Below are 1,147,620 nucleotides of genomic sequence, written 5' to 3'. Positions count from 1 at the left end.
AATATATAGTTAGTCCATATTTGTATTAGTCCCTCCTGTTTGCTCATTGGATAGAGTAAAGACAGTTCACAACCAATGTTCCCTCTAAGCTGAGCGCATGAGCAATCGCTCACTATTTTCATTGGCATCGCTCATAATTTTTCTCGTGTCGCTCATTAAAATACTGCAGTGGGAAACTGAGGACTGCATAGTAAGATCCCAACGCACTTCCGACGCAGGTGGGGATCGTGAGAGGAGCCGCTGCCACGTCTTCAGTGGCGTACCAAGGGGGGGGGGGCAGTCCGCCCCGGGTGCAGCTTTAGGGGGGGTGCACAGCCGGCCAGGTCCGGATCTGGCCAGCTGTGCACCCCTCCTAAGGCTGCCGTCGGAGAGGAAGATCGGGCCAGCCAATCGCTGCCTGGCTGGGCGGAACTTCCTCTCCGACGGCAGAATTGACGTCGGGGGAATGCTGGTTGGCCCGATGGTGGGAAGCAGAGAGAGCTTGGGGCAGCCGCGGCGGTGGCTTTGGGGCCTGTTTCCCCCAATGGTGGCAGCAGTGGCTTTGTGGAGGGTAGGGAGAAAGAAAGAAAGGGGGCAGGCAGGGAGACAGAAGGGAAACAGAAAAAAAGAAAGGGGGCATCAAGAGAGAAAAAAGAAAGAAAGGGCAGGGAGAGAGGAAGAAAAAGTTAGGGGAGGAACGAAGTCTGGAGAAGAGGAAGCATACAGGCTGAAAGAAGGGAAGAAAGATTGGATGCACAGTAATAAGATGAAAGTGCAATCAGAGACTCATGAAATCACCAGACAAGGTAGGAAAAATGATTTTATTTTAAATTTAGTGATCAAAATGTGTCTGAATTTATATATGCTGTCTATATTTTGCACTATGGCCCCCTTTTACTAAACTGCAATAGTGTTTTTTAGCGCAGGGAGCCTATGAGCGTCGACATGGTTTTCTGTTAGGATTGACGGTGTAGGATTGATCTGTGCTGGTCTGGCTTGTTTAGTTTTACAATAGATGTATTGATGCACTGCTCACTGCAATATGTAAGATGCTGCCTTTTCCTAGGTACTCATGTGTGACGTGTGGCTTGTTACTAAAAATCATGTTTTTCGTACAGATTGGGGGGGGATGCCAAAAAATGATGGGCCCCAGGTGTTACATATGCTAGGTACGCCACTGTATGTAAAGATACCAGAAAGCTGGCGAAGCAAAAACTTTAAATTGTTATTCTTCTAAGTTTTGAGTATTTAATCCTCCCACAATCTCACGGGCACTCGTCCTCCGTGCCTGCTCATAAATTTGTGGAGTATGTAACTTGTCGCTCATGCATATTTTTTTTTGCACACACCTCATCAATCCTTAGAGGGAACATTGCTCACAACCTATCAGACTCTTTCACTCATGCTTCCTGTTTCTCTGTCCCTAATTACTTTTCCCATCTCTCTTCAGACCTCCGACCATATTTACAGTTGCCCATATTTGGACACTTACTCTTCCCTTCACGTGACTAGCTCAGATCAGCTTTTTGAACAATAGCCTTTATGGTTAGTTAGGCTGATACTTCTAATTCAATGTTCACTTGACTGTAGGCATTGTGTTCATACAGTAACAAATACTTATCAAAAGGCATGCCCACCCCTCCCTTCTGATTCAGCAATACTTCTTACTTCTATATACTCATAACGTTAGAGGTAATAACTCAAAATCCAGCAAGAGGATTTGTCTATTAATGTTTTTTAGTTAGTAGTTTCTCTGGTCCTGTTTTATCACACATGTTTATTTGTATTGTGTTATATTCTTTGATATGTTCACACCTTTGTATTATTTTGCAACAATTAACACCATTAGAAAATATACAGTCATGTGAAAAAATTAGGACACCCCATGAAATATTCAGTCCTTTCTTAAGAAATGTTCACATATCGATGTCAAATCTTTTTTTAATTTATCTCTGGAAAAGAAAGTGATGTAATTGCAGGTAAACAACAAAACCTTTCCTAGATTTGCTCATGAACAAAAAAATGTGTATTCTAACAGGACTAAATTAGGACACCCCCACTTATCCTCCCACTTAAAGTGGCTCAAATCACACACAGGTGTATCACATCAAGTGTACATGATTAGAACATCTTTACTGAGCATTTTGATGGTTTGCCCTACTTAAATCTCAGACATTTAGGGCTCCTTTTACTAAGGTGCGTTAGGGCCTTAACGCGCAGAATAGCGTGTGCTAAATTGCCGTGCGCGCTAGACCTTAACGCCTGCATTGAGCTGGCGTTATTCTAGAAACGTACAGCGGTTTAGTGTGCAGTAATTTTGTGCATGCGCTAAAAACGCTACCGCACCTTAGTAAAAGGAGTCCTTAGTTTGGATGACTGCTGCGGTGAGAGTGAACACCATGGTGAGATCTAAAGAGCTGTCTGAGGCCTTCAGAAAGAAGATTGTAGCAGCTTATAAGTCTGGTAAGAGATTTAAAAAGATCTCGAAAGAATTTGACATTAGCCATTCCATGGCCTGGAAAATAGTGTACAAGTGGAGGACTTTCTAAACAACTGCTAACATGCCCAGGTCTGGCCAACTAAGCAAGTTGACCCCCCGAGCAGACCGCAAGATGCTAAAAGAAGTCTCTTAAAACCCCTAAAATGCCATCACGGGACCTACAGCAGGCTCTTGCTACTGTTGATGTGAAAGTCCATGCCTCTACAATCAGAAAGAGACTGCACAAATTTAACTTACATGGGAGGTGTGCAAGGAGGAAACCTTTGCTCTCTAAAAGAAACATCAAGTCCAAATGAAGTTTGCCAGAGAGAATATAGACAAACCTCAGGACTTCTGGAATAGTGTTCTATGGACAGATGAGTCTAAAATTGAATTATTTGGACACCAGAAAAGAGGGCATGTTTGGCGTACACCAAATACAGCATTCCAGGAAAAGAACCTCCTAACCAACTGTGAAGCATGGAGGTGAAAGTGTCATGGTTTGGGGATGCTTTGCTGCAGCAGGACCTGGCCAGCTCACCATCATAAGATCCACCATGAATTCTACCATGTATCAGAGGGTGCTTGAGGAACATGCAAGACCATCTGTAAGAAAATTAAAGCTGAAGTGGAACTGGACCCTGTAACATAAAAATGACCCAAAACATACCAGTAAATCCACCTAGGACTGGCTGAAAACTAAGAAATAGAGAGTCCTGGAGTGGCCGAATCAAAGCACTGATCTTAATCCCATTGAGATGCTATGGGGTGATTTGGAACGGGCTGTACATGCAAGAAACCCATCAAACATCTCACAGGTGAAATAATTCTGCATTGAGGAGTGGGCCAAACTTTCCTCAGACCAATGTGAGAGACTGGTAGATGGCTACAAGAAGCGTCTCACTGCAGTTATTTCAGCCAAAGGGGGTAACACTAGTTATTAGGGTGTCTTAATTTATTCCTCAGTTAGAATTCATTTTTGTGGATATCTTTTGTCCCTCTCTACCTTCTCTGAAGGGAATAGAGAAGGTAGAGAGGGACAGATTCTTCAGACTGGCGGGGGCAACAAAAACTAGAGGGCACTCAAAAAAATTGAAGGGAGACAGATTCAGAACAAATGCCACTCAGAGGGTGGTGGACACCTGGAATGTGCTTCCAGAAAAGGTGGTAAAACAGAGTACGATTTTGGGTTTCAAAATGGGATTGGATGAGTTCCTGAAGGAGAAAGGGATTGAAGGGTACAATTAGAGGGTTACTATACAGTACAAAATGCTGTAGAGTAATAGATCACTTACAGGTCGTTGACCTGGGGGGCCGCCACAGGAGCGGACTGCCGGGCATGATGAACCTATGGTCTGACTCAGCAGAGGCGATGCTTATGTTCTTATGAGTAAATCAAGGAAAAGATTTGTTATTTATCTGCAATTACATCACTTTCTTGTCTGGAGATAAATGAAAAAAAAGATTTTACATCAATATGTGAACATTTCTTAAGAAAGAACTGAATATTTCATGGGGCGTTCTAATTTTTTCACATGACTGTATTTGTATTTTCATTTCTTACATTAGTATACAGTTCCCTGATTTATTACAGAGATACAGTGGAATGCTGAATATCCAGACTAACCTCAGCAGAGGGTAGTTCAGATAAAGGGAAATCCGGATAATTGGACATACGTTTTTGAACAGAGCACACATTCTGAGCATTGCATGTTGAACAATATTTTTTATTTTCAACAATATTTTCAACAAGAAAGGGGAAAATAATACCAAACTGCAGTACATTGCTGTATTTGTAGTACATACTGTATACTACTGATTGAACATACTGTACCTTTTTGAAAAGAGCATATACATGTATTCTGAGTGTTACATGTTGAACATTATTTTTCATTTTCAACAAGAAAGGGAGAAAAATACCAAACTACACTACTGATTTTTGTTTTTGTGCTGCAAGATCATGTAGGATTTTCAGATAAAGGAGCTGGGTCACACTGCTCTCTTCCTGCTTTTCTAGCCATGTCATTGCTGTATTTAAATATTCAAAGGCTTCTGCATGTGTTAGTCCCACATCAGCAATAACCTGTTGGTCGTCATCAGGTTCTGATTCCTCCTGTTCCTTGTCTTGTACTGATTCCACAATTCATCCTCTGTTATGATCTGATATCCTGGATCATTAGCGTCACTGCATATCTATTTTCTAGCATCCTCTACATCACATCATCTTCTCCATTTCCATGTCTTTTGATTTGTTTAGAATAATGTTCCATGCATTTTTTTAGGGTTTGATTTTTAACTGATTTCCAAGCACCAGCAACCACTGCTCTGCTGGTATGTCTGTGTGGCCGTTGTAGTATAAATGGTGGCCCCACCTACATCCAAATGGCTTAGGTTTAGACATTTAGAACTTGGACGCTCTTCTGTTCAAAAATGGCCAAAAAGGTGTCCTAAGGTTGAAGACATCTAAATAGGCTATTTATTTTTAAAAAAGGTAGACATCTTGCGGGTTCAAAAATGGACACTTTTTCTGCCCAGTTTTTGGACATTTTTCTCAAAATGTTCAAAGTTGGACTTAGATGTCCTATTGAAAATGAAATGCCCCTTCTAGAGACACCTAACTTCGGAATCCACGTGTAACTTTTTAAAAAAAAAATTGGCTTGATTGGCATGGTAATTGACTGCACCTGTTTTCAGCTATAAAAAAAAAATTAAATTACCAATTAAGAGTTCCATATGGAACTCTTAGGATGCCCAGCAATGCCTAAGTCAAAGTGCCTGGCTATTCCTACCTGAAAAGTAGGCTTAGTTAGGAGTGGAGATTAGATATGGTTGACACCGGTAAATTAGACCAAGTAAAACCTGGCCTAATGTACCAGTGCCTACCTCTAAGATGCATAGTGATAATTAAGCATACCTAGTTGGTAAGCCTCGCTTCAGTTGTTGGAAAAATAATGGAAGTGTTGCTGAAAGAAAAGATAGTGAACTTCATAGAATCTAATGGGTTACAGGATCCGAGGCAACATGGCTTTACAAAAGGTAAATCGTGCCAAACGAACCTGATTGAATTTTTTGATTGGGTGACCAGAGAACTGGATCAAAGACATATGTTAGATGCAATTTACTTGGATTTCAGCAAAGCCTTTGATACCGTTCCTCATAGGAGGCTCTTGAACAAACTTGAAGGGCTGAAGCTAGGACCCAAAGTGGTGAACTGGATTAGAAACTGGCTGTCGGACAGACGCCAGAGGGTGGTGGTTAATGGAAGTTGCTCGGAGGAAGGAAAGGTGACTAGTGGAGTCCCTCAGAGTTCGGTGCTGGGGCTGATCCTGTTCAATATGTTTGTGAGTGACATTACTGAAGGGTTGGAATAAAAGTTTGCCTTTTTGCGGATGATACCAAGATTTGTAACAGAGTGGACACCGAAGAGGGAGTGGAGAATATGAAAAAGGATCTGCAAAAGTTAGAGGAATGGTCTAATATCTGGCAACTAAAATTCAATGCAAATAAATACAGAGTAATGCATTTGGGGATTAATAATTGGAAGGATATACAATTTTGTGGACGCCTATTTGTAGAATCGCATCCAGGATTTAGACATCTAAGTTCCAATTAAGGCTTGTTAAAGTCATTAATTGAACTTATTATCCACTTTATTTTGACGCCTAAGTCAATGGACATCCACATTGTGGACACCTAAAGTTAGACGTCCTTTACAGAATTTAGCCCTTACTGAGTGCTTTATACAGGAAGTCTTGAGTGGGTCATGGACATCCCAAGGATGTAGTTATAGAATACTTCCATATCCATGCTTGACAGTAGCATGAAAATGACAAGCTTCTATTGTATGAAAACATTCTGCGCAGAACTGCCTTTATGAAATTCATGCTTAGCGTGCTCTATCCAAGCGCCTAACCTTGGGAGCCATTTACTGATCCTGCTTTTATGTGCACATGGCACGCATTCATAAGTGAGCAATATTCATTTCAAATGACAGCCTATCTCTAGTTTGTGTATGGTGGAGGGAGGAGGATAGTTTTAGTTAACCCTTCCTTTTACAAAACCGCTTGTGTATATTTAGCGCTGGCTGGTGCGCTGAATGCGCTGCTCCTGATGCTCATAGGAACTTTATGAGCATCGGGAGCAGCGGAGAGCATTCAATGCGCCAGCCTGTGGTAAAAAAACACTATTGCAGTTATGTTAAAAAAAAAAAAAAGGGGGGTAACTGAGAAAATCACTAAGGCACCCCATAAAGAGGGCAAGTTTATAATTTTTCCATGTTATGCTTCACAAGGTCTTCCATTCTAAAAGTTAAATCTGATTGGCATTTATACACTTGTTTTGCTGGGCCAAATATTCCTTGTGGTGAAGGGATTTTTTTACACTGATTAACCAGACTTACCAGGTCATATATTGGTACACAAAACCCCTTTCTACAAGGTCGGAACAAGAAAGAGAGTGCGGAATTGCTGCAAGGAGGAGTCCCAATTCAGTAAGCTGGAGACACATACACATGAAAATGCTTAGACCATTTTACTTTTCCATTTTATTGTGGAACTGGGTTTATTTCCTTTACATCAAATATCCTCAGTGGAAGAGAGGTATTGCACACACATATCATAAAAGCACTACATATTACTTTCACTGGAAACTAGTTTTCTACATTAGATATGATTTGATAGAACAGAGGTGATGCAGTATTATAAGACGTAGAACCAGACTGACACAAACACCATTCAGAACAAGAGAGAGGAGGGAGGGGCTTCGCAGCTCCTGACCACTTCTTTCCAGAGCCTGCAGGTTATTAGGCAGCATGCATGCACACGTTTTTAAGCACACAGCATCGCTCTTGCTCGTCACCTCCTATTGTTTTAAATGAAGGGCAGCGGCTTCTGGAATTTGGAAGCTATTTAGTGCAGAGAAGCTTTTATATCTTTTTGTTTTTCTGTCTTTGTTTTCATAAATCTATAGAGATGCAGCAAACACTACCTTACTGGCTGAATTAAGACAAGAGTAACCTTGGTTGCACCTTTTCTGTTTTGTTGTTCAACAAGTGAAAATGTGGAATTTTCTCCATTTCTTCACATATCAATTAATCCAGACATATGAATCAAACATTGTTTTTCTTTACAAGAAACAACAGTATATTTTCTGCAACAAATGATACACAAAATGGTCCCAAATGGAAGCTAATTAGAGCTGAATTCATGGTGAAGGGAGGAATGCTGTACTTATTTTATGAAAATAATTTCAAGCCCTAAGCAAGTCAGCATATACCAGTTGCTCTCAACCTTTCTTCTGTTGTGACACACCTGACAGACAACGTTCATGTATGTGACACACCGATCACTAAAATTCACAGCTGAACAAAGCACGCCTACATATTTCATCGTTAACTGTAAGTCTAGTATGAATTTGCCTGTCCCATATCAAAAAGCTGCATGCAACATATCAGTCCCAAATTTCATACTTGTCATTCAACAAAACAAATATATATTTAAATTGTAGCGTCACCTCAGTAACAGCAACAACAAATCCCTCCACTGCCAGATACTATGAAGCAACACAAAAATCTGCAAATATGCTACTCAGAATCTATGGACAGCAGACCTGCAACATTTTATTTGGGGGCTGGAAGCAGCAGTTATTACTGGGAGTAGTGGGATGCAGAAATAGGGACATGTTATGGGGATTTCGAGAACTTGACTCTCAAGATTGCTTGTCTTCTCAGTTTGCAGGCATTGATGGTTGTACAGGAAACACAGGTTGTCTACACCAAACCTTTTGTGACATACCTCCCACCTCTCTAGGACACACTGGTTGAGAACCACTGGTATATACCAATGCATGGGTGCCTAGGGAGTTAAAAAATCTCAGACTATGATTCGCCATTAACAAGTCCATAAACCTCTTTAAGTGACTGATTAATATATACGTAGGACACCATGCACCATTAATCTGTACCAGCACTTTTTGCTGATTCAGACATGATTGCACAACATCATAAAACTGATTATTGGCTTCTATATATGATAATCAATTAGATGATGTTCCCACACCTCCTTTACATGTGATTTTTTTTCTCCCAAAATGGTTAAATTGTATCCTGAAACACACACTGTCCTTTCTGCCACCTAAATCTAAAATATTTCTTCACTAGGAGGCAAAAACTTCCTAATGGAAACAACTCTGTTCTTGACCTTTGACATTAGGTGGCGTGATTCCTCATCAAATATTGTCCATGATCACTGGGCATTTAAATTCAACACTGCCAATTCATTTATACCCACCCTGAGATTTCTAATGTCATCTGCAGATTTTTACTATGATAAAAGTTGCAGTCAAAAAAGCCATAACCATGAATTCATAACCTTTATGGAAAGTAGGTTCTTTATCCTGCTAACTAAGGAGTTTAATCCAGTGGTTCCCAAGCCTGGTCCAGGAGGTACTCCAGTCATTCAGGTTTTCAGGATATCTACAATGAATATTCCTGAGAGAAACTGGTATGCAGTGAAGGCAATGCATGCAAATCTCTCTCTTGAATATTCATTGTAGATATCCTGAAAGCCAGACTGGCTGGAGTGCCTCCAGACCAGGTTTGCTAGCAGAATGTTTGCTAGATATCTGTGCAGTTCCGCCTTCCACTCAACACATGTACAATATATGGTTCATGCTGAAGACTACCTGATTAGAAGTTCCATTTGACACTGATATTTTTCTTTCTATTAGAATTTAATTTGAGAGCTATTTTTTTCCTGCTCTGTTTTGCTTCCAGCTCAGTTGAATGGCCTTCATCTTCAAACCTGCAACAATTCAAGGTTTTATCCAAGTCTATAATCTTCTTGCCCCTATTTGGCCAAGTTATTTCAGTGACAGTCCTTGGCCTGGGGCTGGAGAACCTGGCACATTGGCATTCTCAGTCTGACAAATAAGTGCTACCTTTATGCAATGACCAGGACTCCATAACCCACAGGCTCTAACTTGTATCTCCACATACTCCCAGTCTAGCCAGCACAGGGAGCTGGTCAGCCTCAGAAATTGTACCCAGATCTCCTCCACAACAGTCCAGAATTTTTTCCTATTTTGAGTCTATAATAATAATAAACCCCAGTAAAAAGAATCCACTGTTGGTACCTGACACATGTAATTTATTCGCCAAAAGGTATAGAAGGCATTAAGGGGTTAATTCTTAGGAATGTGCATTCTTCAATATTGTTTCTAACTCCAAAAGATAAACTTTAAATGACAGGTTCATTTCCAATGTCATTACATTTCAGCATTTCCCTCAGTATTAATAACTATCAGTCAACAGCCAGCCTTTTAAGGCCAGCCCATACCTAGCTGCATCTTACATTTCTGGTAATCTTAGTTCCTGTTTCCTGACTGGTCCAGCTGGAGCCAGTTTAGGAAAGCCTTGACCATTTCTGTTCTGCCTCTGCATTTGTTTCCTGTTTCTTCAGTGTTGTTTTTGCTCAGTTTAAAATAAATGTATAAAAACAAAACAAACTGAAAATGTATTAAAAATATAAAACACAGAGAACAAAAAATCTCGGCAATGACACAGGAAGCTAAATATACGTTCAAAAATGCCAATATTCTCGATCCGTACAATTCTGTAGAATGGCACCAAAATGAAACGCTGCATAGTTTTCAGGTGGGTGGAATTTGGGTGGAGCATCAGCGGCATGCACATTTGCACGCATAGATTATAGAATCTATGCGTCTTCTTTAGCGATCTTCGTGTGATCATTTACACCAGTTTTATGACTGGGATAAGCAACTGTGCATTCTTGGCATTTTACAGTGGTGTTCAGTGGTTGTACAGATAAGTATATATACAATTGCAAAAACTAATGTCAGTAAATGACTAACCTCCCCCCCCCAAAATAAAAGGACATACAACTGAATTAAGACACTGTACTACCATGAAATGCTGTCTCGATATGTTGATATACTCTAGGACAATCTAAGGAGAAAAAGACCTCAAGTGCTCATAGAGGCAGGAGTTTTAGAAAATTCTTATCCAGCCTCTACCAATTGAACTATCACCAGTCATAAAAAAGCTTCCTAGGGCTGTCATATAATAGTCACTGCTGTTGACAGATACATATATATTCAGACTTGCGTTATAATGAGTAACTTAGCTTTGATCCACTGTGCAAAACAACCAACCTTTAGTTCAACGGAGCTTCCTCGTTTCACTATATTCTAGCTTCCTCGGGAGCAGAAGATCATCACGCTGCTAATCCCGGACCATATTCGGCCAGGATAGAATGGTTCTCCAAAGAAAAATTCAGTGTTAAAGAGGATCATGGCCCTCAACCCAGGTTTTCAACAAAAAAAACCCTTACGATTAGTAGGAACTTTAAAAAGATTATTTCTCTCCATCGTTGAACCTTTTTGAGGGAACTTAAGTACCTCACATAGTGAAGAAAAACCGTGTTCCTTTCATGCCGATATGCGGTGCAGTGCCAAAAAAAATAGCGCATATCAACATAGCGGTACAGCATTTCATGGTAGTACAGAGTCTAATTCAGTTATTTGTCCTTTTTGGGGGGGTTCTATATAGACAACCAGGCACCTACTTTTCTTTAGAGAATAGGTTCCAAGCAGGCACATTGTAGTTGCCCAATTGAATGTGCCTCTATGTAGAATTGCCTTCCATATGCAAGAGAAGCTGCTTGTGATTTTAAGTCTTTGTATAACCATCAGATTCAGGTTTTTTTAATGGAAAGTAAGAGTGGTGAAAACTCATAGCATTAGAAGAATAGATCTTCCCACATTAGACTTTCCCCATGAGTATGGCTTTACTGCTCAAGCATAAGGGTAGTCTAAAAATACATCCTCCGCAACCAGTACTAGCACACAAGGCATGTGTGTGAGAGAGCTATTTTCTGTTTCCAAAGCACAAGCAGCTTGACTGAATTGCAGTGTGGTAAACAATGAGGATTGCAGAACAGGACTGCATGAACTACAGAATCTGATTGGTCGTCCTGTATCGAAAAAAATATCTGGTTACATTATAGGACAAATGAATTCATTTCTGTTTCCATATATTCTAACAGGAGAAAATTGTTTTAGAATGTCAATGCTTATTTGATCTGAAAATGCCCCACCCCACCCCCAGAAAAAGTGCATGGGCTGGATGAAATGGCGGGTAAGCCCGTCTCTCTGAAAGGAGCGGTAGAAATATTTTCTCTTTTCATCAAAGTCTGGAATTGCATCTACAAACTACTATAGCAGTAAATTAATCTATGTAGAAACAGCTTCTCAAAAACTTCAAATAAATCAAGCTGGTGTGACGCAAAAAGACAGAAGAACACCTTGCCTTATAGTACAGACAGTCAAACAAAAAAGGCAAGGGAGGTGTCTTTTCAACCAATGATAAAATCTTTATTTGAAACGCTGCTGCTTGACTGCACATGTGATTTTTGTTTCCAGCGTCTTTCAAGCAAAAGTGTCCCCTGAGGAAGGCATTTCCTATACGCTGAAACAGGGATCCTTGTTTCAAATAAAGACTTTATCATTGGTTGAAAAGATTTCTTGCCTTGTTTGTTTGACTGTGACCAAGAGAACAAAATTGTGTTTAACCTAACAACAGAACTTTGTGCTGACCTACTGTCTAACTACACATCTTTGCTAACATTATACAACATAAATAAAAATAACATTTACAAAAGTCTAAACATATCACAATGTTGATGATTCACAGTATTAAATAAACTAAGTCCATCCTTCACGAACAGTGCAAAGATGCACATTAGAGTTATCAGTGCAACAAATGACAAAACCAAAAGTAAAATGACCTGTTAGCCATTGACAATCAGTTGTAGGTATTTCAAATGAAATGAGTGTGCCATTCACTGTTTCTAGTGGAAACTAAAAATTTGATTAGTATAGAATACCAGTCTTCCATTTGTTCAAAACTAGAGGAGAGAAAGAAGTGTCATTCTTGATATACTGCTTTTTCTGTGTGGTTTACATATTTTAGACAGGTACTTTTTTTTTGTACCTGGGGCAATTAAGTTTTAAGTGACTTGCGTCACAAGGAATTGCAGTGGGAATTGAACTCACAACCTCAGGGTGCTGAGACAGCTGCTTTAACCACTAGGCCACTCCTCCTTGTGATTGTATACTTCACCTATAATTCTACTGGACAGGTTTTAGTGGGTCATGATCACACAGCATATCAACAGTCATTCTTATTTCTACCGTCTTTTCTGGAATGTTCCAATTCAGTTTCAGTCGGAGATCCAATAAGCCCCGCCCAGGTCCTCAACGTGCAATGGAAAATTCTGATCTCTTTGTCTACCAGCATTAAAAAAACTTTATTTAAAGTTTACAGCCCTAATTTTAAATTTAAATATACTATACTGATGTTTTCTCATCCATTCCCAAGACTGAAATTAACATCTGGGATGCACAGGACTGTGCTACAATTTACAACAATCTCTTTAATATGGGAAAAGATGTTTTTCTTAGAGATAGAACTATGTTGTTGGTTTGTGTTAGATTTAGCTCACAAACTTTGAAGAGCGGGATGGAAATATGAAGTTTATCTGTAGCCAAAGCTAACCAAGCAGTCTAATTAGCTTTCATTGCCTACAAAAGAAGCACATAATAAAGCCCTCCCCCAAGATTCTTGGCAGCTGATACCTTTCAGTTAATTTCTGATTCAGCAGGGGCTTCTCCCATTCAGTGCTCACAGGAAAATTTCTTACTGAGTCAACAAAGCTTTTCCCAGGCACATAGCAGGTCAAAATATGTCTTTCTTAGCTTATAGTTATAATGCAGTCACAGCCTGCATTTATTTAAAGTTTATTTTGCAGGAAAACCTACCTCAGTCAGGCTGACGAGGGCTGGTTCAGTGCATTTATCTCTGGCAAATGCCATATAGAAAGGGCTGAACTAGTTCTTTCTAAATCAGGCCTTAAATAAGTGCATATGTAAATGCACTGCCTTAGTGCCACATTTCATTCTCTTCACACCTTCAAGAAATAATATAATTTGCCACAAATGTATTATCAAATTATTAAAAGAAATTACCTTTATCCAAAATGGAAACTTTGTTGTCCCCTGTAAACAAAACCTTTTGATCAACAAGTACCTAGCAAAAGTTAACTTATAAAAAAATATTCTGTACATTTTCACTCCTAACTCAATGAAAAGAAACTATAACACATATAACAAAGGTAAATGAAGATTCACTGAAAACCCTTCCAATGTATAATATCTTCCGATACGAATTTCATTTCTCACGATCTGGGGGCACTTCTTTCTTGCTCATGCTGGTGTAAAAGAAGCTTTTCTGTCACACTTTGTGATGCTTTTCTGGTGCACTGGCTTATGGAGTGTCCAACCAATCGGTTTGGTAGCAGGAGATGATTCTACCAATCAGAGAAGCCACTACTACCACACATGCAGGCACACACACTCCCTTACTGGCTGATCCATACTCCAGCACAGTTATTTCACACATTAGTCGTCTCACACTAAAAAATAAGTGCACTGAGTGTCTTTGTACATTCAAGTCACTTTCTAAGGCAAATTGTTCTCCGTACATGCTCCGTCCCAGCTGCTTTGGTATCTTGCTTCAGTAAATTGTATCTCAGTTTGGATGTTTAAGCATGCAGGACTTGTCAGTTCTGAGAGGACAGAATAGATTTTTACGGGGAACATGCCTCAGTCCACGTTTGTTTGAACATTAGGAAGCTTGAAACCCATTTGAAACCCTAAAACAATTTGAATGTTCAGTCTATAGCTACTTTTACTGCATGTTATTTCTTTATGTACTATAGTTACACTTAAGATTATATGAAAGCTCATGTCCATATTAATAAATGGAGGCCGCCATCAAACTAATCCAGACTAATGTAAAATGAAAACCGGCTTGCTAAGTAACAGTATGAGCAACACATCTATTGCTGTCAGTCTAATGGTCTAAATTTCAGATACCGTCCCTTTCCCCTCACTCCCTCTCGTTTGTCAGGTGCATAATGCTGGCCAGTCAGTTGGGTTTTCTACTGCATGGTTTCTAATGAATCTGGATCACTAATCTGTAATCTGAAAGTTACTGTGGGAATACTGTTTGCCTTAGCAATGAGCAAAAAGACTGAAATAGATGCCAGTGACTTGCATCACCGTGAAACAGTATAGCTCTTGGCAGGTATTTAGTGGCTGGGGTTAGACTGACTGTTTTTACAAAAGGCATTTTTCAAACTGAATGGAAGAATTGCTGGAAACAAAAGTTTGATGTGGAAGGTATACGTTCTCGATGTTACAGTTCAATCTTGCACGCGGGGAAAGATTCATCTTGCATAACCACCGTGCTGCTGCTGGCTAAAACCATGATGTTGAGGTCCTGCTGTTTCTCGTGAGTCTCTTGGTACCAGTCCCTCATCACTTCAGAGTCATGGGTTGGGATGAGTGTCACCTATGTCACAAAACCACAGAAAGAACAGGTATCAACTTAGAAACATCTTATGTCTTGATATAATTTTGATATTTTCACTACGCATTGCGCGTGAATGTATGTAAGTGTAACTGCTTTGAAAGTTTACCAAAGCATGTGAAAAATTGCTGATTCATCATCATTCCTTAGCAATCATCCCTTTTTTTTATGAATGGGTCCTTTTGGAAGACAAATTTGTTTCAGAAAAAAAAAAGTCAAAAGTCTTGTAGGTCTGGATATGTTATAAAGTTTAATAGCTTCAGGAGAAGAAAAGGTAAGCTATGGAGCATTTTCTTTGCATATCTTATTTATTTTTGTAAGAGTATTAATTTTAATATCACGTCATAATTCTCATGTTGCTAAGAAAATGCATTTGACTTCCGCAACCTCGAATATACAACATCAAATTCATCTTTGTCTAATAAGAACATAAGTGCTGCCACATACCACAGGTCCATCAAGTCCAGTATCCTGTTTCCAATAGTGTCCAATCCAGGTTATAAGTACCTGGCAAGATTCTAAGGAGTAAAACTGAGTCTATGCTGCTTATCCTAAGAATAAGCAGTGACTTTCCCCAAGTACTTCTTAATAACGGCTTTAGGAAATTATTTAAACTTTTTTTAACCCTGCTACACTAACTGCTTTCACCACATTCTCCAGCAGTGAATTCCAGAGTTTAATTACCTGTTAAGTAAAGAAACATTTTCTCTGGTTTGTTTTAAATCTACTACATAGTAACTTCATCACAAGCCCCCTAGTCCTAGTATTTTTGGAAAGCATAAATAAGCTACTCCACTCAGTATTCTATATACCTCTATCATACTTACTTACTTTCAAATAATTTGTAGTTCTTTTCCCTACCTTTCCTTGTGTTCTTAAGTTTGTCAAGTTTGTCAATAGTCTTGTAAGACTTAGCTCTTTTTATGCGTTGTATTGATTCCTAAAACTTTGTAATTTTATCACTATGTACATCGCTTAGAATTATGATTAAGCGATTAATCAAAATTTTATTAAACTTGAAACTTGAAACATATCTCCCCTGAGCCATCTCTTCTTCAGGCTAAAGAGTCCTAGCCACTTTAGCCATTCCTCATAAGGAAGTCATCTCATCCCTTTTATCATTATCATTGCCCTTCTCTCTACCTTTTCTAATTCCATTGTATCTTTTATGAGACACAGCGACCAAAATTGCACACGGTATTCAAGATGTGGCCGCAAGTATTTATTGTTTGACTGCTCCAATTGAATTTGAAGTCCACAGGAGAACATTTAACAATATAACTCTAAATAAAAAGTAGGTATACTACAAAAATAAAAATTCTTAGGGCTTAATATTTTATGTTAAAGTTTAAATCTAACATTGTGGAGGGGCACTTTCGATAGGACGTCTAAATCTGAGTTTGGACGTTTTGGGAAAGATGTCCAGAAATTCAGGAGAGAAAATGTTAATTTTCAAAACTGCAAGAGGTCTATCCTTTTGTTTTGGAAATTACCTATCTAACCACCCCCCCTTTTACTAAACTGCGATAGCGATTATTAGCACAGGAAGTCATGCTGAATGCTCCGTGCTGCTTCCGACACTCATAGGAACTCTATGAGTGTCAGGAGCAGCGCGGAGCATTCCGCGCTGCTCCCTTCACTAATAACCGCTATCGTGGTTTAGTATAAGAGGGGGGGGGATGTTTTGGCCCTTAGTATGTCTATCTTTTTTGGCCATTTTTTAATATAAAAACATCCAAATGAAAAAGCACAAAAACAAGCTATTTGGATGTTCAAGCAGCCTGCATTCTTAGCAAACTGGCCACATATAGCTGAGCACAGCAAGCAGAGCAGAGAGGTACTGCAGTGAATGTCACATAAAAAGTCCCAGTAACTATATCACTATAACCTGATTATATTGTATGATGAGCCCTCCAAAACTTACCCAAAACTTATTGTACCCCCCTGTACATCAGAACAATAGTCCTTATGCCTGCAGGTGTCATCTTTATGTAGATACTGTTGGCTTTGGAGGGCTAACCAAACAATATAAGTTATAGTGACATGTGTACTTGGGACTGTTAATGTGACATTCACTGCAGTTCATGCATGCAAATCGGCTATGTGCGACAATGTGTACGCACAGCCTTGGGAACCAAATACAGAATTTGGGGGTAAGTATCTAGGAAAACATAATTTGGCAGTTAACTGGAACACACAAGAAACCTATAATATGGAATACATCCCAGAAGTCTTTCAACATTTTTGGGAAATATATTACAAGCCTGATGTCATATTAATTTGTAACTCGTGTTCTCCACAAACAGTACTTCATAACATATTCATTTATAATTTTTACTTATTCATTGGTCTTCAGAAGTGCAAGTATTAGCTAATTGGTTTGAGTGGCCAAATACTATGTGGTACTAGCTTCCTCCTCAGACCGTTATGTTTTATATAAAGTGTTTTAGTGCATTAGTGCTTCAATTTTTTGAGAAGGTGAACCAACAAATTGATAGCGGAGTACCGGTGGATATAATATACTTGGACTTCCAGAAAGCGTTCAACAAGGTACCACACGCAAGGCTTCTGAGGAAACTACAAAGCCATGGAATAGAAGGGGATATACTAAGTTGGATAGGCCAATGGCTGGAGAACAGATTGCAGAGGGTGGGCATAAATGGGAAGTTCTCGGACTGGGCGAAGGTGACGAGCGGCGTGCCCCAGTGCTCGGTTCTTGGGCCCATCTTATTCAATATCTTCATAAATGACCTAGAAGAGGAAACAACAAGTAACATAATCAAGTTTGCAGATGACACAAAACTATGTCGGGCAGTTGGGTCGAAAATGAGATTTGAACCAACTAGAGAAATGGGCAGAAAAGTGGCAGATGAAATTTAATATAGAAAAATGCAAAGTGATGCATCTGGGCAGGAAAAACAAAGAACAAGAATATAAAATGTTAGGTGTAACATTGGGCAAGAGCGAACAAGAAAGGGACCTGGGGGTACTGATAGACAGGACTCTGTGCAGCGGCGGCAAAGAAAGCAAACAGGATGTTGGGCATGATAAAGAAGGGCATCACGAGTAGATCGGCGGACGTCATAATGCCGCTTTATAGAGCAATGATCAGACCACACTTGGAAATCTGTGTCCAACACTGGTTTCCCTACCTAAACACTGGTCTCCCTACCTAAAGAAGGATATAACCCTGCTGGAGAGGGTGCAGAGACAAGCCATGAAGCTAATAAAAGATGTGGAGAATTTGAGCTACAAAGAACGCCTTGAAAAACTGGGATTGTTCACCCTCGAGAAGAGAAGGCTGCGAGGAGATATGATAGAGACTTTTAAAATACTAAAAGGTTTCGACAAAATAGAGCAAGAAACTTCGTTATTCACATTGTCAAAAGTGACTCGAACAAGAGATCATGGACTGAAACTGAGGGGCGGCAGACTCAGGACTAATGTCAGGAAGTTCTGCTTCACACAGCGAGTGGTGGACGCTTGGAATGCTCTCCTGGAAGAGTTTGTGACAGAGAACACCATTCTGGGATTCAAGGGCAAGTTAGATGCACACCTTCTTGCAAATCACATTGAGGGACACGGGTGAACAAGGTGTCCATCAGGGAACACCTAACTTAGCCTCCGCGTGTGCGGGTCGCCGGACAAGATGGACCTAAGGTCTGATCTGGTGAAGGCATTTCTTATGTTCTTATGTTAAATAAATAAATAAATAATGTTTCAACTTATCTTTTTTTCTGCATTTTCTGAGTTTTCTCTTTGTCAATAGTTATCGGGAAGGGACCTGTCATTCCGACATGTTTCGCCCGAAGGCTGTATCAAGAAAAAGTCCCCCCTTTTGCTTTAGCTCCACACCATCCCAATCATTGGAAATTTTGTGACAAAATGACAGGTCCCTTCCCAATAACTATTGACAAAGGGAAAACTCAGAAAATGCAGAAAAAAAGATAAGTTGAAACATTATTTCTTTATTTACTCAAGCATTGAAGTATAGAAGCACTAATTTCACTAAAGCACTTTATATAAAACATAACGATCTGAGGAGGAAGCTAGTGCCACATAGTATTTGGCCACTCAAACCAATTAGCTAATACTTGCACTTCTGAAGACCAATGAATAAGTAAAAATTATAAATTAATATGTTATGAAGTACTGTTTGTGGAGAACACGAGTGATAGCATAAGAGTACAAAGGACTGCTGTACACATTACTTATATATTAATTTGTAAATCACATTTGAATAAGAACTAGTTTAGAATTTCTTTTGGTTCTTTCAACCCCCTTCCTTCAAAATGCACAATCCGGTGCCATGAAATGAAAATAACCCCCATAGCTTACCTGCATATTGTTTCCCCACTGAGCCTTCGCTTCCAAAAGACAGTCCAGGACGGCCCGGCTTGGTTCGTTAGCAGCCGCGTCATTCCCGCTCACCACATAGTAAGAGGACCTCACCCTCTTAAAAAATTCGACATCAACGTTCTTGCAGTTACTGTGATTGGGAATATAAACCAGGTCCAAATACACAGGAGGTCCCGGAGGCACAGCTGTTGATTTTGCTGGTTTACTAGTGCCAGTCCCTTTGGAATAAAAAAATGAGCACATTAACTAGGTCCATTTTCTTACTGTGAAAAACTTATTTTACTGGGATAGTAATATTGCACTATACCCATATTCATAAGAAAAAAATGTTGCTAATGACTAAAAGAAACCTGTACCTAATGTAATAAAAATTAAACATTACATAGAGGAGCTCCGATGACGCAACTTATTCAGATCTTGTGCACACATGTACAGAATATTTGCTCTGAGTTGGATCACTGTTTGCTAGAAAACACAACATCACACAGTCTGATTGGCTGATTTAGCCTTTAACGCCAAATTATGGGTCTTGTTTACTAAGCATTTCCCCCCTAGACACAACTTGAGAGAAAACTTTTAATAAATAAGCCCCTAAGTTCTTATACATAGTTGACCTTACACTGTATAATATACTTTACAACAAGGCAGCTATAGAGTCGGATTGATATTTTATTGCTGGTATCATGTTAGGTTTATCTTATAAGATGTTTTATTTATTTATTTATTTTTTAAAGAGAACGCAAAATAAGGGGTTGAGAATCCCAAAATGTATATAATTAACACAGGCTTTTATATATACATCTGCCTAAGTATTGTTCACCTGATATTGTTGACTGCAGAGATTTAGATCTGCTAAAGGAGGGGGGGTGGGGGGGTGGAGGTTGTACTGTGCCCATGCCAGGCTTTTCAAATTACTAAAGCGTGATAGCGGTTATTAGCGCAGCGAACCTATGAGCATCGGGAGCAGTGTGGAGCATTCAGTGCGGCTCCCTACATTAATAACCGCTATCGCGCTTTAGGAAAGGGGGGGAGGGGGTAGTTTGTCACACTAAACTTAGATTTTTCCAGGTTAGGGAAGGCTTACCATTTGTAAGATATGAGTAGAGAAGTCATCACCAAAAAAGGAAGGAGCTATGACGTTATGAACCATAAATTCCAAGCAGTGGTGTAATGAGAGCCAGTGGCGACTGGGGCGGGGGGGGGGGGTATCCCATTCGGCAATGGGTGTCTCTTAAATGCATCCCCCCATACCTCATGTAGCTGTCTCCAGCAGTGAACACAGTCTCCCCACCTTCTGCTCATGCTGGCTGAGCCTGCCCTCTGACATCACTTCCTAGGCCCAAGAACAGAAAGTCAGACATCAGAGGGAGAGCTGAGGTTGGCACAAGCAGCAGGGGGAGACCCTGCTCACTATTGGTAACAACAAGAACAGGTATGAAGTACAGAGAATGCATTTTTTAAGAGTCCCTCACTCACCTGGGGAGGTGGAGGGGGGGGGGGGAGATGCCAGCACCCTTACCCTCTGCCCTCCCACCCCCTTACTATACCACTGATTCCAAAGTCAGTTCTTGTCTTTGGCGGAATAAGGCCCTGATTCACCAAACAGCCCACCGCGTGTTTCCCCCCTTGATCGCCCATTTTCTGATCCAGCCATGCAAATTAGTAAATCCCCATGCAAAATAGCCAAGCGATTGATTCTCTTACATTGGTTGGCTATTTTCCATCGGGTTTTACGATCCTAAAATCCCGACTGCTGTAGACCTGTCAGTAACTGTTTTATCGACAGGTCTGCCGTTTTATTTTTTTTAATGGCACAGGTATTTTGTGTGTATTACACACACAAAATATCTGTCCCATAAAAAAAAAAAATCCCCCACTGCTGCAATCGTGTACCCCTCTCTCCCGACAATTGCCACAACACCACATGCTCCCCCCGACGCTCCCCCCCATGCAAATATGGCAGGAGGGATGCCCACTTCCTCCTGCCACCAGATACTCCCCCCCACGAGAATATGGCAGTAAGGATGCTCACTCCCTCCTGCCACCATATGCTCCCCCCCCCGACACCCACATCCCACGCTGAAGAACCTAAGTATGGCAGGAGGGATGCCCACTCCCTCCTGCCATAGATCCCTCACCCGGCTGCATCATACCTTTAAGTCAGGAGCAGGAGGGGTGCTCAGTCCCTCCTGCTCTTCCGCTGGCCACCGTCAGCAATGTGAGCCTTAAGCCCCTTCCTGGTGCATTATGTGATGCATAGGGAGGGGCCTAAGGCCCTGATTAGCTCAGGCATCTTAGGCTCCTCCCTTGGGAGGGACCTTAGGCACCTGAGCCAATCAGGGACTTTCTTAGGGAGGAGCCTATGGAAGTCCCTGATTGGCCAATGGAGGAGCCCAAGTGAGCCCAAGGCACCTGAGCCAATCAGGGCCTTAGGCCCCTCCACATGCATCTTCATTAGGGCTAGCATCTCACCAGAACCCTCTTTACAAGGTTTTAGGGACTGTTGGTGGACTCACACTTTCCATCATAAATGTAGTAGTTAGAGTTGCTTATGGGACTTGCTACTCTTCTCTATGGTTCACTAGCCCACCAGGCTACTTAAGACATCTGTATGTAGGTCTACTAGGCTTTCCTGTACCAGGTGCTGCTTTTCTATAGGTAGGTATGTACTTACATATTTTGATCTTTGTGGGGTGTTAGGGGGTCAGTGAGTGCTGGGTAAGTGTGTGTGTGTCTTTACATTATCACTGCAGTGGTTATGTGGTCACTCTGGGTAACTTTTTAACACTTATACACTTTTAAAACAGGTCTAACTCAAAACCAGGACGTCTGCCAAAACATTTGATTATCCCTGCAAGATGTCTAATTATAAGCCTGCCAAGAGCCCGCCCATAACACTCCTCCCAACACACACCTCTGAGCTCTGGACGCACAGGGGCTTGGAAGTCCCACTGGATGTCCAGAAAGCTGGTTTCAAAAATTGGCAGTTCTACACCGTCGATTAGGATGTCCTTGTGCCGACTTAGTTGGGTTTTTGGATGTCTGAATGTTTTGTTTATGAGCCCCATAAAAGGAGTCTGGGGTAGGCCTCACATTTTTTGTCATCTCTATGGTTGGAAAAAATGTTTGTTCCTAACATATAGGTGTGTATTTCACGGTTAAATCATAGTAGTATTCTATAAAGGAAAGTAGGCACTCATTTACAGAACCAGCTCCTACCAAGCACTCAGTTACAGAATGAGCTTTACACAATACTTTCTTCTAAGTTTTTCCTTACAAATCCAGGGTGGGGAGGTGGGGGAGGGAGAGGTAATTGAGAAATTGATATTAATTCTTCATATCAATGTAATAAATAAAGATGTCTTGTATTATTAATAACTAGCTGATGCCCCGGCGTTGCACAGGTATTTAATTATAGCAATAACACTGTAAATGGATTCAAATAAAGATACTTTATAGTGGTGAATGAAATTATTTTTTTACAGCTTAATAAAAAGTACAATATTCAAATTATCTTCCTAGCTCCTCTGATCACTCTATGTCAGTCCGTGGGTTTTCAGGTGTTCGCTTACACAGACGACATTCAGCTTCTGCATCCAATAGATTTAAACAAAACATCTGATATTCAAGAAATTAGTGAAAAACTCGACCAAATTCACCACTGGTTAAATAGAAATAAACTTTCTCTTAATATTAAAAAAACCAACGTTATGCTCTTTCCTTGGAAAGACAATCCTACTCTTATTGCTCCTATTACAATAAAAAACTTACCATTACAATTAGTTAACAATATAAAAATCTTAGGGGTAACTTTTGATTCAAAACTTAATTTCCATGATCATATTAGCACTATAATTAAATCTACATTGTACAGATTACGTAGGATAAGATCTATTGCTAATTTCCTATGTCCTAAATCAATAAACATTCTTATTCATTCTTTAGTGATTTCTAAATTGGACTATTGTAATGCCCTATTTAAGGGGATATCGCTAAACGAAATTAAACGACTTCAAATTATTCAGAACATATCCATTAAACTCATCACTAAGTCTAGAAAATATGACCATGTTACACCCCTATTGATAGATGCACATTGGCTTCCAGTTAATCATCGGATAACGTACAAACTCTGTCTGTTTGTTTTTAAATCTCTTCTTCATAAGACCCCAGCATTCATATTTAAACATTTAATTCCTTATCATTCAAATAGAACTCTGAGGTCTAATGAGCAAAACCTATTAACCATTCCGTCACTTAAAATTATTAACACTAGACGTCAATTTATTTTTTCAGTAACTGCTCCTCAAACTTGGAACGATCTTCCCATTTACCTGCGGAATGAGCAGGATTTAGGAAAATTTAAAAGCAATTTGAAAACATTTCTTTAAATAGTTTTTAATTTGGTGATATTCTTGTACTGTGTTAAGCTACGAGTTAACTGATTTCCCTAATGTATTTTTCCTTTGTTTTACTTTTCTTTATCAATTGTATTTCTAACCCTTATCCTACCCTATGTCATGAATATACAATATTATGTATTAGTTTTTACCCAATGTTAGTATTTAAAGTTTGTTTTGTACTGTATTGTCCTTATTTGATTTTATTTAATATGTTCATCGCTTAGAATTTGATTAAGCGATTAATCAAGAAAAATAATAAACTTGAACTTGAAACTTGATTATGTGAAATATTTGACAAAATGAATACAATACAACTAACGCAAAACGTGATTATAAACAACATTTTTAGTTTCACCTCCTGGAGCAAGAACATATAAATTCTTGGGTGAACCCACCCTTGAGCAAGCAACATAGAGTTGTGGGCCCCGAGACCCCCAGAACATATCACCCCAGGTAGTGAGGGATCTGCATACCAAGTTTCGTTGAAATCGGTCAAGCCGTTTTTGACTTACAGTGAGAATGGCAGCTTTTTACATTTTTTCCATTGACATGAATGGGTGAAATCTGATTTTCTGTTTGTAGCTCCGCCCACGTGTGCAGGTGGGCCGCGAGACCCCCAGAACATATCACCCCAGGTAGTGAGTGATCTGCATACCAAGTTTCGTTCAAATCGGTAAAGCCGTTTTTGAATTACTGTAAGAATGGCAGCTTTTTACATTTTTTCCATTGACATGAATGGGTGAAATCTGATTTTCTGTTTGTAGCTCCGCCCACGTGTGCAGGTGGGCCGCGAAACCCCCAGAACATATCACCCCAGGTAGTGAGGGAACTGCATACCAAGTTTCGTTCAAATCGGTCAAGCCGTTTTTGAATTACTGTGAGAATGGCAGCTTTTTACATTTTTTCCACTGACATGAATGGGTGAAATCTGATTTTCTGTTTGTAGCTCCGCCCACGTGTGCAGGTGGGCCGCGAGACCCCCAGAACATATCACCCCAGGTAGTGAGGGATCTGCATACCAAGTTTCGTTCAAATCGGTCAAGCCGTTTTTGACTTACAGTGAGAATGGCAGCTTTTTACATTTTTTCCATTGACATGAATGGGTGAAATCTGATTTTCTGTTTGTAGCTCCGCCCACGTGTGCAGGTGGGCCGCGAGACCCCCAGAACATATCACCCCAGGTAGTGAGTGATCTGCATACCAAGTTTCGTTCAAATCGGTAAAGCCGTTTTTGAATTACTGTAAGAATGGCAGCTTTTTACATTTTTTCCATTGACATGAATGGGTGAAATCTGATTTTCTGTTTGTAGCTCCGCCCACGTGTGCAGGTGGGCCGCGAAACCCCCAGAACATATCACCCCAGGTAGTGAGGGAACTGCATACCAAGTTTCGTTCAAATCGGTCAAGCCGTTTTTGAATTACTGTGAGAATGGCAGCTTTTTACATTTTTTCCACTGACATGAATGGGTGAAATCTGATTTTCTGTTTGTAGCTCCGCCCACGTGTGCAGGTGGGCCGCGAGACCCCCAGAACATATCACCCCAGGTAGTGAGGGAGCTGCATACCAAGTTTCGTTCAAATCGGTCAAGCCGTTTTTGAATTACTGTGAGAATGGCAGCTTTTTACATTTTTTCCATTGACATGAATGGGTGAAATCTGATTTTCTGTTTGTAGCTCCGCCCACGTGTGCAGGTGGGCCGCGAGACCCCCAGAACATATCACCCCAGGTAGTGAGGGAACTGCATACCAAGTTTCGTTCAAATCGGTCAAGCCGTTTTTGAATTACTGTGAGAATGGCAGCTTTTTACATTTTTTCCATTGACATGAATGGGTGAAATCTGATTTTCTGTTTGTAGCTCCGCCCACGTGTGCAGGTGGGCTGCGAGACCCCCAGAACATATCACCCCAGGTAGTGAGGGAGCTGCATACCAAGTTTCGTTCAAATCGGTCAAGCCGTTTTTGAATTACTGTGAGAATGGCAGCTTTTTACATTTTTTCCACTGACATGAATGGGTGAAATCTGATTTTCTGTTTGTAGCTCAGCCCACGTGTGCAGGTGGGCCGTGAGACCCCCAGAACATATCACCCCAGGTAGTGAGGGATCTGCATACCAAGTTTCGTTCAAATCGGTCAAGCCGTTTTTGACTTATAGTGAGAATGGCAGCTTTTTACATTTTTTCCATTGACATGAATGGGTGAAATCTGATTTTCTGTTTGTAGCTCCGCCCACGTGTGCAGGTGGGCTGCGAGACCCCCAGAACATATCACCCCAGGTAGTGAGGGATCTGCATACCAAGTTTCGTTCAAATCGGTCAAGCCGTTTTTGAATTACTGTGAGAATGGCAGCTTTTTACATTTTTTCCATTGACATGAATGGGTGAAATCTGATTTTCTGTTTGTAGCTCCGCCCACGTGTGCAGGTGGGCCGCGAAACCCCCAGAACATATCACCCCAGGTAGTGAGGGAACTGCATACCAAGATTCGTTCAAATCGGTCAAGCCGTTTTTGAATTACTGTGAGAATGGCAGCTTTTTACATTTTTTCCACTGACATGAATGGGTGAAATCTGATTTTCTGTTTGTAGCTCCGCCCACGTGTGCAGGTGGGCCGCGAGACCCCCAGAACATATCACCCCAGGTAGTGAGGGATCTGCATACCAAGTTTCGTTCAAATCGGTCAAGCCGTTTTTGACTTACAGTGAGAATGGCAGCTTTTTACATTTTTTCCATTGACATGAATGGATGAAATCTGATTTTCTGTTTGTAGCTCCGCCCACGTGTGCAGGTGGGCCGCGAGACCCCCAGAACATATCACCCCAGGTAGTGAGGGAGCTGCATACCAAGTTTCGTTCAAATCGGTCAAGCCGTTTTTGAATTACTGTGAGAATGGCAGCTTTTTACATTTTTTCCACTGACATGAATGGGTGAAATCTGATTTTCTGTTTGTAGTTCCCCCGCTTGTGCAGGTGGGCCGCGAGACCCCCAGAACATATCACCCCAGGTAGTGAGGGATCTGCATACCAAGTTTCGTTCAAATCGGTCAAGCCGTTTTTGACTTACAGTGAGAATGGCAGCTTTTTACATTTTTTCCATTGACATGAATGGGTGAAATCTGATTTTCTGTTTGTAGCTCCGCCCACGTGTGCAGGTGGGCCGCGAGACCCCCAGAACATATCACCCCAGGTAGTGAGGGAACTGCATACCAAGTTTCGTTCAAATCGGTCAAGCCGTTTTTGAATTACTGTGAGAATGGCAGCTTTTTACATTTTTTCCATTGACATGAATGGGTGAAATCTGATTTTCTGTTTGTAGCTCCGCCCACGTGTGCAGGTGGGCTGCGAGACCCCCAGAACATATCACCCCAGGTAGTGAGGGATCTGCATACCAAGTTTCGTTCAAATCGGTCAAGCCGTTTTTGAATTACTGTGAGAATGGCAGCTTTTTACATTTTTTCCATTGACATGAATGGGTGAAATCTGATTTTCTGTTTGTAGCTCCGCCCACGTGTGCAGGTGGGCCGCGAGACCCCCAGAACATATCACCCCAGGTAGTGAGGGATCTGCATACCAAATTTCGTTCAAATCGGTCAAGCCGTTTTTGAATTACTGTGAGAATGGCAGCTTTTTACATTTTTTCCATTGACATGAATGGGTGAAATCTGATTTTCTGTTTGTAGCTCCGCCCATGTGTGCAGGTGAGCCGCGAGACCCCCAGAACATATCACCCCAGGTAGTGAGGGAGCTGCATACCAAGTTTCGTTCAAATCGGTCAAGCCGTTTTTGAATTACTGTGAGAATGGCAGCTTTTTACATTTTTTCCACTGACATGAATGGGTGAAATCTGATTTTCTGTTTGTAGCTCCGCCCACGTGTGCAGGTGGGCCGCGAGACCCCCAGAACATATCACCCCAGGTAGTGAGGGATCTGCATACCAAGTTTCGTTCAAATCGGTCAAGCCGTTTTTGAATTACTGTGAGAATGGCAGCTTTTTACATTTTTTCCATTGACATGAATGGGTGAAATCTGATTTTCTGTTTGTAGCTCCACCCACGTGTGCAGGTGGGCCGCGAGACCCCCAGAACATATCACCCCAGGTAGTGAGGGATCTGCATACCAAGTTTCGTTCAAATCGGTCAAGCCGTTTTTGACTTACAGTGAGAATGGCAGCTTTTTACATTTTTTCCATCGACATGAATGGGTGAAATCTGATTTTCTGTTTGTAGCTCCGCCCACGTGTGCAGGTGGGCGGCGAGACCCCCAGAACATATCACCCCAGGTAGTGAGGGATCTGCATACCAAGTTTCGTTCAAATCGGTCAAGCCGTTTTTGAATTACTGTGAGAATGGCAGCTTTTTACATTTTTTCCATTGACATGAATGGGTGAAATCTGATTTTCTGTTTGTAGCTCCGCCCACATGTGCAGGTGGGCCGCGAGAGCCCCAGAACATATCACCCCAGGTAGTGAGGGAGCTGCATACCAAGTTTCGTTCAAATCGGTCAAGCCGTTTTTGCGTGATCACGGCACACACACACACACACACATACATACATACATACATACACACATACATACCTCCGATTTTATATATATAGATTGATAGAAGGGTGGGTGGGTAAAGTTATGGTTCTATATACTAATTGTATAAAATGGTGTAATCTCTGTAATATTTTTCTGTATTCAATCAAATGTATTGCACTGTTGTAGTTTATAAAATAATAATTTTTTTTTTTTTAAAAAGAATAGTTTTATACTGAACTTATTATATTAAATATAAAAAGAAACCACAACAAAAAAAGAATACTAGCTTAGCACACATTTCGGGACAGATTCTCTATACGACACCTAAGTTGGTAGGCACCTAATACATGTCAATCAAAGTTAGGCGCTGTCTGTAGAATTGCGTCTAGTGGCACCTAAAATAACTTAGCCACTGCTAGGCATTATAATGTTAGGTGCCAGGTTTTCTTGGCCTACTGTACCAGCACCTCTGTCCACGCCCAAACTTCACCCCTAACCATTTAGTATGATTACATGTTGCTGGTATTAGTACGAAGAACGTAGATTGTGTGAATTTGTATGCCGAATGTTATGAATCAAACGCTTACAAATTATACAAAATGCCTCGATTAAACTTATCAAAAACGCCAAGAAATTCGATCACGTTACGCCTTTACTTGAGAAAGCACGTTGGCTGCCGGTCACCTATCGAATAATGTACAAATTAAGTTTGCTCACTCTCAAATCTATAATTTTCAAAACCCCAGCATTTATTTATAAACTTTTAATCCCCTTTAATACTTCGAGAGTACTGAACAACATCTATTGGTTGTTCCTTTGTTAAAAGTTATTGGTACATGACGTCATTCTATTTTCTCAGTTACGGCTCCCTTAGCCTGGAACGCCCTGCCAATTTATTTAAGAGAAGAAAGAATTCTAGACAAATTTAAGAGCAAACTTAAGGGATTCCTATTTAAAGACGCTTTTAGTGATTAATTGAATTTTTTCATTTTTACATTTTATATTACATTTCTTCCCCTTTTCCCAATGTTATTTTACCTTAATTGTTTCTTTTATATTGAATTGTATTTCTTCCCACAACTTTACCTTTTTCTGATCATATATGTTAAATAGTCCTGTTGCTTATGTTTAGTCATGTTATTTTATGTTATGTCCTTTTACGATATTTTAACATGTTTAATATTAATTTTTATTAGTTATGTAGGTTTACCTTAACTTTGTAATTTTTAGCTGTACATCGCTTAGAATATGGAATAAGCGATTAATCAAATCTTATAATAAACTTGGAATAAACTTGGAAACTTGTAGTTCAACTAGGTTTTAGGCAGGAGATGCATTTATTTTTATTTATTTAAAACATTTAAATGCTTCGGTTTAGACGCCTACTTAGTTAGACACCTACTGGTTAATTAATTTTTTTTTATTGTTTTTTTAATCAGTGCATAATGGTGCTTTCAATGATCAGCACCAATTCGGGCAATTAAAAAAAATTGTTAGGCAACTATATAGGTGCCCCGTTTATAGAATCAGGGCCTTCATGCCTAACTTTGGGCATGCGCATTTACATCTTAGCATAAATGCTTGTGCTCAACTGATAGCAATTACTGTATTCCATAACATCGCACCTATGTTCCGGGAATGCCTCTGACCTGCCTATGCCCCTTTCATGACCATGTCACATGAATTGCACACTATGAAATTTAGGCGTGTATATTATATAATAAGGCATAGGGCACATCCTCATACAATTTCTAATTACTACCAATTACGTGCTTGTTGACACCAATTATTGATAACACCTAATTAGCAAATTAGATCCTGCACCGATCACGCCTATATCTGTGTGCCCAACTTTGGGCGACCTATTCAGAATCTGGCAGTTGGAGTATAGAGCAAGGGGAGTGGGGGATGCCTGTGATGAAAGACTCCCATAAATCCTGTTATCGACAGCTGTGTGATTGAGGGAAGAGTGAGGTAGAGCCTGTAATGTGTGTGTCCCTCGGAAATGGACAAGCAGGCAAGCAGAAGAGCCCCTCGCCTTGAGATATGCACAGAAAGCAACAAGAAAGGCAAAGGGGATGTCTATTCAACCAAAAATAAGTCTTTATTAGAGACAATAGGTCGCAACAAGGATCCCAGTTTCGGCGTGTAGAAGACGCCTTCTTCAGCGGACACTTTGCTGAAATGACGCGGAGTTGAAAAACTCTGAAGCAGTAGAACCACACTATGCTGAGCGCTGTAAAAGCGAAGAGAGTATTAGGTTACGATATTCTTTTTATTAAGGTATTCCCTTTAGAGAATGACACGGTGGCGGTTTACCCGCGGCCACCGCATTTTAGCCGCGGGTCACCCGCCGAAAACGGGGAAGAAAACTAGCAGTCGCTGCGGCGACGGGGACAAGGCCATTCACCGCCCGCGGGGCGGTGAATGGTCTTGTCCCCCGCAGTGAGGCATGAAGGATCGCGCGGTCCCCGCAGCTCACACCCGCCCGCCCAATCGATTCCAGTGTCCAGCCAGCTCTCTCCCCTCTCCTCATCCCAGTCCGCAGATCCTCCTCCTCGGCGACCCGCACACTACCAGAGAGCCGCGCACACCCGCCACTGCTCAGCCTCGATCTTCTGCTCTGACGCAACCGGAAACAGGAAGTTGCAGCAGAGCAGAAGATCGAACACTGAGCAGCCGCGCGTGTGCGGCTCCCTGGGAAAGCGCGCAGGTTGCCGAAAAAGAAAACCCACAAACCAAGGTGAGGAGAAGGGAGAGAGCCGGCCAAACACCAGGATCGACCGGGCAGGCAGGTAGTGGCCGCGGGGACCGTGCGATCGCTAGTGTTCCCGGCTCAAATTGGAAGGAGGGAGTGAAAGGAAAAAGGCTTATATGGATGCAGCGGGGACGGTGACGGGGCGGTGAATGGGATGGCAGTGGCGGTGATGGGGCGGTGAAAGGGATGGCGGTGACGGTGACGGGGCGGTGAAGGGATCGGCGGTGACGGGGCGGTGCAGAGGATGGTGGGCCGGTGACGGGGCAGTGACGGGGACAGATTTTTTCCCCGTGTCATTCTCTAATTCCCTTGGCTGCTCCTAAAATACAATTTCTGAAAAGCTCTGGAAAATCTGAATCATTTTAGCAAACATTTAATTATTTATTTTATTATTGCAGCTCATGAACTTTCCCCTTAAAGCATACTTCAAGGTTTCAATTCCCCTAGATATCTGTCTTAGAAAAATGAATTATAAAATACTACATAGCAGGTTGTCACTTGGGGGGCAATTCTATATGTGACCACCATCTCAGTGTTGCACGAAGAGAGTCTATTCTGTAACTACATCTGGGCACCTGGATTCCATTATAGAATTCTAGCCTAAAAGGCATCAGTGTGTCTTATGTTTACAGAATCATAGTCACAACTGCTATTGACCTGGTGTAACTGTGCTCATAGGAAACAAAGACCAAACCAGCAGCATTCCTTCAAACTACTGCTACTATTACAGCTTCTACCCATTCAGTCTTTGCCATGCTTCCCTGTTTTCCTTAGCTTCTTTCAATTGTTGATGTTTATTCCCGTGCCATTCTTAATGGTATCCCCTGCTTCCTAAGTGCTATGGGCTGGGGAAAGACCTGGTGACCTACCCCATAAAACCTTCACCATGAAATTCTATGGATCAAAATCAATATTCCTTCAAAAGACTTTATTAAATCAGCAAAGACTTGACACAAAGCTTGACTCAGCACAAGCCGTATTTTGGTTGGAGAGCATGCCTCAGGAGTTTAAACATATAAAGCAATAAAAATATATCAAGAATGTAAAAATAACAATATAAAAAGATTAAAAAAAAACCAAATTAAATAGCTAATATACAGTAAAAGAAAAGGGCAATGAAATTAAAAAAGATAAATAAACCAGTTAATAACTTCAAGAAAAACTGTCCATAAACCACCATAACTACTCAAATGTGTAACACTGTAGTACATATAAAAAAACATGAGTTGAGAAAAAAGGAATCCATTGTGGTAATATGGGTAAATGCCATTATGGTATTACTTGTATGAGCAAATCATGTAACCATAGTCATGCAATTGTGGCAAGGATACATGTAACTTACAGTTTTCTGTATACTGCATATATTGTGGCAACACCACATAAGCTCCTTTCATGCTCCATACAATTCATTTATGTATAATCCCTCAGATTCTATAGATGGTGACTAGATTTGCATACCAAACTTTGGGTGTGCTCCTGAGATCTTGTGCAGATTAATTGACAAATGAGCCAATTTATGGCAATAATTGGGTGCTAAATATTGAAATTAATTGGTACCTACTAAAATTTTTCACATACCTCTGGCTGCATGCTATTCTATAAGGCAACAATTCATAACTCAAAAGAATTCTGAGTGAAAAATATCAGTGCATTCAGCTTATCACCAACTTATCTCAATATTTAAGATTTCTAAAGGCCTCAGATACACCTCCACTGCCTCACATAATCGGGTTTATCAAGCGGGAACTATTGTGCAACAAGTTCCTCACCGGCCTTAGAAAATATTTTGTTTTATATTTTATATTTCAAGTTTTATCATTTTTCTTAAGGCAATATAACTTTTTTTTATATGCAAAGTTTTAATAGTTAGCTTAAACTCATCATCCACCGATTAATTACATTCGACCTGGGAGCATTGGATCCAACATGTTTCATAAGTGTTTGCTTTCTCAAGGATCCCCCTACAAGCAATTTAAAACATTTCTCTCTATTAATATTAGTTTAAACAACTATTTAAGATAGAAAACCACACCTTAAGGCAAATGTATACCCAAATCAAAACTGAAGCTAAACTAATATTAATATTGTTTAAACTAATATTAATTGAGAGAAATATTCTAAATTGAACAGTAGCAAATCACCAGGACTGGACAATATACCGTATTTTTCGCTCCATAAGGCTCCTGCTTGTTTAAACTGCTTACCACCACCTAATCCTTGATCTTCAGCAGCATTAAAGTGAGCAGTGTTGCTGAATAGCACCTCTGACTGGCCCCAGAAAAGTCAGGTCAGGGGTCAGTGGGTCACCAGGTCAGGAGTCAGGGGGTGGTGTTAGGGAGGAGCTGGAAGTTATGTAGGGTGATGGCAATATTTAGTGCTGGCACTCACATAGCTAAAAAGGCAAATTCTGCCTACTTAGCTTTGCAGATGCCAGCACTAAATATTTCAGGTGGACTTTCTGGGACATCAGGCCGCTCAGTGGTATAAATTAATATCTGGATTTTTAAATAAGAAACCAAAACCTGGTCTTTGGAACATTTGGAGCATTGAGATCAAGCATCAAATTACTGCATCTCAATGGCCATGTATTTGGGCTTGGAGGATGAGATGAACAGTGTATGCATCTATGAGACAAACTTGGTTTTTTCTGTTACATAGAGCATTTTGGACCCCAGTTCGTTTACAGAAGTTAGATAGCTCTAAATCTAATAGATGCTGGCACTGTCATTTTGAAGCTGGGACATTAGATCATTTATTATTCTATTGTCCATTGATACTTGCCTTTTAGAAATCAATATGGGGTCAAATCAACAGTTTGTTAGATAATCCGGTGGTATTATCCTATGACACCGTATTGTTTGGCATGTCAATGAGGGCTAAAAGTCAAATATCCTCTGATAGTAATAAGCTTCTAATGTGCAACAATGAAAACTTGCATTAATATCCAAAGTTCACCACAGTATCACTTTTAAAGAGTTAATTAATTAGAACTTAGTTATGTACTAATTAATTAACTCTTTAAAAGTGATACTGGGGTGAATTCTGGACACTAATGCGAGTTTACATTGTTGCAAATTTTGAGAACCAGTGAGGAGATGCCGCATAAAGCTTAGGACAATGAATGTTATGAGTCCTGAGTGGTGTCTCTGAGGTTCTTGAGTTGTTAAAATTCCATATATCTTGAGGTTGATAAATATATAGGAACTGGAGTTTTACTTCAAGTAAAGAGAAATAGAGCCTGGTTATAAGAATCACTAAATATTTGCCACAACCACATAATTTTTTTTAAATCTCAGCACTACGATTCCCCTCCTGGCCTCCTCCTTGACTCCCCCCCCCACCTACATCTTGTAAAAGCCAAGTCTCACCTCCACTCCCTCCTTGAAACATCGTCCTCTACTAAAAAGTCTAGGTAGTCCCCCCCTCCCCCCCCCCCCCACACACACATGCCTACTTATGTTCCCTGGTGGTCCAGTAGGGTTTTGGAGGCAGGAGGAAGCTCCCTTGCTCCTGACCCCAAACATCTTTGGGCCTACCTAGATTGCCAGAGTAGGGGTGGAGGTGGGGATTTTGCATGACCCAGGCTGGGGAGAGGGTGGGGGAGAATGTGGGAGGTTAGGAAGGGGATTGCAGTGCTGAAATTTTTTTAAAGAAAGCTATTTGGGTCTCAGCCAATATTCAGCAGTAGCCCACATAACTGTCTTATGTGGTCCCTGGTTGAATATCAGCCGGGACCTACATAAGCTCCAACGGCCATGGCTCCTTCTGTTAGCCCTGGATATTCAGTGATGGTGTCTAGACATGGCCTGACACTGAATATTGAGGGCTAATCAAGCTGGCAATGGTAAGCTTTAAAAAAAAAAACAACACCAATGACTGTCACTAGCTGAATATCGGCCAACTTATTGCTTTTGAGAATTTGGAATCTTCCTTACCGGCAGTTGCAGTCTTTGCAGATTTTGATGTAGTGGAATTTGTTGCATTCTTTAGCTCTTTATCATTCTCCTCAACCCGTGAAGATTTTACTTCTGAACTAAAACTGTTTTTGGGTGCCTTATCAACTGAATCTTTCTTTTTGGGGGAAGCAGTTTTGGAGCTTTTTTCTATTGATTCCTTTATTCCACCTAATTTAGGTGAAGCAGCTGACTGTCTAGATTTACTTTCACTTTTTCTGGCAGGTGAAGAAGATTTGACCTTAGTACCTTGCTTTTTAGTTTTTGTCTTTTCTCGAATATCCTTCTTCATAGGTTTTCCTAAACTTTGGTCAAGAGGCATTGCTTCTGGATCTATCATTGATACATCAGGATGCCTAGGAGTAGGGCTGGGATCTTGCAATGGAACTGGGGGAGGATCCATACCCTTGTATGTAACTGTTTTATCAGTTGGAATGGTTTCAGATTCATCTTCTGAGTCAATGTTAGCATCTGCAGTGATAGATGGACATTCCTCAGTCTCGGGGGGAACATCTGAATCAGTCTGAGATGGAACAGATTCACTTACTGAGGTTGGAGGTGTTTCATCACATTGACGTGTTTGCTGCTTCCTTCCAGAAGGAGGCTGAGCTCCTCCAAGTTGAGCCATGGGCATTTCTTGTTCCTGGGAATTATCATCATTTGCAAACCATTCCAAGGGATTAGGGTTAATGAATGAAGGTGAGAGTTCTGTTTTAGGATGCTTATATTCACATGAAGTTACAAGACATAAATCAACATCTTGGCGAGCTTCTGCTAAATATGTTTTTTCTGCTGTAGAATATTTATCTGTTCTACTAGAATAACTGAAAGTGGCAGATGTACTAGTCAATTTCTCACTTTCTTCATTGTTTGTACCTTCCAAAGGCTTTTCGTTATGCACTGAAGAGAATTCCTGAAATGAGTCATGCAGTTCTGAGTGGTAAAGGCTATATGGTTCATCTGAAGAAACATGCTGAGATGCTGATGAATGGTCAACAGTTGCTGCTTCTTTAATCATAGAAGATGATTCTGACAAACTGGGAGAACATAAAGGAGTGGATTCTCTTGGCATTAAAGAAGATGTTTCAAGTTCTGGTGAAAGATGCTCTTCTAAGTTTTGTATCTTTTCAGTATTTTGTGAAGAATATAGTGGCACATCTGTATGCTGAATGACATCTTCCAGATGTTCCTCATTCAATGGAGAAGTTGCCTGTGATGGGGAATGTGCAGATGAAGTTGAGGGGGAAATTTCTACTTGAGATCCAGAAACAAATTGTGTGAGATCATTCTCTTGATTATAGAAATCTTTATCTGTTGCTGCTATGTGATGTGCAAAAATAGGCTCCTGCATATCAGAAGGACTGTAATCTACTTCAGTTGGTCCATTTTCAGCTACATGGTGCATACTAGAGCCTGTTGTGTGGTGTTCTGGAGATTGCCTACTAAAATCCATTGCCAATGAATGTTCTGGGGATTCTTGGCTAAAATCCACAGACATAGTTGACTGTTCAGGAGACCTATGCTCTTGAATTGGTGTTCTAGATTTTGTTGCTTTGGGGGAAAAATCTGGTGGAGAAATTGACATAGGTCTTGGGCATTCTTCTTTAGATGGAGACATTTCTGTTTCCTGGAAAGTTGTTGGTGTTTGTACGACAGACACTGATAGGGAATCATCAACCTCTGTTGAATGAGGAGACCCAACTTCAGCATGTAAAGAAGGAGACACATCATCAGTAGTTGGCTCTAAGACTGAGCTAGTAGCAACAGATGCTGTGGAAACTGAAGCAACACCTTCTATGTGAGAATATGTGTCCTCTGCTACAACTTCATCAACAGGAGTAGCAGACTTATCAGAGGCTGTACCTTCAGAAATAGACATCTTTGTATCCTCCTTAAAGGATCCAAATTGGCTAAAGTCAATTTGTGTAGGTGATATTTCTCCTGTTGATTTCTTTTCATCCAATCCATTCATATGTTGACAGCCTATAGCTTTTTCAGCTTTTTCATCCTGAGAAAGATCAGCAGAAATTATTTCAGAAGCAGGATCTCCTTCAATTTTTCTGCTGAGCGATTTTTCAGTAGCTTCCATAGAATATTTTACATCTGCACTCAAAAAAATATCATATGATGGTTCTGAACCTATCAATGGTGGACTACGCAAAGGAGAGAGAACCTTTTCAATAGGTGATTCAGAGTCAGGAACTGGCTCATCCATTGGGCTTATTTTGGGACTGTCTTGTTTACCTTTGGTATCAGAGAACTCAAAAGTAACTGAAACTGAGGTTGTATTATTTGTTTGATGAGATTCACGTTGGCTGGACTGCTCATCAGTTGGCGACTGATGATAAGGTGTATGACCAGCACTACCTGCAGTTGATTGTGAAGGAGATAATACTTCTAATGTTTTATCATCAGGACTAGTACCATGTACAGCAGGTACTTGAAGTTTATCTGATAGTGGTGAAGTTTTAATCTCATTAGGGGTCAAGTCAAAGTTTACACTTCGTTCACTCAATGGTGTTTTAGTAATTGGTGATGGGCTCTTATTTGGGCTGTCTTTTTCTGCAAGATCCTCTGAAAAGTTATCCTGGATATCTAGTTTTGCAGTAGTTCTTACTTCAGCATCTGTCTGAGGATATGTATCTTGTAATGAGGACTTGCAAAATTTGTCTTCTTCTAATGAAGAGGGTGGTGAGATTGTAGAAGCTGAAGCATGATAATCTTTACCTTCTGTTGCATCAGTCTTAGACTCATCAGATGATCCACTTAAAGCATCAGGAAGTGGTGAAAGTTTTGTCCTATCATATTCCTGGGAATACAAAGAGGTCTCATATTTAGTAGTGCTTACATATTCCTGTGAAGGAGATTCACTTTCTTCATTATTAGTCTCGTCACTCATCACATCTCGAGGAGTTGACATGTCATCCATTGGAGTTGGTTCACTTGAGATTTCAATTGTAGAGTGGGTGAAACCTGAAGTGGCAGTGAATTCCTCATGTTGGTCATCTCGATTTTCCTCATCTGAAGCAGTTGCTTCACTTTCAGACCCACCAGGTAAAATCTCATCATGAATTAAAGAAGCTGGCTCAACAACTGGAGATTGGGGTTCAGATCGTTTTCCTGATGTGGCGAAATATAAGCCATATTGGTTTTCAGGTTCATCAATTAATGCTGCTTTTTCACTTCTGTCAAATCTATAATCTTCTGCATTTCTTAATTTTTCTGTTTCTTCCTCTTCTTCTTTGACATATTCAGTTTTATCTTCATCAATCTCTTCTTCAGTCTCTTCAGCATCTCCCTTTTCAACTGTTTCATCCATATCTTCTTCAGCCTGTTCATCACCTGCTTCAAATTCTTCCCCTTCAACATTCTTCTCATCTTTATGTTTTATATGTTCATCAGTTTCAGTCTCTGCTTCCTCTTCAGTTTCCCCAGCATCACCCACTTCCCTGACATCATCCAGATCTTGTTGTTCTGTTACACTTAATGATGCTCTTTCTTCCAAGTCCTCAATTTGCTCATCAACCTCCTCTGTTTCTGCCTTTTCTTCATAATCTCCAACTTCAGATGACTCGTCAAAGCCAGTCCCTTCAATTTCATCTACTTTGCATTTTTCTACAGATTCCAGTTCTTCAGGGCTTTGCTCACATTCACCTTCAACCTCAGTGGTAGTAATTCCTTCATCAGGAGATTCAACATGTTCTTCAGTGTCTAATTCTTCTTTGTTGACTACATACCCTTCATTTAGTAATGTTACTTCTTGTTTTTCTTCACCTTCTGGTAATTCTAACTGGGGCTGTATTTCATTTATTGCCAAGACTTCTGCCTTCAAAGCTTCAAAGTCTTTTGTTAAATCTTCTGGTGAAGACATGAGGGATCTCTCTGCTTCAAGATCTACAACATTTTCAGCAGTGGCCATTGAAGTTGCTGTTGCTGCTGTTGCTGCTACTGCTGCTGCTGCTGCTGCTACTGCTGCTGGAGCCATAGCACCTTTCTTTTCATTGACTTTGCTATCTTTTTTTATAACTTTAATTTTTCCTTTATCTTTTGGCTTTCCTGAGGCTCCACTTTCTTTTTTTGCAGGTTCCTCCTTCTGTAACTTAGGCTTTACCATAGGTTTTCGGGCTTCAGCTGATAGAGCAGATGTTTTCTTTGCTTCTTTCGGAAGTTTCTTTGACTCTTTTTTGGACTCCTTCTCATCTTTTTTAATATCCTTTTGTGATACTTCTTTCTTTACTTCTTTCTTCGCTTCTTTTTTCTCTTCTTTTTTAATTTCTTTTTTAATTTCTTTCTTGGGTTTTTCTTCCTTCTTGCTTGGTGTTTTGTCATCTTTTTTGGAAATCTCTTTCTTTGGTTTTTCTTTCTCCAGTTTCTTTTCTTCAGACTTTACCCTTACTTCACTTTTTAAAGACTTAACTTTTCCAATCTTTGGTTTGACATCTGCTTTTTGTTTTTCAGAAGTTTCAGATTTCAATGGTGCTTCTTCTTTACTTGAAAGGTCTTTTTCATTTTTTATAGGTGTTTCTTTATTGACAATAACTTTTTCTTTCACCTCTACTTTTTGGGCCTTCTCTGGAGGACTAGATTTTGTTACTTCTAGTTTCTCTTCTCTTGAATCTTTTTTGACTGCTTTATTCGACGGTGTTTTTGGTGGTTTCAGACTTTCTTTGCTGTCTGTTCTTTGTTTCATCTTTGTTTGTTTCACAGGCTGACTAAATGCATTATCAGTTAGGTCTTTCTGTGTCACTAATGGTTGTTTAAGGAAATCTAAATGTTTGAGCTTTTCTAGTCCTTCCAGTATGTTATACTGTGTAGTATTTCCTGGAAACAGAACTCTAATAATTTTTTCTGCAGGGTTTGCTGGATGCCATACAATCAAAGATGAGACTGAGGTAAAATAGTTAATTGGAATGTCTAGTTCTTGACCACCAGGTAGTGGTATATCAGTTTTGTCTTTACTGGTACCTGACCATTGTTGCATAAAGTATTGCATTTCCTTGCTACCTTTGAGTGGCGTGAGCACATACATCTCAAGTTTCCCAACTCCCATTTTTTGGAATAGAATAATAGGGTCAACGGTATTTCCTCCACTTCTAATGAGAGGCTCTGGTTTCATAGACAATTTATTTAAATACTGAAGTGTGAAACAAGCTTCTTCTATGCTTCTCCTCACCCTAAAATTAGGTTCAGGGTTTTTCAGATTTTCAGGTACGTTAAGGAATACAACTCCTAAGTCTGGGGAAATCAGATTTTTCATCCAGTCACTATTAGTGGTAGATCCTTGAGACTGTTCTTCTTCTAGCTCAGCCATTTTCCGCTGTAACATGCTATTAATTCCAGGTAGATTATCATCCCCAATGTGGGTGAGCAAAATAGAATCCACTCGGTCTAGATGTCGGACAAGTTTCCAGAAGCAAGATTTTCTTTCAGATCCACCATTAATAAGCATATTGAAACCATTTACTGCAAACAATGCAGAGTCCCCTCTACCCCCTGGAAAAATATAACAGCAAGGCTTTGAAAGTTTCAAAAAACCACCTGACGTGGGTGGCTCCAAAATATCAAATGGTGAAGGTAACTCTACTGATTCTGACAGATATTCTGTGAATTCTGAAAGTCCTTCCATTTCAGGTAATATGGAGATGGAGTTAAGTTTAATGTTGATGAAGTCTTGAAGGTTGTGTCTGTCTAAGTTTGAATTTTTCCAGTCTCCTTCCTCAGGGCAAAATAGGGTTAGGCTGGCTTTATTGGCAGGGTGTGTAGTGCTGAGCAGTTCACCAATCTAATATTGAAAAAAAAGGGGGGGGAAAAAAAGCATGTTAGGCTGAGTGGTTTCAAGATAGAAAGAATCTAAAATGTCCTCACCTAATAAGATTTAGAATGAGTAATCATATTCCTCTTTAGTCTGATGCTGCTGTTTCACTGCTGGATCTAGTATATGCACAAGCTCTCCCTCAATAGAATAACACATTAATTCAATTCTTAGAACCTTTCCTATCATACATACTCTGATTCCTATATAAACATTTTCCACACTATCCAATAAATTTATTACTTCATTATTAGGTAACTTCCAATCTGTAAACCGTATATACTGATAATCTCCACTATATTCTGTTATCACTTGATTCCCTTGATATGTAATTCTCAAAATTGAATCCTCTACCTCACCATTTAATGTACACGAATCACTGTTATGTAATTTATCTAGATAATCTATATTACGCAATTCTTTTGGTAATTCCTATAATTTGTATTCCGCCTTGAACAATATATAATGTATAATGTATTCGAAATTAATTTTCCTATGAACTGTTTTCCTACCTTCTTCTACTCTATGTTTATAACCTAACTAATTTATTTTTCTCAAGTACTTTAGCAAGAATGTGAGCCTTTGGGACAGTCAGGGAACTCTAAGTACTTTCTCTTCATCTTAATTAATCTTACTTATTGCATTTCTTCTGTTTATACTGTAAACCGCTTAGAACCTCACGGTACAGCGGTATATAAGAAATAAATTATTATTATTATTATATTTTTTAAATTTTACTACATTTTCTGCCATTAACACTAATATTCAGAAATATTACTGTGACAACACACTTTTATGCTACTATAAATAATCTGGGAGCTCTATACTCAGTAAATCTGTATACTAGATATTGTGGGACAAAAAGTTATAGATTCAACACTCCACTGAGGAAAATAAAAACAGTAATGACAATTGTCTTACATGGACATACTGAATTTTGGCAGGGCCGATACAAAGGTGTTAAGTGCCCAAGGTGAACCTTGAACCTTGAACAATCCTCTCTCCATTAACTTTAATCTAATCTAAATCTTAGATTTATATACTGAATCGTTTCCTAGAGTTAAGAGCTTGATTTGGTTAAGGCAACCCCCAGGGAGATTTTGATCATTAAATTCAATAATCGTGATCATCTCAACACCCACTCCTCCATCCCAGGACAATCCTGTAAAAATGTACAATTGGAGCTCACACTTTCAAATTTGGAACCTTTGCTTTTGGAAACAACCCTCATTAAATGTATATATCTCTATCTATTTATCTATGTCTGTCTATATATACGAGGGCATTTCAAAAGGTAACAGTAAATTGACAGTATTTCATGAAACGAACACTCCTGGCATTTCAAACTCCTATGCAGGTAAGATACATTCTTAGAGGAAGTGTTGACACTGCCCAATAGATGGTATGGCATGCTTAATTGATAGGCCACCATATACAAAATGGTGGCACTCCTAGCTGTTTGCACAGTAAAAAAGCAGCGAGCAGTAGTCTGAAACTGCTTAAAAAACAAAAAACAGATGTAAAACCACAGGTTGGAAAAGTTAAGTCTTTAAAAAGTGAACTATTTTTTTTTTTTTTTTTTTAAATTAGGATTTTATATACCGCCTATCAAGGTTATCTAAGCGGTTTTACAATCAGGTACTCAAGCATTTTCCCTATCTATCCCGGTGGGCTCACAATCTATCTAAGTAAAGGTAAAGTCTGAAGAAAAGAAACTGGAGAAAGAAAAACCAAAGAAAGAGATTTCCTGAAAAGATGGCAAAACACCAAGCAAGAAGGAAGAAAAATCCAAGAAAGAAATTAAAAAAGAAGATATGAAAGAAGTAAAGAAAGAAGTATCACAAAAAGATATTGTGGTTGGAGGATGTGAAACCTTGTGAAATTCATAGAAGAATGCTACAACAGTATGGAGATGAGTGGGTAGATGTGTTTAAAAATGGACAAACATCAATCCCTGATGAGGAACATTCTGGTCATCCCAGCAAGACTGTCAATGATGAAAAGGTGGGTCGTGCTGACGCCATTACTTGTGAAAACAGGTGCATTTCTTTAGAAGTTCCAGACAGGGATTTGGACGTCAGTATCAGATCTGCACATACCACTGTCATGGAGGTTCTCAAGTATCAGAAATTGTGTGCACGGTGGGTGCCTAGGATGCTGACTGATGAGCACAAAATGATTCATGTGTAGACTGCCACAGCCTTTTTGGATCAGGAGAAGGATTCTTGGCACATATCATTACAGGGGACGAAACCTGGGTGTATCACTATGAGCCTAAAAGCAAGAGGCAGACTTCACAACAGCGTCACACATTATCTCCAGGCAAGAAGTTGTTCAAGTCTCAACCCTCCACTGGGATATGAGTGGACCAATTTTGGAGCACTATGAGGAAAAGGGTGAAACAGTAAATAGCACCCAATATAGTGCATTGTTGGAGGAGGAGCTGAAGCCAAAAATACGGAGCTGTCGCAGAGGATTTTTGTCTAAAGGCGTTCTTCTCCTTCATGATAATGCATGCCCTCACACGGCCACTACAGCTCTTGACACCATTCAGAGATTGAGATTTCAGATCTTACAGCATCCATAGAGCCCTGATCTTGCTCCCTCTGATCATCATATGTTTAGACCAGGGTCTCAAAGTCCCTCCTTGAGGGCTGCAATCCAGTTGGGTTTTCAAGATTTCCCCAATGAATATGCATGCGATCTATGTGCATGCACTGCTTTCAATGCATATTCATTGGGGAAATCCTGAAAACCCAACTGGATTGTGGCCCTCAAGGAGGGACTTTGAGATCCCTGGTTTAGACCCTTGAAGGCTGCTTTGAGAGGACGAAAATTTGGAAGCGATGATGAGGTCAAAGAAGCGATGCATTCCTGGCTGAAGGCACAACCCAAAATGATTTTTTTTCCCCAACTGTTATAAAGAAGTTGGTGCAACGGTATGAGAAGTGCATTGAAAAGGAAGATGATTTTGTAGAAAAATGGCATATAAATTGTATCTCTAATTGGATTATATATCTCAAAATATTCAATGTGCTGTTACTTTTTGAAACATCCTCGTATATGGTATACATTATTATCTATTCATTTATCTCTACATAGATAGATTATAGATATATGTAGATATATGTGGAAATGAAGGCAATTCCCATGAGTTGTGGCTATTTTTTCAGATGCCCAGATTTCCTTATTGAATACTAGAGTACATTACGATGCCCAATATGACTACATTTATATCTCATTAGAAAATACACATTCCCTATTTTGCCAAAGAACAAAACTCCAGTCTTAAAGGATCCTCAGACCACCACCGAGTATCTTAACTTCAAGCTGCTTAATTACTCATCGATCCCGCTGGAGTACACTATTTTTTGTCATTTTTAATTTTTATTTATTTTCAAACTTAAATCTCTTGGTTATTCATATTATTAAATATACAGGTATGTAGCTTTTAGCATCTGTTCATCCCCATTGCTGACACATTTCGCTACTCTTTTTCGAGGCGGGAAGATACGTTCTGTAGTTAAAACTTGCTTATTCATTACTGCCACTACACAGCCAGTAGCGGCAGTAATGAATAAGCAAGTGTTAACTGCACAATGTATCTTCCCGCCTTGAAAAAGAGTAGCGAAACGCGTCGGCAATGGGGTTGAACAGATACTAAAAGCTAAGGGGCTCATAATCGAAAGAGAAACACGTCCAAAAACTGGCCTAAGTCGGCACTTGGACAATCATCAGTCAAAAACGTCCAAGTGCTGATAATTAAACCGGGTTTTGGATGTATTTAAAAACGACCTAGGCCTTCACAGTGCTGCTGAACGACCATAGCTAAATGGGGCATTTCAGGAGGAATGTCGACGGCAGGATTTGGGCTGAATGTGGGCAGGCTTAGACTAAGTTATACTGCATGTATAACCGAAGGTTATACAGCACAGCATCCAGGGATCTCAAAGTCCCTCCTTGAGGGCCACCATCCAGTCAGGTTTTCAGGATTTCCCCAATGAATATGCATTGAAAGCAGTGCAGGCACATAGATCTCATGCATATTCATTAGGGAAATCCTGAAAACCCGACTGGATTGCAGCCCTCAAGGAGGGACTTTGAGACCCCTGGATAGACAGAACTTGGATGTTGTGACTTAGACCATTTAAAGCATGGTCTAAGTCACAAAAACCCACCTAAAGTCACCAGAAAAGCACTGCAGACACAAACTACAGACCCCCACACACAACCCCAGTGATCACTGACCCCCCCCATAAAAATATTAATCACAACTTGAAAATTCTGCCTCCAGAACATCATCACCTGGCAGCCTGCCATAGGAAAGCCTAGTCGTGCTACACAGAGGCATCTTAAGTCATCTTGGGGGTGGGTTAGGGACTCATGGAGGACCCATTCCCATAAGCACCTATAATCACTGCATTGATATTAAAACATGTGCACTCCCCTATACACCCCCATAATCCTTTTGTACTGGCATATAAATGGCTCCTGCAGCCATAAGGGCTATCGGGGTGGTAGATAAGTGGGTCTAGAGCAGGGGTAGGGAACTCTGGTCCTCGAGAGCTGTATTCCAGTCGGGTTTTCAGGATTTCCCCAACGAATATGCATGAGATCTATTTGCATGCACTGCTTTCAATGCATATTCATTGGGGAAATCCTGAAAACCCGACTGGAATACGGCTCTCGAGGACCGGAGTTCCCTACCCCTGGTCTAGAGGATTCTGGAGGTGGTTTGGGGGGCTCACCATGACCTATAAGGGAGCTGTAGTGCGATGATGACATGGCACCCTTTTTGTGAAGTTCACAGCAGTGCCCTGTAAGGTATTTAGGTGCCATGTCTGGGTGTTCAGTCCATCACTTTGCAGACCCCTCCCACATCCAACAGGGCTTGTTCTGCCAATTTTTTTGATACTTAGGAAGGGCTTTCGGCAAAACTAGGTTTTTTTGTTTTTGCTTTTGTGGTGATATCAATCCCATACTGCCATCGGTGACTCACATGCCAACTTGTAGCTTTCCAATAAAGGTTTTCCTTCGTCATAGTGATGAAAACTGATCAGTCGAAGAACATCCAGTCCACGTGGCAGTCTAGCAGTTGACAACTGATAGACTGACTTCCCAATAAGCCAGTTTTCGGGTACAGATAACAAACTAGATGACGCCATAAAAAACTAATTATGCGCAATCACCTACATACACAACACACAAGTGAACAGTGCATGCTGGGGTGACCTCTAATTATTGTCTAATCAAGCTGAATTTTGACACATGAGTAAGATATACCAAGTGGACAAAAATAAGCCTTGTAGAGACAAGATTTGACAAGGTTGATTTTTTTGCATACTACCATGGACCACTCCATGATACATAGCTGCTAAAGACTTCTATTTTTATTTTATTTTTTCTAGAATGCTGGGCCATATCCATACCAGGTTTCTTCAGGAGATGTCACCCACATGTGAGAACATCATGTCCTGCTTATCTTCTGAGAAGAGATTTCACCTGATTATTGCTATAGCCATTACAGAGATTAAAGTCCCAGGAGATGAAATCATTCTTTTGCCTCTGAGCTGCGCAATTTTTCAAGTGCAAACATTTATCATATTACAGGCTACTTCCAAAGTGATGTATAATATGATAACTGAACAATTTTGATTGCAAAACATAGCTCTAATTAATGTATAGAAAGCATTTCAGATTAAAATGTTAATGTTATAAAATGTTTATAAGAAATTAAATAGTATTCTTACTAAATTTATTTGGCTGGGTAAAACTGCTCAAATTGCTTTAGTATCTTTACAAAAACCAATTGCGGTGGGAGGGGTAAATTTTCCCAATTTTTATAGATATAATCAGGCCTATATACTGCGTCAGGGTATGTATTGGATCCTTCCCGAACTCATGGAACATCTCCCTGATTGGTTATATTTAGAGTGGCAATTGATGTCCCCATTATGACTGTTTCATGTGTTGAATATCAGATTACCCAGATATGTTAAGGACAATAGTATTTTATTTGATACCTGGAAAACTTTGAAATTTATTAACAGATGTTCCAATAGAGAAATCTACTTATCAATCCCTATGGTTAAATTCCAAGATTCAAATAGGCGGGTCTGGGATCTTCTGGAAGCACTGGATGCAGGCAGGCATTCGTATATTAGATGATGTTACGTCAAATGGGAAAATGCTTGATTTTTTTACGATTGCAACAGACATTTGGTATTGCTAAGTCTCAAAATTATAAGTGGTTGCAGTTGAAGCAAGTCATTCAGAAGGAGTTCCCTGATTGGCAAAATCTAAAAAATGATTACAACTTGCAGGTCCTATGCTTCCAGATAGATTCGTTAGGGCATCAGGCTGTCCGGTGGTATAAATTAATATCTGATTTCTTGAATAAAAAACCAAAAAATGGTCTTAGAGACATTTGGAGCATTGAGATTAAGCAGTATATTTCTGCATCTCGATGGCCATGAATTTGGACTTGGAGGATGAGATGTACAGTGTCAGCATCTATGAGACAAACATGTTTTTTTCTATTACATAGATTTTTTTTGGACCCCTGTTAGGTTACACAAGTTAGACAGTTCTAAATCTAATAGATGCTGGCATTATCATCTGGACATAGGGACACTGGATCATCTGTTGTTCTATTATCCTTTGATACTTAACTGACTTTTGGAGGTCAATAAGGGTTACAATTAACAACATATTGGAATCATCAATTCCACTGACTATGAGGCGGTCATATGTGGAACATTATTACATGTTAAACCCCTTACGGATCGTTATAAATGCCGTCTTTTTCTTGTCATGACTGGGATAGCCATGCAAATGGTAACCCGAAATTGGAAGAACTAAGACCGCCTAAATTTTCCTTTCTGGTGAGCAAATTTGTGCTCCACCTATAGATATGAAAAAATGAATGCCAATAGTTTGGGGCACAATAATTTATTTAAGCTGGTTTGGGGGCCATTGACATCATATATTATTTCTTTGATTATAAGTCAGTTTTTGTTTATTTTCGTACACATCCAGGAAAGAGTGGGGGGAGGGGCTATTTCTGTCCTAATTTGACTTTTGAGTATGTCTGGGGTGGGAGGATATTTTTAATCTGAATAGGGTAAGATTTTGGGATAGTCTATGTTTCTGTTTTTTATTGAATAATCATTGGGTGGGGGAGGGGGAGAAAATGGTTGGTTATGCATATTTGTAAGTTGAATGTGCTTTTATTAACTTATTATATGATATATATTTGTGTATTAGTTGGGTTAAATACTGGAACATGATATAAAAAAAGAATTATGATGAAAATTATAAAAAAGGACAGAACGGCACAAAAAATGAGAAAAGTCGGACACGTTGAAGAGAAAACAAAGAACTGATGGTCCCGCGAGCCAACATCAGGCGGGAAGGCATAGGCATATGTGTGGTATGGGCATTGCCTATAAATTTAAAGTGACAGTGCACTTCATAGTGTCCATACTGGGTTCCGTGAATGATGTCACCCACATGTGAAAATATTAAGCCTGCTTGTCCTTGGAGAAAGTTACAATTTCTGAAAAGTTATACAGGTTTTGATGATTAGACTAACATTAACATGGTCCATATACACATGAATTTCTGATCACATGGATCACAATTAAAATTAATGTGGCCTGCTTGGATGCCCTCAATTTAAAATATATCCTCCTCCCCCCCTTTTACAAAGCTGCACTAGCAACTGCTGCTGTTGCAGTATTCGTTCTGATGTTCATAGGGAGTTAATAGATGTCAGAGTGTTTGCCGTGCAGCAGCCACTAGCACAGCTTTGTAAAAGTGGAGTGGGGGGAGGGGTATGTTATTGGACAAAATTATCCTGTAGTAAACAACATCAGCCTAAACTAAACTAAACTAAAACTTAGCTTTATATACCGGGTCATCAACCAGAGGAAGCTCGACTCGGTTAACAATAATTTAAAAAATATACTAAAAGAGAACAGCAAAAATGACAAGAAGATTAATTTTCGAAGTGTTTAGCGAATAAAAAAGTTTTTAAAGATTTACGGAAGAATAGGAAAGGGCTAGGGCTTCTCAAAGTTAAAGGGAGTTCATTCCACAATTGAGAAAATTTGAAAGCCAAAGAAAGGCTGACGTTCTTGACTCCTTTAATTCCTTTTCTAAATGGAAGAGAAAGCTTGAATTGTTGAGCGCCTCTAGCATAGGAAAATCTATAAATGTTCCATAGCAGAGGGACAAGAGGAGTGAAAATACCATAAGAATATAAGAATTGCCGCTGCTGGGTCAGACCAGTGGTCCATCGTGCCTAGCAGTCTGCTCACGCGGCAGCTCTTATGTCATAGACCAGTGCCCTGAGTTTAGCCTTCCCTGCGTATGTTCTGGTTCAGCAGGAACTTGTCTAACTTTGTTTTGAAACATTGGAGGGTGTTTTCCCCTATAACAGCCTCCGGAAGAGCGTTCCAGTTTTCTACCACACTCTGGGTGAAGAACTTCCTTATTTTTGTACAGAATCTAACCCCTTTCAAATTTAGAGAGTGCCCTCTCGTTCTCTTTACCTTGGAGAGGGTGAACAACCTGTCTTTATCTACTATGTCTATTCCCTTCTTTATCTTGAATGTTTCGATCATGTCCCCTCTCAGTCTCCATGCATGCACATTTAAATTGAATCCTGAGATAAACCGGGAGCCAATGAAGGCTCAACAGCAAAGGAGTCACATGGTCAAATTTGCTTTCTCCAAAAATCAGCTGCCTAGCGGTACTCTAAATCAACTGTAATCTTTGGAGACAGGTCTTTGTAACACCAAGATAAATAGCATTACAATAATCTAGCTGAGGTAGTATAATAGATTGAACCAAAACTGAGAAATGGCGTTGATGGAAAAGAGATCTAACCTTCCTCAGCATTCGTAAACTGAAAAAGCATTTCTTGACCAGAGACTCTATTTGATCCTTAAAGCTAATTTAGAAAAACTCTCATAAACTACAGCATATTTTAAATATAAAATTTCTTAATCAATTTAATAGAAATGTCTTTACCTCTAATACTCAGGGGGGAATTTACCCATGTGGGCTACCTTTAAATGTGTCATTTTGCTGTTAAGCCCAATTATTAATAACTAGTTCTCACTGCATAAAATGGGACCTGTGTTAAAATAGCATGAATTAGTGGTAAAATAACCTGTCTTATTGGTAGCTCATGTTGATAACAACCCCCTCTTAATGCCCTTCAAGACTCCATCATGAATTTTCTTGATTTTTTCTACCTTAATGAGGAATTAAGTGACATTCTGAGGGATACAAGAATTACCAGTGTTGTTCAATTATTTGACAGAAATATTTCACATTTTTGGTAAAGGCTAGATCTGTATGGTCAGAGTGTATGATTTCACATGAATGCACAAACCTCCTGATCGGTGAAGATCTCAATGAAGTTCTGGAATGAAAAAGATCCTGATCGGAGAATCAGTTCTCCTGTGTTTTCAAAGCACTGGCCGGCCAGTACGAGGAGCTTGTGTCTTGCAGCATCAGTAATCATGAGGCGTACCTAGAGTAAAAATAATAATGGCAAAAAGAAATAATTATGATGCAGCTCTATTTTAAAGAAAGAAAGAATTTGTCAAGAAACCTATTATATTTTGCCTTACATAAAGGGCCAGATTCTCTAAACGGCACCGTTGCCTGTGGCTGCCTTAAAAACAGCTACCAATCGCAAAAGTAGCCACCGGAAATGTAGGCCAGCGTTTTCAAAGCCTACATTTCCAGCGCCTACCTTTGACGTAAATCATGCTTCTGGAGGTGTGATTCTGGCGCCATTTTGTAAATGAATATTTAACAAAAAAGGACCACCCAATATCTCAGTGAAAATGATTCAACCATGTTACTATAAGTGCTCAGAACCTTAACAGTAGAGAGAACACAACCAGGGACACACCCATAAATGCACATCTTAGTCTTCCACTGCATTTTACAGTACTATTACATTACTTAACTGGAACAAAGCTGTTTACTTATATACAGTTACACTTCTCCCTCCGTATTCGCTGTGATAGGGGATTAACAGAACTGCAAATACAGAAAAACTGCGAATAACTTTTTCATATGTTATTCGCTGTTTTCTATTAAAAACCATTGTGAATATGATGAAACCACGAATAACATGGTGGGAGACCTGGCCTGTTCCTGAAGGAGAAGCAAAACATGGTGAAGAAATCTGGGGCAATGAAGTATTAAGTCACTTGCCCAGCATCACAAGGAGTACTGCTGGGATTGCAGCTCTACTCCTAGGCCACTCCTCACTTAGAACAGCAAATTTGTGCATCTAATCTGTTATAGAATATGAGTATAAACCAGCAATTAGGTGCCTAACGGGGGAATTTATCATAGTGTTAAGATGGGTCATTTTACTACAAGTCACGCTATTTTATTGTTTATTGTTTATTCAGGTTTTTGATTAAACGCTTTTTCGAAACTACAAAGCGTTGAACAAAATTTAAAATTAACATTTAAACAAAAAATTTTAACAAACAAATAAAACATACATTTCTATAATGAAACATCTATTATTAATTAAACTATAAAAAACTACATGACTGACAACAAATACGTACTAGGTAAAAAGGACCGAAAAGCCCCTGGACACGAATAGGAAGAGGGGGAGAAATACAATCGGTATAGAAAATGTGAGAAACATTTAAGGTAAACACAAAAGGGGATTGGGAAAATAAATGTAAGAAACAAGAATAAGTTAATTACTAAAACACAGTTGATCAATTAACACAGAGACCCATTTTATGCAATGAGACCTTGTGCTAAAATAACACGACTTGTGGTAAAGTAACCTTTCTTAACAATAGCACAAATTGATAAATTCCCCCCTAAATGCAGGTTCCACTACTTGCATTGCTCTATGGGAGGAGCTTAAATGCAGCAGTTAGGTGCCTGACAATATTCAATAAATCGCATGCTTAAATAGTCAGAATGCCCATGCCCCACTCAAGCCCCTCGCAAGTGAACGCCCCCTTTCAAGCTACATCCTAAAACAGTTAAGGGCCCTTTTACCAAACAGTGGTAAAAAGTGGCCTTAATGCACCCTTATGTGGGTCTATCCCAGGTGCTAAGGCCATGTTTACCGCTGGGGTAAAATGGCTGAATTTTTTATGGCCACACACCAGTGGGAGGGAGGTTGGCGCCGAGAGTGGTAGCGCCTGACATCACCATGCTGTGCACACTCCCCCTCTTCCTCACCACACTGTGTGCCCCTTCTCACTCTTCTCTGCCACTTGAGTACCCCCACCCCTGCGCATATCTTGAAATGTTCGCTGGTGAAAGCAGCATCGTCTGCGCCAGCCTTGGAACTCTTCTGACATGACCAGGAAGTGATGTCAGAAGGGAGCCGAGGCTGGTGCAAGAAGCAAGTGGAAGATGCTGCTTGTGCTGGCAAACTTTTAAAGAGGTATGCATGGGGAAGATGAGTGGCGCTGGCGCCCTCTGCAAAGACAGCGCCTGGGGCAGTCCACCCCACCAGCCCTCCCTTACTACACCACTGCCACACATTAATTTTCCCATTAGTGTGTGAGACCTTATCACCACCTAAAGTATTATGTAGGCCTTAGGGACTCAGGTGTTAAACCAGTGCTAATTGGTTAGCACACTGCAATGCCCATGTCCTAATTCATGCAGAACACATGATACCTACCTTTAAATGTTTGAAGAGGAATCTGAACTATGAACAATGCTCTTAAGTCATTAACGACTGATGACATAGGCAGCAGAACGCTGCTTGGTTTGGGGGGGCCCAGGAGCTCCGCCCTAGCCCCACGGAATCCTACGGTGTGGACTCTCCCCAGCTCCCGATTCCCCACCTACCTCCTCCTGGCGCTGTACTTTTAAATCTTCAGGCAGCCGCTGTGCAGCGTCAGCGAGCAGTCCTGCCCCCGGAAGTAGAATCAAGTGTTCCAGGGCAGGCTTACTCGCTGACGCTGTGCGGCAGCTGCCGGAAGATTTAAACATTAGAACACCAGGAAGTGGGTGGGAGGGCAGGCACAAATCTTTGGAGAGGCCATGGCCCCTGTGGCCTCCCCCATTCTGATGCCTATGATTGATGATATGTAATCCTACTATAGTTTCCTGCTGTTTTCAGTGGGTTAAATGTGTGTACTGAAAGTATCGTTATATGTTGTTCTTTGAATTATTGTGAATATTTTACGCTGTAAACCACTTAGTTATAGGCAGTTAAGAAATTTTAGAAATAATAAATATAATTGTCTGTATACAGTGTGAAAGGTGAGTTCCCAGGGTATAAAGCAACTACTCAGAATTGCTACCGGCACTGTGCTGTTGAATCATAAATTGCCAGCACAATCATAGATGGGAGAAGGGAAATGAGACTGAGGAGAATTTGAGGGATGGAGGATAAAAGGTCTGGATGGTAAAAAGGGAAGGGAAAGAATGGAAAAGGCAGAACAGATGGGAGGAAGGGTGGGAAGAAAACTGTATCTCTAGTCACGTTCCTGATCGACGTTCTGGCCCACACAGCGACTCTCACTTGACATTTCCTTTTCACATTTTCATTTTTCATTCAGCTTATATTAAAGGAAATGGCCTTAGATTACCGATCTCAGAAACTCCAGCTAATTAAAAGCAGACCTTATTTTGGTTTCTCAGTAATTGTATTGGGCGATGCATTTGCAACAGTATCCCTGACTGAGTCAGTCCCTCCACTGCTGTTTCTGAGGGAGAGCTCTGATAAGGGCCATTAGTTGTCTGATGTCAGCCTTTCAAATCTCATCCATTGAAAGTGTATTAAATCCATGAAAGACCTGGCTGCTCTTTTTCCCTCTGGCAGCGGCTGTTAAGAGAAATTTACCAGTTTACACTGAAAACCTTTTTTTTAATATACCATATAATCATTTCCTGTCTCCGCTCATCCACATGTGACCACCATTTTGCCCCCGGTTTGTCTGTTCACTGCTAGTTGGAAAGCTCCTTTGAAACTAAAGAGGCCCAAAAGAGGCAGATTAATATGTGCAGCTTGTTTCCAAGTTTATTTGTCACTTGACATACTGTCTATCAATGAATAACTAAACAGTTTACAATAGTATTATAATAAAAGTAAAAACAATGTCAAGTAAAAATTAAAAAAAAAAATTGCTGGGGTGACAAACCAAGCTATACTTACAGTGGTTCCCAGCGCTGTCCTGCAGGACCACCAGCCAGTCAGGTTTTCAGGATAGCCTTAATGAATATGCATGGAGCAGATTTGCATGCCTGTCACCTCCATTATATGGGTCCTGGCTGAGAACATAAAGAAATCCATTGAGAAGGCTTTAAACTAAAGATCAGGGGAGAGCCAACAGTCGACAATCGGTCGATGGCCCGGACACCAGGATATCCTGTGGAGGTAACTTCAAGCAACTGCACTGATATAGGGCAAGATAAGGATGATACTACAAAAGCCGATATAAAGGATCAAATAGATACAAAAGAGGATTCAAAAGAGGATGTGAGAACTAGTAAATCCAGGAAATTAGCACGATTTAGATGTATGTACACGAATGCCAGAAGCTTAGGAAACAAAATGGGCGAGCTGGAAGAAGTAGCAAGTAGAGAACATCTCGATATCATAGGAATAACAGAAACATGGTGGAAAGAAGAGAATGGATGGGACACGGCATTGAAAGGATATAAACTATATAGAAGAGATAGGGTCGGGCAAAAAGGGGGAGGTATTGCCCTGTATGTCCAAGAAGAAATAGAGTCTGTTAGAGAAGGAGATACAGAAGCAGATGGTAAACTAGAGTCTCTCTGGATAAAGATTCCTGGACGAAAAGAAGCAGATATACAAATTGGACTTTATTATCGACCCCCGGGACAGACTGAGGAAACAGACAATGAAATGATGGAGGAAATTATTCGTAGAAGTAAATCGGGAAATACAACGATCATGGGGGACTTCAACTTTCCGGGAATTAACTGGAAATTGGCAACGTCAAACTGCAGCAGGGAGTTAAAATTCCTTGAAATGTTAGGCGATTGCTTCCTTGAACAAATGGTAGGAGATTCGACAAGAGGAAATGCAATCCTGGACTTGGTCATAAATGGCATTGCTGGAAGGGCGGCAGATGTAGAAGTTACGGTCCCTCTAGGAACAAGCGATCAATTTTACCATTGGCACCGGTAAGGGGAAACCAATCAAGACTAAAACCATGACCTTTAACTACAAAAAAGGAAATTATGACAGAATGAGAACTATGGTTAGAAAACGGCTTAGGAAGGGCACAGCAGACATCCAAACAGTTGAACAAGCATGGTCTCTACTGAAAAACACCATCACAGAAGCACAGAATCTACATATTCCGAGGATATCCAAAGGAAGGCGTAAAAAGAACAATGGTAAACCAGCTTGGTTATCCAAAGAGGTAATAGACGCAGTGAGGGAGAAGAGGAACTCGTTTAAAAAATGGAAACGAGAAAAAACGAAGGAAGCCTGGAACTGTCACAAAATAGACCAAAAAAAGTGTCATAAAGTGGTAAGAGAAGCCAAAAAAGTTTATGAGGAGAAGATAGCGCAGGAAGACAAAAACTTTAAGCCCTTTTTTAGATATATAAAAGGAAAGAAACCAGCAAGAGAGGCAGTGGGCCCTCTCGACAAACATGGAAAGAAAGGGTCAATTAAAGAGGACAAACAGGTTGCTGATAGGTTAAATTCGTTCTTTGCCTCAGTTTTCACAAATGAGGACACTTCAATAATGCCAGACACAGGGAAGGTTTTCAACGGGGGCGCAGAGGAAAGCCTTACAACAGTGAACTTGATGTTGGACATGATTTACTTTCAGATTGACAAACTAAAAAGCGACAAGTCCCCTGGACCGGATGGAATTCACCCGAGAGTATTAAAGGAACTTAAGGAGGAAATTGGCGAACTATTACAAACAGTAGCTAACATGTCAATTAGAACTGGGCAAATACCAGAAGACTGGAGGATAGCAAATGTCATTCCAATTTTCAAAAAAGGCTCAAGAGGGGATCCAGGAAACTACCGACCTGTGAGCCTCACATCGGTTCCAGGGAAGATAATTGAAACAATAATTAAAGAGAACATTGTACAACACTTGGAGGACCACAATCTAATAAGGGCTAGTCAACACGGCTTCAGGAAAGGGAAATCATGCTTGATAAATTTACTACAATTCTTTGAGAAAGTAAACAAACAGATAGATAATGGAGAACCAGTGGATATAATTTACTTGGACTTTCAGAAAGCGTTTGACAAAGTCCCTCATGCAAGACTTATGAAGAAATTACTAAGCCATGGAATAGGAGGGGAAGTACACAGATGGATTGGCAAATGGCTTGAAAACAGAAGGCAAAGGGTTAGCATAAATGGGAATTTCTCGGACTGGGAGAAAGTGACTAGCGGCGTGCCCCAGGGCTCGGTTCTTGGGCCTATCTTGTTCAATATTTTTATAAACGACCTGGAAGAGGAGATAACATGCAATATAATAAAGTTTGCAGATGATACAAAACTATGTCGGGCGGTTGGCTCTCTAGGGGACTGCGAGGACCTTCAGAAAGATCTGAACCAGCTGGAAATGTGAGCAATAAAGTGGCAAATGAACTTTAACGTAAACAAATGCAAGGTGATGCGTTTAGGGAAGAAAAACAAGGAACATGAGTAAGGATGTTGGGGGTGAAGTTAGCAAAATGCGAACAGGAAAGGGACTTGGGGGTACTGATTGACAGTACCCTAAAACCTTCGGCACAATGTGCGGCGGCGGCGAAGAAAGCAAGCAGGATGTTGGGCATAATTAAAAAGGGGATTACGAGTAGATCGGAAAATGTCATAATGCCACTTTATAGAACAATGGTCAGACCGCACTTGGAGTACTGTGTCCAATACTGGTCTCCATACCTTATAAAGGATATAATTCTGCTGGAGAGAGTGCAGAGGCGAGCCACGAAACTTATCAAAGGAATGGAACATTTGATCCACAAAGATAGACTCAGGAGGCTGGGACTGTTTACCCTTGAGAAGAGAAGACTGAGAGGGGATTTGATAGAGACCTTTAAAATATTAAAAGGATTTGATAAAATAGACCAGGAGGCACCATTGCTGAAATATTCAGAGGTGACACGGACAAGAGGTCATAGCCTGAAACTGAGTGGCAGCAGGTTTCGGACAAACGTCAGGAAATTCTGTTTCACACAGCGTGTGGTGGGTGCTTGGAATGCGCTCCCAGAGGAGGTTGTGGAGGAGACTACTGTACTGGGATTCAAGAGAAAGTTGGATACACACCTTCTTGCATATCATATTGAGGGATACGGTAAATCCGGGTCTCCAAAAAGGAGTACCTAAATGGGCCACCGCGTGTGCGGATCACCGGACAGGATGGACCTCGGTCTGATCCGGTGAGGGCGTTTCTTATGTTCTTATGTTCTTATTAGGGTTATCCCAAAAACCCGACTAGCTGGTGGCCCTCCAGGACCGAGTTGGGAACCAGTGTACTAAATTCAATGAGAAAGGGGAGAGGGTAGAAATAAAAAATACATAGATTGAAAATAAAATAAAAAGGAGGAAAGAGGGGGAAGGAAAAGACAAAAGGAGTGTAACGCTGTACCCAGAAAGGATATATCCTGAGCCTGTGAATTAGTTAGGAAACTGCCTGAAACCTGAGAAGGGAGAAATGGGTTTGGCAGAAGTAATTAATTAGAAAACCTGCAAATTAAAATGGGGTAATTGGTTTGGCAACAACAAAAAAAATCCTAGCACCAAGGATGTATGACATTGAATATTAACATGGTTGCTTTCACTGTCTCTAAAGTGACATTAACAAATTGCTTGTGTACAGCTAGCTACAACATTGACCGGGGCAGGTTTACAGGGGAATCTGTGGTTAATCTCTCTTACTGTCAGTCTCAACAATATGACTGCATGGATGGAGTACTGACTGAGCACACAATATAATTAATTAATTAGTACAGTAGTGATGTTTTAGTTTGCTGTTGATTTATGTTTTAAGTAAAAATTCTGTACCACATATGTATTAATGTGAAAAAATGGAGTACCACAGGCATCCTGCAATAATTTTGAAATCTGCATGTGCTGAAATTTATTTCTAAATTTTTTTGAGGAGCATGTTGGGGCGGAGAATGGGTGAGAGACAGATATCCTGAGCCAAAGAGGGAAGGAGGGAGAGAAAGAAGAGATGATGGACCATGGAGGAGGGAGGGAGTTCGGGGGATGTGGGGTACATGGGGTACGGGAAAAAGGGAGGAGCAGAGAAAGTGGACATGGGGCGGGACAAGGAAATAGAGAAGAGATGCTGGGCATAGAGCAGTGGTCTCAAACTCAAACCCTTTGCGGGGCCACATTTTGGATTTGTAGGTACTTGGAGGGCCGCAGAAAAAAATAGTTAATGTCTTATTAAAGAAATGACAATTTTGCATGAGGTTAAACTCTTTATAGTTTATAAAATTTTCCTTTAACAGTTTTACATTATGCAAAATTGTCATTTCTTTAATAAGACATTAACTATTTTTTTTTGCGGCCCTCAAAATACTCTATTTTTTCTGCAGCACTCACATTTAAAGTTTAATATCTGTTCTTTCTCAAAACTGGCACATTTCTATTACTAAATTGAAAATAAAATCATTTTCCTACCTTTGTTTGGTAATTTCATCAGTCTCTGGTTGCACTTTATTCTTCTGACTGTGCATCCAATATTTCTTCTCTTCTTTCAGCCTCCTGTATGCTTCCTCTCCTCCAGATCTCATTCCCTCCCCCAACTTTTTCTTTCTTTTTCTATGTCTGTCTTTCTCTGATTCCTTGTCCCATTTTTTGTTTTGTTTCTGGCTCCTTGTCCCCCCCCCCTTCTTTCTTTTTTCCTTCTGGCTCCCCATCCCCCCCCTTCTTTCTTTTTTCCTTCTGGCTCCCTGCCCCCCCTTCTTTCTTTCTTCCTTCCTGCCCTCCCCCATGCCACCGCCATCGGGGAATAGGCGGCTGCTGCTGCTGCCGCCATCGGGAACAGGCCGAGATCTCCACGGGGCCAACCAACTCTCACCGCCTGACGTCAATTCTAACGTCGGAAAGGACGTTCCGGTTAGCCAGGCAGCGATTGGCTAGCCAGAACGTCCTCTCGACGTCAGAATTGAGGTCGGGCGGCGAGAGAAGCAGGGAGATCAAAGAGCATGGTGCCGGCCTGTTCCCCGATGGCAGTGGTGAGAAGGGAAGGGAAGTAGTTGGGCACCCCTGCTCTAGACGAGCCGCGAGCCGCACTCTAGGAAGAACAGTGGAGGGTGACCAGCTGTGCGGACCGCCCCCCCCCTTGGTACGCCACTGGAGCAGCAGCATGTCTGGCCGGCTCATTCCATTCAAAGCCGCGGGTGGCGGCTCCTTGCGAGATCTGCGCCTGCGTCTGAAGCCTCTCTGATGTTGTGATGTCAGAGAGGCTTCCGATGCAGGAGTGAATAGCGCAAGGAGCCGCCAACCCGCGGCTTTGAACGGAACGAACCAGCCAGACCCGCTGCTGCTCCAAAAGGAAGGGAATGATCCAGTCCAGACCGCGGGCCGCAAATAAAACTTGGAGAGCCACATGTGGCCCGCGGGCCGCGTGTTTGAGACCGCTGACATAGAGGGAGCATAGAGACAGGGAAACACAGGAGTATGCTAGATACGTGAAGGCAGGAGTCCTGGAATAAGCAACGGCAGCAGGAAGTTGCAAGTCAGCTGACGCCAGCGCCTGAGCCTCTCTTCTTGCCAAGTATGCGAGATCGCGCCAGTGTCAGCTGACTTGCAACTTCCTGTTGCTGTCACATATGCTGGGACTCCTGCCTTCGCGTCTCTTCTGGATACACGAAGGAAGGAGTCCCGGCATACGTGATGGCAACAGGAAGTTGCAAGTTAGCTGGCGCCAGAGCCTCTCTTCATGTCCAGAGTGCGAGATCGCATACAAGACCGCGGGCCGCAAAATAGTACCTGGGGCATGCAGCCCATGGGCCACGAGTTTGAGACCGCTGGTCTAGCCAGACTAGTAAGATTGCTGGCCCACAGACATCCCAATGACTTGATTTTGCACATTTTTCCTTTGGACCTTTTTGGTTTGGGAATGGTCCTTACAGAACAATGCATTGAGCAGAAAAACGTCTAAAACAGAGCAATTTTTGAACCATACATATTTCGTATTTGGGCATCATCAAAAATTCCATTCCATGCATGCTATAAAGAATCTAGTTATATTGGGTGAGTTGGTGCTTGACTTTAAGGTTGATATATTTTTAAGCTTTTCCTCCTTCTTCTATGCTCCCTAAATACAACCTAAATTAATTGCTCATTATATAGCTCTGTGCTCCTCTGAGTACTGGAAGTGACTCAGGCTATTACTGCATCTCCTTTCTGTCCCCTAGCAACTCTTATAAGCAGCAGCAGCCACGCCAATGATGCTCTGTGGCTTCTTTTACCTTGACAGGCACATAAATTTACTACTGAACATAATGTCAAAGAGAGCGGAGCAATTTAGCCTCAAAATAGACTAAAATGCCATATAAATTGCCACCACTGTTTAAAAAGTGCGTCCTGGGAAATGAGGATGTTAAGGTTTTCACTACAGGAAAATATTATTTACCTCCATGATTACTAGCTGGACCTCTCATCAAATCCTTCCTTTGTTTTTCTGCTGCCCCTAGAGATTTGTTATGTAGCTAGAGCTAAAGGATGAAGATATTTGTACAGTAGAAATGAATATTTATGTTCTGAAAGCAGTCCAAACTGAAGAGTTCTGGGGATGAGTCAGCACTCTAGCCATCTCTTATGCAAATCTGTTTCCCTGCACTGAGAAACTATTAGCTGTTCTGGTGGATATTAATTGGGTCTCTATTGCCTGGATGAAGTGTTTAGTCCCAATGGAGTATTTATCCCCCCAAAAGATAAAAACAAAATGAAGTCATAATGTATTTGTAAAAGTTTCAGGTTCCATTTTTATTAATTCTTGATATTCTGCCCATTGGTATAACCATATTAGCAGTTTTTAGTGATAAAAACAACAAACAAGTTGGAAGAACTTAAAATAAAAATAATAGAGTACTGTTTAAATGAATATTAAAGTCAAAAGGAATCTGCTTCAAACTCATCCAGGTTTGGATGTTGCTGTTCATATCCTGTAAGCCAGAGGTCATTAAATGCCAATAGAAGAGCATGAATGAAGATATTCAGAGTATAGTTGAAGCCAAGACTGATATCTATAGCTTTATTATCAGTCTATACTCCACTTTCAATGCTATGAAAATATCAAACAGATATTCAGGTGCTGTTTTAGAGCCCAGTATCCCTTACTAAATTCACAATCAGGGGAGGGAAAGGGCAGCAGCTTCTAGGAGACTAAGGAGGTGACTTGCCTCCAGTGGACATCTACTCAAAGAACCTGTATAGCCAATTATCAGATCTAAATAAGAACATTCATCTTTTTGAACACAGATATCTTCTGAAAGTTCAGTTCCTCTTTTTGTTCCCCCCTATTCCCACTGAAAACATACTCATCTCACACTCCCTTGCCATATGGATGTTCTTCAATTGGAGATGTCCATGCAATATTAATATATAAATTCTGGTTTACATATGTCCAAAATATAAACAGAGCTTCTAAAATAAGGGCCATAGTGACATGACAGCAAATAAGGTCTGTAAGGCCCATTTAAGTTACCCAATAGCAATCTTGTTACACTGATATAGACCCCAGGTTTATCTTCACTTTTTCATACCCAGAATCCGCTGCTTTTATCCCAGGTTTTCTTCACCACCTCACTTAGTAGGCTGCTCTATGCGTCCACCACCCTTTTCATGAAGAAATATTTAATTGTGTTTGTTGAGTGTCTTAATTTACTGGATGAGAGTGGGGAACAAATAATGAGAGAATACAAGATGATACTAGTGCTTCAACCTTTTCTCTCAACTTCACGCTCACATCCATCAGCTAGATTGGTCTAGGTGTGCCAGTATATTTTATATCCTTTTACAGTTTTGTTTGTATTTGTTTAAGCTTCCATTCTGGCAAATCATCAAGTATACAGTATATAGTCTAAAAAGGCAATGACCATAAACTCTACAATCACTTGGGATGAAAACACAGGGCTTTCAGTCAGCACAGTTACTGGAATAGGTCAAATGTTTAACTTATTCTGTATATTCAGTGCTGCTACCTATACATAGAAACATGACAGCAGATAAAGGCCAAATGGCCCATCTAGTCTGCCCATCCACAGTAACCATTATCTCTTTCTCTCTCAGAGAGATCCCACGTGCCTATCCCAGGCCCTCTTGAATTCAGACACAGTCTCTGTTTCTACCATCTCTTCCGGGAGACTGTTCCACACATCTACCACCCTTTCCGTAAAAAAAGTATTTCCTCAGATTACTCCAGAGCCTATCACCTCTTAACTTCATCCTATGCCCTCTCATTGAAGAGTTTCCTTTCAAATGAAAGAGACTCGACTTATGCACATTTATATTACGTAGGTATTTAAATGTCTCTATCATATCTCCCCTCTCCTGCCATTCCTCCAAAGTATACAGATTGAGATCTTTAAGTCTGCCTTATCACAAAGACCACACACCATTTTAATAGCTTTCCTCTGATACGTTAAGTATCAAGTTACCTAGGTTGTATAAGGACAATGGAATTTTATTATCTACATGGCAGACATTATAATTTATTAATAACATAATACCTATTCCAATTCATCAATCCACATGTCAGTCCTTATGGTTAAACTCCAAGATTCAAATTGGCGAGTCTAAGATCCTCTGGAAGCACTGGCTGCAGGCGGACATACACACATTATCAGATGGGAAGATGCTTAACTTTTCACGACTGCAACAATCATTTTGTATTTCAAAGTTTCAAACATTTAAGTGGTTGCAGTTGAAGCAGGCCATTCAGAAGGGATTCCCTGATTGGCGTAATTTAAAAACTCAGTATAGCTTGCTGGGCCTGTGTTTCCAGACAGATTTGCTAGGGCATCAGGCAGCAAAGTGGTATAAATTAATATCTGAGCATCTGAATAAAAAACCAAAAACTAGTCTAAGAGGCATATGGAGCATTGAGACAAAGCAGCAAATTTCTGCTACTCAATGGCCACAAATTTGGACTTGGAGGATGAGATGCACATCAGCATCTATAAGACAAACTTGGTTATTTTTGTTATATAGAATTTTCTGGACCCCTGTTAGACTACAAAAGATAGATAGTTCTGAGTCTAGTAGATGCTGGCATTGTCATCTGGCTATAGGGACATTGGATCATCTGCTCTTCTTTTGTCCCCTGATACTTAAATTTTGGCAATCCATTTGGAATCAAATTAATACGATACTGGAGGTCCCAATGGCATTGACGTACGATGCAGTATTGTTTGGTACGTTATTAATGCCTACGAGTCCGTTAACTCCTAATAGTAATAAATTATTTCTCATTATGACAGGAGTTGCCATACAATGTATCATGAAGAATTGGAAAAACTGGGATCGGTTAAGCTATTGCTTCTGGTGGGAAACCTTATGCCAAACCTATAGGTTTGAACATATGAATTCCATGCATATAGGACACTATAAGAAGTTCAGGGAAATTTGGGACCCATTAACAAAATTTTGCAAGGAGTGAATATTAGTCTTACCCTTGATTTCTGAAAGAAAGTTATACACATCCAGGATGGGTGGGTGGGAGGGGGAGGGGAATATGTACTTATCTTGTCATTTGATTGTAATTTTATATGCCCTGATCATTTGTATTATCCTTTGATCTGTATGACTGTTTTAACACTCTCAGGAAGGGGGAGGGGGATATGTACGTACAATAATATTTGATGAATTTGAGTGCTGTTTATTCTGTTAACTGTATGATAATATGTTGCACTTTGTCTTGGCTTTTAAAAACGAATAAAGATTTAACAAACTAATAGCCTTCCTCTGGACCGACTCCATTCTAAATGAGGTCTCACCAGAGTCTTATACAGAGGCACTAATACAGACAAAGACACTGAATATACAGATACCCTCTACTTCTTTAAACTTGCTTGTACAATTTTGCATCTAACATGTAAAGTTGCATGCACAAGTTATAGAATAGTACCAGTTACATGCATAACTTAATTACCTAATTGGCTGCTATCTAGTATTAACAACCAATTAATTGCCTTTAATTGGTGTTAGTTTGTGCTAATTTGCAGTTACACACATAGGGCCAGATTCACCAACCTGCCCGATTGGGCCCGATTGGGGCCTGATCCGGGCCCGATCCAGGCAGGTCTGACGAATTCAGCAAACTAAAATATGCAGATGGGGGCTATCGGAGGAACGTCCCCTTCTGCTGGCACAGATCGCTTTTCTGCGATCCCCACGCATGCGCAGACCATCTGTAGATGGTCTTCTGCGCATGCCCATCGGAGCAGCGATATATATATATTTTTTTAACTTTAACTTTTATTATTAGCTTTTAACCCGCTTTAAACCCATGGGTTAAAACCACGAGCTCGCAGGGCAGGGAAGGGCAGGAGAGATTTGGGGAAGAAGGGCAGGAGAAAACCGGGGCAGCGATGCAGTATAGGCAGGCAGGAGTTTCGGGGAAGGGCAGGAGAGATTCGGGGAAGAAGGGCAGAAGAAAACCAGGGCGGCAATGCGCCGATTCAGGGCGAGCAGGCAGAAGAGGGTGGCAAGCAGGGCAGAGAGCAGGGCTTCCAGAGTCAGAAAGACAATTTTGACTGGTCCCCAGCAGTCGCTTCTTCAGTTGATCAGCCAGCCTAGTCGGATGTGAAATTTTGTGTTGTGAATCACGTCCCTGCCTACTTTGCATGCGTTTCACCTCATTTGCATGCACGGATTCGAAGCGGATCGCAGGAGAGGTTAGTGAATGGGGCCTGAGGGAAATCTGGTTGAAAAGGGGTCGCAAACCGATTGGTACACGATCAGTTTGCCTTGTGAATCTAGCTCATAATTGCCTTTGTAGGTATTCTACAAATTGTGCACGCAACTGCAAGTTGGATTTAGACATCGAAGAGGCATGGGCAGATCAGGGACATGCTTAGCACTTATATGTGTAGGTTCTACAATTCTAGAAGTTGTATGCCTAACTACAAACTTTTTAGCGCATAATTGCCAATATAGAATTCACATAATGCAGATCATCCCAGTGTGATTACTGTGCCAGAACTATCCTTTTAATTTAGACCTGCTACTCAACATCAGATCTATATTAAATGTATAAATTATCACTTTAGCAACTGAAGAAATTACATTGGTTACCAGTTCTATTTCGGGTACAACATAAGATCAGTTCTGTGGTCCATCAAACTGTTTATCATAAACCACATGGTATTTTCGGAAAATTGTGGCACATTGTAAGCCAAGTAGATCCTTATGATCTGAAAATCAAAGGTTATTAAACCCAATATGCAGGGAAATTATACAGACACTAGAGCGATGCCTTTTTTTATTTCCAGTGTTATGATGTGGAATGCTTTGGTGGGCCAATTACGATTATGGAATTTAAGAAACAGTTAAAAACACAGCTGTTTGTTACCGCATTTTTGTGATTTATTAGCTGTTACCTGAAAAGAAGAAACAAATTATGGAGATTTTAAGATTTTAGTTTGTTTGTTATTTTATGTATGTTTTTACTGATGTAAACCATTTTGTACTTTTTCTTTAAATGGTATAAATGGATAATTTTTTGACCCATCTCTCCCTACCCCAGGCCTTCTTACGCAGATTGCACAAAGCAGTTCAGTCAGATATTCAGCTCAATACTATCCATATACATTTTGAAAATCTTAGGTCACCAGTGAGTATAAAATTTTTTGAACAACAGGCAAACAGATTAAAATCATGCAGCTAAAGTATTGTGGCGAGTTCAGTGCAATAAGGTATACCATCTTCCAAATTAAACTTACCTCAGTGCTAACTGCTTCATCTGAAGGGTTGATCAGGACTACAGTCTCTAGGACATCACTTCTGTGATGAAGGATTTTTTGGCCTGCCAAATACAAAACAATACTAGGTCAACTTTTGTCTGTGATTTCACAGCCAAAAAGATGTACACTGGCTCTCAAGTACACATTTGAAACTCTTTTGTCAATGTTTGTCAAAAGTAATTTCTCCCATTGTAATTTTTCAAACAGAAACAAAAATGAAGCAAATCTTACTTTACGTGTAGGATATTAGGGCTGACCTACGATTCTGGAAATACCTTTGTAAGCCACAGCCCATGATATTGCTGCTTCAGAATTGTATGGATGATGAAAACTGACCAAAGGACTTCAGGCTATTATTATCCAGAAATAGCGTTTTTCATTGTATTGGTCCCAGGGAATGGAACAACCTTCCAGAATATATTCGTCAACAGCAGACTAAACAGAACTTTAAGAAAGTACTTAATAGACACTTGTTCTGTCAAAAGAAATATAGGGTCTGAGATTGGTCTAGGGAGGAGGATTGGAGTCTTTTGAGTGCAGGGTGCTGGTCATTGATGTATTCCATGGTCTGGTCAGTTTTTATTGGTTATAATGATGTTTCTCGTAGAGGCGACTTGTATGTTATGAGTAATTTTTTATTCTGTATGTAAGTGTGTAATTTGTTTTATAGTGATGTTTTTTTGCTGATGTGAATTGTATGTTAAATTTAATGTTATATTTTGTATGTGAGTGTGTAACTCGCCCTGGATAAAGGCGGAAGGGGGGGGGTAAGTAAACAAACAAACATTCTAAACCGCCTGTGTTATGTTTGTGTAATAAGGTAGGTTATTATTATAATTAAAAGTTTGACAGTTCCTCAGTTCATACAACCCAGGGAATTTGTGAAGTTTATTTAAATAAAAAGACTGATTTGCTCCTTTGTCCAGGGGATCAAACAAAACTATACATAGCTATAGAACATATACTGCAGAGAAGTCTAGCTTCGCTAATGGATTGCTCTAGTTTTCACTGTGATGAAGAAGGTACCTCTAACCAGCTTTCAGACACTGGACCACACCACTACAATTTTGAGCACTTGCGAGCGGCACATCTGTCTTCCTGGTTTCAACTTTAAATGGTAGTTTCAGCATAACCTCTTACTGACAACCATACACAATTAACATGTGCTCTTCCACACCACTTAAACACAAATACAAGGTCAGGATTGATATAAAGCTTGGGTTGACCTGACTAGTGCTAGAAATAAGCCTCCTTATCTTTAAAAGGAACTGCATTCCCATCTCTGATGTTTCTTTATGGGATAGGTGTGCTCTCTTGTCATGTGCATCCTATCTGGTTGGTCCTGCCGCTTGGTTGGACCTGTACTAGGTCATTAGTGTGAGTTCCTCATATGTATCCAGATTCCATCTGGTCTAGTTCCCTGCTACCTGTACTATGCTGTGCTAATGTGTTCCTGGTCTGTTTCTCTAGATTCCAAATTTTTCTTCTTGTCACAGGATTTCTCATCTATTCCTGTTTCCTCTGGATTCCTTGTCTAGCACTCATGTTTATGTTGAGTGAAAAGAACCTGTCCATTATGTCAGAGATCCATGTATAATAACCAGGGCTGCCGAGAGAAAATCCAGGCCCCGGCACAAAGAAGGTGTGTGGGCCAAATCTACTAGTCGTGCTTGCGACATAGTGGATCTTAGAAAATTTTTTACCAGCTTTAGCTTGCTGAATGAGCATTCTGCAGAGGTGACATTGGCAGGAATTGCCAACAGAATACGCAGTATATTTGAAAAGAGTCCTTCCAGTTTGTACATTTTCAAGCAATGCAGCAGCTCCAATGGGCTCAGCTGGTTCTCTCCAAAATTTGATTGATAAACAGCTGGCAGATGACTCGTCTCCATTACAAGATCTTCACTGAATCAGCAGGATATTAATTTGTCAGTGATTTTGAATTTTCTTTCAGCTCATCTACAGGAATTGTTAGGTACTTCCAGAGGAAGCTGAACTTCTCAGAAATGTTCACTGCAGCACTGAAACGAGCTGTGAGTCCACCAATAACATTATCCAACATTACATAGAAAACAGACTTTCTGAAATTCATTTCTTCAGGGGAGTCATCCATTTCATGCTATTGTGACAATTTGGCATCTTCACCATGGAACCTCCTTTTGCGTTTTGCATCACCACAACTTCAACATGCTTAGCTTCAACTCCACATACTTTTCCAAATGTTGCAGAGATCTGTCAGTTCTGAAATCAAGGCTTTTATGTTGGACACTTCAACATCCAGTGTTGCATTTTTGGATTGGATAACGTTGTTACAGTTACCAACTGGAACTAATATTTTGTACCATACAACAGACACTATCACACAAACAAATGATGCCACATAATACAAAGCTCCATTAATCACTGTTCTTGTTTTAGCAGTTAGGTTCAGCTTCAAGAGGTCTTCTACTGCTAATTTGATGCCAGGCAAATGGGCTACAAAGGGCTTCTCACATTCAACATGGTCTGACCACCGTGTGCTAGATATGCCATGAAGAGAACAGCCAGTTTGATTTTGCAAAATTTTCCATCGATGTGGACTAGAGCTAAACAAGTTATAAACAGTTTGTATAGTTCCAAAGTATGTTATGGTTTCAGAAATACATTCTGCAGCATCATTTCCACACAAATTGAGTGAGTGGCATCCACATGGAGAAAATATAGCTGTTGGACATTGCTCAAGTATTCTTGCTTGTGCACCTTTATATTTTCCTGACATGTTGGCTGCATTTGTCATAAACTTGGGCTTCATTTGCCCCCTTGAACTTCATAGGTCCTGGAGCGATGTATGGGCTGCACCTCCCCCCCTCTTTCCTCAGGCCTGTTAATAACTATTATATCATTTACATCTTAAGTGAAAATTAAACTTCTTTGAACTTGCTTTGGTGTGTACTTTTATTTTCTTTACAGGGACCAATTCCTTATGGCCATCCATTCATATTCAGGCTGGTTGCCCTCATACATTGTTACTCAGAGTAATATTCCTCACAGCTGTTCAGGTTTCTCTTGACTTTATACAGTCTTGTTTGCTCCATAGTCTTGTTTAGATTCCAGTCTGGGATTTCTAATAAGTCAATTCCCTTGTCAACACTTAAATTCCAGTCTTGGTGTCACAACCCAATATAAGCCCTAGACCCAGCTTCCTAGATTCAGCATGAGTCTCTGGCCTTAATCTTGATGTTACTTCTAATTCAGAGTTTTATCTACTTTGCCTGCTTAAACCCAGCACAGGCAGCTTGCACTAGATTTGTAAAATGGATGAACGCCTCGTTCCCAACGCAAACTGGCAGATCCTCAAAGCACAACCTATCACAGTTTCCATCTGCTACCTTTTTGGAGGACCTCACTACCAAGCCTATATTCCCGCTTTCCTCTTAGGAGTTGCCAACTGTTAGAACTCTCCCTCACAGCTCCCTCTGTTGTCCATGCCCTTTCCTTGCAAGCCAGGCTGCCTTTTCAATTCATTTACAGTTTATTATTTATATTCTGCCTTTAAACAAGGCGGATTACAACCAAATATACACAATTAGCAATACATGCTTAATTGTTTGCATTTGTGTTCTGAGCAGCCTTATTCCTACAGTTCAAACACCAAAAAGTGGGATCGGGCAAGATGTCTTCCAACTGTTCTTATAGTTCCCAGACTTCCTTGGAGTTCTGGCTTTTGAAGCTCCCTCTAGCAACTATCTAATCTAAATACAGTAGTAAATGCACCAGCTTACTACATAATTTCCTGGGATTGTCTTATGAATCCTCTCCTTCACTTCCAGGATCAGTGGAAGCCCTTAGTTTTCCTTCTTAGGTAGTATTAAGAGTACTGGCTTAGTTAACTAAGATTCAAAGACCTACAGTATATGGTGTAGTGGTTCTGCCAGCCAAAGATAGTCTCCTTTGTGCACTTTCTTAGCCAGCCAAAGACAGGAAACTGCCTTTCAGCTAATAGTTCAGCTATTCAGTCTTCCTTCCAGTTTGAAGTCTCCTTCTACCATTACCTCACTGATAAGAAGAATCCAAATTCTAAAAAGTACTTGGTAGCATAAAAACATCACCAATCAGTACATAAGTTACAATAGAGGTCCAGAGGGAGGGGGAATAGCCCTGTTTCTGTGTCACATGTACATTGATGTAGAGAATGACATGAAGAAAAAAATCTGTCCCTGTCACTGCCCGTCACCGGACCACCGTTCCCTTCACCGTCCCGTCCTCATCCCCGCCATCCCCTTCACCGCCCCGTCCCCTTCACCACCCCATCCCTGCAGCATCCACCCTTCCCTCTTGACACCTGACCGCCCTTCAGCGGCCTGAGAATCTCCTTCCCTCCCCTTACCTTCGCGGTGCGTTAGTAAAGAATTGAAACTTAAGGGAGGGAAGGCGCCTGGTCACCGATCGCGCATGGCCCCCTCCCTCCCTCCCTACCTATGGCCAAATCTATCTCCCTTCCTACCTCCCCCTTACCTTCATGGTGCTTTCGTAAAAAACTTACTGAAGCCGGCGAAGCCTGCCTGCAGTCACATGTGTGTGGGTGGAAGCTTCTCCTCTGACGCTTCCGCCCACACACGTGCGTCTGCAGGCAGGCAGGCTTTGCCGGCCTCAGTAAGTTTTTTACAAAAGTGCCGTGAAGGTAAGGGGAGGGAGGTAGATAGATTTGGCCGTAGGTAGGTAGGGAGGGAGGGGGCCGCACACGATCAGTGACCGCGCACCTTCCCTCCGTTAACTGCGGGGACAATGCCATTCACCGCTCCACAGGGCGGTGGATGGCCTTGTCTCTGTGCCCGCAGTGAGCAGTTCCCCCCCCCATTTTGACGGGTTACCTGCGGCTACCCGCGGGTAACTGCCACCGTGTCATTCCCTACACTGATTTGACTTCTACATGGAATCCTGACCCACAGTTTGGGAACCACTGGGTGAAGCTTCCAGACAATCTAAGAGGAATCTGAATGGCACAGCAGCAGAGATGCCAAGTCTGATTCATTTGAAAGTTATCTAAATCCCAGATTCTTAGGCCCGGATTCTATAAGCGGCATCTCGATTATAGGCAGCCAACTGCTGTTTAACCAGCCAATCAGGACACACGTTTTCTTAAAAAAAACAAAAAAATTCCTGAGGCAGGCAGCCTACATTGGAGGCACCTCCGGGAGCCTAGGGAGGCGTACAAGCCCACCTAAGGCTAGGCGTGGGCGTGGCTTGGCCCAGAAGTAGCCTTAGGCTGTCCTAGGTGGCCGTAGGCATCTCCCTAGGTTAGCAGTAGACACATACAATGTAGGCCAGCGAAATGCTGACCTACACTGTAAGCAGAGGCTGTCGCTGAGCTTATCACGGCAAGGGATCTCCCTGCCGTGATAAGTTTAGAGGCTGCAGCCGCCCGTCCCCCCATACATCGCCGGCAGGCTTCTTCTGAAATTGTGCGTCGTATACAGAATCCGGGCCTTAGAACAGCTCATCCAAGTTCTGTCCTGCCAATTTTCAGGATATCCCTAATGAATATGTATACCAACACTACAAGACAGGGTACAATTAACCAAATTACCTATCTCAAAAAGTATTTAATACATATAATATAACTAGACAGGTCCTGTCTAGTTATATTATATGTATAGAATATATATGAGAAAGATTTGAATACCTAATATATCTACTGTATGCATATCTACCTCATACATATTCATTAATGAAATCCCAAAAAACACAAGTCCAACTTCAAATTGTTCAAATAAAATTTTTGTGACATGATGTGCTCAGACTCGTAACCAAAATGCCACAGGCTAGGCAACGATTACCACGGGACCATCACTGTCACATCAATGTCCCTGAACTGCTCCTCCCTGCCACACTACTGCTCTGTATCAAATCACAAAAGATAAATTCTCAAGAACAGGTATCTTTCTTGTGTGACTGGTGGTTCCCTATGAAATTAGAATGCTCTTCTCACTTCAAAGTTTTCAGAAATCTTTGAAACTTTACTATTTCAGGAATCTTTAATAGATCCTCCTACCCGGAAACGTGGTGATCTTAAATAATGATGTTTTCATTCTGCAATCCTTTATTATTACTGGTAGCCATCCATGTTTTAAGTATCTAATCTGTAAACTGAGTCAAGCCCTATTTTAGGGATGATCCAGTATATCTAAGGATTGGATTGGATTCTTCAATGGTCTGCCTTGTTTCCTGTGCACCCAAAATCATTCATACTATATACACATGAAGGACTGAACCTGGATAAGCCTACCTTAGAGCGTCGGTGCTAGCGTAATGATCCTGACCACTGCTTTCATGATAGGCAAAAAGAGAAAAATCAAGCAGTCCAACTAGTGAAAAGTAGTCCGAGTATACCTTGAGTACTTTTCCTCCTCCTATCCTATCCCTGATCCCTACTCCTATGAGTACATGTGCTCTGAAATTTATGCCCATACTTTTAGCCGCTGAGCGGAGAGAAGTTTTCTCAGCAGAGAATTTACTCATGTTACCTTACTACAGTAAAACCTTGGATTGCAAGTAACTTGGTTTGCAAGACAAGCAAAACATTTGATTAAATTTTAACTTGATATATAAGCAATGTCTTGCAATACAAGTACATACAGTATACACGTGTCACATCATCACAACTGAGCCGATGGTTCTTCTCTCTCTGATGCTGTAGTGTAGTGACTGTTCTAAATGAGTATGGTCTTGCAATACAAATACATATGGCATACACACGTCACATCATCACAACTGAGCTGATGGTTCTAAACGAGCGAAGTCTTGCAATACGAGTACATATAATACTGTATTAAAGTTTTTGGGTTGTGGAATGAATTGTCTGAGTTTCCATTATTTCCTATGGGGAAATGTGCTTTGATATACGAGTGCTTTGGATTACAAGCATGCTTCTGGAACGAATTATGCTCGCAAACCAAGGTTTGATTGTACTACTTATTTCTATAGTGCTACTAGACATACATGGCACTGTATACAAACACAGAGACAAGCCCTGCTTGACAGAGCTTAGATTTTATTCAAGACCGACAAACAGGACAAATGAGATAATAATCAATATAGTTTTATTTACTGTCCCTATGCTTTTAGAAGCTCCAAAGAAAGGCAAATATCATTTTATGCTGCTTTTTCATTTGCAAAGCAAACAAGATCGCCACTATGTAACAATTATTGTCATGATAAGCGCAGTCGCCAAAGACCTAGAACAATTACTTTCGCCCTCTACATATGAGGAATTTAAGAAACGTCTAAAAACACACCTGTTCCTAAAACATCTTGACAACTGATCCACTTATCTCTTTCCTCTCAATAGCGACCTACTGTCCTTTTGATCACTTTTCTCCTCAACAATGAATTTCCTGTCTAATTACTTCTCTTTCTTCTTCCCCTCTTGAAGTCAGTCAATTTGTACCTTTGCTTAATCTTTTGTAAACCGCATAGAACTTCACGGTATTGCGGTATATAAGCTGTTATTATTATTATTATTATAAATAGTTACCATGGTTTTCAGTCAGGAGAATCTTATCCTTATTAAAAATTTGTATCTGGAGAAAGGCTGTGGTTCTCATAGACTGGTGTAAGAGTTTCCAGAAAAGAGGTAGAAGCGGATAAATGTAGAATATGCTGTGAAGAAAACTGCCATAAATGGGCTCAACTGATCACCAGTTGGGAAACAGCAGGGCCTGATCAGTTCACATTGAAGAAAACATCATGACAGTTGAAGAACCGGGTAGTAAAGTGGCATTATTTAGGTGAAGTGGTCGACGTGAATGTAGGCTTAATGAAAATTTATTCAGGATGAAATATCCCAAATGTTATTGCAATTAGTCAAGCAGAAAAAACTTTGTATAGAACTGGAAAAGCTGGGACCGGTTAGATTATAACTTTTGGTGGGAATCTTTATGCCACTTTTTTTTTTTTATATATTTTTATTCATTTTTAAGCCATACATATGTGCAACATATTATACAATCATAATACACTATAAAAGCACTTAAAATCAATCACATTGTAATCTATGACAGATAGATATATCACCCCCATACTCATATTCAAAAATTGCACTCAAGTTAAAGAATTAAAAAATATTTTCCAACCCTCCCTCCCACCCACCCACCCACCTACCCATTCACCCTGGACATGCATGACCAAAGGGCAAAATCAACAATCATTCTTTGCAAAATTTTGTCAATGTCTCCCAAATCTTCTGAAACTTTTTGTAATGTCCCTATTGTATAGCCATAATATGTTCCATTTTAAAAACATGACACAGAGACTCCCACCAAAAGGTATAGTTCAATCTATCCCACATTTTTAAAATGGAACATATGATTGCCATACAACAGGAACATTATGGGAAATTTACACGTCCAGAATGGGTGGGGAAATTCTTTTAATTTAATTATGGTAGAGTGTAATTGTTGGGTATAAGGATGGGGGAGGGAAGGGACATGAAATATAATTTGTTTGAATTTAAGTGCTGTTAAAGTGAAACCTGTCTGTAGAACATGTTGCACTTATTTTTAGCTTTAAAATTAATAAAGATTTTTTTTATACCACTTTGTATAGTTTAAAAAAAAATAAAATAAACATGATGTACATTTAGGGCTCCTTTTACAAAGCCGCACTAGCGGTTTTATCGCATGCATCAGATTAGCGCGCAGGAGGCGGTTGCGGCTAACGCGTGTGGCAACTTAGCGTGTGCTATTCCGCGCGTTAAAGCCCTAGCGAGGCTTTGTAAAAGGAGCCCTTAATCTCTGGATGCACTACCAGGAAATCTTACTCTTTGGCCTTCGATTAATTTTTAGTCCTTCCAAAAGTCAATTGGTTAGTCTTGATGTATTGCTATGACTTTCTTTTATTTCATTCTTGTCTTTTTTCATCTCAAGAAAATCCGTAAGCAAATATAAAATTACAAACAGAAATTACTATATTGCCTTCCTGTTGCTGAGTGTTGCTGAAGAAACCTCTCAGTTGCTACGTTGTGTGAGCTGTGCCAGCTTGCATCTTCTATGACTTGATTGCTTTCTCTTTTAAGTTATGCACAGAAGCTATAATCAATGGTAACAATCAAAGCATAAACAAATGCATCTGTCTGCTAATGATGTAGCATGTTGGGTGTCAATATGCTACATCTGCATTCAGATTCCAATCTGCGTTGGGTCTCGCTATCGAAAAATATTTTCCTCTGACTAAGTACACACAGACATTTTCTTTCTCATGGTAATTTGCCTTTTTATGTACTGAAAAGTTGAGTAGCACAAATGAAGGGCCTCATTAGGAAGAAAATGGCATGCCAATATTCTAACAAAATCAACAGTTTTCTAGATAATTTGGGAGGTACTGTAGAAGTAGGGGGGGTTCATTTCATGAAACCAAATTACAAATACTAGGGAAGTATCAATTGAATTCTATGATACACAATTACTTCCTGAGTAATTTCTTGGTAAACTTAGCCGTGCCTCAGAGACTGAATCATCTAGCAAAGCTTTTCAATATATTGCATTTCATCAGTCAAGCTCTCGTTCATTGGCAACAGGCAGAAGTTTACATTTAGAGTTATTTGTTTAAATATTCTTTTTACGTTTTTTCTTTTTTTATTTTTTTAAGAAATAAATATAGAAATCTTTAATAGATAGTGCACAATTTTAGAAGCACTTATCTGTTTGCTCGTCGTTAGGGAACCAGTGCTGACGAGCAAACAGATAAGTGCTTCTAAAATTGTGCACTATCTATTAAAGATTTCTATATTTATTTCTTAAAAAAAGAAAAAAAGAAAAAACGTAAAAAGAATATTTAAACAAATAACTCTAAATGTAAACTTCTGCCTGTTGCCAATGAACGAGAGCTTGACTGATGAAATGCAATATATTGAAAAGCTTTGCTAGATGATTCAGTCTCTGAGGCACGGCTAAGTTTACCAAGAAATTACTCAGGAAGTAATTGTGTATCATGGGGTTCATTTCATCCCAGCAAAATGAAACACTGCTGGTTCTGATCCTAATTAGAGAATGACACGGTGACAAAATTCATCACCGTTCCCGTCCCCGTGGATAACCGCAGGAAATAATCCCATGTCATTTTCTAGTGTCTATTTCAACCTCGGTCCTTCTACACCAGCATTCTTCAAAGCAAAGCTGGTGACGGGATAATCGCGCGCCAGACGCCAGCGCGCCGACAATCCAGCGCTGCCATTGCGGGAAGGTGTCGGGGGTGAAACCCCTCACATTATAGAGAAAACAGAACTTTTCCTGAAAAAAATCAGAAAAAGTTCCGTTTTCGCTATAATGGAGGTTTCCAACCCCCCGAACCTCCCTCCAACAGCAGCGCGAACACTAACCAATAAAGTGGGGGGGTTGCTACCCCAAACCCCCCGTCGGACCTCTTTAAAAATTACTTTTTCCCCCGCGCATTTCTGTCTTGCGCCGAATTGTCGGCGCTGGATTGTCAGCACGCTGGCGTCTTGCGCGCCACTGTCTATGAACCAGCAAAGCTTGCGGGTCAGTGGTTGTGCCCAATTATACTCTGATTCTTTCTTCTCTCCTTAAAGAATGACATGAAGATGGTTTCCCGTGGTTATCCGCGGGGACGGGAACGGTGATTAATTTTGTCACCGTGTCATTCTCTAATCCTAATCTTGCTCCCTTACTATAGTTATGATGGGGAAATTTCATAAATCATTATCTGTATTAAAGTATGATTTACATGAGAAAATGGCTCTTACAAAAGCATGACTAGCTATGCATAAGCATGCCAAGAATATGGTGTGTACTCTTGCATCACGTATAGGTCTTCCTGGGGGAAGGAGGGGGGGCGATCTTTCAGGAGAAGCAGGGGCAGAGTTGCAGTGTATATGCATATTTTATAAAATACACAAGTACATTCACAGACTACATGCCAATATTGGAGCAGCTTTAAATTTGGGATCACTCCAGGAGATGTTCATATAAAATATATGTTGTTGTCTTTATAAAATAGACATAAGTTAGATGTCTTTTTGAACTTTTCAAAAAGGCACCCTCAACACTCCAGCGAATTATGCACATAATGACTGCATGCATAATTGTATATTTTGCATATGTTAGTATATAGCTGAAAGATTTCTCTTGCATGTAAAGTCTAATTGGTGAAGGAATACCCTAGTGTTAGAGTAGAGCGCTTGATGTCTAGGTGTACCCAGTTCACTTTAAACCTCATTGCTACTCCTCCTAATGTTGGGCGTCACCTAATTCTCCATTGTCCCAAGTACAAAAATTAGATTAAAAAATAATGTCAATCTTTATCGTAATATTGAATCAATTTCTTTGACTCCTTCCCACCGTGTTGTATTCTTCCGGTTATACCTAACCCTCCCGACTTACCAATGTAATTTGAAAATATTTTCTGTGACATCGCTGTCTGTGTACAGTCTCTTTCTCTGTAAACCGCTCTGAACTGCTTGTGGTATTTGCGGTATACAAAAATAAAGTTATTATTATTACATTAGGGGTTATGTAGCACAGCCTCAGGAAAGGGGAGGCAGGCACAGCAGGAGCAGGCAGATATGACTGGCAGTCATCAAGAGCCAATCAGCCTGATACATGCTCCCACTGAGGTCAGCAAAAGAAGGCTTAGGCTTATACATAGCTACCTGTCTAGCTCAAATATTAAGGATGGGGAGGGGAGGAGCACTACTCATCTGCTATGGTTGCCCGACTTATGTGTTTTATAGATTTAAAAGAGTTAACGAAAGAAGTGATCCTTGTAGAATACCTCATTCTAGAACCCTTCTAGTAGAAAGTTCTTGATTCCAACAGACTGTGTACGATGAACAAAATAGGAATCAAAACACTGCCATACCACTATTTTAATGTCAATATCACTTAGGTATTTCTTTAATTTAGAATGAGACATCATGTCACAGACTGCGGTGAGATCTAATTGTACCCAAAGATCACCATAGCCCTGATGAGCCTTGACCAATATCTCATCCACTATTTCTAGCAAGGAAGATTCAGTATTGTGGTCACATCCTAGCTGAACGGATGTCCCGTTTCACAGCTCCAGGATACACTGCACTAAAAACTTACATTTTTTGGACATTACCACTGGCTATCCTCAATTAGTACCAACCTCTATTAAGCTATATTATGTGTTTATATTATATTTATGATATAATTGATTATAATATTTGAAAGAAGGTGGGTGGGACGAGATATAATTTTTATGTTTGTAGAATTATATGAGAATTACAAGTGCTATTGTTGTTACTAATGATATATTCCTGTACGCTTGCTGTAAGTTTTCAAAATGAATAAAGAATATTAAAAAAAAAAAAAAGCTGATCTAAATCTACAACCCAGAGGTTCTTATTTGCTGAATTTTAAATGGAAATATCGGTTAAAACTCAGCAGAAACTAAAAGATCAATCCTGTATGCAGGAAAACATGATTAGATTAGATTAGATGATGGTGAAGGAGTTAACAGTATTGATTTTCACCTTACAAGAAGCTGCGGTAAAGGAATTAACTACTGTAGGTCCATAATTACTGAGGTTATGGAAGAAAAGCTGACCAAAATTCATACCATAGTTGAAGAAATCAAAGAAAGTTTAGATTTGCAAGGCAACCACTTATAGAGAGTAGAAAATTGGCTGGTGCACCATGAAAAAAGAGTGGATAGCTTCAAGGAATGCATTTGCACACTGGAAACAGCAAATATATCGCTGCTTGACAGGACAGATGATCAGGAAAACCAGGGTTGCAGAATAATTTACACTTCATTGGCATTCCAGATTCTGTCAAAGATTGACCCTTGAGAAGCACTTTGGAGCAATAGCTACCAGAAGCATTGGGCCACCAAACTTTATCAGCGCACATGATCATAGGGCATGCAGAGAACACGATAAAAATCCTGAGCGGGTGCTTGCTCGTTTCTTGAATTTTGCTGTTAAAGATCCTTACCCAATTTTGACAGTATAAAAATTTTTATCTTCTAGGGTCTTTCAGGTTTGTGCAAAGTGACAAGCAATGGCACCATTCTGCAATGGGTTAGTCAAACTGAACATTCGCATCTCGCTAAGGACGACCCACCTTAAATTTTCCTTGAAAAGACTCCCGACCCACTGACTCTCTCTTCTACGTTGTTGCTCTAAGACTATGATCATTCCTATTTATTTATCTTCCTCCTTATAAAACCCTGCTTAACCTCCCTCTTTGCAATCTATACAACTTTCAGTCCTTTCTCCATTGCTGTAGTTCGCTGACTCTCCTCAGCCACTTTTAATATAAACCGCTGTGAACCGAAAGGCTTTCGCGGTATATAAATAAAGAGTTATGTTATGTTTGTTATGTTATGTATCCAGCCAAGGCAAGAGTGGTCTTCAACAATAAAGTTCTGTATATGGATACTGCAAAGGAGCTTGAACTCTTTGTGAAAAACTTGCCAGCCGTGTCAGGGAGAGGAACCACCACTACAATAAACAGTCAGTGACATTGATATACTTCAGGATTAACAATAAGTTCTTCAAGTTTTTTTTTGGGGGGGGATCTCCTCCTTCCTGTTATGAGGTAGTCAAGGTAGGGGAACATCTCTCTATTATATCTTGGATAAGCTACTCTACCCAGAGATTTATTTTGAGGAATATGGTGAGTTATAACTTTATTTCTTGTATTTGTCAATGCCTATTGATATCACTAAGTGTCGCATCCACATCTCCATAAACAGTTGTTTTTTTTTTCCACGGTTTAGGGGAAGGAAGCTCATTCCCATTATGTTAGAAGATATTCTTACCTGCACTATATTTACTGAAATGCCATGCTGATTGTTGTAAAGGAATCCTATGTGGCATCACCTCTTCTTCAGAGTTTATATACTGATTGATTAAAGTGACACCTTGGAAAATGATTGTTGGTTACAAGATATGATTCCATTGTGTTTTACTGGTGTCTTCTTAACCTCATTGTTTTATTTATAGCACATTTGTTAGAATCCTTGTGAATGGGTAGTCAGTTCTGTGCCCTGGTGCTGGCTACATGGGAATGGGTAGACCCAAAGCATATTAAGACAAAGGCAAACTAGGCATGTGCCTCAAGCCCAAAAGTACAGAGAGGACCTATACTAGTGGTTCCCAACCCTGTCCTGGAGGACCACCAAGCCAATCGGGTTTTCAAGCTAGCCCTAATGAATATGCATGAGAGAGATTTGCATATAATGGAAGTGAGAGGCATGAAAATCTGCTCCATGCATATTCATTAGGGCTATCCTGAAAACCCGATTGGCCTGGTGGTCCTCCAGGACAGGGTTGGGAATCACTGACCTATACGACCTGCTGAGAACAATGAAGCCTTGGATTACCATCTGGATTTTTTAAGGATTTAAAGGAGAGGAAGCGTGGGAGCCCTGCTCCGCCCCTCCCCCCGACCAGCCAGGGACCCGATTTCACCCCCTGCAGCAGCGGACTTGTTCTTACAGAGCCCAGCAGAGGAGAGGAAGCGTGGGAGCCCTGCTCCGCCCCTCCCCCGACCAGCCAGGGACCCGATTTCACCCCCTGCAGCAGCGGACTTGTTTCTTACAGAGCCCAACTCACACAGCCTCTTCTCTTCAGAGCAGCCCCACTGAAACCGGGAGCTGCTCCAACGAAAAACAGACCCCTGCCGTAGGGAAGGAACTTCGGGCCGCGTGGGAGCCCAACTCCGCCCCCCGAAGCCCCCTGCAGAGCAGCTCACACAGCCTCTTCTCTTCAGAGCAGCCCCACTGAAACCGGGAGCTGCCCCCCCCCCCCCCCGAAGTCCCGAACAGGTCAATCTTTTTGATCAGACATACAACATAACCCATCTACCACAAAACAACAAGATCTATCTCCCTCACCAATAACAACAGGACAAACGACTTTTAGAATCAGTCCAGACCCCCACCAACTGCCACTAAAGATGAAGCTATCCACACAAACACATACTCAAGCCACCCTAATAATAATCCTCCTCATCACCAGCTGGAAAGTAGTAGCAAACAACTTATACACCACACCCACAAGCTCCTCTGTAACCAATTTCCAACTCCATAACGGCAGAACCTTCTTAACAAGAAACTCGAACCACCAGACCAGCACCCAACATTCCATCACCACAACCTGGAGAAAAAGAACAACTCCTCCCAAGACCAAACCTAAACCTCCTCCCAAAACACTCATCTACCCTGAAACGACCCACAAGAATCAAACAGAAACCACTACTCTAACGTGTGCCTACCTAAACATCAGAGCCTTAGGATCCAAAACAGAACATATAAAAAATTGGTTAAAAACCGAAAACCTAGACTGTCTCTTCCTCACAGAAACCTGGCTAACCTCAGACACAGACCCCAGAATAACAGAGGTATGCCCGCAGGGGTACAAAATAACAGTGACCTGCAGAGAGAAAAAAAGAGGAGGAGGACTAGCAATAATATTCAAAGACTCCCTAACCCTAAATATACAAGAAAAAACATCCACCACACAAATGGACTTCCTTGCCTGTCATCTCACAAGCTCCACACTAAAAAACTCACTAGCATGCATGCTCTGTTACATAACACCGGGAAATTGGACCACAACGAGACCTGAATTTGAAAACTTCATCTACCAAAACTCCTTAACAGCAGAATATAACCTTATCCTAGGAGACCTAAACCTCCACCTAGAAGACCCAAAATCCACACCAGCAAAAAACTGTCTAGCATTTCTCAATGCCTTATCCTTCCAAATCCTAGACCCACAAACCACTCATGAAAAAGGACATCAACTAGACATTGCAGCCTTCATGACCCACCAATCAACCACCCCAGTAATTCAAACACCCAATGGAACCTGGTCCCCATCCCTCTGGTCAGACCACTACACTTACAATTTCAGCATTAACTGGACCAAGAACAAAACCACACCTAAATCTCAAAAAACAACATACACCTCACGCAAACATATCGAGCCAACTGTATTCTGGAAAAAAATAGATGAAACACTCCAGGACTGCGACCCAAAAGACTTCATCTCTCACTGGAATTTTCTAGCCACCAACACCCAGGACGAACTAACCCCACTACAAACCAAAACTAGAACCAGTAGAAGATCAGACCAATGGTTTGACAATGATCTGCTCCAACTTAAAAGACAATGCAGAAGATTAGAAAGAAAATGGAGAAAAACAAACCTAGATCAAACGAAAACCGCCTGGAAAAAAACTAACAAACAATATAAAATCCTACTAAAAGACAAGAGAAAAACTCACTACACAAACCTAATAGGCACAGAAACCCAAGATACCAAAAAACTATTCAAAATATTAAAAGACCTAACGGACACCAAACCCTACACGACAACTAACAACAACCCAACCCCCTCAGCCACCCTTCTAGCAGACCATTTCAAGAACAAAATCACTAACGCCAGAGCCACCCTCAACTTTACCCCATCCCACCTAAACGAAATCACAACCCAACCCACGGATAAAGAATCTACTACAGCGGACAGAACATGGTCTCAATTCCCCAACATACAATGGTCCGAATTCAATAAACTCTACAAAAAATACAGCCACGCCTCCTGTGACCTCAACCACTGCCCAGCATATCTCCTTACCACCTCCAGTATAAAATTCCGTACTCTACTTCTGCAATGGATACAAACAACACTCACAGATGGCTTTTTCCCTACTGACTTCAGCGAAATTATCATCACCCCAATTCAAAAAGACCCAAAAGGACCAACAGACCAACCATCCAACTTCAGACCCATTGCCTCTATACCGCTATATGTCAAAATTACAGAAGGCCTAGTAGCCAAACTCCTCACAAACTATCTAGATGACCATAACCTACTCCACCCCATGCAATCAGGATTCAGAACTAACTTCAGCACAGAGACACTCCTGGGCTCCCTTATGGACACAGCCAGACAACACCTCAGCACAGGAAAAAAAATGCTTCTCATACAACTGGACCTAACTGCAGCATTCGACCTAGTTGATCATAACATCCTTCTCCAAATCTTGGATGCAATAGGTATCTCAGATACAGTATATTCTTGGTTTGAAGGCTTCCTAAAATCCAGAACCTACAGAGTAAAATCAAACAAAGAAAAATCAGATCCTTGGTCAAACCCTTGCGGCGTACCACAGGGATCCCCACTATCCCCTACTCTCTTCAACCTATACACTGCCTCTCTCGGGGCATACCTGGATAAAATAGGCATTACCACCTATAGTTATGCGGATGACATCACCATCCTCATACCATATGATCAGCCAAAGACCATCATGACAAACATAATACACCAAACAATAGTAACAGTTACAACCTGGATGAAAGAACACAAACTAAAACTCAACCCAGATAAAACCAAATTCATCCTCCTCGAAAATGACAAAGTCCCAACCATAACCAATTTAGAACTTAACTCAATCAACTACCCAATCCAAACCACCATAAAACTACTAGGAGTGACAATAGACAGATGCTGCACTATGCAACTGCAAATAAATAAAACCATACAGAAATCCTTTGCAATAATGAGAAACCTGAGACAAGTCCGGAAATTCTTTGAAAGATCACAATTCCAGCTCATAGTGCAATCCCTAATCCTAGGATTGCTAGACTACTGCAACATCCTCTACCTCCCCTGCCCTGCCACGATGACCAAGCAACTACAAACAATCCAAAATACTGCTCTGAGACTCATCTACTCACTGAGGAAACATGATCATATCACAGAAGCCTACATCAACTCACACTGGCTACCAATCCAAGAAAGAATACTATTTAAATTCTACTGCATGATATTCAAAACCCTAAATGGAAACAGCCCAGCCTACCTAAACAATCGCCTCATCCAAGCAACCTCAACCAGACATAGAAAAACGCACTCCCCTTTCACACCTCCCCCGATCAAGGAAGTAAAACGGTCAAAACAATACGACGGCCTCCTAGCCACTCAAGCTGCAAGAATGGATAACCAAATCTCCAACCTACTGTTAACCACCCCAGACTACAAGATTTTCAGAAAACAAATAAAAACTATACTCTTCAAGAAAGCCCTGAAACAGTCCTAACCACACCCACTCTTAAAACCTCTTACTCTTAACAACACTTTTACCTATCAAATGCTATCTAAAACCCATAATTTCACCATATTCTTACCTCCTAAAGACCTCCAATTCCCTTTGGTAACTCTTTATCCAATGTTTATTACCTTAAAAAATTCTATGTCATCGCTTATTCAACTCCTTTTAATTTGTATGTAATTCCTGTTTTTTAGTTGGAATGTAATCCGCCTTGAACCGCAAGGTAATGGCGGAATAGAAATCACTAATGTAATGTAATGTAATGTAATTTAACAATTTGCAAATTACCAGGCTCAAAATCAGAAGAGTGGATAACATGTCTGGACATTTTTCATAATTTAGCCCTTTGTAGCTTTCTAATCTTCCTCCCTCCCTTCCAGGCAGGGGCTGTGGTAGTATCCAGCCAATGGGAAGGCTTCTAATCACAGTAAGGCGGGGCTGAGATGCAAGGGCTGGAGAGTAGGTGGAAGCTGAGCCCTGTATGTTTTGAAGAGAGCTGTGGAACTAGTGAGTATTCTGGGGGAATGAGGTTGTTGAAAAGGAGAAGGAATTTAAGAATGGGAGAAAGTGTGAAGTGTCTCCTGCAGACTTAGGAAAAGAACTGGCAGCAAATGCAAGAACTTTGCATGATGGTGTAATTGTGTATATTTCTGTGTCATATAAATAGAGGCTCCCTTTGGACTGAGCTTCCCTTTGAAAGTACACTGCCATGAATATACCTATGTGTATACTAAATGAAGGGAAGTTTACTGCCTAGGGAATTTACCCAGCTAGCTGTTAAGTTTCCTGGACTAATTCCTTTGGACACTGTCCTAATACTTCCTTCTCTATGTCTATATATTTTCAGAAACACGAAAGAAAGTGATTTAAAAAAAGAAATCAGCTGCTTCCATTTGTGAACCTTTTCTCACACTATAAATATGTATCTCAATTCAGAGGCAACGGACCTCTTTTTTGTTTGGGGGGACCCAAAAGCTCTGCCCTAGTCCCCACCCCAGACCTGCCCAAGCTCCACCCCAGACCCTGCCCCCATAATAATAGTACTAATTGTAAATTCCATTTCTTCCATTCATTTTTCATAATCACACAATATAATCTTCTTAATGATACATAATGGTAACCACAAAATTAAATCACACAAAGCACACTCTTTTCCCCTCCCCTCCCCTGCACAGCATTTCTTCCTCTCTCCTCCACTCCCATGTGCAACATCTCCCTCTCTCTCACTGTCCACCATCTCTCTCTCGCTCATGTTCTCCCTTTCTGCAAAGGGAGTGGGGAAAGAGGGATCCAGGGTGCCTCTCTCCAACTCCATCTACTGCCACATCCAACATTGCTCTCTCTCTTATCCCCCGGACTGTGTGCAGCATCTTTTGCCCCTGCCCACCAGCCCCATGACCAATATTTCTCCTAACACCCCTCTCCAGCACTATGCCACATCTCTTCCTCCATTCCCTCCACCACCATGTCCAACATTCCTCCCTCTTGCATCCCTTTCCATCTGTCCCATTGTTCGCTCTCCACCACATCCAACATTTCTCCATCTCCTAGCTCTCTATCTCACTCCTCTCCCACCACCATGCCAAACAATTCTCTCCCTCCCTATGCCCAATAATTCTCCTCTTTCTTCCTTTCCCCATGCAGAGTTAAGGAGTTAGAATTCAATTAAAATGTGCATGCATTTCTTTCAAAATTTTACATGGTATTTTTTATTCCCCTTGTTCCCTTATTATGGAATGTTTACAGATTCTCCTATGCAAAAGGCATCCAACAATTCAAACTCTCCCTTTCCTCCAGAAAAGGAACTAAAGGAGTTAAGATCTTTAGTCAATCTCTGGCTTTTAAACTTTCACAACTATGGAATGAACTTCCCTTATCTCTGTGGAGCCCCAGTCCTTTCCAATCTTTTCATAAATTTCTCTAAAACCTTTTTATTTGCTAAACATTTTGAAAATTAATCTCTTTTGAAACTTCTGCTCTCAGTTTTTCACTTATTTAATTGTTGTAAACCTAGTCAAGCTTCCTTAGGTTTGATGACCCGGTATATAAAGTTAAGTTTTAGTTTAGTTTAATTTAGTTTAGATATACTCTAAAAATAAATTATCTCCAGAATGGAAACATTACAGGACACTATGGGAAAGGGTCTTGACTGTTTGAAGTCTCTAGTTTATTACTTTTGTTCTTTCATCACAGGTATCATTCTGTTGTATATGTTACCACGGCCATTCTTAATATGATTATTTGCTGAGTCTACCATTGATGATCATATGAGGGTCTTAACAGTGGGGTGTGAGAGGGTATGAGTGTATGTGTGCATATAGTGTGCGGAACCGGATGGCATCCATCCAAGGGTCATCAAGGAATTGAAAGGGACCATAGCTGAACTGATTCAACTAATAGTCAATCTGTCGATCAAATCGGGAAAGATTCCAGAAGACTGGAAGGTGGCGAATGTTACGCCGATCTTCAAGAAAGGTTTGAGGGGAGATCCGGGAAACTACAGACCTGTGAGTCTGACCTCGGTACCAGGAATGGTAAAGTCAATGATAAAGGACAGCATCATTGATCACCTTGACAGACACAGGCTGATGAGGACCAGTCAGCACGGTTTTAGCAAAGGCAGATCGTGTTTGACGAACTTGCTGCACTTCTTTGAGGGAGTAAACAGACAGATAGACAAGGGCGATCTGGTCGACATTGTATATCTGGATTTTCAGAAGGCGTTCAACAAGGTTCCGCATGGAATCGAGGGTGAAATACTCACGTGGATTAAAAACTGGCTAGAGCATAGGAAACAGAGAGTGGGGGTAGATGGACAATACTCTGACTGGAAGAGCGTCACCAGTGGGGTGCCACAGGGCTCGGTGCTTGGACTCATGCTCTTTAACATCTTTATAAACGATCTGGACATAGGTACGACGAGCAAGGTGATTAAATTTGTGGACGATATGAAGTTATTCAGAGTAGTAAAGTCACAAGGGGATTGCGAAGATCTGCAACGTGACATAATCAGGCTCAAGGAATGGGCATCAACATGGCAGATGAGGTTCAACGTGGATAAGTGTAAAGTGATGCATGTCGGTAACAAAAATCTCATGCACAAATACAGGATGTCCAGGGCAGTACTTGGAGAGACCTCCCAGAAAAGGGACTTGAGAGTTCTGATCGACAAGTTGATGAATCTGTCCACGCAATGTGCGGCGGCAGCAAATAGGGCAAACAGAATGCTAGGAATGATAAAGAAGAAGATCACGAACAGATCAGAGAAGGTTATCATGCCGCTGTACTGGGCCATGGTGAGCCCTCACCTGAAGTACTGCATCCAGCACTGGTCGCCATACATGAAGAAGGACACAGTATACTCGAAAAGGTCCAGAGAAGAGCAACTAAGATAGTTAAGGGGTTGGAGGAGCTGCCGTACAGCAAAAGATTAGAGAAACTGGGCCTCTTCTCCCTCGAACAGAGGAGATTGAGAGGGGACATGATCGAAACATTCAAGGTACTGAAGGGGATAGACTTAGTAGATAAGGACAGGTTGTTCACCCTCTCCAAGGTAGGGAGAAAGAAAGGGCACTCTCTAAAGTTGAAAGGGGATAGATTCCGCACAAACGTAAGGAAGTTCTTCTTCACCCAGAGAGTGGTAGAAAGCTGGAATGCTCTTCCGGAGGCTGTTATAGGGGAAAACACCCTCCAGGGATTCAAGACAAAGTTAGACAAGTTCCTGGTGAACAAGAACGTGCGCTGTTAGGGCTGGTCTCAGTTAGGGTGCTGGTCTTTGACGAGAGGGCCGCCGCGTGAGCAGACTGCTGGGCATGATGGACCATTGGTCTGACCCAGCAGCGGCAATTCTTATGTTCTTATGTAAATGAGGTTTATTGTTCTGAAAAGTGGTATTGCAATGCCATGGGTTTTCTTCTATGTTCACCAATCTATTGTTTATTTGCACTGCAGTCAATAATCATGACATTAAAAACAAAAAACACTGTGGTCAAAACTATACCCTGATTGTCGAAGATGTAAAAGATCATGGCATCCAGAAAAATCATTCAACTGTAAGAGACAGAGCTGAAGCCTGAATATCCATCAAATATGTTTTTGCCTTTCTTAAGGACTAGAGTAAATACAGCCTCCTTAAAATATGGAACAATGCCAGTGCTCAAAGACAAATTGATGAGATGGGTTAGAAACACTACTCTCTCTAAGTTGAGTGGGAGTCCTCCAGCTGTATTGCTGCCATTAAGGGGGGGGGGGGGGGGGGATTCAATATCTTGTTTTCAATCATAATGGACAGGCAGGTTCCTTGGAGCCCTACAGAGCTTACCTGTCCTTTACTATTGAAAATGTAATAGTGAAACAGCAGCTACCATTGGCAGGACTGTGAATGAAGGAATCCTGCTCAGCTTAGACCAGTGGTGTCAAACTCGTTGCCTGGGGACCACATGCGGCCCACCAGGCACTATTTTGATTTATAAACTATAAAGAGTTTTACCCATGCAAAATTGTCATTTCTTTAATAAGACATTAACTATTTTTTTTCTGAGGCCCTCCAAGTACCTACAAATCCAAAATGTGGCCCTGCAAAGGGTTTGAGTTTGAGACTTAGGGCTCCTTTTACAAAGGTGCACTAGCGTTTTTAGCGCACGCACCGGATTAGCGTGTGCTAGCCGAAAAATTACCACCTGCTCAAGAGGAGGCGGTAGCGACTAGTGCGCGTACTATTCTGCGCGTTAAGGCCCTAACGCGCCTTCATAAAAGGAGCTCTTAGACTTAGAGGGAAAAGTGGTAAGAAATGGAGAAACTAAGTGTGTACATAAAGAGATGTTTTATTGTCCTCTGGAAACTGCCTACTATTAGGAAATATTTTGATTTTATATCATTTAAAATCCTGGTTCAATCTTCATTCCTTTCAGTATTGGATTATTGTAATGTTATTTATCTGGAATCGTATAAAATAACTAGTAGCTGACTAAAAATCTTACAAAATACAGCTATTTGTTTGATTTTTAATCTGAAAAACATGATCATATCAGTGTATATTATCAAAAGCTTTACTGGCTACCGTTTGAGACTAGAGTGTTATTTAAATTTGGATGCATTTGTTTTAAAGTTTTATTTGGCTTAGCACCGGCTTACCTTGTTTCTCATTGTAGTTTTTTTATGTCTAAGAAAAATATTTGTAGATCTGGTTGGTTTTATTTTCCTTCAGCAAATGCATGTCGTTACAAAATTTTTTTAGATAGGACCATAGCATTCCAACCAGGATTAATGAATTCATGTTTGAATCTTCTTGTTTCTCCATTTTTTACTTACTATCAATTTGAAAAGTTCTTAAAACCCACTTATTTAAACAATATAATATACATTATTGATTTTTATATTATAATGTAGTTATAATGTACTTTTAATCTTTTTATCTATACTTATTCTAGTTTATATTGTGTTTACCTTATTCATTAGTTTTAATGCTTGTATTAGTTACTTAGAATTTTATTAAGTATGATGTTATTATTATATTGTATGCTGAGTACATATTGTGTAAACCGCTATGAATTACTGGTTAGGCGGTATATATAAAAAAATTATTATTATTATTATAAATAGTGAAAAGGGATTGCATCTAATAAGATAGCTGATGAATTTATTAACTGAAGATATTTACCCCGCCCCCTCATCTTTTACAAAACTGTAGAGTGGTTTATAGTGCCGGCCGCAGCGGTAACAGCTCCAGCGCTCATAGAATTCCTATGAGTGTCGGAGCAATTAACGCTACGGCTGGCGCTAAGAACCATACTACGGTTTTGTAAGGGGGGGGTAATTACTTCAGTCTGAGTCACAGATTGAAATTGATCCCAAACGCCACTTAATCCACTGAAACCAGGAGTCTGTTCAGGATCAGCCAACTCAGAAAAAGACTCAATACAGGGGGGAGGGAGCGGGAGGGGGGTATATCTTTTGTTTTGGTATTATTCCTGATGGTAATGTTGGATGGGGGAGGGAATTTTATTTTTTGTATAGATTCTGATTGTTTATAAGTGCTTATTTGATTATTATTATTTGTATGTAAATTGTATTGCACTTTTTGTTGGCATTAAAAACTAAATATAGTTTAAAAAAATACTGTTATTTGAAGAATTATTCAACAAATCAAAATTGGACACCTTTTTATTAAAATAATCAGATAAAACAGAAGTGGTCTAGGAACCATCAGTGACTGCACCCACCGATGATGAAGATGCTAAATTTGAAAAAAATGAGGATTATTCCCTACTTCAGCTAATTTCTTCTTCTTATATGCTTTCTTGCTTTTCAAAATCTCCCCCCCCCCCCACTTTTACGAATCTGTGCAAGAGGTTTTTAGCGCCGGCGCGCTGAATGCTCTGCGCTGTTCCAATGCTCATAGGAAATGCATGACCTTCAGAGCAGCGCAGAGCATTCAGCACGCTGGCTGGTGCTAAAAACCTCTTGCGCAGTTTTGTAAAAGGGGGGTGGGGGAGGAATTTGTTTTGAGCACAGCACATCAGATGGACGTTTGTGACATTATGCTGCATTATCTGACAATCCGTACCCAATAACGAAGTTTTCAAGTTTCCAAGTTTATTCATTTTTTTTTCTAAAACGCCAATCATAAATTCTAAGCATTGTACAATAAAATTAAATGGGGAAACAATCAAGAGGCTAAATAAAAACAATACAGACATAACTCGCAATCAAAACAATACATACTGACATAACGTACGGTAAAAACAAGAGGAGAATAGGGAGAACTACAACATTTAAAGGACAGTAAACATATAAGGTAAAAAACAAATGTGAGAAGGGGAACGGACAGAGATCTGAATAGAGAAGAGCAATCGTAATAATAATAAAAAACTTTATTTTTATATACCGCCCTACCATAAGTTCTGAGCGGTTAACCATCTCTTTCTCTCTCTAATATCCCACGTGCCTATCCCACGCTTTCTTGAATTCAGACACTGTCTCAATCTCCACCATCTCTTCTGGGAAACTGTTCCACGCGTCTACCACCCTTTCTGTAAAAAAGTATTTCCTTAGATTGCTGCTGAGCCTATCACCTCTCAACTTCATCCTGTGCCTTCTCATTCCAGAGCCTCTCTGACAAACACCAGTGAATTACTCTTTCCTGATGAAAAAACACACCTTTATTTTATATTTTAAAAAATTTAACGTGAAATATGAACATATTGATGCCGTGTTGTGGAATTATAACTTCTCCTATGATCTTCTGACTAAAGAAAAGGATTTAAACATAAAATCATGTGGAAATCTCCTCTAAATTGCAGTAATATTATACAGTTGGCCTAACAATTACTACATATAGTAAACTAGCTTATTTCATGCTATGTACTAAGCTAATTATATGCATATCAACTGCAATGATTTTCCATTGTAACACTAATTGCAGCTACGATTAAGATAGTTACCGTCGTAGAACTGATTCAGTAGTAAACTGATACCGTAGTAAACTGATTCAGCTGCAATGACTACTGATTAATCCAAAGGTACCAATATTTGACAAGTTATGTAGTGTACCAATGACAGGGCAGTAGGGGTGGTCTGCCCCAGGTGCTGGTGAAGTTGCAGGGCTGTGGTTTGCTGGCCCCGCCCCCTGTGACATCAATTTCCTGTTCCAGGGCAGGGGACCGGCTGACCAGATGGTTACTGCGGATGGACCATTTGGCCTTTATCTGCCATCATGTTTCTATGTTTGTAAAGGGCAAACCCTTTTCACTACTCAAAGTAGCTCTCAATGTTGTAAAAGGAACAGATGCTTTGAAGTTAGAGGATTTTCAAGAGAAGCAAACTCATGTGGGCTGAACACTGCCATTCCTCTCACATTATAATGGTGAAGTAGTGTCTGCGCAAGTTTATTTTTGTCTTGGTTTCACAGGCTAGAATAACAACATTCACTACAATGAATTTGCTGTGTGAGGCCTGGGGGGTGCAGACTGCAGTTAGCAAGACGTTTGATCAATCTATGGCACAACACCACACAGCAAGTGAATTGTTAGCAGCTGGAGGCCTGACAATGAATCCTCTCTGGAAATGATCTCGCACGCACACAGTCATCTGTATCTTTCTGTCTCAGAAGTGCCTGAGAGAATTTACATACATTCTGCCAGCACTGACTATGAAAACCTTTCCAATGAAACATTTATTGCCATTAGAATAATTCCTCTAGCTGTCTTTGACTTCTAACACTATTTATGGGGACGTTATCAATGTGGGTACTGTTAAAATAATATGTCTTACCACTAACTTGTGCTATTTTAAAAGTTTCAAGTTTATTAATATTTTGATATACCGACCATCACAAGTATTGGTTTACAATAATAAAATATAAAAAAATTATTTAAAATATTAAAATTATGTAAAAAAAAAAAAAAAAAAAGGTCTACATAAAAATAGGGAGATTGAGATCAAAACATAGACTTGATTACAATGGGTATGGCAGGGCAGGATTAATTCATCGAGGGCCTCTAGGCACACAAGTACACTGGGCCCCCTGCCCCGCCCCACCCCACCATGCGCCCAGGCGGAAACAGGAAGCTGCGTCAGAGAGAAGCTTTGGGCAAGCAGCACCGCTTGCACAATTACAGTTCCCGTTGCCTTTCTTACCCGCGTTGCTTGCTTGTCTTACTTTCTGTCGATGGGGGGGGGGGGGGGGGCTGCGTTGCCGATTGTGGTGGGGCCCGTGTTGCCGATCGATGTTGCAGGGGCCCATCGCTGTTTGGAAAAAACAATGTTGATGCCCTCCTTCATCGGGCCCACCTGACCATTTCGGGCCCTAGGCACATGCTTACTTGGCCTATTGGTCAATCCTGCCCTGGGTATGGGACAAAAGGAAAGAAAGGGGAAGGGAGAGTTTTTAAAAAATACATGGTATGAATAAAAATAAAAGGAAGGGAAGGATAGAACAAGAGGAATTTCCCTATTTTTTAAGCACTGTGCCTAGTTTCTAGCATTTTCTATTAAAATATTGAAAAGCATAGCCAAATAAAATGTTGTTTTATGCAATGAGACCTAGTTACTAATAACTGGGATTAACAATAAAATAACATGTCTTAACAGTAGTTCTCACTGATAACTTCTTTCCTTAAAGAGGCAACTAATTGAAACAATACCTACTTAACCCCCTCCTTCACTAATCCGTAGCATGGGTTTTAGCGCCGGCAGTGGCGATAACTGCTCTGATGCTCCACCCCCGCTTCTTCCGTGCCAACCCCCTGCTCCTTCCGCGCCCCCATGCCACACTCGCACCCCTCCCTTCCCACCCTGTACCTGTTTAAATCTTCACCAGTATGCGTAGCTTCTCCAACCTACTGCTCACTTTGGCTTTCCCTCTGACATCACTTCCTGGCCCCACGACCTGGAAATGACTTCAGAGGGAGCCAGGCCGGCACAGCAGTGGGCTAGAGTAGTTGCTTGCATTGGCAAAGATTTTAAAGAGGTATGGGCGGGGAAGGGAAGGCACATGCGTGGCATGGGGGGCAGAGAGATGCCGGCACCCCTACCATCCCCCGCTCCCTCCTGCCTGCAGAAGTAGAAGCTTGCCTGATTCCCGCCCATAACACACCTCCCAACACACCCCTTTGAGCTCTGGACGCGCAGAAGCTTAGAAGTGCTGCTGAATGACCAGAAAGTTTGTTTTGATTATCTGCACTTGGACGTCCCTGCTATTAGGACGTCCAAGTGCCGACTTAGGCAGGTTTTTGGACATTTTAAAGTTTTGATTATACCCCTCTATATTACCTCTAATCTGACCACATGAACAATCGCTCATAAATTCTAGGAGCGTCACTCACAAAAACACTTGCAAATATGAAAAAGTTGCTCACGTGAAAAAAAATTTGCACGCATCCAGCCAATCCTTAGAGGGAAAATTGTCTAGGTGCCTAACTTAATTTTTCTTAATTGGCTTAATCGATGCTAATAATTGAAAGTGCCATTAAGGGCTTAGGTTTCAAAAAATAAAAGAACAAGAGGGCATTCGGAAAAGTTGAAAGGGGACAGATTCAAAACAAATGCCAGGAAGTTCTTCTTTACCCAACGTGTGGTGGACACCTGGAATGCGCTTCCAGAGGACATAATAGGGCAGAGTACGGTACTGGGGTTTAAGAAAGGATTGGACAATTTCCTGCTGGAAGGGGGGATAGAAGGGTATAAATAGAGGATCACTGCACAGGTCCTGGACCTGTTGGGCCGCCGCGTGAGTGGGCTGCTGGGCACGATGGACCTCAGGTCTGACCCAGCAGAGGCATTGCTTATGTTCTTAGGGCTCCTATTACAAAGCCACGTTAGCGGCTTTATCGCACGCAACTTTTAGCGTGCGATAACCCCCGCGCTAGCCGAATAAACTACTGCCTGCTGAAGAGAAGGCGGTAGCGGCTGGAAAATTAGCGTGCGCTATTACGCATGTTAAACCGCTAACGCGGCTTCGTAAAAGGAGGAGCCCTAAAAAACAATTAAAAATCCATTTAGAAAATTAATTAGCCAGTAGGCACCTACCACTTTCAGGTAGGTGTCTACACTGAGGCGCCTACCGGCAAGTAGGCATGGTTAGGAGCATATTGGGGTGGATTTTGGGCATGGTTTGGAATTGGGCCTAAGGATTCAATGCCTACTAGCACCCAAGACTGCTTAGACACTGCTAAATGTGATTCTATAAACAGTGCCTAGCAGACGATTGACAATCGCACCTAATGGCACCTACAAGTTAGGCACCATTTGTAAAATCAGGGGCACACTTTACAATCGGCATAAAAATGATCATCCTAAGCACTAGTATCATAAAAATATAATATATTAAAATCACATAAAATATGAAGTCTGTCATATTACACTGCTAAATTTTCAAACGGATAAATCAACAAAAATATTGACATCTAATATCCTTGTGTATCCCATTAGTAAAAACTTCAGTCATACCTTATTATTCCCATCATTTTGAAAGCTCAATATAAAGTTCCCCGTTTCTATTAGATTTTTAATAATGGAACCCTCATTGTTATAAATACATATGAGTTCAATGCATACAGTGGCATAGCAAGGGTAGGAGGCAACTGAGGATGTGGCAACCCCTGCTTCTTCCGTACCACCCCCCTGCTCCTTTTGTGCCCCCATGCCACACTCGCACCCTCCCTTCCCACCCCTGTACCTCTTTAAATCTTCACCTGCACGAGCAGCTTCTCCAGCCTGCTGCTCGCGCTGGCTTTGGCTTTCCCTCTGACATCACTTCCTGGCCCCAAGACCCGGAAGTGACTTCAGAGGGAGCCAGACCAGCACGAGCAGCGGGCTAGAGTAGTTGCTTGCGCTGGCCGAAGATTTTAAAGAGGTATGGGTGGGGAAGGGAGGGCACAAGTGTGGCATAGGGGGCAGAGAGGTGCCGGCACCCCCACCAAGTCGGTGCCTGGGGCGGTCTGTCCCCCACTTCCCCCTTAATATGCTACTGGATCCATAGTCTATTATATCATTCTTTCTGTACAGATATTATCTAGATTCTCATTCCTTCTCATACTGCCTATAGCTGAACATCCCTGCAGTGTGCTAAATGGACATGTACTCTCTCTGCTTTCTTTAGGCTACAGGAAGTAAAAGATGAGGAAGCCAAATGGGTTTTCAATGAGGAGCTAATCCTGGAGCCAACAAGAGGGGGAACTACTTTAGATCTTGTCTTCGCTGGAATACAAGACCTGCTACACAGGGGTAATGGTAGTGGAGTTGCTTTGCTATAGTGATTATAATATAGTTAAATGAGATATAATCACTGGTTGGGGGTATTAAAGAACACTATTAAGAAAATGCTACAAGGAATGGTTGCAAAAGTTAAAAGTTTCTCTGAGACATGGACAACTTTATAAATACCATTCTGTCAGTCTATACCAGGGGTAGGCAATTCCGGTCCTCGAGAGCCACAGGCAGGTCAGGTTTTCAGGATATCCACAATAAATATGCATGAAATAGATTTGCATCTCAAGGAGGCAGTGCATGCAAATCCATCTCATACATATTCATTGTGGGTATCTTGAAAACCTGACCTGCCTGTGGTTCTCGAGGACTGGAATTGCCTACCCCTGGTCTAGACCAAATGTATGCCATGCATTAAAATAGTCAAAGGAAGATCAAACAATTACCAGCAAACTTAAATGGTGAGGTAAATAGAATATGAAAAACAAAAGGATATCTATCCCCCAAAATGGAAAGCCGGTCAAAATGAAGAAAATGAGAAAAAGCTAAGGTCTGGTAAGATAGATGTAAAGCACTAGTAAGGCAGGCCAAAAGAGAATTTGAAAAGCAACTTGCCGAAGAGGCAAATATCCCTAATAAGAACTTTTTTAAGCACATTCAAAACAAGAAGCCAGAGGGAGAATCAGCTGGATTACCAAGGGGGTAATTCTATAAATAGATGCTTTCATTTAGGTTTCTATAATTGCATCCGGACACCTGAATTCCAATAAAGAATGCAAGCATAACCCAGTACCGACACACCTTACTTTTATGCATCCTCAATTATATTAGCCATAGACCTAGCATAACTGTGATCACAAAAATGTGGTAGAGACATATGAAACTGGCAGTATTGTGTACACTAAGGGCTACATTCTATATAGGACGCCTACATTAGGCACCGCTAGGTTCTCTAATCGAGGACACCAGACTGGAATCCACACTCAACTTTTTTCTCAATTGACTTAATTGGTGTAGTAATTGACTGTGCCAATTTTCAGCCAATCAAAAAAAAAAAATTAGAATAACCAATCAAGAGTTTGGTACCAAACTCTTAGGGCACCTAATGATGCCTAAATGGAGCCACCCTCTGATGCCTAACGATACCTACCTGAAAAGTAGGCATGGTTAGGGGCAGAGAATAGACGTGATTGACTTAGGTGTCACTAGGTATCCGAGTTAGGCGCTGGTAAATTAGGCCAAGTAAAACTTGGCCTAATATACCAGTGCCTACCTCTAGGGTGCTTTGAAATACCTAAGCATGCCTAGGCACTGCTAAGTGGGATTCTATAAGTGGCGCCTAGTGCTTTATTGACAACTGCTTTGAATGACACCTCTGGGCTTGGGCGCCTTCCAGACCTGCAGCACCCCCTTAAATGGCTGGTGGGAAAGCTGAAGGCCTGCCAGTCAAAGAAATTCAATGCCTGAGCCACTTCCCACCTCCTTGCGCTACTTCTTTAATACAGAACTCCGTGGTGCGCTTTCAGTTGCCAATACTGGGAATTCTCACACAAGCTCAGTTCAGCAATCTTTAAGAACTGCTTCTATCACCTGTGCCAGCTACAAAATCTGTCTTTGTACATCAAGAATGTGAGTCTAATGTCACAGCTAGATGCTGTAATGTCTTATACAATCATCCGATGATAAATAGTTTGCACCAGTTCCATAGTTTGCTGCCAGACCTGTATGAGCGACCATCTATTGCTGAAATCTCCCTGGGCCATCTAATTGGGAGCTCCTCCATTTGCTACCAGCTGCGTGAGGTCAGGTCCGGAACAGAGCTAGCTCTGCCTCCCTGTGATGTCACTTGGGAGTATGAAGTAAAAAGGTCCAGGCCAGTGCTGGAGGTGCAATACAATGTAGGGGCATCACCTTGGTTGTGCGGACTTTGGGTAGGATATTTTTGGTTTTGTATAATTTGAAGTCCTAGACATGCTTAGTTTCTCCATCTTCCTGCTTCCTCCAAGGAAAATAAGTCATGATTTTATAGTTTGAGGTAAAGCAGAAGAACATCAATATTTCTTTAAAGCTAACGAGACCGAAAATGCACTAAGAGAGTGTAATCCTTTGGGTCTTTCCATGGTGTATATTTTTATTATTTACATGGAAATTTAGGTTAAATTGTTAAATTTGGAACATAACTCAATGCACAGTTTGCTGATCACATGTATATAACACCTCTCTTTCTTCCTAAGTACAAGAAACTGTCCATACCTCTCTCTATGACAGCTGCAGATATTATGGCCAGTCCTAGTACAGCAACAAGCAGGTGTAGGGAGTAGCCTTGTAGTCGGTGCAGTGGCCCCCAGAAAAGGGGACCCAGGCTCATATCCCTGACCCTGACCCTGGCTAGTACACTTCTGGTGGAACATGTGTGCCCATCAAAACACTTCTGTGCTGACATATAAGTGACACCTGCTGACAACAACGTGCGACCTCAAAACATTTCGAAAATAAATCAAAACCCTGCTATTCAAAAAATTTATCCGGTCACCTTGACCCCACCCATCTTCCCTCCCCTCCCTGATATAACCCCTCTTAATTCCACCGCTCATCTGGTATTCTTTTCCACTCCAAAATATCAACCAGGAATACAGTACCCTTATCTTACGTGACTCAATAAAACTTAATAATGAACATGTCTCAGTTAATTCTTCCATTGAGTCCTTACAATTCTCCCTAAGAGCTAAACCAAAATTGGATGTTCTGCTAATCTATCTTCCACCACCTATTAATTGTGAAAACCTTTCTCTATTGCAATCTCTGCTATTTGATTTCGGATCTTCTTCTACTAATTCTTTGATACTGGGAGATTTCAATATACATTTTGATGATTTGAACAATACTTATACCAAAGATATTTCTACCCTTCTTAATCAAATGGATTTTTGTACACTCATATCTCAAGCCACACATCAAGCAGGTCATACTATCGATATGGCCATAACATCATCTGCTTCAATAGATAACTACACAATAGGACCTTCTCTACCAGTACCTTGGTCAGATCACCACTTAATTCCAATAACCTATCTTTCTTCTACTATTAAAACTGTGGCAATCAGTAAAACAATTAAATTTAGAGACTTTAATAAGCTATCAGCTAATCAAATTGCCGCAAATCTTCAATTTAATTTTTTGAATTTTAAATCTAACTCTTTAAATGACCTTCTATCTTTATGGAATGACTCCATTAAACTTCTACTAGATAAAGTAGCTCCAATACAAATTAAATGTATCTCGGCCCGAAATTGTTCTAATCCTTGGTTTTCAGCAGAACTTGCGTTAATTAAAAAACAACTGAGGTCTCTTGAGCGTCGTTGGAGGAAAGACAAAAATCAATCTAATTTAGAAAAATTTAAAGCACACTCTAATATTTATAAGGAAAAAATAAATCAAGCCAAAAAGAAATATTATTCTGACCAAATTTTAAAAGCCAGAAACGTTTCTTCTTTATACAAAATTCTAAAATCAGTGACTCCCTCTTCCAAAAAACTAGATCAATCTTCCAGCCATCTACCAACAGCACAAGAGCTTGCAACTTATTTTATGGATAAAGTTAAAAACATTAGGGAAAAGTTTAGTAAAAATGGAGCGATAATGATTGAACAAGATGCCGTAGAATCTTCGTCTTTACTTTCTGCAAAATGTGTGCAATTTCATCTTCCTTCCATTGAAGAACTTAAATCTCTGATCAAAACAATTAACACAAAGGGTATGCAAACTGAGTCAATCCCCCCTTTTATTCTTAAACGGTACTTTGATATTTTTGGACCCTCAATACTTTTTTTGATCAATGAAAGCTTACAGCACAGCATTATGCCTAGGGATTGGAAAGCCTCCATTATTTACCCTATTGTCAAAAACCACAAAATAAGTATCGAAGAGAAATCAAACTATAGGCCAATTTCAAATATCCAATTTTTGGCAAAAATAACAGAGAAAATAGTATTCAACCAAATATCAAATTTTATAGAACAAACAAATATTCTACACCCAAATCAAACGGGTTTCCGGCAACACCACTCTACTGAACATTCTTTGATAGGCATGACATCATCTATACTCTATCATTTGGATCATCATTCTTCTGTTCTTTTGATTTCGATTGACCTCTCGGCAGCTTTTGATACGATTGATCACAATCTCTTATTGAATAGACTACAATCCATAGGCATTACTGAGCAAGTCCTACTTTGGTTTAGATCATATTTGGACAACCACTCTTCTATAGTTTCCTTTAATGATTCTATTTCTGCTAGTTTCTCAGCCACATATGGTATTCCACAAGGCTCTATCCTGTCCCCACTTCTGTTTAATATATTTCTTGCTCCTCTTATGACTCTTTGCCAATCCATTGGCTTCTCCGTATTTGCCTATGCAGATGATATACAACTTTTACATCCTCTTGACCCTAATAGTTCGTCTGAAATTTCAGCTATCAATGAGAAATTAAACCAGATTCACTTATGGCTTGATAACAATAGATTATCCTTAAATATTAATAAAACTAATACCTTGCTCTTCCCTTGGAAAGACAATCATAAACTCGCTGTTCCTATTTCCATCCAAGGGGTTACACTTAAACAGATAAATAAGATCCGAATTTTAGGTGTGATTTTAGATGAAAACCTAACCTACCATGACCACGTTAGTTATGTGGTTAAAGCTACTTTCTACAGACTACGTCAAATACGGGCCATTTCAAAATTTCTATGTCCTAAATCATTGAATATATTAATTCATTCAATGATTATTTCAAAAATTGATTACTGCAATTCTTTATTCAAGGGAATGGCTCAAAAAGAAATTAGAAGATTGCAGATAATTCAGAATGCCTCTATCAAATTAATTATGGGAGCTAAGAAGTTCGACCATGTAACTCCATTACTTCAAAATGCACATTGGCTTCCAGTATCACATCGTATTTTATACAAATTATCTTTATTTACATTTAAATCATTATTATATAAAACCCCTGCTTTTATTTATAAAGCTTTAATACCATATAATTCTCCCAAATTTTTAAGATCAAATGACCAACTTTTATTGGTCATTCCTATTCTCAAAATTATCAACACTCGAAGGCAATTTATTTTTACTGTTACGGCGCCTCAGACATGGAATTCACTCCCACTATATTTAAGAGAGGAGAAGAATCTGGAAAAATTTAAGAGCCAACTTAAGAGCTTTCTTTTTAAAGATGCGTTCAATATCTAATTGAAATGTTAATTTGCTCTTTCGCTATTTGCTCTTTTGTCTATTCTTATTTTTAATTATTTATTTGTCCTCCTACTCCTAGTTTTACCTTTAATTGTTGATTCTTTCCTATCTAAGATTGTATTTCTTTCCCACATGTCCTATTGCATGCTTGTTCTGTTTTAATTAGTTTGTTTTTGTGATTTATACCCTTGTTAATGATATGGTTTATTTTATGTATACTTTTAGAAATTTATTTTATCATGTGTACATCGCTTAGTATTTGGAATAGGCGATTAATCAAATAATAAATAAACTTGAAACTTAAAATGTAATGCTTCTGGAAATATCCAGCTACCTTATTTGTTATCTTAGTTGTAATATTGCCTAGAAATGTCCAGTTGTTCTACTTGTTATCTAATTTGCAATATCTCCTGGAAATATCCAGCTATCTCATCTCATTTGTAACCCAATATTGTAACCTTCCTGGAAATGTCCAGTTAGCTCTTTTGTAATCCGCCTTGAACTGCAAGGTACGGTGACGGGACTAAATCGTGCGAGACAACGGCGCACCGACAACTGAGCGCAGACAACTGAGCGCAAGGTTGACAGTGTGCCGAAGAAAAACACTATTTTAAAGGGCTCCGACGAGGGGTGTGGGGGGGAACCCCCCCACTTTACTTAACAGACATTGCTCTGCCATTGTAGGGGGTTTGGGGGGGTTGTAACCCCCCACATTATACTTAAAACTGAACTTTTTCCCTAAAAAACAGGCAAAAAGTTTGGTTTCAAGTATAATGAGGGGGGTTACAACCCCCCAAACCCCCCCCCCAACACCAGCGCGATGTCTGTTAAGTAAAATAGGGGGGTTCCCCACCAACACCCCCCGTCGGAACCCTTTAAAATAGTGCTTTTCTTCGGCGCGCCATCAACCTTGCGCTCAGTTGTCAGTGTGCCGTTGTCTCGCGCGATTTTGTCTATGAACCGCAAGGTACAGACGGAATAGAAGTCACTAATGTAATGTAATATGAGGGCTATTGGGATGGTAGATAGGTGGGTTCGGTAGGCTTTGGGTGGGTTGTGGAGGGCTCCCCATACAATGTAAGGGATTATGGTGAGATGTGAACTTTTAATGTGAAGTTCACTGTAGTGCCTCCTAGGGTGTCCCACTGCTCAGCTAAGTCTACTAAGAATGCTGGCCCCTCCCACCTCCCAATGACTTATTTTGTGTGTTTAGCATTTTGTTTTTTGAAAATTGTCAAAAAAAGATAGACGCATTAAGGGCATCTAGAAATGGTAATTTTCAAAATAACAAGATAGACATTTTATGGTTTCAAAAAGGGACATTTTCTGTACCTGATATTTGGACGTGCTGCTGATAACGTCCACAGTTGCACTTAGATGTCATTTCGAAAATGGCCCTTCACATATCCCAACTGCACATGTCCCCTCAACTGCCTATTAAGATGTCTCATTATATTGTGCTGACATCTTGAGTATCAGACCTGTCATGTGAATGTTTTTCTCTGCTGCCTATTAAAGTGTTTAATTTGTATTCTGCTGACATATTCTCCTGTGCTGTTAATGTGGACATTACTGACACTATGTCATACTGTTTCTATTACTATGTTTTAATTATACTATTTCAAAGCCTAGCTCATTGTCATCTGGTCATTTTACTGTACTATTGTTATGCCATTAGAACAATGTAAGTTGTCTACATGTCCAGCTACAAAAATTGTACAGCAGAATCCTCATATACTCACACATTGGTCAGGATGTGGCCCTATGGTGGGGCACCAGTGGTGCAAATATATCAGTTAAGTGCTGAGAAAAATTATATCAGAGCAGTACATTGTTTTGCACAAGTTTTCAGTAAAGTTGCCTCTATTTCTAAGTGTTTGTGGTGAAGAGGGAAATCTATACCTGGGCTTTGAAGGAATCTTCCTTCCAACCTCAGAAATAACCTGCGCCCTTGGAGAAGAGCGTGCGTGCAGATGTGTTGACTGAAGCAAGAGAGATGATTGAATCAGGATCAAATACATGTTTTGGGGCCCTGGACTTCCAATACCCGAACAAACTGCTGAGTTTTAATTTTATTAGGTTTTTATATACTGCCTATCTAAAAAAAGATCATGTCCGGATTTTCCCAGACGTCTGGTAGCCCTACCTCTCCAGACGCCTCTTCCCACATACACTCTGCCAGCTCCTGCTCCTTGTGACTCTAGGCAAGTCACTTAACAGTCTGGGAGACAGACTTTCATTTCAGTTTTAATGTATTATTAATTTGTTTTTGCCAGTCCCCTTGTCTTTAAGGGTAATGACTTTTTTTTCTTTAAGTACAGCCCAAAATTTAAAATTATCAGAAAAAAACATGAACTGAGACTCAAACGAAATATCAGTTTAGTAAACATATTTTTTATAGAGAGGAGGGGGTGTTAAAAAAATGTTTGACCCCGGGTGTCAGATATGCCAGCTGCACCACTGCTCAGCAGTTGACATTCCTGAGCCCACGCTGCCAACTATCACATGTTCCCTTCTTACTATGCTAACTCGGGCTCAGAAGTGCTGACGCTGACTGCCAAGCTTGGCAGCCTGGTGTTCTGAGCACCTTTGGAGGATTGGAGAATGTCTTCAGCTGGCAGGGTTTGGAAATCTCCACCAGTTTAAGATATTTACATTGTGAGTTGTAGGTAGAGGTGAGGAGGGATTGGAGAGCAGGGAGGTTGTGAGAGAAGGAGAGGACTTGTTCTAATTTTCTGTCTACTCATTATGCCTCTAGAGCAGAGATCTCAAAGTCCATCCTTGAGGGCCGCAATCCAGTCGGGTTTTCAGGATTTCCGCAATGAATATGCATTGAAAGCAGTGCATGCACATAGCAGTGCATGCATATTCATTGCGGAAATCCTGAAAATCCGACTGGATTGCGGCCCTCAAGGAGGGACTTTGAGACCCCTGCTCTAGACCCACCCAAAATTTGCTGCTTGGTTATACTCCTGGTATATATACATCTAATTCTGAGCAGATGTAAATGTACAAGGGTGCATTTTAGCAGTGACTTCTGCAGGTTTGGTGAGGCATATGGTTACTATATTTAAGGATGGGAAAACCTGGATACGTGGCCCCGCCCTATTCCACCCCCCAGCCCCACCTTGTTCCGCCTCCAACCCTGCCCCATTCTGCTTCCAGCCCCGTCCCCCCCCCAAAAAAAAAAAAAAAAAAAAGTGTATGGTGCAGTGGTTAAAGCTACAGCCTCAGCACCCTGGGGTTGTGGGTTCAAACCCATGCTGCTCCTTGTGACCCTGGGCAAGTCACTTAATACCCCCATTGCCCTAGGTAGATTGTGAGCCCGCTGGGACAGACAGGGAAAAATGCTTGAGTACCTGAATAAATTCCTGTAAACCGTTCTGAGCTCCCTTGGGAGAACAGTATAGAAAACTGAATAAATAAATCTCTTTCTTGCCGACCTCCAGCATGCATGAATGCGTGTGATGTTATCTGCACATGCTTGTTGAAGGCCCTCCAGACGCGACCGAAGCTCGGGGATTTTCAAAACTGCAGCGTTTTGGAAAGTCCTCTAAAAAGAGGACATGTCTATTTGCCCTTCCTACCTAGGCAGCCATAATCACATGCCAGGCCTGGTTTCTTGCCAAAGGCTCAAAAGGACATAAGAATTTTATTAAAGAAAACACAAAATACTGTAGAATGGTAAAAATAAACTTGTTACATTTTGAACATCCAAATGTTTTGTAATGTGGGTCATGTTTGTCCAATATGGTTCTGTTAGTGTAGACCAGGGGTAGGGAACTCCGGTCCTCGAGAGCCATATTCCAGTCAGGTTTTCAGGATTTCCCCAATGAATAATCATTGAAAGCAGTGCATGCAGATAGATCTCATGCATATTCATTGAGGAAATCCTGAAAATCCAACTGGAATATGGCTATCGAGGACCGGAGTTCCCTACCCCTGGTGTAGACCAGTGGTTCCCAACCCTATCCTGGAGGAACACCAGGCCAATTGGGTTTTCAGGCTAGCCCTAATGAATATGCATGAAGCAAATTTGCATGCCTATCACTTCCATCATATGCAAATCTCTCTCATGCATATTCATTAGGGCTAGCCTGAAAACCTGATTGGCCTGGTGTTCCTCCAGGACAGGGTTGGGAATCACTGGTGTAGACTGTAGGGATGATTTTACCACTAGTAGTTGTTCCCAAATGATAAAGCTGATGTCAGCTACATCTAGTCTTTGTCTTTAAATTCCTATTTTTTAATTGTTATTGATCTGTCTTTTCCTCTAATACAGGCTTCCAGCTCTTCTTAAGCTTCCTGAACAATTTGACTTGCTCTCTATTCCAGATGGATTACACTCCTCTCCTGACTCTCAGGAGGTCCCCACTCCTACCCCTCAGTGTCATATCTGCAAAATCTAAATCGTCTGCTCCAGATCACTTTTTAAGTACAAACGAATCAGAGTACCTAGATAAATAAGAAATGAAGGTTTAAAGTGGCTTCCCTCTGCCGCATCACTGATGATGCCATCAGCAACACGGCGCATGGAAGGCCCTGGCAGAAGAAGGCCGTGAAGTAGCCTGTTTAGAGTGCTGCCGACCTTACTCTGTGGAGGGAGGTATGTAGGTCTCGCGGTCAGTGGCGTTTGGATGGGAAGGAGAGATGGAAGGATGGGATGGTCAGCGGGGATTTGGCTGTGCGGCCGGGGGGGGGAGGGGAAGGCTGCTCAAGGGTTCTGCTGCACGAGAGATGGGAGGGAGGGATAGGAAGATGCTGCAGAGGGAAGGCACAAGGGGATGGGTGAGAGGGGAGGAAAAATGCTCACATGTGGGGGAGAGAAAGGAAAGAGGAAGAATTGGGGCGAAGGAGAGGAAGGGAGAGAAGATCATTGTACATGAAAAAAAATAAGACCTACCCCAAAAATAAGACAGTGTCATATATTAATTTGGGGCCCAAAAAAAGCACTAGGTCTTATTTTTGGGGAATCTGATTTTTACAATCAGAAAATCTGGAACCCCCCCAGACCCCTCCAGGCCCATCCAGGTTCCACCCATCCCTACTCTGTAATGCCCTAATCCCACCCTCCACTGCATGCTCTTGTCGAGCAGGGAGGAAGTACTTATTTCTGGATCCAGGGATCTCAAAGTCCCTAATCCAGGGATCTCAAAGTCCCTCCTTGAGGGCCGCAATCCAGTTGGGTTTTCAGGATTTCCCCAATGAATATGCATTGAAAGCAGTGCATGCACATAGATCTCATGCATATTCATTGCGGAAATCCTGAAAACCTTACTGGATTGTGGCACTCAAGGAGGGACTTTGAGACCCCTGGCCTAGTGGTTAAAGCATTATACTTGATATCCAGGGGCACCCAGTTCAAGTCCCATAAGGTTAGGGTTACCAGATTTTACAATCAGAAAATCTGGAACCCCCCCAGACCCCTCCAGGCCCATCCAGGTTCCACCCATCCCTACTCTGTAATGCCCTAATCCCACCCTCCACTGCATGCTCTTGTCGAGCAGGGAGGTACTTATTTCTGGAGGAGCCAGATATAGAGCCACAAAAGATTCAAATTTATTTACCTTTTTTTAAAACACACAGAGCAGAGATACTTGCCAGGAGCAACAAATAATCCTTTTAGACTTTACTTGTTTGAAGTACAAATGATGCATATTAATGATTTTTTCTTACTGAAAGGAACAATCCCAGCTGTGACCTATAAAATCCCATTTGTGTTTCATCTATGAAGTTAGTCTAATGAGCTTTACGAGGTTCGATTCCTTTTTCCTAAATGATTTTAAAATCATGACATGAAGTGTAAGGAATCCTCCACTAGAACATGAAAGTAGAATCTTTGTTGATCAGTGGTCTTTCTGCATAGATTTTATCCAGTGCAAAAATGCTGATGAATAATGGTACATTAAAGATGAATGTTTAGGGGAGTAAAGGAGTGGCCTAGTGGTTAGGGCTGCAGCTTCAGTACCTGAGGTTACAGGGTCAAACCTAGCACTGCTCCTTGTGACCCTGGGCAACTCACTTAACACTCCATTAACCCAGGTACATTAATCAGATTGTAAGCCCGCTGGGACAGTTAGAGAGAAATACTTGAGTAGTTCCATGTTTCTTTATTTTTGATATACTGTCTATCAAAACAAGTGTCTCAACGGTGTACAATATAAAAAGATTGCAAAAAAAACCCCAATTAAAATAAATAAATAAAAGCAATATTTTATCAGATATTAAACATCCTAGACGAATTCAGATTAACGTACATGAAACAGAAGGAAAGTAGGGGAGGGAAAGGTTGTTTAAAATACATCAAAGTAAAATTAATAAAAAAAAAAAAAAAGGTTGGTAAATGGGGAGTGGAAAAACATTACCTGCATATAAACCACTTAGGTAGAAGCAGTGTATAAATATGAAAAATAAATTACCCAGGCTAAGAGCTGGCATAGCCAGGGTACTTATCCTACTAACATTCCTTACAATTTTGGACAAGTCACTTAACCCTCCACTGTTTCCAGTATAAACTAGATAAATACTATACCTGAATGTAGGGTTACCAGACATCCAGATTTCACCAGATATGTCCTTTTTTCTAGATTTTCCAATTGGAAAATCTGGCAACCCTACCTGAATGCAACTTTTGCCTTGAACTACTACTGAAAATTGTGTGAGCAAAAGCTAAACTCCCACCTTTCAATGATAGTTTGTGTGAAAGCAGAAGCCCTACCTAGGCCCTAAATAGCCTAGAGGTTAAAGCAGGGATAGGGAACTCCGGTCCTCGAGAGCCGTATTCCAGTCGGGTTTTCAGGATTTCCCCAATGAATATGCATGAGATCTATTTTTCTTTTTTTAATTTCCATTGCAATTCTTGTTTATTATTGACATTTTTTTTTATTTTTTTAAATCTTTATTCATTTTTAAACTTATAATAAGTGTGATAACATATCCATACAAATAACCATAAATATATCACTTAATAATCAACAATGATACATATAATATTCTCTTATCTCCCCCCTCCCCACCCTTATCTATCATATAATCAATACTTATACAACATGTAACAATAAAAATAAAATACCCTCCCTCCCACCCCATAATTGAACTTGTAAATTTAAGGGAAACAAGATTTTTCTAATCATATGGAGATCTATTTTTCATGCACTGCTTTCAATGCATATTCATTGGGGAAATCCTGAAAACCCGACTAGAATACGGCTCTCGAGGACCGGAGTTCCCTATCCCTGGGTTAAAGCATTACACTTGATATCCAGGGGCACCCAGCTCAAGTCCCATAAAGTTAGGGTTACCAGATTTTACAATCATAAAATCTGGACCCCTTAGACCAGGGCTGCCCAAGTCCGGTCCTCGAGATCTACTGGCAGGTCAGGTTTTCAGGATATCCACAATGAATATGCATGAGAGAGATCTGCATACCAAGAAGACAGTGCAGGCAAATCTTTCTCATGCATATTCACTGTGGATATCCTGAAAACCTGGCCTGCCAGTAGATCTCGAGGACCGGACTTGGGCAGCCCTGCCTTAGACCCACCCAGTTCCACTCATTCCTGCCCTTTAATGTCCTAATCCAGGAATCTCAAAGTCCCTCCTTGAGGGCCGCAATCCAGTCGGGTTTTCAGGATTTCCCCAATGAATATGCATTGAAAGCAGTGCATGCACATAGATCTCATGCATATTCATTGCGGAAATCCTGAAAACCTTACTGGATTGTGGCACTCAAGGAGGGACTTTGAGACCCCTGGCCTAGTGGTTAAAGCATTATACTTGATATCCAGGGGCACCCAGTTCAAGTCCCATAAGGTTAGGGTTACCAGATTTTACAATCAGAAAATCTGGAACCCCCCCAGACCCCTCCAGGCCCATCCAGGTTCCACCCATCCCTACTCTGTAATGCCCTAATCCCACCCTCCACTGCATGCTCTTGTCGAGCAGGGAGGAAGTCCACACGTGCACAGACTTCCTCCCTACCCACCACAATTTGAGGAGGCTGTTCAAAACCCAAAGTGCCAGGTTTTGAAAAGCCGTCCAGACCCCTGGCCATGTCCTAAAAAGGAGGACATGTCCGGGGAATCCAGACATCTGGTAACCCTACATAAGGTGCTTCTTGTGACCTTGGGTAATTCATCCAATCCTACTGCCTCAAGTACAAAAGTTGGATTGTAAAACCCTCCAGCAACAGCCCTCAAAACCACCCTTTAATTTATTCAGTTTTCTATACCAGTCTCCCAATGGAGCTCAGAGCAGTTTACATTAATTTATTCAGGTACTCAAGCATTTCTCCCTGTCTGTCCCAGTAGGCTCACAATCTATCTAATGTACCTGGTGCAATGGGGGGGGGGGGGGATTAAGTAACTTGCCCAGGGTCACAAGGAGTAGCGTGGGTTTGAACCCAGAACCCCAGGGTTCTGAGGCTGTAGCTTTAACCTGCGCCACACTCTCCCCACTCTGGAGGAATAATAATAATACTAATAATAATTTTATTCTTATATACCTCCATACCAAAAAAGTTCTAGGCGGTTCACAACATGGTGAGCTAATACATGGGATGCAGATAAAATACAAATTAGAATAATGGACTTAAAAACAGATAAAGACAGAAAGCATTTACAATATAATGCAGAAAATACTGGCATGGCAGGGAAAGAAGTATTACATAGAACAGATAAAATTCATCAAATTGAATATAAGGAACTTGATTGAAAAAAATGAAGCAGAATGCATAAAGATACCAGCCTATCAAAGAGTTGAGTCTTTAACAATTTTCTAAAATCAAGATAGGAAGAGACTTCTAACATCATTTTTCCAAGCCATACCTTCAATTTAGCGGCTTGAAATGAGAGGGTTCTCTCAAGTACCCACACACTTTTACTCACATTATCAGGGTAATTCTATAAAGCAGGTGCCTACATTTAGAAGCCACATACTTGCAAAATCCACTCAAAAGCTATACTGTAAACATGCACACATTTTACAGTGTGTATTTGGCATGTACATTTAGGTAGCACATTTGGGTAGCATCTGTAAGTTACTGAAATCTAAGTGCACACATATACACCAGATTGATGGCTTGCATAAGTGTCCATGCCTATGTGCATACAATACAGCTTAGGGCAGGAATTCCAGTCGGGTTTTCAGGATTTCCCCAATGAATATGCATTGAAAGCAGTGCATGCAAATAGATCTCATGCATATTCATTGAGGAAATCCTGAAAACCAGACTGGAATACGGCTCTCGAGGACCGGAGTTCCCTACCCCTGGCCTAGGGTGAACCTCTTCATAAAGGTGTTAATAAATCCCGATAAATATGCACATATAATCCTGGTTACACTGCTAATCTATAAAGAAAAGTAGGAACCTACTTTCCTTTACAAAATAGGCACCACATGAGATGCCCTTTTATAAAAATTACCCCTATACCAGGGATCAGCAATCTACAGCTCATGAGCCACATGCGGTTCTTCTGCCTTGCGGCTATGGACCTCTAATCTCTCTCCCAACCCCATGATTCCCGCCTCCGGGCCTCCCAAGGAACCAGGTGGTCCAGTGGGGGGGGTCTTTGTGGCAGGAGTGTGGCCCTCTTACTCCTGCCTCCTTGTGGCTGCATTCCAAAATGGCTGTCATGACCTCTCATGGCAGTTTGCGGTACTACAGGAAATGCTGTGAGCAGCTGCAAAAGGTCATGGCAACTATTTTAGAAGGCAGCCGTGTGGATGCAGAAGCGAGAGAGCCATGCTCCTACCAGGTACCTCAGTAGGCCCGGGAAAGAGGGGGATTGTGGGGTTGGGAGGGAGATTAAAGGGTCAGGGCCTGGAGAGGGGAGAGAACCTTGATTATGAGTTCAGGGGAGGGAGGGAAGAGAAGTGCAGAGACCTGCGAGGGGTTGGAGGAAAGAAAGAGGGGAGAGAAGCTAGTCCTTAGGGAGGGAAGAGAGAGTGAGAAACCTTGAATATCTCAAATTCCCTTCTCTACCCAATGCGGCTCTTTGTAAATCTTGGGTCAAATTTTTAGGATAAATTGGCTCTTTGCTTTAAAAAGGTTGTGGACCCCTGCCCTATATCCAGGTAGCTGCTTGGTTACCCAAGTGCAATCACTTGGAAATTATCCTTGTAAAGAATTGATATATTATAGATAACCAATGAATAGACTCATAAGAACATAAGAATTGCTGCTGCTGGGTCAGACCAGTGGTCTATCGTACCCAGCAGTCCGCTCACGCGGTGACCCTCTGGTCAAAGACCAGCACCCTAACTGAGACTAGCCTTACCTGTAGACATTCTGGTTCAGCAGGAACTTGTCTAACTTTGTCTTGAATCCTTGGAGGGTGTTTTCCTCTATGACAGACTCCGGAAGAGCGTTCGAGTTTTCTACTACTCTCTGGGTGAAGAAGAACTTCCTTACGTTCGTACGGAATCTATCCCCTTTCAATTTTAGAGTGCCCTCTCATTCTCCCTACCTTGGAGAGGCTGAACAACCTGTCCTTATCTACTAAGTCTATTCCCTTCAGTATCTTGAATGTTTTGATCATGTCCCCTCTCAATCTCCTCTGTTCGAGGGAGAAGAGGCTCAGTTTCTGTAATCTTTCAATGTATGGCAACTCCTCTAGCCCCTTAACCATCTTAGTTGCTCTCCTCTGGACCCTTTCGAGTAGTACCATGTCCTTCTTCATGTACAGCGACCAGTGCTGGATGCAGTACTCCAGGTGAGGGAGCACCATGGCCCGGTACAGCGGCATGATAACCTTCTCCGATTTGTTCGCGGTACAGCGGCATGATAACCTTCTCCGATCTGTTCGTGATCCCCTTCTTTATCATTCCTAGCATTCTGTTTGCCCTTTTCGCTGCTGCCGCGCATTGCACAGACAGCTCCATCAACTTGTTGATCAGAACTCCCAAGTCTCTTTCCTGGGAGGTCTCTCCAAGTACCGCCCTGGACATCCTGTATTCGTGCATGAGGTTTTTGTTACCGACATGCATCATTTTACACTTATCCACGTTGAACCTCATCTGCCATGTTGATGCCCATTCCTCGAGCCTGATTATGTCATGTTGCAGATCTTCGCAATCCCCCTGTGTCTTTACTACTCTGAATAACTTTGTGTCATCTGCAAATTTAATCACCTCACTCGTCGTACCAATGTCCAGATCGTTTATAAAGATGTTGAAGAACACAGATCCAAGCACCGAGCCCTGCGGCACCCCACTGGCAATGCTCTTCCAGTCTGAGCATTGTCCATTTACCCCTACTCTCAGTTTCCTATGTTCCAGCCAGGCGATTTCTAGAAACAAGGAATACTGCAATAGAATCTTTTATTTTAAAAATGATCACAGATAAGAAGATATATTAAAGAAGATATCTAAAAGAACCTCAGAAGAAGATGCAATAGCGAGGAGACAAGCAAGTTGCTATTTTGGGTGACAGAATAATAAGGTCACACTGATAAGCTAACCAGTTTCCCCCAAACCATATACATACGTGGCACTGTAGCAGAAACTAAGTGATCTCATCAATCTCCTTATTTTTTTTATTACAGGAGCAGTTTAGAATTGTTTGCTTCCCTTTAGAATAGTTTAAAAGGTTTCTCAAGCAACAGCTGCAGCTCTTGATTGATTACCAAGTAATATTTCAATTTTCTCTACAAGAATGAAGCAAGGAACACAATAACACAGCAATCATAAATAGGCTGGAAGCTCTGTCAAGCAGGGACTGTCTCTTACATATTTGTGTACAGCGGTACATACATTTAGAGGCAGCCAAAAAAGCAAACAAGATGCTAGGATTTATTTTAAAAGGCATGTTATAATGCCTCTGTATCACTCAATGGTGCAAACTCACGTTGAGTATTGCATTCAGATCTGGTCTCATCTCAAAAAAGATCTGGTTTCATCATCTGGTCAGATCTGGTCTCATCTCAAAAAAAGGTTCAAAGAAGAGCGACCAAGAGGATAAAGGGGACGCAACTCCTCTCGTATGAGGAAAGACTAAAAAGGTTAGGGCTCTTCAGCTTGGAAAAGAGTCGGCTGAGGGGATCAGTGGCATGGAATGCTGCTATTATTTGGGTTTTTGCCAGGTACTTGTGACTTGGCTTGGCCTCTGTAAAGAAGGGATACTGGATAGATGGACCAGTAAGGCTATTCTTATGTGAAGTAGTAGCAAGTATTAGTAATAGATAAATCCAGCATCTAGCTGTAGCTTTCTTGGGGAGCATGTGTGTTCAACAAGGAAGCAAATGTGCTCTAGGAAAAGGAGAGAAAATATAAAAAATCACCAAAGAGTGGGAAAATGTACTAATACCATCAAATTATCCAGCTTTTTGGCAAGTTGTTTCAGTAATTCATCTGAACTGCGCACAGAAATCAATTCCTGATGACGTACCAGACAAAATGGAGTGCTCTATTGAACCACAAATTCTTTGTGCACAGATACTGTAAGTAGTCATTTCAACTGGATTGCATAAATTTAAACATGCAGACTGTTGGTTTTTTTTTTTTTTTTTTTTCGGAGATTCACAAAAGAAATACTGTATTTATTTAAGGTCTTCCCCTTCCCAGTGCATCCCAGAATGCAATGGGAAGGAGGCCTAAGACTCCGGTTGGCCCAGACACCTAAAGCCCCTCCTATGGGAGGGGCCTTAGATGCCTGGACCAATCAAGGCCTTAGGTCCCTCCCCAGTGCATCCCAGGATGAACCTGGAAGGGGAAGGCTTACCATTACGGAAGAGGCGAGCCTGCCAGCCAGAGGGAGTGGGCATTCCTCCAGCCAGCCTTCTATAAAAAGGGGAGGGTGCAGGTGGGTTTTGGGGGATGGGGTGTTTGGGGTGTGTGTGCTGGCAGAAGGGATTAGGCATCCCTCCTGCCGGGGATGTTAGCGGGGGTTGGTGGCAGGAGGGATTTGGCATCCCTCCTGCTAGGGTGTTCAGGGGAGGTGCCAGCAGGAGGGACTAGACATCTCTCCTGCCGGTGATGTTAGCTGGGGTTGGCAGCAGGAGGATATTACCAGGGATATTAGGGGGGCTGCCAGCAGGAGAGATTGGGCATCCCTCCTGTGGGGTGTGTTGCGGGGTTGGCGGTAGGAGGGATTGGGCATCCCTCATACTGGGGATGTTAGTGAGGAGAGGTGTGCCGGCAGGAGGGAGTGGGCATCTTTTCTGCTGGCTAATTTGTGGTGAGGTTCAGTGGTTCCCTGCTGCGGCCGCTCTCAGACAATCGTGGATGGGGAATTCCCCCTTCCCCATCAGCTGAGAACTTGATTGCCGGTTACAGAATCGTACTTTCGGGAATCCTTGACACTCAGCTGATGGGAGAGGGGGAATTTCCCTGCCGTGATTGGCTGCTGTGGTATAGGCAAAGATAGGCAGCTGAAATGTAGGACAGGGTTCCCAGGCCTACAATTCAACTGCCTATCTTGGTGTGATTCATGGCTGGGTAGCCGCTTTAGATCGCCTACTTTGGTGTTCCACGGCCTAAAGCAGCTTCTTAGCCGTAATTTAGGTGGCCATTTTAGCCGCCTTTTATTTAGGCATTGGTAGGCACTTCAACCCTGCCTTTTCTGACCATTGGCAGGGCACCTACCGACACCTAAATTTAGGCGCTGGTTATAGAATTTCCCCTTAAGTGCATTGCCCTTGATGGAGACTACATTGTTTAACTCGCTTTTTTACTAAACTTTTCAAACCACCCTCGTAGGTCACTAGAATGACCTTTTAAGCACACATGAGGCATTTATCTCACAGAAAGACAGCAACCTTTCACCTCTCTCAGTGGAACGAATGGTACTTTACATTTAGACTAGAGTAATGACAGTTACAATAATTGAATTATTTTATGTTATTACTATTCCAGTGACTAACAATGATTGAATGTCAATTGTTGTGTCAGTCCCCTTTAACGACAGTATATCTTTGCTTCCACTAACTTGGGAGTTGCTTATGCTAGCACATTTCCTGTTCATGTCATTTTCACTCAAGCATACCAAATTCACCACAAGGTTCATGTTATATAACAGCCTAAATTGTTTTTAATGCCTCTGAATGTGACTTTCAAGTTTCAAGTTTCAAGTTTAATAGTTCATTTGATTAAATCGCTTAATCGTGATTCTAAGCGATGTACAATTTAAAATACATTCAAAGGGAAACAAACATTACAAACTTTAAATAAAAACATTAAATTAAAATAGTCAAATATATGCATAACAATAGGTAATGACGGGGAATGAAATACAATTTGTGATAGAAAAGCAGAACAAAAAAGAGAAAACACATGAGGGAAATGAGTAATGAAACAAAAAACACAATCAATAGTCACTGAGTAATAGATTAAACATCAAAAGCATCTTTAAAAAGAAATAACTTTTCAGCTAAATACTTTTTTGAACTTTTTATTTCTGAAATTTAACATTAATTATAAGAGTGCATATTTTGTTCTATTTAATCATGTTGTTGCTATTTATTTTATGAATTCTGTCAGAAGGCTAGCAGCAAAGAAATGTAATGCTGTAATGCAGAAGGAGTTGTCAAAAACAGCATCTTAAAATTCAGTCACAATGAATTGACAAACTAAAGCTATCAAAAGAGGCTGCCGGATAAATGAAAGATTTCCTGTAACATATTCCGTTTCACGGTAAATAGTGCATCATTGTTTTTTCAATGACTATGGTACTCGGAACGGTCTGCTAATGGGAAAAGAAAGTTATTTCTCTTTGAATATAAATTTGCTTCCAAGAAATGTGCTGGAAAATATTGGTTCTTCTTATTGGGATATTGATTGGAAAGAGAGCAATTTCTCTTTCCCTAATTAATCTGTGCTAGTATGCTTATAGAGAGGCCAAGCCCAGCAGGCACAACTGATCTTTCAGAGTGTGAAAATGCCATGCAGTGACAACACTTGAAAAAATATGCATGGGGACGTTGTCTGAATACTAATAAGTTCCATTAGATCACAATCCATACAGATGGAATTTAAATTGTGCACCATGAAGGGTTGAGCTTAAAAGTGTTCTAATGAATTTAGAGCTGTGAGTTAACATGCCTTCCTGAGTGGGAAGTGGGCTAGAAAGAGCAGTAGCAAAGGCAAGAGACAGCCAATCTCATTATGCCCTCAGAGGATTTAAAGGTCACAGCCAGCACTAAACCCCTACTGAACAATAAAATGCCACTTCTTGTGTCATTACAGAGTCGTTCTATAATAAGAGAGCTACAGAAAAGTTTTGGACAAACATATTCTAGAAACAGTAACGCATTTTTCAAGGAAGAGCTGACAGCACTTACTGTAGACGTCTCTCTCTCTTGATATGCTTTCTGTTCAAATGACATTCCAAAGAAAGCTGTACTTCCTCTCAGGGTAATTTTCAAAGCCATTATCGTGGATCAATAGCAATTGATCAAGATTCAGTGGCTGTCTGAAAATGGCTCTCAAAGTGGCTAACAGTTAGTGCACATTTAGCCAGTGAGAGAAATTCTTCAGTTTTCAGAGGTATTGGAAAATAGCCCAAGTAGCAGACTATACTTTTGTCTCTGTGCGTGATATTTCTGTAGAAATTGTGGGGGCAATTTTCAAACTGTCCACAATGGGCTAAAGTCTGCCAGTACTATTTAAGAACATAAGAACATAAGAAGTTGCCCCCGCTGAGTCAGACCAGAGGTCCATCTTGCTCAGCGGTTCACTCCCGCGGCGGCCCATCAGGTCTAGTGCCTGAACAGTGGTCCCTGATTAATTTTGTAACTTACCTCTAATCCCATCCCTATAATCTACCTCTACTCTTATCTGTACCCCTCAATCCCTTTGTCTTCCAAGTACCTATCCAAAGCTTCTTTGAACCCCTGTAGTGTGCTCCTGTTTAGAAGTGTTTAAAAGTGAACTATGCATCAGGTCTCAAATACAGTTTCTTTAATTCTAAAACTTGCCTTTGGTACTGAGTACCACCCAAAGTCAGAGTTGGCTAAAGGGTACTAGGACCCTAGAAGGATTTTCACCCTTATACCTGTAACCTGTAACCTGGATCATTGTGGGGATTAGAGTTTGGCTTGCAAACCCTTAGAAGGTACACAAATAATTTATTAAAACTTTAGAAAGCAGTTTCTGGTGGGCAGGGGAAAAAGCATGCCCCAAGGCCCTTTCTGCATAATTATACTAGGAAAAAATTTACCCTACTCCACATCTCTATTCAGGTTTGCTTTTTGTTTTGTTTTAAAGCATCTCTATAAGGTATTTCCCAAAAGCACAGGTATTTTCAGAAAAAGCAAAAAGGTAGAAAAATCAAACTGGTAGAGTTCAAACACAGAGGTTCAAGAGAAATGGGAAAATCATATTTTAGACTTAGTGGTGGCTTCCCTGTGAATTTGCTGGTAATGTTTCCTTCCTTTCTCCTGGCAAGTCCTACCTCTTTCCTACATCCTTTGCTGCCTCTCTCTCTATTAGGCCACTATGTGGACACGTGGAGGGGCATAATCAAAGAAACATCTAAGTCCGTTTTGGCCTAAGTTGCAAGTCTCTCAAAGTCAGACATGGGAAAAGGTCCATTTTCGAAAAATACATCCAGCATATTTTTTTTTTTTTTTTTCAAAAATCGTCCAATTGTACGTCCAGCCGTGTGATCGCCCGACCACTAAATCGTCCATCTTTATACCCCATTGTCAACCAAAAATTCATCCAACTCACAAACACCTAGAAAAAGACCTTATGGGCGTGGGAGGGGCCAGAAAAGTGATGGACTGGACACCCAGACATGGCATCAGAGTAGTGGGATACCTAACAGGGCACTGCTGTGAACTTCACAAAAAGGGTCCCACATACACATCTCACTATAGCACCCTTATAGGTCATGGTGAGCCCCCCAAAACACCTACATAATCTACTAGACCCACCTATCTACCATCCCAATAGCCCATATGGCTGCAGGAGCCACTTATATGGCAGTACAAAAGGGTTTGGGGCTTTTGGGGGGTGGACATTTTTTTTTACCATGAATGCAGTGATTAGAGTGGCTTATGGGCCTGGATCCTCCTCTCCACTAACCCACCCCCAAGACCTCATAAGCCACCTCTATGCAGCTCTACTAGGCTTTTCTATGCCAAGCTGCCAGGTGCTGATGTTCTGGAGGCAGATGTATAAAGTTGTTATTATGATTTTTATGGGGGGGGGGCAATGATGACTGGGGCAGTGTGTGTACTTTGTGTCTGCAGTGCTTATCTGGTCACTATGGATAGCTTTTGTGGACTTAAACCTGGTTTTAGATGTCTTAAGTCACAACGTCCATGTTCCATCTTGGCAGTGTTGTAAAACTTTCGGTTATACAGTGCTCCCCCGCGAATTCGCGGTTGGCAGTTTGTGGTCCTGGTCATTCACAGTATTTTCTGACCATGAATGACCGGGTATGAGAGGGCAGCTGGAGAGGCAGGAGAGGGTAGCCGGAGCGCCGGCGAGTGAAGGAAATCACTCGCTGTATGCTCCGACCGCCTCTTCCTGTACTAAAGTCGGGCCTTACCAATCAGGAGCTGCCTGTCAAAGCAGCTCCTGATTGGTGAGGCCCGACTTTAGTACAGGAAGAGGCGGTCAGAGCATACAGCAAGTGATTTCCTTCACTCACCGGTGCTCCGGCTGCTCTCTCCTGCCTCTCCAGCTGCCCCCTCCTGTCTCCCCTGCCTAAAAACCATATTTGCTGTTTTTCGAAATACGTGGGGGTTCCTGGAATGGAACCCCTGCGAATTCCGGGGGAGTACTGTACGACTAAGTCTAGGACAGCCCACGTCTAGCCCTAATCCTGCCCTCGACACTCCTCCTGACACGCCCCTTTTAGCTCTGCTCATTCAGCAGCACTGTGAAGGCCTAGGTTGTTTTTAAATATGTCTAAAACCTGGTTCAATTATCGGTACATGGATGACTTGTCTTTTAGATCGGCCAAGTGCCGATTTAGGATGGTTTTTAGATGTTTTTCTGTTTCGATTATGAGCCCCCACTGTTATTCTCTCCTGCTGGAAAAATAATTTAAACAGTATACAATTCCACAAAAATATTGTAAACTTCCCCCCCACTAAGGGCTAGATTCACTAAGCAAACCGAATGTGTACCGATCGGTTTGCGACCCGATTTTCCTCTGACCCGATTCACTAACCTCTGTGCCGATCCGATTCCTATCCGTGTGTGCAAATGATGGGAAACGGCAGGCAAAGTAGGCAGTGCAGTTCCGCTTTAAATCTGCGGGCTCGCACTGCAGGGAAGGCAGCAGAGAGTAGGAGAGTTGGGATGGGTTAAGGCCTAGTAGGATTCACGTGTTCTGGTTGATTACTCCCCCCTTCCCCCCTGCCTGCCTCCCTCCCTGCCTGCAAAAGTGTCTTCCTTGTGCGGAGAGAGCATGCGCAGACCATTGACAGGCAAAAAGATGATCTGCGCATGCTACGGGATCGCTCATTAGCAATCCCTGCGGTCGGTGGGGGGCGTTCCTCCGATCGCCCCCATTTAAATATTCTCCCTTCGTGAATTGGTCAGCCTGTCGTGGATCGGCCACAGATTGGACAGGGAGAGGCAGGTTAGTGAATCTAGCCCTAAGTCACAGTAGAAGTTTCTACCATGGCCTGGAGTACTATATGCATTTAGCGCTATATGCATTTAGCTCTCCAGACCGTGGTAGAAACCTCTACCGTGGCTTGGTAACAGAGGGCCTTTATCTGGTACTTGGGTTAAAAGTGCTGTGTTTCTTAAGAATATTTCAAAAAATCATTCTTAAAAGTAACACCTCTGGGAAAAATATAAACCAGGGGAAAATGTATCAGCTCCACGAAGACAAAATATTCAAAATGCCTGGATTTCACAGGCTATTAAGTGGAATGCCCTTTTCACAACCCTCCAATCTGAGGTACACAAATATCACTCCTCAAGCTGGATTTTCAAGGAACACTTGACTGAGTTCCTTCAGAGCTCTGTTATGTCAGTAGCTGCTAACAGCTGACACCTAGCTCTAGACTCTTGATAAGTCTGTACTCCATCCAGGCTAGGCTACACTGGCCTAGGGAACATCCTCTCCTTTTCTTTAGGATATGGAGCTCCCCACCCCCTAAGATCCAAGCCAGCCCTTGTCCTATTATACTTCCCTTCAAAATCCTAGATGGATGGATGTAGCGGTATATAAGAAATAAATTACATTACATTACATTACATTACATATATCTACTGACAGTGATGGATCTCTTAGCCTATCCTGCATTGCATCATTCTAGGTACACACACACTTACGTGCACAGACTCCAAAACCTTCCTCATTGTAAATATAGAGAAAGCCTTTGAGTTCTTGCTACATACCCATCTCAATTAACTCTCAGGCTCTTAGTACTCCTCTTCCACTGAGTTACGAAGATGAAACTGAAACACGATTACCTCAGCACTAACAGAATGATGCTGCAAAAATGTCTAAAAATATTTATCTGGCTAATTTTGGTAGTTAATCTGACAAATATTTGTATTTAAATTTACTGTGTATAATTTTGGCCCGATATTTGCAGGTATGCACAAAAGTTGTCCATTTAAAATGTGGAGGAGTTGAAAGAATGGCAGAATAACTGTGTTATTGAGCCACTATCCAGGTAAAGTTATCTGGATAAATCATCTGCAGATACAGCAAGCCTAAGAAATCAGAGCTTCCAGGTGACCCAGTTTCAGGAGAGAGATTGTAGGCCAATGGTGGAGTTCTGACAACCTCATCCTAATGTATTATGGCTCCTGCTGCACTGATTTCAATGGATAGAATCAGAGACTACGATTACCACACTGCTTTGGAATGCAAACTTAAAACCAGGGCTGGCCAAAAAGTCTCCATCTTGGAATGGGTTAATTTAGCAGCCCTGAGGTAAACAGATAAGTTTATTGCACAAGTATCTAACCAGCTATACTCAATAATATTGACTTATACAGATACATGATCTTGATGGGTACTGATATGAATAGCTGGCCTTCACAAATTGTCATAGTACCCTCTCTTTTCCTGACAAAGGCAGCAAATCTTTCTTCCCTAACACACACACACACACTGGACTCATACCAGGAACAATTTAATAACTGTAACTGGGTATCTTTAACCAGATATCATTTGACTGAACATCGGTCCTCTTTGTCAGGGTAATTTTATAACAGGGTGCCTAGGGCACCTATTTGTCTTGATAAATACTAGCCTAAATCCTATATTTATTTATTTAATTTATTTTCTATCCCATTCTCTCCAACGAGCTCAGAATGGGTTACAGGATAACATACTTAAAATACAGTCAAAACAAGTTATACTTTGCCATACTTACAATATAATCACGTGTTCATCCTGGCTAACATCCTCTATAATAAAACCCCTAAGCGCGCATGCGCACTTATAACGTCATGTTCCTTGACAGCGTGATGTGTGCCTCCATGCCAAATTCAATTGGAGGTGGGCTTGCGGCCCGTGGGGCGGCTTCGGGCGTTGCGGCTTAGAATTCAGCGGCGGTCTGTGTCAGCAATGACTGCAAGGTATCCCACTGCACTGCAAGGTGGTAAGAAGCGGCGGTTTGTGTCATGCTGGTAAGAAGTGGAGGGGGAGAGGGAAAGGGGGCTGCTGGACATGGGGAGCAGGGAAAGGAGAAGGCCTACTGCTGGATTGGGGGATCAAATAAGAGGTGCTGCTGGATAGGAGGGAGTTGTAAAAGGAAGGGAGAAGGCCTACTGCTGGTCAGGGGGAGCAGGGAAGAGGTGCTGCTGGATGGGGGGAGGTAAAAGGAAGGGAGAAGTGCTGCTGCTTGACAGGGGGAGCAGGGAAGAGGTGCTGCTGGACAGGGGGGAGGTAAAAGGAAGGGAGAAGGGCTGCTGCTTGACAGGGGGAGCAGGGAAGGGGCGGTGGTGGACAGCTGAGGAAAGAGAGAGATAGTAAGAAAGAAAGAAAGACAGACAGACAGAAAGCGGCCAAGGAGAGAGAGAGAAAGAAAGACAGACACACATCTATTCGGGCTTAAAGACTAGTGTATATAGAATCTCATTCCATTAGGGGCTGTGTCTACATTATTGGCATGTACATTTCGGGATTGATATTCAGTGTTTTGCTACCACTGGCATTATATTGTAAATTCACTGCCGGGATATGTCTGGGCTCCAGCATTAAAGAATCTGTAAATAATGGACTCCTAAAGTGAAAAGGAGGTGATAGGGGAAAATCTTTTGATGGAACCAGAATATCTGACTTTCATGGAGTGAATGTAAATACTGTAGTTCAAAGATTGTTCTATAATCAACTTTAAATAAAGATTGGTAAGACCATGTGGGTCTGCTCCAATCTGATTTTTGGCCGATTCAAAAAGCTATTGATGCACTAAAAAGTTTGCATGCAAATGATTCATTTGGAGGCTTGTCGTAACCCCGACTCTCCCGTCTGATTGATCACTGTGAGAGCAACTCTCACACATATGCAGAGCCAGCAGGGGAAGCCTGAACAGCTGAGAGGCAGGGGAAGTCTCCTGTCACTTAGCTGTTCAGGGCAAGAAACCTTTTTTTTTTCCTTTTAATGGTAACAAGATACTGTGTGTGTTTAAAAAAAAAAAATAAAAAGTTCCCCTCCTGCCAATGATGGCCCTCCCCGACGACTCCTGATGAATGTGGCACCGGGAATACCCCCTCCCCCCCACCGCGCTAGCAATAATCAGCAGGAGGGATGCCCACTTCCCTCCTGCCATGCCACCACCCCCGCCCTATGTGAGAGAAAATTGGCATGAGAGATGCCCACTCCCTCCTGCCAACAGAGGACCCCTTGAACCATCCCCTACCCTTCTCCTTCCCACCCAAAAAAGACAGGAGGGATGCCCACTACCTCTTGCCACCGGATGCTCCCTTGAACCCCCCCCCTTTTTCTGAAGTTGGAAGCAGGACGGAAGCACAGTTCCTCCACCTTCAAGCCCTGATGATCCAAAATGGCGGGCCTCCCCTCCTCGGTGCATCATGTGATGCATGGGAAGGGGCCTTGGGGAGGGGAAGGTTGAGGAGAGCTTCCATTGGCAGGAGGGAGTGGGTATCCCTCCTGCCAATTTTCTCTCATGTGTGTGTGTGTGTGGGGGGTCAGAATGGCAGGAGGGAGTGGGCATCCCTCCTGCCATTTCTGCTGCCACAGAGGGGCGGTCGCTTCCCGGTGCCAGTGCCAGTTCATTGGGGGGAGACGTTGGGTTATGTGTGTGTGTGTGTGTGATTTTTTATTTTTATTTTTTAATAGGGCAGATACTGTCCGTGTGTGTGTAACACACACAGTATCTATGCCTATTAAAAAAAGGGGGCTAAACTATGGTTAGATAGATACCAGTCACTTTTTTAGGATCCCTAAAAGCGATTATTTTTTTTTGTGCATTGGGAAGCCATGTTAGAGCATCAGTCGCTCTGCTAGTTTACACGACATTTCAATATTGATAAGTTTATTTGCAGGGTTGGATCAGAGAATGAGCGATCATGCAGAAAACCACGCAGTGAGCAGTTTTCTGCATCAGGTTGGTAAAGGCGATCGTCGCTAAACCAGTTCGTTAGATGATCACTTTAGTGCATCTGGCCCCCTGTTTTGTTCACTCATACCTCAGACTGAGCTGTCGTTTATCCAGACAGATGGTAAAGAGTTCAAGTGGGGTGAGTGAAACCCCGAAGTTGGTCATCCTCTGGCCTATTGGATTTGTCCAGCTCCAGCCTACACCCAAACTCGAGTGTGAACTGTGAGTGACTATAAGCTCTGGTATTTGGTGGGTGTGACAACCCTCCCCCCCCCCCCGGAATCTCATACCATGTAGCAGGGGTGGGAAGCCAGGACTACATGTGTATTGATGGTTCTCTGAGTGTGTGAGGCTGTCGGGATCTATTGTATTTTTTATTTATTTATTTTTTTTTTCTACATCTTCTCTTTGCTGCCCTCCAGAAGCTTCTGTCCTAGGCAAGTACCTAGTCTTTTGGTTGAGATGGCCCTGCATAGGGATCTATAGCAAATGGAAATACTGTAAGTCTCCTATTTTTCCTGGATATATGACAAATTAAAAAAAAATAATAAATCGGTGCCTAGGTAGTTGTGTATGTTGGCTATTCCTAAATTTGGGTAGTCTTAGCTTTCAAGATATGAGTGTTAGGGGTGGGAGGAATATTCAGACACCTGGAGCCACAGCACAGGTACATTCAAGGCAAGATGCACTAAAGTTTCTGATTGTCTAAACTTGGAACTAGAAAAGAGAAGCTAAAGAATGCCCAAGGAATGCTTACCTTCCTTTACACGTTTCCCGTTTTCAGGCATTACGCCCAAACATGATGTCCTTGTTTCCTTTTAAAAAGCTGCATTAATGAATGGATTTTTTGAAAGTGTTTAGCTGGTATTACACTATCTCACTCGCTAAGGATTCAGCATGCTATTCTGTTTCACTCTTACAGCACCATGATCTTGCTTTTCACTGCAGTATTGATCTGAATAGGAAGCAAGTCGGACTGTCTACCCTTCGAGACCATATTTACAGACAGAGGAAAGCTTTCACTGAGATGGCTCTGAAGGAATATCTGCTCTAATGCAAGCGGACTTATGGTTCAGTGTCTTTTCTAAAAACAAGAAACTGTGGAAGTGGATGTTCTGAAAGATGATTTATTATTCGCTCTTCACAATAAAGACATAAAAATACCAGTAGGACAATCACACCTGCACTACAAACCCAGACTTTTATTTGTATTTTTATGTTTTTATTATGAGGAGTGAATAATAAATCATCTTTCAGAACATCCACTTCCACAGTTTCTTGTTTTTTTATTATTGGATTGTTTTTACTGTGGAACATTGGGTCTTCTTTTTGTTTTACAGTTTTTTTTCTCCCCCCCTCTTCCCAACTGAGAATTACCGTATTTGCCGGCGTATAAGACGACTTTTCAGTACCTTAAAATCCTCCCCAAAGTCGGGGGTCGTCTTATACGCCGGGTACTGTTTTACATGTCCTTACTTTACATTACAGAGCTGCACGGGGACGCCCCTAGGGTCGCGGGGATCCCGTGGGGACGCCCCCTAGGGTCGCGGGGATCCCATGGGGACGCCTCCGAGGGTCGCGGGGCTCCTGCGGGGCTGGATGCTCAGTCTTCTGGATGTACGCGGCTCTTCTTCTCCCTACCTTCTCTGCTTGCAGCACAGAGCCGAACGGAAGTCTTCCCGACGTCAGCGCTGACGTCGGAGGGGAGGGAGGGCTTAAACAAAGCTTAAACAAAGCCCTCCCTCCCTCCGACGTCAGCGCTGACGTCGGGAAGACTTCCGTTCGGCTCTGTGCTGCAGGCATGGCAGGTAAGGAGAAGGAGAGTAGCCTCGCGGTTCGAGTGGCTACCAAGAGAGAGGGGCGGCCGCCCCGCCCCGGTTGCAGCACAGCCGGCCAGGTTCCCTTACTTTTGTGGCACTTCCCCGACCGACCGACAACAGCCCCGGTCCGACAAACCTCCCTGCCCTGTAGCCGCGAATCTAAATACCTTCTTACAGCAGCTGTAAGAAGGTAATTTAGATTCGCGGTTAAGGGCAGGGAGGTTTGTCGGACCGGGGCTGTTGTCGGTCGGTCGGGGAAGTGCCACAAAAGTAAGGGAACCTGGCCGGCTGTGCTGCACCCGGGGCGGTAGAGAAGGTGTGCGGAAGAAGGGGTAGTCTTATACGGCGAGTATAACACAAAACTCTATTTTTTAACTAAAAGTTGGGGGGTCGTCTTATACGCCCAGTCGTCTTATACGCCGGCAAATACGGTATATTTTTTCCCCCTTTGACACAAGAGATAAGCAACATATCATTTGGTGAAATGTACATCCCTTTGAATGGTTTATCATTAAACAGCAAGGTGGTCTATAAGTATATTTAAATGAAGAAATATACTAAGTACATACTACTACTACTACCAGTGGTGTAGTGAGAGTAGGAGGCACCCCCTGTGCCCTTCTCTCTGCCCCCGGCCCTTCCATGCCCCCCTCCCCGTCACACATGGCCACACGTGCCCTCACTTCCCCTGTACCTCTTTAAATCTTCATTAGTGCAAGCAGCTTCACCGGCCTGCTGCTCACGCGACCATGAAGTGATTTCAGAGGGGAGCCATGCCAGTGTGAGCAGCAGGCCGGAGAAGTTGTTTGCGAAGATTTAAAGAGATACGGGGGTTGGGGGAAGGGAGGGTGTGAGTGTGACATGGGGGAGCGGAGAGTTACCAGTGCCTCCACCGAGACGGCACCCGAGGTGTTCTACCCCCCCCTCACTATACCACTGACTACTACTTTCTATAGCGCTACTAGATGTACACAGCACTGTACATATTATATGCCAAGTAGTTTCTCTGTCCCTAGTGAACTCACAATCTTTGATTTTGTACTTGGGGCAATGGAGGGTTGAGTGGCTCATCTGGCATCACAAGGAGCCCCAGGATCACATGATGGAAAGCACAGTTTTTATACCTCATATTCAAAAGAATTTAATCGGACAGGAGAAGCTCCTGCCCATTAAATCTGGCTGCTTGGCCTATCCAGAGAGTGCTAATGAATATTGCACAACACACAAAATAGTTCTCTAAAGGTCATCTTATCATTATGAATCATCAATAACCATATTTCATTTTGTAAAATAAGTGAGAGTGTGGCGCAGTGGTTAAAGCTACAGCCTCAGCACCATGAGGTTGTGGTTCGAACCCATGCTACTCCTTGTGACCCTGGGCAAGTCACTTAATCCCCCTTGACCCAGGTACATTAGATAGAGTGGGAGCCCACCAGGACAATTGCTCGACTGTTGTGATCATTCCCTGTGGGATGTTCCGATCATTCCCTGTGGGATGTTCTGATCAAACACGTCCCTACTTACTAATCTCTTCCCCTTTTGCACATGCTCCCCCCCCCGTGAATAACACATTAGTCAACTCCTAGAACCATACCTAATTGCAATATACTAATTGCACACACAAACAACTATGGAGAATTTAGGAAACACCTAAAAACCTACCTGTTCTTAAAATACCTAGATAACGAACCAGGACATCAACCCTTGTAACACCATCACAAACCTGATCTTGTAAACTGCTAATCCTAACCCCTAATCACCAACTACGATCACTCCATTCAATTCATGGAATATTTCTACTTCTCTGTAAGCAGCATGGCACTTCTTGGCCTTGCAGCCCACAAACTGTTGTTACTACTATTAATGTTGATACTATCAGATGTACACAGCAATACTCCTTAATTCGTTGTATATACAGCTTCTATTTATTGTATTTACAGTTTCCCTTTATTGTTAACCGCCTAGAAGTCGCAAGATTGTTGGCGGTATATAAGAATAAAGTTATTATTATTATTATTATTAGATAGGGAAAAATGCTTGAGTATCTGAATAATTTGTAATCCACATAGAATTGTAGGATATGCAGAATATAAATTATTTTAAAAAATATATTAGAACTGATCAAATATCCAGGCACAACTCAGCACACAGGATCAGCTCCTGTCCAGTTAAATTGTGCTCAGCAGTGATATTCAGTGGCATTTAACTGAGCAATGCCACTGAATATCAGCTAAGAATGTACAAAGTAAATCTAAGCAGTGGAAGGGAATTCCAGAGTCAGGGAGGAGCCAGGAGCTATGCAGATACCAGCAATATTCAATGCCAGCCCTGCATAGCTAAATGACCCGACAGAACAGCACAAAAGGCTTTCCTATCTTGGTCACTTAGCTATGCAAGTGCTAGCACTTATATAACTTCCTCCTTTGGTCTCCTCTTCTAACCATCTCCATGAGCAATTGCCCCCAACCCTGACATGCCTCCTGCCCTCCTGAAGGCACCCATCCACTCACCTGTAGTCTTACTAGACCAACCTTATTATCCATTGAAGTCTTGAGGGATAGGCTGAGTAGGAGTGAATCTCAGTTGTTCCTGTTCATGCCAGCTCTTGTTTCAAAATGGCTGCCATGACCTCCAGTGGTAATCGCATGGTAGTATGTAGTACTGTAAGTCTACTGCTAGAGGAGCAATTGGGGGTTGCTTCTGCTTACCCCCTAGATAACCATGCATATTAGTATAAGGCCTGGAGTCCTCCATTTGGGTGAGTGGGTGGGTTGGGAGGATCTTTAAGAGGGGAAGGAGGCATGACAAGCAGTCCAGGTTGTGGACTGGTCTTTTTGGGACAGGGGGACTAGGAAGGGGCAAATGCTCTTGGGAGGGGAGAGTTATAGGGATCTAACAGAGCCTTTTATGCAGGTCCTGGCAAATATTCAACTAGGACCGGCATACGTTGCCTGGGACCTCCATAAGTTTTGTTAGCCAGAATATGTCTTATTATACCTGGACATTCAATGCTAGTGTCCAGACATGGCCTGGCATTGAATATCTAGGTCTAATTTAGATGACGATGGTCAATGCTTAAAAAAACTGCTGACTGAATATTGACCAGTAAGTTTGTACCTACAGTAGACAATGGAGGGTTCTGTGACTTATCCAAGAACCTAAGAACATAAGAATAGCCTTACTGGGTCAGACCAATGAACAATCAAGCCCAGTAGCCTGTTCTCATGGTGGCCAATCCAGGTCACTAGTACCTGGCCAAAACCCAAGGAGTAGCAATATTCCAGGGCAAGCAGTGACTTCCCCCTTGTCTTTCTCAATAACAGAGTGAAAAAATATTTCCTCCTATTAGTTTTAAAAGTATTTCCCTGTAACTTCATTGAGTGCCCCCTAGTGTTTGTAATTTTTGACGGCGGGAAAAATTGATCCACCTGTACCCATTCTACTCCACAATGAGGTGGTTAAAGCAGTTGGCTGAGAAGCAGGGAAGCCACAGTCAAAACCTGACTACTCTTATTAAGCACATCCTTAGAATAGGTTTCCACTGGAGTTGAGAGAGATGCCTAATATTTTATTTAGGGAGCATCTTAAGACTTTGCATATTTAGGACTGTTATCATAATAAGTAACTGAGGAGAAAGATATCAAGCTGCACTAAAGGCACTACCCCAAGCTATTTGCCCCTTAATGCTTGTTAAAGTGCTCTTAGACTGGGTGTGATGTGTCTTAATGTAGCATTAAATAAGTCACCCTGCACTCAGTATTGCAGCATTTTAACAAGTATTAAGGGGCAAATAACTTGGGTTAATGCTAATGCAGTATTAAATAAGTCACCCCACATTAAATAATAATGCGATGCAAAGCATGCAAAAGCACAAAAAGCAGTTCATTACTATCTAAATTCCATACCACGACTTGCAATGTGCAAGCTGAGGTAAGGAATTTATAGCTAAAGGCTGGTGCTATTTTACTACTCATGAGCATCGGGCTGCCTATGCTTCCTGGCAATCTTTTAAAGGGGCAAACATTAAATTTCAGACACTTATGTGTCCTCTGCTCCCACAGAAAAACTCTAGCTGCAGCCCCACCACCACCAGCACTCAAGCCCTCCCAAAATTACCCATAACCCCTAAGATGTGAACGCCCACCCACCCCAAGTCAATACTGATCTCCCAAGCCTCCCCCAGCTGTACGTTAAAATCTATGGGGTTTAATTAGTGGGCAAGAGGGATACCCAGTCGTTTCTACCCTCTGGGTGCCAAGATCAAAAATGGTGCTCGAAATCCTTAGAAGTAGTCTCACAATACTACCACTAGGAGTGCGGCTTCTGGTTGGGGTGGATAATTGTGGGGTAAATGAGGGAGGGGGCTTGAGTGAGAGAGCCACAAATAGGGGTTTTCTGTGTGAGAAAGATATGAGAGTCCGAAATTTAACATATTGCTGGCCCCTCACATTTTCTCTGACATTCTGAAAGTCTAATTTGATGAGGACACCAGATAAAAGAGTTATTAGAGTCTCTCTCTCTCTCTCTCTCTCTCACACACACACACACACACACACACACACACACACACACATATAATGACCTAATAAGCTTTTTTTACCTTTGCAAAGTAGGCTAAAAATATCTGTAAGAGGCTATCACGCTTTTGTGGACAGGCTACAGATGTTTTAGTTAGATTTAGTTCTTACATTTTCAGCAGTAACTCAAGGTGAGTTATATTCGGCTGCAGCAGTTATTTTACTGCCCCCGGAGGACTTACAATCTATCAGGTCAATATTTAGCCATCATAGTCAGCATTTATTTTAGACATTGGCTATGCGGTCAAAAAAATTTGAGTATTCAGCACCACTATCTTCTGGACAGCAACCAGCAATGAATATCTAGACCAGAGGTAGGTAATTCCAGTCCTCGAGAGCACAGGTAAGTCAGGTTTTCAGGATATCCCCAATAAATATGCATGAGATAGATTTGCATCTCAAGGAGGCAGTGCATGCAAATCCATCTCTTATATATTCATTGTGGATATCCTGAAAACCTGACCTGCCTGTGGCTCTCGAGGACCGGAATTGCCTACCTCTGATCTAGACAAAGAGGCCAGCACCAGAACTTATTTGGTTAGCAGCAATACTCAGTCTGCTATCCAGATAACTCAGTAAATGAAAGAGATGGAGTGGCGGAGGAGGGAGTGGTGCTTCAATATTGTGTCTTCCATCACTAGGGACAGGCAGGTTCCTTGAAGTCCTGCAGATCTTGCCTATCTCTCGTTACTGAAAACGTGATAATGAAACAAACACCCCCCACTGGCAGGATTGAGGGAGAGGACTCCCACTCAGCTTAGAGGGAACAGTGGTCCAGAGCACAGCAAACCAAGTCAAGCAAAAAGGCTGGATTCTAAAAACAGCACAGTTATCAGCCAGTGCCTCCATAAGTGGCACTGTCTGTAGAATCGTGGCTACTGTCAAACATATATGCCGGAAATGGAGGCCATGGTTTGGAAGGCCTACATTTCCAGTACCTTTGTTTGATGTGAACTGCTTCCACGGAGGCAACTAAGGGCGCCTAAGGTCGTTTCCGACATTAACCAGCCCTTCTTGAACCTTAGGTGCCCTTAGACATCTTGGTTGATGCGATCATGGCATTGATTTTAGAGGCACCAGTGGATGCCAACCTATTTTTTTTATAATTACTTTTTAATTGTTTCTAAACGATGCGGTCAATGACCACGCTGATTAAAAACAATTAAAGCAATTAAGTTAGGTAGCATAATGTCACAGGCATTATTTAATTAAGTCTTTCTGATTAGTTATTTAAATCATGATTTAAATTAAATCCACCCTGTCTGTACCTGCAACAATAGAGGGTTAATTGACTTGCCAAGAACACAAGAGAACAGCAGCTAGCTTTGAACCCTGGCTTCTCTGATAATCAGTGTGCTACTCTATCTCTGAACTACTCTTCTGCTCTTAGATAAGAAAAATGGGGTCAATTTTCAAAGCAATTTAACTAGGCAGGAGAGGTCTGTGTGGGGCAATCCACTGATATTCAGTAGCACTTAATTGAATATCATTGCTGAATATCATTACTAACTGGTCAGAGTACAACTGGCTATTTTATTGTCAGTCCGAGAGCAGAGTCAGATGACATTGGCATCTAACTGGTTAAGTGCTGATATTCAGCCTTGACTGGGTAAGTTTATCTTGCCAAATCGGACTGCATAAATAGCAGTCCTATCTTTGGCCGGTTTAACAACTGGTCAAGGCTAAATATTGGCACTTAACTGTTTAAGTGCCATTCATCCCCTCATACCTGAATATCCAACACCAGTGCCCACACATGGTCCAGTACTGGATATCCAGATGCCAGTGAAGAAGATGGTGAGGGCTCTGTTGCCCCATGCTTGACACATAGTTACATTACCTTACTCCAAACTGAGAATAGGATTGTGGCAGTCTAGACTCTTTTCCACTATGTTTTGCATTTCAGCTTCTCTTGACAACATTAAGTTCTTCTTTCTGGAATGTGCACTTCTCCCTTGTCCATTGCCAATAGCTTCATCTTATCCTGTCCCCACTTTCCTTCCCCACTGAAAATGGAAGCCTCCCACATTGCCCTTAACAACTCTGTGCTGTACCAGAGGCATAGCCAGATGTCCTTTTAGGGGGGTTCCAAAAGGTGGACTGAAGGGGCCAGGTATTCTCTCTCCCACCACATTAAAATATATCTTTGCTGCCAAGGATGCCAAGACCTGCCAGTTGAAGTTGCCTCCACCAATTCCACAAGTACTGCTATAGCAGCATTTGGTTCAGCAGTGCACTTCAGCCGCTGACGTTGGCACTCCTGTGTATGCTCAGTTCATTCGTTAAAATGCGCGTGCACATGAACATAAGAAGAACATAAGAACATAAGCCGTGCCTCTGCTGGGTCAGACCAGAGGTCCATCATGCCCAGCAGTCCGCTCACGCGGCAGCCCATCAGGTCCAGGAACTGTATAGTAACCCTCTATCTATACCCTTCTATCCCCTTTTCCTTCAGAAAATTATCCAATCTCTTCTTGAACTCCAATACCGTACCCTGTCCTATCACGCCCTCTGGAAGCGTATTCCAGGTGTCCACCACCCGTTGGGTGAAGAAGAACTTCCTAGCATTGGTTCTAAATCTGTCCCATTTTAATTTTTCTGAATGCCCTCTCGTTCTTGTAGTTGTCAAAAGTTTGAAGAATCTGTCCCTCTCCACTTTCTCCATGCCCTTTGTGATCTTGTAAGTCTCTATCATATCCCCTCTAAGTATCCGCTTCTCCAGCGAAAATAGCCCCAGTCTCTCTAATCTTTCAGCGTATGAAAGGTTTTTCATACCTTTTATCAAACGTGTCACTCTCTTCTGAACCCTCTCGAGTATCACCATATCCTTCTTTAGGTATGGCGACCAATATTGGACGCAGTACTCCAGATGGGGGTGCACCATTGCCCGATACAACGGCAGGATAACTTCTTTCGTTCTGCTTGTAATACCCTTCTTGATTATTTGCAGCATTCTATTCGCTTTCTTAGCAGCCGCTGCGCATTGTGGCGATGGCTTCATTGTCATGTCCACTATTACACCCAAGTCCCTTTCTTGGGTACTCTCATTTAATAACAGCCCTCCCATCGTGTAGCTGTACCTTGGGTTTCTGTTTCCTATATGTAAAACTTTACATTTCTCTACATTGAACTTCATCTGCCATCTCGTTGCCCACTCCCCTAGTTTGTTCAGGTCCCTTTGTAAATCTTTGCAGTCCTCTTTAGTCCTAGCCCCATTAAATAGCTTGGTGTCATCTGCAAATTTTATTACTTCGCTCTTCGTCCCTGTTCTAGATCATTTATAAATACATTGAATAGCAGCGGTCCAAGCACCGACCCCTGCGGAACACCACTCGTGACCTTCCTCCAGTCGGAGTAGTGGCCCTTCACTCTTACCCTCTGCTTCCTGCCCGCCAACCAATTCCTGATCCATCTGTGTACATCTCCTTCCACCCCATGGTTCTTCAGTTTCCGAAGTAGGCGTTCATGGGGGTACCTTGTCAAAGGCTTTTTGGAAATCTAAGTATACAATGTCTATGGGGTCCCCTTTGTCCATCCATTTGTTAATTCCTTCAAAGAATATCAATAAGTTCGTCAGGCACGATCTTCCCTTGCAGAAACCATGTTGGCTTATTATCATAAGTTTATGCCTCTCCAGATGCTCCTCAATGCTATCTTTTATCAGCGCTTCCGCCATTTTCCCCGGAACCGAGGTCAGACTTACCGGTCTGTAGCTCCCCGGGTCACCTCTCGATCCCTTTTTGAAGATGGGCGTAACATTGACTATCTTCCAATCCTCCGGGATCATGCTTGTTTTCAGGGATAGATTACATACCTGCTGTAGTAGTTCCGGTATTTCCTCCTTTAGTTCTTTCAATACCCTAGGGTGGATTCCGTCCGAGCCCGGTGATTTGTCAGTTTTTAATTTTTCTATCTGCCTGTGTACGTCCTCAAGGCTTACTTCAATGGATGTTAATTTTTCTGCTTGGTCTCCTTTGAAAACTGGCATTGGCATCCGAAGTGTGCTGCCTGACTTAAGTGCCGCTTGGACAGCACAGGCAGGACTCATGCAGGAAACATCTTCAGCTGGCGGGACTTGGTATCCTTGCCAACTATTAAAGCAGAGGAGGCCCAAGCTGAGGGTAAAGGAGCCTACACCCCAAGGAACCCCCATGACTATGGCACTGTAAATCAATGATGCACATATAAGAACATAAGAAGTTGCCTCCACCGGGATCAGACCAGAGGTCCATTGCGCCCAGCAGTCCGCACCCGCGGCGGACCATCAGGTCCATGACCTGTCAAGTGTTCCCTGCCTCATCCTAAAAAAACCTATCATTACTTCTATCCGTATCCCTCAATCCCCTTATCCTTCAGGAATTTATCCAAACCTTCTTTGAATCCCTGTAGTGTCTTCTGCCCTACCACAACCTCCGGGAGTGCGTTCCATATAGTTTATACTTAAAACGAAGCAGGCATAAAAACAAATCTTTCAATCCTTTTTCATACTGAAAGATTTGTTTTTTAGGCCTACTTCGTTTTATATATATGCTGTATGTGCCACTGTATCAAAGGCCCTTTTAATAGATATGCTATATGTGCCTCATTGATTTACAATGTTCAAATAAATGGATTGTCCCTAAAGTTGTTTGATTGTGTCGCTTGCCCACTTCTTTTTTTGGTTCAAATTTTCACATGTGGGGTTCTGTTTTATCCTTTGTATTGTGGGATGGCAGGAGAGAATTATACATGTTTATGAAATACTCGTATAAGTAGATGGTATACTGTATTGGTTGAGAGTGAAGTACTGATGTTTGATACTGCTGCATAGACATTTTAAATTTGCATTCATTTATCTTTCTCTTTTTTTTTTTTTGCATGTGCTACTATGCATTTTGTTTCAATCCATTCTAAGTTAAATTAAATTGTATACAATCTGGCCAAAAATGAGCTCAGTTATAGATCTTGCTCTATTACAGAGTTTGATGGGTTGCCTTTTCTGAGGGGGGCGGAGCAGTGTATAGAAGCAAAGGGACAATAGGAGCTCTAGGAACACACAAAAAAAGCCAACCATCTTTCATGTATTAAATTGTAGGGTCAAGTTTAATTTTGAACCCCCCTACCAAGCAAAAATCAAAACAACCAGTGCTTTGGAAGTTAAAAAAGCCAACAAATAATATACAGCCTTTACCCAGATTCTGCTTAAGGGCTTCCATATTTTACAAAGACAGCTCAAGTGAAAGATTTTTTTTTCATCTGACCCCATGACAATAAATGATTGATGGGCATTTTTATCAAGCCTGGAAAAGTAAGATCTAGGCAATTTTGTCTATAATAAAAAGAATAACTTTATAGAAACATGAGCTTTAGACTTAAGAAATATTTTAGATCATAGAACCAGATGCATGAAAGACTGGTTGGTTGTTGAAGAATATTGATTTCCTTTAAAGCTAATGAGCTGTCCCAGACTGAGTTCTGCAGAGGGAGACTGGCACCAGCTTAAAAAAATCAATCTGTGCAGATTACCCATTATAAGTGACACTATTAAATAACGTAGGAGAAATGTGAAGTTGAAATTTCATGCGTCATGGAAACGCGATTTTTCATACTGTCATTTTGCAATTTCCAGAACCTGTAATGTACAAAATACTAAAATATATTGATAGGTTATATCTTTCCCAAAATTATAGATATCAGTTTTCACAAACCAAATAATACATGTGGAGTGGTATTTCAGAAAGGAAGTACAAATCAGAATTAAGATGTCCAGGTCGGGATGTCTCATGCCATTAGTATTTTAGAACAGAATCTACCAATATATAGCCTGTCCTAAAATATATCAAAGAGTGGACATTTATGCGCCGGTTATGAGAAATGGAAGTGTCCATTTTAGAACCATAAACATCTACATTATCATTGGGGTCAATGGGCAACATAAACCTCTACGTGCTGGCACATCCACTGACATATACCTGTGTATGTGCTGCAACATTCACATTTATGTCAGCTAGTTTAGAAATATACAAGTGTATTTTTCTGATGCTGTCACAGAGTATGATATCCATTGATAGTATCACTTTGGGGGCGGAGGGGGGGAAGGCATAAAATGCTTGAGTACCTGAATAAATGCATGTAAACCAGTGGTCTCAAACTCACGGCCTAGTACTATTTTGAGGCCCTCGGTATGTTTATCATAATCACAAAAGTAAAATAAAACAGTTTCTTGATCAAATGTCTCTTTAGCTATAAATGACAATACTATTATTAAGACTTAACCAAAAGGAAAGATTTATAAACTATAAACAGTTTTACCTCATGCAAAATTGTCATTTCTTTAATAAGACTTTAACTAATTTTTCTGAGGCCCTCCAAGTACCTACAAATCCAAAATGTGGCCCTGGAAAGGGTTTGAGTTTGAGACCACTGATGTAAACCGTTATGAGCTCCCCTTGGAGAACGGTATAGAAAACTGAATAAATAAATAAATAAAATAAAACACATCAGGGAATTAAGGAGAGGGTGAATAACACATCAGGGAATTAAGGGGGAGACCATCCAGACCACCCATAATTCCAGAGAAGAGCATGCAACTGAAAATGCATGTTTTTTAGTTTCCTTCAGATAGAACCAACTTACTGTACACTTCTCCCTCCGTATTTGCTGTGATAGGGGATTAACATAACCGCAAATACAGAAAAAACGCAAATAACTTTTTCATATGTTATCTGTTGTTTTCTATTAAAAACCACTGTGAATATAGTGAAACCACAAATAAAAAGGTGGGAGACCTGGCCTGTTCCTGAAGGAGAGGCAAAACATGGTGAAGAAAGTGCTGGGAACCAGCTATTTTCTCTGTAAACGCTTGGAATCAGCAATTTCTCTATGCAAGCTGATGTAATTTGGGGGGAGGAGCCAGCAAGCTAAACACCACGAATAATCGAAACTGCGATTACTGAAACCACAAATACGGAGGGAAAAGTGTATATGAAGGGATACAAAAGCAAAAACAATCCTTCATAATGTAAGGATCTAGTACTGGGGTTTCAGCCCAGTCCTCAGGACACACCTAGTCAGCCAAGTTTTCAGGATTCCTGCAATGAATATGCATGAGGTAGATCTGCATACAATGGAAGCACTCCATGCATATTTATCTCATGCGTGTTCTTGTAACTCTCCCTCACTTTCTTTCCTATCAAGATATTGTAGTTCTTCCCTGACCCTCTACCTTTTTATCCTACTGTATCTTTGTTTTTGTTATTATGTTGAACATTACATAAAATTTAGGGGTTATGTAATTTTTTTTCTTTTACCCCCTTATAATGAATGGTATATCAAACCGTAATAAACTTGAAACTTGAAAACCTGACAGCTAGGTGTATCCCAAGGACTGAACTGAGAGCCACTGATATAAAAGGAACATAGGGCCAGATTCACTAAACAGGATTGGTAAGACCACGTGGGTCTGCTCCGATTCAATTTTTGACCAATTCTAAAAGAGCTATTGACGCACTAAAAATTTTGCATGCAAATGATTCGCACAGAGGTTCGTCGTAATCCCTGTCTCTACTGTCTGACTAATCGCTATGAGAGCAACTCTCACACATGTGCAGAGCCAGCAGAGGAAGCCTGAACAGCTGAAAGGCAGGGGAAGCCCCAAAACAGGCTCCTGCTACTAAGCTGTTTGGGGCAGGAATCCTTTTTTTTTTCTTTTTTTGTAATGGGCACAGATGCTGTGTGTGTTACACATGCACAATATCTGCCCAATTAAAAAAAATAAATAAGCCCCCTCCCCCACCATTAACGACTTTCCTTGACGAATCAGCATCGAGGACCAACCACCCTCCCCCCCGCGCCAGTATAAATCAGTAGAAGGGATGCAGAGGGAGGAGCCTTAGGCCTTTGAGCCAATCAAAGCCTTAGGCCCCTCCCCGTGTATGGTATGATGTACTGGGGAGGGGAAGGCCTGCAATTTTGGACTGGCGGGCCATGAAGCAGGTGGGTTTGGAAGAGCATCTGGTGGCAGGAGGGAATGGGTATCCCTCTTGCCTTTTTTGTGTGTGCCATTATTTCTCGTGTGTGTGTGGGGGGGGGGAGAAAGTCGTGATGGCAGGAGGGAATGGGCATCCCTCCTGCCATTTTTTCTCACATGTGGGGTGGGGTCAGCATGGAAGGGGGTATGGGCATCCCTCCTGGCATTTTCGCTGTCACGGGAGGGGAGCCAATTCCCGGTGCCAGCTCATCGGGGTGATGTCGGGGAGGGTTGTCATTGGGTGAAGGGGGTCTTTTTTTCTTTTTTAAATGGCGTAGATACTGTGCATGTGTAACATGCATAGCATTTGTGCCCATTAAAAAAAAAAAAAAAAGGGCTGAACTATGATTAGCTTTTATTGGATTGCTTAAAAAAACCTGTGTTTAGGGGTTTTTTTGTGCATAGCCAAGCGATATTAGTGCATCAATCACTTGGCTAGTTTGCATGGGGTTTTAGCTAACTTGCATAGCTGGATTGGAAAATGGGCAATCGAGGGGGAAAACACGTGGTGAGCTGTTTTGTGCATCGGGTAGGCAAATGCGATTGTCACTAAAGCAGTTAAAACTGGTTTTGTAACAGTCGCTGACTGTAGTGCATCTGGGCCCTAGTTACATTCCACATCACTCAAATATCTGCTACCCAAACTGAGCAACTTACATCCTGAGTAGAAGGTGTACATCCCAGTATTGATCTGTTTAGATATACTCTAAATATCAAACAGTGGTGGAAATTAAGCACACCTCAATGAAATCACCAATCATAATATAGAGGAAAAAGCCTCAGAAGTCCCAGTGCATAAAGTCATATCAATTGAATTACACACTATTGTGGGACTCTTTTTTTCATTGGCAAAAAAAAAAAAAAAACCCTCCTCTTAAACATTTGAAAATTGTACATTGATATGGCTGGCTTTATTTTTCCAAAATAGTAAACGACTGATCATTAAACTATTTTGGGCTTTTTCTAGTCCTGCACCTGACCTCCCTTTCGTCCTACCATTGGCTCCAGCATCCAGTGGCAGCCTGAATTGCAGAGTTATTTTTAGCCTATTGTGATGTAGTCAGCTGTGTGGCCTTCAAGGCCCTACCAAAGGAACAAATGGAAACAAGATAATGGTACACCTCTTAACAAAGAATAAACAATATAGATTTTAAAAAGGTGACCGAGTCAGAGCCAGAAAATATGGTGAGCTCTCAGCAGGAAAGCATTCAGCCTTCTCCTTTACAGGCTTATAATGACAGACCTTCATACATACAATTCTCCTCAGTAATCCTGGAAATTACTAGAAACATTTTAACATCATTGTGCTACAGCTGTCATACATCACTGTGTTATAGTTGTCACATAAATTTCCCCCGAGAGATCAGCACTAAAGAAAATGATTGCCACATAAAGCCAGGCATTAATTAACTGTATATAGTTTGTTTTAGCATGCCCTTGGAACTTTAATCATTTCAGTTTGTACACTGCGACATCCTAGCATATCATTGCCAGGGGGACGAAAACAATGCCCAGACAAGGTTTTATAATAGTGATGCTTTTCCTGATCATTAGTCTTAGGAGTCTATGTCTTGAAAGAAAGCCAGGTTGCTAGACGGAACAGTCTCCCAAATGTAAAAGATCGTGATTTTGGAATCCAAGAAGCCTTGCAACAAGAACAAATGATCTTTTATGATATTCATGTTGCTGAAGTTAACAGGGAAATAAGGCTACGTAGATAGGTATTGCAGGCTCTTATTTGTCATTGGTTTCACTACCACTACCGTACAGGCCTGGTCTAAAAGCAGGAATGAATTTCTGGGGGAATGGCCTGCAATAGGAATGGCCTGCAATAGGGGTACTGCTAATTTTTTTTTTTCCAGATTCCAGATTCTAGGCAGCCTGTAAGGATACGGATGCGAGGGGTTGAACCTGGAAGAGAACAGATAACAGTCACTCTGCTCCCTTCTCCAGCCCTTCTCCAGTGGCTCCTGGCCCTGGTTTGCCTGACCCTTCCACAGATCCACTTCTTTTTTGTCTATGAATAATGTACATCATAGGGAACTATGCACCAAAAGTTTCAAAATTATGCATAATTTTGCTTGGGGTGTACCTACCTGTTTCCAGAAGCTCTCTCCAGCTACTTACAAGAAAAACACACATTGTTAATTTTCTTCTATTTCCTAGCACTCTCTCCTTCTCTTGGTACACTTTGGTCTCCCCCCCCGCCCCAGGACCAGCACCTGTCCTTCTTCTTCATAGGTGTTGCTACACTGTGGCATTGGGTGGTAGCTTGTCAGTTTTGCCACCCCAATTTCAGCAACTGGATTGGGCTGGAGTAACCCAAACTCCTGCACAATTTAATGGATTGCTGCCCTAGTTCTTTCCACATTCTCTTTAAAAGTGTAGCACAACGCCCTCTGCTATTGGCTGCTGGAGAAGCATTAATAAGACTTCATCGGCTGCTGCAGAACCAGTCTCCTGATATGAGGGAAGGAAAGAGGGAAGAAAGATTCTAGTGAAGGAATGGAGGGAGGAAGAAAGCAGGTTAGGAAGAAAAGGAAGTACTTCTGGTTGGAGTGTGTAGGAATGAGTATTGGGAGAACAGACTTGTGTAAGAAAGAAGGAAGAGGGTAAGAAGTGGGAGAATTTTTAGTGAGAAAGAGCAAAAAGAAAAAAAGGGGGGAGAGGGAGGGGTGAAAAGCAGCATTTCTTCAGAGAAACCTTTGGTGCATGCCAGTGCCGTCTCCTGGAGATGGTACAGATTGAAAAGGTATGAAAACCAAACTATTAGAGATGCAGATTATCCTTACTGGCAGGGAGTGAGAATGAAGTCAGAGAAAGAACTTTAACTAGCAGTGAGCACAGACATAATAGATTTAGTGAAAATGAAAGAATAAAGCATTTCTGGAAAGGAGGGAGCAGCAAAAGGAGGGAGAGAAGCATATCAGAGAGGCAGGAAAAGATAGGTGAAAGGAAGAGAAATATCTTTAGAGATGGAGGAGGGAAAGGGAAAATCCTGTAGTGAGAGAGTGAGAAGGGGGAGGGGAGGATGAGCAAAAAGCCTTTAGTGGGAAGGAGAAAGTGAGAAGTGGGGGGGGGAGAACTTTTAGTGAACAGGAGGAGTTGGGTAGCCTATGGTTAATGCCGTAGGCTGAGAACCTGGACCTGGATAATTCCCACTGCAGCTCCTTGTGACTCTGGTCAAGTCACTTAACCCTCCATTGCTTAGGTACAAAAACAAATTGTGAGCCCACTACGGACAGAGAAAGTACCTGTACATATGTAAAAGACCACTTTGGTTGTACCACAGAAAAGCAGTTTCATTCTTGACCCTTTTGCAAGAAGGGGGACAGTGTCTGGAGGGAGAAGTAGAGAGATCTGGAGATTGAGAAACAGTGAAAAGAGGCAAGTCCATGGAAGGACAAAAAGAATGTGGAACAGGGACTAAGGAATATATTGACCAGTTCCTTTTCACAAACCTGAGCTCAAAGCAAGTTTCTTCCTTGCTCAAGGGAACTTTCAGTCTGTATGAGGGATTCTGTAAGTGTGTAGTTTTTGTGGGGGTCTCTAGAATTTTGGTTTATTCTGTTTCACAGTATTTTGTATTAGTTTTCTTTGTCTGTGTGGTGGTTAGAATTCTAGTCCCTAAGAGGGCAAGATTAATCTGAAAAATGTAAATGGGGCCCACACTCAAAAGTCTGCAAATGTCTTTATAAATGGTTAAAGTGATTCTAGCTGGGGATAGGAAAGAAGAGTACATAAGAACATAAGAATAGCCTTACTGGGTCAGACCAATGGTCCATCAAGCCCAGTAGCCCGTCCTCATGGTGGCCAATCCAGGTCACTAGTACCTGGCCAAAATCCAAGGAGTAGCAACATTCCATGCTACAGTTCTACAGAGAAGAAATAAAGGGGGCATGACCTATCAGTCAAGAGTGTACTTTTCAACATATCCAAAATGGTTTATCTAATCTAATTCTTAGATTTGTATACTGCGTCATCTTCCAAGTTTGACTCGGTTCACACTAAGGTTAAAGATGAAATAACTAACAACTAATACATCTTCCGAATATGAGACCAACCAAGTCCACCTTACAAACAATTGTGTAAAGTATAAAATTGAGTTTAATGAGTTTCAGAATGTAAAAAAAGTTGTGTTCTTAATGATTTTCTAGAAATTTCAACAGGAATCTTATTCCAAATGGATACAAATAAGTATGCAAAGGATCGAGAGATGTAACTTGTAACTTTTGATCTTCTAAAGGAAGGAAGAGAGAGTTTATAAATCTGAGATGTCCTAGATTTTAAGGACCACAAGGAATTCAAAGTGATGTTTACCAGGGGTATAAAAATTCCATGTAAAATTTGAAATGGTATAGTTGCTCATTTAAATTGCACTCTATAATAAACTGGAAGCCAGTGAAGTGCCTTAAAAAGCTTATTGCATCTAATATACCACCTTTTGTGTACACAGCAAAGCGGTTTACACTAAAAACAAAGTTATCAGAGGATTTCAAAAGGAACTACAACAGATAGTAAAGTGAAAGAGAACTAGCTGGAGAAACATCAGTATAACGTGAAACATCTGGGAGAAAGGGAGATTTAATAATATCCTTTTGCTACTGATTCATTAGCTCTATGATTCATGTGTGTCTTTGTGGGCACCAGCCAGCACAATGAAGGAACAAAAGAGGTTTTAAAAATCATCTTTCTTTTTCTCTTCCTACACTTACAATACACATAATGTTCCATATGCTGAAACGTCAAATCATGTATAATTTTGTACTGTGTGCCTATGGCAATTTCCTCTTTTCGTTGTTCCAACCAACGCTGAGATGGTGCCAGTTTCAAAGCTGGCAGCAGTGTCTTCCCATGGAGAATATCAATCACAGTTGTTGTAGATAGAGCTAGTTTTGCTCCGAGCTCAAATGCTGCCACCAATTTCTCTTTTCCTTTCCAACAAATTGGTTAGAAAAAGTTCACACTTTTTTAATAAGAAACCAAAACAAAGAAGAGTTTATCCCTCTCTCCCCCTACCCAACTTGGTTTCCGTGGAATAAGTCTGATGATAATCCCTATTAACTTGGATTTTCTATGTGATAATGATAATTGTACTGGCCTGAGAGCCAGGGGAAACTGGTCACTCCCATTGCAGCTCCTTGTGATGGAGTAAGTTTCTTAACCCTCCATTGCCCAGGTACAAAATAAGTGCTTGTATATAATATGTAACCTGCTTTGATTGTAACCATAGAAAGGCAGTTTATCAAGTCTCATCCCCTAATATTTTCAAGTACTGCATTGAACTTTGAGTCAAGATTAGGGTTACAGGACGTCCGGGCAGAAGGGCAACACGATGTCACTTATAGATGACCTCCTGCCTGACAGAGCAGGCAGCAGGGGGTGAGATGGGGCTGGAGCAGGGCTAGAATGGGATTGGAGTGTGATAGGGTGGAGACGGATGGAACTTGGCGGGTCTAAGGAGTCTAGATTTTCCGAATGGAAAATCTGGTAACCCTAGTCAAGAAGAACACTGGGTGTGAGTCTTGGCTTACTCAGTCTCCATGATTTGTAAATTGCTTCTTCAGAATATTAGGTCAGTCATTTTCTTAAAGTAACGCGCCATAACTGAATAATATAGAAAATGACATCAGAAAAATACTGCCAAGCTCACTAGTACCTGTCAGTTCTTCCTAGCTACTGCAACACTACAGATCCTGAAACATAGAAACAAAGAAAAATGAAGGCAGATAAGGCCTATTCAGTCTGCCCATCCATGCCTCCCTCTTAGAGATCCTATCATGTCCCAACTTTGCGTGAATGCAAATATACTCTTTGGGGCAAATTCTATAAATGGTGTCCCGATTGTAGGTGGCCTACTGCTGCCTAACCAGCCAATCAGGACGCACGTTAAAAAAAACCAACAAAAACCCAGCCCGTGGCAGGCCACCTACATTGTAGGTGCCTGTGGGAGCCTAGGGAGGCGCGTAGGCCCGCCTAAGGCTAGGTGTAGGCATGGGCGTATCTTCGCCCAGAAATGGCCTTAGGTGGGCCTAGGTGGCCATATGTGCCTCCCTAGGCCCGCGGTAGGCACCTGAAATGTAGGGCAGCAAAATCTGGCCTTCATTTCAAGCAGTCATGGCTGCTGAGATTATCGCGGCAAGGGATCTCCCTGCCATGATAAGTTTAGTGGCCGTGGCAACCTGTCCCCCCACCCGATGAAGACTACCAGCAGGAGGGATGCCCAGTCCCTCCTGCTTGGATCAGGGAATCCCTCCCCCCACCCTGAACATCGTTGGTAGGAGGGATACCCAGTCCCTCCTGCCAGAGCTCAGGAACCTCCCACCCCTGAATTTCGCCAGGAGAAGGGATGCCCAGTCCTACCTGCAGGAACATGGGAAAATCCTCCCCGAATATCACCGGCAGGAGGGATGCACGGTCCCTCCTGCCAGACCCCCCCCCCCCCCCACGATGGGGTGGCCTAAGGAATCTGGCCAATCGTAATCTTAGGCCACTCCCAGTGCCTCCCAGAATGCACTGTGAAAGGGGCCTAAGATTCTGGTTGGCCCAGGTGCTTAAGGCTCCTCCTATGGGAGAGGCTTTAAGCGCCTGGACCAATCAGGGCCTAAGGCCCCTCCTCAGTGCATCACATGAGTGAAGACGGGCCAGCCGGCTGGAGGGAGGAAGGATGCTTCCGGCAGGCCATCAATATAAGGTGGTGTGCGGGTTCTGGGTGGGCTGGAGGGGCCTGAGGGGGGTGGCAAGAGGGTGTCCAGAGGGGGGCTATCTTACCAGTTGGGGAGGTGTCTGCTGGCGATGTTCAGGGAGGTTCCCAGGTTTCAGCAGGAAGAACTGGGCATCCCTCCTGTCGGTAGTATTCACAGGGAGGGGGGTGGGGGGACGGGTTGCAACTAAACTTATCGCAGTAGGGAGATCCCTTGCCGCAATAAGCTCAGTGACAACCCGATTCTCTAACCAGCGCCTGTGACATGAATGCCAGTTAGAGAATTGTGGTGTTAGGTGGGCTTAGGCATCTGTCCATGAGGACAGTCATGATTCTATATAGGATGCCTGTCTGCTTCTGAGACTGGGCGTCCTATACAAAATCCATCCCTTTGTCTCCATCACTGTCACTGGGAGGCCATTCCACGAATTTATGAGTTTCTCTGAAGTAGTATTTCCTTTGGGTTCCTCCTGCGTCTGACCTGTTTTACCTTCATCCTATGTCCCCTCATTCCAGAGCTTTATTTCAATTCAAAGAGACTTGCCTACTGTGCATTTATGCCACAGAGGTATTTAAATATCCCTATCATATTTTCCCTCTCCTCTGCTCAGTGTCTCACTTTATCAGGGCTGGTGCAAAGGTAATTATTATTATTAGGATCCATTAATTGTCTTTATGAACAGATTCATCCAAGGCAGTGTACAACAGGTGCTGCTTGGCATAAAAATTACAATTGTTACTGTGTTAATCATTTTCTCCTCCCTTTTGCAAGACTGTAATGTGATTTTTAGCGACGGCCATGGCAGTAACAGCTCCGAAGCTCATAGGAATTCTATGAAAGTCTGAGCTGTTACCACTGTCGCAGGCGCTAAAAACCACACTACAGTTTTAAAAAGTAGGGGGGGAGAGGGGGGGTTTAATTTAGGGTTACCATATGGCTCCAGAAAAAGGAGGATGGATTGAGACATCCGGGTTTTACTGCTACTGAAAGCAATGGAAGTAAAACCCGGATGTCTCAATCTGTCTTCCTTTTTCTGGAGCCATATGGTAATCCTAGCCCGTTAATTGCTGTTAAGATTTGTGCATTAAAGGTGATTACTCAACAGCACACACACACAAAACTAAAGGCAATATGTAAAAACAAACACTGGCTGTTACAAAGCTGCACTTAGTGTCGGAGCATTTACCTTTCTGGCCCATGGGAGAAACCTCTACCACTGCTTTGTAAAAGGAGCCCAAAGTTAGCTCTTAAGAAAAATCTTTTAAGATTGGGCTATGGTTTGGGTTAGAACTAAAAATTAGGGTTAAGGTTATTGTTAGCTTAATGAATTGGGTTAAGTTTAGGGTCAGGGTTGGGGACTAGGCTTCAGCAGGGTTGGGTTAATACTATATTGGGCTCTAGGCAAACATATATTTTGGGCTTCCCTCCCCCACCTCTCCAGGTGAAGCAGGGGAAAGTGCAGAGATTAGCTGTGGGTGTGTTAGCAGTAATAGTTTGTGAGTGAACATGGGGACTATACGAGCACATGTTTTGAATGGAAAAGCTTAATGCAGGGGTGTCCAATGTCGGTCCTCGAGGGCCGCAATCCAGTTGGGTTTTCAGGATTTCCCCAATGAATATGCATTGAAAGCAGTGCATGCACATAGATCTCATGCATATTCATTGGGGAAATCCTGACAACCCGACTGGATTGCGGCCCTCGAGGACTGACATTGGACACCCCTGGCTTAATGGGTAGAGCTGGAGAGCAACCAAGTTACCCAGTTCAAAAGGGAAATCCAATCCTGGATTTCTGCAACCCTATTCTGGCCCATTATGAGACCTGAAGTACTGATTTCAATTGGTAGTAGTATCATATCAGGCACTATAAATAGAATACTGAATTGGAATATAAGTTGAAAAACAGGCTTGACCAAAAAGTCTTGCTTCTGGAGCTGGGTAACCTGGCATCTCTGCAGCAGTGGGCTAAGAATCAGGGAAGTTGGGCAAGTCATTTTCACTCTCAATTGTCTTTGGTGCAAACTAGAGATTCCAAGGGTGGATTGTTCAAACGAGTGAGATTTAAGGACAATGTTATAAATTTACAAAATATTACAAGTGAAAAAAGGTTCATAAATGGAAAAAGCAAAATCAAATACATATTTAGTTGCTTTTTTAATGCATCTGAAATAATATAGCTGACCAACACTGGGTTTTACTAAATGGTGCTAGAGGTTTTTAGCGCAGGCTGGCAAGGTAAATGCTCCAACACTCATAAGAATTAATACCATTTTGTTTAACTTGTAGGGACCCTACTTTTTGCACACTGTATGAACTCCGGTTTTGGGTTCCCTGAAGCAGAGAACAAAAACATGGTCTATGTCGGGACCCTGTGGGGCTCATAATCAAAACTTAAACGCGTCTAAAAACCCAGCCAAGTCAGCACTTGGACGACCTAAAAGACAGGTTGTCCAAGTGCCGATAAATCAAACTGACTTTCTGGATGGGTCGAGAAACTTTTTATGCCTCTGAATTCTGCTGTGCGCCCAGAGCTGAAAGGAGTGTATTTGGAGGAGTGGTTAGGGCGGGATGTGGGCCGACCTAGACTTAGTCATCCTGCAGGGATATTCAAATGTTGTACTAGACATCCTGGATGAAACAAGCATTGTGAGTTAGACCAGTGGTTCCCAACCCTGTCCTGGAGGCCAGTCAGGTTTTCAGGTTAGCCCTAATGAATATGCACGGAACAGATTTGTATGCCTGTCACTTTCATTATATGCAAGCCTCTCTCATGCATATTCATTAGGGTTATCCCAAAAACCTGATTGGCTGATGGTCCTTCAGGACAGGGTTGGGAACCACTGAATTAGACGATGTAAAAACAGGTATAAGTGCCGAAAAGGTATCCAAAGTGACCAGATAACCACTGTAGAGACAAAGTAAAGACCCCCCCCAACACTTTCCCAGTATTCACTGACCCCCTCACACCCCCACAATGATCAGAATAAAAAAATACATACCTGTCTCCAGAACATCAGCACCTGGTATAGGAAAGCCTAGTAGAGCTGAACACAGGTGTCTTAAATAGCCTGGGGGGGGGGGTGAGCTAGTGAACCATAGAGAGGAGGACCCAGGCCCATAAGCCACTCTAACTACTACATTTATGGTAGAACATGTGCGCTCACCAAACTCTACTCTACTGCCATATAGGTGCCACCTGAAGCCATTAGGGCTATTGGGGTTATAGTCAGGAGGGTATAGAGGGTTTTAGGGGTATTTGGGGGGGCTCACCATAACCTATAAGGGAGTTCTGGTAAGATGTTTATGTGGCGCCCTTTTTGTGAAGTTCACAGCAGTGCTCTGTAAGGTGCCACACTGCTCTGTTGCCATGTCTGGATGGCCAGTCCATCACATGATTGGCCCCTCCCACATCCAAATGGTCTTCTTCTGGGCATTTGGGACTTGGATGAAATTTTGGTCGAAAATGTGGTTTAAAGATAGATGTCCTGGTGGTCTGCATGAACACTAGCCTGGATGTCCAGATAGATGATATTCGGAAATATTTTTCTAAAATGGGCATTTTCCCACTGCCGACTTTGGGCGTCAAGTGCCATACACCCAAATCAGACTTAGACATATGTTTTGATTATGCCCCTCCAAGAATTCAATTTTTGAGATAAGTCCTTTTTATTTTTTGCATTTCCTTTTTTGAAGTTATTTATTTTTGTGACTGCATGTGTTAATAACTTTTTCAAAAGCATATGCAATGATTGGTCAGTGAGACTTTGAGATAAATATCTCATTTGGTCTCCAGGTCTCTGAGCATATACTAGAATACATTTACTGTTGGCATTAACATTTCATGTGACTATTATAGCTTGTACTGAAGCTGTGAAATGGTTTCATTATTTGACTCTGAAAGAATATAGACAAAGTGGAGGCATTATTAGGACAGTGTTCAAGGAATTTGCCTAAGTAATTTAATAGTTACTGTATTTTTTGCTCCATAAGACACACCTGACCATAAGATGCACCCTAGATTCTGAACCAAATTCTCCCTGCCAGGCTCTGCACCCGACCCCACACTCCTTGCCAGGCTCTGCACCCTGTCCCCTCTCCCTGCCAGGCTTTTTCCCACCTCTTGTGGTCTAGTGGTAGGCCGGCACAGGGCAGTGCCTAGTGGCTGGCAGGCAGTTAGGGACTGGGTACATGGCAGGCAGGGAAGTCTTTCTGTTTCCTGCTCAGCTTTGGAAAATGCACATCTTTAATACTTTCACATTTTTATTTCCTCTTTTTTAATATTTTTTTAATGCTGCAACCATTTATTGCCATAGCATTACAAGGGCAGGAGTTCAAACAATACAAGCACACTGGCAAGGTGTATAAAAGAAGCTCCAACATCCCATCAGTCCAGCAGCTTCCTCCCTCCCCACCACCCCAAGGGTGTAGGAGAGTAGGTTTCGATACTGCCATTAGTGCAAAGTCTTCCTTGAGTGAGGGCATAATATAAAACATACAAGAGCAGTCGATGCACACTCTGAAAACATGAAGGATGGTTTCTCATCTGAAGGGATCTCATTGAGCAGGTGAACAGAGAGGAGAGGGAAGTGGCCTGAAGAAACTGTTCATTCTAGAAAAAGACAAGCTGTAGTTTATTTCTTACCCTTTTTCCCTTTCCACTGGCTAGAGGGAGAGCGCTCCCCAAAATCCAGACCTAGCCTGAAATTCCAGCACTCAGAGAAGCAAATAGAAGAGCAGCAGGTCGAAGAAGAGGAAGCACCACACGTCGAACCAGTAGGCATGTCAGGCAAGGGCGGACAGGCAGCCCCAATGCTCTGCTTCCGCTCTCTCACTCAACGGCTCGTTGGCCTCGGCCAGCATGCGACGCAGCTTCCATCTTTGCTTCCGCACCAATGGATTCTCTCTCCCAGTGCGCAAGCTCATTCTCTCTCCCAGTGCATGTGTGTCGGTGGCGGCGGAGGACCAGGCAGGCGTGCTCGGGGCTCGCACCTGCCTTTCACTTCCATAGCAGATGGGGAGAGCCTGCTGATGCAGCGCTGGACCGAGCTGATGACAGCATTTAGACGGCTCGTGGTATTTGCTGCATAAGACGCACCCTTATTTCCACCCACTTTTTTGGGGAAAAAAAGTGTGTCTTATGAAGTGAAAAATATGGTAATAAGGTAAATTCCTTGGCCTTGAAACTTTCCTCCACTTAGTATATGCACAGGTACCAATGAACCTCTTCAGATTTTCAAAGGGAAGCAACATGAACAAATAAACCGATTAAGCTTTTTAAATAATTAATCCTCCTCCCCCCCCCCCCTTTTACTATGCTGCGGTAGAGGTTTCTACTGTGGCTCGAGGTGTTACATGCTCCGATGTTGCTCCGATGCTCATAAAAGAGTTATCACCCTTTTGCATCATTTTGAAAATGGTATTTGATGCCTTATGTTCCAGAGAGTTACTAATTACCTTAGGGTATTTTATACCAGTTCCCGATAAATTTAGCTTAAAGCCCCTTTCAGTACATTAGCCAATCTGTTACTAAAGATACTTCATTGTTTTTGGACAGCATCTCTGCTGAGCAGGTCATGGAAAATCAATCCATGGCCTAAGAATCCAATGCACTCACGTTGACACCATCCACACAACCATGCATTCAGCTCCAGAATGCGAGTTTCTCTCAATTGTCCTTTACCTAAGACAGGAAGGATTGATGAGAACTTGGCATAGGATAACAGTCCTTAGGCTTGATGAGTCTTGGCACCATCTCTTCCCTCTCTCTCCTCTTCCCCTCCATCCCTGTGCACCATCTCTTCCGTGTCTCTCGCCTTCCCCTCTATCTCTTCTCACATAGTCTGGCATCTCTCTCTCTTGCTCCCTCTCCCCATCTGTGTTTCCTCCTCTCATCCCTTCCTACCTCTCCGGGCTAATTTAAAACAGCTCCAGGGGACCCATGATCCAGGCATATTTTCCCCTTCTGTCCCTCTCTCTCCCTTCCCGTCACTTTCCCAGTCTCCTTTCCAAGTCGCATCTTCTTTTTCAGAGGGATCCCGGCGCAGCAGACATTCTCACAAGCAGCTGGCGCTGCCCTGAAACTTTCCCTCTGCCACAATCCACCCAGGCAGAAATAGGAAGTTGCGGCAGTACTGGCAGTCTGTGAGAATGGCTGCCATACTAGGACCCCTCTGAAATGAAGATTTGACTTGGAAAGGAAACCAGAAAGATGAAGGGAGGGAGAGGGACAGAAGGGGAAAAGATGCCCAGACCGCATGCCAGCCCTGGTCACTTGAGGTCCCATAAATATTGGGAGTGCTCAGACACCCACAGCACTCACAGAGCTGGTGCCTATGCACTAGTCTGCCCTTTTATCTACTTAAACGTTTACAGCTAATTCATTCCACTGCTGTTCACCTTCTATACAAAGCTCATCCATTTGATCACATCACCCCTTCTTAAACAGGAAAATTAGAACATAAGAATTGCCGCTGCTGGGTCAGACCAGCAGCCAGCAGTCCGCTCACGTGGCGGCCCCCAGGTCAAAAACCAGTGCCCTAACTGAGCCCAGCCCTACCTGTGTTCATTCTGGTTCAGCAGGAACTTGTCCAACCTTGTCTTGAATCCCTGGAGGGTGTTTTCCCTTTTAACAGCCTCTAGTTTTCCACCACTCTCTGGGTGAAGAAGAACCTCCTTACATTTGTACAGAATCTATCCGCTTTTAACTTTAGAGAGTGCCTTCTCGTTCTCTCTACCTTGGAGAGGGGGAACAACCTGTCTTTCTCTACTAAATCTATTCCCTTCATTATCTTGAATGTTTCAATCATGTCCCCTCTCAGTCTCCTCTTTTTAAGGGAGAAGAGGCCCAGCTTCTCTAATCTCTCACTGTACGGCAACTCCTCCAACCCCTTAAACATTTTAATCACTCTTCTCTTCTCTGGACACCAATTAGTTCCCGTATTCAGTTTAAATGACTGGTTCTTACCTTTAAATGTCAGCTAACTGAGGCCCTATCCTACCTTCACTGCCTTTTTATACCTTACAAACCTCCTCACTCCCTCCAGATTTTGCTCTCTCTCCCTCCATCGTCAGTCAAACACTTAGGGCTCCTTTTATCAAGGCGCGCTACGGGGGTTAGCGAGTCAGACATTTCATCACGCACTAACCCCCGCAGCAGCCTAAAATCCTAACCCCTCGTCAATGGAGGCGTTAGGTACTAGCACAGAAGGCGGTTTAACGCGCAATATTCCGCGCGTTAAACCGCTACCATTCAAGTTTCAAGTTTCAGTTTCAAGTTTATTAGAATTTTATATACCGCCTATCAAGGTTATCTAAGCGGTTTTTACAATCAGGTACTTAAGCATTTTTCCCTCTCTGTCCCGGTGGGCTCACAATCTATCTAACGTACCTGGGGCTATGGAGGATTAAGTGACTTGCCCAGGGTCACAAGGAGCAGCGCGGGATTTGAACCCACAACCCCAGGGTGCTGAGGCTGTAGATCCAACCACTGCACCACACACTCCACCATGCCTTTGTAAAAGGACCCCTTAGATATCACTTGAGATTCTGCTTTTAGCTACATTACCCCTAAATTGTGGAATGCTCTGCCTGTTATTTCCACCATGAGTCTTTTTTCTGTGTTCAAGAGTGCCTTATAAACTCACCTTTTTAAACTCGTCCTCTTAACCTTTTGCCCTCCTATTTCTCCCTTGGCAGCTTTTAGCTTTTGTAAACTGCATTGAAACACATAGTGATACCTTGCAATATATCAAGTCAAATAAATGATGATTATGATGATGAAGATGAAGTCCATCTTAATAATGGCTTTTGGAGTTTTCTTCTAGGAAATTATCTTTTAGGAAAACATGTAGTAAAATTAACTCCTAGTAAAAACAAACTGTGGAGTCTGATATTACTGATGTCAGCTTTATTGATGTGAAAAAAGTAATTCATAATCTAAAGGCAATGAGGTACATTCACAACTTTAGTCAGTGAAGAGGACACTCTTCATTGACTAAAGTTGTGGATGCATCTCATTGCAGGACTTAAATGGACTGAATAGCGGCCCCATATACTTTGTAATCACATCTGTGATATACATTCTGCATGCATTTTCTGAAGAATACCTACACACTGTGTAAACGTATTTAAAAAAAAAAAAAAAAGTCTCTGAATGTTTATAGAAGATACATTTCTTTTGGGAAAAAATTAAATCTGAGTCTCCCTCAGAAAGCTGCATCAAAATTTAACTTATGCATCCTGCATATGGGAAATTAAACAGAATGGTGCTTGAGTTGCCTAGGCAACCTTGTTTAATTAGCTCAGCTGATCTTCTCCCTGTAGCACCTGTCAGCCATCACTGGGTGGACACTCACTGTCTTGAAAAAGTCTATGAGTTATACTGAGGAAAGCATTTATTATAGCATGTCATAGAAAGGGGCATTATATTCCAATCACATACTGCTGAGCTACATTTCGGCACACTGACAATCTAAATATACAGGTCTACTGTAGACCAAAATGAAAAGAAAAGCTAAACATATAGAGTTTGTCAATGGTGAATTTGTAGCCTGTCTACCAAAAGACATGATGTAGATAAAGTCTACAGGTCTAGTACATAAAATAATTCTAAATATCTAGGATCCAAAAACAGTAATGTTGATCCTCTAGGACAGTGTTTTTCAACCGCTATTCCGCGGCACACTAGTGTGCCGCGAGATGTTGCCTGGTGTGCCGCAGGGCCGCCATCAGGGCAGTACTACCAGTCCTGCATTCAGGGGCCCGGAGCTGACAGGGGGCCCGAGGCAGGGGCGCCAGTAGCTCGCCAAGGCAAAGTGAGTCGATCACCCAGGACTCACTTTGTCTTGGCGATCTAATCTATCGAGCCGATAAGTCTTCTTCTCCCCGACGTCAATTCTGCAGTCGGAGAGGAAGTTCGGGCCAGCCAATCGCTGCCTGGCTGGGCGGAACTTCCTCTCCGATTGCAGAATTGACGTCAGGGAGAGCATGCGTCGGCTTTGGGGCCTGTTATCCATTGGTGGGTCCTGTTCCCCGATGGCAGCAGCAGTGGCAGTGGCTTGGGGAACCGCAGGGAGAAAGAAAGAAAGGGGGCAAGCAGGGAAACAGAAGGAAAGAAGAGAAACAGAAAAAAAGAAAGAAAGGTCAGGGAGAGAGGAAGAAAAAGTTGGGGGAGGGAATGAGGTGTGGAGGAAAGAAAGCATACAGGCTGATAGAAGGGAAGAAAGATTGGATGCACAGTCAGAAGAAGAAAGTGCAACCAGAAATCACCAGACAAGGTAGGAAAAATGATTTTATTTTAAATTTAGCAAAGTGGAGGCAGTATTACCACAGTTTTCAAAGGAATTTGCCCAAATAACTTAATAGTTAACTGGGTAAATTCCCAGAGATGAAAACTTCCCTTCATTTACTATGCACAGTTCTGAATTTATATCTGCTGTCTATATTTTACAATATGGTCACCTTTTACTAAACCGCAATAGTGGTTTTTAGCGCAGGGAGCCTATGAGCGTCAAGAGCAGCGCTGGGCATTCAGTGCAGCTCCCTGCGCTAAAAACTGCTATTGTGGTTTAATAAAAAGGATGGAGGGTATATTTGTCTATTTTTGTATGCTATAAAAACCAAATACAGAGAGAGACTGAGAGCTGTTGACGAAGAGCTACGTGTGTGTCTTTCTTCGATTCCAGCCAGAATATCAGCTTTGTGTTCAGCCAAACAGGCCCAGGTTTCGCACTGAATAAAGTATTTTATAATTTTTCACTATTCTGTTTACTTAATATTTCATAATAAAGTAATTATAAAATACTTTCTTTGTGTTTATTTGATTCCTATTCAAGAGAATTACTTTATATATAGTCAATATAGGCACAGAGTTAAATTTTTTAACATTTTCTAATGGTGGTGTGCCTCGTGATTTTTTTCATGAAACAAGTGTGCCTTTGCCCAAAAAAGGTTGAAAAACACTGCTCTAGGAGAGCATAAGAGCGTAAGAGTTGCCATATTGGGACAGACCGAAAAAGTCCATCAAGCCCAGTAACCTTTTTCCAACAGTAACCAACCCAGGTCACAAATACCTGGCAAGTGCCCAAAGAGTAAAGCAGATTTTATGCTGTTTATCCTAGAACATTTCACAAACCTTTATTCTAACAAATATAAATGAAGCAAAAATGGCATGCTTGTATTTGAACAGGGAACCCACAGGTATTACTCCCTCCTGTCAAAGCCAAAGTTTTATTCTGGTTGCCAGCATCATGTTTTTGAATATGTATTAGATAGAAGAATATTATTGGGATAAATCTATGTTGATTTCGGCATTTAGGGCCTGATTCTATAAAATAGGGCTTTAGATAGGCGCTGCTAGGTGCCGTAATTGAGGCTGCCTTGCGAAACCTAACTAAAATCCACATCTAACCTACATTAAATCGATTAGCTTAAATGGCATCGTAATTGATCACACATTTGAAGTTAATTGAATAATTATTTTTAAAAATTAAAATTTTTTTTAAAAGTTAGGTGCGGTATTCCCCATGGTGCCTAATTGGAGGCGCCTTCTGATACCTAACGATGCCTACCTGGTACTGCACTGGTACTCTACAAAGAAAAATAGATTCCTACTTTTCTTTATACAATAGGTTCTCAATAGGCCCCATAACCAGCACCTATAGTGGGTGCCCTGTTATAGAATTACCTTCTTTTCTCCAGAGATAAATATTTCAGGAAGGTTCCAATCTAGAGTTAGCCAGCACTGAGAGTACTATATTATCTAAGGTTTTTTTTAATTTTTTTTAATAAGCTGCATTAGGTGCCAATGCGCTCAAAGTAATATACTATTGGATGCTATAACTGCCAAATCTGTGCATGTCAGGGGGTAGAGAGTGGAAAATGGATGGATAATTAGGTGAGCCCTTACCATCTACAAAATGGGTGGCAGTCAGTGCACATGAAGAAGAATGTGATGCAGGGTTCAAACCCTGTGTTATTCCCTGTTGCCGGGCAAGTCACTTAATCCTCCATTCCCCCAGTTACATTAGATATAGGGTTGCCATATTTCTTTAAAAAAAAAAAAAAAAAAGACACCTAGCCCTGCCTGTTTTGCCCCAGCCCTGCCCTGCCCCATTCTGCCAGTAGCTCCGCTTCTAGTTCTGCTCCATTCTACCCCTAGTCCTGCCCCCACACAAGCCTCCCTAAGCTCAGGGGGGTGTCTGGAGGGCCACTGCACATGTGTGGATGTCAACATGATGACATCATACACCTGTGTGTGCGTGACATCATAGCGTCCACATTTGCGCATGCGCAGAGGACCTTTAGATGCGGCCCCGAGCTCGGGGACTTCCAAAACCCAGACAAACTGCTGGGTTTTAGAAAGCCCTCTGGGCACCCAGACAGTCCTCTAAAAAGAGGACATGTCCAGATTTTCCCGTATGGACATCTGGCAACCATAACTAGATAGACTGTGAGCCCACCAGGATAGATAGGGAAAATAATTGAAGTATCTGTATGTAAACTGCTTTGAGTGAGGTTGTAAAATGGTAAAAAGTTGGTATACAAATCCCTTTTCCTATTTTTAATGGCTGTGTGCTAGTGGCAACATGAATGCATGGCAATTCATACCTAAAATAGAAAAAGGCCAATTTTACAGCAGCGGTAAAAATGGCCTTAGTGCATGGGAAAAACCCACATAAGAGCACTTTAAGGTCAGCTTTTACCACAGCTTAATAAAAGTGCCCATAATAAGTATTCATTCTAATGTTTTTGCTTTTGGGGTATTTTATCAGTGTTTAATGCTAAAAAAAAAAAAAAGTAAAGTCATGCCTGAAATAAACAAAGGGCATAGTACAATTTAGAGGTGAAGAACTTTTGAGCAACAAAGAGGAGCAGCACTTGGGTGTAATTATATGTGATGATCTTAAAAAGTGGTTGAATAGGTAGAAAAGGCAATGCCAAAAGCTAGAAGGATGCTTGGGTGCATAATGAGAAGAATGGCCAGAAGGAAAAAGGAAGTGATCATGGCTCTTTATAAGACTCTGGTAAGACCTCATTTAGAATACTGGCTTCACTTTTCTCAAAACCAAATGTATTTCTTAAGTGCTGAAACACATCACCTTTTCTGTCCATTGTGTTGACAACATTTTTCAGCAGACCCAGTTTTATGTGAAGTGCTGGAAAATAGATTTTCTCACGATGGCAGGTACTTCATATTGTATCTGTCAGGTACGGATTTATCTCGGTTTGGCAACTGTTTCTGCCTGTAGTGGTTGGCATCATCACGACTGTTCCAAAGACATAAAAAGCACATGTATTTGGTATACCCCAGTTGCAAACCCAGAAGGAGTGACAACTTTGAGATCACCACAGAGGTTACACTGATGAGCTGCATAGCGTGTGAGTTTTAAAAGTGCCTCTATCAACTCGTACATTTCCTTTAACCCAACTGCATGAGCAACAGGAACAGATGGCTTTTGGTTTCCATTGTGTACAAGTACGGCTTTAAGGCTTGCTTTGCTTGAATCAAGGAATAGTCTCCATTCGTCAGAAACATGTTCATATCCCAGTTCACACATGAGACCATTAATATCAGTACAGAAACAAATGTTTCCTTCCATTTGGTAAATGGATGCCAGGATTGTGTGACGATCACAGAAAAAAGATATTGTGGTTCCTGCCTTAAAAGATTCCATTGCTTAAGCCTTGAACCCAGTAATTCTGCTTTCTCCTTTGACAGTGACGTCTCTAACCAGATCATTAAGATCTTCTTGAGTTAGCAGGTGAGGTTGTTTTTCATACACTTCAAGTGCATACAACTGCTCCACAGCAGCAGAGGCACATTCTTCATCTGAACATTGTGCTGCAGATGTGGAAGGAGGAATTGGAACTGGATTCTCTGAGTCGTGAAGAACGAGTTTAATTGCTGACAGGCAATCAGGATACACAATTTTTGATTTATTCCTCTTTGTGAATCCAGCAATTTTTGTCAGGCAAAAATAAAAGTCTGAGTGATGATTTGTTGGTTCACGCCACACCATGGGTACAGCGAAAGGCATCATCTTCCATTTCCCATTCAGCCACTATGTTAATCCGGAATAGCAGACAGTGCAGCACACATGAGGTACTCATGCTTTATCTTGGTCACCAACTTTACATCCCCCAAAAATGCTTGTATGCATTTTGAAGTCAGATGGACAGATTCTTTTGCTGATTTTGTGCAGTAAATTGTTCGCAGACATAACAGAAATTATCAGCATGATTAATACAACCTCATCTGTTCATAATAATTGCAATATCTTAGACAAAACCAAATAAAATATAAAAATTCACAGGTAGAAAAAAGCAGCACAATCACTTTTTAGTATAAACTTTAAAATTACTGGTATATGTGATCGATGAGCTGTCCTAAAATGCAATATTGTGTTACAGAAACAGTAAAATACCGACGTTTCACAGTAGCGTTATTGACAAAAAAGATATAAACACAAACTGACGCATAACTTAAAAACAGGATGTGAAAGATGAAAACAGTTTTCAGATTTAGAGTCAGCATGTGACCCTTGTTAAGGTACAGGTGACAGAACTCCAGTAGTAAAATGCTTGTTGACCAGTGTCATCTGCCCTGATGGTTTTGTATCTTCCAGTGGTAAAGCCATATTTTATAACACTTTTAGAAGAATCCCTGGACTATGAAAGCTTGTGCTTTTGTGACTCTTTCTTCTCCAATATCTAGTGCATTCATTTTGTGTAAAAGGAAAACAGACTATGAATAACACACTCTCTCCTTTCAGTCCTGTGACATCAGGCACCCAGTAAGTAATGCTGAAATCACATCTTGCTGACAATACTGTTTGCCAACCAGCATAAAACAAGGTTCATTTAACACAGAATTTCTTTCAGATGGCATTTCAAAGATGATAAAGTACTCTCCAAACAGAGGTCATTTCCAGGCAATACATTTTCCTCCCCGGTTTATGTAGGATGTGTGAAGGCAAGCTACAGTATGGTTCCTCCACAAATACAGCAAAACAGCAATTCAGTCTGGGGTGTATTGATATACAGAAAGATAACATGAGATAACATGAAGCAAGTGTTATATACTGTGAAAATGTTCTGGTAACACATTAATTTTGAGGAGGCTTTTAAATTTATTCAAAATACAACAACATTTGTTGATAATTGGCCATCTATTTTTTTTAAGATTGAATAAAGAGAACAAAAAATTGGTTTGTTTTGGCAATCCAGAAGGATTTATGGGTAAAAAAATGGTATTTGTCTTCTAGAGAGATACTCCCATAGTATAGGAGAAATCTAGGGTTTTGGGTATTATACTGGATTATAGTTCGACTTTTGATAACCAAGTTAATGAATTGAGTAAGAGGGGGTTTTATTACATTAAATAAGTGCAATACGTTCTATCCTTTCTACTAATAGTTCTCAAACAATAGTTAGGGAATTATTTTACCTCAGTTAAAGTATTATAATTCGTTGTACTATGGTGTCACACTGAAGTTGAAATCTAGGTTACAATTGCTTCAGAAAACAGGGGCGTGTCTGATATTCAAAGCTAAGAAATATGATCGGGTGACTCCATTTTTAAATCATTGCATTGGTTGATGGTTGAGATGAAAATAAATTTTAAAGTAGTTGCATTGATATATCAAATGTTATATGGTATGGGACCTGAAGGTTTAGTAAGATATCGTTTCCAGTAAGAAGGATTGCTTCTCATTTCCAGCATTCTTTGAAGCTCAGTTATTCAACAAGTAAATATATTTGTTTGAAATCTTTGATGAGTAAATCTTTTGAATATGTAGGAACCACACTTTGGAATGATCTTCCTAAGGAAAGTGTCTTCATATTATATCTTTCAAAAAAAAAATTTAAAAACTCATTATTTTAATTGATTTATTGTAAATTTGCTGAGAGCTCTGATATATTTTTAAACATTGTTATCTGCCTAGATGTATCTTTTTAAATATTGTTATCCACCTAGAATCTGATTGGAAATTAGAATGGGCTATAAATGTTATTATAGAATAGAATTCCTGGCCACACAAGCAGCGAGATTGGACCACCAACTCTCCACTTTGCTGATAACGACCCCAGACTACAGAACATTCAGAAAAGAAATAAAAACCATACTATTCAAAAAAACCCTAGTACCCAACAATTCCTTGAAATCAACTTAACACCATCACTATTCTCAAAAACAATCTAATGCCACAAGAACCACCTCATCTCTTTGAACCAACCTCACTATTCTCAAATTCCTCTGGAAATGGCCAGATATTTCCTTATGTAATCCGCCTTGAAGCACAAGGTAACGGCAGAATAGAAATCACTAATGTAATGTAACATAACCAACTAAAAGAAGACTATTCTGAAACATTCCAGCACTGGCATGCAACATCATTATGCTGTATCTCAGCTTTTATAATTTATGGTTTCTTAATTTACATTGCATTTGGACCACTGTATGAGGGGAAACTGAAAAGTTCACAGCTCAACCAACCAAAAGTTAGGTCAGTCTCCATCAAGGGGACATAATCAAAACATATGTCTAAGTCTGATTTGGCCAGATGGTGCTAGACACCTAAAGTTGGCAGTGGGAAAATGCCAGCTTTGAAAAATACATCTAGAATATATATTTTTTAAATCATCTATCTGAATGTCCAGGCTATTGTTCATCCAGACTGCCAGGACATCTATCTTTATACCACATTTTCAACCAAAATATCATCCAAGTCCCAAATGCCCAGATCAAGACCATTTGGACGTGGGAGAGGCCAATCTTGTAATGGACTAGCCACCCAGACATGGCAACAAAACCCCTTCCCAAGCTCCTCAAAAACCCCTCTATCAACAGTCGGGGATCATCAAATGGAAACCGCTGCTAAGTTTTCATCAATCAATGACCTTACACAACAACCCAATTTGCTATATAATTGATATATTTATTAGTAATCAATAATAGTCAGCTTACAGGACAAGTCTCAGCCAATTGGGTTAAAAAAACATATACAGAATGCTGGCCTTCCATATACTTGGTGTCTGTTCTGCCTATACATTGGTAAACTGACCTTTTCATACATTCTTAACAACCTAGGACCACGTTAGTACAATCTACGTTCTTAATTTCTATTGGATATTCATAATTATCATTTCATTAATTTGTCAACACATATACTTTCTGAGTCATATTGAAGCATGATGTCCTATTGCCAAATCTAGCTTTCCTAATTTCCCTGACATATGCTCTTTTAACACCAAGGTCAATAATTTTCGAGCATGGCCCTTCCTTATTCCTGAGCTTGATTGCACAGTTGTCAGTTCTTACCCTTGTGGTTGATATAGTTTCTGGTAAGTTAGCTTGACCTGGAGTTATGTGTTTGTCATTGTCAGCAGATGTTTATCAGTTTCTGAGTGAAAGTTGAGCTTCTCATGAACACTGCTTATACTAGCAAAGAGAGAAATATGATTTTTCTAGTAGTTTGTGTAGGGTGTTTGGGCTTAATGTATCATTATCATGTCATTGTCAATTTGAGGGTTCACAGGGATTTATCTTCACCTCCAGTTTCATGGAGGTCTTAGGATCTTCACCTGTGCACCTGCATAGGTCTTTTCTCCATCTTTTTTCCCTTTAATTCTTCCTCAGTTCTACCATAAATGTAGTAGTTAGAGTGGCTTATGGGCCTGGGTCCTCCTCTCTATGGTTCACTAGCCCACCTCTGAGGCTATTTAAGACACCTGTGTGCAGCTCTATAGGCTTTCCAATACCAGGTGCTGATGTTCTGGGGACAGTTATGCATTTTTCATTCTGCTCTTTGTAGGGGTGTGAGGGGGGTCAGTGAACACTGGGGGAGTGTGTGTGCGTCTTTACTTTGTCTCTGCAGTGGTTATCTGGTTACTATGGATATCTTTTTGACCCTTATACCTGTTTTACATCATCTAACTCATAATGTAGTGAAAGCAGTTAGCACAGCTGGGTTGAAAAAGATTTGGACAAATTCCTGGAAGAAGAGTCCATAAATCAATAATGATATGAACCTGGTAAAGCCACTGCTCATCTCTGGTGTCCTGGTCTGGACACTGTTGGAAATAAAATACTGGGGTAGATGGACATTTGGCCTGACCCAGTATGGCAGGTCTTATGTTCTTACTCTTGGAAGATATTTAATCTGATTTATAATTATTTATCTTTCCAGAGTTTATCAGCAGAAGTTAACCACACTGATGAGGCGACATTGGAACTTCCTCAAACCTAAAATATAAACACAGACCTTCAAGAATGGGGATTACAACATGACTGATTGACAGCCTATACGGACCTCCACATTATCCCATTAAAAAATGTTCACAATAGAGAACCTATAGCATGATTTGGTTCTGAAAATACTGACAACATATGAGATAATTCACCTGAAGCTGCAATATCTCCTTGATTAAGAATGAAGATAATCATGAGAGACAAAGGGATACATCTCCCTTCTGTGGTACAATCAAAGCAGCTTACATAGGCCCAAATTCGCTATACAGCATCTATTTTGGTGGCTGCTTAAAAAGCAGCCGCTGATCATGCGTCAAACATGCATCGGTATCGTATAGAGCAGTGTTTTTCAACCGCTGTTCCGCGGCACACTAGTGTGGCGCGAGATGTTGCCTGGTGTGCCGCAGGGCCGCCGGGCCCGGAGCTGACAGGGGGCCCGAGGCAGGGGCGCCAGTAGCTCGCCAAGGCAAAGTGAGTCGATCACCCAGGACTCACTTTGTCTTGGCGATCTAATCTATCGAGCCGATAAGTCTTCTTCTCCCCGACGTCAATTCTGCAGTCTGAGAGGAAGTTCGGGCCAGCCAATCGCTGCCTGGCTGGGCGGAACTTCCTCTCCGATTGTAGAATTGACGTCAGGGAGAGCATGCGTCGGCGTCGGCTTTGGGGCCTGTTATCCATTGGTGTCCTGTTCCCCGATGGCAGCGGCAGTGGCAGTGGCTTGGGGAACGGCAGGGAGAAAGAAAGAAAGGGGGCAGGCAGGGAAACAGAAGGAAAGAAGAGAAACAGAAAAAAAGAAAGAAAGGTCAGGGAGAGAGGAAGAAAAAGTTGGGGGAGGGAATGAGGTGTGGAGGAGAGAAAGCATACAGGCTGAAAGAAGGGAAGAAAGATTGGATGCACAGTCAGAAGAAGAAAGTGCAACCAGAAATCATCAGACAAGGTAGGAAAAATGATTTTATTTTAAATTTAGCAAAGTGGAGGCAGTATTACCACAGTTTTCAAAGGAATTTGCCCAAATAACTTAATAGTTAACTGGGTAAATTCCCAGAGATGAAAACTTCCCTTCACTTACTATGCACAGTTCTGAATTTATATCTGCTGTCTATATTTTACAATATGGTCACCTTTTACTAAACCGCAATAGTGGTTTTTAGCGCAGGGAGCCTATGAGCGTCAAGAGCAGCGCTGGACATTCAGCGCAGCTCCCTGCACTAAAAACTGCTATTGTGGTTTAATAAAAAGGATGGAGGGTATATTTGTCTATTTTTGTATGCTATAAAAACCAAATACAGAGAGAGACTGAGAGCTGTTGACGAAGAGCTACGTGTGTGTCTTTCTTCGATTCCAGCCAGAATATCAGCTTTGTGTTCAGCCAAACAGGCCCAGGTTTCGCACTGAATAAAGTATTTTATAATTTTTATAATTTTTATTTCGTAATAAAGTAATTATAAAATACTTTCTTTGTGTTTATTTGATTCCTATTCAAGAGAATTACTTTATATATAGTCAATATAGGCAGAGTTAAATTTTTTAACATTTTCTAATGGTGGTGTGCCTCGTGATTTTTTTCATGAAACAAGTGTGCCTTTGCCCAAAAAAGGTTGAAAAACACTGGTATAGAGAATCCCACTTCTGGGAAACATAGGCTACGGAAATGTAGGACTAGGTTTTCCAGGCCTATATTTCTGGCACCTATCTTAGTCATGAATCGCGCCTATGTAGGCACTTTAGGCTGCCTAATAACACTTCTGGTGTTAGCCACACCCACAGTGGCGTTAGACAGCCTAAAAGCGATTCCGGTACTAATTTTTTTAGGCACCAGTAGGCGCCTTGAAACAATTGGTTAAAAACATCATTTCAGTGGAATTTTTAACTGAGAACATATGAATAGCCTTACTGGGTCAGACCAATGGTCCATCATTCTCACGGTGGCCAATCCAGGTCATTAGTACCTGGCCAAAATCCAAAGAGTAGCAATATTCCATGCTACTGATCCAGGGCAAGCAATGGTTTCCCCCATGTCTTTCTCAGTAACAGACTATGGACTTTTCCTCCAGGAAATTGACCAACCCTTTCTTAAAACCAGTTACACCTAAAAAAATGGCACTGTTTAGAGAATCTGAGCCATATGTTTTTTCACTCGTACAAGTAGTTTATTTGTCCCTAGTGGGATAATGATCTCAAAAGGTTTTTGTACCTGGGGCAATGGAAAGTTAAATGACTTGCCTAAAGTACAGGGGGCTGCACTGGGAATCAAACCCAGTTCCCCATAGCATGTTGTATCTCTGGAGATAAAGCAACACCTCAACTAGATTTTTCATTAAATAATTGCAGTATAAGACTAGTAGATAGTTGGTTATAATCGATTGAAATTTACATTTTCAGGAACAGGTTTCAAGCGTGGTTGCTAAAGGTTTTGGGGCACTAAGACAGCTTAGAGCCATTCGAGATTTTTTGGATGAGAAATCATTGCATACATTAATTCATGCCTTTGTATTGTCAAAGTTAGATTATGGTAATTTAGTATATGCAAGCATTGGGTTGGGACAGTTGAAGCGTTTGCAAACAGTGCAGAATTCTGCAATTAGATTACTAGGCCGGGCGTTTATTCGTGATCATGTGACACCTTTGTATTTAACATTCCATTGGTTACCAATGGAATTTAGGATCAAATTTAAGATCTTAATGTTAGCACATAGAGCATTATTTCAGTTACAGCCTTCATGGGCTCCTTTTACAAAGGTGCGTTAGGGCCTTAATGCGTGGAATAGCACGCGCTAAAATGCTGCACGCGCTAGCCGCTACTGCCTCCTCTTGAGCAGGCGGTAGTTTTTTGGGTAGCGCATGCTAATCTGGTGCGTACGCTAAAAACGCTAGCACACCTTTGTAAAAAGAGTCCCATATCTTTCTAATTTGGTGCTATTCTACACCCCAATACCACACACATCTCTCAATGCCTCTCTCTCTTGTTAATTTCTTTGATCAAGCTATCAGGGCTTCAGACACGCCATTTGGTCACCACACATTTTTTGTGTTTACTTGGCTGCCAAAATACTTCTCACTGGCTATGGCTTCTTCATTAGCCCCTCTCAATGTATTTCCATGTTTCTTTACTTCATATTTTAAATTTTAAATTCTTAAATTTTAAAGTGCTTTATTTTATCTTTTAAAGTGCTTTAGAGTGCTTAATATCAATAACTTATTCGTTATAGAAACTAATTAGTAGTATAAAAACTTATCTTAATATTTTCATTTCTTGTTTGTCTTATCACATCGGGAAAGGGACCTGTCATATCGACATGTTTCGCCCACAGGCTGCTTCAAGAAAAAGTCCCCCCTTCACAAATTTTTCTGCACCATCCCGATCCACATAGCAATTTTTAGGATAAGATCTTATTGTGAATGTTTTTACCAATGCCATAGTATTGACTGAGATTCTACACCACAAGACATTTATTACAGTCTCTGAATGACAATAGGGTAGTCGTTCCTCATATTTTGAAAGCACATCTTGCATCAACTAGAGATTGTGCATTCTTTTATTTAGTTCCACGGTTATGGAATAATCTGTCCATAGACTTGAGAAAAGAAGACTCATATATCAATTTTAAAGGACATTTAAAAGCACATTTTTTCCAATTGGCTTTCTCAACTTAGAACAGAGTTTGGGACTGTGATCTGTGTTTATGTAATGATTAATTCTGTATTTAAGTAATGATTAAATTTGTAATGGAATATGTTTAGCTGGATGTATTAACTGGTTCATTGAGATTTGATGGTTTTATTGTTTTATTATTAGAACTGTTATTGCTGAGATGTTTGCTATGATATTTTGTGGGGAAAAATATTTTTAACTTTTATTCTTAATCTTTCCATTTCTATTTTTAATGAAGTTCTTTTCTTGATGAATATGAACTATGGGGCTCATAATCGAAAGAGAAAAACGTCCAAAAACCGGCCTAAGTCAGCACTTAGACGAACAATGTCCAAATACGTCCAAATGCCGATAATAAAAACGGGTTTTGAACGTATTTCTAAACGACCTAGGCCTTCATTGTGCCGCTGAATGGGGCATTTCAGGAGGAGTGTCGAGGGCGGGAGTTGGGCGGGACGTGGGCCGGCTTAGATTTAGTCGTACAGCATGTATAACCAAAAGTTATACAGCCCAGAATCAACGGAACTTGGACGTTGTGACTTAGACTATTTAAAACATGGTCTAAGTCACAAAAACCCACCTAAAGTCACCAGATAATCACTGCAAACACATAAAACAGAACCTCACACAATACCCCAGTGATCACCGACCCCCCAACCCCATAAAAATCGTAATCAAACCTTTAAAATTCAGCCTCCAGACCATCATCACCTGGCAGCTTGACATAGGAAAGCCTAATCGTCCAACACAGAGGCGGCTTAAGTCGTCTTGGGGGTGGGTTAGGGACTCATGGAGAGGAGGACCCATGCCCATAAGCCCCTGTAATCATTGCATTGATACTTAAACATGTGCACTCCCCTATATACCCCCAAAACCCTTTTTTACTGGCATATAAGTGGCTCCTGCAGCCATAAGGGCTATTAGGATGGTAGATAAGTGGGTCTAGGGGATTCTGGAGGTGGTTTGGGGGGGCTCACCATGACCTATAAGGGATCTGTAGTGAGGAGAAGACATGGCACCCTTTTTGTGAAGTTCACAGCAGTGCCCTGTAAGGTACCTTACTATTTAGGTGCCATGTCTGGGTGTTCAGTCCATCACTTTGCAGACCCCTCCCACGTCCAACAGGGCTTGCTCTAGGCGCTTTTGACTTGAATGAAAAGTTGGACGAAATTGTGGTATAAAGATGGACGATTTAGTGACTTGGACGATCAGATCGGCAAGACGTATAATTAAACAATTTTCAAAAGAAAAAAAATTTTGGACGTATTTTTCGAAAATGTGTCCTAGGCTGTTTTTTTACTTTGGACGACTTGTGACTTAGACGTTCCTTTCGATTATGCCCCTCCACGTATTGTAAACCGCTTAGATCCTTTTAGGCTGTTATACGGTATATAAAGTTCTTATTAAACATAAACATTGCATTAACCATTAGGCTACTCCTCCATTTCACAATGCCATGCTAATAGCCCTCTTTACTAAAATGCTGTAAGATTTTGCAGTTACACGTTAATTGTCAAAACTAACACACAGTAACTGCAAAATCTCTGTGCAAACTGCTGTAAAATGTCATTTCTATGTGTTTTATTGTCATTTGTTATATCTCTTCAGATGGTAAAAGTGCCACTTTGGGCCAGATTCACTAACCTGCCCGATTGGGCCCGATCTGGGCAGGTCCAACGAATTCAGTAAAGACAAATATGCAGATGGGGGCGATTGGAGGAACACCCCCATCTGCCTGCACAGATCACTGTTGTGCGATCCGCACGCATTCGCAGACCATCTACAGATAGTCTGCGCATGCCCGTCCGAACCGGGGCAGTTTTTTTTTAGTTTTTTTTTAACTTTAACTTTGTTTTTAGCCCTGCAAGTCCGTGGTTGTAACCCACTTTAAACCTGCGGGTTAAAACCATGGGCTCAAAGGGCAGGAGAGTTTCAGGGAAGATCGGGGCAGAGCAGGGCGGCATTCAGGGGGAAGATCAGGGCAGAGCAGGGCGGCATTTAGGGAGAAGATCGGGGTAGAGTAGGGTGGCATGCGGGGTTAGCAGGCAGAACAGGTTGGCACCGGAAATGTAGGCCATGAAAACCCTGGCCTACATTTCCGGCACCTATCAGCGACATGTCTGCAATTCTATAAACGGTGCCATCGTGTGATTGAAACGCGATTGGTGCTGCTTTTGTGTGCAGATGCCAATCACTGTGCTGTTTATAGATCCCGGACCTTAGTGTATTGGCATTGCTGTGCGCTAATTAGTACAGCATTAAAATATTACCACCTACAAAATAGATGGCAGTAAGGGATTATGTGCTAAATTTTGTTAATGGCCCTGTGGCACTAATGTCAACATTAGCACATAACCATTTATTCGGAAAATGGAAAATCGGCCATTTTCCAGCTGCAGGAGAAATGGCCTTAGTGCATGGAAAATACCTACATAAGGTTGCGCAAGACCACTTTCTACCTGCTGGTTTGCCATACTGTCACTGCATCATGAAACTCTTATTCAATCATGCTTGAAATTTTGACTTTTAAACATATTTGGCCCCGATATTCAGACCACGGGATATAGCCAGGCTGCCTCATGTGGTCAGTAGCGATCCCGGATATTCAGTGATGGAGCCATATCCAGTTACCAGCATTGTATATCCAGGTCAAAGTTCGGCGTCTTGGACTTAATCAGCCAAACTGATTTTCATCGGCTGGCCAGCTAAGGCTAATGACCAAAGACAGACCTGCTTTTTAAGCAAGTCTTATCTAGCCAGCCGATGAAAATCAGCGGTGACTGCTATGTCGCACAACATAGCCAGTCGCTGGTCTAGCTGGCAAGCCAGATATTCAGTGGGAGATAGCCGACTGTCTCCCTCTGAATACTGGCAGATAGCTAACCAAATTGGACTTATCTAAGCTGCTTTCACTCTTAACTCCCACTCACTGTCAGATACATTATACCAGAAACTCCCCAACCCCAAGATGTCCTGTCTGTCTGTCCAAATTAGATTGTAAGCTCTTCTGAGCAGGGACCATCTACTGAATGTTAAATATACAGTGCTGCATATGCCTTTCAGCACTATAGAAATGATAAATAGTAGTAAACAACCAGGAGCCGTTCCCGGCTGGCTAGATCCCACTGAATATCAGAGGGATTTATATTATTTTGGTCTGTTTGAATTGCTGTGCTCTAATGTTTCATATCCAGCATTAAGTACTCTTTAGAAATAAAATTCAACCTTTTACTAAAAGGTTATTTTTATTTAAAAAAAAAAAAAATTTCCTCTATAGTATGGCTAAGGGGTGAAGTCAGGACCAGACATAAGCTAGCAGATGCCAGAGACCCTCCCCCTTCTGTAACGCACATTTGGTACCTGATGGCAACACCAATTTTATATCAGTGTTAAATTTTCTCATTAAAAAAATAATTTAAAAAAGGGTAGCAGATCAAGAACAACCAGTATCAAAGAGGGTTGTCCTTGACCTGGAACTTTTCGTCCTTGACTCGGAACCTTCTTGAAATTGTTCCAGGTTGGTGACTTGGCTGAAAATCACCACTACTCTACCTAATTTGCTATCTCAAAGAGTCTAGTACAGACAAAAAAAAACACACCCAGGAGTAAAAACGTAGGAAATTTGCTCCTCAGACATGGGGCTTCACTGGAGGTTTAAAACTGGTAGGATGCAAATTAGCATTCCAGTTTATCAAGTAATTCATTCTAACTGGCTGTAAACTATAGTAGATTGACAGAATAACCTTAACAATAAATTATAAACTTAGAGGTATAAACCCTAAGCAAAATTTAACACAATGCCTACAAACCAATAAATATATATAACTTATTTTATTATAGCACATTTAACATCCAAATCAAAGGCCGCACCTCTAACTCCAGGAGAAAAGCGAGCTGAGTGCCGAGATACAAAAAGCTTGAGTTCTTGGTCGAGATTGCATTCAATCAGGTTTGTGTCCCATGATCGGATTCCTACAAAACAAAATATCAGAATAAAAGTCTACTGCCATCATAAACCTTAACACAGTACAACAGTATTCAGCACACATTAATTTTTTACATTATCCTGTATTACATTCTGACTTATATTCTGCCAAAGCCCTTACGAGTTCATGGCGGATAACAATATATTTCTATTACTGGGAACAAACCCAGTTTAACATAACACAATGACAATATTCAAATAGAATATTAAGGCCCTCTTTTACTAAGGTGCGCTAACCAATTAGCGTGCCCTAATCGATTTAACGCGTGCTAATCGATTTAGCGAACGCTAAACGCTAATGCATGCATGTTTGTCTATGGTCGTGTTAGCATTTAGCATGCACTAATTCAATTAACACACCCTAATCGGTTAGCACACCTTAGTAAAAGAGGGGGTAACAGCAGAAGACGACAAATTTCAAGATAAATTTTTTTTAAACAAGAATGTCTGAAAAGTTTTCTCAAGAATGTCTGAAAAGTTTTCTTAAAAAAGAATATTGACCTTCCGATCTTATTAAAATAGGGAGATTACTCCAAATTAAAGAAGCCTGATAAAAGAAGGATGCTTTCCATCGAATAAATGATCTGATTGTCTTTAGTGATGTTAATTGAAGATAGAATTGCTTCTGTACAATATGACTAGGACTTCCTGATAGTAATGATATCAGTTCCACTAAATAATATGGCACCTGGTCATATAGAATATTAAAAATCATAATACAAAGTTTAAAATAAATCCTTGCGTTTACTGGCAACAAATGTAATTTAGGCCCTATTTTACTAAGCCACGGTAGAGATTTCTACGGTAGCCCGGAGCGCTAAATGCTCCGACATTGCTCCAATGCTCATAGAATTCTATAAGCATCGGAGCAGCGTCAGAGCATTTAGTGCTCCAGGTCGTGGTAGAAACTTCTACCGTGGCTTAGTAAAAGAGGGCCTAAATTAAATATGGTGCAATTCTATCATAGTTTTGTCATCTTTTCAACAGTCCTTTAGCATATCCTAAATAAACAATATTATAGTAGTTCATCTGGTAAAGAATAAGCGATTGAACCACAAGTGCAAAAACTGACTTAGCCAAAAATTTCTGAACTACCCGTAATTTCCTCGAAAGAAAAAATGATTTCTACTAACCAGATTAACTTGATAGTTCAAACTCAATAAATTGTTTAATCGAATGCCCCAAACTCTAGTTTGCACATCAAAAGTGTAATTACTTTGGCCAAAGTATGATAAAGATCCAATCTAGTCTGATCCTGTGGGCCTAGCCAAAGAAACTTACCCCCTGTTTTACTAAGGTGCGCTATGTGTTTTAGCGCACCTTTAGCGTGCGCTAATGCATCTATAGACTAACATGCATGCGTTAGCGTTTAGTGAGTGGTTAGCACGCGCTAAAGCGCTTAGCACACCTTAGTAGAAGGAGCCCTTAGTTTTATCTACATTGATCTTCAACTTTTTATTTCAGGTTTCCAAAAACTCAGATATATTTTAAGTGTCTTTCACCAATCCCTATGATTCTCAGATGTAATATCGCCCAAGGATTTCTATGAGAAAATGTTCTGTTTACAAGAGAGATGATATCTCCATCACACAACTTCCGCTAAGCTATAGATCTTATAGATTTCAGTTCTGTAAAATTCCTTACGTGTGTGTTGTAGATGGTTGAATATTTGGACTATTCAAGCCACAACAAAAGATGATTTCAGGTTGGCTTTGATGATATTGGATTCTGAGCCACAGAAATGGACTTCTGTATATAACTATTTGCAACCTAAAGATTTTGGGCGGCGTTTACAAAGCCATAAATGCACCGAAGACCAAAGGAACTGAATGGGCTTTGATGCATTTACCATGGGAGAATCACTACCATGGCTTTGTAAAAGGTGTCCTTTATAAAGAAGATCCCATAAAATTTACATTTATAGACTTCAAAAAATACAAATCGATTAAAATTACCAGCTATTGAATTTTATTACCCAGAACATGTACAGAACTAGCATGTAAATGATCATTTATTTAACCACTGACAACAAAATTTTGACAGTTTGAATCTGAAGAAAGAATAAAATGTACTCAAGACAGTAATTAAATGCTGCTTTTCAGAATAGCTACTGGTAGCTCAATTGCTCAGTGATCCAGGCATAATGAAGAGAAATACTGTACATGCATTGGAAACCTCTTTTCATATATTTTCACTCACTATTTCAGTGAGTCATCATTCATGGTATACCTGAACTTGAATCTTTTTTTTTTTTTAATGTATGTAGTTCCAAGTGGCACCGAAACACGTATGAGTTATTATCTAGATATTGGCAGAATAAATAACATAGTAACAAAGTAACATAGTAGATGACGGCAGATAAAGACCCGAATGGTCCATCCAGTCTGCCCAACCTGATTCAATTTAATTTTTTTTTTTTTTTTTAATTTTTCTTCTTAGCTATTTCTGGGCAAGAATCCAAAGCTTTACCCGGTACTGTGCTTGGGTTCCAACTGCCAAAATCTCTGTTAAGACTTACTCCAGCCCATCTACACCCTCCCAGCCATTGAAGCCCTCCCCTGCCCATCCTCCACCAAACGGCCATACAAAGACACAGACCATGCAAGTCTGCCCAGTAGCTGGCCTAGTTCAATATTTAATATTATTTTCTGATTCTAAATCTTCTGTGTTCATCCCACGCTTCTTTGAACTCAGTCACAGTTTTACTCTCCACCACCTCTCTCGGGAGCATTCCAGGCATCCACTACCCTCTCCGTAAAGTAGAATTTCCTAACATTGCCCCTGAATCTACCACCCCTCAACCTCAAATTATGTCCTCTGGTTTTACCATTTTCCTTTCTCTGGAAAAGATTTTGTTCTACGTTAATACCCTTCAAGTATTTGAACGTCTGAATCATATCTCCCCTGTCTCTCCTTTCCTCTAGGGTATACATATTCAGGGCTTCCAGTCTCTCCTCATACGTCTTCTGGCGCATGCCTCCTATCATTTTCGTCGCCCTCCTCTGGACAGCCTCAAGTCTTCTTACGTCTTTCGCCAGATACGGTCTCCAAAACTGAACAAAATACTCCAAGTGGGGCCTCACCAATGACCTGTACAGGGGCATCAACACCTTCTTCCTTCTACTGACTACGCCTCTCTTTATACAGCCCAGCATCCTTCTGGCAGCAGCCACTGCCTTGTCACACTGTTTTTTCGCCTTTAGATCTTTGGACACTATCACCCCAAGGTCCCTCTCCCCGTCCGTGCATATCAGCTTCTCTCCTTCCAGCATATACGGTTCCTTCCTATTATTAATCCCCAAATGCATTACTCTGCATTTCTTTGCATTGAATTTTAGTTGCCAGGCATTAGACCATTCCTCTAACTTTTGCAGATCCTTTTTCATATTTTCCACTCCCTCTTTGGTGTCTACTCTGTTACAAATCTTGGTATCATCTGCAAAAAGGCACACTTTTCCTTCTAACCCTTCAGCAATATCACTCACATACATATTGAACAGGATTGGCCCCAGCACCGAACCCTGAGGGACTCCACTAGTCACCTTTCCTTCCTTCGAGCGACTTCCATTAACCACCACCCTCTGGCGTCTGTCCAACAGCCAGTTTCTGACCCAGTTCACCACTTTGGGTCCTAACTTCATAGAAACATAGAAACATAGAAAGATGACGGCAGATAAGGGCTACAGCCCATCAAGTCTGCCCACACTATTGACCCACCCTTTTAAGTCTACTGACCCTCTTAAGTATAATTGCAATTATACTGCCACTCTACTGACCCTCTCTTTCAAGTCTATACCCTAGTGATCCTATCCCTTGGCATGACTCTCGTAGGGATCCCACATGGGTATCCCATTTGTTCTTGAAGTCTGGGATGCTGCATGCCTCGATCACCTGCACTGGAAGCTTGTTCCAATGCTCAATCACTCTTTCCGTGAAGAAGTACTTCCTGGCGTCTCCATGAAACTTCCCTCCCCTGAGTTTGAGCGGATGTCCTCTTGTAGTCGAGGGTCCCCTGAGAAGAAAGATATCATCTTCTACCTCGACCCGTCCCGTGATGTACTTAAATGTCTCAATCATGTCTCCCCTCTCCCTACGCTCCTCGAGACTGTAGAGCTGCAGTTTGCACATTTGCTTTCTCCTCATCACTCTCCACATATTTGTTCCCAGCATCTTTTAGCCTAGCAATTCCATTTTTTATCTTCCTCCTTTCACTAATATATCTGAAAAAATTTTTATCTCCCTTTTTTACATTTTTAGCCATTTGTTCTTCCGCCTGTGCCTTCGCCAAACGTATCTCTCTCTTGGCTTCTTTCAGTTTCACCCTGTAGTCCTTTCTGCTCTCCTCTTCTTGGGTTTTTTTTATATTTCATGAACACCAACTCTTTCGCCTTTATTTTCTCAGCCACTAGGTTGGAGAACCATATCGGCTTCCTTTTTCTCTTGTTTTTATTGATTTTCTTCACATAAAGGTCCGTAGCCATTTTTATCGCTCCTTTCAGCTTAGACCACTGTCTTTCCACTTCTCTTATGTCCTCCCATCCTATCAGCTCTTTCTTCAGGTACTTTCCCATTGCATTAAAGTCCGTACGTTTGAAATCTAGGACTTTAAGTATCGTGCGGCCGCTCTCCACTTTAGCCGTTATATCAAACCAAACCGTTTGATGATCGCTACTACCCAGGTGAGCACCCACTCGAACATTAGAGATATTCTCTCCATTTGTGAGGACCAGATCCAATATAGCTTTTTCCCTTGTGGGTTCCGTCACCATTTGTCTGAGCAGAGCCTCTTGAAAGGCATCCACAATCTCCCTACTTCTTTCCGATTCCGCAGACGGAACATTCCAGTCCGCATCCGGCAGGTTGAAATCTCCCAACAGCAGAACCTCCTCTTTCCTTCCAAACTTTTGGATATCCACAATCAGATCCTTATCAATTTGCTGCGATTGAGTCAGAGGTCTGTAGACTACACCCACGTAGATAGAAGTTCCATCTTCTCTTTTCAGAGCAATCCATATCGCTTCTTCCTCTCCCCAGGTCCCTTGCATTTCGGTCGCTTGGATATTGATCTTTACATAGAGAGCTACTCCTCCACCTTTATGACCATCTCTGTCCTTCCTAAAAAGATTATATCCCGGTATGTTTGCATCCCATCCATGTGATTCACTGAACCATATCTCTGTGATAGCAACAATATCTAGATCTGCCTCTAATATCAGGGCTTGCAGATCATGAACTTTGTTGCTTAGACTGCGAGCATTTGTGGTCATCGCTTTCCAGCTATTTTTCAGCGATAATCTCCTTTTTCGTATGGATTTTTGTGTCATTTCACTTTCCGTTGCAATACTAAGAAATGAGTTGCAGATATTGCTAATGTTGTAGCCTTTACTACTATCACATCTTTTCTTTTGCCGGGGGTGGTCTCTATAATTGTCCTTCGTACATACACCACCCCCACCTTCTAGTTTAAATGCCTAGAAAAATATTGTCTAAATTTCTCTGCAAGGTTTCTTTTTCCTGCTGTAGTAATATGTAGCCCATCAGTGCAATATAGCTTCTTGACCTTCCATGTATTTCCCCATCCTCCTATGTACCTGAAGCCTTCTTGATGACACCAGGCTCTGAGCCATCTATTAAAGTCCTCTGTGTTTTTCACTCTTTGCTCTCCCTTTCCATATGCAGGCAGTATTTCAGAAAAAGCTAAAGTCTTTACAAAAGGTTTCACGTCCTCACCAAGCTCCCGAAAAGCTTTCTGTGCTGCAAGTGTGGAGTTGTTGGCCAGGTTATTTGTTCCCAGATGGATAACAACATCAGTGTTAAAATCCTTAGTTTCTTCCTTAATTATAGTCAGTATTTGCCTGGAACTCCTGGTAGCTGAGGATCCTGGAAGACATTTCACTATTTTGGTCTCCTCGCCCTGTGTTCCAAGGTTAATGCCTCTGATGATGGAATCCCCCAACAGTAATAGTTTTCTGTTTTCGGCTTTTTTATTTGTACTTAGGGTGCGCTTGTCCTCTTGAGTTACCTTCATTGGTTCCAGTCCCACCTCCCTTCTGTTTTCCTGAGTATCGCAGTGCACTAGTGGAGCTAAGGAATTCTGTAGAGGTAATATTAGTGAAGGTGGATGTTTCTGTGTTACATGTCGCAGTCTTCCTGAGCCTACTGTGACACATTTATTCCTGGGCTGTTTTATTCTTTGAGGTAGAGGTGGTAAGTTGGTATGATTTTGTGGAGTGATGGAAGCTGCTTTAATTGTATTCAATTCCTGTTTAAGTTTGCAGAGCTCCTCCTTAATACTGGCAAGTTGAAGACAGATGGGGCAAGCCGTAAGCCTCCAAATAATATGTCTTGGAATTAAAGCACCACAGTGATTGCATAGAATAAAGGTCATCTTGATTGGTTGTGAAGTGACTTGATTTGAATAGTCCTGATTATATGGGTCTCTATATATGAATAGTGGTCCCTGGGGTTGGTGGGACTATAAGTCTTACTCTTATTCCTATAAAGGGAAAGAGGAAATAAGATTTAACAGAGGAAAGAGAAGGGTTTATTTTTTTGTGTTTTTTTATATTTTTATAGTAAGAGACAGGGAGGAGAAGAGAAATTTAGCAGATATAATGCTGAAAACCAGTGAAAGGAGCAGAATATGAAATGCTGAGTAACTTAGTTTTTAGAAGTTCACAGGGCAGCCTTGTTCACAGCAATGTGCCAAAGATAATGCAATTAACCTTAGAAGTAAAACAGAGCCCCTCCCTTCTCCACCTAATCAGCAGAAAACAATGGCTGAATACTAGTAAGACAGAAATATAGGCTCTATACCACCTAAAACACAGTATTTTAAACAAAAATGCAGGTTCTATCAGTGCTACCCTAAAATACAGGATTTATAACAGGATTTTCCCTACTTTAGTCACCCTGAGCCACAGGCACCAGGATTTAATTAGAGTTAACAAAGTCTTACCCTTTTTCCTATGAAGAGGAAGAGGAAATAAGATTTAACAGAGGAAAGCGAAGGGTTTATTTTTTTGTGTTTTTTTAAATATTTTTTTTAGTAAGAAACAGGGAGGAGAAGAGAAATTTAGCAGATATAATGCTGAAAACCAGTGAAAGGAGCAGAATATGAAATGCTGAGTAACTTAGCTTTTAGAAGTTCACAGGGCAGCCTTGTTCACAGCAATGCTATTCATTGATGAAACTATTGTGCTTAAAGTGCAAGGATAGGATAACCATATAGCACCAGGCATAGATCTTACAAGGTCTCTTCATCAGAGTGGCATAGCCGGGGGGGGGGGGGGGCGGTGCTTGGAAGCCTGGGTTCCCATATACATACCTTCAGCACACACTTTGCATTGTGGGATGTTTCATCACGACCACGATGAAATGGTGGCAATGAACTGTCCTTTCCACAATGGCCACGATGAACCATGATGAATCGTGCCTCTCCTCCCTCCCCAATCAGTGCCTCTCCACTTCTTTGCCCCCTCCAACCAATGCCTCTCCTTTCCATCCCCACGCCAGTGTCTCTATTCCTCCCCATTCCCCCTCCTCTTTGCTCCCTCTCCCCCCCCGCATACCTCTTGAAAAGTTCACTGACATGATCAGCATCTTTCACCCCCCGCTCAGCCGGCCTTGGCTTCCTTCTAACGTCACTCTAGTCGCGGGACCAGGATGTGACATCAGAGGGGAGCCATGGCTGGTGGAAGATGCTGCTCATCCCAGCAAACTTTTCAAGAGGTATAAGGTATGCAGGGCGGGGGGGCACTCTTATTATGGAAAGGTGTGGGGGTGGGGCACTCCTAACTTGGGGGGGCTTAGTCCCCCCAAGAGGTCAGGTGCCGCCATAGATGATTCATCATAGCCAATTCAGCGATGAAATGGCTTCAATGAATCGGCCGTGATGAATCATCCTAGACCCCATATGGTTTTGGGTTGGGGTAGAAGTCCAGAGCTGAATTTTCATCTGGTCTGGTTTTGCAATTAGAAATTCCTTTCCTGCTTGTCAGAGGATGAGTGGAATTCATGTTTGGTTGTTTCCTTCTCCCTTTGGGTTGACTGAGGATCTGTTCCTGTTCAAGCTCTCAAATTGGTTCTCTAAGTAGTTTTCCTTTATCATTAGAAATACTGAATAGGTCAGACTTGCTTGCACAGGGTCTTTACAATGATCTTATATCCCTATTTGTCTTGGTTGTCTGTTCTGACTAGATTGTAAGCTCTATTGAGTAAGGATTGTCTCTTACATGTTTAATGTACAGGTCTGCATACTGCTATAGAAATGATAAGTAATGTATGTATGATTTTATGCACTTTGTATTAGCCTTGAAAATGAAATAAAGTTAAAAGAAATGATAAGTAGTAGGTATTATTATTATTATTTATTTATTTATTTATTTATAGCCCATCCTTCCCAAGAGCCCAGAACGGGTTACAACTAGGTACTTAAAACTTCCCTATCTGTCCAAAAAGGCTTACAATCTAACTAAAGCACCATATTAAACACTTAATCAGCCAAATTCAATTAATTTTAAACCAATAAATTCAATTCAATTCAAAAACAAAAGGAAAAATTAAAGAATAAAAAACTAACTAAAGATGTAGGAGAAAACTTGAAAATAAATAAAACAAAAACAAATGAAAGAAGAAAGAGAAATAAACAGGGAGTGAAATGAATCAGTCAATAAGGCAGTTCGGCCACCACAGCAGGACAACCTCTGCAAGCAGGATGAAGCGAGAGTCGGCTCAATCACCATATTTTTTTCTATCTGTCCCAGCGGGCTCATAATCTAACTACTGGTTTATGTGAAATTTCCAGCTTGAAAAGTCAATTTAATTTTATATGCCCCGTGTGCCTTGTCCTTTGAGCCATTAGGATAGACTTTTCTTAAGACAGGGTTTCTCAGCCCTCTTTTGGAGACACACCTAGCCTGTCAGGTTTTCAGGATTATCACAAAAATAGATCTGCATTTGCTAGAGACCTTTTGTATTCAAACCTGTGCCTTCTAATCATTTTCAAGCTTGAAAAATAAGCTTTCTTGCACGTACGGTAAGAGAAGTGAATAAAAAAATAATTACAATTAAAAAAAAAAAAAATCTTTATTCATTTTTAAAACTTTCAACAAGTGTAACATAAGATACAATCATTTTATACTTTCACATTACTTAATATATCATCAAAGTTTAACTCACATCAAATATCCCTCCCCCCCTTATATCCAACAATTGTACTTGAGCATAATAAATCATAAAATATTCCCTATAATTGCCTTTATTTGTAAGATTCTCTCACCTTCAGTTCAGGACAATTAATTCCCACTGCAAATAATTAACCAGCAGGATAGTCTCTTACCACAGGGACTAGTGTTTGACAAATACCTTTTACCGAGTCCAGTAAACATTAAGGAAGCCAGAAACATTCCAAGCTAAATGAGACCACAGAATTTTGGAATATAACTATATTAGAAATGCATTCTTATATACAGTAGACTCTAAGTTAACCGGCACCCATGGGGATTAATAGATGCTGGATAAATATAGTTTCTGGTTGTCAAGAGTTACTATAAAAATAGGTTTAACTAATACTATACCCCATACTATGCTATACCATAAGCTGTTCCAGACAAACTACCGGACATGTGGTAGGCAAAGCGTGGGTTGTACTCAGGTGTGGTGTGCCAAGTTTACACTTAAATTTCCACCAGAAATTGATTTTATTTTTATTTAAAGTATTACAGTATTTCTTTGATTTTTTTGTTCTGGTTGCTTCAGAGTTCCGGTTAACAGAAAGTAGTCTACTGCATATAAAGCAGAAAGGGCAATACTGTAGGATTATTTTCTGCTATATCAGCATATCATATGTTCCTTCACGTCTCAGGTCTGTTGATACTATGCATTGGTTACAATGCAAGCCACTGAAAAAACATCATGTATTGCATTTTAATGCATCATTTACTTCAGAGTGTGCTGGGCAATTTTAATCTGATCTATCTGGCCAGCCTGGCTGTTAGATGGAGGGCTCTGAATATTGGCTAGCCTACATTCTGAAAGTATACGCAGGTATAAAGTACCTGTGCAGCTTGGAGCAGATTTTGACATTGCATCCCTTTGAAAATTGTCTAATTTGTGGAGTATTTAGCACCTGTTCATATTTGTGGTACTTTGGAAAATCTGCGCTGTTCTCATAACTGAGCTTATAAGAAGTGCCTCTGCTGGGTCAGATCAGAGGTCCATCGCGTCCAGCAGTCCGCTCGCGCGGCGGCCCAACAGGTCCAGGACCTGTGTAGTAGACCTCTATCTATACCCCTCTATCCCCTTCTCCTTCAGAAAATTGTTCAATCCCTTCTTGAACCCTAATACCGTACTCTGTCCTATCACGCCCTCTGGTAGCGCATTCCAGGCGTCCACCACCCGTTGGGTGAAGAAAAACTTCCTAGCATTGGTTTTGAATCTGTCCCCTTTCAGCTTTTCCGAATGCCCTCTCGTTCTTGTAGTTTTCGAAAGTTTGAAGAACTTGTCCCTCTCCACTTTCTCTTTGCCCTTCATGATCTTGTAAGTCTCTATCATATCCCCTCTAATTCTCCTCTTCTCCAGGGAGAAGAGCCCCAGTTTCTCCAGTCTCTCAGTGTATGAAAGGTTTTCCACAGGGACATCTCATGCTCTGGCTACAATTTAAAACCCTTGCATTCTTCCAGCCAATTCATCCAGCTAACTACATACAGTACATTAGCTGGGAGAGGGATGCCCCGCCCGTGTATTCATGCTAAAAGTAACTGCAGATAACAAGTGTTTAGCCTGCTTAAACTGAATATTGTGAGCAAAAAGAATAAAGCCTATGAGAATATGTATGTAATTGTATTCTGCATCATAAATAGTGGTAGGTGAGGCACTCTTAACTGTGCAGTTTTCCCACTGTCTCCTTATCTGCTTCCTCTGGGTGTCTCTGCTGCCCAGGGGTGGTGGGATGTGCATTGGTCATGGGGCTGCCATGGGTGGGGAGAGGGTTGCTGGTGCTGCACCTGGCTGTCCTGGGGTGATGGGGCAGAGATTGGGTGGTTTGCTTGGGGCCATGGGGGAACTGCTGTGGGGTTTGAGTCTGGGCCCTTCTGTTTCCTAGCCTGCTGCTCTAGCTGTTAGGCCACTCCCCTAGCCCTCTCCCCAAAGAAGGATGAGCAGGCTTATGCTAAACTAACAGAAGCAGCACTGACCACTTTATATGAACATTCTGTGCCAGCGAAGAATTGCAAAGGGACCTGAACAAACTAGGGGAATGGGCGACGAGATGGCAGATAAAGTTCAACGTTGAGAAATGTAAAGTATTGCATGTGGGAAGTAGAAACCCGAGGTACAACTATATGAAGGGAGGGATGTTCTTGACTGAGAGTACCCAAGAAAGGGACTTGGGGGTAATGATGGACATGATATGACAATGAAGCCGACGGCACAGTGCGCAGCGGCCTCTAAGCAGGAGAATAGAATGCTAGGTATAATCAAGAAGGGTATTACTACCAGAACGAAAGAAGTTATCCTGCCATTGTATCGGGCAATGGTGCGTCCGCATTTGGAATACTGCGTCCAATATTGGTCGCCGTATCTTAAGAAGGATATGGCGTTACTCGAGAGGGTTCAGAAGAGAGCGACACGTCTGATAAAAGGGATAGAAAACCTTTCATACGCTGAGAGATTGGAGAAACTGGGTCTCTTTTCCCTAGAGAAGAGGAGACTTAGAGGGGAATGATAGAGACTTACAAGATCATGAAGGGCATAGAGAGAGTAGAGAGGGACAGATTCTTCAAACTTTCAAAAAATAAAAGAACAAGAGGGCATTCGGAAAAGTTGAAAGGGGACAGATTCAAAACAAATGCCAGAAAGTTCTTCTTTATCCAACGGGTGGTGGACATCTGGAATGCGCTTCCAGAGGGCGTAATAGGGCAGAGCACAGTACTGGGGTTCAAGAAGGGATTGGACAATTTCCTGCTGGAAAAGGGGATAGAGGGGTATAGATAGAGGATTACTGCACAGGTCTTGGACCTGTTGGGCACGATGGACCTCGGGTCTGACCCAGCGGAGGCATTGCTTATGTTCTTATACTGTACATGTAGTGACGCTGAATATCTAGGGTTACCAGAATTTCTGTCTGGAAAATGTGGACCCCCCTAGCCCCGCCCCCAGGCCCACCCACCCCTGCCCTGTCATGCCTCGGTTCCACCCCATCATTTTCCCAGTCCCGCCTCCAATTCCACCCAGCCCCACCTCCTGCTCTCATCGGGTAGGATGTCTGCACATGCGTGGATGTCCTCCTGCCCGAAGAAAGTGCTGGGTCTTGAAAAGCCGTCTGGACCCCCGGACATGTCCTCAAAAGGGGAAATCCAGACGTTTGGTAACCCTATGAATTTCAATATTAAATGCTGGTACTGGTACTCTACACTTTTCTCTGCTGCTTCTGGAGAGGTGAAACATGGTAGGGGGAAGGAGTCCCTGATAGGAGGAGCCTGCAAATACAAGTTTGCCTAGAGCCCAATATAGTGTTAATCCAGCCCTGACTATGCAGATAGTGTCTCTGAATATCCTGTTCAGTAGTACTTCTTCAGATAGTAGGGGCTGTTATCTTGAACAATGTTATAAAACACAAACATTACAAAGCATCCATATCCCACACCCGGCTGTTTCACAACTGGCCCAATCAAGCACTACTGACCAAGCACTTATCATTCTAAAGGAAACAATGTCAGGTACTCACTTTATACGCCACATGTACAAAAAGGTTTTCAGTTGTCTCTTGAAATCAAAAGTGCTGGAAATTAGAGAATGACACGGTGAAAAAATTGGTCCCCGTCACCGCCCCGTCCCCGTCTCACCATCCTCTGCACCGCCCCGTCACCGCCATTCCCTTCACCGCCCCGTCACCGCCACTGCCACCCCATTCACCGCCCCGTCACCGCCACTGCAACCCCATTCACCGCCCCGTCACCGTCACCGCTGCATACATAAAAGCCTCAAACGGGTACGATTTTATATACTTTTCTAATATCTCCCCTATGTATCTGCCATTGCCCCCCCCTGTGTCCATATACCATCCCCATGGCATGTCCCCTTTTTGTCTCTGTCCCTATGCCCCATGCACATAATTTCCCCTCTTTCTGTTACCTTCCTGTGTCCAGATTTCCCCTATCTGCCTCTTCCATACCAGTGTGTCTCTTCTTTTCAACCCCATCTAGCTTTTTTCCCTCTTTCTTCCCCCCCCCCCCTGCTTCTAGCATCTGGCTCACCTGCCTGTCCTTCCCTTTCTTTCCTGCTGTGGGTTTTTCTTTCCGTTTTCATCACCTTGGCCCAGAATCCTTTTCCCTTTCACTCCCTCCTTACAGTCTGAGCCGGGAACACTAGCGATCGCACGGTCCTCGCAGCCCCCACCCGCCTGCCCAATCGATCCTAGTGTTTAGCCAGCTCTCTCCCTTCTCCTCACCTTAATTTGCAGGCTTTCTTTTTCAGCGACCTGCACACTTTCCCAAAGAGCCGCACACGCGCGGCTGCTCAGTGTTCAATCTTCTGCTCTGCTGCAACTTCCTGTTTCCGGTTGCGTCAGAGCAGAAGATCGAAACTGAGCAGCAGCGGCTCTTTGATAGCGTGCGGGTCGCCGAAAAAGAAAATCTACAAACTAAGGTGAGGAGAAGGGAGAGAGCTGGCTAAACACTAGAATCGATCGGGCAGGCGGGTGTGAGCTGCGGGGACCGCGCGATCCTTCATGCCTCACTGCGGGGACAAGACCCATTCACCGCCCCGCGGGCGGTGAATGGCCTTGTCCCCGTCGCCGCAGCGACTGCTAGTTTTCTTCCCCGTTTTCGGCGGTGACCCGCGGCTAAAATGCGGTGGCCGCGGGTAAACCGCCACCGTGTCATTCTCTACTGGAAATCATTCTTGTATATCCAGGAAGATGATTCTAGCCTTCTGGACCAGCAATTGAGACAACACGTTTTCTGGTCTCCACATAATTAGACCCCCCCCCCCCTCACTGATGGAACTGCTCGACAGCCTGCTGTTGAGGATTTCAATATATGCCCTGGCCGACACCAGCACCGTGGTGCCTGTCTCAATACTTGATGTTTCAACAAAAATATTTTACATCATATTCTTTCATGAACAGACAACCGATGAAATTCAGCTAATGCAGGTCTAATTTGCTCAAATTTAGCAACGCCATAGAGCAGGCGGGCTGCTACATTCTGCACCAATTGCAAAGACCAAATGACGGACAGTTGGAAGTTAATGAATAAGAGTTACAAGTCTAACTTCGTCAAAACCAAACTTTCCACCACAGCTAAAATCTGTCTTCAGTAACAACCTAAAACATATTTCTTCACCATTGCCTCCACCTGAAGCTGCAAAGAAAGTGCAGAATCCAACAGTATGCCAAGGCACCGAACCTGTTGAGACACAGGAATAATTTGATCTTGAAAGTTAACAAACTGGATGCAATAATCCCGAATCCCAACTAACAAGTAGAATTTCTATTTTCACCATATTTAGTGGAAGCGTATTATTATGTAGTCAACTAGAAACTGTCCAAAAAGCTCATTCAGCTTACACACTGCCTCATTCAAGGAAGAATCAAGAGTAAAAAAGAACTGAATGTTATCAGCAGAGATTGTATACTGAATACCCAAACTGTTCAATCACCAACACCATGGGACTAAATTAAACAAAATGGCAGATAATGAAGACTTGTGGCACTCCTGCAGTAAGAGCTAGAAAAGATGTTGCATCCATCTATGACAGCTGTAGTCTTTTAGTATGGGAAATCCCTTACCTCCTACCACTTTAAAAGGTTTGAAACCAATCAAGCACTATCCTCCCCTCTCCCCCACACTCCAGGAAGGGCCTAAAGCTACTGGGCTTATTCTGGTTGGCCCAGGCGCCTCATGCCCCACCTGTGGGTGGGGTTTGAGCCGCCTGGACCAATCAGGCCCTAAGGCCAGCCATTCAAGGGATGGCTGGCCTGCCGGACGGACGGGCTTTGCACCTGTCTGTCCAGCCAACATTTACAGGGAGGGGGATTGGGGGTGGGGGGGGTCTCGTGGGTCAGCGGGGGGGCTGATTGGGGGTTCGGGGAGGCAACATGGGAGGGGGTGCATCAAGGGCAGGAGGGCCTGGGATTCCTCCTGCCCATATCTTAGTGGGGGGTGGGGGGGTCACCTAGCTAGGAGGGCTTGGGCTCCCTCCTGGCCCGATCGTAATCGGCAGGGGGGGGGGGGGTCGCAGCTCACCGGGGCAGGAGGGCATGGGCTCCCTCTTGCCCTGATCATTGTGGGGGGGGGGGGTCGCAGCTCGCCGGGGCAGGAAGGCTTGGGCTCCCTCCTTCCTGGAGCGTTGGGGGGGATGGATTCTGTAACCGGTGTTGTTTTTGACAGACACCGGTTACAGAATCCAGCTTTTAGGCAAAGGACACCTCCTTCGCCTAAAAGCCCTTGTTTTGCGCGTTTGGGACTTAGGCGTTTTTTTAGGTTGTAAGTTTAGACGTAGTGGTGGTCTGGGCATTTAAACAGCAGAACGTAGAGGCAGGCCATTATTTTTTTTAAAAAACTCTTTTTGGACGGTTTTTTTGATAACGGACATTTTTCCTACTTCTACTTTCAATGTTTAGGGCCTTAGGCCAAAAAGGGACTTAGACGGGGGGTGGGGGGGTTTATTATGCCCCTCCACCTGTTTGTTGAGTGATAAAATATTTCCTCCTATTTTACATGTATTTCCACGTAATTCCACATAACTTCATTGAGTGTCACCTAATCTTTATATTTTTTGTTCTACACAGCACTTAGGAGTCTCTATCATAAGATTTCCCCCACAACTGTTCTGCTTACCTCAATTCATGTCTTAGTGTTCTCAATGCAGAATTATACCATGGGTGACTCTGAAAGTGTTCAGGGCAACTCATAGTCTGTATTGGAGCAATCCTATCATGAGTATCATAGACAGTGGCATATTAAAGGGGGGGGGATGGACCGCCACGGTTGCTGGCATCTCCCTGTCTCCCCATGTTACACTTGTACCTTACCTTCCCCCCTCTGTATCCATGCAGATTATGAAAAATTGCAGGCGGACCTTAGGAAATTGGAAGACTGGGCAACCGGATGCTAGGGTCCACCTTGGGGATTAGCACCCAAGAAAAGGATCTGGGTGACAATATAATAAAATCTTCTGCCCAATGTGTGGTGGTGGCCAAAAAAGCAAATAGGATGCTAGAAATTATTTAAAATGGGATGGTTAACAAGACTAAGAATGTTATAATGCTTCTGTATCACTCCATGGTGCGACCTCATCTGAAGTATTGCATTCAATTCTGGTCTTCTTATCTCAAGAAAGATATAGTGACGCTAGAAAAGGTTCAAAGAAGAGCAACTAAGATGGTAAAGGGGATGGACCTCCTCTCATATGAGGAAAGACTAAAACAGTTATGGCTCTTCAGCTTGAAAAAGAGAAGTCTGAGGGGAGATATGATTGAAGTCTACATAATCCTGAGTGGAGTAGAATGGGTACAAATGGATAGATTTTTCACTCCATCAAAAATTACAAAGACTAGGGGACACTCGAAGTTACAGGGAAATACTTTTAAAACCAATTGGAAGATTTTTTTTTTTCACTCAGAGAATAGTTAAGCTCTGGAACGCGTTGCCAGAAGTTGTGGTAAGAGTGGTAGCGTAGTTGGTTTTAAGAAAGGTTTGGACAAGTTCCTGGAAGAAAAGTCCATAGTCCATTATTGAGAAAGACACGGGGGAAACCACTGCTTGCCCTGTATCGGTAGAATGGAATATTGCTACAGCTTGGGTTTTGGCCAGGTACTGGTGACCTGGATTGGCCACTGTGGGAACGGGCTACTGGGCTTGATGGACCATTGGTCTGATCCAGTGAGGCTATTCTTATGTTCTTCGCCAGTGTGAAGCAACTTCCCCAGCCTTCTGCTTGCACCAGCCTGGCTCCCCTTTGAAATAACTTCCTTGCTGCGGGGCTAGGAAGTAACGTAAGATGGAAAGCCAATGCCAGCGTGAGCAGCAGACCAGAAAAGCTGCTTGCACTGATGAAGATTTAAAGAGTTACAGGGGGGGAAGGGAAAGCACAAGTATGGCGCGGGGGTGGCAGGGAAGGAGCAGAGGGGCAGAGAGAAGGGCACAGCGGGCGCCACCACCCTAGGCGACTCCTACCCTTGCTACACCACTGGTCACAGAATGAGGAATTCCACAACAAAATACTATCTATAATAGTCAAATGACCTATCAGTTCAAGCTGTGGTATCAACAAATCCATGAGTTAAAGAAACATCATATGGAGGTCTCATGTTTGATAAAGTCCTGCCCAAGTTTTCTCTCCAGAACACCGCAGCCAGATATGTGAAAATTAATACAAGCATGATCAGACCACATAAAGGGAGCAATCTTAATTCCAGAAATCCTCCCATCCAGAAAATATTCTGGTAAAAAAAACAAACCTAGAACTAAAACATATCCACTTGTTTATGCAGCCTTATCAATAATCTGCTGAAACTCTAGCACAGGGGTGCCCACACTTTTTTGGGCTTGCGAGCTACTTTTAAAATGACCAAGTCAAAATGATCTACCAACAATAAAATTTTTAAAAACACAAAGCACACTGTACACAGAGAAAATGTTAATTATCATTTATATTCCGGGGTTTTTTCCAAAGAGGTCAAGGCAGATGACTTTATGCAATGTCACCTCAGTAACAACTATACAAAAATAGACAAATCTACCCCATCCCTTTTTACTAAACCGCGATAACGGTTTTTAGTGCAGGGAACTGCGCTGAATGCCCTGCACTGCTCTCGATGCTCATAGGCTTCTTGCACTAAAAACTGCTATTCCAGTTTAGTAAAAGGGGCCAAAGTGCAAAATATAGACAGCAGATATAAATTCTCACAACGGACACATTTTGATCACTAAATTGAAAATAAAATAATTTTTCCTATCTTTGTTGTCTGGTGATTTCATGAGTCTCTGGTTGCACTTTTTTCTTCTGAGTGTGCATCCAATATTTCTTCCCTTCTTTCAGCCTACTGTATGCTTCCTCTCCTCCAGACCTCATTCCCTCCCCCAACTTTTTCTTCCTCTCTCCCTGCCCCCTCCCCTTTCTTTCTTTCTCCCTACCCCCTTCTTTCTTCCTGTCTCCATTCCCCCTTTCTTTCTGCGTGTCTTTCTCTCTCCATGCCCCCTTTTTTTCTTTCTGTCTCCCCTTTCTTTCTTTCTGTTTCCCCCTTTCTTTCTTTGTTTCCCTTTTTGTCTCCTTGTCCCCCCCTTTCTTTCTTTCTGTTTCCCTTCTTTCTGTCTCCCTGCCTGCCCCTTTTCTTTCTTTGTCTTTCTTTCTCCCTGCCCTCCCCCAAGTCACCCGCCGCCAAGTTGTAAGCTCTCCCTGCTTCCCAATGCAGTATACAGAAGCGCCGGGCCGACGAGCCTTACCCCAATGTCAATTCTGACATCAGAGAGGAAGTTCTGAGCCAGCCAGGCAGCGATTGGCTGGCCCAGAACTTCCTCTCCGACATCAGAATTTATGTCGAGGGGGGAAGAGGTGAAGATAGTCGGCCCGGCACATCTGTTTACCGCATCAGGAAGCAGGTAGAATGCGAAGGCAACGTGAGTATCACGGAGCATGGGCTTCACGATCGACTCGCATTGCCTTCGCGATCTACTGGTCGATCCCGATCAACCTTTTGGGCACCCCTGCTCTAGCATGTTCAATGCATCAATAAGAATATGTCTACTCATGCACATATTAAGACAGTATTCTACAGCTGATATAGGACAAAAAAGGTAAATTAAAATGCTCCAAAATACATGTCTCAGGTTCATTCTATGGTAGATGGAATTTCTACAGAATAGATTTTAAGATTACATGGATTTTAATGACAATTAGCTTTATACTACTTAATACTACAGGATACTGGGCTTGATGGACCTTTAGTCTGTCCCAATATGACAACTCTTATGCCCTTTGACATTTTCATCCAAACAAATATTAAAATGTTTTAGAATTCATTTTGTAATAAAATAGGGTTACCATATTTTGGGCCGCAAAATCACAAACACGTGGCCCTACCCTATTCCGCTCCAGCCCTGCCCCATTCTGCCTCAGCCTTTCCCAGTTCAGCATCCAGCCCTGCCCCCACCAAATCTGCTCTCTTCTTCCCCGATAAGCTCCAGTCATGTCTGGAGGGCCTGGAGCATGCACAGATGTGTGTGATGTCATCTACAGATTCTCAGAGGCCCTCCAGATGCAGCCGGAGCTCATCAGGGCTTTCCAAAATCCAGACAAACTGCCAGGTTTTGGAAGTTCATTTGAACACCCGGACAGTCCTCTAAAAAGAGGACATGTTTGGGTTTTCTAGGACATATGGTAACCCTATAATAAAAGGTTAACAGTTAAATTTTTCCTCTGACTACCCCACCAACTACTATGTCTGTCAACATACCATCCTCCTCTAGCCATATCTTGAAAAGAACTCCAGTACAATGGGGAATGGGAGTCTATATATTTTTTATTTTTCTCAGTGACAGAAAAGTAGTGATAGCATGTTACCAATCTTCCTACTCCCAATTTTTATATCACTTTTTTTCTTTACCAGAAAAAGATCAAAATGTCTTATTGATGTAGTCCACTTTTAATTAATTTTGGTTTGCAAGTGTCATACTGGGTATTTTCTAGCTATGAGGGGCATTCAATAATTTATCTAACCATGTATGAAAGAATAGCAAATGTGTTGAAACAAGTCTGTGCATTTTGTGACATGTCTCAAGGTTACTCATACACAGCTGCAGTTCAGTGTGAGTCTAACATTCCAAGAGACAGGATGTCAGGAGAATCCTCGTGGGAATCAAGTAAAAAAAAACCTGCTAGATTTGGAGCACCGTTCAGTGATAAAATTTCTCACAAAAGAAGGGAAAAAGCTAAAGGAGATCTATGAATGCATGACTGCAGTTTATGATGAGTCTGCCCCATCGTCCTACAAAGTAAAATTTGTAAGCAAGCAGTTTAAGTAGGGTAGAGAGTCCATTGAAGATTATCCTCACATTGGATGGCCTGTGGAAGCAACTTCCACAGAAATGTGGAGGATTTAATTTTATCAGACAGATGAATTAAAGTTTCCCGATTAGCTGATCAAATGGGCATCTTGACAAGTATAGTTGGAAAATAATTCATGAAAAGCAGCTGGGCATGTCCAAAGTTAGTGCAAGACGGGTTCCAAGAATGCTGATGCTGTGTCAGAAGTCCACAAGACTCTAGTGCTGTCAGAAGAACTTGGAAGATGCTCTGTGAAGACCAAGTGAATTTTTATCATCATTTAGCGAGTCCGAAATAAAGTCAATGCAATGGAAGTACAAGTCATTCCCTACCCCAAAAAAGTTCAAGACAGAAAAATCTGCAGGCAAACTCATAACAACTGTCTTCTGGGATGTTGAAGGACTTTTGCTTTTTGAATTCATGATACACAAGACAACCATAACCAGGGAGAGTTATGCCAACACAATGATCACTTTGCAGGAGTCAATCAAGGGGAAAAGACGAGGAAAGCTCACAGCAGGCATGCTGCTTCTTCATGACAATGTGCCAGTGCACATGTCATAACAATCGCAGGCTGCCATCTGAGAATTTAGGTTTTAGCAGCTGACCTGGCTCCTTTGGATTATTTCTTGTTCCACGTTTTGAAAAAATCTCTCCCTGGACAGTGTTTTTCAAGTGACGAAGATGTCAAGGAAGCTGTGATATCCTGGTTTGAAAGTCAAACAGAAGAATTCTTTTCAAAGGGGTTAAAGTAATTGCAGGAAAAGTGAATGAAGTGTACGGTGCTATCAGGAGACTATATTGAAAAACGAAACAAAATTTTTTTGAAAACTTTTCTTTCCTACTGTGGTAGATAATTTATTGAATGCCCCTCGTAGTAAAGACAATATTTATTATGCTGTCATGCAATAGTGTTATGCATGATCTACTGGCAAGATAATATGTAGAGCGTTCATAAAGGCTGAATATCATAAAGTGAGTGATCAAGTGTTTATTTAACCCATGACTGGAAAAACCACACACTGGTTATGGAAACCCCTTTTCTCTCCTGTTAAACATCAGGATGAACTTTAAATTCCGAATGCTGCTTTATGAATACTGTATCTGAATTTGAATAATGCTGTTAAGAGGCCATTTTGAACATCATTGGAAAGGCAGGTTAAAAATCCTGGTTGGGTTTTGTGAAAAAAGAAACGCAATTCAAATTTTATTTGTGATAATGCTAAAGGACTATGGGAGCAATTCTATAACTTCAAATTAGATACCTCAGTGCCTCATGCAGAATCCCAATTCTATAATGGTACCATGGTGCCAAAATTCCATTATAGAGTACTAAGCATAAGTTGGCATTGATGTGCCAATATTTAGGGACGCCTATTTATGCCAGGTCTGAGTGTCATAAGTTGGTATGCCTATGTGCATCATGCAATGCGTGCTACTTGCATAAGGAGACTTGTTCATGTCCTGCCCTTGCATATGTACACCCTCTTGCAGTTACATACTATAGCTTTACAAGCTCCCTTATAGAATAGCCCTTACTGTACTTGAGGCAGAAATGCCAATTAAGGAATGCACAACTGCAGAATTGCACTTCACGTGTGTTGTTTTATTATCCACCTTGGTTAAGGTGAGTATAAATGAATGAACAATACTGATGTACCTGTTAGAGTGTTTTATGATGTCACTGATCAGGGGCACAAAAGCCTGCTCAGAGATTGTCAGCTGCATCAGTGTATTCCATATTGAAGCAATGCCTTAACTGAATGTAAAGTATTGTGACATCAAAAAATTTACGCTTAGGACAAATCTCCCAAAAGACATAACTGATTATCTCCAAGCCAGCTGAAATATATATCTATATATAGATATAGATAGATAGATATATTTGTATTATCACTAAGAAATGTTTGGTTATTTATGAATCTTCTGAATCCTGTAGAAGAGAGGCCAATCTGAGTATGTAAAGTTTCCCAAACAATAGAGCATATGACAGTGTGAAGAGACATGCTTCAAACCCATCATAAAATCTGCCTTCCAAGGAACCAAGAAAAGCATTTTCATTGTTCACTGTATTGACTGGGGATTCTGTAGCGGGCTTAAATTCAGTTTTTTGGAATCAGATTACAAGCCACTTTAAGAATCTGCTGCAGAGGCACATCGCTCAATTGTTGTTTGGCAACGACTAGCAGAGGTTTCCCCTGAAGAAGATTGACGTGATTGAAATGCTAAAGTGCACGTGAGCGTTAGCGTTGGGGGTGGTTTAAACTCTATCAGCGCTGAAGCTGGTGCCAAACAACATTGATGGTCACCTACTGAAAGTTCCTGCTACTTATTATTTCTATAGCGCTACCAGATGCATCCAGTGCTGTACATTAAACACGCAAGAGATGGTCCCTTCTCAAAAGAGCTTACAATCTAAATTATGACAGACACACAGCACACAGGGCGGTTCAATATATAGTGCTCATGAAGGGACATACAAAGGGATGAAGAGGTAGAGAGGGTAGGGGCTACCGAGGGAATGAGAAACAGGTTAGTATATTACAAGTTGGAAGCGTTAGGACCTAAACACAGCTTCAAAAAAGTGGGCTTTGAGCCTAGAGCTGAATCCCTCCAGAGACGGAGCCTGGCATACTCATTCAGGCAGGTTGTTCCAGGCATACGGCGCACCAATGCAGAAGGGGCAGAGATAGGAGTTGGCAGTAGAGAAGGGTAGAGACAAGAGACCCCAAAAATGGAATTTCCAGGGTAGAGTATAGGAAGAGATGAGAGGAGAGATACCGAGGAGCTACAGAGTGGGTACATTTATGGGTCAGTAAGAGTTGTTTGAACTCTATGCAGAAGTGGGCAGGGATAACATGGGCTTAACGACCATTGTGGAATACAAGGTTGTGCAGCAGAATTTTGAACAGATTGAAGGTTAGATGGGTTAGAGATTACCCCTGTATTTTCTACTTACAGGCTGATTTTTGCTATTAAGTATACAGTTATTCTATTTCGCAGTGTTTCTACTATGCTTCTTGCATCAATGAAAATTCTAACTTGTCATTAGTCTCACAGTAAACTCAATGATAAAGAAATAAAAAAATAAATCTTTATTTATGGCAGATGCAAATTTATCTAAAGAATTTGTGGTACAATAACAGTCATACTGCATGTCGACACATAAAAAAAAAATGCCCACCTGGCTGCATGAGGGGTGATAGTGTTGTTGGCGTGATCTCCTTCACTGCAAACAGACTCCCCCCGGCTCTACCATAATTATGTAATCTATTCTGCAGCAACACAGAACCCTGGTATTAGTTCATCCCTCAGAGAAAGCCAGAAGACCGCGGCTACATTCTTTTTCCAGCACCATAAAACATTTTAATGTCTGGATCACACTAACAAAAGGAAACAAGTCATAAAACACAAGCTGCTATGCCACCAGTTGCTTTTATGATGCTTTTGACTGAAGGATCTGCAAAGAGTAAAATGGATACCGAGTATAGTATTTGAGTTCCTTCAGGTACTGCTTTTATAGGAACCCTGTCTTGGGAGCGGAAATAGGTGCTATTGCTAATTTAGGATCTGGTACCCTTCATCCTTTGAACAAAAAAATATTTATTTCGCATATTATCTCTCCTTCTCATTATGTCCTACCCTGCCCTCCACTCATCCATTTCATCCAACACTTAAGGCAATATTCCTGCTAAGCAGCTTTGAGCTGAGTGAGAGTCCTCCACCTATGTTGCCAGCCACTAAAGAGAAATGCAAAGATATCATGCTTTCAGTTGTTAACAGGCAGATCCTTTGCAATCTGCCTGTCCCTCAAGATTGAGGGCATATCATCGCACCTATCTCCTCTGGTAGGAATATTAGCACCTGCCCACCTCATATCTGCTTCGGGGGAACATAAGAATTGTCACTGCTGGGTCAGACCAGTGGTTCATCGTGCCTAACAGTCCGCTCATGCGGTGGCCCTCTGGTCAAAGACTAGCACCCTAATTGAGACTAGCCCTACCTGCATATGTTCCGGTTCAGCAGAAACTTGTCTAACTTTGTCTTGAATCCCTGGAGGGTGTTTTCCCCTATGACAGACTCCGGAAGAGTATTCCAGTTTTCTACCACTCTCTGGGTAAAGAAGAATTTCCTTATGTTTGTACAGAATCTATCCCCTTTCCATTTTAGAGAGTGCCCTCTCATTCTCCCTACCTTGGAGAGGGTGAACAACCTGTCCTTATCTACTAAGTCTATTCCCTTCAGTACCTTGAATGTTTCAATCATGTCCCCTCTCAATCTCCTCTGTTCGAGGAAGAAGAGGCCCAGTTTCTCTAATCTTTCACTGTATGGCAACTCCTCCAGCCCCTTACCATCTTAGTCGCTCTTCTCTGGACCCTTTCGATTGGTTTTCATAAAAGGAAGCTTGTGGCCAGAAGGACAGAACACTGGAAAACGTAAGTGCCAGTTTTCTGCCAACCACACTAAGGTGTCTCAGCTTTCCTTCGCTGCTTCCTTCATGCTGAAGTCTGTCCCTTTATCCTGCACTATGCAGCATTAGCCTCTCTGACTCTCTGGTACCTCCTTCCTAGCCCCATGATTAAAACATTCGTTGTTTGAATTCCAGGGCTCTGTATGTACGGAGCACTGAATGCTTCAGTCATCAACTGTTTGATCCGTGTGACCCTCACATGATTCATACTGCGGATGTTTGAACCATCTAGGGATGCACAGAAACAGAGCCCTGTGGTTCAAAGAGTGAATGTTTCAATCACAAGGATACATAAGTGAGGAAGAGGATGCACCTCTGCTGCTGCTGGGTAAATCTGAGGTAAGAAGCGAGCAAGATAAGTCTTGGGTCTAAAGGAGAAACTATTTGGGGGGTTGGAGGAGAGCGATGGGACAACAAAGGAAGGATGGGACTGATGGGGATCTCAGGGGCTCAAGGAGAAAAGACTGGGGGGGAAAGTAAGATGAGAAAAGAGACTAAAGGCAGAACATAGAACTGGAGATGGGAGAGAATGGGTACTCAGATGGAACCGAAATTTGGAGAAGGGGACAGTACCCAGGAATTGATAAATATGAGTAATTTATTTATTTTAAAAATGTATAAACTGTATGATGTAAGATAGGGCTAAGACAGGTGTCGGCAACCTGTGGCTGCAGCTCTTCTTCCATGGTCCCCCCAGACCTATTGAAGTACCTGGTGGTCCAGTTTGAGTCTTTGTGGCAGGAGTGTGGCCCTCTTGCTCCTGCTTCCATGCAGCTGCCTTCTAAAATGGCTGCCGCAACTTCTCGCAGCAGTTTGTGGTACTATAGGAAATGCTTTGAGCAGCCAAGAAAGGTCATTGCAGTCATTTTAGAAGGCAGCCACAAGGAGGCAGGAGCATGAGGGCCATGTTCCTGCCACAAAGAGCCCCCATTGGACCACCAGATACCTTGGTAGGCCAGGGAGGAGGCTACTTATACATGGCGGAGTGCAGGGGGGTAACCCGTAATTTATTATTTTTGGTATTTGCAGGCTATAGGCTCTGTATAATGTAATGTTAGGTAAGTAAGAGGTGAAAAGGAGAAGACTAAGGGCCCCTTTTATCAAGCAGCGGTAAAGCATTTTAGTGTGGGCCGGTGAGGTAAATGCTTCAATGTTCATTCAATTCCTATGAGAGTCGGAGCATTTACTTCGCCGGCCCACACTAAAACACTACAGCAGCTTGATAAAAGGAGGTCTAAGAACTGGAGGTTGAAAGAAAAGGAATTAAGTAAAATCTAGATATACAGAAACGGAAGAGAGAAATGAGAAGGAAAGTGTAGAGAAGGAAGGTGTAGAGAAGGAAAGGAAGACGACAGGAGAGAAAAACCCTAGCGTACACTTACCACACATTAAAAAGAAGGTGCCCTGGTATCCCGTGGTAAATTTGCCTGTCTGCATGCATACACTGCGTGCTACAAAAATATATTTTATTTTCCTCTAAGTGGGCATGACAGCGCTATCAGCACGAGGCAGTGTTCCATGTTAATTAATGCAGTGTTAGCGTATGGGCCCTTACCACCTACAAAATAGGTGTCAGTAAGGGCTCAAAAGGTAACTTTTTCTAATGGTCAAGTGCAAATGGTAAAATTAATTCAGTGGCCATTAATTCAGAAAATTAAGTGACCTTATTGCACGGGAAAGACTTGTGTAAGCAGCACACGAAGGCTGCTTTTGACACAGCTTTAGTAACAGGACGCTAGACTCAAACATGATAGACTGCAACCAGCTAAATTAGAAAAATAAAATGCTAAGACAAAAGATAGAAAATTAAAAAAAAAATTCATATTCAGTTTTTATGGATAGGATGATGTCTGCATGGGAAATTTTGCATCCATTTTATTTTAGCCTTTTGCAAAATATACCCCCCATTTTTTTTTTTTTTAAATCAAGCTGTGCTACTGAGCAGCACAAGCTAAATGCTGAGCTGTCCATTCTAATCCTATGGGCGGCTTGGCATTTAGGTCACGCTGCTCAGTAGCATGGCTTGATAAAAGGGGGGATAGTAGGAAATGCATTTCTATTTCTGTTTTTTCCCAATATTGTACTTTCTAGTGTAGCATGATCAGTGGCATAGTTAGGGGGGGTGGACCACCCTGGGCACCATCTTGGGGGGGCTGGCACCTCTCCATCCCCCCATGCCATGCTTGTGCCCTTCCTCCCCCCAGTACCTCTTTAAATCTTCACCAGTGCAACTTCTCTGGCCTAATGCTTGTGCCGGCATGACTCCCCTCTAAAATCACTTCCAGGTCACTGGGCCAGGAAGTGACACCAGAGGGAAAGCCAACGCCAGTGTGAGCAGTAGGCTGCAGAAGCTGCTCGCACTGGCGAAGATTTAAAGAGGTATGGGGGAGGGAGGGAGGGCACTAAGTGGCGTGGAAGGGGCATAAGGAGCAGGAGGTGCAACACCGCCCCTTGCTACACCACTGACCATGATACTACAAGAAACAATAGAATGAAAAATCTTCATATTCCTGAGCATCCCCCACGCCAGTCAGCGGCTGCACATTATTGCCTCCAAAAACTTCTTTGACTTTTAGAAGGCAAAGATAAAATGTATTCTGATTCTCAAAGGTTATCTGTCTGTTAATTAAACTGATGGAAGAAATAATCAGAAAAAATATGCTAGCCTGAGGCCCAAATTTCAAATTGCAGCTTATTAGAGGTAAGCGATAACCAAATAAGCAATGCACACATTACAGGCATCTGAATGCAAATTGCAGCAATGATTCTGAATTCGATTTGAGCAGCTGGTGGTCCAGAAGCTCCATAGTCCAGAGATTAAATAGCTCTTTCTTTTAGCTCTTGGATATTGATTCAGCGTAATGGACAAAGCACAGCTCTGAGTCCAAGAAAAGGCATGCTCTTAAATCCGAAGAGCAGTTCGATACAAAAATCATTTGCCTCTCCCTTAGGACACCCTTTGAATTACATCTGAAGTCTAGAAATCAAACCTTTATCCAATCTACATCTTTATACAAATGTATCAGATGCAGTCTGCACAATCCATTAATACCCGCTTCATTCTATAACAGCTCACCTAAAAATAGGCATCAATAGGTGCCCTTAGGTAGCACTGCCATGCATAACTGTAATAGTTATGGGGTTCATAATCGAAAGAGAAAAACGTCCCAAAACCGGCCTAAGTCAGCCCATGGACGAACATTTCTCAAAAACGTCCAAGTGCCGATAATCAAACCAGGTTTTGGACATATTTCTAAATGACTTAGGCCAGGAGTGTCCAATGTCGGTCCTCGAGGGCCGCAATCCAGTCAGGTTTTCAGGATTTCCCCAATGAATATACATTGAAAGCAGTGCATGCAAATAGATCTCATGCATATTCATTGGGGAAATCCTGAAAACCCGACTGGACTGCGGCCCTCGAGGACCGACATTGGACACCCCTGACTTAAGCCTTCATAGAGCCGCTCAACGTCCAAAGCTAAACGGGGCGTTTCAGGCACCGTGTCGAGGGCGGGAGTTGGGCGGGACGTGGGCCGGCTTAGACTTAGTCGTACAGCATGTATAACCGAAAGTTAAACAACAGAGCCTAGAGGAAACTTGGACGTTTTGACTTAGACCATCTAAAACAGGGGTGTCCAATGTCGGTCCTCGAGGGCCGCAATCCAGTCGGGTTTTCAGGATTTCCCCAATGAATATACATTGAAAGCAGTGCATGCAAATAGATCTCATGCATATTCATTGGGGAAATCCTGAAAACCCGACTGGACTACGGCCCTCGAGGACCGACATTGGACACTCCTGATCTAAAACATGGTCTAAGACTCTAAGTCACTAAAACCCACCTAAACTCACCACATATGCACTGAAAACACATAAAACAGACCCCCACACACTACCCCAGTGATCACCAACCCCCTCCCACCCCCATAAAAATGTTAATCATAACTTTAAATTTCAGCCTCCAGACCATCATCACCTGGCTGCCTAGCATAGGAAAGCCTAGTCGTCCAGCCCAGAGGCAGCTTAAGTCATCTTGGGGGTGGGTTTGGGACCCGTAGAGAGATGGACCCATGCCCATAAGCCCCTGTAATTACTGTATTGATATTGAAACATGTGCACTCCCCTATACACCCCCAAAACCCTTTTGGACTGGCATATAAGTGGCTGCTGCATCCATAAGGGCTATAGAGATGGTAGATAAGTGAGTCTAGGGGATTCTGGAAGTGGTTTGGGGGGCTCACCGTCACCTATAAGGGAGCTGTAGTGAGGGGAAGCCATGGCACCCTGTTTGGGAAGTTCACAGCAGTGCCCTGTAAGGTACCCCACTATTTAGGTGCCCTGTTTGGGTGTTCTGTCACTCACTTTGCAGGCCCCTCCCACGTCCAACAGGGCTTGTTCTAGACGTTTTTGACTTGGACGGACATTTGGATGAAAATGGACTAAAAAGATAGACATTTTAGATCACATCTACAGGACGTATAATTTGGACGATTTTCGAAAGTCAAAAGACGTTGGACGTCTCTTTCGAAAATGGTACTTAGGCTCTTTTTGACTTTGGACGACTTGCAAAATGGACGTAAACTAACTTAGACGTCTCTTTCAATTATGCCACTCCACGTGTATAAGAGCTAGTTGGGTACTAACTGGTACTCTATAACTTTAAGCCCAGATTTTCTAAACAGCACTGTTTTTGTAGGCAGCGGTAGACGCCCAAGCTCAGTGAGTTTGGGGACTAATAATTCATTTAGTAAAGTGTGGAGTCCATTGACTACATGCGTTGCATGGCAATAAGGGTCATGTATCTTTCTTTTTCTTAGATTTCCTTACACATCCAGGGAAGGAGGGTGGGGGGGGGAGGGAAATGTATTTTGAGGATTTAAATTACTTAATTATAATATTGTAATCACATCATATATATTATTGTATTAATAATTGAGATGAGGATGGGAGAAAATGATTGTTTTATGTGTTATTTGTGTAGTTAATAGTGAGTTTTATGCAGTATTTTATGTTAAATTAATTGTATTGCACTATCAAAGTTTGAAAATCAATAAAGATTAAAAAAAGAAAAGAAAAAAAAATGATGTTTAGATGCCATGTAAAATTGATTTTCAAGGTGCCTAAAAATTTGGTGCCGGAATCGCACCTCTGTAGGCGTTTTATGGCACCTAACGCCACTGTAGGCGTGGCTAACGCCGGACGTAGCATTTGGCACCGTAAAGCGCCTACAGAGGCACAATTCATATCAAAGGTAGGGGCTAGAAATGTAGGCCTGGAAAACCCTGGCCTACATTTCTGGCACCTACCTTTTCCGGAAGTGCGATTCTCTAACTGGCACCATCACATGATTGACACACACACATTGGTGGCCGCTTTTAAGGTGGCTGCTGTCAACAGCGCCGGTTAGAGAACCCTGGTCTTACTGCACAGCTTGGTAAGGACTCCTTTTACTAAGGACTAGCAAATGCTTATTGAAGCTTAAAAGGGCTTACTGTGGGACACAATGAGAAGTCCCCCCCACACACAAACCTCACACTACAAAATATTTAATGTTTCTGTGAGGGGACATATCTGGGGGTGGAGACTGCTAACTCATTAATTCAGGATTAGCGCGTGAGCCTCTACCACCTACAAAATAAGTGGCGGTATGGGCTCATGTGTTAAATTTTATTAATGGCCTTTGAGATAGGAACAGATGGTGCCCAGTCCTGGAGTTGCCAAAGGAGGGAACTCTGGCTTCCTGATTTCCCTGTTAAATCTTAGTGGAAAGAGAGAGAGAGAGGGAGCTGAAGGGGGGGGGGTATTTCCCCTCTAAGAGATGGCAAACCCAGAACTATCAGGGTAAGAAAGGGTCATTGTTCATTTAAGAAAAGGGGAGGAAAATCAGGAGTGCAGTAGCTGAGCACTGACGGATATGGGAGGAAAGTTCTAGAAGGATGGAGACAGGGAAAGCCTATTAACCCACAGGAAGCATTGCCCATATTTGGAGCACATGGGAGGAGCAAGTACAGTTACCAGACGTCTGGGAAACCTAGACATGTCCTCTTTTTAGAGGACTGTACAGGTGCCCAGAGGGATTTCCAAAACCCGGAAGTTTGTCCGGGTTTTGGAAGTCCCCGACCTCAGGGTTGCGTCTAGAGTGTATCTGTGCATGCGTGGACATTGATGCGATGCCATCATACACATGCACGTGACATCATTGCATCAATGTCTGCACAGGGAGGTTTGTGTGGCTTTATTTTTTTATAGAGGAAACCTGGCAACCCTAGAAATATCTCAATCTGTCCTCCTATTTCTGGTATTACTGCAAAATGTCTAAAACACTGTCTGATATTATAACAAACTATGGAGGTCTTTTACAAAGCTGCGCTGCCAAGCAGTGCACGCTAAATTTCAAGCCACTTGTTCTATTCCTATGGGCTGCTCGGCATTTAGCATACGCTGCTTGGTATAACAGCTTGATAAAAGCCCATCTATATTTAATAAACCTTGATATTTCAGAAAGGCCAATTCACAATCCTGCCACTGCAAAAAAACACAATGCACAAACTTATGAAAAAAAGGAGGGAGAACCTAACCATATCAAAACATCACTAACTCCCAAAGAGGCCCTAAAACACTATTACAGCAGGATTTCTACATAGAAACATTCCGATTAATAATTTCAGAATGAAATACTTTTTTCTACCTTTGTTGTCTGAGTATTTTATTTTTCCATTTGCTTTGATTGCAGTGTCTCTGGCTTTTTCTCTATTCTTTTTTCTTCTATCTTTGCAGGGTGTCCTTTTCATTTGATATATCTTCTTTCTCCCTGTCCACCTTTCATCTTTCCTCTGCATCCCTATCTATCCTGTCCAGCATTTTCCCTCTCTGTCCCTATCCTTCCATGCCTAGCATCTCATCTCTGTGCCTCATCTCTTAATTTTTTTCTGCCCATACCCTCTACCCTGTAGCTTACGTATCTCCCTCTTTATTTCTTGCTCTTCCCCTGCGGCCTACATCTCTTATCTCCCTGAGTCAAGTGTTTCTCTTCTCCACTGCCCTCTTCCCAGTAGAGCAACACCTTTCCCTCTTCCACACTAAGTCCAGCAGTACCTCTCCCTCTCATCTCTCACCACCCAGGTCAAGAAACATGTCTCCTCCCCTCCCCACAGCAGCAACTCAATTTTCATTGCCTGAACAGCTGCTATAGTGTTAACTCAGGCATTCCCTCAGGCAGCCTCAGGGTTTTGCTAGGCCGGGCTGCCTCCGATGATGCAACTTCCTCTTTCCTCGGAAGCGGGCTAGCCTAGCAAAAGCCCCGAGGCTGCCTGAGGCAATCCCCGAGTTAACACTGGCAGCTGTGCAGGCAAAGCTGTGCCTGCTGCTAGTCTGGGGAGGGGAGGCAAAACAGCGGCATTGGCAGTACTGCAAGAGACCACAGCAGCATTGGTGGAAGATGGCAGGGCAGGAGGATGGGAGATCACTGCGGCAATGGCAGGAGGGTGGAAGCTGGTGGTGCCACATATCCCTGCCACTGGTACATGTACCTCCTGGGGTACATGTACTGCATGCTGGGAACCTCTGGGTTATAGACGCCTAAGGAAGGGCTAGTTTGCATAAGGCTGGGGGTATAGAGAAAGCGTAATTTGCATGTGCCTCAAACTCTAACCAAGTTTGTTTTAGACAGGATCCAGACGGCTCTTTGAATTAATATACTGATATATGAGGACACACAAGTCTTAAAAGCAGACATAGTAGGTTCTAAATTCTGTACAAATGCCAGCCCCTTTTATAGGGAATTTGGCATCTTAAACACAAAGGGATCACATGAATACATAAAAATAGATTCATTATTACAAATACATAGGTTAGTTTACTCTTCCATGATACTCTCCTTCACCCCTCTGACCATCTGGAGGTCTGCAAATTTGATCACCTCACTTACTGTCCTTTTTATCTAGATGTATGAATATATTAAACCATAGGCGTTGGAATGGGGGGGGGGGGGCCACAGGGGCAGGGCTGGATTTTCCTATAGGCTAACTAGGCTTCAGCCTAGGGCCTCAAGATCAAGAGGGGCCTACATTAAAATTGTTAGCAAAATTAAAATTACACTATTCTAAAAACAGTGAACACTAAAACACTGAACCGAAAATAAGGAGAAATTCTACGCATATGACTAATAAACAAACATAAAAATATATTGGTTAAGATCAACGCGTTCGGCTCATTGGGTCTGTCCGTTTGTATATACTAGATCTCACTAGTTTCAAGTTTCAAGTTTCAAGTTTATTAGGTTTCTTGATTAATCACTTAATCAGACTTCTAAGCGATGTACATATTAAAATTTACATTGGTTGGGAGACAATACAATACATAAAATACTTAAAAGGACAAACTTACACTCAATTTAACATATTCTTAACATTAGGTAAGGAAGGATGAAATACAATTCATAAAAGTAAAGAAAAGACATTAAGGGAAAATACAAAAGGGTAACAAATTAAGAAATATAAAAAAAATAGAGTAATAAGATAATAAAATTAGTTTGTAAAGGCATCCTTAAAAAGAAATATTTTTAAGTTACTTTTAAATTTTCCAAAGTCCTTCTCATCCCTTAAAAAAATTGGGAGGGCATTCCAAGTTTGCGGAGCAGTACAAGAAAAAATAAATTGTCGTCTAGTGTTTATAATTTTCAACGAAGGAATAGACAATAAGTTTTGTTCGTTGGATCTTAATATTCTCCTAGTAGTATATGGAATTAATAACTTAAATAAAAAAGGAGGGGTCATGTTATAGAGGGTTTTGAAAGTAATTATACATAGCTTATACGTTATTCTATGAATAACTGGAAGCCAGTGAGCGTTTTTAAGAAGAGGTGTTACATGATCAAACTTTCTGGATTTAGTTATTAATTTAATTGAAGCATTTTGTATTATTTGAAGACGTTTTATTTCATGTAATGCAATTCCTTTAAAAAGAGAGTTGCAATAGTCAATTTTAGACATCACCAAAGAGTGAATCAGGATGTTTAGTGATTTGGGACATAGAAATTTAGAAATAGATCGAATTTTACGTAACCTGTAAAAGGTAGTTTTCATGATGTTACTGATATGATCGTGAAAATTAAGTTTGTTGTCAAAAATTACCCCTAATATTTTAGTATTTTTAACTGATTGCAGGGGGACATTTTGAATAGAAATAGGAGTAACAAGAGGGAAACTATCCTTCCATGGAAAAAGCATGACATTAGTTTTTTTGATGTTAAGTGTCAATCTGTTTGAATCCAGCCAATGATAAATTTGATCAAGTTTTTCATTGATCGCTGAGATTTCAATTGAATTGTTATTATTTAAAGGGTGCAGTAGATTCCTTTAAAAGAACAGTAGATGTGCGATCAGCGAAATAAGATGTGAACCAAGCCAGTACTTCATCTGTAACCCCAATAGATTGGAGTCTGCTAAGGAGAAGTTGATGATCAATCGTATCAAATGCTGCTGAAAGATCAATGGAGATTAACAGCACCGATTGATGATGATCTAAGAAATATTGAATAGAAGTAGTCATGCCGATTAGTGAGTGTTCCGTGCTATGGTGCTGTCTGAAACCAGTTTGATTCGGATGTAACACGTTAGTTTTCTCTACAAACTCTGAAATTAGGTTGAAGACAATTTTTTCTGTTAATTTTGCTAAGAATGGGATGTTAGATATTGGTCTATAATTAGATAGATCATCGTGACCAATATTTTTATCTTTAATAATGGGACGGATATATGATTTTTTCCAATCCAAGGGCACAGTATGTTGGCTTAAGCTTTCAGTAACTAATCTATGAATCAAAGGTCCAAAGATGTCAAAATGTTGTTTAAGAATTAGTGGTGGAATTTGATCAGCTTTAGAACCTTTGATATTCAGAGTTTTTAGAGTGGCTTCAATTTCATTTAAACTAGGTATTTTGAATTTTGAACATTTAGAGGATAGTGAGTCTAGCTTAACCTGTTCAAGATCTTTTGTAAGTTGTATGTTATTTTTAAATGTTTTCCTAATATTGTTAATTTTTTCGATAAAATATTCAGCAAGTTCTTGAGCAGTGGGAACTGTACTAATTGGTTCACATTGTTGTTTATTATTCGGTGTTATATTATTAAGGATGGTATAAAGAAGAGAAGGATTTTTTGCTTTTATTATTTTATTAGAGTAGTATTTCATTTTGGTTTGATTTATTTTTGCTTTATAGAATTTCGAATGTTCCTTGTATGTTAGTAAATTGCTTTGAGTTTTGTCTTTCCTCCACACTCGCTCAAGAGATCTTAATTGTTTTTTAAGAAGTAAAAGTTCTGTAGTAAACCAAGGATTACGAATTTTACGAACAGAAATGGTTTTATGTTGTACTGGAGCAAGTTTATTTATGGTAGCTTGTATGGCTATATTCCAAAGATTAGTTAAGTCATCAATTGAATTAGTAACTGATTCGGAGAAATCTAATTTAAATGTTGCTTGTATTGATTCTGATGAAAGTTCTTTAAAGTTCCTAAACAAAATTGTTTGTGGTTTAGTATTGGATTTGATGTATGGACTAGTATAGGCTAATGAAATTAGGTGATGATCTGACCATGGAACTGGAAGGCAACAATTTAAGGAAAAGTTGTTTCTTGCAGATGCTGTTATTAAAGCTGTGTCAATAGTATGACCAGCTTGATGTGTTGGTTGAGCTATTAATGAATACAAGTCTAATTGTTTTATATGAGAAAGTATTGTTTTAGTATAGCTGTTATTGTGATCATCAAAATGGATATTGAAATCTCCCAAGATTAATGGATTTAAAGTGGAACTGCCAAATTAAAAAAGTAAAGATTGAAGGTGGGTAATGCTATCAGAATTTATCGGAGGAGGTAAGTAAATTAGTAGAACGTCCATTTTTGGTTTTGTTTGTATGGAAAATTGTAAATATTCAATAGATGCCTTGCCTTTAGACTTATCCACTTGAGTTAATAGAGATTCTGCTGCGGAACCTGGGCTCCCTCCAACTGTTCCGAAAACAATTGAAATCCTGGCTTTTCTCTAACATATAACATCTCTCCTCCTGTTTACATCCCCTCTTTTCATATGCTCTTGTAAACACTCTCTCCCCTCTCTTCTTATATTTTTAAGCTTTGTAAACCGTGTCGAGCTCCACTTCCGTGGAGATGATACGGTATATAAACTTAAGGCTTAGTTTAGTTTAGTTTAGTTTAGATTGCACCAAAGTATAGTTCATACGTTCACTGATTGCTATGGCAAATATTGACGTGCCTTATGTTACTAAGCTCTGGTTTGTTCTTGCATAAATAAAGTGCAGATTGGTGTAGATTGGAACAGACAAACGAACAGACCTATTGATATCCCGACGTTCGGTTATATTCGTGTTACTTCGATAATATGAAACGTATTAATGTTATTAGAAAAGATTCTTATTTTAGGATTGCGTACACGATCATTTGATTCTCGCCTTTTGAGTTCAGTAGGTTCAATACTTTAGTGAAGTGTTTATAGACTATTGAAAAATTTTTTTGTGACAATATCTTCATTTCGCGGAATTCTAAGTAAGTTCTTAACATATGTTTTAATTTGCATATTTTAAAATGTATATTATGTGCTTTATTTTATATTTTCATGATTATATCATAAATAATAAAATCCTAGAGCGCGCATGCGCTGTTGAAATATCATGAGTCCTGGTGGCGTGAGGTGTGCTTCTGTGTCACTCCTCACGGCGCCTGCACCAGCGACTCATCAAAATTCAGCCGGGGGTGGGGAATCCGAATTGCACACGTGCTCCAGCTCCGGATCGGATCCCTCTCTCCCACCCCTTTCTTGGCTCCGGAGGGGAATCGGTCTCAGCCCCGGGTGGGGGGGCGCACCGGTCCCCGGTCCGATCCTGCCTCCGGTTCAGGTTTTAAATGTATACTTGGATTGAATCAGTTCTTAAATAAAATAACTATTAACATAAAATTTAATATGATATACAATTTGATATTTTCTTTTTTGTGATCTGGATTTTGTTTGAATAAAGTTCCATTTTTGGTTTAGTTTAAGACTTAAAATTCATAATAATTCATACTTATACTTTAAATGTGAATTATTATGAAATAAATTTATCTGAATTGAATTTGGTTTAATCTTCAAAGTATTGAATATATTTAATTTAATAGAAAATATGATAATTTTTATTGCGTATTTTATTTTCGTAGTCAAAGATTTTCATTATTTGAATTTTGTTTCTTTGTAAATGTTGTGTGTTATGTTTGATTAGTTATTGTTACAAGTACTATATATGGTGCTGAGAATAAATGTCCAAATAAGTGTTCTCAACTTTTTTTTATTTATTATCCGTGTCACATTTTTTATAAAGGTTAGTACCAATAACAACATGCTTCATTTAATATATTGATATATATCACAGTAATGATGTATTTTATTATCTCTCATGTAATTTACAAACTTAAAAATGGGAGGTGAAAGGGCCTCATAAGTGGAATAGTCTAGGGCCTCTTTTCATCTAAATCTGGCCCTGCACAGGGGCCAAGGCCTTCCCAAAACTTGGCGGTCAGAAGAGTCAGTTATGGCTCTATCCCCTACCCTCCTCCTCCCGACCGCTGTAATTTTAAATCTTTGACCAGCCTCTGCACAGCCGCCGCGCAGCGTCACTGCAGAATGAAGACTTCCGGGGCAGGCCTGCTCATTGATACTATGCGGTGGCTGCCAGAAGATTTAAAATTACAGTGAATGGGGAAGATGGTTCATAGTCAAAAGCGCGCGCCGACAACTGAGCGCCGACAACCGAGCACAGACAACTGAGTGCAGGAGTTAATTGTGCCGAAGAAAAAATGTATTTTAAAGGGGTCCAATGGGGGGTGTTGGTGGGGAACCCCCCACTTTACTTAATAGAGATCGCGCTGGCGTTGGGGGGGGTTGTAACCCCCCTCATTATACTGGAAACTTAACTTTTTCCCTGTTTTTTAGGGAAAAAGTTAAGTTTTCAGTATAATGTGGGGGGTTACACCCCCCACGCCCCCCCAACATGGCAGCGTGAGGCAGCGCGATCCCTAATAAGTAGAGTGGGGGGGTTCCCCCCCCCACACCCCCTGCCAGAACCCTTTAAAATACGGGTTTTCTTTGACGCGATCAAGCCCTGTGCTCAGTTGTTGGCGCGACTTTGTCTTCGCGCGCTTTTGACCCGTCACTGGGGAAGGTAGGTGGGAGAGTCAGGAGCTGGAGAGAGAGAAAGGTCATGCCACAAGATCCTGCTGGGGCTAGCGTGGAGCCTTTGCCCCCCCCCCCCCCCCCCCAATAAAAAAGCATTCCAGTGGCTATGTATTAAACACCAGTCCTAGGACAGATCTCTGGGGCATTTTACTATTCAGTTATTTCTACTGGGAAACCTGACTATTCAAACCTATTCATTGTTTTCTACCTTTGAAACAGTTACCAATCCCAACAGAATTAGATTTTTAATTTCCTGAGGAGAATCTCATGTGGACTTTATCAAATACTTTCTGTAAGTCCAGATGAGGAAAGATGGGCAACCTGCAGCCGACCTTTGTATTTTATGTGACCCACGAGACATGGGAAATATTTTTTTAAAGGGTCATTTCTATGGTACAACCAAAGCAATTTACATTATAGACAGAAAACATCATTAACCGGAGTTCTGGTGATTTTTAAATACTGCATTTTGGAGATACTTTCAGAATAACCACTAGCAGTTTGTTTCTATTGGTTTTAGTTACATTTTTACTTATTTATCAGAGAAGATTTGTTCATTTCCAGTTCTGACATTATGTAACGTTACAGCCTGCCAGGGATAGTAGTGACATTCATGCAGTCCTCAGTGTATAAAGTTTGCCCAACCCTTCACTACATTAATTAGGTCACCCTTGTCCAGATGTTATTTACATCTTCAAATAATTCTAGTAAAGCGTAATTTCTTCGCTGAAACAATACTGGCTCTTCCCATATTAAGGAGAAGAAGGGGAAAAAAAAAAAAAAAAAAAGCAAGACTCGCCTTGAGAAACACAACGAGGCAAGCGAGATGTCCAAAACCAAAACCATGGAAATGTATTTATTAGTCCATAAAATGTCCAAAGAAGAGAACACCTCTTCTTCAGGGTACGAGTAAGGTACTGGTAAAATAATAAAGCCCAGGACTAATAAGCCTGTACAAGCACTTATGCTCAGGACAAATTACCCGTCACACCATGACAACCATTAAAAGGAAACTGAGCTAGCAATAAGTGCTTGTACAGGCTTATTAGTCCTGGGCTTTATTGTTTTACCAGTACCTTACTCGTACCCTGAAGAAGGCTTCTGCCGAAACTGGGATTCTAGTTGGGATATTATTATAGAGAATGACTTGGAACCGCGGAAAACAATCTTCATGTCATTCTTTAAGGAGAAAGGGAAGAATCAGAGTATGAATGGCCACAACCAATGACCCTCAAGCTTTGCTTTGAAGAATGCTGGTGTAGAAGGACTGAGGCTGAAATAGACACTAAAAAATGACATGGGATTATTTCCCACGGTTATCCGCGAGGACGGGAACGGTGATGAATTTTGTCACTGTGTCATTCTCTATAAGAGAGGTGTCCTTCCCATATTAAGCCACATTTTTCTATATGTTCACTCACTCTTAATAGCTTTCAGAGTTTTGCTCAGCAGTTGATGTTAAACTCGTAGGCCGGTAGTTAACTGGATCATCCCCAGAGCCATTTTCAAAACTGGCATTATATTGGCTACCCTTCATACCATGACAGATTATCAGTAACAGGTCTTCAATCTAATAGTCAAGTTCTTTTTAAATTCTACAGTGAACATGAGATGCTGGTGATTTACTGCTAATTAGCCTGTAAATGTGTTCAAATACATCTTCCTGTTTAACATTGATTTGTTTTCGTTCCTCTCGCTGCTTCAAAGAATAGTTCTGGTATGGGTATCTTCTGCATTCTCTGCAGTAAAAACCAGAACAAATAATTTGTTTAGTTTTTTCTATAATGGCCTTAGTAGTTAATCTAGTTGGTAATACACAGAAATTATTTGGATTCATTAAAGTTTCTTTTAATGATTTTATGTTTATTATTAATGTATAATAATTTTTATTAGTTTTATACAAACAACTTATACAAAGTGCAACATTTCTCTATCAAAATTCAACAAACAACACTTTCATACTATGTCAAATTTATGAAACATCTTTAACCCCCCTCCCCCACCCCCAACCTCATCCTGGATGTGTATGAAGAGTATTAAATGATATATTAAAACAAAATAATAATATGAATCCAACTTAAATTTTAATGATGCCTAATAAAGGAAACCAACGGGGTCCAGATCTCCTTAAATAATCGGGATTCACCTTTTTTCTCTGCCAACATTCTTTCATATCTATAATATAGATGTGGTGTCTCCCACCAGAATGGGAAGTTTAGATCAGTGTTCTTCAACCACCGGTCCATGGACCAGTGCTGGTCCATAGAAATTTACTGCCGGACCACAGGGCCAGCACATGCATCAGGCCCAAAACAGTGTTCTTCAACCGCTGGTCCATGGTGCGATCAATGCAGCACTATCTTCGAGCCAGCTCCCTCTTCCTAACTGATTCAGTGCACACGGGCAGTGGCTCCTACGAGCATCCTGCGCCTGAACCGGAAGCCTTCTCTCTGATGTTGCAACGTCAGAGGGAAGTCTTCCAGATGAGGCATGGGACATGCAAGGTGCAATTAGTACTATTATGAGGGCGGGGTCTGGGGTGGAGATTGGGTAGAGATGGGCGGGGTCTGGCCCATGACTTAGCCCAGTGTCCTTCAACCGCCAGTCCACGGACCGATGCCGGTCCACAGAATAATTCTTTTATTTCTGCCGGTCCGTAGGTGTAAAAAGGTTGACAAACACAGGTTTAGATAATCCCAATTCTTCCAGTTTCTTGTAATTAATTGTAACCCAACTCCAATCATTGCATGAAAGAGCCTATCCTTATGAGCATCAAGTGGATTCTTGGGCATCAGTGTGGTACAAAATAAAACAGTCCCATATGATAATGGAATAGGAGCTCCAAGAACTGAAATAATTTTGCTCCATATAAGTTTCCAAAAAGCCTGAATCAGTGGGCAATGAAATAATAAATGAGCCAATGTACCCGGATTAAGGGCTCCTTTTACTAAGGTGCGCTAGCATTTTGAGCACACACAGCAGATTAGCGCCCGCTAACACAACTCTGCACGGCTAGAACTAATGCCAGCTCAATGCTGGCGTTAGCGTTTAGCGTGTGCTATTCCGCATCTTAAAGCCCTAACACAGCTTAGTAAAAGGAGCCCTAAGTTGACAGTGCCAGCACTTATTGGAGCGTTTACTATCTAACTTTTGCATCCAACTAGAATGGTAGTGCAGAATAGAAATTTTTAAATAAATAAAAGAAAAAAGAAATAGAATTTTCAATAATAATCTCAAAACATACTCTCATCTGCTGCACAAAGAACCCTAAAATATATCATAAAGTGAAGAAAAAGACTTCAGTAACAATACGAGGCAATACTATTATGGAACAAGCTCATTTCAAACAGCATGCCCTAGTTCAGTGGTATCAAACTCAAACCCTTTGCAGGGCCACATTTTGGATTTGTAGGTCCTTGGAGGGCTGCAGAAAACAATAATTAATGTCTTATTTGCACCCTCTGGAAACTCCGTACCATCAAACACTACTTTGACTTCCTCTCCTTTCGATTGTTGGTCCAGTCTCTAATCTTAAGCACCTTAGATTACTGCAATATCATATATTTGGGATCCTTCAAGAAAACCATCAAACGTCTGAGAATCATCCAGAATACTGCCGTCCATCTCATCTATGTCCTCAAAAAGTCAGATCATGTAAGCCCGTTCTACAGAAAACTCCACTGGTTGCCAATGGAGGCAAGGGTCATCTTCAAGTTCGCCTGCCTTTGCTTCAAAACCTTAATGGGTTCATCCCCAATTTATCTGTCGCATCATTTTGTGTTCCCAGGCACCACTTGCACACGTAGTGCCTATCTATTCACCTTCCCTTCCCTGAAGGGCTGTGTCTACAAGAGATTCCTTGATAGAACACTGTCATTCCAAGCTGGCAAATGGAATAAATGTCTAACTACCCTCATTACAAGTGCTCCCTCCTACCAATTCTTCAGGAAATCAATTAAAACCTATCTCTTTGATAAATTTATCTGACTCCATCCCACCTCGCTATATCACTGAATTACCTGCTGTATCCCTGACATATTTCCAGTTATACCTATCCTCTTCGGCTTACTAATGTAATTGAACTTTGTTACCAATGTACTTGATAATATTTTCTGTAACATCGCTGTATATGTACAGTCTCTTCCTCTGTAAACCACTCTGAACTACTTGTGGTATTGCAGTATAGAAATAGAGTTAATATTATTATAGAAATGACAATTTTGCATGAGGTAAAAAACTCTTTATAGTTTATAAATCTTCACTCCTCACCAAAGGCTTGCATGTTTCCCCCCTTCTTTGCAGCATCCTCCAGCTTCCCCCCTGGCCTCCCGCTCTTATCTTCAGATAATTACCGCTGCCTACAGAGAGGATTGCCAGTGCTGTAGCACATTCCCTCTGCCACGGTCCCGCCCTTCCTCTGACATCAGGGGCAGGATCGCGGCAGAGGGAACATGCTGCTGAGGATGACGGCAGCCTGCAAGGATCGCTATAGCACTGGCAATCCTCTGTGCAGGCTGCGGTAATTACCTGAAGGTAAGAGCAGGAAGCTGGACGCTGCAAAGAGTGGGCAGCGCTAGTACAGACCGCGGGCCGCAAAATAGTACCTGGCGGGTCGCATGTGGCCCAAGTGCCATGAGTTTGAGAACACTGCCCTAGTTCATTCATAGGTCTCAAAAAAAAAAAAAAACTCTACTTAACAGTAATACAGATTGCCGGAATGTGTGAATGACTGTTTTTTTCCCTCCCCTAATGCCTTGCAAAACAGGGTCTCTCCTGTTGGGAGAGATTAGTGTGAGTTTTTGGACTGCAATTTTGACACTACTCTGGTCAAGCGTGGCATAGATTTTTTTGCATATGCTACAAGCTGCCTGCAATAGAAGAAAATAACGTGGGGGTGTGTATGCTTCGGTGTTCTACACAGAGATGAGTGACTTTTTCTATCTAGTGACTGTTTATGCATGTGAAATTAAGGGCTCCATTTACTAAGGTGTGCTAGTGTTTTTAGTGCATGCACAAAATTACTGTGCGCTAAACCGCACCGTACGCTTCTAGAACAACGCCAGCTCAACGCTGACGTTAAGGTCTAGCGCGTGTGGCAATGTAGCGCGCGCTATTCCGCGTGTTAAGGCCCTAACGCACCTTAGTAAAAGAAGCCCTAAGAGTTTGTATTGCTGGTGAATTCCCTCACTGTTATATTTGCTTCTTTGAGTTATGTATATGATTTGCGATGACCAATAAGTAGGATTTATTCCGGTTTGTGCTGCTGCCCAAATATTATTTCCTCAAGGAGCCATGATGAATTATATTTTTTTCTTGCTGTTTATTATTGAACCTGAGGTCTTATATTACTGTTATGAATGAACAAGAGCATACTGTCTGAAATGGGCTTGTTCCATAATAGTATTGCCTGGTATTGTCACTGAGGGTTTTCTCCACTTTATGATATATTTGGGGGTTCTTTCTGCAGCAGATGAGAGTATGTTTTGAGATTGTTACTGATGATTGATTAGTACTCTTTCCTGTGTCACTTTTCTTTTGAAGTAGAATTTCCCACATGCATATTATTATTATTATTATTATTATTTTTGTAAATCTTTATTAATTTTCAAAACTAATACAAAGTGCCAGAAATTATACAGACATTAATAATCAACGTAAGCACTTAAACTCCATCAATAACAATACAGAAGAAAAATAGCCCTCCCCTCCCATCCAACAATTTAATCAAGACATAAGCCAAAAAGATATCCCCCACCCCACACACACATGCATATTCTTCTGTTCTTGGTGATCCTGATACTGCCATAGCCAATGCCTGGATTGGTTATATTATTCCAAATAAGGATGCTACACAAAAATTATGGCATTTCAAAAAAGATTAATTTGAATATTCTAATTTGCAGCTATTTTTTAAAATGCTACTACTGATTCCTCTAATTTGCTGATTGAATAACATACTCTTACATTGAGGGATTTGTTAGTGTAAAAGAAGTAAGCTTAACTGGAGAGCTATGTTGAACTCAGGGAAATGGAGCTTGGTGTTGTGCTTGAATTAGTTCCTGCTGGAAGAGCTGAAGCTTTCTAAAGCAAAGCAAGAGGGAAGCGTTGTGCTACAAAAGGAGTGTGTGTGGGGGGTGGGGGTGGGGGAAGGGGGGTTGAGGTTGGAGCAGATCACAGAGATATGCTTCAAAACTGCTGTGTGCATGTGGGCCAGTAGGAAGTTGTTGGGTTGCATTATTAAGACTGAGCAAATGAAGTAAAGAAAATAAGTGTTTTAGTTTGGAGGGAAGCAATTGAATTGAGATCACCCACAGAGCTTGTCTGATGTGACTGAATGCCTGAAAAAAAATGATTAGTATTAAGAAATTGCTATAGCAGGATAATCTGTGAGCTTTGGGTTACTCTGCTGAAGATAGTGCTTGTATGAGAATGTTTGCTGAATAAGACAACATTTAGGCAGAATACTAGAAGACATTTTTACTGTGTAGAAGAGTGAATTCTGAAGATAATTGCCTGTTTGAGGAGTGAGTGATAAAATTTCAAGCTCCAATAAGGTTTTAACGTTCAGAAACTGTTTAGCTGGGATTGAAGCAGACAAGCTTAGAGCAAGTGACTGGCTGAGAATAAAAATTTGACTTTTGCTAAAGGGAATTCTGCTCAGTTCCAGTATTGTTCTAGAAAAGGAAGTAAGGGGACAACAGAAAGTTGCTTATTGCAGGGTATAGAAGGCCGTTTTCTATAGGATACGGGTGAAAAGAAGGAAAGAGGGGAGAACCTATATATGGGAAGGAAAAGAGACACAGCAAAGAGACACAGAAAGGCATTGCTGGACATGGGGAATAGACAGAAATACAGAGGAATAATGCTAGATGCAAGCACACAAAGAGAAAGGAGATGGTGCATATGGATAGAGGAGCTCCAGGGGAAGAAAGGGAAGGGGCAGATAGAGATGCCAGACCACAGGAGGGGGAGGAAGGGAAGGAGAGAGATGCTAAAACTACTGGAAAGGGGGGGGGGGGAGAAGAGAGATGTCAGACCAGGGAAAGGAAAGAGGATGGAGAGGTTTCAGACTAAGGTAGGGGAAAGGGAAAGGAAAGATGCCAGTCCAAAAAGAGGAGAGAGAGTGATGCTAGATTGTGGGAAGGAGAGAATAAAGATCCCAGACCAAAGAGGGGGAAGGGGGAAGACAGATATCAGACCATAGGAGAGGGAATGAGAGGGAACAAGAAGGAGGAGATGGTACACAGGGATGGAGGGGAAAGGGAGAGATAGGGAGGACATGGTGTATAGGGATGGGATGAGTAGGAAAGGAGAAGTGAAGGGAAGAAAATGGAAGAAATGCTGTTTATGGATAGATGGGAATAGGGGAGAACAAAAAGGGAGGAAATGGCACACATGGATGGTGGGGAAGGGCAGAGAGAAGGAGATAAGTGTGCATGGATAGATGGGAAGACATGGAAAAATAGATAGATTTAAAAAGGAAGCAGAAAAAGGGAAGAAAGTTGAAAAAAAGTTAATGCCAAAGATGGATGTAGGGCAGAAAGTGAAGGAGAGGAAAACAGCAAATGGATAAGGCAGCCCTGGAAACAAGAGCACAGACAGAAGGAAGTGCAACCAGAGACCGGGAAAAGATGAGTAGAAAAATAAAATCACCAGAAAGCAAACATAGGAAAAGTGATTTTATTTTTAATATAATGATTAAAATGTGTTAATTTTCAGAATTTACATCTGCTGTCTATATTTTGTACTGTTAAGGAAGAAATATTTATTTCTATTTCTCTGGTGTTGTACTGCATGCAGTCTGGCATTTTAGGGTTTCGTTTGTGTATATTAGGATTTTTAGTTTGTAGTCCTGTATTTGCACAGGGGTTATCGGTGTTTTGCACGTATGACCAAGGCCAGGTGTTCTGGTAGGAATGAATGTTAAGCATTATTGGTGTCATGGTCCCAAGTAGGAAGATATTTGTTGGCAGTTTGTCCAAATTTTGGAAGGCCCCAAACTCAGGGCCGCGTCTGGAGGACCTCTGCACATCGGTGGATATTGATGTGATGACATCACACACATGTGCGAATGAGTGTGATGTCATCATGTTGACACCACACATGCACGGAATCCCTCTAGACACAGCACGGAGCTCGGAGAAGGAGATACGAGGTGTGTGTGGGGCGGAGCAATGTGTTCTCTTTATTTTAAGAGGAAATCTGGTAACCCTAAATGCAACCAGAGACTGGGAAAATGATGATCAAAAACATAAAATTACCAGACAACATAGGTAGGAAAAATGATTTTATTTTCAATTTACTGACTGAAATGTCAGTTTTGAGAATTTACATCTGTTGTATTTTTATTTTGCATTGTTCAGGGGGAGGAACCCCCATTTCTTTCTATTTCTCTGGTGTACTGTGTGCAGAGTCGTGTTGTACTGTGTGCAGAGTCTGGCATCTTAGGGTTTCATTAGTGTACATTATATTTAGTTTGTAGGCCTGTATTTGAAGAGGGCTATCTGTTTTCGGCATGTGTGACAAAGGCCAGGTATTCTGGTAGGGATGGAAGTCAAGAGGGTTGAAGAAGTTGAAGAAATTTGACCACGTATAACTCCTTCCTACCGACTCCTGCATTGGTTGCCAATGGAGGCAAATGTGAAGTTTAAGTTTGGATGTTTTTGCTTTAAGGTACTAATCGATTTAGCCCCTAAATATATAACTGACCTTTTCTCTTTCTCAACCAATAGACATAGCTCAAAGCTCACACTTGAATTTTGTTTCTCCACCGGTTAGAGGATGTAAATTTAAAAGACACCATCAACATCTTTTCTCACATCAGGCAGCATTATGGGGTAAAGATCTGGAACAACTACTTATGCTTGCTAATACTTATGGAGAATTTAGGAGACACCTAAAAACATATCTGTTCTCGAAGTACTTAAGTAGCTGATTTGTACAATCTTTCCCACAATAACTGATCTCAAGAGCTGTTAGTCACTAGTTTTTAACTTTGTTAGTTCTACTCAATTTGTAGCATTTTTAATCATTGTAAACCGCATAGAACTTCACGGTCCTGTGGTATATAACCTGTTATTATTATTATTATAAAGAAGAATTGGTTGATGACGTGGCCCCAAGTAGGAAGATATTTGTAGGTTCTCCTTCAGCTTTTTTGGATGGTCCAAGCTTAAAAATTAGCAAAGACCACTGCCCTATGTGGTAATGTGAGAGGAAATACAATAGAAAGCTGTAAAATCATTAGCTGAATGGAATAGATAGATAGGAAACTTATTTACCCTTTCAGATAGCTAAAGGGGCATGCTGTGAAACTAATAAGTAGTACAATTAAAGCAAATGAGAGAAAGTATTTCACTCAACACACAATTAAGCTGTTGATTCAGTTGCTGGAAGATGTGGTCAATGCAGTTAGCATAGCTTAGCGTAATAATGGGTCAGACAACTTCCTGGAGGAAGTCCAAAAAACCATTACTAGCACAATAGGCCTGGGAAAGTTACCACGTGCCTCTGAACATGAACAGTCAGGAAATGGATCTATTCCTTGGAATACTGGCAAGTGCTTATGACCTAGACTAGCAGCTCTCAGAGATAGGATGCTGGACTTGGACCTTTGATGTGACTCAGTAAGGCATATTTTATATTCTTAAACTTGGAGATTAACATTTGGGAAAGTCCTCAAGACTAACAAAGATGCAAAATATTATTTACCCTAGGAAAATAGATACACTGTTGGAGTATGTAGCAAAGATCAGACAGAATTATGATGCATTAACAAGAGGTTATGCCATGTTCACAGGAAAATCTTGTATCTGAAACCAAGTTGTTACTAGAAAGACTCCAGCAAAAACTATGCAAAAACCCACTATTGTATAACAACTTAAATTCCAAATATTTTCCTCATCCCATTAAAATTGGCCTAACTCTGATACCCACAAAAATGAGAATGTTAATATATATTTTTTTTTAATTCTGCTGCTTAAAGTTGGAAATAATGCATGTTTAGTGTCTGTTAAAACACCACAGCAGTGAAGTCATCTCAATCTGGACTTTAATCCGACTGTTCCGATTTATATTTTCCCTTTTTTTTTTTTTTCCCCAGTTTATGTTTTATTGTTAATTTCATTCATTGATTCACCCCTTGTTTTGTTTTATTTTTAACATTTAAATTTCTCCAAAATTCTATTGCTCAACGGTTCCTCCTTTCTGCAGCTATTCCTATCTCTCTTCTTTTCTACCTTTCAAAGTCCTTAGATCAATGTAGTCTTGTTAAAATGTTTATTTTCTTATTTTTTCTTCTATTTCTATTTCTATTTCTTACTTTTATTACTCAACTAATTGTTATTTTTCCAGGTACTTCAGTTAGATTGTGAGCCTTCGGGACAGTAAGGGAATTTCTAAGTACCTATTCTTTATTTATTTATCTTATTTTTATTGTATCCTTTAATGTATATTTCTCTGTAAACCTATATTATTTATAATTTTAATGCACACTGTTGTCTATTTTCTGTAAACCGCTTAGAATCCTAACGGAGTTTAGCGGTATATAAGAAATAAATTACATTACATTACATTACATGATGTGTTGAGTGTTTGCAGTAGGTAGCCTTTTAGCATATGTTACATACACGTGTGTTATTTATGATTTATGAATATTTTGTTGCTGAGGGACATGGCATGGGTAGTGTTAACCAGTTAGTGCACCCTCATGAAGATAATAATAATAATAATAACAACTTTATTTTTGTATACCGCAGTACCACAACAGATCAGAGCGGATCACAGAGGAAGAGACTGTACATAGACAGCGATGTTACATACAAGACATTCAGATTAGCTTAGCAAGTCGGGATTAGTCAGGTATGGCATGGCAGGGATACAAGGCAGGGATGGAGTCAGAGAAATTTATTAAAGAGATAGGTTTTAATTGATTTCCTGAAAGTTTGATAGGAGGGTGAATTTGAAATGAGGATGGTTAGGCATTTATTCCATTTGCCTGCTTGCAAATGACAGAGATCTATCTGGTTAGTGCATGGTGTCAATTATGCTATGCACAAAGCAAAAAAGCATCATCAACTGCCCCCAACAAAAAATGCAAAAACCAAAAAAAGGCTGGTGAGAGATAAGACAAATACATCCCAATAATTGCGGTTTATTTTATTAAGGGCTCCTTTTACTAAACGGCGCTAGAGGTTTTTAGCACAGGCCAGTGAGGTAAATGCTCCGACATCCATAGAATTCCTGTTGGAACATTTTACCTCGCTGGTCCGCGCTATAAACGAAGAGAGGCTGAACAAGCTGCGGCTCTACTCTCTCGAGGAACGTAGGGAGAGGGGAGACATGATTGAGACATTTAAATACATCTCCGGACGTATCGAGGTGGAAGAAGATATTTTCCTTCTCCAGGGACCCTCAGCCACAAGAGGGCATCCGCTTAAACTCAGGGGCGGGAAATTTCATGGGGACACCAGAAAGTATTTCTTCACCGAAAGAGTGGTTGATCATTGGAACAAGCTTCCAATACAGGTAATCGAGGCCAACAGCGTGCCAGATTTTAAGGGTAAATGGGATGCCCATGTGGGATCCTTAAGAGGGTGGAGTTAAGGATGGGTCATTAGGAGAGGGATCTCCAGGAGAGCAGACTCAAGGGGGTGGGTCTGTGAAGTGGGCAGACTTGATGGGCTATGGCCCTTATCTGCCGTCATTTTCTATGTTTCTATGTTTCTATTACCGTTTAGTAAAACCCAGCGTAAATTGCAACATAAGGACCAATACATTAAAAGTAATGGAAAATATAAGGTGACCATACGTCCCGTTTTGAACGGGACAGTCCCTTTTTCACATCCCCTGTCCCATTGTCCCCACTCACAGCTTCGGGATGCCCAAAATGTCCCGTTTTCAGAGAGGGCGTCTAAAGCTGTGAGTGGGGACAATGGGACAGGGAATTGCAGCCTGGATTCAGGCCCCGCTGACCCTCGTATCTCTCCCTCCCAACCCTCCCAGCAAGTTGACAACCTCCCTCCAATAGCGTCGGCAGCCGCAGCAAGCTAAACAGGCTGCTTCGCGGCTTTCTCCTGCCGGAGAAGCGTCACTGATGACGTCATCGGTGACGTGGCAGAGGGATTCGCGGGCAGGAGAAAGCCGCAAAGCAGCCTGTTTAGCTTGTTGCGGCTGCCGACGCTACTGGAGGGAGGTTGTAAACTCGCTGGGAGGGTCGGGAGGAAGAGATAGGAGGTTCAGCGAGGGTTCGGCTGGGAGGGGGGAGAAGCGGTCTGCCTCGGTGCTCCATTACCTTCTTCAGGCAGCAGCAGCGTTTACAATTCGCTGCTGTTGCCGGCTTCAGGCCTTGCTCTCTGCCGGGTCCTGCCTACTTCCTGTTTTCATGAATTCAGGACCTGACAGAGAGGAAGGCCTGAAGCTGGCAACAGCAGTGAATTGTGAATGCTGCTGCTGCCTGATGAAGTTCAGGACACCAGGCCTTGGGTGACAAGGAGGAAAGGAAGCAGAGGGGGAGATAATTGGGGAGAGTGTTGAAGGAAGATGAGGGAGGGAATGAAAGGAAATGCCAGGGCTTGGAGGGAAGGAGGAAGGTATGCCAGACTAAGGGAAAAGGAAGGAGGAGATGTCAGAGCATGGAGGGGGAGGGAGAGATGGAAGAAAAGGAAAGGAGAGAGATGCCAGGAATCAGGGAAGGGATGATGCCAGACCATGGAGGAAGGAAAGAAAGGAGAAGAGAGAGATGCCAGAGCATAGGGGAGGGGGTAGTGACAGAGCTGAAATCAATCATGTACAAAGGAGAGAAGGGGCACAGGATAGATAGTTTATGGAAGTAGCATAGAAAGAGGGAAGATGCCATATGGAAGAGAGAGAAAGAGAGAGAGGGCGGACACTGGATGGAAAGAGCACAGAGGGCAGTGAATGGAAGGTGCGAGATAGAGAGTGAACAGTAGATGGAAGGGATAGAGAGAGGGAAACAGACACTGAATGGAAGTGTGGGGGAGAGGAGAGACAGCCGCTGAATGGAAGTGTGAGGGACAGGGGGAGCAGACACTGGAAAGAAGTGGGGAGGAGAAAGAAAAAAGGGCACATGCAGGATTGAGGGAAGAGGATAGAGTTAGTTACTGGAAGGGGTGAGGGAAAGAGGTGGCAAGCTATAGGTAGACACAGTGAAAGAGGGAAATTGAGGACTGAATAGTAAAAAAGAATTTAGAGAGAGGCAGAAAATAAATTGAGAAGGAAGACCAGGGAAGAACAGGAGGAAGGGAGCGGAGAGAGAGATGCCAGAGCAGGGGGGAATGAGAGGAGACAGATACCAGACCTGGGAGGAGGAAAAGAGGAAGGAGACAGATACTAGATCCGAGGGGAAAAAAGGAGGAGAGAGATATGCTAAAATCTGCTGGGAGGGAGGAAGGAAAGAAGGAGAGAAAGAGGCAGAGAAAGGGTGGGTTGTAAGCACATTAGAAAGATTACAGAGAAAAAGGCTTTGACGAAAGTGGAAAGACAGGAGGCAGATGCAGGACTTTGGGAGGTTCAAACAGAGGGGGAGAGAGAGGGAGACCTGGACAAAGGTAGAAAGGAGAACTGACACTGAATCTGGGGAGGGTAACAGAGGGAAAAGAGAGAGAGACCTGGACCCAAAGGGGATGGGGCTGGATTCTGAAAGAAATGTTGAATGTAAAAGAAAGAAAGATTGGATGCACAGTCAGAAGGAAGTGCAACCAGAGACTCATGAAATCACCAGACAACAAAGGTAGGAAAAATGATTTTATCAATTTAGTGATCAAAATGTGTCTGTTTTGAGAATTTATATCTTCTGTCTATATTTTGCACTATATTTGTCTATTTTTCTATAGTTACTGAGGTGACATTGCATATTTTAAAGTAATCTGCCTTGACATCTTTGAAAAAACCCTGAAACTCTTAAATGATAATTAATATTTTCTCTGCGTACAGTGTGCATTATGGTTTTTTTTTATATTTTATGTTTACCATTATGAATTAATAAGATATTGTGTGTACAAGAAAATGAATGGAATAAATTGGGGGCGGGGCTAGGGTGGGACTGGGGGTGGGGCTAGGGCGGGATTGGGGGCGGGACTGAATATTAATAGATGTCCCGTTTTGATGAAAAAAATAAATGGTCATATTAGGAAAAAAGGAAGCAACCTTAAATTAAGAACAAATATACACAAAACATAAGATATATAACATGTATACCAGAGTTCAAAAATCGCTCTACATATATTTTTAGCATTTGAACACATGAATATGAACAGCTTTGCATGTTTATCCTGGTATTCTAAACATTTGCATATGTAATCAGCATTTAAATGTTAGCATTTATTATATAGAAATGCAACAGATTAAGGACATCTTACCAATAGTGGGCCCCTTTTATCAAACTGTGCTAGAGGTTTTTGGCGCAAGCCGGCATAGTAAATGCTCCAACACTCATAGAATTTCAATGAGCGTCGGAGCACTTACCTCGCCGGCCCGTGCTAAAAACCTCTAGCGCAGTTTGATAAAGGGGGAGGGGGGAAGTGTGTGCTAATGCTGTTCGTGCATTTGTCATAGAACACTGTTAATAAATGACATTCTGTATGTCAGTAAACCCTGCCATGTCCATGTGTCAATTATATGATGAACAGAAAAGCAGAAAGCCACTATGTTACAATAACTAGTGCAAGATTCTTAACCAACCAAAAACAAATAGTCCTCAGCAGGATTTTGAGCATTCAGTATTGTTCATGTGGGGGGAGGGGGGGAGAAATCATTTATTAACAGGTAATGCATTGCACACTAAAGCCATTATCATACATTATCTACACCAAGTTCCATTGCATAAAAAGGGTTCCTTGATAAATGATGTGTACTGGTGGCATTAGCAGATGCTTTTAGTAAAGGACCTACTTGATGAGGGACTTTTAGGCGTGCAACAAGCTTCAAAGAATTGCATTCTCTTGGGTTCACAAGAGAATTTGCCATGAATAGTGTGGTGTATCAAATAAATATGAAATATGAATCAAGGACTAGATGAGGCCTGTTCTGTGATGGTAAACAGATACAATGAGAATTCCAAATGGCTGCATGTGGCTCTGGAGCCAACGTCAAGGTTCTAGGTTTAGCTTTATTTAATATAGTGCAAATTGCAAATATTAACAGTTTACAAAAGGTAAGACAGAGCAAGAGTAATGGAGTGACACATTAGGAAGCTAGATTGCAAATCTTAAATCTTAAGGAAAGGGGATAAGGGATAGGAGCACATTAACCTTATAAGAAAGGGAGGAGGAGGAGGAGGAATAGGGAGAAAACAACTGCAAAAGACAGCAAATACAGCATTCTGTATGAACCCTCAGGTACATTACACTCTTTAAATGATTACAGATTAGTCCTTCCAGGCTCAAAGTATGCCAGCGGAGAACTTTAGCCTTCTTTTTCTTTGTCCCCACTTTATGGGACAATTTATCCTTTTGTCTACAGTCTGAACTGTCCCGAATAATATTCAAAATAAGCAGTTTTGCTATTTGCACTGCTGTTTGTCTGTTAAGTAACCAGATAGTTCCCTGTGTTTTCAGTTGATTATGGAGGGGATTTTTTGTGTCAGCAGCAAACAGAAAATCCAACAAAACTGCAGTGAAATAGCAAGTGGAAGAACAAAACCAAAAATTGCAGTGATGATGTGCAGGACGTCAAGCCTGTAATAAACAATCATAAAAAACATAGAACAGTTTGTTCCCAAAAGGACTGATAAGACCGAACCCGACACGGTCTGTGTTTCGAAGAAACACTTCTTCCTCAGGGGTCCTAACATGTATCAAAATAAGAGAACCTGATGGAGAACAACTGAATAAAAAACTGGAAACAGCCATGAATAGCCATCAATCCTCCATGTGTGCAATGCATAAATTACTCAGGAGGAGATGTGAGGAAAACCAACTTTAAAAATTAAGGGGCATGATTAAAATATTCTTAGCTTCATTTTTAATGTATTTTGTATATGATTTTATATAGTACTTTGACCAAGTGATATAATAAAAATAGCTATGGATTTTTATTCCAAAATTATGTGTTTGAGAAAATAGGATGTGCAAGCAGAATGCTATTTTTTTATTACATTTTGGATTTACCTAATTTACCCCCCATTTTCCTAAGCCATGGTAGAGGTTTCTACCACATCTCAGAGTACCAAATGCTTCAACGCTGCTCTGAGCATCTGAGCAGCGTCAGAGCATTTAGCCCTCCAGGCCACAGTTGAAACCGGGCTGCAGGGGGGAGGGTTAATTTTTTTTTTCCTTTGTTCTGTTTCATTTTGTAATAGGATATGCTACTAAAAAACGAAATGATAGAACAGAGAACTAAGATGTACATCAAAAGAAAAAAAAATTCAATAAAGCAAAGCAGAGAAATTGATGATTTGAACAACCCAGTGTGCCATTCTTAAGGAATCAGTTATGGAAGGGTTAAAGAATTATGCATCTATTATACAGGATTAGATGCTAAAAGTTACCAACCTTCTGCAGGACATTAAGAATAGTTTTATCTACAATGGTTTTCTACTTTGCACTGGCATGTATAACTGCCAGGCAATGCCCTACAGAGCAAAGAGAAAGTAGACAAGGAAAGCTAGCACAGAATTCCCAACTACTGAAAGCTTAACGGTGGATGGTGGCAATGATGAGCTAAGAAACTGGTTTACAGTAGGTCTTCCAAAATAACTGACTCCTAAACACTATCATGGCCCTCATATGTACATATTATTTAGGGGTAATGCCTCTGAATGGGTTGCTTCTCTGCATACACCATATTACAGTGCTAATATTCATCTCAACACTTCATAAGGCCAAAGATGGCCTCCTTCAGGGCCTCCTTCAGGGATTCATTAGCTATAATATATACAGTACAAGTAAGACATCATGGTGCACTTGGAAGCTCTTTTTAAACAGGCCAATGGGACCCAATTCAATCAGGACAATTTTGGCATTATTCTGCCACATTTTCTTGGTCTTTGATTGAATTTGTTTGCATTTATCTGCATGTAATGCCAAAAAAAACCCAAAAAAAACAATTGGTACTGATTTTTCTATTAGTAGAATTATTCTTGTGCTTTTCTCCTATAATGTCCAGTTTTCTTGCATCCAGCTTTGTCATAAGGAACGGGAATGCCCCATATGATCATGACTTTCTCATTCTTCACAATTCTATCAGGCTTACAATACCAATGTTTTCTGACAGAGCTTGTAAGATTACTTACTGTACAATGACAGCTGATACTAGAGCTTCTATTAGCCCCCCTTTGGAAGGTCTTTACTAGCAGAAGTGATATAACCCCTTTGCAAATAAGAGGAGAAATACTTCCAAAACCTATTTTCTTTTAAATGTAGCATTGTATTTTGCCTTCCAACATTGGAAACAGATAAATATAAGAGTCGTCTATTTATGATCCTAACAGATTCAATTGATTACAAGTAATTGGAAAAACCATGATAGAATTAATTATACATTTTGGTGGGTGAATGTGTGTACTACATACAGATACGAATGAATTAACGCAGAATGTAGGGGTTTTAGTGAGGAATTTAATAAAATTTGGAGCCCATTGACTAAATTTGTAAAAACATAATAATGTATTTTCATCATATCTCTTCTTTTCTTTGGTTTATTTATCTTTACACATCCAGGGGGGTGGGGGGTTGGAGGGAGGGGAATAAATATTGATAGTGATATTTGGGTAACTTTATTCTTTATTTGTATTGTATATTAGGATATATTATGATATTATTATATGCAGTAAAATGAAATTATTGAATGATATTTATGTTACCTGTATAGATAATAGTGTAATATGTGGAATATCTTTTGTTCTTTCATTTGTATGACACTGTTTTTGATTAAAAACCAAGAAAGAATTTTTTAAAAAAAAGAAAGAAACAGAAATGTAGCAACATCCTCACCTCACTGTCTTCCAAAAACTAAAGAATGTCAGTGAGTGTCTATTGTCTGAATTCCTGACAACTGTTGTGAATTCTTAGGCAGTGTTAATAAAAGACAAATTTTTTTTAAAGGGTGGGGAGCAAAGCAGAGTGTTCCTCGACGAGCTAAATTGTGAAGCCATTGTGCTTTGTGATGAAGTGTGAAGAAAGGAACCTGTTAGGAAAGTCATGAATCTAAAAGAACAGCCTGCAGAACAATGAAGATTCCATTGCACTATCCATTATTCATATTCTTATTAAAAAATTTGAATAAATAAGTCTGATTCCATCAATGAAATTAGGTAATCAAATGATGCAGCACAGCTTGAATCATGAAACAGATAGAAAGAGGCCCAGCAGATTGGGAGGAGTCTCCAGTAGAGAGATAAGACAGTAGCCACAGAGTTATAATAGCTAACACACATTTTTACAAATGAAATAAAAGCTGAAAAGAGATCTACAAGAGATCCAGCATAAGAAATAATAAGTTATAAGTGGTTGGCCCATTTAGACATTTTAGGACCATATAAAAAAGGTGAGAAAAATGAGATTCTGCTCTTTTATCATTTCACATACATGGCTCTCCCATCTCTCATTTGCTCTCCCCTCCATTCGTGCAACCCTGTCTCTTACTCCTGCATGGACATCCTTACCCAATTGCAGAATTCAAGGGCTATTGTACCCATATCCTTCTCCCCACAGCCTCTCACTCTTCCACACACCTCACAAAATGTCATTGTACTCTTCCTAGTAAAATACGGTGAATATCATTCACACCTCACCCTGTCCTCTCTCATTACCTCACCCCTTGCTTCATATTTATCTCTGACTGCCTCCATCCCCAGCCCACACCCTTGGGGGAATATCTTCATAAAGGCAGCTAACAAAGCCAAATAAATAAATATATACAACAGCCTCATCATCACCATCAAATTACTACTTCAAAATGACAAGCCATCTCTCCTGCTACTAACCCCCACCACCTTAGCTGGCTATCATAACTCTCGCTATAGTTTGCCTGGCACCCTCATCTCTCTGCTCTGCTGCTTATCCTACTGTCACACATCTTCCCCCACCCCCTGTCTGAGTCACTCTGCTTCCCTGCACAAATCCTCACACCTGAACCACTGCACTAGCCAGTCCAGTCCTGCTCCAAAGCTTCTTTACTCCATGTTACCACTTTCCTTCCTCCTAACAGGTGACTCTCCTATGTCTATCATTGCCCTGGTGGTTTCAAGGGAGAGGAAGGAAGACCATCTGCAATACATGGAGCTGCACTCTTGTAGCTAGAGAACAATACTGATTTGGCTTGATGAGGTAGTCTATGACCCAAATGTTGACTAAACAAACCAGCACAGGAAAAACAATATCAATCCATCCTCACCTCACAAAAGAATGTTCTCTCAAATCATGGACATCTGGTTTGAGGTTAAAACGTAGGCTTGCCTTACTAGGCTTTTTCTCCTACAGTACTTATAGAGGAAAGGCTTAATAAATCAGGCTGTTAGACAGTGAGCTCTCTGGGGACAGGTTAATAATTATTATATGTGAATGTAGTTCACTATGGAAAAGGCATAAAGTCCTAAATAAAGCCTATCTATTCTCTCAGCTTAAGCTTGTTAATTAGCATTTCTATATCACTATAAGTCATTGAGTCTGTTCCATCTTCTTTCCATTCCTCCCGATATGCATCTCTATCTTCCACTTTCATCTTTTCTCTTAACCTTTCACTTCCCATCTTTCTTTATGCTAACCAAGTCCAATCTGACCCTCCCCCCCATCCTTCTACCTAGTATGATTTCCTCCTCTTCTGCTTCAGCCTGGCAAGTCATTCTCACCTCCTCCTTCACTACTCAAGCCAAGGCCTTCTTCCTTCCATTATTTATTTATGTAGTTATAAACAATTAATAGTTCAAAGTGAGTTACACTGAGGTATACTCGTTAGATCCCTGGAACCTCAACATCTAATTTTGATACCAGGATGACTGTTATTCTGATACTGCAGAGGAGTGGGGTATTAGATACTTTATTGTATTTTAAAGTTTGAAATTAGTTTCTGATGTAATTGATAATAATAATAATAACTTTATTTTTGTATACCGCAAATACCACAAGCAGTTCAGAGCGGTTTACAGAGGAAGAGACTGTACACAGACAGCGATGTCACAGAAAATATTTTCAAATTACATTGGTAAGTCAGGAGGGTTAGGTATAACCGGAAGAATAACATGGATACAACAAGTATTTTGGAGGTACAACACGGCGGGAAGGAGTCAAAAAAATTGATTCAATATTATGATAAAGATTGACATTATTTTTTAATCTAATTTTTGTACTTGAGACAATGGAGAATTAGGTGACGCCCGACATTAGGAGGAGTAGCAATGAGGTTTAAAGTGAACTGGGTACACCTAGACATCAAGTGCTCTACTCTAACACCAATTAGACTTTACATGCAAGAGAAATCTTTCAGCTATATACTAACATAACCCCCCCCCCTTTTTTTTTTTACAAAACCGCAAAAATGTTTTTTAGTGCCAGCTGGCGTGCTGAATGTTCTGTGCTGCTCCCAATGTTCCTATGAACATCGAGAACAGTGCAGAGCATTCAGTGTGTAGGCCTGCGCTAAAAAACACTTCTGCTGGGGTTTTTTTTTTAAATAAAAAAAAAAAAGAAGATGCTGCATTAAATCTGAGCTTAGCGAGTGGTAAAATCTGACATACCTAGATTCTAGCACTTTTTAAAAAAAATTCTTTATTCATTTTTACAACTTACAACCAGTGTAATCGGAAATAACATTTAAACTTAACAAACATCACTTGAATTTCTGTTACAATGTAGGTTAAAGATTTTTGGAAGATAAGTGGAGCAGTCTTCCAATGGTGTAAGAGATTTTGGATATAGCTCATTTCTTTTCAGTAGCAATTCAAAGCAAAAGCAAAGTATGAAAGAATGATGGCTGAACGTTTGGGGACTAGTAAGTTCTTTAATGATGTATGGAGTCCATTGACTACTTTTGTTGCATTACAGTAAGGGTCATGTTTCTTCCCTTTTCATTAGATTTCTTTACACATCCAGGGAGGGTGGGTGGGGGGAGGGAAATGTACTTTGAGGAGTTAAATTATTTAATTATAATATTGAAAGCACATCATATGTATTATTATGTTAATAATTAAGATGAGGTTGGGAGTAAATGATTGTTTAATATAATAATTGTATAGTTATTAGTGCGTTATTTGCAGTATTTATGATTTACCAATTGTATTGCACTATCAAAGTTGGAAAATCAATAAAAATTTAAACACATAAAAAAGCAATTCAAAGCAATTTACATTAAGATATAGAAAGTAGTTCCCTGTCCCTGGAGGTCTTGCAGTCTAAGTTTGTACCCCACAACTCTTTTTACTTTTCCTATTTCAACAGGATTTTCTGTCTTGCGTTGAGAGACATGCCATGAAACAGTATGCGGTGAAGCGGCCTGGGGAGAAGCATCTACCTGGGGGTAGAGGGATAAAGATGTGGTGAAACATAGGAAGAGGGAGCAGCTGGAAGCAGCAGTGGCATGAAGGTGGAGAGGGAGGGGCAACAGCAGTGGAGTGGAAGGGGCTGAGGCAGTGGCAGCAGCAGGTGGATGGGGGATGGGGTTGCAGCTACAGCACAACAGGGGATTGGGGGGGGGGGGGGGAGCAAGAGTGACCTGATGCATAGTACAGTCTTCAGTCTGCTCTATTTTCCTGCTGTCACTGTGCTCAGACAGGTCTTTCTTTGCAAGCAATAGGACATTTTTCCCTACCTGGCAAAGGACAGGCTTTGTTTTCAAACATGCCATATCATGTAAATTACAATACATATTTAAGAAACAAGACAAGTAGACACCACTTTTGAAGCGTCAGATTTACTAGGATTGTTCCCTGAAAAACAACTCTATCCACCAAACAGAGCAGTTGGTCACTTTAGTTCTACATTAAAGAACCTGTTAATAATACTGCTTGTTTTATTGTTATTTTTTCCCAGTCAATTAACACAAATCCTGAATAATTAAGCAGCAAACGTTTTCCCCTTCCCCCTTCTTTTTTATGATTCAAAACAATTACTATTTTGTCATTTAAAGCTCAATATTTGAAAAATAAAGCAGACATATGCTTTGAAATAATATCACGTCTGACTGCGTGTCACAGTTGTACCCAATCTGTAGAGTGACATTTTTTTTTTTTTTTGCTTCTGCTAGACAAAGAAAATCCAACACACCTTATCACTACCGGAAGGTTGATCAATCACCAGGCGGGGCTGAGCTGTACTACAACTCCCAAGATACCCTTGGTCAATCAATGCCCGTGGGGAGGGGGGATGGGGGGGAATAATGCGCATGCGTGTGCGGGAACGCCCTTTGTCTGCTTCGAGTTGCCGTAGGGACCGCAGTGCGGACTGTACCACGCCCACGTGCCGGTATCTGGGCAGACCAGGCTCTCGTGGGCAGCATCCGAAGCAGGGTCTTGATGAGACGAGGAAGTCAGTGGGGGGCGAGAGTAAAATCCAGCCAGCTGTCTAGTTTAGGAAACCCATCCCCCTGCAGCAGTTCTGCACAATACCTGCTATCGAGCAGCGTCGGTACCAAAGAACTACAGCCTGTGCCATTGTCGCCTCTTACTGTATGGGTGCAAATAATGGCAGCAGCAGCAGCAATGTACAGTCCCTCAAAGAAGCGTTTTTTGTGTTGTTGAGGTTGGGGTTTTTTTTTTTTTTTGGTTTACTGTATAATAAAAAGTAAACGTAACATGCAAAGCAGTTTTGCTGCTGTTTAATATCAGCGTATGCTGAGAATCATAAGACACAGGTCATCACACAGCAATCAATTTACCCACTTAAACGAGAAACGTCAGGTCGACGAAAAGCAGCAATAAAGCGAATTCTATATTTATTGTATGCGACATAAGCAGATGCTATTCTAAAGTATGGAAGAACAGGTTCGATAAAAAGACAGGTCAGAATTATTTCTGGCCAAATCGGAAAATACATTTTTCCCTGACGTATACTATTTTGTATCATTTGGCATAACACAAAGCCTGGATAGAAGCGGTTTCTGGATTTGTGCAGGCATTTAAAGAGTAATATTTTCTTGTGGGTTTGGCTGAATGGCTGAACTCCCAAAAGGCTGGGTTGCGCTGTGCGCTCCTGCCAACTGTAGATCTGCAGCTGACCAGCTTTTTTTTTTTTTCCTCCTCTAGAAAAAAGGGAGTGGTTGCATCAGCTTTATTAGACTCTTTATTGCAGTAAAGATGATTAAAAAAAAAATCAAAACAAAGATAAATTACCATAACCAATGTAGACACTTTCCGTTGAAATTAAAACAAGAACCTGAGATTATACTTAGTACTTGCAGTATGATTTTTTTTTTTAAGTCCTGTTTTCTGAGAGAAGGAGAGTGGAAATTTAAAAAAAAACAAAAACATCTCCAACCTGTGATTTGTGGCAAGGAGTGTCTTCAACGCTAGCAATCCAGGATCGGGGAACTAAACTTGCAATCTGCTCAGATCCTATGCCACTCATTCTTTGTCCTTGCTTACCTCGTTCTATGTTTGCAATGGCACACCTCAAATGGTCTTCAGTCACAATTTCCCCAAGCACCACCAGCAAGTAAAATTTACTGTCAAGGAACCGGTGAGAGAGGCTCGGGGAGGTGGAAGACGGGTTGGGTATGCCACAAGCTGCCTCCGAGGCAGGCACCGGTATCGGTGCCGGTTCCAGCACGGTAGCCATCCTAAAACTGCTGCGTGTCCTTTGCTGTGTGGGATTGTCCCTCCCTCCTCCCCAATCTGCCGGGCAGCCGAGAGCAGGCAGGGAGTGAGAACGGGAGGGGCGGCTGCGGCTCTTTTATACTAAGATGCAGGGCTGGGACCTAGGGAGGAGAAACGCATCACATAGCCAGTCTATTTTACCAGCATCCTCAGCTGATGTCATCTGCAGCAAATCATACCCTCCGGAAGCAAAAGAAACCAGGGGTTCAGACAATACAGAGCTAAGGAAAAAGGGGTCCACCGTCTTCTGATTGCTGTAGTAAAAGTGACCTGTTGTCCTGTTTCCTGGCTAGTCCTTGATTTCAAAGAACTGTTCTGGGAAATCATGGGTGACTTCAGACTGATCATTTCAGATAGTCAAAGATTGACATAAACAGGTCCCCTTATTTACTAACTCATATGTTCCAGCTCTATGTGAACAGAGAGTGCTTGAGTACCCTTAAAATTGAGTAAACTCCTTTACTGTGCCCACTGAGGAGTAATTTTAAGTTTAATATTTCCAGGCGTTTTAAAAAGTTGGCTTAGTATATTAACTCCTGGTTAGTGTCCCATTTCTGATAAAAGTTTGCTCTGAATGCAATTGACTTCTATAGCAATCTTTCACTAGAAACTTTCCTGTGGAACTTAGCCCCGAAAGATAAAGGGTAAATATTCAATTGCGGCGGTCAATGTTTTGTGGTTTTGTTGGGGGGGGGGGGGGTTTTAGCTGCTGCTGGTGTTATGCCTGGATATTCAGTACTAGTCCATGTCTGGTTTGTGTGGCTGCCTATCCCTTATCTGATTAAGTCCAATGTTCACCACTTAACTGCCTAAATGAAACAGAGGCAGACAGGATTGAGTTTTATGCAGTCAAATTTGTCCATAAGTGCTGACTGCTCCTGGATTGCTATGGCTTTTATCAGTTTATATACCGCCTATGGCCTTAGTGGTTTACATTCAGGCCTCAAGTATTTTTCCCCTGTCTGTCCCAGGGGAGCTCAGAATGGTTTATATCGGCGGTCTCAAACACACGGCCCACGGGCCGCATGTGGCTCTCCAGGTGCTATTTTGCGGCCCGCAGTCTGGACACGATGATCAACTGTAAAGCTGCGGCCGGCGGCGGCGGCTGCTTGCTCCATCTACACCAGCATGTCTCTTCCCCCTTTCTTTGTGGAGCAGCAGCGTGTCTGGCCGGCTCAGTCGATCGATCTTTTCAAAGCCGCGGGTGGCGGCTCCTTGCGCTATCCACTCCTGCATCAGAAGCCTCTCTGACGTCACAACATCAGAGAGGCTTCTGACGCAGGCAAGGAGCCGCCACCCTGGCTTTGAACGGAACGATCGACTGGGAGCCGGCCAGACACGCTGCTGCTCCACAAGGAAGGGAACGGAAAGGGAGGGGAAAGAATTGCTCTGCTGCATATGAAAGGAGGACCCTAGGGAAATGCTGCTGCTGCTGCACAGGGAAAGGGAGAGGGAGGGAAGGGGAAGATAAATGCCTCTCCTGCACAGGAAAGAGGGGAGGGAAATGCTGCTTCTGCTGCTGCTGCATAGGGAGGGGGAGGGAAAGGGGAAGAGAAATGCTTCTGCTGCACAGGAAAGGGGGAAGGGAAATGCTGCTTCTGTTGCTGCTGCACCCAATTGGGGAAAGAGAGGGAAGGAAGGAGAAGGAAGACAAGGGAGAGGAGAGGAACAAGAGATGCCAAGTTCATGGGAGGGAGGAAAGGAAAGGAGATAACAGACCATAGAGGGGGAGGGGGAGATGCCAGGGCATGGGGGGAGGGAAGGAGACAGATGCCAGACCAGGGGAAAGGAAGGAAGGAGTGAGGGAAAGAAAGGAATGAAAGATATGTCAGACCATGGAAATAGGACGGAAGAAGAGAGAGATAGGAAGGGAAGGTAAGACATGGAAACGTAGATTTTGAAAAGAAAGCAGAAAAATTGAACATTAAGTTAATGCCAAAGATGGATGCAAGGCAGAAAGTGAAGACGGAGAGAAAAACAGTCAAAGGACAAGAAGGCCCTGGAAACATAGTTAAAAGCACAGAAAATAAAGTCACCAGCCAACAAAGGTAGGGAAAATGATGTTATTTTCAGTATAGTTATTGAAATGTGTCAGTTTTGAGAAAGGAAAGATATTAAACTTTAAATGTGAAGGCTGCAGAAAAAATTGTTAATGTCTTATTAAAGAAATGACAATTTTGCATAAGGTAAAACTCTTTATAGTTTATATATCTTTCCTTTTAACTCTTAAAGGAAAGTTTTATAAACTATAAAGAGTTTTACCTCATGCAAAATTGTCATTTCTTTAATAAGACATTAACTATTTTTTCTGCGGCCCTTCAAGTACCTACAAATCCAAAATGTGGCCCCCACAAAGGGTTTGAGTTTGAGACCACTGGTTTATATTAATTTATTCAAGCATTTTCCCTGTTTGTCCCAGTGGGCTTACACTCTATCTAATGTACCTGGGGTAATGGGGGGATTAAGTGACTTGTCAGAGTCACAAGGAGCAGTATGGGATTTGAACCCACAACCTCAGGGTGGTGAGACTGTGGCGCTAACCACTGCACCACACACTAACCAATTCCACTGCCTATCACAGCTGATTCAACCAAGCAAGAGTCTCTCCTGTCCCGGTAAATCACTTTGAACATCAACCCCAAATAGTTTTTGTTTTTTTGCAAAAACTGGCACACACATGGTCTGGTTTGTGCTTGATTCTGAATGAATGAGCTACTTTGTGTAATATTGTGTCATGACAGTTCATTGGTTCAGAATCTTAATAAAAGTTTGCACATAGCAAACCACATATAATGGAAATTTTACACTGCGAGTAGAAAAGTTACACATTTTTGAAAGCATAACAGCACAGAGCAATGTACAGAACCCCCAAAATGTTGACAGTTTTGCACATTTCTGGATGCTTTTGCACAAAATATTTTATAAGCTCATACATCGCCCTTCTTAAAAGTAGATAAGTAATTAGAACAAAAATCGGTGGCGCCTTCCTCCAGGCACAATGGCAGCATGGGGAATTCAATTGAATGAAGGCTGCAATTAATGGGCAGGTCGTTCTGCTCAGGCTCCCACTGCCCATTTCTTTCACCCAGCGCTGCTGCTTCCCTTTCTGTTCCACTATACAAGTTACCCTACTCTGTTGAGACAATACACCAAGTGCCATCAATTCTGCCAATCCTGCAACCCATTCTTGCAATCCCACATATTACTACCAATCTCCCTGATGCTGATGTTCTGCTTTGTCTCTCTACCTTTCTATTCAATCTCTTGAATGTTTTAATATACAGTGCATTAAAAAGATACACCACAAGGCAGAAAAAGTCTGAGGATTCCAAGAGTGAAGAAAGCTACGCAGCCACCCCTAAAGAAATAAATAAATCAAGCAAATACATAAAAATGAAAATAAATTTAGGGAAAGGAGGCAATCTCAGTGTGGAGGTCAGCGAAGGGAGACAAACTCCAGCACTTCACGCAAAAGTCAAAGGTGATTCACCTCTGCCTCCCCTCTCCCAGCTGGCTTTAATTCAGCTCAGCGTTCCTGATGAAGGGATTTCATTCTCCCGAAACCGGGCTTGGTAGAACCTGACATTGTGTCTGTCATCTGCATCTTTCTGGCTATACTCAAGCTAAGTCGGCTGTGGCCTTGTTTTTTTCCTTTTCCTTTTTTGGGGGGAGTTGACTGGAGAGGATTCCTTGAGTGTTTTTTGCTACTTTTTTCACTCTCAGCATCACTTACACTTTATTATGGTGTGATATTGATTTGCACATTGATTTTGCACACGTGGGGCAATCCATGATGGTGTGCAGGCAGAGGTGAATTACCTTTGCCTTTTGCGTGAAGCGCTGGAGCTTGTCTCCCTTCGCTGACCTCCACACTGAGATCGCCTCCTTTCCCTAAATTTATTTTCATTTTTATGTATTTGCTTGATTTCTTTCTTTCTTTAGGGGTGGCTGAGTAGCTTTCTTCACTCTTGGAATCCTCAGACTTTTTCTGCCTTTGTGGTGTATCTTTTTAAGTATCTTGTGGCAGTTTTTGAGGAGTTACTGTTTGTGCTGCAATTAATATACAGTGCTGCATAAGTCTAGCAGCCCTATAGAAATGGTAATTAGTTGTGGTAGTGGTAGTAGTAAAAACAAGTCACATCTGAGAAACTAATTTCATGTCAGTAAAAAAAAAAAAAAAAAGTCATGAGCTGTGGACCTGTCTTTGGTGCTCTCGTCTCTGGCTGTGTGAGGTTGCGTCACTCAGAAGTTGTGGACTAGATCCTGGTGCTTAAAGGGGTGACATCCACTAAAGCCCACCTGTATACAAAACTATGATGGTAAAATGTATATTCTTTAATATTATGTCATCATTACAAATTGCTAAAAAAAAAAAAAAGCAATAGGAATAGGGCATGCCAAAGAGCATCACATGCATGTGAGAACACTGGCTTCCACAATTTCAAAATAATTAAATATAATATAAATGGTGAAGGAGCACCCTTAGTGTGAGGTTGAAAGCTCTAAAGAGAAGCTCAAATGAGCAACTTGATGCTTACTAAAAAGCAGAGCCGGCAACGTTACGTGGCTGAAGGAAGGGAGACAACAGCACCTGAACCTTTCTGAAAGTGGGCTGATGAGGATAAGTGGCGGTCAGTATCATAGTAGATTATGGTAAATCAAGATCAACCATTCTGCCCATTTGAGATTCTTCCACTATGAGTAGGTGAAAATACAAATTTCCTTGTGTTACCCAATACCAATCCCCTCCTGCCTCCCACTGTTGTCTTTTATCTGACCTCTTGACCCTCTCCCATGACTGTTCTCCATATCCATCCTAGGCATACTTTCCTCTGTCTCCTCCACTGTTTGGACATTACAGACTTTCTCATAAGAACATAAGCATTGCCATACTGTGATATACTGCAGGTCCATCAAGTCCAGCATCCTGTTTCCAACAATAGCAAACCCAGGTTCCCCAGGTAAAACATATCCTATGCTGCTTGTGCTAGGAATAAGCAGTGGGTTTTCCCTACATCCATCTCAATAAGGGTTTATGGACTTCTCTCTTAGGAAGTTATCCAAACATTATTTAAACCCTGCTAAACTAACTGCCTTCATGTTACTCAATTCTTAAGATCTTTACACTAGCTACCCATAGAAACTAGAATTAGATTTAAAGTATTTTAAGATATATCCTTCTTATTTGATTCAACTAGTAGTCTCATCTTTTAAGAAATCATCTTTATTTGCAGGAATTGTATAAAGTTAAATTATCCCTTGGTTAAAGGAGTGAAATATAAGAAAATGTTTACTTCCACTTTCCAGTAACAATCAGTTGCTATATGGAATAGCATTCCATTGGAAGTGAGACACATTATGAATTATCTCAGACTTAGAAAGGGGGTCCAGGCGATATTTTTTGAATATCTAAACCAGGGGTAGGGAACGATGGTCCTCGAGAGCCGTATTCCAGTTTGGTTTTCAGGATTTCCCCAATGAATATGCATTGAAAGCAGTGCTTGCAAATAGATCTCATGCATATTCATTGGGGAAATCCTGAAAACCCGACTGGAATACGGCTCTCGAGGACCGGAGTTCCCTACCCCTGATCTAAACTGATTTGACTTTAAGAAGTATAAGGTTGAAATACATGGTTTTTATGATTTTTATGTAATTCCTGGATGTTTCTTGTTATTCAGTATATTAAATTTGTAATTCACATTGAACTGAAAGTTTAAAGGCAGAATGTAAGTACTATATTGTATTGCATTATATTTCATCACATTTTCTGGAGATGAATTACAGTTGAACAGGGCTGCTGTATAATCCCAAGGCTTCTTGCATGCCTTATGACCAAGATCTACATCAATCCTCACAACCTCCAAAATTAGTGAGATTGTTGTCCAAAAATAAAAGTCCCTCCCCTGATGTCACCAAGTTCCCATCCCTCAGATCTCATAGCTTTCCACCAGGAAGACTGAACCTTATGGGGCTCATAATCGAAACAAAAATATGTCTAAAAACCCAACCAAGTCGGCACTTGGATGATCAAAAGGACAGGTCGTCCAAGTGCCAATAATCGAAATGGCTTTTTAGACATATCCAAGGATTTTGTAGGCCTCAGAATCCCACTGTGCACCCAGAGCAGAAAGGGGCATTTTTGGAGAAGTGATTAGGGCAGGATATAGGCGGGATTTGGGCTGACCTAGATTCAGTCGTCCTGCAGCAATAATCGAAAGTATGACGAGGCTGCCTGGATGGAACTTATACATTGTGACTTAGGCAATCTATAAACAGGTATAAGTGCCCAAAAGGATCTGTAGTGAACAGATAACCATTGCAGGAACAAAGTAAAGACCCACACACACTCCCTCTGTATTCACTGACCCCCTCATACCGCCATAAAGCTCAGAATAAAAATGTACATACCTGCCTCCGGAACATCAGCACTTGGCATAGGAAAGCCTAGTAGAGCCACACACAGGTGTCTTAAATAGACTGGGGGTGGGGGTGAGCTGCTGAACCACAGAGAGGAGGACCTAGGCCCATAAGCCACTCTAACTACTACATTAATGGTGAAATATGTGAGCCCACCAAAAAAAAAATAACAAACCCTACTATACTGCCATATAGGTAGTACCCGCAGCCATAAAGGCTATTGGGGTTGTAGACAGGTGGGTATAGTGGGTTTTGGGGGGCTCAACATTACTTATAAGGGAGTTCTGGTGAGATATTTATGTGGCACCCTTTTTGTGAAGTTCACAGCAGCTCTGTTGCCATGTCTGGGTGGCCAGTCCATCACAGCGCTGCCCCCTCCCATGTCCAAAAGGTCTTATTCTGGGTGTTTGGAACTTGGACGAATATTTGGACGAGAATGTGGTATAAAGATAGATGTAGTGGCGGTCTGGATAATCAAATGTCTGGACAATTTTCAAAAAAGTATACTTTAGATGTATTTTTTGAGAATAGACATTTCTGCCCTGCCAACCTTGGGCGACTAGCGCCCTGCGTCCAAATTGGACTTAGACATATATTTTGATTATGCCTTTCCATGTCTCCTACCCTTACCCAACCCCCCTGATCTTATAGCCCTCACTGTCCTCACATGCTAAGCTTTGATCTCAGGGTTTTTGCTCATCCCCGAAGTCTTCCTGTTTGCTCAAATTCTTCTGATCTCCCATCTGCTGATTTTCACTCATGCCTCACCCCACTCTCAGATCTGCTGTTTGCCCCATGCACCATCCCCTCCCCCCTCCTCCCAAAGTGTTCCTACTCAGTCTCCCTTTTGACTTACAAGCTTGCTTCTCTCCCCCCTTCCTCATTCCTTTGTCCTCTTCTCTCCTCTCTCCCTGACCATTATTTGCCTATTCTCTCCTTCTCCTCCTGGAACTTGGTTTCCACTTCCCCATCTCTGTGTTCAATGATAATGAGCAGTGGCAGAAGTGAGCTGTTAGTGTGCAGTTGTGTATTAAAATTTAGGGACAATAGTTATCAATATGGGCTATCATTAAATCATGTTATTTTACCACAGGTCTCATTCACCCCCCCCTCCCCCTTTACAAAGCCGCGCTAGCATTTTTAGCGCCAGCAGCCACGGTAACAGCTCTGACACTCATAGAATTCCTATGAGCGTCCAAGCTGTTACTGCGGCGGCTGGCGTTAAAAACGCTAGCATGGCTTTGTAAAGGAGGGGGTTTATGCATTGAGACCTAGTTGCTAACACATTGTAACAACTGCTTCCCCCACTTAATTAAAGTGGTGGAGTAGCCTAATGGCTAGATGAGCAATGGCCAAAAACCAGGGGAACTGAGCTCAATTCCCACTGTAGCTCCTTGGAACTCTGGGTAAGTTATTAAATCCTCCATTACCCCTGGTGCAAAATATGTACCTCTCAATAAGCTGCTTTGATTGTAACCACAGGAAGGTGGTATATCAAGTCCCACCCCCACCCCATTAATGGTTCATAGTTTCCTTCAATACATCAAATGAATCACAATTCAAGTCAAATAAAACAATGCTTAAAGGAGGTCAGTCTTGAAAGGGTTTTGTGTGTATAAAGCCTCATACACACAGAAATTGGGGCTTTACTAAAATTATTTGGTGTACAGCAGTGGTTCCCAACCCTGTCCTGGAGGACCACCAGGCCAGTTGGGTTTTCAGGATAGCCTTAATGAATATGTATGGAGCAGATTTGCATGCCTGGCACCTCCATTATATGCAGATTTCTCTCATGCATATTCATTAGGGCTATCCTGAAAACCCAACTAGCCCGGTGGTCCTCCAGGACAGGGGGCTTGCTTACCTGTGAATTTTATACATAGGCTAAGAACTTGGGTTCGATTCCCACTGCAACTTCTTGGGATCCCAGGTAAATCATCCAACCCTCCACTGCCCCAGGTACAGAGAAAGTACCACAGAAAGACAGTAAAACCCTAATTTTAGGTGTGCTTCTGAAATGCATGTGCATATAAATTGAATAATGAGCTCTGAACCATCAATAATTGAGTGCTAACAACCAATAATTGACATTAATTGGCACTCATTAAAATCTGTGCATGCATCTGGATGCATGTTATTCTATAAGGCACAGTACCTAACTCCCGCAGTGTGTAGCTCAAAAGGGGGCATGACCATGGACATGGGGGCATTCTGAAAAATCACATATGACATTACAGAAGACATCTGTGCATAACTTGGGGGCTCAAAGATTTTTCAAACTATTATTTCAATTTATATCATGCTTTATGAAGCAGCTTATAATACTTTTAAAAGACCCACCCAAATGTGCCCTCTATTCTATTCTATTCTATTCTAATCTTTTTTCTTTTTGATATTCTTCACACTGTTTCTAAGTCTAATTTTTCATAGTATCTTTAAAGCCATTTCCAAAATCTCAGTTCATTGAATTTTTATCTCTTCCATATGTTTTCTTAGTCATTTCATTCATTTCAATAATTTATCATTCTTTCTGATTCATTTTCAAGTAATATACTGAACATACCACCAACGTGTTTCGTATCTTCCTCAGGACGGGGGAAGTGCCTTAACAACTACATTTCATTCATTCGCTTTCTCACACTTCTTACAATATGCCATCTAAATATCAAATTTAAAGAGCACAGAAACAGTATGAAAAATTAGACTTAGAAACAGTGTGAAGAATATAAAAAAGAAAAAAAGAGATTAGAATAGAATAGAAGGCACATTTGGATGAGCCAGTGACGAGTGCTGCCACATTGTACTGCAGGAACCAACAAGCAGACAAGTGGCATTCTGAGATTCCCCTTGTGTCTTTTAAAAGTATTATAAGCTGCTTCATAAAGCATGATATAAATTTAAATAATAGTTTGAAAAATCTTTGAGTGGATTGATATTATAGAGTGCCTAATAGGATTGTAACTTGGGGGCTGGCATTTACATCAGGTTTAAGCAGGCATAAGTCAAATTTTTGGCAAAGGATTTGCGTTAAAAGTTATTCTATATAAGGTGTGTGCCTGTTATAGAGTAGAACTTGGCGCTGCATATTTTTGGGCACCTAAGTTGTGGCACTGTTTATTGAATTCCCTCCTTAATGCACAATTGCACACAGAGGCCGAGATTGCCTTTATAAAATAAGCATAAAATAGACACACTCAATGTTCCCTCTAAGGATTGATGAGGCGTGTGCAAAAAAAAATATGCATGAGCGACAAGTTACATACTCCACAAATTTATGAGCAGGCGCGGAGGACGCATTTTTAAACAAATGTAGTTTATCCTTGTACTCCTTATGTAATTTTAATCATCTATGGATATGTTTGTATGTTTATTGTTCAAATGGTTTTATTTATTTCCCCAAATTTATTTTTGTTATACGCATTGAAAATATTTGATATTGCGTTTAAATCAAAATCTCAATAAACTTGAAACGAGTGCCCGTGAGATTGTGGGAGGGTTAAATACTCAAAGCTTAGAAGAATAACAATTTACTTAAAGTTTTTAGTACGCCAGCTTTCTGGTATCTTTACATACAGTGGTGTACCTAGCATATGTAACACCCGGGGCCCATCATTTTTTGGCACCCCCCCCCCCATCTGTAAGAAAAACATGATTTTTAGTAACAAACCACACGTCACACATGAGTACCTAGGAAAAGGCAGCATCTTACATATTGCAGTGAGCAGTACATCAATACATCCATTGAAACTGAAGAACCATGAGGTGGAAGGAGATGTACATAGATGGATCAGAAACTGGTTGGAAGGTAGAAAGCAAAGGGTAGGAGTGAAAGGCCGCTACTCGGACTGGTGGAGGGTCACGAGTGGTGTACCGCAGGGCTCGGTGCTCAGGCCGCTGCTATTTAATATATTCATAAATGATCTAGAAACAGGGACAAAGTGTGAGATAATAAAATTTGCGGACGACACCAAACTATTTAGTGGTGCTAGGACTATAGAGGACTGCGAAGATTTGCAAAGGGACTTGAACAAGCTAGGGGAATGGGCGACGAGGTGGCAGATGAAGTTCAACGTTGAGAAATGTAAAGTGTTACATATGGGAAGCAGAAACTTGAGGTACAACTATATGATGGGAGGGATATTATTGAATGAGAGTACACAGGAAAGGGACTTAGGGGTAATGGTGGACACGACAATGAAGCCGATGGCACAGTGCGCAGCGGCCGCTAAGAGAGCAAATAGAATGCTTGGTATAATCAAGAAGGGTATTGCGACCAGAACGAAAGAAGTTATTCTGCCGTTGTATCGGGCGATGGTGCGTCCGCATCTGGAGTACTGCATCCAGTTTTGGTCGCCGTACCTTAAGAAGGATATGGCGTTACTCGAGAGGGTCCAGAGGAGAGCGACACGTCTGATAAAAGGTATGGAAAACCTTTCATACGCTGAGAGATTGGAGAAATTGGGTCTCTTTTCTCTGGAGAAGAGGAGACTTAGAGGGGATATGATAGAAACTTACAAGATCATGAAGGGCATAGAGAAAGTGGAGAGAGACAGATTCTTCAAACTTTCAAAAAATATAAGAACAAGAGGGCACTCGGAAAAGTTGAAAGGGGACAGGTTCAAAATGAATGCTAGGAAGTTTTTCTTTACCCAACGTGTGGTGGACACCTGGAATGCGCTTCCAGAGGACGTAATAGGGCAGAGTACGGTAATGGGGTTTAAGAAAGGACTGGACAATTACCTACTGGAAAAGGGGATAGAGGGGTATAGATAGAGGATTACTGCACAGGTCCTGGACCTGTTGGGCCGCCGCGAGAGCGGAATGCTGGGCACGATGGACCTCAGGTCTGACCCAGCAGAGGCATTGCTTATGTTTTTATGTAAAACTAAACAAGCCAGACCAGCACAGATCAATCCTACACTGTCAATCCTAACAGAAAACCATGTCTTTCGAACACACAGAACACAGAAAACACCTTCGCCTAGTATGGATTATGTCATCACAAACTAACCCCTCCCCCTTTTACAAAACTGTAGTGTGGATTTTAGCCACAGTGATAACAGCCCTGACGCTCATAGAATTCTGAGCATCAGCGCTGCTACCACTACGGCTGGCGCTAAAAAACGCTCCACAGTTTTGTAAAAGGGGGGATAAAATAGAAATACACAGTTTCAACGCTCTAACTCAGAGGTGCCCAAACTTTTTGGGCTTGCAAGCTACTTTAAAATGACCAAGTCAAAATGATCTACCAACAATAAAATTAAAAAACACAAAGCACACTATACGCTGAGAAAATGTTAATTATCATTCCTATTCTGGGTTTTTTTCAAAGAGGTCAAGGCAGATGACTCTATGCATTGTCACCTCAGTAACAACCATACATAAATAGACAAATATACCCCCCATCCTTTTTATTAAACTACAATAGCAGTTTTTAGCACAGGGAACTGCGCTAAATGCCCAGCGCTGCTCTCGACGCTCATAGGCTCCCTGCGCTAAAAAACACTATTGCGATTTAGTAAAAGGGGGCCATAGTGCAAAATATAGACAGCATATATAAATTCAGACACATTTTGATCACTAAATTTAAAATAAAATCATTTTTCCTACCTTGTCTGGTGATTTCATGAGTCTCTGGTTGCACTTTCATCTTCTGACTGTGCATCCAATCTTTCTTCCCTTCTTTCAGCCTGTATGCTTCCTCTCCTCCAGACCTCATTCCCTCCCCTAACTTTTTCTTCCTCTCTCCTTGCCCTTTCTTTCTTTTTTTTCCTCTTGATGCCCCCTTTCTTTTTTTCTGTTTCCCTTCTGTCTCCCTGCCTGTCCCCTTTCTTTCTCCCTACCTTCCACAAAGCCACTGCTGCCACCATCGGGGGAAACAGGCCCCAAAGCCACCGCCGCGGCTGCCCCAAGCTCTCTCTGATTCCCACCGGGCCAACCAGCATTCCCCCAACGTCAATTCTGCCGTCGGAGAGGAAGTTCCGCCCAGCCAGGCAGCGATTGGCTGGCCCAAACTTCCTCTCCGACTGCAGCCTTAGGGTGGGTGCACAGACGGGGCGGACCGCCCCCCCCCCCCCTTGGTAGGACACTGAAGACGTGGCAGCGGCTCCTCTCATGAATCCCCACCTGCGTTGGAAGTCCGATGCAGGCGGGGATCTTTTAGAGGAGCCGCCGCTGCATCTTTTAACTTTAAAAATACAGGCTGCCACCGCTTCCTCTCACCTCCTCCCGCCCTCGAGTGAGCGACAGGGGAAAGCGCATGAGCGACGCCACTGAAAATAGTGAGCGATCGCTCATGCGCTCACCTTAGAGGGAACACTGGTGCCACACACTCTCCACATTTTTTTTAGTGTCCTGTTATAAAATATATCTTTTTAGCACCCAAAAATTAATACTTTCAAGCAGTCTCTTCTGTCTGAGAAACTTAACACTAGCATTCTATCAAAAAGATAACTATAGACATTTCACAAATGTTGAAACATCTATCTTATTAGCTTCTATTTCTATCTGTTAAGTAATTTGATTCTATCTGCAATTCAAGTAGAAGGAAATTCCAGAGTTTAGGTGCAAAACATGAGAAAACCTCATTCTGAATCACTGAGAGTTTGGAATGGTCAACGACCTTTGTTTAGATGACCATTAAGCCCTACTTGGTTTGGGACCAGTTAAGAGATTAGATAGATGTTTTGGGTGTCCTAAGTGGATATATTTTTAAGTTAATGTTATGACTTAACTGCACTCATGCCTCCATGGACAACCTGTACAGTTCAATCAAAACTGGGGTAATGTGGTCACTTGTCTTTGCCCCTGCCAAAAGTACAAAGGCACTGATTTGTAATAAGTGGCAATCACTCAAACGCAGTTCTGGAGAAATTTTGATTATGGGGTCCTTTTACTAAGCTGTAGTAAGAACCAGTGTGCGCTTACTGCAGGTTAAATAGGCACTAATAAGGGATCACGCTCAGGAGTCCCGCGATAGTTTTGGGATTGGCACGTGCTTCCCATGGGGTGGGGGGGGGCATATTTATGGGGCAAAGAGTATGTGTGCCTTATGCTAATTGATAATTACATATGTATTGGCACATGCTGACCAATTAGCATAGGATGAGCATGGGAGCCCTTATCACCTACAAAATAATAATTGTATGTATTCATAATTTGCTCATGCCTTACAGTTCAGGGTGGCTCACAATATATCTAAAAAAGCTGGGACAAATCCAGGAATTATAAAGTCTAAAATGGAAAGCCTCAATAGCTACAAATTTACATAATGTCAATGTGATAGAATGAATTTCTTAAACAGGTATATTTTGATATTCCTACAAAACATCTAATATTTCAAAGAAGACTCAATTATAACCTCATTATTTAATTTAGTTACCTGATAAGATAGTAATTGTTCAAAAGGCTTCAATCTTTTTACACCTCTAGGGGGTCCTTTTACTAAGGTGCGTTAGGGCTAAAATGCCACATGCGCTAGCCGCTACCGCCTCCTCTTAAGCAGGTGGTAGTTTTTTGACTAGCGTACACTATAGCGTGCTCTAATCCAGTGCGTGCATTAAAAACACTAGCGCACCTTCGTAAAAGGAGCCCTAGGTGAAGGATTACAAAAAAATTAACCCACTGCCGGCACTAAAACCCACGCTATGCGTTCATAAAAGAGGGGGTAAATTCCTTGAGACAAGATCTTCTCTTTTTTGAATAAACTGACCATGAATATAAATTGGAACCCAAATAAAACTCTATAAAGAAAGCAATAAAATTTAAAAGTATATTTGCTTCAGCAGATAGCCAAGGTGAGTTCTCAAGCAAAGTTCTGGGTGTCACCTTAGACTCTTCTCTATCCTTCAACGAACATCTCCAATCCCTGGTGAAGAAATGCTTCTTCAGCCTTCACATGCTAAGGAAAGTCAGACCCTATTTTCACCAAAAACACTTCGCAGTCCTATTACAATCCATCATCTTCTCCAGATTGGATTATTGCAATTCTATCTACCTCAGCCTAACCAAGAAAAGCCTCCACAGACTTCAGCGGATTCAGAACGCCGCAGCTAAGCTTGTTTTCGCGAAAAGCAAATTTGATCACTTCTCACCACTCCTGTCTAAGCTCCATTGGCTCCCAGTAATCCCCAGGATCCACTTCAAATGTGCGTGTCTGGCCTACAAGATCCTACATGGCATCCGTCCTGCCGTTATCCCTCTATTCTGGAACTCCCCAACCCCTACTTCCTCCAGATTCTCCCAAATTTTTAAACTATCCTTCCCTTCCATAAAAGGTATTTCCCATGTAGGCAAACTTGGGTCATCCCTCCCCTTTAGAATCACTGAGATCTGGAATAGCCTCACCTCCCCTCTTCGAACCTCAAGCTCCCACCAACTCTTCCGCAAACACCTAAAAACCTGGCTATTCTCAAAACTGTAACACTTCCCCCCTCTTAGGCCTCTCACCTTCCCCCTTTACACCTAACTCTTTAATCTCTCCACTGTAGTTCCTCTCTCATCTTTCTTCCTGTAAACCGTGCCGAGCTCCGCATTCGTGGAGATGGTGCGGTATATAAACCCAAGGTTTAGTTTAGTTTAGTTTAGTTTAAAATAAGGCGATATACCGTCTGATTTTTTTAATGAATAAATCAGATGCAGAGTCATGTTCTGAATTGTCTGTAAAGCCTTATTAATTTTCAATAGACAACCTAACCCCCCTTTTTACAAATTCGCAATATCAGCTGCCATGTGCCAAATGCTCTGACACCCATTAAATTCCTAAGGACATCAGAACGATTACTGCAGCAGCAGCCGCTACCGTGGCTTTCTCAAAGGAACCCTAAAGAAGCAATGTTACAATAATCAATTTGATTCAAGACTCTTGATTGCACCAGAACTTTGAACTGAGTCAAATTAAAATATTTACAAATACTTCTAAGTTTCCTGAGAAGAAAAGAAAGAAAGAATAGGGGGCAGTAAGGGCTAGTATGCTAATAGCCACTTGCTAAAAATAGTGCAGGCCATTTTTTAGCACAGCTTTGTAAAAGGACCCCATGATTTAGAGTAATTTGAGTTGTAACCAACATCCCATTCTCTGAAATACAGAGTTATTGCATGAGAACATTAACATTATTACATTTTGCAAATAATTATTAGGCACTTCAAAAATGGGCTACTAGGCATTGCAAATGTATGGAAAAATGTTCCTCAAAGCAAAATGAGATCTGAGAGCGCTGCTGCTACTGATTTTCCACCTGTGGTAGAGAGATGAGCCAAGCTGCCTCTCCATTGCCAAGATCTAGCCACAAAAATCTGGAAACACCAAGGCAATATTTAAACTCCACAGATGGCATTTCATTTAAAAACTGGCCACAGCATTTCACCTTATACCCAAATATTCAACACTAGCTGATTTTCAAAGAGCAATTAAAATCAAAAAGTCTTGATTGCTTAGGTTTTTTTTATCTTGCACCTCTCATTTGGTTAGACATCTGATTCATTTCCATTGTGTGCATCACCTCCAGGCTCCCAACTGGCTTCTTCTTACACAAGTTGTCCAGTTCACTGTCAAAAGATCTACATTCCCATGGTGCAGGCAGTTGTGCTGAAATTTGATTACATTGCACCCTCTATTGGATTATGGGGGTGTGCAGCTGGAAAATGTTTGTGTCATGTCCTTCCTGAGAATGTTCATTTGGGACTTTGTTTTTTCATTTGGTTGCCAGAAGAACTGATGAGATATTAGAAGAGGAGGCGGGAGGGCATTTGCTCCTCCAGTGAATTGAAAGATGGATATCAGGGTGAGAGGTAGGGCATGTGGTGTGAAGGAGGAAAATGAGAGGTTTGGCGCTGTTTGAAGGAATGTGTGGCCGTTATGGAGAGAGGCAAGGGGCGGGAAGGGATGAAGGATAGTCAAGTGTACCTGGAGAGTAAGATGCAAAGTGGGGTGTGCAAGGCAAAAGGGCTGTCTAGCATAGTTAGTGGTGATGTAAAGTTTATGGGAGGGGTGAGAAGGAATATGATGGGATGTGTAGAAAAGGGTATGATATGACCAGGTTAAGGATAAATTTTCTTTTTTTTTCAAGGGTTGGTTAGAAGCAAGGATTTTTGTGAGAAGTGGCTCAGGCTATGTGTGACAAAGCAAAAGGGATGTATATCAAGGAATTGGAAAATGGGTCAGTAGAGGCGGCTTTGGTTTGGTTTGGCAGGGGAATGAAAAGTGCTGTTCTCATTCATACAAAGAAATGATATTACACAGAACAAAGGATTTTGTTCTCTTTATAGTCATATAGGGAGGGTCCCTTTTAGATTTCCTCTGACGAATAAATATGGAAAATCAAAGCAGAGGCTTGCCATTCCCAAAGCTGGGATCTGACAGATTCTTGTGTTTTTCTTTATGGATCTTCGACTTCTATTCTCTAAATCTTCAATTTTGTCTTGTAGGGCCTCAATTCGCTCCTGCAGTTGCACATCCCAAAGCTGGGATCTGACAGATTCTTGTGTTTATCTTTATAGATCTTCGGCTTCTATTCCCTAAATCTTCAATTTTGTCTTGTAGGGCCTCAATTCGTTCCTGCAGTTGCACATGTTCCCTTCTATCTCCTACTATATCTTTAAGCTCCAATAACCATGCCTCTGCCACATCAAGCCGAGTGTTAATAGCTTCAAACTGCTCTTCTAGCTTGATCACCACCAGCTCCACAATCTCAACCTTTGAACAATGTATTTCAGGCAGGACTGTCTTCTATCTGTCATCCACAGGCTGTGTGGAAGGCATTGGCGAGCTTTATCTCAACAGCATCATCAGACTTTCTGGCACCTTTCCCACCATGAGTTCCGCAGTCTTTGGGGCCTTAGTTTTGTGGCATACATGTCTTTAATTGAAGCAGTTGGTTTGATTTCAATTGTGTCAGCATCTGGAGAGTGCATAACTGCAGCAGCTAGTGAGTTGAGAGTATTGTGCAGTGCCTAAAAATTTGAGAGAAGAGGCAAAATATTATAAATTAGATAGTGGAAAGCCCGAAGCTCCATCAAAAAAGTCTGCCCAGCATAAGCACAGACTGGAAGTCCCCAAACAATCTAAATACTGGTATATACTGAACAATTTTTCAAACAGGTAGTAAGAAAAGCATATTTAAGATATCTCTTTCCTAATCATCAATTGTTGCAAGACAAGATGAAAGTATGGAGGAGCAGCTGACAGTAGTTTTCCCTTATTTGATTTTGTTGAATCTCTAATTATTGCTTGACATTGGGGCAAAGCCATAGATTATTTATCATACATACATTTGAATTAAGAAGAGACTCGAGAACATCTAGACATCACCAAAGTGACAGTGTCAGCTCTGCTCTTTAACAATTGAAGGTTCTTATTGCATTCATCAACAAAATTCAATGAAGCATTAAATTATTTCAGTATACCACATGTAACTCTGCTCATGTTTTATATATTATCAATTGTTTTTGCCTTTTGGTATATGTTGGTCATTCATCCTGATCATTAAAGAGAGATTCACAAAGCATAAATCCTGCATAATTAATCATGCCTTCAGCCCTATTAATACAATATCAGTTAGGTAAGCATCAAGTTTGGAACAATCTTCCCTCGATTATCAGAACGTCATTATCTCTATCACTTTTTAGGAAAAATCTGAAAACTTATCTCGTTCAGAGATTCTTAACTGAGGACTGATCTAATGTATTTAAAATTTTCTATTACCTTCATTATTGTTTTCTATTATATTTTTTCTTTTTTTTTAATTTCTTTATTCATTTTAAAGCCATAAGTAAGTGCAAAATAAAATACAATCATATAATTCTATAAAAGCACTTAAATACAATTACAATTATAATCTGTGACAAAAAGATTATCACCCCCCCCCATAATTATATCTAAGAACTACACTCTAATTGAGAATTGAAAAATACATTCCAACCCTCCCTCCGACCCACCTACTCTGGATGTGTATGACCAAAGGGCATAATCAGCAATCACTCTGCAAAATTTTGACAATGGCTCCCAAATCTTCAGAAACTTCTTATAATATCCCTGATGTATGACCATATTATGTTCCATCTTAAAAACATGACAGGGAGACTCCCACCAAAAGGAATAGTTCAGTCTATCCCAGTTTTTCCAATTCCTTAGAATAAGCTGTATGGCAACCCCTGTCATAATAAATAGAAGTTTATTATTATGGGATGATATTTGGCTTTTAGCTCTCATCATAGTGCCAAATAGCACAGTGTCATATGTTAGTGCCACTGGATTTTCCATTACTTTGTTTACCTGATCCCAAATGGATCTCCAAAATTGAAGTATCAAGGGACAATAACTATTATATTCTTTTAAACTTTGTTAACCAGCTCGAGTCCTTGCTGGAATGATCTGGTATATAAGATGGAAATTAGATTAGATTAGACATCCAATAGAGAGTATGGGATGTGGCCACAGTAAGGTGGGAACCAACCTTTGGGACATAGGAGGGGCAAGCATTCTTAGCAGATTGGCCAGCAGAGCAGTGGGGCACTGCAGTGAACTTCACATACAAGGTCCCAGGTACACTTCTTGCCATATCTCCCTTACACTATGCAGTGAGCTCTCCAAATAGCCCTTATGCCTGCAGGTGTCTCTTATATGTTAGTACAGTGATTTTTTGGTGGGTGTTGGTGGTTTCACACTTTTCACCACAAGAATACTAGTTAGAGTGGGATAGAGCCTGGGTCCCTTTCTCTGCAGTCCACGGCACTGACCAGCAGGCTACTCCAGAAACCTCCTTGCTTCTCTAATAAAGCAAGCCACAACATCTGAAGCTGTCATACAGGCTGGCATATACTATTTCATTCACATCGTTGGGGTATGGGAGGGGGGAGGGCCATGCCTTCATGCATCTAGTGATCATCTGATCCATTCGGCCACCTTTTTGGCACTTATTTCGTTATTGAAACAGGTCTAGCCTCAAATGTCCAATTTTTGCCCTGGGCATTTTCTACAAAGTTCCATTATTACAGAAAAATGTTCTGATCATAAATCCACCCTAATCCTACCCAAAACAGGCCCCCTTGAGATTTACGGTAGATGCACTTCAGACAAGCAGCATAGAAAACCATCTAAAAAAATGTGTTTTGAAAATGGCAATTTGGATGTTTTAGCAAATAAAACATCCAAATGCCACTTTATGCCATTTTTGGATGTTTTCCTCTTTTGAAAACAAGCCCCAAAATATCCTTAGATTAAAAAATGAATACCTCTAAAGAATATGAGGTAAAAGTAAAGGCCAACTAATTTTACTGACATAGCCCTAAAACTTGCATCATCCTTGAAAAAACTGCACTCACAAATAAAAACAGTACTAAATATCAGAACAATGTTTCAAATGAATCCACTTCATACCGATATGCAGAAGAATGACAGTATTGCTGCTGCCGCCAAAACAGAAACACTGCTGTACCAACGGTAAAAAAGAAAGCAATATAAAGAATAAGAACATAAGAATTGCCATGCTGGGATAAATCGAAGGGCTATCAAGCCTCGTATCCTGTTTCTAACAGTAGCAAATCCAGGTCACAAGTACCTGGCAAGATCCCAAGGAGAAAAATAGATTTTATGCTGCTTATCCTAGGAATAAACAGTGGATTTCCCCAAGCTATCTTAATAATGGCTTATGGACTTCTCTTTTAGGAAATTATCCAACCCTTTTTTAAACCTTGCTAAGCTAACTGCTTTCACCACATTTTCCAGCAATGAATTCCAGAGTATAATTGCTGTGGGGAGATTGAATCTTCTACTCCCCAACAAAGTAGTAAAAGTATAAAATCCAAGGAAACTTCTTAAATAAGATTCCTGTTTCAAAATATTCCACTGTTATATGCATAAGAACATAAGAATAGCTTTACTGGAAATGAATATTTCTTGGATTTTTGGTTAATTCAGCCCTAATAATGTGGACTTAAAAGTGAATATTATTTTACCTTTTTTCTTTTGTATATTGTGAAATTGCTAGATATTGTTATGTGTTATAATAAATATAATCAATAATAAAAAAAAGAATAGCCTTACTGGATCACACCAATGGTCCATCTAGCCCAGTATCCTGTCTTCACGGAGGCCAATCCAGTCACAAGTACCTGGCAAAAACACAAATAGTAGTAGCATTCCATGCTACCGATCTAGGTTCCCCCATGTCTGTCTCAACATCATTTTATGGACTTTTCCTCTGGGAACTCACTACTACTACTATTAATTATTTCTAGAGCACTATCAGACATATGCAGCACTGTACAGAGTCACAAAGGAGACAGTCTGAATAAGCTTACAATCTAATTAATCAAGACAGACAAACAGGATGTGAAGGTAGAGTTACAGTTAGCAGGAGTGGCTGGGATGTTGAGCAGAGGGCAATGGGTTGTAGGGTTATGAATTGAAGACAATCTTGAAAAAGTGGGTTTTCAGCCTACTTCTGAACAAAGGAAGGGAAGAGGCGTAACACATGGGCTCAGGTATATGGGCAGCAAGATGAAAGGAATGAAGTCTGGAGTTGGCAGTGGAGGAGAAGGGTACAGATAAAAGCAACTTATTGGAGGAACAGAGTTCTCTGGGAGTGTATAAGGAGAGACAAGAGAGGAGACATACTGAGGGACTGCAGAATGAACACACTTGTAAGTTAGTAATAGGAGTTTGAACTGTATGTGAAGGCGGATAGGGAGCCAGTGAAGTGATTTCAAAAAGCAAGAAGTATACTCCAACCTTTGGAAGGCATTCTGTGGCGTCCCACAAGGCTCCCCACTATCCCCAATCCTATTCAATTTATTCATGAGCTCGCTGGGACACATCAACATGGAAGACGAAACTGTACTATCCTATGCCGATGACATCCTCCTCCTCATCCCCATAACCAATGACCATCCTAATATTGCCCCAAAAATCTCAAACAATATAGATAAAATCCAAACATGGGCAACGAACAACAAGTTGAAACTGAACGCCACCAAGACCAAAGCCATTGTTTTCCACACCGCACAACAGAACGTCATATCTAACCTCTCTTTCATCAGGTATCACTCTCACAATGGAAAAATCCACCAAGGTACATCTTAGGTACATCTTAGATGACACTCTCACAATGGAACCACAAATCTCTAACCTTCGGATAAAGACCATCTATACTATGCGTCAACTGCATCTCACAATACCATACTTCCACCCACATCACTTTGCTCTGATTGTTTAGATAATGATCTTACCTCAATAGGACTATTGCAACTCCACCTACCTTGGCATCAACACCACTCTTATCCACAAACTGCAGCTCATCCAGACTGCAGCTGTTAGACTAATCTACAAATTAAAGAAATATGATTCAATCACAACCTTCATCAGGCAATTACAATGGCTCCCAATATCATCCCGAATAATTTTCAAAACTTCATGTATCCTACACCAGATTCTGTACGGAAACTCAGCAGCCCATCTCATCCAACTATTCTCTACTGTTTGGTCGACATCAAGAAGAATCCGTAACAGAATTCAACTAAACCTGCCATCCACAAAATACCTCCACTACAAGCGAATTTTCCACTCTATGCTAACTTATCTGGGTGTAAAAACCTGGAATGACCCCCAGAAGCAATCAGGAAAGAGACAAACTACATCATATTCAGGAAAAATCTAAAAGACCCACCTCTTTGACATTTAATTGTTTAAGCTTCTGTATTGCATCCCCTACTTCTAGGCCCCTCCCTTTGCTTCCCATCCCCCCCTCTACTTTCCCACTTCCTCTTTGATCTGTCACCTTGAGCTTGTATATGTTTGTGGACTCACAAATGGAAGATTAGATTAGAGAAGGGTAACGTGAGTGTAGCAAGGTTGGCAGAAGATAATTCATGCAGCAGAGTTTTGCACAGATTACAGGGGGGGGGGGGAGAGTCAGTTCAATGTGAGATCTGTTAGAAGTAAATTGCAATAGTCTAAGGGCCTGTTTTACAAAGCCGTGCTAGCAGCTGCTGTGCAGCAACAGCCCCAAAACCCTTTAAATCTCTATGGACTTCGGGGCCGTTACCGCACAGCAGCCACTAGTGCGGCTTTGTAAAACAGGCCCTAAGTGTGAGGTTATGAGGGTGTGGACAAGGGTTCAGGTAGTGTGCTCAGAGAGGAAGGGACAATTTTGATGATTGAAACTTCAATCACTTTTTCAAAAAAATGAAAAAAATTCAACAAAAGGTGCCAAAAATAAAAGATCATGTCACGCAAAAAGCCAAAAAAACCTGAAAACAATGAAAAACCTAATTAAGCTATTAGTAAAAACCAGTGGAAGAATCTAAGCCTACAGACAATAAAATCAGAACTATCTCCTTCAACAACTTTTACATTTGAAAACGTATGTACTAAGAATAATATTTTTAAAAAGCATAAGGAAGGAGTATTCAATCCTGCAGAAATTAATTTGAATTGTTAAAAAGGCATTAGAGGGCACAAAGAAGGGGGAAGGGAAAGGGGGAAATGTAAAAGTAGGAGTGGAGGGATAGAAAGATGGTGGGAGAGGGGGGAAGGAAAAAGAGGGAATGGAGAAAAGGAAAGGAAGAAAGAAAAATGGGGGGGAGGAAAGGGGAAAGAGAAAGAACAATATACAATTTTTTAAAAGGAAAGGAACTCCAGTTGTGATTAGTTAAAAGTTCCAAAGTATCCATACCAAAGTAGGTCATACTTTTAAATGAACAATAACCCCCTCCTTTACAAAGCCACTCTGATGTTTTTAGTGCAGGCATCTGCAGTAACAGCTCTGACGCTCATAGAATTCCTATGAGCATCCGAGCTGTTACTGCCCCAACCGGCGCTAAAAACACTAGGGTGGCTTTGTAAAAGAGGGAGTAAATAAGTAAGCAACCTTAGGGCTCCTTTTACTAAGCCACAGAAGAGCTTCTTACTGTGGGCCAGCGAGGTAAATGCTCCAACACTCATTTAATTCCTATGATCATCAGAGCATTTACCTTGCTGGCCCGCAAAAAGAAGCACTTCCATGGTTTAGTAAAACCCAGCATTAATTCTCTGTTTTGGAAGCATTTTAAATGCAGTGCATGTTCTATTTGTAACGTTACTTCATACAAAAGTTCAGATTTTCACATACAAGGAAACATTTTATATTATGGTAAGACAAATATTGTGGTTCTATTGAATGTCGGCAAACTGTCATTTTAGATGTCCATATTGCATGGATGTCCAAATCCTGATTTTATACAGCCAAAATATAGACATCTAAAACTGCAATGTGTCCATATGGCAGGATGAGTGGTCTGAGCATGTTTTGGTTGATATTAGGGAGGGGCCAAAAGATGTACGTCCAACTCCAGTTGCAGAAGGGGAAGGGATATTCATATCCCCAAACCCACTATCCATATAGAAGTAAGTTATGTCTTCAAAAAGGCAATTCAAGCAAACTGCTTTACTATACAATTAGCTGTACAGCACTGCTATACCTATAGCTACTGGTGATTAGCATTTTCTATATAGGCAATGGAACTGAAATACTACTACTATTAATTATTTCTATAGTGCTACCAGACGTACGCAGTGCTGTACAGCATCACAAAGAAGCTTACAAAGAAGCTCAAAAGAGCTTACAATCTAAACAGACAAGACAGACAAACAGGATGTCATGGATACAGTTAAGGGGAACAGTTAATCTGCTGGTTAGGCTGGTGGGCTGAGGGGAGTAGGGTTATGGATTGAAGGCTATATTAAAAAGTTGGGTTTTCAGTCTGCTTTTAAACAAGGTAAGTAAAGGGGCATGATGGACAAACTCAGGTAATTTATTTCAGGCATAGGGGGCAGCTAGATGAAAGGAACAAAGTCTAGAATTGGCAGTGGAAGAGAAGGGTTCAACTAAGAGCAGCTGATCTGAGGAATGGAGTTCTCTGGGAGGTATATAAGGAGAGAGAAGAGACATATTGAGGGATAGCAGAAGGAAAACACTTGTAGCTCAGCAATAGGAGCTTGAACTGTATACAAAGGCAGATAGGGAGCTAGACAAGTAATTTAAGAAGAGGGATGACATGAGTGTAGCAAGGTTGGTAGAAGATAAGTCGTGCAGCAGATAGCAAGATAACAGCAGAAAAAAAATACAGACTTTTTTGAATGCCACAGTAAGCATTTTAAAAAACCCATAACTCTGCCACAGGGTCTGAAAGGTGTTAAGCAAATTTCTATGAGGGATTTGTGAGTAAATTATTATAGTTAAATTTATTTCAACTTGTGTGTATAGAGCAGTGATCGCCAATATATGGACTATGGGCCACATGCGACCCCAGCAGTCCTTCGTTGCAACCCTCAAACACCCCCCTCCCCTTTCCCCCATGGTTGACATCTTCCCTCTCACCTCTGTCTACTCACCTGTCTCAGTCCTCCAAACCTTCCTCAAGTGCTGCTGAACTGAAGACATGCTGCCTTTCCCACTGCCTGAAGCCTTTCTCCCTAGCATCCCACCTGAGTCTGACAGAACTCCCTGTTTCCAAGAAGGATGCTAGGGAGAGAGGCCCCGGATGACAAGAAAACCAGCATGCCTTCAGTGTGGTAGCACTGGTACAGAGATGGGAGTTTCTGAACAGGTTGATTCAATCATTTCAGTTTGTCATTTGTTTATCTTCCAGCTTACACATGCTAAAAGTCAGATCATGTTACTCTGAGCTGATTTGCAATGCAGCAAGGCTTCATTTTGCAGGGAAAATAATGCAATAAAAATCCATAAGATTATTCTTGAAATCATGGTTTATCACTGATATATTCTGAGTTGCAAGGGTGGGGATTGAGGGTGGCTCTGGTCCACCTGGGGAAAAGAAATGTTAGCAGGTAGGTTCACCCTCTTCTCCCCCCAGGAAAATCCAAAAAAGCTTCTGTGAACAAGGTTGGCTTATAAATTAAGCTGATTTATTTGAACTATGTACATAGGCCTAATCAATAAGCAAATGGTCAGGAATAGCTTTTAACAATTGCAGTACTTTCTCCCTTAAATCAATATTAATATAGATAATTCAACAGATATTCAAACCCTTTGTTTATAGTCTCTTGAACCTTTAACTCAGTTCCAAATCCAGCATTTCCAAAACCTTTGAGCCCTTGTGGTTTTAGGCTCCTCCCAAGCTTCTTAGCTTAGTCACTAGGTGGACATGACTGTGTTCCTAGATCCCTCCTTCCTTTTCCAATTCACCCTCGCCTAGTCCCCAAGTTTTTACCCAATCCATGGAAGCTCTTAGGGGTAGGTGGGTGCTGTTCTTCTCGGCTGGTGGGCTCACCACTGTAGCAGCTTCTTGGTGGATAACCCTTAGCTCTGAGGGACCCAGTCCTTCTAAGAGTGCTCCTCTGCTGCTAGTCTCCAGGAAGCCTTTAGGCTGCTGGTGCCAATTGCACCCCAGAAGTCTGGTACCTTCATTGGGCTACTAGTGCCAATCTGCACTCTAGTAGCCTTCCCCTCCTTCAAAAGAAGCCTCTGGGGTAACTCCCCGCTGGGGTCCCGGTTACCAGTCCTCAACAGGGCTCAGTGATCACCAGTGACAGGATTCCCTCTAGAGGTTAGCCTCTGCTCATCTCGGCCCTCAGGCACTGATAGTGACTCTGCAGGCCCCTTCTTTTGGTCTTCTGCCCTGAGCTCTCTGCTTCCAAGAGCTGCCGATCTGTTTCTTCAAGAGTACCCTTAGTGGTACACCTCTGCTGGTACTCAGCATACCAGCTCTAAAAAGAGCTCTGTATCAGCCAGTGACAGAGTTTCCCATCTAGGAAACTCACTCCCAAATGAGTATAATGCACAGATATGACTCTAGGCAGTGCAAACTCATAGATTCTAGACTCTCCTTCAGCATGCTGGCTCTGTTATCCCCACATTTCTTCTCCTTTCTGAACTTGTGGGGAGTAGATATTCACTTCTGTTATTCTGATTCATCTCTGCTCAGCTCACATCCCCACATTCATTTAAGCCCACAAGCTTTATTTCCCACATTCATTTGACCCCTCCCCCACAAGCTTTATTCCCATTCATTAGATAACCTCTTAAATTGCAAAACATTTTACCCAAGTGTCTGGGTGTTCATCCCTAAGGGCCTGATTCACATATGGAATTACCCACCCCCTCTGCACACTCAGCCATGTAACTTTCATAAAGTAGATATAATCCTCTCGCAGTCAGATAAGTGGCAGGAAGAAACCCCTTTTCAGTTCTAACACAGATAGATAATTGCTGGTTTCAAACCCAGAAACCCACTCTCATAGGGGGGGGCAGGGGGAGGGGGATTCATGTGTAAGCCTCAGAGCTTTCACATATTCACTTTGCGGTCCTTAATGTGAAAAAGGTTGGAGACCTATAGTGTCTGTAGGTAAATATTCGTACTATTTGAAGGGAAGATTTTAGAAAAGGTTATTTTCCTGGTGAAGGTCCAAGAAAGTTGTTACCATAAAACAGTGCTCTGATATTTGATTTTTCTCAAATACCCTTCCTCATTCTCTCCTTCTCCCAAGCACGTGCTGTGATTTATAGGCTGTTATGGCTATGAGGAAGTGAGTGATTTTTTTTTTTTTTACAAGAGTCATTTAGGGATTTTGATCAATAAGTGCGTGACCTTGACCTTATCAATAATTAAATTGTAGTTCTTTTGCAGATCCTTGTCAAACTAACATAGTTATGGCCTCTGACTCTAGAGGTTTATAAATTATTTTATCAAGTCAGTTAGGGGCTTTCAGAGAGTACTACAATTCTGTGTATATTACTTTTTTTGCATTGTGATATTACATTTTTGGCACAATTTGACGTAGCTGATCCTATTCTGCTGACATCATCCCACTGCAACAGCAGGATGATACCATTGGAGCGTAGCACAGTTCGGTGGTTTTATGGTGTATCTGTTAGAAAGCCTAATTTCTGCATTAGGGATGATTTATCATTTTTTTTATAGATATAATTGAAATGCAGATGACCTAATTATAATGTGTTGGTAAATGAAGCATGTGACACATGCCCGAACCAATGAGAGTATAATATATAAACCAGTTAAACTATTTGATAATGCTGTATAAACATTTGTGAATAAAATAAAATAAAAAATAAATCTCTCTTTGGATTCCGGAACTTGGCTGCAACAGGATTGACTGTGTAGCTGCTAAGCTCCTCCCTTGGGCACATAAACTGAATATTTATTACACTCTGATTCCCTTCAGACTGACTTTTTTTTTTTTTTTTTTAAATCTCCGATGGCCTCAGGCAGTGGCGTACCAAGGGGGGGGGAGGTCCGCCCCGGGTGCATGCCCCAAGGGGGTGCACAGCCGGCCACCCTCCCTATTCTGCAACTGCTGCTTTCCTTAACCAGCAGCAGTGGCAGTAAACTGTAAACAGGGGTGTCAGCTTTTGGCTTTTGGCTGGCTCCCCTGCTCAAAGCCATGAGCGTCGGCTCCTCGCGCGATCCGCGGCTGCATTGGAAACGTTCCCTCTGATGTCACGACATCAGAGAGAAGGCTTCCAATGCAGCCACGGATCACGTGAGATGTAGACGCCTGCGGCTTTGAGCAGGGGAACCGGCCAGAAATGCTGGGCAATGTTGTTGCTGCACAGGGAAGGGGGGGGGGTCGTTCAAATGTTGCTGCTCCACAGGGAAGGGGGAGGGTAGAAATGCTGCACAGGCAAGGGGGGGAGAAATGCTGCACAGGCAAGGGGGGAGAAATGCTGCTGCTGCACAGGGAAGGGGGTAGAAATGCTGCACAGGCAAGGGGGGGAGAAATGCTGCTGCTGCTGCACAGGGAAAGGGGTAGAAATGCTGCACAGGCTAGGGGGAGAAATGCTGCACAGGTAAGGGGGAGAGAAATGCTGCTGCTGCACAGGGAAGGGGGAGAAATGCTGCACAGGCAAGGGGAGAAATACTGCACAGGCAAGGAGGGATAAATGTTGCACAGGCAAGGGGAAAGAAATGCTGCTGCACAGGAAAAGGGCGAGAGAAATGCTGCTGCTGCTGCTGCTGCTGCAGCAATTGGGGAGAGAGAGGGAAGGAGGGAGAAGGAAGACAAGGGAGAGGAATCAGAGATGCCAAGTCCATGGGAGGGAGGGAAAGGAAAAAAGGAAAGGAGATACCAGACCATGGTGGGGGAGGAAGATATGCCAGGACATGGGGGAAGGGAAGGGAAGGAGATAGAGATACCAGACCATGGTGTGGAGTGGAAAGGAAAGAAGGAAAGGAGAAGAGAAAGAAAGAAATGCCAAAGCATAGGGGTGGAGACAGAAAAATGGAGAGGGGGAGAAGCTGAAATGAATCATGGGCAAAGGAGAGAAGTGACAGAGGATATACAGTTTATTGAAGGGGCATAGAAAGAGGGAAGATGCCATACGGAAGAGAGAGAGAGAGAGAGAGAGAGGGTGGACAGTAGATGGAAGAGGCAGAGAGAGTGTGGGCAGTAGATGGAAGGGATAGAGAGAGAGAGAGGGCAGAAGCTGAGTGGAAGGGGCAAAGAGAGGGCAGATGTTGCATGGAAGGAAGAGAGGACAAACGCTGTATAGAAAGAAAAGAGCAAAGAGAAGATGATTAAAGCAGAAACGACAAAAGGTAGAAAGATTTTTTTGTTGCTTTACTTAGAATCAAGTAGTATTATAACTGTATTGATAAAAGTTTATAAATAGGAAATGGAAATAAGGCAATTTTTTGGACTAAATCCCTTTCCTCAGGTCAGGACAGGATACCATAACAGCAGTATACTGTACTGTTCTGAAGAAAGATTTGGCCTCTGAAAGCTAATTGAAAAATGGATTAGTCCAATAAAATGTATTTTCTTTTTTCTTATTATTTGTTTTCTTTTTATTTGTTAATTTGTAAAGTGGTGATTGTTATGTATCAGTTTTTTCAAATTTACATCTACTGTCTTTATATTTTGCACAGTATTAGGGGACATGTGTCACAGTTTTTGTGGTGTTGTGTTGCATTGTATGCAGAGTCTGGTATCTTGGTGGTTCAGTTTAACTTTTGTCTACATATTTCTATTTTTAGTTTGTGATTATTCTATATTGGGCAAGGGTGTATCTCTGTTCTGTGTGTATGAAAAAGACATAGTTTTCAGTTGGTACTGACTTTGCAGGATCAATTGACTGTGCAGGAATTGGCTTGTTTAGTTTTACAATGTATGTGTTGGTGTTCTAGTGCTCACTGCAGTGTTTAAGATGCTGCCTTTTCCTAGGTACACTCTTGTGCGATATGTGGATTGTTACTAAAAATCATATCTTTCATATAGATGAGGGTGTGTGTCAGAAAATGATGGGCCTCAAGTGTCACATATACTAGGTATGCAACTGGCCTCAGGAAAACAACAAAGCTTGGAATCTGTATTTGCTTCTCAGGGGAAAAGCAAAAGATTGAAACCAACTCCTCTGACTCCTTCAAAAGTGCCTTTACCAGGTGATTCTAAGGAAGTACTTGAACAACTGGTGGAAGGAATGAAAAATGTGCAAATGATGTTGCAAGATAACTCTCAAAAGTTACAGGATAACTCTCTAAAGTTAATCTCACTTCAGGAAGAACTGACACATTTAACATTTAACTCATCAAATGCAAATATCCAATTCCAGATTGGATAATTGCAAGCAGCAAAGTTCAGCCTGTGAGACACAGCTGGTCTAGTCTTAGCTGGATCATAAATCTATCATTTAACAACATAACTGGAAGATTTAAAAAATCGGGAAAGAAGAAATAATATCAGAATTCTGGGACTTCCTAAAAATATTGAGGGGCAAGATATGGTAGGTTTCCTGAAGGACTTTATTCCCAAAGTGCTGTCTGTGAGTTTTCTCCATCTCTAGAATTTGAGAGGGCTCATAGAATCCCTTCCAAGAAAAATAACAGTGCTACTGGCCCCAGATCCGTAATTTTTAAGTTACTGAGATTCACACAAGTGATGGAATTTTTAAAAGTAGCCAAGGAGAAAAAGAGCATAAAGTGGCAGGATTCTAAACTGTTTTTTTTCCTGATTATGCTAAGGCCATGGCTTACAAAAGAAAACAATTTTTGGTACTTCGCCCCCAGCTGAAACAAATGGGGGCGTTTTATGAATTATTTTTCCCTGCAAAGATGAAGGTTACTCACTGCAACAAAACAATATACTATGAGGATCCATTAAAGTTACAAGAATACATTAGTCAATATGAAGATGGAATGTCCTAAGAATAAGAATAGAGATGTGACTTTCAATAATTACTTATTTTCCTTCTTTTTTATTTTAAGTTGGCAATATTTGTTTTATATAAAGTTGATTTTTGGTTTGTTTGTTTTTTGCTGCTTTGGTCTTAAATGGCTTAGTCAGTTGCAACTTGAATTAAGTTCTTTTTACTCTCTGAACACTCTAAAAAACTGAACTGAACACTCTAAAGAATGATTGATTATCAGAAAGAGGCTTGGAACGCTGGGAGGTTATACCACTTACCTCTGCTATTCCTCGAACTATTTTTGTCCTGCTGCTGGATCGGTTGGTGTTCTGCTGTGCTGGAGATTTTCATGGATTTGGATGTTCCTGGCTCAGAGATTTTGCCTCCATGGTGTTTTTTCTATGTGCTGGGGCTCTCCTTCTTTTAGGGCTGAATTCTGAACACTACGCAGACAAAACCTAGACTTATCACAAATGATCGGGAACAATCCTCTCTTTCCTGGGATCAGTCAGCTCCAGGAGCAGCTATGGCTTCAGGTATCAACGTTTCTGCAGCAAATGCAGAACCCGGAGGCTCTTTCGATATAAATCCAGTAGGGACTTCAGATACGGCAAACAGAGGTGCCAGGGCTGGAACACCCCCTCCACTGGAGGAAGTTCAAATTCTGAGAGTCCACCATCTTTCACCTGAGAGTCCACCATCTTCCACCTCCATGCCAGAAGGGGGCAGCAGCTCTCAGGAGCAGCAGTAACTCATGCAGCAGATAATTCGGATGCTGGCTAATAGTGATTCTCAGGTGCAGAATCCAGAAGTGCGCTGGAGCAGCTGAACGCCATGGGCTTTATCAACCAGGAGGCCAAACTGCAGGCCCTGATAGCCACCGGTGGCGACATCAATGCAGCCATTGAGAGACTGCTAGGCTCCCAGCTTTCCTAAAGCCATAATCTGCCTCACTGGATATGCACACAACCACTTCAATCCATCTGCCAGCAGCCATTGCTCGTGCTTCAGGCTTCAGCCCTTGTTTCCATATCTCTTAAGTTAAGACTGCAGTCCTGTGGGGCATCAACAGGACCAGTGGTGCTGCTCATATCACAATGAGGAAGGGGAAGATTTGTTACATAATGCCTGTAAAACTTTGGCAGCCAAGATGAACAGAGTAGAGTTAGGAGGATCATTGGAGAACACATTTGGTGGTTGAGTTTAACCAATATGTTGAAGTTGAAGACTCATTGCTATTCACTCGCTGCAGCTGCATATTCAGATGTCTACCCCTATATCTGACTTAGCTATGTTAAATGATTAATTTAGCGAGAGCAGCTTAAGGAAGTATGAATGGTTGAAATGGGTGGTAGTGGTAATTGGAAGGTTGGAAAATTGAATGGATCATAGGTGTACGGTCGATAGGGGTGAGCATGGATGAGGATTAACTGATTGAGTGAGTAAGAGGGTTGATTATTCTCTGATTTTAATATGTTTAGTTTCCTGTACTTATATAAATTTGATAGATTTCAATTAATTAATATCAGTTTTGTTCGTACTGTCAATTTATATTTCAAGGAGGAAGGGGTGGAAAAGGATAGGGAAAAGAGATAAGAGAGAGAAAGGGAAGGGGAAAAAAGGATAAGGGGGAAGAGGAAAAAGGGGGAAAAAGTAAATTTTAGTAGTTCTAATTCTAATTTATTTATATAAAACTGACATAATTTACTTCTCTATTTTTTTAAGGAAGGGGAAATAGAGAGAAGAAAGAAGGGGAAGGGAAAAGGGAAGGGGAAAGGAAAAAAAACAAAAAAGTATAGTTTGGTTAGTTCCTTATGTTATGAGCAGAGTTTTGGTTCTACCCTGCCCATAGGTGCACTGACATGATGATAATTGTACAAATATTTCAGATAAAATATTGTTTTATTAAAATTCAACAGACAGTCCTGTTTCAAGGCATTCATTTGTACAATGGAGGAACATTACAAGTCAGAGAGTGTAAATGCAACTTCCCTGACATAACGCCCTCAAAATTCTGTTCTGCTAGGTTCACTTAAATATGCCTAATACATGACGACATTTTACTGCCTGCATCTAATTGGTCATGAATACTTGATACCATATAAGGCGCTTGTATGCATATTGAGGGAGTGTCCGTCCCCCTCACACAAAGATTCTTAAAAGTTACATTTTAATACTAGCTTATCTAATAAAGAAAAGGTACAGAAGAAACCAGGAAAAAGTATTACAATATACTTACAGAGGAAAAATTATCCATTCATACAGCTTTAAATCATTTCTCTTTAAGAGTCAAACTACTGTTCCCATGTTACTGAGTCATTTAAGAGCATGCACTGAAAATCCTGTGTCTCAGTGAAAGAAAAAGGGAGTGGCCAATCCACTCCCACAAACCCTACATTTTGCTATATGCATCCTCCAGTACAATTGTTAGAGGTAATTATATTTCAATCTGAATCCTTGAATATGAAAGTCCCTATGTTATTAGTTTACTAAAATTTAATTCATCATTTTGTATATCCAATTAGCATTTCTAACTTTACCCTGCAAAAAAGGAGAGGGAAACCCCTCCCCTGGAATGCAATCTCTGTAGTAAGAAGAAAAGTCCATCTCTGTAGCAACCAGGTCAAAAGCCAACCCTTATCTGTCCTGCAGGTCTCTGGAGATCAGACTGGATACACATTGAAACAATGGGACTTCATAAAACTAAGCTACAGCCTGTGTGTATCTTCTCTGGTCGTCAAAAGAGCTTATATATTAATTCTAGTGACATGAGAGAAAGCCTACTCCTGTTTCCAGTGACCTCAGCACAAAACACATATTTAGGTCAATATATTATCCCATATTTGTTTTATCTGGTTTGTGTTCTGGCTTCTCCAATTGTAATTTTATCTAGCCATTTAAACCCTCCTCCTTTGCCCTTGGATAGGTCCTTATCTTATAAACAAACCCTGACTAGTAAATCCAGAGCAATGAGAGGAAAATATAATGGCTATTTTATTTTTCATGCTTGCCCATTCTACCACAAAGCTGTCCAATTTTAATAGGCTGCCACGCCCAGGTTCAAAAGAGCCTCATCAGTTATAGTGAGGTTCTACTTTTATTTATTCAATAAGTTTGACTTATTAATTAAGGTTGATATGGGGTTGCTTAGGAATATCATTTTTCATAGGGGAATTTTGAGCCTGTAAACATTTAGCTACTTAAGAAGTTAATTTATATGAAATATACATTGAATATGGTACTTACTTTAAGATTACAATGGAATATTGTTAAACAAATCATTTTATTTATATTATATACTGTTCAGCTGTTTTTTTTTTGTTTGTTTTTTTAGGCTTAATAGTATTTTAAGTGTAATTCTGACAGATAATTATAATTGAATTAATTTTATGTGTCAAATGGGGGGATTACTTGTGGTGATTTTAGTGTGCCAAGGGGTGGATGGTGGTTGCTAGCTGTTATGGGTGCATCCAAGTTTATGCAATACTTATTGGGTTGGGATTGGGGAGGGTGGAGGGGGGAATTTTATTTGGGTTCCTGGATGTGGGGGAAATTATTGGAATTTTCTTTGTTCAAAGGGAAATTAAAAGTTTATTTGGTAGTAGGTCATTATCACTTAACATGGCTTTAAAAATATTTTCACTGAATGTCAACGGGCTCAATCATCCAATTAAGAGGAAAAAACCACTCAATTTCTTAAAAAAGCAGGAGGCGGATATATATTTTATCCAGGAAACTCATTTATCTGCTAGTGAATCAGCCAAGTTAGAAGGGGGATGGGTCAAACATAGTTTTTTCATTCCTGCAGTGGGAAAGAAGGCTGGGGTGGCTATCCTAGGGAATAAAAGATGCTCAGCTGCATTTAATGTAGTTTCAGCAGATCCTATGAGAAGGTGGATTCAGGTACACATGAGCTTGGGAAAAGATATTCAGAAGCTTTTTTAATATTTATGCCCCTAATTCAAATCGGGCTGAATTTTTCAAAACTCTTCAACAGTTGATTCTCCCATTGGCTTCTTCTAATTTGTTAATAGCTGGAGACTTTAATGCTGTTATGGACCCATTGTTGGACAAACAACCCAGTAAGCTAATAAAATCCATGGGCTTAGATAATTTAGTACAGTCCTGTGGTTTGAAAGATATTTGGCGAATTAATTCTCGGGAATTTTCTTTTTGCTCCCATGTACATAAATCTTTTTCAAGAATAGATTACATTTTTATTTCAGACCCATTCATTCAACAGGTTACAAAAGCCAGCATAGACCCAATTATTTTATCAGATCATGCTGGAGTTTGGATTGAATTTAAATTTGCTGAACAAGATTGTAATAGACCTGTTTGGAGATTCAATAATACATTGCTTGCAAATTCAAACTTTCTTGAGGAATTTAAATTAAAAATGAATGAATATTTTCAACTTAATACCTCAGAGGAAATCTCTTTAGAAACATTGTGAGATGCTTTCAAAGCTACTCTGAGAGGGCAAATTATTTCGTATTCGGCACACATTGGGAAACAGCTTAAATGGAATTTTCTGCGTTAGAACAAAATATTAAGAATTTGGAGTCACAATTGGTCTCAAAATTGGAACAAATTACTTTACAGGCCCTCTTAAAAGCTAAATATAAATATAGTGAGATTTCCTCTCAACTGGCTAGGAAAGATTTATTTTCTCAGCAGGCTCTGTATTATGGAAACTCGAATAAAGCGGGAAGATTATTGGCAAATTATCTCAAAGCCAAAAAAAAGAAAAGTAAAGATTGCTGCTTTAAAAGTTGAGAAGGGTGAAACTCATTCTCAAATTGGAAATATTTTAAAACAACTTTTGAAATATTATAAAGCTTTATATTCTTCTGAGCTTTATTCAAATAAAGAACTTGAGGGTTTAGAGTTTTTAAAGTTAATAAAGAGGCCAAAAATCTCTGAGCATATAAAGGGAGCTCTTGAGGCACCTATATAGTTGAAGGAACTTCAGACAGCATTGAAGTCCCTTAGAGTTGGATCCGCTCCAGGTGGTGATGGGTTCACTGTGGAGTTTTACAAATCATTCCAAATTATATTATTACCTCATCTTTTATATTTATATCAGGCTCAATTATTTCAATTTCTGGTACTATGGAAGAATCTTTAACTATTGTTTTACCAAAGCCAAATAAAGATCCCATGTTGATTTCAAATTACAGGCCTATTTCTTTGATTAATGTAGATGGAAAACCTCTGGCTAAGTTATTGGCTTTATGCTTGGCCAAGGCTCTCCCTTATATTATTGGAATGCACCAAACAGGTTTTGTTGCTCAAATACATTCATCAAACAACACTAGACTGGCTTTTCATATGTTAAATTTAACAAAAGCTATGGAAGATCCGGCCTTCTCTGTATCTTTGGATGCAGAGAAGGCCTTTGATCATGTGGAATGGACCTTTATGTATCATGTATTATGTATGGATTGGTTTGATATTGGTTCAGGATTTATACAAATGATTCAAACCTTGAATAGTTCCCCTTCTGCCAGATTATATATTAATAATACTTTTTCAGAACATTTTCGACTGGAGAGGGGAGTTAGACAAGGATGTCCATTATCTCCTTTGCTTTTTGATATTGGCTATTCAACAGGCAAGGAAGATCCAGGGTATTCCTTATGCAGGTCAGGAATATAAGGTCTCTGCTTATGCAGATGATATTTTGCTTCATTTGAGGAATCCTGGATCTACCATCCCGCATTTACTGGATTTGATTGACCGATGTGGCAAATTTTCGGGATATAGAATAAATTGGAGTAAATCAGAAGTTCTTCCGCTAAATGTACACTGTCCAAAAGAATTATTTGACTCATTCCCTTTTCTTTGGAAAGAAGAGGGAATAAAATATTTGGGCATTTGGATTAAAAAAACACTGGATGAGACGATGAAAGTAAATGAAAAATCTTTGTTGCTGAAGGTCACAGAAATGTGTGAGCAATGGAACCCATTACATCTTTCTTGGTGGGGGAGAGTTCAAACGGTTAAAATGATAATTTTGCCTGTGGTTTGCTACCAAATGGTATGGTGCCAGTTTATTTTCAGGGTTTTTTTTTTTTATAAGAAATTGAATAGCATTCTCACCAAATTTATCTGGCTGAGTAAAACTGCTCGTATTGCTTTAGTATCTTTACAAAAACCAATTGCGGTGGGTGGGATAAATTTTCCATGTTTATTCATGGCTTGATATACCAATCATCACTTGTATCTGGGCAGTTTACAATATTAAAAATTAAAAAGGTCTAATAAAATTTTTGATTAAAGTGAGATAAAATAAAAAGAGGGTAAACCTAAAACTATGACGAATTAAGACTGATTAGGAACGAGAGGTTTTAGGGGATAGGGAAGTTTTAATTACAATTATAAATAAAAATAAAAGGAAGGGTAGAGGGATGGGGAGTAATGAGAGGGAAACGGGGGATGTCGCTTCTTAAAAGCTTTCCCCCCCCCCACACTTATTGATAGGCATCTTTAAAGAGAAATGTTTTGATATTTGTTTTAAATTTATTTTTGGAATTTTCATTACGGAGATAAAATGGCATTGCATTCCAAAGCGAGGGTGCAACTACTGAGAAAATGGAATTTCTAGTATAGTATAGGTTCTTGATTGAAGGGACTGTCAATAGGTTTTGATTCGTAGATCTAAGGACCCTAGGAGGGGTATGTGGAGTGAGATATTTATCTAGAAAGACAGGGAGGTGAGGTCTTGATTTTAAAAGTTAGAAGGAGAATTTTATAGTTTGGTGAGACACCGGTAACCAGTGTAACTCTCGAAGAAGTGAGGGTAACATGATCATATTTTTTTGGCCTTATTAATGAGTTTGATTGCGGTATTTTGGATCAGTTATAATCTACGGGTTTCTTTTTGAGTTATACCAATTTTTATAGGTACCATCAGGCCTATATATTGCATCAGGGTATGTATGTATGTATTGGATCCTTCCTGAGTTCATGGAACATCTCCCTGATTGGTGTACTTAGAGTGGCAACTTATGTCCCCATTGCGGTTGTTTCATGTGTTGAGTATCAAATTACCCAGTTATGTTAAGGACAATAGTGTTTTATTTGACACCTGGAAAACCTTGAAATTTATTAACAATTTAACAGAGATTCCAGTAGAGAAATCCACTTATTAATCCTTATGGTTAAACTCCAAGGTTCAAATTGTCAAGCCCAGGATCTTCTGGAAACACTGGATGCAGGCTGGTATACGTACATTGGATGATGTTTTATTAGATGGAAAATTGCTTGATTTTTCATGACTGCAACAATCTTTTGGTATTCCAAAGTCTCAAATTTATAAGTTGAAGCAAGCCATTCAGAAGGGGTTCCCTGATTGGCAAAATCTAAAAAATCATTATAGCTTGCAGGTCCTATGCTTCCAGACGGATTTCCTAGGGCATCATGCTGCTCAGTGGTATAAATTAATATCTGAATTTCTGAATAAAAAAACAAAAACTAGTCTTAGAGACATTTGGAGCATTGAGTTAAAGCAGCAGATCTCTTCAATTCAATGGCCACGAATTTGGACTTAGAGGATGAGGTGTACGGCGTCAGCATCTATGAGACAAACATGTTTTTTATGCTACATAGAAGTTTTTGGACCCCTGTTCGTTCGCAGAAATTAGATAGTTCCAAATCTAATAGATGCTGGCACTGTCATCTTGATATAGGAACACTGGATCATCTGTTGTTCTATTGTCCTTTGATACTTAATCTTTGGAACCAATACGGGGACAGATTAATGCTATACTTGAATCATCAATTCCATTGACATTATAAACAAAACTTTTTGACAAGCAGATAAATTATAAGGGGGTTATGGTGAGATATCCATCTGGCACCCTTTATGTGAAGTTCACAGCAGTGCCCTCTAAGGTGTTCCATTGCTCTGTTGGGATGTCTATGTGGTCAGTCTATTGCTATGCTGGCCCCTTCCACATCCAGTCTGCAGTTGGACATTTTCAACTGGATGATTTTCTAATTGAAAATGGGGTATAAAGTTAGACATTCTGGTGGCCTAGATGTCCCAGTGGCCAAGACATCTAAGTAGATGATTTTCAAAAATATATATATATTTTGACGTCCAGCCATTTCTGTTCCTCCAACTTTGGATGTCCAGCTGGAAATGTCCAAGTTGGACTTTGGCATTTTTCTCAAAAATGCCTCTTTATGTGGGAATACAGAAGTGAGTGGTTGCACCAAGTGAGCTGCAGTGTCACAGTACCCTTACTAGGCAGGACAGAGGGACATAAACACAAAGGGCGAGATTCAGTAAATGGCACTCAAAAACTGGCACCTGAAAAAAAATCAATGCTCAATGCTATTCTGCAAAAGAAACGCGTGGCTTTGCACCCTTTAGAGAATAGCACGTATCGCTGATTCCCATGCCCAACTTTAAGCATGAGGTTTTACACCTGCTGAAACCAGGTGTAAATCCTGGTGCACAAATTGGATTGCACCTCTAGTATCCTTAGCTCTAGTCTCCTTAGCTGAGCCAAGATTGCTTCTTTGAGAGTGGGCAACAGGAGGGAGGAAGGAAAGAAATAAAAGGAGAATTGCTGTACATGCAGGGGAAAGGGAGGGAGAGATGCTGCATGGGGGTAAGAGAAGAGAGAGGGAGAAATAGACAAGTGGGGTTTAGGTAGGAGAGATGCTGCACAGTGAGACAATGTTGGAAATGTTTGTGGGAGGGAGGGAGAGCTGCTGCACAGGGATGCAAGGGAAAAAAAAAAGAAATGTTGGGGCATGGTTGTGAGAAGGAGGGGGAGATGTGGGGGGCAAAATAGGGAGAAATATTGGACAGTCATGGGAGGGAGGGAGTCAAGCTGCATAGGAAAGACAAGAGAGGGGAAAATGTTGGACTTGGTTATGGAAGGGAGGGAAAGATGATGCAAGAGGAGATATGTTGGGCATGGCAGTGGAGAGGAGGGAAGGAAAGATGCTGCAGGGAGGGGAGGAGAAAGAGAAATGTTGGACCCAATGTAAGAGAGAGAGAGCGCGCGAGAGAGAATAGAGTGTGGGACTGTTGGAGGATCAAGGAGTAAAAGGTGCACTCAGGGAGGATAAAGCCATAGCACAGAGACTGAATGAATTCCTTGCTTTGGTCTTTATGGAAGAAGATGTAAGAAATCTTCCAGAACCAGAAATGGTTGTCAAGGGTAATGAGGCAGAGGAATTGAAAGAAATCTCAGTGAACCTGGAAGACGTACTAAGCCAAATTGACAAGTTAAAGAGTGATAAATCACCTGGACTGTATGGTATACATCCCAGGGTACTGAAAGAATTCAAACATGAAATTGCTGATCTGCTGTTAGTGATCTGTAACCTGTCACTAAAATCATCTGTAGTACCTGAAAAATGGAGGGTGCCAATGTTACGCTGATGTTTAAAAAGTGTTCCAGGGGAGATCCAGGTTTAGCTTTCTGTGTTGATTCCTGAGTTTGTACCTTGAGCAATGGGGATTTATGTAGCTTGCTCAAGATCTATCAGAGATTTGAACCCTGGCTTCCCTAGTGTTCAGGCTGCTGCTCTAACCACTAGGCTACTCCTCTTGGGCACCTTGGGCCAAATTCTCCAAACAGCGACCCTAACCACCATCTATCAAACCAATCGGGATGCACATTTTTTTAAAAAAAAGAAAATGCAGGCACTGTTCTTAGGTGTCTGTGTCATACCTATGGAGGCACATAGGGATGCCTAAGGCTGGCATGGGCATGGTTTGCGCCGAAAGTAGCCTTAAGCATCCATAGGCATCCCTATGGGCCTCCTTAGGCGTGAGATCGGCATCTTAAATGTAGGCCTTTAAAATGCTAGCCTACATTTAAAGCACTTATGTTAAAAAAAAACAACCTGTCATTCTGGACACGGTGCCTGATAGTGATTGACACACAGCGGGTGCCCATTTTACAGGCGTCTGCCGCGGCAGATGTCACTTCCAGAATCAGAACCTTTCAGTCCTGAAATGGATTATTCTTTTCCCCAACATAGCAGCATCCCTGTCAGGTTTTCCTAGCAGCCCAGTAGCTTGGGGACCTGGATCCCTGCAATCTCCTCTATATCTGAGGGATGCCCAGAAGAGAGGGTTACATGCGAAGCTTCATTACAGGAAAGGAATATACTCAAGAATGCTTTGAAAAAATCATTTGTTATCTGTTCATGCTCTGTCCACAAAGAATATATTAAGTATTCCATTATACTTGAGAGGTTTATATTACTTGTTTGGTAAATTTCCTTTCATGGTATAATTATTATTAGGTGGACAAATAGTGGCAATTGGTAAAATATCAACATGTCACACAAACATTTATGCTGCAAAATAGCAATATAAATGTTTATGTGACTGAACATAAATGTATATCAGCCATTTTTGAAACATAAATGCTTATTTTCCTCCAAATTGTCACAGAGCTTAGTACTCTTTGCAAGTTTCGCTTTTGGGTGGGGGAAGGGAGGAACCAACCACTGGGGGATTATAAGGGGATGTTTACAATGGACTGCTGCTCAACTGAAACCTCGATAGCAGGTATAAATCCCCACATCAATCTGATAGGAGATAAATGTTCATTCCCCCTTCTGAAATGGGGTATAAACATTCAATTTTTAGTCCTACCCAAAACATACCCAGACCGTGTCCTCTTTCCGTTTGGATGTTCTTCAGTTTTATCCCTGGTTGATAAAATAGACTTTTTTATGCAATACAAATGTTTAAGGTCCAGATTCTGGGACTGACGCTGATATTTGCAAAAGTCTTAAAAGTGGCCGCTAATTACATGTCAATCACGCATTGGCACAAATTTTGGACTCACATCAATGCAAAAGAGAGGTGCCAGAAATGTAGGCTAAGGTTTTCTGGGCCTACATTTCCGGTGCCTATCTTTGTGTGAATCATGCCTACATAGGCACTATAGGCTCCCTACCAACATTTGGATAGTGTTTTTAAAAGAGGTATGGGCACCTACCAGTACCTAGAAAATTGGTGCTGGTTTGAGAATCTGGGCCTAAATGCTGGTTTATGCAGATCTAAGATATGAATGGTGCTTCTAAAACAAGCAAACAAAACACACAGTTGAACTAAACATGTATGATATGGTCTGAGAAAGAATTCTTTAAGCACTTGACTTATATTATGTATGGGTTTTTTAAATAGTAATTGGGAACTTGCTCCTGATGAAGCTTAGCTGAAATGAAACAAGCAGCTCCACTGAGTTGATTAAAAAATAAGTTCTCTTTTGCTGAATGTTTAAAAATATTAAATATCGAGACGTAAGCGAATAGGTAAACAACTATAATGAGTTTTTGAATAGAGGTTTTTTGACCAATGATTGAATCTTTGTAAGGTGTGTTCATTCTCAGTTTCATAGGAGTTTGAATCGCTACTGAGGTCTTTGTCCTCCTTTTAAGAGAGATTATTTTCATGTGTACATATTCTGCTTCTAAAATAAGCACCATAGTATATTACTAATTTGCACTTGGGATCACATTAGAGCAATGGTCTCAAACTCGCGGCCCAGGGGCCACATGTGGCCCTTGATATGTTTATCATAATCACAAAAGTAAAATAAAACTATTTCTTGATCATGTCTCTGTAGCTATAAATTACAATATTATTATTAAGACTTAGCCAAAAGGAAATATTTATAAACTATAAAGAGTTTTACCTCATGCAAAATTGTAATTTTTTTAATAAGACATTAACTATTTTCTGAGGCTCTCCAAGTATCTACAAATCCAAAATGTGGCCCTGCAAAGGGTTTGAGATTGAGACCACTGCATTACAGGATATTGTACATAAACTGGATCTTTCCTTATAAGTTACAATAAAATACTTAGATAGAGAGCTTTCTCACATTTCATCTCTAAACATGCAGAAATAGAGCATCTGGCTGAATCAAGCTTTAGTTTTAGACTGTCACAGAGCAGGAAGCAATTACTCTCCTGTATTGATTAAAGGAAGCGAAAATGAAGGTGCTCAGCAGACTGGTAATACAGTATAAAAAAGGAATTTGTCTCCCCATGTATCACAGAAAACAAAAGAAAATGACAAGATGCAGATGATAGATATCTAAACTGAACTGGCTTCAGAGAAGCAGGCATAATATTAAAATACGACTCAGGGAAAAGTGATCTTGACTGCTAAGTCACAAACTTCCAACTCTAGGAGCAGAAACAAGACGTACGCCATCCACAATAAAGGCCTGGAAACATTAGCAGCTCCATGAATTCATCTCAAGAAAAGACAGACATTACAGCAAAGTAATGCACCTACTATGCCTGCTGCTGGTGAAAAGTCTCTCTAGCCAGTAGCGTACCTAGCATATGTGACACTCGGGGCCCATCACTTTTTGACACACCCCCCCCCCCATCTGTAAGGGGGAGGGAGGGAGGGAGGGGAGCTGCTGAAAGACATCTAGTAATCCTTGCAGGCTTGACTGTGCAGGGAATTATTTTTGTAAAATCATGTTTTGTTATGTGACGGGCATTATTTAGACTTTAATTTCTATGAATTAATAAAATGATATAAAATTACTTGCTTGTTTTTATGTGCGTGCGCTGAAGGAAAGTGGAGAGAGAGTGGGCTGAGGTCGCTGAAGGGAAATTAGAAGAGAGACTGGGGAGAAGACGCTGATTTATAAATTGACAATTGTACAGAATATTGTTTCTTTTTATACTTTAATATAATAAGTTCAATATAAAACAATTCAAGGCTTGTGTGGATGGAATCAGGTGGTTTGCGAGGATGGAGACCGAGCTGACTGGGAGGGGCCGGAAACAAAATTTTTCCCCCTGTCATTCTCTAGGCTCTGCCACGAATCGATTTTGACTACGTGCAGACATGCGGGGTGTCAGTCGGGTTGACGTAGCCGTCGTAGCACAAGCGGGCACAGGGTATGGCTCTCAAAAAAATCTTAATCGTTGTACTGCTGATTTTGGCTCTTTTGACTAATGAGTTTGCCTACCACTGCCCTAGGGCCTTTTAGCCGGGCGCTGCACCCGGCTAATTTAGATGATTGCCTGGCTGCCATCTATTGCGAATCCTGCAGCTGCTCAACATTTTTTTAAAAAAACAACCTCCGCCTCTCACCGGCTTGGCGATTTCCCACCTTAGCCTGTAGCGAACGCATGCTTCGGGGCTTTAAGGTGTGCATGCCAGCATAGAAACATAGAAACATAGAAGATGACGGCAGAAAAGGGCTGTAGCCCATCAAGTCTGCCCACCCTACTGACCCATCCTCTTAAGTCTATACCTAGTGACCGATATTCCAGTTCGACCCTCGTAAGGATCCCACATAGGTATCCCATTTATTCTTAAAGACCAGCACGCTGCTGGCCTTGATCACCTGCGCTGGAAGCTCATTCCAACGGTCAACCACTCTTTCTGTGAAGAAATACTTCCTGATGTCGCCATGAAATTTCCCGCCTCTGAGTTTGAGCGGATGCCCTCTAGTGGCAGAGGGTCCCCTGAGAAAGAAGATATCATATTCCACCTCGATATGTCCTGTGATGTATTTAAATGTCTCAATCATGCTCCCCTCTCCCTACGTTCTTCTAGAGTGTAGAGCTGTAGTTTGTTTAGTCTCTCCTCGTACGAGAGACCTTTGAGCCCCGAGATCCTCCTGGTGGCCATCCGTTGAACCGACTCGATTCTAAGTACATCTTTACGGTAATGTGGCCTCCAGAATTGTACACAGTATTCCAGATGAGGTCTCACCATGGTTCTGTACAATGGCATTATGACTTCAGGCTTCTTGCTGACAAAGCTTCTACTGATACATCCCATCATCTGCCTTGCTTTAGATGAAGCCTTCTCCACTTGATTGGCAGTTTTCATGTCTGCACTGATGATTACTCCTAGGTCTCGTTCCACCGAAGTACTAGTTAAAGTTTCTCCATTCAAGGTGTAATTTCTGCATGGATTACCGCTACCGAGGTGCATAATCTTACATTTCCCAGCGTTAAAGCCCAGCTGCCAGGTCGAGGACCATCTTTCCAATGTAAGCAGGTCCTGTGCCATACTATCCTGTAAATTACATTCACTTACGATATTGCATAGTTTAGCGTCGTCGGCGAATAATGTTATTTTACCCTGAAGCCCCTGAGTCAGATCCCCTATGAATATGTTGAAAAGGAGTGGGCCCAGGACTGAACCCTGTGGTACTCCGCTGGTCACCTCCGATGTTTTAGAGAGGGTACCGTTAACCATTACCCTTTGAAGTCTTCCACTTAGCCAATCATTGACCCTTCTCTTCCCTCTGAAACCGGAAGTTACGTTCCGGGTGGGGGAGAGGAGAAGAGAAGTCGGCACGCACACATTCGAGCCCCGGAGCATGAGTTTGCTAGGGCTAAGGTCAACGACGGAGGGAAGCTAAGGGAGACAGGTCAGCGACAGAGGGAAGTTAAAACTTGTCTTGCTGCTCTTCCTTGCTTCGGGCCTTCCTGGCTGCCAGGTCCTGCCTACTTTCTGTGTCCGTGAAGGCAGGACCCGGCAACGAGGAAGGCCCGAAGCAAGGAAGAGCAGCAAGAGGTCAGCGATGGAGGGAAGCTTGCAACTCCGCCAATGGGAAGAGAAATGCTGCTGCTGCACCACCCAAGGGGGAGAGGGGGGAAGAGAGATGTTGTTGCTGCACCCAAGGGGGGGAGGAGGAAGAGAGATGGTGCTGCTGCACCCAATTGGGGAGGGGGCAAGAGAGAAGTATTGCTGCTGCACCCAGTTGGGGAGAGAGAGGGGAGAAGGAACACCAGGGAAGGGAGAGGAAAGAGATGCCAAGACCATGGAAGGAAAGGAAAGGAAAGGAGCTACCAGACCATGGAGGGGAGAGGATAGATGTCAGGGGGGAGGGGGAGGAGGCAGATGCCAGACCAGGTAGAAGGAAGGAGAGAAAGGAAGGAGAAGAGATGCTAGATAATGGAGTGGGAGGGGGAGACGGAAGGAGAGGAGAGAGATGCCAGGGCATGGGGGGAAGGAAGGGAAACTAAAGGAGACAAAATGTCAGACCAGAGGGAAAGAAAGGAGAGGAGGTGCCAGAGGGAGAGATAGGAGGGAGATGCCAGGGCTTGGGGGGAGAGAAGGGAAGGAGATAGAGATGCCAGACCATGGGGTGGAGTGGGAAGGAAGGAAGGAAAGGAGAAGAGAGAGATGCTAGAGCATAGGGGAGGGGGTGAAGCCAAAATGAATCATGTACATAAGAACATAAGAAGTTGCCTCCGCTGAGGCAGACCAGAGGTCCATCTCGCCCAGCGGTCCGCTCCTGCGGCGGCCCATCAGGCCTATTGCCTGAGCAGTGGTCCCTGACTATTTCTATAACCTACCTCTACTCCTATCTGTACCCCTCAATCCCTTTGTCCTCTAGGAACCTATCCAAACCTTCTTTGAAGCCCTGTAACGTGCTCCTACCTACCAAAGCCTCCGGAAGCGCGTTCCATGTATCCACCACCCTCTGGATGAAAAAGAACTTCCTAGAGTTTGTTCTAAACCTGTCCCCTTTCAATTTCTCCGAGTGCCCCTTTGTACTTGTGGTTCCCCATAATTTGAAAAATCTGTCCCTGTCTACTTTTTCTATGCCCTTCAGGATCTTGAAGGTTTCTATCATGTCTCCTCTAAGTCTCCACTTCTCCAGGGAGAACAGCCCCAACTTTTTTAGTCTGTCAGTATATGAGAGATTTTCCATACCCTTTATCAGCTTAGTTGCTCTTCTCTGGACTCCCTCAAGTACTGCCATGTCCTTGAGGTATGGCGACCAGTACTGAACACAGTATTCCAGATGCGGGCGCACCATTGCATGATACAGTGGCAGAATGACTTCCTTTGTCCTGGTCGTGATACCCTTCTTAATGATACCCAACATTTTGTTTGCTTTCCTTGAGGCTGTGGCGCACTGTGCCAATGCCTTCAATGTTGTGTCTACCATCACTCCCAGGTCTCTTTCAAGGTTACTTACCCCTAGCAGTGATCCCCCTATTTTGTAAGTGAACATCGGGTTCTTTTTCCCTACATGCATGACCTTGCATTTCCCTATGTTGAAGCCCATTTGCCACTTTTTGGCCAACTCTTCCAGTGTCGTCAGATCCTTTTGGAGATCTTCGCAGTCTGCCATGGTTTTAACCCTGCTGTATAGTTTGGTGTCATCCGCAAATTTAATGACCTCACATTTTGTTCCCGCCTCCAGGTCGTTAATGAATATATTGAACAGGAGCGGTCCCAGCACCGACCCCTGTGGAACTCCGCTCATGACCCATTGCCAGTCTGAGTAATGGCCCTTTACTCCAACCCTCTGTTTCCTGTCTGCCAGCCAGTTTTTGATCCATCGGTGGACCTCCCCTTGCACCCCATGGTTCCATAGCTTCTTAAGCAGTCTTTCGTGTGGTACCTTGTCGAAGGCTTTTTGGAAATCAAGGTAAATGATGTCTATGGATTCCCCTTTATCCACCTGGCTGTTTACCCCCTCAAAGAAGTACAATAAGTTTGTGAGGCATGACCTACCCTTGCAGAAGCCATGCTGACTTGAATTTAGCTGTCCATTGTTTTCGATGTGTTCACAGATGCTGTCTTTAATCAGCGCTTCCATCATCTTTCCCGGGAGAGAAAGGGCACAGGATATACAGTTTATTGAAGGGACATAGAAAGAGGGAAGATGCCATATGGAACAGAAAGAGAGTGGACAGTGGATGCAAGGGGCAGAGAGAGGGTGGACAGTGGATGCAAGGGGCAGAGAGAGGTTGGACAGTAGATGGAAGGGGTAGAGAGAGAGAGAGAGGGCATAAGCTGGGTGGAAGGGGCAAAGAGAGGGCAGATGTTGCATGGAAGGGAGAGAGGACAAATGCTGTATAGAAAGAAGAGAGGAAAGAGATGATTAAAGCAGAAACGACAAAAGGTAGAAAGATTTTTTGTTGCTTTACTTAGAATCAAGTAGTATTGTAACTGTATTAATAAAATTTTATAAATAGGAAATGGAAATAAGGCAATTTTTTGGACTAAACCCTTTTCCTCAGGTCAGGACAGGATACCATAACAGTACTGTTCTGAAGAAAGATTTGATCTCTGAAAGCTAATTGAAAAATGGATTAGTCCAATAAAATGGCATTTTCTTATTTCTCATTATTTGTTTTATTTTTATTTGTTAATTTGTAAAGTGGTGATTGTTATGTATCAGTTTTTTCAAATTTACATCTACTGTTTTTATATTTTGCACAGTATTAGAAGTCATGTGTTACTGTTTTTGTGGTGTTGTGGTGTTGCATTGTATGCAGAGTCTGGTTTCTTGGCGGTTCAGTTTAACTTTTGTCTACATATTTCTATTTTTAGTTTGTGATTATTCCATATTGGGTGAGGTGTATGTTCTGTGTGTATGAAAAGAACATAGTTTTCAACTGGCATTGACTGCAGGATCAATTGACTGTGCGGGATCTGGCTTGTTTAGTTTTACAACGTATGTGTTGGTGTTCTAGTGCTCACTGCAGTGTTTAAGCTGCTGCCTTTTCCTAGGTACACTCTTGTAGTGCGATATGAGGATTGTTACTAAAAATCATATTTTTCATATAGATGGGGGGGTGTCAAAAAATGATGGGCCCCGGGTGTCACATATGCTAGGTACGCCACTGAGCTGGCCTAACAACACAAAAGAAAGGACCTATGTTCCAAAAGCACTGATTAATTCAAAACAAAACAAAGAGGAACAATAGTCTCTGGATGTTACAGGAACCGTTGCTCAAGGAAAACTTTTAATGAGATATATTGTCCAAATATAAAACCATCAATATTGAATCTATTTGTAGTACTAAAAATACCAATTGCTCATAAAAATGGCAGCAAATTAAATCAAAATGGAAACATGTCTCGGACCCAACATGGTCGGTGTTTCAGCGTTTTTAGCTTTCTTCGGGGGTCTTATTGTTGCACAAGCCTGCTATAAAATATAACTTGTGTTGCTACCAATGAGCAATCTGGCTGATATTGTACTATGATGTCAATGAGAGTAACTTTCGATAAAGCTATTGTCTAGGGAGTGGGCGTGTCCTACATCTATGTGTGCAAATACAGAACACTGTAAGTTATGTGCTAAAGCGTCACATGTAGGTGCATGAAATTTTTCCAGACATATAGCTAGGTGGTGTATAAGGGCAGCATGTGCTCCCTCATATGGATTTTGAATAATATGGCACCTATGCAGATCAGCCCTTCAGCTTCACATTGATGCCTATTTTACAAAAGTTCTGCTCCCCTGACATCAAAACTTGGCTTTGCTTCTGATTCATGCTTGCCATAGACATGGTGTATATAGGCACATAGATAATGATTTTTGCAAATATTCTATAAGATTATTTACACATGTAAGTGCTGTCTTAGAATAGGCTCACAGCCTGTGTAATCTGAGTACCTTGATTGTAGCACCCACTTACTGTATAAAATTGCCCCCTCCAATGGTAATTTTATAAGGAATCATCTGGCATAAATGTTAGCACCTGAAGAACATGCATATGTGTCTACTTTAAGGCTGCCACCCTGAACCAGATTCATCTGGTTGATCTAGTCCTACATTTACAAAAGATCCCAGTGCATGTTGGGACTTGTAGTCTTGCTTTTCTTAGAGAATGCAATGGGGAAATCAGAACTAAAAGTCCCTGCATGCAATGGGGTAAACCCAGGACTGGATCAACCCTACTCTGAATCTGGATCCAGTTGGCAGCCTTAGTCTATTTAATAAAAATATATATATAAACTGTTATTCTATCTGTACCCTGATCAAACTATGCCTTGAAAATACCTACGTGAGTCATATAAAATATACACTTTCTTGTTGCCATTCATATTTTTACATAAATAATCCATAGGTAATTTTGTAAAAGACATTTTACGTGCATAAAATAGCCTATACACAGGAAAAAGCTTTTATAAAATCACCTGCGTACAATTTTATAAGCATGGCTGCAATTGATACAGGCTGATTAATGGTAGGTAATTGTGTTCTTTAAATTTTGCCAGCAAAGTCAAAGTATGCACTCAAAAGAAACCTTTGTGCGTGGCAACACCAGCTTGGCCATCCAGTGTTTAGCTGGAAGACTGGATGGCTGAGAGCTTGTACAAGATTCATTTACTGGTTCAGTAGCCTCTATCAAAGCGAAAGGCTGATTTAGAAGAAATGCCCTAATTTATAGGTGACTAAGCCCAGGCTGAATCACAGCTACAAAAATGAGATGCAGAATTACTCAACTGTTTAATCCCAGCCTCTTTCGATCGCATGCATTTAGTCAATCATTTTAGAAAGCACCATGCACACAATGAAATAGGAATCATGTCACTGAATAATTCATACAGTTCAGCCAACACTGATCAAAGTGGGCAGGATACATATGTCCAGGCCATTATTTGGGGCCATGGAAAATTGAGTTATGTTAGTGGTATGGTAACCAATCAAAGCTAAAACCATGAAAACTCACCATATCCACCAGTAGGGTCATAGCAGTAGTATATAGATTTCAAGGACAGTAAACAACAACAAAAAATAGTCTTAGATGACACCTGGTGCAGAGATGGCATTATAGAATAGACATTTCCCATGCTGCACTGGGGATCCTTAAAGGGAGAGCTTAGCAGTTAATGTACCCTTAGAGCAACAGCATCAACGGTAAATCTAAATCAATGTTTGGAGGCCATTTCAGAGTGTCAGTTCAAACATAGAGTAAGAGTGAATAGAGATGAGTAGGTAGCCACTTTGCAATCAAGAAAGGAAAAAAACACCGTTTGCTCAGTTATTTCAGGATATATTTGAAATTGATGAAGTCTTTGATCACATCAGAAGCAAAAAAAGAAACAAATATTGCAGAGTTGATCAAGAGATTGCCATGACCAGCACAACCACTGGGCAGACTAGGCATCTGCCTAGGGTTTCACAATTTGCGGGTGGCACTGACGCAGCAGTCAATGTATGCTCAAGACCTACTGGCCTCTGCCCCTCCAGAAAAGGAAATTCAGAGGACTCAGGACCCAATAGGACTTGAGCATACAGAGAAGCTCAAGGCCTTACGACATTCATGATTTGTCTTCTATAGAACAACATTCATGGCTCCCTTCTCGTAAAACTGGCCTCCAAGTACATAGAAAATGATGGGAACAGATGCTTTTATGATTACTGCCATCAATAAAAATACTGAGGGCTAGATGCACTAAAGTCTCCGATCGTCTAACGATCGTCACTAAAAAGGTTTGATTGGTTTAGCGATTAACTGTATTTGCCAACCAGATGCCCAAAACAGCTCACCACGTGGTTTTCCGTGCATTCCTACATTCTCCGATTCTGGCATGCAAATGATGTCATTAATATTAGAACCAGGCATCTGATCGATGCCCATAACTTGCATGCCAGAATCGGATCAATAGGATCAACACGGAAAAGCCGACAGATCTACCTGTCTATAATTGTGTTACCAATAGGTCTGTCTGGTTTTATTTCATTTTTTTTCTATGGGTAAAGATGTTGTGCCCATAAAAAAAAGTCATGCTGTGCTTCTGACGACCCCCTCAACGACCCCAGTACCCAAAATAACCGTGTCGTGACCCCTCTCCTTCCCATCCTCAAAAAATCAGCAGGAGGGATGCCCCTCGTATCTAAGGCCTCTGAGTCAATCAGGGCCTTAGGCTACTTCCTCTGTATCCCGGGATACAGAGGGAGGACCCAAGGCCCTAATTGGCTCAGATACCTCCTGCCAATTTTTTTATACCGGGGGTTGTTTAGCAGGGGGAGGGGGTGTGTCATCAGGGGAGAACCTTCATCTGTGCCATTAAAAAAAAGAAAAATGTCCCCAACAGCTGTGTGCCAGGAGGCTGTTTTGGAGCTTCCCCTGTCGCTCAGCTGTTTGGGCTTCTCCAAACTGGCTCTGCACATGTGTTGAAGTTGTTCTCAGAGCAACTGGTGGAACAGTATTACGGCACACCTCCATGCAAATCATTTGAATGGAATCTTGTTGGAACATCAATCGCTGTTCCACAATCAACCCAAAAATTGGCCAACACTAGTGACTCGAACAGTCTTAGTGACCATGTTTAGTGCATCTAGCCCTAAGTGGTATATCTTCTCAAGAGTGATAAGCCCTAGTGCACACTTGGTGGATGTGAAAAATGGTTACTGCAAAGGTGTATTTTATTTTATGGTAAAAGTAACCTTTTTTCACTTGCTAAGCATGCAGGACTCGATACTCAAAATAATTTAAATGCTTCTCCAGAGGTAACTGGGCATTTTCAGCAGCACATAACTGGATAGTACCATCGAAAATGCCCAATTAGTGCCCTAGCCAATACCAGCTATTTTGGGGGCGTTCTGGGGGTGAAGCCAGCACTTAACTGGTTAGGTACGATATTCAGCACTTAACCGGTTAAAGTTAACCACATAAATAGGACTGCATAAAAGGCAATCCTATCTTTATGTGATACTTCATAGCCAATTAAGGGTGGACTATTGCACATAACCACATGTGTATTAGCTGGCTCCATATATCCAGAAATCCAGTGCTGAAGCCCTCACATAACCCAGCACTGAATTTCCAGGCATACTGCTGGCAGTGGTCTAAATGCTGATTGCCATCAGGGTGTGGCGGGGGGGCGGTCTGCAATGAGCACCATCTTAGTGCGGGCATATGCACCCATCCTCCTCTCTGCTCTCTCCTTATCCGACTCCCTCCGCACTGCCATATGTGCGCGCCACTTCCCTTTCCCAACACCTCTATAACATTCTTGACACAAGCAGAACCCCCAAGTTGCTGTCATGCCATCATCAGCTGTTCCTCTGACATCACTTCCTGGACCCACGCCTAGGAAGTAACATCAAAGGAAGACCCAACGTTGTTGTGACAGCAACTTGGGGGTTGCTGCTCGCGCATAGAACGTTACAGAGGTACAGGGGAAGGGAACCAGTGCGCACATGGCAGGAAGGGGCGGGGAAGGAGTGTGTGGAGGGGGACGGGGATGGAGAAGAGGACGGGGAGGGATGCCACCGCCCCGGGCACCTCTCACCCTGGCTACACCACTGGCTGGGCCTGCATTATTTATATTTTTGCATTCATTTTTTTGAGGGGTCATGTCGGGGAAAACAATCACTGTTCCCTCCAAGCTGAACAGAAGTCTTCCAAATATGGTGGTGTAAAAAAAAAAAAAAATGCTTCACAGCTTTGAGGTGTGAATTTTACATATTAATCTCTTAACTAGCTCATAGCTTATTATTTATAATACAATTTTACATGCTACATGTCACCAATCAATCCCTTCGATCACAGGTTATCACATATTTGATTTTTTTTCCCCGGCTCGCCATACTTGGCGTTGGGTGTGCAAGAGCCTTCATATATCATCAGGGGTTACGCCATACTTACCTATACAGGGTAATGCTGATTTTATACCAGGGATTCAGTACTCCTCTTTTCATCATTGGAAGGAGCAGGGTTTGCAGTATCTGTTTCAAGTGGTTAAGGAGGAAAGCATTTATTCTTTTGAACAATCACAACACAAATATTCTTTATTGCACACTGATGTTTTTTCCTACTTTCAATTGAAACACTATGTGCAGTCTCTACCTGTATGTAATTTGTTGGAGTCCTGTAGAGAGTACATCTCTGAAATGTTTAGTTTATCAGCACAAACGCATATACCTCTTCATTTCCATACGATGGCCATTTTGGAATGTCAACCAGGCATTAATTTGGAACTCTTAGCCAGACTTTGGACTGATGATTTACAGAGCCCGATTTCTGCACTCCACTTACAGCGTTATCTACAGAAAGCTCTAACGTTAACTCCTAACATCATTTTGTGGGAACTCCAACATAAATTTTTGTTTCGTTTACATATCTCACCTACTAGAGCATTTCGTATGACTATTACCAGTTCTCATTGTTGTCTGAAATGTGGACAGTCTTATGCCTCATTAGGCCACCATTTTTGGTTCTGTCCTAATGTCATGGCATTTTGACAACGTTTGGGACATGATATTTCACTTATGTGGCAACGGCATTGGACACCTACTCCACAAGCTCTCTTTGGGACCTACACTCTCTCACTTCCGAAGCACAAAGGGATATCAGCCTTTTTGGACCGCTCAATTCTTGAAGACTGAAATCAATATTGACTGTATGGCTTGTGGCAGACTCGCCATCTTATTTTCATTGGCGATCTCTTATGATTGGACATGCCGTGACTTTGCGGACATTGATCCCCCTAGGGAAAACGTTTTTGTTCCATATAGGAGCCCTTTTGGCTCACTTTGACACCCTATGCTCTTAGCAGACTGTTGAATGGTTAACCTCTAGTTATTCTAGTTCTTGGATTTGCGACAGAGATACTTCTATTACTATGGGGAGGGTTGAGGTGGTGATATAGAACTGTTTATTACTATGCTATTCCAGATCTGTGTTTTTGTGGTTGGTTTGATTTTGAAAATGAATAAAAATATTTAAACATAACAAGGCGGATTACAAACTTGCATACACAGTATACAAACAAATAACATATAAATTGCACAACACACAAAATAGTTCTCTAAAGGTCATCTTATCATTATGAATTATCAATAACCATATTCCATTATGTAAAATAAGTGAGAGTGTGGCACAGTGGTTAAAACTACAGCCTCAGCCCCTGAGGTTGTGTGTTCAAACCCACACTGTTCCTTGTGACCCTGGGCAAGTCACTTAGGCCCAAATTCTGTGACCAGTGCCGAAAGTTAGGCATTTACTTCAGAGACGCCTATCTAAATTGAAGAACAAGCTCATTTAATCTTTTTAATCAGCACTGATTGAAACATAGACGCCTATCAAGAAAAGCACGATTCTGTAAGAAAGCGCCTCTACAAATTTAGGCGGCCTTCAAAAAAATAGGCGCTTTGCATGTTAGGCATGGGCGTGGCTACGTGTTAGGCGCCTTCTTACAGAATCGCTGCTCTTAAACGTGCTTAAGCACGCGCATGGGCGCCTAACTTTTAGTTCTACCTAGAGCTAGCCTATTTATTGGGCGCTCAGCGCGATTCACTAAACAGCACCCAATTTTACTTGAATCACGCTGAACAGTGCCTAATTAGGCGCCTAACTTTTGGGCGCTTCTTATATAATTTGTCCTTTAATTCTTCCATTGCCCCAGGCACATTAGGTAGATTGTGCTTCAGTACCTGAATAAATTAATGAAAACCATTCTGAGCTCCTTTGGAAGAACAGTATAGAAAATTGAATAAATAAATAAATTTTCTTAAAATTACATAAATCCTTCTGCTGTTTGATATAGACAGGGAGTTTATTCCATTCTGTGGGTCCCGCACATGAAAATACACTAGTTTTCACAGTTTCCAAATGCAATTTCATTCAGGTGGGAACAACCAAATCAGAGTGCTCCATAATGCGCGGAGGGAACATAAGATAACACACAATCCTGCAAATATTTTGGTGCCAGATGATGTATACTTAAATAAATAAACAATAATAGCTAAAAATCATGTTTTTCATAAAGAGGAGGGGGCGTTAAAAAATGATCAACCCCAAATGTCATATATGCTAGGTATGCAGCTGGCAGGAGTCCAGAGTAGAGAGTTGCACGGGGACAGAAATCCCACCCGTCCCCTTCAGGATCCTCTCTGCCCCCACCCATCCCCGCAAGGAATTTCCTCCATCCCTGCCCATCCCCATAAAAAGCAACAATTACTTCTGACAGGATCATCAATTCCACAGTTTCTTTTGTGTTTACGCTGCTGTTTTCATTGTGGAATCTTTTTGGTGGAACCCTTTTTTTGTTTTCTGTTCAGGTAATTAACTTATAAACCCCCTCTTTTACTAAGGCTGACGTGTCCATTATATTATATGGACGAACCCTGCTTCCATAGCCTTCCATCCCCGTGGGAGTCCCGTTGGCTAGAGGGGGGTCCCCGTGGGAGTCCCGTGGGTTAGGGGGGATTCCTGTGGGAACCCTGCAGGACCCGCGGGATTCCCGCGATCTCCGTTCCCATGCAGACCTCTAGTCTAGAGGCTAGACATACCACGGAATCTGAAGCCCAGTGCTTCATAAGAACTGAAAGAGGGGGATTGCAACTGCCAACATATTATGTTCAGGCACTTTCTCACACTTTACATTCATCTTTTAAAAGGGTTGTCAATCTTGTAACAAGTATAGCCCCCTTTATAAAAACAACTTGGGCCAATCAGAGCCTCAGGCACCTTCCCGGATGCATTAAAAAGGGTCCTATGGTTCTGATTGGCCTAGATGCCTAAAGCCCCGCCTATGTGGTGTCCGGGCCAATCAGAACCTTAGGTGCCTTCCTGATCAAGGGAGGGGCCTGAGGCTCTAATTGGCCCAAGTTGTTTAAGGCCCAAGATGCACTGGGGAGGGGAATACCCAGTTTAGACAATGCAGAAGCAGCTGCGATAAGGATGTCCACTTCTATCTGGTTCATCTGTTCAGGTAAGGGAGAGGGGTGTGGCGGAGACAGGGGAAGGGGGTCACTACTAGTGGGGGAGCGGTCAGGTCAGGTCAGGGGGAGAGAGGCATTCAGGTCAGGCAGGATTTTTTAAAATTATTTTTTTATTTAGTGCAGGAGAAGAGTGAGCATCTCTCCTGCTGCGGGGGAGGGAGGGGGGGGGGGGTTGTGACCAGTATTTTAGGGAAGGGGTGTTGTGATGCACCAGAGAGAATGGGAATCACTGCATCGCAACACAGGGGCAGTGGGAGAGTGTGTTTTTATTTTTTTTTACGGGGGTTTTTTCTGCGCATGTGCTCATCAGCGATGGGCACATGCATATGTAGAAAATCTTCACTGCTGTCCGCCACACTTATTTGCATGCACAATTTTTTAAGAATGTCTCGGGTTTTTTTAATTCGTTATCAAAATGGCCTAAGTAAGAATAATATTGAACACATTTTAGAACTATAATACAAAATATAGTACAAGGTTGCTGGAGGCAGAACAGCATGGAAGCACTGTTCAGCATGCTAACTGCTTAGTATATCCATACCACCAAGGTCTCCTGTGTTAAGTGCTCACATATTTTTTTTTTCAGGTTAGGCACTAAGGCAAACATTAGCACACAACCTCAAAAAGAATTATTTGTTCAATTTTCTATACTGTTCTCCCAGGGGAGCTCAGAACAGTTTATATGCATTTATTCAGGTACTCAAGCAGTTTTCCCTCTCTGTCCCAGTGGGCTCACAATCTATCTAACATACCTGGGGCAATGGGGGGATTAAGTGACTTGCCCAGGGTCACAAGGAGCAGCATGGGTTTGAACCCACAACCCCAGAGTGCTAAGGCTGTAGCTTTAACCACTGCGCCACACTCTCCCCTACCCAGTACTTAAACATGCCCTATTTCTTCAGTGTGTAGGACAGTCTCACGTTTGCAAGCCCTAAGCCCATTTCCTATTGCCTTTTAGTAGACATACCCCTAAGAGACAGAAAGTAGATAATACATTTTATATCAACACCAAAATAGTAGTTGCATGTGTTTGCACTGCAGATGAATGTCACTGTTGTAGTGCAAGGCAAACCTAGTATCAGCCTCTACATCAGTGGTCTCAAACTCGCGGCCCAGGGGCCACATGCGGCCTGCCAGGTACTTATTTGAGGCCCTCGGTATGCTTATCATCACAAAAGTAAAATAAAACAGTTTCTTGATCATATGTCTCTTTAGCTATAAAGTACAATATTATTATTATCAAAAAGAAAGATTTAGAAACTACAGAGTTTTACCTCATGCAAAATTGTCAATTCTTTAATAAGACATAAACTATTTTTTCTGAAGCTCTCCAAGTATCTACAAATCCCAAATGTGGCTCTGCAAAGGGTCTGAGTTTGAGACCACTGTTCTAAATCATCTCCCCTTGTCTTGGGTTTTCAGCACTGTTGAAGTTGTAAAAGTGACAAGTTTTGTCAGTACGCTTTACATTAAACTGGCTATTTCTTTCTTTCTTTTTTTCTGTAGAGCCATACAATGCAAGGAGCCTAATTCTTTCCGGCACTTCTCTTCATAAAAAGGCAAATAAGTAGTTCTCCCTTCATTAGTGTTCAGGGCCCCTCTGAAGACTCTTTTCTTTTCTATTCTTCCACTACCCCTAGTCCTACGTATGCTTCTCATGGTTTTACATTTAAAAAGATGCATGGAGGTGGGGGTAGGGAAGGCCTAGTTGCAGACATGGGGGTTTCTCTATTGCTTTAATCAAAATGGAATGGCAGCAGCCTTCTCAATGCACTCATTAAAACTTTTGGAAATGAAGTTTAAGAAGGCATTCTATAAAACCCCATAGTGAACCTGATCCTCAGAGAGGCAGCCACAGTGCAATAGCCTGCATTGTCCAATGGATGGGAAAATCAACCTTCTGTTTGAATAATACAAAGATTATTTTAGGGCTGAGATAAAAAGCTGGAGAACATGTTTAATCTTTTCCCTTTTCGAACAGACACACATAAATAAGCAATGCATAAAATATTAAACTGTTCTTAATCCTGCATAATGTTTACTTCAGAAGGAAAAATAATTTTAAATAAACTAAAACAATAGTATATTATAAACTTGTGATCTGTTTTCTCTCCAGTGGTTACATTATTTTAACAGCAGACATCTGTAATGCATTTGTGGTGGTCCCAGCTTTCACCATCCTCCCAATAGGATACTGGCATTTTCTCTTCTTTCCACTTTCCCTGCATTCTCTCTCATTATCCCTCTTTCCCTTTTCTCTTCCCCCATTATGACTGATCTTATCCCTCCCATTCCCCCTCCCCCCCCACACACACAAACTCTCAAGGCAGCAATATCAGCCAGACCGGTTGAAACATTTTCTTGGATTTTAGGTGAAATTTCAGGTGTAGAAAGGTAGATCTGAGAATCATCAGCATACAGGTGATACTGGAAGCCATGGGAGGAGATCAGGGCACCGAGGGCAGAGATGTAGAGAGAGAAGAGAAAAGATCCTAAGACAGAGCCCTGGGGTACATCAACCACTAGTGAAATAGCAGCAGAGGAGGACCCACCAGCGCATACACTATAGGTGTGATGGGAAAGGTAGGAGGCAAACCAGGAGAGGACATATTTTTGGAATCCAAGCGAGGACAGCATATCAAGGAGTAAGCAGTGATTAACAGTATCAAAAGCGGCAGACAGATCAAGAACGATGAGGATATGTAAAGGCCCTTCGATTTGGCCAAGAACAGACTGCAGACTTTGGTAAAGGCAGTCTCTGTGGAGTGTAGGGGGCAAAAGCCAGATTATAGATGATCAAGAGTCTGTCGAGATGAAAGGAAGTTAAGGCAGCGACAGAGGACAATACCCTTGAGTAGCTTGGATAGGAACAGAAGAAGGGAGACAGGGCAATAGTTGGGAGGGTTAGGTAGGGTCCAGAGAAGGTTTTAAGAGAAACTGCTTAAACATCGCATGCTTGAAGGAATCAGGAACAGTTGCAGTGGTAATGGATAGGTTGAGGATATGACAGATAAGTATGTGAGATGGGGTCAAGACGAGGGGTGGGAATAGGGTCCGAGGGGCATATAGAAGGCTTGGCTGATTTAAAAGAAGGAAGAAAAGTCAGTGGGAGTTGAGGGAGGGCCAAGAGGGTGGGGCAGGGCAAGGGGAGGTGGGTCAGGAGAAGGAGGATGTGCAGGTTCCACCTAAGATGTTAGGGTGAAGGAAGAAGAGATGTTGGGAGCTGGAAGGTCAAGAGAATGGATGGTAGAAAGGGGGGAAGAATGTGACTTTGCAGCAAATTCAGTGGTGATCTAATGAATCTTTTGAAAATCCAGATACATAATATCGACTGCCTCATCTTTACCACATTCTTATTCATCCATTCAAAAAAATGTAGCAGATTGGTGAAGCAAGATTTCCTTTGATTAAATCCATATTGGCTTTGTCTCATTAATCCATGAGTATATTTATGCTCTGTAATTTTGTTCTTTAATAATAGTCTCTATTACTTTGCCTGGTACCGATGTCAGGCTCACCTGTATATAATTTCCCAGATTATCTCTGGAACTCTTCTTAACAATTGGCATTACATTGGCCAATATCTAGTCTTCTTGTACCATGCTGGATTTTAAAGACAAATTACTAATTACTAACAATAGCTCTACTAGTTCATTTTCAGTTCTATTAGTATTCTGGGATATATACCATCTGGTCCAGATGATTTACTACTCTTCACTTTGTCATATTTTCCCTGACTCATCAGCACTGAATACTATTTCTGGCACTGTCATCTCCCCCATGTCTTCCTCAGTGAAGACTGAAGAAAAGAATTCATTTAAGGCTAGATTCACTAAGTCTTAGGATCTGATCTGATCCGTGAGCGATCTGATCTGATCTGTGGGCTGGGGGTTGATTCACGAAGCAAATGAGGATGCTCGGAATCACACCCCCAACTGACTACAGGGATTACTGAATAGTGATCCCGACGTATGCACAGACCATCTATAGATGGTCTGCGTATGCTTACAGAGCAGCAACCTTTTTTTTTTAAACTTTACTTTTTTTTACTTTTGACTCTAGCGAGCCCATGGTTTTAACCCACTTTAAACCCGTGGGTTAAAACCATGGGCTCGTACCGCGGGGGAAGCCCAGGAGAGTCGGGGCAGAAGCAGGGCGATGATCGGGGCAGAGAGAGAACTGGAAAGTCAGGGCAGAGAGAGCAGGAGAGTCGGGGCAGAAGTAGGGCAGCGATTGGGGCAGAAAGCAGGAGAGTCAGAGACAGAGAGAGAGTTGGAAAGTCGGGGCAGAAGGAGCAGGAGAGTTGAGACAGAAGCAGGGCGGTGATCGGGGCTGAAGCAGGGTGGCGATCGGGGCAGAGAGCAGAAAAGTAGGGACAGAGAGCAGGAGATGCAATCGGAAATAACATGAGTGACTGGTCCCCAGCAGTTGCTTGTTTGTTGATCGGCCAGCCCATTCAGTGTTTCAGTTTTTTGTTAGTGAATCGCTGCCTGCCTACTTTACATGCTGTTTCCCCTCATTTGCATGCACGGATCGGATCGGATTGGAGGATGATCGGCCATGAGGTTAGTGAATCGGGTCAGAGGAAAATCGGGTCGCTAAGTGGTCGGGACATGATCGGTGAGCTTAGTGAAACTAGCCCTTAATCTCCTCTGTATAATTAGATTGTAAGCTCTTTTGAGCAGGGACCATCTCTTGAGTATTTAAAATACAGCGCTGCACGCATCTGGTAGCACTATCCTATATAATAAAAACCTAGAGCGTGCATGCGCTCTTGAAAAATCGTGATCCCTGGCGCCGTGTTTTCTGATCCGTGGCCGCGTTCCATTTTAGAACGCGGCCAGGGATCACTCTGGCCACTCCCCTCCTCACTCACCAATCCGAAGCAAGCTCCTCACCAACCGGAAGCAAGCACCTCACCTCCCGCCCTCGCTCACCACTGCTGCTGCCGCTGCTGCTGATCCTTCTCTTCGGGGCAGCCTGCGATCGTGGCCGGCTTTGGCGGGCCTCGCGGGCCGCTTTCCGGCCTCGGTGGCACGTTCCCTCTGACGCACAGGATCGCGTCGGGAGCGAGTGTGCTTCTGGGTTGGGGAGCGGCCTGAGTGGTTCGCTGGGGCCGGCCACAACGATCACGGCCTAGAGCAGGCCAGAAGACGCCGGGATACAGGGAGGGTAAGCAGGGGAATCAATACACGGGGCCAGAGGGAGAGGGAAAGGGGTTGCTTTGGGGGGAGGGGTGTGCTGAGGGGAGACAGAAGGGGCCATGGAGAGACAGGAAGAGGGAAAGGGGGCTGCTTTGGGGGAGGGGTGTGCTGGGGGGGAGACAGAAGGGGTCATGGAGAGATAGGGAGAGGGAAAGGGGGCTGCTTTGGGGGGGAGGTGTGCTGGGGACAGACAGTTTTGCACTGGGGGGAAGACAGAAGGGGCCATGGAGAGACAGTTAGGGAGAGGGAAAGGGGGCTGCTTTGGGGGGTAGGGGTGTGCTTAGGGCAAACAGCTTTGCTCTGGGGGGGGAAGACAGAAGAGGGCCATGGAGAGACAGTTAGGGAGAGGGAAAGGGGGCTGCTTTTGGGGGTAGGGGTGTGCTTAGGGCAAACAGCTTTGCTCTGGGGGGGGAAGACAGAAGAGGGCCATGGAGAGACAGTTAGGGAGAGGGAAAGGGGGCTGCTTTGGGGGGAGGGGTGTGCTGGAGGCAGACAGCTTTGCTCGGGGGGGGGGGAGAGACAGAAGGACACAGACAGCGGCCAAGGAGAGAGAGATAAAGAAAAACAGACAGACAGACACACATATATTCTAGCACCCAATAATGTAACGGGCTTAATGATTAGTAGAAATAATAAATAGTAGTAGTAGTAATTCTCTACCTGAGCAGCATGTATAGATTCACCCTTTTTGTCCTGTTTGTCTGTCACAATTAGATTGTAAGCTCTCTCGAACACGGACTGTTGCTTGCGTGTTAATGTTCAGCATCTGGTAGCGCTATAGAAATGATAAGTAGTAAAAGTAAATGGGAGCCTTACCCCTGTATAAGCCCACTTGCTTTTATGCATTAGTCAAGATCTGTTATAGAATAGCTCTTAGGACATAAGAATAGTCTTACTGGGTCAAACCAATGGTCCATCAAGCCCAGTAGCCTGTCCTCACGGTGGCCAATCCAGGTCCCTAGTACCTGGCCAAAACCCAAGGAGTAGCAGCATTCCATGCTACCGATACAAGGCAAGCAGTGGCTTCCCCCATGTCTTTCTCAATAACAGACTATGGACTTTTCCTCCAGGAACTTGTCCAAACCTTTCTTAAAACCAGCTACGCTATCCACTCTTACCACAACCTCTGGCAACGCGCTCCAGAGCTTAACTATTACCTGAGTGAAAAAATATTTCCTCCTATTGGTTTTAAAAGTATTTTCCTGTAACTTCTCTTAGGCACCCTGCTGTCATCTTTCCATGTAAATGTATACTTATGCATGTAAGTATTAGTATTCTGTACATTTGCATGCAAAATGAGTGCACAAATGCAAATACCTAGATTATAGAATTGCCCTTTTAACGCATGAATGGTGGTGTTTGTTGTCTCTACCACAGACAGGGATTAAGAATTCTGAGTTACTTAAAAAACTTCGGGCAGCTGCCCTGGCTAGGGTATGATCTATACCAGTGTCTCACAAAATTTTTCAAGCCCCCGAAGACAAAACTCGGGGCCATGTCTGCAGGGCCTCCACGCATGGGCTGACAATGACGCAATGATGTCGCGCCCATGTGTGATATCATCACATCAACATCTGCGCATGCGCGGAGGCCCTGAGTTTGATAATCCTGAAATTACTATGCCAGTAGGGGAGTGTGGAAAAGGGAAGAGGCACCAGTGGGGAGGAGAGGCATCAGCACTGGCTGACTGCCTAAAGGACGTGTTTGTCGTGGCACACCCAGAATCTCGCCACGGCACACAGTTTGCGATACACTGATAAGTCATATGTCGTTGCCACTTTGTCAACAACATTACTGCCTCCTTCCAAAAAATCCCACTATCCATACCCTCTCGTAGGGCTATGCAAAAGTGTTTGTACTGCTGTTGTATATATTTTTTAATGCCTCCAAACAGAATGCAAGCTTAAAATGCTATCTCTTAAACAATGCTAAAAAGCCAACTGGCTCGGTTCTGCCTTTTTAACTGACTATTAGTCAAAGAAAACATGGCTTCCCTGTGACTGTTCCAATAAAGGCTGCATGGAAAAAAATAAATTTAAAATGCAGACCTTTTTTCTGAATGATATAGCAGCTAAAGTTGAAATGAATTTTACGGGCATGTGGAGGATCCAGCATATTTGTCATTAGACCTAAAAGTGTGATTACTCAGAAGCAGGCTGACCTGAAAGGCATTCTGCATTGGCATCGGCTGCCAAATATCTCTTTCTGGAAGTTTCAGGCTTTTAGCCCTAGGATCCTTTCCAGCTGGAGGATCAGCAGTGATGATAAAGCAAAGCTTCCAATCAGTTAAGCTGGCTGAAAAGTAACCTCTTAAATAAAGCTGAGCGATGTTTCTTGTCTGCAGCTGCAGCCATAGCAGCACATCTTTTGATATTCTGTACCTAATCCTCCCCTTCAATCCATATATTTGATCCACATCAGCACAAAAGCCATTATATTAAAAGGTCTTGGTGCAATTTCTACGTGGAAATGCCAGCATAAGCAGTATCCGTGTGGAAATCTACATGTGGGTGTGCTGGCAACACTGAAACAGAGAAAATGAAGGCAAACCTAACTAGTCTGCCTGTCCATGCCATCTACAATCCCTTCCTCTCCCTTAGAGATCCAATGTACGTGTCCCAATCTTTCTTGAATTCAGATATATTTTTCATCTCCACCAGGAGGCTGTTCCATGCATTCACCACCTTTTCCATGAAAAAGTATTTTCTGAGATTATTCCTGAGTCTACCACTTTCACCTTTATCCTATGTCCTCCCTCCCATTCCAGAGCTTTCTATTGAGACTTGTCTCGTGTGCATTTATGCCACGTAGTTATTTAAATGTCTCTATCATATCTCCCATATCCCACCTTTCCTCCAAGTATACATATTGAGATCTTTAAGATTCTCCCCATATGCTTTATGACAAAGATCATTTTAGTAGCCATCCACTGGACCAACTCCATCTTGTTTACATCTTTTTGAAGGTGCGTTCTCCAGAATTGTACACAATATTCTAAATGAGGTCTCACCAAAGTCTTATATAGGGGCATCAATATCTCCTTTTTCCTGCTGGCCATTCTTCTCCCTATGCACCCAAGCATCCTGTTAGCTTTCACCATTGACTTTTCTACCTGTTTGGCCACCATAAGATCATTACACACGATCATACCCAAGTCCCGCTCCTCTTTTGTGCACAAAAGTTTTTCACCCCCTAAACTGTACTATTCCCTTGGGTTTTTGCAGTTTAAATATATTAATGCATTTCTTAGTATTAAATCTTAGCTGCCTGATTCTGGACCATTCTTTAAGCTTTGCTTGGTCCTTCCTCATGTTATCTAAAGTGTACACCATCAGGTGTGTCTATTGCAGATTTTGGTATCATCCACATAGAGGCAAACCTTACCAGACAGCCCTTCTGCAATATCATTTATAAAAATGTTAAAAAGAACAGGCTCAAGAACCAAACCTTGTGGCACACCATTGATAGCATCCCTTTACTCAGAGTGAGCTCCATTTACCACTACCCTCTGTCACCTTCCACTCAATCCATGTTTAGAAAAGATAAGTATTGAGGATATGGTACGGGTGGTGCTGACCACTGCAGGGTGAATTAAAGGGACTGGAACTTGATATACATGTATTGTTTTTTCTGTGTGTTTTACATATTTTAGACAGGTTCTTGTTTTGTACCTGGGGTAATGAAGTGGTTTTTAAAAAAAAAATATGTTTATTAGCGATTGCAACACAGAGTGTACAGGCATCCAACAGTTTGGTTCATCACTTCCTGGAGTGCCTAACCACGGCATTATGGTTGCATATTCTTCCTGTCCTGGAGAAGATCATGCAACGCATTATTCCCTGAGATTATGGTATTCTTTTACATGAAGTGTTAAGTGAACTACCCAGAGTCACAAGGAGATGTAGCGGGAATCAAACTCACAGCCTCAGGGTGCTGAGCCAGCTGCTCTAACTACTAGGCCACTCCTCCATGTCTTACAAGCCTGTAGGTATTTAAATGTCTCTATCATATTTCCCCTCTCCCGCCTTTCCTCCAAAGAATACAGATTGAGATCGTTAAGTCTGTCCCCATACACCTTAGGATGAAGATCACATACCATTTTAGTAGCCTTTCTCTGGACCGACTCCATCCTTTTTATATTTTTGAAGTTGCGGCCTCCAGAATTGTACACAATATTCTAACTGAAGTCTCACCAAAGTCTTATACTGGGGCATCAATACTTCCTTTTTCCTACTGGCCATACCTCTCCCTATGCAACCTAGCATCCTTCTACTGTAGCTTTTGCCATCACCTTTTCAACCTTAAGATCATCACATACAATCACACCCAAGTCCCACTCTTCTGTCATGCACATATGTTCTTCACCCCCTAATTTGTATCGTTCCCTCCGGTTTCAGCCCAAATGCATGACTCATAAACAGATATGATAATATCTTAGAACATAAGAATTGCCATACTAGAAGAGACCGAAGTCCATAAAGCTCAGTATCCTGTTTCCAACAGTGGCCAACCCAGGTCCCAATACCTAGCTATATCCCAAGTACTTTAACCTAGGAATAAGCAGTGGATTTCCCTAAGCCAGCTCAATAATGGCTTATGGACGTCTCTTTTAGGAAATTATCCAAGCTTTTTCACTCTGTCAAAAATTACAAAGTCTAGGGAACACTGAATGAAGCTACAGGGAAATATTTTTCTATGGAACGCATTGCCAGAGATTGTGGTAAGAGTGGATAGCATAGCTGGTTTTAAGAATGGTTTGGACAAGTTCCTGGAGGAAAAGTCCATAGTCTGTTATTGAGAAAGACATGGGGGAAGCCAATGCTTTCCCTGGATCAGTAGCATGGAATGTTGCTACTCTTTGGGTTTTTGCCAGGTAGTAGTAACCTGGATTGGCCACCGTAAGGACGGGCTACTGGGCTTGATGGACCATTGGTCTGACCCAGTAAGGCTATTCTTATGTTCTTATGTTCCAATAGTGGTTAATCCAGTTCACAAGTACCTGGCAAGATCACAAAAGAGTAAAACATATTTTATGCTGCTTATCATCCATCTTAATAATGGAACCCAAACTATAGCTGCATGAAGCAAAGTTCCGTATTAGGAGCCACCACCCAGGAAAATGATCTAGGCATTATAGTTGATGACACATTGAAACCTACTCAGTGTGCAATGGTGGTTAAGAAAGGAAATAGAATGTCAGGTATTTTTAGGATTGGAGTAAAGAATATAATAATGCTTTTTTTTAATTGTTCCTGGTGCTACTCAAATATTACGTGCAATTCTGGTTACCACAACTCAAAAAGATATAGCTGAAATAGAAAAGGGTGATGAAAATGATAAAGGGATTGGAATGATTCTTCTATTGGGAAGAGTTAAAAATGACAGAGCTCCTCAACTTGGAGAAGAGACAGATAAGGGAAGATATACTAGGGGTCTATAAAATAATGAGCAAAGTAGAATGGGTAGACATGAAACACTTGTTTATTTTTTCAAAACTTACAAGAACTAAGGGGCATACAATGAAGTTATTAAGTAGTAAATTTAGAAAAACTAGAGAAACGTATTTCTTCACTCAACATATAATTAAGCTCCAGAATTTGTTGCCAAAGAATGTGTTAAAAGTGGTTAGCCTAGTAAGGTTTAAAAAAGGTTTGGACACGTTCCTGGATGAAAACCCTTATTAAGCTGGACTTAGGGAAAATCCACTGCTTATTCCTGGAATGTGCAAAACAAAATCTATTGTACTTTGTGGGCTCTTGCCACAAACATATGATTGGATTGTTACTGTTGGTAACAGGATACTGGACTTGGTTGTCCCAGTACAGTACTAATGCTTAATATATACTTCTCAGTTTTCCCATAGGAAACCAGAATTAAACACACTGTAAACTGAGAATCTGTGACAGACTGTTGTAAACTGAGCAAAAGGGGATTGTACGTATGCCAGACCACAAGAGAAAATGGAATAAAAGCTTAAGACTATGGAACTGAACATCTGATTACTTCTATCAGGTCCATGATACATCCTTCCTTCTTTTAGCACAGAAAAAAGAAGAAAGGCTGGCCAGCTCCCATATCTTGGCACAAGTAAGTCCAGTCCATTTGTCTGTGAGTATCAGTAGGATGCAGGGGATGCATCTGAGCCTGGGGTAGGAATGCAGAGATGTAGGAGGGAATAGAGCCATATGTGAAAAGAGCAGTATGCAGACATCCTTCAGGAAGGTTTCTCCATGACTACATTAAATCCTGTGTGATCAAATCACATCCCAGAAAAAAAAAAAAGAAGTTAAATAAAAGGAACAGAAAGCAAATAGCACAAAACATATTAGTGCATTAACATTGTCTGAGGTAATTTATCCCTTGATAATTGTTTCCATCCATAGTCATTTAAAACCAAATGTGGTGCTTTACTTTGCATTAGAAGGATAACTCTCTCTCTCTCTTCCTAAGAAAGTATTTGCACCATTATGGTTGCAAGCTCTCTGGCCCTGATTCTATAAAGGGCACCTAAGCCATGTCTAACACTGAGCGGGACTTAGGCATCCAAACTAAGTGGGTAATGAGTCATTTAAGGGTCTTAAATCATCAAGGTAGAATGCCACAATTAAAATATATGCTGGAATTTGAACCTATAACCTCTGGAAGATAGGAATAGGGCTTTTATCCTTTGAGCCACAGCAGCTTCCACTAATAGCTTTCTTCCTCACATCTGATATGATAGCTTAAGGATCTCCCGTATGAGGAATGACTGGGTAAGTTGCAGCTGTACTCACTCGAGGAACGCAGAGAGAGGGGAGACATGATCGAGACGTTCAAATATATCACAGGCTGTATCGAGGTGGAAGAGGATCTCTTTTTCCTTAAAGGACCCACGGCAACAAGAGGGTATCCGTTGAAAATTAGGGGTGGGAAATTTGATGGCGACACCAGAAAATATTTCTTCACCGAAAGGGTGGTTGATCGCTGGAATAATCTTCCACAGCAGGTAATTGAGGCCAGCAGCATGGCAGATTTTAAGAAAAGATGGGATTGGCATGTGGGATCTCTTCATGGAGGTAGTTAGGGGGTGGGCCATTAGTGTGGACAGACTAGATGGGCCGTGGCCCTTTTCAGCCATCATGTTCTATGTTTACGCTATGATCTTCTCACCTTCACATGGCTAGGATCACTAAGTTCTCTTGGTAAGAACCCCCACAACCAAAAGGAAGCAGCTGTGGCTCACCAGGTAAAAGCCCTGGGCTCATTGTCCAAATGGCGCCTAACTATAGACACACTTTGCAGAATCAGGGCCTCTGTGTTTAAGAGGTTTCTTATAGCTAGGTAGATATCTTAGGTGTGATCATTACTTTCTGTGACTAACCCCCTCTTAGCACAACAATGCAAGGAGGCAGTCATGGGTGGGTCTAGCATTGACATAACTGTAAAGAAATTACATTGGTTGCCGATCAATCATCGGGCATAGTTTAGGATTTTGAAAATAATCCATCTAGGGATTTATGACGCCCTTCTAGACTATCTGACCAAATGCTTGAAAATATATAAACCTAACAGAGTTTTGAGATCAGAAAATAGGATGCTTATGTTTTTCAATTGCGGGTCCAGTGCTTTGGAATGGTCTGCTCGGAGCAATACGTTTTTGTAACAATCTACTGCTATTTTGAAAATTACTCCCCAAGCAAAGCAGCAAATTATGCCTATGAAAGTTATAAATGAGAAAATTTTATGTACTTATTTTGCCATTTTGTGCCAATGAAAATATTTTCATTGACTAAGGCTCAAAGAATCTGCAAGACATAAGGAACTATTTGACCTACAAACTTCCTAACCTATCCAAATGATATAACATGAGGAAATAAATTCATTTGAATACAAGGTAATAAATATGTCAAAGGGTGTTTACCTTTTTCTTGTGGAAGTGTATTCATGAATTATGCAGCATTGAGGCCTTAGCGAAGCAGACTCTATGTGCAAATCAGAGAAATGCATCATGGTTGCCTATCCTATGTGAAAATATTTATTTGCCATATGTGAATGCAGTAGATTTAGCTAACTTACCTCACCTTTTACAAAGCCGTGCAGCAAAAGCCCCAAAGCCCTTTAAATCCCTGTGGACTTTGGGACAGTTATCGCAGTGACCCACGCTAGCAGGCTTTGTAAAAAAAATTTTAAAAAAGTGTGTGTGTGGGGGGGGGGTTATTTAGTTATGGTAAAGAGCTTAAGCTTAAGCATATTGAAATAATGAGCAAGAAAAAGGTCTATCGATGCCAAGGACATTCTTTGGCTTGGAAATCACTCTGTTTGCAAAGAGAGACATTTTAAAAGATTTACTGTCATATAATCTAATAGTTAGCAGAAACTGCAGTCTATATATTTTTTTGCCTCAGGATCTCTTGCAGTGGCTTCCAAGTGGCATTATTGGCATTCAGTATTATGATGTCTCACAGATTGTAGTGGTTCCAATGCAGTCATATAATTTTGCTTAATTCATAGGTTTCTATGGAAACTGAACTGGAAATGGATTTTTTTTTCCTGTGTCTAGAATGACAAGAATGTAATCTATCCATATGGTTTAGAAAACCCTAAAGGAGTAGTAAATAAATACTATCTTGTTAATAGCTACTGCCACACCAGGACAAGAGAAACCAAAGTAATTTGCAAACATACCAAATGTTACATCAGTACTGCTTACAGTATCAAAGGTGCCTGAAGAGAAATACCATAAAGAACGATTCCCGTCTATTGCAGGATTCATTTCCAATGAATCCTTTATGGTGTCTTTGCTCCTCTTGTCCCTTTATCTTGGAATGCTTATAGATCCTGTCCTGCAAGAAGCACCCAACGATACAAGCTCTCCTTTCCCTCAGTCAAGGGAATAAAATCAACTAGGAACCTCAGTCAATCCTTTGTTTTCAAATGAACAGAATTATGGAATGGAATTCCCCATATCCTAAGGGTCTCTAGTTCCTTTCAAATTTATTTTTTTTTTAACTTTCTTTATTGATATTTTGAACTTGACAATGTATACATTTGAAAAATTAAAAAAAACTGTATGAAAATACATTATTAACATCAGAATTATTACAATAAAGATTTTAAAACCCTTCTTAACCTATAACAGTAATGATGTATATTATACTATCAATATTATAAAATATTATGAAATTTATTCCTCTAAATAAATAATGCCCCCCCCCCCCCCACCTCCCAAAATCTTTCCTAGCTTTGCCTTCTTTCGCTCACTGGCCTTTTTTTCTCTCCCCTTCCTTTTGATTTTTTTTTTAATACTGTTAACCAAACGAGTTCCTTGTTTTGGAGATGATCCGGTATACAAAGCTACGGGCACCTTTTACAAAGGAGCGTTAGGGCCTTTATGCAGGTGTTAATTTTTCGGCTAGTGCGCGCTAATCATGTGCGTGCGCTAAAAACGCTAGCGCACCTTAGTAAAAGGAGCCCTAAGTTTTAGTTTTAGTTTAGTTTAGGTAGGGTAACAACAAAAATAACCCCCTCTTCAGTATTCAGAGAAGATAGGACACGCAGAGCTTTCAACAGTACATGGCTATGAAGGGTTGATGGTGCACATTTTTGGTCCTCTTACTGCTACTGTATCTGCCATTTCCTGGCAGTATGAAGGCAGTCAGCATTTTTTTTTTTTTTTAAACTCTGGTTGCTGTGTGACCCTCTACTCGCTTACTGTGCTAAACATTAGTCCTGTTCCTTCACTTATATTGAAATGGTGTCTTTGTTCTTTGTATTTACTCATTGCCAGTCCTATTACAGCTTTATTACGACATCCATACTGTTACTAATGATCATTCTTGCATATGTTATATATTTGCAGTGCTGGTGATATGTTACACGTTGTCCTTACAGGGCTTCAAAGAAGGTTTGGATAGGTTCCTAAAGGATAAAGGGATTGAGGGGTACAGATAGGAGTAGAGGTAGGTTATAGGGATAGTCAGGGCCCACTGCTCAGGCAATAGGCCTGATGGGCCGCCGTGGGAACGGACCGCTGGGCGAGATGGACCTCTGGTCTGCCTCAGTGGAGGCAACTTCTTATGTTCTTATGTTCAAGATGGAAATGATTCCTGGATTGTTCTAATTTGTGAATATTGCAGATATTGGATTATTGTTATACTCCACCTGTTCTTTGATATTCTCTTGTTTTATTTCTGTTGATATATACCAATAAAAATATTGAACATTAAAAAAAAAACCCACCTCTGGTTGCTGTGGGCACAAAAATCTAGATATTCCATGGCACAATCCAGATAAATGGCTGCTGCTGAATATCCAGATAAGAATATAATGTAAGAGATGTCATGAGGTGAGATCAAAGGCCCATCTAGCCCAGTATCCTGTTTCTAACAGTGGCCAATCCATGTCCCAAGGACCTGGCAGAATCCCAAAATGTAGCAAGATTCCATGCTACTGAATCCCAGGGCCTTCTCCAGGCCAACCTTAGTAACAGTTTATGGACTTTCCTTCCAGGAATTTGTCCAAACCTTCTTTAAATAGAGCTACATCCTCTAGGAACAAGTTTCAGAGCTTAACTCTGCATTGAATGAAAAATATTTTCTCCTAGTTGCTTTAAATGAATTACTATATATCGTCATGACATGTGCTCTAGTTTTGGTACTTTTTGAAACAGTACGAGAGGCCGCTGAAAAGTTCTTAGCCCAACCAAGAGAATGATGTGGAACCATGAAACAAAATTTTTTTTTTGTTTTATTCTCTGTTCTTTAATTATTCCTAACATTCTGTTTGCTTTTTTGGCTGCCTTCACACATTGAACAGAAGATGTCAATTTATGGTCTGTGGTGACACCTAGATCCTTTTCCTGGGTAGTGATTCTTAATGTGGAATCTAGAATTGTGTAACTATAATTTGGGTTATTCTTCCCAGTGTGAATTAGGTTACATTTGTCCACAACGATATGAAATGAAACAAAAAGTGTGGAATAACTTGTACGTTTCATGGCTCCACATCATTCTCTTCTTGGTTGGGATTAGAACTTTTCAGCAGCCCCTCATAGACACACAAGTGTTTTATAAAATAGGAACAACATAAAAGTAAAACACGCATCCATGGACTTTTAGAAAATTACCTCCCCGAAAGCTCTCACACAAAAGCTCTGGAACTCATTGCCATAGGATGTGGTAGAAGTAGTTGGGTTTAAAACAGGTTTGGACAAATTCCTGGAGGCAAGGCTAAAGCTACAGACTCAGTACCCTGAGGTTGTGAGTTCAATCCCACACTGCTCCTTGTGACCCTGGGCAACTCACTTAATCCCCCCCCCCCTCTCCCATTGCCCCAGGTACATTTGGTAGATTGTGAGCCCACCAGGACAGATGGAAAAATACTTGAGTACCTGAATAGATTCATGTAAACCATTCTGAGCTCCCTGGCGAGAACAGTATAGAAAATTGAGCAAATAAAATGAATACAAGGATATCTCATATAAGTTTATGTAATAATAATTTATTTCTTATATACCGCTATAACGTGAAGTTCGAAGCGGTTTACAATAAAGATACATTTGACAGTACATGGGATAGAAATGGTTTACAATAAAGATACGTTTAGTCAGTACATGGGATGCAAGTACATTACAATATAAGTGGTTTACTGTCAAGGTGCATTTTGTCAGTGTATGGGATACAGGTGGGTTACCATAAAGATACATTTTGTAATGTCTTTCCAGCACCTGTTGTTATGTGTTCATAACCCAGGATCATTTCTTTCAGCACAAAAGCAACTCTACATGTCAAAGTTCACAATGATTGAACAGACAAATGTGTCCATGTCTTAACATAGAAATGTAGAAAAGTCTCTATCATATCTCCCTTCTACCTCCTTTCTTCCAAGGTATACATATTGATATCTTTAATTCTGTCCCTATATTCTGTTTAATGGTCGACTCCATCCTGTTTATTTCTTTTTGAAGTCGTGGTCTCCAGAACTGTACACAACACTCTAAATGGGGTCTCACCAGAGACTTGTATAGCTTGTATAGCTTGTGCTGTCACTTTTTCTATCTGTTTGGCCACTTAAGATCATCAGATATGGTTGCCCCAAGTCCTACTCTTCTTTAATGGACAAAACTACTTCACCTCCTATACTATATCACTCCCTGTTGCAGCCTAAATGCATGACCTGCATATTTTAACATGAAATCATAGCTGTCAAATTTCTGTTCATGATCCCTGTTTATGTTATCATGCTGACAGGTATGTCTACCCTATTGCAGATGTTGGTGTCATTTGCAAAGATGCTAACCTTACCAGACAGCCCTTCTGCAATATCGGTTTCAAAACCAGCTGAACCAACAACCAATCCTTGTGACACACCACTGGTAATGTCTTTTTTTTTCAGAATGAATCCATTTATCACCGCCCTTTGTAATCTTCCAACAACCAATTTCTAACCCAGTCAGCCACTTGAGGGCACTCAGTTTATTTATGTCACTTATATGAAAATGTGTCAAAGTATTTTCTGAAATCTATGTACACTACTTCCAGCGCTGTCTTGACACCCAATTTGTCTGATAAGACCAAAACCATTCTGCCTTGGGTCCTGTAGTTCATTGGATTCAGGAAATCTCACTATTCTCTGTTTTAGAAATTTTTCCATGAATTTACTTGCCACAAAGGGCAGACTGGCCTCTGGTTCCTGGCCTCCTCCTTCTGATTTTATGGAGAGGGTCTTGATCTACCCTTCTCTGGTCCTTTGGGTCCACCACCAAAGAAGCATTGGAAAGGTCAGACAGCCGAGCTGCTAAAATGTTGCTAAGTTCCTTCAGCAGCCTCAAAAAGGTATCCCATCCAGCCCCATCACTTTATCTACCTTTAGTTTACCTAGCTTTTCATGGACAGAGTCTTCTGAAAATTGTTAAAGAGGAGGAAATGCAAAAGCTGCATTGTGAGGCTCGAGGGTGAATGGAAGAAATATGTAGAAGGTGACAAAGATAAAGTAGAATTACTTAATAAATATTTTTGTTCTCTGTTCACAGATAAAGGGCTTGGAATGACACCATGGAAGTGTCATGACCTCAGAAGTGTCATGACCTCAAAGAATATAGGGGCTATTGTACTAAGGCTAACTGATTTATTACAATAATCATTAGCACACACTAAATCAGTTAGCACACATTAGTAAGAGGACCCCATCATTAGCATACCTCCCCAGATGTTACAAAAAAAGCCCTAGAGAAGAACTGCCCAACCTTTTAAAATCAAGGGCCATATTTAATATTTCATAACATTCATAGGGCCAAAACATGTGTACAAGTGCAAGAGCTCATGCTCACTCTCTCTCCCATGCCTCCTCCCAGTGTTCACTCAGCCTCTCTCCCATGCCCTCTCTCAGGCTACACAGTCTCTTTCTCTCTCTTGTGCCCCTCCCAACCTCACCCAGTCTCCTTCTCATGCCCCCCTCAGCCTTCAGCCAGTCGATCTCTGTCTGTTTCATGTATCCCCCTCCCCTGCATTCACCCAGTTTCCTTCCCCTCACCTTTCTTCATCTACAGATTCTTACAATGGAATTCCTGCTTCCCTGCCATGACTCATCTATCCATGAGATTCAGCCGTGTGGTAAAACCAAAGCAGACTTCTGACGTTGCATGGCTCAGGTTCGCAGATGAACAAGTTGTGAGGAGGAAGCAGGAATTCCATGGTAAAAATCTGTCTTCCCCCCCCCCAAATTGCTGAGCTTCTGTCAAGAAAAGGCACTTGGGCCAGGTTCTGGCCTGTGAGCCATAGGTTAGATAAGCCTACCCTAACATAAGAAAACAAACAAGCTCCCTAAAACAAGAAAACATGGACACCTCTATTCTCCATTATTGCCAAAATAAAAGTATATAACACCTATGGAAAGTATATTTTGCAATCTGGTGCCCTCAATGGTGAAATGTTGGATTTACTTTGTTGTACATTGGAAGTCTTAAATACTGGAGCACCATAATTAAATCTGTTTGTACAGTACTTTGTTACGTTGCATATCTATGGTTAAATGACTTTAACAACAGGGCCCATTTCAATAGAAATCCTACATTGTTATCTATAGTCTGCAGTTTGTCTGCCAGTTTAAAGATTTCTCCGGCTGCTTCAGACAATAAAAAATCAACCTCCAAGGCATTTTCTAAATTTGGAACTAATTTCCCTACATATAAGCAGTATAATAAAAACTCCATCTATGCTGTGTACGAATTATTATGTTTAATGTTGTCACTGTAGAGGTAGGTGCATTTTTTTTCCAAGAGTGAGAATCAGCAGGATTAAAATACCAAATGTTTCATGTCTTCTCTTGGTCCATACAGCATGACTGCCTGCTCTAGCTTGGTTGCAGAGGCCAAATATTTAGATTTAGGAATGCCTTCTGTCTAGCTGCACTGGAGCAGTCAGGATATACTGTAGATTGGTAAACATATATTGCACAGAAGTTGAACATGGAAGAAAGTAGTCCAAGTAGACTCTTAGTTAATCGGCACCCATGGGGCTTGATAGATGCCGGATAAATGTAGTTTCTGGTTGCTTGAGAGTTACTATTAAAAATAGGCCTAACTAATACTATACCCCATACTACTCGTATGTCATATCATAAACTGTTCCTGACAAACTACCGGACATGTGGTAGGCAAAGTGTGGGCATACTCAGCTGTGGCATGCCAAGTTTACACTTAAATTACCACCAGAATTGATTTTATTTTCATTTTTATTTAAAGTATTATAGTATTTCTTTGATTTTTTTTTTTTTGCTGGTTGCTTGAATTCTGGTTAACAGAGTCTACTGTATCAAACTGGTTTAATATTGCATTAAGAATCATTGCCAATGAAGTAGGTACAATGTGGAGGAAAGTGGAACAAGGAGGATGTTGTGTTGTGTTACATAATTTGCAGTGGCCAATGCTCTTTTTACAGTACAAAAAGTTTGCATTTAAATTATGAGAGGTTTGTTAGCAAGTCGTTCGTATAAGCTAATTTGTACTGATCAGAAACCTGTCAGGATGCATCTTCTTTAGGCATAGCTTTATAAAGACTTTCACCACCTAAACAGCTCATCAGTCTATCTAATACATTAAGGGCCTCTTCTGTTAAACTGTGCTGGCAGTTTCTAGCTTGGGGAGCTGCGCTGAATGGCCCGCACAGCTCCCGACACTTATAGAGTTCCTATGAACGTCGGGAGCAGCGCAAGCCATTCAGCGCGGCTCTTTGCACTAAAAACTGCTAGCACAGTTTAATAGAAGAGGGGGTAAGTTTCAAGTTTATTTAAAATTTGATTATATCTCATTGTCAAAAGTTTCAAAGTGATGTACAATTTAAAATAGAAGGGAGGACAAACGGCTAAGCACAGTGTACAATAGACATGAACATCAACAATGGATAAACAGCAACATTGAACAAAAGGACTATTCCTAGGGTACCATTTTTGTGGAGACAAAAAATAGGACACAAAAATAAAAATGATTGCTACCTTTGCAAAGGAAATATTTCATCATAGCAAGTGTGAATGGCTTTTAATTAAAGAACACAAATGAATATCAAACAGTGACTGATTTACTATACAGCAGTATCCTTCTTCTAACCATGGACTATCTAGGTCACAAGTACCTAATAGAATCCCATATAATAACCAAATTACATGCTACCAATCCGAGGAATAACCAGTGCATTTCTCCATGTCTACCTTAACAACAGATTATGGACTTTTTCCCCAGGAACTTGTCCAAACCTTTTTTAAACCCAAATAGGCTGACTCCTGTTACCCCATCCTCCAGTAATGAGTTCTAGAGCTTTACATTAGTATTTATGGATCACCAGTATGCCCCAGAAGGAGTTCAATGCGATTTACAATTTAGAAGGGCCTGGCCATATTCAAGGATTACATTATTTCATTAGGGTTTATGACACAGTTAACTTGGTTTGTGTTTGTGTAGGCGTATGATTATGGCATAAGGTTTTGAGGGAATATTGGCTATATTTGATGTAGTCTTTGATATTATAGGTTCTAGTACGGGTGTCACTTTCTCAGTTTGTAGGGAACTTGGTCATCTTGTTTGGTTTTTGGTGGTCATAGCCTGTTATTTGTGTGTGTGTGTTTTTTTTGGGGGGGTGGTAAGGTATTTTTGAATAGATAGGTTTTTAGGCCTTCACAAAAGCTTTGGTAAGAGGGGTTTTTCCTTAACTGTGCTGGTAAAAGATTCCACCATTTTGCTGTCAGGTATGGGAAGGTTGTTGAGTGAATAGTTTCGTATTTGATTCCTCAAGGATTTGGGAATTTTTACTATTCATTCAATGAAAAACTATTTCCTCTTTTTTAAAAAATGTGCCACTTTATTGAGTGTCCCTTAGCCTATATTTTTTTGAAAGGGTAAACAAATGGATTCAAGTTTACTCATTCTACACCACTCAAGATTTTGTAAACCTCTAACATATCCCCTCGTAGCCATCCCTTTTTCAATCTGAAGAGCCCTAACCTCTTCAGCCTTTCCTCTTATGAGAGGTGTTTCATACCCTTTATCAATTTTTGTCACTCTTCTTTGAGCCTTTTACAATTCTGCTAAATCATTTTTATTTTATTTAATAATCTTTATTCATTTTAAAATAATTTCAATACGTGAAGAACAATAAATAAAACATTTACACTATAGACATCACTTAAAATATTACAATATTCTTACAGACCAATAACCCTCCCACCCAAATTATTCTTTATCATTCAAGATTCTATAGATCATAATTCCGTAATTCACTACATATTTTAAACATAAAAATGCACATTTATCCACTTAGACATATTTTAAACTTATAAACCACCCTGCCCCCATCCATAATAATATTTGATTATAATCTATATATTCCTCCCCCATCCCTCCCTAAATGTGCAATTCTTCGAACAACAAATGTATAATTATATTAAATCTACAAAAGATGTCAATCATGCTAAATCATTTTTGAGACATAGTGACTCGGTACTCAGTGTCACACCATGGAACAATACAGAGGCATTTTAAAATCAATTGTCCTTTTTTCTATCCTTTTCTTATTTATTACTAGCATTATGTTTCCTTTTTTATGTCTACTGCCACAAACTGGGCAGAAGATTTTAGTGTACAGTATTGTCTACAATGACACCTAGATCTTTTTCTTGAGTGATAACTCCTAAAGTAGAATCTAGCATCAAATAACTATGATTTGGTTTATTCTTCCCAATGTGCATCACTTTGCATTTGTCTACATTAAATTTAATTTGCCATTTAGATGCCCATCTTCCAATTTCCGAAGGTTGTCCTGAAATGTTACACAATTATTCAAAACGGTTAGAACACATGCAGACTGTAAGGCCCTCTTTTATTAAGGTGCGCTAAGCATTGTAGTGTGCGTTTATCACGTGCTAAATCAACGCATGCACGCTAAACGCTAACACATCCGTAGGATAACATGCACGCATAGCGCAGCTTAGTAAAAGAGGGGGTAAGTCATCCACAAATTTAATCACCTCACTTGTCATTTCCATTTCCAAACCATTGATAAATATGTTAAATAGAACTGATCCCAATACGCCCAGTGGCATAGTAAAGGGGATGGGGGAGGGGCGGTCCACCCTGTGTGCAGTCTTCCAAAGGGCATGGCATCCTTTCTCCTCTCCACCCTCCTGTTCCTCTCCTTGCCGCGCGCACCTGCCCCCTTTTTTACTTCCCTGGAGAGAGGATGTTGCTCGCGTCGGCATCAGTGCTCTCTCTGATGTCACTTCTGGGACCCGCGTTTAGGAAGTGATGTCATAGGGCAAGCCAATACTCATGCTGGAGAAGTGAAAAAGGTATGGGGGAAAGGGGCACGCGTGCGCTACAGGAGGGGAGGGGAAGGGTGCCGCTCACCCTTCCTACGCCACTGGACACGCCACTATTCACCTTCACTATTGAAAGCAAGAGCTATCTAACTCTACCCTCTGTTTTCTATCTTTTAACCAGTTCCCATTTCACAATAGTACATTGCCTCCTAACCCATGGCTTTTTAATGTTCTCAGGAGTCTCTCATAGGGGAATTTGTCAAAAGCTTTCTGAAATTTAGATACATTACATCAACCAACTCACTTTATTCCACATTTATTCACACCTTCAAGAAAGCAAATTGTTTTCTTCTCTTCTCTGTGTTCACAGCTGAAGGGTCAGGAGTAGGGTCACAGCAGACAAAATTAGGAATGAAAGCAAGATATAGCTTGGAAAATTTTCAGGAGACTATGTTCATGAAGAGCTAGCTAAACTGACAAAATGAGAGGGCTGGACAGGATACGTCCAAAGATATTGAAGGAAGTTCTGTTAGCTATGCTTCTTTAGAGTCAGAAGAGGTCCAAATATAGTCCCTCTCCACAAAAGGAAGCAAGTTAATTTAACTATGATGGTGAGTAAATTAATTCAAAGAAAGGACAATGCGGTTTTTGGAACCTAGTGGATTACAGGATCTGAGGCAACATAGATTTACTAGACGTAGAGCCTGTCAGATGAATCTGGTCAATCTCTTTGACAGGGTGACTAGAGAGTCTAACTAGGGCAGAAACAAATATGTAATACTAGTGTTTAAGCCCGTTACATTAACGGGTGCTAGTAAAGCCTCTTTCTCTCACATGTCCCCTATTTTCAGCCCCAGCTCCAAACCCATATTTACACCTCCCCCCCCCCCCAGCCCCCAGCTCCCATCTTTTCATCAGGAAGGAGCATAACCAGTTCAAAACTGTTCCACCCACCCCCACCCAGTGTTTAACTTCAAAGAAAAGTGCTTTGGCGCACTGTTGCTGGCTTCGGTGTCTTCTGTCCACTGCGGCCAGCCCTAGTGGAAACAGGAAGTTGTCAGAGGGCGGGCCACAGTGGAGAGAAGACAGCGAGGCCAGTGGCAGCACGGCGCAGCGCTTTTCTTTGAAGTTAAACGTAGCAGACGCCTATGGAGGTTTCTCTGGCAGTGAGTGAGGGTGGGAGGGGGGAGTCGCCAGCGTGTTTCCTGCCTCCGTGTTCGAAAATAGAATTTGACATGGAGGGACACAGCCAGTGGCGTACCTAGGGTATGTGGCACCCGGGGCCCATCATTTTTTGACACCCCCCCCCCCCCCTCATGTAAAATTTTTTTTTTTTTTTTTTTTTGCAATAACCATGAAATGGAATAAATGGTCAGAATAGAAACAGGCAGTGAAAATTTTCTTTTTTTTTTTTTTCCAAAGTATTTTTATTGAGAATGGCAAAAGGTCCAGACAAGCAACCATGGTCTGTACAGAAACTTATACATTATCAAAAAGAACACAGAATGAGAGTAACAGCAACAACAAGCATGAACAAGCCTCTCCCAAGAGAAAATTGCCAATGAGAGGCATAGCAATACACAACAAAAGGCCAAAACTTGGGGCAAGCAAACAAATCCCACCCCAGAACCCACAAGAATAATAAGCCGGACTAGACCCTCAGCCATATTTTATAATGAAAAAAACCCCCACAAGCAACAACACCCAGACCGCTCACCAGACACACCAATCCGCACAACAAGCACCCAAGAAACACCCAGCCACCACCCAGACAAAACTACCAGACACACCTACCCCACCAAGCCCAGACCCAACCCCCCCTCCCCAGAGAGTGCAAACGCAAAGTGGACCGTGAAAAGGGCAGCTGCAGAAGTGGAAAGCCCCAGATAAGTAGGTTAGCTAAAGAAAGCCCACAGATAGAAGAAATCAGGATAACAGAAGTTCCAACAAATGCTCCCACAGAAAATTTTCTTTTATTGAACCTCATTTATGTAACCATTATTCCAAACATAACATAACATAAATTATGTCTGAATTGTCATGACATCAGAAGTACATATGGAGTAGTTGCAGGTGATGCTTGGGACAGTTCTGATTATGTTAGTTTGGTTTTATGTGTTTTTTTAATAGAAGGGTTTTTATTTCTTTTTTTAAGGTTTTGTAGTTTGTGGTCGAGGTCAATAGGTTGTAGAGTTGGGGGTCAAGTGTTGCAGCTCGAATGGCTAGGAGGTTGTCGAACAGTTTTTTTCTTTTGACGTTTTTGGTTGGAGGGTGTGTGAATGGTGCGTGAGTTCTCCTATGTCTGTTTGAAGTGGATTGAATTATTTAGCTGAAGAAATTAGTTACCCCCCCCCATTCCACACACATTAATTCTCTTCCATTTTTGTTCCCATTATAAAAAAACACTGATAAGTTCCCAGGAAAAAAATACATTAAAATAAGAAGTGAAAACAAAGGCCCCTACAGATGAGAACATAACATAAGAATAGCCTAACTGGGTCACACCAATGGTCCATCATGCCCAGTAGCCCATTCTCATGGTAGCCAATAGTGCTGCCCGATTCAGAGAAAAATATTTCATTCGATCCGATTCACCCTGTTGAATCGATTTTTCGATTAGATTCACTGTTAATGACACCGCTTTTTAAGTTTAAACAAAGTATAACAATAAATTTCACAACAACAATAAATTTCACAAAGTACTTAAAAAAAAAAAAATCACATTTTTCCATTAAAGCAGTTCTGGAGACATTTGCTTGAACAGTCTTTTTTTCCCAGTCCATAAGCAAGCAATATGAAAAAGATTTCCTTAATTATCTACTCAAACATTTTTGCTATTTACTTTCATTGTACCTATACTATTATTCAGTAGAAAAAATGGACTTAACTGTGCAGGAAATGAATCTCCTCATACACCCACCATATAGTGCAAAAATGTGTAAAGGTCTGTTTTTTTCTTTCGATCACTACATAGCCTAATGCCACACAAGCAGCGCTGTTACAAACATATTCTGAAGGTCAATGCTAAGGTTGACAAAGTTTCCTTCCTTGGACCAGAAGGAGATACTGACAAACCACTGGAAGAGATTCTAAAACAACTACCCAGAAATAACACCCAAAGACCCACTCAGTGTGTGAACCAGTTGAGTGGAGTGGACTAACTGGGGGTGGAAATGGGCCCAGAGTTTGCTCAGCAGAATTTCCCAGACTACCTCTTCCTCTCAACACACTGACATGCTACCACCACCACCAACACTAGGAACACCTCACCGAGTATGCCAGCAATGCTTATAAACTTTATAAAACACATTATTATATTTTCTTATAAAGCATATATTTTAACTGAACTCAGCCTTGCCATTCACAAAAATAGAAAAGTTCCCATTTCAAGCTGTCTCATGTACACTTTTCAAATCTAACATATTGTAATCACAAAACAGAAAATAAAATTATTTTTTCTACCTTTTGTTCTCTGATCAATATTCAAATCTTGTTGGTCCCAGGCTCTTGTTGTCTTGCTTGCCAGGGTCTCCTTTCTCCGTGCTAACCATCCGTCTGCCATCTCTGTTCTCCCCTTCCGTTTCCCTTCCCTCTCCCGGAGATCTGGCATCTTTCCTTTTTTTTGTCTCCATCCACAGATTCACCTTTTCTCAACTCCCCACCACCCCAGGATCCACCATCTCTCCCTTTCTGTTCCCAACTATCCTCCTATCCAGTATCTCTATCCCCCCTCCACACCATCCCCTGTTTCCAAGTTCTCTCCCTTTCTGTTCCTTCCCTCCCTAAATCCCATTATGCACCATCTCTCTCCCACTCCTCTGTTTTTAGACCCATTATTTCTAACCCCCAAAGTCTGGCATATGCATGTATCTTTGAACCCCCCCTTCCCTCTCTCCCTCTGTGTACTTTTACACCAGGACCCCCCTCCCCCGAAGGTCTGTCCCCCCTCCGAAGGGCTACACCCCACCCCTGAAGACCTGCACCCCCCGAAGGACTTTACCTCCCACCCGAAGGTCTGTCCCCCTCTGAAGGCCTAAACCCCACCCCTGAAGGACTGCACCCCCCCCCCGAAGGCCTGCACTCCCTTGAAGGTCTGCACCCCCCCCGAAGGCCTGTCCCCCCCTTGAAGGCCTGTCCCACCCCCTTGTAGGCCTGTCCCCCCTTTAAGGCCTGCCTGCCTGCCTTTCCCCCCCTTGAAGGCCTGTCTCCCCCCTTGAAGGCCTGCACCCCCCCTTGAAGGCCTGTCCCCCCCCTTGTAGGCCTGTCCCCCCCCCTTGTAGGCCTGTCCCCCCCCCTTGTAGGCCTGTCCCCCCCTTGAAGGCCTGCCTGCCTTTCCCCCCTTGAAGGCCTGCCCCCCCCCTTGAAGGCCTGCACCCCCCCTTGAAGGCCTGTCCCCCCCCCTTGTAGGCCTGTCCCCCCCCCTTGTAGGCCTGTCCCCCCCCCTTGAAGGCCTGCACCCCCCCTTGAAGGCCTGCCTGCCTTTCCCCCCTTGAAGGCCTGCACCCCCTTGAAGGTCTGCACCCCCCCAAAGGCCTACACCCCCCCCGAAGGTCTGCACCCCCCTGAAGGCCTGCCTGCCCCCCTTGAAGGCCTGCACCCCTTGAATGTCTGCACCCCCCCCCCCCGAAGGCCTGTCCCCCCTTGAAGGCCTGCCTGCCTGCCTGTCACCCCCCTCCCCCTTGAAAGCCTGCTTGCCTGCCCGCCCGCCCCACCCTGAAGGCCTGATGCCCCGACCCACCCCGAAGGACCGCTCGCCCCCCTGGCCTCCCCGCACCACCTATGAACAGCCGCAGCAGGATCGCGAAGTCAGCGTCGGGTACCAGCCCTAAGGGGGTGTTCCCGGCCTTGCCGTTCAGTCCCCCGCCACCCCCGAAGGACCGCTCGCCCCCCTGGCCTCCCCGCACCACCTATGAACAGCCGCAGCAGGATCGCGAAGTCAGCGTCAGCGATCCCTGCTGCTTCCTGCGCCACGGTCCCGCCCCTCCTCTGACGTCAGAGGAGGGGCGGGATCGCGTCGTAGGAAGCAGCGCAGGGATGCTGACGCTGACTTCGCGATCCTGCTGCGGCTGTTCATAGGTGGTGCGGGGAGGCCAGGGGGGCGAGCGGTCCTTCGGGGGTGGCGGGGGACTGAACGGCAAGGCCGGGAACACCCCCTTAGGGCTGGTACCCGGGGCGGCCCGCCCCCCCTAGGTACGCCACTGGACACAGCACACTGTCAGGAAATACGCCGTCCTATGTGCACATGCGCGCTTAGGATTTTATTATGGAGGATACGTAGATTTCTGCAAGGCCTTTGACATAGCTCTTCATAAGTGACATGTAAATAATTGGAGTCCCTTTGATATGGGCCCCAGACTCAGAAACTTGTTGGGAGTGGGAAGTTACAAAACAGTATTAAATGGAGGTCACTCTGAGGACAGGGGTGTTATCAGTGATACGCCTCAGAGATTGATCCTTGGTATGGTTCTTTTTACATTTGTATAAATGTTATTGTGAAAGGGCTGTCTGGAAATGTTGATTCTATTTTAGCAGATGGCATAATCTAACAACAGGATAGACTCTTTGGAAGGTATGAAAAGGAGGGATATAGAGAAGAAAGAGGAAAGGCCGGAATATGGCAGCTAAGACTGAATGCTTAAAAAGTGCAGAGTTATTCATTTGATCTACTAGAATCCAAGGGATAGGTAAAGAATAAGAGGTAAAATACCTCCGTGCATAAAAGAAAAGCTGAATCTGGGGGTTGATCATATGTGATTATCTTAAGGTACCTCTACTTCAAGAAGCAGGTGAAAGAAAGCCTGGCTCTTTTCCCAAGCCTCTAATACATATGGGGCAAGAATCAGTACCTACCAACATATGGAAACAGACAATCTGCTATGTAATGTAATGTAACCAGATTTACCTTCCAATGTTATTAAGTCTATACCTCAACCTGTATTCTCCAATGTCATGTACCCTCCTGGAAATGTCCAGTTCTCTTCCTGTGTAATCCGCTTTGAACCGCAAGGTACAAGCGGAATAGAAATCAGTAATGTAATGTAATGTACATGATGTTCAAAGATTGCCGTCAAAAAATCGGCACGCAATGCTAATTCTATAATGGGCACTCAAAGATGAGCACCCATAATAGGATTAGCATTGAACACCAATTTTAGCATCCAGTTTGGATGCCAGGTCTTATGTCTACTGAAACCAGGTGTAATTCCCAGCATTCAATTTTGGCACACATCCCCAGTATTCTATAATACTGTATACAGTAGACTCTCAAATAACCAGCACCCAAGGAGATTGATAGATGCTGGATAAATGTAGTTTCTGGTTGCTTGAGAGTTACTACTAATAGGCCTAACTAATAATATACTATGCCATAACATAAACTATTCCAGATAAACTACCGGACATGTGGTAGGCAAAGCCACTCAGGTGTGGCGTGCCTCAAGTTTACACTTAAATTTCTGCCAGAAATTGACTTTATTTTCATTTTTATTTAAAGTATTACAGTATTTCTCAGATTTTTTTTTTCTGGTTGATTGAGCGTTCTGATTAAGTGAGCTCCAGTTAACCAAGAGTCTACTGTATAAATTTTAGGAACACTCCCGACCTGCCCATGCACTTCCCATGACCATACCTCCTTTAGCATTGCATGCTATAAGATTTGGGTTCACTTTATTATAGCATAGCATGTAGCAAAATGTGCACCCAATTCCAAATTGGCACCAATTAGTGCCAAATAGCATCCAATTAGCCAATCCAAATTCCTTGAACCTTCTGACAAAGTGCCCTGACCCTCCACTGTTTTGAGTCTCAAACGCTCTGACCATGCTATGTTTTCTCATACAATGCTCTTCCACCCTCTGTCGTACTGTTCACCATTTTTGTCCTACTATACCATACTACACTACACTATGCATCATATGTGCCATACTGTCTGCCATGCTGCAATCTCCCATGTCATATTTGCCACACAATGTTTGCCGCTCCATGTCTTCCATACTATGTTTTGTCATGCATGCTGACCTTACCATTTTTGCCAAGCCATGTCATACTATGTTAGCCATGCTTCATAATATTATGCTTGCCATGGTATGTTTTGCCATACAATGCTCACCAAGCTATATTTTACTATACTACACTCACCAAGCTAGGAGATCTCATCATACCATGTTTTGCCATATTATGTTTTACCATGATTTGTTAATTATGTTTTGCCTCTTTTCCCAAAGAGCTCAGAAAGGGTTACAGGTTAACATATATAATATACAGTTAATAGGTTACAATTTGTCATAAGAACATAAGAAGTTGCCTCCACTGGGTCAGACCAGAGGTCCATCTCGCCCAGCGGTCCGCTCCCGCGGCGGCCCATCAGGTCCATGACCTGTGAAGTGGTTTCTGACCACTTCTATAACCTACCTCTGGTTCTATCTGTACCCCTCAATCCCCTTGTCCTCCAGGAACCTATCCAAACCTTTCTTGAACCCCTGTAAAGTGCTCTGGCCTATCACATCCTCCGGAAGCGCGTTCCAAGTGTCCATCACCCTCTGGGTAAAAAAGAACTTCCTAGCATTTGTTCTAAACCTGTCCCCTTTCAATTTCTCCGAGTGACCCCTAGTGGTTGTGGGTCCCCACAGTTTGAAGAATCTGTCCTTATTCTCTTTTTCAATGCCCTTTAGGATTTTGAAGGTTTCTATCATGTCCCCTCTAAGTCTCCTCTTCTCATAGTTACAGTCTAACGTGTTTTCAATACAAGTTTTTATCCTAACTCGACACATACCGAGGATCTAGTACCAATATACATTTCTTTGCAATCCACTGATCGTGGCGTGGAAGTTAAGTGAAGAGATATGTTTTATTGTTTTCCTAAAGTTGAGGAGTCCTTCAAGGGATCTGATCTGTGGGGGCAGTTGATTTCAGTGGCTCGGTATGAAGTGGGAGTAGGAACATCATTTGGCGGTTTGCAGTTGAAGGGCACAACAGGGGGCATTTTGAGGTGTATTTCATCCTGGAAGTGGAGGGACATGTTTGGCACGTACTGAGGAACCTTGACCATTATATAGCCTATCATCATGTTGTGCAGGGATTTGAACGCTAGCATCAGGCCCTTGAAGACACAACATTTGGCTACGGGCAACCAGTGAACTGACGATAGAGCCTGGGAGACAGGGTTGTGGGCATGGAGGTTTTTTTAGAAGTCTGATTAGAAACATAGAAACATAGAACATGACGGCAGAAAAGGGCCACGGCCCATCTAGTCTGCCCACACTAATGGCCCACCCCCTTACTACCTCCATGAAGAGATCCCACATGCCAATCCTATCTTTTCTTAAAACCTGGCACGCTGCTGGCCTCAATTACCTGTTGTGGAAGATTATTCCAGCAATCAACCACCCTTTCAGTGAAGAAATATTTTCTGGTGTCGCCATGAAATTTCCCACCCCTGAATTTCAATGGATGCCCTCTTGTTGCCATGGGTCCTTTAAGGAAAAAGAGATCCTCTTCCACCTCGATACGGCCTCTGACATATTTGAACGTCTCGATCATGTCTCCCCTCTCTCTGCGTTCCTTGAGTGAGTACAGCTGCAACTTACCCAGTCGTTCCTCATATGGGAGATCCTTGAGACCTGAGACCATCCTGGTGGCCATTCGCTGAACCGACTCAACTCTCTGCACATCTTTTTGATAATGCGGCCTCCAGAATTGTACACAGTATTCCAGATGGGGTCTCACCATGGATCTGTACAACGGCATTATGACCTCGGGCTTACGGCTGACGAAACCTCTACGGATACAGCCCATGATTTGTCTAGCCCTAGATGAAGCTTTCTCCACTTGATTGGCAGTCTTCATGTCTTCGCTAATGATCACCCCCAAGTCACGTTCTGCTACAGTCCTTACTAGGATCTCACCATTTAGGGTGTAAGTCCTAAATGGATTTTTGCCGCCAAGGTGCATGACCTTGCATTTTTTGGCATTGAAACTTAGTTGCCAAGTCTTTGACCAATGCTCCAGCAGGAGTAGGTCCTGCGTCATACTGTCGGGCATTGAGTTTTTGTCGGGCACTGTGCTTTCATCTGTTGTGCAGTTGCCTACTATGTTGCATAGTTTGGCGTCATCGGCGAATAATGTAATTTTACCTCGAAGCCCCTCAGCCAAGTCTTTTACGAAGATATTAAATAGGATCGGGCCCAAGACCGAGCCCTGCGGCACTCCACTGATCACCTCCGTCGTATCGGAGAGGGTACTGTTTACCACTACCCTCTGAAGTCTACCTCTAAGCCAGTCCCTAACCCATGCGGTTAATGTTTCACCCAGTCCCATCAAACCCATCTTGCTCAATAACCTGCGGTGTGGGACGCTATCAAACGCTTTGCTGAAGTCCAAGTACACGACGTCCAGGGACTCTCCTATATCCAGCTTTCTTGTTACCCAGTCAAAGAAGCTAATCAGATTTGATTGGCAGGACCTTCCCTTTGTAAAACCATGTTGATGGGGATCTCGTAGATTCTCCTCGTTCAGGATCGTATCCAATTGGCGTTTGATTAGTGTTTCCATAAGTTACTCACTATCGATGTGAGACTCACCGGTCTATAATTCTCAGCCTCCATCCTGCATCCCTTTTTGTGGAGTGGAATGACGTTAGTAATTTCCAATCCAACGGGACTCTTCCTGTACTTAGGGAAGATTGAAGAGCATGGATAACGGTTCCATCAGGACGTCACTCAACTCCCTGAGCACCCTGGGGTGTAGTTTGTCCGGTCCCATAGCTTTGTTCACCTTGAGTCTTGATAGCTCCTGTAAACACTGCTGGGCGTAAACTCAAAATTTCAAAACGGGTCTTCCGAATTTTCCCTCGTCGGCAGCTGAGGGCCGGATCCTGGCGCCTCAAAAGTGAAGACCGAGCAGAAGTATTCATTTAAAAGTTTGGCTTTGTCGGAGTCCGATTCTACATAGTTCCCATCAGGTTTCCTAAGGCATGTTTTGCACATGCTAAAGATGTTATATGTTCTTAGCCATGAGACCATTAAATAGGGCATTGCAGTAGTCCATGCAGGAGAGGACTAAGGCAGAGTAGTTGGGTGAAGTCAGACTTAGAAAAGTAGTTCCTTATTTTCCGGAATTGTCGCAGGTAATAAAATGAGGAAGATACCACCTGAGAGATATGGTTAGAAAGTGACAGGTTGGAGTCAAGAAGTGTTTCTAGGCTGCGTGCTTGGTCTTTTGCAGTTATGGTAGTTCAGTCCCAGCATAGTGATGTATGGGTGCATTTGCAATGTTCTTTGCAGATCCAAAGGAATTCTGTTTTGGAGGTGTTTAGTGGTCCGAAAAGCCAAAAGAGAGTATGAAGAGAAGCTAGCCAGGGAAGCACGAAATTTCAGACCGTTCTTTAGATATGTTAAAGGGAAGCAACCAGCTAGGGAGGAGGTGGGACTGCTGGACAACAGAGACAGGAAGGGAGTGGTGAAGGAGGAGAAAGAAGTGGCAGAAAGACTTAACATGTTCTTTTCATCTGTATTTACAAACGAAGACACATCCAACATACCGGAACCTGAGCAATTCTTCAATGGAAATCAAGCAGAAAAATTAACATCCATGGAAGTGAGCCTTGAAGATGTACATAGGCAGATAGAAAAACTAAAAACTGACAAATCCCCGGGTCCGGCTGGAATCCATCCAAGGGTTCTGAAGGAATTAAAGGAGGAGATAGCGGAACTACTGCAGCAAATTTGCAATCTATCCCTGAAAACAGGCATGATCCCGGAGGACTGGAAGATAGCCAACATTACGCCCATCTTTAAAAAGGGATCAAGAGGTGACCCGGGAAACTACAGACTGGTGAGTCTGACCTCGGTTCCGGGGAAAATGGCAGAAGCACTGATAAAATATGAACATTTTGAAAGAAACGAACTTCTGATAACCAGCCAACATGGTTTCTGCAAGGGGAGATCGTGCCTAACGAACTTGTTGCACTTCAAAGGAATTAACAAACGGATGGACAAAGGAGATCCCATAGACATCATATATCTAGATTTCCAAAAAGCCTTTGACAAGATGCCCCATGAACGCCTACTCCGGAAACTGAAAATCCATGGGGGTGGAAGGAGATGTACATAGATGGATCACAAACTGATTGGCGGGTAGGAAACAGAGGGTAGGAGTGAAGGGCCACTACTTGGACTGGAGGAGGGTCACGAGTGGGGTCCCGTAGGGCTCGGTGCTTGGGCCGCTGCTATTTAATATATTCATAAATGATCTAGAAACAGGGATGAAGTGTGAGATAATAAAATTTGCAGACGACACCAAACTATTTAGTGGAGCTCGGATTAAAGAGGACTGTGAAGAATTGCAAAGGTACTTGAACAAACTAGGGGAATGGGCGACGAGATGGCAGATGAAGTTCAACATTGAGAAATGTAAAGTATTACATGTGGGAAACAGAAACCCGAGGTACAACTATACGATGGGAGGGATGTTATTAAATGAGAGTACCCAAGAAAGGGGCTTGGGAATAATGGTGGACATGACAATGAAGCCGACAGCACAGTGCCCAGCGGCCACTAAGAAGGCAAACAAAATGCTAGGCATAATCAAGAAGGGTATTACAACCAGAACGAAAGAAGTTATCCTGCCATTGTATCGGGCAATGGTACATCCGCATCTGGAGTACTGCGTCCAATATTGGTCGCCGTACCTTAAGAAGGACATGGCGTTACTCGAGAGGGTTCAGAGGAGAGCGACGCATCTGATAAAGGGGATGGAAAACCTTTCATACGCTGAGAGATTGGAGAAACTGGGTCTCTTTTCCCTGGAGAAGAGGAGACTTAGAGGGGATATGATAGAGACTTATAAGATCATGAAGGGCATAGAGAGAGAGTAGAGAGGGACAGATTCTTCAAACTTTCGAATAATAAAAGAACAAGAGGGCATTCGGAAAAGTTGAAAGGGAACAGATTCAAAACGAATGCTAGGAAGTTCTTCTTTAGCCAACGTGTGGTGGACACCTGGAATACGCTTCCAGAGAGTGTAATAGGGCAGAGTACGGTACTGGGATTCAAGAAAGGATTTGTCAATTTCCTGCTGGAAAAGGGGATAGAGGGGTATAGATAGAGGATTACTGCACAGGTCCTGGACCTGTTGGGCCGCCGCGTGAACGAACTGCTGGGCACGATGGACCTCAGGTCTGACTCATCAGAGGCATTGCTTATGTTCTTATGTAATTTGTTGATGGACATCCAGGTTTTGATTTCCAAGAGGCAGTTTAGGAGTTATATGATCTGGGTGTTGCGGTTTTCTCCTAGTGGTAGGTTGCATGTCATCTACGAAGGAGTGAATCTGTATTTGGTATTTCTGGGCTATTGTCAAGGACAGGTCTAATGTAGAGACTGAATAATAGGGGGGATAGTGGAGCCCTTTGCGGAACACTGTATTTAATCAGTTTCAGTTTTGATAGGACATCATTGAGTAGTATGCTTTGGGATCTATTATTCAGAAAGGAAGTGAATCAGTGTCTTGGATTCCAATTTCTGAGAGTCATGCAATGAAGAAGGGATGGTAAATAGTGTTGAACACCACGCTAAGATCCAGCAGCATCAGAAGGGCATCATTACTCTTATCCATGAGTTTCCAGTAGTCATCAATGATGTCAAGAAGAATGGTTTCAATACTGTGGAATTTCCTGAATCTCAATTGGAAGATGGATAGGGGGCTCTTTGTTTATCGATAGAGTTTAATTGGTTTAGTACTGTTTTTTCCAGGATCTTGGAGACAAAGAGCAGGTTGGAGACAGGTCTAAAGTTGCTGAGCACTTTAGGGTCAAATGAGGAGGTTTTCGAGATCAGTCTGATGACTTCCAGTTTGTGGGCACTAAGCCTGTTTGTAGAGAGGTGTCATTGAGAGGAAGGATGGAGTCTGAAAATGCATCTTTCACAGCCACTAGGAGGTGTGACAGACAGGGGTCTAGGATGGAGCCAGAAAGGTGAATAATGTCTAGTATTTTGATGATGTCATTGTGGGACACAGTCTCGAAGTGAGTTAGGTTCCCAGTTGTAGTTTTAATTATCTTGTCTGAGATGTGGGGGGACAATGTCTGCAGTGCGGCAGAGTCAAGGTGCAACCGTATTTTGTCTACTTTGTCAGCGACATAGTCTGAGAGCATTTCGCTGTCGAGTTCAGTGTTAAGGCATTGGTTGTCTCCATGTGAAGTCGTGAGTATCTTTTTTGTTTAATAAAGTTTGTTAATCTACTGGGGGTCTTTAATAGTTGTTGGGTGTAGCCTCTAGAGCGGCTTTTTATATTCTTTGTGCAATTCTTTCCATTTGTATCTGCCACTGCCTGGATTTGTTCCATTTCCTTTCCACTTTCCTTAGTTTTCTTTTCTTGGTTCTTAAGTCATCGGTAAACCAGGGGGAGGAGTATTTGTGGGGATAGTATTTGATCTCTATGACTGGTGCTAATCCTTCATATGGTGTTTTTACCTCAGATGGCAGCCTCGTCAACAGATTCAGAATTTGATTTTAATGTTCCCACTAGATTAGAAAGGCCTATGGAGAGATCCTCAAAGCTGATAGCATCATTGTTGTATATCTTCTTATGCTGGGTTTGCTTCCTGGTTGACGGTTGATTCGTTGTGTAGGTGTGGTTGAATGTGATCAAATGGTGATCGGACAAGGCTACTGGTTTGGTGGTACAGCCAGGGGGGTCCTATGATGAGCGGTGTATCTTTTTAGATAAAGATTAGGTCTAGGACCCCATGTTTTATACCCCTAGGGATAAGCAATGCTTTTCCAAGGTCTACCTTAATAAGAATTTTATCTCCAGGGATTTATTCATAGCTGTTAAATAAAGCTACATTAACTCCTGTTTTGTATTTATGCTGTGCTGTTATAGCTATTATGTATGCGCACATTTGTGCCTAGGAATTAGACAGTATAGAAACTTTTAAAATAATAAATAAATAAATGTTACCACCTCCTTGAGCAACACGTTCCAGAGTTTAATTATGCATTGAGTAAAAAAAATATTTTCTCTTATGTTATGTTAGCAGGGTTTAAAAAAGGTTTAGATAATTTCCTTAAAGAGAAGTCCATAGGCCATTATTGAGATGGCTTGGGGAAATCCACTGCTTATTCCTAGGATAAGCAACATAAAATCTGTTTTACTACTTGGGATCTAGATAGGTGCTTGGACCTAGGTTGGCCACAGTTAGAAACAGGATACTGGGCTTGATGTACCTTCGGACTGTCCCAGAATGGGCAATTCTTATGTTCTTATGGCTCCTGGAAAAGGAGGACAGATTCAGACATACGGGTTTTACTTATTTATTTATTAGGTATTTATATACTGCCTATCAATGTTATCTAAGCGGTTTAAATTCAGGTACTCAAGCATTTTTCCCTATCTGTCCCAGTGGGCTCACAATCTAACATACCATACTTCCATTGGTGGGTAGTGTGTGGCACAGTGATTAAAGCTACAGCCTTGGCACCGTAAGATTGTAGGTTCATAATCCACACTGAGCAAATCACTTATTCCCCACATTGCCTCAGGTGCATTAGGTAGCTTGTGAGCTTGCTGGGCCAGACAGGGGAAAATGATTCAGTATCTGAATAAATTCATGTAAACTCTTCTGAGCTCCCTTGGGAGAATAGTATAGAAAATTGCACACATAAATGTCTGAATCCATCCTCCTTTTTCTGGAGCTATATGGTAACCCTAAATGTATCACTTTGTAATTTCATGGTGTGTCCCCCCTAGTCTTTGTACTTTTTGAAAGAACAATTGATTTGTGTTTATCTATTCCACACCAGTCAAGATTTGTAGCCCTCCAATATCTCCCCATAGCTATCTCTTCTTCAAGTTGAAGAGCCCACCTTATTTTCCTTTAAGAAAGGAATGTGGAAGAATATCAGCAAGGAGAACCTACTCCTAGCTACTAAGGTCTTGTCAAGAGAAAACTGGGAGACCCTTGACACTGGGAGACCCTAGGCACTAGTGCGGTGGGCTCCATCTCTGGCAGTGTTCAAAGCCCAGTTAAAACGTCTACCTCTTCAAAATTGTTTTCAACTCCTAACTCCTCTCACCTTGTGTTCTGCATCCTTAACCCTATATGTGATGTCTGCCTGTTCAAGTTAGATTGTAAGCTCTTCTGAGCATGGACCATCTATTAAATGTCAAAAATGTACAGCGCTGAGTACGCTTTTCAACACTATATAAGTGATAAATAGTAGTAATAGTACTGCATTTACTTGCCACCACCAAGTAAGAATCATTATGTATAACCACAAAATTAATAGAAGAAACTGAAAATGACAGCTAAGATCTTAAATCCAGTACTTCTTGAGAAAATTAAGACTTGTAAAGTTCTGCTGACAATTCAAAAGATGCTGAAAGAGTGAAGGCTGGTAAAGTTATCCTAGAAATGAACTGAAACAGGTGAAGAGTAGAGTTGTTATGCTCATGGAGGCATTGAACAATATAGTTCTTTTTGGCCATATAAATCATACCTTTGTAAGTCCCTTGACAGGTCTTAAAAATTGCTTTGCTCACAACAGATTTGTCTTTGCTGCATAACCTCTCAGCATGACGTACTAACCTTTTCTGCTTCAGCAGAGACTGATCAAACCAAGGACAGTCATGCTTGGAATTAATTCTATATAAAGGTGCAACTATCAAGGGCAGAATGCAGATTGGTATAACAAAGAGGTAAAGATAACTCCTTAGGAAAACCGTGAAGGTCGGAGGTCAGCATTACAAGACCAATGGAACCAGGTTTCCTGCCTATGTTTCAAAAATAGGTTTTGGAGGCAACAGATACTGCCTTACAAAAAACTGTCCATAAGTTAATTAACAAGACCACTTGCGCCGATAATTGACTATAAACACCTTATAATTAATGCTAATTGGCACTAATTAGTTGTCATGGGCACAACTTGGTAGACATTCTATAAAGTAGTGTGCGTGAGTTCTAGTGCATGAATCTTAAAAGAAGGCATGGCTAAGGGAGGATTGTGGGTGTTCCTAAAAGTTAAGCGCACTGGTATATAATACGCCCGATCTGTGAGCAAATTAGGGCAGGCATTTAGGCCTGGTTTTTGTTGGCCTAAATGGGCACACCTAAATGTTAGTGATATGTACGGCCATTAAGCGTGATTCTATATATGGCGCATGCCTTTTACAGTCAGCGACATTCTAGTTGGCGCTGATTTTTCTGATGCTGTATATAGAATCAGGCCCAGAATGTACTGGTGCAGTTGAATGCAAAAGCAAATCTGAGTCAGACATGAAGTTAAGAAAATTCTGCTCTAGAGTAGAGGTGGGATGGGAGAAGTGAATATCAGAATTGCCAACAGCTAGTAAAGAGGTAACCCAGGCCTGGGAATTTAAATAAATAACATAGAGGGTCCTTTTATTAAGGTACGCTAACCAATTTAGCATGTGCTAAATCAGTTAGTGCACCTTAATAAAAGAACCCCATAATAACACAGTAACATAGAAAATGACAGCAGATAAAGGCAGTCGGGAGCCCTTGGACACCCTCATCTACATCCAGGTTGTATGCCATCTGTATTATTGCTAAAGGATAATAACAGGAGGCCTGAGCTAGGGTTTGATGTGCATCCACTCTGACTAATTCTCTGATTAGGACTTTTGTCTTTTATTTTCTTGAGCAACATTGCATTTACACATAATTCTTAATGGCTTGTGTTTCTACTTATGGTTGTTTCACTTGCTGGTATAGAGATAGCCTTTATTTCTATAATAAGTGGCTTGCTTCCTTGCTTGTCACAGAGCAATAGAACTTGGATTTGTATAATTTATAGGATAAGGTTTCAGAAATCTTGATAATAGTTACCATTACACATTTATCCTTCCCACTTTATATAGTGCATATACTGTAGTTAGCTCCACCTATAGCACCGTAAGTTCAAAGTCTGTGGGGTAACGGTTGGGGGCATGCCCAGCATCTGCCCATGAAGTAACTGCACAGTACATACCTTTACTGCACATTAAATGCATTGCCAATAATAGAGAATGACATGGGGACAAATTTTTCCCCATCCCCATGGGAACTCATTTTCCTGTCCCATCCCGGTGAGTTCTTTTCCTGTCCTTGGCCCATTCCTGCAAGCTATGGCCTCCTCTGCACAAGCCTCAAACACTTTAAAATCATAAGTGTTTGAGGTTTGTGCGGTTAAGGCTGAGCCTACAGGAATGGGGCAGGGACAGTGACAAAATTTGCGGGGATGGGGACATTGAGTTCCTGCAACGATGGGGAACAATTTGTCTGTGTGTCATTTTCTAGCCAATAACATTTGCAGCAACAGCAGTACACTTACAATGGTTCATATTAACTGGAAAGAATCCCCAACCCAATTGCTCCCATCCCCAACCCCCACCAACCCTGACATGTCCATTAATAAGAACATAAGAATTGCCGCTGCTGGGTCAGACCAGTGGTCCATTGTGCCCAGCAGTCCGCTCACGGGCAGCCCTTAGGTCAAAGACCAGAGCCCTAACTGAGACTAGTTTCTGGTTCAGCAGGAACTTGTCTAACTTTGTCTTTAATCCCTGGAGGGTGTTTTCCCCTATAACAGCCTCCGGAAGAGCGTTCCAGTTTTCTACCACTCTGGGTGAAGAAGAAAATTCCTTACGTTTGTATGGAATCTATCCCCTTTTTTAACTTTAGAGAGTGCCACTCTCATTCTCTCTACCTTGGAGAGGGTGAACAACCTGTCTTTATCTGCTAGGTCTATTCCCTTCATTATCTTGAATGTTTCGATCATGTCCCATCTCAATCTCCTTTTTCAAGGGAGAAGAGGCCCAGTTTCTCTAATCTCTCACTGTATGGCAACTCTTTCCAGCCCCTTAACCATTTTAGTTGCTCTTCTCTAGACCCTTTCAAGTAGTACTGTGTCCTTCTTCATGTACAGCGACCAGTGCTGGGACGCAGTATCCAGGTGAGGGCGTACCATGGCCCGGTAGCAGCGGCATGATTCCTTCTCTGACCATGTTCATGATCCCCTTCTTAATCATTCCTAGCATTCTGTTCACCCTTTTTGCCACCGCCACGCATTGCATGGATGGCTTCATTGACTTGTCGACCATTATTCCCAAGTCTCTTCCTGGGGTCTCTCCAAGTACTGCACCGGGCATCCTGTATCGTGTATAAGATTTTGTTACCGACATGTACCACCTTATACTTATCCACGTTAAACCTCTTTTGCCATTTCCTCACCATCTAGCTATCGTCCTATAGCAAATATTCCTCTCCTGACCAAAATGCTAGACGCTATCATATCTACTCAACTCTCATCTTACTTAGAAAGATTCTACATTCTCTTACCTTGCCAATACCTGAATAAATTAATGTAAACCGTTCTGAGCTCCCTTGGGAGAACGGTATAGAAAATTGAATAAATAAATAAATTAAAATAAATAAATATGGCTTCAGACCCAATTTCAGCACCGAAATCCCTACTGGCCTCATTCATTTCAAAAGTTCAACAACTACAATCTTGTAATAAGTTTGCTGTCCTATTACAATTCGACCTATCTGCAGCCTTTGATGTTGTCCACCACGATATTCTAATTTACCAACTTTCTTAGATAGGCATTGATTCCACAGTCTTAGAATGATTCTTGAAATTCTTACAATCCTGCTCTTACACTGTTAACATGAATGGCACCACGTCCTCTCCCTGGAAACCGTTATGTGGAGTCCCGCATGGTTCACCTCTGTCCCCTATTTTCAACATCTATATGTCTTCTTTGAAACTCTTCTATCTATCTCCCTTTGAAACATTATATACATATGCAGATGACATCCTTGCCTTCTTGAGATAGATTCGAACCTTACTAACCTCATGGAGAATATAATAGCATGCATAATAAAACTCCAATCCTGGGCCCTCATTGTACAAATAAAACTGAACGAGTCCAAAACAAAACTACTTTGGCTCGGCCCAAAATTAGATCAGCTACCCATGTTCATTTCTTTATCTTTTGGTCCCACACTTCAGATTGAATTCTCAAGCAAAGTTCTGGGCATCATTATTGACTCTACACTTTCCTTCAATGACCATCTCAACTCTCTGGTAAAAAAATGTTTTTTTAGTTTCCACATGTTGAGAAAAGTGAGATCCTGCTTCCACCAACAACATTTTTCTGTCCTTGTACAATCAATCATTCTTTCCAGACTGGACTATTGTAAATCTATCTATCTAAGTCTAACCAAGAGAAGTCTTCAAAGACTTCAGCGGATCCAGAACACTGCATTTAGGTTGATCTTTTCAAAAAGTAAATTTGATCATGTTTCCCCACTTCTGTCAAAACTTCACAGGCTTCCCGTAATTTCTAGGGTTCATTTTAAATGTGCCTGCCTAACATTCAAGATCCTACATGCCATTCTTCCTCCCTTAATTCCACTTTCTTGGAATTTTTTGAGACCTGACACTTCTAAATCCACCCAAAAACTCAAACTATCTTTCCCCTCATTAAAAGGCGTCATCTATGTGGGAAAATTAGGGAAATCTCTTTCCTTCAAACTCACTGAGCTTTGGAATAACCTTCCTGCCCTGCTGCGGAATCTGGGCTCCTTCCAATTATTCCGAAAGCATCTGAAAACTTGGCTATTATCAAAAATGTAATTCTCACTACCCTCTTTATAATCACTAATTCTTATTATGTCTTTCTTTCCTTATATTAAGTTCCTGTAAACCTTGCCAAGCTCTGTCTTTATGGAGTGGATGCGGTATATAAACTTAAGGTTTAGTTTAGTTTATTAACTCAAAGGAAAGAAAAATCCTGCACCCTGTTTTTTCATAGGGCCAAGCATCACAGAAGTCTCTTGTTCAAAATGTTCTGAGAGGGTCCTGTAGCTGACAGGCCCTAAAACATGGACCTTGGCGTATGACTACAACACCCCAAACACAGTCTTCCAACAGTTTTCCTCAGTAAGGCAACAGGGTCTGGCCCCAGTCAGACCTCAGAGTAAACTCACAGGTATTCAGCAACAAAAGGAAGATTGGCTTACCTCAGCCAAGCCCAGTATTTAAGGGTTCTAGTCAAGGTGCATATTGGAATCACCTCTTCCTCCTTCTTTCCCCTGGGCCTCCCTGACCTTGCTCTGGCCCTGCCCTTTTATACGTCCTGATTCCTATCTCCCTGACTCTTCCATCCCATGCCTATCTCCCTGACTCTTCCATCCCATGCCACTTTCCCTTAAGGAAGAGCTACCTATATTAAGGTAGCTCTAACAATGTGAGGGATTATCCAGCAGGGGGAGTGATAGCATCTTGTAGACTCCCTCACAATGTGCTTAGTTCACTAATAGACCTGCTTAATGCTTCATTGGCCATATGATCTTTTACCATGTCATCTTATAGGGCCTCAATCTGAATTACCAGAAAAGGATAGAAATACCATGCTACCTGTCATAATGCCAGCCTTATTAATAAACCAAGATGTCAGAATTCTTGCTTAGATTTTGGCAAAGAAACTCAAATTGGTCCTGAGGGTAATAGCAGAATACAATCAATCACGTTTTGTCTGTGGCAGGCAGGCAATGATGAATACAAAGAAGCTCTTGGTGGTTATGTAAGCAACAAGAAATTCATGTAGTGAATCTTTAGTGGCTAGCCTTGATGCGCTAAAGGCAGTTGATAGGGTCACATGAGATTTTATTTTGGTGTGAGGCCAGTTTGAGTTACATAGCAGCATAACTGAGTGAGTTAGAATCCTGCACCATACCCAAATTCAAATAGTTTGACAAATAACCATAAGGTCTAAGTCTTTTTCTTTAGCATAAATAACTAACCAGAATGTTCTCATTATCCCCTACTGTGCTGTGAACAATAAATTCAGAGAAGTGGAAATGTATAAAAGAATTGCGATTTGATATAGAAAATAAAATACCGTATTCTTTGCAAATAATAGCTTTACATATATTTCTAGTCTGACCTCTGAAACTGAGTATGCAGGCCCATTGGTCCAAAATTACATTAGTAAGGACTATTTTGCTCAATCAATTTATCAGTTGCAAAGTAGCTAATGATATCTCTTAGCTGGGATTCATACGAGTTTGTCAACCTACTGTATTTTAGCTTTTGTTATGCTCTTCCTAGTCACTAGTACGACTAGGTTGTATCATGACTTTGTTACCTTTTATGTACTTTAACTTATTGTTAAAAATCAATAAAATATTTGAACTAAAAAAATAAAATGTAATCCAAAACTTATCTGCTTTCTCGTACAAGGTGGGGAACACCAAAAATACAAACAATTAGGGGTTTGTTTTTTTTAATCACTGGCTGTGGCAGTAAAAGCATTGGAAATCTATGAGCGTCGGAGCTTTAACCACTGTGGCCGGTGATAAAAAAAAACCCTAATGCAGCTTGATAAAAGGGGCCCTTAATGACACATTAATTTATAGATTAATGTGCATTGAAATGATTTAGGGAGACTACTAAAGTGAGTTAAACAGTCAGCATTGAATTTAGCACACTAATGTTAGCATGGGTCCATGGAAACAGTCACTAAGGGCTCCTTTTACAAAGGTGCGCTAGGACCTTAACGTGCGGAATAGCGCGCGCTAAAATGCCGCACATGCTAGCCGCTATCGCCTCCTTTTGAGCAGGCGGTAGTTTTTCAGGTAGTGCATGCTATAGTGCACACTAAACCGGTGCGTGCGTTAAAAACGCTAGTGCACCTTTGTAAAAGGAGCCCTAAGTGCCATAAACAGCTAGTGTACTTAAAATTCCATGCTAACTACTTCCTGATTTGTGGGGCAGGAACTGGGTGGGTTATGGGTGGAGACTGGGCATAAACATGGAAAAATAACCCCTAGCAGCAGTCCTGTGAGATTACCACTAGGGGCACCATTTTTGAGGGAAAGAACCAGCAAAGGCAGGAGTGACTAGGGATTGCTCCTGCCTATGTGACCTACTAGACCACCAGGTACTATCTAATAAGCCCCCAGAGTAGAAGGGGAGTCCCTAGTAGTAGAACTGTAAACCACCACTAGAGGTCCAGGCAGCCATTTTGCCACCAGAGCCACTAGGGGCAGGAGATAGTTGGGGTTTGCTCCTGCCCCATTCATCCACTGTACCACCAGGGATTGTCCAGAGGCTCTGCGGGGAAGGGAGGCCTACTGGAATGGGGGCAAAGTGAGTGTGTTGGTAAGGCGGCTTGTCTGGTTAGGGGAAGATGATGGGATAAATCCTTTTTCTGTCTTGATAACAAATTCCAACTCCTATCTTTCCTTTAGAAAAATGCTAAAGACCTACTTATTTGACAAATTCTTCTGAATGTGATTATAGTACACTGTGCTTGTACAGTCTCTTGATTGTTATTAACCATATTGAACTGAGAGGTTATTGCGGTATATACATGAATTTGTTATGTTATTTATTTATTTGACTTTTTACTGTAACAACCTAACTAAAATTTAGATTCTGATCTTCCATCAGTACAATAATTTTTTTTTTTAGTGCTAAGATTAATAGTCTGCTTTTATATGATTTGTATCTTTGCATCAGGGTTCCAATTTATCTAAAGAACAAGTTGCTGAATCAGTCAAAGGATTTTGGCTGCATGCTTTAAGAGTCTTTCTCGCCAGTGACTCAGAGCACAATTACTTCAGTTACTTGTTCCTAAAATATGGCACTTGCAACGTAGGAAATTGATGAGAGTGACTGCGGATTTCTCTTATTGAAGGTACTGTATCCTGCCTGTGGCTGTAAAAACTGTTAAGCCAGCTATGAAAGAAACCTGATAGATCTGAAAACTTACTACTCTAATATCATTCTATTTCTAGCAAACCCCTGCTAGGAAAAATAATTGAGCGGATCATGAGAAAGCAATTGGATAATTTCTTGGAAATGAATTATAGTTTACGGTACATACATCCATGGAAACATGTATTTAGAGTAGGGCACAGCACGGCTGGGATTAGGGGGGGAGCTTAATGGGGCAACTGTTCCAGGTTGCTTGCGGCAAGGGGCATCAGGAAACACTCTTTTTTTTTTTTTTTTTAAGATCTTTATTCATTTTGAAAACTTCCAATAAGTGTAACATAAGGTACAATCATTTTATACTTTAACATCACTTAATATACCATCAAGTTCTAACTCACATCAAATATCCCCCCTCCCTTATAAGAGTCCCTTTTTCCTTCAGTTTTCCACCTTCCCCATTCCCCCAAGCAGTGGCTGCCTAAAAAGCAAACCAAATATTAGAAATGATTAGGGAAGGAACAGAGAACAAAATCAAAGAATTCTGGTTGCTGCATCTCAAAAAAATATATAGTGGAAATGGAAAAGGAACAGAGAAGGTTGACCAAAATGATTAAGGGAGATGGAAGAACATAAGAACATAAGAAGTTGCCTCCACTGGATCAGAACAGAGGTCCATCTCGCCCAGCGGTGGCCCATCAGGTCCACGACCTGTGAAGTGGTTTCTGACCACTTCTATAACCTACTTCAAGTTCTATCTGTACCCCTCTATCCCCTTATCCTCCAGGAACCTATCCAAACCTTCCTTGAACCCCTGTACCGAGTTCTGGCCTATCACTTCCTCCGGAAGCGCGTTCCATGTGTCCACCACCCTCTGGGTAAAAAAGAACTTCCTAGCATTTGTTCTAAACCTTTCCCCTTTCAATTTCTCTGAGTGACCCCCTAGTGCTTGTGGCTCCCCACAGTTTGAAGAATCTGTCCTTATTTACTTTCTCTATGCCCTTTAGGATTTTGAAGGTTATAGAGAAAGTAAATAAGGACAGATTCTTCAAACTGTGGGGAGCCTCAAGCACTAGGGGTCACTCAGAGAAAATGAAAGGAGAAAGGTTTAGAACAAATGCTAGGAAGTTCTCTCATATAAGGAAAGAATGTAAGAGCATTGGAACCCATTATATCTTTCTTGGTGGGAGAGAGTCCGAACCATCAAAATGATTATCTCGTCTGTAGTTTGTTACCAAATGAGCATGTTACCAATCTATTTTCAGTTATCGTTTTATAAAAAAAACTAAATGGGATTCTTTCACAATTTCTTTGGCTTGGTAAAACTCCTAGAATAACCTTAGTATCTTTGCAAAAATCTCCATTCATTGGAGGGGTAAATTTTCCATATTTCTACAGATATCATCAAGCTTTTATTTTGCGTCAGGGTATGTATTGGATCCTTTCTGAACTCATGGAGAATCTGCCGGATTGGTTGATTCTGGAAAGTCATCTTTTGGCCCCACTTCATCTTAGCCATATATTAAGTATCAAGCTTCCTAAAATATACAAGGACAACATTATTTTTTCTTCAACTTGGATTACGTTAAAATTTATTGATGCCTTAACGCCTATTCCGATACAGCAAACTAAGGGCTCCTTTTACTAAGCTGCGGTAGCCTTTACAATAATAATAATAATAACTTTATTCTTCTATACCGCCATAGTCAGATGACTTCTAGGTGGTTCACATCGAAGAGGGCTGGACAATCAGCAAAATTACAGAATACAAGAAGTGAGGGTACAACTTATTACACAAGAAATAGATAAGAGGAAAATATGAATCTCAAGTATGCAATCCAGGGAATAAAGCTGGGCTACAGAATGCAAAAAGTGAGGAACAACATGTTACTCATGAAGTAGACAAAAGGAAAATATAAATTTATAAGTTTAGTGAGGCTTCTGTTTAGGAGATGAATCTGTCACGTGGAAAAACTAATGCCAGCTCATTGGAGGTATTAGCGTCTAGCACGCACGGCATTGTAGCGTGCACTAAGCGCGTGCAAAAACCGCTAGCGCAGCTTAGTGAAAGGAGCCCTGAATGTCAATCCCTATGGATGAACTCCACGATTCAAATCGTCAAGAAAATCCTCTGGAAACATTGGTTGCAGGCAGGCATTCGCACTCGGAATGATGTAATTTAGAATGGAAAAATGGTAACTTTATTACAGTTACAACAGTCATTTGATATTTCAAAATCTCAAGGTTATAAATGGTTGCAGTTGAAACAGGCCATTCAGAAAGGGTTCCCTGACTGGTGCAATTTAAAAAAATCAATATAGTTTGCCGGGTCTATGTTTCCAGATAGATTTTCAAGGGCATCAGGCTGCTAAGTAGTATAAATTGATTTCTGAATATTTGGGGGGGAAAAAACCCTACAACAAGTTAAGTTTATTAGGATTTTATATACCGCCTATCAAGGTTATCTAAGCAGTTTTTACAATCAGGTACTCAAGCATTTTCCCTCTCTGTCCCGGTGGGCTCACAGTCTATCTAATGTACCTGGGGCTATGGAGGATTAAGTGACTTGCCCAGGATCACAAGGAGCAGCGTGGGGTTTGAACCCACAACCCCAGAGCCTGAGGCTGTAGATCCAACCACTGCGCCACTGGAGCATCAAAACAAAGCAGAATATTTCTGCTACGCAATAGAGAATGAGGTGTACAGCGTCAGCATCTACTTGGTTCTTTTTGTTATATAGAATATTTTGGACCCCTGTTCGTTTACAAAAATTGGATAATTCCAAGTCTAATAGATGCTGGCACTATCAACTTCAAGTAGGGACACTAGATCATCTTTTACTGTATTATCCGTTGATACTCAATTTTTGGAAGTCAATTTTGGGCAAAATTAATATGGTATTAGGTGTCTCTATTCCATTGTCGCATGATGTGGTTTTATTTGGGACATTGTTGAAACTTAATAGTCCAATTGACAAATATCAAAATGGACTTCTTATTATTATGACTGGGTGGCCATGCAATTAATTACTAGAAATGGAAAAATTGGGATAGGTTGAATTTTTCTTTTTAGTAGGAAACACTGTGGGCTTCTTTTAATAAGGTGCGTTAGCGTTTTTAGCGCACACAGGAAATTACCATGTGCTACGCTTCTAGAACTAACGCCAGCTCAATGCTGGCATTAAGGTCTAGCACGCGCGGCAATGTAGCGCACGCTATTCCACGCGTTAAAGCCCTAACGCAGCTTAGAAAAAGGAGCCCTTTGTTTATACTATAGATATGAAAGAATGATAGCAGAACAATCTGGAAATAGTAAGAGGTTCAAAGAGATTTGGGCCCTGATTCTCTAAAGTGCGTCCCGATTTTAGGCGTCCTACAGCTGTCTAATCAGCCAATCGGGATGCACGTTTTAAAAAAAAAAATGCTTCCCAGGCAAGCCTGAAGGCACCTCCGGGAGCCTAGGGAGACCCGCAAGATGCCTAAGCTCGTCTAAGGGCCTTAGGCGGGCCTTAGGCTGAACCTAGGCGGCCCTACGCCTCTCCCTAGTAGAGGAGAAGCTTAAAATGTAGGCCAGCAAAATGCTGGCCTACATTGTAAGTAGACGCGGCCGCTATACTTATCGCGGCAAGGGATCTCTCTGCCGCTATAAGTATAGCGGGCCGCAGCCCCCTGACCAGGAGGGTGCCCAAACCCTCTGCTTGAAGACGCACCCCTCCCGACACTACCGACCGCCCCCCCGACACTACCGACCCCCCCCCGACATTACCGATCCCCCCCCCCGACAATATCGATAGCTGGCAGGAGGGTGCCCAATCCCTCCTGCACGAAGACGCACCCCCACCCCGGCGCTAACCCCCCCAAACCTCCACTCCACCAAACCCGTTCTTAGAAGGGTCTTGCACGTCTTGAGCCGGCAGGCACGCCTCGTCAAAATGAAGCGGGTCCGCCCCTTCCCGGCCCATCCCGCCAAAGCCTAAGGCCTGATTGGCCCAGGCTCTAGAAGCCTGGACCAATCAGGCTTTAGGCATAGCGGGTCCGCCTATCCCCACTTAATCTAAGGCCTGATTGGCCAATCAGACCTTAGACTTAGTGGGGATGGGCGGACCCGCTATGCCTAAGGCCTGATTGGTCCAGGCTTCTAGATCCTGGGCCAATCAGGCCTTAGGCTTCGGCGGGATGGGCCGGGAAGGGGCGGGCCCGCTTCATTTCGACGAGGTGTGCCTGCCGGCTCAAGACATGCAAGACCCTTCTAAGAACAGGTTTGGTGGAGTGGAGGTTTGGGGGGGGTTAGCGCCGGGGGGGGTGCGTCTTCGGGCAGGAGGGATTAGGCACCCTCATGCCAGCTATCGATATTGTCGGGGGGGGGGGATCGGTAATGTCGGGGGGGGGGTGCGTCATCGGGCAGAGGGTTTGGGCATCCTCCTGGTCAGGGGGGCCGCGGCCCGCTATACTTATAGCGGCAGAGAGATCCCTTGCCGCGATAAGTGTAGCGGGCCATTTCTAATCTAACCCGTTTCTCTAACATTCTCTAACATGGACGCCGGTTACAGAATCGGGGTTTAGTTTAGGCCGATTCTGAATATGGACGCCTCTCCCGGGCGTCCTATTCAGAATCAGGGCCTAGGTGTCTTGCGGGCCTCGCTTTCAATATAGGCGGCCTGCCTGGGGAGCAATTTTTTTTAAAAAAACGTGCATCCCGATTGGCTGATTAGACAGCTGTAGGACGCCTACAGCTGCCTAAAATCGGGACGCACTTTTAGAGAATCAGGCCCTTGGAGTCCATTGGAGGCATTTGTCAAGCAGCAGAATGATTGTTCCTAGATTTCCTTTGATTCTGCACACATCCAGGTAGGGGGGGAGGGGATAGGGTAATTTATTTCAGTTGTTTGCAAGAATATAAGTGCTGTTATTTGATATTTTTGAATGTATAATTGTTGCACTTTTTATAAGTTTTGAAAATTAATAAAGATTAAAAAAATAGAAAAGAATATAAGAGCTGCCAAACTGGGACAGACCGAAGGTCCATCAAGCCCAGTATTCTGTTTCCAACAGTGGAACAGATTTTATACTGTTTATCCTAGGAATAAGCAGTAGATTTTCCAAAGTCCATCTTAATAATAGAAACATAGAAATATGACGGCAGATAAAGGCCAAATGGCCTATGGACTTTTTTTTGTAGGAAATTATCAATAACTTTTTTAAACCCTACTAAGATAACTGCTTTTACCACATTCTTTGGCAACAAATTCCAAAGTTTAATTACACGTTAAATGACAAAATATTTCAACTAGAAGTTGGAAAGGTGCCAGATCAAAGAATTTTCTTATTTAAGTTTCTAGGGAATGTTCAAGCCTTTGCAAACAACTTGATCCACTTGGGTTGTCATAGATAGGTGTCTATCTAGGTGAACTCCCAGGATTCTGATCGAAGAGGTGATGGGAAAGATGGTTCCTCTTAGATATTAGGAAATCCACAGTGAAGTTGGTGGATATGGTTAGAAAGAATTTGGTTTTCTCAGAATTCAGTTTTAACTTGAACTGGGCCATCCATCTCTCTATGGAGTCTATGGAGTCTAAGACTGAATCTATTCTTTGTATTTCTGTGGGTGTTAGGCAGGTAATAGGGAGGACAATAGTAATGTCATCAGCGTAGCTATAGTTGGTGACATTTAGACTGTTTACATGGTAGATGTTGAAGAGAAGAGGCGACAAAGGGGAACCTTGCGGAACACCACAATTGATGGTTCATTTGACAAATAGTGTCTCTCCAGATTGAACTTGGTAGAGGTGAGATTTTAGGAAGCCTTGGAACCAGCTGAGGACATTTCCTGATAGCCCGAAAGAGTCTATTTGGAGTAACAGCAAGTCATGGTCCACTGGATCGAAAACAGAGCTGTACATATTAGGTTTAGGTATAACAGTTATCTATCTATCTATCTTGCTGAATATCAGAACTTAACCAGCCAAGTTCTGTCTTTGCCCCCAGTACATCCCAAATATAGCTGGTTTTCACTTAGACACTTACTGCACTGTCCTTGAACCACTAGCTATATGTTCGAGTATAACAGCTGGATATCACTGCTACATGTATAGCTAGGCAAAATGCTCTGTCACTTGTGTCCAAGCCAATATTTAATGAATCCAGTCAATGTTTGATCAACAGTAAGGTCCAGATTCACTAAAGATAGCGATTCAATCATTGTTGGCTGATTCCTGGCCAATTTTAAAACAGCGATTGATTCACTATCTTTTTTGCATGCAAATGATTTGCATCGAGTATACTAAAATGAATCATTTACTTCCTAATGATTCCTAAATGAATCAAGTACTTCCTAATAAATGAGTTGACCTTTTTAATTCCCTATAGAGTACACATAATAATAAAGTTAGTGACAATAATTATAATAGTGAATAAATTTAGTAACAATAATAATAACAGTGAATAAACTTAAGTATATTAATTAATATTTAGGTAGGGGGTGGTGGACATAGATGATTATAACAATATACAAGACAGGAACTTGTAATGGTATACATCATAAGAGGTTCCAAAGACTGACGTCTGTATAATTTATGATATGTCCACCACTGTTCCTTTAAATACTCAACAAGGATATTGCTCAACATTAGTTCTTATGTAGATATATTAAAAATTTACTTATTCAGATATGATTTATCAGATGCTATTATGACCTTTATTCAGCTATAATTTCTATTAGAATTGATTGTCTAATCGTATTATTTATTTATTGAATTATCTTCCCTACTTTCTCAGTAACACAGTTACCGACAGGTCTGCAGCACTCGGGTTTGACAATAGTTAAACCCAATGCGATATAGCTAAGCAATTGTTAGTGAATCAATCACTTGGCTATTTTGCATGGGGTTTTACTAATTTACATGGGTGGATCGGATCGGAGATTGATCGGGAAGCAGTTTAGTGAATCGGGTCGGGGTACAATTGCAAAACCAGTAAAACTGGTTTTGCGACCGTCGGTACAGGATCGGAAGGTTTAGCGAATCTAGCCCAAAGTTGCCTTGAACATATTTAAGCATAGTGCAACTCAGAAATACTGGATTAGATTAGATTAGATTTTTTGTTTTTTTCATATGTGGTTTCCTAATTGGTTTATCTAGGGAGGTTACAAACGCCAGCACTGATGTACTTTTGTCACAAAACTATGAAAATGAACTTCTCAACTTCTGAATCAATAGGTTCTTCATGTTCTTGTTATTTTCAGCTGTACTTTTACCAGTTGAGATAATATTAATGTAGTCATACATTTAAGACATAGGGTATTCTACTTTTGGACAACTGATATTTTGGAGATGTGAAAATACTACCTCCACAAAATCATTGCTCTTTTATCATCAATTAGCTGGTGATATCTCAAAAGATAGGACTTCATGCAATCCCTATGATAATAACTACATCTACATTGGAAATCCAATCTATTAAGCCTTGTGAAGACATTAAAGGTGCTCCTCACCTTGATTTGATAAAAATCAGTACCACAGATTCTTTCCTCATTTGAATTTATTGGGATTGAATGACTGTTAAACATGAGGTTGTGTGATTATGTAGGTTCACTTTTGATGTTGTATTGCCTAGTATATATTTCTGTGATCCTGAATAAACATATCACAGGACTTTGTCACTCTTATCAGTTGTCAGCTTAGTGTACCTTACTGTGAGCTCTACAGGAGACAGGAGACATTAGTCTGATGCAGCAAATATGCAGGTTGTCAAACTGAATTAACTTTTATATTTAGCGATATGGCCCCTCAGATTTATAAGAAAGTGAAAGATGTGATACATTTTTTTCAGTACCAAGAACACAAGTATATGAGGTTCATACAACAAACAATACCACTCCCTCAAAAACATAACAGCATACATAAACTCATGATAAGCAATACTGGGCTTCCAAGAGGAAATATACAGTGGCAATGTTCAAAAATCAAAGATGTAGCACCTAAGCGAAATCCCACGAGGTAGGAAAAAGCCTCAGAACCCCTCCCCCACCAGCCAACAGTAAGACTATAAAGGTGGGTAACTGCACAGGGCTAAGTTACTTCATCAACATAAAAAAAACCTCCTCAAGGATGTGTTTTAAACAAGAAAAAAGGCCTTGTGCGATACAGAGCCTCTGGTATTGAACAATTCAGCACAAAATATTTTAAAGACAGAGAAGTACTTATCTAGTAGTATGCGGTGGATTCAATACTAAATTGACACGTTTAACCCTACATTCAATGGTTCTGGAAAAAAATGTCAAACACGCAGACACTATCAACCCACAATCATGCAGTTTAAGCCACAACATATATGGTTTAACATCTAAAATTTATTTAACTCGATGTACCACCCTTCCTGAGAACATAACAGAGCAGTTTACGAATTAATTTAATAAAAGAAAAGAAAAGAATTGCATTTCAATAAAAGAAAGAGGAAAGTACAAAGAGAGTAAGTAATGTCAGGCCATCCCAAGGCTGTTCACCTCACCACTATTGGTCACCTTAGGGTTGCTGAAACAAGTACGTTTTAAATTTTGAAAAAGAGAGTTCCCTATGTAGGGAAAATTGGCATGGAATTTCAAAGCAGAGTTGCACACACACATCACACACACAAAATACACACCGGGTATTTGATCTAATAAACAACTCAACAGTATACCATATGTTGCTTACCATTGTGCAATGAATGAAGGGGACAGGTTTTAGAACCAATTCTAGGAAGTTCTTTTTTTACCCAGAGGGTGGTGGACGCATGGAATGCTCTTCCGGAGGTTGTAGTAGGCGAGAGCACAGTAAAGGGGTTTAAGGAAGGTACCTAAAGGATAAAGGGATGAGAGGGGTACAAATAGCAGCAGAGATAGGTTATAGAAGTAGAGGTAGATTATAAAGGTCAAGAATTCACTTCACAGGTCAAGGACCTGGTGGGGCCGCCGCGGTAGCGGGCCACTGGGCGAGATGGGACCTCCGGTCTGACCCAGTGGAGGCAACTTCTTATGTTCTTATCTAAGGAGTATGTGATGTAATTAAAGAAGATTAGTATGAAGAAACACCAATATAAAAGCCTTAATGGGTGATAATGAGAATCTTACAGTGAACATAAGAACATAAGAAATGCCACTGCTGGGTCAGACCAGTGGTTCATCATGCCAGCAGTCTGCTCATTGCGGCGGCCCTTTTAGTCCAAGACCAGCACCCTAACTGAGACCAGCCCTACCAGCGTATGTCCTTGTTCAATAGGGAACTTGTCTAACTTTTTCTTGAATCCCTGGAGGGTGTTTTCCCCTATGACAAGCCTCCGGGAGAGAGTTCTGGTTATCCACCACTCTCTGAGCGAAGAACTTCCTTTCGTTTGTACAGAATCTATTGTCAACCACTGATGCTTCATAGATATGTAAGTGTTTCTGCATTTTCCCCTTCCTCTCTCCTTTTTCCATCTGCCTGCTCTATTCTCTAGCTGTACACTATATATCTCTTCTTCTCTTATAGTGTTTCCATAGTAATTATTTTGTCTTCCTGAAAATTTATATGGGAATGACCTGAACTATGGCGTGAACTTTGTTTGAACTCACAAGTGAATTCGTTTACTTAGCTTTTTTTTTTTTTACTTTGTTTTTATTTCATTTCACAGATATCAATCTATGTCTCGCTACAGTCAGGTGGCTCTCGGTCAGAACTCATCCCCACCAGTTGAAAACTAGTGGCAGTCAGCAGCCAGGCTTCACCCCCCACCCTGTGTATGCTCAGCTCGTATGTGAGAACTGAGCATGTGTAAGGTGCTAGTGTTTGTGGCTGAAAGTATGACTGCCGACTACCAAAGAGTTCAAACAGCTCCTTGATGATTCAGCTGAACAAGGTGTACATCCATACTGTCCTTTTCGTTATATCTATGATAGCATTATTGATTAATTGTTAATTATCATTATATCGCTATATTGTTTTGCTTTTTTCTGCTGCTTCTTCTTCTCTACCTTTTATTTTCTCATACATTTGACTCAAGTTATCTTATACTGTTGTATTCATGTATGTATGATCTGTTTAAATGTCAATAAAAATTAGATCATTTGTTATTCTATTGTCCATTGATACTTGCTTTTTGGAAATCAATATGGGGTCAAATAAATAGTTTGTTAGATAATCCGGTGGCATTATTCTATGACACCGTATTGTTTGGCAAGTCAATGAAGGCTAAAAGCTAAATATCCTCTAATAATAATAAGCTTCTACTCATTATGACAGGGGTTGTCATACAACAGATTATGAATAATTGGAAAAATTGGGATAGGCTGAATTATAGCTTGGAACTCTTTATGTCACATATTCAAAATGGAAAGGGTAATTGCCATGCAGCAGGGGAATTTTAAGAAATTTCAGGTTATTTGGGAGCCATTAACAAGATACTGTAAAGACTGAAATTACTGCATAGAATAAATATTCCCTTTTGTTCATACACGTCCAGGGTGGGGTAGGGGGGTGGGAATATTTTATGATTTTTTTATGCTTATAATAATTGTTGGGTATAAGGGAGGGGGATATTTGATGCGAGTTAGAATTTGATGATATATTTAGTGATATTAAAGTATAAAATAATTGTATTTTATGTTACACTTTATTGTGAGTTTTAAAAATGAATAAAGATTTATAAAAAAAATAAAAATAAATGTCAATAAAAATTATTGAACTCAAAAAACAGCTCCAGGGATCCGGTGAAGGTGGTATTCAGCTGGTGGTGCTTGGGAACTCCTATAAATCAAGGTATTAATTTTTATTCATTTAGTAGAAAAGAAGGGGAAGGGAACAAGAGTGAAGAGGAAATGCAGTGCCCTCCTATTCCACTCCCGAGGCCACCGATAAACTGCCTTTTGGCTATGCCACTGGTTTCAAACAAAGGCTTATTTACAGGTGGACATACCAGGGACACAAACAAGACCTGGCTTAGACACTGTATGATATAAAGCTCAAAACAGGTTTTTATTATAACACTCACTTTTCAGGTACAAGATGATAAAATTCATAACCTGGTCCTGGGTCTGATCAAACAATGATAATACACATCACCTTCAATAAGTGCAGACACAGATGTTTCAGATAAGACTCACGAGTGTCTTTCAGATCGACATCAAACGATGGCCCTGTTTGCAATGAAGTCCAAATGCCCCAACCAACCTACTAAAGTCCGTCACATTAAGGTAGTTTCCCTTTGAAAATTAACTGCAAGGTGAACACATACTAAAATCTGCTCATACGTTGTAACAATGCAATACAAGTTATTGAAAAATTGCCCCCTTTAAAATGATAGTTGAATGATTTCCAGTGGGGTAATAATCTCCTCTCGGCTTGTAGCTTTGATAATTGTAAGCCTACCAATAGTCCCTTAGGGGTCCTTATTGTCCATTTAAATCCTAATATCACACCACATCACTTTCTCTCGCCATCATGAAGGGCCCCCATATAGATGTGCACAGATGGGGATACATTAAAAGAACATGACGTTTTCTATTTCCATCCCATATTCCTTCCAAATGCCCTATTTAGACAAGGTAATGTGCACTCTCACCTTATTACTACTTTGACTGAGTCTATGAAACTCTTCTGCTTTCTCACTCTTTCCTACCCTACCTATAGCCCTTACTAACTCTTGCTCTCCTCTCCTGACAGTACAACATGCCTGCCACTTTTCATTTCATCCCTTCCTGCACATCTCAACAGTCTTGCTGTTCTCTCTCTCTCTCTCTCTCTCTGTCCCTCTATGTTTGTTTGTTTACAATCATGATCCTACAACCAGAGGAATGAACAGTCAACTTACCCACCTACACTATCTCATCACTTTACGGAGAGGGTGGTGGATGCCTGGAATGCGCTCCCGAGAGAGGTGATGGAGAGGAAAACGGTGACGGAGTTCAAAGAAGCGTCAGATGAACACAGAGGATCTAGAATCAGAAAATAGTAGGAAATATTGAACTAAGGCCAGTACTGGGCAGACTTGCATAATATGTGTCTGTATATGGCCTTTTGGTTGAGGATGGGCTGGGGAGGGCTTCAAAGGCTGGGAGGGTGTAGATGGGCTGGAGACTTTGACGGAGACTTCAGCAGTTGGAACCCAAGCACAGTACCGGGTAGAGCTTTGGATTCTTGCCAGAAATAGCTAAGAAGAAAAAAAATTTAAAAAAAATTAAATTGAATCAGGTTGGGCAGACTGGATGGACCTTTCGGGTCTCTATCTGCCGTCATCTACTATATATGTTACTATCAGCCAGTGAAAGATTGTCTTTCAATCAACTATCTCCCAGGAGATACAAGGCCTCAGTGGAATCCTAGATTGGCCAAGTAGTAAGCTCCACAAGGTTTGCAGCATAATTATAAAAACCAATAGCAATTATTAAAAGCAATAGTAATTTGGATAGAGAATGTGCGCTAGATATAGTCTAACTAGATTTCAGAAAAGCTTTTGATACGGTTCCTCATAGGAGGCTCATCAACAAACTTAGTGGGCTGAAGTTAGGACCTAAAGTGGTGACCTGGATTAGAAATTGGTTGACTGACAGACAACAGAGAGTGGTGGTGAATGAAATTTGTTCAGAGGAAAGAAAGGTGAGTAATGGAGTGCCTCAGGGATCAGTACTGGGGCCCGTTTTATTCAATATATTTGTGAGTGATATTTCTGAAGGTTTAAAAGGAAAAGTGTGTTTCTTTGCAGGTGACATGAAGATTTACAGCAGAGTAGACACCCTGGAGGGAAGAAGAATGCTAGAAGAATGGTCTAAGCTTTGGCGGTTAAAAGAGTAGTATATGTTAGGGGATATGAATCTGATTTGCACAGAGTGGGAGAGGGACCTTGGTGTGATAGTATCTGAATCTGAAGGCTGCAAACAATGTGACAAAGCTGTGTCCATAGCCAGAAGAATGCTTGGCTGCATAGCGAGAGGAATCACCAGCAGAAAAAGGGAGGTGTTAATGCCTCTGTACATATCACTGGTGAGGCCCCCACTTGGAATATTGTGTTTAGTTCTGGAGGCCATATCTTGCTAAGGATGTAAGAAAATGTGAAGTATTTCAGAGGAAGGCAATGAAAATGATATCAGGGTTACACCAACAAATGTATGAGAAGAGGCTCAAATACCTGAATATGTATACCCTAGAAGAAAGAAGGGATAGAGGACATATGGTACAGATGTTTAATTATTTGAATGGTATTAATCTACAAACAAATCTTTTCCAGAGATGGAAATTAGTAAAACTAGAGGACATAATATGAGGTTATAGAATGGTAGACTTAGGAGTAATACCAGGAATATTTTTTCATGGAGAGGGTGGTGGATGCCTGAAATACCCTCCCTACAGAGGTGGTGCAGGCAAAAACAGTGACTGAGTTCAAAAATGTGTAGTAGGATAGACAGAAAAGATTGCTAAATAGAAAAATATATCAGATCAACAACTATAATTTATTTTATGATGCGAGGAGTGACGCTTAAATGCAACCCCAGCTATAGGAAAGTGAAGCTGATGCCAGATGGACTCTACGGTCTTTGTCCCATATATAGCAAGACAGATAAGGATGGATTGGAGTTAGCTTTGATGGTAACTCTAGCACTAGGACAATGTGGCCAATGTTGGATGGACTTTTATCCCAGGACAAGCAGGCAGCATATTCTTAACGTATGGGTGACGTCACCGACGGAGCCCCGGTACGGACATTTCTCAAGTAGAAAGTTCTAGTTGTCCGCACCGCGCATGCGCGAGTGCCTTCCCGCCCGACGGAGGAGTGCGTGGTCTCCAGTGTTTGGGTCCAGAGCATCGGGCTGACACCTGCACCCGCTGTGCTACTCTCAAGAAACGCACTCTTAAGAACCGACAAATCCAGCACCGGTTCTGCCATGGATCAAGCCCCGGCGTCGACGGCACCGCCTAAATCGGCACCGACCACATCGACACTGCCTGATCCTTCTTCGAGGTCGATAGCGCCAGGTAAGCCGGCTAAGAAGCCTTCCACTTCCCTAGAGCGCCCTCCAGTTACAGCGGCGACCCCGGTCCTTCCGGCGTCCCGCCGACCCCGTAAACGCTCCGCTCCGATCTCGGTGAGCGCCTCGTCATCGGCCTCCTCATCGCCGGAGCGTAGAGCAGCACCTATGGTACCCAAGAAAACTAAAACGGTACCGGTGCCCCCATTGGAGGACCGCATCTCGGCCATCCTCCAGGACAAACTACAGGAGCAGTCTACAGCAAGCAACTCCAACAAACTCCTTCCGACCCTACCTTCCGGTACCAGACCGGCCCGAGCCTCGCACCATCCCACCGGTGTCCACCCCCTCGGTACCGATGAACACCTCCATGCCGGTCTTATCCGCCCAGCCTGAACTTCAGACTTGCACTGCGGAGGACCCCTCCCGGTCCCGGGATCGACTCCGGTCCCCCTGGGACCGTGATCGACACCATTCCTCCCGGGACATGGATCGACGCCGGTCTTCATCTCCCGGTACCGTATCCATGCGCTCTGGCAAGTCCCTTTCTAAAACCCGCCATACTGAGCCTGCCATCAGGGACCCAGATTTATGGGAGCAGTCCCCACTCGCTACCGAGGAGGATGCCTCTTCTACAGATGAGGAAATCTCCATGGCTGATACCACCTCCAAGCCTGAACAATCCTCCTTCACGAAATTCCTTCGGGAGATGTCATCAGCTCTCTCTATCCCACTAGAGTCCGACTCTAAAAAGTCCCAGGCTTTTTTAGATGCCTTGGACTTCGCCAACCTCCCAAGGAATTTCTCAAACTCCCGTACATGATATTCTACGGAAACGTTTTATAAAAATTTGGAAAACCCCCTAACTGTTCCGGGTGCCCCCAGAAAACTAGACAATTTATACCGGGTCATCCCTATTCCGGGCTTTGATAAACCTCAATTGCCCCATGAGAGCCTCCTCGTAGAGTCCACTCTCAAAAAATCCCAGGGCTCCAGTGTTTATTGCCTCCACTCCTCCTGGCAGAGAGGGGAAGACAATGGACAAATTTGGGAAGCGCCTGTACCAGAATGCCTTGCTGGCTAACAGGGCCAACAACTACACTTTCATTTTTCCTTTTATATGAAACACCTGGTCCAACAACTTTCTGCCCTGCAAAAATATGTCCCTGAGCGTAAGGTCCCGCTCTTCCAACAACAGATTTCCAACCTCCTTCAGCTCAGAAAATTCATGGTGCACTCGATTTATGATTCCTCGAGCTCACTTCCCGAGCCTCCGCAATGGCTGTAGCCATGCGACGCCTAGCCTGGCTGAGGTGTCTGATCTTGATGTGAACCACCAAGACCGCCTCGCCAACGCGCCCTGCCTTGGTGATGAACTTTTTGGTGAGTCTTTAGATTCCACAACACAAAGCTTTCGGCTCATGAGACCAGATGGGACACCCTCATTAAGCCTAAAAAATACAGGCCTCAGTCTCTTATCAACGTCGATTCTCTGCCAGACCTCTAAATCCTCCTCAGCAGCAATCTCGCCGTCCTCGCCCACAACAGCACGCTCAGGCTCGCTCTCAAACTCACCAAGCGACCAAGCCTCTCCCTCAGTCGAAACCTTCTCAGCCCTTTTGACTCCTTTCTCCAGGGCATAGCCAGTCTCCAACCTTCGATTGCCTCTTCCTCAACCTATCGGAGGCCGTCTCACCATCTTCCTCCAACGCTGGGAGGCCATCACATCAGACCTGTGGGTCCTCAACATCATCCGTCACGGATACTCACTAAGGTTCCAGACTCTTCCATTGGACCATCCTCCCGTAGAGTCTGCTTCTCACTCCTCCCAGACTCCACTCCTCCTCAGGGAGGTCCAATCCCTTCTCCTCCTCAATGCCATCGAAGAAGTTCCACCAGACCAAAGAGGTCAGGGATTTTACTCCCGCTACTTCCTCGTACCCAAGAAAACGGGAGATCTTCGTCCCATCCTAGACCTCAGGAACCTCAACAAGTGTTTGGTCAAGGAAAAGTTCAGAATGCTCTCCCTTGCCACGCTTTATCCTCTTCTATCTCAACACGACTGGCTATGTTCCCTGGACCTCAAGGAGGCCTACACCCACATTCCAATCCATCAGGCCTCACATCGCTACCTCCGATTCCAGATACTGAATCACCACTATCAGTACAAAGTGCTGCCCTTTGGTCTCGCATCATCACCCAGGGTGTTCACCAAGTGCCTGATTGTGGTAGCGGCCTTTTTCAGGTCCCACAACCTACAGGTGTTCCCCTACTTGGACGATTGGTTGGTGAAAGCAACTACATCTCCGCTCGTGCTGCAAGCCACTCATCAAACCATCTCTTTCCTCATCTCTTGGGGTTCGAGATAAATTACCCCAAGTCACATCTGCTTCCCACGCAGCGCCTTCAGTTCATCGGAGCAGTTCTCGATACCAATCTGATGAGGGCGTTTCCTTCCTTCCGACCGCACCGGACCCTGCTCCACCTCTGTCGGCAGGTGCTTCTTCATCCTTCCATTCCTGCTCGACAGATGATGGTCCTCCTGGGCCACATGGCCTCGACAGTCCATGTGCTTCCTCTGGCGCGACTCCACCTCAGGATATCTCAATGGACCCTTGCCAACCAATGGTCACAGACCACGGACCTCTTTCTCATCCCATCTCTGTGACATCGTCTCTTCAGCAATCTCTTCAATGGTGGTTGAACTCCTCAAATCTCTCCAGGGGTCTCCTTTTTCATTTACCCCCTCATTCCATGATCATCACCACAGATGCCTCCCCCTATGCATGGGGAGCTCACATAGGGGATCTACGCACCCAGGGACTATGGACTCCTCAGGAGCGTCAACATCACATCAATTTCCTGGAGCTCAGAGCCATGTTTTATGCTCTCAAGGCCTTCCAGCACCTTCTCTACCCTCAGGTTCTTCTCCTGTGCACAGACAACCAAGTCGCCATGTACTACATAAACAAGCAAGGCGGCACCGGATCTCGCCTCCTTTGTCAGGAGGCCCTCCGAATATGGACCTGGGCCACGGCCCACAATCTTTACCTCAAGGCTGTCTATATCCAGGGCGAACAGAACTCCCTGGCCGACCATCTCAGCCGCATCTTCAACCTCACGAGTGGACCCTGGACCCTCCCACTCTCCACTCCATCTTTACTCGCTGGGGCACTCCGCAGGTGGACCTGTTTGCAGCTCCTCACAACCATCAGCTGCCCCAGTTCTGTTCCAGACTCTTCTCTCCGCATCGTCTGGCCCCGGATGCATTCCTGCTCGACTGGACGGATCGATTCCTCTATGCCTTTTCCTCCACTGCCTCTAATGTTGCGGACCTTGTTCAAACTCCGCAAGGACAGGGCCACCATGATTCTCATCGCTCCCCGGTGGCCTCGACAGCACTGGTTCTCCCTCCTGCTTCAGCTCAGCTCCAGGGAGCCCATTCCTCTTCCTGTGTTTCCTACTCTACTTCGCAGCGGCATCAGTCTCTACTGCATCCCAATCTGTCTTCACTCCACCTGACGGCTTGGTTTCTCTCGGGCTGACCTCTCCGGAGAATCTGTCCCAGCCTGTCCGTTGCATTTTGGATGCCTCCAGGAAGCCCGCCACACTCCAATGTTACCACCAGAAGTGGACCCGCTTCTCTTCTTGGTGCCTCCTGCATCATCACAATCCCACCTCATTGGCGGTGGAACCTGTACTGGACTATTTGCTCTCTCTGTCCAATGCTGGCCTCAAGTCTACCTCAATCAGAGTCCACCTCAGTGCAATCACTGCCTTTCATGAGCCTATCCTCGGAAAACCTCTTACGGCTCATCCTCTGGTTTCCCGGTTCATGAGAGGCCTCTTCAATATCAAACCACCTCTACAGCCTCCTCCTGTCGTCTGGGACCTGAATGTGGTTCTCTCAACCCTCATGAAACCTCCTTTTGAGCCTCTTGCTACTGCCTCGCTCAAACTTCTCACTTGGAAGGTGCTTTTCCTCATTGCCATCACCTCTGCCAGGAGGGTCAGTGAGCTGCATGCACTGGTCGCCGATCCACCGTTCACTGTTTTTCACCGTGACAAGGTGGTTCTGCGTACCCATCCTAAATTCCTCCCCAAGGTGGTTTCAGCCTTTCACCTCAACCAATCCATTGTACTGCCTGTCTTCTTCCCAAAGCCCCATTCTCATCCTGGGGAACAGGCGTTACACACGCTGGATTGTAAGTGTGCCCTTGCATACTACCTTGACCATACTAGGGCTCACCGCTCCTCTCCTCAGCTTTTTCTGTCCTTCGATCCTAATCGTCTGGGTCGTCCTGTCTCTAACGAACGCTGTCCAATTGGCTTGCTGCCTGTATTGCGTTCTGTTATGCTCGGGCCGGCCTCTCACTGGAAGGTGCCTGTCACGGCCCACAGGGTCAGAGCTATGGCTGCTTCTGTGGCTTTCCTCCGTTCCACGCCTTATAGAGGAAATCTGCAAGGCGGCCACTTGGTCTTCAGTTCACACATTCACTACTCACTACTGTCTGGATACCTTCTCCAGACGGGATGGACACTTCGGCCAATCTGTGTTACAAAATTTATTTTTCCTAAATGGCCAACCATCCCCCCTCCCTCTCTGTTAGCTTGGAGGTCACCCATACGTTAAGAATATGCTGCCTGCTTGTCCTGGGATAAAGCACAGTTACTTACCGTAACAGGTGTTATCCAGGGACAGCAGGCAGATATTCTTAGGTCCCACCCTCCTCCCCGGGTTGGCTTCTTAGCTGGCTTATCCTTAACTGGAGACCACGCACTCCTCCGTCGGGCGGGAAGGCACTCGCGCATGCGCGGTGCGGACAACTAGAACTTTCTACTTGAGAAATGTCCGTACCGGGGCTCCCGTCGGTGACGTCACCCATACGTTAAGAATATCTGCCTGCTGTCCCTGGATAACACCTGTTACGGTAAGTAACTGTGCTTTATGGTCTATGTCCTATATATATCAAGATGGATCAGGAGCAAGTATGCATTATATGTCCTGTATATATCAAGATGGATCAGGAGCAGTATGTACCACATTCATATCATCTGAGTGCAGGTCTTGCTTATTGGGTGTGGGGGGGGGTAGGTTGGGAGAAGACATTGCATAGAGGAACTTAGCAAGTAAAATGAATAATAGCTAGGTGATGAGTGTGAGACCTGTTGAGCAGTATCTACTTGCATTTACTATGGGGTTCATAATCGAAACTTAAACATGTCTAAAAACCCGCCCAAATTTGGCACTTGGATGATCTAAAAGGCAGGTCGTCCAAGGCCAATAATCAAACTGACTTTCTGGATGTATCCAGGGACTTTTTAGGCCCCTGAATGCCGCTGTGCGCTCAGAGTTAGAAGGGGCATATCTGGAGGAGTAGTTAGGGCAGTATTTGGGCGGGATGTGGGCCGATCTAGACTTAGTTGTCCTACAGGGATAATCAAATGGTTCATAGACTTCCTGGACGAAACTTAAACATCGTGAGTTAGACAATGGAAAAGCAGGTATAAGTGCCAAAAAAGGTATCCAAAATGACCAGATATCTACTGCAGAGACAATGTAAAGACCACAAACACTCCCCCAGTGATCACTGATCCCCTCACACTGCCACAAATATCACGCACATACCTGTCTCCATAACATCAGCACCTGTTATAGGAAAGCTAGTAGAGCTGCAATACAGGTGTCTTAAATAGCCCGGGGGGGGTGTGGGGGGGTAGGCTGGTAGACCATAGGTGCCCCCTGCTAGCCATAAGGGCTATTGGGGTTGTAGAAAGGTGGGTATAGTGTGTTTGGGGGTTGTTGGGGGGGGGGAGCTCATCATATCCTATAAGGGAGTTCTGGTGAGATGTTTATGTGGCACCCTTTTTGTGAAGTTCACAGCAGTGCCCTGTATGTGCCCCACTGCTCTGTTACCATGTCTGGGTGGCCAGTCCATCACAATGCTGGACCCTCCCACATCCAAATGGTCTTGTCCTGGGCGTTTGCGACTTAGACAAAGTTTTTGGTTGAAAATGTGGCATAAAGAATTAGACATACTGGCAGTCTGGATGATCAATGACCTGGACATGAGGTAGAGGGTAAGGGTAGAGCCAGGGATGATCGCACCCAGTGGGCTAACGACTGGCTGCACGGATGGTGCAAGGAGATGAACTTCGGGTTCCTGCACCATGGAGAGGCACTACAAGGACTACAGGGACCAGACGGGCTACACCTGACCAGAAGAGGAAAGAACGTCTTTGGACACCGACTAGCCGGCCTACTTCACAGGGCTTTAAACTAGGTAAGTTGGGGGAGGGTACAGGCACAATTGACCTACAAGGTGAGCAAAGCTGCAAATACTTTGTTGAGACTGAGGTAAATAAACTTTGCATTTCTGGGTTTGGGGCTGGGATGGGGACACACATTGCCGAATCTGGACTAGGTTCACATTGTAATTCTGGGTCGAGGGATAGTGTACACATTTCCGAGCCTGGGACATAGTTCACGCTGTAACTCTGGGTCTAGTACACACATAGCAAATTGCACTAAGGAGGTCAAAGTAGATCAAGCGGGAATATCCCCACAGAGTCATAGCAAACATATAACATGGAGGGCTATGTACGTCAACGCTCACTAGCTTGGGAAATGAGGAACGCCAACCTAGATGTGGTGGCGATATCCGAGACCTGGCTCACGGATTCCCATGGCTGGGACATGGTCATACTGGGTTACAACTTGCTTTGCCGAGACAGGGAGGGCAAAATTGGGAGGAGGGGGTAGCACTATATACCAAATATGACATTAAAGTCACCAGAATCGCAGATGTCAGGTACACAGGGGAATCCCTTTGGGTGAATCTGGCTAGGGGGAAGGACAAATGCCTGTATCTTGGTGTAGTATACAGACCCCCAAGACAGCAAGATGACCTGGATATGGAATTAATCGAGGATATAGAGAATATCACCTTGCGTGGGGACACTGTATTGTTAGGTGATTTCAATATGCCTGAGGTGGACTGGACCACACTTTGCTCTGCGTCCAACAGCAGCAGAAGACTATTAAACTCTATTCAGGGAGCACGACTCAGGCAACTGGTATTGGAGCCAACAAGGGATCGGGCAATACAGGACCTGATACTTACCAATGGAGAAAGTGTCACAGAGGTCTCGGTGGGCGACAGGTTGGCCTCCAGTGACCACAACATGGTATGGTTCAATGTCAGGAAAAGGTTTCACAAAATCTAACACATTAACCAAGGTCCTCAGCTTCAAGAACGCCAATTTCGAGGGCATGGGGGATTTCATCCATCAGGGCGCTGCATAACCGAGCAGAAACAGATAATGTAGAAGTATTGTGGTCAACTCTAAAAGCTACCATACAAAAAGCAACCAATCGCTTTATTAAATTGGTAAGTAAACGGCGAAGAAACAATAAGCCACAGTGGTTCTCTGCAGAGATCTCAGACCTCAGAAAAGAAAAGAGAGTTCATATCTTATAAACAATCAGGGAAGCAGGAACTCTAGGGAAGACTATCTGGCCAAGTCAAGAGCAGTCAAAACAAAGGTCAAAGGAGGCCAAATTTAGAATGGAGGAGTAATCTAGCGAAGAACATCAAGAAGGGCAATAAACCCCTCTTCAGGTATATTAGTGACAGAAACAGAAACACAGGCGGGATAGTACGCCTTAAGAAAACTAGACGGGAACTATGTAGAATCGGACTCTGAAAAGGCTGAACTATTAAATGAATACTTCTGCTCAGTCTTCACCCGTGAGACGCAGGGATCCGGCCCTCAGCTGCAGACAAGGATAGCTCTGCAGACCCATTTTGAAATTTCAAGTTTACACCCAGCACTGTCCACTTTGAACTATCTAATCTCAATGTTAACAAAGCAATGGGGCCAGACAACCTACACCCCAGGGTACTCAGGGAATTAAGTGACGTCTTGGCGGAACCGCTATCCGCGCTCTTCAATCTCTCCCTTAGTACAGGTAAAGTCCCATTGGACTGGAAAACGGCTAACGTCATTCCACTCCACAAAATAGGATGCAGGACGGAGGCTGCTAACTACAGACCAGTGAGTCCTCACATCAATAGTGAGCAAGCTAATGGAAACTCTAATCAAACGCCAAATGGATACGATCTTAGACGAGGAGAATCTACGAGATACGCGTCAACATGGATTTACTAAGGGGAGGTCCTGCCAATCTAACCTAATCAGCTTCTTTGACTGGGTGACAGGGAAGCTGGATGTTGGGGAGTCCCTAGACATCGTATACTTGGATTTCAGCAAAGCATTCGATAGCATGCCACACCGCAGGTTGTTGAACAAGATGAGCTCTATGGGATTAGGAGACACATTGACAGAATTGGGTTAGGGACTGGGTTTGGAGGTAGGCTTCAGAGGGTGAGTGGTGAACGGCAACCCCCTCCGAAAAAGACAGAGGTGATCAGTGGGAGTGCCGCAGGGCTCGATCTTGGGCCCGATCTCTGTTCAACATCTTCATAAGGGACTTGGCTGAGGGACTTCATGTAAAATAGCGCTATTCGCCGATGTACGCCAAACTATGCAATGTAGTAGGCAGGAACACGTCAGACCAAAAGCACAGGGCCAAACAGAAACTCAATGCCTGACAGTATGGTGCATGACCTACTCCTACTGGAGGCACTGGTCCAGGACCTGGCAAACTCAGTTTCAATACCGAAAAATGTAAAGTCATGCACCTGGGCAGCCAAAATTCCATGCAAGATGTACACCTTTAATGGTAAAATCCTACAAAGGACTGTAGCAGAATGTGACTTAGGGTGATCATCAGTGAGGACAATAAGACTGCCAAGCAAGTGGAGAAAGCATTCATCTAAGGCTAGACAAATCATAGGTTGTATACGTAGGGGTTTCGTCAGCCGGAAGCCCGAAGTCATTATGCCATTGTACAGATCCATGGTGAGGAACCCCCATCTGGAGTACTGTGTACAATTTTGGAGGCCGCATTACACGCAAAGATGTGCTGAGACTTGAGTCGAGTCCAGCGTATGGCCACCCGGATGGTCTCGGGGCTCAAGGATCTCCCGTATGAGGAAAGGCTGAAAAAAATTGCAGCTATACTCACTCGAGGAACACAGAGAGAGGGGGGACATGATCGAGACGTTCAAATATCTCACGGGGCCGTATAGGAGGTGGAGGAGGATATCTTCCATTTTCAAAGACCCCACGGCAACAAGAGGGCATCCGTGGAAAAATCAGGGGCGGGAAACTACAACGGTGACACCAGGAAATACTTCTTCACCGAGAGGGTGTTGATCACTGGAATAATCTTCCACTACAGGTGGTCGAGGGCCAGGAGCGTGCCTGATTTTAAGTCAAAATGGGATCCCCAGTGGGATCTCTTCACAAAGAAAGGTAGGGGAGGGGTTATTGGGGTGGCAGACTTGGTGTGCCGTGGCCCTTATCTGCCGTCTATTCTATGTTTCTATGTTTTTATGACATCCAGATAGATGATTTTCGGAAAAAAAATATATATATCTAGACATATTTTTCAAGAATTGACATTTTAACCACATGCTGATTATGCCCCTCCATGTTACTATTTTTATGCTATAGCCTAAGTGGTTTACAATGTAAACCACTTATAGCCTAAGTGGTTTACATTCAGGTACTCAAGCATTTTCCCCTATCTGTCCCGGTGGGCTCCCAATCTTTCTAATGTACCTGGAGCAATGGAGGACTAAGTGACATACCCAGGGTCACAAGGAGCATCATAGGATTTGAACCCAAAGCCTCAGGTTGCTGAGGCTGTAGCTCTAACCACTGCACAATACTTCTAGCAGGGAAATCTGTTTTCACATGTTTCCTGGCCTTGTCCTAACTTTCATCCCTCAATTATTATTTTTTTTTTGTGCTACAGAAACAAACCCCTTACGATACAATATCACATGATGTGACTTAAAATATATATAATACAAGCTATCAGTGACCTTGTAAATCATGTGATGGAATGAATTACAAGTGAGCTTGGAAAGGATATCAATAGTAAGCATAAAAACAAATTATAGTAATGCTGTGTAGGAACTGAACAACTCACAAACAGTATATCATTAACCCTACCCTTCCCCCTTTTACAAAATCACACAAGAGGTTTTAGTGCTGAATACACTGGCGCTGCTCTGATGGTCATAGAGTTCCTATGGAGCGTCGGAGCAGGGCAGAACACTCAGCTCGCCAGCTGTTCTACAAACATCTTGCACAGTTTTAATAATAGAGGGGGTTAACTTAATAAAACAGGAATTTACTCTATGACTCATTATACCTTCATGAATACTCCACCCCCCTCCTTTTTATGCAAGTCAGTGAAATACCTAATAAAATAAAAAATAAATAAAAATTGTCAACCTTAAAATGTCATGGTGGTTCAGAGTTAATTCAGTTATTTATTTATTTTAATTATTTGTTTCTACCATTTTCATGATTAGAAATCATTAAAAATGGTTTTCATTCCCTCATAAATTACAAGAGAAGCAGAGAACACAGAAACTCAAATACAGCATGGAATAAAAATATTAGAGCTGTACCAAATAACATATTTCACTATTCGGCCGAATACAAATAATGAAAAATATTATTTGGTCAAATACGAATTCCGAATGCGAATAATGGGCATTGAGCTTTGATATAACAAATAATAAAAAAGCAATATGACATCAGAGATTCAAGTGTTTAATTTCAATAGGATATAGCACAATAAGAACATAAGATCCCCAGATAAATTTGCATTCAAATTTAAATCTCTATTTGGCCAAATACGAATAATACATTCAGGCACCATTGGAGGGCAAATCAAATAAAAACAAATATTCGGAACATCCCTAAAAAATATATCCTATTCAAGTCATATCTTGAAATAAAAAGCATTTTTTAAACTTTTGTGAAAAGGCAAACCGAGTTGGAATTTGCCTCAAACCTGTGGGAATTTTTTTTTCTAACTCAGAGATCAAGCTGTTCTAAATGCTCATTCTCTATGTTACCAACCTGTAATCGAATATGAGTTAGAATACATCTTGGAAGGATTTAAAACTCCTCCTAAGAATTATAGTGGATAAGCTGATATAGCAAGGGTTATAGGATAATATCGAAACTCTCCACATAAGTAGAAAAAATTAACCAAGGAAACAATCCATATTCATAATCTAATTTTTCAAATATTCAACCTGCATTCATAATCTATTCTTTAAAATAAATTTGTGCGCACAATAGACTAACAAATAAATTTTTAAAAAACAACTTTGTGCTGTCTCTTCAGGAGCAAGGATCCAGGTGATCCTATTGATAAACTGGGTTAGAAATATTTCATTGAATAATATCTCCTGCAGGGGTAACCTTTATCAAAGTGATACCTGATGTTCTCTTTGGTCAGGAATCTTGAACAGAAATGTCAAATAAAAGATACTTCAAAGTAGAAAAAAAACAACAACCCAGATACCTCTATTAAGGGAGCCTGAAGGCTTTCCCCAGGAATAGTTCTACTAAAGCAAATGACAATTGTAGTGTTATACCAGCATCCCTGGATTGGGGAGGGACTGACTGGACAAGAGCCTCTTGAGTCAATTTCATCAACCCCCTACATAAATGGCACCTGGTGCCTCCACCTGGGGTAAAAGGGTATTAATTGGCAAGATTACAAAGAAAAATTACCACAAAAACATATGTGAATTTGATTCTTAAAATCTCTCACATATTTCCCATCTATGTTCTGCCCTCACTGACAATTTCCTCAGAACTCCCCCCTCCCCCAGTAGTGAAAAACACACTATTTTCCCTCCTCAGAAATCTCCTTCCCCTTCTCCTTAGCACCCGTTGTCATGAAGAAGGGAAATTGTTATATTTTCTGGCAGACATATATATAATCATCATAAACTGACAGAGAAAATCTCACAGATCAAAATGTCAATCTGATTAACATGTAAATTATATTCTATCAAAACCCAGTTTATAGATGGGTTTCAGTAGTATTGCTGTATCCTTCTGGCTTTTAAAGCAGCATCCTGGGCTAGTTATCTATGCCCAGCATGAAAGTATTCTTTGTCATATCACTCATTATACCAGCTCATAGTAAATCTCACTCAGTCCTAGTAATCAAAGAGATCCCCCCCCCCTCAGAAAGACATGTAAAAGTCCTCAGTGTCTACAAGAATACAGAGTTCTATAGATAAAATCTCTGAGGAAAACAACTCCTGGAGCTTTCTAGTCATTTTCCTCACTTATAAAGGCTTTTCCATTACATATGGGGCTTGTTTGGTTTTTTTTTTCTTTCTCTAGCGACATCTAGTGTCCAAGTTTAATTGCAACAAACATAAAAAGGGATCCTTTTCCATTTCTAGAATGCTCTTTGCCCATCATACCCAAGTGGATATATAGGCAGTAAATCATTTTTGTCCTGAAGTATAAACAGCTCCCATTATAATCTGTCCTTCTTGAGCAACTTCCAAGGGTTGACCAATCCTTCTCAGGCACCGCATGCCATCTGCAATCAATTCCATTAGATTTTCTTCCATAGGACTAGACTCAGACTGGATGTACCAAATGATTCTCCTTTGAGCCATCGGGTACAAGTGGATTGATTTTTCACTTTGTCAAAAATTACAAAGACTAGGGGACACTCGATGGAAACTGCAGGGAAATACTTTTTAAAACCAATAGGAGGAAATATTTTTCACTCAGAGAATAGTTAAGCTCTGGAACGCATTGCCAGAGGTTGTGGTAAGAGCGGATAGTGTAGCTGGTTTTAAGAAAGGTTTGGACAAATTCCTGGAGGAAAAGTCCATAGTCTGTTATTAAGACTTGGGGGAAGCCTCTGCTTGGAATGTTGCTACTCTTTGGATTTTGGCCAGGTACTAGTGACCTGGATTGGCCACCATGAGAACAGGCTACTGAGCTTGACTGGCCATTGGTCTGACCCAGTAAGGCTATTGTTATGTTCTTATGTTTTTATGCAGCTCATTCCATATTCATTGTTTCTATCATAAACAAGGTGGTCATTGATGACTAGGCTCAGAACTACAGCAATAGCAGACTAACATGCCTCAATTAAGTAATATAGTAACAGTAAATGATGGCAGATAAAGGGTTGAATGGTCCATCCAGTCTGCCCAACAGTGACATGCGTTATATAATATCATGATTAAATTGTCTTATATTTCTGGGCCATAGACTGTAGAAGTTTGCCTGGTACAGTTCTTAGGTTCCAACTACTGGAGCTGCCATTGAAGCTTAATTCATAGAAACATAGAAGATGACGACAGAAAAGGGCTACAGCCCATCAAGTCCTGCCCACTCTGCTTACCCACCCCCTGTCTATGCCCTAATGACCCAATTTCCTTATCTTAACCCTCGTAGAGATCCCACATGGGTATCCCATTTATTCTTAAAGTCTGGCACGCTGTCTGCCTCGATCACCTGCACTGGAAGCTTGTTCCAATGATCAACCACTCTCTCTGTGAAGAAATACTTTCTGGTGTCGCCATGAAAATTTTACGCCCCTGAGTTTTGAGCGGGTGCCCTCTTGTGGCCGAGGGTCCCTTGAGAAAGAAAATATCATCTTCCACTTCGACACGTCCCGTCAGGTACTTAAATGTTTCGATCATGTCTCACCTCTCCCTACGTTCCTCGCGAGTGTAGAGCTGCAATTTGTTCAGTCTCTCTTCGTACGAGAGACCCTTGAGCCCCGAGAGACCCTTGAGCCTAACTATACCATCACAAATTACTAGAATTCCCAAATCACTCTTCAGCCTATCCCAAACCGACTGGTCATATACAGGACACAGACCATGAAAATCTACCCAATTCCAGCCCTAGTTCTTCAATTTATACCCTTCACTTTCTGTGTTCGTCTCATGCTTTTTGGATTTCTGTCACCATTTTGATCTCCTCCACCCTTTTCCCTTCTCTGGAAAAGATTTGGCTCTATATTAATCTAATATAATAAAGCCCTAAGCGGGCATGCACACTCCCACCTGCATGCTCCCGTTTTCCGTGCCGCTGTAGGGACCCGCAGGTAGGAGTGCGCATGCGCGCGGCCCACGTTCACGGCAGCAGAAAGAAGAGGCCGTACAGCGCCACGTCTCCCGCTCAGAGTGTGAAGTGGCCAGGGCGACGTCAGCGGGGGCCGGACCGGAGATGGAAGGGAGAGGAGCTGCTCTCCTCCCCTCCCCCAACGGACTTTAATTCCTGGCTCCCAGGCTTCTCCTCCTGCTCCGGCTGGGCCCGCGTAAAAAAACCAAAAAACCCCCAGAGATCACTTTGGGTCTGGCAAGGGCTGCGGGTCCTGAAACCTTCCGATTCAAGCAGCGTCTGCAGACTCTACACACGCTGCTTCAGGGCCTTCTACTGTCCTGATTTGCTGTGCAGTAGAAGGCCCCGAAGCAGCATGTGTAGAGTGCTGCAGACGCTGCTGGAATCAGAAGGTTTGTCGGGACCGCAGGAAGGGAAGGGGGGGGCGGTAAGGGACTAAGGGAGCCGGCCAGACCATGGGAAGGGAAAGGGGGGTAGGGGAAATGCTGCTGCTGCACAGGGAAGTGGTGTGGGGGGAGGGAAATGGAGGGGGAGGGAATGCTGCTGTGGCTTCTGCACAGGGAAGTGGTGGGAGAGAAATGCTGCTTGCAATAGGAGGCAGGGAGAGAGACAGATAGATAGAAAGAAAAGAAGAAAGACACAGGGGCATGGAGAGACACAAAAAGACAGACAAAGGGGGCCAGGGAGAGAGACAGACAGCGGGAGGGAGAGACAGAAATAAAGACACACACGTTAATGTAACGGGCTAAAATACTAGTACCTTATAAGTATTTAAATGTCTGTATCTTATCTCTTCTGTCCTCTAGAGTATACATATTCAGATCTTCCAGTCACTTTTTTATGCCTTTTGACTCACATACCCTACCATTTCTGTTGTCTTTCTTTGGACCACTTCAAGCCTTCTTATATCCATCATCATATACAGTCTCCAAAATTGAACACAGTACTCCAAGTGGGACCTCACCAATGCCCGTACAACATATACAAGTGGTATTCCTTTCTTCTGCTGGTTATGCTCTCTCTATACAGCCTAGCATCCTTCTGGCTACAGCCACCATCTTGTCGCATTGTTTCTTTGCCTTCAGACCCTCAGACACTATCACCTCAAGGTCCCTCTCTCCATCCGTGCATGTCAGCCTCTCACCTCCCAGTACATACTGCTCCCTCAGATTTCTACTTCCCATTAGAATCAATCTGCACTTCTTTACATTGAATTTTAGTTGTCAGACATTAGACCATTCCTCTAACTTTTGCAGATCCTTTTTCATATTTTCCACTCCTGTTACAAATCTCGGTATCATCTGGTCAGTTTGGGTACCATTTTTGGCACTTAGACACTTCTAAAACAGGTCTAGCCCCATCTAGGACAGCCTGGAAAAGGTTTCATTATCACCGCAAGATGTCCAGGTCTAACCCGCCCAAATTCTGCCCATAACATACCCGTAATATACCTCTCAACATGCCCCCTGGAACTCTGGATGCATAGTGGATAAAATGCCTTGCTAGACATTCAGAAAAACAACTTCAAAAATTGGCACTTGGATGACCCGACAATTAGGATGTCCAAGTGCCAACTTATGACAGTTTTGGGATGTTTTTATTTTTGTGATTATGAGCCCCATAGTCTTTCTTGATAAATGGGAGATATGTTAAGCCAGAACACGGTGCTCTATTAGTTTTGGTCAAGAATTACATCATGTTTTCATATTTACATTCTCAACAGTTCCTGTGTTTTGTCTTTTCAGGGAAGTATTATTCATGGCCATGAGTGTGTATCACGGACTCTCTGTGCAGCATAACACTGTGCTCCAGACTTAGTTAACTAAGCTGTATTTAGGCTATCAAATTTAAAGGTGTATTTCTAAACGAGGAGCAATGCCTTTCCTATGCCCATATGCTAGCTAAGATGAAGACTGCTTTCTATGAGCACACACATCAAGGGCAAGCAGGAAAGGGGGGCTTCATACCACAGCTAAGCACTCTGGGAGCCTGAGTTAAAGAAACACACACACTGTTTACATAAGCTTCCATGAAAAGAGGGGGGGGGGGTTAGAACAGATGCTAAGTATGCATGGAGACTTATGGTCGTAGCTCTGAATATATAATATAGTTTCTATAAGGCCCATTCCTCCTTTGGTTTTTGAGATGTAGATGCTCAGCATACACCACTTCTTCTGAATTACCTCATAAGCAAAGTTGAGGAAGTTTATTGTATGTGCATCCAAAGCTAAAGGTGAGTAGAGGAATTACAAGCGGATTGAAAGCTGTTAAAAGCACTTTTCAACATCAGTTTCAGTCTCATCATATTCTTTGCTGATCTTTTCTCTCAGTGCTTTGTGCTCTCCACCTGCTCCTATATAACCCTCACTTTGGTGATGTAGTCTAGGCAGTTGCCTAGTCAGTGCCCAGGATGGTGGGAAGAAAGGATACACAATGAATGTATTTGTTTGATACCAGAGCTGGTCTCAAGGATATCCTGGCAGGCCAGGTAAGCACGGCACCAAACGTAATGCTCTGTGAATAACTTAGTCCATGCCAGTTGTCAACTTGAGCCAAACAGAACTTTACTTTAGCACCGACTTATGAAACCAAAAATATCACAACAGATCATAATGAAGTAGCCAACTTATATACGTTAGTCCTCTGCTTCTTCTCTCCAATACAGAACATGCATTTTATAAAGTAAACTAGTCTTGAAGCCCGTTACATTAACGAGTGCTAGAATATGTGTGTGTGTGTGTGTCTGTATTTATTTATTTCTCTCTCTCTCCTTAACCTATTTCTCTATTTCTTTCTTTCTGTCTTTCTTTTTCCTCGGTTGTTCACCACCACCCCTTGCCTGCTATCCCTGTCCATTCTCCCTTCCTTTTTCTTCCCCTGTGTCCACCACCACCCCTTCACTGCTCCCCTTATCCAGCAGCAGCACTTCTCCCTTTGTTTTAACTCCCCCCTGTCCAGCAGCACCTCTTTCCTGCTCCCCTTGTCCAGCAGTAGGCCTCCCTTCCTTTTTCTGCCCCCCGTCCAGCAGCACCTCTTTCCTGCTCCCCTTGTCCAGCAGTAGGCCTCCCTTCCTTTTTCTGCCCCCCGTCCAGCAGCACCTCTTTCCTGCTCCCCTTGTCCAGCAGTAGGCCTCCCTTCATTTTTTGCTCCCCCATCCATCAGCACCTCTTCCCCTGTCCAGCAGTATCTCTTTTCTGTTCCCCCTGTCCAGCAGTAGGCCTCCCTTCCTTTTTCTGCCCCCCCTGTCCATCAGCACCTTTTCCCCTGTCCAGCAGCACTTCTTTCCTGCTCCCCCTGTCCAGCAGTATATCTGATAGAGGCAATGAGAATAATGAAATAATTGACATTACAACAAATTTAGGTTCCTTTTTAAAAAATTTTCCAGAAAAGTTAAGTAGTTTTTGTACTCAGTTATTTTATATTACAGTATTCCAAAGGTGGAAACTACCTTTTATAGTTCTATTAAACTATATTGTATCTATTTTACTATACTTATCTATACTTATAATCTCTTTCATACCTTCTGCTAGGCCGTCCCGCCTCCGAGGAAGAAGAAAATTACATCATCAGAGGCAGGACGGCCTAGCAGAGGCTCTGAGGCTGCAAAAGCGAATTGACTCGCTAAAGCTACGGAAGGAAAGAGCGGTGCAGCTGCTAATACAGGTTAGTGTTACGGGAGGGTTTGAAAAAGCGCCTGGTTTTTTTCTTTTGTACTTTCTTTACCGGAGTCAAAACACAACTTCAGGCTGTGCTGAGTCAGGCCGAATCCACAAGGCTATATGCTGGAAACGAAGACGGAAAGCTATCAGGATTGACGGTCAGTCTAGAGGAGGTATGTAGGCAAATTGATAGGCTTAAGAGCGATAAATCCCCGGGACCGGATGGCATCCATCCAAGGGTCATCAAGGAACTGAAAGGGACCATAGCTGACCTGCTTCAACTAATAGCCAATCTGTCGATCAAATCGGGAAAGAACCCGGAAGACTGGAAAGTGGCGAATGTTACACCGATCTTCAAGAAAGGTTCGAGAGGAGATTCGGGAACTACAGACCGGTGAATCTGACCTCGGTACTGGGAAACATGGTAGAGTCACTGATAAAGGACAGCATCATTGATCACCGTGATGGACACGGGCTGATGAGGACCAGTCAGCACGGTTTTAGCAAAGGCAGATCGTGTTTGACGAAATTGCTGCACTTCTTTGAGGGAGTAAACAGACAGATAAACAAGGGCGATCCGATCGACATTGTATATCTGGATTTTCAGAAGGCGTTCGAGGTTCCGCATGAACGACTACTTCGGAAAATTGCAAGCCATGGAATTGAGGGTGAAATACTCATGTAGATTAAAAACTGGCTGGAGCATAGGAAACAGAGAGTGGGGGTAAATAAACAATACTCGGACTGGAAGAGCGTCACCAGTGGAGTTCCGCAGGGCTCGGTGCTTGGACCCATGCTCTTTAACATCTTTATAAATGATCTGGACATAGGTACGACGAGCGAGGTGATTAAATTTGCGGATGATACGAAGTTATTCAGAATAGTAAAGACGCAGAGGGATTGCGAAGATCTGCAACGTGACATAATCAAGCTCGAGGAATGGGCATCAACATGGCAGATGAGGTTCAACGTGGATAAGTGTAAAGTGATGCATGTCGGTAACAAAAACCTCATTCACAAATACAGGATGTCCAGGGCGGTACTTGGAGAGACTTCCCAGGAAAGGGACTTGGGAGTTCTGATTGACAAGTCGATGAAGCTGTCCACACAATGTGCGGCGGCAGCAAAAAGGGCAAACAGAATGCTAGGAATGATAAAGAAGGGAATCACGAACAGATCAGAGAAGGTTATCATGCCGCTGTATCGGGCCATGGTGTGCCCTCACCTGGAGTACTGCGTCCAGCACTGGTCGCCGTACATGAAGAAGGAAACGGTACTACTCGAAAGGGTCCAGAGAAGAGCAACTAAGATGGTTAAGGGGCTGGAGGAGCTGCCGTACAGCGAAAGATTAGAAAAACTGGGTCTCTTCTCCCTCGAACAGAGGAGATTGAGAGGGGACATGATTGAAACATTCAAGGTACTGAAGGGGATAGACTTAGTAGATAAGGACAGGTTCTTCATCCTCTCCAAGGTAGGGAGAACAAGAGGGCACTCTCTAAAGTTGAAAGGGGATAGATTCCGTACAAACTTAAGGAAATTCTTCTTCACCCAGAGAGTGGTAGAAATCTGGAACGCTCTTCCAGAGGCTGTTATAGGGGAAAACACCCTCCAAGGATTCAAGACAAAGTTAGACAAGTTTCTGCTGAACAAGAACATGCGCTAGTAGGGCTAGTCTCAGTTAGGGTGCTGGTCTTAGACCAGAGGGCCACCGCGTGTGAGGACTGCTGGGCATGATGGACCACTGGTCTGACTCAGCAGTGGCAATTCTTTTGTTCTTATGTTCTTTTGAGGGTTTAAAAAAAAATGTTTTGATTGGCAGGATTCGTTGACAGCTGGGCACGGGGAGGTTGGGCCCCGAATCGGAGAGGCCGATTTTTTTAAAATACACATCGATTCGAATCGATTCACTCATAGTGAATCAGTGAATCGATTTGAATCGGAAATCGGGCAGCACTAGTAGCTACAAGCCAATCATTAGGTAAAATTGTCATTTTGTTGTATCAAATCAGCCATATTATTATCTCACAAAATAACAGCAGCTGGAGATCAGATCTTTACACAGACATTTCATTCTTTATGAAAAATTATTTTCCTTTTTTCCATTATAGTATCGACGTTTATGCTCTAAAATTCCCCAGGAACTGCATTTTTAGAACTTGTGCACCTGAGATAGATGCTGATTCTTCATGAATCAAAAATGTAGACTAGGTTCAATGATCTAGTTTCTGAATTTTCACAGCACTGTACTTAAGCTGAATATTTAACAGATACAACTATAAATAATATATCAGGGTGAAGAGAAATGATTACTTTGCCCTTTTAAATTCTGAATAATTAATTTTCTCCAACTACAACCTTTTATCTGGGAAAGAGGCAGTCTTATTTTTCTCATCTGAGATTTATTTTCGATCTGTAACTTTTATTAACTTCTCATAAATTCATTAGCAATATCGGCTCAATTCACTCTCCAAGGTCTGGGAGTTCACTAGACAAACAGTGATTGAAAATTAAGTTTTTGTAAATATTTTCTGCTTTAAGAGGGGATGCTCATATTTTATTCAGAAAATCATTAAAAAAAAATAGAACAGGAGGAAATGACATCATTAGCAATGTCAGACAGCTAGATCTGAGCTCCATGCCAACAGCTGTTAAATTTAGTGATAACTCACCCAAAAATAGATGTTAACCCTAATAAACTGAAGCATAAGATGAGGGAAGGTGGATGGTGCTTCCTAATAATCCCCCCATTGCCCCAGGTACATTAGATAGATTGTGAGCCCGTCGGGACAGAGAGGGAAAACTGCTTGAGTACCTGAATAAATGCATGTAAACCGTTCTGAGCTCCCCTGGGAGAACAGTATAGAAAATTGAAGGAATGAATGAATAAATAAATAAATAATATCCGTGGAACACACAGAGATAACACACATGCATCTTCCAAGATGGGGTGGTGTTATTAGTGAGCAGGCTAAAAAGAAGGGATGCAGCGGAACAGAGGCTGTGATCTCTAAGGAAGAGCTCTGGACATGGTTTCAAGAGATGAAAGAGGAAATAGCGGCAGTGAACGGAGATCTGCCGGGTGACAGTTCAAGAGCCTCGCTCAGACCTGGAGGCAGAAGGAAAATTGGCGGGGTAGGCAGAGAATCTGGCTGAGATTACTACTACTACTACTACTACTATTTATCACTTCTATAGTTCTGAAAGGCATACGCAGCGCTGTACATTTTGACACTTAATAGACGGTCCCTACTCTGGAGAGCTTACAGTCTAACTTGGACAGAAAGACATGACATATAGGGTTGGGGATGGAGAACCCAAGATGAAAGGCGTTAAGAGTTGAAAGCAGTCTCAAAGAGCAGGGCTTTTAACTTGGACTTGAACACTGCCAGAAACGGAGCCTGCCATAGGGATTCAAGCAGTTTGTTCCAGGCATGTAGCAAGACAGAAGGGATGGAGTCTGTAGTTGGCAGTAGAGGAGAAGGGCACAGAGAGGAGTGGCTGAGTGGAGCTCATGGGGAGGGGGGGTGGACATAAGGGGAGATAAGTGAAGAGAGATAATGAGGGCCTGCTGAGTGAATGCATTTGTATGTCAGTAAGAGGATATGAATTGTATTCAGAAATGGATGGGGAGCCAATGAAGTGACTTTAGGAGAGGGGTATTATGAGTATTACTGCTCTTGCAGAATGAGTCATGCAGCTGAATTTTGAATGGATTGTAGGGGAGAAAGATGGCTGAGTGGAAGACCTGAGAGTAGTGAGTTGCAGTAATCTAAGCACAAGGTAATGAGGGCATGGATAAGGGTTTTGGTAGTGTGTTCGGAGAGGAGGAGTCAAATTATGATAACATTATAGAGGTAGAAGCAGCAGGTTTTAGCGGTATGTTGTATCTGGGCAGAGGAGAGAGAGGAGTCAAAGATGACCCTGACATTGTGAGCAGACAAGACAGGGAGAATGAGAGTGTTGTCCACAGAGAGAAAGATAACAGGGGAAGTGGGGAGGTGGGTTTAGGCAGGAAGATTAGCAGCTCCGTTTTAACCATATTCAGTTTTAGATGGCAGTGAGATATCCAGGCGGCAATGTTGGTCAGGCATGCTGAGACTTGGGTCAGGGTTTCGGTAGAGATATCTGGGGTGGATAGGTAGATCTGAGAGTCATCAGCATAGAAGTGATACTGGAAACCATGGGATGAGATCAGCACTCCAAGTGAGCAGGTGTAGACTGAGAAAAGGAGTGGTCCCAGGACAGAGCCTTGAGGTACACCAATTGATAGCGGGATGGCTGTGGAGGAGGAACCACCATTGCATACACTGAAGGTGCAATAGGAGAGATATGAAGAAAACCATGAAAGAGCAGGACCCTGGAATTCTAGTGAGAACAGAGTATCAAGGAGTAGGTGGTGATCTACGGTATCAAAGGCGGCAGATAGATCGAGAAGTGTTGCGTGTTGAATCTAAATCTATCTTCAAAAACTGACAAAACTGAAAGAGGAGAGGTTGGTATTTGCACAGATGGATGATAAGATGGAGGCTTGAAAAATACAATACGATGTGAAAAAGCAACATGAAAATAAGAGGTGTGCCAGAGACTATGGAGTATGAGTGTAACGAGGTGGTAAGGAAAATTTGTTAGCCTCTGGAAAACATCTAATAAGGGATGTGGAAGTAAAATTAATAGAACATATAAGTCCCTTGGAAAACCCATGACAAACATCCCAAGAAACATACTCCTATACTTGCAAAATTATATGACAAATCAGGGTCTGAGAACATTTAAGAAGGGACAGAAACAAATTAGCAGTAGACAGAAACTTGAACACTGTGACACTGCAGAAAACATGGAAGTTTAATGTAGCATAGAGCTCCCGCTATCAGCATAGGGACCGTCCCTGTTCCCTCTGCCCCATCAAAATTTAAAATAACATTCCTCTGGCATCTTCACCCCCACCCCCACCCCACCTGACATAACTGGCACTCCCCACCCACTCAATCCAATCACTATTCCCCTCCATTATTAAAAAAGAATTTTCCTGGTTTCTAGGTAGCCCTCTTGCATTCCTCTAATGCCCCGCCTGCCCCCAATGTGACTGGCATCAGCCACTCTCCCATCCCCCTAACAAAATCACCCAGCCCCCTCTCTTCCCCTCCTTATCTCTCTGCCCCAATCAATTTTGCCTCTGGGCCATCATCTCCAAAATTGTAGCATCCTGCCCTGCATCCTGGAATGCAGTGGGCAGGGCCAGTCTGCCATATAAGGGAATTTGGGCGCAGCGGTTAAAGCTACAGCCTCAACACCCTGGGATTGTGGGTTCAAACCCACACTGCTCCTTGTGACTCTGAGGAAGTCACTTAATCCCCCCATTGCCCCAGGTACATTAGCTAGATTGTGAGCCCGCCGAGATAGACAGGGAAAAATGCTTGAGTACCTGAATAATCTCATGTAAACTGTTCTGAGCTCTCCTGGAAGAACGGTATAGAAAATTGAATACATAAAAAAATATTCAGGCTGCAGTGGTCAGCAGTTTTTAAATTACTTACAGCTGTAGGATGAACTGAGCTCAGATATCATTTAGTATGATGTCTTTGTTATTTATTGATCTGGCATTTATGAGGACGATAGATTGTTTTTGGTGTAGGGGTGATTGGGGAAGTGGAGATTGATGTTAGGTTGTGGGGAGGAGGGTTTTCTCCGGTTTTTAAGTCACCATATCTGCCCTGACCGCTGATGACTGGGATAGCAAAGCACATGATAGGCAAGAGGTAAAACATTCCTCCCCTCTTTTGGGTACTAGTGCTGTATTTTGTGGGTAATCCTATGGATTCCTCATTTCTGAATAATTGGGTTGGACGTCCTTTCCCCAGCCTTATTGCATTCTGGTGGTAGATGCTTGGAGGTGTTTTGGACAGCACTAGCCTCACATCTGGGGCTGCAAACTGGCTACGCCTCCTGGTCCTTTGTTGTCATCAGTATTGATCCTGCCATTACCTACTGCAGGGGTGGGGAACTCCGGTCCTCGAGGGCCGCAATCCAGTCGGGTTTTCAGGATTTCCCCAATGAATATGCATGAGATCTATGTGCATGCACTGCTTTCAATGCATATTCATTGGGGAAATCCTGAAAACCCGACTAGATTGCGGCCCTCAAGGAGGGACTTTGAGCTCACTGATGCAGATGTACCATGCTAACGAAAGGGATTGATATGCTGCTTTTCTGTGATTACAGGTATTTATTTTATACCTGGGGCAGCAGAGGGTTAAGTGACTTGCCTACAGTCACAAGGAGCTGCAGGAGGAATTGAACCCAGCTCCCCTAGTTATCAAGGCAGTGCACCAACTAGGGGTGGCCCAAGGCAATCTTCTGCTTGAGGTGAAGAACGAGAGGATGCCCCTCCTGGATACCTCCAAAATGCTCTCCTATTTCCTGCCAGAGATCCGGACCCTTCATTTACCTTTTAAAGCTCACCGGCTCTAGTGGCAGTTCACATAGGTCACTCTGCCACTGGTCTGGGAATCTTCTCTGTTCCGCGACCCACCTCCTCTAATGTTTCCTCAGGGATGGGTTGCAACACAGAGAAGTCTCCAGGGCCGGCGGCAGGGCAGGCTTTGTGAACTGCCACTACCACTGGTGAACTTTAAAAGGTAAATGAAGTTATACTGGGGTGGAGGGTGAGGAGGGAGGAGGGAGGATTGAAGGTGAAATGCCATACTTTGTTGCATTCTTTTTCATCTTTCCCCAGCAGCCACTGTTCCTACCTCTTCTCCCATAGTTCCTTCTCTATGTCCCTAACATCCACTATGTTATCTTTCTTCCACCTGAACCCCAACATCTATCTCTATGCCCTTCTATCTTCACCTTCCCCTGCATATGCCCATGTTTCTTCCCCTCCCCCAACAATATCTGTCCTTCTCCTACCACCAATGTTGTCCTCCCATCTCCTGTTTCAGGCTCATCACCAAGCCCTCAGCCCCAAAATGCACAGCAGCATCTTGCCTTCACACAAGAAACCAGGAGCAAGAAGGCAAGAAAGACACTGCCAAACTGCTGAGCATTTTGAACCTATGGAATTTTCAAGTTTCAATTTACTGTTCTCTATTATTGGGCCTTTCCATATTGAACTTCTTGTTGATATCACCCCTTGACGCAGGCATTTGTACCGAAACATAGCGTGTCTTCCAATAAAAAGAACTTTTTCCATCACATTGGTCCCAGTTTCTCTTTTCTGCTTTCCTGCTAATTCTGTTTTCAGCAGCCACTGTCCATTTGTTATTTCTCCTCTCTCCTCCTGTCTTATTACATTCTCTGACTATACAGTACCTGTCTGACATATTGATCTTTCTCTTAAAGTACTCTCTTCCATTTTTCTCTTTTATGCCTCTTTCTACTCAAATGTCATCCTCTTATGTTATTCCTTTTCACTTCTCTAATCAATTTTCCATCTTCTTTACTTATCCCCTAGCTTCCACATTTCCTAGCCTCCTATTCCTTTTTATCTTCTACCCATTACTACATTTCTACCCTCTATACTCATTCTCCTCTCACTCATCTCTTTGACAAGTCTCCCACATGAATCCACCATTTCTAGCATCCCCTCTCCTTGCCCCTTATTCTACCATTGTAACCTAGCATTCTTTTCTCTTCTCTTCCTCCCAAAAGTCCAACATTTCTCCTTCCTGTCCTTCTACTCCCTCCTTCCCAAATCTGACATATATCTTCTCTGCCTTTCTCTGTCCATCTTTCCCTCTCCCCATTTTCCCCCTCCACCAAGTCTCTCTCCCCCATTAACCCCTTCCCCCAAGTCCATATCTCCTTGACCCCCTCAAACCCCCTTTGTCATCTCTCCCTCTCCTGCCCTCTCCATCCTCCTTCAAGTCCATCTCTCTCTATACTACCCCCTTTCTGCCACCTTTCCCTGTCCCCCTTCTAGCCCCTCTTTCCTCTCATCCCCCTTCTAGACCCTCTGTCCTCCCCTGTCCATCTCCCCCTACACCTCATAAATCTAACCTCTCCCTCCCTTACCCCATCCCTGAGTCTCACATCTTTCTTTTATTTCCTCACTCTTCATTCCCCTACTCCCTCACCTAAGACCAATATATCTCCCCCCAAGTCTTATAAGTCTCAGGAGGGGCCTTCTTTCTAGACCCCCCCAGTCCAATATTCATCTTCAGACAGCACGTTGCTGTCACATTGCTGGCACATTGCTGCCAACGAGCTACTTGCTCGTTGGCTTTAAACTAACTAAACTAAACCTTAAGCCTAAATATTGCATTGTCTCTATAAATATAGAGCTCAACACGGTTTACAAAAATTAAAAGGGAAGTACAGTGGGAGTTGAAGGTGGGGGGAAGTGGAAATTTACATTTTTGAAAATAGTTGGAAAGAGCCCAGGTTGCTCAGCTAGGCAGGGAAATTATTCCAAAGCTCTGTAGTTTTGAAGTGAAGAGATTCCCCTAATTTTCCAATGTAGGTAACGCCTTTTAATGAGGGGAAAGATAATTTGAGCTTTTGGTTAGATCTGATGATGTCAGGTCTCGCAGCATTCCAAGATAGAGGAATTAAAGGGGGAAGAATGCCATGCAGGATCTTGAATGTTAGGCAGGCACATTTAAAATAGACCCTGGAAATTACTGGGAGCCAATGGAGTTGTAGCATGAGTGGCGAAACATGGTCAAATTTGCTCTTTGCAAAAATCAGCCTAGCTGCAGTATTCTAGATCTGCTGAAGTCTTTGAAGACTTTTCTTGGTCAGACTTAAATACACCGAGTTGCAGTAGTCCAGCCTCGAAAGAATGATTGATTGAACAAGGACAGCAAAATGTTGCTGGTGGAAACAGGATCTCACTTTCTTTGTCGCTTCCCTTCCTGGCATCTAATCCTTTCACCCTCCCCCCCCATCAGCATTTTTTTCCATTCCCTCCCCCCACGTCTACTTTTAGATTTGTCACAAAGGCCACTGCCTCAGTTGGCCTCATTATAGGGCCACCCTTGGCACCAACCATTAGACTTCTCCTCTACTCCTTAAAGTAGGATTTGAGCCTGGGCCCCTTCGGTTATAGTCCGCTGCATTAAACACTAGGCTACTCTTCAGATATAACCCTGAAACCCATGACAGTGAAATATTTTCAACATTCTCTACATCGATAAGGCTTCAAATGCACTTCAAAAACTTTTCATGAGTTTTGCTTCTATGACAAGCAGTGCAGAGGTGAGTAGAGAAGTTCATCTTTCAATATTAAAACAGTGCTCTGGGCAATGCATAAACAGACTAAAGACATATCTGCTGAGTCATGATGTCTCTCAACCAATAATAGCCAGCATTTCACCTTTAAGCTGCCTCAGGGTAGATATGGACTATGCAGACGTTTACTATGCAGACTATCATTACAACAAAAAACACTGTTTTGATATTGAGAGGAAGTTTTTTTATGCCAGTGAGGTTGTTACTCAAAATTCCCTAACATTATATGAGAGTTTGGCAAAAGGTGGGTTCTGAGTCTTTTTCCTTCTCTTGTCATTCAGTTGCTCTCTATTAAATGTCTTTTATGGTTAGTAACCTGTTTGCTTTATGGTTTGGGAGAATATTTTTTTAGAAGAATCTTATTCTCTTCCTTTTCTCTTTTTTAGTTCTATATTTTCTTCAAATATAGCTAGAACAGCATAAAGGCTGTCCAAACCTTATCTAAATATCAACCAGTATGCAGTAAGAGGGGCATTTTTGATAGGATGTTCCGCAAAATGTCCAAAATTGAACTTCCAGAAGGGTCCATTTTCGAAATGCTGGACATCCAAATTTTTTGAAAATCATCTCTGGCCATATCTCCCAAGTAGTATCCACCTTGTTCTACTGCCTCTGGTAGCTAAGGAAAATCAGACAATACTTCTTGGAATCGGACTTTGCTCAACTACTCTATGCCTTCATCCTCTCCCATATGGATTTTTGCAACGTGCTCCTAAATGGGCTTACTACAAAAACATCATCAACTACAATGAGTACAAAATGCCATCTGACTCCTAAAGAATCTTCACATACGAGACCCGATCAACCCAGCACTGCACGCTACCCACTGGCTGCCAATTGACGTATATTCAAAGGCCTAGTAATGGCCTACAAAATGCTTCCATGACATGCTACTGGCCTATATGGCCTCCAAATCGCCACCCTATGCCCCAAATAAACACTTCACTTGCAAGAAGAAAACTGAGGGCGTGCCCTCCACCTTGAGACCGCCCAGAAAAGATCTTACTCACAGTACCTACCACACCTTAGGAACAAACTACCTATCCACATAAGATCATTAGAAGGTCTATTGAACTTCAAGAAGGCAATAAAAATTCACCTCTTCCCTTGACCCTCTATGAGAGTGCACCAACCCAAATTTCCTGGACCTTATGAAAAAGGACACCGACCTTTCACTATCTCGAGTTTCAAACGCACTTTATATTGCCCATCATATAATACTCTACCATACCAAGTCCCCTCCAGTGGTATAATGCATAGCCTCCACAGCTATGCAAGGTCCCACTGTACTATGTCTGACCATGCCAGGTTTTATCATATAATGTTTGGCCATATTTTGTCATACTGTCACCATTTCTCTCACACTTTACTATACTTAATGCCTTATCTTCCACACTATATTTACTGTAGTATGTCTACTGTGCTATGATTTCTCATGCTATGTCTGCTAGACAATGTTTGCCATTCCATGTCTACCGTGCTAGATTCTATCATGTTCCATGTCATACTGTCATGTCATGCTAGGTTAGCCATGCTTGTTTGCCATACTACGCTCTCCATGCAATGTCTCACCATACCATGTTTTGCCATATTATGTTTTACCATGCTTCATTAACTATGTTTTGCCTTCTTTGTCAGACAATTTTCTGCCATGCTATGTTTGCCGTCACTTTGTATAAATCCGCTTTATTATGTATGTAAACTCGGATCCCGTTCTGAGCTTTTCTAGGAGGACAGGATATAAAACCAAATAAATAACCCATTAACAGTACATCAGTTCATTTCTAGTGGTTTTGTCCTTCTGAGAGCCAGCATCAAGCACTATAATTCTACATTAAAAAAAGCAAGAAAGAACTTCTATGGCGAGCAAATCTCCAGATCCAATAATCAGAATAGCACACTTTTCAAAATCTGGCGCTCTCTAACCTCCAAAAAAGACTCCACCTCTTTCCCCTCCTCTCCCTCAGCCGATGTCCTGGCAAATTTCTTCAATGATAAGGTCACTACCCTACGCTGCTCCTTCCCTCCTGCAGTCTCCTACAACTCCCTGGTGCTCACTGACCCCAACCCTACTCTATCGGCCTCCAGCGCTATCCCAGCCGACAGACTCTGGGCTGCCTTCGACCAAGTATCCGATTCCACCATCCTCAAACTCTGTCTCAAAATTAAATCCTGCAACTGTTCTTTAGACCCTTTCCCCTCCTACCTCTACAAGGAAATACCCACACAAGCCATCTCTTCCATTACTAAACTCCTAAACTCCGCTCTACATTCGGGCCTTTTCTCCCCAGAAATGGGCCACATCGCCCTAACCCCTCTATTGAAAAAACCCGACCTTGACTTTTCCTCTACATCTAGCTATCGCCCAATAGCGAATATCCCTCTCCTAACCAAGATGCTCGAATCCATCATATCGACTCAACTCTCATCCTACCTAGAGAAATTCTCCATCCTCTTACCCTACCAACACGGCTTTCGTCCCAATTACAGCACCGAATCCCTACTGACCTCCCTAATCTCCAAGGTCCAACAACTTCACTCCCGCAACAAGTTCGCTGTCCTCTTGCAATTTGACCTCTCTGCCGCTTTCGACGTCGTTCATCACGACATTTTACTTTACCAACTCTCCAAAATTGGCATCACCTCCACTGTCCTTGAATGGTTCTCAAAATTCCTTCGTTCCCGCTCCTACATTGTCAACATGAATGGTACCTCTTCCTCCCCTTGGACACCAATCTGTGGAGTCCCGCAAGGTTCACCTCTTTCTCCTATCCTCTTCAACATTTATATGTCCTCCCTAAAACTCCTCCACCTATCCCCCCTTGAAATAATTTACACCTATGCTGATGACATCCTTGTCCTTCTCGAGACCGACTCGAACCTCACCGATCTCCCATCGAACATATCCTCCTGTATCTCAAGCCTCCAATCTTGGGCCCACTCCGTCCAAATGAAATTGAACGAATCCAAGACAAAACTACTTTGACTCGGCCCAAAATTAGCTCAATTACCCCCCTCAATCCCACTGCCTTCCGGCTCCTCTCTGCAGCTTGAATTCTCCAGTAAGGTCCTGGGCGTCATTATTGATTCTACACTGTCCTTCAACGACCACCTCAACTTCCTGGTAAAAAAATGCTATTTCAGCCTTCACATGCTGAGGTCAGTAAGATCCTGTTTCCATCAAAATCATTTTGCAGTGCTCGTCCAATCCATCATCCTCTCCAGGCTGGACTATTGCAATTCCATCTTCTTATGCCTAACGAAGAAAAACCTCCACAGACTCCAGCGGATCCAAAATGCTGCGGCCAAGCTTATCTTTTCTAAAAGTAAATTCGATCACGTCACACCACTCCTTTCCAAGCTTCACTGGCTTCCAACAACTTCCAGAGTCCATTTCAAATGCATCAACCTAACCTTCAAGATCCTCCACGGCATCCTTCCTCCATTAATTCCTCTTTCCTGGAACTCCTCGAATCTTAGTACCCCCAGACCGTCCCAAAAATCGAAACTATCCTTCCCCTCACTAAAAGGCATTTCCCACCCAGGAAAACTGGGGACTTCCCTCCTCTTCAGATTCACCAAGCTCTGGAATAACCTCACCTCTCCCCTTCGGAACCTGAGTGCTCTCCAACCCTTCCGCAAACACCTGAAAACCTGGCTTTTCTCTAAAATCTAACTTCTCCCCTCTCTGACATCCTTGCTCTCTAACATTCTTCTCCCCTCCGATCTACATCTAACCCTTTCCCTGGAGTTCCTTTCTTATTACAACCCCTGTAAACCGTGCCGAGCTCCACGACCATGGAGATGGTGCGGTATAGAAACCTAAGGTTTAGTTTAGTTTAGTTTAGTTTAGGTCCAGGACTTAGCCAGCTGAGGAAGAGAAATTGCATCCTACTGCATTACCAGGAGAGCCAGCAAAGCACCCACTGTGCATATGACCTGCAAGCCAACACTAACTTTCATTTCTGCTGCTGCTGCTGCTACCGACAGCTCCATAACCTTCAGGGTCTCACTGGATATTAAAGCAAACAGCTCAGGGCCTGAATAATTAATAGGCTTTGTGATTATGGGAAGGCAAAGAAGGACACGGTGAGAATGAAAACAGCCTGTACTGTCCCGCGGCAGAGGCACAATGTTATTGAAAGTGTAAAGTGGCCCAAACAATACCATTTCGAAAGTCTTTATTGTTAGAGATTTCGAGTTTGCAACTCAAAATCACTCCTGCCAGGGAAGATGTTCTTTTCTTCTAGAGGTATTCCATGTATGAAATTTAGTTTTTCTGCTTTTTCACTAAGATTTCCTTGAAATAACATGGACTCCCTTTGTTCTCCATTAACATATAACTTTTTTTTGTCCTTTATAAACAGGAGTGAACACTAACTATCGCATTGTGTGGCCCAAACAGTAACATTTCAGGCGTCTTTATTGATTATTATTAGGGATTTCTAATTGAGCGCTTTTTTTCAGAACTCGGTCCATCAGCAACAGTTTTGAGAAAAATAGGTAGTAGCTTTTGAACTTATCCCCTCTTTTACTAAGGTGCGTTAAATGATTAGCATGCGCTAAACGCTAACACGTCCATAGATTAACCTGCACGTGTTAGCGTTTAGCATGCACTAAGTCGATTAGCGTGCTAATTGGTTAGTGCACTTTAGTAAAAGAGGGCCTAACCCCCTCTTCTACAAAACCGCGCTAGCTGTTTTTAGTACAGAGAGCCGCGCTGAATGGCCCGCGCTGCTCCCGATGCTCATTGAGTTCCTATGAGCGTCGGGAGCAGTGCGGGCCATTCAGCGCAGTTCTCTGCGCTAAAAAATGCTCACGCAGTTTTGTAGAAGAGGGGGTACGTTTTGCATAGAGTATTCAACACAAAGTCATTAAAATACCATGGACTTAGTGAGTTTTGGCACAAGAATAAGCTACAATAAAATCATCTTTCTTTGATAAACAAAATTAATGGCATAACTCAAAACAGGCAAAATATGGACTAAGTGAGTTTTGAAGAATTTCTCTTCAATCTGCAACTCAAAATCAGTCCTGCCAGGGGAAGCAGTTTTCTTCAAAAGGTACATATTTCATATATGAAATTTAGCTTTAACAACACACCAGAAGCAATGATCTGCACAAGGCAGAATAATAAACAGAAAGCAAATCACTAATCTTGAAAAAAAACGTGGTTTATTTTATTTTATTTTTTTTATTTATTAATTTTCAAGATTACATTAAGTGTTAAAATATATTCAATCATATAAATAATGAATACATCACTTAGAAATAATCATTGGCACATCTCACATATTCTTATACCCAACCCAATCCCTTCCCTCCCCTTCATATATTTAATTATCATAAAAACATGTGATAATAAAATACCCCCCTCCCTACACTTTAAATTAACAATTAATATAAGGGAACCAGTTTTTAAATTAATCTTTACAATATTTCATTAATGGTTTCCACACATCCTGAAATTTTTTAAGATAACCCCGCTGTATTGCAATAAACCTTTCCATTTTATATATATGGCATAAAGAGTTCCACCAGAAGTTGTAGTTCAATCAATTTATTAAACCAAACACTCGACATGGCCACATTTTGCCCACAGGCTGAATCAGGGGTAACTTTTCCCTATCAGCCAACATATGCTATCCACTCAGCAACTGATGGGGAAAAGTTTGTTACCAATTCCCAATAGTTCTTACCTCTGACGCAGCCTGTGGGCAAAATGTGGCCACGTCAGGTATTTAGTGAAATTTAGCTTTTCCACGTTTTCATAAAAATTTTCTTGAAATAACATAATGGACTCTGCTTGTTCTCCATTAACATATAACTTTTTTTCCATTTACCAGCAGTAATGAACAATACTGCATAGTACAGCACATAAAAATATTTAGATATTTTATCTCCTTTTTTTTTTTAATTCTTTATTCATTTTCAAACTTAGAATAAGTGTGACATATGTTCAAATAAATTAACAATAAATACATCACTTAATAATCATCATTGGTACAAAACATAAACTCTTATCACCCCCCTTCCCACCCTTTCCTACCATATAATCAAATATCTTATAGAATATGTAATAGTGAAATAACCCCCCTCCCCCCTCACTATTGAACTTGTAAATTTAAGGGAAATAATTTCATCTAAACAGTACAACATTTTGTTAATGGCTCCCACACATCTTGAAATTTCCTGAAACATCCCCGCTGTATTGCAATAAATCTCTCCATTTTATAAACATGACATAAAGAATTCCACCAGAAATTATAATTTAATCTACTCCAATCTTTCCAATTATACATAATTTGTTGAATGGCAACACCAGTCATTAGGAGTAATAATTTATTATTGTTTGTAGAAATGTGACTTTTTGCTCTCATTGCCATACCAGATAGCACAGTATCATATGATAATGCCACTGGGTTATCTAATAAACAATTTATTTGGTCCCAAATTGATTTCCAGAAATTCATAATAAATGGGCAATAGAATAATAAATGATCTAAAGTCCCTGCTTCTAGATGACAGTGCCAACATTTATTAGACATAGAGCTATCCAATTTTTGTAACCGAACAGGGGTCCATAACGCTCTATGTAACAGAAAAAAACAAGTTTGTCTCATAGATGCTGACACTATACATCTCATCTTCCAAGACCAAATTCGTGGCCATTGAGATGCAGTAATTTGATGCTTAATCTCAATGCTCCAAATTTCTCTAAGACCAGTGTTTAATTTCTTTTTAATAAGTCCATTTAATAATTTATACCATTGGGCGACCTGGTGACCCAAGAAGTCTGCCTGAAAACATAGGAACTCCATACTATAATGATTATTAAGGTTTTTCCAGTCAGGGAACCCCGCCTGAATGGCATGCTTCAGCTGCAACCATCTAAAACTTTCTGATTTATTAAGTCCATATTTATGTTGCAACTGTGAAAATTCAAGCATATTACCATTAGAAATAACATCATCTAATATACGTATTCCTGCTATCATCCAATGCTTCCAGACGAGCCTTTCTCTGCCAATTTGAAGTTCACCCATATAGATTGATTTGTAGATTTGTAAATTGGAATAGTTGTTAAATTGCTTACATAACGCAATGTTTTCCATGTATCAGCTAATATTCTGTTATCTTTACTGTAACTAGGCATTTTGATACTGAGCACATGGCAAAGGCGCAATGGAGACATGAGTTGCCATTCTAACCATAACCAATCTGGGAGTTTTTCCATGAGCTCTGGGAGGACCCAATACATACCCTGGCGCAAAATATAGGCTTGATGATACCTATAAAAATTGGGAAAATTTACCCCTCCCTCTGAAATTGGTCTTTGTAAAGATACCAAAGCCACTCTAGGAGTTTTACCCAGCCAAATAAATTTTAAAAGAATGCTATTTAATTTTTTTATAAAAGGACCCTTGAAAATAAACCGGCAACATACCCATCTGATAACAAACCACAGGCAAAATCATCATCTTAATAATTTGGACTCTCCCCCACCATGAAAGATGTAAAGGATTCCATTGCTCACACATTTCTGTAACCTTCTGCAATAACGATTTTTCATTTATTTTCATTGTTTCTTCCAACGTATTTTTAATCCAAATGCCTAAATACTTTATTCCATCCTCCCTCCAAAGAAAGGGAAATGAATCAAACAAACCCTTTGTACAATGAACATTGAGTGGAAGAATTTCTGATTTACTCCAATTTATCTTGTAACCTGAAAATTTTCCAAATTTCTCAATCATTTCAAGTAAGCACGGAATGGTTGTCTCAGGATTTCTCAAATAGAGCAAAATATTTTATCTCTATATTGTTATGTGTATGTACATTTAGATCTAAATACTAAATATGCCAGTATAATTGCATATAGATAAGTTATTCGTACAATATTGTCCTTTATATTTCTGCATTCAGGTGCATGAAGGTTGTTCATTGCAGTTGACAGAAAATCAAAGACATGTTCACCTCAAGTAGCAGTCTTTTCCTTGGAGGCTGACTATAACTCCTATGCAAATAAAAGTAGAACTATCAGTGCATTTTTTCCAAAAAATAGGTGTCAGTACTCAAATACCAGGCCATTCTTCAGGAGTGGGGTGATCACTGAGGGACTCACCCCACAGTAGCCCAGGTCCCTAGAACCAGCCACAGAGTCCACGAAAAGGCAGCACTAACGGCCTGATTCTTAATTGCAGGCAGTGGTAGGCATCCTACTGCCATCTGGCATTGGGATGCACATTTTTTTAAAGCAGTGTCCGAGGCAGGACACCTACATTATAGGCCTCTGTAGCTGATGACACCTAGATCCTTTTCTTGGACGGTGACTTTGAATATAGAACCCTGCATCACGTAGCTATAGTTTGGATCCTGTTTCATTTTGCACTTGCTCACATTAAATGTCATCTGCCATTTGGATGCCCGGTCTAGCAAACTCGTAAGATCCTCTTGCAATATTTCACAATCCTCTTGTGATTTAACAACTTTGAATAACTATGGGGTTCATAATCAAAAAATAAAATGTCTAAAAAGTGGCCTAAATGGCTACTTGGACGATCAAAAAGCCTGATCGTCCAAGTACCCATAATCAAAACTGGTTTTAGACGTATCTAAAACCAGCTTAGGCCTTCCCCTGCCACTAAACGCACAGAGAAAAGAGGCGTGTTTAGAGGAGGGGAAAGGGCGGGCAGTGGGCGGGAGGTGGGCCGACCTACACCTAGGCGTGCAGCAGGTATAACCAAAACCTTAGGCAGGTTGCCTAGTTGGCACTTATACGTTTTGACTTAGATGAAGTCAAAACAGGTCTAAGTGCCGAAAAAGGGGCCGCTGAGCTGATCATGGCTGCTGCGATCAGTTCAGCGGCCCCAGCAACCTGCCTACCCCCTACAGCAATGATCGCGGCAGGAGAGATGCCTCATCTCCCCTACCCCGATGCCATCACTCCTCTACCCGAAATGCCGCGACCCGCGGCAGGAGAGATGCCCTATCTCTCCTGCTGCGGGTTGTGGCAGTTTGGGTAGAGGAGTGATGGCATCGTGGTAGGGGAGATGAGGCATCTCTCCTGCCGCGATACATCGCCTCCGCCTGACAACATCAGAGCAAGAGGGAGCCCAAGCCCTCTTGCCCCGTGATCCCCAACCCCCTCCCCCCCCGATTACGTTCAGGGCAGGAGGGAACCTAAGCCCTCCTGCCCTGCGATCCCCAACCCCCCCCCCCCCCCGAGTCCGATCCGGCCAGGAGGGAACCCAAGCCCTCCTGGCCTCTCGCCCCCCACCCCCTACAAGATCGGGCAGGAGGGATCCCAACCCCTCCGCCCAGGCGGACGCCCTACCACCCACCCCCCACTACAATACGGGCAGGAGGGATCCCAGGCCCTCCTGCCCTCGACACAACCCCCCCAATGACCGCCCCCCCCGAACCCCTGATCGGCCCCCCACAGCGATCCGCGACCCCCTACTGACCCCACGACCTCCCCACCCCCAATCCCACCCCCCATACCTGTTAAATGTTGGCCGGATGGACGGGTGCCAAGCCTGCCCGTCCGGCAGGCCAGCCGGCTCCGGAATGGGGCCGGATTGGCCCAGGGGGCTGAAACCCCGCCGACAGGTGGAGCCTAAGGTGCCTGGGCCAACCAGAATAGGCAAATTTAATCACCTCACATTAATATTTCTATATCATTTAATGTGTTAAAAAGTAACAGTCCCAGAAAAGACCCCTGGGGAACCATACTATTCACCCTTCTCTATTGAAAATATTGATCATTTAAACCTACTTTCTGTATTCTGTCTTTCAACCAGTTCTTAATCAATAATAGGACATTACCTCCTATCCTACAACTTTTCTAATTTCCTCAGAATTCTTTCATAAGGTACTATGTCAACTACCTTATGAAGATCCACATACACAATATTAACTGGATTACTTTTATCTACATGTTCATTCACCCCTTCAAAGAAATGCAGTAGATTGGTGAGGCAAGATTTCCCTTGACTAGCCGCACCCCCCTTTTTTTTTTTTTTTTTTTACAAAACCACACTAGCATTTTTTATTGCTGGTCGTGGCAGTAACAGCTCCAATGCTCATAGGATGAGCATTGGAGCTGTTACTGCTGCGGCCAGCACTAAAAAATGCTAGTGTGGTTTTGTAAAAGGGAAGGGGGCTTTTTCTCATTAACCCATGCTTATATATATGTTTTTAAAGCTGCAAAATGTGGCAAAAAATTTTTTCTATATTGTGTATCCAGTCAAAACCTTTGTTAATGTGAAAATAGTAGTTATCTGGATACAAATGAAGCTCTCTGTCCTTTTCAAAAAGACGCCTCAGCCCCACCACTCCACCGCTTAAAGTATTTCTTTTTTTTTTTTTTTCCATTATATTTTTATTTTCAAATTTCATAAAAAGTGTACAGAATAATAAAATACATTTGATACATGCATAGTATCACTTTTATATCTAACACAATGTATGTCTGAATTTGATTTTCCCCTTCCCCCTCCCCCCACCCCTTCACCACTTTAATATAATATTTTCAAATTTTATAAAAGTATATAACATAATAGAATACAATTAATAATTATTCAATAACATATTTATATCTAAAACAATATATTCTAGATAAATTTTATTCATTTTCCCTCCCCCCACCCTTCTATTATCCCTTAATCATTTGTTACATTTTGTATCATATATTATAATATATTATATATAAATTGTTTTCCTTACCCCCCCTATATGTGTGTCATAAGAAAATCTCTAAAAGAAGAAAGGAAGAAAAAGTATTCTATTATTTAATCATTACAGAATTTTGTCAATGGCCCCCATATTTTTATAAATTTATTATATGTTCCCTTTTGTATTGATATTGATCTTTCCATTTTAAAAACATGGCATATTGTATTCCACCAAAATGTGTAGTTTAGGTTGTTGTAATTTTTCCAATTGTTAGTTATATGTTGAATGGCAACCCCTGTCATAATTAATAAAAGTTTATTATTTTCTGGTGAAATTTGACTTTTTTTTCTCATCATTGTTCCAAATAAAATTGTATCATATGATATTGCAATATGATTTTCCATTAATTTATTAATTTGTGGCCAAATTGAATTCCAAAATATTTTAATATAAGGACAGTAGTATAATAAATGATCTAATGTCCCTGGTTCTAGATTACAGTGCCAGCATCTATTAGATTTAGAACTGTCTAGTTTTTGTAAACGAGTAGGGGTCCAAAAAGCTCTATGTAATAAAAAGAACCATGTTTGTCTCATAGATGCTGACACTGTACATCCCATTCTCCAAGACCAAATCAGTGGCCATTGAGATGCATTAATTTGATGTCCAATCTCAATGCTCCAAATGTCTCTTAGACCATTTTTTGGTTTTTTATTCAAATATCCAGATATTAATTTATACCACAGTGCGGCTTGATGTCCCAGGAAGTCTGTTTTAAAGCATAAGAATTTTAAACTATATTGATTGTTTAATGATTTCCATTCAGGGAACCCAACCTGAATGGCCTGCTTCAATTGCAACCATTTAAAACTTTGTGTTTTATTAAGACCAAATCTATGTTGCAATTGTGAAAAATCCAGCAGTTTACCTTCTGAAATAATATCATCTAGAGATCTAATTCCTGCAATAATCCAGTTCTTCCAAAGGATTTGGGCTCCGCCTATTTTGATCTTGGAGTTTATCCATATGGATTGATTAGTTGATTTATATATTGGGATGGGTGTTAATTTATCTATAAATCTCAATGTTTTCCAAGTATCCATTATTATTTTATTTTCTCTGTATCTTTTAGGTATATTAATACTTGGTAAATGAACTAAATTTAGGGGAAACATAAGGCGCCATTCCAAATATAACCAATCTGGTGCATTATCTATAAGTTCTGGGAGGATCCAATACATACCCTGACGTAAAATATAGGCTTGATGGTACCTATAGAAATTTGGAAAATTTACCCCTCCCTCCTTAATTGATTTTTGTAAGGTTACTAAAGCTATTCTAGGTGTTTTACCAAGCCAAAGAAATTTTGTTAAAATTCTATTAAGCTTCTTATAAAAGGACCCCTGAAAATAAATAGGTATCATACTCATTTGGTAGCAAACCACAGGCAACATCATCATTTTAATAGTTTGAACTCTGCCCCACCAAGATATATGTAATGGGTTCCATTGTTCACATAACTCCATTACTTTTTTTAATACATATTTTTCATTTTCTTTTACAGTATCTTCAATTGTTTTTTTAACTTGAATGCCTAGATATTTAAATCCTTCTTCTTTCCATATGAATGGAAAAATATCAAATAATCCTTTTACACAGTAAACATTCAAGGGTATAATTTCAGATTTATTCCAATTAATTTTATAACCTGAAAATTTGCCAAACTTATCAATTAATTCCAATAAAGAAGATAAGGTAGACTCTGGATTTCTCAAATAAAGCAAAATATCATCAGCATAAGCCGAAATTTTATATTCCATATCTGAATATGGAATTCCTTGTATCTCCCTCGTTTGCTGTATTGCTAACAATAAGGGTTCTAATACAACATCAAATAACAAAGGAGATAAAGGACAACCTTGTCTAACTCCCCTCTGCAATTGAAAACCATCAGATATCTTATTGTTAATATTTAATCTTGCAATCGGGAAGCTATACAATGTTTTTACCATTTGTATAAATCCAGAACCTATACCAAACCATTCTAAAGCCTGATACATAAAGTTCCATTCTACCCTATCAAATGCTTTCTCAGCATCTAATGAAACTGTAAATGCCGGTTCATCCATTTTTTTTGATAAGTTTAGCATGTGAAATAATAGTCTAGAGTTATTGGAGGAATGTCTTTTAGCAACGAAACCCGTTTGATGCATATCTATAATATGTGGGAGAGCTTTGGCTAATCTCAAAGCCAAAATTTTCGCCAAAAGTTTATTATCAACGTTTATCAAAGATATAGGCCTGTAGTTTGAAACCAAAGTAGGATCTTTATTTGGCTTAGGCAAAACAATTATTATTGATTCAGCCATAGTACCTTTTATGTTACCTTTTATAAGTTGTGTCTGATATAATTTTAATAAATGTGGGGAGAGGATATTTTGAAATGTTTTATAAAATTCTACTGTGTAACCATCACCACCTGGAGCGGATCCAACTCTAAGAGATCTCAATGCTGTTTCTAATTCTTTTAATGATATAGGTTCTTCTAAACTTCGTTTTATATGATCAGGAATCTTAGGTCCATTTATTAAATCTAAAAATTTTTTTCCATCTTTTTGTTTCTCCAAATAAGGTTCGGAAGAATATAGATCCTTATAAAAATTTAAAAATTGTTTTAATATTATATTTGTTTGATTTGTTATTATACCATTATCATCTTTTATTCCGTTAATATTAGTTCTCCTTTTTTTTACCTTAAGATAATTTGCTAATAATTTTCCCGCCTTATTAGAATTTCCATAATACACCGTTTGTTTGGAAAACAAATCTTTTCTTATCATTTTTGAAGTTAATTCATTATATTTACCTTTTACTTTCAAAAGAGCTTGCAAAACTTCATATTCCCATTTACTTATCAATTTAGCTTCTAATATTTTTATTTCTTTTTCTAATTCCATATATTGTTTTTTAATTTGTTTCCTAATAAAAGCTGAATATGATATGATATTACCCCTCATAGTTGCTTTAAATGCATCCCATACATTCTCTATAGATGTATCTTCCACTAAATTTATTTGAAAAAATTCATTAATTTGTGTTTTAAAATTTTCCAAAAATTTGTCATCCACAAGCAATGCATTATCAAATCTCCAAAGAGGTCTATTATTTTCTAATTGATCTAATTGTAATTCTATCCATATTCCCGCATGATCCGAAATGATAATAGGATCAATGGAAGCTTTAATCACTTGTTGCACTTTATTTGTTGAGACAAAAATATAATCTATTCTTGAAAATGATTTATGAACCTGTGAACAAAATGAATACTCCTGATCATTAAAATGAAGAATACGCCATATATCTTTCAAATCACATGATCGAACTAAATTATCTAGACCTAAAGATTTAATATTTTTACCTGGTTTTTTATCCAATAATGGATCCATTACAGCATTAAAATCTCCAGCCACCACTAAATTAGAGGCAGCCAGTGGTAATAACATATTTTGTAGCTTTTTGAAAAATTCTGATTGATTCGAATTAGGGGCATATATATTAAATAACGTCAGGGTATCATTTCCCATACCTATATCGATATGTATCCATCTTCCATGTGGATCTGAATTTTTTACTTTTATATTGGCCATACATTTTTTATTTATAAGGATTGCAACCCCTGCTTTTTTACCCACTGCTGGAGCAAAAAAACATTCTTTTATCCATCCACCTGTTAATTTCTGTGATTCTTTCATATTAAGATGGGTCTCTTGCAGACAGTAAATATCTGCATTTTGTTTTTTTAAAAATGTTAATATTTTTCCCCTTTTAATTACGTGATTCAGGCCATTGACATTAATAGAATATATTTTAAGATACATGTTTTCCGTAGTCTCTACTAAGAGAATCATAAGGTCCCTGGAACATTTATTTAATATGGCTGTCCAGCGATCCGTGAAAGTCTTATCCGTTGAAATCATTTTGGGTTCTTTTAGAATGCGCAGACCCCTAGGAATCATTGCACTCTTCAAGTATTGAACCAGTGTGCTACAATGTAGCTCGGCTCTTATGGCTCTTTTCATTGTGTTCTCTAGTTCTAACCAGGAAGATTCTGCAGGGGGTAGTTCTTCATTATCTAAAAGGACTGGTCTAGAAAGTGCCCTTTGAAGTTGTTCCTCAGTATATCCTTCAAATTGTATCATTTCAGTTGCCATATTGATATTTACTTAAAGCTGCAAAATGTGGCAAAAATTTTTTTCTATATTGTGTATCCAGTCAAAACCTTTGTTAATGTGAAAATAGTAGTTATCTGGATACAAATGAAGCTCTCTGTCCTTTTCAAAAAGACTCCCTGGGTCTTTGGCTGAGATAAGTACTAAGTACTATTTACTTTCCAAAAGATATAAGTGAAAAACTAATTTGAAATATTTATTCAATGATAAATTAATTTGAACTAAAAGTTAAAAGAAAACTCTATAAAACTTTTTTTCAAAAAAATTTTCAAAAATTGACTAGCCAATGATGAAGCACCACAATATGCTTCCCGCGATATGAAATACTTTAAGCGGTGGAGTGGTGGGGCTGAGGCGTCTTTTTGAAAAGGACAGAGAGCTTCATTTGTATCCAGATAACTACTATTTTCACATATATATATGTTTTGTCATCTTGTTCTTTGTAATAGTCTCTAGCATTTTGCCTGACACTGACGTCAGACTCACCAGTCTATAATTTCATGGAACCCTTTTTAAATATCAGCATCACATTGGCCACCCTTCAGTCTTCCAGTACTATGCCAGATTTTAAAGAAAAATTACTAATAGCTCTACAAGTTCATTTTTCAATTCTATCAGTACTCTGGAATATATACCATCCAGTTCAGGTGATTTGCTACTGTTCAATTTGTCAAACTGGCCCATTACATCTTCCAGTGTTACAGAGATTTGTTTGAGTTTCTCTTTTTAATCAGAAATGAATACCATTTCTGCAGCTGGTAATACTCCCACATCTTCCTCGATGAAGACCAAAGCAAGGAATTAATTTAATCCCTCCACAGGAAAACAAAGAGGACCTAATTCTGTCTCTTTCTCTCACATACAGGGCAGCTCTACATCGACACTACAAATCATTCTTAAGAACAGATACCAGCTGCTACAGGAGGGTCCTGACGACGAGGTACAGGAAGTTGTTCAGCAGACGGTTCCGGAGTCAACAGTTCGGCCCACCCCTAAGAAGCGCAGAGTGGTGGTCATCGGGGATTCGCCACTAAGGGGCATCGAGGGACCAATTTGCAGACCGGACCTGCAATCAAAAGAGGTCTGCTGTTTGCCAGGGGCCAGGATCCGGGATGTAACCGCTTGCCTTGACAGACTCATCAAGCCCCAAGACCACTTCCCCATGATTCTCATCCACATCAGGACCAACGACACTGCCAGGAGCACCGCGAACAGCTTACCTGAAGACTTCAGGGCCCTGGGTGAGAAGCTGAGGAGGATGGATGCGCAGGTGATGTTATCCTCGATCCTTCCGGTAAGGGGCAAGGGCAGTGCCAGGGAGGATCGCATCCAGAGGGCAAATGACTGGCTGCAGGGATGGTGCAAGGAGATGAACTTCGGGTTCCTACACCATGGAGAAGCATTGCAAGGACTACTAGGACAAGACGGGTTACACCTGATCAGAAGAGGGAAGAACGTCCTTGGACACCGTCTAGCCCACCTACTTCACAGGGCTTTAAACTAGGTAAGTTGGGGGAGGTTTCGGGCACAAATAACCTATCTGGTGTGCTAAACTGTCAATACTTTTTTGAGGCTGAGATAAGTAGTACACACACTTTCGAGTCTAGGGTAGGCTGACATTATAATTCTGGGTCACATTGTAATTCTGGATCTAGGAGGAGTACACATTGCAATTCTGGGTCGGGGGAGTGTACACACTGTAATTCCGGGACTAAGGGCAGTACACATTGTAATCCTGGGTCCAGCGGGGGTACACACATTGCAAATTGTGTGAAAGGAGTTCAAGTAGTCCATGTGGGAACTCCCCCACAGGATACACACATTTCCGTATTTGGGATAGGTGCACACTGTAGCTCTGGGTCTGGGGAGTCCGGGTCAGGTACACGTATAGCTCTGGGTCTAGGGAGAATACAAAATATGCGAATAATGCTAAAAGTGTCCAAGTAACTCAAATGGGAATATTCCCACTAAGACGTAACAAAAACACAACATGGAAGGCTATGTACACTAACGCACACAGCTTGGGAAACAAGATACTGGAACTGGAAACAGAAATAAGGAATGCCGACCTGGATGTGGTGGCAATATCTGAGACCTGGCTCACAGACTCCCATGGGTGGGACATGGTCATACCGGGTTACAACCTGCTTCACCAGGACAGGGAGGGCAGATCGGGAGGAGGTGTAGCATTATATACAAAAGATGACATTAAGGTCACAAGAATCACAGATGTCCAATACACTGGGGAATCCCTTTGGGTTAATTTGGCCAGAGGGAAGGACAAATGCCTGTATCTTGGCGTTATTTACAGACCCCCCAAGACAACAGGATGACCTGGATATGGAATTGATCGGAGATATAGAGAATATAACCTTGCGTGGGGACACAGTATTGTTAGGTGACTTCAACATGCCTGATGTGGATTGGGGCACACTTACCGCTGCTTCCGGCAGCAGCAGGAGGCTATTAAACTCTTTGAAGGGAGCACATCTCAGGCAACTGGTGTTGGACCCAACAAGGGATCAGGCAATACTGGACCAATGGTGAAAGTGTCACAGAGGTCTCGGTGGAAGACACATTGGCCTCCAGTGTCCACAACATGATATGGTTCAATCTTGGGAAAGGCTTCACTAAATCTGCCACACTGACCAAGGTCCTCAAATTCAAGGACATAAACTTCCAAGAGATGGGTGACTTTGTTCACCAGGTGCTACAAAGCCAAGCAGAAACCGAAAGTGTGGAAGAAATGTGGTCGACTTTGAAAGCCACCATACAGGAAGCGACAAACCGCTATGTTAAGCAAGTAAGTAAACGCCGTAGAAACAATAAACCACAGCATTCATCTCTTACAAACAATCAAGGAAACAGGACTCTAGAGCAGAATACCTGACCAAGTCAAAAGCAGTCAGGGAGGTTAAATTCAACATGGAGGAGTCTCTAGCAAAGAACATCCAGAAGGGAGATAAATCATTCTTCAGGTATATCAGTGACAGAAGTAAAAACTCAGGAGAAATAGTACGTCTTAGGAAACCAGACGGAGACTATGTGGAAAAGGACTCAGAAAAAGCCCAACTGTTAAATGAATACTTCTGCTCTGTCTTCACTTGAGAAGCGCCGGGGCTTGGTTCTCAGCTACAGACAAGGGCTGACTCAGTTGACCCATTTAGTGATTTCAAATTTACACACAGCAGTGTCTACGGTGAGCTGTCAAAGCTCAAGGTTTACAAGGCAATGGGACCGGACAACCTACACCCCAGGGTGCTCAGGGAGTTGAGTAATGTCTTGGCGGAACCGCTGTCCATGCTCTTCAACCTCTCCCTTAGTTCAGGTAGCGTCCCGTTGGACTGGAATAAGGCTAACGTCATTCCACTCCACAAGAAAGGCTCAAAGACAGAAGCAGCAAACTACAGACCAGTGAGTCTCACATCAATAGTGAGCAAACTAATGGAAACTCTAATCAAACACCAATTAAATACCTATGAATGAGGAGAACCTACGGGATCCCCGTCAACATGGATTTACTAAGGGGAGATCCTGCCAATCCAACCTGATCAGCTTCTTTGACTGGGTGACAGGGAAGCTAGATGTTGGAGAGTCCCTGGACATCATATACCTGGACTTTAGCAAAGCATTCGATAGCGTACCTCACCGCAGGTTGCTAAACAAGATGAGTTCTATAGGATTGGGCGACACATTGACGAAGTGGGTTGGGAACTGGCTTGGAGGTAGGGCTCAAAGGGTAATGGTGAATGGCACCCCCTCTGAAATGACGGAGGTGATCAGTGGAGTGCCCCAGGGCTCGGTCTTGGGCCCAAAACTATTCAATATCTTTATAAGGGACTTGGCAGAAGGGCTCCGAGGTAAAATAACATTATTCGTCGATGACACCAAACTAAGCAACGTAGTGGGCAAAAGCACAATGGATAAAAATTCAATGCCCGACAATATGATGCACGATCTAATCTTACTGGAGAACTAGTCTAAGACATGGCAGCTCAGCTTCAATGCCAAAAAATGCAAAGTTATGCACCTGGGCAGCCAAAATCCATGCAGGACTTATACCCTTAATGGCGAGATCCTAACAAGAACGGTAGCAGAACGAGACTTAGGGGTGATAGTCAGTGAGGACATGAAGGCTGCCAATCAAGTGGAGCAAGCTTCATCCAAGGCAAGACAAATCATAGGTTGCATACGCAGGGGTTTCGTCAGCCGTAAGCCTGAGGTCATTGTGCCTTTGTATAGATCCATGGTGAGGCCGCACCTGGAATACTGTGTGCAATTCTGGAGGCTGCATTACCATAAGGATGTGCAGAGGCTGGAATCGGTCCAAAGAATGGCTACCCGGATGGTCTCGGGACTGAAGGATCTCCCGTACGAAGAAAGGTTAGATAAATTACAGCTATACTCACTTGAGGAGCGCAGAGAGAGGGGAGACATGATCAAGACGTTCAAGTATCTCACGGGCCGCATCGAAGCGGAGGAGGATATCTTCTTTTTCAAGGGTCCCACGGCAACAAGAGGGCATCCGTGGAAAATCAGAGGCGGGAAACTGCACGGGGACACCAGGAAATTCTTTTTCACTGAAAGAGTGGTTGATCGCTGGAATGGTCTTCCACTTCAGGTGATTGAGGCCAGCAGTGGGCCTGATTTTAAGGCCAAATGGGATCGACACGTGGGATCTATTCACAGGGTAAAGGCAGGGGAGGGTCATTAGGGTGGGCAGACTGGATGGGCCGTGGCCCTTATCTGCTGTCTATTTCTATGTTTCTATGGCCTTGTCTTCCCTGAGAGCCCCTTTTATCCCTCAGTCATCTAGCGGTCCAACTAAAAAAAAGGTTTTACTGTGTATTTTTGCTTTCATTGCAATCTTCTATTCTTCTATCTTTGCCTTCCTTATTAGCATCTGGCATTTGACTTGCCATTCCTTGTGCTGTTTATAATTATTTTCAGTTGAATCCATCCATTTTCTGAAGGATTCTTTTTTAGCTCTAATAGCTTCCTTCATTTCACTTGTTAACCACGCTGGCTGCCGTTTGGTCTTCCTTCCTCCTTTTTTAATAGATGAACATATCTAGTCTGTGTTTCCAGGATGGTATTTTTGAATACCATCCATGCCTGTTGCAAATTTTTGACCTTTGCAACTGCTCCTCTAAGTTTCTTTTTTACCATTCACCTCATAGTCACCGTTTTTAAAGTTAAACGCTGTTGTATTGGATTTCCTGTGTGAACTTATTCCAGGGATCATATCAAATCTGATCATATTTTGATCATTGCTATCAAGCAGCCCCAGCACCATTACCTCCCACACTAATTCATGCATTTCACGAAGAACTAGGCCTAGAATTGCTTTATCTCTTGTCGGTTCCTGATGATATATAAAAGCCCTTTCTACCAACTGATGTCAATCAGACACCCAAGGAGGCTGCACTGGTGGAAAATTCCAAAGACATATTTCACAGAGGAAACATTCTTTTTATTCTTTGGTGTGACGGAGTGAAGGGCCACTACTCCGACTGGAGGAGGGTCACGAGTGGTGTCCCGCAGGGCTCGGTGCTTGGGCCGCTGCTATTTAATATCTTCATAAATGATCTAGAAACAGGGACGAAGTGCGAGATAATAAAATTTGCGGACGACACTAAACTATTTAATGGAGCTCGGACTACAGAGGAATGCGAAGAATTGCAAAGGGACTTGAACAAACTAGAAGAATGGGCGACGAGATGGCAGATGAAGTTTAACGTTGAGAAATGTAAGGTATTACATGTGGGGAGCAGAAACTCGAGGTACAACTATACATTGGGAGGGATATTATTGAATAAGAGTACCCAGGAAAGGGACTTGGGGTATTGGTGGACATGACAATGAAACCGACGGCACAGTGTGCAGCGGCCGCTAAGAGAGCGAATAGAATGCTTGGTATAATCAAAAAGGGTATTACAGCCAGAACGAAAGAAGTTATCCTGCCGTTGTATCAGGCGATGGTGCGCCCGCATTTGGAGTACTGCGTCCAATATTGGTCGCCGTACCTTAAGAAGGATATGGCGATAGTCGAGAGGGTCCAGAGGAGAGCGACACTTCTGATAAAAGGTACGGAAAACCTGTCATATGAGGAGAGATTGGAGAAGCTGGGTCTATTTTCCCTGGAGAAGAGAAGACTTAGAGGGGATATGATAGAGACTTATAAGATCATGAAGGGCATAGAGAGAGTAGAGAGGGACAGATTCTTCAAACTTTCGAAAAATAAAAGAACAAGAGGGCACTCAGAAAAGTTGATAGGAGACAGATTCAAAACAAATACTAGGAAGTTCTTTTTTACCCAACGTGTGGTGGACATCTGGAATGCGCTTCCAGAGGACGTAATTGGGCAGAGTACAGTACTGGGGTTCAAGAAAGGATTAGACAAATTCCTACTGGAAAAGGGGATAGAGGGGTATAGATAGAAGATTACTGCGCAGGTCCTGGACCTGTTGGGCCACCGCGTGAGCGGACTGCTGGGCACGATGGACCTCGGGTCTGACCCAGCAGAGGCAGTTCTTATGTTCTTATGTACCTCCCAAACTCTTTTGGTGTTCTAATTAAGACCAGCTAGAATTAACAGCTTTACATAACATAAGAACATAAGCAGTGCCTCCGCCGGGTCAGACCATAGGTCCATCCTGCCCAGCAGTCCGCTCCCGCGGCGGCCCAAACAGGTCACGACCTGTCTGAATCACCAGAAGGGGCTCCCTTGCCACCTTGGTTTCTCATTGAAGTCCTATCTTCCCATCGAAGTCCTAACCCTCCGGTCTTGCACATGCACGACCTGATTGGGTTTCTTTACTTATTACCTGGTTAGCTTTCTATACTTGTGTTACATCCCAGCACCTCTCTCAGTATCCCACGATCCCTTTATCCCTCAGAAATCCGTCCAATCCCTGTTTGAATCCCTGTACCGTACTCTGCCTGATCACTTCCTCCGGTAGCGCATTCCAAGTGTCCACGACCTTTTGTGTGAAAAAAAACTTCCTTGCATTTGTCTTGAACCTATCTCCCTTCAGTTTCTCCGAATGCCCCCTCATACCTGTTGTCCCCTTCAGCCTGAAGAATCTGTCCCTACCCACCCTCTCTATGCCCCTCATGATCTTGAAGGTCTCTATCATATCTCCCCTGAGCTCCTTTTCTCCAGAGAGAAGAGTCCCAGCCTATCCAACCTCTCAGCATATGGGCAGTGTTCCAGTCCTCTTACCAGTTTCGTTGCTCTCCTTTGGACTCTCTCAAGTACTGCCATGTCCTTCTTGAGGTACGACGACCAATATTGAACGCAGTATTCCAGATGTGGACGCACCATCGCTCGATACAATGGCATGATGACTTCCCGCGTCCTGGTTGTTATGCCCCTCTTTATGATGCCCAGCATCCTGTTGGCTTTTTTCGAGGCTGCTGCGCACTGTGCAGATGGCTTCAGTGATGCATCCACCAGCACACCCAAGTCTCTCTCAAGACTGCTGTCTCCCAACAATGCCCCCCCCCAATTTGTAGTTGAACAACGGGTTCTTTTTCCCTATATGCATGACCTTGCATTTTTCCACGTTAAAGCGCATTTGCCATTTGTTTGCCCAGTCTTCCAGTTTGTCCAGGTCCCTTTGTAGGTCTTCACACTCCTCCCTGTTTGTTCTTTGATGTCTTATAGTGCCCTTCTGAACTAGTTTGATATATTGCCATCTAAAACCATCAATTTGTTTAATAAAATTTGATTATTAATATTTTCCTGAGAAAGTGAAAGAAATTAGCTGGCTGTAGAAATATTATGATCTCTTGATCATTATGAAAGAGAACAATTTGCATGATTTAGAATAAGTTTAAGAATCAGAAAGATTTGAGATATGAGTTGTTTCTCATTCCTTATCTGAAACCTGGTTGGAGTTGGATGATATAAAACAGTGGTCTCAAACTCAGGGCCTAGGGGCCACATTTGGCCTACCAAGTACTATTTTGAGGCCCTCGGTATGTTTATCATAATCACAACAATAAAATAAAACAGTTTCTTGATCATATGTCTCTTTAGCTATAAATTACAATATTATTATTAAGACTTAGCCAAAAAGAAAGATTTAGAAACTACAGAGTTTTACCTCTTGCAAAATTGTCAAATCTTTAAACAATTTTTTCTGAAGCCCTCCAAGAATCTACAAATCCAAAATGTGGCCCTGCAAAGGGTTTGAGCTTGAGACCACTGATATAGAAGATCTGAAAAGACAGGCAATGGAAAAAAATGCAGTACATAGTTAACTTCTAGCATTATCTTATCCTCTAGTACCCTCTTGTGGATATGTAAGATATCCAATTTAATGGCAAGGTTAGTTTACATTACAAGGGCTATGTAGTGTTTGGTAAGATCACAGAGGAGAGTTAAAAGCTGATCTCCTCAGTGCCCCTGCAAATTATACAGGGACTACAGGGTGAAACTGAAAGAAGCCAAGAGAGAGATATGTTTGGCGAAGGCACAGGCGGAAGAACAAATGGCTAAAAATGTAAAAAAGGGAGATAAAAAATTTTTCAGATATATTAGTGAAAGGAGGAAGATAAAAAATGGAATTGCTAGGCTAAAAGATGCTGGGAACAAATATGTGGAGAGTGATGAGGAGAAAGCAAATGTGCTAAACAAATACTTCTGTTCTGTGTTCACAGAAGAAAATCCTGGAGAAGGACCGAGATTGTCTGGCAAAGTTACACGAGAAAATGGAGTAGATTCTGCGCCGTTCACGGAGGAGGGTGTTTATGAGCAACTTGAAAAACTGAAGGTGGACAAAGCGATGGGACCAGACGGGATCCATCCCAGATACTAAGGGAGCTCAGAGAGGTTCTGGCGAGTCCTATTAAAGACTTGTTCAACAAATCTCTGGAGACGGGAGTGATTCCTGGGGATTGGAGGAGAGCGGATGTGGTCGCTATTCATAAAAGTGGTCACAGGGATGAAGCAGGAAACTACAGGCCGGTGAGCCTCACTTCAGTTGTTGGAAAAATAATGGAAGTGTTGATGAAAGAAAGGATAGTGTATTTCCTTGAATCTAATGGGTTACAGGATCCGAGGCAACATGGCTTTACAAAAGGTAAATCGTGCCAAACGAACCTGATTGAATTTTTTGATTGGGTGACCAGAGAGCTGGATCGAGGACATATGCTAGATGTAATTTACTTGGATTTCAGCAAAGCCTTTGATACAGTTCCTCATAGGAGGCTGTTGAACAAACTTGAAGGGCTGAAGTTAGGACCCAAAGTGGTGAACTGGGTCAGAAACTGGCTGTCGGACAGACGCCAGAGGGTGGTGGTTAATGGAAGTCGCTCGAAGGAAGGAAAGGTGACTAGTGGAGTCCCTCAAGGTTCGGTGCTGGGGCCAATCCTGTTCAATAGTAGGCCTTCAGTATCCCAGACTTCAAGAATAAATGGGATACCCATGTGGGATCACTGCGAGAGTCATACCAATGAATAGGGTCGCTAGGATATAGACTTAATAGAGCAGGTCAGTAGAGTTAAGGGGGCCAGTAGACTTAAAAGGGGAACAATGGTATGGCCAGACTTGATGGGCTGTAGCCCTTATCTACCATCATCATTCTATGTTTCTATGTTTCTATGTTTAATATGTATGTAAGTGACATTGCTGAAGGGTTAGAAGGAAAAGTGTGCCTTTTTGCAGATGATACCAAGATTTGTAACAGAGTAGACACCGAAGAGGGAGTGGAGAATATGAAAAAGGATCTGCAAAAGTTAGAGGAATGGTCTAATGCCTGGCAACTAAAATTCAATGCAAAGAAATGCAGAGTAATGCATTTGGGGATTAATAATAGGAAGGAACCGTATATGCTGGGAGGAGAGAAGCTGATATGCACAGACGGGGAGAGGGACCTTGGGGTGATAGTGTCCGAAGATCTAAAGGCGAAAAAACAGTGTGACAAGGCAGTGGCTGCTGCCAGAAGGATTCTGGGCTGTATAAAGAGAGGCGTAGTCAGTAGAAGGAAAAAGGTGTTGATGCCCCTGTACAGGTCATTGGTGAGGCCCCACTTGAAGTATTGTGTTCAGTTTTGGAGACCGTATCTGGCGAAAGACGTAAGAAGACTTGAGGAGGTCCAGAGGAGGGCGACGAAAATGATAGGAGGCTTGCACCAGAAGACGTATGAGGAGAGACTGGAAGCCCTGAATATGTATACCCTAGAGGAAAGGAGAGACAGGGGAGATATGATTCAAACGTTCAAATACTTAAAGGGTATTAACGTAGAACAAAATCTTTTCCAGAGAAAGGAAAATGGTAAAACCAGAGGACATAATTTGAGGTTGAGGGGTGGTAGATTCAGGGGCAATGTTAGGAAGTTCTACTTTACGGAGAGGGTGGTGGATGCCTGGAATGCGCTCCCGAGAGAGGTGGTGGAGAGGAAAACTGTGACTGAGTTCAAAGTAGCGTGGGATGAACACAGAAGATTTAGAATCAGAAAATAATATTAAATATTGAACTAGGCCAGTTACTGGACAGACTTGCACGGTCTGTGTCTGTGTATGGCCATTTGGTGGAGGATGGGCAGGGGAGGGCTTCAATGGCTGGGAGGGTGTAGATGGGCTAGAGTAAGTCTTAACAGAGATTTCGGCAGTTGGAACCCAAGCATAGTACCGGGTAAAGCTTTGGATTCTTGTCCAGAAATAGCTAAGAAGAAAAAAAAAAAAAATTTAAATTGAATCAGGTTGGGCAGACTGGATGGACCATTCGGGTCTTTATCTGCCGTCATCTACTATTTTACTATGTTACTCAAAATCTCCCATTCAACTATTATTATGTGGCAGAAAGGCTTTCAGTTGAAACTATGGAACATAAACTACTTCCTTAAATAGAAACAGGAGCAATGGAAGTGGTTTCATTCCATCTTACAATGCTGAAAGACAATGCTGCTGCAGTCAATTTTCTAGCCCATCCTCCCATAAGAACCTAGGAGCTTCCGCGTGTGCGGACTTCTGGGCACGATGGACCACTGGTCTGACCCAGCAGCGGCAATTTCTATGTTCTTATGCTCTTATACATAAAAACAGTTAGTGACATGGTAGGCATATTCTTCATAGAATAGTGAGACATAACCATTCTCTGAAGGAGCAAGATGTTTAGTTAGCAGGAAGCCTGCTTGGATAGGGACTAGATGGGCTCAGTCCTCATATAGTAGTGAGACAACTTCTAGATACAGCATGAGAAAGCAAATATCAGGTTTTTTACATTGACTAGTAATCAAGTACTCTAAGCATTTTCCCTACCTGTCCTGGCAACCACGCAATCTAACTATGGTACCTGGGGCAATGGAGGGTTAAGTGACTTGACCAGGGTCACAAGGAGCAGTCATGGAATCAAGCCTGCAACCTCAGGGCGCTGGGGCAGCAGCTCTAACCACTAGGCCACTTCTCTGTCCACTCTGTTGCAAATCATCATGTTGTCCACAATCAAGCAAACTTTGCCTTTGGAACGTAGACAATTTGCGGATCTGACCAAGGGTCGGGGCCACCACTTTAGTCTGATTTGGGAACATTTCTGGATGGATCTTACTCCACACGCTCGGAGTAGACTCTTGAATTTGTGATCTATATCAGTGTTCTACAACCTTTTTACACCTATGGACCGGCGGAAATAAAATAATTATTTTGTGGACCGGCAAACTACTAGGACTGAAATTTAAAACCCCCACTTTTGCCCTATCTCCGCTAGCTCGGTCCCCGCAAACCATCTGATCCCATCCGCACAAGCCTCAGTTATGATTTTATATTGAATGTATTTTATTAAAGTATAAAAAGAAACAATATTCTGCACAATTGTCATTTTATACAGAGCAAGAATCAACAAAACCCCTGTCTCCCCTCCCTTCACATATATTCCCTCTACTATCAAGAAAACTGAATAAACCAAATTATTACAGAATGCTACACATGGCAGGAATAGTGTTAGGGGAGTGCAACTAGGGCAACTGCCACCTGGTCAGAGAGAGCCCTAAGCCAGCTGGAAGCTAAAGAAGTACTGCCTGGGCTTTGCAGTCCCCAGTTATGTCTAACCAGCTCTAGCAGGATACATATTTAAAATCTGATATATTCTAATCACAAAATAGAAATAAAATTATTTTTTCTACCTTTTGTTGTCTCTGGTTTCTGCTTTCATCTTCTTTTCACTCTCTTCCTTCCAGCGTCTTCTGTGTCTTCAATCCAGCATCTGCCCCTTCCATCCACTGTCTGCCTTCTCCCCCTTCCATATGGTATCTGTCTTCTTTCTATGCCTCTCTCCTCTTTCCATCCAGCCTGCGCCCCCTTTTTCCTTTTTTTACACGATTCATTCCAGCTTAACCTGCTCTCTTCATTTTTATCTCTCCAACACCAGATCTAGCATCTTTGTCCCTCTCTGCTTATTTCTCTGCTGACCCCCTTCCCATCATCAATCTCTCTTCTTTCTCATTCCTGTCTCTCCCCATCCCCTCCTCTAATCTCCCTGCCAGCTGTTTCCTTCCTTTTTTCCTTCTCCCTTCCCTCCTCCTCCTGTCCAGCAGTAACTCTCTTCCCTTTCCCTCCTCCCTTCTCAGCAGCATCTCTCCTTCTCCCTCTCTCCAGGTCCAGTAGCAGCTCTCCTTTTTTTTTCCGTTGCCCAGCAGCTTCCCAGCCTCCAACAGTGGCTTTCTCCCCTCCCAGCAGCTCTCTGTACTTGCCAGCACAGCGATTCACTAAGGCAGTCATGGGTCCTTTGATGGGTCACTTTGCCTCTGAGGAAAGAGGAAGTTGCATCATCAGAGGTGGCTGCGACTCAGCAAATGCCCCAAGGCTGCCTTCCTGAATCGCTGCACTGGTAAGTACCAACAGCTGCTGGGAGGGGAGAAAGCCACTGTTGGAGGCTCCCCATGATCTCGCCGGCCCTGCAGGTCGTCGATTTTGTCGGCCCTGTGCGGACAGGCAGGAAATTGCAGCTGTCAATCTTGCCGGCCCTGCGCAGACCGGCAGGAATTTTCTGTGGACCAGCGGTTGAAGAACACTGATCTAGATAGTTTGCATTTTATTGCTCGCATACTGGTGCTGTGCTTGGAGATAAGGGGAGGAAGGAGGGAGGGATGGGGGGTAGGGTTTCTAATGTGCATATACCACAGAAAATTGTTATACCTTGTGTGCTTTGTTTGCTTGCACTTTGATGTTCAATAAATATATTTCAACATAAAGCAAACTTTCCCTTCCAACCTTTTGGCAATGTCACTCACAAATATATTACTACTAATAGTCATTTCTATAGCACTACTGGACATATGCAGAGCTGTACTCATTATACACGAGTGCTTTTTCTGTCCCTAGTAGGCTCATAGTCCTGGACAATAGAGGGTTAAGTGACTAGCCCAAGGTCACAAGAAGCTATAGTGGGGATTGTGCCCAGTTTCCCAGGATCACAGTCAGCTGCAATAACCATTAGGCTACTCCTCCTTCCCACCAAGCCTTGGGGCACACTGCTACTTATTGTTCTATCTTCTGAGTTAAATCCATTAAAGAATGAGATGAGTTACAGTTATTTTATTTGATATACCTCACTATACTGACAAAAAAGTTAAATCAAAGCAGTTTACTTAATATAAAAACAACAGGGAATAAGTAAAAATCAAAACAAACACACGGGGAATAAACACACGGAGGGTTAACAAAGACATGACACAGATAAGCAACAAGGGCAGGAAAGTTTACAAAGTCTTAAGGTAAAAACAAATAGGAATGGAGCAAAAAGGGAGGTAAATTAAGGTTGGATATCAAGAGCCAAGTCAGATGACCGTAAGGTAGAACAGATCATCAGGAATCAGGATCAAATGCCATCTTGTTGTAGTAAGCTTTCATTTGAGGATGAGAGGATGGAGACGTATGGTAATCCACAGTAAAGGTAAACATTTTCAAGGGATTACTGCCTAGGGCTGCCAAATTTCCTCTTTAAAGCCCTGTCTCCAGCTCCGCCCCAGCCCTGCCCCCACACAAACCTTCCCGAGCTTGGGGCTGCATCTTATGGGCCTCTGCGCATGTGTAGATATCAACGTGATGACATCACATGAATGCACGCCTGTGTGACATCATCACGTCAACATCACACATGCGCAGAGGCCCACAAGATGCAGCCCCAAGCTTGGGACGTCCAAATCCCAGACAAACTGCCAGGTTTTGGAAATCCCTCCGGGCGCCCGGACAGCCCTCTAAAAAGAGGACATGTCCAGGTTTTCCCAGACATCTGGTAACCCTATTACCATAGGTGTAGAAGAAAAACGGTTTACCTCCCTGTAGGCTTCGGAGGGAGGGAGGCAGGCAGACAGACAGACAGTAGTCCTACCTGCAGTTCAGCTTTCTCATATTCGGTGTAGCAGAGAGGGAGGGAGGCTAGCTGGCTGGCTTCAGGGGAGGGAGTGGAACAAAGGCTGGAAGGCAGTGAGGGGGAGGCAGGCAGTCAGGCTGGCTTTGGCAAGGGAGGGGCACTAAGGACATAGGAAGGAGGCACTGGGGGCACTAAGGACACAGGAAGGGGCACTAAGGACATAGGAAGGAAGGAGGGAGTGAATAGAAAGGGACAATTGTTGGGCCTGAGTGCAGAAAGAATGAAATGAAAGAAAGGATGCACAGTCAGAAGGAAACGCAACCAGAGACTCATGAAATCACCAGACAGCAAAGGTAGGAAAAATGATTTTATTTTCAATTTAGTGATCAAAATGTGTCTGTTTTGAGAATTTATATCTGCTGTCTACATTTTGCACTATTTTTCTATAGTTACTGAGGTGACATTGTATATTTAAAGTCATCTGCCTGGACATCTTTGAAACCTCCCCTCCCCCCCAATATAAAGGACAATTAACATTTTCTCTGCGTATAGTGTGCTTTGTGTTTGTTTGTTTTTAATTTATGAATTAATAAGATATTATGTGTACATGAAAAATGAATGGACCCCCATGAAGACGAAGAGATGAACAACAGAAAAAGTCACGTTGGAGGAGGTATGGAAAGCTGTTACTAATCTAGAGGTTAAATTGACTCAACGTTTAGATAAACTGTTTCAACTTCCAGAGGTGGTACAATCCCATATTAAGCAAACAGGGACTTTGCTACTAAAGTTGACTCCCAAGTCAAGGAATTTGAAAAGGTTATAGAAGGAGTGAAAAAAGTTCAAACCACTTTGGTCAAGGATAATTTGAACATTCATCAGAGAATGGAACGATTGGAAAATTATGAAAGGCGTTTGAACTTGAGATTTTTGAATTTTCCTCAATCTCCTCTTCTACAACCAACAGAAATGCTTAAAAAATTTTTGAGAGAGGTATTACAAATACCTGCTGCCTCGGATTGCTAAAGCTTTCTATATCAATGTGGGTAGTCCACTGAAAAAACCTATCTTAGCTCAGAACCAAGAAGCTGGTTTTGATCTTACTAGCTTCTTGGAAAAGTTTGCTACATTTGCATTAGATAGGAACTGGATACTACAAATGTATTTTAGATTTAAGGATGTAAAAGTTCTGGGCAACTCCGTCCTGACCTTTGTAGGTCCACTCAACAGAGGAGAAAGGCTTTTATGGCTTTAAAACCTCTGGTATTGGACCTCAAAGGGTCTTTTGTCCTTCAATTTCCATGTAAATGTATTGTTAAAATGAAAGAGAAAACTTTTGCATTCTTTGACCCTTTACATCTACAGAATTTTTTGGAATCAAGGAAACCTCTAATTCCAATAGCAGTTTCCACACCCTCCAATGTGAACGAAGCGGAAACATAGATAGTTAATGTGCTAACCCGCCAATTATACAACAAGCTTTTTCATTATTAATTTACTTTATGTCCCTGTTTTTTTCTACATCATGCTTCCCCTCTTTGTTTTTCTTATATTAAATTGCATTAAATTTACTCTGATGTTTTTCCTAGTTGGATAAGGAATTTACTTTATTGCATTGTGATTCTATTTTCATGTCAAGATTTATGCTTGTAAAATTTGAAGAAATAAAGAAAAAAGAAAAATGAATGGAATAAATTGGGGGCAGGGCTAGGGCAGGATTGGGGGCAGGACTGACAATGAATAGATGTCCTGTTTTGATGAAAAAAATAAATGGTCACATTATGCATGCTCCAGAAAAAGGGCCTGTCTTCCTCTAAACACTTACTCCTGAGAAGCAAAACCAAAGATACACTCACACACACATCACACCATGATATCACAGCCAGCAATTTCACTTTATTAAGTTAGACACTCTCATACAATACTAAGAGCAGTTATAAAAAAGAAGAAAAAAAGAGAAAATACAGCAAACACATCTAATATTCTGGTAGCAGTTGCAAAACTCTCAGGGAATACATAAATGACAGGGCCTTACAAAGGGAAGCACACTATTTGATGCTCCCAATATTAATGTTGCTGCTGCGACGGAAGATCTCCGTATCATACGAGAGCGAAATGGAGATCTTCCATCGCAGCAGCAACACTAATATTGGAAGCATCAACACTGGAGAGCCGGGCAATACACAACACCTGAGCTAAGTATCACAAAGTGTTATAAAATAAATAAAAAAAGAACAATAGCAGTAAAATATTTATTTAAATAATTTAAAAAAATTTTAAAAACTTTTTAGAAAAAGAAAAAAGGGAAGTACGTGGATCAATGATAGCCCGCAAGCAGGCCAATAACTAAGACTTGTTCTAAAGGTAATTGGCCGCGGGCACTTGAGATCCTCAATCTTTTCCCTCGACAGGATCAAACAAAGATCTTTTGTTCTAGAATTAGCCTTTTTAGGAGACTACAGTGGATACACTAGAAAAACAGTAGGAATAATAGTTAATGCATGTTAGCACATGTCTATCAGTATTCAGCCTAGATTCAGGATATCTGAATTCAGATATCAAGAGTATTACCAGATAAGTGTTAATTCGTTGAGATTATTTTATTTGCATTTATAAGAGAATTGCTAATGGAACTGGAATGATTGAGACCAAGAGCCATTGACCAGCGGGCTTTTGCCCACAATTGGTCTTACGGTCTCACAATTTACATAAATTTATCTAAGCACTTTGAGAGGGTATATTGTTGCATGTTTAAGAAAAATTTGAAACATTGCCTAGAGCTATTATTCGATACTGGTTGGCCTTTTGCTCTAGTTTTTTTTCAAGTTTATTAGGATTTTATATACCGCCTATCAAGGTTATCTAAGCGGTTTTACAATCAGGTACTCAAGCATTTTCCCTATCTGTCCCGGTGGGCTCACAATCTATCTAACGGACTGACTTTTGTCCCCCAATTGAGTTACGTTTCCTGCTATTATGCTGGCAGATTTCCTTTAAGAACATAAGAATAGCCTTACTGGGTCAGACCAATGGTCTATCTTGCCCAGTGTCCTGCCTGTACAGTCGCCAATCCAAGTCACATGTACCTGGCAAAAACCCATAATCCCTAGGGGCTAGATACTCATAACTTTGTGTTAAAAACCAAAGGGCCATTGTCGTAACTGTTATTGCAGCAATTTCAAAAAAGCGAGTCATTCTCCAAAAAATGCTCATATACATGAGGTTGGCAGAGAGTAGCGAAGGTTCGCTAAATTTGCATGTGTCCACCACTGGTGATAGCGATCAGCACATGCACAGAATAAATGGACAACCCCCCCACCACCACCACAACCCCCACCACCACAACCACCACTACCAAATTGAAGATTGATAGGAGGGATACCCACTCCCTCCCGCCACCAAGCAATGCCCCCCCACCCCCCAGCAGTGGGAGAAATGCCCACTCCCTCCTGCCACCAAGCAATGCCCCCAACACCCTCCCCAGCAGTGGGTGAGATGCCCATTCTCTCCTGCTGTGTCACATAATCACCCAACACTGCTAACCTCCCTCCCCCTACAGCGGGAGAGATGCCCACATCCTCTTGCAGCCAAGTAATGTCCCCTGACAGTCTCCGGCAGTGGAACAAATGCTCACTCCCTACTGCCACCAAGCAAAACTAACACCCCTCCCCCAGCAACGGGAGAGATGCCCACTCCTTCCCATCACCACGCAACACCCTTGATACCTCCCATGCCTCCAATGACCCCAGACCCCTCCCCCTTATCTTGTTAACAATGGCTGGCTGGATGTATGCTAGCACTTAATGCCAAACATGTTCAGTTGTGTTTTTTTAAAAGGTACCAGACTGGCCCTAGTGGAGTTCTCCACTTTCCACTCCTCCTGTAATGAGGAAAAGAAAGAAGGTTGAAAAAGGTTCCAAGTCAGTGATCTGCAGCAAATCATCACTAATCTCTAATATTGTGAAAATGTGTCTGGAAATATATAGGTACCTAAATTGTGAGTCCAATAGGGACAGAAAAAGTACCTGTACATAATGTGTGTGCATCCAGTAGTGGTATAGAAATAATTAGTAGTATATAGGGTGCCCATGGGAATCTGTGAGTAGTTAGAGATAGTTGAATTTTTAGTTATACATGTTTCAGCAGTGGTTGTGGTTATCTTTATTTGATATACCACTTGTCCTTTGCAGATATATTTTATGGAAATTGCAGACTGTCAGAGCCTATTTTGGCATCGCAATATTTACCGTAAGTCATTGGTTCAATCATTGGTATTGGGACACCTAGACTATTGTAATATAGTTTATTTAGCAGGGGTGAAGAAGAATATTTCCAGATTGCAACTCATACAGAACTCAACGGTGAGATTGGTTTGAAAAAATATGATCCCGTATCTCCCTTGAATCGAAAATTACATAGGCTACCCATGGAGGCCCGTATCATCTTCAAGTTTGGTTGTATTTAAAACAGAATTATAACAGGTCAGGCACAGTCTCTAATTCCAAATACTCTCATAAAGCGTGTGCTCTTTACATCTACCCTTTGGTGAAGGGTTGCAGGTTTAAAAGATATCATGAACGTACATTGTCATATCAGGCTGCTCTCTAGGATAAAGATCTCTGCATCTATTTCAGTTTTGGATTGTAGAAGGCATTTAAAGATTTACTTATTCTCTAAATTTCTGGGTAATTAATTTTTTAAAGAGTTCTATTTGTTTTTTTGTTTTTTTTTTTTAAATAAATCTTTATTCATTTTTAAAAGTCAATATAAAGTGCAACAGGTTAACAAACAATTAGTACAATAAACAGCACCCATTACAATCAAATGATACAGGGCTCCTTTTACAAAGGTGCGCTAGCGGTTTTAGCGTGCGCTAAAATGCCATGCACGCTAGCCGCTACCACCTCCTTTTACGCAGGTGGTAGTTTTTTGGCTAGCGCGCGCTAATTGTGTGCGCGCTCTAAAAATGCTAACGCACCTTCGTAAAAGGAGCCCATAATAAGTACATAACCCCTCCCTCCCCCCCCCCCCCCCTCCCGCACCCTCCCATCCTTCCTGGATGTGTAGAACACTCATTCAGAAATCAAAGGGAAATATTAATGATCAATTCTCATAGAATTTTGTTAATGGACCTCAAATCTCTTTGAATTTATTATAGTGTCCCAATTGTAACCAATTCATACATTCAAACTTATAAATTTGGCATAAGGTTTCCCACCAAAAACTATAATTTATGTTATCCCAATTTTTCATGATTAGCTGCATAGCAACTCCTGTCATGATGAGAAGTAATCTATTCTTATTTGCATTGATTGGACTCTTGGTCATTAATAATGTTCCAAACAACACTACATCATACGACAATGACAATGGGACTTCCACTATCGTATTGATTTGACCCCATATGGATCTCCAAAATTTAAGTATCAAGGGACAATAGAACAGCATATGATCCAGTGTCCCTATATTGAGATGACAGTGCTAGCATCTATTAGACTTAGAACTATCTAACTTTTGCAACCGAACAGGGGTCCACAAAATTCTATATAACAGAAAAAACCAAGTCTGTCTCATAGATGCTGATGCTGTACATCTCATCCTCCAAGTCCAAATCCTTGGCCATTGGTTAGCAGAAATTTGCTGCTTTATCTCAATGCTCCAAATGTCTTTTAGACAAGTTTTAAGTTTTTATTCAGATTCTCAGATATTAATTTATACCACTTGGCTGCCTGATGCCCTAGCAAATCTGTCTGGAAGTATAGGCCCGGCAAGCTATACTGATTTTTTAAAATTTCGCCACTCAGGGAACCCCTTCTGAATGGTTCTATTTGTAATATAGGTTAATCTTTTGTAAACCGCATAGATCCTCACGGTTAGGTGGTCTATAAGTTGATTTTTATGTTATGTTATATCAAACTGGTTTACACTACATTGACTGGTAAGCAGGTCCTCTAGCTATTTTCCCTATCTGTCTTGGTGGACTCACAATCTAACTATACGTACCTGTGGGCAATGGAGAGTTGCATGACTTGCCCAGGAGCACAAGGAACAGCACTGGGTTTGAATCCACAACAGAGGGCTGAGGCAGCAGCTCTAACCACTGGTCTCTCCTCCACAATGTGGGCTATATAGGTAAAAATGAATAAGAAATAGGTAAATAACTCAATCAGATTTCCTCCTTGTCAATTCAAATTATTCTCTGTTTAATCCATTGTATAAGAGTTTGCTCTACTGACGGGCCTTATGTCCTGTTGGTGCACAGCTGGAGCCAGGAAATTCCATATTAGCACTGATAGCCCTTGTGTTCTTCAACTCCATGCAGTATATGTCAGAACTAAAGAACTGACTCATCAAGAAACAAATAACCAAAGAAGCTTTCATCTGTATGAAGTCTATTAAAATGTCATTTCCAGCACACCACCTACTCATATGTAGTTGAGTCAGGAGAAGTGCATCCCAAAAAGGACTGAATTTGTTTCCTCTATGTCTGGTTCAGTTCTCAACCTCTAGTGCCCAGTCTATGCAGAGAAGATTCTCCCTTCTTTGTTCTTCCTAACAGGCCTCCTCATCTGCCACATATGGGTTTGGTTTATGGGATAAATGCCATCATTGTGGCTGTAGATAAGATTTGGAAAACTATCTTTTAATGAAGGATAACCATTGGCAAATGCACTCTGGCCCTGAATCTATATAAGAAACTTAACGTTAGGCATTTAGATCAGTGCACCTAGTCAATCTAGGCACCAAACTTAATTATTTAAAAAGCCTTAGTAGGCACCATTAATTGAAAATTGCAATTAAATCACAATTAATTATATGGTTGGCTCCAAACTTGGTAAGGCCCTACCACTTCAAGGTAGTTGTCTGCTCCAAGACGCTTACCAGAAAATAGGCTTGGGGCATATCATGGGCGTGTTATGCTTTTAGAGGGCAGATTATAGGTGTGTTTTGACTTAGGCACCACTAAAAACCTAACTTAGGTGTACTCATTAATTGCAAGAAGACCCTAGCATTAATAGTATGTGTCTAAGGTTTCAACACCTATTGGTGCTTAAAATTGCTTTAGGCGCTGCTAGGCAAAATTCTATAAACAGCACCTAACTTACGATTAACACTTGTGCTCCTTGGTACCTACATGGTTTATAGCAGTGTGTCTCAAACATTTTTAGCTCAGGCACACTAAAAGGAGCAAATGTTGTTTTGCAGCATATTATAATTGAAATTACGTATAAAATTGCCAAACCAACAAAAAATTAAATTTGAGAGTTATTTAAAGTTCTTTAAGCTGCAAATGCAGGCTTTTCTTAATTATGACAGGGATAGCTATGTAAATGATAACCCGCATTTGGAAAAATTGTGACCGCCTCAACTTTCTTTTTTGGTAGGCCAGTTTATGTTTAGGTTACAAATATGAAAAGATGAATGCTGATATGTTGGGGCATAGCAATTTTTTTTAATTTGGTTTGGGGCCCGTTGACATCTTTTGTTACTTTAACATAGTTGTCTTTTATTTTATTTTTGTTTATTTTTATACATATCCAGGACAGGGTGAAGGGATATCTTTTTGGTTTATTTCGTGATTAAATTGTTGGATGGGAGGGGAGGGATATTTTTATTCTGCATTGTTATTGATGGAATTTAAGTGCTTACGTTTATTATTAATGTCTGTATAATTCCTGGCACTTTGTATTAGTTTTGAAAATTAATAAAGATTTAAAAAAATAAATAAAGTTCTTTAAGCTATGTATAGGTAATTGTAACAATGGTGAAACTAAAGTAGATAGAATAGAATTTCTAATCAGTGCAATGGATGTGCTTGTTTTGGAGTGCAAATTAAGTCAAAAAGTGGCTCGATAGATGCTCATAGCATTGACAGACTCAACAGACTCTTGCATATGTAATGTACATATCATCTATTCTAGTGTATACTTATGAAATAATTTTAAAAAATAAAGTAAAATTCTGGAATCTCTTCAGGGCACAGACACTGGTTTATAGAATCAGGGCCTCTGTGTGTACTAAAGAGCAGCTCACTGCAGCCCCCATCCCTCAGGAATCAGACATGGGGTTGATTTTATTCAGTATCTTTGCGAGTGATATTTCATAATGATTAGAAAGAAAAGTTTGCCTTTCCAACATTCCTTGATGTTCAAAGGAATTCTTCCTTCTCAGTTATGGCTCCTATACTCTGGAATTCTTGTCCTGAAAGCTCGTTCTTGAAATTTAAGGCTCAATTAAAGGCATATTATTTTTCTCAGGCATTTTGCTCATAGTACGATAGTACGGTAAAAAAAAAAAATAGTGAGATCTTATTTTTATCCCATACCTTATCACATGTTTAATCCTTTTTCCTCTTTCCCATAATTCAGATTTTATTGTAATTAACCCATTTGTCTTTTTCCTCCTGTTCTTTCAGATGATAGCAGAATTTGTATTTGTCAATGGTCTGTGTTTGTTCCCCTCATCCTTTTTTTTCTGATATTGTAAACCACTTAAATTTTAACGGTATATCAAATAAATTGAACTTAAAACTATAAGTGGACACCCTGAAGGTGCAGACAAAATGAAAAGTGTTTTTCAAAAACATGGAAGACTGGTTGATTGCTTAACAGGGCCAGTACTGCCTCCTTTCATCAGCGTCTGAACTCTCTCTTCATATGTAGTGGTGTTAGAGCAAGGCAAAACTTCCCTCCGGTGCAAGCTACCAGGTACATTATGATGTACCATAAAACCCTGCTCAATCAAAGCACATAGCAAACCTGCCATACCATAAAAACATTGCCAACATTCACAGGCTATCAAACCTACTTATGCAAAGGCAACACAACAGATATTACATTGAGCACTAGAACAGCAATACACCTCCTCTTGGGAAAGCAGAACAAACAGGATTGCTACCAATGCCAAAATAAAAAAGTAACTTTAGCAGAATACTGCACCTTAGTCACCCATGCCAAACAGTGACAGACCCTCACCAAATTTTCAAAAAGCGGTTGTCAAAGGACCTCATGAATGACTCCTGAGGAACTTGGAAAGTCTTGCGATAGTAGGTATTGTCCTATTGTGCATTAAAATGGGTTAAAAGATAGAAAATAGAGAGTAGGTTTAAATGGTCAATATTCTTAAAAGTGGACAAGCAAAGTTTAAACTGATTGTGAAGTACTGTAAATACATTTTTCTGCCCATAGAAAAATTACAAGTTTATAGAATCACCATTTATTGAATCTGGGCCTGATTGTCTGTGCTGAATATTGTCCTCTTAAGTTTTAAAGCCACTCCACTGCCTTTTTCCATGTATATACTTGTTTAATTTTATATTGAGCAGGTTTTCCTTTCCTATAAGAACTCTAATTTTCAAAAACTCATACATTAGAACTCTTTTGTGTTTGCTGAATTTTAGTAGAATTCCTATTACATTTTGGGTGTTTTTCTTTGAAATTGTCTAGCCCTTTACTGACTTTGAACTAAATAAGAACTATTCAGACAGCAGTCCAGCCGTGGAATGGGAGGTCCAGCCTCTTGCAATGAGTGCCAAACATATGATTATCTTCTTCTTGTGGAAAGGTTAGATGTATGTATTTGGTGAAAAGAGCCCTAGCACTCAGAACCTGCTTCTACAAAGTTCACCAGGAACTGAAGCATAAAGATAGTTTATAGTTTATTCATTTATAGCCCATCTTTAACAAAGTGGGTCACAAAGTTACACACTTAATATAAATAACAAACATCCATATAAATACAGACAATTACATTTAAAAAACCCTCCCTCTTAGTCACAACATCCAGCACCAAACCACAGAGATATTTCATCTTACAAAACAAATATTGTTTTAATAATCTTTTAAAAAGTATTCAGGTCCCTCTGTTGTCTTATATATAACGGTATATCATTCCATTTAGTCCAGGGGTCTCGAAGTCCCTCCCTTGAGGGCCGCAATCCAGTCGGGTTTTCAGGATTTCCCCAATGAATATGCATGAGATCTATGTGCATGCACTGCTTTCAATGCATATTCATTGGGGAAATCCTGAAAACTCAACTGGATTGCAGCCCTCAAGGAGGGACTTTGAGATCCCTGATTTAGTCAGACCTATACAAGAAAAGGCACCTTCAATAGTTGTTTGCAATCTCATTTGTTTTGGGGTTGGTATGTACAAAGCTCCCCAGTCAGCCGAACACAAATTCTGAGCTATATAGAGAAGAGTTTCAGGCACCTACTAAAACAGTCCCACTGTTCTGGCAGTCTCTGTGCTGCTTCGGAAGACCATGATCACCCTGAAGGATAATCTCACACTGTAGCATGGACCTGTTCTCCAGGTTATCCTCTGTGCACTAAGGATGCATCTTTAGGATCATGTGTCTAGGAAGGTAAGATTGTTGGTGATTCATTAAGAATATAGAAAATTGCTTGGTAAATTGCTTGCCTAGTGCCAAGGTGACTGAACTCATTTACCACCTAAACAGGATTTTATACAGCACTGGGGAACAGACAGACAGCATGATTCATGTGATCTAGTAGAGTTTCATGTCATTTTATACAGTGCTGGGTAATAGTCATCTGTCAGGATTTATGTGGGTATTACATAGATAAGCAGTGAGGTGCTGGTGGCTAGAATTTGGTTTCCAGATAGGAAATTAAAGCCCAGAACCTCAGGCTACATTCTTGGAAATGTTTCTTTTCCATGTGCAGGACACCAAAGGCAGATGAATCTCTGGAGTCTCAATGTGTGGATGAAACAACGATGCAGAGAGGAAGGCTGTAGATTCATTAGGAAGTAAGCAACTCTTTGGAAAGAGAGTATAATCTAGCTTGGCGGGATGACTCCATCTTGACCAAAACAAAACCTGTCATTTCATGTTAACAATTAAAAATGAGACAGAACAGCTTTAAAATTAGATATGGAGAAAGCTGGGACTGATAATCTTCCCGTCTCTGCTCAGAATTACAGGCAGTGACATCATTGGGGCTTGATACCTTATTTTATTGAGACCCTGCCACGGAATGCAGTCCATGAATGTGTCTTTTGGAGCTGTAGGGGAGCAGGAAGCAGGGAACTATCATCATTTGGAATGGGGAAAAATAAAACTTTACTTGTATCATTAATATTTACCACTTTGGTGAAAAGACCTTCATATGACACTCCCATTATCAACTGTAGGTATAAGTCATCTGGGTGATTCCTACCATCATGTTTCTAAACTTCTGCTTATTTTCTCTAGAGCGGACTTTTTCCACAACCAGGAAATTTTGTCTTATTGGAAAAATCTGATTCCCTACATGATCGAAACATTCAAGATAATGAATGGAATAGACTTAGTAGATAAAGACAGGTTGTTCACCATCTCTAAGGAAGGGAGAAGAGAGGGCACTCTCTAAAGTTGAAAGGGGATAGATTTCGTACAAACGTAAGAAAGTTCTTCTTCACCCAGAGAGTGATAGAAATCTGGAACGCTCTTCCGGAGGCTGTTATAGGGGAAAACACCCTCCAGGGATTCAAGACAAAGTTAGACAAGTTTCTGCTGAACCAGAACGTAGGCAGATAAGGCTAGACTCAATTAGGCACTGGTCTTTGACCTAAGGGCCGCCGCGGGAGTGGACTGCTGAGCATGATGGACCACTTGTCCGACCCAACAGCGGCAATTCTTATGTTCTTAATAAGATTTCTCCTCCTTTAAATATTTCATTAATGGTTGGACAATCTGATGACCTGGTTAAGGAGGGTATCTTGAAAAAAAAAAAAAAAAAGCTCCTGATCCTAAACCAGTCCAGATGGTGATTCAAAGTAATTTAGAAGAAATGGATTTTCAAGAAAAAAACATGCTACTCTGCAAGACATATGGCAAGTTGTTAAATGGATTGATCATTCAATACTAGGAATTATTTCATCATTATATCAGTTTTCTCTTGAAAGAGCTGTTAAATTCTCTGGGACTGAGAAAAGACTAGAGGACATTGAAATGAATTTAAAGAAAGGAGAAAATCTGTTGATATTTTACAAGCCGCAGCTGTGTCTTTTGTTAAAGATAGCTCTTTGTTGCACAGTCAGTTAGAAATAATGGAAAACCATTTTTGTTGTAGAAATTTGAGGATTTTGAATTTCCCAATGATTCATTAATTGGCTCATGTGAAACTTTTAAAAAATGTATTTGAAGGAGATCTTTCAGAATTCTCAGAATGATTCATCATCAGTTGTAAGGTTCTAAGGATACCAAAGAGGAGGGGGAAATGGATCACATTGTGTCAGCAGATAGCGTGGATGTTTCTCAATTTTTTGAATCTTCTTGAGATCTTATTACTAAGCATGCAACCTTATTGATGAAACCCCTCTGTGGGTGAGTTTCTGGCCCCAAAAAAATTGAGGGGTGAAAAAATCTTTGTTTTTAGTGAGTTTAAAAGTAGATTTTCTCTGTTTGTGTTGCATTAGAAATTAAGAAAGCCAACTGTCATTTGGCTAAACTGCAGCTTTGCAATAGAAATGTTACCGATTAATAAATGTTACATGGCTGAGCAAGCAAAGAGGGAGGTGGACAGCACCTTATGCAAATTATTTACTAAGATACAAACATAAAGATAGAATTTTATACATGTTGAGGAAATAAAGCTTGTGGGAACAATCGATGTGTACATATCTAATGAAAAGTAGCTGGATCAGACTAGGGGAAGTGAAAACCTGATCCTCACAAGTTTAAGGGAGCGTGAAATAGCCAGAGAGAGAAGGGTTCAGTTCAGATTAGATCAGGTTATATTTGTATTTTGTATTTACCAGGAAGTGATAAGAACATAAGAATTGCCGCTGCTGGGTCAGACCAGTGGTCCATCGTGCCCAGCAGTCCGCTCTCGCGGTGGCCCTTAGACCAGCGCCCTAACTGAGACTAGCCTTACCTGCGTACGTCCTGGTTCAGCAGGAACTTGTCTAACTTTGTCTTGAATCCATGGAGGGTGTTTTCCCCTGTAACAGCCTCCGGAAGAGCGTTCCAGTTTTTTACCACTCTCTGGGTGAAGAACTTCCTTACGTTTGTACAGAATCTATCCCCTTTCAACTTTAGAGAGTGCCCTCTCGTTCTCCCTTCCTTAGAGAGGATGAACAACCTGTCTTTATCTACCAAGTCTATTCCCTTCATTATCTTGAATGTTTCGATCATGTCCCCTCTCAAGTCTCCTCTTTTCAAGGGAGAAGAGGCCCAGTTTCTCTAATCTCTCACTGTACAGCAACTCTTCCAGCCCCTTAACCATTTTAGTCGCTCTTCTCTGGACCCTTTCGAGTAGTACTGTGTCCTTCTTCATGTACGGTAACCAGTGCTGGACACAGTATTCCAGGTGAGGGCGTACCATGCTCAGTATAGTGGCATGATAACCTTCTCCGATCTATTCGTGATTCCCTTCTTAATCATTCCCAGCATTCAGTTCACCCTTTTCGCTGTCGCCGCCGCACATTGCACAGACAGCTTCATTAACTTGGCGACCAGTACTCCAAGTCTCTTTCCTTGGGGGTCTCTCCAAGTACTGCACCGGACATCCTGTATTCGTGTACGGATGGCAGAAAGGAGCCGAGGCTGGCATGAGAAGAAAGTGGAAAATGCTTCTTGTGCTGACAAACATTTCAAGAGGTGTATGTAGGGGATCAGAGAGGAGAAGAGGCACTAGTGCCAATGCCCCCCACTAAGACAGCACCCGGAGCAGTTTACACCCCTCCCCCCCTTAACTACACCACTGGGCTGAGGCATATCTACAAGATTTTATATAGGGCTCGGTCCTGGGCCCGATGCTATTCAATATCTTTGTAAGGGATCTGACTCAGGGACTTCGAGGCAAAATTACATTTTTTGCCGATGACACCAAACTATGCAACACTGTGGGCAGGGCAACTGAACCTGACAGCACACACAGGCCGAACACTATGGAACAGGACCTGCTTTTATTGGAACAATGGCCCAATGCTTGGCAACTAAACTTTAATGCCAAAAAATGTAAAGTAATGCACCTTGGGAGCGGAAATCCATGCAGAACATACACCTTTAACGGGGAAAACTTATCAAGAACTACTGCAGAAAGGGACCTGGGTGTTCTCATCAGGGAAGATATGAAGGCTGCCAATCAGGTGGAGAAAGCTTCAGCAAAGGCCAGACAAATGCTGGGTTGCATCAGAAGGAGCTTTATCAGTCGAAAGCCTGAAGTCATACTACCGCTATACAGAACCATCGTGAGACCTCATCTGGAGTACTGTGTCCAGTTTTGGAGGCCGCATTATCAAAAGGATGTGAAGAGGATGGAGTCCATCCAGAGAATGGCCACTAGGATGGTATCAGGACTTAAGGACATCCCATATGAAGAACGTCTGACCAGGCTACACTTGTATTCTCTCGAGAAGCGCAGAGAAAGGGGAGACATGATAGAAACATTCAAATACATCATGGGACGTATTGAGGTGGAGGAAGAAATCTTTTTTTTAAAGGGTCCCACGGCAACAAGAGGACATCCGCTGAAACTCAAGGGGGGGAGGTTTCATGGTGACACCAGGAAATACTTCTTCACCGAGCGGATGATTGATCAAGGAACAGTCTTCCACGCCAGGTGGTCGAGGCCAGTAGCGTGCTCGACTTCAAGAAGCGATGGGACAAACAGGTAGGGATACCACAAAGTTATGCTTAAAAGATGGATACCCCAGGGAGGGAGGGTTAGTATTGATTGGACAGACTTGTTGAGCCGACGGCCCTTATCTGCCATCATACTCTATGTTTCTGTTTCTAACATAAACTTATTTTTCAGCTTAATTCCCTTCACCCTTTTGGTCTGCATGCAAGAATTGATTACAGTGCCTTTTAAAAACATTTTTATTATGTTTTCTTACTTTGCAGGCCATTTATTATTATCCAATTTCTGTGAATTATTTCCACTAGATGGTGTAATTTCCACATTATTACACTTCTGAGATTTTTCTCATAAGTTTTAGAAAGGTTTATTTATTTATTTTCCCTGCCATTTTAGCTAGATGTCCCTCCCTATTTATTTATTTATTTCATTCATTCATTATTTTTCAACTTTTTTGCTTACACCTTTCTTCAAAAACTTTTCTCCATTGGTTTTAAGTTTATTTACACTAAAATACATATGCAGGCATTTACTATATCTGTTTGCACTCACTTTGCCCATTAGTATGCAATTATCAGGACATTTTGCCTTTCTCTGATGTTTGGCTCTAATATACTCTTACTATTTCTTTGGCAATCTCATATGAGTTTGTATTTCCAGTATACACTTCACATGGCTTATTGGCACTTTCTGGTTTTTCACCTGTGATACACATCACTTTAGCTTCTTTATATTTTTATCAAGTTCCATACTGTTTTCATGTATCTCACTCTTTTTGGAGGTTTTTTTTTTTGGGGGGGAGGGGTTCTGTTTATAGTGCCACATAACATGCACCATTACTTTAATACTTTTGTCCTTTACACATATGCACTATCACTGCACCATGTCTTTCAAACTTTTTTGGTGCCAACTTTGGGATATTTAAAGTCCTGAGGCATGCGCGGTCTCTCTCTACCGCACTCACATAACATTGACCTCTCTCGGTCCTGTTTCACATTAGCTGCATTTTAAATGGTCAGCTCTTTAGTCCAGTGATTTTCTACTTTTTTCATTCTGTATTTTTCTGGAACGGAGAAGATTGCCCCAGCTTTCTTGGTTGGGCTGAGAACCTTTCAGTGGCCCCTCGTATATACCCCCTCTTCTACTAAGCCTGATAGTGTGGCATGATGCTTTAAATGCTCCGATGCACACAGGGATTGAATGGGAATCTGAGCATTTGCCGCACTTACTCCCACAGCTTACGAGGGGACCATAATTTCTTATCTGTGTATGGATGCACTTTTTTGCTTATAACAAGCCCATTAGTTTACATATTATTGACATTTGTATATAGTTTTATCTTTTTATTAAATCATCTCTTTGTTGTACTGTAGATTGCTTTTTTATCCAATCAAATGTAATCTTTTTATTGATATATTTGATATTATGTCCTGATATGGCTATTTTAATGTTTTGGTTTTATGTTGTAGTTTATTCAAGCTTTTTCTGTTTTTTATTAACCTTTTCCTATCGTGGAAATTATTTTTTTAAAGAGAGATCATAGCCACTATTTCATGTCAACCATAGCAACTTAGATCAATGATGACAGTTTGCACATAAAGGCCCTCACATGATCTGCACTTTTACAGTAGACAGCTACCATTTGTACCTCTAATGTACCCCAAAATCATTGCCTTCCCACTGATTACTTCATTTTATAATTTTATTTAAGATATTTAACATACAAATACAGTTCTCAAGAGCACATTAAACATCTGCAATACTCCCTCTAAGCAGAGCACATGAGCAAAATTGCTCATACATTCTAGAAACATTGCTCATGGATTTTACATGGTCACTCACAAAAATACTTGCAAATCTGGTTTTTAAAACTAGTCACTCAAATGGAAAAAATTTTGCACACCCCTAGCCCACTCCTTAGAGCAGGGGTATCAAAGTCCCTCCTCAAGGGCTGCAATCCAGTCGGGTTTTCAGGATTTCCCCAATGCATATGCATGAGATCTATTTGCATGCACTGCTTTCATTGTATGCTAATAGATCTCATGCATATTCATTGGGGAAATCCTGAAAACCCGACTGGATTGCGACCCTCGAGGAGGGACTCTGACACCCCTGCCTTAGAGGGAGTATTGAACATTTGAGCACATCAGCAGATATTTTGTAATAGAATTTAAAAGAACCCCAGGACAGAAAAGACATTGCACATGTTTAGAAGCCATACAACTGGTAACACATAAAGATCAGAAGTTCCACACGAGTTTTGCTCTATAATGAAGCAGGGCCAGATCTGGTCCTTGCTCTTTTCCACGTGTTATTTCCATGTGCATTTTATAGACATCTCAAAAGGTAAGTATTGCATGTTGTCCTCCTGGGGCAGTCACAGAGCTTCCCGATCCTGGGTCCTTTCCTCACAGCACACTGATCTCCCGCCTCACACTGCCAACAGCAAGAGAGAGCTCAGAAAGACAGAGCAATGTACTGCATAGCATATACTCATCATCACAATATTAAGAAGAAGCATCAAAACTCCTCAAGCTGTTACACACCTGAGATCATTAACTAGTTAATATATTTTAATCACAGACTATTTCTTCAATTATGAAATGCCTTGGGCCAGATTCTGTAATGGGCGCCTAAAAAAAAGATTGGTTCCTAAAGTTAGGAGCCTAGTGCAGGTCAATCACACTTAAGCGCCCATTACAGAATCGCTCTTAGCAGCACCTAACTTAAAACTTAGGCACCTGTATTATAGGCCGGGGTTTTAAAGGCCTATATTATAGACACCTAAGTCCTTTACAGCAGTGTTTCTTAACACATGGTATGCGGACCACCTGTTGGGGGGTACGCAGCCTGGCCGCTGCTAGGGATCGCTCCCTGTCTGCTCCCCGCTGAAGCCACCACCACCGTGGATCCATCCCTGCCTCCCTGTTTGCCAACTCACTGCACCACCCCCAACCCCTGAAGCCGACCCTGCTTCCTTGCTGGAGCCGACACGCTCCATCCCCCCCAGCAACAACTTTGTGCAGGGACAGGCCACAGCGCAAGCAGAGATTTACACGCTGCACACAATGACTTACACGCTGCACGTAGCTGGCCCACAAGCCTCCCCCCCCCAGTATCAATTCTGACATCGGAGAGAAGGTTCCAGGCCAGTCAATTGCAAACACTGCTTTAGAGAATCATGCCTAATGCCATTTAAGTTTTTCTCTACCCCTAAACACACCTACTTTGGTGTTAGTTGCCATACGATAGATGCCAATCATTTGTAGAATCGCATTTATCTCAATTAAAAATTTTTTTTTCAGTTATGAGCTTGTTAAAGCTCATTATTGAAGCCAATTTACCATTATTGTTAAAGCTTGTTAAAGCTCATTATTGAAGCCAATTGGCACCTAAATTTAGGGACCTCTAATAGAATTTCCCTCCTTGTGTTTATTGATTAACCCAAAGAATGCCTGCAAAACAACATTTTTAACAGGGTTTCTATAGAATCGATGGACAGGTGCCTACAGAATCTTGTCACTCACTGCAGGGCCAAATTTATCAAACTGCCAATAACCCAGTTCCAAACAGGGAGGGGGGGGGAGCATTTTGGCCAGTCCTGCTTTAGAATGTACAACTCAGAGCAGTGTGACATTTGTAATCCCTTATTCTGCTTATTGAAGTCATTACTTCAGGTCCCATAATGGATAAGGATAGGATTGTTAGAAATCTATAACGGACCTGAAAGCAACCTCATGGAAGTGGGTAACTTGGCCAGTTAACATCTCACACATTCCTAGGTAAATGGGGCCTGTATAGGGGCTTTTTCATCTCAGGCACATATGCAGTCTTCTCCATACACCCCTATTGATTTATCCAACCTATGGTACTTTGTGGGTCTAGTGCTTTGAAAATGAGCCCCTTAGGCCCCTCCCTGGGGCCAGTACAAACCTTCAGCATTGTGCCCCTTCCACAAATAACTTTAAGGACCCTTGGCTCGCCCAGTAATCATGCTCACCCCACCATACTTCCCAGAATAATCTGGGCAAATGTGCTGTTTGCAAACTACCCACCCACCTTGCTGGTAAAAGTACTTCCTCATTTCTCTGCATTTGTAACTGTCAAGGTGTTTTGTTTTGCCTTGGCTGCAGCTGCTCTTTAGCACCCCCAATAAGCTGCTGTCTTAGGCAACTTCCTAGATCCAGGGCCGGATTAATGGGTAGGCCTAGTAGGCACTTGCCTAGGGCCCGAAGTTGTCAGGGGGGCCTGCTGAAGAAACAAAGAGGACTCAGATTTTTTTTCTTTCAGCAACACAGGTGGGTCCCCCCTCCCCTGGGAAAGATCGGCAGCACTGGCATACCCCTCCCCCCCGGGAAAGTTTGGCAGCACTGGTAGATCTAGAATGCTGGGCCCTCCGCCCCCCACATTGATGGCAACACATCTGGAATGTGATATCAGAGGGGGTGGACCAGCAGACATGGGGAGTTGCTGTAAGGTCCCACAATGACTGCATTTGCTGGTTCTGATCAGGGAAGAAGTAAGTGACATCAGAGGGGGATGGACCGGCAGACAGTCATTGCAGGACCTTGCAGCAATTCCCTGCGTCTGCCGGTCCACCCACTCTGAAGTCACTTACTTCCTTAGCAGAGCAGGCAGCTGAAGTCATTGCAGGACCTTGCTTCATGGCATTGGTTAGTTTGGAGAGAGAGAGAGAGAAAGGAATATAGAAGGGTGGTGGACGGAGAAAGGGGGCAGAGTGGAATGAAAGGGTGGTGGGGCAGGGTGGAAGAGGGAGAGAAAGGGGGCAAATCAGCATTTGGTGTGCAGGGAAAGGAGAGAGAGGAATAAGGGGGAAGGATACTGGATGAAATTGGGTTGAGGGAAAGAAAGGGGGCAGATGCTGAAGGAAGTGGGGGGAAGGGAGAGGAGAGAGTGAAATGCCAGGCTATGGGGGTGTGGGAGAGGGAAGGAGAGGAGAGAGATGCCACACCATGGGGGGAGCGGAGAGAAGTAGATGGATGCCACACCAATGGAAGATGGAAGGGAGAGGCCGACAGTTTCTGGAAAAGGCATAGAAAGACAGCAGATGCCATATGGAAGGGGAAGAGAGAGTGCAGACAGAGGATGGAAGAAAGAGAATGATGAGAAGATGAAGAAAGCAGAAACCAGACAACAAAGGTAGAAAAAATTTATATTTGTTTTATTTATTTATTTTTGCTTTAGGATACAGTACTATTGTAGCTGTGTTGATAATCGTGCATTAATAGAAAATGGAAATAAGATGATACTGTTTATTGAACTAATTTTAATACATTTTTTACTAATTCAGAGACCATAATTCCTTTCCTCAGGTCAGGTCAGGGATACTGTAACAGTGGTATAGTTTACTGATCTGAAGAAAGAGGTTTTAACCTCTGAAAGCTAGGTGAGAAATGTATTAGTCCAATAAAATGATGGGCACTAAATTTTCTTCCCGCCCTGCCCAATGCCTCCTACCCATATGCAAAATATAAATTGGTGGGCTTCCCAAAGCCCTGCCAGCTGAATATTTCTTCCTCTAGGAAGGAAGGGGAGTTTTGTTCAGAGATGTTTGGAGATTGCATAGAAGAAAAACTACACTGGCACTGGTATGGCAATCTTTGTTGTTTGTTTTGAATTTTTAAATAAAAGAAATAAATGGAAATAAAGAAGTAAATAAGAAAATGAAGGTGGGGCATGGTGGGGTGGAGGCCCAGTGTACTTGTGTGCCTAGGGGCCCTCTGCGAATTAATCCTGCCCTGCCTAGACCTGCATAATGGTTGGGCTGCCTCTCCCCTCCGTTCTGCCAGCTGGAAACACCCCCCAAAAAACACATGCCTGCCTCCTTTTATGTTGGTGCCCTGAGCAGAGCAGAAAAATCTAGGTATGTGCTGGCTGAGGTGGCAACAGCTCCAACATTCATAGGAACTCTTATGAGCGTCGTAGTTGTTACCGACGTGGCCAGCTCTAAAAACTGCACTATGGTTTTGTAAAGGGGGTATAAAATTATTGTTAAGGATAAATATGATTCGTTGACATATATCTTTCTGATTAATGAGGGTGGTTTGAAAACATCTGTAAAAAATCAAGTTAAACAAATATTAAAGAAAAAAAACCTGTTATATTTCTCACCATAGTCTCCATTAAGTGCTATACACTTAGTCCAGCGAGTTTCCAGTTTTCTATCATCAGAAAAAAATATGATTTTTTTCTCAAATTAAAAAAATATATATTTAACATGATTTTTATTAAACTTTTCAAACCACCCTGTATTAGTCTATTATTTCACTTAGCTAAAATATTTATTCTCAGATTTTATAACATTTTCACAGCACTTTAAAATCATGTTACAATGTGAATAAATAACCTATTGTGAAGAAGATTTTGCAAGATACTGTAAACAAAACTTAAAAACTCACCTTGGGAACCAGCCCGTACTTTTTCTCATAGCTCAAAATCCTTTTACTTTTCAGCCTTTCCAGTACTTCCTGCAGTGCTTTGAGCTGCAAAACATAGGTTCAGATCAATTATATAAAAGCTGGTTCCCTCTCGACACCAGGAAATCAAGCTGGGCATTTAGCAGAATCTCCCACAGTGAGGGCAAGGATAGCTTATCAAGTCCCATAACTATCCCTGTATAAAACTAAGACTACCATTTCACCGTTTTGGTATACTCAGAAACTGTGGCACAAGCTAATTATCAGGGGTGTTTTTCATTCATCTTTTAAATTTGTGCATAGATTGTACAGTTTCAACATGAAAAGTAGCCTAAAGTTCTAGACGAAACAGGATAGATGGAAGATGAAAACTCATGCAAAAGAAAATATACCAGTTCCTTTTCCTGAGACGTGCTCTCCACAATACTGTAGAAGTCTATGGATCGGGGCTCCAAATCCCCTGTTTCCTGGCCGCTGGCCCCAAGCAGTAATAGCAGAAAAGCAGAACAGAGGGTGACTGAGCGCACTCGGGAGCTCTCCATAGTCCTGAAACTTTGCGGAGGTTTGCCAAGACATACAGTACCTGGGTTCCTTTATATAGTGTCTGAAAAAAAGACCACCAGAGGCTACGTGTGATGTGATACTGAAGATTCTGATCTCACCAAAGACATTCCGGAAAGAGGTGGGAAGATGACATAGCCCTGAAAAGAGAAGAATGGATTCCCAGGAGACAAGAGAAGGAAATAAGGCACACCTAGATGAAAGGGTAAGAGATAAGACACTTAGGGAGAGCTGGAAAAGGAATGAGATACTCATTCCACAGGAGGAGATAAATGGGAAGGAATTAAATGCCCAGGGAAAAGAGGAGGGAGAATGAAACAGCTTCCACTAAGGGGAAAAGAATAGAACAAAGGAGACCCTTAGGAAAGAGCAGAGAGAGGGAAGGAAATGACACCACATTCTGGAGGGGAAGAGAAGTGATGAGACACCTGCAAAGAAAATGAGTTGAAAAGAAAAGCTCCTAAGAGACCTGAGATCGCTCCTGGAATAAGTTTCAAGTTTAATTAATCTTAATATTCTGACCATCGACGTGCACCTGGCCGGTTTACAATGTTAAAATGAAAAGTTAAAATAAATTAGAATAAAGAGAATAATGAATGATAGAGAGAAGGCATGAAACACTTTTGGAGGAGAGGGAGGAGGAATGAAACTGTCACGAGACATAGGAGATAGGACAGAAAGCTGGATGAGGCTTTCCTAGGAGGCCCGACGGCAGAACTCAGTCCAAATATGTTAAGTCCAGTGTCAGTCTGGAAAAGCAAAAAAAAAAAAAAAAGGTGGATGCAATCTTTGTTGGTGGTATTACCAGTGACTAGGCATAAGGAAGTATGTAGTGTGGTTATACCTTGTACACGTATAAGACTGTATACAGGAGTGTGTAGTGTATTATGCCTTCTGTACTATATAGTGGTTATTATATGGTGGGGTCCTACGTGCAGTATATACAAGGTGCACATGGAAACCGTCAGCAATGTCTGTACGAACAGGAACTATGTCTGTCCTGAATCCTCGGTGCTATGTGGGATCCTGAGCACCGATTGCGGAAGATTATTTTAAATATAGTAAATACTATAGTATACCCGTATGGAGGAGTCAAATTATTCTTCCTTTTCTAATTGGTAAAAACCGTGTCATCCGCTTGATCTCACCGATATTCCTAGTCAGTGTTTTTACTTGTAAGATTTCTTAAGTTTCATACTGGTTGTTTCATCTTTAAAAATCAAATGTGAAAAATGTAGAGAAACACATATATCATAATAAAAATAAGAGGAGGAGCATTTTTAATAAAATGTTTGTGGTGTCAGATAATGTTCCAAAAATAGGTGCTAAGGCGGGGTTCCCTAGGTAATTGCCAAATTAGTGTACATCAATTTGCACATTTAAAAATATTGGTGTATATTTTGGAGGGGTGTCTGGGAGTGGTCAGTCCACATTAGCAGGTCTATCTGGTTAGTGCAGGATTATGCAAGGCTTTTTTTGTTTTGTTTTGAGTGTGTGGAGCTATTGCTTCAGGATTGTACGATTCATGTTTATTATTATATGTTGTCATATAGAAACCACTGAGACTGCAGGCGGTACATAAATTTTTTTAAATAAATAAATAAATATACCACCTTTCAGGACTGGAATCAAAGTGTTTAACAAATAAAAAAGGTAAAGAACTGCATATATCACAGATAGTATGGATGAAAAAAAGTTATCACATATGGGGAAGAGAAAAGTTAGCTGCAGACAGAGCTACCAGACGGCTAGCTCCACGTGGTCTGACTAACCCAAAGCTGTTAAAAAGATAGGTTTTCAAGAGCATCTTGAAACGATTATGTGATAATTTGAGTTATTCATTTTCAAACCAAAAACAGTGCATACAAGAATTCATTTTCAAGTTATTTGAAAAACAGCATTTACATCCAACAATAAAATACTTAAGAATCATTTTCACCCCCTCCCCCCTGATTTCAATGTATTCAAAATAATCATACATTAATACTTACAAAACCTTAATAAACCAATCCCTATATACTAACCTTCTCCCTCCCACCCTGGATGTGTAAAATATAATCATAAGTAAAGGGAAAAACCATTCAATTAGAATCAATAAAATTGGTCAATGGGCCCCAGGTCAGATTAAACAATTTATTACCCCTTTGCTCAAAAAACATTTTCTCGTATCTGTAACACAAGCATAACGAATTCCACCAAAAAGTAAAATTTAATTGGTCACAATTCTTCCAATTTTTCGCAATCATTTGGATGGCTACCCCAGTCATGTGAGAATTCTGTTTTAAGATTTTTTTTTTTTTTAACTCAGAGCTGTCTGGAAACAGAAAAATATCTACTGTACCTGAATATATGACACCTGCAATTTGAAGGCCATTGAAATGGTATATATTTAGGTACAGTATTTTTCTGTTTCTGTAAGGTTCACAGTTACAGAATAAGAGTTAAATAGGAATTTGTACTTGGGTCCCTTGCTTTACAGTCCATTGCACTAATCACTAAGCCGGCCCTCTGCTCAGCATGGATTTCTTGGTGGCCTTTTTCTACTAATACATTAGGTATATTAGTTAGATTGTAAGACCACTGGGACAGATAGGGAGAAATACTTGAGTACCTGAATGTAAACCAGTTAGGCTATAAGTGGTGTATAAATACTAAAAATTAAACAAGAGTGCTGCTGTACAGATGCCCATGTCTTTTGTCTCCCCGGGTTTCAAAATTTTGAAATTTCAGTTTATAAAATGAATGTTCATGCTGCCCATTTCCATCACATAGATGTCCATATAATGTATTTTTGAACAGGATGTATCCTGTTCAGGTGAGATGGATGTCTAGTTGGCATCTTCTGACTTGGATGTAGTTTTGAAAATGCCCCTCATTGTGTACCACATTCTCCGACTGTTAAATTCTGGAGTGCATTCTGGGTAGTGATGCTGATAAGTACTTTTGTTATAGATCCAAGCAATCAGTCCACCCATGGTTATTGTGATATTCATGGGAGAAGATTTAGGTAGTTTCACAATCCGGAAACTAGCCAGGCCTGACTTTCTAGTGTTATGTTGCTGAGGGGGCAGGTAATGGAGGTAAGAGTATTGGAGAGAAATCCATAATCTGCAGAAACAATGATTCTTTTCAAACAACTGATAAACGCACAGCGTTGCCATTGGTAGTATGTCTGTATTTCAGGACACAACTTTTGGTAGAGGCTGTTGCGTACTCAGATAACAAAATAGAAAGTGAACAAAAAGTTATGTAGGAGGGATTAACACACAACCATAAAGAAAGACAGGATGCACAGAGATCAGACATAAACTGGGGAATTCTTTAAACAGTGCCTCCATTAATTGAATAATGAACCTAATCAGCATGTTAATGAGGGATAACTGAAAAGTAGGTGCATATTAGTAGAACACAATTCTGTAAGAGGCTGCCTAGAAATGTTTAGGTGGTCTAAGAATAAACAGGGGTCTACAGAGATAGTTGTAGGCATGATTTGTAGTTAGGCGACCTCATAGAATAGCCCTTGGTAGGCACCTATTTCCATGCCTACATTTTAGGTATACTGAAAACTAGCCTGTTTTTCAGGCGACTCCAGATAGGCACCATTAGCAATGATTCAGAATAAGGCCCAGTAATATGAAAATGAGGTTCTTTGTATCAGTGTACTTATATTCATAGATATGATGGAAGGTCTAAGGGGTGGTGTACTATCAGGCTGATCAAAACCATAATACTATATATACTGTAAATATGCAGAGAGAACCTTCTCTGCACATTGCAGGCCACTGCAGAGGTTCTCAACACGCGGTACACATACGCCAAGGGATATGTGAACTGCTGTTGGAGGGTGTGCCGTGCAAGTCTCCTACCCTCTTTGACACCCCCCCACTGGAGCCACTACTGTCGCTATTGCTGCTTCTGCAATTAATTTTGCCTCCTGTGTTGGGAAGCAGGCTAAGCTCCCGCAGTCCCTGCATCTTCTGCCTATTCTCTCTCTTACTTCATAAGGTTAGTGGCAGCGATTCATACACATTAACTACTGCTAACCCAGAATCCTCTCTACTGTGTTCCACCCTCTGTGAGAACTTCCTGTTTCTGCCCAGGCAGAACAGTAACAGAGAGACTTCTGGGTTAAGCAGCATCTATGAATCACTGCTGCTAACCCACTGAAGCAAGAGAGCACTTCATGTTGTGAGTGGAGTTGGAGAGGAGGGAAGGAAAATTGTAGGAGGGTTGAAAGGGATGAAATAGAGAAATGGACATGAGCTGGAGGGGAGGGAGAGATGGTGCATGGAGAAAGAGCATGTTGTGAGGTGTTAGGGAGGAGGGAAGGAAGGAAAATTGTTACAGGAGGGATGAGAGTGGTGAGAGGGAAATGGGCAGAGGGGAGGGAATAGACATAAGGGTGGAGGGGAGGGATAGATTTGCACATAGCAAAGAAAGGGAGATAATGCTGCATGGGGGGAGGAAGAGATGTTGGACTTAGGGAACAAGGGAGGGAGGGAGGGAGACATCAGGTGGAGAGGGAGATGGATCCAGGAGCAGAAGGGAGTGATAGATGCCAGACAAAGGAAGACAGAAGGGACAGGGAGATGTCAGGAGGGAAGAAAGGACAGGGCGATGCTAGGTTAGGAAGGCAGACACAGGAATAGGGAACAGATGCTAGGCTAGATTGATGGAGGGAGGAAGATACTGGGAATGGTGGAACCCTATTGGAGAGGCCAGGAGGGGGAGGAGAGGGCTGGCAAGGAAATGAATGAGAGGATAGTGATTACAGAGGGTAGATATGTGGTAATAGTAGAATAAATTAACGATGAAAGGGTATGCAAGGGGGAGGAATGTTAGACATAGTGATGGAGGGAGAAATGTGGCATTGTACTGGAGAGGGGTGATAGAAGGAGAAATGGGCATGGAGCTGGTTGGTGAAAAATGTTGCACATGATCCAGGGGATAAGAGGAAGAAATGTTGGATGTGGCAGCAGAGGGAATGGGAGAGTTGCTTGGATCTCTCAAGACAGATGGATAGTGAGAGAGAGAGGGAGACATATTTCCAAAAGCAGTGGAGGAGAGAAGAAAAGTTAAGCTCATGGAGGGACAGAGAGAGAGAGATGTTGGTTGGGGAACGGAATGGGGCCCTCAGGAGAGGAAGCATGCAGGAGGCAGAAATAAATATTGGAAATGCAACCAGAGACTCAAGAAATCACCAGACAACAAAGGTAGGAAAAATAATTTTATTTTCAATTTAGTGATCAAAATGTGTCAGTTTTGTGAATTTATATCTGCTGTCTATATTTTGCTCTATTTTTCTATAATTGTTACTGATTGCATATTTTAAAAGTTATCTGCCTTGATCTCTTTGAACCCCCCCGAATATAAATGATAATTAACATTTTCTGTGCGTTATTACCATTATGTATTAAGATTATATCGTGTGTTTATGAAGAATGGAAGAAATTGCATTACAATTAGTACTATAATTATGGGGGTGGGGTCAGGAGCAGAGCTTGGGCAGGGGTACTTGGCTTGAAGAAGTTGAGAAACACTGGTATAGAACAGGTATAAGTGGATCGATTTTTACTCCAATTCAAAGTTACAAAGACTAGGGAAATCTCAAAGCTACAGGGAGATACTTTTAAAACCAATAGGAGGAAATATTTTTTCACTCAGAGAATAGTTAAACTCTGGAACCCATTGCCAGAGGATGTGGAAGAGCAGTTAATGTAGCTGGTTTTAAAAAAGGTTTGGACAAAGAAAAGACCATAGTCTGCTATTGAGACAGACATGGGGGAAGTCACTAGAACGTTGCTACTGTTTGGGTTTTTGCCAGATACTTGTGACCTGGAATGGCCACCTTGAAGACGGAATCCTGGGCTACATGGATCATTGTCTGACTCAGTAAGGCTAATCTTATGTAAACTGGGTTCATACTGGGCTATGTGCCAAATTACTGAAAACAGGGTAGAATGTAATGCAATCCCCTTGTTCCTTTACTTTTGGATGTTTACTTGTTAAATAATGTACTGGTGGGTGCTGAAGGTCGTTTCCTTGCTTTGGTGGTCATGGCAGCTAGACTGTGTGGCTTCCTACTGGAAACATAATGCTACTCCTACTAAGGATGACTTACTTCTTAAGTTGGATCATATTTATTTGATGTCTAAGCTCACTGCTCTTAGGAGGAACTCTTGAAGTTTTTTTCGGCAGGTGTGGTCACCTTATTGTATTTGGAGAGGTATTACTTGACTTGTTTAGCTGTTTTGTATGGGTTGCACAACTAAACTTGTTCTTGGGGTTCCTGTGGGGTTGGTGGGAGGGGGTGGGAATGGGATGTGGGTTGCTTTGTTGGCATTCAGCCTGTGTTATTTTTGTGCGATGCCTAATAAACCTGGATAAAATAATAATAATTTTTTTAAAACTCCAGGGTAGAATGTGTGCTTTTTTTCCACCCATCTCTTATCCCCCATTATCATCCAATTTCTAAGCTCTTCCACAGTTCATTTTCTTTCAGGAACATTTCATAAGCTGTTCACTCTAACCCCCCCCCCCAAATATTATTACAACTTCTCATCTTTGTGGGCAAAATCAACATCTAACATGACCTAGTTATACCACAGAGACTGTATTATTAGCTACAAATGATAAAATAAGAGCAAACTTGGACAATAGAAACAAGTTATTTCAGTGCTCTTAAATGTGAGTGCAGCCTGCAGTACTGAAGACTATCTTTTTCCTTCAACTTGATTTCAAGATATCAGTATTTCTGGCATTGTACTCACAAGGCTCCTTTTTACGAAGCCACGTTAGCAGCTTTATTGCACGCAACTTTTTAGTGTGCGCTAGCCGAAAAACTACTGCCTGCTCAAGAGGAGACAGTAGCGGCTGGCAAATTAGTGAGCGTTAAACCGCTAACGCGGTTTCATAAAAGGAGCCCACAGTTTGTTTATATTATCCAGCTTGAATTGAAACCTGATACACTGAAGTCCCACCTCATACCATACAGCAGGGCTGCCCAAGTCCAGTCCTTGAGATCTACTGGCAGGTCAGGTTTTCAGGATATCCACAATGAACATGCATGAGAAAGATTTGCATACCAAGAAGGCAGTGCAGGCAAATCTCTCTCATGCATATTCATTGTGGATATCCTGAAAACCTGGCCTCCTAGTAGATCTCGAGGACCGGACTTGGGCAGCCCTGCCATAGAGATTTGTCCTGGTTCCAATACTCTTCAACCATTTGCTTTCTCCACTGGCAACACATTCTCCCTCCAGCTCCAGTGATGGTACTCCAATACCATTAGAAAGCTCTGTAACTACATTGGGTGTTCTCTTTGACAATTACCGTATTTTCACGCAGATAACGCGCACCCGTGTATAACGCGCAGAAACCACAATATTATGTATAAAAACTTTTGTATACCGCGCTTACGGGTATAACGCGCATGCTGCCCGACTGTCCTTTCGCCCGCCCCGACTCTCCTCTGGCCACCCCGACTGTCCTTTCGCCCGCACATGGTCGGGTTGGGCCCATGTGCCTCAGGCCACGCCCCCAGGTGGGACCTAAGGCTCCAGGGCCTATTCTGATTGGCCCACGCGCCTTAGGCCCCACCAGTAGGCGGAGCTTTGGGACGGATGGGCCAATCCGGCCTCATTCCGTCGTTGGCTGCCTGCCGGACAGGCGGGTTTGGCTCCCGTCTGTCCGGCCAACTAGCAAAGGTACGGGGAAGGGGGGTGGGGGTGTCGTGGGGGTCGGCCAGGGGGGTCGCGGGTCGGCTGGGGGGGCGGTCGGAGGTTCTTGGGGGGGGCGGTCGTTGGAGGGAGGGAGGGGGGTTTGCGTCGAGGGCAGGAGGGCCTGGGATCCCTCCTGCCCGTAATGTAGTGCGGGGTGGGGGTAGGGGGTCGCCGTGGCCAGGAGGGTTTGGGCTCACTCCTGGCCCGATATTGTCGGGGAGTCGGCCGGGCAAGAGGGCTTGGGCTCCCTCTTGCTCCGATCGCGGGTGCTGGTGGGAGCGCGTGCGAGCGGTCGTTCGGGGTGGGGGTGCGAGCGGTCCTGCTGGGGGGGGTGAATCGGGCGTCGGGCGGGGTGGGAACTATGTAGAAAAACTTTTGTATACCGCGCTCACGCGAGGGGTATGCGCGGTAGGTAAAAACGCATATAACGCGCGCGTTATATGCGTGAAAATACGGTACTTGTGTGTATGTTAGTGAGTAGGTTAATGCTGATTACCGCATGTTTTATCTGCCACCTTTTATTCCTATGAGCTCTGCTGCCGATAACATGCACTATTCTTTAGTAACTAAAAAGACCCTCAAATTTCCCTCCTCATAAAGAGTTGAAATGTTATTCTTTGGCTGTCTTCCTCCCATTTCTTGATTTAAAGGAACTTTGGTCTCATCTGTGCACTCTTGTTGTCTTGCTAACTCCCTTGTGCTCCACTTAAAATCCTAACCAAAATGGCTCCAGCTAGATGAAAATACTGTGGCCCATTTGTTATACAGCACCTGTAAGTTTGACCACATCACACTTCTGCTAAAGGAATAGCATCGATTTCTAAAAGAGATGGGCACGCATTACAAAATTCTTATACTGTCTTTGAAAACTGGGTCTCCCTTTTTATCCCACTATTCAATTATTACCATACAGTGCTCCCCCGCGAATTTGTGGTCCACGATTCGTGGTCCCAGTCATTTGCTGTATTTTCCGAACACAAATGACTGGGCAGAAGAGGGCAGCCAGAGAGCCAACGAGTGAAGGAAATCACTCATGGTATGCTCCGACCGCCTCTTCCTGTACTAAAGTCAGGCCTCACCAATCAGGAGCTGCTTTGACATGCAGCTCCTGATTAGTGAAGCCCGACATTAGTACAGGAAGAGGCGGTCTGAGCACACCGCGAGTGATTTCCTTCACTTGCCGGCGCTCCAGCTGCCCTCTCCTGCCTCCCCTGCTAATATCCGTATTTGTGGTTTTTCAGCATTCGTGTGAATATCGGGGGAGTACTGTATATGAGTACTCTTTCTCATTCTTAAATCTTCTGAAAAAAAATCTGTTTCTTGTCCCACCACTCACACACGTCTAGAGATCACACATTGTAATTGAATCATTCATTTAGAGACACCAATGCTCTGGAACTCTCTACCCTCCAACTTGAGGGGCAAAGTTTCTCTAACCATATTCAGATATGGAGTAAAAATGTAGCTCTTTATGGAGGCTTAGTGGAGTAAACAAATTTATTGCCAGTCAAATTAAATCCCTCTTCTAAATTTCTTTACCTGCTTCCTTAACTTTTTAAAAGAATATACAGTATAATCCTTTCCATTCCTTGAAAAGTTTTATCTATAATTTTCTTTCTCCCCATTTCAACATTTTAAACTTTATTTTACAAGATTTTTAAAACATTTGAACCTCCAAAATTACATGACCAATATTTTAAATCAATTTCAACTGTGGCTTAATCACATTCTGAAGACTCCAAATTGGGTTTTCTTGGTTGGTGCATTTAATGCTGCACTGAGGCTGAGAGCTAAAACCAGTCTGGTATCAGCTGGATCAATAATCCCATCGTCCCACAACCTGAAAAAACACAACAACAACCCACACAGCAAATAGTAATTAGCAAGGGGAATACATAAAATGCATAACAATATTTTCAGTCCCTAGAAATAAAGCAATTAATTATCTAGCATGAGAAGAAATACTATAGGGGCCTTTTACTAAGCTATGGCAAGCATTTGTACAAGCTTATGGAAGAAAAAAGTGCTTAATGCGGAGTGTGCTCAGGTGCCTTATGGAAATATTGCACTCTGCATGCACTTCGCATATGCTAAAAAAGAAACTATATTTTTTAGTGCTGGGGCAGGTCAGGGGCGGAGAGCAGACATGTTATGCGCTAATCAGCACAGCTACATTAACACATGCTCAAAGATTAGCACAGGGTTTATGCGTGAGCCCTTACCACTTACAAAATAGGTAGCAGTCAGGGCTCACATGCTAATGGCCCTGAACTAATGGGGAAATGAGTGTGTGGCCTTTAATATAGCAAATAGGATTTTTTGGCCATTTTACTGCTGTGGTAAAAATGGCCTCCGTGCATGGTAAAGACTTGTATAAGGATGCGTTTAGGCCACATTTTACTGCAGTTTGGTAAAGGGCCCTTATAACTTGTAGCAGTGGAGTAACCTCAACCTGGGATGCAACAAGTCTTCATTTGGGAATATACCATATATACTCTAATTATAAACCATGATTTTTGGGCAAAAAAAAAAAAATGGCCCAAAAATGGGGGTCTCTGTTTATATTCGAGCCAACTCCCATCACGCATCCACCGTGGGTCTCTAGTACTGCCATAGTGGTCCAGTCAGTCAATCTGCCTACCCTCTCCCAGACCCACTGTAGGCCTCCCTGGTGGTGCAGGGAGCCATGAGCTGCCATCAATCCCCTTCCTTCCTCACGGCAACTTTGCTTGTGCAACTAGGTAACAAGTCCACTGCCTCCCCTCCCAGTCCCCCTGAAGGATGACCTTAGGTCCCTGGTAGTCCAGCAGTGAGGCGGGGCAGGAACAATCCCTCTATGCTCCTGCCTGGCAGTCTCCGTAGTTAAAAAAAAAAAAAAAAAAAAAGGCTGTTGCAAGATCCCGCGGCAACTTTTGTGCAAGTCTCGCAAAGGTTGCCATCTGAACTCATGGCAGCCAATTTCTTTACTACAGAAACTGCTGGGCAGGCACGAAGAGGGATCATTCCTGCCCGCCTCACTGCTGGACCCCCAGGGACCTAAGGTAGGCATGCAGGGGGAAGGCTGGTTAGCTAGATGCACAAGCAAAGACGCCATGAGGGAGGGATCCTCGTACCACTTGACCACCAGGGCAGTACTGGGAGGCCCACAGTAGGTCTGGGACGGGGGTGGGTGGGTCCAGGAGGGGGCAGACTGGCTGGTTGTTTGGCAGCAGATCCGGCAGACAGGACACCAGGGAAGAGGGGGGGGGGGGGCTCGCTTCTGCCTTGTACTAGAATATAAGTCATCAGCTGTTTTTTTTTTTTTTTGGAAGGGGGGGGAAGGTTACCTGGGCTTATATGCGGATTGATTTATATTCAAGTACAGTATATACAATATTTTCTCTCTCTCATTTCTAGCCTGCCTATTAATTAGGCTGGTTATTAAAACATACATAATTCAAAAATACAAAACATTACATCGTAAATGATCTTTGCCATATTTTACAAAATCTACCAGCTCAAGCACAAGATGTGAAAGCCTGGCAAAAAATATGTTTAACTGCTTTTAAAATTTATGTCATCAATGTTCATCAGAATTAATTATGTTACTATTTTGTGGGTTTAAAATTGAAAACAAACAGTAGAAACCTTTTTAATTACACTCCTCCATAGAATGCCACTGAGCTACAATACAGCACCTGCTGGCAATACTCATGCTTCTGGCTGCCTTTGTAACCCATGGCTGACACCAAGCATCAATTTACTCAGAATGGTGTCATAAAAAAATGGAACAAATCCCATTCTTTGTGATGGACAGGTCTGATACCGCAATAATTGTAATGAAACTGCAGCATTGGGAGAGATGGCAGAAAAAAAAGGAAAAATAAAATAAGGTTGTAGAGAGAAAACAGGAAAAAAAAGGAGACAGGATCAAGACAGAAAAATATAGAATCAGGACAGAGAGAAGGCGGTATATACAGTTTTAAAAATAAATAAACTAATACAAAGTATGTGCCATAAATTATTCACAAGAATCTATGTATACTTTCTATCCCTGCTGAATCTCAAAAAAATGAAAGAGATAGTGGAATTAGAAAAGGTACCAAGAGAGGATGAAATAACTCTTATAGGAAGAAAGGCTAGGGAGGTCCAGGTTCTTCAGTTTGAAGAAGAGATAGCTAAGGGAGTTATGACAGAGGACAATAAAATCCTAAGTAGAGTGGAACACGTCAATGTGAATCAAAGGGCTCCTTTTACTAAGGTGCTCTAGCGGTTTTAGCCTCCATGGAGCTTGCATTAGTATTTTTCGTTTAGCGTGCGCTCTTTAGCGTGTGTTAAAAACGCTAGCGTGCTTTACTTTTTCAAAAAGTAGAAAAAACTAGAGGACACTCCATGAAATTACTAAGTATTATATTTAAAACAAATGGGAGAAAATATTTTTTCACTCAGTGGTTAGTTAATATCTAGACTCAGTACCAGATGATATGGTAAAAGTCTATCTAGGCAAGGTTTTAAAAAGGTTCAGACAAATATCTGGAAGAAAGTTCATAAACCGGTGTTAAGATAAACCTTGGGAAAGCCACTGCTTATTCCAGGGGGTAAGTAGTGTGATCTGGATTGACCACTGATGGAAATAGGATGCTGGTCTAGATAGATCTCTGATGTGACCCAGTAAGGCTATTCTTATGGTTTTTATAACCTATCCCTACCGACTTTTCCCCATGGTTTCCCACAAAGGAGAAGGTGAAATAATTAATCCAAATTTAACTATATAAAAACATCTATATGGTCCCGTGAGCTGATGTCGGGTTGGAAGGCACCGGTGGTCTCGAGACTTAATAAAACTTTTAAACTTTTAACATTGTCTGAACTGGGCTCTATGGATGATGTCACCCACATGTAATAATGCTGCCTGCTTGTCCTAGGATAAGCCATTTACCACAGCTTAGTAAAAGGATGCCCCAAAAAAAAAAAAAAAAAAAAAAAAAAAGGGCAATGATCTACATTTGTAGGGTTTATGCAGAAAGTTACAAAAGTTGCATTGCTTAGAAATTAGCCCATAGCACAGAGCAGCAATTTGTAAACTGTTCGCATAAGATATGCACGCAAATCTGAAAAGAAAATTCAACATACTGTTACATGTGCTCTATAACTGGTAAGAGCCAACACAGCCCCCGTTAATGATGATGCTTTACAGACTGCATCATTACTGCATCACTTGTTATCATTCTCAAAAATATCAATGTGGCAAGAGCTTAAAGATAAACACAAGTACATGGCAGTAACAGGCTGCCAGTTAGTCCATGAGTCTATGCAGTTCATGAACTCAAAGCGGTACCCACGTAACTGTAAGGGGTGTATTCCCTGGTTGCTTGCTGTATTCTAGATAAACTTTACCTTGCACTGGAGTAATAAGGGCTTCCTTCCTCTTCAAACCTCCTAATAATTGGCTCCTTTAAAGCCGCTTCATCAGTTTCAGAAAACTGTGGTTAATAAAGAACATGTTAATAATGCAGTTATCGTATTTCTGTGCCAGAGAAGTAGATTTCCCAAACCCAAATCTATCCTACGGTTAAGTATCCGAATACTTCTAAACAGGAACGTTAAAACATCTCTCAATACATCATAAGCTAAACTAAACTTTCTGATCAATATGCACCAACAATAGATCTCAATGACTTCATAGGTCTCTCATTATTTACATTATATATATATGTAAATAATGAGAGACCTATGAAGTCTTTGAGATCTATTGTTGGTGCATATTGATATATATACTGTACATGCCTAATAGATGAATTTCCAACTAAAATGGCCATCCTAATCCTTCCCACCTGGGCAGAAGACCCTGTGAGAGAGTACTACATCTCCTGAAGGGCAGTTTCTGATTACAGGATTGCTTCCTACTTCAACCAGGTGATTCTTTCCTTCAAAGCAACACAGAGGCAGCCAGATTGAAGGTGGTACCTCTCTACTATGTCCCCATAGGTCTTTTCTGTATACCTCTCTGTCCGTCTCAGCTCCTCCAAATCTGCTACTTTAGCCTCAAGAAATTGGACTTGTTCCCTGAGAGCTAGAAACTCTCTTCATTAAGTGCACACATGAAAGATGATCACACATGTGGCGCTCAAAGCAAAAGACTGGACAGCATTCGTCTTTCTGCTATTGGAGACTTTTTAGTCATTTGAAGCTGATAAGGAAGTAGGAATACCTAAACTATTATAAAGGCCTTAAGATTATTTGGTATACACCGTTTCCCCACAAATTCGTGGTTCGTGGACCCAGTCATTTGCGGTATTCTCCGATTGCCTCTTCCTGTACTAAAGTCGGGCTTCACCAATCAGGAGCTGTGTGTCAAAGCAGCTCCTGATTGGTGAAGCCCGACTTTAGTACAGGAAGAGGCGGTCGGAGCATACCGGGAGGGATTTCCTTCACTCACTGGCGCTCCAGCTGTCCTCTCCTGCCTCCCCAGGCAAAAAAACGTATTCGCGTTTTTTTTTCATATTTGCGGGGGTTCCTGAAACGGAACCCCCAAGAATATCAGGGGAGTACTGTATTTTATGCTTTTATTTTCTGTGTTGTTCTTACTGAACTGCAAGTAAATTGTTTTTGGTAAATCACTTGCTGATGAAAATACCCTGGCATCTTATTTATAATACTTTCTGAATACAGTGTTCCCCTGTGAATTTATGGTTCGCTCCAACTGCCTCTTCCTATAGTAAAGTCGGGGTATACCAATCAGGAGCTGCGTGTCAAAGCAGCTCCTGATTGGTGTAGCCTGACTTTACTACAGGAAGAGGTGGTCGGAGCAGACTGCGAGTGATTTTCTTCACTCGTCGGCACTCCAGCTGCCCTCCTCTCCTTTGGACAGGCGAAAAACCACCTTTGCAGTTTTTCGAAATTCGTGGAGGTTCCTGGAACGGAACCCCCGTAAATTTCGAGGGAGTACTGTATTTCTATAATTGTTCTTTCACAGTAAAGGGGAAATTTTATAAATCGGCATTTCCCTTTAGGCACCGCCGAGTATGCACAGTAGGAGTTGATTCTTTAACCGCATCCGATCCCCAGATTCTGTTACAGGATACTAGAATAATCCAATACTGGCATGCCTAACATTCAGGCACCCATAGTTACATTGGTCAGAGAAGTGGTCTAACTACAAACACAAGCTCAATCCTATTCTTCTTTTAGGAAGTTGTTAAAAATCAATTTGTTTGAAAAATTGGTAAATTGAGATTGGTTGTATTCCCTTTGAAATGTTTATGTATGCCTCACTGAATATACAGTCTTCTTTGATATAAACCGCTTAGAACGTATGGTAGGATGGTATATAAGAATAAAGTTATTATTATTATTATTAAATGCAGTTGGGACACACATAACTTAACAGTAATCTGTAGGAGCCCTTCCTCTGTTCTATGCATGCTCCATCCAAATGTACACCCCCTCCCCCCTTGCATTTGTGTGCCCTGTAAGTTAAGGTGCTCTGTTACAAAATAGCTTTTAGGTACCCTGTTGACACTTTTGTAGATAAGTGTACACTTATGTGTGTATGTGTAAGTATCTCTATACAGTTACGCATGCGAGTGGCACATAAATGTAGAGCAATAAAACAAACAAACTCTTAATTTAGTGCCTTTTGAATTGGATGATTTAGACAGCAGAATATGAACATACAAAAGTGTGACATCTTCTACAAGGCTCTGTATTTTACACAGAATGTTACAAAAATGTGAAAAGGACATTTTTACGACTAAAACTCATATTTTACCAAAGAAATTAACAGATAATTTATGAGTTGTAAGTGGAAGCTGAATTAAAATTAAAAATAACCCAAACCACGACAAGCACCATTCGGCATCTTTGATGTCTTAATAGAAGAGAGAAAAAAACCCAAGGCATTCATTTAAGGAAACTGCACCCTCATACTTTCAACCACTCGTAAAGCCTTCTAGTAGCACGCAAATAGTAGCACAGTATGACTTGACAGATAATTGCCCAACTTTCCCATTAGCAAACTTTATCCATTAAACAGAACTTACTGGTTTCCCCTCTCTTGCTTTTTGGTCCTTAGCTATAGTAGCTAGAACAGTTGCAGCTTGTTCACCTCCCATCACTGAAATGCGAGCATTTGGCCACATGTATAGGAATCGTGGACTGGAAGGTATCAAATAAAACTCTCATTAGTCCTCTTCTCCAGATAGTATGACCTTTTTAACATTCCCAGTTGTTGAAGCACAAAATGGATCCAAGTTACATACATTCATGAACCCTTCACCTGGGACCAAGCATCAAATCCATGTACTCCATTCTCAACCTCTGCCATACAGGCAGGAGATCTAATAATTTGGTGTACACTTAGTTCTAAGAAGAGTCACTTAGTTCTAAGAAGTTTTAAGTTATTGTAGATTCACATTAAGCATATTCTTTCCTGAAATAACAATTTTACATCTACTTACCCATAGGCCCTTCCACACATTCCATAGTTTCCAGCACCATAGGAGCCACCAATAATTACTGTAATTTTCGGCACACTGGCACAAGCCACCGCTGTCACCATCTTTGCTCCATCCTTTGCTATTCCTCCAGCTTCATACTCTCTACCAACCATGAACCCTGAAGTACAGGGAATGAACAGATTAGTTGTGACTTTCTGTATCTCATCTAAAATGCTACTACAATGGAACGCCGACTATCTGGACTAACCTTGGCAGAGGGTAGTCTGGATAATCAAAAATCCGGATGATTGGACATTAATTTTTTTTCTTTGGTTTTAATAATTGTTAATATAAAAATACCTTCAGAGCACCCCCCCCCACCCTCAACAAGAAAAGGCAGCATTCCCCCTCCGTCCCCAAACAGGCACCACCAACCCTCTTCTCAGACCCAGATGAAAAGACCCAAAGCCTACCTTGTTTCCTTGGTGGTCTAGCAACAGTGCTGGGGCAGAAGTGATCTTACTCGCTCTTGCCCACACTGCCAGTACTGAAAATAGCTGCCAAGACTTCCAGGGGCAGTCTCATGAGGCTCGCGAGACTGCCCCTGGAAGTCTCGGCAACTATTTTTGGCACTGACAGAGCGTGGGCAGGAGAGAGTAGGATTGCTTCTGTCCCAGTGCTGCCTCTAAACCACCAGGAAAGCAAGGCAGACTTGAGTTCTTTCCTGGGAGGGAGGGGGAATGCTACCTTTTCTTGTTGGGGGGGGGAGGGGAGCGCGCTGAAGGTATTTTTTAACAACAATTATTAAAACCAAAGAAAAAAAATTAATGTACAATCATTGGTGAGGGAAAGTCTCCCGGTTTGGGGGGAGGGGGGCGCTGGGCTGATGACCCCCAAAGCAATCCAGATAATTGGAGTTCAGATAATCGGCGTTCAGATAATTGGCGTTCCACTATACTTCAACTTGAATGAAACAGGGAGGGAAGGGTTCTCACCTGTAATGTTTTGCAAGAAAAGGAGAGGAATATTTCGTTGACAGCACAACTGAATAAAGTGTGTTCCCTGTGAAGACAGTAAATGTTAAGCAATGAAAGTCTGCAGTGCCAAAGAGTCATCTACATTGTACTTATTCTGGTAAGATGAAACTTCTGTTAGCGCATCAACAGTGAAAAAATTTTAACATTTTTAATCTATGTACCTCAGTTCATATTGTAAAAAGTCAATACAGGCTAACAATTTATAACCCATCAAAAAACTCCTTAAAATTGTGTTTTCTGGGCAGAAGTATCTGGATTACAGAGCTACAGTCCCTTGTATGTAGTTTTATGAAGATTGTCTGGTCACTCACAGCAAAGCATGCACAGAATCAAGTTTCCACTGAGAATCTATCACTTGTTGTCTTTGGGCAGTATAGGCTGCTGTGGTATTCCTCATTACAGACAGAATTAGAGAGGCTAGGATCCTTGTTATATTTGAGAAAAAAACAGGGCCATGCCATTCTCTGCCTGTGCCCCAACCTCTGAAGCCAGCAAGGTATGAATAAAAATATTGACTAGTTTTATTGTTTGGCAGGAGCACTGCAATCCCCTCTCCCTTTGCTGCAACTCCCCTTTCTTTCCATCCCTCATATCCCTTCTCTCTTCTTAGCACACATCAATAGGATCCTTCCCATACCCCCATAAAGGCCACAAAAAGGGTAGAACATAACTTTTTCATAAAAGCAAAAATGCAAATATATGCACATATACAGTATGAAAATGTGCTACATAATTAACATAGTAAATGTCAGCAGTCTGCCCAATAGTTACATACATTATAAATTCATAATTGAATTAAATTGTCTTTTCTTTCTTTGATATTTCTGGGCCATAGACTATACAAGTCCACCCAGTACTGTCCTTAGGTTCCAACTACTGCAGTTGCTGTCAAAGCTCACTCCAGCCCATCCAAACCATCTCATTTGCGGGATACAGACCATAAAAGTCTGCCCAGTACTGTCCACATGTTCCAATTACTGGAGTTCCTGTCAAAGTACTCCCCAGCCCATCCTAAACTGAACTGCCATATATGGGACACTGACTGTGCAAGTCTGCCCAGTACCAGCCATATAATTTTGAAAAATCTGCTACAAGAAGCCTAAAACTTTTAGTGACTGTTACTGGCATACCTAGAAACCCACTATCTACAAACCAGATGCCTCCAGCTGCTTCCCAATAATGTGTTCTGACCTGAGAATGGTACACCAGACAGGTGCAATATAAATAAAATTGGCCAACACTCACTCTCCATGAATTTAAGAACATGTAAGGCAATACTTCAGTTCTAGGATGGAAACAACTCACAGATGGAAAAATAACCATCTGAAGCGGCTGGATGCAGCTGTTCATTAAAGATTTTTTAAAATGTCAAGGTCTCAAGTGGCAGACTTTGATTTTCAGTGAATACTATGCTTTCTCTCTCATCTTCACAGCTGCTTTTCTGCTATGACTGAGGTTAATTTAATTGTTACTCAGCCAGATTAGATATGAAAGTACACATTTAAAAGGTATGTTGCCTTTATAAAATACTGCAGGAATTTATACATTTCAATTAGGAAGATAAAAGTTCACTAAAAATATAAATATGTGGAAAGACCCTCAAAGAAGGAACAAAACCTCACTAGCCAACAGCCGATATGGCTTACTGTATATACTTTAATATAAACCTAGATTTTGGGGCTCAAAAAACAGGAGTCTTGGTTTAAAAGGAGATTATGGCGCAGTGGTTAAAGCTACAGCCTCAGCACCGTGAGGTTGTGGTTCAAACCCATGCTACTCCTTGTGACCCTGGGAATGTCACTTAATCCCCCCATTGCCCTAGATAGAGAACCCGCCAGGACAAGACAGGGAAAAATGCTTGAGTATCTGAATAAATTAATGTAAACCATTCTGAGCTCCCCTGGGAAAATGGTATAGAAAGTTAAATAAATATCCGAGTCCTTCCCCTCTCAGACCTATCACGGGCCTCTCACCGGGGCTACCTGAAGCTCTGTTGGTCCAGTGATAAGTCAGGGCAAAATCGATTCTCCTATGCTCCTGCCCATGCAGTCTCACTGCTCAAAATAGCTGATGCGAGTTCCCAAAGTAACCCTGCAAGACTGTCGTATTCGATAGGTTTTGATTTCGATACTGAATTGTTGAACAGTACACTTTGGGATCTATTATGCAGTGTCTTGGATTCCAATTTCAGAGAGCCATGCAATGAGGAGAGGATTGTCAATAGTATTGAATGCCGTGCTGAGATCCAGTAACACCAGAAGGACAGCATTACCTTTATCCATGAGTTTCCAGCAGTCATCAATAATGTCGAGAAGGATGGTTTAAGTACAGTGGAATTTCCTGAAACCCGACTGGAAGATGGACAGGGCTCCTTGTTTGTCGATGGAGTGTAATTGGGTTTATCACTGTTTTTCCAGGATCTTGGAGATGAAGGGTAGGTTGGAGACAGGTCTAAAGCTGCTGGGCAAGTTAGGGTCAAGTGTGGGTTTTTTCAAGATCGGTCTGATGACTGCTGACTTCCAGTTTGCAGGTACTAAGCCTGTTTGTAGAGAGGTGTTGATGAGTGGAGGTTGGAGTCTACAAAGGCGTCTATCACAGCCACCAGGAGGTATGGCGAACAGGGGTCTAGGTGGAGCTAGAAGAGCGAATAGTATCTAGTATCTTGGTGATGTCATAGGAAACAGTTTCAAAGTGAGTTAGATTCCCAGTTGTAGTTTTAATTATCTTGTCCGAGTTGTGAGGGGATGATGTCTGAAGCGCAGTAGAGTCGAGGTGAAGCGAGACTGTATTTTGTCTACTTTGTCAGTGAAGTAGTCAGAGCGTATCGCTATTGAGATTGCAAGGAGACAACCAATGCTTAAACACCAACATTGTGAGTAAACTTTTTTGTTAGTTTAAATTTAATTATCTCATTAGTTATTCCCATCTCTAGATCATTGACAAATACGTTAAAAAAGAATCGGTCCCAGCACAGACCTGCTTGGATTGGCTCAATTCAGTTTTATTTGGTGTTGGGTCTTGAGTTTTATTGGCCTACTAGGGTTTTATTATCAGAGGGATGGAGAGTCATGTAAAAATAAATTGTGCAATTATTAGGGAATTGGCATTTTCTGTTGGTTCATCTTTGTGGAATCAACTGCCTGAACGATTGCATTTACTCAGTTTAAGAAACATCTTAAAATGTATGTTTTTACAGGTTTTTGGAACAATGCTATGAAGAATCTATGGCAGTGTCTCAAACTGTGTGCCCTGAAGAGATTTCGGGTGTGCCACGAGAGATCCCAGAATTTTGCTCTATTTTTTAAAATTCCCTTCATAGGTATACACTAGAATAGACAACATGTATATCGCTTACGTAAGAGTCTGTCAATGTTATGAGCGTCTGTGTGCGTAAGAATACAACCATCCAGACAAGCATCATTCTTTGACATGATTGGCCCTTGAAAAAAATAAAACTAAAATTACTTGCTATTTGTTGCTCAAGTTAGGATTACTACACTTCTCCCTCATCATTCGCGGGGGATACGGGCAGAGCCGGACCGCGAATGCCGAAAAACCATGATTATCCGGCTCTGACCCACCTCCCCTCCCTGCCGCCTTCACGGCCTTACCAGGTGGTTTAGAGGGCTTTTGGGGCAGGAGTGATCTTCCTACGCTCCTGTCCCGTGCAGATCACCATGAGGAAATGGTTGTAGGGAGTTCCTGATGTAGTCTCGAGAGACTACGGGAACTCCCAGCAGCCATTTCCTCATGGCGATCTGCACGGGGCAGGAGCGTAGGAAGATCGCTCCTGCCCCGAAAGCCCTCTAGACCACCAGGTAAGGCGGCAGGGAGAAAAAAAAGATGGATTTTTTTTACATTAAGACTGGTTTTTTTATTTTACCCCTCCCCAGAAAAAAATCACGGTTATATGAGACCGCGAGTGCAGGAACCGCAAATGGGGAGGGGGAAGTGTACTACATAACTAAGCAAGCAAGGCTTTGTTACCATTTGCATCTTATTTTTGCGAACTTGGATTTTCAGCTCTGACAGAAATTTAATTGAAAAAAAGAGAATGACTGCAGATGGTGGATGATGAAATGCATGATTGCTTGTCAACTATCAAGCCGCTTTTGAGTTATTTTGCTCTCAAAAACAAGCACAATCGCATTGATTAGCTACTTTAGTTTCAGCATTGTTACAATTACCCATACATAGCTTAAAGAACTTTAACTCTCAAATTTTTTGTTGGTTTTGCAATTTTATAATTTCAATTATAATGTGATGCGAAAAGCATTTACTCTGTTTAGTGTGCCAAAGCTTAAAAAGTCACTAGTCTATGGGTACGGTACTAAATATAAGGTACTATTTTTTACGGTGTAGTTCTGATCATTGCAGATAATAAAATGGAGACACCCCATATCCTAAGCATAGTTCTGTCTTATTTTAAGACTTATTTATTTAAAAAATTTCTAACTCACTTAAGTGGTTTACAAGATACAGACAGCCATAATCTAACATACAAACATTTAAAATATGTAGGGCTGATATTTAGATTGTGGGAGACAGCCTTGTTAAGCCTGGATATTGAATGCCAGTGCATTTCCGACAACAGATATTGAATATCTGGTTTCACTTTTGGTCAAGATAACTTAGCTGGTTAAGCAAATATTTAGCGCTAACTGGCTAAGTGCTTGGCGGCCTATTTTGATTGCTAATCTTAGCTGGTGAGCACTGAATATTTGCACTAAACTGGTTAAGTTATGGAACATCGCCAGTAAGCGGTTAACTAATCAGTGCTAATATTCAGCAGAAATAAGTGGCTCTCTCATGCTGAATATTAGCGCTTAGCCAGCTAAGTATCTGTAACCCGTTCTGAGCTCTTCCGGGAGGATGGGCTATAAAACCAACCAACCAAATAAATAAATACAATTTAACTGGCCATGAATCGTTCCTGGCAGGTTAAATAACATTGACTATTGGAAGGGGTGTTATGTATTTCTGTATATGATAATTCTATTACTTGGATCTCTATTATTGTGGACTAAATAAGGAACAATTATTTCTTTGCCTGTATCACTGGTTAAGTGATGCTAGGTTTATATTTTCTTTGAATTACTATTACAAATCTATATTCAAATATTTGATTTGCTTGTTTGAAAATTGAAAAGTTGAATAAATAAATAAAAATATTGAAGGGGGTACATTATATTATAGCCTTCTGAGGTAATAGGTGGGCTAGAAATGGATAAATACATACATTAATAAAATACATTCATAAAAGATTTAAAAATGATCAGTTTTATTTCCAAATTACTGCTTTTTGATTTTGGTATCATGCAGGGAAAGGAATAGCCAAAATGCAACACTGAGAAACAGTATAGTTTATAAAATATAAAAGAATGCCAGTTTTCTTCACTGACAAAAAGTACTTTTGTTATTCATGTTATTTTCATAATGAGTGGTTAAGCCAATAGGGTTTAATTTAAAGAGACAAGGGGGAGAGTGTGGCACAGTGGTTAAGGATACAGCCCAGTACACTGAAGTTGTGGGTTCAAACCATGCTGCTCCTTGTGACCCTGGGCAAGTCATTTAGTCCCCCCTTTGCCCCAGGTACATTAGACAGATTGTAAGCCCGCTGGAACAGACAGAAAAAATACTTGAGTACCTGACTAAATTCATGTATAGAATGGTATAGAAAACTGAATAAATATTTATTTATTATTTATTCAATTTTTTAGCCCGTCCTCCCAAAGGAGCCCAGAACGGGTTACAAAGTACATCCATAATAACTGAGAAAGGACAGAGATGACATAATTTGCTTAAATTACAATATAGACATGACAGTAATTTACAATATAGACATGACAATAAAACATATGCACTAAGTAGCATCTGGTGAGATTAGGTGGCATAGGTGCATTGGCTGAGTGGCATTTCTGGGTGAATGACTTTAAAGCGCTGGGTTTGTAAAGAGGAAGGTTTTCACGGTCTTCCTGAAGTTCCAGAGTCCATCTAGTGATCTAACAGATGGGGGGGGTGCCAAAGTCTGGGTATGAAATGTGAATAGGAGCGTTTACGGGCTGTTTCAATTTTGAGGGAGTGGCCAGGAAGTATGGGTAATCATTTTTCTCCTTGGGACCTCAGTGGTCGCTTTAGGAAGTGGATTTGTAGTTTAGTTTTCATATAGTACGGAATCGTTTCATGGAAGGTTTTGAAAGCGATTAAGTAAATAAATAAAGTGTTTTTCAATTAAGTCTGGTTCAATATTTTTCCTAAAAATGCAAAAGAAACATACTGTAATTAAAATCTTAAACAGATCTCTTCAGGAGGCCTGGAGTAAAGATTTGGGATACCGTTTGGAGGGGATAGATTTTTGCAAGTTAAATTTTTAAAAGTTCCATGCAAGGTTTTTGGTGCAGAGTTACAGAAATGCCAATATCAGGTGATAAAGTGTATTTTTCATAGTTTCAGGCTCACAGAGCAGGCTAAATCAATATGCCATTATGTTTGAAATATAATCAGTCAGATAACACTTTGCTCCATGCTATTTGGAGATTCAGTAGTACTCAACCTTTTTGGAGAGACATTAACAGATGTTTAGGAACGCTTTTAGACTGCCGTATTCCATACTCTTGGAAAAAGGGTGGTAATTAATAAAATGGAGGCTTATGGGATTCAAGGTAGAGGATCTAGATCAGGGGTGTCAAAGTCCCTCCTCGAGGGCCACAATCCAGTCGGGTTTTCAGGATTTTCCCAATGAATATGCATGAGATCTATTTGCATGCACTGCTTTCATTGCATGCTAATAGATCTCATGCATATTCATTGGGAAAATCCTGAAAACCCGACTGGATTGCGGCCCTCGAGGAGGGACTTTAACACCCCTGGTCTAGATTATTAAGAATATATAGTGGGGAAAAATGTATCATTTCTTATTGGCTGCAAGAGATACTCCCCTTCTTACTTGCACTGGAGAAACAAATATCATGCATTAAAGATATGGGAAGTACAGAGTATGCCTAAAACCCCTAAGTGACAAAAAGCATTTCTGATGGTTTGGGAAAGCGAAGATACTTATTTGTAGCAAGTATTCATCAAGACAGCAGGCATATATTCTTACATGTGGGTGATGTCATCCACGGAACCTGGTATATACACTGCCAAGTGCACTGTCACTTTAAATCTTTAGGCAGTGCAGATGCCTTCCCATCCAACATCAGCATGCGGGACTGACAGTTCAATAATAAAAATAAAAGCTAAGAAATCAACTAGGGGAAGGGGAAAAGTTGGGGAGAGGGTAGGAGCTTATTGATTAAACTTGGGTCACCGTCTGTTTATCTTGGCAAAATATTATTTGATAAATGTAAGTCAGTTTGCCTTGTCTAGCTGATCTTGCTGTTGTGTTACAGCAGGGATCTCAAAGTCCCTCCTTGAGGGCCGCAATCGGGCTTTCAGGATTTCCCCAATGAATATGCATTGAAAGCAGTGCATGCACACAGATCTCATACATATTCATTGGGGAAATCCTGAAAACACGATTGGATTGCGGCCCTCAAGGAGGGACTTTGACACCCCTGTGTTACAGGGTACCTGACGATGGTCCAGAATAAAAACTGCTTAAATTCAACATGAAAACAGTCAGTGTACTTGCCTTCTTTGCAGATTCTGAAAAAAGAACTCCATTGTTACCAATAATTCCCACTGGGTAGCCAAATATTCTGGCAAATCCTTTAAAAAAAAAAAAAAATAAAAAGTTGCGTATTATCAAATAATCCTAAAAAAAATTCTGCAGTCTGTAAAGTTCACTGAAAGCCCAATACAGAAAGCTTCCTATATGGTTACTACAGGTATAACACTGTTTTACCATGGGATAGCAATGCAGAAAGGGTTTCAGAACATGTGTTAATTCACATGGAAACCCTGACCATGACTGCATTGAAATGAATACAAATGCAGTGTATTTGCTACCCCATGGTATGCAAAATGTCTCCCAGCAGGACTACCATGGGAAAAATAATGCTAGGGTCCAGGTCAGAGTAAAAGGTTTCACTGGGAGGAGTGGACACCTCCCTCTTCCCCCCCCCCCAACCTCACCACCCTGCCCCTGATTGCTGACATCAGACCCCTGGTGGTCTAGTGATCCTCCCCCACAACAGGACCTGACACAAAGTAATCCCCTCATAAAAAACCCATGAAAACGAGGCTTGAGTAAATACCAAATGATTAGCACAAACAAAAATCAATTTACCATCAGTAAGTTTACTTGGAAATTTTTTTAAGGGAAAAGAAACCACAGAAATTTCATAAAGCTTATGATTTCATAGCTCATAGAGCTCCCTTATCATTCACTGGTCTCAAAAACCCCTTTTTACTACTTTCATTTGTTATACCTTTTTCTTTATCAGTGCTCAAGATGCAAAAAATAATTTAACAAATATTATTAGCACTTCAAGATAAGTGCTAATGCACCGAGCAGAGTGCTGCCATTTCTGTGCCACAGCATCTGTGAGGAGGACAGAGTGGGACAATTTCTCCTGAGGAAAGTCAAAACAGAATTTCATAGGCCTGATCACTGCACGTCCTGGGGAGTTTTCGAGCAAGAGAAAACCAGCACTGACAGCACCAAAATAAACCAAGATATTTGAAAGATATAAATTCTGGGTGCCTTTTAGGTCATTTCCTACCTCCCCCTACCCCCACTTTTCCTTCCTAGGTAAAGTTCACTATTTTACCACAAATCAATAAAAGGGTCCCTTTTTCTTTATAATAGTTTTTACCATTTTTCTCAGCAGTGCCACGAGGTTCACCTGTGTTTCCTCCTACTGCTACTAGTTGCTAATCATTTCTCTAGAATTACTAGACAGACGTAGTGCTGTACACATTATATGTAGGTATTTTCTCTGTCCCTAGTCAGTGGCGTACCAAGGGGGGGGCGGGGAAGGAGGCCGCCCCAGGTGCACGGCTTGGGGGGGTGCACAACCGGCCAGGTCCGGGTCTTCCTGCCCTTCCTTTCCCCCGGCCACGCCGCTACAATACTATCTCCCCCCGCCGCCAAGAAGTCTTTCCGACGTCAATTCTGACGTCGGAGAGGACATTCCAGGCCAGCCAGGCAGTGATTGGCTGGCCTGGAACATCCTCTCCGATGTCAGAATTGACGTCGGAAAGACTTCTTGGCGGCGGGGGGAGGTAGGATTGTAGCGGCACAGGCTGGGGGAAAGGAAAGGGAGAGGCGCTTTTTTTTTTCTCCGCAGCAGGGAGGGCAGGATGTAGGCAGGCAAGCTGGCTGGCTTTAGCGTAGCAGGGAGGGAGGGAGATAGGTAGACAGGCAGGCTGGCTTTGGGATAGCCAAAATCTGGAAGGTAGTGGGGGGGACATAAGGAGGCACTGGGGGCACTAAGGACACAGGACGGAGGCACTGGGGGCACCATGGACACAGGACGGAGGCACTGGGGGCACCATGGGCACGGGAAGGAAGCACTGGGGGCACCATGGGCACAGGACGAAGGCACTGGGGGCACCATGGACATGGGACTGGGGTTACTAAGGACACAGGACGGGGGCACTGGGGGCACTATGGACACGGGAAGGAAGGAGGGAGGGAATAGAAAGGGACAATTGTTGAACCTGAGTGCAGAAAGAAAGAAATGAAAGAAAGGATACACAGTCAATTAATAGATGTCACCTTTTGATGAAAAAAATAAATGGTCACATTATCTCTGACTTACTTTTGCTGCAGCAGAGTCGGCAGCCGTGCTGAGGTGCAGGAAGGTCCCGCGCTGACTCATCTGCCAGCTCTGCTCTGGAAGAAGTAAGATTCTCGGCGAGAGGGAGAATTAGAAGGGCTTGAGCATGTGCAGATGCATGTTCAAAGCCAGCAGAGGCAGGAAGATCTTCAAGCAGCACCGGCACGTCATGTGGGCCGGTGGGGTGGGGTGGGGGGGTTAAAGTTGGTCGGGGGGGGCGATTTGAGTGGGGGGGCCTTTGCGAGCAGGGGGGGGCGATGCCGGTTCTCGTGCCAGACCAGGGGGGGGTGAATTCAAGTTGGTCGGGCGGGGGGGGTGTGCCAATTCGCGCAGAGGTGGGTGCTGGTTCGAGTGGGGGGGGGGGGAACAGCGTCACTGGCCTCGGGGGGGGGGGGGGTGGGAACGTATCAAAGCGAGTTTCCTTTATTTCCTATGGGGAAACTTGCTTTGATATACGAGTATTTTGGTTTATAAGCATGCTTCTGGAACGAATTATGCTCGTAAACCAAGGTTCCACTGTAATTCTTCTGTTTAACCGTCAAACCAGGACGTCAGAGCTTCCTCGATGTCTTCATTACTTGAAAACGGTTGTCTACAGAGAGATTTCTTCAAAACTCGGAACAGAAAATAATCCGAGGGAGCCAGATCAGGACTTTAGGGTGGATGGTTCAGATACTAAAACCCACATTCTCAGATGGCAGCCTGTGATTGTTGAGAAGTGTGCACTGGCGCATTGTCATGAAGAAGCAACACTCCTGCTGTAAGTTTTCCTCATCTTTGGAGCATTATAATGTAATAATTATATTTTTATCAAGACTGTTTATTCTCATTGTCTTTAAGAAAACGTTCTAGCTGAAGTGGATCCCAAAAACCAAAATAAGGATTCTGAAACTCGCTAAACATTTACAGGGAAATTTAAGAATAAAAGTGGCTTTCAGGTTCAACACTCCGGGCTTCAGAGTTAAAAAAGTCTTCCACTTCAACTGAGTTGCCCTTGCTACATCAGGGAACATCACTTTAGCTCTACAAAAGATTTCATCTTTCTTTTAAAGTAAAGTTTCATTATCAAAGATTTATTATTTTCGTTAAGGCACGTCACCAAAAGAGTTGACCCATCTCAAATAATTAAAAATGCTTACAAAAGAGCAAAATACAACAACAGAGAGCTCTTACTTAAAGATCAAGAAGAAAAAAACCTTCTCTGCATCAGAAGACCCGGTTGTGACATGTGTGCTGAGACATTTAACTTCCAGCTCTGAAACCACTAGAATTATCCGCAAACATTGGGGCATCTTACAATCTTTTCCAGTCTTTAAAGATAATAGACTTCGATTTGCTTTTTCACGGGGCAAAAATTTAAAAGAGTTTTTCAACAGTAAGGCTCCCCCTCGTTCAAACAGCTCTTTGTTTCCTATCGGGCACTATAGGTGTGGACAATGTGCTTTTTGTGATTTTTCTATACCAACTAAAGAATTCATGAATCCTATCAACCAAATCACATATAAACTGAAACAATTTAGCACTTGTCAATCTGACCACGTAATTTACGTCATCATGTGTTCATGTCCAATGATTTACGTTGGCATGACGACGAGACCCTTTAGAATCCGGTTAGCTGAACATAAATCAAATATCAAAAGACTGCAAATTAAACAACCTTTGGTGCAGCATTGCATAGATGCATCTCATACTTTCAACACACTCAAAGGTTGCATCATCGATACAGTGCAGAGAAATGATAGGGGGAGAGATCGTACTGCTGCTCTAAAACGTCGTGAGACTTATTGGATTTTTACATTACAATCTCTTTAACCCAAAGGTCTCAACGACAAGATAGACTGGTCTGTCTATTAGCTGTATTTAGATCTGTCCTTTTTTAGTGACTGAAGAAAGAAAATTTTTTTTGTTTGTTCTTCTCAGTGTCACGTCATCACGTTTTTCACGTTGTTTACGTCAGACACGGCTTTTTGCCGACAGTCCTTTTGATAGGGGTATTTAAATGGGTCAGTGTCTTTTGAAACTGACGCCATTTTTTGAGCAGAGGTTCATTAAGGAATTTGGACACAATTGTTCCGTAAGTTTGCTGACTCTTAAAATACTTTATTTCAGTAAGTATTGATTTAATGCATCCACTTGATGTTTTTTGAACTGTGTTTGAATTGAAGTTTATTGTATTTCAGGCACTGTGAATGCTTTTCCCCTGACGAAGCCATCGCAGGTGAAACGGCAGCCCCGTTGGGTCTGAATGCAGTGCCGTTCAACATTTAAGCTAAGTGCTTTTTTGAACAAGTTATGCACTTTTCTTTGCATCATTGGATGTTTTGTGAATTTTCTAAAAACACTTAAAAAATTTTAAAAAATATTTAAAAGTTATCTTTAACATAAAAAAAGTATAAAAGTACATAAAAGAGCAATAAAACATTAAAAATAGCTCTTTTCTATGCCATAGGCCAATGATTGAGATCTTGACCGAACTTTTCTATTCAGCATTGTTTGCTTGAATATCAGTCTCTGAGGCTTGGCATATGAATACTTATGAGTATTTTTTCAGAAGTGATTTTGTTGTTTCATTCAGATACTAAAACCCACATTCTCAGATGGCAGCCTGTGATTGTTGAGAAGTGTGCACTGGCGCATTGTCATGAAGAAGCAACACTCCTGCTGTAAGTTTTCCTCATCTTTTCTCCTTGATTGACTTCTACAAAGCAATTGTTGTGTTGGCGTAACTCTCTCCGGTTATGGTTGCACGGCATGAAGTCCAGAAGCAAAAGTCCTTCAACATCCCAGAAAACAGCTGCCAATACCTTGCCTGCATATTTTTCTGTCTTGAATTTTTTTGCAGTGGCGGTTGACTTGTGCTTCTACTGCATCGACACCATTTTGGACTAAGGATCTCTGTGATAGACCCAAAAAAATCACTTGGTATTCACAGAGCATCTCCAAGTTCTCCTGACAGCACTGGAGCCTCATGGCCTTCTGACATGGCATTAGCATTCTTGGAACCCATCTTGCACTAACCTTGGACACGCCCTGGGTATGTTTATCATAATCACAAAAGTAAAATAAAACAGTTTTTTGATCATATGTCTTTTTAGCTATAAATTACAATATTATTATTGTTAAGAATTAGCCAAAAGGAAAGATTTATAAACTATAAAGAGTTTTTTACCTCATGCAAAATTGTCATTTCTTTAATAAGATATTAACTATTTTTTCTGAGGCCCTCCAAGTAACTACAAATCCAAAATGAGGCCCTGCAAAGGGTTTGAGTTTGAGATCACTGATATACAGCAATAAGGAAAAAATCTAACATCTAACAAAAGACATCTAACAAGCCCTCATCAAGGGAGATGTTATTCATTCACAAGGAAAATATAAAAACCCAAAAGGAAATATTTAAAATAATAAATTCTACTAATGGAGCATTATAATATAATAATTATATTTTTATCAAGACTGTTTATTCTCATTGTCTTTAAGAAAACGTTCTAGCTGAAGTGGATCCCAAAAACCAAAAAGCACAGATACTTACCGTAACAGGTGTTATCCAGGGACAGCAGGCAGATATTCTTAACGCATGGGTGACGTCACCGATGGAGCCCCGGTACGGACACTTTTAACTAGAAAGTTCTAGTTGGCCGCACCGCGCATGCGCGGGTGCCTTCCCGCTCGACGGAGGAGAGCGTGGTCCCCAGTTAAGATAAGCCAGCTAAGAAGCCAACCCGGGGAGGAGGGTGGGTCGTAAGAATATCTGCCTGCTGTCCCTGGATAACACCTGTTACGGTAAGTAACTGTGCTTTATCCCAGGACAAGCAGGCAGCATATTCTTAACGCATGGGTGACCTCCAAGCTAACAGAGAGGGAGGAGGGATGGTTGGCCATTAGGAAAACAAATTTTGTAACACAGATTGGCCGAAGTGCCCATCCGTCTGGAGAAGGCATCCAGACAGTAGTGAGAAGTGAATGTGTGAACTGAGGACCAAGTGGCAGCTTTGCAGATCTCCTCGATGGGCGTGGAGCGGAGGAAAGCCACAGAAGCAGCCATAGCTCTGACCCTGTGGGCCGTGACAGCACCTTCCAGTGAGAGACCGGCCCGAGCATAACAGAACGCAATGCAGGCAGCCAGCCAGTTAGAAAGCATCCGTTTAGAGACAGGGCGACCTAGACGGTTAGGGTCGAAGGACAAAAAGAGCTGAGGGGACGAGCGGTGAGCCCTGGTACGGTCAAGGTAGTATGCAAGGGCACGCTTACAGTCCAGCGTGTGTAATGCCTGTTCCCCAGGATGAGAATGGGGCTTAGGGAAAAAGACAGGTAACACAATGGATTGGTTGAGGTGGAAGTCCGAGACCACCTTGGGAAGAAATTTAGGATGGGTACGCAGAACTACCTTGTCATGGTGAAAAACCGTGAAAGGTGGGTCAGCGACCAGTGCATGTAGCTCACTAACCCTCCTGGCAGAGGTGATGGCAATGAGGAAAAGCACCTTCCATGTCAGAAATTTGAGTGAAGTTGTGGCAAGAGGCTCAAATTGAGGTTTCATGAGGGCTGAGAGAACCACGTTCAGGTCCCAGACGACTGGAGGAGGCTTCAGCGGTGGTTTGACATTGAAGAGGCCTCTCATGAACCGGGAAACCAGGGGATGAGCCGTGAGAGGTTTTCCGAGGATAGGCTCATGAAATGCAGTGATGGCACTGAGGTGGACTCTGATTGAGGTAGACTTGAGGCCAGCGTCTGAGAGAGAAAGCAAATAGTCCAGTATAGTTTCTACCGCCAATGAGGCAGGATCGTGATGATGAAGTAGACACCAAGAGGAGAACCGGGTCCACTTCTGATGGTAACATTGGAGGGTGGCCGGTTTCCTGGAGGCATCCAAAATACGACGAACAGGCTGAGACAGGTTCTCTGGAGAGGTCAGCCCGAGAGAAACCAAGCTATCAGGTGGAGCGAGGACAGATTGGGATGCAGTAGAGACTGATGCTGCTGTGTAAGTAGAGTAGGAAACACAGGAAGAGGAATGGGCTCCCTGGAGCTGAGCTGGAGCAGGAGGGAGAACCAGTGTTGGCGAGGCCACCGAGGAGCGATGAGAATCATGGTGGCTCTGTCCCTGCGGAGTTTGAACAATGTCCGCAACATCAGAGGTAGTGGAGGAAAGGCATAGAGGAACCGATCCGTCCAGTCGAGCAGGAATGCATCCGGGGCCAGACGGTGAGGAGAGAAGAGTCTGGAACAGAACTGGGGCAGCTGATGGTTGTGAGGAGCTGCAAAGAGGTCCACTTGCGGAGTGCCCCAGCGCGCAAAGATGGAGCGGAGTGTGGGAGGATCCAGAGTCCACTCGTGAGGTTGAAGGATGCGGCTGAGATTGTCGGCCAGGGAGTTCTGTTCGCCCTGGATATATACAGCCTTGAGGAAGAGACTGTGGGCCGTGGCCCAGGACCAGATGCGGATGGCCTCCTGACAGAGGAGGGGAGATCCGGTGCCGCCTTGCTTGTTTATGTAGTACATGGCGACCTGGTTGTCTGTGCACAGAAGAAGGACCTGAGGGTAGAGAAGGTGCTGGAAGGCTTTGAGAGCATAGAACATGGCTCTGAGTTCCAGGAAATTGATGTGATGTAGACGCTCCTGAGGGGTCCAGAGACCCTGAGTGCGAAGATCTCCCAGGTGAGCTCCCCACGCATAGGGGGAGGCATCCGTGGTGATGGTCATGGAGTGAGGAGGCAGATGAAAGAGTAGACCCCTGGAAAGATTTGAGGAGTTCAACCACCATTGAAGAGATTGCTGAAGAGACGATGTCACAGAGATGGGATGAGAAAGAGGATCCGAGGTCTGTGACCATTGGTTGGCTAGAGTCCACTGAGGTGTCCTGAGGTGGAGTCGTGCCAGAGGAAGTACATGGACCGTCGAGGCCATGTGGCCCAGGAGGACCATCATCTGCCGAGCTGGGATGGAGTGATGAAGGAGCACCTGACGACAGAGATGGAGCAGGGTCCGTTGTCGGTCGGCGGGAAGAAACGCCCTCATCAGAGTGGTGTCCAGAACTGCTCCAATGAATTGAAGTCGCTGTGTGGGAAGCAGATGCGACTTGGGGTAGTTGATCTCGAACCCCAGGAGATGGAAGAAAGAGATGGTGTGTTGTGTGGCTTGTAGCACAAGCGGAGACGTAGGAGCTTTCACCAACCAATCGTCCAAGTACGGGAACACCTGGAGGTTGTGAGACCTGAGGAAGGCCGCCACCACAATAAGGCACTTGGTGAACACCCTGGGTGATGATGCGAGGCCAAAGGGTAGCACTTTGTACTGATAGTGGCGGTGCTGTACCTGAAATCGGAGGTAGCGACGTGAAGTCAGATGGATTGGAATGTGAGTGTAGGCCTCTTTGAGGTCTAGGGAACATAGCCAGTCGTGTTGAGAGAGAAGCGGGTAAAGCGTGGCAAGGGAGAGCATTCTGAACTTTTCCTTGACCAGACACTTGTTGAGGTTCCGGAGATCGAGGATGGGACGGAGGTCTCCTGTCTTCTTGGGAACCAGGAAGTAGCGGGAGTAGAATCCCCGACCCCTTTGGTCTGGGGGTACCTCTTCGATGGCATTGAGAAGAAGGAGGGATTGGACCTCCTTCAGGAGGAGGGGAGATTGAGAGGAGTGAGCAACAGACTCTATGGGAGGATTGTCCGGTGGAAGAGTCTGGAAATTGAGAGAGTATTATACCTGTTATTATACCGACCACCCATCCCTTGGACCAAATCTTCCAATCTCATCTATGAGACTATAATAACTGCCTTCCTTAAATTCCAAAGACTTCTAATCGTTGGTGATATCAATCTCCACCTCGACGACACCAATAACAATGATACATCCGAATTCAACAACTTCCTTACCTCCCTAGGCTTTCCCTCACCCACCCCATCCCCAACCCACGAAAAAGGGCATACTCTAGACCTTACCACTTTCATTGATCTTACCGCTTTCAAAACCTCAACCGACGACACTCGCTGGGAACAAGTCCCTTGGTCTGACCACTTCTTAGGGACTACCTGCCTCCCCATCTTCATGTCACATCTTCACTCCCCACCCCACTCCTCTCATTCCATAACCTTCTGCAAAAAAACCTCGAGCAATCTATTCTGATCCAAATTCCTCAACAAACTCTCCTCAAACCCTAGACCTACAGACCCCGAATCACACTGGCATAACTGGACCGCCCTCTCCGAGTCCACCTACCACTCCCTTGCCCCATTAACCACCAAAACCATCTCCTACCCCCGAAAGGCCCCCTGGTACCTACCTCTCCACAGAGAATTGAAACAGAAATGTCGCGCTCTGGAGCGCAAATGGAAAAAATCTAAATCCCCCTCAGATAGACAGACCTGGAGAGCTAATATTAAATTTTACAATTCAACATTAAAAAAAGCCAGGAAAAACTTCTTCGGAGATAAGATTTCTAGATCCAACAACCAGACCAGTGCGCTGTTCAACATCTGGCGCTCACTAACTACAAAAAAAAATGACCTATCTTTGCTCCCACCATCTCTATCAGCCGATGCCCTTGCAAATTTCTTTAACGAAAAGGTTACCACCCTAAGATGCTCCTTCCCCCCCAGTCTCCTATAATTCCTTGACCTCTATTGATCTCAACCCTACCTCACTTGTATCCACTCCCATTCCTGCTGACAGATCCTGGACCACCTTCGAGCTTGTCTCTGAACCGCAAGTCTCCAAACTCTGCCTCAAATTAAAAACTTGTAACTGCTCGTTGGACCCTTTCCCCTCCTACTTATTCGAGAATATCCCTACACAGGCCATCGCTTCCCTCACTGAACTCATTAACTCTGCCCTAACATCGGGCCTTTTCTCCCCCGACATGGGACACATTTCATTGTCCCCTTTACTGAAAAAGGCCGACCTTGATCCCTCCATTCCATCAAATTACCGCCCTATAGCAAATATCCCTCTCCTAACCAAACTATTAGAATCCATCATATCCATCCAACTCTCTTCCTACCTAGAAAGATTCTCTATCCTCCTACCCCACCAATTCGGCTTCAGACCCAACTTCAGCACTGAATCCCTCTTGGCCTCACTAATCTCTAAGGTGCAACAACTCCATTCGCGTAACAAATCTGCTGCCCTTCTTCAATTCGACCTCTCCGCAGCCTTCGATGTCGTTCACCACGACATCCTAATCTTCCAACTCTCCGAAATAGGCATAAGCTCCACTGTCCTAGACTGGTTCTCGAAATTCCTACGCTTCCGCTCCTACACCGTCAATACAAACGGTACCTCATCCCCCCCCTGGAAGCCGAAATGTGGAGTCCCGCAAGGCTCACCCCTCTCCCCTATCCTTTTCAACATCTACATGTCCTCTCTGAAACTACTTCATCTATCCCCCCTAGAAACTCTCTACTCCTACGCTGACGACATCCTCATCCTCCTCGAGACCGACTCGAATCTCTCTAACCTCACTGAAAACATATCCTCATGTATTACGAACCTCCAATCCTGGGCCCAATCTGTACAAATGAAACTAAATGAGTCCAAAACAAAACTACTTTGGCTTGGCCCTATTTCAGACCATTTACCCTCCTCCATTCCACTACCTTCCGGCCCCACTCTCCAGCTTGAGTTTTCAAGCAAAGTCCTAGGCTTCGTCCTAGACTCCTCCCTCTCCTTCAGTGATCACCTCAACTCCCTGGTAAAAAAATGCTTCTTTAGCCTCCATATGTTGAGGAAAGCAAGATCCTGCTTTCACCATTCTCATTTCGCCATCCTCGTTCAATCCACCATCCTCTCCAGACTGGACTACTGCAACTCCATCTATATATGCCTAACTAAGAAAAACCTCCACAGACTTCAACTAATTCAGAACGCCGCGGCCAAGCTTATTTTCGCAAAAGGCAAGTTTGATCACGTCTCCCCTCTCCTCTCCAAGCTTCACTGGCTCCCAGTATACTCCAGAGTCCTCTATAAATGTGCCTGCTTAGCCTTCAAGATTCTACATGGCATCCTACCCCCCGTTATCCCACTCCTTTGGAATTCCTCTAACCCACTCTCCTCTAGATCCTCCCAAAAACTGAAACTATCTTTCCCATCTACAAAAGGTATATCCCGCGCAGGAAAACTTGGAACATCCCTCCCTTTTAGAACCACAGAACTCTGGAACAACCTCTCATCCCCGCTCAGAAATGTTAGCTCCTTCCAATCCTTCCGTAAACACCTGAAAACTTGGCTCTTTTCAAAAATCTAATCACCCCCGTTCTCTAGTACCCTGTTCCCTCCCTATCTTCTTATTCCCTCTCCTATATCCATCTTTGTAGTTCCTTTCCTCTCAACCTCTGTAAACCGTGCCGAGCTCTGCGCTTGCGGAGATGATGCGGTATACAAACCTAAGGTTTAGTTTAGTTTAGTTTAGAGTAGCCGTGGCGAATGGTGTTGAGGACCCACAGGTCTGATGTGATGACCTCCCAACGGTTGAGGAAGAGTTGAAGACGTCCTCCTATCGGCTGAGGAAGAGGCAAGGATGGTGGGAGACTGGCTATGCCCTGGAGAAAAGAGTCAAAAGGGCTGAGATGGTTTTGACTGCGGGAGAGGCTTGGTCGGTGGGTGAGACTGTGAACGTGCCTGAGTCTGGTGCTGCTGACGAGGCCGGCGAGACTGTTGTTGTTGAGGCGGGTTGAGAGGTCTGGCCGAGAACCTGCGTTGATAGGAAGACTGCTGTTTGTAGGGGTGAGCAGGAGGAGTTTTCTTCTTAGGTTTGATCAGGATATCCCACCTGGTCTCGTGTGCCGAGAGTTTCTGGGTAGTTGAGTCCAGGGACTCCCCAAAGAGTTCATCACCAAGACAAGGTGCGTTGGCTAGGCGGTCTTGGTGGTTAATATCGAGGTCAGAAACTCTCAGCCAGGCCAAGCGCCTCATGGCAACAGCCATGGCAGATGCTCGAGAGGTCAGTTCAAAAGAGTCATAAATGGAGCGCACCATAAATTTCCTGAGTTGGAGCAAACTGGAAAGTTGTTGTTGAAAAACCAGGACCTTGCGTTCAGGGATGTACTTTTGGAAGGAGGAGAGTTGTTGCACCAAATGCTTCATATAGAAGAAGTGGAAGGTGTAATTATTAGCTCTGTTGGCAAGCATGGAATTCTGATAAAGGCGCTTGCCAAATTTATCCATCGTTCTGCCCTCTCTGCCAGGAGGAGTAGAGGCATAAACACTGGAGCCCTGGGTTTTCTTTAAAGTGGACTCCACTAGAAGGGATTCATGGGGTAGTTGAGGTTTGTCGAACCCCAGGATAGGAATGACCCTATGTAAACTATCCAGTTTTCGAGGTGCACCCGGTACCGTGAGAGGGTTTTCCCAATTTTTGTAAAAAGTTTCCCGTAAAATGTCGTGGACGGGTAACTTTAAAAATTCTTTGGGGGGTTGTTCGAAGTCCAGGGCGTCAAGGAAAGCCTGGGACTTCTTAGAGTCGGACTCCAAAGGGATAGACAGAGCTGCCGACATTTCTCGTAGAAATTTTGTGAATGAGGACTGTTCAGGTTTGGAACTGGTATCGACCATCGATGGTTCCTCGTCCGTTGATGAAGCCTCATCATCGGTACCGGGTGGGGATTCTTCCCATAAGTCCGGGTCCCTGACGTCGGTATGCGCGGGACGGGACGGTGGTGCGGATGGCTCAGTATGGCGAGTCTTAGAGAGAGATTTGCCAGAGCGCATCGAGACGGTACCGGGGGAGGAAGATCGGTGCCGGTCCTGGTCTCGGGGGGACTGGTGTCGGTCTCGATGTCGGGGAGGGTCGGCATCAGAGCGTGGTTGCACCGGAGGATGAAGTGGTTCAGCCGCGAGTACCGGCATGGAGGTGTTCAACGGTACCGATGGTGTCGACACCGGTGGTGTGGTGCGAGGCTCGGGCCGATCCGGCACCAAAAGGAGTGGGGCCAACAGTGTGGGCAACAAGTGCTGGAGTTGTTGTTGTAGTTGCTCCTGCAGTTGGGTTTGGAGTATGGCCGCAATGCGGTCGTCCAGAGGGGGCACCAGTACCGCTTTTTTCTTTTTCAGTACCATAGGTGCCGCTCCATGCCCCGGCGATGACGAGGCCGATGACGAGGCACTCACCGAAATCGGGGCGGAGCGTTTGCGGGGTCGGCGTGATGCCGGGAGGACCGGCGTCGCCGGTGTGGCAGGAGGGCGCTCAAGGGAAGTGGAAGGCTTCTTAGTCGGCTTACCTGGTGCCAGCGACCCCGAGGAAGGATCAGGCGGTGTCGAAGTAGTCGGTGCCGACTTTTGCGATGCCGTTGACGGCGCGGCTGATTCCATGGCAGATCCGGTGCCGAAAAGAATATTTTGTTGGATCTGTCTATTTTTTAATGTACATTTTTTAAGAGTAGCACAACGGGTGCAGGTGTCAGCCCAATGCTCTGGACCCAGGCACTGTAGGCACCAATTGTACGGGTCAGTGAGAGATATCGGACGTGCACACTGCTGGCACTTCTTAAAGCCCAGCTGAGGGGGCATGAAGGGAAACACGGCCTCCGCAAAATCAAAACCAGAGGCCTGTATGGTGACAACAGGCCCCGCCGGGGCCGGTTCGAAAAATAAAGAGAAAACAAAGGTTTTTTTTGGAATTTAAAACGAAAAAGAAACCCGAAGGTAAAAGAAGAAAAAGGAAGATAAAAACGCGAGCGGGAAGGCAAAATCCGATATTTCAACGGCCGTTGAAAAATACATGCGTATTCTTCGCTCCGCGGAAACGAAGAAACTGGGGACCATGCTCTCCTCTGTCGAGCGGGAAGGCACCTGCGCATGTGCGGTGCGGCCAACTAGAACTTTCTAGTTAAAAGTGTCCGTACCGGGGCTCCGTCGGTGACGTCACCCATGCGTTAAGAATATGCTGCCTGCTTGTCCTGGGATAATAAGGATTCTGAAACTCGCTAAACATTTACAGGGAAATTTAAGAATAAAAGTGGCTTTCAGGTTCAACACTCCGGGCTTCAGAGTTAAAAAAGTCTTCCACTTCAACTGAGCTGCCCTTGCTACATCAGGGAACATCACTTTAGCTCTACAAAAGATTTCATCTTTCTTTTTAAAGTAAAGTTTCATTATCAAAGATTTATTATTTTCGTTAAGGCACGTCACTAAAAGAGTTGACCTTGTCTGAATTATATCTTATGAATCCTCTAAAAAAAAAAAAAGTAGTTAAATCTAATTCTGATGAAACCAAAAGATCAACCCCTTGATCTCCTGAGAACTTTTTTCTAGAAGATATATAGTAACATTTCAAAAAAGAAAAAGTAGCAGCGTTTTTCAAACCTAGAATCTCTTTGAGGTATTTCCTCAAAAGGATCTAGGGTGAAAGCAAATACGAGTAATAGGAAAATTAACAAATCTTAAATGTCTGGCTTTATCAGCATTCTCAAGCATTTCTATTTTAAAATGTATATTGCAAGAAACTTTAATTGCTGATGCTGAAACAGCTTGTAAAACTGAAATCTGAGACTCCATTGTGCTATGATGTTTATCCAATAAGGAAACACTGGAATATACATTAACAAAGTTTTCAGCTACTTCTTAGGCCCCAGAAACATTTTTTTCGGCCAATGCGGCCCAGTGAAGCCAAAAGGTTGGACACCCCTGTATTAAAAGATCTTATTCAGAGAAACAACAGATCTTAACATCCCTAACACCCTTTGTTTGAGATCCCATAAATCTTTAAGGGTAATATCTTGCTTATCTTCAGTTACAGGAACAGTCAACTGTGAATCTGGCAACACCGCTTGAGGTAATTTAGTAAAATATGATTTTGAAATGCCTTGTAATTCCTTTTGAGTTCCTATCTCTGACATAGGACCCCCTAATATAGTCCCATTATCACAAAGTCCTGGTGGAGAAGGGGGAATAAGTTCTAGGGGAGATAGTGAAACCTCTAATGGAGAAACCAAGTTTTGGTTGAGGTTTAGATCGCCTAAAGGTGCAATATGGCGATCCATAGGCCCACCAGAAACTGGTGGAAAAATTTTGTTTTTGCTTTATGTTTCCCCATTCCAACAAATTAGCAAAATATAATGTACCTTAAATTGTCCCTCCTCAGAGCTCCAAGGAGTTCCCAAGGACCGGGGCATTCCCCTCCAGACGCACCTGTGGCCATGCGCCACAAAAGCATGGCTTTCTTATAGAAAGCAACATCCCCTATGCTGGCAATAGAGGAGACTTTTTAGTGCCTGATAGAATCAGCATTGAGGTAACCAAGTCCAGTTGAAATCATTGCTTCATAGGATCCCAGATAAAGATGCTCCCAATAAGAACAACTTCTCCCTAGTGTGAGGGTCATCTTCAATGGGCTTTCTACCCCATAAACTGCTTGCTCCAAAATTTTACTTTGTAGGAAGATGGGGTAAATTCACCACACTGCAGTCATAGATCTCCTTTGGCTTTTTCCCTTCTTTTGTGAGTAATTTTACCACTTAACAGTGCTCCAAATCTAGCACTTTCTTACTTGCTTCGCAAGGACTCTCCTAACATCTTGTCTCTTGGAAAGTTAGACTCACACTGAGCTGCAAATGTGCATGAGCAACCTTGAGACATATCACAACATGCACATTGTTTCAACATGATTGATACTTTCTTTCATACTCAGGTAGATAAATTATTGAATGTCCCTCGTAAGTCTGCAATTTTCTTTAGGGCTACACATCAATTAATCATAATTACATTTTTTAATCACAAAGTGGTCCCCCTCACATTTCCTTCTATACTCGTACAGTGGAAAATGTAGACAGCAAAAGTGAATTCTCAGAAAGCAATGTTACTTACCGTAACAGTTGTTATCCAGGGACAGCAGGCAGCTATTCTCACTAGTGGGTGATGTCATCCGACAGAGCCCTGATACGGACGTCTCACAAGCATGTCTTGCTTGAAGAAACTTAGAAGTTTCGAGATGCCCGCACCGCGCATGCGCCAGTGCCTTCCCGCCCGATGGTCCGGGCGTGTCTCCTCAGTTCAGGTAGCTAGCAGAGAAGCCAACCCAGGGGAGGTGGGTGGGGCGTGAGAATAGCTGCCTGCTGTCCCTGGATAACAACTGTTACGGTAAGTAACATTGCTTTATCCCAGGACAAGCAGGCAGGTATTCTCACTAGTGGGTGACCTCCAAGCTAACCTCAATGGGATGGTGGGAGAGTTGGCAACTTAGGAGAATAAATTTTGTAACACTGTTTGGCCAAACTGTCCATCCCTTCTGGAGAAAGTATCCAGACAATAATGAGAGGTGAATGTATGAACCGAGGACCAAGTGGCAGCCTTACAAATCTCCTCAATCGGTGTCGATCTGAGGAAGGCTACAGAGGCTGCCATTGCTCTGACCTTATGGGCTGTGACCCTACAGGGAAGGTGTAATCCAGCCTGGGCATAGCAGAAAGAGATACAAGCCGCCATCCAGTTGGAGATGGTGCGCTTCGATACAGGTCGTCCCAACTTGTTTGGATCAAAGGAGACGAAAAGTTGGGGAGCAGTTCTGTGTGGTTTGGTGCGATCCAAGTAGAAAGCCAAAGCACGTTTACAGTCCAGAGTGTGAAGAGCTGATTCTCCAGGATGAGAATGAGGCTTTGGAAAAAACACTGGAAGCACAATGGATTGGTTGAGATGAAATTCAGAGACCACCTTAGGTAGGAATTTCAGATGAGTGCGGAGGACCACCTTGTCATGATGGAAAACTGTGAAAGGTGGGTCCGCCACCAAGGCCTGAAGCTCACTGACCCTGCGAGCAGATATGAGGGCCACCAGAAAAAACACTTTCCAAGTGAGAAACTTTAGTGGAGCCTTGCTCAGAGGCTCAAAAGGAGGTTTCATAAGCTGAGAAAGGACAACATTGAGATCCCAAACCACTGGAGGCGGTTTGAGAGGAGGATTGACATGAAAAAGTCCTTTCATAAATCTGGAAACCACAGGATGAGCAGAGAGAGGTTTCCCCTGTAGAGGCTGATGGAAAGCCGCAATAGCACTCAGGTGGACTCGTATAGATGTCGACTTGAGACCAGACTGAGACAGGTGTAGAAGATAGTCCAACACAGAGGATAGGGAGGCTCGCTGAGGCTCCTTAGAGTTAGAGCTACACCATGAAGAAAATCTAGTCCATTTTTGGGAGTAGCATTGACGAGTAGCAGGCTTCCTGGAAGCCTCCAAGACATCCCTCACCGCCTGGGAAAACTGGTGAGGAGTTATGTTGAGAGGAACCAAGCTGTCAGGTGGAGAGACTGCAGGTTGGGATGAAGTAGAGATCCCTGATGCTGAGTAAGCAGTGAAGGAAACACTGGAAGAAGGAATGGCTCCCTGCTGCTGAGTTGAAGTAGAAGGGAGAACCAAGGTTGTCTGGGCCACCGAGGAGCTATTAGAATCATGGTGGCATGGTCCGACTTCAGCTTGACCAGAGTCTTTTGAATGAGAGGAAATGGAGGAAACGCATACAGAAAGCGATTCCCCCAATCCAGCAGAAAGGCATCTGCCTCGAGGCGATGAGGAGTGTAGATCCTGGAGCAAAAGTGAGGCAGTTTGAAGTTGTGGGGAGCCGCAAAGAGGTCTATCTGAGGCGTCCCCCACTGTGCAAAGATCTGACGAAGGGGCGAGGAATGCAGTGTCCATTCGTGAGGCTGGAGGAGACGACTTAAGTTGTCCGCCAAGACATTGTCCTTCCTCTGAATGTAGATAGCTTTGAGGAAGGTGTTGTGGCGAACCGCCCAATCCCAGACTCTGAGAGCTTCCTGGCAGAGGGAGGCCGAGCCCGTGCTCCCCTGCTTGTTGACATAATACATGGCGACTTGATTGTCTGTGCGAATGAGGACCACCATGTCGTGAAGATGTTGAAAAGCTTGAAGAGCATTGAAGATGGCTCTGAGCTCCAGAAGATTGATTTGATGGAGGCGGTCCGCACTGGCCCAGAATCCCTGAGTGCGAAGACCATCCAGATGTGCTCCCCAGGCATAGGTCGAGGAATCGGTTGTGAGAACCTTCTGGTGGGGAGGAGTGTGAAACAGCAAACCTCTGGATAGATTCGAAGAGGTCATCCACCAAAGTAGAGACTGCCGAAGAGCAGGAGTGACGACGATGTGTCGAGTCAACGGCTCCGACACCTGAATCCATTGAGACGCCAGGGTCCACTGAGGAATTCTGAGATGGAGTCTGGCAAACGGCGTCACATGAACTGTAGAGGCCATGTGGCCCAGGAGGACCATCATGTGTCTCGCTGAGATGGATTGGCGAGAAGACAGACTGGCAGAGACGAAGAAGAGCTTCCAGGCGCTGAGGAGGAAGGAATGCTCTGAGGTGGATGGTATCCAGGACCGCCCTGATGAAGGGGAGCGACTGTGAAGGTTGTAGATGAGATTTGGGAAAGTTGATCTCGAATCCCAAACTCTGCAGGAACAGAACCGTGGACAGGGTCGCCGAGATGACCTCCGAGGCCGAGGGCGCCTTGATGAGCCAGTCGTCGAGGTAGGGGAAAACCTGAAGACCCCGGTTCCGGAGTGCCGCGGCCACCACTACCAGACACTTCGTGAAGACTCTGGGAGACGATGACAGGCCGAAGGGAAGCACTCGATACTGCAGATGCAGATGTCCCAACCGAAATCTGAGGAACTTGCGAGAGGCCGGATGAATGGGAATGTGAGTGTAGGCCTCCTTGAGATCCAGAGAGCATAACCAGTCGTTCTGCTCGAGGAGGGGGTAGAGAGAAGAAAGGGTCAGCATGCGGAACTTCTCTTTGACTAGGAATTTGTTGAGGACCCTGAGGTCCAAAATGGGGCGCAGGTCGCCCGTCTTCTTCGGAACAAGGAAGTACCGGGAGTAAAACCCCTGGTTGTGTTGGTCCACAGGGACCAGCTCGACGGCCCGGAGCCGGAGCAAGGCCTGGGCTTCCTGAAGAAGAAGGGCGGTCTGTGTCAAGTTGGAAGGATACTCTCTTGGCGGGTGGTCCGGAGGGACCCGATGGAAATGAAGAGAGTATCCTTCCCTGATGATAGTAAGGACCCAGAGGTCGGTGGTTACGGCCTCCCAGCGATGATAAAAATGATGGAGGCGCCCTCCGATGGGAAAAACAGGGGGAGACAGAACGAGGTTGGTTATGCCCTCGACGAAACAGTCAAAAAGGCTGAGTGGCCTTAGGGACAGCAGGCGACTGAGACTTTGGCTGACCCTTCTGAGGAGGCTGTCGCTTCGCCAGTTGCCTCGCAGGCGGAGTTTGCCTCGGTTGATAACGTCGCTGATAAATCAACGGTGGACGAGAGGGTCGAGACTGTTGAGGCTTAGGCTTCGGCCTAAGAATGGACTGAAAGGACTTTTCATGATCGGACAATTTCTTCATGACTGTCTCGATGGATTCGTCAAAAAGATCCGCCCCAGCACACGGGACGTTTGCCAGGCGGTCCTGAAGGTTCGGGTCCATGTCAATGGTCCGCAACCAGGCCAACCGGCGCATCGCCACAGAACAGGCCACTGCTCGTGCCGAGAGCTCGAAAGCATCATATGCAGATTGCATCAACTGAAGATGAAGCTGTGACAGCGAAGCAACTACTTCCTCAAACTCAAACCGAGCCTGGGACTCGATGTATGGTGTGAATTTCCGAAGCACAGGCAGAAAAAATTCCAAGTAGGCGGCGAAGTGGAAATTGTAATTCAGGACTCGGGACGTCATCATCGAATTCTGATAGATGCGTCGACCAAACTTATCCATGGTTCTGCCCTCGCGTCCCGGAGGCACTGAAGCATAGACCTGGCCAGGATGAGACCGCTTGAGCGAGGATTCGACCAGGAGGGACTGGTGAGAAAGCTGAGGGCCCTCGAAGCCCTTATGATGCACCGTGCGGTACCGAGCATCCAATTTTCCAGGGACCGCAGGGATAGAGTAAGGAGACTCAAAGCACCTCATGAAGGTCTGGTCGAGGAGCTTGTGCAGAGGGAGGCGCAAGGACTCGGCTGGAGGATGAGGCAAGTGCATGGTGTCGAGGTACTCCTTGGAGTATCGAGACCCAGCATCGAGAGTAATGTCCATGTCATCCGCCATCTGTCTGAGAAATGAGGAAAAAGACAGTTGGTCCGCCGTCGCCGGTTTACGAGAAGGGCTAGAAGAAGACGAGGCTTCGGGCTCCATAGAGGTCTGAGAGCAACAGGGTGAGTAGAAAACCTCGGGGTCCTCGAACTCCGGGCCCGGAGGAGACCCAGCCGAAGCAGCATACCCATCCGAGGCAATTTCTTCTGAGGCGAGACGGTCGAGTGTCGAGAGGAATGTCTCGAGGAGTGTCTGGATCGATGCCCCTCACGATGCCTGGAAGGGGATCGAGCCCGTCTGTGAAAAACCTGATCAGAAGCCTCCAAGGAGCAGATCGGACTCGAGGCCGTCGAACGAAGAGGCGGAAGAGCTGGTGCCTCCCCCGACGCCACCCATGCTTGATAGGGGGTCCGGAAGAACTCGTCCTGCTTTCTGCTATGCCCCGGACTGGGAGGCCTCGAAGGTGGACGCCACACAGTATCATGGGGCGGGGTCACAGGTTCCAATGGAGGCAAATCACTAAACGAAGCTTTCCTCGAGGGGATAGGCTCCAAGGGAGGCATATCACTAAGGGAGGCCTTCCTCGAGGGAATCGGTTCCAAAGGAGGCATAGCACTAACCGAGGACCGTCTCGAGGACCCGGACACCGCTCGCCGCTCCTCCTCGCCGAGCAACGAGGTCGTGCGGCGCGGCGGAGGAGGAGGGGGCGGTCCGCCCCTCGGAACCGGAATGGGGAGGTCACCCTGGATTGAGGCAATCAGCCGGGGTCCCATGGTGGTCATGAGTTCCACAAACTGAGCCTCCAGTATGGACCGCAACGAAGCCGATATGGAGGGATCCGCACCAAAAGGGGGCCCTTCCGCACGGTCTCCGCGCTCTTTCGGTGCCGCATGCTTCTGCTTGCCAGCCTTCGGCACTTTAAGCACCACCGGTGGAACTGTAGGGGCCGATACCTGCTCCGAGGAGACGGAGGAAGGCACTGGCGCCGAAGTCGAGGCCGAAACCGGCATGAACGATGCCGGCTTCAGAAGGCCCGAAGCAGCCGGAGAGGCAGAGGGCTTCGCCGATGAAGTCGAAGCACCAGTCGATGTCGAAGCTGACGGATCCAACGAAGCTTCCATCTTGAATATGGACTCCCACAGCAGACAGCGGCGCTTAAACGCTCTCGCTGTTAACGTGGAGCAAGGCCGGCACGATTTCGGGAAGTGATCCGGTCCCAGACACTGTAAGCAGCGTCGATGAGGGTCCGTGAGCGAAATCGCGCGCTGGCACTTGCTACACTTCTTAAAACCGGTGATCGGCCGGGACATAGGCCGGAAAAGCTCCGCCGCAAGGTCGAAGGCGCGGGGCCCCAGCCACGCGGCCGACCCGGTGTCGGAGGAAAAATTTTTTTTTTTTTTTTTAAAGAAATCAAAGAAAGAAACAAATGCACAGGAGAGCCAAAAGAACTCAACCCGCGGCAAAAACAGAAGGCAAAAAGAGATTCAATGGGCGCAAAATTGAAGATAGATTTCTCAGCTCCGCGGAAGAAAAAGAACTGAGGAGACACATAGAAACATAGAAATTGACGGCAGAAAAGGGCTATAGCCCATCGAGTCTGCCCATACCAATGACCCACTCCCTGATTCTTACTCTCCTAGAGATCCCACATGAATATCCCATTTTCTCTTGAACTCTAACACGCTGCTGGCCTCAATCACCCTCTGAGGCAGCTCGTTCCAATGATCTACCACCCTTTCAGTGAAGAAGTACTTCCTCGCATCACCCTGAAATTTCCCTCCCCTGATTTTCAGCAAGTGTCCTCTGGTTACTGAGGGCCCTGTAAGACTGAAGATATCATCTTTCACCTCTATACGCCCAGTAATATACTTAAAGGTCTCAATCATGTCCCCTCTCTCTCTTCGCTCCTCCAGTGAGTACATCCGCAGTTTTTTTAACCTTTCTTCATACGTGAGTTCCCTGAGCCCCAAAACCATCCTGGTAGCCATTCGCTGAACCGACTCAATTCTCAACACATCTTTTCGGTAGTGTGGTCTCCAGAATTGAACACAATACTCGAGATGAGGTCTCACCATGGATCTGTACAGCGGCATTATGACTTCAGGTTTTCTGCTGACAAAACCCCTACGGATACAGCCCATCATTTGTCTTGCCTTGGACGATGCCTTCTCTACTTGATTGGCAGCCTTCATATAGTCGCTAATGATCACTCCTAAATCACGTTCCACCGTGGTCCTGGACAAGGTTTCACCATTTAGTGTGTAAGTTCTGTGTGGATTTTTTTTGCCTAGGTGCATTACTTTACATTTTTTAGCATTGAAGCCCAGCTGCCAAGTTGATGACCACTGTTCAAGCTGTCTTAGGTCCTGCGTCATAAAGTCAGGCGCACTGCTTTTGCCAACTATGTTGCATAGTTTGGCATCGTCGGCAAACAGTGATACTTTTCCTCTAAGTCCTTGGGTCAAATCTCCTATGAATAAATTGAATAGAATCGGCCCTAAGACGGAGCCCTGAGGTACTCCACTCATCACTGCTGACGTTTTGGAGGGGGTACCGTTTACCATCACCCTTTGAAGCCTACCATCTAGCCAATCCCTTACCCATGTTGTGAATGTATCCCCTAATCCCATCGATTTTAGTTTGTTCAACAGCCTGCGGTGTGGAACGCTATCAAAAGCTTTGCTGAAGTCCAAGTATATCACGTCAAGGGACTCACCGGCATCCAGATGACTGGTCACCCAATCAAAGAAGTCAATCAGATTAGATTGGCAGGACCTTCCCCTGGTGAATCCGTGTTGCTGTGGATCACGTAGATTTTCTTCATCTAGAATTTTGTCAAGTTCCTGTTTGATCAGTGTTTCCATGAGTTTGCACACTATGGATGTAAGACTCACCGGTCTGTAATTTCCTGTCTCCGTTCTGCAGCCCTTTTTGTGGAGTGGAATTACGTTAGCTGTTTTCCAGTCTAGGGGTACTATTCCCGTGCGCATGGAAAGATTGAAGAGTACGGATAGTGGTTCAGCCAGAACTTCACTCAGCTCTCTGAGTACCCTGGGGTGTAGATTGTCTGGCCCCATAGCTTTGTCTACTTTGAGTCTTGAAAGTTCGTGGTAGACATTACTAGGTGTAAACTCGTAATCACGAAACAGGTCATTTTGGCTGTTTCTTATTTGTAGTTGCGGACCATCTCCCGGTGCTTCACAGGTGAATACTGAGCAGAAGTATTCGTTTAGCAGTTCTGCTTTGGTAGTATCAGATTCTGCGTAGTTTCCATCTGATTTCCTAAGGCGTTCTATTCCATTTTTGTTTCTCTTCCTGTCGCTAATGTACCTGAAGAAGGATTTGTCCCCTTTTTTAATGTTCCGTGCTAGATCTTCCTCTGTTTGAAGTTTGGCTTCCCTGACTGCCTTTTTGACAGCCTTAGATCTGGCCTGATAGTCTTCTTTTGCCTCCCTTTTCCCAAGATGTTTGTAGGTAATAAATGTTTCTTTTTTCATTTTAATGAGGTCAGAAATTTCCTTGTTGAACCATTGTGGTTTTTTGTTTCTCCGGCGTTTGCTTACTGTTTTTACGTAGCGGCTAGATGCTTCGTTCAGGATGGATTTTAGGTTTGACCACATATTTTCCGGACCATCGGGCGGGAAGGCACTGGTGCATGCGCGGTGCGGGCATCTCGAAACTTCTGAGTTTCTTCAAGCAAGACATGCTTGTGAGACGTCCGTATCGGGGCTCTGTCGGATGACATCACCCACTAGTGAGAATACCTGCCTGCTTGTCCTGGGATAACTAACGTTTTAATTGCTAAAATGAAAATAAATCATTTTTCTTATCTTTGTTGCCTGATGATTTTAAAGATGGAACAAAATGATTAGAAAAATAAAATCACCAAGCAGCAAAGGTAAGAAAAATTATTTATTTTCATTTTAGTAATTAAAACGTTAGTTCTGAGAATTTACTTCTGCTAACTATATTTGCCAATGTACGAGTGTAGAAGGAAACGTGAGGGGAGGGGGGCCGTTTTATGCGATCATAAATTTTAATTGCGATTAATCAATGTGCAGCCCTTTTTTAATTATTATTTTTTCAACTTTTTGTAGTGTCTACCATCGGGGTCCAAGTGATTTTCAACTTAATTGTTATCATCCAGGTTTCACATAGATTTGTTTCAGTTCTTCCAAATCATCACCGTTAATTCTTTCCTGGTGTTGGGATATGGGGTAGGTTTAGGGCTGGGCTATCTAGGGGATATGGGGTCATACGTGTCAAGGTCCTGTATTCATTTTCAACTTTATTACACAAGCTTTGGGATAGGATTTGGGGCTGGAGGAGTTGTCTATTGTATTTGACATTGTTGATGTATATCACTTGTTCTATTTGATTTATTTTGATTTTTCCTTCAATCAAGAGTTAAGGCAAAGGAATTCAGGGGAGGAAAATAAGGGATGGGAATTGTAAAACTTATTGAACTACATCATCAGTGTTTGATTCATCCATTGGTTCAACAAAAACTGTTGATAATTTAAAAAATCCTTTTCTAGAATGGTGTTTCCCTTACATCTTCCTCAGTAAATAATTCATTTATTCCCCCTTTTACGTCCCCTATGAGCATCAGGAGCAGCTCGCCTTCTTTCATCTGATTTGGGCTTTAAAGATGGCCTTTTTAAACCAAAGCCATACCTGATGTAAACTTTTTACCTTGGCAACTGCTCCTTTTAATTTTTTCTAGCCATTTTACTCATTTTATCATAGTCCCCCTTCTGAAAGTTAAATGCCATTGCGGAAATTTCCTTAGTGCTCTCCCTTCAGTTTTAAGGTAAAATTTGATAATATCAGGATTACTATCACCAAGTTGCCCTGTCACTACCTCTTGCATTTCTATGGTTCCACTACGGACTAGATCTTAATAGCTCTCCCACTTGATGGCTCCTAAACCAGCTGACCTCGGTACTGGGAAAGATGGTAGAGGCGCTGATAAAGGATCGCATCATTGATCACCTTGATGGACACAATCTGATGAGGATCAGACAGCATGGCTTCAGCAAAGGAAGATCTTGCTTGACGAACTTGCAGCACTTCTTCAAGGGAGTAAACAGGCAGATAGACAAGGGTGACCTGGTCGACATTGTATATCTGGATTTTCAGAAGGCGTTCGACAAGGTTCCGCATGAATGACTACTTCGAAAAATTGCGAGCCATGGAATCGAGGGTGAAATACTCACGTGGATTAAAAACTGGCTGACGGATAGGAAACAGAGAGTGGGGGTAAATGGATGATACTCGGACTGGAAAAGTGTCACGAGTGGAGTGCCACAGGATTCGGTGCTTGGACCTGTGCTCTTCAACATATTTATAAACAATCTGGAAGTTGGTATGACGAGTGTGGTGATTAAATTTGCAGACGACACAAAATTATTCAGAGTAGTTAAGACGCAGGAGGATTGCTAAGACCTGCAATGTGACAAACATGCTCGAGAAATGGGCCGTGACATGGCAAATGAGGTTCAACGTGGATAAGTGTAAGGTGATGCATGTCAGTAACAAAAATCTTATACATGAACATAGAATGTCCGGTGCGGTACTTGGGGAGACCCCCCAGGAAAGAGACTTGGGAGTACTGGTTGACAAGTCGATGAAGCCATCCATGCAATATGCGGTGGCAGCGAAAAGGGCGAACAGAATGCTAGGAATGATTAAGAAGGGGATCATGAACAGATCAGAGAAGGTTATCATGCCGGCTGTACCAGGCCAAGGTACGCCCTCACCTGGAATACTATGTCCAGCACTGATCGCCTTACATGAAGGACAAAGTACTACTCGAAAGAGTCCAGAGAAGAGCGACTAAAATGGTTAAGGGGCTGGAGGAGTTGCCGTACAGTGAGAGATTAGAGAAACTGGGCCTCTTCTCCCTTGAAAAGAGGAGACATGATCGAAACATTCAAGATAATGAAGGGAATAGACTTAGCAGATAAAGACAGGTTGTTCACCCTCTCCAAGGTAGAGAGAACGAGGGCACTCTCTGAAGTTAAAAGGGGATAAATTCTGTACAAACATAAGGAAATTCTTCTTCACCCAGAGTGCTAGAAAACTGGAACGCTCTTCCGGAGGCTGTTATAAGAGAAAACACCCTCCAGGGATTCAAGACAAAGTTAGACAATTCCTGCTGAACTGGAACGTATGCAGGTAAGGTTAATTTCAGTTAGGGCATGAGCGGTCTGCTGGGCACGATGGACCACTGGTTTGACCCAGCAGCGGCAATTCTTATGTTCTTATGATCTTAAAGAAGTGATTTATTTCATCTAGAAGTTCTCGCTCCAGCATGTCTTGATTTTGACATTTACCTAGACAATAATGGGATAATTGAAATCATACCACAATATCGAATATGGGTGAAGCAGAACAATATGTGAAATATTTATAATTGAAATCACCACCCACTATTATTATGTTGCCAATTTTGTTAGTTTCCTTAATTTATTCAAGCATGTAATTATCTGTCTGTTGCTTTGGGCTAGTTAGAAAGTAGTACCCCTTTCTGGTTTTCTCTTTCCTTTCTCACAGATTTTTATCCATAAAAATTTGATAGTGCATTTTGTTTCCTGCAGAGCTTTTCTCCTGTTTGAATTAAAACCCCCTAACACACTGGGCCATCCCTCTACCATTTGTTCCATCCTGAAATGTAAAATCATTTGCAGACTGGCATCACTACATCCCATTGGCTATCCTCATTCCATTAGATCTACAAGATGCCAATTTATATCTATAGCAACTTCTTTATTCAATGCTATATATTCCAACTCTCTCATCTTCATTTTTATACGTATACATTTGCACATTTCAAAGTACTGCACTCACTTAGGATGACCCTTTACTGTAGCTCAGGGCTGGAGTAAAAATTCTAGTATGGGAGTAAAGATTTGTGGCACTACAAGAAAAGTTAAACTATACCAAAAAATCTTGTCAAGAGTAAGATTAGAGCAGGAAAATCAGCAGTAAATCATCACAGATTCATCTTCTAATACTTGTTTTTAATTCACCCCAAACTCACAGCAAGCAGAAGCCCAGGAATCACTAGCAAAGAAATCAAAGAAGGCAGATTTCCTTATGTACAAGTAGTGATAGAATGATGCAGTTAAAACGCTCCACTTTCAAAAAGGCAAGATAGAGTAAATTCAGTTAAATTTTTTCAGGATATTACAGAGGTACCATGAATGGTAACTGAAGGTGAGGGAGACCATCATGCAACAGCAGTACCATGCAGCTGAACTGCCAAGCAACCAGGCACAGCCCTGATGCACTGGATGGATCCAGCAACTAAAACTGCAGGAATATTTAGAACTATGTGAACATACAGCAAAACCAAAGAAAACACAAGACATTAATAGCAAAGATACATACCTGTAGCATGTGTTCTCCAAGAACAGCAGGCATATATTTTCACATGTGGATGTTGTCATCCATGGAATCCAGTAAGGACACTACCAAGAACATTGTCACTTTAAATCTTTAGACAGAGCCCATACTGCATGTGTGCCAGTGCCTTCCTCTCTACATCGGCTTGTAGAACCATCAGTTCAATAACAAAATTGTTAATACTAATGAGGGGGGATTGGGATGAAGTAGGGACCCTTTGTTCTGAGTTAGCAATGTTGGAAACAGTTGAAGTTTCCACATTTTCCTGATGAAGAACTCTAGGAAGAGAGGAAACTAAACTTGGCACGGCTAAAGGGGCGCTATGAGGATCATGGTGCCCGTTCTTGGCAATGCTTGAGTGGAGTTTTCCCTATTAAGAGGGATTAGAGGAAATGCAAAGAGGAACTTGTCCCCTCCCTCCCCCCACCCAAGTGAAGTAGAAAGGCGTCCATTGCAATGCGATTGGGGGCAAAGAGTCTGGAACATAATTGTGGAAGTTTGCTGTTCTGAGGGGAAGCAAAGAAGTCTATGTCTGGTGTTCCCTGTCAAGAGAGAATCAAATGTATGACTGTTGTGCTGAGGTCCCATTTGTGAGCTGAAGAAGCCTGCTCAACTTGTATGCCAACACATTTTGCTTACCTGCCAAGTAAACTGCCCTGAGAAGTATCCAACTAGCAGTGGCCCAATTCCAAATCTCAATTGCCTCAAGACAAAAGGGATAAGACCCCTTGTCTCCTTGTTTGTTCAAATAGAACATAAACTGGTTGTCCATATGGACAAGTACTACCTGTTGAAGGAGGAAGTCCTGGAATTTGAAAGCATTCTCCATTGCTCACAGCTCTAGAAAATATGGAGTATCTGTTCATGGTGAGACCCTGGAGACCATCTAGATGAGCTCCCAAGCCTGGCATTGAAACATCTGTGGTTAGAAATTTTTGGTGGGGAGAGGGCTGGAAAGAGGCACCCTGGGTAAGATTATATGCAACCATCGATCATTGGAGAAAGTGCCATAGATCTGGGGTGACGAAGTGAAGCACAGCGTGAACCCATGGCTTAAGATCATTGTATTTGTAAGGCCCACTGTGGAATTCTGAAGTGAAGGCATGCAAATGGGATCACACAAACCATCGATGCCATGGGACTTAGCAGACATAACATCTAGCGTGTGGAAATGCACTTGAGAATGGGAATTGTTTGATACAAATGAATGAGACTGTCGACTTTCTGCTCAGATAGAAAAGCCTGAACCTGAAAGGTGTGTTCCTATGAATTCCAAGATTTTAGACGGCTGTGGATGTGACTTTTGGTAGTTGACAACAAACCAAAGAAGATCTAGGAGATAAACTATTGAGGTTATGGCATGCTGAGCTCAGCAGACATATATTCTCACAGATTCTTGAGATGAAGCTTTGATCAACCAGTGGTTTAAGTAGGAAAATATGTGAAATCCCCTTGAGAAAAGGGTTGCTGCAACAACTACTAGGTATTCCATGAAGACATGAGGAAAAGAGGCTAGACTGAAGGGCAAATGTCAGTGACCTATGCGGAAGTGCAAATACTTCCTGTGAGCAGGTAGGATGTATATGCGAGTGTGATGGATAGCGATTTCTTTGAAATCTAGAGAGCAAAAGACAATCTCCTTTTTCTAGTAGAAATAGAAGGGTTCCCAGAGAGACCATACGAAACTTCTTCAGCAAAAATTTGTTTAGACTTTGGAGGTCTAGAATAGGTTGAAGGCCTCCAGGCTTTTTTGGCATCAGAAAATACTTTGAGGAAGACTCCCAACCTCTCCTACAGAACAACAGATTCTATTGCGTTTAGCTGGAGAAGGGCTGAGTCTTGTGAAGGAGAGTTTTGTGGAGGGAGTTGAAGAGAGACTCTTTGGATGGGTGGATTGAAGACTTTTTGATCAGGCATAGTTCTGAGTAACAACTTAAAGCACTCACTGATCTGCTGTGATAAGAATCCAACTTTGGTGAAAATAGAGCAATATGCCTCTGATAGGAAGAGTGGAGGTAGAATGAGGGGAACATGCTCTCTAGAAAAAGAGTCAAAAGGATGACTGCTGTTTGGACAGAGAATGAAGTTGAGACTGTTGTGACTTTTGTTGTTTTGCACAGGAACGCTAACCAGCAGGCCTAGAGGATGATGAAGATGGCCGACTATAACGACATTTTGTGTTGTAGTAGTATGAATGTCTAGATGGAGCATAGTATCTTCTAGAAGATGATAACAGAGATTTGAGGCTTAGACAAAGTTAACATACTGTGGGGTTTTAAAAAATTTTTTATCTTCAACTTTGTCTCCAAACAGATCATCACCCTTGCAAGGAAAATCTGAAAGATGTTCCTAGACTAAGTTTACAGATCAGAGACTCTGAGCCAAGATAAATGACGCTTAGCCATTGCCATGGCTGATGTTCTAGAAGAAACATCAAATGCATCAAATATGCTTCTAGCTAGGAATTTTCTCATAATGAACAAGTTCTTGAAAAATTGTTGAAATTCCTCATACTCTGAAAGTTATTTAGGCAAAGATTTTAAATAAATGGAAGAATAATAATAAATAATAATAATTTTTATTCTTATATACCGCCAAAGCCATATAAGTTCAAGGCGGTTTACAGCAAGAGGTGCTGGACAATCAGCGAAGAGGTTACAATCAAAGTCAGCAATATAATCTTATTACATAATAAAGAAGGTGAAAGCTATAGAGTTCTTAGGGTTACTGGATTGAATAAGCAATGCTGAGTAGATTCTTAGTTAACAAATCTGGTAGTCCATAATTCTATTGATGAGCATGGATGATTGAAAAATGAATTTACCAAGAGTCTAATACTCTGGCTTCCCTTCATGGAGGAACAGAATCATATGATCTTGCATTGTTTGAGCATATTCCACAACTAGAGAGTGATGTTGAGGTTGTGTCAATTTTTTTAGGAGCTTCCTAGACTGATAGAAGGGTTTCCGGTTCTTAAATAGGGTATCTTGCAAGTTGGAGGTGATTCATAGTTAAGAAGCTCAAAAAGCTCCGAGTGAAGTTCTTCCTCCGTCTCCTTTTAATAGGAAGAGCTTGACCCATTTATCTTTTAAAGCCAGTAAAGGATATATTCTCTGGAGACTTATGCTTTTGAGTTGGAGGAGAAGGCTCAGAAGGTATGCCATTGGATTTTTCTGCTGACAAGTTTGGCAGATGCTCACCAGAGTGGTTTGAGATATCCAAGTCAAACTTCTCAAAATACTCTCTCCTAGGCAAATCTGGGAGTATGCGTTGAAGAAGGGGTTGACACTCTGACCCAGGAGAAAACTCCTCTGTTGATGACTATGAATGTATGGAATGAGCTTGTACATACCCTGATGCTCAATGTCGAGCAGGTGTGCACAACCTCAGCCCTCGATTTGATGCCTCAACATATCCTTGAGCTTAGCTAAGGCAGGCAAGGATGCATTTAAAGGCTGTGTAAACTGCACCTGCAGTAGTAGCCCCAAAAGATCTTGTTTAAGCATAACCCAGCTCTCCTCCAGGAGAGTCAGTGTCTGCACCCAAGAGACGTCAGTGTAGAAGCAGTGTGTGGTACATGTTGTCTGGGAATGAGACACCTCGATGTCGAGGCACACCTTGAAGACATGATCTGCAAGATGGAGAGTGATGTACAATGCATTGATGCTTACTACACATTGAAGTGGCAGACGCCTGGGATGACACCATGCCTTGCTTAGAAGGGGAAGAATGTTTATGCTCTTTAGCTTTCTTACCTGCTACATCCCCTGATGGATGAGAAAGACAACATTGAGTCTTGCCTTTGAAAATAACCTGATGCTCAACACTAGAGAATGACACTGGGACAAATTTTTCCTCATCCCCAAGGAAACTCATTTTTGCATACCTGCCCACTCTGTCCTCATCTGCATACACTTTAAACACTTTAAAATCATAAGTGTTTGAGGCTTGTGCAGTTAAGGCAGAGCTTACAGGAATGGGGCAGGAGCAAGGACAAAACTCGCAGGGATGGGGAAATTGAGTTCCTGCGGGGATGGGGATAAATTTGTCCCAAGATTTGGCCAGATAATACCAAGATTTGTAACAGAGGGAGTGAAAACATGGGAGGGGTGTGCAGTAAAGGCAAGGCCGCGGCGCTTTTCAGTGCTCCTACAAGTTTGAAGCAGCGTTTAGCTTGGGTTGTGTATTTTCTGGTTTACTGCACACCCGAAGACTCTCAAGACTCCTGATGCAGGCCGGGTAGGCCGAAACATGTGTATGTCGAGTCATTGAGTCATTGTATGGATTTACGGAACTTTGGATGAATAAAGGTATTTGGATCTATCAGATGAGTTGAAAGACACTTATTTTGTGCACCATTCTGATTGGGACAATTCCACTTTGTCTTTGTTGTTTGGAATTTTGTGGTTTTGTTTCCCCTGTTCTTTTGTGTCCTATTACATCAAATACATTTCCTGAAGCTATGAAGCACCCTCAATGGCCCCAGAAGCTCAAGTGAAAAGTATACTGAAAACCATCAATGCTCTCTAGAACAAAAAAGATCTCAAACTGGCCCGAAGGTCAAAAAACAAAAATGAAGAAAATTTAACCAAATTCAATGGAATGGATAAAAAAAAAAAAAAAGAGAGAGAGAAAAATGGAGAATTATGAAAAGTATAATAAAATTAAATTGTGACGGCACAAAAAGATGTCCAAGTTTGATGCATTGAGAAGAAAATAAAGACATATAAGAACTGATGGTCATACAAGCTGATGTCAGATGGGAAGGCACCTGCATGTGTATGGTGTGGGCACTGCCTAAACATTTAAAGTGACAGTGCACTTGTCAGTGTCCGTACCAGGTTTTATAGATAATGTCATCCACATGCAATAATATTATGCCTGCTTATCCTCAGAGAATTTTGCTTATTTCAACAACAGAATTGTAAGGAAGTCTACTGCTATGTTAATTCTATTAAGTTCTTTGGGCCCCTGAAGGAAACCCCTACTAAATCTCTTGTGCACAGGGCTGGAGTTTATACTAGAAGTTACACATATGCACATTATGATAAAGGCAGGGATTCAGTCATACCTGTAATTAATGTATCTCCATAGAAGGCTTTGAACTCATCAAACCTGCTTCCATCTATGATTCTGGCAATGACCTAAAACAGACAACAAAACAGAGGAGCTGTCAGGTGTTTCTCTTGTGTACCATGTCTGCATTAAGGGCTCCTTTTACAAACATGCGCTAGGGCCTTAACGCGCGCTCCCGCGCACGCTAGCCACTACCGCTTCCTTTTTAGGAGGTGGTAGATTTTCAGCTACTGTGTGCGGTAATTTTGTGCGTGCGCTAAAAACCCTAGCGCACTTTCGTAAAAGGAGCCCTAAGTTTTTTTTATTTACCTCGTACCTTCTTATTGATAGATTAATGTATGTTACATTCAGATACAGTTCATTTCTCTGTTCCCAGAGTTACCATGTAAGCAGTCTATTTACTAAGCAGCACTGACATATGTTAATTGCAGTTAAATAAGATAACATGATAATTTTCAAGTTAAAAGGCTAATTTGGAAAGAGATGTGGAATGTGCAGGGGACTGAGCCTTAGAATTAACACTGCCTCAACTCTGTCATACACTTAACAATAGTTTAAAAAAGAAAAAATATATATATATTTTTCTCAGCATTAACTGAATGCGAAAATGTCAAGGATGCCCCCTAACAGTTGACACAAAGGTGTTGCTGTTACTGCTTGCTAATTTTAGCGATTACAGTATGGTTAACTGCAAAACCTTACTACATGAGTGGTATAGAACATAAGAGTTGCCATACTGGGACAGACCAAAGATCCATCAAGTCCAGTATCCTGTTTCCAACAGTGGCCAATCTAGATTGCAAGAGCCAATTATCCTAGAAATAAGCAGTGGATTATCCCAAGTCCCATCTTAATAATGGCTTACAGACCTTTCTTCTAGGAAATTTTTTAAACCCTGCTATACTGCCTGCTTTTACCACATTCTCCACCAACAAATTCCAAAATAAATTACACATTGAGTGAAGAAATATTTCTCCGCTTTGTTTTAGTTGGACAATGTAATGTCATGTCCTGTAATTTAGTAAAGAAACCCCTAAGTTTGCACCTGAGGCAATGGGAATGAAGTGTGTCTAAGGTCAAAAGAAGCATCAGCAGGGTATGGCATATCCAAGGAAGAAACTAGGCACTTCTCAATTTTCAAATCATCAGAGTTAGGGTGGGATGCAGAAGAGCATATTGATTCTGTGTTATTAAGTTGAACACATGAAGCCTTAATGAAGGTTGAACCGATAGTCCCTTGGGGATGGGAAACCAGTTTTACCAAGGCCAGTGGGACGCTATAAAGAATCTTTAGTAAATTTCTGTGCCGTAGAGATACACGAGGATACCCATATAGGAGGGACCACACCCATTCTATGGCAAATGCATACTGTGCAAGGCAGTCTGGAGACATCCATCTTGAGTAGTAGCGAGTCAGTTTGGTATTTTCACTGCTGTTCCTCTGAACTGATGCATTCACCCAGAACCGGTAAGGAAACCGACCGATTAACGTGAAATGCCAACACTACCTTAGGGAGAAAGGAAACTAACCTGAGCTCCACTTTGACCTTAAAAATAGCAGAAAAGGCTTCTGAGATCCTGTGCATCATGTTAATTTTTTTTTTTTAAATCAAGACCCGTAGGCCTATCAACCGGGACTACGTAGGCTTACCACCACCATCATCTGCTGAGACTGAGAACAGACTGACCTTCAGGGAGGCTGCACAGATTAATTATAGGTTTACTTGAAGTTCAGTGTAGAAAATTGCACAGGACCAGAAATCTAACGCCTCCTCATCTGCCCTACCCATACCCAAAAAACTTTTAAGTAGTAGTTATTTTCATAGTACATTAGAGGATCTGGCAGAGACCCATTTACAAAGTATGTATTCTTTCCAATTAACATTTCCAAATATTAATCTGGAAATATTAATTGGGGAGAATACATACTTTGTAAATAGGTCTGTGCTAGAGCCTCTAACGTAAATATAAAATATAAATACTCTAGCTCAGTGTTCTTCAACCTTTTTACACCTATGGACCGGCAGAAATAAAATAATTATTTGTGGACCAGCATCGGTCCATGGACCGGCAGTTGAAGAACACTGGGCTAAGTCATGGGCCAGACCCTGCCCATCTCTACCCAATCTCCACCCCAGAGCCCGCCCCCATAATAGTACTAATTGTAACACTATTTTTTCCATTCATTTTTCACAGATACACAATATAATCTTATTAACAACACATAATGGTTAACCACAAAATTAAACTACACAAAGCACACTGACAGCCGATGTAAATTCTCAAAATTAACATAATTCAATCACTAAATTAAAAAATAAAATCATTCCCCCTTACCTTTGTTGTCTCCCTCCCTTCATGCTATGCCTTACCTTCTGGCCTGCTCCTGCCTGGCCATTTTATGCCGCTCCTGGTGTTATCTTCAGGCCGGCTCCCTCTTCCTCACTAATGCAGTGCACAAAGCTGCGGGCAGCGACTCCTTGCACGTCCCGTGCCTCATCTGGAAGCCTTCCCTCTGGCGTTGCAATGTCAGAGAGAAGGCTTCCGGATCAGGCGCAGGACGTGCGTAGGAGCCACTGCCCGTGGCTTTGTGCACTGAATCAGTGAGGAAAAGAGCTGGCTCGAAGATAACGCCGCTTCGATCGCACCATGGACCGGCAGTTGAAGAACACTGTTTTGGGCCTGTGGACCGGCAGGAAATTTCTGTGGACCAGCACTGGTCCACGGACCGGTGGTTGAAGAACACTACTCTAGCTAATGAGGATCTCCAAGCTCTGTCAGCTAAAGATTTCCTCCAAAGAAGGCCAAAACTCCCCTTTTACCAAATTTGCAGGCAGTAGCAACATCCCTGAGCCAAAGATACTAGCATCTCAATGGCTCAAGGATGCTGTCACGACTGCCACACTTGGGAGAAGGGAACTCTGGCCACCTCTGGAGAAGGAGATCCTCAGCGAGCAGAGTTTGCGGATCCCCACCAACTACAGCATGGGTCGAGGCTAGTGTTGGACATGCTGTTGCCCACCACAGAAAATAAAAGGAGGGCCACCCCACCCAACCCCCTTTCCTCCAAGCTCTCCACTTTCCATTACTAACACGATGACAGACCCTCCCCGGATACAGAACAAGGTATCACAAATTAGACACAAAAATTGAACTGGGAACCTCAAGAAGTTAAACTCAGCAAGTATTTCAATACTGGAGAAATAAAAATAGGAATGCATTTCCTTTTCTACTGAGCATAATATAAAAGATATCTGCATATACATTTCAGTCAAATTCAAAAAAAAATTTTTTTTTACCTTTTGTTGTCTAAACATTTATTTTTCCATCAATTTGGTTCCAGTCTTTCCTGTGTTTCCATTTGCTTTCCTGTCTTCCACAAATTCTCCTTCAAGTGGCTGCTGTCCATTTGTCTTTTCTCCTCTCTTGTTCCATTCCCTTACTGTATCTGTCTCTAACATAATTACCTTTCTATTTAGCTCTTTCCTCCCTTTATTTCTTCTACTTCAAGCCATTCAAATTTCACCTTCTTTCTCCTCTTTATTTTTCAGCTACCTATCAAATATCCAACAATTCTCCCTCTCCCATCACTGTACAGCATCTCTCTCCCCTCCCAACCCTATACCCAATCATCCATCTTTCTTCCTTTCCCATATGCACTCTCTCTTTTCCTCCCTCCTCTCCACAATATATTCCAACATTTCTCATCCCCCTTCCCCCATGCAGCATTTCTCACTCACTCCTACCTCTCCTTAATCTTCAATAGGCCACAGGGCAGCAGCTCCTACATGCTGTCAGAGGCCTTCTCTCCAATACATTCGAAACATGTCAGACAGAAGGCTTCCAGGTCAGCCACTAGCAGCAGGTAGAAAATGCTGCCCGCAGTCTTTTGGAAGAAAGCAAATGTGGCTGTTCTACATTATTAAAGAGAGGAGGAGGCGGTACTTAGACTTCTTAGGACTCTGGGTGGGTACACTCCCATGGGAATCTGCTTCCAATCCTGCAGGATTCCTGCAACCCTGAAGAGGACCCCAATGATTCCCACCAACCTTGCTCCTGTTCAGCTCTCTAGTTCTCGGTGTTCTCAGTCTCTATCTGCTGGTAGGAGCACATAACCCATCTGTGCCAGTCTAGAGGGATGCTATGGAAAACAGCACTGGTTTTAAAAAATGAGACGATTCTTCAAAATTTTCTTGGTGAGCTTTGTGCTCACCAAGAAAAAACAAACAAACAAACCCTCAAGACTGGAGGACACTGCTGTTCGCAGGAAGGGCCAGTCATGCTCTGAATTTTAAAACAGTTGCATTACAAACTATGGTGAGGATAAATCTAGATAAGTTAATAATTTCTTAATGTTACATTTTATATATAATGTACTGTGCTTTGTGGTGTAAATTTACTGTGTTTTTACAGTTCTTACTTCTTATTGTAAACAGCACTGAACCGTGAGGTATTGCTGTATATAAATAAAGTAGTATTAACTAGGCAGGCTAATATCAGCCAGTAAAATTCAACCCACCTTACTAAGCAGACTAGGTGGATCAGACTGGTTGCTATCTGCCATCATTTAATATGTTATTATCCAATACAAAATATGTTTGTGCAAATATACTCCTTGTATGTTTTTCTTACTCATACCTCTCGGATATCAAAATTTCTTCTGAGGTTATCTCCAACAATTCCATATAACTCATCAGCAGGAAACAAAGGTTCTTCAGGTGGTTCTGTAGTCACCTGCAAGAGTTCGTCAGAGCATAAATTTTACTACACAAAGTACACTCTCTTAAAGACAGCATGCAAATATTTTAGCTAGCAATAACAATTACATACATATATAGTGAACTATACTTACATCTAATTTCTTTTGATAATTTAAACTTCTCACAATTTTTCTGGCCAGATGAAGTGCATGAGTGTCATCTAAAGCATAGTGATCAGTTACTCCAGACTTTCTATACAAATGAAAGCCAAACCAAAAAAACATATATTTAAATCAGAAAGCCAAGGGAGCATATTGGTTCCATTCACAACTTTAAAGAATGAGCTATATTGATACATGAATATAAGAACACTTGAGAAATTTCACTTCACTTTTCAAGTGGTATCTGTTATTGAAAAAAAAAAAAAGAATTTCCTAGGTCCAAAATAGCTAGGTTTTATAAATAGAACATTAGAATTTGACAAAAACAAAGAATTTATTCAGACTGTCTTCAGAATTACATTTGGGTCTGCTCTGGCAGTTAGTGTTTTTAGAATATCGGTTACATGATGGGTGTTGATGAAGGAAGATACAGATTGCTGAGCTCCTACCAATGGTTTTGAGCTTTAACTGCTGATTAATAATAATAACAATTTATATACCACAGGACTGTGAAGTTCTACGCGGTTTACAATGATTAAAGATGTTACAGATTGAGTGGAATAAACAAAGCTTCAGAATTAGTGATTAACAGTTCTAGAGATCATTTGTTGAGGACTAAGATTGTATAGGTTGGTTTCCTAAGTATTTCAGGAACAGAAATACTTAGGAAAGTTTTTAGGCGTTTCCTGAATTTCCTATAAGTAGTAGGCATGAGCAGTTGGTATAGATCTTTACCCCATAATGCTGCTTGATGCGAGAAAAGATGTTGGTGATGACTTTTAAATTTACAACCTCTAACCGGTGGAGAAACAAAGTTCGGGTGTGAGCTTCGCCTATGTCTGTTGGTTGTGAAAGAGAAAAGGTCTGTTATATATTTAGGGGCTAAGCCTGATCTTTATTTGTGCTGCATGACGTTATAAAAGAGTATACCTCCCTGAATAGGCTTTAAAAATCCAAAATAAATCAATACACCAGCTCAGTGGCTTAAATCAGTGAATTCCAAAAGACAGCATATGATGACCGAATGCATGGCCTCAGATTCAAAGAGTTCCACTTTCTTGTGATCAACTTGTAGCCTCTCCTCAACAGATGCACCTACCCAACAGACATCAGAAAATTAAAAACATAAGAATAGCCACACTTAAACACACCAATGGCCCATCTTAACTTAGTAGCCTGTTTCCAAAGTGGCCAAACCAGCTCACAAGTACCTGACAGAAACCCAAACAGTAGCAACATCCCATGCTACTGATCCTAGAGCAAGCAGTGGCTTCCCTCATGTCTTGTCTCAATTGCAGACTACAGACATTTCCTCCAGGAACATGCCCAAACCTTTTTTTTTTTTTTAAACCCAGCTACCCTAATCACTTTTACTACATCCTCTGGCAACGAGTTCCAAAGCTTAACTACTCATTGCGTGGAAAAAAATTTTCTCCTATTTATTTCCATGTAACTTCATTGACTAGTCTTTGTAAAAAGATTTAACCAATTCAAAACTGAACCAGCTAGACCAACTTCAGACAATCTGGATAATAAAATCTCAGGGTTCAGTGTCGAATGCAGCAGATATCAAACTGCAGCAAAGTTTCATCTCCCTTATACTATACCTTCTCTACTTCAGATGTCAAAAGACAGGTTTAAGTACTCTGTAAACTACAGAAACAATGATGAGAAATATGTAATAAACCCTTATCAGACAATCTGAAAATTGAGATCCTACTACAAATTCAACCAACTTTGCAAAAAAATTAAATATTTTCTATTGGCCTGAAACTGGAAACTGACTTAAATCAACATTAGGTTTTTTCAGAATTGAACCCTAGAATGTCAGGTTTTGTAAAATAGATAACCAATTATTAGGTAAAACTGGTTTTAATTGGTAGTAGTAGTATTTACATGCATAACTGCCTTTAGTCAGCATTCTGTAACTTGGCTGCTCAAATGCTCTAGTGTGTAATTGCCAGGGGATGTGGACTGGCAGGGGCATGAGCAGGATTTTCTCACACAAGTTATAGAATACCTGCAGTAATGCACTTAACTGCTTACAGTTAAGCTTGAGTATTTTACACCAGCAATTTGATGGCATAAATGCTCACACCTAGAGTTGGGCATTTACTGCAGACTTCTATTAGTATTCTAAAATGGAAACTTTGTGCATATTAACCAATACAGAAACCACACTTAGCACACAGCATTCTAGCACCTAATTTTATATGAACTACATAGAATTTATCCCTATATGTATTCTCCCCAGAAGAAATCTGATCATTTTAAAAGTCATTGTTTTGGGGATTTTTTTGTTTTTTTTGGGGGGGAGAGGATTTAACTCCTTTCACATAATTAAGACTAAGAAAAGAAAGAAAGAAAACCATTCATTTAAGGTTCTGCTTCACCTGCAGTGAAGATCAGCCCCACCTAGTTCCTCTGCTGTTACCTCCTCACCGGTTGCAGCTTTAACCTGCAAAATTGAAAACAAGCATATCAGGATTAAAGACTTCTGAAGACTTTTTTTTAAATGCAAGAAAATAAGAACCAGCCATTCCTCTCTTGAAATCTAAACACTGACTGTCAATATAAACTCGTTCATTTAAACTCTGTTTTCTGGTAGTTATTTACTGCCATCTTCCACTTTAAAAAAAATAAGTAACAAAACAACTGATTAAACATTTTCCATCTGCAGTGGAAGATTAGGTTCATACCTGGATAATATTGTACATTAGGTGTTAACATAGGAGTTTGTACATTAGGTGGTCAATTCATGCTTGTGAGCTGCTTGCAGAAGGGTGTCAATCACATCTTTCAGATCTTCCTCCTTCACCAGTGGAGTATAGTGCTCTCTTCAGTTTGTACCAAAGCAACCGATCTCCACGGTAACAGAGGAAAAGAAGAGGAGAGGCACAGGGAACTTCTCCATAACTCATGGAAGGGAACAATAATTAGCATAAACTTGCAACATAGGTGTATCAATAAAGCAACCTGCTGTGTGCAACTTGCACTAACACATAAGGAGCCCTAAAGCTCAACAAACTCATTACTTCATAGGTAACTGTTCATATATGTTCATCCAATTGACAGGAGAAGGATTCCAGTTCCAGACTATAGAGTTGTCCGATGATGATGATGTGGAGGAACTGAAAGAAATCTTGGTGAATTTGGAAGATGTACTAAGCCAATTCGACAAGTTAAAAAGTGATAATCACCTGGACCAGATGGTATACATCCCAAGGTACTAAAAGAACTCAAATTGGTGACCTAATGACATGATCTGTAACCTGATAAAATCGTCTGTAGTACCTAAAGATTGAAGGGTGGCCAATCTTATGCCGATATTTTAAAAGGGCTCCAGGGGAGATCTGGGAAATTACATACGGGTATGTCTAACTTCAATGCAGGGTAAAATGGTGGAAACAATTATAAAAAATAAAATTGTGAAACACGTAGACAAACATGATTTAATGAGAGACAGAGTCAGCATGGGTTCAGTTGAGGGAGATCTTGCCTCATCAATTTGCTCATTTCTTTGAAGATGGGAATAAACATGGATAAAGGTGAGTCGGTTGATGTAATGTATCTGGATTTTTAGAAAGCTTTTGATAAAGTTTCTGAGAAAATTAAAGAGTTATGGGATAGGTGGTAAAGTTCAGTTGTGGATTAGGAATTGTTTACTGGATAGAAAACAGGGTTAAATGATCATTTTTCTCAATGGTGGAGAGTAAACAGTGGAGTGCCGCAGGGGTCTGTACTAGGACTGGTGCTATTTAACTTATTTATAAATGATCTGGAAATTGGAACGACGAGTGAGGTGATTAAATTTGCAGATGACACTAAACAGTTCAAAGTTGTTAAAACGCATGCGGATTGTGAAAAATTGCCAGCAGACCTTAGGAAATTGGAAGACTAGGTGCTCAAATGGCAGATGAAATTTAATGTGGACAAATGTAAAGTGATGCACATTGGGAAGAATAACCCGAATCACAGTTACTGGATGCTAGGGTCCACCTTGGGGGTTAGCACCCAAGAAAAGGATCTGGGTGTCATTGTAGACAATACGATGAAACCTTCCCCCCAATGTGTGGCAGTGGCCAAAAAAGCAACCGGGATGCTAGGAATTATTTTAAAAGGGATGGTTAATAAGACTAAGAATGTTATAATGCCCCTATATCACTCCATGGTATGACCTCATCTGGAGTATTGCATTCAATTCTGGTCTCCTCATCTCAAGAAAGATATAGCAGCACTAGAAAAGATTCAAAGAAGAGCAACCAAGATGATAAAGCAGATGGAACTCCTTTCATATGAGGAAATACTAAAAAGGTTAGGGCTCTTCAGATTGGAAAAGAGACGGATGAGGGAGATATGATTGAAGTCTACAAAATCCTGAGTGGCGTAGAACGGGAACAAGTGGATCGATTTTTCACTTCATCAAAAATTACTAAGACTAGGGGACACTCGAAGTTACACGGAAACACTTTTAAAACCAATAGGAGGAAATTTTTTTCACTCAGAGAATAGTTAAGTTCTGGAACGCATTGCCATAGGTTGTGGTAAGAGCGGATAGCGTAGCTGGTTTTAAGAAAGGTTTGGACAATTTCCTGGAGTAATAATCCATAGTCTATTATTGAGAAAGACATGGGGGAAGCCACTGGATCGGTAGCATGGAATATTGCTACTTCTTGGGTTTTGGTCAGGTACTAGTGACCTAGATTGGCCACTGTGAGAACGGGCTACTGGGCTTGATGGACCTTTGGTCTGACCCAATAAGGCTATTCTTATGTTCTTATGAGGTAGAAAGAAGGTGCATTGAAAACTGACAGGGCAGGCTGTACAGACTCTTGTGTATTAACAGAAAAAATATTTTCCAGGTAAGAAACTAATCTTCCATTCTATTACATTAAACATATGACTCTATATGTTAGGTGATGTACCAAAGCAGTGTCGACTGTCTAGGGTGGGACAGATGAGCCTATCCGCAAAATCAAGTACCCAAAAGTGGCATCCTCCTGAGCTGCTCCATCTACTCTGTAGAACCTTGCAAACGTATGGTGATTAGACCAAGCAGCTATTCTACAGATCTCTTTCAGTGGAACTGCCCGGGACTCTGCCCATGAAGATACCACACTTCTGGTAGCATGAGCTTTAAGAGAAAAAGGTGGCTGCTTGCCATAGCCAATGTACGTCAATGAAATTGCCATGCAAATCCATCTTATGATAGAAGCCTTGAAAGCTGGTTTGCCTTATCTTGAATGACTTGTTAGCACAAAAAGACGGTCATAAAGTTAAGAATTATTGGTTCTTTCCAGGTAGTGGAGTAAGACTCTTTGGATAACTAACCTATGCAATATCTTATCTGAAAATCAGGTAAACGAACCTCTTGGTGGACATGAAAGGTTGACACAACCTTCAGTAGAAAGGAAGGTATTTTATGAGATCCTGAGGAAGGGCTCTCTGTAGTGAAGGACTTGTAACTCTGAGATCCATCCTACTGAGACTATTGCAATCAGAAATACCATCTTCACCATGAGATCCAGAAGGGATGCCTCTTGGAGAGGCTCCTATGGAGGCTTAGAAAAGCCCTTTAAAATGATTAAGATTCCAGGATGGAAAGGGCTGGTGCAATGGAGGCCACAATCTGAGCACCTCCTTCAGAAACCAGGTCATATCTGGATTAAATGTCAGTAATAGCTTTCCCTTTCGAGCTCAGAAGTGCAAGAGGCCTGCCACCTGGACCATAAGAAACGCCACTGCTAGGCCTTTTTCTAGTTTAGCTTGTAGAAAGGCCAGGATCACAGGAATTGGCGCCTCAAAAGGCTCCACCTGATTTTTGGCACACCATAGCTAGAAAGCCTTTCAGGTTTTGGCGCAAGCCACAAACTTAAGATGATTTTTTTGCTCACAGGAGTCGAAATGACCCCCTCCAAGTAACCCTTGCGGGTTAATGCCATAAGACCAAAGTATTCTGGATTCTCCACAGGATTGGTCCTTGACTGAGAATCCCCAAATGAATTGGTAACTTGATGCAGCTGTCTTGTTGCAGATGCACTAGATCCACATACCAAGACAGTGAGGCCAGTCTGGGGCTAACAGGATCACAAGTCCCAGGTGATGTGCAATTCTGAGGATGACTTAGCCCATGGGCCATGGTAGAAACACATATAGAAGCCTATCTTCCAGCCAGAGCTGAACCAATGAATCCAACCCTGTGCTTCTCAGTTCATCTCTTCGGCTGTAGAAGTGATTCGCCTTCGCGTTCTTGGCTGAAGCCATCAAGTCCATCAACAAACTTCCCCAGCATTGCACAATGAGGCTGAACACTCTTTGGGACAGTGACCACTCCCCTGTTTAGAGTTTACCAGCTGAAAAAGTCAGCCTGAAATGTTTTCCACTCCTGCCACATGTGAAGAGCACCTGAAAATAAGCTTCCATTCACTTGATCGTCATCTGAGCCTCCAGACATAATGGAGCACTTCGGGTGCCTCCCTGTCTGTTCACATAAGCCACCATAGTGGCATTCTCGGAGAACGCTCTTACTTTCTTGTCTTTCAGGTACTTCTCAAATACCCTCAACACTAGGCTCATAGTTCCAAATGATTTAGACCACTCTCTCTGCAGGAGGGTCCATTGGCCCTCTACTGAAAGACCACCGCAATGGGCCCACCAGCTAAACAGGCAGGCATTGGTCATTAGGGTCACCCATGAGGAGATTTGAAGAGGCATGCCCTTCAATAAGGAGTTCCCCTGGAGTCAACAGCGCAATCTGCTCCTTGCTTTCCCTGTCCAGGGAATCTTGAGGTACATATGCGCTTCCACCTAGGGAACTATTTCAAGAGTGGCTTCCATTGAACCCAGCACCTGGAGGTAATGCCAGGGAGTTGGCATCATTAAAAGCTCTGAAATTTGCTTCCTGAGTTTGTTTGTGTGGCTCTAGAAGAAAGACACAGCCTTTCACTGTGTCAAAACAGACTCCCAAATACTCCAAACATCGGGTTGGCTTTAGATTACTCTTCTTGAAGATGACTATCCAGCCCAGATCCTGTAGGAGATCCACCCCTTGTTGCACTGCCTGCTCATCCTCTGGCCTTGATGGAACTCTGACCACTCAGTCATCCAGGTATGGATATACGTATTTTCCCCATCCTGTGGATGAGTGCTGCAACCACCATCACATTGGTGTGGCTGTTGTCAACCTGAAAGGTAGAGCTACAAACTGGAAATGCCTTTAGAGGATGTGGAATCTCAATTTCCTGTGGTCCAGGAGAATGGGAATATGAAGGTATGATCTAGGGAGGCTAGGAATTCCCCTGGTGAGAGTGCCATAATTACTGACCGAGTTGTCTTCATGTGAAAGTGTAGTACTTTCAGCGCTACATTTACAGCCTTTAGGTCCAGGATCAGACTCCAGTCTTCTGTGCCTTTCTTAGGCACTATGAAGTATATGAGTATCTGCCGGAGTCTGATTCTTCTTTGGGAACTGGTTCTATGGCTTAAATGCCCAATAACCTTTGAGCCATCACTTTGACCCTGGCTTCTTTATCTGGCAGTCTGGCTGGACAGTCAATGAATAATTCACGGAAAAGAGGCATAAATCTGTGCATGCACCAGGAAAAGTTATGCTGTAGGCACGCATGAGCATCAATCATAGGCATACATCAAATATATGCGTCACATGCATTAATAGCCATAAGGCGCTTGTGCTGTAGTCACAAAAGCAATTTAAAAGTTTGGCGCTTTTTCTCTACACTGATGAATGTATCCATATTTTTTTAAAAAATTTCCACCTGTCATGCAATCAGCAGTCATAGACCTGCCAATATGCTTTTAATGAACACGCATGAGATGTGCCTTTAAAAAAACATGCACTTCAGATGTGCTTTTAACACATGTGTATATTGTGTTCAACACCACCGGCACCTCCAGACCCGTCTGTAATTTTGGAGTGTTATCAAGGTTGGCGTTTCATTCAGTAATTCCCTGACCATGTCTGGGAATTGCCCAGAGTGCTCATTTTAATATTAATGAGCTTGTTGTAATAACAATTGTCGGAGGCTTCAACGACACAAGGAAAAAAGACGTGCAGAGCCATTTCGTGTATTGGAAGCTAAAATGCTTGTATGCTAACCCGGTTGGAACTAGTTTAGCATCGATTAGCAGTCCTTTACAGAAGGGAAGGGGGATGGGATTGGATGTACTGACTTTCTGTGGCTGCAGTCAAAGCAGTTTACATATTATATAGAGGTATAGAATTACCATGTATCTGGGAAAAAACCAAGACGTCCCCTTTTAAGAGGACTTACTAGGTGTCCAGCTGGTTTTTTAAAATGAGAAAATCTCGTTTAGATAGATCTCCTTACTCCCCCTTCTCTCCAGTTGCTGAAATTGGAATCTTTGGGCAGTGTCAATGAGATGAGCCTGCTGCCCTTGGCCTGCCCCAAAAACCGCTTCTCTGCGGTGACTTCCTGTTCTCGCACAGGTGGGACCTGCAGAGACAGCTTCTGGGGCAGGCTCACCTCATTGTTGCTGCTGGCTGCATGAAGATTCAATGCAGCAGCCAGGGAGGAGGTAGGTGGGGGAGTTTGGGGGAAAGGCATGGCTGTTCAGGAGTGGGGATTTTGATGGGAGCAGGGTTGTTGGTTCTGGAGGAACTGGGAATGTGAATTGGGGGTGGGGGGTTGGATTGCGGGTTGAGACTGATTTGAGGGCATGTGTAGTTTGTGCAGGAGGACCTGAACTTGTTGCACTGCCCCAGGCAAAACCAAATTCTTCCTGGCAACATCTAATGATAAAATCAAGAACACCACGATACATGTGAATGGGTCGGACTATTGTCTTGAACAATCCTTAAAAATATTAGGAGTCACTTTAGACAAACATCTTACTCTGGAGAAACATTCTGACTTAGTGTTTAAGAAAATTATCTCGATCCTCTGGAAACTCCGCACCATAAAAAAATACTTTGCCTCCTCTTTTCGTTTGTTAGTTCAATCCTCTATTCTCAGCATCCTGGACTACTGCAACATCATATATCTAGGCTCCTTCAAGAAAAACATCAGGAAGCTGAGGCTGGTTCAGAATAGAACTGGGTGAGAGGCTGAAGCGGACTGGTTTTCTCATCGATCCTCCCAGTTAGAGGCAAGGGAAGAGCCAGAGATGAACGTATCCTGAGGACGAACGAGTGGCTACAGGGATGGTGCTGGGATATGAACTTCGGATTCCTAAACCATGGGGAAGCGCTACAAGAACTTCAGGGACCAGACGGACTCCATCTGACCAGTAGGGGTAAGAATGTCTTCGGACACCGACTAGCCCGCCTGCTTCACAGGGCTTTAAACTAGGTAAGTCGGGGGAGGGTACCCATTCACATATTAGTGCAGAAAGGAATTATCCTGATGAGGTGAGTCGAAACTCCGCTTCCATGTCCAAGGTAGGTACCCACATTGCAAACAGTTCTTTAGGAGTCACACCGACTCGGGTAGGATACGCCTCACAGGGACTTAGCAAACACAAAATATGGAGGGCCATGTATGTCAATGCACACAGTTTAGGTAACAAAATTCTAGGAGGCTGAAATAAAGAATGTGGTGGCAATATCTGAAACTTGGTTCATGGACTCACATGGGTAGGATATGGCTATACTGGGCTACAATCTACTTTGTCAGGACAGAGAGGGCAGGTTAGGAGGGGGGTAGCTCTATACATTAAAGAGGACATCAAAACCACCAGGATCACAGATGTCGAGTACACCGGGGAGTCCCTCTGGGTAAACCTGGCAAGAGGCAGAGAAAAATGCCTGTATCTAGGTGTGGTATACAGACCCCCAAGACAACTGAAAGACATGGACACAGAATTAATTGAAGACATAGAGAATATCACTCTACGAGGAGAAGCTGTACTGCTAGGGGACTTCAATATGCCTGATGCAGACTGGAACTCATTTTCATCGACAACAAGCGGTAGCAGGAGGCTCTTAACCTCCATAAAGGGAGCACGTCTCAAATGGTAATGGAGCCCACTAGGGCCCAGGCGATCCTCGAACTGGTACTCACCAACGGGGAAAGCGTCTCAGAGGTCTCAGTAGGAGATATGCTAGCCTCCAGCGACCACAACCTTAGGAAAGGCTTCCCTAGATCAAACACGAAAACAAAGGTACTCAATTTCCGGGGCACAGACTTTGCACACATGGGAGATTTCGTCCATCGGATGCTGCAGGACCAAGCGGAGACCGATGATGTAGAAGCTAAGTGGTTAACACTGAAATCAACCATACATGAAGCAACTAGCCGCTTCATAAAATCAGTAAATAAACAACAAAGAAACAATAAACCCCAATGGTTCACCGCGGAGATCTCGCACCTCATTAAGGAGAAGAAAAAAGCGTTTCTCTCCTACAAGCGCACTGAGAAAAGAGAGGCAAAGGTAGAATATAGGACCAGATCTACAGCGGTCAAAATGGCAGTTAGGGAGGCAAAACTTTGAGTGGAAGAAATTCTGGCAAAAAACATTAAAAAGAGAGATAAATTCTTCTTCAGGTATATTAGTGACAGAAAAAGGAACACAGGCGGGATAATATGCCTTAGAAGACCGGACGGAAGTTACGTGGAAGCAGATTCTGATAAAGCCGAACTACTGAATGAATACTTCTGCTCAGTCTTCACCTGTGAGGCACCGGGACACGGTCCGCAGTTGAAGGCAACACAAAGCACAGAAGACCCGTTTCAGAATTTTGAGTTCACACCAGGTGAAGTTTACAGTGAACTGGCAAGACTCAAGGTGAACAAAGCCATGGGACCAGACAATTTGCACCCAAGAGTGCTCAGAGAATTGAGCGATGTCCTGGCGAAACCGTTGGCTGAGCTATTCAATCTCTCCCTAGGTAAGGGGAAAGTTCCCCTGGACTGGAAATTAGCTAATGTCGTTCCTCTGCATAAAAAGGGTTGCAGGGCAAAGGCTGCGAATTATAGACCGGTGAGTCTCACATCAATAGTGTGCAAACTCATGGAAACACTAATTAAAAGCAAATTGGACACGATCTTGAATGAAGGGAATCTTCGGGATTCCAGTCAGCATGGATTCACCAAGGGTAGGTCCTGCCAATCCAATCTCATCAGCTTCTTTGACTGGGTAACAAGAAAGTTGGACTTGGGAGAGTCTTTGGACGTCATGTACCTGGACTTCAGTAAAGCTTTTGACAGTGTCCCACACCGCAGGCTGCTAAGCAAGATGGAATCGATGGTGTTAGAAGAGACACTAAATGCATGGGTCAATGATTGTCTGAGTGGCAGACTTCAGAGGGTGGTGGTTAATGGTACCCTCTCTAAAACATCGGAGATGACCAGTGGAGTGCCGCAGGGCTCAGTCCTGGGTCCACTCCTTTTCAACATATTCATAGGGGATCTGACTCAAGGGCTTCAAGGTAAAACAACACTATTCGCCGATGACGCCAAACTATGTAATATAGTAAGTGAATGCAGTTTACAGAATTATATGGCGCAGGACCTGCTTACATTGGAAAGTTGGTCCTCAACCTGGCAGCTAGGCTTCAATGCTAAGAAATGTAAGGTCATGCACCTCGGAAGCGGAAATCCATGCAGGACGTACTTCTTGAATGGAGAAACTTTAACTAGGACTTCAGCAGAACGAGATTTAGGAGTAATCATCAGTGCAGACATGAAAACTGCCAATCAAGTGGAGAAGGCTTCATCTAAGGCAAGGCAGATATTGGGTTGTATCAATAGAAGTTTCGTCAGCCGAAAGCCTGAAGTCATAATGCCATTGTACAGGGCCATGGTGAGACCTCATCTGGAGTACTGTGTGCAATTCTGGAGGCCACATTACAGTAAAGATGTGCGCAGAATTGAATTGGTTCAGCGGACGGCCATCAGGATGATCTCGGGGCTCAAGGATCTCTCGTACGAAGAGAGACTGAACAAATTGCAGCTCTACACTCTCGAGGAACGTAGGGAGAGGGGAGACATGATCAAAACATTTAAGTACCTCACGGGACGTGTCGAAGTGGAAGATGATATTTTCTTTCTCAAGGGACCCTCGGCCACAAGAGGGCACCCGCTCAAACTCAGGGGCGGAAAATTTCATGCGACACCAGAAAGTATTTCTTCACAGAGAGTGGTTGATCATTGGAACAAGCTTCCAGTGCAGGTGATCAAGGCAGACAGCGTGCCAGACTAAGAATAAATGGGATACCCATGTGGGATCCCTACGAGGGTCAAGATAAGGAAATTTGGTCATTAGGGCATAGACAGGGGGTGGGTAAGCAGGGTGGGCAGACTTGATGGGCTGTAGCCCTTTTCTGCCGTCATCTTCTATGTTTCTATGTTACCCCTTTCTATCATAAATTACACTGTTACCATTTGAATCCAGAGCCTTGTTCAAATTCTCATGCTTCTGCTACAAAACAGTATTTGGTATGTTACCGAGTTATCTTAACCCCCATTTCAATTTAAATTACAACTATAAGACCTCCCGCAGAACACACCTGTTCGCTTTTCCCTCATTAAAATTATGCCATTTCAAAAGGTTCCTTGAAAAAACCTTTTCTTTTCAGGCGGCTAAACTAAATTCTTGGCTCGCCTAAACTGTGCTTGATGCCTCTTCCTATCTGGAGTTCAGAAAGCAGCTCAAAATGCAATTATTCCACAGACTGAATTCTTACTGCATTTTACTACGTTTCGCCTCGTTACCACTTCCTTTAGAATGTTATAACCATCCACATATGGCCTGTAATTAATTACTTTTCTTATATTGTATGCTTACAACCTGTTAACTTCAATGATTACAATGTTTGTACTTCAATTTTTAATTGTTGTGAACCACCTAGAACTCTCTGGGTATGGTGGTATACAAAAAATAATAATTATTATTAAATATTATCACAGATAGCATCAGGCTGCATTACCTGCCTGGGATGATAATGAGTATGTATCAGCTCCATTGTGTTGTCTGCCTTGTGTGGCAAATTTAGGACAGATGCAGGGAGGCCAGGATGAAGCAGGAATTATGTAGACCCTGCTTGGGAGCTGGGGACTGGATAGGGAGAGCTCTCATTAGGATAGAATTTCTCATTAGGTGCAGGCTCTGTTGTTGGCTGAGGGTGCAGTTGGGTAATGAGGGAGAGAGAGGCAGATGCTGGAATGGGGGTGGGGGGGGGAGATTGAGAAAGATGGTGGATCCAGGGAGGGGGAGAGTTGCAATATCATGGGGTGTGGCAGGGGAGAGAAGAGAAGAGAGAGATACTGGTCCTGGGGTGGAGTACTGGAGAAAGGGAAAAGGAAGATAAGCTGAACAGGGGTGGAATATGGGGACAGGGATAGAAGAATGGCCTTGGAGACAAGGGAAGGAAGGAAAGATAGGGATGGAGCTGGGACTGATAAGGTGAGGAGATGGAATAGATGAAGACTAGAGGGGTACAGATAGGAAGAGAGACCAAAGAAATGAGTGAAAGCTGGGAGGGTGGGTCAGGGTCATGTGTCCTTTTTTCTCTTCACAAATATGGTAACCTTATACAGGTACTTATTTTGTAATGGAGGGTTAAGTAACTTGCTCAGTCACAAGGAGCTGCAGTGGGGAAATAAAATACCTTTACATGTGTGATTAATCACAATTAAAAATATTAATTGAAATGCAGCTCTAATTATTATTACTGTGGATTGTTAGAAATATTGTAGATTTGTAATGAATTATTTGCTTACAAAAAGAACAGCCCCCCCCCAAAAAAAAAAAAAAGTTAATGTGTGCATATTTACTTACCAATGGAGGGCCACCCAAAAATATTGTTCCTTGATTCTTAACTATAATACTTTCATCAGCCATTGCAGGCACATAGGCTCCTCCTGCTGTACAGGATCCCATTACTACTGCTATCTGGACAAAAAAAACACCCCACAAAAACAAAAGAAGACATTTATAACAGAAAGTTATGACCTGAAGAAATGAAGTTTAACGATGTGTTTTGAACAACAGTTAAAAAGCTTCTTAAATATGATGGTCCATATTCTTCATTAAAAAAAAAAGTTAAGAAAAAATTTTTCATTAACAACAATTTTGTTTGTACTGCGTGGGCATTTTATTTCAAGTTTAATTTTTCAGCATTCCGAGATTAGGTCAGAGTTGAATCTGGCACTCTGCACAGGTTCCACTTCATGATTAAACACTGGCATACTTAATCTCTTTCTATCCCTGCCAATTTTGGGGCACAGACTGTAAAAGTCTGCCTGGTACTACTTCCCAATTAAAACAACATACATTAGTGATAAACGACCACATCTTAACAGTAGACCACATTGATAACTATGCCTCAATCTGTAAGAAAATTACCTGAGAAATTCCTTTTGATGACATCTGAGCCTGATTATAGAAAATACGCCCAAAGTGATCTCGATCTGGAAACACATCTGCTTGCCTGGGTAAGTTTGCTCCTCCTGAATCCACTGTATAACACATTAATGAATAGAAACTGGAAATTACAACACTATGTGCATCATACCATTTTAAAACACACATAGTTATCTTTAGATTTCACAGTTTTAAAACTTGTCACATGCTAAACATTCAGCTATGAAACCAGCAGGGCACAATTAGGCACATGCCTAGGGTCCTCTCAGATGTGCTAATTCAATGACTAACTCCCAATCCAGATATTTGGTGTCACCCCCTCCCCATGACTGACTTACTATGCCAGAGCGACCTTTTCCCACAGATATCTATCTAGTCTCACCTTGCAATGGGCATAATCCTTCAATTTGAGGGAGGTAATCAGTGAGTTGAGCTTTTTACCTGCTTCTTCCTCTCCTCTACAAGTCAGAGCCATTTAAGGCCCTGACTTTTAAGATGTATTTATACTACCATGTGGGGCCCAAATCTCTGGTTTGTCTAGGGCTCACTAAAAAGTTAACCCTGCCTTCTAAGGAAAGATTAGGTTCTTATTTCATAGAAACATGATGGCAGATAAAGGCCAAATGGCCAATCTAGTCTGCCCATCTGCAGTAAAAGTCTGACTAGTGCCAAGCCACGCCTTTCCACCACCTTGAATCTGCCCTAGGTGGTGAGGGGCTCATCTGGGATTTGAACCCAGGACCTCTCACACCCAAGGTGAGAATCATACGCCACTGGGCTCAATAATCTTTCCAGAAGAAGGGTACAATAATCTTGACAAATGGGTTCTTTCCCCAAACCTGTAAGTATTGCAGAAGGCATCATTTGGCCTTTATCTGCCATCATGTTTCTGTATTTCTATTTACATTTTACAACTCCTCCTCCTTATGTCACTGGGTGGTGCTCAGCCCGTCATTTTGTACCAAAGCAATGGATAACCTCTAATAAGGAGGGCATTGGCAACTCCTTGACAATTCAAGACTATTCTGCTCTGAATGAAAACATTTTATTAAACAAGAGACATAACTTAAACAGGGTGAAATCAAGAAAGCCACCTACTGCAGTGCAAGCAGCACTAACATTTATGCAACTCTTGTAATATTCTTCTAAAGATTCTGGGCTAGATCGTGAACTGATTGGATTGCGACCTGATTTTCCTCTGACCTGATTCACTAACCTCTGCTGATCATCCTCCGATCCAATTTTGATCCGTGCATGCAAATGAGGGGAAATGGCATGCACAGTAGGAAGGATGCGATTCACTAACAAAATTCAGGCACACCGACTGGGCTGGCCGATACAAGAACAAGCGACTGCTGAGGACCTGTCGCTTGTGCAAAAATCCTGTTCTCCTGCCTTTTTGCCGCCCTGCTCAGCCCCGATTCACCTGCCTTTATGCCGCCCTGCTCAGCCCCGATTCACCTGCTCATGCCGCCCTGCTCAGCCCCGATTTACCTGCCTTTATGCTGCCCTGCTCAGCCCCGATTCTCCTGCCTTTGCAGCCCCTATACTCTCCTGATCTGCCTCCCTTCCCTGAAGCGTGAGCCCGTGGTTTTAACCCGCTTTAAAAGTAAAGTAAAAAAGCATGGAGAGCAAACGCATGTGCAGACCATCTACAGGCAAAGAAGATGGTCTGCGCATGCGTCGGGATTGCTCAGTAGCGATCCGTGCAGTCGGAGGTGGGCGTTCCTCCGATCGCCCCCATTTGAATATTGTCCCATCAAGAATTGGTTGGCCTGCCATGGATCAGTCACGATCGGGCAGGTTAGTGAATCGGGCCCTTTGTGACAACACTATTGGCCAATTCTTCTTCGAGGAAGATAAGTCATTGTGGTTTCATTGACAGGTAACTGAACACAGTGCTTATCCTGATGCATAAAAGAAACACTCTTGCAAAAGGCTCTCTGTAAAGGTTACTTTTCTTTAGTAAATATTTTAAACTAGATATTCACAAATATGATCCTTGCTTTATTTATCAGTAATTTTTGTTCATACTTGCAATAAGACTTACCTAAATACAGACATGGGAGGTGATTCTGCAGTGCAATTTCTTGTGCACGAATGTGTTTCTTAACTGTGATTGGGTAGTAGGAGCCACCTTTAACAGTAGCATCGTTTGCAACAATGAGGCATTCCACTCTGAAAAAAAATGGCTTATTACACTTGATATTTCCCAAGAAGAGCGATATAACGGAGTGGTGACACATCAAAATCAGGAAAAATAAAAAAACACCAAAATCAGTTTGACAAGAAAGAGAAAACTAGAAAGCTAGTGACATCATGTACCTCAGTAGCATCATTTATACAGTCAAGACTAAGATAAGCTAACAGACAATGCAGTCAATACTTTTTATTAGTAAAGCCAAGTACCATGTTCACAGCAGTGCACTAGGAGTGATGACTAATTCGTACAACTAAAACAAAGTGTTTAGACTGGCGACTGAACAATTTAGCAAAAAATTTTAAATTCAAAAATTTAACATATAGATGTAGCCATGCACTACTTACCCTGAGACACGTCCAATTCCAGAGATAATGCCGCCTGCAGGAACCTCTTCATTACCATATAACTGATAACCTGCAAATTGGGAGAATTCCAGGAAGGGTGATCTAAATCCACAAAAAAAAAAGGAAAATACAAAAAAAATGTCTGTGTGTACATTTCACATATTATAAACTTCTTTCTCACGATTCTCAAAGGAATAAACGGATAAGCTAGCTCATTAGTGTACTCAGAACCAGGGAGACAGGAATCAAAATACCATTTCTACAGATTCTCCTCCTGAGCTTGAGTATACCACGTCACACTCTACTTCTTGGGTTCAAATTTATATAGTAAGGCCATTGGGGAAAGAAAATAAGGTAAGACTACCCTGAAACACCAAAACGCTTCTCTTGAAGTGATCCCCTCCTAATGTGTTCCAGTCTCCACTTACCTCATTTTTAAAAAAATTTTACTTCGATGTATTTAAAAACTTCCCCTCCCCTACTTCACTATTGTTCCATGTATGTCAGTGTGAACTTGTCCAGTATTTTTAACATTTGATAAGATATTTCTTTTAATTCGCCTCTTTCTATTTCTTTTTTTAAATCTTATTTTATTGTACACCGTTTAGACACTTGTTTGATAGACGGTATATCAAAAATAAAGAAATCATAGATATAAATCAAAGAATAGATTATATTTTTGTTTCAACAAATAAAGTGCAACAGGTGATTAAAGCTTCCATAGATCCTATTATTATTTCAGATCATGCGGGAGTATGGATAGAATTACAATTAGATCAATTAGAAAATGGTAGACCTCTTTGGAGATTTGATAATGCATTGCTTGTGGATGACAAATTTTTGGAAAATTTTAAAATACAAATTAATGAATTTTTTCAACTAAATTTAGTGGAGGATACATCTATAGAGAATGTATGGGATGCATTTAAAGCAACTATGAGGGGAAATATTATATCATATTCAGCTTTTATTAGGAAACAGATTAAAATACAATATATAGAATTAGAAAAAGAAATAAAAATATTAGAAGCTAAATTGGTAAGTAAATGGGAAAATGAAACTTTGCAAGCTCTTTTGAAAGCAAAAGGTAAATATAATGAATTAACTTCAAAAATGATAAGAAGAGATTTGTTTTCCAAGCAAGCAATGTATTATGGAAATTCTAATAAGGCGGGGAGACTATTGGCAAATTATCTTAAAGCAAAAAAAAGGAAAACTAATATTAATGGAATAAAGGATGATAATGGGATAATAACAAATCAAACAAATATAATATTAAAACAATTTTTAAAATTTTATAAGGACCTGTATTCTACCGAGCCTTATTTGGAGAGACAAAAAGATGGAAAAAATTTTTTAGATTTAATTAATGGACCTAAGGTTCCTGATCATATAAAACGGAGTTTAGATGAACTTATATCATTAAAAGAATTAGAAACAGCATTGAGATCTCTTAGAGTTGGATCCGCTCCAGGTGGTGATGGTTATACAGTAGAATTTTATAAAACATTTCAAAATATCCTTTCCCCACATTTACTAAATTTATATCAGACACAACTTATAAAAGGTAATATTAAAGGTACTATGGCTGAATCAATAATAATTGTTTTGCCTAAGCCAAATAAAGATCCTACTTTGGTTTCAAACTACAGGCCTATATCTTTGATAAATGTTGATAATAAACTTTTGGCGAAAATTTTGGCTTTGAGATTAGCCAAGGCTCTCCCACATATTATAACGGGTTTCGTTGCTAAAAGACATTCCTCTAATAACTCTAGACTATTGTTTCACATGTTAAACTTATCAAAAAAAATAGATGAACCGGCTTTTACAGTTTCATTAGATGCTGAAAAAGCATTTGATAGGGTAGAATGGAATTTTATGTATCAGGCATTAGAATGGTTTGGTATAGGTTCTGGATTTATACAAATGGTAAAAACACTGTATAGCTTCCCGATTGCAAGACTAAATATTAATAATAAGATATCTGATGGTTTTCAATTGCGGAGGGGAGTTAGACAAGGTTGTCCTCTATCTCCTTTGTTATTTGATGTTGTATTAGAACCCTTATTGTTAGCAATACAACAAAAGAGGGAGATACAAGGTATTCCATATGGACCTAAGGTTCCTGATCATATAAAACGGAGTTTAGATGAACTTATATCATTAAAAGAATTAGAAACAGCATTGAGATCTCTTAGAGTTGGATCCGCTCCAGGTGGTGATGGTTATACAGTAGAATTTTATAAAACATTTCAAAATATCCTTTCCCCACATTTACTAAATTTATATCAGACACAACTTATAAAAGGTAATATTAAAGGTACTATGGCTGAATCAATAATAATTGTTTTGCCTAAGCCAAATAAAGATCCTACTTTGGTTTCAAACTACAGGCCTATATCTTTGATAAATGTTGATAATAAACTTTTGGCGAAAATTTTGGCTTTGAGATTAGCCAAGGCTCTCCCACATATTATAACGGGTTTCGTTGCTAAAAGACATTCCTCTAATAACTCTAGACTATTGTTTCACATGTTAAACTTATCAAAAAAAATAGATGAACCGGCTTTTACAGTTTCATTAGATGCTGAAAAAGCATTTGATAGGGTAGAATGGAATTTTATGTATCAGGCATTAGAATGGTTTGGTATAGGTTCTGGATTTATACAAATGGTAAAAACACTGTATAGCTTCCCGATTGTAAGACTAAATATTAATAATAAGATATCTGATGGTTTTCAATTGCGGAGGGGAGTTAGACAAGGTTGTCCTCTATCTCCTTTGTTATTTGATGTTGTATTAGAACCCTTATTGTTAGCAATACAACAAAAGAGGGAGATACAAGGTATTCCATATTCAGATATGGAATATAAAATTTCGGCTTATGCTGATGATATTTTACTTTATTTGAGAAATCCAGAGTCAACCTTATCTTCTTTATTGGAATTAATTGATAAGTTTGGTAAATTTTCAGGATATAAAATTAATTGGAATAAATCTGAAATTATACCCTTGAATGTTCATTGTGTAAAAGGATTATTTGATACTTTTCCATTCATATGGAAAGAAGAAGGATTTAAATATCTTGGCATTCAAGTTAAAAATACAATTGAAGATACTGTAAAAGAGAATGAAAAATTTGTATTAAAAAAAGTTACGGAGTTATGTGAGCAATGGAACCCATTACATATTTCTTGGTGGGGAAGAGTTCAAACTATTAAAATGATGATGTTACCTGTAGTTTGCTACCAAATGAGTATGATACCTATTTATTTTCAGGGGTCTTTTTATAAAAAGCTCAATAGCATTTTAACAAAATTTCTTTGGCTTGGTAAAACACCTAGAATAGCTTTAGTAACTTTGCAAAAATCAATTAAGGAGGGAGGGGTAAATTTTCCAAATTTCTATAGGTACCATCAAGCCTATATTCTACGTCAGGGTATGTATTGGATCCTCCCAGAACTTATGGATAATGCACCGGATTGGTTATATTTAGAATGGCGCCTTATGTTTCCCCTAAATTTAGTTCATTTACCAAGTATTAACATACCTAGAAGATACAGAGAAAATAAAATATTAATGGATACTTGGAAAACGTTGAGGTTTATTGATAAATTAACACCTATCCCAATAAACAAATCAACTAATCAATCTATATGGATAAACTCCAAGATCAAAATTGGCGGAGCTCAAATCCTTTGGAAGAACTGGATAATTGCAGGCATTAGATCTTTAGACGATGTTATTTCAGAAGGTAAACTGCTGGATTTTTCACAATTGCAACATAGATTTGGTCTTAATAAAACACAAAGTTTTAAATGGTTGCAATTGAAGCAGACCATTCAGGTTGGGTTCCCTGAATGGAAAACATTAAATAATCAATATAGTTTAAAGTTCTTATGTTTTCAAGCAGACTTCCTAGGACATCAAGCCGCATTGTGGTATAAATTAATATCTGGATACTTGAATAAAAAACCAAAAAATGGTCTAAGAGAAATTTGGAGCATTGAGATTGGGCATCAGATTAATGCATCTCAATGGCCACTAATTTGGTCTTGGAGAATGGGATGTACAGTGTCAGCATCTATGAGACAAACTTGGTTCTTTTTATTACATAGAGCTTTTTGGACCCCTACACGTTTGCAAAAATTAGACAGTTCTAAGTCCAATAAATGCTGGCACTGTAATCTAGAACCAGGGACATTAGATCATTTATTATATCATTGTCCCTATATTAAAACTTTTTGGAATTCAATTTGGCCACAAATTAATAAATTGATGGAAAATCATATTGCAATATCATATGATACAATATTATTTGGAATGATGATGAGAAAAAAAAATCAAATTTCACCAGAAAATAACAAGCTTTTATTAATTATGACAGGGGTTGCCATTCAGCATATAACTAACAACTGGAAGAAATATAACAACCTAAATTATACATTTTGGTGGAATACAATATGTCATATATTTAAAATGGAAAGAACAATAGCAATACAAAGGGGGACATATACTAAATTTATAAAAATATGGGGGCCATTGACAAAATACTGTAATGAATAAATAGTAGGATTTTTCTTCTTCTTTTCTTCTTTTTGGGATTTTTTTTTTTTTTTATGACACACATAGAGGGGAGGTAAGGAAAATAATTTCTACATAATATGTTATAATATATTATACAATATGTAATGTATGAATGAAAAGTAATAGAAGGGTGGGGGGAGGGAGAGGGGATAAAATTTATTTAGAACATAATGTATTAGATATAAAAATGTTATTGAATATTCATCAATTGTATTCTAACATGTTGTACACTTTCTGTAAAATTTGAAAATTAAAAATATTATATTAAAGTAATAAAAGGGTGGGGGGAGGGTGAGGGGGAAAATCAAATTTAGATATACAATGTATTAGATATAAAAGTGATACTATGCAATTATCAATTGTATTTTAATATGTTGTACACTTTATGTAAAATTTGAAAATAAAAAATAATGGGAAAAAAAAAAAAAAATAAATAAAGAAACTTGAAACTACTTACCTTGATAATAATCTTTCTGTTAACACAGCATATGAGTCGTGACAAGTGGGCTGAATCCTCCAAATTGCGAGCTGTTGCAGAAGGAATCAATATTTTTCTTCAGTTCCACCTCCTTCCTCAGTGGGCTGTACTGCCTCTCTTCAGTTTGTACCAAAGCATTCGATAACCACTATAGTAGGAAATCTTAAGGAGGGGAAAGAGGAACTTCCCTGACTAAGACACTTTTGTTCTGTAACAAATATAATAAACAATGTTAAAATATATCATATAAAATAAGGTGGAATAACCAAGCCACCTATTTGAGGTGCAACCAGCACTAAACTCACTATCAACAACACTATACCACAAATGTAACCCATGTAACTCTATTGAAAATTGCAGGATAAAATAAGTTGACTTGCATGGAGTTTACATACTCAATTGCATTTGTAACAATAATACGGTATTGTATTCATAATACAACAATGATTACTGTATAGAAGTGTTATCTCAAACTGTGTGCCTCCTGAGATTTTAAGTGTGCCGCAGCACACTGAGGAGAAGAGAGGCGCCTGCCAGCTGACTTCCCTACGCAGTACAACGCCAGCACTGCCCGCTTCGAAGGCCTGCATGTTTCCCCCTTCTCTCTAGCATCCTCCGGCTTCCCCCCTGCCCTCCCGGTCTCACTTTTAAAGCCAATTACTGCAGCCTGCAGAGGATCGCTGGTAGGTAAAATGATTTTATTTTCAATATAGTGATTGAAATATGTCAGTTTTGAGAATTTATATCTGCTGTGTAAATGAAAAATGAGTGAAAAAAATTGCATTACAATCAGTATAGGGGATGGGATCTGGGGCAGAGCTTGGGTGGGCCTAGGGAGGTCCGTTGTTGGGGTACTCAGTTGATATTTGTTAGACTTAGGGGGTACTTAGCTTGAAGTAGTTGAGAAACACTGCTGTAGGCAATCAGCTGGCGCCAGTGCTTCTCCTTCTCTCCGGCCCTCTTCCCTGCTGGCACCCCCTATTGGCATCTCAGGGCCCATGATGTCATGCATGTGTGTGATGTCATCACGGTGACATACACGCACTTCTGGGTGCCTCAAGCCATGGCCACTACCGTTAGTGTGCCCTGGCTCAAGAAAGTTTGAGAGACACTGCTGTACCATATACTCCTCAGTGTTTTCCTACTTTTGGAATAGTAACTTTCAGAATAATTTTGTAATTGTGTTCAAAATGCCCATCTGGCATGAGATGATATCCAGTTCTGGATAGACATACTTGTCCATGTAATTAATTAGGTGAATAATTAAAGACAGGGAAGGGCGTCAGGACTCATATGCTGTGTTAACAGAAAGAAAATTATCGAGGTAAGTACCTAATCTTCCCTTTTGTTACACAAAGCATATGAGTCCTGACAAATAGGACATATCAAAACAGTTCCTAGAATCTAGAGTGGGTCAGACGAGATTGCCCTTAACACTGTGGATCCAAAGATATCGTCCTTTGGCACTGCTATGTCTACAGGTATGAATTGTGGACCATTTTGCGAAGGCACATCTTGCATCAACTAGAGAAGGTGCATTCTTTTATTTTGTTCCACAGTTATGGAATAATCTGCCCATAGACTTGAGAAAAGAAGAATCATATATAAAAACTTTAAAAAACATATAAAAGCACATTTTTTCCAAATGGCCTTCTCAATTTAGAACAGTTTGGAACTATGATCTGTGTTTACATAACGATTAATTCTGTATTTAAGTAATGATTAATTCTGTAATGGATAATTTTTAGCTGTAGGTATTAATTATGGTTCATTGAGATTTTGATTATTTTATTGTTTTATTATTAGAATTGTTATTGTTGAGATGTTTGTTATGATATTTTAAGAAATTTTTTTTAATTTTTCTTCTTAATCTTTCTTTTTATATTTTTAATGGAGTTCTTTTCTTGATGAATATGAACTATGTATTGTAAACCGCTTGGATCCTGTTAGGCTGTTATGCAATATATAAAGTTCTTAATAAACATAACTGCTCTGCAAATCTCCTCCATCTGAATCACCTGGGCTTCTCCCCCTTGAAGAAGCTACACTTCTTATGGAATGAGCTCTTAAAGATAACGGTGGCTGTTTACCACAGCAAATAAATGCTGATGATATCACCATGCAAATCCATCTGGAAATAGATGCCTTAGAGGCTGGCATGCCAAGCCTGGATTTACTGATTAGGACAAAAAGATGGTCGGAGAGCCAAAATTCATCTGTGACATCGAGATAGCGGAGAACTCTTCTCACATCTAGAACCTTCAACTATTTGTTCTGTTTTTCGAAACTATGGCCTGAAATGCTGGCAGGCAGACCTCTTGATGACGTGAAATGCCAAAACTACCATCAACAAGAAAGAAGGCACTCTGCTGAGGAAAACCCCAGTTTGTTAACTTAAGGCAGGGTTGCCCAATAGGTCGATCACGATCGATCGGTAGATCGCCAAGGCAAAGTGAGTCGATCAGTACAATTCATGATAAGAGGTCCTCCTAAGAAGTACTAGCAAAGGACAGTGTAACTCAGGAAGGTGGGGGGTTGCTCTCTGAAGTTATTAGCCTTAGTATTGGGAACGCATTTGTCAGGGAAATATAGAAAGGTCAGTTTTAGCACCAGGTGACGTCACGCTTCAGTATGGCTCCATGATAAGTGTATACACCATATAGCCAATAAAAATGATGAATGTGTAATCTGTAACTAGGTGGTACCCTAGGCTACTATAAATATTATGCCGACGGGTATAAAGGGAAGAGAAGAGAGGAGTCGGACCCAAAAGAACATCAGATTGTTATTTCGTATGTATGTTATCCTTATAGCCAATATGCTGTACTTTGCTATTTCATTCGAGTTGCCTTTTACTTATTGCTAATAAACCTATCTTATTGTAACTGTCACGAGGTCTTTATTATGGGCTGATAAGATCTGCAGCCAATCTTATCATTTCCACATTGTCCTTAACACAACAAAGTTGAAATGTCTTCCAGGCCTTAGCATATGTTGAAATTGTCACCAATTCTTTTAGCTCTAAGGCGAGTAGCAATAACCACCTCCAAATATCCTTTCCAGACTAATGCTGTGCGCTCAAGATCAGTGCCATAATACCAAAGAATTCTGGATTCTCCATGGGAAATGGACCCTGTGACAACAAGTCAAGATGCATTAGTAATCCAAGACCTTAATCTCTCTGCAGATGCACTAGAACCACATAACAAGGCTGTTGCAGCTAATTTGGAGCTACTAGAATACCAGTCCCAGGTGGAGAGCTATTCTGTGGGAACTCAGCCTATTATAGGTCATGGGGGAAAAAGTACAGCAGCTTTCTCTCTGGCCACAGTTGCACTAAACATCCAGAATGGACTCAAACCTTCAGCTGCTTGCTTTTTTGTTCAAAGTCATCAGATTGACTGCCAGTCAACCCCAATGCTGCACAATGAATCAAAAAAGTCTTCCAGATGATGTAGCCAGTTTGTACATTCTCCACCTCTACTACATGTGCTGTAGAGAGCCTGTTCCCTCCGCAAATCTCCCCAACCTTGCTTTAGACTCGCTCACCCCAGTCCCAACACTCTATTGCAACGCCAGATCCGCTTGCAATAAGATTCAAATCCTGAAGGTTCTACTCGAAGACTCTGACCCGGGATTCCTATGCATCACGGAATCTTGGATCACAAAAGATGACATATTTACACAAAATGAACTCTGCTCCTACGGCTACCAAGGTCTCTTCTCTCCCAGAACTAACCGAAAAGGAGGCGGTCTGGCACTAATCTACAAATCATTCTTCGATTTCCAGCTCATCGGAAAGAGCAGCCACACCACTCTAGAATACATGCTAGCCTCGGTCAATTACGAACTCCAACCTCACCCACTGGGTATCCTACTTCTTTACCACCCACTCGAACCTCCAATCCTGGGCCCACACCATCCAAATGAAATTGAATGAATCCAAGACAAAACTACTCTGGCTTGGCCCAAACCTATCTCAGCTACCCACCTCAATCCCACTGTCCTTTGGCCCCACTCTGCAGCTTGAATTCTCCAGCAAGGTCCTGGGCGTCATCATTGATTCTGCACTGTCCTTCAATGACCACCTCAACTCCCTGGTAAAAAAATGCTACTTCAGCCTACACATGCTGAGGAAAGTAAGATCCTGTTTCCACCAAAAACATTTTGCCGTCCTCGTCCAATCCATCATCTTCTCCAGACTGGACTACTGCAATTCTATTTTCATTAGCCTAACGAAGAAAAACCTTCACAAACTTCAACGGATACAAAATGCCGCGGCCAAGCTTATATTTGCAAAAAGCAAATTCGATCACGTTTCACTGCTCCTTTCCAAGCTTCATTGGCTCCCAATAATTTCCAGAGTTCACTTCAAATGCATCTGCCTAACTTTCAAGATCCTCCACTGCATCCTTCCTCCATTAATTCCACTTTCTTGGAATTCCTCAAATCTTTATTCCACCAGACCTACCCAAAAATCTAAACTATCCTTCCCCTCATTAAAAGGCATTTCCCACCCAGGAAAACTGGAGACTTCCCTCCCCTTCGGATTCATCGAGCTCTGGAACAACCTTACCTCTCCTCTTCGAAACCTGAGTGCTCTCCAACCCTTCCGCAAACATCTGAAAACCTGGCTTTTCTCCAAAACCTAACACTCCCCCCTCTTCTGACATCCTAGCCTAACACTCTTCTCTCCTCTGATCTTCTTCTAGCCCTTCCTTGGAGTTCCTTTCCCATTATAATTCCTGTAAACCGTGCCGAGCTCCACAACCATGGAGATGGTGCGGTATACAAACCCAAGGTTTAGTTTAGTTTAGAGATCACCAGCAAGTGGATTTCTGCCCAGTGGATCAATAACAGGACCTCTAGTCTTAATGGAGCACTCTTGATACTTCCCTGTTGACATACGCCACCACTGTGGCACTGTCAGAAAACACAATGATGGCTTTGCCTTCCAGGGAACCCCCCAGGGCTTGTAATGTAATGTATGGCTCTCAGTTTTAGTCTGTTTAAATCATCCATTTCCTTTGAGAGGAAGCCCATCAGCCTTGAATCAGACAGCCAATGCAATGAATTCCCAGCCGTACAGACAAGCATCTGTGGTCAGAATTAATCAAGATGTTATCCAGAGGGGCATGCTCCTCAACCGAGACTGACCGAAGCCACCAACACAAGCTGCACCACACATCCTTTGTCCAGCTACATCTGAAGGGAATCTGTTTGTATGACAATATGGCATCCTGTAGAGGGCACATATGTGCTTTCACCCAGGGAACCACCTCTATGGTTGCTGCTATGGACCCCAACACTTGTAGACAGTACCATGTCATAGGCGTTGGCATTATCAAGAGGTCTGCAATTTGGCTCCAAATTTTCTATTTGCATGACTTGGGTAGAAAATCATGGCCCTCTGCAATTTTGAACCAGATCCCCAAATACTCTAGGGCAGGGGTCCCCAAAGTCCTTCCTTGAGGGCCGAATCCAGTCGGGTTTTCAGGATTTCCCCAATGAATATGCATTGAAAGCAGTGCGTGCACATAGATCTCATGCATATTCATTGGGGAAATCCTGAAAACCCGCCTGAATTTGGCCCTCAAAGAGGGACTTTGGGAACCCCCTACTCTAGGTTTTGGGATGGAACTAAGTGGCTCTTTAGGAAATTCAAGTTTATTACAATCTTGATATACCGCTCATCAAGTTGAATGAGCGGTGTACAACAACAACAAAATGTATAGAACAATTAATAGTAAGGGGAAAAAAAGGGGGGGAATTTGTAATAAAAGAAAGGATACTGATGGATATAGAAATAAGGTTGGAAAGAACTATATTTTAGATAGGAAAGAAGGGAGAACAAATACAAGGAAACATAGAAACATGATGGCAGATAAAGGCCAAATGGCTCATCTAGTTTACCCATCCGCAGATGCATTTATCAGGCCAGGAGATACCTGGATTAAGGGCAGAATTTTATCATCTGCAGCAGTTGGACCACTATTGCCACTGCCTTTTCACCCTTTGATTTGTATGGGGCTCTGATCAACCAATCATCCAAGTTTGGACACACATGTATTCCTGCTTTGCAGAGATATGCCTTGGTGAATGTGCATGGCACTGTTGCCAGGCCAAAGGGAAGCACAGAGAATTGGAAATGACTCCCTAAATCATGAAAACCCAGAAACTTTCTGCGCTCTGGGAATACTGGAATACGCAAACAGGCTTCTGTTAAATCATACATGGAGCCTAAATGCTAAAGCCCCCTAAGGAGCTAACGTGAATCCGAAAACTGCCATTCACATTCCCTAGCTACTGTGTATGAAAAATGTGATAGCACACATGTAGAGCTATGGAACCTAGCCTCCTATGGCTGGAGAATAACAGATCTGCATCGGTTTCAGGGAAACAAGAATCACACATACTGTCTCAAAGTTGACCTAAGTTGTCCACATGACCTGAGCTGACCACTGTTGGAAACAGAATATTGGCTCTTTTGAACCCTCGATCTGTCCCAGTATGGCAACCCATATGTTCCAGAGGCCAAAAAGGGAAGATAGAAAGATGGAGCCATGCTCTCAAGACAGCACTGTAGCCGAGTCTTCTCAGGAGGGATATGTGCCACACAAGGACTAGAAAAATTCTGGGATTCAGTCTGCTATTGAGACAGACCTAGAGAAAGCCCCAGCCTATCCTGGATCAGTAGTATGGCATGCTGCTACCAAGGTGCCCTCTGCCAGAACCATGACCTAGCAACCATGTGGAGCAGTCCAGGAGAAAAGAATGCAGAGATGGCAATCTCCTATCCGTTCTGGAGACCACCGCTCCAATTTAAGATCCCTGCCTCTTAATCAACCCCTGCAGGGCTCTACTGGACAGGAATCATGCAATGAAGTCCGGCGGGAAGGCCAACTGACAGGCTTGACCAGGGCTCAGAAGAGCCCAGAATACCATTGGCTATCACTCCTCTGGAACCAAAACCATCCAGGGAGAACTGCTGCGCAGAAATGGAAGCACCAGCACAGGAATGGAGAAGAAACACCAAATCCAGCAAGCTTCCTGCCAAAACCGGCCTGAATAGCAATGGTCACACAGCATCGGCCAAAGTCTGTTTTGTTGTCCCCAAATTGTAATTTTACTGATTTGTACATCGCTTAGAACTTTGAATAAGCGATCAATCAAATTTATATTAAACTTGAAACTTAAACTTGGAACTATGAAAACATGGGTGTTTTATGCTTGAAATCACTTTTTTTTTGCACCTTCGATGCAAACAGAAGAGACAAGGCCAAATAGAGCCAAGAATACCTGTTCCTCCATGCACTGAGAGGCCAGCTGCGTGAACCCCCTCCCCCCAACCCAAGACCCCATGGGGAACAGCATGGAAAACAAACCAGTAGTGAGCAGAAAAACAAAGACGCACTGCATCCATAGCTTTTTTTTTTTTTGCTTTGCAATGCCTCTTGTCCACTGCACTCCCTCTGTGTTTAATCCCAAATTCTCTCTGGGTTTAATCCCAAGTTCTCTATCTCTCCCTTTTTTATGTAAAGAGGGAGAAAGAAGTACAGGACAACACCAAAAGGGGCTACAGGGTAAGGTAAGGAACTGGCACCACCAGCTATACCCAGAAATAGGCACACAGAAAGCTCAACTGAGTTAGCAAAGCCAGAATAGGATCCAAGCTAATCTGGACCTAGCTACTGCTAGCTGGCCACACTAAGCAACAGATGAAACCAGAACAAGTAAAAAACCATCCTCCACCTGCTGAAGACAGAGAATACTGGCTTACCAGGAGCACAGCATCCTGTATATCACAGAGCTCAGTTTAGTGTTTTCTCTTTCTCTCTGACTGCTGGATGATAAGCCATGTCTCTGGATTCATCTGCTGATGATGACCAGGAATGCTGTTCTCTGTGGGAGATCATTACAACTCTGTTTAAATCCTGTGTGCTAAAGTAAGTCACTTGCACCTTCCACACTGCAAGGCAGCAGTTACAAACACTGCAGGCCAATGTAAATAGACACTCACATCATCTCCCAATGCTTTATCTCATATGTACAAGAAGTCTACATAGAAACATGATGGCAGATAAAGGCCAAATGGCCCATCCAGTCTGCTTATCCACAGTAACCCTTATCTCTTCCTCTCTCTAAGTGATCCCGTGTGCCTATCCCAGGCTTTCTTGAATTCAGACACAGTCTCTGCCTCCACCACCTCTTCTGGGAGACTGTTCCACGCATCTACCACCCTTTCTGTAAAAAAAAAAATTTCCCTAGATTACTCTTGAGCCTATCATCTCTTAACTTCATCCTAAGCCCTCTCATTCCAGAGCTTCCTTTCAAATGAAAGAGACTCAACTCATGCGCATTTACATCATGTAGGTATTTAAACATCTCTATTATATCTCCCCTCTCCCGCCTTTCCTCCAAAGTATACAGATTGAGATCTTTAAGTCTGTCCCCATACACCTTATGACGAAGACCATGCACCATTTTAATAGCCTTCCTCTGGATCGACTCCATCCTTTTTATATCATTTTGAAGGTGCAGCTTCTAGAATTGTACGCAATATTCTAAATGAGGTCTCACCAAAGTCTTATAAAGGGGCATCAATACCTGAGCTATATTGGCTTGTACTACTGTGTTAAGAAGTCTTGTCTGAATTCCTCTAGAAAAGAATCGATTTTCTGCCTGCTACTACATCAAAGTTTAGCACTGAAGAGTGAATACAAACCCTGGATCTAGAAGTCTGTCAATCCGTTCCCTGGGGAGCAGTTTTCCTCTTGCTGTGTGAAGATTTCTTGCCTTTTCTCCTCCTCCTATGATATATTACATTACATTAGTATTTATGGATTGCTAATATGCCCCAGGAGTTCAATGCGATGTACAATTTAGATGAGCCTGGCCTCATCCAGGGATTACATTATTTCTTTAGGATTTATGAATATAAAACAGCAAAACCATTAGAAATCAAGCTGAATTGTAGAAAATATCTTTCTTGACTCTTAATTTTACCTAAATTAAACTGACAGGGACAAGCCTCAGATAACGGAGTAATTTATCTCATACTGGAATTTCTTCCAAGAGAAAAAAGAATAAAATAGACAGGACACAAAAAGAAAAGAAGGTAACTTTTGATAAAACTTCAGAATCATTGGCTAGCAATTTTATCTCTGATGACGATTTTTTAGAATCCAGACCCTGTTACCAACAGAGGGGGAGACGTCGGCGAGCGAATCAACAGAACTTTCCACAAAATTACAACAATTACAACCAGAGACCACAAACGAGGTCACAGAGAGGACAGAGATTCCCGTAATTAATATTTCTGATCATCAGTTGTCAATTGATGAATTAAATGTTCTAAGTAAAGGGTTAACTTTTGTGCCCACGAAGAACGTGGACTTTTTTCAAACTCGGATTGACATTGAAAAATTCATTTGTAAATTGAGACTCAAGATGTTCTTTCCGCAAGATATTACATATGAAGACAGATCCATTGTCTACCCGAAGTCCACATGGATGCCCTGTGGCCCTATTGATTCTTTACTTGATTCCTTTCACAAACTGGTGATACTGGATCTCGATAAAACAGAAAAAAGATTTTTCAAAAACAACACTAACCTCACCGAACACGAAAGAACTGCATTGACTATTCTACAGAACGATCAATCTTTGGTGATAATGAAGGCTGATAAGGGTGGAGGAATTGTACTGTTGAACAAAACGATGTACTTGACAGAAGCAAATAGACAATTAGAGGGAAGTGAATACGAGAAAATATCTATGGATCCTACTGTAAATCTTCAGATTAGAATTAATCAGATTACTAAAAAAGCTTTAGACTGTGGCTTTTTACCTAAAAAGAATTCAAATTTCTAGACGTCTTATACCTCAAAACTCCAGTTTTCTATCTACTTCCTAAGATTCACAAATTGTTGATCAATCCTCCAGGATGCCCCATTGTTTCGAATAAGGGGTCTTTACTCAAGGCACCTTCTAATTATATGGATAAGTTCCTTCAGCCTTTTGTGAAAGAAAGTAGTTCATACATTCAGGATACTACCCATTTTTAAGGAAAATTAATGGAAGTAACACCTAAAAAAAGACTGCTTTTTAGTCACAATGGATGTATATTCTTTATATACTATCATCCCCCAAACTGAGACATTACAGATTCTACAAAATAACTTGGAGATGCGGTCAAGACCACATCATGTTCCAACTGAATTCATCCTAGAGCTGGCAGAAATTACAATGACAAAGCTTTTTTCTATTTGAAAGAACCTGTTTCATCAGAAAATGGGGGTGACCATGGGTATTACAATGGCACCCTCCGTGGCTAATCTTTTTATGATTGCCTTTGAAAATCAATGGGTGTATACTTCTAGATACTCTTCTAAAATTTTGATATGGTTTAGGTATATCGATTATTAATCCTACCGTTTTACTAGTGTACCCACTGTTTTCTCCTAAAAAAGATTAATTCTAGGCTAATGAGATCTTCATTTGATCCTATCCAAGGGAAAGGCTAAGGATCTCAAGTGCCCGCGGTCAATTACCGTTAGAACAAGTCTTAGTTATTGACCTGCTTGCGGGCTATCATTGATCTGGATGTTTCCCTTTTTTAATAGTATTTTTACCTTTTTAGTGTTTTTTACATATAAATTTTTTTATTTTCAAATAATTTAAATAATTTAACTAACTATTGTTATTGCTAATGTTCTTCTTCTTTTGTATTTTTTACTTAATAACACCTTATAATACTTAACTTGGATGTTATAGATTGCCCAACTCTCCGATGTTAAAGTGTCCAATGTTAGTGTTACTGCTGCCGACGGAAGATCTCCGTTTTGCTCTCATATGGAGTTGAGAGCTTCTTCAGGAAAGGGCTTTAAGTCGTTCTTATTATTTATTTTGTGTGTAACCTCTACTGGTTCTCAGCATATTTAAATGATCCTTTTGGATTGCAAACTTGAGATCATTAGCCTTTTCCTTGGATAGGATCAAATAAAGATCTCATTAGCCTAGAATTAGTCTTTTTTAGAATACATTAGGTATATTGATGACATTTTCTTTATATAGGAAGATACAGAAGAGGAGCTAAATTTTTTTTTAATATATAAATGCATGTCATCAAAATGTGAAATTCACTCACACATACTAATAAATCAAAAAATCTCATTTCTTGACGTAACTGTTATTTGGCATGAGGATGGCTTTCAAACAAAAGTTTTTCATAAGGAGACTGATAAGAATACAGCATTACATTTCTACAGTCTTCACCCCAATAGTCTGAAAAAAAGTCTTCCCTACTCCCAGTTCCTCCATTTACGGAGAATATGTTCTTCAGTGACAGATTTCAAAGAGCAGTCTAGAGCAATGAAAGAGAGATTCATTAATAGAGGATACCCGAAGAAGGTTATAAATACTGCCTTCAAAAGAGCTCTATATAATAACAGAGACTTGCTTCTAGCACTGAGAAGGCAAGATGTTGCAAGAAGTGAAGATGATGAGCACAAGGAGATGATGACCTCTGTCCATCACGTATGCAAAGAACAGCCCTACTGTGGTTAAAATTTTAAGGAAGCACTGGCAGATGCTAAAAATTGCAGGTAGATTCAAAGATCATGATTTACGTATTGCCTACCATAGATCTAAAAATCTGAAAGAAATTTTATGCCCGGCCACACTTCCATCTGAAGAAATGGACATTGATAACAGAGAGTTGGGTCACACTGCTTATGGCACCTGTCAGATGTGCAAAATTATGTATTGCACAAAATCGTTTATCAATCCATGTGACAAAAAAGAATACAAATTAAAATACTCATTGAATTGTAAAACTACGGGAGTAATATATGTACTCATATGTTCCTGTAATTTAATCTATGTGGGCAAACATTAGGCTGAATGAGCACAAAAGTAACATCACAAGAGGGGTCCCTCTTGTAAAACACAGTCAAGAACATAAACGTGATTTTATTTCATTAAGAGCTTTGGTTATAGATATGATACAGAAAGGGAGGAGGGGGAGGGGATTTTTAAATTTTTTTTTTAAACTTTGGCCCAGAGAGAACAACGCTGGGTCTATCGATTGAATTTAGTTGAACCTCATGGACTGAATAAAGGTTTGGAATGGCAACATTTTTACTAAATGCCTGTTTCTCTGGAATAAGTTCTGTGTGTCTGTATGGTAGTTAAATGTTCTGTCTGGCCACCTTAAGAATGAGTAATCAGCCCTGAATACGTGCAGGCAATAGACGTCATGCCGTTCTTTTATATAAAAACGCTGGGCCTTGTCTGCTTGTTTGCTCAGAACCGAAAGTAACATGTAGTCAAAATGAAGAAGGTAAATAATGAATTTGCTGAAAATTTTATATGAAAGCTTGAATTCTCTCTCTTTAGTGTTGCTATAAACTTTATCCCTGATGCAGCGGGTGTACAAATTTATCCCGCGAAACGCAGGCCTTGTCGGAAGACAGAAAATATAAGCAACCACTTCGGTTCCAGAAAGAGCAAAAGATATAAGCTAAGTACTTTGAAGTTGTGAGAATTTATGAAGTATTAAATCAATTGAGAGTTTTCTCTGGTATATAAGCACGACAAGCAATATCTAGCTCTTGAGAAGCACTGAATCATTGCAATATCAAATGAATTGAAAAGTTTGAATTAATTGAAAGTTGTTTACAGCACTGACGCACTTTTTCTAAAGCACCAGTGCACTTTAAAAAGCTCAAGCACTTTTTTTCTGCCGGTCCTGAGTATTGAGTTGAATTGTAGTTCTTTTTACCAGTTTTTTAGAGGGTCTTTATAAAAATTGATGAAGTGTTAAAATTTGAAGAAGTTTTAGATTCAGATTAGATTAAACAATAAGATATTAATAAGGAATCAATTTATGAATATTAATAATGTAATCATTTAAGTAATGTAATTAATTGATAGTTTCAACAATGGTAGGGAAGGCGGGTTCAAGCCGGTGATGTCAGTAGGAGCAAAGAGAGAAGATTATTTTTTCTCTTGGAAGAAATTCCAGCATGAGATAAATTATTCCGTTATCTGAGGCTTGTCCCTGTCAGTTTAATTTAGGTAAAATTAAGATTCAAGAAAGATATTTTCTACAATTCAGCTTGATTTCTAATGGTTTTGCTGTTTTATATTCAACTATTTATTTAATTAACCATTCAATCTTCTAATTTAGGATTTATGACCCATTTGCCTAAATTGGACCTTAAAGAAACTATGGCAGAACTCTGCCACATACATGCCCATTGGTTATAATGGAATCAGTGGAGGAATAAACTAACATCCAACATATATGCATAATGCCAGTTACAACCTTTCTTCAAATCAGGATATATCTTAAAATGAAGGTAGGTTGATATGTTTAGGATACCTACCTAATCTGATTTTATCAGCTCGTTCTTTCAGTTCATCGACTAGTGCTTTCATTCGATCATAGTTTTCCTAGTCAAAACAAAAACAATGAAATATTATGTTGAAAACATTCAAAAATATATATCGAAAGATTAGGTTCTTACTTTTGCTAATCTTCTTTCTTTTGTGTTCTCTTCCCTTTGTGCATCGCGGAAGTCGTGTTTGCAAAGAAGGTGCATTAAACTGATATCCCAAGGTTTATCGCGTATCCCAAGTGTTTCTTGAGAGTGTGATCCTACATCTAGGCATCTGCCTAGGGTGGTGGAACTTAGGGGTGGGAATTGTGGTATGGCAGAACAGGACCTCTCTTCTGCTGCCCCTACCTCTGCCCTAGCTGACCCAAAGCACTTGAAATCATTGTGTAGCCTTTGAGTGCAGGCCCATGCTCAATGTCTACTGGGTCCTGTCCCCATCAAGCAGGAAAGCTTGCATTGGAGGGGACAGAATTCAATAGATCAAGGCTGCCCAATTCCTGGCCTCGATATTTACAGGCAGGCCAGGTTTTCCAGATATCCACAATGAACATGCATGAGAGAGATTTCCATACCAAGAAGGCAGTGCAGGCAAATCTCTCTCATGCATATTCATTGTGGATATCCTGATAACCTGGCCTGCCTGTAGATCTTGAGGACTGGAATTGGGCAGCCCTGCAACAGATTTTCAGCCTTCACTAAGGCTTCAAACTGTGCATGACGCTTTCAAGTGCTTAAGGGTTGCAAAAATGAAAGCGCTATAATAAGTACTTTCCAACTGCTCCACACAGGGACTCAATAGGACTATACGATGATTGTTCAAAGATCTAAGGACATGCACCAGAGACTACAGTATAGTTAGAGAGAACAAATAGAAGGGAACATTGACAGAATGCTTTAAATGCTACCGGTAATTAAAAAAAAAAAAAGTATATCAACACTGGGAGCTAATGATATTTCTGGAGTAATGGAATAGCATGTTCTGTATATCATGATCGATTAAGAAGCCAAATAGTTGTATTTTGAAGTGGTTATAGTTATTTTTATTTGATATACTGCCTTTCCTCTACAGATATCAAAGTGGTTTACACTTACTGCAACTGTAAGAAACACTGACGCAGTTTAACACTAACACAGTTGCAGTAAATGCAGTAACACAGTTGCAGTAAATGCAGTAACACTAACACAGTTGCAGTAAATGCGACTGTTAGTCGGCAACAGCCAGTTTTGAGTGCTCAGCCAGGCATGAGAGCCGGCGGTAAGCGTAAAAGCTGTAAAATGCTGAAACTTGCATCGGGGGCTGGCTTGGAGATAACAGCAAGTAGAAATACACCGTTATAATGCATGGAACAGTAGCAGACTGCCTCATAATATCAAGATAAGGAGTACTGTTTAAAGAACAAGTAAATATTTTATGAAGTAAGAAAGAGGTGGAAAGGGACCCGATGGTGCTTTGATGGTCCTGTGACAACTCGTGCTGGTTAATTCTATATTTCACGTTGTTTTGAGGTAGTAGGTCTGAGCACATCACTTATATTCAAATAAGTAAAATAAAAAATATATAAGATATTTTATTGAATTTTGAAATGAGATTCTGTGATAGTATGAATTGAAATTTTGAAATCACAGATATTATACGTTCTTTCCCATCTCTGTGAAAAGCCATTTTAAAAGTTAATATGAAAGATGAATGTAGGGCAGAAAGTGAAGGAGAGACAAACAGCAAATGGATAAGAAGGCCCTAGAAACACAAAAGCATAGACAGAAGGAAGTGCAACCAGAAACTGGGAAAAAATGAGATCACCAGATAACAAAGTTAGGGAATATGAATTTATTTTCAATTTACTGATTGAAATGTGTCAGTTTTGAGAATTTATAGCTGCTGTCTATATTTTGCATTGTTCAGGAAGAAATTCATTTCTTTCTATTTCTGTGTTATAATGTATATAGAGTCTGGCATCTTAGGGTTTCGTTTGTGGTATTGTGTTTGCATAGGGGTTATTATCTGTGTTCTGCATGTGTGACCAAGGCCAGGTGTTCTGGTAGGAATGAATGTTGAGAAGCATACAGTGTGCTTTGTGTGGTTTAATTTTGTGGTTAACCATTACGTGTTGTTAATAAGATTATATTGTATGTGCATGACAAATGAATGGGAAAAAATGGTATTACTATTAATGCTATCATTTATTATGGGGGTGGGGGTCAGGGACAGAGCTTAGGTGGAGTCTGGGTGGAGCTTTTGGGGCCCCCAAACAAAAAAGCGTTCCGCTGCCTATGCTCCATTCTGTACTATGAGAAGCTAAAAGGCCTACATAGACTAAGAAAAAGGAAATGCCAGGAGAAACTATAAACAAAAAGAAAAACAAGGACATCTTAATATGAATATGTGTCATCTAGTGAACTTTCTCTGCAGATCAAAACTTATTTTTAATATTATAGGTATTCTCTGGAAAACTTGGGTAACAAAAAAATTAAAATTGGCACTGAAACATTTACCTTAAAGCAATTTTATATTTATTTTGTTGCAATTTATTGCATTTCAAGGACAATTAGGATTAAAGGATGAGCAAGGGCAACTCAAACAGACCCATGAACAAATGATTTGAAAGGACTATATGTCCTCTCAGGTTTAAGAACTGTGCTGGTTTCACATCTTATGCTTGTGCTGTTTTGTGATTTTTTTTTTGTTATATGAAAACTTGAATAAATAAACTAAGGAAACAAACACCTTAAGGCTAATCTTCAGTTGTTAAGTTTCACTGCATTTTAAGTTAGTGTAAACATATCAATACAGCAGTATTTTTTTTTATTTTGGAGCATCTTTTACGTTTTACTATCAACTCATGTCAATCTTGATTCTTGGTTGTAAAGCTCTAGTCGCAATAATGCTTAATTGTCCCTTGAACAGCTCCGATTCTAAACGGGAACGGCTAAGACCGAGGTACTGATCTTTATGCTTTCCAACCTGCCAAATGACTTTTCACAGAGTAGCAGCTAGAAGACGGCCCAGACACGAACGGCATTCCAAAGTGCCAGTCTAGGAGCAGATACGGGCTCTTGCACAAGCAGGACTGGCTTCGTTTCGCTTGCCCGTTTGCACATCGTGCTGCCTCTTATCGTGTTGTTTCCAGTTTAAGATCCAGGCCTCCCAAACACAAGACTCGCAGAGCAGCCGCTCTCCTGCTCGACCCCAGAGGCCTCGGCCTACCTGATACAGCGAAGAGCTGGGATCGGGCTGCGAGCCCACCGTGGCCACTTGGTCTCCGTGGTAGAGGCGCTGTAGGGCGACTGCCGGTCGGCGCAAGAACCGTAGACTGGGCAGAATCAGCCGCATGTCTGGTGCAGCTGAGCCCGAGACCTGCTTCTACCACCGCCTCCTGCGCCTGCCAATAGGAAACTTGCCCGAGACCTGCTCCTATCACCGCCTCCTGCGCCTGCCAATAGGAAACGTGCCTGAGACCATCGGGCGCCCTCTGCAGTGAAATCTGCTCTCTTCAGTTCCGGTTGGAAAATCTCTTCACCTTGGTGATGTGAAAAGTTACTTTAGAATCAGGTCGGCTGCAGTCAAAGCAAAACAATAGCGGTGACAGCCTCCGAAAGACTTATTAGGCTGTACTTTTAAGTTATGTTACATGCAATCTCGTATCCGGCGAATAGTCACCCAGTCGATTCCCACCAGACAGTTCTCCCCCCACCAATTGTCTTCCGGATAATTACCACCGCGGACTGCTCCCACGCGGACACTGTTACCTTTATTTGCCGGTCGCTGTTTTTCTTGCATCTTTATAACAGCTGATTGGAGGAGCCGCGTCGGCGAGTTCTCCCCAGTGCCTGATTGGAGCCGCATAGGAGGGAGTCAGTCGCTGATTGGAGCTGCGCAAGTGGTCCCAGCCCGGCGTTATAAATTCTTGTGGGGCTTCAGCGATGGGTTGGTGGTGAGTGGGAACTGGGAAGATGGAGAAGGCTGGGAAGTGTCTCCACTGTGGGTCAGCCAGATAAGGTCTCCAAGTCTTAGAGACATGATTTTCTATGGCGTAAATCGTGATTATATATTTATTTCTAAAAATTCTAGACCACCTATACGTTTTATATGCTGATATAGAAATGTTTTGAGGTTTTTTTTTTAATACATTTTTGGCTTCTTTTGTTAAAAAAAACAACCAAAAATAACCCCAAAAAACCTGATCCCTCACCTCTCTGATAAGTTTTCTCAAGTATGCGCAGCTTGAATGTTGAGTTTAAAGGGAGACCCCAAATATGCAGAGCCTTTGAGTGTTAGGGTTACGAGGAGACCCCAAGTATGCGCAGCTTCGAGTGTTAAGGATAGGGGGAAATTCCAAACACGGGCAGCCTCCAAAGGTTAGGGTAAGACGGTTTTGCTACTAGCTGAAAAGAGTGACATTTTATTTTGCTAATTGCCAATTTGCAGACTCGTAATGCTGTTTTGACATTGTTTCAGATCATTGATTAAAAACCATGTGAATGTTGAAGTGTGGAACTCCAAGCTATCATGAAGTTCCTATTCCTGCAGAAGAAAACTCCAAATGCTCATCATACTCCACAGTGAAGAAGTGGTGTGCAAACTTTCAGTGTGGAGGTTTTGAGACTGAAAATGCAGCAAGGTTTGGGAAACCTCAAATGATGTCAGCTCCTGAACTTGTCAACCACATCTATGACCTGATTTTTGCAGATTAGTGAATATCAGCTAAAACAATTGCTGACATACTACAGATATCCAGCGAACGTGTTGGGTACAGGGCCGCCATCAGGGCAGTACTACCAGTCCTGCATTCAGGGGTCCAGAGCTGACAGGGGGCCCGGGCTCCCCCAGGGTCCTAGGCAGTGTTCTAAGGCAGGGGCGCCAGTAGTTCGCCAAGGCAAAGTGAGTCGATCACCCAGGACTCACTTTGTCTTGGCGATCTAATCTATCGGGCCGATCAGTCTTCCTCTCCCCGACGTCAATTCTGCAGTCGGAGAGGAAGTTCGGGCCAGCCAATCGCTGCCTGGCTAGGCGGAACTTCCTCTCAGACGGCAGAATTGACGTCGGGGAGAGGAATGCTAGTCGGCCCGAAGCAGGGAGAGCATGCGTCGGCGTCGGCTTTGGGGCCTATTATCCATTGGTGGGTCCTGTTCCCCGATGGCAGCGGCAGTGGCAGTGGCTTGGGGAACGGCAGGGAGAAAGAAAGAAAGGGGGCAGGCAGGGAAACAGAAAAAAAGAAAGGGGGCATGAAGAGAGGAAGAAAAAGTTGGGGGAGGGAATGAGGTGTGGAGGAGAGGAAGCATACAGGCTGAAAGAAGGGAAAAAAGATTGGATGCACAGTCAGAAGAAGAAAGTGCAACCAGAGACTCATGAAATCACCAAAGATAGGAAAAATGATTTTATTTTAAATTTAGCAAAGTGGAGGCAGTATTACCACAGTTTTCAAAGGAATTTGCCCAAATAACTTAATAGTTAACTGGGTAAATTCCCAGAGATGAAAACTTCCCTTCACTTACTATGCACAGTTCTGAATTTATATCTGCTGTCTATATTTTACAATATGGACCCCTTTTACTAAACCGCAATAGTGGTTTTTAGCGCAGGGAGCCTATGAGCGTCAAGAGCAGCGCTGGGCATTCAGCGCAGCTCCCTGCGCTAAAAACTGCTATTGTGGTTTAATAAAAAGGATGGAGGGTATATTTGTCTATTTTTGTATGGTTGTTACTGAGGTGACAATGCAGAGTCATCTGCCTTGACCTCTTTGAAAAAAACCCAGAATAGGAATGATAATTAACATTTTCTCAGCGTATAGTGTGCTTTGTGTTTTTTTATTTTATTGTTGGTAGATCATTTTGACTTGGTCATTTTAAAGAAGCTCACAAGCTCAAAAAGTTTAGGCACCTCTGAGCTAGAGCATTGAAACTGTGTATTTCTATTTTATCCCCCCTTTTACAAAACTGTGGAGCGTTTTTTAGCGCCAGCCGTGGTGGTAGCAGCTCTGATGCTCAGAATTCTATGAGCGTCAGGGCTGTTACCACTGTGGCTAAAATCCACACTACAGTTTTGTAAAAGAGTGAGGGGTTAGTTTGTAATGACATATTCCATACTAGGCGAAGGTGTTTTCTGTGTTCTGTGTGTTCGAAAGACATGGTTTTCTGTTAGGATTGATCTGTGCTGGTCTGGCTTGTTTAGTTTTACAATGGGTGTATTGATGTACTGCTCACTGCAATATGTAAGATGCTGCCTTTTCCTAGGTACTCATGTGTGATGTGTGGTTTGTTACTAAAAATAATGTTTTTCTTACAGATGTGGGGGGGAAGGGGGCAAAAACTGATGGGCCTCGGGTGTTACATATGCTACGTACGCCACTGTATGTAAAGATACCAGAAAGCTGGCGTAGCAAAAACTTTAAGTAAATTGTTATTCTTCTAAGTTTTGAGTATTTAACCCTCTCACAATCTCATGGGCACTCGTTTCAAGTTTATTGAGATTTTGATTTAAACGCAATATCAAATATTTTCAATGCGTATAACAAAAATAAATTTGGGGAAATAAATAAAACCATTTGAACAATAAACATACAAACATATCCATAGATGATTAAAATTACATAAGGAGTACAAGGATAAACTACATTTGTTTAAAAATGCGTTCTCCGTGCCTGCTCATAAATTTGTTGACTGGAAGGATCCAGCAATGTGGCCAGATGTCATTCAGGACAAAGACAGAGAAAGAATTGTGCAATTTGGATTAATGATGGAAAATGATTTAAAGCAAATGGCACAGTCTGAGTAAAGATCTTGACGGACGTTCTTTTTATGAATATCTCCTCTATGCCAAATCACCCAATGGACGTGAGAAGATTTTAAGGGACTGGCTTAGGTGGAGCATTAGCAGAAAAGTATGTGTGTATTCGGCCCATGGAAGAAGGGGGGGGGGCGTCGTGGGGGGCCCAATAGGATTGCTCAGTAAGGGGCCCAGAAATTTCTGATGGCGGCCCTGGTTGGGTAACTAGGTATGCAGAAGCTGTCAGCCAAGTGGGTGCTCAAATGTTTGAAACAACATTGAGTGGAACTTACAAGTTAATTTTGTAGCATTTTCAGTGAGCTAGTGCCAACCTTTTGGAATGATTATTTACTGTTGATGAAATATGGTTACACCACTATGATCCAGAATAAAACAACAGACCATGCAATGGTAGCACTCAGGTTCTCCAAGGCCAAAGACATTCAAGACCCAGAAGTCAGCAGGAAAGGTCATGATCAGTATTTTGGGATCAGGAAGGTGTTTTAATGACTATCTTCCAAGGGGCCAAACAGTTAATGCAGAATACTACTGTAACGTGCTATGCTGGTTAAAGGGAGCATTGAAAGAAAAAAAAAAAAAAAGGAGAGGGAAGCAGGGGAAAGGAGCTCTCTTTCTGAAAGACAATGCACCTGCTCACAAGGTTGGCAGAACGATGCAGTTGTGGTTTCAGTGTATAGACCATTCATCCTACTCACCAGATCTTTAATGGATGTAGTAGTTTTAATAGCTGCATTTTTTTGAAATTGTATTTTTTAACTGAAATGTTACCGTTTTTCTGTTGTGAACTGCCTAGAACTGCTGGTGGGGCGATATACAAGAAAATAAATTATCTTGCTCCATCTGGCTATTTTCTGTTTCCAAACCTTTAAAAAAGTTTGAAAGGAAACCCAATTTTTGAGTGATTCGGAGATGATTGCAGCAGAGCAGTATTTCAGTAACCAAAGTATTTTTGGGAAGGGTTATACAAACTTCAGACATGATGTGCCAAGTGTGCTGAACTTAAGGGTGAATATATCCACATCATTTGCTTCTTTGTTGGGCTGAGAACCTTTAAGCACCACTTCATATGTTAGGTCATTGAGGGGAACTGTCTGGCAGGAATTGACCTAGGTAATAATTCTCCAGGTGGCAATTGGGAATGGAAACTTTCCATCTTTAAAGTGCTCATCAGATTTTAAAAAAATAACACAAAGTATATTCTCATTTTAAAATTCTCTATTGCAGTCTCAGCAATTCTACTTATGACAACTTCTTTTGCAGCATCAGATAAAAACAGAAAAAAATGAAGGCAGATAAAGACCAAACAGCTTATCTAGTCTGCCTATCCATGCCATCTACTATCCCTTCCTCTCCCTTAGAGATCCAATGTACTTATCCCAAGCTTTCTTGAATTCAAAAAGTTTTCACCTCTATTGTGAGGCCATTCCAGGCATTCATCACTTTTTCCATAAAAATTTTCTGAAGTTACTTCTGAATCTATCCTTTCACCATTTGTCCTATGCCTCCTCATTCCAAAATTCTCTTTCAATTGAAGAAACTTACCTCGTACACATTTGCCATGTAGGTAAACATCTCTATCATAACTTTCTGGTCCTGTCTTTCCTCCAAAGTATGCATATTGATATCTTAAGTCTATCCTCGTACACTTTATGACTAAGACCACCAACCATTTTAGTAGCCTTTCTGTTTATATATCTTTGAAGGTGCAGTCCAGAATTCTATATAAGGACTCACTGGAGTCTTATACAGGAGTATCATTACCTTCTTTTTCTTACTGACCATTACTCTCCCTAAGCACCCAAGCTTTTGCTATCATCTTTTCTACCTGTTTGATTACACCCAAAAAATACTTCTGCACAAAATTAGCAAATTCTACAAGTTTGTCAAAATTTAAACTATTTATTGTACAATCCCATTCCATTTCTGGAGTAGTGGGTTATTTTCCTATGGTTGCCAGACAGCTTGTAGGAAGCCTCATTATACAGTCTTGAGCCCTTCTCCTCTTACCTGAGGACTGCCCCCTGGGATTAGGTGTATGTCCCATCATGTGAGAGAGTACTTTCCTGAAGGAGGGCTACACTCGAGTCTAACCCTCCCCAGAGTTCCCATGGGCAATAGGTAACCAGGGATAAACAGGGAATAGCTGGGTTCAACTAGTTCCTAATAGTTCTAGTCATAGTGAAAAACTAGGTGGGTGGTGTTAGCAACCAGCTTCCCTTATTGCTCTGGAGTATTGTGTTGCCCAATAGTACAGATTGAATGACCTTGCCATTGGACTTGAATAACTAATTTGCATATGAAGTGAATTGCAGAGAAAAGGGGTGATTTATAAAGAAAAGAGATTCCTAAAGACGCCCAGTGGATTCCTGATAGAGAGGGGAGCTTTAGCTTGGACCCCCTCAATCCTTAGGGGATATTTTGAGGGGGGGGATCAAGAGGGACCTCACCCTAAACTGAAGAGGGGGGTCGATTAATGGACTCCCAGCAGAAAGGAACATAGTTTGAGTTCTTGGAAACTCTTGAGGGGAGGAATGCTGGCTTTGGCCTAACCCTGCAGTTAACTAGAACACTTAGTGGGTAGTGAATGGACATTTGGCCCACATCTGTGGTGGAAGAACACTTGGCCTACACCTTTGGGTAGGTGGGGCTAGGGGTATGACACCCCCAGGAATCTTTTCTTTCCTACAAGCCAGACTGTATGTAGGAGCTTTCACTGCTCGTGTTTATTTTCTTTAAAATTGTTCTTTTTGTTTCCAGATTCTGCCCTTGTGCTGCAGAGGTTCCCCGTGAAGACAGCTCTGGCTGCAGGAGATCACAGACTTTGTGGAAAGGGGGTTAGCCGCCTGTTGGTGCACCCTCTGGACAACCTGCACTTCATATCGGGGTTCAGGGACTGTTCCCTTGGCAGCTTGCTCACCCCAGGTTCATCTGCTAGTGGGTTGGGTGCAGGCTGCATGGCTCCGTGGAGGTGTTGGCAGGATCAGGGCCAGATTGTGTTCCTCCGCTAGGTATATGTGTGGCATGTCCCAGGGCAGTGGAGATAACCACTGTCAAGACTGGTGAGGCAGTCAGAAGACCAGCAATCCAATTTGCATGCTTGTTCAGGCAGAGTATCTCCCTGTAAGCTGTTCCAGCTTCCATTGCAACAGTACACAGCACCACATTGCACACCACAGCTGTCTGGTGACCATAGGAAAATAACCCACTACTCCAGGAATAAAACAAGAATTTTTTACAAAGAAGATTAACAAAGATAAGAACCTAATTTTTCATTTTGCTAGTCCATATTCCATTTTTCTTCTACCTTTGGTGTCAGGATGTTTTATTTTTCCATCATGTTGGTTCCAGTTTCTTTTTTCTGCTTTCCTGTTGTCTGCTAATTCTCCTTCAAGTGGCTACTCTCCTCTATTTGTCTTTTCTACTCTGTCTATTACCTCACTACACCTGCCTCAGACATATTGATTCCTTTTTAGCTCTCTTCTCTTTCACTTTTCAGCTATCAAATTTCCATCTTCTCTCTCATTCACCATCTCATTTCTTCCTCAGTCCTCCATTCCCTTTCAACTTCAGTACCTCCATAATAACTATCCTCTCTTCCCCCTCAGAGTTCTAACATTCTCAGTGTCTTCCTTCCTCTACCCTTATAGCCCAGCAACTGTTCTCTCTTATTACGTTCCCTCCCCACCCTCATAGCCCGACATCTCCCTATCTCTTCTCTGTTGCACTCTCCCCATGGTCCAGCATTTCTCCCACTCTCTTCCCTCACTCCTATTTCCAGGTATCTCTCTCTCCCTCTTTCTCCCCCTCCACCTCCTGTGTATCTATCCCACCCCAAATGTCAAATCTCTTTCCTTCTCCATGCACCATCTTTCCCTTCCTCCCTCCATTAAGTGCAATTTAATCCTCTCCCTTTACCATGCATGTCTCCTCCCCCTGTACCAGCATCTTTCCTTCTTGCCACTAACATTCCTTCCTCTCACCCTCCCCACCGTGCCAGCAACTTTTTCCTCTTCACCCCTGCACTCTAAAGTTTACTTCTTCGGGTTGCAGTATTGACAGTGACTCTCACATGCTGCTAATCCGGAAGCCTCCCCTCTGCCACAGAGAGGCTTCTGTGTTAGCAGCAGGCAGTGTGTGGGAATTGCTGCCGATACCACAATTTGAAGATACTGACACAGTGAAATCCTGCATGACTGTGCAATTCGGTAGAAATTCTGCATTGTGCAGTCACACAGAATTCCACCAGGAGTAAATAAAGTTTTTCACAAATTCAATCTCAGGACTGGTGGAGCTCTTCAGGACAGAAATGGTTGAACTTACTATCCTCTCTAGACAAAATTATAGAAGGCAAAACCCTGACTTCTTGTTTGTGTGTGTGTACTATAATAAGTGTCTTAACTGGCAGCATAGCCCTATATCACGAACTACTTTAAAAACCAAAATGACAACTGTGGCACCCTATTCTAAATGACCCAGCAGTTTTATTTAAGGTAACACTTTTCACCCATGCAACTGTGTTCTGACGAGCCTGAATATGCTGAGGAAGACCTACATAAATATCATTACAGTAGTTGAGGTGGGATATAAACATGGCATGAAGAGCCTGATAATCAAGGTAAGAATGCAGTGAACAAATTTTCTGAAGTACAGTATACAGAAGCCTGTCTTTAAGATGTTAGAAATATGTAAGTGGAAGGATAGATGGAAGTCAAGAAAAACTCTAAGATAGCAAAAGGAAGGGGAGAGTTGTACAGACCAAGTAAATCGAAGAGGTGTGGAAGGTTGTAGAAGCTCCCCAGAGATCTTTATATTTTTATCTCCCAGTAATCTGTTTTCTGAATAAAAGATTTCACCAGCAACAATTTGTTTACAATTTATTTCAGGTTTACACTGATCCCTGCAAAGAAGCAAGCAATTCAGAAGCATACAAGTGAAGTTAACATTGAGCTTCCACTCCATTACTCAGACTTGTTTCTGGAGCACATATTATAGCCTTGCTAATGTTGAAAACATTCTGGACAAGTAAAAATCCTTACTGGGACAAAAACTGTGAGTGAGCCTCTTGTTTCCCGACTAATGACTGAATAAATCTCTCAATACCTCTTGCTTTGTGGCTGTATCACCAGTTTGAGCTGACCAGGAAATGGAAGACCCAACCCAGGGATTAAACTGGTACACTGAAGCCACTGGAATGGTGTTAAATAAGTTTAAATGACAAAACACTCAAGAATGATATAAAAATTTATTATTCACACAATTTACAATTTAAACACAACTTGCTTGAAACAAAGATGCTTACATAACTTTAAATCCTAATTTAAGAAATTGTAACATTTGTCCAGGGAGAAAAGAAATTTAACTTAACCATTTTTGCTATTTTACACCATATAAGCATATTTACATTATATACATTCTGATGTACATGACACTATTTTCAATAATATTCTTATGTTTTAGGCAGCTTTTTGTTTCCTCTGTACATGTACCTGCCTTAAAATGAAGAGTCAAATAATCCTAAAAAGCGCATACACAAAGGGGTTGAATTAGCTGCTTTTCATTTACACAACATTCCCGTATGTCTTTCTAACTTGCTCTATCATTGAAGCCTGGACAAATTGCCCTACTGCTCAAGTTTCAAACTGGTGCTTATTCAGCCCCTATGTGTGTCTGCTTACTATGTGTTCAATAAATGCACACACTGTCTTCCTTCTAATAAGAAAACAATGGGAGTAGCAATGATTTTTCTATAATTCTAACTTTGAAAAATGGCATTTTAGTTACTTCACTCACCTTTCAAATATCTTTTCTGATTTCTTAATATTATTTCTAGTGTAAAAGGTGTCTCGTTCTGGACAAGTGGGTTATATACCAGTGCCTGTGAGACATGCAGAAGGAATCCACTCTGGTTTTTGAATCCCTCCTACTTTACCAGAGGGCTCTGCTGCCCCCTTCAGTTTTTCCCTTGAGCTGGAAGGAGTGTTTTTAATCTGCTCTGCTTATTTCATTTTCCCTTCCTTTTTTCTTTTGGTGCTAAAAGCTTCCCTAGTCAAGAGTACAGTTCTGCCTGCATGGAGAAGACTGAGGTTTGTAGCTGACAGGCCAATCCTTTGTGGTACCTGTTGGCCAGCATGCAGAAGCCTTTTTAGAAGCTCAGGGCCATTTGCCTTGTAGCAATGTTCACCTACTGTACTGCAGGGTTTTGAGCGCAGGCTGTTAAGCATCCTTAGGGTACTCAGCAGGGTCTTGCAAGTTTCCAGCTGTGTTTCGCCTCCCCCCCTGTTTTTTGTGCCTGCGAGTCAGATACTGGTCAGACTGGCAGGCCAAAGATTCAGCGCTGGAAGGACATGCAGTAGTGAGGCATTGATTTCTTCTCCCCAATCCAGCTATATTTGGAGCTGAGGCAGGTTGCAACACATTGCCAGCACAGGTCACAGTGAGTAAGAGTTACAGCTTATGAAGAGAATTGGGGGGGATCTATATAAACACAAAATTTATAGACCACACAATTTAAAGATTTCTGCATGTTCCCCCCCACCTCTAAAATCACTAGGATTTTTTTTGTTTTATTTCAGCGTTTTGGAGCCATTTTTTTTTTTGGCACCAAAACACTGCGGTAGTAGCCATCCTGGATTTCCCAATTTCTTTTTTTTTTTAAAGTTCTCTAGAAGCTTCAAATCTCCTTGTTTTGCCTCAAAACTGGCAGAGATTGAGTCCTCAGGCTTTTTTCATGCCTAATTCATACCAAGTTTGCGCCCGAAGAGGGCTCTTGTATCACATGCCACTCAGCATGTGAAGGGGGGCAGGAGCGGTCGGCTTAGCCTCCCCTTGGAATCAAATTTCAAGAGCCCCAGAATGGCAGTCATCCTATAGTAGAGTTCTTCAGGGAGTTTCCCCGTACGTCTACTTCATGTGTGTTTCTAGAAGGGGCTATTGCCTGCTTTGGAAAAAAAAACCTGAAGGGTGCAGCAGAGCCCTCTAGTGAAGTAAGCAGGATTAAAAAAACAGAGTGGATTCCTTCTGCAAAGCTCATGGGTACTGGAATATAATCCACTTCTCCAAAACATCACACCTATCTACTAGAAAAGATATTAGCAAGGTAAGAACCTTATCTCCTTATAAGGAATATAATCTAGACACTCTTAGTTCATCATTGGTTTTCTAATAGAACAATTATAGACTGCAGTGCATGTGAACAAAAATCTTAATATAAATATTCCTATTTAATCTAGTCTGTCATGGAGGAAAATTAGCTTTCATAAATTGGGCTCATGTTCTTTTGCAATCAAATGCAGACAGATAGGCTTAAAGCAACATCATTCATATTTGCTAACCAAAGATCTCCACTATACAGCTATTTACACTAGATTCAAAATGTAAGCACTAATTATTTTCTCATTTAGCATCTGCGTACCCCATTTCAGTTTGGAATATACCAGCAATATTAGACTGTTTAAAACCCGTATGCTGTGGAAAACAAAAATATGCTACCTTCTTGAAAAATAGGTATGTTGGAACTATTTGATTTAAAAAAACCTGACTTTTTCCTGGTTTATCAATTTTACAATATTTTCTTCTCCTTTAAAGAACTCTCTGATTTTATCAAAGTAGTAGATCTACTTGAATTTGCCAAGGATAAGAATGAGATTTATACCAGATCAATCAACAAAAATCTGGCAGGTAGATCCAGTATGTCTGTTGAACTCAAACAAATTGATATCTTCCTGGGTCAAGTTTGACTCTTAAGTTACAGATACCACATAAGAATAGCCTTACTAGGTCAGACCACTTGTTCTCATTGTGGCTAATCCAGGTCACTGGTACCTGGCCAAAACCCAAGGAGTAGCAATATTCCATGCTACCCATCCAGGGCAAGCAGTGGCTTCCCCCGTGTCTTTCTCAATAACAGACTATAGACTTTTCCTCCAGGAAATTGTCCAAACCTTTCTTTAAACCAGCTTCGCTATCTGCTCTTACCACAACCTCTGGCAATGAGTTTCAGAGCTTAACTATTCCTCATATTAGTTTTAAATGTATTTCCCTGTAACTTCGAGTGTCCCCTAGTCTTCGTAATTTTTGACTGAATGAAAAATTGATCCACTTGTATCCGTTCTACTCCACTATTGCAGTGTGGCAAACAGGGTAACATAAAGGTTTAAATCTACTAACAGGGTAACATAAAGGTTTAAATCTACTTACAATGACAAACTATTTCTGCAGAACTGAATGTGTCCAATTTGGCTTAGAAAACACTTGTCCTTAAAAGTTGTAAGTTTCTAAAAATGCAATAGAGCAATCTCACCTATACCATATGCTATAAATTAGTTTATCAACTTAAATATGATGCAAGTACTTCACATCTGTATACTGTTATCAGATAAGCTCACTGTAACAAAGGGATGAAAAATAAGGATTCAAATCATTTGAGTGGAACCAGTTTACATTTGGACATGATTCAAGAAAACATCTGTCAGAGCCAAGTGAAGATGGTAGTTTCTAATTTTCAGAACTAAAATGTTCATGTAGGAGAAAAAAATGAAGATGTGGCATTACAAAAAGTTATAACCATACTGTGCACTAAAATGCCACTTAGCAAAGTCAAAGAGACAAAGAAAAAAACCCACCAGGCTTTTTTTTTTTTTGGTGTGCTGCTTGCATAAAACAGTTCTGGGGAAATAATCAGTATTCAGCAGCAAGAGAAAACTACAGAGCTTATTAGGGTCACCTAATGTAACTAGACCACATCCCTCCCACTTTTGTTTTATTTGAAAGTTATGTGAATTGGGAATTAATCAGGTACCCTGCTATCCAAACAATCACTCAGCAAAGCACTCTATTTAGTGAATGTTTTTAAAATATCCACAAAAACTCTTCTTACCAGAATATAAAAAGTTTAGTCTTCCTGAAAAGTACTATAATGTGTTTCAATATATATATAAGAAATGAAAAGTCCCTAACCAGTAAGCTTACTTTTCAGTGGCAAAACCTAAGACCCAGTCCATTAATAAATAATGATCGGTAGCATAGAATGTTGCTACTCTTTGGATTTTGGCCAGGTACTAATGACATGGCCACTGTGAGAATGGGCTACTGGGTTTGATGGACCATTGGTCTGACCCAGTAAGGCTATTCTTAAGTTCTTATGATCCAGAGGTATCAGGGCATTGATGTCTGCATGCTGGACTGGTCAAGTTTGCCCTCCAATCAAAACCAGAGAGATGTTTGGATGGTTGAAACAACATCATGATGAATATCAAAGTAAAATATTCATCATGGAGAGTCATCTTGTGGCCCATGTTTAGAAATTACTGTTCAGAGTCCTTGGACTTTTTTCCTGGCTAAGACTTTTAAAACCAAAAGTAATTAAATAGAACTCCATATTAACTGGTACAACATGAAAAGTAAAACAAAAAGTTATATAATTAGCTATATGAAATCTGAATATTCCTTTTTTTGCTACAGTCTGTAGCAGCAATTCTATAGAAGCTAAACCAGTTTTCAGCTGTACTAATATTTACTGATAAAGGTGCATAAAACCATAACTAGCTGAGGGAAAGTTTCCTAAAAAAACAAACAAACCCAACTACACTGCTTCCTATTTTTCTTACTTCCTGATGCTCTGAGGCTAATTAGCTGGGAGATATGTACTCACCAAATGACCTTCATGGAGCCAACATTAAGAGAGGCATTAGTGAGGGGCAACATGTGTCTTCCTCACACATGATAAAATTATTTTTAAAAAGCAAAGGCAAATTATTAACCACTGCTTTTCTATCTCCCTCATCTTTCTGCAGGGGCCTAACTCTACTTTTGATGGCACTTGACTAACCAGATCTGTAAATATGGTGACTATGCAGAACTGTTGCATTAACTACAATAGCCCTCAACTTAAAAAAAATTAGTTTGTCTGATTCTTCCTTTGCCAGCTGAAAAAATGGACAGCACCTTTTCAATAAATTAAATAAATATATTAGATTGTGTCCAGTTTACTTCTGTCCAACAATTAAATAATTTACACTTTTTAAATTTTAAACAGGGTAGGGCCTTTAGAGTGACATTACCACATCCATTTCAACAATTCTTTTTTTAAACTTTGCTACTAAAATGCAGTTCAACATCTACAGTTATATACATAAGAACCACCTTGCCTTAGAAAATAATACTTAGCAGGTACCAGTACAAGGAGTTGACAATATGGCAAACATTGCTATGCGTTTTCATCAAAAGTAAATGGTCCATTTACTTGCACAGATAGATTTGAATATTTCCCCTCCTTATTAAATTTATTTCCTGATAGAAATTCTAGTAAACAAATGAGATTGAGCAGGGCCAGTTTGCAGATACAGCACATATTCTGCTCTTCCCTCTTCTAGTTCTTCTCATTCACTTCCATAAAAATGTCATTGAAAAAATATTCAGAAACTCTGGTTGGCTCCTTTTCAGATTCTGAATCTGGTCTATGTGAAATTGCTTCTTCAGGATCTTCACCACGAGGGACCTGGGGATACAAATACTGTACAAAGAAAATTCATGTTAAGATTTGGAGGATTTCATAAAACAGAGTTTCAGCAAGCACAGCTTAAAGTGGAACTAGCTACATTCTGAAGTTATAAGAAGCGAAGTGAATGAGACTCTGGGACATGATTTTCTGCTACAGTGCTGCAGTCAATGACAGATAGCTTGTTACTGCATCAGTTATACAACAGACTTAGGAAATTGTTGGTTAACATTTTGAGAAAAAGAACAAATCAAACATATAAAGCAGTGTATAAGCAATGTACTCTATGAACTGACTTTTCTCTATATTGCTCAAACATTATTTCCAGGTATGTAAAACTACATATACAAAATGACTTATTTTTAAAGGAATTTCAGTTCTTCTTGTTTTGGTTTCTCAGTATATAGTTTTAAATGAAATTGTTTTAAGGAAAAGGGTGGTTTGAATACTTTTTAGATTAATTTGGACTAAAATCTTCAACCTTTTACACTGTGGAAAGTACAGCTGCATTCTTAATATTTAGAATTGCGATTAGAGTTTGCATAATGAGAGACTTTTAAAAGTAGTATCTTAGTATCGAATTATTCTACAGACAATTGTTTTACTTTTAAGCACTTTGCTATTTTACTATAAATTTGAAAGCACTGAAGCCTTGATACGATTGTTTACTGTTTTAGAAATTCAGTAAAGCTGAGCAACATGGGCCAATTCTGTTTTAATATTCAAGCTATACTGTTTCACCAGAGGAAAAGAAAAGGAAAAAAAAAACAACAAAACCTTACAAAAGTGATTTAAAAGCCATAACAAAAGAGACTAGGTGTAAGATGGAAATGATAGAGGTAGAAATGTGACAACAGCCAGAGAAGGTGCATGTGAATGGAAGATGAACTCTACAAATGTTTAAAGAGGGTATACACAGGAGTAATACCATATATATTATAATATAAACTGAGACTTTGGGCCAAAAAAATGGGAGTCTCGGTTTATATTGAATCTTCCCCTTTGATGTCCCCCCCCAGATCTGGCATACTGTTGCTGCCGTGATCAGTGCCCACCTGCACCCCTGTCCTCATCCCAACCCCCACCGGAATATCAGCTAGTGCTCCCTCCCTCCCAAACGAGAGTAACGCTTGCACCCCTGTCCGCTCTGATCAACTAATTGTCCCAACATGGATGCAGCTGGATCCCTGTCTTGTGCAGGTGCACTGCTGCAACTATTAGCACTCTGGTAAAGGTGCGAGGTGCTGTTGCCAGACCGAATGGAAGTGCTGAGAACTGGAAATGCCTCTCCAGTGCATGGAATCTTAGTAATTTCCTGTGAGCTGGGAATATGCAAGCATTTGTCAAATCCAGGAGAACTAGAAATTCACCCAGCACCACCGAATCTATGACTGAACACATGGTCTCCATCCAGAATAGGGACACGTTCAGTGCTGCATTGACTGAGCTCAGAACTAGAATTGGCCTCCAGACATCTGAGTCTTTCCTGGGCATGATAAAGAATATAGAGTGCCTGCTCATGCCCAATTCCTTGGTTGGTTCTACGGCTTGCATAGCCATGAGCTGTTTCACCATTGCTTGGACCTTGGCTGTTTTCTCTGGCAGTCAGGCTGGAGAGTCTATAAATAAGTCCAGTAGAATTCAAGCATGTAGCCATCTCGAATGATGTCTGGTATCCAGTGGTCTGAGCCAATCCTTGCCCAGGCCTCCCAGTGAGTTGTCAATCTCCCTCTTATTTGTGGGAGTTCTGAGACTGGGCTGATGTCATTGAGACTTCCTGGAGGCTACTGCTGGGCGGAAACCTGAGGGATGAGCTTGTCTTGAGACTCGAAAGCCCTGTCAAGAGCTGTGAAACAATCTCTGAGCATAGGACCTCCTGAGAAGTGATGAATAAACCATGACCTATCCCCACCAGTGCATGTGGTCTACTGTCTGTCAAAAACTTAGGGCAACAAACTGTCAAACTGGTTATAAAATAATCCAGCCCTTTGCTAAGGAGCATTTGTCCTTTGAAAGGGAGCCTGCACAACATAGTTTTGGAAGCAGAATCTCCTGCCCATTGCCTGATCCATGGCATTCTACAATCGAAGATAGAATAAGCAGAAACCTTGCTCATGACCCTGAACATGTCATATTGAGCATCTGCTACATAATCAACCCCCCCCCCCCCCAAATTAGCAACTGGGGGTAAGCATCATCCTCCTCCTATAATGGAGCCTGATGCAATATAATATGGAAGGTGTGTGCAATAAAGGAAACCGCTGCAATCATATATAGCCTCAAGGACAAGGCCTCACACTGACTTTGGAGGACTAAAGCCACCCTGCAGACTTGTGCTTCATTCAAAATCACTCCATCTTCACTAGGCAGAGAAGTTCGTTTGGTAAACTATGCTACCAATGAATCCACTTTAAGCTGTACAAACAGCTATTAGAAATTAGAAGCCAGCGAATGCAAATTTGTCATGGCCCTAGCAACCCTGATGTGAAAGAAAACAAGGTGATTTCAGGGATAAAACAGCTGAGGAGTACATCTCAATTGATTTTTTTATCTAAATTGAGGTGTTTTTGAGGCAGATTGAGGCTTTTAAAATCATATTGGAAAATCTAAGATGGCCACAGCGGCAGTGTTTTGGTGCCAAAAAACATCCCGGAAAAGCTGAATAAAAGTTTAAAAAAATTCAGGAAAGGGGTTTTTGGAGGTAGGAGACCCTATAACAAGCCCCAGAAACCCAAAACTGCCATTAGAAATCCCCAACTGATGTCTCCCATAGACAGCAATAAGACTACTCACAGTTCTGTTGCAGTTTTTTTGGTACTGTCTGCTTCAGCTGAGTCAGTAGCTACGATATGGAGAAAAGAACTGCCTCAGACAAGCATGCAAAAATAATCCAGATGTTTGTTTCTTCAGGCTGCCAGTCCGACCCTGAGAGAGTATGACACCCACAGCTCCACATGTCTTTGGAATGCAGCCAGCACATGATCAAGTCCACAGGGCTACACAGCCTGCACTCAAGCTCTGGTAACAACCAGGAGTGAGTTCTGCTACCAGGGGAGTGATCTCCAAGCCACCAAAATGATTAAAGCAGGCTGGCCAGGAGGTGCCCTGTAAAAGGATTGCTCTCACAGCTATAGATTTCTGATCCAGGGAATTTGTGTCTTCTCCCAGGCAGAGCTGCCCAAGTAACGCTGGGGGCCTCTGGAACACCGAGAAGCCTCAAAATTTGGATAAAACCCCCAAAATAATAAACCAGATTCAGAGCAGATCAGAAAAACACCTTCCAACTTGCTTGTAGAAGGAAAAAAAACCTGAGGAGCTACAGCACATTCCTGTAAGGTAGAAGGTGAAGCTGAGATAGAGGAAAAAAAACCCCATGTAGATGATTCCTTCTTCACAAATTGCAACTAGAGGTTAATAATCCACTAATTCAAGACTCATATGCCTTTTGCACTAGAAGTAGGTCTTGAATTAGAAAGTTGGGTAACACAAGCAAACCAGGCTGCTGGAAAAAAAAAAGGCAGCCTCAAATTCCAGACCTAATCTACTCTCTACAACCCTGTAAAGGTGGAATAAAAAGCTCCAGCACACACTTGCCTTTCTGATGGTGCTGTGTATCTGAAACAGTTTACTTTGCTTTCTATTATGTAAACATGACAGTGCAATAGGAACGTACTTTAGCAGAAGGCTCATTTGTATCTTCACACACATGGGAGTCTTCTACTGTGGACAGGACACTTTCGGGTAGAAGGGTACATGGCACTTTTATACTATCCTTCCTGGATGAAGCACAGCTATTCAGACAAGGCTTTGGGGAAGGTATATGAGGTTTTTGAGTTCTACTACTGTTACTCTTGGAGTCTTTTTCATTGTCAGAGTTACTGTTCTTACAAATTAAGGATAAAAATCCCCGAGATCTTCGTCCAGGATTGCTAAAAAAAAAGAGAAAAAAAATATTAGTAGCAAATTAACACAGAAAATCACTTCACTTTTGTGCTATGTATTTTCAACAAGGTCACAATATAAAGGAAAAGAATGGACAAGATGTAAAAAGATCATTGCTTAGAAAATAGCAGACAGAAGAAGCAAAGGAGTTAAATGAATACAAGAGCTACAAGTTCTCACAGCTATGACTTCAAAAGAAGTATTTATTCATTTAAAAAGCATCATCTGTTGGGGGTTGGAGTATAGAGTTGAAATGGAGGTTTCTGTGAGCAGCAGTTTGATACTGTTAGTAAAGCAATAAAATTATAAGTCATGTAACCACAATTTAAAACCACTCTAATATAAACAGCATTAAAAATATATTTTTAAAAAAGCTAATTTATAATAAAAAACACAATTCATGATCATTTTTGTTTTGTATTTTGGTGGCATATTTTCCCCTTTTCTTTCAGGTTCTCTTTATTCACCTTAATTTTCTCAGTATTTAGTGCTTTTACTTCTTGACTGTTCTAAAGGAATATCTCTTTGCAAAAGTGTTTCATTGCTTCACATACTATGCCATGTTTCTGCTGATGTGAATGATGGATGTGTAATGCTACAGACCCACAAATGATTATAATGTTTGTGTACACGTCTCTCCCTGTGCTTAGTGTTTATGGATTGTCAGTGTTCTATCACTTATGGTACAGAGTTCTGAGTAAGACAGCACAGGAGGTATCAGGTGGCAGCCAGAATGTACTCTCTTCTAGGACTGCCAATATCAGTACCATGCTCTCACTTGGAGTGAAGATCTACTAAGCTATATGGCATTCAAAAAGGTATTAGAGGAGAAGTGCTTCCTGAATGAGAGTCCATTTCAGATAATACCAGGCTACTGAATTCAGTGTTGCAAAACTAGTGACAACTTCTTTTGGAGCATCTCTTCAAGACAATAAATGTGTAAGTTTCTCTTCAACAAACAGCCAAAGTTAAAGTTATCAACTTCTCGTAACAGACTGTCCTTAGCACCTCTTTACTCTATGGTGTATTCATTCTGTATGTCTGTCTACATGAAAGTTTCATCCAAGTCTGGATTTAAACATAGGTAAATAGACAGTCGTCTTTAGTGCCAAATTGAATGTGCCAACTGATCCCCATACATAGGAACTGTTTGCTATGTCAGTAGTATAATGGGTACACCTCATGTCAAAATGATTGACAGCTGTCAGAGATAAAGATCGACCAATCAGCATTCACTTCCGGGTTAAGCCCCGCCCACACCATGCCCCACCTGCCCATTGCCCCACCCCTCCCATAGGAATGAATGGTGGTAGCCCCGCCCATGGCCCCGCCCCACCCATGGCCCTTTTCCAGGCTCTTCTTATGATTTTGCGGGGGTAACCACGATCCAAAAAAGTTGTCATCGGCCATGGGTTATGAAAACTAGTAATAACAAGGATCAAGGGAACATAGTATGTGTTATGCCTCATACCGGTAAGAGTAATGACATTAAACACATTATACTTAAATACTGGCCAATAGTTCAACTTCATTCAGCTTTGGCTGTTAAGCCAAAATTCACGTTTTCTAGAGCCCCCAATTTGGGGGCAAAATTAAAACGCAGAACTATCAGTAAGAACACCGAGAGTCGTCATCCACACCAGTCCTGTGGCAAATGTTGACTTTGCCGTTATATGTGGCAAACCTCCCAGATAAGTATACCCCTGTCGAGAAGTAAACAATACAAATTAAGAACAGGTACAGATTGCGATTCGGCAGGAGTGGTGTACTGCATTTCCCTGTCAGAAAATGTACATAGGACAGACTTCCCATAAAATTAAGATCAGGATTTCTGAACATCTTAGTGGCATATGGAACAACAGAATCTCCGCCCCCCCCCCCCCCCCCCGACAGCCCATTGGATAGAGAATTCCCACTCCGTTGATGAACTGAGATATACAGTATTAATACAGATTAGACACTATGAAGGGGACCTTTCTAAATTATTAATTCAGAAAGAACAATATTTTATTTACAACTGGAATACTTTGAATCCACAGGGATTGAACCATGAAATAGAATGGTTATTAGTTTAGATAGGTTTACCCCCTCTTTTCGTAGTTTTCTCTTCCGGGTCAGTTACTGAAGTTCCGGTGAGAGATCTTTAATAAGACGCAAAGTAGGTCTACATTCAGTTAGCCCTGTTTCTGTTGCCCATTCGATATGGAGAGCTATATAGAGGTATGAGATTTGGTATTTATTATTAAAATCAATATAGTATTTGGGCCCCGTAGTATATGGGCTGTGCATAGTGGCAGGTAGGTAGGTTTAGTTATAAGTTTTAATAGGGACTTTTGCACTAATAGTAAAAGGTTTTTTATATTTATTTTAATAACAGTCACGGTGAATACACTAGTTATTTGTGTTTTATTTGACAGTGTCCTTCCCTGATGAAGACTTGAAACTCGAGTCGGGGGGGGGGGGGACGGGATAACTGAGCAGTCTATTATGAAAAAAGAAAACAAGGAAAGTGAATGAATGGAGTAGTCATTTTAATTGGTCTGAGGTTCACCACAATCAACTAAACCTCCAGCTCCAGATAAGTTATTGAAGGATCATACTTAACAATATATATTTTTTAGAGTGTATGCTAATCAGAATTGAATTCTAGTTTTCTGGAGCGGTAGGTTAATGGGGACAGTGAAAGCTATGATGGTCCCCCTATGAACCTCAGTTTGGAGTTATCACCAAATCACGGGGTGCAGGGTCTGAGCATTTCACAAATAATTACAGAATTGTTTTTGTATAATTTATTGTTTAATTCAGCACAGTCTTTTTATTAGTTTAAGAGCTGTGATTATTGGATATTAAGTAAAGCAATATCACAGAGGAATATTTAATATCTCCCCAATATTATTAAGAAGCTTAAGGATCACCTTCCCGTAACGAAATGAGACGTTCCTGTTCTGATCCGTCTTTATTTCAAATGTGATGGTATCGATGTGCTGCTTGTTCACAGGTACATAGTGCGGTTTATCGTACGTGAGGGTGATAAACTTATCCGCTGACCCTAGAGCTGGAACACAGCGCAACAGTTGTACAAAATGGTCACCTACTAACTGGTGCTCGACAATATCGGTGTACATGCAGAGGGTATTAAAGCCGGCCTCGATATTTTTTGCTGGGAAATGAGAATGCCTTGTATTAACGTTAGCCTTTACCCCTCCAAATGGTTGCCAAATCACCCCCTGCAGAAATAACAGACTTATCCTCTGATTTTACATGAATTCTTCGCGTATTGGGGTCATATATGATTCTCGGCGGTCTCTCAGACTCATAGGCGCTTCTAATGTCATGATTCATGGATTCCAATAACCTCCCCATGGTCGCATAATATTCTCTCTGGATTGTAAATTAGTGTACATTTCCTTCTCCAGAGGTGACAACGTACTTTATGTCTTCCTTAATATTTTCCCAAGTATGTGGGTATTGTATTTCCACCAGCCCCGCTTCCCATGGACCCTGTAAGTCCAAAGGCCTAGCTATTTGTATGGTGAAATTAGAGCTGGTATTATGGGGAAACATAGCTGCCGAAGCATTGCTAGGCAATTTGATATAAAAGCCACCGTCATTCATTTTGTTTTTTTCTCTCTCTGTGCTGCTTCAAAAGACAAAATCAGATGTCTTGAATCTCTGAGGCCTTCACCCAACTGTTAAATTTATCAGGCCACCCCTTCCATTTCACGAGACAAATTTTGTTCTTACCCCCTCCTTTTACCTTTAGAACCTTTTCGATATGGTATATTCTGTCCTCTAGAGGCTTGACTTTTAGTAATTCTTCAGGATAAAAAGAACCTTGTATAGCTTCGCTATCGTAATCCTGTATCTTGTATATTGTTCTCTGACCCCTGTTTAAAACATCTTTTATTATAAATATCTCATCCGTCCATGTCTGCTCGTAACCTTTCTGAAATTTTCCTTTAAGTTTTGATAGCCTTACATGGTCTCTTTTCATTAAGAGATCCTTGGTGGGATCGCGTTTGATGTTACTGCCGTAGACTGTTTTCCAAATCTGCAAAGAGTTTGAGGGTGTCACATCTACAGGCCTCGCCTGTATCGTTCTGTGAAAACTATAATTATAGCTGTTGTGACAAACCCAGCACCAGCTCTAGTTTTGCCCCTGGTAAGATCCGGTGCAGAAGAGCTGACCAGGTTGATTCTGGCGGTCAACTTGAGGCTGACCCCTCTTGCCCCTACATTCAGAGTAATAGTGGTATGGGACAGAGGCAGGCAGACTGTCAACAGCAGCCGTCAGGCTAAAGGGCAGCTAGAGAAGCTACAAGGAATTTAGCTGTACCCAGTAAACCCAGGCAGAGAAAGGCTGCTTTGGAACCAAAGCCCATCCCCCGCTACAGGCTGAAGGGGATTGGCTCTGAACTGCTTAAGAGCAGACTGATGCAAGCAGCAGGGAGAGGAGGAGAAGGAGCGAGTGACCAGGGTGAGTCACTCCCACAGCCCAAGGCAGGACAGGAGCCGTGGAGTCAGGCAGCAGAGCCAGAAGTTCCAGATTGGCCTATGCAGGAGGTGGAAGAGTTCCTCCCCACCTCAGGCTTCCAGTTTCCTAATGGTGTGGAAAGCATGGAGGTACAAACTGCTGGTCCTGTGATAGAGAGCCAGGCAGAAGCCATGGACATTGAATGAGAAAGAGAGAGTGAGTAACTGTGAAACAGTTGATGGTTTTTTTTTTCTCTCTCTCATGCTTTCTTTCTGTGTGAGAAAAAGCCTGAAGAATTTCTATGTATTTTAGGCTATATTATTTTTGGTTTAAGTACAATACTTAGCTGAATGCTGCCACTGGATTTACTTAAAGTAAAGTTTGGGCTAGAGAGCCCGAGAGTGGAATGAATGAGTTATTTTTTGAATTGTGGAAATCCTGCGGTGGCTATCGTTCCTTGGAAGCTAATTAGCTAATCTCTCACAGCTGTTTTTGCATGCCATGAGATAGCTTAAGAAACGCTGGGGTTTTTGCAAAGCTGTGCTGTGCAAGGCTGTGCTGAGGCTTACTGCCTGATAAGGTATCTGATATTGCCTGTAGCAAGGTTTTGTTCTGAACTTTGCCTGACTGCTGAAAGTATCTGTTTCATGCTTCTGACATAGTGCTGGGAAGAAATGTAATACAAAAAGCAAAAACCTCCCAAACCCCAAGAGCTATAACTAGACAAGGGGGAGAGACAAGAGCGGGAGCGGCAGAGCTACACAACACAATCTACAAATAATGATTATATGTCCACGGGAGAGCCCTCAGTCACACAGCCACCCACTGGAAACTCCCAGTGGTGCAGGCTGTCACTTGGCTTACACCCAGAAGAGTGTTAACTGTGAAACATCCCCGGGCTCTACTCCGTGTTTTTTGTGATAAAGTGCACCCAACAGTGCTAAGTGTGAAAAAAGATATAAATAAATAAAAAAAACACACTCTACCATTCGCAACAATTGTCTCTATCCCTTGTCCAGGGGGCCAAAATATCAAACGTCCATGTCCAGCAAAGCAAAAAATACCAACAGGAAGTACTTAGCTTCTCCGTGGAAACAAACTGCCAGCAGTTAACACTCTTCTGGGTGTAAGCCAAGTGACAGCCTGCACCACTGGGAGTTTCCAGTGGGTGGCTGTGTGACTGAGGGCTCTCCCGTGGACATATAATCATTATTTGTAGATTGTGTTGTGTAGCTCTGCCGCTCCCGCTCTTGTCTCTCCCCCTTGTCTAGTTATAGCCTTGGGGTTTGGGAGGTTTTTGCTTTTTGTATTGATTTCCTTACCTCCCATTATTTTCGGGTTCTTGTGATTTTTCTTTGGGAAGAAATATAAAGCATGTTGGAATATCTTTGAAAATGCATTACTGAAACAAGGTATAAGATCCTTGACAAACCAAACCCATATAGGGATATTTTTGGCTTTTGTATTTTCCTTTGTGCAAGTGACTTTATTTTGGATGAAATACTACAGTGTCTGTGCTTTGTGTTACACTGTTTGGACCGCTGAGGTCAGAATAAACACCTTATTTTGCTTTGGAATGTTTGGTCTGAGTGGTGGTGTTTTGGGAACCTATACTTACCTTTTCTCTCCTAGGCCTAGGCAGTCGCCTAGTGCCAACCAAAAAGTCCTGAAGATACCCCTGGTTAAAGGGGACACACCAGAATTCCAGTGTTTGTCACAAGATAGCTCTGCGCTGAGGAGTGTTTGTGACACTGTGCACTATAGCCTGTAGGACGTCTTGATAAGTAAAGGTATTATGGGCTGTAAAATATCTCCACATTTTGGATTTTAAAGTCCTGTTAAATCTTTCCACTACAGCTGCTTTAACATCATTATGGGTCACAAAATGGCTAACACCTTTTTGTTTTAATAAATTCTTCAGAGACTTATTTAAAAATTCTTTACCCTTGGCTGTTTGAAGTTTTTCAGGTGTACGCCCTAAATTAAATATTGTTTCAAAGGCTTTGGTAACTTCGTGACCGGTTTTTGTTTTTAAACTCACGACCCATGCATATTTTGACAGGATTTCTATTACCGTTAAGATGTATTTGTAACCGTTCTTATAACGGGCAAAGGCTGACATGTCGACTAAGTCACTTTGCCACCGTCTGTCAACTTCCGACACAATTGTTTTATTTCTTTTAAAATGGATTCTAGCCGGTCTGTGTAAATTGTATGCGTTTTGACCGGTGACCCAATCCACTACATCTTTTCTCCGGACTGTTATATCACTCTTGTTAGCCGCTTAAAGTAGAGGGTTAATGCCTCCATAGCTTCCTGCCGCGTATGGATCATAATAAATTTGCTTCAATAAAGATTCTTTCATAGCTCTGCCTTTTTAACAGAGCCTTGTTAGGTGACAGCTGCTTTTGGGGTTTTTTTTTCCAGATTGTTAAGACAACAGTAGGGGGCCGGGATAAGTTCAGACATGTTTAAACACACCTCCACCTCTCCCCCCCCTTGGCTTTATCAGGGGAGGGGGGCTGCAAGGGGCTTATCAGCTGTTACCATGACAATAGGGGAGCTGGCCCATTAACCATTAGCTCAGAATTCCTACTGAAATTGTGTTAAAAGCAGAAAATAAAATAAATAAATAAATGTAACCTTTTCTCAATTGTTTCTGCCCCTGATCTGTTTTAAAAACAGGAAAGATTTTGTGAATGTCTTTTGTTTTGTGATCTACTCTATCCATGAGCTCTTAAACCCTGTCTTTTAACTAAAAACTGTTAAAATAAAGACGCTCCTTGTGATTTTCTTGGGTATATGTTCCCCTTTCCAGAGGGGCTTTATTTAATTTTCTCTCTTCTCCTCTAATTGTGGACTGTATTTGATGATTGTTTTCATTGTTTATTTTTGTTTCTTAGTTTTTTAACTAAGTAAGATTATAATTTTTGTATTTCCTTTAACATCTTTGTAAATGGGATGTAATAAAATGATAAATAAATAAAATAAAGACGCTTCTTTTTCTGGCCACATCATTTCCGGGAGGGTTTTGACTAAGTCTGTTTCCCCTATTTCCGCCTACGTGGTCAGAAAAGCGCATTTCCGTCGCTTCATTTACTCTATTTCCACCTACGTCATCAGAAAAGCGCCTTTCCAGTAGGGGCAGGCACTCCCATTTCCGGTGATGTCATCAGAAAGCGTATTTCCGGGGTCAAACACCCCCCCATTTCCGGTGATGTAATCAAAAAGTGCATTTATGGGGCGGGGCCATGGGAGGGGCGGGGCAATGGGTGGGCAGGGGCGTGGGCGTGGCTTAACCCAGAAGTGACCGCTGATTGGTCGATCCTTATCTGACAGCTGTCAATCATTTTGACATGAGGTGTACCCATTATACTACTTATGTCAGTCCTTCCTCCTTAGGCAGTCTTTTGTAGTATCTGATCCAGTTTTACCCCTCTTCTTCTCTATTAACAAGCAAGTGGAGAAAAACAGGAGGGGAGGGGCTTAAACAGATATAGGACCTATGTCTCAGATGAGAATTGGGGAGAGGTAGGGTCAGAAGAGACATCCCAAAGCACAAGACACTGGGATCCTCCAAGGAGGGGAGGAAAGGAGAGACAGAGAGAGCGTCTGTGGGTGACAGTATGTGGCTTAGCCTGGGGTGTAGAAAGGAAGTGTTAATGTGCAAAACAGTAAGTTCATATGCATTCTTCCCCCACAACCAACTTGCTTCTCAACAGCAATCTTAGGATCATCACAATTTCAAGTTTCCAGGCATGTCAAACCATGCAGGAAGGGATACTTTCAGCCTTCTCAAGTTTGGCCTACAGCAGTAATGAAAATAACTTAGCACAGGGCCTGTCAGAAACTGCTTGGTTACAGGAAGCAGTTGCAGGGCTCAAACCTATTCAAAGGCCCTATATTAAATCCTTTCCATTGCTGTCAAAGACCAAGAGAAGGAGAGAATAGGTGATTAGGGGAGGGCATGAAGAAAATGAGAGCCTGGGCATAGGGCTTCCTTATTCCCTCAATAACATTATAAACCAGGCCAAGGCATCTCTGATAGTTCCTCTTCTTTGCTGGGGCCTAGATTATGGTGAAAATCTCTTCTAACATACTGATGGCATGGATAGGAGTTTCTCTGATGTCCATTTGATACCATGCTTCTGAGTATCTGCTTGACCTTCCTCGACATTGGAATCAACTCAATTAGTGCTGATGCAGTGACTCTCCTATCAAAGACCACTGATGTGAATGATTGGAGTACCGGAAGACAGGTGACACCTTCTTGGGCCACTTGGACCCCAGACCTTTGGAGGCTGGTGCAGTCCTTCAGATCTGCTCGAGGATAAGCAATACTGTAAGGAGAAATGCTTGCATTTTAAAAGTGGTATATGAAGTCCAAATAAAAAAACTTGTGTAGCCTGGGGTAGGTTTATGTACCAGGATATAGAAGGATTTGTTGTATGAATCTCCCTTGAAAAATGTGAGTTTTATCATTGCTGCTTAAATTAACATCTATGGTGCAAAGGGGATTTTGTGAAGTTGCAGTCCCTAGGCTTAGGGCTGCCTTGCAGAAAAGGTGGGTGGTATGAGAAAACAATGGTCTGCACTGGTAGTGAAAGGAGAAAAAGGTAAACGGAAGTGTAGAGGATCTGCAGACTGGGTGTTTCCAGAAGGTAGTTGGAAATCCAGCCTTTGAGTTCCATCAACTTCTGGAAGCTTGCAATATATGAGACCCAAGAAGTGTTTGGATCTCTCTGAATGGTGGATACAAAATTCAGTGGCATCATCAGAGGACTCTTAAGCTCATGTTTTGGGAGGAAGATCTGTCTGTTAGGAGATCTCCAAAATCAGATCAAGGTCCATCCAAAATGGAGGATCTTTTCCAAGAGATTGATTATTGGAAGAGCTATGAACAAAAGATTAGGTTCTTACCTTTGCTAATCTTTTTTGTAAATCTACGCTCTATTCCTGGATAAGTGGGTTATTCTCTTATGGTCGCCAGACAGCTTGTAGGAAGCCTCAATTATACAATGCTTTGAGCCCCTCCCCTCTTACCTCAAGACTCCAGTTTGTGACAAAGCAGCCAGAAACACCTGTAAAGGACAAAGACAAAAGAGAGGGGTATAGAGATAATCCCCGACCAATAAGTCTAATATGCTCATAAATGAAATTCTGAACAATCGTAAACAATTGAGACCTGAACAAAAAAAAACAGTGCTATAAGGAGACACAGCCTACACTGACGGAAGGGGGCGTTGGGACCTAGGGACCCCCAAGGCTAAGTGCTAAACACATTCAGATGGAACTCTTAGAAAGGCTGGTCAGTAAAGCAGAAATCCAGCTTACCAGTGTTTTTAAAGGCAGACAATCAGCAACTCATAGGGCAGGTTCTAGGAATAGAATCTGGATTTACAAGAAAGAAGATTAGCAAAGGTAAGAACCTAATCTTTCGTTCTTGTATAATCCCTCTCTATTCCTGGACAAGTGGGATGTAACATAGTAACATAGTAGATGATGGCAGATAAAGATCCGAATGGTCCATCCAGTCTGCCCAACCTGATTCAATTTAAATTTTTTAAATTTTTTCGTCTTAGCTATTTCTGGGCAAGAATCCAAAGCTCTACCCGGTACTGTGCTTGGGTTCCTACTGCCTAAATCTCCATTAAAACCTACTCCAGCCCATCTACAGCCTCCCCAGCCATTGAAGCCCTCCCCAGCCCATCCTCCACCAAGTCTGCCCAGTACTGGCCTTAGTTCAATTTTTAATATTATTTTCAGATTCTAGATCCTCTGTGTTCATCACACGCTTAGAGTCAGGGTGGGACTGATGAGCCAAAAGCAGCATTCTGCTTGGTTGCCACATTGATCCTGTAAAACTTGGTGAAAGTACGCAAAGAAGACCAGGTAGCAGCCCTGCAAATATCCTCCAAAGAGATCACTGACAACTGTGCCCAAGAGGAAGAGATGCCCCTGGTAAAATGAGCCCACATTGAGGGGGGGGGGGGGCTTCTTACTAGTCGCTATGTAAGCAGAGGAAATAGCCACAAGAATCCATCTATGAATGGTGGATTTGGAAGAAAGCCTGCCCTTGTGGGCAGGACAAACCAGTACAAACAGATGGTCGGAGACATGAAATTCGTTCGTGACCTCCAGGTACAGTGCATATCCATGGACTGTAAAACCAGGTCCAGTTCCCTCAATCTGGAGGAAGCAAAGGTAGGAATCTGGACCTCCTGGTTAATGTGGAAGGCCGAAACCACCTTTGTAAGAAAGGAGGGAACAGTGTGCAATCTGCACTCTGAGAAAAGCCATAGCCAAACTCTTTGCCAGGCCATCCTGAAGGAACTCTAGTTTCCAAGGCAGCGACGGAACAGATGGATCCTCGTGTTTCTGGACGCACCGTGCTTGATAACATCTCCAAGCTTTCGTGTAGGCTGCCACCGTGGATGATTTCTTGCTATAGAGAAGAGTAGCAATCGTGGCCGAGGAATAGCCTGTGCGAACTAAGGCTACGCACTCAATAGCTAGGCCCTAAAACAAAAGCGGTCGACAAGGGAATCAGAGTCCCTGACTCAGCTGCAGCAAAACTAGATTGGCATACCACAGGTACCCCAGCCAGTCAGGCACGAAGAGAATCACCCTATCCCTGTGGGTTGCTATTCTTCTCAACTGATGACCTATCATGGGCCACAGAGGGAAGACATATAGAAGACCCTCCAGCAGCCAGGACTGAATCAGAACATCCAGGCCTTCGATGCTGGCCTCACAATGGCAGCTGAAGAACCAATCAGCTTTCTTGTTGGCTGCTGATGCCATGAGGTTGAATGTGGGGCGACCCCAATGTTCCACTATGCAGTCAAACGCTCTTCGAGACAGAGCCCACTCCCCAGGGTCCAGAGTCTGACGGCTGAGATAATCTGCCTGGAGTTTGTTCACTCCAGCCATGTGCGCACTTGAAAGTGCCACAAGGTGTCTCTCCAACTACCAGAAGAGAAGCTGGTGCTCCCTGGCAATTGATGTAGCATTGTCTGAGAAGATGTGGATGGCTCGATGCTGGAGATGACCCTCGAAGTGGGGGAGTGCCAGTCTGATCACCTGAAGCTCCAGGCGATTGATCAATCACTTCCGCTCAGAGAGGGATTTATGTGCCCCCTTTCCAATCAGCTTTGAACTGGAATGACCATGCAAACAGAACCCCAGCCTCTGAGATTGGCATCTGTCATCAGGATCACCCACTCAGTAATCCGGAGGAGGAGACCCTTGGACAGAGAAAGAGGACGCAGCCACCAGGCTAGACTGCTCTGAGCCACAGCTGTCCAGGATAGTTGGGCATACAAAGGATCTCTTTGCGAATGTCATCATGAAATCAAAGCATCCTGCAGCGAGTGCAAATGTGCTCTGGCCCAAGGAACAACATTGATCGTCACCACCATGGTCCCCAGGACCTGGAGATACTGTCAGGCCATCATGACTGGAGTTGTCCATGAAGCTCCTGACCAGCTGGTGAAGCTTCTCCTGGCACGATGCATGCAGGAACACCTTGTTCTGACTGGTGTGGAAGCAAACCCCCAGGTATTCCAAGTCCTTCCAAGTCCAGCCCAGGTTTTGAAGCAGCTGAACAACTTGGCAAACTACCCGACACCCTCGGATTCCGAAAGGGCCCTGATCAGCCCATTGTCTAGATACAGGTGGACTAGAACTCCTAAGGTGCGAAAATGAGTTGCCACCACCACCATCACTTTGGTGAAGGTTCTGGGTGCCGTTGCCAACCAAAGGGCAGCGCCGCAAACTGATAGTGCTTCTGCAGAACGTGGAATCTCAGGTACTTCCTGCATTCTGGAAAGATGGGAATATGGAGATATGCCTACATCAGATCCAGGGAAGCCAAGAATTTCCCCGGAGCCACCAAGTCAATCACCGAACGTACAGTCTCTATCTGGAAACTAGGCACACTCAGCGCTGCTTTGAGGTCCAGGATCAGCCTTCAGTCATTAGAGCCTCTCTTTGGCACGATGAGGTATATCGAGTATCTGCCGGAACCTGGAGTCTTGCTACAGAAAGGGTGCTATGGCTGCAATGTCCTGCAACCTGTCAGGATCATGACAGAACTTAGAATAACATGCTCTGGCCACAAAGGAAGAGACCGCCGCGGTCTTCAGCCCGGCATTCCCCCTTTGTCTTCACTATTTTGAATAACTTCGTATCGTCTGCAAATTTAATCTCCTCACTTACCATACCAATGTCTAGATCATTTATAAAAATGTTGAGAAGCACGGGTCCAAGCACCGAGCCCTGCGGCACCCCACTGGTGACGTTCTTCCAGTCCGAGTATTGTCCATTTACCCCCACTCTCTGTTTCCTATGCTCTAGCTAGTTTTTAATCCACGTGAGTATTTCACCCTCAATTCCATGGCTCGCAATTTTCCAAAGTAGTCGTTCATGTGGAACCTTGTCGAACGCCTTCTGAAAATCCAGATATACAATGTCAACCAGGTCGCCCTTGTCTATCTGCCTGTTTACTCCCTCGAAGAAGTGCAGCAAGTTTGTCACACAAGATCTGCCTTTGCTGAAACCATGCTGGCTGGTCCTCATCAGACCATGTCCGTCAAGGTGATCAATGATGCGGTCCTTTATCAGCGCCTCTACCATCTTTCCCAGTACCGAGGTCAGACTCACCAGTCCCCAGTTCCTTCAGCGTCTGTTCCTCCCCACCCCACCTTCCCCAGTTCCCTTCAGCATCTGTTCCTCTCCACCCAACCCTTCCCCAGCTCCCTTCAACGTCTGTTCCTCTGCACCCCACCTTCCCAGCAGGCAATTTCTAAATTTGCTTCCCATGAGCAGCAGGAGTGTTGAAATCACGTGTGGCTGCAGGAAAGGTCGTCTCTGATGTAACTTCCGGTTGCGTCAGAGATGACCTTTATGGCAGCCACATGCGATTTCAACGCTCCAGCTGCTCGTAGGAAGCAAATTTAGAGAAATTGCCTGCTGTGAAGGTATGGGGCAGGGAGGGAGATGCTCAGGCAGCGGCGATCGGGCAGCAGCGATCCATAAGGAGGGAGGGAGGGAAATCGGTGACTGCGTGCGTTTCCTCCATTACCGCTCCACGGGGCGGTGAATGGCCTTGTTCCTGTAGCCGCGGTGAACACTGTTTTGGCGGGTTACCCGCAGTCACCCGTGGCTTACCGTGGGTAACAGCCACCGTGTCATTCTCTAGGCACCTCGTAATCTATTATGTAATCCACTGGAAGGGCTTCTTTTCACATTCACTCACACCACTTCAAACACCATTCTCACACTATTAAATGCAAGTTCACTATTCTTAAATGTGGAACTCACAATTATGATTTGGTCACTTTCAGACACTTTCTATCACAGTTATGATTCGGTCACTTTTAGATATCCTCCAACACCTCTACACTCACAAAACACCACTTTGACACCAGTCACTTTTCAGCAATGGAATCTGAAACAGCTCACAAGGAGATATCCTGCCACAACAAGCAAGCAAGCTGGACTGTTGGTTTTCTGACTGCCCTCCTGGCCCAATACCAACGGCTAGGGATGTTCGCTACCACGCACATGACTTGGTGGAGGAATGCAGTCAACCCCAATCCCGGTAACACCTCCACGGACCCACGCAGCTTGTGCTCAAACCCACTTGCAGATGAACCTGGGGTGAGCAAGCTCCCAAGATAATGGTCCCTGAGCCCTGAACCGAGGTGCAGGCTGTCCAGAGAGTGCACTGACAGGCAGCTAACACCCTGGAAACAAACTTTACACAAAGCCTGTGATTTCCCGCAGCCAGAGCTGTCCCCATGGGGATCCTCTGCAGCACAAGGGCGGAATTCACAAACAAAAAGACAGAGTTTAAAAAAAACCAAAAAACACAAGCAGAAAAGACAAGCTCCTACAGTATAGCTTGTAGGAAAGAAACTGGATTCCTGGGAGGGGGGTGGGGGGAAAAGATTCTTGGTAAGAGGGGAGGGGCTCAAAGCACTGTATAATTGAGGCTTCCTACAAGCTGTCTAGCGACCATAGGAGAATAACTCACTTGTCCAGGAATAGAGTGGGATTGTACAAGAAACCACATTGTTAAAGAGAGTGCCTCTGTTCCCGTTGGAAAAGAAGAAATTACATTACATTAGTGATTTCTATTCCGCCGTTACCTTACGGTTCAAGGCAGATTACACAAGAATTGTCATGATGCTACAAAATACATTCAGTAGATTACATGAGAATTGTCATGATACTAGTAAATGTTTAATAAGTGGTTTTAATATTTTTTGATTTGCTATGTAGATAGAGTAGTGGATGGAGTGTGGGGTGGGTCTGGTTCTGTTATAGAGGTTTAATATATTTTTTGAAGAGTAGGGTTTTTGTTTCTTTTTTGAAGGTTTTGTAGTCTGTGGTCGAGGATAGATTTGTGAGTTGTCTGTCCAGCTTTGCTTCTCTGGTGGCTAGTAGGCTGTCGTACATTTTTCTTCGTTTGATATTTTTGGTAGGTGGGTGTGTGAATAGTGTGTGGGTTCTCCTATGTCTGGTTGAGGTAGATTCAGTTAGTCGGTTGTTCCAGTAGGTTGGGCTGTCTCCGTTTATAGCTTTAAATAGTAGGCAATGGAATTTGAAGAAATAAAGTTGGAGTTGAGTTTGCAGCTACTGGTGTGGCCTGGATTTACTGGAGGAGTGAGAGATAGTGTTAAGAGTTCTTGCGACGGCCTGTCAGTTTAGCGCTGGTCCCAGCTCATGGCCCTACTCTAAATAAATATTTTATGTGCCTCCTTCCTGGCAGCTGAGTAGAAAAAGGGCCTTACACCTGGAAGAAGCAATGACAGCTGTCCTCCCTGCATCTGTAGGGGTGTTTCCTTATTTGCACCTGAAGGTTAGGCCTCTCTGACATCATCAAGCCTGAACCATTATTTGCAAGAAATCATTCCAGCCTGAACCTAGCAAGAAGAGAAAGAAGAAAACATCTTTGCTGTTTCTGCTTGATGCCTTCTGGGTATGTACCAGAACTGTATTCTAGTCAAGGACATCTAGCTATGCCCATGTGAATCTTGGGGGAGGCATACTCCTATGCTGTGCTTATCTATCGAAGGCGCCTCTGTCTCCCAGATGTACGAGACTTTATAAAGAAAGGCTATTCATCTAAGTTATGTTTCTGGATTGGTCTGAAGAGGTCATCTGACAAAATCCAAGGGAAATGTGCTAATTATAATTTAGTCTGTGCTGGGATGTAAGTGAACTCACATCTCATCACAAGTGTTCTCCACGCACCTCTTTTATAATAATTAAGACCTGAATAGTTACCTCGTGTGACTCTGCCTGAGAGAGAGAGTGAATCGGACCTTAAACAGATCTAGATTCCATCACATCAAGGAAACCTTTGCTGCCAACTTAAATTATAGCTGCACCAGTGGCTGATGAACTCTTGTTCCTATAACAGAAGGATTTCTATATCTGCTAAGCTGAGGAGAGACGTCTTCCATTTCACCTGATTTTGTGCTAAGGCCTAATTGAATGGCGAGATAAGGAACTTATTATCTTATCAGCTGGAGTTAGATAAAGTATCCTATTGTTATAGGATAAGGCTTGTAAAGCTACTCTTGGTGATAACTGTAATAGATTGCTGCTAATCAGGAATTGTTATTATAAGGAATTGTTTAGTGTGTGTAAGAATTAGTTTTACTTATTTATCTAGCAAGTGTGTTGTAATAATTATGTACTGAGTTTCATATATGTAATCGGATATTTTGTGAACAATAATTAGTTATTGCTGCTGGCTTGTGAATTATATTTTTCTATTTTCATAATAAAAGTATTTCTCATTAGCCTGGGTCTGGTCGTGTAAGTAGGCAAAGAAAGCTGAACCTGGATGAGATATTATGGTCTTCCCTAGAAACTAACAGGCACGTATTTGTTTAAGTAACTGATTAGTGGACTATAAATCTTACTACACATCATTCAGTAATAAGAACCAATGCTGCAGTTTACTTGCTTTCACTCTCCCCTGGAATCCTTCACGCGTATTAGGTGGGACTCTAACAATGTTTCTAGCACATATCCTAAGTGCTAAGAGAAACAAGTTCTATAGCAGGGCTGTCCAAAACAAAAAATGACTGCACAGTTCAGAAAACTGTAATGAGACAACTAACATCTCAATGGGAGATCTGAAGACCCACATCCAAATGCGTGGTAATGACTTGCTGCTTGAGAATAGAATCAACGAAAGCAGCTAAAATTAAAAAAATAAATAAAATAATAATCTTACTTGATTAACAACACGCTTGAGGAAGATACTGTGCTGATAGAGCTTTCAAGTGACTGTTTCAGTCTTGTGTTCTCTAAATTTTGTTCAGCTTGTAATTTTTTCCCTTTACAGTGTATTCTGGAGCTGGTCCCAGTTGCCTGATCATAAGACAGAGCTTCATCACCATCTGCAGATGTCTCATCACCATCTGCAGATGTCTCATCATCATCTGCAGATGTCTCATCACCATCTGTAGATGTCGCACTAAGTTGTGAGGTGTCTGAAGTCTGAAGGGGTGCAAATTGTTCCTCCTGCTTAGTGACTGCACATGTTCCTTCAGAGACAGCTGCTGTTTCTTTTTTAGTAAACTGTGATTCCACAAAATGTATATCTACAAGGGAAGGGAAAATATATAAGAGAATGACACAGGGACAAAATCATAGGTGTTTGAGGCTTGTGCAGTTAAGGCAGAGCCTACAGGAAAGGGGCAGGGATAGCATGGGGACGGGACAGGGAAACTGAGTTCCTGCAGGGACGGGAACAAATGACTACATATTTGTCCCTGTGCCATTCTCCAAAATATATTAGTATTCCAACTGAAAAATGGAATTCTTACACTTAGTGGCACATAATGTACAAATGTCAGATGCTTGTCTGAATGACTCCCAAAGCAAAGACACTTACCTGTAGCAAGTGTTTTCTGAGGACAGCAGGCATATACAGTCAAACCTCAGTTTGCGAGTAACGTGGTTTGCGAGTGTTTTGCAAGACGAGCAAAACATTCCTGCAAATCGTGCCTCGCAAAATGAGCGTTGACTCGATTTGCGAGCCCCCTCTGCAATCCGGCATCTCCCCCCGCTTGCGTCGCCCTTCCTCCCCCCACCCCCGCAATCCGGCATCACCCGCTCACGCGCCCAAACACAATCCCTTACCTTGATCTGGCACCAGCACCAACGCACAGGATGTGCTGGTGCCCGACGATGCTCAAGGCCCAGCCCAGGAAAGAGGGAGGATCTTTGGGCACCGGCATGTCCTATGCATTGGTGCTGGTGCCAGATCGGGCTAAGGGATTGTGTTTGGGTGGGTGGGAGATGCCGGATCGCGGGGGGGGGGGGGGGGGATGAGTTTCCCTTACTTCCTATGGGGAAACTCGCTTTGATATACGAGCAATTTGGTTTACGAGCATGCTTCTGGAACAAATTATGCTCGTAAACCAAGGTTCCACTGTATTCTCACATGTGGGTGATGTCATCCATGGAACCCAGTACAGACACTGCCAAGTGCACGGTCCCTGTAAATCTTTAGACAGTGCCCTTATACTGCGTGAATGCTGGTGCCTTTCCACCTGAAAACAACGAACAGACTGCAGATAAAGTACAAGATGCAGGCGTTGTTTATTAATAAATGCAGTAACATATACAACCTTATAGCCAACCAAGGGACCCGACACGGTCTGTGTTTCGGATAACACGCCTTCCTCAGGGGTCCATGGTGGTTAAGGTATAAAGCAAACTGCATAAAAGATAACAAACACATGCCAATCACGATCAAATGGGGTCAAGCAAGTCTTGCACAATGCCTTCCCACCTGACATCAGCTCCTGGGACCTGCAGTTCAGTAAGAAAGCTAAGAAGCCAAATAGGGGAGGTGGGCAGGTTGTGAGACTATATGCCTGCTGTCCTTGAACACCTGCTACAAGTAAGTATCTTTGCTTTCTCCAATGACAAACAGGCATAATATTCTCACATGTGGGACTCCCAAGCTGCTAGGATCATGTGTCCTATTCCAGAGAATGACATGGGGAAAAAATTTGTCCCCGTCCCCGCAAACCATCTGATCTTATCCGCACAAACTTCGAATAGTTTTATACTGAATTTATTTTATTAAAGTATAAAAAGAAACAATATTCTGTACAATTGTCATTTTATAAATCACAAATAATACAGAGCAAGAATCAACATAACCTCTGTCTCCCCTCTCATCCCCTCCCACTATTGAGAAAACTGAAGTCAAATTACTACAGAATGCTACATAGAAAAATCAAGCTATCAGAATACTTCAGTCACACATGGCAGGAATAGTGTTAGGGGAGTGCAACTAGGGGAACTACCCCCTGATCAGAAAGAGTCCTAAGCCAGCTGGAAAATAAGAAGCACAACCTGTCCCCAATTATGTCTAACACCAGCTCCAGCAAGATAAATATTTCAAATCTGATATATTCTAATCACAAAACAGAAATTTCTTTTTCTACCTTTTGTTGTCTGGTCATTTTATTCTTCACATCACATTGGTCTCAGGCTCTGGCTGTCTGTTTCTGTCTGTCTACTCTTAACTCATTTGCCAGGGTCTCCTTGACTATTTGACATGCCTTCTTTCTCCATTCTCACCACTCATCTTCCATCTCTGTGTATGTTTTGTCCCCATGTTCAGCAAGCATCTCCCGTCTCTGTCTCCTATACTTCCCTTTCTAGTATTCCCCCTGTGCCCGTCTCCCTGCCTTCATCATCTCACCATTCTATGATTCCCCTCCCTCCTGTGTACAGAATAATTACTCTATATCCATATGCCCCGCCTGCCCAGCATTTTCCTTTTATGTTCTTATTCTCCCCCATGTCTAGCCATCTTCTTTCTGTGTCCATATACCCTCCATGTCTAGCATTACCTCTATGTCCATATACCACCCCCATACATATGCATTCCCCTTTTTGTCCCAGCTCCTATCCATGCCCACCATCTCCCTTCTTTTTGTATATCTCCCTGTGTCCAGCTTCTCCTCTCTCTTACTCCCTTACACCTTACTCCTCTCATACTCTCTCATTCATCCTCTCTCTGCTATGTTCAATATTTTACTCATTCTTCCTTCATCCCCTTAGTTCAGCTTTTCTCTTTCCCTCTCTCTCTCTTCGTTCCTGCAAGTCCTACACCTCTCTCCCTTCCCGGTAGTCCCTTTCCCATGGGTCCAACACCTCTATCTCCTCCCTTCAGCACCCAAGTGGAGGTCTGGCACTTCTCCCTTCCCTCCAGCTCCACTTCACCCACCACATGGGTTCCTCTTTCCCTTCCCCCCCAATCCCCAGACTAGATCCAGCAACTGTCTCCCTTCCCTTCAGCTCCAGCAGGTCCACGTTCAGCAGCCCAAGCAACTCCCTTCCCCCTTTGTGGGTGCAGCAGCACCATCCCCCCCTCATGATTCCAGCAGACCCCCTCCCTATCATGGGTCCAACAGCCCCCCACCCTTGCAAAAAAAAAAAAAAACAACCCAAAAACAGCAAACCTGGTGAGCTGGTTGATATTGTGTATCTAGATTTTCAGAAAGCTTTTGATAAAAGTTCCTCACTGAGAAAATTAAAGAGTCATGGGATAAGTGGCAAAGTTCAGTTGTGGATTAGGAATTGGTTATCGGATAGAAAACAGAGGGTAGCGTTAAATGGTCATTTTTCTCAATGGAGGAGAGTAAATAGTGGAGTGCCACAGGGGTCTGTACTGGGACTGGTACTATTTAACTTATTTATAAATGATCTGGAAATTGGAACGAGTGCGATGATTAAATTTGCAGATGACATTAAACTGTTCAAAGTTGTTAAAACGCATGCGGATTGTGAAAAATTGCTGGCGGACTTTAGGAAATTGGAATACTGGGCGTCCAAGTGGCAGATGAAATTTAATGTGGACAAATGCAAAGTGATGCACATTGGAAAGAATAACCTGTATCACAGTTACTGGATGCTAGGGTTCACCTTGGGTGTTAATGCTCAAAGAAAGGATCTGGGTATCATTGTAGACAATATGATGAAACCTTCTGCCCAATATTACATTATATTACATTACATTAGGGATTTCTATTCCGCCATTACCTTGCAGTTCAAGGCGGATTACAAAAAAATTATCCAAGATGTATTACAACAAGAACTTACAAAAAAAAAAAAAATTGGTCATTTTCAAAAAGAGTGAGAAATGGGTAAGGTTATTTGTTTGGGGAAGTTGGCTTTAGTGAGAGGTGGAGTTTGAGACTTGCAGTATTATTTCTTTTTTCAGAGTTTTCTTGAAGAGTATGGTCTTTATTTCTTTTCTAAAAGTCTTGTAGGTGGCGACCAAAAAACCAAACAGGATGCTGGGAATTATTAAAAAAGGGAAGGTTAATAAGACTAAGAATGTTATAATGCCCTGTATCGCTCCATGGTGTGACCTCATTTGGAGTACTGCGTTCAATTCTGGTCTCCTTATCTCAAGAAAGATATAGTGGCGCTAGAAAAGGTTCAAAGAGCGACCAAGATGATAAAGGGGATGGAACTCCTCTTGTATGAGGAAAGACTAAAACAGTTAGGGCTCTTCAGCTTGGAAAAGAGATGGCTGAGGGGAGATATGAGTGAAGTCTACAAAATCCTGAGTGTAGTAGAACGGGTACAAGTGGATCGATTTTTCACTCCATCAAAATTACTAAGATTAGGGGACACTCGATGAAGTTACAAGGTAGTGCTCTTAAAACCAATAGGAGGAAATTTTTTTTCACTCAGAGAATAGTTAAGCTCTGGAACACATTGCCAGAGGATGTGGTAAGAGCAGATAATGTAGCTGATTTTAAGAAAGGTTTGGAAAAATTCCTGGAGGAAAAGTCCATAGTCTGTTATTGAGAAAGGCATGGGGGAAGCCACTGCTTGCCCTGTATTGGTAGCATGGAATATTGCTACATATTGGGTTTTGGCCAGGTACTAGTGACCTGGATTAGCCACCGTGAGAACGGGCTACTGGGCTTGATAGACCATTGGCCTGACCCAGTAAGGCTATTTTTATGTTCTTATGAGTGCGACTTTCCTGGGTCAGCCCCTTCATGCCTACCAGCCTGCTGGAACATAAGCTTCCTGCATGCAGGACTGCAGGAAGTTACATCAGAAGGAGGGACTTGGCGTCAAGAAGGTTCCAGTCCGAGCAGCCCTGCATGTAGGATGCTTCCAACTGGCTGGTAGGCCCACCCTGGGAGAGTCACTCGCAGGTTTGTTGTTTTTTGGGTTGGTTTTTTTTTTTGCCGTCCGCCATCGGGAGGGAGCGAGGGTGCAAGGATGGACCCGTAATAGGGAGGCTTGCTGTTGCACCTGCGATGGTGAGATGGAGATGCTGGATACGCAATCGTGCTGAGGAGGGCTGCTGACTGGGAGGGGTGGGAAGGGAGGCAACTCGTGGTATATACTTCACTGCGGAGACAAGGCCATTCACCGCTCCATGGGGCAGTGAATGGCCTTCTCTCCGTACCTGTGGCAACCAGTCTTCCCCTCCCCCCCTGTTCCTGCAGGTTACCCACGGTAACAGTCACCATGTCATTCTCTAGTCGGGAAGAAGTTGAACACTGAATATATAGGAGCCTGGTGAAACTCCACAAGGATGGAGGGAAAGTTGGCTTTAAGTAAAGAATAGATTGTACAGAAATGCTTGCCTGAACCGTCTCTTCTGGAATTGTGCTCTAAACAGTAAGTAGTGAGAAGTAAACATGTGGCTTGAGAACCAAGTTGTCGCTTTGCAGATTTCTTCAAAAGATGCAGAGCAAACATGAGCTACCTAGACAGTCATAGCCTAGACATTGTGGGCTGTCACATGGTCTTGTAGCTTCAACTCATCCAGAGTATACACAAAGGAGATAGCTTATTAGGATCAAAGGCAACAAAGAGCCGGGAAGGCCCTTTTTTGTAGTTCAGGTAGTATACTAGAGCATGTTTGCAGTCCAAGGTGTGAAGGGCTGCTTCCCCAGTATGAGAATGTGGCTTTGGAAAGAAAACAGGCAAAACAATGGATTGGTGAGATGGAATTCTGAGACTACTTTAGGGAGGAATATTGGATGTGTTCGAAAGACTGCTCTGGGCTAGATACACTAAAGTCAGCGATCGTCACTAAACTTGTTTTCACAGCTTTAGTGACGATCGCTTTTACTGACCCGATTCACAAAATGGCTCACTGCATGTTTTTCCTCTCAATTGCCCATTTTCCGATCCGGCCATGCAAATTAACTAAAACCCCATGCAAAGTAGCCATGCAGAAAAAATAAAACCACCCCAGGGGTTATGGCTATTGGAAAAAAATCGACAAGTCTGCCTGTTTTTTTAAATTGTTTTTAATGGCACAGATATTTTGCGTGTGTTACACACACAAAATACCTGTCCCATAAAAAAGAAAAAAAGTCCCCCACCGTCGATGACAACCCTCCCCAATAACCCATGACAAGCACAGCACTGGGAATTCCCCCCCCAAGAGAGAAAATTGGCAGGAGGGATGCTCACTCCCTCCTGCCATGACATCCCCATCCCCCATGAGAGAAAATTGGCATGAGGGCTCCTCCCTCTGTATCCCATGTGATACACAGGAGGGGCCTAAGGTCCGATGTCTGAGCCAATTAGGACCTTAGGCTCCTCCCTGTGCATTTGAATGTAGGCTTCTTTGAGATCTAGAGAGCAAAGCCAGTCTTCTTTTCCAAGCAGGGGTAGGATTCCCAGAGAGATCATGCAAAACTTCTTCAGCAAAAATTTGTTTAGGGCTTGGAGGTCTAGAATAGATCAAAGGCCTCTAGTCTTTTTGGTATTAGGAAATACTTTGAGTTGAACATATTTTTTTCATCTGTATTTACTGAAGAGGATATACACAAAATACCAGAACCCATCAGGCTATATGCTGGAAGTGAAAACGGGAAACTGATAGGATTAACGGTCAGTCTAGAAGAAGTGTGCAGGCAGATTGATAGGCTCAAGAGCGATAAATCCCCAGGACCGGATGGCATCCATCCGAGGGTCATCAAGGAACTGAAAGGGACCATAGCTGAGCTGCTTCAACTAATAGCCAATCTGTCGATCAAAACGGGAAAGATTCCGGAGGACTGGAAGGTGGCGAATGTTATGCCAATCTTCAAAAAAGGTTCAATGGGAGACCCGGGAAACTACAGGCCAGTGAGTATGACCTCGGTACCGGGAAAAATGGTAGAGGCGCTGATAAAGGACTGCATCACTGATCACCTTGACGGACACAGTCTGATGAGGACCAGCCAGCACGGTTTCAGCAAAGGCAGATCTTGTTTGACAAACTTGCTGTACTTCTTCAAGGAAGTAAACAGGCAGATAGACAAAGATGAACCGGTCGACATTGTATATCTGATTTTTCAGAAGGCATCTGACAAGGTTCCACATGAACGACTACTTTGGAAAATTGCGAGCCATGGAATCGAGGGTGAAATACTCACGTGGATTAAAAACTGGCTGGACTTTCAAAATTCTGAAAGGAATCAACAAAATAGAGCGGGAAAAAAAATTATTTACAATGTCCAATGTGACACGGACAAGAGGACATGGACTGAAGCTAAGGTGGAACAAGTTCAGGACAAATATCAGGAAGTTCTGCTTCACGCAACGAGTAGTGGACACCTGGAATGCTCTCTAAGAAGAGGTAATTGCGGAATCCACCGTTCTAGAAATTAAGGGTAAGTTAGATGTACATCTCCTTATGAGTGGCAAAAGGTGACATAGGTAAGGGTAAGCTAGATGCACATCTCCTTAGGAGAAGCTTGGAGTGATATGGGGACTAAAACTATGCCAGGGTACACCTGGCGGGGACTCTGCGTGTACGGATCGCCGGATTTGATGGACCTAGGGTCTGTTCCGGAGATGGTACCTCTTATGTTCTTATGGAGCATAGGAAACAGAAAGTGGGGGTAAATGGAGAATACTCGGACTGGAAGAGCGTCACCAGCGGGGGTGCCGCAGGGCTCAGTGCTTGGACCCATGCTCTTCAACATCTTCATAAACGATCTGGACATAGGTATGACGAGCGAGGTGCTAAAATTTGCAGATGATACAAAGTTATTCAGAGTAGTGAAGATGCAGGGGGATTGCGAAGATCTACAATGTGACATAATCAGGCTTGAGGAATGGGCTGCGACAATGGCAGATGAGGTTCAACGTGGACAAGTGTAAAGTGATGCATGTTGGTAACAACAACTCATGCACAAATACAGGATGTCCGGGGCAGTACTTGGAGAGACCTCCCAGGAAAGGGACTTGGGAGTTTTGAACGACAACTCGATGAAGCCCTCAGCGCAATGTGTGGCGGCGGCGAAAAGGGTGAACAGAATGCTAAGAATAATAAAGAAGGGGATTACAAACAGATCAGAGAAGGTTATCATGCCGCTGTACCAGGCCATGTTGCACCCTCACCTGGAGTACTGCGTCCAGTACTGGTCGCCGTACATGAAGAAGGACACAGTACTACTCGAAAGAGTCCAGAGAAGAGCGACTAAGATGGTTAAGGAGTTGGAGGAACTGCCGTACAGCGAAAGATTAGAGAAACTGGGCCTCTTCTCCCTCGAACAGAGGAGATTGAGAGGGGACATGATCGAAACATTCAAGATACTGAAAGGGATAGACTTAGTAGATAATGACAGGTTGTTCACCCTCTCCAAGGTAGGGAGAACGAGAGGGCACTCTCTAAAGTTGAAAGGGGATAGATTCCATACAAACATAAGGACGTTCTTCTTTACCCAGAGAGTGGTAGAAAACTGGAACGCTCTTCCGGAGTCTGTCATAGGGAAACACACCCTCCAGGGATTCAAGACAAAGCTGAACAAGGACGTACGCTGGTAGGGCTAGTGTCAGTTAGGGCGCTGGTCTTTGAACAGAGGGCCGCTGCGTGAGCGGACTGCTGGACATGATGGACCACTGGTCTAACCCAGCAGCGGCAATTCTTATGTTCTTATGGCCCCTCTCTTTCAGAGAAACAGGCTCTATTGCAAGAGGTCTTGATGAAGGAGGGCCTTTTGGAGGGAGCTGAAAAGAGACTCTTTTGATGAGTGGATTGGAGGCTTTCTGATCAAGCATGGGGCATAGCTCTGAGTGACAACTTAAACTATCCACTGATCTGTTGTGACTATAGTTCAATGATGGCAAAAATGAATCAATCTGCTGTTTGGACTGAGAATAAGGTTGAAAGTTTTGTGTCTTTTGCTGCTTTGCATGGGTAGCTGACCAGCAGGCCTGTAGGATGATGGAGATGGCTCATTATAACAACTTTTTGTATTGTAGTATTATGAACATCTAGATGGAGCAGAATATCTTCTAGAACAGGGGTATCTAACCTTGGCCCTTGCCAGGTCGGGTTTTCAGGATTTCCCAAATGAATATGTATGAGATCTATTTGCATACAATGAAGTAGTGAATGCAAACAGATCTCATGCAAATTCATTGGGGTAAATCTCGAAAACCCAACTGGATTGCAGCCCTCGCGGACCAATGTTAGGCAACCATGTTCTAGAAGAAGCAGACTGAAGTTTGAGGCTTAGACAAATTTGTCATGATGTCTGTGTATTTTTTGAATATTATCAGCCACCTCTTCAATCTTTTCTCCAAACAGATCATCACCCTTGCAAGGAACATCTGAATCCTAAGCCAAGATAAACAGCACATATCAATTAACACTACTGATGTTCTAAAACAGTGTTCTTCAACCCTTTTACACCTATGGACCGGCGGAAATAAAATAATTATTTTGTGGACCAGCAAACTACTAAGACTGAAATAAAAAAAAACTGTCTCCGCCCCGTCCCCACAAACCATCTGATCCCATCTACACAAGCCTCAAATAGTAATGATTTTATATTGAATGTATTTTATTAAAGTATAAAAAGAAACATTATTCTGTACAATTGTCATTTTATAAATACAAATAATACAGAGTAAGGATCAACAAATCCCTGTCTCCCCTCCCCTTCACATATATCCCCTCTACTATCAAGAAAACTGAATAAGCCAAATTATTACAGAATGCTACCCAGAAATATCATGCTAACAGAATACCACAGTCACACATGACAGGAACAGTGTTAGGGAAGTGCAACTAGGGCATCTGCCCCCTGGTAAGAGAGAGCCGTAAGCCAGCTGGAAGCTAAAGAAGCACTGCCTTGGCTTTGCAGTCCCCAGTTGTGTTTAACACCAGCTCTAGCAGGATACATATTTCAAATCTGATATATTCTAATCACAAAATAGAAATAAAATTATTTTTTCTATCTTTTGTTGCCTCTGGTTCCTGTTTTCATCTTCTTTTCACTCTCTTCCTTCCAGCATCTGCCCTCTTTATCTCTTCAATCCAGCATCTGACCCTTCTATCCACTGTCTGCCCTTTTCCCCTTCCATATGGTATCTGCCTTCTTTCTATGCCGCTCTCCCCTTTCCATCCAGCCTGTGCCCCCTCTCTCCTTTTTACATGATTCATTCCAGTTTCACTGCTCTCTTCATTTTTATCTCTCCTGCACCAGATCTAGTTTCTTTGTCCCTCTCTCCTTATTTCTCAGCTGACCTCCTTCCCAGCATCAATCTCTCTCTACTTTCTCATTCTTCTGTCTCTCCGCTTCCCTCATCTGATCTCTCCATTCCACCCTGACTCCTTCCCCTCCTCTAATCTCCCTGCTGTTTCCTTCCTTTTTTCCTCCCCTATCCAGCAGTAACTCTCTTCCGTTCCCTCCTCCCCTCCCAGCAGCATCTCTCCTTCTCCCTCCCTCCAGGTCCAGTAGCATCTCTCCCTTTATTTTCCCTTGTTCAGCAGCTTCCCAGCCTCCAACAGTGGCTTCCTCCCCTTCCCTCCGCTCCCCTACCGGCAGTTCTCAGTACTTGCCTGCAGCAGCACAGTGATTCACTTAGGCAGCCTTGGGTCCTTTGATGGGTCGCGCCACCTCTGAGGAAAGATGAAGTTGCATCATCAGAGGCAGGCCGCGACTTAGTAAAAGCCCCAAGAACAGATTTTCTGGGCCCCCTGACACAACAGGAGTCTGTGCCTCCTTGCTTGTTTATGTGGTACATCGCTACTTGATTGTCCGTGCAAAGGAGGAGGACTTGGGGGCAGAGAAGATGATGAAAGGCATTGAGGGCATAAAACAATGCTCTGAGCTCCAGGAAATTGATGTGAAATTTCTGCTCCCTGGCGGTCCAGAGACCCTGAGTCTGAAGATCGTCCATATGAGCCCCCCCCAGGCATAAGGGGAAGCGTCTGTCGTGATGACCTTGTGATGAGGGGGCAAATGGAAAAGAAGACCTCTGGAGAGATTGGAAGAGGTCATTCACTAACGAAGCGACTGCAGAAGAGATGATGTTACAGATATATGTTGTGAGAGATGATTCATCGCTTTAGACCATTGAGAGGCAAGGGTCCACTGAGGGGTGTGAAGATGAAATCTTGCTAGAGGTATGATATGGACAGTGGAAGCTATGGGGCCCAGGAGAACCATCATATGTATGGCAGAGATGGATTGCAGAAGAAGCAATTGCTGACAAAGGCGGATGAAAGCCTGAAGGCAATCCTGAGGAAGAAACGCTCTCATGAGAGTGGTGTCTAATATTGCCCCAATGAACTGAAGATATTGAGTTGGAATGAGATTTGACTTGGGGAAGTTGATCTCGAATCCAGAACTTGTAAAAAAGAAATGGTCTGAGATGTTGCCAGAACCACTTCTTGAGAAGATACAGCTTTGATCAACCAGTTGTCCAGGTAAGGAAAGACTTGAAGGCCATGTGATCGGAGAGATGCAGCCAGTACAATCAGGCACTTTGTGAAGACTCTGGGAGAAGATGCCAGGCCGAAGGGAAGTACCTTGTATTGGTAATGACAGTGATTGATTTGGAAACAAAGATACTTTCTGGAAGCCAGATGAATTGGGATATGTGTGTAGGCTTCCTTGAGATCTAGGGAGCATAGCCAGTCGTTCTGATTAAGAGGATAAAGCAGGGCGAGGGAAAGCATCTTGAATTTCGCCTCGACTAGAAATTTGTTGAAAGCTTTGAGATCCACGATGGGTCTCAGTCCTCCTGTTTTCTTGGGAACTAAGAAGTAACGGGAGTAGAATCTCTGGGCCTGCTGATTGAGGGGAACTTTCTCGATGGCATTCAGCAGGAGAATGGATTGAACTCCTGAAGAAGAAGGGAGGACTGTGTAGGGTCCAAAGCAGACTCATTTGGATGATGATCTGGTGGCAGGGTTTGAAAATTGAGGGAGTAACCCTGACGGATGATGTTGAGGACCCAGAGGTCTGATGTTATAAGCTCCCAATGACCTATGAAAAACTGAAGATGGCCTCTGATAGTCTGAGGCAAAGACTGTAGAATGGTGACAATGACTATGCTCCGAAGAAATACGTCAAAAAGGCTGTGTAGATTTTGGAGGTGCAGCCTGCTGTTGCTGACGTGGTTGATGTTGTTTCTGTCTTCTGGGTTGAGACTGAGCTGGGGTCATAGGCTTTGAGCAAACCGTCTCTGATAAGAGGGTTGTCTGAAAGGACGAGAAGGTGGAGGCTTCTTTTGGGGCTTTACCAGAGTATCCCACCTAGTCTCATAGGCCGATAACTTCTGGGTAATCGTGTCCAAAGATGCACCAAAAAGCTCGTCCCCAAAACAAGGGGCATTAGCCAACCTAACCTGATAGTTGACATCAAGCTCTGACACTAAGCTAGGCAAGGCGCTGCATAGCCACTGACATAGCCGCAGCACGTGATAAATAGAGCGGACCATGTACTTACGAAGCTGGAGTTAAGTTAGAGATGAAATGCTGAAAAGCAGGCAATTTACAGTCAGATAAATATTTTTGAAAGGTGGCGACTTGGTTGACTAAGTGCTTTAGGTAAAAGGAAAAATGAAAAGCGTAGTTGCCAGACAGGTTGGCCAGCATAGCATTCTGGAACAGTCTTTTGCCAAAACGGTCCATTGCTTTACCCTCTCTGCCAGGAGGTACTAAGGCATACATGCTAGCTCCCGCAGATTTCTTCAGGGTTGACTCCACCAGGAAGGATTCATGGGGGAGCTGAGATTTGTCAAACCATGGTATGGGAACCACCCTATATAGTGAATCAAACTTATGAGGAGCCACAGGGATGGTAAGAGGAGTTTCTAAGTTTTTGTAAAAAGTCTCCCTTAAAATGTCAAATAGGGGAAGTTTGAGAAACTCCTTGAGTGGCTGGTCATAATCTAAGGCATCTAAAAACTCCTTAGATTTCTTGGAATCAGCTTCTAGGGGAATAGAGAGTCTCAGACATTTCACATAGAAATCTGGAAAAAGATGACTTGTCAGACTTGAGATTAGGCTCTTGAGAAGATTGTAGATGAGAATCATCTTCTGAAGAACCCTCTTCATCAGATAAAAGGGGTTCCTATTCAGAATCACCCCAAAGATCTGAATCTTGAGTTGTTCGGGGTCGGTGCCGAGCACTGGATGTTGAAGGCTCGAGATGCTTCATTTTCTTCAAAGCCTTGCCTGATCTTACCGACATCGTCTCAGGAGATGTCTGTGAGGATGATCGGTGTTGGGTCGTCCCCGATACCAGTTTCTTAGTAAGGTGAAGCGGTACCAATGGAGACTCCCGAAAGGTCGCTGCCGGTGTCGAGGGCTCAGACCTGACTGGCACCAGAGGAGCCGGTGTCGACAGGTGTCGACATGTGGGGAAGAAGCAGCTGCAACTGCTCTCTTAACTCCTCCTGCTGCAATTCCTTAATCTGCTGCTTAAGAGAATGCACCGGTACCTTTGGTGTGATTCTCCGCTCCGGCGATGAGGAGGCTGATGTTGAGGCACTCACCAAAATTAGAGCCGAGCGTTTCTTGGGTCTCCTCGAGGTCAACAGGATTTGGCTCACTGCCAATTTGACATGAGGACCCAAAGAGGTGGGGGAAGGCTTCTGGAACATTCAACACTGAAGATGGATCCACCGATGTCGTATGGTGCTGTGTCGATTTAGGCGATGCCATCGACGTTGGTAATGGTGTTGACTCACCCTCCATCGCGACACCGAAGATGAGGCACTGCTGAATTAGACGGTCCTTAAGAGTCCGCTTCTGGAGGGATGAACAACAGGTACAAGATTCAGGCCGGTGCTCAGGCCCCGAGCACTGGAGGCACCAGCGGTGCAGATCAGCGATGGAAATGGGGTGAGCACAGCGTCTGTACTTTTTAAAACCCGTTTGCGGACGGGACATTGAGGGAAATACGGCCTCGGCAAAATTGAAGTCCGAGACTGTGGGGTTGGAACAGGCCCCGCCGGGCCGAACCCACTAAAGCGAAAAAGTAAAAAGCATTTTTTTTAAAAAAAAGAAAAGATTAAAGGAATGAAAGGAAAACAAAAACTGACTAAAAAGTCAGAAAGCTGTGTGAGCAGCCGTTGACAAGACGCGTCTTCTTAGCTCTGCGGAAACTAAGAAACTGAGGGACCACGCCCCCTACGTCAGGCAGGAAGGCACTCGTGCATGCGCGGTTCAGGCTATGGCAAACCTTATAAAGTTTTAAAGTGGCGATGCACTTTTAAAGTGGTCCGTACCGGGGCTCCGTCGGTCACATCACCCATTCATAAGAATATGCTGCCTGTTTGTCCTGGGATAAATAGATTTACCAAAAAAGTCTAGTGTTCTGGCTTCCTTTCCTGAAGGAGCAGAGACATAAGACCTAGAACTTGAGTGTTTTAGAGCAGATTCCACAAAAAGAGAGAGATGTTGAAATTGTGTTCTCTCAGACCCTGGACACTTTTGTATTCTGTACATTGTGTCAATTTTTTTAGGAGCTTCCTAGACTAATAGAGGGGTCTCCCAGTTTTTAAATAGAGTATATCTCATGACCCTATGTAAAAGCACCTTGATACAGTCATTCGGTGGTAATTCATAGTTAAGAAGCTTAAAAAGCTCTGAATGAGGTTCCTACTTTGTCTCTATTTTAATGGGAAGAACTTGACTCATTTGTCTGACAAAACATTAAAGGATATGCTCTTTTGCGGATCAAAGGTATTGCTATATAATTCTTCTGTTTGTAAATCATCATCAGATGGTTGGAGATCTGTGAATCAGACTCCTCAAAATATTCCCTTCTAGGGGATTAGGGAGTGTACGTCAAGAGAAGCATTGACAGAGTCGAGGCATGGAAGAATACTTTGATACAGGAAATACTCCTCTGCTGATGATGGCCCATGTGGTAAATGGGTCCATGCAAAACGTCGAACAGGAGTGCGTGACCTTGTTCTCAATCAATGCCTCAAATTCAAGTTCAATTTATTCTTAATATACAGCACTTCACAAAGTATCTATATGGTTTACATAATATTTTAATAATGCAGTTACCGGTAGTTTATTTGTGTCAAGGATGATGTCAAGGATACACCTTGATGTATCCTCAGCCTGGGCTGAGGCAGGAATGGATGCCTTTAAAGCATCTACAGTAGTCCCGAAAGCTCTTGTTTGAGCAAAGCCTGAATCTCCTTCTGGAGAGTCAGCATCAGCATCGAATAAGACATTGGTGTGGAAGCAATTTGAGGTGCATGTTTGGGTGTGGGAGATCTCAATGTTGAGGCACACTTGGAAGGAGACATGACCTACAGTGATGGAGAGCAACATAAAGTACATCAACGCTTACTGTGCGTGAGGAGGTGAATGCCTAGAATGACGCCATGTCATACCTAGAAGAAGGTTTATACTTCTCAGCTTTCTTAATTGCTGCCTCCTCTGATAGGTGAAGCATGGAGGAAGATGATGTTGAGTCCTGCCTTTGGAGAGCTTGATGCTCTTTATGTGGCGTCAGTGCATGCAGTGTTGATACCAATACCACTGTTGATACAGGCTGTGCATTGGGTCCTAAATCTGCTGCTATGCTCGATGTTGAACTGTCAGGCTTTAAGTGTCCTCTTTTGCATAAGCAGCAGCGGTGGGTCACAACGAATGTCTCAATTATCAGGAACTAGATCCTGAATACACCAATTAGGAGGAGAGAATCTGCTTGGCACCTTCTTTGACATGGAGGGGAAAATGGCAGATGCAAAGTCAAAAAGCTCGATGGCCCAGGGAGCTTGAGTGAAAAGTATGCCAAAAACCATTGACGCTCTCTGGGTTGAAAAATGTCTCAAAGTGGCCTGAAAGCTAAACAATTAAAAATGAAAACAATTTAACTAAATTTGAGGGAAATGACTAAAAATCTAGAAAAAAATGAATTATGATGAAGAAATGCAATAAAATAAAAATGGGAAGGCAGAAAAAGATTTCTAAGTTTGACTCATTGAGAAGAAACTAAAGACACAGTTTCTTGGCTCTAAAGAAAACTAAGAACTGATGGTCCTGTGAGCCAATGTCGGCCAGGAAGGCACTGGCATGCGTGTGGTATGGGCACTGCATAAAGATTTAAAGTGACAGTGCTCTTGGCAGAGTTTACACCGTGTTCCATAGATGACATCACACACATGTGAAAATATTATGCCTGCTTGTCTTCGGGGACTAATAGATCCAATCTTAAGACAGGCTTTTCCGAAGGATGTCTTCTGGCAAAATTTCTATAAAGTTACTTTTTTGGACATTTTATTTTTCATCTTGATGCAAAATGAATATCTTTCAAAAAAGGCAACTAAAATTCAAATTGCTACACCATCTTAACAGGAAAGGAAGAAAGTAATCCTCCACAGGATTCAGGAATGCTAGCACTTTCAACCTGCCTAATTGTCTCCAGCTATAACTTTAATAATCTTACCAAAGGCTTACATCCAGGAATAGTTCCTATCAGGGGAAAGCAATCACAAGCAGCTGAAAAAAAGTCCAAGATGGCTGCCACCAGAAATTTTGCGCCAAAAATGGAGGCGATACAGAAACACAAATAGCGATTTAGGGTTTTTGGAGGTGTGAGACCTGAACCCTACCAACAGATAGTGCTGAAAACCCTGTTTTTAGATCTCCCCCTGATTCTCCTATAGGAAGCAATGGGGTTGTAATCACATTTGGATTGGATTTATTATATTTGATACCACTTGTCTGTGCATCTGAAGCGAAGGGAAAGGAATTTCTGCCTCAAATTTTCTTCAAACGGTCCAATCTTCAGGCTCTTCAGGCTGCCAGTTGGATAGACCCCCAACCGAAACTTCCGCCCCTTTGAAACCTCTCCATGCGACTGAAGTGGGAAAACACAGCCTGTACCCTGATACCCTGAGGGCTCTTACTCAGGGCGATACAGCCTGTGCTTAAACATCTGACAGAGGCAGAAGGTAAGCATGCTCCCTGGGGGAAGGACCCCAAGCTCTGACGGCGACACAAAGCAGGCTGGCTCTACAGGTCCACCCGAAGCTTGACCTGTGAAGCTGCAGTCTGGCTCCACGGATACTGCTTCCTTTCCCAGGCAGACATCCCCTCCAAAGGGATCTCAAGGCACCAAAGCCACCAAGAAAAAGATGAACTTAAACACAAAAACAAGCATAGCAGATCAGAAGCATTTCTGCACAGTTTGCTTGCAGAAATGAAAACTGAAGGGGGCTCCGTATTCTTCCGCCAAGTTGGATGAGCAGAAGAAAAAAGTATGTGGTTTTCTGCAAGATCCGGTTCGCGGGCTGAGATGAAACACTAGACTGGAGGTGGGACTTCTCTACAACATCCCTGTAGGTTTCCTCTATGTACTTCTCTGTCTCCCTCAGCTCCTCCAAGTCTGCTAATCTAACCTCAAGGGAACATACTTATTCTCTTTGCAATGAGCACACACATATAACTTCTCGCCAACCAGGAGAAAATCATACATGTGACACTCTGTGCAAAAGACTGGATAGCACCCCTCTTGCTGCTGGACTACAGTCTGCATCTTATTATAGAGCTGATTAATTAATTAAACTTTACTTATATTATATTTAGTGTTTGTTCTTAGAGAGCCTTAGGATTATATTGTATGCTTATTTAGCGTTTGATTCTTAGCAGGTAGAGAAATATAATAAGAATATGTAATAAAGAGTTCTGTTGTCCTAATTAGAATAACTGACTATAAATTAAGACTATAAGTAAAAAAATGAACTAGGGGTAGGCAGGTGGGTGGGAGGGAATGGAGACTAAGCCAGACCCTGCTCTGCCTGCCAGAGACTCTCTCTAGCAGAAGGTTCAAGCTTACAAAACTGTTTTAATCCTTGCTCATTAAGAAGTTGTTTACTAATAGCACAAAAAATTTACTGCAGAAGCAATTTTTTTTACAATAGATGCTATGAATAAATTATCCCCTAAGATGTTTTCCTTTGCATGCATCACCTGCCATATCCTCCAGTACACATATTACAAATCTGGCAGTTTTGAAATGTGTTCAAAAACTCTATGCAAAAAGGCAAGAGAATCTACTTACTTTCACAGTTTTGATTGCTTGTTGATTCCATTGGTGTATCCTACATTGACAAACAAGAAAATGTTCATAAGCTGGTGGAATTTTATACATTACATTAGTATTTATGGATCACTAATACGCCCCAGAAGGAGTTCAATGCAGTTTACAATGTAGAAGAGGGAGCCTGGCCATACCAAGGAATTATATTATTTAATTAGGGATCATGACACAGATAACTGAATATCATTGCCGAGGTCCAAAGATTTTCTTTGCATTGGGGATAATTTAATTAATGTTTAAATCATTTTTATTAAGCAGCCATAAGAAAAAACCCAACAACCCAATTAATCTATAGAACTCCAAACAGAGTTGAAGTAATGAATATGCCTATGTACATAATGAATATGCCTATGTTTGTTTGTGGTGTTTTAAAGATAACTCCCTCCCCTTCCAAACCCACCTCCCCCATCAGACAAGTAAGTTAAAAGTTCAATATGCAGCTTCTTGCTGTGGGAGTTCCAAAACACACTCCACGCTCGTGTGAAGCATTTCCCTAACACAGAATCCATCTCATAAATCTGAGTGAATGTATATATCTGACTCTGCCTCCAATCCACCCAAACTACTGCCCTGGGAGCTGTAAGCTCTGCCTTAACTACACAAGCCTCAAACACTTACGATTCTAAAGTGTTTGAGGCTTGTGCAGATGAGGACGGAGCTTGCAGGAATGGGGCAGGGGCAGGAAAAGAACTCGCAGGAACAGGACGGGAAAATGAGTTCCCGCAAGGACGGGGATAAATTTGTCCCCATGTCATTCTCTAGACTAGACCACCAGATGTGTTGGAAGTCTCCCTTTTGTCCATATAGTCTCCAATATAGCCCAAGAGGCAACTTTCAAAATGATTAATGTATATATAATAGTCATTGCCTCAGTATGACTAAAGTATACAAGGTTTGGCAATGTACTGTATATACTTAAATATAAACTGAGATTTTGGGTAAAAAAATGGAGGTCTCAGTTTATATTCTGGTCCTTGGGTCTGCACCCACCCTCTGCCCCTGACCGGACCTGCCTGAAGCCCTGGTGGTCCAGAGGCGAGCTGAAACAAGAGTGATCCTTCCTGAGAGTCCTGTCCCAGCCGACTCTAAATCACCCCGCCTCCCTGACCCCTAGAGACTTTACCTATAAAGCCCTGGTAGTCTAGTGGTGAAGTGTGGCAGATGCGATCTTCCTATACTCCTGCCTCATGAGAGCCGTGATCAAAAATGTCTGCAGCGAGTTCCTGTTACAACAGAACTTTTGGCAGGCATTTTTGATTGCAGCTCTTATGGGGCAGGAACTTAGGAAGATCGTTTCTTCCCCACTTCACTGCTAGGTAAGATCTGCAAGGGTCAGGAAGGCGGGGTGGTTTAGAGTTGGCTGAGATATGATGCGGGAAGGATTGCTCCTGTCCCAGCTTACCGCTGGATCACTAGGGCTTCAGGCAGGTCTGTAGTGGGCATCAGGGGCTGAGTAGAAAGGGAAAGAAGGAAAAAAGGAGTGAGGAAAGGAGGGCTGGGTACAAGGCAGGTCACTTGAATATAAAATCCCCCAGTTTATATTAGAATCAACCTTTTTTCCTTTTTGGGGATCTCTTAGGAGGAGGAAGAGATAGTGGATGCTGTGGATGGGCAGACTGGATGGGCCATTTAGTCTTTATCTGCTGTCAGGTTTTTATGTTTTTATGCAAAAACCTATATAAACAAAATGGAAGTGCATGTGTTCCAAAGTGAAAGCAAACAGGTAAAAACCATAGGTGGTCCTTGCCCCAGAGCAGAGAGTTAGAAAACATGCTCCTAAATCTAAGTTATCTATAAAAATAATAGGTAGTTCCCATATATGTATATATATTCAGCAGAAAGCATGCTGAATGCAGAAGAGCACTGCTGAAAACTTGGGAAGTTATTTCTGAACAGGCAATTCCCAAAAACTTTGCAATACATTAAGGATTAATACCCCTGTAGATTTTAATTCCGAAACCTTTAGACTGAATATTTGCCCTTGATCATTTTTGCTCCCTTCCTGGCTATTTACCTCACAACCATCCTTGATGAAATAGGATTCTTTTTTCTTGACTTGAGGCACATCATTTTCTTCAGGTTTGCAGGCAATTCTTTTCCTGGATATTGGCCCAAGCTCAAATACTGGCATTACAGATGCTGTGATTTCGCATTCTGAGGTATTTGACTGATTAGCAGATGATGTGGCATGGCTATTGATTGCAGTCATCATAGGTCCTGTGCTGCATTTTTAACAACAAAATAGATATAGAAGCAAAACTACCATATAATAAACTAAAAAAGAATCACCAATATTTTTCACACTTCCCAAACTGTAAAATTTGTGATTTAAGGATTTTTCAGGAGGGGGAACACAGGGGAACACCTAGAAACCTTCAAAACCCCACTTTTCCAATCTCACCCATTGTCTCTCACAGGCTGTTAGCCTGTGAACTCACTGTGATCTGACAGGATGTGCTGCAACTTGCTTTCAGCTCTCTCACAGTAGCTGGATGAGAAATTTCACTGCCACAATGCTGGGAAAGTTTCTACAAAAAGCTGATCTTCGGACTGTCAGTCACACTCCTATGTCTGACTACTACTCCACCCCTGCGGACTAATGGATGTGCACTGGGACAGGCGGATGCACGACGATGCAGCCAACACCCTGCGAGTCCCAGCTGAGCCTCCTAAGGGCACCTAACAGCCTACGCTCTATCCCTGATTAACAGTAGGTGAGACCACCTCATGGACGGCCCTGAGCTCCAGAGAAACTATGCAGGCTGGCTAACAGGTATCCAGTGGAATTGGTCTGTCAGCTACAGACCGAAGTCTGTGAATTCTCAAGCAGGCAGAGCTTCAAAATCGCTCCAAGCACTAAATTACCCAAAATGGGGATGAAATCACATCAAGTTAAAATAATAAAATGGGGAGAGCAGGAAAAAAACCACCATGTAGGAGGAAAAATCTGAAGGTGGAGCTAGAGAGCCTAGTGAAGTACAACAGAGGCAGAGTGAAAATTCCGAAGTGGATTCCTTGTGCAGCAGCATGCGGCTATGGGGAAATAATCCTACTGACTAGAATGTTTCACCTATTGCACTGGAAATGTGGTTGTGCCTATTTTCTCTAGCATACCAAGGGTGGGGTGATGGTAGGGACGCGTGGAGTGGTTGCGGGACCATAGTCTACTGACCCTGTTCCTTCTGACATCAATTTCCTTTTCTGCGACAGAGAACCAGCAGAGCTGTTGGCTGCACACATGTGGACTACAGCCCCATGACCACTCAATGTAACCCCACTGGTTGGATGAAGGGAGGGTGCTTCATCCTGGGGGTACGCCTCTGACTGTTCCCACTCTGAAGTAACAAGTACTATCAAGATTGCACAAATATTTTCTTGACTGCTCAACTCTACATCATTTCTTGATTTATTAGTCTTTTTTCATATTAACCTCATATATGTATATCATCAATAAGTTATGGGAAGTTGTATGAAGTTTTGCACTTTGGTCTGATTAACTCATACTGGTGTCTTAGTCAATGGCTTTCTGCATGTGAAAATAATAAAAGGCTATAGATAACAAAAACATCTACAAAATTATTCTCTGTTTCATTTTTTGAAAAATCCAATGATAATTTTTCTGTTAGATTTGTTTCTTACCTCTGTCCTTCAGATAACTCTGAACAAACTGGACTAATAATCATTGGAGCTATCAACATATGCTCTGATCCAAGAGGCAGTGCAGCATCTGAATCGTGGTACCCATCCATAGAGGCTACTGGGATTTCCACCAGTGTCAAAATGATAGTATCTTCCTCCTTTGGATAGTCATTTGTGACAAGATGCACTGTTGAGAAAACCAGCTATGAAAATCCAATATTTCAGATTCCACATGTAAAGAAAATAGTGAATTTTGGTAAAAGTTATTCTTGTTGGCTAACAGGTCATATTCCAGCACCAAATTTGGATGGGACAAATATTCAACTAGTTGAGAAATTTAAATATCTAGGTGTAATTGTGGATACACAATTAACTTTTGCGGATCAGGTATAAAGAAAGGTTTTTATACCTTGAGATCACTAAGAATTGTCAGGGGGCTATTCGAGAATAACGATTTTCATACTTTAATTCATGTGTTCTTTGTATCAAGACTAGATTACTGTAATATTGTTTTTGCTGGCGTTTGCAAACATTAAAGAATGTGGCACTTAGGTTGTTGGGGCATAAAAGTAAATTTGATAAAGTCACTCCCCTTTTCTTAAAATACCATTGGTTACCGGTCGCTTATAGAATTAGGTTCAAAGTACTGCTATTAACCCCAGAAGGCATTATATACTTTCTGAACCTTGCTATTTGCATTCATTTACTATTCCTTATACACCAAGAAGGACACTAAGATCTTTGCAAGATAATAGATTAGTTATTCCATCAGTATCTAGAACAAAATGGGAATTGACACGTAATAAAGCCTTCTTCTATTTAGCTCCAGTGGAATCAGCTGCCACAAGAGATTCGTATGGAATTAAATCATAAGACGTTCAAAAAAATTAGTGAAAACATATTTCTTTCAAGAGGCTTTTGGTATTGATTCTATTCCAGATGAACATATTCATTAATCTGAAGTGTGAATAGGCAATTTGACCTGTAGTGTTTTTTTTTGGGGGGGACGTATGAGCGAGTTTGATTGTATCTTGAATGAGTGTGAGTTTAGGTCTTTTCTATATATAATGGAGTTCTTTTATATTACCTTATTTCCCCATGTACAGAACGCAGAAAATGCCGATTTAAGTTTTAAAACTCTTAGATAAGCTGCCCCATGTTACTAGCCACAGCTTATCTAAGAGTTTTAAAACCATATGGGGGTGGCCTATACATCCCTCCCCCCCCCACCCTCCTGGTAAATACCTTGCCGGCTGCCTCCTTCAATGTCGTGGCCATAGTGCAGGGCAAGAGCGATCTCTTCAGCATCCAGCCGGCCCTGCGCTGCTTCCTCAATGCCTGCGTCAATTCTCGCAGGACTTGTGAGATTCATGAATCCCGCGAGAACTGACGGCAAGCATTGAGGAAGCAGTGCGGGGCTGGTTGGATGCTGAAGTGATCGCTCTTGCCCTGCACCGTGACTGCGACATTGCAGGAGGCAGCCGGCAGTCAACCAGAAGGGAGCTCCCGGTACTTGGGACTCGCAGTACGGGGGACTGCTCTACTAATGGGGCGGCTTTAGAAAGGCCACCCCATTTAAGGAAGCCACACCCACGGCTTCAGATTGTAAAACCCATGTATAGGCTATACATGGGGAAATACGATATATATGTATCTGAGTTATTTTAAAGTATAATTTGTATTTTATGTGATCCGCTGAGAACTTGTGAGAGATTTAGCGGAATATCAAATTTTAATAAACATAAACATTAGAATAGCCTTACTGGGTCAGATAAATGGTTGATCTCGCACAGTAGCCCATCCTCACGCTAGCTAATCCAGGTCAGTAATACCTGACAAAACCCCCAAAAGTAGCAACATTTCATGTTACCAACCTCAATAGCCCATCCTCATAGTGACCAATCCAGGTTACTAGTACCTGGCAAAAACCCAGATAGTAGCAACACTCCATAAGAAAGCAGCTTATACTAACTCACCTAACACTTTCTGACAGCAAGAGAAAGAGGCTTTGTTTGACACTACAGATTATTTATACAGCTCATCTTATAAAGCAGATCCTTGTGTAGTTCTCTCCCAACTTCAATAAATGGTGCCTAAATTTAGTTGGCCAGTTATGCACCCAGTTATACAAGAGTCAGCTACACATGTACTGTAATATAATTAGTGCTAAATTGGCACTTAAATGAAAATGAAAGTAACAATATTGGCCTTAACATTAATTGGCATTAATTAGCAGTTACAAGTGTAACTTTTCTGTAAACTGGATTTAGACATGATGTCACAGAATTATGTCATTTCCACGCCTAATCTGGGCACAAGCATTGCATCAGGTATTAGCATGCATAAATCCAGTGCCCAAAGTTAGGCATGAGATCCACATTAAGTTAGTATTCTACAAAAAATGCTTGCTGTGTAGGGGGGGGGGGGAGATAAGAGAGCAGGGAGAGCGAGAGAAAGCGTGTGTACGTGAAGGTGTATGTGGGGAGAGTGTCACTAGTATGCTGCCCTTCTACGCCTTGTACTTTATTTTGCCTACTCCATAAATATTTGTTCGTTTGAACATGGGCAAAGATGTGTACTAATGGATGGATGGACAGAACAAACTGACCCTACACAATGGCGCTCAGAATTTTTGTGTCAAAAATACCTAATAAAAAGAAGCAAAGCACAAGAATTTACTACACACCACTTCTGGCACAGGTCACAGAAAACTATCCTTTATTCCAGCTTTAATCAAGTACGGAGTCTATGACGGCAGCAAAACCAGATAATGAAATCACAAACCAAACAGAAGTCATGAGTAAATTAAGAGCAGTAATGTACCTGTGGTCTGATCCAAGTCTGCTATTAAGTTCTTGTATTCTATTGCTTCTGAATGTTCTTCTTCGTGCTATTCAAAAAATAAAAATTAAAAAAAAATTATACAATAGGCTCAATGCAGACTGGGATATCTTTGGTAATGCTAATTTAAGGAATACTACTACATACTTGTTTTTTATTCTCAAGAGTCTGGATTTTTAAGCATTCCTATCCAATCCTTTTGTTGATTTTATTTATTTTTAACAAAGATGCAACATAAAATTAATATTTTAAATAAAAATATTTTACTATAAGTTACTGTCACTCATTTATAGACACTTGTAGTATACTGTCAACAGGGAGCTGCTAAAGATGTCATATGACGGGCCGAAGAGGAGAAAGTAATACCGCAATGGAATGGGGGTTTGGCATATTAGAGGCCTAGGGGTGAATTTAGATACCAATTCTTCAATCACTTTTTTTGCTGGGAGGCTGGAATTTCAAATTTATATTTTTTTCAGCTACTGAAAGGTTAATGACTGTTTCTGCTTAAACAAATTTTGTTTTCTATACTGTCTTTATCTGTAAAATCTTTCTGCATGATTATCTAAATTTTTAAGATGGAAACCATATTATTTCATAGTTCCTGTGTCTTGTTTTCTTATAAATCATTTTCTCTGGAATATGATTAAAAATCTGGCAGCATACGATATGTGACAGCAATTGGCCTTTGCTAAATTAAGTCTAGTAAATTACTCCAATCTGGAACACAGTTACATAGTGCTTATGGTAAGCAGTTAGTGACAGGACTGATACTAGTTTGAAGTCCTTTGGGTAGTCCTCTGAGAAAGTAAAGAAGCAACCACATGTCCAGTTTTGGAAAGATATTTATGAATAAACCATTGTCCCATTCATCCCTTTTTGTTTTTACTAACATGGCACAGGCTGAAAAGTGTACATTTGCCTCAGTCTGAAATGACTGGACGGCACTATGCAAAATATATCCTACAGGACCACAGCGGACATAGAGCATTTCTATTCTCATATTCTAAGGTACTTTTGGAAGTATGAGTGCACATAATATTTCTACTAACTATTTTCAAATACAGATAGAAACATAGAAACATGACGGCAGATAAAGACCAAATGGCCCATCTAGTCTAGATGCAACAATAGGATGGGCTATATAGTTATATAAGACCCATTCTATAGAAAGAGGAAGAGATACAACAAATAAATAAGAGGTGATTTGATTTTACCATAACCTGCTCCAAAGCAAAGGTACATGAACTGTCAGTAAAAAGGTGAATGTTTTCTTCAGGATGCAACTTCTCAGAATTATGATAGGGCATAAAACCAGATTCAGCTCCATAAGTTTGGGGTCTTGGAGATCCTGCGAGAGTACAGCTTTCAATTTTCGTTTCCTGAATTTCTTGGATTGATTCCTCTAATCTGAAAGAAATAGAAAATGTTCACATGAAAATAATTCAGGGATGTACAGATCTATTTCACAGAATCTGCATTTGTTTCCAGTTAAAGCAATGAACAAACAATATAAAAGGCAAGTGCAGTAAAGCAAAGTCCTCTTGAAATGTATAAGATAAATATAAATTTTTTTTACCTTTCATTTTTAACAATATGGCCAGTGCAGGTATCACTTGGTCCAGATTCATGCAGCTGTAAAGAACTCCAGCCTATTTTGTCAGGGTCTTGCTCGGCTAGGCTTCCTATAGGTGCCTTTTCTTCCATGTCTACAAAACATATTATTTTTGTCTCCAATATTATTTTGAACTCCTACAAGAATCAAAATGCCATCCTAAACAAAATCCTGATGGCAGTAAAATAAAATAAAATGAAAGTACTGCTGCTAGAAGGAAATGCTGTACGCAAAATTCAAGAGTTTTCTTTCCTGAGGACAAACAGGAAAGCAAGTTACATAGAAACATACAGTCCTTACTGTGGGGGACTCTCCAGATATAGATTTCCCCCCTTTTATAAGTATGAACAGGGCACTGCAATGGGCAGACACTGACTTTTCTGTTGGCACCTTTTAAAAAGGATATTTCTATTTTTTAGTCTTTTTCCAAACAATAGTGGTCTGCGAATGTATGAACAGATGTCTATGTTGCAGCCTTGCATATTTCCACCACGGAAGCTGATTTCATGGGCTACTGATGCTAACGTAGCTCCGACATGATACTCAAATTTGCCTGGAAAATAACTGAAGGAAATGCAGGCTACTAGCCACTAGCCAATTAGATAGTGTACTTTTTGTTGATGGCAGTATGTATCCTATTTTACTCAAAAATATAAAATAACAAAGAACTGGGGGGACTTTCTAAAGGCTTTAAGTTCTCTCCAAACAGAAGGCCAAGGCTGTCTTACAATCTAATTTGTGCAGTGTGCTTTTACCTTTGAGAGTGTAAGGTGTTGGAATAAAATATTGTCAGGATGAAAAACTGATTAAGATGGAAATCTGACTTCACCCTAGCCAGGAACTTAGAATGTGTGTACACCTTGTCACTGTAGAACTTAGGGGGGAATTCTATATAGGATGCTGGTTTCTGCAACCACCTAAGAAGTGGCTGAGAATCACACACCGGCATCCTATACAGAATCCGTCTGCCCTAAGGGACAGATGCCTAACTCCGTCTAACCACCCATGTCACAGGCGCCCATCACCCTAAGGGACAGATGCCTAACCGCTCATGTCACAGGCGCCGGTTAGAGAATCGTGTTGCTGCTGAGCTGATCACAGCAAGAGAATCTCCCTGCTGTGATCAACTGAGCAGCAGCAGTGCCCTCCCACAACACTGTCTGTGGCAAAAGGAAGGCCCAATTCCTCCTGCCGCCACTCCTAAACCCCCTCAAAGGGCTAGATTCACTAACTTCCTTTCCGTGCCTGATCCGTGGCCGATCCATGCAGGCCCGACCAATTCACAAAACAAAAAAATTAAAATGAGGGCGATCAGAGGAACGCCCCCCTTCCGACCGCATGGATAGCTAGTGTGTGATCCTGACGCATGCGCAGACCATCTGCTTTCCCTGCAGACGGTCTGCGCATGCATTTTGTGTCTGTTTTTGCTGTTTTTTGGGGGTTTTTTATGGTCCCCAACTCTCCTGTTCAACCAGGGAAAGGCGACCCCAGCGGCAGGAGCCTCTTCCCCCTTTGCCGACACTGCCATTCACTGCCCCAGCTAGATTCACTAGCTCTGCTCTCTGCCCGTTTCAGCTGAGCCCTGCTCGTGCCGCCCCGACTCTCCTGCTCTCTGCCGCCCTTCCCCGCAGTGCAGCCCCACTTTAAAACCACAGGCTTGCACTGCGGGGAAGGACGGCAGAGAGTAGGAGAGTCAGGGCGGCATCTGCATCTGTTATCTTATGTAATGGTCTCCTATCTTGCTTTTAGCAACGGATACCTTCAAAACCTCACTGAATTTTTCCACTGGCGCTACTTTGGACTGGCCAAGCACACGGAGGTTGACTGGACTAAACAGTATATGTTTCCGTTTAAAGGACATCTGCCCAAGCTGAAGACCACTGTTCTTGCTTTTTTTTTTAGCAATGATGTCTGCTGGTTTATTGCAAGTTCCATGAAAGGGGCAGAGCGTCAGAGATGGGCTGCAGGGTTGGGAAGGACTTTGCGACTGGTCCCTAGCAGTCGCTTCTTGTGTTGATCAACCAGCCCAGTCAGTTTGCAAGGTTTCTTTAGTGAATCACGTTCCTCCCTACTTTGCATGCCACTCCCCTCATTTGCATGCATGGATCGGAATTGGATCGGAGTAAAATCGGGTCGCAGACCGATTAGTACACGATCGGTTTGCTTAGTGAATCTAGCCCAAAGTCCCCTGGCAGGAGGGATGGCCACTCCCTCTTGCTGGAACCCCTGAAACAACCCCTCCAACGATAGGCAGGAGGGGTGGCCACTCCCTCCTGCCAGCAGGCCTCCCTAAACCCATGATCCCCCCAATCTATGACCCCTCAAGACTTGCACCCTCCCAGACCAGTCACGCTGGTCTCAGTGTGGCTGCACTTTTCAAGGCTGTATTATTTGTTCCCCTGATGAGCCAAACATTGGTGAAACAAGGTTGCTTGTTGAGAAGATTGGAGAAGAAGTGACAGCGTTGGAGCTCAAGTCATCTTTTGTCAGCTAAGTCCTTGAACATACCTCCGGGTGACTTTGCCCTTTTCTAATCCTGAGCTGTTCTGCGAGGGAGTATTTTTGCCAGTGAAGGTATCAAAAGCAGTTTTGATTTGTACCTTTTGATTCTATACTGCTACATTAGTCTGAGGCTTTTTCTCCCTCTTTTTGGGTGCATGCTGGGGATACCTCAGTGCCACGATCACACATTTTGAATTATTATATGACTATATGATTCCTGACAAAGGCATCTTCGCCAAAACACAGTTGTGTCAAGTCTTGGCTCTCCAATAGCCTTTTACTTATTTGTTGAAGTACAATTTCAACTTTTTTTATACTGAACTATTAAACAAATGCTGTTTATTGGTTGCACTCAATGTTCTGGATTTTTATGGCTGATATAGTCCTACTGTACAGGGTGAACTTTTTATGCTTGGGCTTTTTATTCTGGGACATAATTGGAAAAATAGTTGAATCCAAATTAAACGAATTGATTTTGTCAAAAATACCCAGAATAATAATTATAATAATAACAGTTTATATACCGCAGGAACGTGAAGTTCTATGCGGTTTACAAAGATTAAAAGATGGTACAAATAGATTGAGCTTACAGGGTGGAAGCTAGTGATTAACAGCTCAAGGGATCAGTTATTGAGGAGAGAGAGTTGTATGGGTCAGCTGCCTAGATATTTCAGGAACAGATATGTTTTTAGGCATTTTCTGAATTCCCCATAAGTAGTAAGCGTAAGTAATTGTTCTAGATCTTTACCCCATAATGCTGCCTGATGTGAGAAAAGGTGTTGATGGTGTCTTTTGAGTTTACATCCTCTAACTGGAGGGGAAACGAAGTTCAAATGTGAACTTCTCTTATGTCTATTGGCTGAGAAGGAGAAAAGGTCAATTATGTATTTAGGGGCTAGACCATATAGTACTTTAAAGCAGAAACAGGCGAACTTAAACTTTACGCATGCCTCCATCGGTAGCCAATGCAGCTGTCAGCAGTAAGGTGTCACATGATCAAACTTCGTCAGCCCGAAAATCAGTTTGACCGCTGCATTTTGCACTAATTGTAATCGTCGCATATTCTTTTGGGAAATTGCTAAATAGGCGATGTTATAGTAATCAAGTTGACTCAGTACAAGGGATTGTACCAGGATTCTAAATGCTGACGTATCAAAATATGCTCTAATGGATCGAAGTTTCCAGAGAGTGAGAAAACCCTTTCTAATTAAGGAGTCTACCTGGTCCTTCATGGTTAAGCACTGGTCTAGGGTTACACCCAATACCTTCATAGTAGACTGAATAGGATAACTAAGTTTATTGATGCATAGCAGTGTTTTGGTGTCAAACGGGTGTGGTGAAGCTACAAAAAATTTTGTTTTTTCTGAATTAAGTTTCAGTTTGAATTCAGTCATCCATTGCTCCATCAAATTTAGTGCTTCTGATGCCTTGGGAGTAATTTCCGAGAGAGAGTTAGTAAATGGAATGATGATCGTAAAGTCATCTGCGTAACTGAATAATTTTATCCCCAGCTGGGTCAATTGCGTACCTAGTGAGGACATATAGACATTGAAAAGCAATGGGGATAGTGGTGATCCTTGCGCTATGCCAGATGGATTGCTCCAGGTATCGGAGAGATCGTAGTTGAAACGTACTTGATAGGTACGGGACATAAGGAAGCCTCGAAACCAGTCCAACACCTCTACCCTAATACCAATTGCATCGTAGCATTTTCCCATGGTCAACTAGGTCAAAGACAGAGCTCATATCAAATTGCATGATCAGGGCATTAAGGCCCTTACTGAACAAGAGACGCAGATTATGTAAGATAGCCGCAATTACTGTCTTAGTAAAGAACAAAGATCTAAAATCAGATTGAGTTTCATGAAAGAGAGAGAACTGATCAATATATTCCATCAGTTGGGTATGTACCAATCCTTCCATGATTTTTACAATAAATGGAATGGATGCTACTGGTCTATAGTTGGTTACCAGTGGACTGAATTATTATTATTATTATAATGAATGCAAAAAGAAAGGAAACCTAAGAAAGGCTGAAAGGACTACCCCCCTTTCACAAAGCCTATTAATTCCCAATGAGCTTCAGTGTGATACCGCAGACCTTCATGGTAATTAGCTTTGTAAAAGAGAGCCTACATGAAAAAAAAACCCAAAACAAACCTTATAAAACAAATAATTTAGAGCAAAAAAAACCCCAAAACCTTCTTGAGGCACACACTGGTGCAGAAACATAAAAACTGAGGTGGTCCTGCATGACAGTGGAAGGTAGAAGTGGTGCATATGTGTGATAGAGTGACTTCAAAGCTCTAATAAGATGGAATAGCTTTCCTGCATAGGCTTCACAGTGATATCACCCCCACACTGTGAGGATTTGCTATCCCGCTTGTCCTTGAAGAAACTGCCTAGATTCAGCTAGGGGTCAAAAAGAGATTTTTCCTGATTCAATATACAGAAACCCTTTAAATATTAGGAGGACCAAATATCAAGCACAGGAGAAAGAAGGAAAGGCACAGAGAATCAAGAATAGCAGTAGAATAGCGACTAAGTTAATGCTTAACCCCCTAGTCACCCTTTTTTTGTGGGAAGAATTAACTCCTTAATCCCTTATTTGTCCTGTTTGTTTGTCTTGAATAGATTATAAAACTATATTGACCAGGGACTGTCAATAACATGTTTTTTTGTATAGCGCCAAGTATGTCTAGTAGTGCTACAGAAATGATAAGCAGTACAAGAAGTAATTAAGCACACACATCTTCCAAAAACTCTACTGATCTAACTCACCACTTTGCACCTGTGAACCAATGTGATCAGTTTCAGTCTTGGGTTTCTCCAAAGCTCTGTCAAGAATAGGTCTGGACTTCAGAAAATCACCACTTGTCATGCTTAACGTATTTTTTATGTGAGGCACAGAACGTTCACTGTAAAGAGAAGAAAATGATAACAGTGATTTCAACTTTCTTTCGATATGTTTTTCCTCCAGTAAATGAGTATTCAGTTGCAAAATTTCCAGAACCCCCCCCCCCAAAAAAAAAAAAAAATACATAATAAAGAAAAGATAAAGAGGAAATTGCTTTAGCTTGTATTAGGTATATAAAATATTGTGCAATTAAAGACTTCCAGATGACATCAGTAGCAAATGGCTTCTTGAGCTCAGATCTTCAGATGACTCGCTTACAATTTAGTACACCTGCTGGACAAAAGAACTGGGGCTACAATGAGACATCAGGACCTTGTCCTATGCCTTAAGTAGTTCTGAGGAGGGCCAGCTTAGTTTACCTGGACAGGTACGAGTGAGCAAACATGAAATAAAAAAATTCAGCTATTACACTTTCTCACATTGCATCAGGATTTACTAATTAGAAAAACCTGTTGATAGATAGGGCCTAATCCAAGAGCAAGTGAGAATGTGGATTAGTAGCTATAAATGAATAAATGAAAATTGGATAAGCTGGAATAAAATGATCAGAAATACAAAAAGTTAAAAAATAGGAATTTTAAGTTAACATATGGATTTGATATATGTCATGTGCTTGACGGATATAGGGAGGCAGGCTAAGACATTTTGTGATTGATAACCACCATACCAGCAGATGGGAAAGCTTAAGTTTATAGAGCTTCTTTGTGTTAGAGTGACCAGCCTGAACTAGGCCAATCCTCAGGGAAATGTAGGCAGACAGGAGTTGGCTTTTGACCTGGTATCCACATACCAGGGGGCCCTAGGTTTGCCATGACTTGAGCTTGCTATGGGGAAGACAGATCAAAACCATATGTGTTTCATGGTATGTATAAATTTAAGTTTTAGTAAATTTTAGTAAGTTAGGAAAAAATTACATAATAGAAATTCATTTAGGTAGCTATAGGTAATAAGTTAATAAAAATAAGTTAACAATAAATATAGATTAGAAATATATGTTATTTTGATTTTCATATATCTGAAATCCTGAAGAGATCCTGATAAGGCAACAGATGGTGTTTGACCTCTGACCTTAAGCAACTTTTTTCTACTTCTAGAATCTTGATGGGAGGGGTACCTGCTCTTTCCATCTTTTCTTTGTTCAGTTTTAGTGAGACAAAGATCTCAGAATAGAAAAGGACACTGATGGTTACAGGAAAGGATTTAAAAAAGCTGTATAGCCTTTGTAAGTATATTACAATATTTGTCTATGTATTTCTTCTTTTTATAAAATATGTAAGCTTAATGTGAGAATGTAACTTTTTAGATATAAGAATGTAATTTGTGACACGCCTATATGAAGCTAGCCTTATATGGGAATAAATAATGTGAACCAATTAGACTGCAGATGGATTGTAACGAAGGAATGTCGTCATTTAGGATATATATGGACGTGTAACTGGTAAAACGGAATTTTTTATGAGCAAGGCCAGCTTTTGGCTTCTGTAATAATTCTCATGATGCAAATGATACTCAATTTAAAATTAATTGAGTACTCTTATGATCTAATATCGATATCTAATAAAAAATAAGATTTTGGATTTTATTAAAATATTTTGCATCATTATTTTTTGTCATTTCATTTTACAACCCTAGAATAGCTATAAGTACGCTTGTGTGCAATTATCCTGATCAGACAACATGGTGGTGCCCGCAAATGCTATAGAACTGATGGAGCTTAACTCAGGAGACTAGAGCAGCTATGAACATAACTCCCAGGTAGAACCTCTTATGCAGGTGGATCTTTATGAGGTATTTGTGTGATTTAAAACTGAACTATTCAGCATTTTAAACTTTAAAGCAGGAAGTGTTAACTACTGAAAATGAGCAAAAAGGCTTGTTATGCAAACTCTGATCTGGCTTAAACAATCTGTATCAGCACATGAAGAAGGCAGAACACAGGTTTGAGGAGCAGGAGGATTCAACTGAAACAATAAAGCTCCAGAAGAAGTTTGAATGGAAATTAGAGGCTCTTACTGAGAAGGTTGGGGACCATGACAATCAGTCCTACCAGAATAATATGTGTTTCAGGACTGGGGGGGGGGGGGAGGAGTACCAGAGGTGGAAGGAAAAGAGAACTGTGTTTTCATGGTTCAACAGATTTGCTCTGCCATTTTGGCCCATGGTCCTGAAGGTCAACAGGCAGATAGACCAGTTAAGGTTGAATGAGTGCACAAAGCCATAGGGCCCGAGTGTAGGAACCTACCTGTGACATCAAGGTGTGCCTACTTACATATACAATTAAAGATGCAATAATTAATAAAGCCTGTAAGGTAAGACAAGGCTCTCATTTGATGCCGAGTTACTAAACACAAATGTCCCAAAGCAAGAGGCACTGCAAATCATATCAGCAACTTTGGGCTCCTTTTAAAAAAGCTGTGCTAGTGGTTTTAGCGCATGCTTAGCGCGTGCTAAATTGCCGCACGCGTTAGACACTAACGCCAGCATCGGGCTGGCATTAGTTCTAGCCACGTAGCACGGGTTTAGCACGCGCTAAAATTCTGCATGCGCTAAAAATTCTATTGCAGCTTAGTAAAAGGAGCCCTATGTATTTCACATAGAGAACTTTCATTAAAAATTCCTACTCAGTTTGTGATAGAGCTTTCAGAACAGGTTCTATCAATAGATAAAAGATACAGCAATGGGTGCCACTTTGGCACTCTCTGTTGCAAATCTGTATGTAGCTAAATTTGACAAAGTTTTTGACAGAACATTCCTTTAGTGAACAAGTACTACTGTGGACGGCATAGAGGAAGATTTGAAAAAAATTTCATACATGGCTTAATTCAATGGAAATTTTAAAATGGCGTTTGATAGGAAGTACATATTCTTTTTAGACATATGTATAATTTGTGATGAAGGAGCTGACTTGTGGCCAAAAGGCAGTATGCAGTACCATGATTAATTGGCAAACTTACTTTTGAAACCAATTTCAAAGTCATTGCTTACATTCTGAGTTTTCAATCAAACTATGTGTTGTCCAACTAAAATGCATAAAACTAAAAACTTAAGTCAAGCTTTGGTTTTTAAATTTATTTAATATTTAATATAAATACATCACATACAGAGCAGTTTAAAATTTTCAAAATATTTATTGATTTAGGGCAGGGGTAGGCAATTCCAGTCCTCGAGAGCCACAGGCAGCTCAGGTTTTCAGGATATCCACAATGAATATGTATGAGATGGATTTGCTTCTCAAGGAGGCAGTGCATGCAAATCCATCTCATACATATTCATTGTGGATATCCTGAAAACTTGAGCTGCCTGTGGCTCTTGAGGACTGGAATTGCCTACCCCTGATTTAGAGTAATAAATATGAGCGTTTTTGATTAACACCACCTAATTATTTATTCAGATTCACCATCGGTATAGCGCGTGATAGTAGAATTGGCAATTTTGGGGTAATTTTACTGCCTAGTCAAGTATAAAGAAGGTTCTTAATAAGCAACAAAAAATAAATTAATTTTATAAAAATGATGTTTGGCCTCTCTTTAGATGTTTTAAAAGTTTATATCAATGTTAATTTAAAATCACTTACAAGGCAGTTTTCTGACTCCTCTAAATTTTTGCCATTTAATGAATTTCCAACAACGTCATCACGTCTATGTCGTCATTGTGTTAGATCGTGTGTAAGGAGGGAAATTTTAAAACGCAGACGCCTCCACACAGAAATTTGCCTTTTAAATCTATCCTCAGTATTACGAGAAAGGTTGCTTCCTCGCCGTTGGATTTATTCTGTAAGAAGCAGGGCAACTGGTATCAGTAAGTAGCTCTAGTTAATACATTTGAATTCAGCAATGCTCTGAGTAGAATAATTGCAATTTCAGGCTAGATGCAGGTACCATCAATATAAAAAGGTTAGTTTTTAAGAGGGTTTCAATGCTATATTGACTTTTATTTTAGTTGGACTTTGAAAACACAAGATAATACGAGGGTCATTTCATAAATAATGCACACTATTTAAAAAAATTTACGTTTTATTTTTTTCCCCAAGTACCATATATTTCGCTCCATAAGACGCACTTTTCTACCTCCAAAAAGGGGGTGGAAAAGGGGGTGCCTCATATGCAGCGAATACACCTCCATGGCCCCTCCCTGGCATTCTGTTGCTGCTCGTCGCCACCCCGCCATCCTCTCGCTGCCCCCTTACGTGCTTGCCATTGCAGGCAGGAAGGAAGAGAAGGACCGGCGGTGTGCAAGCGGGTCCACAAGTCTTGCCCCGATGTCAATTCCCATTGGAGAGAAGGTTCAGGCCAGCCAATCGCTGGCCCAGACCTTATCTCCGACGTCAGAATTGATGTCGGAAGAAGGCTTGTGGGCCCGATTGCAAGCCGCCGCCCTTCGTAGAGTTGTGCACAGGAGTCGACAGCCGCTTTGCCCTGTCGGCAGCAGGAGTCAGCCGCTGCCGTGTTGGCAGCAGCATCGAGTGTGCTCTGCGGTCCAGAAGTGGAGGAGCCTCATTTCGAGTACGTTGCTGTCCAGGAGTACAGGAGCCTCGTTTTGGTCAGAGGAGCCAGCTTTTGATCTGTGGAGGGATCTTCGGGCTCCTGAGAGGTGGGAAGTGCTGCAGATCCTGGGGTGGGGCCTTGAGGATCGTTCCTGTGGCAAGTTCAGGGGTGGGTGTGTGTGTGTTCAGGGAGAGGAGGTGTAGCTTGGTGCGAGTGTGCTAGTGGCACTGGTGTATGGTCTGGGAGGTGAGCCTCTGGTTATTTGGGGTAGTAGGGTTTTGGTAGGTTGGGGTTTACCAGGGTTTTTTTGTGCTCCTTATGGCACCTGCTAAAAAGTCTGGTTCCAGGGGAGGGAGGGGTGGTGGAGCTCTGAGAGGTCGTTCTGCAGCGGTGGCAGTGTCTATTGGCAGATCAGGGAGGAAGAATCGGCGTGGCAGGGAGGAAGGAAGGTTTCATGGAGTTGTGGAAGCAGTGGGTAAGTGGCGGACCAGGGAGGAGGAATCGGCGTGGCAGGGAGGAAGGCATGTAGGCTTCGTTGTTGGAGGGAGGAAGGACAAATGCTGGAAGGCAGTGAGGGGGAGGGGGAGGGGGCAAGAACTCGGGAAGGAAGGAGGAAGGGAGGGAGGGAATAGAAAGAGACAATAGTTGGGCATGAAGTAAGAAAGGAAAGAAAGAAAGAACTATCTAGTGCAATCAAAAATCACCAGACAACAAAAGGTAGGATTTCAATTTAATGATCAAAATCTGTATGCTGCAGTATATTTGTCTATTTTTCTAGGGTGCTGGGTTCAGAGGCACAATTAGGTTCTGAATATTTTTTTTCTTGGGGTTTCCTCCTCTAAATCTAGGGTGCGTTTTATGGTCAGGTGCGTCTTGTGGAGCGAAAAATATGATATTTCTTTACAATCCTTCAATATAGTCTCCCTGCTTTGCAATGACCGAGTCCCAACATCCGGAAAGCTTCATTATTCCATCCAAGACATCATTTTAGTTCAGTTGCCGAATGGCTCGGGTACCGGCGGAAAAAAGATCTTCTAGAGATGCAAAATGATGTCCACACATAGGTTGTTTTAACTTTGGAAAAAGGTCAAAGTCTGGTGGACTCATGTCTGGACTGTAAGGAGAAGTAATACCTCCCAGACATATTTGTGTAGTTTTTCAATGACATTCCCTATGTGTGGGCAAGCGTTGTCATGAAGAATGAGTGGCCCAGACAAGAGCAACTGAGATCGAGTTTTGTACATTTTTCTGCGCATTTTTTTGCAACAAATCACGATAATACACTGTTGTGACACTTCTTCCACATGGAACTTTGTCTATGATGATGATGCCTTCATGATCATAAGCAAAAATCATCATTTGTTTGACTTTTGATTGAGCTCATTGAAATTTTTTGGATTGGGTGGAAGATGGAACTCTCCACTCATCATTGAAAAACTTCCCGGACGTTGGGACTTGGTTATTGCAAAGCAGGGAGACTATATTGAAGGATTGTAAAGAAATATTTGGAAAAAAAAAAAAAAAAAAACATGTAAAGTAAAAAAAAAATAAAAAAAAAATAGTGCGCATTATTTATGAAATGACCCTCGTATAAAGTAAAAACTGTAAGAATGTAAAGCAAAAGTAATATGAATGTTTTAGGTTTCCTGTTAAACATTCTACAGAAGGGAATTTTTATTGAAAATGATTGTGTCTCCATATAGCTCAAACCAGTCTTGCTTTCCGTAATAGAGTATTTCTCTTTTCAGCATTGACAGCCGAAAAGAATGAGAATTAAATTCTAATAACTGAAGATCTCCTGATGAAATTCTTAATTGAGTGAAACAGAGTCGCTCCATTGAGCGGAACAAGAGCAAATGTAACCCAGCCAGGAGCCAAGAGCACCAGCTGAGTTACTTTTACAGCCATTCTATATAGCCGGGAGCTGCCATACCGGCTGGATTAAAAAGCTAAGTATTATAGGCTTTACAAAGCCAGTAAGCCTTAACATTGATAAATATCAGCTTTAAAGTCATATTTTGTTATGATTATTACTCGATATATCATTATCACCATATGAACTATTAAATAGAAATAAAAGAAGATAAGAAAAATAACAAAAAAAGATAATAGATCTAGATATAAAAAGAAAGGCAAATGGGACTAATGATAGTTCACAAAGGGCTGTTCTGACAGGACTAGTTCCAAAGACAGACAGTCATGAGCATTTGAGGTCTCAGCCTTTACAAATAAAAAATCCCAAGTTAAGAGGGTTTTGAAAAAAGAATTATTTCTTACACATTGCAACGTAAGGGTTATTGGTCATCGACTTAACACTTGAGGATAAGAAGGTAAATTTTTAACAGATGTGTTTAGAAAACAAACAGATGTTAATAAATATTTGGACTACAAGAGTTGTCACGGCAGATCATAAGACCATAAGACTATAAGAATTGCCATGTTGGGACAGACCGAAGGTCCATCAAGCCTAGCATCCTGTTTCTAACAGCGGCCAATCCAGGTAACAAATACCTGGCAAGATCACAAGGAGTTAAACAGATGTGATGCTGCTTATGAGTTCCCCAAGCCATCTTAACAATGGCTTATGGACTTCTCTTTTAGGAAACTATCCAGACCTTTTTAAAACCCTGTTAAGTTAACTGCTTTCACTACATTCTCTGACAACGAATTCCAGAGTTTAATTGCACATTGAGTGAAGAAATATTTTCTCTGGTTTGTTTTAAATCTACTTCTTAGTAGCTTCATTGCATGTCCTCTAGTCCTAGTATTTTTGTTCAAACATATCCAAAAGAGATCAGTGAAAATGCATGACTGTTTTTGGGCTAAAGGGACACCCAGTTTATGGCATTAATAAAGGTATTTAAACATTTCTATCATATCTCCCCTTTTCTGCCTTTATTCCAAAGTATACGTATTGAAATCTTTAAATCTGTCCACATAAGCCTTATGATGAAGACTACTGACTATTTTAGTAGCCTTCTTCTGGACAGACACCATCCTGTTTATATCTCTTTGAAGGTGCAGTCTCCAGAGTTGTACACAATATTCTAAATGAAGTCTAACCAGAGTCTTATACAGAGGCATCAATACCTCCTTTTTCCTACTGGCTATATTTCTCCTTATGTACCTTAGTATCCTTCTAGCTTTCACAGTCGCCTTTACAACCTGTTTGGGCACCTTAAGATCATCACATACTATCACACCCAAGCCCTGCTCCTCTTTTCATGCACATAAGTTCTTCACCCTCTAAACTGTACCTTTCCTTTGGGTTTTTGCAGTCCAAATGCATGATCTAGTATTTCTTAGAATTAAATCTTAGCTGCCAAATTTCAGACCATTCGTCAAGCTTTGCTAGGTTCTTCCTCATGTTATTCACACCATCAAGGGTGTCTACTCTATTGCAGATTGTAAGGACAACAAACCATTTTGTAAGTAAAAGTAAGAGGAAAAGAAGGCTGCTTTGCTTCTCAAAATTAGTAGCTGAGAGGGTAAAGAAAAAGAGGTCAGCTTTCATAAACTACAAAAGATCAGACTCATGTAATGGCCTCCCTAGCTATACAGGCTAGCACCTATCATCAGAATTAACTAGGAGGATATGTGGAGAGGTAGGCCTTTTTACTCTGGCTGTAGCCACCCATGAAAACTGCACCGTGCTTCCTCTGTCTAGGACAAAGGCATTTGGAAAGAATCCTTTGGTGGAGATTTAGTATGCAGAAACCTTGCTCATGACTCTAAAAATGTCATATAGAGCATCTGTCACATAATCCACCATGGCAATTGGAGTAAACGTTGTCATCCAATGAAGGAATCTGACGTAATCTCTTGCTGAGCAGCTTCCTCCCTCATCAGTAGCGGAAGAGGCATTAATAAAACGTCCATCTCCTGCTGCTGCAGGACCAGTCTCATGACAAAAGCTATAAAATCTCATAGCACTTATTTCATGCCATAGAAGTTTCATTAAGCCATCTCCTGTAGCTTTGAAAACCTATTTGGTCCTCCAGGCCTATGGTGAATAAAATCTGCAGGATGCATGGGACAATGAGATGCTGACATCAACTTTCCCTCTGTTACTACTAGACTCTGCTTATTTTTGCTCTTTGGTTACCATCCTCTTTTTTTTATTCTTTAATGATACTGTATTTCTTTTCTCACATTAATTTTATTTTAAACTGCTTTTGTGTACTTACAAATCTGAAAAGCGTTATATAAAGAAAATAAACAAAACAAAACAAAAAAAGGCAAACAGAATGCTAGGATGGAGAAAAAGGGATGGAGAACAAAACTTAGATCATCATCATACATTTGTATAGGCCCCTGGTGCAATCACACATTGAATACTATATGTAGTTCTGATTGCCCCCACTTCAAAATGGATATAGCACAACTAGACAAGGTGTAGAAAAGGGTGACAAAAATAACTCCCCTTTTGAAGAGAGGCTAAACAATTTAGTGCTCTTCAGCCTGGAGAAAAGATAACAGAGGACATATAGCAGAAGTTTATAAAATTATGAGTAAGGTGGAACAATTGTTTAAATTGTCAACCAACATAAAAATAAGAGGACACTCCATGAAACTAATGTGCAGTAGTGTCATGATAAATCAAAAGTTTTTGTTTCCATGCAGCACATAATTAAGGTGTAGTATTTGTTGCAGGAGAACGTGATCAAAGTGACCAGCATAGCTAAATTCAAAAGAGGTTTGGACACGTTTCTCATGAAACAGTCTATAAAAATTATTAGCCAGGTAGACTTGGGAGAACCATTGCTTATTGCTGGAAATGAACCAAGAAAAACAGATTTATTTTCAGGGTTCTGTCAGGTATTTGTGACTTGGACTTGCCATTGTCAGAGACAAAATGCTGGATTTGATGGATTTTGTACAATCCAGAATGGGTCTTATCTTCACTATTCTAATACCTCATAAGTGAAACCACTCCTAAATATTCTTTGCAAATTTTGACCAATAGCTGTTGCTTAACACATTAATATATACCATATTTTTCGCTCCATAAGACACACCCTAGATTTAGAGGAGGAAAGCAAGAAAAAAAAAAAACACATTCTGAACCAAATTCTCCCTGCCAAGCTCGCACCCCATCCTACACTCCTTGCCAGGCTCTATAGCCTGTCTCACCGCACTGCCCTGTAACCTGCCCCCAGTACCTTTTTTAATTCCCTCTCCCTTTTTTATGGTACAACAATTTTTTTGGTTTCCAAAATAAATTACAAACAGGGCATAGCCCAAAACAGAAACAAGTCCCATACAAAACTGGAACAATAATCAATACCACCATAGCATGAACCCCACCCCCTCCTAGAGCAGGGAGCAACCTCCAGTATGCAGAACAATGAACCAAAAATAAAAAAACAACCTTTTTAACCCCCGTCCCTTTTTTATGTATAAATCAATTTTTATTTTCAAAAAATAAAATCCAGCCTACAAATACAATCAACCATAGAATACTACAACCATGATACAAATGATACAGATCCAACACCCCAACTCTTCCCTCCCTCCACTTACCCCCTTTCCCCCCCCTCCAGAACTAGACTCAAAGCAGAATCTACAATGCAGTAGACTTGGACTCAGATAGCCCACTGCCAAGGAAGGAAACTGCAATCTCCACAGTCCCCCCAAACCAGAGACCAGAAGAGAAGAACAAGAAGAGAAGAAAATAATAATAAAAATAAAACAAAACAGGAATAAGTTTGAAAATAAAATTAAAGAAATTGGCCCCTCACGCCCACCCTGTCCCTTTTTAAAACACCCCATCCCGTACCTCTTCAAATCTCCCCCATTGCCTGATGGTCCAGCAGTGCATCGGCAAGCCCTCTGCCCGCATGCCTGGGCCCGCGCCGCCTCTTCTTGTCCCACACCTCCATAAATGTCTTCCATTGCCTGGTGGCCCAGTGGTATGTCAGCCGGCAAGCGCAAGATTTCCGCCCGCCTGCCTGGGCCAGCGCTGCCCTCCGAATAGTGCCTTCAGAGAACTGAAGGCACCATTCGGAGGGCGGCGCTGGCCCAGGCTGGCGGGCGGAAAGCTCGCGCCTGCCGGCCGATACACCACTGGGCCACCAGGCAATGGAAGACATTTAAGGAGGTGCAGGACAGTTTGGGAAGAGGTGGGTGGAGGGCTTGCGTCTGCCGGCCGAAGCACTGCTGGACCACCAGGCAATGAGGGAGATTTGAAGAGGTATGGCACGGCACGGGGGTGTTTTAAAAAGGAATAAGGGTTCAAAAAGGTACTAGGGGTGTTTTTAAAAGGCCCGACCGGGGGTGTCTGTTAAAAATTTATATCTTCACTGCATAAGACGCACTGACATTTCTACCCACTTCTGGGTGAAAAAAAAGTGCGTCTTATGGAGCTAAAAATACGGTACAAACAAGTGAACTGATTCTTTAGAACAAGTTAACAAGATATACAAAAAAAAGAAATTCTCACCTAGGTACATGGATTTCACTCTTCACTTCTTCTGTCATGTCCACAATCACTCCAGTACTTTGCTCTGCAGAAGGGCCCTTGTCCTCCTGCTCAGTGTGAGAAGACTCTCTAACAATAATAGAAGGCATGAAAGGCTGGATAACTGGGGTCACATTTGGCTTCATATTATACCGGTTCAGAACAGCAGGAGTCACATCCTTTAACTCACCACAGTCATTAAATACAAATGTTGTTCCTTTGCAATAAAAGAGAAAACCATAGAATAAGTTCAAAAACAAAATAAAAAGTACATACTCTAAGCAAGTATGTTTCATGTAGTGGAGGCAGCAGAAAATTAAAGATCAATATCCTCTCCTCCAGCAGGAACTCTGACCCTTTGAGGTCTAGTAAATCTCCCTTCTCTCACTCACTGCCCTGATAAGGTGACTAGTTGTCTATATTTTAGACCCACTTCTACCTCACCACTTCTATTAAAGCCCTGTCCTAAGCTTATATAGGGTTGAATTGGGCTAGGTACCCCTTATTCCATGGAACCCAGACTCACCCCCCCAAGCCACTTCACTTGCTCCTACTCTGCAGGCTGCTTATACAAATATGTTACAAGCTGATCCCTAGTATTAATCTTGTGATACAACCACTAGGGGTTACAGTTCCAAATAAGGGTCTTTTCTCCATCCAAACTATGCCACAGGAACACCTATCCATGATCTTGTTAGACCATACACTTGTATTCAGTCAGACAATTTAACAGTCATTCTATAAAGCATTTTTGTATGCCTTAGATGTGGAAAATGCTTTATAAAATGACTTTCCTAAAGAAATTGAGGATCCCAGTGATGTCTTTGCAACAACAGTATTAATGCTGGTGCCCTCACCAAGATGGCGCCCGGGGGCAGACTGCCCCACCCATCCTCCTTACTACGCCTCTGGTTATATTTGATACATACAGTGGAATCTACTAAGCAGCAAATAACAGTAGTGGCTCAGTCTACCAATTATAAATTATAGTACTCCCCTGAAATTTGCGGGGGTTCTGTTCTAGGAACCCCCACAAATTTCAAAAAACCGCACCTGTCAAAAGGTTTTCAATCATTTAATTTCAATGTTAGCAGTCAGTTGGCTGTTGACTTCAAATATCAATTCTTTCTTCTTTCCTCTATCAATTTCTAAGTCATAGCACATTTGAATATCAACCTCATACATCATACTTTAGTTTTACTTCATCAATCCAAGTGGTTTCAAACTCATGGCCCGCCAGGTACTATTTTGCGGCCCGCGGTCTGTACTAGTGCTGCCCGCTCTTTGCAGTATCCTCCGGCTTCCTGCTCTTACCTCCATATAATTACCGCACCTGCAGAAAGGATTGACGGTGTTATAGCAATCCTTGCAGGCTGCCATCATCCTTAGCAGCACATTGCCTCTGCCGCAATACTGCCCCTGATGTCAGAGTGGCGGGACCGCGGCAGAGGGAACGTGTTGCGGAGGCTGATGGCAGCCTTCATGGAACGTTACAGCACCGGCAATCCTCTCTGCAGGCTGCAGTAGCTAGCTGAAACTAAGACTGGGAGGCCAGGGGGAAGCTGGAGGACGCTGCAAAGAAGGGGGGAGCATGCAGGCCTTTGGGGGGGAAAGATTTATAAACTATAAAGGGTTTTACCTCATGCAAAATTGTCATTTCTTTAATAAGACATTAACTATTTTTTCTGTGGCCTTCCAAGTACCTATAAAACCAAAATGTGGCCCTGCAAAGGGTTTAGTTTGAGACCACTGCTATAAAGAGACTTTGAAATGTAACAAGACTCTAGGAAGTCACTGCCCAGGATTACCTTGGTGTTTTTCTTTCCAATAAACCACATATCTTTCCCATCATGTTTGGCATGGTGGTGACTTCACAACCAGCATTTAAATATGGGTGACCCGAGCCTACTTAGAGTGGTGGGTGAGGCTCTGGACACTTTGTTGGGACTCTTCAACATCCATCGATGAAACAAGTAAAATTTAAGTAGTTTCATGTTACTACTTTTGCATCATCAGGCTGTGAAATTTTGGAATGAACTGCCTTTGGATATTAAGGGCTCCTTTTATAAAACCGTAATAGCTGCTGCTACAGTAATCTTTCCAACGTCCATAGGGATTTAATGGGTGTCAGCGCATTTGACGTGCGGCAGCCACTATTTATTTATTTAATTCTATTTCTATCCTGTTCTCCCAGGAGCTCAGAATGGGTTATAAGCCAACATTCACAGTATGTTACATTGGACAGTACGTTTGGCAATACAATACAATACCATACAATACAGTAGCATAATGACAAGGCTGGACAGTACAGTAACTTAAGAACAGCATGGGTGGGGACATTCATAGGAAATTCCTGGGAAGGTAATACAGTAGATTGGACCAGAGGGTCACCAACTAGTAGTTGTTGGTGGAAGAGTTGAGGGGATTGTTTGCGGCTGGACCTTTAGTTGAAGAGAAAGGTCTTCACGGCTCTTTGGAAGGTCATTAATGAGTTCTGTGATCTGATTTGTGGGGGGAGTTGGTTCCAGAGCTGTGGGATGAAGTGGCTGTAGGAGCATTTGCAGGAGGTTTCCATCAGGAGAGATGCACAGTCGTCTCTCTGCTCTAGAGCAGAGGGGGCGGGTGGGGGGCTTACAGATGTAGCTTGGAACTAATGTAGGCTGGGGTGGTGGCGTGGAATCTTTTATGCGCTATTACAAGAGCCTTGAATGTGCAGCGTTTGTTGATTGGTAGCCAGTGCTCTGTGCAGAGGGCTGGGGAGATGGGGTCGTGATAATTGAGGTTGTATAGGAGGCGTATCACCGTGTTTTGGACTTGCTGGAGGCGTTTGAGTTCCTTTTTGGCTACTCCATTAAAGATGGAGTTGAAGTAATCCATCCTGGAGAGAACATAGGCGTTAGGTCCAGTTTGGAGATATAGGGTTTGATCCTTCTCAGTTGGCGGAGGTAGTAGAAGGAAGTGGAGACCACCTGGGAGATGTGGGTGGATAGGTACAGGTGGCTGTCCAATGTTACTCCAAGGCTACGTACCTGGTCTGCTGCTGTTAGGAAGGTGGATTCTCATGATAGTGTTGGACGGGTGTATTTGGTGTTTTTCTTTCTAATCCATAAGAGTTCACTACTGAAGTTTTGTAAAAGGTGGTAGATTTGAACCATATTATCTAAAGTTTAGGTAACTGATGAAAACCCTTTTCTTTTTCAGAATCTTTTAATGTAATTTGTTTACTAACTTTTAATCAGTGGTGTTTTGTATTTTGCGAGAAATTGCTAGTCATCTTGTATTGTTATGTGCACTGAACTGGTTTGGTTTGCTGTGGAATATAAGTTTATTTGTAACTGACTAAGTGTAGGAGGTACTCAAGCAGTTTTTGTATAAGACAGAAAAAAGGATCTAAGGCACTGCCCTCAGACCAGATGGCAAACCTCTTCCATTTAAACTTATAAGACTCCTTAGTGTAATCTTTCCTGGAAGAAAGTAGGACTCAGGAGACATTCTCATGCAATTGAAGAGAACCAACTTCTAATCTTCTCCTGGATTCAAAGGAACATAGAATAGTTGAGAAAGTGCAGAATAAGGACCAACAAATATCCATAGAGGATTTTTCTTCTACCAACACCTCTTCAAGTAGTAGTGACTCCAAAAGTTTGCTTTTAGAAAGATGGAATTTGAGACAAGGTCAGGGAAAAAGATGGAGGAAAGGATCTCAATGTTCACCTCCTTAAATCAGATTTATCAGTGGAGCTCAATCTTTCTTCAAGAGAGAAATATCAATCACCACTACTAGCTCAAGGGTTATCTTTTGTTTCTATTACCTCTTTTAATGAATAACAATTTCATATTGATTTTGAAAAGTTTATTTGATTGTTTTACAATGATAAATCGAGTAACATGGACAGACTTGTTATAAAGCTATCTTCCATTTGGGTTCTCTCAGGTCTACTTGACTCTATGATAAAAATTTTGGAACAAATAATTTTGAAGGATGTAAAAAAATGGCAACTTAATTAACAGTGGACCTATAACAATCTAACAAAAATAGAAAAGTCTTTAAATGGTGAATCTGTAGTACTGCAGGACAAGGATAGCTGCATGAATGAGACATACAAGTTTCTGATGAAAATGTTTACAGGTAAATTCCCACTTCTGTTCTTAATTATCTCTTTTATCTACGGCTTCTTAATCCCGGTCTCTTTACATCTTACTACTCTCTCATCCTCCCCCTTTCTAAACTACAACACTCAACCCATTGCCCTTTATCCCAGTTATATGGGGCCGCCGACCCCTCTCTCGAACCCTCCCTCGAATCTTCTCAAAAAACCGACCTAGATGTTATACCTCTATTCCTATTTCTTCAGTTCTTACTCCTCCTCTTTCATCTCCTCAATACTCATCCAATATTAATATAGGTCTTGTAAATGTGCATTCCATTAAAAATAAACATCATTTAATTCAAGATTTAATTCTTCAATACAATTTCCATATTTTATGCCTAACTGAGATCTGGCTAACTCAGGGGGAAGAGGCCTACCTGACCCAAGCCTGTCCCAATAATTATAAAGTGAAATTCCAACTTCGCTCAAACAAAAAGGGAGGAGGCCTTGCAGTGATCTATCATACTACTATTTCCTTACATCCTGATTCTTCCACTTTATGCTATAACTACCCGGTAGAAACTCTTCAGTTTTCTATAAAAAAAACTTCTTACCTCTCAATTTCCTGTTGACTTATCTTCCCCTCCCCCCCCCCCGTTACAAAATCTTCTCTAGCTGCTCTTATTTCTACTATTTCGGATTTCAATATTTCCTACCCCAATCCCAGCATTCTTGGAGACTTCAACATACACTTTAACCTCCCTAATCACCATAATACAGTAGAATTTCTTACTCTAATTTCTGATCTATCTTTCACCCCACTATTTTCCATGCCTACCCACTCTGCTGGACATACCATTGACATGATCTTTAGCTCGATTACCATTAGCCATCTCTTTCAAAACTTTCAAACTCATCCTCTCCCTTGGTCTGATCATGTTCTCATTAATTGTCAATTAAACCCTCTCTCATTCTCTTCTCAACAGAACACCTATATTACCAGAAATATCAACAAAATTACACTGTCTGCCATTCAGAACTCTTTTAAACTGAAATTACAAGACTTCATTAACCTCACAATAGAAGAACAATTCTCCCTCTGGGATATTTCAGCAAAATCCATAATGGACCTTCTTGCCCCCCCCCCCCCCATGAAAGATCACTAAAACCTGAATCAAAAAGGAAACCTTGGTATAACGATAAACCTACCCTCCTTCATCAACAACTCTGCTCCACTGAGCATAAATGGCGCAAAACTCGATCAAATACTTCTCTCCTTTTATTTAAGGAAAAGGCCACTCATTACAAAATTGCTATTCAACAAGCCAAAAAAGAATATTATTCTAAATACATCACTACAATTCAAAATTCCTCAGCACTTTTCAGTATAGTTCAATCTCTGTCTCCCTACTCCAATAAGAAATCATCACCTCCATCTATACAACCATCTGCTTCAGAACTTGCACTCTTTTTTTGATACGAAAATCAAGGATATCAGATCCAACTTTGGACTACCCATCCATACCTCACCTCAAGATACTCCTGACGATTCAGTTCACCTACCATTTAGTACTTGTTCCAATTTAAAGCCCCCATCTCTAGCCAACCTTTTCAAAGTTTTACAATCTATAAACACACCTAACAATCCAACAAAGAGCATTCCTCCTTTGATTCTCAAAAAATTCTTCTCCTTCTTCGTACCATTTCTCTTAGAAATGGTATCTAAAAGTCTTTCCGACAGTTACGTTCCTAAAGCTTGGAAATCAGCTCTTGTCTTTCCAAAATTAAAAAAACAGAACTTAGACTCATCCTTGCCAGCAAATTTCCGTCCTATCGCCAATCTTCCTCTTATCTCTAAACTGACAGAGAAAATCATTTACAATCAACTTGCTGAATTTATTGACAAAACTCACACCCTTCATCCACATCAAACTGGCTTTTGTTCCTCCTACTCCACTGAATTATCTTTACAAGGTCTTATCTCAACTATATATTATTTTCTTGATCACCAGAAATCTGTTGTTCTTATTTCCCTAGACTTGTCTGCAGCTTTTGATTCTGTTGACCACTCTCTTCTCATTGACCGACTCAAAGATTGCGGCCTTACAGGCTCAGCTCTTTTATGGTTTACCTCATACTTCAATGAATGTAGTTTCAAGGTTCACTTGAAGGAGGAAACCTCACCGTCTATAGCTCAAACTTACGGCGTCCCACAAGGCTCCATTCTCTCTCCCTTGCTATTTAACATTTTTCTGGCGCCTCTTCTCATCCTAGCCCAGTCAATTGGGTTCACAATCTTCGCTTACGCGGATGACATTCAACTACTTCACCCCGTTGACACTTCAAATATCTCGGAAATACAAATAATCAATAATAAATTAGACAAATAAGCGACTGGCTTCACGCAAATAAACTTTCTCTTAACCTCAATAAATCATGTGGCTTACTTTTTCCAATCAAAAACAATGAAACAATAATAGGAAAGATCTTCATTAAATCTCACCCTGTAAAAATAGAAACAAAAATAAAATTACTTGGGGTAATTATAGATAAAGATTTATCTTTTCATGACCATATCAGCTCAGTGGTAAAAACCTGTTTTTATAAGCTTCGGCTTATACGTTCTTTAACTTCTATTCTTGACACTGAAGAATCACAACCCTAGTTCATTCTTTAGTTATCTCTCATCTTGACTACTGCAATTCTCTCTACAACGGAATTCTTCAAAAAGAATTATGACGTCTACAGCTTATTCAAAACACGGCAATAAAACTTATATATAAGTTAGGGAAATACGATCATGTCACTCCTCTTCTGAAAGAAGCTCACTGGCTCCCCATTACACATTGTATTACCTACAAAACCGTTATGTTGGTCTTCAAAAATGAAACTTTCCCTTCAACCCTCTTTTCTCGATAAGCTCCTCCTCCCTTTTCGCCCTTCACGGACTCTCAGATCAGCTGACCAGAACTTACTTTCTATCCCCTCCATAAAGGAATTCTACTATATCAGGAAATCCAATTTCTCAGTAGTAGCCCCAACTTTATGGAACGCTCTGCCATCTCAACTTCGTCATGAAAAACTAATCGATAAATTTAAGACAAATTTAAAAACGTTTTTATTTCAAGATGCATTTAACTGCTCTTGACCCTTCTCATCTTCACATCCACCAACCGCTTTTAAGAAGCGATCCCATTCCCAATGTTTTATCCTTTTTCCCTCCATTTCCTTTCAACTTTTTTTTTTCTTTTTCTTTTTATCTCTAATAATGTAACTTTACCACTTTCCTCCTTTTAAATCCTCACTTTCAAGTCCGTCTTGTCTATGTCCTCAATGTACACTTCCCTCCCTTTCTATAAACATTATTTTTAACAAGTATTGCTTTTATTTCTATTTTAGCATATTATTGTAAACCGCTAGTTACCCGTTGATGGTCGGTATATTAAAAATCAATAAACTTGAAAACTTGAAACTTTACAAGCAATTGTCCTTAGATCCCAAGAAACATCAAGCAGAAAGAAACATCAAGCAGAAAAAAAACTGAGAGTCATCAAAAAAGACTTTGAAGATGATTTTTATAACCATGAAGAATATAACATTTTTGAATGTAAAAAAAAAAAATCATTTAATCCTAGCACTATATATAATACCTAAAATTCACAAATGTTTAGATAATCATGTCCTCTAGAAAATTGCTGTTGGAGTCACTTTCCATTTTTGCAAATAATCTTTTGAAACATGAAGTGTAAAAATGTCAATCTTATATTAAAGATAGCACTCATTTTTTAAACATTCTATCTGAAGTGAATCCTGATGAGTTTCATTTTCTAAGGGTAATTTTAAATGTTGGTTCTTTAAATACACCAATTCCACAGATTGAAGCATTGGAAGTTATAGAAGAAATTTTAGAGGCCAGAATGAATCAACTATGATCCCCAATTAATTTTTAGTGAGACTAACTAGAATGACCTTGAAATAATTTTTTTTTCTATTTGAGGGTCACTTATATTTACAAAAAACAAGATTGGCTATGGGGGGCTACTTTTGCCCCTTCTGTAGCTAATCTATATATGTCAAAATTTGAGAGAGAATGTGTACACAGTTCTCCTTTTGGTGAGAAAATATATAGCCAACACAGGTATTGACAATGTATTTTTTATTATGGAAGGGAACTAGGGAAGAGTTTGTCACACAGTTTGTCAGATGGTTAAATACCTATGATCCACATATACAATTCACTCAACAAAGTTCGTCAATTAGAATTCATTTTATTGATGTGGATATTTATCAGAATAAGGACTGTTGTCACACTAAAGCAGGGGTGTCCAATGTCGGTCCTCGAGGGCCGCAATCCAGTCGGGTTTTCAGGATTTCCCCAATGAATATGCATGAGATCTATTAGCATACAATGAAAGCAGTGCATGCAAATAGACCTCATGTATATTCATTGGGGAAATCCTGAAAATCTGACTGGACTGCGGCCCTCGAGGACCGACATTGGACACCCCTGTACTAAAGTATCTGAGAAACCAGCTGACAGGAATATCTTTTTTGCAGTATGGTAGCTTTTACCCTATCAAGTTAAAAAAAAATATAGCTTGCTGTGTTCCCAAATGTTTAGAATTAGATATAACTGTTCTAACATGGGAGATTTCAAATTGCAAGCCAAAAGATTAAAAGAAAAATTGATGCACAGGGGTTATCCGGTTAAAGTACTTAAGAAGGTATATAACAAATTAGGTACTGTAACAGAGATCTTTTGTTAAATTCAAAATTGAGTGAATGATGTGATGAGCCATTACAAACTTGTATATTGAAGTATTTGACACAAGGTTCTGCAATTGCCAGTACTATAAGAAACAGATGAGAGATCATGCAGTTATGAACACAGTTTTTCAAAATGTAATTTGAAGGTAGTTTTTTCTAGGGAGAAAAATTTAAGACATATTGAGTGCAACAATGCCATCTTTACCCAGTAAAACCACAAGAAAGATATTGTAGTAGAACATTTTAAATGTGGCACCTGTTCTGTTTGTGAAAACACATTACAAATGACTAATTTTGCTAACTGATTTCCTACCATTTATGTTGATGGTAGAAAACATGTTTTTTTCAATATTTCACAAATTGTTAGACTGAATTTGTTATTTATGGAATACAATACGAGTATCTTAAATTATACATTGGTTTCACAACAAGACCTTTAAAAGTCAAAATTACAAAGCGCAAGTCCAATTTGAAAAAAAAAATCACTAAATGAACCTTTGGTGGCACAATGTGGCCATAAATTTGAGGATTTAAAATTTTTGCCATTGACACTGAACCAAATCCTAGGCGAGGTGGTGACATATCTAAAAGATTATAGTACAGAGAAGCATGGTGGATTCACCAATTTAAAACTTTGGAACCGACTAGACTGAACAATTCCTTAGATTGGAGTGCATTCCTTTAAGATTGAAGTGCATGTTGAGAAATTTAGATTGGTAGCAGGGGAGGACATTGATGTCTCCTGGAAATGGAGTATTTGTAAAACATTATAATAGTCTGCGTAAGTGTCTTGCAGAAAAGTAGGTGTTGTCTTTGATTCTGCAGTGTGAGTGTTTTTCCTTTCAGTTTTCTAAAACAAATTAAATGGCTAGAGAGATAAAGATATAAGTATGAAACATCACTGATTTAAATTGTTGTTTCTCAAAGAGACTGAGAATTGCCTATTGAAGCACCTAAACTCCTCAAAAAAGCCAAAAGAATATTGGTGAAATGGGGGCCTCTGTTGGGTCTCATATGAGAGAAGTGCTCTGCTGATACACCTGTTGAAATGCCAGTTTTGGAAGTGTTTCACATTTACATAATTTCATGGTTTCTGAGGCCTTGTGATTCTTTAAAGTTGGTTTATGAATGTGAATTTAACTTCTAGTCATAGATCCCCATTGGATTTTTGTATTCTACATACAGAGCAGATCAGAAGCTAGATTTCCCAAACCACATGAAAAGACCTTTTCATACAAAGAGTATTTCTATTATATTCTTTATATAACACCCTTTACACAGTGATTTATTTCACAAGAGAGACAAATTTTTATAAATTACTTCACAAGCTATAGGTACTGAGCTATTAATGGAAAACCTGATCAGCTATGTGTCTCCTTCCACCTAATGGGAAGGGAGCTAAAATTTCCAAATTAGATTTATATCACATAAACCAGACCTTGAATGTTCATTCTGGATTGAAACATGGGATCCCTCATTGCAAGCAACGTCATTGCAGCTTCGGTACTTCCATCAATCTCTGAAAGACAGTTCAGATACCAGATCAAACACAAAACAATGCTCCCTTTGAATATTCACCTTAAGGTATTTTCAGAGAAATTAATACACTTAAATTCATTTTATGCAGTTTCCTTGCCAGTATTTAGGACTTGCAAAGAGGCAATACTACATGGCATGTGAACGTCCTGACAATAGGCAAAAGCCCTCAGTTTTACTGTACATAGAAAATCATTAAACAGAAAAATCTTAAAGAGGTTAAATAAGCACAAATAATTTTGCTTAATTAAATGTATTGCTTAGAGCTGAAGTTAGAGTCAAACTGATCTAATGGTCTTGTGGTTAGAGCAAAGAGTTAAAAACTAGGAAAACCAGGGCTCAAATCCTATGTCTCTCGCTAACGCTCCTTGTGGAAAAGAACAAGTCACTTTATCTTCTGTTACTTCAGGAGCTCACTAACAGCTAGAGTTGCTAACAAGTGCTACCACTGTTAATGTAGACTGCAGGAGAATGCAGCCACACTTGCTGGTGAAGTCTTTCTGACTAGAGAACGACACGGGGACAAATTTGTCCCGTCGCCACAGGATCTATCTTCATCCCCACCCAGTCCCCACAAGTTCTGTCCCTGTCATATCCCTGCAAGCTCTGTCCTCATCTGCACAATGGGATAGAGGGATGAAAAAGAACGGCAGAAATGTTGGACCCAAGTGAAGCATGCGGGCCCAGGGAGGGTAAGATGCTGAATGGAAGGGCAGTTCGAAAAAAACAGAAGTATGTTGGCTCAGGGGATGACAGTGAGGGAGAGGAGGAGCAATATAATTTTGTTAACCATTTAGATCTATTGAAAGCTGGAGCGGTATATCAAATTTTAATAAAAACATAAAATTGGACCTGGGAGTGGGCGGGAGAGAAGGAGAAATGCTGGATCATGGGGCAAAAGGAGGGAAGAACACCAGGAAAGAGAACAGAAGCAATTCTGGACCATGAGGGGGAGGAGAGAGATAGAAAAGAGGTGAGATGATAGACCATGGGGAAGAACAGGAGGGAAGAGAGATGGGACACGACGATGGTGAAGGTAAAAAGACAGGGTGATATCAGGCCTTGAGAGGGTGACGAGATGTTGGGTTACAAAAAAAGGAGGGAGGTGATATACTGGCAATTATGGAATTATATGGGAGAGGTGGAGAGGCAAGGAAATGAATGAGAGGAGGATACAGAGATAGAAAAGTGTTTTATTTTGAATTTAATGTGAATTGGTATGGTGGCCATGTTAGTCCACTCTTCAAATTACAGTAGTCTCTGTTAAATGGAACTCAAGCAACCAGCAAAAAAAAATAAAATAAAAAAAAATTCAAAGAAATATTGTAATACTTTAAATAAAAATGAAAATAAAATCAATTTCTGGTGTAAATTTATGTGTAAACTTGGCATGCTACACCCGAGTATGCCCATGCTTTACCTACCACATGCTGGCCTTCTGGAACACTTTATTATATAGCTTAGTATGGGGTATAATATTAGTTAGGCCTATTTTTAATAGTAACTCTCAAGCAACCAGAAACTACATTTATCTGGCATCTATCAATCCCCATGGGTGCTGGTTAACTGAGAGTATATTGTAATATGTAGAAATAAAACAAAAACAGATCTGAGGAAGAAGGGGTTACCTTCGAAACCTAATCATAAACTACATTAAGTTAGTCCAATAAAAAAGGTATTATATTAGGGTAAATCAAAAAGTAAAGGCAAAATACATTTAACGGATTTAATAGAAGTAACTGTAAGCAACTGTGAGGTATATAAATAACGATTGCATTGTATTGTATCACTTTCCACATAGTCCCCATGCAAGATGAAGCATTTGTTATATCATTCAACTAGCTTCTGCATTCCTGCAGAGTAGATGGTTTTCAGTTGCTTCTAAAGCCAGGTGAGCACCACTTCCTTTACTTCATTATGCCTTGTCTTTTGTTCTCCGGGTCACAGTGATGCACCCATGTCTCGTCACCGGTGTCAATTCTCTCCAGAATACTTAGATCTTCTTCATACCATCTCAGGAACTGGGTCCAAACCTCCACATGCTGTTGCTTATGCAGATCAGTAAGCTGTTCGGGAACCCATCATGTGCAGACTTTCCTGTATCCCAAGCCATCATGCATTATAGCAAAGGCAGATCCATAGCTGATATCCAAATTTGCAGCCAACTGAGACACAGTTGTCCGTTGGTCTTTACTAATCAAGGCATCCGCCCTGTCAACGAGTTCTTGTGTGCACGATGTTGATGGGTGACCAGAACGACCTTTGTCGGTTACACCTCTTCTTCCCGCATTAAATCTTTTACCCACTCATTAACCTTTCATTGATACAGGGTGCTATGTCCATATTGAGTCAATATCCGATAATGAATTTCCACAGGTTTCACTCCCTACCCAAAGAAAGTGCATATTACACATTTTCTTCAATGGTGTAATCTTGCAATGGAGCGTCCATGTTTCTGACCTCATGGCTGCCACACGATTAAAGGCCGAGTTCTGCACTGTGCGTGAACGAACTATTCAGCAGGCAGAGTATGAGTACATATGTTGCATTTCACTTGCTCTGTTCTGGTTATCAGATAATTTAATAATAATAATAATAACTTTATTCTTATATACCGCCACAATCTTGCGACTTCTAGGCGGTTCACAATGAAGAAAAACTGTACAGACAGCGAATTACAGAGTATATCATTGAACATCTTGTGATAGTTCTAGGAAAATTACAGGGTCAGTGAATTACACGGTTTCACAGTGAATAACTTTATACAATCGGCGGAAATTGAGAGCATAAGTAGGATAGGAGAAAGGAGATTGCACAGTCCATGAGTTACAAGGTGTAAGACTGAAAAGATGATAAAGATAACTTAAGAATGTTGGTGAGGAACTAATTTGTTATCGTGGTCCATTAACGGAGGACAGGCACCAGTGAATGAACTGGTAACAATTAAAGGTGGAAAATTGGCTGAAGAGGTTGAACGGGCTTCTTAGGGGGGGAGGTCTGGTTAGGTTATGAATTTCTTAAACAGGGTGGTTTTTAATTCTTTCCTAAAGACACTATAGGATTCTCTGGCGGCATCGGTGAAGTAGCCTAGCCAAGTGTGCAGTCTACCTGCTTGGAATTTGAATGTTCTGTCTAAGAAGGTACGATATCTACAGCCTGTGATATTTGGGTAGGTAAAGAGGTTACGGTTTCTGGTAGGTCTGGTAGAGGAGTGGAATTCAAAGTGTGGTAGTAGGTAGCTGGGGGCCAATCCCCAGATTAGTTTGTAGCAGAGGCAGGAGAATTTGAACAGAATTCTTGCTTCAATTGTTAACCAATGAAGGAGTTTATAGAATGGGCTAACGTGATCGCTTTTCTTTAGTCCGAATATTAAGCGGATGGCCGTATTTTGAACTATTCTCAGTTTTCTCACATTTTTTTTTAGGTATCCCCAAGTAGACAATGTTGCAGTAATCCAGGGTGGATAAAATCAGTGACTGAACCAATATTCTGAAGGATAGCGGGTCGAAGTATTTTTTTATGGTTTTCAGTTTCCAAAGGATGAAGAAGCATTTTTTGGTCACTGAGTTTATATGATCGGTCATAGACAAGTGGGTGTCCAGGGTGACTCCCAGTATTTTTATGGTTTTTAGTATTGGGTGATCATGGCCATTTACATGTATTGTGGTTGCGGAGATTTTTTCGTTTGGGCTAGCTAGGAAATTGCCTTTAATTTTTGATTCACCCTTGTATTTTTTTCCTTTATGTTTTTGTTTTATTTCCACATATTATTTTGAATTTATTAACTGGAATATATTAGCTTTGGGGTATGTGCATCACAAATCTCTGTATTGTGTTCAATGGCTTACTGGATGGCTGTTTTTATTTCTCCAGTGTTGTAGTACTCGCTGAGTTTAATTTCTTGGGGTTCCCAGTTCAATTTCTATTCCCTTGATCTGAATTTAGTAAATGTCTGTCTTTGATTTGTGTGTGAAGAAGTCATTTAAAGTTGTTTTATGTGTAATGGTAATGGCAGGTGGGGGAGAATGGGAGGAGAGGTGATCAAAGGCCCTCCTCCTTAACTTCTGCCAGGGGCCCCAGCATATCTAAAGCCAGCTCTGCACAGGCAATAGCAGCTTACGACAGGTGCAGCCTTATGGACATGGTTTTGAGGCCGAAGCTGAAGACAGAGTAGTAGAAAGAGAAGAGGGCAAGATGTAAGGTTGTATTTTCTCTTGTGGTCAATACATAAAACAAGTTCATTTGGATTAGTAAGCCTTCCTGATACTAGACTTTGGGCTGCCAGGAGGACAATCTCTGATTGGCAGCACATCTTGGATGGTTTTGAACACCAGCACCAGGATCTTGAACTGAATTCTCCAAGATACTGGAAGCCAATGCAACTTGGCCAATAATGGAGTTACATGCTCATAATGGGAAGTGACACCAATTACTCTCGCTGCTGCATTTTGTGCAACTTACAATGCCCTTAAAGTTTTCTTTGGAAGTCCACAAAAGAGGGCAATGCAATAATCCAGATGTGGCAGTACAAAGCACTGCATGACTTTTTGAAAATTTTCTGAAGAAATCAGCTTACACAACCTTAATACCATAAAACCTGTCTTCACTACTGCAGCAATATGTCCTTTGAGAGATAGAGATGAGTTAAGGAGCAAGCCTAAACTTTTATGTTCCTGACATATCGGGACTAAACTCCATCATAAACAAAAGTCAACAGGGCATTCTGTAGCCCAGCAACTGATAACCACAAGATCTTTATTTTAGAAATGTTCAAACAAAGTTTGTTCTCTGTTTTCCAATTTCCAATAGCATCCATATAAGTTGAAAGCTGTTGAAAACCTTCAGAGTGATTGGTAGGAAACTCAGACACAGTATATCAGCATATACACGGTACTGGAGTCCCAAATCTTGGAATAACTTACCAATCGGAGCCAAAATCTTGGAATAACTTACCAATCGGGCAACATGGCTGACAATGAGAAAAACCCTGTGGCATGCCACCAGTTAGGGCATAAAACCCATCAGCTATACTGAAACATCTATTCTCCAGAAAAGAACCAAACCACCTAAGCACCGTACCGCCAAATCCAAATGTACACAGCCATTCTATAAGCACAGAATGGTTTACTATATCAAATGCAGCAGCAATATCAAGAGACACCAGCAGATAATATTTTCCTTTGTCGAAGCATAGTAAAAACAATTCTGTATTGTGGCCTTTCCAAAATCCAAATTGGAAATCGTCTAAGCAACCATGAGTACGGTAGTTACAAACTCATACACTTGAGACAAGACTATTTTCTCCAACACTTTGGACATGAACAACAAATTTGAAATGGATTGAAAATGCTCTACCTTAGACACATCCAAAGAAGAATTCTTAAGGATAGGGCGAACTACTGCTCATTTTAATATGTCAGGGACCTGTCCAGTTGTTAAATAACGTGAGATAATAGCATGGAGAAATGGTGCTAACTCTAATTTCATCACTTTCAGTACATTTGAGGAGCATGGACTTAACAAACAATTTGGTAGAACTACGTATCTACCAATGCATTGACATTAAATACATACCTGCTTCTTCTTCTGGAACTAGGTATGAAGCCATGCTTGGAGCTACTTCCTTGAAACAAACAAACAAACAAAAAATATTAGGTACAATAATAACAAGTCAGCCAACACTGAAGATCTTCTGATTGTTTTGCTTTTCTATGCGAGTTCTTAAAATGAAATTCTTAAAAACTCGTAACTGTGGTTCCTGACGATGTCCTCAGGGGCACCCTGGTCATTCTAGTTTTTAGACCTGCTTTACTGACTGATGTGCACGAACCACATACTAGATCAAGGACAATGACCCAAGCTCAGATATACATATGATCTTATGGATCTTCACTACAGATGCCAGCAAACCACACTAGCCATTTGGATAAGTTAATTGGGGTAACACCATTTTCATTAAGGTCTGCTTTGAATGTACAGGATATGCCTTTAAGCCCATTGGGGACAATTCTATGACTGTCACAATTTAGGTGCACTGATCCTGCACACTGATTATCTATGGGAGGCATAAATGGGCATGCTTAAGTGTAACAGTTATGTGTGTAACTTAAGTGTTTTGTAAGTTGTCCATTTAACTATTAGACATGCCTACAGCTTACCTCCTTGAATTTACACATTAAGCAAGTTATGTGTCTATATTATAGAACATCATTGAACATATGGCTGACATTTATTCATGAAAACATACACCTATCTACATAAATGACAGTATTTTATAAATTAAGGCGCACAAATGTCACTTGCATTTACGTGACTGGTTACAAAATGAGGGGGATAATTCATTCTCTGATAATAGCTCAGACCACTGCAGTGCTTTGTATGCAAATCCATTAAACTTCAAGTATTAGAGAACATAATAGGTCATGTAGCTAGCAGGAACCCCCACTGAGAATATTACTCCTCTACTCTAGAACCTACATTAGATACCTTTCACTGTGAGGACTTAATTCAAATTATTAATGCCCTACTTTCACATTTTATGGGGTATGGCCTGCCAGAAGGGCCTATTTACTAAGCTGCATTAGATGTTTAACATGGTTTAAACATGCAGTAACAGAACGGTTAACTGTTATATGTTTAAAGCAGCAACTAGTGTACGCTAACAAATTTTTCCCTAACCCACTGTGTTTTCCTTTTTTGTTTCACTTTTCTTTTACAATTGTAGTTCTTCCCTTCTTTTCCTATTGTTTGAAGTTGGTCTATATGTCTTATTAAGTGTTTTAGATTTTATCTAGTATCCTGATTTTTAATATGTTTTTATGTAAATTTTAGAATTGTACACTGCTTAGAAATCTGATTAAGCAGTTTAAAATTTTTTTTTTAATAAACTTGAAACTTGATGGAATGAGTAGGGACTACATCTTGCAGTTAACATGGAGACTGTTACCCACATTAACGCTAAAATTGCAGACAATAGAGCACTGCTGGCTAGATTGACAGGTATAGCCTATTACATTTCACAGTTTTGGATGTGCTGCTAATGAGCAAAAGTGACCCATTCCTTTGATTCATGGCTGCATTCTTCAAAGTGCTGGGAATGCTCCAAAGAGTTAATACAGAAGTTTTACACTTAATGCGTCTTAACTTTGGTTTTAGAACATAACATCATAAAAGTTGTCCTAGGTCTATTCTAGTATTCTATTTCCAACAGTGACTAGTTCAGGTACAAGTACCTGATAGAGTCCCAAAAAATAGCAAGATTCCATGCTAGGATAATCATTAGCTTTCCCCAGGTCTTACCTTAATAATGGTTTATGGACTTTTCCTCCAGGAATTTGTTTAAACTTTTTTTAAACTCAGCTACATTAACTGCTCTCTTATCATCCCACCCGACCAGCCTCTAGATGGTTTTATTTCTTATTTTGTTACATTATTATTTGGAATCACCTCAAGTCTTTTCAGTAGTAGTTCAAGGTGAAATACCTTCTATAACTAAATGAATTCCCTTGTCCCCAGAGGGCTTAAAATCTAAGGGCTAGATTTATCAACCCATGTTAATGATTTAATATGAATTATTTAAATTTAAAGCATGCCCCATTAATGCCAATAGACCTATTTACTAATAACTTGCAGTAATGCATAAGTACTGGTTAGTAAATTTAACTTTAAGTTTGTACCTGAAGCAATGGTTGGTGAAGTGATTTGCCTTAAGATCACATAGAATATCAGTGGAGAAACAGGCTTTCAACACTATGGCCGCTTTGCAGATGTCTTGAATGGGTGTGGAGCACAAGCAGGCAATATAAGTTGCCATAGCTCTTAATTCTATGAGTAGTGACATAGCCATATACTATCAACCCAGCCTGAGAATATGCAAAGCATATGTAGTTTGCTACCCAGCATGAAATAGTCCTCTTGGTAAATGGAATTTCCAATTTGTTAGGGTCAAAGGAGATAAACAGTTGAGTTGCAGTCCTATGTAATTTGGTTCAATCCAAGTAGTAGACAAGAGCTCTTTTATAGTCCAAGGTATGGAAAGCCAACTGTCCAGGATATGCATAAAACAATGGACTGGTTGAGATGAAATTCAGAGACCACTTTCAGCAAAAACTTCAGATAAGTACGAAGGACAAATTTCTTGTGATAAAATATTGTATAGGGTGAATTCAATAGCAGTGCTTGTAATTCCCTGACTCAACATGCAGAAGTAAATGCAATCATAAAAGTCACTTACTAGATGAGGTGCTTTAATGTAGCAGATAAGAGGGGTTCAAAAATATAGAAAGAACGATATTCAAATATAGAAAGAACAACATTCAAATCTCATTCCACAGGTGGTGGCCTGAGTGGAGGCTTGATGTGGTAAAGACCCCTCATGAATATGGAGACCAATGGATGCATTGAGATGGGTCTATTATTCAACTGAGTATGAAGAGCACTGATTGCATCAAAATGGAGATGTACAGAAGTTTGAAGTCCAGAATTGGAAAGATGAAGTAGGTAGTCTAGCAGAGATGATAAACAACATCCAAGAAGTGGAGATCACACCAAATAGTAAATCATGTCCATTTCAACTGGTAACAGCATCTAGTAGATGGTATTCTGCATGCTTCAATAATGCTCAAGATTGAAGGCGACAAGGGAGAGGTATCTACTTCTGGGAAGATAACATAACATAACAATTCACTTATATACCACAACAACCTCTCAGTTCATAAAAACATGATGGCAGATAAAGGGATAATGGTCCATCCAGTCTGCCAATCCGCAGTAACCATTATCTCTTCCTCTCTCTAAGAGATCCCACGTGCCTATCCCAGGATTTCTTGAAATCAGACACAATCTCTGTCTTCACCACCTCTACCGGAAGACTGTTCCACACATCTACCACCCTTTCTGTAAAAAAGTATTTCCTTAGATTTTTCCTGAGTTCATCACCTCTTAACTTCATCCTATACCCTCTCATTCCAGAGCTTCCTTTCAAATGAAAGAGACTCGACTCATGCGTATTTACGCCACGTAGGTATTTAAACATCTCTATCATATCTCCCCTCTCCCGCCTTTCCTCCAAAGTATACAGATTGAGATGTGTAAGTCTGTCCTTATACGCCTTATGATGAAGACCATGCACCATTTTAATAGCCTTCCTCTGGACCGACTTCATCCTTTTTATATCTTTTTGAAGGTGCGGCCTCCAGAATTGACTCTCTTTCTTCTGCTGTGATCTTAGATTCAGGAGAATCTCTGAAAATTGAGTTTTCCTTGTTAATATTGAGTATTGTCATTGATTCATCACTTACATTCAAGGAACAATTAAGTTCGCTTGTAAAAAAAAGTGTCAGCCTCTGAGAAGAGTGAGAGCACTCTTTCATCGGCAACATTTCTCAGTATTGGTTAAATCAATCATTTTGTCAAGGTTGGATAATTGTAACTCAACGTATTTGGGCCTTTAAAAGGCTAGTCTGCAGAGACTTCAACTAATACGGAAAACTGCAGTTAAGCTTATTTTTGTTAAAAGTAAATTCGATCATGTGATCCCTCTGCTCAAGGAATTACATTGGCTCCCAGTGTATCTCAGAATTCAATTCAAGTACATTTAAGATCTTATTTGGGGCATTTTCAGCACTTTGATTCCTTTAGACTGGAATGTGTATAGGTCTCATCTTGCCAGAAGTTCTCAAAAATTAAAACTTACATTTCCCTCTCTCAGTGGTAAAAACAAAACCTTCAAGAGATTTAGTCATTTTTCTGCTTTTAAATGAACCGAATTCTGGAATGTTTTACCACTTACATTAAGAAGTTTAGGTTTTTTTTTGCTTTATTCCAGAAAGCTCTGAAAACTTTTTTGTTTACTAAACTTTTTGGAAACTAACTTTTCTAGTGTACTTTTCCTTGTCAAGTTTATGTATTACATTGCTGTTAACCGAGTCGAGCTCCTTTTGGTTGATGACCCGGTATATAAAACTAAGTTTTAGTTAGTTAATATTCTAAATGAGGTCTCACCAGAGTCTTATATAGGGACATCAATACCTCCTTTTTCCTACTGGTCATATCCCTCCCTATGCACCCTAGCATTCTTCTAGCTTTCATCGTCACCTTTCCAGCCTGTTTGGCCACCTTAAGAACATCAGATACAATCACACCCAAGTCCTGCTCTTCTGTTGTGCACATATGTTCTTCACCCCCTAAATTGTACCGTTCCCTTGGGTTTTTGCAGCCCGAATGTATGACCTTGCACTTCTTAGCATTAAATTTTAGCTGCCAAATTTCAGATCATTCTTCAAGCTTTGCCAGGTCTTTCTTCATGTTATTCACACCATCCTGGATGTCTACTCTATTGCAGATTTTGGTATCATCTGCAAAGAGGTAAATCTTACCAGACAGCCCTGCAGCAATATCTTTTCTAAGAATGTTAAAAAGAACAGGCTTAAGAACAGAACCTTGAGGCACACCACTGGTAACAATCCTTTTCCTCAGAGCAATCTCCATTGATCATTACCCTCTGTCATCTTCCACTCAACCAGTTCTTGACCCAGCTCATCACTTTGGGACCCATTCCAAAAGCACTCAGTTTATTTATTACTCGTTTGGGTGGAACACTGTCAAAGGCTTTGCTAAAATCTAAATTCACCACATCTAGTGTACTCCCTCTATCCAATTCTCTGGTCACCTAGTCAAAGAAATCGATCAGATTTGTCTGACAAGACCTACTCTCTAGTGAATCTAGTGTGTTTAACAAAAGAATAAAATACTGATCAATCACATTGACTTACAAACTCCAATTTCTAAAAAAATTTATCAAATAGGCTTTTAACAATTTTCTAAAAGATTGATAGGAAAAAGAACTTAACAAGAGGTTGAAAAACTTTTGTTCCAGGCTGTGAGTGTAGATTGGGATGAAGAAGAGAACCTTTGTTCTGAGTTAGTAGGGTTGAAAATAACTGGAGCAGAATGGGATCCCGATCGCTGAGTTATAGGAGGAGAGGAAACCAAGCTTGTTGTGGCCAATGTGGTGCTATGAGAATCACTGAAGTCTACACTTGGTGCAGTTTGAGTAGTGTTTTCCTGATTAGTGGTTTTGAAGGAAACGATTAGAGGAAGCATCCTTGCCAGTCAAGGAGAAAGGCATCGGATTCGAGACAGTTGGGACCTGACAGTCTGATGCCTTAAAGTGGTAGCTTGTGGTTGGTGGGAGATGCAAAGAGATCTATGTAGGGAGCCCCCCCCCCTAATGTGAATTTGATGCAAATTCACTGGGTGGAGGGCCCTCTCGTGAGGTTGGAGAAGTCTGCTCAATTTGTCTACCAAGCAGTTTTCTTTCCCTGCTAGATATTCTGCTTTGAGGAAGATATTGTGAGCGATTGCCCAAGCCCAAATTTGGATGGCTTCTTGGCAAGAGCTTGTGCCTCCTTGCTTGTTTATGTAATATATAACTACTTATCAGTGTGCACGAGAACTACATGGTTCTGCAAATGATTCTGAAAGGTGATCAGAGCATTGTGGATTGCTCATAACTCCAGTAGGTTGATTTATAATGTTTTCTCATGAGGAGACCAAAGTTTTTGAGTGCTGAGGCCGTGTAGGTAATGGAGTTGAGAAAAGAAGAGTCATTAATAAATTTTAAAATACATTTAAAGGCCTATTATTTTCAGTTGGCCTTTTTACAATGATAGGACATGAATTCAGTGTTTTAATCTGTATTATATCTTATTATATTATGATTTTATTATTGATGTATTGTAAGGAAGTTAGAGTTATATTGTGATTTTTTGAATTATTTTGTTATATCACTTTGATCTGACTTTGTAAATTAAGATTTTTAATAAACAAACATTGGAATATGAATGTAGGCTTCTTTTAAATCTCAAGAGCAAAGTCAATTCTTATTTTCCAGTAGGGGTAACAGAGTTCTCAGAGAAACCATGTGAAATCTCTCCTTCACTAAATATTTATTGAGAGCACGGAGATTTTGTATTGAATGGAGATCTTGGTCTTTTTCGGACTCAGAAAGTATTTGGAGTAGTACCCTCTGCTCCTTTCCTTTGGTGGAACTGGTTGTATTGCATCAAGGTGAAGAACGGTGGACAGTTCCAGGTGAAGCAGAGATTTATGGAGTTGAAAGTAGACTCTCTTGGAGGGTGGGGTTTGGAGGCTTTTTGAGAAGGTGGAGGGCATATCTTTGGAGACTACCTGAAGAACCCATCTGTCTGATGTTATATGGGTCCAGCAGTGATAAACACTCCCCCCCTCCACTCCACACACTGGTAATTCTGGTGGAAAGGAGAGAAGAGATGTTGGATACATTCTCTTTGAGAAAGTCATAAGGACTGCTGAAACTTTGAAGGAAGTGAAGTTTGCTGTTTCAGCTGTCTTTGCTGATAAAGGCATGATGAGCAGGCAGGCAGAAAAAAAAAAAATGATACCTGGAAGTAAGGTTGGTGTCGATAAGGAGCAGAAAATGTACATGATTGCTGTGTAATTGGAGCAGATTATATCTTTGATAATGTTGTCATACAATCTTCTTTATCTTTTCTGTAACCTCCTCTATGCGATAACCTCTCCCAAAAAGGTAATCTCCTGTACATGGGATGTTTGATAGACGCTAAGTTGTAAACACAGAGCTATGCCTGTCTGTGCATAGCAATGGAAAGAAACAGCTGATGTTCTAGAGATGTCAAAAGCATCCAAGGCAGATCTCTCCATGTACTTTCTAGTTTCCAAAAAAACTTTTATGAGGTGTTGAAAAGCTTCCTATTTGTCTGTAGGAAGATACTGTTGAAAATTTGGCTGTTGCTGAATTAAAGACTTTAGGTAAAAAGTCATATAGAAATTATAGTTTAATATTATAGTGAACATGGATGACTGAAAAACCCACCTGCCAAATCTGACCAAGGTGCTGTCCAAGGTCTCTCCCAGGAGTACTGACACAAGTACATGAGCTATGAGCACATTTCAAGGCTGTCTATCACTAATGACCGGTGGTTTATCGAAGGCAGGTGTCTAATTTTCTAGGAGCTGCTGGGATTGTGAGAAGATTTTTCCAATTTTTAAAGAGCTTCTTTCATTAAGTTGTAGAGAAGAAACTTTACACAGTTCTTGGGCTATTTTACATACCCCAATGCCTCCATAAACTTTGCTCAAGGCTCTTGCTCAGATTCCATATGAATGGGAAGAGCTAGATCCATTTGTCTGATGAATTCTGTAAAGAGAGGATTTCAGGCAAGGATCGTCTCCTAGAAAGAGGAGGTGAACGATCCAACGGGATTCCATAAGACTCCTCAGCAGAAATATTGAGCTCAGACGAGTGGATGGAGAAATCTGAGTCTATGTCCTTGATGCAATGCTGTCTAGTAGAATGGGACATAAAGGATCAAGGGGAGCGTTGTGAAGAGCGTCGAGACCGTGGTGGAGAGGTACGTTGAGAGTACCTTGATGGGAGTTGTCAAGTGTTGAGAGGAGGCCTGGGAAAATATGCCTGGATGAGGAGGCATGAGGTGAATGACATCGGGGAGAATCTCGACACTGAGACGTGGAAGCTTGACACTTGGATGTAGATTAACATTGAGGTATTGACGCAAGACTTTGTGATGGAGATCGACATCGAAGATGTGCTGACTGCACAGCAGCGTCTGGCTGGACTGAGGTTGAGGTGTGATGCATTGAGGGAAGTAGTGCCCTAGACTAAAGTAAGGATGCCAATTGCTGATGAAGTAAGACCTTAATCTGGTCCTGCAGGAAATGGTACAGTCAGCTCAGGTTAACAATGAGGCATTGGGGACTTCGAAGGAGGAGGATGCCTAATGGGAGAAAGCATCTGCAGTGATGGAGAGTGGTTGACCATCGACACTTCTGAGGAGTTGAAGATGTGAAGTTCATCTGGAAGGTGTTGACACTTCTTAGATTTTTATTCTGGAGGTCCTCTGAGGTCCAACGTGCAGAAGAAGAGCCTGAGCCTCTTCCGGAAAGTGCCCTCAACTGGGGAGGCGCCTTTGCTGGTAATGGTCTGTAGACTTGGTAGAAGTGGACTCAAACAGCTTTTCAAACTGAATTTGGTGAGCCTTTAGAGTCCTCTTCCGCATGAAAGTACAGAGATGACAAGAAATGCTCCGATGCTCAGGACCTAGACACTGCACACACCAGTTGTGAGGGTCTGAACCAGAGATGGTCCTTTTACATCGAGAGCACTTATTGAATCCACTGGGCATCAAGGACATGACACCTAAAAATAGGAACCCCTTTATAGAATTACCCTCTTTTTGTCTGAACTAGACATTTGAATATACTGTCTTTGGCACTGAATGGAAATGGTGGCAATGGAAGCTGGATTCTTGTTTATCATTAAGGTAGTTCATTTTTGTTTATTTTTTAGTCATGGCCCTAAACTGCTTCATGGAAAAAGATAAAAAGTATTTTTTTAAATTTTCAATAAAAACAGTTGTTTCAAATTTTGATGCCCTTTGTAGCTGTGCTTGTGTTTCTATGTACAGGGAAGATCCTGATAGTGCGTACCTGAATGAGAGCTAGCAAGGAACAATTGGGGGTGGAGCACATACAGGTAAAGGGATATTTATTTATTTATTCAGTTTTCTATACCGTTCCCCAGGGGAGTTCAGAACAGTTTGTATGAACTTATCCAGGTATTCGAGCATTTTTCCCTGTCTGTCCTGGTAGGCTCACAATCTATCTAATGTACCTGGGGCACTGGGGGGACATGTGTAAAGATATTTGTACCCACAGAACTGTTATATTCCTAGGCCTTTTCTGATCTTCCATTTGCACAGGCTGGGGTGGAGTAAAAGAAGTCTGCTGGTGCCAGCTCCCATGCTTTAGATGGGAGGAAAAGAAAATCTTGTCTTTATGCTCAGAGGACTGATACATGACTGACTGATGTTTAACTTATTAAACAGCAGCAGCAAAATGGCTTGTTTTGCCATTCTATCAGCAATTGTAAAGGGGATATTTACCATTTTATACTCAAATATAAGTCGATCTGAATATAAGTCGAGACCCCCATTTTTCCCTTCAAAAGGAGGAAAAATGGTTGACTCAAATATAAGTCAGGGGCTTAATATTCAAGTGCCATGCCCTGCCAGGATCTGCACCCAGTGTCCTCTCCCTCATGCCCTCCCCCTGCACTCAACCCCCCCTCCCTGCAAAGCTCTGCACCCAACCCCCTTCCCTACCAAGCTCTGCACCCAGCCCCCTGCCCTGCAAAGCTCTGCAACCAGCCCCCTTCCCTCCATGCCCTGAAAAGTTCTGCACCCAGCCCCCTTCCCTCCTCTCCCTACCCTACCAGGCTATTTAACCAGCCCCCTCACTACTTTCCAGTCTCTGCACTTGGACCCTGTCCCCCCCTCCCTACCAGGCTCTACACCCTGTCCCACCTCCTCTTCCACCTCTGGTAGTCTAGTGCTGGCCGGGACAGGAGAAATCCATCCCATCTCCCGTCCCGGTCACTACAAATAAATTTTTTTTTACACCCGCCCCCCCCCCCCCCGTGTACCTTTTCAATTATCCCTGGTGGTCCAGCAGTATATGGGAAGGACCGTGTTCCTGCCCTGCGCACCTTCTTCCGGGGTCAGGGCTTGCAGGCATGCAGGAGCGAGCTTCTGGAGCTCCTGTGCAGCTCTGCACCTCTTGCTGAATGAATGGATGCTGCCAGGTCCCGCAAGAACCCATTGGGATCTCCAGAAGCTCGCTCCTGCATGCCTTTGTGCCGCGAGCCCCAAAGGAGGTGTGCAGGGCAGGAACGTGGTCCTGCACATACACCGCTGAACCACCAGGGATAACTGAAAGGTTCGTGGGAAGTAACAGAAAAGGTATATGGGGGGTAAAAAATGTATTTGTAGCAACCGGGAGGGATCCCTCCTGTCCCAGCCTATCAGAGGCCTGCATCAAGTCGGGTGATTTTCCGAATATAGGACGAGACCTCCATTTTTGGGCCTTTTCCAGTATATACGGTAGTTGCTATTCAGTTTGTTTTCACATTTTCCAAAAGATATCTGCAGGTGTTTGAAAGCTTACCTTTACTCTTCATTTTTGGACTCTGCCCTATCTATTATCACTCTTAGATATACAACTTTCATTTAGCTCTCCAGGATCAAATATTTGCAGCCTCGTTCCTCCACCAGAATAATCCCTATTCGGTCTTATAGGAGAAATATGCAGGATCAGAATACTTACTACTGAGGTATTATGTTTTCCACCAATTGAAACAAATTCTTCTTGCACTCCAAGGTTGGATTTAGTGTCAGGAATACAATCAGCATCAATGTCAGCTGTTATTTCAAGCTATTAATGAAAAAATCAATTACATCAGTTTGAACACCAAAACATAAAATGATATTTTGAGCTACACTGGGTCATTCAGTAAGTTGCTTGACATCTGCATTAGAATAATAATGTATGTTCATTTAGAAAGAGAAGTAAGTATTGTAATATGTGTTGGTGAAATTATTAATACTACTGATTCAGACTTGAATAGATGGATTGTAAACCAAGAGACATAGATTCAAATTGCACTTCACAACTATATTTTTTTTAAATTGTGAGCCCTCCAGAAACAGAAAAATACCTACTGTACCTGAATGTACACCACTTCAACAGCCTTCAGGCTTGCAGGTGTCTTATTATAGGTACAGTAGGTATTTTGTCATAGCAAGCCTGAAGGCTACTGAAGTAGTGTACATTCAGGTACAGTAGGTATTTTCTGTTTCTGGAGTGCTCACAATTTTAAAAAAAGATTAGGTTCTTACCTGGATAATCTTCTTTCTGTTAATCTTTACAGCAGATCAAACAAATGAACAGACTGGATAAAAAGAATTAAACTAGAACTATTTCTTTCGTACTCTCAGATATCCACGGGGTTGATCATTAAAGATCTCAATACCCTGTTGTTAGTGGAATTGAATATCAATCATCGAGTACTTTTAAATACTGCCACCATGTGCTTATAGGGTATAGCAGCAACACTATAAGCTTCACTAAGATAAGTGCATTATACCTACATATTATATTTATTTATTTAATAAGCACATTGTGGCAGTATTTAAAAGTACTCGATGATTGATATTCAATTCCACTAACAACAGGGTATTGAGATCTTTAATGATCAACCCCGTGGATATCTGAGAGTACGAAAGAAATAGTTCTAGTTTAATTCTTTTTATCCAGTCTGTTCATTTGTTTGATTTGTTATCATTTGGACTTGGACCATTGAAGTAGTTCAGTAATCTTTACAGCAGCCCATACATTATGTGATCAATCCCCAGTCGCAAACCTGGGAACCGGCTTTGCAGAAGTGTGTCACTCAGCTTTCACGCACCTCCCTCATTCCCAGTGGCGTATTCAGTAAGTACCAAAGTAATCAATCTCCTCTGGAATGGAATAAAAATAAGGAAGGGTAAGGAGAACTTCCCCACATACATATCTAGTCTGCTTTGCAACTACCGTAATAAAAAGAACAATTATTTTTTAAAAAGATTAGGTTTTTACCTTGATAATATCTTTTCCAGTAGATAGGAATAGTATGCTGAACTTTGGAGTACTCTGTCCATTTTTGTGAGCATATTGCAACTCTTGATACCTCCTACATTTCCCAAGATTCTGCTGCCCCCTTCAGTTCATTCCAAATTATGCAAGAGTTCTAGAGTAAAAGACAGGAGAAGGAGGGACACAGGGAATGCCCTGAAACCATACAACGTAATAACAGTCAATAATGAAACTGTAATGCATAAATGAACCATTGAACAGTAAAACACATCAAATAAAAAGCAACAGCGTCAATATTAATGGAGTTCAATTATCTCTCTATATTCTATATACAATCTGATTCTGAACCCATAGGCCAACTGACAGAGAAGCCTTAACTATGGAAAAAACCATGAAGCATAAAGCAGAACAGGCGCATTACAAATCATCAGGCAGCCGGGGAAGTGGAGGGGGGGGGGGGGGTTCAGCATACCATTCCTATCTACTGGAAAAGATATTATCACTAAGAACTTAATCTCTTTTTCCAGTGCAATAGGAATGGTATGCTGAACCTTAGGAACATATCTAAACAGTCCCTGAAGTCCTGGATGGGAGAGATAAGCTTGCAGAGAGTCCAGGGTCCAAAAGTGGAATCTTCTTGCATTGTCACATCCATCCTATAGAATTTGATGAAAATGTGTAGGGAAGACCATGTTGCAGATCTACATATCATTCTCGATTGGGCCCAAGAGGAGGATACTCTGGTCGAATGTGCTTTTAACGACACCGGGGGTTGTTTGTTGCAGATAATGTAGGTGGAGGAGATTGCTAACTAAATCCACTGGCCTGCCACAGATTGACTCTCTGGTTAGGACAAAGAGATGGTCCAATAGATTAACTCATTAGTCACTTCCAGATAATGCAAGAGAACTCTGCGGATGTCCAGCAGCTTTAAAGCCTTGTCTTTCTTCTTAGAACTCGTAGATTGAAAGGCTGGTTAGCCTGACATCCTGGTTGATATGAAGTGCTAAAACAATCTTTGGCAAAAAAGGAAGGTACTGTATGCAAAGTCACTCCTGTTTCTGTGATCCTTAGAAATGGTTCCCTGCATGACAAAGCTTACAATTCTGTGACTACTCTGGCTGAGGTAATTGCAACTAGAAACACCACTTTGATTGTAAGATCCATAAGAGAAGTTTCTTCTAAAGGCTCATACGGCCCTCCAATGACCCTCTGACACGATGCTGAAATTCCAAGAAGGAAAAGGATCTCAGATTGACGACATGAGACTCAGGGCTCTGTTGAAGAATCTAATAATGTCTGGGTGAGCAGCCAGGGATACTCACGTCTCTTGGCTTCTAAAGCAAGCCGGGCCTGCCATCTACACCTTAGGGGATGCCACTGCAAATCCCTTGCCCAGGCTCACTTGAAGGAAGGCCAGTACCAACAATACTGAGGCTTTGTTGGGCTCCAGATTCTCCTTATTGTACCAGTACTGTAAAGTATCCCATGCCTTGGCATATGCTGAAAGAGTGGATGGTTTCTTGGCTTTCAGTAAGCTGGTAATGACTACTTCTGAATATCCTTTCTTAACTAGTGCTGCACGCTCAAGAGTCATGACATAACACTGAAGCGATCCAGATCTTCTAGAGCAATTGGCCCCTGTGTGAGCAAATATGGATATAAAGAGAGACGGAGATATTCATATATCTGTAGGCATACTAGATCTGCATACCAAGGAAATCTGTGCCAATCTGGAGCCATGAAGATTACCCTCCCTGGGTGAGATGCTATACGACAGACAACCCAGCCTATCATGGGCTATGGAGGAAACACATATAGCAGTCTGGACTTCAGCCATGATTGCACTAGGGTGTCCATCCCTGCACTTCCAGTCTCGTATCTTCAGCTGAAAAACTGAGGCATTTTCTTGTTCTGTACTATTGCCATCAGATTGAACATCCCCAACATCCAACAATATCTTGGAAAGTCCACAGGGCCGACAACCACTCCTCTGGGTCCAATGTCTGTCTGCTTGTACATTGTCCCCTTCAGCTGTGTGTGCTGCCATGATGGCCAGTAGGTGCTTTCCTACCCAAGAGAACATAAGAATTGCCACTGCTGGGTCAGACCAGTGGTCCATCCTGCCCAGTAGTTCGCTCACGCGGTGGCCTTCAGGTCAAAGACCAGTGTTCTAAATGAGTCCAGCCTCACCTGCGTACATTCCAGTTTAGCAGGAACTTTGTTTTGAAACCCTGAAGTGTGTTTTTCCCTATAACAGATTCTGGAAGAGCGTTCCAGTTTTCCACCACTCTCTGGGTGAAGAAGAATTTCCTTATGTTTGTACGGAATCTATCCCCTTTCAACTTTAGAGAGTGCCCTCTCGTTCTCCCTACCTTGGAAAGGGTGAACAGTCTGTCTTTATCTACTAAGTCTATTCCCTTCAGTATTTTAAAAGTTTCGATCAAGTCCCCTCTCAGTCTCCTCTTTTCAAGGGAGAAGAGGCCCAGTTTCTTCAATCTCTCACTGTACGGCAACTTCTCCAGCCCCTTAACCATTTTAGTCGCTCTTCTTTGGACCCTTTCGAGTAATATCGTGTCCTTCTTCATGTAGGGTGACCAGTACTGGACGCAGTATTCCAGGTGAGGGTGCACCATGGCCCGGTACACCGACATGATAACACTCTCCGATCTGTTTGTGATCCCCTTTTTAATCATTCCTAGCATTCTGTTCGCCCTTTTCACCGCCACATTGCACAGACAGCTTCATTGACTTGTCGATCAGAACTCCCAAGTCTCTTTCCTGGGAGGTCTCTCCAAGTACAGCTCTGGACATCCTGTATTTGTGCATGAGATTTTTGTTACCGACATGCATTACTTTACACTTATCCACGTTGAACCTCATTTGCCATGTCGCAGCCCATTTCTCAAGCATGTTTATATCACGTTGCAGATCTTCGCAATCCCCCTGCGTCTTCACTACTCTGAATAGCTTTGTATCATCCGCAAATTTAATCACCTCGCTTGTCGTACCAATTTCCAGATCGTTTATAAAGATGTTGAAGAGCATGGGTCCAAGCACCGAGCCCTGCAGCACCCCACTGGTGAAGCACTTCCAGTCTGAGTATTGTCCATTTATCCCCACTCTCTGTTTCTTATGCTCCAGCCAGTTTTTGATCCACGTGAATATTTCACCCTCGATTCTATGACTCGCAATCTTCCAAAGTAGTCGTTCATGTGGAACCTTGTCGAAAGCCTTCTGAAAGTCCAGATAAACAATGTCGACTGGGTTGCCCTTGTCTATCTGCCTGTTTACCCCCTCGAAGTGCAGCAAGTTCGTCAGACAAGATCTGCCTTTGCTGAAGCCGTGCTGGCTGGTCCTCATCAGACCGTCAGTTTTTCAGCGATTTCTTTATCTTCTTTTAGTACTCCCTTTATTCCATGGTTATCCAATGGCCCCACCGCTTCCAGCAGTTTCACCTCTAGTTGGAGCGATATAATTCTGGTGTCTTCCTGCCGGTTGACATAAGACACTGCTGTGGCAATGTCTGAGACTACTCTTATGGCTCTGCCTTCTTTTGCAGAGCCAGGCACACTGCTCTCAGTTCTAGCCTGCTAATTGACCACTTCCTTTGGGATGATATCCATTTCCACTGCACCAGGCAACTACTGCAGTATGTCCCCCCAGCCGAACAGGCTGTCATTCATTGTCAGTGTGACCTAAGAATTGATCTGAAGTGGAATCTCTTTTGCTAGAGACTGTGGGTGGAGCCACCAGCTCATGCTGCTGCGGGCTGTCTCCATCCAGGGTAAAGGGGCCTGTAGGAAGTCTCTTTGGGGAGCCCAACGAGACAACAATTCATCCTGAAGTGGACACATATGCGCCCTTGCTAAGGGCAATACTTCTATGGCAGCTGCCATCAAGCTCAGAACCTATAGGAAGTGCCACACTGTAGGTACTGGCTGTGACAGGAGGTTCACAATTTGCCCCCAAAGTTTCTGTCTGTGTGCCTCTGGAAGAAAAACTCATCCTTTTGCAGTGTTGAAGAGAACTCTCAGGTATTCCAAAGACTGAATGGGGACTAATTGGCTCTTTTGAAAGTTTACAATTCAGTCCAGACTCTGCAAAGTTTGTACAAATGCTGCCATTGCTCTTTCTCCTTCTTCTTGAGAGGGGGCTTCAATGAGGCAAACACATAGATAAGGATGAACAAGCCAGGCTGCTTTGTGGAAATGAACTGTTACCACTACCATCATCTTGGTGAATGTCCGGGGCACCGTTGCCAGCACAAATGGTAGCGCTGAGAAGGGATAGTGATTCTCCAACACATGAAATCTCAAGAAATTCCTGTGTGCTAGAAAAATTGGAATGTGGAGATAAGCCTCTGTCAAATCCAGGGCAGTCAGAAACTCTCCCGTCTGGACCGCTGCAATGATAGATCTTACCGTATCCATCTAGAAATGCGAAACCCTCAGGGCTGTATTGACATGTTTGAGATCCAGAGTGGGACTCCAGTTGTCAGACTCTTTCTTGGGCATGACAAAGTATATCGAGTATCTGCCTGAGTCTTAAGTGTTCTGAAACTGGTTCTATGGCTTGAATATCCAGCAACCTGTTTAACGCTGCCCATATTTGGACCACCTGATCTGGTCAGTCTGCCGGAGAGTCCATGAGCCAGTCGGACAGAGGGCCTACAAACTATCTTGTAATCTTCTCTGACAATATCCAAGACCCAAAGATCTGTTGTTATGCTTTCACAGGCCTCCAGAAAGTCCGAGAGATGGCCTTCGATTTTCTGAAGGACAGATGGAGGCCTGGCATCATTGCAGCTTCTTGGCTGCCTTTGTGGCCCGGGAAACTGTATTTTGGATTTTCCAGCTTCCGGAATATCTTTGTCTGGAACCCTGATAGGTTCTCTGGGAAGAGCTTCCTCAGGCATACTGGTAAAAACATTGGGACCCCTGAAAGGAGCTCTGGTTCTGGCTTGAGGTCTGCTGTCCGGTAAGGACTTGGGACAATGATCTTGCACACTGACCATAAGATCATCCAGGCCTTTGCCAAAAAGCATCTGACCCTTGAGCCTGCAAAGTGTAGCCGTGGGTTGGGTTGGATGGTCAACTTCAGAAAAGTCTGCTGGAGGACAATAAAACTTGATCTTGTGAACCTCTTGGATGATGTCTAAAACTCAGCGGTCCAAGAAAATTGGTTCCCACTCCCCCCAAAATGTCTACAGCCTCCTACCAATGTGTGGAGGTAGGGCAGCCAACCTGACATCATTGGGACTTTTTGGAAGTTGAGCTAACACGAGACTCTCAGGGTTGCTGGCATATGGAAATGCCAAATTGTTGACTGACTCCTTGGAAAGATCTCTGAATGGAAGAACTAAGGTAATATTGGCAAGAATGGTTAAAGGAACAAAAATTACCTCTACTCCCCTTCGGGGGAGGAGGGCAGCGAGGCCTGCTCTCTTGCAGATACCTAGACTGGCAATCTGCCATACTGGCCATAAGGTCATCTTGGCCTTTACCAAAAAGTATTTGTCTCTTGAAGGGCAGTCTGCTTAAAGTGATTTTGGAGGCAGAATCATCTGCCCATTGCCTGATCCAGTTCATTCTGCAGGCAGAGACCATATACCCCAACACCTTACTCATGACCCTGAGAATGTCATATACAGTGTCCCCTTCCAGCTCAAGCTGGGGGCAAACATCCTCCTCCTCCTCAGAGGGACTTTGTCTCAATCTGGTGTGACAGGCACATGCTGCAAAGGATGCTGCTGCTGTAGCTTTGATTCCCTCAGCCAGCACTTCACACTGTCTCTTTAGAGCCATGTCCACCATGTGATCTTGACACAACTCCTCCCCCAGTTGGGAGACCATGCATTTGGTGGCCTGAGTCACTGCGGCATCCGCCTTTGGCTGATTAACAGTTACTGGAACTCCGGCACCATTGGGTAGAGCCTGGACATAGCCTTTGCCACCCACTTATCAGTAACTAAAGCAGTGAGCTTCTCATGAACCTGCACTGGGAACTGGAAGACTGCACCTTCAGCTTCAATTCCTTGATCACATCCGCTATAAAATGATGGACAGAAACAGACTTGAACAGCCAGCACCTTTGGTCGAGTACCACAAACGGTCATCACCCTGGTCGAGTGCCACAAACACATCTTGGCTGCTGGACCCAAAGAGGGACCCGGATTCCTCCAGGAGATCCTCTGAGCTCTGTGACAATAAAGGCATGGAGTCTGACCTCCAATCTTGCCAGGCCAGCTCTGAGTCATCGCTGAAACTGGGAGCCAGCTTGTTCTTCAGTGGAGAGTCTCAGGAAATGGAGGCATTCCCTGGATTAATAGCGATGCATATGATTTGGAGAAATCCTTATGCAGGTGGAATAAAGGAGCCCTGCATGACTTCAGACTGGGCTTTCATGGGTTCCATGGACTCCATGCATCTATGCACCATGCCTTCACTAATTCAGGCTTTGAATGGGACTTACTTCCTATCTCACAGACTCACAGCAGTTTCCTAGCCCTGGAGGACATGGTTGGGGCTAAGCTTGAGGCCCCTGCCCCTCCCTTGCATATTATGTGGAATACAGTACATGGATGCTCCTCTACTGGCCATTAGATACAAATTTAATATGAAATGGTGTCAAAACACCCTGAGGAGTCCATCTCAGTCAATTTTAGTAAAAATTGAGGGGTTTTAAAGCAGATAGAGGCTTCAGAATAAAAGATAATTTAAAATCCAAGATGGCTGCCGCCAGAAAAATTGCACCAAAAAATGCCATATGAGGAATTTAAAAAAAAACCAAAAAAAAAACCCCACTGAACTAGAGGTTTTGGAGGTGGGGGCCTGAACCCTGAAAACCCACAAAAATGGAGGGGTTTTCCTCCCGATTTTCTCATAGAAATAAATAAGGCTGAACTTACAAATCTATAAAGGTGCCTGCCAATCTGCTTTCTTGCAGCTGGAGAGAATGGAAAGGACTTTCTGCTTCAGAAATTCAATGAAATGGCTCCAAACCTGGAAATCTTCAGGCTGCCAGTCGGATCAACCCCCATGGTACCCCACAGTATGATGGAGGGAGCAAATATGCAACCAGCTCCTTGATACTCTTGAGGGTTTTTGCACAGGGATCCTACAGCCTGCACTCAAGCCTCTGAAAAATTCAGAAGATGAGCTGGCCCCCAGGGGAACGGACCCAGAATCCTGAAGAAGTACACAGCAGGCTGGCTCCATAGGTTCACCAAAGGATTTGCCCTGCAAGCTGCAGTCTGCCTCGATGGAACCTGCATCCTTTCCCAAGCAGAGAACCCACAAATTAGGGGTCTTAGGGCATCAAGGCCTCAAAAATGAAACTTACAACCGAAAATAATAAAAACAGAGCAGATCAGAAACACCCCTGCACAGTTCGCTAGCAAAAGGAAAAGCTGAAGGGGGCATTCCACTCCACGGGGAATGAGTGAAGTGCTTAAAGCTGTGACACATTTCTGCAAAGCTGGTTCGTGGCTGGGGATTAATCACCTAAGTATGAACTCCTGTGTAGATGTAACAGAAAACAGAGTTAAAGTGGGTTAATTGGTTTACATTCTACTATACTAACCACTAGGCTGACCCTCTGCTCTACATGGACATGTATGTGGTCATTTTCTAAGAATGCTGCTTCACAAAGATCAAAATGCCCCTCCACGTTTTCTTGGTTCAGGGAATCCTGCGACCACTTGTAAGATCTGACAGTGTTGTTTATGTCACACTTTCAATTTATAATTTGTCGTACTCCAACAAGGAATACAAGATGGTTTAATGAACGGATCATTATCCTCCATAGTTTGTGATTGCAACTTTATTTTCTTGGAGGAAAGAAAAAGGTTACTCTTCCCCATCCATCTTACAACCCTTTAACCCAAATAGTATAGTGATATAGGAGTCCTTATTCAGCGTGTTTTAAACAGGAAGGAGGGGCTTCTGTCTCTTCATGGGATCCTCTGGTTAGAACTGGGGCAGTATGGGGGTAGAGTCGGGGAGGAGTCAGAAGTTATGCAACCACCAGTGTTATTCAATACCAGTGCCTGAACAGCTTACTGGACAAGTTGAATTGCACAAAGGCAGCCTTAACTTTCCTGGATTAGCTATGTGAGTACAGTACTGAAAATCGACTGCAGTTGCATAATTTCTTCGCACCACCAATGTCCTAGATGTTTAGTTACGGAATCCAGATATAGCCAAGCAGTGAACACCCATGTCTAATTCATCTGGCAGTGATCAGCATTTAAAGACAAATAGCACCACTTATATTGACCCAATAGTGAATGATGGCAGATAAAGATCAACTCATCCATTCAGTCTGCTCAGTTGAAATTATTCATCATTTTCTACCACTCTGAGCAGATGGGCTTATAAACTTCCCATATGTAATCAAGCATGTAAGCAAGTAACAATTTTGGGATATGCCTGGGCACAGGTATGGAAGCCAGTAATGGCTGCAACATGAATAATGGAATGACATCTCCTCTGAGGTGCTTCACAATGGTTGGTTGTAAGGGTTGCTACAATAATGCAGCTGTCTTCCTTTAAGGCTCATATAAAGTCATTATCTTATGAATTGTCTTCTCTAGGGGTTAGCGTACCCCAGGATTCTGTCTTGGGACCTCTTCTTGTCTCTCTCTATACCTCTTCTCTCAGTGCCCTGATCTCCTCCCATGGCTTCCAGTATCACCTATATACTGAGGACTCCCATACACCTCACTACACCTGAAATTTCACCTAAAGTCCAAGAAAAAGTCTCTGCTTGTTTGGCTCACATTGCTGCCTGGATGTTCTGCTGTCATCTGAAACTAAATATGTCCAAGATTGACCTGCTCCTCCTTCCTCCTAAACCCTCTGCTTCTCCTCCTCCTTTTTCCATCTCAGTAAATAATACTGTCATTGTTCCAGTCTCCTCTGTTTGAAACCTTGGAGTGGTCTTCGATTCAGACTTCTCATTTTCTTCGCACATCCCACAAACTGCTAAAAACTGTCGCTTCTTTCTTTTCAATATCAGCAAAATTTTCTCCTTCCTCTCTGACCACACTACCCAGACCCTTTTCCATGCTCTCGTAACTTCATGCTTAGATTACTGCAATCAACTTCTAACTGGTATCCCGCAGTGTCGCCTCTCCTCCTTGCAATCTGTGCAAAACTCTGCTGCATGACTTATCTTCTACCAATCTCGCTACGCTCATGTCACCCCTCTCCTTAAGTCATTTCACTGGCTCTCTATCTGCCATCGCATACAGTTCAAGATCTTATTTCTGACCTGCAAGTGTGTTCATTCTGCTCCTCTCTCCTTATACGCCTCCCAGAGAACTCTGTTCCTCAGATAAGCTGCTCTTAACTTTACCCTTCTCCTCCACTGCCAATTCCAGACTTCGTTCCTTTCATCTAGCTGCCTCCTATGCCTGGAATAAATTACCCGAGTTTGTCCATCAGGCCCCTTACCTTTAATCGCGACTCTGTTGTTTGTATCATCTATTTTGTTTATAATAAAACAGATTTGAACATAAAAGCAGACTGAAAACCCACTTTTTTGGTATAGCCTTCAATCCTTAACCCTACTCCTCTGCCCTCCAACCCAGTCTGCTGATTATCCATTCCCCTTAACTGTATCCATGACATCCTGTTTGTCTGTCTTGGCTGTTTAGATTGTAAGCTCTTTCGAGCAGGGACTGTTTTCTTCTCCTTTCTGACTCTGTGCAGTGTTGCGTATGTCTGGTAGCACTATAGAAATAATTAATAGTAATAGTAGTCTATAGTTTTCACCTAAAGTTAGTAGCATGGGTCACAAACATGATCTTTTTTCAAGTTTATTTAAACTTCTTACTCCACTTATTGGGGATAATCTTCTAGGTGGCTTACAATTTTAGGTAGGGGATGAAATTGTGAGTTTAGCATGAACATGACTTGTAAGGAATGAGGGTAGAAATACAAAATGTAAAAAGGATAGTAGGGAAAGTGAAAGTGTCTTCAAAGAATCATCCTGAGCTGACTGTATATGGAGTATATGGATCAGCTTAGGCTTAGGAGTAGGCATCCTTAAAAAGAAAAGTTTTCGGATTGTATTTGAATCTGTTGAGGGAAGTTTGGACGCATAAGGTAGTGGGGAGATAATTCCACAGAGAAGAGACTTGGCCATGTAATTCACGTGTTCATGAATTTTCTCCTGGTATGTAGGGATAGTGAAACAGTTTTGAATGACTGTAGACACCTGGAAAACCTCACAATGCGATTTCATCATCATTTTAAAACTACTGTACCTACCTCAAACGCCACACACTGATATTTCAAGCAACTAAAATTGTAAGAAATACAAAAAATACCCCATTTAAACATTCATGCTTAAGCAGTAGGTGATATACCTCTTCTACAGTTTCTTCTATCTCAGCAGGAACAGGGTTTGGAGATCGTAGACTTTTAGGAACAAACACAGGAGCTTTGTTAACTTCCTCTGGAGGAAGATGATAACTCTCTTCTTCATAATCTTGTTCGGGATCTCCATCATCATCTTCATCTTCATCCTCCTCTTGTAAGGCTCTGATGGTCACAAGGAATGTCTTATGTCTTTTTCCACAACACTTGCTGTTACGGCCTTTTGACCCTCTACCTTTGGGAGCATATGGTTTGGGTTTTTGTGGAGTTCTGCCCTTTTCACAAATGGCTTCAGATTTAGAAGCAGGAACAGCTTTCATTGGTTTTGGCTGTTTACACTGTCTTCCCAACCTATATATATATATATAACAAAAAAAAAAAATTATCTTGGATCCAGGAAGACATTTTTAACCAATATTAGTGCTAAATATCAATCCATCCTCCATATAAACCCTATAAGTTATCCTTATGAAAAAATTTCTATTAAAGAAGTGCTCACATAGGGGCCCTTACACGAAAAGATATTAGAATTTTAGCTTAGTGCATCTTAATGCAGGACTTTCCATATGTTAATCCCAGCTTCAACATAGCACAATTAAAAGCAGTTTTGAATTTTTTTCTGGTTATGTGCAATGTTTGCACTAGTTTGCATTACCTGTAAATTACCTGTAAAAAAAAAATATATTAACACAGGGGCACTTAGAACCTCCCTTTATTTAGGTGGCGCTAAATGCTCTCATGTTAACTCATCATTAGCCAGTAAGCATGTGCTACTGCAAATGCATTAAAGGCCAGATTCCATAAACAACACCTGACCCTAAGCACCTAGATCAGCACACCTAGCCAATCTAGGTGCCTAAGTTACCCACCTATTATGAAGCCACGACAGGAATTTTTATTGCTGGCCACGTTAGTATTAGCTCCGACGCTTATAGGAATTCTATGAGCATCAGAGCTAACACTGCTGCAGCTGGCGATTTAAAAAGTCAACCCGGCTTCATTAAAGGGGAGTTAATTATTTTAATTGGCGCTATTAATTGAAAAGTGCCATTGAAAAGCAATTTTAAAAATATAATTAGCTGGTAGGCATCTACTCCAAGGCACCTACCAGAAAGTAGGTGTGATTAGGGGCAGATTCTGGGTGGATTTTGGGTGTTATTCGACATATGTGCACACATTTAGGCCAAGAAAACCCTGGCGTAAATGGAGTGTGCCTAAGGTTCAGCATCTACTAGTGTCTAAAACTGCTTAGGTGCCACTAGGTGCGATTCTATAAATATGCCTAGTAGATGACTGACAATCGCATTCCTTGGCAACTAGGAGTTATGCACCGTTTACAGAATCAGGGCCTAACTGGTTAACATTTCCAGAAATGATTTTCAAGGGTGATGATGTGGAGGAACTGAAAGAAATCTCGGTAAATCTGGAAGATGTACTGAGCCAAATCGACAAGTTAAAAAGTGATAAATTGCCAGGACAGGATGGTATACATCCCGGGGTACTAAAAGAACTCAAACATGAAATTGCTGACCTGCTGTTAGTGATCTGTAACCTGTCGCTAAAATCGTTTGTAGTATCTGAAGATCGGAGGCCAATGTTACGCCAATTTTTAAAAAGGGCTACAGGGGAGATCCGGGAAATTACAGACCAGTAAGCCTTACTTCGGTGCCGGGCAAAATGATAGAAATGATTATAAAAAATAAAATTGTGAAACAAGAAGACAAACATGATTTAATGAGACGGAGTCAGCATGGGTTCAGCCGAGGGAGATCATGCCTCATCAATTTGCTTGAGTTCTTTGAAGGTGTGAATAAACATGTGGATAAAGGTGAACCGGTTGATATAGTGCAATGGTAGGCAAACTCATTACTCAAAAGAGCCAAAGATCAGCAGTACAACGATTAAGATTTCTTTTGAGAGCCATACTCTGCGCCTGCTTGCGCTACGACGGCTACATCAACCCAAATGATACCCTGCTCGCCCACACGTAGTCGAAATTGATTCGTGGCAGAGCCTAGAGAATGACAGAATGACACGGGGGAAAAAAATTTGTCTCCGTCCCTACCCCGTCCCCGTGAGCTAAGTTCCCATCCCCGCAAACCATCTGATCCCTCAAATAGTTTTATACTGAACTTATTATATTAAAGTATAAAAAGAAACAATATTCTGTACAACTGTCAAATTATAAATCAGTGTCTTCTCCCCACTCTCTCTTCCCCATTTCCCTTCAGCGTCCTCAGCCCACTCTCTCTCCACTTCCCTTCAGCGCACGCACATAAAAACAAGCAAGAAATTTTATATCATTTTCTTTCTATTCATTCATAGAAATTAAAGTCTAAATAATGTAGTCACATAACAAAACATGATTTTACAAAAATAATTCCCTGCATAGGCAAACCTGCAAGGATTACTAGATGTCTTTCAGCAGCTCCCCCTCCCTCCCCATGGCCAAGTCAAAATGATCTACCAACAATAAAATTTTAAAAGTCACAAAGCACACTGTATGCAGAAAAAATGTTATCATTTATATTCTGCAGGTTTTCAAAGAGGTCAAGGCAGAAGACTTTATGCAATGTCACCTCAGTAACATTTATACAAAAATAGACAAATATACCCCTGTCAGAATTGACGTCGGGAAGGTTTGTGGGCTGGTGCCTGGACCTTCCTTCTCTTTAGTTGTGATGGGTGGCTGTTGGCAGCGGACCGGGGAGAGGGGTGTTTGAAGCGGCGGTAGGCAGCAGCAGCGGGGGCCGGTCTGGGGGAGGGGAAGCGATCGCCTGTTCCATTGTCCCCATGCACAGCTTCGGGACGCTGTCCCTGAAAATGGGACATTTCGGCGTCCTGAAGCTGTGCGTGGGGACGAGACAGGGGATCTAAAAAGGGGACAGTCCCGGTACTATTTAACTTATTTATAAATGATCTGGAAATTGGAACGACGAGTGAGGTGATTAAATTTGCAGATGACACTAAACTGTTCAAAATTGTTAAAACGCATGCGGATTGTGAAACATTGCAGGTGGATTTTAGGAAATTGGAAGACTGGGCATCCAAGTGGCAGATGAAATTTAATGTGGACAAATGTAAAGTGATACACATTGGGAAGAATAACCTGAATCACAGTTACCGGATGTTAGGGTCCACCTTGGGGGCTAATGCCCATTAAAAGGATCTGGGTATCATTGTAGACAATACAATGAAACCTTCCGCCCAATGTGCGGCAGCAGACAAAAAAGCAAACAGGATGCTGAGAGGAGGTATGATTGAAGTCTACAAAATCCTGAGTGGAGTAGAACAGGTACAAGTGGATCGATTTTTTGCTTTATCAAAAATTACAAAGACTTGGGGACACTTGATGAAGTTACATGGAAATACTTTTTAAAACCAATAGGAGGAAATTTTTTTTCACTCAGAGAATAGTTAAGCTCTGGAATGCGTTGCCAGAGGATGTGGTAAGAGCGGATACCGGAGCTGGAGGAAAAACCTGGAGGAAAAATCCATAGTCTGTTATTGAGAAAGACAAGGTGGAAGCCACTGCTTGCCCTGTATTGGTAGCATGGAATATTGCTACACCTTGGGTTTTGGCCAGGTACTAGTGACCTGGATTGGCCACCATGAGAACGGGCTACTGGGCTTGATGGTCACTGGTCTGACCCAGTAAGGCTGTTCTTATGTTTCTTTGCACATTCTCCTCCCTGACATAGCCCCCTCCAAAAAATATTTTTTTAAAAATAGCTAACATGTGTATCATTCTAAAATATATGTCAATTTTAGCTTAGGTTGTAAAATTGAACAAATAAATTCAAGTTAGAGTGTTGACAGTTATGAAGATAATTTTAAAAGTTATTCATAAGCATATAACAGAGGTTTATGCGTGGAAATGATTTGTTATGAAACTGCCTAGAGTATATCTAGATAAATGTGCATAATCCAGTGGTGAGCAGAAACGTTCCTGGAGAAGGGTTTAAAAACACACACATTTTTTTTCAAAAGTACACTTCTTCTTCCATAATTGGGGGGTTAGGGGTAGAGCTGGCCTGTGAATATATAAAAATCACAAATAAATTTAAGGCCAACTCTAACCCACCCCCGCCTCCCTTCCAGACCTCTCCACTGTACTTACTTTTTAAAGCCTGATGGTCTAGTGGTGAAGCGGGACAGAAGCGATCTTCCTACGCTCCTGCCCCGTATAGAGCCGGGAACAAAAATGGCTACTGTGAGTTTCCTTGAGACCATGGGAACGCACGGCAGTCATTTTTGTTATAAGTTCTGCACAGAGCAGAAGCGTAGGATGAGCACTCCTGCTCTGCTTCACTGCTAGATCACCAGGTTTTAAAAATCAAGAAAATGAAGAGTTCCAGGAGGTGGGGGTGCGTCACCCAGACAAAAACCGCGAATAACCGAAGTCGTGAGTTCTGAAACCGTGAATATGGAGGGGGATGTGTATGTACGTAACACTTTCTGGAAAACTGTGTGTATTCAAAAGTAGATGTAGATGTAAACATATATATAATTTCAAACATGTAATGTTCAACTGGAAAAGTACTGCCCTTTAAAAACTGCAATAACTTAAGCACACACTAGCTGCACAATTTAAGAGGCCTGTTAAAATTACCCATGTAGAAGGTAGTTTTCTAAGAAGTATTTTTCTAAGGGTAAAAATGTTTTATATACAAATGCCCGAAGAGTATATGTCTAAACTTATGTGCATAAGTTTAGCCAACCTGACTGGAGAGTTTTCGGGATGCAAAGTTGTGGCTGGATTTGGACATATGGATAGAAATTACCTTGCACGAATTTACACCTTATGCGAGTTTCTTAGTACATTATACATGTCCTTGTATAGTTCATAAATATGTGCACATACATCTCAATTCTTTCCTTCACAAATGTCTACATACCAATTGAGTAAAGGTAGGCACAGTCTTTTTGTATGCTTGTGTTTTATAGATATACTAGCAGATTTCCCAGAGTTGCCCAAGTATTTATTTATCCTGGTTATTTATCCCAGTCTCTGAAGCTCTAGATGTATCAGCTTCTTGCGCAGCAAAAATGGCCCTCTCTTTGGGGCTGAAATTGCACTTAAACGGCATCGGAAGTGTCAGCATTCATCTCAGTGAGCCCGAAAACTATGGATTAGACACTAACCTTTCATATCCTGTAGTCGGGCCTCATGCTGCTATACTGTCTCTGAAGCTCTAGATGTAGCAGCTCTCTCGTGTCCTCTCTCCCTGTCCTCAGGAGTTTTTTGTCTACGCTGTTTGTTTCATTTTTTTAACATTTGATTGCATTTGGCCAATTGCCTTACGTTTCCTTGGAGGCATTGTTACAGTGTTTGGTTGAAATTTCTCTCTGCAGTAACTGTGCTTGCAAAACTATGGATTAGACACTAATATCTGTCGTTTTGGAGGCATTGTTACAGATAGTAAGTGATATGTATACTAAGTTTGTTTGAAATCGCTCCATGCGTTTTCAAAGTTATGCTGGAACATACATATAGCTTTAATATAACAGGCTATTCATAGACTGGTTTTAATTTATAACTCCAATGCACACATACTCCAGTCTTCTTTTATGATCCTCAGAGGGCTAGAGAACCCTTATGGTTTATGTGAAACAAATCACAAAAACCCGATCGTCATAGGATCAATATTTTCTACCTTTTTATATTTTTATGTATTTTAATAACTTTTATAAATTTTTAAGCTATAGCAAATTTTTCATATTTTTATATATATTTAACTTAATATTAGCAGCCGATTTTTGGGAGCGCCTCTACCAACATGCACATGTTTCAAGAATACTTTTCATCAGGGAGCCTCTACCCTGAAACATGTGCATGTTGGTAGAGGACCTCCCAAAAATCGGCTGCTAATATTAAGTTAAGTATATATAAAAATATGAAAAAGTTGCTACAGCTTAAAAATTTATAAAAGTTATTAAAATACATAAAAATATAAAAAGGTAGAAAATAGATCCTATTTCGATCGGGTTTTTGTGATTTGTTTCACATAAACCATAAGGGTTCTCTAGCCCTCTGAAGATCATAAAAGAAGACTGGAGTATGTGTGCATTGGAACATACATATACACATACATCCAATTTTATTTATATATATATATATATATATACACACCCACACACCCAAGCACAATTTTATAAATGTTCTTTTCTGCATATAAAGCAGACCTTACATTTTAAAATGTTTTATAAAAGTATCCCTCAAACATCCATCACTTACCAATCAGATGATTTCTACCTGTCAGACACAAATTAATTGCACTTAAGAATTAATCATATTGCTGCATCTCCTGCCTCTTTTAAATATCTCTTCTGCTCTCTTCCACTCTCAACCCCTTTTCTTGGTGTTATCTAGCATCTCCCCCCCACCTGCATTTCAACATCACCAGTCCCTTGTCGTAGTCTACATTAATGATGGTTTTCAGTTGCTCCACAGCAGCAGCAGCATCAGCACTGCACACTTGCTGCCTGCAGCCTAGTCTGAAGCTTTCCCTCTGACTTCCAGTGCAGAAATAGGAAATGGATGTCAAACGAGGCAAGATGCGCCAGAGGGAAAGCTTTAGAGCAGGCCACAGACAGTGCCACTGCTACTTATCATTTCTATAGCGCTGCTAGACGTATGCAGTGCTGTACATTAAAACATTCAAGAGACAGTCCTTGATCAATAGAGTTTACAATCTAATCAGACACAGAGGACAAGGGGTTAGGGAGTTTCTCAGGCATGGCTACTTTACAAGCGAGTGGGGGCTTAGACGTTAAAAGCAACCTCAAAAAACAGAAGACCACCTTTAAAGGTCTATTAGTGGGGGGGAGGGGAAAGAGATGACAAATTGTTAATACAGAGAGGACAATGAGCTGTAGACCTGTAAGTACAACTGGAAGGGCCACCAGTACAATCTATGATAGAGGGGTTGATCTTGGAATAGGAGGGAGGAAGATTATCCATTCTTTGTGGAAGAAAAGGTGGATGGGATTTAATTTACTGCCTTTCTGTGGCTACAGTCAAAGCAATGTATAAATTATACATACAGGTTCTTATTTTGTATTTTGGGGAGAGCCATGAGCATGAATATATGCTGGCAATAAATTCAGTCTCTTAAATCCTGAAGTAGCCTATTGGCAAAACCCTGGCCACCGTTGGAAGGATCATGTTTTGCTCTTTACTGCAGATGGGAAGCTAAGTTTGATTAATTCTCAATATTAAAGGATAAGAACTGTTTCATATGTGAAAATACACAGTGAAGGTTCTCTAACAGACTAACATATTCATTTCTAAGTTTGTGAAATTGATTGATATAAACATTTTTACATTTAAAAGCACATTATGTTAATTTTGAGATACATGCTGGAGTTTTTTCTGCCTGTAATGTTAATCTACCCTTTCATGTCAGAGGGTAACTTCCCCTGATGAGTTTTTTTTCTCCAGTTTAAACAAGAGTAGAGTGTCTGCATAGTAAGTACTGTTCCTTTTGCTCTTAGCCTTATGTATATGGTAGTGAATGATTGATTAAGGCAATCAGGATTTTTTTGTTTTTCTGGATTAAGTGACTTGCCCAGAGTTAGAAGGAACTGCAGTGAGAAATAAATAATTTCAATCAAAATGCAGCTGTAATAATCATTATCATTTATTTATAAAGGATGGTAATCATAGAAACACAGAATATGATGACAGATAAGGTCCATCTACACTACTTAGCGTCTTTTCCAGTTGCAAAACTGTAATACACCCCTTTCATTTCTCATTTTACCTTCATTATTCTCAACTAAGGATCCTCTGCTGTTATTTTGCCTCCACCAGCTCCTAGTAAGCAATTCCAAGCATCCTCTACTCTTTTTGTGACAAAATATATTCTAATTTTATTCCTTATTCTTTCCCCTTTCAATGTTTGTTTGTTTTTTTAGAACTTCTTGCATTAAAATTGAAATTTTTCACAATCCTCTTGCGATTTTACAACTTTGTGTCATTAGCAAATTTAATTATCTCACTAGTTATTCCAAGGCCCAAAACTAATTATACTTTCCACCTTGAATCTCATGTACTGACATAATGTATCTTTGCGGTATATAAACCTAAGGCTTAGTTTAGTTTAGTTTATTGTAATCCACCTGCACCCCATGTACTGACAAAACAGTATCTTTATTGTAACCCATGTACTGACTAAATGTATCTTTATGGTAACCCACCTGTATCCCTTACACTGACAAAATGCACCTTGATAGTAAACCACTTGTATTGTAACCCACTTGCATCCCATGTACTGACAAAATGAATCTTTAATGTAAACCACTTGCATCCCATGTACTGACTAAACGTATCTTTATTGTAAACCGTTTCTATCCCATGTACTGTCAAATGTATCTTTATTGTAAACCGCTTCGAACTTCACGGTATAGCGGGATATAAGAAATAAATTATTATTATTATTCCCATCTCTAGATCACTGATAAATATGTTAAAAATCAGAAGTCCCAGCCCAGACCCCTTGGGAACCCCACTATTTACTCTTCTCCATTGGGAATATTGACCATTTAAACCTACTCTCTGATTTCTGTCCTTCAACCAGATCTTAATCCATATAGGACATAACCTCCTACCCCATGAGTCTGGTAGCTCAAACTGTTTATTTAAGTCTGCCATTCATAAGAACATAAGCAGTGCCTCCGCCGGGTCAGACCATAGGTCCATCCTGCCCAGCAGTCCGCTCCTGCGGTGGCCCAAACAGGTCATGACCTGTCTGAATCACCAGAAGGGGCCCCCTTGCCACCTTAGTTTCTCATTGAAGTCCTATCTTCCCATCAAAGTCCTAACCCTCCGGTCTTGCACATGCACGACCTGGTTGGCTTTCTATACTTATTACCTGGTTAGCTTTCTATACTTGTGTTACATCCCAGCACCTCTCTCAGTATCCCACGATCCCTTTATCCCTCAGGAATCCGTCCAATCCCTGTTTGAATCCCTGTACCATACTCTGCCTGATCACTTCCTCCGGTAGCGCATTCCAAGTGTCCACGACCCTTTGGGTGAAGAAAAACTTCCTTGCATTTGTTTTGAACCTATCTCCCTTCAGTTTCTCCGAATACCCCCTCGTACCTGTTGTCCCCCTCAGTCTGAAGAATCTGTCCCTATCCACCCTCTCTATGCCCCTCATGATCTTGAAGGTCTCTATCATATCTCCCCTGAGCCTCCTTTTTTCCAGAGAGAAGAGCCCCAGCCTATCCAACCTCTCGGCGAATGGGCAGTGTTCCAGCCCTCTTACCAGTTTCGTTGCTCTCCTTTGGACTCTCTCAAGTACCGCCATGTCTTTCTTGAGGTGCGGCGACCAATACTGAACGCAGTATTCCAGATGTGGACGCACCATCGCTCGATACAATGGCATGATGACTTCCCGCGTCCTGGTTGTTATGCCCCTCATTTGACTAGATTTATGAGCTTACCCCCCAGATTCTGTATACTGTGGCCAAAATTGCATGCACCAATCTGTGCGCACTGCAAAATGCACACACAACTGAATTGTTTAACAAGCCAATTATCGACACTATTTAGAATTTATGTGCACAACTTTCTAAGTGTATTCTATACAGTGTTGCACACAAATTCTAGTATGATGGCCAAAACAACAGTCCAGCCACAATGTAGTAACCAAGGATAATTTATTGTAGTGCAGACATAAAAATCATATATTAAAAACCCAACACAGGTTGTGTTTCGCCTGTGCTAAAGACTGCATCAGGAGTTAGCAGAACCAGGTGGTGTGTAAAGGCTGCATCACTAATCACCAGGTAAAGGCAACATACAATCAAAAGATGGCAGCATTCAGCAGTTTAGATTTTGTAGACCACCAGCCCTGTTTTTTAGGACACAAATTCTAGTATATAGCTAGGGAAGAAGCATGGGCAGGTCTTGAGCGTTCCTAAAATTTAAGTGCAGTTATAGAATATGCCCAATCTTCGCACAACTTAGGCACAGGCATTTGGGCCTGGTTTTCACTGGCATAAATGCTTGTCTAAATGTTAGTTGTGCGGATGGGTGCTACATGTTATTCTATACACCATGCAGTTTATATAATTGCAATATTCGCTGACCTTTTCGGCGCTGATTAGGTGACAAATATAGAATCTACCCTTAGAGCTGAAAATCAGAGCTAAGCTTCTAAGTTTTTCCCACTGCCCTATATCCATCCATTGCCATACACTTTTTATGCTCTCAAATTTAGAAGCTCAGTGAAATTTGGAGCATACACATGCTAGATGCCTAAAAAATAAAATAGGAGAGTTAGAGTATATAGTTAGAGTTAGCAATGAATGAAAAGGTAGATATAATAGGTATTTCAGAGACCTAGTGAAATGATGACAATCAATTGGATGCTGTGTTACCTGGGAATAAATTATATCACAAGGATAGAGTAGATCAAATTGTTAAAGATGGAACTGAATCAAACAAAATAAACATTCTGCATGACATAGGCAGCAGAATGGAAGGGAATGTGTGAAGGGAAGGAATATACAGGTAGGGTGATACTACCATCCCCCAGGACAGATAGAGCAGAAGATGAAAAAATATTTTGAGAGATTATGAAAGCCGGCAAATTGGGCAACAGTATAATAATGGGTGGTTTCAATGATCTCAACACTGACTGGATAATGTTACATCAGGGAGCACTAGGGAGGTAAAATTAGAAGATGTCATACATGACTGCTTCTTGGAGCAACTGGTCCAGGTATTGACAAGAGGGGGAGCTATTTTAGATTTGGTTCTTAGGGGAATGCAGGGCATAGCACGGGAGGTAGATGTTGGGTCTGCTGGGAAACAGTGACCATAACATGATCAAATTTGAGCTACCTAGAGTGACATCACAAAAGAAATCTACTGTAGTGGCATTTAATTTTTGAAAGGGCAACTATGATAAAATCAGGAAAATGGTTAAAAAGAAGTTAAAGGATAGGTGGCAAAAGTTAGGACTGTAAACCAGGCATGAATGTTACTTAAAAATACCATCGTGGAAGCCCAGACCAGATGTATTCCAGGTATTAACAAAGGGGGAAAAAAAGAAAATGAGAGCCAGCATGGTTAAATGGTGAAGTGAAAGAAGCTATTAGAGCCCCCCAAAAAATCCTTAAAAGAATGGAAAAAAAAATCCAAATGAAGGAAATAAGAGAGGTAAGTACTGGCAAATTAGATGCAAAGCATTGATATAGAAAGTTAAAAAAGAATATGAAAAGAAACTTGTCAAAGAGGCAAAAACTCATAGTAACAATTTCGTTAGGTATATTAGAAGCAGAGAACTTCTGAGGAAATCTGTGAGACCATTAAATGATCAAGGAGCAAAAGGGTCGCTCAAGAAGGATAAGGCCAAAGTGGAGAGATTGAATGAATTATTTGCTTTGGTCTTTATAGAAGAAGATTGAGGTCTACCTGAATAAGAAATGGTTTTTAAGTGTGATGATGTGGAGGAACTGAAAGAAATCTCGGTGAACATGGAAGACATACTACTACTACTACTATTTCTATAGCGCTACCAGACGCACGCAGCATTGCACAGAGTCACAAAGAATAAAACAGTACTTGCTCGAAATAGCTTACAATCTAAACAGGAAAGACAGACAAACAGGATGTCATGGATACAATTAAGGGGAATGGTTAATCAGTGGGCTGGGTTGGAGGGCAGAGGAGTTGGGTTAAGGATTGAAAGCTATATCAAAAAGGTGGGTTTTCAGTCTGCTTTTAAACAAGGGAAGGAGCTTGACGGACAAACTCAGCTAATTTATTCCAGGCACAGGGGGCAGCTAGATGAAAGGAACGAAGTCTGGAGTTGGCAGTGGAGGAAAAGGGTAACGCTAAGAGTGACTTAACTGAGGAACAGAGTTCTCTGGGAGGTGTATAAGAAGTGAGGAGAAATATCGAGGGGCAACAGAATGAACACACTTGTAGGTCAGCAATCAGATCTTGAACTGTATGCAATGGCAGTTAGGAAGCCAGTGAAGTGACTTAAGGAGAGGGGTGACATGAGCGTAGTGAGGTTGGTAGAAGATGAGCCATGCAGCAGAGTTTTGCACAGATTGTAGGAGGAGATGCAACACTGCAGGATACCAGTTAGGAGTAGATTTCAGTAATCTAAGCGTGAGGTTACAAGAGCTTGGACAAGGGTCCAGGTAGTGTGCTCAGAGAGGAATGGGTGAATTTTGGTGATATTGAAGAGATAGAAGCGACATGTCTTAGCAGCTTGTTGGATATGCGCAGAAAATGAGAGGTCAGAATCTAAGACCACTCCAAGGATACGAGCAGAGGAGATTGGAACAATGACAGTATTATTTACCAAGATGGAGAAAGGAGAAGGAGGAGGAGCAGATGGTTTAAGAGGAAAAAGGAACAGGTCAGTCTTGGACATATTTAGTTTCAGATGACAGCAGGACATCCAGGCAGCAATGTCAGCCAAATAAGCAGAGAATTTTCCTGGACATACCAAGCAAATTGACAAGTTAAAGAGTGATAAATTACCTGGACCTAATGGTATACATCCCAGGGTTTTGAAAGAACTCAAACATGAAATTGCTGATCTGCTGTTAGTGATCTGTAACCTGTTGATAAAATTATCTGTAGTACCTGAAGATTGGACAGTAGACAATGTTACACTGTTTTTTAAAAAGGGTTGCAAGGGAGATCTGGAAAATTACATACCGGTGAGTCTGATTTCAATGCTGGGCAAAATAGTGGAAACAAATTATAAAAAATAAAATTATGAAACACATAGACAAACATGATTTAATGGCTCAGAATCAGCACAGGTTCAGCCAAGGAAGATCTTGCCTCACCAGTTTCCTTGACTAAGAGGAGTAGCTGCAAAGGTCAAAAATTTACATCAGGTGTGAATGTTATTCAAAAATTCCATCCTGGAAGCCCAAACGAGATATGTTCCATGTATTAAAACAGGAGGAAGGAAGACCAAATGTCAGCTGGTGTGGTTAATGAGTGAGGTGAAGGAAGCTATTAGAGCCAAAAGAGAATCCCTCAGAAAGTGGAAGAAGGATCTGACTGAAAATAATTGTAAAGAGCACAAGGAATGACAAGTCAAATACGAGATGTTAAAACGGAAGGTAAAAACACACAGTAAAATCTTTTTAAAATATATTAAAAGCAATAAGATAGAAAGAGAATTGGTTGGACCGCTAGATGTCCGAGGAACAGCGGAGAGATTAAATGAATTCTTTCCTTTCATCGATGAAGATGTGGAGGAGTTACCAATGCCAGAAATGGTATTCAATTCTGTTGAATCAGAGAAACTCAAACAAATCTCTGTAACACTGGAAGATGTAATGGGTCAATTTAACACAATGAACGGTATCAAATCACCTGGACCGGATGGCATGCATCTCAGAGTGCTGACAGAATTGAAAAATGAACTCGCAGAGCTATTGTTAGTAATTTTTCTCTAAAATCCAGTATAGTACCGGAAGACTGGAGAGTGGTAAACATGAAGCTGATTTTTAAAAAGGGTTCCAGAAGTGAGTGAGAAATTATAGACCGGTGCTGGGCAAAATGGTAGAGAGTATTAAAAGAACACAATAACAGAACATATGCATAAGCATGGATTAATGAGAGAAAGCCAACATGGATTTAATCAAGGAAAATCTTGCCTCACCAATCTACTGCATTTCTTTGAAAGGGTGAATGAAAATGTGGATAAAGGTGAACCTGTTGATACTGTGTATTTGGATTTTCAAAAAGTGTTTGATAAAGTACCTCATGAAAGACTTCTGAGGAAATTAGAAAGTCATGGGATAGGAGATATGGATTAAGAACTGGTTAAAAGAACAGAAAACAAAGAATAGGTTTAAATGGTCAATATTCTCAATGAAGAAGGGTAAAGAGTGGGGTTCTCAAGGGGTCTTTGCTGGGACTGCTGCTTTTTAACATATTTATGAATGATCTAGAAATGGGAATAACTAGTGAGATAATTAAATTTGCTGATGACACAAAGTTGTTCAAAGTTGTTAAATTGCAAGAGGATTGTGAAAAATTGCAAGAGGACCTTGTGAGACTGGTGATCAAAATAGCAGATGTTTAATGTGAGCAAGTGCAAAGTGATGTATATAGGAAAGAGGATCCTGGACTATAGCTATGTGATGCAGGGTTCCACATTAGGAGTCACTGTTCAAGTTCAAAGTTCAAAGGAGTCACTGTTAAAAGGATCAAGTTGTCATTGTTGAGGATATGTTGAAACCCTCGGCTCAATGTGCAGTGGTGGCTAAGAAAGCAAATAGAATGTTAGAAATTATCAGGAAAGGAATGTAAACCAACGATGAAAATGTTATAATGCCTTTGAATCGCTCTACAGTATGACCACACCTTGAATACTGTGTGCAATTCTTGTCACTCTATCTCAAAAAAGATATTGCGGAATCAGAAAATGTACTGAGAAGGGTGACAAAAATGATAAAAGGGACGGGACGACTTCCCTACGAGAAAAAGCTAAAGCGAATAGGACTCTTCAGCTTGGAGAAGAGATGACTCAGGGGTGATATGATAGAGGTCTATAAAATACTGAGTGAAGTGGAAAAAGGTAAATGTGAATCGCTTATTCACTCTTTCCAAAAATACTAGGACTAGGGGGCATGTGATGAAGCTACTAAGTAGTAGATTTAAAATAGACTAGAAATAATATTTCTTCATACAACGTGTAACTAAACTCTGGAATTCGTTGCCAGAGAATATGGTGAAATCAAATAGCTTAGCAGGGTTCATAAAAGGTTTGGATAATTTCCTAAAAGAGAAGTCCAGAGGCTATTATTGAGATGGCTTGGGGAAATCCACTGCTTATTCCTATGATAACTAGTATAAAATCTGTTTTACTTCTTGTGATCTAGCTAGGTACTTGGGACCTGGGTTGGCCATTGTTGGAAACAGGATGCTGGACTTGATGGACCTTCGGTCTGTCCCAGTATGGCAATTCTTATGTTCTTCTGGTGTGAATAAACACATGGATAAAGGAGAGCCGGTTGATGTAGTGTTATCTAGATTTTCAGAAAGCTTTTGACACAGTTCCTTATGAGAGGCTCCTGAAAAAAATTAAAGAGTCATGGAATAGGAGGTAATGTTCAGTTGTGGATTAGGAATTGGTTATCGGACAGAACATCCCCCCCCCCCGGTAGGATTAAATGGACACTATTCTCAATGAAGAAGGGTAAATAGTGGAGTGCTGCAGGCATTTGACAAAGTACCTCATGAAAGACTTCTGAGGAAATTAGAAAGCCATGGAATAGGAGGTAATTTCCTATATGGATTAAAAACTGGTTGAAAGACATAAAACATCAGAAATCCCCCTGGGTAACCCACAGTATCTGTCAGAGGGGTCACTTTTGGAACAGTTATCTCAGTATTTGGATTATTTTTTAAAAGGATTTGTATCCCAAGCGCAATCTTATGTTAAAGATTCCCAAGATTATTTACATTCACTAATGAAGAATTATTTACATTCACTAATGATTATTTACATTCACTAATGATAACCATGGATGTTGTGGCGCTATATACTAACATCCCTCAGGATAAGGCCATTAGTTTGGTCAAAACATATTTAGACAGATTACCAATGTCAGCAGAAAAGATCTCATTATTATCAGCGCTGGACAAAATGGTTATTAAAAACAATTAATTTGCATTTGAGGATGACTACTACCTTCAAATAAATGGGGCGGCCCCCACGCTAGCCTGCCTCTACATGACGGAGTTTTGATGTAAATATGTATGTTCCAGCCAGTATAATAATAAAATTGTATCATGGAAATGGTCTATTGATGACATCATTGTGATATGGAGAGGCACTGACACAGAGTTGCAGGGATTCTTCACCATTATCAATCAGGTGGATAATAACATCAAATTTGACAGCAAATGGGACAGAAAACAAATACAATTTTTAGATATTACCATAACCACATCAGACATTGGATACTCAACAGACTTGTATAGGAAAAACACTGACCGGAATTCGCTGCTACATTATAGCAGCTTTCATCCAAAAAACCCTCCGGAATAGTATCCCGGTGGGTCAGTTTATGCGGGTTAAAAGATTATGACCCACATCCCAGAAGTTTCAACATCATGCTCGAAATTTGGCTGAGAGGTTTCAAGAACGGGGATACCCTCAGAACATCATAAAAAGCACATAAGAGAGCTAAATTCTCACATAACTCATGGCATAAACCGGTGGATACACAACATTCAGAGCAGGACACATTAGTATGTATACTCCCTTATTCGTCAAATTCCTACCAGATACAAAAAGTCATCAAAAAACATTGGCATGTCCTAGGTATACATCCAGAATTACGAATAATGCCAAAATTTGCATATACCCGGCAAGTAATCTGGGGGAGTTAGTTCAAGATGACCAAAAAATCCATTGATCAGAATCCAGGGCATTACCAATGTGGACGATGTACCTTCTGTGAATTATCGATGCAAGTAACTCACACAAACCACAGTTTTAGGTTACTTCAGTGGATTGACTTCAGGAGTAATCTACTGCATAGACTATCCATGTGGACTTTATTATATCGGACAGACCAAACAACCTGTTAAAGTAAGAATTGCGGAGCATCTTAGCAAGTTAGGGTTGAAAAAGTCATTCTTTAAAAGAACTGCTGTTTGTTGTAATCATGAAAGTACAGTTGCAATATGGGGGAGACCTACCAAATGTGTTATTACAGAAAGAATAGAGGTTTATTTATAAATGGGGAACAGTAAGTCCCCATGGATTAATTTATGAAATAGAATGGCCGGTAAAATAAAATGAAGCAAGTGAAACTGAATAAATAAAAAACAGTAATGTGAGAATAAAAAGCCCTCCCCACAGTGAAATGGAACTTCCTGAATTGAGGCTGACATCAGAGTAATTCAATTGGCAACCTTAGCATCATGTGATCATTCGCGAGTTCAAAGCGCAGCTGACTGTTACTAATCATGATTTCTGAACAAATCCAAGCGCGGCATCCTGCCAACAATGGGAACATAAATAACATTGATATCAAAGCCTGGTAAGAGGTTACACAGAATATGGAAAATGAAGTTTAAATGGGTATTGGAAGTAAATTAAAGATTACATTGTGTGATGTGGTTTTAACGCAGCTATACTTATATGGAGTCTTGCTGATGATATACGAAACTCAGCTGGAGTTGGAGAACCAAGAAAAGGAGAACTGGACAACAGCAGAATGATTTAGAGTAAAACAGAAGACTTTTAAAGCTATTTATTTGATTGATAATATAGGATATTTCACTAGTTCCACTTAATACTGCACAAGTACACGTTGGGAATATATGAACTTGTAGACTGCAGAGCCTCATCGCATACCATCGCCACGGAATATCTACGCTAAAGATAAGTAGTGATTTTACTTTGGTTTATGCTTGAATTTTACTGACGGTTTTATAAAACAGTTTGGTGGGAACATAAATGTGCAATGATGGTTCCCAGCAGTCACACACATGGTCTCAGCATTAGCTAATGATCTGGATGGAGGAGCACTGAGCACATTGTAAAGATATCTTTCACACAAGATTTCAGTGAACTGTATTTGAGTGCACATATAGCATATAAAAAATAAAAAAATAAGTAAAGTAAAAGGCAATAATATAACAGCATTATATATGATAGTTTAATGTTATTCTTTTAACATACAAGCTGTAAGGGCTAGGGATTTGATTTTGAGTGTCTTGATTCTATATAACTCACAACTAAGGAAGCTTCCAACTGGATATGTTCCCTGATGAGTGGAATCAGATTTGTCTTGATCAATAAGGGGATGTAAAGATCATAGTCTCTTGGTCTTTTCTAAGTTTTAGCAAGTTTTTACTACTAAAGGTTAAGTGTAAAGAAGACTTCCCTTCTTCAGACCTCAAGTCCGGAGGCCATAGTCTGAGGCTTGCTTGCTGCAAGTCCCTATTTTGGAACAGAACTGACCACCTATTAAACACCAATTCAAAAATGGGGTAAACACAACAAACTTTCCTGAACCCAGGCAAAACTGAGCTCCTGTGAGGTCCCTAACACAGGCAGTCACATATTAGACATCAAAATCCTTTTTAGGAACTAGCAACTCTCCCTTAGATCACAAGTTAGGAACCTTGTGGAAAAGCTAAATTCAATGCTTAACCTTATCCCCAAACCCAAGCAGCCTGTATCATCTACAATAACTATGCTGTCTCTCAAGGTAACAAGGTTCATGCCATAATAACTAAAGCTGGATTACTATAATGCTCTCTACATTAGCGTGACAAGAAAGGGTTTAAACTAGCGCTAACTCAGTGGTCTCAAACTCGTGGCCTGGAGGCCACATGCGGCCCCCCAGGTACTATTTTGAGGCCCTCGGTATGTTTATCGTAATCACAAAAGTAAAATAAAAGTTTCTTGATCATATGTCTCTTTAGCTATAAATGACAATATTATTATTAAAACTTAGCCAAAAGGAAAGATTTATAAACTATAAAGAGTTTTACCTCATGCAAAATTGTTATTTCTTTAATAAGACATTAACTATTTTTTTTGCGGCCCTCCATGTACCTACAAATTCAAAATGTGGCCCTGCAAAGGGTTTGAGTTTGAGACCACTGCTCTAACTGATTCAGAATGCCACACCATAAACAATACAAGGTTATAAGTGACATGATCAAATCACAACACGCCTGGAAAAACTCCCCTAGCTGCCAGTACAATACAGAGCTAAATTTAAAACTTTATAAAGATCTTAAAGGAAATGGACCAGAATACGTTAGACTAGATCTCCCTCAACTCACATCCCAGTTTGCTAAGGTCCTCCTAAGGAATATTCCTCACTACACTCTCTACAGAAGAAATCACATAATGTGACACCCAGCAATAAGCCTTCTCTAGAGTAGTCCCCAATCTTTGAACATGTTCCCATAAAGGTTTCACTTAACACAAGATTATTGTAACAGGAAACAAAGGAAAGCTTGTCTCTTAGAAACATAGAAACATGATGGCAGATAAAGGCCAAATGGCCCATCTAGTCTGCCCATCTGCAGTAACTATTATCTCTCTCTCTTTCTGAGAGATCCCAAGTGCTTATCCCAGGCCCTCTTGAATTCAGACACAATCTCTGTTTCCACCACCTCTTCTGAGAGACTGTTCCACACATCTACCACCCTTTCTGTAAAAAAGTATTTCCTCAGATTACTCCAGAGCCTATCACCTCTTAACTTCATCCTATGCCCTCTCATTCCAGAGCTTCCTTTCAAATGAAGGAGACTCGGCTCATGCACATTTACATTACATAGGTATTTAAATATCTTTCAAGAACAAAAATAATAATAACAAAATATAATTTAAAAAACTAGAAAAATGTTATTAGCTAAGTGGTGGAAATACCCACTGAAAATCATTTACTTAAAGTGGAGAAAAAGCCTCAACCATAAATAATATACAGATGGCAACCCAATGAGTTTTTTTAGCTGTTCTAATTCTGTATCATAGGCAAAAAAACTGCAAAATTATTGAAAATGTAATTTTCAAAACCGGGAAACATCTCACCACTGTGCACAGGAAAAAGGAAAAAGAAAAAGAGACTAAAAAATAGTACTTATCTTCACAGATGATACATTACTCAGTCCAATACATCAATGTTCCTGCTATAGCATACACAGCATTGAAGCAAAGATAAGAAGATCTAATTTCCAACAAGGCTCTTGTTTCGCCAACAAGTGGCTGCATCAGGGAAAATTCCAAGACAAACTCCAGTTCTCTCCAGCTCCATCCACGGCTTGGCTTCAAAATGGCACTCAGATTAAAGCTCCGTCTCTCATGACGTCACTTCCGCAGGAACCATCAAATTTCAAAAACAAAAACAAAAAAAACTAAAAGAACGCACACCACTCGAATTTTTGGTTGAGACCTTTAGGCCAGATGCTTGCTCTGGTATAAACTAGTCTTCACATCTCCCCTCCGTGACGTCAATGGTATATAGTCCAATACAAAACATTTAAACTCCTCAAAAGAATGCTGTTTCTCTGCACAATGACGGGTTCCTGACCCAGCCTCTCACTTTGGGACCCATCTCAAGGGCTCTCAGTTTATTTATTACACATCTGTGTGGAACACCATCAAAGGCTTTGCTAAAATCTATATACACCACATCTAGCACACATCCTCTATCCAATTCTCTGGTCACCCGGTCAAAGAAATTGATCAGATTTGTCTGACAAGATCTACCTCTAGTAAATCCATGTTGCATCCAGTCCTGTAATCCACAGGATTCCAGAAACTTGACCATTCTCTGTTTTAAAAGGGTTTCCATTAATTTGCTTACCACAGAAGTCAGACTTACTGTGGAGAGGGACCACATCCGCCCTTCTTCAGTCCCCTGGTACCACTCCCGACTTTAGAGGCTCATTGAAAAGGTCAGTCAGTGGAGCTACCAGAACTTCCTTAAGTTCCTTCAGCACCCTCGGATGTACACCATCTGGCTCTATCGCTTTGTCTACCTTTATTTTAGCTAGATCCTCAAGAACACAACCCTCTGAAAAATCGATCAGGGTCTATTTCTCCTCTATCCCTATTCACGTTTGTCTTCTGTGGTCCCGCTCCCGGCGCTTCAGCCATGAACACAGAACAGAAATATTTGTTAAGCAATTTGGCTTTTTCTTTATCAGCTTCTACATATTCCTCCCCTCCACCTTTGCGTCTCACAATGTCACTTTTGCACTTCTTCCTATCACTAATATTTATAAAAAATGTCTTGTCTCCCCATTTTACCATGTCAGCTATTTTTTCTTCCATTTACATCTTTGCTTTCCTGACTACACTACCAGCCTCTCTTAACTTTTCCAGATATTTTTGCCCGTCTTCCTCTTTCTGCGATCTTTTGTAGTTTATGAAAGCTAACCTCTTATTCTTTACCTTCTCAACTACTTTTGAGAACCAAAGCGGCCTTTTCCTCTTACTTTTACTTACTTGCCTCACAAAAAGGTTTGTCGCCCTTACAATCGCTCCTTTCAGTTTTGCCCACCACATTTCCACTCCTTCAAGTCGTTCCCACCCAGACAACAATTCCTTGACGTAAACCCCCATCTGAACATAGTTAGTTTTTAAAAGTCTAGAACCTTTGCTTTTGAATGAGCCTTCTCTATACCCATCTTAATATTAAACCGTACCATGCAGTGATCACTGGATGCCAGATGATCACCCACTGGAACATCAGAAACACTTTCCCCGTTTGTAAGCAATAAGTCCAGTATGACCCCATCCCACTGGGTTCCATTACCAACTGCTGGAACAGTTCTCCTTGTAGAAAATCCAGGATCTCCCTACTTCTAGAAGACCCCGCAATAGAGATACCCCAATAAACATCTGATACCTATTAGCAAGACTTCCCCTTTTTTAGATATATTCTGAATGTCTACTATTAAATCTCTATCTACTTCTCCCAAGTCTTTAATGGAAAAAGTGAGTAACTAGCCAGACACATATACAAAAACTAACACCAGCAGCACCTACTACAGGACTTGTTTATTCACTCCTATACTATCAAATATCACTTTTTTGCACCTGTTCTGACTTCACGTGCAATTTTTCCTTTAAGTTAGTCTTTCTTGGAATTCTTAGAATGGGGGGGGGGGGGCGGGGCTCACTGACCCTTTTATGAAAAGACCACCAAAGGCATGACATAAAATTTACAATTTTGTTAACAGCATAACAAAGGCTAAATGACCAAGTATAAGCATAAATATAATCATTGAAGTAAACTTGGAAAAAGGCAAATTGAATCCTAATAATAAAAACAACATGATACAGAAATTTACACATTAAAACAGAAAAGAACAATCATATGACAGAAATCTGATACATGTCAGCAAGGTACAAGTGATATATCATATTAGGCAGTATGAAGGAACATTTATATAACACAGATATGGTAAGATGCCAGCAGAATACAAATGAAAACCCCTTAATAGGTACACATTAGAACACATTCATACAACATAGATATGATAAACAATGTCAGTATAATACAAATTACAGAATTAATCCAATCAACAACCATATACAACAAAAAAGATGAAGGGACTATTCAAATAGAACAAAACTCACTCTAAATTCAATTGTTATATAAAGGGCTTTACTGTGGGAACAACTATAATAATAAAAATCAGTTTATATACCGCAAGGCAGTAAAGTTCTATGCGGTTTACAATAGTTAAAAAAAAACAATAAAAGAAGTTGAATAGAACTAAAAAAGTTAAGTCAATAATTAGACACACTAAAATGATCAAAATAGTGCATAATAAAATTTTGCGAATTAGCTGTCTAAATACTTTGAAAACAGATATGTTTTTAGATGTCTCCTAAATTCCCCATAACTGCCAAAACGTTTTTTATTGAAATGAGGAGACATCTGTGAATATATGCACATTGAGTCTGTTTACTTCACATACATCACGATTTTTATGTCCTATAACTGTTGGCATTTGTCTATTTTTATGATATTATTTTATGACATTGTATTATTGATTTGTTTTGCAACACCAATAAATGTTGACATTTTAACTTCTGAAAGTCCAGGAGCTGGTTCCACTTTTTGCTTTTCTCATCTATTGATTTTTGTGGTACCAAGGTCCTTTGCTCGTTTCAATAAAAAATGTTTTGGTAGCTAGTTGTTTCCATATAATGACTGAGTTTAGAGAGAATTTTGTTCTATTTGGATAGCACAATATAAATGACATACATTAATAGAAATTCATCAGAGCATTCAAACAACATAGATGGAAAGATTAGGATCTTATTTGCTAATCTTCTTTCTTGTAAACAGGAATGGTAGTTTTAACCAGCGGGTTAAACCCTCATTAGAAGCAAGGGTTGTAGGAAGCCCACTGTTTTGTTTTCATGTTCCAACTCCTCAGTTAGTACCAAAGCTTCTAGCAAATCCAAGAGTGCAAACATAAGAGAGGGGTGTGGGAAAACTCCCTGAAACTACATATATCTATTCTGCTCTAAATACAAACATTAAAAACAGTGCTATTAAACCACTACTAAACAAAACAAGGTGGAAGTAAAAGGAACCACCTACCTGTGTGCCATCTGTACCAATAGTTCTGTTGCTTAGTATTTACAATGAGTCTCTTATGAGTGAATTCTTCTTCATTCCTTACCCTAACGGGAAGGCGATAGAAACAAGACATCCAACTAAGCAGGCATGTATGAAACAAAAAGCAGATTAGTATACATCTAATAGGGTGGGCGTCAAGACTACCATTCCTGTCTATATGAAAGATTAGCAAGGTAAGAACCTAATCTTTCCTTCTTGTGCAACAGGACTGGTAGTCTTGACCAATGGGATGTATCAGAGCAGCCCCCAGTTCCTAGAGTGGAACAGATGAGCTTACTGCCAGTACTGAGGACCCAAAAGCAGTGTCCAGCCCGGCTGCTACATACATCCACCCTGTAAAACTTAGTGAATGTGTGGAGATTGGACCAAGTAGCCACCCTGCAAATCTCTGCAGGTGAGACTACTCTAGACTCTGCCCAAGAGGACACAATGCTGCAAGTAGAGTGTGACTTCACTGCCATTGGAGATTGCTTTCCACTTCCAATACAGGCAGAAGATATGGCCATTCTGATCTACCTGGATATGGTTGCTTTAGATGCCAGTCTCCCCCAGTATGCTGCATTCATAAGCACAAAGAGTTGATCAGACAGCCAGATCTCGTTGGTCACCTCCAAGTAACAAATCAAAATTCTTCACACATCAAGAACTTTCAGCACTCTGCTTTCTTCATGCCTGTAGGTGTGAAGGCTGGGAGTCACACCTCTTGGTTTACATGAAAACTGGACACGACCTTTGGTAGGAAGAAAGGGATTGGTCAAATCGAGGCACTAGCCTCTGAGATTCGAGGAAAGGGCTCCCTGCAGGACAGGGCCTGCATCTACGACACTCTTCCCATTGATGTCACAGCCATTAAAACTGTCTTAACCGTTAGATCTATCAAGGACACTTCCTCCAAAGGCTCATATGGGGCCTTTGCAAGGGTCTGCAGGACAAGATTAAGGTTCCCAGACAGAAAGAGCTGGCACACTGTAGGGTGTAAGGCTCACTCAAAAATCTGGATACATCTAATCTAATATTTCTGAGTCGTGCTATGCCTAAACATGCTCAAGGCGACTTACAATATAAGAAATTACAGAATGCATATATTACATTATAGCAGTTTGAGGAAGGCAGAGTTATGAATAGAGAAAATGGGAAAAGAGAATGGAGGTTCTATGACTATATTGGTATAGCACTTGAGTAGAGTGTGGGATTTAGTGATATTAGGTATTTTGAGTTAGTTGTCTACGGTGTGCATGCTTTTAAAGAAGAGAGTATTTAATTTTTTGTAGAATCTAGAGAAACAGAGTATGACAGCAGAAAAGGCTATCGGCCCAACAAGTCTGCCCACTTGAAGAACCCTCCCCCCTAAGCACTTCCTTGAAGTGAACCCACATGTTTATCCCATTTTTTCTTAAAATCGAGCATGTTGCTGGCCTCAACTACCTGAAGATCATTCTAACTATCAACCACCCTTTCGGTGAAAAAATACTTCCTAATGTAACCATGAAATCTTCCACCCTTGATTTTTAATGGATGCCCTCTTGTTACCATAGGTCCTGTAAGGAAAAGGATGTCTTCTTCCACCTCAATACGGCCAGTAACATATTTGAACGTCTCTATCATGTCTCCCCTCTCTCTGCGTTCCTCGAGAGAGTATAGCTGCAACTTACCTAGATGTTCTTCATATGGGAGATCCTTGAGTCCTCCTGAGACCATCCTAGTGGCCATTCGCTGAACCGACTCTATTCTCAGCACATCCTTTTGATAATGTGGCCTCCAAAATTGAACACAATATTCCAGATGAGGTCTCACCATGGACCTGTACAGTGGCATTACCATTTCAGGCTTTCGGCTGACAAAACTTCTTCGGATGCAACCCAGCATGTCTAGCCTTGGATGAAGCTTTCTCTACTTGATTGGCAGTCTTCATATCTTCACTAATGATTGCTCCCAGGTCCCGTTTTGCAACAGTTCTTGTTAAGGTCTCACCATTCAGAGTGTAAGCTCTGCATGGGTTTCCGCTACCAAAGTGCATAACCTTACACTTTTTGGCATTAAAACTCAGTTGTCAAATAGTAGACCATTGTTCCAGTAAAAGTAGGTCCTGCGTCATAGTGTCGGGCATATTAACTCCGCCAACTACGTTGCATAGTTTAGCGTCATCAGCAAATAATGCAATTTTATCTCGAAGTCCCTGAGACAGGTCCTGTACGAAGATATTAAATAGGACTGGACCCAAGACCAATCCCTGCGGCACTCCACTGATCACTTCCGATGTTTCGGAGAGAGTACCATTTACCACCACCCTTTGAAGTCTGCCACCAAGCCAGTCTTTAACCCATACAGTCAATGTTTCTCCTAGTCCCAACAAACTCATCTTGTTTAATAATCTATGGTGTGGGACACTATCAAAAGCCTTACTGAAGAACAAATACATGACATCCAGGGACTCTCCCTTATCTAGCTTTTTCGTTACCCAGTCAAAGAAGCTGATTAGATTGGATTGGCAGGACCTTCCCTTTGTAAATCCATGCTGGTGGGGATCCCTCAGCCTCTCGTCATTCAGAATTGTATCTAATTTGTGTTTAATCAACGTTTCCATAATTTTACACACTATTGATGTGAGACTTACCATTCTGTAATTTGCAGTCTCTAACTTGCATCCCTTTTGTGGAGCGGAATGAGGTTAGCTGTTTTCCAGTCCAATGGGACTTTTCCTGTGCTTAGGGAAAGATTGAAGCGGGCAGCTAACGGCTCAGCCAGGACATCTCTCAATTCCCTAAGCACTCTGGGGTACAGTTTATCCGGTCCCATGGCTTTGTTCACTTTGAGCCTTGATAGTTCTTGGTAGACGCTGCTGGTGGTAAATTCAAAATTCCAGAACGGGTCTTCTGAGCTCTCCCTTGTTTGCAGCTGTGGACCGGATTCCAGCGCTTCACAGGTAAAGACTGAGCAGAAGTATTCATTTAGTAGTTCGGCTTTATCGGAGTCCGATTCTACATAGTTACCATCGGGTTTCCTTAGGTGCACTATCCCATCTTGTGACCAGGTGGATGCCGTGCCTACCAAGATCCCGGTTAGGGCAGACAGGAAAGGGGAGAAGAAGTCCAGGAAGGGAATACCCAAGGCCCGACCTGGTCCCTGTGATGATTTCCCGAGTCTTTGTTAGCCCTCCTGAGTCGGGGGCTGGGTGTTTGCCCAGTCGTCCACTAGGGGGAGCCAGGAGAACTAAGAATTCTCGAGGTATTCTGTATCCAGGTCACCACCATGGAGCCCAAGAGCTGTGCAGTTTCAAGCAGACTCAGCTAGATCAGGGCATGGTCCCTCACTTGAAAAGCCAGCTTGGAAAGCCAGCTTGGAACAGGCAGCTAAGCAAGCTAGGGAGAAAGTTGAAGTCTCTCTCTCCCGAAGTCCCTCCCAGTCCAAGCAGGGATGATAGCTGTACACCTATGGAGGTTGTAGAAGCTGGTGACTCCCTGGATCTGCCAATATCGGATGAAGAAACTCCTATGGATCTACAAGGAGTATTGCCACAGGAGTTTGGAGAATTTCCTGAACCAATGGAAGTAGGCTTAATCACCAGGTGCCAGAAAGAAGCCTAAGTCTGTGAGTTTTGTTTTGGACTTTGTTTTTTGAAAATCTGTATTTTTGGTTGGCATTTAAGAAGCTTGAAAGTGTCTTTTTGGGGAAAGGTTTGCAAACACCCAGGGAGGGAATTTGAAGGCTGTGTTGTAAAGCTTTTGGAAAGGCAAACCTTGAACATTCTCTACTGCCCAGCTGCTGGAGGCTTCTGTTTTGGGGAACAGTAATCTTTGAGAGTACAGAGCAGAGAACTATATTTTTCTTTTTTGTATTACCACCTGCTTGAGAGCAGGCAGTGAGAATCTTGAGGGACAGTAGTTCTGAGGAGAGCATGTCCTCAGAAGAAATATTGACTAGTGTTTGGAAAAGAGAAAAACCCTGAATTGTTAGCTAAGTTGGTTTTTTTTTCTTTGAGTTTTTGATGAGACTTTACCAACAGCACTATCTGCTTTGTTTGGATCATCCTTATCTTTATTTTGAAGAGTAAAATTGCGTTATGAACATTTGTGCAACTGTGGTTGTGTTTGGATTTTGAGTTCCCTTTTGTTCAATCTAGTTCCTGCAGGGTGACTCCGGTCCGGGTCACACGCTGGTGTACTTTTTAAGTCTAGCCACTAGGAGTGCTGTAGAGCCCGGTCTTGGGCTGCAGTGTGGCTACAATTTGTATTCCTTTTTTCTGTCACTAACATACCTGAAAAAAGATTTATCCCCCTTTTTAATATTCTTAGCTAAATTTTCTTCCATCCGTAGTTTGGCATCTCTGATTGCTGTTTTAACAGTTCTAGCTTTCACCAGATAGCACAGTTACTTACCGTAACAGGTGTTATCCAGGGACAGCAGGCAGATATTCTTTACGCATGGGTGACATCACCGACGGAGCCCTCGGTACGGACCTTTTTAACTAGAAAGTTCTAGTTGGCCGCACCGCGCGTGCGCGAGTGCCTTCCCGCCCGACGGAGGAGTGCGTGGTCCCCAGTTAGGATAAGCCAGCTAAGAAGCCAACCCGGGGAGGAGGGTGGGACGTAAGAATATCTGCCTGCTGTCCCTGGATAACACCTGTTACGGTAAGTAACTGTGCTTTATCCCAGGACAAGCAGGCAGCATATTCTTTACGCATGGGTGACCTCCAAGCTAACAGAGAGGGAGGAGGGATGGTTGGCCATTAGGAAAATACATTTTGTAACACAGATTGGCCGAAGTGCCCATCCCGTCTGGAGAAGGCATCCAGACAGTAGTGAGTAGTGAACGTGTGAACTGAGGACCAAGTGGCCGCCTTGCAGATTTCCTCGATGGGCGTGGAACGGAGGAAAGCCACAGAAGCAGCCATAGCTCGGACTCTGTAGGCCGTGACAGCACCTTCCAGTGAGAGACCGGCCCGAGCATAACAGAACGCAATACAGGCAGCAAGCCAATTGGAAAGCGTCCGTTTGGAGACAGGACGACCTAGACGGTTAGGGTCGAAGGACAAAAAGAGCTGAGGAGATGAGCGGTGAGCCCTGGTACGGTCAAGGTAGTAGGCAAGGGCACGCTTACAATCCAGCGTGTGCAGCGCCTGTTCCCCAGGATGAGAATGGGGTTTAGAGAAAAAGACAGGCAACACAATGGACTGGTTGAGGTGAAAAGCTGAGACCACCTTTGGAAGGAATTTGGGATGGGTACGCAGGACCACCTTATCATGGTGAAAAACAGTGAAAGGTGGATCGGCGACCAGTGCATGCAGCTCACTAACCCTCCTGGCAGAGGTGATGGCAATTAGGAAAAGCACCTTCCAGGTTAGAAATTTGAGCGAAGTTGTGGCAAGAGGCTCAAACGGAGGTTTCATGAGTGCTGATAAAACCACATTCAGGTCCCAGACGACAGGAGGAGGCTTCAGAGGTGGGTTGACATTGAAGAGACCTCTCATGAACCGGGAAACCAGTGGATGAGCCGTGAGAGGTTTTCCGAGGATAGGCTCGTGAAATGCAGTGATGGCACTGAGGTGGACTCGGATGGAGGTAGATTTGAGGCCAGCATTGGACAGCGAGAGCAAATATTCCAGTACAGTTTCCACCGCTAAAGAGGTGGGATCGTGATGATGCCGTAGACACCACGAGGAGAACCTGGTCCACTTCTGATGGTAACATTGGAGGGTGGCCGGTTTCCGGGAGGCGTCCAAAATGAGACGGACAGGCTGAGATAGATTCTCAGGAGAGGTCAGCCCGAGAGAAACCAAGCTGTCAGGTGGAGCGAAGACAGATTGGGATGAAGTAGAGATTGATGCTGCTGTGTAAGCAGAGTAGGAAACACAGGAAGAGGAATGGGCTCCCTGGAGCTGAGCTGGAGCAGGAGGGAGAACCAGTGTTGTCGAGGCCACCGAGGAGCGATGAGAATCATGGTGGCCCTCTCCTTGCGGAGTTTGGACAAGGTCCGCAACATCAGAGGAAGTGGAGGGAAGGCATACAGGAACCGATCTCTCCAATCGAGCAGGAATGCATCTGGGGCCAGACGATGATGAGAGAAGAGTCTGGAACAGAATTGGGGCAGCTGATGATTGTGAGGTGCTGCAAAGAGGTCCACCTGCGGAGTGCCCCAGCGAGCAAAGATGGAGTGGAGTGTTGGAGGGTCCAGCGTCCCCTCGTGAGGTTGAAGGATGCGGCTGAGATTGTCGGCCAGGGAGTTCTGTTCGCCTTGGATATAGACAGCCTTGAGGAAGAGATTGCGGGCCGTGGCCCAGGTCCAGATGCGTAGAGCTTCCAAACAAAGGAGGCGAGATCCGGTGCCGCCTTGCTTGTTTATGTAGTACATGGCGACTTGATTGTCTGTGCACAGGAGAAGAACCTGAGGGCAGAGAAGATGCTGGAAAGTCTTGAGGGCGTAGAACATGGCTCTGAGTTCCAGGAAATTGATGTGATGTTGACGCTCCTGTGGGGTCCAAAGTCCCTGGGTGCGTAGATCTCCTAGGTGAGCTCCCCACGCATAGGGGGAGGCATCCGTGGTGATGATCATGGAGTGAGGGGGTAGATGAAAGAGCAGACCCCTGGAAAGATTTGAGGAGTTCAACCACCATTGGAGAGATTGCTGAAGAGATGATGTCACAGAGATGGGATGAGAAAGAAGATCCGTAGTCTGTGACCATTGGTTGGCGAGAGTCCATTGAGGTGTTCTGAGGTGGAGACGTGCCAGAGGAAGGACATGTTCTGTCGAGGCCATGTGACCCAGGAGGACCATCATCTGTCGGGCAGGGATGGAGGGCTGCATGAGTACCTGACGACAGAGATGGAGCAGGGTCCGCTGACGATCGGAGGGGAGAAAAGCCCTCATTAGTGTGGTGTCCAGAACTGCTCCGATGAATTGAAGTCGCTGGGTGGGAAGCAGATGCGACTTGGGGTAGTTGATCTCGAACCCCAGGAGGTGGAGGAGAGAGATGGTGTGATGAGTAGCTTGTAGCACAAGTTGAGACGTAGGTGCTTTCACCAACCAATCGTCCAAGTAGGGAAACACCTGGAGATTGTGAGACCTGAGGAAGGCCGCTACTACAATAAGGCACTTGGTGAATACCCTGGGTGATGAAGTGAGGCCAAAGGGTAACACTTTGTACTGATAGTGGCGGTGTTGTACCTGGAACCGCAGGTAGCGGCGTGAATTCGGATTGATTGGGATGTGAGTGTAGGCCTCTTTGAGGTCCAGGGAACATAGCCAGTCGTGTTGAGAAAGAAGAGGATAAAGTGTGGCAAGGGAGAGCATTCTGAATTTCTCCTTGACGAGATACTTGTTGAGGTCCCTGAGATCGAGAATGGGACGGAGGTCTCCCGTCTTTTTGGGTACCAGGAAGTAACGGGAGTAGAATCCCTGACCCCTTTGTTCCGGAGGCACTTCTTCGATGGCATTGAGAAGAAGGAGGGATTGAACCTCCCTCAGGAGGAGGGGGGTTTGGGAGGAGTGAGAAGCAGACTCTACGGTAGGGTTGTCCGGTGGAAGAGTCTGGAAGTTGAGAGAGTAGCCGTGGTGGATGATGTTGAGGACCCACTGGTCCGATGTGATGACCTCCCAACGGCTGAAGAATATGAGGAGACGACCTCCGATTGGTTGTGGAAGAGGTAGCGAAGGTGGAAGACTGGCTATGCCCTGGAGAGAAGAGTCAAAAGGGCTGAGAAGGTTTAGCAGGAGGAAGAGGCTTGTTGGTTTGATTGGACTGAGAACGAGCCTGTGCCTGGTGTTGGTGCTGCCGGGGCCTCAGAGGTTGTTGGGAAGGCGGATTGAGTGGCCTGGCTGAGAACCTGCGCTGATATGAGGATTGAGGCCTGAAAGGTCGGGCAGGCGGAACCTTTTTCTTGGGTTTAATCAGTGTGTCCCACCTGGTTTCATGTGCAGAGAGTTTCTGGGTGGTGGAATCCAGGGACTCTCCGAAAAGTTCATCCCCAAGACAGGGGGCGTTGGCCAGACGATCCTGGTGGTTAATGTCCAAATCTGAGACTCTCAGCCAGGCCAGGCGACGCATGGCTACGGCCATGGCAGAGGCACGGGAGGTGAGCTCGAAGGTGTCATATATAGAGCGGACCATAAATTTTCGTAACTGAAGGAGACCAGAGATGTGTTGCTGAAAAAGTGGAACCTTTCTCTCCGGGAGATATTTTTGGAGGGCGGACAGCTGTTGAACCAAGTGTTTCATGTAAAATGAAAAATGGAAGGAATAATTGTTCGCCCTGTTGGCCAGCATGGCATTCTGATAGAGCCTCTTGCCAAACTTGCCAATGGTTTTACCCTCTCTGCCAGGAGGGGTGGAGACATAGACACTGGAGCCCTGAGTTTTCTTTAAGGTGGATTCAACAAGAAGGGACTCATGGGGCAATTGGGACTTATCGAACCCTGGAATTGGAATGACTCGATAGAGGTTATCCAGCTTGCGGGGGGCCCCAGGTACTGTAAGGGGGTTCTCCCAATTCTTGTAAAAGGTCTCCCGTAGGATGTCGTGGACGGGGAGCTTAAGAAACTCTTTGGGAGGTTGTTCAAAATCTAGAGCCTCCAGGAAGGCTTGAGATTTCTTGGAGTCTGATTCCAGAGGGAGGGATAAAGCTGCAGACATTTCCCTGAGGAACTTTGAGAAGGAGGATTGCTCAGGTTTGGAGGTGGCATCGGGTGCTGAGGGATCCTCATCAGATGAGGAGAGATCCTCCTCGGTACCGGGGGGGGACTCTTCCCATAAGTCTGGGTCCCGGACCTCTGGGTGTGCATGCCGAGACACCGGGGTGGAAGGTGCGGTATGGTGAGTCTTGGATAAAGACTTCCCAGAGCGCACCGAAACGGTACCGGGAGAAGAGGACCGACGTCGATCCCGGTCCCGGGAAGAATGGTGCCCTGCCCGGTCCCGAGGTGGATCCGTAGTGGTATGGGAGTGAACCACAGGATGGGCATGAAGTTGCTCAGCCGAAAGAATCGGCATGGAGGTGTTAATTGGTACCGATGGGGTGGATACCGGTGGCTCGGTACGGGGCTCGGGCCGGTCTGGTACCGAAAGGAGCGGTGCCAGGATAGTAGGTAACAGGTGCTGGAGTTGATGCTGCAGCTGTTCCTGTAGTTGAACTTGGAGGATGGCCGCAATTCGGTCATCCAGGGGTGGCACCGGAACCGCTTTCTTTTGCTTCGGTTCCTTAGGTGCCGCTCCACGCCCCGGCGATGAGGAGGCCGATGACGAGGCACTCACCGAAATCGGGGCGGAGCGCTTTCGGGGTCGGCGTGAGGCCGGCAAGGTCGGTGTCGCCACTGTGGCTGGTGGGCGCTTGAGGGAAGAGGGAGGCTTCTTAGCCGGCTTACCTGGCGCCAGCGGCGCCGATGCGGGGTCGGGTGGCGTCGAAGTAGACGGTGCCGATTTTGATGGTACCGCTGTCGATGCCGAGGAGTCCATCGTCGACCCGGTGCCGAACAAAAGATTTTGTTGGATTTGCCGATTTTTAAGCGTCCGCTTTTTAAGAGTAGCACAGCGGGTGCAAGAGTCCGCCCGATGCTCCGGACCCAAACACTGCAAACACCAATTGTGTGGGTCAGTGAGGGAGATCGGGCGTGCACACCGCTGGCACTTCTTAAAACCGGCTTGCGGGGGCATGAAGGGGAAAACAGCCTCCGCAAAATCGACCAAAAAAGAGAGGTGGGGTCCATCAAATTTACCGAATTTAGCAATAGATCCACTGCAAGAACACATAGGTCAAATCAATACTCGAGAAGGATGTTTAGGCCTAAACCTAATTTCCTTCTTGTTGCGGTACCTCCTTCTGAAACACAACCTACACAGGTGGGAGCTATATTCCCAAACTACATCTCTAAAAAACTATGGGTTGACACAACAGATTTCAATGTTACCTGGAATGGCTGGGTCTTAGCAACTCAAGGTATATCTGGCAATACGCCAGAAAAGCTACAATTAAAGCAAACTTACTACTTCACTGGCATGAACCCCCAATTCTGAATACTCCCTGCTAAGTGACCCTTGGGGAAAGTGATATAATGGCAACAGGCCCCGCCGGGGCAAAAACGAAAAAAGGGTAAAAAATCAAAGTTGTTTTTTTTTTTTTTTTTATAAACCAAAGAAAAAAGAAACCCGAAGGCAAAAATAAAGAAAAAGTAGAAAAATTCGCGAGCGGGAAGGCAAAAAGTGAGTTCAACGGCCGTTGAAAAAACACACGCGTCTTCTTCGCTCTGCGGAAACGAAGAAACTGGGGACCACGCACTCCTCCGTCGGGCGGGAAGGCACTCGCGCGGTGCAGCCAACTAGAACTTTCTAGTTAAAAAGGTCCGTACCGAGGGCTCCGTCGGTGACGTCACCCATGCGTAAAGAATATGCTGCCTGCTTGTCCTGGGATAAAGGCTTCTTTAGCTTCCAGTCATTGTGATTGTTTGTAGGATACAAATGCTCTTTTCTTCTGTTTTACGAGTTCCGAGATCTCCACGGAGAACCACTGGGGTTTGTTATTTCTCTGTCATTTACTCACGGTTTTTATATAGAGGTTGGTTGCTTCCTGTAGGGTAGATTTCAGAGCTGACCACAGTACCTCCACACTATCTGTTGTGTCCTGGTTTTGCAGCGCCTCATAGACAAAATCTCCCATGCTCTTGAAGTTAGTGCCTTTAAAGTTAAGGACCTTTGTTGATGTGTTTGACCTAGTGAATCCCTTCCTGAGGTGAAACCACACCATGTTGTGGTCACTGGAGGCCAACGCATCACCTACCGAAACCTCTGTGACACTATCTCCATTGGTGAGTATCAGGTCCAGAATCGGTTTGAGTCGTGCTCCCCGTATGGAGGTTAGTAACCTTCTGCTGCTGCTGGTCGTAGCGGAAAGTTTGTTCCAGTTTGCATCAGGCATATTGAAGTCCCCGACAGTACAGTGTCTCCACGCAGAGTGATGGTCTCGATGTTTTCGATTAATTCTTTGTCTATGTCGTCCTGTTGTCTTGGAGGTCTGTATACAACACCAAGATACAGGCATTTGTCATTTCCCCTGGCAAGGTTCACCCAGAGGGATGCCCCGGTATACTTGACACCTGTGATCCTGGTAACTTTGATGTCCTCCTTGATGTATAGTGCTACCCCTCCTCCGGTTTTGCCTTCTTTGTCTCGACGGAGAAAATTATATCCTGGTATAGCCATATCTCATCCATGGGAATCCGAGAACCAGGTTTCAGATATTGCCACCACATCTAGGTTGGCGTCCCTCATTTCCGTCTCTAATTCCAGAATTTTATTGCCTAAACTGTGGGCATTAACGTACATAGCCTTCCATACTCCATGTTTGCCCGGTCTGCATGGAGATTTTCCCGTTTGAGTTAGTTTGTCCCCTACAGTACTGTCAGCAACATGAGTACTTACCTCAGACTCAGAAATGGAGTGGTTACTTACCACACAAGTCAAGAGGTTGTTCCAGATCTTGGTGCCAAGATATGTGAAGGTCAAGTCAAATATGCATTGGGAGACGGGAGGAGCAGTTAAAGTGAATTCAGTTTTCTGGTTGACGTAGACCAGGAATTGACAAATAAGTTTATGAGCAGTTCAGCAGATTTTGCATATAGGATTAGGAACATTATGCATGATAATTTAAAGGTAAGACAAAGTCAAATTTTTTAAGTTTGGATACCACCAGTTTGACCGCCATATTTTGAATCATCTGTAATTTGTTTAGGAGAGTAGAGTTTAGACCCGCATAGAGGGAGTTTCAATAATCCAGCTGGGACAGTATAAGCTTTTGTGTCAATACGTTAAAGTGGCACTCTTGTAAAAAGGGTCTGATAAGTCTTAGTCTTCTCATATTGTAGAAGGTTTTTCTTTCTTAGGTTGGATACTTGAAATTCATATGACTCCAAGAACCTTGGATATCTTGATGATATCCAGCATGGATACTGAGATTAAAGTTACAGCTGAAGGAACTTTGGTTTTGTCCACATTTAGTTTGAGTTTTGTGGATGCGGCCCAGGTTTGTATTTTGACTATTCCATTTCATATTATCATTTTGATGGGACGCCAACAAACACTTGCTGACCTGTGCTCTGAAGCAGGAAAGTCTGGCTATCTGTACTTTGAGAGAGCCAACCAACAGGCCTTTCCTTCAGACCTTCCTGCAGGAAGTCCAGCACCACCGAAACTGGTGTGATCACCGGGCCCAAACATTTTCACATGCACTAGTTCCTGAAACACTTCCAGGCTCTCTCACAGGCTGTTAATGTGGACTGCTTCTTAGACTTCAGGAGCGGGGCAATAACTTCAGTTGAATAGCCTTTACGCCAAGGTTCCATAAGACCAAAGTGCTCCAGATGCTCCAGGGCGATAAGACCCTGTGAGAGAAGATTCAGATGACAAGGAAGCCTGAGAGTCTCATCCTTCTGCAGACGTACTAAGTCTGCATACCACATTCGCTTCAGCCAATCTTGAGATACCAAGATCACTCAACTTGGGCGTTTTCTAACCTGTCCCTGTCGAAGCACTCTGTCTATGGCCACGGGGGGGTGGGGGAGGGAAGTACACACATACACAACATCCAGCCCTACGTTTCCGGGCTCGTACCTTCACCCTTTATGTTGGATGCTGAGGCCTTGAAGTTGAACGTCAGATACCCCCAGAACCTGACTATGCAGTCAAAGGCCTTCCAAGAAAGAGAGACCACTCCCCAGGATCCAAGGTTTACCTGCACATTCTCCATTCCATCTACATGAGCTGTCGAGATGGCCAATAGATAAGCTTCTGCCCAGTAAAAGAGCAGGCAAGCTTCCAAGCTCAGTGATGCACTCCTGGTGCCTTCTTGCCTGTTTACACAGGCCACTGTGGTTACGTTGTCTGAGAAGACTCAGACTACCTTTCCTTACAGGGCACTGCCCAGGGCCTGCAGAGCTAACCATTTCGCTCTCAGCAAGTAGTTGATCGACCAAGTCCTCTGAAATGGGAACCATCACTCTTACAGCGGATGTCCCTCATAATGCGCTTCCCAGCTGAACAGACTGGCATCAGTTGTCAGAATGGCCCACTGGCAGATATGCAGTAACATTCCCCTGGCCAAGGACTGTGGCTCTATGCCTTGCCTGACGACAGCAGTGAGAGGTCCAGTGTGTCTGATTGCAGATAACACCTTGGCAGTGTCTCCTGCACTGGCTTCTGGTGTTTATCCACTGGCACTGGCACTGTTTCAGCTCCTGCCAGAATTTCTGGCCCAGAAAATGCTCTAGCAAAGCATCTAAGCCACCAGAAGAATAAGGGAAGGTTCTTATCCCCCTCACACACCACATGGAACAATGACCTCCTTCAGATAGGTATCTGCCACAAATCCAGCATGAATTCAAAGTATCTCCACCTGAGGAGTCCATCTATACTGTTTTCTGTTAAAAATAAGGGGTATTGAGGCAGCTGGAGGCTTTTAAAACAAAATCAGAAAATTGAAGATGGCTGCAGCAATAGCGATTCTGACACCTAAAATGGTCCGTGGAGAAAAGATGCAAACTCACAAAATGCAGGGAAGGAGATTTGGGAGGTAGAGGATCTGATCCTAACCTCAGAAACCTTTAAAAATTATTTTTAAGGACATCCCCTGATTTTCCCCATAGACTGCAATAGCCTTACTCATAGTGCCATGCTGGAGTTGCACAGGGAATTCTCTGATCATACGGGAGAAAAGATTTATGCCTCAGACAAGCCTGGAGTCCAATTGATGACTTGTTTCTTCAGAATGCCATCCAGTTCCCAACATAGAATTGGATCTTACGACCCCCGGCTGAGTCATGTGACAAAGTGCTGGGGGATGGGGGAGAGAAATCCAGTTGGCTCTGATCTTGGATAAAACCACTACGGGAACCGCTCAGTCTGCACTTGAGTCCACTGCGGACAGAACCTGAGGTGAGTTGCTCAAGCCCACTGGGATAAACTTGAGGCAAGGGTGAGAATGTTCCCAAAGGTATAGACCCTGAGCTCTGAGAACTACTGATGCAGACTAGCTACACAGAAACCATGCGAGGCACGTGCCTGTGGGCTAAAGACCTCAGCCCTGAGAGTTTGTATCTTCTCGCAGTCAGAGATGCCCCGATCCCAGAGATGCACCAAAAGCCTCCAACCAGAAAATACCCCCCCCCCCAAATAATAAAGATTAAACGCAAGCAGAACAGACAGGTTCCCTACCCTTTACTTGTAGAAAGTAAGACTGAGGGGGTGGAGCTCATCCCAGAGTGATAGGAGGTAGACCATGAAAACAGAACAGTGGGCTCTTTACAAACCTTGTGACTAATGAGGATTTAGCCCGCTAGTCAAGACTACCAGTCCTGTTGCACAAGAAATGATACTCAGTATGATATAATGAAACATCTCAATAGACAGTCGAAGGATTAAGTACAGTTGAGACACAGATGCATAGATAGATAGGTAGAACAAGGTTATTAAGATAAATAGACAGGTAGCTAAACTGAAGGGAAATTATATATCAAGTTAAATAAGATATGTCTTAATTACAAAGAGTATGGCAAGTTGATTATAAATCCTAAACTCTGAAGGAAGTGTACTGTGTTCATTTCTAAAAATAAGGGCCAGATTATACAAGGAAACTGCCAGAAACCAGTCTTTGAGATTTGAAAAAACTAGCTGACCTTCAGCTATGAAGGTGAGCAGTCACCACCACTAAACATTTGCTGAATACTATAGACGTTTAAAGTAGGCAAGAAGGAACTGAAGGGAAGATTAGGTACTTACGTACCTCGATAATCTTCTTTCTGGAAGAACATCATGTGAGCCCTGACAATAGGCGATATTCCCATACATGTTGATTACAGAAGGATGAAATTTACATTCTTCAGCTTTGCCTCCTTCTCCAGTGCTGTAGAGCCCCCATCAGTTTGTACCAAAGCAATCGACCAGCACTAAAACAAGAAATAAGGAGGGGGGAATGGGGAGTCTCCCCACTAAAACATTTCTGTTCTGCTCTGTAAGAAATAATTAACAAGGTTAAACACCGTAAAGAACTTAGGTGGAACAAACAGAAACCAACTATCAAAATCAGGGTTGTGGAGTCAGTACACAAAACTTTCTAACTTTGACTCCTTTATTTATGGAATCTCCATTTTGACTCAGACTCCTTTATTTATATATCTATATAGGAGTTTGCAGGGACGGGACAGAGCTCATGGAGATGGGGACAAACTTTGTCCATATATAATTCTCTAGGTGCCACTTTCATCAAAATAAATATCATAAAATATATTGCATTTTGTAATCATGAAAGAACTTGATATCAAAATATACTCTAAAAGTAAAACATCCTGAAACAAATGGGTTAATCAAATTATTATCTGTGAAATAAGAAATTTAAGCATTATAATAGTTGTATGACTTATTTAACTCTATTAGGAGTTGGAGTCGACACATTTTCACCGACTCAGACTCCTACTTCACAGCCCAAAAATTGCTTCAGACTCCACAGCCCTGATAAAAATGCAACCAGTATTAAACTTATTGAGACCATAGAGTCTGTGACCAGGTGCGGCCAAGCTGGGCTCAGCAAGTGGCCTAACAAAGTGCACACCAACCTCGGCCGAGCAGTTTGCGAGGTTGTTTGGTAGTTTGGTACTGCTTTAATAAAGAGTTCAAAAACAATGGTGCAATATCATACACCACAAACAAAACTTTAAGAGGGTTTTTTAGGTTTGTATCTTCATTGTGCTTATCTTTCAATACACAAACCAAACAAGTCCAGTTCAAGGCAAAACAAAACAAAAACCTTATTACAAATGAAAGCTTTTCTTTTGAAAGGCAAAACTCCTTGGGGGTTATAGGCTTAATGCCCCCAAGGGTGGGATCCACTCTAAAAATTTCCCTCAATGGATCAGCATGGAAGATCCCCTCCCAAAATCCCAAACAAAAAGCCTGCCTGTGGCTTGTATTTTAAAGTTCAAAACAAAACTTCCATTTTACAATAATCTTAAGCAAACTTTACTTTCCTCCAGCTCCCTTATCATCAATGGACTTTAGCTTATGTTCATAGCTTCAGGGCTGGGCAATTCAGTATATTCTATTTCCATATCATATTTCATTATCAGCCATTTCACTATCTTGCACAAAAGCATAATTAACACTGTCATTATCCTCTTCATTACAAACATCTACCTGAGTTTGCTGCCATGATGTAGACTGCTGTTTTCTGGCTCTCAGTGGCTGTAGTCTGCTGCTTTCCTTCTGCAGGGTAGCTCTGGGTTGCTGGATCTCCTAGAGCAGGGGTGCCCAACGCGTCGATCGCGATCGACCGGTAGCTCAGGAAGGCAACGTGAGTCGATCGCAGAGTCCATCCCGGGCTCTGTGATAGACTCGTGTTGCCGTCCCGATCTACCGGGTCTATCAGCCTTCCTCTCCCCGACGTCAAAGACGCCGACGCCGGGCATTAGGCTGTTTTTGTCATTTTGGGGGTGGGGGGGGCGTGGTGGCGGCAGCAGCAACAGCCTGAAAAAGAAATCATCCTGGCCCGGGACGGTGTCATACTCCGGAACTTCTACCTCTTCCAGCAGCCCTCTACCTTCTACCTGCTTCCGGCCACACCCCCTGCTCCGCGGCTCTCTTCGGCAACTCAGCAGCAGCGATCGACACAAGCTTCTGACGTCGGGGCCTACCAAAGCCATCTCCTAAGTCTAGAGTGTGACAAATGAGCCTGCCTAAAAATAGAATCCTCTCTTTCTGCCACATCCACTCTAAAAAAAGTTCATAAATGTCTGGAGAGTGGGCCATGTAACTGCTCTACAAATTTCTTCAGGAGGAATTGCCCTCATCTCTGCCCACAATGTCATCACACCTCTAGCAGTGTTTGCCTTCAAGGCAAATGGTAGTTGTTTTCCACAGCCAATGTATGACAATAAGATAGCCATACGAATCCATCTGGAGATGGTTACCTTAGATGCTGACTTGCTTAGCCATGTAGCATTGGTTAAGACAAAAAGATGATTTGAAAGATGAAACTCGGTTACTTCCAAGTATTGAAGACGACTTCTCTGCACATCCAGCAAGGTCAACACTTTGTCCCTCCTCTTGGAACTCGTGCTTTGGAAGCACGGGTTTCAAGAGGAGCTTTGGAACCTGACACCACCTTTGGCAAAAATGAAGGGACAGTATGGAGTGAAACTCCTGCTTCTGTAAATCCTGCAAGAAAGTATCTCTGAGACTCTCCTCGTGGAGGCTATGGCTACCAGAAAAACTGTCTTCACAGTCAGATTCAGAAGTGACACCTCCTGCAAAGACTCAAAGGATGACTTGCTGAAGCCACTCAGGACAATGTTAAGGTTCCATGAGGGAAATGGCTGTCTTACTGGAGTTTTCAGCCTGAGCTCCCCCTTAAAAAATCTGACTATATTTGAATGTGAGGCTACGGAACCCTTTTCCACTTGGGCTCTGGAGCATGAAAGACCCACAATTTACACTTTAAGGTATTCTCCTGTCAGCCACATTTCTAGTCCTGCCTGCAGAAAGGCCAAAACCACAGACATCTGCACTCTCCTAAGATCTACCTGATCATTCATGCACCACTGTTGAAACAACCTCCAGGCCTTAGCATGAGCTGCAATCGTTGCTGACTTCTTTCATCTAAGAAGGGTAGCAATAAACACCTCCAAATAGTCTTTCCACACTAGAGCCATGCCATAAGACTAAAGATCTCCGGATTCTCTAGGGGAACTGCATTCTGAGACAAAAGATCCATGTGCACCGATAGCCTAAGACCTTTGTCTCTTTGCAGCCGTACTAAGCCCCCATATCATGGGCAACATTGATAATCTGGAGCCACAAGGATCACCCATCCATGATGGTTCACTATCCAACAGATGACCCGGCCTATCATGGGCCACAGGGGAAACATATAGCAGACCTTGTGTTGGTCAAGGTTGGACCAGAGCATCTAAGCCATAACTTCCTGGTTTGGCTCTTCTGATGAAAATCAAACCACCTTCTTGTTGTCTGCCGATACCATGAGGTCGATCATTGTAAGCCCCCATCATCCTACTATGCAGTTGAAAGCCCTCTGGGACAGTGACCACTTCGCACTGTGTGCAAGGTCTTCCTGTTGAGATAGTCAGCTTGTACATTGTCTACTTCTGCAGCATATGCTGTTGAAATCACTTGCAGATGGAGCTCTGCCCAACTGAATAGTAGCTTGACCTCTAGGCTCAGTAGAGCACTTCTGGTGCCTCCCTGCTGATTGACATAAGCCACTGCAGTGGCATTGTCTGAAAACACCCTTACTGCTTTGCCTTCTGGGTGTTTCTCCAGAGTTTGCAAGGTGAGCTGAGTGGCTCATAGCTTCAGTTACTTTATGGACCACTACTTCCGTGATTGAGGCCATTGGCCTAAAACAGGGTGCTCGAGGTAATGTCCTTCCCAGCCATAGAAGCTGGCATTGGTCATCAAAATTACCCAAGAGGAGATTCTGGTCTCAGTCAGCAAAGTAAGCTCTGCTGGGTTTCTATTATCCAAACCAGTGACTTCTGTAGTGACTCCGTCTGAGAAGACCAGCAGGACAACAGAGCATACTGGAGGGGACAAATATTTATTTAATTTTCTATACCGTTCTCCCAAGCGAGCTCAGAATGGTTAACATGAATTTATTCAGGTACTCAAGCATGTTTCCCTGTCTCAGTGGGCTCACAATCTATCTAATGTACCTGGGCAATGGGGGGATTAAGCGACTTGCCCAGGGTCACAAGGAGCAGCATGGGTTTGAACCTACAACCTCAGGGTGCTGAGGCTGTAGCTTTAACCACTGTGCCACACTTTCCCATATGGGCCCTCGCCCAAGGAACCACCTCTATGGTCACTGTCATGGACTAGAGGAGAGTGTGGCGCAGTGGTTAGAGCTACAGCCTGAGCCCTCAACCCCCACAGATCCACGCACAAGCGAGGGATATACATAGTCAGCACCTGTTAAGCTCTGCTGGACCAAAAATCAGGGCCAGGCAGTATGTGCTCAAGTACCTGATAAATCAGGACGTAAACAAGCGTTGAACTCGGAGAAACCCGCCCCCCAATAAATAAATAAATGATTATCAGAGCATATAAGAATCACACCTTCTCAATTTGCCTGCAGAAGGCAAAAATGAAGGGGGGTCTACAGCACTGGAGGAGGTGGAGCTGAAGAATGTAAATTTTATCCATCTGCAATCAACTCGAAAGTATGGGAGTATCACCTATTCTCAGGACTCATATGTCCTTTATACCAGAAAGTAATTTCTGCAAGTAGGATGAATCAGATGTGTATTAAGCAGGCGGAAATGGAGGAAAGTATGTTTACCTTGAATGTTTCCTTGCACATGGATTGTGGCCCTTAAGATGATGGACTCAAGTGAGACTTGAAATGATTTATAATGGATTCTAATGATACCAACACCTTGGTAGTTGTGCTCATTGATTCAATGGCATCTTTCTGAGGGCTTGTGTTTGTTTTTTTAGTTTTAATCAAACTATCCAGAAAAGGATTACTAGTTTACATAGGCAAACCACCACTTTGACTAAGCATTTAGGCATTTTGTAAAGACTCAGGATGCTGACGATAGGCCATAGGACAGGATGCAGTAGTGGAGGTGATGTTTAACTATTACACATTTCTGTGACTTGGATTATCTTTGTGGGAATATACTTCCTTCAGATCCAGAAAACCTAGCCAGTCTCCATTTTTGGAAAAAAGGAGTTAGGGTGCCTGGGGAAATCAAATCTTGAACTTTTCTCTTTATAAAATTTATTTCAAAGCTTCTAGGTTTTAGGATGAGACAACGTACCTGAAATAAAATTTCTTTCCTCTTTTCATAAGTGAAATAGCTCTCCCCCCCCCTTTCTGAAATCTTCTCAACACAGATATTATAAATTATGGCAGATAGGCATTTTGAGGCTTTATCTAGTCTGACTAATTTAGCATTATCAGCAGCCCTGAAGAACAAGTGCATCAGCCCACTAACGTGACTGGTGTCTTGCGATTTACAACTATCAGCTGTAATGGCCCAATGGTTTGGCAAAATCAGTTGCAAATTACTCAGCTCATCACATGAGTTTCAATATACTATTAGAAAATACATATAAAACGAAAGATTTCAGAGCTTATTGGTTAAAACTGATAGTGCCAAATTTCTCAGAGTTTTTTTTAAAATCAGGGTTTATCAGTTTTTAAGAGACAAATCAAAAACTGTGGCTACATTTGAGAACAAGATTAGACCTGGATATTCAATGCCAGACCATGCTCAGGCAGAGAAATTGAATATTCAGGTCTTTGATAGTGACCTGGATTGGCCACCGTGAGAACAAGCTACTGGGCTTGATGGACCATTGATCTGTACCAGTAAGACTATTCTTATGTTCTCAGAAGTTAGCGGATGCCAGCCAATATTCATTGCTGGCACCCAAATAATTAATCGAGCAAAGACAAGACTGCTTTCTATAGGGTCTTATTTGTCCAATTAGGTATGCAAACAGCAGCACTGACTATCACTGGTTCCCACAAATATTCCGACTCCACCCTGACTCTGCTTCTGGAACACTCCGAATAGTGCCATGGCCGACATACCATATTTTCAGTGGCAATGTGCAGTTAAGGGCTGCTGAAAATTTGGAGATGACCTGCTCTGCATAGTTTAGGCAGGCAGGAGCCTCTCCTGTACACTTAAACCATTCCGAATATTGAGTATAAGACACTAAAGTATAAATTCTCTCCTTTGGTTTTGTGTTTCCTGTACACTTAAACCATTCCGAATATTGAGTATAAGACACTAAAGTATAAATTCTCTCCTTTGGTTTTGTGTTTCTTTTTTGTTTCTGTTTCTTTGAACTTCCAATTCAGTTGGAACTGGTCTTTATTATACTATTGTTTCATAAGCCTTTATTTGCAACTACTTGCTGTTTGTCCCTTATATTTTCCCAACTAGGTCAATCACTGTAGTGATAGCTCTTAGCAAGAGGCCAAAGATTGACTTCCTGTAGAAATTTAACATGTTTATATGCTCTCTGTTTGACCAGAAAGCAACATCTTTGAGTGATGGCTCAGATTCTCTAGTCCTCTCAAACAATCCAAGCCCTCACTGGATTGGAAAGCAGAATTCTGGCTCAGGAAGCAAAACTGAGCCACCTGCATAGCAGTGTACAGCATTGCTGCTGAATCAGTAGGCCAATCTATAAAGTACAGATTTGATGGTCATCAGAACTCAGTCTTCTTAATGGTAACAGGCTAATTTTCAGTCCATATAACCATTTAGGGTAGGACAACACTATATACTGGTGCTTGGCCCTGAACACAACCAATCCCTCCAACAGTTCAGCTGATAAGTTTTAGTTGCCTGTGATTTTAGAAACAATTTATGTGGTTAATTCCAAATTAACCATATAAATCTTTTTGAATATCTACCTCTTACATTTTTAATGTGATAAGGTTCCTGCTTTAATATGAGAGCAGGATACTTATGAAAGGAATGGGTAAACTGCAGAGTATGGGGAGACATTCCAGTTAGCCATTTCCTGCCTTCATTATTTGCCTAAGAAGTTCACCTTGCTGCTTTGTCTGGAGCCAGAGGCATGGTACTGGAGGCAGGCACATCCTCTTCTTGTACAGTGAAAGTTTCATTTTCTGATGATGTCAGTGGCTGAGGCTTGTTTAACAACCTTCTTCTTTTCAGGTATACCACTTCAATTGAATCATCAGGATCCTTTCTTTTGCCCATGTGCGAAGATAAAGTAATTTCTTCAGTGCAAGAACTGTGCTATAAAGTAAACATATCAAAAACGATACTGAGTTCTTCCCGAAAGTAAATCTATTTCAAAATATTCCTTGCTAAGCAAATCAAACTAACATAGTAACATAGTTTATCTACAGTTCTGGGTAGACAAGCATACAAGTTACAATTCCCAATTAACACCTCCCCGACATACTCATTCCTTATCACCAAATTTTCAGCACTGCAATTCAACAGCACCATTATGGGACATAAAGTTTTGTTTAGGTATATCGATACCTAGTACCAGTCAAAGGAAAAGCAAAAAAATATATAGTATTAAAAATATATCTGCCATAATTGAGTCAGACCAAAGGTTTATTGAGCCCAACATCTTGTCTCTGATAGTGACTAACAAATACATCAGTAGAAATGCACACCTCTCCACAGAAATATATGTAACTTTCCAGTTCATCACCACCACCACCTCAAAAAGGTAAGGGAGTCAGCATTTACAAAATCCTTTATTGAAACCTATGTCTAGATAATCTTTCATTTTAATCATTCACCCCATTGCTTGCTATACAGATGATTTTGCATGTTAGCTAACAACTTAAGTTCCACCTATGCAAACGTGTGCTCATTTAGCTTGGAGTTTGCTGAAATGTGATCAATTGTGGATTTGCGAGAGTTTAACAGCACTGTTATAAATATAATCCATTATCTTCATCTTATCGTAACTTTACGTTGCTATTTATCCCCAACAGGTCCTGTTGGACATTACCTACTAAAATGTACATATTACATTTTCGCTCAGCAAATTGCATTTCTATACTATTGCCTCCTCTGATCTCTGTATTTCCTCTGAATATCTACTTATTGTATTTCGCTGAATGTCCAGCACTCTTGATTGTAAACCGCCTAGAAGTCGCAAGATTGTGGCGGTATAGAAGAATAAAGTTATTATTATTATTATTTAATTCAATTAGACCTTACATTTGAAATAAATAAATATATTAGGCAGTCTTCATATATTAGACTTTCTGATTATTATTGGAATGGACCTGACTGTCATTCCAACCAATCTTCTATGTTAATATGGGCTTTATTGATGGTACTGTATATCTGGTATCATTAAGCAATGCATAACAACATAAGAATAGCCTTACTGGGTGAGACCAATGATCCATCTAGCCCAGTATCCCATCTTCATGGAGGCCAATCCAAGTCAAAAGTACCTTTTGTGATGAGCTTAATTGAGATGTTGGGTAATTGAAGACAAGCCACAGTACCACTCCAGCAACTGGTCATGCACAGATTCTTTTGCCCCTTCTTGAGATGTTTTCTTGATAAGTTAATTCTCCAGATAGGGAAAAGCATACATCCCCAGTCTGTATAGAGATGCTGCAACAACTGCTAGGTACTTTGTGAAAACTCTTGGTGCCGACACAAGGCCAAAAGACAGAATGCAATACTGGAAGCAATATTTCCTTACTGTAAATCTCAGATACTTCTTGTGATTTAGATGATCTGTATGTGGGTGTAAGCATCCTTTAAGTCCAGAGAGCAATAACCAATCTTCCTTATGAATCATGGGTATTAGGATGTCCAAGAAAACCATCCTGAATTTTTGTTTGGCTGGGGACTTCATTTCAGGGCTCTTAGGTCTAGGATGTGATGAAATCCTTGCATTTTGTTTTTTAGTGAGCAGGAAGTACTTAGAATAAAATCCTACCCCCCCCCCCTTTTTTTCTCCTGGTGGAACAATTCAAAAAGAGTTGGCCTGCAAGAAGGAATAGAGTTTCTTGGTAAGTAATTGCTAATGCTGAGAGCTCAACTTTGATACTCTTGGTGGGCAATTTGAAAGAATGCGTTCCAATTATAAACAGTAACCTATTTAGACAATTTGAAGAACCCACCAATCCGATGTTTTAAGGGGTCATTTTGCATGGCAAAAATTCTGCCTCCCTCCAACTGGAAAATTGTCGGGAACAGTCACCAAGATTTGCAGCGCAAATTGAAAATTTGGAAAATAGGGTACGTAGGTGAAATATACGTCTTTTGGGGTTACCTGAAAACTCAGAGGGTAAAAATCCTGTAGCCTTTATTGAAATGCTCATTCCAAAATTGGTGCCGTTGTCATCAAAATTTCCATTTGAAGTGGAAAGAGCACACAGAATCCCAGTAAAACGAAATAATGGATTCACTGGTCCCAGGCCGTTAAACTTTTCTGTCTTACGGTTTCAACAAGCATTTGAGATCCTCCAATTTGCAAAACAGAATAATAACTTAAATTATAAATATGTGAAGATTTGAATGGTCCCGGATTTCGCAAAAAGAACTGCTGACACTAGGAAACTATTCCTCCAACTACGGCCCCAATTAAAACAGCTAGGGGCTCAGTATGGTTTTTTCCCCCAGTTGTCATGTGAGTAACTTATCAAAATAAAACTCTACATTTTGATGATCCAATCAAGTTAAAAGATTATATCACACAACAAGGTACTCCAATGGAATAAGAATCTTTTATTTAAATCAAACAAGAAGTTGTGATAAGCTGGACTGTTTGGCTTTCTCTCATTTAAAAAGTTTTATTAATACTGGATTGAAACATAAAGACTCAGGGATCGTCAGACATTGAGGATTGCAGAATGGTCTTTTTTAACATTGGAGATGGAGTATCTTTTAAACAGTGTCATCTAGATATGAAAGGGTTAAATGTTTTACAGTTTAACAGCTGAACATTAGCACATTAGAATGAAAAATGGATCTTTCATGCGTGGTAAGCTGATTGGATAGTTCTATTTGCTCCCGCCTTATTTTATACTTCCGGCAACAACATTATATTGGCACTATGCGATAGCATTTCCTTATTTATATAAACTGGGCTTTACAGTTTGTATTCAAAAAAGACATCGGATTATTAAAATAAGATACAAACAAACGTAAGACAAGTTAATATAATTGAAACGGAATTAAGTCAGTTCTGCACCAATTGGATTTGCACTAACTGTAAGCTGATGTGTGATTGGTACGGAGGTGGAGTTAGAATCACTGACAAGGAAGTTCCGTTTTTTGACTTGCCTATATTTCTGAAAGAAGTAAATTCTACAAGAATACAACATGTAAATCTGGAAATAAGCTTGGTTTGAATTTATGCTAGATATCATCATTTTAGCAATTTCTTCAAAACTTCCTGAATGGAAAATAATGTCATAAGATTTAAAAGTGGTCTCTGCAGTGTTTTGATCTCCCCTCTGCTTTTCCTCGTTGCTGCTTTATCGCAGTATAGATGAGGATGGAGAATCTGATGCCTGCTCAGATGTTATATTTGTTTAGTAGAGTAAGAATGAAATCGGAGAATTCAGAGAGACACAAAATAGAAGTTGGTGAGAGCATGGACTATCAAGAAAGGCAGCAGCTTAAATTTTGTATCATCAATCCATTGAATAAGATTAAGAGATCATCAGTTTCAATTCAGAATTCATTCTGCAGTATCCAGGAGTACTTATGATCTTAATAGGATAATGACAATCTTTCAATCTCTGACCTTTGAATTTGTATGTGGATTAAGAGTAGATTCATGGAGTAAATAGTTATATGAAAAATCCATATTTAATTAGTTAGTGAATTTTTGATTTATCAAATATGTTTATCATAATTGGCATTTAAACAATTCTGGATGTGGGATACATACTACTAATACTTGTTGAGTATAGCTGCTAGTCATTTAAATGAATTACTTTACTTAAATAAAGAAAACAAGGGCCATATGTTATACAATATAATATCATTTTTATTGAGTTTTATGCATTTAAAAAGGAAGTTCCAATTATATACAATGGTTAGGTGAAAATAGATGGTGCTGTTTAGGGTTCTTCATTTCTTATAAAGATTATCCTAATATAAATAACAGTTCTCAATTGATTAATTGGTTATGCTTAATAGAAAAATCCTAATTTTATAAATTGATAGCAAATGTTAAATAACACTATGATTTTCAATATATTATAATATTCAAGCTTGAAAATGAGGGTATTTAAATATATATATATAAATATATAGGATGCAAAGATATATGAAATATGTATATGGTAAGTTTAAAGAGTCAATTTAGTCAATATATTATTATTATTATTTAAATTTGTAACCAATTGGTTTATATTCAATTTTATAAATGGTTGCAACTGAAGCAGGCTATTCAGAAAGGGTTCCCTGAGTGGCGCAATTTAAACAATTTTTATAGCCTGCAATTCCTCTGTTTTCAGGCAGACATGCTAGGACATCAAGCCGCTAAGTGGTATAAATTAATATCTGAACTGATGAAGAAAAAACCCAAAACGCTCTTAGAGATATTTGAAGTATCAAGATTAAGCAGTATATTTCTGCATCTCGATGGCCACGTATATGGTCTTGGAGGATGAGGTGTACAGCATCAGCATCTATGAAGCAAACTTGTTTTTTTTGGTTACATCGTTCTTTTTGGACCCCAGTTAGACTAAATAAGTTAGATAATTCTAGATCTAATAGGTGCTGACACTGTCATCTAGACATAGGAACATTAGATCATTTATTGTTTTAATGCCCTAAGATATTGATTTTTTGGAGATCAATTTGGAGACATAATAATATTTTTAAATCTGAGATTTCTTTAACTTATGAAGTACCGTATTTTCTCGCATATAACGCGTGCGTTATACGTGGTTTTTACAAACCGCGCATACCTTTGCGCGTTATACGCGTGAGCGCGTTGTACAAAATTTTTTTTACAGTTTCCCCCCCCCCCGACGCCCGATTCATCACCCGGAAGGAGCGCTCGCACTCCCACCTCGAAGGACCGCTCGCACCCCCACCCGAAGGACCGCTCGCACCCCCACAGCCTCCCCCCCTCCCCATGGAGAAACTGTCTACCTTGTTTCCGGATGCCTGCCCAGCTGCTTCCTCTGCCGGCGGTCCTGCCCCTTCTCAGAGCCCTGTGCTGCGCTGCTTCCTCTTCAGGTTGTCCCGCCCTTTCTCTGATGTCAGAGAAAGGGCGGGACCGCCAGAAGAAAAAGCAGCGCAGCAGGGCTCAGAGAAGGGGCGGGACTGCCGGCAGAGGAAACAGCTGGGCTCGCTGGCATCCGGAAACAAGGTAGACAGCTTCTCCATGGAAGAGGGGGGTGAGGCTGTGGGGGTGCGAGCGGTTCTTCGGATGGGGGTGCGAGCGGTCCTTCGGGGTGGGAGTGCGAGCGGTCCTTCGGGGTGGGGGTGCGAGCGGTCCTTCAGGGTGGGGGTGCGGGTGAGCGGTCCTTTGGGGTGGGGGTGCGAGCGGTCCTGTTGGGGGGTGAATCGGGGGGGGGCATCAGGCTTTCAGGGTAGGGACAGGACTTCAAGGAGGAAAGGAGAGTCGGGGCGGGCGAAAACAGAGTCGGGGTCTCCAGAGGAGAGTCGGGGCGGGCGAAAGGAGAGTCGGGCAGCATGCGCGGTATACGGGTGTGCGCGGTATATAAAAATTTATGTACATAAATGTGTTTTTTGCGCGCTATACCCGTGTGCGCGTTTTACACGGGTGCGCGTTATCTATGTGAAAATACGGTAATAATTTGTAGTACAATTTTGCACATCAAAGATCCCCTAGATAAATATAAAAGACATCTATTTTTAATTATGACAAGTACAGCTATACAATTGATTACACGGAACTGGAAAAACTGGGATCGTCTCAACTTTACATTCTGGTGGGCAAGTTTATGTCTAATATATAAATATGAGAAAATGAGAGCTGATTTGTTAGGGAATATTAAAAACTTTAAATTAATTTGGGGCCCATTGACATCCTTTGTAGAATTATTATAATTATGATTTTTGTTCTTAGATAAAATGCACATTTAGAGAGGGGGAACGGCAGGAGGAATATAAGTTTTTTAATTGTTTATTTTAAGGATGGTAATTGGGGGGAAGGGGGTATTTTTGAGGATTGATAATAAGTCTGAATGGTTATATAATTGTAACTTATGTTTAACATATGTATAGTGTATATTTGAAACTACGATAAAATTTATAGTTACTTTAATGATAAGGATTAAGTTGGGTGGAGAGAAGGTATTGATTTCAATGAATCTTGTAAAAATTTTAAGTGATGTCTAAGATGTAAAATGTTTAATTTACTTTATGGTCACTTATTGAAAGTGTTTAATAGTGTTTAATAAATATGCAGATGTTACTGATTAGGGGGTAGGGGATAAATTCTGATATGGATTTTAACAAAATATTAAGTGTTGTATCTAAGTTTAAAATGTTATATATACTGTTACACTTATTGTAAGTTTTTAAAAATGAATAAAGAATGGAAAAAAAAGAAAATACAATGGTACCTTGGTTTGCCAGAGAGTGGTGGAAAACTGGTTTGCCAGAGAGTGGTGGAAAACTGGAACGCTTTTCCGGAGGCTGTCATAGGGGAAAACACCCTTCAGGGATTCAAGACAAAGTTAGACAAGTTCCTGCTAGACTAGAATGTACGCAGGTAAGGCTAGACTCAGTTAGGTCTCTGATCCTTTACCTAAGGGCCGCCGCAGGAGCGGACTGCTGGGCACGATGGACCACTGGTCTGACTGAGCAGCAGCAATTCTTATGTTCCAGAAGCATGCTCGTAATCCAAAATACTCATAAATCAAAGCACATTTCCCCATAGAAAACAATGGAAGCTTGGACGATTCATTCTACATTCCAAAACTTGTAAGTAAGTAGACCAGAGGGAGGGTTAAATGGCTTTGCTCAGAGTCACAAGGAGCTTCAGAGGAAATTAAACCCAATTCCTTAGCCAAGCCAAAAGGAGCCAGAACAAATGAGAAGACCGACTACTGTACCTCCCTCATCGCCTGGCTCACTCCTTCATTTTTAGCAACCCAACGCTCGCCTGAGTTTGGAAAGTGAGTAGAGTGGAGGACTGTCCTTTTTATGATGAAACCGCAGCGGCCCCGAGCTCGGTTTTGGTTGCTGGTGCCCTGTAGTTGGCCAGGAAGCGGCCAAATAGGCAACTGCCCTGGTGTTCTCAGACTCCAGCAATGTTTGAGTCAGCGGCAGCGGATATGGTGACGGTGTCTACGAGTATGCAGCCTTTGCCTTCTGTGCCCTGGTAGTGCAGCCTTGGGCTGGAGTTGCTGCAGACAGAGAAAGGAAGAGTAGACACCAACTGGCAAAGGCTCACGGGCGGCGCATAAGTGATCATTTACCGAGGCAATGCTTGGTTTGTTAGTCACAGTTTGCTTGAGTGTTTTGCTCGTCTTGCAAAACACTTGCAAACCACGTTACTTGCAAATCGAGGTTTGATTGTAAAATCATTTTCCCTACCTTTGTTGTCTGGTAACTTTATTTTTCTGTGCTTTTAACTGTTTCCAGTGTCTTCTTATTCATTGACTGTTTTTCCTCTCCATCTTCACTTTCTGCCTTGCACCCATCTTTGGCATTAACTTAAAATTCAATTTTTCTGCTTTCTTCTCAAAATCTACTTTTCCCTTCCTATCTCTCTCTCCTTCCCTCCCTATTTCTATGGTCTGACATCTCTCTCCTTCCCTCCTTCCCCCCAGTGGTCAGACATCTCTCTCCTTCCTTCTCCCCTTTCCAGTCTCTCATCTCTCTCCTCTCATTTCCATAATCTGGCATCTCTCTACTACTACTATTATTTCTATAGCACTACCAGACTCCCTTCTTTCCCTTCCATCTTCTGGTCTGATATCTCTCCCTTGCTTTAGTCATCTCTCCTCCCCCCAGTGTAACATTTCTCTTTCTCTTCCTCCTTTCTGGTCCCCCTCCCAGTCCAACATTTCTCCCTCCTTTCCAACAGACCAACATTTTTTCTCTCTTCCTCCTGCATACTTCTCTTCTGGTCCTCCTTCCCTCCCCCAACCAACATTTCTCTCTATCTCTCTTCATGAGTCCAACACTTTCTGCCTATTGCATGCTTTCTCTCTCTGCCCTTGCCTCTTCCCTCAAGTGGCATCACTCCTTCCCACCCAACCCAACATGCTCTCTCCCCATGCACCTTCTCACCCTCCCTTCCAGTGTGAAGCAACTTCCTTTCCCTCCCTTTCTGCCAAGTCCAGCAGCACCTCTTCTCCCTTTGATATTATTATCAGTGATGCATTAGTCACAATGAAAATCAAATACAGATAATTTCTAATCATGCAGAGACAAGATGCTTCATCATGCAGAATGGCTGGCATGACACTGTACTTGCAAAGGAAGAGGCTAGAAAGAGAGCACGAGAAGAATAATTTAGTAAGATTGCAGCCAAAGTAGAGGCAGAAAATGTCATTGTCAGCAGTTCTAAAAAACCAACTGCTACTAGTGGAGTTTCTGATTTCAAGAATATTGCTGAAGTTGACTTTGACAGTTGTTTAAATTCAGATGCTGAATTTGAAGACAAAAGAACCTCTTCTTCCAATTCTTGGTCAAAACAGCCTAATGTGAACATCCTTGCACATCCTGTTTGTCGCAGCATTAGACTGTGTTAATTTGCCAGATAGGAGTGTCACATTTTTCATTGGTACTGTTGACAAAGCATTTGGCCATGATATAAATAAAATGACATTGTCAAGAAGCTCACTCCGATGTTCACAGTGAGGAAACAACTACTCTGAAGAATGAATTCCTTGACGAAATAGAAACTCCATTACTGCTTCATTGGGAATGAAAATTCCTTCTGGATATTACTGGAAGTAAAGAAATGGTCAACAAAATTGCAGTACTTGTCACTGGCAACAGAGAAGAGAGGTTACTAGGAGTTCCAAAAATTGGCCATGGAATTGGAAAACAGCAAGCTGAAGCCTGTCACAGTATTGGATGAGTGCAGTCTTCAGAGACAAGTCTGGGGACTGGTGTTTGATACCATTGCGAGTATACAGGCCTGAAGAACTGTGCATGCACCTTCACTGAAATCAGTAGAACAAGAGTTAGGATGGTTCGTCTGTCAACATCATATGATGGAACTGGTGCTTAGAAGTGTCTTCACCCAACTAGTGGAGGGCCAGATGTTGCGGTATTCAAAGAATGTCAGCAAAATTGGCCATACACAGACCAGGATTCATATGCGGATTATATGTTTGATGCCGACATATCAGTCCTTTGGAAAGAAATTGCAATTTTCTGCAGAACAGCCTTGAATGCATCACATCCAAGGGAAGACTACAATGAGCTTCTTGAGCTCTGTTTAATTTTTCTTGGCGGCTGCCCAGATGCAGATAAAATGAAGTTATCATTTTGAGCACCCAAGGCTTTCCACCATGCACAGTGGATGGTGAAGACCATCTACAGTATTAAGATATTTCTGTTCTAGCAGCAATTCTCTATTGTTGCTAAAGAAAGACAGGGCATCAAAGAGCTGGTTCCCTTTGTTAGCCTCATCTACATTCACCACTGGCATGAAGCACTTCTTCCTGTAAAAGAACCATTGAACGACTTGTTTTTTATTCCAGAAATCCAGAATTATCTGAACAAGGTTGTTGCTGTATCAACAACATTCACCAGACATCGGTGGTACCTATTAGAAACTTTCTTGAAGGTTTTGTAGTTTGTGGTCGATGATAACAGAGTGGTGATTTGTCTATCCAGTTTAGCTGCTTTGGAGGCTATTAGGTTGTCATATAGTTTTTTTCGTTTGACATTCTTGGAATGATGGGTGTGTGAATAGTGAGTGGGTTCTCTGTGCCTGGTTGAAGAGGATTGAGTTAGTCGGTTACTCCAGTAGGTTGGACTTTCTCCGTTAATAGCCTTGGAAAGTAGGCAGAATTTGAAGTGTATTCTTGCTTGTATTGGTCTGGCCTTTTTTGATGACAGACTAACCAAGATGGAGGCAAACCTTCAACTTCTACAATCCACAAGTTCAGTGAAAAGTCTCAACTTGTGCCCCCCAAGAGTCACTGAGTCCCATCAGCCTGGCATCATGTACAAGTATAACAAAGAGAACTTATGTCTTCTTTGGTGTTTTTGACAAAAATGGATAAGAAAAGGCTCAACAATTTCTGGTTAAAGATCTTGCAAACTGGTGAGATGATACAAACTACCAGCATTTGAAACAGTCAGTATCATCAATGACAAAAAGAATGAGGATCAGGAGCAGCTCTTCCGTCACCTTGTCATTCAGCACAGAAAGATCGATTCAACTTGTTCCAAAGCCACACTGATGAATACTGACTGAATGCATATAACAAACATTAATTACCAGACATCACTGAACAATGCATAATAAATCATTAAGTCAACAAGCCTATTTGCAGCTGTAACACAGTATGTATTTTGAGCAGGAGGCTAGATAAGAAAAATTGTTTTAGCAGGGTCCAAGTTTGTTCATAAGAGATCTAAGGTTTTATGCTCCCCAGCTTGTTCCTTTTCCGCTACCAGCAAGTATTTGACAATTCAGAGAAAACTTTTACAAGGAATACTCAATGTCATGCATTATGGGGAGTTTTCGTATTGGAGGAAGAATTAGTCCTAGGTGCTCATAAGGAAACATAAGTCACTAAGGGGGGGAATTCATTAAGCTGTGTTAGGGATTTAAGTCATGTTATTTGTCCCTTAATGTGAATTAAAGGGCCCTAATGCAGCTTCATTTAATTTACTACAGTGATATTTACCACATCTTGATGAATTCCCCTCTTAGTTTCAAAAGAAAATGTTTCTTTAGCAGAAGGAAACCCCCAAAACTTACTGCTGCAGACAGGAAGCTGTCGGAACCAATGCTGCTTGGAGCTAAGCTAAATGAGCTTTCTGTTTCATTCTTTTTCTTGGCAGCAGATTCTTCTTTTCTTACAGCTCCTCTTCCTAGGTTTGGCTTTAGCTTTACAAATCGGCCTCTTAACTTTCTTGATTGTAAAACATCTACTGTACTTTCTTCTTGAGCTACAAGTTTGACGTCAGTCCTACAAAATGAAATATTGAACATTTATGACTAAATTCTATGAATGGTACCCAAAAAAAATGAATGCTAATTGCTATTTTATAAATGGCGCTTAAAGTTGGGCACTGTTTGTAGAATAACACTTAGTACCAGGATCCGTGGCCAAGTTAAGGCGCAAGGATTTACACCAATTTAACTATGGTGTAAATACCTACGCCTAAATTACGTGCGGAGCCCCCCAAATCCTATAACACTGTGTACAAATTCTAGAAAAGCCCCTGACCTATCCATTCCCCTCCTGTGGTCACACCACTTTTCAGATGCTTACAGAAAAATGAACTCACACATCTTTATAGAATAGGAGTTATAAAGATGTATGCATAAAGTCTAACTATTGCCAATTAACATTGATAACTGAATGTTAATTGGCTAGTTCAATAATCAAACTACAAGCACAATTTTGAGCGCTGGTGATTAAAAAAAAAAACCTAACGCAGCTTGATAAAAGGGGGCCATAGTAAACTAATTCATATCATGTAAGTGTAGTAGTTAGCGTGGGATGTGGGCCCAAGCCCCCATCTCTATGGTTTCAAGTTTCAAGTTTATTAAATTGTTTGATTAAACGCTTTTCCAATTTCAAAGCGTTTTACAAAATTAAAAACAGAGTTTAAAAACAAAACTAACTTATACATAATGTTATACTACACAAACTAGGGTAACATCCTTTGGACAAAAGAAAACTGGAAACAGTGGGAAAATAGGGAAGAAATACAATTTTTGTTTAAAGAGAACATATAAGGAAAACACATTAGGGAGGTAGGGAATATAAAAAGGCCTAAAAAATGTCATTATAGAAGTATAAAGGTATATATTTAAGGGAAAAGAAGTTAACTGATATTATTGCTCAGGAATTAACTGATATAATTAAGAAAGAGAACTATCAGTTAAATGCTTCTTTAAAAAGAAGACATTTTAAGTTCTTTTTAAAAGTTTGCAAATCTTGTTCTAATCTTAAATACAAAGGGAGAGAATTCCATAACATTGGGGCAGTAACAGAGAAAATTGAAGCACGGCGGGTTCCAATAATTTTCAGTGAAGGAACATTAAGGGTAGATTGAGAGGCTGATCTGATAACTCTGGATGAACTGTAAGGAATCAGGAGCCTATCTATAAAAGCAGGAGTATTGGTTTTTAATGTGTTATGAACTAGAAGAGCTAATTTATAATTAATCCTGTAAGATATAGGCAGCCAATGAGCATTTTGTAATAGAGGTGTGACATGATCAAACTTTTTGGAACCTGTAATAATCTTTATTGCAATATTTTGAATGAGTTGAAGATGTCTTATATCCTTTTGGTAAGCTCCTTTTAATAAGGAGTTACAATAATCTAATTTTGCGATAACTAAGGAGTGAATTAATGTATTAAGGGAAAATGAATCGAGAAGTGGGGCAAGCGAACGGATCATCTTTAACCTGTAGAAACAATTTTTAACGAGAGCACTGATGTGTGCTTGGAAAGTGAGATTGTTGTCTATTAAGACTCCCAAAATTTTTGTGTTAGTTGTTTGATTGAGGGGCTTATTGTCAATTATTATTGGACTGGTAAGTTGAACTCCTTCTTTCCCTGAGAAAAGCACAGTGGAAGTTTTAGTTATACTTAGAGATAATTGATTGTTATTTAACCATTCGTGAATTTTGGCTAACTTATGATTGATTTCTGATATGTCATGTGAACTGTTGGGATCAATAGTATGCAAAAGTTGAAAATCATCTGCATAGGCATATACTGTAAAGCCTATGGATTGACAGAGTGTTAAAAGTGGGGCCAAGTAAATATTGAACAGTAATGGTGAAAGTATGGATCCTTGAGGTATTCCATAATTGTTTGGTACGGCTTTGAAAAAGCATTGTTGAAAAACACAGTGGAAGATCTTTCAGAAAAGTAAGATCGAAACCAATCTAATACTTGATCTTTAATGCCAATGGATGAAAGGCGCTGTAGTAGTAAATAGTGATCGATAGTATCAAAAGCTGCAGCTAAATCTAGAGAAATGAGTATAACCGATTTATGTTGGTCCAGAAAATATTGAATAGTTGTAACAAGACCTAGTAATGAATGTTCAGTAGAATGATTTTTCCGAAATCCAGTTTGATTAGGATGTAAAACCTGAGTTTTGTCAATGAAGTCTGATAATTGCTGGAATACTACCTTTTCTGTAATTTTGGCTAAAAATGGTAAACTCGAGATAGGACAATAATTTGAGCATTCTGACAAACTTGATTTAGTATCCTTAATGATAGGAAGAAGAACAGAATGCTTCCAATCAGTTGGAATTGATGAAGTGGACAGACTCGTATGAATAATTTGAAGAATAGCTGGACCAAATACTGAGAAATATCGTTTGAGAAGAAAAGGCTATACTGCCCACTAGGCTACTCCAGGAACCTGCTTGCTGCTCTACTAGGATTGGCAATAATATCTGAAGCTATCATACAGACTGGTAAGCACTGTTTCATTCACATTTTGGGGGAATAGGAGGGGGGAGTCAGTGAACAACTGGGGGAGTGTGTGAGGGCATTATGCCTTCATCTCTCCAGTGGTCATCTGCTCAGTTTGAGCACTTATTAGTTGTTATAACAGGTCTAGCCCCAAATGACCAAATTGTGCCCTAGACATTTTCTAAAATGTTTGATTATTGCAGAAAAACGTAAAATTATAAGACTACTCTAGTCCCACCCAAACCATGCCTCTAACACATACCCTTTTAGACACACTATGAACAACCTCCACAGAAATTCATCTACAAAGTAGATTCCGAAAATAATGAACTGGAAGGATTTGGTGAGAAAAATGTCCATCTGCCTCTTTATGCAACATTTTGGACATTTTCTCTTTTTTGAAAATGAGTCCCATTACACCCCCCTATAGATTGCTATAAAGGTCATCTCCTCATAATTATGACTGGAGTAGCAATGCAGATAACACAAAATTGGAAGAATTTTGATTGTCTTAACTTCTCTTTTTGGTGGGCAAATTTATGCTCCACATATAGGAATGAGAAGATAAATGTGGATATATCGGAGCAGGGAAATATATTTAAATTGATTTGAGGCCCATTGGCATCTTATATTACATCAGGATAGTTTTAATTTGGTTATTTCTATGCACATCCAAGGTGGGTGGGAGGGTGGGTGAAAATGTCTTGTATTTAAAATGATTATTTATTGGGAGGGTGGGATAAATTGATTGTGCATAAATACTTGTAAGTTGCATGTGCTTTTATGCTTTATTGTCTGTTATTAACCTATATATTGCACTGATAAATGTTTGAAACTTAATAAAAAATATTTACAACGAAAATGAGCCCCATAGTGAAATTAGAAAAGGCATAGAAAAGGAGATGAAAATGATAAAGGTGGAGTAGATGACTTCTGTATGAGGAAAGGCTAAATTGGCTAGGGCTCTTTAGCTGGAGAAGAGATGGCTCAGGGGAAATATCTATAAAATACTGAATGGAGTGAAATGGGTAAATGTGAACTGCATGTTTACTCTTTCCAAAAATACTAGGATCAGGGGCATGCAATGAGACTACTGAGTGGTAGATTTAAAACAAACCAGAGACATATTTTTTTTACTCAACATGTAATTACTCAGGAATTTGTTGTCCCAGAATGTGGTTAAAAACAGTTCGCTTAGCAGGGTTTAAAAAAGGTTTAATTTCCTAAAAGTACAAGCCATTATTAAGATGGACTTGGGGAAAATCCACTGCTTATTTCTAAGAAAAGTAGCATAAAATCTGTTTTACTCTTGGAATCTTGCCAGGTATTTATGACCTGGACTGGCCACTGTTGGAAACAGGCTTGATGGACTTTCAGTCTGTCCTAGTATGGCAAGGATTGGGGGCAAAGTTCTGCTTCAAGTTCGAGCATGGGAGCGTTCAACCTAGAGGAACGGGAAATCTCCTTGTCTCCCCCAATACCGAGTGCTCCTCTTTGTCCAGCACAGGAGCATGCGCTGGAGCTGAACGCTGGGATAGTGGAAGAGGAGACCATGAAGGACGCTCTGAAGGCAGTGTCTGTCCCAAAGAAAAATTTGACAGAGAAATCTTCTGGCAAGCCTGGGAGATCAGAGCAGGACACAGAAATTACTTTGGGGATACTTCTTGAAGCCATAGGAAGACATAATAATAATAATAACTTTATTCTTGTATACCGCAATACCATGGAAGTTCAATGTGAAAGTGGAAAAGACAGCCCAGGACTTAGAGGTACTGATTTCCAAAGTGGATGCCTTCTCTCTTAATACTGATAAAGTTCATAAGGAATGTATTGAAAAAATTCAAAGTGAGACTAAACCCTTGAAAAATATTCTTGTTGAGGTTATTAAAGACCAAAAATTTATTCATAGAAAAATTGAATCAATTTAAAATTACAATAGATGTTTAAATCTCAGGGTTCTCAACTATCCTAAAAAATTTTAGGCTTATCACCAGTATGTCTTTAAAAATTATTTGCTTGAAAATTTAAAGTATCCACCTCAAGCCATTACCCCTACAAATAAGGCTTACTATTTACCTATTATTAATAAAAAGGATGCGGGAAATAAGCTAAATGATTTAACCCTTGTGAATCGAATACAGCCAGACAAAGATCTTCTTAATATTATGGAAATTTTGGAGGATTCTGCATCTTAAGTTAAAGAAAGGGCTACCCTTGTAGTCAACTTTGTCTTTGAACAAGACTTGAACTGTACTATGAGAATATACTTCAAAAATCCCACTTCTCCTTATTATGGTCAGAGGTTATGTCTATATCCTGATGTGACCAAATCCATTCAGGAGAGAAGAAAATAATTCCTGGTAATGAGAGAAGAAACAAAAATTGAGAGCCAGTTACCTCTTGGCTTATCCATGTAAATGTGTTATTAATATCTTTGTCTGAGGTATGTCTTCTTTCAACCTGAGCACCTGAGATCCTTCTTAGATATCAAGAAGATAACAACTGACACGGTTTTAAAAAAGGAAAAATGCAGTCCTAGAGTTCCATCTTTGCTATTTTCTTTTTCAATGTTAACCTATTAATGGTTCTCCCATTACCTTTCTTTAAGGTCCTTCCCCATAGGTATTATAGTGGTCTGAGGAAGTGTAATTTTTTCTTTTTCTTCTAAAAATAATGATTCAGTTCTATTTTTAACACTGTATTTCATTAACAAGTGGTGTAACTTGTAAATTGTTTAAAATAATAATAATTTTTTAAAAAAACCAGCAAGGTGGGGCAACCGCTACACTTTAAGTAAAATTTTGTGGTTTAAAGGAATAAAGGAATAAAATTAGCCTTGCAGAGAAACAAAATGTGTTAATTATTTTGGACCACCCTAATATACATACTGAGATCTTTAAGTCCATCCCCATTCTGTTTATATCTTTTTGAAGGTACGGTTTTCATAATTGTACACAGTACTCTAAATGATGTCTCACTAGAGGTTTACACAGAGACATTACTATCTCCTTTATCCCGCTGGCCATTCCTCACCGTATGCATAATCACCACACTTTCCGTGAAGAAGTATTTCCTTAGGTTACTCCCGAGTCTATCTCTTTTCACCTTCATTCTATGCCCCATCATTCCACAGTTGAATAGTATAAAAGTATTCTGCTAAATAACTAGAAAACTATGAATGGATAGTATCTGTTACCCCAAGTTGAGTAAATTGATGCACAAGCATTTGGTGATCCACTAGATCTAACACTGCACTAAAATCAAAGGAGATAATTAGAAAGGAATTTTAAATTCAGTATTGAGATACAGTTCAATCATTCTGGCCACAAAAGGGACTCTGTGCAGTGAAAACCAGTCTGATAAGGATGAAGCACCTTTATCTTGTCAAAAAAAGAAAGAGGCAAGCTTATAGAGGAACAGTAGATGAAATTGGTCAGTAATTTGACAGGTCTGAAAGATCAAATGAGGAATGTTTAGACAGTAGTGTTATCAATGCTTGTTTCCAATCTGAGAGAAATGCACCCAAAATAAGACTAGTGTTGATCAGGAACACAAGTAACAAAAGGTAGCCTACTTGACTAGAAAAAGGAATTACAGGCCAACCAAATGGCTTTTTTCAGCTTTGACTAGGGTTACCAGATGTCCGGATTTCCCCGGACATGTCCAGGGGTCCGGATGGCTTTTCAAAACCCGGCACTTTGTCCAGACTTTGAAAAGCCTCCCTGAAAATCACCGTAGGGCAGGAGGGAAACGCGATGATGTCACGCGCAAATGGGACTGAGGTGTGATGGGGTGGGGATGGGTGGAACTGGGTGGGCCTGGGAGCAGATCTAAGGGGTCTGGATTTTCCAAACAGAAAATCTGGTAACCCTATCTTTGACCAAACCCAAAACTACCATCAAACCTTCTGAAAGCTTTTGGCCAAAACAAACAGTAGCTGAAACTCATCAAATGGTTTCAGCTATAGATGAAACTGAAACCTCAAGGTTGGTCGTGTGAAATGCTGGGGATTGTCAGAGATGCAGTCTGCATTCCTCTGCTAAACTCACAGTATCCGAGCCAGAGTATAATTTAAATAAAGAATATATTTACCTCCAACAGGACTGGCTTAACCACTGGACCCAGTGAGGATCTGGCCAACGACACCAAAATACCCAGCCTCTGAGCTCATCTACTCTACAGATTAAGCCTTTTTAAACTGTGTTGGTTGTTTTGTTTTTTTTTTTGCTTAGCCATACTGGCTATTGAAAGCCTCGCCCTGTTTGGCGAGAAGTTTTTCCTTTTTGAACTGAGATGTATGCTATTGAGAAAACTGTACATAACAGAATGAACTACTGAATTTGCTAATGAACTACACAGTTGCCTAAACCAGGAAGGTGAATGAGGGCATTGTGGGGATTGCAGTCTGAGCTAATCACTGAAACTGCACACGTGTCTACTCTAATCCAAGGAAGGTGAATGAAGGGAATTGTGAATGAAGGGAATTGTGAATGAAGGGAATTGTGAATGAAGGGAATTGTGGCTTGGACCAATTGCTCGAGTGGTTTTTTTTTTCCTTTTGGAATTTAAATGAAGTTGATTAATGGTGCATTCTGACAATATAAATGAGAACAACAATAAAACTTTGATGAACTCTGATCTGCCTCTACTCAAGTTTGTGGAAAATACAGTGGACTGCTAGTGAGAATTCATTAGGACACCCTGGCAGTAGCCACAATGTACTGTTGATGCCTTGTAACCTAAGTGATGCATCATTTGATTGCAGTGATGCTCTAAAGAGTTGACACCTGTTGAGAAATCTGAATGAGGGTGGTATAAATGCTTGAGTGATGTCCAGAAAAGTCCCAATAAACTGCAGAGTTTGAGTGGGTTGGAGATGGGATTTCTAGTAATTGACTGCAAATCCTAAAAATTTTAGGAGACTGTTGAATCCATGGCTAAATGAGCAGTCAGAGGTGATGAGGCCTTGATCAACCAGTTGGCCACATAATGGAACACATTAAAGCTGTAAGAGCGGAGTGTTGCAGCTACTACAACAAAACATTTTGTGAATATTTTGGGTATTGATGCTAGTCCAAACAGAAGTACCTTGTACTGGAAGTGGTGTGCCTCCAGTTGAAAACAAAGGTATTTTTTACGGGCTGGTAGGATAGGAATGTGTATCTATGTTTGCTTAAGATCTAGAGAGCAGAGCCAGTCGTTCTTGTCCAGGAGGGGTAACAGAGTTCCAAGAGAGACCATATGAAACTTCTCCTTTACTAAGTATTTGTTGAGAATGCAGAGATCCAAAATTGTCCCCAAATAACTCATCCACAAGACCCAAGATGTTAACCAAGTGATCCTGCCTGCCTCCTCATAGCAATAGACAGTGCCGATGCTCTTGAGGTGACAATGAATGCATCGAATATGAACTGGCCATATATTTTCTAGTTTCTAGAAGGTCACTGGCTATATGTTGGAATTGGAATTCATTTAGTCGGTCGTTAGGGATATATTAGTCATAATTTGAGAGTTTTTGAGCTAATGACTTCATATAGAATGCCATGGCGTGGCTTGGAAGCGCATGAGGAAGGTTGGCTAATAAGTGAGCTCCAAGAAAAAGACCTTGAAAGTCTGCAAAAAGTCTAAAAAAAACTTTAAAAATAAGGAAAAAAAAGCTTGGATTCATAAAGAAGACAAGATAAAAGAATGGCAACAGGAAAACAGAACAAAAACGACTTTGCGGTGGCTGGTAGCAGCAAAAGATCAAAACCGGAACAGGAGACAGGTTCAAAAATGACAGATATAGAAGTAGTAAAAGAACTAAAGGAAATAAAAGAAATGCTATCAGTATTAACGAAAAAAGTTACGAATATATCAGAGGACGTTTCAGCGCTAAACAAAAAAATGGATCTCCTGGAATTAAAGTCAAATAATCTAGAAGAAAGAATGATGTTTGTAGAAGAAGAAGCAAGTTACAGTCGAACAGATAGAAAAAAAATAGAAATACTTACTAAAGAAATTGAAGATTATTCTAATCGAGAAAGAAGAAGTAATGTCCGTTTGATTGGATTACCAGAAGGAGCAGAAAAGGGAAATCCGGTACTCTTTATTGAAAATCTGTTACCCAAACTACTTCCTATAAAAACAAAATATCCCATAGAGGTAGAAAGAGCACATAGAGTGCCTATGAAGAGAGGAGAAAATCAACACGGACCAAGACCATTTATATTCAAACTATTGCGCCACCAACAGGTCTTAGAAATACTTCAACTAGCAAAGCAAAATAAAGGTCTTAAATATCAAGATGCTTATATCCACTTTGTTCCTGATTTTGCTAAAAACACAGCGATAAAAAGGAAAAAGTTGTTGGAATTGAGGCCAAAACTAAGAGAATTAGGTGCAAAGTTTGGATTAATGTATCCTGCAAACATGAAGGTTACCATCGGAAATAAAACTTTTACATTTGATGATGCTGAGAAACTAGAGAAATTTATTCAAACTCAAGAAATACCTATGTTATCCTAATTTTGAATAATATGTCTTTAATTTATTAATATAAATTTGGGGAAATATTATACTATATATATCATCATATATTAATTATATAGAGAAAAATAACTTTAAAGAATTTACTATATTTCAAAATGCAACGATTTAGAATGTTTTTATTTAGCTTCAAATATATTCTTTTCAACGTCTCTCTTACAATAGAATTAGAATGTAACAGACATTCTAAAAAAAAATAAAAAAAATTTCAAAGGCTTAATGCAATTATATGTTTGTAAGTTTAACAGGAAATAATTATAATATAAAATATGAAAAAGAAAGTTAACATAAATTTAAATGAATGTAATATAGAAAGATAATATAACTAAAAGCCTGCTTTGAAATTGATTACAGACAGAATATATTGGTGGGAACATCAGAGATTAAAAAAAATAAATAAATAAATAAAAAATTGAGGGGAATGGTTTTTCGGGTGAAGTTTTTCTTTTCCTGTGGTGAGACTGCTGCGGGGTCGCACACCGGACGCATATATATGCTTGTTTAAATTATGTTTCCTCTTCTCTCTTTAAAATGACTTAAAAAATCTAAAAACTTACAATCCCGAAGGTCTATGCGTAAGGAACGCAGGAAATGGATTTTTTTCATACCGGAAACACAACATGAACATATAATATAAAATATAAGAAGAAAAAAGAAGAAGAAGAAATCAGAAAATGGATTACAATAACTTTGGAAGATCGTAAAGAACTATTCAATATAATCTCCTTAAGAAAAGAAGAAGAAAGAAGACAAGGAAAAAGAAGAAAATAAAAATGAGAAGAGAGAGAGAAAGAATCAGATAAGTGGAGAAACGATGTATGTGCCTGGTGTGTGATTTTAGCGGTGTTCTCTCATGGGGGGGGAGATTCTTTACTTGTGAAACTATTGTTCCTATATCATTATGTTCCCATATTAATGATATTACTATAATAAAATATAAGATGAGAGGAAAAAGTTTTTTGAGATAGAATGAAAAATACTATATTTATTTAATTATTAATGAATTGATGGTAATATAGACTTTTAAAATATCCTAAGAAATGTATATGTAACTGATTGAATTCACAGATATATAATATATGAATTATTTATATTTTAATTTTATTTAAATATTTAATGACTTAAACTGTATTTGGAAAGCTAAAGGGTCTTCTTGGAGTGTGTTATGGCTGACCTTGATATGCGTGTTACCAAGTATACACTATTTTTGCTAAATGGGGAGGGAAGGGAGGGGGGTGGGAAAAGGGAGATGAAATTAATTAAAGAAAATCTTAAAATTAAGGGTTTAATAATAACTAGAAGAATAAATATTAAACATGTGTGGATATCTGATCAAAAATATATTTATAAAATTTTAATTAAAATATTACTTTTTAATTTAAATGGCTCTTAAAATTTATTCTCTTAACGTCAATGGTCTTAACCATCCAATCAAACGAAAGAAAGTACTAAATTTTTTTCATAAGCAAAAAGCTGATATTTATTTCATACAAGAGACACACTTGTCAGGTATTGAATCTAATAAACTAAAAGAGGGTTGGGTGTCCAAATGTTTTTATGCACCTGCTGTTGGAAAAAAAGCAGGAGTAGCTATTCTCATAAATAAAAAATGTATAGCAGATTTTAAGTTAATAAAATTTGATCCATTAGGAAGATGGGTACATATTAAAATGAATCTGAGGAATACAACCCTGGATTTATTCAATTTATATGCTCCTAATTCAAATCAAATGGAGTTTTTCAAAAATATTCAACAGATATTACTACCACTGGCTGCTTCTAATTTAGTAGTAGCTGGAGATTTCAATGCTGTAATGGATCCTATTTTGGATAAAAAACCAAGTAAAATAATGAAATCATTAGGATTAGATAATTTGATACAAACTTGTGATTTAGTAGATATATGGCGTATCCTTCATTTTAATGATCAAGAATATTCTTTTTGTTCTCAGGTCCATAAATCCTTTTCAAGAATTGATTATATATTTGTTTCTAATAACATAGCACAAAAAGTGATGAAAGCAATTATTGATCCTATTATTATATCAGATCATGCTGGTGTGTGGATTGATCTACAAAATGATATATCTGTTTATTCTAAACCAATTTGGAGATTTAACAATGCTTTACTTGCAGACATAAAATTTATAGAAAATATTAAAGAAAAAATGCATGAATTCTTTCAATTTAATGATTTGGATAACATAAACATTGAAATTTTATGGGACGCTTATAAAGCAACAATGAGAGGAAATATCATATCATATTCTGCATATATGGAAAAACAACTTAAAAAACAATTTATACAATTGGAACAAGAAATTAAATTATTAGAACAAAAATTAATTACTAAATGGGAACATGATACATTGCAGAAATTATTAAAAACAAAAGTTAAATAGCTCCTATCCAAACTCCACTGGCTTCCCGTTATTTCCAGGGTCTACTTTAAATGTGCCTGCCTAACCTTCAAGATCCTCCACGGTATCCTTCCTCCTTTTATCCCTCTATCCTGGAATTCCTCAAATCCAACCTCCACTAGATCCACTCAAAAATTAAAACTATCCTACCCCTCCTTAAAAGGCATCTCCCTTGTTGCTAAACTTGGCTCTTCCCTCCCTTTCAGAATCACTCAGCTCTGGAACAATCTCCCTTCCCCTCTCCGCAATTTGAGCCCCCTTCTACCATTCCGTAAGCATCTGAAGACTTGGCTCTTCTCCAGAACGTAACCCCGTCCCGCTCCTGGCACTCTCACACCAACCTCTCTTCTCTCATACTTATATAATTCCACTGGAGTTCCGTTCCTTCCCTAACCATGTAAACCGTGTCGAGCTCCATCTGCAGAGATGATGCGGTATATAAACCCAAGATTTAGATTAGATTAGATTAGATTAAATATAATGAGATTTCTTCTCAATTTGTAAGGAAAGATATGTTCTGTCGGCAAGTACAGTATTATGGAAATTCAAATAAAAATGGAAGATTATTAGCAAATTTTATTAAAGCAAAAAAAAGAAAATCTAAGATTATTGCAATTAAGGATAAACAGGGCAATACACACACTAGTAATGAAGATATTATAAAACAATTTCTTGATTTTTATAAGGATTTATACACTTCTGATACTTATGAAAATAAAGAACAAGATGGTATAGAATTTTTAAAGGCATTTATTGGACCAAATATTCCGGATCATATAAAAGGAAGTTTAGAAGAACATATATCTTTAAAAGAAGTAGAATCAGCATTGAAAGCTCTTAGAGTTGGATCCGCTCCAGGTGGAGATGGATATACTGTTGAATTTTACAAAACATTTCAAAATATTTTATTACCTTATCTATTAAATTTATATCAATATCAAATAAATAATGGAAATATAACAGGAACTATGGCTGATTCTGTTATAATTGTCTTACCAAAACCAAACAGGGATCCGACATTGATAACAAATTATAGGCCTATATCTTTGATGAATGTAGATGCTAAATTAATTGCTAAAGTGCTAGCTATAAGATTAGCAAAAGCTCTTCCTTTTATTATTGATATACACCAAACTGAATTTGTTGCTAAAAGACACTCATCACATAACACTAGATTAGTATTTCATTCTCTAAATTTAGCAAAAAATTTGAATGATCCAGCTTTTCTAATATCATTAGATGCAGAAAAAGCATTTGATAGAGTAGAATGGAAGTTTATGTATCAAACTCTAGAATGGTTTGGTATAGGACCTGGTTTTATTAAAATGATTCAAACATTATATAGCTCCCCTGGAGCAAGATTAAATATAAACAATAATTTATCTGATAAATTTAACTTGCTAAGGGGAGTTAGACAGGGTTGTCCTTTATCTCCCTTACTATTTGATATCGTTCTAGAACCCTTATTAATTGCAATAAATCAAACTAAGGGAATAAAGGGAATCACATTTTCTAATTGGGAATTTAAATTATCTGCATATGCAGATGATATATTATTATATTTAAGAGAACCAGAAGACACCATTCCACATCTACTTAATTTAATAGAAAAGTTTGGAAAGTTTTCTGGATATAAAATCAATTGGGAAAAATCTGAAGTTCTTCCAATTAATATCCATTGCACCAAAGGACTATTTGATTCATATTCATTTAAATGGAAAGAGGAAGGACTAAAATATTTAGGTATTCTTATAAAAAATACAATTGATGACACAGTAAAAGAGAATGAAAAACTTTTATTAAAAAAAATAACAGAAATGTGCGAGCAATGGAATCCTTTACATCTTTCTTGGTGGGGAAGAGTCCAAACAGTTAAAATGATGATTTTACCTGTGGTTTGTTATCAAATGAGTATGATTCCAATATTTTTTCAGGGGTCATTTTATAAAAAATTAAACAATATTCTAACAAAATTTGTTTGGTTTGGGAAAAGACCAAGAATCGCTTTAGCATCATTACAAAAAACAATTAAGGAAGGAGGGGTAAATTTTCCAAATTTCTATAGGTACCATCAAGCCTATATTTTAAGACAGGGAATGTATTGGATCCTCCCAGATCTCATGGAAAATGTACCCGACTGGTTATATTTAGAATGGCGCCTCATGTTTCCTTTACATCCAGAACATCTTATCAGTATAACAATGCCTAGGAGATACAAGGACAACAGAATTCTAATAGATACATGGAAAACACTAAGATTTATAAGCAATTTAACACCAGATCCTTTGACTAAATCTTTAAATCAATCTATTTGGGTAAACTCCAGGATCAAAATTGGTGGATTTAAAATAGTATGGAAACAATGGATAAAAGCAGGTATACGAACTTTAAAAGATGTAATAGTAAATGGATCACTGCTTAGTTTTTCACAATTGCAACAAAAATTTGGATTAGATAAAACACAATATTTTAAATGGATGCAATTGAAGCAGGCCATTCAGGAAGGGTTCCCTGAATGGAAGAATCTTAACACTCAATATAGTTTACCAATCCTTTGTTTTCAAGCGGATTTTCTAGGACACCAAGCCGCAAAATGGTATAAGAAAATAAACAAATTTTTAAACAAAAAAAAGAGATCAGGACTTAGGGATATTTGGAGTATTGAGATAGGACAGATAATTTCTCCATCTCAATGGCAAAAATTTTGGTCCTGGAGAATACATACTACAAGATCAGCATCTATGAGTCAAACATGGTTGTTTTTATTACATAGAGTTTTATGGACCCCTACGAGATTACAAAAATTAGATAGTAGTAGATCTAATAGATGCTGGCATTGTAAGATAGAAGTGGGGACATTAGACCATTTACTATTCTTTTGTCCCTGCATTAATTCCTTTTGGAAATTAATTTGGCCCCAAATTAATAATTTATTAGAAAATCATGTTGGACTATCATATGATACAATATTATTTGGAACAGCAATGAGAACACAAAGTCCGATTTCTGCTGATAATAATAAACTTTTATTAATTTTAACAGGGGTAGCCATACAGCAAATTACTCAGAACTGGAAGGATTACACTAAATTGAATTACACTTTTTGGTGGAATTCAATTTGTCATATATATAAAATGGAAAAAGTATTGGCATTACAACAAGGTTATATTAACAAATTTAATAAAATATGGAGACCATTGACAATTTATTCCACTGATCAGATATAATAACACATGTATAGAACATATAGAAGGGGTAGGGAGGGAAAACTATTGTAATATTAATATGATATAAATTCTGAAAAAGGGTTTATTTAATTCACATTGTAAGAAAATTTAATGATAATTTCAAGTGTTTTTTTTGTATAATTGAATGTATTACATGTATTTCACTTGATGTAAGAATTTAAAAAAAAAGAATAAAAAATATATATACAAAAAAAAAAATAGAATGCCATGTAGAAGTTGTAGCTCAAAATCCTGCTAGTTAGCATGGTATTTTGAAATAATCTATAACCAAACTTATCAAGGGTTCATCCTTCCCTACCTGGAGGAGTACTGGCATATCTACTAGAGCTGCTAGATTTTTTTTAAGGGCAGACGCTTTGATGAGTGACTGATGGTGGAGCTGTGGTTTGTCAAACCCTGGGCATGACTAGATTCTGTACAGAAAGTCTAATTTACGTGGAGCCACAGGTATTAGGAGTGGTGTTTCCTACTTTTCAAACATAGTGTCTTTTATAAGATTATGAAAAGGGGAGTTTGAGACAGTCCTTAGGAATCTGTTCATAACCTAAGACATCAAAGAGCTCTGCCCTGGGTTCAGACTCTGTTTCCAATTTGATTGGCAGTGCTTGTCCAATTTGTCTTATGAATTTGGTGAAGGAGAGGCTCTCTGGTTGTGATCTCCTTCAAGGAGATGGTAGGGTTAGATCTGTTGAAATGCCATGTGACTCGGTGGCAGAGATATTTGGACATCCCAGGGAAGAGTGAAGTGACAATTCAGAATCATACTGTTCTAAACCTTGACATGATGAGGGAGAGCGTCAAGATGGGTGTTGTTTAGTATGACGAGACTGACTTCAATGTCGAGAAGAACGTTGAGAGATGCTCCAGGATCTTTGATAACTAGTTGATGAAGATCGTGATAATGAACTATGATGTCTTGATGATGATGTCTTCTTGGGCATTGAGTGTCTTTTGCGAGGAGCCCAAGATCTAGTTCTGGATTTTCTCTTGGAACCTTGCTTGGACTGGGCTGGTACCGGTTGCGTTTTGGCGGGGGCCTGAATCGCCTGAGCCTGCAACATGGCAGCTAACTTCCTCTGAACTAGATCACTGATTTGGTCCTGTAAGGACAGTACTGGTACTGTAGTGATCAGTACAGATGATGCAGGAGGTACTCAGTGTCGAGGTATTTGTGACCTCGATGATGAGACATGTCCATGAGGAGACACCAGTTGCAAACATGGAGACTTCAGTTCTATATGTCGATGTTTGGAATGCGCCGACAGAGTAGACACTCTAGATGATGCCAATGCATGCTGGGAAGTCGATGCTTGGACGGGGAAGGATGCTTGTGCTTCTTAGCTCTCTTATCTGTCCCCAATGGTGGTACTGGGGGTGAAGTCGAAGCCGATATCGGCTTTGGTGCAGAAGATTATCCTTGAGTTTCAGATTCTGCTCCTGATGTTGATCTGAAAAGCTGCTCGAACTGCAGCTGTCCAGCCTTCAGTGATATATCCCATCACCAACCATCTTGTTGTCTACCTTATTCACTGCACTCAAGCACTCTCTCTCTCTTTCATTCATTCATCCATCTTCTTTTTCTTTGAGTCCCATCCGTCTTCATCATTGCCATCATTATTCCCCTTTGCTTCGGCGTACTCTCCTACTCTTTCTTCTGCTCACTGCCTGTGATGTCAATCCCAACTCTGGCGCTCCACTTCCTTTTATCTATTCCTCTCCTTCAATCCTCCTCTCTCCCTTTCTCATGTGCCCTGTGGAATATTCATTCTGCCTCCAACAAACTGCCCTACATTCATGACCTCTATCTCCCAGTCCTTCCACCTGCTTGCACTAATTGAGACATGGATTTGCCCTGAGGATTGCACTGCAGCTGCTGCCTTCTCCCATGGTGGCTAGCACTTCTCCCATACTCCACACCCTACTGGTCAAGGCAGAAGTGTTGGACTTCTCTCCTTCTTGCTGATTCCAACCTTTTCTCCCACCTCAATCACATAGCTTTTCCTCATTTAAAGTCCACTCCATCCACCTATTCACTCCTCTACCTCTTTGGATAGTGGTTATTTATCATCCCCCAACAAGTCCCCTTCCTCAGTGAATTTGACTCCTGGTTTTCGGGTTTCCTTGATTCATTTTCTCCCTCCCTCATTCTTGGGGATTTTAACTTTCACCCTGACAATCCCACTGATACTTATGCTGCTTCTTGCCTTAACCTCCTCAATTGATCTCCAGCTGTGCTCCACTATCCCCACTCACCGGGATGGCCACTGCCTTGATCTTGTCTTTTTCTCCAATTGCTCTCTCTCTGACTTCTCTACCTCACTACTCCCCAGCTCTGATCATCTGATAACCTTCACAATTACTCCCCCTCAGCCATGTCTAATTATCACCAACAGGTTTTGAAATCACCAAGCCCTTGATCCTTCCACTCTCTCAACCACTGTTTCACCCCTCCTTGCCTCCACTGTTATCCAACTCTATCCACAAGGCTGTCTCGTCATACAACTCTATTCTCTCCTCTGCTGTGGATACCCTTGCTTCTCCTGTTCCCTGCTCTGTCAGGTGTACCAAACCTCAACCTTGCTTCACTCCCAGTATCCACTACTTACGTTCTTGTACCCGCTGTGCAGAGCGCCTTTGGCTCAAATCTTGCACACAAGTTGACTTTCTTTACTTTAAATTTATGCTGACCTCCTTTAATTCTGCACTTACACTGGTCAAGCAAGACTACTACATCCAGCTAACTCCCTTTCTTCCTACCCTCACCATTCTCTGCCAAATTGAACTCCCTCCTCAAAGCGCTCCCACCTCCGACCCCTCCTTCTTGCTCTCCCCAGACTATGAGTGATGATTTCCATGACAAGGTCCACAAAATCTCTCTTGAATTCACTACAAATTCATCCTTCTCCCCTACCCATCGTCCACTCTCCTGACCTTCAAAACTCGCACCACCCCTTCTTCCTTCACCCAAACAACTCAGGAAGCTCCCCTTGTCTGTTCCCACCCTCTCGTTCCTCCATCAACTATTGTTGACTTTTTTTCCTTCTCTGAAATCAGAAAGAAACCACATAACTTGTCTTCAACCAAGCCTACTACATGCCTCTCAGACCTTATCTGCCATATTCTTACTATACATTTCCACTGTATTCATGGCATCCTATTTGTCTGTCTTGTCTATTTAGATTGTAAGCTCCTTTAAGCAGGGATTGTCTTCTTTGTGACACTGTACAGCAGTGCGTACATCTGGTAGCGCTACAGAAATAATAATAATTAGTAGTAGTGATCTCTTTTGAAGTTGAGAGCAGTGCTTACAAAAGTCTACCCGGTCAGGACTCAGGCACTGAACACACCATGTGGATCAGTGACTGAGATGGTCCTGTTGCACTGAGTGCACTGCTTAAAACCACTAGATTACTAGAAGATTGAAGGACTCGATGGTCCTGGAAGGTTGAGTGATCTCGAACTTGAGAAAGGTTTGATGTTCCCGGCCTGAAAACAGGCCTGATAGGGTCTGAAGGCCCTGAAATAGAAACATTCAAAAAAGAAATAAAACAAAATTATGAAGAAAAAGGGAAAAGTTTGACAAGCTTCTCAGCTCCCGCAAGCTGACATCAGGTGGGAACACACCAGCACATGCGTGGTATGGGCAATCTCAAAAAACTTCGAAAAGTTTTAAAGTGACAGCACACTTTTTGCACTGTCCATACCGGGCTCTGTGAATGATGTCACCCACATGTGAGAATTTACTGCCTGCTTGTCTTAGGATAAAAATTATTATATGAGATCATCCCAGTGCAAAACAAAAAAGAATATAAAAAGAATAGTACCCCCCAGGACTATTTAATAGTGTAGTTAGGGCAAAAGTGATGCCCCAGTCAAAACAGTCATTTTAGTAGCAGAGCTGGAATGGGCAGAAGCTGGGAATCGCTCTTGCCCCAACTACACCCTTGACCACCAGGAATTTAAGATAAACCCAGAGGTGGAAGGGTAGGGGGTGGGAAGCATGGATATGGGACAAAGCACAACTTTTCAGCTTCCACTGAAAACATATGGTTATTTTTGGCCAAAACTGAAAAACACAGCCCTATTCTGGGCTGGTTTCAGCACCATAATCTAAACTGAATAAAGGGTTCTAATCAGCTATTGTGAAAGCAATTCTTACAGTAGAAACATCTTTAAACACAGAAAACGGTCACTTGGTTAAACACACACTATTTATGAGAAAGACAAGTGTCAGGAAGAATAGTATAAGGTAAAGATTCTCACAATAGTTTAACTTTTTTAGCAAAATGAGAGGCAAGAGTTGGAGATTCCTTATTTTGAGAAGTGGGGATAGGCAGTTCAGTATGGTCAACTCAGAAAAAAAAGGTGGTACAGTTTTTGATGGTGAGGTTGACGAATAGATATCGATTCAGAAAAATAAGATTTCTTTGCATAATGTATTTATTGATTGACAGTAGAGATTTTGATGACAGTCATCCTCATCTAGTATCCTAGATTAGCTTCAACAAAGAAGGTTTTCTTTAAGGATTAATGAACTCCTTTCCATATACTTAAAATGGAAATAAAAATTCTAAACAAAATACCAAAAAACCCCAAAGCTAACTCATACCGTGCAACTGCTCCAAAAGTGTTTCTCTGTGCATCTGCAGAGGGAGAATCTTCTGTGAATTCACAGTCCTCCACAGGAGTATAACTGAAAGGCTTGGGACTTCTGGTTATCAAGGTCACTTGGTCAGAATCAAGAGGTTTTGCACTCGGAGATGCCAGGACTTTCTCACATTTGGCAGCATCCTGAAAACATGCCAGAAATGCCCTCAGAAACATGATTAAATAGGCAAAAGTTATATTATTACTGAAGAAAATAAAACAATGAAAATACGAACTGCTATACTAATCATTACAACAGGAACCTTAATTATGAACTATATGCAGCAAACCAACAAATGGTAAATATTGAGTTGTATGTTTTTTTCAGAGTTTGAAGAACATAAAAGTAATGTTCTTAATATTCTAGACAGGACTGGAAAAACATCACTTATTTAAAATATTTATACCCTTATTATCCCACATTTCTAAGCAGGGTACATATCATCATGTCTCAGGTTTCTAAACACCTAAAATTTAGAGGCTAACCCAAAGTGAGCTTGAAAGGATAGAGAGGGAGGGAGAAGAGGGAAGTCGAGAGAAAGTCCACAGAAGAAAGGGGAAGAAGGATTTTGGAAAGAGGGGCAAAGATGAGTAAGGACTGCAAGAGGAAAGAAATAGGAAGGATAAGAAAGGAAAAGCATATGGAAAGAAGGTGAGGGAGAAGAAGGAAAGTACTTGGGAGTTAGAAAAAACGGGGCAGGAAGATTTAAAAGATACAAAGCATAAAAATAAAGATCACACCTCCCCCCTCTCCTAGAAATCAAAAACATAGACTAAGATAATACAAAATACTGAGCAAAATTAACCATATATACTCAAATATAAACCGAGATTTTGGGGCCCAAAAATCAGAGTCTCGGTTTACATTCGAGTCCACTGGTCTGTGCCCCCCTCCCCTAGCCCAGACCCTTTGCAGTCCTCCACAGGCCTGCCTTAAGCCCTTTTGATCCAGCGGTGAGCTGAGACAAGAGCAATCCTTCCCACATTCTGTCCCAGTTGACTCTAAACCACCCTGACTCCCTCCCATCTCCCTTACTCCTCTAGACCTTACTCTTAAAGCCCTGGTGGTCTAGCAGTGAAATGGGGCAGCAGCAATCTTCCTATATTCCTGCCCCGTGAAGATTTGCAATCAAAAATGGCTGCATTGAATTCGTGCAGCAGTTTTGCAAATTTCTGCAGTCTCATGAGACTGCTGCAGGAACTCGCGGAAGCCATTTTTGATCGTTGCTCATCACGGGGCAGGAGCATAGGAAAATTGCACTGCCCCATTTCACTGCTAGACCACCCTTTAAAAGTAAAGTCTAGAGGGGTCATGGAGATGGGAGGGAGGCGGGGTGCTTTGGTGTCAGGTCAAAAGCGTGCAGGGACAAAGGCGCGCCCAGACAATTGAGCGCAGTGCGCGCCGCCGCGCCACTCTAAATTACTGTTTCTAGTGCTCCGACGAGGGGGTGTGGTACTTAATAGACATCGCGCCGCGTTGTGGGGGCGTTGTGGGGGGTTGTAACCCCCCACATTTTACTGAAAACTTCACTTTTTCCCTGTTTTTAGGGAAAAAGTTCAGTTTACAGTAAAATGTGGAGGGTTACAACCCCCCAAACCCCCCATAACGCCGGCGCGATGTCTATTAAGTAAACTGGGGGGGTTCCCCAAAAAAAAAACCCCTGTCGGAGCAACTAAAAACTGTAATTTAGAGCGGCGCGGCGGCGCGCACTGCACTCAATTGTCGGCGCGTGCTTTTGTCTTTCGCGCCATTGTCTATGAACCGGGTGCTTTAGAGTCAGCCAGGACAGGACCCGGGAAGGATCGCTCCTGTCCTGATTCACCACTGGACCACCAGGAAAGGAGGCCTGGGTGCAAGGCAGGGCATTGAATATAAACCCGTTTTTATTCCCGTTTTGGGGGAGAAAAAAAGGTTACCTTGGTTTATATTCAGGTAAGTTTATATTCAAGTATAAACCTAATAATGGGTGTATGTGTGTAGATGCATAGGAATAAAAGAATGGATAAAATGTGTTTCTGCCAGGTTTATTCTTCAAATCTTTAATTTCAGAAAGAGTAATAAAAAATACCTCTATCTGAAGCATTACCTATGTTGTTGCTGTTTAGCCTGCAAACAGAATATACTAAGGCATATGCAATAAAGTGTGCTTAGCATTTCTTATTTTGTTTACATTAAGCACACATTTTTGATGTGCAAAATGACTTCCAAAGTAATGTGTTTTAGTATACCTAAGATATGTGCTAAAAAATGCACCAATTTGAGTGTATTTTCCATGCTAATGCAAGGAAATGGGCCTGCACATGGAATTACAGTACTTAAGAAAATAAATAAGAAAAAAAGAATTGCCATACTAAGACAGACCGAAGGTCCAGCAAGCCCAGTATCCTGTTTCCAACAGTGGCTAACCCAAGTCCCAAGTACCTAAATAGTTTCCAAGTAGTAAAACAGATTTTATGCTGCTTATCCTAGGAATATACTATTGGTGTTTTACATTTACTCCAAAACAAGAAAAAGGACTACACAGCAGACTTCTAAAGGATCTCTCTGGACCTTTGGTCCTGCACCACTATAAGTTAAGTGTCTTTTTAGATTTCAATGAATATGTAGATATAGTTTTTAATCCTGGTGAAAAAATTTACTTGATTTTTGCAATTAATAAATTAAATAAACAAAATAATTAAAAATAAAGAATTAACAAGGTTTTTTGGACCAATAATAAAAATCATACCCAGTAAGACTCTCATTGGAGGTTGAGGGTTGGGTGTTTGAGGTCTTTTTCTCTTGTTTTTTTGGTAAATGTAAGACACCAATAGTATATCAACTTTCTCTAATTTTTTGCGTGACATTTTTGTGCAATTGTGAAAGTTATTTTTTCTCTCCTATCAGTGTTGTCTTTATCCTAGGAATAAGAGTAGATTTCCCCAAGTCATCTCAATAATGGTCTATGGAATTCTTTTTTAGGAAATTATCCAACCCTTTTTTAAACCCCGCTAAGCTAACTGATTTCACCATATTCTAAGGCAACGAATTCCAGAGTTTAATTATAAGTTGTGTGAAGAAATATTTTCTCCAGTTTGCTTTAAATCTGCTACTTTGGGCTCCTTTTACTAAGCTGCGATAGCGGTTTTAGCGCGCCCTAAATTGCTCTGTGCACTAGATGTTAACGCCAGCATTGAGCTGGCGTTAGTTCTAGCCGCGTAGAGCAGGTTTAGCGTGCGCTAAAATTCTGCACGCGCTAAAAACGCTATCGCAGCTTAGTAAAAGGAGCCCTTAGTAGCTTCATCACATGTCCCCTAGTCCTAGTATTTTTGGAAAGAGTGAACAAGCGATTCATATGTACCCTTTTCACTCTACTCATTATTTTATAGATCTCTATTATATCACCCCTGAGCCATCTCTTCTCCAGGCTGAAAAGCCCTAACTGCTTTAGCCTTTCCTCGTAGGGAAATTGTTCCATACCTTTTATCATTTTTGTTGCCCTTCTCTAATTCCACTATAACTTTTTTGAGATATGGTGACCAGAACTGCACACAGTATTCAAGGTGAGCCGTACCATAGGGTGATATAAGGGCATTATAACATTTTCATCTTTGTTTTCCATTCCTTTCCTGATAATACCTAGCATTCTAATTGCTTTCTTAGCAGTTGCCACACATTGAGCTGAAGGTTTCAACATATCCTCAACAATGACACCTAGATCCTTTTCCTGGGCAGTGACTCCTAACACAAAACCCAGCATCATCACATAGCTATAATTTGGGTTCCTTTTTCCAACATGCATCACTTTGCATTTGCTCACATTAAACTTCATCTGCCATTTTGACACCCAGTCTTCCAGTCTCACAAGGTCCTCTTGCAATTTTTCACATTCCGCTTGCGATTTAACAACTTTGTGTCATCAGCAAATTTAATTATCTCACTAGTTATTCCCATCTCTAGATCATTGATAAATATGTTAAAAAGCAGTAGTCCCAGCACAGAATCCTAGGGAACCCCACTATTTACCCTTCTCCATTGAGAATATTGACAATTTAAACCCACTCTCTGTTTTCTGTCTTTTAACCAGTTCTCAATCCATAAAAGGACATTACTTCCTATCCCATGACTTTCTAATTTCCTCAGAAGTCTTTCATGAGGTACTTTGTCAAATGCCTTTTGAAAATCCAAATACACAATATTAACCAGTTCACCTTTATCCACATGTTCAGTCATCTCTTCAAAGAATGTAGTAGATTGGTGAGGCAAGATTTCCCTTGACTAAAACCATGTTGGCTTCCTATCATTAATCCATGCTTACACATATGTTCTGTCATTTTGTTCTTTATAATAGTCTTTACCGTTTTGCCCGGCACCAACATCAGACTCACCGGTCTATAATTTCTCGGATCACCTTTGGAACCCTTTTTAAAAATCGGTGTCATGTTGGCCACTCTCCAGTCTTCTGGTACTATGCTGGCTTTTAAAGAAAAATTACAAATTACTAACAATAGCTCTGCAAGCTCATTTTTCAATTCTATCAGCACTCTTGGATGTATAACATTCAGGCCAGGCTACTGTTCAATTTGTCAAATTGACCCATTATATCATCCAGTGTTAGAAATTTGTATGAATTTCTCTGATTTATCAGAACTGAATACAATTTCTGGCACCAGTAACTCCCTCACATCTTTCTTAGTGAAGACCGAGGCTAAGAATTCATTTAATCTCTCCACTATGGCCTTGTCTTCTCTGAGAAACCCTTTTATTCCTTGGTCATCTAGTGGTCCAACCAATTCTTTTCCCGGCTTGCTTTTAATATACCTAAAAAAGTTTTTACTGTGTGTTTTTGCTAGTGCAATCTTCTTTTCAAGATCTCTCTTCGTCTTCCTTATTAGTGCCTTGCATTTGACTTGACATTCCTTGTGTTGTTTACAATTATTTTCAATCGGATCCTTCTTCCACTTTCTGAAGGATTCTCTTTTAGCTCTAATAGATTCCTTCACCTCACTAGTTAACCATGCTGGCTGCCGTTTGGTCTTCCTTCTTCCTTGTTTAATACATGGAATATATCTAGTCTGGGCTTCCAGGATGGAATTTTTTAAACATAACAATACATTTGTTTACCGCAACAACCTTGCAGCTCTGTGTGGTTTACAAAAAGAAAAGAAAACTAAGCATACACAGATATATTATAATTCAGCTATTTAAAAGTTTTTCTTAAAAAGATAAGTTTTTAAAAATTTTCTAAAATTTAGATAAGAGTTGCAACTGAAGATCAACTTACTAAAACTTTTATCCTAAGGGGCAGCCTAATAAGCAATAAGAACATAAGAAGTTGCCTCCGCTGAGTCAGACCAGAGGTCCATCGCGCCCAGCGGTCCGCTCCCGTGGCGGCCCATTGCCTGAGCAGTGGTCCTTGACTATTTCTTTAACCTATCTCTACTCCTATCCCTATAACCTAACCTCAATCCTTATCTGTACCCCTCAATTCCCTTGTTCTCCAGGAACCTATCCAAACCTTCTTTGAAGCCCTGTAACTTGTTCTAGCCTATCACAGCCTCTGGAAGTGCGTTCCACCTATCCACCACCCTCTGGGTGAAAAAAGTACTTCCTAGCGTTTGTTCTAAACCTGTCCCCTTTCAATTTCTCTGAGTGCCCCCTTGTACTTGTGCTTCCCCATAATCTGAAAAATCTGTCCCTGTCCACTTTTTCTATGCCCTTCAGGATCTTGAAGGTTTCTATCATGTCTCCTCTAAGTCTCCGCTTCTCAAGGGAGAATAGCCCCAGCTTTTTTAGCCTGTCAGTATATGAGAGGTTTTCCATACCCTTTATCAGTTTAGTTGCTCTTCTCTGGACTCCCTCGAGTACTGCCATGTCTTTCTTGAGGTACGGTGACCAATACTGGACACAGTACTCCAGATGTGGGCGCACCATTGCGCGATAAAGTGGCAGGATGACTTCCTTCGTCCTGGCCGTGATGCCCTTCTTAATGATTCCAAGCATTTTGTTTGCTTTCCTTGAGGCTGTGGCGTACTGTGCCGATGCCTTCAGTGTTGTGTCCACCATTACTCCCAGGTCTCTTTCAAGGTTACTTACCCCCAGCAGTGATCCCCCCATTTTGTAGCTGAACATCGGGTTCTTTTTCCCTACATGCATGACCTTACACTTCCCTATGTTAAAGCTCATTTGCCACTTTTTGGCGCACTCTTCCAGTGTCATCACTTTTGGAGATTTTCGCAGTCTTCCGTTGTTACAACCCTGCTGTATAGTTTGGTGTCATCTGCAAATTTAATGACCTCACATTTTGTTCCCGCCTCCAGGTCATTTATAAATATATTGAACAGGAGCGGTCCCAACACCGACCCCTGCGGCACCCCGCTCGTGACCCGTTTCCAATCTGAGTAGTGACCCTTTACTCCAACCCTCTGTTTTCTGCCTGCCAGCCAGTTTTTGATCCATCGGTGGACCTCTCCTTGTACCCCGTGGTTCCATAGTTTCTTAAGCAGTCTTTCGTGTGGTACCTTGTCGAAGGCCTTTTGGAAGTCAAGGTAAATGATGTCTATGGACTCCCCTTTATCCACCTGTCTGTTCACCCCTTCAAAGAAGTGTAATAAGTTAGTGAGGCAAGACCTACCCTTGCAGAAGCCATGCTGACTCGATTTAAGCTGTCCATTGTTTTTGATGTGTTCACAGATGCTGTCCTTGATCAGTGCTTCCATCATCTTTCCCGGGACCAAGGTCAAGCTCACCGGCCTGTAGTTTCCCGGGTTGCCCCTCCAACCCTTCTTGAAGATTGGCGTGACATTTGCTATTTTCCAGTCCTCCGGGATCTCTCCAGTTTTTAAGAATAGGTTGCATATTTGTTGAAGTGGCACTGCTATTTCGTTCCTTAGTTCCTTGAGTACCCTTGGGTGAAAGCCGTCTGGGCCTGGTGATCTGTCGCTCTTTAGCCTGTCTATCTGCCTGAGGACATCCTCTTGGCTTACCTTTAGTTGGGCCAGCTTATCATCCTGATCTCCATTTACAATCTCTTCTGGTTCCGGAATGTTGGTTGTGTCCTCCCTCGTGAAGACTGATGTGAAGAACTCATTTAACTTGTCAGCCATCTTTTTTTCCTCTTTTACCACCCCCTTTCTGTCTCCATCGTCCAAGGGTCCCACTTCCTCTCTTGCTGGTTGCTTCCCCTTAACGTATTTGAAGTTTGTTGCTTCCCCCGCTAATTTCTCTTCATATTCTCTCTTTGCTTTCCTAACCACTCGGTGGCACTCTTTCTGGTGTTCTTTATGCTTCTTTTGGTTGTCCTTTGATTGATTCTTTTTCCATTTGTTGAACGATGCTTTCTTGTCACTTATCGCCTTCTTCACTGCATTTGTTATCCACACCAGGTTTTTCGTTCTATTTTTTTTGCACCCTTTCCTGAACTTGGGGACGCACAGGTTCTGTGCTTCGTGTACCACGCCCTTGAGTAGGGTCCAGGCTTTTTCTACGGACTCCATCTTCCTTGCGTTGTTGAGTTTCTTTCCCACCATTTTCCTCATGGCATCATAATTCCCTTTTTTGAAGTTGAGTGTTGTCGTTGTGGTCCTTTTCACCTTTGACGATACAATTTCTAACCTGCACTGGATCATGTTGTGATCGCTGTTCCCCAGTGGGCCTAGTACTGCCACCTCCTTTACGAGTCCCCCTAGTCCGTTGAAGATTAGGTCAAAAGTGGCATCTCCCCGTGTTGGTTCCATGACTAGTTGTTCCATGAAACAGTCCCTTGTGGCCTCCAGGAATTTGGCCTCCCTCGTGCAGTTTGAGTGCCCGATACTCCAGTCTATCCCAGGGTAGTTGAAATCCCCCATCACCATCACCCTTCCGCTTTTGCTTACCTGCCTCAGTTCAGTTTCCAGGTCCTAGTCGATTTCTTCCGATTGCCCAGGTGGGCGATAGTACAGTCCCAATTTTATGTCTGCTCCAGTTCCTCCTGGCAGCTTAACCCATAGTGATTCCAAGCCATCAGCCCTTTCTGTTGTTTCCATCCCGGTTGAAGGTATGGAGTCCTTTATATATAGCGCTATTCCTCCACCCTTTTTGTGTGTCCTGTCCCTCCTGTAGAGTTTGTACCCTGGTATGGCCACATCCCATTTGTTGTCATCAGTCCACCACATTTCTGTGACTCCAATTATGTCTAAGTCCTTTTTGCTGGCTATAACTTCCAGCTCTCCCATTTTGGCCCTTAGGCTCCTAACATTTGTATATAGACAGAGTAAGTCCCGGTTGGGTGCCTTCCTTGCTGATTTTCCTCGTGGTCTGGTGCTCCTGCCGTCTCCCTCATGGGCTGCCGGACCCCGAGCCTCGCCTTGGCCATCCTCCTCCTGTGGTGTGCCTGTTTCGTCCTCAGCCTGTTTCCCCATTTTTGGTTGTCCCTCTGGTTCCGGTTGTTCTCTGTTATTCCTGCTCGCTAGTTTCCTCTGCGCCCTGGGCCCCTGCATTGCGTCTTTAGGTTATTTTTCCAATAATTTCCACTCAGTCACGAGCCCATTTTTACAGTGTCCTTGCTCAGTATCGTTGATACTTTTGTCCGATATGTCGAGGCCAGATCGACTATCGGCTTTCCCCTTTTCCTCAGTTTAAAGCCAAGTCTATGACTCTCTGGACGTTGCATGCCAGCATCCTCGTTCCAGCCGAGCTCAGATGCAGTCCGTCTCTCTTATAGAGCTTGTTCTTCCCCAAGAAAGTAGTCCAGTTCCGAACAAAGTGGAAACCCTCCTTTTCGCACCATCTCCTCAGCCAACCGTTCATTGCCTCCCTGCGTCTGCTCTCGGTACTGGCAGGATCTCCGAGAAGGCTATCCTTCGTGTCCTCATCTTCAGTTTCCTCCCCAGGATCCTGAACTGGTCAGTTAGTGTAGTCCTGTCGTAGTTCCTCCTGATGACGTCGTTGGTTCCTATGTGGATTACTACTGCTGTCTCCTCCGTTTTGGCTCCCTTCAGGATCCTCTCAATTCTGTCGATGACATCCTTCGTTCTTGCCCCCGGGAGACATGTCACTAGTCGGTCCTCTCTCCCTCCGGCTATATGACTGTCCACTTCTCTCAGGATTGAGTCTCCCACTACAATAGCAGATTTCCCCTTTCTCAGCTGTCTCTCTGGTCTCAGGTCTGTGTCAGTGGCGCAGTCTGCTAGTCCTTCCTCCTGGCTCTTTTGGGTCTCCATCTCATCTGCCTGTCCAGATTCTCCGCAAGGTCCTCCTCCTATGGCGTCTGGTGGATTATGTCGTCCAACTGCTGGTTCTCTCCTGATGTGCTGGTGGTCCTGTGCCTCCACCATTCTGCAGGCCTCCTCGATGAACTTCTCGAGCTCTCTAACTTGTTCTATGATGTGGTTTTCTCTGGTGGTGTCTTCAGTTGGCCAGCACTGTCCCTCTATGGTGCAGAGTCCCTCCAGCTCCTGGACTCTAACCTGCAGTCTCCCGTCCTCCTTCCTCAGGCTATCCAGTTCCTGGCATCGACCGCATATCTCCCTGAGGGGAGACCGCCTGTCTCCCAGAGGAGAGGTAGTCATACATGTGGCACTCGGTGCAGTATACTGGGTAGCACTGCTGGGTTCCTATAGCCTCCATTGCTGTTCTCTTGTTCCTATGTCCCACGGGGTGTATGAGTGTTGCCTGGCGCGCAGCTAGCTGAAAGAGTGGAGAGAGAAGAGAGAATGAGTAGAGAGAAGTACCTGTGATTTATTCTAAAGAAGTTAGATATTGCTGCTGGGCTGCCTGGGCTCCTTCTCAAGGCTCCTTCACAAAGGCACTCTCGCTAAGGCGAGTGCCTTTGCCGCTCGCCTTCGCCGCGCGCCGTTGGCTCGCCCCCTTTTATGGGCGAGATCGGCAGTGATGTCGGGAGGTGGGTGGAGTTACAACCCGCCTCTTCCCCTCTCCGTGTCCCGAATCTGCTGTGGTTCCTCCGCTCCCCTTAATGCAGTCCTCTGCCTTTAAAGCAGTCCTCTGCCCTTAATGCAGTCCTCTGCCTCTCCGACTGCGTTCTGATCCTCTCTCCCACTGTCCCGGTCACCTCCGCTTCTCTGTCTCTCTGTCCCGGTCACCTCCGCTCCTCTGTCTCACTGTCCCGGTCACCTCCTTTCTGTCTCACTGTCCCGGTCCCGGTCACCTCCGCTCGTCTGTCTCACTGACCTGTTCACCTCCGGTCCTCTCTCCCACCTCTCTGTGCCCTTGCCGCTACTCCAGCCTGCTCTGCTCCTCTATCCTGCAAGCAGTCACACTCTACTCGCCACGTGCTTGCCTGCAATCTCCCTCGGCTCTTGTATAGATAACCCTTTACTGTGGTAAATGCAAAAAATCTAAATTCTCAAGCAAAGCATCTTCTGTTTACAAAAGTAAAATGATCAAGCATATAAATAGGTATTAAACTTACGTAGTGTCTTGTAGCAAATGCACCCAAATTTGAATATTCTTGCTTTGATTTGCACCAATGTAGCCTCTGATATGATCAAATCGCTTCAGATTACATAACATTCTGACAGCAGTATTCTGAATAATTTGTATATTCTTAATATTCTTTTTACACGAGGCTTGATAAATCAGGTTGCAATAATCCAAGGTACTTAAAAACCAAGAATTGAACCAATAGCCTAAACGCATTAAAAGTGAAGTAGGCCCTAATAGTCCAAAGTTTCCAAAGCAAGAAATAACACGCCTTACCTACAGAACTGATTTGTACCTCAAACGATAACTTCCAATCAAAGTTAACCCCCCAAATCTTAATACTAGAAAGAATAGGGTATGTTGTCCCATCCATGCCTGATATTTAACCTTTGCACCTGCACTATTACGTTTCTTTTTTACCATTCTCTTCATGTTATCATAGTCTCCTTTTTAAAATTAAGTGCTGTTGTACTGGATTTCCAGTACAAGAAAGTATGTTAAAAATTAGCACACTTTTTTATGGCACCTTACCACTAATTTTTTGCCACATTCTTAGAAGTGACATATACCTTAGACTCCCAGTAAGAAGAAGAAACAGTAAGAAGAAGAAAACAGAAGTTAAACAAATAAAGAAAAGAAGCTGCTCCCAGGCCCCAGGTCTAGACAACTCCTGGAGAACCTCGCATTTTCTTTTTATTTCAGTGGTTAGGGGAACGTAAACTGAAAAATGATAGTAAAGGCAGCATATTAAATAAAATAAACCCAGTAAAAATTAGTGTACTTTTGTTTTGTACTAGCATGCAATTTGCAAAGAATTGGCCTACTGCATCAGTACTTCAATAACTTCATGGCTGACTGCACAATCTGATATCAAAGATTTTTTTTTTTGTGTAGTAGTAAAGAAAATGTGCTAAATTTTAACACACTATTTTCACTATTGCTTTATTACATTAAGTTTACAGTCAGCATTATCCTGTCCTCTTGCTTTCTTTTTCTTTTAAACTAGCACTCACATTCACAGTATGATCTGAGTTGCAGCCATCGACCACATGTTTCACTGTTGTTTCTGCTTCAGTCTTGTCCTCTGCAGCTCCCTTTTCTCCCAGTGCTGTTCCTTTCCTTTCAACTGCTCGTACCAAATTAGGCTTTGGTTTCTGGAATCGGCCCCTTCGTATAGGTGCTGGTTTTGGAACAGACAGCTTACTTTCTGCTTGAGGACTGGGCTCCTCACTTGATCTGGAAAAGGGCACATTGGGGTAATTCTCATTGTGTCATGAACAACTTTGACATGGATCGTCCTTCCTATCACATATTACGGTCTTACATAAGATGCCAATTAAAAGTGACTTCCTGAAGTCTTGAAGCATCTTCCAGATTGGCTTTATTTAGAATGACAACTCATGTCCCCATTACAATTATGTCATGTGTTGAGTATCAAATTACCCTGTATTTATAAGGACAATAGCATTCTTTTTACCACCTGGAAAACCTTAAAATTTATTGATAATTTAACACCTGTACCAGTATAACAATACACGTGTCAATCCTTATGGCTGAACTCCAAGATTCAAATTGGCGAGTCTAAAATCCTCTGGAAGCATTGGCTGCAGGTATGCATTCGCACATTAGATGATGTAATATCAAATGAGAAAATGCTTGATTTTTCACGACTGCAACAATTATTCGGTATCTCAAAGTCCCAAGCATATAAATGGTTGCAGTTGAAGCAGGCCATTCAGAAAGAGTTCTCTGATTGGTGAAATTTAAAATATCAATATAGCTTGCTGGGCCTATGCTTCCAGACAGATTTCCTGGGGCATCAGGCCACCAAGTGGTATAAATTAATATTGGAATATTTGAACAAAAAAACAAAAATTAGTCTGAGACATTTGGAGCATTAAGATTAAGCAGCAGATTTCTGGTTCTCAATGGCCACGGATTTGGACTTGGAGGATGAGATGTACAGCGTCAGCATCTATGAGACAAACTTGTTTTTTTCTGTTACATAGAAGTTTTTGGACCCCTATTTGTTTGCAAAAATTAAATAGTTGTAAATCTAATAGATGCTGGCATTGCCATCTAGACATAGGGACCCTGGATCATTTGTTGTTCTATTGTCCTTTGATACTCAACTTTTGGAGGTCAATATGGGGACAGATTAATACCATACTGGATTCATCGATTCCATTGACAAATGATGTAGTAATATGTGGGATGATATTGCATTTTAAACCCCCATTGGACAGATATAAATGTTGGCTTTTCCTTATTATGACTGGGATAGCCATGCAAATGGTTACTTGCAATTGGAAAAATTGGGATCACCTTAAGTTTTACTTTTTGTTGGGCGAATTTATGCTGGGGCATAATAAGAAATTCAAATTAGTTTGGGGGTCCATTGACGTCTTTTGTAGTTTTATTATAGTTGTCTTTTATCTTTATTTTCCGTTGTTTTAGCGTACACACATCTAGGGGAGGGTGGGATGGGGGTATCTCTTTTTTTGTTTTATTCCCTGATGAAAAGTTGGAAGGGAGAGGGTTTATTTTTTCTGTATTGTTACTGATTGATTATAAGTGCTTATGATTATTAATATATGTATGTATATTGTTTTGCACTTCTTATTAACTTTGAAAACTTAAAAAAGATTTAAAAAAAAAAAAAGGTGCACATAATATTTAAAAAAGAAGTGATCTGTTTTAAAGGATTTATATTATCTATATAGCCTGGTTGGTTAGTGTTTGAGAAGAGGGAAGTTATTAATACCAACTCTTGATGGTACGTTGGGTCTTTCTGTACTGTTTATTGTATAAGAATAATTTCATTTTGTATTAATCATTGTATACTGTGATCTTTATTGGTATTTTCTCTTAATAAAATTCAAACCATAAAAGTAGTAAATAGAAGCAGCACAACTATAAAAGACACTACTTGTTATGGACACTACTTGTTATGGATTCAAGCTGGTATTTCTTTCTCTATGTTGCGTTTAGTTAAGACAGCAGTGTTAGGTAAGATTTTTGGGCATAATGCTTGTAAGTTTATGAATTCTTGTATCATTTAGGGCTCCTTTTATGAAGGTGCGCTAGCGTTTTTAGTGCACGCTTCAGATTAGTGCGTGCTAGCCGAAAAACTACTGCCTGCTCAAGAGGAGGTGGTAGCGGCTAGAGCGCATGCGCTGTTCCGCGCATTGTTAAGGCCCTAACGCACCTTCGTAAAAGGAGCCCTTAGTATATCTCTCTTTAATTCCTCATCTACTTTTTTCTATATTATCCAACTTTTCAATTATAAGACCAATTTAGTCCAGTTCATGTCAGGTAATCAAGACTCATTTTAATGTTATTTTGAAAACTCTATCCATATATATTCCAATAGCAGACTTATCTAGATAAATCCAGCCAAACAGATTAATTTATCTGGGTAATTTCATCTAGCAAAAGCAATTCACTCAACAAATAGCCTCATAAAATTAACATTTTTTTGTATGTAACTCCAATTTTACCCAAGAAAGTGAACTGCTTAACTTTAACAAGGCTCCTCATGGCTCATTCGAGGGAACGCCTACTCCTCATCATCCGAGACACATTAAACACCTTCAATCCCTGGGTTTCATTGTAAACTTCGACAAGTCGTTCCTTCTTCCTGCTCACACACTCACATTCATCGGAGCTCAACTTAATACAATCATAGCACGTGTCTATGTTCCTGAGGAGCGATGCCAGGCAATCGTGAAACTCTGTACCTAGGTGAGAGACTCCTTGCTCCTCTCTGCACACAACACTTTACACCTACTAGGCCACATGGTGACATTTTTCTCCCTTGTTTTTGCCAAAGACATCCTGACTAAGGGTTTTCTCTAAGAGAGCACGCTGCGGCTACGCCAGGAGGGAACCTAGGGTATCCTGTTTGAAAGGTTTCCCTACTTCAAAGGGGCCAGTTTTAAGGCATATGTCACGGCCTTTCTACCTAAGAAACCGCTCGGCCAAAGTGTAGGTTGTGACAATACATTTAAGTAATGCCTTTTCCAAAATTTCTTGTATATGCAATTTAAACATATGTACTGGCTTTCTATGAGTAAAAGGTATCTACAGATTCTAAAATTCACTCCTTAGACTGTTTTGTTCTGTACTGCCAAGTTCTAATGTCTACCACACTCAAAACAATTAGAGGATTTTGTAAGCAAGCGACAAAGTGGATTGTTTAGAAACCTACCTTTGACAAACTTCCATAATTTTCCCCACAGTATGGTCCATCTGAGATTCCACTTTCTGTTCTATTTCATCCTTAGATTCTATCAGTCTTGCAGGTGACTGCATATTTTCTGAGCACAAGCTTAGAGGGGTCTGCACTGCTTGCAGAGAATCTGTCAATTCATATTTTTCCAGGCTCACAGATGGCAAAAAGGGTACATTACCTTCTTGTTGTAAAGCCTAGTTAATAATATTCAACAAACATTAACAAAGCCAAATGTAAAAGAACTTCATACAAAGATGAAAATGACATATTTGAAATGCTCAGTAGATAACAGTTAAAACAGCATAGAACTGTCTCACCACATTCACAAATATCTAAAATATGGTCCAATATATTTTCAGATTCTGATACATTAGATGAAAAATTGTTTCCTACCAGAAACTTCCAAATTCAATTTTAACCAACATCAAAAGATGCAAAAAACAGCTGCAATGTACATCAGCAGGCTATACATATGTAATTGTGATAACTAACACCTCCCCCCTTTTACTAAGCTGCGGTAGAGGATTCTATCGCAGCTTGGAACTCTAAATACTCTAACTCTCATAGAATTCTTATGAGCATCGGAGTAGCATCAGAGCATTTAGTGCCCTGGGCTTCAATAGAAACCTCTACTGCAGCTTAGTAAAAGATAATCTAATAGATGTGATGGTTAAAACAAGAAGATATTAAAGAATTCTACACAGCTTGATTAGCCCTACTAACATCTGAAAATATAGTTACCGTATATACTCAAATATAAGTTGATCCGAATATAAATCGAGACCCCCATTTTCCCCCCCAAAAAGGAGGAAAAATGGTTGACTTGAATATAAGACGGGAGATTAATATTCAAGTGCCATGCCCTGCCAGGATCTGCACCCAATGTCCTCTCCCTCACGCCCTCCCCTGCCAGGCTCTGCACTCAGGCCCCCTCCTTGCCAAGTTCTGCACCCAGTCTCACGAGAACTGGCGGCAGCCATTTTGCTAGCAGCGCAGGGCCGCGCAGGAGCTCGAGAAGCTCGCTCCTGTGTGCCTGTGCACTGTGAGCCCTGAGCAGCGAGTCTAAGGAGGTGCGCAGGGCAGGAGTGCGGTCCTGTCCATACACTGCTGGACCACCAGGGATAACTAAAAAGGTACCGGGGGGAGGGTAGCAGAAAAGGTACGCGGGGAGGACGGGGGTAAAAAAAAAATGATTTGCATCAGCCGGGACAGGATGGGAGACATCTCTCCTGTCCTGGCCTATCAGTAGCCTGCATCAAGTTGGGGAGGGGGGTCGGGTGATGACCCGACTATAGGACGACCCCCATTTTTGGACCATTTTTTTTTGGCCCCAAAATCTCATCCTATATTCAAGTATATATGGTAATATAGTAATTTTTTTGCATACCACACCACTTTGCAGCAAAAGAGAAGGTGCTTTTCAGTATCTGAATCTTATCATCCTCTGGAGTTAACAACACTAATAATCTGTTTAAGAGACTTCAAACTTTTAGAGATGATATAATTTTGATATACAGATGGAATCAACATTTGTCGAAATATTTTCTAATCAAAACATTGAAAAAACAGGAAGTTCTTCAGAAAACATAAATTCATACACTTTTTACTTCTTACTAAACTCTTTACCTGCTTATGTAAAGAACTGTAAAGCTTATGCGGTATATAAACAAATAATTATGTTAAAGAAAAATTAACCTTAATATTTATTGCTTCAACAGCTTTAAGCCCACAAAGATTTCTACCAGGAATAGAGAGCCCTGTACTCCTGCCCTTTATTCCTTTTGTAGAAATCCTGATCAGAATCTTTGTAAGTCCCAGAGAATACGTTTGGATACAAAAGAGATTAACAGAGGTGTGGTGTCTCAGGGAGCTGAGCCACACGCTGTACAGCCAATCAGAGTAAAAGCTCACCAAGCAGGAAGAGAACAGGTTGAAGGTAAATTAGCCCCAGCTGTGGTGTGCAGGTAGGAGCAAATTAGAATGCCAGGGATACCAGGTTACAGGGAACAGCATGGAGGTTCCTTAGGAAGAAAAGTCTCTGCTCAAGGAACTCTGCTTCCAGGGAGAACCAAGCAAAAAAAAGTGAAGGTTTTTAAGCTTAAGTTAGCAGGGAGGGAAAGACTTGGGGGATGGGAGAGATCTTGAGGCAGTACCGAGCAACTGTTTATCCACACAGTCAGAAGGCAGTGAGAAACTAGTGGAAGCTGATTACTCAATGGAGTTGGAAGCCAGTGAGCCTGTTTTCAGTGACCCAGAGATGGGCATGGAGTGGATGTCTGCTGAGGAGGACCGCCCATATAAAGGTATGAGCGAATAAAGCTCTGTAACCTGAGAATGGCTGTTTGAAAGTGAAAGCAGTTGGTTCTAGGTTATAACATGTGCTGTGAATGTGAGTTAAGACTTCCCTGAGAGACCAAGGGAGTTGGTTGTGGTTTGTTGCTTAAAGGGAAAGCAGAACCAGAGGAAAGGAAAGGGGAGTGTAAAGCTGGGAAGCTTGCCCTTATCACAAGTTACCCATTGCACTTGATAAGGGGATAAGGGGGGAATTAAAAACCAACTAATCAACTGGGAGGAATGTCCCCTGCACCCTGACCAGGTAGTAAAGCAGGTCAGGAGTGAAATAGCCTGGAGAGGCTCAAGTGCTGTATTGGACTGAGCAATGACTAGTTTAAAAGACTATCTGAAGTAGTTCAAGTGCTGGGTGACCTTGCAGTCAGCCCAGAAGCCTGGGCGTAGAGTCCAGCCCAGAGCAGAGCTGCCAGGACTGAGATAACTGGGCCAGGCCCACCATAGGCAGTTGCATCACTCAGATGAGGACTGGACTATTTTTGTGCTAAGAAAAGCTTATATTTTTTGTTTTTGTCCTTTGGGCATGGGGCCCAGGTAAAGACAGTGCAAGAACTGTTTGAGCAATATTGTCTGGAATGTGAGCCTGTGGAAAGAAGACTTGCGACTGAAATAAAGCACTTTTTCCTTTTGCAACCTATGGTGTTGAGTGTGTTACTAAACTTGGCTGAAATGTCTAGTACCATTGGCACTCCAGGGACACACAGGATCCAGCGCCTGTGGCGGGAGACAGGGAACACCTAGTGGCACCTCACAGCCCTGCCACAGCTTATATACAAATTTTAGAAGGCATAATAAACAAACTGCTGAAGCACACTCACATGTGAAATGGGAAGTAAGCTGCAGCTACTGCCATCATTAAGCAGTGCACCACTTTTCTCAGCTTCAGGCTTCCTCTCCACAGTTGTCACCTCTGCCACTGGAGTTTCTTTCCTTTCAGATGCCCTGCTCAAGTTAGGCTTTACTTTCTGGAATCGACTTCTTCGCAGCTGTCCTGGCTTCACGGTATCTCCTTTACTTTGACATGGGCCGTCAGGTTCTTTGTCAAACCTGAAGAAAAAAGACTCCTCAATTATAGTCTCAACCCCTATGAAATTTGGAAGCATCTTCTAATATCACCCACCATTACATCACAGAGAAAGAACACAAAAAATAATTTAAAGGTGTTTGCTATAAAGGCTACAGTGTTTAACTACCATTCATGACATATTATGGCATCACAGTTAAATGACAATGTGAGGAAGACTACAGGAACTTACTGCTCCCCTTTAACAGCACTTTCTCACATTTACAGAGCCACCTTAAAAATAAGGCTACAGAGCAGGGAAGAGATATCTCAGTAGACGCAGAGCAGGGAGGGTGTGGTCATGGCAGAATAAAAACCCTCAGCAAGATCAGTCAGGGAGGCTCAGAGGTTAGAAGAGAAGTCCTCCAGAATATGCCTCCACTATGTATATGTAAGATGCAGATTTTAAGCAACTATTCTTATTATCTATGTCATATTTGGAGTTCAGAAGACATTTGAAGACTTTTCTATTCTCTAGATTTTTGGATAATTAATTCTCTTCAGAGTTCTATTTGTAATAAAGATTAATCTTTTGTAAACCCCATAGATCCTCACGGTTACGAGGTCTATAAGTTGATTTTATGTTATGTTACTCAGGTAGGCAAAGTTTATCTTGAAACCCTGCTGAAACTAACTTTGGAACTCGAAGCTAAGCCTGGCCCAACTGTGTGAATTTTGAAAGACAGAACTTTTAACTCTGGGACTCCAGGCCAGAGACAAAATGCTTATGCTGTTTTTGAAAGACAGATTAGTGCATGCCATGGCTTGCAGGAGCAGGGAAAAAAAATATTGAGAACAAAGACTATTTGCATGTTCATTTCTCTCTACCTATGAAAGGAACAGATTACCCCCTCTCCTTGCACCTACATAAATTGTTTGTTTCACATTTAACCCACTGCCTGGCTGTGGTTAATTAAGGCTCCAGATCCACCTTTGCTCATGCTGTTATAGAAAATTCTAGCATTTTTAGAATAAATTCTACAGAGTACTCAAGTAGCTCTTGTAAGAGGAATAAATTCTCATTTCCCATTTATATAGCATTTTTGCAAAACAGCCTTAACAGACAGTTCTATAATTCTAGTACAAAAGTTCTTTCATAAGAGGCAAGAAAGATGCAATAAATAGAAATGTATCAGGAAAAATACAAAATAAGAGTAAGAAATAAATAAGAGATCTTATCTTAGATCCATACCTTAAATGCTCTTTTTCAGCTAATTCCAGAATGTTCTCCCCATCAGCCATTTCTTCTGAATCTGGTTTACCCATGATGCTTGGTGATTTCTGAGTAGACTGCAGTCTCTCTGATCCCTTGATCTTCTCTGTTAAATCTGTGCACTTGGAATCATTCAAGAGGCATGGGGAGTATTCCTTAGCCAGAAGGTCAAGCTAAAGTGACACATAAGATTCTAAATCAATTACTTAAGATTCTACAACTTTTTTTACATTTCCAAAATAGCACAGTACTTACTGTAACAGGTATTATCCAGGGACAGCAAGCAGATATTCTCACATGTGGATGATGTCAACCACAGAGCCAAGAATGGACAGTGAAAAGTGCACCATCACTTTAAGTTTATCGAAACTTCAAGACTGCCCACACCGCGCAAGAGCTAGTGCCTTCCCATCTAACATCGGTTCACAGTTCTTCAGTTCCATAAGCAAGCTAAGAAGCCAACCAGGGGAGGTGGGAGGGATGTGAGAATATCTGCCTGCTGTCCCCGGATAACACCTGTTACAGTAATTGTGCTTTATCCTAGGAAAAGCAGGCAGCATATTCTCACATGTGGGACTCCCAAGCTCACTGAAATGGGATGGAGAAAGAGTTGGCCATTAGGAAGAAAATAAATTCTGTAATACTGCTTGGCTAAAATGACCATCTAGTCTGGAATAAGATTCTAGACAGTAGTGAGATATAAATGTGTGAATTAAGGACCAAGTAGCTGCTTTGCAAATATCTTTAATGGGAGTTGAACACAAAAAGCCACTGATGCTGCCATAGCTCAGACCTTGTGTGCTGTAAATGTCCCTGGAGCTGCAGCCCAGCCTGAGTATACCAGAAGGAAATGCAGGCTACTAACCAGGCAGAAATAGTTTGTTTGGTTACAGGCAGACCCAATCTGTTAGGATCAAAAGAGATGAACAGTTAAGGTAAAGACCTGTGTGGCTTAGTCCTCTATATGTAGTAAGGCAAGGCAATTTTACAGTCCAATGTATGAAGAGCTGTTTCTCCAGGATGAGAATGAGACTTTGGAAAGAGCACAGGTAGTACAATGGATTGATTTAGATAGCTGCGTCATCAGACTGGTGAGGACTACATTGTGATTCCAGATAACTAGAGGCAGCTTTAGTGGAGATTTTGAGCTGAAGAGCCGTTTCGTAAACCAGGAAACAAGTGGATGAGTGGCCAGAGGTTTATTGCTGAAAGGAGCATGGTAAACACTAATAGCACTGAGATGAACTCTGACCAAAGTGGTTTTATGTCCAGAGATGGATTAATGGAGAAGGTAGTCAACACTGAAGGAACAGAAGCTGTGGAAGGATCTAGGTGATGAAGTACACCACGAATTGCATCGTGTCCACTTGAGTCGATAGTAGTGCTAAGTAGAAGGCTTTCTGGAAGCAGCTATAATGGCTTGTACAGCATCAGAAAAATTAAAATCTGCTGAAGTCAGACCAAGAGGTTCCAAGCTGTTAGGTGCAGAGATTGCAGATTGGGATGCAAAAGAGAACCTTCACTCTGAGTGAATAAAGATGGAAAGATCTGTAATGGAATCCTTGGCACTCAGTTGAAGTAGAAGGGACACCAAGGTTGTCTGGGCCACTGAGGATCATGGTGGCTGTCTCTTGCTTCAGATTGACTAAAGTCTTCAGAATGAGTGGAATTGGTGGAAATGCATAGAAGAACTTGTTTGTCCAATCTAGAAGAAATGCATCTGCTTCGAGATGATGAAGAGAGTACTGTCTGGAGCAGAATTGAGGCAACTTGTGGGGAGATGCAAACAGGTCTATCTGAAGAATCCACCAAAGAGAAGATGTGGCGCAAGACTGTTGAGTTGAGAGACCACTTGTGTGGTTGGAGAAAAATGCTTAGATTATCGGTTAGTGCATTCTGTTTGCCTTGTGCATACATGGCTTTGAAAAATATGTTGCGAGGAATTGCCTAGTCCCAAATGAGCTCGGCTTCTTCACACAGAGGAAGAGAGCCCGTTCCTCCCTTATTGCCACTTGATTGTCTGAACGAGGACTTGGTTGGATAGACAATCTTGAAATAGTTTGGGGACATTGCGAATCGCCCGCAGCTTTAGAGATTGATGTGGAATTTCTTCTTCTCTTGAGCAGACCACATGCCCTGTGTCCGGAGACCGTCTAGGTAAGCTCCCCAAGCATACATGGACGCATTCATTGTGAGTACTTCATGAAGTGGAGGTATGTCAAATAGCAATCCTCTGGAGAGATTTGTCAGATTCAACCACCACTGAAGAGAACATAAGAATAGTCTTACTGGGTCAGACCCATATTTCATCAAGTCTAGTAACCTGTTCTCATGGTGGCCAATCCAGGTCACTAGTACCTGGCCAAAACCCAAGGAGTAGTAATATTCCATGCTACTGATCCAGGGAAAACAGTGGCTTCCCCCATGTCTTTCTCAATAACAGACTATGGACTTTCCCTCCAGGAAACTGTCCAAACCTTTCTTAAAACCAGCTACGCTATCTGCTCTTACCAGAACCTCTGGCAATGCATTCCAGAGCTTAACTATTCTCTCAGAGAAAAAATATTTCCTTCTATTGATTTTGAAAGTATTTCCTTGTAACTTCGAGTGTCCCCTCGTCTTTGTAATTTTTGAGAGTGAAAAATCAATCCACTTGTACCCGTTCTACTCCACTCAGAATTTTGTAGACTTCAATCATATCTTCCCTCAGCCATCTCTTTCCCAAGTTGAAGAGCCCTAACCTGTTTAGTCTTTCCTCATATGAGAGGAGTTCCACCTCCTTTATCATTTTGGTCACTCTTCTTTGAACCTTTTCTAGCGCTACTATATCTTTCTTGAAATAAAGAGACCAGAATTGAAGGCAATACTCCAAATGAGGTTGCACCATGGAGTGATACAGGGGCATTATAACATTCTTAGTCTTGATAACCATCCCTTTTTTAAATAATTCCTAGGATCCTGTTTGCATTTTTGACCACCGCCACACATTGGGCGGAAGGTTTCATTGTATTGTCTGCGATGACACACAGATCCTTTTCTTGGGTGCTAACCCCAAAGGTGGACCTTAGCATCCAGTAACTGTAATTCGGGTTATTCTTCCTAATGTGCATCACTTTACATTTGTCCATATTAAATTTTATCTGCCACTTGGACAGCCAGTCTTCCAATTTCCAAAGGTCTGCCTGCAATGTTTCACAATCCGCATGCGTTTTAACAACATTGAACAGCTTAGTGTTATCTGTAAATTTAATCACCTCACTCGTCATTCCAATTTCCAGATCATTTATATATAGGTTAAATAGCACCAGTCCTACTACAGATCCCTGCGGCACTCCACTGTTTACTCTCCTCCATTAAAAAATGACCATTTAACCCTCCCCTGTTTTCTATCTGATAACCAATTCCTAATCCTCAACTGAACTTTGCCTCCTATTCCATGACTCTTTAATTTTCTCAGTAGCCTCTCATGAGGAACTTTGTCAAAAGCTTTCTGAAAATCTAGATACACTACATCAACCAGCTCACCTTTTTCCACATGTTTATTCACACCTTCAAAGAAGTAAAGCAAATTGGTGAGGTAAGATCTCCCTCGATTGAATCTAAGCTGATACAATCTCATTAAATCATGTTTGTCTACATGTTCCACAATTTTATTTTTTATAATTGTTTCCACCATTTTGCCCAGCACTGAAGTCAGGCTTACCGGTTTGTAATTTCCCAGATCTCCCCTGGAACACTTTAAAAAAATCTGCGTTAACTTTGGCCACCCTCCAATCTTCAGGTACTACAGATGATTTGAGTTATTTTAGTACACTGGGGTGTATACCATCCAGTCCAGGCGATTTATCACTTTTTAACTTATCTATTTGGCTTAGTACATCTTCCAGATTCACCTCAATTTAATTTAATTCCTCTGCATCATCACCCTTGAAAAACAGATTGACGAAGAGATGATTGATCCTTTGAGAGAACTTCAATATCCTGAAGAAGAAGGGATGACTGTTGAGATATGAAAGAGTACTTTCTTGGAGGGTTATCTGGGAAAATGGTGGTAAAATGGAAAGAGTAACCCTCCCGTATGACTTTGAGGACCCAAGTGTCTATGGTGAAGACAGTCCAACTCTGATGATACAACAGAAGTCGGCCATCGATGGGTTGGGGAGGAGGCTGATGGTGGTATTTTAGCTATGCTCTTTAAAAGCATGTAAAAAAAGACTGAGCTGGTTTATAAGGAGCCAAAGTTCGAGGCTACTGAGGTTTCTGCTAGAGAATGACACGGGGAAAAATCTGTTCCCATCTGTGCCCCGTCCCTGCAAGCTCAGTCCCCGTCTATGCCCCATCCCTGCAAACCGCCTGATCCCATCCGCACAAGCCTCGAATAGTTACAATTTTATATTGAACTTATTTTATTAAAGTATAAAAAGAAACAATATTCTGTACAATTGTCATTTTATAAACACAAATAATACAGAGCAAGGATCAACAAAACCCCTGTCTCCCCTTCCCTATCGAGAAAACTGAGTAAGCCAAATTATTACAGAATGCTACACAGAAAAGTCATGCTAACAGAATACCACAGACTTAGTCAAAACAAATTAGTGGGGAAAACCACAAAGACTTGGTACTCTTATTAGAGTGATTAAAGAGAGTATATAAAGAATAACAAAAAAAATCACTCCTTTAGAACAGCAAACACTTCTTATGCATGTTTAGCAATCATTTCTCAACATGAAAAAATATGCTCAGACACGGAGGAAAAAAAAAGGGGCCGAAGCCCCAAGAATATTGCCAAGAATGTCCTATATAGACTGGTGGATTATGATGTATTTCAAAAAGATCCTTTTATTCATTCAAAAAGTAACTCAATACTCAACATGTACATGTTTCGGCCCAGATGGCCTGCCTCAGGAGTCTTTAAAATGTTGTGGTTGATATAAATAGATTGGTCCACAAAAAGCCATCCACTCAAATCGTGGGTACAAAACTATGGATGATTGAAAGCTTTGTATCCACGATTTGAATGGATGTCTTTTTGTGGACCAATCTATTTATAATCAATCACAAGATTTTTAAGACTCCTGAGGCAGGCCATCTGGGCCGAAACATGTACATGTTGAGTCATTGAGTTACATTTTGGATGAATAAAAAGTAACAAATGGGAAACAGCAACCCCATTGTTGAGACAAATACATCAGCTACCAACAAAAGGTTCCTTTTACATAACCGTGGCTGCTAATGTGGTAATCACTCCAACGCCCATAGCGATTTAATGGATGTCTGAGCATTTTCCATGTAGCAGCCACTACCATGGCTTTGTAAATTAGGAGGGGAGGGGGGTAAATTAGGAATACTGTTTAAACTATGTGTGCTGATATTTAATGTTGTTTATGGTGTGGCACCTATACCTATTTACATCTGTATTATCTTTTTATTCATCTGGCAAATGTTTTTCTTCTAACGTCAGTTAACTTAATTTTCCCTTTTTGACTGTTAAATATAGACGTGCTCATGCTTTCTTAGGCCCTCTTTTATAAAGCTGATTACTGTGGTGGCCCGCAGCAATTGCAATGAAGCCCATCGTTGATGTACAGCTTTGTAAAAAGGGGAGGATTAATTTCTTACTAGTCTGCAATGATCTGGTATTTTCTGCCAATTATAATTAGGTTGGAAACAAATTATAGGCAATTAAGGAAGAAACTGAAAACATATTTCTTTCATCGATATTTAGGAAATTAAATTGTGTGAATTAAATTTTATATTGTGTTATTTACATTCCCATCTTTCTAATTGCTGGTCAATCTTACTGTAATCTGCACTGAACTTTGTGGTAAATGTTGAATATTCAGTAGATATAATTGCATTGTATTGTATATTATATTATATTATACAGCTTAATTATGGGATCCTTTTACTCAGGCGCGCTAGACAATTTAGCACACGCTAAATATTTGCGTGTGCTAAACGCTAACGCGTCCACAGAATATGTGGGCTGGCTGATTACCATCTTACTGATATCATTAGAGACAAATCAGTGATGCTTCATTAATACAATCATTACTGGAGTCACGTCTAAGGAATATAACAAGTACTATTGATATTCACAGTGAACTTTGAATAGAAGTTCCAGGTTTTCTGTGCTGCTGGGGCGCATGCCTTGGTCGCAAAACATTGTTTCATTGTTTGAAATTTGACTGTAGATTCACTAATAAGTAAAATGTGAGGAGTAATGAGAAAATGTTGTAATAAAGCATTTATTTGTGGTAAGCAAGCGTCTTCTTTTTGTATTCTGTTAAAGGCATAGAATATACTGGGTGCGTTAGTGTTGGCGAACGCTAAATTGGTTAGCGTGCCGTAGTAAAAGAACCCCTTTATGCTGAGTAAAGAAATATTTTCTATGATTTCTTTTAAATGTACTACTTAGTAGCTTCATTGCATGGCCCTGATGTAAAAGCGTATACTAACATAAGAAAAGCCTAATAGTCTATTTAGCCCAGTAGTCCTTCTTCACGGTGGCCAATCCAGGTCACCAGTTCATGGCAAAAACCCAAATAGTAGAAACATTCCATTCTATTGATCCAGGGCAAGCAGTGGCTTCCTTCATGTCTTTCTCAAAACAGACTATAGACTTTTCCTCCAGGAAATTATCCAAACCTTTCTTAAAACCAGCTACGTTAACCACTCTTACAACCTCTGGCAATACATTCCAGAACTTAACTATACTCTGAGTCAAAAAATATTTCCCTGTAACTTTATCGAGTGTCCCCTTATGTTTGTAAGCAAACATTGGAGACTATAATTGTTTGCTCTAGAATGCTTGATTAAGAATGTTTCATCATATTTTATATGTGGCCAATTCCCTGATGCAATGGCACAAAAAGTGAATTTATGTGGGTGGCTGGTCGCTACAAGTTTTTCAGAGAGTCTATTGGAATGAATTCTTGAAATTTTCTATATTAAGACTTAAGGAAAAAATTATAGTAATTATCTAATTATAAAATTGGACCAATGATGAGCGTGATGATAAATATATCCTCAAGAACGTCAAAAAGACAATTGGATATAAGCACCTATTGATTCTGATGGGCCACATAAAAATATATATATTTTATGTAGTGGGGTATATTTATTTTGTATTTTATGAAAGAATCATAAAATAGATATCTATTCTGTTGCCTTCACACAGTGTTCTTTATAAAATTATCCCCTGTATGTATTATCTTGAAATGTACCTTTTACTGTAAGCACATAAGATTTTTTGTTTGGTTTTCTGTTTGGTACAACAGATAAGTTACTGAAGCACACTCACATGTGAGGTGGGAAGTGAACTGCAGCCACCGCCATCACCAAGCAGTGTACCACTTTTCTCAGCTTCATGCTTCTCCTCTATAGCCACCTCCTTTGCCAGTAGAGTTTCTTTCCTTCCAGTTGCTCTGCCCAAATTAGGCTTTGGTTTCTGGAATCGACCCCTTCTCAGCTGCCCTGGCTTCACATCATCTCCTTTGTTCTGACATGGAAAATCAGGCTCTTCATCAGATCTAAGAGAAAAAGAGAAATCACAACTACAGTCTCAACTCCTGTGAAGCTTGGAAGCATCTTCTAATATCATCCACCACTACATCATTGAGACAGAATGCAAAATATTCATTTAACAGTATTGCTACACTGTTTGTTGTTGCTATTTATGACAAATTCTAGAGTGCACTAAATGGCAAATGCTAATATTTTAATTCTACAGTATTGGAAATAGTTCTCCTGAGTAGATTCTTGTAAGTCTAGGCCTGCATAATGGACAGTACTAATGATCTGATAGAAAGTGTTGGAAGTGATGTGGCAGAGGAAAGGCCCTGCCAGGGCTGACCAGAAGCAGCCTGTTTACAGCACTGCCTCTGCTCACCGGCTGCCGCTACTGCTTTAGGTAAGTGGAGGGGGGTTGCCAGGACCGCCTCTGCTGCTTTGGGGGCTGGATGAAGGGAGGGAGGGGTTGTTGTCAGTACTGGCTGCCGCTGATGATTCAGGGACAGGAGGAAGGAGGTTGTTGGGTCAAGAGTGCACGACTTTGGAGGTTGTCGGGTGAGGATCGCGAGAGACAATTTTTATTTTGCCAGCAATTTATTGGCTGGTTGGTTGAAAGCACTGATTAGTTGAATACTGGTTAACAGAAAAATGTGATTACAAATGTGTCACAAGGACTGAATTGAATATGAAATTTGTTATACTATATAGCATTGTTGTTATATAAGCACTGAGACTGAGCAGTATATACATACCTAATATGCTCTTTTGCAGGTAATTCTAGAATATTCTCCACAAATGCCTTCTCTTTTGACTCTGGTTTACCCATATTTCGAGATGATTTCTCAGGGGACTGTAGTCTCTTTGATACCTTGTCTTCTGTGGAATTAGAGTCATCCAATAAACGCAAGGATTGTTCCTGATCCAGTGAGGTATGCTAAAGTACAAAAAAAGGGAGTCAATCTCTTGACAAATAAAACCAAATTAGTAGCCTGCAGTGGATATTCTCAATGCAGGAACTCAATTTCCCTGCCCCGTCCCTGCAAGTTTTGTCGCTGTCGCTGTCCCTGTCCCATTCCTGTAAGATCTGCCTTAACCACACAAGCTTCAAACACTTATGATTTTAAAGTGTTTGAGGCTTGTGCAAATGAGGACAGAGCTTGCAAGAGTGGGGCAGGGACAGGAAAAGAACTCTCCGGGACGGGAAAATGAGTTCCCATGGGGACAGGGACATATTTGTCCCCATGTCATTCTCTACCCTACACCCATGGTGGATTCCTGAAGTAGTATGGAAAGGCGGTTGCAATGTGTACCAATGCCTCGATAGAAAACTGGATTTGTTACCTTGTAGCCCCAAAATGCTATGCTTAAGTAGGCCAGGTATCGAAGAAAACAAACAGTCTCTAGAAGCAGGTCAAAAAGACTGAGATGTAGATGAAGCCTCATGGTATCCCGATGAAAAACCATCAATGTTGATGCAGAATCTCAATGTGAAGAAGGGCATTGAAGCTTCGAAGATGATCAAAGTCCAAGAAGGAAGATCACTGTTAATGGGAACAAGACGTCAATGCCTTTTGGACCCAGACTAAAGCTCCAAGATAAGCAGCAACGTCGTCTGTGAAATAACATCAAATTCCCTTCTTATGCGAGTCTGCGCAGCGGAGTTCATAGGAAAATAAAGTTCAAAGACTATTAGAAATTAGAGTTAGAATGCTGTGCCATGGCTAAGAGCAAGTTCAAATTTAAGCTGTATTTTTGATGAAAATTTTTGGGTGCCTCGATGGAGACCTTTGATACCTCGATGCAAAACTTCAATGAAGAAGATCATCAGTGTTTCATTGGTGATCGATGCTTCAATGAAGAGGATCACCAATGGCATCGATACCTTATGAAAGCAGAAAGACACTCCGAGGATGAGCATCACCATCAACTTGAGGAACGTCAATGTACAGAGGCTGAAGTGGTACCCGATGAATGTAAAGGGGAGAGCGACTATACTCCCCGATGTCTTTGGTACTGCTCCAATAAAAAGGACCATTCCCTCAAACTGCAGCTGATGTGATGTTCTGTCAAGAGTAAGTAGGTCATAGTCAATGTAAATGATACAAAGTAGTGTGAATAAAGTCATCAACCCTGGAACAAACATCCTGCACCGACACCCGAGACTGAGCGGGTATCAATAGTACCACAGGTCGAGGAATGGGAGACCTCAAAGAGGATGCCCACCCAGTAGGAGACTCAACCTGCACAGAAGGAAACCGCCAGTGTCGATGTGGAAGTATTCCTCGACGATGTACACCCATATCCTTGGATCCAGGACAGGTACCATCCGTGTAGATGCTGCAGTACAAACGAAAAATCTGCTACTGCAAGAAAATAATGCATTAAGGCTCAATGATCATCGGTGCTATGATATAAGACCAGAAGAAGGTACCGTTGTTAGATATGCTGCACTTAGCATGGATTGGTACCGATGCAGATCGATGCAAGAAGAGGAGGCACCAACACCATATATCATCGAGTGGTATCGAAAGTGTCCAGTTGTCAAAACGTGGATGTCAGAGAAGGTGATGCTTTCTAAAATGACAATCTGTATCGATGTTCATTGTTGACGAGGAGGTACCATGACCATATAACATCATGGTATCGACGGTGATACAGGCATTGAAGCGTGAGTGCCTAAAAAGGTGATGCACAACATGTATTGCCCAGAAAGCCATACATCAAATGAACTTGATGATTAATTGTCAGGGCACTGTCCACTGCGATTCATCTATGGTTGAGACATCAGTTACAAAAGGCATGCATCAAACAGACTCTATGCTAATATGCCACCGATGCAAGTAGATGGAGGTATCGATGTCCACCAGTACTGGCAAGTCCCAGTCGCTGGAAGTCCAACTCCAAACCTATATGTTGAAATAAAGAAACAAGAGAAGGAAAACTTTGACATTAATCAAGCGTTTGTCTTCCTCTTCTAATCTATAGCCCCGATGTCAGATACAATTGGAGAAGGCAAGCTGGGGTGGAGTAGAAACAAGGCCGAAAATCCATCGATAATCATGGAGGAAGTAAGGATGGAAATTTGTGTGAAGGCCGCTAAACATTGAAAGAAGTTTGAAGAAAGTCTAAAATTTATTTTTCTTTCTACTTTTCTTCTTTGCTTGTTTTCAAAAGAAAAGTAGTAGAACAGAAAGAAGAAACCTGAAATACTTGAAAAAGATTTATAAAAAATAAACGGGAAGGCAACTTGACGGAGTAACAAGAGATGTCTTCTTCACTCCACGGAAAATGAAAAACTGATGACCTCACGAGCTAGCATCAATCATCTGACATGGGGAGACCCAACACGGCCAGTGTTTCGGTGATACACTGCCTTTCTCAGGGATCAAATACCTCACTTGAAACAAAGAGGAGCTCTTAGCTCTTAATATAAAGATATGCATACCAATCAACCTCCAAATGGCATCAGAATCAAAATTGAAAAAAGTAAAACAAACTACAATGTCCCAGGGGCAATTGTGCATAATTAGCCCAAGAGCTCAATGGACACTGTCAGTCTCAACATCCGGGGCCTCAGTCCGATTTAACAATTGACAACAGATGACATCTGTACAATTTGAAGAATGTTTTCCTGTTTATTGTTCTCTGGGATCTCTCTGAAACACAAGTACTTCCTGTATCCCCTGTTCACAATATTATAATAATAATAATTTTATTCATATATACCACCAAAGCCATAGTAGTTCGAGGCGGTTGTATCCATCTCATATTGCAAAGTTTTGGTCCAAGCTTCACAAATTGGTTCAGCAGTATCCTCATCAGCCCAGCACTCGAAGCCACCTCTTGGTCTCACGTTGGAGAGGATGGCTGGGGAGCAGGCTGTGAAGTGTCCTTGCACCCGCCAACTGACACAGACAAGGCATTCCTTGATATCACTCATTTTAAACATTTGAGCTATCATGTCAACTTACGGCACTTGAACAATTTGTTCAGATGGTGAAGGAGAGAAGAAACCAGATTATCACTGGTTTTTCAAAATGGAGATAGGAACTCAGAAATCAAGCTGCTATTCCAATTGCTGATATCAATTCCTCCCGGCAGCCTCTCTCTTTAATTTTGTTCTTTTTTGAAAAGTGGTGACCATGAATACTCAAGGCAATACTCAAGGCAAGTTCTACTGCAATATTGCTGACCTATCTTTCTCTTGTAATATAGCGTGTCTTCTCTTCCTTCCTCTAGTCTAGTACATTTACTGTTTTAGCCAATACTGAGTGCCACATGTCTCTGTCAACAGACTCACAACTAACCCTCTTTATAAAAGACTTTTAGCACAAACTAAGATCTGATTATAGTTTTAAGATCTTAAATAAACCTTAAAAATCTGCTGCTAGAACAAGCTACTGGGCTTGATGGACCTTTGGTCTGACCCAGTAAGGCTATTCTTATGTTCTTATGTAGAACAGTAAGGGCCCTATATATAATACAAACTGGAGCAGGGGTTCTCAACCCAGTACTTGAAACACACCCAGCCTGTCATGTTTTCAGGATATCCAAAATAAATATGCATGAGAATCTGCACACAGTTAAGGGAGTGTATACAAATTTATCTTATTCATATTCAATGAGGATATCCGAAAACGAGACTGGTTTTGTGTGTCCTGAGGACTGGGTTGAGAACTCTTGCTCTGAACTATTAGTGCTTTCCATATAATAAAGATTTTGCAAAGAATGGGAAGGTATGAAAATACAGAAGACATTTTTAATTTTAGTTTTAAAACAAAGGAAGCATTCTTGAATTAAAAATATGCTGCATATTTGTACATGTATTGTCTTAATATATTTTATGGGATTTTTTAAAATTAAAGTTTGATATACCGCTCTAGCTTCCAACAGTTCTAAGCGGTTTACAAAAAAACAATAGTTAAAAGAAAGGAAGCCCCTTTAAAAAATAAAACCACACAGGTTTATGGAAGTCATTTAAATAAACAAATAAATTACTGAAGCACACTCACAAGTGAGGTGGGGAGTAAGCTGTAGTCACTGCCATCATCAATCAGTGTACCACTTTTCTCAGCTTCATGCTTCTCCTCTACAGCTATCACCGCTGCCTGTGGAGCTTCTTTCCTTCCAGAAGCCCTGCTTAAATTGGGCTTTGGTCTCTGGAACTGACTTCTTCTCAGTTGCCTTGGCGTCAGGGCATCCTCTTTTTTCTGGCATGGAATATCAAGTCTATCATCAGATCTAAAGGGAAAAAAACACAGAATTATGGTCTCAACCCTTTTGAAGCTTGGCAGTATGTTCTAATATGAGGGCGAATCAAAAATTAAAGGTAATTGTTAAATTATGCAATAACCAGACCAGAGCTGGCAATATGCAACATATGTAATCATACATTACCTGTTGGATAGCTCATCCAAGCACAGTGCAGTGCTCGGCCTTTAGTCGTGTGGCAACCACAAGGTCAGAAACTTGGGCACTCCATTGCAAGATTGCACCAACAAAGAACAATGCAGTAATGTGCTTTCTTAAGGCAGAGGGAGTGAAATCTGTGGAAATTCACTGTCAGATATTGACTCAATAACACCATGAATCAACAAAAGGTTTATGAATGGGCAAAAAAGTTTATAGTGGGAAGAACAGATGTAACCAATGAAGGTTGTTCTGGTCACCCATCAACATCGCGCACACAAGAGCACATTGACAGGGCAGATGCCATGATCAGAAAAGACCAACGGATAAGTGTCTCAATTGGCTGCAAATTTAAATATCAGTTATGGATCTGCATTTGCCATAATGCATGATGACTTGGGATACAGGAAAGTCTGACACAATGTATTCCCAAACAGCTTACTGATCTGCACAAGCAACAGTATGTGGAGGTTGCAACCCATTTCCTGAGATGGTATGAAGAACAAAGTTATCAGTCTATTACTTGAAGAAACTGGACTACCCAATCACCTGGATAGAGCGTCAATTTCAGCATGAACAAGCTAATCCCTGTAGAATCTGGAGTGTCTGGAGGCCCACTTCACCACTATTCTAGGGAATGTTTTCTTGCCCTCTCAGCGGGTTCTCAAGTTGCAGTACTAGATATGGGTTGTTTTGGGTCAGCTAACCTCTTGAGCTTGAGATTACATTACATTACAAAATTTATGCCATGTCTCATCCATAAAGCTCAAGGCAAGCTACAGAAAAAAAGCATTTTATAGTCATGTCTTAAAATTACCCATTCCTAAACGAAAGCCCAATATCAATCTAAATCCGCTTGAAAATATTCTTAAAAAACAAGGTTTTAGCCTTTTCTTAAATAAATTGTAACAATGTAACTAATAAAATTCATATGAAATTCAGATCTATAATCTGGAATCCAGGCAACCAAAAGTTCCTAATTCTGTAGATCTAAATTTAACTTTATTTGTGACTTTCAATACAGTAAAGTCCGAGTTAAATGGCCTTTAGATATCCAACATTCTAGACAATCAGTTAGCTGAGCACTGCCCATTCTCTTCTCCCCCAACCTGAATAGCATTCGCATCCCTGCCCTTGGACCTTCCCTCCCTTCAAAGTGCTTTCTCAGCCACCTGACCAAGGAAAACGTATTATTAGAAACTTGTCAAAGAGAATAAAAAATAAGTATGAGATGTATTATACAATTTAATAAGTAGTTATATGAGCACTGAGAAATGAGCCATATATCTATAATATATATATATATATATATACACCTTATATGTTCTATTGCAGTTAATTCCAGAACATTGTCCCTGTCAGCCATTTCTTCTGACTCTAGTTTACCCATGCTTCCACGTGACTTCTGAGAAGACTAAAATGTCTTTGATCCCTTGCTTTTCTGTGTTAAATCTATACAACTGGAATTGCCCAATAAATGATGGGACTGCTTCTGAGCAGGAAAGGTAAGCTAAAGTAACAAACGAGAGAATAAATCTCCTGACAGGTAAGAGATTTTATAATTTTATCTTATTCTGCAATAAGAACATATAGATTTCCATATTGAGAAAGACCAAAGGTTCATCAGACCCAGTATCCTGTTTCCAACAGTGGCCAATCCAGGTCACAAGTACTTGGCAAGATTTCAAAAGAAGCCATGAACGAAGATTACAGCGAGCCAATCCCCGGAAAGGAACAGGTAATTCCAGACTGTACCTCTGGGGTGACCACCTCTGATGAAAAGCATACTGAAGCGGACGCATGTGGGCTCGAGCCCACCTCACCACTTCTAGGGAAGCCGCCATCAACCCCAAGACTTGGAGAAAATCCTGCGCCTGAGGACACCAGGACGCCATAAGCAGGCGAATCTGAGATTGCAATTTGCTTACCTGGGCCTCTGGGAGGAAGACCTTCCCCAAGGATGTGTCAAACAGAACCCCCCAGATACTCCAGGCCCTGAAAGGGGGCCAACTGGCTCTTGGAAAGATTGACTACCCATCCCAGCAACTGTAGTAATTCCACCACCCGAGCCGTAACCCAAATGATCTCCTGCAACGACTTTGCTCGAATCAACCAGTTGTCTAGGTAGTGATGAACCAGAATGCCCTCTATGCGCAACACCACCGCTATGACCACCTTAACCTTGGTGATCATCCGCGGAGCCATGGCCAGACCAAAGAAAAGCACACAGAACTAAAAGTGCTGACCCAAGATCGCAAAGCGCTGATGGGAGGCCCAGATTGGAGCATACAAGAAGGCCTAAGTCAGATTGAGAGAAGTCAGATACTCCCCCGGCTGAACTGCCTGAATCACCGACCGCAGTGTGTCATAAGAACATAAGCAGTGCCTTTGCTGGGTCAGACCAGAGGTCCATCATGCCCAGCAGTCCGCTCACGCGGCGGCCCATCAGGTCCAGGACCTGTATACTAACCCTCTATCTATACCCTTCTATCCCCTTTTCCTTCAGAAAACTGTCCAATCCCTTCTTGAACTCCAATTCTGTACCTTGTCCTATCGCGCCCTTTGGAAGTGCATTCCAGGTATCCACCACCCGTTGGGTGAAGAAGAACTTCCTAGCATTGGTTCTGAATCTGTCCCCTTTTAATTTTTCCGAATACCCTCTCTTCTTGTAGTTTTTGAAAGTTTGAAGAATCTGTCCCTCTCCACTTTCTCTATGCTCTTCATGATCTTGTAAGTCTCTATCATATTCCCTCTAAGTCTTCGCTTCTCCAGGGAAATGAGCCCCAGTTTCTCCAATCTTTCAGCGTATGAAAGGTTTTCCATACCTTTTATCAAACGTGTCGCTCTCTTCTGAACCCTCTCGTGTATCGCCATATCTTTCTTTAGGTACGGCGACCAATATTGGGCGCAGTACTCCAGATGCGGGCGCACCATCACCCAATACAATGGCAGGATAACTTCTTTTATTTTGGTTGTAATACCCTTCTTGATTATACCTAGCATTCTATTCGCTTTCTTAGTGTCCGCTGTGCACTGTGCCAACGGCTTCATTGTCTTGTCCACTATTACTCCCAAGTCCCTTTCTTGGGTACTCTCACTCAATGACAGCCCTCCCATCGTGTAGCTGTACCTCGGGTTTCTGTTTCCTAGTGCAAGACTTTACATTTTTCTACATTAAACTTCACCTGCCATCTCGTCGCCCACTCCCCTGGTTTGTTCAGGTCCCTTTGTAAATCTTCGCAGTCTTCTAAACTAAACTAAACTAAACTAAACCTTAAGTTTATATACCGCATCATCCCCACGGAAGTAGAGCTCGGCACGGTTTACAAGAACTTAAAAGAGAAAGGGTAGGAAAAGGTTTACATAAGTTTGTAAATCGAGTGGAGAAGTAAGGGAAAAGAAATTACATGTTAGAGAAGAGCCAGGTTTTTAGTTGCTTGCGGAATAAATGGATGGAGCTCAGGTTCCGCAGCGGGATAGTAAGGTTATTCCAGAGACCTGTGATTTTGAAAAGAAGTGATTTTCCTAGTTTGCCTGCATGGAGAATACCATGGAGGGAGGGGAAGGATAGTTTTAATTTATGGGCAGTCCTGGTGGAGTAAGGGCACGAGGAGTTAAAAGAAAGTGGGATTAGGGAAGGAAGGATGCCGTGAATAATCTTAAAAGCCAGGCAAGAGCATTTGAATTGGACTCTGGAGATCACTGGGAGCCAGTGAAGATTGGCCAGGAGTCGGGAGACGTGGTCAAATTTACGTTTTGCAAAAATCAGCTTGGCTGCCGTGTTCTGAATAAGCTGGAGTCTATGGAGGCTTTTTTTTTGTTAAGCAAAGGTAAATGGCATTACAATAGTCAAGTTTGGAGAGGATGATGGATTGGACAAGGATGGCGAAATGTTTTTGGCGGAAGAAGGGTCTAGCTTTCCTTAGCATGTGGAGGCTGAAAAAGCATGATTTTGTCAAGGAGTTGAGGTGGTCTTTGAGAGAGAGAGGAATCGATAATGATGCCGAGGACTTTGCTTGAGAACTCAAGGTGTAAGGCAGAGCCTGAGGGCAGTGTGAAGAGGGTGGGCAGGTGTTCTAACTTTGGGCCGAGCCAGAGTAATTTTGTTTTTGATTCATTTAGGTTCATCTGTACCGAGAGGGACCAGGAGTGGAGTCTCCTTATGCAGGATGTTATGTTATCGTGGAGGTTGGTGAGGTTCTGGTCCGTTTCAAGAAGGACAAGGATATTGTCGGCATATGTGTATATTGTTTCAAAGGGGGAAAGCTGGAAGAGCTTCAATGAGGACATATAGATATTAAAAAAGATAGGGGAAAGGGGTGATCCCTGAGGGACTCCGCAAGAAGGAGACCAAGGGGTGGACATGGTGCCATTAGAGTTGACAGTGTAGGAGTGAGAGCGAAGGAAGTTTGAAAACCAGTTAAGAACGGTGGAATCAATTCCTATCTCGGAAAGTTGATAAAGTAGTATGTCGTGGTGGACGACATCGAAAGCAGCGGAAAGGTCGAATTGTAACAGAACAGCGAATTTGTTTCGAGAATGTAATTGTTGCACCTTTGATATTAGGGAGACAAGGATAGACTCGGTGCTGAAGCTGGGTCGAAAGCCATGTTGATAGGGTAAGAGAATGGAGAATCTCTCTAGATAAGAGGATAGCTGGGTAGCGACTATGGACTCAAGCAGTTTGGTTAGGAGGGGGATGTTTGCTATGGGGCGGTAGTTCGATGGTGAGGAGGGGTCGAGATCAGCTTTTTTCAAAAGAGGGGATAAGGCAATGTGTCCCATTTCTGTAGAGAACAGGCCAGATAGTAGGGCAGTGTTTACAAGATTGGTGAGGGAGGAGATGGCCTGCGCAGGAATGTTATCGTAAAGGTAGGATGGGAAAGGATCTAGGATGCATTTTCATGATTTCAGTTTGAGACAGAGTTTAGAGATCTGGGATTCGGAGGCTATTTCGAAGGCAGTCCAGGATCTATCAGCAGGGATAGGGTTGGAGTCGTTGGGAGGTAGAGAATTGTACGAGGTAGTTGGGGGGAAAGAGCTTCTTATGGTAGTTATCTTATCGTTAAAAAATTTGGCTAGGTTAGCAGATGGTAAAGAGAGGGGGGAGGTGGAGTCATTTTTTGAGGTTAAACTACGCCAAATGTTGAACAGTGTACTAGTTTGGTTTTTTGATCTGGTGATTTTGTCACCATAGAAATTTTTTCTTGCTTTTGACAATACCGTGTTGTAGAACTTGATATTGGCTCTCCAGGTTTGTCTGTCGGAAGGGGATTTCGATTTTTTCCATTTACGCTCCAGTGCTCGACATTTCTGCTTCAATTCCCTATGATATGGAAGATACCAGGGAGCTTTGCGGGAGTGGGAGATAGGTTTAGTACAGAGGGGAGCAAGAGTGCGGTAAGTGGATTCAGAAAGGGTTACCCAGTTGTGCCAGTTGGTGTCGGGGTCGGGGTGGTCAGGAGAAGGAGGTAGTTGGTTGAGAAATTGGGACCAGAACTGTTCACTCGTGATTTTTTTGCGATAGGTGATATAGTTTGTGACTCGGGGAGGACTGCCTAGATGGGACATGAAAATGGGAAGGCAGACGGAGCCAAGAAGGTGATCAGACCAGGGGACATGTTCCCAGCGCGCTTCTTCAGCAGAAGTTTTGTGTTCCGTCAGATCGAGGAAGCTGATGATATCTAGAGTATGCCCCTTATCATGGGTAGGGGTGGGCGGAGGGGCCGTGAAACCGAGGGAGATGAGGAAGTCGTTGAAATCGGTTGTATCCTTGTTGGTGATATCGTCTAGGTGGAGGTTAATATCGCCAATGATCAATAGTCTTTGGAATTTTAGGAAGGCCCTTGTTATGGTCTCTAGGACGAGTTCGGAGGATTTGTTCCAGGGGGTGGGTGGGCGGTAAAGTAGCAGGATACCTAATGGGTGGGGATGGAGTTCATCGTTTACTGAGGCTAGCAAGAATTCTAGTGATGTATGGCTGCCCTTTTCAAGGAGCTGGACATTGAAGAATGATTTGTAGAGTAGGGCCAGGCCTCCTCCCCTACGGTTGGTTCTGAGTGAGAAGAGACCATGGTAGCCAGGGGGGCAGAGTTCGTTTTGTGTGAAAGAGTCATCTCTGTCGATCCATGTTTCTGTGATGCACAGGAACCCGGGGTCAAAATCTCCGAGTAGGTCTTTTAGTATTTGGATTTTGTTTAGTCCTAGCCCCATTTTGTTTAGTCCTAGCCCCATTAAATAATTTGGTGTCGTCTGCGAATTTTATTACTTCGCACTTCGTCCCTGTTTCTAGATCATTTATAAATACATTGAATAGCAGCGGTCCAAGCACCGACCCCTGGGGAACCCCACTCGTGACACTCCTTCAGTCCAAGTAGTGGCCCTTCACTCCTACCCTCTGCTTCCTACCCGCCAACCAATTCCTGATCCATCTGTGTCCATGCAAAAAGATGGAACCCTGAGAGCCCAGTTAACCCCCTTTCAAATCTAAGATGGGCCAATAGGTTCCCTCTTTCTTGGGTGCCACATAGTAAATCGAGCACCTACTGGTGCAACAATCCTGAGGGGGCATTGGAACTACTGCTTTGAGATCTAGCAATCATTGAAGGGTCTGGCGAAAAGCCTGCTTCTTCCACACCATATGACAAGGAGAAGCTAGAAAATGATCTGGCAAGGAGTGGGCGAACTCTAGAGCATAAAATCCCGAATCACCTCCAGGACCCACTGATCGGACGTGATCGCTGCCCACTGTGGAAAGAACTTGCACAGTCAGGCACCCATTGGAACCAGAGGGGGCACCTGCAAGGAGTCATTGGGCAGGATGGGCAGTGGGGGAACCGGTGGAGGGATTCCCAGCTCCCCGAAAGGACTGCATGCGCTGAAAGAAACAACCCGAGGAAGAATCAGAGGTCGGGAAGGAAGCAGCCCCTTGACCAGGGCGATATCTGCAGAACTCACGCAGACGCCCCTGAACAGTGCCACTCCGAGCAGCCTGATGGGCACGGTTTTCAGGCAAACAGGGCACTTTAGAGTCCATCAGAGTCTGAACCAACTTGTCCAAATCCTCTCCAAACAAAAAAGACCCGGGAAATTTTGCGAGTTTAGTTTTGGACGAAGCATCTGCCGCCCAAGCACAAAGTCACAAGGTACAACGTGTGGTCATACCAAAAGACATAGATTTGGCGGACGTCCGCAACAAGTCATAGAGGGCGTCCGAAAGGTAAGTGGCAGCCATCTCAATCTTTGCCACCTTCTGATCCACCAAGGACCAGTCATCAGACTCACGGTCAAGGACCTGCTCGGCCCACCAAACCAAGGCCTGTGCCACCAGACCACCACAAATGGCTGCCCGAACCCCTAAGGCAGAGACATCAAAATTCTGCTTAAGGAGGGTCTCTAACTTATGCTCCTCAGAGTCTCGTAAGGCAGAACCGCCCTTTATGGGCACAGTATGCAACTTAGCAATAGCAGAGACCACCGCGTCCACCACTGGCAACTTCAAGGTATCCCGATCCCCCTCCGAGATGGGATACGGATGAGCCATGGAGCGTGCAAACTGAAAAGGCGCCTCTGGTGTTTGCCACTGCACCAGGACAATATCCCGAATATCCTGATGCATGGGAAAGGAGCGGGGTGCAGAGCGGATCCCCCTAAGAAGAGGGTCCACCACTCGCGGGGTCTCCTGTGGTGCCTCCTCAAAGTGCAACACCGAGGAAACCTGCTGAATCAGATCCGGGAGCTCGTCCATGAGCGTATCCTCATCGGAAGACAGAACCGTAGAGGCCCCGCTGCCAGCATCCGTCCCCTTGAAAGGATCCTGGAGGTCTCCCCAAGGATACAGGTCCTCATCCATGGAAAACCGCTCCTCAGAAATCACATCATCATCCCAGGCCACACGTGGGTGCTTGGACAAGGGAGAAGGAGGGGGGACACTAAAGGCGCTGAGGGTGGCAGAACCGGAGCAGTTGTGGAGGGAAACTTCCTCCCCCCCACAAGACCCCTGGGGTGGACGCAGGACCCCCGGCCACTTGAAAATTAGCCTTGCATAAGGAAAAAAATAAAATCAGGGGAAAAACTCCCTGGCAGCCCACTGGAACTCACTGCCAAAGCAGAGGACCCATTATAAACCTGCCCCTGTCTTTCCAAAACAGGGGGAAGGTCACCTGAGGCTGTAGACAAAATGAAGGGTCTTCCGCCAAAATTGGCGGTTCCTGCTGAAAATGACCCCTCTGTGGCCTGGAAGCCTGAACTGTCCCAGCCACTAAAGCAGGCAAGCCGGCAGCAGCGGTAAGGGAATCCATAGCAGCTGCGGCAGTAAGGGAATCCTTTTTATCCTGAATGTCGGTGGCTGGGGAAATCCCTCCATGGGTGGCATGGGAAGCCCGGGCTTCCCTGCTGTCAACTGCCGACTTGCGAGGCACTAGCGGCAGGATGCCCTGGCTGCTGGCACCTGATGCCGACGAGGCTCCCCCACTGCTCTGCCCTGCACAGCGCTTGCACAGGCTGGCTGTGAATGCCTCACGTCTGGAGCACAATGAGCACTTTTTCCCTTGCAATGTGCTCATTGCTCCACACCCTACTTATCTAAAAGAAAAGTGCCGGTTAGTTGAAAAATACAGTACAATACAGCAAATTTAAAGGGAAAGCAGCCTTTTAGACCAGCACTGCTTCAGGATTTTTTTTTTTTTTTTTTTTTTACAGAACAGACTCCACTGGCCCTTCAAGCAGTACGCCTTGCCTGAATTGGGCATAAGGCCTACTGCTGAGGCATCTCTACAAAATTTGGGGGGAGGTGGAGGAAGGGGGAAAGGGACCCAGCACGAGACCCACCGGGTGTGACACCCCTGAGGTCAGATGAACCCCCAAACAGTGCCCACCCAAGCTCAGTCCAGCACTATAACAGGGACTGGGAGCCCTAAACAAATCCCAACAGCCCTACAAGGGGAGATGGGTATCAAAAACAACACCTGTTGAGACTGAGAGAAGACTGAAGTATATAGGGAAGGGACAGATATTATGTACCATACCAAAGTTTGGTCTCAGTCTCCACCTGCTGGTCATGATGAGCTATTACCCATCAGTAAATTGTATTGGTCTATCAGGCACTATAGAAGCTTTTTACCACTCCGCAGAGCAGTGAAAAGGTTTGTCCCCATGCCAGCGGTGAACAGATATAGATTTTACCCATTCCTGCGGTTTTACTGCAGTCACCTGTGGTTACCCACGGGAGCGGGTCACCATGTCATTCTCTATTCCACAATTTGTGTTGTATCACAGGGCTGCCCAGCTAATAGCAGAATGGGTGCAGGAAGTGTCCAAACCTTGGCAGCAAAGTATTCCTCTATGAGCCTTGCCTTGGCTCCCCCTTGATAGATTGCATCAGCTTTTACCAGATCTTAATGTCTTTATAAGAATACCTTTGGCTACCTGGATTAAGTTGTTTCCTGATGGGAAGTATATTCTTTCTGCTATTTCTTTTCTTCCTGACATTCCCCCTAATAGGACTTTTCTTAACTGGACTAAACTCTCTTTACTTATGCTTAACCAAGTATGGGTGGGGGGAACTATGCTTTCTTTTGCTGATCTTGTTAATGAACATGGTATTGTTTCTCAAGATCTGTTTCTGTATAATCAACTGCGAGATTTTATAATAAGTAAGGGTCGGGAGGAATTGGAGCTTTCAGAAGAACAGATGGAAGCGGCCATTCGTATAGGGGCAGGTAGGGGAGGTATTAGTAAGCTTCATCAAGAATTATTGGTGCAATCTAATCCTTTCCAGTGGCATACCTCCCATTGGGAAAAGCAGATGGGCTCTAAAGTTCTAGTGACCCCCCTATGGCCTTCTATTTTTATACATTTGTTTAAAGTTTCCATATCAGCTTCCTTAATGGAAAATGGATATAAGATTAAGATTTTTTTATCAGTGATATCTTACCCCAGCTCACCTTTCTAAGATGTTCTGAGCTTTGTTGGAGGAATTGTGGCTTGTGGGAGACATTTTTTTCATATTTGGTGATATGCAACTGTTCTGGTCCTCTGTGTTTACTTCTTTGAACTCTGTTCTGCAACTATCCTACCCTTTGCAAATGGACTACTGTTTGCTACACATGCGACCTCCTGGAGTTTCTAAACCAGCACATACTTTTGCCAAGCATATGTTTGTGGCAGCTAAGCTTTTACTGGCTAGATGGCGGAAAAAAACCTACAGTGCTACCGGTTGAGCAAGTTTTTAAAAAATTGCATTATATATGTCTGTTGTCAAAACAGACAGTGCTCAAATTAGAGCATCTTATTCCTTTTCATAAGACTTGGGATTTGTACTTGGCTTTGCGTGCTGGTTCTTTATGATTCTATTGCTTGATTCTATTTTGACTTGTCTGGAACAGTTTATGGTATGGCATAGTATGGGGTATAGTATTAGTTAGGCCTATTTTTAACAGTAACTGCAAGCAACCAGAAAGCACATTTATCTGGCATCTATCAGTTCCCATGGATGCTAATTAACTGAGAGTCTACTGAAATTATTTTTTTATAGCTGTACTATCTCGCTAAATAATACAGATTTCTCTGGTATAATCCGCACTGAATCCTCTGGAGATAATGTGAACATAAGACAACTTTAGCCTAATATAATAGCGTAGCAAATCTGAAGGCTTCAATATGAGCAAAGGATGTCTCACTAGCAAGAAGTCTTATCAACTAATGAATCCAATTTATTTTCTATAAAATGGAACAAAAAAAAATAAAAAATCACTCAAAATAAAACACTGCTTTTGTTCTCTCAATGATTACTTTAAGTCCATCGCTGTGTCTTCATTTTTCTTTTCTTTTTCCACAGTAATATTCAGTGCATCAACTTCTCCAGCATTCTGTGAATCCAAATAAATACTAAGTGGCTTTTTAAAATTATATTTTGTTAAAAGAAATAAAAAGATAAAGAAATTGTCTTTAACTATAATATAAAAGATCTGGTGCACTTAACTTATATAACTGCTGAAAAATGGATTAACAGTTTCCTGCCTTTTCCAACAATAAAACAGGTAAATAAAAAATGTAGTCTGGGATAACAACTGGCTGTATGCTGAAAAATTATTTGTTAGCTTTAAGGATTTAATAAAGACTAAAAACAAAAAGGAATCAGAAAATGGCCAACATACCTTGTCAGCTATTTCAGTAGGCTCTGGGTGGCTAGGCAATTCTTTTTTCCTAGAAGCCTGTGCCAAGTTAGGCTTGGGTTTCTGTACCCACCCTCGAACCGCTTTTACTGGCGCACAAGTAACTTTTTTTTCATTTTCCCTGTGTAGGAAAAGAAATAAAATAGCACTGCTTTCCAACTGTCTCTTTATCCAGAATCCACCTTTAAAAGTCATGTTAACCTCCTCCCCCATCCCCACTTGACTCTGTACCTATATATGATTACTATTTTAAATACTTATTAAAAAATTCTTAATAACATCTACCTCAAATCTCATCTAACTTTTAAACCAGACATCGGCCATTATACAATAATTTATTTAGAATGTTTATATCCTGACAATCTCAAGTCTTCAGCAGGTTACAAACAATATATGTGATAAGCATATAATTACAACAAATTAATGCACACCTCAAAATACAACAAAAAGAAAATCAAGAAATTAAGACATCAGCAAAACACCAAATAATCCCCCTCAAAAAATTATAGAAAGCCTTTAAAATATAAAGTATGAAATGCCTGAACAAATAAAGATACCTTTACACACTTCTGAAAAAGCAAATACTTACCTGTAGCAGGTGTTCTCAGAGGACAGCAAGCATATATTCAGGTGGGTGACATCATTCATGGAACCCGGTATGGAAACTACCAAATGCACTGTAACTTTAACTCTTTAGGCAGTGCCCATACTGCGCGCATGGCAGGGTCTTCCCACAAGACATCAGCTTACAGGAACATCAGTTCAATAATAAAGCTAACTAGGGGAAGCGGGTGGGTTGTGAGAATATATACCTGCTATCCTTGGAGAATACCTGCTACAGTTAAGTATCTTTACATTCTCCAAGGACAAGCAGGCTTAATATTCTCAGATGTTGGACTCCCAAGCTGCCAGGATCATGACTCTGCAGAAGGATAATGAATATATAAACATGAGCCTGGTGAAACCCAAGAGGGTTGGAGGAAAAGTTGACACTTGAGTAGAGAAAAGATTTTGTAGAACTGCTTGTCCAAACCAACTATCTCTTCCAGAGTTACTGTATTTTTCACTCCATAAGACGCACTTTTTCCCCAAAAAGACTGGGTGGAAATAAGGGTGCATGTTATGGAGCGAATACCCAACCTTCTCTCCCCCCCCCTCGTTACCTTATTTAGTTTCTCTGTCAGTCTGGCGGCCCTGCCTTTCCCTCCAGCTCACCACCGAACTGCTGCCGACTGCGACTATTCTTTTCTGTTTCTTAGCTTCTGTTCTGTGTCATGGTGCATTGTTCTTAAATGATTTTCATTTACATACATATTTGTTTTCCTCTTTTTATCTTTCAGTCTTTGTTCTGTTCAATTGTGCATTGCTTAATCATTTTCCTGCCTTTCTTATGCTTGGTTGTGTTATATTGGTTTTATGTATTGGTTGTGATATATTGGTTCACCTGCATATTTGTTTTTTATTTAGTGTATCAGCTGCTTCCTTCCCCCTGTTTTTTCTCTACCTTCTTTTCATTTATGATAGCGTTCCAGGCCTCACTTATTTTTATTTACTGTTCACACTTTACCCCCTCTCTTTACACCCAATACACAGCATGTGGTTCCCCCTTCACTAGTAGTATCATCACGCTTTTACTTTCACTTCCTTTCTAAAGCGGACTCTCTCTTGCGCGGTCTTTTTATCTCCTGGAGAGCCTTTTTCTGAGCGTTCCACATTAGTTTCTAAGGTAAGTCTTTTTAATCTTGTTTCAGCATGTCCTTTTTTTATATTCTGTTGTACACTGCTGTTTATTTTTGGCTTTTTTTTTTACTCCTCCAGCGCGAGCTACAGCAGTTCTGTGTCAAGTATTGCCCATCACCTTTTGCTTGTTTCTTCTGAATTACACGCTCCTCACCCTTTACGTTAATTTTCCCCTTTCGTGTTTTGAGGTTTTTTTGTCGCATTTTCCGGTTTGTGTATTGCTGGGTCTCGTCTAGTTCTTTATTAGCTTTGGGCACCACGCTGCAGTATTTTGCTTTATTGCTCTGGGTCTTTGATCCTGTATGTGTTTGTCTTCTGTGTTCATGCTCTGTGTTTCCCTGGAATTCTGATGGGTTCAGCATGCCTGGGACAGCCCAATTTTTCACTTCTGGTCGGCTGGGCCTCTACTCTGTGTTTTAATTTATCTGCTATCTTGTGCTCTACTTTTATATATCTTATTTTACATTTTAGTCCACATATGGTTGCTTAGTAGTTATGTTTTGTTCCATTATTCCTGTGCCCTGTCCCTGCCTGCCCTGTGCCCTGTCCCGGCCTACTACTAGACCACCAGAGGGGGGACAAGGGACAGAGCCTGGCAGGGAGAATTTGGTTGAGAATGTTTTTTTTCTTGTTTTCCTCCTCTAATCTAGGGTGCATCTTATGAAGCGAAAAATATGGTATGGTCCAAATAGTAGTGAGAAGTAAAGGTATGGATTAAGAACCAAGTAGATACTTTGCAGATGTCCTCAATAGATGCAGAGTGGGAAAAAAGACACTTAAGTAGTCATAATGCAGACATTATGGGCTGTCAAACAGCCAGAAGCATCAGCCCAGCCTGAGTGTACAAGGAGGAGATAGAGGCCACTAGCCAAAAGAAGATGGTTCTCTTGATACCAGGAATTCCAAGCCTGTGAAAATCAAAAGCCATGAAAGCTGAGAGGATCCTCTATGACAGTCGTCTTCATTGCAAGGCCCAAGAACCAATGGCGACACTCCACATTTTAAATCTACTTCAATTGATCCAGAATACAGCAGCAAAATTGATATTTGGAAAGAAAAAGGTCTGACCATGTGTCTCCTTCATTGCATCAACTTCATTGGCTTCCTGTCGATCTGAGAATACAGTATAAATTACATTACATTACATTAGAGATTTCTATTCCGCCTGTGCCTTTCGGTTCTAAGCGGATTACAAAATTGGAAGAGAACTGGACATTTCCAGGAAGTTTACATATCAGTAATATAACAAGTTTACATATCAGGACTATAACATGTTTACATATCAGGTTTAAATCATAGGTAAGGATAGCAATACATTCAAGTTAGGGAGATTATTACATAGCGTTGAGGAAGAAATATTTGGTTACAGATGGAGGTTGCTTACATGGCGTTGAGGGATGTTGTAGGGATGATGAATATGAAGGAGTAAGTGTGTGTGTGTAGGCAGGAGGTTAGAGTGATGGTAGGTGTTTTTTAAATAGAAGTGTTTTGATTTCTTTTCGGAAAACTTTGATGTCTGATGTCTTGGTCAGCAGTTTGGAGACTGTTGGGTCAATTTTCGCTGCCTGTTTCGCCAGAAGGTTATCGTAGAGTTTCTTGCATCTGGTACCATTAAGAGAAGGGTATGTGAATAGGCTTTGAGTTTTCCTTGTTCTGTGTGTGAGGTTGCAGTATAGGCGGTTGTTTAGGTAACTTGGTGCAGCTCCGTGGGATACTTTGAATAGAAGACAGTAGAATTTGAATTGTGATCTTGCTTTTATCGGTAGCCAGTGAGAGTCTAAATAAGCATTAGTGATGTGGTCGAATTTGCTAAGCGAGTAGATGAGTCTGAGGGCTGTGTTCTGAACGGTCTGTAGTTTGGGCATGATAGGTAGAGGCTGTTGCAGTAGTCTAAAATACTAAGTACCAGGGATTGGACAATGATTCTGTATTGATCTCTGTCGAAGAATTTTCTTATTTTTCTTAGGTTTCGCATGGTGTAGAAAGCTTTTTGGATGATTTTGTGAATTTGTGTCTACATTGTGCAGCGTCTGTCTAGTTGTATTCCCAGAATTTTGAGAGTGCTCTGTATAGGGTACTTGATTGCATTTACTTCCAGTTCTGTAAAGGATGGTAATTTTTCCTTCTCTAGTAATAGGAATTTTGTTTTATCCGCATTTAGCTTCAGCTTATGGTTGGTCATCCAGTTTTCTACTGTTACCAGTGTTGTTTTCAGGCGTTCTGTGGAGCTGGGGTCTTGGATGTCGAAGGGAAGGAGGATGGTTATGTCGTCCGCATAACTGAATGAGGTTATATTTAGGATATCTAGGGTTGTGCCTAAGGAAGCTATAAGAACATAAGCAGTGCCTCTGCCGGGTCAGACCAGAGGTCCATCCCGCCCAGCAGTCCGCCCCCGCGGCGGCCCAACAGGTCATGACCTGCCTTAATCACCAGAAGGGGCCCCCTTGCCCCCTAGGTTTCTCATCGAAGTCCTATCTTCCCATCAATGTCCTAACCCTCCGGCCTTGCACCTGCACGACCTGGTGAGCTGTCTATACTTATGCAACACCCCAGCACCTCCCTCAGTACCCCACGATCCCCTTTTCCCTCAGGAATCTGTCCAATCCCTGTTTGAATCCCTGTACTGTACTCTGCCGGATCACTTCCTTCGGGAGCGCATTCCATTTGTCCACGACCCTTTGGGTGAAGAAAAACTTCCTTGCATTTGATTTGAACCTATCTCCCTTCAGTTTCTCTCAGTGCCCCCTCGTACCTGTTGTCCCTTTTAGTCTGAAGAACCTGTCCCTGTCCACCCTCTCTATGCCCCTAAGTATTTTGAAGGTCTCTATCATATCCCCCCTGAGCCTCCTCTTTTCCAGAGAGAAGAGCCCCAGTTTATCCAGCCTCTCAGCATATGGGCAGTTTTCCAGCCCTCTTACCAGTTTCGTTGCCCTCCTTTGGACTCTCTCAAGAACTGCCATGTCCTTCTTGAGGTGCGGCGACCAATATTGAACGCAGTATTCCAGATGTGGGCACACCATCGCTCGATACAGCGACATGATGACTTCCCGCGTCCTGGTTGATATGCCCCTCTTGATGATGCCCAGCATCCTGTTGGCTTTCTTCGAGGCTGCTGCACACTGTGCGGATGGTTTCATGGATGGATCCACTAGCACACCCAAGTCTCTCTCAAGTCCGGTGTCTTCCAGCAATCTCCCCCCCATTTTATACTCGAACAACGGGTTCTTTTTCCCTATGTGCATGACCTTGCATTTATCTACGTTAAAGCGCATTTGCCATTTGTTTGCCCAGTCCTCCAGCTTATCGAGGTCCCTTTGCAGTTCCTCACACTCCTCCCTGGTCCTAACTCTGGCGCAGAGCTTGGTATCGTCTGCAAATTTTATAACCTCACACTTTGCCTCCGTTTCCAGGTCATTGATAAATATGTTGAAGAGTAGCGGCCCCAGCACCGATCCCTGCGGCACACCGCTCGTGACTCCCCGCCAGTCAGAATATTGGCCCTTTACTCCGACCCTCTGTAGTCTACCTGACAGCCAGTGCTTGATCCATCTGTGTACATCCCTGCCCACCCCGTGGTTCCACAGCTTCCTAAGCAGCCTTTCATGTGGCACCTTGTCAAAGGCCTTTTGAAAATCGAGGTAAATGATGTCTATGGGTTCCCCTTTGTCCACCTGACTGCTTATTCCCTCAAAGAAGTACAGAAGGTTTGTCAGGCACGACCTTCCCTTACAGAATCCGTGCTGGCTTGTCCGCAGTAGGCCATTTTTCTCGATGTGCTCGCAAATGCTGTCCGTGATCATTGCTTCCACCATCTTCCCTATAACTTAAGTCAGGCTCACCGGCCTGTAGTTCCCGGGGTCACCTCTCGATCCCTTCTTAAAGATAGGTGTGACATTCGCCAGTTTCCAGTCCTCTGGTACCTCTCCAGTTTTCAAGGATAGGTTGCAAACATGCTGGATTGCGCCCGCTATTTCCTGACTTAGTTCCTTTAGAACCCTTGGGTGGATCCCGTCCGGTCCCGGTGATTTGCCGCTTTTCAGTCTGTCAATCTGCTTGAGGACATCCTCCCGACTTACCTCTATATGCCCCAATCTTTTGGCCTGCTCCCCACTCATGAGCTCCTCTGAGTCCGGTATATTGGTATCGTGAAGACCGACGAGAAGAACGTGTTCAACCTCTCAGCTACCTCTTTATTCTCATTAATCACTCCCTTCCTATCCCCATCGTCCAATGGCCCCACCTCCTCTCTCACTGGTTGCTTCCCCTTTACGTAACTGAAGAATGCCTTGAAGTTTTTCGCCTCCCTGGCCAGCCCCTCCTCGTATTTCCCTTTTGCTTTTCTAATCTCTCGGTGGCATTCCTTTTGGCATTTCCTGTGCTCCTGGTGATTTTCCTCCGTTGGATCCCTTTTCCATTTCCGGAAGGACACTTTCTTGTCACTGATTACCTTCTTTACTTCATGTGTCATCCAAACCGGGTCTTTTGACCGCTTGTTCTTGCGGCCTTTCCTGAAACTGGGGATGTACAGTTTTTGCGCTTCCTGCAGTGTGTCCCTGAGAAGGGTCCAGGCGCTCCCTACAGTCTCCATCCTAAAGCCGTTCCTGAGCTTCCTCCCCACCATTTTCCTCATAGCAACATAGTTCCCTTTCCTGAAGTTGAGCGCAGTCGTTGCGGTCCTCCCCACTATGGGTGACCCCCTTTCTAATGTGAATCTGATCACGTTGTGATCACTGTTGCCTAGTGTTCCTCCCACTTCTACCCCTCTTGCAGGCCCCCCTAATCCGTTAAGGATGAGGTCAAGAGTAGCATCCCCTCGCGTCGGTTCCTTGACTAGTTGCTCCATGAAGCAGTCCCTCACAGCTTCTACGAATCCTGCTTCCCTCGTGGAGTTGGAGTGTCCCATCCAGTCCATTACTCCAGTCTATCCCCGGGTAGTTGAAGTCCCCCATCACTGCTACACTTCCAGTCCTGCATTCCTGTCTCAGTTCTGCTTCCAAGTCTTGTCCTATTGTTTCTGACGCACCAGGCGGGCGATAATACAGCCCCAGCTTTATGTCTGCACTCTTCTTTCCCGGCAATTTGACCCATAGCGATTCTAGCTCCTCTGCCTTTGTTGCCGTATCGATCCCAATCGAGTAGATATAGTCCTTTATATACAGCGCTATGCCTCCCCCCTTCTTGTGGGTCCTGTCCCTCCTGTAGAGCTTGTACCCTGGCAGCGCCACATCCCATTGATTTTCCTCTGTCCACCAGGTTTCTGTAATTCCTATTATATCCAGGTCCTCCCCCTTGGCCATGACTTCCAGTTCACCCATCTTAGCCATGAGGCTTCTTGCATTTGCGTATAAGCACTGTAGGTCCCGGTGTTTGTCCTCCACCTTTGCCTTTACCTGGGCCGCCTTCCCTTGGGTCTCGGGCCGTTTTCCCGCTCCCGGTGCCTCTGCTGTGTCCTCCGCCTTTACCCTCGCAACTCTCTTCATCCCCATGTCCCCTCCACCCCACCTCCCCGCTTTTCCTCGGGGAGTACCAGCCCCCTCCTGTGCTATCGTCCCCTGGGCCTTGTTTTGTTCCCCCTATGAAGAGGTTGAATAGTATGGGCGATAGTGGAGATCCTTGTGGTACTCCGCAGGGGTTGGACCATGAGTCTGATATAAGCTCTTTTGACTTAACTCTGTATGTTCTTGTTTTAAGGAAACCTTGAAACCAGTTATGAACTCTACCTGAAATTCCTATGGCGTCTAGTATCTGGAGTAGTATGGGGTGGTCTACTAGATCGAAGACTGCTGAAAGATTGAGTTGGATGATTAGCAGTTTGTTTCCTTTGCTGAGCTGTTGTTGGGCTATATCAAGTAAGGATACCAGTAGTGTTTCTGTGCTATGATTAGTTCTGAATCCTGATTGCGATGGGTGAAGAATGTGGTGGTTTTCAAGATAGTTGGAGAGATATTGTGCTACAAGACCTTCTATTAGTTTAACGTATAGTGGGAAAGAAGCGATTGGTCTATAATTTGTTGGATTGTCTATTGGTCCTTTGAGGTCTTTCGGTATTGGAGTAATTATAATTTCGCCAAGTTCTGTTGGGAACTGACCTTCATTGAGAGTAGTTTGCAACCATAATGTGAGATTAGCTTTGAATTTTGTGGATGCTGTAGCTAGTAGGTAAGATGGACAATTGTTCAAATCGCATGAGGATTTGCTGTATTTTTTGTAAAGTCGATCTAGGTCTGACCATTGTATTGTTGGGAAGTTGGTCCAGATCATATCTGCTGAGATGGCATCGTCTATTGTGGAATTTATTAGTATCTCTTCTATGTTGTTTTGTGAGTTATTGAATGTGGATCTGATTGTGATGATTTTGCGTTTGAAGTGGTCCGTTAATTGGTGAGCTGTTGGAGACTGGTTTGCTTGGGTGGCTAGGAAAGGGTTGGTATCAGTGAGATTTCGTACTAGGTTGAAAAGTTTTTTTGTGTCTGGTTTCTTGGTGCCAATGAGTTTGGAATAGTATTCTTTCCGTTTTTCCTTCAGTTTGATTTTATATTGTTTGATTTGGATTCTCCATTCTGTTTTGGTGTTGTCTTGTTTCTAAGGAAACACCTGAGACCATGGCTTCTGAGTGCTGCGGCCACCACCACCAGGCATTTGGTGAAGACTCTGGGTGACGAGGACAGGCCGAAGGGTAGCACTCGGTATTGGAGGTGAAGGTGTCCCACCCTGAATCTGAGATATTGATGGGAGGCTGGATGAATTGGAATGTGAGTGTAGGCCTCCTTGAGATCCAGTGAGCATAACCAGTCGCTCTGCTCGAGGAGGGGGTACAGTGATGCCAGGGTCAGCATGCGAAACTTTTCTTTGACCAGATATTTGTTGAGTACCCTGAGGTCCAAAATGGGTCGCAGGTCGCCCGTCTTCTTTGGAACAAGGAAGTATCGGGAGTAAAATCCCTTGTTCTGTTGGCCCTGGGGGATCGGTTCGACAGCCCCCAGCTGTAACAGGGCCTGAGCTTCCTGAAGAAGGGCGGTCTGGGTCAAGTTGGAAGGATACTCTCTTGGAGGGTGCTCCGGAGGAGCTTGGTGGAACTGAAGGGAGTATCCTTCTTTTATGATGGAGAGAACCCAGAGGTCTGTGGTGATAGTCGTCCATCGGTGGTAGAAATGAAGGAGGCGACCTCCGATGGGTGGATTTACTGAGAAAGGAAGGAAGATGGAGGAAATGTCCTCTTTGAGAAAGTCAAAAGGGCTGGGGAGTCTTAGGTGCAGCCGGTGGCTGAGGCTTTTGCTGGTGTTTCTGCGGGTGCTGTCTCTTCACAGGCTGTCTGCTGGGGGAGCCTGTTTTGGAGGGTAGTGCCGCTGGTATACCAGCGGCGGGCGAGGCTGGCGAGGAGAAGCAGGCCTGGGCTTTGGACGTAGGATGAACTGGAAGGATTGTTCATGGTCCGAAAGCTTCTTGGTCACCACCTCGATGGATTCGTCAGAGGTTGGTGCCAACGCATGGAACGTTTGCGAGCCTGTCCTGGAGATTGGGATCCATGTCGATGGTCCTCAGCCATGTCAGCCGGCGCAGGGTCACTGAGCACACTGTTGCCCTAGCCGCAAGCTCAAAGGCGTCGTACAAGGACTGCATCAACTGTACCCGGAGCTGGGATAGCAGGGCCAGTGCTTCTTGGTACTCGAAATGTGCCCTCGTGTCCACGTAGGGCATAAACTTCTGGAATACCGATAGAAGGAACTCCAAGTATGTTGTGAAGTGGAAGTTGTAGTTCAGAACTCTCAGGCCATCATGGAGTTCTTGTACACTCTCCTGCCGAGTCGGTCCATGGTTTTCCCTTCTCTGCCAGGCGGGATGGCGGCGTAGACCTGGGAGGGATGGGATCGCTTCAATGACAACTCCACCAACAGGGACTGGTGAGAGAGTTGAGAGCTGTCGAACCCTTTGCGATGGACCGTGCGCAGTACCTGGTGTCCAGTTTACTCGGGACAGCAGGGATGGAATAAGGTGTCTCGAGGCATTGAGCGAAGGTCTGGTCCAGAAGCTTGTGCAACGGAAGCTTAAGGGACTACAGGAAACTACAGGCCGGTGAGTTTGACCTCGGTCCCGGGAAAGATGATGGAAGCACTGATTAAAGACTGCATCTGGGAGCACATCGAAAACACTGGGCAGCTAAAGCCGAGCCAGCATGGCTTCTGCAAGGGCAGGTCATGCCTCACTAACTTATTATACTTCTTTGAGGGGGTAAACAGCCAGGTGGATAAAGGGGAATCTATAGACATCATTTACCTTGACTTCCAAAAAGCCTTCGACAAAGTACCACATGAAAGACTACTAAGGAAGCTATGGAACCATGGGGTGCAAGGGGAGGTCCACCGATGGATCAAAAACTGGCTGGCGAACAGGAAACAGAGGGTTGGAATAAAGGGCCATTACTCAGACTGGCAATGGGTCACGAGCGGAGTTCCGCAGGGGTCGGTGCTGGGACCGCTCCTGTTCAATATATTCATTAACGACCTGGAAACAGGAAGAAAATGTGAGGTTATTAAATTTGCGGATGACACCAAATTATACAGCAGGGTTGAAAGCAAGGAGGACTGCAAAAATCTCCAAAAAGATCTGACAGCGCTGGAAGAGTGGGCCAAAAAGTGGCAAATGAGCTTCAACATAGGGAAATGCAAGGTCATGCATGTAGGGAAAAAGAACCCAATGTTCACTTACAAAATGGAGGGATCACCGCTAGGGGTGAGTAACCTTGAAAGAGACCTGGGAGTGATGGTAGACACATCATTGAAGGCGTCGGCGCAGTGCGCCACAGCCTCAAGGAAGGCAAACAGAATGTTGGGCATCATTAAGAAGGGTATCACGACCAGGACGAAGGAAGTCATCCTGCCACTGTATCGTGCAATGGTGCGCCCGCACCTGGAGTACTGTGTCCAGTACTGGTTGCCATACCTCAAGAAGGACATGGCGGTACTTGAGAGAGTCCAGAGAAGAGCAACTAAGCTAATAAAGGGTATGGAAGACCTCTCATATAGTGACAGACTGAAGAAGCTGGGGCTTTTCTCCCTGGAAAAGCGGAGACTTAGAGACATGATAGAAACCTTCAAGATCATGAAGGGCATAGAAAGAGTAGACAGGGACAGATTTTTCAAATTACGGGAAACCACAAGTACAAGGGGTCACTCAGAGAAATTGAAAGGTGAAAGGTTTAGAACAAACGCCAGGAAGTTCTTCTTCACTCAGAGGGTGATAGATACATGGAACGCGCTACCGGAGGATGTGATAGGCAGGAGCACGCTACAGGGCTTCAAAGAGGGTCTGGACAGATACCTGGAGGACAAAGGGATTGAGGGGTACAGATAGAAGTAGAGGTAGGTATTAGGGATAGGATTAGAGGCAGTTACAAAATTAGTCAGGATCACTCTTCAGGCAATTAGGCCTGATGGGCCGCTGCGAGAGCGGACCACTGGGCAGGATGGACCTCTGGTCTGCCCCAGCGGAGGCAACTTCTTATGTTCTTATGTTCTTATGACTCAGCGGGTGTTTGAGGGAGGCGCATAGTCTCCAGGTAATCCTTTGAGAATTTGGAACCCGTGTCCAGTGGGATGTCCGTGTCCTCGGCCATCTGCCGGAGGAACGAGGAGAAGGACAGTTGGTCTGCCGTTGCCTGGCTCCGTGATGGGCTCGATGAGGTCGAGGCTTCCGGATCCGCTGGGGATAGGGATCGAGATGGTGAGATAGATCCCATAGTGTCCTCGAGTTCTGGCAACGATGGAGGTGAATACTCCAGGTATGCTTGTTTCCGCCGAGGCGTGCCTGGATGAATGTCTCAAGGAATGCCTCGATCAGTGTCGAGAGGTTGGCCTCAATGGACAGGGCGAGGCAGGCTTCATTGAGGCCCCCAGGTAGTGGATAGGGCTGGAAGCAGTCGATCGAAGCAGGGGTTGCTGCCGTAGAGGATCGAACCCCGTCGGGGTGATCGGTTCCAATGGAAGCATTCGCAAAGACTCTGCTCCTTGCATTGAATGAATCGGCTCCAACGGAGGCACTCGCAAAGACTCTACTCCTTGCATCGAATGAATCGGCTCCAACGGAGGCACTCGCAAAGACTCTGCTCCTTGCATTGAGTGCATCGGTTCCGAAGGTGGCATGGGCAAAGACTCTGCTCCTTGCGATGCATGCAATGTTGCCAGACCGGACACTCGCAGGGACTCTGCTACCTGTTGAGAGTGTGTTCTCCACTGAGGCACTGGAGGCGGCTCGACCTCGCGGGAGGCCTCCGCGTGCCCAGGCTGGATTTGGGAGAGAAGCTGAGGCCTCATCGTGGTAAAGCGCTCAATGAAGTGCTTCTGTAGCATAGTTTGGAAAGAGGCCAGCAAGGATGGATCCGCATCCGAAATGGGACCACCTGCGCGGGCCTCGCGTTCCCTTGGAGCAGCATGTGAGTGCTTGGACTTCGAGGCTTTGGGCACTTTCAACACTACTGGGGGAATGGGCTGCTGGGCTACCTGACCTGAGGAGGTTGAGGAAGGCATCGCAGCAGGCGCTGGGGTCTGAGCCGGGACAAACGAGGCGGGCTTGATGAGACTCGGCGCCACAGAGGTGGAAGACTGTGGAGCTGCAGATGATGTCGAAGGTGCAGGTCCCTTTGAGGTCGACAGCTCCGTCGAGGACTCCATGAAGAGCGATTCCCACAGGACGCAACGGCGCTTCAAAGCACGCGCAGTGAGTGTGGAGCAAGGCCGGCATGATTTCGGGATGTGTTCAGGCCCGAGACACCGAACACAGCATCGATGAGGGTCCGTTAGCGAAATCGCGCGCTGGCACTTGTCACACTTTTTAAAACCGGTGATAGGCCGGGACATAGGCCGAAAAAGCTCCGCCGCAAGATCAAAGCTGCGGGGCTGTGGCCACGTGGCCTGCCCGGTCGAACGGTACAAAGAAATTTTTTTTTAAAAACAATAAAACACGATAAAAATCAGCGATTACGATCAATTAAAATCAAAACCGCGGACTTAGAAGGCACAAGCAAAGGAACTTTGCTCAAAGAGTCGAAGACGGACTTCTCGGCTCCGCGGAAAAGTAAGAACTGAGGAGACACGGCCGTTGCATCGGGCGGGAAGGCACTCGCGCATGCGCGGTGCGGGCCACTCGAAACTTTGAGTTTTCTTCAAAGAAGCATCCGCATCGGGGCTCCGTTGGATCACGTCACCCATTAGTGAGAATACCTGCCTGCTTGTCCTGGGATAAATTAATTTATACAGCTTATAACCCTCCCTCCCACATATTTCGTATCATTCATCATTTTCCATGTTTCCATTATGAACTGCTTTTAACATATACCAAGGTTACATAAAAATTTGTATTAAAAAACAATTTTAGAAAAAAAGTATATGCCAGACTATAGACTAAAGCTTAGAATATGACTATTTCTCAAAGCACATGGTGCAATTGTTTCACATATCTAAGACACAATGATAATGTATCAGAGACACACCCTGACATATATTACTGATTAAATGTCATAACAACAGTGTTCTACCACTTTGCCAAAAGCTATAGTCTCACTCACTGTGTTTCCTGGCTTCTTTCTGCTATAGTGCTATCTTCAGTTGAACTGATTTGGTCACATACTTCTGCACTCTGTGTCTATAAAGAAATAATTGATTTTCAGAGGTGCTGAAATAACTTGAGTGCTAATAACAAAACATAAATAGATATGTCTACAATATCAGGTTTGACTTGCCAAAGTAATAATTGATCCCAAGGTATAAATGAGAGGAAATTACCAGAGAAAGTTCATATCCAACAATAGCTCATGGTAAAACAGTGCTAAGATGTTAGGGTTTGAACCAATAAACCACCACCACCACCACAATGTGAAAATATACAGTGATTGTATTGTTCCTGAGCCAAGTAAGCTGATTTCTTCATAAACTGTTGATCCATTAGTGGAACTGACTCTAAACAGCTCAATGCTTTTCATAGTCTCCTCTATGCTGACAATTCACTAGAGCAGAGGTTCCGAAGATGTAGCACATGGCACCTGGCAGCATACTGGAAACTAGTGCTGCAACTCTCTCAGCAGCCCAGCAATTCATACAAGCAGCCTTGGGGCCTTTGCTAGGCTACGCCCCACCTCCACAGAAACAGGAAGTTGCATCAAGACGGCAGGGCACAGCCTAGTGAAGGCTCTGAGGCTGTTTGTAAGAATCATTAGGCTGCCACTACGGATTCAGATAAATTAGAATAGACCGCAAGAAGAAGTTCTGGACTGGGGGTGATGGTGGTGAGAGTATGGGCTGTTGCTGAAGGGCTGAGAGTGAGGGGATGTTGCTGGACTGGAGGAAGGGGCGAGAGTGAAATATGCTGCTGGATCTGCAGAAGGGGTAAGAATAGGGGTTGCTACTGGAATTGTATGGAAGAGGGAAAGGTATGCTGAACAGGAGTAGGAAAGGGAAAGATGCTCCTGGATCTGGGAAGAAAGAGAGCATGCAGTGCTGCTGGACCTGGGGATGGGAAGACAGCAGAGGGTACTACTGGACCTGGGAAGGAGAAGAGGGGTGCTGCTGGACCTGGGGGAGAGGGAGGGATGCTGCTGAACTCAAAGAGGGAGAAGCACAGTTGGACCTGGGGTGGGGAACGGGGGTGGTGCTGCTGGACAGGGGGGAAAGGAGAGAGAAAGACTAGAATGAGGGGAGAAAGGGATAGACAGACTTAGCGAGGGAAGGAGAGATGCTTGACTGCAGGGGGAGCAGGGAAGAGTGAAGGATACTAGCCCCAGGGTGAGGGGTGTGGGCAGAAGGGAAGTTAGAGAGGAGGGAAGGGGTACAGAGAAGAGATTTTGGGTATGGAGGGAACATATGGACAGGACACACGAGGTAAGATTCTGTACAGAAAGGGGATGGGGGACACAGAGGGGCAATACTGATGATAGGGGAAAGGATAGAGGCACAGAGAGCAGATGCTGAATACAGGAAGAGGAAAGGGACAAGGACACAGAGAGGAGAAGCTGGACAAGATAGATAAGAATGCAGAGAGAAGAAATGTTAAATGGACAGGAGATCTTGCAAAGACAAGAAAAAAAAAGCTGAGAAGAACTGAAGAGAGACACTGGGACTAAAGTGAATGGAAAAAATACTCAAGACAACAAAGGAAGAAAAAAGTATTTTATTCTGAACTTACTATGTCAGTCTTGGAAAATGAACATTTCTGATATTTTGTATTTCAGTTTCTATTTCTCTACTATTGCTGTACATTCTGAGTCTGACTTCTTGAGGTTTCCAGTTTAGTTTTTTGCCTTCGTATTTCTATTACTGATCTGCGGTTTCTTGTTTTATATTTGAACATAGGATTTGCCACTGCTGGGTCAGACCAGTGGTCCATCGTGCCCAGCAATCTGCTCACGCGGTGGCCCTTAGGTCAAAGACCAATGCCCTACTAGAGTCTAACCTTACCTGCGTATGTTCTGGTCCAGCAGGAACTTATCTAATCTTTTCTTGAATCCCTGTTGAGGGTATGTCTGTGTCTTGCATGTGTAACCGAGATGTGTTATTCTGCTAGCATTTAGTTTCTGTCTAGAGATCTTGTAGCAGTCCCATGTGTCCTATATTCTCACTAGGCAGTTTATTAAGTTTCAAGTTTATTAAAATTTTGATAAAATGCAAATCAAGTTTACTAAGCATTTTACAATTTGTATAAAAAAGGGGAAAACAATGAACAAATAAGTACCAACTAAAAAATACATCACACACATGAAACAATAGGAAAGTGGGGAGAACTACAATTTAAAAGTAAAGAGAACAAGAAGGGTAAACCACAATAGGGAAGCAAGGGAGTGCAGATTATTAAATGATCTTGGCTGATTCCCTTTAAATTTCCCTTGAACTTATCTTGGTTTTTTTTCCCGACCTAATATGAAGTGGTAGGGAATTCCATGCTGTGGGGGCTGTAATTGCAAATGAGGTGGCCCGACGTATGCTGATGATTTTCAGGGATGGTGTGTAAAGGAGATGTTGTGATGAAGATCTTAAAACTCTTGAGGGTTCATGTGGAATAAGGAGTGGTGTCAGGTCAAAAGCGCGCCGGGACAAAGGCGCGAGCAGACAACTGAGCGCAGCGTGGAGGTGCGCGCCGAAGAAAAAGACTGTTTTTAGGGGCTACGACGGGGGGGGTGGGGGGGGAACCCCCCACTTTACTTTATACAGATCGCGCCGCGTTGTGGGGGGTTTGGGGGGTTGTAACCCCCCACATTTTACTGAAAACTTAACTTTTTCCCTGTTTTTAGGGAAGTTACGTTTTCACTAAAATGTGGGGGATTACAACCCCCCAAACCCCCCACAACGCCGCCGCGATCTGTATTAAGTAAAGTGGGGGGGGCTCCCCAACAAAACCCCCCCGTCGCAGCCCCTAAAAACAGTCTTTTTCTTCGGCGCACGCCTCCATCTTGCGCTCAGTTGTCGGCGCACGCCTTTGTCTTCCGCGTTACTGTCTATGAACCATAAGGAGTTTGTGAATAAAGGCCGGTTCATTAGTATTTCGTGTCTTGAAAGAAAGAATAGCTATTTTATATGTAATTCGATGTGATATTGGTAGCCAATGTGCATTTTCAGCAGAGGAGTAACATGATCAAATTTCTTTTTGATAGTAATAATTTTAATGGCTGTATTTTGTATCAGTTATAAACGGCGAATATCTTTTTGGCATGTACCCTTGTAGAGTGCATTGCAGTAATCTAGTTTGGATATAATAAGAGAGTGAATGAGAATATTGAGGGATTGAGGGTCCAGTATGTTTGCAAGAGATCTAATTATCCTTAGTCTGATGAAACAGTTCTTTACTAATGAGCTAATTTGTGTATGATAAGTCAGTTTGCTATCTATGATAACTCCCAGGTAGTGTTTTTAGTGCCTGGTGTAATATTTACAATGCTGTTTTTTTACTTATAAGGTTGTTGCTCTTTGAGACCTGGGCATTGGCATTCTTATGGTATGGTAAGATTCTGTAGAGGCTCACCTAAAAAGACTAGGCCTAGCAGTTATCCATATTGCCTAGTTCTCATATGTGAGACTCTACTAGCCCTAGCAATTATGACATCTTTTCCATAAGCAGTCACAGTTGACCACTGCTTTAGCTGACTCGCTGCCAGAGAAGCTCTTATTGTTAGGGCCTGTTGAACCCTGTTAGTGCCTGCTGGGAACGAAGTCCTTGTCAGTAAAGCTCCCAAAACTAGTACATTTGTTATTCAGTCAGAGCATCTCACTGAGGCTGACTGGGATTTGAACTTTCACATACTGATAACAGCAAGCAGATGCCACATATGTATCATCCTCATATTCTGGGAACATGTACTATGCTATGAGTCTGAAAGGCAAACACTGAGTGCGAATGTTGCTATAAAGGGAGGCTATTCTGTGAGATTCGGAATAGCTTATCTGTGGAGCAGACGAGTGCACTGCCCAGAAGCTCCTCCCATGGAAGAGCTCCCTGCCTGATTGTAACGGCTAACTGGTTTGTGAGAGGCTAAGGATATAGGGCACAGGCACCCATGATGATGTATCTTTCTTTCTTTTACTAATAAATGCTATATTTAGTTTTAAAAGAAGCAAGTGTGTGTTATTCAGTTTTACACTAAAAAGTCAGTAGGCTAAAGGGTTTTGTGCTAACTTGTCCTAATTACAGTTAGGCAAAACAGGTTCCAACTCTATGTCTTGCAAGGGAGGGATTGTGTGTTGGCCTTACTGAGGTGATATCAAAACTAAAAGTTTTAGTTTGTTATAACATCAGACAGAGCTTTAGACACTCTGCAGAAACTGGTGTGTGTTGAGGTGCAAGAAAAGCCCATTAATCTTGCAACTCCCAATCTCATAAGAAAGCAAAACAAACATAACTGCCATGTTGGGTCACACCAAAGATCCATTGAGCTCAGTATCCTGTTTCCAACAGTGGCCAATTCAGATCACAAGTACATGGCAAGAGCCCAAAAAGTAGGCAGATTTCATGCTACATAAATAATGGCAGCTCATAGCATATACTTACTCATCACACATTGATCCTTTGCTTCAACTAATTCTCAATTAACTTTGTATTAGGAAAGAGAAATAGGCTGTAAAGCTGGTTAAGAGCAAAATGAGATATGTGGAGACCACTAAAGTCCCCTGCACCATCCTTGTCATTCAATCACAATTTATAAAATACTGAAAAGATCCATATTTCTTAAAATGAACAAACACAAAAATACCTTTGCTCCATCTGTGTCTCCCACAGCTTCTCTCCTATCCCTTTTTTCTGATATTTTAATTTTAGATTTTGACGGATGTAAAGTCTGGGACCGTGAGGACTTGGATGCATCTGATACAGAAGATTCATCATGTTCTGACAGGCTGCTTTGTTTACTAACAAAATGAGAGATTAACAATACATTTATAGAACATATTTATACAAATTAATCTAAAATAATAAATTAATGTTCCAGATATATCCAAAGCCAGTACTTTAATATAGTTAAAATGATGAATTGTATTACCTGGTTATCTCCTTTTCTTTAATCCTGCAAGACCAGTCCAGTTGAGTGGTTTATGACCCCTTACTAGCAGATCATTTCTATACAAAACTCAAAGTCCTAATATAACAGAGTGCAGACACACTGTTTTTATGATTGACCAAACTATTATTTGCATTGTCTTTAGATTTGATTGTTAATAAAGGGATGAGTAAATGCAAGAGAGACGAGAAAGCAGCCAGTCCACTCAATGAAGACAGGAAGCAGTAAATCACACTGGAGCTGAAGGCTGCAGTATGATTGTGCCAAGCTGTTGCTTGCAGGGTTTATTGCTTCCCGTCTTCATTGAGTAGACTGACTCCTTTCTCGTCTCTCTAGCATTTACTCATCCCTACTCTTGACGAAGATTCTGAAACGGGGCTCTGTCGAGTGGAGATAGAGTGGCGATATGAACCCGATGGGACTCAGCTAAGTTGAACTGCATCATTGTTCAACAATTTTCTATTGATTCTTGCATTTTTCAATTATTTTTTGTTAAGCCAATTGTTTTTGAAGATCGCTTTTCGGGGGGTTTAAAGCGCTCTTCAGCCTTTTTCTCCCATTTGAATTTACATTGAGCATCTTTGTAATTATTATTATTTTGTCTTGAGAATTTTTGGGACATTATGACGTATGGGGCAGGGCTTATTTAGACTTTATTGGTCTGGTGCAAGTCATCAATAAGCATCCGCCCGGGGCTAAATGTAGATCGAAGGGCTGATTGATCCCGTACTGAAGTCCTATTATTATTATTATTAAGATTTTTTTATTAATAATATTCAGATACTGTTTATTCTTACAGGGAGTTTAAAGCTTCTACCAAATGTTTTGGTTTAGTTATCTTCTTTATTGGTAGCTGTTTTGGTTTTTTGTAACCTAGTTATGCTGATGACATTACAATTATTATTCCATGTCGCTCAACAGTTGCTAATATAATTCATATCATTGAAGCTGTTTTGAGTTAAATGGATCCTTGGATGTCAGAATTTAAACTAAAATTAAGTCATGATAAGACCAAATTCTCCCTCGTTTCCTCTCAAAAGACTACCCATGAACCGTCTATTACTCTAAATACTATTCAACATACAATTCATTCCTGGATTGAAATACTGCGAGTTGTTTTTGATCGGAATTTGACAATGAAAAATCAGACTGATGCAGTAGTTAAGAAGGGGTACTATACACTGTGGAAATTGTGTACCATTAGACCATACTTTGAAATCTGCATTCGAAGTTTTGGTCTAGTCACTTTTATTAAGTCATCTGGATTATTGTAACATAGTTTACATTTCCAGTACCCAGAAAAATACTGCTAGATTAAGACTTATACAGAATACTGCAGTAAGACTCATATATGGTCTGAAGAAATTCAATCATATAACTTCCTTCTACCGTGAATTGCACTGGCTTCCTCTGGAAGCTCATATAATCTTTATATTGGGCTGCATCTATTATAAGGTCACCTTTGGCCATGCTTCACTTTACCTAGTTGATCGATTTTCATTAGCTTCTCAAAGGAACAACAGAAGATCTCATGCCCTTTTTGTATTTCTTCCTGTCAAGGGTTGTAAAAGCATGAAATATCATGATCATACTCTTTCATTCCAGGCTATGACAAGGACTTTCGACATTTGCTGTTTTCATCTCATTCCTATATACATTTCATACGACAATTGAAAACTTATCTTTTCTCAAAATATCTTGCTGATTAGACCTTTATGGTCCCCTTTCTATTGTTATTATTTAATTTTGTAAACCGCATTGAACTCTATGGCTATGTGGTCTAGAAATCCGATTATATGTTATGTTACCCAAATAGCCCTTATGGCTGCAGGTGCCATCTGTATGGTAGTACAGTAGGGTTTTGGTAGGTTTTGATGGGTGCACTATGAATGCAGTGTTAGAGTGGCTTATGGGCCTGGGTCCTCCTCTCTATGGTTCACTAGACCACCCCCAGACTTCTTAAGCCACCTCTGTGCAGCTCTAGGTTTTCCTATGCCAGGTGCTAATGTTCTGGAGAGAGGTATGTACTTTTTTATTCAGATTTTTATGGCAGGGGGTGGGGGTCAATCATCACTGGGGGAGCGTGTGGGGGTCTGTACTAGAGAATGACACGGTGGCGGTTTACCCGCGGCCACCGCATTTAGCCGCGGGTAACCCGCCAAAACGGGGAACGAAAACTAGCAGTCGCTGCGGGGACGGGGACAAGGCCATTCACCGCCCCGTGGAGCGGTGAATGGTCTTGTCCCCGCAGTGAGGCATGAAGGATCGCGCGGTCCCCGCAGCCCACACCCGCCTGCCCAATCAATCCTAGTGATTAGCCAGCTCTCTCCCTTCTCCTCACCTTAGTTTGTAGGTTTTCTTTTTCGGCGACTCGCACACTATCAAAGAGCCGCGCACCCGCTGCTGCTCAGTTTCGATCTTCTGCTCTGACGCAACCGGAAACAGGAAGTTGCAGAAGAGCAGAAGATTGAACACTGAGCAGCCGCACGTGCGCGGCTCTTTGGGAAAGCGTGCAGGTCGCCGAAAAAGAAAGCCAGCAAACTAAGGTGAGGAGAAGGGAGAGAGCTGGCTAATCACTACAATCGATTGGGCAGGCGGGTGGGGGCTGCGAGGACCCTGCGATCGCCCGTGTTCCCGGCTCAAACTGGAAGGAGGGAGTGAAAGGGAAAAGGATTCTGGGCCAAGGGGATGAAAACGGAAAGAAAAACCCACAGCAGGAAAGAAAGGGAAGGACAGGCAGGTGAGCCAGATGCTAGAAGCGGGGGGGGGGGGGGAAGAAAGAGGGAAAAAAGCTAGATGGGGTTGAAAAGAAGAGACACACTGGTATGGAAGAGGAAGATAGGGGAAATCTGGACACAGGAAGGTAACAGAAAGAGGGGAAATTATGTGCATGGGGCATAGGGACAGAGACATAAAGGAGACATGCCATGGGGATGCTATATGGACACAGGGGGGGGCAATGGCAGATACATAGGGGAGATATTAGAAATGGGGAAAATAGGAGCACAGAAGCGAGATGGTTTGTGGGGATGGGACAGGGACCGAGCTTGCAGGCTCCAGTGGCTTGCACAAATTACATTGTAACGTGCCATGAAAATAAGAGGGAGGAAGGTAGATAGGCCACGCGAGAGGAGCTGAAGGGTGGTAGAAAGGAACAGATGGTAAAGGAGGGAGGGAAGGGTGGTGGTGGAAAGGAATAGGACAGACATTGAAGGAGGGTGGAGAGGAACAGACCCTGAAGGGAAATGTGGAAGACAGAATGGGAAGAAGACAGATGCCAGACTATGGGGGAGCGGAGGGAAGAAGATGGGTGCTAGACCAATTGGGGGGGGGTGAAGGGAGAGGCACAGTAACAGCAAATGGAAGACGCAAAGAGAAGACACACAGTGGATGGAAGGAATTGAATGAGAAGATGTGGAAAGCAGAAACCTGACAACAAAGGTAGAAAAAAAATTATATTTATTTATTTTTTGCTTTAGCATAAAGTAGTATATTAGTTGTGTTGATAAAAATTAATAAACAAAGCCCTGCCAGCTGAACATCTCTTTCTCCAGTTCAGCAGCAGGAACTTTGATTTATAAGAAAGGAATAAGCTAAATATTACAGTACTAAGGCTTATATGGATGCAGCGGGGAAGGTGACGGGGTGGTGAATGGGATGGCAGTGGCGGTGACGGGGCGGTGAAAGGGATGGCGGTGACGGTGACGGGGCGGTGAAGGGAACGGCGGTGACGGGGCAGTGCAGAGGATGGTGGGCCGGGGACGGGGCGGTGGCGGGGACAGATTTTTTTCCCCGTGTCGTTCTCTAGTCTGTACTTTGTATCTGCAGTGGTTATTTGGTCACTTTGGATACCTTCTGGGCACTTAGGCCTGTTTTTAGATTGTCTAAGTCACAATGTATAAGTTCCGTCTAGGCAGTCTCATTAAAGTTTCAATTATCGCTGCAGGATGACTAAGTCTAGGTCAGCCCACATCCTGCCTACCTCCCGCCCTAACCACTCCTTCAAAAACATCCCTTTTCACTATGGGCGTACAGCAACAGTGAAAAGGCCTAAGCTGCTTTTAGAAATGTCTAAAACTCATTTTGATTATCAGCACTTGGATGACCTGTCTTTTTGATCGTCCAAGTGCCGATTTAGGCCAGGATTCACTAAGCAAACCGATCGTGTACCGATCGGTTTGCGAGCCCTTAGCGAGCAGATTTCCCTCTGGCCCGATTCACTAAAGTGTTTAGCGAACCCCTCCTAATCCGTGCATGCAAATGAGGGAAATGGTATGCATATTTTTGAAGGCAGCGATTCTCTAAACAATTTGTACAACACCGATTGGGCTTACAGATCAGAAAAGAAGCGACTGCTGAAGACCAGTCGCTTCTATCCTGGCCGACTCTCCTGCCCTCTTTTGCCCTTTAAAACCACGGGCTTGCAATGCTTTTTAGCAGAGCAAGCCCATGGTTTTAAATCCACCGCTGCCATCGAGCCCGATGCTGCCCACCCAGTCCCCGCAAATATGGCAGGAGGGATGCCAACTCCCTCCTGCCATCGCGAAACCACCATCAGCCTGGCCGGGCCCGGCCCATCCCTCTCCGTACTCTTTAAAATTATGGCTGGAGGGTTCCCACATCCTCCTGCCATATCTAGAACTACTAACCCCGCCTCCCAACAAGTGCCCCTAACCCCCCCTCCCTCCCCGAACCCCCCCCCTTCCCGAACCCCCCCCCAAATTTGCCCTGCAGCCGCGTTGAAAAATTTGCCTTGACTTCTGAGAAAAAAACAGAATATAAATGAATTAAAATTTTCTCTAGTCTGCTTTGTGTAGTTTAATTTTGTGGTTACCATTATGTATTGTTAATAAGATTATATTGTGTATGTGAATTTGAGGAGGCACAGCTCTTGAGGAAATTGTAAAGTGAAACGGTTGGGCAACCGTCAGGCAAAAGCTAAGTGCTCTTCCTTTACAAATTATCAACGAATTTGGTCTTGGAGAATGAGATGTACAGTGTCAGCATCTATGAGACAAACTTGGTTCTTTTTATTACATAGAGCTTTTTGGACCCCAGTTCGTTTACAAAAGTTGGATAGCTCTAAATCTAATAGATGCTGGCACTGTAATCTAGAAGTGGGGACAATGGATCATCTAATTTTTTATTGCCCCTGCATTAGGAATTTTTGGAATTCAATTTGGTCTCAAATAAATTGCTTATTGGAAAATCATGTGGAAATATCATACTGTTCTGTTCGGTATGTCTATGAGGAAAAAAAGTCAATTATCAGCACATAACAATAAGCTTTTGATGATAATGATGGGTGTTGCTATGCAACATATTACTAACAACTGGAAAAATTATAGTAATCTCAATTATACGTTTTGGTAGAATTCCCTGTGTCATATTTACAAGATGGAAAGAGCAATTGCAATACAGAAAGGAAGTTATAAAATTTTTTTAAAGATATGGAGACCGATGGTTGATTTTTGTAGTGAATAGGCATCATTTTTCTTTGATAATATACATAGGGGGGTGGGGGGATTGGAAGATAAGATGTAGCGAAATTGAAATTTTGAAGGAATATGATAGTTTTAATGATTGTATAGAAAGATGGGAGGGGGGAGGGTTTTTAATTAATTTACATATTAAGAATATAATGTATGATGTTCAAGTGTTATACAATAGTATTTCATGTTGTTCTTTTTGTGCACTTGATGTAAGTTTGAAAAAGAATAAAGAAATTAAAAAAAAAATAAAAATAATCAACACACTATTAATTTTTAACCTGTTAATAAATATTGACAGTATTTTGTGTATATGTCTAAAAAAGACTGATGATGAACACATCACCTGTGTAAGGGCATGAAAAAATGTTGAAGTAGTGCCTTGGGTGTTTGAGGTCTTGTGGTGAAACCAGCTAGATACTACATAAGTTGTTTCTCTGAGTCTAGTTAGTATATGTGTAAACATCTCCCTAACTGTCCTAACTTTGGAAGTAGCATGCTAAACTATTCATGTCTGGTTGTTTTATTGAGAAATCAGCAAGAACCTTTTTATTCAATATTAGTGAATTGAAAATCTTGAAGAGGCATTTTGAAGAGTTCCTTGATTGATTGATTGATTGATTGATTGAACATTTAGTCATAGTATAGTTTATTTGCTCTTATCATTGCTATCTTATATTATCTGACTTCTCTCCTCCATTTTATATAACATTCCTGATTCTGGTGTTTCCTCAAAGCCCCTTCCAGCTTCCGTACATTTATTCTTAATACTAGTAATGGTTCACAGAACCATGGATTGCTTTTTTGTTTCCACTTAGTGGCTTTAATTGGAGCAATTTTGTTCAGGCTTGATGTTATTAGGTCTTGCCATGTGAGTAGCGTTTTATCTATATCAGCAGTCATGGGTTCTAGTTACCAGAATATCTCTGTAGGTATCTTACTGCATCTCGTCATATTTGGTTAGACCATAATAACATAGTAGAGGACGGCAGATAAAGACCCGAATGGTCCATCCAGTCTGCCCAACCTGATTCAATTTAATTTTTTTTCTTTTTAGCTATTTCTGGGCAAGAATCCAAGCTCTACCCGGTACTGTGCTTGGGTTCTAACTGCCAAAATCTCCATTAAAACCTACTCCATCCCATCTAAACCCTCCCAGCCATTGAAGCCCTCTTGAGCCCATCCTCCCCCAAACGGCCATATACAGACACAGACATGCAAGTCTCCCCAGTACTGGCCTTAGTTCAATATTTAATATTATTTTCTAATTCTAGATCCTCTGTGTTCATCCCACGCTTCTTTGAACTCAGTCACAGTTTTCCTCTCCACTACTTCTCTCGGGAGCGCATTCCAGGCATCCACTACCCTTCTCCGTAAAGTAGAATTTCCTAACATTGCTCTTGAATCTACCACCCCTCAACCTCAAATTATGTCCTCTGGTTTTACCTGAATAGGCTTTCTTCAGGGTATGCTGTGAGGTCTGCAGTTTGTCTTTATATATAGTGGGTCCTCTAACCTGATTAGCTGGAATTGGGGTGATTGAGGAAAGAAAGTTCATTGGTCATGAATTTGAATTCTGGCGGGAAAGTTTGTTGGTCACAAATTTGAATTGTGGAAGGAAAATCCTTTGGTCACAGAATTGAATTTTGATGGGAAAGTTCATTGGTACATGAATTTGAGTTGTAGCAGGAAATTCCATTGGACACAATTTTAAATTTTGGTGGGAGTCTGTTGGTCACATTTTTTAAATTATGTCAGAATAGAGGCTGGAAACTCTGAGATGGAAGGAGAAGACGTTTGTCCTCAGCCCCAGTCCTTTTTGCGCTGAATTTCTTTTGGATGAGCATTTGCCATGCTTTGCTTATGGAGAGCTTATCTCCATTATTGGGGTGTCTTGATATCTCTATTGTCTCTGAGTCTTCTTGGCCACCAGTGGTCTTCTTTCTCCAGGACTTTTGTGTTCTCAAATCTAATTGTTTGACCAGTTTCCTTGGCATGGAGGGCTACAGTTGATTTTTCTGTGTTGCATAGCTTGTGATAATTTGTGCTCTTTCAGCTTTTCCTCTATGGTGTATCCAGTTTCACCAATGTAAGATTGGCCAAAACTGTATGAGATTTTGTACACTCCAAGGGTTTGGAGCAGAGGTAACCAATCTCTCACATGCCTGAGTGTGGATGCAAGTTTCTGTGGTGCACTAAGAACATAAGAATAGCCTCACTGGGTCAGATCAATGGTCCATCAAGCCCAATAGCCTGTTCTCACAGTGGCCAATCCAGGTCCCTAGTGCCTGGCCAAAACCCAAGGAGTAGCAACATTCCATGCTACCGATCCAGGGCAAGCAGTGGCTTCCTTCATGTCTTTCTCAATAACAGAATATGGACTTTTCCTCCAGGAAATTGTCCAAACCTTTCTCAAAACCAGCTACTCTATCCGCTCTTACTATAACCTCTGGTAATGTGTTCCAGAGCTTAACTATTCTCTGAGTAAAAAAATATTTCCTCCTATTGGTTTTAAAAGTATTTTCCTGTAACTTCATTGAGTGTCCCCTAGTCTTTGTAATTTTTGTACCCGTTTTACTAAACTCAGGATTTTGTAGACTTCAATCATATCTCCCCTCAGAAATGTCCATGGTTCTGTAACTGGTACTACATCAGCACTTCTTCACAACCCCCAGCATGTCAAACCTCTCTAACATATTTTCCAGTCCCACTCTCCACTACACAATCCACCTCTTTATCCTGCTGTACACTTACCCGGGTTGATGTGAAATCAATGTACTCTTTTTTCATCTGGGAATTTCTGCCATTTAATCGAGGTCCTCTGTTCCTTGACCATCTGCTGAACTCCTTCAGGATGATTCTCTACATTTACTTCCATTAGTGCCTTCCAGGCTTCCTCTAGTTTTTGCTTTCCACATCATCCTTTTGACTGTAAATATTAGCATATAACTGAGTGACTTCTCTTAAGTCTCTCTGCTTTGTGAAGTGATTGGGGAAAGATCTCGATATTTCTCTCCAAGTAATGAAGCCCTCCTTTTTTGACCACATATTCATGCAGGTGAGCCACTATACCCCTGTGCCAATTTTCTCTTTGTGGTCCAAGGTTTCTAAGAGCATTTCCACTTTTGGAACTTGTTTGTCCATTTCTCCCTCCTGGCTGCTTTTCAAGATTGCTATACATAGCTTCTTAGACCTTTCCACACATATATCTTTTCAACTCAGCCATGCTTTGACATATCACTTGCCCTGAGAAGACATACTGCTCACAAATTATTCTTGTTCCCAACTCCCACTGTTTGGAGCTTAACCCGCCATGCAGTTTTTTTTCCTACTGCCTCTTTCTTTCACTGCTAGAGTGTACTTAATTACCTCTAACTTCCTCACAGACATTGGGATATTACTGCTTCATCAGATGACACCCTCTCAGGCAAAAGTTTTCTAACATTTTTAACACCAGTCCCATAGGTGAACTAAGACTTATGATGCTCTTTCCAGCAATGATGCCACTTTCTCCAGCTTCCTTAAGTACTTTCTAAAATATTTTTTGGTCTTTGCTTGTTGGCCTGGTAGCTTCCTAATATTCCTTTGGGTTTCGAGCTCCAACACAAACAGCCTCTTTAGGACTACAGAACTATCTTCATGTAGTTACAACTACAAGAGAGAGGTTCCCCAATATTTTTAATTCAATCAAGGGACTGAGTCTGGCCATTAGGAGTCACCATGCAGCAATGGGACTTCTTTCCCCAAGAGCTGTGAACTCTCTTTCCATGGCACTTCCAGTCCAAATAAGCACAAGGAGTAAAATCTTGGTTCAGGAATCAAAGCTGTCTTCTGCACCTGAATCACTAGGATGATTACTTCTATGCCTTTTCTACAAGATAGTGGGAAAAAGTGATATAAAAGATTAAGAAGAAGAAAAGAAAGCATTCTATTGCTAATATTCATGAGCAGAATAAGCTTCAGGTAAGACAATTAGCTACTGAAATAAGCTAGTCTCCTGTGGGACATATCTCAGATGTTGTGTTGCTTTGGACAGAACTACACTAGATGATTTCTAGTGTAGATAACCATACTAGAAATCATCAGGTATGTAAATTCTGCCTTAGAATGGAACAACAGCTTTTTAGTAATAACATATTGTTAATATAGTTAGTTTAGAAATTGGCATATCCTACCTGGTTGAGCTATGCTGTTCACCAGTATTCTCAGTCTCTTCATTGCCAGGCAAAGAATATTGCGATTCTTCAGATTCCACCAGGAGATTCTCCTGTTCTTCAAGGCATTCTGACACTCCACAGCTGTCAATAGGGTTGCCACTGTCACCAGTATCTTCTACAGCCGAGGCTCCTTCTGCTGGCATATTTTTGGATAATTAGAATTGAAGTAACACTAAAATCAATTTGCAATGTTCAACTCTATTGAAAAAAGCACAACTGATCACTGCCTTTCAAACTTTGTAGCTATGACCCCATGTCAGATATGCACATTACTCCAACCCTGCCTGGGCCACTGTTCCTGTCTCTCTTGTAGCATTTTCTTGTCTTCGATGGACCCACACAGACTTAGAAATAGCATGGGCTTGATGGTAGGTGCAGGCCAATGACTTTCTTCTCAACTTGCCTAGTTACAACCAAAGATGCAGATTTGTTTTAGACATCACCTGGGGATGCAACACACAGGTTGGGAAGCGCTGCCTCAAATCATCCATAATTTAATTGAAAATTTTGTCAGCAGATCACAAAAACATGCAAGTCTCAAGCAGCCACACTCTAGTCCAACTTCTTTAAACATTTAATGCTCAAGCATTAAATTCCTATTTTATTATTTTAAAATATTTATAAGCAACAAACACATAAAAGATTCTAACAAGTAACCTGTGAATCTCAAGTCCTGAGCTAAATATCATTATTGGAAACTTCTTCTGTCTTTAACTTATTTAATAAAACATTATGTCCTGGCAGAGGAAGTGACGTCATCGGGAGCGATGGTGGCTTAAAATCGAAGCTCCTCCGAATCACGCTAAACTTTTAGCTTTCAGTTAGCGGTACGAGGCTAATATCTTGCATTTTTTGCATAATTGGGAGTGGAAAACTAGCGGGCTGCAGATGGCTACAAAAAAAGGGCGAGCGGATTTGAAATCTTATGCTTACCAGCCATCGGATAATTCTGAGGCCTGTGAGACCGATGAACCACAACGCGGTAAGGGCGTTGCCCAGCTGAGTACCGAGTCTGATGCTCGATCGGCCACCTGTGGGGAAATGCGTGCATGGATGGCGGATTTAAAATCTACAATGCTTTCTATCCAAAGCACTTTGCAATCGGAGGTGGCTAAGATTGGGCAGTCAGTGCATGATATGGGGGCTCGGCTGCAGGAGTTTGAAGAACGCGTTATTGACCATGATACGGATCTAGTGGCCCTGCAAACGCGGTGCGCTCATTTGGAACGCAGACAGGAAGATTTTCAACTTCGCCTAGAAGATGGTGAGAATCGCAGCCGACGAAGTAATGTGCGAGCTAGAGGGGTTTCTGAATCATTGGCTGCATCGGAGTTACAGGCTCATTTGTTGGAAATCTGCAAGCGCTTTCTTCAGGCAGCTGACCCAGAGGCTCCTATACCTGTGATCGAGTTTGAAAGAGTGCATCGGGCTCTGGGTCCCCGGGTAGGTGATCGGCCCCGAGATGTGGTAGCCTGTTTTACGCGTTATCCAGTTAAAGCTCAAGTTTTTCAAGCCGCTCGAAAAGTGGGACATATCACATGGGAAAATTCTAAAGTGGAATTATTTGCGGATTTGTCTGCAATTACTTTACGAAAGCGTCGAGATTTCCGGGAGATTACTCGCTGCTTACAATCCCATGCTATCAGTTATCGATGGCTTTTTCCTTTTGGACTTTCCTTTCAAGTGGCTTCTCAGCAGCATAAAGTTACTTTAGTGGAGGAAGCTGCAGCTATATTACGTGACGCTCAACTTTATGCACCCTTGGAAGAGCCGACTACATCATCTGGAACTGGTGCTTCATCGCAGCGCTGGAAACGGGTCCCTACTAGTAGCAAGCGACTGCAGCGGAGATCTGGCCTTGAGCAGACTTCGGCCTCTGGGCTTACCTGACTTTTTAAGCTGCTTTGTTGGTTCTTGGTTGAATGATATGCGATTCTTGCTAGTTCTTGTTTATTATTAGAATATATGATCTCTTCTCGTACTATTTATCATATGATTGGTGTGATTTGGGGTATGTTGGGATGTCACTTTCTCTTTTAGCCCACCATGAGGAGGGCCTTTGGTTAGGTTGGGGATGGGAGGGGAGGGAGGTGGGGGGGGGGAATGGGGAAGGGGTTTTTTCTTTTCTGCTGCTGGTTTTTACTGTGGGGTTTGTTATTCTGGGTTGTGAAGGGTTGCTTGCGGGAGTATGGTTGCGTGTGGGTATGTTGGAATGAATGGCTCCTGAAGGTATTAGTTTCTTTACTTTAAATGTACGGGGTCTGAATGTACCTCGAAAGAGGCAATTGCTTTTTAAAGAGGCTGATAGGTTGAAGGCTGGGGTGGGTTTCTTTCAGGAGACTCATCTTAAGCCTCAATATGAATCGCTTGTGAAACATTCTCGTTATCCCCATATATATTTTGCTTCAAATGAGGAGGGGTCTAAAAAACATGGCGTAGGGATTCTTTTTGCTAAGCACCTTGATCCTCAGATTAAACAGGTGGTACGAGACCCGATGGGTCGTTATTTGATATTAAAAGTTGAATTGCAGCAGGTGCTATATACTTTTTGTAATATATATGCTCCTAATTCTGAGCAAAAAGATTTTTTGGTAACTTTAGACCAGGTGTTGCGAGGGGTTGTAGAGGGCTCTTTATTAGTAGGGGGGGATTTTAATTTGACTTACGATGTGGGATTGGATAATTCGTCACAGTCGATTCATTATGGAAAATCTGATAGAAAGCAATTGCACTCTTTCTTTATGTCCTGGGATTTGATTGATCCTTGGAGACATCTATATCCTACTACCAAAGATTATACTTATTTTTCGATAGTACATGATTCATATTCTCGCATTGATTTTTGGGGCATTGATAAGGCTTTACTTTCCCAGGTGTCAGATGTTGGAATTGCTCAGCGTGTGTGGTCAGATCATGCTGCGGTACACTTTGTTTTACATCCTCATATGGCTTCCTTTGGGCGGCGGTTCTGGCGATTTTGTGATAGCCTATTGGCGGATCCTATAATAGTGTCCCGAATAGAACAGAATTTGAAGGATTATATTCAGTTTAATACTAGTGATGAGATTTCTCCCTTGATATTTTGGGAAGGTATGAAGGCAGTTTTACGTGGTCATATTATTTCTATTGGAGTACATCGACGGCGAGAACGTGGGCGAAAACAGGAAGCTTTGCGCCAACAATTGCATTATTTAGAACAAAAGCATAAGCGGGATCTTTCTCCTACTTTGCTGACGCGTCTAGATAAGGTGCGAAAAGATCTGCAGATGATGCAATTGGACGAATTATCAGACCAATTACAGTCGGTCCAACAAAAACATTTTGAAAATGGTAATCGGGCGAGCCGTCAGTTGGCTTATAAGTTGAAGGCTCAAAAATTGAGGAATGTGATTACTAAGGTGACAGCTTCTGATGGTTCAGCCTGTTATACGCCGGAATCTATTGCAGGTGCTTTCCTTTCATTTTATCAACATCTTTATACTCCTGAACGAGATGTGTCTCAAGTTCAAATTGATAATTATTTGGCTCAGACACAGCTTCCTGAATTGACATCTGAAGAAGCAGAGTGTCTGTCAGCCCCTATTTCGGAAGCTGAAACTCAGTGGGCAATTTCCACTTTGGCTTATGGGAAAGCACCTGGGTTAGATGGCTTTACGAATAGATTCTATAAATGTTTTAGACATTTGCTTGTAGGCCCTCTTACTCGGGCCTTTAATAGTCTAGAAATGGGTATGGAGTTGCCTTATTCATGGAGATTGGCGGGTATAACACTTATTTTGAAACCGGGAAAAAATTCTATGCTTTGTGGATCATATCGTCCAATTTCATTGTTAGACACTGATTATAAAATTTTCACAAAAATTTTGGCTCGTAGGTTGCAATGTTATATGACTTATTTAGTACAGGATGACCAAGCGGGTTTTATTACGGGGAGGCAAACATTTGATAATATTCGTAGATTGCTTCATTTGATTTGGTTTGTACAACGTGAAAAGATGCCAGCATTGCTGCTGAGTGTTGACGCAGAAAAGGCCTTTGATAGGGTGTCGTGGCCATTTTTGTTGAGCACTCTATCAGCTATGGGAATTAGAGGACAGTTTTTTATGTGGATTCAGATTCTATATACTAAGCCTTTAGCAGCTCTCCGGATTAATGGGGGGTATACAGATTCATTTCAGTTAGCTAGAGGAACAAGACAAGGTTGTGCGCTTTCGCCACTACTTTTTGCGCTGGTGATGGAGCCTTTTGCTTCTCATGTTCGAGCCCAGCAGTCTATTCATGGCATGGTTTGTAATGGACTTTCCACAAAGTTGTTGATGTTTGCTGATGATGTTATTTTTACTGTAACTGATCCTTGTGTTACTCTCCCGGGTATTATTGGTGAATTGTCTGCTTATGGCGCTATATCCGGATTTCGGACCAACATGGATAAGTCTGAGATATTGAATTTGTCAGTACATCCAGGGGATTGTGCTTTTTTGAAGGCTACTTATTCTTTTAAATGGGCATCTAAATTTATACGTTATTTAGGGGTCAATGTGCCAGCGCGGCTTTGCTCTTTGTTTGAAGTTAATTATCCAGCGATTTTGCAATCTCTTTGGGTTGATTTGGATAGATGGGAGAATGTTTCCTTATCTTGGTTTGGTCGCATACAAAGTGTAAAGATGATGGTATTGCCGAAGCTACTTTATCTTTTTCAGGCTTTACCAATTCCTTTGTCTGCTGCTTTCTTTCGTGGGGTGGCTAGAAAAATTTTTAAATACATTTGGAAGAGTCGACCCCCACGGGTGCCTAGGAATGTGTTGTATCAACTTCGCTCTCAGGGGGGTATGGCTGTACCCTGTTTGAGGCGTTATTATGAGGCAGCTCAATTGAAGTCTTTTTTGAGTTGGTGTAAGGATAGATCAAAAAGCTGGGTTCGAGGGGAAAAAATTTTGGGATCGGAAGAGCTTTGTCGGGTGATCCCTTGGTTAAAAGTGGAAGAGGCTCGACAAATGTTTAAGGGGGCTAACCCTTTTTTGCAACATACGTTTGTGATGTGGATTCGGTTGCGCAATAGGTTTTTCCCTTCTCGATTGTATTTTCGTAGTACCCCGTTGTGGGTTGCGTGGGGTTTTGCACCAGGTAGATCTGATTGTCGTTTTCGGGCTTGGGCTCAAATGGGTCTTATGGATTTGGGAGATTTTGTGGAAGATGGACGATTATTATCATTTTTGGAATTGAGGGAAGCTTATGATTTGCCGCCGACTGATCATTTTCGCTATCTTCAAGCAATAGATTTTATTAGTCGCAGGGCTTTTGATGATATTTGTTTGGAAGAAACCACCCTGGAGTGGGCGATTATGGGTAGTAGTGGTAAGGGGTGTATTACTAGATTCTATAAAGCTCTTATTCAACAACAGGCTCCCCCGGTAAAATATCTATCTCTTTGGGAGGGACTTTTACGCCCAGTGCCGCCGATTATTAAATGGGAGCGGGTGTTTAGTCGCCTGCTTCGAGTTTCTATAGCCAGCTCTTTGGTGGAAAATGGATATAAGATGCTTTATCAATGGTACCTTACACCTCAGCGTCTTCATCTCATGTATCCTCAAGTATCTAATTTATGTTGGAGACGCTGTGGTTATTTGGGTACCTTTCTTCATATCTGGTGGGATTGTCCGAAGGTAATCCCATATTGGGATATGGTATTTGAACTGTTGTCTGATATTTTACATACCACGATTTCTCGAGCTATGGGTAGTGCTCTTTTACATTTACCTTTGGTTCCATTGTCTTCTAATACACATAAATTGGCTTGTTATATCTTTACTGCTGCTCGTCTTTTATTAGCGGCATATTGGAAACAGGCCTTTCCCCCAGGTCGACTTCATTTATTACGAAAAATAGATTTTATTTTTCGTATGTCTAAATTGACGGCATTGACAAAATCTCGTCTTACACCCTTCTTTAAGGTGTGGAATCCTTATATTCGGTGGTGTGAATGTCCTTCATGATCTGAGTGTTTAGCTACATTTGTGTAACCCTATGTGAAAGTTGATTTTGGGGTGGGTTAGGGGGGGGGGTTTATTTTGACTTATGTGATTCTTTTTTTGCATTGTACTGAAGATTATAGTACAACTTTATCTTTTTACTAATTTGGGGGAAAGGGGTTGGAGAAAATGTGTCATTGTAGATATCTGTTTGCTTAACCTCTGTGTTTTTGTTATATATATTTGAAAACTTTATTAATAAACAATTTATAAAAAAAAAAACATTATGTCCTCATATTCACATCCAAGCACTCTCAAATCTTACACAGGATCAGGAAGAGGCTGCATCTTCAGCTTTTAAGAGAAGGCAAAGCAGCTTCTGCTCTGACGAGGGTGGGGGAGACAAAAAAAGCAACCAGATCTGATGTGAAATCCCTATTCACAAGAGATTACAAAAAAAAATAAAATAAAACAAAATAAAAAATCCCCAACTTTAGTAGTTATAATCCTGATTAAAATAATGGAACAGTATATAATAAAACGAGAATGATAGATATACATTATGGTTTATTGGAAGCTTCTATACCACTACTAATGACTGGGGAGTCAATTCTGAGCAGTTTGCATGAGCTTCAGTAATGGTGTTACAGTACCTGAGCTAAACATATGTGAATCTTACCTATTTATTACATTACATTAGTGATTTCTATTCTGCCATTACCTTGCAGTTCAAGGCGGATTACATATGAATTGTCAGGACATTTAGAGGTGCATAAGGAGTAGTCTGGACATTTTCTAAATTGCTAAGGATTGGAGAGTATTGCAGATGATGCTTGAGATAGATCTAGCTGTGTTAGTTTGGTTTTATGTATTTTTTGAATAGTAGGGTTTTTGTTCCTTTTTTGAAGGTTTTGTAGTCTGTGGTTGAGATCAGTAAGTTGGAGAGTTGGTGGTCCAGTTTTGCTGCTTGAGTGGCTAGGAGGTTGTTGTACAGTTTTTTTTCATTCGACGTTTTTGGTTGGAGGGTGCGTGAATGGTGTGTGGGTTCTCCTGTGTCTGGTTGAGGTGGTTTGAATTAGTCGGTTGTTCCAGTTGGCTGGGCTGTCTCCTTTTATGGCTTTAAATAGTAGGCAGTAGAATTTGAAGAGTACTCTCGCTTGTATTGGGAGCCAGTGTGAGTCGTGGTATGCCTCTGTGATGTCATCATATTTCTTCAGCGAGTAGATAAGTCTTAGAGCTGTGCTTTGTACTGTTTGTAGTTGTTTTATCATGGTTACTGGGCAAGGGGGATATAGTACAAATACTATAATTATTGTTTCTGTATTGTCACATACTCATCTTTCTTTGTGTTCCAAGTGCAGGGTAGCCTGCTGTTTCCTGCATCTTGTTACTCCCCTCAAATGTTTCTTTATTTGCTAAAGTGTTCTGTGAAGAATATCGTCTTTATTCCTTTCTTTAACTTTTTGGTGTCCTTTTCTAGTTTTAATTCCTTTGGAACGGAGTTCAGCCATATTGAGGCCATCGTTGAGAACATTCTTTTCCCGACGCTTTTGTATTTGATGGCTCTAAAGGAGACATGACACAACAAAGACTACTACACTGCTACTGATCAGCCTATAATTCCACACACAAGCAAATGAAAGATTAGGTTCTTACCTGGATAATCTTCTTTCAGTTAATCTACTAGGGATTCTGTACATGTGGTGATTTATCTCTACCCGTGAAATGGCTTGCAGAGAGGAAATACTTACAACTTTGAACACCTCCCATATATAGGCAGAGCCCCAGTCCACACCTCAGTTTAGTCCCAAAGCAATTAAGCTCCACTGGAACAAAAGATAAAGAGGAGAGGAATGGGGATACTCCCCGCAACAAGCAATGTTGGTCTGCTTTGCAAATTAGAAAACAATAATTAGAATAAAACATAACAACTGAAACACAACCATAGAGAAACAACCTGCTGTATGCAACTGGCACTAACAATAAGGAAGGCCAGAGGCAGAGGAATATACTTACACATGCCGGGTTTATTGTCGGTGAGCCATCTGACTGACAGGAAAAGAACTCCAGGCCTGGAACACAGAAATATCTGAGGCAAAAAAGCAGGCAATACAGAGGGTGAGCCTTATGGAATCTGTAGTAGATTAACTGAAAGAAAATTATCCATATGGAATTTGTAGTAGATTAACTGAAAGAAAATTATCCAGGTAAGAACCTAATCTTTCATTCAGTTACATCTACTCCAGTAGCTGACCAGGTGGGACAGAACAGCCTACCCGCTAAACTAAGGACCCAAAAGCATCATTTTCATGAGCCACCACATCCATAATGTAAAATCTAGAAAAGGTATGAAAAGTAGACCAAGTAGCTGCCGGACAGATCTCTGTGGGAGGAATTGCCTGAGATTCTGCCCAGGAAAATGCGAAGCTCCTAGTCTAGTGCACCTTGAGAGAGACTGGTTGCTGTTTACCACAGGTAATGAATGCTGCCAGAGCTTGTGACACATACTTGCTGATGCAAGCAATACAGGCTCAGGCTGACGCTGCAAACACAACTCCTAATGCAGCACCATCTTCCAGTGAAGACTCCAGCTCCTTCTGCTTCTATGAATCAAATAATGGGGACAACGGTGTGCAGTTGGAACTAGATCTCTTCTTGAATGATGCTGCACGTGATATATCCAGTCTCCAGTGTGATCCAACTGTGAAGGAAGTGTTTATTCTGAATAATAGAAGCCTTCCATCAAGCGCATAAGTGGAGAGACTCTTCAGCATCGGTGAACAGGTTCTTACACCATACAGGAACAGTTTAACAGATGAGCATTTTGAAATGCTTTTAATGCTCAGAGCCAATAAGCTCATTTGAAAATATAAAGTACTTATTGTTGTAATATTCATATAGTTATAATTAATAAAAAAGTAACTATTAACTACCTAGTTAATTTTTATTTAGTAACTAGTTACATTTAGTGAAGAGAAACTGAAATCAGTAACTAGTTACTGTATTTTTCGCTCCATAAGACACACTTTCCCCCCCCCCACCAAACAGTGGGTAGAAATGTAGGTGCATCTTATGGAGTAAATATAACAAATTTTTAAAGCACCCCAAAACAGCTCTTGGAGACCTTTTTTTTTAAAGTGCAAAAATACTGGAATATGGGTTTTTGAGGTGAAGGACCTGAACCCTAACCCCGGAAACCCTCAAAATTGGGGTTTTCTGACCCACCTCAATTCTCCCATAGGAATGAATGGGGTTTTACTCAGTACCATGCCTCCAAAGACTGTCACCGCTTCTGAAAACCAATCACTTGATTCCTATGGAGAGTTGTCAATTGGCTAAAATAAGCCTGCCATATACCCTGAATAATCTGAGGCACAGATGGAATATTAATAGATGACCATACCCTTGCTATCTCCCGTTTAATAACCTCTATACACACACATACTACCTTAAAAGAATTCTTATCCATTCCCGGGGGTTTATATTGCAACAAAAATAGTTTAACATTTCATGGTACTACAATCTTTAACATATCAGAAAGTAATTGGGCACACTTATTCCAAAATACTTGTATTAAGGGACAGTACCACCACATATTAATATAGATACCATGAGAACCACATCCTCTCCAACAGGCTTTAGTCCTACCAAATTAGCTGAAATTGATATTCGCTCTGTCATATGGATTAATTCCCAGTCCTGTGGAGAGAAGGTGGTCCCTAAATCCCTTTCCCATTTGGCTCGATAGCCATATAATCCCTGAGGGCTCATTTGTAACATTGCATAATACCTGGTAATAAGTTTTTTTTCTGATTCGAGTTCTCTATCAACATTTCTTCCTACTGTGTTTGTGGCAATTGTAACTATTTTTTAATAGGAGAAGAAAACAATAAATGCGGAACTTGTAAATAAATATAAAAATCAGTAATGGAAAGAGAGTATTGTAAGCACAGCTGTGAATAAGACTTCAACACTCCAGCTTCATATAAATCCCCCAGTATAATGATACCTTTATTCACCCATCCATTAAGGATTGCGTGATACCATGCTAGGGCAAACGCATACAATGATATCAGGGGTGCAACAAGAGATAATCTCTTCTTACCCAATACAAGGGTCCGTATTTGAAATAGCAATTTACAAAAAAAAGAGGAAGCCAGGGAATACTTCTCTCAATTGAAGGGTTCTTTTCATTGGTGTCCACAACAAATTGGCCCATTCATTTTGAGAGAAGTAACTTCTATAAATGCGTACCCATACTTTAGGTTGTGAATCATACCACCCTCCAATAGATTTCAATTGGGTCGCCATATAATATTTATACAAGTCTGGTACCCTCAGCCATCCTTTAACTCTAGGGCATGATAACAAGGCCCGTGAGATCCTGGGTGACACCTTCGTCAAATGTAACCATACTTTTTTTTTTTTTTTTGCAAGGTTTAAATAGCTAATCTAGGGACTCTAAGAAACAATGTATGGTGGTAATATAAAAACCTGGGTAACATCATTTTACATATTGCACACAGGATGTCAACGCAGTGGTTAGAGTAGCGGATGGGCCTGGGTCCTCCTTTCTATGGTTCACTAGCCCATCCCCAAGGCTATTTAAGAGACCTGTGTGCAGCTCTACTAGGCTTTCCTATACTAGGTGCTGATGTTCTGGAGACAGGTAAATACATTTTTATTCCGATGTTTGCGTGGATATGAGGGGGTTAGTGAATACTGGGGGGGGGGGGGTTTACTTTGTCTCTGCAGTGGTTATCTGGTCACTTTGGATACCTTTTGGGCACTTATACCTGTTTTTACATTGTCTAAGTCAAAGTATAAGTTCCGTCCAGGAAGTCTCATAAAATCTTCAATTATCCCTGCAGAATGACTAAGTCTAGGTCGGCCCACATCCCGCCCTAACCACTCCTCCAGATATGCCCCTTTTAGCTCTGGGCGCATTCAGAAGCCTAAAAAGTCCCTGGATACATCCAAAAAATAGGCTTTATTATCGGCACTTTTAAGTTATTCAAGTGCCAACTTGGGCGGGATTTTAGACGTGTTTACATTTCAATTATGAATCCCCTTACTGTACTACTGTAGAAAACAGGAAAGGTAGAAAATTTATTTTAATGACTTGATGTTTCTAAACCATCATAACCATATTACTGATAATTCCAGGGCATAGAATTGGCAAGTGACTGCTTCAAAGGCTATCTTTAGAATGGAGGTACAGAATCATGATCCTTCTCTATAGTACGACCACCAGATTTATCTTTCCCTGAAGCTAGTTACTAAAGGTCCCTAAAGCTAGTTACTAAAGGTCCCGCCAGAGACAACACCCCTAACCAGGTGGGAAATAAGTAAAACATTCTTAAACATTCTTACTTTTGTTTCTAATTCTCTCTGTGCTAGTTGATTTTTCAGATACTTCATTTCCTCCTGAAGGCTTTTCAGCCACTGATGAACTGGGGTCTTCACTCTTCTTCTTTTTCCTCTTTTTCTTCTTGGGTCGGCCAGGCTCTGCTGCAGCCTGGCTTTCATGGACACTTGGGGATTCCTCATTCTCTTTTTCTGCAGAGCCTGTGTCCATCTCCACAGCTTCAGTGTCAAATGTTCCACGATCATTGCTTGAAAAGCCAACTTCTTTTGCTGCCAAAGACAAGGATGTTCAGTATTTGTTGAGTGTGACTACCTGCATTTATGTACAGCATAAAGGACATTAAATCTATTCCAATGCTCAATGAAGGAAAAGTCAGAGAAATACATAGGAAAAAATGTGAAATGATATACCCATAAATAATGCGCAAACTTAGAAATAACATTTCAAGCAAGCATGTGAAAGATGATTATGACTGAAATGGTATGGAGACATGCATTGCATTTTAATATAGACCAACACACCATCAAAAGAAAAAGATATGGGAAGGTTCACTTTTGTCCTTGTTAGATGGTTGATAGCATACTGTACAAGTGATGTGTGAGATTATGTTACCATTTTGAAAAACTGAATAAAAACATATTAAAAAAAAAAAGATAACTGAAATTGCTTATTTCTCTCTGCATATACGTGGTTTGCTTTTAACGCACACTCCAAGAGCATTTACATATTTATAGGAGATCATTTAATAAATGCCAAGAAAAAATGTGATGTTACTAAATCTTCTTTCCCCCCGAGTCCTATCAGAACAGTCCAAAATGAACAGGTTATGCCCCTCCTATCAGCAGATGCAAGCCCTGCCTGTTGCTCAGTATATTCTGTACCAAAATATATGGAAACCCTTCTCGAAGTTAACACCAAAATAGGGAGGGAGGGAAGGTTGTACAGCCTCAGTCTGTATTGCTGCTTGACTACCAATTCACAGATCACGACCCCAGATTACAAAACCGTCAGAAAAGAAATAAAAACCCGGCTATTCATGAAATCCTTAAAGACAAACTAACACAGCAAGAATCATCTCAATCCCCAATAGCAACCCGCTCCACTCCATATTATCATGGGAAATATTCAGACAACTTCTTATGTATTCCTAAATGTCCAAATAACTCATGTAATCCGCCTTGAACCTCAAGGTAATGGCGGAATAGAAATCACAAATGTAATGTAATGTAATTTATGTACTGATGTGCTTTATTGTATGCACGCAGAATTGTGCTTTTGGTTTCTTTATATGGAATCCACCTTGAACAGTGGTATTCTCTAGATGGAATATAAGAAATGGCAAATTTAAATGTTTACATCAGCAGTTGCTGAGGCTGCTGGATGTCAAGCTCCGGAAATATCATTCCTCTAAGGACAAGCATGCCATATAAATCTCACATATGGGTGACGTATAGACAATAGTAGAGTAATCCTAAACTGAATCAACTTATAACTTCATTAAATAAAGATTACATATTTTCTAAACATTGGTTTATCATAATTTGCTAATTGTCTTAAAGATATGGGTAGTATATTCTACATTGTTGCTGCCCGATAAAAAAGTGATAAAGAGAAAATTCTCCTTTATTTAATATTCTTATAGAAACATGATGGCAAATAAAGGCCAAATAGCCCATCTAGTCTGCCCATCCACAGTAACCATTATCTCTTTCTCTCTCTGAGAGATCCCACATGCCTATCCTGGGCCCTCTTGAATTCAGACACAGTTTCTGTTTCCACCACCTCTTCCAGGAGACTGTTCCATGCATCTACCATCCTTTTCATAAAAAAGTATTTCCTCAGATTACTCTGGAGCCTATCACCTCTTAACTTGCAGAGTTTCCTTTCAAATGAAAGAGACTCGACTCATGCATATTTATATAATGTAGGTATTTAAACGACTATCATATCTCCCCTCTCCCGCCTTTCCTCTTTAAGTCTGTCCCCATATGCCTTATCACAAAGACCACACACCATTTTAGTAGCCTTCCTTTGGACCGACTCCATCCTTTTTATATCTTTTTGAAGGTGCGGCCTCCAGAATTGTACACAATTTTCTAAATGAAGTCTCACCAGAGTCTTATACCGAGGCATCAATACCTCCTTTTTCCTACTGGCCATACCTTTCCCTCTGCAACCTAGCATCCTTCTAGCTTTCGCCATCACCTTTTCAACCTGTTTGACCGGGCAGTGTGTCTGGGAGGGAATGCATGGATGGGAGAACATCTCAGGGGAGGAGACATAGGCATCCTGGGACTGTCGGCCAAGTCTCTTCCCTGAAGAAGCCCTTTCTGGAAACATCAATCGCTCCTCCTAAACTTACTTGCTCCACTTCATCACTTCATCATGCTTCTATTCCTTTCTCTCCTCTCTTCTACCTTCCAAAGTATTTAGATCAATGCTGTCTTGTTAAAATGTTTATTTTATTTTTATTTTTCCTCTAACTCTACTTTTCACTTCTCTATTACCCTCCAGGTACTTTAGTTAGATTGTTAGCCTTCGGGACAGTAAGGGAATTTTTCAAGTACCTTTCTTATTTCTAATCTTAATGTATATTTTCTGTAAACCGCTTAGAACCTAACGGATGTAGCGGTATATAAGAAAAAAATAAATTACCTTAAGATCATCACATATAATCACACCCAAGTCCCGCTCTTCCGTCGTGCACATAAGTTCTTCACCCCCTAAACTGTACTGTTCTCTCTGGTTTCTGCAGCCCAAATGCTAATTTTAGCTGATTACAGCCCAAATGCTCATTTTAGATGATTAGAGTTCAGTACTGTTATATGTTGCTCTTTGAATCATTGTGAATGTTGTATGCTGTAAACCGCTTAAGAAATTTTAGAAATAAATAAATAAATAAATAATATGTGTTTGTATGGTGCTCCATACAGGGCAGGGCTCACAAGTTCTACTTGTTCGTCTCTCTCTGCTAGAAGAGAGGTATAACCCATCTGTTTTGGACTTGAGAGGAGGAGGGAGATGGAAAGAAGAAAAAGCATGGAAGCTCTGGAAGAATCCCTTTGGAAGAATCCCTTTAAGTCCTGACATTATTAAACCAGGTGAAGTGGGACAAGGGAAAACCATAAGCTCACAGAAACTGTTCTCTCTACAAAAACCTTTCTCTCCCCCTGCAACTAGTATCTTATCTCTGCAGCTGATGGAAACAGTAGATTACCTGTAAAAAGATATTGCATACAATTTACCAGAAAACATGCAAGAATGAAGAAATACCCAGGTTTTAAGAAAAGTTAGCTACTGTGTCAGTGAAACTTGAGAGAAAATAACAGGTCCTGATGCTGCGGTCTGGCATCAGGCCCACCCAGCCAGATACCATGAAGAGATAAACAGACCATGGTCCGAAGATAGAATTCTCAAGAGATATCATCTACAGTGTCAGAGATATTTACAGTTGGGAGGGGGTCTTGTGCTCGGAAATACTAATATGGTGAGGAAACAGGCATTTCGGGGAACAGGTTAGGTCTTACGGTAAACAGAGTAAACATATAACGTGACGCAGGTCAACCAGCCAATAAAAGAATGTAACTAAGCAGTAATGCATAGGAAAGTAGCCAATGAAGATGTATCATGTGATGTAAACCAACGTGGTGTTGGCCACTAAGAAATGTATAAAAACCAGGCCTTTAGAAGGCAGAGGGGAGGACAGACATCAGAGGACCTCTAGGCCTAGAGATCATCACCGTCTGTTACGCTATATGCTATATGATCTATTCTTGTAAGCTGTTACTGATTGGTAAAATAAATATATACTTATGGAAACCAGTATATAGCGTTCGAGGTCTCATTACCAAAGTAGGCCTGACAGCGGCCTACATCAGACTGATCTGGCAGATAGTAAAGAACATCCTTATTGTGCATTAGTTGCCACTGGGACCATTTTATCCTACAGGTCTTGTGACAGATAGCACTCATTATGGCATTAATACTTAACTAATGACCTCCATAATGTAAAAACTGACATACCTTTTTGTTTTGTTCGAGTTTTTGCAGGTTTTTTTACTCCATTATTTGTGATTTTAGCAGATTTTTGTTTCCTCTTTTTATCTTCATTAAGAACCTTGTGAAGCAGTTCAGCAAAGAACTCTGGATCAAATTGCTGTTTTTCCTCTGTATTAAAAAATATAATCAGTATCAAGGAAGATATCAATGGGTGAATTTTCAAACTCAGTAAACATGAAGATGAACATTTAGCAGTTCATATGTTAAATGGATGTAGTTGAATGATAGTGTTTGAAATAAAAATGATAATTATTAAAAGGCCTCCTCAGATTATGCACACATCGTGGGATCACATGACCAACTCAAGGTTGCCAAAGCACAGGATCAGAAGTGAAAAGGGTCAGATTAATGCCAACACCTCATCTGGACTACAGTGCTGAAAAATTTAGGCTGTAATCCCAGAAAGAGTAAAAACTTTTCAGAGAAAAACTACAAAAACAGTGAATAAACCATGCCATAGGCTAAGTGAGAAGAAAGTAAACATGCATACTATGGAAAAAAAGACGAAGAAGTGGGAGCAGATATTCACATCAAAATCTAAATAATGCACAAAGGCAACCAATTTGAAGGAAAGTGGTTCTAGAATAAGAAGTTGTATATATATATTTATTTATCTATCTCCAGTAATAATAATAATAATAATAATAACTTTATTTTATATACCGCAGTACCACAAACAGTTCAGAGCGGTTTACAACGTAAGAGACTGTACATTTACAGCGAAGATACAATGAGAACTGTACATATTCAGTAAAGGTGTTTACTTTCCATGAAAAAGTATTTTCTGAGATTACTTCCGAGTGCATTCCCTTTCCCTTTCATCCTATGCCTCCTTATTCTAGAATTTCCTTTCAACTGAAAGATGCTAACCTCATGTGCATTTATGCTAAGTAGGCATTAAAATATGAATTCAAACTCATTAAAGCTTCTGATCATGCTATCAACAGGTTCAAGGCATCTCTTTGTTGTAAGGTTCAAAGTATGATTGTTAGTAACTAATAGTCCGCAACCGTGATTCTCAATCAATGAGTCGGGCACAGCAGTTTGTCACTAAGAGCTGGAAGGAGTATCAACAAAATTTGACAGACAGCAAGCCCATGCTTTTTTAAAAAAATTATGAGTGCCAGCAAGTAAACTAAACTAAACTAAAGCTTAACTCATTCAGCGAAGAACAATGTAGATTTACCATGCAGGAGATTGTACATATACAGTGGTGCCTCACACAACGAACTTAATTGGTTCCAGGAGCAAGTTTGTTATGTGAAACGTTCGTTATGTGAAACGCGTTTTCCCATAGGAATACATGTAAAAAAAAATAATTCGTTCTGCAGCATAAAATATGCTAAGATGACATAAAAAAGATAAATTTTTTGTTATTATTTTTATTTAGATACATCTAAAAACATACATCTCCCTGTCCTTTTACTTCCACTATCTTCCTATCCCATCTCTATTCCCTTTTGTCCCTCTCCCCATGATCAATCATCTCACCACCTCTCTCTGCCCTCACCCTCAGGGTTCAAGATTGCTTCCACTCTTTTTCCTGTTGTTCTCTCTGCCTGTCACCCTATGATTTAGCATCCCTTCTGCCCTTGTCCAATATTTCCCCTTCTCTCCCTCCCTCTCATCCCCTGCTCCAACATGTGCTTTCAGCGGCCTTCTCCCCCCTTAAGCGTCTTTTCTTCTCCACTCCACCTTTCCTCCCTCCCTGCCTCCACCTTTGTGGCGCTTTTGCACCCGACCGACAACAGAACAGGCCCGGTCGGACAAATCTCCCTGTCCTGTAGCCGCGAATCTAAATTACCTTCTTACAGCAGCTGGATTATTGAAGCTGCTGTAAGAGGTAATTTAGATTCGCGGCTACAGGGCAGGGAGGTTTGTCGGCCGGGCCTGTTGTCGGTCGATCGGGGGACCTGACCAGCTGTGCACATTCTTCGGGGCGGACCGCCCCCTCCCCCCTCTTTCGTTCGCCATTGCCTTCTTCCTACCTGCCCTGCCGCAGCCGCACACAGCCGAACGGAAGTCTTCCTGATGTCAGCGCTGACGTCGGAGGAAGGGAGGGCTTTGCTTAAGCCCTCCCTCCGACGTCAGCGCTGACATCGGGAAGATTTCCGTTCGGCTGTGTGCTGCGACAGGGCAGGTAAGGAGAAGGAGACTACCCTCGCGGCTCGACCAACCCCGCTGCGATCCAACCCCGCAGGAACCCCGGACTTCGTTGTGTGAAACGAAGTCCGTTGTACGAATCAAGACATAAAGTTCGTTGTGCGCAGCGTTCGCTGTGCGAGGCACCACTGTACTACAGAGATATATATATATATAATAGAGAGGCAATGCGAGAGGCTTATAAAGAACAAAGCAGTGTACCAAACCAATACAGGGTGGTGGATGTCAAGAAGACAACCAGTATCAATTACAGGATAGAGGTATTTGATTATTTGGTGATGAGGGGAGTTCAAGAAATTTGTCGTAGAGGAAAGATTTGAGAGATTTCCTGAAGGATGAGTAGGATGGGGCAGATGAGATGAGGGTGGTCAGGCAGTTTGTCCATCTGCCAGCTTGATATGAGAGTGTTCTATTGAGGAATCTTTTGTGGGTGCATCCCTTTGGGGAAGGGTAGGTAAACAGGTTAGTATTGCGCGTGCGAGTGGTTCCAGGGAACACGAAGTGGTGAGACAGATATATCGGGGACGAGCCAGTTAGGGTTTTGAAGCAGAGGCAGGGAAATTTGAAGATGACTCTCGCTTCTATTGGCAACCAGTGCAGTTTTCTATAGTAAGGGGTGATATGGTCTGACTTTTTGAGGCCATAGATTAGGCGGACTGCGGTGTTTTGGATAAGTCTGTCATTTGATGGTTTTCTTGTAGGAGCCCATATAAATTATATTACAGTAATCCAGTGTGCTTAGGATTAGGGATTGGACCAGCAGTCTGAAGGAGGGGAAGTCAAAGTAATGTTTGATGGTACGGAGTTTCCAGAGGGTATAAAAGCATTTTTTGACCTGGGCGTTGGTGTGGTCTTCGAAGGTCAAGCAGCGGTCTAGGATGACTCCAAGGATTTTGATGGTGGGGTTAATAGGGTAAGTTCGGCCGTTGAGTTGTAAGGTGGTGTTCGTTAGTTTGTGGTTGGGACTAGCTAGGAAGAGTTTGGTCTTTTCTGGGTTTAGTTTCAGTTTGGACTGAGTGGTCCAGTGTTCGACCATGGTGAGTACTGATGCGATGTGTTGCTCTGTTTCTTGTGAGAATGAGTAGATGGGGATGACAATTGTGATGTCATCTGCGTAGATGTAGGATTTCAGCTTTCGGTCAGATAACATGTGTCCCAGTGAAGTCATGTAGATACTGAATAGGGAAGGTGATAGGGGGGAGCCTTGTGGAACTCCACAGGGGTTGGACCAGGTGTGGGAGGAGGTTCCTTCGTGGTGTACTTGGTATGTGCTGTTTTTTAAGAAGCCTGTGAGCCAGGTTAGTACCTGTCCCGAAATGCCTAAGGTATCGAGGTAGCTGAACAGAATGTCATGATCTACCAGGTCAAAGGCACTACTGAGGTCGAACTGGAGTATTAGGGCACTGTTTCCCTGTGAGAATTGTTGGAGGAGATAATCAGTTAGAGATGCTAGAACGGTTTCCGTGCTGTAGTTAGTGCGGAATCCAGACTGGGAGTCATGAAGGATGTTAAATTTTTCGAGGTAAGACATGAGGTCCTGGTTTACAAGGCCTTCCATAATCTTGAGGAAGAAGGTTATGTTGGCAATGGGTCTGTAGTTGGTGGTTGTGGATGGTGGTTCTTTGGGGTTTTTGATGGTTGGAGATATGAGGATGTGGCCAAGTTCCAGTGGGAAGTAGCCAGTGGACAGGCAGAGGGTAATCCAGTTGAAGAGCTCCACTTTGAAGGGGGGGGGCCTATTTTCATGATGGAGGGAGGGCAGTTGTCTAGAAGGCAGTTTGATTTGGCATATTTTGTATATAGCTCTAGGAATAGGTTCCAGTCTGGGTTCTCAAAGCGGTTCCAGGTCATGTCGGTGGTGATACCTTCATTGTTTGGGGTAGGCAGAAGGGTTGATGGGGTAGTGCTTATCGTTGCGAGAGAGGTTTTTAAGTTATGAATTTTGTTGGCGTAGTAGTCAGCTAGGTTTGCTGGGGAGGGTGGAAGGTCTGTGGGGGAGTTTTATATGAGTTGATATCAAATAAGGAGTTGATAAGTCTGAAGAGTTTATTGCTGTTTAGGGTTGGGGTGTTGATTGATTGGGCATAGTATTTGGAGCGTTTCTCCTTGATCATTTTTTTGTATTCGATGATTTTAGTATGCCAGGCATATCTATCTGTATTTGTGCCAGATTTGCACCAGATTCTTTCTAGTTTGCGTACTTCTCGTTTCAGGGCTAGTAGGTTGGCGTCAAACCAGTTGGCAGATGAGCAGTGTTTTTTCTTATAGGGTTTCAGAGGGGCCATGTCATTTAGAACTTGAGTGCTGAAGTTGTTCCAGCCTGGGAGGAAGTTGGGGTTAGGGTCTGTGGTGGTTGTTGGGTTGTAGTGGGACCAGAATTTTTCAGGGTTTAGTTGACCATTGGTCCATGTTGTTGTTTTTTTCTTTGTGAGTAGTTCTTGGAATCCTTTGGCTTTGTTTTTTGAGCCAGTGTAAGTTAAAGTTGCATCGGAGGTGGTCTGACCAAGGGGTGAAGGTCCAGGTTTCGTCTTTGAAGCTTATGCTGGGGGGGGGGGCAGGGGAGGAAAGGGAGGAATTGGGGAGGAATGAGATCAGGTCTAAGTGATGTCCTTTGGTATGTGTTTTGGTTGGGGGTGGTTTAGAGTATCCTAGGGATGTTAAGAAGGAGAAAAGATCTGAAACGTTGGAGTTCTCTGCCTGTTCCAGGTGTAGATTTACGTTGCCAGCAAGCAGGGTGTGGGTACCGGCAGTGGAATTTGCGAGGAGGAATTCATAGAGATCTTCTTTAGCTTGGTTCCATTTGTTAGGGGGGGTGTAGAATACTGTTATAGTCAGGTAGTCTTTGCAGACTGCTTTGGATAGTTTGCAGGAGAGGATTTCCAGGTCTTTGGTCATTTTGGAGTCTAGGGTTTGGAATTGGAAGTGGTCTTTGAGGATTATAGCTAGGCCACCTCCTCTCCTGGTATGTCGTGATAGCGGAATGATTTTGTAGTTTGCTGGGAGCAGGTCTCCAATGATGATGTCCTGATCGGAAATTAGCCATGTTTCCGTTAGGAGAAGAATATCGAGTTGGGTTTCTTCGAGCCAATCTTTGATTAGTTGGGCTTTGTTTCTAGCTGAGCGAATATTTAGATAGGCACCGGTGATTGTGTAGTGTTCTGGGGGGGTTAAGTGTTGGGTAATTGGTAGGCTTTTTAGGAGTCGGTTTCTTTTTTGTGGTGGTCTAGGGAAGTGTCTGGAGGTATTGATCACGGAAATTGGGAAGGGGCCTGATTCCTTGTAGTCATGGAGGGTGCTGAGGGATAGAGATGGTTTGCCTGGTTTGGCGATTCTGTTCCAGGTGTGGTAGGTGGGGATGGGTTCGAAAGCTGAGGTTTTGGGGATCCATTGTCTTGAGCTAAGAAGATAGAGGAGGAGGAGGGCTAGAAGTTTTTTTGTGAAGTTAGACATGTCGCTTTTTTGGGTTGGTGAGGGAGCCGGGCGAGTGGTGTGGAGGTTTAGATCCATGAGGGAGGCTGGTTGAGAGGGATTGGGGGTAGGTAGGAATGATTAAGTTAATAAAATAGTCTGTAGATAGTAGTCAGGTGTACCAGGCTAGAATTTACTTGGTGGAGGATAATATTGGCTGGTAATAAGTTGATATCCTGGTTGGTTTGTAGCATGCGGTTGGTAAGGTATGCAGGTTGGTAAGGCATGCAGGGGGGTTGTGACATGCAAGAACTTGGTGATTGGGGCGGACCAGGTTGTTGGTAATAAGCAGATGGAGTCATGCAAATACTTAGCTGATGTCGGTCCGGGCTGTTGGTGGAATATTCTGGTTTGGGTTGAGGCGTTTGAAATTTGTTGTCTGCAGGAGGTTTCCTCTTTTGCTGTGAAATCTTAAAGAATCAGTTGTGGCGGTTGGGTTGTAAGATGATCTGTTTGTGCTTCACTCAGCCGCTTCGCAAAGGCGCGAGCTAAGGCGCACGCGCCTTTGCCATGCGCCTTAGCCGGCGCGCCGAACGGCTGCGCGCCGTTGAGCAGTCCAAGGTTAAGTTTTCCCGGCAGGGGCTGGGGGGCGGAGCAAGCTCGCACGCCTGGCCCAGCAGTAAGATCGGCGTCGGTGCGGTTGACTAGGAGTAGGGCAGGCTGCCGCTGAGGTGAGGTTCTCCCGACAGGCTGGCTCGGGGCTGCGGGGTGCAGGCTTTTTTCTAAAGCAGCAGCGGCTGCAAAATGGCTCCTCTGCCTGAGCAGTCCAAGTTTAAGTTTTCCCGGCAGGGGCTGGGGGGCGGAGCAAGCTCGCACGCCCGGCCCTGCAGTAAGATCGGCGTTGGTGCGGTTGACTAGGAGCAGGGCAGGCTGCCGCTGAGGTGAGGTTCTCCCGGCGGGCTGGCTCGGGGCTGCGGGGTGCAGGCTTTTTTCTAAAGCAGCAGCGGCTTTATATACTGCCAGTAGCCTACTTTGATAGAGGTTGTGATATTTTTCCCCATTTTTTCTTAGGGGAGCTTGCAGAAGCAATCTGATCTGTTCCCTTTTATTTTGAGGCTTTCTTTTCAGACTCTGCCTTTATTAGAATCTGGCTGTTTAAGGGAATCTGGCTGTGGAAGGGAAGGAGATGTGGATACTCAGCTTACACAGTTCTCTAGATATTTTAGCTCCTCACAGACTGTGGTATGTCATTCAAGCAGACCAAACAGAAGGAAGAAAACTCCATGGATAAACAAGGAAAACCAAAGAAAGAATTGGGAAGGGACAGTAACACATCAACCTAAGAAACAAATGTAATTTTATTGTAAACAAAAATTACTTTAAAACATATCATATCTGTAAAGCCAAGCCTTATGTTAAGTCCAAGTCTTGTTGATTTAATGGACCCAACACGGTCGATGTTACGGCTTCTGTAGAAAAACCTTCCTCATGGGTCGGCCCACTGGGTGGCGCTCAATAAGAGACTCTTTAAAACACAAGACTTAAAGACTGGAAAAATAGGGTCAAAATGAACATATACACTTCTCCCTCCCTATTCGTGGGGGTTAGGGGCAGAGCCGGCCCGCGAATAGGGAAAATCTCAAATAACTGCTCTGACCCACCCCCGGACCTAATCTGGTAGTCTAGCGGTGACGCGGGGCAGGAGCGATCTTCCTAACACTCCTGCCCCGTGCAGAGCCATGCTGCTGAGTTCCCGTGGTCTAACGAGACAACAACATGAACTCCCTGTTGTAGTCTTGTGAGACCACGGGAACTCACAACACGGCTCTGCACGGGGCAGGAGTGTAGGAAAATCACTCCTGCCCCGCGTCACTGCTAGACCACCAGATAAGGTCCATGCTCCAATCGCCCCCGACCTCCACCCCACCTCCAAGTCCCGGCGGCGTTGTTTTTTTCCGTTGCCAACGAGCAATTCTCAGGGGGGGAGCCTGGGGAAAAAACGTGGATAATCAAAACCGCGAACATCAAAACTGTGAATAGGGAGGGGGAAGTGTAGTCTGTAGAAACAAGAGAAGAACTATTTTCCAGCCTTTAAGCCTTGTCTTTGAAGAGTCTCTTATTGAGCGCCACCCACTGGGCCGACCCCTGAGGAAGGCTTTTCTACAGAAGCCGAAACACAGACCATGTTGGGTCCATTAAATCAACAAGACTTGAACGTTACATAAGGCTTGGCTTTACATATATATGATATGTTTAAGTTATTTTCGTTTACAATAAAATTACATTTTTCCTTAGGTTGAAATGGATAAAGGAAAAAAACAAGGCATCGCTGACAGCATCGCATTGATTGTGAAATCTGTGAAGAATTTCCACGGAGGATCGTGGTGGATTGCCTTTGATGCAGGAAGTTTTTCACCCCTGACGCAGCAAGAGCGAAACGGAGATTTCCCCGTCAGGTGGGCTGTTTACCCACGAGGCCTGGCAGTAAGCCTGATTGGAGACAGCTGAGACTTCGTGGATAGCTAAGTTTTTCTTTTTTCCTTGCTCAAGTTGCAATATTTCTGACTGTGCCTCTGGACTGCAATCTTTTTTCACACAATGCTTGTATGTGAGATTTTGGCATGTTGGATGCAAGGTGCTTTTTCCAATATTAAGATTCTAGAGGTTAACTTAGATCACAAATTATTCCTGGAGACACAGATCAATTTGGTTGCTAAAAAGTACTATTTTTTGCTCTGGAAACTTCGGACAATTAGGGTGTATTTCACTTTTAATGCATTTAGGGCTCCTTTTACTAAGGTGCGCTAGCATTTTTAGCGCACACAGGAAATTACCACGTGCTTCACCGCGCGCTACACTTCTAGAAATAACACCAGCTCAATGCTGGAGTTAAGGTCTAGAAAGCACGGCAATATAGTGCGCGCTATCCTGCTCGTTAAAGCCCTAACGTGGCTTAGTAAAAGAAGCCCCTGGACTGTTGGTACAGTCCTTGATTCTGAGTACCTTAGACTACTGCAATCTGATCTATTTGACCTCAACTATGAAAAATATCAAGAGGCTTCAACTCATCCAGAACACTGTTGTCAGATTAATATTTCCAATATTAAGATTCTAGAGGTTAACTTAGATCACAAATTATTCCTGGAGACACAGATCAATTTGGTTGCTAAAAAGTACTATTTTTTGCTCTGGAAACTTCGGACAATTAGGGTGTATTTCACTTTTAATGCATCACTCTAACCACCACCCAATGAGTTCCCAACCAACGACTTCGGAAACACCTATCTATACTATCTCTTTGTCTGTGATCTAAAAAGTACTATAACTCTTCTACATTATACCCGATTTAAACGATCGAGTTGCCATGTATTACCTCCGCAAAATGCATTATCTTCTGTTATATGTAATAATCTTCTATGATAAGTATTATCTTCTGTGAACTTGAAGTATCATAACTCTATACTGTTACTGTAATACACTCCTATCCTGAAATGTAATTCTACTGGAACTACCCAGAAATCTTCTATAATGTAATCCGCCTAGAACCGCAAGGCACAGACGGAATAGAAATCCCTAATGTAATGTAATGTAATTTAGGGCTCCTTTTACTAAGGTGCGCTAGCGTTTTTAGCGCACACAGGAAATTACCACGTGCTTCACCGCGCGCTACACTTCTAGAAATAACACCAGCTCAATGCTGGAGTTAAGGTCTAGAAAGCACGGCAATATAGTGCGCGCTATCCTGCTCGTTAAAGCCCTAACGTGGCTTAGTAAAAGAAGCCCCTGGACTGTTGGTACAGTCTTTGATTCTGAGTACCTTAGACTACTGCAATCTGATCTATTTGACCTCAACTATGAAAAATATCAAGAGGCTTCAACTCATCCAGAACACTGTTGTCAGATTAATATTTAATCTTAAGAGATTCGATCATATCTCAGGTTACTATCAGAAACTTCATTGGTTGCTAATAGAATTGAGAATTATATTTAAATTGCGCCTCATTTTTTCACCACTGTTTTTGATATAGTGAAGACACATAAGTGGAGATTTATTTAGCCATATGAAGCTTAACTGAGGCTTTTTCTCCACTTTTTTTCTGTGTCTTCTTTTTTTCAGACTACTTCTTTTCTCCACTTCTTTTCTTTTTCCTTTTTCCCTTTCTCTTTGGGGAGTGTGAATGTTGTGGGTTGTAAGTAAGGCCTTGTAGTGTTGCTGGGTGTGTGTATCGTTTGTCCGTGTGGGGCTTGTTTTTGAGTGAATAAGGGATATATTCGGGCCCTAATCCTTGAATATTTATTTCTAGTGACCCTAACTAACCCCAGAACTCCAAACATTTTCCTTTTAAAAGGCCCCTCCCCCCAATTTTGTATTAGAGGCTGTCAGCCTGTTGGTCACTGTGCCATGCTGTGTGCTGGGAGCTGCTTGTAATGAAGCTGTAGACAGCTTACAGGGAGAACTTCTGCCTCAAACTTCTATTTGTCTCTCAGACTGCCTTTTGGGCCCAACAGCCAGAGACCTCAACTACCACTGGAACCTTGCATGCGCAGTTGGGTGTAAGAAAGCAGTAGGCCCCGATCCTGGAAAAACCGCCACAGAGCCACTCAGCCTGCACTCAAGCCCACTGCAGACACAACATGGGTGAGCCTTGCTCCCAAGTGACCATTCCCTGAGCTCCTGGACTGTTAGTGGGAATGTCTTTTTGTGGCTTTGGTATTCAAAACTGATATTCAAAGCAGTGGGCACTGGAGGATTAAGTGACTTGCCCAGAGTCACAAGGAGCAGTGCTGGGATTTGATCTCACAACCTCTATCAGGGAGCCAAACCTTCCCCCACGTACAGGCTGACCAAGTGGGTGCACTGCAAGGCAGTCTGCCCCTTGGATGCAGATCTCTGACCTGAGAGTCTGCGCTCTCCCGCAGTTAGAGATGGCCCAAGACAGGGATCTTCTGCAGCACTGAAAAGCCTCTCAAACAGTAAGTAAAAACCAAATTTAAAAGAAAAATGAATACTAGCAGAAAAGACAGGCTTCTACCATCTCACTTGTAGAGAGACAACTGGGGAATTGGAGGTCAGCAAAGAGATGGGAGGCAGAGCAAAAATATGCTAATGAGACTCTCTACAAGAATTCTCGCAAGAATGGATTGACTACCAGCTAAAATCTAAGATACGCCCATGGACAAAAAGAGAACACCTCACAAGGGGCCATATCAATCCAGAGGAATATTGGTCACAATATGATTTACAAGCGAAGATAGAAGAAGAAGGAGTTGACTTCCAAGCTCACTGGATGAAAACTAGCACGTCCATCTTAGATAAAATTGCCCCAATACGAAAGAGCAAAAGCTGCTCAAACAAATACAACAAATGGTTTGACATCGAACTCCTAACAATGAAACAATCAGTAAGATGATTAGAGAGAATCTGGAAAAAAACGGGAAAACTGTCAGACCGAAATATCTGGAGATCCAACATAAAACTCTACAAACAACAGATAAAAGAAAAACGTAAAACTTTTTACTCGTCCAAAATTAACTCATGTAACACTAGCTCAAAAGGAGCCAATACAAAAGAACTGTTCAACATAGTTACAAATCTATTCGACACCACACGCCACACTCAACCCATGCATAATATCAAACTACCCTCAGCAAATGAACTAGCACAACATTTCGACTCAAAAATCAAAAACCTAAGAAATAACCACTCGACAATTGCAGCATACGAACATCAATCAATTGACATACCAAAAAATGAAATACCAGCGGACATGATCTGGAGTTCCTTCCACAACTCAGATTGGAATAACTACATCAAATTATATAATAAATACTCTAAATCATACTGCGTCCTGGACTCTTGTCCCCCAGAGATTATGAAAGCAGCTCCACTAGGCTTTAAACTATCCCTATTGAATTATCTAACCAATAACCTAAACAATGGTAAATTCCTCACCCAACAATGGTCATACTGTAATAACCCCAATCCCAAAAAATCATAAAGAATCAGCAACATCAATAACCAACTATAGACCAGTAGCATCAATTCCATTTATGGTAAAAATCATGGAAGGATTGGTACACACCTAACTAATGGAATATCTCGACCAATTCTCTCTTCTGCACGAAACTCAATCTGGTTTTAGGCCTCTATTAAGCACTGAAACAGTAATTGCGGCCATTCTGGACAATTTGCGTTACCTGTTCAGTAAGGGCCTCAACGCCCTAATCATGCAATTTGACATGAGTTCTGCCTTTGATTTGGTGGACCATAGAAAACTGTTACAATGCCTAGACACAATCGGAATCAGAGGAGAAGTACTGAACTGGTTTCGAGGTTTCCTTATATCACGCACCTACCAAATCCGTTTTAATCATGATCTCTCAGATACATGGAGCAATCCATCTGGCGTGCCACAAGGATCACCGCTATCCCCTCTGCTCTTCAATGTTTACATGTCCTCATTGGATGCACAACTGTCCCAGCTGGGGATAAAACTATTTAGCTATGCTGACGACTTCACGATAATTATCCCATTCACCAACTCTGTCTCAGTAGTCACCCCCAAAGCAACAGAAGTACTAAATCGGATGGAGCAATGGATGACTGAATTCAGACTAAAACTAAACTCAAAGAAAATAAAATTTTTTATAGCATCGCCATACCAACTCGACACTAAAGCAACAGTGTGCATCAATAACCTTAGTTATCCCATTCAACCCACTATGAAGATATTGGGAGTAACATTGGACCAGAACCTGACCATGAAAGACCGGGTAGACTCCTTGATCAGAAAAATCTTTCTCACCCTCTGGAAGCTTCGGTCCATCAGAGCTTACTTCGATGCCTCATCATTTCAAATTCTAGTACAATCCCTTATACTGAGCCAACTCGATTACTGTAACATCACCTACTTGGCACTCCCCCAGAAGTATATGCAGCGATTGCAACTAGTTCAAAATGCAGCGGTTAGACTACTTTGTGGACTGAAGAAGTTTGATCACGTGACACCTTCCTATCGACTTTTACACTGGCTGCCGATGGAGGCACGTGTGAAATTCAAGTTTGGTTGTTTTTGCTTCAAGGTACTCTATGGCTTAGCCCCTAAATACATAACAGACCTCTTCTCTTTCACAACCAACAGACATAAGCGAGCTCACACCCGAACTTTGTTTCTCCACCGGTTAGAGGTTGCAAATTTAAAAGTCATCACCAACATCTTCTCGCACATCAAGCAGCATTATGGGGTAAAGACCTTGAACAATTACTCGTGCCTACTACCTATGGAGAATTCAGGAAACGCCTAAAATAAACTTTGTTTATTCATTCTCTGTAACATTTCTAAACATTGTAAACCACACAGAACTTCACGGTCCTGCGGTATATAAACTGTTATTATTATTATTATTACCCAAAGGCGCACTAGAAAATTTGTGACAACGTTTTTAGGCATTTTATATTCTTCATTTTGGGTGTAAGATTAATCTCTACATATTCCTCAGGAAAGACACCCATAGAGAATACATTTTATATCCAGTATAATAGGAGTAGTTCTAAATTCTGGTGGCACAGTTTCATCAGATATATGAATTTGTAAAAATAAGAATTAACAGCCAAGTTTTAAGTGATATATTAAAGTGGTGATGTACACCACTTTGATAGCTATCAGGTTTGCAGGTAGTACTGTATATAAGAAATTATATATTTTTTAAAAATCCTGGTTGTTGATTCTTTTTTTTTTTATATATATATTTATTCAATTTATAGATATACAGTAACAATATTTATATAAAGGGGAAAAAAGAGAGATTACATATAGTTAAACAGGAAAATAAAATAACATATATTCCCTAGGGATTAAACAATCTCTCTAAAAGTAAGTCCACAATTTGGGATAAGCAATAAACATACCATCATGGGATCTGATAGTTCATCAAAGTAATATAAAAATTAACCATACAATAGTGCAGTGTACATCTTCTAAATTATTAAGGACTAAGTCCGCGTGGAAGTACTTGGAGGGGAAACCTTCAAGGAAAAACCGTAACTGGGAAGGGTCAAACAAAGTATAAGAATGTTGATCCAAAAGGATCAAACATTTACAAGGGTATCTAAGTTGAAATTTAGCACCCAAAGACAGTACGGATTGTCTCAATTGAAGGAACTCTTTCCTTCTAGTCTGGGTTATCTTTGAAACATCTGGAATCATATAAATCTTTAAATCCATAAAGGTCACCTCTTTAAGCCTAAAAAAAAAGCCTAAGAAGTGCCTCTTTATCTAGTTGGAAAACAAAGGTCACCAGAAGTGTAGAATATGAGATGGCTTCATCCACTGAGGTTTCCAATATTCTTGTTAAGTCCATTGCACTTGTCGAATCAGGTAATGCCTCTGGTTGTGAAGCCTTCTTAAATGTTGGAAGGAAATATATCTTTTGTAGAGGTGGAAGTCCAGACTCATGGTATTTAAACACTTCCTTTAAAAATTTATTAAATAGATCTCTTGGAGACATTGCCAGTACCTTAGGAAAGTTAAGAATTCTTAAATTGAGCATTTTAGTATAATTTTCAATATTTTCAACTTTCCTTACTAGCAATAGTCTATCCTGCATTAAGGTAATTTGAAATTTTTGTATCCCTTGAACCTGTTGGTCCAAGGAGTCCACTCTCACCCCCTCTGTCTTCATTCCTTCCTGTAGTTTTTCAATCTTTTTTCCATAATCCTTGACTAGGGGTAGAGTTCCTGTACAGAGCTGGTACAAGGAGTCTAAAGCCTTCCAGATAGACTCCAACATGAACTCTGCTGGCTTTTCCAGTAGGGGAATAGATGGAATCTGTCCTCCCTCTGGGATTGGCTTGTCTGCCCTCTCCTCGATCTCTTCAGCTGCCAAGTGTACATCCAGGGACACCGGTAAGCCCTCCAGCTCAAGAAGGGAAGTAGTTTCCTGTCCCTTTTGAGCTGCCGTAGTTCCCCCTTCTCATGGCTGCTGGGGAGGGACAGGTTCTGCTGGGCTGAGCAATACCTCGCTCCCCTGTGCCGAGTCCTCCCTCTGACTCGGCATAGCCGGTTCGCCCCAGGGCGAAGACGTTAGGAAGCCGTCTATCGTCCCCCGTTGTCGCGAGGAGAGTTCGGGTTGCCGGGCTGTGGCAGCCGCTCTCCCTCTCCTTTACGGCATCAGGGAAATCCTAGTTCAGAGGTAAGAATAATTTTCAGCAGGAGGACAGAAAGTCGGCATCCTCACTGCACCTCGGCAATCTTGCTTCTCCGGTCTTGTTGATTCTTATTTACAAAGACAACATCACAATGATAAAAGTAAAAAAAAACCACAAAAAAAACATTTGAAATCTGGATTTTCCTTCTGCTGTGTTTTTTACGTGTCTCATCAAAACGGAGAATGGCTAATTAAATGTTCTGTAAAAGTAACACAAGGATGAAAATACAATTTGACCTAAACTGACAAACACAAAGGAGGTACAGGATGAGCAATTTGAGGGCAACATAATACTGATAATCAAGCATAGAGCACTCCGCTAACTAATTTTCAGATATCACTTAGAATTTAAATTATATTTTTTCAAATATTTTCAACATTCATTTGTTGAAACCAGCTAAAATAGGTACTGGATAAGGCAGCTATTGGAAAGTAGCCATTTTCTGTTAGTGATAATTTCTAAGTAAGACTTATCACTGTAACATGGATCTTGTGATATCAATGGTGTATGCATTTACTTTGAATGTGTTTGACTTATTTGACCTTTACTTTTGTCAATAAATTACTGTCTTTTCAATTGGTACTAAACTTACTGAATGCTTTGTCTATCCTCCAGGAATTTGATCGCTCTTCACGTTTGAACTTGTTCTGAATTAAAAATAAAAAGGTAATATTAATATCACCACTGCATATATATTAAAAACACACAGAATAGTTACCTATGAATTGGAGATATTTTTTATTTAAGCAAGAATTCCTTAATGGATTTTATTAACAGTTAATCTCCTCTCCAGAGGGGTTTAATTCGAACATACAGTATATAGAGACACATTTTTCAGTGTTACCACTAGGAAAATTCATATTAATTCAAATAGCTGCTTCACTACTAGGTTCTGGAGATCAGGGATATCAACAATAACCATGCTGATCTACACCAAGTTAATCATATGAAACATTTGTAGGGAACTAATGTCTTGCATTCCAGTTAATCAGATTAATCGCTGTCTGTTCCTGGAGGAAAAGTCCATAGTCTGTTACTGAGAAAGACAAGGGGGAAGCCACTGCTTGCCCTGTATTGGTAGCACGGAATATTGCTGCACCTTGGGTTTTGGCCAGGTACTAGGGACCTGGATTTGCCACCGTGAGAACGGCTACTGGGCTTGATAGACCATTGGTCTGACCCAGTAAAGCTATTCTTATGTTCTTATGTATGTATGAATATTACATTCCGCCAATAACTTGCGGTTCAAGGCGGATTACATAAAAGTTTTCAGAGATTATATAAAAAGTTTACATAAATCTTTATAGGAATAGCATAAGAGATGTCATAAGAGTTACATAAGAATTACCAAAGAGTAGTCGTTATCTTCAGGTGACAAATGCTGGGTAATAAGAATTACTAAAGAGTTGTCGAGATCTTAAGATGGTAAGTGATGGGTAAATAGAGGTATTTTAGCATTAGTTGGGTAATTAGAAGTGGGGTTTAGGTAGGAACTGGTCGTGTTAGATAGGTTTTATGTATTTTTTGAAGAGTAGGGTTTTAGTATCTTTCTTGAAGGTTTTGTAGTCTGTGGTCGATGACAACAGAATGGTGATTTGTCTGTCCAGTTTAGCTGCTTTGGTGGCTATTAAGTTGTCATATAGTTTTTTTCATTTGACATTTTTGGATGGTGGGTGTGTGAAAAGTGAGTGGGTTCTCACACACCCACCATCCAAAAATATCAAACAAAAAAACTATATGACAACCTAATAGCCACCAAAGCAGCTAAACTGGACAGACAAATCACTATTCTGTTGTCATCGACCACAGACTACAAAACTTTCAAGAAAGATACTAAAACCCTACTCTTCAAAAAATACATAAAACCTATCTAACACGACCAGTTCCTACCTAAACCCACTTCTAATTACCCAACTAATGCTAAAATACCTCTATTTACTCATCACTTACCACCTTAAGATCACATTTTTCTGGCCCATTGGTTCCTTTATAGTTCTTTGCATTTCCAGTTCAATTGAAACCAGCTTCTTTTTGAGTAACAGCATCTCAATTATGCAAGATTTTTAAAATTACTTTAGAACCTTGCACCAGGGGCTACAAAACTTAATCCCCTGTCTGAACCCAGTGCACTTAAACCTTAAGTCTGGTCAATTAAATGTCACAAAATCACCAAGATTTCCTGAATCCCCTTGGGGCTATGAACACTGCTTCTGCAGCATTCTTATCTGGCCTCATGGAGCAGAAGCATGGCTCAGGAACAAAGCCCAGGGTCATCTGCTTAGCACGACATAGCACGACTACCATGGTATCCTGTAACCTGCTCTGTAGCATTGCATTCTGGGCAGAGAGAGGCAAGGAGTAGCCTAATGGTTAGTGCCGTGGCCTGGGAGCCAGGGGAATTGGATTGATTCCCACTGCACCTGTTAGTCGCTTAACCCTCCATTGTCCCATGTACAAAATAAGTATTGGCATATAATATGTAAACCACTTTGATTGTAACCACAGAAAGGCAAGAAATATATCAAATCCCATTCCCTATCCCTATACTTTATTTTTATATACTGCAATACCACAATACCACAGAGGAAGAGACTGTATGTGTTGTCATTACTGTGAGATCATTATATTTACCACATGTGCACTTATCACCATCCATTTTGTAGGTGGTTAAGAGATCATACAGTATCCATGCGTTAACCTCTATGCCCCCCCCAGACTTGCTCCCTCCCCCCAAAAAAATTAACACACTGTTAGCACACACAGATTTGGCAGTTACCGCACGATGCCTGAGTGTCTTGTAATATATCATTTTAAGCTGTTTTAGGTGCACCTAACCCACCTTAGTAAAAATGCCCCAAGTTAACTCTTCTCTACCCCCACTCCTTCCACCTTAAAAAGGGCTCATCAGGGAAAGAGTAAAATTATGTTGATTTTATTATTTTCTTCACAGACAGCTGTTGCATGCCTGAGTTTAAAAAAAAAAACACCAAAAAAAAATAAAACTAAAAATGACAAAGTCCAGCTATTGAAATCTACCATTTTCTTGTTCCACAGAAGGTGTTGTTACCTTAATTTCTGTTCTTGCTCTGTGAGGGAAGAGCTGACCAATCATTGAGAAATCAGTTCCTACCATGCTGATAGCCAAATAGAACATGTCTGTTTCTGCAATTATAAAAAAAAGTATGCAAATTTAGTAATCAAAATGTAAATGCACATCTCAACCTTTCACATTTAAAAGCCTGTAATACTGTTTTCACCTCCCCTATAAAATTACTTCCAGCTTTGGAACATATTAAATTATTTTTTCCAAAGCAGGAAAAAAAAAAGGACATACCTTTTATATCAAGTTCAATAATTGTTAAAGATGTGTTTCAAGTAAAGTAACATTAAGAATATCTGCTGCAGGGACATCAAAAAATACTTAGAAAACTCGGATGCCAGACAAAACTTTTTGGATCTAGAACAAAAATAAAATGTTTCCCTTGCAACATTTTCCTTTTGTTAAAAGAGTGTTATCCTCTGGGTCCATGCAAAAAATTTGAACCTAAAATCATTCGTCCAAGTCCTGAAATATCTGTCCTAATTTCCATAAATATAATCAGTCCGTATAGATTAGCATAGTCTTCTGTGATCTTCATAAAGTGATACTATCAAAGAAACTTTCAAGCCAATCTTGTGTGTCTGAACACATATCCTTTCAAAACTGATTTTTTATAAACAGTCAAACCTCGGTTTGCGAGTGATTTGTAAGATGAGCAAAACATTTGCAAAATCAGCGCCTCAGAAACCGAGTTTGGCTCGATTTATGAGCACCACCCCCCGCAATCCGGCATCCCCCCAAGCACCAAAACGAAATCCCTTACCCCGATTGGGCACCGGCACCAGCACCAACGCATAGGACATGCCGGTGCCCGAAGATCCTCCCTCTTCTGGGCTGGGCGTCGGAGATCCTCCCTCTTGCCTGTGCTGGGATGGACTGGGCCTTGAGCATTTGCACATGCTCAAGGCCTTCTGGTCTCGCTTTCTCCGAGATTATCAGATTCAGAATATATATACACACAGTGGAACCTACCTCCTACACTGGAACTTAACTCCTTTTTTTTCAAAGCATGTCTGACAACAATGCTATTTTTAATCACTGACAGAAATCTTTTACTTTAAAAGGTTGGTCATAACTGATTTTGTATTCTAATAAATTTCCAAATCAGAAACTTGACTTTCACATTTGTACATCATTCCACTAGTATAATAAGCAGATAAAGAGAAATAAGGTTTTACCTGCTAAGTTTCTTTTCTTTAGGCACTCCAGAGCGGTCCAGATGACTGGATTATGCACATCTACCAGCAGACAGAGACAGAACTCATGACTTTGAAACTGAAAAGGCAGTGGGACCCACAAATGGCTGTTCCCTTGACTCATCAGTATATGCATACAATCACAGATGATTGCTTAGTACGCACTTTGCTTAAAAAAAAAAAAAAAAAAAAAAAGGGATTGAGTGCTAAGCAATCATTCTGTGATTGCAGACATATACTGATGAGTCAAGAGAACAGCCATTTGTAGGTCCCAAGAGTTATCTGTTTTGCTATTTGACATATTGGCTAGCAAGGAATTGCTCAGTGATCTTATTCAGTTTCAAAGTCAAGTGTTCTCAGTCTCCATCTGCTGGTAGGTAGAACGCTCTGGAGTGCCTAAAGGAAAGAAAATTAGCAGGCAAGACCTTATTTTAGTACTCCAGGCTGGTCCAGATACTTGGAAAGTATCAGTTAAGTGTGGTACTACACTCTAAAGGTCACATCCTGCTTCGCCTGATCATCAATGTGATGGTGTTTCATAATGACGATCAAACCGCTTCCTGGTAAATATCCGATGGCACAATCAAGCAGAAATTCCTTTCTTGGAATGTGCTTTGAGAGCATGTGGCACTGGTTGACCTTTAAGAATAGAGACTGATGCAATGGCTTTGTTGAACATTTGGGCTATGGACGTCTTGGATGCCGATGCTCTCTTGATGTAGCCACCAAAAAGTCTTCCTATACTAAACTAAAACTTAGATTTATGGACTGGGACATCACCAGTAAAGCTCGATACAGTTAACAATAAAAAAGATAATTGTGAGCCATGGAATCGAGGGTGAAATACTCATGTGGATTAAAAACTGGTTGGCGGATAGGAAACAGAGAGTGGGGGTAAATGGACAATACTCGGATTGGAAAAGCGTCACGAGTGGAGTGCCGCAGGGTTCAGTGCTTGGGCCCGTGCTCTTCAACATATTTATAAATGACCTGGAAATTGGTATAACGAGCGAGGTGATTAAATTTGCAGACAATACGAAGTTATTCAGAGTAGTGAAGACACAGAAATACTGCGAAGACCTGCAACGTGACATAACACGCTCAAGAAATGGGCTGCGGCATGGCAAATGAAGTTTAACCTGGATAGGTATAAGGTGATGCATGTCAGTAACAAAAATCTTATACATGAATACAGGATGTCCGGTGTGGTACTCGAAGAGACCCCCCAGGAAAGAGACTTGGGAGTACTGGTCGACAAGTCAATGAAGCCATCCACGCAATGCGTGGCAGCGGCGAAAAGGGCAAACAGAATGCTAGGAATGATTAAGAAGGGGATCACGAACAAATCAGAGAAGGTTATTATGCCGCTGTACCGGGCCATGGTACGCCCACACCTGGAATACTGTGTCCAGCACTGGTCACCGTACATGAAGAAGGACACAGTACTAATTGAAAGGGTTCAGAGAAGAGCGACTAAAATGGTTAAGGGACTGGAGGAATTGCCGTACAGTGAGAGATTAGAGAAACTGGGCCTCTTCTCCCTTGAAAAGAGGAGACCAAGAGGGGACATTTGTTCATCACTTTGTATTACAATTAAGTGATCCATCAAATTTTCTTAAAACATGAAACTTGACATGATCGAAATATTCAAGAAAATGAAGGGAATAGACTTAGTAGATAAAGACAGGTTGTTCACCCTCTCCAAGGTAGAGAGAACAAGAGGGCACTCTCTAAAGTTAAAAGGGGATAGATTCCGTACAAACGTAAGGAAGTTCTTCTTCACCCAGAGTGGTAAAAATTTGGAACGCTCTTCTAGAGACTGTTATAGGGGAAAACACCTTCCAGGGATTCAAGACAAAGTTAGACAAGTTCCTGATGAACCAGAACGTACGCAGGTAAGGCTAGACTCAGTTAGGGCACTGGTTTCTGACCTAAGGGCCGCCGAGGGAGCAGACTGCTAGGCATGATGGACCACTGGTCTGATCCAGCAGCGGTAATTCTTATGTTCTTATGAGATAAATAAACAAAAGAATGATACGACTAATTTCCAAAGTGTTTGGCAAACGGGATTGTCTTCAAAGCTTTCCGAAATAATAGAAAGGGACTTAAACTTCTTAATGAAAGTGGCAAATTATTCCAAAGCTCTGTCAATTTGAAAGAGAAAGAATGACTAAAATTTCTGAAAGATCTGAGTTTACCCTTAAGAGAAGGGAAAGAAAGTTTCAATTTTTGAGAACTTCTTGCAAGATGAGATCTATGTACATTCCAGTCTAAGGGAACAAGAATAATGAAAATACCAAATAGGATCTTAAATGCACTTGAACTGAATTCTTAGATGAACTGGAAGCCAGTGTAATTCTTTGAGCAATGGAGACACATGGCCAAATTTACTCTTACCAAAGATAAGTCTGGTAGCAGTATTTTGTATCAGCTGGAGTCTTAACAAGCTGGCCTTAGATAAACCTAAATACACTGCATTGCAGTAATCTAGATGGGCCAAGATAACAGATTGGGCCAAAACAAAAAAGTGTTGTTGGTGAAAATATGCTCTGACTCGTTTTAAAATACGGAGGCTGAAAAAACATTTTTTTTTTTTACAAGAGAATTGATTTGGTCCTTAAATGAGAGTAAGGAATCAATAAGAACACCTAATATTAACAAAGAAAATTCAATTTTCAAGAACTCACCCGAATCCAAAGGAAGGCAGTCTAATTGTGGGACTAGATACACCAATTACATTTAGGAAAGCACAAGTGACATTGTTTCTTATTGCCTTTGCCTTCCCCAGAACCAGCAAAGAAAAAGAGAGAGATTCACATAAAAGGCTGAGACTACTTTGGGAGGGAAGGAAGGAACCAGATGCAAAAAATTGTAAGAAGGGCTCCTGACACAAGGCATGTAATTCTGAAATTCTTCTAGGTGACATCTATCAGAGTACAATCCAACAATGGCTCAAAGGAAGAGAGAGTCGAAAGCACTAAATTGAGATTCCACTGAGGAATCACTGGATAATAGTAAACCCTGTCTTGTGATAATTCTTGTAGAGAGCCTCTCTTTAGCACTCTTTTGCTCCATCTCCCATCATTCTGCGCTGTCCTCCATGTCCTCCAATTCCTTAGTTCATACCAAAGCAGATGGTCAGCCATGAAGAGGAAATAGAATAGGGTGGGGTACGAGGATGCTCCTCGAGAAACATGTCTGTTCTACTCATATCATTAACCTAATCAAAAACTTAACTATTTGCAATACAGAACAAGGTGTACAAACAACCTAAGTGCAACCTGCACTAAGATTGTGTCCCAGTATGGCAATTCTTTGGAAAATTTCCTAAAAGAGAAGTCCATAGGTCATTATTGAGAAGGCTTGGGAGGGGAGGGGGGAAGAGTGAAGCACAGTGGTTAAAGCTACAGCCTCAGCATCCTGAGGTTGTAGGCTCAAGCCCATGCTGCTCCTTATGACCCTGGCCAAGTCACTTAATCCCCCCCCAAATACATTAGATAGATTGTGAGCCCACCAGACAGACAAGGAAAAATGCTTGAGTACCTGATTAAATTCATGTAAACTGTTCTGAGCTCCCCTGGGAGAATGGTATAGAAAATTGAATAAATATACATAAATTCACTACTTATTCCTATGATAATAATAATAATACTGGTTGGGATCTAGTTAGGTACTTGGGATCTGGATTGGCCACTTTTGGAAACACGATACTGGGCTTGATAGACCTTCGGTATGTCCCTGTATGGCAATTCTTATGTTCTCATACACCCTGGAACCTTCACCGTTGCAGTCATGTCCTCTCTCCTTGTTAAAACTGGATAAAGGAAAGAAGCAAGATGTCTGAATTCCCTAGAACATTCGAGGCAGTAAGCAGACAAATGAAAATCTGACAGACTTCAGGAATAGAGTGTCTGTCTGCTAGTGAAATAGACACTTTATTCCTGAACCTTCTGCTCGGTCTTCACTTGCGAGGCGCCGGGATCTGGCCCTCAGCTGCCGACGAGGGAAAACTCGGAAGACCCGTTTCAAAATTTTGAGTTTATGCCCAGCTGTGTCTACGAGGAGCTATCAAGACTCAAGGTGAACAAAGCTATGGGACCGGACAAACTACACCCCAGGGTGCTCAGGGAGTTGAGTGACGTCCTGGCGGAACCATTATCCACGCTCTTCAATCCTTCCCTAAGTACAGGAAGAGTCCTGTTGGATTGGAAAATGGCTAACGTCATTCCACTCCACAAAAAAGGATGCAGGACGGAGGCTGAGAATTATAGACCGGTGAGTCTCACATCAATAGTGAGTAAACTTATGGAAGCACTAATCAAACGCCAATTGGATACGATCCTGAATGAGGAGAATCTACGAGATCCCCATCAACATGGTTTTACGAAGGGAAGGTCCTGCCAATCAAATCTGATCAGCTTCTTTGACTGGGTAACAAGAAAGCTGGATATAGGGGAGTCCCTGGAAGTCGTGTACTTGGGCTTCAGCAAAGCATTTGATAGCGTCCCACACCGCAGGTTATTGAGCAAGATGGGTTTGATGGGACTGGGTGAAACATTAACCGCATGGGTTAGGGACTGGCTTAGAGGTAGACTTCAGAGGGTAGTGGTAAACGGTACCCTTTCCGATACGACAGAGGTGATCAGCGGAGTGCCGCAGGGCTCGGTCTTGGGCCTGATCCTATTTAACATCTTCCTAAGAGACTTGGCTGAGGGGCTTCGAGGTAAAGTTACATTATTCGCCGATGATGCCAAACTATGCAACATAGTAGTCAACCGCACAACAGATGAAAGCACAGTGCCCGACAAAAGCTCAATGCCAGACAGTATGATGCAGGACCTACTCCTGCTGGAGCATTGGTCAAAGACTTGGCAACTAAGTTTCAATGCCAAAAAATGCAAGGTCATGCACCTTGACGGCAAAAATCCATGCAGGACTTACACCCTAAATGATGAGATCCTAGCAAGGACTGTAGCAGAACGTGACTTGGGGGTGATTATTAGCGAAGACATGAAGACTGCCAATCAAGTGGAGAAAGCTTCATGCCAAGATTTGCGTCAGCTCCAGATAGCTTTTCCGAAAGTTGAACACTCAGCTGAGCTTCAGCAGCAGCTGAATCACTCTTTGAACAACTTTAGATTTGGACTGGGCTTTTATCAGCCAATCATCCAGATATGGATGTACTTGTATACCACCTCTGAACAGGTATGCTGCAACTACAACCATCACTTTGGTTAAGGTCTGTGGTGTTGTGGCCAACTGTAAGGGTAAGGCCACAAATTGAAAGTGTTGCTCCAGCACATGGAATCGCAAGAACTTCCTGTTCTCTAGAAAAATGGGAATTTGCCATTAGGTCTTCATTAAATCCAGCACAGCGAAAACTTCCCCAGGTGCCACTGAAGCAATTACCAACCTCACCATCTCAATCCAGAAACAGGGTATTTTAAAGCCGCATTTACCACCTTGAGGTCTAGAATCGGCCTCCAGTCTTCTGAGTCTCTATTGGGCACTATTTAGTATATCAAGTATGTGTTGCAGCCCAAGTCTTCCTCTGGTATAGGCTCTATGGCCTCCAAATCCAGCAGCCTTTGCACTGTTGCTTGGACTTTGACTGCTTTTTCCATCTTCCCAGCCAGAGAGTCCAGAAAAAGGACCATGAGGGGACGAACAAAATTGATCTTGTACCCCCAATAGGCCAATAACTTCCCTCCGATGCATGGAGGCTCGGCTGATGGCTTGGCACCATAACTGCTTCTTGGGAGCTGGAATCACTGATTTGTTTTTGTCAACATGTAGACAGTATATTGCCCAGAGCCAGAATAAGAGATGTGACCACCTGTCTCGATAGACTTCTCAAGCCCCAGGACCACTTCCCCATGCTGTTCATCCACGTCGGAACGAATGACACTGCCAAGAACACCCTGGAGGACATAGCTAGAGACTTCGGAGCTCTGGGAAAGAGGCTGAAGCAGATAGGAGCACAGGTAGTATTCTCTTCCATTCTTCCTGTTAGGGGCAGAGGAAGGGACAGGGACGAACGCATCCTGAAGACGAATGAGTGGCTACAACGATGGTGCCAGGAGATGAACTTTGGATTCCTGAATCACGGAGAGACACTACAGGGACTACAGGGACCAGACGGACTACATCTGACCAACAGAGGTAAGAATTAGAGAATGACACGGGGAGCGATCCCCGCAGGGAGCTGCGGCGTGGCTGCGGTTTGGCTGCGGGTTATGGATACTCCAAAGCCAAATCGCCGCAGACACGGGGACAAAAGTTTTCACCGCCCGCAAAAACGGTGAAAAGATTTGTCCCCGCGGGCCAATGTACCCCCTTCTAGGAACCGCTATTTACCTGTGTTTCACCGTGCTCCTCATTTGTCAGATCAACCCTTCCTGCCAATAGAACCCGCCCCCCCCCCCGACGATCGCCGGTAGGAAGGTGCTCAGCCCTTCATGCCTACAGAACCAGCCCTCCCCAACGATAGCGGCAGGAGGGTACCCATCCCCTCCTGCCTACCCCAACAGCCCCCCCGACGATCGCAGCAGGAGGATATCCAACCTCTCCTGCCAGCTCCCCAACAGCCCCCCTATGATCACTGGTAGGAGGGTGCCCAACCCCTCCTGCCGTCCCCCCCAACGGCCCCCTATATCGCCAATAGGAGGGTGCCCAACCCCTCCTGCCGGACCCTCCCCCAACAAACCCGCCATCCCGAAACACCACCCTTAGTCTTACTTTCCAAGTTGGACCGGACAGCTCCTCGCTCGTCTGGCCAGCAGGCCTGCCTCCGTCCAAATGAGGCGGGCCCGCCCCTCCCCTCCCCTGCCTAACCCACAGGATCCTAGGGCCTGATTGGCCCAAGCACCTAAGGCCCCTCCTATAGCGGGAGTGGCTTTAGGTGCCTAGACCAATCAGGCCCTAGGATCCTGTGGGTTGGGCAGGGTAGGGGCGGGCCCGCCTCATTTGGACGGAGGCAAGCCTGCTGGCCATACGTGTGAGGAGCCATCCGGTCCAACTTGGAAAGTAAGACTAAGGGGGTTCCGGGGTGGGAGGGTTCGTGGGGGGGGGGGTCCAGCAGGAGGGGTTGGGAACCCTCCTGCCGGCGATCTTAGGGGAGGCCATTGGGAGGACCGGCAGGAGGGGTTGGGTACCCTTCTGCTGCGATTGTCGGGAGGGCCGTCGGGGGGGGTCTACAGGAGGGGTTGGGTGCCCTCCTGCCGTGATCGCTGGGGGGAGGGGAGACTTGCAGCCGTAGCCGCAGTCACTATGCTAATCACGGCAGGGAGATCTTTGCCGCGATTAGGTACAACTCTCGATCCAACTTGCACGTTGCCGCATTGACTCCGCCCCCCAATATACTGGCTCCTCATTTGTCAGATCAAAGTAGGGGACCAATCGCTACTGCCGCACATGATATTAAATGGCTTGTAGTGCAGCAGTAGCGATTGTGATTTCGGAGCCGAGCAGAGGATTTGGATTTCGCAGCTTCTTGAAAACCTGAAAACTTCGTCGGTTACAAGCTGAGGTAAGGTGCTGAGGTCTGGCTGAGCTACTCTTTCCAATAGCATACACATTTTCATGCTTAAATTTTCATTTGCTCTGATGCAGGTGAGATTATTTGCTTTTAGGGTCTCTTTTACTAAGCCACATTAGAGGTTTCTAGTAGGACTGTTTGTGTGAGAAAAAAAAAACCAGCTCCGTGCGGAAGTCTGGCTTGGCTACTCTTGCAGCACTGAGCTGGTTCTTTTTTTTTAATCAGAGTGCAAAGCCAATAAGATTATTTTATTTCCAACCCCTTCGCATGTAAGATTGTGTAGTTTTATGTCTATGCATTGCTAGCCCCAGGGGTGGTGGAAGATTAGTGATTGAAAAATTGTATGAAAAATAACTATTTTAAATTTAGTGATAAAAATGTGTCAGTTTTGAGAATTTATATCAGTCTATTTTTCTATAGTTGTTTCAGAGGTTGTTTAGTCTTTTAGTGTGTTACACAGTCTCATAACCATACTTCCTTTTTTCATGTCGGTCCTAGGAAAGATACTGTCATCTTTCAGAAAACATTATCATTGAAAGAAGTATTGTCATTCTGCAAAGGTGAGTATTTATATGTAAGACAATGACTGAAGCAAACTGCTGCAATGAATTCAATCAATCCATTGTAATTTGCTGCTATTTTTGGTATTGCTTTTTTTGTTTATTTGGTCATTTTTTTTGTTTTATTTCTAGACTATCATGAATAAAAGTACCGTGCTGAATCTCATCGTAACGAACAGCGATCGATTGTCTCTCATGGAAAATAATGGGGCTAGTCCGGTGTGGAAGTTATTTCTTATCATCAACGTGGATGGTCAATACAGCGGTTTCGCCATGTGCAAGAAGTGCAAGTCAGCTTTGAGATGGAGGTCGCGTGATGGTACCAGTGGCCTGAAATCACACGCAGCAATCTGTAATGGGCAAAAGTATACTGCAGTGACGAAAAGCATCAAGGACTTTTTACACAAAGAGAATCCGAAGGAAGACAACAGCAGAAGTACCTTGCCTACAGCAGCGAAAGCAGACGTTACTGATGCAGTTGCTTCTATGTGCGCCATGGACATCAGACCTTTTTCTGTGGTCAAGGGAAGAGGATTCGCTCGCCTTGCTGACATGTTGATTTTCATTGGTGCGAAATATGGTCAAGTTTCTTCTGATCAAGTACTCCCCTCTGCAAGAAGTGTCCAGACATATTTCAGTGTCCAGACATATTCTCTGTTACACCCATGTCTGAAAAATAATGCAGTTATCTTCCCAGAAGATGAAAAAACACAGGCAATCGTATCTTTAAAGAGGTTGTACGAAGAGATTGAAATGGAAGACCCCTCAACTTCAAAACTGGACCAACATTCAACATTTCCAGAGATCGACACAGTGGATGAACTCCCAGGGCCAGGTCCCTCCAAAAAAAGGAAAATAGATGCAACCGTTGGTTTCCTGAGTGACTTTTTTGAAACATTATCACCTCAGAAGGCTGCTGTTAATGAGGTGGATAGCTATCTTTGTTCTACTGATTTAGATGCTGATGTTTTAAGATTTTGGAGAAATAAACAAGAATGCTGGCCAAAATTAGCAAAAGTTGCACGAGGGATACTGTGCATTCCAGCTACCAGCACATCTTCAGAGAGGGCATTCTCTATTGCAGGAAGGACTGTGGAAGAAAGGAGAACTAGACTGAATCCAGAGATTGTGGATGATTTGTTGTTCATCCACGGGTTAAAAAATAAGGACAATTAAAAGTACATGTTGTGTTTGTTTTTGTATAGTTATTAACTAATATTTAACTAAGTTTTAAAGTTTTAAAGAATGTTTCCTTTATACGTAAATAAAGAAAAGTATATAAAATCGTACCCGTTTGAGGCTTTTATGTATGCAGCGGTGACGGTGACGGAGCGGTGAATGGGGTTGCAGTGGCGGTGACGGGGCGGTGAATGGGGTGGCAGTGGCGGTGACGGGGCGGTGAAGGGAATGGCGGTGACGGGGCGGTGCAGAGGATGGTGAGACGGGGACGGGGCGGTGACGGGGACAAATTTTTTCACCGTATCATTCTCTAGTAAGAATGTCTTCGGACACAGACTAGCCCGCCTACTTCGAAGGGCTTTAAACTAGGTAAGTCGGGGTGGGTACCCACTTTTACACCGGAGCAGTAAGTAACAATCCAGATGTAGCGAACCAACATTACGCTTCTAGGTCTGAGGTAAGTATCCTTACTGCAAACGAATCGCTAGGAGACAATTTGACTCAAATGGGTGGCTCACAACAGGAGCTTAGCAAACAGAAAGAGTGGAGAGCTATGTATGTTAACGCACACAGCCTAGGGAATAAATTTCTAGAACTAGAAACAGAAATAGTTAATGCAGACCTAGACATAGTAGCAATATCCGAAACATGGTTCACAGACTCTCATGGGTGGGATATAACCATACCAGGATACAACCTGATTAGACAAGATAGAGAGGGTAAGTTAGGTGGTGGGGTAGCACTTTATATCAAAGAGAACATTAAGACAACCAGGATCACAGATGTCAAGTATACTGAGGAATCCATCTGGGTAAACTTGGCCAGCGGTGGAGAAAAATGCCTGTACCTTGGTGTGGTATACAGACCTCCGAGACAATCGGAGGATAAGGACGCAGAATTAATTGAAGACATTGAGAATATCACCTTACGGGGGGAGGCTGTTCTATTAGGAGACTTCAACATGCCTGATGTAGACTGGAACACACTATCAGTGACAACTTGTGATAGCAGGAGGATATTAACGTCCATGAAGGGAGTTCGGCTCAAACAATTGGTACTAGAGCCCACTAGAGCCCAGGCCATCCTGGACCTGGTACTTACGAATGGGGAAAGCGTCTCGGACGTCTCGGTGGGAGATACGCTAGCCACCAGTGACCATAACATGGTATGGTTTAACCTTAAGAAAGGCTTCCCTAGATCACAAACAAAAACAAGGGCACTCAATTTCAGGGGCACTGACTTTGCACGCATGGGAGATTTCGTCTACCAGACGCTGCAGGTTCAATAAGTAACTGATAATGTGGAAGCTATGTGGTCAACCTTGAAATCGATCCTTCATGAGGCAACTATCCGCTACATAAAATCAGTAACCAAACAACAAAGAAAAAGGAAACCCCAATGGTTCACAGATGAGGTATCATACCTCGTCAAGGAGAAGAAAAGAGCATTTCTCTCATACAAACGCATGGGGGAAAAAGAAGCAAACATTGAATACAGGACAAAATCTGCAGCGGTCAAAACAGCAGTCAAGGAGGCCAAACTTCATATGGAAGAAACTCTAGCGAAGAACATCAAGAAAGGGGACAAATCCTTCTTCAGGTACATCAGCGACAGGAAAAAGAACACAAACGGCATAGTACGCCTTAGAACGCCAGACGGGAATTATGTGGAAACTGACTCCGATAAAGCCGAACTACTGAATGATTACTTCTGTTCAGTCTTTACCTGCGAGGCACCAGGGCACGGGCCTCAGCTGGATGCAAAGCAAAGCATGGATGACCCATTTCAGAAGTTTGAGTTCACACCAGCTGATGTTTACAGAGAACTGTCAAGACTCAAGGTGAACAAAGCCATGGGACCGGACAATCTGCACCCAAGAGTGCTCAGAGAGCTATGCGATGTCTTGGTGGAACCGTTAGCCATGCTCTTCAATCTCTCCCTAAGTACGGGGAGAGTCCCCCTGGACTGGAAAACTGCCAATGTTGTTCCTCTGCACAAAAAGGGTTGCAGAGCGGAGGCTGCGAATTACAGACCAGTAAGTCTTGCATCAATAGTGTGTAAACTCATGTAAACTCTACTTAAAGGGAAATTAGACACGATATTGGATGAGGGGAATCTGAGGGATCCCTGTCAACATGGATTCACTAGGGGCAGGTCATGCCAATCCAATCTTATCAGCTTCTTTGACTGGGTGACAGGAAAGCTAGACTCGGGAGAGTCTCTGGACATAGTGTACTTGGATTTCAATAAAGTGTTTGACAGTGTCCCACACCGTAGACTATTAAACAAGATGAAATCGATGGGGTTAGGTGAGAAACTAACTGCATGGGTCAATGATTGGCTGAGTGGAAGACTTCAGAGGGTGGTGGTCAATGGCACCCTCTCTAAGACATCGGAGGTGACTAGCGGAGTGCCACAGGGCTCAGTCCTGGGACCATCCCTTTTTAACATATTCATAAGGGACTTGACCCGAGGGCTTCAGGGAAAAGTAGCGCTGTTTGCCGACGACGCCAAACTGTGTAATATAGTAGGTGAAAGCGATCTCACGGATGGTATGACGCAGGATCTGATCGAGTTGGAAAACTGGTCCTCAACATGGCAGCTGGGCTTCAATGCAAAGAAGTGTAAGGTGATGCATCTCGGCAGCAGAAATCCATGCAGAACATACACCTTGAATGGAGAAACACTAGCTACGACTTCAGAAGAACGGGACTTGGGAGTAATCATCAGTGCAGACATGAAGGCTGCCAAACAGGTAGAGAAGGCCTCATCCAAGGCAAGGCGAATGATGGTATGTATCAATAGAAGCTTCGTCAGCCGTAAACCTGAAGTCATAATGCCACTGTACAGAACCATGGTGAGACCTCATCTGGAGTACTGTGTGCAATTCTGGAGGCCACATTACCGTAAAGATGTACTTCGAGCTGAGTCAGTCCAGCAAATGACTCAAGGGTCTCTCATACGAGGAAAGACTGGGCAAGTTGCAGCTCTACTCTCTAGAGGAGCGCAGGGAGAGGGGTGACATGATTGAGACATTTAAGTACGTCACAGGTCGTATCGAGGTGGAAAATGACATATTCTTTCCTAAGGGACCTTCAGTCACAAGGGGGCACCCGCTCAAACTCAGAGGAGGGAGATTTGGTGGTGACACCAGGAAGTATTTCTTCACAGAAAGGGTGGTGGATCAATGGAACAAACTACCGGTGCAGGTGATCAAGGCCACTAGCGTGCTCGACTTTAAGAATAAATGGGACATCCACGTGGGATCTCTACGTGGGTCGAGCAACACTCTGACTTAGTGGGGTGGGTCAGTAGAGTGGGCAGACTTGATGGGCTATAGCCCTTTTCTGCCGTCATCTTTCTATGTTTATATGTTTATATAAAAGCTTGTGTAAATAAGCAAGCATTACAACTGGAAATGAGAAATCATAAATTTGTACTACCTCCCAGCATAAGTAAAAGGATCACAGCTTCCCGAACCAACCCCTCCTCTCTACTTCCCCAAAAATCGGCACTCCCTCCTGCTGCCGTAAACCAACCCCCCACACACACAGACACACACACTGACCCACTCACCTTGCCATGCCTTGCCTGCCTGCCACTAGACCTGCCCTGTCTCGGCCTACCATTAGACCACCAGAGGGGGGACAGGATACAGGGCAGGGCAGTGGGACAGGGTACACCATTTGGTTCAGAATTTTTTTTTCTTGGTTTTTCCTCCTCTACAGGTAGGTGCATCTTATAGAGCGAAAAATACAGTAATTGTTTTCCAAACTCCAGCTGAAGAAAAGTACAAATTTAAGTACAATAGGTATATCACTTCCCAGAGAGTTCATAGGCTCGGCTGTACCCAGGATCATAGAGGGAGAAGTAAATTGTCCAAGATCTCAAACATCAGTAGTAAGAGAAGCAAGTTTAAACACCATTTTCTCTGGTTCTCACCAAACTGCTCAAACCATTATGTATTTATTTGCTCTGCAAGAAGTTACAAGGGGATTATTTAAATAAGCTCATTTTCTACTTGAGTGGGTAAGTGATAGCAGTTAAGGATTCATGCAAAAAAGTGCAATCACATTCACCAACCAAAAGATATCCTGATCTCAAGAAAATAAATAATATAAGATGGTAGCCAGAACTAGAGGAATACTGGAGTACATAACCAGCAGAAAAATAGTGAAAATATCTCAATACAGGTCATTGGTGTGACCTCATCTAGATTGCTATGTTCCATTCTGGACCAGGCAAAGCTGGACCAGAGAAAGCCCAACAAAATGGTTCAAGGTCTACAACAAATGTTATAAGAAATCAGACTTACTGACTTAAATATGAATGTTTTAGAACAGAAGTAACTTACGACATAGATATTCAAATGTATTAATGCACAGTTCTACAGTTATTTTATTTAATATACCGCCATTATTAACAAAAAAAGGTCAAATTAAAGCAGTTAACAATAGATAAAAATCAAAGGGAAATAATTTTAAAAACAACAATAAAATAAACACAACAGGGAAATGTATGCTGTACAATTAACAATACTAGATACAAAATGACAATCAAGGGCAGGAAAGGTTTACAATATCAAGAGGTAAGAACAAAAGGTAAAAACAGAAGGATAGGAAAAAAATGTACTTAGTAATACACAAGAAGCAAATCTTTTTTTTTTTTAATCTAGATCATGAAGTTAAGAGATCTTACAGGTGGTAAATGTAGAAACAATATCAGAAAACATGCCTTCATGAAAATGTTGACGAATCTAAGCAATACCTCCCAAAGGAAGCAGTGGAAAGTCCCAAAAAGTGAAGGAATAGCCAAAGATCAACAGAAGTCCTATGGCACTACAACAGGAATGAAAGCTGGGCAGAACAGGATATCTGCCTTATCTATCATCATATTCTATATTTCTATTACCTTGCAAGGCAAACATTTTTTAAGTTCATTGTAACAAACTCTTTCAGTAAAATTGAACTGAGTTAGCCTACCATAAAGCTTACATAGCATGAAATTCATAAGCATGAAAAAATAAATGTTTACCTCCGATTGACCAAGGTTTTGAATAGCAACTTTTCCTAAAACTTGAATAGGTAGTTGTAGAGCCCCGCTCAAAGATAGGGTCATTTTCCTCTACAACAGCTGAGCCTTTAGTCCGTAAAACTTCAACTGTTAAACTGAAAAACAAATAGTTTTCTGATCAGGGGGGCCATTCTGCAGACTTGGCTCCTCTCATGAGTCAAAAACTGATACCGTATACAGCTATGGTTCCCAAACCTGGATTAAGTTTGGGAACCACTGGTATACAGAGAAAAAAAAATTATGGTAGACAAAAAGGGTGTGGAGAAAACATGTGCTGATCATACATAGGATTCCAATATGTACTGCAATATTGATTTCTGTTTCTTCCATTTACAAAGTAAACATATGGAACTTAACAAATGAAGGCATGAAGCAATGGCTTCAATTATTATCATTAAACCCATCACTTTCACACTAGTTTCAACACCTCTTTGGACTATAACCTCTTTTTCTAACTTAACAGTTCTGATATATAAATCCCCCTCCCTCCCCCCCCCCCCCAAAAAAAAAAAATCTTGCTTGCTCACCGGTCATGATCAGAGATAATAGTCTTTCTCTGTTTTGCAAAACTCTGCCATATAAACAGTACCACAGCAATGGTGCTTACAAAAAAAGCAAAAATCTGATCCTTGTTACCACTCAACACATTCATACCCAGCAAAACAAGCAGATAAGCTTTGTGCCTTGCAACTGGTTACTTGCTCTCTCCTTCCATATTACTTACATTTTAAACACAGGTATGTAGCAACCTCTCCTCTGCAACTCAGAACGCATAAAAGCAAATCTGAAAGAGTTACTGTACCTCTCCTCATCTAAAATGATAGTCCCATCCTCTGCTACTTTCACCCGAGGAACAAGCAGGGAACCATCTGCATCCTCTTCTGCTGCTTCTTCCTCTACCTCTTCATCTTCAAGATCAGGTTCAGGAGGAGTGCTTCTGATTTGTGGTCTGCAAAACCCAAACATGGTAATGATTTAAAATGAAAGTAGTAGGGAAAAAAGTTTCATGCAGCAATTATCGCTCTTCAACATATAGTAGATCCTTCATGTTTCTTCCCATCCCCTAATTCCTCAAAAATACATCAAGTTAGTAGTTTCAGAAAACTGATTTGATAGCATGGCTTGTGAAGTTTTATGGATATGGTCTTTACTAATTTTTAGGCTGGGGCCACTTTGGATCTAAATGAGCTGAAAGAGAACTGCCAAATATCTTCCCATGTGGGGCCGTATCAACGGCATTCATCTCTACCATTCCAACTTCAAAGTTTTTATTAGAGGTATCCTCAAGGAAGTGTACATTTCCAAATACATTCTCTTCATCAATTGAAAAACATCTTGTCCTCAAGTATGTGGCTCTTCCTCCCCCTCCCCAACCACTTCTTCCTTTCTGTTGTGAGCTTAGAGGCAAAGAATAACAGAATTATAAAAATCAACACATAAAAAGACAAAAGGGGGGCCCACTGTAGATATATCCAAGGGCTGCCATTGGCCTTGTACTTAGAACAATTATATGAGATCAAATTATGTGTCTTCAAGACCATGATGACACTTGTACTTTCAGCACCAAAATGGTCCATCCAGGACTGACTCAAAAGGATTGTGATGCTATAGGCCAACTTTTGCTTTGGCACCCTGCCCCTGCAGCCGGTTACCCCTCTCTCCCCCACCAGTTTACAGTTTATGTATACTTAATATGTCACTTTACTGGAGATACTTGATGCAAGGGGCTGAGCAGCAGGGTTTTTGCTCAGCTCCATGTCTCCATCACTTTCCAACACCACTGGGCGATTTAAAGCATTTTATTGGAGTCATCGTAGTTGCTTTCATTGTTCAAATCTATATGGTCAGATATCTAACTAAACCATCGGTAGTACTGGCACCCAAGGCCGGGAAAAAGAGAAAGAAAAGGTGAGGCCTGCTCCCTCTACAGAAACCAATATGGTGGTGGGTAACGAACCAGAAGATAAAGTACAGGGAAGTTTGCTCTGACTCATAAAAGAGACTGTAGTTACATTGCTAGATAGCAGTTTATCTAACATCAAACAGCAGTTAACAGCACTCACTCAGTTTATTGGAAATTTCAGTGGGAGACAACAGTACTGGAGGGGTGGCTGAGTTCAGCTGAGGACCTAATGAACTTGGCGTGAGAAAAATTAGCATCTACTTTTAATAATAAAATAGACATTCTTGAGAACAGATCACATCAAAATAATATTAGGTTTATTGATATTCCTGAATCTGTTTAAGATGCTGAACTAAAGGGTTTCTTAAAAAAGCTATTAACTCTAGTCCTTCAAGGCTCATGATATGGACCGCTCCATGTTGAACGTGTGTATCACCTGGTCAGAGCAATGCCTTACCTCACACAACCTAGCTCGGATTCTTAACTTTGCTTAAAAAGAATACATCTTCCAACAACACCAAAAGAAAAGTGAGTTTCATTTTGACCAAAACCACATTCTGCTCTTTCAAGATTATTCTGCACCAATTATGGAGAAGAGGCAGTCTTTTTCATCTGTGTGCAAACAACTGGCTGAAAATAATTTTTGTTTCACCCTTCAAAATCCTGCCCACTTGATAATGTTGCACAAGGACAAGACTTTTGTTTTCTACATTGGAGGAGGTAAAGAACAGCTGACTTCCTGGTTTCATTGAACATAGCAAAAGGATTGAAATCTTTCCATGCTTTTGAGGATGTGCATCAAGCCTCATTGATCTGTGGGTTGTTACTCAGAGGAACCGTTTATAAAGCTATGATGGAACATTATTTGTTTCATTCTTTGCTGTCTAACGTCGAAGTTCGGTTACTTACAAAGGACAGTTGGACTTAAAAGAAGTTTGATTTTTTCTGTGAACTACTACTGAGGGAATGAGAAAACTGATTTTCATTTCTATGCACCAGGGAGGCCTCTTTTGCTTATTTGGTAACTGAGCAATTCTCACAGAACTTCTTCTGAAATGCTGAAATGATTTGGAACCAAAGAGTATGTATGTATGTGTTTAAGAGTGTAATTGTTCATTTCAGTGGCTGAATGTATTGGATGGGTGTGTGGTTTGAATAGAGTTAGAATAGTCAGAGTGTTTCGTGGAATCATCATAGCTGCTTCTACTAATCTTTTGGAATGTTATGATGGAATCCTGTTTAATTTACTTCTTGCTGCTGCCTAATGCCAAAAGTTGGATGCTTTGTATGGGTTAGTTACAAATGAGTTTTATTTGAAAGGTGTGAATTTTTCAGTTAAATACTACTGTACAATGAGTTCTTTGCTTTTTCTTTTTCTGGGTCAAGAGAGGCTTTAGCTGCTTATTTGGAAACTGAACAATTCTTAAGGGCCTTCTTCTGTTGTGCTGAAATGACTTGGAAACTAAGAGATTGTATTTTTATGTCTAAGAGTGTGTTTGTTCTTTTTAGTGACTGAGGGTGTTACATGGGTGTGTGGTTTGAGTGGAGTTAGCAGTGAGAGCGTTTCTTTGGCTGTTAAATAATTATTGCTTGCTTTAGGGCTGACTGGAATGTATGGAATTGGAAGTGGGTTGGTAGGAATGCATTAAATATGATTTATGAGAGGGAGCATTGAATTGGGAGGCGTTGTGGATTGGGGATATGGGGGGGACAGAGATGGAGTGTGGGAATGTTATGTGCACTTCATATTATCCAAATAATTTCTTGGTGATTTTACTCTGGTTGCCGAGTGTTACAGCAGTTATGTGCTTTTTCTTTATGTAATCTTTCAGTGGATTAAGCTTGCTATGCTGGAGCAAGGGATGGGCGCTTTGACATTCCTACGCCTTATGGAAATGTGTTCTGAATAATTCCTTGGTTTCCTTTATCTGAGTTGGGTCCAGGCTGGATTCCTTGGTTTCCTTTTGCTATGCTGGAGCAAGGGATGGGCGCTTTGACATTCCTACGCCTTATGGAAATATGTTCTGAATAATTCCTTGGTTTCCTTTATCTGAGCTGGGTTCAGGCTGGATTCACCGGTCCCTCTGGATCTTGGCTCCTTCCTGGTCCACTCCCGAACTGGAACTGTGCTCCTTACGACACGCCTCCCAAAGGATATGCCGCTACACTCTCTCTGGAACTCCCCCTTCCGGAACTGGATCTCCTTGACTCCTCCTCCGGATAAGGTCACAGGAATATTTGCAACAGATCCAAACAAAACAAAAGGTCCAGACAAACCACCAACTAATCAGTTTCAGCAGTTCAATTAGGGTGGAAATGTCTCTCTCTGCACCGATCCAAAATAACAAAAAAAAACCCAATATAATTTTTTTTTTTTTTTTTAAATTGCAGTTCCTTGTGTCTCCTGCAGGAGGTGCTAGATCCCACTCCCGATACCAAAGCTGTAACCCCCACTGTGGTCCGATCAGGACTCCGCAGCACTCCAAGTGGTTACACAAAAAAATACACTAGCGTGTGACCCGGACTGGAATCACCCTGTAGGACTGAACTGACACATACAGGAACACAAAACATAAACCACACAAAAAGAAGTTTTAACTGAAGGTATTTCACTTTTACTTCTCCCAAACATAAAAGTCAGCAATCCATACAACAAGGATGAAAAATGGCTGAAGGAAAACTTTCAGCAAAGCAAAATACCAAAATGATGGCAAAATAAAACAGCTCCAAAATAAAGTCCAAAATTTTCACTTGTTATTGACTTAGTCCAAAACGCCTCTGAGGTTTAGCTCTCCTCAGAGCTTGCACTGCCTGCTCCCAAGCAGGATTATTCAACATACAAAAAATAAAGTTCTTTGCACTTGTTCACACACTTTATGTCCAAAAAATAAAGCCTCCGGCAGCCAATATGCTACTGCTGGGCAAAGGTGAGTGTCCCAGGTTTTGCACAAAAAAGCACTAGTAATGGCTTTCACAATTTCCTTCCCTGGGTGACAGCAAAACCTCTCCCCATATGACACTCCCAGCTTTACAAGAAAACCAAAAATTCTGAGCTCAATCAGCTCCCAAAATCAAATAGTCCCAAAAGACAAACAGTTTCTTGAAAAAAAAAACCTCACTGTTTGCAGCTGGTAATTAAGCCAACTTCCATGGCCTCAGGTAAGTCTGCATCAGCTTCCACAAAGCTTTCTTGGACTTCCATCAGACATTCAGCTTCCAGCAAAGACAGTTCCTCAGCTTGTCCAGTCTCCTCCACATCCATCGGTGTAGGCTTAGTGCACCTGCTTGACCCAAGGAGAATCTCAGGGAGAGCAGGTTTGAACCTCCTCCCTAGCAGGCCTGCCTGTCTGTTCTCCACTGTGGGTTTTTGTATCTTAGGGGCACGCCCTAAACTAGCTGTGTCAGCAGGACTAAATGTGGCTCTTGGGCTCCTCCAGTGGTGACCTGGATATTGATCACCTAACTCATTTTCAGACAGATCGGGCTCCCTCTGGTGGTAATAGGAAAATTGTCAGCATCAGAAACAGAATGAACTTTGCCCACTCCTTTCCTGGCTTTCCTTTGTACCTTGCCTTCAGACCTAACTGGGACCTTGATGGGAATAACGCCTGGATGGTCACAACCTCGGGTTTTTGCTTCCTACTTGCAATACTTTACATTTCTCTACATTGAACTTCATTTGCCATCTCGTCGCCCACTCCCCTAGCTCATTCAGGTCCCTTTGTAATTCTTCGCAGTCCTCTTTAGTCTGAGCACCACTAAATAGTTTGGTGTCGTCTGCTAATTTTATTATTTCGCACTTCGTCCCTGTTTCTATATCATTTATAAATATATTGAATAGCAGTGGTCCGAGCACAGACCCCTGCAAAAATGTGTATTCTGAGGAAAAAAATTAGTACACCCTACACCCTAATAGCTAGTGTTATCCCCTTTGGCTGAAATACCTGCAGTGAGACACTTCATGTAGCCATCTACCAGTCTCTGACATCGGTCTGAGGAAAGTTTTGCCCACTCCTCAATGCAGAATTCTTTCAGCTGCGAGATGTTTGAGGGGTTTCTTGCATGTTACAACCTGTTTCAAATCACCCCACAGCATCTCAATGGGATTCAGATCAGGGCTTAGACTTGACCACTCCAGGACTCTCCATTTCTTAATTTTCAGCCAGTCCTTGGTGGATTCACTGGTATGTTTTGGGTCACTGTCATGTTGCATGGTCCAGTTCCGTTTCAGCTTTAATTTTCTTACAGATGGTCTCAGATGTTCCTCAAGCACCTCCTGATACACGGTAGAATTCATAGTGGATTCTATGGTGAGCTGGTCAGGTCCTGCTGTCCTAAACAATGACACTTCCACCTCTACCTCTATGCTTCACAGTTGGTATGAGGTTCTTTTTCTGGAATGCTCTATGCCATATGTCCTCTTTTCTGGTGTCCAAATAATTCAGTTTTAGACTCATTTGTCCATAGAACATTACTCCAGAAGTCCTGGTATTTGTCTACATTCTCCTGGCAAACTTCAGTCTGGCCTTGATGTTTCTCTTAGAGAGTAAATGTTTTCTCCTTGCACACCTCCCATGCAAGTTAAATTTATGCAGTCTCTTTCTGATTGGAGAGGCATGCATTTTCACATCAACAGTAGCAAGAGCCTGCTGTAGGCCCCATGATGACATTTTAGGGCTTTTGGAGACTTCTTTTAGCATCTTGCAGTCTGCTCTGCGGGTCAACTTGCTTGGATGGCCAGACCTGGGCATGTTGGCAGTTGTTTGGAAAGTCCTCCACTTGTACACTATTTTCCAGATTGTAGAATGGCTAATGTAAAATTATTTTGAGATTTTTTAAAATCCCTTACCAGATTTATAAGCTGCAACAATCTTCTTTCTGAAGGCCTCAGACAGCTCTTTTGATCTCACCATGGTGTTCACTCTCACCGCAGCAATCATGAGCACACCAAACTAAATGTCTGAGGTTCAAGTAGGGCAAAATGCTAAGCAACGATGTTCTAATCATGTGCACCTAATGTGATACACCTGTATGTGATTTGAGCCACTTTAAGTGGGAGGATATGTGGGGATGTCCTAATTTATTCCTGTTAGAATACACATTTCTGTGGATATCTTTTGTTTCATGAGTAAATCAAGGAAAAGTTTTGTTGTTTACCTGCAATTACATCACTTTCTTTTCTAGATAAAACAAAAAAAGATTTGATATCGATTATGTTAACATTTCTTGAGAAAGAACTGAATATTTTTTCACATGATTGTATTTTTTCACATGATTGTATGTCCTCAGAGAATTTATTTTACAACAGTTTTCTTTATATCAGGTTGAATTAATTACATTTTGAGTAAGGCAGAAACATAAAACAAGGTGGGGTAGGGAAGCTTACTCTTTGACTGTGACAGGTGCAAGGCATGACTTTTCAACCATCTTCTCTTCTGTAAATGAAGACCTGTTAGAGAATATTATTGAACATGATCATCATTGCAGCATACAAATGTGTTACAGAGCCATGCTATCTTAAGAGTACCAGATCAAAGTCAGCATGAATTGAAAATTCAGTCAGCTTGATCTTTGCCTCCATGTAACCAAGCAGAAATGACTCATTTGTTGTATTCAGTACTTAACTGGGTAAACAATAAGCATGGTAGGAGTGAAGAGCAACATTTTTACTTTTCTAACAATTTTTTGTTTACTATTTTGCAACTAAGGAATAGACACACAGATCATAATTCATACATACAATTCATATTACTGATCTTAGTACACAGCTTTCATAAATATGGGGTACTAAACAGCAGATGATCTGAATAAAAACAAAGATGTCAATATAGGCAGAGATAAGTAAAGCCAGCAATGGTGTAGGGAGAATCAGGATAAACCTAAAAACTGTCATTTAATATACAATCAATATTAATTATTTGATTGGAAGGGCAGATTATAACTAGATAACACGCAAAAGTATTCCAAAGATATTTATTTAGGTATGTTTGAGAACAAGTGTAGAAAATCCACATTGTGTACAAAATCTCAGCAACTGAGCACCAAAACAAACTAGAATAAAATGTACAAAGTTCAAACACGGGAATTGAGGTTAGAAGAAAATATTAAAGCATTTAAAACCATGCTGAAAACTTTTTATTTCCGTGAAGCAGATTCAATTTAGCCAGAAATAATTCATAAGAACATAAGCAATGCCTCCGCTGGCTCAGACCTGAGGTTCATAGTGTCCAGCAGTCTGCTCACGTGGCGGCCCAACAGGTCCAGGACCTGTGCAGTAATCCTCTATCTATACCCCTCTATCTCTTTTTCCAGCAGGAAATTGTCCAATCCTTTCTTAAACCCCAGTACCGTTCTCTGCCCTATTACGTCCTCTGGAAGCGCATTCCAGGTGTCTCCCACACGTTGGGTAAAGAAGAACTTCCTGGCATTTGTTTTGAATCTGTCCCCTTTCAACTTTTCCGAATGCCCTCTTGTTCTTTTATTTTTTGAAAGTTTGAAGAATCTGTCCCTCTCTACTCTCTCTATGCCCTTCATGATCTTGTATGTCTCTATCATATCCCCTCTAAGTCTCCTCTTTTCCAGGGAAAAGAGACCCAGTTTCTCCAATCTCTCAGCGTATGAAAGGTTTTCCATACCTTTTATCAGATGTGTCGCTCTCCTCTGAACCCTCTCGAGTAACGCCATATCCTTCTTAAGGTACGGTGACCAATATTGGACGCAGTACTCCAGATGCGGACGCACCATCGCCCGATACAACGGCAGGATAACTTCTTTCATTCTGGTTATAATACCCTTCTTGATTATACCTAGCATTCTATTCGTGTTTCCCCAAAAATAAGACCTAGTGTATTTTTGGGCCCAAAATTAATATGACAGCGTCTTATTTTCAGGATAAGACTTCTTTTTTTCATGTACAATTATTTCTCCCTTCCTCTCCTCCACCCCAATTCTTCCTCTTTCCTTTCTCCCAACTCCCTCTCCACGTGCAGCATCTTTCTTTCCCTCTCACCCATCCCCTTGTGCCTTCCCTCCCTCCCATCCCATCCCTTGTGCAGCAGAACCCTTGCACAGCTTCAATCCCTCCCTTCTTCCCCATGCAGCATCTTTCTATCCCCTCCTTGCACAGCCAAACCCCCCACTGACACTTCCATCTCTCCCTCCCATTAGAACGCCACCAACCGTGAGACCGATATACCTTGGAAACGGAAGCATTGACAAAAATCTAATCAGGCTGCTTCGTGGCCTTCTCTTCTCCCTCCTGGGCGTTCCTCTGCCGCATCACTGATGCCGCATCTCCTCGCTTCTCTCTCCTTATACACCTCTCAGAGAACTCTGTTCTTCAGATAAGTCACTCTTAATGTTAGCCTTCTCCTCCACTGCTAATTCCAGACTCTGTTCCTTTCATCCAGCTGCTCCTTATGCCTGGAATAAATTACTAAAGTTTGTCCATCAAGCCCCTTCCCTTGCTTAAAAGCAGACAGATATAGCTTTTTGATATAGCTTTCAATCCTTAACCCTATTCCTCTGCCCTCCAACCCAGCCAGTTGATTAACCGTTCCCCTTAACTGTATCCATGACATCCTGTTTGTCTGTCTTGCCTGTTTAGATTGTAAGATCTTTCGAGCAGGGACTGTTTTCTTACTCTCTGTGACTCTGTACAGTGCTGCGTACGTCTGGTAGCACTATAGAAATAATTAATAGTAGTAGAAGACCAGCATGATGCACTTGTACTTGGGAAAAGTAGGCTCTAGTAATTGTATGATAGTGACATTCTCTATAAGATGCACTAGAAATTATCTTTGCTATACGGGATATAAAGGTATGTATATTCTGCGAGCAAAGATTATCCCCCAAGCTCCTATTCTACTTAGCTACAATGTAAACATACTGATGCTTGAAAGCAAAACTTCTCAATGTTTTATGTAAATATGAAACTGAACATCTGATATCATCTGCTCTAAAAAATTTTCCAAGATTATCTCTCAGACCCATATAAAGACCACTCATTCATAAGGTCAAGACATAGTGGAAGAGTTGTAAATATGCAAAAAAATCCCGCCGCACCACCTCTTCCTCACTAGGATGTGAAAAAGGGTAAAGAGCACCACTGGCCAGAGAATATATGAACTATCCCATGACGTGCCCAACTTTGTAAAGGCTCGGTCTTTAGTCTGGGGAGTAAATCCATATTACCAACAATAGGCAGTATAAGGGACCTGTATGTTCCAATGAGTCAACAGGGCATTCCAGGCTTGTCACAGAGGTTGTAATAGGACATGTTTGGGAACTCCTACCAAGCCAGCCTATAACAAATAATGAGGACGTAGAGGATAGAACAACTCACGTCCAGTTCCAAAATCCAGTCACAAGGGAGGAGCCTAAGGCCCCTCCCCTTAGGCATCTGAGCCAATCAGGGCCTTAGGCCCTCCCTGTGCATCACATGGTGCACTGAGGAGGGGGAATGCCCACCATTTTGGATCGGTGGGCCTCAGAGCTGGAGGAACCAAGTCTCCCTCCTGCTCTCTTCAGACAAAGAAACTGAGGGGGTGATTCAGGGTGGGGGAACATCTGGTGGCAGGAGAAAGTTGGCATTCCTCCTGCCTTTTTTTTTTTGAGGGGGGAGGGAGGAAGTGGGAGGAGAGGGGAGGCTTCCCTTGCCTCTCAGCTGTTCAGGCTTCCCCTGTCGGCTCTGCACATGTGTGAGAGTCACTCTCACAGCGATCAATAAGAAGGGAGAGACGGGGATTACGACGAACCTCCAAACGAATCATTTGCATGCAAAATTTTTAGAGTATCAATAGCTCTTTTAGAATCGGTCATAAATCGGATCGGAGCAGACCCACGTGGTCTTACCAATCCTGTTTAGTGCATCTAGCTCCTTGTTGTCAGAGGATGTCGTAAAAGCAGTTAAAATATCTGGGTTTAAAAAAAAGGTTTGGACAAGTTCCTGGAGGAAATGTCCATAAACTGCTATTAACTTAGATATAGGGGAAACCACTGCTTATTTCTGGTGTCAGTAGCATGGAGTCTTGCTACTGTATGGGATTCTGCCACGACTTGGATTAGCCACTGTTCAAAGCAGGATACTAGGCTATATGGATTATCACTTTGGTAAATCCTTATGTTCCTATGTACTTAGAATCTCCCTCTTTGCAGCTGATAGCATGTTTAAGGTAACCCACCTGGGTATATACTTGCCTATCTTCTTGAGTTACAAGAATAAGAGAGATTAACTGAGCTCAATATCAATATGCATAAATTGGAACAGTGAGTGTATATAGATCAGACCGCTAGGGGTGGCAGGGCAGAGGGTGTGGATAACCCATATAGTCAGAGATGAGTATGGAGCGGTCATAAGAAAGCTATTTTTCTTGGAGGAGCAGAAAAGCTCTGGGTTAAACCCAAATCAGTTTAATCCCAGATTCCTCCAGCAGATATGGGCCTTTAGTTGTGTGTTGGGCAGCAAATGGTCTTTGACAAGCAAGACAACTCTTTGATAAGGAGCAACTACTCATCTTTGGAAAATTCAGCAACCAATTTTGGATGGATGGAGAAGACTTCTAAGCATGCCTCCAGTTAAGACACTAATTTAAAGTCCAGGAATTTAAGAAAGAAAGAGGAGGATCCCACTTTTGGTTTTTAACATTTGTGTTTGATCATACTGGGTAATAAAAAACTAATATCTAAGAGTTATTTTCCCTTAAGCCTCCATTGAAGGGTAAACCTAAAAAATATTTTGAATTGGAAGCAGGATTTCTTTTTTTGGGGGGGGAGGAAGGGGAGAGGGTTTAGGTGGGCCAAAACTTTCCAGGAAATTAAAACGAGATAAATGATCAGAATTAGCCAATAGAGTATAGTATATCCTGCCATTTGAACAATGTATTAGTGAAAGAGTAGGAGATTTGTGTTAAAGGAACAAAAATAAAATATTACATACAACTTATTTATTGCAGTGATTCTCCTCTGAATCTTTGAGATACACTCTGTCCCATCAGGTTTTCAGGATATCCACAATGAATATGCACGGCATAGATTTACATCAATGAGGCAGTGTATGTAGATCTCTCTCATGTATATTCACTGTGGATATCCTGAAAACCTGACGAGACAAGATGTGCCTCAAGGACTAACTTGAGAAGCACTAGTTTTTATTGGTACTTAATCTACATATTCAAATCGACTAACATGACAACCACAATTCTCTGCCCAAGATGAAGTGTAGCAAAGTAGATATTATTGGAATACTTTTATTTACTTTTAGTTTTATCTTGATTATATCTACAGTTTTGCTGGTTTTGAGTGTCCAACTAATATCCTCTGTAACTGTTTACCTTTTCATGTCAAATGTATTTCACTACACAAGTGTCATGTTCTTTAGTTTATCCATTACCTAATACTGCTGGACTTACTTCATGGGATTGCTTTCTGGCAGATAGTAAATAAAGTCTCTCATGATCATTTTTGAGTGGTCTACTGGCGTGCTGTTTTCAAAAACAGGATGTTTTTCTCGCCACAGTTTCTAAATTTAAAAAAAAAAAAAATTCTGATTAAGAATATATTCAAGTACCTCAAGCCCATGATCTACTGCTCTTCAAACTATAAAACCAGAATTCTTGAAGTTACCATTAAGTTCTTGCATGGCCTATTTTACCCAAGAGAAGGTTGCATGAAGATATCTGAAGCTCTATGACTAACACAAGACATCTGAAAACCTAAATAATGGACTGTAAACGGAGATGCAAATTTTCTGCCTGGCAACTCATTGCACACAGGCAGAGCACATTCAAGCCCTAAAAAGGACAGAAAGCAGCTCCTAGTCCAGGCCAATACATGAGAAAACAGATCCTGAACTAGTCATTATATAGCAAGGAAAGGAACTCCTGGGCTGATCATACTGTTGGGGAAGAGGGGAGGAGCTAAAGAAAGAGCTGTAATAGGTTGCAAAGAATGGGCTTGTGCACAGACTCAGCCAAAAATGAGCAGAAATGATTAAGGTATTCGGCTGGCAAAAACTTTAAAAGGTAGCTTGTATAGCACACACTTCAAATGAACCCAGCACAGGCTGTGTTTCAGCAAATGCCTGTTTCAGGGGTTCATAATCTCCTAAAATTGTTATACTGTATGAAGTCTGCTATTTAGAATGTGTACCACAGCAAGGTGTCAGTTGTTGCACTTGTACCTGCAAACTGGACACAACAGTTGGTTAACTTGCCAAGTTCTAAAGACATTTTCAAACGATTAAAGATTTAAAAAAAATAACTTGTGAAATCTTAAACTCGTACCCTCTCTTTCTTCAGTTCCTCTCGGAGCAGTTCCCTTAGTTTCTGAGCTTTCAGGATTCTCTTTCGGTCTGAGCCATGCTGGATTTTCTTTGGTGGAGTAGCTTTTGGACATACTTTGATTTCCCCTGGCCCAGAACTTGCTTGTGAGGGTCTTTCTTTAAGTGGGGATAGTGTATCCTTCTGTGGAACTTCATCCCCTCTCTCAGCACTTGTCCTTACGTTCAACTCTTTTCTGGCAGACTTTTTAAATGGAGAAAAGTGAGGGACTTGAGGAACAGGCGTTTTCTTTTCAGGTAGAACATGGCCTTGCCCCATAAAGGACACAGTCTTTGCAGCAGACCTTGGAGAGGCTTCAGAACTAGATTTCTCAGGCTGAGGCAATACATTCTTAATTGGAGCACTATTGCTGGGAAGATGTTCAGGAGTTTGCTCTTGAGAAGAACTCAGTGCTGCAGTATCAGCTCGCTGGACTGATGGGAGTGAGCCTCTTGGTTTAGCCAAATTAGGTGCTGTTGCAATTCGCTTTCTTCTCTGCAAGGCAGTCACTGAAGGTTTTGTAGATTCTTCAGCATCATTGACGGGTTTCTCCTCTCTGACAGAAGAAAACAAAACACCAATATTATGGCTTTTAATAGCTAAAACTTTACATCTGATAGTTATAAATTCAATTAAAAATGACTGAATCTCATTGGAAAACTACGTGCATCACCACATTTATCTCCATGGAAAATATCTTAATAATTTGACCCTTCTGATAGGATCCTTGTATAACCAAATAACCAGGAAAAGCAAACTGGCTTCCTTTGAATATGGAGGAAAACCTTACATCTTCCCTTAAACGCATATCAAGAAAATTCAATACCACACAGATTTAATTCTAATGCGTACCAAGGGGGGTGAGGTGGGGCATCCATCCCAGATGCTGACCATAAGGGAGTGCTCCCAGGTCGGCGTTAGCATCATGGTCTGGGAACTTCCCCTTCCGGCAGTCTGAGCCTTTACAACTCATTGCTCTGCCAATATCAGGCCTTCCTTTATGCCAGGTCCTGCTTTTGCAGAAGCAGGAAGTAGGCAGGATGCTTCAGGGAGGAAGAGCAGTGAGTTGTGAAGGTTGCTAACAATGAGAAAAAGAGGTACCTATCAAGGGGGGGAGGGGATAGAGAAATACTGCACCGAGCACCCAATTGGAGAGAGGGAGGGGTAATGGAAGATTAGGTTTTCACTTTCGATAATCTTCTTTCTGTTAGTCCCTGGAAGATTCAGTATGCTAGGTGTTCGATCCCTTCCCGCAATCCGAGAGTTGAGGAAATCCAAATATGCTCCTCCCACCTCAGACAGAGAGGTAGAGCCCCCTGTAGTTCAGTCCCAAAGCCAAGTAACATACCTGAACAAATCCATGACAAGGAAGGGGGTACTGGGGAAGCTCCCCAGCAACATAAACAATTTGTGAATTGGTCTGCTCTGCAAAACATGAAAACAAGTAATAACAGGCACAAAGGCAACAAAGAAAACATTGAAGAACAATGAAGAACTAACCTGTGTGCATTGAGCACCCACATAAAACAGCCTTCGTTAATACGTATACTCACAGAAGAGCGCCCACTCCACAGGACTCATCTACTGGCTGGAAGATCCTCAAACCTGCAAGGAGAATAACCGAGGCCAAAGAAAGCAGGCGATGCAGAACAAGTGAGAGGGCGGGCCGTATTGAATCCTCCAGGGACTAACAGAAAGAAGATTATCGAAGGTGAAAACCTAATCTTCCATTCTGTTACATCCCTTTCGGATTCAGTACCAAAGCAATGGCAGCGTCTAGGAAGTGAAAGACGAGCCTGGCCCCAACATCAAGGACTCATAAGCAGCATCAGAATGAGTCACCACATCCACCCAGAAAAGAACAGGTAAAGGTAGGAAGAGAGGACCAAAGAGCCACCTTGCATTATGAAAGGAAACAGGCGGCAGCTTGCAGCGGGTGACATAAGCCTCAGAAATGGCCATATCAATCCATTGGGCGATCAAAGTCATAGACACCAGCTGACTATGCTGAGGTGGAGCAGTCAAGACAAGAGAAGATCATATATCCAAAAATCATTAGTCCTCTCCAAAAATAGAGCAAGATTCTTTTGAAATACAATTTGCATAAGATATGATCCTTGCGCTCCAAGCCTGTGGAATGAAATGCAGGCAAACAAACTTCCTGGGTGACATGGAGAGCTAAAACTACCTTTGGTAGAAAAGAAGGTACAGTACAGAGAACAACTCCGATGTCCGAAATTCGGAGAAAGGGATTCCGCACGAAAAATCTGGAAACTCTGACATACATTGTGCTGAGACAAAGGCGACCAGAAAGACAGTCTGAGTGTCAGATCCAGAAGAGTAGCAGCTTTCAGAGGCTCGAATGGGCTTGCACAAGGCCCTGTAGAATGATGGTAAGATTCCACAAAGGGAAAGGATGAGGCAAGGGAGGCCGCAAATGAAGCGCTCCACTCAAACCTGGTCACATCCAGATGAGCAAGAAGTGAACTAAAACTCCTTTGTGCTCTGAAGCATGAAAAGCCTGCTACCGGAACTTTAAGGGGAGCCACTGTTAAACCCTTATCTAAGTCTGCCTGAAGAAAGGCCAGGAACACCAGAATAGGAGCCCGCTCAGGCACCACCAGGTCTTTTGCACACTACTGTCAGGAAGCCTTCCAGATGGAAGCAAAAGAAGCAATAGATTAGGGTTTCTTGGACTTCAAGAGCATCGAGAGGACCTCCTCTGAAGAACCGCACCTCATCAAGGCTGAGCGCTCAAAAGCTATGCTGAAAGACCAAAGCACTGTGGGTCTCCTTGGGCAATGGACCCCGCCCGAGAAGGTTGTCAGGGAGAAGTAGGTTGAGCTGCCTGTTCCACTGAAGACTGACAAAATTTGCAAATTACAGACAACGAGGTCAGTCCAGAGCAAGTCAAATCACGAAACTGGGAAACATTGCCATCCAGTGGATGACCTGACCAACTGGAGGCCACAGAGAGTGCACATAAAGGAACTTGTGAGCTGGCAGGGCTGAATCAAGGCATCCAACCCTAAGTCTCTATGCTCTATTCGTTGAATAAAGAAGCGCCGGACTCTGGAGTTCTCTACTGACACCATCAAGTCAAACTGGGGCTGACCTTAGCGTTGTATGAGCAGAGAAAAACGCTGTCCACGAGAGGGATCATGCGCCCGGGTCCAGGACTTGTCAACTGAGGAAGTCTGTAGACTCCCGCCACATGTGCCAAGACAGACAGAAGACGTAACTGCGCCCAGCAAAACAGCATGTGAGCCTCCTGGCCCAAGGGAGTGCTTCTTGTGCCCCCTTGAGGAATTATATATGCTACCACCATGACATTGTCTGAGAATACTCAAACCACTTTGTCTTTCAGAGTGGGCTGGAAGCAAGTAACACCAGGTGAATCACCTGAAGATCCAAACTACTGATCAACCAACACCACTGATGAGGAGACCACTGCCCCTGAATGGAGCGGTCCCCGCAGTTATCACCCCAACCCAACAGCCTGGGATCCATCATAAAAGAGTTAACCACTCAAAGATCCGAAGAAACTTGCACTAGCAGATAACCTCTCACTGAAGCCACCAGCGCAGACTTCTGCAAGCAGGTTCCATCCTGGAGAATGGCATCTGAAAGGGGTGATGTGGTGGAGACCACCGAAGAGGAAGGACTCCAGTAGAGGGTGCATGTGCACACTGGCACAGGGAACTGCCTCCAACGAGGCTGTCATGGAACCCAGCACCTGCAGATACCAGGGCATGGAAGCTGGAAGATTCAGATAATCTTTGATCAGTCGCTGAAGTTTCAGACTGTGTAGCTCAGGAAGACACACACTACACTGCTGGATGTCGAAGAGAAGGCCCAGATACTTCAAGGTCTGAGACGGCGTCAAATGGTTCTTTTTGAAGTTGACAATCCAACCCAAGCTCTGTAGCAGAGAGACCACCATCTCCATCGTATAGGTGCACTCTTGTCGAGACGGAGCCTGAATCAACCAGTCGTCCAAGAAAAGATGGCCTTGGATACCCTGCCTACGGAGAAAAACCGCTACAAGTACCATCACCTTGAGAAAAGTGCGGAGAGCTGTCACAGGCCCAAAAGGAAGAGCCGCGGACTGAAAATGTCACAGAACATGAAAATGCAGAAACATGCAATGCTCTGGAAATAATGGAATATGAAAGAAAGTCTTTGTGAAATCCTAGGCACTAGACACTTTCAAGGAGAGACAGCAAAAATTACTATGCGCATGGATTCCATTCGGAAATGAGGAATCCGTAGGAAGCGATTGATTAACTTGAGATCCAGAATAGGCCTCCAGTCCTCTGAGCCGTACTTTTGCATGATGAAGAATAAAGAGTCTCTGCCGAAGCCCAATTCGGGTTCTGGAACAGGTTCTAGTGCTCAGATATGCAAGAGATGCTACAAAGAAGTGCAGACCTTTGACTCCTTTTCTGGCCAACCTGCCGGCAAGTCCAGAAACAAATCCAGAGGTAGGTAAGAGAAATCCATCTTGTGCTCTCCCAATTGATATCTAGCACCCATGTATCTGAGGACATGTGAGTCCACTTCTGGAAAACTGAGCAAGACGGTCCTCTGGAGGACTGTTTAGTATCAGTAGCCACTCATCATCTGGAGTTCTGAGGACGACTGGAATTAGAATAGTTATCACGGGGACCATATCCCTGAAATGAAAATTACTACGTCCCCTCCCAAAGTCTGCTGAGACTTGTTCACGGGGAGATAGTGAGGGCGGCGATCAGCAACACTGGCCATAAGGTCATCCAGACCTGTCCCAGCAAGGAAGTCTGCTTAAAGTGGCCTTGGAGGCAGCATTCCCTGCCCAAGGACAGATCCAAAGAGGCCAGCACGCAGACACTGAGCTGGGTCCGAAAAATATACTTTCTAGAGGAGCCAAAAAAAACTTCAGTGAAAATTTACACCTGGGCCACTGCAGGATCCTGTTGAGGTGCTCACACCACGCCAAAAGAGTCCCCAGACTTAAAATGCAGGCATTTGGTGCCAAACTCTAGAACAGCCACTGGGTGAGATATTTTTCTGAAATCATGGACTCAGGCTGGCTCCCCAGCCCTGGAGGATATGAAGGAGGTGAAGCCCGAAGCTTACACCCCCTCCCATAGCATGCTGTGGCACGCAATATATGGTCGTTGATCCAATACCAATCCGGCACAATCAATGCACACATTCGACAGATTTGGAGCTGGGGAGTCCATCCCAAACAATTTTTAATGAAATCAAGGGGTTTTTGAGGCAGAAATAAAACTTTGAAAAAAAAAATCAATAAAAATCAAAGATGGCCACTGCCAGCAAATTTGCATCAAAAATGAAAAAAATAAACAAAATTTGAAAATAAAAATATAGCGATTTGGGATTTGAGGAGGTGGCAGACCTGAACCCTACCTTCAGAAACTCTCAAAAATGAGTACAAGAGAATTTCACAGATCACCCCCAAAGTTCCCTTAGGAAATAATGGAGGGTACTCACAGTGTCTGAAATGCCTGCCTGACAGCTATTTTCACTGCAGTTGAATGGAGGAAAATAATTTTCTGCCTCGGAATTGCTCCAAAATGACCAAACTTGAAGATCTTCAGACTGCCAGTTGTACAGACACCGACTGTAACCTCCGCCCCAGGGATCTTCACCATGCAACTGGGAGCGGGAAACGCAGCCTGCGCCCTGAAACCCAGAGGAGTTTTACTCATGATGCATACAGCCTTCGCTTAAATCCCTGACAAGTTTCAAGTTTCAAGTTTATTAAAATATTTGATTGAACGCTTTTCAGGATACAAAGCGTTTTACAAAGAAATAAAATTGGATATATTAAAATTACAAATACATCGTAAATAAAAATTGTTACTTAAAAAAAATTAAAAAAACGAACTGGGGTAACAAACACATGGAACAGTAGGAAAGGAGGGAAAAGAAAAAATACAATAAAAAAATAAAAAAAACAAGATGAGTTAATCAGGTTGGGTTAGAACATAAGGATAATGTGAGAAAAGGATTTACAATCTTGAAAATCTAAGAGAAAAGGATTTACAATCTTGAAAATCTAAGAGAAAAAAAAAGGGGTATATACTCAGAGTTTAATACAAAACGATAAAATTAGGAATGAACCGAAAAATAAACTTTTAGTTAAAGGCTTCTTTAAAAAGAAAACACTTTAAACTATTTTTGAATTTATTCAAATCTTGTTCAAGTCTTAAATGAAGAGGAAGGGAGTTCCAAATGGTAGGGGCTGTAACCGAAAAAATAAGGTCACGGCGAGTACCTATGACTTTCAAAGAGGGAACATAAAGGGACGCTTGTGAGGAAGATCTGAGAACTCTAGTGGGGCTGTAGGGGATCAGAAGCCTGTCTATAAATGCAGGTGTATTATTTCTTAATGTCTTAAAGACTAATAGTGCTATTTTATAGGTGATTCTATATGAAATTGGTAGCCAGTGAGCATTTTGAAGCAGTGGTGTAACATGATCGAATTTTTTTGAACCTGTGATTACCTTTATTGCAGTGTTTTGTATGATTTGGAGGCGCCTTATATCCTTAAGATATGCCCCCTTTAACAAGGAATTGCAGTAGTCTAGCTTTGAAATCACTAGAGAATGTATTAAGGTATTGAGTGAAAATGAATCTAGAAGGGGAACCAATGAGCGGATCATTCTTAATTTATAGAAACAATTTTTTACCAAAGCACTGATGTGTAATCTGAAAGAAAGATTATTGTCTAAAATGACGCCTAAGATTTTTGTGTTGGTAGTGAGGTATAGAGGTTTGTTATCTATTAAGATTGGGTTGATTAGTTTTACACCTTCTCTCCCTGAAAAAAGCATAGATGTAGATTTATTAATACTTAAAGAAAGTTGATTATTGTTCAACCAATCGTGAACTTTGGCCAACTTACGGTTGATTTCGAGTATATCCTGGGAGCTTGAAGAATCAATAGGGTGTAAAAGTTGGAAATCATCCGCGTAGGCATACACTGTAAATCCTATAGATTGACAAAGAGTTAAGAGAGGGGCCAGATAAATATTGAAAAGTAATGGAGACAATATGGACCCTTGAGGTACACCATAATTTGTTTGATAAGGCTTTGAAGTAGAATTGTTAAAGTGTACAGAAGAAGATCTATTGGTAAAATATGACTTAAACCAATCTAAAACTTGGTCTTTGATGCCAATGGAAGAAAGGCGATGAAGTAGTAAATGGTGATCAATAGTGTCGAAGGCTGCCGCTAAGTCTAAGGAAATGAGAATGACAGATTTGTGTTGGTCCAGAAAGTAATGAATAGTAGTAACAAGACCTAATAAAGAGTGTTCAGTTGAGTGATTCTTGCGAAATCCTGCTTGATTGGGATGCAAGACATGAGTTTTATCTACAAAGTCTGATAACTGTTGAAAAACTACCTTTTCAGTTAGTTTTGCTAGGAATGGAAGACTCGCAATTGGACGATAGTTAGAACATTCACAAGGACTGGTTTTAGAATCCTTGATAATTGGTAGAAGAACAGAATGTTTCCAGTCTTCTGGAATTGATGATGTAGACAAGCTTTTGTGGATAATTTGTAGAATAATTGGACCGAAAATTGAGAAGTATCGTTTAAGTAGAAAAGGAGGGAATGCTTCATTTTTAGAACCTTTAAGTTTTATTGATTGAAACAACTGTTTTAGTTCAGATAGGGTAGGAATGATAAACTTGGAGCATGTAGCTTGAAAATTAATTTGATCTTCATCAGAAATAGCAGGAGTTTTGTTAGATATGTTAGCTTTGATAGTATTAATTTTTGTATAAAAAAAATCAGCTAAACTGTCAGCTGTGGGGGAATCATTGACAGGAATATCCGGTTTATGTTTAAAGGTAGTTAATTGTTTTAATGTTTTGAAAAGTAAAGAAGAATTCTTAGTCATAGATATTTTTTTATTGTAATATTTTTTTTTTGTATCGTTGATCTTTTGGCGGTAATATTGGGAATGATTTTTGTACGTTTCCAGATTGTTTGATGTGGGTTTGGCTCGCCATTTACGTTCAGCTGAACGTAACTGTTGTTTTAGTAATACAAGAGAAGAGTTGAACCAGGGATTTTTTTGTTTTTTTGGAGAGATAGTTTTAATTGTTATAGGAGCAATTTTATTTAAAAGAGATTGACAGGTGTTGTTCCAGGTAGTTAGTTGGTCGTTTATAGATAGAGAGTTAAAGTTATCCAGATCCAGTAATGGTGTAACGAGAAGCGAGTCATCTATATTTTGGAAGTCTCTTACTTTAATAATTTTGGGAGATCTAAAGGGATCATGAGGGGGGTAAATAACTAGTGTTGATTGAATTAGACTATGGTCAGACCATGGGACTTTTAAGATTTCTAGATCTGAAAAATTATCAAATAATTCCCCTGAGGCAAAGATCATATCTAGAGTGTGACCTTTGATATGTGTTGGGCCAATTTTGAAGGGTATAAGGTCAAGATCTTTCATGTGAACAAGAAATTCGGAAGTATAAGGGTTGGATTTATCCTCGAAATGGAAATTGAAATCTCCAAGAAGTATAGTAAAAGGTGAAGTGGTAACAAAATTTGAAACAATAGATAATAACTGGGTGAAAGTAGATTGATTATTTGGAGGAGGGTTATATAGTAGAAGTAATTTGATATTTGGATTCGAATTAAGTTTTAATTGAATATATTCAATAGTACCAATGATTTGAGTGGATTCAACTACTGGGGATAAGTTGGCTTTGTAAATGACAAGGTTAGCGGACAAGCGAGTTTCCAGGGAAATGGACTCAGAGTCCAGGAAGGGTGGCACACAGCAGACTATCTCCACAGAGCAGACTAGCTCCACAGATCCACCAAGGTTTCTCAGTGAAGCAGCAGTCCGGCTCCGCAGACTGTGTCCTTTCCTCCGACAGAGGTCCACCGCAAAGGAGTCTCAAGGAACTCAAGCCACCGAGAAGATTAACTTTAAGTGGAAAAATAAGAAATAGATGCAGAACAAATCCAAAAGACTTCTGCATAGATTGCTTGCAGAAATTGAAAACTACAGGGGGTTCTAATTCTCTCGCTGAGGTGGGAGAAATAAGTGCTCAGAAAAGTGTTTGGATTTCTGCGACTTCCAGATTGCAGGAAGGGACTGAACACCTAGGGTACTGAATCCAGAAGGAATGAACATTCCTTCAAATTTTGCATCATTAACACAAGGGCTGAAATTTGTCAATATTCAGGATCAATTATAAAAAAAAAAGAATCTGCCTGAATTTTTTTCTAATTAGTACCATCTGACAGAGGAAATATTACTCAGCAAGATTTATATTTATTTGTTTTGCAATACCACCCTTACTGAAATATAAATTTGTTTAAAAGTGTGGGATATTTTATGTGCACGACCCATAATATACACACATCACAAGGCTAAAAAATGTATATGAAAAGAGATTATGTACTTACCCTGGTAAGCTCTTTTCCTATAAATAGGTGAGACATTCTAGACAGATGGGTTGTGTCCCCATGGCTGCGCGCTGCTGCAGAAGTAATCCACTCCTAATTTTTTTTTCTCTATGCCTCTGCTGTACTTCACTGGGCACCTTAGCGCCACCTACAGTTAGTACTCAAGCACCAAAAGCCACTACATAAACATAAAATAGAGACACCTATGGCAATCAAGTACAGCAACAACCATTCTACTCAAAAAGTTACGTAAGAACATCAACTGCAAACAGTCAATAAAGGCCTCAAAGGAGCTCAGAAACTATTCCCACAGAATAAGTAACATATATACAGAATTCTTTCCAGCCCCAAAGGCTGATAGGCATCCAAGAAATAACTTGGAGAAGCATAGACTGAGAAAGTAGGCAGGCACAGGAAAGACAGGGCATGAGTCTAGAATGTCTCACCTATCTACTAGAAAAGAGCTTACCAGGGTAAATACATCATCTCTTTTTCCTGTGCAATAGATGAGACATTCTAGACAGATGGGGACATACAAAAGCAGTCCCCAAAAAGCTAGGGTGGGCTTGCTGCGCTGGCCTGTAAGACCTAGGACTCAAAGGCAGAGTCCTGTCTAGCCGCCAAATCCACTCTGTAAAATTTGGCAAACGTGTGAAGAGAGGACCATGTTGTCACCCTGCAGATCTCCTCAGGGGAGACAGCTCTAGCTTTAGCCCATGAAGAAAGCACCTTGACAGAAACAGGAGACTGTTTCCTAGAAAGAATATAGGATGACAAAATGGCCCTAAGGATCGTGATCTTGGAAGCAGGAGTGCTCCACTGAACAGAATGAGACAGCCTAAACAGATGGTCAGAGAGACAAAATTCATTAATGATCTCCAGGTAGCAAAGAAGCACTCTGCATACATCAAGTTCCTTCAAAAGGCGATCTTTTTTCCTGGAACCAGTAGGCTTAAAAACAGGTAAATGTACTTCCTAATTAACGTGGAAAGCCAAAATGGACCTTTGGCAAGATGGAAGGAAACATACATAGGGAAATCCCACCATGACAGCACATGGGCTGGACAGCCCCCCAACACTCCCCCCCCCCCTTCTTTACTACGCCGCTGAGATCAGTTGTCCTTTGATAACATGTTTCTACTGGACAGTCCTTCTTCAGATTCATGGCTCCTGGTGATGGTAGGTACACCCCATCACAGTAGTGCAACCTTTTCATAGGTACAGATGGTATTTTTGTTTCATAGATTGACTCATTTGAGCTTTAATGCTGGAGAAGGATTTTATGCATGCTGTGGACTGCCAAAAGAACTAACAAATCAATTCTGGAAGAGATCAAACATGGCCTGTTTGATCTCAGCGGCGTAGTAAAAATCCTTCTCCAACATTAAAGCCCAAATAATGAAGTTACGATTGTCTTATTTTGGTCACACCGTCAGAAGAGAAAGATCACTGAAGGAGGACATCATGTTTGGGAAGGCTGAAGGAACCAGAAGAGGGAGACATGCAACCAGATGGCCGGACACGTTGAAAACAACCATGGAGATATTGCTGGAGGACCTTACCTTACAAAACCAATTTCTTTTTAGATCTGTAATTCAACAAGTCGCTAAGACTCGAACACTAGTCAATGACACCTAACAGATAGTGGATGATGCGGATGGGCAGACTGGATAGGCCATTTCACACAGTGGTTAAAGCTAAAGCTACAGCCTCAGCATCCTGAGAATGTGGGTTCAAACCCACGCTGCTCCTTGTGGCTCTGGGCAAGTCACTTAATACCCCATTGCCCCAGGAACATTAGATGGATTGTGAGCCCACTGGGACAGACAGGGAAAATGCTTAAGTACCTGAATAAATTAATGTAAACCGTTCTGAGCTCCCTTGGAAGAACGGTATAGAAAATTGAATAAATAAATCATGTTTCTATGTTTCTAGAATGTGGGGGAGGGGCAAGGTGCCTGGTTTTCTTTTATTTTTTGTGTGCTTGTGTCAAACCAGAATTATTTTATTTTTTAAATATTTTGTAGTATCCTAGAAACCCCAAGAAATTTGACTACATGCAGTATAACACCATAGAAATATAAACAAAAATGTGCTTCCTTGCTTACTGTGCAACATACAAAAATATAACAGATACAAGTTTCCATAAGCATGAGAGGAATAATGTGACCTTCTCTGGGAAAAGATGACCAAGGCCTTCTTTTACTAAGCCTTGATGGAGGTTTTTACCATGGCCAGGAGCACTAAATGTTCCGATGCTCATAGGAATTCTATGAGCATCAAAGCATTTAGGCCCTGATTCTCCAAAGTGCTGTCCCGATTTTAGGCAGCTGTAGGCGTCCTACGCTGTCTAATCAGCCAATCGGGATGCACGTTTTTTTAAAAAAATGCTCCCCAGGCAGGCCTGAAGGCGTCTCCGGGAGCCTAGGGAGACCCGCAAGATGCCTAAGCTCGCCTAAGGGCCTTAGGCGGGCCTAGGCGGCCCTACGCGTCTCCCTAGTAGAGGAGAAGCTTAAAATGTAGGCCAGAAAAATGCTGGTCTACATTGTAAGTAGACGCGTCCGCTATACTTATCGCGGCAAGGGATCTCTCTGCCGCGATAAGTATAGCGGGCCGCGGCCTGTCCGATCGCTGGCAGGAAGGGTGCCCAATCCCTCCTGCCCGAACACGCACCCTCCCCCCCCCACGACAACATTGATCGCTGGCAGGAGGGTGCCCAATCCCTCCTGCTCGAAGACGCACCCTCCCCCCCCCCCCGACAATATCGATCGTTGGCAGGAGGGTGCCCAATCCCTCCTGCCCGAAGACGCACCCTCCCACCCACCCCCGGCGCTAACAACCCCCAAACCTCCACCCCACCAAACTAACCTGTTCTTACAGCCAGATGAGTCTTGCCCGTCCAGCCGGCAGGCACGCCTGGTCGAAATGAGGCGGGCCCGCTCCTTCCCGGCGCATCCCACCGAAGTCTAAGGCCTGATTGGCCCAGGCTCTAGAAGCCTGGACCAATCAGGCCTTAGGCATAGCGGGTCTGCCCATCCCCACTTAATCTAAGGCCTTAGACTTAGTGGGGATGGGCGGACCCGCTATGCCTAAGGCCTGATTGGTCCAGGCTTCTAGAGCCTGGGCCAATCAGGCCTTAGACTTCGGCGGGATGGGCCGGGAAGGGGCGGGCCCGTCTCATTTCGACCAGGCGTGCCTGCCGGCTGGACGGGCAAGACCCATCTGGCTGTAAGAACAGGTTAGTTTGGTGGGGTGGAGGTTTGGGGGTTGTTAGCGCCGGGGGGGAGAGGGTGCGTCTTCGGGCAGGAGGGATTGGGCACCCTCCTGCCAGCGATCGATATTGTCGGGGGGGGAGGGTGCGTCTTCGGGCAGGAGGGATTGGGCACCCTTCCTTCCAGCGATCGGACAGGCCGCGGCCCGCTATACTTATAGCGGCAGAGAGATCCCTTGCCGCGATAAGTGTAGCGGGCCGTGTCTAATCTAACCCGATTCTCTAACCAGCGTCTGTAACATGGACGCCGGTTACAGAATCGGGGTTTAGTGTAGGCCGATTCTGAATAGGACGCCTCTCCCGGGCGTCCTATACAGAATCAGGGCCTAGGTGTCTTGCGGGCCTCGCCTTCAATATAGGCGGCCTGGGGAGCATTTTTTTTTAAAAACGTGCATCCCAATTGGCTGATTAGACAGCTGTAGGACGCCTACAGCTGCCTAAAATCGGGACGCACTTTGGAGAATCAGGCCCTTAGTGCCCCGAGCCATGATTTAAAAAAAAACCTCTATTGCAGCTTAGTAAAAGAGGTAAAAGTAGCAAATCCAAAACATTGAAAAAGGTCAGTTTTTCATGTTATGGGTCCTTAACCATTTTTTATCCACAAAAAAAAAGATGGGGTTTGGACTGTTGCATTACAAATTGTTTGCTCTAACAACCCCCATCCCCTTCTTTTACAAAGCTGTGTTAGGTGTTTTTTTTTAATCGCCTGCAGTGGCAGTATTAGCTCCAACTTTAATAGGAATTCCATTCTCCCAGGAAAGCTCAGAATGGTTTACATTAATTTATTCAGGTACTCAAGCATTGTCTGTCCTGGCAGGCTCACAATCTATCAAATGTACCTTAAGTGTCTTGCCCAGAGTCACAAGGAGCAGCATGGGTTTCAACCCAAAACTTCAGGGTGCTGAGACTGTAGCTTTAACCACTGTGCACTTCTTTCGGTGGGGGTGGGTTATCATCTTATCTTATGTAGTGCTTCAACAGAGCTTCATGAGCTTGAGAGCTAAGGAAATGGAGACTTGTATACCACCTTTTTGGTGGCTTTGGCATTAGGTGACTAGCCCAGGGTCCCAGTGAGCAGCACTGGGATCTGATCTCACCTCTGGGTGCAGAGGCAGCAACTCTACCAGTGAACTATACCTTCTCCCCTAGCTAGGCAAAGAGCAATTACTATAATATTCTTCTTTGAATTTATTTAACCGCTCATTACACAAAATGTCACATCAATAAAGATTTCGGACTCTGAGAAATACCGAGATTCCAGGGCAACGCCTCACTCACCGGCCTTCTGCCGACACCGGTGGTGGTGCTACTGCTGCCACCACTTCTCCAGGCGAGTCTCTGCTCCCAACATCGCAGTTCGGGGTGGGCAGTTCTCCTGTGCTGGGCACAGACTCAGTTGGGGCTCCGGACGTGTTCCCATCCTCCGGCTGAGAGGAAGCAGGAACTGTAGCTGCTACTCTCCCTCCGGGTTTCACATTGGGTCTGACATTGAGCCTTGCTCGCCGGAACATGTCGAACGTTGGCCGAGCGCGCGACACGGCCAGGTAACAACGGAGGGAGGCCGCGAAGCATGGCAGCACCGCTATCCCAATCCGGACCCGACCATGTAATCCAAGTCGTGTGACGTCACATGAAGACGCCGCGTCAAACTTACAGGAAGCGGAAAAGAGAACATGTCTGTCTCATGCTTATGCCATCAGAGCGCCACGCTGAGGCCATCTTTGAGTGGGCAAGGAATCCCGTAAGTTTCCTGGTACTCAGGGATGGAGAGCTCTTACATTGACAGTGGACGGCAGGGGGCGTGCTGCAAAATACTTGCAGGAATAGAAAGGGGTTAGGGGCCGCTCTTGCTGTCACCAAGTGTTTATGCTGGTGTGTGATAGAGAGGGAGAGGAGCAGTCGGTGGTGTCGCTATGGCGGCGGGCACGGTGCTTTTTACACGCGGCGCTGGGCAGGTAGGAGGCCGTATTGTGGAGGGATGAAGGCAGAACAAACGACGGCTCCTTTCTTAATTTAGTTTGTGTTCATTTCGTGCTATCTTTTTACTGGTTACTTCTAGTAAACCCTTTAAAGGTCAGGAGCTAACTCGCCCCGATTTCAGTGAAGCACATAGAGAGGGTCAGTAATGGGGTAGACATCGCTGTAGTGTTTAGCCTTGAAAAATAGAAAATTTAGCTGCCATGCGATGTTCTTTTAATATCGGTTTTATTTAGGGTTTGCAGCGTATTTAATTTTGTATACATAATAGTTCCCAAAAGCTAGTCATAAATGCATTTTTTTAATAACCTTTACATGCAGGAATGCAGTTTATAGTAAAATAATGTGCAGATAACAGTGTGGAAAATGGTGGGCTCTTCTCAGAGTCCCCAGTAATTTGTTGTGTTATGACTTTTTCTATTCCTAGTTGCTTGCCTTTTGCTTCATCTCCCATTTTCTTCTATTTATTATCTTCCATCACTACTTCTTCCCTGCCCCACTCTCGTCTCTTACCATACATACTTTTCTGTACCTCACGTTCTTACTGTGCGTCCCCTTGTTGCACTGATGCATTTTTTTTTTAACAGTGCTGGTGGGTCTCGTGAGAATAAATCAGTGCTTGCTAGTTTTCTGTGATTTTTAAATGACGTAAAACAAAGGATAATACAGTTGCAGATAACATTATATTTATTGGACTAAACATACTTCCAGTTAATTTTGGAAAACTACCCTCCCTTCAGATTAAAGGATAATGAGAGTTATGCAAAGGAGGATGATGACCAAATTTACTGTGAAGCACAGGAGGGGGTGATAGGGTGGTGAGGAAACTGTGAACTAGCAAGATTAGGTCTGAGAAAAAGCCAATAAACCTATTATTAAATCTTTTCACGTTTGTTTTCTGGTCAGAACAATCATTTTGGGCTAGATACACTAAAAATGGTCACTGCGCTTATAAACCAGCTTTCACACATATGCAGAGCTAGTTTAGGGAAGCCCAAAAGCAGCCTCCTGCTACTCAGCTGTTGGGGCTTTTTCTTTTCTTTTTTTATGGCACAGATGTGCATGTGTTACACACGCACAAGATGTGCCCCATTAAAAATAAAGCAAGTTAAGCCGACGCCTCCGGAAGAAAAATAAAGAGAAGCAGAAAGGAAGCCCACTCCCTCCTGCCTCTGCAACTCCCCTGCTGAGCCGATCTCTTCCCCTCAGAAGACACCTTCCCCCTACTTTTGAAAGAATGGGGCTTTAGGTGTCTGAGCCAGTCAGGCCCTTAAGCCCCTCCCCGTGCATCCCAGGGTGCACCAGAAAGGGGAAAGGCCTGTAATTAGGAGGAACTGGGCATTCCTCCTGCTGTCATCTTTCTGTACAGAGGTGGTACGGGGGTGGGGGCATCCAGTGGCAGGAGGGAGTGGGCATCCATCCTGTCCATTCTTTCTAAAGTAGGGAGAGTGGGGGAGGAGGGTCTTGCAAAGGGAGGGGGGTGCAAGGAGGGAGTGTGCATCCCTTTTTCTTCTACTTTCTTCTGGGGATCATCAGGAGGGGGCTGGTTCGACTTTTTTTATGGGGCAGATATTTTGTGTGTGTGTATGTGTAGTATTACACACACACACACGCATCTGTGCCTATAGAAAAAAAAAAAATGAAAAAACAAGCAGACCTATCATTTGGGGGGGATCAGCATTAGCAATCCGATTATGGCATGCAATGTTAGGCCATTGATCGGATGACTCATTTTAGTATTAACGTTTACAGTGTCTTGAGTGAATGCCGGATTTGACACAGAATCAGCTGGTGATACTCTAAGCTAAGTATAATATTCTTTTACTTTGATTGATTTTTGGTGGTCCAGGAACAAAAAAGTGCTATGATGGTCCTGTTGTTGCTTCAGCTACACTCAATGAACACTTTATGCACTATATTTAGTGTTGTGTTATTTAAATTGTTCTAGTGACTTAAAGAGTAAGGACATTTTTCTGAGTCACGCTGGTCTAAACTTTAATATCTTCCATTTCTTTGCCAAGGTTTATTTGGTAGCCTCTTTATGTACCCCACCCTCCTTGCCCTCTCCAAACCCATGCCGGTGTTGTGGTATAAACAAAAAAAGACTATTCCTCGCTCTGTTAAGTCCTAGTTCATGCTGATTGTCTAACACCAGCTCTGGCAAGGTACACATTTCAAATCTGACATATTGTAATCACAAAATAGAAAATTATTTTTTCTACCCTTAGTCTTTGTCATTTTTGACAGAGTGCAAAATTGATCCACTTGTACCTTCCTGAGTGGAGTAGAACGGGTACAAGTGGATCGATTTTTCACTCCATCAAAAATTACAAAGACTAGGGGACACTCAATGAAATTGTAGGGAAATACTTTTAAAACCAATGGGAGGAAACATTTTTTCACTCAGAGAATAGTTAAGCCAAAGGTTGTGGTAAGAGCATAGCTGGTTTTAAGAAAGGTTTGGACAGTTTCCTGGAGGAAAAGTCCATAGTCTGTTATTGAGAAAGACATGGGGCAAGCTATGGAATGTTGCTACTCCTTGGGTTTTGGCCAGGTACTAGGGACCTGGATTGGCCACCGTGAGAATGGGCTACTGGGCTTAATGGACCATTGGTCTGTCCCAGTAAGGCTATTCTTATGTTCTTATGTTGTCTGGTCATTTTATTATTAAAATCATGTTGGTCCCAGGCTCTGGTTTCTGTTTGTCTTCTGTTAACTTGTTTATCAGGGTCTCCTGCCCATTTGACATTTTCTTCTTTCTCTGTGTTATCATCATCTCTGAACCTTTCCTTCCACTGTTATATCCAACATTTCTTTCCCCCTCTCTCTGCCTTGTGCTCTGCGTCAAACCTCTCTATTCCCCTCCATTATCATGTGAAATATTTTTTTCTCTCTCCCCATGCACCATCTCTCCCTGCCTCCACCCTATGTCCAACATTTCTCCCTATCTCTTCTCCATGCATGTATCTCTCCCCTCCATCATATACAGGATTTCTACCTCATTTTTATACTCACTTCCTCTCCTCCACCCCATGTTCAACAATTCTTCCTCTATTTCCCCATATGCATCAGTTTTCCATCCCTCCCATCCCTCTGTGCAGCACTTTCCGACTGACACACACACACATGGCAGTGAATGGCTAGGGGGCAGTTCACAGCCTGCCCTGTCAGGGCTTCCCTCTGCTGCATCATGAATGACATGGCATAGAGAAGGTGAGGTATGTCAGGCCTCTCCAGGGGGGGAGGTCTATTCGCTGAATTGATGAGTCTGATTTTGGGGGAGAAATAATTGATTCACCAAAGTAAATTCTGTTACATCCCTTCCAGATTCCATAAACTAAGTGTTCAATCCCAACCTGCAGTCAGGGTGTTGCAGAAATCCACATTTTTTCTGAACACATGCTCTACCCTCTTAGCCTGAGAGTTAGTAAACAATCCCAGTTACAGTTTCTGCAAACAGACCATGCAGATGTATTTTGCAGTTGCTCTGCTACTATTTCTTATTTTTTTTGCTTAAAGTTCATTTTTTTGTGGCTTCAGTGCCTTGAGACCCCTCCCTGGTGGTCCCCTGTTGGAGAAAAGGACACAGTCCTGTGGTGCCGGTCTGCAGCTTCACAGAGAAACTGGTGGATCTGTGGAGCCAGCCTGCTGTGTGCCACCTTCTTCAACTACCCAGGTCCCTTCCTGTGGGAGTCTGTTGGCCGGTGACCCTGTCATAGGTTTCTAGGGCAGGCTGTGTGCGTCTGGACAGAAACCCACCTGGATTTTAAGGCGCAGGCTGGCTTTTCCGCCCCTGACCGCGTGGCAGAGGTTCCATGGGGGCACAGGTTGTAGTTGGTCTCTGGCCGGCTGGCAGTCCAAAGATCTTAACTCCTGTGCATTTGGTGCTGTTTCTGAGGCTGAAAGTCCTTTTTCTCCACTCAGCTGCTTTTAAAAACGCAGACAGGCAAAGACACTACAGAACTGTGAGTACCTCCATTATTTCCTACTAGTCTTTAAGCCCGTTACATTAACAGGTGCTAGAATAGATGTCTGTCTGTCTTTCTTTCTTTCTGTCTCTCTACCTCCTGCTGTATTTCTCTCTCCCTGACCCCCTTTCTCTATCTGTCTTTCTGTCCCTCTTCCTGCCCCTGTGTCTTTCTTCCTTTCTTTCTGTCTCCCTCCCTCCCTCCCGCTGTCGGCAAAGAAAGCAAACAGGATGTTAGACATGATTAAGAAGTAGATTGGCGGACGTCATAATGCCACTTTACAGAGCAATGGTCAGACCACATCTGGAGTACTGTGTCCAACACTGGTCTCCTTACCTAAAGAAGGACATAACCCTGCTGGAGAGGGTGCAGAGGCGAGCCACAAAGCTAGTAAAAGGCATGGGAAATTTGAGCTACAAAGAACGCCTCGGAAAACTAAGCTTGTTCACCCTTGAGAGAAGAAGACTGAGAGGGGACATGATAGAGACTTTTGAATTACTAAAAGGTTTTGACAAAATAGAGCAAGAAGCATCACTATTGCCGTTGTCAAATGTGACTCGGACGAGAGGTCATAGACTGAAATTGAGGGGCGACAGGCCCAGGACTAATGTCAGAAAGTTCTGTTTTACACAGCGAGTGGTGGATGCTTGGAATGCTCTCCCGGAGGAGGTAGTGATGGAAACCTCCATTATGGGATTCAAGTGCAAGTTGAATGCACACCTCCTTGCAAATCACATTGAGGGATATGGGAATTTAAGGACTTCATCAGGGAACACCTAGGTCTTAAACAGGGAACACCTAGATTGGCCTCCGCGTGTGCGGGTCACCGGACTAGATGGACCAAAGGTCTGATTCGATGAAGGTATTTCTTATATTCTTATGTTCTTTATTTCTATCTGTCTCTCTCCCTGCTCCATATGTAACATTCCCTCCCCCTTCATTTCCCTGTGCAGCAGCATTTCCTTCCCCCAACCTCATTTCCCTGTGTAGCAACAGCAGCAGTATTTCCCTCTCCGTCCACTTCTCTGAGCAGCAGCAGCAGCGGTATTTACCTTCCCCTACAGGTTCCTGTGCAGCAGCATTTCCCCCCAACCCCCCCCCCCCTTTGCTTCCCGCAGTCTGGCCTACCATCGCACTCACTGTGGTCAAGGAGATCAAGAGGGCACAGCAGGAAAAACGGCAGTACCAGTAGAAGTTTATTTTTAAGTTTAAAGTTGCCGCCGCAGCTGCTCTCACGATCACTGCCTGCGTCGGAAGCCTTCAAAGATGCAGGTGCGGCTCGTGAGAGGAGCCGCCGCAGCACCTTTAATCTTAAAAAAAATAAACTTCTACCGGTAGTGCCGCTTTTCCTGGATTTAGGTTTGCGTGAGGTGGAGAGCAGGGAGGCCAACGGTTTCCAATTTGTCTTGTGTCCACCAGGTATAAGATTGCAAATAAGGCCTATCTCCCATTTTACTTGCCCCTGAGTGCCAATTCTGTGCACGTGTCCGCCGCCAGCACTCCCAATTAGAGAATGACACGGGGAAAAAATCTGTCCCCGTCACCGGCCCACCATCCTCTGCACCGCCCCGTCACCGCCGTTCCCTTCACCGCCCCGTCACCGTCACCGCCATCCCTTTCACCGCCCCGTCACCGCCACTGCCATCCCATTCACCGCCCCGTCACCGTCCCCGCTGCATCCATATAAGCCTTAGTACTGTAATATTTAGCTTATTCCTTTCTTATAAATCAAAGTTCCTGCTGCTGAACTAGAGAAAGAGATGTTCAGCTGGTAGGGCTTTGTTTATAAATTTTTATCAACACAACTAATATACTATTTTATCCTAAAGCAAAAAATAAATAAATAAATATAATTTTTTTTTCTACCTTTGTTGTCTGGTTTCTGCTTTCCACATCTTCTCATTGAATTCCTTCCATCCACTGTGTGTCTTCTCTCTGCGTCTTCCATTTGCTGTTACTGTGCCTCTCCCTTCACCCCTCCCCCAATTGGTCTAGCACCCATCTTCTTCCCTCCGCTCCCCCATAGTCTGGCATCTGTCTTCTTCCCACTCTGTCTTCCACATTTCCCTTCAGGGTCTGTTCCTCTCCACCCTCCTTCAATGTCTGTTCTATTCCTTTCCACCACCACCCTTCCCTCCCTCCTTTACCATCTGTTCCTTTCTACTACCCTTCAGCTCCTCTCGCGTGGCCTATCTACCTTCCTTCCTCTTATTTTCATGGCACGTTACAATGTAATTTGTGCAAGCCACTGGAGCCTGCAAGCTCGGTCCCTGTCCCATCCCCACAAACCATCTCGCTTCTGTGCTCCTATTTTCTCCATTTCTAATATCTCCCCTATGTATCTGTCATTGCCCCCCCTGTGTCCATATACCATCCCCATGGCATGTCCCCTTTATGTCTCTGTCCCTGTCCCTATGCCCCATGCACATAATTTCCCCTCTTTCTGTTACCTTCCTGTGTCCAGATTTCCCCTATCTTCCTCTTCCATACCAGTGTGTCTCTTCTTTTCAACCCCATCTAGCTTTTTTCCCTCTTTCTTCCCCCCCCCCCCTGCTTCTAGCATCTGGCTCACCTGCCAGTCCTTCCCTTTCTTTCCTGCTGTGGGTTTTTCTTTCCGACTTCATCCCCTTGGCCCAGAATCCTTTTCCCTTTCACTCCCTCCTTCCAATTTGAGCCGGGAACACTAGCGATCGCACGGTCCCCGCAGCCACTACCTGCCTGCCCAATCGATCCTAGTGTTTAGCCAGCTCTCTCCCTTCTCCTCACCTTAGTTTGTAGATTTTCTTTTTCGGCGACCTGCACGCTTTCCCAAAGAGCCGCGCACGCGCGGCTGCTCAGTGTTCAATCTTCTGCTCTGCTGCAACTTCCTGTTTCCGGTTGCGTCAGAGCAGAAGATCGAAACTGAGCAGCAGGGTGCGCGGCTCTCTGATAGCGTGCGGGTCGCCGAAAAAGAAAATCTATAAACTAAGGTGAGGAGAAGGGAGAGAGCTGGCTAAACACTAGAATCGATTGGGCAGGCGGGTGTGAGCTGCGGGGACCGCGCAATCCTTCATGCCTCACTGCGGGGACAAGACCATTCACCGCCCCGCGGGCGGTGAATGGCCTTGTCCCCGTCGCCACAGCAACTGCTAGTTTTCTTCCCCGTTTTCAGCGGGTGACCCGCGGCTAAAATGCGGTGGCCGCGGGTAAACCGCCACCGTGTCATTCTCTACTCCCAATGACCTCCTCGCGGTCCAATGCGGTCAGCCATAGCAATGTTTCTCTGGTGGTGGGTGAGTGAGGGGGGAGTTGCGACATGTTTACTGTCTCTGTCAATCGGCCACTGCCACAGCTAAGCGCGCATGCACACTCCTATCTGCAGGGACCTACAGCGCATGGAAAACGGAACACACTGGTAAGAGTGCGCATGCGCGCTTAGGGTTTTATTATATTAGATGGGAATTTCGGGAGTGGCTTGTGGAGTGATTTACAGTTTCTGTGGGTAGGATTCAGGTCCCCCACCTCCCCAGACTCCAAATCGCTATTTTTTGTTTTTGGATTTTTGTTATTTTTGCCGTTTTTGGTGCAAATTCGTTGGCGGTGGCCTTCTTGGATTTTTATCGATCTTTATTTCAAAGGTTTTTTTTTCTGGCTCAAAACCCCTCGATTTGATTAAAAATCACTGTGGCGCAGGTGATCAGGTGCACAGTCCTTTTTAGTGAGGGGGGGTATGATGCTTAAGGATTCTCAGGATCGCAGAATGGATACTGAATATGTGCAGTGATTGTGCCAGATCAGCAGAAACTTCAGATTTGGCCTCCTCCATGTTCTCCCGAACTGGGGAGCCGACCGGGGTCTGTGACTTTGGAAAAGAATTTTGTCCAGTGGAACATGCCAGCATTCCGAGTCTGGGGACTCTTGTGGGGACACATGTGTCTCAACAGCTCCCTGACACGGACGTGGAGTGTGATTTTTTTTTATTTTTTATTTTTTTGCCAGAATTTGGCTTCTCTGGAAAGCTTTTTGTATGGATACAACGTGGTCGGCAGGTGTGATGGAGCCATCTCAACCTGTTACGCCGGTGGCGAAGCTTTCTATTTGAGAACCCTCTTGTCCTGCTGTGGCAGACCTCGATTGCATCAGTTGCCATTCCAATTTATGCCCTTAGTATCTCCTGACACTGCTTCTAATTTAGATCCAGCTGATCCATTGCTGGGTCTAGTCACCTCAGTCATCCTGAGAGTCCAGATTTGGGGGATGACCCTCTGGTATGCAGGCTCTTTCAGCAGAGTTCTGTCTCTTTCCTCATTGATGATGTTCTAAAACAACTCAAGCTGGATCCTTCTCCTTCTACTTATCAGTCTTCGGTCCTGGACCACTCTAAAGTGCCGTCTTCCTTTTTTCCATTTCATCCGCAGCTTCTTGGGCTGATTCAAGAACAGTGGGACTCTCCAGAAAGCTCTCTGCAGTCCTCTAAAGCTGTGTTGAAGCTTTATCCGCTGGTGTCTGAATTTCAGCAGGTTTTTGAACAACCTAAAGTGGATTCCGCTGTGGCGCAGGTGATCAGATGCACAGCCCTTTCTAGTGTGTGATACTTAGGGGTGTGTGATACTTAGGGATTCTCAGGATCGCAGAATGGACATTATGTTAAAAAAGATCTTTGAAGTGTCGTCTTTGGGTCTCAAAGTGACCGTGGCTACTTCCTTTACAACTTGTGCCTGTCATTCCAGATTGTGCAGTGCGGCACTTCATCCCTGTCCTCCGCTGATAATGGATGGGGTAGATTATATACCAGACGCACTTTATGATCTCATTTGAGTTCTTGGCAAGATCTCAGCTTATGCAGTGTCTATTCATTAGACTCTTTGGAGCCGTAATTGGGTTGGGGATGCCTCCTTCAAGGCCACTCTGAGCAGACTTCCTTCCAAGGGCCATCTTGTATTTGATAAAGGCCTGAACCACCTTATGTCCAGTGTGGCTGAGCATCACCCTAAGTCTCTTCCTGTGAGCAGGTCTTATCGGCCAGCAGGTGGAGATTGTAGTAATTTTCGTTCCTCCCACAGGTGTTGTCAGGGTTCTGCAGGATCTTCCTCTCAGAGATATTCACAGAGATACCATCCTCGTTACAACAGTTCCAATTCCTGAGCAGCAGCTGCTCCTAAGAAGACCCAATGACGCCAGGAATCAGTCAGAGCTTCCTCGCATTGGAGGTCGCCTGTGTTGGTTTTATCAAGAGTGGACTCAGGCTTCATTGGATCAATGGGTGCTGAACATCATTCGGGAGGAGTACAAGATAGACATTTTTTGCCTGCCTCTGGAGCTCTTTCTGGATTCTTCAACGGGTCATCCAGAAAAGGAGGTCCGAATCTGCGCTACTGTGCACCAATTGTTAGACATTGCAGCGAGAGAACCCGCTCCAGAACTAGAATCGGGCTTAGGCAGATACTCTTATACTTCATTGTGCCAAATGTCCTCTTTGATGTTTTCTTTCTGCAGTCCCCTACTCCGAAGGGCTACCCTGCTTTTCTTCAAGGGGTGATGCTTCAAGGAAAAAAGACTATCTTGTTGCTTTGGCTGGAGCAGCGGGCCCCTACTCTTCACCTATGGAGACAGCATATGACCACCTTGCTGAAAATGGAGCGCACCTAGCTCAAAACTCTGGAATCTTCAGCAGGCCGGCGGTTTATACACATTTGGGGGGCCCTTCTGGAACTCCTTTTGCCCCGTCACAAGGAGTAGACTTTTGAACTTCTGAGATGCTGTGCGCATCAAATAATGTATCTTCTATTTATGCTACTTCCTCTTGTCCTCCCTTTTTTTTTCTTTCTCTCTCTTTATTTTCTTTGCTTCCTTGCCTTGGGTTGGGTGGTTGGCTGGGTGGGTGGGGGAGGATGGCGTGGACTGGGGTTGGAGGATGAAATTGTAAAATGTTTTGAGCTTGCTATTTACTGGTTTTGATACTTTTTTCTGTATTGCTGGTTCACGTGTTGGCTGTGTTTGTTTTCTGTTGCTCAATAAATATGATTTAAACATACTTCATCATGCCAAAGAAAGGCTTGGAAGACTGGAGGCCCATTCTGGATCTAAAGCTGGTCAACCATTTCTTGCAGATTCCCCATTTCTAGATGGAAACTGTGCGCACAGTCATAGCAGCTGTCTCCAGGAGAGTTTCTGGAGTCCTTGGATCTCATAGAAGCTTACCTCCATATTCTGATCTACCTGGAACATCGAAGCTTTCTGCGTTTCCATGTTCTGCAATAGCATTTTCAGTTCGCCGTTCTAGGTTTCAAGTTTTATAAAAAATTTCTTATACCGCTTAATCTAAAATTCAAAGCGGTATTATTGAACATGGGGTGGAGGAGAGGAATAAAATCTATTATCAGCATACAGTAGCATGCAAACAGAGGATTAAAAACAAAAAATACATACATCAAACAAACAAAATAAAACAAGAGGGAAAAGGGAGGAACTACAATAAGTAAAGGGAAGAACAATAAGGAGAGGAATAACCTGAAAAACAACAATGAGATTATTGCCCTTACGAGGGCAGTTATGTATCAAACGCTTCAAAAATAGGAACGTTTTCAATTTTATCTTAAAAGGGTCCCCCACACTTTCACCAAGGTGATGGTAGTTGTGGCGGCCTTTCTCTGCTTGCATGGAATCAAGGTTCATCCTTACCTGGACGACTGGTTGATTCGGGCTCCCTCTCTTTTCGAGTGCAAAAATGCAGTGGAAACAGTAGTGTCTCAGTTGCAGGCATTGGGGTGGATTGTCAACTTCAAGAAGAGCAATTTGACACCCTCCCAGTCCATGGAGTATCTGGGGCTTCTCTTCGATACCAAGAAGGGTATGCAGACAGAAACTTCAATAGCAGATCAGAGCTCTTCTGGACTGCCTGGCTCCCAAAGCCTGGCTGTATCTTCAGGTTCTGGGGTCCATGGTGGCTTCTTTGGAGGTGGTTCCGTGGGCCTGAGCACACATGCACTCATTACAGGAGTTGCTTCTCTCTCGGTGGTCTCCACAGCGTCATTCCCTTAAGATGCCACTCCCCTGCACAGAGCCAGCTCACAGCAGCCTTAGCTGGTGGCTTCAGGGGGGAGACTCTCTGTCATGACAAGCTTCTTTGGATATCAAAGTGAATGACTGTCATGACGGATGCCCGTCTGTTGGATTGGGGTTCTCACTGCGGGGAACGATCCATTCAGGGGCAGTGGACTCCTTGTCAGAAACATTGGTCGATCAATCGTCTGGAACTTTGGGCAATTCGGCTGGTGCTACTCGCTCTCCATTCCCTTGTGAAAAGAAAAACGGTTTGAGTCTTCTCCGACAATGCCATGGCAATGACGTACATAAATCGTCAAGGGGACACGAGAAGCGCTCCCTTGGGCCAAGAAGCTTGCATGCTGTTTCATTGGGCGGAAACTTATCTTCTGTCACTCTCAGCGATCCACTGGCCGGCATCAACAGCGTTCAGGCAGATCTTAAAAATCTTAATTTTTCTGAGATGCTTCAAGCAATCTTCTATTCTACTTTCAGCTAGTAAAAAAAAAAAAATTAACCCTCTTTTCCTTTACTTTTTTGGGACGTTTGGTTCTTATCTGCTTGGTTCTCTACTGAATTAAGGACTGTCTGCAAATGCAGGAAAATTGTGTTAAATGTTTACCAGCCTGGCCTTTTAACAAGTTCAGCTTTAAAGTCTGACCAAGCACAGTGTTGGTCTGACCTTACAGCAAACTTCAGGTTTAAAATCTGGGCACTGCTCAAGTAAAAGTGGAGCTTGGATTTTAAATCTTGTGATTTTTTCTGCTCTACTAAAGTGAGGTTTTAAGAATTCTGTGTTCTGCTCAGGGGAAATGGTGCCTTGGGTTTACTACCTTGAGTATGCAAGCACAGGTGTTGGCTGTGATCAGGTCTGCTTTCTTCCAGATGCGAGTACTTAGTAGTTTAAAAGTGATTTATTTATTCAATTCTCCCAGGGGAGCTCAGAACGGTTTACATGAATTTATTCAGGTACTCAAGCATTTTTCCCTGTCTGTCCCGGTGGGCTCATAATCTATCTAATGTACCTGGGGCAATGGGGGGATTAAGTGACATGTAGAGAATGACACGGGAAAAAAAATTTGTCCCCATCCCTGCGACCACCGTCCCTGCCCCGTTCACACGACCACTGTTCCTGCCCCGTCCCCATCCCCGCAACCACTGACCCCACCCCATCCCCGCAGCATCCACACAAGCCTCAGTTCTGCAATGTTTAGCTTATTCCTTCCTTATAAATCAAAGTTGTGGCTGCTGAACTAGAGAAAGAGATGTTCAGCTGGCAGGACTTTGTTTATAAATTTTTATCAACACAACTAATATACTACTTTATCTTAAAGCAAAAAAAAAAAAAAGGAAATAAATAAATAGAATTTTTTTTTACCTTTGTTGTCTGGTTTCTACTTTCCTCATCTTCTCATTCAATTCCTTCCATCCACTGTCTGTCTTCTCTCAGCACCTTCCATTTGCTCTATTACTGTACCTCTCCCTTCACTCCCCCCACTCCCAATTGGTCTGGCACCCATCTTCTTCCCTCCGCTGCCCCCATAGTCTGGCATCTCTGTCTTCTTCCCTTCCAGCGTCTTCTCCCCACTCTGTTCCCCATTTCCCTTCAGTGTCTTCTCCCCACTTTGTCTTCCCCAATTCCCTTCAGCATTTTCTCCCCATTTTGTCTTCCCCAACCCCCAATTCCCATTTCCCTTCAGCGTCTTCTCCCCAATGTCTTCCCCATTTCCCTTCAGCGTCTTCTGCCCACTCTGCCTTCCCCATTTTTTCCCTTCAGCGTCTTCTCCCCACCACCACCCTTCACTCTCGCCACTTCACCGCCCTTCAGCACCCCTCCACGGCCTGAGAATCTCCCTCCCTCCCCCTTACCTTTGCAGCACGTTAGTAAAGTGACTTGCTGAAGCCAGCTAAGCCTGGGTGGAAGCTTCTCCTCTGACGCAGGCCAAATCTAATTACCCTGCGGGCCAAATTTGACACCCCTGGATTAAGGGGTCCTTTTATTAAGGTATGTATTTAGTGTGTGCTAAATCAGTTAGCGTACCATAATAAAAGGACCCCTAAGTATCTTAATAAAAATTTTGGCCTGCGACTTAGCCTATGTATCAGATTTCGGCCCCTTATGTGATTGAGTTTGACACCCCTGGTTTAGATGATTTATTGATATCATTGCACAATTTTCAAACGTTTTGTGCAATTCTTGATGAATTTGAATTTCTCCATGTTATACTAGTTAAGCCTTGGCCAGAAGACCAAGAGCACATGGTCCTCTTCTCTTGACTTGAAATCTTTTGGTGGGGCTTAGTTAAAAAAAAGGTAATACCTTTTTAGGGCATCAGGCTGCTAGGTGGTATAAATTAATTTCTGAATTCTTGTCTAAAAAAATGAAAAATAGTCTTGGGACATTTGGAGCATCGAGATTAAGCAGTATATTTCTGTGACTCGATGGCCACGAATTTGGACTTGGAGGATGAAATTTACAGCGTCAGCATCTATGAGACAAATGTGTTTTTTTCTGTTACATAGATCTTTTTGGACCCCTGTTAGCTTACACAAGTTAAACAGTTCTAAGTCTAATAGATGCTGGCACTGTCATTTAGACATTGAGACACTGGATCATCTGTTGTTCTATTGTCCTTTGATACTCAACTTCTGGAAGTCAATATGGGGGAAAATTAACATTATATTAGATTCAATTCCACTTACATAGTAGGCGGTCATATGCGGAACATTATTACATGTCAAGCCCCCATCTTTTCCTTATAATGACTGGGATAGCCATGCAGATGTTAACCCAAAACTGGAAAAACTATGATTTGTCTGAATTTCCCTTTCTGGTGGGCTAATCTGTGCTCCAGCTATGGATATGAGAAAATGAATGCAGAAAGTCTGGGGCACAATATTCTTTTAAAATTGGTTTGGGTCCGTTGGCATCATATGTTACTTCTCTATAGCAGGTCTCTGATTATAAGTCAAGTTTTGTTTACTTATATACACATTCAAAATAGGGTGGGAGGGGGGATATTTCTGTCCTAATTTTACCCTAGAGTAGTCCCACTTGGGGTGGGAGGAAAGGTGGGAAGATATTATTAATATGAAGAGGGTAAGGTTACTGGGCAACTAAATGTCCCTGTGTTTTATTGTGTAATCATTGAGTAGGGTGTGAGGGAGAAAATGAGTGGTTATATATACAATTGTAAGTGGATGTGCTTAAATTGATGTTTTATGTGGGTGACGGGATAATCTCGCGCGAGACACCAGCGCGCCGACAATTCAGCGCAAGACAGAAGCGCGCCGCCGAAAAACTTATTTTTTAAGAGCTCTGATGGGGGTGTGGGGGGGAGCCCCCTACTTTAATGCATAGTGTTTGCGCTGCCGTTGGGGGGAGGTGGGGGATGCAACCCCCCACATTATAGACAAAACAGAACTTTTCCTGAAAAAAACCAGAAACTGTTCCGTTTTGTCTATACCCCTCCCCAATGGCAGCGCGAACACTATGCATTAAAGTGGGGTGTCTCCCCCCCCCCATCGGAGCTCTTAAAAAATAAGTTTTTCGGCGGCGCGCTTCTGTCTTGCGCTGGATTGTCGTCGCGCTGGTGTCTTGCACACCACTAACTATGAACCTTTATGTGTTATATTCATGTATTGCATTTTTGAAGTATGAAAAATCAATAAAGAATTATAAAAAAAAAAAAAAGCTAATTCCTATTGTTTATGTAACTCTATCAAATGTAGTGCAAATAACTTTTTGTATTTTTTTTAATAAGCATATAAGTGATTTGAGGAAATTTTAAATACTGAATTCTGGACAAAATCATATTAACAAAATTTTGAAATTGTGCAAACTTGAGTGTACCTTGCCAAAGACATTCTTTACCTCCAGTACTTGACTACGCTCATATGGAGGACTAAGACAAGGGTAGCAAGTGTTTTTCAACCTTTTTACACCCGTGGACCGGCAGAAATAAAAGAATTATTTTGTGGACCGGCAAACTACTAGCACTAAAATTTAAAAACAACCCCATTTCCACCCCATCTTCATGAGCTCGGTCCCCACAAATCATCTGATCTCATCCGTGCAAGCCTCGGTTATGATTTTATATTGAATGTATTTTATTAAAGTATCAAAAGAAACAATATTCTGTACAATTGTCATTTTATAAATACAAATAATACAGGGCAAGGATCAACAAAACCCATCTCCCCTCCATATATATCCCATCTACTATCAAGAAAACTGAACAAGCCAAACTATTACAGAATGCTACACAGAAATATGCTAACAGAATACCGCAGTTACACATGACAGGAATAGTGTTAGGGGAGTGCAACTAGGGCAACTGCCCCCTGGTCAGAGAGCGCCCTAAGCCAGCTGGAAGCTAAAGAAGCACTGCCTGGGCTTTGCAGTCCCTAGTTATGTCTAACACCAGCTCTAGCAGGATATACATTTCAAATCTGATATATTCTAATCACAAAATACAAATAAAATTATTTTTTCCTACCTTTTGTCGTCTCTGGTTTCTGCTTTCATTTTCTTTTCACTCTCTTCCTTCCAGCGTCTGCCCTCTCTGTCTCTTCAATCCAGCATCTGCCCCTTCCATCCGCTGTTTGTGTCTCCCCCTTCCATATGGTATCTGTCTTCTTTCTATGCCCCTCTCCCCTTTCCATCCAGCCTGCGCCCCCTCTCTCCTTTTTACATGATTCATTCCAGCTTCACTGCTCTCTTCATTTTTATCTCTCCTACACCAGATCTACCGTCATTGTCCCTCTCTGCTTATTTTTCTGCTGACCCCTTCCCATCATCAATCTCTCTACTTTCTCATGCCTGTCTCTCCCCTTCCCCTCCTCTAATCTCCCTGCCAGCTGTTTCCTTCCTTTTTTTCTTCTCCCTTTCCTCCTCCTCCTGTCCAGCAGTAACTCTCTTCCCTTCCTCCCCTCCCAGCAGTATCTCTCCTTCCCTCCAGGTCCAGTAGCAGCTGTCCCTTCTTTTTTCCCTTGCCCTTCATCTTCCCAGACTCCAATAGTGGCTTTCTTCCCTCCCAGCAGCTCTCCTTACTTCCCAGCGCAGCGATTTAGGAAGGCAGCCTCGGGTCCTTTGTTGGGTCGCACCGCCTCTGAGGAAAGAGGAAGTTGCATCATCAGAGGCGGCCGCGACTCGGCAAAAGCCCCAAGGCTGCCTTTCTGAATCGCTGCGCTGGTAAGTAAGGAGAGCTGCAGAGAGGGGAGAAAGCCACTGTTGGAGGCTCCCCATGATCTCTCCTGCCCAGCGCGGACCAGCTGAAAATGTCTCGATCTTGCCAGCCCTGTGCGGACCGGCAGAAATATCCTGCGGACCGGCACCGGTCCACGGACCGGTGGTTGAAGAACAGTGTCCTAGGTGAACTTCCAGCCCTGCACCTCTTCTCAGTTATCTTTCACATCTCTCCCCGCCACCCCACAAAATTGCAATCAATAATCATGATTTTCCTAACATTGTAAAAATACATAAATTCGCATCACATTTTTTAAGTGTGGTGTAGTGGTTAGAGCTAAAGCCTCGGTACCCTGAGGTTGTAGGTTCAAACCTCATGCTGCTCCCTGTGATCCTGGGCAAGTCACTTAATCCTCCACAGCCCCAGGTACATTAGATAGATTGAGAGCCCACCAGGGAACATGCTTGAAGTGCCTGTATGTAAACCACTTTGAGTGTGGTTGTAAAACCACAAAAAGGCGGTATATAAGTCCTGGTCTCTTTCCCTTTATATACGGTATACAGTACTTAGATAATGAAGGCAATTTCCAAAACATTTTTCTAGGTAAATGGGCTGTTTGAAAATTGCCCCTCCTCCCTGCAGGTAAAAGTACATGCTAATTAATGGTTCTTTGAGTTGTCTGGCTTTGACTGTAGCTTCTTTTTGTAACCTCCTACTTTGCATATTAGTCTAGTGAAGTCTGAACAAAATCACAGCAGATAACAGTGATGAAAACAGAAACAATATTTATTAAAACTAATAGGAGTGTTTTTAATAAATATTGTTTACATTTTCATCACAGTGATCTGTATTTTTGTTAAGACTGAAACTTACAGATTTTGGAGATCGGTTACATGTTTGTTTTTTGATGCATATTAATCTTTCAGAATCCTGTGAACCCCTGCCAATTCTGCTTCTTCCTCTCCAAACCACCTCCCTACCCCCACCCCCAGAATAAAATGGATTCTTCTTTCTTATGGAAATCTGGTAGCTTTGTACTTTAGACCAATGTTTCCCAAGTCTGTCCTGGAATATTCCCTTGCCAGTCATGTTTTCAGGATATTTACATACAATGGAGGCAGTGTATGTAAATCAATCTCATGCATATTCATTGTGGATATCCTGAAAGCCTGACTGGCAAGGGGGTATTCCAGGACAGACTTGGGAAATGCTGCATTAGAAAACACAATACTGTATTTTTTTTTCTCTCTCAGTACCACCATAAGTAGCCCTATATTGGAATCTTCACTCCATAGCCTGTCATCTGTTGTTTTAGTTCAGAAATCCATCTGCCATTTTATTTCTTAGTAACTCTGGTTTTGTATCGCATCTTAATTTCAGAACAAACTGTTAATATACAAATTCTGAAATGTTCTTTGTTTCAGAGTGATGACTCAGATATCTGGGATGATACAGCATTGATAAAAGCATACGACAAAGCAGTGGCATCATTTAAGGTAATAAAGAACTTTGCCTGGGTGCAGTTTCATAATAACTGTATTTTGGGAGATCAAATATGATATGACTTTGATTTTAAATATAAATGGGTGAGTTATAAATACTTTAATCATTTCTGTGCATTGTAAGCATACTGAATCTAGCAAAACTAGTTATATCTCCAGCCCTCATATTCCTTTTTATGGTAAAACACAGGGGTACATGCACACTTTACTGTATTTTTGTGATTAAATTACAAATTTCCAAGTTTAATATATAAATATGCTTAGGGAATTTGAAGTCTTTTTGGAAGCTATAACTTAGCACCTATGACTTGATTAGGCTGAGAGTGTTATCTAGCATTCATATTTTGTAAAGAGTTCGCATTAGAACTCTTTGCAAAGCTATGAGACTGCAGTATTGGAGAAGCAAGGGAATGCAGACAGACTATTAAAGCCCCACGGGACTGGAAGTTGACAAGAACCCAGAATTTGCATAGAACAAGGGAGGAGTAGTGCTTGGGTCAGGCTGGAGATAGGGCTGAGAGTGCTCCCATCAGTCTCTGGCAAGGGCATTGCTTTGACTGTCAATGTGGCAAGACCACAGGTGAGGGGAGGTGGAGTCTTGGATCTGAGATGAGCACAGTTGGTAAACCCACTGGACTCTGGTGAATCATTAGCAGGTAGCAGTGAGTAGAGTATACACTTTCAAAGAAGTATGAAAAGCAATTGTACTGGATTTGAGGGATCTTATCTACAAGGTACAATCAACTTTAAATTCTTCTAGCCTAACACTCTGTGAATTCTTATGCTGTTGCTTGAAGCATCTCAGAAAAATTAAGATTTTTAAGATCTTCTAGGCCTCGGGTTTTATCCTGTTGTGTTATACAATAGTGTATAGATTAAATCTAGCCATTTTGAGAAAATATGTTTTGGTTTACTAGTTCTTATAATTGTTTTCACATAAGCACCGGAAAAAAAATTATTGTTGTTTCAAACAATATTCTTGGCTGGTTTCAAAATAAGTCCAGGTCAGCAAGATAGGAATGGAGGGGTCCAAAACTTTTTCCATATCCCAAACCCCCCACCCCACCAGATTCTTAAATACTGAAAACATGATCATGTGCTTAAATGTATGGTTCTGGTTACTTCTTCCTTAGAAAAGTCTGAGGATACATTTTCAAAATATTTGTCCAAGTCCTGCATATGGAGTGGAAGAGTACCCCAATGGAGAGAGCAGTAGGTTAAAATCAAGGAAGCCAGGTTTCAAATTCTGTTGACATTTCTTTGTGATCTTCATCCTCCATTGCCTCAGGTACAAATTTAGAGGTAGAGTACTTTTACTAAACTGTGTTGGGCACTAACTTGCGCATAACACAGCTTAAAATGGTGTACTGCTGAATTAGGGCATGCTAATCTGGGCACTACATATTTTTTGTAATTTTTTTGTGGAGGAGGCTTGTTAAGAAGTTAAGAGTGGGCGTTACAGCCTGAGCTCTTAGCCCCTACAAAATCGTTTTCGGCAATTTTTTAAAATCTTAGGGCCAGGAATATACCTGGATAACCTTAATATAACTTACCTTGAACATAGATTTACAAAGCTGCAGTGTGGCAAATGCGAAGCAGCCCATAGGAATTAAATGGGCTGTGTCACATTTGCTGCACTGGTACTTGCTATGGTAACTTTGTAAAAGGGGCCCAAATTGTTCACTAACTTAAAAAGGACTATTTGGGCCAGGTTCTGTAACTGGCACCCAAGTTGGTGGCCACCTTAAAAGTGGCCAGTTACAGAATCACAGTTTTGGGAAGTTCCCGTTGCTCAGCTGTTGAGGGAGAGGGGAAGTCCCCTTCCGCAGCCGCAGCAGGGAACCCCCGAACCCCACTACAAGTCGACTGGCAGGAAAGAAGCCCAATTTCTCCCACCACCACCACCCCTGAACCCCCCACCCCCCCACACACACACTGTCCATGGCAAGAGGGATGCCCACTCCCTCCTGAAAGCACCCCACCTCCCCAAAACTCACCCCGTACCTTTTTTCTGGAAGGCCTGCTGGATGGATGCCCACTCCCTCTGTCTGGCAGGCCCATCTCTTCAGAATGGCAGGCCTTCCCTTGCACCGGGAAGGGGCCTAAGGACCTGATTGGCCCATGCGCCTAAGTCCCCTCCCATAGTAAGGGCTTTAGGCACCTGAGTCAACTAGAGTCTTAGGCCTCCTTCCCAGTGCATTCTCTTAGGGATCTAGCCAATCGGCTAGATGCACTGGGAAGAGGCCTAAGCCTCTGGTTGTCCCAGGCACCTAAAGCTCCTCCTATGGGAGGGGCCTTAGGCCCCTCCCTGGTGCATCCCAAGATGCACTGGGAAGGCCCACCATACTGAAAAGGCAGGCCTTCCCGTCAAAGGGAGTGGGCATCCCTCCGGCTGTCCTTCCAGAAAAAAGGTAATGGGGTGGGGAAGTGCCAGCAGGAGGGATTGGGCATCCCTCCGCCGTGGATGATAAGGAGGGTGCCAGCAGGAGGGAATGGGCATCCCTCATTCCGTGGACAGTGTGCGAGGGGTGTTTGGGGGTGGCAGCGGGAGGGAGTGGGCATCCCTCCTGCCAGCCGACTTGCGGTGGGGTTCAGAGGTTCCTGCCGTGGGCGCTCAGCCGATCATGGCAGGGGAATTCCCACCCTCCCCCATCAGCTGTGCGGCAGCAATTCCCCAAAGCTGCGATTCTGTAACAGGTGCCCTAGAATGATTGACAGGCAATCCAACTTGGTTGCCAATTACAGAATTGCGGCTTTGGAGAGTCCCTGCCATTCAGCTGATGGGGGAGGGGTGGGAATTCCTCTTCTGCGATCAGCTGCTTCGGCCTAGTGGCAAAGATGGGTGACTGAAATGTAGGCCATGGTTTTTCTAGCCTACATTTCAGCTGCCTATCTTGGCGTGAATCACATCTGGGTAGCTGCTTTAGCCTACCTAATGCCACTTCTGGCATTGGCCACTCCTACTTTCATGTTCTGCGGCCTAAAGCGATTCCAGGGGCCATTTCAACTACCTTTTTATTTATGCGTTGGTAGGCACTTCAACACTGCCATTTCTGACTGCATTTTTCAATTACTTGGGCATCCACAGGGCACCTACCGATGCCTAAATTTAGGCACTGGTTATATAATTTTCCCCTTTATGCCCAAGTCCATGTTTAAATAGTACTGAGAAGTATTTAAAGCCAATTTTGGAAAGATTTAATTAATGTTAACCTATTTCTTTCACTGTGGAGCTTATCCATCTATTTTAAGATAAATTATGTTACATTCACTCCGGAGTCTGTATAGTAAGTGTTCAGTATGTACCCATGAATCGGGTCTTGCAGAAAACCAAACACATTGTTTTCTGCTCCTCCTAATTAGCAAAGAAACACAGAGACCCCTACAGTTTTTTCAGTTTTGGAAGCAGCGCAGGCAAACAGATCTCATACAAATTCACTTGGGAAAACCTGAGTGGATTCGGCCCTCGACTGGAGTTGTGCAGGCCTGCCTTAAAATATCCCAAAGAATATGTATATTTTCAACATATGATACTCCAACAACAAGATGAATATAAATTTCTATATTGACACACTGTCCAAACAAAATAAGATCTACATAATACTACAAATAGTGAGATTCATCATTCTACATTTTTAAAGAGGAGGGGAGAAAAAACAATGATCAAGCAAATGAGCCTGGCATCCAGAGACATTTATTAGTCTTGCATTTTGGCTTCTGAGTTCTTTTTCCTCTTTAAAAACTAGAGTGATAAATCTCACTATTTTTAATATTTCGTGAACCTTTGTTTGTTGGACCGTGTATATTTTCTACATCACATTGATGTGGTGGTTCTGTTTTTTATTTTACAGAATGCTCTGAAGAACGGAGAATCAAGTGATCCTTCAGTTGCCCAAGAAAAAACTCCAGGAACCAAACGGAAAAATAACAAAAAGAATAAAGGCAGAAAGAAAAGTGGTGCACCACCATTTAGAAAGGTTGTTACTTAACATCTGTATAGAAAACAAAATCATACCTTGGAAATAATTCCATAGTTCAGCTCATCCTGCAGTTTGATTGTAATGAAGGAAAATAGTGCTATAATAACATCAAATCTTGTTCAATCAACTTTTTGTTTCACAAGGTAACTTGGCTGTTGTGAGCTTTCTCTTGGGTTGTAGCTCTAAGTGATTAAACAGGACTTATATAAATTGAGAGTTAAAAAAGGAATAAAGGCTTGAATGTGAATTTTGTATCTGACTTTTTTTAACCTTTCTAGATTCATGCTAAATTCCATTCTGGTGATATGACACATGAGTCCTGACAATTGAGTTAACATCCATCAGCCATGAGCTGTGCACAAGGAATCATATACTTTTACTTCAGCTAAGCCTTCTTCCTCAGTGGGCTGTACTGCCTCTCTTCAGTTTTTTTTCTTGTGCATGCGAGCTGGAAGGTATCTTTCTGATCTGCTCTGTGAAGTTTTGTTGTTTTATCTGAATTTTGAGACTTTCAGTGCGCAATTGGTCCAGAGTAGCCCTGGGGCAGCTCTGCCTGGGAGAAGACGCAGACCTCTGAGTAGCAGTCTGCAGCTAAAGGATTGCCCTGTTAAGGAACCTGTCTAGCCTAGCCAGCCTGCACTAACACTTAAGGAGCTTGCGGACCAATCTCCTGGGACAAAGCTTGCCCCTAATTTATCAGGCTTGAGCATAGGCTTTTGGGACCCACAAAAGTCCAGGATGACTTGACAGGTACCAACTGTGCTTTCTCTCCCTGTTCCAACGTGCAGGTCTGTGGGAGTATGAGATTTTGGTCCAGCTTCGGTCTGACTAGCACCCCGAAGATCACAGCATCCTGGACTGGGAATATATGTGTCTGAGGCAGTGGTCTTCTCCACTATCCAGCTGCAGTGTGAGCTGAAGTAGGCTTTAGCACGAGTACAGCACAGCACAATGAGTAAAGCCCATTATAGTCTATGGGAAAATCAGAGGGTCTAAAGTTGGCAGTTTTGGTGGTTTCTGGGGCTAGATGTAGGGTCCCCCACCTCCAAACTCCCCTTCCTGAATTTTTTGGATTTTGCTATAGCTTTCTCAGGCCGCAACGCTGCTGGTTAGAAAATCTGGGCTTTATTATACACACCCTTAAACAAATAGAAAGAAGATTCTCATTTGAGCTTTGATGCTGAAGAAGGATTTTAGATGTGCCTTTTACTGCCAGAAGAACTAACAAATCTGGAAAAGATCAAACCGGCTATGTCACTCGAAGCCCAAATGAGGAAGTTAAGACTGTCTTATTTTGGTCACACCATCGGAAAAGAGATATCACTGGAGAAGGACATCGTATTTGAAAAGATCAAAGAAACCAGATAAAGAGGGCAACTGGCAATCAGATGGCTGGACACGTTGAAAACAACCATGGGGATGACGCTGGAGGATCTTTCCGCACTAGCACAAAACAGATTTTCTTTTTAGATCCGCTGGGACTCAAACAAAATCCAATTTGTATGAATAAAGACTCCTGGGTCAAATCAATCTGTATAAATACAGACCCCCTTCCAAGGAATAGTTACAACTTTTTTAAAACATTGAAACACGACAGCTGAATGGCCCATCCAGTCTGCCCCTCCATAGCATCCACTATCTCCTCTTCTCCCTAAGAGATCCCACATCCCTGTCCCATGCTATCTTGAATTCAGATACAGTCTTCGTCTCCTCCACCTTCTACCACCCTTTCTGTAAAGAAGTATTTTCTTACACTACTCTTAAGCCTATCACCTCTTAACTTCATCGTATGCCCTCTGCTTCCAGAGTTTTCCTTCATTTAAAAAAGACATTGTACACCCATCTGCAGTGATATGACACATGAGTCCTGACAATTAGTTTAAAGCCCTCTTCAGTACATTAGCCAATGTTTTACTAAAGATGCTTCGTTCCTTCTTGGATAGATGGACACCATCTCTGCTGTGCAAATTGAGGAACATCATCCCATGGTCTAAGAATCCAAAGCGCTCACATCGGTGCATTGCATTCAGCTCTATGATGCGAGTTTCTCTCATTTGTCCTTTACCTAACACAGGAAGGATTGACGAGAACACTGCCCGTACACCTACAGTAAATGCTTCACCCTTTGTCCTAGGGCCATGAAGTCGCTTTTGATCAGTGGGATGCCTAGCAGTATCATTTATGCCAACATAGATAAGTAGCATAGGATAATGGTACTTAGTCTGGATGAGTCTCGGCAAACATTCCATTACATCTCAATCTTTGCACCAGGCAGACAGCACGCCTCTTAACATCATGTCCTGTCAGCAGATGGGCACCTCTGTACTTCTCACAAGGGAATAACTAACCACCACTACCTATCGCTTTTTGGTTACTGCTCCAGCAGCTTTGAGATTTTTGAGCTCCATTTTCTCCTGTTCTTGAGATATTATTATACCTCTAGGATTGTAAATCGGTTTTTCAGTTCAACAGAAGATGGAGTAGTGAGGTTCACTTTGCAGGGTCTGGTGATTTGCGTCCTGCTGCCCTCTTTTAGCCCAATATCTCCATCCCCTTTGCTGGAGATCCCTGATGCATCAAAATGCATATGTGGCATGGATTTCTGAATTTTACAGATGCCCTTTAGTCTTGCCACCTCATCTCTTAGTTCTTGTACTTCTTTCATGAGGGATTCAATATGCATATAACCAGTACATGAAACCAGTCCCTCACCATGGATCAAGCAATCAGTCTGCGCTGATGTAAAAGCTATAATTGGAGCTGCACCAACTTTACCGATATGATGTTTTTAGAAGAGTTTTTTCAACCTGTGGGTACCTTTCAAGACTGCAGCCCTGTTTCTCTTGTTCAGTAAATAAGGAGCAGGTAGTTACTCTTTTTGTGATTTTGAAGAACTTGTACAGATTTCTTTTGTATATCTTCGCCTATTATACAGTGATTTAGCTTATCCTCTCAGGTTTAGGAATGTATTTTTATATCTGGTGTGAAGAGCTGTGTTTGCTTAGCAGATTTAATTGAAGGGGTTAAAGTACTAATTTAGGGCTAGAATAAAAACTATTTTCAAGTAAGAGGTAAGTATTATGTGACCTGGTGACTTCTTGATTAACCTTGAAGCAATACTAATTTAAGTAAATAGTACAGTATACGTAAGAGTGTAACTTGTTTCTCTTTTGTGAAATGGGAGTAGAAGAGAAGCTTAGGATAAACTGATAATCAAGTACTGTAGGGGAAGGACACTATAATAAACGGTCTCCTTCTTTAAGGTTTAAAGTAAAGTAATTAGTAAACTGTGGGCTCCTTTTACTAAGGTGCGCTAGCGTTTTTAGCGCATGCTGAAGATTAGCGTGTGCAAACCACACACTAAATGAAAAATACGCAAGATCTATGGAGGTGTTAGGGTCTGGCGCGCGTGGCATTATAGTGCGCACGAAAACCGCTAGCACACCTTAGTAAAAGGAGCCCTATGTTTTTGCTTATGTGTATATAAAGAAAGGAAAAATCTTTTGTTTAAACTAAAGCAAGAGGTTACCTGATGAAAAAGGTCTGAACTTAGTAACCTCAATCAGTAACATAACAGCATAAAAATCCACTCAGTTCTAGGTGGTTTACAAAAGATAAAAGAAGGCTATACAAGCTTAGCAAATAATAAACTCATGTATAAAATTTGTCAAACAGGTAAGCCTTCAACATCTTTCTGAAAACCTGATAAGAGCCAGAATCCTGTATCAATTTACCAACACTCCTATCCCAGGATGCTACCTGATAAGCCAGAATTCTCTGATAACCTTTTACTGATGGAAATGTAAATATACTGAGCTTGCGCAGTGATAATTTTTTTTTCTGTGAACCTGAAGTGATCAATGAGATAATTTGTCACAAGGTCATACAGCATTCTAAAAGAAAAAGATCCCATTTTAAAAAGTATCCAATGCCTCAACTAGAAGCCAATGCAGCACCTGATAATATTTTGTTAAGTGTTCAGATTTTTTCAGATTGAAAATTAATCAGATGGCTGTATTCTGGATAAGCTCCAGCCTTTTAATAAATAACAGACTGTACCTTTTAGTATATAACAGACTGTACAAGAAGCCTGAATGCAGAGAACTCAAAATAAGCCCTGATTGTCCAAAGCTTCCAAAGCATAAAACAACTTTTCTTTACCAAAGCATTTGTTTGCACATCCAGGGTCAGATTGCGATTCAATAGGACACCTAAGATTTTAATTTCAAGTATAATGGGACAAACAATCCCATTCAAAATTAATGTGTCCTCCTTGATTTGATTTTATTGTGAAGGGAAGCCAAAAAGAATTTCGTTTTTTTTCTGTATTAAGTTTTAGTTTAAAAATCTCGCATCCATATTTCCACAGTTTCTATAATAACTGTTAGAGATTGCAAACTGTCAGAGGATAGGGAAATAATAGGAACTGCTATAGTATTATCATCTGCATAGCTATAGAATTTAGTTCCAAGAGGAGCAAGATTATTTCCCAAGGACGCTAAGTATAGGTTAAAAAGGGAGGGGGATAGCAGTGAACCCTGTGGGACTCCACATATATTTTTCCACTTATTGGAATAATAGTCTCTGAAATGGACCTGATAGGTTCTAGTATTCAAAAAAACACTAAACCAAGACAGAACATGCCCTGAGGTTCCAATAGAATCCATACATTTCAATAAAATTTTGTGATCAACTAAATCAAAAGCACTGTTAAGATCAAGTTGCAAAATCATGGCACTCATCCCCTTATTAAATAACTGATGTAGATGATCAAAAAGAGATAAAAGAACAGTCTGTACTATGACAAGAGTGAAAACCCGATTGGGATGTATGCAAGATACAGAATTGTTCAAGATAGTTTGTAAATTCAATGTTTGTTTACCAGTCCTTCCATTAATTTTGTGAAAAAAGGAATGGCCGCTATAGGCCTATAATTGCTTGTAGAGATAACAGATTCTTTAGAGTTTTTAACTATAGGGATTATTAGAGAATGTCCCGTTTTGTAATAATAGACTGATCCAGGCAGACTTCTTCTTGAAATTTTATCGGAGCAATTTTCATAATAGCAGGAGAGCAATTATCCAAAGGGTAAAATGATTTTACATATTTGGTGAATAATTTGTCAAATTCCTCCCAATTAGAATTTTTTAATTCTGTTCAAGTTAGATCAACTAATACCCTCTCTTCTGTATTATTTACGATCCTTGGGTCTAAGAGGTCAAATCCTATGCATGTTTGTCTTAAATTGTATATTTTACAACTGAAATACTAAGCAAGCTCTTCAGATGAAGGTAGAGCTTGATCAGATACCTGCTTTGTATGAGTCACATCAAATAAATAATTGACTAGCCTGAATAATTCTTTTGAATTTAGTACTTTATTACCTATTTTGGCTGAATAATATTTTTTTCTTTTATCATCTTTTTATAGTTTTAGACAGTAATGGATTTCTCTTGTTGGAAATAATTAAAGATGAATGGTAGTGAATTTAGTAGAGTATATATGTAGTGCAAGCCCTAGGATAGGGCCTAAACAACAAGAGATCTGTGAAGAGTGATAGCTGTGAAAATCTCCAAGGCTATTATAAATTATTGGTAACTTACATTACAGCTTGCAGTAGAGCCTGATCAGGTGCTTGCAAAGGTGGGGGAAGAGGGCAGAGGCTAGCACAATTTACTTATCAGGAAATAATTATCTGAAAACCACTGCTAAATCTTTAATTTCCAGCAAAGCTGGTACTAAACAGAGATTTAACAGATTTAACCAGTGCTCAAGCTTCAGGATAAGCCAAAGATGAAAAACTTTTTCCTCCACAGAACAGAAAGTCAGACTTGTTCCACACAAACAGAATAGCAAACCAGAAATCTCAATAAAATAGTAAGGATTAATCAGATAGAAAAGTGAGAGAATGCAAAAATGTTTGCTTAGCTCAAAACCAGGGAGGTCCCCGCAGGCAGATCCGGTTAAAGTATTGTTGATTCCGCGTTTTGTGTTTTTCTTATTGTTCTTGTGGAGATTTGGTTCCTTTTTTTCTTTTGGCTTGTTACTCTTGCCATCATGTAGATATCAATCAATTCTTCCACCTCAATCTCACTACTCTCCCTCCTTTGAAGTCTTCTCTGTCTATTTGATACTCTTCCTCTCTGAGTAGCAGTCATTTACCCAACCCCCTGATAAGTTCCTCTCTTCTTTCCTCACTGACTTTGACTCCTGGCTGTCCCACTTTCTTGAACCCTCATCTCCTTCCCTCATCCTTAGTGACTTCAACATCCATGTTGATGACCCCTAAATTTCCAGGTTTCTCACCCTAACATCATCATACAATCTCCAGCTGTGCTCTACCACTCCTATTTACCAGAATGGTAACTGCCTTGACCTTGTCTTTTCCAACTTCTCTACCACCAGATTCTGCACCTCAACTCTTCCTCTCTCTAATCTAATCTAATCTAAACCTTAAGTTTATATACCGCATCATCTCCATGAGAATGGAGCTCGACACGGTTTACAAGAACTTAAAATAGTGGGTAGAGAAGAAGAAAATGGATTACATGAACTTATGTGTAGAAGGGGGGAGAGAAAGGGGGGAAGGATAGAGCTACAATTTGCTGAAAAGCCAGGTTTTCAGTTGTTTGCGGAATAACTGAAGGGAGCTCAGGTTCCGCAGCGGGGTGACCATCATCTTTTAACCTTCACAACTCATCACCCCCCCCCCCCCCCCCAAGACCCAGCCAATTACTATTTATACATTTAGGAACCTTCAGGCTATTGACTAGAGAATGACACGGTGAAAAAATTGGTCCCCGTCACCGCCCCGTCCCCGTCTCACCATCCCCGTCACCGCCCCGTCCCCGTCTCACCGTCACCGCCCCGTCCCCGTCTCACCATCCTCTTCACCGCCCCGTCACCGCCACTGCCACCCCATTCACCGCCCCGTCACCGCCACTGCAATCCCATTCACTTTTCTTTATTTACGTATAAAGGAAACATTCTTTAAAACTTTAAAACTTAGTTAAATATTAGTTAATAACTATACAAAAACAAAACACGCAGAGAAAAAATTAATTAATAAAAATTCTCAAAACTGACACATTTTGATCACTAAATTTAAAATAGTTATTTTTCATACAGTTTTTCAATCACTAATCTTCCACCACCCCTGGGGCTAGCAATGCAAAAACAAACACGACATGTACTTTAAATGGCTGCAAGTCTCCCCTCCCCCCAGCGATCACGGCAGGAGGGCACCCAACCCCTCCTGTAGACCCCCCCAACGGCCCTCCCGACAATCGCAGCAGAAGGGTACCCAACCCCTTCTGCCGGTCCTCCCAATGGCCTCCCCTAAGATCGCCGGCAGGAGGGTACCCAACCCCTCCTGCTGGACCCCCCCCCCCCAACGAACCCTCCCACCCCGGAACCCCCTTAGTCTTACTTTTCAAGTTGGACCGGACAGCTCCTCGCTCGTCTGGCCAGCAGGCCTGCCTCCGTCCAAATGAGGCGGGCCCGCCCCTCCCCTCCCCTGCCTCCCAATGGCCTCCCCTAAGATCGCCGGCAGGAGGGTACCCAACCCCTCCTGCTGGACCCCCCCCCAACGAACCCTCCCACCCCGGAACCCCCTTAGTCTTACTTTTCAAGTTGGACCGGACAGCTCCGCGCTCGTCTGGCCAGCAGGCCTGCCTCCGTCCAAATGAGGCGGGCCCGCCCCTACCCTGCCCAACCCACAGGATCCTAGGGCCTGATTGGTCTAGGCACCTAAAGCCACTCCCGCTATAGGAGGGGCCTTAGGTGCTTGGGCCAATCAGGCCCTAGGATCCTGTGGGTTAGGCAGGGGAGGGGAGGGGCGGGCCCGCCTCATTTGGACGGAGGCAGGCCTGCTGGCCAGACGAGCGAGGAGCTGTCCGGTCCAACTTGAAAAGTAAGACTAAGGGGGTTCCGGGGTGGGAGGGTTCGTTGGGGGGGGGGTCCAGCAGGAGGGGTTGGGTACCCTCCTGCCGGCGATCTTAGGGGAGGCCATTGGGAGGCAGGGGAGGGGAGGGGAGGGGCGGGCCCGCCTCATTTGGACGGAGGCAGGCCTGCTGGCCAGACGAGCGAGGAGCTGTCCGGTCCAACTTGAAAAGTAAGACTAAGGGGATTCCGGGGTGGGAGGGTTCGTTGGGGGGGGGTCCAGCAGGAGGGGTTGGGTACCCTCCTGCCGGCGATCTTAGGGGAGGCCATTGGGAGGACCGGCAGGAGGGGTTGGGTACCCTTCTGCTGCGATTGGCAGGAAGGGTTGAAATGACAAATGAGGAGCACGGTGAAATAGCGGTTCCTAGAAGGGGGTACATTGGCCCGCGGGGACAAACCTGTTCACCGTTTCCGCGGTCGGTGAATGGCCTTGTCCCCGTCACCGCAGCGACTGCTAGTTTTCTTCCCCGTTTTCGGCGGTGACCCGCGGCTTAAATGCGGTGGCCGCGGGTAAACCGTCACCGTGTCATTCTCTACTATTGACCCTGACACCCTCTCCACCACTGTTTCATCCATCCCTTCAATTACTTTATCATGCAAGTCTGTTAATGAAGCCATCTTCTCCTATAAAACCATTCTCTCCTCTGCTCTTGATAACCCTCGTTCCTTCCATTTCATGTCCTGTAAGGCGTGCTAAACCCCAGCCCTGGCTCTACCTTAATATCTGCTACTTGCGATCCTGTGTCCGATCTGCTGACTGTATTTGGCTTAAATCCTGCACGTATGCTGACTTCATACAATTCAAATTCCTCCTGACATCCTTCCAGTCTTCCCTCTCACTTGCCAAACAAGAATACTATGCCCATTTAACTTATTCTCTTAGCTTTAATCCTCGCTGTCTCTTTGGCACACTCAACTCTCTACTCAAAGTGTCTCCACCTCCAATTCCCCCCAGATGATGGTAGAGTTCTTCTACAACAAGGTTCACAAGATTCATTTTAAGTTCTCAACCAGGTCACCTGCCCCCCCACTCTCCCTTCCAGTTGTCCACTCTGCCAACCTCTCTTCAACCCCTGCCACCTTTTCTGAAATCACTGAAGAGGAGATTGCACATAATCTCTTCTTCTCCATTCCCACCCACTTACTTAGCGCGCTCTCTCCCACTCTCATCCTTCCTATCTGTCACATCTTCAATCTGTCACTCTCCACTGCAACTGTTCTCAATGCCTTTAAACATGCTGTAATTACACCTCCTCAAATAATCCCACATGCCCCTACAGCTATCGCATCTCCCTCCCCCCTTCTTATCCAAGCTACTAGAACATGCTGTTCATTGCTGTTGCCTGGACTTCCTTTCATCTCAAGCTATTCTTGACCCACTTCAATCAGGCTTTCGCTTACTCCATTCCATGGAAACTGCTCTTGTTAAAGTCTCTAATGACCTGTTCCTGGCCATATCCAAGGGCCTCTACTCTATCCTCAACCTTCTCAATCCTATCTGCTGCTTTCAGTACTGTTGATTACCCCATACTCCTTGATATGCTGTCCTCACTGGGATTCCAGGGTTCTGTTCTAGCCTGATTGTCATCTTATCTTTCCCATCACACTTTCAGTGTATGCAATGGAGGATCCTCCTCCTCCACTGCTATCCTGCTGTCAAATTCTTGGGACCTCTCCTTTTCTTCATATATACCCACTCCCTCGGTGCACTGATATCCTCCCATGGTTTTCAGTATCACTTCTATGCTGATGATTCCCAAATCTACTTCTCCACATCAGATATCTGTACAGGAATCCAGGCCCAAGTCTCAGCCTGCCTGTCTGCAACATTTCTACCTGGATGTTTCACTGGGATTTAAAAATGAATATGGTCAAGACTGAGCTCTTTATCTTTCTGCCTAAAACCACTTCCCCCTCCCTCCATTCTCTCTCTGTGGACAACACTCTCCTCCCTATCTTTTCAGCTTATGACCTCAGGGCTATCTTTGACTCGTCTCTCTCTCCTTCTCTATTCAGATTCAACAGACTGCTAAAGCCTGTCACTTCTTCCTCTATAATATTACCAAAATACGACCCTTATCCACACTCTCATCAGCTCTTGCTTAGACTACTGCAACTTGTTTCTCTCAGGTCTTCCACTCAGCCATCTCTCTCCCCTTCAATCTGTGCAAAATTGTGTTGCATGATTTATATTCCGTGAGAACTGCCACCCTCACATTACCCCTCTCCTTAAATCACTTAACTGGCTCCCCATCTATTTCTGAATACAGTTCAAATACCTCTTACTGACCTACAAGTGCACTCACTCTGCAGCCCCTCAATATTTCTCCACACTTTTCTCTCCCAAGCTCCCTATTTATTAGGCAAGGCCCTCTTAGCTATACCTTTCTCCTCCACGGCCACTTCCAGACTCCTTCCGTTCTATCTTGTTGCGCTGTATGCATGGAACAAACTGCCTGAGTCATTATATTACATTACATTAGGGATTTCTATTCCGCCATTACTTTGCAGTTCAAGGCAGATCACAAAAGAAATATCAAGGATGTATTACAACAAGAACTTACTAGAAAAAATAAAAAACAGTTTGGACATTTTCAAAGAGTAAGAATTGTGTATGGATATTTGTTTGGGTAGTTGGCTTTAGTGAGAGGTGGTGTCTCTGGTAGTATTCAGATCCAAAACTAATATAAAAGCCTATCATTCTCTCTGCAACAAACTCCTCAACCTCTATATGTCTTGTCTGTTCAATTAGATTGTAAGCTGTTATAAGAAAGGATCGTATATTGCATGTTGATTGTACAGCGCAGCGTATACCTCGCAGAAGCTCTTCATTACTCTGTATTATAACACTTCCACAGAAGTTCAAGTATTGTAACACCTTTTACAGAAGCTAATGCAAACAGCTCTTAATTGGCTTCCCAGTCATTAAAAGCTAACAGTAAACAATTTGTCTATAGCCCTTAACTGAAGGAAACACAAAATAAGTGAAATTGCACAAAGGACACTGAAATGTTATAAGAAAAAAGATAAACTAAAAATCCAAGTGCTAAACCATTAAGCACCTTATAATACAGAAAACCAAAAAGACTGTGGAGTGACGATGTTCCTAAATGGACTTTATTTGAAAGTTCCAAAGGTACACCAAAATCATCCACATAAAATAATTTCATCCACATAAAAATAAATTCATCCACATAAAAATAGGTTATCCACATAAAAGCCTTAAAGGACCTAGTCCGCTAGGGATACAGGACCCAACACGGTCCGCGTTTCGACAAAAAGTCTTCTTCAGGGGTCTCTGGGGGTCCTATAAAGGTGAATACGTGGGAAACAATTGTGTGGTGAGCCGGAAGTGAGACACTGCTTGCGTTTGCACCTTATAACACAGGCAACCAAATTTAAAAATCGCCCTAGCATCTAATAGGAGCCAGGGCAATTTGTGATAGTAAAAGGTTACATAGTGGAACTTAAGACGAAAAATCAAAGATACTGCTGTGTTTTAGATTACACATAATCTAAGAAGATGTTTATAACAACCACCCAAATAATGTTACAGTAATCTAAACCATGGAGACATGCTAGCTTTCTTTTGGTACTTTGAGTTATAGACAGCAATTTCTATTGTATGTTTGTACTTGTGCGAAGTACTTTTTAGTCCACAACTTTAATCCACCTTTATTAGCGAGAACTCCTGCTCATAGAGAATCGCAGCTAAAAACCTTTGCTATTTTGTGATCCCTCTTGCAAACTAATCTACTTAACATACTTTGTATTAAGAGAAAAATTAAGTATTTAAAGAAAAATGAAAATAAAATCACCAATTTTCCAGCCTTTAAATAAAATAAACTAGCTACAGTGATACTGTTCATAATTTTGTATCGTTTTAAGTGCTGTGCAATACTAAAAGCATAAGTCTGGGACACCTAGCATACAAATTCAGAGACTTTTTTACTAAGGATACAATCTGAGAAACTACAGATTGATGGAAATTTTTATATTTTAAAATTTGGCTTGGATCTTTTCTATTGCAGTGGCAAGTTGGAGATGCCTGTACTGCAGTTTGGTCTGAGGATGGAAATTCTTACCCAGCTACTATTGTGTCAATAGATCCCAAGAAAGGAGCATGTGTAGTGGTTTACACTGGATATGGAAACAAGGAAGAGCAAAGTTTGTCTGATCTGCGTGATCCTGATGGTGCTGAAGCCTGCAATGAAAAGAGAGATTCTGAGGAGGTGAGGAGGCAGTTAAATTACTGAGGGCTGGATGCACAGAGCTCTGGCATGCCAGTGGAAAACACTGGGTTAGGGGTGAGTTTCATTTTCCGGGTGATATTCAGCACAAATAACATGCAAATTATGTGCACTTTATTTGTGCTGAGTTCCATGGTGAAAGGGAGAGGAATTGTGCCTGTGCACAGGAACTGAGTGTTAGATACAGCTCTTGAGCATTAGGCACAGCTCTTGTGCGTAAGCCCAGTACAGTGCAGGGCTGTGATTGTGGAGCTCCAGTAAGCAGCGACAAGGGCAAAATAACAACAAAAAGAAAAACTTCCAGCTGCAGCTGAAGCCTCTTTTGCTGTGGCAAGTTCAGAAGTCTTTTTTTTTTAAGCTACACTATGGTTTTACACCCTACTGTTGGGTGCAGGACACATACACACATCAGACATGCAGCTGCACAGATTACAGCAAACTGCTCCTACCGGGGAAGTTACCGACAGCTCCAGACGTGACAGAAAAGTTTGCATGGTAAGAGGGAGGTGTTCCTTACTGTGCATTACACAGAGTGTTCATTTTAATACTAATGAGCTCCTTATAATGCATTTGCATTGGATTCTCAGTGACTGCTATCGCGACTGATAAAAACCCTCGAGAACTCTTTTGTGCTTCAGAGGCTGAGCTAACATGCAAGTAAGATCGGAGGAAGGGATAGGAGTTACTTTTAAAGAGTCGTTTGAAGTTATTTAAAAAACCACTTAGCCAACTAGCATTGATTGTTTATTGATGAAATTGGGAGGAATGGTAAATAAAATATATTTTTGTTGGTTTGCTATCCCCATTTGTAGAAGATGAATGAATTGATTGATCTGATGTTCCAGTTATGTTTAGATCATTCAGGTCTGCTAGTATTGTAAAATTTTAATTGCATTCTGACAGCCTATTAATAGGAGCATTACAAATTTTGGTAACAGCTGAAGTTATTGAATTGAAGCCACATAAATTTTATTTTTTTACCGCCCATATTGCTGGATGAACTTCAGATTTATTATTAGCACCTGAGAGGGCGGATGTGCTAAACATTCAGAGCAGATACAGTTTTATTTTTTAGTAGATGGGCTGAATCTTTGTAATCAGTTCTCCTTTTAAAAGGAGAGGGTCAGGAATATCTATCATTTCTTAAACTTTTGAAAATATGGTTCTCTGATCAATTGGATAAGATTGTTAACTAAAAATGGTTCATCTACCTTTCTTTCCTTGGGTTTTGTTTTGGTGTCTGTTATCGGCTCAGTACTTTCTGGGTATTGAGATATATGATTGTTTATGTATTGTTTTGTTGATTTTTAGTGTTTTTTATAGTATTTATATCTGGTGCACAGGGCATGTGAGTCCTGAAGAGTGGGTTATTTTCCCAAACTGTGAGTCTTTGCAGAAGGATATCATCTACGTTCTTTTCAGCTCTGCCTCCTTTTTCAGTGGGCTGAACTGTCTCCCTTCAGTTTTTCCTGCTGCAAGCAGTTTGAGAAGGCATCTTTTTGATCTGCTCAAAGTATATTTCTAATGGATTTGCATGGTGAGTTCAGTATCATATATTGGCTGTGTTAAACAGCCAAGAATATCTTTGAGAGCACATTCCATGAGAATGGCAGCTTCTTCATGGGCAGAACTCGGTTGACATGCCCGAGGAGATTTGTACATGGTCTACACTTTATACCGTTACTAAGTTTTATAGAGTGGACATAGCAGCACAAAATGATGATGCTTTTGAGTCCTCAGGATTAATTAAGGTCATGATCATTTATTCCATCCTGGACTCGAGGGATTGGTTTGATATATTCCACTCATCAGAATTTGTATGCTCTGTGCATCAGAAGGACATACGAATCCTGACATCCCACCCTTTCAATGTAATTATTCTCCTGCTTAATTTCTTGGTTAAGTATATCTGTTCAGAACTTGAGATCTTCTCATGCCAGTCAGGTATTATGAGTATAATGCCATATTATCATTTCAAATACAATTGAAAGTATGCAGACTCCATAAATATTAGTTCTGGTTGCACTCAAATAGGTGAATTGGTTATTCCACTTTGTTTTATATGATATGTTTTGATTAACATTGTTCATTATACAGAGCAGAACAGAAGTGTCTTGTCGGGGAAGTTCTCCGTACCCCTCCTTCTTATGTCTCCTATTGTAGTAGTTATTGGCTGCTTTGGTACAAACTGAAGGGAGACAGTACAGCTCACTGGGAAAGGAGACAGAGCTAAAAAGAATGTAGATGGCATCCTTCTGCAAAGGCTCATGGTTTGAAGAAAGTAACCCACTCTTCAGGATTCATATATCCTGTTATCAGAAAGAAGATTATTGAGATAAGAACCTAATCTTCTTGTACAATCCCACTTTATTCCGGGACCTGGGGTTATTTCCATCTACCCGCCAGGACTTTGTAGGAAGCCTCAAACTTAAACCCTTTCCCCTCTTACCTCATCACTGTCCCTGTAAGCATCAGTTTTCCTTCCTATAATCCAGGCTGTAGGAGCTTGTCTTTTCTGTTCGTGTTTTATTTCGTGTAATTTCAGTCTTTGCATTCTCATTTTTCACCCTCGTGCTGCAGAGGTTCCCTGCGGGGACAGCTCTGACTGCAGGAGATTGCAGACTTTTTTTTTTTTTAATTCTTTTTCAATATTTTCAATAAGTGCAATACAAATTAAATACATTTTATATTTAAGACATCACTTAATACTCTTTCAAGAAACAAATCAATCTATATTCCTCCCCCCACCCTATCCCATAACTATTATAAATTTTTAATTTAATAATCAAATCTTCAAAAAGCTCATTATGATATACATTTCATATCCATAAGAGATAATAAGCACTAATAAATAAACCAATACATTAATTTTACAAGAATTCAGAGAATTATTTTAAAATAAATCCTTTGGAAAAGTCTGCATCTGAGGAGTTCCCTACTTGTCAGTATATCCTCTAGACAGCCTGCACATCAGATCAGGGCTCAGGGACTGTTCCCTTAGGAGCTTGCTCACCCCATGTTCGTCCGCTAGTGGATCAGGTGCAGGCTGCATGTTTCTGTGGAGGCACACCCGGGATCGGAGCCAGACTGCATTCCTCTGCCAGGTGTCTGCACAGCAGGTCCGAGGGTGGCGAAGGTCCGGCCATTGGGGCAGTCAGAAAAATCGAAGTCCAGCTTCCAGCTAAGTGAGGCATACGATCTCCTTGTGAACTGTTTTAGCTCTGTCTGCAGTGTTTCCCAGTCAGCATATGTTTCTGTGAGTACAAGCTACAGCCTGAATCAGCAATTTAAGGGGGTCTTAAAAAGGGGTTTTTGGTTGGATTCCTTGCATACCCTACCCCATGGGTAGGCTATTCCAGTCCTCGAGAGCTAGAGCCTGGTAAGGTTTTCAGGATATCCACAATGAATATGTACGAGATGAATTTGCATGCACTGCCTCCTTGAGATGCAAATCTATCTCATGCATATTTATTGTGGATACCCTGAAAACCTGACCTGGCTTCGGCTCTCAAGGATTGGAATTGCCTACCCCTGCCCTACCCACTATCCCCACCCATATAATTCTATAATCGCTATTTTGGGGGTTCTTTGTGGGTTTCTCAGGCTATTTTTAATTAAAATCAGCACCCGCAGCAACCATCATGGATTTTCCCAATTTGATTTTAAAGTTATTTCTCATACTTGCCAGCTTCTTTTTTGAAAGAAAATCATATAGATGGCCTCTCCAGGGCAAGATGTGATGGATTAATGCCTCATGTCAGATGCACAGGCATGTTCTGTGTACACTATGACCCGTAAGGGGTGCAAGGCTTGCCTGGATTCGATGCCTTCAACCTCCAAAGAGGGTCTTCTAGCACCTTCTGCTCTGACTTCCATGAAAATGGCATCGTTGGGGGGCCCTGGGGAGTGCAAAGGCAACATTACAGTGAAACACAAGCGCGTCTCAGGAGATAAACCTCATAAATCCTCCAAACAATCCAAAACTACTACTTGGGGGTTGGCTCCCGCCGCGGAGGATGGTTTTTCCCCCCGGATTTTGTTAATATGCTAAATCAGGCATACTTGCTAAAAAGTCTCTGCCTGTCTCCCTTTAACCAGCCTCCATGCCAGTCACAGGGGCCCCTGCTCCTGTGGACCAGGGTCTTTTCACTTTCCTCCCCTCGGGGGTGCCAGCAGGTAAGCCAGTAGTGCCCACAGTTGCACCAGATATGCTTTCCATACCTCTGCTTTCGCAGGGGGGCACCATAGCAGCTGCAGATTTGGTGGATCTCCAGGATCCGGATCACTGCGGAGCCCCTGATTTGGGGGAGGAGCCCACTGTGCGCAGATTTTTCAAGTGCACACATCTTGTGGATTTGATCTCTGAATCTCTCCTGGAATTAAACTGCAGTCTGAGCAGCCTTTCGCTGCAGAATGTTCTCTCATGATCAGAGGCCACAATCTGCCTCTTTTCCTAATCATCCTGACCTCGTTCAGATTCTTACAGACATCTGACAGACTCCTGAGGGTCCTCTGGGAGATTCCTGAGGGTCCTTTGAAATGTGCTCATGTCATGGCGGATGCCTTTAACATGCACTTTGCTTCCCCGAAGGTGGATTCCTCAGTGATGCAGGTCACTAAGCACACTTTTCTGCCCAGTAATAGTGGAATGGTCCTGAAGGATATTCAGGACTGACTTGTGGATTTTGTCCTTAAGCGTCTGTTTGATTTGGCGACTGCTGGGGTTAAGGCAGTGTTGGACATTTCTTTCATGGCCCGGGCATACCATTCCAAGTTGCACTATGATCCTGACACTGTGGTGCTTTGTGACTTGGATTTTATAATCTCAGGAGTGGATTATATGGCTGGTGCTTTGTATGACATATTGAAAGTCTTTGCTAAGCTTTCTGCCTATTCTGTTTCGGCTCGCAGGATGCTCTGGAACCAGCAGTGGTCTGGCGATTCTTCTTCTAAAGCATCCTTGAACTGTTTGCCTTTTAAGGGACAGCTGCTGTTCTTCCTGGGTCTGGATGACCTTATGGCCAGTGGGCAGGATCACAGGCCCAAGTCGCTGTGAATAGATCCCGCCCTTCTAGGGGTCCTAATTTTCATCCATTCAGGAGCTCTCGTCCGTACTCGGGCCTTTCCATGTGCCAGCGGTCCTCTGTCTGCCAGACATCACTTTGGCAGTTCTTGAAGTCAGCTGGTGTTGTCCAGTGGATCCTGCAAAGAAGCAATTCTGACACCAGGCTGGTGTCTCCCCCCTCCCCCAATACATTGGGGGGTGGTTGTCAGTTTTTCTGTTGGAATGGCAGGCTGTTACCTCCAATCACTGGGTCTTGGAGGTTCTCAGGGACGGCTACAAACTGGAGTTTCTCTGTTTTCTGACTAAGTATTTACTGGATTCCCTAGCAGGCCGCTCCGAGAAGGCGGTTCAGCTGCAAGCTACAATCCGCAGATTACCCAATATTGTGGCCATAGAACCCATTCCAGAGCAAGACTCAGGTTCTGGGAGATACTCGATATACTTCGTTCCAAAGAGAGGCTCCAATGATTGGAGACCAATTCTGGACCTCAAGGCAGTCAATGCAGCACTGAAAGTGCCTCGTTTCCACATGGAGATGGTGTGTTCAGTGATAGCATCGGGAGCGCTGGGGGAGTTTCTAACCTCCCTGGATCTGATGGAGGCATATCTCCACATTCCCATTTTTCCAGACCACCGCAAGTATCTGAGGTTTCACATCTTAGGGCAACATTTCCAGTTTGCGGCGTTGCCTTTTGGGTTGGCGATGGCACCCAGGACCTTCACCAAGATGATGATGGTGGTGTCCTGGTTCACCTGTATCTGTACGAATGGTTGATCAGAGCTCCCTTGATGTCCGAGGGATGTCAGGCTGTTCAGCAGTTGGTACCAGTTGTTGCAGTATCTGGGCTAGGTGTTCAGTTTCAGGACGAGTCACCTCGAGCTAACGCAGGATTTGGAATATCTAGGAATTCAATTTCACACGGAACAGAACAAAGTGTTCTGCTTGTGTCCCATCAGGAGAAGCTCCGTCAGGATATCCAGGACCTTCTGGCCACTCTGGTACCAACGACATGGCAGTACCTACAGGTTCTGGGGACCATGGTGGCAGCGATCAAAGTGATCCCTTGGGCAAGAGCCCGTCTGTGTCCGCTGCCGTTGCTCTATTTTCATGCTGGAATCCCCAGTGGGACCCATTATATGCAACCTTGCCCTGGACGATTATGGCACAGAACAGTCTTGCATGGTGGTTCTGACCCCTCTTGCTATCCAGGGGCCTTCCCCAGGATCTCAGATTGGGTGATTTTGTGTACGGATGCGAGTCTCAAAGGCTGGAAGCAGTATGTATGACTTTTACTTTTCAGGGCCATTGGGCTTTCTCAGAGCACAAGTGATCGATCAATTGTCTGGAGCTTCAGACGATTTGGCTGGCTCTTCTCCACATCAAGGGTCATCTCCGTCATCAAACAGTCCATATATTCTCAAACAATGCCACGAGGGTGGCTTATGTCAGTCGGAAGGGGGGCACAAGGAGTCCCTCCCTGAGCGTGGAGGCTCAGTCTCTCTTCTGGTGGGTGGAGAGAAACTTTGTGGCGCTGTCAGCAGCGCACATGGCAAGAGTGGACAATGTTCAAGCAGATTTTCTCAGTCATCAGACTTTCGATCCCAGAGAGTAGTCCCTGACTCAAAGAGCATTTGATTGCATAGTAGATCTGTGGGGGCATCCAGCGTTTGATCTCATGGTGACTGAGGCCAACAAGAAAGCAGATCTTCAGTCAGTGTCACGAGGTCAGCAGTGCAGGCCTGGACACTCTGGTTCAGCCCTGGCCACGGGGAGTTCTCCTATATGTCTTCCATTTGTGGCCCATGATAGGGCATCTGTTGAAATTGATAACGACACACGGAGGTCCGATAATCCTGGTCACCCCCAAATTGGCCGAGGCAGCCATGGTATGCCGACTTGGGTCAGCTCCAGCAGGATCGGGGGCTCTGGCTAACTTGTCATTCTCACCTCCTCATACAGGGTCTGATTGTACTGCAGGATCCGGACCGTTTTGGTCTTACGGCATGGCTCTTGAGCACGCAGCCTTAAGTAGCTGGGACTATTCTTCGGCTATGATTGCCATATTGCTTCACAACAAAAAGTCCACAGTGGCTGCCTATGTAAAGACTTGTAGATGTTATCAGGCATGGTGCGTCCTGAGAGAGGTTGGCTCGTCTGTTCTGTTGGTTCCTCGTGTTCTGGAGTTTCTGCAGGCTGGCCTGAAGAAGGGCCTAGTGGTAGCTTCTCTCCGATGCAGATTGCCGGTCTTCCTTTTATGGATCCTCCTTCTCTGAGGATCTCATTGACAGCTCATCTGAATGTTGCCTGTTTTCTACAGGGAGCTCTGTGTCTTAGGCCTCCATTGCGCTTTCCCTGTCTGACTTGGAGTCTTAACCTGATTCTCTTTCTCTGGCTCGTCTGTCATATGAGACTCTGGAGCAGGCGTCCCTTATGGATCGTGCGATCAAGACAGTCTTTCTGGTGGCTATTGCCTCAGCCCATAGAGTTTCGGAGCTTCAGGCTGTCTCCTGCAGGGATCCCTTTCTGCGTATTACAGATTCCAGTGTGATGCTTCGCACTGTTCCTTCTTTTCTTCTGAAAGTGGTTACTACTTTCCATGTGAATCAGGAAGTCCGGCTTCCTGCTTTTCCTTTTTCCGGTTCAAGACAGCAGGACTGGGTGTTGCGGTCCTTGGATGTGCACAAGCTGTTACGGTATCTGGAGGTCACCAACGAGTTTCGCCTCCCTGACCATCTGTTCATTCTAGTGGGTCTTGCTCGCAAGAGTAGGCCAGCTTCTAAGGCCACCCTCTTCATGTGAATCCATGTGGCCATTTCTGTGGCTTATGTAGCGGCCGGAAGGAAGCCCTCCCTTGCGGTATGGGTTCATTCTGCCAGAGGTGTTTCATCCTTTTAGGCAGAGTCGTCGGCTGTTTTCTCTGGACGAGATTGCAGGGCTGCTACCTGGTCCTTCTTGCATATGTTCACCAAGTTCTACAGGATCGATGTGGTGGCCAAGCAGAATGCTGCTTTTGGTACCTCTGTTTTGGCAGCAAGTTCATTAGTCTCACCCTGATTTTCCGGGACTGCTTTGTTAAGACCCAGAATAAAGTGGGGATTGTACAAGGATGAAAGATTAGGCTCTTACCTTTGCTAATCTTCTTTCTTGTAAATTCACACTTTATTCCAGGAATCTGCCCTATTCCTTGCTGATTTGCCGATTGTCTGTTTTTCCAAGTACTGATAAGCTGGATTTCTGTTTTCTGACTAGACTTTATAAGAGTGTCATCAGAATGAGTTTAGCACTCAGTTTTTGGGGATCCATAGTTAGAGCGCCTCCTTGTGACACTCAGGCTGTGTCTCCTTAAAGCACTGTTTTGTCGTTCAGGTTTCTAATGTTTCATGGCTTGTTCTCTTGTTTTCTTTATTGCTGTTTTGCATTTGTTGATATGAACAGAATAGACTTACTTGCTGGGGAGTTTCTCCATTCCCCTCTCTCTTGTTCTTTTCCTCTACAGATGTTCCTGGCTGCTTTAAGACTAACTGATGCTTACAGGGACAGTGATGTGGTAAGAGGAGGAGGGATTTAAGTCTCTGAAGTTTGAGGCTTCCTACAAAGTCTTGGCGTGTAGACGAAAATAACCCACTGGTCCCGGAATAAAGTGTGGATTTACGAGAAAGAAGATTAGCGAAGTTAAGAACCTAATTTTTCGTTCATATATTTTCTTAATTGTATTTGGTTATTTTGGTTCCACCTTATTTTGTTGCTTGAAAAGTGAATTTATGAATGCTTTAATTTAAAGCTTGGTGGAAGTCCTGATTGGATGCTCGCATTCTACCCTCCTCTCCTGAATCCAAGTTTATTAATTTCTTGATATACCGTCCATCAGGTTTATCTGAGTGGTTTACAATTTCTATAATTACATAAAGGGGGGGAAAAAGAGAAGAGAGTACCGTATTTTTCACTCCATAGGACATACTTTTTTTCCCCAAAAAAGTGGGTGGAAATAAGGGTGTGTTTTATGGAGCGAATATAACAAACACATACCCTGGTACTTTATTAAAATCCCGGCGGTCCAGTGCACTTTCCGCGCTCCTGCCTTGCTGGATGGCTACCTCCTGATCTCTTCCGGCAGTGATGAGAACTGGCAGCGGCCATTCAGGTAGGCATTCACTTCTGCAAGACAATAGAGGGCCACTGAATAATATTTAGTATTCTGTTAAGATTCCTGATGCAAACCGCATAGGCCAAAAATACATGTCGAGTCTTTAAGTAAATAAAATTGTAGAACACACAGGTCACCTTCGCTGTTCTTTCTTTTATGCCCATCTACCAGCAGGTGGAGATAGAGAATAAGGCAAACAGCTGTCTTTAAGGCTACTGTGTATCTAACTCCAGCCAGTATTCTCCATCTCCAGCAGACTAGTAATGGCTTAATCTGTGCATTTTTAGTGTCTGACTGGAAATCCAGCCTTGCTCCTAGGTACCTAGATTTGATCCAGTTGAGCTGGGAGCTGAGTGGCTCCTTTGTGGGGTACATGGACAGATGGACAAACTGCCTGACCACCCTCATCTCATCTGCCCCATCCTTCAGGAAATCTCTCAAATCTTTCCTCTACAACAAATTTATTGAATTCCCCTCATCACCAAATAATCAAATACCTCCATCATGTAATTGATACTGGTTGTCTTCTTGACATTCACCACTCTATATTGGTCTGGTACACTGCTTTGCTCTTTATAAGCCTCTTGCACTGCCTCTCTATTATATATGTAACATAGTAACATAGTAGATGACGGCAGATAAAGACCCGAATGGTCCATCCAGTCTGCCCAACCTGATTCAATTTAAATTTTTTTTTTTTTCTTCTTAGCTATTTCTGGGCAAGAATCTAAAGCTTTACCCGGTACTGTGCTTGGGTTCCAACTGCCGAAATCTCTGTTAAGACTTACTCCAGCCCATCTACACCCTCCCAGCCATTGAAGCCCTCCCCTGCCCATCCTCCTCCAAACGGCCATACACAGACGCAGACCGTACAAGTCTGCCCAGTAACTGGCCTAGTTCAATCTTTAATATTATTTTCTGATTCTAAATCTTCTGTGTTCATCCCACGCTTCTTTGAACTCAGTCACAGTTTTATATGTATATGTACAATCTCTCACAAAAAATTGCACCCTCCAAAATACAGGACAAAAAAGTCACCTTTCTTTACAAAAAGGGAGAAAAGTCCTCAGTGTCTAATAGGGGCTCTTTAAGCTTCCCATATAGACAGGCTAGTTTTAAACAGAATTTAATCCTAGCAGACACATCCTTGGTCAGAAAAACTCCCAATTAGTAAGTGGGAGTTTTTCTGACCAAGGATGTGTCTGCTAGGATTAAATTCTGTTTAAAACTAGCCTGTCTATATGGGAAGCTTAAAGAGCCCCTATTAGACACTGAGGTCTTTTCTCCCTTTTTGTAAAGAAAGGTGACTTTTTTGTCCTGTATTTTGGAGGGTGCAATTTTTTGTGATTTATTTTGGGCATCCTTTTCTTGATTTTTTGGATATTTATGTACAATCTCTTACATGGTAAATCTACATTGTTCTGCGCTATTTAAACACCTTTACTGAATATGTACAGTTCTCATTGTATCTTTGCTGTAAATGTACAGTCTCTGACATTGTAAACCGCTCTGAACTGTTTGTGGTACTGCGGTATATAAAATAAAGTTATTATTATTATTATTACATTGGGTATAAACCTGGTGGTGTCAAGTTCCTCCCCCCTTGACCCCCTTTTGCTTTCTCCTGCTGCCTTTAAAAAATTCAGGAGCTCTTGCCTTGGGGGCATTGATTTACGGGGAGGAACGCTGCCAATTCAATGTTATTGGTGCCTGGAGCAGTGAAACTTCAGCCCTAAAACTTGAGTGCTGCTTTCCATACTCATGATGGCTAAGTCAGCCAAACGTTGTTTGCAGTGTGAGGACCACAGAACAGTATCGGAGCAATAGGTAGTAGTAGTTAAAATTTTACTTTTACCTGTTGAGCACAAAGACCACTGTGTAAAATTGATATTAAGCAGATAAGATCTCTGGGGCTTCAATTAAATTAAAATATTACAAATTGCCTTCTAGAATGGAAATGAGACTCTGTATTCAACAGATGAGAGTGAGAAATCCTCCAGGTCTCCAGGAAACAGGCAGCAGCACAATCCCACCACTCCTAAGCCAGCTCATTGGAACTCCCACTCTCCTCCAGTGCCTGGATTGGCAAGGGTAAGCTTTGAGTGCACAATGTTTTTTATATAATAATAAAACCCTAAGCGCGCATGCGCACTCCTACCTCCGTGATCCGTATGCCCGTGGCAGGCAGGAGTGCGCATGCACGCTATTGGCAGAGCAATTGTAAAGCGCGGACCTCCCTGCTCTCCAGCTCCTCCAGGCATCGAGCAGCATTCCTCCATCCAGTCCACCGAAGTGGCTCTTCTGTCTGCCCTCTTCTTCTAAAAAGCCTACTGAGGATAGCAGCCGGCAGTAGCAAACCTCGCAGGCTGCTCTGCACCTCAGTAGCATGTTCCCTCTGACGCACCAGATCGCATCAAGAAGGAACGTGCTACTGAGGTGCATAGCGCCTGCGAGGTTCGCTACAGCCGGCCGCGTTCCTCAGTAGGTTATTTAGAAGAGGAGGGCAGACACGAACGATCAGAAAGCCAAATGCTGGACAGGGGAAGCAGGTAAGGGGTGCTGCTGGACAGGGGGGAAGATAACAGGAAGGGAGGCCTACTGCTGGACAGGGGGAGCAGGGAAGAGGTGTTGTTAGACAGGTGGGGGGGAGTAAAAGGAAGGGAGAAGGCCTACTGCTGGACAGGGGGAGCAGGGAAGAGGTGCTGTTAGACAGGGGGGAAGTAAAAGGAAAGGAGAAAGCCAATGCTGGCCAGGGGGAACAGGGAAGAGGTGCTGTTATACAGTGGGGGGGAGGTAAAAGGAAGGAAGAAGGCCTACTGCTGGACAGGGGGAGAAGGGAAAATGTGCTGCTAGACAGGGGGGGAGGTAAAAGGAAGGGAGAAAGGCTGCTGCTGGACAGGGGGAGCAAGGAAGGGGTGCTGCTGGACACGAGGGAGGTAAAAGGAAGGGAAAAGGGCTACTGCTAAACAGGGGGAGCAGGCAAGGGGTGGTGGTGGACAGCCAAGAAAAGAGAGAGACAGAAAGAAAGAAAGAGACACACGCATCTATTCTAGCACCCGTTAATGTAACGGGCTTAAATACCAGTGTGTGTAATATATATATATATATATATATATATATATATATATACACACACACAGACATAAGTGTATATACAGTATATTCTTTATATATATCCAGTTGAACTACCCAGTCTGCCTGGTTATTTTCTACTCTATTATTCTGGCTAAAATTATAGCTCAGCTCTCAGTGGAACAAGAGTGTCTACAAGAATACATCAAGACAAAATATGAAAAAGAAGGCTGAATGATTAAAAAAAAAGGGCCAGATTTAACCCACCTGAGTTTTAGATATAGGGGAATTTCCAAAGTATTGGTTAATGGGTTATTCTCCACCTACCTGATCACCTCTGTCTCCCACTCTCTAAATCATAGCTCTTTTATTCCAGGAGGATAAGAGCAAATATAAGGGGCTTTCAATAATTTATCTACCTGAGTATGAAAGAAAGTACCAAGCATGTTGAAACAAGTCTGTGTATGTTGTGACATGTCTCAAGGTTACTTATGCACAGTTGTAGCTCAGTGTGAGTCTAACATTCCAAGAGACAGGATGTCAGGAGAGTTCTCGGTGAATCAAGTAAGAAACTGCTAGATTTGAAGCACTGTTCAGTGATAAAATTTCTCACAAAAGAAGGGAAAAAGCCAAAGGAGATCCATAAATACACGACTGCAGTTTATGGTGAGTCTGCCCCATCATCCTACAAATTAAAATTTTGGAGCAAGCAGTTTAAGTGGGGTAGAGAGTCCATTCAAGATTACCCTCACACTGGATGGCCTGTGAAAGCAACTTCCACAGAAATGTACAAGAAAGTTAAGGATTTAATTTTGTCAAACAGACAAATTAAAGTTAAGAACATAAGAATAGCCTTACTGGATCAGCCCAATCTTCCATCAAGCACAGTAGCCTGTTCTCACGGTGGTCGATCCAGGTCATTAGTAACTGGCTAAAACCCAAAAGAGTAGCAACGTTTCATGTAATCAATCCAGGTCAAGCAGTGGCTTTCCCCATGTCTTAATAACAGACTATGGACTTTTCCTCCAGGAATTTGTCCAAACCTTTCTTAAAACCAGCTACGCTATCCGCTTTTACAACAACCTCTGGCAACGTGTTCCATAGCTTAACCTGGGGAATGACTAGGGATCAGACTGGGGGAAAGGAATTGATACTTGAGATCAGTAGTGGTGGGGCTGGGAGAATGCAGTCCAATAAAACTTAGAATTCCCAGGCTTCTGTTAGTCAAGTTGGTTCTAGAAGGAACCACTTGTCCCACTACTGTCTAAGGAAAGAGGAGTTATCAGAAAGAGGCAGTTTTCTCAATTTATGCAAGAATAGTTTTCAGTTGCTGAGATTAGTTAGAATAGTTGAAATAATTCTAATTCTGGAAATCTTAATATGAAGTTAGAGAGGGAAGGTCCCTCAGGCTGTCAGGAGTAATGAACTAGATTGTGATGTAGGTTGAGAACCAGTGCCATGGTAGAAATTCTAACTTTCTGTAAGAGTCTATGCAGACGGAGGAAACAGACTCTGAGATGATAGAAGAAATAAGACATGAATGTAGGATGGGCAATGTAACGATCATGGGAGACTTCAATTTCCCAGGAATAGACTGGAACCTAGTAACCTCAAGCTGCGGCAAAGAAATAAAGTTCCTGGAAATGATGGGTGACTGCTTCCTAGAACAAATGGTAGGAGAACCGACAAGAGGAAACGCCACCTTGGACTTGGTCCTAAATGGCATAACTGGGCAAACAATAGAAGTAGAAGTCACGGTCCCGCTGGGGACGAGCGATCACAATATGATCTACTTTAAACTCGACATCGGGAAGGGGAAGCGAGCCAAGACCCTAACCACGACCTTTAACTTTAAAAAAGGAAGATACAATAACATGAGAGCCATGGTAAGAAAACGGATCAAGAAAAGGATAGCCGAAATCGAAATGGTAGAGCAAGCATGGTCCCTACTAAAAAATACTATCACCGAAGCACAGAATCTATACATTCCGCAGATAGCCAAAGGAAGGAAAACTAAAGCCAAAAGAGAACCAGCTTGGCTAACCAATGAGGTGAAGGATGCAGTTAGGGAAAAGAAGGACTCGTTTAAAAAATGGAAACAAAAATGGAAACGCGAGAAAACAACCGAGGCTTGGAACAGTCACAAAGACGACCAGAAGAAGTGCCACAAGGCGGTCAGAGAAGCCAAAAGGGTCTATGAGGAAAAGATAGCCCAAGAGGCCAAAAACTTCAAACCCTTTTTTAGATATGTTAAAGGGAAGAAACCTGCAAAGGAGACAGTGGGCCCTCTCGACGACCAAGGAAGAAAAGGATACATCAAAGAGGACAAACAGATTGCAGACAGATTAAATTCCTTCTTTGCTTCTGTCTTTACCAAGGAAGATGCCACATCAATACCCGAAACAGTGAAAGTTTTCAAGGGGGAAATAGAGGAGAGCCTCACCACAGTGAAGGTGGATCTGGACCAGATATACTATCAGATTGACAAACTAAAAAGTGACAAATCTCCTGGCCCAGATGGAATTCACCCGAGAGTATTAAAGGAACTAAAGGTGGAAATCGGAGAACTACTGCAATCCCTCGCTAACATGTCAATTAGAACCGGACGGATACCAGAAGACTGGAAGATAGCGAACGTCATCCCAATCTTCAAAAAAGGATCAAGGGGAGAACCTGGAAACTATAGTCCTGTGAGTCTCACATCGGTCCCTGGGAAAATGGTTGAGGCTTTGATTAAAGACAGCATAGTACAGCATCTGGATAACCATGACTTCAGCATGGCTTCAGGAAAGGGAAGTCATGCTTGACAAACTTACTTCAGTTTTTCGAGGGAGTGAACAAACAAGTCGATAGCGGAGAACCAGTGGACATAATATACTTGGACTTCCAGAAAGCGTTCGACAAAGTACCTCATGTGAGACTTCTCAAAAAACTACAAAGTCATGGAATAGAAGGGGATATACTAAGATGGATAGGAAAATGGCTGGAAAACAGAAGACAGAGAGTGGGCATTAATGGGAAGTACTCAGACTGGAAGAAAGTAACTAGCGGTGTGCCTCAGGGCTCGGTTCTTGGGCCTATCTTATTCAATATCTTTGTAAATGACCTAGAAGAAGAAACGACCAGTGTTATCATCAAGTTTGCAGATGACACAAAGCTATGCCGGGCAATCAGATCACAAAAAGACAGCGAGGAACTCCAGAGAGATTTGAAGCAACTTGAGAGATGGGCAGAAAATTGGCAGATGAGTTTTAATGTAGAAAAATGCAAAGTGATGCACCTGGGCAGCAAAAACAAGGAGCATGATTATAAACTGTTAGGTATAACATTGGGGAAGAGCGAACAAGAGAAAGACCTGGGGGTACTGATAGATAGGACCCTGAAGCCGTCGGCTCAATGCACAGCAGCAGCAAAGAAAGCAAACAGGATGTTAGGCATGATAAAGAAGGGAATCACGAGTAGATCAAGGGAGGTCACAATGCCGCTTTATAGAGCAATGGTCAGACCTCACTTGGAATACTGTGTCCAACACTGGTCTCCATACCTGAAGAAGGATATAACACTGCTGGAGAGGGTGCAGAGGCGAGCGACGAAGCTAGTAAAAGGTATGGAGAACTTGAGCCAAAAAGATCGCCTCAGAAAACTGGGATTATTCACCCTTGAAAAGAGAAGACTGAGAGGGGATCTGATAGATTCTTTTAAATTGCTAAAAGGAATAGGCAAAATGGAGCAAGCTCACTCACCAGCAGGGGGAAAGGATGGTGAGCAAGTATCAGGGTTATTCACATTGGCAAATGCGACCCAGACTTGGACCAGAGGTCATGGCCTGAAGCTGAGAGGGGACACAGCCAGGACAAATGTCAGAAAGTTCTGCTTCACACAGAGAGTGGTGAACGCCTGGAACTCTCTCCCGAAAGAGATTGTGGAGGAAACCACCATTCTAGGATTTAAGGGAAAATTGGACGCACATCTTCTTGCAGGACACATTGAGGGATACGAGTGACTAATGTATTCGCCAGGGTACACCTGGCTGAGCCGCCGCGTGTGCGAATCACCGGACTGGATGGACCCCAGGTCTGATCCGGTGTAGGCATTTCTTATGTTCTTATGTACCAAGAAATGCAGTCAAAAAACAAGAAAATGTGGCAGAATATAATAAATATTTCCCATTGTGCTGAGCAATTAAAAGCAATTTCCTAGCATAACATCTATAAACACCAAAAAGAAGCTCTTTGACACAGTGAGTGTTAGCAAGACATATGAGAGATTGAGATCATGCTCCACATATCTTGACTTAGGCATGAGGTTCATTACTGTCATAGTATATATAAGCAAAATCAACCAGTTTGGCAATCCTGGACCCCAGAGAAGGTTATAAATGAGGAAAGAAACACATACTTGGCATATCTTAGGAAATGATCAGAAGCATTCAATATTTTGGTTACACTAAAGAGAATATGAGATTTTTCTGTGCATAGAAGAGAAGTTGTTCTTGCTGTACCAAACACATGCATTTGAAATATAGTCTCATGTCAAAAGTTCAGCTGACTATTAATACATTCCAGCAAGTGTTACTGGTTATAATGTGTGATCACCAAAGGAGGGCAGCAGTGTCACCAGGTTTTGTTTTTGATTCTAGAAGACTGATTTACTATTAAATGCCCTTAGTACAGTGGTCTCAAACTCAAACCCTTTGCAGGGCCACATTTTGGATTTGTAGGTACTTGGAGGGCCTCAGAAAAAAAAGTTAAGGTCTTATTAAAGAAATGACAATTTTGCATGAGGTAAAACTCTTTATAGTTTATAAATCTTTCCTTTTAGCTAAGTCTTAATAATAATATTGTCATTTAGAGCTAAAGAGACATATGATCAATAAACTGTTTTATTTTATTTTTGTGATTATGATAAATATACAGAGGGCCTCAAAATACTACCTGGCAGGCCGCATGTGCCCCCCCCCCCCTCCCGGGCTGCGAGTTTGAGACCACTGCCTTAGTAGGTATTTGTTCCAAGCAAAACAATTGGCCTAGAAATTACTCTGTGATTGTTTGACAGGTTTGGTTAAATATTTTGAAAGATGTGTTCTAATATGTATCTTCTTTCACCAGTATCTTAGGTACAGCACTGTACCTTGTGCTGTACCGAAGATAACTACTGGCCAGAGAAGCAAGAATAAAAAGTTGGATATGCATTAGAAAGTTGTCCCATGAGATACTGGGAGTTTACTCATAAGTGGTTCTAATATTGAAACTTGTCCCAGGTTGCCCATAAAAAATGGAATTCCGAGTTTGGTGTTTTGTTCTGTTTTTTTGTCTAGAGCAGGGGTGTCAAAGTCCTTCCTCGAGGGCCGCAATCCGGTTGGGTTTTCAGGATTTCCACAATGAATATGCATGAGATCTATTTGCATGCACTGCTTTCATTGTATGCTAATAGATCTCATGCATATTCATTGGGGAAATCCTGAAAACCCGACTGGATTGCGGCCCTCAAGGAGGGACTTTGACACCCCTGGTCTAGAGAGTCCAGAACATCAGTTTGTAGAAATAGTAACCAAATATGAATTTCCTCATGCTTGTAATCAGAGTTGCTTCAGTTAGGCCTTTTCAGTATTTTATTTTTCATAACTTATTTTGTAGAATAGCAGAACAATGTGAGGCAGATTCCTGCGAATGCTCAATCTGTGTAGTTGAAGGAGCAGAGTGCACAAATCAGATGGTAGGGTAAAATAGAAACATAGAGTATGACGGCAGAAAAGGGCTGACGGCCCAACAAGTCTGCCCACTCAAGAACCCTCCCTCCCTCGAGAATCCATCTTTTAAGCATTCCTCTGGAGCGACCCCCACCTTTTTGTCCCATCGTCCCTTGAAGTCAAGCGTGTTACTGGCCTCGACTACCTGACTTGGAAGACCATTCCATCGATCAATTACCCTTTCAGTGAAGAAGTATTTCCTGGTGTCCCCATGAAATCTTCCCCCCCCCTGAGTTTTAACGGATGCCCTTTTGTCGCCATGGGACCCGTAAGAAAAAAGATTTCTTCTTCCACCTCAATGCGGCCCGTGATGTATTTAAATGTTTCTATCATGTCCCCCCTTTCTCTGCGCTCTTCGAGAGAATATAATCGCAGCCTGCTTAGACGTTCTTCATATGGGAGATCTTTAAGTCCTGAGACCATCCTAGTGGCCATTCGCTGAATCGACTTCATTCTCTTCACATCTTTTTGATAATGTGGCCTCCAAAACTGAACACAGTACTCCAGGTGAGGTTTCACCATGGATCTGTATAACGGCAGTATGACTTCAGGCTTTCGGCTGATGAAGCTCCTTCTGATGCAACCCAGCATTTGTCTAGCCTTTGTTGAAGCTTTCTCCACTTGATTGGCAGCTTTCATATCTTCCTGGATGATTACTCCCAAGTCCCGCTACAGTTCTTGTTAGGTTTTCACCATTCAGGGTTTAAGTTCTGCATGGATTTCAGCTGCCAAGGTGCATTACCTTACATTTTTTGGCATTAAAATTCAGTTGCCAAGTACTGGACCATTGTTCCAGTAAAAGTAGGTCCTGCTCCGTAGTGTCGGGCATGGTTGCGCTTTCAGGTTTTGTTGCGCTGCCCACAACGTTGCATAATTTAGCGTCATCAGCAAATAATGTAATTTTGCCTCGAAGTCACTGAGGCAGATCCCTTACAAAGATATTAAATAGTATCGGGCCCAGGACCGAGCCCTGCGGTACTCCACTGGTCACTTCCGAAGTTTTTGAGGGAATACCATGTACCATCACCCTTTGAACTCTGCTGCTAAGCCAGTCTTCTACCCATGCAGTCAGTGTTTCTCCTAGGCCCATCGTGTTCATCTTGTTCAATAACCTACGGTTTGGGACACTATCAAAAGCCTTACTGAAGTCTAAATACACGATGTCCAGGGACTCTCCCCCATCCAGTCAAAGAAGTTCATCAGATTGGATTGACAAGACCTTCTCTTCGTAAAGCCATGCTGGTGGGGATCCCTTAGTCTTTCGTCATCCAGAATCGTGTCCACTCTGTTTTTAATCAATGTTTCCATAAGTTTACATACTATTGATGTGAGACTCACCGGTCTGTAATTTTCGGCCTCTGACCTGCATCCCCTTTTGTGGAGCGGAATAACGTTGGCAGTTTTCCAGTCCAAGGGAACTTTTCCCTTGCTTAGGGAAAGATTGAAAAGTTCGGCCAACGGTTCCGCCAGGACATCTCTCAATTCCCGAAGTACTCTGAGGTGTAGATTATCCGGGCCCATAGCTTTGTTCACTTTTAGCTTTGATAGCTCGTGGTAGACATTGCTCGTGGTAAATTCAAAGACCCCTTTCAGGTCTGGATCCTGGTGCTTCGTGGGTGAAGACTGAGCAGAAGTAGTTATTGAGTAGTTCTGCTTTGTCTGCGTCCGAGTCTACAAAGTTACCGTTAGGTTTCTTTAGGTGCGCAATACCGCTTGTGTTCTTCTTCCTGTCGCTAATGTATTTAAAAAAGGATTTATCCCCTTTTTAAACCTGTCTTGCTATATTTTCTTTCATCCGGAGTTTGGCCTCCCTGACTGCCATTTTAACATTTCTAGGTTTTGCCAGATAGGTTTCTTTAGCTTCCGGTCGTTGTGATTGTTTGTAGGTTACGAATGCTTTTTTCTTTTGCTTTACTAGTTCTAAGATCTCCGCAGAGAACCACTGTGGTCTATTTTTTCTGCGCCGTTTGCTCACGGTTTTATGTATATGTTGGTTGCTTCTTGCAGGGTGGATTTCAAAGTTGACCATAGTACCTCCACAATGTCTGTCGGGCTCTGGTTTTGCAGCGCTTTGTAGACATAGTCCCCCATGCACTGAAAGTTAGTTCCTTTAAAATTTAGGATCTTAGTTGATGTATTTGACCTAGTGATTCCTTTCTTCAGGTGGAACCACATGGTGGCTGGAGGCCAAAGCTTCTCCCACCGATACCTCTGTGACAATGTCCCCCCGATGGTGAGTCCAGGATCGCCTGATCCCTGGTGGGTTCTAATACATTCTGTTTGAGGCGTGCTCCTCGTATGGAGGTTAGTAGCCTCTTGCTGCTGCTGGTTGTAGCGGAAAGCTTGTTCCAGTCCACATCAGGCATATTGAAGTCTCCCAACAGCACTGTGTCTCCTCGCAGTGTGATGGGTAGTAAGCAATTTATTAAAACCAGAAGAATTAAAACAGTGCCTTATTTTATAAAATGGCATTTCTCTCCTCTCAATTTTTCCCAGCAGTCCAAATCTGTCATAGTCCAGAACTCCTCAAACATGTCTTGGTTACCCCATAGCCAATCTGTTGTACTTTTCAAGATATGCGCAATGAATATGCATGATAAAATATATAAAAATCTCTCGTACTGTCTGGAAAGCCTTATGTGACTGAATCACACGACAAATTTGGGCAGTGCTGTAGGCTGTTCCAATGCATCTGATATACTTTTGCACTGTACAGGTAGTGGGAAGAAAATAGAAAACAGGAAAAACTGATGTACAAACCCATCACTCTTGTTTTTATTATATTTTTTGAGTTTAAAAAAACTGGCAGATGCATAATGCTAAAAGTTATTTAATTTAGCATTGCACTCCTGAGAAATACATTAGAAAACTTTTCCTGCATAAAACTTCCCTTGGTTACAACTATTGCTTCTCCTTTAGTCCTGAATTAAATATTGCTGTTATCAATGCATGTTTGAGATATTTCATTTGACAAAGTAAACTCATTTAAATTAGTCCTTTTTGTTCTGTTTTAATTAGTTTGGTATTCTTAAAGTGCTAGAAACTACCTGCTGCGGAGGCACCCTCCTTTACAAATCTGAGTAAATTGGGGCAATACTGGTGTGCTCAGAACCGCAGGCAGCATGTTGACAAATAGAAAGTAGGATGTTTGTGTGTGGTATTAAGGGAGCATGTTAGGAAAATGAAACTTTGAAAGATGAGGGGAATAGAAAAAAAAAAAGAAAAGCATATGAAATAATTTTAAAATTGCATGCATTGTATTGGTGTCAGGTCAAAAGCGCGCCGGGACAAAGGCGCGAGCAGACAACTGAGCGCAGCGCGGAGGCACATGCCGAAGAAAAATACTTTTTAGGGGCTATGACGGGGGGTGGGGGGAGGAACCCCCACCACTTTACTTTATACAGATCGCGCTGCGTTGTGGGGGTGTTGTGGGGGGTTTGGGGGGTTGTAACTCCCCACATTTTACTGAAAACTTAACTTTTTCCCTGTTTTCAGGGAAAAAGTTACGTTTTCACTAAAATGTGGGGGGTTACAACCCCCAAACCCCCCCCAATGCCACCGCGATCTGTATTAAGTAAAGTGGGGGGGGCTCCCCAACAAAAACCCCCATCGCAGCCCCTAAAAACAGTCTATTTCTTCGGCGCGCGCCTCCGTCTTGCACTCAGTTGTCGGCGCGCGCCTTTGTCTTCCGCGTTACTGTCTATGAACCCATTGTATTTCATATTGTAGCAACATATAACAGATCCTTATGATGATAAAGGAAATCTATGAATAAGAAGACTAAAAGGGAGACTTAAAGACTCGAGAGGCAAACTTGTGTCCTAGTATTGAGAACTACTCATATACCATATGCAAAAATGGTCACTTCACTGCCAGCATATATTACAAACAGGAAACTATGCATCCTCCTCTGCACAATCTTGATTCTTTAGATTTTGAATCAGGGCATTTATTTCTGAAAACAAAAAAGAGAGATGCTGCATTAGTGCAAGAAGAATTTTATATTGCTGGATATTTTACCGTAATTCTTGCTCTTATAGCAGTGGTCTGAAACTCGCGGCCCGCCAGGTACTATTTTGAGGCCCTCGGTATGTTTATCATAATCACAAAAGTAAAATAAAACAGTTTCTTGATCATAGGCCTCTTTACCTATAAATGACAATATTATTATTAAGACTTGGCCAAAAGGAAAGATTTATAAACTATGAAGAGTTTTACCTCATGAAAAATTATTATTTCTTGAATAAGACATTAACTATTTTTTCCTGCGGCCCTCCAAGTACCTATAAATCCAAAATGTGGCCCTGCAAAGGGTTTGAGTTTGAGACCACTGTCTTATAGAGATATGAAGGTAGCTTAATTTCTCCTTCCTTAATCCTGGACTTGTGTTTGAAATGTTTCTGATACAGTTTGGAATAAAGCACAATGAAATGCCTCCCTTTCTATCAGGATGGCCTCCACCTATTCCTACAGGACCACCGGTAAGTTATAGGCATGATTCCTTGCGATTTTACAGTTGCTAAACTTGGCTTATTGTTGCTGAGTTTTGTCCTTTGAATGTTTTCATGTTAAATGAAAGTAATAGGAATCTAAAGATTGGTTTTAAAGAAATAATCTGTGTGAGGCAGCCTCTCAAGCTCTACATTTATTGACATTCTAAGAGGAAGGTTCTACCACTATTTATTTGTATGCTTCAGGCAGGTTTAGTGTTGATCTGAATGCGCAGACCAATCATAATTATTTTAGGGCCTCTTTAATCAAGCTGCATTAGAGGTTTTTAGCACATCGGAGCACTTACCTCACTGGCCTACACTAAAAGCAACTAGCGCAGCTTGATTAAAAAAAAAAAAAAAGGGGGAGGCGATTAATGAGCTAAGAAACTGATAGGAGGAGACATTATGAGCAATAGTATACTTAAATTTCTGAAACAAAATGATTGAAGGGAATATAAGATTATTTACTTAACCATTAATACTTAACAGGTATGATTAGCGCATGCCATCCTTTTATTTGCATTTAAAGTCTTTAAGCAACTCTCTACTGATTTTCAGTATAAAAAAATGGGATCACATAGCTCCCTACTACCAAAAACTCCACTGGCTGCCCCTAGAAGCATGAGTACTGTTCAAATTTGCCTGCCTTTGTTTCAAATTCATTCTTGGTTTGGCCCCCTATACCTGGTCTCCCCTTTCAAACTGGATTGTTCCACCAGACCTACTCGCAGAATACACATGTTTAGCCACCCTACTATAAAAACCTGCAGATACAAAAGATTCCTTGACAGAACCCTTGCTTTCCAAGCAAGTCAACAGAACGGCTGGCTAGATAACATCATCAAGCACTCGTCACCCTATCTCAACTTCAGAAAACTAGTTAAAACCAACCTGTTTAACCGATACGTAACCAAGAACTCATAATGCTTTTTCCCTGTACTCTACTTAACATTTATTCTAAGACTTCACTGTTTATTTTTTGCTGAATGTCCAGCTCTTCTTATTGTAAACCGCCTCGGACTACTTTGGCTTTGGCGGTATATAAAAAATAAAATTATTATTACTACCACCACCATCAAGGACAACATCTTAAAAGCAATAGTAATTTGCAGTATGTTCAGTATATATAGTATATTTCCTTGATTTTTATGTTCAAACAATTTTATTAACCAAACATGCCATACAACAACAATCATTAGAATATAGCAAATACGCAGCGATCAAATATCAAACGAAGGAGGACCAAGTACATCCTGTATATCCAGTGGAGAGGCAGAAACCAGACATATCCAGCTTTTATGGAGTATAAGACACTGGCTTCCTACCAGCCCCCCCCCCACCCCTTTGGATTGAAGTAGCCTAAAAACATTAGACAGAAGCTCCTGCTAACTCATTGAGTATCAAGTTTCTGGCTCTATGGGGTAAGGAATCGAGATATGGGTGCCAAAGTAGCAAAAAAGAGTTCCTGCGCTTCAGAGAAAAACGGGCCTCCATAGCCTCAAATAACAGCAACCTATGTAACTGGTTACGCATGCCACTGCCAAAAACTAGGCAGCGAATCTTGCAGCCAGCAATGTTATATATTTATGAGCCACCTTTTGGAAGAGCAGAGTGCGCCCCATCCCAAAGAGCCTAAGGAAGTCCCTGATTGGTCAAAGCACCTGAGCCAATTAGAGCCTTAGGCCTCTCCCTGTGCATCACATGATGCACTGGGGCGGGGCCAAGGCCCACATTGCTGACACGGACGACGGTTGAGAAGGAGGGACTGAGCACCCCGCCTGTTCCTGACTTAAAGGGAGGGGGAGGACGATGATGACGATGGATGGGGGGAGAAGGAGGAAGTGGGCATCCCTCCTGCCATATCAGTTCGCGTGGGGGAGGCGATGGCAGGAGGGAGTGGGCATCCCTCCTGCCATTTTCTTGGGTTCGGTGAGGGGGAGAGGGACACTTTGTCTGGTGGGGGCTTTTTTTTTCATTTTTTTTTAAATTGGACAGATATTTTGCATGTGTAATACATGCAAAATGTCAGTGCCATTAAAAAAATTTGAAAAAAAAAACCAGGCAGACCTATCGGTAACACAGTTACTGACAGGTCTACAGCAGTCAGGTTTTAGGATTATAAAACCTGAAGCAAAATAGCCAAGCAAATGTTAGTGAATCAGTTGCTTGGCTATTTTGCATGACTGGATTGGAAAATGGGCAATCGAGGGGGAAAACACGCGGTGGACCTTTTTGTGAATCGGGTCGGTTGGCAGTGATCATCACTAAACCTGTGAAAACAGGTTTAGTGACGATCGCTGACTTTAGTGAATCAGGGCCAAAGGGTTAGAATAAATAAAATACCAGTCCTTGAGATTAATAAAGAACCTTTGGTACAGTACTGAGAGTATCGACCACAGCCCTGAAGTTTCAACAGATGTGCTAAAGACAGATTCTTAAGATACCGGGGTTGCCAAATTATGAACAGAAGAAAGATACTGGGATTGCTTTTGGGGGGAGGGGGTCCAAGGTATAGGGTCTAGAATCCAGAATGGGTGGTGGGTAGTTCTACTGGTCGATAGCTGTGTCTGTGTGTTAACTGTACCACAAGGGCTTTCTGTTTAGTGGATTTTAATTTTTGCTATAAATGTGCAGGAAGTACAAAACTTGCATTTTAGTAATAGGGCACCTTAAAATGGCACTTGTAACAATTAGATTAAATTAGGTTGTTATTCATCTTGGAGATGAGATTACCTAAATTTTAGGTTCATTATTCTATGCATTTTATGCATTTATGAAAATGCAATAAAAATAACTTAAAACAAATATGGGGCATATGTGTGTTTATGGTATTAGCTCAGTGAAGTGGAATTTATTAGGCTCATCCTTCAGCTTTTTCCGAGCCATCATGAGTACTATGTAGCCATGAATATGTGTCAGATAGTATGAGAAGGAATAGTTAATGACTAGCATACATGACCATATTAGACCTCCTTCCTGCCTACATGACTGTATTCTCCAAGTTACATAGCTCATTGTTTTCTTCCTCCTTGGGGCCTCTTTCCTTCTGTGTGCTTCCAGATTAATGCGAATGTGCATGTATGTGCTATGTTCATGCCATTGGCCCCAAAACTAAGATGCAGTGCTTTAATTATTCATTTTTACTGGCTTTATATAGATGTATAGAAAAGAAAAATGAGGGAGCAGTTTGGCCTCTGGGAACTAACCTGCTAAAATAAAGCTCAGCAAATTAGATATTTTTTCTCTTTTAACTGTTACATGTTTTCAATTATAGTTGATTCCTCCTCCTCCTCCTATGGGTCCAGACTCTTGTGAAGATGATGATGCCTTGGGAAGTATGCTAATAGCCTGGTACATGAGTGGCTACCATACCGGGTACTATCTGGTTCGTATCATGATTTTATTACCCTTCAGTGTCCTGTCACAAAAAAAATTAATTTAGCAGATAAATACCTAAGAACATAAAGAAGCGCCATCTCCGGAACCGACCCTAGGTCCATCAAGTCCGGCGATCCGCACACGCGGTGGCCCCGCCAGGTGTACCCTGGCATAGTTTTAGTCCCCATATCGCTCTAACCTTCTCGTAAAGAGAAGTGCATTTAGCTTACCCTTACCCATGTCACTTCATGCCACTCATAAAGAGATGTACATCTAACTTACCCTTAAATCCTAGAACGGTGGATTCCGCAATTACCTCTTCTGGGAGAGCATTCCAGGTGTCCACCACTCGTTGTGTGAAGCAAAACTTCCTGATATTTGTCCTGAACTTGTCCCCCCTTAGCTTCAGCCCATGTCCTCTTGTCTGTGCCACATTGGACATTGTAAATAATGTTTTTTTCCTGCTCTATTTTGTCGATTCCTTTCAATATTTTGAAAGTCTCGATCATATCCCCTCGCAGTCTCCTTTTCTCAAGGGAGAACAACCCCAGACTCTTAAGTCTTTCTTCGTAATCCAGGTTCTCCATACCGACCTGTTACTAAAGCTAGCGTGCGCTAATGGAATTAGCATTCACTAAATACCTAGAAGCCTATTTTATACCTATGGGTTTCTTAGGATTTAGCACGTGCTAAACATTTAGTAAAACAGCCCTTAAGAGTTCAGTTTTTACTGCACCATGAAAGTTGAAAACAAGAATAGCACAATCCTAATACACACCAAATTAATTAAAGATATGTATTAAGATTTTTAAAAATCTTATTTTAACTTTGGAGCAAATACTAGTCTATCTCTCCATTGAAAAGGCTCTTGAGGCCTGGGACTTCTGCTTGCTTTTATTACTCTGTTATTATGTCAGCCCAAGCATTTCATTACAAACAGACATTTTCTGGAAATTTCCAGGGACAAAGCAGAAGTTCATTTTATGTAACTGCTGCTACAAGCTTAGCAGAATTTCTTTACTATGCTGAAATGGTACTTTCTTAAAACCATAAACAAACTGGTAGGAGGAAGTGTAAATAGTAGCTCTATGCAATGCAAACAGATTTCATTACCAGACCTGAGTATGTTTCAGCTTCAGCTTATGATTACATTTTATGGGCAGAACATAAAACTTAGATTTCATCTAGGGATTTTGTTACCTTTGATCAAGACAGTTATCAAAAATGTATACTAAGGATGTGCAATTTTACGACAACAAATAGTACCGAGTCAGGCATAGAAGTGGAGTGACAATGTCTGATGGTGTCAGGATAGAACAGCTGTCCCAGAGCTAAGAAATAGCATAAAGTTCTATGTGTGCATGGCTCATCCTGTACCATAATCCTTCAATTTTTGTTCTGCCAAGCAGACCTAAAAACAAAGCTTTTCCTTATTCAAGAAATATTCTACTTCTTGTGTTGGATGATCTTGATTTGCCTTTCTTCTTCCTAAAAAAAACTATATGCTCTTTTTGTGTTTTTGTTGATTCCCATTGAAATATCCCAGAAAAAGTTGAAGTTCTGTCCACAGAATGAGAGAAAGATATAGAACTTTGACACGTACGCCAGAAGCTTAATTTGTCTGAGCTCAACCATAAGCATGCTGACTGCAAGCATTATGAAGGGATGTTTGGAGGAACCCAGAAGAAATACTTAATTGGTTCTGAAGTCAGTACAAAGCAAATAAGATTCCTGCTTGCCCAGGAGGAGGAGAAGAGGACATTATCTGTTCAGACTCAGTTGACTCTGCCCACACTAGCAGATTCTCCTTAATGGAAGTTGCCTCTGCCTCCCTGTACAGTGGCTTCAAGTCTGTCTACAAAGGAGCAGCACCCAGGTATCATCGAAATTGGTGCAAAATTTCTTGGAGGTTCCTGGCCTAATGTGGAACTGTTTTTTGAAAGCTCGCAGAGGTCTCAAGTGAATTCTCAAGTGTTAATTTCACAGCATTAGAGAAACACAGTCACTTTCGTGATCTCTCTGACCACTTCTCCTAAGCACAGACCTTCACAGTTGTCTCCTGTGCTATCTGCAACATCAGAGAGACTGTGATTTTGCAAGCAGCACTGACCACTCTCTTCCTCTGTCAGCATATTGATGGCAGTGCCCTCATATCATGGGTAGAAAAGTGTGAGCCAGCGCAGATTATGAGCAGACTATTCATTCTCACCAATGGAGCAGATCTATTGCAAGAACACTGTTGCTCTCCAGTTGAGATGCAGTCAGCCTCTGGGCAGCAATTGACTGTACAGCCTCAAATGGTGTTATCTTCAGTAGTAGGTAAAGTAGCCAGTAAGTCTTCTCCATCTGTTTTGCTATCTCTTCCAGAGCATTTTCATTTCTTCCTGTAAAAGATGTCCAAGAAATTTGTTGAGGGTTACCGTAAAGATCTGACATCTGTTCAGTATCAAGAGCCCAGTATAACTCCATTTCAGTCCATGAATGTTATTCATGTGCAGGGAAACATAAATCTGGGTGTAAAAACCTGGAATGACCTACCTGAAGCTATCAGGAAAGAGACAAACTACACCGCATTCAGAAAAAACCTGAAGACTCACCTCTGACAATTAACTGTCTTAGTTTATGTATAGCTCCCCTACTTCTATGTTCATTCCTCTAGCTTCTCTATACCCCCTCCCCCTCTACTTTCCCTTCTCTTTGATCTGTCGCCTTGAGCCTGTATAGGTATGTGCGACTCACAAATGGAAGATTAGATTAGATAAATATTACAAGATCCAGTAGTCTCTCTGTTGTCTACATGGGTCTTCAAACCACAAGGATGCCTTTCTCTATCCCCCTTCTCACCATGCTTGGGGCTATCTTGGTAACCTAGACAACCGTTATTTGCTTCCTCTGGAAATCTGTGTAGAAGTAAATGAATACTCTATAGTAATTTCTTCCAATCTGTCATCTGCATGACATGGATCTCCTTATAGATCATCTCTTATCCAAGATCTGTTCAGCAATTTGTTCAGCACAGTGTTGGCATCCACTTCACAGGGCATGAGGAAGTTCCCTGCACTGGAGAGCGATGCTTCGTTCAGCCTGGCAGCCCCTCCTAAACCCTGGTCTATAGTAGCACCTGAGATGCCATTAGCGTCAGGAACCTCACCGTTGCTTGCAGCCTTTCATGGGGTGCAGGTTCCACCCTCTGTTTCAGGTGATGTATTATCAGGGCCTTGAGATATTCTCCCATTTTCATCAGGAGGAACAACAGAGGAGCCAGAGCAGTTATCCATTCCTCCCCTTGTAAAACAGAATGAGGTCAGTCTTGATTTTGTTTGGGGTGCATTAGACTCAATTACAAAGTTTGTGCCCAATCCTTACCAACTATTGGTGAAAATGCTGCCAAGATCCAGAAACTGGAGGAAAAAATGAAATTACAAAAAGGGAGAGAGGAGGAATTTTCAGATCAAGTTCAACAGATCAAGAACTCTCGCGATACTCTTTTACAAGATTGAATGTTATTTCAGAAAAGACTAGAGAACTTTGAAAACTATACCAATCAATTAAATTTGCACCTGTTGAATTTTCCATTATTAATAAGAACATAAGAATAGCCTTACTGAGTCAGACCAATGGTCCATCTAGCTCTGTATCCTGCCTTCATGGTGGCCAATCCAGGTCACAAGTACCTGGCCAAAACTCAAATAGCAGCAACAGTTCATGCTACCAAACCAGGGCAAGCAGTGGCTTCCCCCATGTATTGTCTCAATAGCAGACTATAGACTTTTCCTCCAAGAACATGTCCAAAAATTTTTTAAAACTAGCTACGTTAACCACTATTACCACATCCTCTAGCAATGTGTACCAGAGCTTAACTATTCTCTTGTGTGAAAAAATATTTTCTCCTATTGGTTTTAAAAGTATTTCCCTTTAACTTTATCAAGTGTCCCCTTGTCTTTGTAATTTTCAATGGAGTAAATGACAGTGAGACTTATTTTCAAAGTACTTAGACACACAAAGTACCATAGAAGCCTATGGTACTTTGTATGTCTAAGCACTTTGAAAATGAACCTTAAAGTCACCTAGAAAAGCATTTTATAAATATCATCAAGAGTTCTCCCTCCATACATAGCAATTGGAAGATAGTAAATTCTAAGAAGCAATCAACACCTGATGGAGAATTGTCTGTCGTGGATGTCTCCTCAGACAGTTTGGATGACTGTTATTTTTGAGAAGTCTGATGAAGACTAAAGAGTTACCCCCCTTTCACAAAACCATTGCGTAGTTTTTAGCGCCGGCTGTGGGAGTAACAGCTCCGTTGCTCATAGAATTCCTATGAGCATCGAAGCTGTTACTGCCACGGATTTGAACTTGTGGCAGGGTAAAGCTTTTACCTAGAATGCTTATATAAAGATTGAATAATGAGGAAGAAAGTAGAGATCCTTGCGGTAGCTTTCCAGCTTTATAATTTTTTTTTTCCATCTTTCCATACCTCGTAAAATATGTTGTTTAGGAAATGGTAGAACCAGTGTAGTACAGTACTTTTCCTTGAATTCCCAGTTCATTTAGCCTCATTAATAGTAGTGAATGTTCTGTTGCATCAAATGCTGTGAATATGTCAAATTTGAGTAGAATAGTCTGAATGCTTTTACTTAGATTAAGTTTTACCTTAGAGGTAAGTTCCATGCTGTGCATGGCTCTGAAGTTATGTTGTGAGGTGTGAAGACCATTCATTTTATCCGGATACTGGGTTAATTGTGTGTTTAACGCAAAATTCAAATAGCTTTGCAGGCCATGGGATGCCTGCTACTGGTCTAAAGTTCTCCTCTTTTAGTTAGGTCTAGTCCAGGTGTTTTGGGTATTGGGGTTAGGGTTATGTTAGATATTGCTGCTAGGTATTTGCCTTGGCTTGGGCATGTATGAGGAAAGACTAAAAATGTTAGGGCTATTCAACTTGGAAAAGAGACGGCTGAGGGGAGATAAGATTGAAGTCTACAAAATCCTGAGTGGAGTAGATGGGTACAAGTGGATCGATTTTTCATTCTGTCAAAAATTACAAGGACTGGAGGACACTCTAAGTTACAGGGAAATACTTTTAAAACCAATAGGAGGAAATATTTTTTCACTCAGAGAATAGTTAAGCTCTGGAACATATTGCCAGAGGTTGTGGTACGAGTGGATAGTGTAGCTGGTTTTTAAGAAAGGTTTGGACAATTTCCTGGAGGAAAAGTCCATAGTCTGTTATTGAGAGAGTCATGAGGGAAGCCACTGCTTGCCCTGGATCGGTAGCATAGAATGTTGCTACTCTTTGGGTTTATGCCAGATACTGGTGACCTAGATTTGCTACTGTAAGAACGGGGTACGGAGCTTGATGGATCATTGGTCTGACCTAGTAAGGCTATTCTTATGTTCTAATGTTCATTGTAAGAACTCTGGCAAGGTTTGTTTCAGTAGGCATGCTGGACAAATGTGTAGTCAACATAAAGCTGCTTAAAAAAAACATCTTTGTGGAAAAGAGAATTTTAAAAACTTTCAAAAGGGTGCACATGAAGGAGCACTATCTGTTCCTTATGTGCACTACTTCGGTGTATTCAGTTCCCCATGACATCACCCTCCTAGAGCAGGCGGGCCAATAGCTAGCAGCATGTAGGTAATTATCACCAGGAGCCTAAAAACACAGCAAGCCTGAGTAAGAGCAAATTAAAGCTGATGTCCATTGTTCCAATGTAAGCGTTATAATGCAACCTGATGTGCATCTAGATGATTTTAATCAGCATAATAAGTAGCATTCTTAACTACTTCCAATCCCTTTATTTTTCTGTCACCATCCACTGGTCAACAGACATTTCACACAGGTTTTAGACTACGGTAGTTTGGTAGGACTAAAGGAAAGAAAATTATCAGGTAAGATATAGTTTCTCCATTTCTGTAGACCAGGAATTATTTATTATTTTAGTTAACCAAGTCACTGCATCATCTGTAATGTTTCTTAAAAGGGAAGCAGAACAAGTATCAAGATCCTAAGTGCCCTTTACAGATCTGGTAAAATATTTACAGAAAGCGAGTTTGCTTAGAAATTTCCAAAAAAATCTGGCTAAAAAAGGTACATTAACCATAGTAGGACACACAGAATGAGAGGTTAATAATAACTGAATTACTACTTCATCTGCATTCTTAAAAGGCACTGAGCCTCTCATACATATTATTTGGGGTTAGTGTAATTCTTGATGTATTCCACCATTTGAGGTGAAGTAGTGGTACGTCCCGATACCTTGTGCTAAACTGTAAAGTGTTCTTGTCTAGTTTTATTCCAACTCAAACTATTGAGATTTTTATGTACTTTCATTTTTAATATGGTTGAATTCAGATTATGAAAAAGTAGTAACTGCTTTTTCTTTCATGCGTCTTCCTGTATTTGGGAGATTCATGACTGTTTGGTAATTTTTAAATCTGGCTTTAAGCCTAACTGAATTGTAATTACTGTATACACTCGAATATAAGTCGTTCTGAATATAAGCCAAGACCTCCATTTCCCCCCAAAAGGAGGAAAAATGGTTGACTTGAATATAAGTCGGGAGCTTAATATTCAAGTCCCATGCCCTGTCAGGATCTGCACCCAGTGTCCCCTCCGTCACGCCCTCCCCTGCAAGGTTCTGCACTCAGCTTCCCTCCCTGCCAAGTTCTGCACCCAGCCCCCTTCCCTCCCTGCCCTGCACTCAGTCCCATTCCCTACCAGGCTGTGAACCAAGCCCCATTCCCTGCCAGGCTCTGAACACTGTCCCACCTTCCTTCCCTGTATCCTCTTCCCCCTAAAAAGAGCCAACCTCATCAGTAATGTCACAATGGCTTCATTATCCCGTACTGCCCTCTAACCCAGCCAGTAGATTACCGGTAATCCTTCCCCTTAACTTAAACCACCTAGTGATAGGCCAGGACAGGAGGGATACCTCATGTCTCCTGCCCCGGTTGACACTAACAATTACCACCCTCCCTCCTTCCGTCCCTCGCGTACCTGTTTGTTCCCTGGTGGTCCATTGTGTATCCTGTGCTGAATCCTCCAGAAGATTGTAAAGGTAAGTAGCCAGCGGTGCACCCGGGCCAGCACACAGGAACCAGCTTTTCGTGCTCCCGGCCAGCCCTGCACCGCTCCTTGATAGGCTGTCGCAAGTTCTCGCGGGATTTACGGTTCTCACAGCAGCCTATCAAGGAGCGATGCAGGGCCGGCCGGGATCACAAAAAGCTCGCTCTTGCATGCTGACCCGGGTGCGCCACTGGCTACTTACCTTTACAATCTTCTGGAGGATTCAGCACAGAATACACAATGGACCACCAGGGAACAAACAGGTACACGAGGGACGGAAGGAGGGAGGGTGGTAATTGTTAGTGTCGGCCGGGGAAGGAGACGGGAGGGATCCCTCCTGTCCCAGCCTAAGTTAGGCCTGCAGAAAATCCGTGAGGGTTTTGGATGGTCACTGGGGAATGACCCGAATATAAACCAGGACTCTCATTTTTTGGCCCCAAAATCCTGGTTTATATTCGAGTATATACGGTATTTAAGTTTATTTATTTAAGTAAATTTATTTAAGTTTTCTTGCTGAACTGTGTTCGACAGGGTCTTAAACAGAGCCGAATGGAAGCTGCTTCAGTGAGGCATCCCTACAATAAATAAGAGAAAAATGAATTACTTTCCTAGATACTCGTGAGTATTGTAGCTTTGGCATTTTGCAGAAGGCATTATATTCTGTAATGAAATTATGAAACTGAATTTAAAAGTTCTGCATTCATTCCAATATGTCACAGTATTGCAGGCTTTGTGTCCAGCTGAGGAGTTTAGTATTTGATCTTGGAAGTCTATGGGCAGAAATCACTCTCTTGCTATACTAAGAGATCCCTCTCTACTAAAGCACTTGCCTCTTTCCTCTTACTGTACTCTTTTAAGCTATTTTCAAATTTTGATCCAGATTAACTAGTCCTTTAGCTCAGTGGTCTTATGAAATACCTGATTTGATTCCTGGGATCAGCTTTTTCTTCTTGGCATGTTGCAGAGGCATTAGGCACATCCACTCGGGGGGAGTCTCTTATCACATAAAATAGACACCTACTGGCTAGACTCAGGATACCACATGTATCGAACCAGGGCAATTTGGGAGTTTAGGAATTTGTGGCTCTATTAATCTGTAGAAGCTGCTTTAGATTGATTATGAATCCCAAAGAGGCAGAAGGAAATATTCAGGGATTCAGCTTCATGATCTTAATGTCATGGTTCATATACAGGCAATCTCCAAGTTAAGAACAGGTTCCATTTTTTTAACCGTTCTTAAGTGGAATTTGTATGTAACTTGGATCCTAGTTTTCTTTCCACTTTCTCCACCTCCATCCATTTCCATCCGTCCCACTGTTTTCTGTCCACCATCACCTCCAACATTACTCCCTCTCATCTCGCTCTTCCTCATGCATCTCTACCTCACTCCTCTTCCACTACCATGTCCAATAATTCTCTCTCCCTCCCTATGCTCAACAATTCTCCTTTCTTCATCTCCCCATGTGCACTATCTCTTTCCCTCTCATCAGACACCCAGTTCTCTTTTTCTTTTCCCTCCCCCACCTCAGCATCTCTTTCCCTCACTCATTCCATTCCTCCATCCTATGGCTCATGCTCCCCTCCCTCCCTCCATTCTGTGTCCCAGTTCATCCCTCTCTCTCCTTCTTTCCATCCTTTGTCCAAAGTTTGTGCTCCCTCCTGTATCCTAACATTCTCTTCTCTCTCCCTTCCTCCCTCCCTCCATTCTGTACCCCAAGTACGTACCTCCCTCCGGTGGGTGTTTACTTTCTTGCAGCCGGCTCTCTCCTCCTTCCAGCTGCAGTCGTTTCTCTGTACAAAGCCGCAGGCAGCAGCTCCTATGCACGTCCCGTGGCTGAACTGGAAATCTTTCCACTGACGTCAGAGGGAAGGCTTTTGACTCAGCCACGGGAAACGCATAGGAGACTCTATTATATCTCCCCTCTCCCACCTTTCCTCCAAAGTATATAGATTGAATCTTTAAGTCTGTCCCCTTACTTTTTATGACATAGACCATTAACCATTTTAGCATATTTTGTATATTTAAGTTTACCTGATTTTTTTTCGTTCTATTTTTGTTTGTTTCTTTTATTATTACTGGCTCACCTTATGATTGTTAACCGAGCTTCATTTTTTTGAAGATGACCCGGTCTTTAAATTTAAAGTTTAGTTTAGTTTTGGTTTAGCCTTCCTCTGGACCAGTGGGGCAGATTTGAATGCCTGTCACCTCCATTATATGCAAATCTATCATGTATATTCATTAGGGCTATCCCGAAAACTCAACTGGCTGGTAGTCTTCCAGGATAGGGTTGGGAACCACTGCTCTAGACCGACTCCATCCTGTTTTACTGTATTTTTTGCTCCATAAGAAGCATCCTAGATTTAGAGGAGGAAAACAAGAAAAAAACATTCTGAACCAAATTCTCCCTGCCAGGCTCTGCACCCAACCCCCACACTTCTTGCCCAGCTCTGCACCCTGTCTCCCCCTCCCTCCCTGCCAGGCTCTGTACCCTGTCCCCCTCTGATGGTCTAGTGGTAGGCTGGGCAGGGCACAAGACAGGCAGGGATAGGGCACAGGGCAGGCCGGTCTAGTGGCTGGCAGGCAGGTAGGGACAGGGCATAGGACAGGCAGGACATATGAGGCATATGAGAACCCCACAGAGGACCAATGCAGCAACCTCCAATATACTTTGAACACTTGAGGTTAAGCACGAAAATGTTCTGGAACACCTTTTTTCCCCAAATGCTATCACCTTTGGTTAACCGGGAGCCAAGCATTGAAAAATTACTCAAAAGAAAAAAAAAAAAGTATATATAAACACAGAATACCTTACCTGATCCCGTAGCCTCAGATTGGATGGGCGGATTTTGAAAAGACAGAACTGTACACCCTTTACGATGGACAATTACCTCGCGTCCATCCCACATTGGCTCCACCTGGGTGGGGAAGGGGAGCAAAGCAAAATAAGCCCGTGCAACAAAAGGACAAAACAGTAGGGCGAGTTCAGCCTCTTCTGTTTTGCCGAGTTCACAGCAAAGTCCCCCTCCCCTCCCTTCTCCCCACAGGCCTCTTATCTCTGCGCAGCTCCCACTCCCAGATGGCCACGATTTCTTACAGTGCTTGCGGTAGTGGATGAGCCACAGGGATAACGTCTGCACGCTCTGCTGCAAGTTGCTCAGCTCCGAGAGCTTCTTCTCCAGTGCCACCTCGAAGAAGGCTAACATCTCCGGATAGTGGAGTGAAAACACAAACTTGGTGAGGACAGTCGCCGAAATGCACCACCTTCGCCGCCATAACCTCTAGCACGACCATGGCTAAGCAACGGTCCCAAGCACCCGCAGCCCCTACTCCCTCCAGCGCGCATGCATGAGGCCTCCAAAGCAATTAAAAACAGGTTGGTTTGGGGTGGGGTTGTGGTATTCGCTACATAAGGCACACCCTTATTTCCACCCAGTTTTTTGGGGGGAAAAAGTGCGCCTTTTGGAGCGAAAACTATGGTATATCTTTGAAAGTACAGTCTCCAGAATTGTACACTATATTCTAAATTATGTCTCGTCAATCTTATACAGAGGCATCAATACCTCCTTTTTCCTTCAACCATACCGCTCCCTATGCACTCTGTAGCATTCTTCTAGCTTTCGCTGTCACCTTTTCAACCTGTTCGGCCACTTTAAGGTCATCACATACTATCACACCCAAGTCCTGCTCTTCTTTCATGCACAAAAGTTCTCCACCCCCTAAACTGTACATTCCCTTAGGTTTTGCAGCCCAAATGCATGACCGTACATTTCTTAGCATTAATTCTTAGCTGCCAAATTTCAAACCATTCTTCAAGCTTCACTAGGTCCTTCCTCATGTTATTCACACCTTCAGCGGGGAGAGTGGGGCACAGTGGTTAAAGCTCCGACCTCAGCACCCCTGAGGTTGTGGGTTCAAACCCACGCTGCTCCTTGTGACCCTGGGCAAGTCTCTCAATCCATTGCCCCAGGTACGTTAGATAGATTGTGAGCCCGCCGGGACAGAGAGGGAAAACTGCTTGAGTACCTGAATAAATGCATGTAAACCGTTCTGAGCTCCCCCTGGGAGAACGGTATAGAAAATTGAATAAATAAATAAAATATTGCAGATTTTAGTATCATCTAAAAAGAGGCAAATTTTACCAGATAGCCCTTCAGCAATATTACTTACAAAAATGTTAACAAGAACTGAACCTTGAGCCACATCACTACTAACATCCTTTTCCTCAGAGCAATCTCTGTTGACCATTACCCACGATCGTCTTCCATTCAACCAGCAACTCACCCAGTCTGTCACTTTGGGGCCCCTACTGAGGGCACTCAATTTATTAGATGCCTGTGTGTAACACTGTCAAAGGCTTTGCTAAAATCTAAATACACCTTATCTACTGCTCTCCCTCTATCCAATTCTTTGGTCATCTAGTCAAAGAAATTGATCAGATTGTCTGACAAGACCTGCCTTTAGTGAATCCATGTAGCCTTGGGTCCTGTAATCCACTGGCTTCCAGGAAGTGCACTGTTCTCTGTTTTAAAAGCTTTTCTATTAATTTCCTTACCACAGAGGTCAGACTAACCTGCCTGTAGTACTGAGCTAGTACTGGTTTGCCCCAATAAAGGCATAGAGATATATTTTTTAATTATTATTGGGCTGTATTAACTCTCTCTATGAAGATCCACCTAAGATGTTGTACAACAGGTACAACGTGACATAAAATTTACAATTTTGTTAACAGTCCTGTTTTCACAGGGAAATCAGAAGTATATCTCATGCATTCAATGAAAGATTCTCAAAACTTAATGTTGCTAAATCTGCTCCAGCCAGTTTACCATGCATGTATTTTAGTGGCGGATTATCAAAACTGCTGTCTTTTCTGGGCTTTCTAGCAAATAGGCTCATCAATATTTAAGCAAGGACTCCAGCCGATTCTTCAACATCACTAAGTGATTCTCTAAGTGAAACATCGGCTTTTGGCGACCAGAAATCAGCGACTGGTCTTAGGGTGTTGGTACTGTGCCAGCACTGTGAAAAGCGCATCTCAGGCATCAGTGCCTGAGCACTGATTGGCTCAGGCACTGACAGGAAAGAAAGGAGGCTTGATAGCTCAGACACACACACCCTCCCACTGTGGCTGCCTAACCCCCTACAAACACCTTCCCCATGAGCAGCAGGAGGGATGCCTACCACCCCCCGAGGTAGCTGCCCTCCACCCCAGGCAGCAGGAGGGATGCCCACTCCCTCCTTGCTACAGTCATCCAACCCCTCAAGCTGTCAAGAATTGTATAAGAGACAGCCTTTGTGATTATGAAAACAGGACAGACATCCAGGTATACTCAAACGCTTGAGGCATACTATCTGTCAGCTCCATATGCTGTAAAGATTTGTTCTTGTAACCTGTTATTGATTGTTAATAAAATAAATATATATTAATTATAACAGCATATTGAGTTTCTGTGAAGCCAGATATTGAAAGCCGTAAACAGGCAGTTTTCCAGCTGTTTTTCAAGTCTTCAACCAAAAATAACATCCTTAAAAAGAATGGAAAAAGGATTCAAATGAAGAAATAAAAAGAGACATAAGCACTAACAAGTTAGATGCAAAGCAAGCTAAGAGAGAATATGAAGAGAAACTTACCAAAGAGGCAAAAAAAAAAATCATAGTAATTTTTTTAGGTACATCAGAAATAGAAAACGTGTGAGGGAATTCATGGGACCATTGGATGATCAAGGAGCAAAAGGGGCACTCAAGGAGCATAAAGCCATAACAGAGAGATGATTGAATTCTTTGTTTCAGTCTTTACGGAAGAAGATGTAAGAGATCTGCCTGAACTGGAAATGGTTTCAAGGGTGATGAAAAAATTTTCAGTGAATCTGGAAGATGTACTAAGCCAAACTGACAAATTAAAAAGTAATAAATCACCTGGACTGGATGGTATAAAGTCCCAGGGTACTGAAAAAAACTCAAAACATGAAATTGATGACCTGCTGTTAATGATCTGTAAACTGTCACTAAAATCATCTGTAGTACCTGAAGATTGCAGAGTGGTCGATTTACATTGATTTTTTTAAAAAGGGTTCCAGGGGAGATCTGGGAAATCACAAATCGGTAAACCTGATTTAAGTGCCGGGCAAAATAGTGGAAACAATTTTTAAAAAAAATTGTGGAACACGTAGACAAACATGATTTAATGGGACAGAGTTAGCATGGATTAAACCAAGGGAGGGCTTGCCTCACCAATTTGCTTGACTACTTTTGAAGGTGCGAATAAACATGTAAATAAAGGTGAGCTGGTTGATGTAGCGTATCTAGATTTTCAGAAACCTTTTAAAGTTCCTCATAAGAGGCTCCTAATAAAATTATAGTCATGGTATAGGAGGCAATGTTCATCTATGGATTAGGAATTGGTTATCAGACAGAAAATAGAAGGTGGGTTAAATGGCCATTTTTCTCACCTTCATCCGCATGTTTATTTACACCTTCAAAGAAGTCAAGCAAATTGGTGAGGCAAGACCTTCCTTGGCTGAACCCATGTTGACTCTGTCCCATTAAATCAAGTTTCTCTATGTATTCCATCTTTTTTTTTTTTTTTAATGTTTCCACTATTTTACCTGGCACTGAAATCGGGTTTATTGGTCTGTAATTTCCCATTTCTCCCCTAGAACCCTTTTTAAAAATCGGTATAACATCAGATACTACAGACACGTTTAGCAACAGGTTACATGAAGATACTGCAGAAAGATGTCGTGGATTCTCTAGTGCACCAACCGGATTGGGTGGTCCAAGTCCGGGCAAAGTTAAACAGATTGCTGGATATTCAAGCCATAGAACCGATTCCGGAAGAACACTTCTGGGCTCAGGCAGATATTCAATATGCTTTGTCATGTCCAAGAAAGATTCCGATGATTGGAGGCCCAATCTAGATCTCAAACCATGTCAGTTCAGCCCTGAGGGTTCTACATTTCCGGATGGAGACTGTGAGATCTGTCATTGCAGCGGTCCAGCTGGGAGAGTTTCTGGCCAATCATGACCTTAGGCTCCTCCTCATGCATTCCAGGATGCACTGGAAAGGGAAAACCCTGCCATTCTGAAGAGGCGGGCCTGCCGGCAGGAGAGACTAGGCATCTCTCCTGCTGTTCTGTATAAGGTACTTGGGGTGGGGGGGGGGTTGGGAGGTCCTGGATGCTGACAATTTTCGCAGGGGAGGGGGAGTCATGAGTGTGTGTGGGGGGGGGTCCGGGTGGCCAAGATCTTCATGGGGGAGGGTCATGTGTGGGGGAACTGGATGGCTGAGGCAGGAAGGAGTGGACAGCCCTCCTGCTGACGATCTTCGTGGGGGGGTGTTCAGGAGTGTGGGGTTTTCAGGTTTCCGAGGCAGGTGGGGAGTGGGCCTCCCTTTTGCTTATCTTTTTTTGTTATTATTGTTCAGAGGCTGTTGGGGGGGGGCAGCACTATGTTGTGGGGACAGATATTGTGTCCCAAACAGCTGAGCAGTAGGAGGCTGCTTTGGGGCTGCCCCTGCCAGCTCTGCATATGGGTAAAAGTAATTTTTCCAAAGACTGATTGGATGAGATTACAGCAGACCTCCATGGAATGCATTAGCATGCAAAGTCAGTTGAACATCGATCACCATTTTCAAATCGGGCAATTTATCGATTTTTGTGCATCCGAGCCAAAGTACCCTAAGGTTCAGGATACCATTCCTATCTACTGGAAAATATATTATCAAGGTAGGAATCTAATATCTTTATAAGAATTGGGTTTTTTCTTTTGTGAGTTAATATCTATTATTGGTTATAATATCTATTACTATATCTGGCTATTTCAATATCAGGGCCTCAATAGTGGAATGTTTTAAATGGGTCACTGAGGTTGTGTCAAGATTTGAAGAGTTAATTTTTTTTTTTTAAACTCACTTCTTTAATGCTTTTTCTAAAGTGGTAGCCCTCTGATGATGATGATGAAATTGTATGAATGATTAGTCTGTTAATGAGTCTATGGTTCTGTCTTTTTTCTTTTTATGTAAATTTAATCCACATAGGTTGTTAAACAGAATAAAACTTTTTAAAATAAATAAATAGTTCATGCCCCTTATGCTGCTTAATCCAGATGAAAAATGGCCACGTCAGGCACAGTGTCCCTTTCGATGTAAAAAAGTTCCTCATTAACTTCTGCCTTGTTCGTCATTGTGATGATCTGTGTGTTTCTGCTGGCTGGAGTCTAAGTATATGAAATTTTAAGATATCTAATTTTTGTATTTCTTTTGTAATCTAGGTAAGAATCTCTCCCACGGAGAGGACATACATTTGTGCCGTGATGAATATGGATGAAGACTTTGTTTTATAAAGAAGACTGACTATATAACAAAAGTTGTTCTTCTTGTCTTTTTTTTTAATAATTTGGTAAACTAGCTGTTCTCTTGATGTATTATTAGGCAGCACATCTAAATGGAAAGATAAGGGGAAAAATTCTCAGGGCCACATTTAAAGCCAGAGTTATTTAAGTTGTTGTATTAGAAACCTATTACATGAGAGTAAGAGTACCCTTTTTCTGGCTTTTATCATCTTCAGCATGTTTTTTTTTTGTTGTTGTTTCCCTGTTCTCAGAATCTAGTGAGTTTTTCCATACATAACCTTTGGAAAAATAATAAGTCGGTCCCTAAGATACTGATAATGTGGGTAGAGAGCCAAATTCACTATGGCAGGAATTTAAGAAAAGGAAAAAAAGACAAGGCAAAGTAATATCTGTATATGTCTTAATGAGAGCTGCCTGGGGAGAGCTCGGGGAGAATAGTATATGATTCTAGTCATGCTTCATACACATCTTAAGATGGAAAAATTACAAATAATGAAAGTATCATTCTCATGTTCAAGCTTGATTTGTCCTCATCTTATTCTAATGTTCTTTAGACAACGATTGCTTGGATTGCATGTTTGTTTTGGGTACATTGTATATGAAATATGGATTATTACAGTTGATATTCATGTTCAGAATTTCAGGGCTTATGGATAAAAGGCTACCTAGGGGTCACCAGTCATGCATCATCTTTTTGTTATGATTACATACTTTTTTAAAAAAAAAATTATCAAATTCAGATATGAATGTTCTTAGTAAACTATTAAACAGCAGTAAAAATATATCTTATGAAGATATTCATTCTGCAATGTTGTCCTTTCCTCACTGTAGTGATAGCTGCAGTTAGGAACATACACTAGAAGACATTTTATACAGAGACATGTGAATGAATGAATGAGGAGGCTACCTTCAAGAGTGAGTGAATAGTAGTGTCCTGTGCAAGACAAATGCTGATAGGATGCTAAAAAGCTGACGTGGCCATATCTCTCACTCCTGTGTTTATACATGCTGTGACTAGACTATTTACCCAAATAGAATATTTTCAGATTTTTTATGTTTTCCTGATTTTATCTTGGACAGGTATGATTAATGTATATGCTTTTAAGGAAGCAACCAATAAAAAATTCTTTGAACATTCTGGATGTAATTTTATTTTTGATCAGACATCAGTTGGTAGTGAAGCATTTAGATTAAGTATATGAAATATGGCAAGCCTAGAGATTGTTGTCTGCATAATCGGAAGCAAATTTCAGTACCATCGCTAACCAATGGCTAATTCTTGTACAATCCCACCTTATTCCGGGACCAGTGGGTTATTTCCTCCCACCCGCCAGGACTTTGTAGGAAGCCTCAAACTTCAGAGGCTTAAATCCCTCCCCCTCTTATCTCATCACTGACCCCATGAACATCAGTTCTTCCTGCAAGCCAGGCTGCAAGAGCTTGTCTTTTCTGCTTGTGTTTTATTTTGTGTAATTTTAGTCTTTGCGTTCGCAGTTTTCACCCTCATGCTGCGGAGGTTCACCTTCGACTGCGGGAGATCGCAGACATTTGGGAAAACTCTGTTTCTGGAGGGTTCCCTGCTTGTGAGTAAGCCCTCTGGACAGCCTGTATGTCTGATAAGGGCTCAGGGACTGTTCCCTTGGGAACTAGTTCACCCCAGGTTCATCCGCTAGTGGGTCGAGCAAAGGCTGCGTGGTTCCATGGAGGCGCACCCGGGATCAGGGCCAGACTGCGTTTCTCCATCAGATGTGCTGCGCGGAGTGGCGGAGATGACTGACCGTGGATGTCAGGCCAGTGGGGCAGTCAGAAGATTCAAAGTCCAGCTTTCCAGCAAGTGGAGGCAGAGGATCTCCTTGTGAGTTCTTTCAGCTCTCTCTTGAGTTGTTTTTCTGTCAGCACATGTTTCTGTGAGTACAGGCTGACAGCCTGAATCAGAGAATTGGGGGGGTCTTTACAAGGGGTTTTTAGATGGTGTCCCTGCATGCCCCACCCCTAAAATTGCCATTTTTTAGGGTTCTCTGGTTTTCCCGGGCTATTTTTAGTCAAAATAGGCACCCTTGGTGACCAGATTAGATTTTAAAGGTTTTTTTTTTTAATACTTGCCAGCTTCATTTTTGAACGAAAGCCACATAGATGACCTTCCCAGGGCATGATGTCATGGATTCATGCCTCATTTGATGTAGACGGCTGTTGGATGTACAGCTGTGTTCCACATTCACTGCGGCACATGAGAGGTGCTAGGCTTGCCTGAATTTGGTGCCACGAAAATATCAGGGGGCTCTGGGGAGTGCGCAGGCGACATTTCAGTGAAACATAAGCACGTTGCAGGAGATAGGCCCCGTAAATCCTCTAAACAGTCCAAATCTAATGCGCAAAGGTCCGCTTCCGCAATTTCCGTATTGTGTTAATATGCTTTATCAGGTGTACTTAGTTAGAAAGTCTCTGCCTGTTTCCCTTCTGCTAGACTACATGCCGGTAACATGGACCCCTGCTCCGGTGGACCAGGGTCTTCTCTCCTGCCTTCCCTCTGTGGCATAGGTCACCAAGCGCACTTCTCTCCCCTGTGACAGGGTTATAGTCCTGAAGGATGTTAGGGACAGGCGAGTGGATTTCGTTCTCAAGCGTCTGTTTGATTTTGGCAGCCACTGATATTAAGGCGGTTGTCGGCCTCTTCTTTCGTGACAAGGGCATGCCATTCCAAACTGCACCATGATCCTAATAATGTGGTGCTTCGTGACTTGGATTTTATAGTCTTGGGAGTGGATTATATGGCTGATGCCTTGTATGATATCTTGAAAGTTTTTGCTAAGCTTTCCACCTAATCTGTTTCGGCTTGCAGGACGCTCTGGATCCAGCAGTGGTCTGGCGATTCTTCTTCTAAATTGACCTTGAACTGGTTGCCCTTTTAAGGGACAACTGCTGTTCAGCCAGGGTCTTGGTGACCTTATGGCCAAGTGTGCAGGATTGCAAGCCCAAGTCACTATTCGTGAATAGATCTCGACCTTCCAGAGGTTTGGGGCGTTCTAATTTTCATCTCGTTAGGCGCTCCCATTCGTACTTGGGCCTGTCTTTGGGCCAGCGGTCCTCTTCATCTTCCAGACCGCGATTCAGCGGTTCTTGACGTCAGCAATCCACAGGGAGTCATACGATGGCTCCTGCAAAGAAACAGTTCTGATGCTAGGCCATTGTCTCCACCCCCCACCCCCATGCATAGGGGGCGGTTGTCAGCATTTTTGGTAGAATGGCAGGCCATTAACTCTGACCGCTGGAGGTTCTCAGGGATGGTTACAAACTGGAGTTATTTTCTGGATTCCCTAGTGTGCTGCCCTGATAAGGCGGTTCAGGTGCAAGCCACAGTCCGCAAATTACTTGTTATTGCGGCCATAGAATCCGCTCCAGATCGAGGCTTAGGCTCTGGAAGATACTTAATATACTTCATCATTCCAAAGAAAGGCTCTGACGATTAAAAACTGATTCTGGACCTCAAGGCGGTCAATGTGGTGCTGAATGTTCCTTGCTTCTACATGGAGGCGGTGTGCTTAGTGATAGCATCGGCGGCACCAGGGGAGTTTCTGGCCTCCCTGAATCTGACAGAGGCGTATCTCCACAGTCCCATTTTTCCAGACCACTGGAAGTATCTGAGGGTTCTCGTCTTGGGACAACATTTCCAGTTTGCAGCAATGCCTTTTGGGTTGGCAACGGTGCTGGCGGCGGCCCATCTTTGCACCCTGGGTGTCCTGGTTCACCTGTATCTGGTTGACCAGAGCTCCCTCACAGTCCAAGGGACATCAGGCTGTTCATCAGGTGGTGCAGTTGCTGCAGTGCTTGGGCTGGGTGATCAACTGCAGGAAGGGTCTCCTCAAGCCAACGCAGGATCTGGAATACCTGGGAATTAGATATCACATGGGACAGAACAAAGTGTTCCTGCCTGTCTCCTGTCAGAAGTTTTGACAAGTTTTGAGGTTATCAGGGTCCTTCTGGCCACTCCAGTCCCAACGGCATGACAGTACCTCCTGGTTCTAGGGACCATGGTGGCAATGATCAATGTGATTCCTTGGAACAGAGACTATCTGCATCCACTTCAGGATGCATTGCTTTTATGCTGGAACCCCCAGCAGGACTATTTGCATGCACCCCTACCTTGAACGACTGTGGCTTGGAACAGTCTTGCATGGTGGTTGCGACCCCTCTCATTATCCAAGGGCCTTCCACTCTGGATCTTGGACTGGGTGATTCTGTCTACGGATTAGAGTATCAAAGGGCTAGGGAGCGGTGTATATGACCGTCTCTGTTCAGGGCCAGTGCCCTCCTTCAGAGAGCAAGTGGTCCATCAGCCCCTTGGAGCTTCACTTGATTCAGCTGGCTCTTCTCCACTTTGAGAGTTGTCTCCATCATCGAGCCATCCAGGTCTTCTCAGCCAGTTCCACAGTGGAGACTTATGTCAATCGACAGGGGAGCACAAAGAGTCCCTCTCTAAGCATGGAGGCTCAGCTTATCTTCTGGTGGGTACAGAGACACCTTGTGGCACTGTCAGCGGTGCACATTGCAGGAGTGGACAAGGTTCAAGCGGATTTTCTGTCATCAGACTCTCAATCCCAGAGAGTGGTCTCTGTCTCATAGAGCGTTCAATTGCATAGTAGATCAGTGGAGGCTATCACGTTTGATCTCATGGTGACTGCAGCCAACAAGAAATCAGATTGGTTCTTTAGTCGCCAGCGTGAGGCCAGCAGTGAAGGCCTGGACACAGGAAGGTCATACCTGATTAGCCGAGGTGGCCTTGGTATGCCAACTTGGTTCAGCTTCAGCAGGATCAAGAGCTCTGGCTATCTTGTCATTCTCACCTCCTCACACAGAATCCAGACTACTTTGGTCTTACCGCATGGTTCTTGAGCGCATGGCCTTGACTAGCTGGGGCTGTTCTTCAGCTTTGATTGCCAAGTTACTACACAGCAAAAGGAAATCCACAGTGGCTGCCTATGCGAAGGCTTGGAGATGTTATCAAGCCTAGTGCGGCCTTCGACAGATGAACCTGGCTGATCTGTCGGTCCTGGAGTTCCTGCAGGATGGTTTGAAGAAGGGCCTAGCGGTAGCTTCGCTCCAGGTACAGATTGCTGGTCTTTCATGTATGGACCCTCCTCTGAGGGGCACCTTGTCAACTCATCCAGACATGGCTCATTTTCTGTGGGGCGCTCTACAGCTTAGACTTCCATTGTGACTTCCCTGTCCACCTTGGAATTTTAACCTGGTTCTCCGTTCTTGTTTGCCATATGAGCCTCTGGAGCAGGCGGCCCTTATGGATCTCATGATCATGCTGGTCTTCCTGGTGGCTATTACCTCAGCTCATAGGGTTTCAGAGCTTCAGGCTCTTTCCTGCCAGGATCCTTTTCTGCGTAATACGAATTCTGGTGTGATGCTGTACACTGTTCCATCCTTTCTTCCCAAAGTGGTTTCTACTTTCCGTGTAAATCAGGAAGTCGACCTTCCTGCTTTTGCTTTCTCTGGTTCGAGGGAGCAGCACTGAATGTTGCAGTGCTTGGACATGCACAGGATCTTGATGCGGTACCTGGAGATCAACAACGAATTTCGACTTTCTGACCACCTGTTTGTTCTGGTGGGTCCTGCCTGCAAAGGCAGGCCAGTTTCTAATGCCACCATTTCCAGGTGGATCCATATGACAATTTCCATGGCTTACATGGCAGCCAGAAAGAAGCCCTCCCTTATGATGTGGGCTCATTCTACCAGAGGTATTTTGTCGTCTTGGGCAGAGTTGTCAGCTGTTTCTCTGGACGAGATTTGTAGGGCTGCTACCTGGTCCTCCTTGCATATGTTCACCAAATTTTTTACAGGATCAATGAGGCGGCCAAGCAGGATGCAAGTTTTGGTGCCTCTGTTTTGGCAGTGGACTCATCAGTTCCACCCTGATTTTTTGGGACTGCTCTGTTACTTCCCACTAGTCCTGGAATAAAGTGGGATTGTACAAGAATGAAAGATTAGGTTCTTACCTTTGCTAATATTCTTTCTTGTAAATCCACACTTTATTCCAGGAACCCACCCTAAACCTTGCTGATTCACTGATTGTCTGCCTTTACATATTCTGATAATATGGATTTCTGTTTTCTGTCCAGCCTTTATAAGAGTGTTGTCAGAATGGGTTTGGCACTTAGTTTTGAAGCATCCCTAGTTTAGGCACCCCCTTCTGACAGTGCAGACTGTGTCTCCTTGTAGCACTATTTTGTTGTTCAGGTTTCTAATGTTTTATGACCTGTTCTCTCATTTTTCATAGTTGCATTTGTTGATATGAACACAATTGACTTTTTTGTTGGGGATTGTCCCCGTTCACCTTTCTCTCTTATTCTTATCCTCTACATAGTTCCTGGCTGCTTTAACACTAACTGATATTCACAGCGACAGTGATGAAGTAAGATGGGGAGAAGTTTAAGCCTCTGAAGTTTGAGGCTTTTTATAACATCCTGGCAGGTGGAGGGAAATAACCCATTGGTCCTGGAATAAAGTGTGGCTTTACAAGAAAGAAGATTAGTAAAGGTAAGAACCTAATCTTTCGTTTCCACACTGGCTGTAACCAGTGGCTAATTTTTAGTGCAACAGTAACCAGCTCTATTCAGCCACCATACCTATTCTTTCCCACCACATATTTCACCCCCTACTCGTCATCTATCACGTATCCCCTCTTTACATTTTCAGCTGCTAATCTACCAAAAATCTCCACATCTACAATATAGAAAACAAAGACAGTGATAGCAGATAAAGACCACAAGGCACATCCAGCCTTCCTGTTTGCACCAAGTAGTCTATTCTTGCCCATTTCCTTTAAAGTTCTAAGTACATAATTTACAGTTTAAAAAAAACCTGTATATTCATAAAAAATTTTACAAACATAGCGTTAAAAACAAGTGTTTAAAAAAAGAAAAATAAATTACTCATTGCCATAGCAAAAAGGAAAGTCTCTTAAGAAATCAATGAAAACTAACATAAGTAGGAGCCTGTCTGATGTACGATGGCAAACCATTCCAAATGTTAGGTGTTTGAAATTTGAATGAAGAATTGAAAATTAAATCTAATACATTTTAATAGAAGGAAATTCAGTCAGATGATAATTAGAGAGTTGCGCGGGGACAGAAATCCCACCCGTCCCCATGAGGAATCCCTCCATCCCCGCGAGGAATCCATAATTCCCCTCCCGTCCCCACGAGGAATCCACTCCTTCCCCGCCCGTCCCTATAAACTTCAGAAATAGTTATTTAATTTAATTATGCTACTGAATTAAAGGCTCTGGTAGAGACCCATTTACAAATAAGCAAAGACACTTTATTAATTTGGAAATATTAATTGGGAGGAATGCATACTTTGTAAACGGGTTTCTACCAGAGCCTCTAATGTAAATATAAAATATAAACTCAGCTGATGAGAACCCCCAAGCTGTCAGCTGAGGACTTCCTTTGCAGTTGGCCGGGGGTCTCTTTTGCCAAGCTTGGCAGGCAGCAATAGCGTCCCTGAGTCACAGATGCTGGCACCTCAATGGCTCATGGATGCTGCCAGCGACTGCTGTGCTTGGTGGAGGGGAGTTCTGGCTGTCTCTAGAGGAGGTCTTCTGCTGGTGGTGCTTGGAGATCCCTACCAGTCACAGCAAGGGTCAGCAAGTACTTCAACACTGTAGAAATAAAATCGGAAATGCATTTCCTTTTCTTTTGAACACAATACAAAGACATCTGCTATATACATTTTCCAAAGCTAACATATTTTAGTCAAAAAATTCTGATTTTTACCTTTGTTGTCTGGAGACTTATTTTTCCATAAAGTTGGTCCCAGTTTCTTTTTTCCGCTTTCCCATCTTCTGTAAATTCTTCTGTTGCTGTCCATTGGTTCCTCCTACCATGGTCCAGCATTTATCCCTTTCTCATCTTTTGCCCCTGTCCACCAGTCTCATGCCCAACATTTCTCCTTCTTTCACCCCTCTCCAGCACCATGCCACATTTCTCCCTCAATTCCCTTCACCGCTATGTCCAACATTCCTCCCTCTTGCATCCATTTCAATCTGTCCGTTCCACCACAATATTTCTCCCTCATCTGTACCTCACTCCCTCCCTATGATCAAAAATTCTCCTTTCTTCCATTCCCCATGTACATAACCATCTCTTTCCCTCCCTTCCTCTCTCCCAAGTTCATGCCTTCTGTGTCCAAAAACGCATTTCCTCCCCCCACCTCTTTCTCTCCCTTCCTCCATCCTCTCTCCCAGTTCATGCCTTGTGTCCAAAAAAGCACTCCCTCCCCCTTTTGTGTTCCGCGTTTGCCTCCCATGTTCGACCTCCTTCTGTCCCGCGTTTGCCTCCCATGTTCGACCTCCTTCTGTCCCGCATTTGCCTCCCACGTTCGACCCCTTCTGTGTCCTGCGTTTGCCTCCCACGTTCGTGTCCAGCCCTCATCTGCCAGCAACCTTATCAGCAACTTTCTCATACAAATGGAGCTCAGCTCGAGCCGTGAGGCTCGTCTTCTATTTCCTGCCTGCCCTGTCACAGCACACAGCCGACCAAAAGTCTTCCCCGATGTCAGTGCTGACGTCGGAGGAGGGGCTTTGCATAAGCCCTCCCTCCGACGTCAGCACTGACATTGGGGAAGACTTCCGGTCGGCTGTGTGTGCTGCGGCAGGGCAGGTAGGAAAAGAAGACGAGCCTCGTGGCTCGAGTTGCATCGAATCCCTTGGGATCCCCGCAACCCTAGGGGGTGTCCCCATGGGATCCCCATCGTCCCTGTTCCCGTGCAGCTCTCTAATGATAATTCTGTTCCCTGGTTAATCCCTTAGAAACAAGGACTTAGAAAAATATTCAGAAGTTAATCCTTGTAAGGATCTAAAAAATTATACAAGCAACTTTAAAGGAGACTCTTGCCTGAACAGGCAACCAGTGAAGATTTAACAAGAAATTCTGAGATAAAAGGGAATGCCAGTAATCAATGTGTAGTAAAAACATAAGCTGAATCAAGAGCATAAAATGATCTTCAAGAAGATATGTCCTAATACAGTGAAGTTATCTCAAATTAATTATAATCCTAAATAAATTTATTTAACCTGTGGCTCTATAGAAATAGTAGTATCTAATCAACTTCTCAGTACTCAAGTTCTATCCACCTGAAGAGTTACACCACTACTACTTGGCTTGCCAGTCCCTTTCTCTCCCTTAGAGATTTTCCATACTTGTCACGTGTTTTCTTGGAACAGTTACATGCATGGACTTCAGGGAAACCAAACAGTGTGCTGAAGGCAAAGGGGAAATGGCAGGTCACAAACACAAACCCACTTCCTCCTCCCTTCCGGTGCATGGACCTTGTAGAACTGCAAGAGAACAAAAAGCATTCACATTGCAAAAGTTTTCTAGGGTCTGGATTGTTAAATAGTGTAATTCCATTGTCACTTGAGCTTAAGTGTGCCTCCATTCTTTAAGTAATAAGGTGGCTCTTCCATTTAATTTTTTTTTTAATTGTAACTTTGTTTCTGATGATAATTTTGTTATGTAATAAAACTGCAGGAGAGAGCATGAAGTAGACAGATTATTACAAGTTAAAGCTTCTATTTACTGTTTTATTAAAGCAAAAGGATATTCCAATCTGGTGGCTGCCTCACTTTGTATGCAAAAAAAATACTGTAATAGGAAAGTTCCGGATTGAGTAAATGCAGAGTTCTTTATGGTGTACAAAAAGTTATTAGCTCTTTCACAGTCAAATAGTTGAATCCATTAGGTCAGGACATTTTGCTACAAGAAGCCCCACCAGAAGTACAAGCTATGCTAGCAGACTATAAGGGGCCCTTTTATTAAGCTGTGGTAATTGCACACTCAAGCATCCTGCAGTAAATTCCTAATCTACACAAACAAACTGTGCTAAAAATATTTTTCATTTTTCCTTGGAGGGGGCATGGGGTGGGTATTTCTGTGCAAATCAGTTAGCGTATCTGTATTAGCACAGGAGGAGTTCATGAGCTCTTACCGCATACGGAATAGGTATTGGAAAATGTTCAAGTGAGATTTGTAATGAGCAGCAAGCTCATCCATCTTTCTTGTTCTATCAATATTTTTTGTGATTATTTTTTTATATTCATTTTTTAATTTTTTTTTTAAATAAATAATTCAAGATTATTGCGATAACCTTTATGATAAGTTGTTTTGTTTAAATTAATAATCATTTCAAGCTAACAACTATCAGGTATGTATTATATTACAGAACTATCGTTTGACCTGGGAAGCCGTGGAGAAATTTTGACACATTAACCCCCTCTTTTACAAAGGTGTGCTATGCTTTTTAGCACACGCTAAATATTAACACGCGTTAAATGCTAGCACGTACATGTCATCCTATGGATGCGTTAGTGCTAAAACGCATTGCGTACCTTTGTAAAAGAGGGCCTAAGTGAGCCATGAACAGAAAAAGTTTGCTAACCTTTATGAGAATTTGAAACTATTTCCTCACAAAATAAATCAGCATGAAATTTCATATTGAATAAAAATTGCCATACAAATGGATCAAAATAAGCTGCAACTTTTATTCTGGTTATTACCACAATGCTCAGTATGTTGCTGTAAAGTAAAAGCACATGTGAATCACGTGCCACAAACTCTCATTCTTAAAATAGTCTCAAGAGTAGAAAAGCAACAGCCATTTCCTTCACTCAGCAGTGAAAGTCCTTTTTTCTGTTGCCTACTCTATCCCCCAATGACAGTATCTGATGTGAACTTGGGGTCATTTAATAATAGCGCTTGCCAATACTATTATCATGATTTATTTACCAGAGGGACAATTGCATGAAATCGATGTTTGGAGATAATTCGTGGTAATGGTATTATGACTCTCTTAATTTTCAATGAAATTTCAGCTTATGAATCATCTTGTTTAACCAGATGCTGTTTAATGAACATCAAGGGCCAAATGCATTATTTCCCCATGGACACAAAATTGAGTACAATGACCTTGTGCAAAGTCATTGAAATCAGCATCATTTCCCTGAAGGCTGGTTTAGTGCAATACTTCAATAAAATAATTATCTCTTTGCTTAGAATTTTCTGCAGAGCCAAGATGTATTTAAAACAAAAATATGTTATGCACTGATGGTGTTGGAATAGAGAGATGCCAGATTCATTATAAAGTGAAAAAATATTCATGTCTATTTGGGAAGTTTATATCCAGTGTCCACGTCTAGAGCTCAAAGCCTCATTCTGAATTATTTTTAGTTCTTTTTGCCGAATTGGGGGGGGGGGCAACTGTGCGACCCTAAACCCTTTTATTTTTTTTGTAAGGGGGATAGCTGGTGTCTCATTGGATTAGTTGCTATTTTGGCTGGGAAACACAGGTTCAGCTGTCTCAGTTGAACATAGATTATCTGATAAATGCTTTGTCGATTCCATCTTTGCTTTCCTAAGATTGTTTATATATGGTCCAGTGTTAAATGGGGTTAAATGGCTGTTCTCAGTGGAGGAGGGTAAATAGTGGTGAGATCAGTGCTTTTAACTTACTTATAAATGATCTGAAAATTGAGGTGATTAAATTTGCAGATGACAGTAGACCAGACATGGGCAAACTATGGCCCGCAGGCCATATCCGGCCCGTTAGTGTTTTAAACCTGCCTGCCATGGTGATGTTTACGTTTCCCCCTCCCTTCCATGAAGCCGATGCAACCCACGGAGCTCCAGAATTCTGAAGCTGTCACATACCTGGCCCTGAGCCACCTGTTAGGGGATGGGGGAGCTCCTGCTGCTCAGCGTTTCCATTTCCCGGCCCGGGCTCGCTGCTCTCAGCCGCAGCTGATGGTTTTCCGCATTTCCCCTGCTTTTGATCTCAAGAACCTAGTACTTTTTTTTTGTATTGGATGTTCTGAGATTTACTTGGTTGAGACTGTCATGTCTGCATACTCATATACAGTACATAGCTGGTAATTTTGATCATTCACGCATCTGTATAGATGTGCTTATGGTATGCCATATGGAAAATACCGAGAATGATTTTCAGCACCTGCAGATGCCCCAGCTGCCCTCTCCTGCCTTCGATCAGCTCCTAAACCACATTCGCAGTTTTTCGAAATTCGCGGGTGAACCTCCATGAATTTTGGGGGAGTACTGTATGCGAAAACTAACAAGCGAATCATATGGTTCTGAGCTCCGCTTATTAGTTTTAAAAGTGTATACATTGATTGTCAGTGTTCTCCTTTCCTTTTTGTTGAGTGGTTCATATTTTTGGGACACTTTTTGATTAAGATTTTTTCATTACCCAGTAGTGTGTTAGGGGATATGGTAATAGATGTTCATAACAGAATTATCTAACATTATCACATACACTACTCCCCCAAAATTCATGGGGGTTCCGTTTCAGGAACATCCGCAAATTTTGAAAAACTGCTAATGCGGTTTAGGAGCTGATCGAAGGCAGGAGAGGGCAGCTGGGGCACCTGCAGGTGCTGAAAATCATTCTCGGTATTTTACGACCGCCTCTTCTTGGTACAACGTCAGGCTACACCAATCAGGAGCTGCTTTGACATTCAAGATAGCGTGTCAAAGTAGCTCCTGATTGGTGTAGCCTGACTTTAGTACCAGGAAGAGGCGGTTGGAAAATACCGCAAATTACTGAGTCTGCGATTCGCGAACTACCAAGTCGTGGGGGTTTACTGCATTTTCTGTCATAAAATTTGGAAATTTATTGACTCATTGCACTGTTGGCTTTACTGCTATACTTTATATAATCACCAGCTCCCTCTTGGGCTAAAAGTTTGCTGTCCAGACAGAATTGCTGTTATCCATTACAATCTCGTATTTCTCTCTCATTGAATAATTATCTCATGTTGCTAATTTTGTTGCTTGAAATAGGTGTTCTTATTGTTCTCAAAATGGCTCACAAATTATCATATGCATCTACAGTGTCTAGTCAGAAACTTGCGAAAAACACTCCACTCAAGAAGAATTACCTCCTTCACACTCTTCTCTGTCTCCTAAAGATACCTCTGTTACTAAAGCTTATTTCTTAGAATTGTGGGGGGGAAATAAATCCTTCAGAATGGATATTACCTCAGCTATTAAGGACATTAAACAAGAACTTAAATCTCTGGATGAAAGGGTTATGCAAAATGAAATAAATATTGGAGAACAAATTGATGCTGTTGCCTTATTTCAAAATAAACTACAGAACCTGGACAGGCTTAGTAAGGAAATTAAAGAAAAACAAGATGACATTGAAAACAGAGATGATGTAATATTCTCATATTAGGTGTACCAGAATGAGATAATGAAAATCTGCATTATTTTGTGTTGGACTTATATAAACATTGCATTCTAGATTCTGACACGTCTACTAGACAGAGTCCATCAAGTTACAACTTATACTTCCAAATCTACAAACTATCCTAATTTTTTGGTTCTATCTATATTCCAGAATAAAATTGCTTAATTCATTTGTTGAAATTTGATATCTTCTGATTACATTGTTGTATAATGTTCAGATTTCTAATGCTCGTTGTATTGTTTTTGTGCTCCAGAGACCTTATATATCAGTTTTTCCTTCTTTTTTCTTACTAGTCCAGGAGAGTCTCATTATGGTATTTCATATAGCTGGTTTCTGTCTCTGGATGATTAAAGTTATTTCCTGGAACATCAATGACTTGAATCATCCAAATGAAAGAAAGAGAGTGCTAACTGCTCTTAAAAAACTTCATGCCTCCATTATTTTTCTTTAAAAAACACATTTGATACCAAACATGAAAAACTACATACTAATTGGACTGGACTAGTCTATTATTCCTTTTTCACTAAATCCAAAAGCTATTCTTATTGCTAATTCTTGCTCATACACAATAAAAAGAGTTATTAAAGACCCAGAAGGCAGATATATCATTCTAATTGGCAAACTGGCAAAATACATATATTACTTTGGCTCAGTGACATACCTAGCATATGTTAGAGTAAACACTTTCAACACTGACTGTGAAGATGTCCAAAAATGTAAGACAGGAACAGCATAGACCTAACTCAATCCAAAAAATGAAGGAAAAAGCCCCAGAAAGGGCCCTTCCACCTCACCAAAACGGCTCAAAGAGGTGGTCGAGCGTTCACCTCACTGGCAAAAAACCTTCATTATATGATAAAGTCTTATGCTGTGCTGTAATGTGCCAACGAAAATTATATAATAGAGGAATTATTACACTTATCTTCACTGATCGGTACACCTAGCATATGTGACACCCGGGGCCCATCATTTTTTGACCCCCCCCCTCATCTGTATGAAAAACATGATTTTTAGTAACAATCCACATGTCACACAAGAGTATACCTAGGAAAAGGCAGCATTTCACATACTGCAGTGAGCAGTACATCAATACACCCATTGTAAAACTAAACAAGCCAGACTAGTACAGATCAATCCTACAGTCAATCCTAACAGAAAACCATGTCTTTTCGAACACACAGAACACAGAAAAATACCTTTGCCTAGTGTGTAATCACAAACTAACCCCTCCCCCTTTTACAAAACTGTAGTGTGGTTTTTAGCCATGGTGGTAACAGCTCAGATGCCAACGCTAAAAAATGCTCTACAGTTTTGTAAATGGGGAGATAGAATAAAAATGCGTAGACAAAGATTAAACTGAAGCTCCAAGAAGCTGGACTCTGCATACAATGCAACACCACAGAAACAGCAATACATCTCCCCTAAATAAAAAAAAAATAATAATAATAAATAGAATTTTTTTCTACCTTGTCTTCTCTGGTTTCTGCTTTCCTCTTCTTCTTGTCACTCTCTTCCACTGTCTACCCTCTCTCTGCCCCTTCTATATGGCATCTTCTCTCCTATTCACCTTCCAGAAACTTTATGCCTTCCCCTTCCATCTCTCCCACACCACCATGGTCTGGCCTTTCACTCTCTCTCCCTTCCCCCCACTTCCATCAGTATCTGCCCCCTTTCTCACCCTTCACCACGTTTCCATACCATCCTGACCCCCTTTCTCACCCTTCACGCTTCCATACCACCCTGACCCCCTTTCTCACCCTTCACCACACTTCCATACCACCCTGACCCCCTTTTTCACCCTTCACCACACTTCCATACCACCCTGACTCCCTTTCTCACCCTTCACAACGCTTCCATACTACCCTGACCCCCCTTTTTCTTCTTCCACCACCCTACTATGCTTCTTTCTCTCTCCATCGAAATCAGCAAGGTCCCGCGATGATGACCACTGCTGCCTCTGCTCCGGAAGAGGTAAGTGACGTCAGAGGGGGACTGGGCCGGCAGACGCAGGGAGTTGTGGCAAGGTCCCGCGATGACTGCGGCTGCCGGTCCACCCCCCTCCGACATCACTTATCTCTTCCAAAGCAGTGGCAGCAATAGTCATCGCGGGACCTTCGTGCACTTCAGCGCAGCTGCTGTATTTAGGCTCTGGAATAAATACAGCAGCCGCGCTGAGGTGCCGTTTTCAGCAACACGGGAACTTCCGGACCCAGCCGGCTGTGCATCCCCTTGGAGCGTGCACCCGGGGCGGATCTCCCCCCCCCCCCCCCCCCCCCCCCCCCCCCTTGGTACGCCACTGCTTTGGCTAATATTTATGCCTCCAATACTAATTTGTTAGATTTTTTTCCAAAATTTCTTCCATACTCTCAATCTCTCACTAAAAGGAACATTATTTTGGGGAGGTGATTTTAACTGTGCCCTCACAGCAAATGACAAATCAGAAACCTCTTTTAAATCTTGCCTATTCTCTACCCAACACTTTTAATATCATTACAGAATTTAACTCTTTCGGGTTTCACTATTAACTTTGAGAAATCTGTTATAATGCCTTGTAATCCAAACTCATGAACTATAGCACAACTATTTTTACCACATGGCTTAAATTGGACTTCACAATTTCTATACTTATGCATACAAATCTCTAATTGACTGGATATCCTTTTTGATTTAAATTATCTACCATTGCTACATCAGCTACAATCCAAAGATTTGGCAACCCAATCTCCAGATCATTTTTTTCTCTTGGTTGGGTAGAATCAATATATTTAAAACATTTTCTTCAAACCGCTTAGAACCTAACGGATGTAGCGGTATATAAGAAATAAATTACATTACATTACATTTATTTTTCCTAAAATTCTTTTTGTATTTATTAATCTGTCCATATTTATTCCTCGTAAATTTTTTGCCACACTGTGAACCTGCATCATTCGATATACTGTATATGGTATAATAAAAGGCCACTGGTTAAAGTTCCTATACTATTCCTTCCTATAACAGCTGGAGGGCTTGGATTGCCAAATTTACAATGGTATTATTGGTCAGCTTGTCTTCGAGCACTACATTGTTGGATAAATCCTAAGGCCTAGTCTCCCTGGGTCAGACTGGAGGAAATACTCGTTCAGCTGTACATTCTCCTTACTTACAATTTTTCTGATACACATAGTTGGTCTCAGAAATTGAAACATCATCCCTTTATTCTGCCGGTTCTATGTAGCTGGAAGAAATTTTATACTCTGAAGTCTATATCTTCTAACTTCATTTCAATCACACCCCTTTTAGCTTACTGCCCATTTCGGCAGTTATCCTTAGATACTGGTCTAGCCAGTTTCCCTTTGATTAATCTATTACACAGTACTCATCTTCGTTCAATGGTTGATATTTTCAGTAAATATAACCTTTGCCTCATTATTCCAATATTTCCAGTATTTTCAGATTCGCCATTATATTGCAGAGGGAAACATCACTGACAAAGTAGCTTGACCATTACATAATTTTGAGGAATTTCTTTTTAAACATCTTTCTCTTAAGAATTTTATCTTATGATTTATAAAAAGTACTTTTCATTATCCCAGGACAAGCAGGCAGCATATTCTTAACGCATGGGTGACGTCACCGACGGAGCCCCGGTACGGACATTTTTCACTAGAAAGTTCTAGTTGGCCGCACCGCACATGCGCGAGTGCCTTCCCGCCCAACGGAGGAGTGCGTGGTCCCCAGTTTTTTCGTTTCCGCGGAGCGAAGAAGACGCATGTGGTTTCAACGGCCGTTGAAAACATCCTTTTTGCCTTCCCGCTCGCGCTTTATTCTCGTTTTTTCTCTTTTTCCCACTTCGGGTTCTCTTTTTTATTCGATTCAAAAAAAAAAAAAAAATCTCTCGATTTTCTCTATTTTTTGAAACTGACCCCAGCGGGGCCTGTTGCCACCATACAGGCCTCCGGTTTTGATTTTGCGGAGGCCGTGTTTCCCTTCATGCCCCCTCAACCAGGCTTTAAGAAGTGCCAGCGGTGTGCACGCCTGATCTCCCTTACTGACCCACACAATTGGTGCCTACAGTGTTTGGGTCCAGAGCATTGGGCTGACACCTGCACCCGCTGTGCCACTCTTAAGAAACGCACCTTAAAAAATCGGCAGATCCAGCAGAACATCCTTTTTGGTACCGGATCTGCTATGGAACCTGCCGTGACGTCGACGGTACCGCAAAAGACGGCACCGACCACTTCGACGATGCCCGATCCTTCCTCGGGGTCGCTGGCACCAGGTAAGCCAGCTAAGAAGCCTTCCACCTCCCTTGAGCGGCCGCCTGCCACAGTGGCGACGCCGGTCCTCCCGGCCTCACGCCGACCCCGCAAACGCTCCGCCCCGATCTCGGTGAGTGCCTCGTCATCGGCCTCCTCATCGCCGGGGCGTGGAGCAGCACCTATGGAACCGAAAAAGAAAAAAGCGGTCCCGGTGCCATCCCTGGATGACCGCATCGCGGCCATACTCCATGACAAATTGCAGGAACAGCTGCAGCACCTGTTAACCGACCCTCTTGGCTCCACTTCTTTCGGTACCAGACCGGCCCGAGCCTCGCACCATCCCACCGGTGTCCACCCCCTCAGTGCCACTCAACACTTCCATGCCAGTCCTCTCGGCTCAACCACCCCGTTCTCATCCTGTGGTACAGACCCGCTCTGAGGTCGATCCCCCTCGGGACCAGGAAGGGCACCGGTCTCCCCGGGACCCTGAATGGCACCGCTCTTCCCGGGACCGGGATCAGCACCGGTCTTCCTCTCCCGGTACCGTCTCCATGCACTCTGGCAAGTCTCTTTCTAAGACCCGCCACACCGAGCCTTCCACCCCGACATCTCGGCGTGCGCACACTGATATCAGGGACCCGGACTTATGGGAAGAATCCCCACCCGGTACCGAGGAGGACGCATCATCCACAGACGAGGAACCCTCAGTGACCGATACCGCTTCCAAGCCTGAGCAATCCTCTTTCACCAAATTCCTCAGGGAGATGTCGGCGGCTCTTTCTATTCCTTTAGAGTCCGACTCCAAAATGTCCCAGGCCTTTCTGGATGCCTTAGACTTTGAACAACCTCCCAAAGAGTTCCTCAAGTTACCCGTCCATGACATACTGCAGGAAACTTTTTATAAAAATTGGGAAAATCCACTCACTGTCCCCGGAGCTCCTCGTAAACTTGACAGCCTATACAGGGTCATCCCAATTCCGGGCTTTGACAAACCTCAATTGCCCCATGAGTCTCTCCTAGTTGAGTCTACATTAAAGAAAACTCAGGGCTCCAGTGTTTATGCCTCCACCCCTCCTGGCAGAGAAGGCAAAACGATGGATAAGTTTGGCAAACGCCTCTATCAAAATGCCATGCTAGCCAACAGGGCGAATAATTACACATTTCACTTCTCATTTTATATGAAGCATCTCGTACAACAGCTATCCGCCCTACAAAAATACATACCTGACCGCAAACTTCCAGCCTTTCAACAACAAATTTCCAGCCTCCTTCAACTGCGGAAATTCATGGTGCGCTCTATTTATGATTCATTTGAGTTGACCTCCCGAGCGTCCGCCATAGCTGTTGCCATGCGGCGTCTGGCCTGGTTGAGGGTATCTGATCTTGACATCAACCACCAAGACCGCCTAGCTAACGCACCCTGTCTTGCGGACGAACTTTTTGGGGAGTCCCTGGATTCAACCACCCAGAAGCTCTCAGCACATGAGACTAGATGGGACACTCTGATAAAACCTAAAAAGAAGGCTCCACCTGCTCGTCCTTATAGACAACAACAATCCTCTTACCAGCGCAGGTTCTCGGCCAGGCCTCTCAACCCGCCTCAACAGCAGCCTCGCAGACCTCGTCAACCACAATACACTCAGGCTCGCTCTCAATCTCACCAACCTGCCAAGCCTCTTCCTCCGTCAAAAACATCTCAGCCCTTTTGACTCCTTTCTCCAGGGCATAGCCAGTCTGCCACCATCATTACCTCTTCCTCAGCCAATCGGAGGACGTCTCCAACTCTTCCTCAACCGTTGGGAGGTCATCACGTCAGACCTGTGGGTCCTCAACATCATCCGCCACGGCTACTCTCTCAACTTCCAGACTCTCCCACCAGACAACCCTCCTATAGAGTCTGCGGCCCACTCCTCCCAGTCCCTTCTCCTCCTAAGGGAGGTCCAATCCCTCCTTCTCCTCAATGCCATTGAAGAAGTTCCCACAGACCAAAGGGGCCAGGGATTCTACTCCCGCTACTTCCTGATTCCCAAGAAGACAGGAAACCTTCGTCCCATCCTCGATCTCCGGGATCTCAACAAGTGTCTGGTCAAGGAAAAGTTCAGAATGCTCTCCCTGGCCACGCTTTATCCTCTTCTCTCTCCACAAGACTGGCTATGTTCCCTGGACCTCAAAGAGGCCTACACTCACATTCCAATCCATCTGAATTCACGTCGCTACCTCCGATTTCAGATACAGCACCGCCACTATCAGTACAAGGTGCTACCCTTTGGCCTCGCATCATCGCCCAGGGTGTTCACCAAGTGCCTTATTGTGGTGGCGGCCTTTCTCAGGTCTCACAACCTCCAGGTGTTCCCCTACTTGGACGATTGGTTGGTAAAAGCACCTACGTCTCCACTTGTGCTACAAGCCACTCAGTACACCATCTCCTTCCTCCATCTCCTGGGGTTCGAGATCAACTACCCCAAGTCGCATCTACTTCCCACACAGCGACTTCAGTTCATTGGAGCCGTTCTCGACACCACTCTGATGAGGGCGTTTCTCCCCTCCGACCGCCAATGAACTCTGCTCCACCTCTGCCGTCAGGTGCTCCTCCGTCACTCCATTCCAACTCGGCAGATGATGGTCCTCCTGGGCCACATGGCATCGACGGTCCATGTGCTTCCTCTGGCGCGACTCCACCTCAGGACACCTCAGTGGACTCTAGCCAACCAATGGTCACAGACCACGGATCCTCTTTCTCATCCCATCTCTGTGACATCGTCTTTTCGGCAATCTCTTCAATGGTGGTTGAACTCCTCCAATCTTTCCAGGGGTCTACTCTTTCATCTACCCCCTCACTCCATGATCATAACCACAGATGCCTCCCCCTATGCATGGGGAGCTCACCTGGGAGACATTCGCACTCAGGTTCTCTGGACCCCTCAGGAACGTCAACATCACATCAATTTCCTGGAACTCAGGGCCATGTTCTATGCCCTCAAGGCCTTCCATCTTTGCTCAGTGGGGCAGCTCCTCACAACCATCTGCTGCCCCTTTTCTGTTCCAGACTCTTCTCTCCTCATCGTCAGGCCCCGGATGCATTCCTGCTCAACTGGACGGATCGGTTCCTCTATGCCTTTCCTCCTCTACCTCTGATGTTGCAGACGTTATTCAAACTCCGCAGGGACAAAGCCACCATGATTCTCATCGCCCCTCGATGGCCTCGTCAACACTGGTTCTCCCTCCTGCTCCAGCTCAGCTCCAGGGAGCCCATTCCTCTTCCTGTGTTTCCTACTCTACTTACTCAACAGCATCAGTCTCTACTACATCCCAATCTGTCCTCGCTCCACCTGACAGCTTGGTTTCTCTCGGGCTGATCTCTCCAGAGAATCTATCTCAGCCTGTCCGTCGCATTCTGGATGCCTCCAGGAAACCGGCCACCCTCCAATGTTACCATCAGAAGTGGACCCGGTTCTCCTCTTGGTGTCTGCTTCATCATCACGATCCCACCTCATTGGCGGTGGAAACCGTACTGGACTATTTGCTCTCTCTCTCCGACGCTGGCCTCAAGTCGACCTCCATCAGAGTCCACCTCAGTGCCATCACTGCGTTCCATGAGCCTATCCTCGGAAAACCTCTTACGGCTCATCCCTTGGTTTCCCGGTTCATGAGAGGCCTCTTCAATGTCAAACCACCTCTGAAGCCTCCTCCAGTCGTCTGGGACCTGAATGTGGTTTTATCAGCACTCATGAAACCTCCGTTTGAGCCTCTTGCCACAACTTCACTCAAATTTCTTACATGGAAGGTGCTTTTCCTCATTGCCATCACCTCTGCCAGGAGGGTTAGTGAGCTGCATGCACTGGTCGCCGACCCACCTTTCACTGTTTTTCACCATGACAAGGTGGTTCTGTGTACCCATCCTAAATTCCTTCCCAAGGTGGTCTCGGAATTTCACCTCAACCAGTCCATTGTATTGCCTGTCTTTTTCCCTAAGCCCCATTCTCTTCCTGGGGAACAGGCATTGCACACGCTGGACTGTAAGCGTGCCCTTTCTTACTACCTTGACCGTACCAGGGCTCACCGCTCATCTCCTCAGCTCCTTTTGTCCTTCGACCCTAACCGTCTAGATCGTCCTGTCTCCAAACGGACGCTTTCCAACTGGCTTGCTGCCTGCATTGCGTTCTGTTATGCTCGGGCCGGTCTCTCACTGGAAGGTGCTGTCAAGGCCCACAGGGTCAGAGCTATGGCTGCTTCTGTGGCTTTCCTCCGTTCCACGCCCATCGAGGAAATCTGCAAGGCGGCCACTTGGTCCTCAGTTCACACATTCACTACTCACTACTGTCTGGATACCTTCTCCAGACGGGATGGGCACTTCGGCCAATCTGTGTTACACAATTTATTTTCCTAATGGCCAACCATCCCTCCTCCCTCTCTGTTAGCTTAGAGGTCACCCATGCGTTAAGAATATGCTGCCTGCTTGTCCTGGGATAAAGCACAGTTACTTACCGTAACAGGTGTTATTCAGGGACAGCAGGCAGATATTCTTACGACCCACCCACCTCCCCGGGTTGGCTTCTTAGCTGGCTTATCTTAACTGGGGACCACGTACTCCTCCGTCGGGCGGGAAGGCACTCGCGCATGCGCAGTGCGACCAACTAGAACTTTCTAGTGAAAAATGTCCGTACCGGAGCTCCGTCGGTGACGTCACCCATGCGTTAAGAATATCTGCCTGCTGTCCCTGGATAACATCTGTTACGGTAAGTAACTGTGCTTACTCTACTACCTCCTTTAATGGGAAATTTTAGTTTAGATACTTTCTGGGCTGAGATTTGGGCTTATTACTTCAGGTCATTCTCTCTATCACATGTGAATACACAATTATGGGCTCCTTTTACTAAGCTGCGATAGCGTTTTTAGTGCGCACAGAATTTTAGCGTGCGCTAAGCCTGCGCTACGCGGCTAGAACTAATGCCAGCTCAATGCTGGCGTTAGTGTCTAGGGCGTGCAGAAATTCTGCGTGCGCTAAGCCCGCTATCGCAGCTTAGTAAAAGGAGCCTTTTGTTTATTATATAATGTATACCTGATGCCCCAACATCTCCACCGTTGGAATTCTGATATCTCACTCCATTGTTGGCAAGGTTGCACTCTCCCTGGTGATATGATTCATATCTGGTGGTCTTGTCTACCCATTCGAATTTTTTGGAAAGCTATAGTGAGATATACTTTGATTTTAGACCACCAGATCAGTTGAGCTCTTTTGAGCATTTGGATTTTGGCAGACAATTATTGCTGGCTGCAAAGCCCTGTATTGCACAAAAATGGAAAGACCCTACATTACCCTCCCAGCATTTCTGGCTTGACAAAGTTTGGCATATTGCTGGAATGGAGAAATTAATTTGGCTACATAAGAATAAATTATGGAAATACGACTTTTATTTTGAACTCCTCTCTTTCAGGATACTCTAAATTTCCGTTGAATTCCACCCATTAATTATACTCTCCTTACACCCACTACAATGCCTTTTCTCCTGGGAGGGGGGGTTTGGGGGAGGGGGTTGGTCTCTGGAGCACTGTTACTGTTCTACCATTTACCTGAGACTTCTTTTATGGTCTATTCCTGGGTTTCTGAGCTTGTTGCTAGAGTTATGTTTTTGACTTTGCATTCTTACTATTACAATTTTGCCCATTTGATATGGTTTCTATATTTTCTACAAACATAATTGTAATTATTATTCTGTCAATGTAATTGATACATGTATCTCAATTGACAAGTTTGTATTATGTATTTTTTATACTACAATAAAAATTATTTGAAATTGAAAAAAGGTTTAGACAAGTTCCTCGAGGAAAAGTCCATAGTCTGCTATTGAGACAGACATGGGGGAAAGCCACTGCTTGCCCTGGATCAGTGGCATGAAATGCTGCTATTACTGGGGGCTTTGCTAGATACTTGTGACTTGGATTGGCCTCCATGAAGACAGGATACTGGGCTAGTTGGACCATTGTTCTGACACATTAAGGTTATTCTTATGTTCTTATGAATGATATAATTTTTCATCTTTTGAGACTGTTTTGGACATGTTGATATACTTGTACTGGTTTAATTATGCAGAACAATAAAAAGATTTAAACATAAAACTAAAATTATGTTTTCCAGTTTCAGTAAAGCAGCTTTTGTATTGCCAAATCAGAGTGAAGGTATGGTGTGTAACTGAGTCTGCAGAAGCAGTAGTGTAATGAGGGAGGGAGGCACCTGGGGCAGTGGCACATGGCATCGCCACACGGTGCACCCCCTACTCTTCCCCACTGCTGGAGCCACCCTTCCCCCCACCCCATGTACTTCTTGAAATGTTTGCTGTCGTGAGCAGCATCTTCCACCTCCTCCTTGTACTGGACTCGTCTACCTTCTGACATCACATCCTGGTCCCAAGACCAGGAAGTGTCGACAGAAGGAAGCCGAGGTTGGCATAAGCAGGAGATGCTGCTCATGCCAGCGAACATTTCAATAAGTATGTGAAAGGGAAGAGGTGCCAGTGCCCTCCCCCCCCCCCTTCTTACTACATCAAAGACAAGAGTGTTAGCTTGGAGCAGTTACTTATTAGAGAATGACACGGGGAAAAAATCTGTCCCCGTCACCGCCCCGTCACCGGCCCACCATCCTCTGCACCGCCCCGTCACCGCCGTTCCCTTCACCGCCCCGTCACCGTCACCGCCATCCCTTTCACCGCCCCGTCACCGCCACTGCCATCCCATTCACCACCCCGTCACCGTCCCCGCTGCATCCATATAAGCCTTAGTACTGTAATATTTAGCTTATTCCTTTCTTATAAATCAAAGTTCCTGCTGCTGAACTAGAGAAAGAGATGTTCAGCTGGCAGGGCTTTGTTTATAAATTTTTATCAACACAACTAAAGCAAAAAATAAATAGAATTTTTTTTCTACCTTTGTTGTCTGGTTTCTGCTTTCCACATCTTCTCATTCAATTCCTTCCATCTACTGTGTGTCTTCTCTCTGCGTCTTCCATTTGCTGTTACTGTGCCTCTCCCTTCACTCCCCCCCCCCCCCAAATGGTCTAGCACCCATCTTCTTCCCTCCGCTCCCCCATAGTCTGGCATCTGTCTTCTTCCCATTCTGTCTTCCACATTTCCCTTCAGGGTCTGTTCCTCTCCACTCTCCTTCAATGTCTGTCCTATTCCTTTCCACCACCACCCTTCCCTCCCTCCTTTACCATCTGTTCCTTTCTACCACCCTTCAGCTCCTCTCGCGTGGCCTATCTATCTACCTTCCTCCCTCTTATTTTCATGGCATGTTACAATGTAATTTGTGCAAGCCACTGGAGCCTGCAAGCTCGGTCCCTGTCCCATCCCCACAAATCATCTCGCTTCTGTGCTCCTATTTTCCCCATTTCTAATATCTCCCCTATGTATCTGCCATTGCCCCCCCCCCCCTGTGTCCATATACCATCCCCATGGCATGTCCCCTTTATGTCTCTGTCCCTATGCCCCATGCACATAATTTCCCCTCTTTCTGTTACCTTCCTGTGTCCAGATTGCCCCTATCTTCCTCTTCCATACCAGTGTGTCTCTTCTTTTCAACCCCATCTAGCTTTTTTCCCTCTTTCTTCCCCCCCCCCCTGCTTCTAGCATCTGGCTCACCTGCCTGTCCTTCCCTTTCTTTCCTGCTGTGGGTTTTTCTTTCCATCTTCATCCCCTTGGCCCAGAATCCTTTTCCCTTTCACTCCCTCCTTCCAATTTGAGCCGGGAACACTAGCGATCGCACGGTCCCCGCAGCCACTACCTGCCTGCCCAATCGATCCTAGTGTTTAGCCAGCTCTCTCCCTTCTCCTCACCTTAGTTTATAGGTTTTCTTTTTCGGCGACCCGCACGCTATCAGAGAGCCGCGCACGCGCGGCTGCTCAGTGTTCAATCTTCTGCTCTGCTGCAACTTCCTGTTTCCGATTGAGTCAGAGCAGAAGATTGAACACTGAGCAGCCGCGCGTGCGGGTCGCCGAAAAAGAAAATCTACAAACTAAGGTGAGGAGAAGGGAGAGAGCTGGCTAAACACTAGAATCGATCGGGCAGGCGGGTGTGAGCTGCGGGGACCGCGCGATCCTTCATGCCTCACTGCGGGGACAAGACCATTCACCGCCCCGTGGGCGGTGAATGGCCTTGTCCCCGTCGCCGCAGCAACTGCTAGTTTTCTTCCCCGTTTTCGGCGGGTGACCCGCGGCTAAAATGCGGTGGCCGCGGGTAAATCGCCACCGTGTCATTCTCTATTACTTATCTCACACATTCAGTCAGGCTTTCAGGATTGTCAGAATAAACATGCACTGGGCTGAAGTGATCACACAAGTTTATGGTCAAACTACAAAAAAACAATATGAATATATATACTATTTCTAAAAATATATATACTATTTCTAAAAATCTTAAAACCAGTAGCCATCAGCATTATAATCTATATATATAAAATCGGAGGTATGTCTGTGTGTATGTATGTGTGTGTGTATGTGCCGCGATCACGCAAAAACGGTTTGACCGATTTGAACGAAACTTGGTATGCAGATCCCTCACTACCTGGGGTGATATGTTCTGGGGGTCTCGCGGCCCACCTGCACACGTGGGCGGAGCTACAAACATAAAATCAGATTTCACCCTTTCATGTCAATGGAAAAAATGTTAAAAGCTGCCAACGCAAAAACGGCTTGCCCGATTTGAACGAAACTTGGTATGCAGATCCCTCACTACCTGGGGTGATATGTTCTGGGGGTCTCGCGGCCCACCTGCACACATGGGCGGAGCTACAAACAGAAAATCAGATTGCACCCATTCATGTCAATGGAAAAAAATGTAAAAAGCTGCCAACGCAAAAACGGCTTGCCCGATTTGAACGAAACTTGGTATGCAGATCCCTCACTACCTGGGGTGATATGTTCTGGGGGTCTCGCGGCCCACCTGCACACGTGGGCGGAGCTACAAACAGAAAATCAGATTTCACCCATTCATGTCAATGGAAAAAAATGTTAAAAGCTGCCAACGCAAAAACGGCTTGCCCGATTTGAATGAAACTTGGTATGCAGATCCCTCACTACCTGGGGTGATATGTTCTGGGGGTCTCGCGGCCCACCTGCACACGTGGGCGGAGCTACAAACAGAAAATCAGATTTCACCCATTCATGTCAATGGAAAAAATGTTAAAAGCTGCCAACGTAAAAACGGCTTGCCCGATTTGAACGAAACTTGGTATGCAGATCCCTCACTACCTGGGGTGATATGTTCTGGGGGTCTCGCGGCCCACCTGCACACGTGGGCGGAGCTACAAACAGAAAATCAGATTTCACCCATTCATGTCAATGGAAAAAAATGTAAAAAGCTGCCAACGCAAAAACGGCTTGCCCGATTTGAACGAAACTTGGTATGCAGATCCCTCACTACCTGGGGTGATATGTTCTTGGGGTCTCGCGGCCTTCCTGCACACGTGGGCGGAGCTACAAACAGAAAATCAGATTTCACCCATTCATGTCAATGGAAAAAATGTAAAAAGCTGCCAACGAAAAACGGCTTGCCCGATTTGAACGAAACTTGCAACACATCTTCCTTTTCAGTTTAAGAGATTGCAAATTCCAGTGAGACTTGCATTCTCTATCACAATCAACAAATCACAGGGACAGACTATTACATACTGTGGAGTGGATTTAAGATCCCCCTGTTTTTCCCATGGACAACTCTATGTTGCTTGCTCAAGGGTGGGTTCACCCAAGAATTTATATGTTCTTGCTCCTGGAGGTGAAACTAAAAATGTTGTTTATAATCAAGTTTTGTGTTAGTTGTATTGTATTCATTTTGTCAAATATTTCACATTATAATTTGAATATTGTACTTTTTATAAAGCTGTAAAAAAATAATTTCATTCACCACTATAAAGTATCTTTATTTGAATCCATTTACAGTGTTATTGCTATAATTAAATACCCGTGCAACGCCGGGGCATCAGCTAGTACAAAATAAATACACTTCATAGTTTGGTGATTCAGTATTTTTATTGATCCTCTACTAGATGTAATATTATGGGGTAAGAAGTATACATAGTTCTCGGTATAGTTATTTTGACACTGTGCAGGGTATAAACAACCTTAATGTACAAGGATCAGGGTCTGCATTATATTTTATACACAAAACTATAACAAATATATAATTTTAGATACTTTTTTCTAAAGCAATTCTGTTGAAGCAGAGTGGGACACAAATGTGAGCATAGAGCAGTACTTCTCAACCTTTTTAATTTTATGGTACAGGTATGTGTATGTTCAATCCTTGTGGTATACCATACCAAATTCTGCATGGTCATCAACCCCACAACCTACTAACAGAAGAGTGGTACTTTTTACCTGTGTGCTTTGTTCTGCTGGCTTCAATCTGATGCCAAACATATGGTAATAAAACAAAACAAAAACTGCAGGAAAATGTACAAGGATAAGAAAATTTATTAAAATGACAACAAATTTAAAAACAGAATGGCTACATAAAATACATTCAAAAACTGGTCCTATGGTGCAGGTGCACCGGACCCAACACGGTCTGTGTTTCGAAGAAACACTTCTTCCTCAGGGGGGACCCGATCGATTACGATTTTCATTCAGTCTGGTTCCCTGATAATTTACATACCATTGATCGGGACCCCTGAGGAAGAAGTGTTTCTTCGAAACACAGACCGTGTTGGGTCCGGTCCACCTACATCATAGGACCAGTTTTTGAATGTATTTTATGTGTTTTATGTAGCCATTCTGTTTTTAAATTTGTTGTCATTTTAATAAATTTTCTTGTCCCTGTACATTTTCCTGCAGTTTTTGTTTTGTTTTATTGCTGTGCACCACTCCTGCAGGTTGCTTGTTGGTTCTCTTTGTTTTGCCTAAACATCTGGTGCCAGCAGCTCTTGTGAAATAACAGAGCCTCAAACATCAAAATGAAATGGGAGAGTAAGCTATTTCTGGTGGATAAACTTGGATTATTTCTCTGTAGTGAGCAGTTCAATTTGCCGAGGTAATAAGTGCGATTTGAACACTGGTTTCCTTGGTTCTAGGCCACAGGTCTCAAAGTCCCTCCTTGAGGGCCGCAATCCAGTCAGGTTTTCAGGATTTCCCCAATGAATATGCATGAGATCTATGTGCATGCACTGCTTTCAATGCATATTCATTGGGGAAATCCTGAAAACCTGACTGGATTGTGGCCCTCAAGGAGGGACTTTGAGATCCCTGTCTAGGCCCACTTATCTAACCATTAGGCAGCTACTCTACCACACATATCCCTAGCCACATCCCCTAACTGTCACCACCAAGGACTTTCCCAAGGCACACTGGTTGAGAAGCAGTGGCAGAGAGAGAGAAATACCTCTAGTGTAGGTACTTTCATATACTATGAAATGCGCCTAAAAATATGCATTTAGTCTTAGACTTCTGAGTCTTTATTTTCATGGGTATAGCTTCATATGTTGTGATGGTTTCATCATTCCTGTAATGTCGGGGGAAACGGTGATATCCACTGCCTTGCAATAAGTAAGCTCTCTGAGTTTGGATGCTGCTGCTTCATGTTATTAAACATTTCAAGATCGTCGTCATCAAGCAGCCAACCATACATACAAATTAACACAAGGCTGGGCATCTTTGAAACGCATTGAGCAAAAGCCGTCACTGTCGTGGCATGGCATTTGATTTGGTGAGTATATAATTTATTCACTTTCAGCTCAGCCAAGTTTGGCAGGTTGTCCAGAGTTTTAAAGAAGTTTCTCCATCCAGATTCTGTAACGTCATTACAGATTTCGAGCCGAAGGTTTTGAAGGTTTTGAAGATAACCATCCTTTGCTGCTTTTGCTTGATTTAAGAGAAAATAAGACATGGTAGTGTTTTATAGATCTTAAATAAGTGCTGGAAACAGTAGCATAAGTGAAATTGTCACACATTTTAAAATGATCTGATATAAAATCACCGCTCTCAACACTACTATTTTTCTACATTATCCAACTGATTCAGTAAATAGCACATAAATTCATGTGCAAATCAATAATGAGCTGTTAATTATTAACATTAATTTGTATTATGATTTACATGTGAATCTATTTGCTTGCTCTTCTGTAACACAATGTGCCTAAATTGTCTAGTGTGCAATTCAAAAGAGGGTGTGGGGCATGGGTGGGTTAGGGACCGCCCAAAATTTAGGTATAGTGTTGGCAATTGAGTGTTGTCAATTGAGCACAAGGATTTACAGAAGGCTTAAGTCCTGAAGCCCAAAGATGGGTGGCATAGAGTGCTTCATGCATTTTGTAGTTATCTAGGCATGAGCATTTACATCAGCTCTATTTATTTGCCCCTTGAAAGTCAGCAAGCAATGGTCAGTGCTATTTTAAACACTAATCATCACTGGCTAGATTAGCCCCAATATTCAATGCCAGGCTATGTCCGGGCATTGTCACAGAATATTGGGTGCTAATTTCTGCAGGGCTGGCCACTGTAACCTATTCAGGCCCCAGCTGATATTCAGCTGGGGCCCACATAAGACAGTTATGTGGCCCCAGCTGAATATCCGCTGAAACTTGCTTAACTATTTTCTAACTTGAAAGCCCTCTCCCCCCCGATTCCCTTCTCAGCCTTCAAAATAGCCCCCTCCCCTTCTTACCCCCCTCCCTCCAGCCTGTGAGAATCAAAGGCTCGCCCCCCCCTCCATCAGAATGAGCCCCCAACTTCGTGGACCTACTTGATGATAGTGGTTCATAGGGGTTGTTGGGGGCTGCCCCAACCTCTCGTGGCAGCTTGCGGTACTTTGTTTAGTACCATGAGCTGCTGAGAGAAGTCATGACAGTCATTTTCTAAGAAAAGCTGCAGGGGGAAGGAGTGAATGGCCTTTGCTCCTGCCTCCAGCAACCCTTACAGATCACCAGGGACATCAGGTAGGTCTGGAGAGATTTGGGAGTAGGGAAGCCTTTGATTCTCTTGTGCTGGGGGGCTAGGAAGGGGGTTGATGAGGGGCTCTGAAGTTAGAAAATAGTCATGTGAATCCTGTCTGATATTCATTGCCCAAAACTTTCCTACATTAACTAAGTGTAGGGGGTAGTTACCAGACGTCTGGGATAAGCTGGACATATCCTCTTTTTAGACAACTGTCCAAATATCCGGAGGGATTTGCAAAACCAGGCAGTTTGTCCAGGTTTTGGAAGTCCCCAAGCCACATTTGGAGGTCCTCTGTGTATGCACGGACGTTGATGCGATGACATCAAATGCGCACATACGCGTGACATCGCATCTATGTTTGTGCATGTGCAGATGCATTCCAGACCTCAGGGAAGAAAGTTTGGCTGGGCAGAGCTGGAGGTGGAATTGGGCGGGACTGGGGCAAGGCCAGGTGTTCTGTTTTGTTGTTTTTAAGAGAAAATCTGGCAACCCTAATTCAGTGGGTTAATGTAGGAAAGCTTTTGAGCTGTCCTACATTAACCTGCTTAGCTATGCAGGTCCTGGCACTGAATATTGCTGGCATTCGCACAACTCCCAACTTCTCTCTAACCTGCCCACTTTTTGTTGGGTGGTCTGTGGTGATATTTAGTGATGCGGTTTGGTTAAGTGCCACTAGATATCAGAACTTAGATGGTGGTAAGTGCTTAAATTGCTTAGGTAGTATTTAGCTCACACCTTTCCAGGGGTAGTTCAAGATAAATTACATTCAGACATAAGAATTGCCGCTTCTGGGTCAGACCAATGGTCCATCATTCCCAGCAGTCCGCTCACATGGCAGCCCTTAGGTCAAAGACCAGTGCCCTATTTGAGACTAGCCTTACCTGTGTATGCTCTGGTTCAGCAGGAACTTGTCTAACCTTGTCTTGAATCCCTGGAGGGTGCTTTCCCCTATAACAGCCTCTGGAAGAGCATTCCAGATTTCTACTACTCTCTGGGTGTACGGAATCTATCTCCTTTTAACTTTAGTGAATGCCCTCTCATTCTCTCCACCTTGGAGAGGGTGAACAATCTCTTTCTCTACTACCGTAAGTCTATTCCCTTCATTATCTTGAATATTTCAATCATGTCCCCTCTCAGTCTCCTCTTTTCAAGGGAGAAGAGGCCCAGTTTCTCTAGCCTCTTGCTGTACGGCAACTCCTCCAGCCCCTTAACCATTTTTGTCGCTCTTCTCTGGACCCTTTCGAATAGTACTATGTCCTTTTTCATGTACGGCGACCAGTGTTGGACGCAGTATTCCAGGTGGGGGCGCACCATGGCCTAGTACAGCGGCATGATAACCTTCTCTGATTTGTTTGTGCTCCCCTTTTTAATCATTCCTAGCATTCTGTTCACCCTTTTCACCGCTGCCGCACATTGCGCGAACAGCTTCATTGACTTGTCTACAAGTACTCCCAAGTCTCTTTCCTGGAGGGTCTCTCCGAGTACCGCACTGGCCATCCTGTATTCGTGTATAAAATTTTGCTACCGACATAAGGTTTAGATTAGATTAGATTAGACATGCATCACCTTGCACTTATCCACGTTGGAACTCAGTTGACATTTCGTGGCCCATTCCTTGAGCATGTTTATGTCTCGTTGTAGGTCTTCGCAATCCTTCTGTGTCTTCACTACTCTGAATAACTTTGTATCATCCGCAAATTTAATCACCTCGCTCATCGTATCAACTTCCAGATCATTTATAAATATGTTGAAGAGCACCGAACCAGTCTGAGTATTGTCCATTTACCCCCACTCTCTGTTTCAAATCCACCAACCAGTTTTTAATCCATGTGAGTATATCACCCTTGATTCCATAGCTCACAATTTTTCGAAGTAGTCGTTCATGTGGGACCTTGTCGAACGCCTTTTGAAAACCTAGACATACAATGTCAACCGGGCCACCTTTGTCTATTTGCCTGTTTACTCCCTCGAAGAAGTGCAGTAATTTTGTCAGGCAAGATCTTCTTTTGCTGAAGCTGTGCTGCCTAGTCTTCATCAGATCGTGTCCATCAAGTTGATCAATGATGTGGTCCTTTATCAGCGCCTCTACCATCTTTCCCAGTACCGAAGTCAGACTCACTGGTCTGTAGTTTCCCAGATCTCCCCTCGAACCTTTCTTGAAGATCGTCGTAACATTCACCACTTTCCAGTCTTCCTGAATCCTTCCTGATATGATAGACAGATTGGCTATTAGTTGAAGAAGTTCAGCTATAACCCCTTTCAGTTCCTTGATTACCCTCGGGTGGATGCCATCCGGTCCCGGGGGATTTATCATTTTTGAGCCTATCAATCTGCCTGCATACCTCTTCTAGACTGACTGTTGACCATGTCAGTTTCCCATCTTCATTTCCTCTGTATAGCTGTCGGCTTCTGATATATTGGATATATCCTCTCCGGTAAATACCGACCCAAAAAATGTGTTCAGTTTGTCGGCGATGGCTTTGTCCTTCTTCAGTACTCTCTTTATTCCCTGGTCATCTAAACCCCACTTCTTCCTTCGCGGGTCGTTTCCCCTTAATATATCGAAAGAACGGCTTAAAATTTTTTGTTTCCTTGGCTATTTTTTCCTCATAGTCTCTTTTGGCCCCTCTCACCGCCTTATGGCACTTGCTTTGATTTTGTTTGTGGTTTTTCCAGTTTTCGTCTGATTTTGTCCTTTTCCATTCCTTAAACAAAGTCTTCTTGTCTCTGATTGCTTCCTTCACCGCTACAGTGAGCCATGCCGGTTCCTTGTTCTTTTTCCTCTTGGAACCATTATTGATATGCGGTATATAAAGATTTTGTGCATCGGTGACAGTCCTTAAAAAGGGACCATGAATCTCATCCCTTAGTAGTTCCCTTTTCAGAAGTTCAGTGCCGTAGCCATCGTTCTGGATCGATTTTTTTTGCTCCTGTGTCCAGGTTGAAGTGGATCATATTGTGATCACTGTTTCCCAGCGTCCCTTCTACTTCTATACTTTGTGCCGGTCCTCGTAGTCCATTTAGAATTGCATTTCCTCGTATTTTCCTTGACAAGTTGTTCCAGGAAGCAATCGTCTACAGTATCCAGGAACTTGGTCTCCATACTGCAGCTGGAGGTGCCTAGGCTCCAATCTATTCCCAGATAATTGAAGTTGCCCATGATAACTAAACTAAACTAAACCTTAAGTTTATATACCGCATCATCTCCTCGGATGTGGAGCTTGGCACGGTTTACAAGAACTTAAAATATAGGAAGAGAAGAAAAAAAAAGGTTTACATGAACTTATATATAGAAGAGAAGAGTAAGGGGGGATAGAATTACATTTTAGTGAAAAGTCAGGTTTCAGTTGCTTGCGGAATAATTGGAGGGAGCCCAGCTTCCGCAGCGGGGTAGTAAGGTCGTTCCAAAGACCCGTGATTCTGAAGAGAAGGGATTTTCCCAGTTTGCCTGCATAGAGAATACCGTGTAGAGACTTTGCCTCCCTTAAATTTGTGTTTAATCTCGTCCGTCATTTCTCCATCAGTCTCTTCGGTCTGCCCTGGTCGGTAGTAGATGCTGATCTTCGTATCGGTTCCATTTGTTCCTGGTATTTTGGCCCATAGAGACTCTACTTTATTGTTCGTTTCCGGTGTGTTCTCTCTATCTCTCCGGTAGACTCAATTCCCTATTTTATGTATAAGGCAATACCTCCACCTTTTTGTCCTACTCTGTCTCTGCGGTATAGCTTCTATCCTGGTAGTTTACAGTCTAAGATAGTTAGGTGGCTTGCCCAAGGTCACAAAGAGTGCCAGTGGGATTTGAACTCAGGTCTCTGATTTACAGCCTGCAAGTCTAACCACTAGGCTACTCTTCCACTCTACGAGTACTGTAGGTGGTAGCGCCAAAAATAGACTCAAATGTATTTGCCCTACTATGCTAGTATTCTGTAATGGAATGTAGGCCCCTATATAGAATTAGGGCTAGATGCATTAAAGTCAGCAATCGTTGCTAAACCTGTTTTCACAGCTTTAGTGACGATCGCTTTTACTGACCCGATGCACAAAACGGCTCATCGCATGTTTTTCCCCTTGATCGCCCATTTTCCAATCTGGCCATGCAAATTAGCTAAAACCCCATGCAAGGTAGCCAGTAACATTGTGTGGCTATGCAAAAAAAAAAAAAAAAAAAAAAAAGAAACCCGATGGTTTTAACTATCAGAAAAAAATGACTGTTGGTAACTGGATTTTTTCTTTTTTTTTCAATGGCACAGATATTTTGCATGTGTTACACATGCAAAATATCTATCCCATAAAAAGAAAAAAGTTCCCCACCACCAATGATGGCCCTCCCTAATGAACCCCGATGAACGCGGCACCAGGAATCCCCCCCCCCCCTATGAGAGAAAATTGGCAGCAGGGATGCCAACTCCCTCTTGCCATGTTGTCCCTACCACCCCCACAAGAGAAAATTGGCAGGAGTGATGCCTACTCCCTCCTGCCACCAGATGCTCCCCCGAACACCTTCCCCCTCCCATACCTGTGCTAGATGTTGGGAGCTAGAGGGAAGTACATCCATTTAGCTCCAAGCCACACCTGTTGAAAATGATGGGCCTTCCCCTCTCCGGTGCACCATATGATTCAGGGTGTGGAGCCTAAGGCCCTTAGGCAGGGCCTTAAGTGTCTCAGCCAATCAGGGTCTTAGGATCCTCCCTCTGTATCTCATGTGATGCACAGGGAGTGGCCTAAGGCCCTAACTGGCATGCAAACATGGTAGCGCATCGATCGCTGTTCTACAATCAGCCAGAGAATCGGCCAATAGTGATCCAGTCGGTATTATCAACTAACTTTAGTGCATCTAGCCCTAAATTCTGAGCTGTGGGAGAACAATTCTGTCCTGTGGCATCAGATAGCATCACCCACTCATAGAGACAGAGACTGTCTGAATTCAAGAAAGTGTGGGATCTCTTAGAGAGAGAAAGAGAGAATGGTTACTGAGGATGGGCAGACTAGTCTGTATTTAGTCTGTATCTACCATCATGTTTCTTCTATATGTCGATTTTAGCAAGGCACAGTTTTTGGATAAACAATGCAGATTTATCCCAAGACTATAATGTATTACAAAAATGTGGTTAATACCTTAAGTTTCATGGTAACTTACCCAATTCCAAGATGCTGTCATCATCCAAAGAATTATTAAATGTTAGGAATTTAAGATGTGGCAGGTGGGGAAATTGATGTATAATTGATTTTGCAGCATGGAGTGTTCCTGTTCCTTTAGGAAGTTCTAGCTCCTCCAGATGTACAAGAGAACCTAAGGCTGTTGCTGTGTAACACAGATTTTTGTTTATTTTACATTTACATATTATAAGTAGGTTATGAAGTCATAATACATCTTTAAAAGAAAAATTAGCACTAAGCCCAAATCTCTTTACCTTTTTTTTTCTATCTCTTCATTCTATGCTATCGTACGTATATGAAACCTAAGCCAGCACAGGGAACAATTCATATTGTCTAAATCAGTTCATTTTAAACTATTTCCAGATGTGGTACACTAAATAGGTGGCCGAAGCTCAAGGGCACCCAGAAGTGATGATGTCACACGCAAAGTGACATCACGTTGATGTCTGCGTATGCGTGAAGACCCTTCACACGGGGCCTTCATACGGCAGTGGGGGGTCAACAGGAGAGGCGCAGAGAGCAGTAGAGGTGATGGGGAGGAGGAGAGGCGCTGGCTCTCTACAGGATGTGCCTCTCTCCATGAGAGGCACATCCTGTAGGCAGTCATCTAGCACTGGCGTCTCATGGAACACTTCAAATCTTGCCACAGCACACAGTTTGTGATTCACTAGTCTAAATGGATGATAATATAGTACTGCATTTTGGCTGTATTCTCCAGAAATAGCCAAACTAACTTTCATCGGCATAAGTTTTGATGTCAGTATATGATCAAGAGGGAAAGAGGTTTCCTCCACTGACGCCAATGAGCACCAACAAACTGATACTAAATTCTATGCACCATTTGAGAATATAGCTCATGAGATTTGTATCAGTCAAGTAATTTCACTAATACCTATTTTAAGGAATAGCCCTAAAACAGAAACTACAGTTTCAGTTTGGAAATAGTGGACATTCAAAATATAGCTGTAAAAGGGGGGAGTACTACTAATAGGTGATTTTAATATGCCAGATGTTGATTGGGGTATCCCTACTTCATACTGTAGGGTCTCCTAGAAGTAGGGATATCCTGGATTCTCTGCAAGGAGAACTGTTCCAGCAGAAGGTAATGGAACCCACACAGGATGGGGCCATACTGGACTTAGTGCTTACAAATGGGGAAAATGTTTCCGATGTTATAGTTGGTGATCATTTGGCATTCAGTGATCACCACATGATGTGGTTTAATATTAAAATAGGTGTAGAGAGGGCTCATTTGAAACTGAAGATTCTGGACTTAAAAAATCTAACTTTGTTCAGATGGGGGATTATGTCAAGGAATTGTTGTCTGGATGGGAACGTAGGAAAGCAATGAACAAAACTGAAAGGAGCTTACTGTAAGGACAACAAATCATTTTGTAAGGAAAAGAAGAAAAGAAGGTCGCTTTGGTTCTCAAAAGGAGTAGCTGAAAAAGTAAGGAAAAAGAGGTTAGCTTTCATATGTAAGCTACAAAAGATTGCAGAAAGAGAAAGACAGGCAAAAATATCTGGAAACATTAAGAGAAGCTGGTTGAGTAGTCAGGAAAGCAAAGATGCAAATGTAAGAAAAACGTAGCTGACACTGTAAAATGGTGAGACAAGACATTTTTAGATATATCAGTGATAGGAGGAAGTGCAAAAGTGCACTGCGAGACTAAGAGGTGAAGGGAAGGAATATGTAATGATAAGACTGAATTGCTTAAGAATTCACAGCTGTTCTGTCTTCACAGCTGAAGCACTAGGAGTGGAACTGCAGAAGACAAAAGAAAATAGAACTAGTAGAACTCAGTGGCATAGTACAGTCTTGATGAGGTTGCAGCATCCCTCCTCCTCTCCCCTCCATGTACATGCACCCCTTGCCTTTCCCTTACCTTGTTTACTTCCCCAGCATGAGATTATTGCCTGCGTTGGCATCGGCGCTCTCTCTGATGTCACTTCAGGACCCGCTTCTAGGAAGTGACGTCAGAGGGTAAGCTGATACCAACATGGGCATGCTATTCGCAACTGGAAAAGTTAAAAAAGTACGGGGAACGGGACGAGGGATGCGCACATGGTGGGGGGGGGGAAATGGTGGGGGGGGGAGCACTTCTCACCCTTACTATGCCACTGGTAGAACATGATTGATTTTCAGAGGATTGTATTCATAAGGAGCTAGCTAAATTAAAGGTGGACAAAGCAATGGAACTGGATGGTTTACATGCAAGGATACTGAAGGAATTTAGGGAAGCTCTGGCGGCTCCACTGGCTGACCTTTTCAATGCTTCTATAGAGTCAGGAGTGGTACTGGTACTGGAGGAGGACGGATGTCATCCCTCTCCACAAAAGTGGAAGTAAGGAAGAAATAGGGAACTACAGGCCAGTAAGTCTGACGTCTGTGGCAAGTAAATTAATGGAACGCTTTTAAAACAGAGAATAGTGAAGTTTCTGGAATCCAGTGGATTATAAGACCCAAGGCAACATGGATTTACTAGCGGCAAGTTTTGGCAGACAAAACTGATCAATATCTTTGACTGGGTGACCAGAGAATTGGATAGAGGGAGTGCACTAGATGTGGAACATGCACTGAACATGCATGTTTTACAAAGGATCCTTTCTTGATTCTCTCATTCAGAATGCTCCTGGACTCTACACTCTCTAAAGCTACAGGTGCATGTCTTTGGTGCAACAGAAACCTATGAGGGAGAAAGCCAGGGAAAAGAATTTAAAAAAGCAAACCATACCAATTGTCTTCAAGGCTTCCTTATTACTGACAGCTTCACCAGAGAGGACTAATACCTTAAGAGTTGTAAAATGCGACACTGTAGAAGCTAGAAGAAAAAATATGTTGACAGTCATTTTTAAATGAATCATATACAGTATTAAACCTATATTTCTCAGTGCATTGATATTACTGTAATGTATACAATCCTTATTTAGTAGTGCAGCGATGGTCTCTGATGCCCGGGATCAATGTTTGTATTTGTGACAGCGAAGGTCTCTGATTCTGGATGATTAATGTTTAGGCCTGACTTCCCCCCACAGCCACCCACTACCTGCTGATAGCAAGACTGCACAACTTGGTGGGTGGGGGCCCAGTGATTCTCTAATCCATTCTTCCACCCCCTCCTGCCCATGCAGTTCACGACTCGGTGTCAGGTCAAAAGCGTGCCGGGACAAAGGCACGCGCAGACAACTGAGCGCAGCACGGAGGCGCGCACCAAAGAAAATGACTGTTTTAAAGGGCTCCGACGGGGTGTGTGTGGGGGGACTCCCCCACTTTACTTTATACAGATCGCGCCGCATTGTGGGGGCGTTATAGGGGGTTTGGGGGGGGTTGTAACCCCCCACATTTTACTGAAAACTTCACTTTTTCCCTAAAAAACAGGGAAACAGTTAAGTTTCCAATATAATGAGGGAGGTTACAACCCCCCAAACCCCCCACAACACCGCCGCGATCTGTATTAAGTAAACTGGGGGGGTTCCCCAACAAAAACCCCCTTCGGAGCCCCTAAAAACACTCTTTTTCTTTGGCGCGTGCTTCCGTCTTGCGCTCAGTTATCAGCGCGCGCCTTTGTCTTCAGCGGTTTTGTCTATGAACCTCACGACTCAGATCTGTTTAACTTGCATAGTGCATTATATTGTAGGTTTCTATAGTATACCGTGTGATTCATAAAGCTTTGAGATGGACGTGGCACTAGCAGTTAAAGGTGAGTTAGAGTTAGGATTACCAGCCGTCTAGATTTCCCCGGATGGCTTTTCAAAACCCAGCACTTTGTCCGGGTTTTGAAAAGCTTCCAGCTAGGAGCGATGTCAGGACATCACCTGCGCATGCACGGATGCAACGTGGTGATGTCATGCGCACACATAGCACGCATGTGACATCATCGTATTACATCTGTGCATGTACAGATGCTCTCCCGACATGGGAGCAGGGTTGAGGGGGGCGGGGATATGGAGGAAGAATGGGGTGTGACTCTGGCAGAACTGGGCGGGCCTGGGGGCGTGGCCATGGGTCCAGATTTTAGTTCTGGAAAATTTGGTAACCCTAGTTAGCGTGCCTGATCTATCACATCACTAACGCCATTATCTTGCTGTCAACCTGGAAAATGGGTCAAGCTGCAGGATGCAAGGAAGAAACGAGGGAGAATAGAAGGGATGAAGGTGCTTATGAGCACAATTGGGTTTCAGAAAACACTATAGCACTGAAACACTACTCAGTGCCCTGACATTTGAGATTAGAATACGCTTGAGCACTAGATAACAAATCCTTGTACTACAGTTCAACTTAGCACATTTGATGTGGTAGACCATCGATTCCTATTACTGATCCTAAACTTTCTAGAGATAAATGGTAAAGTGCACTCTTGGCTAGAAGGATTTCTAACATACTGTACATTGTAAAAATGAATGGAGAAAGATCAGAAGAATGGTCAGCATCAAGCGGAGTACCCCAAGGCTCCCCCGTCTCCCCAATACTTTTCAACATACTGATGTCAACACTAGAACACTTCTTAGACAAGAAAGACCTCACTTCTCCTATGCTAATGATATTACAACACGCAAACCTTTCTACAGGAAAGAAAACAAGATCAATCAATCAGTAGAAGACTGACTGGGCTGACAACATGAAACAGAAACTAAATAAAGAAAAAATTGTTTTTTTAGTGATAAGCCCACCCAGAATCACCAATGACAACACTCAAATAACACTGCATAATGCCCCACTGAAACTAGAATCAGAACTGAGACTCCTAGAGTCAAGAGCCTACTTGGGAGGCACAAATGTGAACATTAACCAAGAAAATATTCACAACACTCAGGGCTCCTTTTACTAAGGTGCGTTAGGGCCTTAACGCGTGGAATAGCGCACTTGCTAGACCTTAACGCCAGCATTGAGCTGGCATTATTCTAGAAGCGGTTTATCATGCGGTAATTTTGTGCGTGCGCTAAAAACGCTAGCGTACCTTAGTAAAAGGAGCATCAATACCTCCTTTTTCTTACTGGCCATGCACCCTAGCATCCTTTTTTAAACTCTTTAATGAGTCGGAAAACAGCTCATTTCTCACCGAGCCTGCACTCAGACCTACGGCAGCACACAAAAGAGTTAACTGAATGATGGTGCTATGTGAAGCCACATCTCCACTGCTACAAGCAGTAAGATCCACATGCCTGACCAAATGAGGCATAGGTGTGGAAGCTGCTGTAGCACCAAAATCTTTAAGGGCTGTCTGAAAACTTTTTTGTTTGCTAAACATTTTGGAAATTAACTATTTCAGTCTACTTTTCCTTGTCAAGTTTATGGATTATGTGTTACATTATTGTTAACCAAGTCGATCTCCTCTTGGTTGATGACTCGGTCTATAAAACTAAGTTTTAGTTTAGTTTAGTTTATCTGCTGCAGCCCAGAGGTAGGAACGTAGGTAGGGGGCACATTCTGTTCACTCCCTTTTCTCTTCTTCCCCATTGCAGAGGAGTTGAAGATCACTAGGCTAAGAAAACAGGCTCCTTGAGTTCAGGCGTTCAGGCAGTGTGTCTCACACAGTGGCCATCTTGGATCCCTTCTGAATATCTGAATGAAGCTTTCTAACAACTGAATAAATATAATCAGATGTGCTCTAAAGCCATTTTACTGCAGCCAGAAAGTGATTGATTTTCTATTTTTTCTATTAATGACCATGTGCTAATGTTGCCATGAGCACACGGCCTTAAAAAAAAAAAAAAAGCAGTATGTGAGCACTTTTCAACAACTATTTTGTAGATGGTAAGGGCTCATATGCTAACCCTGCACTAATATAGCTGCACCAACTGATTAGTACTGAAATACCTACTCTCTGCCCCACCTCTCCCCCCAGACATGCCCATTCATGAAAAGAATCATTTTAATATGCAGTTTGCACATTATTTGAAAATTACTGCAGGACACCTGTGCACATCCTGCTGTTAGCCATTTTTAGTTGCATTAAGTGTGTGTTCATGCTTACCACAGCTTAGTAAAAGGGACTCCTCAAACAATAGATCAGCTGGCCTACATTTCTTATTAAATAGCCATTACAATAAATGAATTACATGTCAACGAAAATGTAGAGATATGGATTTACAATTATTTTTCTTACCAAAAAAGGATATTTCCTTGTCCCCAAAAAAGGATCCGGTGAATCTAATCTCTTTGATTTTCTTGCAGGAAGAGAGTGTGATCATCAAGCCCTCAAAATCCAGGAAGGATGTGCATTGCAAATGAAAGACTTCAAGATTGTTGAAGTGCTGAATGAATCCAACTGTAAAATACAAAGATGGTAATGGAAACATTTACAATGCATTTTTTTGGTTTTAAGGAGCTGGTATGGTCTTATTTTTCAGTATATGCTCTAAGGATTGTGCTGGTAAGGGTATATAGAGAATTTTAGCCTTTCTTAAAAAAAAAAAAAAAAAGAGTTTTCTCAGGGATGCATCTAAACAGTAGGGCGTTGTGTGCAGGAAAACAGCTGCCAAGCTAAATTGGGACATTGAGGGCTCCTTTTACAAAGATGCGTTAGAGGCTTTATTGCACGCACCTTTTTAGCGTGTGCTTGCCAAAAAACTACCCCCTGCTCATGAGGAGGCAGTAGCAGCTAGCGCAACCGGCAAATTAGCGCGTGCTATTACGTGCGTTAAACCGCTAACGCGGCTTCGTAAAAGGAGCCCTGAGGCTTTCTGCAGTATGTACTCCATAGGATTTAAGGAGATGAAAGTAAGCTTATGTTTTCCATTGTTATTTAATTTTAAAATCCATAGATATAGGACAAGGAAGAATGAGTTTCCCAGGGCAACAGAAGAAAGCATTACTGAATCTTGGATTGCAAAAGATGATTTATTTCCACAAAATGAGCTCAGTTCCCATGGTTCCCAAGGTCTTTTCTCTTCCAGAAATTGCCAGAAAGGAGGTGGCCTGGCACTTCTCTTTAAATCATTTTTCGATGTTAAGCTTCTCAAAAAGGATAGTGATACATCATTAGAATATATGCTAGCTACTGTCAGCGATGAGCTCCATCGTCATCCACTGGGTATTTTGTTATTATACCGTCCTCCAATTCCCTGGAACAAATCCTCTGAAATTGTTTTTGAGATCATAACAAGCGCTTTCCTAAAATTTCAAAGATTACTGATTATTGGTGATATCAATCTCCATCTAGATGATAACACTAGCAAGGAAGTGACTAAATTCAGCAGTCTTCTCACCTCTCTGAGTTTCCCCTCTCTTAAGACCTCTCCAACCCATGAAATGGGGCATTCTCTTGATATCATTAGTTTTCTTGACCTTACTGACTACAATACCTTAAGAACATAAGAATTGCCGCTGATGGGTCAGACCAGTGGTCCATCGTGCCCAGCAGTCTGTTCACGCGGCGGCCCTCTGGTCAAAGACCAGCGACCTGAGATTAGCCCTACCTGTGTACATTCTGGTTCAGCAGGAACTTGTCTAACTTTGTCTTGAATCCCTGAAGGATGTTTTCCTCTATGACATACTCTGGAAGAGCGTTCCAGTTTTCTACCACTCTCTGGGTGAAGAACTTCCTTACGTTCGTATGGAACCTATCCCCTTTCAATTTTAGAGAGTGTCCTCTCGTTCTCCCTACCTTGGAGAGGGTGAACAACCTGTCCTTATCTACTAATTCTATTCCTTTCAGTACATTTCAATCATGTCCCCTCTCAATCTCCTCTGTTCGAGGGAGAAAAGGCCCAGTTTCTCTAATCTTTCACTGTATGGCAACTCCTCCAGCCCCTTAACCATTATAGTCGCTCTTCTCAGGACCCTTTCGAGTAGTACCGTGTCCTTCTTCATGTACGGCGACCAATACTGGACGCAGTACTCCAGGTGAGGGCGCACCATGGCCCAGTACAGCGGCATGATAACCTTCTCCTATCTGTTCGTGATCCCCTTCATTATCATTCCTAGCATTCTGTTCACCCTTTTCACCGCCACCACACATTCCACAGATGGCTTCATCGACTTGTCGATCAGAACTCTCAAGTCTTTTTCCTGGGAGGTCTCTCCAAGTACTGCCCCGGACATCCTGTATTTGTGCACATTTTTTGTGTCTGTATTTACTGAAGAGGATATACACAACATACCGGAAGCTGACAGGAAAACGAAGATGGGAAGCTGACAGGGTTGACAGTCAGTCTAGAAGAGGTATGCAGGCAGATTGATAGGCTTAAAAATGATAAATCCCCGGGACCGGATGGCATCAATCCGAGGGTAATCAAGGAACTGAAAGGGGTTATAGCTGAACTGCTTCAACTGATAACCAATCTGTCAATCAAATCAGGAAGGATTGCGGAAGACTGGAAAGTGGTGGATGTTATGCTGATCTTCAAGAAATGTTCGAGGGGAGATCCGGGAAACTACAGACCGGTGAGTCTGACCTCGGTACTAGGAAAGATGGTAGAGGCACTTATAAAGGACCGCATCATTGATCACCTTGACAGACACGATATGATGAGGACCAGCCAGCACAGCTTCAGAAAAGGAAGATCTTGCTTAACAAACTTGCTGCTCTTCTTCGAGGGAGTTAACAGGCAGATAGACAAGGGTGACCCAGTCGACATTGTATATCTGGATTTTCAGAAGGTGTTTGACAGGGTCCCACATAAACGACTACTTCGAAAAATTGCGAGCCATGAAATCGAGGGTGAAATACTCACATGGATTAAAAACTGGTTGGTGGATAGGAAACAGAGAGTGGGGGTAAATGGACAATATTCAGACTGGAAAAGCATCACAAGTGGAGTGCTGCAGGGTTCAGTGCTTGGACCCATGCTCTTCAACATATTTATAAATGATCTGGAAATTGGTACGATGAGCGAGGTGATTAAATTTGCAGATGATACAAAGTTATTCAGAGTAGTGAAGACACAGAAGGATTGCGAAGACCTGCAACGTGACATAAACATGCTCGAGAAATGGGCTGCGACATGGCAAATGAGGTTTAACATGGATAAGTGTGAGATGATGCATGTCGGTAACAAAAATTTTATACATGAATACAGGATGTCCAGTGTAGTACTCAGAGAGACCCCCAGGAAAGAGACTTGGGAGTACTGGTCGATAAGTCGGTGAATCAGTCCGCTGTGACAGGGAAGCTCCTGTCACAGTGAAAACTACTGCTAAAACTCCCCAGAATGCAGCACAGGGCTCTGTAAAACCCGGCATGGAGCCAGGACAGCTGGCTCAGCCAAAAGAATGCAAGCCCAGGCAGGTTCCAGCACAGCTGAAGAGCCAATTAAGGAAGGCTCTGAAAACCACTAATTTCCCCTATCACTCCTTTCCAGAGGTCAGGGAGAAACCTGAGACCAATATAGAGAGGGGTGGAGTCAGACCCAGGAGATTGCCTTATAGGCAGAGTCAGTTTACAGACGGGAGGAAGCAAGAGAGGGAGGAGCAGGAAAGCTGGAGGAAGAGAGAGAATGAGGACACAGCTGTCTCTGATGAGAGCAGCCAAACTACTCCAGGAGTTTCCAGGTCACAGAGGGTGCCTGAATCCCAGCATGAGCGTATGGCAGGAAGCCAGCACCTAAGGAAAGGTGGCACAGCACTTGGGAGGTACAGTGACTGGCAACTTAAACCCCAGAGAGAAAAGCTGAGAAATTATCCCCAGGGAAAGGCTGCAAGTATTTTGGCAGACTTGCAGAGAGGGGGATGGGCAGCACAACCTGAGAAAAGTAAGGAAACTTTGAGCCAAGGTTCCCATGAGGGTGAATGGGAAATGTGCAGTGTCCTGAGTAGTGATTTGAGTGAAGAGGACATGGACCTGGGGGAATACAATATGTGAGAGTCCTCAGCTAAGCTCCTGAAGAACGTTCCCTCATTGTATGTGTTTCACCCGACAGCCCGAGCAGTGCTGGCAAAGCTAATGAGGTGAGAACAACGTGTTAAGCAGATAAAGAGAGCTGAGAGGGGGAAAGGCTTGAAGCAAGCCGTGCTCAGCTAGAGAAGTCAAAAGGTGTTAAAGGTCCAGAGAGATCAATAAATCCCAGTGGGGATACAAGCCAAGGAAGGCATGGAACTGATAATATTTTGATGTTATAATAATTTTTGCTGTTGATAAGGAGGTGCAATCCAGCTCCTCAATAAAACACCTGAACGGGAATATCATAGTGTGCAGGAGGCACCTAAAGGACTGTAACCAACCAAGGTGAATGTTTTTCTTTTTGCTTATGTTTTCTTTTCTGTATACTTTGGGACTGTAATAAACCTGGTACTATTTTCCAAGGAATCCGGTATCCGGGTCTTCCTTTCACTACCATATAAAAGGCGTACTAAAAATCTTACTTGTGGCCCGGACCGTAGTTTCCCACCTACTCGGGGACGGGCCCGGCCACACCGCGCAATGTGCGGCGGCAGTGAAAAGGGTGAACAAAATGCTAGGAATGATTAAGAAGGGGATCCCGAACAGATCAGAGAAGGTTATCATGCCGCTGTACCGGGCCATGGTACGCCCCCACTTGGAATATTGTGTCCAGCACTAGTTGCCATACATGAAGAAGGACACAGTACTACTCGAAAGGGTCCAGAAAAGAGTGACTAAAATGGTTAAGGGGCTGGAGGAGTTGCCGTACAACAGTGATCTCAAACTCAAACCCTTAGTGGGGCCACATTTTGGATTTGTAGGTACTTGGAGGGCCGCAGAAAAATAGTTAATGTCTTATTAAAGAAATGACACTTTGCATGAGGTAAAACTCTTTATAGTTTATAAATCTTTCCTTTAACAGTTAAAGGAAAGTTTTATAAACTATAAAGAGTTTTACCTTATGCAAAATTGTCATTAACTATTTTTTCTGCGGCCCTCACATTTAAAGTTTAATATCTTTCCTTTCTCAAAACTGACACATTTCAATCACTATATTGAAAATAAAAATCATTTCACCCACTCCTTTGTTGTCTGGAGACTTTATTTTTCTGTGCATTTAACTATGTTTCCAAGGTCTTCTTGTCCTTTGACTGGTTTTCACTCCATCTTCACTTTCTGCCTTGCTTCCTTTTTTGGCATTAACTTAATATTCAATTTTTCTGCTTTCTTTTCAAAATCTACGTTTCCATGTCTTACCTTCCCTTCTATCTCTCTTTTCTTCCGTCCCTATTTCCATGGTCTGACATCTCTTTCTTTCCTTTCTCTTCCTCCCTCCTTCCTTCCTTCCTTTTCCCTGGTCTGGCATCTGTCTCCTTCCCTCCCCCAACTTTTTATTTCTTTCACCCTGCCCCCTTCTTTCTTTCTCTCTCTCTCCATGCTCCCTTTCTTTCTATATGTCTGTCTTTCTCTCTCTCTCCGTGCCCCCTTTCTTTCTTTCTTTCTCCATGCCCTTTCTTTCTCTCTCCATGCCCCTTTCTGTCTGTGTCCCGTCTCCCTTCTTTCTTTCTGTCTCCCTGTCCCCCCTTTCTTTCTTTATTTCTCCCTGCCCTTCCCCAAGCCGCCACTGCCACAATCGGGGAACAGGCCAGCGCCGAGGTCTTAGCTCTCCCTGCTTATCTTCCCCAGCGCGGGGCCGACCAATTCTAATGTTGGGGAGGAACTTCTGGGCCAGCCAGGCAGCGATTGGCTGGCCCGGAACTTCCTCCCCGACGTTAGAATTGATGTCGGGTGGTGAGAATTTGTTAGCTCCGAGCTGGGGGAAGATAAGCAGGGAGAGTTAAGACCTCGGCGCCGTTCCCCGATTGCGGTGGCTTGGGGGAGGGAAGTGGGAAGGGAAGCAGATTGGGGACCCCTGCTTTAGGCGAGGACAGATCGCAGGCCGCAAAATAGTCCCAGGGGGGCCGCTTGTTTGAGACTGCTGCTGTACAGTGAGAGATTAGAGAAACTGGGCCTCTTCTCCCTTGAAAAGAGGAAACTGAAAAGGGACATGATCAAAACATTCAATATAATGAAGGGAATAGACTTAGTAGATAAAGACAGGTTGTTCACCCTTTCCAACATAGGGAGAACGAGAGGGCACTCTCTAAAGTTAAAAGGGGATAGATTCCATACAAACATAAGGAAGTTCTTCACCCAGAGAGTGGTGGAAAACTGGAACGCTTTTCCAGAGGCTGTTATAGGGGAAAACACCTTCCAGGGATTCAAGACAAAGTTAGATAAGTTCCTGCTAAACCAGATCGTACACAGGTAAGGCTAGTCTTAGTTAGGGCACTGGCCTTTGACCTAAGGGCCACTGCGGGAGTGGACTGCTGGGCACGATGGACCACTGGTCTGACCCAGCAGCAGCAATTCTTATGTTCTTATGAGATAGATTTGAATCTCACAAACCTCACTGAGAATATAATGGTATGCATAATGAAACTTCAATCTTGGGCCCTTACTGTGCAAATGAAGCTGAATGAGTCCAAAACCAAACTACTGTGGCTTGGCCCATAACTAGATCAACTATCTTCGTCCATTTCAATGTCATCTGGATCTTCACTGCAGATTGAATTTTCAAGTAAAGTTTTGGGTGTCATTATAGACTCAACACTTTCATTCAATGACCATCTTAATTATCTGGTAAAAAAATGCTTCTTTAGTCTCCATATGCTGAGGAAAGTGAGATCCTGCTTCCACCAACAACATTTTGCTGTCCTTGTACAATCAATCATTCTTTCGAGGTTAGATTATTGCAATTCAGTCTATCTATGTCTAACCAAGAAAAGTCTTCAAAGACTTCAACAGATCCAGAATACTGCAGCTAGGTTGATCTTTGCAAAAAGCAAATATGATCATGTTTCCCCGCTTTTGTTAAAACGTCACTGACTCCCAGTAATCTCTAGGGTTTACTTTTAATGTGCCTGCCTAACATTTAAGATCTTGCATGGCACTCTTCCCCATTTAATTCCTCTATCCTGGAACTCTGTGAGACCTATTACCAGATCCATCCAAAAGCTTAAATATCTTTCCCCTCGTTAAAAGGCGTTATCTATATTGGAAAATTAGGGAAATCTCTTCATTTTAAAATTGCTGAGCTTTGGAATAACTTTTCTGTCGAGCTGCGTAATGTGGGCTCTTTCCAATTACTATATTTCAAAAACATCTGAAAACATGACTATTTTAAAAAAATGTAAATTCCGTTGCTCTATATATAATTCTTATTATATTTTCCTTTCTTCAAAACTCTTGTAAACCGTGCCGAGCTCTATCCTTATAGAAAAGATGTGGTATATAAGCTTATGGTTTAGTTTAGGAAGAAATGGCCTAGTGGTTAGTACAATGGGCTGAAAACCAGCAAAACCAGGATTCAGTTCCTGTTTCTGCCACTGATACTCCTTTTACCTTGAGCTACATTACTTTATTTCCCTTTGCCTCAGTACCCATGTAAATTGTAAGCTCTTTGGACAGTGACCTATTGCACCAAAATACTTATCATCATTGTTCAGTGCTGTGTTTATTTATTAGCACTAACACAGCTATTATACTGTAGCTCTCATGCACAGGATTTTCTCAGGAAAGACGATACTGCTGTTTCTGAGCATGAGAGATTATGCTACATCTCAGGCAGTCCACCTTCCTACTCTAAACCTACCTCCACTTCTTGTAGACATCTGAAGTAATGCTTTTAGGGGAAAACAAGAAGCATGAATCTAATGCCCCTTTCAGGTGCAGTGACGTGTGATCAGAGCCTTCAGGGGATTCAGTGAAGGCCCTGACAACAGCTGCTGACTCTGTGCTGCTACTTGCTCCTGGCTTCTTCTTCTTACCTCTGTGCAGGCTGCCCGCTCCCAGCTACACCTCCATGCCCATGCAGTTCTGAACATCCTGCCATCAGGGGATTCTCTCCAGACATTGAATCCCCTGATGGCTTACGGCTGACTAATCAGAGGCCAGCACAACATTAGGCCCCTCCTCTGTAGTGTCCTGCTGTCCTCCAGCACAGGAGCATCAGGGATTCAGAGCTCAGACAGAATCCCCAGGGGTGTTTTGATTTTGTCTTTTGTTGATTTGATTGGTTGGGCTGGCAAAACTTCTGAGCCTGCCCAGCCAATCAATGAAAACAGGGTGAAAAAAAGCCATTAGAGCAGTGGTTCCCAACCCTGTCCTAGAGGACCACCAGGCCAATCGGGTTTCCAGGCTATCCCTAATGAATATGCATGAGAGAGATTTGCATATAATGGAAGTGACAGATATGCAGATCTACACCATGCATATTCATTAGGGCAATCCTGAAAACACGATTGGCCTGGTGGTCCTCCAGGACAGGGTTGGGAACCACTGATTAGAGGATTTTCTCTGGGCTCTGATTCCTCTAACAGTACAACAAGGGTTTGTACCTTTCAGATTGTCTGGCTGAAGGCTTCCTCCAGTCCTGGACTGTTTGGTGCTGCAGCCTGCCACTGTTTGACGAACCTGTTAGGGTACATATTGACCCTTTATATATGTAACTGCCACATATTAACAGTGGCGCTAAGGACTGGGTGCTGGCTCTAATCTTACAGGGGATAAGGGAGACTTGCTCCAAGCAGTACATTTTGCCCTTCACATTCATTATTTATGCATGAAAAGACAGAGCAAGCAGTTAACCAAAGCAGATTTTTTAATGCTGTAGGCCAGGGGTAGGGAACTCTGGTCCTCGAGAGCCGTATTTCAGTCGGGTTTTCAGGATTTCCCCAATGAATATGCATGAGATCTATTTGCATGCACTGCTTTCAATGCATATTCATTGGGGAAATCCTGAAAACCCGACTGGAATACAGCTCTCGAGGACTGGAGTTCCCTACCCCTGCTGTAGGCCATATATTATGATCATTGTAACATCTTTGGTGCTGTTCAGAATTTTAAAAGCTGTGCAGAGCAGGAACGAACTGGGTTACTAGCAACTTACAAGTCCTCTTCAAATCTGAAATGTTTTTTTCAAAAAGAATCAGAATAACAGAAGTGTGGCATTATTGGATTTTTTGAATGCTATTCTTGACAATTTGTTTTATGATTAGGCCTATGTACATAGTTCTTATAAATCAGTTTAATTTATTAGCCAACTTTGTTCACAGAAGCTTTTCTGGATTTTTCCTGGGAGGAGAAGAGGGTGAACCCACTCGCTAACACTTCTTTTTCCCCAGGTGGAGGCTCTGAGCGCTAACCGAGTGCGGGACTGATGGAGACTGCCTTCGGAGGACTCCAGCCAGGTTGGACCCCAGACCTAGAGACACCCTGAAGGGGGTGTTACATAAGTATTGTTGTAATAGGAAAGACCATAGTGTGAAACAGGAAAAATCCCACCTTAGAAATAGACTTATTAATGTATCATTAGTATTAAGCTAGGATTCTTCTGGAAATAGTAAGATCATTAACTACATGCACTATGTATGACCTCTTTGCTGAATCTGCATCTCACTGCCCTTCTGGAAAGGAAAAACATAATAAGTCACTTGCATCTTGGGTAATGACTAATTTATAACCTTAATAAATACTAGGCCTCCAGATGGTCAAAGGGGTGAAGGAGAGTATCATGGAAGAGCAAACTAACCTATGCACCAGTAATAATGAATCTATTTTTATGTATTCATATGAACTCTTTTTAAGATGCCAAATTCCCTATATAAGGGGCTAGCTTTTATCCAGAATTTAAAAATACTATGTCTGCCTTTAAGGCTTATATGTCTTCATATATTGATATATTAATAAACAATTGTTTAAACTGAGCATAAGCTAGTGTTTATTTCCACAAAAGTACCATCAAGCCCAATATCCTGTGTCCAACAGTGGCCAATCCAGGACACAAATATCTGACAAGATCCCAAGAGAGTAATAAATTCTATGTTGCTCATCCCAGGAATAAGCAGTAGACCACGTTCACCTTAATAATGGCCTGCATATTTAACGTGTTTTAACATGATTAGTACATTACAATTTTTATCTTTGAGTTAATAATTTTAATGAGTTAATCAAGCTGCTCTCGCCCTTTTAATCTTTCCTACTGTTGCCCCGGGATCTCCTTCAGCTTTCCCCATCTGCCTGACACCACCTCAGCAGTGTTCTCTCTTACCTCCACTTCAGCAGCCTTTTGTCTTCTGCTGCTTGCGTTCTCAGATATCTCATTGCCCTCCCCCTGGTGGCCCTCTTATCTTGCCAGTATACAGGTTGCTCTGCCCTAGCCAAAAGCCTCCCTCGCTAACAGCTTGCCTTCTGAAGGGAGGGGAGAAATGAAGAGATGCTCCCCAGAAAGGAAAAAGAATGGAAGTGGAGGAGAGATGAAGGTGGTGCCCATGGCAAGGAGGGAAAGGGAAGGGAGATGAAGGAGATGGTGCTCATGGTGAAGAAGGGAAGGAGATGGTGCCCATGGTGAGGAAGAAAAGAGAAGAGAGAGGAGATGATGATTATAGAGGGGAAGTTAGAGGAAGGGAAGAGAGAAGAGGAGAGAACAGATGGTGCCCATGGAGGGAAGGGGAACAGAGAAGATGGTGCCCATTGAGAGGAGAGGAGACTGCAGGAGGTACCCATGGATGAAGAGATAGGGAAAAGATAGAAACCAGACAACAATGAGGAGGAAGAGAAAATGGAAAGAAAGCTGAATGTGAAAGATATATATAGGGCAAGATGTGAAGAAGAGAGGAGGAAAGAAAATAAATAGCGAATTGAGAGGATGCCCTGAAACAGAGTTCAGAGCACAGTCAAAGGAGCAAAACCAGAGACAGGGAACAACATGATTAGCAAAATAAAATCAAAGGTAAGAAAAAAGATTTCATTTTCAGTTTAGTAACTGAAATTTGTGAGTTTTGAGAATTTTCATCTGCTGTCTAAATTTTGCACTGTACAGGTAGAAATTTGAGGGGGGACAATTTATGTGCTTAATCATGTGATTAAAAATTTTAATTGCAATTAATTGTGCAATTAAAAATGTTAATCAATGTGTAGCCCTAAAAAAATACTTTCCATGTATTTTCTGTACCACTACCATGTATTTTACAAAAGGCTCCACGGTCAGTGGGCCTTTGTAAATAGGCTGAAAATTCTGAATATCCCAATTTGGGCATTCCAATTCAATCTAGACATTGTGTAAAATGGGCCTTCAGATATAATTTAAGAATATAAGAATAGCCATACTGGGTCAGACCAATGGTCCATCTAGCCCAGTATCCTGTTTATGCAGTGGCCAATCTAGGTCACAAGTATCTGGCAAAGGTATTTAGATGCCCAATGCCCAATCCCCTCAGCTGTCAAGGTCCTTTTGGAGCTCCTCAAAATCCTCTTGTGATTTAACAACTTTTAATTTTTTGTGTGTCATTTGAAAATTTGATAATTTCAGTCCTTGCTTCGTTCTCAAAACATTATATAACAGGTTCCGGTATGGATCCCTGAGGCACTTTACTATTTACTTGTCTTCATCAAGACAACTTATCAAGTTTTCTCTATTTATTTTAACCAGGTCATATTATTCTGAAATAATAGAAAATTAGTAATGAAATCTTACCTAGTCGGGAAGAGTCATTTCCAAAATTAGTGTTGATTACAAGTTTCTCCATGGTACAGATATTTTTAAAACCATCAGGAATATGTTGAAATACTTCTGAACTTTTACTCAGTTGTATTGACAATTCTTTGAGGCAGGAAAACTTGTCCAAATTGGAAAGCAGGTATTCTATGAAGAAATGGAAGACAAACTATCAGATTGTAGAGTTAATGGTGCAAATGCCACAGAGGCTAATTCCTCCTCTATCAGTACAAAGGTTTCCTCTATGTGGGGAAATTTTATGTTAAATCTTTTTTTTATTGAAAAATACAATACAAAAAATCTTAATAAGCCATACAATGTCTCATTTTCTTATATCTTACTAAACAAATTCAATGCCTAATATAAGGAGAAATTGTAATAGAGGCAGAAGTTTGACCAGTGCCTTTAATGATTTATTGTATGAAAACATTCCAAATACTCTGGTAATGGAGTAGGGACATGAACTATTGATAATTCATTTATAATTGGTGATGCCTTATCTTTCTGTTGTCAATGTTCCCCCTTTTTCATTTACAATTTTTAGATCCCCTTCTGCATATAGTATATTTAGACAGCTGTGAGGAAGACTTGCTGATCAAGGACTGAAAGGGTATCTCATCTGAGGTACTCCCTTAGTGCCACTCTTTGTCTGGCATAGGCTATCATGGTGGTGGCAGTCACCCCTCTTCCTTTCAAGGCAAGAATGCTTCACATCAGTGGTGTGCCTAGGCTCTTCTGCCCCGATATACCAAGGAACTATAACCCGATCTCCACATCATAGTGCCCAATGTTACAGACTGAGCTATGGGACTAGACCAAGTGATATTTTTTGTTGTAAATAACACATTAACCTTTTTTGATCCTCCTGTCTGGTTGACAGTACTTAATATTAATTTCACCAAACTTATTTCATCAATAATAAATGGTCAAATTTTCTATTAAGCTTGATCTTGATGATTAGTTAAGATGATAACACTTGTGCTATGCAGAGGTAACAGGCCTAGAGAAAGCTATGCTAATCTTCTTTGTCTCCAAATATTTTGATAAATTAGTCTCTAATTGAAGTATGCACATCCTTGGGAACAAGTTCTGATTGTGAATGATTTTTCTTTTGGGGGAGGGGAGCATGTACATCTGCATGGTGGTAGAATATGGGTGGGATGCCCAGGAGCAGCAACCCATGCAGGCTATAAGATGGAGAGGAAGGCCAGAAAAACAGACCCTGCAGCGTAGTGGGGTTTAGGTGAGAAACTACTTCCATTACTATAGTCTGAGAGAAGATCTGCTTCTGCTGTGGTGCACCTGGACACTGGAGGAATTGCTAATGAGATGAGTCACCACCCTAAAGCCCCTGTCTAGAAGATATATCTGCTTCTGTTGGGTTTCAGTCAGGGAGAGGCATAGCTGCAGTTGCCAGCCTGGAGGAAAAGAAGTAAAATAGGATGGAAGAAGGAGTACAGAGCCCAGGGAGAGTGAAAAGATGCAGGGTCATGAGAGAACATAAGAATTGCCATACTAGATCAAATTAAATGTAGCCTAACATCTTGGTTAATCCAGGTCGCACGTTTGTAGCAGAATCCCTAGAAGTAGCAAGATTTCTTGCTACTTACCCTCAGAGTAAGCAGTGACTTTCCTCAGGTCTTCTTTAATAACAATTTCCATGTCAGCAGGAACAGGTGAATTCAGCAAGGGAAGATAAAGAGCACTGAACTCTGATATGTGCTCCTTGGCCAGTTAGTATTCTCTATCTCCAGCAGGCAAATGGGTGGTCTCTCTCACAAGCCCTTGATTTTATTTGTTGCTTAACTCCTGTTTTGGGTCTCCTAATTCAGTTGTACTTTGGGGTATGGGTAGATTGAGTGCCTATTTCTGGGTAACACCTGGTGGTGCCAGGTCTCACCCCTCCAAATCTCCCCCTTCTGCCTCCCTTCCTCCTTCCTCATAGAAAAAAAGAGAGAGAGAGAGAGACAGAGAGAGAGAGAGAGAGAGAGAGAGAGAGAGAGAGAGAGAGAGAGAGAGAGACTGGATAAAGATTGGGAAGGGTACAAGAGAGAGAGAGAAAGACCAAGTAAAGGCTATGGAGAATGAGAAAGATAAGAACATAATAATAGCCTTACTGGGTCAGAACAATGGTCCATCAAGCCCAGTAGCCCGTTCTCACGGTGTCCAATCCCGTTCACTAGTACCTCACCAAAACCCAAGGTATAGCAATATTCCTTGCTACCAATACAGGGCAAGCAGTGGCTTCTCCCATGTCTTTCTCAATAACAGACTATAGACTTTTCCTCCAGGAACTTGTCCAAACCTTTCTTAAAACCAGCTATGCTATCCGCTCTTACCACATCAACACATTCCAAAGCCAGTGGTCTCAAACTCAAACCCTTTGCAGGGCCACATTTTGGATCTGTAGGTACTTGGAGGGCCTCAGAAAGAATAGTTAATGTCTTATTAAAGAAATGACAATTTTGCATGAGGTAAAACTCTTTATAGTTTATAAATCTTTCCTTTTGGCTGTCTTAATAATAATATTGTAATTTATAGCTAAAGAGACATATGATCAAGACACTGTTTTATTTAACTTTTGTGATTATGATAAACATACTGAGGGCCTCAAAATAGTACCTGGCGGGCCACATGTGGCCCTTGGGCCACGAGTTTGAGACCACTGGCCTAGGCCCTCCTGAGGGATTAATCCTGCCCTGCCCCAGCTTTTTCCTTTTCCCCCAGACAGTGCCTCCCCCACAGTCAATCACCTCTAGAAGATGCCTCCCCCGAACTGTACCTTGATACAAACCTCTTCCCCAAGACCAAGCCATCAGTATTTGTCATTTTATTTTGCAGCTCATGGCATCCAACAACCGGGAGATTGACTGATTACAGCTGCAGAAGTCCAGAGACACCATATAAACTCAGATTTCATGACTGCTGTTGAAGTTCCTTCAAAATTAGTGATATTATTTTGAATTAAATGCTTTCACCCGAAAACTTCCTAAATGATTTATGCACAGCAAATCAGCAATTTCTGATGTTAGATATAAAGAACACTAAAACGATGTATTGTTTACTTGATTAGTAATAATTAAGCACCACATCAGCTCACCTGGCAGTGCAGTTTCCTTTAGGTTGTTGATTGCCAAGGATTCCATTGAGGACATGGACAGGAGCAGGTTTTGTTCTGCCGTATTTAAGTCTGTATCGTGCAGGCTGCACTTTCTGAAGGAATTCTTGTACTGCTCTATTGCGGGCTTGATACTTTCCACATACCCATGGCTGCTATTCAGCTGCAGCTCGATGCAGTCACTGACTGAGAGCAGATCCAGCACCTTTGCACAGTCTTCTTTAGAAAGTGGGCCTTCATTCGTGGCTTTAATTTTTAAAACTGGAACTTTGTGGTTCTGAGCAGATAAAACTGGTCTATCAATCATTTTAGTATCTTGGAATAATGAAACAAAGGCGTAGCACTCTTCTTCCTTTTTCATTGAGCCGTTTGCAACATCTTCGAGAAGCTGAAACGATGAAGAATAATCCTGATCTACAGATGGCATTCCATAATTTATAAAAGCTTTTGTCATAGCAGAAAAGTCAAATGTGTTGGGTTTTACATTTCTTTTTGTAATTATCTCCATATCACGTAGTACTGACAGGCCTTCTGGGTGACATTCCAGAAACTGGAGTATACACTTTTTATTGTTATTATAAGATTGTACATACAAAGTGAGTGTTTTTCCTGCAAGAAACTGCAAGATTATAGGAGCACAAGACACAAGTGAATTAGTTTCATTAGCTGCTGTAATGGCAAAGTTCAGTAGCAGGTCCATCGTAAGCGAAGCAATAGACTCCCAGTCACGGAAACTTGAATACAGTATCAAAATCTGTTCTTTGAGTTCCAGCTCTGGATGCTGTTTCAAGTGCTCCTTACTTCCTGATTGGCATGCAAATGATTCCTTGTTATCCATCAAGCTAAATAAGTGTGAAATGATTTTAGGCACTGTCTTGGAAGAAAGGCAGGCATAAGTTAAAAAATAGTGATACTGTCCGACAACTTTCAGAAACGTGTTAATCTGCCTTAGATAATGAAATCCCTGTTCTTGCTCTTCTTGAAGGTCAGATTTGAGGAGCTCATCCAGCCTCCTCCCTGCAAGGAATTCCTGGAATGAAGGATGAAAAAATCTATAGACTGGACGAAGTCTTTGGGTAGTGAATTTGCTGAGAAGTCCTAGCCTGAGAGCATCATCTTCATTGATAGAAGCTTCAGCGAGGTGCTCATTGGTGAAATCAAAGCATGACATAAAGAGACCTCTTAAAGCAAGCTCTCCACAAGAGGATAGCATGGCTTCAATCTTCTGGCCTTCCTGTGGGAATTTCAGTGTGTTATAGAGCAAATATGCTTTAAAAATGGCTTTATCACAGACTACCTTATCATTATGGTACTGAACGTTGAATGCACAGTGTGCATGCATGAAAAGTGGGGTTTTCAGAACAGCCTGCAAAGATTTAGATTGTGCTAAAGCAATAAAAAATGTCCTTGCCAAAGAAACATCATGTGAAAAGAGCTTCTTTATCATGTATACTGAACTATACAATGGAAAATCTCTAATACTTAGGACTGTCTTTGCATACTGACGCACCTGGCCGCTCCTATCAGTGCGTACTGCAACAACCAGACACAGTCTGTTCAAGTGATTCTTTCGCATCAGCTCTTCTATGGCACTGGGGACTGAATCCATTTCACTTAAGTCATCCAAAAGGAACAACACCTGATTCTTTAATTGATGGATTATGTCCTTCAGGATCAGGCCAGTTAATGGTAGCGAAGGCCCTGCCATCTGATTACAGATGATGTCAGACAGACTCTGTTCGCGATCTGTGGACTTAAGAGACAGATAAAACACAAGGCTGAACCTTCTCAGTATGGAACAACGTCCTGAGGCCCAAAGAATCGCAATCTTCCTGAGCAGTGCTGTCTTTCCACTGCCTGCTTCTCCTTCTAACATAGTGATGGAGCTCAGGTTTGCAAGAACCTCAGGTAGTGTGAGCGGCTGCACAGGCTGGTTTCTGGTGTCCTTAGAGACAATGGAAATGTCTGCATAGAGGGTTTTCAAATCAATGGCAACATGTGTAGATTTACCAAAGCAAGTTATTTTCCTGAACTTAATATCATTGTATAGCCTTGTCATCTCTGTGTTTAAGTTCTTTGCATCTTCAAGCCACTGAGGTTCATTAAGAGCCACACCTGAAAACATAAGGAAGCAAATTAGAAGATCTGAGATACAGTAAATAATATCCACATGAAACATGGATAAAGTAAATTGTGTGATAACTTATCAAATTTCTTTGCTTAAAAACAAAAGAGCCAAGCTGGGTCAGCTGATTGTCCATTGAGCCCAAGATCATGGTTAGTCTGAATCAATTGAAAATGCCTCTCAGTTGTCAAATTTAAAAACCCAGTTCTTGTTGCTCACTCCCAGAAGTGAGAACTGGAAACCTATAAAGCCGTTTAGTTGTAGAGATGGCTAAATTATGCTCGAGTAACAAACCAGAACTTTCAGCACTCCACCAGATAAAAACAGTTCTAAGCTTTCACTGTGCATAATTTCTACAATATTGGTTGAACCTTCCATACCTGACTGACAAGGGTTACCATATTTATAAACAAACAAAAAAAAAGACACATGACCCTGCCCCTGCTTTAACCAAAATGCCCTGCCCCTCTCCTGCCTCCCATTAATCTCACCCCTACCTCACCCCACCCCCCATTGCAGCCTCTCTCTCTCCGGCCTTCCACTCAAGTCTCCCCTGTGTTCTCACGTACCTTCTCGGTGCTGCAATTTCAAACTTTGGGCAGCCGACAACTGGTAATGTTAGCAACATGACCCTGCTGTCATTGGCCTGCTCCAGAAATGGCGGAACAGGAAGTCGCTGCAGCACAAAGGCTTCCAGGACAGACTGACGGCAACAGGAACATGTTGCTAACACTGCCGGCTGCCCAAAGTTTGGAAATTACAGAACCGGAAGAGGTAAGTGGGGACTGGACTGGAGAGAGTGAGTCAAAAACCTGAACAAACTCCCTCCAGTCCAGGAAACCATCCAGACACCTGGAGTGTCCTCTAAAAAGAAGACTTGTCTGAGTAAATCTGGACTTCTGGTAACCCTAGGTAGGAGGATCCAGCCCTTAAATGGCAAAACAAAGCAGATATAAAAAACAAGCTTAGAGGGAGGATCATTAGTTTTGGGTTCAGCTCCTTGGCCAGAGCACTATCAGGCTCATAATCAAAAAACATAAGACATCTAAAAACCATCCTAATCACTAGGACGTCCAAGTGCCGCTAATCAAAACCGTCTTTCTGTACATCTAGCGAGGTATTCCAGCCTCTCTGCGTCCAGAGCATGAGATGGGCATGGTGGAGAGGTGTTATGGATGGACTTTGGGTGGTTTCAAGGGAGGATTAGACATGGATGTCTTGCAGCGATAATCAAACATTTTGCAAGACACCCTGTACGGAACTTATACGTAGGGAACTAGACCTGTTTTAGAAGGGTCTAAGTGCCACAAAACTGCCCAAACTGAACAGATGACCACTGGATGCATCAAGGTAAGATATTCCTACAATCTCCCAGTGCTCACTGACCCCCTTCCACCACACAAAAATGAGAACAAAAAGGTACATACCTGTCTGTAAAACAGCAGCATCTGGTATGGGGAAGCCTAGTAGAGCTGCACACAGGTGTCTTAAGTAGCCTGGTGGATGGGCTAATGAAACATAGAGAGGAGGACCTATGTCCATAAGCCACTCTAAACACTACATTTATAGTAGAATCTGTGAGCTCACCCAAACCCTACTATATTGCCATATAGATGCCACTTGCAGCCGTAAGTGATATTGGGGTGGTGCACAGGAGGGTATAGTAGATTTGGGGGAGGCTGACACCCTTTTTGTGAAGTTCACAACTGCCCTCTAAGGCTTCCCATTGCTCTGTCGGGATGCCTATGTGGCCAGTCCATTAATATGCTGGTCCCACCCATGTCCAAATGGTCAGAATTAGGATGTTTTCAACATGGATTTTTTTTCAATCGAAAATGGGATATAAAATTAGACATTTTGGCGGCCAAGACATCTATGTAGATGATTTAAAAAAAAAAAAAAATTATATTTGGACATCCAGCAGTTTGCATTCGAAAATGGCCATTTTTGTACCTCCAACTTTGGATATTCAGCTGGAAATGTCCAAGTTGGACTTAAGATGTTTGTTTTTTTTAAAAAATGTCCCTCCACCTATGGAAGGTGGCCAGGGCTTGGCAAAGTCCCTTGGCATTTCTGTAACATCAATGCAAGAGAACAAAAACAACTTTAAATCTCCAAGCTGTAGCATATTCTTGCATCCTAAAAGGGGGCTTAGTCTAACACAGTCTGAGTCAGTCACAATGGCTGAAATAGGGAAGCTTGCTTAATAGGTGCTAAAGAATTAGAAAGTCAAATTAGTTGAGTATGACAATAGAAAAGACTCCTAATAATGAGGTTTTCTATAAACTGTCTCATAGATACTTAAATAAATCGTGGAAGAACACTTCACATACACTCAGAATTGTGTAATTCGGCCAAGAGCCTAAGCTCCTATAGTCAAACCCACCACCCAATCACTGTGTATGGAATGGTAAATAGTGTCAATAAAAGTGCTATTCAAAAGATAAAATCATTATTTTGATGGCAAAAAGAAAATTTTCACTTAGTTTTTGGGATTTTTCTACAGGTCCCTGAGTGCATGTGAAGTGTACTTCCACGATTTATTTAAGTATCTATGAGACAGTTTATAGAAAACCTCATTATTAGGAGTCTTTTCTATTGTTATATTTCAGAGCACTATTCAGCTATAAGCAACTGGACTGTTTCAAGGAATATACAATAGCTAAAGAGACCCTGCCTTCCTCCACCACCACCTGTATGGAGCATAAAGAGTAAAGGGAGAAGAAACGCTTCAAAATCCAGCAGGAGCAATGGTGTAACCAAGGTAAAGTCCTCTCTGGGGAAAGTAACAGTTTAGCTTGAGCTACTAAGAAAGGAATTTAAGAACATAAGAACATAAGCAATGCCTCCGCTGGGTCAGACCTGAGGTCCATCGTGCCCAGCAGCTCGCTCACGCGGCGGCTCAACAGGTCCAGGACCTGTGCAGTAATCCTCTATCTATACCCTTCTATCCCCTTTTCCATCAGGAAATTGTCCAATCCTTTCTTAAACCCCTACTGTACTCTGCCCTATTACTTCCTCTGGAAGCGCATTCCAGGTGTCCACCACACTTTGGGTAAAGAAGAACTTCCTAGCATTTGTTTTGAATCTGCCCCCTTTCAACTTTTCTGAATGCCCTCTTGTTATTTTATTTTTTGAAAGTTTGAAGAATCTGTCCCTTTCTACTCTCTCTATGCCTTTCATGATCTTGTAAGTCTCTATCATATCCCCTCTAAGTCTCCTCTTCTCCAGGGAAAATAGACCCAGTTTCTCCAATCTCTCATCGTATGAAAGGTTTTCCATCCCTTTTATCAGATGTGTCGCTCTCCTCTGAACCCTCTCGAGTAACGCCATATCCTTCTTAAGGTACGGCGACCAATATTGGACGCAATATTCCAGATGCAGACGCACCATCGCCCAATACAATGGCAGGATAACTTATTTCGTTCTGGTTGTAATACCCTTCTTGATTATACCTAGCATTCTATTCGCTCTCTTAGCGGCCGCTGCGCACTGTGCCCTGTGCCGTCGGCTTCATTGTCATGTCCACTATTACCTCCAAGTCCCTTTCTTGGGTGCTCTCATTCAATAACATCCCTCCCATTGTATAGTTGTACCTCGGGTTTCTGCTTCCCACATGCAATACTTTACACTTCTCAACGTTGAATTTCATCTGCCATCTCGTTGCCCATTCCCCTAGTTTGTTCAAGTCCCTTTGCAATTCTTCGCAGTCCTCTTTAGTCTGGTGTCGTCTGCAAATTTTATTATCTCACACTTTGTCCCTGTTTCTAGATCATTTATGAATATATTAAATAGCAGCGGCCTGAGCACAGAGCCCTGTGGAACACCACTCGTGACCTTCCTCCAGTCCGAGTAGTGGCCCTTCACCCCTACCCTCTGTTTCCTACCCACTAACCAGTTTCTGATCCATCTATGTATGTCTCCGTCCACCCCATGGTTCTTCAGTTCATGAGGCACCTTGTCAAAGGCTTTCTGGAAATCTGGGTATATGATGTCTATGGGGTCTCCTCTGTCCATCGGTTTGTTAATTCCCTCGAAGAAGTGCAATAAGTTAGTCAGGCATGATCTCCCCCTGCAGAAACCATGTTGGCTGGTTATCAGAAGTTCATTTCTTTCAAGATGTTCATCGATGTTTTCTTTTATCAGTGTTTCCGCCATTTTCCCTGGAACCGAGGTCAGACTCACCGGTCTGTAGTTTCCCGGGTCACCTCTTGATCCCTTTTTTTTTTAAAAATTTATTTATTTATAAGATTTTACATTATTATCAAGCATAACTTGTACAGAAAGTATAATCAAGAAAATATAACATTTAGGTTAACTTCCAATCCTAATAATGGATCAAAGTATAAAGGAAAAAAGAAAACATTTCTTATCTTAATCACACACTAGTCCTCAATTTTGGATCCAAGGTTAACGAAAAGAGTAATTAAATTGAAGAATAATTTTACAAAGAAAATTACTGAATCTGTGCTGATGCAGAGCAAATTATCACTTAGGTACAGGGTATTCCACACTCAAGACGTTTCAGAGAAAGAAAAGCAATCAAATGAGCTGGTTCTACAAAAACATATTTAAAAGAACGATATCTGATGACACATTTACATGGATATCTAAGAAAGAAAAGAGCTCCAATCTGGGTCACACCTGGCTTCAACATTAGGAATTCCCTTCTTCTCTTCTGAGTCTCCCTAGAGACATCAGAAAATATTTGAATATGGAGACCCAGGAAGTCCTTAGACCTATTTTTAAAGAAAAGTTTAAGTATCCAGTCCTTATCTGGAGCCAAAGCTACAGTCAGTAAGAGAGTGGCTGGGATAGCCAATTCTCTATCTGATTGTTCCAATAAAGTGGAAACGTCCAAGGGTGCTTCCTGCGATGTTCCTTCATCTTCTTTCTTTTGAGGATCCCGATTTTTTGTAGGCAAATAATATACTCTTGTAAGAGGTGGTAAAGAATCCTCAGGTATTGTTAATATCTCCAGAAAGTAGCGCTTTATCATTTCTCGTGGAGAAATTGATGAAATTTTTGGAAAGTTAATTAAACGCAAATTATTAGCCCGAGTCTTATTTTCAAGATCTTCCAATTTTGTTTTCATAATTAAATTATCTTTAACAAGTAGATCTTGATTACTTGTAATTGTTTTAAGTTCCTTGTTTTCTTCTTGTATTTCGGACTTCAACAATACCATATCTTGCTTTAATAAATTGATTTCTTCTTTCTGGTTTTTTATCTCTTGATCCAAATGTTTTATTTGTGGATTAAGGGAATTCCCTAATTTAGATACTAAGTCCCATAGAGAATCTAAAGTGACTTCAGAGGGCTTATCAGGAGGAATAAAGGTAACTTGTGTCTTTAAATATTGTTCATTGGAGTGCTTTACCTCTCTGGGGTCCTGAGTTTCTTCAGCCAACGTTGTCCCAGTCGCTGGTTCCTTCCAGAGGAGAGAATCACTCTGGGTTTTCCCTGTAGCGAGCCCTCCAACAAACTGGTCTCTCGGGGGGAGAACACTTCCTCTTCGGGTGTGCTCTCTCCTCGCGGTGAGCTGGCTCCCAGCACTTGTGGCTGAAGCGGAGGCGTCCTTACGTCGGGGCTCAGCGTGATGTCGAGCCCTTGAGGAGACCCCGCGGCACTACTCTTTGCCGGGACACTCACAGGGCGATTCCCCGACGTTTCCTGCTCGCTCAGAAGTCGCCGAAAAATGTCGTTGACCGTAGGCAACGGGGCTACCGAACGTCGGGAGGCTCCACCGACACTTCTGCCCCTTCTTTTCGGCATTTTGGCCGCCAAATCTTAAGGTAAATTGACTATCAACGGCGTCCTCACAGCAGTCAGATGACAGTAGCAGCCATCTTGGATCCACCTCTTGATCCCTTTTTAAAGATGGGCGTGACATTGGCTATCTTCCAATCCTCTGGGATCACGCCTGTTTTCAGGGATAGGTTGCAAATTTGCTGCAGTAGTTCCGCTATCTCCTCCTTTAGTTCCTTCAGAACCCATGAATGGATTCCGTCCAGACCCGGGGATTTGTCAGTTTTTAGTTTTTCTATCTGCCTGCGCACATCTTCAAGGCTCACTTCCATGGATGTTAACTTTTGTGCTTGATTTCCATTGAAGAATTGCTCTGTGACATCCACTCTCCTAGTTACTTGTTGCAAGCTTTCTAGAATTGAGATACAACCTCCAAACAGGAAGCCGTTCCACAAATTAGCAACACTTTCTGTAAAGAAGATTTTCTAAGGTTATTTCCGAATCTATCCCTTTTCCCCTTTTTTCCACGCCCCCTCATTCCAATGCTTTTTTTTCAAATGAAAGAAGTTTGCTTCCGGTGCATTTGTGCCACCTAGGTATTTAAACGTCTGTATCCTGTCACCCATCTACCACCTTTCTTCAAAAGTATAGATTTTGAGATCTTTAGGTCTGTCCCCCATATACGCCTTATGACAAAGAGCACAGACCGTTTTAGTCAACTTCATGTGTTATCTTCCGCGAGAGGACCGAGACAGAGGGATCGGCCATAAGGGAAGTAGGCAGAAAGCACATTCTCCAGGGAGAAGAGTGGCACAGCAGGAGCGTGCTGGGCTCATAACCCAGAGGTCGATGGATTGAAACCATCCTCAGCTAGGACAGGCCTGATTTTTTTTCAAGAACTTATCTAATTTTACCAGGCACACAGGAATTTCCAATACAAGCCCAGAAATGACCTGCATCCACCAGCACAACTTACACTGCAGCACAGCACACTGCCTTGTTGGACTATTGCTGTGGTTCCCAAACCTGTCCTGGGGGACCCCCAGCCAGTCAGGTTTTCAAGATATCCCTAATGAATATGCATGAGAGAGATTTGCATATCTGTCACTTCCATTATATGCAAATCTCTCTCATGCATATTCATTAGGGATATCTTGAAAACCTGACTGGCTGGGGGTTCCCCAGGACTGGTTTGGGAACCACTGGTCTAGTGGTGTGATTCTTGCTTTGGGTGCAAGAGGTCCTGGGTTCAATTCCCAGTCAAGCCCTTTGATTTCTAGGGCAGGTTCAAGGTGGCAGAATGGCATGGCTTGGTACTGGTCAGACTTTTTGCTCTCTTTCTCGGAAAAGACAACAGGCGGCAATAAGGTACAGCGATGGCACCGCAAAGCAATAGTGCCAGAAACCTAGAAAAAGAAAGGTATGTTGGTTGTGTCTTCGTTTGTAAATACAGATGAAAAGAACATGTTAAGTCTTTCAGCGACCTCTTTCTCCTTCTTCACCACTCCCTTCCTGTCTCAGTCTTGAAGAGTATAACTAACAATGCCTAAGTTGAACTGTATTCTAGACCAGTGTTTCTCAACTCGGTCCTGGAATACCCCCCTTGCCAATCAGGTTTTCAGGATATCCACAATGAATATACTTGATTTGCATACACTGCCTCCATTATATGCAAATTTATTTCATGCATATTCATTGTGGTTATCCTGAAAGCCTGACTGGCAAGAGGGGTACTCCAGGACCGAGTTGAGAAACACTGTTCTAGACCATGGAATGATTTTCTTAGACCTGATCAGCAGAAATGGTGTCCATCTATCCAGGAAGGGATGAAGTGTCTTCAGTAACAGATTAGCTAAGGTATTAAAGAGGGCTTTAAACTAAATTTTCTGGGGATGAGTGTAAAATGCCTCCAGGTAATTAATAACTCTCAGAAATATAAGACATCAAATACCATTATTGAAATGAGACAAAAGGGCGATAGCTGGGAAGCATTGTATACCAATGTCTATAGTATGGATAACAAAATTCCAGATCTAGAAGCTCTAATAGTTGAAGCTGAATTGGATTTAGTGGTGGTCACGGAGAAGTGGTTCAAGGAGAACCATGAATGGGATGTAGTTGTACCTGGCTATAATCTATTCAGGAGGGATAGAGTAGGTAAAAGAGGAGGAGTGGCATTATATGTTAAGGAGAATATTAAAGTGACAGAATTGCAAGATATAGGGGGTAAAGAAGAACTGTGGGTTAATCTGGAAAGAGGTAATGGAAAAGGCATGTACATTGGTGTAATATATAGGCCTCCTTCACAGGCAGAAGAAATGAACAAGGATTTAATTAAAGACATTCACAAGATAGCTAGGAAAGGGGAAGCACAACTGATAAGTGATTTTAAAATTTAATGCTAAGAAATGCAAAGTCATGCATTTGGGTTGCAAAAACCTGAGGGAACAGTGCTGTGTAGGGGGTGAAGAACTTAAGTGCACGACAGAAGAGCGGGACTTGGGTGTGATTGTATGTGATGATCTTAAGGTTGAAAAGGTGACGGCGAAAGCTAGAAGGATTCTAGGGTGCATAGGGAGAGGTATGGCCAGTATGAAAAAGGAGGTATTGATGCCTCTGGTGAGACCTCATTTAGAATATTGTGTATAATTCTGGAGGCCGCACCTTCAAAAAGTATGATGCGAAGGGAGTTATAAGATGACAGTTATAAGATGCGCATCATACTGAATCTCTGCACCGTGAAAATTGAGCAGCGGTGATCTTTCCCTCATCTGAGGAGAATGTTGAGATAAGTCCGGGGTTCTTTTTTGTTATAAACATTTTTCTGCCATAAGCATTTTTGCTAAAACATATTTAATTATTTATTATATTCTTAAGGAGTTTTTCTGTGACCAAGGATGTGCTCTCTATGACAACTTAGTAATTGTCATAGTAGTTTCCCAAGTTCATTCTTAGGGAACACTGAGGTCTTTTCTCCGTATTAGAACCCTGCCTCAATTTGTTTCAGATAGAGGGTTAAACAGAGTGAATGCCTTTTGGTGATATTTTGTCTATCTTTCTATGATCATGCCGCTGTATAAGTCTTTGGTAAGGCCCGATTTGGAATATTGTGTGCATTTTGGAGATTGTACCTTCAAAAACATATAGATAGAATGGAGTTGGTTGAGAGGGCTGCTACAAAGATGGTTACTGGCCTTTATCATAAATTGAATGGGGATAGACTTAGAGAACTTAATATGTACGAATATTCTAGAGGAAAGACGGGAGAGAGCGGATATGATAGAGACATTGAAATATCTCAGTGGCATTAATGTACAGGAAGTGAGTCTTTTTCAAGTGAAAGAAAGCTTCAGGAAAGGGCATAGGATGAAGTTAAGAAGTTTTAGGCACAGGAGTAATATAAGAAAATACTTCTTTACAGAAAGGGTGGTAGATGTGTAGAATGGTCTCCCGGTGGAGGTGGTGGACATGGGACAGGCATGTGGTATATCTTAGGGAGAAGAGAAGATAATAGATGGCGGGGAAGGGCAGGCTGGATAGGCCATTAGGTATTTATCTGCCGTCATATTTCTATGTTTCTTTCTATGCTAGTGGAAGTGTTTGACTTGTAATGTTTGATTTAAATTATTAAAAACATGCTTTAAAAATGTATTGATTCCTCATTCCTCATTCTTCAGCTATGACATTGTGCCACCAGTCTCAAAACAGATTATCAATTCCTTCACTAACCAGCCCAGAATAGATAGCACCATGTTCTTAAGTTTTTATTCTTAAGGCTTATGGTAAAAGATCTACATCATTTTGATAGCCCTTCTCAGAACGCAAAGTATCCAGAACTGAACACAATATGCCAAAGGAGGGAGGATCTCACCAGTGACCTGTATAGATTTAACTTTGCCTTCAGCACCTTGGTGTACTTCTGTGTATATATGGTTTTACAGATTCCTGTATAGCACCTACAACTGAGTGAAGCCTAATTGCCAGCATACTAAAGTTAGCACAAGAAAAAAATGTGTTAAAAATTAAAATTAGGTTAATTTCAGGTAAGCTTATACTATATACAAATACCACAAGTTTAAAGTGTTACATACAGTGGTTATGTGCACAAATTGCTTTTGTAATTAAAGTAGTCACTCACCAGTAGGAAGAGAATCTGGATCTTCATCCTTCATTTTAAAGTTCATCTTCTAGAAAAAGAGTTAATTTTTAAAATTTATCTATATTCAAAATGTCAACCCGAAAAACACGTGTTCTCCAATATTAGTTCCCTATGCAAAGTGGAGAGTTCCTATGAGCGTCGGGAGCAGCGCAGAGCATTTAGGCCCTGATTCTGTATAGGACACCCAGGAGAGGTGTCCTATACAGAATCGGTCCTACACTAAACCCCGATTCTGTAACCGGCGTCCATGGTACAGACGCCGGTTAGAGAATCAGGTTAAATTAGACACAGTCGCTACACTTATCGCCTGTCCCATCGCCAGCAGGAGGATGCCCAACTCCTCCTGTCGGAACCCCGAACCCCCCCTCCCCCCAAACTGGTAATCGCCGACAGGAGGATGCCCAACTCCTCCTGTCGGAATCCCGGACCCCGGACCCCCCCCCCCCCCCAAACTGGTAATCGCTGACAGGAGGATGCCCAACTCCTCCTGTTGGAACCCCGAACCCCGGACCCCCCTCCCCCTCCCAAACTCGTAATCGCCGACAGGAGAATGCCCAACTCCTCCTGCCGGAAAACCCGACGACCCCCCCTCCAACTAATCTCCCTCCGCCAACTAACCTTTAAATGTTGGTCGGCTGGACGGGTCTTGCTGCCGTCCAGCCGACAGGCCCGCCTCGTGGAAATGAGAAGGGCCCGCCCCTTCCCGGCCCATCCCCGCTAAATCTAAGGCCTGATTGGCCCAGGCTCTAGAAGCCTGGACCAATCAGGCCTTAGGCATAGCGGGTCCGCCCATCCCCACTAATCCTAAGGCCTGATTGGCATACATCTGGGTCCAATTGTTTGGTGTTATCACAATGGAATGAAGCCTGGCATGTTGGAAAAAAAACAGTAAAAACTCACATTGAGCACTCAAATGGGCTAAATTTGACAAAAATAAACTCTCCCCCCCAAAAAAAAATAACACAATGCATTTCTATGGGAACAGCAGCATAGAATAAACTATGCAGGCATGTAAAACTGGTTAAAGATATTGGTTTGAAAACAGGGATTCCAAACAAATAAGCTTCCCATGCACAGGCAGTGTATTAGATGGAGGAGAGTAGATGCACACAAGATGCATTGTTTGTGATATAAAATTATCTGCAGACAATGCAAGCAAAAATCTATGGGAGATTTTTTTTCAGAGGCAATAATCAAACAAAACTCTTGGTGCAAACCCCAGAGAATCTGCAACAACATACATAAGTTGATCATTGCCCTCTCCACATATTATTATTTGTATAAAATGTTTCTTGGTACCTGTGTAAGCAGGGAAGTTGGCTTGGCGATTTTATCTTCTTCCACTTGTGTAGTGCTGGCCATATACTTACATCTAAAATTTAATGGTAGTGTAAAACAGAAATCAATATTCAGTGGTATGGTCAGACCATGGAGTTAGCAGGGCTGACTCATGCGGCTGGTGGTGAAACTAGAAATTCAATGCTAGGTCGTACCTAGCAAATGGCATTGAATTTCTGGGTTTTTTGGCTGCTAAAAAAATAGCTGGTTAAGCTGATATTCATCAGCTAGCCAGCTAAGTTATAACAGCCAAAGATAGAGCTGCTTTTTATATGGCTCTATCTGGCCAATAAACTTAGCCATTAAGCCACTTAATATTGGCACTAACTGGCTATACGGAAGAACATCAATGTTTGACTGTTTTCATATTTAGCTTTGAAGAATAGGAGAAACATTGTACTGTATATTCTACTAGTTTTTTAGCCTGTTACATTAACAGGTGCTAGAATAGATATGTAGACTTAGGAATTCTTTCTTTCTTTCTGTCTCTCTCCTTGCCTGCTGTCTTGTCTTTCTGTCTCTCCTCCACCTGTCCAGCAACTTCCCTGCTCCCCCTGACCAGAAGTAGCCCTTCTCGCTTACCTTTACCTCCCCCTGTCCAGCAGCACCCATTCACTGCTCCCCCTGTCCAACAGCAGCCCTTCTCCCTTCATTTTTCCTCCCCCTATCCAGTAGTACCTCTTCCCTGCTCCCCCTGTCCATCAGCACCCCTTCACTGCACCCCCTGTCTAGCAGCAGGCCTTCTCCCTTCCTTTTACCTCCCCCCTGTCCAGCATCACCCTTTCACTGCTCCCCCTGTCTAGCAGTAGCCCTTCTCCCTTCATTTTACCTCCCCCCTGTCCAGCAGCACCTCTTCCCTGCTCCCCCTGTCCATCAATACCTGCCAAGCAGCACCCCTTCCCTGCTCCCCCAGTCCAACAGTCCAGCAGTAGCCCTTATACCTTCCTTTTACCTCCCCACTGTCCAGTAGCAGCCCTTTTCCCTTCGTTTTACCCAGGGCCGGATTAATCACTAGGCCAAGTAGGCACGTGCCTAGGGCCCGAAACTGTGAGGGGGGCCCGCTGAAGGAGGGTGACTCACCTTGCTATTTTTTAATAGCAACAGGCCCCCTCTGCAGTAACGGTAATGGCTCCCCCTCCCCGCAGTAATGGCAACGGACCGCCCACCCGCCCGCAGCAACAGCAAAGGCAATGTGGCCAGATTTGTTACTGGAAGGTCCCGCGATGACTGCTTCTGTCAGTCCAGCCCCCTCTGACGCCACTTACTTGCTCTGGAAGAAGTGACATCAGAGGAGGCTGGACCGGCAGAAGCAGTCATCGCGGGACTTTCCTGTAATACATTTGGCTGTGTTGGTGTTGCTGTTGCTGCAGGCGGGAGGGGGCCCGTTTCCGTTACTGCAGGGGGGGCGTTGCCATTACTGCTGGGGGGGGCCCGTTGGGGAAGGGAGGAAGAAGAGATGGATGGGAGAGACAGACAATTTCTGGAAGAGGCAAAGAAGGACAGAAGATGAAAAGAAGAGAGTGACAAGAAGATGAGGAGAGCAGAAACCAAAGAAGACAAAGGTAGAAAAAAAATTCTATTTATTAATTTTTTTGCTTTAGGGGACATCGCTGTTTCTGTGGTGTTGCATTGTATGCAGAGTCCAGATTCTTGATGGTTTTATTTAACCTTTGTCTACGTATTTATATTTTATCCCCCCTTTTACAAAACTGTAGAGCATTTTTTAGCGCTGGCCATGGCTAAAAACCATACTACAGTTTTGTAAAAGGGGGAGAGGTTAGTTTGTGATTACATATTCCATACTAGGCAAAGGTGTTTTCTGTGTTCTGTTTGTATGAAAGTCATGTTTTTTTTATTAGTGTTGACTAGCCTTGTTTGGCGAAATGCATCAGCCATGGTTCTTGGGAGCACCTTGAATTAACCTGATTATTGTTTTCTGATTCTAGATCCTCTATGTTCATACCACGCTTCTTTGAACATAAGGGTTACAGTTGGTTGATGTAGAGTGAGGCAGTTGAGAGGCGTTGTAAACTTGGTTATTAATATAGACTTATATTTTGGATAGTATTACTGCTTTACAAATAACTGAACACTTTTATATATACATGGAAAGAGTTCAGAGTTAAAGTCCTGTGTAAATAGGTGGGAAGGGAAGGAAGGGGGATTTGTTCAGAGGTGTTTGGGGGTTGCATAGAAGAAAAACTGTGCACTGATTGGTATGCTAATCTTTGTTTTGAATTAAAAAAAAAAAGAAATACAAGGGGAAATAAAGAAGTAAATAAGAAAACAGATAAATGGGCGGGGCAGGGGGGCAGGGTAGGGGTGGGACAGGGGCAGGGGCAGGGCATGGGCATGGTAGGGGCGGGGCATGGGTGGGATAGGGGCAGGGCAGGGCCAGGGGAGCCCAGCGTACTTGGGTGCCTAGGGGCCCTCGAAGAATTAATCCTGCCCTGGTTTTACCTCCCCCCTGTCCAGCAGCACCTCTTCCCTGCTCCCCCTGTCCATCAATACCTGTCCATCAGCACCCCTTCCCTGCTCCCCCTGTCTAGCAGTAGCCCTTCTACCTTCCTTTTACCTCCCCCATGTCCAGCAGCACCCCTTCACTGCTCCCCCTGTCCAGCAGCACCTCTTCCCTGCTCCCCTTATCCATCAATACCTGTCCAGCAGCACCCCTTCACTGCTCCCCCTGTCCAGCAGCAGGCCTTCTCCTTTCCTAGCCCGGACAGTCTTGGGGCTTTTGCTAGGCCAGCCCACCTTACATTATCAAAGTAGGCTGGCCTAGCAAATGCCTCGCCTTGCATAGCAAATGAAACCTTATGCACTTAGCCGTTATTGTATAACATCTTCATGGTACCAAGTTGCAGAATATTAGCATAAGGTCGGAATTGACATGCCCATATATAGGCATATAAGTGAATATCCTTAGGTGCACTAGTGGCATATGCGGAGAGGAATTTTCGATAGGACATCTATGTCCGATTTTGGGCATTTCCCACAAAACATTCAAAATTGGACTTTCAGAAGGGTCCATTTTCGAAAATGCTAGGTGTCCAAATTTTTTTGGGCTCTTAAACTGGAGGCACCAATTTAGAGACTTGCCCTATATATGTGTTATTTTCTTCCATGAAATCAAGCATCTCCCCAGAAATACCTCTTTTCAGAAAAGCCTATTATTTATATTGGGAGGGGAAGGAAACTTCCCGACAGCAAATTAATATGACTAAAATGCTTTCTATCTGCACTAATCACTTTAAAATATTTTCTCAAAATTATCATATAAATAATAATAATAATTACTTTGATTTAAATTTCATATGTTCAGTCCACGGATCATCCCCTGGTTCAAAATTGTTTGCAAGTAAGCTACAGGAGAAGCACCTCACGGCATCAGATGCACCTAGAAAATAAGAGACATTAACTGTAGATTTATTCTCTGTACTCTGGCCCTTCCAACATGGTCACCTAAAATTAGTTCTCAAAATACTAGCAGTCCTGTTTCTTGCCTCTTTTGCATTCTCTTTGGTGATGTTCTTGGGTTCCCATTCATTTTGTCCTAGTATAGATTTCCTGGAGGGTAATATTATAAAGCTTTTTCTATGTGTAAAAGCCTGCTTTGCACATGGAAAAGGGCTTTTATAAAACTGCATCATCGCATATATGCATAAAAAGTACATGAATGGGGCGTGAGCTCATATTTTTGTTTGATAGTAAAATAACATAGTAAATGAGGGCAGATAAAGATCTGCGTGGTCCATCTAGTCTGCCCAACAGTCACATTCATTATCAAGGCGATATTGAACCAACAATCCAGTAGAATTATTACATTCCACTTGCTAAATTCTACTATAAGATGTCCTCCCCTCCCTCACTGAGATATGTAAGACCAGCACTCATACGAAAAGAATGTGGCATAAAATACGCATATTTGCTCCTGATCCCAGGACCCAAGTGCATAATTTGAGTGGAATGGAGGTGGAGTCGTGATGTATGTATATATCATCCTCTATAATAAAACCCTAAGTGCGCATGCGCACTTACAATGGCGTGATCCCTGCCTCCGTGATTTGTGCCTCCGTGGCTGTGTTCGATTTGCGGCATGTGCGACAATTTGCAGCGCTTACAGTGCAGTGCTTAACGCAGCAGTTTGTCTCCTGTGGTGTGGTGGCGGTGATAGGTAGTGGCGAGTGCAACGGCAGGAGAGTGTCCTTCAGCCTGGACGAGGCGGACAGGGTGCAGGTGCTGCGAGGCGTCCAGCTATCAGAAGAGGTGTTTAGTCGAATGAATGAGTCCTCCCATGCTGGTAAGAATTACAAGATGTAAATACAGGGAAGTGAAGGAGCAGGAAAATGCTGCTGCTGCTGCTGCTGCACAAGGAAGTGGAGGGGGAGGGGTGGGAGACAGACAGACGGGGCCAGAGAGAGAGACAGACAGAAAGAAAGACAGACAGACAAAGGGGGCCAGGGAGAGAGACAGACATAAATAAAGACAGACAGACAAAGGGGGCCATGGAGAGAGACAGACGGAAAGAAAGACAGAGGGCAGGGAGAGAGTCAGACAGAAAGAAAGAAATATAGACACCGGGAGGGAGAGAGACAGAAAGAAAGAAAGAAATATAGACAGCAGGAGGGAAAGAGACAGAAAGAAAGAAAGACAGTGGCCAAGGAGAGAAACAAAAATAAAGAAAGACAGACAGAAAGCGGCCAAGGAGAGAGACAGAAAGAAAGACAGACAGACAGAAAGCGGCCAAGGAGAGAGATTGACAGAAAGAAAGACAGACAGTGGCCAAGGAGAGAGAGAGACAGAAAGAAAGACAGGCAGATAGTGGTCAAGGAGAGAGAGAGACAAAAAGAAAGCGCTACTGCTGGACAGAGGGAGCAGGCAAGGGGTGATGGTGGACAGCTGAGGAGAGAGACAGAAAGAAAGACAGACAGAAAGCGGTCAAGGAGAGAGAGAGAAAGTAAGAAAGACAGACAGACACATCTATTCTAGCACCCATTAATGTAATGGGCTTAAAGACTAGTTTGAAATATACATGTACACATATAAAATATACCTTTTTTGGAGCTGTTTTAAACTTCGCATTGGCATTTTTACCTATTGGGGCTAAATATTTCATTAAGGTTTATATATACCTATATTGCCTAAGTCTGACTTACAATAAGTGTCTTTTTGCATGGGTCATATAGGTGTCCTGTTGTAAAAATCTATGTTATGCTTTAAAAAATATTATTTCCCTATGTCCATTCTGCAGCTGTTCACCTTGTATACCAAACTCAGCCATATTGTTGTGATATTTTCCTGGGGTTCTGAAATATTCAGCATTGTCTCACCCTGATTTACTTAATTCATAATGGTAAGAATGACTACCGTAAGTTGGAGAAAATTTGAAAACACTAATATCTTTTCAGGAACAGTTCCAAAACATAACAAAAAATGAGTTTAGTCATTTTAACTGCCCACATATTTTAATTGTACTGTTGTCATTTCAATCACTTAAAAAATGTAATCATTCTATTCTGACTATGATGGCCATTTCAGAAACGCTGTTCATGTTTTGGGCCTGCATAAATTGGCATTTAGTTGTGTTTATTGCATTAATACCTAAATCCCAATTTTAAATTCAAATTTAGCTTGAGTTCCCCTATCAGCTTTTTTATTTAGGTGACCGAATCAATCTTTCAGTACCTTTACATTAGTTGATTCACTCTGAGACTTGATTATTGGACCAAAACAAGACAAGAATAAGAATTGCTCAAGGTATCCTAGTTCTTGTTTTGTTCTAGTCTAGTATCCAAACCTCAGGAGAACAACATTTAAACAAGAAGAAACAAGCCCATGTTTGGGGCAGAAATGCTCATTCCTGCTGGGCCAAGCAGGACACAAGAACTATAATTACAAGAAATATAAGTTATGGCTAGGAATGGGCTGACTATAGCAAGCTCTCAAAAGGCAGAGTAGCTCCTTCTGAAAATAGCTGGCTATTAATCCAGAAATCACAGGTTCAAGAGTGGCTTGCGTCTGATAACTATTAACTCTGGAAAGCAAACCTGCAGCAATGACACTCAAAAGAAACCTGATAATTGAGTTCTTCTATCAGCTTTTTCATATAGGTGATTGACTCAATCTTTGAGAACCTTTTCTATGGCTGGTTTATTCTGTCACAAAGTTCCTAGCAGGGACTCCTGAAGCTTAATACTAGAAAAGAACTAGGATTGCTCAAGCTAAGTGTATCCAGCACAAAAGGGCACACAAGGATTGCTGAAAGCAAACAGCCAATCACAGAAGCAGAACAGCTGCTCCTAGAATGTAGCTGTTTCTAACCTGAAGGATACCTGTTCAAGACTTGCTGCTTTCTGTTAACTATTAACACTGGAATAAAAAGGTGAAATATTTGTTATACAATTCAGCCTTATCTTTATTACCTTCTACATATTCCTCCCTTTCACCTTTGAGCCTCACAACTCCATGCACTTCCTCCTCTTACTAATATATCTAAAAAATGTTTTGTCCTCCTGTTTTACCATGCTGGCTATTTTTTCTTCCAGTTGTATCTTTGCTATCCTGACTATTCTATCAGCTTCTCTTACCTCTTCCAGATATTTTTGCCTGACGTCTTCTTTCCGCAATCTTTTGTAATTTATAAAGGCTAGCCTCTTTTTCCTTACCTTTTCAGCTACTGTACTTTTTTTGAGAACCAAAGCAGCCTTCTTTTTTTCTTGCTTTGGCTTACTTGCCCTTATAATAGCCCCTTTCAGTTTTGCTCACTGCTTTCCTACTTCTTCCAGATGCTCCCATCCAGACAACTCCCCATCTGAACAAAGTTAGATTTTTTGAACCTTCACTTTGAATTAAACCTCTCTATACCTGTCTTAATATTAAGCCATATCATGTGGTGATCACTGGATATGTGATGATCACCCACTATAACATCAGAAATGCTCTTCCCATCATAAGCAATAAGTCCAGAATGGCCTCATCCCACATGGGCTCTATTACCAACTTCTGGAACAGCTCTCCTTGTAGAGAATTCAGGGTCTCCCTACTACTATGAGACCCTACAATAGGAATATCCCATTCAATATCTGGCATATTAAAATCACCTTTGTCTGAATTCAAGAAAACATGGCATAGGCACGTGGAATCTCAGAGAGAGGAAGAAACATAGAAACATGATGGCAGATAAAGGCCAGTCTGTACATCCTCAGTAACCATTATCTCTTCCTCTCTCTGAGATCCCATGTGCCTATCCCACGCTTTCTTGAATTCAAACACAGTCTCTGTCTCCACCACCTCTTCCAAGAGAAACATAGAAGATGACGGCAGATAAGGGCCATAGCCCATCAGGTCTGCCCACTCTACTGACCCACCCCCAAGTCTACTATCCTAGGGATCCCACTCCTGGTGACAGGTACCCTTGGCTTAACCCTCTAAGGGATCCCACATGGGCATCCCATTTGCTCTTAAATTCTTACACACTGTTTGCCTCGATCACCTGCACCGGGAGCTCGTTCCAAGGATCAACCACTCTCTCGGTGAAGAAATATTTCCTGGTGTCGCCATGAAATTTCCCGCCCCTGAGTTTGAGCGGATGCCCTCTTGTGGCTGAGGGTCCTTTGAGAAAGAGAATCTCTTCTTCTATCTCGATACAGCCGGTAATATACTTAAATGTCTCGATTATGTCTCCTCTCTCCCTACGATCCTCGAGTGAGTACAGCTGCAAATTTTTCAGCCTTTCCTCGTACGATAGATCCTTGAGCCCCCAGACCATCCTGGTGGCCATCCGTTGCACCGACTCTACTCTCAGCACATCTTTTCGGTAATGTGGCCTCCAGAATTGCACACAATATTCCAAATGAGGCCTCACCATGGTTCTGTATAATGGCATTATGACTTCAGGCTTCCGGCTGACGAAACTCCTGCGGATGCAACCTAACAACTGTCTTGCCTTAGATGAAGCCTTCTCCACATGATCAGCAGTTTTCATGTCTGCGCTGATGATCACTCCCAAGTCTCGTTCTGTTGAAGTTCTAGCTAAGGTCTCACCATTCAAGGTGTAAGTTCTGCACGGATTTCTGCTGCCGAGGTGCATGATCTTGCATTTCTTAGCATTGAAGCCCAGCTGCCAGGTCGAGGACCAAAGCTCCAACAAATGTAGGTCCTGTGTCATACTATCGGGTGAATTGCCATCTCTCACTATATTGCATAGTTTACCGTCGTCAGTGAATAACGTTACCTTACCTTGAAGCCCCTGAGTTAGGTCACCTATGAATATGTTGAAAAGGAGCGGGCCCAAGACTGAGCCCTGCGGTACTCCACTGGTCACCTCCGATGTTTTAGAGAGGGTACCGTTAACTACCACCCTCTGAAGTCTGCCACTCAGCCAGTCATTGACCCATGTAGTTAGTGTTTCTCCCAGCCCCATTGATTTCATCTTGCTCAACAGCCTGCGATGCGGGACACTATCGAAAGCTTTGCTGAAGTCTAGGTAAACGACGTCCACGGATTCTCCCAAGTCTAACTGTTTTGTTACCCAGTCAAAGAAGCTGATGAGATTGGATTGGCAGGACCTACCCTTGGTGAGTCCTTGTTGACTGGGATCCCGTAGATTCTCCTCATCCAAGATTGCGTCTAATTTACATTTGATTAGTGTTTCCATGAGTTTGCATACTATTGATGTGAGACTCACCGCATCTACCACCCTTTCTGTAAAAAGGTATTTCCTTAAAGATTATTCCTGAGCCTACCACCTCTTAAGTTCATCCTCTGCCCTCTCATCCCAGAGCTTCCTTTCAAATGAAAGAATCAACTCATGCACATTTACACTATGTAGATATTTAAATGTCTCTTATCATATCTCTCCTCTCTCACATTTCCTCCAAAGTACACATACTGAGATCTTTAAGTCCTTTGCCATGCGCCTTATCACGAAGACCACACACCATTTTTGTAGACTTACTCTGGACCGACTCCATCCTTTTTTATATCTTTTTGAAGATGTGGTCTCCAGAATTGTACACAATATTCTAAATGAAGTATCACCAGAGTCTTATACAGAGGCATTAATATCTTCTTTTTCCTACTGGTCATACTTCTTCCTATGCACCCTAGCATCCTTCTAGCATTCGCTGTCACCTTTTCAACCTGTTTGGTCACCTTAATAATAATAATCAACTTTATTCTTGTATATTATTATTATTTTATTTTTTATATACCGCCAAAGCCAAAGTAGTTTGAGGCGGTTTACAACAAGAAGAGCTGGACAGTCAGCGAAGACATAACAATGAAGTCCTTGAATACAATGAATTTTTTGAATAATAGTGATGTCTTAGAATACATGCATATTTGTGGGGAGGAAGAGAAACAGAGTGAAGTCACATTGTAGGGACGTCAAGTACAAGTAAGTAGAATACAGAGGAAAGTCTTTAAGAGTTCTTGGTTATAAATCGGTTAAACAGCTTAGTTTTGACTACTTTTCTGAAGTTAAGGTAGGATGAAGAGTGCGTGATAAGATTACCTAGCCAGCCGTTCTGTTGATTTGCTTGAAACGCAAGAGTTCTGTCGAGGAATCTTTTACCATTTAGTTCTAGGCAGTTCACATCCAAAAGAGACTAAACAATTCATTGATCATCACATACAATCACACCCAAGTCCTGCTCTTCTGTCATGCACATAAGTTCTTCACCCCCTAAACTGTACTATTCCTTTGGATTTTTGCAGCCCAAATGCCTTGCATTTCTTAGCATTAAATTTTAGCTGCCATAATTTCAGACCATTCTTCAAACTTCACTAGGTCTTTCTTAATGTTATTCACACCATCCAGGGTGTCTACTCTATTGCAGATTTTGGTATCATCTGATACCACTCTAGACTCTAGAGAAACATTGAAAAGGTCAGTCAGCAGAGCAACCAGAACTCCCCTAAGTTCCTTCAGAACCCTCGGATATACACCATCTAGCCCCATCGCTTTGTCTCCTTTTATTTTAGCTAGCTCCTCATGAACACAACCCTCTGAAAATCGATCAGGGTCTACCACTCCTCCATCGCTATTCATGTTTATCTTCTACAGACCCGCTCCCTGTGCTTCAGAAGTGAACACAGAACAGAAATATTTGTTAAGCAATTCAGCATTTTCTTTATCCACTTCTACATATTTTTCCCCTTCACTTTTGAGTCTCACAGTGCCACTTTTGCACTTCTTCCTATCAATGATATATCTTCAAAATATCTTGTTTCCACGTTTTACTCTGTCAGCTATTTTTTCTACCATTTTAATCTTTGCTTTCCTGACTATTCGACCAGCCTTTCTTAACTTTTCCAGATATTTTTGCTTGTCTTCCTCTTTCTGCGATCTTTTGTAGTTTATGAAAGCTAACCTCTTATTCCTTACCTTTTCAGCTACTACTTTTGAGAACCAAAGCAGCCTTCTTTTCCTCTTATTTTTTCTTGCCTCATAAAAAGGTTGTCACCCTTACAATAACTCCTTTCAGTTGTGCCCACTGCATTTCTACTCCTTCCAGACGTTCCCATCCAGACGTTGATGTAATCCCCCATCTGAAAAAAGTTAGTTTTATTTTTTAAGTCTAGAACCTTTATTTTTGAATGAGCCCTCTCTATACCAGTCTTGATATTAAACCGTACCTTGCAGTGATCAGTGGATGCCGGATGATCACCCAGTATAATATCAGAAACACTTTCCCCGTTTGTAATCACTAAGTCCAGTATGACCCATCCTGCAAGGGTTCTATTGCTAACTGCTGGAACAGTTCTCCTTGTAGAGAATCCCTGCAATAGGGATACCCCAATCAACATCTGGCATGTTAAAATCACTTATTAGTAAAACTTCCCCTTTATTAGACATATCTCTGAAGGAGGCCTTTATCTTCCATCATGTTTCTATGTTTGTAATACTTCCCCTTATACAGCTATATTTTAAATGCTAATATTAAATCTCTCTCCATTTCTGTCTGTTAAAGAGGCCTATATATCACACCAATGTAGAAACATTTTCCATTCTCTTTTTACAGATTGAACCACAGTCTTTTCCTTATACTGTAGGTTCTGCATTTGTGTGACTTTAATATGATATTTAATATATGAGGGTTCTTCAAAATATTATATTTAATATGATATTTAATATACGAGGGTTCTGCACTTTCATATTTTTGCAGAAAATAGTTGGGGCGGAAGAAGTGGTAGGAGGGCGTGTCATAGAATGCCATGTGACTAGTCCGTCAGGCAAGTCGGTTCACCTTGCAGGTAGTGAAGTAATTTGCTTTTGAGATATTTTTTTAAACTCTATTTATTAAATAAGTGTAGAAACTCTTTGAAGATCCTTCGTATAATGCTACTCCCCCTCCTATTTTTCTTGAACAGATTATAGCCAGTCCCAATCATGGTTCTCCATGATCACCACTAAATCCAAATCAGCCTCTTCCATCACAGCCTTTAGATCCAGAACCTTATTTCCCATACTATGGGCATTGGTATTTACTGCTTTCCAGATATTGCCCCTTTTTCCCATGTGTACAAAGGTAATTAATGATTCACTTACCTGAGGGCTTATACTTACCTGGGGGTAAGCCCCAATGATTCTAGTTTAAAGCCTCTTCAATAGGTTAGCCAGTCTGTTGCTGAAGACACATCTTCCCTTCTTTGATAGATGCTCAGCAGTCTTTGGAAAATCATCCTATGGTCCAGGAAGCCAAAACACTCAACAACACCAATTGTGCAGCCAAGCATTGATATCCAGGATGTGATTTTCTCTGCCTTGGCCTCAAGAGGGAGGATTGATGAGAACATTACCTGCCCACCTGTCTGCTACATCTTTTCTCCCAGAGCTCTAAAGTCACTTTTGATACATTCAGAGGGGTATCTAGCAGTATCATTTGTGCCAACATGGATGTGTAGCATTGGATAATTGTCATTAGGCTTAATGAGTCTCAGCAAGGTCTCCGTAACATTTTGAATTGTGGCACTAGGCAGACAACACACCTCTTGGAACATCCAATCCGATCTTTAGTTTTATATACTGATTCATCCCTCGGAGAGGGCTTGACTCGGTTAACAAATATTCTTAGATCAAATAAAGAATGAGAGAAGATCTCTACTAATAAAACCGTTAATTTGAGGCGGATCAATCTATCAAAGATTTCTGAAATAAATTAGGTTTTAACACCTTCTGAAAGACTGGTAGTTGAGAAAGTAATCTAACCTCCATCTGGTCTGCAGATGGATGCCTCTGTACCCTTCAAAAGGGAATCACCTATTACCTAGTGGTCATGGATCCAGCAACTTTGGGGATATTGAGCTTTGCTTTTTTCTTTCCCCCGGGATGCCCTCACCTCCTCTACTTCCAGGGCTGCATATTGGTTCTTCAGTTTGAGGGCAGGTGAAATCACGGTATTGATCTTACAGGGTTCCAGCTATCCTCTCTCAGCAAGGCCTCTTCTTCCCCGCTGCTGGAGATCTTTGATGCTTCATGAAACATTTCATTGATGTACCTCTTCTCTCAGTTCCTTCACTTCCTTCATGAGGGATTCAAGCTGAAGACATCTTGCACATGGAACCAGCCCCTCTCCTTGGATAACATTTTCTGTATGAACGGAGGCAGAAGCTGTAACTGGGGCAGCAACTTTGGTGACTTGCCAGCAGGCAAGATACTCCAATGAAGTTTTCTTTCCCTCAGCAAATCTACACTCAGCACCTAGTCAGGATGTCTCAATTTCAATTTGGATGTCCTGTTTTAAAATCCACCTCTATACCTCCAAAATAATGGCATATGTCACCAAACATATATAGCAATAACAGAATATACACATGACAAGAAATTATTTACCTGTGTAGAAAAATCCAGCTTTGACAAGATCAGCAGGAACTACAGGTGTGTTCTTTGGCCAAGTTTTAAAAGAATTTAGTCGAATTTCTTCATCTTCATAAATATTAGATATCATAGAGCCTTATAAAAATAAAGAAATTAAAGTACTCAGTTATGCAAATGATGAAATGCAGTGAAATAATATAGCAATTTTGGAAGAAGAAATGGAGCATCTACTTATAATGGTGCCATTTCAAGTTTATGAACTAATCAGCATTAAAACTGGGATGGTAATTACATAAAAGGATCTTTTAGGCCAGAAATCCTCCCACTCTTCTTCCTGCTCCATTTCCATAATTCAAACACAAGACTTGGGATCCCATTAGATCCGTTCCATGGACCCAAAAGAGTCTCCCTCAACATATACAGACTCCCCAGAACAATGGCCGGCCTCCTGGTCCTCCCCTCATCAAGACAATGATTGGTCTATCTCTGGGTCTTCCCTTAGTACCTGTCCCCAAAGATAATGGTGGGATTTACAACCTAAAAACCCCTCATCCTTCAAAATAAATTTCTCTTATGGATCCCCTTTCATAACTCTTGACCCCCACCCCAAACCAAAAAAGGTCTGCTTCTAGGTCTCTTCTCACAACCCTACCCATCTCCAGATAAACATTTACAACAGAAGATAATTACTGGAAAAAGAAAGTCAGTATTCCCCAGCTGAACTTAGTGCAAAATATAAAATGCTGTGACCAATACTCCACATTGGGTATGTGCAGATCAGAGTATCAGTGGTGCCATTTTGCATTTGACAGGAGCAAAACTGGCTCCCTCTTTCCAATGGTTTTTCTTGTGCTTCCTGTACCTGCTTGGAAGCTCAGACCTTCTGGCACCAGAATCTTCTAGAGGTTTGGGGAAACTTACAGAAGCCTATGGAAGTGAAAGAGGTTGTTGTGCTTGAGTGATGTTCCTGGTGGCAAAAGGAACACCCCAAACGAATTTAAGCTAATTGTTTGCCTGCCAAAATTGTCTTTGGCTTTCCATCTGACAGGGAGAGCCCCTATATTTATTGCCTGCCAAGCCTGCCACTGTTTTGCAGTTTTAAGAATTGGCCTGCCTACACCCATATGGAAGGGCAAACATAGGCACTTGCTTTTGGAATAAGGATTCAGGAGTTTCTGGGACCAGAACCAGAACCACTGCTATCCCCAAGAAACCTAAGGGAATGAGAAGGAGATTTATTTAAGCAGTGCTCATCATCCAGACTACAGTCTTTTCCAGTCAAGGGACTGGTCACATCTAAGGCAGAAGGGGAAATTTCTTTCACTATTCCAGCTATGTTAAAAGCAGACAGCAGATCTTTATATCTGACTATTGGGAAGTAATCATCATTGCTGCCTGTGCTTTTTCATCAAGGTACTACAATCCAGAACTGTAACATCTGTAACTAAAGGAACAATAATATAGCATCTTTAAAAAGTATTTTTGTACTGAAAAGAAGGAGAACTGGTATATATAGCTGGAACCTTTAAATCCCGCTGAGAACACACACCGGCATCTGACATCATGGAATACATCCTGACGTTTTTAAGTGCGTTACTTTCGCAGGGCCCAGGGCATTTCAAATGCCTCAGACACCATTGTTTTTACTTCCTCCAGTTCTAGTTTGATTGCGCTAAGTTCTGGAGGTTTTCTTTCATGGGATTCATTGTCCTTCGTAATTATAGAAAGGATTACCTGCATCTATGTCTCATTAGGACTTACTTGTCTCCGTTCCTGACGAAGATACTGAAATGGTGCTCTGTCAAGTGGTGACAGAAACCTGATGAGACTCAGATAAGTTGGACTGTATTCATGGCTACAATTTTTCAATGATTTTTGTACTTCCAAACTAACTATTGAAGTTATTCATCAGACAGTTTGGGAATTTAAAGCGCTTGTTCTTTTTTCCTCTTTGAACATACACTGAGCTAATATTTTTGTCATGCAGCCATTTTTATTATATTTGAAAATAAAACATTTCATAGGCATGGGAATGGGAGGGAGGCCACAGGGGCAGTGGCTTCCCCCAAAATTGGCACCCCGTCCCTCTCTCCCCTGTGAGGCTCTTCACCTGTAGGATCAGGTTTCTTCTGCCGCATAGCGACAATGAACACTGCCCCAGCCCCCTTCCCTCTCAACCTCTGTAAAGTTCTTCACCCGCAGGAATGACTTTCTTCTGCCGCTCAGTGGCACTGAGCAAGTGCACGCTTTGGCGCGCCTGCTCGGTGCTGAGCGGCTTGTTGACTGGCTCCCGCGAATTCTCAGTCAAAAAGCTGCTCAGTGCCAAGCAGGCGCACCAAAGTGCGCTCCTGCTAGTTGCCACTGAGCGACAGAAGAAAGCCGTTCCCGTGGGTGAAGGGCCTGGGGCAGTGCTCGTTGCTGCTCTGCGGCAGAAGAAAGCCAATCCCAGGTAAAGAGCCTGACATGGGTTGGGAGGGAAGGGGACTAGGGCAGTGTTCGTTGCCGCTATTTGGCAGAAGAAACCCGATCCTGCGGGTGAAGAGCCTGACAAGGGAGAGAGGGAGGGAAAGGGGCTGTGTGCAGAGCCTGACCAGGAGGGGGGAGGGAAGGGGCTGGGTGCAGAGCCTGACAGAGGGGGTTTGGGGAAGGGGGCTGGGTGCAGAGCCTGATAGGGAGAGGCTGAGTGCAGGGGGTAGGGAGTTGGAAGTTGGAAGTTGAGAAGGCAGGGAGGACAGATGCTCAGGGGGTTGGGAAGACAGATACTGCACATACTGCGAGAGGATTGGGAAAGACAAATGCAGGGGCTGGGGAGGGGGTAGGAAAGGAGGAAAAGAGGAAAAGAGAGGGTGGGCTAGGTGCAGTGCAGTGCCTGATGGAGGGGGGAGGGAAGGGGGCTGGGTGCAGAGCCTGACAGGGAGGGGCTGGGTGCAGGGGGTAGGGAGTTGGAAGTTAGGAAGGCAGAAAGGACAGATGCTCAGGGGGTTGGGAAGACAGATACTACACATACTGGGAGAGGGTTGGGAAGACAAATGCAGGGGCTGGGGAGGGTAGGAAAGGAGGAAAAGAGAGATGCTGCACAGGTGGAGTAGTGGGAAGGGAGAGAAAGAAATGCTGCCAGTGGGGGAGGGAAAAAGAATGGAGAATTGTTGGACATAGGTGTGTGGCATGAGAGGGAAAGAGAGATGATGTATATGGGGAAAGGAAGAAAGAGGAAGAATTGTTGGACATGATAGTGGTGGAGAGGAGGGAGGGAGAAATATTACACTTGGAAGGAGGAGAGATGACCTAAAGAAGGGAGAGATGTCAGACCACTGGAATGGGAAGGAGAGAAAGAGAGATGCCAGACCACAGAATAGAAGGGAAGGAGGGAAGAGAGAGATGCCAGACCGCAGAAAGGAGAGGACAGAGATGTTAGACCTCAGCAAGAGGGAGGGAAGGAGAGAGAGATTCCAGACCATGGGAGAGGAGTGAGGTTCCAGGCTATGGAAAGGAGAGGAGAAAGATGCCATACCATATGAGGGGGGAAGGGAGAAGACAGAGATGTCTGACCATGGGAGAGGGATAAGATGGTGTAGAGGGATGGAGGGGAAGTGGAGACAGTGGGAGGAGATGGTAGACAGCAATGGGTGCGGAAAGGGAAGAGATAAGAAGAAATGCTCCTTATGGATAGATGGGAATAGGGGAGAAGAAAGAGAGAGGAGATGGTACACATGGATAGATGGGAAGGGAAGGCATGGAAAAGTAGATTTTGAGAAGAAAGCAAAAAAATGGAAGAAAGTTGAATGTTGAAAGTTAATGCTAAAGATGGAAGTTTTAAACTTCTTTATGAAGTTGGTTAAAGAACTGAATGACGCTAGTACGTCCCACGTCACTCACGTGATGGTTATAAATCAGCTGTTTTTCAGAGGTGGCCTTTTTCAGCTTGAAACTCTGTAGTGCGAACATTGAACTTTTTGCCTGGTATGTATGTGGTGAGTTTTCTTGCCTTAACTGCCTGTAATCTTATGCAATTCAAATAGGACTTTTTATCAAACAAGTTTTATACCTTTGACTTCATTTGTGATACTTGAAAATTCTGACCACATTCGATTTTTCACTGGTGACTTACCCTCATCGGTGCAGTGCTTTAGAAGCCCTCGAATTGGGTCTTCTGAAGCAGATATTGAAATGGGGCCGCATTGGGACCCTTCGCCATCCAGATAAGTGATAATATCATCTTTTACCTAGTGGTCAGCTTATAATAGCTGTGACAAGTTGGATTTTTGGACTTTCTAAATTGATTTATATGAAGTATAAAATATGAAGTATGTTATCTTGCACAGCTATTCATTGACAAGCTAACTCCATGCAATGATTGAAGAATAACAACTCTCAGATAAGGGGGCAAGCAAACCCCCTAATAGAGGCTTGCACATCTCTGAGCATAAGGAAGCATTGTCAATTCATTGATAACCTTGTATATCCTGATTTGAAGCAATAGGAGATACGCTATATAAAGTATTATTTTTGGTATACTCTCCATATACTGTTTCTTATCTCCTTTGTTTTCACATAGTCACCCTGTGTTATTTTGCTAAAGATGGATGTATAGGAGATTGACTATAATGGTGATAATTACCAGTGAGGAGAAAGTGGCTGACACTTTGAAAAAATGCTCAGAAAAGTGAAATTCTGAAGAGGGGGTGAGAACCTCCTCTTAAGGGAAGAGTTTATCGTCCAGTCATTGCATTAATATATGAAACATCACTTTCTGACCACTGGTAAAATGTTAAATTGTTCTTGCAAGCTCAACATGAAATATTCAAAATTTCTTATGCAAAAGATCTCTCTCAATGGAAAAATGATGCAATGCACTTATCTGTAAAACGTGAAGCAATAGACATCATCAAAGCGGAGTTACAGGCCTTGGCCTTTTCTGACATTAGGATTGAATTTTTGACCACACTGACTTCCATTGCATTGGGCATGAACGATTTTCAGTTTGGAGATGTCTTTTACAAGCAAATCAAGGGCACAGCCATGGAAGCTAAAATGGCTCCATTCATAGCTTGTCTCTAAGTGTCCAAGTTTGAAAAGACTTTCTTATATTCTTCAGTATATTGGCAACACTTGTTGTTTTGGAAACGATGCATTGATGATATTCTTGGAGTATGGATGGGAACTGCTAGTGAACTGGATCAGTTTTTAGTATGGCTCAATAGCTGTGATGTTAATTTACAATTCACCATGACTAAAGATCATCATCAAGTGCCTTTTTTGGACATTAATATACTGCTGGTCAATGGGAGCTTTCAGACGACCATATATTGCAAACCCACAGACCAGAATAATCTCCTACAATATGACAGCTTTCACCCAAAACATCTGAGGGATAATATCCCTGCGGGGCAATTTTTAAGGCTTCGTAGACTTTGCACCTCAGTACAGGATTATATTTCAAAATCAGATGCCATGAAAGCGAGGTTTAAAGAAAAAGGGTATCCTAACAGAGTCATACACAAAGCCTACAAGAAGGGGCTGTATGCCAATCATTCACTGTTGCTAGAGTCTCACCCCAAATCTGAGGAACAACCCTTAGTGTGCGTTTTACCATATTCGCACCTAGCGTTCCACATCAAACGCACCATTAAGCAACATTGGCATATCATGCAGTACCACCCAGAGTTTCAAGAACTTCCCCGTTTTGCATTTTCCAAAAATCAAAATTTAAAACAAAGACTGGTTCATTCACAGTTTACATACTCATCCGAAGAAGCTTCTACCGTTGTGGGCGGGCATAAACTGTGCGGCCACTGTAAAATGTGCCCGTACAGTGTTCCATTACAAGAGATGAGCCTCACTACAAAAAAGAAATCCACTTTTATGGCTTCAGATTGCAATACAAAGCAAGTGGTGTACATAATACAATGCCCGTGTGGTTTACAATATGTGGGCTGTACTATTCGGAGTGTCAAAACTCGGATAGGAGAGCATATTAGCAGAATTAAATCTGGCACACAAGAAGCTCCCCTTGTTCAACACTGGCTCCAACATCAACATAATGTAGTTGATTTGAAATTTTCCATACTGGATTCAGTAGTCCTCACTAGAGGGGGTGATACATCTAAACTGCTTTGGCGCAAAGAACAGCAGTGGATTTTTGAATTAAACATGCTGCACCCTCATGGGTTAAACAACGAGATTGAATGGGTTGCTTTCCTGTAATTTTGTTTTGTTTTGTTCTTTCAATTTTTCAATTTTCCATTTTTGCATTTTTACAGTTTTTTCATTTTTCAATTGGCTTTATTTACAGTGACAGCTGTTTGCTTGTAACAGTAACCTTTTGACGCTTTTGACGTCACCACGTTTCGACAGAGGTCACCCTCCCCCTCCCCCTCTTTTCAGTATAAATCAGGCGAGGTGGGTAGCGGTCTCCGTCGTTTGGAATTTTCGAATTCAGTGAATGGTATGTGAGTGTTCAGTGCTTCCTTTCTTCTTTTTGCTAATAAGACGTTATGATTTCCCTCATCGCAGTATGTTTGAGTATTCTGCTGCGGTGTGTGGTTTTGATAAAATTTATTATTTTTCAGATTATCTCTTGGAAAAGCACTATGACTGCACAGAGGGTTTAAAACGTGATTTTGGGTCTCCTGAAGCAGAACTCGAAACGGGGCCGCGTTGGGACCCCTGAGAGCCTTAAGATTCTTAAGAATATTTTACAGATAAGTGCATTGCATCATTTTTCCATTGAGAGAGATCTTTTGCATAAGAAATTTTGAATATTTCATGTTGAGCTTGCAAGAACAATTTAACATTTTACCAGTGGTCAGAAAGTGATGTTTCATATATTAATGCAATGACTGGACGGTAAACTCTTCCCTTAAGAGGAGGTTCTCACCCCCTCTTCAGAGTTTCACTTTTCTGAGCATTTTTTCAAAGTGTCAGCCGCTTTCTCCTCACTGGTAATTATCACCATTATAGTCAATCTCCTATTTATCATTATAGCTATTTTACTGACTAGTATTTATACATAAGTCCCTGTACTCCCTTAACAAAGATGGATGTATGGCAGAAAGTGAAGGAGAGGAAAACAGCAAATGGATAAGGTGGCCCTGGATATACAGTTAAGAGCACAGACAAAAGGAAGTGCAGCTAGAGACTGTGAAAGATAGCATGAAAACCAAACAAATGATTTTATTTTCAATTTAGTGATTGAATTGTGGCAATTTTAGGACTTTACATCTGCTGTTTATATTTTGCACTGTTCAGGAAGAAATGCATTTATTTCTATTTCTCTGGGGTTGTACTGCATGCAGAGTCTTGAATCTTAGGGTTTCGTTTATATTTATATTAGTACTTTTAGTTTGTGGTCCCATATTTGCATAGGGGTTATCTGTGTTCTGGTAGGAATAAATGTTGAGAAGCATATGTACAGTGTGCTTTATGTAGTTTAATTTTGTGGTTAACCATTATGTATTGTTAATAAGATTATATTGTGTGTATATATGAAAAATGAATGGAAAAAATGATATTACAATTAGTACTATTATGGGGGCGGGGTCTGGGGCAGAGCTTTTGGCCCCCCCACCCAACAAAAAAGCATTCAGCTGCCTATGAAACATTTAAGACATAATGATGTATGGTGCAGGGCTTATTTAGACTTTCAGTCTGGTGCTCGTCACCCGTGTGTTTCCTGCCCATAGTCAAACTAACCAAGAATTATAGGTTGATTTTACCTGTACTGAAGTTTTATTAATATTTGCTTTATATTCAGACGTCGGTGTGTGTTCTCAGCAGGATTTAAAGTTATTGCCAATTGTTTTTGGTTGACGCTATTAGTATTTTTGGCATATTATTGGTTTTCTTGTAGCCTATATATAGCTGGACATATATAAAAAACTGTTTTGGAGGTGCTTCATCAATTGAAGACAATAGTAAAGTTGTATTTGGTTCAAGATAAAACCTATTATGGACTACTTTACTTGAAGGCTGTGTTTAAGTTCTTTGCATCTTCAATTGTGTTTAAGAGATTCCATGTGCCTGTCCCACACTTTCATGAATTCAGACACAGTTTTTATCTCCACCACCTCTATTGGGAGACTATTCCACATATCTCCCACCCCTTCTGTAAAATAATATTTCCTTAGATTACACCTGAGCCTATCACCTTTTAACTTCATCCCATGCCCTCTCACCCTGGAGTTTACTTTTAGTTGAAAGAAACCGTTCTTATGCTTATTTATGCCACATAGGTATTTAAACGTCTGTATTATATCTTCCCTTTCCCAACTTTCCTCCACAATATACATACTGAGATCTTTAAATCTGTCTTCACAAATCTTATGACAAAGACCACCAACCTGCAACTTGATTGACTCTGTGAGAGAGAAGTCATTTCCCGGAAAAAGACCTGAATTGTACTTTGGTTTGCCTGTTTGCTCCTTACTAACTCTGCATGCTGAACAAGTGCTGGCCCTGCTTAGGGTGAAAGAGAGCCCAGGTTTAAATTCTAGACAAACTCCAGGTTATGACATGGATAGGCATACTAGATACCCTCATTTTTCGCCGTTTCTATGTAACAACCTTCTTTGTTTGGAAATGCTCTGCTGGATTATTATGATGAAGCAAATTTAGTCCTCCCGCTCATTTCATTCCGTACATCCAGAGGAAAATCTAAGCTACCGGTAACTCATGCAATCAGTTTAGCTTTGAGACTATGCTCCATGTCCTCAGTAAGATTGCCTACTGAAAGAGAAGTTACTAACCAGTATAGAAAAACCCGGCTTTGGCCAGAGCTTCAGCATCAGTTGCAGTTCCTTTGGTCCATGTTTTAAATGACTCCAACCGAACAGCTTCATCCTCAAAGATATTGCAAACAGGGTCATCTTTCAGAAATAAACAGAGAAGTGAAATGAGCAGTGCAAACTTTCATAGGTAGATGCGAGTAAACTTACTCCTACATCTGCACTATTTTCCTAATGAAGAGGACAGTGCTAGCCCTCACCATTCTGGCAATGAGAGATAGGGAATAGAGAATGACAAGGTGACAAAATTCATCACTGTTCCCGTCCCCGCGGATAACCACGGGAAACCATCTTCATGTCATTCTTTAAAGAGAGAGGGAAGAATCAGAGTATGAATGGCCACAACCACTGACCCACAAGCTTTGCTTTGAAGAATGCTGGTGTAGAAGGACCAAGGTTGAAACAGACACTACAGAATGACAGTCTCTGGTATCCAGGGCAGATATTGTCATGTCACAATGCCTCATTCCACCAGTGCCTAAAAGCCAATCACATCAGTGATGTCACAAAGGCTTCATTATCCTTGGCTCACATAAGAATCAGAGTAAGAACGGCCACAACCACTGACCCACAAGCTTTGCTTTGAAGAATGCTGGTGTAGAAGGACTGAGGTTGAAATAGACACTAGAAAATGACATGGGATTATTTCCCGCGGTTATCTGCGGGGACGGGAACGGTGATGAATTTTGTCACCGTGTCATTCTCTAATAGGGAATAGAATTTGCCAAGTGACTAGGCTGGCCACTGACCACAGATAGGATGCCAGACTTGATAAAACATTAATCTGTTTCAACCTATCACTTCTTAAGTAACCACTACAGACAAAAAACCCAAGGGAAACTTTCAGGGGTAAGGGAGGGGGACAGTAATCACAGGGGGGGGTGGGGGGATTAAGGACTTCTGTCTTAACCATTCTAGTAGTACAGCATCTAAGAGACAGCCTTCTCCTTCAGCCGTTACAGGAGACTTGGCAGTGGATAATTAAGGTGATAGGTGGTGAACCTGGTGTTACTGATCTGCTTTCCATAAGAGGCAACTTGCGGTTTGAACTGGAGAGGGAGAACACAATATTTCGGGACTGGGAAAAGGCAGGTATAACATGTTTAGAACACATAATAGACGAAGAAGGTGGTTTGATTAATTTTGATAATCTCAGGAATCTAGTAGGGGATAGATGGGGAAATAGGTTCGCCTACTGTCAGGCTCCTTTTACAAAGCCGCGCTAATGGTTTTAACGCACGCACCAGATTAGCGTGTGCTATAGCATGCACTAGCCACTACCGCCTCCTTTGGAGCACTATAGCATGCGCTAATCCAGTGCATGCGTTAAAACCACTAGCTCCAAAGGAGGAGGTAGCGGCTAGCACGTGCGGCAATTTAGCGCACGCTATTCCGTGCGTTAAGGCCCTAGCGTGGCTTTGTAAAAGGAGCCCTATGTGATCTCCCTAGACAGAGCACAACTTTGCAAACATATGAGTGTAAAGCTTAGAGAATTTTTTTACAGTGGACAGGGATGAGCTCTTAATTGTCTCTAGTTTGCATAAAGCATTAAGCAAACTGTTATTCTGTAAAGATCTGAATAAGTATTATCAGGACAGAGAAGAAGATTTGAATATCAACATGGGGAATTGGGATATATCTGCCAATATTAGATCCCTACTACGCCTGACACAGAGTGTTTGGCTGAAGATAAGGTACTACCGGGTTCTATTACGAGCCTATTTCACTTAGAAACAACTGTTCTACAGTTGTTGCATTCAAACCCCTATAAGTATTAAATGCGGACAAAGGGACAATACATTTGGTCATGCTTTCTGGAACTATCCTAAAATTCAATTTCTTTTCAAAATTACTGAGCTCTGGAATAATTTTCCTGTCCAGTTGCGTGATCTAGGATCTCTCCAATTATTCCGTGAACATCTGAAAACTTGGCTTTTTTCAAAATTGTGATCTTCGTTTCCTTCTATATTATCCCTATCCCTATTGTATTTTTTTTTTCTTTAATTATCTGTAAACCGTGTCGAGCTCTATTCTTATAGAGAAGATGCGGTATATAAGCTTAAGGTTTAGTTTAGTTTACTGGAGGCATATAGTGGACTACATCAGCCCTTTTGAGCTCATCAATTCATGGTACGGCAGCTCAACTAGTGCTTGATGTACCTAAAGCACGTGGATGAACAGACAAAGGACATCGGATGCTATGTCGTAAGACGTGCTTGATTGCATGCAAATGTACGTGTATTTTGCAAAGCTCGACCACTGCGAACCCCCCTGCTTTTTGGCACTGGTTCAATCAGTTGCTTCAGCTGGCGAGCTGGGAGGCTAGAGATGCCAGAGGGACATGGAAAAGAAAGACATTTATGAAAGTCTGGAATCCATATATACAAAAGTTACATTCCAGGGGGCGAAACATGTTATTGAATAAATTATAATGTTTCAAATTGAATGATGGGATAGGGTAGTTGAATGGACAATATTGAAGAATGTCACGATGTGAGGGGTACTTTGAGGGAGGGTGGAGAGGGGGAGGAAATATGTTTTGTTGTAACTAATAATGTGATGCTCATATGGTCCTGGAATGTGGAACTGCACTTAATAAGAATTGTTGAAATATAAAATTCATTGGCAGTGTGGGCGGGTGTCTGGGTTCTGGACTGGGATTTTCTCTCGGGTGTCTCGGATCCTGGATGTCCAAATTCCAGTGGATTGGCGACATGCCTTGTTGTTTTGGCATCAATTAGATCTAGCTTGGGGGGATTCTATGTTCTGTAAGTTGGCCTACACTGCTGCCAGATTAGCTATTGCCTCCCTATGGAACCAAGTGCTCCCTCCCACGTGGGCCATGGTGGAGCGTCGTTTGCTTACTTGGCAACTTCTTTATCATCTCACAGCCTTACGCCATGGCAAACTCCATGGCTATGCTCATATCTGGCGTAGATTTCGGGCCTCTGTGGGGATTAGTGGCAGGGGGGGACTGGGACAGTGAGTTGACTATGAGCCTGGACTAGGGTGGTGGAGATTGGGGGACACCTTTATTTATATCCCTGTTCCAATTTTTTTGTTTTTCTGTTTTCATTTTTCTGGTATTGGCTGCTTCTCGACCTTATTGGGTGTTGTGGGAACTGTGTCTTGTTCCTGGGGGGTGGGTGGGAGGGAGGATTTGACAGTGATTTGGCGGGTTTTGTGGTTGGTTATTCTTGGATTGGGGAGCTGTTATTTGTATTGTTCTTGATTACACTTCGGGTGTTATTTGGAGTGTAGTTGATTGCACTTTATTTTCTTGTTGCTGTATGTTATTGGTTAATGTAATGCTTGAGGTGTATTTCAATAAAAGCTGTTATTTAAAAAAAAAAAAAAAATATATAAAATTCATGAGAATTAAAAAACTAACATGGCCATATTTCACCCAAATCATTACATCAGGGGACAGACAAAACAAGTATTGCTAAGATCAGTAATTGAAATATAATAAACTTCCAAATTCTACACAGAACCACACTTCAAAAACAAATCTAATTCACAAATAGAGGTCCCAATAGCTAGTTTGATTTGGGTGAAACACGGTCAGGTTGGGTGTTTTATTCTCTTGAATATTAATGAAATATCCACAAAATAATTGACAATAAAACCACTTCCCTTATCTTCTGTGGATTTTTGTGTGATCTATTGCCCCTCCATTTTCTTGTTTGCCTTTTTTTTAGGACACAGACTGCACTGAACTTACTTCCCAAATAATGGAGTGGTCATCTAGGCACCACTCTTGCCCATCATAACACACCAACAGCCACGAGGTCATTTATATTTTGTTTTTATTTCACTGTTTTTTGTCTCCGCCACCTCCACCAGGAAGGTATTTCAGGCAAATGCCATTCTTTCCATGAAAAGTATTTCCTGATGTTACTCCATGAAGGGCCATAATCAAAACATATGTCCGATTTGGGCATTTGGTGCTAGACGCCCAAAGTTGGCAGTGGGAAAAATATGTCTAGAATATTTTTTTTGAAAATCATCTATCTGGACATCCAGGCCATTGGGTCACCCAGACCACCAGTACATCTATCTTTATACTACATTTTTGACCAAAATACATTTTAGAGTTGAGGAATAGCGTAATAGTGTAGCGGGGGCTAAGAACCATGGGAAGTGGGTTCAAGTCCCCACTGCACATATGTGAGGCCCTGGAGAATTCACTTAATCCTCTATTGTCCCAGGTACAAAAACTGATTGTCCCCATTAGGGACAGAGAAACTACCACAGATAGGATCAAAATACTGGCATATATGCATAAACATCAGTATTCCCACTGCTCCATGTTTGTACAAAATGGCACCTAACTATGAAGGTGCATGGTTTGAAGGTGAACAGGGTGCTCATAAATTATAGAGTACTATAATATATGCAATTTTTGTATGGCTGGTATAAGTGGTTGTGCCTAAATCATAAGCATGTATATACCAGTATTCCAAGAGGGGGTGCTGAAAAGTTCTCAGCCCAACCAAGCAACGTCCTAAATAGTTGAAAAGAGCATTATCTTATTTCGTTAAGTGCCAATTTGCAGAAACGAGATTCTATGTTTTGACATTGTTTCAGATCATTGATTGAACCATATCACTGTCATTCTCCTCTCGGCTGGGCTAAGAACCTTTCAGCACCCCCTCATATAATGGAAAATAGGCACTTATTTTCCTTAGGTTCCAGATAGGTGCTCCTTTATAGAACTGCTCTGCACATACATTATTCCCCAAAGAGACAAGTATGACCTTCTCATTGTATTGATACTTGTCCAGGGTCGTCACCATTCTCGGTGAGCTGTAAGTTGTCTGTTTCTGGCCACCGGCGATGTTTGGGGAATGCTTATATCATCGTATGAGGAAAGAGATATGACATGGACAGGAATGCTTTCAGACTTATATATGATCATTTCTCACAAATATATGTTTTTTAGACATCTAAAAAACATTTAGGGCTCCTTTTACGAAGGTGCGCTAGTGTTTTTAGCGCGTGCTAGCTGAAAAACTACCGCCTGCTCAAGAGGAGGCGGTAGCGGCTAGCGCGGGCGGCATTTTAGTGCTATTCCATGCGTTAAGGTCCTAACGCATCTTCGTAAAAGGAGCCCTTAGTTAATTAAAGAAGACTCTGCACAGCTAAGTGCACATGCAAATTGTTTATAACTGTGCCCACTCTCTTTCTTAGGTACCGTTTTATTTTACCTTTCTCTTCCTGTGTTATCTTCTGAATTAGCTGAGTTGTAAAATGATTTCCCTGTGATAAATGTGAAAAGCAAATAGCAATGAGAAAGTATATATTTCCAATTCCATTATTACTAGTGTATGATAGAAACGGACAGTTTTATTAAAGTTCATAATGCAGTATATCTGTTGCATATTCATTTGCTCTTCAGATTTGGCACCAGATATTAGCACTAATAATTAATTTAAAAGTCGTTTGAAGACTTTTAAGACCAGCAATTGAAACTTTAAGCCAATTGGAGAAAAGATAACAGTTAGTGTGACTCAATGGTTTCTGAGGTCTTTTTCTTTATATTATTATATTCACTGGCATGTGGTGAGGGCTTTTAGGGGATTCAGGGAATCCCCAGCTCTACCGCCCTGCTTTTTAACTTTTTGTTTACTTTTTGCTTGATGCCGTTTGATTTGTTGAGCAGGCAGCCTGCTTAAAAGGTCAAATCATATGCGTCAGAACCGGGGGGGAGGGGGGTGCACAGGGGCTATGGCCTCTCCCAAAATTGTTGGTGACTCTGCTCCCCCACCTACCTCCACATTTAGCTGCTCTAATTTTAAATTTTCAGTGTATAACAAATTATTCTTTCACCCTCCCCCCCAGCGGGACCCTGCGGCATGACATCTCTCTTCACCTCCAGATTCCCATTCTCATCCCCGGTCGCTGTTATTTTAAATCTTCGGGCAGCTGCAGCATCAACAAGGGCAACCTTCTGCTGTCAGCCTGCCCCGGAACCCTTCATTCAGCAGCAGCCTGTCTAGCTGGGAACAGAAAGACCCTCCCACCCCCCCTCTCCAAACCCCCCAAAAGTGACAGGAAGGATGCCCATTCCCTTTGCCACCGGATGTCCCCCCCCCCCCAAAACCTCCCCCATACCTTTTTAAAACATTGGAAGCAGGAAGCCCACTCTGAGGCTCCTGCTTCGGGCCCACCTGTCTAAATGCCTTCCCGGTGCATCATGTGATGCAAAGGGAGGGGCAAAGGCCCTGATTGGTTCAGATGCCTAAGGCCCCTTCCAAGGAGTGGGGCCATGGGCATCTGAGTCAATCAGGCCTTAGGCACCTCCATCTGTATAGTAGATTACCTCCGAACTGTCACGATTTGTGTGGTGTCTTAAATTATGCTGGTACTTAAGATGAGGATTCTGAACATATGTTGTGGAAATGGTGTATTGGCAAATGGAGTATTTGCCACAGCTGGTGTGCCTGCCAGTTTGATGTAAATCCTGAGCCCTATTCATGGAGAAATGTGACCTCGTGAGACATTCCCTTAAATTTCTGTTTCGGTAAAATGTAAACCTGGGTGTGGAGGGGTGTACCTGCAAAATATGCCAAAACTTAATGATTTTCTTAATGGCGAATTCATTGAGTGTATCTCAATACACAAACCAAGGTCACTTCTTCTGTTGGTACCAAGGGACTGAGTAGCAAAGATCTTTGTTCATATAAGGCATGTTTATATGCACTCTTGATGACCGCTTTAGAATATCCACATTCCTCAAACCTTTGCAACATCTGAAATGCTAGCTCCTTAAATTCTTCCTTATTGGTACATAAACGACGTAATCTTAGTAACTATCTCACTGAAAGATTATCTTTCAGATGTTTTAGGTCAAAAGAATCATACTTTGATTTTCATTTATAGAGACCTGTTGGTTTGTTGGAAGGAATTTACAGCACATTGGGAGTGGGCTCTCTGAGGCAGTATTTTTGTGCGAAACGTGTCAGAAGCCCAGCACTCTGGCAATCAGTGAAGACAAATTCTAACCATAAGTTAAGTGATATTTTGTTTCCTGCTTATAGTCAGGGCATATGCTGGCCACACCTCCTGCATTTACTGCATAGGCTTTGCACTCACATTAAGTTTTGCACGCTATAGTAAATGATCCCTATGGTTGGTGTCTCTATAGAATCTTCAGCCCTGGCTAAACAGGACAGAAAGGCTGGGGTCAGGAGCAACCCTAGGTTATCAGACCTCGTATTTCCGCTCAGTCTTCTCTTCTTCAAGCCGAAGAGCCCTATCCTCTTTAGCCTTTCCTCATAGGGAAGTCATCCCATCCCCTTTATCATTTTTGTCACCCTTCCGTTTACCAACTAAAATTTGATTTAGATCTCATACTTGTTACTTTCATGTTAAACGAAACTCTCGTATTCTGAGGTAATAAAATTACAAACTATGGGCTAGTAAATGCTGTGTGGCAAATGCACCAAAGCCCTTTAAATCCCTATGGCCCGCGCTATTCAACTTGATAAAAGAGGCCCTATGCTTGTTAGCACAGCAAAACATATATGCACCAAATGCTATGCAAATGCTTTTATACAAACATTTAAACTATATTTTGGAGAGCTATAGTTCAGTTTCTAGGGGATGTACATGTATGTTTATGTTTTCTGAGATTTATTATACCGCCTTTATTAACTGGCAGACCAAAGTGGTTAACTGTCTAAAAATCAAAGAAAGGAACTACAGTATCAGATAGGACAGAATCACACATTCAGAGCAGTCAGGCCAGGGAGAAAAAGAGGGAAGGGATAGGGGAGGAGATGAATAAAACGGTGGTAATACCAGGAAGACGACTCAGGTAGGGTCAAAGGCATTTGTATTATTTACCATCTGTGGTAATGTGCCTTGTTTGCTTCTTGCTAACTTAGTGCATTAATATGTAAGAGGGGCCGCTGAAAAGTTCTCAACCCAGCCAAGAAGAGAATGATGTGGAGTCATGAAACTTCAGTGGCGTACCAAGGGGGTGGAGGGTGGGGCGGTCCGCCCCGGGTGCTGCCTTAGGGGGGGTGCACAGCCGGCCCGGCCCCTATCGCGCTCCCACCCTCCCAGCGAGAGCAGCAAACCTCCCTCCTGTAGCGTCGGCTGCTTCGTGGCTTTCTCCTCCCTCTACCGTGTCACTGATGACATCATCAGTGATGCTTCACCGGCAGGAGAAAGCCGCGAAGCAGCCGACGCTACTGGAGGGAGGTTTGCTGCTCTCACTGGGAGGGTCGGAAAGGTTCACTTGGGGGGGAGAGATAGGAGGGTCAGCGGGGGTTCAGCTGGAAGGGGGGAGAAGCGGTGTGCATCGGTGCTCCAAGACCTGGAGCCATTACCTTCTTCGGGCAGCAGCATGCTTTTACAATTCGCTGCTGTTGCCGGCTTCAGGCCTTCCTCTCTGCCGGGTCCTGCCTACTTCCTGTTTTCATGAAGACAGGACCCGACAGAGAAGAAGGCCTGAAGCGGGCAACAGCAGTGAATTGTGAATGCTGCTGCTGCCCGATGAAGTTCAGGACACCAGGCCTTGGGTGACAAAAGGAGGAAAGGGAGCAGAGGGGGAGAGAATTGGGAAGAGTGTTGCTGTACCCAACTGGAGGGAATGAAAGGAGATGCCAGGGCTTGGAGGGAAGAAGAGATGCCAGTGCATGGAGGGAAGGAGGAAGGTATGCCAGATCAAAGGAAAAGGAAGGGGGAAAGGAAGGAGGAGATGTCAGAGCATGGAGCGGGAGGGAGAGATGGAAGAAAAGGAGAGAGATGCCTGGAATCAGGGAAGGAATGGTGCCAGATCATGAGGTAGGAAGGAAAGAAAGGAGAAGAGAGAGATGCCAGAACATAGGGGAGGGGGTGGTGACAGAGAGAGAAAAACGGAGAGGTGACAGAGTTGAAATCAATCATGTACAAAGGAGAGAAGGGGCACGGGATAGATAGTTTATGGAAGGAGCATAGAAAGAGGGAAAATGCCATATGGAAGTGAGAGAGAGAGGGTGCACCCTGGATAGAAAGAGCACAGAGGGCAGTAAATGGAAGGGGCAAGATAGAGGGTGAACATTAGATGGAAGGGTTAGAGAGAGGGAAACAGACACTGAATGGAAGTGTGGGGGAGAGGAAGGACATATGCTGAATGAAAGTGTGAGGGAAAGGTGGAGCAGATGCTGGAAGGAAGTGGGGAGGAGAAAAAAAAAAAAGGGCACATGCAGGATTGAGGGAAGAGGATAGAGTTAGCTACTGGAAGGGGTGAGGGAAAGAGGTGGCAAGCTATAGGTAGACACAGTGAAAGAGGGAAATTGAGGACTGAATAGTAAAAAAGAATTTAGACAGAAGCAGAAAATAAATTGAGAAGGAAGACCAGGGAAGAACAGGAGGAAGGGAGCGGAGAGAGATGCCAGAGCAGGGGGGAAGGAGAGGAGACAGATACCAGACCAATGGGGGTGAAAGGAGAAATGGAAGGGGGAGGCATGCAGTTTCTGGAAGGGGCATAGAAGGAGAGAAGATGCCATATAGGGGCAGAGAGATGGCAGACAGTGGATGGAAGGAAGAGAGTAACAAGAAGATGAGGAAAGCAGAAACCAGAGAAGACAAAGATGGAAAAAAAATTTAGGAGACATGTGTCACTGTTTCTGTGGTATTGCATTGTATGCAGAGTCCAGTTCTTGCTGGTTCAATTTAACCTTTGTCTATGTTTTTCTATTTTATCCCACCTTTTACAAAACTGGAGCGTTTTTTAGCGCCAGCCATGGTGGTAGCAGCTCTGATGCTATGAATTCTATGTAAAATCTACATTACAGTTTTGTAAAAGGGGGAGGGGTAAGTTTGTGATGACATTCCATACTAGGCAAAGGTGTTTTCTGTGTTCTGTGTGTTCGAAAGACATGGTTTTCTGTTAGGATTGACTGCAGAATTGATCAGTACTAGTCTGGCTTGTTTAGTTGTACAATGGGTGTATTGCTGTTGTACTTCTCACTGCAGTATGTAAGATGCTGCCTTTTCCTAGGTACTCATGTGTGATGTGTGGCTTGTTACTAAAAATCATGTTTTTCGTACAGATGGGGGGGTGCCAAAAAATGATGGGCCCCGGGTGTCACACATGCTAGGTATGCCACTGTGAAACATACAAGTTATTCTGCACTTTTTTGACGCTTTTTGTTTTAAGTGATATGAAATGAAACAAAAAGAGTCAAGAAAAGTGTGGAATAATTTGTAAAGTTCCATGGCTCCACATTGTTCTCATCTGGGTTGGGCCGAAAACTTTTCAGCAGCCCCTCGTATGATAAATACTACATTTACATGGAGTAACCAATGTTAGATTACTTTAGTACCCTGGCCTCTCAATTGGGAGACCTAATTCTTTTACAAGAAATTACATCTGCAGATTACCTTTACTCCAACAAATCCAGAATAATCCTGAATGTACTTTATAATTTCATTTTGGGACTTCTTGCTCTGAAGAAATTCACACCTAAAAATCAGGTCGAGAAAATCTGAAAATTATAACTAGTATAAAACAATTGTTTGTACTATTTTTCTATTTTAGGCATTTTTAAAGGCATTTGTTATTTAAAATGGCATTTACTTTATTTACATTTTATGTTTTTCTTTTCAGTTGTATGTCTTCATGGTTTATGTTTATAACCAGACATTCTATACCACGGGTGTCCAATCCATGGCCCATGGGCCGCATGCAGCCCCGTGAGGTATTTTGTGCGGCCCTGCTTGAGGACGATGCAGTGTTTTCCTCTGCCGCCCCCAGATGTTTACCGTCTTGCCGGCTCCCTCCTCCATCTTGCTGCAGCATTCGCTCAAAGCCGCGGGCAGCAAAGGAAGAAGAGAAGAAAGCAGAAGGGTAAAGCTCACTACTAGCATTAATCCTGCATCACCCACCCAACACTAGCCAAACCCCAAAAGTCTGGAAAAAGAAATTAGTTTTGAGACCAGCTTTGAATTTAGAGCATGATAATTTCATTCAGGGATGATGTTTCAAGGCATTCCATCGAAGAGGGGCCAAAATCACTCTGTGAATGTAAAAGTTCTTGTTGGAGTGTAAAAGGTCAGATTGTTGAAGAAAAAGCCTGGCTGATGTGAACATAGACTCTTAAAAAATAAAAGCATGATTTTAAGCATACTATAGCCATTTATTAGAGATTTTGGCTTGGTAAATCCATGATGGATATTTTATCCTACTGGGAAGGACTATACCATGCTACTTAAAAAGTACTTTATTTTTTTCTCTAGGTTCCCAGTGTGCAGATGAAATGGGGTGCATACTGTGACCAGTCAGGCTCTGTGCCTGCCCAGTCCCCTTTAAGTACCTAAAGAAAGGCAGTGCTGACATTAAAAAACAGCTCAAAAGCCCAGTTTACATTTCCCTTGTGAACTGGCTGACTATCCTGATGAAGTCCTGCCTGAAAGTGAACTCTGTCAGGATGTATTTAGTGATGAGGATATGGAAACCCTCCCCGGTGGTCTGTAAACCGGCAACCACAAAGTTTAAGCACGGCACTGTCTTTAGGAGGCCTTGCAGTGTACAGGAAGACCACGGGGGGGGGGGGGGGGGGGGGGGGAGACTGGGAGCCTAGTTGCAGAACAGCTACACACAGGTCTGGGTGGGGTTCTCACACAGAAAAGCAGGCAGATTTCCCTTCACAAGAACAGAAGAGAGGGAAGAGAGAAGGGCCTCACTCCTCAGGGAGAGAATTCAGCCTGGGCCAAGGTAATGACCTGGAGTCGATGGAAGCTGAAGAAGCTTCTCCATGCTCAGGGGAGGAAGCCATAATCTTGGAAGAGTCCAAGGAGGTTGCCGAACAGGTGGTGATAGAACCTGAAGCCATGAAAGTGAGTTAGTCTAACATAACTTACTATGCTAAGCCTGCACAAGGAATGTTTTTGTTTATTGAAAACAATGAGGATGAACATTGTTTTTTCCTGCTCTTTTTGCACCTGGATTGTGTGACACTGAATTGTGAGAGACTTTTTTTTCCTTCACTGAGAATAATATATTTGTCTTGGGCCAAGGGAGAGAGACATTAGCCTCAGTATGGACTACCCTTAGCAGGGGGGAAGGCACTTTCTTGGGTTAATCTAATGCTGGAATGTTGAGGATATTTTAATTTTTGGTTTGGGGTTCAGCCAGGAAGCTGAGGAGTTTGCTGATACCTCATGGGTGGGGATTGTGGAAGCTATGTACAGCCATAAAATAAAGCAAGCTCAACAATTCTCCCAACCTAGCCCTGGAGGGCTGGAGGATCCTGGGTTTATTTTTGAGGTTTTTAAAATCAGAGCCCAACTGTATGGAGTGTGTTACTAAATTGTTATCCTGGACAAGGTGGAAACCAGGACATGTTTATGATTTTGGTTTGGAAAAGCCCAGGCCTAGGAGACCCTGAGCTCCATTGAACTGTATTTTGTTTTTTTGCTTTGTGTGTACTTTGGACATGGAGGCCTGTTACAAACCTTCATTTCTTCTGTTTTATTGCAAAGCCTTCATTACCTATTGCTTTGGTGGAATAAAGCACTGCTTGTTGAAACTACAAAACTGTTAGTTGTGCAGAACTCTTTTTCTTTGACTGGGTTTAAACTATGGCATTTTGATTAATACCTGTAGGGCTTGTCCCCTTATTGGGAAGTGCCAGTCTTTCCTTTTTGCTGCCAGCCAGGGGCACCACTGCGCAACCAACAATCCATAACTTCAGGCACCCAGTTATGGAATTGCCCTTTATTATACATTTCTCCCTCCAAATGCACGAGGGTTAGGGGCAGAGCCTGCCCGTGGATATGGAAATTCACGGATAACTTTTAGGACCGACTCTGACCCACCTCTGCCTCCCTCCTGCTCCCCTCCTGTGTCCCAGACTTCCCCAGACTTTACCTGGTGGTCCAGCAGTGACGCAGGGCAGGAGAGATCTTCCTACGCTCATGCCCTGTGCAGAGCCATCCTCAAAAATGGCTGCCGTGAGTTCCCATTATAGTCTTGTGAGACCACGGGAACTCACAGCAGCCATTTTTGAAGGCTGTTCTGCACAGGGCAGGCGCATAGACCACTAGACCACCAGGTAAGGTCACCACTAGACCACCAGGTAAGTGCGTCACCACTAGACCACCAGGTAAGGTCTGGGGAGGTCCTGGCAGCCTTTAAAGCTTAAAACATCATGTGGAGGAAAAAGTCATGAATAACCAAATTCCCGTGTACTAAACCCGCAAATTCAGAGGGAGAAGTGTACTGTATGTTGCCAGTGAAGAAATAACCTCTGATACCTCTGGACTGCAGTAGGGTTTTCTTTTTTCTGATGGGATGGGATAGCAGAGGTGAGATTGTTTTATGATTCTGTTGCTTGGCCTTTTGGGTGCCTATTGAAATTCCTTTGTGCTTATCAGCTTTTATGTTGTTTGTGTTTTGAATGGGTTTTTATATTTTATTCATTGATGATGTATTAATTGTTTATTCAGTACACTGCTTCAAATGGGTTATGGCCTTGGAACTGCGTTATATAAAAATAGTGGGTTTCCCCAGGGGCTTGTGCTAGGACCACTGCTTTTTAACATACAGTATGTATCAATGATCTAGAGGTGGGAATAATGAGTGAGATAATTCAATTTGTTGATGACACAAAATTGTTCAAAGTTGTTAAATCGTAAGATGATTGTGAAAAATTGCAAAAGGACCTTGTGAAACTGGGATATGATGTTAAATGTGAGCAACCTGGTGTCATTATAATCAATTTCAAATGTGTAAGAAAGCAATCGTATATCACTAAAGAACACATTCAGTTTAAAATTTCATATTCTCAGTTTCTGTGAGGGAAGTTTCCTGAAGCCATTTACCCGGAAATATGAGTTGTATGCAAATTGCCCACCATTCGTGTAGGTAAACGTATGTGCATTGCGGAACTTTGACTTGCACTGAGTGGAGACATTGCCAGGGCAGGATTGGATAGGAACATAAGAATAGCCTTACTGGGTCTCATGGTGGCCAATCCATAGCTTTGCATTTCCAAAACTATGCATGTCACTTAACTGGAAAATTCAGGTGGAAGTGTCTGCAAATAGCATTTCAAATTGAAAGGATTTGTGCACTTTGGCCCAGATTCTATAAATGGCACCTAGGCTAGGCGCCTAACCAAGTTCCATGCGGAACTCAAAATAGTGATGGGTCAATCCCGTGCGAGACAAAGATGCGCCGCCAACGCTGTCCAGACAATTGCGTGCAGGATGTCAGTGCACTGGATTTAAACAGGGTATGTGGGGGAAATCCCCCCACTTTACTTAGAGCTGTTGGCGCTCCCGGGGGGGGGGGGGAGAGGGAAAAAGGCTGTTTCCTCTATAATGGGGTGATTCCCCCAATCCCCCCGACACCGGGAGCACCAACAGTTCTAAGTAAAGTGGGGGGGGGTTCACTCCACCCCCCTTTGGAGCGCTTTAAAATACTGTTTAAATCCAGCATGCTGACGTCCCGCATGTGATTGTCGGGTGGCATTGTCGGCGTGTCTTTGTTTCGCGCGCTTTCGTCTATGTATCATTCAAAATTGCTTAATTGATTAATACCCTAATTAATACCGTTAAAAGTTAGTTAAAAATTATTAATTATGAGTTCCATTGATGCACCTACATTGAGCCGCCTACCTGTGCCTATGTCAAAAGTGGGCATGGTTAGGGGCAGAGAATAGGCATGGTATGACTTAGGTCTGGTCTAGGTGCCAGTCTTAGGTGCCAGACTTAGGTCTGGTCTAGGTGCCAGTAAATTAGGCCAGGAAAACCCTGGCCTAATATACCAGTGCTTAACATTATGACGCCTACTGGCACCTAAGTGGAGTTAAACACCTTTTATGTACGATTCTATAAATGACATCTAGAGTTTTTTTGACAACTGCGTAGAATGGCGCCTAGGAGTTAGGCACTGCTAGGTGCCATTTATAGAAACGAGTCCTTTCATTTGTAAAACGTATGTAAACTCTATGAAAACATATGAAACCTTCCGCCCAATGTGCGGCGGTGGCGGCGGCCAAAAAAGCAAAAGGATGCAAGGAATTGTTAAAAAAGGGATGGTTAACAAGACTAAGAATATTATAATGCCCCTGTATTGTTCCATGGTGCGACCTCATCTGGAGTATTGCATTCAATTCTGGTCTCCTTATCTCAAAAAAGATATAATGGTGCTAGAAAAGGTTCAAAGAAGAGCGACCAAGATGGTAAAGGGGATGGAACTCCTCTCTTATGAGGAAAGACAAACAGTTAGGGCTTTTCAGTTTGGAAAAGAGATGGCTGAGGAGAGATATGACTGAAGTCTACAACATCCTGAGTGGAGTAGAACGGGCACAAGTGGACCGATTTTTCACTCTGTCAAAAATTACAAAGACTAGGGAACACTCGAAGTTGCAGGGAAATACTTTTAAAAACAATAGGAGGAAATTTTTTTTCACTCAGAGAATAGTTTAGCTCTGGAATGTGTTGATGTGGTAAGAGCAGATAGCGTAGCTGGTTTTAAGAAAGGTTTGGACAAATTCCTAGAGGAAAAGTCCATAGTCTGTTATTGAGAAAGACATGGGGGAAGCCACTGCTTACCCTGTATCGGTAGCATGGAATGTTGCTGCTCCTTGGGTTTTGGCCAGGTTCTAGTGACCTGGATTGGCCTCCGTGAGAATGGGCTACTGTGCTTGATGGACCATTGGTCTGACCCAGTAAGGCTATTCTTATGGTCTTATGTTCTAAAGGTCCATGACGTTTATAACAATGTAAGCTGTGTGAAATTGTCCCATCTGTCAATTCTCTGTTATTTCACTTACTCTGGGAACCACTTGGCATGTTCTTTCCAAGGATCATCATCTTCCTCCCAGTTCCCCAAACATCCTTGGCAAGAAAAGCACTGCACTGTATCCTTCACACCTGTATATGGGATATGATATTTTAAATCTCTTGGTAAGAGCAACTTATTTCATGCAACTGTATATTTTACAATTATTACACTAACCTAAATTATCAAAAACAAAGGGTAAAGTTGATTCTGTAGCATTTTACTATGAATATAGAAAATTTCCACTTTAATTTTTATTTTTTTCCAATTAAAGATATAGTACAATAACAAGTCCTTTGTTCTTTGATCTGAAAACATGTAAGTCGCCAGGACATATAACTTTATTTTCCATTTTTGCCCCCCAAAATGTCCAAGTTAGAAACGTCCAAATAGGCACCATATAGAGTGGGAGGGGCCAGCATTATAATGTACTGGTCACATAGACCACATGTGTCAAACTCAAATCACATTAAGGGGCCGAAATCCAAACACAGGCTAAGTTGCAGGTCAGACCCCACCCAATCTCTGCCCCAGACCCCGCCCCCATAATAGTACTAATTATAACACAATTTTTTCCATTCATTTTTCATATTTACACACACAATATAATCTTATTAACACATAATGGTTATCCACAAAAGTAAACTACACAAAGCATACTGTATGCTTTTCAACATTCATTCCTACCAGAACATAGATAACCCCTATGCAAATACAGGACCAAAAACTAAAAGTGCTAATATATAAAAAAGAAACCCTAAGATTCAAGACTCTACATGCAGTACAACCCCCAGAGGAAAAGAAACATGTGTATATATTTCTTCTTGAGCAGTGCAAAATATAGACAGCAGATTAAAATTCTCAAAATTGACACAATTCAACCATTAATCATTCCCCCTACCTTTGTTGTCTCCCTCCCTCCATGCTGTGCCTCCCTCTGGCAGTTGTCTTACCTTCTGGCCGTTTTATACGGCCCGTGGTCCGATGCCCCAGGTGTTATCTTGTGGCCGGCTCCCTCCTTCTCACAGCCGCAGTGTGCACGAAGCCGCGTGCAGTGGCTCCTCGCATGTTCTGCGCCTGAACCGGAAGCCTTCTCTCTGACGTCACAACATCAGAGGGAATGCTTCTGGATAAGGCATAGGATGCGTGAGGAGCGGCTGCACGCGGCTTCATGCACACTGCAGCTGTGAGGAGGAGGGAGCTGGCTACAAGATAACACCAGGGACATCTGACCGCGGGCTGCATACAACAGCCAGGTGGGCCAGATTCGGCCCATGGACCTTGAGTTTGACACATGTGACATAGACAGTCCACCTTAGAAGGCACTATTGTGAACTTCACATAAAGGATGCCATATATACATCTCACCATAACCCCCTTCTAATATATGGTGATATCTTTAAAACTACCTCAGAACCTACTATACCCATCTGTCTCCCAACCCAATAGCTCTTATGACTGCAGGTGGCATTTATATGGCACTAAAGTAGAATTTTGATGGGTTTTGGTGGACTCACCCCCCCTAAAAAATGAATAAAACAGTACAAACCTAGTATGGGAAAGATTAGTAGAGCATCACACAGGTGTCTTAAATAGTCTGGTGAATGGGCTAATGAGCCATAGAGAGGAGAACCCAGGCCCATAAGACACTCAAACCACTACATTTATGGTAGAAAGTGTGAGTCCACCAAACCTCACCAAAATCCTGCTATACTGCCATATAAGTGCCACCTGCAGCCATAAGGGCTATTGGGGTGGGAGACAGGTGGGTATAGCAGGTTTTGGGGGAGTTTTGGAGGGATCACCATAAATTATAAGGGGGTTATGGTGAGATGTACAGTGGGGAGCAAAGGTTTGTGAACACATAGTGTGAAGTTACAGATCTAGCAAGTGTGTTAAGGAGGAAACTAATGCTATAATGGTCTATTTTACTTCCCAGTGTTCTTCAGTAAATGTTTGTTTACTTGAAAACATGTTTCTGTATAAACCAGGGGTGTCCAACCTGCGGCCCCATGAAGTATTTTGTGCGGCCCCGGTCGAGGGTGATGCAGTGTTTTCCTCTGCTGCCCCCAGGTGTTTACCCTCTTGCCGGCTCCCTCCTCTGTCTTGCTGCAGCGTTTGTGCATTTGTGCAGCCCCAGAAAATTTTTTTCAGACATTGTGGCCCAGGGAAGCCAAAAGGTTGGACACTCCTGGTATAAACATTGTGATAGTTCAGTGTTTTATTAGAGATCCTCTATGTTTATCCCATGCTTTTTTGAATTCAAATTGATATTTTTTTGAAAGAAAAAACTAGCAATTTACCTGTAAAGAAAAACCCTGCAGCTGCCACCAGCGTGGGCTGCATCTTGACATAGAATGGCCAGCTTTTATAGGACTTTAGTCTGGCCTCCTGGGTCTTGTACTTTCCAGAATCCTCTGCTGGATCTCCTTCTGGATTCTGGACGCGCACTTCATACTTTGGAATGTTTCCTACATCTTTTCCTTGGAGGAACTCGCAATCAAGCTGGAATTTCTGATGCTTTGCAAGTGGAGTAACACTGATACTTTGTGTGCACAAAATTAACCCACAACAAAAGCACTGGATACTGTTCTTCACGCCAGTGTTATAAAATCCTGCACTGGCCATCTCTTGTGGTGACCATGTTGAACAGGGATCAAAAGAAAAAAATGATTTTAATCTATTTGATTCACTTCTCATCTGGTATTTATAATCCTTTTGCAGTTGCTCTCGGATTTTGACATGCTCATCTTCTGCTTGTTGGACATATTTATTGAAGTCAAGATTTAGAAATGACAGAGTTTCCCTCAAGTGCGCTGGGTCTAGCTCAGAGATTTTAGTGACATCCATACCTTCAGAGTCATGCTCTTCCGTAGCCAGTTTCTGAAACACATAAAATAACAAGAGGTCAAATATTCAATATTCAAATGGCATTTAGATGTTCAGAACGTCTAAGTGCTGGGTTTTGGGGTTTTTTTTTTTCCATTTTTTAGCGTAAGTGCATGAAGAAAATTGGGCATAGATGGCGGCTATTCAAGGGACAAGGCACACTATGAATGAGATTCAGTAAATGGCAATTAAATTTGGGTGCTAAACAAAATAAGTGCTGTGCACTATTCTATAAATGGCATTCCAAGTTGGGTGCTGTTTATGGAATAGTGCTTGTTCTTGAGGATTTACCCCAACTGAACCCTGGTGTAAATCCTTGCACCTAAATTAGGCATGGATTTCCTGCATTCTGTAATACTGCATGCATCTATAGTGAACACCCCAGGCCTGCCCAAGCTCCTCCCATGGCCCCCTTTCAGTTGTGCGCTGAAAAATTTACACAAGAATCTTTATTGAGTAGAGCCCAGCAAGATGCGGCTTTGTACAAGGGGGGATGGGGGAGTTAGGTGCCTAGATCTGCTAGGTGCGCTGATCTGGGCCTGCCTTCAGACGCTGATTATAGAGTTTGGGCCTTGTTGCCTGTCAATGGTGTGTAATAGCATTCTCAACTCATCTCCCCTTGCAACTTTTTAGACAGTTTTTTTTCTTTTGACGTTTTTGGTTGGAGGGTGTGTGAATGGTGCATGAGTTCTCCTATGTCTGGTTGAGGTGGATTGAATTATTTAGCTGAAGAAATTAGTTACCCCCCATTCCACACACATTAATTCTCTTCCATTTTTGTTCCCATTATAAAATACACTGATAAGTTCCCCTACAGATGAGAACATAACATAAGAATAGCCTAACTGGATCAGACCAATGGTCCATCATGCCCAGTAGCCCATTCTCATGGTAGCCAATCCAGGTCACTAGTACCTGGTCAAAACCCAAAGAGTAGCAACATTCCATACTACTGATCCAGGACAAGCAGACACTTTCCCCTTGTCTTAATAACAGACTATGGACTTTTCCTTCAGGAATTTGTCCAAATCTTTCTTAAAACCAGCTACGCTATCTGCTTTTACCATAACTTCTGGCCACTTCATTTTTAAGCTTAGATCTTTCCTTCCAAACAGAGACCTTGCTAGATGTCAAATACAGCACAAGGTAACTTCACACGGACTTAGCTGTGCAGGAAATGTGAATCTCCTCATACACCCACCATATAGTGCAAAAATGTGCAAAGGTCTGTTTTTTTCTTTCGATCACTACACAGCCTAATGCCACACAAGCAGTGCTGTTACAAACATATTCTGAAGGTCAATGCTAAGGTTAACAAAGTTTCCTTCCTTGGACCACAAGGAGATACTGACAAACCACTGAAAGAGATCCCAAAACAACTACCCAGGCACAACACCCAAATACGCACTCAGTGTGTGAACCAGTTGAGTGGAGTGGACTAACTGGGGGGTGGAAATGGGCCCGGAGTTTGCTCAGCAGAATTTCTCAGACCACCTCTTCCTCTCAACACATTGACATGCCACTACCACCACTAGAAATACCTCACCGGGTAGGCCAGCAATGCTATAAACTTTATAAAACATATTATTATATTTTCTTATAAAGCACATATTTTAACTGAACTCTCTGACATTCTCAGCCTTGCCATTCACAAAAACAGAAGGAAGAAAAGTTCCCATTTCCTGCTGTCTCATGCCCCGGCCTAAACAATATTTTTCTTCTGCAAACCCTTCAAAAGTCTGACCAAATCCTCATTTCACTTGCATTATAAAGTACTGAGGATGTCATCTCTCCCCATTCCCAGATCCTAAAGTCTAAGACAATAGCGCAAACTAGTGCTGCCCGATTCAGGAAAAAAAATTTCGATTCTATTCGATTCAGCCTATTGAATTGGTTTTTCGATTCGATTCGATTTTCCTGCCCAATTGGGTGTTTTTTTCAAACATCCTGGTGGGTTTATTTTACAGCTTTTTCACCCCCTTTGGCTTCTCCTAACCACACTGGCGTTGTGGTATAAACAAAATAAAAAACTAAAAAGGACTTTTCCTCTCTCTGTTAAATCCTAGCTCACGTTTGCGGTCTAACACCAGCTCTGGCAGGATACACTTTTCAAATCTGACATATTGTAATCACAAGACAGAAAATAAAATTATTTTTTCTTCCTTTTGTTGTTTGGTCAATATTCAAATCTTGTTGGTCCCAGATTCTGGTTGTCTTGCTTGCCAGGGTCTCTTTCTTTCTTCTTTCTCTGTGCTAACCATCCATCTGCAATCTCTGTCCTCCACTTCCGTTTCCCTTCTCTCCCCCGGAGGTCTGGCATCTTTCCTTTTTTTTCGTGTCCATCCACAGATTCACCTTTTCTCAACTACCCTTTCATCCAGCATCTCTCCCTCCTTCCCCACCACCCCAGGGTCCACCATCTCTCCCTTTCTCTTCCCAACTATCCTCCTATCCAGTATCTCTATCCCCCTCCACACCATCCCTTGTGTCCAACTTCTCTCCCTTTCTGTTCCTTCCCTCCCTAAATCCCATTATCCACCATCTTTCTCCCACTCCTCTGTTTTTAGACCCATTATTTCTTCCCCCCAAAGTCCGGCATATGCACGTATCTTTGAACCCTCCTTCCCTCCCTCTGTGTACTTCTACACCAGGACCCCCTCCCCTGGAGGTCTGTCCCCCCTGAAGGCCTGCACCCCACCCCTGAATGCCTCCCCCTTCCCCCGAAGGTTTGCACCTGTCCTGAAGGCCTACATCCCACCCCTTAAGGCCTGCACTCCCCGAAGGACTGAACCTCACCCCCCCAAAGGTCTGTCCCCCCTGAAGGCATGCACCCCACCCCTGAAGGCCTGCACCCCCAAAGGCCTACATCCCACCCCTGAAGGCCGGCACCCTCCAAAGGCCTACACCCCCTGAAGGCCTACACCCCACCCCTAATGGCCTACACCCCCTGAAGGACTGCATCTCCCCTCAAAAAGGTCTGTCCCCCCTGATGGCCTGCACCCGCCCTGAAGGCCTGTACCTCCCCCCAAATGTCTGTCCCCCCCGAAGGCCCGCACTCCCCCTGAAGGCCTACAGCCCATCCCTGAAGGCCTGCACCCTACCAGAAGGCCTGTCTCCCCCAAAGGACTGCACCTCCTCCCCCGAAATCTGTCCCCCCCTGAACTCCTGAAGGCCTTCACCCCCCAGAAGGCCTGCACCCGAAGGACTGTCCCCCTCCCGAAGGACTGTCATCCCCCCCTGAAGGACTGTTCCCCCCCCCCGGGAAGGCCTGTGTGTTCCCCTCTGGCCTCCCTTTACCCAACTGCAGCAGAAAGCAACCTGCGAGTACTTTAGCGATCCTTGCAGGTTGCCATAGGCCTCCGGAGTTGTTGTCCCTCTGCCGCAATCCTGCCTCTGATGTCAGAGAAGGGGCGGGATTGCGGCAGAGGAATGACAACTCCGGAGGCCTATGGCAACCTGCAAGGATCGCTAAAGTAGTTGTGATCCTTTCTGCAGGTTGCTTTCTGCTTCAGTTGGGTAAGCGAGGGTCGGGCCATGAGAAGGGAAGTTCCCGGGCCATGACTCCAAGGCCAGGAGCACCCCCCTGATGGTTTGCACCCGGGGCGGACCTCCCCCCCCTCCCCCTTGGTACGCCACTGAGTAAGCTTGCTGTCATGTGTGCTCTTTGTACCATGGGATCGCCATTCATCCCTACCACCACCATCTGCACACCATATTCAGATACATACACCTGGCCCCACACATTTCACATATGATCTTCCTCATGAACCCCCACAATTATATATCAAAACCTATTGTCTACCACTCCTGACACATCTCAACATATTAACTACATCATGCTATGTAAAAAGACAAATGGTTAACATTAGCATCAAAATAGAGATATATAAACAGTGCACTCAAGAGCAAGATTCTACATTTCAGCTTCAGTGGAAATAGGATTCGTCTCTAGGGAACAGATTCAAAAGCATACCGTCTGAGTAAGGCTGATTGTAGCCAGTTTAGTTTGGAGTTAGTTCAGCCTTCAATGCACAAAAGGACTCTCACTTCTTACCTAAATTATGGAATGAAATTCTACCTACCATCGGATCACTGGTAGGAATACGTAATTTCAGGAAAGCGGTAAAAATCCATCTTTTTATCTACTTTGGTCCACAAAAATTACACCCAACCCAAAATCAATTCTGACTAAGCTCTCTTTATATGCCAACCTGTAAACATTCCCTACTATTTGTGAGAAATTGCCAAACCTGTCTTGCTACTGTAAATAGTCCAATCACTTATGTTAGATTTGTCCTTTTGTTTGGGAATTGTCTTACCACTGTAAGAAGTCTGAATTCACTCTATCATCACTATTAGAAGTCTTTCTCAAACTATTTTTTCGCTTATCACTATTAGAAGTCTTTACTCAAACTTTGCCAGAGGTTGTGGTATGAGCGGATAGCTTAGCTGGTTTTAAGAAAGGTTTGGAGAAGTTCCTGGAGGAAATGTCCATAGTCAGTTATTGAGAAAGACATGGGGGAAGCCACTGTTTGCCCTGGATCAGTAGCATGGAATGTTGCTTCTCCTTGGGTTTTGGCCAGATACTAGTGACCTGGATTGGCCACTAGTATCGCTAACTTATATTATGTATGTTAACTTGTAACCCCTTCTGGACTCTTTTGGGAGGACAGGTTAAAAAAGTGAATAAATAAATGCATTACAAGGAATTCCATATAATCACAGCAAGGAATGCCCACTTTTAGTGTGCACACTTTTCCAGCAGGTTGGAGCTGTCGGTAGCATTAAGGTAGGAACATTTTACCTGAATTTTAAACATTTGCTTGAATTTTAAAGTCAGTGGCCATGTGTGTGCTTTGTGTACGTGTGTCCCGTTCCCGAACTCACTTTGGCAAAGAAGCTTCAGCTGCAGGTTCTTGGTTTTGCCCTTGAGGCCCAGGAGATCACAGCTCTGCACTTTACTGGGCCTATGCACAAGAGCTGTGTGTAACGCTCAGCTCTTTTATATAGGCACAAGGCGCGTTCCTTCCCCTTTTACTGCGATCCTCAGCACAAACAGTGTGCATATAATTTGAATGCTGTTTGTTTTCAGCATCTCCCGGTAAAACTAAATCACTCTGTAATCCAGTGTTTTGCACCGATTTACGGAGTTTTGTATCTTTACTAACCTCCAGTATGTGTTTTTTTCAGTGTTTCTCGATTTTCAAAATTGTGAGTTTGATTGTATTCTGTACTTCTTAGTTTCACTGGATAAAACATACCTTACTGTTTGCTAAGCTGCCTGAACAGCAGAAGCTGTTATCTCTGTTGTATCTTAGCAGGTGACAGATCAGGCAGAATGGTGAGCTGGGCTCTTTTCCTGGTTAGATACGGCATCTTTGTAACCTTTGATACAATTTCCATTACCTGTGAGTGTCTTAATACTTTATTTCTTGTTCCTGCTCCTTTGCATTTGCATCTCAGAGAATTTAGCATCTGCTGGTCTAAGGCACCATGATCTCTTCTTACCTGCAGCCACCCATGAGTTTTCCCCCCTTTTATTATTCTTAACTCTCCCATCATTCCCTGTTATCATTGGGACAGGTCTCAGTAAGGAGCCGGAGGCACAGTCTCCTTCTGAAACTTAGTACACATACACCCTGAGTCTGGCCTCTGCGTTGTGCCATTGCATGATGACTTTGAGCCCCTCTTTTCAGAGCCTGCGAATGTTGCCCTGTCTGTCTCAAGGAGCAGAGACTGGGCTCAGGAATCAAATGCCTATCTCCTGCATGGCAGTGAAACAGCACTTGTGTAGGCCAGGGTAATGTATATTTGGATAAGAAGTAAATAACACACCAACATACCTAGAACAGGATGTGTCTTCAATAGAAGTACATTTTCTGTGCACTCTGTCTGGCTCTCTCGACTTCTCACGGTCTCTCTCGTTCACTCAGTCTTTATTTTTTCTATGTCCTACTTCCTGATTCTCGTTTTCTCTCCAGTGAACGGCCCACATGAATGTTGCAATAGATTTGTGGGCAAATAGAAAAATCAGATGCTTTTGTTTTGTGATTAACCTAGTTGAGAAATTTCTTTTAAAAGTGTCTCGACACTTTTGTTTTGCATAGCCTCCAAATACAAAATATTCCTATCTGGATTCAGTGCCCCTTTTTTTATTTTTTTATTTTAAATAACCCAGGATCATGTCTGTGCATTAAGGTTACCCGTTCATTCATCCTGCACAGCTGTCTTTCTCTACTATGAATGTTATGAAAAACATGAAGCACTACTAAATAGAACCTCCCTGATGATGAGCAAATCGAAACTCAGCTTGAGTTGGAGGTGGGAGATCACTGGTAGCAGTGGAAAATGAATTTAGAAGCAGTAAGGCTTCAGGAGAAAAAGTTTTAAATGGATGTGCTTCACAAGCACTGAACACTGAGCACTTTATTTTTGACCTGGGACTTGGCTGAACTTAACAAGAAAAGTAATCCGGACAAAAGAAATTTCTGAGTTGTAAGACTACGATGGACTGTGCAAACTGAACTGTTGTGAGTAACTTAAGGACTAAAAAAACTTTTTCTCCTAGTCTTACAGAAACAAGACTCTCTTCAACAGACTGAGGAGAAATCAAATGAAATTGACGGCAGGTCTGAGATAGCAGCCATTTATAAGTATACACAAAACTTCAATTAGCACTTTAGATTGCATTTTATGAATGTAATGATGATATGTGTATTATGTATATGGTGAAATTTTAAATAAAGTGATAAATAATTGATTTAAATTTAATAAGAGGGCATTATTATTTATTATAATATATGCATTAAGGTGGTCATTTTAGAAGCAAGATTTGCAATTTGGACATGCATAAACAGGCATTTAGACATGTACATCGCAAACACATTTTAAATTCCAATTTTAGAAAGTTGGGATATACATTCTCAAACTGCAAATGCATACATTTGGCAAGGGATCCTGTTTTGGGCAGGACAAGTGTGGGACAGAAAATTACACATGCATTCCCTATGTTTATGTCTTCCGAGATCAACTGCTTTGATTTGTCTGATGCCTAAAGCAGCATAACAAGAGCATCAAACAATAAATGATACAGCTGGTTACAGAGATGTCTAAGTTAATTAAAGGTGTTCATTTTGAGCAGTGGTCTATTGGAGGGATATGGGGAGTAGAGGTCTGCACGGGGATCGCGGGAATCCCGCGGGTCCCGTGGGGTTCACGCAGGAATCCCCCCCTAACCCACGGGACTCCCACGGGGAACCCCCTCTAGCCAACGGGACTCCCACGGGGATGGAAGGCTTTGGAAGCAGGGTTCGTCCATATAATATTATGGACACGTCAGCCTTAGTAAAAGAGGGGGTTTATAAGTTAATTACCTGAACAGAAAACAAAAAAAGGGTTCCACCAAAGAGATTCCACAAGGAAAACAGCAGCGCAAACACAAAAGAAACTGTGGAATTGATGATCCTGTCAGAAGTAATTGCTGCTTTTTATGGGGACGGGCGGGGATGGAGGTAATTCCTTGCGGGGATGGGTGCGGACGGAGAGGATCCTGACGGGGATGGGTGGGGACGGAGAGGATCCTGATGGGGATGGGTGGGGATGGAGAGGATCCTGGCGGTGATGGGTGGGATTTCTGTCCCCGTGCAACTCTCTAATGGGGAGGTACTCCCCTCTTAATTCTCCTGTGTTTTATTTTGTTCTGACCCTCCTTCCCCCAAATGCAATACTGACAAATGATATAAACTTTCTATCCTAATTAGATCAGAAGGTTGATGGCATAATTCAAAGTCTAATAGATGCTGGCACTGTCACCTTGAAATAGGGACTTTAGATCATTTGTTGTTTTATTGTCCCTTAATACTCAATTTTTGGAAATCAATATGGGGGGAAATTAATATGGTTCTCGGTGTCTCTATACCACTGTCTTATGACATGGTCCTATTTGGGACATTGTTGAAATCTAAGAGTCCAATAGACACTCATAAAAGTAGACTTCTTCTGATTATGACCTGGATGGCCATGCAATTGATAACCAGAAATTGGAAGAACTGGGATAGACTAAATTTTTCTTTTTGGTGGGAATCACTCTGTTTGTATTACAGGTATGAAAGAATGAATGCAGAACAATTGGGAAATAATAAAAAGTTTAAAGAAATATGGGGTCCATTAGAGGTATTTGATAAACAATAGACTGATTAATTGATTAACCTTTATTTCCTACACACATCCAGAGAGGGAGGGAGGGGAAGGGGAGTAATGTACTTTGTTTAATATTTGTTCGAATATAAGTGCAGTTATATGTTTTATCTGACTGTATATTTGTTTGCACTTTGTATAAGTTCTGAAAATTAATAAAGATTTATTAAAAAAAAAGGTTGATGGCGTAGCTAGCATATGTGATATCTGGAGCCCATCATTTTTTAACACCCCCTCCTCTATATGAAAAACATAATTTTTAATAATAATCCACACGTTGCACAAGAATGAGCAGCAGAACATCAATACATCTATTCTAAAATAACAAGCCAGACTAGTACAGATCATTCCTGTACAGTCAATGTTAACAGTGTTTTCAAATGTTATCTTATGTCAAAAAGTTTTTCAATAAAAATATTAAACTAAAAAAAAAAAAGAAGAAGAAAACTATCCCCTTCTTCAAAGCTGTGCGGCAACAGCCCCAAAGCCCTTTAAATCTGTATAGGCTTAGCGTGGCTAAGTAGAAGAGGGGGTTTATCTTTTGTACACACAGAAACACCCTTACCCAGTATGGAATATGTAATCACAAACTAAAAATAGAAATATGTAGACAAAAGTTAAAATGAACTACAAAGAAATCAGACTTTGCATACAACGCAACACCGTAGAAACAGTGATGCATTTCCCCTAATATTGTGCAAAATATAAAGATAGCAGATGTAAATTTGAAAAAGTTGAGAAATAGCAATCATCACTTTACAAATAAATAAAAATAGAACAAAAAATGGAAAATAAGATAAATGTATAAGTCCAATAAAATTTTCAATTAGCTTTCAGAGGCCAAAACCTCTTTCCTCCGGTCAGTAAAGTATAATGCTGTTATTGTATCCTGTCCTGATATGAGGAAGGGGGTTTTGGTCTCTGAATTAGTCAAAAGTGTATTAAAATTAATCTAATAATACGAACACCTTATTTCCATTTTCTGTTTATAAATGTTTATCAACACAGCTACAATATTACGGTACTTTATCCTAAAGCAAAAAAATAAATTAAATAAATAGAAACATTTTCTACCTTTGTTGTCTCTGGTTTCTGCTTTCCTCATCTTAAACTCTTTCTTACCATCCAGTCCTTAATTTCCCTCTTTTCACTACCTACAGCTTTCTACCTCTTTCCCTCACTCCCTCCAATATTTCACTGACTCTGTCCTCTTCCCCCATCCAGCATGTGCCCTTTTTTATCTATCCCCTCCTTCCATCATGTGCCATCTTTCCCTACTCCTTCCATCCAGCATCTTTTCCTCTCTCTGATCTCCCTACTTCCATCCAGCATCTTCCCCCTCTCTACACTTCCATTCAGTGTCCGCTCCCCTCTCTCTCTCTCCCATCCCCACTTCCACCAAGCATCTGCTCCCTCTCCCCTCCCCACTAACATCCAATCTCATCCCCCTTCTCTTTCCATCCTCCCCACTTCCATCAGCATCTTCCCTTTCTCTCTCCCTTCACCCCACTTCCATCAGCATCTGCCTCCTCCCTCCAACCCAATTCCATCCAGTATCCTTTCCCCTTCTGTCTCTCCCTCTCTCTGCACCCCATCGGCATCTGCCACCCCACTTCCCTCTTCCTCTACCACCTTTGCATACCAGTATATGATCCCTTCTCTTACCTCCCTCCACCCAATGCCATCCAGTATCCTGCCCCTTCACCTCCCTGAAAAGGATTAGGTCCCAATTTCTGCCCCATACTCTCTCTCTGTCATTAGCAAGACAGATGCATCTGGGGACATATCTTAGAGACAAAAATTCTCCCAAACATGTCCAGTTTATTGTCAGCTTTTACAACTCTTTTATATCATTTTACATGAGTCAATGTCGTCAGCATGTGACGTAAATACAAACCATATATGGACACAGGTCACATGAAACTTTAAAGAAATAACAAGCATCTTTCTATCTAAAGGCTGAAGTCCACAGGGGGCTCTACATCGCAGACACTTTTTGTTATCTAAAGCTGCTTGCAAATACAGCTATGAAAACAATTGAATTCACTTCACAACAAGATAAGAACACATCTTCTCAAACATAAAATGGCCTTGCAGTATTTCAGCAAGAGAAGGCAAACAGTGTCTGGATTTACAGCTTCAAACACAGCCTAAGGAAAACTACCAAGGTACATGATACGTGTCCCTTCACTCCCCACCACTGCTGTATGCTTCTTGAACCAAAAGCAGCTATGAACTTAAATGCAGTCATCGTGGGACCTTTCTGCACCTCCCCGCAGCTGCCAGCTTTGCTCCAGAACAAGGAAGCGATGTTGGAGCAGGTGGACCAGTAGCCTACCAGTAGTAGGGAGGTGCAGAAAGGTCCTACGATGGCTGAATTTAATGCTTACTGCAACTGCTGCTAGTTCAGGAAAGCAGTAGCAGCAGCACAGTAGGATGGGAGGTCCCGGACCTGGTGTGACAGCTGTGCACCCCTTTAGAGTGTGCACCCAGGGTTGAAACCCCCCCCTCCCCCGGTACACCACTGGTTGTATAGTTTTTAGAATTCTTCTAAAACATATTAAAGAAATTTTTATCATGAATATCAATGTTATATTTTGCTTGTAATTTATAACAGTATGCACATCTGTCAGTATGTTCTAACTGAATTTGTTTCCAGAATTTGATATTTTCAAGGTCCTCCAGTTTTTCCCATATCTCCATCTTAGCAGCCTGAAGGACTTTTAGATCAGAGTGGACATTCATCAACTCCTCGTCAACTCAAGCTTCCACTTCCTCCTGTCACCTACTGACCTCCTGCAAGTCCTGTTTAATGTCCAAGACTGCCTTTCGAATGTCTGTGAATTGTATGTCCATTCTCAGTCCAGCAATTAAGTCCGCAAAGCCTTTAGCGTTTAGCTTCCTTTCAGCTCCATCTTTCATTCCAATGACAGCTGCAGTCAGCGCCATGTGGTTCTCCAAATCCACTACCTCCACCATCTTGAAAGTGCTTGTTGAGCTGTTGCGCTTCTCTACAACAGCTCCCAAAAGGGTTTTTGCAAACCAGTATGCATCTAAATTGCGTTGCATGGTCATGGTGTCTTCACCATACGTGAGGGTAGCAAAGTAAGGGGAAAATCGTACTGCTTGCAGGTATTATTAGCAAATTTCACTGCGGTCCTCAATAGAGCTTCACTCCTTCGTACCTTGCTACATCGGTGATGTCACTTCCTCCTGGCAGCAGTATTTCAAAAAAGATATTTACAAGGTAAGAACCTAATCTCTTTTTCCAGTGCTGGCCTGTCAGCCACCTATAAAGCAAACTCCCCACACAAACCCACAAAGAAGAGAATGACACATCCTTGTGGTGTGGCAAACTGCAAACTATTTGAGCATATCTCAGAGGATTCCTCGGTCACTCATATAGGAAAAACATTCAACATAAAGGGATCCTTCACATGTTCATCTTCTTTTTATTATTATTTATTTATTTATTTATTTAACATAATATTACAAGATAAACTCTTGTTACAGCAAGACAGTGAAAGTTCTATGAAGAAGAAATAAAAAGATAAAGAAAATATCTGCTGTCATGTTTCTATGAGATAATGGTTACTGTGGATGGGCAGACTAGATGGGCCATTTGGCCTTTATCTACCGTCATGTTTCTATGTTACTTCCTTAGATCACAATTTAAATGGGAGTGTGTAGCTTGAAACAATTAAATAAGGAATACAAAGTATTAATAGGCTCTTAGCATTGCAATCCCTACTCTATACATAATCAGCTAATGCTCAAGCAATTTTTTTAAAATCCAATAAGGCTCTTAATTGCTCTGGGATGAAAAAAAACATACTTCAAACCTGCAAATTTAACTAAACATTTACAGGGTTAAGCAAGCAAAAATGAAGCACCAATAGATCTTGTTTTCTGGCACATCGTAAGGAACTGTTTTCTCCACTCTTGAGTAACTTTAGTAACATCAGGATACACCCATATTTTTCCCCCCAAAATAGTTCAGTGGAATGTTGAAAATAGTCTCATAAAAGCATTCAAGTCTTGCTCAAAACCAAAAGAGACCAACAAAGTATCATTCATAGATTCTTCTAGAATAGCTAAAATATTATTTAAATCCATTTGTATAATTTGGGGATTATTACCATTTATTTCTCCTTGGGTCTCCTTTGATAAGGTAGGCAAATAGTATATCTTAGTGTTCTTCAACTGCCGGTCCGCGGACTGGTGTTGGTCCGCAAAAATTTCCTGCTGCTCTTTGGCCCAATGAGCTGGGTACCCGCGTGTCTCCCTCCCTCTGCTGACGTTTTGCTTTCCTCTCCCCCGCAGAAATAGAAGCTTCCTCCCCCTCCTCCCAACAACTCTCAGTATTCTAACTTGCCTGTAGCAGTGCCAGTAATATCAGAGCAGGGATTCACTTAGGCAGTCATGGGGCTTTTGCTGAGTTGCGGCCCACCTCTGATGATGCAAATTCTTCTTTCTCAGAGGCGGGTGTGACTCATCAAAGGACCCAAAGCTGCCTAAGTGAATCGTTGGGCTGACAGCTACTGACACTGCTGCAGGCAAGTTAAAACACTGAGCTGCTGCTAGTCCGGGTAAAGGAAGGTGCTGTTGCCACTGGTTGGAGGTAGAAAGGGGAGCTGTTGCTGGTAGGATGAAAGGGGGAAGGAGAGCTAGAGCTGGTTGGGAGGAAGGGGGTACTGCTTCTGCTGGTCAGGGGAGTTGCTATACTGGATTGGAAATGGAGGATAGTGAAGGGAGAGCTGCTGCCAGACAGAGGAAAAGAAAGGGAAAGCTGCTACTGGACCTGGAAGGAGGGAGGGAGCAGGAGAGATGCTGCTGGACTGTGGGGAGGGCAGTGGAGAAGGGGGCAGAGAGAGTGAATTTGTGGATGGGGGACAGTGGACTCAGGGAGGGAGAGATACTAACAACAGGGGGAAAGCAAGGAAGGCATACAAGCCATAGGGTGGGGGGCCTGGGCTCCGGGCAGAAAAGAATAGAGAGATGATGCCCAGAGAAGAGATGATGTGCATAGAGAATAGGGATAGACACAGAGGGGGAATACTGAATTGAGAAGGGACGGGGACACAGAAGGGCAATACTGATCACATGGGTACAAAGGGACAAGGACGCAGAGGGTAGATGCTAGACAGGATAGATATAGATGCAGAAGGAAGATATACATTGGAATAATGTGTAGGAAATTTAAATAATGTCAATTACTATAAATTTAAATTTTTATTTAATTAATAAATAAAAATACTATCTACATTGGTTTTTATTTCAGTCTTAGCCGGTCCATAGGTGTAAAAAGGTTGAAGAACACTAGTATATCTTATTTACTGGTGCCAAAGGTGTGGAGGGAGAAATCTGCAATGCAGTCCAGGAGACAGCATTAACCTGTCCCTGTGAGGCTAATTTCATCTTCAGATATTTAAATTCTGCCTTAGCCTCTTTTAGAGCTCCTTTTATCAAGGTGGGGTAGGCGGTTAACGCGCGGAATACCGCACTTTCAACCGCCTGCTGCGCTAGTCGCTAACGCCTCCATTGATGATGCGTTAGTTTTTTGGCTTGCCGTGGGGGTTAGCGCATGATGAAATGTCCGACGCGCTATCCCCGTAGCACAGCTAGATAAAAGGAGCCCTTAATTGTTCATTTATATATAGAAAGGACGCCAATTAGGGCTTTAGGCTCCTCCCTCTTTATCCAATGTAATACACAGGGAGGGGCCTTAGGCTCCTCCACATGCATCACATGGGATACAGAGAGAGGAGCCTAAGGTCTTGATTTGCTCCCACTTGGGAGGGGCCTTAGGTGTATGAGCCAATCAGGGCTTAGGCTCCTCCCTGTATATCACAAGGTGCACCGGGGAGGTGAAGGCCCATCATTTTCCATGGGCAGGGCTTGGAGCTGGAGGGATGTGCTTCATCAGTGGGGGAGGGCCGTCATCGGTGGTGGAGGACTTTTTTTCCTTCATTTTTTTAATGGGACAGATATTATAAGTGTGCAACACATGCAAAATATCTGTGCCATTGAAAAAAATAAATGAAAAAAATCCTAGGCAGACCTGGCGGTAACACAGCGGTGAGCTGTTTTGTGCATTGGGTTGGTTAAAGCGATCATTGCTAAAGCTGTGAAAACAGGTTTGGCGACAATCGCTGACTTTAGTGCATCTACCCCTTAGTGGCATTCTAAGGCTGAATGGTCAAGAGCCTGAACTGACACTCCAAAGATCAGATTTGTTTAATACAATACCCCAGAGTCCTTTGCTGCTCCTCTGGTTAGGCCATCTCACATGCTGACAAAGTAATGTAAGGCTGACAACAGTTATTTCCCAAATTTGCCCCCATCCTCCCTTTTATGAAGCCACGTTTTTTTAATCATCGATTGTGGCAGTAAAAGTTCTGACGCTCATAGGAATTCTAGGAGCCCCAGAGCTTTTACCACCATGGCCGGCAATAAAAACTGCTAACGCAGCTTCTTAAAAAGAGGGGAGGGGGTAGTTTTACTAAAAGCAAAATGAATTGAACTGTAGAGCAGTAAAGTTGTTGGAATAAAAATGTTCACAATAGTTGCATTCATTGTAGTTATGACATAATACTTTTTGAGTAAAAAAAGTTAAAGTATTAGTCAATTACTTTTACTTAAATAAAATTTTAATGTGTTCTTCATTGTACTTTTACTTATGTATTAAAAAATACTTTTATTTTTACTTAAGTACTTTGACCAAGTACTTTACACAACACAGCATCTGATTTCTCCAACTTTAAAATATACATTTTCTTTAGGTCCTGTTAATAGGGTATTTTCTTCTCTGTGAGAAAGGACCTAGTTTAGTATAGTAGGAGAGAAAGGCAACAGCCACTGCCAATGCAGATGTAAGCTCTTTGATTGTGGATGCTTTTCTTTCATGGCATTAAACATTTTAAGATCTTCTTCGTCAAGCAGCCAACCTTGCATGAAAACAGTCATGAGGCTAGGGAGTCTGGAGACACACTGGACAAAGGACATAACTGTTGTTGCATGACACTTGATTTGTTGTGTGTACAGTCTCATTATATTCAGTGTGCTTAAATTGGGAAGGTTGTCTAGCATCCGAAAGAAGTTTCTCCATCCAGATTCTGTAATGTCATGATGAGCTATGATCTCTAGTTTTTGCAGTGTCTGTAATTGTCCATCTTTAGCTGCTATTGCTAAAATAAAATAAGAACAATTATTGTTCCTTTTTGCATATGAACATAACAGCCTTACAGGGTCATGGTCCATCCAGCCCAGTAGCCCATCCTCATGGTAGCCAATCCAGATCACTAGTACCTGGCAAAAACCCAAATAGTAGCAGCATTCTATGCTACAAATCCAGGGCAAGCAGTGGTTCCCCCAAGTCTATCTCAATAACAGGAAATTGTCCAAACCTTTCTTAAAACCAGCTATGTTAACCACTCTTACCACAACCTCTGGCATCGTGTTCCAAAGCTTAACTATTCTCTGAGTGAAAAAATATTTCCTCCTATTGGTTTTAGAAGCATTTCCCTGCGACTTCATCGAGTGTCCCCTAGCTTTTGTAATTTTTGAGAGTGAAAAATCAATCCACTTGAGAATACTTATTCCATATCAAGAGGACTATGGGTCCACGCTCGACCGTCTCCAATCTGAACAAAATTTTATGTGGATGTTCCCTACCATGAAAATTTTTTGGCTGGATCTCTATTGGTTCGAAATGAATAGAAGTCACCTTCAGAGTGCCACGCTCTACATAACACAAAAAAAGCCACTTTGTCCAGGTGCTGCAGCCCAACAAAACCTGTCATGGGACTGAAATTTTTTGGATTAGTACAACCCTTGGTACTAAGTTCCTGTGAAAAGTTTGAACATTAGATGAGCTTGCCTCCCTTTATATGGGTCAGTAAACTATGGGAAAAATGTTACAATAAGAAATTTAAGGCCTACTTTGACTCCTCATTGCTCCTGACTTAAACGTACTTTGATTCAAATCATAACTGGACCAATAGTCATGGACCATAACGTACATCTAGGATTTGCATGAGGAAGCTTTGCAGCCAACTGGAAGCAAAGATATAATGACATAAAGATGTGATGTCACTTTTTTAATGCACATGTTTACCATTTTTGAGTTAGAATATCTCTTGTGTAATTTAAAATTTGTTTTTGTCATTTGACATAGCATCTTTTTTTGCAGCAAAATCACCCCTGTTTCAACTTGGACCTGGCTTTGCTTTGGACAGAATTAAAGTCCCCAGATATGTATCATTTGCATGTACGGATACACTATATTATACAGTCATCTTTTGCGCCCTATTGTGTAACATGCAAATGAACTAAAGATGTGACATTTTACAATGCAGCTAACTAAACTTATTTTGCTAACCATGCTTTTAGCTTATGACACTTCTTGCTTTGACATGTACTTTTATAAATGACTCCTCAAAGTTGTGCTGTGTTATTTACTGCATGCAAGCCTAGAAATGCAAAAGTATCACCTTTGCAAGACACTGTGATGTCATATCGAAATGTCATGTTAGCAGTGTGTTGAAACTGAATCAGAAGCCAAGGACAGGTCTCAATGACGAGAGAAAAACACACAACGATGGAGTCATGAGGATGAGATGTCAAGCGATCAGCCAAGGGTATATGATTCAAAATTCACTTAAGTATGCCACAAGGACTCATAGACTCGACACTGGCAGTGTTTCGGCATCTGTGCCTTTATCAAGAGTCTGTCTTGAATGAAGGATACAATGGGTGAAACACTGGTACGATGTCAGTGAGCGCAGTGTCCAAAGCGAAGCTTAAAGATCATGATAGATAGAAAGTCAAATATCCGAGAACCCTGTGTAGGGTGTTTTCTATTAACAAATTCAAAGTGGTCAAGAAAATAACTAGGTAAAAGACCATGTAAAGACTTAAAACTTATACAACTAGACTTTAAACAATATTCTCGCCTAAATTGGTAGCCAGTGCACTTTGGGTAATATTTTGTCACTTGGTTTAATTTTTTTCAGACTGAATATCAAATGAACAGTGGTATTTTGAATAACTTGCAACCTCTTGATGTTTTTCTTACAGATTGACAAAAGATGTTACAGTAATCTAAAGTGCTTAGAATAAGTGACTTTACCAATAGCCTAAAGGAGGAAAGGTAAAAATATGGCCTAATTGTTCGAAGCTTCCATCATAGAAAATAGCATTTTTTAACAAGAGTATTAATGTGAATATCAAATGATAAATTTTGATCAAAGTGGATTCCCAAAATTTTAATAGTTGGTAGAATGGAATATATTATGCCCAGCGTAAATTCTGTGAAGCCCAAGGGGCCATTGCTAATCAAATTGCAGCTGTTAGTGGCTTAACGTATGCTGATGTTGAAGGAACTGAAGCAAAAGTTGGAACTTTCCAACCATAAGAAAAAGATACAAATTCTGACCCTGGCTCCAAATAGTTGGAGCATTGAGAAAACTGCAAAAGAATCCAGTGTCTCAACCAGAATGATAAAAAGAGACAAGAAGCTAAAACAAGAGGACAATTCCAACACCAAAACAAGAGAAAATGCTTGCTGAGCAAGTTAAGCAAAAAGTTCTAGATTTTTACAAAGATGATGAGGTTTGTAAGATATGCCCAGGCAATGTTTCTGTGAAGATTAATGGTGACAAAGTAGCAAAGCTGAAAATATTGTTATTGTGCAACCTGAAGAAACTTTACACTGTTTATCAGAAAAAGTATGGACCTGAAACTGGGTTCTGAAAATTCTGTGAGTTTAGGCCAAAATGGTGTGTTACAGTCTGTTCATCAGGAACTCAGTCTGCATCTGAACGATTCCTCAAAATGTGAAACTTATGCTTTCTATTATTTCACTTCCAGATGACTACAACTTGCTTATGAGCAAAACTATTTGTGATATAACTCAAAAGATAGAGGTTGCAGCAGTATAAAAAATGCCCTGGGAAAATTCCTCTGGAGTAGTGCTGCCCAATTTGAATCAATTCACCAATTCACTTCAGTGAATTGATTCGTTGTCTGAAAAAAGTCAGACTCACTGATTCAGCGACCAACTCCCACGGTGAGGCCTGACATACTTCCTGGCCTCTAAAGCTACAACAATGGTGGTGACGACAGGTCAGGAGAAGCAGCATTCTGAATGGGCTACTTGTGGCCTGCCCTGCCGGGGCTTTCCTTCTGCCACATCATCAGTGAGGGTGAGGTGTCAGGCAGTCCCATGACAGGTTTTGTTGGGCTGAAGCACCTGGACAAAATGGCTTTTTTGTGTTATGCGGAGCATGGCACTCTGAAGATGACCTCCATTCAGTTGCCTGTAAGTTTCGAACCAATAGAGATGCAGCCGAAAAAGTTTGCATGATTTAGTTTGAGACCCCAGTGAATGTTCACACAAACTTTTATTCAATTTGGAGGAGGTTGTGCATGGATGATTTTCAAAATTGGTCTATTTGACATGGAATGACTCTAAGAACAGTTGTTATATTCTAACATGCTCCTATGCTTATTGGTTTATACTGCAAAAAAAACCAGGACCGCACATTCACAAATACTTTGGAATAAAAATGAAAAAGACCTAGTACAGCTAAGGTCTCACTCATAAAATAAAATGAAGCAGATTGCTAACGGTGAAATGTAGAGCTGCCAAGTTGCCCAGTTTGAGGAGGGAGATTTTAGGCCAGTGCTGGATTTCTGATACCACAATAATGTGTTATAGGACTTGCAGCTCTGAATTTAATGAAAATAGGCATTACAACTGCCACACTGCATTGGGATAGAAAGTCAAAACCGGGACTGACCAAAAACTATTCTTTCTAGGATTGGGTAACATTGGAAACTCTGGAAAAGCGTATCCTAAAAAGAAAAATTACTAAGGGTGAATCTCATAAAAATAGCTTTACTCCCAACTGTCCACCACCCTAGTCAGCAGATTAACCATTCCCCCTAACTCTATCCATTGCATCTGTTTGTCTGTTTAGATCAGGGGTCTCCAAAGTCCCTCCTTGAGGGCCAAATCCAGTTTGGTTTTCAGGATTTCCCCAATGAATATGCATTGAAAGCAGTGCACGCACATAGATCTCATGCATATTCATTGGGGAAATCCTGAAAACCAAAGAGGGACTTTGGAGGTCCCTGGTTTAGATTGTAAGCTCCTTCGAGCAGGGACTGTCTCCTTTGTGACTGTACAGCACTGCATACATCTGTAGCACTATAGAAATAATTAATAGTAAAACTATGCATGATGACAGGAGGTATGGCTGGTTGGAAAAAGGAGATGATAGTGCCTCTGTATAAGTCTCTCGTGAGAATACATCAAGGGGCGCTAACCAATTTAGCACACACTAAATGCTAGGACACCCATAGAAATATAATGGCTGTCTTCAGGGTTGGCTCAAAACGTTATAGCACCCTGGACCTATTTCTGTTTTGGCAAACTCCCCTCCCCCGCCTAGTTCCCTACTCTGATGCTATTGCCCAGTCCAGATAGGATGCAACAAAAATCCACACCCATGGCCCCGCCCCATTCTGCCCAAGTCATACCCTATTCTGCCTCCAGCCCCACCTCCTCGACCTATTTGCTCATTGGGATCTGCACATGTGCTGGTGTGATGTGATGACATCACATATATGCATGTGACATCATCGCATTGCATGCACAGATGCCGTCCCGCCATCACTCGTTGCTAGAAGCTTTTCAAAACCCAGAAAAAGTTTTTATGTATGTTTGATCCTCACAGAATGAGAAGCTCAAGGACAAGGGGGCATCATATAAAGCTAAAGAGTCATGGATTTTGAAGTACCGCTTTTTTGTGGGTACAGCTAAAGTGGTTTACATATATTTTATGCAGGTACTTTTTCTGTCCCTTTAGGGCTCACAATGTAAAGGGAGAGAGATCCAAATAAATAAAAGAAAATACACTTTCACATGGAGAGTGATATACCTGTGACAGATTTCCAGTGGATGTGGTAGAAGCTAAAGCATTGTTAGAACAGACACAAAGGACCAGATGTACTAACAGATTTCTTATTTTGTGCCTGATTCATTACAACAGAGTGGTGGTGGTGGTTCTAACACATCTGCAAACCATGCATAATCATAGCCTGACAGCTTCTGGGGTGAGGAACAAAGAGCATTTTCAGGGAACATAAGAGAGAATCCACAGGTATGGGTGGGGGAGCCACAAGAGAGAGAGAGAGAGGGAGAATGAGAGGGGAGAAAGAGATGAGTGGCAGGGGAAGTACAGGAAGGAAAGAAAGGGACAGGACTAGATGATGAGTGTTGCAGAGGAAGAAAAGAAACAGAAGGATTCCACAGGGAAGAGTGGTATAATATGGAGATGGTAGAAGGAGTAAAATCCAGATGTAGGCAAGTCGTTACACATATTTGACCCACATATTTACGCCCCTTCTCTCTGTAACACACACAATAAAAAGAACCCTCCTCATATGCATTCTGGCTCCCAGCTCCGAAATCAGCACACTTCCTCCACCACTCTGGCATTATCACATTGTCTCCTTACCTCTCTCTAGCCCCCCCTTTCCAGACCTGACATTTCCCTCTTATCCCCCTCTGCATCCCTCCCCACCGGTCATACAAACTTGGCAGCGATTTACAAAAGGCTGTTTCTAGCCAGCCCTGGGGTATTTCATTTTGTTGTAATTTCCTGTTACTGCAGGGGCAGAACAGCAGCAGAGGAAAAGCCTGGGGGTGGTCAGAGGGAGCCTATTGTAATCACTGCCTGTAGTACTGGTTTGTATGGCTGGAGGGAGGTAAGAAAGTAATGTCAGACACACAGGAAGTAAGGAGAACTGCTGGACCTGCAAGAGGGAATGCAGAGGGGCAGAAGCTGCAGACAGATGGAAGGGGTGTATGTGAATATAATAGAAAGGAAGTGAATGGAGGTAAATACTGTATATGAAGGAAGGGGGCATACTGCATGTGGATGGAAGGGAAGGGAGAGGTGGATGGAAGGGAAGGGGAGGTGGAGATAAAGGAAAGAAGGAAATGTTTTACATGGAGGGATGGGAGGGGGAAATGTTGCCTGTGGATGGGAGAGGATAGAAATGCAAATGGATAGAAGAGAAGGGAGAGGGAAATGCTGTACATGGAAGGGAAAGGAGGGACATGCAGCATAAGAACGGTAAAGAAGGGAGATAAGGAAATACTGTATATGGATAGAAGGGAAAGGAAAAGGGGAAATGCTGCACATGGATGGAAAGAATGGATTGGAGGGAATGAACACAGACAGAAGGGAGCAGGGAAAAGCACATAGATGCGTGATCTGTGTTCTTTCCAACCATTTCGAAAACACCTGAAAACTTGGCTATTTTCAAAGTTGTAAATTCCGCTCCTCTCCATACTGTTCCAAATCCATATTGTATCTGTTCTCCTTTTTAATTTTCTTGTAAACCGTGCCGAGCTCTACTGTTATAGAGAAGATGTGGTATATAAGCCTAAGGTTTAGTTTAGTTTAGTTTAGAATAGAGCAGGGGCAAATGCTGCACACAGATGGGAAGGAAAAGGAGCAGGGAAATGCACATAGACGGAAGAGAGCAGGGGCAAATGCTACACAGAATGGGAAGAGAGAGAAACATAGAAACATGATGGCAGATAAAGGCCAAATGGCTCATCCCAGTCCACCCATTTGTACATGAAAGAAGAATTGGGTTTAGGGGTGATTGTATCTAATGATCTTAGAGTGGAAAAGGCGATGGTCAAATCCAGAAAGATGCTTGGGTGTATATTGAGAAATGGCCAGTAGGAAAAAAAAGAAGTGATAATGCTATTGAATAAGTCTCTTGTGAGTCCCCATTTAGAATACTTCTTGCAATTGTGGAGATCACACCTTCAAATAGTTATTAAAAAGATGGAGTCGGTCCAGGGGGCAGCTACGAAATTGGTCAGTGGTCAGACTTACAGAATTCAATATGTATACTCTGAGAAAAAGGCTGGAGAGAGGAGATATGATTGAGATGTTTAAATATCTCTGTAGCATTAAAGTAACACTTTCTTTTCCTTTTTTAAATGACATCATCTTTTATTCTATTTGTAGTTTACACGTTTCATATACTGTTATGTCTAATGCCTTTCATGATAGCTGTCACCCTCATCATCATTTTTTCAGGATGGTTTTATTTTATTGTAAGTTTTTATCTATTAGTCATATATTTATACAATGCCTCTATACATCTTTATATGATGTTATGGTTTTATTTGATGTCTTTATGTTTTTTATGACAGTTGTTATCTTCATTTTTTGCGGTACACTTTATACCTTATTTACCATGGTAGGTGCCCTCTCATCACAAAACAATGTTACGAATCCGGCATTTTTTGTAAACTGTGACTCATTTGTTCACCTCTGTGTCACGTCTTTCTGTTTTTCTGTTCTTTTAGCTTTCACTTTTATTTCTCATCAACCTTGTTTCACTGCATGTTTCTTTCCTTGTGTTTAGTAAATCATTTTGTTCTATTAACTTATGTCTATTACTTTCAATATGTTTTTCAAGTATTTATCTCCTCTTCTCTTTGTCACATCATCACACTTCTCTTAGGCATGGCATGACAACACCATCCTTTTAGTTTATTTTATACTAGTCTTATAGCCCGTTACATTAACAGATGCTAGAATATATATGTGTGTGTCTGTCTTTATTTTTTTTTTCTCTCTCCTTAGCCGCTTTCTGTATTTCTGTCTGTCATTTTTTTTTTCCTTGGCTGTCCACTACCACCCTTGCCTATTCCCCCTGTCCATTCTCCCTTCCTTTTACCTCCCCTGTGTCCTCCACCACCCCATCACTGCTCACCTTATCCAGCAGAAGCCCTTCTCCCTTTGTTTTACCTCCCCCTGTCCATCATCACCTCCTTCCTGCTCCCCCTGTCCAGCAGTAGGCCTGTCTTCATTTTTCTGCCCCCCCTCCCTGTTCATCAGCACCTTTTCCCCTGTCCATCAACCCCTTTTCTGCCCCTCCATTTCCGTGTGTTGCAGCATTTCCTTCCCACCCCACTTCCCTGTGCAATATTTTCCTCCCCCCATATCTTCCTCCTGAACTCCATGCCCTACTTATGTTAAAATGCTTTCCGGGTTTGGCTGCCGCAGCCTGCAGCCACCGACAGCCGCCGCGGCCAGCAGCCACCGCAGCTGACATCCAACTCGGGCCGCCACGGCCGACATCCGACTCGGGCTGCCGCGGTCGACATCCGCCTCGGGGGGGGGAGGAAGAGAGAGCGGAGAGAGTACTGTAGGGGCATGCGCACTCCTACCTGCGGGTCCCTACATTGCGGCAACGGCATAGTTACTGTAAGGGAGATGCCAAGAGCAATAATGGAGCACTGGTGCACAAGGGAACGACGGCGGCGGGGACGGCCAACTTACAGGAAGGGAGGGAACGCAGGCGGGGATCGTGAGAGTACCTACCGTTGCGTCTTTCAACAGGGAGCAGGCCAGACCATAAGCCGCGCATGCGCACTTCCTATGGGTCACTACAGCTCACGGAAAACCGGTGCACACATAGGAAGTGCGCATGCGCGGCCTAGCGTTTTATTATATTAGATAATTTTTTATTATTTTTTGATCCCTATACATTCTTTTAGTGTTTATAAGTTTTTAAATATTCCCAATATTGTTTATATTATTTCAGTATTGTATTTTATTTATTAGAACCCCTGATGAAGGTGTTTGTCTGAAACACGGACCGTGTTGGGTCCCTTGGTTGATAATAAGGTTTTTATATTACTGCATTTTATTTTGGGATAATAAATTTTTGCCTGCATCGTGTACATTGTCTGCAGTTTTTGTTTGTTCTCCTGCTTCACTGTTTATTCTGCAGATCTGGTTGGATTTCTTTTTATTGCATTAAAGTAACATAACATAACATAACTTTATTCTTCTATACTGCTACAATCAGACGATTTCTAGGCGGTTTACACTGAAGAGAACTGGACAATTAGCAAATTACAAAATGCAAATAGTAAAAGTACAACATATTTCACAAGAATAGTCAGAATAGAATTATTAAATTTAGTATGACTTCTGTTTAGGAAATAGATCTGTCAAACAATACAGTCTTAATTTATTTCCGAAATGTGCCATAGGTCAACCTGGCTCCATTAATGTGATTACCTAACCAAGATTGATGTTTACTTGCTTGAAACATGAAAGTTCTATCCAAAAAGGACCTGTATTTACAACCGGTGATCCTTGGATAGGCAAATAAATTATAATTTCTAGTTTTCCTTGTGGGGCTATATAGCACGAAATGAGGTAAGAGATAGGTAGGAGCTATTCCCCAAACCAACTTAAAACAAATGCAAGAAAACTTAAACATTATTCGTGCCTCCATTGGTAGCCAGTGCAGTAATCTATAGTAGGGACTAACATGATCGCTTTTCTTCAGTCCAAATATTAAACATACAGGAGATGATCCTTTTTCAAGTGAAGGAAAACTGCAGAATAAGAGGGCATAAGATGAAGTCAAGAGGTTATAGGCTTAGGAGTAATCTAAGAAATTGTTTTTTACAGCAAGGGTGGTAGGTGCATGGAATAGTCTCTTGACAGAGGTGGTGGACAAAGAGACTGTGTCTGAATTCAAGACAGCATGTAACAGGTGTGGAAGTTTTCAGTGAAAGGAGGAGACAGTGGATAGGCAGACTGGATGGACCATTTGGCCTTTATCTATGTTTCTAAGAGGAGCTGGAGCTGGATGGCACAGGAGAAGGAAGGAAAGAAGAGCAGCAACAGGATAGGACTTGGATGGTATAGTGGTTAGAGCAACAGCCTCAGCACCCTGAGGTTGTGGGTTCAAATCCCATGCTGCTTCTTGTGACACTGGGCAAGTCACTCAATCCTCCATTGCCCCAGGAATGTTAGATAGATTGTAAGCCCACAGGAACAGATAGGAAAAATGCTTGAGTACCTGATTGTAGACCACTTAACTTTGATAGGCAGTATATAAATACCTAAAAAATACTTATCTTGGTGCACAGATGCTTTTATACAATTGGTGCCCAGCATAGTTACCATATTTTTTCTCTCCAAAAAACAGGATGTGTGGCCCCGCCTCATTTTGCTCACAGTCCCGCCCCGTTCCACCTCCCCCCCAACCCCATTCACATTTCATCTCTTCAGGGCCGTGTCTGCCCTCCAGATGCGACTCCAAGCTCAATGGTTTTCAAAACATGGACAAAGTGCCAAATTTTGAAAACCCATCTGGACAGTCCTCTAAAAAGAAGACATGTCCGAGTAAATCTGGACATCTGGTAGCCCTAGCCCAGCACACAGTATTGGTGTACCTTACTGGAGGCATCGACATAAAGAACTACCCCTTAGCTAAATTGTCAATAAAATAATGTAGAAAATCCATTTTTCTGTTTGAAGACAACTCACCTAATTCCAGCAAGCTGTTGTCATCTAATGAATTATTTCCAAATGAAAGCATCTGGATGCTGTGGAGATGCTGAAACTGATGTACAATGGATGTTGATGCCTGTACTACCCCAGGCCCTTCTGGGAGAGACAGCTTTTCCAAATGGACAAGGGAAGCCAAGGAGCAGGCTGTAGAGAACAGACATCATTGCTACTGTTAGTAGTAGCAGTTTTAAAAACATTTTTATTTCAGAAGTTTGTGTTAGAGAAAGTGAGAGATACATGAGCTATATAAGAACTGTCTTGTTCGTTGTAATCCCAACTCTGCCATTCGATTGATCGCTGTGAGAGCAACTCTCACACATGCGCAGAGCCGGCAGGGGAAGCCCGAACAGCTGAGAGGCAGGAAAGAGGCAGCCACTCAGTTGTTCGAGTCAAGAAAACTTTTTTCTTTTCTTCTGTTTTTTAATGGGCGCAGGTGCTGTGCGTGTTACACATGCACAATATCTGCCCCATAAAAAAAAGAAAAAAGCCTCCCCCCTGCCTATGACAGCCCTCCCAAATGACCTCCAATGAACGCGGCACTGTAAATCCACTCCCCCACCCCCTCCCCACCATGTGAGAAAAAAATGGCAGGAAGGGTGCCCACTCCTTGCTGTCATGCTGACCAGCCCACCCCCGAACAGCAACGAAACAGGAAAGATGCCCAATCCCTCTTGCCACCAAAGCCCACCCCTGCACCAGGCACCCCCCCAAGCATCCCCTCTCTTCCCCTCCCTCCCAAAAGGGGGGATACCCACTCCCTCCTGCCATCAGAGGTCACCCAAAACCTTCCTCTCCGAACCTTTAAAAACAAGTTGGAGCAGGAGGGAAGCTCAGTTCATCCCGCTATGGAGGCTCGCCAGTCCAAAATGTCGGGCCTTTGCCTCACTGTTATTTCATGTGATGCATGGGGAGGGGACCTAAGGCCCTGAATGGCTCTGATGCCTAAGGTCCTCCCCAAGGCCCACGATTGCAAGCAGCAGCATTGGAATTAAACATGTTTAAAATAAATGTGAAACAAATTGAAAAGCAGTTTGAAAATTTTGCTTACACTGCCTCTACTGCATACAAATCTATTGCATTCATATTAATTGTGGATAGTTTGAAAATCTGACTGGCTGGTACACTCTAGCAGAGGTTTAAGAGTTACTGTAGTAACAAACATACACACACAAGCTTCTTTTTATTGCAGTGAAATTGAACATACCAAACAATTCCGAAGTCTTCTTGTCTGTGAAACACTGTTTAAGTTCTAGGATCTTAAGAGCCTTAAACTTCGGCAAAACAGAAACTGGAAAATAAGTTTAATTCACAATTAGGAGCATTTTCAAAACTTAAAAAAGTCCAAAAACCCACATAAATCAGCACCTGGACGTTTTTCTCGCTAAAACATCCAAGTGCTGATTTTCGAAACCAAAAAAAGTTATGACTTTTTGTGGGACGTTTTCCTTCCAGAATATCTAACTAGTAAAGGGATATGTTAGAGGCATGTTTTGGGTGGTTTAGACTTGAACATCTTGCATTTATAATCGAACCTTTTGCAAGATGTCCTGATGGAACTTGGATGCTTTAGGCTAGACCTGTTTTAGAAGTGTCTAAGTGCTAAAAAGGTACCCAAACTGACCAGATGACTACTGGAGGGATTAAGTAATGACCCCCCTCACACTCCCCAGTGATCATAGACCCCTTCCAACCCCTCAAATATCAAAATTAAACAGTATATACCTGGCTCTAGAATAGCAGCATCTGGTATGGGGAAGCCAAGTAGAACATCTCACAAATGAGTTAAGTAGCCAGATGGGTAGAGTAGAGAGGAGGAACCAGGCCCATAGGCCACTCTAACCACTACATTTATGGTGGAAATATGAACCCTCCAAAAATCCACTAAAACCCTAGTATACTGTCATAAAGGTGCCACCTGCAGCAATAAGGACTAGTGGGATGGTAGACAGGTGGGTACAGTAACATATTTTCTTCTATACTGCAAGTTTCGACTAGGAATCAATGCAGTTTATAATAAGATTATTGATCAGTGGACATAAACGTTGAATAAAAGGTGGGTAGAGTGCTGAGTTTAAGCTATGGATTTGAGGAGAAAAGGTGTAGGTTTTGGGGGAGTTTTGAAGAGCTCATCATAAATTATAAAGGGGTTATGGTGAGATATATATGTGGCACTCTTTCTTTGAAGTTCACAGCAGTGCCCACCAAGATACCCCACTGCTCTGTTGGCATGTCTATGTGGCCAATCCATTACAATTCTGGCCCCTCCCACATCTAAATAGTACCAATTTGGACGTTTCTGACTTACTCCCAGACTGGAGGTGGGACTTCCCTGTAGGTCTCCTTTATGTACTTCTCTATCTCCCTCAAAGTTTGCTACTCTAGTCTCAAGAGATCGGACCCATTCCTCAAGGGCTAGGAGCTCTTTGCACTGAGGACACATGTAAGACCTCTCACCAATTGGGAGATAATCAAACATGTGACAGTGCAAAAAACTGGATAGCTCCCATCTCGTTGCTAGACTGCTACCTGAATCTTCATATTGGTGATTTCTTTTTTAAGTTGATAAAGGAGTTAGAATATGTACACTAAAGTTCCCTAAGATGCCTAGTTATATGTTAGGGTATGGTAATGTTTAGTTTCTATTATTTTGTAATGTTGTAATTGGTAAGTTACTCTCCAATAATTTCTTAGACTATTTCTAAGAGCTAATTACTTTTTTAGCCTTCTAATTGGTTCAAGGGCCTCTATATCAGAGGGCCGGCTAGGGTTGGGTGGGAGTTGGAGGTGGAAGGGAGGGAGGGAATTAAAGTCTAAACTGAAGCTGCCTGTGCCTATTAGCTGTGCTTTATACCAAAAGAACATAAGAATGGCCTTAGAGGGACAGACCAATGGTCCATTCAGCCCAGTATTCCATCTTCACGGAGGCCAATCCAAGTCACAAGTACCTGGCAAAAACCTAAATAGTAGCAGCATTCCATGCCACCAATCCATGGCAAGCAGTGGCTTCCCCTATGTCTGTCTCAACAGCAGACTAAGGACTTTTCCTCCAGGAACTTGTCCAAACCTTTTTTAAAACTAGCTATGTTAACCGCTTTTACCACATCCTCTGGCAGCACGTTCCAGAGCTTATTCTCTGAGTGAAAAACTATTTCCTCTTATTGGTTTTAAAAGTATTACTCTGTAACTTCATCAAGTGTCCCCTAGTCTTTGTAAATCTTGATAAAGTAAAAAAAAATCAATCCACTTGTACCCATTCTACACCACTCAGGATTTTGTAGATTTCAATCATATCTCCCCTCAGACGTCTCTTTTCCAAGCTGAAGAGCCCTAACCTCTTTAGTCTTTCCTTATATGAGAGGAGTTCCATCCCCTTTATCATCTTGGTCGCTCTTCTTTGAACCTTTTCTATTGCCACAATATCTTTTTTGAGATAATCAAGGTGAGGACACACCATTGAGCGATACAAAGGCATTATAACATTCTTAGTCTTGTTTACTGTCCCTTTTCTAAGAATTCCTAGCATCATGTTTGCTTTTTTGACCGTCATCACACATTGGGTGGAAGGTTTCAGCCTATGTCCACGATGACACCCAGATCTTTTTCTTGAGTTCTGACCCCCAAGTTGGACCCTAGCTTCCGGTAACTTATGATTTGGATTATTCTTCCCAATGTGCATCACTTTGTATTTGTCCACATTAAATCTCATCTGCCATTTGGACACCCAGTTTTTCACAGTCCACATGCATTTTAACAACTTTGAACAGTTTAATGTCATCTGTAAATTTAATCACCTCACTTACAGTTCCAATTTCCAATCATTTATAAATAAGTTAAATAGCACAGGTCCCAGTACAGATTCCTGAAGCACTCCACTATTTACTCTCCTCCATTGAGAAAAATGGCCATTTAAGCCTACCCTTTGTTTTCTGTCCGATAAATTCTGATCCACAATCGAACATTAAGAACATAAGAATAGCCTTACTGGGTCAGATCAATGATCCATCAAGCCCAGTAGCCCATTTTCATGGTGGCCAATCCAGGTCACTAGTACCTGGCCAAAACCCATGGAGTAGCAATATTCCATGCTACCGATCCAGGGCAAGCAGAGGCTTCCCCATGTCTTAATAACATTATGGACTTTTCCTTCAGGAACTTGCCAAACTTTCCTTAAAACCAGCTACGCTATCTGCTCTTACCACATCTTCTGGCAACGCGTTCCAGAGCTTAATACTTATCCCATGATTCTTTATTTTTGTCAGGAGCCTCTCATGAGGAACTTTGTCAAAAGTTTTCTGTAAATCTAGATACACTAAATTAACCGGCTCAACTATATCCACGTTTATTCACACCTTCAAAAAAGTCAAGCAAATTTGTGAGGCAAGACCTCCCTCAGCTGAACCAATGCTATCTCATTAAATCATGTTTGTATACATGTTCCACAATTTAATTTTTTTTATAATCATTTCCACTATTTTGCCCAGCATTAAGGTCAGGCTTAACGGTCCCCTGGAACCCTTTTTAAAAATTGGCGTAGCATTGGCCACCCTCCAATCCTCAGGTACTACAAACAATTTTAGCGACAGGTTACAGATCACTAACAACAGATCAACAATTTCATGTTTGAGTTCTTTCAGTACCCTGGGATGTATACCATCTAGTCCAGGTGATTTATCATAACTTCTCTTCCAAACCTTGCTAGTCATTTCCCTAATAACTTCTCTTTTACCAGATGAACAGGCCCAACTATGGAATTCGGCTCTTCAAGAAACATTAGATAGTATAGCTCCCCTTCGTTTTATTCAAAGTTGTTCAACTCAGTGGCAGCCATGGTTTCCATGAAAACCTAAGGCTATATCAGCAGTAAGCCTGCAGGCCGGAATGCAAGTGGCACAATTTAAAACAGTAGATCTTTTGACTCAATGCAAACAAACCTGTTGGTATTATGTGTTTCATATGTGACAGGCTAAAAGTCTTACTTTTCAAATCAAATTAAAAAAACTTCCAACTCGATTGTTCAGCGTTTTAAAATTTTCACAAAACTTACTCATCTTCCTCATGTGTACGATATATGACACTTATAATCCACCAACTCCTGTTAGGTTAAAGCAGATTAACAAAAGAGTGTACATCTTATAATCATATTGAAAGTACAATGGAATATATCAAAAGAAACCAAGTCAAAAATATGATCTCTCAAATAAATGTTTTTATCTTTTTTTTAAGATAAATACATAGGCATGATCCTTAATTCAATAGATAATGAACACCAGATCTAAACCACTTGATAATGGAAGTTGAGTTGCGTACATTTAAAAAAATATTTCTCTCTAAAAAATGAAGGAACATGGAAGGAGCTTGGAATGCTTTCCCGGAGGAGGTTGTGATGGAGGCAACCATTTTGGGATTCAAGCGCAAGTTGGATGCATACCTTCTTGCAAATCACATTGAGGGATATGGGTAATCAAGGTCTCCATCAGGGAGCACCTAGCATTGGCCTCCGTGTGTGCGGGTCGCCAGACTAGATGGACCTAGGGTCTGATCCGGTGAAGGCGTTTCTTATGTTCTTATATAGCAACCTAGAATCTCCAGCTCATGAAATACTCTGGACAAATCCTGGCAAACATTTTATCAAGCAAACTTCAAAGAAATGCGAGCATTTATTGGTAACCAATTCAATTTAGTCAGTGAGTTAACATGATCAAATCTTTTTTTCACCAAATACCAACTTCACTGCAGTATTTTTCTCAAGAACCGTGGGCATAACAGAAATTATCAGGATTTTAAATCCAGCCTATCTGTTCATAATAATTGCAATATCTTAGACAAAATCAAACAAAATATAAAAATTCACAGGTAGAAAAAGCAGCACAATCACTTTTTAGTATAAACTTTCAAATTACTGGTATATGTGATTTATGAGCTGTCCTAAAATGAAATATTGTGTTACAGAAACAGTACAATACTAACGCTTCACGGTAGCGTTATTGACAAAAATGATATAAACACAAACTGACACATAACTTAAAAACAGGATGTGATAGACAAAAACTGTTTTCAGATTTAGTGTCAGCACATGGCCCTTTTTAAGGTACAGGTGACAGAACTCCAGTAGCAAAATGCTTGTTGACCAGTGTTATTTTATTGTAAACTGCTTTAAACTGGATGTCCATGGTATATCAAATTTTAATAAATTATGTATGATTTCCCCCTTATGCAATGTTGGAAATGTATGTCCTTCATCCCCACGAGAAGAAAGTAGTATGTATATCCTCCATCAGACCCCCCCCCAAGCAGAAGAAAGTAGTATTTCCCAAAGATGATTACCAGGAGGGAGGAAACCTTTAGTGAAGATGAGTGTCTCCTCCTAGCTAAACTTATGTTGAAATAGGAGATCACCTTCTTCCAAATGAGAGAGGCAATTCCCCTCCATGCTCCTGCAAAAAAATTTCAATGCAAGGAATCCAAAACCCCAAATATCCAGGCCCTTATGCAGAATGAATCTCAGGATAGAAATGGATCCAGTAGGAAGTGAAATGATGCCCAGGGTGACCATCTTGCCACCCTCTGCTGGTCTTCTCTAAAAGCCTCTCCCATCACACGGGTCTTTCAGATACCTTCAAATATCTGTCAGAAAAGAGACCAGAACACCTCCATCTTATAAAAAGAGATTACAGTGCTCCCCCGGTCGTTCGCGGTCGGTGGTTAGCGGTCCCGGTCATTTGCGGTATTTGACACGCAGCTCCTGATTGGATAAGGCCCGACTTAGTGCAGGAAGAGGCGGTCGGAGCCTACCGCAAGTGATTTCCTGTACTCGCGGCACTCCGGCTGCTCTTCTGCTGCCCTCTCCCACTGCCCTCTTCAGGCTCCCCCATGAAAAACCGTATTCGCGGTTTTTCGAGATTCACAGGGGTTCCTGGAACAGAACCCCCGTGAATATCGGGGGAGAACTGTATATACTTACCCTGGTAAGCTCTTTTCCAGTAGATAGGTAAGACATTCTAGACCAGGGGTCCCCCAACCTCCGGTCCGTGGCCCACTAACGGGCCGCAGCCATCTGACAGCCAGGCCATGAGTGATCCCCTTGAACAACATCTTTCTGTTCCTTCTTCCCATCCCACACAGCAGAACCCCGTCAACCCTCCCACCACGAGGCCAACATACCTCCGTTCCACACAGCAGTGGTGGCAGCACTGAACAGGCTGCTTCACTGCCTTCCCTGCCGGGGCCTTCCCTGTGCTGCCACCATGTTGGTATATGTACAGATGGAGCAGCTGCCATGACTGGACGGCTTTCTGGTTTCACTACTCAAGTCAAGGAGGCTGCTTCTGACTGTGAGTCTACACATTGTGTCATTCATAGAGAAATGCAGGCTAGCCAAAAAATGTCACCTGAACTTAACAACATTTTGCAGGATGTGATTAAAATGATCAACCACATCAAAATACATGCCCTAAACTCATGTTCATGCAGCTCTGTGAGGAGATGAATGCAGAGTACAAACATCTTCTCTTATACACAGAAGTGAGATGGCTTTCTAAAGGTAGATCACTGACCAGAGTTTTTGAGTTACGAGAGCCGCTCTAGAGATTTTTTTCAGAAAAACACTCACCACAGGCAGCATATTTTAGCGATGCAGTATGGGTCACAAAACTTGCCTACTTGTGTGACATATTCAGCCTGCTCAACAAACTTAATCTTTCTCTTCAGGGAAGAATGACCAGGGCCTTCTTTCTCCCAGTGGGTGTACGAAGTGCTACCCAAAAGTTCAGGGAATGTGAACAACACGCGTGAACTGGATATAGTATGCCCTTCCGCCACTGGAGGTGTCTAGCAGTATGCTTTGTGAATCAGTGTGCCAATGGGCGTGCTTAGTCCAGGCTGCTGTTCAGCGCTTGCTGGATATTCGAGCAGTAGAGTTGATGCCAAGCAAACGTTCGGGCTCAGGCAGATACTCTGTTTACTTTATCGTACCAGAGGATCGGAAGATTGGAGACTGATTCTGGTTTTGCAGCACGTCCATGCGGCTCTCAAGTTTCCTCGGTTCTGGATGGAGACCGTGTGGTCGGTCATTGCAGCAGTGGCAATGGGGGCGACACTAGTATATTTACACTCACCCTCCGTGTAGCTGGTCCATTTCCAGCACTGGTTGTCTGAGGACCTGCTCTGATGCAAAACCACTCATGAACAAAACCACTCATGAAGCTGAAACACCTATGATACTTGTGTCTTTCAACAATGCCACAGCTCCATCCCTCACAACTGAAGCACTCGCAGGAGAAATATAGAAACTCTGACTAGCATGAGGAATAATGAGGGGAGGGACAGCCTGGCAAGGATGGCAAAAACTACAGTTATTCAGTCTGCTAACCATGTAAATGTTTGGATAAGATTAGGACTGCAAAAAGGCTGTTCTAATTTTATCCAGGCACGTTATTGGATATGGGTCTGAATATCACCAATATCTACTTAACTTCTGGCAGCTGGCCATAACGAGGATATTCAGTGCCAATGACCTGATTAGGCCCAACATTGAATATTTCAGGAAATCCTGACTGCCACAGCTGAATACTGACCCATGAATATTTAAATATAAAACAGATTTAAAATTTCTAAACATGAAGCACTTCTTACCAAACAAGGCTTGTTGATGATCTGTCAAGAAACTTCCCTTTAAATGGATTGCCTCGAGTTTCTCATAGAAAGAAATTACTGTCACGAGGGCTTCAAAATCAGGAAATGAATTGCAGTTCAAATGGAGAACAGTAAGATTGGGAAAGTTTTGAATAAACTCAACTGTAAAAAAATAAAATGAGTAATATTGCAATGTTATAGGACTTTGTTTCTCGATTTCTTATAGCTAAATACCCCTACCTAAGTCAAACAAATTCCAAACGAGTATCCCCATTTTCCAGTCAGCAAACATTGTGAAATGGACATTTTATTAAAATAGTTAACTAACTTGGCAAGACACATAAGAAATACAGGTCACTGCAACTGGCATGCAGAATAAGAATAGTTGATGTGATCTGTATGTTATATTTCTGGTCTTTTTAACAGGTGGAGTCTTGTTCTTACAGGCTAAATAAAAATAAACAATGAGACTTATACCCAGATAATTCGATGCTGAACTGAATATCGGAGGATTCAGCAGCCACCAGAAGCTATTCATGTATTGCCAATTTTCAGTGCTGGCACCTGGATAGCCAGCCAGTGCTATCGGTGGTACCTGGACAACATCTGGCTCTACCTTAGCTCCACCCCCTCCCCAAACAACTATGGCAGATAGTAATGAGGCAAGTCAGGTATAATATTCAACACCACTATCAGGATAATGCCACTGAATATCAATGACTGGGCCTAGCGAGTGCTAGATATCTAGATAGCAGATACTGCTACCCAGATAATTAGTTTTAAAGACTGACTCTGTCCACCTTCACCCCTCCAACTGTAACAGTATTAACATACTTCCCTCCTAAACCCTCTGCTCCTCCTCTTCCTTTCTCCATCTCGGTAAATAATACTGTCATTGTTCCAACTCCTCTGCTCGCAACCTTGGAGTTGTCTTCGATTCCGACCTCTCATTTTCTATGCACATCCAACAAGCTGCTAAGACCTGTCTTTCTATCTCTTCAATATCACAAAATTTGCCCCTTCATCTCTGAGCACACTACCTGGACCCTTGTTCACACTCTCATAACCTCATGCTTAGATTACTGCGATCTGTTTCTAGCTGGTCTCCCGCAGTGTCGTCTCTCTCCCTTGTAAAACTCTGCTTCACAACTCATCTTCTACCAACCTCGCTACGCTCATGTCACCCCTCTCCTTAAGTCACTTCACTGGCTCCCTATCCGTCATTGCATACAGTTCAAGCTCCTATTCCTGACCTACAAGTGTGCTCATTCTGCTGCCCCTCAATATTTCTCCTCTCTTTATACTGTACACCTCCCAGAGAACTCTGTTCCTCAGATAAGCCGCTCTTGGCTTTACCCTTCTCCTCCACTGCCAATTCCAAACTTTGTTCCTTTCATCTAGCTGTCCCCTATGCCTGGAATAAATTACCTGAGTTTGTTTGCAAAACCCCTTCCCTTGTTTAAAAGCAGACTGAAAACCTACCTTTTTGATATAGCCTTCAATCCTTAACCCTACTCCTCTGCCCTCCAACACAGCCAACTGATTAACCGTTCCCCTTAACTGTATCGATGACATACTGTTTGTCTGTCTTGGCTGTTTAGATTGTAAACTCTTTCGAGCAAGGACTGTTTTTTTCTTCTTTGTGACTGTACAGCACTGCGTACGTCTGGTAGCACTACAGAAATAATTAATAGTAGTACACAACACGTGTACACAGCATACTTGTTATAAGTAATGCATGAGGTACTGTATATCCATTCTCTTGGACACAATGGACATGAATTAAATAGGCTTTAACCAACAGACATGAGTGGATACTTCTTACCTAGTTTGGAAGAATCATATACTAAGTTAGCATTATCGATAATAAGCCTTTCCATCTTCTGAAGATTCTTTAAATTATTGGGTATTTTATCAAACACTCGCTGCTCTCCAGACATCGAAAAGGATAGTTCTTTCAAGTGGCTGTATTTGTCCAGGTTTGAGAACAGGTGTACTGAAAAGCAGGGCAAAGCACAGAAAATTATTGCAGGATGCACTATAAAAAAAAATTTGCGTGACAGAAACTGAAAGCAACATCCTCAATGTTTTGTTTTTTTTGGCAGAAATATGATTACTTTTAGGCAGCAATGCAGCATTAAAGTGCTTTTCCCATACATTCTGGGTAATATGGTCCTTAATGTTATGTATAGAAATTTGATGCAATTTTGGGAGGCAGACATTATGGTAAGAAGCTTTGAATAGTATTGGGCTCTTTTGCATAAAACAGTCAAATGTCATGCACTATAGGCTCTATGGTGTTGTGACTGAAGTCACAGAAAATACTATGCATCCCTGCATATTAAGCTTCTCCTTCAGAGTCTAAAGACCATATACTTTCCTTTCCAGGTGTACAAATTAACAATTATTTAAAATAAATTTAAGAAGAGTGCTGCCAAAATGGCATCACGAGTGATTGGTACCAATATGTTCTAGATACATTTTTTTAATTTCTGAAGAGCTTTTACATGTTGTTCAATTTAACACTACCCTTAACGTTAGCGAGTATCACCCTTTCTCCAGTAAGAGACAACTAGGGATCTTCTCTGTTACCTGATTGACGTATGAGGGTGGTTTGAAAAGACTGGTAAAAAAGGCAAGTTAAATAACTAAGAGGGGCATAATTAAAAAAAAGTCTAAGTCCCCTTTTGGCCTAAGGCCTTAAACGTTGAAAGTAGAAGAAGGGAAAATGTCCATTATCAAAAAAAACATCCAAAAGGAGGTTTTTTTTAATAATGACCTGCTACTACATTCAGCTGTTTAAACGCCCAGACCACCACTACGTCTAAACTTATACCATATAATCAACCTAAAAAAAGCCTAAGCCTCAAACGTCTAAAACAAGAGCTTTTAGGCGAAGGAGGAGCCAGTCCTTCGCCTAAAAGCTGGATTCTGTAACCGGTGTCTGTCAAAAACAACACCGTTTCAGTCAGAATCCACCCCCCCCCCCCCCGACGACATCAGGGCAAGAGGGAGCCCAACCCTCTTGCCCCTCAGCACCCCCGGTAATAGCGATGGGTACATGCGCAGAATAAATGCAAAAAAACAAATAAAACCCACTCCAACAAATCGAGCAGCCAAAATCAAGCAGCCCCCCCACCCGACACCTCACCCCAGGCAGTGGGAGAGATGCCCACTCCATCCTGCCACCAAGCAATGCACCCCCTTCCCCGACACCCCCCGCAGCAGAAGAGATGATAGAGACGTTTAAATACCTAAGTGGCATAAATACACATGAGGCAAGTCTCTTTCAGTTGAAAAGAAACAGTGAAAAAAAGCGTGGGGCAGGCACATGGGATCTCTTGGGGAGAGGAGGAGGTAGTGGATGCTGTGGATGGGCATGCTGGCCACCATCATGTTTCTATGAGCTGCTCTGCATGATTTGTTATCAAAGTACCTCATTAATGGCATATTTAAAACTTTTGTGCCATGCAGACATTATATGAAAGTTTATTAGTATGAAGTGACATCACAAAAATGCATTATGCATGATAATTAGCAAGAGATGCCTCAGATTTGGTATGTTGGTGAATTTCCAGGTAATTCACACAATTTTTCATGCAAGGTTCACTTTTGTGAATTCATTTCACACTTTTGTACACGATGGAAAATGGGCAAATTAGACTGAGCTCGAGGTTTTCATTTATTGTAATATTCTGCCTTTTTGCTTCCAGGGCAGACTATTGAAATGGTGCCAAAGCTTAAGGGTTTCTACAATGCTAAGAATTCTTCAGGGGAGCTGAAGGATTTGAGATCTATCTGTGCTCTTGCTGTTAGGCAACAGTCCCTGAAAATATATGGTTTGTTTCAGGTTTTGTTGTAACAATTCAGGCAATAAGAACATAACATAAGAATAGTCTTACTGAGCCAGACCAATGGTTCATCAAGCCCAGTAGCCTGTTCTCCCGGTGGCCAATCCAGGTCACTAGTACCTGGCCAAAACCCAAGGTGTAGCAATATTCCATGCTACCAATACAGGGCAAGCAGTGGCTTCCCCCATGTCTTTCTTCCAGAAACTTGTCCAAACTTTTCTTAAAACCAGCTTATCATCTAATGCAGTGTATCGTAAACTGTGTGCCGTGGCATACTAGTGTGCCACAGCGAGATTCCGGGTGTGCCGTGAGACGCCGGCACCAGCACATCCTATAGGCAGTCAGACAGTGCCGACACTTCTCCTCTTCAATGGCACCTCCCCACACCTCTCTTCACCCCCCCCCCCTACACATACTGGCGTACCAATTTCAGAGTCAGCATCGTCGACATCCACGCATGCCCAGAGGCCCTTGAGCCACAGCCCTAAGTTTAGAGCTGTGGCTTGAAAAAGTTTGTGAGACACTGGCCTGATGAAATACTCATGAGATAGGAAAACAAATTGATTTTTACCAGCTAATTTTTCAGTGCAATAATAAAACAGTAAAAAAGTGATTCTCACTGAATACCAACCAAATATAACAAAAATAAATAAAGAAACATGTGGTGGCAGCACATCTACAAATTGTGCAAGAAGTATCACAGACTAAGGGGGTTTAGTTATCAAAATGCATTAGAACACTAACCTGTATTATTTGTCCCTTAACAGGTGCTAAAAGGCTCTAACACTGGTTGTGATTCTATAACATAGTTATTTAGGTCATTCTGCATTATATCAAAATGAAATGCAAAACATACAAATGCATGTAAAGCAGCTTATTACTATGCACATAATGTGACTTATGGCTTGGATCGGGTGCACACTGCAAACTGCATTATAGCCAGTAAAATAGTTCACCTCTTGGAAGCATCATCCTGGCAAACTATGGCCCACTGAAGCTGGCCTGAGGGTTGGCTTAAGCAATGAACCAGGTAAGGCTCTGTCTAGGGTGCTGGTGCTAAGGCGTGCCGAATGCCCAAGCCCATGATGCCCATAGCCTGCACATTAAAGGAGCCAGCACCATTCAGTAATAGAGGTTGCCAGAGTGCCTCCACCAATCTTTTTATGCCCCTTCCCAAATCAAGGACTTTCCATAGTGGTACCCCAATGAGAAACCCCCCTCCTTTGTGGCCAACCACTCACCCTAAAGTTTCCTTTTCCCAAACAAAGACCCTCCCAAAACAGTGAACCCCCTCACCAGGCTCCCCCACCACTCCAAAAGGCTCCCCATCCTCAAAACCTATCTTAATAAAATCCTTGGTGTCTAGTGATCCGCACAGGAGTGATCCCATCACTCCTGCCTGTGTTGGACCATTTATCCAAACTGTCACCAATGACCCCCCCTAGCGATAGTCCTACGAGGTTACTGCACTGGGAGGTGTGTGTGTGTATGGGGGGGGATGGTAAACTTTCAAGATATGGGTTGGCTACTGCTTGCCATGGATCAGTAGCATGGAATGTTGCTACTCTTTGGGTTTTGGCCAGGTACTAGTGACCTGGATTGGCCACCATGAGAATGGGCTACTGGGCTTGATGGACCTTTGCTCTGACCCAATAAGGCTTTTCTTATGTTCTTATGTAGGGACCTTTGAGTTGGAGAGGCCCAGTTGGAGTAACACTATGGAGCGGCCTTGATTTGGGAGGGGTGCGGCAAAAAGGGGCTTCTTGCTTGAGGTCGTTCTGGCCACCACAATTACTTAGGGATGCTAGCTCTTTTAGCTTTTGTGGCCTGGGAGCATTGGGCTGCAGCTTGGCAGTCCTATACACTAGGATCAATGGAACAGCACTGCTTGTGAGGCGGCTCATAAATAGCTTCATTATTTTGCCACAGGAATCCACAACCAGTGGTACCACAAGTTATGACTCCCTATGGTAAGCCCATGTGTGATAAGTTTATGAAAAAATTAAATCCATATGCATGTTTCGTCCTCCAGCCCAATATTCAGCCAGCAGCGGTCAGCATTTATGGGTCAGCAGCAGCTTTATTCCTGGATAACGCTTTTGCAGTTAAGTGCAATATTCAGCTCTTAGGCTACCTTTTATCAAGCCACGTTAGGATTTTTTTTTATCAACGGCCGCTGCAATAAAATCTCCAACAATCATAGGATAATCTAAGAGTGCTGGAGCTTTTACTGCAGTGGCTGGAGATAACCTCCCCCCCCCTAATGTGGCTTGATAAAAGGGGACATGATCGAAACATTCAAGGTACTGAAGGGGATAGATTTAGTAGACAAGGACAGGTTGTTCACCCTCTCCTAGGTAGAGAGAACAGGAGGGCACTCTCTATAGTTGAAAGGGGATAGATTCGGTACAAACGTAAGGAAGTTCTTCTTCACCCAGAGAGTGGTGGAGAGCTGGAACGTTCTTCCGGAGTCTGTCATAGGGGAAAACACCCTCCAGGGATTCAAGGCAAAGCTAGATAAGTTCCTGCTGAACATGGACGTACACAGGTAGGGCTAGTCTCAATTGGGCGCTGGTCTTTGACTGGAGGGCTGCCGCGTGAGTGGACTGCTGGGCATGATGGGCCACTGGTCTGACCCAGCAGCGGCAATACTTAAGTTCTTACATAAGTTGGACACCACATAAAGATAAGACAGCTTTATCTTTATGTTGCCCATTTTATACGGTTATCGTATGTGTTTAAGTGCTGAAAACTGGCACTTAATGGCACATGTGCCATCTCTGCCCCTGAGCTGCCCACAAATTAGCCGGTTTCTTTCGCTGCTTTTATGAAACTCTTTAAAACATGGCTTTTTCATATTCAGTACTTGGTCACTATTTCACAATTTCATCTCTTCACTCTCAGTCATTTCTCTTTTTCTACTCTCTCTTGAGCTTTTAGTTTGTAAACTGCCTTATGCCATTTCTCAACTGGCAATATATCATGACTATGTAAACCAAATAAATTTAAAAATAAATATTCAGCGGCACAATCTGGTTAAGTGCTGCTGAATATTTATGGTTAGGCCTGGACAAGCGATTTAAATGGCTAGGAGTCTCTCCAGGATATTTAAGTGAATTTGAAAATCAGGCACAATATTTTTTTGTAAGACACGATATTGATTGATTGATTGATGTATATGCTCTTATTTATATTGTGGTGTCTAAATGCTTTTGTTTCCTATACATGTTTTAATGTTTATTATTATAATTCTATTTTACCTCTCATGCAGTCTAAGGGCAAAATGTGCCCATGTTAGCTTCTAATTTTTTAATAAACTCCCATTTTGAGTTAGGACATATTGCATTGGTGGTCTTTGGACTATTTTATTATCCAGCCTCTATTTTCCTATATGTTTTGCATACATTTTATTACAATTAGCTTGTTTGGTTTTATTTGTAAAAAGCCTAAGAAGACAATAACAAAACAGAAAACCTCTAAATGTTACTTCCTGTGTCCAATAGTTTCACATACCTGGAAGTTGTTCAGATTTTAGACTCATAAAGGCAAGAGATTCTAGTGATGACATGGCGAGTAGCAGCTCTTGCTCCATGGTACTTAATTCAGTATTGCAAAGGCTGCACTTGGTGAAGGATGTGCTATGCTGTTCGATCACCAGTCTGATACTTTCCACAAATCCACTACTGTTATTCAGGCACAATGCAATGCGATCAGAAACAGACAACACTGCTGCTAGGTTTATCAGGACATTTTGGTTTGCTGTGTCGATGTTTACTGCTTCAATGATCAGAAGTGCAGTTCTGTCGCTTAGTTGGGCAGACTCAAATGGGCTGATCTCCGGAAAAGTATGTACCGGTAAATAAGCTTCATATTCCACCTTCTCTATATCATCTTGGAAGAGCTGAAATGCTGAAGAGTAATCCTGGTCAACAGCTGGGACCCCCAATCTGTCATAGCAATCAAGAACCATGGAATGATTAATTTTTGCTCTTTCCCTATTCCCTTTTATAATCAACGTCAACCTGTCCAGTAAGGGGAAGCTTTCTGGATGCTCAATTAAAAATCTTAATATAGTATCATTCTGTAGTGATGACAAGTCAAAAGTAAGTGCTTTTCCCATGAGAAACTGCAAGATTATGGGAGTACACACATTGACAGTCTGGCTTGTATAAGCTGAATTTATTGCAAAGTTCAGCAACAGATGAATCACAAATGAAAGAAACTCTTCTTGATTGATCTTAATCAAAACTAAGAGCTGCTGCTCTATCACAGCTAGCTCTGGATGCTGCTGTAAATAAGCATTATTCTCTGAATGGCACTCAAACGACCTTTTGCTCTTAATTAAGCTGAAGAGATGGTTGATTATTATAGGAACTGCCTTAGAAGAAGTCTGGCAAGTATAGTTCAAAAAGTAATGAAAATGGCAGGCCGCTTTCAAAAATGTGTCAACTTGTTGTAGGTAATGAAATCCCTGCCCTCGCTCTTCTTGCACGTCAGACTCAAGGAGCTCACCCAACCTTTTCCCTGCAAGGAATTCCTGGAATGAGGGGTGAAAGAAACTATAGACCGGATGAAGTCTTTGGGTGGTAAATTTGCTCAGAAGTCCCAGTCTGAGAGCATCAGCTTCGTTAACAGTTGCATCAATGAGATGCTCCTCAGTGAAATCAAAGCATGACCCAAACAGACCTCTTAATGCAAGCTCAGCACATGAGGATAGCAAAGCTTTCAATTTCTGGCCTTCCTCTGGAAATCTCAGTGTGTTGTATAGCAAATATGCCTTAAAAAGAGCCGTTTCACTGAACAAATCAGCACTTGGGTATTGAATCCAAAATGTGCAGAGGGCAATGGCAAAGAGAGGGGTTTTCAAGGAAGCCTGAAAAGTTTTAGACTTTGCCAATTCCACAAACAATTTTTCCACTACAGAGATGTTATGTGAAAATAGATTTTGATACATATAAACACTGCTATACAATGGGAACTCCCTAATGCCTAGAACTGTCTTTGCATACTGACGCACCTGGCCGCTCCTATCAGTGCGTACTGCAACAACCAAACACAGTCTGTTCAAGTGATTCTTTCGCATCAGCTCTTCTATGGCACTGGGAACTGAGCCCACTTCACTGAAGTCATCCAAAAGGAACAAGACCTGATTCTTTAATTGATGGATTATGTCCTTCAGGGTCAGGTCAGTTAATGGTAGGGAAGGCTCTGCCAGCTGTTTACAGATGATCTCAGCCAGACTCTGTTCACGATCTGTGGACTTAAGAGAAAGATAAAACACAAGGCTGAACCTGCTCAATATGGGACACCCTGAGGCCCAAAGAATCGCAATCTTCCTGAGCAGCGCCGTCTTTCCACAGCCTGCTTCCCCTTCTAACATAGTGATGAAGCTCAAGTTTGCAAGAACCTCAGGTAGTGTGAGCTGCTGCACAGGCTGGTTTCTGGTGTCCTTAGAGACAATGGAAATGTCTGCATAGAGGGTTTTCAGATCAATGGCAACATGTGAAGATTCACCAAAGGAACCTAGTTTCCTGAACTTATTATCTTTGTATATCCTTATCAGGTGATCATGCAAATGCTTTGCTTCTCCAAGCCACTGTTTACCAAGGGATACACCTGCAAATAAAAAAAGCAACAGAATAAAATAAATGCACACATGTCAGGAGTATCACATAAAAAGGTTCACCTCTGTGCCAACCAGTCAATTTCTGATACTTAGCTAATCACAGCATAACTTGACTGAGCAACATGATGTGGCAGATGTGTCGCAACTGGCCATCTTTCTGTTTCCATTTCATTTCATTTACCCGTATTTTTTTGGACTATAAGACGCACCTACCTGTAGAGGAGGAAAAACCAACAAAAAAAAATTTGGTACAAAATTTTTTTCTTGGTTTTTCCTCCTCTACACGTAGGTGCGTCTGGTGATATGAGGAAGCTTTAGGGACATTGGGGGGGGGGGAGATGCAGGGGGCTGTATATGAGATGCTTTAGGGACATGTGGGTGATGCAGGAGCATGCATCAGGGCAGTGTCTGAGCACTGGAAATGCAGAGGTTTGTGGCTTTAGAGCTGAGTATTTCAAGAGAGTGAAGGGCTTTCTGCGGCCTATGTTACTTGCTGCTGGCTTCCCTCTATAAAGAAGGTCCCTGTGCTTCAGGGCCTCAGACCTCCCCCCCCTTCGTGCTATGAGCACCATGACACTCCCCCCACCCAGCCCAGTGAAGCATCCCATCCCCCTTGCTGCTGCAGAGCCTAGTCAGCCGTGCTCTGAGGAGGGGGAGGCCATGGCATCCCCATCATTCACTGTTGTAGTAGGAGTATACCTTCTTCTTCCCTCTGCCCTGATTGTATGGCATGGAGCCAGCGGAGGAGCAACGAGTTGGTGGTGGAGTGCGGGAACGGATGTGGAGAGGGGGTGGGGCTGGGCTCTAGGAGCAAACTTATCCCGCGGCTGTGGGCGGAGCTCTGGACCAGAGACTAATGGTGGAACAGGAAGAGCGGGGAGTGCACAAAAAGAAACAAGCATTGGTGCGGGGTACTAGATGGGAGAGGCGGGGCTGTGTGGATCCTAGCTGAGGAAGGGGCGGGGCTACAAAGCGTGAGAAAGCAGTGTGTGTGCTGCTGCCATAAAGAACAGCGTGGGACCAGGCAGGTGGCGCACTCTACATCAAGAAAGGGCAGTCATCCAGTGAGGGAGGGGCAAGAAGCATGGAAAACTCCTGCTAAGACCGCGCTGGACCACCGGAATTTACAAAAAGGTACTGGGGCGGGTGTTTAAAAAAAAAAAACTGTATTCAGTACATAAGATGCGCCCCCTTTACCTCCCCATTTCTGGGGGTGGAAAAAGTGCGTCTTATGGTCCGAAAAAATATGGTATTCGTGCATCCTGATTTTGTGATTGTCTTTTACAAATACTGCCCAAGGCGGTTTGCTTTTCAATACTGCCAACAGAAATCTGAAATACTTCCCAGGGTTACAGCCACTATTACTCCTGGAGGAATTCCACTGTCTCTCTCTCTCTCTCTGTCTTCCTCCCACTACTACTACCAAGTATAGAATTATGGTACATGGTTTGAAACACCACCTGTATTCTGGAGATTTTTATGCAAGTGGGGCTCAGCATATCACAATCTCTGGTGTAAGGGGATAGAGCTTAGTAGGTGGTGTGGATAGACAGAATGGACAGGCCACAAACCTGATATTCAGTCAATAACAGCAACTGACCACTTAAATAGCATTTAACTATTTGTTTATATTCAGCGGGGGATAACCAGTTCACACGATATAGCCAATTAGTACCATTATTCAGGACTGGGTTTAGCAGTTAAATAGGGTATGTAAATAGCAGTCCTATCTTTAATTTCAAGGGAAATAACCAGTTAATGAGGAATACTGGCTTAACCAGTTAAATTCTAGAAGCCAAAAATGAAAACCAATTCAATGCCAATCACTGGATACAGTATGTGAATTTCCAAGTTCAGAGGCCGGCAGCAAACTTTAACTATGCTGCCTGCCGCCAGCTGAATACTGTCCTCATGGTCTTAATCTATTTTTGTTTTCTATATTTCTATCTTTAAAATTATGATCACAAACATGATTATTTTTTAACTGAATTTTTGTGATCAAGGAATATAATCTGTCTATAGGAATGTGATGGATTGTATAGGAAGTTGCTGCTACCCCATTATCGAACAACAGTTAATTAGATATAAGTAATGTCCAGTTTCATCTTTACCTTCTTTAGGTAAGGTCTTAGAAAAGGTAATATTATCACAGTTATTGGATTTTGTAGAAAGGATGACTTAGTAGATAGTTATCAGTTTGGATTTGGGATTTGACAGATAAATTTTTTTTAGTCTTGTTGCATGTGGGGGCTACTTATTTTAGGACCAAATCTTTTCCAGAGAAAGGAAATTGGTAAAACTAGAGAATATAATTTGAGGTTGAAGGGTGGTAGACTTAAGAGTAATGTTAGGAAATTCTTTTTCAGAGAGGGTGGTGGAAGCCTGGAATACTCTCAAGGGAGGTGGTGGAGAGGAAAACGGTGTCGGAATTCAAAAAAGTATGGGATGCACACAGAGGATCTCTAACTAGAATATGAATGGGCAAACTTTCAGTCTGAATCCCACAAAGGAAACACAGAAACATGATGGCAAATAAAGGCCAAATGGCCCATCCAGTCTGCCCATCCGCAGTAACCATTATCTCTTCCTCTCTCTCTCTAGGACTCTAAGAGATTCCACATGCGTATCCTAGGCTTTCTTGATTTCAGATACAGTCTCTGTCTCCACTACCTCTTTCGGGAGACTGTTCCACGCATCTATCACCCTTTCTGTAAAAAAGTATTTCCTTAGATTACTCCTGAGCCTATCACTTCTTTACTTCATCCTTTGCCCTCTCATTCCAGCTTCCTTTCAAATGAGACTCGACTCATGTGCATTTACATCATGTAGGTAAGTAGGCAGGCAAGCTGGAGTAAACTTCAATGGCAACTCCAGTAGTTGGAACCTAAAGACAGTACTGGGTGGACTTCTAAGATCTGTGGCCCAGAAGAAACAAAATTAAAAAAACACAATTCAATCATGAAATTGTAATGCATGTAGTTACAGGGCAGACTGGATGGAACATTCAGATCTTTATCTGCCGTCATTTACTATCAAAAGCCATTATTAAGATGGACTTAGGGAAATCCGCTGCTTTTTCATAAGTTAAGAAGCATAAAATCTGTTTTACTCCTTGGGACCTTGCCAGGTACTTGTGACCTGAGTTGGCCATTGTTGGAAACAGGATACTGGGCGTGATAACCTTCAGTCGTCTGTCCCAATAAATCCCAGTAATGGCAACTCTTATGTTCTTATATAAATCTACATCAGGAATCATGGTTCAGTGAAAGATCATGGGCTTCATATTAATTTCAAAACAAGGGGGAGCTAGCTGCGCAACAGTAAGGTAACAGCTAGCGGAAATCAACTTCCAGTTAAAAGGTATTAGGTACAGAAAGCACCCCTAGGCCATCTTGCTGTTAAATAGCTCATGGAGGGATGGACTTCTGAAACAGCAAGGAAGCAGAATAGTTGGTGCCCTATTACTCATGAATTGTTAGTATCCATTATGGCCTCCTTGGAAGGGGTTCGCTTTGATAAATCTTAGGTATTGCTATTCAAGTGTGCATTCTCACTAACCTTCTTTCCTGGCCTCTGTGTCAGCGAGTTAGGTCCCCCCTCCCCCCCATAACGCTCAGATAGCTCTCACTGGGCTCTTAGCTAGCAACACAGGTATTAAAAAGGGCAAATTATACATCAACATAATGTAGGTAAAAAACTGAACAAAGGGTAAAAGGAAGGATCACTACGCTAGGCAGATTACAGGGGAGTATCATATGCCTAGTGCAGAACTTGAACAACTACTGTATTTGGATAGTCAACCTAATAACCCTTTCTGTTTATTAGTTCACAAAAATAATCGTCCCTTAACCCGCTATTAATTTACAACAATACTATAAAAAGTTTTGGTGGTTAGGGCTTGGGGGTCAGGCATTCAGCACACACTCCTTTAGAATTGGTGCTGTGATGACTGCCAGTCAGCTAGGCCTATAGAGAGCAAATTATGACATTAGGTAGACAAGAGATCTGACAGATACAAGATATACGACAGACCGGAATTATGCTAAGTATCATCTCCCACTGTGCTCATTCCTCCATCCTGTGCTTCTTCCGTGCAAGTGCTAGCATCAAAAATTAATGGTCCCCTGCTACATTGTAGGTACTTTTGTGAGCCTAGGGAGGTGTGTAGGTCCGCGAAAGCTCACACAAGGCTACTCCCATGGAGGGTGACCTAAGGAATCTGGCCAATCGGAGTCTTAGGCCACTCCCACTGCGTCCCAGAATGCACTGGGAGGGAGGCCTAAGATTCTGGTTGACCCAGGGGGCAGGACTGGGGCGGGGTTAGGGCGGAATTGGGGCAGAACTGGGACATGTTGGGGCGGGGATGGGTGGAACTGGGCAGGCCTGGGGGGCGGGTCTAGGGATCTGGATTTTCCAAAAGGAAAATATGGTAACCCTACTACCAACAAATTGAATGTACAGTGTTTTTCCTAGCACCTATAAGTAACTGCCCACTCTAATAATTTACAGTTCTTCGTCAGGTCTTCTTGTTTTATTTCTCTTCTCTACTGTACTTTCTGCCCCAGCATCCCTTTCCTTGGCACTGACAGGAGGCAAACAGCAGTTTCAGGACCCATCAACTATGCCCTGGGTAAGCACGCTGGGGCCCTTTTACTAAAGGCTGGCGAGACTACTGCTGGAAGTCTCAGTAGCCATTTTTACTGGAGAGAAAGAATGGGCAGGAACAAATGGTTGTTACGGTCACATTTAAGTTAAAGAATTTTCTAAACAAGAAATCTATGAGAAAGATTTCAAATACATGTTGGGAGAGGCAGCACATTTTAAAATCTCCTGAAGAAGATCTGGTGTGGATTGAAATGTCCGGATAGAAGAGAGCGTCGGGAGTTTGCATTGCAGACCAGCGCTGATTGTGGCAGGATCCACTAAAGATAAGTGTTGCCTTTCTTAACAGAGATATTTAGCTTTATATAGAGTGGAAGGGATTAGTGTTCAGGTATTATTATATATATTTTTTATAAATATGTTGAGGGATTGGAAAGAGGAGTGAGCATAAATGATTATGGAACCAATGGTACAGGATGTGGACTTGAAATGATGTATAGATCATAAGAGATCCTATGATCTGATTTTCCAGTATACTACGATATGCTCACTCTCCAGTATAAGTGCAGGGCTCAAGTGCTATTGTCGAAGTTTTTTGTTTAAGAACAGTATTTTGTTGAGAGTATCAATTCTTAAACTTTTTGCATCTATAAGGAGGCATTGAGAATTTTTGGTGATAGGAAATTGTTTAATCACCTTTTGCCCAATTTGTTCTATTAAAGTTTTGATTTGGGTTGGATGTTGTTCCGAGGCTTGATCTTGTGGTAACAGTTACCAGTCGGTTTTTCCGATCGCTAAAGTCCCCCTCTTTTTTTTTTTTTTTTTTTTGAATAGCCAAGTGATGTTAGTGCATCAATTGCTTGGCTACTTTGCATAGGGTTTTAGCTAATTTGCAAGGCCGGATCGTAAAATGGGCGATTGAGGGAAAAAACATGTGGTGGGTTGTTTTGTGCATCGGGTCAGTAAAAGCGATCGTCACTAAAGCTGTGAAAACAGGTTTAGCGATGATCGCTGACTTTAGTGCACCTAGTCCTAATTCTAGAGTTTAATTACTTGAGTGAATAAATATTTTCTCCAGTTTGTTTTAAATCTACTACTTAGTATTCATTTATTTACTGCCTTTTCATGAAGAGATTCACCCAAAGTGGTTTTACAATAATAATTAGGTACTCTTAAATATTAACCCTCTCTGTCCTATGAGTGTGGTGAATAAATTTTGCATTGGAGTTCTGGACCTCTATCCTGATCTACCGTTTGTGTGATATCTGGGACGATGGAGGGCCTAAGTGGCTTGCTCAGTCACAAGGAACAGGCTGGGATTGAGCTTGCATCCTCAGGGTGCTGAGGCAGCAGCTCTAACCACTAAGACCCCGAGACCTAGTATATTTGGAAAGAGTAAACAAGTGATTCACATCTACCCGTTCCACTCCACTCAGTATTTTCTAGACCTCTATCATATGTCCCCTGAGCTGGCTCATGTCCAGGCTGAAGAGCCTTAGCTGCTTTAGCTTTCCTCATAAGAAAGTTGTCCCATCCCTTTGATTGTTTTCGCTAGCCTTCTCTGTACCTTTTCGAATTCTGCTATATCTTCTATGAGATGGGTTAACCAGAACTGCACACAGTATTCAAAGTGCTGCCGCACCATGGAGCGACACAAAGACATTATAACATTCTTATCTTTGTTTTCCATTCTTTTCCTGATAATTCCATTCGTTTCCTATTAATTCTTAACTTTATATTTGCTTTCTTAGCCGCCATCGCATACTAAGCAGAGGGTTTCAGTACATCCACCGCATGCCCTGGATTGGTAGCATGAAATGTTGCTATTATTTGGGTTTCTGCCAGGTACTGTGACCTGGACTAGCCACTGTTGGAAAAAGGAGCCTGGCTATATGGACTATTGGTCTGACACCTAGATCCTTTATCTGTGCAGTGACTCCCAACGTGGAATCCTGCATCACGTAGCTATGGTTCAGGTTCCTCTTGCCCACATGCATCACTTTATATTTGCTCACATTTAACATCATCTGCCATTTTGATTCCCAGTCTTACAAGATCCTCTTGCAATTTTTCACAATCCTCTTGCGATTTAACAACTTTGTGTCATCAGCAAATGTAATTATCTCACTAGTTACTCCCATCTCTAGATCATTGATAAACATGTTAAAAAGCAACAGTCCCAACACAGGCCCTTGGGAAGCTCCACTATTTACCCTTCTTCATTGAGAATATTGACCAGTTAATCCTGCTCTCTGTTTTCTATGTTTTTTAACCAGTTCTTAATTCTTTTTTTTTTTTTAATTCTTTATTCATTTTTAAACATACAATAACATATCCATATGTTAAAACAAATTAATCATAAATATATCACTTAATAATCATCAAGAGTACAAATAATATGCTATTATCACCCACCCTTCCCACTATATAATCAAATACATTGTACCATATATAACAATTGAAACTGTAAATTTAAGGGAAAAGATGTCATCTAATCAGTACAATATTTTGTTAATGGCTCCCATACATCTAGAAATTTCCTAAAACACCCTCTCTGTATTGCAATAAATCTTTCCATTTTATATATATGACATAGAGAATTCCACCAAAAATTATAATTTAGTCTATTCCAGTTCTTCCAGTTCTAAGTAATTTGTTGAATGGCAACCCCAGTCATTATAAGTAACAATTTGTTATTATTTGAAGAAATCTGACTTTTTGCTCTCATTGCCATACCAAACAGCACTGGATTATCTAATAATTAATTTGGTCCCAAATTGATTTCCAAAAAGTCATAACAAATGGACAATAGAATAATAAATGATCTAAAGTCTCTGCTTCAAGATGACAGTGCCAACATTTATTAGACTTAGAGCTATCCAATTTTTGTAACCGAACAGGAGTCCATAATGCTCTATGTAACAGAAAAAAACATGTTTGTCTCATAGATGCTGACACAGTACATCTCATCCTCTAAGTCCAAATTTGTGTCCATTGAGTTCTTAATTCTTAAGAGGACTTCACCTCCTATTCCATGACTTTCTAATTTCCTTAGAAGTCATTAGTCAGCTTCTTTTTTTTTTAAGTTCAATAATTTTTATTAAGTATTTTAAAGGATACAAGAATCATTTAAAGTACATAGAAACAAAATAAAGCTTTCTGTATATAAAATATATAAATCTATGTTTAACTGTATAGGAGCAAAGGCTCCAATTATTAAAAATGTATGTAAAGGATATATAAGATAAAGATGAGAGAGAGCAGTAAAGAAAAAGGAAAGAAAAATGAAAGAGAGAAGAGAGGAGAAGAAAAGGATAACAGGAGTGTCTAAGAAGATGAGCGTACATAGGAATCTAAGAATGACCATGGAGATTTGTTGTATTTCAAGTTCATGCAGGTTCGGAATGTAACTCTCTTCTCATATGCGTAGGATTCAAATCTATGATACATACTCAGAGAGTTCCACCAAAAGGTATAATCTAATAGCGAGGGTGATTTCCAATTTTTTAGAATGTGCATGAGGGCAGTCACCAACATGGTATCAATGAGTTTGGGTGGACAATTTGATTGTGTGAAACATGGGTGTTGAGAGCGAAGGATTACAATGTCTATAGAGATTTCTTCTGAGCAGTTAGTAATAGATTGTATGGTGTTCCAGACGTAGGTCCAAAAAGAGCGGACTAGAGTACAATGAAATAACATATGATCAAGAGTTCCTTCCTCTTTCAAACAGTTCCAGCAAACAGAGTCTTGCTTTAAGTTAGCTTTCCACATGCGAAGTGGGGTCCATATTGCCTGCCACATAAGGAAGTACATTGATTGTGATACTCTAGAAGATAAGAGCGGGCGATTTGTTGATGACCAGAAAAGCTCCCAATCAATGTCAGAAAGCGGAGTGGTAAGTATAGCGTCCCAGTGCTTCATAGAGTGAGGTGAAAAAGTGAAGGAGTGATCTCTTAAAATATTGTAGAAGGATGATATCGCCTTGCCTTTTAATAGAGACAGAGAAGACCAGTTGTAAATAGTATTTTTGGAAGTCATATAGTCAAATCGTATATGTAAAGACGGCAACACTCCAGTGAGAGAACGCCATTGTGAATAAGTAGAAGGAGGCAGCGAGTATGTAGAGCACAGTATATCGAATGGAATTAACGAGTTGAGGGTAGACAATTGATGGACAAACCATATACCTGCCCGCTGCCACCTTTTCCATGATAGAGATTTGTCGTGATTTTGAATTTTGGGATTGTTCCAAAGGGACATGAGTGGACTAACCTTAACTGAGATTTCAGTCAATGTATCTATAAGATAAAGAGCATGCTGCGTTGCACCCAATAAAGAGTATCTCTTTAAGTGCCTTGGTATTGACACCGTTAGTAAGCATGAGATGTGTAAAGGCGTACATAAAAAACATTCCATTTCAAACCAGGCAGGAAGATCTTGAGTGGGAAGATTTTGAATGGAGGAGTTAGTGAGCCAGTAAGCTCCATATTTGGCTAATGAAGCAATATAATAGTGATAGAAATCAGGAAAGTTGAGACCACCGTTGATCTTAGAGGCTTTCAATTTGGCGAGAGCAATTCGAGGTTTTTTCTTGTTCCAAATGAATTCAGATATTTTCATATTTAGCCAATGAAATAATGATTTCCGGCATAACAGAGGGAGCATAGAAAGGATATAATTAATTTGAGGGGCCAGAGTCATTTTGATGGATGCAATTCTACCCCACCAGGATAGAAAGAGTGGAGTCCATCGAGATGTAGTGTTTAGAACTAGATTTTTGACTTTAGATATATTAAGATCTTGAGCATGAACCGAATCTTTATGTATTAAAATCCCCAAGTATTTCACAGCTTCATGTGACCATGAGAAAGGAAAATGAGCCAAATCTGATGGAAGTATATTATCATTTAAAGGGAAGATCTCTGATTTCTCCCAATTAACAGAGTATCCTGAAAGGAGGGAGTATTGAGTGATAATATGAATAAGATTGGGAAGGGAGAGTAAAGGGTCTCTCAGAAAAAGTAAAACATCATCAGCATAAGCTGCTAATTTGAAATCTCGATCAGAGGAGGGAATACCTTTAATTGAGGGACTTTGTCGTATAGCTGAAAGGAGTGGCTCTAACACTAAATTAAATAGCAATGGTGAGAGAGGACAGCCTTGTCGAGTACCTCTATGGAGGGGAAATTTATTGGATAAAGAGTTGTTAATCCTAATACGAGCTGTGGGTTGATGATATAGCGTTTTTATCCAGTTTGTAAAAAATGGGCCAAAATTATACCACTTCAGGACACGGAAAAGGAAAGGCCACTCCACTCGGTCAAAGGCTTTTTCAGCATCAATAGCTAGGCCTATTACAGGGTCTGACATTGTTTTAGCATGAGCGTTAATATAGTGAAATAGGCGCAGGTTGTCTCCTATATATCTTTGTTTAATGAACCCTGTTTGATCTTTATGTATAAGCAGTGGGATTATTTTGGTAAGTCTTAATGCAAGTAATTTTGCCATTATCTTGTAGTCTAAATTGAGGAGAGAGATGGGGCGAAAGTTTTTAACTAAAGTGTCATCTCTGTCAGGTTTAGGGATTACTACAATGGTGGCCTCAGTGAAATTGAATTGCTTGTCCGGAGTGGAGTGGAGGAAGTCATAATATTTAAGGAGATGAGGAGCTAGTAGGGTGCGAAATTGCTTAAAGAATTCGTTCGTGAAGCCGTCTGGGCCAGGGGCTTTCCCAGCAGGTAAGGAAGATATGGCAGTTTCGATTTCTAATATAGTTATTGGAGAATCAAGTTCCAATTTAACAGATTCTGGAATGGTCGGATGAGTTAAGGAGGTAAGAAATGAGTCTATATCTGCTTCAGGAGTGGTAGATTCAGATTGGTATAAAGAAGTATAGAATTTTTCAAATTGAGAGGAAATTAGAGATCTGGTTTTGACTAATTGACCTGATGGATTCTGAATAGCCGTTATATGTAGTCATTAGTCAGCTTCTGAAAAGAAAAATATTTGAAGATTAGAAAGACTATACTTACCACCACACACAGAACGAATGCTGCATTTACTTTCAGACTCTGCTGCACAATATACCGGTACTTCCTAAAAAAAAAACCCAACAACACACTTCAACTGTTGGAATAATTGTCTTTTTCATACAATACATACATATTTCACAAGTTTTTAATGCACTACAAGGTAGAAAATCTGAAATATCAGACAATGGGGATTTGAGGAGGTGATTAATATATGAAACTACAGACCCTTACTTTTTCCTCAAAAAAACACTGTAAAGTGTATTAACCTTCTCAGCTAAAATAATTATGACTATAGGATCAAAGATAAAATGAAGTAAAAGAAGGTAACAATGTGGAAAGTAAGAGTGCTTAATCTGCTAAGAAACAGTTCTTGAACCAAAGCTGAAGGTAATAAACAAGAAACAAAGACAAATGCATAAACTATTTCTTTTGTAAAAATTTTTATTAAGTTTTCCAAATAACTATCAACTTACATTTCAATGCAACCAACTCCGCCCCCTCGCATATTCTACCATGCAGCCAGAGACAACTGGTCTCACAAACTGGACTAGCAAACTGTCAGACCATAAGCCCTAGTGCCCGATTCTACCAGTCTTTGAGTGTCCCACATTTTATGAAATTGTAAAAATTGTTCATGTTGCATATCCTCAGGTATGGAGCTTTGCTTCCACGCTATTGCTAATATGATCTTGCTAGCTGTAAAAAGATAAGCTTCAAGCTTGTGGGTTTCTAGCTTGACTCCAACACCCCTTCAGGGTATTGGCACTTGTGCAATTTGGAACACAATATCTAGAATATATGCCCAATTAAATCTTACTTGTGAAGGGCCCACCAGATGTGAAAGACATCCACCATACTCTTGCCAGCACTGTCCCGATCCAACTGTATATATAATTTTATGTGGTGAATACATTTTGCAATGGAGTTTTGGATCTCTATTATGATCTACTGTATTTTGTATCCTGAATCTTATGGATTGGCTGCCTGTACGTTTTCTTGGCCGATCCAACTTTATACATTTGATATATCCACATAGATTTATAATACCATCTGTACAATATCTTATATCTGTTTTCAATCATATTACTAGCCAATTATACCTTTAAAAGCCTCTTAAATTCTTTCTAGCATTGTTGTATACTATAAGAGGTGTGCAGATCTTTATCCCAGAAGGTAATATCGAGGTCTTAAACTGTAAGAAAGCTTTACAAAGTCTTGAGATACATCCCCTTCCACCCCCTCCTTGTCGTGCTCTTTCTAGCAGTTTCTTCAAGATTCAGGTTACCGCTAGCTCTTCTCTGTATATAATTTCATTAAATGTCTATAGTGAAATTCCTCTCTTATGGTTAACCCATGGAGAGGAAAACGGTGACTGAGTTTAAAGAAGCATGGGATGAACACAGAGGATCTAGAATCAGAAAATAATATTAAAATTAAATATTGAACTAAGGCCAGTACTGGGCAGACTTGCATGGTCTGTGTCTGTATATGGCCGTTTGGGGGTGGATGGGCTGGAGAGGGCTTCAATGGCTGGGAGGGTGTAGATGGGCTAGAGTAGGTTTTGACAGAGATTTCGGCAGTTGGAACCCAAGCACAGTACTGGGTAGAGCTTTGGATTCTTGCCCAGAAATAGCTAAAAAGAAAAAATTTAAAAAATTTAAATTGAATCAGGTTGGGCAGACTGGATGGACAATTCGGGTCTTTATCTGCCGTCATCTACTATATTACTATGTTCCTGAATGTCTGCAAAAGATAGGATTCATCGTGCTCCCAGATTACTTCATGTAGCACGGAGAAGACTTTTGAACTTCTAATTTCTTTGTTGAGGCCCATCTGGGGTGGTTGGGGTGTTATATAAAACCATGGGTCAGTTTGAACGCCTTTTATATAAGATACATTGGGGCCCTTTTACTAAGGCGTGCTAGCCTTTTTAGCGCACGCTAAACGCTAATGCGTGCTAATGCGTCCATTAGATCCTATGGATGCGTTAGCACGCTTTAGTGTTTAGCGTGCGCTAAATCGGTTATCACAACTTAGTAAAAGGACTAAATCGTTACATAGCATTCTAGTTGTTGTATTCCTTTTGGTTTAACCAATATAAATAAATACACATAAAAGTTTTAGAGCCCTAACAAGCTCAGATAAAGTACTTTCTGTTTCTAAATCACTTCAAATGCTTTAAAGACCTATATTTTCCTACTTTAAAAAGACAATAGAATTTGGATAAAAACTACGTTGGAAGAAACAATGAAGGTTAATAAAAAAGCACAGTTACTTACCGTAACAGGTGTTATCCAGGGACAGCAGGCATATATTCTCACATATGGGTGACGTCATCTACGGAGTCCCAGCGTGGACAGCTTTTCAAGCAAACTTGATTGAAGTTTCAAGTTTGCTATGCTGCACCACGCATGTGCATGCCTTCTTGCCCACTAGAGGGCGCATCCCCACCTCGTGGTCCTCAGTTCCATAGCCAGCAAAGAAGCCATCCCCGGGGAGGAGGGCGGGTTGTGAGAATATATGCCTGCTGTCCCTGGATAACACCTGTTACGGTAAGTAACTGTGCTTTATCCCAGGACAAGCAGGCATGATATTCTCACATGTGGGTGACCTCCAAGCCAACCAAAAAAGGGCAGGTGGGAGGATGGCAATTTAGGAAAACAGATTTCGCAAAACTGACTGGCCAAACCGGCCGTCACTCCTGGATAGCGTATCCAGGCAGTAGTGGGAGGTGAAAGTATGAACCGAAGACCAAGTGGCAGCCTTGCAGATGTCCTCCATTGGAGTAGACCGGAGGAAAGCAACAGAAGCTGCCATCGCTCGGACCTTATGTCCCGTGACCCGACCATGCCTGAGCGTAGCAAAAAGAAATACAAGCAGCCAACCAGTTGGACAAGGTGCGCTTGGAAACAGGACGTCCCAACCGATTAGGATCAAAGGACAAAAATAATTGAGGAACCTTCCGATGAGACTTGGTGCGTTGAAGATAAAAAGCCAATGCCCTCTTACAGTCAAGCGTGTGAAGCGCCGCCTCCCCCGGATGAGAGTGGGGCTTCGGAAAAAACACTGGAAGAACAATGGACTGATTGAGGTGGAAATCAGACACAACCTTAGGTAAAAATTTAGGATGGGTGCGAAGAACCACCTTGTCATGATGGAACACAGTAAAGGGCGGGTCCGCAACCAAAGCCTGCAGCTCACTAATCCGACGAGCGGACGTGAGCGCAAGCAAAAAGATCACCTTCCAAGTGAGAAACTTAAGAAGAGACTTGTCAATAGGCTCAAAAGGAGGTTTCATCAGCTGAGCCAAGACCACATTAAGATCCCAAACCACAGGAGGAGGTTTCAGAGGAGGATTAACATTCCCTAGACCCCTCATGAAACGAACCACCAGAGGATGAAGAGAGAGAGATCGCCCCTCTAGATGTCGATGGAAAGCTGCGATAGCACTGAGATGCACCCGAATGGAAGTCATCTTTAGCCCAGACTTGGACAAATGCAACAAATATTCCAGAACCGAGGACACCAGAACCGAACTCGGATCCAGATGGTGCGAGGAACACCAGGATGAAAATCTGGTCCATTTCTGGGAATAACAAAGCCGAGTCGAGACCTTGCGCGAGGCTTCTAACACCTCCCTGACCGACTGAGAAACAGAAACCGAAGTTAGGAGGAAAGGAACCAAGCCGCCAGATGTAAGGACTGAAGATTGGGATGCAACAGTGAACCCCGACTCTGAGACAGCAGAGAGGGAAAGACAGGCAGAAGCAGAGGCTCCCTGACACTGAATTGAAGGAGCAGGGAGAACCAGTGCTGACGAGGCCAACGAGGCGCAATGAGAATCATAGTGGCTCTGGATGACTTGAGATGAACCAACGTCCTCAAGATCAGAGGGAAAGGCGGAAACGCATAAAGGAACCTCCCTCCCCAGTCGAGAAGGAAGGCATCGGCCTCGAGACGGTCCAGGGAGTACATCCGAGAACAATAGAGGGGCAGTTTGTGAGTCTCCGGGGAGGCAAACAGATCCACCTGAGGAGTCCCCCAGTGGTCGAAGACCTCGCGCAGAACTCGGAAGTTTAGCGACCACTCGTGTGGCTGGAGAAGACGACTGAGTTTGTCGGCCAGACAATTCTGCTCCCCCTGAATGTAAACCGCCCGCAGGAAGATGTTCTGGGAGACCGCCCATTCCCAAAGGCGCAGAGCTTCCCGGCACAGGGACCACGAGCCCGTCCCCCCTTGCTTGTTTACATAATACATTGCCATTTGGTTGTCCGTCCGCACGAGTACTACCTGATCGTGCAGCAGGTGGCAGAACGCTCGAGCAGCCAGAAAAATGGCACGAAGCTCCAACACATTGATGTGACAAAGACGGTCCTCTGCCGACCATAGACCTTGAGTCCACAGACCGTCGAGATGAGCCCCCCACGCGTACTCCGAAGAGTCCGTGGTCAGGACCTTGCGATGCGGAGGGACGAGAAAGAGCAAACCCCCGGAAAGATTGGAAGAGTTGGTCCACCAACGGAGCGAGCGTCTCAAGGAAGGAGTCACTGTTACAGGCAAGGAGAGTGGGTCCCGATCTTGACGCCACTGGGAGGCCAAGGTCCACTGAGGGAGTGTCAGGTGCAATCGGGCGAACGGAGTGACATGAACCGTCGACGCCATATGGCCAAGCAGAATCATCAGACGATGCGCTGAGACGGAGCGCTGCAGCGAAATTTGACGGCACAGTCGAAGCAGAGCCTCCAACCTTGGAGGGGGGAGGAACGCCGAAGGCGAACCGTGTCCAGCACGGCCCCGATAAACTGAAGGAATTGAGCAGGGCACAGCTGCCATTTGGGAAAGTTCACTTCGAACCCCAGACTTTGAAGGAAAATGATAGTCTGTTGGGTCGCTGAGATAACCCCCTCCCTGGACGATGCCTTGATCAGCCAATCGTCCAGGTAAGGAAAGACCTGTAGCCCCTGAGACCTCAGGGCAGCCGCGACTACCACCATACACTTCGTGAAGACTTGAGGCGACAACGCCAGTCCGAAAGGAAGGACCCGATACTGAAGGTGCAACTCCCCCACCTGGAACCGTAAGAACTTGCGGAAGGCGGGATGCACCGGAACATGAGTGTACGCTTCCTTCAAGTCCAGGGAGCACATCCAATCCCTCTCCTCCAACAGAGGGTAGAGAACCGGAAGCGACAACATACGGAACTTCTCTCGGACCAGGAACTTGTTGAGCTTCCGGAGGTCCAAAATGGGGCGTAAGTCCCCGGTCTTCTTTGGGACCAAAAAGTAACGGGAGTAAAACCCCCGCCCCCGTTGGTTTGGGGGGACCGGCTCCACCGCCCGAAGGCTCAACAAGGCCCTGGCCTCCGAGAGGAGAAGAGGAAGCTGGGCTCGACTGGAAAGAGAGGTCCCTGGCGGTTGTTCCGGTGGCGAGGCCGAGAAGTTCAGCGAGTAACCCTCGGAGATGAGACGGAGCACCCAAGCGTCTGACGTGATCATAGCCCAGGCCAAATAAAAGGCCCGCAGCCGGCCCCCGATGGGCAGGGGGTCCGGCGAGAGTGCGGAGGGGGCCCGCCCCCATCCACTCGTCACGTCAAAAAGACGGCGCTGGCTTAGACGCCCCTTGCGCCTGGGGTTTAGGTTGGCCCCCTCTGCCCTGCTGCGGGGGGCGCCGGGGCGGAGGCCTAGAGAATGCTGGCGTCGACTTTTGAGGGTATCGCCGCGGTGGAGGTTGAAATGGCTTCTGTGGCGGTACCCGTGGCTTAGGACGGACCAAGGAGGCGATGGAGCGCTCATGTTCGGACAGGCGTTTGGTCGCCGCCTCCAAGGACTCATCGAACAATTCCGATCCAACACATGGCAGATTGGCCAGGCGCTCCTGCAAGTTCGGGTCCATATCAACCGTTCGGAGCCATGCAAGACGGCGCATCGCTACTGCAAAGGCGGAGACTCTGGAGGCCAACTCAAATGCGTCATAAACAGCATGAAAAAGGTATAGACGCAGTTGTGACAAGTCGGCCATAAATTTGCCAAAGTCCCCCTTATGGGAATCCGGCATGACCCCATGATAACGGGGTAACGCCTTCACCATCTGCCTCAGATAAGATGAAAAAGTGAAAGCATAATTTAGGACCCTGGCCGCCATCATGGAATTGGAATAGAGGCGGCGACCAAACTTGTCCAGGGTCTGCCCTTCCCGCCCGGGAGGGACCGCAGCCGAGACCCTAGAAGGCTGGGACTTCTTTAACGCCGTCTCCACCAGCAACGACTGGTGAGACAGTTGTGCTTTCTCGAAGCCCTTGCATGGAATGGTACGGAACTTCGACTCCATTTTAGATGGCACCGCCTGTAAGAGGGGAGTCCAAGTTCCTCAGGAAAGTCTGATGGAGGACTTTATTAAGAAGCAGACGAGGAGTCTCCCTTGGGGGAGAAGGTAAATCTTGCTCCTCCAAAAACTCCTTGGTGTATTGAGAACCGGACACCAGATCAAGGTCCAAGGCCCTCCCCAAATCAAGCACAAATCTCGAAAAGGAGGAGGGCTTGGAAGGCGGGGAGGGAGATTGAGAGGCTCGCGTCGCCAAAAAGGAAGGGGAAGCCTCACGGGAATACCGAGGTTCCCTACTAGACCCCGAGCCCCACGAGGCCGCCCCGAGCGACCTCGACGGGGTCGGGGACCGTCTATGCCCCGAGGAACCCCTATGGGAAGTCCCCTGGGAATGAGGCACCGAGGCCTGCCCCTTCCGCTTCGGCGAGGAGTCTCTCGATAACCCTCCCTCGGAGGAACGGAACAACCTCGGATTATCGAGGCGGAGTTCTGAGACACGCAGCGTCTCAGCCCCAGTCGGCGAGGAGCGACCGCGCCTCTGAGGAGACCCCCGAGGACACTTGGGCTTCCTCGCCCGGCGCTTCGCCTGAGGCCGACCCGAGGGCGAGGAGCCCCGGGAAGACCTCGACGAGGAAGAAGTGGAAGAGATCCTCCGAACTCTCCGCACCTTATCCCGAGGCCGCACACTCCGCTCCGGCTGGTCGACCGAGGTCAAGGGCAAGGTAGGGGTCGAGGCCGGAGCCACCCCGGGGGCCGAAGTCGAGGGCACCGAGACCGAGGCCGCTGAAGCTGGGGCACTCGAGGCCGAAGCCAGCTGCAGATGCGCGAGGGCGCGGGACAGCTCCGAGGCAATGAGGGCACGGAGCAAGTCCTGAAAAACTGGAACCCCCATCATGGCCGGTAGATCCACGGCCGGCGGGTGCTCCCTCGAGGGCGACCTCGGTCTCAAGTATTCCCGCGGGGCACCCGACTTCGACGCTCGGGGCGGGGCCGAAGACGACCCACCCGCCCCCGTCGAGGAACCCGAGGGTGGCTTCTTCGAAGGTGGAACTGAGGAAGGAAGCGAGGACTTACCCCCCGTCGACTTCGAAGTCGAGGACGCCGGCTTCGACGAAGCAGGATGTCTCGGCGAGGTTGAGGGAGTCGAGGCCGAGGTCAAGGCCGGGGCCGAAGCCGAGGCCAACGTCGAGGCCTGCGCCGCAGGGTCCACAGCAAAGAGCTCCGCCATTCTGGCACGACGGCGGCGGAGAGCTCTTGGCTGAAAAGTCGAGCACCGAGGACAGGAATCGGTGGGGTGCTCGGGACCCAGGCAAAGTAAGCACCACCGGTGGGGAACGGTAATTGAAAGTAGCCGATCGCACCGGGTGCACTTTTTAAAGCCCGTCAAAGGACGGGACATGAAATCGAAAAACGGCCGGGAACGTAACGAGGTCCCGCGGCCGCGGCTACAGGGAGCCCCCGGAGCCGAACGAAAAAATCCTTTTTTTTTTTGACGATTACCGAACACACGAACGAATAAAAAAATAAAGCAAGCACAGTGACCGAGAAAAAACGACTCAGACGCGGTGTTAGAAGGCAAAAAAGTAGAGAGCACAAATTCCACAGGGCTTCTGGCTCCGCGGAAAAAACTGAACTGAGGACCACGAGGTAGGGATGCGCCCTCTAGTGGGCAAGAAGGCATGCACATGCGTGGTGCAGCATAGCAAACTTGAAACTTCAATCAAGTTTGCTTGAAAAGCTGTCCGCGCTGGGGCTCCGTAGATGACGTCACCCACATGTGAGAATATCATGCCTGCTTGTCCTGGGATAAATCCTTATTACTAAAGATTACAGAGTTGTGTGAGCAATGGAATCCTTTGCATATATCTTGGTGGTGGAGAGTTCAAACAGTAAAGATGATGATTTTGCCTATAGTTTGTTACCAAATGAGTATGTTACCAGTTTATTTTCAAGAGTCCTTTTACAAAAAATTAAATAATATTCTAACTAAATTTGTTTGGCTTGGGAAAAAACCAAGAATTGCTTTAGTATCATTGCAAAAACCAATTGTGGAGGGTGGGGTAAATTTTCCAAACTTTTATAGGTACCATCAAGCCTATATATTGCGTCAAGGTATGTTTTGGATCCTCCCTGAGTTTATAGATCATCAACCAGATTGGTTATATCTGGAACGGAAATTGGTGTCCCCTATGAGACTTCCACATGTATTAAGTATCAGATTTCATAAATATGCTAAGGACAACATAATTTTATTGGATACTTGGAAAACAATTAAATTTATTGATAAATTAACAGAGGTACCAATAATGAATTCTACTTTACAGTCCTTATGGTTAAACTCCAAGATTCAAATAGGCGGTGCTGGGATCGCTTGGAAGAATTGGATGCAAGTAAATATCAGGACATTGGATGATCTTATTTCTAATGGTAATCTGCTTGAGTTTTCACAACTGCAGCAGTCATTTGGAATTTCGAATACTCAACATTATAGGTGCTTGCAGTTGAAGCAGGCAATTCAGAAGAGGTTCCCTGAATGGAAAAATTTAAAAACTTATTTCAGCTTGCAAATCCTTTGCTACCAAACAGATCTAATAGGACATCAGGCTGCCCAGTGGTATAAATTGATTTCTGGATTTTTAAATAAAAAACCTAAAAATAGTCTTAGAGACATTTGGAGTATCGAGTTAAAACAGCATATTTCTGTTTCTCGTTGGTCACGAATTTGGACTTGGAGATTAAAGTGTACAATGTTGGCATCTATGAGACAAACATGGTTGTTTTTATTACATAGGATTTTTTGGACTCCAGTTCGGTTGAATAAAGTAGATAGTTCTATATCTAATAGATGTTGGCATTGTCATATTGATATTGGGACTTTGGATCACCTTTTGTTTTTTTGTCCATTGATACTTGGCTTTTGGAAGTCGATATGGGGGCAAATTAACAATATTCTTCAATCCTCTATTCCTTTGACATATGAAGCAATAATTTCTGGAACGATTCTTCAGGATAGACCCACTTTGAATAAAAATAATAGTCGTCTTTTTATGATTTTATCAGGAATAGGGGTTCAAATTATTACGTCTAATTGGAAACATCATGATAGGATTAATTTTAGTTTTTGGTGGGCAACTGTATGTGCAACATATAAATATGAAAAGATTATGGCAGAACGTCTAGGGTTTATTAAATCTTTTAAGGGGATTTGGGATCCATTAACTAATTTTCTCGCGTTATAATTAAAATGATGTCTTTTCTTTATGTTAGATTTCTATACACATCCAGGGGGGGTTGGGGGGTGGGGGTGTTTTAATTATTGAGAGGTATAAATTTCATAATATTTGATAATATTGATAATTAAGTATACTTCATTATTATTATAGGTTAAGAAGGGATTTAAAATATTTCTTGTAATAATTCTGATGTTAAGAATGTATTTTCATACAGTATTCTTTTGATTTTGCAAATGTATACATTGTCAAGTTCAAAATATCAATAAAGAAAATTAAAAAAAAAAAGACAATAGTTTATTTCTATTTATACAGTTTAGTTGAATTACAATTGTATCCTCACTTCACTTTGTTGAAGATATTTTATGCTTTAATCTGCCTTGAATTCAATAGGAAATAAAGCAGAAAATAAACTATAGTATAGAACAGAATAGAATGTCTCTTATGTAACCGAGATCAAGTTGCAGGACCTTCTATACAAATCTTGAATGCTTTTTTTAAAAATTAAAGATAATATGTAGAAACAGAGAAAAATGAAGGCCTACCCAGTCTGCCCATCCATGCCATATACTCTCCCTTTCACTCCCTTAGAGATCCTATGACATCCAAATGGCAGATGAAATTTAATGTGGATAAATGCAAAGCGATACATATTGGGAAAAATAATCCTAATTATAGTTATCTGATGCTAGGGTCCACCTTAGGGATCAGCACCCAAGAAAAAGATCTAGGTTTCATCATAGACAATATACTGAAACCTTTTGCCCAATGTGCTGCAGAAGCCAAAAAAGCAAACTAGATGCTAGGAATTATTAGAAAAAGGATGGTAAATAAGATTAAGAATATTATAATGGTTTTGTATCACTCCATGGTGCATCCTCACCTTGAGTACTTTGTTCAATTCTAGTCATCTGTCTCAAAAAATATACAGTGGAATTAGAAAAGGTTCAAAGAAGAGTGACCAAGATGATATAGGGGATGGAACTCCTTTCTTAAAAGGAAAGGCGAAAGAGGTTAAGGCTCTTCAGCTTGGAAAAGAGACAGCTGGTGTAGAATGGGTACAAATGAATCAATTTTTACTTCATCAAAAATTACATAGACTAGGAGACACTCAATGAAGTTACAGGGAAATACTTTTAAACTAACAGGAGGAAATATATATTATTTTATTCAGAGGATAGTTAAGTTGCCAGAGGATGTGATAACAGCGGCTAATGTAACTGGGTTTATAAAAGGGTAGACAAGTTCCTGGAGGAAAAGTCCATTGTCTGCTATTGAGGTAGACATAAGGGAAGCCACTGCTTGTCCTGGGATTGGTAGCATGGAATGTTGCTACAATCTGGGGTTTTGTCAGGTACTTATGACCTGGATTGGCCACTGCAGAAATAGGATATGGGGCCAGATGGACTATTGGTCTGGCCCAGTATGACTATTCTTATGTTCTATGTACTTGTCCCAAGCTTTCTGGAATTCAAATACATTTTTTGTCTTCAACTTGGTACCACTGAGAGCATTCCAATTAAAAAATAATTGCCTAGACTATGGGATGATTTTCTAACAACCACTGATCAAAATTTACATTATCCCACTGCGGAAATTTGGTAGACACTTATCCTAAAGTGCTCATGTCATTTATTGCTGCAAAAGGGGCTTCCATCAAGTACTAGTTTAAGGGATTTTTAGTTTCTTATCAAAATTACTTTTTCTGTAATTTTTCTGTCATGTTCAAAGTGTAGAGTATGTTTTGTAGATCAGTGAAATAAATTCCCATTTTAATGTATTTTACTATTTTTTTTACACAGCTAAATGTAAAAAGTGTACAAGGGTGTAGACTTTTAAAAGGCACTGTACAGATGATTTTGTAGTGACATTTGAAAAACTGTTACCTGTGCAGGTAGTGCATCTCTTCTGTCACATAAAGCTTGTTTTCCTTCTACTGACATCGAATTAGACAAATATTTGCACCTATAAAAATATTAAAATGTCATACATCACCATACATCTTAAGGAATAATTATTTTATTTATTTATTTAATTTGATTTCTATCCCGTCCTCCCAGTATCTCAGAACGGGTTACAAGCAAACATTCACAGTGGAATACATTTGGACAGTACAAAGACTATGCAGCAACTTAAGTATAAGTTAAGAATGGAGAAATGAGTGCAGGAGGAAGGGGGAATTTTAGGGGGGAGGTGGGGGTTGATTGCAGTTGGAATTTTAGTTGAAGAGGAGGGTCTTTACAGCCTTCCGGAAGGTCATCAATGAGTTCTGTAATCTGATTTACGGGAGGAGTTGGTTCCAGAGTTGGGGGATGAAGTAGCTGTAACAGCATTTGCGGGCAGTTTCTGACAGGAGAGACCTTACTGGGGGGATGCATAGGTGTTTCTCCGTTTCAGAGCGGAGGAGGTGGGTGGGGATGTATAGGGTTAGCTTGGATCCTATGTAAGCTGGGGTGGTGGCATAAATTCTTTTATGTGCTACTACCAGGGCCTTGAATGCGCAGTTGATCGGAAGCTAGGGAGATGGGGTCACGGTAGTTGAGGCTGTGTAGGAGGTGGATTGCTGCGTTTTGTACACGCTGGAGGTGTTTGAGATCTTTTTTGGCCACTCCGTTAAATAGGGAGTTGCAGTAATCCATCCTGGAAAGAACATAGGCATAGAGGAGTTGGGCTAGGTCTGGTTTGGAGATGTAGGGTTTGATCCATTTCAGTTGGCAGAGGTAGTAGAAGGAGGTAGAAACTACTTGAGATATGTGGGTGGACAGGGACAGGTGGCTGTCTAAAGTTACTCCTAGGCTGCGTACCTGATCTGCTGCTGTTAGTGAGGTGGAATCCCAGGATAGTGTTGGGGGTGTGTATTTGGTAGATTTTTTCCTGATCCATAAAAGTTCAGTCTTGGAGGTGTTCAGCTGTAGTTTGTTGTTAGTCATCCAGGTTTTCAAGTCAGAAAGGCAGAGTTGGAGGTTGGCAATTTGGGATGATCAGTTTTTGCCTAGTGGGAGGAGTAGCTGGATGTCTTTGGCGTAGGTGTGGATTTTAATGTTGTACTTCTGGGCTATATCAATGACAGGTCTGATGTAGAGGTTAAATAGGAGGGGAGATAGAAGGGTGCCTTGAGGAACACCGTATTTGATAGGTTTGGGGTCAGATTTGTGTGGCCCTAGTAGGACTGCTTGGGTTCTTTGGTGAAGGACGGAGGTGAACCACTGGAGGGCAGAGTCCTTGATTCCAAGGTCACAGAGTCTGGATAAAAGGAAGTGGTGGTCGACAGTGTCAAAGGCAGCGCTGAGGTCAAGTAGGACCAGTAAGGCATCGCTGCCTTTGTCAAGTATTGGTCGCCGTACCTTAAGAAGGATATGGCGTTAGTCGAGAGGGTTCAGAGGAGAGCGACGCTTCTGATAAAAGGTATGGAAAACCTGTCATATGCTGAGAGATTGGAGAAGCTGGGTCTCTTTTCCCTGGAGAAGAGGAGACTTAGAGGGGATATGATAGAGACTTATAAGATCATGAAGGGCATAGAGAGAGTAGAGAGGGACAGATTCTTCAAACTTTCGAATAATAAAAGAACAAGAGGGCACTCGGAAAAGTTGATAGGAGACAGATTCAAAACAAATACTAGGAAGTTCTTTTTTACCCAAAGTGTGGTGGACACCTGGAATGCGCTTCCAGCGGATGTGATTGGGCAGAGTACGGTACTGGGGTTCAAGAAAGGATTAGACAAATTCCTACTGGAAAAGAGGATAGAGGGGTATAAATAGAAGATTACTGCACAGGTCCTGGACCTGCTGGGCCACCGCGTGAGCGGACTGCTGGGCACGATGGACCTCGGGTCTGACCAAGCAGAGGCATTTCTTATGTTTTTATGTTCTTACCTGTCATCTATGATATCCAGTAGCACTGACTCTGTGCTGTGGCCTGTTTGGAAGCCAGATTGTATGGTGGACAAGGCAGCTTAGCTGATAATTTTCTTTCCTTTAGTCACAGCAGATGAATCCAGGGACAAGTGGTTAAGTCCATCCACCAGCAGGCGGAGATAGAGAGAACCAAGTTGAGCTCTGTCATACATAGAATAGTATGCTCACTGGTAATCCAGTATTTCTCATAACAAAGCATCAGGAACAAATGAAATCTAGTTGGCCAATAACTCCCTCCTCACAGTTGTCGAATCCTCATCCAGGCAGCTCAGCAGGTCAATTTCTATAGAGCAAAGGGAAAAACAGAAATGACCAGAAAAGGGTGAGACTCTGGATTCATCTGCTGTGACTAAATGAAAGAAAATTATCAGGTAAGAACATAATTTTTCCTTCTTTGTCATTAGCAGCAGATGAATCCAGAGACGTGGGATGTAGCAAAGCAGTCCTCAGTAGGGTGGGACATTGAACAGAATGTAAAAAGACAGAGATACCAAACGAAGCATTCCTGCATCCTCCAAGTAGCACAAGGGTCACAGCAAAACCCCTGTCTCTAAGGATAACTGAAGCGCCTCCCACTTGAAGGAGCTCAACCCAAATGAGTGGCACCCAAATCCTAGGCGGCCATCAAATAAAAAGATGTGCAGGCCCTATGTCATGTGTCATGGATAGGCACTTGATTCCTCAGGAAGGCAACTCACATGCTAGCTAGTGAAGAATGTGCACTCCAGAGATGGCTAAAGGTAGACCTGCGTGGCAGATTGGCCAAGGGCCACATGCAACAGCTAGGGACAGAGCTGCCTGCATGAGCCTCACCCAGTCACAAGTGATGGAGGCCCATGCAACCTAGGGTGAAGGAGCAGCATCAGGCATGTAACCATGGAGCCACTGTTAAATGGATCCACGTTCTACAACCAGCATTGGAGCCACATAAGAATAGCCTTACTGGGTCAGACCAATTGTCCATCTAGCCCAGTATTCCATCTTCGTGGAGGCCAATCCAAGTCAAAAGTACCTGGCAAAAACCCAAATAGTAGCAGCATTCCATGCTACTAACCAATGTCTTTCTCAACAGCAGACTATGGACTTTCCTCCAGGAACTTGTCCAAACCTTTTTTAAAACCATCTACATTAACTGCTCTTACCACATCCTCTGGCAACACGTTACAGAGCTTAACTCTGAGTGAAAAAATATTTCCTCCTATTGGTTTTAAAAGTATTACTCTGTAACTTCATCGAGTGTCTCCTAGTCTTTGTAAATTTTGATAAAATAAAAAAAATCGATCCATTTTTACCCATTCTACACCATTCAGGATTTTATAGACTTCAATCATATCTCCCCTCAGCCGTCTCATTTTCAAGCTGAACAGCCCTAACCTCTCTAGTCTTTCCTCATACGAGAGGAGTTCCATCCCCTTTATCATCTTGATTGCTCTTTGAACTTTTTCTAGTGCTGCTTTATCTTTTTTGAGATAAGGAGACCAGAACAGAATAAAATACTCAAGGTGAGGTTGTATTATTGAGCGATATAGAGGCATTATAACATTCTTAGTTTTGTTAACCATCCATTTTCTAATAATTCCTAGCATTGCTTGGCATCCGGTGAAGGAACTGTATTGTTCAGCCCGGTGGGGCTACTCACTACATCCGGAGATTGAGCCATGCCCAACCAGTAGCCAGATCTGCGCTGTAGGCCAAAGATGAACCCATGACAAATGGTCAGTCAGAGCAGCATTCTACGTCCAGCGATAGAGCAGTGAAAAAAAGGCAGCCGGAGCTGCGCTCTACATCTAGAAATGGAGCAATAACAGACAGGTAGCCAAAGCCGCTCTGTACATCCAGAGAAGGAGCAGTGTCAAAACTGCTCTGTACATCCAGAGATGAAGGAGTGCCAAAACTAAGAGTCAATGCCAACCCAGTAGATGAAGCTGCGCTCTACATCCAGAGATGGAGCCTGGGCCTACACGCAGCCAGGGCTGCACTCTACATCTAGCGAAGGATCTGTGGCACAGATGCAGCCAGAGCTGTGCTCCACATTCACCACAGGAGCCATGGCACTCATGCAGCAAGAACCGCACTCCACATCCAGCTATGGAGTCATGACACAGATGTAGCCAGAGCTGTGCTCCACATCCAGCAATAGAGCCATGGCACTCATGCAGCAAGAACTGCACTCCACTTCCAGTGATGGAGTCATGGCACACTTGCAGCTGGAGCTGCACTCTGCATCCAGTGATGGAGCAGTAGCATACCTGCAGCTAATGCTGCACCCTACGTCAAGCACGGGAGCTGTGGCATCGATGCAGCCTTAGCTGCACTCTACATTCAGCAAAGGAGCCATGTTGAATAGGCCAAAGGCTCTTTGTTCTGCATCTAGAGATGCAGCTGCCCAAAAGAAGCATTAGACACCATGCCATGCTCTAATTCCAGAGCTGGAGGTAAGCCATGGAAGAAGCCATAACACCAGCTGAAAGTACCCCACTGTGCATCCAGAAATGGAGCCGAGCCATAGATGGAACAGTGCTGAAAGGGAGGAGACTCCTCCTCCAGACTCCCCAGTGGAGTGGAGGCAGAAATGTAGTCGCACCAAATAGGCAAGAGGCGCCATATGCTACCTGTCCAGAAGGAACTGGACCCTAGATGGGGCCAAGCCGAACAGGCAGGAGGTGCTTTGCTCTACATCTCAAAAGGGGGCTGATCCATAGAAGGAGCCGAACCAAAACATGTAGGAGGTGCCACGCTCTCTCTCCAAAAGGGAGCTAGTCCATAGATGAAGCTTATCCCAAGATGAAATTGAGCTGAACAGGCATAAGGTGCCATGCACTGCAGCAAATGAGGAGCTTGCAAGGTAGCAAAAACAGCACTGGAAACATACATGCAAACAGCTCAGAGCACAACAGCCACAGATGTGTTGGGCAGTGCTCCCTAGTAAGGTGCTAAAGTCAGAAAATGCATCCAATGTTCCTGCAGTTGAAGTAACCACTCACTGCTTGAAAGAATAGGCTTTGGCAACTGCAATACAGGCAACTATCATCTCTGATGAAAAACTGATTAGCACATAGTCAAGGCCCCTCTGGCAAGCTCAACGGCTGTGGTCTATAAATACAGTTACCTCACAGCCCCTGTATGGGAAGATCTCTCTAGGTGACACCTAAGGTCACAGCTGTGGACAGTGGCAATTGGAACCACGCAGGCAGACATCCTTCAAAAGCCACCTGTGTATGCCAGATCGGAGGGTACAGTGGAGAAAAGAAGACCTGTAAAATCGAGACAAGTCCCATCTTCACAAGAAGATGAGAAAGTAGTCACTCTCATGTTAGGTTGGCACTTGTGATCCAGACAGCCCTCAATTGGATGGATGGGCATGAAATGAGCAGGCACCAGCTCTGCGTTGTCTTAACAACTCAGCAACTACCAAGGCCTGATGCCAACCCTGGAGCTGGAAAGTAAATCCCAGCACAGCCAAACAAAAGGCAACAGCAGCAATATGCCAAAGGAATACTGGAACTCCTGCAGATAGCTATTCCAGAATGGGTCACAGGCAAAGAAACTTGAGAATGGAGTAGCCAACACCCAGAAGAGGCAGGGTCCACTAAAGGCATGGTAAAATTGCATTGTAAAACAGAAGATTGGACTAAAATGAAGAACAGAAGGCAGAAGCTAAGTGCCCTCAGATTTGCACTAGGAGGCTGTGGTCAACTGGAAGCAATGTAATGACAAACAGACCGGACACCCAGGCTAACTAGGGCCTGGCCTTTCTTTGGTTAGAACTACTACATTTTATTTTTAAACATAGCTAGGCAGGGGATAGCATTCCTCACCCAGGGTCCAAGACAGATAGATGGAGCCATGTCCCATAGACAGCACCACAGCTTGTCACCAAGAGGAGAAAGTATAACATACAAAGCAAGCTAATCTCTTGGAATTATTGGCTCTTTGAAGACAGGATACTGGGCTAGATGGACCATTGGTCTGACCCAATAAGGCTATTCTTATGTTCTATTCTTAACAGCTGGTAACATAGTTGGGCCCTCAAGAAATCAGAGGCCAGGACTTGCTGAGGCCAGAATCCCCCTGCAGGCTAGGGTCAACACAGAGGAGACTAGGAAGTCAGAAGCTAGAAGCCTGAAGCCTAGGGATGGCAAAGAAATCTCCTGAGACTGGAACCCCACCTGGCTAGGTGACTGGTCCCAATCAGAAGGACCCAAGGACATCAGCTTTGCCAACTAAAGCCCAAGGACGTACCACTCAAAGGAGTCACTTACCCCTGAACCCCCCCCCCTTCCAGGGCAGGAAGAGCACCAACCTCCAGTGACCCTCGGAGCGAGCGAGAACCAGAAGGCCTTGAGCATATGCAGATGCTCAAGGCCTAGCCCAGGCAAGAGGGAGGATCTTTGGGCACCGGGACCGGCATGTCCTGTGCGTTGGTGCTGGTGCCAGATCAGGGTAAGGGATTGTGTTTGGGTAGATACTGGATCACGGGGGACTGTGTTTGGGGGATGCCGGATCGCCGGGGGGGGGGAGAGGCACGAGCGGGGGGTGATGCTGGTTTTCAGGGGGTGTGTGGAGCAGCGCTGGTGGCCTCGGGGGTGGGGGGGGTAAGGTGGAGCAGCACCAGTAGCCTCGGGGGGGACACACGAATCAAGCGAGTTTCCCTTACTTCCTATGGGGAAACTCGCTTTGATATACGAGCAATTTGGTTTACGAGCATGCTTCTGGAACGAATTATGCTCGTAAACCAAGGTTCCACTGTATTTTTCTTTGAGACTGGGAAAGGACATGAACATTTCTGGAGATTTAAAAAAACAAAACAAAAAAAACCAACCAAACAAGTAGATGAAAACAAAACTTTTTTTTAGCAGTGTGTAGAGAATCAATTCAATCATCTAATCAAATGCTGTTAGAGTACTTTACTTGGATTTAAACTTCATATGTTCAGCCCACACATCGTCTCCTGGTTCGAATGAGTGAATACGAAGACCACAAGAAAAGCACTGAACATTGTCTGAAGTGCCTAAAAAAATAGAGAGTTGCAATTTATAAATGATTTATCTCAATTCTTTTCTCTACACAGATGTATTAAATTCACTAAGGGCTATTCTACAAACCGGATCTTAATTTATGGGAGTAAGTAGCATTTATGTGTGTGATAGATGCCAATAATCGGCAGTTATGCAAATCAGTGCTGGCTGCCCCTAACTACCAGACATTATTCTGTAACATTTAGGGCCAGATTCTATATATGGTGCCGGAAAAATCAGTGCAGAAAATCCCCATGCCTAGCACTATTCTTTAAAGCATGCCTAAAGTTAGGTGTGGTTTATAGAATATGACTAAAATTTAAGCACAACCTTTTATGCCAGTTAAAACATGGAGTAAATGCCCACACCTAAATTCTGTGTGGATTAGGTATATTTTATAACAGTGCACATAATTTATAGGAACACTCACAGCCTGCCTATGCCCCTGTTTCAGGAGCATGCATTAGAATTTACATGCAACACTTTATAGGATACGCTTAAGAAGTTGTGCACCTAAATTCAAATTGGTGCCAATTAGTGCCAATAATTGCTTGTTGGCGACCATAGTGGCACTGATTGACACTTTATAAATTGTGTGCACAATTTGGCTGCCCGGCCAAATTTGCACATGCAACTTTAGTCACATATATAGAATCCTGGGGATATTGTCAGGGACCATATATGTGGGTGGAATATGGGTGTGTCACTAAGTAATGTACATAACCTATATAATTCTATCAGTTGCATGTGCATTGCATGGTGCACTTAGGCACACCCACTTATGCCAGCCACTGACCTTCTCGTAAGCAGGTGCACCTAACTTTTGGTATTCCAATGAGGCTTTTCCCTAGCACTCTGTAACAGTTTAGGCATGCCTTTAAGACATTATATTATTGCATTTTATATATGTATGTGGTACTTGCTTCTAGGTTTTGGTGAATTGGTTTTGGAGAATTGGTGCTAAGTGCGTCCTTGCGGTGCTTCAAATGGGGTGTCAATTTACACAAGTGCTACCACTATCCCTGCAGAAAGATGAAGTTTCATCACATTCTTCATTCCTCTCCCAGTCCCTTTCTCACAAAATAACTCTTCTCCATTGCTATATACACAAGAATCTACTAACCAATGTAGAAAAATCCAGCTTTAGCAAGAGCAGTTGGATCTGCATGTGCATCCTTCGGCCAAGTTTTGAACGAATCTTGTCGAACTTCTTCATCCTCAAAAATGTTGGTCACAGGATTACCTTTTGTAAATAGAGGCATTCAAAATAGTTGGCAAACACTGATATTTGACAACCAAATCAGAACTCAGAAGCATTAAGTGAATGGCCTTTGTACAATTTTTAAAAATCTTAAACCATTGGTTCCCAAAATGTGCACCACAAAACACTGGTGTACCACAGAGAACTCACAGGTGAGCCACTAGACCCCTTCCAAAATTCTGGCACCTGTGAAATGGCTAGCGCGGATGCTTAAGCCTCGGAAACTAAAGCGGTTCGCTACCTGAGCCCTGAACTCCATGTTGCTTGAGAAAGTCAGTGGCATGCTTTAGCCACCAATGCCGGCACTCCCTCGCTTGGTTGGTATAAATTGAGCATATGCGGGAGTTCCTGTGTCAGCAGCTGAAGCATGTCGCCAATGTTCTCAGGCAGCATGGAGCTCAGTGCTGGAGCAGCAGACCACTTCAGCTGGCATCTTTGCCCACAGAGATAGAACTCCATGCTGCTGTGGGGAGAGGGAAGAAGACCTGAGAGGAAATGTATGGCCTAGGGGTGCCCTGAAAAAATTCCTTAAACACTAAGGCCTGGATTTTCTAACTGGCACTGATTTTTTTAGGTGCTGGTAGGCGCCCAAGCTAAGTAACATGCCAATGTAATTTCAAAAGTTCTCTGTAATGTCGCTGTCTGTATACAGTCTCTTCCCTTGTAAATCGCTTAGAATTGTTTGTGGTATGGTGGTATATATAAATAAAGTTATTATTATTATTATAAAACGCTGTTTAAACAATGTTTTAACTGAGTTTCAAGGTGCCTACTGGCGTCTACAAATTCGGCGCAGGAAGTGCATTTCCATAGGTGCTTTAGGCCGCCTAATGCCACTGTGCCTAAAGAACCTACAGAGGTGTGATTCACATCAAAGGTAGGGGCCAGAAATATAGGCCTGGAAAACCCTGGCCTACATTTCCGGCACCTACCTTTGCCTTAGGCGCGATTCTGTACCCGGCACTGTCACTTGATTGACCTGCGATTGGCAGTCACTTTTAAGGCAGCCACTGACCCGTTCAACACCACTCAGGATTTTGTAGATCTCATTCATATCCTCCCTCGGCTGTCTCTTTTCCATGCTAAAGGGCCCTAACCTTTTTAGCCTTTCCACATATGAGAGGAGTTGAAGTATGTGAAGGCGTGCACGGCAGGGGGAGCGGGGAAGGAGCAGGCACTGTATTGTGATATAGGTGATTTTGCCAAGAATCACATGCAAATGATAGATATTATCAGTTACACATGCTGCATGTTACAGGTAGGCATTTTCAATTATACCTACTCTTGAGATGACCGAAATGACCATGTCTAAATGGCTTTGTGCCAGTATTCTATAACAGGTTAGGCATGCCTTTAAACCTTTACAGAATTGGCACTAAGCATAACCTTTTGTGGTGCCTGCAAAACATAAAGCAGATGTGGCTAAACAAACGGAGACCCCTAAAACACAGATGCTAGTACAGGGGTGGGCAACTCTGGTCCTCGAGGGCTGGAATTCAGTCGGTTTTCAGGATTTCCCCAATGAATATGCATTGAAAGCATTGCATGCAAGTAGATCTCATGCATATTCATTGGGGGAAATCCTGAAAATCCGACTGGATTCCGGCCCTCAAGGACTGGAGTTGCCCACCCCTGTGCTAGTATGAGGTCTTTATTAGAGGGCTGACCCAACATGGCCATGTTAGCACAATGCCTGTGTTCTGCCTTGGATTTTCTGCAGAAATTCTTTTCTTCTCCTTTATTTGGCCTAAAACTTTAGCACCAATTTACAGAATTATCTCCACAGTTTGAAAATATTGAAGCAAATATTGTGTGTGTATTTGTGCATGCATGAAGAACAGGTGTGAATTAGGATTTGATATTATTATAATTCTAATTATCATTGTTGTGAACTAAATAAAATATTATTATCTACTTCCTTGTGTAGAAGATGCAGCATCTTTTACCTCAATATAAATAACCACATCACTGAGAGATATATTTCACTGTATGATTTTGGCACAGCAGTTCTTTCTCTTCAGTAAACAAAAACAAAAATTATCCCCCTCTTCTATGAAACTGCACTAGCAGTTTTTAGCGCGGAAGCCACGCTGAATGGCCTGCGCTGCTCTCGACGCTCAAAGGAACTCTATGGGCGTTGGGAGCAGCGCAGTCCATTCAGCGCAGCTCTCTGCGCTAAAAAACACTAGCGTGGTTTTGTAGAAGAGGATGGTATGTTCTGTCTACCTCAAGGAATGGATTTCTTGTCGTACCTGCATCTAGGGGACACATTTTCCTTTGCCATGTAGTTGTGAAATGCTTTCCCTGTAAAAATACAAAACAAAATATTAAAGCATGTGTAGTTTATAACAATAGGGATGTGGGTTCATGATATAAGATCAGTGGAATAACTCCAACTTTACCAAGGAGCAAACTCCTTTGTCAATTTAACCTTTTCACTACCACCCAAAACAAAACATTTGATTTTGATTCTTCAAAAACATTTCTTTTCTATCAGACAAGGAGAAGCTCAGCACCACAAAGAATATCATACAATTGCAATTCATTTCCATTCTGGGAAGCTAAATATGGTTTCTTATTTCATAAAGTATCAGGAAAGCAGGTAAAACGGGTCCTTATATGCATCTTCTCATGCTTAAGGTTGCTATTTTGATTCTCCTCTTGCTAACACTACAAGGGCAGTGAATGCCTTTTTGGTACTGGGACAAAAAAGAGAATCTCCCTACGCCCCAATAGAAACAAAAGGGCGAGGGGGAGAGACAGCCCAAACCACTCACTATCAAATAAAACAACAATGCAATTAAACTATTATCAATTTAATTGCATTGCTGTTTTATTTGATAATGAGCGGTTTGGGTTGTCTCTCCCCCTCGCCCTTTTGTTTCTGTTGGGGCGTAGGGAGATTCTCTTTTTTGTCATTGTTCTCTCTCCCTCTTTAATGGTTTGTTTTGCTTTTTGATACTGGGGCCATATCGACTAATCTGACCCCTTTCCTGCCTTCATTAGCACCCTTCCATTTTTTTTTTCTTTCCCCCTTCTTTCCAACTACTACCCTGTTTTTTCTTTCTTTTATTTTTTTTGGGGGTGGAGGGAAAAATGATTTAGTGATTGGTGCTGAGCATAAAGAACAGGAAAAAGGGAGTGAGAATAGAAGAAAGGATCTCAGAGGAGGGACCCGAGGTTGTGGGTTCAAACTCCATGCTGCTCCTTGTGATCCTGGGCAAGACAAATAATCCTCCACTGCCCCAGGCACATTAGATAGATTGTGGGTCTACCAGGACAGATAGGGAAAATGCTTGAATGTAAACCGCTTTGAGTGTGATTGTATAACTACAAAAAGGTGGTATACAAGTCCCAATCCCTTTCAATAAAGAAATCCTTAGCCAGTTTCAAGCACCCCAGTATAACTTCCATTAAAAGTATTTGACAGAAGCACTCTACCTCTATGGGAGTGGTCTGGTGTCTATTCAGGATGGAACACTATAAACCCTGCACCTCCAGTTCTGTAGCACCATTGAAATTCTCCCCAAAATGGGTGCAGAATTGAGTTAATATTTCAATTCTGATGTTTTCTCAGTGACAGCAACACTAACTCCCTCTACTGCCAAGCACATTGAAATATATAAAACCCTACAAAGAGAAACACCTTCAATGAATCTATGGCAAATCTGCCATACCAAAGCAGTACTGTGTAGTGCTATAGAGACACTTAATTTTTTTTTTTAATTCTACTTCTATTTAATAATGTACAACAAAGTTTCACATTTGTATGTGACAGAGATTACTAATTAACATTAACACAATTGAAAAACATACTGAACCATTTCCTGAGAAACATTCATCATGCACTACACAAAACAATGAAATTTTATTGCCTTTGTCTGCAGACATATTCATTCTACAGCTGCACAATATAAAATATTGCTCAAAAACCTCTCATAAAAATATATTCTCTGTCCTTTACCATTTATGAATATAAATATTTTACTGAAGAACATGTATCATTCAAATAAACAATTGGCAAGTGTGTTTTTTGTTTTTTTAAGAAAGTGTGGTTCCTGCTCTTTGGAAGCACACAGCCACTAATGAAAATAATAGAAAAAAGGCATTTTTATCTCTGCAGTAAAAATGGCCTCGGTGTATGGGAAAGACCCACGTAAGGACATACTAAGACCAATTTTTAAACAGCTTCGTAAAAGGACCCCTCAATTGCTATATGGCCAGACTTATCCCTTCCAAAATAAGAGCATATTTTGGGGTAGGCTAGGAGTGGCATTCAACTTTTTCTGTTCAGAAGCAAAATTCAGTCACAAAGAGGGTAATTCTATAAAGGCATCTTTGCATGTGTGATAGTATAAGTGCACAAAATATGTCTTATATGCATCTAAGTACAGTACATATGATGATCACAACACAAGCACTTTTATACAACCCAGGTGTAGCTCTGTTCAGAGGTGGCTTTTGGGCAGAATGTGATTTACACTTGTATAATACTTAAGATTGTGGGCCCACTAGGGACAGAGAAGGTACATAATAATTGTAAACCACTTTGATAGTACGAAAGAAAAGCGGTATATCAAATCCTATTACCCCCCCTTACTTCCTTGTACTTTATAAAATACACAAATGTATTTTATGAGTGAATATTTACACCTGTTCCCAAGCAGGCATAAATGCCTATGGTGTCACTTTAGCTGCAATTTCTGCAGATTTCCTGGAGCAATTTTATAAAGATACATAGGTACACTTATGCCACTACGACAGGTCAATGGTGTAGTAATGGGGGGGGGGGCGGTCCACCCCGGATGCATTCACATGTCCTCCTCTCGCCCCCCCTCCCTACTGTCGCGCGTGCATAATGCTTCTCTTCCCTCGTACCTCTGTAACGTTCCTGGCATGAGCAGCCCAACCTGCTGTTGAGCTAGCGTCGGCTCATCCTCTGACATCTCTTCCTGGACCCATGTCTAGGAAGTGATATCAGAGGAAGAGCCGACACTGGCACAACAGCAGCTTGGGGGTTGCTGCTCGCGCCAGGAATGTTCCAGAGGTATGGAGGAAGGGAAGCGGCGTGCGCATGGCAGGTTGGGGGGGGAGAAGGAGTGTGTAGAGGTGGGGGGGGGGGCAGAGGAGGTGCACCACTGCACCAGACGGGAAGCAGCGCGGGACCAGGCAGGCAACCTGGTGTGCTGCTACGCAAGAGAACGGAAGAGGAGTCAGCCAGCAGTTCTCGGAGGAAGCGGCGGGAATCAGGCAGCCAGCTCTCAGCAAGGAGGAAGAGGGCCAGCGAGGGAGGGCGGCCGCATTAGAATAAGTTAACGGGGTGGGGGGGCGTGCACGTGCGCAATTTGGGTATTCGCTCCATAAGATGCACCCTAACTTCCATCCACTTTTTTGGGGAAAAAAAGTGTGTCTAATGGAGCGAAAAATACAGTATATAAAAATATTCCAGATGCTTGTTTCTTCGGGCTGCCAGTCAGACTGTATTAAAGTCTTCACCCACGCAGAGCTGCCCCAGGGAACCTGGGGACCTCTGTAGCACCAATAAGCCTCTAAAAATGAGTCCAAAAGCCCGAAAATAACATAACTAAAGCAGAGCAGATCATAAATACACCTTCAACTAGCATGTAGAAGGAGAAACTGCCTTCAATAAAAACTTGTGAGTAGAGGTGAATATTTATTGATTGATTTTTTATACCATCTTCCCCAAGGAGCTCAGAACGGGTTACAAATCAGGTAGGTACTCAAGCATTTTCCCTATCTGTCCTGGTGGGCTCACATTCTATCTAATATACCTAGGGCAGTGGAGAATTAAGTGATTTGTCCATGGTCACAAGGAGCAATACAGGGTTTGAATTGAACCTATAACCTCAGAGTGCTGAGGCTGTAGCTCTAACCACTACACCACACTCCTCCACTGATTCAGGACTCATATGCCTTTTGAAGTAGAAGTACTATTTAGCATGAAGATTTCGTCCATCAGACGCTGCAGGACCAAGCGGAGACCGATGATGTAGAAGCTAAGTGGTTAACACTGAAATCAACCATACATGAAGCAACTAGCCACTTCATAAAATCAGTAAATAAACGACAAAGAAACAATAAACCCCAATGGTTCACCGTGGAGATCTCGCACCTCATTAAGGAGAAGAAAAAAGCGTTTCTCTCCTACAAGCGCACGGAGAAAAGAGAGGCAAAAGTAGAATATAGGACCAGGTCTACAGCGGTCAAAATGGCAGTTAGGGAGGCAAAACTTCGAGTGGAAGAAATTCTGGCAAAAAACATTAAAAAGGGGGACAAATCCTTCTTCAGGTATATTAGTGACAGAAAAAGGAACACAGGCGGGATAGTACGCCTTAGAAGACCGGATGGAAGTTACGTGGAAGCAGATTCCGATAAAGCCGAACTACTGAATGAATACTTCTGCTCAGTCTTCACCTGTGAGGCACCGGGACACGGTCCCCAGTTGAAGGCAACACAAAGCACAGAAGACCCGTTTCAGAATTTTGAGTTCACACCAGGTGAAGTTTACAGTGAACTGGCAAGACTCAAGGTGAACAAAGCCATGGGACCAGACAATTTGCACCCAAGAATGCTCAGAGAATTGAGCGATGTCCTGGCGAAACCGTTGGCTGAGCTATTCAATCTCTCCCTAAGTAAGGGGAAAGTTCCCCTGGACTGGAAATTAGCTAATGTCGTTCCTCTGCATAAAAAGGGTTGCAGGGCAGAAGCTGCGAATTATAGACCGGTGAGTCTCACATCAATAGTGTGCAAACTCATGGAAACACTAATTAAAAGCAAATTGGACACGATCTTGAATGAAGGGAATCTTCGGGATCCCAGTCAGCATGGATTCACCAAGGGTAGGTCCTGCCAATCCAATCTCATCAGCTTCTTTGACTGGGTAACAAGAAAGTTGGACTTGGGAGAGTCTTTGGACGTCGTGTACCTGGACTTCAGGAAAGCTTTTGACAGTGTCCCACACCGCAGGCTGCTAAGCAAGATGGAATCGATGGGGTTAGGAGAGACACTAACTGCATGGGTCAATGATTGGCTGAGTGGCAGACTTCAGAGGGTGGTGGTTAATGGTACCTTCTCTAAAACATCGGAGGTGACCAGTGGAGTGCCGCAGGGCTCGGTCCTGGGTCCACTCCTTTTCAACATATTCATAGGGGATCTGACTCAAGGGCTTCAAGGTAAAATAACACTATTCGCCGATGACGCCAAACTATGTAATATAGTAAGTGAATGCGGTTTACAGAATTATATGGCGCAGGACCTGCTTACATTGGAAAGTTGGTCCTCAACCTGGCAGCTAGGCTTCAATGCTAAGAAATGTAAGGTCATGCACCTCGGAAGCGGAAATCCATGCAGGACGTACTTCTTGAACGGAGAAACTTTAACTAGGACTTCAGCAGAACGAGATTTAGGAGTAATCATCAGTGCAGACATGAAAACTGCCAATCAAGTGGAGAAGGCTTCATCTAAGGCAAGGCAGATATTGGGTTGTATCAATAGAAGTTTCGTCAGCCGAAAGCCTGAAGTCATAATGCCGTTGTACAGGGCCATGGTGAGACCTCATCTGGAGTCTGTGTGCAATTCTGGAGGCCACATTACAGTAAAGATGTGCGCAGAATTGAATCGGTTCAACGGACGGCCACCAGGATGATCTCGGGGCTCAAGGGTCTCTCGTACGAAGAGAGACTGAACAAATTGCAGCTCTACACTCTTGAGGAACGTAGGAAGAGGGGAGACATGATCGAAACATTTAAGTACCTCACGGGACGTGTCGAAGTGGAAGATGATATTTTCTTTCTCAAGGGACCCTCGGCCACAAGAGGACACCCGCTCAAACTCAGGGGCGAAAAATTTCATGGCGACACCAGAAAGTATTTCTTCACAGAGAGAGTGGTTGATCATTGGAACAAGCTTCCAGTGCAGGTGATCGAGGCAGACAGCGTGCCAGACTTTAAGAATAAATGGGATACCCATGTGGGATCCCTACGAGGGTCAAGATAAGGAAATTGGGTCATTAGGGCATAGACAGGGGGTGGGTAAGCAGAGTGGGCAGACTTGATGGGCTGTAGCCCTTTTCTGCCGTCATCTTCTATGTTTCTATGGGACACTTCCATATAGAGGGTGCCAACCTTTAGACATCATTAATGCACATTCAGTAAGTGACCAGAATACTGGCATATACCCAGATGTGTGTGCCAATTACACACTATTCAATTAGCTAGTGCCTAAATGTGATGGTATATAGTTTGATAGTGGGCATACACATAGGTGCAGCGTGGGTGGAGCATACTGTTACACATGCACAGTATAGAATACTAGAAATGTGCATGTGCTTTCTAGATGCAAGCATTTATACCAACTTTATGGCTGGCTTTAATTATACAAGGACACTAGTATTCCATAAAGAAAAGTAGGTGCTTCCTTTCCTTTACAGAATAGGATCCAAATAGGCACCCTATTGGCCTCTGAATATGGGCACACCTTTATAGAATTGCCCTTAACAAAATCATCATATAATGTTTCTAAAAATATGACCCTTTTTAATGGAGGGAGAATTCCAGGTACAAGGGAATATTATAGTTTGGCCTATTACAAACTCAAACTTCAACTTTAAAAGAAAAAGCCTATACGTAACTTACCATCACTCCAATAAATCCATGATAGTTTTGAATAAATTGTTTTATCTCTTCTTCAGATTTCTTACTTTTAAGAAATTCACACCTGAAAATGGTAGAATTAAACAGGAAAAAGTTCTTTAAAAATCAGCCAAAACAGGCTGACTTCATGGCACATTTGTAGTGCTGTCTGCCAGATCTTTTTGAAATGGAACTTAAAATTTTTTTTTACATTTTTTTATTGAGTTTCAAGGGAATAAACAGAGCTTGTACAGGTCAAAAATCAACTAGAGTTACATGTATAATTAGTAATGAAGTTTGACTTAAGCTGTGCATTTGACTTGGTGGATCATGATATATTGATGAGTTGCCTGGATGGAATGAGAATTACAGGCAAGGTCTCTAATTGGTTCAAGGACTTTCTGACTGCGCACACATATCAAATACATTTTGGTAATACTCTTTCTGGAGAATGGAGTAACCGGTGAGGCGTACCACAGGGTTCTCGCCTTTCCCCATTGCTTTTTAATGTCTATTTGAGTTCCCTTGGTTCCAGATTGGCTGATCTGAATGTTAAGTATTACAGAAAGGAAGATAACTAGCAGTTTAGGTAGGCTAACTGGTCCTCATCTGCTGTTGCTATGATACATTATGAAAAGAACTGAAAAGTTACTAGATGTAATAAGATATTATTTCACTTACTCTGGAAACCATTTGGCATGTTCTTTCCAAGGGTCATCATCTTCCTCCCAATTCCCCAAACATCCTCTGCAGGAGAAGCACCGTACTATATCCTTATTACCTGTGTAAGGGATAACCCCAAAAAGAAAATACTAAAGGCTGTTCACAATAGAATATTCATTCTTGTAACAAATAATAAAATACTGTTAACAGAACTTTTTTTTTATCTATTTCTGTCTGGTGTAGACTGGGTAAAAGTGAATCAAATTTTTTACTCTTTCAAAAAGTACCAAGACTAGGGGACACTCAATGAAGTTACATGGAGATACATTTAAAATGAATAGGAGGAAATATTTTTTCTTTTTTAATCTTTCTTTTTTTAAAAATTGATTTATATTATATCGCAAGTGGTACACTTGTTTCAGAAATACAGAACATAAAAATATCAAAGAAAAAAACAACAACATATAAGTGGAATACCGCTGGGGGCTTCCTATCTTTTAGCATACCCCTGTAAATGTTTGGTTCGTTACCTGGGGACTAAGTATACTTTCTTTTTATCAACACAATTGAGAGCCTTTTTAGACCTCAAAAAGATCTCTGGAGACTAGTAATGATCAGGTGGATTTAAGAAATTGTGGGGTTGTTAAACGTAGTCAGCTTTCTAATGTTTAATTTTCTTGATTTATTTCTCTCCATGGAATTTAATGGATCCCCCCTTTTAATTGTGTTCTAAGAAAGACAAAATTGGTATAGGAAATATTTTTTCATTCAATGAATAGTTAAGCTCTGGAACTCACTGGCAGAGATGTGATAACATTAGTTAGCGTATCTGGGTTTAAAAAAGGTTTGAACAAGTTCCTGGAGGAAAAGTCCATAGTCCTTAACTGAGCCACTGCTTGACCTGGGATCAGCAGCATAGAATGTTGCTACTATTTGGGTTTCTGCCAGGTATTTGTGACCTGGATTGGCACTGTTAGAAACAGGATACTGGGATTGATGGACCATTCATCTGATCCAGTATGGTTATTCTTATGTACTTCACAATTATAAAGTCTTAGAGCCTGAATAAAGATTTAGACATTAAAAAAAAGTTATTCTTTATTAGTTTCCAAATTTACATCACCAAAAATTAGAGACAAAAATTTTTGAAATATACTGTAAAGCAACCAAAATACATAGAAAACAAATAATCATTTTTGCCCACAAAACTAAGGTAAATATCATCCAAAATCTAAGAAAAAGAAAAATATCGATCATCTTTCCCCTATACCAATTTCAATCAGACTGCTTTCTTAGAATCTACTAAAGATAAAATAGCGACCCTTCCACTTTATTGGTGACCACGACAGTGACTGGTTAATAAAACTTTATTTTTGATATAGACATGGAGGGGCGTAATAAAAAAAAACGTCTAAGTCCCCTTTTGGCCTAAGGCCTTAAACGTTGAAAGTAGAAGCAGGGAAAATGTCCATAATTAAAAAAAACATCCAAATGGAGTTTTTTTTTTTGATAATGGCCTGCCTCTACATTCAGCTGTTTAAACGCCCAGACCACCACTACGTCTACACTTATACCCCCACGACGTCTACACTTATACCCCATAATGAACCCGAAAAAATGCCTAAGCCCCAAACATCCAACACAAGGGCTTTTAGGCGAAGGAGGAGCCAGTCTTTCGCCTAAAAGCTGGATTCTTTAACCAGTGTCTGTCAAAAACAACACCGGTTACAGAATCCACACCAACCCCCCCCCCCCCCCGACATCAGGGCAGGAGGGAACCCAAGCCCTCCTGCCCCGCGGCACTGACCCCCCCCCCCCCCCCCGATTACATTTGGGGCAAGAGGGAGCCCAAGCCCTCTTGCCCCACGGCACCCGCAGCATCCCCGATTACAATCAGGCCAGGAGGGAGCCCAAGCCCTCCTGGCCTCTCGCCCCCCACCCCCCACCCCCCTATATGATCAGGCAGGAAGGAACCCAACCCCTCCTGCCCAGGTGGCCCCCTACCCCCCACCCCCCACTATAATACGAGCAGGAGGGATCCCAGGCCCTCCTGCCCTCAGTTTATATTCAGGCCAGCAACCAGCACCCACCCACCCCCCTCCCGGACTTGTTGCAGGCCTCTGCTGGGCCACCAGGCTCTGCACCCTGTCCCCCCTCCCTGCTCTGCCTATTGTACCTCCTCTCTGCCGATATCCTGCATGCCGCCACACGTTCCGAATGATCCGCTTACCTGGAATCCCTGGTGCTTCTGCCTTGCTGCTAAGCTGGTCGCTACCACAAGTTATGGCTTCAGCTGTATAAGCAGGAATGCGCTTTGGGAACTGCTGTTCGGCACTGAGTGGCTTCCTGAATGGCTCCCACGAATACTCGCAAGACTTGCCACAGCCATTCAGGAAGCCACTCAGTGCCGACCAGTAGCGTCCAAAGCGTGCTCCTGCTCGGTACAGCTGAACCGCTAGAACTTGGGGCAGCAACCAGCTCAGCAGCAGGGCAGGAGCATGGAAAGCTTGCTTCTGCCCGCTACACCTCTGGACCACCAGGGATTCCAGGTACATGGGTTATAGGGAAGGCATGGCGGCATGCAGGATATCGGCAGAGAGAAGATACAATGGATAGGGCAGGGAGTGGGACAGGGTGCAGAGCCTGGGAGGGATGGGGAACAGGGTGGAGATCCTGAAAGGGGGAGGGGGAGAAGGGGGCTGAGTGCAGTGACTGGCAGGGAGGTGGCTGGGTGCAGTTTCTGGCAGGGCAGGGCACTTGAATATTAAGCTGTCCATCTTATATTCAAGTCAACCATTTTTCCCTCTTTGGGGGGTGGGGGTGGAAATGGGGTCTCGACTTATATTCGGATCGACTTACATTCGAGTATATATAGTATACAGTAGAATACCAGTTAACCAGTACTCAACCAACCGGCACTCTCAACCAACCGGGAAAAAAAAATCACTGGCAAAAAAGATCATCTTCCCTCCAATCCCTGAAGCAGCAGCAGGAGTGGTAGCCGCTCCTGACCCAACAACGCCCCTCTGTCAATCACCGATGCAAAAGCAGCAGCCAGTCCTGACCTGAAAAGCCCTCCTCCTTCCCTCTTACCAGCCCCCAAAGCAACAGAGGCAGCTGGTCATGGCCCGACAACATCCCCTTCCTCCCTCCCTTCAGCCCCCAAAGCAGCAGCGGCAGCCGGTCAACAGAGGCAGTGCTAATTCCGCTATATCTTTTTAAGATATGGCGACCAGAACTGCACACAGTATTCAATGTGTGGCTTCACCATAGAGCGATACAAGGGCATTGTAACATTTTCATCTTTGTTTTCCATTCCTTTCCTGATAATTCCTAACATTATATTTGCTTTCTTAGCAGCTGCTGCACATTGTGCTGAGGGTTTCAACATATCCTCAACAATGACACCTATATCATTTTCCTGGGCTGTGATGCCTAACATAGCTATAGTTTGGGTTCCTCTTTCCCACATGCATCACTTTGCACTTGTTCACATTAAACGTCATCTGCCATTTTGATGCCCAGTTCCCAGTCTCACAGAGTCCTCTTGTAATTTTTCATAATCCTCTCGCAATTTAACAACTTTGAACAAATTTCTGTCATCAAAAAATTTAATCACATCGCTAGTTATTCCCATCTCTAGATCATTGATAAATATGTCAAACAGCAGCGGTCCCAGCACAGACCCCTGGGGAACCCTACTATTTACCGTTCTCCTTTCAACCAGGTCTTTTTTTTTTTTTTTTAATCTTTATTGATTTTCCAAACTATCAAAGTGCAATAAACAATTGTACATACACTGGGGGGGGGGGAGGCGGCATAAAATGGCCAGGCAGGAGCAGGCCAGATGGCAAGGCACAGCATGGAGGAAGGGAGACAACAACGGTAGGGGGAATGATTTTATTTTTGAATTTAGTGATTTGTCTGTTCAGGAAGAAATGCATTTGTTTCTTTTCCTCTGGGGTTGTACTGCATGCAGGGTCTTGCACCTTAGGGTTTGTTTGTATATATTAGTACTTTTAGTTTTTGGTCCTGTATTTGCATGGGCTTATCTGTGTTCTGGTAGGCATGAATATTGAGAAGCATAAAGTGTGCTTTGCGTAGTTTAATTTTGTGGCTAACCATTATGTATTGTTATAGTGTGTGTGTGTGTGTATGTGAATAATGAATGGAAAAATGGTGTTACAAATAGTACTATTATGGGGGTGGGGTCTGGGGTGGAGATGGGTGGGGTCTGGCTCACGACTTAGCCCAGTGTTCAACTGCCGATCTGCGGACAGGTGCCAGTCCACAAAATAATTATTTTATTTCCGTCGGTCCATAGGTGATAATAGGTTGAAGAACACTGCATTAATCAGTCATCATGTACCAATGCCCACTCTCTACCCCTAAAACATACACTAAGACCTTGCTGAGTTACAAAAAAAAAAAAAAAGTATTTTTTAATATGTAGATTGCAAGACCACAGTTAGGATGTGGCTCCTGAGATTGGCCCACATACACCATTTTAAAGTGGCAGTAAGCATGCATTATTGCTTACCGTCACTTAGTAAAAAAACTATTTTCTAGTAAGCAAAAATATGAATAGGCTTTGTACTATAGTGTGAAAAATTAGCTCAGTATTTTCAGTAAAATTGTTTTGTTGACTAAGTAATGAGCCGGCTCTTGTAAATATTCAACAGGATGTGCTACAGAAAAATTTTAAAATACAACTTTTACCTGTAAAGAAAAATCCTGCGGTGGCTAGCAATGCAGGCTGTGTCTTGGTATAGAAAGGCCAGTTGTCATAGGACTCCAGTCTAGCCTCCTCAGCTTTGTATTTTTCTGATCTTTCTGCCAAATTCTCCTCTGGGTTCTGGACTCGAACATCATACTTTGGAATATTCCCTACATCTTTTCCTTGGATGAACTCGCAGTCAGGTTGGAATTTCTGATGATCCTCATAAGGAGGAGTCCTGAGACTTGTGCTGCAGAAAACTAACCCACAACAGAAACACTGAACACTGCGTTTTAGGCCAGTGTAGTAAAATCCTGCAGCAGCCATTTTCTTTGGGCACCAAGAAGAAAGTGATTCATAGGATATAAATGATTGCAACCTTTTCAATTCACTTCTCATGTGGCATTTGTAGCTTGTTTCAAGTTTCTCGAGGATGTCTTGCCGTTCTTTTTCTAGTTCACCTACGACTTTTTCAATGTTAATGTGTAAAAATGACAGTCTAGTTTGAAAATCAGCCAGATCGTACTCTGAGTTTTTCCTGGCTTCCATGTCCACAAGAGAACTCCAGAATATCCGATATCTGGAAAAATAAGAATACAAATGTAATAATTGATCTCTCATTATATTGAAGGGCTTTGTTTGCTAATACTCAAATTTAAACACAAACAATATGGACCAAGGGTCTATTTAGGCTGATCAAAACAGGCTCGATTAAAACTTAAAGGCCCAATGTATATCTGAACTTCAATTAGGGTAATTCCATGTCAACTGGTACAATTTCATCTATCTCAGAAATTGATAAAAAAATTTCAGGAGATATGTTGGAGCCTCTAATGAAGATATTCAAAGTTTTGGGGCATAATCTCAACTAGGTCCAGAGTTAGTGGCCCCTTTATTTGGGCCACTCTTTTGTACTGTATCCATGAAGATACTAAAAAGATGTCAACTTTGGATTCAGAGAGGGGCCTTAGGCATCTGAGACAATCAGGCCTGTCGTTTTTGCATGCAGTGAGCCATTTCCTGCATCGGGTCGGCAAAGGTGATCATCGGTAAAGCTGTTAAAACAGGTTTAGTGACAACTGCTGGCTTTAGTGCTTCTGAGCCAAAGACCTCAGTGTAGACCAGGGGTGTCCAACCTTTTGGCTTCTCTGGGCCGCATTGGACGAAAAAAAAATTTCTGGGGCCGCACAAACACTAACACTAGCTGTTGAGCAAAAAAAAGGTTCAGCAGGTCCCAAATTTGTACTCACTAATATAGAAGATGTACATATCTAATAATAAACCTTCATAAAAAGCAGTAATACTTAACCTGACTAACTGATCCTCCATGTGCACCGCTGACAGTGGGAGCAGCCACAGGCTTCCGCATCCCCCCTCTGATGAGCAGGAATGCGCGCTCCTGGTTCTCCCATTCACTTCTATTACAGCTATGGTGAGCCTCTTAAGAGGTGAGCCTCATCAGAGCGGGGATGCTAAATCAGCTGTCAGCAGCGCATGTGAAGGATCGTTTAATCAGGGTAAATATTACTGCTTTTTTGGCCTCCCACTTTGAGCTTAGGCTCCCTCAAAATGAACATCTCCCCTGCTGTAGCTAATAGGGATCCCCAAGCCTCACCAACTGACAGCCACCTCCTCTCCCTCCAACTTCCCAAGTTCTGCAGCTGGCAGCAATATTACTGCTGCCTTCCCTCCCTCCCCCCTTGGCTTTCATGCATGCATGAAAGCAGGGGCAGCTTGAGGATATTGCCATTGACTGCAAAGCTAGGAGATTTTGAGTTACCAGACTGGAGGAAGATGTCTTCAGTTGGCAGGGCTTGGGAATCCCCACTAGCTCAAGAATTTATAAATTGCACTCAGGCGGGGAGAAACTTTGGTGCCCATCCACTAATTTTGGGCTCCAGTCCCTCCCCAAAATCAGCTGTATATGACTATGCCACTGAATATAAAAATAATTGTGATGCACATATCCCAAAGCTAACATATTCCAGTTAATAAATTCAAAATAAAACAATTTTTTCTACCTTGTTGTCTGGATGTTTTGTTTTTCCATCATCTTGGTCCCAGTTTCTCTTTCTGCTTTTTCTCTATCTTCAACTAATTCTCTTTCCAGTGTCTGCTGTCCATTTTTTTTCTCCTCTTCTCTCATTCCATTTCCTGTCCAACGTATCCTTTTCAACTTTCTTAACTTTTTCTTTTTTGCCTCTGTCCACTCAAATCTTGCCCTTTTTCTCACCCTTCTTCTTTTAAAATGTTGAGCTACCTTTCAATTTTCCATCTTCTCTCAGTCCCTAGCTCTCCCATTTTCTATCTCACTCCTTTCACAGCCTCCTATTCCCTTCTATCTACTCTCCATTACTACGTTTCTACCACTGTACTCACCGCTCTCTCTCATCTTGTCATCTCCCTTTTGACCTCATCCACAGGGCTCACCACTTTAAGAATCCCCCTCCCTCTCTCCTCTGGTCAGGCTATAACTCCCTGTCCCTTTCTTTCCATCTCTTAGCATCTTCTTATCCCAGCTCTCTTCCCTCCTGCCCTCCCATAGGTCCATCTCTGCTCATCTAGCCCCGTGATCCAACATTTTGCTCCCTCTCTTTTCTGTTTTTCTTCTTCCCTCCTCCTTTGATGCTGAACAATGAAATGGAGGAAAAAAACAGAGATGCTGCATCTCTCTGTCTTCCATCCCCAGGCCTAACATATCTCCCTCCATCCCTCCCTTCCATCCCCAGATCCAACTTCACTCCCTTTCTCTTCCCAACTGCCCCATTCCATCTCTCCCCCTGCCTGCCTGCCTCCCTTCCCCAGGTCCACCATTTCTCCCTTTCTCTTCCCAACAGTTCTCACTTCAAATATCTCTTTTCCTCTTCCTCTACACCACTCCAGGTCCAACTTCTCAGACCATTGCCCACCATCTCTCTCTGTGCTCTGTTTCTGGCCCCATAAGCTCTCCCCCCACGCCCAATCTAGCACTTCTTTTAATACAAGTCCAGGAAGCTTCCTCGGCCCAGTATGTTCTCCCCCTTCTCTCCGCGCCCATGCATCTCTACCTCACTCCTCTCCCACCACCATGTCCAATAATCCTCTCTCTATCTCTCCTCTCTCTTCCCAACAGTTCTCCTCTTTTTTTCATCTCCCCATGTGCACCATCTCTTTCCCTAGACAGACACCCAATTCTCCCTTTCTATTCTCTCCCTCACCTCAGCATCTCTTTCTCTTACTCCATCCATTCTTCCATCCTATTGCTCATGTTCCCCTCCCTCCTTCCATTCTAAGTTAAAAAAAAATAAAAATAAAAAATATCAAATAACTTGTAGAAGTGGATTTTTACAAAACAGCAGGTCCTCCTTCATGTTTTAGCATGGAATAAATCAGCATTGAGATTTTGCTTCAGAGCAGTACTGTAAAAAGCCCTTGTTTCTGTTGTGTTAATTGTGCAAGGCATGGTACTTTGTATTTTTGGGAACCATCATATCTCATAATCTAATATGTGATAAATATAAAGAAACCAAGCAAATTGAGTTTCAGGTTTTTGTTTTTTGCCTTTGTGGTAAATATAGAGCCATCCGTGATTGTGGAAAATCTTTGTTCATGGCACCTTGTCATTCTTGGTATCATAAGAACCTTCTTGTTGGTGGTTGTCTTGGCAGGTCCAGCATTGGGCTCCCTTGCTGCAGTCCTCCGCGTGCGGCGTTGGCTCCTCGCGAGCGATTCACAGCTGCTTTGCAAGCCTTCTCGCATTCCCTTCCTTCTTTGCCTCCGGCGAGTGTTTATTTTATGGTCGGCTCCCTTGCTGCAATCCTCCGCATGCGGCATCAGCTCCTTGCGCGCGATTCACGGCTGCTTCATAAGCATTCTCTCTGATGTCGTGACGTCAGAGGGAACGCTTCTGACACAGCCGCAGATCGCACAGGAGGAGCCAACGCTGCACGCGGAGGATTGCGGCAAGGGAGCCGACCATAAAATAAACATTTGCTGGGAGGCAAAAAGGAAGGGAATGCGAGAAGGCTTTTGAAGCAGCTGTGAATCGCTCGTGAGGAGCTGGCCAGAAAACTAAATACCCACTGGAGAGAGTCACAGAAGGAAGGGAGGGAGAAGCTTGGGCCGCACGAAACTCCTTGCTGGGCTGCATGCAGCCCGCGGGCTGCGGGTTGGACACCCCTGGTGTAGACCAAGGCTTTCTACTTCCACATGTGAAGTGGAGGAGTGGCCTAGTGGCTAGAGCAGCTGCTTCAACACCTTGTGGTTGTAAGTCTGAGTCCCACGGCAGCTCCTTGTGATTCTAGAAAAGTCACTTAACACTTTCTTGCCCCAGCTACAAAATAAGTACCTGTCTAAAATATGTAAACCACTTTGATTGTAACCACACAGAAAAAGCAGTATACAAGTCCCAAATCCTTTACCCTTTAAAACACATGCGGGATGCAGTCCAGTGCTGAAATAATAAAGGTATGTTTCAATTTAAAAATGTTTGGGTTTACTGAATGTAACAACAAAAAGTTTACATAGGGACAACAAAATAATATGATGAAAGATAACAAAAAGGAAAAATTACACCTTTCAACCTATGCTTTACTATCAGATTAGACCCTGCTTATCATCCCACTATCCTGAGTACAATGCCTTAAACCTGCTGTCAGTTTTAGACAGGATGAGCTACGGTATGAAAAGCTATATGAGAGGCCGCTGAAAAGTTCTCAGCCCAACCAACAAAGGGCTAGATTCACTAAAGATAGCGATTCAATTCTCTGGCCGATTTTCCAACAGTGATTGATTCACTATCAAGTTTGCATGCAAATGATTTGCATGGAGGGAAAGGGAGGGGCCTGAGCCAATCAGGGACTTCCTTTGGGGGGGAGGTCTTTCTGGGCAGGAGGGATCCTCCTGCCATTTGTTTTAGGTTCGGGTGGATCACCACGATTTGGGGGGGGGGGTGATTGTCGGGGTCATTGGGGAGGGCAGTCAGGAGTGGTGGGGGATTTTTTTTTTTAATGGGACAGATATTTTATGTGTGTAATACATGCATAATATCTGTGCCATTGAAAAAAAAAAAAGCAGGCAGACCTGTCGGTAACACAATTACCGACAGGTCTACAGCAATCGGGTTTTAGGATCGGTAAAATCCGATGTTAAATAGCCAAGCAATGTAAGTGAATCGATTGCTTGGCTATTTTGCATGGGGCTTTACTAATTTGCATGGCCGGATCAGAAAATGGGTGATCGAGGGAAAAAACACATGATGGGCCGTTTAGTGAATCGGGTCAGTTAGCAGCGATTGTCGCTAAACCTGGGAAAACAGGTTTAGCAATGATTGCTGACTCTAGTGAATCTAGCCCAAAGTTGGGGCAGTCTCCATCCAGAGATATACACTTAGGCCCAGATTCTCAAAACTTTAATGCAGTCATTAAACTGGTTTCCAATAGTTTAACCTGCACTCATTTTAGCAGCGGATTATCAAAACAGCTTATCCTAGTCTTTAGCAAACTTTCTAGCAGTCTCCCTCACTGCCATGTAAATGGGCTCTTCAATATTGAAATGAGCACTCCGGTGGATTCAAGGAAAACGAAAACAGCATGGAAAACATGAAGAGATTTCTCCATAAAATTTGTTGAAAAGGTTCTTAGCTCTTGAAGTATCATACTATTTAAAATTTCCATGTAAATGTCTTGTTAAATTACAAGACATTGAATATGTTTTTTGGGATCTTATTCAATTGCAACAATTCTTATTAGCTCGAGAACAGAAATAAGCTTTATTTTCAACGTGTTTCATAACTGAGAATTAGGAGGAGGTAAGAGTCCCAGATAATATGGAAGGGTCTAGATTCATGCGGATGAATCAAGTACCATTTCTTAGTTTTCTTTTTATTCCTTTTTGTAATTTGATTGGTGGCATGTCTTCTCACTTGTTGTGGGCTTTGAAAGGAATTTTGTTTATATGTATAATTACTGTTAATTATGTTAAGATCCTTTTTTTCCCTTGTATCATCTGATATTGTAACTATTAAATCTGCATAAATAAATTTAAAAAAAAAAATAAATTGTTGAAGGAGCCTTTTTATTATTATTTCTGCTCGGTGGAGCAGAAAAACAAAACTGAGGAGACTGCAAGAGCTGTTTCTTCCTGACTTTACTGGTTCAGTTATTTTTGTGGATAATAATGAACGACCTGGGTTTCCAAAAGAGAAGGAAATGAGCCAGCAGAGTGTGGTTGATCCTGTTTTGTCAATGTCTTCAGCAGATCCTTTGTTTGGTGCCCTGAACGGGGGTGTCTGTCTTGCTCGTACAAGCAGCCCCCACCAGGAGTGACCCCCCCATGCAACAGTGTTGTCAGGTTTGTGGTTTTCTCGCACAGGTGGGCTGCTTTTGGAAAATTGGTTGCAGGAAATTTTGAGCAGTTGTGGTTTGTGGGTTTTTGGGGGCTGGTTTCTGATTTTAAGTCTACAATTTCAGTAAGTCATCTATAGGAGATGAAAAAGCTATTTTACAAGGGATTCTTTACTCACTAGAACTTGCAGAGTGGGAAGCAGATGAGAGATCTGTGGTACTTTTTGTACACATAAGAGCTCTATCAGAGATCTGAACCTTTTAGGGCCCCAACATGATTGCAGCAGCCTCATGGGTACCTACCTGCAATCAGTCATTATAGACTTATTTACTCTTGGGAATATGAAGAAATATGTTGGGCTGCTTTCTCAATAATAATAATAATAACTTTATTTTTCTATACCGCCACAATCTTGCAACTTCTAGGCGGTTCACAAAGAAGAAGAGCTGTACAATCAGCGAATTACAGTAGATGAATACAAGGTGGTTGAAAGGAAAATTATGTTTAAATCATTTTTATTAAACAACACAAGTGGTAGAAAACAGTAATATCAGAAACAATTTTTTAGGCATAAACCTCAGCCAATCCCCCACCTCCCACCCTCCCCGGGCAGCAGCAGCGGCAACCAAAGAAAATGACAATTGTAAGAAGCAAACCAAAAGGAACAAATTATAAATCCCAAATTTTCTGCTGAACATAAGGAGTGAAGGTAAGGCTGAATAGCTGCCAACATTGACAGAACAAGCGTCCCGCTTTAGAAGACAAGTCCACAATGTCTCTGCGTTCCAGCAACATTTGATGCAACATTAATACTCTCCATTGAGAGATGGTGGGAGGTTGAGAAGAACGCCACTGTAACAAGATACATTTGCGGCCCAACAGTATGGTTTTTCTAAGAAATGCTGCACATCCCTGTCTAGGCGGATGAAAGCGAATTTGCAAGGTAAAAAGAAAACTGGGATGTAGCCTCCAGGAGCACTGCCACAACTGCGCCACAGAGGACACCAAGTGAGTCCAAAAGGAAGACACCAGCGGACAAGTCCAAAACATATAGGTTGAATTATAAGAAATTAACTATTTTACATCTTACAATTGAAAATAGGCTGGAGTTCAGAAAAATACCTGGCCACCCTGACAAGCACAGTTGGCCCAACCACTAGGCAAAGGAACAGTCAAAGCAAAACATAGATCCTGACATTTACACAAATGGAAAGAATCTGCATTTGTATAGAATGTGTGTAATAATGCTGATTGTTGTATTTAATTATCAACATTATTTTTTTTAGAGGGGATGAGGGAGCTGCAGGCTTGGGGGGGTCAGAAAGTTAATTCAGGGGCTTGTAAAACTAAAGGTTCGACTAAAGTACTGGCCCTGGTTCCAAGGTACTTTTGTCATCCTGAAACAATTAATGAATAAGCAATCTGAATAAGGAATTTTCTTATACCCAACAGAAGAGGGAGGAAAAAGTAAGTAAGGAGTAAAACACGGACCTCGCGGATCTTAACTGCACGTCCTTAAAAATCTGAGGGCCATGTCACGGTTAGCCTCGGCATAGGTTATGGCTCTGACAGACCTCTATGACAATTTAACAGATCCTAATGCTTTCCACCCCCCCCTGCCCTATGCTGAGACTAAAAGTGGCAAAACTTTTGCCCTGAGGTCTGTGCCACTTTTAGTCTCAGTGAGAGAGGGAAAAGCATTAGGCTCCGTCAGAGCCATAACCTATGCTGAGACTAAAAGTGGCACGGACCTCAGATTTTTAAGGTCGTGCAGTTAAAGTCCATGTTTTACGCCCTCCCAAAAAAGTATGAATGAACTAGGAACCTCAGCTGTGAAGTAAAATGATGTATCCTTTTCTGTTACCCTATAAATTTACTTCCAAATCTGTGCTGATTTTAGCATTCTTGTATTCACAACGGAAAGAGTAAAAACAATGTATCCTACCCCTAACCCCTGAACAGAGAGTTTATTCAGGCCTTCTATATTTCTTAAGAAAAAGAAGGGGTTCTCTTCCTTACCTAGATCTTCTGAGCGGGAGAAAAGGGGGTAGCAACCAAATCCTAGCGCAGGGAGCTGAAATAGTTAATGTTATCAGTGAAAAGCACACAAACATTGCAAGCAAAGGGAGCGAGAGGCGTGGCGTGGCGTGTCGCGTCGCTAGTTTCCTGGTCGGGACCTGTGGCTGCAGCCTGCTGCAATCTGCTTCCCTGTAGTTTCACTTTTCTTTTTTCCTTCCTTATTTTAACAACCCTTTCCACCGTGCTTAATCCCTCTTACTTAAGCATACCTCTTCTCCTACCGCCTTTGTTTAATTAAGACAAACTTGTAATTTGTTTTCAGCCTCTACTTTTATGTCAGAGGTTTTGTTTAAATTGTCTCTCTCCTATTTTTTTCTGTTACGGGTACAGCATTTTATTAGTATGGCTCTTCGTACCATTATGGCCTTTTAGGTACCTGAATGTAACTCACCTTAGGCTAAATCCAGATTTTACTTGTGGCGATGGCAATAACTTGACAGCTGTTCTTCAATGCACATCAGGGTGGCACAGCTGATTCGCTGCAGCTGGGGAGACAGGGGATGAGTATGACCTCCTGAAAATGTCCCTTTTGTTGGTTTGAACTTGGAGGAAGGTACAAAGCAAGGAAGGTTTGATGGGATGGTCAGCCTGGTGTGTGGTTGTGGAGAGAACTACAATGTGGAAACAGCCTGCCCATGTGGGCAGGGCCAGAAAGTAATAAAAGGGACTAGGTTTGTGAGCATATGGTCTTTGGTTGCCCAGCCCTCCTCCCTCCAAGGTCCTAGCACTAAAGGGGAAGGCCTGGAACCTAAGACAAGAAATTTGCTGTGCATGGTGTCCTTGAAGCCCCTACCACATGGCAGAGGGTAGGTGTGAAATATTCCTAGTGGAATGTATTGCCTTACTTCTGGCAGGATTTTCATTATGCCCATGGAAATCCTCTGTCCAGAGATGGGCAGGGACATTAAGAAGGAAAATTGATTAAAGGAATGGAATGGCATTTAGTACCTGCTGTTTCCTGACACTAGTGGATTACACTGAAACTGGATTAGAGTGTGATTTTTCTTTTTCCTCCTTGGACTTGAGCCTTTGAGAGGGAAGAAGTTGATACAAATTGCTCACACAGGTATTTTGAACTGTAAATATCAAGTTACTATATAGTTTATGAGCTGTGCTTGTTGAATTCCTATTCAATAAAGCAAGTTAATCACCAAGGCTGATAGCTGTTTATTGCTGAAAATATGCCCAGGACACAGTACCCTTTCACCTACCAGGATTTAGTCCAGTCCTGGCTTTGGCCTACACCCAGCTTGAAAAAGACTGTTTTGTAGATCCTGGTCAACCAGCTTGAAAAAGACTCTGCTTTGTAGATCCTGGTCAAAGTACCCAAGGCAAAGACATCTGTGAGACCAGGGTTACACTAGCATGGTCAAATGCTACCATACTGACTGGGTCAGGACAAATTCTGAGGCATCTTGTAAAGCTAAGGCTGAAAATACAGAAAGGTAAAGATGTCTCCTTCCAGTCAATCCCCTATATTACAAGATTTAGAAAAACAAAAGACCCCCCCTAGATTCATTAGCCTTGATCCTCCCTCAAGTTAACATACAGATTTGAGAAGGCACTAAGAGCTAGATTCACAAAGCCCACCGATCATCTTCCAACCCCTTTGCGACCCGATCATCCTCTGATCCACACATGCAAATGAGGGGGAATGGCATTCAAATGTAGGCAGGCAGCGATTCACTAAAAAAAGAGGGACATTGACTGGGCTGACCAATCCAAAAATAAGCGACTGCTGAGGCCCAGTTGCTCAGGTCCTTTCTGACTGTCCTGCCGTCTGCTTCTCTGCTCTCAGCCCTGATCTACTGCCACCCTGCTCTCGCCCTGAATCTCTCCTGCTGCCCTGACTCTCCTGCCCTTCTGCGCAGTGCAAGCCTGTGGTTTTAACCCACGGGCTTAAACCACAGGCTTGCGAAGAAAAAAAAAAGTTTCCTGCTCTGCTGGGCACGGAGGGCCAGCGCATGCGCAGACCATCTACAGCGTGCCCTTAGTGAATCTAGCCCTACCATTTTGATAACGTAAGCAATCTTGATCACCACCACTCCCAAATATGGTTAAACAAAAAAGACAATGTTTTAAAATATACACTTGTATTCAGTTATCTCATATCTTTTTAAAGCACACATAATAGAGGCCAACCTAGGTCCCAAGTACCTAGCTAGATCCCAAGTAGTAAAACAGATTTTATGCTGCTTATCCTAGGAATAAGCAGTGAATTTCCCCAAACCATCTCAAAAATGGCCCATGGACTTTTTTAAGGAAATTATCCAAATCTTTTTTACACCCTGCTAAGCTGATTTCACCACATTCTCCGGCAACAAATTCCAGAGTCTAATTAAACATTGTGTGAAGAAACATTTTCTCCGGTTAGTTTTAAATCTACTACTTACTAGCTTCATCACATAGCCACTAGTCCTACT

General features: G+C 42.2%; 6 protein-coding genes and 1 long non-coding RNA gene across 17 annotated transcripts; 2 read left to right on the top strand and 5 right to left on the bottom strand.

Moving 5' to 3' along the window:
- Positions 1 to 7,846: 7,846 nt before the first annotated feature.
- Positions 7,847 to 230,734, bottom strand: MAP1B (microtubule associated protein 1B). Of its 2 annotated transcripts, XM_033929061.1 has the most exons (7): positions 230,472 to 230,734; positions 169,077 to 169,178; positions 65,639 to 65,721; positions 50,112 to 50,252; positions 34,879 to 40,678; positions 19,245 to 19,483; positions 7,847 to 14,888 (listed from the first exon to the last, which is right to left on the bottom strand). In XM_033929061.1, exons 1-7 carry the CDS (start codon positions 230,662 to 230,664, stop codon positions 14,733 to 14,735), a joined length of 6,714 nt encoding a protein of 2,237 aa, XP_033784952.1. In that variant the 5' UTR covers positions 230,665 to 230,734; the 3' UTR covers positions 7,847 to 14,732. The 2 variants fall into 2 exon arrangements, with proteins under 2 accessions (XP_033784952.1, XP_033784961.1); XM_033929070.1 differs by lacking the exons at positions 169,077 to 169,178; positions 230,472 to 230,734 and adding an exon at positions 107,246 to 107,342.
- Positions 230,735 to 433,344: 202,610 nt separating this feature from the next.
- MCCC2 (methylcrotonoyl-CoA carboxylase 2) lies at positions 433,345 to 525,519 on the bottom strand. Its single transcript, XM_033929047.1, has 17 exons — positions 524,974 to 525,519; positions 521,757 to 521,823; positions 517,091 to 517,175; positions 503,298 to 503,399; positions 502,801 to 502,928; positions 500,733 to 500,845; positions 500,166 to 500,279; positions 488,801 to 488,865; positions 486,399 to 486,498; positions 486,185 to 486,280; positions 481,542 to 481,614; positions 448,953 to 449,029; positions 441,278 to 441,344; positions 440,304 to 440,460; positions 439,887 to 440,001; positions 437,242 to 437,327; positions 433,345 to 433,705 (listed from the first exon to the last, which is right to left on the bottom strand). Exons 1-17 carry the CDS (start codon positions 525,097 to 525,099, stop codon positions 433,588 to 433,590), a joined length of 1,689 nt encoding a protein of 562 aa, XP_033784938.1. The 5' UTR covers positions 525,100 to 525,519; the 3' UTR covers positions 433,345 to 433,587.
- An 89-nt stretch (positions 525,520 to 525,608) lies between these two features.
- On the top strand, positions 525,609 to 539,276 carry LOC117352547. 4 transcript variants are annotated; one of them, XR_004537718.1, is made up of 4 exons: positions 525,609 to 525,765; positions 533,436 to 533,601; positions 535,953 to 536,055; positions 538,993 to 539,276. It is a non-coding gene; the product is annotated as an uncharacterized LOC117352547 (long non-coding RNA). The 4 variants fall into 4 exon arrangements; XR_004537719.1 differs by lacking the exon at positions 525,609 to 525,765 and adding an exon at positions 526,236 to 526,387 and having other exon boundaries at positions 539,029 to 539,276; XR_004537716.1 differs by lacking the exon at positions 525,609 to 525,765 and adding an exon at positions 526,236 to 526,387.
- BDP1 (B double prime 1, subunit of RNA polymerase III transcription initiation factor IIIB) lies at positions 538,510 to 863,292 on the bottom strand. 3 transcript variants are annotated; one of them, XM_033928971.1, is made up of 40 exons: positions 863,027 to 863,292; positions 848,997 to 849,588; positions 848,124 to 848,233; positions 843,101 to 843,163; positions 836,614 to 836,760; positions 835,773 to 835,906; positions 820,234 to 820,328; positions 817,759 to 817,813; positions 802,352 to 802,495; positions 798,334 to 798,597; positions 786,950 to 787,127; positions 776,983 to 777,136; positions 772,315 to 772,391; positions 758,997 to 759,135; positions 758,632 to 758,708; positions 747,444 to 747,672; positions 743,184 to 743,365; positions 742,223 to 742,451; positions 734,896 to 735,089; positions 733,459 to 733,687; positions 730,268 to 730,485; positions 727,071 to 727,293; positions 715,621 to 715,802; positions 696,126 to 696,336; positions 685,278 to 685,489; positions 640,570 to 640,930; positions 628,887 to 628,994; positions 618,279 to 618,327; positions 612,607 to 612,687; positions 602,293 to 602,527; positions 591,231 to 591,367; positions 585,912 to 586,041; positions 585,550 to 585,742; positions 584,315 to 584,381; positions 581,492 to 581,678; positions 579,867 to 580,074; positions 577,814 to 577,853; positions 559,720 to 560,089; positions 542,721 to 542,976; positions 538,510 to 539,062 (listed from the first exon to the last, which is right to left on the bottom strand). In XM_033928971.1, the coding sequence occupies exons 1-40, from the start codon at positions 863,257 to 863,259 to the stop codon at positions 538,919 to 538,921; spliced, it is 7,137 nt and encodes a 2,378-aa protein (XP_033784862.1). In that variant the 5' UTR covers positions 863,260 to 863,292; the 3' UTR covers positions 538,510 to 538,918. The 3 variants fall into 3 exon arrangements, 2 of the variants coding, with proteins under 2 accessions (XP_033784862.1, XP_033784872.1); XM_033928981.1 differs by having other exon boundaries at positions 786,950 to 787,124; XR_004537715.1 differs by having other exon boundaries at positions 538,934 to 539,062; positions 541,841 to 542,976.
- A 48-nt stretch (positions 863,293 to 863,340) lies between these two features.
- Positions 863,341 to 940,031, top strand: LOC117352535 (survival motor neuron protein-like). Of its 3 annotated transcripts, none has more exons than XM_033928998.1 (9): positions 863,341 to 863,489; positions 881,330 to 881,401; positions 885,259 to 885,384; positions 897,360 to 897,560; positions 908,739 to 908,879; positions 920,019 to 920,090; positions 923,377 to 923,487; positions 931,078 to 931,164; positions 938,813 to 940,031. In XM_033928998.1, the coding sequence occupies exons 1-8, from the start codon at positions 863,379 to 863,381 to the stop codon at positions 931,132 to 931,134; spliced, it is 891 nt and encodes a 296-aa protein (XP_033784889.1). In that variant the 5' UTR covers positions 863,341 to 863,378; the 3' UTR covers positions 931,135 to 931,164; positions 938,813 to 940,031. The 3 variants fall into 3 exon arrangements, with proteins under 3 accessions (XP_033784889.1, XP_033784906.1, XP_033784897.1); XM_033929006.1 differs by lacking the exon at positions 863,341 to 863,489 and adding an exon at positions 863,549 to 863,703; XM_033929015.1 differs by lacking the exon at positions 897,360 to 897,560 and having other exon boundaries at positions 863,359 to 863,489.
- A 26,341-nt stretch (positions 940,032 to 966,372) lies between these two features.
- Positions 966,373 to 1,054,640, bottom strand: LOC117352456 (baculoviral IAP repeat-containing protein 1-like). The gene is made up of 16 exons (XM_033928958.1): positions 1,054,508 to 1,054,640; positions 1,048,079 to 1,048,658; positions 1,045,768 to 1,045,867; positions 1,040,369 to 1,040,450; positions 1,035,202 to 1,035,253; positions 1,029,953 to 1,030,072; positions 1,021,224 to 1,021,343; positions 1,011,686 to 1,011,785; positions 1,008,350 to 1,008,422; positions 1,007,030 to 1,007,078; positions 995,001 to 997,133; positions 991,880 to 992,047; positions 980,590 to 980,751; positions 977,218 to 977,304; positions 974,463 to 974,627; positions 966,373 to 968,251 (listed from the first exon to the last, which is right to left on the bottom strand). The coding sequence occupies exons 2-16, from the start codon at positions 1,048,623 to 1,048,625 to the stop codon at positions 967,887 to 967,889; spliced, it is 4,323 nt and encodes a 1,440-aa protein (XP_033784849.1). The 5' UTR covers positions 1,048,626 to 1,048,658; positions 1,054,508 to 1,054,640; the 3' UTR covers positions 966,373 to 967,886.
- Positions 1,054,641 to 1,060,302: 5,662 nt separating this feature from the next.
- Positions 1,060,303 to 1,145,892, bottom strand: NAIP (NLR family apoptosis inhibitory protein). Of its 3 annotated transcripts, none has more exons than XM_033928796.1 (15): positions 1,145,589 to 1,145,892; positions 1,136,797 to 1,137,374; positions 1,132,096 to 1,132,195; positions 1,131,418 to 1,131,499; positions 1,125,016 to 1,125,067; positions 1,122,626 to 1,122,745; positions 1,121,396 to 1,121,495; positions 1,114,457 to 1,114,535; positions 1,103,020 to 1,103,083; positions 1,090,270 to 1,092,372; positions 1,084,731 to 1,084,901; positions 1,082,906 to 1,083,067; positions 1,075,479 to 1,075,562; positions 1,074,251 to 1,074,418; positions 1,060,303 to 1,064,047 (listed from the first exon to the last, which is right to left on the bottom strand). In XM_033928796.1, the coding sequence occupies exons 2-15, from the start codon at positions 1,137,341 to 1,137,343 to the stop codon at positions 1,063,683 to 1,063,685; spliced, it is 4,197 nt and encodes a 1,398-aa protein (XP_033784687.1). In that variant the 5' UTR covers positions 1,137,344 to 1,137,374; positions 1,145,589 to 1,145,892; the 3' UTR covers positions 1,060,303 to 1,063,682. The 3 variants fall into 3 exon arrangements, with proteins under 3 accessions (XP_033784687.1, XP_033784614.1, XP_033784775.1); XM_033928723.1 differs by lacking the exon at positions 1,145,589 to 1,145,892 and adding an exon at positions 1,145,138 to 1,145,530; XM_033928884.1 differs by lacking the exon at positions 1,136,797 to 1,137,374 and having other exon boundaries at positions 1,145,589 to 1,145,890.
- Positions 1,145,893 to 1,147,620: the final 1,728 nt, after the last annotated feature.

Source organism: Geotrypetes seraphini, chromosome 1 (assembly GCF_902459505.1).
Source record: "Geotrypetes seraphini chromosome 1, aGeoSer1.1, whole genome shotgun sequence".
In the NCBI taxonomy this organism is placed as follows: Eukaryota; Metazoa; Chordata; class Amphibia; order Gymnophiona; family Dermophiidae; genus Geotrypetes; species Geotrypetes seraphini.
This window is presented reverse-complemented; position numbering and strand designations above follow the sequence as displayed.

Excerpts from the sequence above, each read along its gene's own strand:
- MAP1B (XM_033929061.1), bottom strand. The coding sequence starts at position 230,664 with ATGGCTACCGTGCTGGAACCGGCACCGATACCGGTGCCTGCCTCGGAG. Across the intron at positions 169,179-230,471 it reads CATTGCAAACATAGAACGAG|GAATCCGATCATGGGACACA; the intron begins GTAAGCAAGGAC and ends TTTGTTTTGTAG. Across the intron at positions 14,889-19,244 it reads AGTGGGGAAACAATATGCAG|GTGACACTCATCCCAACCCA; the intron begins GTAAGCTATGGG and ends TTTGTGACATAG.
- MCCC2 (XM_033929047.1), bottom strand. The coding sequence starts at position 525,099 with ATGCGGCTGATTCTGCCCAGTCTACGGTTCTTGCGCCGACCGGCAGTC. Across the intron at positions 517,176-521,756 it reads AGCTGATAAAATCAGATTAG|GAGGAGGAGAAAAGGCAAGA; the intron begins GTAGGTATCCTA and ends AATATATCATAG. Across the intron at positions 449,030-481,541 it reads TGGAGATACATTAATTACAG|GATTTGCCAGAATATTTGGC; the intron begins GTATGACTGAAT and ends TTTTTTTTAAAG.
- BDP1 (XM_033928971.1), bottom strand. The coding sequence starts at position 863,259 with ATGTTCCGGCGAGCAAGGCTCAATGTCAGACCCAATGTGAAACCCGGA. Across the intron at positions 817,814-820,233 it reads GAGCAAGAACAGAAATTAAG|AACAAGTTCAAACGTGAAGA; the intron begins GTAACAACACCT and ends TTTTTAATTCAG. Across the intron at positions 772,392-776,982 it reads GAGACACAGATGGAGCAAAG|ACACAGAGTGCAGAAGTATG; the intron begins GTATTTTTGTGT and ends ATTTCTTTATAG.
- LOC117352535 (XM_033928998.1), top strand. The coding sequence starts at position 863,379 with ATGAAGACGCCGCGTCAAACTTACAGGAAGCGGAAAAGAGAACATGTC. Across the intron at positions 881,402-885,258 it reads AAGCAGTGGCATCATTTAAG|AATGCTCTGAAGAACGGAGA; the intron begins GTAATAAAGAAC and ends TTTATTTTACAG. Across the intron at positions 920,091-923,376 it reads CTATTCCTACAGGACCACCG|TTGATTCCTCCTCCTCCTCC; the intron begins GTAAGTTATAGG and ends TTTCAATTATAG.
- LOC117352456 (XM_033928958.1), bottom strand. The coding sequence starts at position 1,048,625 with ATGGATGTCACTAAAATCTCTGAGCTAGACCCAGCGCACTTGAGGGAA. Across the intron at positions 1,011,786-1,021,223 it reads AGCTGGATTTTTCTACACAG|GTGCATCTGATGCCGTGAGG; the intron begins GTAAATAATTTC and ends CTTATTTTCTAG. Across the intron at positions 968,252-974,462 it reads TGACAGCATCTTGGAATTGG|CAAAAGCAGCAAAGGATGGT; the intron begins GTAAGTTACCAT and ends TCTTAAATCAAG.
- NAIP (XM_033928723.1), bottom strand. The coding sequence starts at position 1,145,232 with ATGTTTGTGTGCTTTTCACTGATAACATTAACTATTTCAGCTCCCTGC. Across the intron at positions 1,137,375-1,145,137 it reads CTCCCGCTCAGAAGATCTAG|ATATCGGATATTCTGGAGTT; the intron begins GTAAGGAAGAGA and ends TTATTTTTCCAG. Across the intron at positions 1,064,048-1,074,250 it reads CAACAGCTTGCTGGAATTAG|CAATAGCAGCTAAAGATGGA; the intron begins GTGAGTTGTCTT and ends ATTTTATTTTAG.